We start from the raw sequence: 1,153,433 nt of genomic DNA, 5'->3' as shown, positions 1-1,153,433 counted from the left end.
ACTATCTTCCCAAATGAGTTAAGTCAAGGCTCAGTGATTGGGTATCTTTCCCAGGCCCCCATCACTAGCATAAGGCATGGCTGGAATTTGAAAGTAGTCCTGTATGATGAGTGCATCTGAGTTTCTACCACCACACCACACTGTCTCCAACTTAGCTGCAGGAGCTAAATAGAAGTAAGTACATTTGTGACACTTTATAGAATACATCTAATATACCTTATTTTAAAATCCAGGTACCTAAGACTACTTTTGGTTTTTGGCTGTGGTGTTGCCATTGTATAGTTACAGTGGACACATTTTCCAGACCAGAAATTGGGACCCAAGGTATGACAAGGAGAGTTGCAGGTTTGTACACATGTTTATATGAAAAATCTTATGAAGATATAAAATGTAAAGTACATTTAATTCTATGTTTAACAAGTCGCCTTAACTGAAAAGAAGAAGTCACATGAAATATGGTCCACTTGGAAAATACCAAACATATGGTTCTGTAAGACATGCTTCTCTCCTTTATAGCCAAATCTTTTTGATGCTCTCAGGACCAGCCTTTACCCTTACTAATTTAGTCACACTTCTTGTTTAGCTAAGGACTTTGAAGCCATTTCATGCTTCAGTGCAGAAAGGTATTTAATGTTAGGATTCTGACATTTAAAAACACACGTAGAGGTTTTAATAACGTTGATGTAATTACAATGCTTTAAGTGGTTCTTTCTTTCTTACCTCCACGACGCAATTGTAATGAGTCCAATGCTACTATTATCATTGCTTTTTAAATTATAAACAAGGGAATTGCCAATGTGGAAAATGAATCCTAATTCAAATTAGGCATAACGTGTAGAATATAAAATACATGAAAACTTGCTTCTTTGGCTTCCTTTCTTCCTGCTACAAGATAAAATGATTACTTTTAATTAGCCCCCAAACCACTCATATCAATACATATATCTGGTTAAATACTAGAAATTATTTACTTGGGCATCTTATACAGGACAACATTTAAACAGTGGATGAATGATAGATAAATCCTTCTAATCAATTGGATGACTGACTGAATCTGTGGTTCCATAATTAGAGAATGGTATTTCTCACTGTCCATACCAAAAATACCAAAATGAAACTAAATCCACTGGTTTGTAGACAGTTTCACTATTTAGTTTTATAATTATTAACACAGTATTATGGGGTCTGTATGCAGACTGCAGATATTTATACTTATATGAATTGGATCACTTTTAGGAGGTAAGGCATATTCTTTTTGCTTCACCACAATTCATACTACTACTTATTGTCTTATATATATATTCTATTTTACTCACGTGGGTTATCTTCTGGGCTTCTAGGATTTTAAGAATTATTACTCTTGAGTGAGAGGATGACAGAAAACATATACATGTTATATTAGCCATTATATTAAAAAAAACCCTTGGACACCTAAATTAGATTAATCATATATGTGAGTGTGCCAGTTAATCACTTTTTGACACTTAACCCCAAATTCTTTGCCTTGGTCTGTGATATCACAGGCACACCCTATAAACATTTCTCTTTTGCCAGTGGCACAATGTTGATTTCAACAACAGAAAAAACTCAAGGGATGCTGCCAGGCAATAGCAGCAGGAAGACACTTTCCTTCCAGATCTGGTCCTCCTTTCTTATTATTCAGCACGGGAGCCTAGTGACTCTCGTGGATCAGCTCCAGTCAGCTTCACTCTCCAGCCACACCCTCCCCACTCAGTGGCCCACCAGCTGTGATCTGTGCCCTCTGGTAAGTTTCTCTGACCATGGAGGATGCCTGCTTCTGCCCTCTTTGAAGAGGTCTGAACCTCAGTCTTGGGAGGACCCTCTGCTAAGTTACTGTTCCTACATTGTCAACTCTCCTCACCCTAGATATTGTAATTATTTGTTTTAAAACTTGCTATCCCTAGACCCCTTCAAGTCTTCTTTTACCCCATTTAGTGTTTAACTCTCTTTTATTCATTATTAATTCTTTATGTTAATCTTCCCTATTCAAATTACTGGTGCTATTTCTTTTCCTCCCTATATCTGGACATACATAATGAGCAACTAAAGTCTAGAAAATTTTGTTCTAGATAAGATGCACCAAAAATTGTTATAGGCAAGTTAACAGAGTGTTCTAGGAAATATAAATTGAAGCATGATCTATTGTATGCCAAGTTTAAATTCTGTGTGCATGAATGGAGGCCTACTTCTTTTTTTTTTTAACATTTTTATTGGAGTATAATTGCTTTACAATGGTGTGTTAGTTTCTGCTCTATAACAAAGTTAATCAGTTATACATATACATATGTCCCCATATCTCTTCCCTCTTGCATCTCCCTCCCTCCCACCCTCCCTATCCCACCCCTCTAGGTGGTCACAAAGCACCGAGCTGATCTCCCTGTGCTATGCGGCTGCTTCCCACTAGCTATCTATTTTACGTTTGGTAGTGTATATATGTCCATGGGAGGCCTACTTCTTTATGTTATTTTATATCAATAAACTTTAATGAATACTAAAAGGCTGACTTTCTCATAAGGAGAAAGCTGAAAACCAGGACCATGAATTTTCATCCTAAGATATCTGAAGTTATGCTGAATAACGATTTGAAGAAAAGTCAATCTCCAAGGATGCACACAAGGTACATAGAAAACCATGTAGGTGGGGCCTTTCCCTCAGTCATCATTTCATACACATGCCAACAAAATGCCAGGAAGTTATAACTGGGTGGACTGGGTGTCCTTTGTTCTCAAAACATTTTTTTCTCTTTGTATGTAGGTAAGGATTTGCAGATCAATAAGCATTTTGATTTCAGCATGCAATTACATTCTCTTTGCTTGAGTTCCTCTGAGTTATGCACAAGGCTTCCTCCTCTGATGCCACTGTGTATTTGTTTTTCTGCTCTGATTTCAATGTATGCTGATGGCAAGTTAAATTATGAAAAACCTTAGTCTTTATTACCATCAAGATGTGGATATCAAAGAAAGGTAAAGATACAAATTAGACGGTACTAGGAAACTTGAACGTAGTTCAAGAAATAAATCATTTTCCGTTACACTTTCCTTATTCTTCCCTGTGCCATGCACCTCCAATTTTTATCAATGATTTTACTCTAGCCAAGGGCAAAGTAGAGCAGAAAGTTGAATAATTCTGAAAAAATATATTAAAAAGTTTGACTATTTGTTTGAAAATATTTAATTTTCTCACACCCATTTTTGTTTCACCAGTAAATGCCCTTGGTTAACTGAACTGGCAAATCTGTGAAAGACACAAACCTTAGTGCTAGGCCATTTAGATTGAATAATTTTGACCAGGTTGTGTTGATGGCATTTTTACCATCATCAGTTCCTTCTTAATAGAGGACATGTATTTACTCAACAAACACTTACTTAGCATGTATATGCCAGACATCAGTATTCTCAAGGCTAGATTATTTGCCCAAATCTGAGGAGGCAAAATCCTATGAGAGGCCTTTCATTGGTTAATACCTCTTTCCTTCAAAATACAGATATGCAAAAGGTTAAGTGAAAGTTCTCTCTTTCCTGGAGGCACCCTGCACTGCTCCCCACATTATTCCAGAGGTATTCATTTCAGTTAACAAATTAAAATATAAATTAGAGGACTTTCAGTAGTTTTTAGACACTTTAGGAATGGCAAGGCTTTAAGGTCTCTTCTCTTACCCTGGAAATGTACAAGTCACCAATTCAGATCATCAGAAAAAACTTGGCCTCATCTTTGGGATACCTAAACCCACTTATAAAAAAACAAGTCAAGAGTCTCATGCTCTATCTACTGAGCTAGCCGGGCTACTGTCCATCGACAGATGAATGGAAAAAGAAATACATACAGTGGAATATTACTCAGCTTTAAAAAAGAAGGAAATCCTGCCATTTGTGACAATGTGGATAAACCTGGAGGACGTTATTATAAATGAAATAAGCCAGTCATGGAAGGGCAAATACTGCAGGATCCCACTTATATGAGGTATCTAATACAGTCAAATTCATAAGAGCAGAGTAGAACAGTGGTTACCAGGAGCTGTCAGGGAGGAGGAAATAGGGAGTTGTTATTTAATTGGTATAAAGTTTCAGTTACGCAAGGTGAATTAGTTCTAGAGGTCTACAGCATAGTGCCTATAGTCAGTAATACTATACTGTGCACTTAGACATGTGTTGAGGATAGATCTTATATTAAATGTTCTTACCACAAAAACAAACAAACCAAAAAACCCAAAGGGACACAAGGAACCTTTTGGAGGTGATGGATATGTCTACTATTACCTTGATTTTGGTGATGGTTTCACATGTATATGCATATGTCAAAACTCATCAAACTGTGTACGTTAAATACGTGCAGTTTTTTGGTATATAAAAAAAAAAACCCAAACAAGTCAAAACACAAATCAACAAACATTTCTGGCCACGTGCCATTTGTTGCAGTTGAGTTCATTTAAATATTTTAAAAGGTCTAACACTTTCCTAAAGAACTCTCCTACTTTCTGAGTCTTTTCTCACGTTGCGTCTGTCTTCTCAAAGTTCCATCTGATAGTTAAAATTCTGTCTACTTTTCAAGGCCATTTCAAATAATTCTTTCTCCAGGAAACTGTTTTATCTATCAAACCAAGATAATTTCTTCTCCTCCACAATACTTCCTAACTTGTTTCTTAAAGTTTTATAACATCAAAGGGTACCGTAAGAGTGAACGACCACCCTTCTCTGATGTTTTGTTCTGTTTAGTTTTCACTAATGTATTCGGAACACATCGTATGCTTTTTTTTTTTAATATTCATTCTTTCTCAGATTCTTTTCCCATCTAGGTTATCAGAGAATATTGAGTAGAGTTCCCTGTGCTATATAGTAGGTCCCTGTTGGTTATCTATTTTATATAGAGTAGTGAGTGTATGTTAATCCCAAGCTCCTAATTTACCCCCCCCCCCCATATTTTCCCTTTGGTAACCATAAGTTTGTTTTCGAAATCTGTGAGTCTGTTTCTGTTCTGTAAATAAGTTGATTGTGGAATCTAATTTTTAAAAGTGATATAAATGAACTTATTTACAAAACATCCTATGGTTTTAATTAATGAGCAGGGCCGAAAGATTACTCAGATTATACTTCCTAAAAGAAAAATATAATTTCTCTATTAAATTCCTCCAATAATGAGGCCAAAACGAACTTCATCATTGGAAAATCATAAAAGGAAAGTGAGAAACCTCAGAGATTTTCATGCAAAATTGCACCCTGCCTCCACGCTCTGTTTGGAGCACCCGTCTCAGGAATCCTTCCCTACTTAGAATGTGGAGAGGTTTGATGGGGTTGCAGAGCAAGGACTCCTTCCCCTTCTTCATGGTGGGCAATCTCCTCCCCTTCTGAACAGTGGCAGCTGCCAGGCACCCCAGTGGACATCTCTTCCCAAACCTTTTCAGAGCCCTGAGGGCAGGCAGCAGCTGAAGGCAGTCAGGGGTGGGGAATCTTTCCTCCCCTTGGACAGGGATTGCTAGCTGCAGTGCTGCAATTTCCCTGGTGTCTAAGTTTCCCCGGATGTCCCTCTCCAAGTCCCAGAAGACACCTTGGCAACATGGGGCGTTTCCCTCAGCTCCAGGTGACCCTGCGGTAACTGCCCCCCGCCCCAAATCCCCATGGAACCTCAGTGCCTGAGAGAGGCTCTCTACCTCCCAGGTCTACTTTCTTTCATTTTCTTTTCTCCAAGTGTGGGGATTTACATCAAGTAAGAGTTAAACTAACTAACAGAGAACAGAAGGAAACTTTTAGCCGGTTATGACGTTGACACAGGGGAGAGGAGGAGGAATTAAGTAAATTACGATTTAATAAGAGTTCTTCTGCCAAAAAAAATTACGGTTGGACCAGAAATGTGTTGGATTTGGTAGGCCAGCATCAATTTCCTCTCCCTAAAAGCACCCAACAGTTTTTTGAGGAATTACTTCTTTATTGAATGCAGTCTGGTGGGCTGTGAACAATGGCTCTGTTCTCCCCCAACTAAGGGGTGGGCACATGACCCAATCCAAACCAGTATAAATCTTGGGCAGAGAAATAAAGATCAACAGTGGTTGTAATTTCATTCCTCCCTGGTGTGGGAGATGTGGGCAAGGATGTTCTGACTGTCCCAACTACTGATTTCCATCTGGGGCCTTAAAGACAGCCTTGGTTCTGGCCCATTTGAAAACCTAGCCCCTGATAGTTTTCCACATAAACTCTGTTTAACATCAGCAAAATGGGATTATTTTTGTTGCTTAAAACCAAAGAAACTTCATTATATAATGGTATAACTCAGAAAAGTAAGCTATAGAATGAACACTGATGTCTCAAGTATATTAAGCCCTTATTACCTGGTCTGTGGCTTGCCTGACAATGTAACAAGATTAAGCACCAAATATGTCCACACTGAGTATATAAGGGACTCTGCTTGTTTTTGTACACTCCACAGAAAAAAACCTGCAGCATTTGAAAATATTTTGTTCACTTCAAAGAGATCTGACAAACAGTGCTTTGGAATGGTTCTAAACCTCAGGCGTAAACAAACTAAATGATGAAAACATGAATTCCTCCTCTTCCCTTTTAGATAAGATTGCTTGCAGTAATAAACACTAGTGTCGCCAGGGATATAGTCAACTGTACACTGTCTGAATGGAAGGCCAGAACAATTTGTTCCATATAAAATTTACACCATTAGTTGGAAAATTTATAGTACTGGGAAAAGATAATTTCCTTTAAAACATTTATAGGTGAGAAAAATATATAAGCTAGAAATTTTGGAACAGAGTCCCTTATTAATGTATTTTGTCATGTAGAAGTTTGAATGCCAGTGTGCTTTTCGATACATGGCCCAAGTGCTTTATGACTGAAGTTTCTTTGCTGTTTCAAGAAAGGTAAGGGCCTAAATGAGCAAAATAAATAAGTAAATAAACGAACCATGTTGAGAATATGGTAACATCGCAACATAAGCCCATACAATGAAAATCAACTATAGTAAATATTACTCTTAAAGATTCCTGAGGATTCTTAAAAATCTCCTCTTTGGAGATCATCATGGTATTGCCTGTCACTATAGTGAGTCCAAAACTACCAGCACTGGTTTGTCCTGCACTATCGGACTAGATTGCTCTTTCTTAGGTGAGCTCCAGCTTAAATCGTTTCCCCATGCTTCAGGTTCATGTTTCAAAGAAAAAAAAAAAAGCTTTTATAGAATACTAGAACCACACCCATTGAGGTAAGAAGCTCCAACTGTCACAGCTACTGGGAACAGAGACCAAGAAAGAAGATTCAACTCTCCCATCTCATGCTAACTCCCAGGCTTAAGATAGTTAGAATTTTCTATGCATTGAAATTTTGGCAAACTGACTTCTCAAGAGTCTCATATGTGGTTAATATGACTCCACTCTACACTAGTAAATTATCCTCATGGCAGATCTTAAGTCAACTGCAGCCTGCTTTAGTTGTACCTCACTTTTGTTTATAACTCCATCTTGTGGTTTACCCTATTAGCTGGTAATCAGCTGGTAATTTGCCATCCAAAGTTAGTTGATTAAACAATAATAGCTACCAGTGTAGATCATGTGCAAGGTTCTTAACAGACTTTGTCAAATTTAAACCTGAAAGGTGGGTATTATTATCTCCATTGTATAGACTTGAAAAAAAAAAAAGGAAGGTTCAAACAACAATAACAAAAATAAATGAAAAAAACCAAACCAAACAAAAACAAACACGTAGATACAGAGAACAGAGTAGTAGTTACCAGAGGGGAAGGGGTGGGAGGGGGAGGTGCAAAATGGGTAAAGGGGATCAACTGTATGGTGATGGATGAAAACTTAAATTTTTGGTGGTGAGCATGCTGTAGTGTATACAGAAGTAGAAATATAATGTTGTACACATGGAACTTATAAACCAATGTTACCTCAATTAAAACAACAAAAAAGAAAGGAAGGCTCAGAGGAACCTGTCTGAGGTCACACAGACAGTAAGAGAACAAGATCTTATGCACATGTAGACTCCAAAACTGTTCTTTATCCTTTACCATGTTACCCACGTACAAACAACCATCAGTAATTTCATTTTAGAGCTGGGAGTCTATTCAGATGCAGTAAAGTGTAATAGATAATAGAATAAACTTTAGAACCAACTTAGGTCTTATTCCTATGTTAGCCTCTTACTTGAGGGTGACCCTGGGAAAGTAAGGTAACCTCACTTCTCTGTGACTCAGTTTCCTCATCTGCAAAATGGGGATAATAACAGAAACTACCTTATAGAGGTGTTGTAAAGATCAAATGTGTAAACGCACAAAGTTTTTGGAGGTGTTTGGCACACACGTGCTCCATTGCTTCATAAATGTTAGGTATTAATACTCCATATGTGACTGCTGGGGACATGATTTCCCCTTGTCAGTTTTGATCAAGTCTAGGATTCTGGGGGCACTGCTTTCAAACTGTATGGTGTGGCTTCCTTGAGACCTCTTACTGATCAGGTAGTATTAATTATGTGGCCAACATCAAATTAGGCAGATGCAGGATAAAAAGCATCATAAGCTAGTTTCACTCTGCATAAAGAATTTCTAGCTGGAGTCAAGTTACAAAAGAAAAAGGCACAGCTAAATAGCTGAAGCTAAATGGGTGACTGGCTGCCCACAAGGAGGCCTAGCACAATGGAAGTAACTGCTTGGTTTCGTCTTGTCCAGCCCCTGGCCCTCTTCATTGTAGGCCTAGAAATCCAAGTTCCTTGGTGCCTCTTCTAGTTATCTATCCCCGCCTAAAAATATCACCCCAGAACTTCGTGGCTTCAACCAGCAGTAGTCATTTACTATCTCTCACAGTTTCTGGGCTCTGGGAATTGGGAGACAGTTCAGTTGGGTGGTTCTGTCTCAGTGTTTCTCACGTGTTTGCAGTCAGTTGGTGGCTGAAACAGGAACAAGAGGTTGGATCTGGAGTAACAGGAGGCATTTCACTCTCTTCATATAGTCTCAGGCTCTCTCCATGTGGTCTCTCCAACCTGGTAGCCTCAGGGTAGCCAAACTTCTAACTTTTTTTTTTTAGTTTCTCAGTGCTTATAAAAGTTTTATTTACACTACACTATAGCCAAATACATGTGCAATAGCATGATGTATAAAAAACACAATGTATATACCTTAATTAAAAAATGCTGTTGGAAAAATAGCATGAATAGACTTGCTTGATACAAGGTTGCCACAAACGTTCAATTTGTAAAAATCACAATATCTGTGAAGTACAGTAAAGTAAAGCACAATAAAATGAAGTATGCCTGTATCAAATTTTTTGATGCTCGATTAGTTCCAAACTCAAAATGTCTGTGTGTGTGTGTGTGTGTGTGTGTGTACATGTATGCATGCAGGCGTCCATGGTGACAGGGTAGAGATAGTGGGGTGGTTGATAAACTTAAATCCAAACTTTATAGTAGTCCAACTGCTAATCAATTAAAAAATTCAACCACAAGCAGACCTCTTACTTGATGTTCAGGGATCCGAAGGGTGACTGTCCCAGGCAAAATAGGCAGAAGCTTTCCCCAGACACCAAAGTCACTTCTACTGCATTCTCTTTGTCAAGGCAGTGACAAAAGTCTGCCCAGCTTCAACAGGAGAGTACACAGGCCCCACCTCTCAGTAAGAAGAAAGTCAAAGCATTTGCATTAATGTTTTAAATCACCACAGTGCCTCAGAACTGTTTGTATCCAGGATGTATCCAAATTCACAGGGCTATCACATCAAATTGGAAAGTTAATTTATAATTAGAATCACAAACTGAAGCCAGATTGACACGCCTTTTTTAACAGACAGGCTATGCTAGATACCAAAATATCAGAATGTCAAATGCTGCATATGGAATGAGACAAGAAGAAAAAAACTATTTGAAATGTTTAATATCACTAGGAGTTCACCTCCTCACTGTTAGGGAGATCAGGTTGGCATGACTGGGCTTTTGTTTTCCAAGACAGTATTGCATTGATGTGCCAACATTTGCTTCTCCCCCCTTACCTAAAATTTTTGTTGCCAAATATATTTCCTCCAAATTGAACATTTAAAAAAACGTTATTATGATACCCACTATGTTTTGCGGTCCTGGGATGAGTGTCTCTTTAACAAATCTTTGTGCTTAGAGGATAATCTTATTTATGTAACAGGAATCAAACTCAAACTAAAATTTAGTTGTTCAAGAAATATTCAGTCGTTTATTCTTGAAATCAAATTAAAACTGACCTCAAGTGCTAAACCCACAGGGCCAGTGAGATATTCAACCCTAATCATTCTTCAGACTTCCCCTCTCCCAGTTTTGGCCCCAAATCCTGGGTCTAATGGTGATCCCTATGCTGCTCCTGGTCCTAATGCCCCTCTCTGTTATTTCTTTGCTATGCTTGAAACATAGCAATCTTCAGCAAGGCTGGAAACCACATAGCTCAAGTCTAGCCTTACCTGCATTCTTGCCAAATTCCTAGAAAATTGCTACCAAATGGCGTGCTGATCCTAGATGTGAGCAAGACAACTGTGAAAGTTTGAAAAAAGGCATAAAAACATAGAGATTCTGTGTAAAAAAAAAATACCTTTTAAAATCTCACCCCCCAAAATAAAGTACTTAGGAATAAACCTGACCAAGGAGGTGAAAGACTTATATGCTGAGAATGACAAAACATTAATAAAGGAAACTGAAGATGATTCAAAGAAATGGAAAGGTATCCCATGCTCTTGGATTAGAATTAATATTGTTAAAATGGCCATACTACCCAAAGCAATCTACAGATTTAATGCGATCCCTATCAAATTACTCACGACATTTTTCACAGAACTAGAACATATAAATTTTATATATGGAACCATAAAAGACCCAGAATTACCAAAGCAATCCTGAAGAAAAAGAACAAAGCAGGAGGCATAACCCTCCCAGACTTCAGACAATACTACAAAGCTACAGTAATCAAAACAGCATGGTATTGGCACAAAAACAGACATATGGATCAATGGAACATAATAGAGAGTCCAGAAATAAACCCACACACCAATGGTCAATTAATCTTCAACAAAGGAGGCAAGAATACACAATGGAGAAAAGAGAGTCTCTTCAGCAAGTGGTGCTGGGAAAGTTGGACAGCTGCATGTAAATCGATAAGTTAGAACACATCCTCTCAGCATGCACAAAAATAAACTCAAAATGGCTTAAAGACTTAAACATAATACATGACACCATAAAACTCCTAGAAGAGATCATAGGCCAAACATTCTCTAACATAAATCATACCCATGTTTTCTTAGGTCAGTAACCCGAGGCAATAGAAATAAAAACAAAAATAAACAAATGGGACCAAATCAAACTTACAAGCTTTTGCACAACAAAGGAAACCATAAACAAAATGAAAAGACAGCCTACGGAATGGGAGAAAATATTTGCAATTGATACGACCAACAAGGGCTTCATCTCCAAAATATACAAACAGTTCATACAACTCAACAACCAAAAAACCAAACAACCCAATCGAAAAATGGGCAGAAGACCTAAATAGACATTTCTCCGAAGAAGACATACAGATAGCCAGTAGGCACATGAAAAGATGCTCAACATCACTAATTATTAGAGAAATGCAAATCAAAACTACAATGAGGTACCACCTCACACCGGTCAGAATGGCCATCATTAAAAAGTCTACAAATAACAAATGCTGGAGACAGGGTGGAGAAAAGGGAACCCTCCTACACTGTTGGTGGGAATGTAAGTTGGTACAGCTACTATGGAAAACAGTATGGAGGTTCCTCAGAAAACTAAAAATAGAATTACCATATGACCCAGCAATCCGACTCCTGGGCATAAATCCAGACAAAATTATAATTCAAAAAGATACATGCACCCCTATGTTCATAGCAGCACTATTCACAATAGCCAAGACATGGAAACAACCTAAATGTCCATCGGCAGATGAACGGATAAAGAAGGTGTGGCATGTATATACAATGTAATACTACTCAGCCATAAAAAAGAACAAAATATGCCATTTGCAGCAACAATGGATGCAACTAGAGATTATCAGACTAAATGAAGTAAGTCAGAAAGAGAAAGACAAATACCATACGATATCACTTATATGTGGAATCTAAAAAGAATGGTACAGGGACTTCCCTGGTGGCACAGTGGTTAAGAATCCGCCTGCCAATGCAGGGGACACGGGTTCGAGCCCTGGTCCGGGAAGATCCCACATGCCGCGGAGCAACTAAGCCCGTGTGCCACAACTACTGAGCCTGCACTCTAGAGCCCGTGAGCCACAACTACTGAAGCCCGCGCGTCTAGAGCCCTTGCTCCGCAACAAGAGAAGCCACTGCAATGAGAAGTCTGCGCACCGCAACGAAGAGCAGTCCCCACTTGCCACAACTAGAGAAAGCCTGCGTGCCGCAACGAAGACCCAACGCAGCCAAAAATAAATAAATAAAATAATTAATTAATTAAAAAATAGAAAGGATGGTACAAATGAACTTATTTACAAAACAGAAATAGATTCACAGATGTAGAAAACAAACTTATGGTTACCAGGGGGTAAGGGGGTGGGAGGGATAAATTGGGAGATTGAGATTGACATATACACACTACTATATATAAAATAGATAACTAATAAGGACCTACTGTATAGCATAGGGAACTCTACTCAGTACTCTGTAATGGCTTATATGGTAAAGAATCTAAAAAAGAGTGGATATATGTATATGTATAACTGATTCACTTTGCTGTATACCTGAAACTAATACAGCATTGTAAATAAACTATACTCCAATAAAAACTAAAAAACAAAAGAAAGTGACTGCAGAAAAATGAGATGAAGGAGATAATGGTCAATGTAACCTTAAAATTTGTTTAAATATGATACACACAAAATTTGTCTTCAAAATTCACTGCAAAATTCATTCTCCTTGCTGCTGAAAAATGTCAAAGATGCCATGAGACTAAAATGTTTAGTTAGTCTGGGAGGTTACACTATAGCTCCTAGTATTTAGAAAAACTGGTTGAAAAAAAAAAACCAACTCAGGCGATTAAGATCACACAAATAGTTCTTGACAAGCTCTTGCTAGTAAAATGTTTCTGTCTTTCTCAGTAGAATTACCCAGATATCAGTAAACATTGTTTAACTAATAACTAATTAACAATAAACAATTCCTGCATTTTAACTGAGAGGCAGTTTAGCAGAGTGAATAATAACCTGCCCTCTGAAGCCAGACTGCCTGGATTGAAATCTCAGCTCCACCACTTACTAGCTGTTAAGTTTCTGAACTTCTGTAGTTTGCACATTTATAAAATACTAAAGTAAAAAAAAAAAAGTAAAAAAAAATAGAGATTCTGCACTCCAATTACTCTCCAAATATCTGCAATTTCACATTCCTTTAAATTTTTTTTATTGAAGTACCATTGATTTATAACATTTTATAAGTTTCATGTGTACATTATATTTCTACTTCTGTATACACTCAAACATGGTCACCACCGATAGTTTCCATCTATTACCATACAGTTGATCCACTTTACCTATTTCACCCTCTCCCCCTCTGCCCCTTACCCTCTTGTAACCATTACTCTGTTCTCTGTACCTCTGTGTTTGTTTTTATTTGGTTTGGTTTGTTCATTTACATTGTTTTTTGTTTGTTTGTCACTCCTTTTCAGAGAGACAAGAAATGTCTTCTACCTAAGCAGGATTTCATAATTTCTATAGATCAGTGACTGCTGAGTATTTTCCATTCTTCTCTGTTCTGAATGAAAGCTTTTATGGCATTTATCCTGTCCCTGATTTATCACTGCATATTCAATGTGTATCTCAGATCACAAAAAGGAACATCTGGATCCTATGGAGAAGAGGACAGATCACCCAGAGATCCTGGATGCTCAGCTGGATGCAGTGCCTGGATTGCACTTTGGGTTATCTTGCTTGAGGAGGAGGGTTAATGTGTTCCATATGTGAGAAAAAGCACAAAATGGATATATGGTGACCAGAAGGATAAACACTGGAAGAGGCTGTCTATCTGTTCACAAATTGGGGTCTTCTTCTTCCTGGGTACACGGCTAGAATACACCATTGAGTATTACCCCTTACCTTTCAGTTAGGTGTGGACATAAGATGGAGTTCTAGCCAATGAGATGTGAACAGAAGTGATATGTGCCACTTCCAAACTGATGCATACAAACGGTATCCTTGATGTCCTCCACGCCTTTTCTCCTCTGCTAGCTTGATGCAGATGAGCACAGTTGTCTTGGGAGCCACGTGTGGAAGCGGGAGATTATAGTCAGTCCAGGATGAAGATATATGCAACATGAGGGTTCTTAGCAGTTTCAGATGAGCCTCCACGTGTAGTAGGTAGGAATTTATTCAACATGCTCAGATGTGTAAGAAATATTCATTTGCTATTTTATTTAAATAAAATTAAACCTGAATCCAAATCCAGGTGCCATCCCATCAGGCTGTTGGAAAATGCAATTTTAGCTTTTATTAAGGCTTCTACACAGTATCTTCAGGTCTGGCACTTCTGCTGCTTCCCAGTCCTGTTTGTGACTCACTTGGTGAGTCTGAGAGCCCCTGTGCATGAGACCCAGACTCCTTGAGCCCCTCAAAGGGCTGTCATGTCCCTGATCTCACCAGGACCCTCAACTTCTTGTTTTTGTCCAACGTCAGCCCCAATCTCAAACTTCCTCTTTCTCCTTCTCTCCTCTCTTCAAAAGCCATCTCTCTCTCTCTCCTTATGTGAGTTGTGGGACAGACAAAATTATCATTTAACAAAGGGAAGGTGGAGCCAATGACTTTAGCCATCCAATCTCTATGTGTTCTGTAAAAATCTATGAGGAAATTATAAAACCTAACAACTGTTTGAAATGAAGGAAGAGAAAAATACGCAGAAAACATTATTATTTCAAAAGAACCATCATGGTACCTTTATATCAAACACTGGAGTCTTCCCCCAGGTGTAGCTGGGGTGAGTTTTCATGGACATACTTCAGCTAATCACATAATGGTCACATAAAACAGTGACCTTTAATTTATAAATGATAGGTGGTGACTATTCATATGAATTGAGTACAATTCTGTATATTAATCAAACAATTTATATAGGTTCTTGGATGTTTATTTACTCAAAGGTTGACAAGTTTCAAGAAGTATGACAATGACTGAACTTTGTGTAGGAATTCTGTGAAGCCTAAAGAAAAAATTTTGAATGACATATGAAAAGAGAAATCCAATAAACTGTGAGCTCAGAATAAATGCTGTGAAAACAGAGATGGGCAAAGAGCACTAAGGGAAAAAAAGATCACTAAGAATTAGACAAAAATAAAAGAGTCCGACAAATACCAATAATTAATGGACCATAATCGATATAGATGCACATGTGGTGAGTATGTGACAACCGTGAGCACTGAGATGCAGAATCTCGAGGACAGGAGTTACACACGAAGGGTAAATACACAGAATGCTGTAATGAAGGAAAATGGTTCACTTCATTCACTCTCTGAGATACCTGCTCTGTAATGAGAGCTGCTGCCTAGGAGACACGAGAAGCAAAACTCTGCAAAGAAGATAAAAGATTGTATAATTCAGCACTGGCACTTGTCTCAATGGATTTCTAGATCAAAACTCTGCCTGGAAATGGTTCCTAGTTCTTTCAATGCTCAGTCAGAGAGAAAATGCGTTCCTGTTGTATTAATAATTCTTAAAACATGCTGAAATGATGTATGCTGAGGCAGAACATCTAGGTTTTCTTACATCTTAATTCTCAGGAGATACATGAATCTCACCTACCCCACCCCACCCTCATGCACTGATGAGATACATGAAGCAATGAGAGAATAACACAATACACTATATAGTTTAGCTAGAGTACAAGGTGTTATTTATTAATAATTTGTATTTGATTATGATTAAATAATTATTCAATAATTGCTAACTGTGCGAAAACTATCAGAACAGTAGATATTAGAGTAGGACCTTCATATACGAGATCTGGGCCCATCAGGGATGGCTTTATGGAAAAAGTAGACCTTGGTGAGAGTCTTGAAGATGCTGCAGAATGTGTGAATATAGGAAGGAAAGGAGTACGTACTAGAATCCCAGTAATCATTTTGAGTATGATTTGGATTTGGAATTCTACACACACCATTCATAAACTTGTAAATTTTGATTATGACTGAAAAGGGGGAGAGTTTTCTGGAGCGTGCTGAAGGCATCTTTTAATCCTCATGTAATTTAATAATAATAGCTTAGGCACTACAACTCATTATTACATTTCCCTGGAACTTGTTATTTGATGCATCTGCTTTTGGATAAAAACAAAGATTAGCTAAAGTTTGATATTAAGTGTATCTAAATTTTGACGCAATACTTGCTAAGCATAAATAATAAAACACACTTTACCTCCTGGTCTTTGAAGTAATGTATCAAGTATGTAAATCCTCAAAAGTGAAAGTGGTAGCAAAAAATAAATAAATAAAAGCAGTACAAGGGTAAATGAAACAGTTATACTAATTTGGCAGAAACTTATAAAATGCAATAGCCCATGGAGATCACATTTACCATTTTGATGCACTAGTAGAAACTGAGTATGAGGCAAATATTCACAAAGTCGACAATTCAAAGTACTTCAAGACACATGTACTGCCACTGTTTTGGAGACTTACTTCCCTAATAATTATGAGAAAATGAGGAAAATGAGTAGGTTTCTATGACTAAGTGCATATGATTTAAATTTTAGAAATTATACATGGAAAATTACAAATACAATTCTAGCTGTATATAACATACGTGACCTATAGTAATGACAACCAAACAATCCAACAAACTTATTGATTTTTAAAAATATAACTAGAGTACAAATAAAATAACTACAGCATCTTAGAACTAGCAGAGAGGAAACATTTACGGATTATTCCCTATTCCCATGCAGTGTAAGAATTGTTTTCATAGTATCGCTCACAGATGGCCAGATACCTTCTGCTTGAACAGGTGTGGTATCTCACTGTTTCTCTAAGAAGTCTATTTTGTACAGCTGTAATTCATGGGGAGCTTCTTCACCTTCTGCTTAACTAGAAGTTACCTCCCTGTGACTTTTATTTTTTGATCCGAGTTTTGCTCTCTGAAGCTTCAAATAAATAGTTTAATTCAAATCAGTTCAATTAATAAATATCATTGAATAGCTCTGCCAGGGACTGAGGTAGGTGCTGGCATACAACGATGAATAAGACACATTTCTTTCTCTCTCTCTTTTGACTTGACAGCTATTCACATTCCAGAAGATAAATTTTACATCCTCCTTGAATCTTCTCTATAAATCAAAGATCTCCAGGTCCCTGAACCATGCTAAGATTCTTTACAACCCCAATCACTTAATTTCTGAATTTGCACAATTAAAGTACTAGCCTAATTAAAAATTTAATATAAAACTATTAAATGGAGATTTTCCTGCTATAATACTTTGCATGTGAGAACAGACCATCTATATCAGACTTGCTGCAGAAGTGGGAGCAAAAAATGGTCCAATGGTCCTATAGCTGATCTCCCACCTCAAGGGTGTATAAGAAGTGGGAGTAGGAAGAGAGATAAATGGTCAGTGGTGATTTCTTTGGAGAGGGTTGATGGGGTACTGGGCATTTCTCTACTCCCACTGGCATTTCTCCTATTTTCATCTCCACAACTCAAGCCAAGGAAGAGGGAGGGTGGTTAGAGATGAGTCAGAGAATCTTGAAATGTTTTCCCTGAAGTTAGAACAAAAACTTTGATCTGAAAAAGTATAGAAATAAGAGACTGAAAGCATCTGTTTCTAGCTGGGGAAAGAGGGCTCCAGTGAGTAAAACTATATTTCCATTGATGGTGATACAAAAAAGCAAGTGTCCCATGGACCAGAAGAGACACACAAAATGGAGCTGGACTTGGATATTCTGAAAGGCCTGCACCTCAAAGGTCTGGTTGCCATGGCTAGGTGCAAGTGTGAGATACCACTAGAAGCAGGAGTTGAAGAGAGAGCGGTAAACTGCCAGCTGGAAGGGACATCTCCCATACTAAGAAACATTGCGGTGGATTTGGGGGAGTCATCTGCAAAGAAGCAGCAAAAGCAATTGTAGTAGAGTGATTGTAGTAATGTCCTCAATTCCTTATCCTCCAAGTATCCAAGCCATTTGCAATGCAATATTGCAGCAAGAGAGAAGCATTTACTTTCTCATCCCTTGAATACAGCCGCCCTTATGACTTGCTTTCGCCAATAGAATTCAGTATAAGTGACAGTGTGCCAGTTTCAAGCCTAGGCATCAAGACACCTTACATGCTGCTACTGGTGGTTCTGGTGCTGTTACTTGGCCTCCCTACCCCTCCCCTCTTCCTCCTCACCCTTCTCTTTTCAGCCCAACCTGGAGAACAAGGAGAACTCATAACTTGAGTGAGAGGCTCAGATTTTTATTTTAGATTGGAACGGACTTCTAATGCCTGAAATTGAGACTGTTCATAAATAAGAGTAACTGAAAAAACTTTTGAGATGTGCTCAAGTGGGAAAAACCCTGAAATTCAAGCAAGAATGATATAATACAGGATTTTTGAAAGACATACATGGGAAAAATAGTTATTTCATAATTTCACCCCATTAAATCCAACTCATTCAAGAAATTGCCTATATGTTTTTTTAGTTATAAACATCTGTCTTAATAAATAGAGTATTTTCTCAACATGTTCTAGTTAATCCATTTCTTATTGGAAATATATTATTTCAAAAACATATCAGTTTTCATAGGGCTAAAATTTGATTATATTTATTACATTATTTTTTATTAATAATTTTTTCATGATAACATATTCAACCACATCTCACATTAAATAACTAAATAGGTACCTTCAGTACAAAAAGCACAGTACCATACTTCACCGTCTTCTATTTTTTTTCCCTGAAGTCACACAAAACAGTAACAGAAACATTTGCAGTAAAACCAGGAAACAAATGTAATCCATAAATTCCAAAATTAAAGGCTCACAAAAGCAGCTGAGATCAGGCAGAAGCTACGGGGGAGGAGCCATGACGGGGGATGAGGGGCCACGTGGCAGGAGATCTAGGAATATTCTCAATGTGAGGGGCTCGTGCCAAAAGGCAAAAGCTAAATCCTCTGTGTATAGCAATCCAAGCAGAAACCAAGTTGAAACTGGCTAGAAGCCACGAGACGTGTTGAACAGAGAGGAATAGACAATGTCGGTGGGGCTTAGGGACCATAAATCGCAAAGAAATTCCAAAGAATATACACACTGAAGTTCAGGGATGAGACACCTGATTTTAGTAGTTTTTACCGAACCTATTTTGGTGATAGAAGCTAGCTTTTTAAAGCTAAAATTTCTAAGAGAAATCTAAACTTCTAAATAAGATAAAAAGCCAGAGCCTGACCTCAAAAATAAAGTATACTTTTAATTATAACCATCTTCAGCATAAATGGCTAAAATTAATTCCATCACTTCAATATTTCTATGTGAAGTGAATGTAACTGGTAGAAAGGAATTCAGTTACTGAAGCACATTATTTCATTTCCACAGTGGTTTCTATAATGCTGCTTATTATAAGGGCATAGTTTTTTTTTTTTTGGCAAATTGCTCCAGTGTATAGTTATTTTTTCCCTCTTTTAGTATCAGATATACTTAAATGTAGAAATAGAATGACTTCAAACCATCAATTACTTTACCTTATCATCTCTCCACAAGTGAGTGGTTAGTAGAGAGAAAAATAAAAAATACTATATATTAACTTTCCGAAAGGATTATGAAATATAAAGTATGGCCTACTTTTAAATATCTAACTTTCCTAAGCTAATGTCACCATAGGGAAAAAAATACCAGTTCATCCATTGTAAAAAATGATAACTTCTTAAGCCTCATTATGATTATCACATTTATTTGTAACTTCATATGTTATCCTACCATTGTGAAATTAAACATATTTTTAAAGGCATCTTTTTTTTTTTTTTACATTCTTTTTCCCTCTTTGAAATGGTATTGCAATAGAGGTATCTGCAATGGAATACATAGTCCCTTTCCCAGAAAGACAAATGTTTGAATTAATATTTGAATTAAGTGGGAAGCAGCCGCATAGCACAGGGAGATCAGCTCGGTGCTTTGTGACCACCTAGAGGGGTGGAATAGGGAGGATGGGAGGAAGACACAAAAGGGAGGAGATACGGGGATATATGTATATGTATAGCTGATTCACTTTGTTATAAAGCAGAAACTAACACACCATTGTAAAGCAATTATACTCCAATAAAGATGTAAAAATATATATATATATATTTGAATTAAATTACATTCATTTTGTCTCTATCGTGTTTTATAACTTTATCACATCTCCTAAATCTGGCCATCTTCCCGATTCTGTGGGTTATCATCAACAGCCAGAAGGAGACACATTGGGTCTCTTGATCCTTTATTTCTTGGACAAAGATGGAGAAACATAAAATTATATCCTCAATATTGAAACAATTTTCAAACCAGGAAAACCATCTCTTCTTTGGTTTTAGATAGAGGAGTTAGGAGAATTGGGGAGAGCATAACTGGGTGCTATCATTTGCAAATGGTACAGTGGCTGCTGGTGACCCTTCCAGAGGGCAACGTGGGGCACATCCACCTGCTAGAGATTGCCAATTCCCATTTTGACTCAAAACTCTTAATTCATGTTGCCATCAATTGCCATAGCACTGTGGTTGGCTCAAGGAATAGTGCAAGTTGCTAAAAATTACTATTTTAGAAATAAATATGTTGAGGAATGAGTGAGGCATTATTCAAGCAGGCATAACAAGAAAATGCAGATATTGAATGAGAGTGGAGAATAAATGTTAAGGGCTTTGCCTGAAATGAACAGAGTCCAAATCCTAGCCCTGCAACATACTATCTGTATAAGCTTTAGCAGTTCCCTTAAATTCTATAGTCCTTACCTTTTCATCATGAAAATGGAGTTAATAATTGTACTGCTGTGTAGGCTTATAAGGAGAATTAAAAGTGAGAATATATGTTAAGGGTTTAGCTTAGTACCTGGTATACAGTAAGCACTCAGCAAATATTTGCTATTATCATTACTGTTCTTACAAAGAATCCTTAGATCTATGCAAACTCTACATTGTGATCCACATGGAGTCAAAATTCTGATGTTTAACTCCCCATAAAATGGGCCTGTGCCGCCTATGTTTCCTATGTCATCTCTCACATCCTTTTGTCCATTGTGACTAATTGCTGCCTCTATACATTGCTGGTCTTACATCTATTTCGATGGGAATAATTCATTTTCTGCCTATTTAAATACTGCCCAACCTGCAGGGCTCAACTCATACTCCCTCTTCCACAAAGCTTTCCCTGAACATGGAATCACAGAATGTTAACAGAAAAATCTCAGTACTGAGGGATATCCAGAAATGTGGGAATTTCAGTGCTACAACTGAGGCAATCCAGGGAAACTGAGACAAGTCAGTCACTGAAGAGCTAGAAGAGATCCCAGAAATTATCTAGATCAACCTTCTCAATTTATTGACCTGAAAACAGAGCATCTAAATGACTAAACAAAGTAAGTTAACTGGTTAAGTGATTTTGTGACAGAGTTGGGGCTGGAATGTAGGCTTCCTGATTGCCTGTGACTTCTTCTAGTTTCCCCCAAACTACTATGATAATCACAATATGTTTTAAAGGGAAGCATAGGTACATGAGGAAACATAGAGAACTGCAAGTAAAAATGTCTTAGTTTGAATCCAGGCCCCGCAATTTACTAGTAAGTAAACAGGAGCCACTGATTAAACATCTTCAAACCTCAGTTTTCCCCATCTATAAAATGGGATAATACCTACTTCAAAAGTTCTTGTAGAGATTAACCAAAATCTTTTATATTTTTATAAATACATAAAAATTTCTCTTCATACTTCTTCATTCTTTCTTCCCTTTTAATGTCACAGATTTATGTAGAACCTTACTGTTTCTAAAGCCTATCCAGTATGTGCACAACCCCTTGAAGCAAGCTATTGCCTAGTTTTATGGATGAAAAAATAGGCATCGCAAGACATCAAGTAACTTCTCTCGGTTCACTCAGTGTAATCAGCAACATCAGGGTATAAACCAAAATCTTCTGATTCATAGTCCAATGCCTTTTAATTTTACTATCTCTCTGTAGTTTTTTTTTTTTCTTCTCATGTGTGTGACTTATGTCTCCACCCCTACTGGGGCCAGGGCTTTTGATGGCAGAACCATCCACTGAGCATCAGTGTGGTTAAATCGACCTTTGAGTTTGGCAGTGTGTTCAGGGGTCTCAACCATAAATTGCCAGAGTAATTTCTGCCCCACTTACTTTGCAGAGAAGTTATGAGGTTGCATAGAAAGTATAAACATGCATGTGATTTTATAACTTATTAAATGCTACACAAATATAGGGCATCTCCCCCATGACTGGCATTCAATCACTTCTCGCTGACTGAATTATGTGGTTTATGGTTAGAACTGGAGAGATGAGAGCAGAGTCAGATTATCTTTATATCTTTGTTTTGGTTTTAAGAAATAAATAACACCTTTCAACTTTTATCCATCCTCTTCTGAAACATTAAATTCTAACCCCAGAACAATGCCCGTGTGCTCCCAAATCACAAACTAAACATTAAGGAAAAAAAGGCAAAGAGCATTCTTTTGTATTACTGAGCTCAAGCACCCCTCTGCCCTGACATCAGACATTTCACAGCTGTAGTGTGTTGCCTTAAACAGTTAGGTGGGATTTTTTACATGCACATGTGTTATCTTTCAAGGTAAATTCTAAACTTCTTGAGGGCACAACAATGTTTTTATTTTTGTTTTTTTTTTTCATTTCTATTGCTCATGTCACCCAGTATAGTGCCTTGCAATTCCTAAGGAATAAACTTTATTATTATTGTTATTGTTGTTGATTTTTTTCTACTTGCTAATTCCTCACGGGGAAGTTGAACTAAACTCTGCTTATGTTTCAACTCTCAAAGCCTAGAAATTTGCTTTCTGTCTCTTTGTTTCTCCTTTTGCCAAATGTCCCAGCCATGCATTTCGTCTAGCATCCCCAAGCTGCCCTCTAAGGACCGTACCATCTACCTTTGGTCCTGTGGATGCGGTCCCACTTGGGAGAATGGCAATGGTAGGGACAGAGATCTATTTGTATCAGGGAAAGGCAAGAAGCCATTTGGCTGCTTCCTGAATCTTGCCACATAGGCAGACACCTATTTCCTTTATGCCTAAGGCCAACTCTTCTTGTTAGAGTTAATAAGCAGTGGATGCTGTTTGCACTTAACTTATCCCTGAGAACTTCACCTGGGCAAAAATGTGCTCATATCATCCATGAAGCTGATGATTTGCCCAATAATGTGTGCATGGAGTTTTCCACTCTGCCTGAGCAAAATTAAAGAGAGGATTTTTCAGCTGCAGCCTGGGTATGGATACCTGGCAACTCCCACAGCATCACTAACGAAAGAAAGCTTGTCTTTGCATGCTGTGAGTAACTACATTCCATTCTCACATTTCACATTTGGAGTTTCAAGTTCATCACCTATGAAAAAAGTGAGAGGGATAACTGTTCTTCCTACTTGAGACAGTGTTTATTTTTTATGAGGGTCAGATAAGATGTGTGACAAAGCCCTAGAGTAACACAGAACACATCCTCCACCTTTGATGACAGATATCAGATTGGACCTGGAAAGAGTTTCCTAAAATATTCCCCTCTCTAATGCTGCTTTTCAATCTTTAGTCCATGGGGGCATGAAGCAGAATCAGATAGGAAAGATACAATATTTCCAGTTTTAAAGATCTCTTGTCCACAAGATACAGCATCTGTCTAAATAATGTATTTCTGTACAATCCCAGGAGCAGTCTTGCACATTATCACCGGATCCACTTCATTACCCAGTTATTTTGTACCTTCCCAGGCTGTTAGTCAAATCACCCTGCTGCCTAGCAAGTTTCTGATTAATCTGGATTTCACTAATTACCCTGCAGTCACATGGAATGGACTAAACTGTTTAAAGTATTCTTGTGCTGCAGTTTTCATAGAATCTGTTGCAATGAAACTACAATTGCTTCCCTGATAATGAGTCTTTCCAAAGGAAGAACAGCCAGGAACTGTATTTTAATTCTTCCTCATACAATCTTTCTTTCAGGTAAATATTTTTCATCTAGGAAATCAGAGGTGTTTAAAAAAAAAATAAAGATACCTGAAAAAGTTAAGGAATCAGGCTCATGTTGCTGCTCCAGTGACATGACTGGGGAGAAATAAGGTGCCAGTAGATCGGATTCAAAAGAATAATAAAATAAATGCTAAGAGTCAAGCCCTAAACCCAGTTCCAAACCTACGAACCTCTGATGACTATCTTCCAAGAAGCAACACTGCCACCTGGCTGTGTAAGATCGAGAAACGATGCTGATGCTTTCCTTTTCTAACCAAATCCTCCAGACATTCAATCTACTTCAGGATTCTCTAAGTAGGACTCTGGAAGATTCCTATAGTAACCCTGAGAATACAACGTGCTAGGGCACAAATCAGAATGGGATAACTGGAAAATATCTCAAGGTCCATCTAAAGTACCATTTAAAATTCATGAAAACGAAGCTCAAAATTGAATCCAAAAGGTACTACAGGTCTTAAAACTTGAGGAAGAAAAGATTGGAAAGGGTGCATAAAAGCAAATGCAGGGAAATCAGTAGTTAGAAGGCAAAGGAAGCAATCAAAGAGAGATGATGGTGAGGACAGTTTAGTGAAAATTAAGACAACTAGGAAGATTTTTAAACTAATATTTAACAGTAGAATCAACAGATCTTGATTCTTGGTTATAGTTTGGGAGGGTAATGAAGAAGAGGAATGATGCTTAGGTTTCTGATATTAGCAACAGGGTAGATACTAGGGCCATTTACTGAAATGAGCCTTGAAAGAGACTCGGGTTTGGGGGAGAGCCCAGAAGTTGTTCTGACATATTGGGTTTCAAGTGCCTGTCGTGATTCGAGGAGACTGTCCTATGACAGTCTGTCTAGAAGGTCTTAAAAATGATCAGTTTAAAATTAGTTAAGGTCAGTTTTCAGCTATGGTAGAAGTGAATTATTTTCCCGTAGTCAGTGAAAGAACACGGCATTATCTTCTAATCCAAGGCTAAGGTGGCTGCTGGAAGAGACTAAGAAGGATGGACAGAAGTCTAGGACGCGTCTAGTGAATGGCAAAGAAATATTTTGGCAGAAACCAATTAGGAGACTATGAGAAAAAGAAACTAGTATTTATTAAGCTTTTGCTATAGGCCAATTGCTCAGCATAGTTAATATGTTAGATCATTTTAATCCTTAGCCCTAGAAGACAGGCACTATTTCTCCATTTAACATTCTCTACTTGGTTAACTATTATTTCATCTATCCCAGAGTCTAACATCATTTCTTCAGGAAAGTCATCTTTAACCACTAGACAATGATCATTCTTCTGTCATTAACTTCAATGGCACCCTGAGTCCCCCCTTTATTATATGCATCTACTTATTAATTGTTCTATATTTATTGTATCTGTCAGGTTAGTATAAGTTACAGTGTTGTAACAAACATTCCCCAAATATTAGAGGCTTTAAACAGAATTTTTTTCTCACACTGTGTATTCAAAGCAGAGCAGCAGGAAGGTCCTGCTCATGGGCGTTACTGATGGATTCATGCTGACAGTAGTTCCAATAACTTATGGTGTTGCTTTCTCAATATGTATTAATATTTCCATGATTGCTACACTGGGGGAAGTTATGGCTTGAGAGTTGAGTACTGACAACTAATTGCCTCTTCATGTAAGTGACATATATCCATATTTCATCTGAACAAAGCAAGTCACAGGGCAAAATCCAACTTTAAAGGGAGAAGGGAAGTGAAATTTTCCTATTTGCACAAAGTAGAGAAAACGAATATTGGCAAATAATAATTTCTAGCATACTCAACTTTCCCATTGGACTATAAGAGTATGTATGTTTGTTCACCTTGGTATCCACTAGTATATCGACTGGCATGTAGTAGGTACTCCAAACTATTTATTAAATGAATGAAAGTGTCAAAGCTGGTATGCAGATTCCAGACTGTCTCCAAAACTGATGTTCTTTCCACTCTACCACGCTAAACCACAGATATACATTGTACTGTTTTACTTCCATCTCCATAAATTTCCTAATGTATAGTTGGCTCCCAAAGTTGTTTTGGGGTTTTTAAACCTTTTTTCTTTCAAAAGGTATGTATATTCATTATTATGTGATGATAGAAACATCCATTTTCATTCCCTTTGAGTTTGTTCTAATTTAACAGGTCACCTGAGATGAAATTTTCAGGATAATAACCTGAGTATAAATGACACAAGATATTAGAAATAAGATAAAAACTACATGAGAAGAGTTATGACATACAGAGAGGAAAGGCCACATAAGAAAAAATGATATTTTGTCAGGGTTTCAGAAAGAGCTCAGCGGCAAAGCTGGTCAAAAAATTTGTTACTTAAATTAATTAATTAATTAGGTTAGCAAAGTCTAGTGAGTGAGAAAATGATGTTGCCAGGACTAAGGTCTTTTACAATTATTATTTTACCAAACATTTATTTTTAGCATCAACTGTATGTCAGACATTTTGAGGCACTGGCAGTATGATCTTCCAAGTGCAGAATTCTTTCTCGAATTTGTTTAGTGAATGGCAAGTATTTCATTACGACTAGATGGTGCTGGTGGGTTCATAGTTGTGGAAAGGAGGCTAGGGCCAGGACAAGAGTGGTCTTATATGACATGCAAAGGAACATATACATTGTCCTGATTCACAGTTAGTGATGTTAAGCATAAGAGTCACAATCTAACTTGTGTTGTATAAAGATGACTCTAATGTGTGTGTGAAAGATGCATTCAATGGGGGCAAGGACGGAATCACAGACAATAGTTGAGGTTATTCACTAACGTGGGGGAGAAATTAAGAGACACAAATTAAGGCAGTAGCAGTGGAATGTGCAGGATGGGTTAAATTTGAGTAATATTATCAGGCTGTGATAGGTTGAATAATTGGTCTCAGTTCTTTACTTCCCCGAAATAATTACATATATACACCTATCCTATGGCTTCATGTTGGGCAGCATGTACTTTAATGCCACTGACATTAAGCTTGACATGTGACTTGCTTTGGCCAATATAATGTTAGTGGATATTATGTGAGCAGAGCCTTGGCATGTACTTGCTGTATTTGGCTTGGTCCTCTTGGGCTCCAGTGATCTGCCATGAGAAAAACTACCCCCTGGGAAGTTGCTGTTCCTTCATCCTGGGCCTCAGAATGAACACATGTGGGGTAGACCTAAACCAAATCTACAGACCGCAGCCTGAAGCAGAGTTGTCCAAAAACCCCACAGACCTGTGATTTTGAGAATATGTTTATTGTTGGATGCCAATACATTTTGGGGTGGTTTATTACACAGCATTATTTTGGTGATAGATTACTAAGACATATATAGATATGCTAGATCTCAGTAAAAGACTAAAATGTCTGAGGGAGATGTAGGGGATTAATGGTGATTCCCAGCTTTCTGGAATGGGAACTGATAGTATCGTGGTGGGATTCTCCTAGGGGAAAGGAAAGAGGAGGAGCACGTTGGTGAAGATAAAATTATGAGTCTAGATTTGTGACAGATTTCATTTTAAATACCTGACAGACATCTAAGTCGATGTGTCTTATAGGATTCTGCCAGAACATCAGTCGAGGAGGTAATTATGCGAGGCATTTAAGCAACCAAGATCCCTGTATTACAGGACTTGTCTCATAGGACGTGAGGTCTAGAAAGTCTGGAAATTTTGAATTGAGAGATATCAGCATCCAGACAGTGGGTGAAGCCATGGGAAAGAATGAGGTCTTCCAGGAGTGTTTATACGATGAAAACAGAGGAGAGACAAAGACATTAATACTTAAGGATGAGACGCCAAAATGGAAGACCACAAGAAGAATAAGAAGAAAGATCAGAAAGATGAGAGTAAAACTGATGGTGACTAGAATTCCAAAAGCAACCTGGAAGAGTATTCAAGCACAGAAGGGTAGCCAACCACGTCAAATGCTCTAAAGTAGGATAAAGATCAAAATGTGCTTCGAGTTAAAAAGACTAAATAGCATAAAGAAGTCATTTTTAAAACATGTAGGATTAACGTAAACCTACTCTAAATCCAACTGAATTTTCACTTCGAATTTGGCAAAGAAATTTTAAAAGCCAACTGAAAGAATAAATATAGCAAATAGCTACTGCATTTTGAAATGTATTTTAAGTGTTTAATATTAAAACAGTATTATATTGGTGTCACAATAGACATATCAATAAAACAGACTCTAATTTGTATAAAAATTTTAAGTTAGAGAAATGGTTGCACTCATAAAGTTATATATAAAATGCACAAATCAGGGATTTCTCTGGTGGTCCCTTGGCTAAGATTCTGCACTCCCAACGCAGGGGGCCCGGGTTCGATCCCTGGTCAGGGAACTAGATCCCACATGCCGCAACTAAGAACCCATATGCTGCAACTAAAGATCCTGCATGCCGCAATGAAGATCCCGCATGCCACAACCAAGACCCGGCACAGCCAAATAAATAAATAAATTATTTTTTTAAACGCACAAATCAATGTACAGAGCAATCACTTATATTAGAAGAATAATACATGGTAATATATTTGCAAAGTATTATTTTAAAAACAAAGATACCTATCTGTTTTATGGCAGGCACTTTATTGCAATTCTATAATATATATTATTGTCACAAGTGTATGTATTTCTGAAAGAAAATGCATCAAATTATTAACAATGATTCAACTGAACTGTTAGTAGTTAATTGTTATCTTTAGGTGATGGAATTATAGGTGATAGTTCAATTTCTGTATTAAACTTTTTAAAAATTTCAAATGTACTATAGTGGACATATATCACTTTTATTAAAAATAGAAAATGGTAGCTATGTGAGGCGGTGAGTGTGTTAATTAGATTGATTGTAATGATTATTTCACAGTGTTTTGATGTTTTACATATAACAAAACATATATACCTTAAATATATACAATTTTTACGTGTCAATTATACCTTAATAAAACTGAAAAAATAAACATTATATTTTAAAGTACCCAATGAATTTATCACCCAGGAGATCCCTAGTGGTGGTAGTGAAAGGAGTTTCAGTGGAGAAGAAAGAAAGATGGACAGATGTGTTGAGAAGTAAAAGTGAAGGAATTGATAGATCAGTGTAGACCACTGATTTTAATGTAACTTGGCCACCTGGTTAAAAATAAACTTAAAAAATTTGGTGGCGTGGTCAAGAGTAAATATAATAGCATTCTATTTGTATCAAGGTTCTAGCTGGAATATTACACTAGAGCAGGTAATTAGGCAAGGTCTTTGAACAGCCAGTGTCCCTGTATAAAAACAAATGCACTCAACTCACAGGACAACCATTCAGGTCATTCACAAGTAAACTCTTGATTTTAATTTGATATACTTCTAAAAAAATCTGGATATCTAAAAAATCAGATTTGCTGATCACTTAGAAGTAGCACACAGGAAGGAATTGCTAGAATTGTGAGAAAAGAAGTTTAACAGTAAGTAAGGGGACAAAGAACTATGACTATCATGAAAAGAAATGAATAATTTCAAGATATTGATGCCAGTCAATATCAGAGTTGTAAGTTCAATTAACTAGGATGGAAACGGCAGAGCTGTGAATAAGAGCATTGGTAAATAGGGACAGAGAGGATGAAGACGTATTTAGGAAGTATATTTGGTGGGACTCTTCCATTTGTGTATAGTGGTATATTAGTTAGGGTTCTTCAAAGAAACAGACCAATAAGAGATCATATATACATATATATATGGCAAGTCTGAAATTCATAGCGCAAGCCAGTAGGTTAGAAACTCAGATGTTACAGTCTTGAATCCAAGGTCTGTATAGCAGAGCAGGCATACTGGAAACTCCAGCAGGGTTTCTGTGTTGCAGTCTTTTTTTTTTTTTTAATATTTATTTATTTATTTTGGCTGTGCCGGGTCTTCGTTGTGGCATGCGGGATCTTTAGTTGCGGCATGGGAACTCTTAGTTGCAGCATGCATGTGGGATCCAGTGCCCTGACCAGGGATCGAAGCGGGGCCCCCTGCATTGGGAGCACGGAGTCTTAGCCACTGGACCACCAGGGAAGTCCCTGTCTTGCAGTCTTGAGGCTGAATTCCTTCAGGAAACCTCAGTCCTTGTTCTTGGGCCCTCAACTGATTGCATGAGGCCCAGTTACACTATGGGTGGTAATCTGCTTTACTCAAAGTCTACAGATTTAACTATTAATCGCATCTAAAAAATACCTTCACAGTGGACATCTAGACTGATAACTGACTAAACAACTGTGCAGCACAGCCTAGCTAAGATGGCATACAAAATTAAGAGGTGGGAATGACAGGGAGGAATCTAGACTTGGAAATATGATGCTGCCACTAACTGGGACAAAGAATACAGGAAGAGGAGGAATGAGGTTTGGAAAAAAATCATGTGTTTCTATTTTTTCACATTGAGTTTGAGATATCCTTGAATCAGTCATAGTTGGATTTATGTTTAAAGCTTTGTGGGTAGGTCAGGGCTTGGGATAATAGATCTGGAAGTTAACAGCAGATAGTTTGCAGTTAGAACTGGAGGAGTGGATGAGGTTACCTGGGGATAGTTGTGGGGAGAAAAAAAAATAGTGGACCGGATATGGTAACTTGGGGAGCACCAGTTCCCCAAGGGGTGATGGAAAAGAAGTCCACTGAGGAGACAGAGAAAAAACAGATTGAGAGGTAGAAGAACCAGGACAGGGCAGTGTCTTAAAAACTGTAGCAGACAGTGCTATGCTCACCAAATCCAATTCTATATTCCTTCTTCTTAGGCACATGGAAAGCTCCATTTTTCAGACCGCTTGAGGCTAACCGAGGACTTATGACTGGTTTCAGCCAATGAAATGGGAGAAGAAGTGATGGGTTTGGCTGAATCAGAGAAGAGCCCTTTAGAGACTCTCTGTCCACTCTCCCCTGCCTTGATGAATAGGTAAGCCCCAGAGAAAACCCCCAAATGCCCCTCCCTCCCCCATACCCATTGAACATGTAGTGTTGTTGAGAAATAAACCTTTGCTGTGGTAAAACACTGAGATTTCAGGATTAATTTGTCACTCTAACATAACCTAGCTTATCTTGACTAATACAGAAGCCAAGGCAGTAGAATATTTTGCAAAGGAGAGAACAGTCACAACAGTTTCATATGCATCAGTGTTCCAGAAAAGAGGCCCTTCCATGGATTCCCAAATGTGGAATAATTAAGCCAATAAGTCCAAACAATTTAGGGGGTTTCTCAATCATAACAGTCTGACAGGGAACCTGCATCGTCTTTTGGCTTTAGCTAACAAATGTGCTCATCAGATCAATAAAATGGAGAGTCAACTTGAATTGGAAATTGACATCACAACACGTATACACATTACAGTGTACTAGTCTTGTAGTTTGGCTTGAAATCTTGAGGTGATGATACAAATTCTGATTGAATTATCTTTGCCTTAGTTCTCCATTTATGTTTTGCAAAAAGAGTGGTCTTAACATTTCCCCTTAGTACAAGAGACCCCAATTTTTAAGCAACTTTATCCTATATATTTAGTTATGAAGTTGATTGTTTAGCATTCTGGCTGCCCTTCCCCAAGTGGAAAGAAACGATAAAGGATGATTAGCTTCCCAGGCCACATCCCACCACCTACAGTGCAGCCAGACTAGAAATACATATTATTCCAGGACATAATTACGACTTATGTTATTGATTCTAATCAATGAGAAGCAAACTAAATGTCATTTTACATAAGGCACAACAATAGAGTCAAGCAGGAAGCTGTGCCAGATATATATGCATTATACTTGAAAAAGGAGAATGCCAAATTCCAAAAGTACATTGATGTAAAATAAAGGAGGTCCAACTGGCCTAAATGCACACATCTAATCATAGATTCCAAATATCTGTATAAATAAAAATGAAATTTCTTATGAGACTAGTAATTATGACATAAAATGTTCCAGCTAGAAAAAATTAAGCTAAAAAAATCACTTAAAAACTATAAAATATACATGAAAACAATGCTTTGATTCTGCAGCATTTCCAATGTATTCCAGTCCTTCTTCCACATATTACTCTCAAATGAGATCATCACAATCTCTTTTCTCCTCAGATCTATAGAAATTACATTAAGAGGTATCCTTGGATACCAAACAATCCTTAAATCTCACTTAGTCCGAGATGTGGTCAAAGCTGACCACATCCTCAGTTCTTCACTGCTTAGCTATATACTAATGATAAAAAATAAAATCTGGGGGCTTCCCTGGTGGCGCAGTGGTTGAGAATCTGCCTGCCAATGCAGGGGACACGGGTTAGAGCCCTGGTCTGGGAGGATCCCACATGCCACGGACCGGCTGGGCCCCTGAGCCACAATTGCTGAGCCTGCGCGTCTGGAGCCTGTGCTCCGCAACAGGAGAGGCCGCGATGATGAGAGGCCCGCGCACCACGATGAAGAGTGGCCCCCGCTTGCCGCAGCTGGAGAAAGCCCTCGCACAGAAACTAAGACCCAACACAGCCATAAATAAATAAATAAATAAATAAAAGCTCCATGTAACATATGTCAATTATTTTAAATAAATAAATAAAATAAAATAAAATAAAATCTCTCTCTTTTGAATTACCTCATTTATCCTATACAAATGGGGAATGAAGTATTAAGGCTAATACATTTTTCTGATAACCATGGCTTGTATTTAAACATTAATACTTTTTATTGACCTAATTAATATTAATGGAAATCGTCCTATAGTGCTTTAGGGACTACAGATGTGACAGATTCCCTCTCAGAAGGTTATTATTTCTACATTTTAGTTTTTAAGTGTTAAGGTTATCTATAGGGCCCATATTCTTCCTGTATTAAATGTCAAATAATTCTTCAATGAAAACTCAGCAAAATGCTCTGATAATAAAATAATAGTTAACACATATATAATGCTTCTGAATTCGTGGGCACTGTGCTGAATGCCCTACACTTAATTCTCAAAATAATCTTATAGTTAGGTATTATTATCATCACAATTTTACAGATAAGAAAAGAGGCAGAAAGAGGTTACGGAATTTACCCAAGATTACACAACTAGTAAATGGTAGCGCTGGGATTGGAAGACCAGGTGTCTGCTTCCAGAATCTCATGCTCTTACGTACTACATATTGCCTTTCTAGATGGTATGAGATAAACATGCTCCAGAACTATGTTGAAACTCAGGAACTATCAGGAATTTATCCTCTGATATAAAATTTCTCTTTATCAATCCACCATCTTGAGAGAGAATAGTCTATAGGTATCTTTTTGTTTTCATTTTGTAGGAGAAACAGTCATGCGTCATTTCACTCTTCTTTTGTAAATTATTTGCTTATTTTTCCCATTTTAAAGGCTTCCCTAACGTCTGTAATTAGAATTTCCCATGCCTTTTGAAGTTTATTTTTCTTAACCTTAAAAATATTTTTAGGAATAGTATGTGCTCCCTGTGGAAGACAAAGAACATAAAAAGTTAAAATATGAACTGCTAGCCCTTAATGTACTTACTAGTAAACTTCCACTGCCTAATGAAGAGCCACAAAACTCAGCATCCTAACACAACAACTGTTTGTTCTCACAGATCTACAGGTTGGCTGAGGGGGCTCTACTTCACGCTGTAGCTTAGGACCAGAGGGCTGGCTGGGGCTTTTTCTAATGGTGATGACAGTTTTAAAAACTGAGGTGGGTCTTATAAGTGCTGTCACTGAAACATCTTGCATTCACTTCCATTAAGTTACAAGAGCAAGTCACAGAACAATATGTACACTGTTGCCCCTGTGTGTTAAAAACTCAACGTATTTTTGTAGCGCATCTATGTACAAAGAAGCCTCAAATCAGCTTTCGAATGACACACACCAGACAGTTAATTGTGGTTACTTTTGAAAAGGGGGCTGAATTTTGGAGCAATGTTGTAAGGGGGGAGATTGTGATTTATGTGTGTAAGAAGTTTTTATAAGAAGAATATCTATGCTGTGATTAGCTCTGGCATTAAAATATTTAAATGAGCCTAATAGTAGAAATAGTAGTTGTGTATCACTCGGATGAAGTAACTGCTAACTGAGGCAACAGAGAAAACCTGGTATCTGAATGACTTAACACAACAAAAGTTTGTTTCTTGTGCACATAAAATCTGAGGAAGGTTGGCAGAGGCTCACTGCTAACAGATGACTCCGAGATCCAGGCTGTTTACATCACGTGGCTCAACACGGGCTCTCTATGTTTGCTGCTGAATGGAAGAGAAAGCACAGAGGTGCCATACTGACTCCCTCGTGCCTTGGTCTGGAGGTGACCCTTCCTAATTACAAGTGGACTGGGAATATCGTCTCCCCAGGAACCCAAGGAGAGCAAGACAGCATGTGGATGAGGTTTGCAGTCTCCCATAAAGTGGTATATAGTATGTGCTCAATAAAGAGCAACTATTGCAATTGGTTATGACAACAACCCTCTTAGTTTCTTGGAGGAGTTTCTGAGAAGGCCAAATTTACCTTGAAATTCACCAATTTTTTTCTTGTGCATACTATGTAAGAGATGTTTTCAAATATAGGATTACATCTAATCTCCAAAAGTACCCTGTAAATCTCAGCAGAGAGGGCTTTCAACAGTATCTTTCTGCATTGCCAATTGCAGTAACCTGTGTAATCTCAGTAGGCTGGGAATTTTCTCCTAACTTTTGGTTGCATGGTCAAAATCACAGCCACCCACCACCTGACTGAACATACCTGAACACACGAACAGGTGGCATTAAGCATATTGAAAAAACAGCATCTTCCCTGGGACAGATACAGACTAGAATTACTGGGAGGACGGCGAATTATTTTTCCTTTTTATTCAAAGCTAGCATGTCTGCCAAAGAACCATCTTCCACCTCCACGAAGGACTCCAAGATGGGTTTTTAGGAATTCAGCCTCAGTAGATGTTTGTTTACACAGTGATTTCCTTGGTCCCTCCTCCTTTACCACTTAGGAAGAAGGCTTTGGTTTCTGACCACTTAATTAAGTTCACTCATCAGTGTATGGATTCAATGGCCAGATTCAAAGAAGACATTGCATTAAAATCCTACTGCAAATATCACGTTGTTTCAAAAAAGGCCTCCCTAGACTTGGGGTTATAAGCCAAGGCCCTGCAGTGTCCATACGAAATCAGAGTCTAGTCACCAGCAGGTTTGAAAACACTGAGAATGTGGTGGAGGCACCCAGTGGGGATGAGGAGGTGTCTAAACGTCACTGTCTGAAGTGAACAGCTACATGGAAAGGGCAGCTGCTGTCACAGGGGTCCACGGTGAGGAACGGGATCTGCAGGGAGTCGGGATGCTCCGAGTCAGGGGAGGGCAGGGGATGTGGGCTGTCTGCTCCTCTGGGAGCTGAGTGCAGCCTCCAGAGGAAGACGCAGAGAAGAGCTGGCCAGCAGGTCAGCTTCCAGTCTGGACACGAGGGCACACTGACTGGGGAAGACCCAGGGGAAGGGCGCTGTAACGCGGGAAAGTGCTGGGACTGGACACACGTGCCGGGACCGGGGCAGTCAGCTCTCAGGGAACCCTGGGGCGAGGGGCAGGAGGATCCTAGGTAAACGAAGCCCACAGACAATCCCCAAATTGTGTCTGATTCTCATTTTCACCTTCCGTCTTTAGGCCTGCTCTTAATATTTTGGCTACAAGTTCCTCTTTCTTATTGCCTGAGAGACATCATGGAGCAGTGAGAAGAGAAATGAATTAAGAGACAGAAGGGCTGCCTCAGGCTGGGAGGAGTGGAACAGTATGGGCTCTGGAGGAATTCAGACCAGGCTGTACTCCCGGTTCTGTCACTTTACCAGTCTGGAGAATACTGCAAGTTCTTTGTCTGCCAAGTGGGTTTGATAAGCCTCATCTTATAGAACTGTCGGAACATGTGTGATATATGTAAAGCACCTGGCACAGTGGCTGGCAATGTTTGGGTCTTTCATGCATGGCACTTATTATGATGCTTATCTTCATACCAGAAGAAACTACCCTCATCTCTAGGAACTTTTCATTTTATCCAGGAGATGTCAGAGACTATGCGGTCCTCTAGGACAAAGAAAGCTGAATTAACCAAAGTGCTCCTTAACAAGTAACCCTGAGTAAATGTTCCCTATCAGAGAATATGTTTTCATTTTGGAGGCAGGGATTTCACCGGGATGCAAATCAAACCTTACAGAATTTGTGTCAAGGACCAATAATTCGCCTGCCGCCCAAAAACCCCCCGATTTTCACGTGTTTCATCACCACCAAAATCTGGCCCCATTTAGTTCTGCCAGATTACACTCAAGACAAACAAATATCGTATATTAACGCATATATGTGGAATCTAGATAAATGGTACAGTTGAACCTATTTGCAGGGCGGGAACAGAGACGCACACATAGAGAACGGACATATGGACACGGGGGAAGCGGGGTGGGATGAATTGGGAGATTAGGATTGACCTATATACACTACCATGTGTCAAATAGATAGCTAGTGGGAACCTGCTGTACAGCACGGGGAGCTCAGCTTGGTGCTCTGTGACCACCTAGATGGGTGGGGGGAAGTCCAGCAGGGAGGGGACATATGTATACGTATAGCTGATTCACTTCATTGCACAGCAGAAACTAACACAACATTGTAAAGCAATTATACTCCAATTAAAAAACCCCGATAACTAATTAATGGAGCGGGCTGGGGCTCCTCCAGCTCAGGGCACAGAGTGCCAGCACAGGGGCTTCTCAGCATCCCACCACAAAGGCGACAATATGCATAAAACACCTGGTTTGTTGGTGCACTGTGTTCACCTGCACCGGGGCAAAAGCACTGGACCCCTTCTATTCTTTCTCCAGGCGGAGATTCTCTCTGGTTTACTCACAATCCCAAAGTAACTGTTCAGGGCAGTTTCTCATTTCAGGCTTAGCCTCTCAACTCTGAGGCCCACCATCTGAGGGTCTGGCCCCTGCTCACCATTGTCACAGCCTCATCTAGCCCACCATGCAGCCAACTCAAAATTACCTCCCAAGGAGGGATTTGCAAAATACCAAGCCTCAAAGTGTTCTGGCTAAGACAATTTATACTTCACTGCTCTCATCTGGACTCTCTCCCCACCACCCTCACTGGGTGTTTTCATCACACCACCTTCCTTATATAATAGCTGCTCTTATACTCTAAACATCTACAGGCAGGTGCAGGGTCTTTTTTATCTTAGCATCATCACTACCAGCAGAGAACCTTCCAAAGAGCAGATGCTCAATTAAAGATGGGAATAAAGGAGGCACTGAGTGAGGAATGTAATTTATTACTATTTAATTTTGTCGGCATTCTTGAATAAGCTAAGGACATCTAGGTGTATATCTTTGAATTTTACAAAGAGAAAGACAAAGGTGAATAAGACAAACCAAAAGTTGACTAAACTTTACTTTGTTTTCATCCATTTTAAAACCACAGCATTCTTTCACATTTCCAACAAAATTCCTATTCCAAAGCCATATTATCTCATTCCAGAACCCCAAAAAGATGCAAGGATTTTTCAAATCGTACTACACAGTACCAAAACTCTTACTCTTAAACCCGATAAACAACAACAAATATGTGATCCATGTCATTTATAAACTTGGATTCTGAATCTAAATAAACATTCTAGTAAAAGAAACAACATTTGAAAGATACTAGTGTAAAACAGGAACACAAAGAAGAGATATATTATGATCTTTCCAGCCCCAGCTTAGCCTCTCACTACTTAAAGGGTTGGCAGCGTTGGTCAAACACAAAGTGAAGAAGCTGCCTCAGACCTCACTGAGGGTGGGAGGAACTGCTAGACATGACCTTGGAATGCGCACTGGCCTTGACACGAGTAGGAGCCCTGGCTGCAGCTCTGGCTCGGGCTCTCTCTTCCTCGTCTCTCAAAGCCTCTTCATAATGGAGTGGAAAGGCACTGGGGACGGTACCATTGACCTTGGCCACAAACTCCAGGACTTTCATCTTGCTGGTTTCAGCGCGGGCTCTCCGGCCCCACAGGAACTCATAGCGTGGGGGATCGCTGTTGCGCACCTGACGATACCCTAGGTACTTTTCCTGCACCAAACGTTCTGTGATAAACTTCCTGGGGTCCCCAAAGATTGAATGCTTCTTTCCATCAAAGATGCCTAAAATATTCAGGAATTTCCAGATCTCCTCCTCAGAGGCGCGGTTGCCATTAAAGAAGATCACACCCAGGAGAGGCATCAGGAGCCCATTCTTCGGAAACCGCCTGCCACTGCTCTGACTCCCTTGATCGGTGAGATCTAGCTTGCTGACAAGGGTATAGGAATCACCACTCGGCTTGACTTCCTTCAAGTCAAGACCAAAGGCCAGCTCCAGGCACTCAGCAGCTCTCCTGAGGATCTCAGGGAACGTCCCCTTATACCTTTTGTTCACAAGCTTCAGCATGTCTGCCTTTATAATGGGCTCTTTCATTTTATACTTCTCCAGCAGGAATTCTAACAACATTCCCACCTTCTTAGTTAGGGGATCTCTGCGAGAGCTCTCATCGGAGGTTGAGGCCTGGGAGGAATTTTTCCTTGCCTTAACCTGGCCCTTGGCACGTACATCAGATCCTGGGCATGAAACCCCTGCAGCACGAGAGCTAGTGGCTGGGGCTCCCTGAGGCTCCTGGCGAGTGCCAGCAGCAGGGGAGCTCGGGGGAGTACCCTGAGAAACAGAAGCGGGGGAGGGGGGCGACTCTTCTATCTCTGCTGCAGGGGCCTGAGCACCCCCGAGATTCTGGGTCTCCGTCCGGGCCTGGCGGCGCTTCTCACGGGCACGGAGCTTACTCTTCTGCCCCCGAGGCATGACTATGGGCAGGGACAGCAAGCGGGGGAGTGGGCAGGAGAGCAGGTGATGCTGGAACCTGGAGGAGGGAAGGTGACAGGGTGTGAGCACCTTCAGCAGGGAGGCACCACCCTGACCTGAAGAAGGCCGCTCTGCACGTTCCCTTGAGGGCACTGCTCTAGGAGCCACTAGGCTCTTGTTCTTGGTCAGCCTGTCCCCTGAGAACCCAGTGTAAGAAGTGAGAGTGAGTGAGCCTCAGGCTACAGCCTGCCAGCCCTGCCTGTGGCTGACGGCGGTGACCACAGATCCTGGGAGGGTAGGCCCTCTCTGGGTTCCAAGGGTCCCTTTCGTTCACAAACAGGATTGTCACATCGACTCTTGGTAGGGCCGGGACCTCTTTCCTGTGCTGCTCTAAAGGTGCCACCTCAAAGCTCCCTGGGACCCACGAGAAGGAACTGAGTCGTGGACACTGTCGGGGTGGACAGCGCTGACAGTTCTGTGGGGCCTGCTCTGTCCTGAACTCGTTGGTCCTCAACCGTTCAGCGTCCTCATCTTGTCGATACCGAGGGTCTGGGACCCCCCCCCCACTTCTGCCCGTGGTGTGGCACCTTCAGATGAAGGATCTCATCTCCCTGAGAAATGATACAGAGAAATGAGGAGCCTCCGCCTGACAACCATGCTCTGGGCCTTCAAGGGCTGAGCAGAGGACTGGGCAAGACTCTTTATTATTCCTTTGATTCGGTGGAAGGGGGGTGTGCTACCTTCAGTCGTCACTCACAGCCCCCACTGTGTCTCCTGGGAGGATCTGGGGGCTCCTTTCTCTCTTGACTTGACGACATTTCCTCACAGTAAGGCCCACAGCTCCCTGAGCCCGAACGGTGGAAGTGAGGATGGCCTTACCCGGCCACAGTGCCCCTAGTCTCCAGAGGCTGAAAGCTGCAGCAGGCAGGCTGAGGCCCTATAACGTGTGGTCCTCGCTCACGGTCCCCATTTTTCGCTCAGGGGAGGGTCTCAGGTTCCTCCCTCTGCTGACCCATCAGACCAAGATGCTTACTTCCCTGTGAGTTCTGAGTGGGGAACTGATGGGCACTTCTGCCTGACATGTGTGCCCGGGGCGCCTAGGAACGACAATGGAGAGGGACTCTGCGGGGCCCCCGCTGCCATGGGGTGCAGGTCCCCACGGTCCTCAGCATCTTCTCCGTGAGTCCTGGCAAATCCTGGAAATCCTCCCTCCGCTGACCTGAGTTCGCTTGCATTACATTAAGATTCTCACCTTCCTGAGATCCCCAAGATGAAAGAAAGGGTGAGCCACTTCCAGTCACCCCCGTCCATGACCTCCCTAGCTTGGTAGCAGGGGCTGGACTCCGCGGGACCCCACTGTTCCCACATCGTTGGCCTCTTTAGCCCTCACTCAGACGGGATCTAGGCTCCTCCCTCAGCCCACCTGAGTCTTCTGGCCTCAGATCAAGGCCCACGTCTGCCTGAGTCCCTGGGGCTGGAAGTGAGGGGTGACACATCAGGCTACCTCTACCTGGGGTTTCCCAGGGCTGAGGGGGGTGGGAGTATGTGGGCCCCCACTGTTTTGGGTGGGTGTTCATCTACGTCATCCCTCAGTGTCCTCACCCTGACTCATAGCAGGACTTGGACATCCTCTGTGTCTTGACTTGAAGTCTATGCCCTCATACTAAGGCCCCCAACTCCCCGAGACCCACTAGAAAGAAAATTTTCTTGTCTCTCTAGCTACAACTGTGTGTGGACTTCCAATGCTGACAGTCAGGAAGACATTCTGTTGCCCTCACTGCTGTGGTGTAGGTGGTCCCCTCAATTCTCAGGGTCCTCTCCTTGGTTCCTGGCATTACCTGGAAAGCCTCCGGCTGCTGACCTGAGCCCATACTCCCATCAACGAGGTTCCTCACCTCCCTGCCACGGTCCGGGGAAAAGTGAGTGATATTCATCAGCTCACCATGCCTCAGTCTCCCTCCCAGGTCTGAGAGTAGGGATGAGATTCTATGTGGTTCACTTCTTTCTGGGTGGGGTTCCCTCATCTTCACTCGGTGTTACCACGTTGACTCTTGTTAGGAACCAGGCTTCTTCCCTATGTTGAATGAGGCCTCTCTCATTAGACCCAAAGCCTGATGTCCCTGAGACCACCCTTGGAGGAACTGAGAGGGCAATTCAGCCTGAGAGCTCTAAACCTGGCTTCCCAGGGCGAAGGCAGAGGCGGCACTTTGTGTGGTCTCCTCTGTTCTGGGGGAGTTGGTTGTCTCATTCCTCACATAGAATTTGTGCCTTGACATCTATCATGGCCTGGGACTCCTCTTTTTCTGCTGAACCGGGCAGCCAGCCCTTAAACCAAGGCCCTCATCTCCCTCAGACCCCACCGGCAGAAGTTAGGGGGCACCTGAGCCTGCCAGCTCTGCCCGGGGCCTCCCGGGGCTAAGGGCAGGGGCGGCATTAGATGCAGCTCTCTCCACTGTGTATGGAGCAGTCTCCATTTCCTCACTCAGGATCTTCGCCTTGACCCTGCACCCTGCCTGAGACTTTGCCCTCTGCTGACGTGAGCCCATGACCGTCAGAAAAGGTCCTCATCTTCCTGGGACCTGAGCTTACAGTCAGAGTGAGCCTCGTTCTGCCAAAGCTGATCTGGGGCTCGGCTATGCCTGGTAACAGCAAGGGTGGGCCTCTCCGACCCCGCTCTTCTGGAGTTGGTGGCTCCCTCAGTCCTCATTCAGGACTTGGGCGTCCAGTCCGGGTAGGGTTTGGGATTCCTCCCTCCACTGACCCGAATCTGCATGCCTCAGACCGAAGCTCTCACCAGAGGAGTCGGGGCCTCCACATCCCGGCTACCTTATCTGGGGACTCCCAGATCTGAGAGCAGGGCTGCTGATTTGTGCAGTTCCCTGCTTTGAGGAGAGGTCTGCTTACTAGCACTGATGGTCCTACCTCTGCTTCTTTTAGGGCCAAGTCTCCTCCCTAAGCTTAACGGGCTTGCCTTATCTATCTATCCATCCATCCATCTACCTGTTTACATTTCACACCCATTACGCATTTATTTTGTAACTGGTAGTTTGTACCTCTTAGTTGCCCTCACCTAATTTCTCTCCTCCCCCCAACCACCTGTTTGTTCTCTCTATCTATAACTGTTTCTGTTCTGTTGTTCGTTCATTTGTTTTGTTTTTCAGCTTCCACATATAAGTGAAATCATACAGCATTTGTTTTTCTCTGTCTGACTTATTTCACTTGGCGTACATCACACCCTCTAGGTCCATGCCCCCGCCCTTCCTTTTTGGCCGCACCGTGCGGCATGTGGGATCTCAGTTCCCCCACCAGGGATCGAAGGTGCGCCCCCTGCAGTGGAAGCGAGGAGTCTTAACCACTGGACCGCCAGGGAAGTCCTGCCCCCTTTATATAAAGGCCTTTCTCTACCCGAACGTCCCCTAGCCCCCAACCCCACTTCCCACCCCAGGCAGAAATGAGGGGTCCTCTCAGCCTGAATTACTCTAGGGCATCGCACGAGTGAAGGCGGGCGGGGGTTCCGTGCAGTCACGTCTTTCGGAAGGAGGGACCCTCATTAGCTCTGAAGGTCCCACCTTTTCACCTGCTGGGGACAAGACTACACCCTTTGCCTAAGAAGCGGCCCCCTCTAGACAAAGGCCCTCCACTCCCTGAGGCCCTCCAGACGGCAACTCCAACAGGACTCCTCTGGCATATAGGTCAGATCAGGGTCCCACGCTGCTGATGGCAGGCAGGGGCGGGAGGCGGGTGGGTCCCCTTTGTTATGGGGGGAGGGGGTCGGGAAGGTCCCTTCAGGCTGCATTCAGGGCCTCACCTTGGCTCCGGACGAGTCCTGAAAACCCACTCTCGGACGAACAAACGCCGCGGCTACCGCTCGGGCTCCTCGCTTCCGAAGCGGAAGTTGGGGGGAGCCGCATCCGGCCCTGCGTGGGGTCTCCGAGGGCTGACGGCAGGGGCGGGACTCGGCGGGGCCGCCCACTGTTCAGGGCTCAGCGGTCCCTGCGTCCTGCCGGTGCCGTCTATGGGAGCCTGGGAGCCCTCCCTCTGTGGTCCCGAGTCCTCCAGCCTCCAAACAAAGCCCTCACCGCCCCGAGGCCCTAGTGGCGGGAAGTCAGGGCGCTGCTCCGACCATCTCTGCCTGACAAGACGGGCGCCACCCTGTGAGCCTCCCTCCTTGGGGGAGAGACCCCCTCATTAGCACTGAGGGTCCTCACCTTGACTCTGGTTATGGCCAAGACGTCCCCCTCTGCAGAACTGGAGTCCGATCCTGCTAGATGAGGCCCTTCCCTCCCTGAGATCACACGGGTGGAATGAGGGGATGACTCAGCGGTAGCTCTTCTGGGTCTCCCAGGGCTAAGAACTGTACAGAATTCTATTTGGCCCCCTCTGCTTTTGGGGGTCCCCTCATAACACTCAGCATCGTCACATGAATTCTTGTTAGGGCTCAGGTCTCTATCTCTCTCTCTCTGCAAAACTGAGGCCAACCCCATTAGACAGAGACCCTCACCTCACTGAGACTTTCCAGGCTGAAATCAACCTGACATGTATGGCCAGAGCTTCCTGGGGATGACAGCATCAGAGATTTTTCCGGGGCCTCCTTTTATGCTGTGCGTGCTACCCTTAGTCCACATTCAGATCCTCACCTTGACACATGATCAATCCTGTAACCCCACTCTCTGCTTTCCTGAAGCTGCTTGTCTTACATCAAGGTCCTCCTCTCCTAAGAATTCCAAGTTGAAAGTCAGGGTGATCCTCATATGATCATAGCCCATTGGGGCCTCCAAGAACAGGCAGCAGGAATGCAACTCTATAGGACCTCACTGTTCTGGCTGGGTCCTTCCATGATTCCTCACTCGACATGCTCACTACATCTAACAAAGCCTGGCACTCCTCCTTCTACAGAACTGAGGTCACTCTCCTTAGTCTTTGGATAACTCCTATACTCAGGGGTGATTGTCTCCTCGGTCCTCATTCTTGGGGGGTTCTTGTATCAGCTTCTGTCTCTTGATTAAAGGCTTCCTGGGAAACGCATATTCCTACAAACACTTGACCAGTTACCCTATTGCAAATCTTGGGAGAAAATGGGTCTCTGTCCCGAAAGTGATGTAAGATTAGGAAAATGCAGCACAAATTAAGGAACTGAGGGCAGATGTCATGCTGTCAGAGAAAAAAAGCTGATATATTCCTTCTCTTCACCAGCCAGACTTAGGGTAGTTCTAAAATATTTACTTTCTACATAGAAGGATAGAGCCAGATAATCTTGTAAGCCCCTGATCATTTGAGGGTATCTGATTTTGCACATGCAGATGATCATATTGTTACTGAGCATTATCTCTTTCTCTCCTTTATTCATATCTCTTATTTATTTCGGTATTCGTACTGCTGTGGGTATGTATTCCAATCCAGTGTTTTGGTCACAGAGTCCTTCTTTTTGTCACTCAAGATACATTTTGAAGTGGTAGAAGACAGTGAATTAACTGACTCATGATCAGCCTCAGGCTGGGAGGAGTGGAATGGCGCGAGCTCTGGACAAATTCAGACCAGAGGTCCAGTCCCAGCCATGTGACTTATTAGCTGTGTGAACTCAGGTCCATCACCAAGCTCTGTGAGCCTCAAGTGAAGTGGCTTTGTTAAGCCCTATTTTGCAGGGCTAGTGGCATGCAGGTAATGTATGGAAAGCACCTGGCACAGCGCCTGGACCACATTGAGACTTTACACAATGTCTGTTTTTATCATGATTATGATTATTTTGGCCGCAGACGATACCACCCACCCTGAAGGAATTTTTAAATCCAGGAGATATCACAGAATATGTGGCATTCTAGGACATGGAACACCAAATCAGTCCAAAATGCTGTTTACAGAGAATCTTTAATTTCCCCAATGAATCAAATATGAAAATTATATTTTCATTCCAACGGAATGAAATTCAAATATTCTAGAATTTGCTTCCAAGACTAACTCTTTCTTCCTTCCAAGCTGCCCTTTCATCTAAACTAAACAACCCCTATCGTCATTAATTTCACCATCACCGAAAATCTACACCTCTCGTAGACTTTGCGGAATTACAACCCAAAAAAAACTGCATGCGAATGCCCTTTTAATAGAATGGGCTCTGACTCCTTGTCCCCCAGCAAAGAGTATCAGCCCACTGGCTTCTGAGTTTCCAGTTTCAGACTACTGTCACCTTTATTTCAAAGACACTCCTTGGAGATGATGTGCATGAAACACCTAGGTTGTGCACTGTGTTCACCTGCACTGGGACAGGAGCACAGGGCACGTTCCATCCCTGCCCCGGGTGGAGATTTCTCTCTGCTTTACTCATGATTTCAAAGTAACTGTTAAGGGTAGTTTTCCATTCCAGGCTTAAGTCTCTCAACTCTGAGACCCACCATCTGAGGGTCTGGCCCCTGTTCAGTGTTTCCACAGCCTCACTGGCTGGCTCACCATACGGCCTAACTTAAAATTATCTCCCACTGCAGGACTTTTATTGTCCTAAAGTCTCAAAGTGCCTTGCATCAGGACATTTACACTAGACTCCTCATGAGGAAACCCTCAACCCCCACTTCTTACCCCTTATTTTTATTGGGCCTTTAGATCTTTGTTCACCAGCTGCTTTATATGAACGCTGCCCTTAGACTCTAGAATTCTACAGGCAGGGGTTGGGTCTATTTTTCTTAGCATCCCCAGTACCATCCAAAAGCCTTCTGAAGAGCAGACGCTAAATTGATATTTGAACAACTAAAGATCAGGGCTTCCCTGGTGGCACAGTGGTTAAGAATCCGCCTGCCAATGCAGGGGACACGGGTTCGAGCCCTGGTCCGGGAAGATCCCACATACCGCGGAGCAACTAAGCCCGTGCGCCACAGCTACTGAGCCTGCGCTCTAGAGCCCGCGAGCCACAACTACTGAAGCCCACGTGCCACAACTACTGAAGCCCGCGTGCCTAGAGCCCGTGCTCTGCAACAAGAGAAGCCACCGCAGTGAGAAGCCCGTGCACCGCAATGAAGAGTAGACCCACTCGCCGCAACTAAAGAAAGCCCTTGCAGCAACGAAGGCCCAACGCAGCCAAAAATTAATAAATAAATAAATTTAAGAAAAAAAAAAAAGAGCGAGTGTGCAAGAAGGCAAAATACTGGGATTTCACTTCTCCCACATTCTTAAATAAGCTAAGCGAATCCAGGTATATATACTTCAATTTTACAAAGAAAGACTAAAAGGAATAAAACAAACCAAGAAGTGAATACCTCTTAAGATTTTTTTTTCTGTATCTCATGATCACACGGACTTTACTGTGGAATAATTTCCTTTTTCACAAAAAATCCATATTCCAATGTTCCGAATGACAAGAAATGATTCAAGGATTTCCAGTTTGTGTTACATAATACCAAAATTCTTATTTTTCAATCTGATAATCTGCACTAAATGTGTGAGTCATGTCATTAATAAACTTAGACTCTGAAGCTGAACACATCTTTAATTGAAAGGAACAACACTTAAAAATAGAAAAAAGAAAAATCTCCGATTTGTGCATATTGTCCAGGAACACAAATATATTATATGTTGTGTTCCCATGAGCCACACCTTGGCCCTCCGCTAGTTGGAAGATTGACTGCTTTCTTTAAATACAATGTAAAGTATCTGCTCACACTTCACTAGGGACGGGAGGAGCTTTGGGACATGCCCTGGAACACCCACTGGCCAGCGTAGCAGTAGGAGCCCTGGCTACAGCTCTGGCTCAGGCTCTCTCTTCCTCATCTCGCAAAGCCTCTTCATACCAGGATGGGAAGGCACTGGGCTTGGTACCATTGACATTAGCCCAAAACTCACACATTCTTTTATATATCTATATCCATATCTATCCTGGAAGCACCCCATATTAGTTTACAAAGATCATGCTCATTCTTTTTTATGGCTACATAGTATAGTACTCCACTCTGTGAATATACCATGTTTTTTTCAATTAATATATTCATGGACATTGCAGTATTTTCATATTGTTGTGGATGTGTCTTCGGGGTTAATTTCTGAAAAATTGGAATTACTGGCTCAAATGTGAATGCATATTTACTTTTGTTGTATCGCCAAATTCTGTTTATGTTCTAATCTCATTCTTTGACGTGTAGCTGTCCAGCTACACGTCAAAGAATGAGATTAGAACATTCTCTAACACTACATACAAAAATATACTCAAAACCAATTAAAGACCTAAATATACGAGTGGAAACCATAATACTCCTAGAAGATAACATGGGTGGAACACTCTTTGACATAAATCATAGCAATATTTTTTTGGATCTGTCTCCTAAAGCAAAGGAAATAGCAGCAAAAATAAACAAATGGAATATAATTAAAGTTAAAAGCTTTTGCACAGCAAAGGAAACCATTGACAAAATGAAAAGACAGCCTGCTGAATGGGAGAAAATATTTGCAAATGATATGCTCAATAAGGGGTTAACATCCAAAATATATAAACAGCTCATATAACCCAACAGTTAAAAGAAAACCCAAATAACCCAATCAAAAAAATGGGCAGAAGACCTAAATAGACATTTTTCCAAAGAAGACATACAGATGGCCAACAGGCAAATGAAAAGATGGTCAACATCATTAATCATCAGATAAATGCAAATTAAAACTACAATGAGGTATTACCTCACACCTATCAGAACGGCCATCATCAAAAAGAACAGAAATAACAAATGCTGGCGAGCACGTGGAGATCTGTACACTGTTGGTGGGAATGTAAATAGGTGTAGCCACTGTGGAAAACAGTATGGAGGTTCCTCAAGAAACTAAAAATAGAGCTACCATATGACCCAGCAATTCCACTCCTGGGTATGTATCCAAAAGAAACAAACGAACAAACAAAAAACAACAACCCCACCCCCTCACTAAGTTGGATGGTCTCCTTCAGGTTCTCGATGGTTCTCTGAGTCTAAGGGTTTCCACCGCTCATCTACCCTTCCCCCCAGCTTCGTCTACATGCCTCTGACCCCACCCTCCCAGTCCAACCTCTCTGTTTAGTAAGAAGGTGCCTCGGTCTGGCAGAGCCAGGATAGGATGAAGAGACAGTCCTTCCCAGCCGCCCGGATAATCAAGAGTTTTGGCTGGATCTTTGAGCACACACCAAGACTGTGAGGAGCCAGAGGAAAAGCACAGACTATGGTGCTGAAAGGGATGAATAAGGAACTTAGTGATTTGGCCCGTGACCCTCCAGCACACTGTTCTGCAGGTCCAGCTGGGGATAATATGTTTCATTGGCAAGCCACAATTATGGAAGCTAATGAAAACCCGTATCAAGGTGGTGTATTCCTTTTGACGATTCATTTTCCGACAGACTACCCCTTCAAACTACCTAAGGTTGCATTTGCAACAAGAATTTATCATTCAAACATTAACACTAATGGCAGCATTTGTCTCAATATTCTAAGATCACAGTGGTCTCCTCCTTTAATTGTTTCTAAAGTTCTTTCATCCATTTGTTCACTGCTATATGATCCAAACCCAGATGACCCCCCCCCCAGTGCCATAGACTGCATGGATCTATAAAACAGAGAGAGATAAGTACAAAAGAATTTCTCAGGAACAGACTCAGAAGTATGCCATGTATGCTACCTTAAAGTCAGAATAACCTGCATGATAGCTAGAATAAACTTTAAATTACTGTTAAAAAAGGGAAAAAAACCACTAATTCGAAAAGATGCACGCACCCCAATGTGCATAGCAACGTTACTGACAATTGCCAAGATGTACATACCACATCTTCTTTAAACACACACACACACACACACACAATGGAATACTAGTCAGCCATAAAAAAAGAATGAACTTTTGCCATTTTGCCACAACATGGATGGAGTTGGAGGGTATTATGCTAACTGAAATAAGTGAGATAGAGGAAGAAAAACACTGTATGATACCACTTATATGGAGAATTTCAAAAATAAAGCAAACTAGGGAAATATGACAGACTCACAGATATAGAGAACCAACTAGTGGTTACCAGTGGGAAGAGGGAAGGGGGAGGGGCAGGGGAAGGATAGGGGATTAAGAGGTACAAAATACTATGTATAAAATAAATAAGCTACAAGGATATATTGCACAACAAAGGGTATATAGCCAATATTTTATAATAACTGTAAATGGAATATGACCTTTAAAAATTGTGAATCACTCTGTTGTGTACATGAAACTTATAAAATATTGTACATCAACTATACCTCAATTAAAAAAGATCTATTCTCTTAACAACTTTCAAATATACAATACAGTATTATTAACTATAGTCACCATGCTGTACATTACATTCCCAGGACTTCTTTATTTTGTAAATGGTTTGTACCATTTGGCCATTTACACCCATTTCATCCATCCTCCACCCCACACCTGTGGCAACCACCAATCTGTTCTCTGTATCTCTGGGTGTTTTTTTTTTTTAATTTCCACATATAAGTGAGATCATATAGTATTTGTCTTTGTCTGTCCCTCTGTGTTATTGCAAATGGCAGGATTTCCTTTTTTTTTTTTTTAATGGCTGAATAATATCCGAGTGAGGGTGAGAGTGTGACTGTGTGTGTGAGTGTGTGTGTATCACATTTTCTTTATCCATTCATCCATTAATGAACACTTACGTTGTTTTCATGTCTTGGTTATGGTAAATAAATGAATATGGGGGGGGGTGGTGGTGCAGATATCTTTTCAAAAAAGTTGTTTTTTCTTTTCCTTCGGATAAATTTCCAGGAGTGGAATTGCTGGATCACATGGTAGTTCTATTTTCAATTTTTTGATGAACCTCTATACTGTTTTCCATAGTGGCTGCATCAATTTACAGTCCCATAAACTCATATTTTCTTGAATAACTTAAGCACATCCTAAATGCAAAAGGTATATATTTTTTCCTAAATTTAAAAGGTGTATATCTTCTAAATTTTGGAAAAGAAAGACTGAATGGAGTACGCCAAACCCATAAGTGAACAACTTTAAATTTTTTCCTCTATCTTCTTATCCTATTTTACTGTGGAGTTCTTTCACATTACCAAGGATATCCCTATTCCAATTCCATGCAATCTTGTTCTGGATCGCATAGATGATTTAAAAATTTTCAATTTGTATTTCAAAAAACAAAATTCTTACTTCTAAATCTGATAAAGAGCAATAAGTGTGTGACCCATGTCATTCATAAGCTTATGTTCTGAATCTAAACAAACTTTCTTTTGAAAAGAAAATCACTTGAAAATTACCAAAAAAATAAGTCAACAGGAATTTATGCATATCAGGAACACTGGTTAACAGGCTTTTCCAACCACAAAGTGAAGAATCGGCCTCTACCTCACTAGGGGTGACGGGAGCGACTGGATGTGGCCCTAGAATGTGCACTGGCCGTGGCAGTAGTGCCAGCCCTGGTTGCAGCTCTGGCTCGGGCTCTCTCTCCCTCATCTCTCAAAGCCTCTTCATACCAGGATGGGAAGGCAGTGGGGACCCTATCATTGACCTTGGCCAAAAACTCCAGAACTTTCATCTTGCTGGTTTCAGCTTGGGCTCTTGATCACTGTCGCGCATCGGATGATACACCAGGTACTTTTCCTGCACCTGATCTTCTGTGATAAGCTTCCTGGGCTCCCCAAAGATTCAATGCCTCCGTCCACCATAGACGTCCCTAATATTCAGGAATTCCCAGATCTCCTCCTCAGAGGCGCGGTTGCCATTCAAGAAGATCACACCCAGGAGAGGCATCAGGAGCCCATTCTTCGGAAACCCCCAGCCACTGCTCAGACTCCCATCATTGGTGAGGTCTAGCTTGCTGACAAGGGCATAGGCGTGGCCACTCGGCTTGACTTCCTTCAAGTCGAGGCCACAGACCAGTTCCATGTGCTCAGTGGCTCTCCTGAGGATCTCAGGGAATTGTTCCCTGTACATTTTGTTGACAACCTTCAGCATGTCTACCTTCATAATGGGCTCTTTTATATTTCTGCAGTAGGAATTGCATCAACATCCCTGTCTTCCTGGTTAGAAGGTCTTTCCGTAAGCTCTCAGTGGAGGTTGAGGCTTCAGAGCGACGTGCACGTTCTCAGCTTGGCTCTTGACATTGTTTTCAGACATTGTGCATGAGATAGCTGAGAAGTAATGATGGTGGATGTGGATCTCTGAGGCTCCTAGGAATGCCAGCCACAGGGGAATCCAAGGAAACATCCCCAAAACAGGAGAGGAAGAGAAGGGGGACTCTTTCCTGCTGAGTGGTTTGAGCACCCTGGAGATGCTGGGTCTCACCCCGGGCATGCTGGCATTTCTCACGAGCACTGAGCTTACTCTTGTGACCCTAGGGAATGAAGAGTGTGATGAGGAACAGCAGGCAGGAGTGTGGGTGATGCCCGCACTTGGGAGGGAGGAGGAGGGAGGAGGAGGGAGGAGGAGGGAGCATGAGATGGTGTGAGGACCTTCAGCAGGGAGACTCCACATAAGCTTTAACCAGGTCCATCTCTGCAGGTTTCCTTGAGGGCACTGCCCTAGGAATCTGCAGGGCTCTTGTTCTCCTGGTCAACCTGTCCCTGAGAACCCAGTGGAGAAACGGTGAGCCTTAGGCTGCAGCCTGCCTGCCCTGTGTTTTACTGACTAGGGTGACAGCATGGTTGATAGTGGGGCCACTTGTGTTTTTCAGTGGAGGGAGTCCTCTATGTTTAGCTTCAGGATTATCATGACAGCTCCTGGCAAGGCCTGGAAACTCCCCTGTTACTCTAAAGTTGACACCCCAAAGCTCTCCGGGACCCACAAGAAGGAAGTGAGAGGGGCACCTCAGCCCACCACTCTTATCAGGGGAAACCCAGTAGTTAAAGCTCTGTGGGTACCTCTCTGTCCTGTCTAAGTCATCATTTGGAGTCCTCACTTGGATACCGCACAGGGTCATGGACTCTGCCTTTTGCTGACTGGGGGCTGGACCTTCAGACCAAGGATCTCACCTCCTTCCAGGACTCATATAAAATGTGATGGGGATCCATGAAAGAAATAATTGATAAGCTAGATTTCATTCCCTTAAAGCTTCTCATCTGCAAAAATACACCATCAAGAGAACAAGAAGATGAGCTACAGTCTCAGAGGAAATATTTGCAAAAGACATATCTGATGAAGGCTTTTATCCAAAATATACAAAGAACTCTTAAAATTCAGTAAGAAGGAAACTAACAACCCGATAAAAAATGGACAAAAGATATGAATAGATACCTCACTAAGGAAGATATGCAGATGGCAAACAAGCATATGAAAAGATGCTCACCATCATATACCATTAGGGAACTGCAAATTAAAATTACAACCAGATACCACTACATGCCAAAATCCAAAGGACTGACAGCACCAAATGCTGGCGAGGATGTGATTCAACAAGAACGCTTTCATTGTTGGTGGTGATGCAAAGGGTATAGCCACTTTGGAAGCCAGTTTGCAAGTTTCTTAGTAAACTAAACACATTCTATACTGTTGGTGGGAATGTAAATTGGTCCAGCCACTATGGGACACAGTATGGAGGCTCCTCAAAAAATCAAAAATAGGGCTTCCCTGGTGGCGCAGTGGTTGAGAATCTGCCTGCTAATGCAGGGGACACGGGTTCGAGCCCTGGTTTGGAAAGATCCCACATGCCGCGGAGCGACTGGGCCCGCGAGTTACAACTACTGAGCCTGCGCGTCTGGAGCCTGTGCTCCGCAACGAGAGGCCGCGATACTGAGAGGCCCGCGCACCGCGATGAAGAGTGGCCCCCGCTTGCCGCAACTAGAGAAAGCCCTAGCACAGAAACGAAGATCCAACATAGCAATCAATCAATCAATAAAATAAATAAATCTTTAAAAAAAAAAAAAAGCACAAAGGCAAAAACACACCGTAACTTAAAAAAAAAAACAAAAAAAAAAATCAAAAATAACATATGATATCGTCGGCAATCCCACTACCATCCAAAGGAATTGAAATCAGGACCTTGAAGAGATATCTGCATTCCCATGTTCACTGCAGCATTATTCGTAATAGCCAAGCTATGGAAGCAACCTAAATGTCCACCGATGGATGAATGGATAAAGAAAGTGTAAAATATACATACAATGGAATATCATTCAGCTTTAAAAAAAGAAGCTAACTTCTCCAGCTATGACAGCGTGAATAAATCTAGAGAACGTTATGTTCCAGTGAAATAAGCCAGACACAGAAGGACAAATACTACATGATGTCATTTATATGAGGAATCTAAAATAGTCAAAGTCAGAGAAGCAGAGAGTAGAGTGGTGGTTGCCAGGGGCTATGGAGATGGGGAAAATGAGAAGGTTTTAATCAAAAGTTACAAAGTTTCAGTCATGCAAGATAAGTCCTAGGGATCTACTATACAGCATAGAGTTGACAGTTAAGAATACTATACTGTACACTTTCTAACAGGTTAAATCTTATGGTAAGTGTTCTTGTCACACACACAAAATAAAAAGGGTGGGAGGAAACACTCGGAGGTCATAGATATGTTTATGGCATAAACTGTGCTGATTGATAGTTTCACAAGTGGATACTTATCTCCAAACTCATCAATGTGTATACATTAAATATGTACGGTTTTTCTATGCCCATCCTAGCTCAATAAATTGTTTTTTTTTTTAAAAACCGACTAAACATACTCTTACCATACAATCTAGTAATCATGCTCCTTGGTATTTACCAAAATGAGTTGGAAACTTACATCCACACAAAAACCTGCACACCGATGTTTATAGCAGCTTTACTCATAATTGCCAAAACTTAAAAGCAACAAAGGTGTCCTTCAGCAGGTAAATGGATAAATAATGGAATACTGTTCGGTGCTAGAAATAAATGAGTTGTCAAACCATGAAAAGACATGGAGGAACCTTAGATGTGTATTACTAAGTGAAAGAAACTAATCTTAAAAGGCTACATGCTGCATGATTCCAACTACATGACATCCTGGAAAAAGGCAAAACTAGAGAAAACGTAAAAAGACCAATGGTTGCCAGGGGTTGGGGGCAGGGAGGGATGAATAGAGCACAGAGAATTTTTAGGGTAGTGAAATTACTCTGTATGACACTATAACGGTAGATACAAGTCATCATACATTCGCCGGAACCCACAAAGTGTACAGCACCAAGAACGAAGCCTAACGTAACTCTGGACTTTGTGTGCTAATGATGTGTCAGTGGAGCTTCACAGATCGCAGCCACCGGCCCACTCTGATGGGGGATGTTGATAGTGGGGGAGGTGTGCGTTGTGTCAGGGAAGAGGGTACATGGGAACTCTCTGTACTTTCTGCTCCATTTTGCTGTGAACCTAAAACTGCTTTAAAAAAAAATAAAGTGAACTAAAAAAAACTGATGGGGGGTGGGGGTTGTTGCTCAGCCTCACACCCTTCCCTGGGGATTTAAGTCTTGAGTGCAGGCGCAGGGCCAGTTTTCCCCTCTATCCAAGAGTGGGTGGGCCTCTCAGTCCTCACTCAGTTTCCTTGATTTGACTCCTGGCAGGGCCTGAGGCTCCCCTCTTTCTCGACCTGAGGACATTTCTTCAGAGAAAGGCTCTTATTTCCCTGAGATCCAATAGGAGGAGGTGAGGGTGGCCTTACTTGGCCGCACCTGCCATGCCATGAGTGACGACTGTATCAGGCAGGTTGAGGCCATATGATGGTGATCCCACTCAGGGTTCTAACTCAGTACCCTAAATCTGACTCACGTGAAGGCCTAAGATTCCCCCCTCTGCTGCCCTGGGACCTCCCCCTCAAACCAAGTTCCTCACTTTCCTGTTATCCCTGAGAAGGATACGAGGCCGTCTCTTCCTGACATTTACACCAGGATCTGTCATGGCAACAGGGAGGATTCTGTGAGGTCTCCGCTGATATGGGTTTGGTGGGCCCTGAACTCTTCAGGGTGCTCACCTTCCTCCTGGCACACCTTGGAAAATCCTCTCTCTACTGACCTGAGTTGGCCAACCTCAGGCCAAAGTCTTCACTTTCTCAACCTCTTACGTGGAAATCAGCTTCAGCCACATCTTGCCAAGGCCGTCCGGGGACTCTGAGGGCTGACGGCAGGGTCAGGAGTCCATGGGACACACTGTCCGGGGGTGGCGGGTGTGCTTCCTTCACTCCTCATTCAGGGTCCTCACCATCACATGTGGCAGAGACTGGGACTCCTCCCTCTACTGACCTGAGCTCATCCTCCTAGGTAGGACTCACAAGTCCCTGAGAACCCTGAAGGGTAAGTGAGAGCATGCTCAGGCTGACAACTTTGCCTGGCATGTTGCTCTCCCCAGGCCACCTGTAAGGGGCCCTTCATCATGGCTCCTGTTTCTTGATTAAAGGCTTCCTGGGAAAGGGCACATCCCCGCAAACTCTTGACCAGTTTCCCTACTGCAAACCCTTCAGAGACTGGGTCTCCGTCCCAGGAGTGATGTGAAGTAGGGAAGTTGTAACGCAAGGCAGGATGGATGTGCTGTCAAAGAAAAAAAATACATGGGTTTTTCCCTTCTCTTTACCAGCAAGACTTAGCCTTTTATGTAACTTCCCTTTGAATAGATTTAACTTCCAAAGGCAAAGGGCTGTCCAGCATGATTTTCTGAGCCCCTGATCTTTTGAGGTTATCTGACTTTGGATATGTAGATGATCATGCTGTCAGCAAATATCTTCCTCTGCTTTCTTCACACTTTTCAACTATTTTGATACGCTTATTGCTGTGCTTATGTATTCCCATCCAGTGTTTTGGGCACAGAGTCCTCCTTTTTACCACCTGAGATATATTTTGTAGTGAGTGAGAAGTCAGGTGAATTAAGGAACACAAAGTTGGCCTCGGGCTGGCAGGAATGGAAAAGTGTGGGCGTCAGACTTAGTTAGGCCAGGAGTCTAGTTCCAACACTGTCACTTAACAGCCGTGTGAAACTGAACACATTACCAAACTCTGTGAGCCTCGGTCTTTTCATCTGTGAAATGGGTTTGAGAAGCTCTGTCTTGGGGACTGATAGAATTTATATAATGCCTGTGAAGTGCCGGGCCCATTGCCTGGCCGGTACTGAGACTTTCAAGGACGCCAGTTCTTACTATGATTAATTTGTCCCCTGGAGTTTCAACCCACTACACTGAGATTTAATTTTCAATCCAGGAGATGTCAGAGAATAAGCAGGGCTCTAGGCTAAAGAAACCCCTGGCAGGCAAAATCCTGCTTAGCAAGGAAAACTAGTATTTCCCTGTTAGAGTATGTCATTCAAGGTCAACATGAGGTAGACTTCCTCAGTAGACGCAACATGAAGCTCTAAAATGTTTCACGGACCAAAAACTTACCTCCCTCTCAGTTGCCCTTCTTTATAAACCACTCCCACTTTCATTCATTTAACCACCCACGAACATCTATTCCTTGCCTAGAGTTTGCCAAATTACAATCAAGATAACTTAATTTGAATGATTATTTTTTAGTGGAGTGGGCTCTGGCTCCCCCAACTAGGGCAAAGAGTGCCAGTCCAGTGGCTTCTGGGCATCCCACCTCAGGGGAGTACCACCCTTATTTCTCAGAAACTCCCTGGAGACCTGACAACGTGAATAAAACATCTAATTTGCATAGTGTTCACCTGCACTGGGACAAGAGCACAGGACACACATCCTATTCCTGCCTCAGGCGATTTCTCTCTGATTTACCCACAACCCCAAAGTACAGGGAGACCTCGAAGATATTGCAGGTTTGGTTCCAGACCCCCCAAATAAAGTGAATATCACAATAAAGTGAGTCACAAGAATTTTTTGGTTTCCCAGTGCTCTTATAAAATTTATGCTTACACTATACTGCAGTCCACTAAGCGTGCAATAGCATTATGTCTAAGAACGATGTACATACCTTAATTAAAAAATACCTTTCTGCTAAAAAATGCTAACCATCATCTGAGCCTTCAGCGAGCCCATCTTTTTGCTGGTGGAAGGTGTGAAATATTGTGAGAATTACCAAAATGTGACACAGAGACATGAAGTGAGAAAACGCTGTTGGAAAAATGGCGCTCAAAGACTTGCCGGAAGCAAGGTTGACACAAGCCTCCAATTTGTTAAAAAAAAAAAAGAAAAGAAAAGAAAAAGCAGTATCTGTGAAATACAATAAAGCAAAGCGCAACAAAATGAAGTGTGCCTGTAACTGCTAAGGGCAGTTTCCCATTCCAGGCTTTGTCTTTCAACTATACGGCCCACCATCTGAGGATCCGGCCCCTGCTCAAAATTATCAGTCTCTTCTAGCCCACCACGCACCTAACTTATAATTACCTCCCACTGAAGGACTTACATTTTCCCAAGGCCCACCACTGCCTTGCATCAGGGAATTTACATTTGACTGCTGTCATCTAAAACCACCTCTCTCCTTTCTTATCCTGTCTTTTCATTTGTCCTTTTGGTCTTAGAGTATATATCACCATTTTCTTTATATGATAGCTGCTTCTCGACTCTATAATTTTATGGTCAGTGGCTAGGTCTTCTTCTTCTCAGCTCTCACAGTACTAGCATGGAGCCTTCTAAGAGCAGATGATACTCAATTAATGTTTGGGGAATAAATGAGCCTGTGAGCATGAGGTCTAATTTATTATGATTTAATTCTACATTTTTGAACCAGCCAAGCACATACTGTTATTTATAATTTTATAAAATGGAGTAAAAGGAATTAGGAAACCAAATATTGACCATCTTACTTTTTCTATACTATACTATAGTATACTATACTATACTATACTATACTTAACTTTTTCACATCTTCAAGGAATTGCATATTGCAATGCCATGCTATCTTCCACCAAATTACTAAGTAAGATGGAAGTTTTCCCAGTCTGTCTTACAAAACAGCAAAACTCTTATTCTTAAACCTGAGAAACAACAATAAGTATGACTGATGTGATTCATAAACTTACATTATAACGCTAAATAAAATTTCACTTAGGAGTAACGTTTGAAAAACAGCAAAAAACAAAAACACAGACGTACTTCCCAATTCCCCATACAGAACAGGAACACAAAGGTATTATACACTGTTCCCTCCGTCACACCCAGCCCTACACTACTTGGAACACTGACTGCTCTCCTCAGCCACAAAGTGCAGAATCTGCCCCAGATTCTGTGTGGGAGGAGCCGGACAGAACACTGGAACATCCACTGGCTTGGGCTCTCTCTTCCTCATCTTTCAAAGCCTCTTCATACCAAGACTGGAAGGCACTGGGGACGGTGTGATTGATCTTGGCCAGGAACTCCAGGACTTTCATCTTGCTGGTTTCGGCGTGGGCTCTCGGGCCCCACAGGAACTCGTAGCGCGCTGGATCACTGTTGGCCACTTGCCGGTATTCCAAATACTTCAGCTTCACCAAATCTTGGGTGATGAGCTTCTTGGGCTCCCCAAATATGAAGTGCCTCTTCCCAGCATAGACTCTCATCTTATTCAGGAATTCCCAGACATTCTCCTCTGTGGCGCAGTTGCCCTTCATGAGGATCACACCCAGGAGATGCATCAGGAGACCGGTCTTGGGGAATCCCCTGCCACAGCTCATGGTCCCATTGCTGGGGAGAGCCATTTTGCTGACAAAGGTGTAAGAATGCTTGGTAGGGTCGACTTCCTTTAAGTCAACACCAAATACCACCTCCATGCTGAAGGAAGCTCTTCTGAGGATCTCAAGGTATCGATTTTGGTACTTCTTAGCGATAATCTTCAGCATATGTGCTTTCATAACAGGCTTTTTCTTTTTATACATGTGCATCAGGAACTGCACCAACACACTCGCTGTCTTCCTTAGAGGGCCTTTTCGAGACCACACAGCGGAGACGGGGGCCTGAGAGGAACTGTGCTTTTTCTCAATTTTGCCTTTGGCTCCTTTGTATGATCTTGTGGGAGAAACACCTGCAGGCTTAGTGGTGGTGCCTAGGGCCCTCTGACGACTCTTGAGAGTGCTACGTGACTTAGCACCCGGCTTTCTCTGAGTAGTAACTCCAAGAGGAGGAGGAGATGAAGACGAGGCGGCTTCCTCCTCGGCTGCAGCGGCCTGAGCACGCGTCAGACCCTGGGTCCCACTTCGGGCCTGGCGGCGTTTCTCACGGGCGCGGAGCTCACTCTTCTGACCCCGAGGCATGGTGACTGTGGTCAGGGACAACAGGCAGGAGTGCAGGTAGGACAGCGGGTGATCTGGCAGAGAGGGGAGAGAGGATGAGAGTGTGTGAGCGCCTACAGCAGGGAGGTACCACCCTGCCTTTAAGAGGGCCGCTCTGCAGGTTTCCATGTGGGCACTGCTCTACCAACACACAGGACTCCTGTTCTGATCACCTAAGGTCCTCTAAGAACCCTGTGGAAATAATTAAAGTGAGCCTCAGGCTGCAGCCTGCCAGCCCTGCCTGGTGCTTACTGGGGCTGAGAGCAGCAGTGGGCAAGTCTAGTCCTTGTGGAGCCCCCTCTACTCTGGAGCATTGGGGTCCCCTCAGTTCATATTCAGGACCATCATATCAACTTTGGGCAGGGCCTGGGCCCCCTCCTCTCTGCTGCTCTAAATTTATACCTCAGACCCAGGTCCTCATCTTCCTGGGATACCTTAAGAAGAAGTGAAGGGGCACCTCAGCCCAGCGCCCCTGCCAGGGGGCACCCACAGCTGACAGCTCTATGGGACTCTGTCCTGGGCTCACTGGGGTCCTCAGTCCTCATTCAGGGTCCTTGCCTTGGCTCTAGGTAGGGCCTGGGATACCTGTGTCTGATCTGATGTACCTCTTCTCAGACAAAGGCTCTCACCAATCTGATACCATCAGGAAAAAAGGAGGGTTCACGTACACCTGACTTCCATACCTGGGCTCCTCAGTGCTGCAGGCAAGGAGGGGGCACTCTCTGCTGTGTTCCCTGTTTGTGGGTGAGTGGTATCATCACTGTTCTTTCAGGGTCCTCACCCTGACTCCTATAAAGCCCTGGGTCTCTTCCCTCTGCAGAACTGAGGCTATTCAATTAGCCCAACATCCTCACATCTCTGAACTCTCCAGACAAATGAGAAGAGTGCTTCAGCTTGACAGATACTCTTGGTTTCTACTCAGAAAACGGGCAGAATTTATGAGACCCTACATTTTAGAGTCGGTGTTCACCTTAGTCCTCACTCAGGTCTCTGACCTCAACTCTGGGTAGGACTTAGGACTCCTCCCACCAATAACCTGGGTAGTCCAGCCTCAGAGCAAAGCCCTCAGTTCCCTGAGTCCCTAGAGGGGAAAAGTCAGGGTCCTACATATATGACTACCCCTGGCTGGAGCCTCCCACAAGTGTAGGGGCGCTGCTTTGTGATGCCACCCCTAAATGGGGAGAGGCCCCCTCATTAGTATTTAGGGCCCTCACCTTCACCTCAGTTAGGACCTAGGTATCCTCCATCTGCAAGACGGAGCTACTCCCTAGACCAAGGCCCTCCCATCCCCGAGACATTTCAGGCAGAACTCAGTTTGATGGCTCTGTTGGGGCTTCCCAGGGCCTACAGCAGCAGCCAGACTTAGTGCAGTTTGTTATGGGCCGAGTGGCACCCCTCACTCCCCACTCAAAGTCTTCACCTTGACTCCACACCAGTACTGGGGATTTTCTCTTGGCCGGCCGGAGGCATGGCCCTCAGATGAAAGTTCTCACTTCCTGGAACCTCTCAAGCCGAAGTCAGCATGACTCACAGCCGGCCACAACTACTCAGGGTCTCTGACAGCTGACAGCAGGGGTGGGGGTCTGTGCTACTCCAGTGTTCCGGAGTCGGTGGTCCCTAGGTCCTCATACAGGGTCCCCATCTTGGAATCCGTCAGAGCCTGGGACTCCTCCCTTTACTGAACTGTGCCCACAAGCTTCACCTCCTTGAGCTCCTGGGGGTGGAGGGGAAGTCCGGGCCTGCTATATATGACCACCCCGGCCTGGAGCCTCCGGGAACCGGGCGCATGGGGGCTGCTTTGTTGCCATCTCTACTCCCTCACTAGCACTCAGGCCCCGCCCCGCCCCCCGCCTTGACTTCAGTTAGGGCCTAGGTCTCCTTGATTTACAGAATCAGGAAATTCTCTCTTAGGTTAAGGCTTTCCCCCTTGAGAATTTCCAGGCAGAACTCAGCCTAACAGCTTTTCGGGAACCTTCCACTTTTGATCACAGAGGCGGGATTTGTGGGGGTCACCTTTGTTACGGGAGGGGGAAGGGTCCCTTGGGTCCGCATTCAGGTCCTCACCTTGACTGCAGATCAGTCCTGGGAATCCGCCCTTGGCCGAACAAACGCCGTGAGCAACCGTCCACCTCCTCGCGCCCGGAGCGGAAGTGTGGGAGCCACTTCCGGCTACGGCTGCCTTGTGTGGGGTTCCAAGGGCTGACGGGAGGGGCGGGGCTCTACGGGACCCCGGGGTTCAGAGGTCAGCCGTCCCTTGATCCTCCCTCGCGGTTCTCTCCGGTGCCGTCGATTAGAGCCCGTGACCCCTCCCTCTGTGGTCCCGAGTCCTCCAGCCTCCAAACAAAGCCCTCACCTCCCGGAGTCCCTAGTGGGGAAGTCAGGGCGTTGCTCTGACCATCTGTGCCTGACAAGAGGGGCGCCACCCTGTGAGCCTCCCTCCTTGGGAGAGAGACCCTCTCATAAGCACTGAGGTCCTCACCTTGACCCTGGTTTGTCTGGTTATGGCCAAGGCCCCTTCCCTGGCAGAACTGGGACCTGATCCTGATAGACAAAGCCCTTCCCTCGCTGAGACCAGACAGACAGAAATGAGGAGGCTTCTCACCCCTATAGCTCTGCCTGGGGCCTCTCGTGGTTAAGAATGGGGGCAGGGGTCTGTAAAGTCCCCTCATTTGTGGGTCTAGTGATACCTCTTTCCTCACTCAGGGACCCCACCATACTCCTGGCCAGTCCTGGGACCTGATCCTCCCTGACCCTCCAACCTGAGCTTCTCCCTCTACTGAACTGAGGCTGTTCTTCTTAGACCAAGACTTTGACCTCGCTGAGAACTATGAGACTTATAAGAGAGGATGCCCTGCCTGGGCATTCTAGGTCTGAGAGCACATTTGGGCAGGTCTCTGAATGACCTATATTTTGGCGTGGTCGTCTCTCCAGGCCTCACTCATGGGGGGGGGGGTTCATTTTCTCTATCTCTTGGATTAAAAGGTTCCTGGGGAATGCCACATCCCTGCAAACTCTTGAGCAGTGTACCTAATGCAAACCTTGTAGTTTCATGTCCCAGACTTGACGTGAGATGGGGAAAATGCAACATAAGGCAGGGGGCCCAGGACAGGGGCGGGCTCCCAGAGAAAAATAATGCTAATCTGGCCTTTTCAATAGCCAGAATTAGCCTCTTCTGTGACTTGTTTTAATCGATTTATAGGCAGGTCCTCTTTTTATCGTATTTCACTTAATCATGCTTCACAGATATTCTGTTTTATTACAGATTGTAAGTTTGTGGTTACCGTGCATTGAACATGCGAATGGGCGCCGTTTTCCCAACACCATGTGTTCACGTGGGGTCCCTGTGCCACATTTTGTTAATTCTTGAAATATTTTAAACTTTTTCATTATTTTCTTATGGTTCTCTGCTCAGTTATCTTTGTTATTATTGTAACTGTTTTGTATTTTTAAATTAAGATGTGTACATTTTTTTAGACACTGTCTAGTAAGTGTACAATAGGATTAACAACTTTTATAAGCACTGGGAAACCCAAAATTTCGTGTGATTTACTTTATTGCAATATTCGCATGATTGCAGTGACCTAGAACCCAACCCACAGTATCTGAGATAATGCACATACTTCTAAAGGAAAGGAGCTGTCCAGGATGGTTTTGTGATTCCCCTGATTGAGGTTATCTGACGCTGCATATAGAGATGATCTTATTGTCACTGATTATCATCTGTTTCTTCTCCTTATTCCTGTTCCTCCTCCTTATTCCTAACTGTCATTTACTGAGGTATTCTTCAATGCTTTGGATATATTCCAATCCCGTTCTTTAGCCACAGAGTCCTTATTTTTATCCCAAGATACATTTGAGTATCAAGGAATACAACCTCTGCTTTAGGCCAAGAGGAGTATAACAGTGTGAGATCTAGAGGAATTCAGACCAGGAGTCTAGTCCCAGGCCTGTCATTTACTAGTGTTACCCAGCAAGGGCTCACTGCCTGACATGCATAGAAGCCAATACCATGGCACTGGCTTTTGAGAGAAAAACTTTATTCCGGGACGTCCCTGGTGGTGCAGTGGTTAACAATCTGCCTGCCAATGCAGGGGACATGCAAGAGGGAAGAGATATGGGGATATATGTATGTGTAGAGCTGATTCACTTTGTTATAAAGCAGAAACTAACACACCATTGTAAAGCAATTATACTCCAATAAAGATGTTTAAAAAAATGTGTTGAAAAAGAAAATGACACAAATGAACTTATTTACAAAACAGAAAACAGACTTACAGATATCGAAAACAAACTTATGGTTATCAAAGGGGAAACGTGGGGCGGGGGGAGGGATAAATCAGGAGCTTGGGATTAACATACACACTACTATATATAAGACAGATAACCAACGAGGACCTACTGTATAGCACAGGGAAGTCTGCTCAATATTCTGTGATAACCTGTATGAGAAAAGAATCTGAAAATGAACGAATATATGTATATGTGTAACTGAATCACTTTGCTGTACACCTGAAACTAACACATCGTAAATCAACTATACTCCAATAAAATAAAAAAAAAAATACCATGTGATCCAGCAATCCCACTCCTGTGCACATATCCAAAGAAAACCATTACTTGAAAAGGTACATGCACCCCAACGTTCACTGCAGCACTATTTACAATAGCCAAGACATGGAAGCAACCTAAATGTCCATCGACAAAGGAATGGATAAAAACTACGTGGTAGGGCTTCCCTGGTGGCGCAGTGGTTAGGAATCCGCCTGCCAATGCAGGGGACACGGGTTCGAGCCCTGGTTCAGGAAGATCCCACACGGTGCAGAGCAGCTAGGCCCGTGCACCACAACCACTGAGCCTGCACTCTAGAGCCCGTGCACCTAGAGCCGGTGCTCCAAGACGAGAGAGGCCACCGCAATGAGAGGCCCGCGCACGGCAATGAAGAGTAGCCCCCGCTCACCACAACTAAAAAGAAAGCCCACGCACAGCAACGAAGACCCAACGCAGCCAAAAATAAATTAATTTAAAAAAAAAAAGAAAAAGAAATGTATTTCCAATAAAATTAAAAAAAAATTATTTAAAAAAACTATGTGGTACATATATACAATGGAATATTACTCAGTCATAAAAAAAGAAAGAAAGAATGCCATCTGCAGCAACATGGACGGACCTAGAGATTATCACACTAAGTGAAATAAGCCAGACTGAAAGACAAATATCATGTATCACTCATATGTGGAATCTAATTTTTAAAAATGACACAAATGAACTTATTTACAAAACAGAAACAGACTTAACAGATATCGAAAACAAACTTATGGTTACCAAAGGGGAAACGTGGTGGGGGGAATGGATAAATCAGGAGCTTGGGATTAACATACACACTACTATATATAAGACAGATAACCAACAAGGACCTACTGTACAGCACAAGGAACTCTAGTCAATATTCTGTGATAACCTATATGAGAAAAGAGTCTGAAAAAGAAAGAATATATGTATATGTATAACTGATTCACTTTGCTGTACACCTGAAACTAACACAACATTGTAAATCAACTATTCTCCAATAAAACAACAAAAAAATTAAAAAAGGAATATACACGTGTAACACCACCTCTGGGCAATCCTCTTAGCCATGGGTGAAAAACCCCATCACCCTGTAAAGCAAGGTTTCCAGTCCAGGAGCAAGGTCTTCTATCTCCTGAGTCAGAGGACCCTCATTAATATCAGGTTTAATAAAGTTTTGCCACAGTCATCCAACAGCCAATCCTAACAAATATAACAGTCAGACATAAACAAACATAGGCAAACAAATCCAAAGGCCTGGGACTTTTACCCAATCCTTTGAGTACCTCAGCAGCTGTAACCTTTTGTACTGTCTCTCTTAGGGTGGGACTCGAGCCCACGATCCTAGCCTTAGGACTCTAACCTGGACTCTATCCCGACCAAAAAAAAACTCCCCCAGGCAGGACTCTAGCCCACAATTCCGATGAGATTATCAGGCAATTTAGGTACAGGCACATTTTAACAAGGTTACTCACCCAAAAGACGTCTGATCCAGGAGCTGTTTCTTTTCTCAAAAGTGAAAGTAGCCCGAGGAGCCTGGAGTGCCATGGCGGGGAAGCAGGAACCCAAGAGCCGACCTTCTAGACAAATTCAGTCTAGGCGGCTACTCAAGGTTGGTGCGGAGGGCCCACACTCTGCCAGGGGCTACAGTGCCTCAGGCAGGCGGTCACAAGACCTAAATCTCATCTGGGTTGCCAAAACTTACTGAACAAGGGCTCACTGCCCTGTGTGCACGGAAGCCAACACTATGGCAACAGTTTTTGAGAAAAGAGCTTTACTGCAAGGCCGACTAACACAGGAGACAAGGCTCTCAAATCTCACCTCAATCCAGCGGTCTGGGTGAAATTTAAGGGGTTAGGGTAATTTCAAACTTGGAAGCTAATTGGCTAGTCTTGAATTAGTCCATATAAGCAACTCATGCTGCTGGAGGCCAGATTTTCCTTAATTGAAGGACTTTCACGGGCTCTCCAGGCAACATTTCTATTCTCTGAGTTCTGCAGACTGAAGATCTTGGTTCCAGGGTCATCCTGGGGTCATGGGTTCCTTCTTGGAGATGTGCAGTTCTGCCTCTGTAAAATAACTCGAGGTTTGATTAATCAACAACCTATTTAAGGAGGCAAAACCAGTTTAAGCTGATCAATTGTTTTACATGCTGTTTCACTAGCCCCATGAACTTGAGCACATTAACCAAACAGCAAGACAAAGAAATCGCAATTAACTAAAATGCTGCCTAGCAAGGACAATCATGTAATATCCACACCAGAGGATATAATATATAATGCGCTTGTGGGAGAATCTTTCCCAGTTGGAAACAACTCAAAGTCCTTAGAATTTTTTGTCATTGACCAATATCTTCCCTACCAGCTACCCTTTCTTCTAAATAACCATTATTTCCATTTATTTAACTACCAACAAAAATCTAGAACTTGCCTAGAATTTGCCAAATTACACACAAGGTAGAATAATTGAGTACCCTTTTAATGGAGAGGTCACTGGCTCCCCCCAACCCAGGGTGAAGATTGCCAGCCCAGTGGATTCTGGATTCTCTGAGGCCCTCCATCTGAGGGTCTGGCCGGGCTCACCACTCCCATAGTCTCATCTAGCCCACCAGGCAACCTCACTTAAAATCACTTCTCGCTGACGGCTTTGCATTTTCCTAAGGCGCCAAACTGCCTTGCCTCAGGCCATTTACACTTGATTGCTTTCAGCTCCAACTGCCTGCCCTCTTTACCCCTACTTTTTACTTGTTCTTTAGGTCATAGAGTGTATCTCACCATCTTTTTATATAATAGCAGCTCCTAGACTCTAAAATTCAATGGGCAGGGGCTAGATCTTGTTTTTGTGGTGGTTGTTGTTTGGGGGCTTTTTGGGGGGGGGCTGGGGGAAGCATCCACAGTACTAGTATGAAGCCTTCTGAAGAGCTCATTCTCAATTAGTGATTGGGAAATTTAAAAAGAGTAAGCATGTGGCCTAATCCATTAAAATTTATCTTACATTCCTGAATAATCTAAGCAAATCCAGGTGTATAACTTCTACTTTTACAAGAAGAAACATGAGAAGGATTTAGGCAAACCACAAATTGACGATCTTTTCCTTATTTATAGTCTTTCTTTCGGCCTTTATTGATTAAATACAAGGTACCTACTGTATACTATGCACTATGCTCAGACTACAACCCCAAATAAAACAAAATATCTGCCCTTTTTTTAAAACCACTTTATTGAGGTATGATTATCATACAAAAAGCAGTATGCATTTAATATATACAACTTGATGAGTTTGGAGATAAATATACACCTGTGAACCATCACCACAATCTATGCCATAAACATATCCATTACCTCCAAAAGCTTCCTCCCACCCTCTTTATTTATTTACTTATTTATTTTTTTGGGGGGGGGGAGCAAGAACAATTAACATAACATCTACCCTCTCAGCAAACTTTAAGTATCTGATATGGAATTGTTAACTATAGGCTCTATGCTATACAGTACATTTCTAGGAATTATTCACCTTATATAACTGAAAATTTGTGTCCTTTGACAAACACTTCCCCATTACCCCTCCTCCCAGCCCCTGGCAATCACCATCCTATTCTGCTTCTATCATGTATTTGTCCTTCTGTATCTGGCTTATTTCACTTAGCATAATGTCTTCTAGGTCATCTCGGTCATTGCAAATGACAAGGTTTCCTTCTTTTTAAGGCTGAATAATACTCCGTTATATGTATATACCACATTTTCTTTAACCATTCGTCCATCAATGGACAGTTAGGCTGCTTCATGTCTTGGCTATTGTGAATAACGCTGCAGTGAATATGGGGATGCAGATATCACTTGGAGATCCTAATTTTAACTCCTTTGGATAGATAGCCAGAAGTGGGTTCGCTGAATCATACGGTAGTTCAATTTTTAATTTTTTGAGGAACCTCAATACTGTTTTCCATAATGGTTGCACCAATTTACATTCCCACCAACAGTACAAAAGAGTTCTTTTTTCTAAATGCACTTAATCAGCTTACTCTCTACTTGGGGAGAGAACAAGACAATCAACTTTTAAAATTATTGTTGTGGTAAGAACACTAAACATCAGGTCTACTCGCTTAAATTTTAGGCACAAATACAGTATTGTTAAATATAGGCACAATGTTGCACAGCAGATCTCTAGAATTTATTCATCTTGCATAACTGAAACACTATACCAGTTGAAGAGCAACCACCCACTTCTCCCTCCCCCAGCCTCTCTGTGTTTCTATGTGTTTGATGACTTTAGATACCTCATATAAGTGGAATCACGCAGTATTTGTCTTTCTGTGACTGGCTTATTTCATGTAGAATAATGTCCCCGTGGTTCGTCCACGTTGTCCCATATAACAAGATTTCTTTAATTTTTAAGGTGAAATAATATCCCATTGTATGCATATACCACATTTTCTTTACCCATTTATCTGCTGATGGATATTTGGGTTGTTACCATATCTTGGCTATTGTAAATAATGGTGCAATGAACATAGGAGCGAAGATGCCTCTTCAAGATACTGATTTCACGTCCTTTGGATATACAGTTGACCCTTGAACAATGTGCAGGTTAGAGGCACCAACCCCCCATGCAGTCAAAAATCCCTGTATAATTTTTGACTCTCCCAAAACTTAACTACGAATAGCCTACTGTCGACCGGAAGCCTTACTGATAACATAAACAGTCAACGCATATTTTGTATGCTATAAGTACTATATACTGTATCCTTACGATAAAGTAAGCTACAGAAAAGAAAATGTTACTAAGAAAATCGTAAGGAAGGGAGAATACATTTACAGTACTGTATTTATCAATACTGTAAGTTTACAGCATCTGTTTACAAGAAGAACTGACTGTCAGTACCTACATCAATATTGTCTTATATGACACAAAAGACTATAGATACAAAACACTAAACATCAAAAATGAAAAAAATAATGTGAAAAGAAATTCATATTTATTTACAGGTATAAGGATTCATGCACTGATAATGAAGAAGCAGCAATATGATTGCTTTATAGTAGCCTAGGCTAATTGATAGGATTGCTTCGTGGTAGCCTAGCATATACAGTAATGAATGAACTGCTAAAATTTTTTATAACATACAATATTAGTCATATTTATAATACAGTATTAGAAACATTGTTAGTTTAAAAAACACCACTTACCTGTGATGACAGGCTGATATGCAGTTTAGCCAATTACGAGAGAGAGGGGGGCGTACCATACGGTAACGTAATTCTTTGAAAGCAAGGTTATAAAACAGTAAGAAGATGAATGCGTTATTAATTTATATTAAATGTCACTCACCTTCTGCCTAGGTAATGGTAGGCTATCCACATCAATACAAGTCTTGCATACAATGTTCTACATGATGAATACTTAGGTGATGACGATGACACAAAGACATCTCATACAGTTCTTGCCATACAGTTATTAAATTTTCACACGAAGACACTCATATACACATACTCAACAGATAAATTTATTAACTGTATGGCGTGATGATTATTTACTACTCATTGAGTGGAAGTGGATCATCATAAAGGTCTTCATCCTCGTCATCTTCATGTTGAGTAGGCTGAGGAGGAGGAAGAAGAAGGAGGGGTTGACCTTGCTGTCTCAGGGACGGCAGAGATGCAAGAGGTGGAGGAGGTGGAAGGGGAGGCAGGAGAAGCAGGCACACTTGGTGTAACTTCACGGAAATACATTGTAATTTCTGCCTGACATTTTTGTGTTTTCATTTCTCTAAAGAGGTTTCTATACAGTACCAATAGTTTTTCTACCATTTGCTTTAGTTTTAGTGCCTGTACCATAGAAAGGTCCACGTCATAAAAGACGTCAGAAGCAGTCTTGAATAATCAGAACCCTCCTGCCAGACTGTTTAATGTCAATTGTTTTCGGGCACTGCTTCTTCTAGTTCTCTTCCTCACTGTCTGGTACCGGATCAGAAGCACTCATCTCCATCAAGTCATCTTCTATGAATTCCTCCGCTCTAGTGTCTATTAGCTCTTGAATTCCTCCAAGATCCATATCTCAGAGCCCTTCACCTCCCCGCCGCCACCTTCCTGTGCTATATCCACGGTCTCTTTCATGATATCCTTGATTGGCTCTGTCACAAATCCTGTGAAGTCATGCACAACACCTGGACACAGTTTTCTTTAGCAGGAATTTAGTGTTTGGGGCTTGATGGCTTTCCTGGCTTTTTCTATAACAACAATAGCATCTTCAGTGGTGTAATCCTTCCAGACTTCACGATGTTCTCCCTATTGGGGTTTTCTTCCATAGCGTTGACAATTGTTTCCATAGAGTACCACGTGTAATGAGCCTTAAAGGTCCTTTTGACCCCCTGATCTAAAGGCTGAACTAGAGATGTTGTGTTTGGGGACAAGTAAGACCATTTGTGACACCTTCGGTATTGAACTCATGGGGTTCTGGGTGGCCAAGGGCATCGTCCAATATCAACAGAACTTCAAAAGGCAGTCCCTTACTGGCAAGGTACTTCCTGACTTCAGCAACAAAGTATTCATGGAACCAATCCAAAAAAGGGTTCTCATTGTCCAGGCCTTCTCGTTGTACAACAAAAAGGCTGGTAGCTGGTGTTTATTTTTTCCTTCAAGGCTCTGGGGTTAGTAGCTCTATACATAAGGGCAGTCCTGATCATGAACCCGAGTGCATTTGCACAAAACCATAGAATTAGCCTATCCCTTCCTGCCTTAAATCCTGGAGCTCACTTCTCTTCCTTACCAATAAATGTCCCTTGTGGCATTCCCACCCCCACCTCCAACCAGAATAGGGCACTTGCATCTTCGTTTAAAACCTGTTCAGGCAGATCTCCTTTCTAGTCAATGATTTTTTCAAAAAATTTTTTATATTTTACTTTTTAAAATTTTATTGGAGTATAGTTGCTTTACAGTGTTGTGTTAGTTTCAGGTGTACAGCAAAGTGATTCAGTTATACATATACATATGTTCATTCTTTCTTTTCTCATATAGGTTATCACAGAATATTGAGTAGAGTTCCCCATGCTATATAGTAGGTCCTTGTTGGTTATCTATCTTCTATACAGTAGTGTGTGTATGTTCATCCCAAGCTCCTGATTTATCTCCCCCCGCCCCAGCGTTTCCCCTTTGGTAACCATAAGTTCGTTTTCAATATCTGTAAGTCTGTTTATGTTTTGTACATAAGTTCATTTGTATCATTTTTTTAAAAACTGGATTCCACATATGAGTGATATATTTGTCTTTCTCCACCCTACTTCACTTAGTATGATAATCTCAAGGATGTCCATTGTTGCCACTTTTTAAAAATATATTTATTTATTTATTTTGGCTGCGCCCGGTCTTAGTTGCGGCACGAGGGATCTTTGTTGTGGCATGCGAGATCTTTTAGCTGCAGCATGTGGGCTCGGGCTTCTTAGTTGCGGCACGCAGACTTCCTGGTTGTGGCATGTGAACTCTTAGTTGAGGCATGCATGCGGGATCTAGTTCCCTGACCAGGGATAGAACCCAGGCCCCCTGCATTGGGAGCATGGAGTCTTACCCACTGGACCACGAGGGAAGTCTTGGTCAACAATTTTATTCAACATAGTTTTGGAAGTCCTAGCCACAGCAATCGGAGAAGAAAAAGAAATAAAAGGAATCCAAATTGGAAAAGAAGTAAAACTGTCACTGTTTGCAGATGACATGATACTATACATAGAAAATCCTAAAGATGCTACCAGCAAACTATTAGAGCTCATCAATGAATCTGGTAAAGTTGCAGGATACAAGATTAATACTCAGTGATTTTCTTAATGGCATCTGGGAACTCATCTGCTGCCTCTTGATTGGCAAAAGCTGCTTCTCCTGTTATTTTGACGTTTTTTTGGCCAAACCTCTTTCTAAAATTATCAAACCATCCTTTGCTGTCATTGAATTCTCCAGCTTTAGATCCTTCACCCACCTTTTGCTTTAGGTTGTCATAATGACTTCGCTTTTTCTTGAATCCTATTAGAGTCTATAGGTATGCCTTGCTTATAGCAATCCTGCACCACACACAAGCTACATTTTCAATATGAGATAAAAAGGTATTCTGCAAAAAGTACAAGGTTTTCACACCTGATGGCATCGCTGCAGCAACGGCTTCTTGAATTTCCTTTTCTTTTTTCACAGTGGTCCTTATGCTAGACTCATTCATCTTGAAATGGTGGCAATTGCAGCTGCAGACCTCAGTCTATGGTACCTATCAAGCAATTCAGCTTTTTCGTATAATGTCATGATTTTTGTCTGCTTCTTGAGAGCACTTCCAGCACCACCAGTGGCACTTTGTATGGGTCCTATGGTGTTATTCAGGGTTTACAGTATCATACTAGATATGACGAGAAATACCCGATTACCACGGGAGATCACTTTTTACTGAGACACACAATTTACTAGAGAAACAAGCTGCTCATTCGGAGATGAACGGTGCTATTCATGGTCTGTAAGTATGTGTGCGCATAACTTTTGATAAATTTTAACTTCTTATATTTGTGTATATTTTATGGTAGCAAATGATAAAATAGACTAGTACCTACATATATTTTTATGCATTCTTGACATACCTTTGTCTTAATTTTTTGATATTTCTAGGCTATGTGATTCATCTGTGAGTTTCTCCAAGTTGTCCCAAATCTCTAAAAAGTTTTCCAATATGTTTATTGAAAAAAATCCATCTATAAGTGGACCTGCACAGTTCAAACTTGTGTTGTTCAAGGGTCAACTGCATACTTAGAAGTGGGAATGCTGACTCATGTGATAGTTCTACTTTTAGTTTTCTGAGGAACCTCCACACTGTTCTCCATAGTGCCTGTGCCAATTTATATTCCCACCAACAGTGCACAAATGCTCCCTTTTCTCCACACCCTTGCCAACACTTGCTATCACTTGGCTTTTTGATAAAAGCTATCCCAACAGGTATGAGGTGCCATCTTCTTGTGGTTTGGATTTCCATCTCCCTGATGATTAGTGATGCTGCGCACCTTACCTTTTCACATACCTGTTGGCCATTTGTATGTATTCTTTGGAAAATACTTAGGTTCTTTGCTCATTTTTTTTAATTGAGCTAGTTTTTAATTAATCAGTCTCTTATTGAGCTGTATGAGTTCCTTTTATAATTTAGATATTAACTTATCAGATATACAGTTTGCAAATATTTTCTCCGATTCCACAGGTTGCCTTTTCATTTTGTGGATTGTTTCCATTGCTGTACAGAATCTTTTTAATTTGATGTAGTCCCTCTTATTCATTTTTGTTTTTCTTGCCAGTGTTTCTGTTGTCAAATTAAAAAGAGAAAGAAAAACACTGTCAAGACCAATGACAAGGAGCTTTCCCCCATGTTTTCTTCTAGGAGTTTTATGGTTTCTGGCCTCATTTTTAACTCTTTAATCCATTCTGCATTATTTTTTGAGTGTGATGTAAGATAAGAATCCAGTTTGACTCTTTGGCATGTAGATATTCAGTCTTCTCAACACCATTTATTGATTGAGGATACTATCCTTTCTCCACTGTGTATTCTTGGTGCCTTTGTCAAAGATTACTTGACCACATATGCATGGGTTTATTTCTAGGTTCTATTCTGTTCCATTGGTCTGTGTGTCTGTTTTTATGCTGGACCACACTGCTTTGTACTATAGTTCAAAGTCAAGAAGTGTGATGCTTCCACCTTTGCTACTCTTTCTGAAGATTACTTTGTCTATTCAAGGTCTTTTGTGGTTTCATATGAATTTTAGAATTTCTTTCTATTTATGTGGAAAATTCCATTGAATCTGTAGATCACTTTGGGTGGTATGGATGTTTTAACAATATTAATTCTTCCAACCCATATACTTGGGACATCTTTCCTTTAATTTGTGTCTTTTCCAATTACTTCCATCAATGTCTTATTGTTTACACCGTACAGATCTTTCACCTCCTTGGTTAAATTTATTCCTAAGTACGTTATTCCTTTTGACATATTTTAAATAGAACTGTTTTCTTAATTTCTTTTACAGATAGTTTGTTGTTAGTGTTTAGAAACACAACTATTTTTTTTTATGTTCATATATTCATTTAATGGAAGAATACAAAGCAAACTAGAGCCACATGCAACATGGACGAATCTCACAAACCTAAAACTAACGTCGTGCTGAGCCAGAGAAGCAAGGCACAAAACTGCAACACAATCGGATTCCATGTACATCAAGTTCAAAAATGGGCAAAACTTCAGTATCTACAGGTACATACACAGGTGGTGAAACTATAAAGAAAAGACTCAGAGTAGAGGTTCTGGCTGTGAGGAGGGAGTTATTGGTAAGTGGCACTGGGGAGGTCTCAGGGGTGCTGTCACTAAGTTCTATCTCTTGACATTGGTGATAGGCAGATGTGTGTTTGCTTTTCATTGAATTATACGTTTGCTTATGCACTGGAAACACAACTAATTTTTGTGTGTTGCTTTTGTGCCCTGCAGCTTTCCTGAATACATTTATTGGTTCTAACAGTTTCCCAGGGACTTGGAACATTCACCCCACCTTCTCTCTCCCCCCCCCCCCACCTAGAGAGGTCAAAATCTCTCTTGGTACTAAGCTGTGCCAGCTTGAAGCAGGGGTTGATGCCAATAAAGTCAAATTGCTGTTCTTACCCATTTCAAATGCAGCTAATCTAGGCTTTATGCTCGCCTGTGGTACTGCAACTTCTTAGTTGGTTTCTGAACCTTTTATAAAGGTATTTTGTTACTTATATCATTTTAAAATCTGGGTTGCTGTGGGGAAACAGGGGCTGGGAATTCCTATTCCAGCATATTGCTGATGCCACTCAGTCAAGACCCTTTTCTTTATTTCTTGATACCAACAATTTTACCTCAGTGTTCACTCACACCTGCAAGAAAATCCTGATTCACATAGCATGTTACCTTGCTCTGGATCACAAAAAGAGATTCAAGGTTTTTGATTCGTTGTGTAAAATCCCAAAACTTTTATACTTATACTGAAAAACAGCAATAAATGTGTGATATACATTGCTCATAAACACAGATACTGAAGTCAAATAAACCTTCAGTTACAAGGAATAGTATTTTAAGAGTACCAAAAAGAAACCCCCAAACAGAAAATATCTCCCAGTTACTCAAGCAAAGCAAGAACAAAAAGAAGACATACAATGTGTTCCCTTCAGCTTCACCTTGGCGCTCAGCTACCTAGAATATTTACTTCTCTTTTCAACCACAAGTTAAGGATCTGCCCCAGATTTCACTAGGTGTGGAAGGGACTGCTGGACTTAGCTCTGGAACGTGCCCTGGTGGTGGCAGCAGTGCCAGGCCTGGTTGCAACTCTGGCTCGGGCTCTCTCCTTCTCATCTCTCAAAGCCTCTTTCTACCTTACCCTGCGATGGAATGCAGGACCTACAAGGGCTGACAGCAGGAAGTGGACTCTACAGGACCCTGGTGTTCTGGGTGGGTATTTCCTTCTTATCTTTTTAAGGGGCTTCACATTTATATCTGACAACTCCTTCTACTGACCGGAGATCGCCCTCCTTAGACCAAAGGTCTCAAGTCCCTGACAACTGTGCCAAAAGAGCGAGGAGATAGATGTTCAGCTTGAGGGCTCTGCCTGGAGCCTTCTGAGTCCGAGAGCAGCCAGAGGCTGGTGTCTTACACCCAGTATTCTGGGATGCTGCTCTCTCCAGCCCTGATCCATGGGTGTCCTCCTATAGGCCCTTGCCCCCTTGATTAAAGGCTTCTTGGAAAATGCCACATCCCCGAAAACTCCTGAGCCGTTTCCCTACTCCAAACCTTGCAGAGAATGAGTCCCTGTCCTAGAAGTGATGAGAGATGGGAAATCCACTGCACAAGTAAGGGGGCCCAGGTAGTGGGCTATAAGAGAAATACAACACGTTAACCTATTCCTTCCCTTCCTCAGCCAGACTTAAGTTCTCATCTAACTTCTAATAGATTAAGTATTTTTTTTTTTTGGCCGCATTGCGCGGCATGTGGGATCTTAGTTCCCTGACCAGGGATCAAACCCGTACTCCCTGCAGTGGAAGCGCAGAGTCTTAACCACTGGACCGCCAGGGAAGTCCCTAGATTAACTTTTTATAAAGAAATGGCTGTGAGATGATTTTTTTGAGTCCCCAATTTTTTAAGCTTATCTGAAACCACATATGTAGATGATCCTATTGTCAGCAAATACTATCTTTTTTCCCCTTATTCATAACTCACATTTATTTTGGTATTATTGCTCTGGCTATGTATTACAATATAATAGTTTGATCACAGAGTCCTTCTTCTTATTGCCTGAGATACGTTTCGCAGTAATGAGGAAAAAAAGTGAATTAACGGACACAAAGTCAGCTCAGGCTTGGAGGAGTGAGAGTGTGGGCTTTAGACTAACTCAAGTCAAGGGCCTACTACCACCTCTGTCACTTACCAGCCATGTGAACTTTGTCACATTATTAAACTCTATGAGTGAGCCTCAGGCTCTTTATCTGTGAAGGACTGGTGGCATTTGGGTGGTATTTGCAAAGCAACTGCTGCAGTGCCCGGCATGCACCACATCCCTCCCTTCTCATGACTGGTGGCTGCGCTTTCAAACCAAAGATTTTACCTTAGACCTGATATAAAGAAGTGAGGGGGAGCCTCGCCTGACAGCCCTGCCCTGAGCTTTCTAGAGCTGACATCTAAGGATAGGGCATGCCTCTCTTTTGTCCCCTCTATTCAGGAATGGGTAGACCCCCTCAGCCCCCACTCAGGCTCCTCGCTTTGACTGCTGATGGGGCTTGGGGTTCCCCTCCTTCTTGACTTGAGGCCTATCTCCTCATAGTAAGACCCACACCTCCCTGTGGTCCAAGAGGAGGAAATAAGGGTGCCCTTGTCCGGCCACCCCTGCCCATGGTCTCACAAGAATGAAAGCTGTGGCAAGCTGGTTGAGGTCCTGTGGCAGACGGTTCCATCCAGGGTTCCAAGTCAGGGTCCTAAATTGGATTCGCAGCCAGGCCTAAGAGTCCTCCCTCTGTCGCCATGGGACCACCACCATCAGACCAAAACCCTAACTTCCCTGCTCCTCCTCGGTGGGAACTGATGGGCCCTCTGCTTGACATCTCTGCCTGGGGCCTTCTAGGCTGACAGTAGGGAAGACTGTGCGTGGCCACTGCTGGTATGTGTGTTCCCACATTCTTCACTGTCCTCACCCTGACTCCTGTCACAACCTGGAAATAGTCCCTGTCTTGCCTTGACGCTTCTCCCCTCATACTGAGGCCCCCAGTTCCCTGAGACCCCCTAGGAAGAAGTGTGGAGTCTGCCTCATCTGGCCACAACAGCCCACGGTTTCACAAGGCTAACAGCAGTGGTAGGAATATGTTCTGCCCCCACTGTTTTGAGGCGGATGGTCTTTTCGGCCTTCAGGGTCCTTACCTTGGCTTCTGGCACAACCTGGAAATCCTCCTTCTGTTGAGCTGTGGCTGCCCCCTTCGATCTTAATGAGGTTCCTTACCTCCACGAGAGCTCTGGGAGGAGGTGAGTATGACGCATCATGTCACCATGCCTCAGTGACATAGCCTCAGGTCTGACAACAGGGACAGTGCTCTATGGGGTCCCCTTCTTTCTGGGAGAGATCCTTTCATTGTCAGTCAGGGTCATCATGTTGACTCCTGTTAGGAACTGGGTACCCTTCCTCTGCTGAATGAGGCCTCCCCCATCAGTCCAAGGACTTTAAGTCCCTGAAACCATCCTCCTTCAGGCAATAAGGGATAAACTTAGTCTGAAAGCCCTGTCTATTGCCTCCCAAGGCCAATTACAGACGCGGGACTTTCTAAGGATATATCTGTAACGGGGTAGTTGGTTGCCGCACTCCTCGTACAGGACTTTTACTTTGACACTGTCACGCCTGGGATTCCACTCTCTGCTTGAACAGCCAGCCTATAAACCAAGGTCCTCACCTCCTTGACACCCTCCAGGCAGAAGTCAGGGGGCACCTGACCCTGCCAGCTCTTGCCTATGCCTCCCAGGGCTAACAGCAGAGGAGGGGCTAAGTGCAGCCCTGTCACTTGTGGCGTGAGTGGTCCCCATGTCCACAGGCAGGGTCTTCACTAGGACTCTGCACACTTCCTGGGACTCCATTCTCTGCTGATCGAAGGCTGGGGGCTCTGCTGATCGCCAAAGTCCCCACCTTCCTGCGACCGGAGTTGAAAGTGTTAGTCACAAGCAGCCAGGACTGTTCTGGACCTCAACGGGCTGCCAAAGGGGATGGGACTTTATGGGATCCTACTGTTCTGGCTGGGTCTTTCCGTCATCCTCATTCAGGTTTATCACTGTCATTTCTGTGAGAGACTCACACTCTCTCCTCTACCAACCTGAGAACTCTGCCCTTAGACAAATTTCTTATGGCCCCAAGAAGCCTGAAGAATAAGTGAGGGTACGGTTAGCCTAACAGTTCTGCCTGACACCCTCTGTGTCTGACAGCAGACAGGACTGGTGTCCCAGCGACCAGCCCCCAATATTCTGGGGTGTTGGTCTCCTCAGTCCTCCTACATGGGGCCCTCAGCTTGGTTTCTATCTCTTGGATTAAAGCCTTCTTAGGAAATTCCACATCTCTGCAAACTCTTGAGCAGTTTTGGCTCTGCAAACCTTACAGAGAATGGGTCCCTGGCCCAGGAGTAATGTGAGATGGGGAAGCTATAGCACAAGGCAGGAGTCCCAGAACAGGTGGTGGTAGCCTGTCAGGGAAAAAAAGTACACTGATCTAGTCTATCTCATCAGCCAGATGAAGATTCCCATGCCACTTCTCTTCTGATAGATTTACTTTCTACGGGGAAGAGACTGTAAGGATGATTTTGAGAGCCCCTAGTCCTTTGAGGTTATCTAACATCGCAAATGTAGATGCTTATACTGTCACCGAATATTGTCTCTTTCATTTATTTATTTATACCCCTCAAATATTTTGGTATTCTTACTGCTCTGGCTACGTATTCCAATCCAGTGGTTTGAGCACAAGGCCATTCTTTTTATCACCTAAGACAAAGTTTGAAGTACTGAGAAAACAGCTGAAATAAAAGACACAGGGTGTGTCTCAGGGCGGGAGGAGTAGAACAGTACGAGCTCTACAGTAATTTAGACCAGGAGTCTAGTCCCAGCCCTGTCATTTACTAGCCTTAGGAATTGTGGCACATTACCAAACTCTAACTCTATGAGCCTCAGGCTCTTCACTGTGAAGTGAGTTTGATAAGACCTGTCTTGTAGGACTGGTGGAATATATGTAATGTATGGAAAGCATCTGTCACTGTGCCTGTCTTGTATTGAGACATTAGGGGATGGCAGTTATTACTACGATTATCTTGACCTCAGATGTTACCATCAATCCAGCTGGGATTTTTTTTTTTTTTTTTTTTTTTTTTTACATCTAAGGGATGTCAGAGAATATGCAGCATTCTAGCCGGAAAAAATCCTCCCAATCAGCCAAAATTCTGCTTTTAACAATGAAAACTAAGTAATATGTTCTCTCCACCCCCTCTTTACCCTCCTTTTTTACTTGTTCTTCTTGAAGTAGAGAGTATCTCACCCTTTTCCATGTAATAATAGCTTCTCTGAGAAACTATAATTGCATGGGCAGAGGCTAGGACTTTTTTGACTAAACATCCCCAGTACAAGCACAGAGACTTCTTAAGAGCAGATGCTCAGTTAATGTTTGTGTAAAATCAGAGTCATGAACAAATCATTTGCTATAATTTATATTCTCAAACATTCTTGAAAACCATAAGCAAATCCAGTATATATCTTTTAAACTTACAAAAGAAAGACTAAATGGAGTAAGGCAAACCAAGAATTGATCAACTTTTACTTTAGCTCTCTATCTGTCTTATCTATCTTATCTCTCCAGCTAGCTACCTAGCTATCTTCTGATCCTATTTTAGCGTGGTGTTCTTTCACCTTTCCAAGGATATTCTTATCCTAAAGTGATGTTATTCTTGTTCTGGACCACAAAAGTGACTTAAGGATTTCCAATTTGTATTTCAAAAAACAAATTTCTTACTCCTAAATCTGACAAACAGCAATAAGTGTGTGATCCATGTCATTCACATAGTCTGAATCTAAATAAACTTTCTGCTGAAAGGAACGCCAATTAAAAATGCAGAAAAAAAGTCAACAAGTTATTTAAGCATATCAGGAACACTGGTTAACAGGCTTTGCCAACCACAAAGTGAAGAATGGGCTTCAGACCTCACTAGGGGTGTGAGGAGAGGCTGGTTGTGGCCCTGGAACGCGCACGGCAGTGGCAGTAGTGCCAGCCCTGGCTGCAGCCCTGGCTCGGGCTCTCTCTCCCTCATCTCTCAAAGCCTCTTCATTGTGGGGTGGGAAGGCAGTGGGGACCACCGTATCATGGATCTTGGCCAGAACATCCAGCACTTTCATCTTGCTGGTTTCGGCGCAGGCCCTCGGGCCCCACAGGAACTCATAGCGTGGCGGATCGCTGTTGGGCACCTGGCGGTACTCCAGGTACCTTTCCTGCACCAAATCTTCTGTGATAAGCTTCCTGGGCTCCCCAAAGATGAAGTGCCTCCTTCCATCATAAACACCCAAAATATTCAGGAATTCCCAGATCTCCTCCTCAGAGGCGCGGTTGCCATTCAAGAAGATCACACCCAGGGGAGGCATCAGAAGCCCATTCTTCGGAAACCGCCTGCCACTGCTCTGACTCCCGTCATCGGTGAGACCTAGCTTGCTGACGAGGGTATAGGAATGACTGTTGGGCTTGACTTCCTTCAATTCTAGGCCAAAGAGCAGCTCCATGCACTCGGAGGCTCTCCTGAGGATCTCAGGGAAGTGCTCCCTATACCTTTTGTTGACAATCTTCAGCTTTTCTCCCTTTGGAATGGGCTCCTTTATCTTATATTTATACAGCATGAACTGCACCAACATCCCTGCCTTCCTGGTTACAAGATCCTTTCCAGGATCACTGGAGGTTGAGGCCTGGGAGGAATTTTTCCTGGCCTTAACCTGGCCCTTGGCACGTACATCAGATCCTGGGCATGAAACCCCTGCAGCACGAGAGCTAGTGGCTGGGGCTCCCTGACGCTCCTGGCGAGTGCCAGCAGCAGCGGAGCTCGGGGGAGTACCCTGAGAAACAGAAGCGGGGGAGGAAGTGGTCTCTTCTACCCCTGCTGTGGTGGCCTGAGCATTAAGACCTTGGGTCTCACCTCTGTTATGGCGGCGTTTCTCACGAGCACGGAGCTTACTCTTCTGACCATGAGGCATGACGGCTGTGGTGAGGGACAGCAGACAGGAGTGTGGGCCAATGACAGGTGACTTGGACACCTGGAGGCTGGAGAATGAGATGACGTGAGCACCTTAAAGTAGGGAGATTCCACCTTGGCTTTATCAAAGGCTGCCTCTGCAAGTTTCCTTGAGGGCACTGCTCTAGGAACCCACAAGGTTCCTGTTTTCCTGGTCAGCCTGTCCTCCCAGAATCCCACAGAGGAACCACAGAGGCCTTAGAGTTTTACTCTGCATCCTATCAGCCCTGCCTTGGATTTACTCAGGTGACAACAGGTGCTGGCAGTGGGGTCCTCTCGGTTCATCTTCAGTATTATCATGTCAGGTCTTGGCAGAGCCTGGGCACCCTCCCCTCTGCTACTCTGAAGCTGACACCTCAAACCTCCCTGCGATCCAGGAGAAGGAAGTGAAGGGGTGCCTCAGTCCACCTCCCTGCCAGGGGACACCAGAGCTGCGAGCTCAGTAGGGTCCTTTCTATCCTGAGTTCGTTGGGATCATCATTCGAGGGCCTCATCTTGGCTCCTTAAAAGCCTTGGCACCACTCTCCATTTGCTGACTGGTGGATGCACCTTCAGACTAAGGACCTCACCTCTCTTAGACTTGATATAAACAAGTGAAGCAGACGCTCAACCTGACAGTCCTTCCCAGAGATTTCTTGGGCTGAAATCCAAGGGTTGGGCTGGACACTTTGAGTCCTCACTCAGGTTCCTCAATTGGGCTCCTGGTAGAGAAGCTCAACTTTTGCCTGAATGGATGCCTGTATGATAGTAAGAACCAACCACCCTGTGTCCCAATAGGAGGAAGTGAAGATGACCGTATCTAACGAAAACGTGGTCTCCCAAGAATGAAAGCTGTTGCAGGCAGGTTGAAGTCCTTGTGGTCCCACACAAGATCCCAATTCAAGGTCTAAATGTGCCTCCAGATAGGGTCTAAGATTTCTCCCTCTGCTGACATGGGACCACTCTCCTCAGAGCAAGACCCTTATTTCCCTGCTAGCCTGTAGTGGGAACTGATGGGCATTTCTGCCTGACATCTATCCTTGAGGTCTCCCAGGGATGATAATAGGGAGGATTCTTTGTGGTCCGAATGCTTTCATGTGGGACATCCCCACAGTCCTCAAGGTTCTCACCATGACACCTGGCATAACCTGAAATCCCCCCTTGCCAACCCGAGGCTGCCCCCTTTGACCTGGTCTCTCACCTCCCTGAGATGTCCTGGGAAGAAGTGAATGCAACTCATGTCAAAATACCCAATTCTCCCAAGCCTGAAAACAGGGCTGGGGCTTTATGCTGCCCCGTTTCTTGTGGGAGGGGCCCCCATCCTCACTCGGTGTCACAACCATGAATCCTGTTGAGGACTAGGTCCCTTTGCTGAATTCGGCTTATTCCATTAGACCAAGGCTCTCAGCTCCCTGAGACCACCTCCAGAGGAGATGAGGGGACACCACAGCCTGCCAGCTCCGCCCGGAGCCTCCTTTCCTGAGTTTGGGAGTCATCAGGTAGCCCTCATTTCCCTTCGTCCCTAGAGGGGTATTTAGGTCACTCAACATCTGTCCACCTTGCTGGGGCCTCCTAGAGCTGAGAGCAGGGGCGCTGCTCAGTGTGGCCCGCTTTGGGGGTCGAGGTCTGCTCACTAGCACTCAGGGCCCTCATCTAGGACTTAGATCTTCTCCATTTGTAGAATCAGCGCTACTCTCATAGACCAAGGCCTTCGGCCCGAGACATCCTAGGCCGAATTCAGCCCCATAGCTCTGCTGGGGCCTCCAACAACCAGATCGCAGGGGCGGGGCGGGAGGCGGGTGGGTCTCCTTTGTTATGGGGGGAGGGGGTCGGGAAGGTCCCTTCAGGCTACATTCAGGTCCTCACCTTAGCTCCGGACGAGTCCTGAAAACCCACTCTCGGACGAACAAACGCCGCGGCTACCGCTCGGGCTCCTCGCTTCCGAAGCGGAAGTTGGGGGGAGCCGCATCCGGCCCTGCGTGGGGTCTCCGAGGGCTGACGGCAGGGGCGGGACTCGGCGGGGCCGCCCACTGTTCAGGGCTCAGCGGTCCCTGCGTCCTGCCGGTGCCGTCTATCGGAGCCTGGGAGCCCTCCCTCTGTGGTCCCGAGTCCTCCAGCCTCCAAACAAAGCCCTCACCTCCCCGAGGCCCTAGTGGCGGGAAGTCAGGGCGCTGAAATTCACAGAGCAAGCCAGTAGGTTAGAAACTCAGATGTTACAGTCTTGAGTCCAAGGTCTGTATAGCAGGGCAGGCATACTGGAAACTCCGGCAGGGTTTCTGTGTTGCAGTCTTTTTTTTTTGGCTACACCGGGTCTTCGCTGTGGCATGCGGGATCTTTAGTTGCGGCATGGGAACTCTTAGTTGCAGCATGCATGTGGGATCTAGTGCCCTGACCAGGGATCGAAGCGGGGCCCCCTGCATTGGGAGCACGGAGTCTTAGCCACTGGACCACCAGGGAAGTCCCTGTCTTGCAGTCTTGAGGCTGAATTCCTTCAGGAAACCTCAGTCCTTGTTCTTGGGGCCCTCAACTGATTGCATGAGGCCCAGTCACACTATGGGTGGTAATCTGCTTTACTCAAAGCCTACAGAGTTAACTATTAATCGCATCTAAAAAATACCTTCACAGTGGACATCTAGACTGATAATTGACTAAACAACTGTGCAGCACAGCCTAGCTAAGATGGCATACAAAATTAAGAGGTGGGAATGATAGGGAGGAATCTAGACTTGGAAATATGATGCTGCCACTAACTGGGACAAAGAATACAGGAAGAGGAGGAATGAGGTTTGGAAAAAAATCATGTGTTTATATACATGAAAACAATGCTTTGATTCTGCAGCATTTCCAATGTATTCCAGTCCTTCTTCCACATATTACTCTCAAGTGAGATCATCACAATCTCTTTTCTCCTCAGATTTATAGAAATTACATTAAGAGGTATCCTTGGATACCAAACAATCCTTAAATCTCACTTAGTCCGAGATGTGGTCAAAGCTGACCACATCCCCAGTTCTTCACTGCTTAGCTATTTACTAATGATGATAAATAAAATCTCTCTCTTTTGAATTACCTCATTTATCCTATACAAATGGGGAATGAAGTATTAAGGCTAATACATTTTTCTGATAACCATGGCTTGTATTTAAACATTAATACTTTTTATTGACCTAATTAATATTAATGGAAATCGTCCTATAGTGCTTTAGGGACTACAGATGTGACAGATTCCCTCTCAGAAGGTTATTATTTCTACATTTTAGTTTTTAAGTGTTAAGGTTATCTATAGGGCCCATATTCTTCCTGTATTAAATGTCAAATAATTCTTCAATGAAAACTCAGCAAAATGCTCTGATAATAAAATAATAGTTAACACATATATAATGCTTCTGAATTCGTGGGCACTGTGCTGAATGCCCTACACTTAATTCTCAAAATAATCTTATAGTTAGGTATTATTATCATCACAATTTTACAGATAAGAAAAGAGGCAGAAAGAGGTTACGGAATTTACCCAAGATTACACAACTAGTAAATGGTAGCGCTGGGATTGGAAGACCAGGTGTCTGCTTCCAGAATCTCATGCTCTTACGTACTACATATTGCCTTTCTAGATGGTGTGAGATAAACATGCTCCAGAACTATGTTGAAACTCAGGAACTATCAGGAATTTATCCTCTGATATAAAATTTCTCTTTATCAATCCACCATCTTGAGAGAGAATAGTCTATAGGTAATCTTTTTGTTTTCATTTTGTAGGAGAAACAGTCATGCGTCATTTCACTCTTCTTTTGTAAATTATTTGCTTATTTTTCCCATTTTAAAGGCTTCCCTAACGTCTGTAATTAGAATTTCCCATGCCTTTTGAAGTTTATTTTTCTTAACCTTAAAAATATTTTTAGGAATAGTATGTGCTCCCTGTGGAAGACAAAGAACATAAAAAGTTAAAATATGAACTGCTAGCCCTTAATGTACTTACTAGTAAACTTCCACTGCCTAATGAAGAGCCACAAAACTCAGCATCCTAAAACAACAACTGTTTGTTCTCACAGATCTACAGGTTGGCTGAGGGGGCTCTACTTCACGCTGTAGCTTAGGACCAGAGGGCTGGCTGGGGCTTTTTCTAATGGTGATGACAGTTTTAAAAACTGAGGTGGGTCTTATAAGTGCTGTCACTGAAACATCTTGCATTCACTTCCATTAAGTTACAAGAGCAAGTCACAGAACAATATGTACACTGTTGCCCCTGTGTGTTAAAAACTCAACGTATTTTTGTAGCGCATCTATGTACAAAGAAGCCTCAAATCAGCTTTCGAATGACACACACCAGACAGTTAATTGTGGTTACTTTTGAAAAGGGGGCTGAATTTTGGAGCAATGTTGTAAGGGGGGAGATTGTGATTTATGTGTGTAAGAAGTTTTTATAAGAAGAATATCTATGCTGTGATTAGCTCTGGCATTAAAATATTTAAATGAGCCTAATAGTAGAAATAGTAGTTGTGTATCACTCGGATGAAGTAACTGCTAACTGAGGCAACAGAGAAAACCTGGTATCTGAATGACTTAACACAACAAAAGTTTGTTTCTTGTGCACATAAAATCTGAGGAAGGTTGGCAGAGGCTCACTGCTAACAGATGACTCCGAGATCCAGGCTGTTTACATCACGTGGCTCAACACGGGCTCTCTATGTTTGCTGCTGAATGGAAGAGAAAGCACAGAGGTGCCATACTGACTCCCTCGTGCCTTGGTCTGGAGGTGACCGTTCCTAATTACAAGTGGACTGGGAATATAGTCTCCCCAGGAACCCAAGGAGAGCAAGACAGCATGTGGATGAGGTTTGCAGTCTCCCATAAAGTGGTATATAGTATGTGCTCAATAAAGAGCAACTATTGCAATTGGTTATGACAACAACCCTCTTAGTTTCTTGGAGGAGTTTCTGAGAAGGCCAAATTTACCTTGAAATTCACCAATTTTTTTCTTGTGCATACTATGTAAGAGATGTTTTCAAATATAGGATTACATCTAATCTCCAAAAGTACCCTGTAAATCTCAGCAGAGAGGGCTTTCAACAGTATCTTTCTGCATTGCCAATTGCAGTAACCTGTGTAATCTCAGTAGGCTGGGAATTTTCTCCTAACTTTTGGTTGCATGGTCAAAATCACAGCCACCCACCACCTGACTGAACATACCTGAACACACGAACAGGTGGCATTAAGCATATTGAAAAAACAGCATCTTCCCTGGGACAGATACAGACTAGAATTACTGGGAGGACGGCGAATTATTTTTCCTTTTTATTCAAAGCTAGCATGTCTGTCAAAGAACCATCTTCCACCTCCACGAAGGACTCCAAGATGGGTTTTTAGGAATTCAGCCTCAGTAGATGTTTGTTTACACAGTGATTTCCTTGGTCCCTCCTCCTTTACCACTTAGGAAGAAGGCTTTGGTTTCTGACCACTTAATTAAGTTCACTCATCAGTGTATGGATTCAATGGCCAGATTCAAAGAAGACATTGCATTAAAATCCTACTGCAGGGGCTTCCCTGGTGGCGCAGTGGTTGAGAGTCTGCCTGCCAATGCAGGGGACACGGGTTCGAGCACTGGTCTGGGAAGATCCCACATGCTGCGGAGCAACTAGGCCCGTGAGCCACAACTACTGAGCCTGCGCGTCTGGAGCCTGTGCTCCGCAACAAGAGAGGCCGCGATGATGAGAGGCCCGCGCACCGCGATGAAGAGTGGCCCCCACTTGCCGCAACTAGAGAAAGCCCTCGCACAGAAACGAAGAGCCAACACAGCCATAAATAAATAGATAAATAAATAAACCCAAAAAAAAAAAAATCCTACTGCAAATATCACGTTGTTTCAAAAAAGGCCTCCCTAGACTTGGGGTTATAAGCCAAGGCCCTGTAGCGTTCATACGAAATCAGAGTCTAGTCACCAGCAGGTTTGAAAACACTGAGAATGTGGTGGAGGCACCCAGTGGGGATGAGGAGGTGTCTAAACGTCACTGTCTGAAGTGAACAGTTACATGGAAAGGGCAGCTGCTGTCACAGGGGTCCACGGTGAGGAACGGGATCTGCAGGGAGTCGGGATGCTCCGAGTCAGGGGAGGGCAGGGGATGTGGGCTGTCTGCTCCTCTGGGAGCTGAGTGCAGCCTCCAGAGGAAGACGCAGAGAAGAGCTGGCCAGCAGGTCAGCTTCCAGTCTGGACACGAGGGCACACTGACTGGGGAAGACCCAGGGGAAGGGCGCTGTAACGCGGGAAAGTGCTGGGACTGGACACACGTGCCGGGACCGGGGCAGTCAGCTCTCAGGGAACCCTGGGGCGAGGGGCAGGAGGATCCTAGGTAAACGAAGCCCACAGACAATCCCCAAATTGTGTCTGATTCTCATTTTCACCTTCCGTCTTTAGGCCTGCTTTTAATATTTTGGCTACAGGTTCCTCTTTCTTATTGCCTGAGAGACATCATGGAGCAGTGAGAAGAGAAATGAATTAAGAGACAGAAGGGCTGCCTCAGGCTGGGAGGAGTGGAACAGTATGGGCTCTGGAGGAATTCAGACCAGGCTGTACTCCCGGTTCTGTCACTTTACCAGTCTGGAGAATACTGCAAGTTCTTTGTCTGCCAAGTGGGTTTGATAAGCCTCATCTTATAGAACTGTCGGAACATGTGTGATATATGTAAAGCACCTGGCACAGTGGCTGGCAATGTTTGGGTCTTTCATGCATGGCACTTCTTATGATGCTTATTTTCATACCAGAAGAAACTACCCTCATCTCTAGGAACTTTTCATTTTATCCAGGAGATGTCAGAGACTATGCGGTCCTCTAGGACAAAGAAAGCTGAATTAACCAAAGTGCTCCTTAGCAAGTAACCCTGAGTAAATGTTCCCTATCAGAGAATATGTTGTTTCATTTGTGGAGGCAGGGATTTCACCGGGATGCAAATCAAACCTTACAGAATTTGTGTCAAGGACCAATAATTCGCCTGCCGCCCAAAAACCCCCCGATTTTCACGTGTTTCATCACCACCAAAATCTGGCCCCATTTAGGAGTACTGCCAGATGACACTCAAGACAAACAAATATCGTATATTAATGCATATATGTGGAATCTAGATAAATGGTACAGTTGAACCTATTTGCAGGGCGGGAACAGAGACGCACACATAGAGAACGGACATATGGACACGGGGGAAGCGGGGTGGGATGAATTGGGAGATTAGGATTGACCTATATACACTACCATGTGTCAAATAGATAGCTAGTGGGAACCTGCTGTACAGCACGGGGAGCTCAGCTTGGTGCTCTGTGACCACCTAGATGGGTGGGGGGAAGTCCAGCAGGGAGGGGACATATGTATACGTATAGCTGATTCACTTCATTGCACAGCAGAAACTAACACAACATTGTAAAGCAATTATACTCCAATTAAAAAACCCCGATAACTAATTAATGGAGCGGGCTGCGGCTCCTCCAGCTCAGGGCACAGAGTGCCAGCACAGGGGCTTCTCAGCATCCCACCACAAAGGCGACAATATGCATAAAACACCTGGTTTGTTGGTGCACTGTGTTCACCTGCACCGGGGCAAAAGCACTGGACCCCTTCTATTCTTTCTCCAGGCGGAGATTCTCTCTGGTTTACTCACAATCCCAAAGTAACTGTTCAGGGCAGTTTCTCATTTCAGGCTTAGCCTCTCAACTCTGAGGCCCACCATCTGAGGGTCTGGCCCCTGCTCACCATTATCACAGCCTCATCCAGCCCACCATGCAGCCAACTCAAAATTACCTCCCAAGGAGGGATTTGCAAAATACCAAGCCTCAAAGTGTTCTGGCTAAGACAATTTATACTTCACTGCTCTCATCTGGACTCTCTCCCCACCACCCTCACTGGGTGTTTTCATCACACCACCTTCCTTATATAATAGCTGCTCTTATACTCTAAACATCTACAGGCAGGTGCAGGGTCTTTTTTATCTTAGCATCATCACTACCAGCACAGAACCTTCCAAAGAGCAGATGCTCAATTAAAGATGGGAATAAAGGAGGCACTGAGTGAGGAATGTAATTTATTACTATTTAATTTTGTCGGCATTCTTGAATAAGCTAAGGACATCTAGGTGTATATCTTTGAATTTTACAAAGAGAAAGACAAAGGTGAATAAGACAAACCAAAAGTTGACTAAACTTTACTTTGTTTTCATCCATTTTAAAACCACAGCATTCTTTCACATTTCCAACAAAATTCCTATTCCAAAGCCATATTATCTCATTCCAGAACCCCAAAAAGATGCAAGGATTTTTCAAATCGTACTACACAGTACCAAAACTCTTACTCTTAAACCCGATAAACAACAACAAATATGTGATCCATGTCATTTATAAACTTGGATTCTGAATCTAAATAAACATTCTAGTAAAAGAAACATTTGAAAGATACTAGTGTAAAACAGGAACACAAAGAAGAGATATATTATGATCTTTCCAGCCCCAGCTTAGCCTCTCACTACTTAAAGGGTTGGCAGCGTTGGTCAAACACAAAGTGAAGAAGCTGCCTCAGACCTCACTGAGGGTGGGAGGAACTGCTAGACATGACCTTGGAATGCGCACTGGCCTTGACACGAGTAGGAGCCCTGGCTGCAGCTCTGGCTCGGGCTCTCTCTTCCTCGTCTCTCAAAGCCTCTTCATAATGGAGTGGAAAGGCACTGGGGACGGTACCATTGACCTTGGCCACAAACTCCAGGACTTTCATCTTGCTGGTTTCAGCGCGGGCTCTCCGGCCCCACAGGAACTCATAGCGTGGGGGATCGCTGTTGCGCACCTGACGATACACCAGGTACTTTTCCTGCACCAAATCTTCTGTGATAAGCTTCCTGGGGTCCCCAAAGATTAAGTGCCACCTTCCATCATAAACACCCAAAATATTCAGGAATTCCCAGATCTCCTCCTCAGAGGCGCAGTTGCCATTTAAGAAGATCACACCCAGGAGAGGCATCAGGAGCCCATTCTTCGGAAACAGCCTGCCACTGCTCCGACTCCCCTGATTGCTGACAAGGGTATAGGAATCACCACTCGGCTTGACTTCCTTCAAGTCAAGACCAAAGGCCAGCTCCAGGCACTCAGCAGCTCTCCTGAGGATCTTAGGGAACTTCCCCTTATACCTTTTGTTCACAAGCTTCAGCATGTCTGCCTTTATAATGGGCTCTTTCATTTTATACTTCTCCAGCAGGAATTCTACCAACATTCCCACCTTCTTGGTTAGAGGATCTCTGCGAGAGCTCTCTTCGGAGGTTGAGGCCTGGGAGGAATTTTTCCTTGCCTTAACCTGGCCCTTGGCACGTACATCAGATCCTGGGCATGAAACCCCTGCAGCACGAGAGCTAGTGGCTGGGGCTCCCTGAGGCTCCTGGCGAGTGCCAGCAGCAGGGGAGCTCGGGGGAGTACCCTGAGAAACAGAAGCGGGGGAGGGGGGCGACTCTTCTATCTCTGCTGCAGGGGCCTGAGCACCCCCGAGATTCTGGGTCTCCCTCCGGGCCTGGCGGCGCTTCTCACGGGCACGGAGCTTACTCTTCTGCCCCCGAGGCATGACTATGGGCAGGGACAGCAAGCGGGGGAGTGGGCAGGAGAGCAGGTGATGCTGGAACCTGGAGGAGGGAAGGTGACAGGGTGTGAGCACCTTCAGCAGGGAGGCACCACCCTGACCTGAAGAAGGCCGCTCTGCACGTTCCCTTGAGGGCACTGCTCTAGGAGCCACTAGGCTCTTGTTCTTGGTCAGCCTGTCCCCTGAGAACCCAGTGTAAGAAGTGAGAGTGAGTGAGCCTCAGGCTACAGCCTGCCAGCCCTGCCTGTGGCTGACGGCGGTGACCACAGATCCTGGGAGGGTAGGCCCTCTCTGGGTTCCAAGGGTCCCTTTCGTTCACAAACAGGATTGTCACATCGACTCTTGGTAGGGCCGGGACCTCTTTCCTGTGCTGCTCTAAAGGTGCCACCTCAAAGCTCCCTGGGACCCACGAGAAGGAACTGAGTCGTGGACACTGTCGGGGTGGACAGCGCTGACAGTTCTGTGGGGCCTGCTCTGTCCTGAACTCGTTGGTCCTCAACCGTTCAGCGTCCTCATCTTGTCAATACCGAGGGTCTGGGACCCCCCCCCCCTTCTGCCCCTGGTGTGGCACCTTCAGACGAAGGATCTCATCTCCCTGAGAAATGATACAGAGAAATGAGGAGCCTCCGCCTGACAACCATGCTCTGGGCCTTCAAGGGCTGAGCAGAGGACTGGGCAAGACTCTTTACTATTCCTTTGATTCGGTGGAAGGGGGGTGTGCTACCTTCAGTCGTCACTCACAGCCCCCACTGTGTCTCCTGGGAGGATCTGGGGGCTCCTTTCTCTCTTGACTTGACGACATTTCCTCACAGTAAGGCCCACAGCTCCCTGAGCCCGAACGGTGGAAGTGAGGATGGCCTTACCCGGCCACAGTGCCCCTAGTCTCCAGAGGCTGAAAGCTGCAGCAGGCAGGCTGAGGCCCTATAACGTGTGGTCCTCGCTCACGGTCCCCATTTTTCGCTCAGGGGAGGGTCTCAGGTTCCTCCCTCTGCTGACCCATCAGACCAAGATGCTTACTTCCCTGTGAGTTCTGAGTGGGGAACTGATGGGCACTTCTGCCTGACATGTGTGCCCGGGGCGCCTAGGAACGACAATGGAGAGGGACTCTGCGGGGCCCCCGCTGCCATGGGGTGCAGGTCCCCACGGTCCTCAGCATCTTCTCCGTGAGTCCTGGCAAATCCTGGAAATCCTCCCTCCGCTGACCTGAGTTCGCTTGCATTACATTAAGATTCTCACCTTCCTGAGATCCCCAAGATGAAAGAAAGGGTGAGCCACTTCCAGTCACCCCCGTCCATGACCTCCCTAGCTTGGTAGCAGGGGCTGGACTCCGCGGGACCCCACTGTTCCCACATCGTTGGCCTCTTTAGCCCTCACTCAGACGGGATCTAGGCTCCTCCCTCAGCCCACCTGAGTCTTCTGGCCTCAGATCAAGGCCCACGTCTGCCTGAGTCCCTGGGGCTGGAAGTGAGGGGTGACACATCAGGCTACCTCTACCTGGGGTTTCCCAGGGCTGAGGGGGGTGGGAGTATGTGGGCCCCCACTGTTTTGGGTGGGTGTTCATCTACGTCATCCCTCAGTGTCCTCACCCTGACTCATAGCAGGACTTGGACATCCTCTGTGTCTTGACTTGAAGTCTATGCCCTCATACTAAGGCCCCCAACTCCCCGAGACCCACTAGAAAGAAAATTTTCTTGTCTCTCTAGCTACAACTGTGTGTGGACTTCCAATGCTGACAGTCAGGAAGACATTCTGTTGCCCTCACTGCTGTGGTGTAGGTGGTCCCCTCAATTCTCAGGGTCCTCTCCTTGGTTCCTGGCATTACCTGGAAAGCCTCCGGCTGCTGACCTGAGCCCATACTCCCATCAACGAGGTTCCTCACCTCCCTGCCACGGTCCGGGGAAAAGTGAGTGATATTCATCAGCTCACCATGCCTCAGTCTCCCTCCCAGGTCTGAGAGTAGGGATGAGATTCTATGTGGTTCACTTCTTTCTGGGTGGGGTTCCCTCATCTTCACTCGGTGTTACCACGTTGACTCTTGTTAGGAACCAGGCTTCTTCCCTATGTTGAATGAGGCCTCTCTCATTAGACCCAAAGCCTGATGTCCCTGAGACCACCCTTGGAGGAACTGAGAGGGCAATTCAGCCTGAGAGCTCTAAACCTGGCTTCCCAGGGCGAAGGCAGAGGCGGCACTTTGTGTGGTCTCCTCTGTTCTGGGGGAGTTGGTTGTCTCATTCCTCACATAGAATTTGTGCCTTGACATCTATCATGGCCTGGGACTCCTCTTTTTCTGCTGAACCGGGCAGCCAGCCCTTAAACCAAGGCCCTCATCTCCCTCAGACCCCACCGGCAGAAGTTAGGGGGCACCTGAGCCTGCCAGCTCTGCCCGGGGCCTCCCGGGGCTAAGGGCAGGGGCGGCATTAGATGCAGCTCTCTCCACTGTGTATGGAGCAGTCTCCATTTCCTCACTCAGGATCTTCGCCTTGACCCTGCACCCTGCCTGAGACTTTGCCCTCTGCTGACGTGAGCCCATGACCGTCAGAAAAGGTCCTCATCTTCCTGGGACCTGAGCTTACAGTCAGAGTGAGCCTCGTTCTGCCAAAGCTGATCTGGGGCTCGGCTATGCCTGGTAACAGCAAGGGTGGGCCTCTCCGACCCCGCTCTTCTGGAGTTGGTGGCTCCCTCAGTCCTCATTCAGGACTTGGGCGTCCAGTCCGGGTAGGGTTTGGGATTCCTCCCTCCACTGACCCGAATCTGCATGCCTCAGACCGAAGCTCTCACCAGAGGAGTCGGGGCCTCCACATCCCGGCTACCTTATCTGGGGACTCCCAGATCTGAGAGCAGGGCTGCTGATTTGTGCAGTTCCCTGCTTTGAGGAGAGGTCTGCTTACTAGCACTGATGGTCCTACCTCTGCTTCTTTTAGGGCCAAGTCTCCTCCCTAAGCTTAACGGGCTTGCCTTATCTATCTATCCATCCATCCATCTACCTGTTTACATTTCACACCCATTACGCATTTATTTTGTAACTGGTAGTTTGTACCTCTTAGTTGCCCTCACCTAATTTCTCTCCTCCCCCCAACCACCTGTTTGTTCTCTCTATCTATAACTGTTTCTGTTCTGTTGTTTGTTCATTTGTTTTGTTTTTCAGCTTCCACATATAAGTGAAATCATACAGCATTTGTTTTTCTCTGTCTGACTTATTTCACTTGGCGTACATCACACCCTCTAGGTCCATGCCCCCGCCCTTCCTTTTTGGCCGCACCGTGCGGCATGTGGGATCTCAGTTCCCCCACCAGGGATCGAAGGTGCGCCCCCTGCAGTGGAAGCGAGGAGTCTTAACCACTGGACCGCCAGGGAAGTCCTGCCCCCTTTATATAAAGGCCTTTCTCTACCCGAACGTCCCCTAGCCCCCAACCCCACTTCCCACCCCAGGCAGAAATGAGGGGTCCTCTCAGCCTGAATTACTCTAGGGCATCGCACGAGTGAAGGCGGGCGGGGGTTCCGTGCAGTCACGTCTTTCGGAAGGAGGGACCCTCATTAGCTCTGAAGGTCCCACCTTTTCACCTGCTGGGGACAAGACTACACCCTTTGCCTAAGAAGCGGCCCCCTCTAGACAAAGGCCCTCCACTCCCTGAGGCCCTCCAGACGGCAACTCCAACAGGACTCCTCTGGCATATAGGTCAGATCAGGGTCCCACGCTGCTGATGGCAGGCAGGGGCGGGAGGCGGGTGGGTCCCCTTTGTTATGGGGGGAGGGGGTCGGGAAGGTCCCTTCAGGCTGCATTCAGGGCCTCACCTTGGCTCCGGACGAGTCCTGAAAACCCACTCTCGGACGAACAAACGCCGCGGCTACCGCTCGGGCTCCTCGCTTCCGAAGCGGAAGTTGGGGGGAGCCGCATCCGGCCCTGCGTGGGGTCTCCGAGGGCTGACGGCAGGGGCGGGACTCGGCGGGGCCGCCCACTGTTCAGGGCTCAGCGGTCCCTGCGTCCTGCCGGTGCCGTCTATGGGAGCCTGGGAGCCCTCCCTCTGTGGTCCCGAGTCCTCCAGCCTCCAAACAAAGCCCTCACCTCCCCGAGGCCCTAGTGGCGGGAAGTCAGGGCGCTGAAATTCACAGAGCAAGCCAGTAGGTTAGAAACTCAGATGTTACAGTCTTGAGTCCAAGGTCTGTATAGCAGGGCAGGCATACTGGAAACTCCGGCAGGGTTTCTGTGTTGCAGTCTTTTTTTTTTGGCTACACCGGGTCTTCGCTGTGGCATGCGGGATCTTTAGTTGCGGCATGGGAACTCTTAGTTGCAGCATGCATGTGGGATCTAGTGCCCTGACCAGGGATCGAAGCGGGGCCCCCTGCATTGGGAGCACGGAGTCTTAGCCACTGGACCACCAGGGAAGTCCCTGTCTTTGCAGTCTTGAGGCTGAATTCCTTCAGGAAACCTCAGTCCTTGTTCTTGGGGCCCTCAACTGATTGCATGAGGCCCAGTCACACTATGGGTGGTAATCTGCTTTACTCAAAGCCTACAGAGTTAACTATTAATCGCTTACTAAAAAATACCTTCACAGTGGACATCTAGACTGATAACTGACTAAACAACTGTGCAGCACAGCCTAGCTAAGATGGCATACAAAATTAAGAGGTGGGAATGACAGGGAGGAATCTAGACTTGGAAATATGATGCTGCCACTAACTGGGACAAAGAATACAGGAAGAGGAGGAATGAGGTTTGGAAAAAAATCATGTGTTTCTATTTTTTCACATTGAGTTTGAGATATCCTTGAATCAGTCATAGTTGGATTTATGTTTAAAGCTTTGTGGGTAGGTCAGGGCTTGGGATAATAGATCTGGAAGTTAACAGCAGATAGTTTGCAGTTAGAACTGGAGGAGTGGATGAGGTTACCTGGGGATAGTTGTGGGGAGAAAAAAAAATAGTGGACCGGATATGGTAACTTGGGGAGCACCAGTTCCCCAAGGGGTGATGGAAAAGAAGTCCACTGAGGAGACAGAGAAAAAACAGATTGAGAGGTAGAAGAACCAGGACAGGGCAGTGTCTTAAAAACTGTAGCAGACAGTGCTATGCTCACCAAATCCAATTCTATATTCCTTCTTCTTAGGCACATGGAAAGCTCCATTTTTCAGACCGCTTGAGGCTAACCGAGGACTTATGACTGGTTTCAGCCAATGAAATGGGAGAAGAAGTGATGGGTTTGGCTGAATCAGAGAAGAGCCCTTTAGAGACTCTCTGTCCACTCTCCCCTGCCTTGATGAATAGGTAAGCCCCAGAGAAAACCCCCAAATGCCCCTCCCTCCCCCATACCCATTGAACATGTAGTGTTGTTGAGAAATAAACCTTTGCTGTGGTAAAACACTGAGATTTCAGGATTAATTTGTCACTCTAACATAACCTAGCTTATCTTGACTAATACAGAAGCCAAGGCAGTAGAATATTTTGCAAAGGAGAGAACAGTCACAACAGTTTCATATGCATCAGTGTTCCAGAAAAGAGGCCCTTCCATGGATTCCCAAATGTGGAATAATTAAGCCAATAAGTCCAAACAATTTAGGGGGTTTCTCAATCATAACAGTCTGACAGGGAACCTGCATCGTCTTTTGGCTTTAGCTAACAAATGTGCTCATCAGATCAATAAAATGGAGAGTCAACTTGAATTGGAAATTGACATCACAACACGTATACACATTACAGTGTACTAGTCTTGTAGTTTGGCTTGAAATCTTGAGGTGATGATACAAATTCTGATTGAATTATCTTTGCCTTAGTTCTCCATTTATGTTTTGCAAAAAGAGTGGTCTTAACATTTCCCCTTAGTACAAGAGACCCCAATTTTTAAGCAACTTTATCCTATATATTTAGTTATGAAGTTGATTGTTTAGCATTCTGGCTGCCCTTCCCCAAGTGGAAAGAAACGATAAAGGATGATTAGCTTCCCAGGCCACATCCCACCACCTACAGTGCAGCCAGACTAGAAATACATATTATTCCAGGACATAATTACGACTTATGTTATTGATTCTAATCAATGAGAAGCAAACTAAATGTCATTTTACATAAGGCACAACAATAGAGTCAAGCAGGAAGCTGTGCCAGATATATATGCATTATACTTGAAAAAGGAGAATGCCAAATTCCAAAAGTACATTGATGTAAAATAAAGGAGGTCCAACTGGCCTAAATGCACACATCTAATCATAGATTCCAAATATCTGTATAAATAAAAATGAAATTTCTTATGAGACTAGTAATTATGACATAAAATGTTCCAGCTAGAAAAAATTAAGCTAAAAAATCACTTAAAAACTATAAAATATACATGAAAACAATGCTTTGATTCTGCAGCATTTCCAATGTATTCCAGTCCTTCTTCCACATATTACTCTCAAATGAGATCATCACAATCTCTTTTCTCCTCAGATCTATAGAAATTACATTAAGAGGTATCCTTGGATACCAAACAATCCTTAAATCTCACTTAGTCCGAGATGTGGTCAAAGCTGACCACATCCTCAGTTCTTCACTGCTTAGCTATATACTAATGATAAAAAATAAAATCTGGGGGCTTCCCTGGTGGCGCAGTGGTTGAGAATCTGCCTGCCAATGCAGGGGACACGGGTTAGAGCCCTGGTCTGGGAGGATCCCACATGCCACGGACCGGCTGGGCCCCTGAGCCACAATTGCTGAGCCTGCGCGTCTGGAGCCTGTGCTCCGCAACAGGAGAGGCCGCGATGATGAGAGGCCCGCGCACCACGATGAAGAGTGGCCCCCGCTTGCCGCAGCTGGAGAAAGCCCTCGCACAGAAACTAAGACCCAACACAGCCATAAATAAATAAATAAATAAATAAAAGCTCCATGTAACATATGTCAATTATTTTAAATAAATAAATAAAATAAAATAAAATAAAATCTCTCTCTTTTGAATTACCTCATTTATCCTATACAAATGGGGAATGAAGTATTAAGGCTAATACATTTTTCTGATAACCATGGCTTGTATTTAAACATTAATACTTTTTATTGACCTAATTAATATTAATGGAAATCGTCCTATAGTGCTTTAGGGACTACAGATGTGACAGATTCCCTCTCAGAAGGTTATTATTTCTACATTTTAGTTTTTAAGTGTTAAGGTTATCTATAGGGCCCATATTCTTCCTGTATTAAATGTCAAATAATTCTTCAATGAAAACTCAGCAAAATGCTCTGATAATAAAATAATAGTTAACACATATATAATGCTTCTGAATTCGTGGGCACTGTGCTGAATGCCCTACACTTAATTCTCAAAATAATCTTATAGTTAGGTATTATTATCATCACAATTTTACAGATAAGAAAAGAGGCAGAAAGAGGTTACGGAATTTACCCAAGATTACACAACTAGTAAATGGTAGCGCTGGGATTGGAAGACCAGGTGTCTGCTTCCAGAATCTCATGCTCTTACGTACTACATATTGCCTTTCTAGATGGTGTGAGATAAACATGCTCCAGAACTATGTTGAAACTCAGGAACTATCAGGAATTTATCCTCTGATATAAAATTTCTCTTTATCAATCCACCATCTTGAGAGAGAATAGTCTATAGGTAATCTTTTTGTTTTCATTTTGTAGGAGAAACAGTCATGCGTCATTTCACTCTTCTTTTGTAAATTATTTGCTTATTTTTCCCATTTTAAAGGCTTCCCTAACGTCTGTAATTAGAATTTCCCATGCCTTTTGAAGTTTATTTTTCTTAACCTTAAAAATATTTTTAGGAATAGTATGTGCTCCCTGTGGAAGACAAAGAACATAAAAAGTTAAAATATGAACTGCTAGCCCTTAATGTACTTACTAGTAAACTTCCACTGCCTAATGAAGAGCCACAAAACTCAGCATCCTAACACAACAACTGTTTGTTCTCACAGATCTACAGGTTGGCTGAGGGGGCTCTACTTCACGCTGTAGCTTAGGACCAGAGGGCTGGCTGGGGCTTTTTCTAATGGTGATGACAGTTTTAAAAACTGAGGTGGGTCTTATAAGTGCTGTCACTGAAACATCTTGCATTCACTTCCATTAAGTTACAAGAGCAAGTCACAGAACAATATGTACACTGTTGCCCCTGTGTGTTAAAAACTCAACGTATTTTTGTAGCGCATCTATGTACAAAGAAGCCTCAAATCAGCTTTCGAATGACACACACCAGACAGTTAATTGTGGTTACTTTTGAAAAGGGGGCTGAATTTTGGAGCAATGTTGTAAGGGGGGAGATTGTGATTTATGTGTGTAAGAAGTTTTTATAAGAAGAATATCTATGCTGTGATTAGCTCTGGCATTAAAATATTTAAATGAGCCTAATAGTAGAAATAGTAGTTGTGTATCACTCGGATGAAGTAACTGCTAACTGAGGCAACAGAGAAAACCTGGTATCTGAATGACTTAACACAACAAAAGTTTGTTTCTTGTGCACATAAAATCTGAGGAAGGTTGGCAGAGGCTCACTGCTAACAGATGACTCCGAGATCCAGGCTGTTTACATCACGTGGCTCAACACGGGCTCTCTATGTTTGCTGCTGAATGGAAGAGAAAGCACAGAGGTGCCATACTGACTCCCTCGTGCCTTGGTCTGGAGGTGACCCTTCCTAATTACAAGTGGACTGGGAATATCGTCTCCCCAGGAACCCAAGGAGAGCAAGACAGCATGTGGATGAGGTTTGCAGTCTCCCATAAAGTGGTATATAGTATGTGCTCAATAAAGAGCAACTATTGCAATTGGTTATGACAACAACCCTCTTAGTTTCTTGGAGGAGTTTCTGAGAAGGCCAAATTTACCTTGAAATTCACCAATTTTTTTCTTGTGCATACTATGTAAGAGATGTTTTCAAATATAGGATTACATCTAATCTCCAAAAGTACCCTGTAAATCTCAGCAGAGAGGGCTTTCAACAGTATCTTTCTGCATTGCCAATTGCAGTAACCTGTGTAATCTCAGTAGGCTGGGAATTTTCTCCTAACTTTTGGTTGCATGGTCAAAATCACAGCCACCCACCACCTGACTGAACATACCTGAACACACGAACAGGTGGCATTAAGCATATTGAAAAAACAGCATCTTCCCTGGGACAGATACAGACTAGAATTACTGGGAGGACGGCGAATTATTTTTCCTTTTTATTCAAAGCTAGCATGTCTGCCAAAGAACCATCTTCCACCTCCACGAAGGACTCCAAGATGGGTTTTTAGGAATTCAGCCTCAGTAGATGTTTGTTTACACAGTGATTTCCTTGGTCCCTCCTCCTTTACCACTTAGGAAGAAGGCTTTGGTTTCTGACCACTTAATTAAGTTCACTCATCAGTGTATGGATTCAATGGCCAGATTCAAAGAAGACATTGCATTAAAATCCTACTGCAAATATCACGTTGTTTCAAAAAAGGCCTCCCTAGACTTGGGGTTATAAGCCAAGGCCCTGCAGTGTCCATACGAAATCAGAGTCTAGTCACCAGCAGGTTTGAAAACACTGAGAATGTGGTGGAGGCACCCAGTGGGGATGAGGAGGTGTCTAAACGTCACTGTCTGAAGTGAACAGCTACATGGAAAGGGCAGCTGCTGTCACAGGGGTCCACGGTGAGGAACGGGATCTGCAGGGAGTCGGGATGCTCCGAGTCAGGGGAGGGCAGGGGATGTGGGCTGTCTGCTCCTCTGGGAGCTGAGTGCAGCCTCCAGAGGAAGACGCAGAGAAGAGCTGGCCAGCAGGTCAGCTTCCAGTCTGGACACGAGGGCACACTGACTGGGGAAGACCCAGGGGAAGGGCGCTGTAACGCGGGAAAGTGCTGGGACTGGACACACGTGCCGGGACCGGGGCAGTCAGCTCTCAGGGAACCCTGGGGCGAGGGGCAGGAGGATCCTAGGTAAACGAAGCCCACAGACAATCCCCAAATTGTGTCTGATTCTCATTTTCACCTTCCGTCTTTAGGCCTGCTCTTAATATTTTGGCTACAAGTTCCTCTTTCTTATTGCCTGAGAGACATCATGGAGCAGTGAGAAGAGAAATGAATTAAGAGACAGAAGGGCTGCCTCAGGCTGGGAGGAGTGGAACAGTATGGGCTCTGGAGGAATTCAGACCAGGCTGTACTCCCGGTTCTGTCACTTTACCAGTCTGGAGAATACTGCAAGTTCTTTGTCTGCCAAGTGGGTTTGATAAGCCTCATCTTATAGAACTGTCGGAACATGTGTGATATATGTAAAGCACCTGGCACAGTGGCTGGCAATGTTTGGGTCTTTCATGCATGGCACTTATTATGATGCTTATTTTCATACCAGAAGAAACTACCCTCATCTCTAGGAACTTTTCATTTTATCCAGGAGATGTCAGAGACTATGCGGTCCTCTAGGACAAAGAAAGCTGAATTAACCAAAGTGCTCCTTAACAAGTAACCCTGAGTAAATGTTCCCTATCAGAGAATATGTTTTCATTTTGGAGGCAGGGATTTCACCGGGATGCAAATCAAACCTTACAGAATTTGTGTCAAGGACCAATAATTCGCCTGCCGCCCAAAAACCCCCCGATTTTCACGTATTTCATCACCACCAAAATCTGGCCCCATTTAGTTCTGCCAGATTACACTCAAGACAAACAAATATCGTATATTAACGCATATATGTGGAATCTAGATAAATGGTACAGTTGAACCTATTTGCAGGGCGGGAACAGAGACGCACACATAGAGAACGGACATATGGACACGGGGGAAGCGGGGTGGGATGAATTGGGAGATTAGGATTGACCTATATACACTACCATGTGTCAAATAGATAGCTAGTGGGAACCTGCTGTACAGCACGGGGAGCTCAGCTTGGTGCTCTGTGACCACCTAGATGGGTGGGGGGAAGTCCAGCAGGGAGGGGACATATGTATACGTATAGCTGATTCACTTCATTGCACAGCAGAAACTAACACAACATTGTAAAGCAATTATACTCCAATTAAAAAACCCCGATAACTAATTAATGGAGCGGGCTGCGGCTCCTCCAGCTCAGGGCACAGAGTGCCAGCACAGGGGCTTCTCAGCATCCCACCACAAAGGCGACAATATGCATAAAACACCTGGTTTGTTGGTGCACTGTGTTCACCTGCACCGGGGCAAAAGCACTGGACCCCTTCTATTCTTTCTCCAGGCGGAGATTCTCTCTGGTTTACTCACAATCCCAAAGTAACTGTTCAGGGCAGTTTCTCATTTCAGGCTTAGCCTCTCAACTCTGAGGCCCACCATCTGAGGGTCTGGCCCCTGCTCACCATTATCACAGCCTCATCCAGCCCACCATGCAGCCAACTCAAAATTACCTCCCAAGGAGGGATTTGCAAAATACCAAGCCTCAAAGTGTTCTGGCTAAGACAATTTATACTTCACTGCTCTCATCTGGACTCTCTCCCCACCACCCTCACTGGGTGTTTTCATCACACCACCTTCCTTATATAATAGCTGCTCTTATACTCTAAACATCTACAGGCAGGTGCAGGGTCTTTTTTATCTTAGCATCATCACTACCAGCACAGAACCTTCCAAAGAGCAGATGCTCAATTAAAGATGGGAATAAAGGAGGCACTGAGTGAGGAATGTAATTTATTACTATTTAATTTTGTCGGCATTCTTGAATAAGCTAAGGACATCTAGGTGTATATCTTTGAATTTTACAAAGAGAAAGACAAAGGTGAATAAGACAAACCAAAAGTTGACTAAACTTTACTTTGTTTTCATCCATTTTAAAACCACAGCATTCTTTCACATTTCCAACAAAATTCCTATTCCAAAGCCATATTATCTCATTCCAGAACCCCAAAAAGATGCAAGGATTTTTCAAATCGTACTACACAGTACCAAAACTCTTACTCTTAAACCCGATAAACAACAACAAATATGTGATCCATGTCATTTATAAACTTGGATTCTGAATCTAAATAAACATTCTAGTAAAAGAAACATTTGAAAGATACTAGTGTAAAACAGGAACACAAAGAAGAGATATATTATGATCTTTCCGGCCCCAGCTTAGCCTCTCACTACTTAAAGGGTTGGCAGCGTTGGTCAAACACAAAGTGAAGAAGCTGCCTCAGACCTCACTGAGGGTGGGAGGAACTGCTAGACATGACCTTGGAACGCGCACTGGCCTTGACACGAGTAGGAGCCCTGGCTGCAGCTCTGGCTCGGGCTCTCTCTTCCTCATCTCTCAAAGCCTCTTCATAATGGAGTGGAAAGGCACTGGGGACGGTACCATTGACCTTGGCCACAAACTCCAGGACTTTCACCTTGCTGGTTTCAGCGCGGGCTCTCCGGCCCCACAGGAACTCATAGCGTGGGGGATCGCTGTTGCGCACCTGACGATACACCAGGTACTTTTCCTGCACCAAATCTTCTGTGATAAGCTTCCTGGGGTCCCCAAAGATTAAGTGCCACCTTCCATCATAAACACCCAAAATATTCAGGAATTCCCAGATCTCCTCCTCAGAGGCGCAGTTGCCATTTAAGAAGATCACACCCAGGAGAGGCATCAGGAGCCCATTCTTCGGAAACAGCCTGCCACTGCTCCGACTCCCCTGATTGCTGACAAGGGTATAGGAATCACCACTCGGCTTGACTTCCTTCAAGTCAAGACCAAAGGCCAGCTCCAGGCACTCAGCAGCTCTCCTGAGGATCTTAGGGAACTTCCCCTTATACCTTTTGTTCACAAGCTTCAGCATGTCTGCCTTTATAATGGGCGCTTTCATTTTATACTTCTCCAGCAGGAATTCTACCAACATTCCCACCTTCTTGGTTAGAGGATCTCTGCGAGAGCTCTCTTCGGAGGTTGAGGCCTGGGAGGAATTTTTCCTTGCCTTAACCTGGCCCTTGGCACGTACATCAGATCCTGGGCATGAAACCCCTGCAGCACGAGAGCTAGTGGCTGGGGCTCCCTGAGGCTCCTGGCGAGTGCCAGCAGCAGGGGAGCTCGGGGGAGTACCCTGAGAAACAGAAGCGGGGGAGGGGGGCGACTCTTCTATCTCTGCTGCAGGGGCCTGAGCACCCCCGAGATTCTGGGTCTCCCTCCGGGCCTGGCGGCGCTTCTCACGGGCACGGAGCTTACTCTTCTGCCCCCGAGGCATGACTATGGGCAGGGACAGCAAGCGGGGGAGTGGGCAGGAGAGCAGGTGATGCTGGAACCTGGAGGAGGGAAGGTGACAGGGTGTGAGCACCTTCAGCAGGGAGGCACCACCCTGACCTGAAGAAGGCCGCTCTGCACGTTCCCTTGAGGGCACTGCTCTAGGAGCCACTAGGCTCTTGTTCTTGGTCAGCCTGTCCCCTGAGAACCCAGTGTAAGAAGTGAGAGTGAGTGAGCCTCAGGCTACAGCCTGCCAGCCCTGCCTGTGGCTGACGGCGGTGACCACAGATCCTGGGAGGGTAGGCCCTCTCTGGGTTCCAAGGGTCCCTTTCGTTCACAAACAGGATTGTCACATCGACTCTTGGTAGGGCCGGGACCTCTTTCCTGTGCTGCTCTAAAGGTGCCACCTCAAAGCTCCCTGGGACCCACGAGAAGGAACTGAGTCGTGGGCACTGTCGGGGTGGACAGCGCTGACAGCTCTGTGGGGCCTGCTCTGTCCTGAACTCGTTGGTCCTCAACCATTCAGCGTCCTCATCTTGTCGATACTGAGGGTCTGGGACCCGCCCCCCCTCTGCCCCTGGTGTGGCACCTTCAGACGAAGGATCTCATCTCCCTGAGAAATGATACAGAGAAATGAGGAGCCTCCGCCTGACAACCATGCTCTGGGCCTTCAAGGGCTGAGCAGAGGACTGGGCAAGACTCTTTACTATTCCTTTGATTCGGTGGAAGGGGGGTGTGCTACCTTCAGTCGTCACTCACAGCCCCCACTGTGTCTCCTGGGAGGATCTGGGGGCTCCTTTCTCTCTTGACTTGACGACATTTCCTCACAGTAAGGCCCACAGCTCCCTGAGCCCGAACGGTGGAAGTGAGGATGGCCTTACCCGGCCACAGTGCCCCTAGTCTCCAGAGGCTGAAAGCTGCAGCAGGCAGGCTGAGGCCCTATAACGTGTGGTCCTCGCTCACGGTCCCCATTTTTCGCTCAGGGGAGGGTCTCAGGTTCCTCCCTCTGCTGACCCATCAGACCAAGATGCTTACTTCCCTGTGAGTTCTGAGTGGGGAACTGATGGGCACTTCTGCCTGACATGTGTGCCCGGGGCGCCTAGGAACGACAATGGAGAGGGACTCTGCGGGGCCCCCGCTGCCATGGGGTGCAGGTCCCCACGGTCCTCAGCATCTTCTCCGTGAGTCCTGGCAAATCCTGGAAATCCTCCCTCCGCTGACCTGAGTTCGCTTGCATTACATTAAGATTCTCACCTTCCTGAGATCCCCAAGATGAAAGAAAGGGTGAGCCACTTCCAGTCACCCCCGTCCATGACCTCCCTAGCTTGGTAGCAGGGGCTGGACTCCGCGGGACCCCACTGTTCCCACATCGTTGGCCTCTTTAGCCCTCACTCAGACGGGATCTAGGCTCCTCCCTCAGCCCACCTGAGTCTTCTGGCCTCAGATCAAGGCCCACGTCTGCCTGAGTCCCTGGGGCTGGAAGTGAGGGGTGACACATCAGGCTACCTCTACCTGGGGTTTCCCAGGGCTGAGGGGGGTGGGAGTATGTGGGCCCCCACTGTTTTGGGTGGGTGTTCATCTACGTCATCCCTCAGTGTCCTCACCCTGACTCATAGCAGGACTTGGACATCCTCTGTGTCTTGACTTGAAGTCTATGCCCTCATACTAAGGCCCCCAACTCCCCGAGACCCACTAGAAAGAAAATTTTCTTGTCTCTCTAGCTACAACTGTGTGTGGACTTCCAATGCTGACAGTCAGGAAGACATTCTGTTGCCCTCACTGCTGTGGTGTAGGTGGTCCCCTCAATTCTCAGGGTCCTCTCCTTGGTTCCTGGCATTACCTGGAAAGCCTCCGGCTGCTGACCTGAGCCCATACTCCCATCAACGAGGTTCCTCACCTCCCTGCCACGGTCCGGGGAAAAGTGAGTGATATTCATCAGCTCACCATGCCTCAGTCTCCCTCCCAGGTCTGAGAGTAGGGATGAGATTCTATGTGGTTCACTTCTTTCTGGGTGGGGTTCCCTCATCTTCACTCGGTGTTACCACGTTGACTCTTGTTAGGAACCAGGCTTCTTCCCTATGTTGAATGAGGCCTCTCTCATTAGACCCAAAGCCTGATGTCCCTGAGACCACCCTTGGAGGAACTGAGAGGGCAATTCAGCCTGAGAGCTCTAAACCTGGCTTCCCAGGGCGAAGGCAGAGGCGGCACTTTGTGTGGTCTCCTCTGTTCTGGGGGAGTTGGTTGTCTCATTCCTCACATAGAATTTGTGCCTTGACATCTATCATGGCCTGGGACTCCTCTTTTTCTGCTGAACCGGGCAGCCAGCCCTTAAACCAAGGCCCTCATCTCCCTCAGACCCCACCGGCAGAAGTTAGGGGGCACCTGAGCCTGCCAGCTCTGCCCGGGGCCTCCCGGGGCTAAGGGCAGGGGCGGCATTAGATGCAGCTCTCTCCACTGTGTATGGAGCAGTCTCCATTTCCTCACTCAGGATCTTCGCCTTGACCCTGCACCCTGCCTGAGACTTTGCCCTCTGCTGACGTGAGCCCATGACCGTCAGAAAAGGTCCTCATCTTCCTGGGACCTGAGCTTACAGTCAGAGTGAGCCTCGTTCTGCCAAAGCTGATCTGGGGCTCGGCTATGCCTGGTAACAGCAAGGGTGGGCCTCTCCGACCCCGCTCTTCTGGAGTTGGTGGCTCCCTCAGTCCTCATTCAGGACTTGGGCGTCCAGTCCGGGTAGGGTTTGGGATTCCTCCCTCCACTGACCCGAATCTGCATGCCTCAGACCGAAGCTCTCACCAGAGGAGTCGGGGCCTCCACATCCCGGCTACCTTATCTGGGGACTCCCAGATCTGAGAGCAGGGCTGCTGATTTGTGCAGTTCCCTGCTTTGAGGAGAGGTCTGCTTACTAGCACTGATGGTCCTACCTCTGCTTCTTTTAGGGCCAAGTCTCCTCCCTAAGCTTAACGGGCTTGCCTTATCTATCTATCCATCCATCCATCTACCTGTTTACATTTCACACCCATTACGCATTTATTTTGTAACTGGTAGTTTGTACCTCTTAGTTGCCCTCACCTAATTTCTCTCCTCCCCCCAACCACCTGTTTGTTCTCTCTATCTATAACTGTTTCTGTTCTGTTGTTCGTTCATTTGTTTTGTTTTTCAGCTTCCACATATAAGTGAAATCATACAGCATTTGTTTTTCTCTGTCTGACTTATTTCACTTGGCGTACATCACACCCTCTAGGTCCATGCCCCCGCCCTTCCTTTTTGGCCGCACCGTGCGGCATGTGGGATCTCAGTTCCCCCACCAGGGATCGAAGGTGCGCCCCCTGCAGTGGAAGCGAGGAGTCTTAACCACTGGACCGCCAGGGAAGTCCTGCCCCCTTTATATAAAGGCCTTTCTCTACCCGAACGTCCCCTAGCCCCCAACCCCACTTCCCACCCCAGGCAGAAATGAGGGGTCCTCTCAGCCTGAATTACTCTAGGGCATCGCACGAGTGAAGGCGGGCGGGGGTTCCGTGCAGTCACGTCTTTCGGAAGGAGGGACCCTCATTAGCTCTGAAGGTCCCACCTTTTCACCTGCTGGGGACAAGACTACACCCTTTGCCTAAGAAGCGGCCCCCTCTAGACAAAGGCCCTCCACTCCCTGAGGCCCTCCAGACGGCAACTCCAACAGGACTCCTCTGGCATATAGGTCAGATCAGGGTCCCACGCTGCTGATGGCAGGCAGGGGCGGGAGGCGGGTGGGTCCCCTTTGTTATGGGGGGAGGGGGTCGGGAAGGTCCCTTCAGGCTGCATTCAGGGCCTCACCTTGGCTCCGGACGAGTCCTGAAAACCCACTCTCGGACGAACAAACGCCGCGGCTACCGCTCGGGCTCCTCGCTTCCGAAGCGGAAGTTGGGGGGAGCCGCATCCGGCCCTGCGTGGGGTCTCCGAGGGCTGACGGCAGGGGCGGGACTCGGCGGGGCCGCCCACTGTTCAGGGCTCAGCGGTCCCTGCGTCCTGCCGGTGCCGTCTATGGGAGCCTGGGAGCCCTCCCTCTGTGGTCCCGAGTCCTCCAGCCTCCAAACAAAGCCCTCACCTCCCCGAGGCCCTAGTGGCGGGAAGTCAGGGCGCTGAAATTCACAGAGCAAGCCAGTAGGTTAGAAACTCAGATGTTACAGTCTTGAGTCCAAGGTCTGTATAGCCGGGCAGGCATACTGGAAACTCCGGCAGGGTTTCTGTGTTGCAGTCTTTTTTTTTTGGCTACACCGGGTCTTCGCTGTGGCATGCGGGATCTTTAGTTGCGGCATGGGAACTCTTAGTTGCAGCATGCATGTGGGATCTAGTGCCCTGACCAGGGATCGAAGCGGGGCCCCCTGCATTGGGAGCACGGAGTCTTAGCCACTGGACCACCAGGGAAGTCCCTGTCTTTGCAGTCTTGAGGCTGAATTCCTTCAGGAAACCTCAGTCCTTGTTCTTGGGGCCCTCAACTGATTGCATGAGGCCCAGTCACACTATGGGTGGTAATCTGCTTTACTCAAAGCCTACAGAGTTAACTATTAATCGCTTACTAAAAAATACCTTCACAGTGGACATCTAGACTGATAACTGACTAAACAACTGTGCAGCACAGCCTAGCTAAGATGGCATACAAAATTAAGAGGTGGGAATGACAGGGAGGAATCTAGACTTGGAAATATGATGCTGCCACTAACTGGGACAAAGAATACAGGAAGAGGAGGAATGAGGTTTGGAAAAAAATCATGTGTTTCTATTTTTTCACATTGAGTTTGAGATATCCTTGAATCAGTCATAGTTGGATTTATGTTTAAAGCTTTGTGGGTAGGTCAGGGCTTGGGATAATAGATCTGGAAGTTAACAGCAGATAGTTTGCAGTTAGAACTGGAGGAGTGGATGAGGTTACCTGGGGATAGTTGTGGGGAGAAAAAAAAATAGTGGACCGGATATGGTAACTTGGGGAGCACCAGTTCCCCAAGGGGTGATGGAAAAGAAGTCCACTGAGGAGACAGAGAAAAAACAGATTGAGAGGTAGAAGAACCAGGACAGGGCAGTGTCTTAAAAACTGTAGCAGACAGTGCTATGCTCACCAAATCCAATTCTATATTCCTTCTTCTTAGGCACATGGAAAGCTCCATTTTTCAGACCGCTTGAGGCTAACCGAGGACTTATGACTGGTTTCAGCCAATGAAATGGGAGAAGAAGTGATGGGTTTGGCTGAATCAGAGAAGAGCCCTTTAGAGACTCTCTGTCCACTCTCCCCTGCCTTGATGAATAGGTAAGCCCCAGAGAAAACCCCCAAATGCCCCTCCCTCCCCCATACCCATTGAACATGTAGTGTTGTTGAGAAATAAACCTTTGCTGTGGTAAAACACTGAGATTTCAGGATTAATTTGTCACTCTAACATAACCTAGCTTATCTTGACTAATACAGAAGCCAAGGCAGTAGAATATTTTGCAAAGGAGAGAACAGTCACAACAGTTTCATATGCATCAGTGTTCCAGAAAAGAGGCCCTTCCATGGATTCCCAAATGTGGAATAATTAAGCCAATAAGTCCAAACAATTTAGGGGGTTTCTCAATCATAACAGTCTGACAGGGAACCTGCATCGTCTTTTGGCTTTAGCTAACAAATGTGCTCATCAGATCAATAAAATGGAGAGTCAACTTGAATTGGAAATTGACATCACAACACGTATACACATTACAGTGTACTAGTCTTGTAGTTTGGCTTGAAATCTTGAGGTGATGATACAAATTCTGATTGAATTATCTTTGCCTTAGTTCTCCATTTATGTTTTGCAAAAAGAGTGGTCTTAACATTTCCCCTTAGTACAAGAGACCCCAATTTTTAAGCAACTTTATCCTATATATTTAGTTATGAAGTTGATTGTTTAGCATTCTGGCTGCCCTTCCCCAAGTGGAAAGAAATGATAAAGGATGATTAGCTTCCCAGGCCACATCCCACCACCTACAGTGCAGCCAGACTAGAAATACATATTATTCCAGGACATAATTACGACTTATGTTATTGATTCTAATCAATGAGAAGCAAACTAAATGTCATTTTACATAAGGCACAACAATAGAGTCAAGCAGGAAGCTGTGCCAGATATATATGCATTATACTTGAAAAAGGAGAATGCCAAATTCCAAAAGTACATTGATGTAAAATAAAGGAGGTCCAACTGGCCTAAATGCACACATCTAATCATAGATTCCAAATATCTGTATAAATAAAAATGAAATTTCTTATGAGACTAGTAATTATGACATAAAATGTTCCAGCTAGAAAAAATTAAGCTAAAAAATCACTTAAAAACTATAAAATATACATGAAAACAATGCTTTGATTCTGCAGCATTTCCAATGTATTCCAGTCCTTCTTCCACATATTACTCTCAAATGAGATCATCACAATCTCTTTTCTCCTCAGATCTATAGAAATTACATTAAGAGGTATCCTTGGATACCAAACAATCCTTAAATCTCACTTAGTCCGAGATGTGGTCAAAGCTGACCACATCCTCAGTTCTTCACTGCTTAGCTATATACTAATGATAAAAAATAAAATCTGGGGGCTTCCCTGGTGGCGCAGTGGTTGAGAATCTGCCTGCCAATGCAGGGGACACGGGTTAGAGCCCTGGTCTGGGAGGATCCCACATGCCACGGACCGGCTGGGCCCCTGAGCCACAATTGCTGAGCCTGCGCGTCTGGAGCCTGTGCTCCGCAACAGGAGAGGCCGCGATGATGAGAGGCCCGCGCACCACGATGAAGAGTGGCCCCCGCTTGCCGCAGCTGGAGAAAGCCCTCGCACAGAAACTAAGACCCAACACAGCCATAAATAAATAAATAAATAAATAAAAGCTCCATGTAACATATGTCAATTATTTTAAATAAATAAATAAAATAAAATAAAATAAAATCTCTCTCTTTTGAATTACCTCATTTATCCTATACAAATGGGGAATGAAGTATTAAGGCTAATACATTTTTCTGATAACCATGGCTTGTATTTAAACATTAATACTTTTTATTGACCTAATTAATATTAATGGAAATCGTCCTATAGTGCTTTAGGGACTACAGATGTGACAGATTCCCTCTCAGAAGGTTATTATTTCTACATTTTAGTTTTTAAGTGTTAAGGTTATCTATAGGGCCCATATTCTTCCTGTATTAAATGTCAAATAATTCTTCAATGAAAACTCAGCAAAATGCTCTGATAATAAAATAATAGTTAACACATATATAATGCTTCTGAATTCGTGGGCACTGTGCTGAATGCCCTACACTTAATTCTCAAAATAATCTTATAGTTAGGTATTATTATCATCACAATTTTACAGATAAGAAAAGAGGCAGAAAGAGGTTACGGAATTTACCCAAGATTACACAACTAGTAAATGGTAGCGCTGGGATTGGAAGACCAGGTGTCTGCTTCCAGAATCTCATGCTCTTACGTACTACATATTGCCTTTCTAGATGGTGTGAGATAAACATGCTCCAGAACTATGTTGAAACTCAGGAACTATCAGGAATTTATCCTCTGATATAAAATTTCTCTTTATCAATCCACCATCTTGAGAGAGAATAGTCTATAGGTAATCTTTTTGTTTTCATTTTGTAGGAGAAACAGTCATGCGTCATTTCACTCTTCTTTTGTAAATTATTTGCTTATTTTTCCCATTTTAAAGGCTTCCCTAACGTCTGTAATTAGAATTTCCCATGCCTTTTGAAGTTTATTTTTCTTAACCTTAAAAATATTTTTAGGAATAGTATGTGCTCCCTGTGGAAGACAAAGAACATAAAAAGTTAAAATATGAACTGCTAGCCCTTAATGTACTTACTAGTAAACTTCCACTGCCTAATGAAGAGCCACAAAACTCAGCATCCTAACACAACAACTGTTTGTTCTCACAGATCTACAGGTTGGCTGAGGGGGCTCTACTTCACGCTGTAGCTTAGGACCAGAGGGCTGGCTGGGGCTTTTTCTAATGGTGATGACAGTTTTAAAAACTGAGGTGGGTCTTATAAGTGCTGTCACTGAAACATCTTGCATTCACTTCCATTAAGTTACAAGAGCAAGTCACAGAACAATATGTACACTGTTGCCCCTGTGTGTTAAAAACTCAACGTATTTTTGTAGCGCATCTATGTACAAAGAAGCCTCAAATCAGCTTTCGAATGACACACACCAGACAGTTAATTGTGGTTACTTTTGAAAAGGGGGCTGAATTTTGGAGCAATGTTGTAAGGGGGGAGATTGTGATTTATGTGTGTAAGAAGTTTTTATAAGAAGAATATCTATGCTGTGATTAGCTCTGGCATTAAAATATTTAAATGAGCCTAATAGTAGAAATAGTAGTTGTGTATCACTCGGATGAAGTAACTGCTAACTGAGGCAACAGAGAAAACCTGGTATCTGAATGACTTAACACAACAAAAGTTTGTTTCTTGTGCACATAAAATCTGAGGAAGGTTGGCAGAGGCTCACTGCTAACAGATGACTCCGAGATCCAGGCTGTTTACATCACGTGGCTCAACACGGGCTCTCTATGTTTGCTGCTGAATGGAAGAGAAAGCACAGAGGTGCCATACTGACTCCCTCGTGCCTTGGTCTGGAGGTGACCCTTCCTAATTACAAGTGGACTGGGAATATCGTCTCCCCAGGAACCCAAGGAGAGCAAGACAGCATGTGGATGAGGTTTGCAGTCTCCCATAAAGTGGTATATAGTATGTGCTCAATAAAGAGCAACTATTGCAATTGGTTATGACAACAACCCTCTTAGTTTCTTGGAGGAGTTTCTGAGAAGGCCAAATTTACCTTGAAATTCACCAATTTTTTTCTTGTGCATACTATGTAAGAGATGTTTTCAAATATAGGATTACATCTAATCTCCAAAAGTACCCTGTAAATCTCAGCAGAGAGGGCTTTCAACAGTATCTTTCTGCATTGCCAATTGCAGTAACCTGTGTAATCTCAGTAGGCTGGGAGTTTTCTCCTAACTTTTGGTTGCATGGTCAAAATCACAGCCACCCACCACCTGACTGAACATACCTGAACACACGAACAGGTGGCATTAAGCATATTGAAAAAACAGCATCTTCCCTGGGACAGATACAGACTAGAATTACTGGGAGGACGGCGAATTATTTTTCCTTTTTATTCAAAGCTAGCATGTCTGCCAAAGAACCATCTTCCACCTCCACGAAGGACTCCAAGATGGGTTTTTAGGAATTCAGCCTCAGTAGATGTTTGTTTACACAGTGATTTCCTTGGTCCCTCCTCCTTTACCACTTAGGAAGAAGGCTTTGGTTTCTGACCACTTAATTAAGTTCACTCATCAGTGTATGGATTCAATGGCCAGATTCAAAGAAGACATTGCATTAAAATCCTACTGCAAATATCACGTTGTTTCAAAAAAGGCCTCCCTAGACTTGGGGTTATAAGCCAAGGCCCTGCAGCGTCCATACGAAATCAGAGTCTAGTCACCAGCAGGTTTGAAAACACTGAGAATGTGGTGGAGGCACCCAGTGGGGATGAGGAGGTGTCTAAACGTCACTGTCTGAAGTGAACAGCTACATGGAAAGGGCAGCTGCTGTCACAGGGGTCCACGGTGAGGAACGGGATCTGCAGGGAGTCGGGATGCTCCGAGTCAGGGGAGGGCAGGGGATGTGGGCTGTCTGCTCCTCTGGGAGCTGAGTGCAGCCTCCAGAGGAAGACGCAGAGAAGAGCTGGCCAGCAGGTCAGCTTCCAGTCTGGACACGAGGGCACACTGACTGGGGAAGACCCAGGGGAAGGGCGCTGTAACGCGGGAAAGTGCTGGGACTGGACACACGTGCCGGGACCGGGGCAGTCAGCTCTCAGGGAACCCTGGGGCGAGGGGCAGGAGGATCCTAGGTAAACGAAGCCCACAGACAATCCCCAAATTGTGTCTGATTCTCATTTTCACCTTCCGTCTTTAGGCCTGCTCTTAATATTTTGGCTACAAGTTCCTCTTTCTTATTGCCTGAGAGACATCATGGAGCAGTGAGAAGAGAAATGAATTAAGAGACAGAAGGGCTGCCTCAGGCTGGGAGGAGTGGAACAGTATGGGCTCTGGAGGAATTCAGACCAGGCTGTACTCCCGGTTCTGTCACTTTACCAGTCTGGAGAATACTGCAAGTTCTTTGTCTGCCAAGTGGGTTTGATAAGCCTCATCTTATAGAACTGTCGGAACATGTGTGATATATGTAAAGCACCTGGCACAGTGGCTGGCAATGTTTGGGTCTTTCATGCATGGCACTTATTATGATGCTTATTTTCATACCAGAAGAAACTACCCTCATCTCTAGGAACTTTTCATTTTATCCAGGAGATGTCAGAGACTATGCGGTCCTCTAGGACAAAGAAAGCTGAATTAACCAAAGTGCTCCTTAACAAGTAACCCTGAGTAAATGTTCCCTATCAGAGAATATGTTTTCATTTTGGAGGCAGGGATTTCACCGGGATGCAAATCAAACCTTACAGAATTTGTGTCAAGGACCAATAATTCGCCTGCCGCCCAAAAACCCCCCGATTTTCACGTATTTCATCACCACCAAAATCTGGCCCCATTTAGTTCTGCCAGATTACACTCAAGACAAACAAATATCGTATATTAACGCATATATGTGGAATCTAGATAAATGGTACAGTTGAACCTATTTGCAGGGCGGGAACAGAGACGCACACATAGAGAACGGACATATGGACACGGGGGAAGCGGGGTGGGATGAATTGGGAGATTAGGATTGACCTATATACACTACCATGTGTCAAATAGATAGCTAGTGGGAACCTGCTGTACAGCACGGGGAGCTCAGCTTGGTGCTCTGTGACCACCTAGATGGGTGGGGGGAAGTCCAGCAGGGAGGGGACATATGTATACGTATAGCTGATTCACTTCATTGCACAGCAGAAACTAACACAACATTGTAAAGCAATTATACTCCAATTAAAAAACCCCGATAACTAATTAATGGAGCGGGCTGCGGCTCCTCCAGCTCAGGGCACAGAGTGCCAGCACAGGGGCTTCTCAGCATCCCACCACAAAGGCGACAATATGCATAAAACACCTGGTTTGTTGGTGCACTGTGTTCACCTGCACCGGGGCAAAAGCACTGGACCCCTTCTATTCTTTCTCCAGGCGGAGATTCTCTCTGGTTTACTCACAATCCCAAAGTAACTGTTCAGGGCAGTTTCTCATTTCAGGCTTAGCCTCTCAACTCTGAGGCCCACCATCTGAGGGTCTGGCCCCTGCTCACCATTATCACAGCCTCATCCAGCCCACCATGCAGCCAACTCAAAATTACCTCCCAAGGAGGGATTTGCAAAATACCAAGCCTCAAAGTGTTCTGGCTAAGACAATTTATACTTCACTGCTCTCATCTGGACTCTCTCCCCACCACCCTCACTGGGTGTTTTCATCACACCACCTTCCTTATATAATAGCTGCTCTTATACTCTAAACATCTACAGGCAGGTGCAGGGTCTTTTTTATCTTAGCATCATCACTACCAGCACAGAACCTTCCAAAGAGCAGATGCTCAATTAAAGATGGGAATAAAGGAGGCACTGAGTGAGGAATGTAATTTATTACTATTTAATTTTGTCGGCATTCTTGAATAAGCTAAGGACATCTAGGTGTATATCTTTGAATTTTACAAAGAGAAAGACAAAGGTGAATAAGACAAACCAAAAGTTGACTAAACTTTACTTTGTTTTCATCCATTTTAAAACCACAGCATTCTTTCACATTTCCAACAAAATTCCTATTCCAAAGCCATATTATCTCATTCCAGAACCCCAAAAAGATGCAAGGATTTTTCAAATCGTACTACACAGTACCAAAACTCTTACTCTTAAACCCGATAAACAACAACAAATATGTGATCCATGTCATTTATAAACTTGGATTCTGAATCTAAATAAACATTCTAGTAAAAGAAACATTTGAAAGATACTAGTGTAAAACAGGAACACAAAGAAGAGATATATTATGATCTTTCCGGCCCCAGCTTAGCCTCTCACTACTTAAAGGGTTGGCAGCGTTGGTCAAACACAAAGTGAAGAAGCTGCCTCAGACCTCACTGAGGGTGGGAGGAACTGCTAGACATGACCTTGGAATGCGCACTGGCCTTGACACGAGTAGGAGCCCTGGCTGCAGCTCTGGCTCGGGCTCTCTCTTCCTCATCTCTCAAAGCCTCTTCATAATGGAGTGGAAAGGCACTGGGGACGGTACCATTGACCTTGGCCACAAACTCCAGGACTTTCACCTTGCTGGTTTCAGCGCGGGCTCTCCGGCCCCACAGGAACTCATAGCGTGGGGGATCGCTGTTGCGCACCTGACGATACACCAGGTACTTTTCCTGCACCAAATCTTCTGTGATAAGCTTCCTGGGGTCCCCAAAGATTAAGTGCCACCTTCCATCATAAACACCCAAAATATTCAGGAATTCCCAGATCTCCTCCTCAGAGGCGCAGTTGCCATTTAAGAAGATCACACCCAGGAGAGGCATCAGGAGCCCATTCTTCGGAAACAGCCTGCCACTGCTCCGACTCCCCTGATTGCTGACAAGGGTATAGGAATCACCACTCGGCTTGACTTCCTTCAAGTCAAGACCAAAGGCCAGCTCCAGGCACTCAGCAGCTCTCCTGAGGATCTTAGGGAACTTCCCCTTATACCTTTTGTTCACAAGCTTCAGCATGTCTGCCTTTATAATGGGCGCTTTCATTTTATACTTCTCCAGCAGGAATTCTACCAACATTCCCACCTTCTTGGTTAGAGGATCTCTGCGAGAGCTCTCTTCGGAGGTTGAGGCCTGGGAGGAATTTTTCCTTGCCTTAACCTGGCCCTTGGCACGTACATCAGATCCTGGGCATGAAACCCCTGCAGCACGAGAGCTAGTGGCTGGGGCTCCCTGAGGCTCCTGGCGAGTGCCAGCAGCAGGGGAGCTCGGGGGAGTACCCTGAGAAACAGAAGCGGGGGAGGGGGGCGACTCTTCTATCTCTGCTGCAGGGGCCTGAGCACCCCCGAGATTCTGGGTCTCCCTCCGGGCCTGGCGGCGCTTCTCACGGGCACGGAGCTTACTCTTCTGCCCCCGAGGCATGACTATGGGCAGGGACAGCAAGCGGGGGAGTGGGCAGGAGAGCAGGTGATGCTGGAACCTGGAGGAGGGAAGGTGACAGGGTGTGAGCACCTTCAGCAGGGAGGCACCACCCTGACCTGAAGAAGGCCGCTCTGCACGTTCCCTTGAGGGCACTGCTCTAGGAGCCACTAGGCTCTTGTTCTTGGTCAGCCTGTCCCCTGAGAACCCAGTGTAAGAAGTGAGAGTGAGTGAGCCTCAGGCTACAGCCTGCCAGCCCTGCCTGTGGCTGACGGCGGTGACCACAGATCCTGGGAGGGTAGGCCCTCTCTGGGTTCCAAGGGTCCCTTTCGTTCACAAACAGGATTGTCACATCGACTCTTGGTAGGGCCGGGACCTCTTTCCTGTGCTGCTCTAAAGGTGCCACCTCAAAGCTCCCTGGGACCCACGAGAAGGAACTGAGTCGTGGGCACTGTCGGGGTGGACAGCGCTGACAGCTCTGTGGGGCCTGCTCTGTCCTGAACTCGTTGGTCCTCAACCATTCAGCGTCCTCATCTTGTCGATACTGAGGGTCTGGGACCCGCCCCCCCTCTGCCCCTGGTGTGGCACCTTCAGACGAAGGATCTCATCTCCCTGAGAAATGATACAGAGAAATGAGGAGCCTCCGCCTGACAACCATGCTCTGGGCCTTCAAGGGCTGAGCAGAGGACTGGGCAAGACTCTTTACTATTCCTTTGATTCGGTGGAAGGGGGGTGTGCTACCTTCAGTCGTCACTCACAGCCCCCACTGTGTCTCCTGGGAGGATCTGGGGGCTCCTTTCTCTCTTGACTTGACGACATTTCCTCACAGTAAGGCCCACAGCTCCCTGAGCCCGAACAGTGGAAGTGAGGATGGCCTTACCCGGCCACAGTGCCCCTAGTCTCCAGAGGCTGAAAGCTGCAGCAGGCAGGCTGAGGCCCTATAACGTGTGGTCCTCGCTCACGGTCCCCATTTTTCGCTCAGGGGAGGGTCTCAGGTTCCTCCCTCTGCTGACCCATCAGACCAAGATGCTTACTTCCCTGTGAGTTCTGAGTGGGGAACTGATGGGCACTTCTGCCTGACATGTGTGCCCGGGGCGCCTAGGAACGACAATGGAGAGGGACTCTGCGGGGCCCCCGCTGCCATGGGGTGCAGGTCCCCACGGTCCTCAGCATCTTCTCCGTGAGTCCTGGCAAATCCTGGAAATCCTCCCTCCGCTGACCTGAGTTCGCTTGCATTACATTAAGATTCTCACCTTCCTGAGATCCCCAAGATGAAAGAAAGGGTGAGCCACTTCCAGTCACCCCCGTCCATGACCTCCCTAGCTTGGTAGCAGGGGCTGGACTCCGCGGGACCCCACTGTTCCCACATCGTTGGCCTCTTTAGCCCTCACTCAGACGGGATCTAGGCTCCTCCCTCAGCCCACCTGAGTCTTCTGGCCTCAGATCAAGGCCCACGTCTGCCTGAGTCCCTGGGGCTGGAAGTGAGGGGTGACACATCAGGCTACCTCTACCTGGGGTTTCCCAGGGCTGAGGGGGGTGGGAGTTTGTGGGCCCCCACTGTTTTGGGTGGGTGTTCATCTACGTCATCCCTCAGTGTCCTCACCCTGACTCATAGCAGGACTTGGACATCCTCTGTGTCTTGACTTGAAGTCTATGCCCTCATACTAAGGCCCCCAACTCCCCGAGACCCACTAGAAAGAAAATTTTCTTGTCTCTCTAGCTACAACTGTGTGTGGACTTCCAATGCTGACAGTCAGGAAGACATTCTGTTGCCCTCACTGCTGTGGTGTAGGTGGTCCCCTCAACTCTCAGGGTCCTCTCCTTGGTTCCTGGCATTACCTGGAAAGCCTCCGGCTGCTGACCTGAGCCCATACTCCCATCAACGAGGTTCCTCACCTCCCTGCCATGGTCCGGGGAAAAGTGAGTGATATTCATCAGCTCACCATGCCTCAGTCTCCCTCCCAGGTCTGAGAGTAGGGATGAGATTCTATGTGGTTCACTTCTTTCTGGGTGGGGTTCCCTCATCTTCACTCGGTGTTACCACATTGACTCTTGTTAGGAACCAGGCTTCTTCCCTATGTTGAATGAGGCCTCTCTCATTAGACCCAAAGCCTGATGTCCCTGAGACCACCCTTGGAGGAATTGAGAGGGCAATTCAGCCTGAGAGCTCTAAACCTGGCTTCCCAGGGCGAAGGCAGAGGCGGCACTTTGTGTGGTCTCCTCTGTTCTGGGGGAGTTGGTTGTCTCATTCCTCACATAGAATTTGTGCCTTGACATCTATCATGGCCTGGGACTCCTCTTTTTCTGCTGAACCGGGCAGCCAGCCCTTAAACCAAGGCCCTCATCTCCCTCAGACCCCACCGGCAGAAGTTAGGGGGCACCTGAGCCTGCCAGCTCTGCCCGGGGCCTCCCGGGGCTAAGGGCAGGGGCGGCATTAGATGCAGCTCTCTCCACTGTGTATGGAGCAGTCTCCATTTCCTCACTCAGGATCTTCGCCTTGACCCTGCACCCTGCCTGAGACTTTGCCCTCTGCTGACGTGAGCCCATGACCGTCAGAAAAGGTCCTCATCTTCCTGGGACCTGAGCTTACAGTCAGAGTGAGCCTCGTTCTGCCAAAGCTGATCTGGGGCTCGGCTATGCCTGGTAACAGCAAGGGTGGGCCTCTCCGACCCCGCTCTTCTGGAGTTGGTGGCTCCCTCAGTCCTCATTCAGGACTTGGGCGTCCAGTCCGGGTAGGGTTTGGGATTCCTCCCTCCACTGACCCGAATCTGCATGCCTCAGACCGAAGCTCTCACCAGAGGAGTCGGGGCCTCCACATCCCGGCTACCTTATCTGGGGACTCCCAGATCTGAGAGCAGGGCTGCTGATTTGTGCAGTTCCCTGCTTTGAGGAGAGGTCTGCTTACTAGCACTGATGGTCCTACCTCTGCTTCTTTTAGGGCCAAGTCTCCTCCCTAAGCTTAACGGGCTTGCCTTATCTATCTATCCATCCATCCATCTACCTGTTTACATTTCACACCCATTACGCATTTATTTTGTAACTGGTAGTTTGTACCTCTTAGTTGCCCTCACCTAATTTCTCTCCTCCCCCCAACCACCTGTTTGTTCTCTCTATCTATAACTGTTTCTGTTCTGTTGTTCGTTCATTTGTTTTGTTTTTCAGCTTCCACATATAAGTGAAATCATACAGCATTTGTTTTTCTCTGTCTGACTTATTTCACTTGGCGTACATCACACCCTCTAGGTCCATGCCCCCGCCCTTCCTTTTTGGCCGCACCGTGCGGCATGTGGGATCTCAGTTCCCCCACCAGGGATCGAAGGTGCGCCCCCTGCAGTGGAAGCGAGGAGTCTTAACCACTGGACCGCCAGGGAAGTCCTGCCCCCTTTATATAAAGGCCTTTCTCTACCCGAACGTCCCCTAGCCCCCAACCCCACTTCCCACCCCAGGCAGAAATGAGGGGTTCTCTCAGCCTGAATTACTCTAGGGCATCGCACGAGTGAAGGCGGGCGGGGGTTCCGTGCAGTCACGTCTTTTGGAAGGAGGGACCCTCATTAGCTCTGAAGGTCCCACCTTTTCACCTGCTGGGGACAAGACTACACCCTTTGCCTAAGAAGCGGCCCCCTCGAGACAAAGGCCCTCCACTCCCTGAGGCCCTCCAGACGGCAACTCCAACAGGACTCCTCTGGCATATAGGTCAGATCAGGGTCCCACGCTGCTGATGGCAGGCAGGGGCGGGAGGCGGGTGGGTCCCCTTTGTTATGGGGGGAGGGGGTCGGGAAGGTCCCTTCAGGCTACATTCAGGGCCTCACCTTGGCTCCGGACGAGTCCTGAAAACCAACGCTCGGCCGAACAAACGCCACGGCTACCGCTCGGGCTCCTCGCTTCCGAAGCGGAAGTTGGGGGGAGCCGCATCCGGCCCTGCGTGGGGTCTCCGAGGGCTGACGGCAGGGGCGGGACTCGGCGGGGCCGCCCACTGTTCAGGGCTCAGCGGTCCCTGCGTCCTGCCGGTGCCGTCTATGGGAGCCTGGGAGCCCTCCCTCTGTGGTCCCGAGTCCTCCAGCCTCCAAACAAAGCCCTCACCTCCCCGAGGCCCTAGTGGCGGGAAGTCAGGGCGCTGAAATTCACAGAGCAAGCCAGTAGGTTAGAAACTCAGATGTTACAGTCTTGAGTCCAAGGTCTGTATAGCCGGGCAGGCATACTGGAAACTCCGGCAGGGTTTCTGTGTTGCAGTCTTTTTTTTTGGCTACACCGGGTCTTCGCTGTGGCATGCGGGATCTTTAGTTGCGGCATGGGAACTCTTAGTTGCAGCATGCATGTGGGATCTAGTGCCCTGACCAGGGATCGAAGCGGGGCCCCCTGCATTGGGAGCACGGAGTCTTAGCCACTGGACCACCAGGGAAGTCCCTGTCTTTGCAGTCTTGAGGCTGAATTCCTTCAGGAAACCTCAGTCCTTGTTCTTGGGGCCCTCAACTGATTGCATGAGGCCCAGTCACACTATGGGTGGTAATCTGCTTTACTCAAAGCCTACAGAGTTAACTATTAATCGCTTACTAAAAAATACCTTCACAGTGGACATCTAGACTGATAACTGACTAAACAACTGTGCAGCACAGCCTAGCTAAGATGGCATACAAAATTAAGAGGTGGGAATGACAGGGAGGAATCTAGACTTGGAAATATGATGCTGCCACTAACTGGGACAAAGAATACAGGAAGAGGAGGAATGAGGTTTGGAAAAAAATCATGTGTTTCTATTTTTTCACATTGAGTTTGAGATATCCTTGAATCAGTCATAGTTGGATTTATGTTTAAAGCTTTGTGGGTAGGTCAGGGCTTGGGATAATAGATCTGGAAGTTAACAGCAGATAGTTTGCAGTTAGAACTGGAGGAGTGGATGAGGTTACCTGGGGATAGTTGTGGGGAGAAAAAAAAATAGTGGACCGGATATGGTAACTTGGGGAGCACCAGTTCCCCAAGGGGTGATGGAAAAGAAGTCCACTGAGGAGACAGAGAAAAAACAGATTGAGAGGTAGAAGAACCAGGACAGGGCAGTGTCTTAAAAACTGTAGCAGACAGTGCTATGCTCACCAAATCCAATTCTATATTCCTTCTTCTTAGGCACATGGAAAGCTCCATTTTTCAGACCGCTTGAGGCTAACCGAGGACTTATGACTGGTTTCAGCCAATGAAATGGGAGAAGAAGTGATGGGTTTGGCTGAATCAGAGAAGAGCCCTTTAGAGACTCTCTGTCCACTCTCCCCTGCCTTGATGAATAGGTAAGCCCCAGAGAAAACCCCCAAATGCCCCTCCCTCCCCCATACCCATTGAACATGTAGTGTTGTTGAGAAATAAACCTTTGCTGTGGTAAAACACTGAGATTTCAGGATTAATTTGTCACTCTAACATAACCTAGCTTATCTTGACTAATACAGAAGCCAAGGCAGTAGAATATTTTGCAAAGGAGAGAACAGTCACAACAGTTTCATATGCATCAGTGTTCCAGAAAAGAGGCCCTTCCATGGATTCCCAAATGTGGAATAATTAAGCCAATAAGTCCAAACAATTTAGGGGGTTTCTCAATCATAACAGTCTGACAGGGAACCTGCATCGTCTTTTGGCTTTAGCTAACAAATGTGCTCATCAGATCAATAAAATGGAGAGTCAACTTGAATTGGAAATTGACATCACAACACGTATACACATTACAGTGTACTAGTCTTGTAGTTTGGCTTGAAATCTTGAGGTGATGATACAAATTCTGATTGAATTATCTTTGCCTTAGTTCTCCATTTATGTTTTGCAAAAAGAGTGGTCTTAACATTTCCCCTTAGTACAAGAGACCCCAATTTTTAAGCAACTTTATCCTATATATTTAGTTATGAAGTTGATTGTTTAGCATTCTGGCTGCCCTTCCCCAAGTGGAAAGAAACGATAAAGGATGATTAGCTTCCCAGGCCACATCCCACCACCTACAGTGCAGCCAGACTAGAAATACATATTATTCCAGGACATAATTACGACTTATGTTATTGATTCTAATCAATGAGAAGCAAACTAAATGTCATTTTACATAAGGCACAACAATAGAGTCAAGCAGGAAGCTGTGCCAGATATATATGCATTATACTTGAAAAAGGAGAATGCCAAATTCCAAAAGTACATTGATGTAAAATAAAGGAGGTCCAACTGGCCTAAATGCACACATCTAATCATAGATTCCAAATATCTGTATAAATAAAAATGAAATTTCTTATGAGACTAGTAATTATGACATAAAATGTTCCAGCTAGAAAAAATTAAGCTAAAAAATCACTTAAAAACTATAAAATATACATGAAAACAATGCTTTGATTCTGCAGCATTTCCAATGTATTCCAGTCCTTCTTCCACATATTACTCTCAAATGAGATCATCACAATCTCTTTTCTCCTCAGATCTATAGAAATTACATTAAGAGGTATCCTTGGATACCAAACAATCCTTAAATCTCACTTAGTCCGAGATGTGGTCAAAGCTGACCACATCCTCAGTTCTTCACTGCTTAGCTATATACTAATGATAAAAAATAAAATCTGGGGGCTTCCCTGGTGGCGCAGTGGTTGAGAATCTGCCTGCCAATGCAGGGGACACGGGTTAGAGCCCTGGTCTGGGAGGATCCCACATGCCACGGACCGGCTGGGCCCCTGAGCCACAATTGCTGAGCCTGCGCGTCTGGAGCCTGTGCTCCGCAACAGGAGAGGCCGCGATGATGAGAGGCCCGCGCACCACGATGAAGAGTGGCCCCCGCTTGCCGCAGCTGGAGAAAGCCCTCGCACAGAAACTAAGACCCAACACAGCCATAAATAAATAAATAAATAAATAAAAGCTCCATGTAACATATGTCAATTATTTTAAATAAATAAATAAATAAAATAAAATAAAATCTCTCTTTTGAATTACCTCATTTATCCTATACAAATGGGGAATGAAGTATTAAGGCTAATACATTTTTCTGATAACCATGGCTTGTATTTAAACATTAATACTTTTTATTGACCTAATTAATATTAATGGAAATCGTCCTATAGTGCTTTAGGGACTACAGATGTGACAGATTCCCTCTCAGAAGGTTATTATTTCTACATTTTAGTTTTTAAGTGTTAAGGTTATCTATAGGGCCCATATTCTTCCTGTATTAAATGTCAAATAATTCTTCAATGAAAACTCAGCAAAATGCTCTGATAATAAAATAATAGTTAACACATATATAATGCTTCTGAATTCGTGGGCACTGTGCTGAATGCCCTACACTTAATTCTCAAAATAATCTTATAGTTAGGTATTATTATCATCACAATTTTACAGATAAGAAAAGAGGCAGAAAGAGGTTACGGAATTTACCCAAGATTACACAACTAGTAAATGGTAGCGCTGGGATTGGAAGACCAGGTGTCTGCTTCCAGAATCTCATGCTCTTACGTACTACATATTGCCTTTCTAGATGGTGTGAGATAAACATGCTCCAGAACTATGTTGAAACTCAGGAACTATCAGGAATTTATCCTCTGATATAAAATTTCTCTTTATCAATCCACCATCTTGAGAGAGAATAGTCTATAGGTAATCTTTTTGTTTTCATTTTGTAGGAGAAACAGTCATGCGTCATTTCACTCTTCTTTTGTAAATTATTTGCTTATTTTTCCCATTTTAAAGGCTTCCCTAACGTCTGTAATTAGAATTTCCCATGCCTTTTGAAGTTTATTTTTCTTAACCTTAAAAATATTTTTAGGAATAGTATGTGCTCCCTGTGGAAGACAAAGAACATAAAAAGTTAAAATATGAACTGCTAGCCCTTAATGTACTTACTAGTAAACTTCCACTGCCTAATGAAGAGCCACAAAACTCAGCATCCTAACACAACAACTGTTTGTTCTCACAGATCTACAGGTTGGCTGAGGGGGCTCTACTTCACGCTGTAGCTTAGGACCAGAGGGCTGGCTGGGGCTTTTTCTAATGGTGATGACAGTTTTAAAAACTGAGGTGGGTCTTATAAGTGCTGTCACTGAAACATCTTGCATTCACTTCCATTAAGTTACAAGAGCAAGTCACAGAACAATATGTACACTGTTGCCCCTGTGTGTTAAAAACTCAACGTATTTTTGTAGCGCATCTATGTACAAAGAAGCCTCAAATCAGCTTTCGAATGACACACACCAGACAGTTAATTGTGGTTACTTTTGAAAAGGGGGCTGAATTTTGGAGCAATGTTGTAAGGGGGGAGATTGTGATTTATGTGTGTAAGAAGTTTTTATAAGAAGAATATCTATGCTGTGATTAGCTCTGGCATTAAAATATTTAAATGAGCCTAATAGTAGAAATAGTAGTTGTGTATCACTCGGATGAAGTAACTGCTAACTGAGGCAACAGAGAAAACCTGGTATCTGAATGACTTAACACAACAAAAGTTTGTTTCTTGTGCACATAAAATCTGAGGAAGGTTGGCAGAGGCTCACTGCTAACAGATGACTCCGAGATCCAGGCTGTTTACATCACGTGGCTCAACACGGGCTCTCTATGTTTGCTGCTGAATGGAAGAGAAAGCACAGAGGTGCCATACTGACTCCCTCGTGCCTTGGTCTGGAGGTGACCCTTCCTAATTACAAGTGGACTGGGAATATCGTCTCCCCAGGAACCCAAGGAGAGCAAGACAGCATGTGGATGAGGTTTGCAGTCTCCCATAAAGTGGTATATAGTATGTGCTCAATAAAGAGCAACTATTGCAATTGGTTATGACAACAACCCTCTTAGTTTCTTGGAGGAGTTTCTGAGAAGGCCAAATTTACCTTGAAATTCACCAATTTTTTTCTTGTGCATACTATGTAAGAGATGTTTTCAAATATAGGATTACATCTAATCTCCAAAAGTACCCTGTAAATCTCAGCAGAGAGGGCTTTCAACAGTATCTTTCTGCATTGCCAATTGCAGTAACCTGTGTAATCTCAGTAGGCTGGGAGTTTTCTCCTAACTTTTGGTTGCATGGTCAAAATCACAGCCACCCACCACCTGACTGAACATACCTGAACACACGAACAGGTGGCATTAAGCATATTGAAAAAACAGCATCTTCCCTGGGACAGATACAGACTAGAATTACTGGGAGGACGGCGAATTATTTTTCCTTTTTATTCAAAGCTAGCATGTCTGCCAAAGAACCATCTTCCACCTCCACGAAGGACTCCAAGATGGGTTTTTAGGAATTCAGCCTCAGTAGATGTTTGTTTACACAGTGATTTCCTTGGTCCCTCCTCCTTTACCACTTAGGAAGAAGGCTTTGGTTTCTGACCACTTAATTAAGTTCACTCATCAGTGTATGGATTCAATGGCCAGATTCAAAGAAGACATTGCATTAAAATCCTACTGCAAATATCACGTTGTTTCAAAAAAGGCCTCCCTAGACTTGGGGTTATAAGCCAAGGCCCTGCAGCGTCCATACGAAATCAGAGTCTAGTCACCAGCAGGTTTGAAAACACTGAGAATGTGGTGGAGGCACCCAGTGGGGATGAGGAGGTGTCTAAACGTCACTGTCTGAAGTGAACAGCTACATGGAAAGGGCAGCTGCTGTCACAGGGGTCCACGGTGAGGAACGGGATCTGCAGGGAGTCGGGATGCTCCGAGTCAGGGGAGGGCAGGGGATGTGGGCTGTCTGCTCCTCTGGGAGCTGAGTGCAGCCTCCAGAGGAAGACGCAGAGAAGAGCTGGCCAGCAGGTCAGCTTCCAGTCTGGACACGAGGGCACACTGACTGGGGAAGACCCAGGGGAAGGGCGCTGTAACGCGGGAAAGTGCTGGGACTGGACACACGTGCCGGGACCGGGGCAGTCAGCTCTCAGGGAACCCTGGGGCGAGGGGCAGGAGGATCCTAGGTAAACGAAGCCCACAGACAATCCCCAAATTGTGTCTGATTCTCATTTTCACCTTCCGTCTTTAGGCCTGCTCTTAATATTTTGGCTACAAGTTCCTCTTTCTTATTGCCTGAGAGACATCATGGAGCAGTGAGAAGAGAAATGAATTAAGAGACAGAAGGGCTGCCTCAGGCTGGGAGGAGTGGAACAGTATGGGCTCTGGAGGAATTCAGACCAGGCTGTACTCCCGGTTCTGTCACTTTACCAGTCTGGAGAATACTGCAAGTTCTTTGTCTGCCAAGTGGGTTTGATAAGCCTCATCTTATAGAACTGTCGGAACATGTGTGATATATGTAAAGCACCTGGCACAGTGGCTGGCAATGTTTGGGTCTTTCATGCATGGCACTTATTATGATGCTTATTTTCATACCAGAAGAAACTACCCTCATCTCTAGGAACTTTTCATTTTATCCAGGAGATGTCAGAGACTATGCGGTCCTCTAGGACAAAGAAAGCTGAATTAACCAAAGTGCTCCTTAACAAGTAACCCTGAGTAAATGTTCCCTATCAGAGAATATGTTTTCATTTTGGAGGCAGGGATTTCACCGGGATGCAAATCAAACCTTACAGAATTTGTGTCAAGGACCAATAATTCGCCTGCCGCCCAAAAACCCCCCGATTTTCACGTATTTCATCACCACCAAAATCTGGCCCCATTTAGTTCTGCCAGATTACACTCAAGACAAACAAATATCGTATATTAACGCATATATGTGGAATCTAGATAAATGGTACAGTTGAACCTATTTGCAGGGCGGGAACAGAGACGCACACATAGAGAACGGACATATGGACACGGGGGAAGCGGGGTGGGATGAATTGGGAGATTAGGATTGACCTATATACACTACCATGTGTCAAATAGATAGCTAGTGGGAACCTGCTGTACAGCACGGGGAGCTCAGCTTGGTGCTCTGTGACCACCTAGATGGGTGGGGGGAAGTCCAGCAGGGAGGGGACATATGTATACGTATAGCTGATTCACTTCATTGCACAGCAGAAACTAACACAACATTGTAAAGCAATTATACTCCAATTAAAAAACCCCGATAACTAATTAATGGAGCGGGCTGCGGCTCCTCCAGCTCAGGGCACAGAGTGCCAGCACAGGGGCTTCTCAGCATCCCACCACAAAGGCGACAATATGCATAAAACACCTGGTTTGTTGGTGCACTGTGTTCACCTGCACCGGGGCAAAAGCACTGGACCCCTTCTATTCTTTCTCCAGGCGGAGATTCTCTCTGGTTTACTCACAATCCCAAAGTAACTGTTCAGGGCAGTTTCTCATTTCAGGCTTAGCCTCTCAACTCTGAGGCCCACCATCTGAGGGTCTGGCCCCTGCTCACCATTATCACAGCCTCATCCAGCCCACCATGCAGCCAACTCAAAATTACCTCCCAAGGAGGGATTTGCAAAATACCAAGCCTCAAAGTGTTCTGGCTAAGACAATTTATACTTCACTGCTCTCATCTGGACTCTCTCCCCACCACCCTCACTGGGTGTTTTCATCACACCACCTTCCTTATATAATAGCTGCTCTTATACTCTAAACATCTACAGGCAGGTGCAGGGTCTTTTTTATCTTAGCATCATCACTACCAGCACAGAACCTTCCAAAGAGCAGATGCTCAATTAAAGATGGGAATAAAGGAGGCACTGAGTGAGGAATGTAATTTATTACTATTTAATTTTGTCGGCATTCTTGAATAAGCTAAGGACATCTAGGTGTATATCTTTGAATTTTACAAAGAGAAAGACAAAGGTGAATAAGACAAACCAAAAGTTGACTAAACTTTACTTTGTTTTCATCCATTTTAAAACCACAGCATTCTTTCACATTTCCAACAAAATTCCTATTCCAAAGCCATATTATCTCATTCCAGAACCCCAAAAAGATGCAAGGATTTTTCAAATCGTACTACACAGTACCAAAACTCTTACTCTTAAACCCGATAAACAACAACAAATATGTGATCCATGTCATTTATAAACTTGGATTCTGAATCTAAATAAACATTCTAGTAAAAGAAACATTTGAAAGATACTAGTGTAAAACAGGAACACAAAGAAGAGATATATTATGATCTTTCCGGCCCCAGCTTAGCCTCTCACTACTTAAAGGGTTGGCAGCGTTGGTCAAACACAAAGTGAAGAAGCTGCCTCAGACCTCACTGAGGGTGGGAGGAACTGCTAGACATGACCTTGGAATGCGCACTGGCCTTGACACGAGTAGGAGCCCTGGCTGCAGCTCTGGCTCGGGCTCTCTCTTCCTCGTCTCTCAAAGCCTCTTCATAATGGAGTGGAAAGGCACTGGGGACGGTACCATTGACCTTGGCCACAAACTCCAGGACTTTCACCTTGCTGGTTTCAGCGCGGGCTCTCCGGCCCCACAGGAACTCATAGCGTGGGGGATCGCTGTTGCGCACCTGACGATACACCAGGTACTTTTCCTGCACCAAATCTTCTGTGATAAGCTTCCTGGGGTCCCCAAAGATTAAGTGCCACCTTCCATCATAAACACCCAAAATATTCAGGAATTCCCAGATCTCCTCCTCAGAGGCGCAGTTGCCATTTAAGAAGATCACACCCAGGAGAGGCATCAGGAGCCCATTCTTCGGAAACAGCCTGCCACTGCTCCGACTCCCCTGATTGCTGACAAGGGTATAGGAATCACCACTCGGCTTGACTTCCTTCAAGTCAAGACCAAAGGCCAGCTCCAGGCACTCAGCAGCTCTCCTGAGGATCTTAGGGAACTTCCCCTTATACCTTTTGTTCACAAGCTTCAGCATGTCTGCCTTTATAATGGGCTCTTTCATTTTATACTTCTCCAGCAGGAATTCTACCAACATTCCCACCTTCTTGGTTAGAGGATCTCTGCGAGAGCTCTCTTCGGAGGTTGAGGCCTGGGAGGAATTTTTCCTTGCCTTAACCTGGCCCTTGGCACGTACATCAGATCCTGGGCATGAAACCCCTGCAGCACGAGAGCTAGTGGCTGGGGCTCCCTGAGGCTCCTGGCGAGTGCCAGCAGCAGGGGAGCTCGGGGGAGTACCCTGAGAAACAGAAGCGGGGGAGGGGGGCGACTCTTCTATCTCTGCTGCAGGGGCCTGAGCACCCCCGAGATTCTGGGTCTCCCTCCGGGCCTGGCGGCGCTTCTCACGGGCACGGAGCTTACTCTTCTGCCCCCGAGGCATGACTATGGGCAGGGACAGCAAGCGGGGGAGTGGGCAGGAGAGCAGGTGATGCTGGAACCTGGAGGAGGGAAGGTGACAGGGTGTGAGCACCTTCAGCAGGGAGGCACCACCCTGACCTGAAGAAGGCCGCTCTGCACGTTCCCTTGAGGGCACTGCTCTAGGAGCCACTAGGCTCTTGTTCTTGGTCAGCCTGTCCCCTGAGAACCCAGTGTAAGAAGTGAGAGTGAGTGAGCCTCAGGCTACAGCCTGCCAGCCCTGCCTGTGGCTGACGGCGGTGACCACAGATCCTGGGAGGGTAGGCCCTCTCTGGGTTCCAAGGGTCCCTTTCGTTCACAAACAGGATTGTCACATCGACTCTTGGTAGGGCCGGGACCTCTTTCCTGTGCTGCTCTAAAGGTGCCACCTCAAAGCTCCCTGGGACCCACGAGAAGGAACTGAGTCGTGGGCACTGTCGGGGTGGACAGCGCTGACAGCTCTGTGGGGCCTGCTCTGTCCTGAACTCGTTGGTCCTCAACCATTCAGCGTCCTCATCTTGTCGATACTGAGGGTCTGGGACCCGCCCCCCCTCTGCCCCTGGTGTGGCACCTTCAGACGAAGGATCTCATCTCCCTGAGAAATGATACAGAGAAATGAGGAGCCTCCGCCTGACAACCATGCTCTGGGCCTTCAAGGGCTGAGCAGAGGACTGGGCAAGACTCTTTACTATTCCTTTGATTCGGTGGAAGGGGGGTGTGCTACCTTCAGTCGTCACTCACAGCCCCCACTGTGTCTCCTGGGAGGATCTGGGGGCTCCTTTCTCTCTTGACTTGACGACATTTCCTCACAGTAAGGCCCACAGCTCCCTGAGCCCGAACAGTGGAAGTGAGGATGGCCTTACCCGGCCACAGTGCCCCTAGTCTCCAGAGGCTGAAAGCTGCAGCAGGCAGGCTGAGGCCCTATAACGTGTGGTCCTCGCTCACGGTCCCCATTTTTCGCTCAGGGGAGGGTCTCAGGTTCCTCCCTCTGCTGACCCATCAGACCAAGATGCTTACTTCCCTGTGAGTTCTGAGTGGGGAACTGATGGGCACTTCTGCCTGACATGTGTGCCCGGGGGCGCCTAGGAACGACAATGGAGAGGGACTCTGCGGAGCCCCCGCTGCCATGCGGTGCAGGTCCCCACGGTCCTCAGCATCTTCTCCGTGAGTCCTGGCAAATCCTGGAAATCCTCCCTCCGCTGACCTGAGTTCGCTTGCATTACATTAAGATTCTCACCTTCCTGAGATCCCCAAGATGAAAGAAAGGGTGAGCCACTTCCAGTCACCCCCGTCCATGACCTCCCTAGCTTGGTAGCAGGGGCTGGACTCCGCGGGACCCCACTGTTCCCACATCGTTGGCCTCTTTAGCCCTCACTCAGACGGGATCTAGGCTCCTCCCTCAGCCCACCTGAGTCTTCTGGCCTCAGATCAAGGCCCACGTCTGCCTGAGTCCCTGGGGCTGGAAGTGAGGGGTGACACATCAGGCTACCTCTACCTGGGGTTTCCCAGGGCTGAGGGGGGTGGGAGTTTGTGGGCCCCCACTGTTTTGGGTGGGTGTTCATCTACGTCATCCCTCAGTGTCCTCACCCTGACTCATAGCAGGACTTGGACATCCTCTGTGTCTTGACTTGAAGTCTATGCCCTCATACTAAGGCCCCCAACTCCCCGAGACCCACTAGAAAGAAAATTTTCTTGTCTCTCTAGCTACAACTGTGTGTGGACTTCCAATGCTGACAGTCAGGAAGACATTCTGTTGCCCTCACTGCTGTGGTGTAGGTGGTCCCCTCAACTCTCAGGGTCCTCTCCTTGGTTCCTGGCATTACCTGGAAAGCCTCCGGCTGCTGACCTGAGCCCATACTCCCATCAACGAGTTTCCTCACCTCCCTGCCACGGTCCGGGGAAAAGTGAGTGATATTCATCAGCTCACCATGCCTCAGTCTCCCTCCCAGGTCTGAGAGTAGGGATGAGATTCTATGTGGTTCACTTCTTTCTGGGTGGGGTTCCCTCATCTTCACTCGGTGTTACCACATTGACTCTTGTTAGGAACCAGGCTTCTTCCCTATGTTGAATGAGGCCTCTCTCATTAGACCCAAAGCCTGATGTCCCTGAGACCACCCTTGGAGGAACTGAGAGGGCAATTCAGCCTGAGAGCTCTAAACCTGGCTTCCCAGGGCGAAGGCAGAGGCGGCACTTTGTGTGGTCTCCTCTGTTCTGGGGGAGTTGGTTGTCTCATTCCTCACATAGAATTTGTGCCTTGACATCTATCATGGCCTGGGACTCCTCTTTTTCTGCTGAACCGGGCAGCCAGCCCTTAAACCAAGGCCCTCATCTCCCTCAGACCCCACCGGCAGAAGTTAGGGGGCACCTGAGCCTGCCAGCTCTGCCCGGGGCCTCCCGGGGCTAAGGGCAGGGGCGGCATTAGATGCAGCTCTCTCCACTGTGTATGGAGCAGTCTCCATTTCCTCACTCAGGATCTTCGCCTTGACCCTGCACCCTGCCTGAGACTTTGCCCTCTGCTGACGTGAGCCCATGACCGTCAGAAAAGGTCCTCATCTTCCTGGGACCTGAGCTTACAGTCAGAGTGAGCCTCGTTCTGCCAAAGCTGATCTGGGGCTCGGCTATGCCTGGTAACAGCAAGGGTGGGCCTCTCCGACCCCGCTCTTCTGGAGTTGGTGGCTCCCTCAGTCCTCATTCAGGACTTGGGCGTCCAGTCCGGGTAGGGTTTGGGATTCCTCCCTCCACTGACCCGAATCTGCATGCCTCAGACCGAAGCTCTCACCAGAGGAGTCGGGGCCTCCACATCCCGGCTACCTTATCTGGGGACTCCCAGATCTGAGAGCAGGGCTGCTGATTTGTGCAGTTCCCTGCTTTGAGGAGAGGTCTGCTTACTAGCACTGATGGTCCTACCTCTGCTTCTTTTAGGGCCAAGTCTCCTCCCTAAGCTTAACGGGCTTGCCTTATCTATCTATCCATCCATCCATCTACCTGTTTACATTTCACACCCATTACGCATTTATTTTGTAACTGGTAGTTTGTACCTCTTAGTTGCCCTCACCTAATTTCTCTCCTCCCCCCAACCACCTGTTTGTTCTCTCTATCTATAACTGTTTCTGTTCTGTTGTTCGTTCATTTGTTTTGTTTTTCAGCTTCCACATATAAGTGAAATCATACAGCATTTGTTTTTCTCTGTCTGACTTATTTCACTTGGCGTACATCACACCCTCTAGGTCCATGCCCCCGCCCTTCCTTTTTGGCCGCACCGTGCGGCATGTGGGATCTCAGTTCCCCCACCAGGGATCGAAGGTGCGCCCCCTGCAGTGGAAGCGAGGAGTCTTAACCACTGGACCGCCAGGGAAGTCCTGCCCCCTTTATATAAAGGCCTTTCTCTACCCGAACGTCCCCTAGCCCCCAACCCCACTTCCCACCCCAGGCAGAAATGAGGGGTTCTCTCAGCCTGAATTACTCTAGGGCATCGCACGAGTGAAGGCGGGCGGGGGTTCCGTGCAGTCACGTCTTTTGGAAGGAGGGACCCTCATTAGCTCTGAAGGTCCCACCTTTTCACCTGCTGGGGACAAGACTACACCCTTTGCCTAAGAAGCGGCCCCCTCGAGACAAAGGCCCTCCACTCCCTGAGGCCCTCCAGACGGCAACTCCAACAGGACTCCTCTGGCATATAGGTCAGATCAGGGTCCCACGCTGCTGATGGCAGGCAGGGGCGGGAGGCGGGTGGGTCCCCTTTGTTATGGGGGGAGGGGGTCGGGAAGGTCCCTTCAGGCTACATTCAGGGCCTCACCTTGGCTCCGGACGAGTCCTGAAAACCAACGCTCGGCCGAACAAACGCCACGGCTACCGCTCGGGCTCCTCGCTTCCGAAGCGGAAGTTGGGGGGAGCCGCATCCGGCCCTGCGTGGGGTCTCCGAGGGCTGACGGCAGGGGCGGGACTCGGCGGGGCCGCCCACTGTTCAGGGCTCAGCGGTCCCTGCGTCCTGCCGGTGCCGTCTATGGGAGCCTGGGAGCCCTCCCTCTGTGGTCCCGAGTCCTCCAGCCTCCAAACAAAGCCCTCACCTCCCCGAGGCCCTAGTGGCGGGAAGTCAGGGCGCTGAAATTCACAGAGCAAGCCAGTAGGTTAGAAACTCAGATGTTACAGTCTTGAGTCCAAGGTCTGTATAGCCGGGCAGGCATACTGGAAACTCCGGCAGGGTTTCTGTGTTGCAGTCTTTTTTTTTGGCTACACCGGGTCTTCGCTGTGGCATGCGGGATCTTTAGTTGCGGCATGGGAACTCTTAGTTGCAGCATGCATGTGGGATCTAGTGCCCTGACCAGGGATCGAAGCGGGGCCCCCTGCATTGGGAGCACGGAGTCTTAGCCACTGGACCACCAGGGAAGTCCCTGTCTTTGCAGTCTTGAGGCTGAATTCCTTCAGGAAACCTCAGTCCTTGTTCTTGGGGCCCTCAACTGATTGCATGAGGCCCAGTCACACTATGGGTGGTAATCTGCTTTACTCAAAGCCTACAGAGTTAACTATTAATCGCTTACTAAAAAATACCTTCACAGTGGACATCTAGACTGATAACTGACTAAACAACTGTGCAGCACAGCCTAGCTAAGATGGCATACAAAATTAAGAGGTGGGAATGACAGGGAGGAATCTAGACTTGGAAATATGATGCTGCCACTAACTGGGACAAAGAATACAGGAAGAGGAGGAATGAGGTTTGGAAAAAAATCATGTGTTTCTATTTTTTCACATTGAGTTTGAGATATCCTTGAATCAGTCATAGTTGGATTTATGTTTAAAGCTTTGTGGGTAGGTCAGGGCTTGGGATAATAGATCTGGAAGTTAACAGCAGATAGTTTGCAGTTAGAACTGGAGGAGTGGATGAGGTTACCTGGGGATAGTTGTGGGGAGAAAAAAAAATAGTGGACCGGATATGGTAACTTGGGGAGCACCAGTTCCCCAAGGGGTGATGGAAAAGAAGTCCACTGAGGAGACAGAGAAAAAACAGATTGAGAGGTAGAAGAACCAGGACAGGGCAGTGTCTTAAAAACTGTAGCAGACAGTGCTATGCTCACCAAATCCAATTCTATATTCCTTCTTCTTAGGCACATGGAAAGCTCCATTTTTCAGACCGCTTGAGGCTAACCGAGGACTTATGACTGGTTTCAGCCAATGAAATGGGAGAAGAAGTGATGGGTTTGGCTGAATCAGAGAAGAGCCCTTTAGAGACTCTCTGTCCACTCTCCCCTGCCTTGATGAATAGGTAAGCCCCAGAGAAAACCCCCAAATGCCCCTCCCTCCCCCATACCCATTGAACATGTAGTGTTGTTGAGAAATAAACCTTTGCTGTGGTAAAACACTGAGATTTCAGGATTAATTTGTCACTCTAACATAACCTAGCTTATCTTGACTAATACAGAAGCCAAGGCAGTAGAATATTTTGCAAAGGAGAGAACAGTCACAACAGTTTCATATGCATCAGTGTTCCAGAAAAGAGGCCCTTCCATGGATTCCCAAATGTGGAATAATTAAGCCAATAAGTCCAAACAATTTAGGGGGTTTCTCAATCATAACAGTCTGACAGGGAACCTGCATCGTCTTTTGGCTTTAGCTAACAAATGTGCTCATCAGATCAATAAAATGGAGAGTCAACTTGAATTGGAAATTGACATCACAACACGTATACACATTACAGTGTACTAGTCTTGTAGTTTGGCTTGAAATCTTGAGGTGATGATACAAATTCTGATTGAATTATCTTTGCCTTAGTTCTCCATTTATGTTTTGCAAAAAGAGTGGTCTTAACATTTCCCCTTAGTACAAGAGACCCCAATTTTTAAGCAACTTTATCCTATATATTTAGTTATGAAGTTGATTGTTTAGCATTCTGGCTGCCCTTCCCCAAGTGGAAAGAAACGATAAAGGATGATTAGCTTCCCAGGCCACATCCCACCACCTACAGTGCAGCCAGACTAGAAATACATATTATTCCAGGACATAATTACGACTTATGTTATTGATTCTAATCAATGAGAAGCAAACTAAATGTCATTTTACATAAGGCACAACAATAGAGTCAAGCAGGAAGCTGTGCCAGATATATATGCATTATACTTGAAAAAGGAGAATGCCAAATTCCAAAAGTACATTGATGTAAAATAAAGGAGGTCCAACTGGCCTAAATGCACACATCTAATCATAGATTCCAAATATCTGTATAAATAAAAATGAAATTTCTTATGAGACTAGTAATTATGACATAAAATGTTCCAGCTAGAAAAAATTAAGCTAAAAAAATCACTTAAAAACTATAAAATATACATGAAAACAATGCTTTGATTCTGCAGCATTTCCAATGTATTCCAGTCCTTCTTCCACATATTACTCTCAAATGAGATCATCACAATCTCTTTTCTCCTCAGATCTATAGAAATTACATTAAGAGGTATCCTTGGATACCAAACAATCCTTAAATCTCACTTAGTCCGAGATGTGGTCAAAGCTGACCACATCCTCAGTTCTTCACTGCTTAGCTATATACTAATGATAAAAAATAAAATCTGGGGGCTTCCCTGGTGGCGCAGTGGTTGAGAATCTGCCTGCCAATGCAGGGGACACGGGTTAGAGCCCTGGTCTGGGAGGATCCCACATGCCACGGACCGGCTGGGCCCCTGAGCCACAATTGCTGAGCCTGCGCGTCTGGAGCCTGTGCTCCGCAACAGGAGAGGCCGCGATGATGAGAGGCCCGCGCACCACGATGAAGAGTGGCCCCCGCTTGTCGCAGCTGGAGAAAGCCCTCGCACAGAAACTAAGACCCAACACAGCCATAAATAAATAAATAAATAAATAAAAGCTCCATGTAACATATGTCAATTATTTTAAATAAATAAATAAAATAAAATAAAATAAAATCTCTCTCTTTTGAATTACCTCATTTATCCTATACAAATGGGGAATGAAGTATTAAGGCTAATACATTTTTCTGATAACCATGGCTTGTATTTAAACATTAATACTTTTTATTGACCTAATTAATATTAATGGAAATCGTCCTATAGTGCTTTAGGGACTACAGATGTGACAGATTCCCTCTCAGAAGGTTATTATTTCTACATTTTAGTTTTTAAGTGTTAAGGTTATCTATAGGGCCCATATTCTTCCTGTATTAAATGTCAAATAATTCTTCAATGAAAACTCAGCAAAATGCTCTGATAATAAAATAATAGTTAACACATATATAATGCTTCTGAATTCGTGGGCACTGTGCTGAATGCCCTACACTTAATTCTCAAAATAATCTTATAGTTAGGTATTATTATCATCACAATTTTACAGATAAGAAAAGAGGCAGAAAGAGGTTACGGAATTTACCCAAGATTACACAACTAGTAAATGGTAGCGCTGGGATTGGAAGACCAGGTGTCTGCTTCCAGAATCTCATGCTCTTACGTACTACATATTGCCTTTCTAGATGGTGTGAGATAAACATGCTCCAGAACTATGTTGAAACTCAGGAACTATCAGGAATTTATCCTCTGATATAAAATTTCTCTTTATCAATCCACCATCTTGAGAGAGAATAGTCTATAGGTAATCTTTTTGTTTTCATTTTGTAGGAGAAACAGTCATGCGTCATTTCACTCTTCTTTTGTAAATTATTTGCTTATTTTTCCCATTTTAAAGGCTTCCCTAACGTCTGTAATTAGAATTTCCCATGCCTTTTGAAGTTTATTTTTCTTAACCTTAAAAATATTTTTAGGAATAGTATGTGCTCCCTGTGGAAGACAAAGAACATAAAAAGTTAAAATATGAACTGCTAGCCCTTAATGTACTTACTAGTAAACTTCCACTGCCTAATGAAGAGCCACAAAACTCAGCATCCTAACACAACAACTGTTTGTTCTCACAGATCTACAGGTTGGCTGAGGGGGCTCTACTTCACGCTGTAGCTTAGGACCAGAGGGCTGGCTGGGGCTTTTTCTAATGGTGATGACAGTTTTAAAAACTGAGGTGGGTCTTATAAGTGCTGTCACTGAAACATCTTGCATTCACTTCCATTAAGTTACAAGAGCAAGTCACAGAACAATATGTACACTGTTGCCCCTGTGTGTTAAAAACTCAACGTATTTTTGTAGCGCATCTATGTACAAAGAAGCCTCAAATCAGCTTTCGAATGACACACACCAGACAGTTAATTGTGGTTACTTTTGAAAAGGGGGCTGAATTTTGGAGCAATGTTGTAAGGGGGGAGATTGTGATTTATGTGTGTAAGAAGTTTTTATAAGAAGAATATCTATGCTGTGATTAGCTCTGGCATTAAAATATTTAAATGAGCCTAATAGTAGAAATAGTAGTTGTGTATCACTCGGATGAAGTAACTGCTAACTGAGGCAACAGAGAAAACCTGGTATCTGAATGACTTAACACAACAAAAGTTTGTTTCTTGTGCACATAAAATCTGAGGAAGGTTGGCAGAGGCTCACTGCTAACAGATGACTCCGAGATCCAGGCTGTTTACATCACGTGGCTCAACACGGGCTCTCTATGTTTGCTGCTGAATGGAAGAGAAAGCACAGAGGTGCCATACTGACTCCCTCGTGCCTTGGTCTGGAGGTGACCCTTCCTAATTACAAGTGGACTGGGAATATCGTCTCCCCAGGAACCCAAGGAGAGCAAGACAGCATGTGGATGAGGTTTGCAGTCTCCCATAAAGTGGTATATAGTATGTGCTCAATAAAGAGCAACTATTGCAATTGGTTATGACAACAACCCTCTTAGTTTCTTGGAGGAGTTTCTGAGAAGGCCAAATTTACCTTGAAATTCACCAATTTTTTTCTTGTGCATACTATGTAAGAGATGTTTTCAAATATAGGATTACATCTAATTTCCAAAAGTACCCTGTAAATCTCAGCAGAGAGGGCTTTCAACAGTATCTTTCTGCATTGCCAATTGCAGTAACCTGTGTAATCTCAGTAGGCTGGGAATTTTCTCCTAACTTTTGGTTGCATGGTCAAAATCACAGCCACCCACCACCTGACTGAACATACCTGAACACACGAACAGGTGGCATTAAGCATATTGAAAAAACAGCATCTTCCCTGGGACAGATACAGACTAGAATTACTGGGAGGACGGCGAATTATTTTTCCTTTTTATTCAAAGCTAGCATGTCTGCCAAAGAACCATCTTCCACCTCCACGAAGGACTCCAAGATGGGTTTTTAGGAATTCAGCCTCAGTAGATGTTTGTTTACACAGTGATTTCCTTGGTCCCTCCTCCTTTACCACTTAGGAAGAAGGCTTTGGTTTCTGACCACTTAATTAAGTTCACTCATCAGTGTATGGATTCAATGGCCAGATTCAAAGAAGACATTGCATTAAAATCCTACTGCAAATATCACGTTGTTTCAAAAAAGGCCTCCCTAGACTTGGGGTTATAAGCCAAGGCCCTGTAGCGTTCATACGAAATCAGAGTCTAGTCACCAGCAGGTTTGAAAACACTGAGAATGTGGTGGAGGCACCCAGTGGGGATGAGGAGGTGTCTAAACGTCACTGTCTGAAGTGAACAGTTACATGGAAAGGGCAGCTGCTGTCACAGGGGTCCACGGTGAGGAACGGGATCTGCAGGGAGTCGGGATGCTCCGAGTCAGGGGAGGGCAGGGGATGTGGGCTGTCTGCTCCTCTGGGAGCTGAGTGCAGCCTCCAGAGGAAGACGCAGAGAAGAGCTGGCCAGCAGGTCAGCTTCCAGTCTGGACACGAGGGCACACTGACTGGGGAAGACCCAGGGGAAGGGCGCTGTAACGCGGGAAAGTGCTGGGACTGGACACACGTGCCAGGACCGGGGCAGTCAGCTCTCAGGGAACCCTGGGGCGAGGGGCAGGAGGATCCTAGGTAAACGAAGCCCACAGACAATCCCCAAATTGTGTCTGATTCTCATTTTCACCTTCCGTCTTTAGGCCTGCTTTTAATATTTTGGCTACAGGTTCCTCTTTCTTATTGCCTGAGAGACATCATGGAGCAGTGAGAAGAGAAATGAATTAAGAGACAGAAGGGCTGCCTCAGGCTGGGAGGAGTGGAACAGTATGGGCTCTGGAGGAATTCAGACCAGGCTGTACTCCCGGTTCTGTCACTTTACCAGTCTGGAGAATACTGCAAGTTCTTTGTCTGCCAAGTGGGTTTGATAAGCCTCATCTTATAGAACTGTCGGAACATGTGTGATATATGTAAAGCACCTGGCACAGTGGCTGGCAATGTTTGGGTCTTTCATGCATGGCACTTCTTATGATGCTTATTTTCATACCAGAAGAAACTACCCTCATCTCTAGGAATTTTTCATTTTATCCAGGAGATGTCAGAGACTATGCGGTCCTCTAGGACAAAGAAAGCTGAATTAACCAAAGTGCTCCTTAGCAAGTAACCCTGAGTAAATGTTCCCTATCAGAGAATATGTTGTTTCATTTGTGGAGGCAGGGATTTCACCGGGATGCAAATCAAACCTTACAGAATTTGTGTCAAGGACCAATAATTCGCCTGCCGCCCAAAAACCCCCCGATTTTCACGTGTTTCATCACCCCCAAAATCTGGCCCCATTTAGGAGTACTGCCAGATGACACTCAAGACAAACAAATATCGTATATTAATGCATATATGTGGAATCTAGATAAATGGTACAGTTGAACCTATTTGCAGGGCGGGAACAGAGACGCACACATAGAGAACGGACATATGGACACGGGGGAAGCGGGGTGGGATGAATTGGGAGATTAGGATTGACCTATATACACTACCATGTGTCAAATAGATAGCTAGTGGGAACCTGCTGTACAGCACGGGGAGCTCAGCCTGGTGCTCTGTGACCACCTAGATGGGTGGGGGGAAGTCCAGCAGGGAGGGGACATATGTATACGTATAGCTGATTCACTTCATTGCACAGCAGAAACTAACACAACATTGTAAAGCAATTATACTCCAATTAAAAAACCCCGATAACTAATTAATGGAGCGGGCTGGGGCTCCTCCAGCTCAGGGCACAGAGTGCCAGCACAGGGGCTTCTCAGCATCCCACCACAAAGGCGACAATATGCATAAAACACCTGGTTTGTTGGTGCACTGTGTTCACCTGCACCGGGGCAAAAGCACTGGACCCCTTCTATTCTTTCTCCAGGCGGAGATTCTCTCTGGTTTACTCACAATCCCAAAGTAACTGTTCAGGGCAGTTTCTCATTTCAGGCTTAGCCTCTCAACTCTGAGGCCCACCATCTGAGGGTCTGGCCCCTGCTCACCATTATCACAGCCTCATCCAGCCCACCATGCAGCCAACTCAAAATTACCTCCCAAGGAGGGATTTGCAAAATACCAAGCCTCAAAGTGTTCTGGCTAAGACAATTTATACTTCACTGCTCTCATCTGGACTCTCTCCCCACCACCCTCACTGGGTGTTTTCATCACACCACCTTCCTTATATAATAGCTGCTCTTATACTCTAAACATCTACAGGCAGGTGCAGGGTCTTTTTTATCTTAGCATCATCACTACCAGCACAGAACCTTCCAAAGAGCAGATGCTCAATTAAAGATGGGAATAAAGGAGGCACTGAGTGAGGAATGTAATTTATTACTATTTAATTTTGTCGGCATTCTTGAATAAGCTAAGGACATCTAGGTGTATATCTTTGAATTTTACAAAGAGAAAGACAAAGGTGAATAAGACAAACCAAAAGTTGACTAAACTTTACTTTGTTTTCATCCATTTTAAAACCACAGCATTCTTTCACATTTCCAACAAAATTCCTATTCCAAAGCCATATTATCTCATTCCAGAACCCCAAAAAGATGCAAGGATTTTTCAAATCGTACTACACAGTACCAAAACTCTTACTCTTAAACCCGATAAACAACAACAAATATGTGATCCATGTCATTTATAAACTTGGATTCTGAATCTAAATAAACATTCTAGTAAAAGAAACAACATTTGAAAGATACTAGTGTAAAACAGGAACACAAAGAAGAGATATATTATGATCTTTCCAGCCCCAGCTTAGCCTCTCACTACTTAAAGGGTTGGCAGCGTTGGTCAAACACAAAGTGAAGAAGCTGCCTCAGACCTCACTGAGGGTGGGAGGAACTGCTAGACATGACCTTGGAATGCGCACTGGCCTTGACACGAGTAGGAGCCCTGGCTGCAGCTCTGGCTCGGGCTCTCTCTTCCTCGTCTCTCAAAGCCTCTTCATAATGGAGTGGAAAGGCACTGGGGACGGTACCATTGACCTTGGCCACAAACTCCAGGACTTTCATCTTGCTGGTTTCAGCGCGGGCTCTCCGGCCCCACAGGAACTCATAGCGTGGGGGATCGCTGTTGCGCACCTGACGATACCCTAGGTACTTTTCCTGCACCAAACGTTCTGTGATAAACTTCCTGGGGTCCCCAAAGATTGAATGCTTCTTTCCATCAAAGATGCCTAAAATATTCAGGAATTTCCAGATCTCCTCCTCAGAGGCGCGGTTGCCATTAAAGAAGATCACACCCAGGAGAGGCATCAGGAGCCCATTCTTCGGAAACCGCCTGCCACTGCTCTGACTCCCTTGATCGGTGAGATCTAGCTTGCTGACAAGGGTATAGGAATCACCACTCGGCTTGACTTCCTTCAAGTCAAGACCAAAGGCCAGCTCCAGGCACTCAGCAGCTCTCCTGAGGATCTCAGGGAACGTCCCCTTATACCTTTTGTTCACAAGCTTCAGCATGTCTGCCTTTATAATGGGCTCTTTCATTTTATACTTCTCCAGCAGGAATTCTAACAACATTCCCACCTTCTTAGTTAGGGGATCTCTGCGAGAGCTCTCATCGGAGGTTGAGGCCTGGGAGGAATTTTTCCTTGCCTTAACCTGGCCCTTGGCACGTACATCAGATCCTGGGCATGAAACCCCTGCAGCACGAGAGCTAGTGGCTGGGGCTCCCTGAGGCTCCTGGCGAGTGCCAGCAGCAGGGGAGCTCGGGGGAGTACCCTGAGAAACAGAAGCGGGGGAGGGGGGCGACTCTTCTATCTCTGCTGCAGGGGCCTGAGCACCCCCGAGATTCTGGGTCTCCCTCCGGGCCTGGCGGCGCTTCTCACGGGCACGGAGCTTACTCTTCTGCCCCCGAGGCATGACTATGGGCAGGGACAGCAAGCGGGGGAGTGGGCAGGAGAGCAGGTGATGCTGGAACCTGGAGGAGGGAAGGTGACAGGGTGTGAGCACCTTCAGCAGGGAGGCACCACCCTGACCTGAAGAAGGCCGCTCTGCACGTTCCCTTGAGGGCACTGCTCTAGGAGCCACTAGGCTCTTGTTCTTGGTCAGCCTGTCCCCTGAGAACCCAGTGTAAGAAGTGAGAGTGAGTGAGCCTCAGGCTACAGCCTGCCAGCCCTGCCTGTGGCTGACGGCGGTGACCACAGATCCTGGGAGGGTAGGCCCTCTCTGGGTTCCAAGGGTCCCTTTCGTTCACAAACAGGATTGTCACATCGACTCTTGGTAGGGCCGGGACCTCTTTCCTGTGCTGCTCTAAAGGTGCCACCTCAAAGCTCCCTGGGACCCACGAGAAGGAACTGAGTCGTGGACACTGTCGGGGTGGACAGCGCTGACAGTTCTGTGGGGCCTGCTCTGTCCTGAACTCGTTGGTCCTCAACCGTTCAGCGTCCTCATCTTGTCGATACCGAGGGTCTGGGACCCCCCCCCCCACTTCTGCCCGTGGTGTGGCACCTTCAGATGAAGGATCTCATCTCCCTGAGAAATGATACAGAGAAATGAGGAGCCTCCGCCTGACAACCATGCTCTGGGCCTTCAAGGGCTGAGCAGAGGACTGGGCAAGACTCTTTACTATTCCTTTGATTCGGTGGAAGGGGGGTGTGCTACCTTCAGTCGTCACTCACAGCCCCCACTGTGTCTCCTGGGAGGATCTGGGGGCTCCTTTCTCTCTTGACTTGACGACATTTCCTCACAGTAAGGCCCACAGCTCCCTGAGCCCGAACGGTGGAAGTGAGGATGGCCTTACCCGGCCACAGTGCCCCTAGTCTCCAGAGGCTGAAAGCTGCAGCAGGCAGGCTGAGGCCCTATAACGTGTGGTCCTCGCTCACGGTCCCCATTTTTCGCTCAGGGGAGGGTCTCAGGTTCCTCCCTCTGCTGACCCATCAGACCAAGATGCTTACTTCCCTGTGAGTTCTGAGTGGGGAACTGATGGGCACTTCTGCCTGACATGTGTGCCCGGGGCGCCTAGGAACGACAATGGAGAGGGACTCTGCGGGGCCCCCGCTGCCATGGGGTGCAGGTCCCCACGGTCCTCAGCATCTTCTCCGTGAGTCCTGGCAAATCCTGGAAATCCTCCCTCCGCTGACCTGAGTTCGCTTGCATTACATTAAGATTCTCACCTTCCTGAGATCCCCAAGATGAAAGAAAGGGTGAGCCACTTCCAGTCACCCCCGTCCATGACCTCCCTAGCTTGGTAGCAGGGGCTGGACTCCGCGGGACCCCACTGTTCCCACATCGTTGGCCTCTTTAGCCCTCACTCAGACGGGATCTAGGCTCCTCCCTCAGCCCACCTGAGTCTTCTGGCCTCAGATCAAGGCCCACGTCTGCCTGAGTCCCTGGGGCTGGAAGTGAGGGGTGACACATCAGGCTACCTCTACCTGGGGTTTCCCAGGGCTGAGGGGGGTGGGAGTATGTGGGCCCCCACTGTTTTGGGTGGGTGTTCATCTACGTCATCCCTCAGTGTCCTCACCCTGACTCATAGCAGGACTTGGACATCCTCTGTGTCTTGACTTGAAGTCTATGCCCTCATACTAAGGCCCCCAACTCCCCGAGACCCACTAGAAAGAAAATTTTCTTGTCTCTCTAGCTACAACTGTGTGTGGACTTCCAATGCTGACAGTCAGGAAGACATTCTGTTGCCCTCACTGCTGTGGTGTAGGTGGTCCCCTCAATTCTCAGGGTCCTCTCCTTGGTTCCTGGCATTACCTGGAAAGCCTCCGGCTGCTGACCTGAGCCCATACTCCCATCAACGAGGTTCCTCACCTCCCTGCCACGGTCCGGGGAAAAGTGAGTGATATTCATCAGCTCACCATGCCTCAGTCTCCCTCCCAGGTCTGAGAGTAGGGATGAGATTCTATGTGGTTCACTTCTTTCTGGGTGGGGTTCCCTCATCTTCACTCGGTGTTACCACGTTGACTCTTGTTAGGAACCAGGCTTCTTCCCTATGTTGAATGAGGCCTCTCTCATTAGACCCAAAGCCTGATGTCCCTGAGACCACCCTTGGAGGAACTGAGAGGGCAATTCAGCCTGAGAGCTCTAAACCTGGCTTCCCAGGGCGAAGGCAGAGGCGGCACTTTGTGTGGTCTCCTCTGTTCTGGGGGAGTTGGTTGTCTCATTCCTCACATAGAATTTGTGCCTTGACATCTATCATGGCCTGGGACTCCTCTTTTTCTGCTGAACCGGGCAGCCAGCCCTTAAACCAAGGCCCTCATCTCCCTCAGACCCCACCGGCAGAAGTTAGGGGGCACCTGAGCCTGCCAGCTCTGCCCGGGGCCTCCCGGGGCTAAGGGCAGGGGCGGCATTAGATGCAGCTCTCTCCACTGTGTATGGAGCAGTCTCCATTTCCTCACTCAGGATCTTCGCCTTGACCCTGCACCCTGCCTGAGACTTTGCCCTCTGCTGACGTGAGCCCATGACCGTCAGAAAAGGTCCTCATCTTCCTGGGACCTGAGCTTACAGTCAGAGTGAGCCTCGTTCTGCCAAAGCTGATCTGGGGCTCGGCTATGCCTGGTAACAGCAAGGGTGGGCCTCTCCGACCCCGCTCTTCTGGAGTTGGTGGCTCCCTCAGTCCTCATTCAGGACTTGGGCGTCCAGTCCGGGTAGGGTTTGGGATTCCTCCCTCCACTGACCCGAATCTGCATGCCTCAGACCGAAGCTCTCACCAGAGGAGTCGGGGCCTCCACATCCCGGCTACCTTATCTGGGGACTCCCAGATCTGAGAGCAGGGCTGCTGATTTGTGCAGTTCCCTGCTTTGAGGAGAGGTCTGCTTACTAGCACTGATGGTCCTACCTCTGCTTCTTTTAGGGCCAAGTCTCCTCCCTAAGCTTAACGGGCTTGCCTTATCTATCTATCCATCCATCCATCTACCTGTTTACATTTCACACCCATTACGCATTTATTTTGTAACTGGTAGTTTGTACCTCTTAGTTGCCCTCACCTAATTTCTCTCCTCCCCCCAACCACCTGTTTGTTCTCTCTATCTATAACTGTTTCTGTTCTGTTGTTCGTTCATTTGTTTTGTTTTTCAGCTTCCACATATAAGTGAAATCATACAGCATTTGTTTTTCTCTGTCTGACTTATTTCACTTGGCGTACATCACACCCTCTAGGTCCATGCCCCCGCCCTTCCTTTTTGGCCGCACCGTGCGGCATGTGGGATCTCAGTTCCCCCACCAGGGATCGAAGGTGCGCCCCCTGCAGTGGAAGCGAGGAGTCTTAACCACTGGACCGCCAGGGAAGTCCTGCCCCCTTTATATAAAGGCCTTTCTCTACCCGAACGTCCCCTAGCCCCCAACCCCACTTCCCACCCCAGGCAGAAATGAGGGGTCCTCTCAGCCTGAATTACTCTAGGGCATCGCACGAGTGAAGGCGGGCGGGGGTTCCGTGCAGTCACGTCTTTCGGAAGGAGGGACCCTCATTAGCTCTGAAGGTCCCACCTTTTCACCTGCTGGGGACAAGACTACACCCTTTGCCTAAGAAGCGGCCCCCTCGAGACAAAGGCCCTCCACTCCCTGAGGCCCTCCAGACGGCAACTCCAACAGGACTCCTCTGGCATATAGGTCAGATCAGGGTCCCACGCTGCTGATGGCAGGCAGGGGCGGGAGGCGGGTGGGTCCCCTTTGTTATGGGGGGAGGGGGTCGGGAAGGTCCCTTCAGGCTGCATTCAGGGCCTCACCTTGGCTCCGGACGAGTCCTGAAAACCCACTCTCGGACGAACAAACGCCGCGGCTACCGCTCGGGCTCCTCGCTTCCGAAGCGGAAGTTGGGGGGAGCCGCATCCGGCCCTGCGTGGGGTCTCCGAGGGCTGACGGCAGGGGCGGGACTCGGCGGGGCCGCCCACTGTTCAGGGCTCAGCGGTCCCTGCGTCCTGCCGGTGCCGTCTATGGGAGCCTGGGAGCCCTCCCTCTGTGGTCCCGAGTCCTCCAGCCTCCAAACAAAGCCCTCACCGCCCCGAGGCCCTAGTGGCGGGAAGTCAGGGCGCTGCTCCGACCATCTCTGCCTGACAAGACGGGCGCCACCCTGTGAGCCTCCCTCCTTGGGGGAGAGACCCCCTCATTAGCACTGAGGGTCCTCACCTTGACTCTGGTTATGGCCAAGACGTCCCCCTCTGCAGAACTGGAGTCCGATCCTGCTAGATGAGGCCCTTCCCTCCCTGAGATCACACGGGTGGAATGAGGGGATGACTCAGCGGTAGCTCTTCTGGGTCTCCCAGGGCTAAGAACTGTACAGAATTCTATTTGGCCCCCTCTGCTTTTGGGGGTCCCCTCATAACACTCAGCATCGTCACATGAATTCTTGTTAGGGCTCAGGTCTCTATCTCTCTCTCTCTGCAAAACTGAGGCCAACCCCATTAGACAGAGACCCTCACCTCACTGAGACTTTCCAGGCTGAAATCAACCTGACATGTATGGCCAGAGCTTCCTGGGGATGACAGCATCAGAGATTTTTCCGGGGCCTCCTTTTATGCTGTGCGTGCTACCCTTAGTCCACATTCAGATCCTCACCTTGACACATGATCAATCCTGTAACCCCACTCTCTGCTTTCCTGAAGCTGCTTGTCTTACATCAAGGTCCTCCTCTCCTAAGAATTCCAAGTTGAAAGTCAGGGTGATCCTCATATGATCATAGCCCATTGGGGCCTCCAAGAACAGGCAGCAGGAATGCAACTCTATAGGACCTCACTGTTCTGGCTGGGTCCTTCCATGATTCCTCACTCGACATGCTCACTACATCTAACAAAGCCTGGCACTCCTCCTTCTACAGAACTGAGGTCACTCTCCTTAGTCTTTGGATAACTCCTATACTCAGGGGTGATTGTCTCCTCGGTCCTCATTCTTGGGGGGTTCTTGTATCAGCTTCTGTCTCTTGATTAAAGGCTTCCTGGGAAACGCATATTCCTACAAACACTTGACCAGTTACCCTATTGCAAATCTTGGGAGAAAATGGGTCTCTGTCCCGAAAGTGATGTAAGATTAGGAAAATGCAGCACAAATTAAGGAACTGAGGGCAGATGTCATGCTGTCAGAGAAAAAAAGCTGATATATTCCTTCTCTTCACCAGCCAGACTTAGGGTAGTTCTAAAATATTTACTTTCTACATAGAAGGATAGAGCCAGATAATCTTGTAAGCCCCTGATCATTTGAGGGTATCTGATTTTGCACATGCAGATGATCATATTGTTACTGAGCATTATCTCTTTCTCTCCTTTATTCATATCTCTTATTTATTTCGGTATTCGTACTGCTGTGGGTATGTATTCCAATCCAGTGTTTTGGTCACAGAGTCCTTCTTTTTGTCACTCAGGATACATTTTGAAGTGGTAGAAGACAGTGAATTAACTGACTCATGATCAGCCTCAGGCTGGGAGGAGTGGAATGGCGCGAGCTCTGGACAAATTCAGACCAGAGGTCCAGTCCCAGCCATGTGACTTATTAGCTGTGTGAACTCAGGTCCATCACCAAGCTCTGTGAGCCTCAAGTGAAGTGGCTTTGTTAAGCCCTATTTTGCAGGGCTAGTGGCATGCAGGTAATGTATGGAAAGCACCTGGCACAGCGCCTGGACCACATTGAGACTTTACACAATGTCTGTTTTTATCATGATTATGATTATTTTGGCCGCAGACGATACCACCCACCCTGAAGGAATTTTTAAATCCAGGAGATATCACAGAATATGTGGCATTCTAGGACATGGAACACCAAATCAGTCCAAAATGCTGTTTACAGAGAATCTTTAATTTCCCCAATGAATCAAATATGAAAATTATATTTTCATTCCAACGGAATGAAATTCAAATATTCTAGAATTTGCTTCCAAGACTAACTCTTTCTTCCTTCCAAGCTGCCCTTTCATCTAAACTAATCAACCCCTATCGTCATTAATTTCACCATCACCGAAAATCTACACCTCTCGTAGACTTTGCGGAATTACAACCCAAAAAAAACTGCATGCGAATGCCCTTTTAATAGAATGGGCTCTGACTCCTTGTCCCCCAGCAAAGAGTATCAGCCCACTGGCTTCTGAGTTTCCAGTTTCAGACTACTGTCACCTTTATTTCAAAGACACTCCTTGGAGATGATGTGCATGAAACACCTAGGTTGTGCACTGTGTTCACCTGCACTGGGACAGGAGCACAGGGCACGTTCCATCCCTGCCCCGGGTGGAGATTTCTCTCTGCTTTACTCATGATTTCAAAGTAACTGTTAAGGGTAGTTTTCCATTCCAGGCTTAAGTCTCTCAACTCTGAGACCCACCATCTGAGGGTCTGGCCCCTGTTCAGTGTTTCCACAGCCTCACTGGCTGGCTCACCATACGGCCTAACTTAAAATTATCTCCCACTGCAGGACTTTTATTGTCCTAAAGTCTCAAAGTGCCTTGCATCAGGACATTTACACTAGACTCCTCATGAGGAAACCCTCAACCCCCACTTCTTACCCCTTATTTTTATTGGGCCTTTAGATCTTTGTTCACCAGCTGCTTTATATGAACGCTGCCCTTAGACTCTAGAATTCTACAGGCAGGGGTTGGGTCTATTTTTCTTAGCATCCCCAGTACCATCCAAAAGCCTTCTGAAGAGCAGACGCTAAATTGATATTTGAACAACTAAAGATCAGGGCTTCCCTGGTGGCACAGTGGTTAAGAATCCGCCTGCCAATGCAGGGGACACGGGTTCGAGCCCTGGTCCGGGAAGATCCCACATACCGCGGAGCAACTAAGCCCGTGCGCCACAGCTACTGAGCCTGCGCTCTAGAGCCCGCGAGCCACAACTACTGAAGCCCACGTGCCACAACTACTGAAGCCCGCGTGCCTAGAGCCCGTGCTCTGCAACAAGAGAAGCCACCGCAGTGAGAAGCCCGTGCACCGCAATGAAGAGTAGACCCACTCGCCGCAACTAAAGAAAGCCCTTGCAGCAACGAAGGCCCAACGCAGCCAAAAATTAATAAATAAATAAATTTAAGAAAAAAAAAAAAGAGCGAGTGTGCAAGAAGGCAAAATACTGGGATTTCACTTCTCCCACATTCTTAAATAAGCTAAGCGAATCCAGGTATATATACTTCAATTTTACAAAGAAAGACTAAAAGGAATAAAACAAACCAAGAAGTGAATACCTCTTAAGATTTTTTTTTCTGTATCTCATGATCACACGGACTTTACTGTGGAATAATTTCCTTTTTCACAAAAAATCCATATTCCAATGTTCCGAATGACAAGAAATGATTCAAGGATTTCCAGTTTGTGTTACATAATACCAAAATTCTTATTTTTCAATCTGATAATCTGCACTAAATGTGTGAGTCATGTCATTAATAAACTTAGACTCTGAAGCTGAACACATCTTTAATTGAAAGGAACAACACTTAAAAATAGAAAAAAGAAAAATCTCCGATTTGTGCATATTGTCCAGGAACACAAATATATTATATGTTGTGTTCCCATGAGCCACACCTTGGCCCTCCGCTAGTTGGAAGATTGACTGCTTTCTTTAAATACAATGTAAAGTATCTGCTCACACTTCACTAGGGACGGGAGGAGCTTTGGGACATGCCCTGGAACACCCACTGGCCAGCGTAGCAGTAGGAGCCCTGGCTACAGCTCTGGCTCAGGCTCTCTCTTCCTCATCTCGCAAAGCCTCTTCATACCAGGATGGGAAGGCACTGGGCTTGGTACCATTGACATTAGCCCAAAACTCACACATTCTTTTATATATCTATATCCATATCTATCCTGGAAGCACCCCATATTAGTTTACAAAGATCATGCTCATTCTTTTTTATGGCTACATAGTATAGTACTCCACTCTGTGAATATACCATGTTTTTTTCAATTAATATATTCATGGACATTGCAGTATTTTCATATTGTTGTGGATGTGTCTTCGGGGTTAATTTCTGAAAAATTGGAATTACTGGCTCAAACGTGAATGCATATTTACTTTTGTTGTATCGCCAAATTCTGTTTATGTTCTAATCTCATTCTTTGACGTGTAGCTGTCCAGCTACACGTCAAAGAATGAGATTAGAACATTCTCTAACACTACATACAAAAATATACTCAAAACCAATTAAAGACCTAAATATACGAGTGGAAACCATAATACTCCTAGAAGATAACATGGGTGGAACACTCTTTGACATAAATCATAGCAATATTTTTTTGGATCTGTCTCCTAAAGCAAAGGAAATAGCAGCAAAAATAAACAAATGGAATATAATTAAAGTTAAAAGCTTTTGCACAGCAAAGGAAACCATTGACAAAATGAAAAGACAGCCTGCTGAATGGGAGAAAATATTTGCAAATGATATGCTCAATAAGGGGTTAACATCCAAAATATATAAACAGCTCATATAACCCAACAGTTAAAAGAAAACCCAAATAACCCAATCAAAAAAATGGGCAGAAGACCTAAATAGACATTTTTCCAAAGAAGACATACAGATGGCCAACAGGCAAATGAAAAGATGGTCAACATCATTAATCATCAGATAAATGCAAATTAAAACTACAATGAGGTATTACCTCACACCTATCAGAACGGCCATCATCAAAAAGAACAGAAATAACAAATGCTGGCGAGCACGTGGAGATCTGTACACTGTTGGTGGGAATGTAAATAGGTGTAGCCACTGTGGAAAACAGTATGGAGGTTCCTCAAGAAACTAAAAATAGAGCTACCATATGACCCAGCAATTCCACTCCTGGGTATGTATCCAAAAGAAACAAACGAACAAACAAAAAACAACAACCCCACCCCCTCACTAAGTTGGATGGTCTCCTTCAGGTTCTCGATGGTTCTCTGAGTCTAAGGGTTTCCACCGCTCATCTACCCTTCCCCCCAGCTTCGTCTACATGCCTCTGACCCCACCCTCCCAGTCCAACCTCTCTGTTTAGTAAGAAGGTGCCTCGGTCTGGCAGAGCCAGGATAGGATGAAGAGACAGTCCTTCCCAGCCGCCCGGATAATCAAGAGTTTTGGCTGGATCTTTGAGCACACACCAAGACTGTGAGGAGCCAGAGGAAAAGCACAGACTATGGTGCTGAAAGGGATGAATAAGGAACTTAGTGATTTGGCCCGTGACCCTCCAGCACACTGTTCTGCAGGTCCAGCTGGGGATAATATGTTTCATTGGCAAGCCACAATTATGGAAGCTAATGAAAACCCGTATCAAGGTGGTGTATTCCTTTTGACGATTCATTTTCCGACAGACTACCCCTTCAAACTACCTAAGGTTGCATTTGCAACAAGAATTTATCATTCAAACATTAACACTAATGGCAGCATTTGTCTCAATATTCTAAGATCACAGTGGTCTCCTCCTTTAATTGTTTCTAAAGTTCTTTCATCCATTTGTTCACTGCTATATGATCCAAACCCAGATGACCCCCCCCCCCAGTGCCATAGACTGCATGGATCTATAAAACAGAGAGAGATAAGTACAAAAGAATTTCTCAGGAACAGACTCAGAAGTATGCCATGTATGCTACCTTAAAGTCAGAATAACCTGCATGATAGCTAGAATAAACTTTAAATTACTGTTAAAAAAGGGAAAAAAACCACTAATTCGAAAAGATGCACGCACCCCAATGTGCATAGCAACGTTACTGACAATTGCCAAGATGTACATACCACATCTTCTTTAAACACACACACACACACACACACAATGGAATACTAGTCAGCCATAAAAAAAGAATGAACTTTTGCCATTTTGCCACAACATGGATGGAGTTGGAGGGTATTATGCTAACTGAAATAAGTGAGATAGAGGAAGAAAAACACTGTATGATACCACTTATATGGAGAATTTCAAAAATAAAGCAAACTAGGGAAATATGACAGACTCACAGATATAGAGAACCAACTAGTGGTTACCAGTGGGAAGAGGGAAGGGGGAGGGGCAGGGGAAGGATAGGGGATTAAGAGGTACAAAATACTATGTATAAAATAAATAAGCTACAAGGATATATTGCACAACAAAGGGTATATAGCCAATATTTTATAATAACTGTAAATGGAATATGACCTTTAAAAATTGTGAATCACTCTGTTGTGTACATGAAACTTATAAAATATTGTACATCAACTATACCTCAATTAAAAAAGATCTATTCTCTTAACAACTTTCAAATATACAATACAGTATTATTAACTATAGTCACCATGCTGTACATTACATTCCCAGGACTTCTTTATTTTGTAAATGGTTTGTACCATTTGGCCATTTACACCCATTTCATCCATCCTCCACCCCACACCTGTGGCAACCACCAATCTGTTCTCTGTATCTCTGGGTGTTTTTTTTTTTTAATTTCCACATATAAGTGAGATCATATAGTATTTGTCTTTGTCTGTCCCTCTGTGTTATTGCAAATGGCAGGATTTCCTTTTTTTTTTTTTTAATGGCTGAATAATATCCGAGTGAGGGTGAGAGTGTGACTGTGTGTGTGAGTGTGTGTGTATCACATTTTCTTTATCCATTCATCCATTAATGAACACTTACGTTGTTTTCATGTCTTGGTTATGGTAAATAAATGAATATGGGGGGGGGTGGTGGTGCAGATATCTTTTCAAAAAAGTTGTTTTTTCTTTTCCTTCGGATAAATTTCCAGGAGTGGAATTGCTGGATCACATGGTAGTTCTATTTTCAATTTTTTGATGAACCTCTATACTGTTTTCCATAGTGGCTGCATCAATTTACAGTCCCATAAACTCATATTTTCTTGAATAACTTAAGCACATCCTAAATGCAAAAGGTATATATTTTTTCCTAAATTTAAAAGGTGTATATCTTCTAAATTTTGGAAAAGAAAGACTGAATGGAGTACGCCAAACCCATAAGTGAACAACTTTAAATTTTTTCCTCTATCTTCTTATCCTATTTTACTGTGGAGTTCTTTCACATTACCAAGGATATCCCTATTCCAATTCCATGCAATCTTGTTCTGGATCGCATAGATGATTTAAAAATTTTCAATTTGTATTTCAAAAAACAAAATTCTTACTTCTAAATCTGATAAAGAGCAATAAGTGTGTGACCCATGTCATTCATAAGCTTATGTTCTGAATCTAAACAAACTTTCTTTTGAAAAGAAAATCACTTGAAAATTACCAAAAAAATAAGTCAACAGGAATTTATGCATATCAGGAACACTGGTTAACAGGCTTTTCCAACCACAAAGTGAAGAATCGGCCTCTACCTCACTAGGGGTGACGGGAGCGACTGGATGTGGCCCTAGAATGTGCACTGGCCGTGGCAGTAGTGCCAGCCCTGGTTGCAGCTCTGGCTCGGGCTCTCTCTCCCTCATCTCTCAAAGCCTCTTCATACCAGGATGGGAAGGCAGTGGGGACCCTATCATTGACCTTGGCCAAAAACTCCAGAACTTTCATCTTGCTGGTTTCAGCTTGGGCTCTTGATCACTGTCGCGCATCGGATGATACACCAGGTACTTTTCCTGCACCTGATCTTCTGTGATAAGCTTCCTGGGCTCCCCAAAGATTCAATGCCTCCGTCCACCATAGACGTCCCTAATATTCAGGAATTCCCAGATCTCCTCCTCAGAGGCGCGGTTGCCATTCAAGAAGATCACACCCAGGAGAGGCATCAGGAGCCCATTCTTCGGAAACCCCCAGCCACTGCTCAGACTCCCATCATTGGTGAGGTCTAGCTTGCTGACAAGGGCATAGGCGTGGCCACTCGGCTTGACTTCCTTCAAGTCGAGGCCACAGACCAGTTCCATGTGCTCAGTGGCTCTCCTGAGGATCTCAGGGAATTGTTCCCTGTACATTTTGTTGACAACCTTCAGCATGTCTACCTTCATAATGGGCTCTTTTATATTTCTGCAGTAGGAATTGCATCAACATCCCTGTCTTCCTGGTTAGAAGGTCTTTCCGTAAGCTCTCAGTGGAGGTTGAGGCTTCAGAGCGACGTGCACGTTCTCAGCTTGGCTCTTGACATTGTTTTCAGACATTGTGCATGAGATAGCTGAGAAGTAATGATGGTGGATGTGGATCTCTGAGGCTCCTAGGAATGCCAGCCACAGGGGAATCCAAGGAAACATCCCCAAAACAGGAGAGGAAGAGAAGGGGGACTCTTTCCTGCTGAGTGGTTTGAGCACCCTGGAGATGCTGGGTCTCACCCCGGGCATGCTGGCATTTCTCACGAGCACTGAGCTTACTCTTGTGACCCTAGGGAATGAAGAGTGTGATGAGGAACAGCAGGCAGGAGTGTGGGTGATGCCCGCACTTGGGAGGGAGGAGGAGGGAGGAGGAGGGAGGAGGAGGGAGCATGAGATGGTGTGAGGACCTTCAGCAGGGAGACTCCACATAAGCTTTAACCAGGTCCATCTCTGCAGGTTTCCTTGAGGGCACTGCCCTAGGAATCTGCAGGGCTCTTGTTCTCCTGGTCAACCTGTCCCTGAGAACCCAGTGGAGAAACGGTGAGCCTTAGGCTGCAGCCTGCCTGCCCTGTGTTTTACTGACTAGGGTGACAGCATGGTTGATAGTGGGGCCACTTGTGTTTTTCAGTGGAGGGAGTCCTCTATGTTTAGCTTCAGGATTATCATGACAGCTCCTGGCAAGGCCTGGAAACTCCCCTGTTACTCTAAAGTTGACACCCCAAAGCTCTCCGGGACCCACAAGAAGGAAGTGAGAGGGGCACCTCAGCCCACCACTCTTATCAGGGGAAACCCAGTAGTTAAAGCTCTGTGGGTACCTCTCTGTCCTGTCTAAGTCATCATTTGGAGTCCTCACTTGGATACCGCACAGGGTCATGGACTCTGCCTTTTGCTGACTGGGGGCTGGACCTTCAGACCAAGGATCTCACCTCCTTCCAGGACTCATATAAAATGTGATGGGGATCCATGAAAGAAATAATTGATAAGCTAGATTTCATTCCCTTAAAGCTTCTCATCTGCAAAAATACACCATCAAGAGAACAAGAAGATGAGCTACAGTCTCAGAGGAAATATTTGCAAAAGACATATCTGATGAAGGCTTTTATCCAAAATATACAAAGAACTCTTAAAATTCAGTAAGAAGGAAACTAACAACCCGATAAAAAATGGACAAAAGATATGAATAGATACCTCACTAAGGAAGATATGCAGATGGCAAACAAGCATATGAAAAGATGCTCACCATCATATACCATTAGGGAACTGCAAATTAAAATTACAACCAGATACCACTACATGCCAAAATCCAAAGGACTGACAGCACCAAATGCTGGCGAGGATGTGATTCAACAAGAACGCTTTCATTGTTGGTGGTGATGCAAAGGGTATAGCCACTTTGGAAGCCAGTTTGCAAGTTTCTTAGTAAACTAAACACATTCTATACTGTTGGTGGGAATGTAAATTGGTCCAGCCACTATGGGACACAGTATGGAGGCTCCTCAAAAAATCAAAAATAGGGCTTCCCTGGTGGCGCAGTGGTTGAGAATCTGCCTGCTAATGCAGGGGACACGGGTTCGAGCCCTGGTTTGGAAAGATCCCACATGCCGCGGAGCGACTGGGCCCGCGAGTTACAACTACTGAGCCTGCGCGTCTGGAGCCTGTGCTCCGCAACGAGAGGCCGCGATACTGAGAGGCCCGCGCACCGCGATGAAGAGTGGCCCCCGCTTGCCGCAACTAGAGAAAGCCCTAGCACAGAAACGAAGATCCAACATAGCAATCAATCAATCAATAAAATAAATAAATCTTTAAAAAAAAAAAAAAGCACAAAGGCAAAAACACACCGTAACTTAAAAAAAAAAACAAAAAAAAAAATCAAAAATAACATATGATATCGTCGGCAATCCCACTACCATCCAAAGGAATTGAAATCAGGACCTTGAAGAGATATCTGCATTCCCATGTTCATTGCAGCATTATTCGTAATAGCCAAGCTATGGAAGCAACCTAAATGTCCACCGATGGATGAATGGATAAAGAAAGTGTAAAATATACATACAATGGAATATCATTCAGCTTTAAAAAAAGAAGCTAACTTCTCCAGCTATGACAGCGTGAATAAATCTAGAGAACGTTATGTTCCAGTGAAATAAGCCAGACACAGAAGGACAAATACTACATGATGTCATTTATATGAGGAATCTAAAATAGTCAAAGTCAGAGAAGCAGAGAGTAGAGTGGTGGTTGCCAGGGGCTATGGAGATGGGGAAAATGAGAAGGTTTTAATCAAAAGTTACAAAGTTTCAGTCATGCAAGATAAGTCCTAGGGATCTACTATACAGCATAGAGTTGACAGTTAAGAATACTATACTGTACACTTTCTAACAGGTTAAATCTTATGGTAAGTGTTCTTGTCACACACACAAAATAAAAAGGGTGGGAGGAAACACTCGGAGGTCATAGATATGTTTATGGCATAAACTGTGCTGATTGATAGTTTCACAAGTGGATACTTATCTCCAAACTCATCAATGTGTATACATTAAATATGTACGGTTTTTCTATGCCCATCCTAGCTCAATAAATTGTTTTTTTTTTTAAAAACCGACTAAACATACTCTTACCATACAATCTAGTAATCATGCTCCTTGGTATTTACCAAAATGAGTTGGAAACTTACATCCACACAAAAACCTGCACACCGATGTTTATAGCAGCTTTACTCATAATTGCCAAAACTTAAAAGCAACAAAGGTGTCCTTCAGCAGGTAAATGGATAAATAATGGAATACTGTTCGGTGCTAGAAATAAATGAGTTGTCAAACCATGAAAAGACATGGAGGAACCTTAGATGTGTATTACTAAGTGAAAGAAACTAATCTTAAAAGGCTACATGCTGCATGATTCCAACTACATGACATCCTGGAAAAAGGCAAAACTAGAGAAAACGTAAAAAGACCAATGGTTGCCAGGGGTTGGGGGCAGGGAGGGATGAATAGAGCACAGAGAATTTTTAGGGTAGTGAAATTACTCTGTATGACACTATAACGGTAGATACAAGTCATCATACATTCGCCGGAACCCACAAAGTGTACAGCACCAAGAACGAAGCCTAACGTAACTCTGGACTTTGTGTGCTAATGATGTGTCAGTGGAGCTTCACAGATCGCAGCCACCGGCCCACTCTGATGGGGGATGTTGATAGTGGGGGAGGTGTGCGTTGTGTCAGGGAAGAGGGTACATGGGAACTCTCTGTACTTTCTGCTCCATTTTGCTGTGAACCTAAAACTGCTTTAAAAAAAAATAAAGTGAACTAAAAAAAACTGATGGGGGGTGGGGGTTGTTGCTCAGCCTCACACCCTTCCCTGGGGATTTAAGTCTTGAGTGCAGGCGCAGGGCCAGTTTTCCCCTCTATCCAAGAGTGGGTGGGCCTCTCAGTCCTCACTCAGTTTCCTTGATTTGACTCCTGGCAGGGCCTGAGGCTCCCCTCTTTCTCGACCTGAGGACATTTCTTCAGAGAAAGGCTCTTATTTCCCTGAGATCCAATAGGAGGAGGTGAGGGTGGCCTTACTTGGCCGCACCTGCCATGCCATGAGTGACGACTGTATCAGGCAGGTTGAGGCCATATGATGGTGATCCCACTCAGGGTTCTAACTCAGTACCCTAAATCTGACTCACGTGAAGGCCTAAGATTCCCCCCTCTGCTGCCCTGGGACCTCCCCCTCAAACCAAGTTCCTCACTTTCCTGTTATCCCTGAGAAGGATACGAGGCCGTCTCTTCCTGACATTTACACCAGGATCTGTCATGGCAACAGGGAGGATTCTGTGAGGTCTCCGCTGATATGGGTTTGGTGGGCCCTGAACTCTTCAGGGTGCTCACCTTCCTCCTGGCACACCTTGGAAAATCCTCTCTCTACTGACCTGAGTTGGCCAACCTCAGGCCAAAGTCTTCACTTTCTCAACCTCTTACGTGGAAATCAGCTTCAGCCACATCTTGCCAAGGCCGTCCGGGGACTCTGAGGGCTGACGGCAGGGTCAGGAGTCCATGGGACACACTGTCCGGGGGTGGCGGGTGTGCTTCCTTCACTCCTCATTCAGGGTCCTCACCATCACATGTGGCAGAGACTGGGACTCCTCCCTCTACTGACCTGAGCTCATCCTCCTAGGTAGGACTCACAAGTCCCTGAGAACCCTGAAGGGTAAGTGAGAGCATGCTCAGGCTGACAACTTTGCCTGGCATGTTGCTCTCCCCAGGCCACCTGTAAGGGGCCCTTCATCATGGCTCCTGTTTCTTGATTAAAGGCTTCCTGGGAAAGGGCACATCCCCGCAAACTCTTGACCAGTTTCCCTACTGCAAACCCTTCAGAGACTGGGTCTCCGTCCCAGGAGTGATGTGAAGTAGGGAAGTTGTAACGCAAGGCAGGATGGATGTGCTGTCAAAGAAAAAAAATACATGGGTTTTTCCCTTCTCTTTACCAGCAAGACTTAGCCTTTTATGTAACTTCCCTTTGAATAGATTTAACTTCCAAAGGCAAAGGGCTGTCCAGCATGATTTTCTGAGCCCCTGATCTTTTGAGGTTATCTGACTTTGGATATGTAGATGATCATGCTGTCAGCAAATATCTTCCTCTGCTTTCTTCACACTTTTCAACTATTTTGATACGCTTATTGCTGTGCTTATGTATTCCCATCCAGTGTTTTGGGCACAGAGTCCTCCTTTTTACCACCTGAGATATATTTTGTAGTGAGTGAGAAGTCAGGTGAATTAAGGAACACAAAGTTGGCCTCGGGCTGGCAGGAATGGAAAAGTGTGGGCGTCAGACTTAGTTAGGCCAGGAGTCTAGTTCCAACACTGTCACTTAACAGCCGTGTGAAACTGAACACATTACCAAACTCTGTGAGCCTCGGTCTTTTCATCTGTGAAATGGGTTTGAGAAGCTCTGTCTTGGGGACTGATAGAATTTATATAATGCCTGTGAAGTGCCGGGCCCATTGCCTGGCCGGTACTGAGACTTTCAAGGACGCCAGTTCTTACTATGATTAATTTGTCCCCTGGAGTTTCAACCCACTACACTGAGATTTAATTTTCAATCCAGGAGATGTCAGAGAATAAGCAGGGCTCTAGGCTAAAGAAACCCCTGGCAGGCAAAATCCTGCTTAGCAAGGAAAACTAGTATTTCCCTGTTAGAGTATGTCATTCAAGGTCAACATGAGGTAGACTTCCTCAGTAGACGCAACATGAAGCTCTAAAATGTTTCACGGACCAAAAACTTACCTCCCTCTCAGTTGCCCTTCTTTATAAACCACTCCCACTTTCATTCATTTAACCACCCACGAACATCTATTCCTTGCCTAGAGTTTGCCAAATTACAATCAAGATAACTTAATTTGAATGATTATTTTTTAGTGGAGTGGGCTCTGGCTCCCCCAACTAGGGCAAAGAGTGCCAGTCCAGTGGCTTCTGGGCATCCCACCTCAGGGGAGTACCACCCTTATTTCTCAGAAACTCCCTGGAGACCTGACAACGTGAATAAAACATCTAATTTGCATAGTGTTCACCTGCACTGGGACAAGAGCACAGGACACACATCCTATTCCTGCCTCAGGCGATTTCTCTCTGATTTACCCACAACCCCAAAGTACAGGGAGACCTCGAAGATATTGCAGGTTTGGTTCCAGACCCCCCAAATAAAGTGAATATCACAATAAAGTGAGTCACAAGAATTTTTTGGTTTCCCAGTGCTCTTATAAAATTTATGCTTACACTATACTGCAGTCCACTAAGCGTGCAATAGCATTATGTCTAAGAACGATGTACATACCTTAATTAAAAAATACCTTTCTGCTAAAAAATGCTAACCATCATCTGAGCCTTCAGCGAGCCCATCTTTTTGCTGGTGGAAGGTGTGAAATATTGTGAGAATTACCAAAATGTGACACAGAGACATGAAGTGAGAAAACGCTGTTGGAAAAATGGCGCTCAAAGACTTGCCGGAAGCAAGGTTGACACAAGCCTCCAATTTGTTAAAAAAAAAAAAGAAAAGAAAAGAAAAAGCAGTATCTGTGAAATACAATAAAGCAAAGCGCAACAAAATGAAGTGTGCCTGTAACTGCTAAGGGCAGTTTCCCATTCCAGGCTTTGTCTTTCAACTATACGGCCCACCATCTGAGGATCCGGCCCCTGCTCAAAATTATCAGTCTCTTCTAGCCCACCACGCACCTAACTTATAATTACCTCCCACTGAAGGACTTACATTTTCCCAAGGCCCACCACTGCCTTGCATCAGGGAATTTACATTTGACTGCTGTCATCTAAAACCACCTCTCTCCTTTCTTATCCTGTCTTTTCATTTGTCCTTTTGGTCTTAGAGTATATATCACCATTTTCTTTATATGATAGCTGCTTCTCGACTCTATAATTTTATGGTCAGTGGCTAGGTCTTCTTCTTCTCAGCTCTCACAGTACTAGCATGGAGCCTTCTAAGAGCAGATGATACTCAATTAATGTTTGGGGAATAAATGAGCCTGTGAGCATGAGGTCTAATTTATTATGATTTAATTCTACATTTTTGAACCAGCCAAGCACATACTGTTATTTATAATTTTATAAAATGGAGTAAAAGGAATTAGGAAACCAAATATTGACCATCTTACTTTTTCTATACTATACTATAGTATACTATACTATACTATACTATACTTAACTTTTTCACATCTTCAAGGAATTGCATATTGCAATGCCATGCTATCTTCCACCAAATTACTAAGTAAGATGGAAGTTTTCCCAGTCTGTCTTACAAAACAGCAAAACTCTTATTCTTAAACCTGAGAAACAACAATAAGTATGACTGATGTGATTCATAAACTTACATTATAACGCTAAATAAAATTTCACTTAGGAGTAACGTTTGAAAAACAGCAAAAAACAAAAACACAGACGTACTTCCCAATTCCCCATACAGAACAGGAACACAAAGGTATTATACACTGTTCCCTCCGTCACACCCAGCCCTACACTACTTGGAACACTGACTGCTCTCCTCAGCCACAAAGTGCAGAATCTGCCCCAGATTCTGTGTGGGAGGAGCCGGACAGAACACTGGAACATCCACTGGCTTGGGCTCTCTCTTCCTCATCTTTCAAAGCCTCTTCATACCAAGACTGGAAGGCACTGGGGACGGTGTGATTGATCTTGGCCAGGAACTCCAGGACTTTCATCTTGCTGGTTTCGGCGTGGGCTCTCGGGCCCCACAGGAACTCGTAGCGCGCTGGATCACTGTTGGCCACTTGCCGGTATTCCAAATACTTCAGCTTCACCAAATCTTGGGTGATGAGCTTCTTGGGCTCCCCAAATATGAAGTGCCTCTTCCCAGCATAGACTCTCATCTTATTCAGGAATTCCCAGACATTCTCCTCTGTGGCGCAGTTGCCCTTCATGAGGATCACACCCAGGAGATGCATCAGGAGACCGGTCTTGGGGAATCCCCTGCCACAGCTCATGGTCCCATTGCTGGGGAGAGCCATTTTGCTGACAAAGGTGTAAGAATGCTTGGTAGGGTCGACTTCCTTTAAGTCAACACCAAATACCACCTCCATGCTGAAGGAAGCTCTTCTGAGGATCTCAAGGTATCGATTTTGGTACTTCTTAGCGATAATCTTCAGCATATGTGCTTTCATAACAGGCTTTTTCTTTTTATACATGTGCATCAGGAACTGCACCAACACACTCGCTGTCTTCCTTAGAGGGCCTTTTCGAGACCGCACAGCGGAGACGGGGGCCTGAGAGGAACTGTGCTTTTTCTCAATTTTGCCTTTGGCTCCTTTGTATGATCTTGTGGGAGAAACACCTGCAGGCTTAGTGGTGGTGCCTAGGGCCCTCTGACGACTCTTGAGAGTGCTACGTGACTTAGCACCCGGCTTTCTCTGAGTAGTAACTCCAAGAGGAGGAGGAGATGAAGACGAGGCGGCTTCCTCCTCGGCTGCAGCGGCCTGAGCACGCGTCAGACCCTGGGTCCCACTTCGGGCCTGGCGGCGTTTCTCACGGGCGCGGAGCTCACTCTTCTGACCCCGAGGCATGGTGACTGTGGTCAGGGACAACAGGCAGGAGTGCAGGTAGGACAGCGGGTGATCTGGCAGAGAGGGGAGAGAGGATGAGAGTGTGTGAGCGCCTACAGCAGGGAGGTACCACCCTGCCTTTAAGAGGGCCGCTCTGCAGGTTTCCATGTGGGCACTGCTCTACCAACACACAGGACTCCTGTTCTGATCACCTAAGGTCCTCTAAGAACCCTGTGGAAATAATTAAAGTGAGCCTCAGGCTGCAGCCTGCCAGCCCTGCCTGGTGCTTACTGGGGCTGAGAGCAGCAGTGGGCAAGTCTAGTCCTTGTGGAGCCCCCTCTACTCTGGAGCATTGGGGTCCCCTCAGTTCATATTCAGGACCATCATATCAACTTTGGGCAGGGCCTGGGCCCCCTCCTCTCTGCTGCTCTAAATTTATACCTCAGACCCAGGTCCTCATCTTCCTGGGATACCTTAAGAAGAAGTGAAGGGGCACCTCAGCCCAGCGCCCCTGCCAGGGGGCACCCACAGCTGACAGCTCTATGGGACTCTGTCCTGGGCTCACTGGGGTCCTCAGTCCTCATTCAGGGTCCTTGCCTTGGCTCTAGGTAGGGCCTGGGATACCTGTGTCTGATCTGATGTACCTCTTCTCAGACAAAGGCTCTCACCAATCTGATACCATCAGGAAAAAAGGAGGGTTCACGTACACCTGACTTCCATACCTGGGCTCCTCAGTGCTGCAGGCAAGGAGGGGGCACTCTCTGCTGTGTTCCCTGTTTGTGGGTGAGTGGTATCATCACTGTTCTTTCAGGGTCCTCACCCTGACTCCTATAAAGCCCTGGGTCTCTTCCCTCTGCAGAACTGAGGCTATTCAATTAGCCCAACATCCTCACATCTCTGAACTCTCCAGACAAATGAGAAGAGTGCTTCAGCTTGACAGATACTCTTGGTTTCTACTCAGAAAACGGGCAGAATTTATGAGACCCTACATTTTAGAGTCGGTGTTCACCTTAGTCCTCACTCAGGTCTCTGACCTCAACTCTGGGTAGGACTTAGGACTCCTCCCACCAATAACCTGGGTAGTCCAGCCTCAGAGCAAAGCCCTCAGTTCCCTGAGTCCCTAGAGGGGAAAAGTCAGGGTCCTACATATATGACTACCCCTGGCTGGAGCCTCCCACAAGTGTAGGGGCGCTGCTTTGTGATGCCACCCCTAAATGGGGAGAGGCCCCCTCATTAGTATTTAGGGCCCTCACCTTCACCTCAGTTAGGACCTAGGTATCCTCCATCTGCAAGACGGAGCTACTCCCTAGACCAAGGCCCTCCCATCCCCGAGACATTTCAGGCAGAACTCAGTTTGATGGCTCTGTTGGGGCTTCCCAGGGCCTACAGCAGCAGCCAGACTTAGTGCAGTTTGTTATGGGCCGAGTGGCACCCCTCACTCCCCACTCAAAGTCTTCACCTTGACTCCACACCAGTACTGGGGATTTTCTCTTGGCCGGCCGGAGGCATGGCCCTCAGATGAAAGTTCTCACTTCCTGGAACCTCTCAAGCCGAAGTCAGCATGACTCACAGCCGGCCACAACTACTCAGGGTCTCTGACAGCTGACAGCAGGGGTGGGGGTCTGTGCTACTCCAGTGTTCCGGAGTCGGTGGTCCCTAGGTCCTCATACAGGGTCCCCATCTTGGAATCCGTCAGAGCCTGGGACTCCTCCCTTTACTGAACTGTGCCCACAAGCTTCACCTCCTTGAGCTCCTGGGGGTGGAGGGGAAGTCCGGGCCTGCTATATATGACCACCCCGGCCTGGAGCCTCCGGGAACCGGGCGCATGGGGGCTGCTTTGTTGCCATCTCTACTCCCTCACTAGCACTCAGGCCCCGCCCCGCCCCCCGCCTTGACTTCAGTTAGGGCCTAGGTCTCCTTGATTTACAGAATCAGGAAATTCTCTCTTAGGTTAAGGCTTTCCCCCTTGAGAATTTCCAGGCAGAACTCAGCCTAACAGCTTTTCGGGAACCTTCCACTTTTGATCACAGAGGCGGGATTTGTGGGGGTCACCTTTGTTACGGGAGGGGGAAGGGTCCCTTGGGTCCGCATTCAGGTCCTCACCTTGACTGCAGATCAGTCCTGGGAATCCGCCCTTGGCCGAACAAACGCCGTGAGCAACCGTCCACCTCCTCGCGCCCGGAGCGGAAGTGTGGGAGCCACTTCCGGCTACGGCTGCCTTGTGTGGGGTTCCAAGGGCTGACGGGAGGGGCGGGGCTCTACGGGACCCCGGGGTTCAGAGGTCAGCCGTCCCTTGATCCTCCCTCGCGGTTCTCTCCGGTGCCGTCGATTAGAGCCCGTGACCCCTCCCTCTGTGGTCCCGAGTCCTCCAGCCTCCAAACAAAGCCCTCACCTCCCGGAGTCCCTAGTGGGGAAGTCAGGGCGTTGCTCTGACCATCTGTGCCTGACAAGAGGGGCGCCACCCTGTGAGCCTCCCTCCTTGGGAGAGAGACCCTCTCATAAGCACTGAGGTCCTCACCTTGACCCTGGTTTGTCTGGTTATGGCCAAGGCCCCTTCCCTGGCAGAACTGGGACCTGATCCTGATAGACAAAGCCCTTCCCTCGCTGAGACCAGACAGACAGAAATGAGGAGGCTTCTCACCCCTATAGCTCTGCCTGGGGCCTCTCGTGGTTAAGAATGGGGGCAGGGGTCTGTAAAGTCCCCTCATTTGTGGGTCTAGTGATACCTCTTTCCTCACTCAGGGACCCCACCATACTCCTGGCCAGTCCTGGGACCTGATCCTCCCTGACCCTCCAACCTGAGCTTCTCCCTCTACTGAACTGAGGCTGTTCTTCTTAGACCAAGACTTTGACCTCGCTGAGAACTATGAGACTTATAAGAGAGGATGCCCTGCCTGGGCATTCTAGGTCTGAGAGCACATTTGGGCAGGTCTCTGAATGACCTATATTTTGGCGTGGTCGTCTCTCCAGGCCTCACTCATGGGGGGGGGGGTTCATTTTCTCTATCTCTTGGATTAAAAGGTTCCTGGGGAATGCCACATCCCTGCAAACTCTTGAGCAGTGTACCTAATGCAAACCTTGTAGTTTCATGTCCCAGACTTGACGTGAGATGGGGAAAATGCAACATAAGGCAGGGGGCCCAGGACAGGGGCGGGCTCCCAGAGAAAAATAATGCTAATCTGGCCTTTTCAATAGCCAGAATTAGCCTCTTCTGTGACTTGTTTTAATCGATTTATAGGCAGGTCCTCTTTTTATCGTATTTCACTTAATCATGCTTCACAGATATTCTGTTTTATTACAGATTGTAAGTTTGTGGTTACCGTGCATTGAACATGCGAATGGGCGCCGTTTTCCCAACACCATGTGTTCACGTGGGGTCCCTGTGCCACATTTTGTTAATTCTTGAAATATTTTAAACTTTTTCATTATTTTCTTATGGTTCTCTGCTCAGTTATCTTTGTTATTATTGTAACTGTTTTGTATTTTTAAATTAAGATGTGTACATTTTTTTAGACACTGTCTAGTAAGTGTACAATAGGATTAACAACTTTTATAAGCACTGGGAAACCCAAAATTTCGTGTGATTTACTTTATTGCAATATTCGCATGATTGCAGTGACCTAGAACCCAACCCACAGTATCTGAGATAATGCACATACTTCTAAAGGAAAGGAGCTGTCCAGGATGGTTTTGTGATTCCCCTGATTGAGGTTATCTGACGCTGCATATAGAGATGATCTTATTGTCACTGATTATCATCTGTTTCTTCTCCTTATTCCTGTTCCTCCTCCTTATTCCTAACTGTCATTTACTGAGGTATTCTTCAATGCTTTGGATATATTCCAATCCCGTTCTTTAGCCACAGAGTCCTTATTTTTATCCCAAGATACATTTGAGTATCAAGGAATACAACCTCTGCTTTAGGCCAAGAGGAGTATAACAGTGTGAGATCTAGAGGAATTCAGACCAGGAGTCTAGTCCCAGGCCTGTCATTTACTAGTGTTACCCAGCAAGGGCTCACTGCCTGACATGCATAGAAGCCAATACCATGGCACTGGCTTTTGAGAGAAAAACTTTATTCCGGGACGTCCCTGGTGGTGCAGTGGTTAACAATCTGCCTGCCAATGCAGGGGACATGCAAGAGGGAAGAGATATGGGGATATATGTATGTGTAGAGCTGATTCACTTTGTTATAAAGCAGAAACTAACACACCATTGTAAAGCAATTATACTCCAATAAAGATGTTTAAAAAAATGTGTTGAAAAAGAAAATGACACAAATGAACTTATTTACAAAACAGAAAACAGACTTACAGATATCGAAAACAAACTTATGGTTATCAAAGGGGAAACGTGGGGCGGGGGGAGGGATAAATCAGGAGCTTGGGATTAACATACACACTACTATATATAAGACAGATAACCAACGAGGACCTACTGTATAGCACAGGGAAGTCTGCTCAATATTCTGTGATAACCTGTATGAGAAAAGAATCTGAAAATGAACGAATATATGTATATGTGTAACTGAATCACTTTGCTGTACACCTGAAACTAACACATCGTAAATCAACTATACTCCAATAAAATAAAAAAAAAAATACCATGTGATCCAGCAATCCCACTCCTGTGCACATATCCAAAGAAAACCATTACTTGAAAAGGTACATGCACCCCAACGTTCACTGCAGCACTATTTACAATAGCCAAGACATGGAAGCAACCTAAATGTCCATCGACAAAGGAATGGATAAAAACTACGTGGTAGGGCTTCCCTGGTGGCGCAGTGGTTAGGAATCCGCCTGCCAATGCAGGGGACACGGGTTCGAGCCCTGGTTCAGGAAGATCCCACACGGTGCAGAGCAGCTAGGCCCGTGCACCACAACCACTGAGCCTGCACTCTAGAGCCCGTGCACCTAGAGCCGGTGCTCCAAGACGAGAGAGGCCACCGCAATGAGAGGCCCGCGCACGGCAATGAAGAGTAGCCCCCGCTCACCACAACTAAAAAGAAAGCCCACGCACAGCAACGAAGACCCAACGCAGCCAAAAATAAATTAATTTAAAAAAAAAAAGAAAAAGAAATGTATTTCCAATAAAATTAAAAAAAAATTATTTAAAAAAACTATGTGGTACATATATACAATGGAATATTACTCAGTCATAAAAAAAGAAAGAAAGAATGCCATCTGCAGCAACATGGACGGACCTAGAGATTATCACACTAAGTGAAATAAGCCAGACTGAAAGACAAATATCATGTATCACTCATATGTGGAATCTAATTTTTAAAAATGACACAAATGAACTTATTTACAAAACAGAAACAGACTTAACAGATATCGAAAACAAACTTATGGTTACCAAAGGGGAAACGTGGTGGGGGGAATGGATAAATCAGGAGCTTGGGATTAACATACACACTACTATATATAAGACAGATAACCAACAAGGACCTACTGTACAGCACAAGGAACTCTAGTCAATATTCTGTGATAACCTATATGAGAAAAGAGTCTGAAAAAGAAAGAATATATGTATATGTATAACTGATTCACTTTGCTGTACACCTGAAACTAACACAACATTGTAAATCAACTATTCTCCAATAAAACAACAAAAAAATTAAAAAAGGAATATACACGTGTAACACCACCTCTGGGCAATCCTCTTAGCCATGGGTGAAAAACCCCATCACCCTGTAAAGCAAGGTTTCCAGTCCAGGAGCAAGGTCTTCTATCTCCTGAGTCAGAGGACCCTCATTAATATCAGGTTTAATAAAGTTTTGCCACAGTCATCCAACAGCCAATCCTAACAAATATAACAGTCAGACATAAACAAACATAGGCAAACAAATCCAAAGGCCTGGGACTTTTACCCAATCCTTTGAGTACCTCAGCAGCTGTAACCTTTTGTACTGTCTCTCTTAGGGTGGGACTCGAGCCCACGATCCTAGCCTTAGGACTCTAACCTGGACTCTATCCCGACCAAAAAAAAACTCCCCCAGGCAGGACTCTAGCCCACAATTCCGATGAGATTATCAGGCAATTTAGGTACAGGCACATTTTAACAAGGTTACTCACCCAAAAGACGTCTGATCCAGGAGCTGTTTCTTTTCTCAAAAGTGAAAGTAGCCCGAGGAGCCTGGAGTGCCATGGCGGGGAAGCAGGAACCCAAGAGCCGACCTTCTAGACAAATTCAGTCTAGGCGGCTACTCAAGGTTGGTGCGGAGGGCCCACACTCTGCCAGGGGCTACAGTGCCTCAGGCAGGCGGTCACAAGACCTAAATCTCATCTGGGTTGCCAAAACTTACTGAACAAGGGCTCACTGCCCTGTGTGCACGGAAGCCAACACTATGGCAACAGTTTTTGAGAAAAGAGCTTTACTGCAAGGCCGACTAACACAGGAGACAAGGCTCTCAAATCTCACCTCAATCCAGCGGTCTGGGTGAAATTTAAGGGGTTAGGGTAATTTCAAACTTGGAAGCTAATTGGCTAGTCTTGAATTAGTCCATATAAGCAACTCATGCTGCTGGAGGCCAGATTTTCCTTAATTGAAGGACTTTCACGGGCTCTCCAGGCAACATTTCTATTCTCTGAGTTCTGCAGACTGAAGATCTTGGTTCCAGGGTCATCCTGGGGTCATGGGTTCCTTCTTGGAGATGTGCAGTTCTGCCTCTGTAAAATAACTCGAGGTTTGATTAATCAACAACCTATTTAAGGAGGCAAAACCAGTTTAAGCTGATCAATTGTTTTACATGCTGTTTCACTAGCCCCATGAACTTGAGCACATTAACCAAACAGCAAGACAAAGAAATCGCAATTAACTAAAATGCTGCCTAGCAAGGACAATCATGTAATATCCACACCAGAGGATATAATATATAATGCGCTTGTGGGAGAATCTTTCCCAGTTGGAAACAACTCAAAGTCCTTAGAATTTTTTGTCATTGACCAATATCTTCCCTACCAGCTACCCTTTCTTCTAAATAACCATTATTTCCATTTATTTAACTACCAACAAAAATCTAGAACTTGCCTAGAATTTGCCAAATTACACACAAGGTAGAATAATTGAGTACCCTTTTAATGGAGAGGTCACTGGCTCCCCCCAACCCAGGGTGAAGATTGCCAGCCCAGTGGATTCTGGATTCTCTGAGGCCCTCCATCTGAGGGTCTGGCCGGGCTCACCACTCCCATAGTCTCATCTAGCCCACCAGGCAACCTCACTTAAAATCACTTCTCGCTGACGGCTTTGCATTTTCCTAAGGCGCCAAACTGCCTTGCCTCAGGCCATTTACACTTGATTGCTTTCAGCTCCAACTGCCTGCCCTCTTTACCCCTACTTTTTACTTGTTCTTTAGGTCATAGAGTGTATCTCACCATCTTTTTATATAATAGCAGCTCCTAGACTCTAAAATTCAATGGGCAGGGGCTAGATCTTGTTTTTGTGGTGGTTGTTGTTTGGGGGCTTTTTGGGGGGGGGCTGGGGGAAGCATCCACAGTACTAGTATGAAGCCTTCTGAAGAGCTCATTCTCAATTAGTGATTGGGAAATTTAAAAAGAGTAAGCATGTGGCCTAATCCATTAAAATTTATCTTACATTCCTGAATAATCTAAGCAAATCCAGGTGTATAACTTCTACTTTTACAAGAAGAAACATGAGAAGGATTTAGGCAAACCACAAATTGACGATCTTTTCCTTATTTATAGTCTTTCTTTCGGCCTTTATTGATTAAATACAAGGTACCTACTGTATACTATGCACTATGCTCAGACTACAACCCCAAATAAAACAAAATATCTGCCCTTTTTTTAAAACCACTTTATTGAGGTATGATTATCATACAAAAAGCAGTATGCATTTAATATATACAACTTGATGAGTTTGGAGATAAATATACACCTGTGAACCATCACCACAATCTATGCCATAAACATATCCATTACCTCCAAAAGCTTCCTCCCACCCTCTTTATTTATTTACTTATTTATTTTTTTTTGGGGGGGGGGAGCAAGAACAATTAACATAACATCTACCCTCTCAGCAAACTTTAAGTATCTGATATGGAATTGTTAACTATAGGCTCTATGCTATACAGTACATTTCTAGGAATTATTCACCTTATATAACTGAAAATTTGTGTCCTTTGACAAACACTTCCCCATTACCCCTCCTCCCAGCCCCTGGCAATCACCATCCTATTCTGCTTCTATCATGTATTTGTCCTTCTGTATCTGGCTTATTTCACTTAGCATAATGTCTTCTAGGTCATCTCGGTCATTGCAAATGACAAGGTTTCCTTCTTTTTAAGGCTGAATAATACTCCGTTATATGTATATACCACATTTTCTTTAACCATTCGTCCATCAATGGACAGTTAGGCTGCTTCATGTCTTGGCTATTGTGAATAACGCTGCAGTGAATATGGGGATGCAGATATCACTTGGAGATCCTAATTTTAACTCCTTTGGATAGATAGCCAGAAGTGGGTTCGCTGAATCATACGGTAGTTCAATTTTTAATTTTTTGAGGAACCTCAATACTGTTTTCCATAATGGTTGCACCAATTTACATTCCCACCAACAGTACAAAAGAGTTCTTTTTTCTAAATGCACTTAATCAGCTTACTCTCTACTTGGGGAGAGAACAAGACAATCAACTTTTAAAATTATTGTTGTGGTAAGAACACTAAACATCAGGTCTACTCGCTTAAATTTTAGGCACAAATACAGTATTGTTAAATATAGGCACAATGTTGCACAGCAGATCTCTAGAATTTATTCATCTTGCATAACTGAAACACTATACCAGTTGAAGAGCAACCACCCACTTCTCCCTCCCCCAGCCTCTCTGTGTTTCTATGTGTTTGATGACTTTAGATACCTCATATAAGTGGAATCACGCAGTATTTGTCTTTCTGTGACTGGCTTATTTCATGTAGAATAATGTCCCCGTGGTTCGTCCACGTTGTCCCATATAACAAGATTTCTTTAATTTTTAAGGTGAAATAATATCCCATTGTATGCATATACCACATTTTCTTTACCCATTTATCTGCTGATGGATATTTGGGTTGTTACCATATCTTGGCTATTGTAAATAATGGTGCAATGAACATAGGAGCGAAGATGCCTCTTCAAGATACTGATTTCACGTCCTTTGGATATACAGTTGACCCTTGAACAATGTGCAGGTTAGAGGCACCAACCCCCCATGCAGTCAAAAATCCCTGTATAATTTTTGACTCTCCCAAAACTTAACTACGAATAGCCTACTGTCGACCGGAAGCCTTACTGATAACATAAACAGTCAACGCATATTTTGTATGCTATAAGTACTATATACTGTATCCTTACGATAAAGTAAGCTACAGAAAAGAAAATGTTACTAAGAAAATCGTAAGGAAGGGAGAATACATTTACAGTACTGTATTTATCAATACTGTAAGTTTACAGCATCTGTTTACAAGAAGAACTGACTGTCAGTACCTACATCAATATTGTCTTATATGACACAAAAGACTATAGATACAAAACACTAAACATCAAAAATGAAAAAAATAATGTGAAAAGAAATTCATATTTATTTACAGGTATAAGGATTCATGCACTGATAATGAAGAAGCAGCAATATGATTGCTTTATAGTAGCCTAGGCTAATTGATAGGATTGCTTCGTGGTAGCCTAGCATATACAGTAATGAATGAACTGCTAAAATTTTTTATAACATACAATATTAGTCATATTTATAATACAGTATTAGAAACATTGTTAGTTTAAAAAACACCACTTACCTGTGATGACAGGCTGATATGCAGTTTAGCCAATTACGAGAGAGAGGGGGGCGTACCATACGGTAACGTAATTCTTTGAAAGCAAGGTTATAAAACAGTAAGAAGATGAATGCGTTATTAATTTATATTAAATGTCACTCACCTTCTGCCTAGGTAATGGTAGGCTATCCACATCAATACAAGTCTTGCATACAATGTTCTACATGATGAATACTTAGGTGATGACGATGACACAAAGACATCTCATACAGTTCTTGCCATACAGTTATTAAATTTTCACACGAAGACACTCATATACACATACTCAACAGATAAATTTATTAACTGTATGGCGTGATGATTATTTACTACTCATTGAGTGGAAGTGGATCATCATAAAGGTCTTCATCCTCGTCATCTTCATGTTGAGTAGGCTGAGGAGGAGGAAGAAGAAGGAGGGGTTGACCTTGCTGTCTCAGGGACGGCAGAGATGCAAGAGGTGGAGGAGGTGGAAGGGGAGGCAGGAGAAGCAGGCACACTTGGTGTAACTTCACGGAAATACATTGTAATTTCTGCCTGACATTTTTGTGTTTTCATTTCTCTAAAGAGGTTTCTATACAGTACCAATAGTTTTTCTACCATTTGCTTTAGTTTTAGTGCCTGTACCATAGAAAGGTCCACGTCATAAAAGACGTCAGAAGCAGTCTTGAATAATCAGAACCCTCCTGCCAGACTGTTTAATGTCAATTGTTTTCGGGCACTGCTTCTTCTAGTTCTCTTCCTCACTGTCTGGTACCGGATCAGAAGCACTCATCTCCATCAAGTCATCTTCTATGAATTCCTCCGCTCTAGTGTCTATTAGCTCTTGAATTCCTCCAAGATCCATATCTCAGAGCCCTTCACCTCCCCGCCGCCACCTTCCTGTGCTATATCCACGGTCTCTTTCATGATATCCTTGATTGGCTCTGTCACAAATCCTGTGAAGTCATGCACAACACCTGGACACAGTTTTCTTTAGCAGGAATTTAGTGTTTGGGGCTTGATGGCTTTCCTGGCTTTTTCTATAACAACAATAGCATCTTCAGTGGTGTAATCCTTCCAGACTTCACGATGTTCTCCCTATTGGGGTTTTCTTCCATAGCGTTGACAATTGTTTCCATAGAGTACCACGTGTAATGAGCCTTAAAGGTCCTTTTGACCCCCTGATCTAAAGGCTGAACTAGAGATGTTGTGTTTGGGGACAAGTAAGACCATTTGTGACACCTTCGGTATTGAACTCATGGGGTTCTGGGTGGCCAAGGGCATCGTCCAATATCAACAGAACTTCAAAAGGCAGTCCCTTACTGGCAAGGTACTTCCTGACTTCAGCAACAAAGTATTCATGGAACCAATCCAAAAAAGGGTTCTCATTGTCCAGGCCTTCTCGTTGTACAACAAAAAGGCTGGTAGCTGGTGTTTATTTTTTCCTTCAAGGCTCTGGGGTTAGTAGCTCTATACATAAGGGCAGTCCTGATCATGAACCCGAGTGCATTTGCACAAAACCATAGAATTAGCCTATCCCTTCCTGCCTTAAATCCTGGAGCTCACTTCTCTTCCTTACCAATAAATGTCCCTTGTGGCATTCCCACCCCCACCTCCAACCAGAATAGGGCACTTGCATCTTCGTTTAAAACCTGTTCAGGCAGATCTCCTTTCTAGTCAATGATTTTTTCAAAAAATTTTTTATATTTTACTTTTTAAAATTTTATTGGAGTATAGTTGCTTTACAGTGTTGTGTTAGTTTCAGGTGTACAGCAAAGTGATTCAGTTATACATATACATATGTTCATTCTTTCTTTTCTCATATAGGTTATCACAGAATATTGAGTAGAGTTCCCCATGCTATATAGTAGGTCCTTGTTGGTTATCTATCTTCTATACAGTAGTGTGTGTATGTTCATCCCAAGCTCCTGATTTATCTCCCCCCGCCCCAGCGTTTCCCCTTTGGTAACCATAAGTTCGTTTTCAATATCTGTAAGTCTGTTTATGTTTTGTACATAAGTTCATTTGTATCATTTTTTTAAAAACTGGATTCCACATATGAGTGATATATTTGTCTTTCTCCACCCTACTTCACTTAGTATGATAATCTCAAGGATGTCCATTGTTGCCACTTTTTAAAAATATATTTATTTATTTATTTTGGCTGCGCCCGGTCTTAGTTGCGGCACGAGGGATCTTTGTTGTGGCATGCGGGATCTTTTAGCTGCAGCATGTGGGCTCGGGCTTCTTAGTTGCGGCACGCAGACTTCCTGGTTGTGGCATGTGAACTCTTAGTTGAGGCATGCATGCGGGATCTAGTTCCCTGACCAGGGATAGAACCCAGGCCCCCTGCATTGGGAGCATGGAGTCTTACCCACTGGACCACGAGGGAAGTCTTGGTCAACAATTTTATTCAACATAGTTTTGGAAGTCCTAGCCACAGCAATCGGAGAAGAAAAAGAAAAGGAATCCAAATTGGAAAAGAAGTAAAACTGTCACTGTTTGCAGATGACATGATACTATACATAGAAAATCCTAAAGATGCTACCAGCAAACTATTAGAGCTCATCAATGAATCTGGTAAAGTTGCAGGATACAAGATTAATACTCAGTGATTTTCTTAATGGCATCTGGGAACTCATCTGCTGCCTCTTGATTGGCAAAAGCTGCTTCTCCTGTTATTTTGACGTTTTTTTGGCCAAACCTCTTTCTAAAATTATCAAACCATCCTTTGCTGTCATTGAATTCTCCAGCTTTAGATCCTTCACCCACCTTTTGCTTTAGGTTGTCATAATGACTTCGCTTTTTCTTGAATCCTATTAGAGTCTATAGGTATGCCTTGCTTATAGCAATCCTGCACCACACACAAGCTACATTTTCAATATGAGATAAAAAGGTATTCTGCAAAAAGTACAAGGTTTTCACACCTGATGGCATCGCTGCAGCAACGGCTTCTTGAATTTCCTTTTCTTTTTTCACAGTGGTCCTTATGCTAGACTCATTCATCTTGAAATGGTGGCAATTGCAGCTGCAGACCTCAGTCTATGGTACCTATCAAGCAATTCAGCTTTTTCGTATAATGTCATGATTTTTGTCTGCTTCTTGAGAGCACTTCCAGCACCACCAGTGGCACTTTGTATGGGTCCTATGGTGTTATTCAGGGTTTACAGTATCATACTAGATATGACGAGAAATACCCGATTACCACGGGAGATCACTTTTTACTGAGACACACAATTTACTAGAGAAACAAGCTGCTCATTCGGAGATGAACGGTGCTATTCATGGTCTGTAAGTATGTGTGCGCATAACTTTTGATAAATTTTAACTTCTTATATTTGTGTATATTTTATGGTAGCAAATGATAAAATAGACTAGTACCTACATATATTTTTATGCATTCTTGACATACCTTTGTCTTAATTTTTTGATATTTCTAGGCTATGTGATTCATCTGTGAGTTTCTCCAAGTTGTCCCAAATCTCTAAAAAGTTTTCCAATATGTTTATTGAAAAAAATCCATCTATAAGTGGACCTGCACAGTTCAAACTTGTGTTGTTCAAGGGTCAACTGCATACTTAGAAGTGGGAATGCTGACTCATGTGATAGTTCTACTTTTAGTTTTCTGAGGAACCTCCACACTGTTCTCCATAGTGCCTGTGCCAATTTATATTCCCACCAACAGTGCACAAATGCTCCCTTTTCTCCACACCCTTGCCAACACTTGCTATCACTTGGCTTTTTGATAAAAGCTATCCCAACAGGTATGAGGTGCCATCTTCTTGTGGTTTGGATTTCCATCTCCCTGATGATTAGTGATGCTGCGCACCTTACCTTTTCACACACCTGTTGGCCATTTGTATGTATTCTTTGGAAAATACTTAGGTTCTTTGCTCATTTTTTTTAATTGAGCTAGTTTTTAATTAATCAGTCTCTTATTGAGCTGTATGAGTTCCTTTTATAATTTAGATATTAACTTATCAGATATACAGTTTGCAAATATTTTCTCCGATTCCACAGGTTGCCTTTTCATTTTGTGGATTGTTTCCATTGCTGTACAGAATCTTTTTAATTTGATGTAGTCCCTCTTATTCATTTTTGTTTTTCTTGCCAGTGTTTCTGTTGTCAAATTAAAAAGAGAAAGAAAAACACTGTCAAGACCAATGACAAGGAGCTTTCCCCCATGTTTTCTTCTAGGAGTTTTATGGTTTCTGGCCTCATTTTTAACTCTTTAATCCATTCTGCATTATTTTTTGAGTGTGATGTAAGATAAGAATCCAGTTTGACTCTTTGGCATGTAGATATTCAGTCTTCTCAACACCATTTATTGATTGAGGATACTATCCTTTCTCCACTGTGTATTCTTGGTGCCTTTGTCAAAGATTACTTGACCACATATGCATGGGTTTATTTCTAGGTTCTATTCTGTTCCATTGGTCTGTGTGTCTGTTTTTATGCTGGACCACACTGCTTTGTACTATAGTTCAAAGTCAAGAAGTGTGATGCTTCCACCTTTGCTACTCTTTCTGAAGATTACTTTGTCTATTCAAGGTCTTTTGTGGTTTCATATGAATTTTAGAATTTCTTTCTATTTATGTGGAAAATTCCATTGAATCTGTAGATCACTTTGGGTGGTATGGATGTTTTAACAATATTAATTCTTCCAACCCATATACTTGGGACATCTTTCCTTTAATTTGTGTCTTTTCCAATTGCTTCCATCAATGTCTTATTGTTTACACCGTACAGATCTTTCACCTCCTTGGTTAAATTTATTCCTAAGTACGTTATTCCTTTTGACATATTTTAAATAGAACTGTTTTCTTAATTTCTTTTACAGATAGTTTGTTGTTAGTGTTTAGAAACACAACTATTTTTTTTTATGTTCATATATTCATTTAATGGAAGAATACAAAGCAAACTAGAGCCACATGCAACATGGACGAATCTCACAAACCTAAAACTAACGTCGTGCTGAGCCAGAGAAGCAAGGCACAAAACTGCAACACAATCGGATTCCATGTACATCAAGTTCAAAAATGGGCAAAACTTCAGTATCTACAGGTACATACACAGGTGGTGAAACTATAAAGAAAAGACTCAGAGTAGAGGTTCTGGCTGTGAGGAGGGAGTTATTGGTAAGTGGCACTGGGGAGGTCTCAGGGGTGCTGTCACTAAGTTCTATCTCTTGACATTGGTGATAGGCAGATGTGTGTTTGCTTTTCATTGAATTATACGTTTGCTTATGCACTGGAAACACAACTAATTTTTGTGTGTTGCTTTTGTGCCCTGCAGCTTTCCTGAATACATTTATTGGTTCTAACAGTTTCCCAGGGACTTGGAACATTCACCCCACCTTCTCTCTCCCCCCCCCCCACCTAGAGAGGTCAAAATCTCTCTTGGTACTAAGCTGTGCCAGCTTGAAGCAGGGGTTGATGCCAATAAAGTCAAATTGCTGTTCTTACCCATTTCAAATGCAGCTAATCTAGGCTTTATGCTCGCCTGTGGTACTGCAACTTCTTAGTTGGTTTCTGAACCTTTTATAAAGGTATTTTGTTACTTATATCATTTTAAAATCTGGGTTGCTGTGGGGAAACAGGGGCTGGGAATTCCTATTCCAGCATATTGCTGATGCCACTCAGTCAAGACCCTTTTCTTTATTTCTTGATACCAACAATTTTACCTCAGTGTTCACTCACACCTGCAAGAAAATCCTGATTCACATAGCATGTTACCTTGCTCTGGATCACAAAAAGAGATTCAAGGTTTTTGATTCGTTGTGTAAAATCCCAAAACTTTTATACTTATACTGAAAAACAGCAATAAATGTGTGATATACATTGCTCATAAACACAGATACTGAAGTCAAATAAACCTTCAGTTACAAGGAATAGTATTTTAAGAGTACCAAAAAGAAACCCCCAAACAGAAAATATCTCCCAGTTACTCAAGCAAAGCAAGAACAAAAAGAAGACATACAATGTGTTCCCTTCAGCTTCACCTTGGCGCTCAGCTACCTAGAATATTTACTTCTCTTTTCAACCACAAGTTAAGGATCTGCCCCAGATTTCACTAGGTGTGGAAGGGACTGCTGGACTTAGCTCTGGAACGTGCCCTGGTGGTGGCAGCAGTGCCAGGCCTGGTTGCAACTCTGGCTCGGGCTCTCTCCTTCTCATCTCTCAAAGCCTCTTTCTACCTTACCCTGCGATGGAATGCAGGACCTACAAGGGCTGACAGCAGGAAGTGGACTCTACAGGACCCTGGTGTTCTGGGTGGGTATTTCCTTCTTATCTTTTTAAGGGGCTTCACATTTATATCTGACAACTCCTTCTACTGACCGGAGATCGCCCTCCTTAGACCAAAGGTCTCAAGTCCCTGACAACTGTGCCAAAAGAGCGAGGAGATAGATGTTCAGCTTGAGGGCTCTGCCTGGAGCCTTCTGAGTCCGAGAGCAGCCAGAGGCTGGTGTCTTACACCCAGTATTCTGGGATGCTGCTCTCTCCAGCCCTGATCCATGGGTGTCCTCCTATAGGCCCTTGCCCCCTTGATTAAAGGCTTCTTGGAAAATGCCACATCCCCGAAAACTCCTGAGCCGTTTCCCTACTCCAAACCTTGCAGAGAATGAGTCCCTGTCCTAGAAGTGATGAGAGATGGGAAATCCACTGCACAAGTAAGGGGGCCCAGGTAGTGGGCTATAAGAGAAATACAACACGTTAACCTATTCCTTCCCTTCCTCAGCCAGACTTAAGTTCTCATCTAACTTCTAATAGATTAAGTATTTTTTTTTTTTGGCCGCATTGCGCGGCATGTGGGATCTTAGTTCCCTGACCAGGGATCAAACCCGTACTCCCTGCAGTGGAAGCGCAGAGTCTTAACCACTGGACCGCCAGGGAAGTCCCTAGATTAACTTTTTATAAAGAAATGGCTGTGAGATGATTTTTTTGAGTCCCCAATTTTTTAAGCTTATCTGAAACCACATATGTAGATGATCCTATTGTCAGCAAATACTATCTTTTTTCCCCTTATTCATAACTCACATTTATTTTGGTATTATTGCTCTGGCTATGTATTACAATATAATAGTTTGATCACAGAGTCCTTCTTCTTATTGCCTGAGATACGTTTCGCAGTAATGAGGAAAAAAAGTGAATTAACGGACACAAAGTCAGCTCAGGCTTGGAGGAGTGAGAGTGTGGGCTTTAGACTAACTCAAGTCAAGGGCCTACTACCACCTCTGTCACTTACCAGCCATGTGAACTTTGTCACATTATTAAACTCTATGAGTGAGCCTCAGGCTCTTTATCTGTGAAGGACTGGTGGCATTTGGGTGGTATTTGCAAAGCAACTGCTGCAGTGCCCGGCATGCACCACATCCCTCCCTTCTCATGACTGGTGGCTGCGCTTTCAAACCAAAGATTTTACCTTAGACCTGATATAAAGAAGTGAGGGGGAGCCTCGCCTGACAGCCCTGCCCTGAGCTTTCTAGAGCTGACATCTAAGGATAGGGCATGCCTCTCTTTTGTCCCCTCTATTCAGGAATGGGTAGACCCCCTCAGCCCCCACTCAGGCTCCTCGCTTTGACTGCTGATGGGGCTTGGGGTTCCCCTCCTTCTTGACTTGAGGCCTATCTCCTCATAGTAAGACCCACACCTCCCTGTGGTCCAAGAGGAGGAAATAAGGGTGCCCTTGTCCGGCCACCCCTGCCCATGGTCTCACAAGAATGAAAGCTGTGGCAAGCTGGTTGAGGTCCTGTGGCAGACGGTTCCATCCAGGGTTCCAAGTCAGGGTCCTAAATTGGATTCGCAGCCAGGCCTAAGAGTCCTCCCTCTGTCGCCATGGGACCACCACCATCAGACCAAAACCCTAACTTCCCTGCTCCTCCTCGGTGGGAACTGATGGGCCCTCTGCTTGACATCTCTGCCTGGGGCCTTCTAGGCTGACAGTAGGGAAGACTGTGCGTGGCCACTGCTGGTATGTGTGTTCCCACATTCTTCACTGTCCTCACCCTGACTCCTGTCACAACCTGGAAATAGTCCCTGTCTTGCCTTGACGCTTCTCCCCTCATACTGAGGCCCCCAGTTCCCTGAGACCCCCTAGGAAGAAGTGTGGAGTCTGCCTCATCTGGCCACAACAGCCCACGGTTTCACAAGGCTAACAGCAGTGGTAGGAATATGTTCTGCCCCCACTGTTTTGAGGCGGATGGTCTTTTCGGCCTTCAGGGTCCTTACCTTGGCTTCTGGCACAACCTGGAAATCCTCCTTCTGTTGAGCTGTGGCTGCCCCCTTCGATCTTAATGAGGTTCCTTACCTCCACGAGAGCTCTGGGAGGAGGTGAGTATGACGCATCATGTCACCATGCCTCAGTGACATAGCCTCAGGTCTGACAACAGGGACAGTGCTCTATGGGGTCCCCTTCTTTCTGGGAGAGATCCTTTCATTGTCAGTCAGGGTCATCATGTTGACTCCTGTTAGGAACTGGGTACCCTTCCTCTGCTGAATGAGGCCTCCCCCATCAGTCCAAGGACTTTAAGTCCCTGAAACCATCCTCCTTCAGGCAATAAGGGATAAACTTAGTCTGAAAGCCCTGTCTATTGCCTCCCAAGGCCAATTACAGACGCGGGACTTTCTAAGGATATATCTGTAACGGGGTAGTTGGTTGCCGCACTCCTCGTACAGGACTTTTACTTTGACACTGTCACGCCTGGGATTCCACTCTCTGCTTGAACAGCCAGCCTATAAACCAAGGTCCTCACCTCCTTGACACCCTCCAGGCAGAAGTCAGGGGGCACCTGACCCTGCCAGCTCTTGCCTATGCCTCCCAGGGCTAACAGCAGAGGAGGGGCTAAGTGCAGCCCTGTCACTTGTGGCGTGAGTGGTCCCCATGTCCACAGGCAGGGTCTTCACTAGGACTCTGCACACTTCCTGGGACTCCATTCTCTGCTGATCGAAGGCTGGGGGCTCTGCTGATCGCCAAAGTCCCCACCTTCCTGCGACCGGAGTTGAAAGTGTTAGTCACAAGCAGCCAGGACTGTTCTGGACCTCAACGGGCTGCCAAAGGGGATGGGACTTTATGGGATCCTACTGTTCTGGCTGGGTCTTTCCGTCATCCTCATTCAGGTTTATCACTGTCATTTCTGTGAGAGACTCACACTCTCTCCTCTACCAACCTGAGAACTCTGCCCTTAGACAAATTTCTTATGGCCCCAAGAAGCCTGAAGAATAAGTGAGGGTACGGTTAGCCTAACAGTTCTGCCTGACACCCTCTGTGTCTGACAGCAGACAGGACTGGTGTCCCAGCGACCAGCCCCCAATATTCTGGGGTGTTGGTCTCCTCAGTCCTCCTACATGGGGCCCTCAGCTTGGTTTCTATCTCTTGGATTAAAGCCTTCTTAGGAAATTCCACATCTCTGCAAACTCTTGAGCAGTTTTGGCTCTGCAAACCTTACAGAGAATGGGTCCCTGGCCCAGGAGTAATGTGAGATGGGGAAGCTATAGCACAAGGCAGGAGTCCCAGAACAGGTGGTGGTAGCCTGTCAGGGAAAAAAAGTACACTGATCTAGTCTATCTCATCAGCCAGATGAAGATTCCCATGCCACTTCTCTTCTGATAGATTTACTTTCTACGGGGAAGAGACTGTAAGGATGATTTTGAGAGCCCCTAGTCCTTTGAGGTTATCTAACATCGCAAATGTAGATGCTTATACTGTCACCGAATATTGTCTCTTTCATTTATTTATTTATACCCCTCAAATATTTTGGTATTCTTACTGCTCTGGCTACGTATTCCAATCCAGTGGTTTGAGCACAAGGCCATTCTTTTTATCACCTAAGACAAAGTTTGAAGTACTGAGAAAACAGCTGAAATAAAAGACACAGGGTGTGTCTCAGGGCGGGAGGAGTAGAACAGTACGAGCTCTACAGTAATTTAGACCAGGAGTCTAGTCCCAGCCCTGTCATTTACTAGCCTTAGGAATTGTGGCACATTACCAAACTCTAACTCTATGAGCCTCAGGCTCTTCACTGTGAAGTGAGTTTGATAAGACCTGTCTTGTAGGACTGGTGGAATATATGTAATGTATGGAAAGCATCTGTCACTGTGCCTGTCTTGTATTGAGACATTAGGGGATGGCAGTTATTACTACGATTATCTTGACCTCAGATGTTACCATCAATCCAGCTGGGATTTTTTTTTTTTTTTTTTTTTTTTTTTTACATCTAAGGGATGTCAGAGAATATGCAGCATTCTAGCCGGAAAAAATCCTCCCAATCAGCCAAAATTCTGCTTTTAACAATGAAAACTAAGTAATATGTTCTCTCCACCCCCTCTTTACCCTCCTTTTTTACTTGTTCTTCTTGAAGTAGAGAGTATCTCACCCTTTTCCATGTAATAATAGCTTCTCTGAGAAACTATAATTGCATGGGCAGAGGCTAGGACTTTTTTGACTAAACATCCCCAGTACAAGCACAGAGACTTCTTAAGAGCAGATGCTCAGTTAATGTTTGTGTAAAATCAGAGTCATGAACAAATCATTTGCTATAATTTATATTCTCAAACATTCTTGAAAACCATAAGCAAATCCAGTATATATCTTTTAAACTTACAAAAGAAAGACTAAATGGAGTAAGGCAAACCAAGAATTGATCAACTTTTACTTTAGCTCTCTATCTGTCTTATCTATCTTATCTCTCCAGCTAGCTACCTAGCTATCTTCTGATCCTATTTTAGCGTGGTGTTCTTTCACCTTTCCAAGGATATTCTTATCCTAAAGTGATGTTATTCTTGTTCTGGACCACAAAAGTGACTTAAGGATTTCCAATTTGTATTTCAAAAAACAAATTTCTTACTCCTAAATCTGACAAACAGCAATAAGTGTGTGATCCATGTCATTCACATAGTCTGAATCTAAATAAACTTTCTGCTGAAAGGAACGCCAATTAAAAATGCAGAAAAAAAGTCAACAAGTTATTTAAGCATATCAGGAACACTGGTTAACAGGCTTTGCCAACCACAAAGTGAAGAATGGGCTTCAGACCTCACTAGGGGTGTGAGGAGAGGCTGGTTGTGGCCCTGGAACGCGCACGGCAGTGGCAGTAGTGCCAGCCCTGGCTGCAGCCCTGGCTCGGGCTCTCTCTCCCTCATCTCTCAAAGCCTCTTCATTGTGGGGTGGGAAGGCAGTGGGGACCACCGTATCATGGATCTTGGCCAGAACATCCAGCACTTTCATCTTGCTGGTTTCGGCGCAGGCCCTCGGGCCCCACAGGAACTCATAGCGTGGCGGATCGCTGTTGGGCACCTGGCGGTACTCCAGGTACCTTTCCTGCACCAAATCTTCTGTGATAAGCTTCCTGGGCTCCCCAAAGATGAAGTGCCTCCTTCCATCATAAACACCCAAAATATTCAGGAATTCCCAGATCTCCTCCTCAGAGGCGCGGTTGCCATTCAAGAAGATCACACCCAGGGGAGGCATCAGAAGCCCATTCTTCGGAAACCGCCTGCCACTGCTCTGACTCCCGTCATCGGTGAGACCTAGCTTGCTGACGAGGGTATAGGAATGACTGTTGGGCTTGACTTCCTTCAATTCTAGGCCAAAGAGCAGCTCCATGCACTCGGAGGCTCTCCTGAGGATCTCAGGGAAGTGCTCCCTATACCTTTTGTTGACAATCTTCAGCTTTTCTCCCTTTGGAATGGGCTCCTTTATCTTATATTTATACAGCATGAACTGCACCAACATCCCTGCCTTCCTGGTTACAAGATCCTTTCCAGGATCACTGGAGGTTGAGGCCTGGGAGGAATTTTTCCTGGCCTTAACCTGGCCCTTGGCACGTACATCAGATCCTGGGCATGAAACCCCTGCAGCACGAGAGCTAGTGGCTGGGGCTCCCTGACGCTCCTGGCGAGTGCCAGCAGCAGCGGAGCTCGGGGGAGTACCCTGAGAAACAGAAGCGGGGGAGGAAGTGGTCTCTTCTACCCCTGCTGTGGTGGCCTGAGCATTAAGACCTTGGGTCTCACCTCTGTTATGGCGGCGTTTCTCACGAGCACGGAGCTTACTCTTCTGACCATGAGGCATGACGGCTGTGGTGAGGGACAGCAGACAGGAGTGTGGGCCAATGACAGGTGACTTGGACACCTGGAGGCTGGAGAATGAGATGACGTGAGCACCTTAAAGTAGGGAGATTCCACCTTGGCTTTATCAAAGGCTGCCTCTGCAAGTTTCCTTGAGGGCACTGCTCTAGGAACCCACAAGGTTCCTGTTTTCCTGGTCAGCCTGTCCTCCCAGAATCCCACAGAGGAACCACAGAGGCCTTAGAGTTTTACTCTGCATCCTATCAGCCCTGCCTTGGATTTACTCAGGTGACAACAGGTGCTGGCAGTGGGGTCCTCTCGGTTCATCTTCAGTATTATCATGTCAGGTCTTGGCAGAGCCTGGGCACCCTCCCCTCTGCTACTCTGAAGCTGACACCTCAAACCTCCCTGCGATCCAGGAGAAGGAAGTGAAGGGGTGCCTCAGTCCACCTCCCTGCCAGGGGACACCAGAGCTGCGAGCTCAGTAGGGTCCTTTCTATCCTGAGTTCGTTGGGATCATCATTCGAGGGCCTCATCTTGGCTCCTTAAAAGCCTTGGCACCACTCTCCATTTGCTGACTGGTGGATGCACCTTCAGACTAAGGACCTCACCTCTCTTAGACTTGATATAAACAAGTGAAGCAGACGCTCAACCTGACAGTCCTTCCCAGAGATTTCTTGGGCTGAAATCCAAGGGTTGGGCTGGACACTTTGAGTCCTCACTCAGGTTCCTCAATTGGGCTCCTGGTAGAGAAGCTCAACTTTTGCCTGAATGGATGCCTGTATGATAGTAAGAACCAACCACCCTGTGTCCCAATAGGAGGAAGTGAAGATGACCGTATCTAACGAAAACGTGGTCTCCCAAGAATGAAAGCTGTTGCAGGCAGGTTGAAGTCCTTGTGGTCCCACACAAGATCCCAATTCAAGGTCTAAATGTGCCTCCAGATAGGGTCTAAGATTTCTCCCTCTGCTGACATGGGACCACTCTCCTCAGAGCAAGACCCTTATTTCCCTGCTAGCCTGTAGTGGGAACTGATGGGCATTTCTGCCTGACATCTATCCTTGAGGTCTCCCAGGGATGATAATAGGGAGGATTCTTTGTGGTCCGAATGCTTTCATGTGGGACATCCCCACAGTCCTCAAGGTTCTCACCATGACACCTGGCATAACCTGAAATCCCCCCTTGCCAACCCGAGGCTGCCCCCTTTGACCTGGTCTCTCACCTCCCTGAGATGTCCTGGGAAGAAGTGAATGCAACTCATGTCAAAATACCCAATTCTCCCAAGCCTGAAAACAGGGCTGGGGCTTTATGCTGCCCCGTTTCTTGTGGGAGGGGCCCCCATCCTCACTCGGTGTCACAACCATGAATCCTGTTGAGGACTAGGTCCCTTTGCTGAATTCGGCTTATTCCATTAGACCAAGGCTCTCAGCTCCCTGAGACCACCTCCAGAGGAGATGAGGGGACACCACAGCCTGCCAGCTCCGCCCGGAGCCTCCTTTCCTGAGTTTGGGAGTCATCAGGTAGCCCTCATTTCCCTTCGTCCCTAGAGGGGTATTTAGGTCACTCAACATCTGTCCACCTTGCTGGGGCCTCCTAGAGCTGAGAGCAGGGGCGCTGCTCAGTGTGGCCCGCTTTGGGGGTCGAGGTCTGCTCACTAGCACTCAGGGCCCTCATCTAGGACTTAGATCTTCTCCATTTGTAGAATCAGCGCTACTCTCATAGACCAAGGCCTTCGGCCCGAGACATCCTAGGCCGAATTCAGCCCCATAGCTCTGCTGGGGCCTCCAACAACCAGATCGCAGGGGCGGGGCGGGAGGCGGGTGGGTCTCCTTTGTTATGGGGGGAGGGGGTCGGGAAGGTCCCTTCAGGCTACATTCAGGTCCTCACCTTAGCTCCGGACGAGTCCTGAAAACCCACTCTCGGACGAACAAACGCCGCGGCTACCGCTCGGGCTCCTCGCTTCCGAAGCGGAAGTTGGGGGGAGCCGCATCCGGCCCTGCGTGGGGTCTCCGAGGGCTGACGGCAGGGGCGGGACTCGGCGGGGCCGCCCACTGTTCAGGGCTCAGCGGTCCCTGCGTCCTGCCGGTGCCGTCTATCGGAGCCTGGGAGCCCTCCCTCTGTGGTCCCGAGTCCTCCAGCCTCCAAACAAAGCCCTCACCTCCCCGAGGCCCTAGTGGCGGGAAGTCAGGGCGCTGAAATTCACAGAGCAAGCCAGTAGGTTAGAAACTCAGATGTTACAGTCTTGAGTCCAAGGTCTGTATAGCAGGGCAGGCATACTGGAAACTCCGGCAGGGTTTCTGTGTTGCAGTCTTTTTTTTTTGGCTACACCGGGTCTTCGCTGTGGCATGCGGGATCTTTAGTTGCGGCATGGGAACTCTTAGTTGCAGCATGCATGTGGGATCTAGTGCCCTGACCAGGGATCGAAGCGGGGCCCCCTGCATTGGGAGCACGGAGTCTTAGCCACTGGACCACCAGGGAAGTCCCTGTCTTGCAGTCTTGAGGCTGAATTCCTTCAGGAAACCTCAGTCCTTGTTCTTGGGGCCCTCAACTGATTGCATGAGGCCCAGTCACACTATGGGTGGTAATCTGCTTTACTCAAAGCCTACAGAGTTAACTATTAATCGCATCTAAAAAATACCTTCACAGTGGACATCTAGACTGATAATTGACTAAACAACTGTGCAGCACAGCCTAGCTAAGATGGCATACAAAATTAAGAGGTGGGAATGATAGGGAGGAATCTAGACTTGGAAATATGATGCTGCCACTAACTGGGACAAAGAATACAGGAAGAGGAGGAATGAGGTTTGGAAAAAAATCATGTGTTTATATACATGAAAACAATGCTTTGATTCTGCAGCATTTCCAATGTATTCCAGTCCTTCTTCCACATATTACTCTCAAGTGAGATCATCACAATCTCTTTTCTCCTCAGATTTATAGAAATTACATTAAGAGGTATCCTTGGATACCAAACAATCCTTAAATCTCACTTAGTCCGAGATGTGGTCAAAGCTGACCACATCCCCAGTTCTTCACTGCTTAGCTATTTACTAATGATGATAAATAAAATCTCTCTCTTTTGAATTACCTCATTTATCCTATACAAATGGGGAATGAAGTATTAAGGCTAATACATTTTTCTGATAACCATGGCTTGTATTTAAACATTAATACTTTTTATTGACCTAATTAATATTAATGGAAATCGTCCTATAGTGCTTTAGGGACTACAGATGTGACAGATTCCCTCTCAGAAGGTTATTATTTCTACATTTTAGTTTTTAAGTGTTAAGGTTATCTATAGGGCCCATATTCTTCCTGTATTAAATGTCAAATAATTCTTCAATGAAAACTCAGCAAAATGCTCTGATAATAAAATAATAGTTAACACATATATAATGCTTCTGAATTCGTGGGCACTGTGCTGAATGCCCTACACTTAATTCTCAAAATAATCTTATAGTTAGGTATTATTATCATCACAATTTTACAGATAAGAAAAGAGGCAGAAAGAGGTTACGGAATTTACCCAAGATTACACAACTAGTAAATGGTAGCGCTGGGATTGGAAGACCAGGTGTCTGCTTCCAGAATCTCATGCTCTTACGTACTACATATTGCCTTTCTAGATGGTGTGAGATAAACATGCTCCAGAACTATGTTGAAACTCAGGAACTATCAGGAATTTATCCTCTGATATAAAATTTCTCTTTATCAATCCACCATCTTGAGAGAGAATAGTCTATAGGTAATCTTTTTGTTTTCATTTTGTAGGAGAAACAGTCATGCGTCATTTCACTCTTCTTTTGTAAATTATTTGCTTATTTTTCCCATTTTAAAGGCTTCCCTAACGTCTGTAATTAGAATTTCCCATGCCTTTTGAAGTTTATTTTTCTTAACCTTAAAAATATTTTTAGGAATAGTATGTGCTCCCTGTGGAAGACAAAGAACATAAAAAGTTAAAATATGAACTGCTAGCCCTTAATGTACTTACTAGTAAACTTCCACTGCCTAATGAAGAGCCACAAAACTCAGCATCCTAAAACAACAACTGTTTGTTCTCACAGATCTACAGGTTGGCTGAGGGGGCTCTACTTCACGCTGTAGCTTAGGACCAGAGGGCTGGCTGGGGCTTTTTCTAATGGTGATGACAGTTTTAAAAACTGAGGTGGGTCTTATAAGTGCTGTCACTGAAACATCTTGCATTCACTTCCATTAAGTTACAAGAGCAAGTCACAGAACAATATGTACACTGTTGCCCCTGTGTGTTAAAAACTCAACGTATTTTTGTAGCGCATCTATGTACAAAGAAGCCTCAAATCAGCTTTCGAATGACACACACCAGACAGTTAATTGTGGTTACTTTTGAAAAGGGGGCTGAATTTTGGAGCAATGTTGTAAGGGGGGAGATTGTGATTTATGTGTGTAAGAAGTTTTTATAAGAAGAATATCTATGCTGTGATTAGCTCTGGCATTAAAATATTTAAATGAGCCTAATAGTAGAAATAGTAGTTGTGTATCACTCGGATGAAGTAACTGCTAACTGAGGCAACAGAGAAAACCTGGTATCTGAATGACTTAACACAACAAAAGTTTGTTTCTTGTGCACATAAAATCTGAGGAAGGTTGGCAGAGGCTCACTGCTAACAGATGACTCCGAGATCCAGGCTGTTTACATCACGTGGCTCAACACGGGCTCTCTATGTTTGCTGCTGAATGGAAGAGAAAGCACAGAGGTGCCATACTGACTCCCTCGTGCCTTGGTCTGGAGGTGACCGTTCCTAATTACAAGTGGACTGGGAATATAGTCTCCCCAGGAACCCAAGGAGAGCAAGACAGCATGTGGATGAGGTTTGCAGTCTCCCATAAAGTGGTATATAGTATGTGCTCAATAAAGAGCAACTATTGCAATTGGTTATGACAACAACCCTCTTAGTTTCTTGGAGGAGTTTCTGAGAAGGCCAAATTTACCTTGAAATTCACCAATTTTTTTCTTGTGCATACTATGTAAGAGATGTTTTCAAATATAGGATTACATCTAATCTCCAAAAGTACCCTGTAAATCTCAGCAGAGAGGGCTTTCAACAGTATCTTTCTGCATTGCCAATTGCAGTAACCTGTGTAATCTCAGTAGGCTGGGAATTTTCTCCTAACTTTTGGTTGCATGGTCAAAATCACAGCCACCCACCACCTGACTGAACATACCTGAACACACGAACAGGTGGCATTAAGCATATTGAAAAAACAGCATCTTCCCTGGGACAGATACAGACTAGAATTACTGGGAGGACGGCGAATTATTTTTCCTTTTTATTCAAAGCTAGCATGTCTGTCAAAGAACCATCTTCCACCTCCACGAAGGACTCCAAGATGGGTTTTTAGGAATTCAGCCTCAGTAGATGTTTGTTTACACAGTGATTTCCTTGGTCCCTCCTCCTTTACCACTTAGGAAGAAGGCTTTGGTTTCTGACCACTTAATTAAGTTCACTCATCAGTGTATGGATTCAATGGCCAGATTCAAAGAAGACATTGCATTAAAATCCTACTGCAAATATCACGTTGTTTCAAAAAAGGCCTCCCTAGACTTGGGGTTATAAGCCAAGGCCCTGCAGTGTCCATACGAAATCAGAGTCTAGTCACCAGCAGGTTTGAAAACACTGAGAATGTGGTGGAGGCACCCAGTGGGGATGAGGAGGTGTCTAAACGTCACTGTCTGAAGTGAACAGTTACATGGAAAGGGCAGCTGCTGTCACAGGGGTCCACGGTGAGGAACGGGATCTGCAGGGAGTCGGGATGCTCCGAGTCAGAGGAGGGCAGGGGATGTGGGCTGTCTGCTCCTCTGGGAGCTGAGTGCAGCCTCCAGAGGAAGACGCAGAGAAGAGCTGGCCAGCAGGTCAGCTTCCAGTCTGGACACGAGGGCACACTGACTGGGGAAGACCCAGGGGAAGGGCGCTGTAACGCGGGAAAGTGCTGGGACTGGACACACGTGCCGGGACCGGGGCAGTCAGCTCTCAGGGAACCCTGGGGCGAGGGGCAGGAGGATCCTAGGTAAACGAAGCCCACAGACAATCCCCAAATTGTGTCTGATTCTCATTTTCACCTTCCGTCTTTAGGCCTGCTTTTAATATTTTGGCTACAGGTTCCTCTTTCTTATTGCCTGAGAGACATCATGGAGCAGTGAGAAGAGAAATGAATTAAGAGACAGAAGGGCTGCCTCAGGCTGGGAGGAGTGGAACAGTATGGGCTCTGGAGGAATTCAGACCAGGCTGTACTCCCGGTTCTGTCACTTTACCAGTCTGGAGAATACTGCAAGTTCTTTGTCTGCCAAGTGGGTTTGATAAGCCTCATCTTATAGAACTGTCGGAACATGTGTGATATATGTAAAGCACCTGGCACAGTGGCTGGCAATGTTTGGGTCTTTCATGCATGGCACTTCTTATGATGCTTATTTTCATACCAGAAGAAACTACCCTCATCTCTAGGAATTTTTCATTTTATCCAGGAGATGTCAGAGACTATGCGGTCCTCTAGGACAAAGAAAGCTGAATTAACCAAAGTGCTCCTTAGCAAGTAACCCTGAGTAAATGTTCCCTATCAGAGAATATGTTGTTTCATTTGTGGAGGCAGGGATTTCACCGGGATGCAAATCAAACCTTACAGAATTTGTGTCAAGGACCAATAATTCCCCTGCCGCCCAAAAACCCCCCGATTTTCACGTGTTTCATCACCACCAAAATCTGGCCGCATTTAGGAGTTCTGCCAGATGACACTCAAGACAAACAAATATCGTATATTAATGCATATATGTGGAATCTAGATAAATGGTACAGTTGAACCTATTTGCAGGGCGGGAACAGAGACGCACACATAGAGAACGGACATATGGACACGGGGGAAGCGGGGTGGGATGAATTGGGAGATTAGGATTGACCTATATACACTACCATGTGTCAAATAGATAGCTAGTGGGAACCTGCTGTACAGCACGGGGAGCTCAGCCTGGTGCTCTGTGACCACCTAGATGGGTGGGGGGAAGTCCAGCAGGGAGGGGACATATGTATACGTATAGCTGATTCACTTCATTGCACAGCAGAAACTAACACAACATTGTAAAGCAATTATACTCCAATTTAAAAACCCCGATAACTAATTAATGGAGCGGGCTGGGGCTCCTCCAGCTCAGGGCACAGAGTGCCAGCACAGGGGCTTCTCAGCATCCCACCACAAAGGCGACAATATGCATAAAACACCTGGTTTGTTGGTGCACTGTGTTCACCTGCACCGGGGCAAAAGCACTGGACCCCTTCTATTCTTTCTCCAGGCGGAGATTCTCTCTGGTTTACTCACAATCCCAAAGTAACTGTTCAGGGCAGTTTCTCATTTCAGGCTTAGCCTCTCAACTCTGAGGCCCACCATCTGAGGGTCTGGCCCCTGCTCACCATTATCACAGCCTCATCCAGCCCACCATGCAGCCAACTCAAAATTACCTCCCAAGGAGGGATTTGCAAAATACCAAGCCTCAAAGTGTTCTGGCTAAGACAATTTATACTTCACTGCTCTCATCTGGACTCTCTCCCCACCACCCTCACTGGGTTTTTTCATCACACCACCTTCCTTATATAATAGCTGCTCTTATACTCTAAACATCTACAGGCAGGTGCAGGGTCTTTTTTATCTTAGCATCATCACTACCAGCACAGAACCTTCCAAAGAGCAGATGCTCAATTAAAGATGGGAATAAAGGAGGCACTGAGTGAGGAATGTAATTTATTACTATTTAATTTTGTCGGCATTCTTGAATAAGCTAAGGACATCTAGGTGTATATCTTTGAATTTTACAAAGAGAAAGACAAAGGTGAATAAGACAAACCAAAAGTTGACTAAACTTTACTTTGTTTTCATCCATTTTAAAACCACAGCATTCTTTCACATTTCCAAAGAATTCCTATTCCAAAGCCATATTATCTCATTCCAGAACCCCAAAAAGATGCAAGGATTTTTCAAATCGTACTACACAGTACCAAAACTCTTACTCTTAAACCCGATAAACAACAACAAATATGTGATCCATGTCATTTATAAACTTGGATTCTGAATCTAAATAAACATTCTAGTAAAAGAAACAACATTTGAAAGATACTAGTGTAAAACAGGAACACAAAGAAGAGATATATTATGATCTTTCCAGCCCCAGCTTAGCCTCTCACTACTTAAAGGGTTGGCAGCGTTGGTCAAACACAAAGTGAAGAAGCTGCCTCAGACCTCACTGAGGGTGGGAGGAACTGCTAGACATGACCTTGGAATGCGCACTGGCCTTGACACGAGTAGGAGCCCTGGCTGCAGCTCTGGCTCGGGCTCTCTCTTCCTCATCTCTCAAAGCCTCTTCATAATGGAGTGGAAAGGCACTGGGGACGGTACCATTGACCTTGGCCACAAACTCCAGGACTTTCACCTTGCTGGTTTCAGCGCGGGCTCTCCGGCCCCACAGGAACTCATAGCGTGGGGGATCGCTGTTGCGCACCTGACGATACACCAGGTACTTTTCCTGCACCAAATCTTCTGTGATAAGCTTCCTGGGGTCCCCAAAGATTAAGTGCCACCTTCCATCATAAACACCCAAAATATTCAGGAATTCCCAGATCTCCTCCTCAGAGGCGCAGTTGCCATTTAAGAAGATCACACCCAGGAGAGGCATCAGGAGCCCATTCTTCGGAAACAGCCTGCCACTGCTCCGACTCCCCTGATTGCTGACAAGGGTATAGGAATCACCACTCGGCTTGACTTCCTTCAAGTCAAGACCAAAGGCCAGCTCCAGGCACTCAGCAGCTCTCCTGAGGATCTTAGGGAACTTCCCCTTATACCTTTTGTTCACAAGCTTCAGCATGTCTGCCTTTATAATGGGCTCTTTCATTTTATACTTCTCCAGCAGGAATTCTACCAACATTCCCACCTTCTTGGTTAGAGGATCTCTGCGAGAGCTCTCATCGGAGGTTGAGGCCTGGGAGGAATTTTTCCTTGCCTTAACCTGGCCCTTGGCACGTACATCAGATCCTGGGCATGAAACCCCTGCAGCACGAGAGCTAGTGGCTGGGGCTCCCTGAGGCTCCTGGCGAGTGCCAGCAGCAGGGGAGCTCGGGGGAGTACCCTGAGAAACAGAAGCGGGGGAGGGGGGCGACTCTTCTATCTCTGCTGCAGGGGCCTGAGCACCCCCGAGATTCTGGGTCTCCCTCCGGGCCTGGCGGCGCTTCTCACGGGCACGGAGCTTACTCTTCTGCCCCCGAGGCATGACTATGGGCAGGGACAGCAAGCGGGGGAGTGGGCAGGAGAGCAGGTGATGCTGGAACCTGGAGGAGGGAAGGTGACAGGGTGTGAGCACCTTCAGCAGGGAGGCACCACCCTGACCTGAAGAAGGCCGCTCTGCACGTTCCCTTGAGGGCACTGCTCTAGGAGCCACTAGGCTCTTGTTCTTGGTCAGCCTGTCCCCTGAGAACCCAGTGTAAGAAGTGAGAGTGAGTGAGCCTCAGGCTACAGCCTGCCAGCCCTGCCTGTGGCTGACGGCGGTGACCACAGATCCTGGGAGGGTAGGCCCTCTCCGGGTTCCAAGGGTCCCTTTCGTTCACAAACAGGATTGTCACATCGACTCTTGGTAGGGCCGGGACCTCTTTCCTGTGCTGCTCTAAAGGTGCCACCTCAAAGCTCCCTGGGACCCACGAGAAGGAACTGAGTCGTGGACACTGTCGGGGTGGACAGCGCTGACAGTTCTGTGGGGCCTGCTCTGTCCTGAACTCGTTGGTCCTCAACCGTTCAGCGTCCTCATCTTGTCAATACCGAGGGTCTGGGACCCCCCCCCCCTTCTGCCCCTGGTGTGGCACCTTCAGACGAAGGATCTCATCTCCCTGAGAAATGATACAGAGAAATGAGGAGCCTCCGCCTGACAACCATGCTCTGGGCCTTCAAGGGCTGAGCAGAGGACTGGGCAAGACTCTTTACTATTCCTTTGATTCGGTGGAAGGGGGGTGTGCTACCTTCAGTCGTCACTCACAGCCCCCACTGTGTCTCCTGGGAGGATCTGGGGGCTCCTTTCTCTCTTGACTTGACGACATTTCCTCACAGTAAGGCCCACAGCTCCCTGAGCCCGAACGGTGGAAGTGAGGATGGCCTTACCCGGCCACAGTGCCCCTAGTCTCCAGAGGCTGAAAGCTGCAGCAGGCAGGCTGAGGCCCTATAACGTGTGGTCCTCGCTCACGGTCCCCATTTTTCGCTCAGGGGAGGGTCTCAGGTTCCTCCCTCTGCTGACCCATCAGACCAAGATGCTTACTTCCCTGTGAGTTCTGAGTGGGGAACTGATGGGCACTTCTGCCTGACATGTGTGCCCGGGGGCGCCTAGGAACGACAATGGAGAGGGACTCTGCGGGGCCCCCGCTGCCATGGGGTGCAGGTCCCCACGGTCCTCAGCATCTTCTCCGTGAGTCCTGGCAAATCCTGGAAATCCTCCCTCCGCTGACCTGAGTTCGCTTGCATTACATTAAGATTCTCACCTTCCTGAGATCCCCAAGATGAAAGAAAGGGTGAGCCACTTCCAGTCACCCCCGTCCATGACCTCCCTGGCTTGGAAGCAGGGGCTGGACTCCGCGGGACCCCACTGTTCCCGCATCGTTGGCCTCTTTAGCCCTCACTCAGACGGGATCTAGGCTCCTCCCTCAGCCCACCTGAGTCTTCTGGCCTCAGATCAAGGCCCACGTCTGCCTGAGTCCCTGGGGCTGGAAGTGAGGGGTGACACATCAGGCTACCTCTACCTGGGGTTTCCCAGGGCTGAGGGGGGTGGGAGTTTGTGGGCCCCCACTGTTTTGGGTGGGTGTTCATCTACGTCATCCCTCAGTGTCCTCACCCTGACTCATAGCAGGACTTGGACATCCTCTGTGTCTTGACTTGAAGTCTATGCCCTCATACTAAGGCCCCCAACTCCCCGAGACCCACTAGAAAGAAAATTTTCTTGTCTCTCTAGCTACAACTGTGTGTGGACTTCCAATGCTGACAGTCAGGAAGACATTCTGTTGCCCTCACTGCTGTGGTGTAGGTGGTCCCCTCAATTCTCAGGGTCCTCTCCTTGGTTCCTGGCATTACCTGGAAAGCCTCCGGCTGCTGACCTGAGCCCATACTCCCATCAACGAGGTTCCTCACCTCCCTGCCACGGTCCGGGGAAAAGTGAGTGATATTCATCAGCTCACCATGCCTCAGTCTCCCTCCCAGGTCTGAGAGTAGGGATGAGATTCTATGTGGTTCACTTCTTTCTGGGTGGGGTTCCCTCATCTTCACTCGGTGTTACCACGTTGACTCTTGTTAGGAACCAGGCTTCTTCCCTATGTTGAATGAGGCCTCTCTCATTAGACCCAAAGCCTGATGTCCCTGAGACCACCCTTGGAGGAACTGAGAGGGCAATTCAGCCTGAGAGCTCTAAACCTGGCTTCCCAGGGCGAAGGCAGAGGCGGCACTTTGTGTGGTCTCCTCTGTTCTGGGGGAGTTGGTTGTCTCATTCCTCACATAGAATTTGTGCCTTGACATCTATCATGGCCTGGGACTCCTCTTTTTCTGCTGAACCGGGCAGCCAGCCCTTAAACCAAGGCCCTCATCTCCCTCAGACCCCACCGGCAGAAGTTAGGGGGCACCTGAGCCTGCCAGCTCTGCCCGGGGCCTCCCGGGGCTAAGGGCAGGGGCGGCATTAGATGCAGCTCTCTCCACTGTGTATGGAGCAGTCTCCATTTCCTCACTCAGGATCTTCGCCTTGACCCTGCACCCTGCCTGAGACTTTGCCCTCTGCTGACGTGAGCCCATGACCGTCAGAAAAGGTCCTCATCTTCCTGGGACCTGAGCTTACAGTCAGAGTGAGCCTCGTTCTGCCAAAGCTGATCTGGGGCTCGGCTATGCCTGGTAACAGCAAGGGTGGGCCTCTCCGACCCCGCTCTTCTGGAGTTGGTGGCTCCCTCAGTCCTCATTCAGGACTTGGGCGTCCAGTCCGGGTAGGGTTTGGGATTCCTCCCTCCACTGACCCGAATCTGCATGCCTCAGACCGAAGCTCTCACCAGAGGAGTCGGGGCCTCCACATCCCGGCTACCTTATCTGGGGACTCCCAGATCTGAGAGCAGGGCTGCTGATTTGTGCAGTTCCCTGCTTTGAGGAGAGGTCTGCTTACTAGCACTGATGGTCCTACCTCTGCTTCTTTTAGGGCCAAGTCTCCTCCCTAAGCTTAACGGGCTTGCCTTATCTATCTATCCATCCATCCATCTACCTGTTTACATTTCACACCCATTACGCATTTATTTTGTAACTGGTAGTTTGTACCTCTTAGTTGCCCTCACCTAATTTCTCTCCTCCCCCCAACCACCTGTTTGTTCTCTCTATCTATAACTGTTTCTGTTCTGTTGTTCGTTCATTTGTTTTGTTTTTCAGCTTCCACATATAAGTGAAATCATACAGCATTTGTTTTTCTCTGTCTGACTTATTTCACTTGGCGTACATCACACCCTCTAGGTCCATGCCCCCGCCCTTCCTTTTTGGCCGCACCGTGCGGCATGTGGGATCTCAGTTCCCCCACCAGGGATCGAAGGTGCGCCCCCTGCAGTGGAAGCGAGGAGTCTTAACCACTGGACCGCCAGGGAAGTCCTGCCCCCTTTATATAAAGGCCTTTCTCTACCCGAACGTCCCCTAGCCCCCAACCCCACTTCCCACCCCAGGCAGAAATGAGGGGTCCTCTCAGCCTGAATTACTCTAGGGCATCGCACGAGTGAAGGCGGGCGGGGGTTCCGTGCAGTCACGTCTTTCGGAAGGAGGGACCCTCATTAGCTCTGAAGGTCCCACCTTTTCACCTGCTGGGGACAAGACTACACCCTTTGCCTAAGAAGCGGCCCCCTCTAGACAAAGGCCCTCCACTCCCTGAGGCCCTCCAGACGGCAACTCCAACAGGACTCCTCTGGCATATAGGTCAGATCAGGGTCCCACGCTGCTGATGGCAGGCAGGGGCGGGAGGCGGGTGGGTCCCCTTTGTTATGGGGGGAGGGGGTCGGGAAGGTCCCTTCAGGCTGCATTCAGGGCCTCACCTTGGCTCCGGACGAGTCCTGAAAACCCACTCTCGGACGAACAAACGCCGCGGCTACCGCTCGGGCTCCTCGCTTCCGAAGCGGAAGTTGGGGGGAGCCGCATCCGGCCCTGCGTGGGGTCTCCGAGGGCTGACGGCAGGGGCGGGACTCGGCGGGGCCGCCCACTGTTCAGGGCTCAGCGGTCCCTGCGTCCTGCCGGTGCCGTCTATGGGAGCCTGGGAGCCCTCCCTCTGTGGTCCCGAGTCCTCCAGCCTCCAAACAAAGCCCTCACCGCCCCGAGGCCCTAGTGGCGGGAAGTCAGGGCGCTGCTCCGACCATCTCTGCCTGACAAGACGGGCGCCACCCTGTGAGCCTCCCTCCTTGGGGGAGAGACCCCCTCATTAGCACTGCGGGTCCTCACCTTGACTCTGGTTATGGCCAAGACGTCCCCCTCTGCAGAACTGGAGTCCGATCCTGCTAGATGAGGCCCTTCCCTCCCTGAGATCACACGGGTGGAATGAGGGGATGACTCAGCGGTAGCTCTTCTGGGTCTCCCAGGGCTAAGAACTGTACAGAGTTCTATTTGGCCCCCTCTGCTTTTGGGGGTCCCCTCACAACAGCCAGGTCATTCCCTTGACTCTTGTTAAGGCCTGAGTTTTCTCTCTGCAGATCAGTGGCTGTCCCACTAGTCCAGGGTCCTCACCTCCATGAGACTCCTCAGGGAGACTGAGGGGGTTCTTCTACCTCAAACATCTGTCCTGGGCATCCCAGGGCTGACAGCATTCGGGGGATTTGTGGGACTTATCTTTTCTGGGGTGGGTGGTTCCCTCATTCTTATTCAGATTCTGGTCAGATACCTGACCAGCCTAGGGACTCCACTCTCTGCTAACTTGAGGCTGCTCCCATCAAATCAAGGTACTCCCGTTCTGGAGACCTCCAACTGGAAGCCAGGATGAGCCACATCCAGCCAGGACTGTTCTGGACTTCCAAGGGTTGATGGCTTGAGTCAGAATTTACAGAAAACCCACTGTTCTGGCTGGGTCCTTCCATCATTCCTCATTCAGGGTCCCCACCTTCATATCTATCAAAGACTGGGACTCTTTCTGCTTACCTCCTTCCATTGTTTTTAGGCCAAGGCTCTTAAGTCCCTGAGAAGCCTGAAGAATAAGTGAGGGCATGCTCAGCCTGACAGCTCTATCTGAGGCTCTCTAAGTCCGACAGCAGGTGGAAGCCTGTCTAGGTGTGACTCCCTATATTCTGGGGTGTTGGTCTTCTAAGCCCTCTAACACTGAGGCCATCCTCTTGGCTCCTGCCTCTTGAATTAAAGGTTTCCTGAGAAATACCTCATCCTTGCAAACACCTGAGCAGTTTCCCCTCTGCAAACCTTGGTCCCTGCCTTAGGAGCGATGTGAGATGGGGAAGCTAAAGCATAACGCAGGGGTTCCAGACAGGTGGTAACCTATCAGGGGAAAAATACACTGATATTTTCCTTCTCTTCACCAGCCAGACTTAGAGTCTCATGTAAATTCTGTTCTGACAGATTTATATTTTATGGGGAACGGGCTGTCCAGGATGATTTTGTGAGCCCCTGATCTTTTGAGGTTATCTGACAGTGCATATGAAGATGATCATATTGTCACTGAGTATTAGCTTTCTTTTCTTTATTCATGCCTGTCATTTATTTTGGTATTCATATTGCTCTGGGAATGTATTCCAACACAGTAGCATAAGCACAGATTTTCTTTTATTGCCTGAGATGCATTTTTAAGAAGAAAGAGGAAAACTGAATATAAGAAACACAAGGTGGGCCTCAGGCTTGGAGAATTGGAATAGTGTGGGCTCTTGATTAATCCAGACCTGGGATCTAGTTTCAAACCTGTCCCTTAACAGCCGTATGAATTTGGGTGCATTACTAAACTCTGTGAGCATCGGGCTCTGCATCTATGAAGTGGGTTTGGCAAGCTCTGTCTTGTAGAACTAGTGAGATGTGGTTAATATGTGTTAAGTGTCTGGCACAGTGACTGGCCTGTGTTGAGACTTCAACGTGGCATTTATTACTATGATTAATTTGGACCCCATGATACCACCCACTCTGCTGGGGTTGTTTTTTTTATTTTTTTTAACTCCAGCAGAAGCCAGAAAATATGTGGCAACCTAGAACAAAGAAAACCCAATCATCCAAAATGCCTATTAGCAAGAAAAACTAAGTAATATTTCCCTATTACATGATAAATTATTCAGCATGGGTATAAGATATACTTTCCCAGTTAGATACAACACAAACCCCCTAAGTCTGTGTCAAGGATCACCAACTTCCCTCCCTACGAGCAGCCCTTCCATCTAAACTACCCTTGTTTTCATTAATTTAACCATCACCAAAAACCCAGAACTCGTATAGAGTTTATCAGATTATACACATGATAACTTAATTTGAATGCCCTTTTGATGGAGAGGGCTCTGACCCTCCCAGCCCAGTGCAAAGGTGCCCAGTGGCTTCTTACCATCTTGCCTCAAAGGAGGATTACACTTATTTCTCAGAAACTCCCTGAAGACGATGTGAATGAAACATTTAATTTGCATACTGTGTTCTCCTGCTCTGGCATAAGAGCACAGGACACGTCCCATCCCTCGCACAGTGATATACTTTTGCCCTTCATGAATATTAGGCTCAGAACAGTCACAAGGGGGCTGATCTTCTGCATGCCCTTTACATAACTCAGCCTCTCATCTTAGGTGAGGTCCAGTTTTCTGAGATGGACATAGGAGTGGTGCACTTCTTTCACATCAACCTCAAAGACCAGCTTCATGTGCTCAGAGGCTCCCCTAAGGATCCCAGGAAGTGAAGTGCTCCTTATCATTTTTTATGACATTATTCACCATGTCTGACTTTGTGATGGGCTCTTTAACTTGATAACTGAGCACAAGGGAATTCACCAACAAAACCACTTTCTAGTCAAGAGTGTGTTTGGGCAACTTCTTAGTGTCTGGCAAAGCTGCATGGCTCTCTGACTTCGTTCCTCTATTGGACCACTGGAGTCCTGCTTGATGAGGTGCCTATGAACACTCCTGACTTTGAGTCTTTGGGTCTCCTTGAGGGCCTGAAAGCATTGCTCATGTGTGCAGCACCACTGCTTCTGATACTGAGGCATGATCGCTCTTGTTGGTACCAGTAGGCAGGAGTGTGGGTAGGAGGCATGGCAGTGGGCCACCACAGGCTAAGGAAGAGGAGGAAGATGTAAGTGGTGTCAGCTGGTAAACTCAATTTTGTTTGCTCTGACGAAGGCCAACTCCACCAGACTTTTCCTAAGGGCAGTGTTCTAGGGCCTCACAGGTCTCCTGTCCTGTTTGTTCCACAAGTACTTGAAGAAGGAACTGAGAAGGCATTTCACAGCTCAGCCGGCCAACCCAGTTGGAGACTTCCCAGGGCTCACAGTAGGGCAGGGAGAAATGGGCTCTATTAGGCGCACTGGGTCCCCACTCTGACTCCTAGCAGTTCCTGGGACACTCAGTCTACTGACCTGAGGCCATCTCCCTTCAGACCAAGGCCTTCCTCTCTCTGAGACTCCTACAAGGAAGTGATGGAGACATCTCCTACGGTCACCTCTGTCTGGACCCTCCCAAGGTTGACAGCAGGGCCTTGACTCTGGGGGACACCCTCTCTTCTGGGGTTAGAAGTCCCCTCACTGCTCATGCTGGTTCCTCACCTTGACTCCTGACACAGTATGGAATTCCTCCCTCTGCCTAACTGGGGTCATTCATCCCCTTCAGACCTCACTTCCTTGAGTGGTCTGAGGAGAAAATAACACTGGACAAAGAAATATAGGACCTGTTTTTTTATTAACAGGATGTCTGGCAAACCTACCTGAGGGCGAAGTGAGGGTCCTTAGCTTGAAACTCTGTCTGGGCCTCCCAGGTCTCACAGCAGGGGTGTAGCAGGCCTCTGAGGTTCCTCTCTTCTGGAGTTTTATTATTCTCAGTTCATATGGGAGGTATTTGGAGAAATCATGGTACTCAGTGAAAAGCAAGTTTGAGGGCGTGCCAGGGACCTATTGGGGAGAGAGTGACAAAAATGACGGGTGGAACGTCAGACTGTGCCTGCATGTCTTGCTGAGGCATTGTTACAGGGAATCAAATATACCCCCTAATCAGTGCTGGAGTGGTGTTTACATCAGTATTTTCAAAAACAGGACCTGTGAAGTAATAATAGGTGCTATTCAAAAAAAGGCAAATTATTTAAATAAAGTTGAGTAAGTTTTAGTTTCTGGTTTTGTTTTCACTGCAAGACTTCCCAAAGCCCTCAATATGCCAATATGCACTAAGAAACTCCAAGAGGGATGATATAGCATGATGAGTTTTCTTAACATATTTGGCCATGAAAAGCATGTCCTCCTGCCATTTTTTTTTTCACATCGAATCTCAGGACTTCAGCACAGAACATTTTGGAGATGTTGTCTATGATGTTCCTGGCAGATCCTCAACTTATGTTTTTCTGAATGTTTTCAGTGACAGTATAGTGGCCCTTGGACGGGGCAAGAATACCGGCCAGGCACATTTTCAAAACAAAATGGCTGCTTTAGTGCCAATAAAGATGATATCTAAAGCACAAAGACCTTAATAAGTGACATGAAATATCAACTCTTGATACGTTTCCAAAATTTTAATTTTGGAATAGGATGCAACCACATCCAAAACTTGCTTGAGATGCCTGATCATTGAGAGACATACTCTAAGGGTCATGTTAAATATAGGTCGTCCTAAATTTCCCAAAGAATACTACTATGTTACAGATACTTAAAGGAGAGTAGATGCATATTTTGTAAGTACCCAAACCTCCAGGGGGAAAATATGCTAGAGCTAGCCCAGCTGTAGGGGACCTAATCAAAAGAGGTGTGAATACAGGGTAGATATTCAGGCTCAGTGGAGAATGGGAATGTTTGGAAACCACAAGGGAGAAATTCTATCTTATAAACTGGCTTTACATAGTGGAAGTGGCAAGGGAACATGGTAATGAGGAAGCTACACAAGTGCCTGCAATTCATCCAAGTGGTACAGGGTACTGTGTCTTTCAAAAGACCTGATTCTGGACTTCTCCAGATGTTAGGATTGAGGTCACTGGTATTCTTTCTGCTATTCTTACAATGTTCAGTTCAGAAACTGGCGCAGGCCATGCTCCTGCAGAAGACACACATAGTTGATCTGGGAAAGACAAAGGCAGGGAATAGAGACAGGGGCTCAGAGCAATGACCCAGAGATGCCTGCAGAAGTCTAGAGGAGTACAGCTAAAAACACACATCCATTTTCCTCTTTACAGTTCAAATAAATCTAAAAACTAAAGCAATTTCCTAGGCAAAGCTATAATGCAAACCCAGCCTTTATCTTGTGATTTGGACTTAGGGTATACAGATAATTAGAAGTATGTTGATCTGATCAAGTTACTTTCTTAAATGCTGTATTTCAAAGGATTTCAAATAAAAGAGAAACAAGATGGTGGCTCAAGATAGCTGACATTTAAAAAAAAAACAGCATATAAGTAACATACTTAGAGCTATATTAGTGCATCTCCTGGGTAATTTTAGTATTCATTAGTGTCTTCATCTCTCAGTGGAACAAAACTCATGACTGTCGTTAAAATACTGCTTTAGTCATGTACTAGCTAATTAATAAAGATATTAAATATAACCATTTCTGAAACCTGTGCCTCCGGCATATATTTTAGCAATGCCTCTTCAATGGGATTTTAGTACTTAAATATTTCCCTCTATGATATTTGGATATGTATATGATTTTAAAATATTATAAAATTATTCATCAGGGAACTGTAATAGGGCTTTGTGACTTTACTAAAAATCTTTTCATTTGAAAACACACCTTTAGAGTATCCATTGATATTGGGAGACAACTTCAAGTTTTATAATTATGTGCTACCATATACCATTCTTTCATTATAAAGCAAGAAACCCAGGTCAAAATAAAAACATCTCAATCAATGTTTAAGAGGATTATCAGTTTTTCAAGATTCCAGTTTAGTTTTAGAAAATCATTCTTATGTTTCTTCTAACTGGTTTTTCCATTTCATTGTAAAAATCTATTCAAAAACACTAATGTTTAATGTTTAAAGTGATCGTTATAGAGAGGGAGGGAAGTAGGAACAGCACAAAGAAAAACAACAATAACAATATAATCTCCACTACTCAGAGACATCTGCTGTTATCAAACTATTCTTTCTATTTGTTATTAGGCAATTTTGGAAGACTCCGAAAAAATCTCAGCTTGGCATACACAAACCACCTAGTGAACAATGGCAGACTCCTACCACCTAGTTAGTTCTTTTCAGTTTGCAGATGGGTAAAGAAACTCAGCCCCAAGAAAACAATGCTGCTCTTTAAATTATTCCTCCCTACTTTTCTTCATCGAATGACTATATACTGCTTTGATTACTGCAGGGCTTTGCTTAAGCCACTGCCAATGATTTTTCTTTTAAAAGAAGAACCCTACAGATAAAATAGCTTAAAAATTGCATAGGATATTCAGAGAGCAAGAATAAAGGGAAACGAAAATCCACCGTCAGGATTTGAATTTCAGGCTTTGTCGGCGATTGACGTGTAGAATGTAGAATGTAATTTTTCTCCAGACTTTAATATCTACTAAACACTCAATGACCAAGTGGCCTACATTTGTTAGATATTTATTTAATGAGTTGGATTTAATGTGACATTTGTGACTGAAAGCTAGAAGTCTAGATCAAGTGTCTGTGATCTAAAGAGATGGGGCCTTAAGTTCTGGATTTTATCAAATGTGCATCCAAGTCCAAATTGATAGAACCAAGAATTCCCTGGCTTTCAGTACTCCACAGAAGGTGAAGACATAGGTAAGCTATTTAAAGAACAAAATGGACTCCACACTAAGAGTAATGACAAAAAAACACTAAGTATTCAAAATCCAGATCAATATCAAATGATAAATAAAAGGTACAAAGATATTACAAATGAATAGGTGCTGAAATTAAAGGAGCACTGTTTTAAATTAGAGATCTGTTTAAATTAAAGGAGATCTTTGTTAAATTCAGAGTCCATTCACATATCTAGAACGCACGATCATGCTGCTGAGAGTCACACAAGTGATGTAGGGGGAAAGTGGATTTGTGTGTGTTGCAGCGAGTGGGATGGGAAACGGGAACACTGGAAGTAAACAAAATGACAGGATACTGGGGAAGCGGTGGGTTCTTTCCAGTCTCTCAGCATTAGTTGAGGCAAAACAATGGGCAACAGAAATTGTGAGCTCTTAAAAAGAATGCGTACCATACCCCCCATAATTGAAATCACTTGGGGAGTTACTGAGAATACAGATTTCTAGGCCCACTGTAACACAAGAGCAGCCTTGGAATCGAGATTTTTTGTTTTTTTTCTTCACAGAGAATTAAAATTTTTATTTTTTATTCTTTTAACATCTTTATTGGGGTATAATTGCTTTACAATGGTGTGTTAGTTTCTGCTGTATAACAAAGTGAATCAGCTATACATATACATATATCCCCATATCTCCTCCCTCTTGCGTCTCCCTCCCACCCTCCCTATCCCACCCCTCTAGGTGGGCACAAAGCACCGAGCTGATCTCCCTGTGCTATGCAGCTGCTTCCCACTAGCTATCTATTTTATATTTGGTAGTGTATATATGTCCATGCCGCTCTCTCACTTTGTCTCAGCTTACCCTTCTCCCACCTCGTGTCCTCAAGTCCATTCTCTGTGTCTGCGTCTTTATTCCTGTCCTGCCCCTAGGTTCTTCAGAACCATTTTTTTTAGCCTCAAGTGATTCTGATGAGAAGCCGACTTTGGAGCCACACTGTTACCCACACTGATATCTTGTTAGCACTTCGTTAAGAAGTGTTAAACTTTTAGAAATTAAGGTTTTCCCAGAAGATAAGGTGTTTTTCATTTAAATTTAAACATATTGATGGGAAGTCTATAGATATTCTGGAACTTCTCTGAAAATTTTTGGTGATCGTATTCAACTGCTGAGTTTTCCTCCAGTAATGAACATTTTTAAGCTAGCTGTGGACATTTATTAAAATACAGGCCTCAAACTGTCCAAATTGTGACAGGATGAATAAAATAAGAATGTCTCAAAATGTTACTTGAAACCCTCCTAGGGCACTATTAATATTTAGAATTTTTTGGTAGGTGAGAATAAAAACAGGTTTTAGGTCACATATAATATTCTTTTTCCATTCCTTTTAAAGACTTCATTTATTTATTAACCTCTTTTCACTTCTATCCTTATAATTAAGTTTCCTTATATCCTCACACTTACAGTTGAAAGTAGTGTCTGTAGGTTATGTGTAGAGGTTACATTTCATAGGTCACATTTCAGTTGTTACTTAATTGTTCATGCATTTCCCCTCAAATAAATTTCCAGGAGGAGGAGCACAGATTTTACTTCTTTTAATATGCAGAATATTTAAAGTCAGTATTTTAAGTGTAGTAGACTCTCAAAAATGACCTACCCAACAGATGTTTTTCAACACTGAATTTTCTCAATTGAGAAAAGTATATATACTTGTGCTGTTCAATACAGTACCCATTAGCCACATGTGACTATTTAAATTTAAATGAATAAAAATTAAATAAAATTTAAAATTCAGTTCTTTAGCTGCACTATCCACATTTCGAGTGTTCAGTAGTCATATGTGGCTCTCATATTGGACAGCACAGATATAGAACATGTCCATTAATGTAGAAAATGCTATTAGAAAATGCTGATCTATATTGTTTCTCCTTCCTCCCTCCCTCCCTCCCTCCCTCCCACCCTTCCTCTCCTTCCTCTCTCTGTCTGATACAGAAGCGTTTCACTGCTCTAAAAAATTCCATATGCTCCAACGATTCCTCCTTCCCCCTTTCTTCAACACCTGGCAACCACTGATCTTTTTGTTTCCATAGTTCTGCCTTTTCCAAAATGTCATATACAGTAAGTCCCCTACATACGAACCTTCAAGTTGCGAACTTTCAAAGATGCAAACGTATTATAAACCTATTACAGTACAGTACTGTATAGCCGATTGTGTTAGTTGGGTACCTAGGCCAACTTTGTTGGACTTAGGAACAAACTGGACTTACAACGTGCTCTCGGAATGGAACTTGTTCGTATGTAGGGGACTTAACTGCAGGCGGAATTATACAGTATATAGCCTTTTCAGATTGGCTTCTTCTATTTTGTTTTGTTTTTTTCGGCTGCGCTGCATGGCTTGCGGGATTACTTCCCCGACCAGGGATTGAACCTGGACTCCCTGCAGTGGAAGCACGGAGTCTTAACCACTGGACCACCAGGAAATTCCCTCAGATTGGCTTCTTTCAGGTAACACTATGCTTGTTTCTGCCATCTTTTTTTCATGGCTTGATACCTCATTTCTTGTTATCACAGAATAATATTCTATTGCATGACTGCATCACAATTTGTTTATCCATTCACCTACTGAAAGACATCTTGGTTCCTTCCAATTTTGACACTTACGAATAAATCTTCTATAAACATTCCTGTGTAGGTTTTTATGTGGACATAATTTTCAATGCATTTGGATAAATCCCAAAGAGCACGAATGCTAAAATATGGCAAGACTATGTTTAGCTTTGTAAGAAATTTCCAAACTATCTTCCAAAGTGGCTGTACCATTTTATATCTCCACCAGCAATGAATGAGAACTGTTGCTCCATATCCTCACCAGCATTTGATGTTGTCAGAGTTTTGGATTTTGGCCATCCTAATATGTGTGTAGTAGTATCTTATTGATGTTTTAATTTACAATTCTCTAATGACGTATGATGTGCAGCATCTTTTCATATGTGCCATATTTGCCGTCTGTATGTCTGCTTTGGTAAGCTGATTAGATCTTTTGCCAGCTTTTAAATTGGGTTGTTCATTTTGTTGTTGTTGTTGTTGAGGTTTAAGGGTTCTTTATATGTTTTGGATACAAGTCCTCTATCAGATGTGCTTTTTGCAAATATTTTCTCCCTGGCTGTGCCTTGTCTTTGCATTCTCTTAACAGAGTGTCTTTTGCAGAGCAGAAGTTTTTCACTTCAATGACGTCCAACCTAGCTATTTTTTCTTTCATGGAGCATGCTTTTAGTATTGTATCTAAAAACTCATTGTCAAACACAAGGTCACCTAGATTTTCTCTTCTGTTATCTTTTTATATTTTTATAAGTTTTATATTTTTGCATTTTACATTTTGGTCTATGATTGATTTTGAGTCAATTTTCATAAAAGATATAAGGTCAGTGTCTAGATTCATTTTCTTGAATATGAATGGCAGTTGTTAAGCCCCATTTGTTGAAAAGACTATCCTTTTCCACTGGATTGCCTTTGCTCCTTTGTCAACAATTAGTTGCTCATATTTGTGTGGGTTTATTTCTGGGGTTTTTGGTCTGTTAAATTGATTTGTCTATTCTTTTAACAACACCACACTGTCATGATTACTGTGGCTTTAGAGTAAGTCTTGAACTAGAGTACTGCCAGTCCCCCAACTGTGTTCCTTTACAATGTTGAATTGGTTATTCTGGAACTTTTGCCTTTCCATATAAAGTTTAGAACCAGTTTGTTGGTATCCACAAAGTAAACTTCTGGGATTTTCATTGGGATTGTGTTGAATCTATAGATTATGTTAAGAATGACTAACATCTCAAAAATATCGAGTCTTCCTACCCAAGAACATGGAATATCTCTCCATTTATTTAGATCTTTGATTTCTTTCATCAGTTTTGTAGTTTTCCTCATATAGATCTTATAAAATTTTGTTAGATTCATACCTAAGTATTTTAATTGTTCTGCTTCTAATGTAAATGGTATTTTACTTTTTATACTCAAATTCCAAATGTTCACTGCCGATATATAGGAAACAATAGACTTTCATATATTAACCTTGAATCCTGCATCTGTGCAATAATTGCTTATTAGTTCCAGAAGGGGTTTTTTGGTCAATTTTTTGAGATTTTTCTATATAGACCATAACATCACCTGCAAACAAAGACAGTTCTACTCCCTCTTCTCAATCTGTACACATTTTCCTTCCTTTTCTTGTCTTTTTTTATTACATTACATAGGGCTTATGGTACAACTTATAATTGTACTGTATAATTATGATAAAGAGTAGTGAGAAGGGACGTCCTTGCCTTGTTCCCCATCTTAGGGGGGAAAGCATCTAGTTTTTCACCATTATGATATTAATTGTAGTCTTTTTGAAGATGTTCTTTATCAAGTTGAAAAAATTTCCCCTCTATTTCTAGTTTACTGAGAGTTTATCATGAAAGCGTGTTGTACCTTGTTGAATGTTCTTAATTGCATCTACTAATATGATCGTATGATTTTTCTGCTTCAGCCTGTTGATATAATGAATTACATTAATTGACTTTAAAATTTTGAACTACCCTTGGATACCTGGAATACACATTTGGTTGTGGTGTATAATCCTTTTTATACATCGTTGGATTTTATTTCCTAATATTTTGCCGAGGATTTTTGAATCTATGTTCATGAGAGATATTGATTGGTAGTTTTCCTTTCTTGTAATGTCTTTGCCTGGTTTTGGTATTAGATAATGCTGACCTCATAAAATGAGTTACGAGGTGTTCACTGTGCATCTATTTTTTGGAACAGATTGTAGAGAATTGGTATCATTTGTTTCTTAGATGTTTGGTGAAATTCAATAGTGAAACCATTTGGGCCTGGTCCTTGCTATTTTGGAAGGTTATTAATTACTGATTTCAATTTCTTTAATAGTTGTAAGTCTACTCAGATTGCCTATTTCCCCTTGTGTGAGTTTTGGTAGATTGTGTCTTTCAAAGAATTGGTCCATTTCACCTTTTATCAAATTTGTGGGTGTAGAGTTCAAAATACAGTTGACGCTTAAACAATGTGGTGGTTAAGGGCACAGACTCCTTGTGCAGTAAAAAATCCATGCATAACTTTATAGTAGGCCCTCCGTATCCATGGTTCTGCATCCAAGGACTCAACCAACTGTGGATCATGTAGTGTTGTAGTATTTATTGAAAAAAAACCTGTGTATAAATGGACTTCTGTAGTTCAAACCTGTGTTGTTCAAGGGTCTACTGTATTCTTTTATTATCATTTTACTGTCCATGGGATTAGTAGAGCTGGTTCCTCTTTCATTTCTGATACCAGTAATTTGTGTCTCCTCTCTTTTTCTTTTTCTTTTTCTTTTTGTTTTAACCCTAACCAGCCTTGATTTCAATGGCAGAGCTCCAGCAACCTGGAAGCACCTCACCGAGCCTCTCAGTGGAGTGGGAAGGGGCAGGGAATTGGAACTCAGAGGCTCAAATCTTAGAGAAGGGCTGATGGCAAGCCTGGGGAGAGGTTGCATGACTGTGGGGAGTCCCCTAGTGCAGGTCGTGGGCCATGAACATGCCCCTGGCCCTGCACAGGATGGGGTCCTTGGCAGCATCATTGGGGTGCTCCTTGGACGGGATCTCCAGTACCGCTGGAATGAAGCGCTGGTGGGCATCGAGCGCATAACGCACCTCTCTGCGATGTACTGGTTGATGAGGATGATGCCGATGTACTCCCGATTTAGAAACCACCGGAAAGTGTCTTCGGTCTCATTGATGGTAGTATCCTTCTCCACCACCAGGAAATCAGGGTGGCGGTTCTTGTTAAGCTCCCCTATGCCACCCAGCAGGAGGCCAGTCACCGTGTCCTCGTCTCCCATCACCACAATTAGCTTCCCCCTCTCTGCCATCCTCACAGTCAGCAATACTTTAAATATTTTACTTTATTCTCTTTTTGCTTGGATGGTTTCTGAAGATAAGTTCGATTTAATTGTTCTTATTCCTCTGTTGGTAAGACATTATTTTCTCTGGCTTCTTTCAAGATTTTCTGTTTGTCTTTGACTTTCTGCAGTTTGAATATGATATGCCTAGATATCAAATTTTTGGCATTTATCGTGTTTGTTGTGCTCTGAGCTTCCTGGATGTATGGTTTGGTGTCTGTCTTTCATTTTTGGAAAATTCTCAGCCTTTATTTATTTATTTATTTATTTATTTATTTATTTATTTTAACATCTTTATTGGAGTATAATTGCTTTACAATGGTGTGTTAGTTTCTGCTTTATATTCTTAGCCTTTAAAACTTCAAATATTTCTTCTGTTCCTTTCTTTCTTCTCCTTTTGGTATTGATATTACATGTATATACACTTTTTGTAATTGTCCCACAGTTCTTGAATATTCCGTTCAGTCTTTTTCATTCATTTTTTTTTTCCTTTTGTATTTCAGTTTTGGAAGTTTCTATTGATCTATCTTCAAGTTCACTGATTCTTTCCTTTATGAGTGAAACCATCAAATACATTCATCATTTCTGTTACAGTGTTTTTGATTTCTAGCATTTTCTTTTGATTCTTTCTTAAAGTTTTCATCTCTTACATTACCTACCTTTTCTTGCATTTATCTACTTTTTCCCTGAGAATGCTTAGCATATTAATCGTAGCTATTTTAAATTCTCAGTCTGATAATTCCATATTTGAGTCTGGTTCTGCCATATCTGAGTCTGCCATATCTGAGTCTGGTTCTGATTCTTCCTTTGTTCATTCAGAGTGGGCTTTTTGTCTTTTAGTATGACTTGTGATTTTTTTTATTGCCAAACATGATGTATTGGGTAAAAGGAACTGAGGTAGTGTGAGGTTTAAATTTATCTGACTAGGAGGTAGGCTGTGTATACTTTTTGTTGCAATTGTGGTGTCAGAGGCTAAAATTTCCTCTGGTGTCCTTGCTTTCTCTCTCTGTTTGTCTCTCTAGTTTGGAGGGCAGGAGTTTCCCTATGAGTTCCATTCTCTGATGAATACAAGAAATGTTGATTTTTACCTTGAGGAAAGCTCTCTCTTTTTTTTTTTTAAATAAATTTATTTACTTATTTATTTTTGGCTGTGTTGGGTCTTCATTGCTGTGCGTGGGCTTTCTCTAGTTGAGGCAAGCGGGGGCTACTCTTCCTTGCAGTGCGCGGGCTTCTCATTGTGGTGGCTTCTCTTGTTGCGAAGCACGGGCTCTAGGCGCACAGGCTTCAGTAGTTGTGGCATGTGGGCTCAGTAGTTGTGGCTCGCGGGCTCTAGAGCACAGGCTCAGTAGTTGTAGCGCACGGGCTTAGTTGTTCTGTGGCATGTGGGATCTTCTCGGACTAGGGATTGAACGTGTGTCTCCTGCATTGGCCGGCATATTCTTAACCGCTATGCTGCCAGGGAAGTCCAAAGCTCTCTTCTTGTGAGTACTTCGAAGCTCTTTACGTGTCAGACCTAAAACTGGAAGTCAGAACCATTTCTTTTTTAAGAGTAGACTTTCTATTCTGACTTAACAAGTAGTTTTCAGATGCAACCTTTTGGTTTTTTTTGTACTTGGCCTTAAATTTCCAATATAATTCCTACTATCTGTATTCTCCAATGTACTGTTGATTAAGTTTAGGCTTGCTACTGTTGAGTTCTAGACTGCCAATGGCGCATGTCAATTTTTGAAGAACATATTTGACTTTTATGCCATGCTGAATTATTGTGAAAATCCACCCACCCCAGAAGTCCCCCAGGATTTGGAAGCGTCAACTACCTCTGGCACTGGGGACAAAGAGTTGAGCCTCTGAGTTTCCAATCAGCTTTTTGGTTCCTTTGATCTTAATCATGACCGTATAACCAAGATTTATTTAATGAGGCCTGAAAGCTCTTGCTTCCATTTGTAATTGCAATATCCAGACATTGGAATGGAATGGAAGGAATGGAGAATCATTTTCTAGCCTGGTTTTCTCTATTTTATTCTGTCTCTAAACAGTCTGTGCCTCATGGCAAGCAGTCTTTGCTATGGAATGAACTGTGTCCCCCTAAAGTCATATGTTTAACCCTAGCCGCCCCCCCCAACCATGAGACTCTATTGGAGGTAAGGCCTTTAAGGAGGTGATAAAGGTCAAATGAGGTCATAAGGGTGGAGCTCTAATCTGATAGAACTGATGTCCTTATAAAAAATGAAGAAGCACCAGAGATCGATCTCATCTCTCTCCATCTCTCTCTCTCTCTGTGTGCCATGTGAGGACTCAGCAAGAAGGTGGCCATCTACAAGACAGAAAGAGGGCTCTCACCAGACACTGAACCCTGCCGGAAACTTGATCTTGAATTTTCCAGCCTCCAAAACTTTGAGAAAATAAATTTCTGTTGTTTAAGCCACCCAGTCTATGGTATTTTGTTATGGCAGCCGTAGAAGACCAAGACAGTCCTTTGTTGACTAATGTAACTGGGTTTACTGAGAAGTTTCAGCTTGGTGCAATCTCAAGATAAAGTGGCTGCAGTGTTTCCAATTACTGTCTTCTCTCGTGTACTGTTGGATCTCCCTTTCCAGTACAGCAATATGATCTTATGAAGATTCCCTAGCTTTGTGGCCACTTTTGGGTATTAAAATTTAGTTCAAATTAAAGCATTAATTTCAAAGTTCTTTCAAATCTCATCTCCTTTCCTTGTCCTCAGGTCAGGCTTGAGTGGCAGTCCTGACTATGGGATTTGAGATGGAAGGTGTTGGCAGGGTCTGGCTCTGAGATACCTCTTTCCTCTCTCTTTAATAACCCTCTCTGTGGCTATTCCTGCTTCTCTAATACTGACAGGCTGAAGATGCCCTCTGTGTGGCAATGCCGAAATATCGATCTAATCATTGGACATACATCTAGGTTCTTCGTGGGTCTCCAAGAAGCCTCTCTACTATGCTGTTCCCTGACAGATGAGGCCCCCATTTAGCAGAACATCCTATAGCCGCCTGTTGCTAAGGTGCCTCACCTGGTAGCCAGCCTCCTTGATTGGGCTATTAGCAAACTTGCTCTAGCCAGGTAATCTTGGTAGTGACCACTGGAAATTCATATATTTTCGCATGCCAAAAGGAGGGAATTCAGACTGCTATATCGCCCTCCCTCTCTCTCCAGTCACCCATATGTGTTTAAGCCTATTCTTCCTTCTCAGATAAGCACACAAATGAAATCCTAAATTATGTTTAAGATTTTGATTTATGTCAAAAGAGATCTTCAGGAATAAAGAAGACCCCTTAAAACAGGGACTAATTAACAGGCTTGTGAACTCATTTTTGTAAATATTACCTTATCCTCTAATTCTTAAATTGTTATTCAACTTCCACGGGATGAATCTTTTACTTTACTCAACAAATATTTATTGAGTACCCAAGGTATGCAAGGCACATAAATAAAAATGTTCAAGATTGTTCCTGCCCTCAATATATCTAAGGAGAGCTAAAATAGATAAACACTCATATGAGAGTGTTAAGAGAATTCAAAAAGGAATAAATAACTATTTTGATTTATCCAGGAAAGACTTAGAGAATGCGACATTTGAGCTGCATAGGAGTTGTATATTCAGAGAAAGAAAAGATATTCTAGATTATAAAACAAAAACATACAAACGAAAGCGCTGAAATGGAAAGAACACTTGAAATTGTTGGGGAAAAGATATATATTTTAGCGTATCCCTCTTTGATGTTAAAGTAAATATTGGAAGTGGAAAGATACAGGAATAAAAAGAAGGCATGAAGGAGTAATAAGAACTAATTAAGCAGTTGGATTTTCCCACCTTTAAGTAGGTTCGTGTAGCACTTTGCACAGAGTGAATACTGAAAAAGATGTTTTAGCAACTTGACTGCTAAATCCCAACTATGCTTAAACATCTCATTCTTTTCTACTAAATTAATAGACATTAGAATAAGGAGTTTTGAAAGCAGCTTTACATCTTTTTATTTTTTTCTCAATTGAGCAACTATTCACTATGTATGTCTAGCCACCATGAGAAATACAAAACCTGTAACATCATCTCACCCTACAAGGAGCTTAAATTTTATTTTTTCCTTTCCCTGATTTGTTTTGTTTTTGCAAAGATAGCAAAATAACTGACACTAATGAGCCTAATTCAATTATAATTTATTATTAACCACACCCCCTACTGTTACTGTTCTTCTCATTCCTTTCCTTAAGAAAATGTAGGAATAATTTCTGACATAATGTTAACCTGAGTTGTTACTACTGGTTATTTACTGGAACAGGATGGTTTTATTTCGGCTCTTTTGTCACTGAGAGCCAAAAATGACTTTTTGAATTTCTAATTGGCATATTCTTTCTCTGTGATTTCCATGAATTTTCAGTGACTACTTTTATCAACTATATATGTATGGCTTATATATATTTTCATTTCATTTTCATAATGAACTGCTAATCAGAATGCTTTTCCCATTTCAAAAATGAAGATAGATAGGTATAAGAAAGTAGGTAAAATAAAGCCCCTTTATTACAGAGATTTTAATTTTAGCGAGATCCCTTACGTCAGCTATTCCAGTTTAATTGTTCTAACCTTTCGTGTTCATTACCTTGGGCAAGGCATGTTTGAACAAACTTAAGGCAGAGAGAGGCTTGTTACAACAGTCCATTCCTCAGCAGATGGTAACCACATCCTATTTGACAATACACATGCTACCTGTAGATGTCACTATACCCTTATAATTCTCAGTGCAGTGACCTATTCATTCCCCTCCACACCCCCCCACTTCAGAGTTACAGGAATGAATATTTGAAGAGATCCTGAATTTCTGTTTTCTAAACAGAGAATTGAAAGGCGAGATTTCCCAGAATATAAAATACAAAATTGCAAAGCAGGCAATCTCAGAGACAGACAGGTGCGTGCACACGCGCACACCCGCCACCCCCAAAAGGAGTGCTTTCAAAGGTAGATAATTATATTTACCACCTATGTTTCATTAGTCAATTGGATAACCTTTCAGGTTAGAAACAAGATCAAGGCAAGAATGTGGCTATTACCTCTCTTTTCTTCTTTATTTACAAATAATCTGTAAAATCCTAGCCTAAAAATAAACAAAATCATGTTTCAACTACTGTTCTCTCATAAGATCTTAGAGGAGTTGAATAAAATGGATTTCCTGTTTTAAAAAAAGAATGTGAAAATGACGCTTTCATGGATTAATTAATGGTAGAAGAAATATAAACAAATATGCCTAGTTTTAAGAATAGGTTTTTGCTTTGGCAGCCTTTTGCCTGGGCAACCAAACACTGGGTCCAGTTTTTTGTTTATTGGGCAGTCAGGTCCCCTTTTGTCAATTTGGGCCTAGGGATCACTTTATCACCACTTGTAGCATACCAAAGTGTTCCAGGTGGGAAGAGAAGGATACTCAGAAATGACTTGGGCCTTGAAAGTCATCCTTAGCATAACTGCAAAAGGCAGATCTCCCCCAGTAAGAGAAACATAGCCCAAGCTGAAGCAGTAAATGATCTCAGCTTTTCAAAGCCAAAGAGAGTTGGAGAAAGGGAGCGTCAGTTAATTAAAATCAGCTTTTCAGGTAGGAATGTGAATGTCCAGGTTATCCTCTGGTTGATGCTGATTGCCAAAGGGCACGGCTCAAAAAAAAACCTCTACTGGATCAACAGGAGGATTACGGAGTCACATCCTTCTACACATAGGCCCAGAAGAGAGGAAAAATCAAAGAGAGAAAAAAATCAAAATCAAAATCACGTAGTTGGAATGACCATGAGTGAAAAAGTAAGAAAATAAAAATAAAGTAAGATGTGTAGAATGGAAGAGTCTGAAATAAACCCTATAGATGGGTATGGATTTGGACAGAAGTCAATAATAGCAAGGCATAATTGGAGTTGGGGTAGCCACTGCCAATGCTATGAAGGCCTTACATTGTAGCTATTTGTAAATATGCTTCATACTCGTCGTTAGTGACTCCTTAGAGGGCTAAAACAGCCTATTCATCTTGGTTCCCCCATAGCACCTAGCAAATCACCTGGCACCGACTGGATTCTCAAAAAACATTTATTTATTAAATAAACTGAAAGCAAAAGCTATCCAGTGGGGAAAACAAACAGGATGTTGATAGTTCTTGGATGCTGTTAAAAACTAGTTTGAACGTCTCAATTTGGAGATAGTGAAAAAGTCGGTATTGTTGTCAGACACTTGGAATGCAGAAGGGAGATTCAATTTGTATATGAGAGATTCATTTCCTTTGAGAATATATGGGGATGGTCCATATTTGATGGAGGAATATAAAATAGACTGGGCTTAAATCTAACTGGTTGGAAATATAAGATGTTAAGAAAGAAGCTGGAGAGGAAGATTTGGGATTCCTAGGTGGAGAGAACACATTTAAATCTTCAGAACGAATGAGACCCCTGAGGAAATGTGTATAACATATTATGCATATGAAGAAGGTCAAAAACTAAAGATTTTTGGATATCTGGAGTCAGCAGGTGGGAGAAGAAGGTGGAATCAGAGCCAGTTGAAGAGAAAATAGTGCTATACTAGCTGACAAAAGAAAATTGTCAAAAAGGAAACCATATTACTACAATAATGAACAATATATAATAAAGAATTTAGATGGATAATTTTAAAATAGCAAACAAACCCCTTTACTAATTTTTTCCAACAGGTCTTTAGTTGCCTAAGAGCGCTGCCTTACTATGATATATAAGTTAGATATTTTGACAGTTCCTCCAGGAAGGAGTTGGCGGGGTGTGGGGGGGGAGGTTAGTGGGCTAAGTGGTGAGGAAATGGAAACCACATATATAGGCAGAGTGTGTAAATGAAAGATCTCTTAACAGATTGATTATGTAAGGTCAAGGTATATGGATTCACTTTTTTTCACATGGTGGTCCTTTGCCTTCTCCATGGACAACTGAATTAGAACTGAAACTACACTAACTTCATATGTGGATAGCTGAGAGAAGGAAGATATAGCACTAAAATATTTATCCATGATTTTTACATTAAGAGAAAACAAATGTTTATTTAATTTAAAGGTTCTTATACCTCATTTTTCGGGGTGGGGGGGAGTATGGGATGGGCTATTCTGAGTCTTTTGAAAGCTATGCTCCCCCCAGAAGAAAGTGCACATTCACACTGAAAATTACCTGAAATTAGAGAAGATCTACAAATCCCTTCCAAAGATCCCAGTGTAAGAAGCCCTAACTTAGCAAACAGCCTGCAAATTCACTGAACCTGACGCTTAAAGCGAGAAGAGCATAGTAGGATGAGGAGTCCTGAGTCGTAGTTTCACTGTTCCCAGTTCAGCTGTGTTATCAGGAAGAAATACTACGATCTTCTTAGAGGTCATGAGTCTACATTATACCTTAGGTCCCTTTTAGTAAAACCTGTTACATGTTATGTTTCTACTTAAAAAGCCAATAAAGAATATCATCACTGAATTAATTCTTTTCTATTTGTATTTCTATTTTTATGCTTATATTTCTTCTCACAAAAAGCAACAGATCATTTTACAGATTATGAGATACACATTTCAATTTACACTTACCAGATATTTAGAAGACAGGTGCTAATTGCATTTTAAACCCCCATGTGAACACCAGCTGCTCCTAAATAACTTTTAGTCTGAGTACAACTTTTAGATCTTTCCTTATTTTTCTACTAATTTTGAGCCCTTTTTAAAAAATAAGAGATAGCCTAGCAGCTTGGAATACAATCACAGGCCACTTTCACAAGGGGAATGATCAAATTTAACTTCCTAGGAAAGTTAGACCATTGTTTCTTTTGAACATTTTGAAGTTCTTCTGCCAAACAAGAACTGAAGGACGTCAAACAGGCTTCTTCACAGAAAGCAAGAGCGTAGTAACAGGAGAGTGGCAGGGTCAAATGAAGGTGCTCCAGAGTGCAGAGAAAGAGAGAAGGAGACGAAGCACTCAGAACTGACAGGAGACTGAGGCGAGGACAAGCTAGCTGGATTTCTGCTCCATTTGATACTGCACATATGGGTATACCAGGAGCAGCTGCTTCAGAATGAACACAAGGCAGCTTTGTCTCCAGGTGAGAGTACTGAACCTCCAGATTTTGGAATCCACATCCTGATTATTTTGGAGGAAAAGGAAAGAAGTGTTATCTGGTTATTCTCAGCCTAAATTTCCCCTTTAGAGTCATTAATAAAAAATTTCAGGAAGGCATCTGTCTTCCAAACTAACACTTTTCTAGAACCTTCTAAAGAGGCATGTGGGGCAAATATAGTTTATGGAACTTAGCAGAACAGGATGATTATCTGTAGAGCTAACTTCTGTGATGCGAATACGTAAGTTATTAGAGTCAATTCTAACGAGCAGTCAGAATTTTTAGACTGTATTTCAAAAAATGGGAAAAATATTCCAATACCTGAAAGTCAACAGCACAACACTCTGATTCCTAAATAGTCTTTCAAAAGCCCATGAAGACACTGGTTCAAGATGGCGGAGTAGAAGGACGTGCTCTCACTCCGTCTTGCGAGAGCACCAGAATCACAACTAGCTGCTGGACAACAACCGACAGGAAGACACTGGAACTCACCAAAAAAGATACCCCACATCCAAAGACAAAGGAGAAGCCACAATGAGATGGTAAGAGGGGCGCAATCACAATAAAATCAAATCCCATAACTGCTGGGTGGGTGACACACAGACTGGAGAACACTTATACCACAGAAGTCCACCCACTGGAGTGAAGGTTCTGAGCCCCACGTCAGGCTTCCCAACCTGGGGGTCCGGCAATGGGAGGAGGAAGTCCTAGAGAATCAGACTTTGAAGGCTAGCGGGATTTGACTGCAGGACTTCGACAGGACTGGGGGAAACAGAGGCTCCACTCTTGGAGGGCACACACAAAGTAGTGTGCACATCGGGACCCAGGGGAAGGAGCAGTGACCCCATAGGAGACTAAACCAGACCTACCTGCTAGTGTTGGAGGGTCTCCTGCAGAGGCGGAGGGTGGCTGTGGCTCACCGAGAGGACAAGGACACTGGCAGCAGAAGTTCAGGGAAGTACTCCTTGATGTGAGCCTTCCTAGAGTCCGCCATTAGCCTCACCAAAGAGCTGGGTAGGCTCCAGTGTTGGGTGGCCTCAGGCCAAACAACCAAGAGGGAGGGAGCCCAGCTACACCCAGCAGCAGAGAAGCAGACTAAAGTTTTACTGACCTCTGCCCACCAGAGCAACAGCCAGCTCTACCCACCACCAGTCCCTCCCATCAGGAAACTTGCACAACGCTCTTAGATAGTCTCATCCACCAGAGGGCAGACAGCAGAAGCAAGAAGAACTACAATCTTGCAGCCTGCGGGACAAAAACCACACTCACAGAAAGATAGACAAGATGAAAAGGCAAAGGGCTATGTACCAGACGAAGGAACAAGATAAAACCCCAGACAAACAGCTAAATAAAGTAGAGACAGGCAACCTTTCAGAAAAAGAATTCAGAATAATGATAGTGAAGATGATCCAAGACTTCGGGAAAAGAACGGAGGCAAAGATCGAGACGATGCAAGATATGTCTAACAAAGACCTAGAAGAATTAAAGAACAAACAGAGATGAACAATACAATAATTGAAATGAAAAATACACTAGAAGGAATCAATAGCTGAATAACTGAGGCAGAAGAATGGATAAGTGACCTGGAGGACAGAATGGTGGAATTCACTGCTGCGGAATAGAATAAAGAAAAAAGAATGAAAAGAAATGAAGACAGCATAAGAGACCTCTGGGACAACATGAAACGCAACAACATTCGCATTATAGGGGTCCCAGAAGCAGAAGAGAGAGAGAGAAAGGACCAGAGAAAATATTTGAAGAGATTATAATTGAAAACTTCCCTAACATGGGAAAGGAAATAGCCACCCAAGTCCAGGAAGCACAGAGAGGCCCATACAGGATAAATCCAAGGAGAAACACGCCGAGACACATAGTAATCAAATTGGCAAAAATTAAAGACAAAGAAAAATTATTGAAAGCAGCAAGGGAAAAACGACAAATAACATACAAGGGAACTCCCATAAGGTTAACAGCTGATTTCTCAGCAGAAACTCTACAAGCCAGAAGGGAGTGGCATGACATATTTAAGTGATGAAAGGGAAGAACCTAAAACCAAGATTACTCTACCGGGCAAAAGTCTCATTCAGATTCGATGGAGAAATCAAAAGCTTTACAGACAAGCAAAACCTAAGAGAATTCAGCGCCACCAAACCAGCTATACAACAAAGGCTAAAGGAACTTCTCTAAGTGGGAAACACAAGAGAAGAAAAGGACCTACAAAAACAAACCCAAAACAATTAAGAAAATGGTCAGAGGAACATACATATCGATAATTACCTTAAACGTGAATGGATTAAATGCTCCAACCAAAAGACACAGGCTCGCTGAATGGATACAAAAACAAGACCCATATATATGCTGTCTACGAGAGACCCACTTCAGACCTAGGGACACATACAGACTGAGAGTGAGGGGATGGAAAAAGATATTCCATGCAAATGGAAATCAAAAGAAAGCTGGAGTAGCAATACTCATATCAGAAAAAATAGACTTTAAAATAAAGAATGTTACAAGAGACAAGGAAAGACATTACATAATGATCAAGGGATCAATCCAAGAAGAAGATATAACAATTATAAATATATATGCACCCAACATAGGAGCACCTCAATACATAAGGCAACTGCTAACAGCTATAAAAGAGGAAACTGACAGTAACACAATAATAGTGGGGGACTTTAACACCTCACTTACACCAATGGACAGATCATCCAAACAGAAAATTAATAAGGAAACACAAGCTTTAAATGACACAATAGACCAGATAGATTTAATTGATATTTATAGGACATTCCATCCAAAAACAGCAGATTACAATTTCTTCTCAAGTGCGCACGGAACATTCTCCAGGATAGATCACATCTTGGGTCACAAATCAAGCCTCAGTAAATTTAAGAAAATTGAAATCATATCAAGCATCTTTTCTGACCACAATGCTATGAGATTAGAAATCAATTACAGGGAATAAAATGTAAAAAACACAAACACATGGAGGCTAAACAATACGTGACTAAATAACCAAGAGATCACTGAAGAAATCAAAGAGGAAACGAAAAATACCTAGAGACAAATGACAACGAAAACGTGACGATCCAAAACCTATGGGATACAGCAAAAGCAGTTCTAAGAGGGACGTTTATAGCAGTACAAGCCTACCTCAAGAAACAAGCAAAATCTCAAAAATGAACAATCTAAACTTACACCTAAAGGAACTAGAGAAAGAAGGAAAAACAAAACCCAAAGTTAGCAGAAGGAAAGAAATCATAAAGATCAGAGCAGAAATAACTGAAATAGAAACAAAGAAAACAATAGCAAAGATCAATAAAACTAAAAGCTGGTTCTTTGAGAAGATAAACAAAATTGATAAACCATTAGCCAGACTCATCAAGAAAAAGACGGAGAGGACTCAAATCAATAAAATTAGAAATGAAAAAGGAGAAGTTACAACAGACACTGCAGAAATACAAAGCATCCTAAGAGACTACTACAAGCAACTCTATGCCAATAAAATGGACAACCCCGAAGAAATGGACAAGTTCTTAGAAAGGTATAACCTTCCAAGGCGGAACCAGGAAGAAATAGAAAATATGAACAGACCAATCACAAGTAATGAAATTGAAACTGTGATTAAAAATCTTCCAACAAACAAAAGTCCAGGACCAGATGGCTTCACAGGTGAATTCTATCAAACACTTAGAGAAAAGCTAATACCCATCCTTCTCAAACTCTTCCAAAAAATTGCAGAGGCAGGAACACTCCCAAACTCATTCTATGAGGCCACCATCACCCTGATACCAAAACCAGACAAAGATATTACAAAAAAAGAAAATTACAGACTAATATCACTGATGAATATAGATGCAAAAATCCTCAACAAAATACTAGCAAACAGGGGCTTCCCTGGTGGCGCAGTAGTTGAGAATTTGCCTGCCAATGCAGGGGACACGGGTTCGAGCCCTGGTCTGGGAAGATCCCACATACCACGGAGCAACTAAGCCCGTGCGCCACACCTACTGAGCCTGCGCGTCTGGAGCCCGTGCTCCGCAACAAAAGAGGCCGCAACAGTGAGAGGCCTGCACACCGTGATGAAGAGTGGCCCCCGCTCGTCGCAACTAGAGAAAGCCCTTGCACAGAAACGAAGACCCAACACAGCCAAAAAATAAATAAATAAATAAATTAAATAAATTTAAAAAAAATACTAGCAAACAGAATCCAACAAGACATTAAAAGGATCATACGCCATGATCAAGTGGGATTTATCCCAGGGATGCAAGGATTCTTCAATATATGCAAATCAATCAATGTGATACACCATATTAACAAATTGAAGAATAAAAACCATATGATCATCTCAATAGATGCAGAAAAAGCTTCTGACAAAATTCAACACCCATGTATGATAAAAGCTCTCCAGAAAGTGGGCATAGAGGGAACCTACCTCAACAAAATAAAGGCCATATATGACAAATCCACAGCAAACATCATTCTCAATGGTGAAAAACTGAAACCATTTCCTCTAAGATCAGGAACAAGACAAGGATGTCCACTCTCACCACTATTATTCAACATAGTTTTGGAAGTCCTAGCCATGGCAATCAGAGAAGAAAAAGAAATAAAAGGAATCCAAATCGGAAAAGAAGAAGTAAAACTGCCACTGTTTGCAGAGGACATGATACTATACATAGAGAATCCTAAAGATGCCACCAGAAAACTACTAGAGCTACTCAATGAATTTGGTAATGTTGCAGGATACAAAATTAATGCACGGAAATCTCTTGCATTCCTATACACTAATGATGAAAAATCTGAAAGAGAAATTAAGGAAATACTCCCATTTACCACTGCAACAAAATGAATAAAATACCTAGGAATAAACCTACCTAGGGAGACAAAAGACCTGTATGCAGAAAACTATAAGACACTGATGAAAGAAATTAAAGATGATACCAACAGATGGAGAGATATACCATGTTCTTGGATTGGAAGAATCAATATTGTGAAAATGACTATACTACCCAAAGCAATCTACAGATTCAATGCAATCCCTATCAAATTACCAATGGCATTATTTACAGAACTAGAACAAAAAAATCTCAAAATTTGTATGCAAACACAAAAAACCCTGAATAGCCAAAGCAGTCTTGAGGGAAAAAAATGGAGCCGGAGGAATCAGACTCCCTGACTTCAGACTATACTACAAAGCTACAGTAATCAAGACAATATGGGGGCTTCCCTGGTGGCGCAGTGGTTGAGAGTCTGCCTGCTAATGCAGGGGACACGGGTTCGAGCCCTGGTCTGGGAAGATTCCACATGCCGCGGAGCAACTGGGCCCGTGAGCCACAACTACTGAGCTTGCGCGTCTGGAGCCTGTGCTCCACAACAAGAGAGGCCGCGATAGAGGCCTGCACACCGCGATGAAGAGTGGCCCCCGCTTGCCACAACTAGAGAAAGCCCTCGCACAGAAACAAAGACCCAACACAGCCAAAAATAAATAAATAAATTAATTAATTAAAATGAATAATGCTTTAAAAAAAAAGACAATATGGTACTGGCACAAAAACAGAAATATAGATCAACGGAACAGGATGGAAAGCCCAAAGATAAACCCACGTACCTATGGTCAACTAATCTATGACAAAGGAGGCAAGGATATACAATGGAGAAAAGACAGTGTCTTCAATAAGTCGTGCTGGGAAAACTGGACAGCTACATGTGAAAGAATGAAATTAGAACACTCCTTAACACCATACACAAAAATAAACTCAAAATGGATTAGAGACCTAAATGTAAAACCGGACACTATAAAACTCTTACAGGAAAACATAGGAAGAACACTGTTTGACATAAATCACAGCAAGATCTTTTTTGATCCACCCCCTAGAGTAATGGAAATAAAAACAAAAATAAACAAATGGGACCTAATGAAACTTCAAAGCTTTTGCACAGCAAAGGAAACTACAAACAAGACGAAAAGACAACCCTCAGAATGGGAGAAAATATTTGCAAATGAATCAATGGACAAAGGATTAATTTCCAAAATATATAAACAGCTCATGCAGCTCAATGTTAAAAAAAGCAGACAACCCAATCCAAAAATGGGCAGAAGACCTAAAAAGACATTTCTCCAAAGACATACAGATGGCCAAGAAGCACATGAAAATCTGCTCAACATCACTAATTATTAGAGAAATGCAAATCAAAACTATAATGAGGTATCACCTCACACCAGTTAGAATGGGCATCATCAGAAAATCTACAAACAACAATTGCTGGAGAGGGTGTGGAGAAAAGGGAACCCTCTTGCACTGTTGGTGGGAATGTAAATTGATACAGCCACTATGGAGAACACTATGGAGGTTTCTTAAAAAACTCAAACTAGAATTACCATATGACCCAGCAATCCCACTACTGGGCATATACCCAGAGAAATCCATAATTCAAAAAGACACATGCACCCCAATGTTCACTGCAGCACTATTTACAATAGCAAGGTCATGGAGGCAACCTAAATGCCCATCGACAGACGAATGGATAAAGAAGATGTGGTACATATATACAATGGAATATTACTCAGCCATCAAAAGGAACAAAGTTGGGTCATTTGTAGAAACGTGGATGGATCTAGAGACTGTCATACAGAGTGAAGTAAGTCAGAAAGAGAAAAACAGATATCGTATATTAACGCATATATGTGGAACCTAGAAAAATGGTACAGATGAACCGGTTAGCAGGGCAGAAATTGAGACACAGATGTAGAGAACAAACGTATGGACACCAAGGGGGGAAAGCGGCGGGGGGTTGGGGGGGGATGAATTGGGAGACTGGGGTTGACATATATACACTAATATGTATAAAATAGATAACTGATAAGAACCTGCTGTATAAAAAAATAAATAAAATAAAATTCAAAAATTCAAAAAAAAAACAACAAAGCCCATCAAGAATCACATAATGATGGATTAAAAAATACTAAGGCATGAACTCGAGCTACATTAGAGAACCAGGAGAATTGCACCCCTTCACTGCTACTTGATTTTAAAGCTCACCATAATTGCTTGCAAAAGGCTGAGGCAGCAGTCATGTAATGGTACTGCAGAGACAGCAAAAAATAACCATGTAGATGAGTTTTTTTAAAACCAAACATTACCAGAATTAGATGCAACAAGTGTTTAAAAGCCTACTTTCTTGATATGGGAAATATTCAGTTCTTTTCTGTACATCTCACAAGCTGCTCTGGAAGGTGCAGCTGTTTTCTGTCCCTACGGAGCTTCAGCATGGTGAATGGAGACAACTCTCTCAAATTTGCGAAGTCTGGAGCTTTGGACAAGAAAACAAAATTGAGACCAGCCCATGACATTAGGTGATCCTCTCAACCTCACTTGCAGTTTCAGAATTTTAGCTGGACAATATGAGATGCTTAGTAGTTTAAATATAAATTTATATATAAAGACTTCAAAGAAATTCTTCCCTATCTTTTGTTTAGTTCATTCATTCGTTCATTCATTCAGTTTACAAACATTTATTGAGGAGCAACTACGTACCAAAAATTATGACTGATGCTTTGGATACAAAGATAATTAGACAAAATCCTGTGTTCAAGATGATCCGAGTCTAGTCAGGGAGGTGGACAAGCAGAGAAATATAGGATTATGTGATGAATTCTAAGGGAGTCACAAAGAGGGAGAATCTAACTCGGCCTGTGTGGCTTGAGCTGATTCAGGATCAATCATTAGTTCACTAATTGAACAGAGCATCGTGCAAATTCAAGACAAAGGTAGTTTGGAAAATGTTTGCCATTCCTACCTCTTGCCCTTGTTTTTTTTTTTTTTTTTTCCCCAATGGCACCGTTAGCACTGTATTGTAATTATTTCATGTCTGTTTTTCCCATCAGACTATGATGCCTTAAGGGCAGTTCTGGTTTCTTTATCATCTTTTATTCCCAGGGCCTACCGCTGTAGTAGCACATCAATAAATATTAAAGAATAAATGACCAACAAAGTAGAAGGAAATTACTATAATCTATGCTATAAATCATCTATCTATCATCCATCTATCTAATCTATCCATCTACCTATGGAAATCTATTTCTGACTAGGGAGTCTGAATTCAAGCAAAAGTATCACATAAGATCTCTCCTATATGGCAGTTTAAAATTATACAATAAATTTCAAACACTGAGCAGCTCTTTTCTTTCTTACATACTATTAGGGAGAGTCTCTAATTTTATAATAAAGAATGGTGATATAGTGGGAAAATGTCACTGAATCCTGCATAGTACTGACAAAAAATTTTAAAATATGGATATAATATATATGAAAATAATACTGTTGAATTCTGAACACAAATTTTCAATTCTAAAATGTTGTCTAACAATAAGAATACTCTATTTATAGGACAGATTCCAACTGTGAAACAGAAGACCGGGTGACAGATTTTGGTACTCTGAGAAATTGATAATGCAACCCCATGTGGAATGGCAAGAACATCAGAAAAGGAGACAGAACTTTTAAATTTTTAATTGGAAGGGATAAAGGCAATTTTTCTTTCCCCAGTGGAACTGCTAGAGTGGAATGGATAGAATGATTTAGGAAGAAGTACGGGGCAGCAAGTCTTCAAACAAAGATGAGGCAAGTGGCCATCTAGGTGTATGTGGTTAGTAGGGTTGGAAAGAAACCAGACTTACAACCTTGTGTAAGCTACTGTAGATTAGAAGAGGCAGCAGCTACCACCGAATCGGATACAGAGGTTGGAAAGGAGTCAGAGTAGGGCAGGAGGAGTGGCAAAGTGCCTGTCTAAGGATTGTGACACTTGGGCAATAATGCCAGGCGATAGCAGCTGCTCAGTAGCAACACAAACAGAAAAGTCAGCCACCAGAGGCTCCTGCATGGTGTGTCAACACTGTTCTAAGGCTAAGGCCAAAGGCACTCTCGTTACTGCCGTAAGGTAGAATGCTATTTACTATACAAAAGGGCTTCTAAGGCCAATCCCTCTTGGCACTGAGACAGGAACCAGAAGTAATACGGCAGTACAGGGGAGCTGGGAATAAAGACCTTTCTCAAAGCATTGCCTGCAGAGAGCTGGAAGTACCTTCGAGTTTATGCCCCATACCACCCCCTTAGCCAATGACTGACTGATAGGGTAGTATGAAAGCCCAGCTTTCTCACCTTACAGGATGACAAACTCTGAGTTCTAATGTAAGCTCCAGAGCTTGCTGTGGGATCAGACTGAGTGGGGCTTCACCTGAAGTCATACCTTTGTTTGGCTTTGTCTATTCTGGTCTCCCCTATTCCCTTTTCCAGTTTCTCTCAGGACCACTTCCTAAATAAATCAGTTGCACTTAAATCTTTATCTTAGGGTTTGCATTTAGGAAACTTCACTTCAGACAATTGATTTCATAGCCACTGAAGAGAGAGTTGCCTGTATCCTTTTACAATTCTAACATAGAATTAGGAATAAAGTACTATGGGAGCACAAGAAAATGACACCTAAGTCTTCCTCGGGAATCGCAGAAGGCTTGACAGGAAAGGGAATGTTAAATCATAGTTTTGAAATATACAAAGGAGTTTCCCAGATGAGATGGGAAAGATATCTTTTGTCCTTAAATCTATCTATTTATCAGTGGTGAAAATAATATTAACTAATATGTATCTGTAGTGTGTTATTAAGTGCCTGGTGCTGCATTAAGAATATACTTTTTAATCTTACTTACTAAAATGAACATATGGAGCATGTATAATCATGATGAGAATGTGGAATCCAAAAGATCTAGTAATTTGTTCAAATCATATAACAAGTCATCACCAGACCTTGGACTTGAACACAGGTAATTTGACTTTAGGACTCACTTGAGTTTTGATCACTTTGCTATATTGCCTTCTTGGTAAACAACATTAAAATAAGAATTCTCTTCAATCTCATTTCCTCTACAGTGTCAGGGTTACGTTTTTCTTTTTCTTGCCGATCCATTTTAAACCCAGTCATGATGAAAATAATGTTTAATTCATATGTGGTTCTCTGTGTTAATATTTAGAATGTTATGGAAAGAAAAAAGGAAAATAAAAAATGACTGACTTTTAGGAGTCTGTCATTTGTAACAGAAGTAGAAAGAAGGTGTCCTTAAAGCTTTTAAAGGGAATCATATTTCAGGACAGGATCAATGGGAAAGACAGTTGTAAAGTTGGAGAGGGAGGACCTCTAAACTTGGAAAGCCAGAGTTCCTACACTTCAATATGATCTAAGATGATACTAGAGGCAGAATACTGACAGGTCAATACAAGTCTTGAAAGATTTCTCGTTACTATTACTCTGAAATCTCACTCTTTTCTAGTCTTTCTCGATTATTTCATAGTAACAGTAATTAATCCCTATTTTTAAGCCAATTAAGCATAGATGAGAATATTATTTGGAATATCCTTTTCATCTTAGTTCTATATAGTTGCAGAAGCTTGATATTTATAGGCACCCCATTTCCCCTTCTTATTTATAAAGCCCAATTTGTCCCCTAACCTCTATCATCTTTCATCCCTTAACCCTGTGATGTTTTACTTTAGTTACCTGAAACTATATGTATTTTATTTTTTATTTCTGTGGTTATATCTGTCTTCCTCACTAGAATGGAAACTCAATAAGAATAGGGATTTTGTCTTGTTCATCACTATATCTCTATCATCTTGAGAAGTGACTGGTATATATAAGGTACTCAATAAATATTTGTTGAATCAAAGAATGAATGAATAATGACTGTGCCTAAGGATAATGCAAAACACCAGGAAAAGAACTGCTATGCTTTCTTTTTATTTATTTATTTATTTATTTATTTATTTTTGGCTGTGTTGGGTCTTCGTTTCTGTGCAAGGGCTTTCTCCAGTTGCGGCAAGCAGGGGCCACTCTTCATCGCGGTGCGCGGGCCTCTCACTATCGTGGCCTCTCTTGTTGCGGAGCACAGGCTCCAGACGTGCAGGCTCAGTAATTGTGGCTCACGGGCCTAGCTGCTCTGCGGCATGTGGGATCTTCCCAGACCAGGGCTCGAACCCGTGTCCCCCGCATCGGCAGGCAGACTCTCAACCACTGCGCCACCAGGGAAGCCCTGCTATGCTTTCTTAAAACTTATCCTAAATCTTGAAACCATCCCATAGTAATGGTGGGTAGGGAAGCATTATGACATCATGGAGGGAGTAAAAGCTTTGCCCTCTTTAACTGGTTAAAATCCTAAGTTAAAATCTTGGCATTCAAATTTCTTAGCTGTTTAGTTTTAAGGAGATTTTTAACATTTCTGATCCTAAATGTTCTCACTTGTAAATGAGAATAAGAGTGACTGCCTCATAACCTATGTATAGCACAGAATTGTCACTCATTAAATTTTAGTTCCCTCTTGTTATTTGAAGATGCACAGACAAACTTTTAGAAAAGAAGTTTACTTGCTAAGAATTTTGAAAAGTTGTCCAGGGGTTAGAATAACTGATTCATTAAATTAAAAATACAACAGGTTTTTAGAGAATTTAAAAAAATGATTCCATAGTTACCAAGGTTACAGTTAGTCTCTTCTTAGTAAAATAGAATTTTCTCATGTTTGTCATATCTGTAAAAGTTTTCACATACCTTAAGATATCAACGAAAGTCAAGGATCAAGTGTTTTATTATTGTTTTAATTTTTTTGTTTTGTAATGAGCCAATAGCAAACAGCAAAAGCTAAAGATTACTTATATTCTGGGGACTATCAGTGAGACATGATGTGCATCTTACCCATAATGACAGCAAGGCAAGGTACTAATTTTGCTTCTATAAGGATCAGAATAAGTTTAATTTGGCTGCTTATTCTTAAAGCCTCTCTATGAAGGATGCAGTTCTACATAGAGTTGGGGCTCTGTCCTGCTGTAGCCTATTAATCATGTGATTACAGATGGGTATAGGCTATAGATGATGATGCCTCTGAAGACTGAAAATTAAGGAATGATCATGGTAGTGATGCTTTGGAGCTTAAACCAGGCCAAAACACTCTGAAAAATAGGACTTGGGATTGAATTGATGCCAGGAGAAGCTGTGATAAATAGAAATGCAGACAGAGATAGGTTGGCAATATTTATCTTCAGTGACTTCTGTGCTAGTGGATTCTGAAATATGAGGTGTATAAATGAAAAGAAACTAAATTTAAATTGGTATTTAACTAGTAATCAACATTTACTCTTATTTTTATAATATAACTGAGGCTTATTTTAAAGAATATTTTTGTGCCATATATGTCCAGAAAAGTGGTGACTTAATTATATTTAACTAAATAATAAGTTATCAAATGAACCTCAATAAACACAATCTTTAAATTTGGAAGATCTATACACATGATAAAATTTTGATAGGCTTAAATATATTCACCTCATCCTAAAGGGATTAGGCGATATAAGGTATGTTAAGTATTTGCTTTTGGAAACAAGTGATTCTTCCTGCTTATTTATTCCCTTTTTATATGACCAAATATTTAATACTTACAGTATGATGTCTGAGGGTGTTCATCATCTTTTCCTATTCATTCATTTGTTCATTCATTCATTCATCATTCAACAAAAATATGTGAGCCCCTATTATGTGTCAGGTTTTGTATGAAGCACTAGAGAGAGATTATAAGTAAGATGTGGTCCCTGCCCTCCAGGAGCCCACATTCTAGGGGCAGAGACAGGCACCTAAGCAAGTGCACTTAAAGGCAGTGGTGTATTTGCACTGTGTCAACTTAGCCAAGTTAAAATTATATTTCTCAGGATTTCCTTCTCTGCCCAGGTCCACATTAGTGTGGACTACAATATACATATTGTAGGAAACCATAAACAAAATGAAAAGACAATCTACGGAATGGGAGAAAATATTTGCAAATGATGCAACTGACAAGGGATTAATTTCCACAATATACAAACAGCTCATACAACTCAATGTCAAAAAAAAAATAAACAACCCAATCAAAAAATGGGCAGAAGACCTAAATAGACATTTCTCCAAGGAAGACATACAGATGGCCAATAGGCACATGAAAAGATGCTCAACATGGCTAATTATTAGAGAAATGGAAATCAAAACTACAATGAGGTTTCACCTAACACTGGTCACAATGGCCATCATCAGAAACTCTACAAATAACAAATGCTGGAGAGGGTGTAGAGAAAAGGGAACCCTCCTACCATGTTGGTGGGTATATAAATTGGTGCAGCCACTTTGGAGAACAGTAAAAAGGGCCCTTAAAAAACTAAAAAGAGAGTTACCATATGATCCAGCAGTCCAACTCCTGGGCATATATACGGAAAAGACGAAAACTCTAATAGGAGAGATACATGCACCCTAATGTTCATAGCAGCACTATTTACAATAGCCAAGACATGGAAGCAACCTGTGTCCATCAACAGATTAAGGGATAAAGAAGATGTGGTGTGTATACAAACACACACACACACACACAGAGTGGAATATTACTCAGCCATAAAAAGAATGAAATATTGTCATTTGCATCAACACGGATGGACCTAGAGAGTATCACACTAAGTGAAGTAAGTCAGACAGAGAAAGACAAATATCATATGATATCACTTATATGTGGAATCTTAAAAAATGATACAAATGAACTTACAAAGCAGAAATAGACTCGCAGACACAGAAAACAAACTTATGGTTACCAAACGGGAAAGGGGGGGGGAGGGGGAGGGATAAATAGGAGTTTGGGATTAACAGATACACACTACTATATATAAAATAGATAACCAGCAAGGACCTACTGTATAGCACAGGCAACTATAGTCAATATCTTGTAATAGGCTCTGATGGAAAAGAATCTGAAAAAGAACTGAATCACTTTGCTGTATACCTGAAACACAACGTTGTAAAACGTTGTAAATCAACTATACTTCAGTTACAAAAAGTAGTACATGCCATCTACAATTGTTATGATGCTCAAATAAAATAACATGGGCAAAAGAAGATACATATTGTGTGAGATTCAGAAGACAGAATTAAAGCAGCTGCCATCTTCATTTTTTGCTTTAAAGGTCGGTGTAGGACAGGAGCTTGCAGCTCCATTAAGCTTCTCTGTTAGCTCCCAGGATGGGTGTGGAGCCAGAGTTCTTAGAGAGCTTCTTCAGCTTCTCTGACTCTTACGCCAGAGGAATGTTTAGCTGCTTGATGATGAGCACAAGCTTCTCCTGCAGGACACCCCCACTGTCAAAGTTGGACTCTTGAGGCAGTGAGAAATCAACCTAGGTTCTAGTAAGTTCTCATTAGTTCAAGCTCAGTTTCGCAGATTCTACTTTATCCTTGCTTCCCCAATATCTTCTTTTTTGACTGATTTCTCTGCAGACTTCAATCTCCAGACACAAAAATATACAGACTGTTTAATCTGCTCCCCCCAAAATCAGGGAAAGTAAAATCCCTTTATGAAATCCCTTGTCTGTCTATCTGTCATCTACCTCTGCCCCCACCCCTCTCTCTTTCTCTCCCCCCTCCCCCTCCCTGGGGGTTCTTATCTTATTGAACACTGATAGAAACACAGGCATATATACTGAGTACTATAAGAAGAAAGGCAAGTGAATGAGTAATTTTTCCTGAAAGGGGAAGAATAGTAAGGGTAAGGGTAGGGAAAGATTTCACTAAGAAAAATATTTGAGCTGGGCTAGAAGGATGAATGGGAGTTTGTTAAGTGAAAAATAGGGAGAAATTTATTTCACCAGACAGGAAATGCCATGGATAAAGACATGAAGTTGGGAATCATAGAGCTTATTAGGGTGATGATGAAATGATTATATTTGAGTATGGGGAGCTGGGAAGCAGGGGAAGAGATATAATATCAGAAAGAGACAGGGTATGAGCAGAAAAAAACAAAGGGAACCCAAACTGTGAAGGACTATATAGTAGAGATATAGGGGAGGTATTAACAAAGTTCACTGAGAAAATGAAATAATCAGATCTCATACATAGAAACTATTTAGTCAAATACACTAAACTTCTTAAGGAACATAAATTCTGTTTGCCTTCCTCACCACCCTTTAACGTTCAATAAAGTCTCAATAAATATTTTATGATGATGTAACTCCTTATATTTACTTATTCAAATACCACCATCCAGGCTCCTTCTCAATAAAAACGCTCTGAAAGGCAGAAAGTGATATTTAGATCCATACAGCAATCTGTCCATAATGGATACCTATTTGAAATAACTTCAAATATATAGGAAATGGCATAGAGCTGTGGTTTCCAAACTGTGTGCCAACGTGTCACAGGGCAACACAGTAAACTTACAGGAACACCTTAGGATAGTTTAAAATTTCAAGGTAAACTCAGCGACACATGTGGGCTACCAGGTGGATTACATTCATTTTGATGATGTCGTATCTTTGCAAAGCTGGCATTCTGGTAGTTGTGATAAAAAGCAAGTGCTGTGCAAAAATCAATGTGGAACAGGAAATGAGGGAGGCAGTGTCCAATTGGATTCCAAGGTTTGAGAAGTTGTACAGTGACCAACAGGCACATATATCCCATTAGTAAATAACTGTGATTATTTAAAATTAATTTTTTCAATTTTTAAGTATTATAAAGTACAAATATAAATATTATTCCAAACAGCTACTAAGTTGTTAGGATATGAATACTTGTTAAATTCTTTGGACCTAACTGCTTAGTAAACAGAACTATTAAGTTTTTTTTGCGGGGGGTGGGGGTTGGCTAGAGAGTCATGAAAAAATTACTGAGAAACTAAGGGCGCCATGAACCAAGAAAATTTAGGAACCTCTGTTAGAAAGACTACAAAACCACAAAACATGTGTGGTATACGACAAAGTTGGGGCAAACATTTCAAACTGATCCTTGTAGGATTCAACATTTGGCCTAAAGTTGCTATTGTATTCCATAATTGCAGCATCTTACAGGAGCATGAATATTTCTCTGCTTGCCTAGCTTTTGATAGTAACTCTAGCTGTGAGCCCCTTATGTCACATTTTCCTTGGAGCAGAAGCCATGTGGAGAAAGAATACAGAGGATTTCAACAATTCAATGCACCGAATTTCTACAATGGCAAAGTGAAGTGCATTACTGAAAAACTGCAAGTAACTAAAGCAGCTGCTTGATTTTCCATCTGATGCAAGTGGAAATGTTTAAGGTAGTTTCTACTCTTCTGCATGGCCATTTCCTACATCAACAAATAGTTATTACATTTACAGTCTTTTGCCTTCTTATAAGCATGAACCTTTTATCCATCATGATTGGAATTCCAGATATCTGTTACTTTCAACGATGTTACTGGTTTCTAGATGAGTAATGATTCTCATTTGCATTAGTTTTCTTCTGTCTGCATTTCTTGATTGTGTTCACTCGAAGGGGGTGAAGGGATGCTGTTCATTTTTAATGATATCCTGCTATAATAAAAAGTGAATACCTATTTGCTTACTATGTGCCAGGCACTTTTCTAAGTATTTTATAAACATAGGCGTTTAATCTTTATTGCAACACTGTGGTATGGGTATTATTTTTATCCCTGTTTTATGGATGAGGAAACTGAGGCACAGAAAATTTATGGAATTTTACCAAGGTGACTCATCTAGTAGATGATAGAATCAGTTTCATCTCACAGTTGACTGATGCCTGGACCACCATCTTAACCATTGTGCTAAACTGATTTCCTGCTGTGCCAGAATTTGGTAATCACTGTTTGGTAATCATTTTAGGAAAGGCATGCTGTTTAAATCTCACAATATTCCAGAGGTTCAGAGATGCAAAGTAATGTCTCAAAAGCTCCAGGGATAGCTAAATGGTGGAATCAAAGTTCTGTCTCTCAATTCTGTGCCCTTTTGGCTATATCAATGGTTTCTGAAATGGGGTGAATTAAGTCTAACCATAAGAAATTGCCAATATTTGTCCATTTTTACTTCAAAATCACAAACTCATATGGTTCAGCTTTCAACAGTATGATCCATGGAGATCAGCAGAAGATATTAGAAATCCTATTAATGTCTATTTTTAATTTAAAATGAAGAGTAAATTCAGTTTTATGAAGTTTTAATTTTTTTTATTGATAACGTGTCCTCCTCACATGTCAGAGTATCCTGCCCACAGACAGTCAGTGAGGTCCTTGAGGGATGAGTTGTAGTTCTACATTGCAGAAAAATGGAGAGAGGCAATGACATTACTTTGTTTTCTTTCTACATATTGTACGTTTTAATGATGTATGCAACTTTCCATGTTATTGTATATTACCAATATGATTAATTATCTAAACTATGACCTTTAAATAACAAAAATGTTTACAATACTTTGTAGTGAGGTAGAAAATGACCATGAAAATTACTAATTACTTTTTCAGAAATATGGAGAGGCTAGGTTATTCAGACCATCCTCTTAATGAAAACAAACTAAAGACATCAAAGTGCTGTTAAGAGAATACATTACGGGACAAAAATCTAAGGGGACATGGGAATCCAGAGAGACAAGCACAACACTGAATTTTCTTTTATTCTAGGCATTTATCAGTACCAGCTAACTTGAGCTTTTCTTTTAATGACTCAATAGGGAAAAGCAGGTAGAAACCACAAAATCTGGTGCCCATCTTAGTTGGGAATTATAACAGACATTCTTTCTATATTGAACTGGGACCATTTTACTCAGGGTAAGAGTAAGTCTGTTTCCCTCATACCGACACCACAACTCTTGACATTTTTTTCCCCCTTCAGTATTTTAAGGACATGCATCCACTATCTTCTGCCTTGTGCTTTTAAATGAGCAGTCAGCTGTCATTTATATCTTTATTCATCTGTACTTTTTCTCTGGCTGCTTTCAAGATCTTATCTTGATTTCTAATTTTGAACAATTTGACTATGAAGTGCATTGGTGTTTAATATTTCTCGTCCCTCAGAGGAATGGATAAAGAAGATGTGGTACATATATACAATGGAATATTACTCAGCCATAAAAAGAAACGAAATAGTGCCATTTGCAGAGACGTGGATGGACCTGGAGACTGTCATACAGAGTGAAGGAAGTCAGAGAAAAACAAATATTGTATAATATCACTTATATGTGGGATCTAGAAAAATGGTACAGATGAACTTATTTGCAAAGCTGAAATAGAGACAGATGTGGAAAACAAACTTACAGTTACCAAGGGGGGAAGGGTGAGTGGGATGAATTGGGAGATTGGGATTGACATATATACATTACTATGTATAAAACAGGTAACTAATGAAAACCTACTGTATAGCACAGGGAACTCTACTCAATGCTCTGTGGTGACCGAAATGGGAAGGAAATCTAAAAGAGTGGATATATGTATATGTATAACTGTTTCACTTTGTTGTACAGCAGAAACTAACACAACATTGTAAAGCAACTATACTCCAATAAAAATTAATTTAAAAAATATTTCTCATCCCTCGGGTTCATTGAGATTCTTGGGATCTGTGGTTTAGAGTTTTTCTTTTTAGCATTTTTAAAATTTTATTTTATTTATTTATTTTTGGCTGCTTTGGGTCTTTGTTGCTGCGTGCAGGCTTTCTCTAGTTGTGGCGAGTTGGGGCTAGCTACTCTTGGTTGCGGTGCACGGGCTTCTCACTGTGGTGGCTTCTCTTGTTGCGGAGCACGGGCTCTAGGCGCTCAGGCTTCAGTAGTTGCAGCAATGTGGGCCCACTGGTTGTGGCTCGCAGGCTCTAGAGCACAGGCTCAGTAGTTGTGGTGCACGGGCTTAGTTGCTCCATGGCATGTGGGATCTTCCCAGACCAGGGCTCGAACCCATGTCCCCTGCATTGGCAGGTGGATTCTTAACCACTGTACCACCAGGGATGCCCCTATAGTCTTTTTTTTAATCAAATTTGGAAGAATTTTGTCCATTACTTTTTTTTTTTAATTTATTTATTTTTGGCTGTGTTGGGTCTTCGTTTCTGTGCGAGGGCTTTCTCTAGTTGCGGCAAGTGGGGGCCACTCTTCATTGCGGTGCGCGGGCCTCTCACTATCGCGGCCTCTCTTGTTGCGGAGCACAGGTTCCAGACACGCAGGCTCAGTAGTTGTGGCTCACGGGCCTAGTTGCTCCGTGGCATGTGGGATCTTCCCAGACCAGGGCTCAAACCCGTGTCCCCTGCATTGGCAGGCAGATTCTCAACCATTGCACCACCAGGGAAGCCCGTCCATTACTTTTTAAAATGTTTCTTCCATCCACTTCCCTCTCCTTTGTGGACTCCAATTACACATATATTTGGCCTCTTGTAGTTGTCCACAGCTCACTGATGCTCTATTTATTTTTTTTCAGTCATTTTCCTGTGTTTAGTTTTGGAGTTTCTACTGCTTAGTCTTCAAGATCACTGATCTTTTCTCCTGCATCGAGTACCTAATCTGCTGTTAATTCCATCTAATGTATTTTTCATCTAAAAATCATTTTTTAAAATCTCTAGATGTTCAATTTTAGACTTTTAAAATATATTCCATTTCTCTCCTTAACATGCTAATGCTCTGCTCTACCTTCTTAAACATATGAAATATAGTTATCATAATCATTTTAAATGTCCTTGTCTACTAATTCTATCATCAGTGTCATTTCTGGTTCTGTTTCCATTGGTTGATTTTTCTCATTATGAGTCACATTTCTCTGATTCTTAGCATGCCTAATAATTTTTTATTGGATACACACATTGTGATTTTACCTTCTTGTGAGCTGGAAGAAGGTATATATTCTTGAGGTTTGTTTTGTCTGGAGCATAGTTAAATTATGTCAAAAGGGTTTGATTCTGTTAAGTTTTATTTTAAAGCTTTGTTAGGTAAAACCAGAAAAATGTTTATTCTGGGGCTAATATTTCTCTGCTAATAAGGTACTAAGTTATCTTGAATACTCTACCTGATGCCTTAGGAATAATAAGGTTTTTCCACTGTTCTGGTGGGCACATGAACTATTCCAGGCACTGATGGATCTTTCCCTGGCCTTGGCTATTTCCTCACACACATATGCTCACCAGTGTTCAGATAAAGACTGGAGGAGAACCCTCTGTAGGACTCTGGAGCTCTCTCTTTAGTAGTTATCTCCTCTCAGTTTCTCTACCCAGCAAACTCTAACCACCTTTTACCTTCCCGGATTTTAAACTCTGTCTCCTCAACTAAGAGAGGACAGAGGTTCTGTTTGGGTTCTCCCTCTCTGCACTGTGGCCTTGAAACTTTCTCTAGGCAGTGAGTTTGGACTATCTCATTTATTTCTCTTCCCTCAGAGATCACTTTGCTGTGCTGCCTGTCATACAATGTCTGAAAACTGTTGTTTGACATATTTTGTTCAGTAATTTAGTTGTTTAAGTTGGGAGGGTAAATTGGCCATAAACATAAGCTTGAATATGCTTATCATATTCTCTAAAAACTCATAATTGTGAAAATATCAACAAGGAACAGATATCTATATTAAAAAAACCTAGCAGGTTATAGATAATAATCAAGTATGATTCCTAGAAAAGAAAAATAATATAACCAAGTTTAAGATCTTCATGAACAAGTTTACCAGCAGACATGACTGAAGAGAAAATTAGTAAACTGTCAATAATTTAGAAGAAATTATAGATGCAGTATCCATTTGCAGGACAGATTTTCTATTTAGGTGTAAAATGTGAAAAAAGAAGGGCATGCAAGGTTGTGTGTGAAGGTTTAACATACATTTAATTACAACGTCAAGAAGAGAGAAGGAAAAGAATGTGGCATAGGCAATATATGAAGATTTAAATACTGAAAAAATTCCAGAACAGAATGAAGACATCATTCTACAGACTTAAGACTGATGAACTTCTCAAGGGATAAACACTGGAAGAATCCACAATTAGATGCATCAGAGTAGAAATGCATAACTATAAAGACAAAGGGGAAATATTAAGAGCAACATATTAAAAGGAACATCAAGTATATAACAGTTAGAATGACTTCTACAGCGAAAACACAGAAAACAGAGACAGTGAAATGATATTTTCAGTGTGTTAAGAGAAAATAACTGCTAACCTAGAATTGTATCCAGGCAAAATAACTTTTAAGACTGAGGTTAAAATAAAGGCATTTTCAAATTAAAGCAAACAAACAAATAAATAAATAAACATGGGAGAGTTTACCAACAGCAGATCCTGATTTCCTAGATAAATTCTAAGAAAATTACTTCAGAGCGAAGAAATATAACGTTGGACAGAAGTTCTAAGATACAAAAATAATGAAAACTGCAAAAAGTGGTAAATGTGTGGTTAAATAATGAATGGTGACTAAATAAAGTCATAATAATTATGTCCGTGTCTCATACGATTACAAATTAGAACTGAAATATAGGCAAATAACAACATGTTAGTAAGGGTGTTAGTGGAATTAAGTTGTTTTAGAGTACTCAAATTTTCTAGGAGGAAGGTAAAAGCAATGATATATTTTATAATTTGATGCATTTGGCATATTATTGTCATTTCTAGGGTAACAAATAACAGAACAGAAACACACTGTATAATTTTCAAGTGAGTTAATGAAAAGTAAGGAAAAATAAAGATATTAATGCACACACCCCCAAAAGATAAGAAAAGAGAGAAACATAAATGAAAAATAGGTGGGAAAGATATAAGGTACAAAAAATGTAGGTATATCCAATCCCATCTATCAAAAATTACATTGAATTAGATATACTAGCTGCACCACTTAAAAGGCAAAGGTTGTCAGACTGGAAAAATAACTAAACCCAACTATATGTTGTTTTTAATAAATTCATCTAAACATAAGTTTCCAAAAGGTTGAAAATAATAAAAAATAAATTAGCATGCAAATACCAAATTCAAGAAAGCCTAATACCTGTATTAACAGACTTATTTGATAGACTTCTTTTTATTATTATTATTTTTTATTTTTTATTTTTTTGGCCACACCACGCGGCATGTGGGATCTTAGTTCCCAGACCAGGGATTGAACCTGCGCCCCCTGCAGTGGAAGCACTGGAAGTGTGGTGTCTTAACCACTGGACCACCACAGAAGTCCCTGAAATAGACTTTTAAAGAAAAGTCATATTCCATTACGGGTCACATCATTATAATAAATGATGTATTTATGACAAAATTACAAAAATAATTTTGTATACACTTAATAATATAGGTTCAAAACATATAAAGCAAAAATCAACAGGAGAGAGAAAATAAGCAAAAATACAATCATAGTGAAAAATTTCAAAATGCATTGGTCAAAAACTGATAAAACAAACAGAGAAACACCAAGAATATAGACTTAATTATGATTAACAAATTTTAACTAATGGAAATATATAGCACTTGTACCCAATAGTTGAAGAGCATTCATTCTTTTCAAACACAAATAAAACATTTTTGAAAAACTGACCATTTTGTGCCATAATTTTTTCTATCAGTTTCAAAGGTTTGACAAACCACACAGAGCATGCAATTAAACAAGATCTTTAACAACAGTGATGACAACAAAACTAATATACTCCCATATGCTCTATTTATTTATTTATTTATTATGTAACATCTTTATTGGAGTATAATTGCTTTACAGTGGCGTGTTAGTTTCTGCTTTATAACAAAGTGAATCAGCTATACATATACATATATCCCCATATCCCCTCCCTCTTGCGTCTCCCTCCCTCCCACCCTCCCTATCCCACCCCTCTAGGTGGTCACAAAGCACTGAGCTGATCTCCCTGTGCTATGCGGCTGCTTCCCACTAGCTATCTATTTTACATTTGGTAGTCTCCCATATGTTCTAAATCCACTAATCCAAGAAGAAAATTGTAACAGAATTTAGAAAATATTTTGAGGTAATAATTAACAGTTTAAACCAAAACAGGTGAGATGAAGCTGAAGAATACTTAGATGGGAAGATACAGTTTTAAATGTGTATATTATAAAAGAAGGTAATTAATGAACTAGACATATATCCAAAGAAGTTAGAACAGCAAAATAAACTCAAAGAAAGCACGAAAAAAGGAGAAGAGAAGAAAATGACGGAACAGAAAATACACGTACAACATGGTATCAATGAAATCAAAGGTTGGTTCTTAAACTGACAAACCTCTGGAAAGCTTGACCAAGGAAACAAGAGATCAGGCAAAAATAAACAATATCTATCTAAATCACACATTACCTCTTCAAGATAAAGGCAACGTATTAACAATATGTGAGAAAATTATTTTTCCAGGAAAAAGGATGCTACGGAGAGCTCATTTTGATAATGAATATTTGGAAAATTTTCCTTTGATATGTGTGTGTGGGGGGGGGTTACTCACAATTATGTCACCTATAAAAAATCCTCATACCTTCATGCTTAAAAAATTTTCAGCAGAAACTATGACTAATCGGTAGACAGAATTAAAAACAGTATTATGGTCAATAAGTGGAAACTAATATCTTGCTTTCATAAGCACAACCAGTGATCTCATTTAGGTTTCAATAACTTTGTGAAATATATTTTTCTACTCACTAGATGGCAATGCCATCTCCCCCTTTCTCTCCATTATGACAACCAAAAATGTTCCCAGATATTGCTGGACGTCCCCTGGGGACAAAATCACCCCAGGCTGAGAACCACTGAGCTACAATAATGTTGATTTCAGCACTGTTTCTAAAAACTAAAAAATTAGAAATAATATAAACATTCCCAAGTAGGAGTGGATTAACAAATTATTACAAATTCACAAAGTGGCAGACTATTTGATCTTTAAAAAACTAAGTTATAGAAGAATATGCAGTGATGAGGAAGACCTTTCCCATATATTGTTAAGGGAAGTTGTTACATTACAAAACATTATTTTTTATAATGTGTGTGTGTGTAGTGACAAAAAAACACAACACTTAATGGGCAAATGTAAACAGTACTTTAGGTGTAACTAAACTCTGTAAACTCTCTGTAAACTCTTTAGGTGATGAAGTCAAAACTATTTTTTTTTGCTTTGTTTGTCTACATTTTAAAACATTCTGCAGTAACAGTGCATTACTTTTATAGTAAGAACACAAACAATATGTTTTGTTATTGCCTTTTAAAACTATAACTTGAAAAAGAATTTCCCAAAGATATGACAAAAGAAAGAGCTACTTTGAGGTAGGATATCAATTTGTAGTTCCAATCGAATCATATTAACAAGATGGCTGCTCACAACACCTAATCATAAACTGATCTTATTTGGAGATGATATTCTGGAAGGTATGGGCTGAATTTTTAGTGAAGCACATCAGGTTATGCAGGTTGCCTGCCTCCCTGCTTTCCTGACTTCCTGCCCGTGTTCCCTTCCTTCCTTCTTTCCTTCCTTTTTTAAAAGAAAAAACTGTCCAATACCTTGTTTCTTTTACATTTTCTTCTTATCGTTTCTGAATAATGTAAAGCACTAAAGAGTCTCATTCATTGGGGTTTTGTTCTCCCAACAGCCAGAAGTGAAAAGGTTAGCAAATTGAGAACTTAAAAAATTATCAATAGGTCTATTTTACCTTGAACCTGAACACCTGTGAAGAGTACATACGTATACCTAGAACAAGACCACACCTAACATGGGATGTGAGTCACATAATATCCAAGCTAATATCATTTAGAGCAACCTTGCTTCCTTGGTTGAAATTCTATTTTTTTTCCCGGCCTTTCAGACATTTTGCAAAAATTCATTCATACATTTCCTTTTCTAAATTTTACAGCCAGATCATAAGAGCAGAATCTACTATTCAACCTTGATTTTATTTAGCAATGACTGGATCCATGTTTCTTTCAAATGCTCACAATCACTGCTAACTGCATTCTGAGAGCCCTGGTGGGTCTGACTATTTAATCATCTTGATTTCTCAGGTGGTCATCTTCTTAGCCTTTATTTGCCATAACTTCCTCAAGGTCTGCTTGAATAGCAACAGTTCTAATAGCCCCTCAAGATGACTATGGGCTATTTAATTACGAATTGAAAAATTGAGCCTGTTAGCATGAAGTAAAAGAGCAACAATTCCCTCACCTGTATCTCCAAGGGACACACAAATCTTTAAATGTTATGTGGGAGGCCTCCACATAAATGCAATATATACTGCTTCTAAAATCATAGCTACCCCCAAAGACATTTAAATCAAACTGCACTAACATCTGGTCTTCTATAAATCAAAATCTTAGATGCTATGTTTAAAGGACCATTTGCCTTTTAAAAGGAGAACCTTAATGAAGGAAATAGAGTAATTTTAAAAATTGCAGGCTTCATCTGGAAACATTCCCCTGATAACCTCCCCATACATTTATTCTCATGACATATCTTTTCAGCCCAGGAGATGCTAACCTGTTTTGGATAACTTGTAAATCTCTTTCCTTTGGAGCACGGACAAGATGACTCTCTTGTATTTAGCAAAAGGATATAGATCTTGGATTGAACTGGGGTGGACTTACTTTACCTTCATCAGCAACGTGCAAGCTTACTTCATTGCTGAAATATCATCAGTGTCCACAGTAACAAGCTTCCCCAGTCTTCAAATTGATCATTTAACAAAGTCAAAAAATTTAAAAAGAAACAACAAAACTTTTGCCTATGATAGACTCAGACTATGTGGTGTGATTATTATTGAAACTTACTTCAACAGACTCAACTTTATTCTCTGCCTACTTTTTAAAAAAATGGCATACCTCTAAATGCTTATTAAAAAGTTATAAACTTATTGCTTAAATATTTTTCTACCTTTCACCTTCACCTCTAAGAAACTACCAGGAAAATGTGTAGAACAGTAGCTGCCTGGCTTGTTAATGAGCAGTAACTTGGACACTCTCCTTAGCACAGCACATTTGATAGTGCCTTTGATGGTGGCGGCAAGTTAAAGAACAGATGGGTAAGGGAGGATAAGGCACTCACTTTGACAGTGTTATTCCAGGCAGAGACATCTAATAAGTGACAATACAAATGCACACAGCAGCTCTGGAGCTAATTCTCGCCCTAGTATAAAACCACTTCACAAATACATTTGACGATTGTTTAACTTCTCGCTCCATTTTTCTCTTCTTTGGTTCATTTCATTTTTATAGTAAAACAGAATTGGGGGACTGAAGACAAAGGAAAATGAACAGGAGGAAACGGCGTCATAGGTTACAGTATGTACGTTACTCTCTTTGAACTCACTTCTCACAACTGGATGGCTTGCTAAACAGTGATTTCCAAAATTAATTGCGTACACATCATCTGGGGATCTTGGTAAAATACATATTCTGATTCTACAAGTCTGGAGGGGGCCTGAGATTCTGCATTCCTAGTAAGCTCCCAAGTGCTTCTGTATCTGCTGCTGGCCTGGGGACCAACCGCCCTTCAAATAGCAAAGCTGTAAAGGACTTTAACCCATTAGAATCTGAATCCTATCTAATGTCAAACCATTCAGTAAAGGCATCTCCCCGCTGTACTGAAAATAAAAGAACAAAATCATAGGCTGAATAAATTTCAAATCAAGGCACATTTAAGAAGTATGCTCTCTGCTTTCATTCACAACTCATTTAATCTTAATAAAAACTTTGAGGGCTAGGGAATATTACCCCCATTTCCTGGGTGAAGAGACTAAGGAACAGAAGTGTTAAGGAGTTTGCCCAAAGTCACGTGCCTGGAAAGTGATGGAACAACATTTTGCACTGAGCTTGTTTCGTGTCTTCTCATCCAGCTGCTTTGTACAGCATTTTATATGAGTAAAAAGGCTTTTATACGCATGAGCACGTTTGATCCTCACGATATATGCCCTGTGAGAAAAGTATGATAGACCTTATTATCCTTATTTTGTAGATGGGGAAAGTAAGGCAGGAAAGATTAAACAGCATGGCAAGGTCCCACGGCTAATTAGCAACAAAATTAGAGCTGTCACTGAGTCTTTCTGATCCCCAATCTTCTTTTCTCTTTTATCATTATCATGCTACTCAAGAGTAATGAATTTGTAAACTAGAATGAAACAACAACAACTAGGAATATGCTTCAGAAATTTCCAATAGGAAAAATTAGCATTATTTTAAAACTAAACCTATTAAAATAACTTTGAAATAGGGGATATGAGCATTCAGCTTTCATTTCACTTTTAAAGCTCTCAAAACATACATTTCCAATGTTTCCTAAATCTGTGGTGATATCCCAGGTAGGAGGGTAATGAGGGGTACAGATCATACCCCTTAGAGATTAAACCTTAATCACTTTTGTAATTACCTCATTTTCACTCTCATACTTTATACTAAAATATGAATTACTTTCCTTGATTTTAAAGGTCTATCCTGGGTTGCTGAAAGTAAAACCCATTTCAAGGGAATCTGCTTCATTTCTCTTAAACAAAAACAATATCCACTTTACTCCACAGATATTTTAATTCCTATATTTTCAATTTTTCTCTCAACTGGTTCTTTTCCAGCAGTATTTAAACATAAGCATCTTCTTCCCATAGTAAAATAAAAGACTCTCCTTTTAAACCAACATGTTGCTACATATACCACCTACTTCTCTCCTATTCTCCAGAGACAAACATGTTTAAAGACCTGTCTATCTACACTTATCTCCCCTTCTCTATTGTACTACTCAACCCACTATAGTTCAGAATCTGCCCTCATCACGCTATTGAAACCAGTATCCCTAAGGTGATCAATTACCTACATATTAGTTAACGCCATGGGCCCACTTGACTTTCCAGCAGCATTTGATTAGTTTACTGCTCCTTTTCTTTGTAAAATGCTATTTTCCCCTTGGCTTGTGAAGCTAAGGCTTGTAAAGCTGAGTTTCTTCTAACTTTCATGCTTATTTTTTCTCAGCTTCCACTGTAGATCCCTTTCTCTATGTCTGGTCCTCATTAATTTGACAGGTATTTATTGAGCCATACTCTGTTCTTTGTATTATGCTAGGTGCTGGGACTAAAATTGTAATTAAAATATATATTGTCTCTACTCTCCTGGAAGTTACATTCTAACAGGGAACAGGTCAAATGAGTCAAGAAGTCAGGAAAGGCTCCAAGAGAATGTTGGTTTAACTGAAATCTAAAGAGTCGAGTAGGCAGTTCTAGCTTTCCCTCATCATGCCAAACTTCCATTTTAATTTAATCAGGAAGCAGCTTTGCTTTACTAGGAAAAAACAGGTAATATGAAATCATGTAGATGTTACTTTTAATAGCACTTCTTTCTCATAAAAGTTTTGTGCACCTGAGAATGTTATTTATTCCAGGCTTGCGTTCCCTTACTATTTTTCTCGTACTCAACTCTTAGACTGCACAGTATAGTTACTAAGGGCACAGCCTCCAGGATCAGTCCGCCTCTAAAAGCTGTGTAAATTTAGAGTAAGTTAAAGTCTCTGAGCCTCAGGGCAATATTCTAGAAATGTAGGATAAGGATAGTCTTTATTTCATGTGATTTTCTGTGGCTTAAATGAAATTAATTCATTTAATGCTTTTAACTGAGCTCCTGGCAACCACTGAACAAGATATAAATATTAGTTAGTATTATTGAAAGGTTTTTATACTCAATACATGAAATTATATTAGTTTCATTCCCCACTTTTCTCTCATTTATCCCAGAATATGTAGAAGAGATATTCCCATTACAGTTTCTCATGTTACTTTCATTTCATTTCAATTCTTCCACTTATTCCAGAACTTGGAAATCTTGTGCTTTTCATTCACCTTTATATCCCCAACGCCTGGTACAAAACCTCATGCATAGTGGGCACCAAACACATATTAAATGTAATTGTTCCATTATCCTATTTGGTACTTTTTGAGTAGCTCTGCTTACGTACATCAGCTGTTATTATTCTAGTATTTCTATTTGTAACTTTCATGAGGGTTGGTATATATTCACAGTTTGTTAATTCTCCACCATCTCTAGAGAACTCTACCAAAATAATGGTAAATAAATATTGATGACTAAAAAAAAAAAACGAGTGAGTAGGAATTCATGAGGCAATGAGAAAAGGAAAGCACATTCTATGAGTCGGGAATGGATGCAGAAAGGCCTTGTGTCATGAGGAGCAAGGGTCATAGGTTTCGGATGGAAAGGTTGGTAGAGACATGTGAAGGATTTTGCTTTCTCCTATAGGAAGCACTGAAATGTTTTAAGCGGTAGAGGGATGTGATCAGATCTGTATTTCTGATAGACATGGAAGATCACTCTGGCTATAATATAGTGAAAAACTGGAGGATACAATAGTGGATCACGGCAGATCTCTCAGAGGCAATTGCAGTGGTCTAGTCTATAGATGATTATTGTTTCATGTAGGCCGATAGCAGCAGACTTAGAGAACAAAGTGTTGGATTAGGTAAGAGGAATGAGGAAGAGGAAGATTTCAAAAATGGCTCCTGGGATAAATTATCCTTGAATTATTTGTGTGGGAATAGGTTAGGGGGTTCTAGACGCTTTCGGAGACAAATGGTAGTGTAGGAAAACGGACACCATTTCCATTATAAGGGAAAAGGACAAAGAATAGTTGGGGATACTGGTAAATTTGTAAGTTTGGAGGCAGGAAGGTAAATGTGTTCCCATCTGTAATTTCTATATTTAACATGAAGAGAGAGGTAAATTTAACTCCTGGCATTGAAGAAGATCATGGTGAGGTGGTAAGTTTAGTAAAGTAGAAAAAGTTGGAAATTACATTTGAAAATAAGGATGCACAAACTTACAAAAATCCCTGGCCAATGGGTTTCTGATTCCAAAGATGAAAGTAAATTCTTCATCAATGAAAAGCCTTCTTGTATCATGCAGAAAACCATCACTCTCTCCATTCTTTTGAAAACTCTAACTGGATTTTAGGACAAACATTGGGGTAAAGGAAAATATGATAACATTTTTCTTTCTCTGCTATACTGAGGCTGGCATCTAGGGAAGAATGGCACACACATGCCAAACATTAAAATATTTATATTGATTCAGTGCTATGGTACCACATCAATGGAAGTTACAAAATGTTTGCTCAAAATGAATTTTCCTAGGAAGGCAGTTGAGCACTGACAGAAGTTAAGTAGATGAGATCTGGCAGAAATTCACAAACACCTCCTTAATAATGAAGGGTAAGGTTTGAAGGTGAGGGTGAGCTCTGGTAATGATTTTTGCTGCTGAGTTCGATAGTAGTCAAAATGTTCATAGTCAAATCCCGGAAGTCACCCAGTGAAAAAAGCATCAGGGACGGGGTTAGGTGTGACCACATTGGTTATTTAGCACAGGGGCACGGATATTTGCCGTAGAAAGCTGGGGGCTCTCATAAATCATCACACACAGAGAAGAATCTATACAGGGACAATATTCCTCACAACTCTTTTTCTTCTTACTTCTCTCTGGCTGACAAAGCATTGAAATGTCTATCATCTACCTTTCCTCTAATGTGCTACTTGGCTTCTAATTGCATCTAGGGCAATCTAATGGCCTTCGGGGGTCAAAGAGGTGATGCAGGAGAAATCCTCCCACCAGGCTAGGGAGAACCAGTTGGAATTGCATGGAGAGTGATCAATAAAAGTCCAACACTGAGTTAAGGGAAAGAGAGAACACATGAAAAGATGCAATGGGAGGAGCATAATTTTGAAAGCATTGGTTACAAAAAACAAAAGTAAATAGAAAGCATATGATATTTGTTCACAGTACTGTTTAAGAAAACATGACTACAAGAAATAAGAGCTAGGATACAAGATATGGTAAGAAAGAAAGGAAGTAAAGTAGAAATTAAAAGAATGTTAGGTATAAAGCTTAGTAAAGAAATGGAAATCATTTAGCATATTAAAAACCTGTACTGGAAACAGTAATGAGGAAATTTGACACTGCAAAATCATTAAGGTGGAGGAAAACTTGAGGAGTATTTTCCATTAGGTAGAGAGGAAATGTAAAGAGATAAAAATTATGAGAAATTATAAATGTAGAGGCCAGAGATTCAGCAATGAAGACAATCATATTTCTGAGGAGCATACCAAAAGAAATGAAACAGAAACAAAAGATGTAATAAGAGAAAACTTTTCTTATGAAAACAAAGACTTGGATTTCTAGATAAAAACGAGAACAAAATAAATGTTCGGAAAATTTCCTAAAATATATGATTTTTCACACCTTGGAAAAGAAATAAAAATAAATAAATATTGCATTTCATTTTAGGTATTATGTTTTGATCTAGAATGTACTGTTATGTATGAACTGGAGTCAAAGCAAACTTTAGTTGGTTGGTAACACCTGATGATAAAAATGTTTTAATTTTTAAGTATAAACTTTGATTCCCTGTGTAAACTAAAACAAAAGGGGCAATAACAATTGTGATCCTGCTTATTTCAGCATGATTTATGAATAAGTAAGTTAACAAGACAAAAAAAGTCCTTCTTTTGATTGTGAAAACCTTTGTACTACTGTAGTTCAGCTCATATATTTTTGGATGCTGCTTTAATCCAGAACTTGACTCCTAAGTCATTCTTGTTAATCTATCAACTGAGAAATTGGCAGCAGCAAACAAATCATGGTTTGAGATGCATAACTAACATAATATGCATCTCTTGTATACTATATGTATCTAAGGGAAGAACATCAAGACATTAAAAAGATTCTGCTCAGCAACAAGATTAGGGGAAATTAGCCATTTGGGTCACTTTCTTCCTCATCCTCTACTTCTAACAAAGAGGCCTTGGATCATTGTTGAAGTGCCTCTGCTCAATTAGCCTACTCTTTGAAGGGGTCAGAAAATAATATAAAAAATAATTACTCTGGTTAAATTAGGAGCCACCTGGAAAAACTGGCTAAATACACAGATTTTTTCAAAAGACAGGTTACTAATGTTTTCAGCTTTCATTTGGTTATGCTGTGATAAAAATCAACCCCTAATTCTCAGTGCCTTACAACAACTAATGTTTCCTTTTCACTCATGTTACGTTTTGGCTGTGGTGACTGAGGCTCTGCTCCATGTGTCTTCTTCATTCCAGGATCCCTTCTGAAGGATCAGCCCCTATACAGAACATGTATTTCTCATTTCAGAGAGAAAAAGAAAGGACTGAAACACACAAAGGTTTTCTTTCTCCTTCTCCTCAGTTGTAATGTATAACCAGTCCACTGGCATTATACTGGCCAAATCAAGTGCCCAAACCTTACATCAATGGGGAAAGCACATACACCCTTCTCATGGGACATTTCTGAAAACCTCATGGCAATGGGCAGGGATGCATATTCATCTAACAGAGGGGGAGAGATAATTGGTAAATCCACCACACTTGGCAAGAGTAAATGCAAGAATGATTGAAGGCCCTAATTATGAAACAAGAAGAAAAAGTAAGATCAAACTCTCCTCTATTGAAAAATAATACATTGGATAAAAAATGCAACTATTTATTTTCTATAGAATGACAAGGAAAACAAAGTCAGAAAGATTACAGGAATTGGTAAACCTCTGCCATGCCAATGTTAGCAAAAATAAACCATAGAGTCAGACAAAATAGAACACACTTTATCATACCAATTAGTCATTGGAGACAAAAGACAAATGATCAACTCATTAGATGTCCAAAAAACATGTACTAAATTCAACATTTGTTTTTAATAATAACTATTTGCAAATTAAGAATAGAAAGATACCACCACAGCATGATAAAGTATATATGTCTCAAACCAAGAGCTAACAACATATTAAATATTGAACACAGAGGCAATCCCATTAAAGTCAGAAACAAGATTAAGGATGCCTTCTATCCCTACTGCATTGCAATTTTCTTCCAGAATATCTATCCACTGCTGTACGTTAAGGGAAAGAAATGAGATATAAGTACTAGAAAGGTGGGGGAAAAAAATCACCATTTGAAGAAAATATCTATGTAGAAATTTAAGAGAAGAAACTTCCAAAGCTTCTTAGAATAACAATAAATTTCAACAAAGCACCTGATTACAAAATAATTATACAAAACTAATACAACCTCTATAAAACAATAATTAGTTAAAATATAATTAGATCCTTTATTAACAATATGCTCTGAGTACCCACTGTATCCACACCACATTCTTAAGCAAGATTCAAAACATAGTTTGCCATGCTTTATTTATACCACATGCCTTCGTTTCCCTATCCACAGAAAATCTGATCAAAGCAGTCATGCATAAAGGAGCCTCGGTCTGCCGAAATGAGGTGATCTTTACTTGTTATCTCTGAACCAACCAGATTCTCTCTATTAATGTGAACACACCTAGGGATACAGTCACTAGAACACCTCAGGAGCTGAGACTCACAACAGAGAGAAGGAAATTTGTATATGCCAAAAGGCAGAAAGGGAGAGGAGAAGCAGAGATGGGGAGGAAGATTCAGGCAGAGAAGCTGACCTGGAGGAGGTACTGCACTGGTAGAGCTGTTTTGCCATTCTATTTGGTCACTAGTCTATTTCTAGAAGGCCTGATTGGAAAAGCTGTGAAAATGTGGAAACAGAACTAAAAACAGAAGGCATTCTGAATGTAGAACCATGTCTTACAACCTAATATTGCCAAACACAGATGCCATTTGCAATAGCAACACAAAATATTAAAAACCAAGTAAAATGTCTATCAATAAAAGACCTATTTAAAGAAAAATGATATTTTAAATTCAAGAATAATTGAACAAATGGAGAATTATGTATCAAAGCAGAGAAAATTCAATATTCAAAAATGTCAACTGGACAAAAAATAATTTATGGCTTTAAAATGCAATTTTAATCAAAATATCAATGGGATATTTAGAAATGTGACAAAACTGTTTTAAATTTCCTCTGAAAAGTTTAAATAGATGAGCTACTTCCAGGAATATATATTAAAGAAATACTCAGATGCAAGACATATGTATGAGGATATTAATCATGGCATACTTTATAATAGTAAAATCTGAAAATATCTAATATGTGTAAATAGATTATGGTATATCCATACTAAGGGAAACAACTAAGTCATTATAATGTTGTCAAAAATATTTAGTTACAGTGGAAAATGTTCATGATATACTTAAAATTAAAGAGGTCTACATATTAAGTACACATTTAAAAAAACACTATCCATCTGTCGGGAATACTTATCACTCAAATTTATAGTCCAAAGTATTAACGCTGGTAATTAGATTGCAGGTATTTTTATTTTCTAATTTGTATATTTTTGAATTTTCTAAAATGTCCCTACTGAAAATATATTATTTTATGATGAAATAATACATGCTATTATAATGTTACAGAAAACCAACTCAGCAACAAGAGCTTGAAACAGAGCATAGCAAACAGTAGAGCCGAATAAGTGTTTTTGAATGAATGAATGAATGAATGGCCAAGATAATTTTGAAAAAAGACACTTGTGCTGATGGATGGTGAAGTTCACGCTACAAATGTAACATTTTAGTCACAATTTATCACAGAAATGAATGTAAAAGTAATCGGTTAATTGAAATAAAATAAAAAGATCAGCAACAAACCCAATATAAAATATTTCAGTACGTGATACATGTGAAATTTCCAGTGAAAATATTCATCGAGGAAATGGACAACTATTCCCTAAGCTGTTCTGAGACAACTGGTTAAAATTTGGGGGGAAAAGATAAAAAAGAACTCTATATCCTATGTCATGAAGCACCATAAACAAATTTAACAGGAAAAGACAGATAAAAAAAAATATTTGCGACAGTTTTAACTACCTTAATGTATACAGGTTTGAATTTTTTTTTTTTTTGGAAAACAAAAGAAAAACGCACTACTTATAAAAATTGGTTATTGGTTTTAGGACATCAATAAACAACTCACAACGGAAAAAATACAAGTAGATAATGATAATATATTATTAAATCAAAGGAACACAAATTGTAACAATGATACCTAATTTGTGCCTCTGAAAAGATTTTTTTTTTTAATTGGTAACTCTATTGCCTAGGGTGAATCATTTATGGGATTTAAATGGTTATACTTTTTTGGGAAGTAACTGGTCTGTGTGTATCAAAAGCTTAAAGTGGGACCTAGTGATTCAAGTTCTAGGAATATGAAAGGATCAAAGATTCAAACCAAGATTTATGTACAAGTGTGTTCATTATGCTGCTACTCATAATAGCAAAAAAACAGGAAACATTATTAACATAGGGAATTAACTTAAAACATTAATAAATTATTTCTATGATATACATTACTATAAAAATCACATTTTAGAAGAGGATTAACTAGAGTGAAACATGCCTACACTATATTATCAAATATAATCTTTGGATTATAAAATAATATCCACAAACCAAATTCCTTTAAGAAAAAATTTGTATTTCGTGTACCTAAGAAAAATCTGTGAAAACAACTGGATATCAAAATGTTAATACTTATCTCTGGATGGTAGGACTATAGGATTTTTAAATTTTTCTCTTTTAAATTTAAAAATTTTCTCTTTCATTCAATTATATCTATCCCAAATTTTCTTTAAATAATACATTTACATTCATAATATAAACTACTTGTTATATCTCTCGTTTCAGGGAATTTCTACTGTGTTCATTTTTTCATGAAACATTCTTATTTATAACACTTTTCTTAATTCCAACCCACCTTCTCTTCCCCTTTACACTCTACTTTATTTGGCTACGTTTGTTACAGACTGTGTTAAGCTTCATTAAAGTCTATCTTCTTTTTAGTTGTAAGCTGCTTAAGTGTAAAGGCTATGCAAAGTCTGTGGCTGATATTCCATCACTTTGTGTATAAACTGTACATACTCAGTAAATATAGGTTGAATGTATGAAGATTACAAAGTATGGGAACTGCATACTGATCGTTCAGGCACCAAGTAAACTAAAGAAGCTGATTCCTTATGGCTAAAATGAGTCACTTTGAGGAAATGTATCACCCATGAATCCAGGAAAAATGGGTTATCCCTTCATTTATGTTCCCACAACATCTAGTACATTATATTTTATAAAGATTATCATATTAGTTTTGTGACAATCTTTATTGAGAATGTGACTTCTCATCTATCTTATATGTCCTCGTATCTGTAGCATCTAGGGACATTTGCCCCATCATCGGTGTTCAATAAATGTTTTTGTTTTGAAACCACTTTATTGAGGTATGATTTACAGACAAAAAGCTGTACCTATTCAACATATATAACTTGATGAGTTTGGAGATAACTATACACACTTAAAACCATCACCATAATCTATGCCATAAATATATCTATCACCGGCCAAACCTTCCTCCCATCCTCTTAATTTATTATTATTATTATTATTAGTGATAAGAACACTTAACATCTACTCTCTCAGTAAATTTTTAACTAGATGATACAGTATTGTTAACTATAGGCTCTATGCTATACAGTAGATGTCTAGGACTTTTTCATCTTGCATAACTGAAACTTTGTACCCTTTGACTAATAAATCCTCGTTAACCCCTCCCCCCAGCCCCTGGCAACCACCATTCTACTCTCTGAGTCTATGAATTTGACTATTTTAGATTTCTTGTATCAGTGCAATTATGTAGTGTTTGTCCTGTGTCTGCCTTCTTTCATTTAGCATAATGTCCTCCACGATGATCCATGGTGTCACAAATGGCAGGATTTCCTTCTTTTTAAAGGCTGAACAATATTCCATTGCACGTATATACCACACTTTACCCATTTGTCCACTGACAGATACTTAGGTTGCTCCCATGTCTTGGCTATTATGAATAATGCTGCAATGAACATGGGAGTGCAGATACCTCGTCAAGATCCTAACTTCAATTTCTTTGGGTGTATACCTAGAAGTGGGATTGCTGGATCATATGGTAGACCTATTTTTCATGTTTCTTAGAACTTTATACTGTTTTTCATAGTGGCTGCACCAATTTACATTCCAATCAACAGTGTATAAGGTTCTCTTTTCTCCACACCCTCACCAACACTTATCTGTTTTTGTTTTTTTATAATAGTCATCCTAACATATGTGAGGTGACATCGCACCACAGTAAATGCTTTTTAAAGGAATGAATAGATTTAACTGTGGAAAGAAGACTATAGAAAATGGAAGCAGAGTTACAGCAAAGTAGAAAGGATCCTGGGGCGGTAAGATTTCTTTGTCTTCTTCTACAAATTAATCATAGGACCTTGTATAAGTCACCTCGCTTCTTCTCTGTTAAGAGAAGCATTTGGATTAGATGATTTTTAAAGCTTCTTTCAACTTTGACAATCTGGAATCCTAACAATGGGTTTAACATCACTGAATATTAAAATGGACCCTAAGCTTAGGGTTAGACTTTTCTATTTATTTTGTAAGTTATTCTTTCCTACAGTGGGATTTTCCCCTAAGTGTTAGGACCCAAACATTCCATCTATTCAACCTGTGGCAAATGAAATTGATATTTTGACACTGGGAATAGTGAAATGCTCTGATATGTAGTGCTTAAATATTGAAGGAGTGTGGCCAAGGGGAAGCAAGTATATAAACACTTAGTGGAGACAGTCTGAAAAATCCTACCAGTTCTTTAGGGAAGCAGTGTAAAAAGGCAGTACACTCTTTCCACAGTTACAGAAAAGTACTTTTTTCCAGTAATAGGCTAACTTAAAATATAACTCCTATTGTCAAATGTAACTTTCAGGACTATCCACATATCAGAAAGAATCAACACTCTCTCAAGGTAAAATGCAATGTGTAATATGCTCTCACATTAGCAAATATCATTTTTCCCCCACTGAAATGTCAAGGATAAATTTGCTGAAGTTTTCCACAATCCAGATGTCCTTGAACACCTCGTCTGTGGCTGATTGCAGAGAGCCAACCAATGCAAAGCAAACAATGGCTGAAGTTCATAACATTATTGAAAGCATATTAAACTTAAGTGATCCCAGTTTCAATAAGATTTTCCTCAATCAAAATATGTGTTTTGCCAGTAATTCTTTCCCTGAATCAAGAGAGGAAATATAATCGTCCTTGATCTTTAAGTCATTGGTGAGGATGTTATGTTCCTTAGGCTCAAACTGGCCTTCCATTAAATTAGACCATGTCCCTAAGATTATCTCTATTAGAACCACATTTTGAAGTTTAAAAAAGGCATTGCAAGTTTTTGATAACAAATATCTTACAGGTGATAAGAAATCGATGCTATTTGAAAATATAGCTGCTTTTCTATAACATAATATACAACATCCCTTTTTTTAGAATATGAAATTGGATTTTTAAAAATGTTAAAATGAGGCAGAGAGGATTTGAAAAGATTTAGTTAGCAAATGTTAGAAATTGGCCTAATATTTAAAATAACTTACTGCAATATTCTTCCATAGATTCATACATAAAAATATATAAATATAATTAAAGGATAGAATCAGCATGTTGACCTTTGCTCTTCTCTGTGTATGTCACGTGTGTGTGTGCACACACATGCCTGAAATCATTCCTTGAGTATATATATCATTCTATGACACTGTTTCTTCCCTGTCTTTTTAAAAATATATTTCTCTCTTTGAGTATGTGTATTTGTCTCTTTTTCCTAGGGTTTTTCTTATTTTGTTGTACCTCCCACTCCTATCTTTCTTCCTTATTTGGTCATAATATAAATCAGGCAAACTATGGCCTATGGGCCAAATCCAGCCCACTGCCTGCTTTTTTGAGTAAGGTGTTATTGGAACTTAGCCATTCCCAATTTGTTTATGCATTGTCTAGACGTGCTTTTGCACTACAAAGACAACAGACACAATAAGATATGGCCTGTAAAACCTGAAATATTTACTACGTGGTCCTTTACAGAAAAAAAATTAATAACTCCTGATGTAGATGATAAGAATACCTTTCAAGAGTTTTTGTTATTGGAGTTGTAATGAAGGGACGTGGGCCACAGGGAAGTTTCCAAAGAGAAGTTTCCTGCCACTATTTCCTAAAAGGAAGAACTTTTTTCAATGTTTCCATATATTGAACGAGGTTGCCTTAAGCAATTCCTTTTAAGTTCCTGGTAAGGTATGTCTGAGAGTTGTACTCATTCTTATAAGAAATTTATTCCATCAGTTAAATTGCAAGCTGTATGAAAGCTGAAATATTTGTTACTGTTGTTATTTTCCACTGTACCAAGCAACCTAACAGTAGTACCATTCTTAGAAAGGGATAAGAAGAGATCCTGCCTTGTTTCCTGTACCTTTGAGGGCCTGCTTTGGTCTTCTACCAACTATGCCCCTACCTAGGGTGAGAGGTCCACTTGGAACTCAGGTCTTTCTCAACTCATTCTAGACCACACTTCAGCTTCCAAGGTATATATGGACTCTTTTATTGGTTATATGCATTTTAGGGTAGACATACTGCTGGTGTGTGCACCCCTGGGTCTGAGAATTGGCTAAGGAGTGGTTGCTTGCAGAGGAGGTAGGTAGATGGAGGATGGAGGTTGGACATGTGGGTTGAGGGTCCACATGACTATGTATGTGACCCCTTTTGGAACAGAGCCAAGGTGAGGGGAAGGAAAGGGGGTCAGGCTGCAAACCAGCCCTTTCTTTACTGTTCCAAGGTAGGAGGACAGAACATATATTATTTCTCTGCTAGCCTGATTTACAGCTTTCTCTGGAACCCGCAAATTTTAGATATGGCTTGGCCTATCAGATTGCCTTATTTATTTCTTTTTCTTTTTTTTTTTCTTCAGATTGCCTTACTTAATAAAGGGAGTTAAAGTAAATTTGTGAATTGATTTATAATTTGAAACTATGGAATGTTCTAAAAATATTATACTTATATTTATTATATAATTTTATATATAACTTAGAAGTTTTTCTAGTTGCTGCAAAATATTTAATATATTTATTACATAAATGTGTCAATATATAATACATAATATATTATAAATCTAAATAACTGAATGTGATGATTATCAGACTTTAGTTTTCATTTAAATTAATGAGTGTTTATTTAAGATGCCATCAGAAATACTTCAAGAGTCTTGGCACCTAGCTCAGTTGCCCAAATAACTACCAAGAGAGAGATTTTTCTTCTGTTGTATGGCACGTGGCATTAGCTGAACTATTCTGTTTATGCATTATGTCTGTTGGCATTGGAACCACGTGATTACACCTATATTCAGTCGCTTCTCTGACTCAGCAGTTGCTGTGGTTGGATTGTTTTTCTCTTGGGGGGAGAGATAAAAGGTGCCAGGAGGCCCTTCCTGGGAAAATACGACCCTAACATACTCCAAGGTACAAGCTCAATTCCCAAAGGCCAACCAATATTCCCCACGCACATGCACATCTATACCTGGAGTTCTCCCAGATATAAGTCTAAGGAAAATCCGAGGGCTTTCCCACATGTCTACTATGGCTGAGGGACAATCAAGATCATTTTGTGCTATAAGGCTTTTTTTACTTGTCTAAAACATACACATGTGACCACTTGTGATCATTAAGTGCTTTATCTATATGTTACTTTTGACAACATTTCACCTTCGGTAAATCACTTGTAGAGTGCATGCGGCTTTTCTCCTAAAGTTTGACGTATGACCACTGTGGCACTGGGTCCACATAGAAATCCAAAGTTTCATGAATAGGTTGATTCTCCTTCAAAGTGCAACTTTAGCACTACAGCAAGCTTGCAAAAAGGAACATTTATAGAGAAAGCAATAATCTTCTTTACGCTAATTTTCTTTGTGGTAATGTTACCCAAGTGGCTCCAAAGAGTTAATGCACCTTCCTAAGTGTCCAACTTACTACTAGTGAGGCACTGAGGAACTGGGATGTAAAGAGCCCAGTATCAGCCAGCCCAGTTAAGTCAGCATATCTGCAGCAAATCATACACCCTTGCTTATGTAAGTCCTGCAATGCCTATGAATCTTTCTGTTCAGAGAATTTACAGCTTAGAGGATGAAGAGAGTTACTTACTTAGATATTTGGGTTTCAAGCTTTATATTTAAAATACCCACTTGTTTAGTCCTGACAAAATAGCTGCATTAGATAACATGCACAAACCTCACCTTTCAGATGTGGAATGATTTGCAAATTATGCTTCTGCTTCTTGCCCTATGACTGCACATAATGGCTATCATCTCAACTGCTGTTAATATAGCATTGACAATGCAAAATAATCTATCATAAATAAAAATTAATTAATTAATTAAAAACCCCACTTCCTGCATTGTTCAAAGCAAGGGCCACTGTCCTGATTTTCTGCTAATTTCCATGGAAAACTTGTTTCATATTTAATAGGAGCACACCCATAAAGAAGCCCTGAAAGCATAGGAAAATAATAAAATACAAAAATAATAAAAAGTAATAAAAAGGTTCCTTATGAGGAAGGTAAGAGTGGGAACCAGTTGAACCCAAGACAATGGTGGGAGGGATATATTTTGCTATATTTTTTTAAATGTTTTTTGTTTTTGAACTTGCAACTATTTTATGTATTCAAAAACTAAATTCAAAAATTAAATAAGAAAAAGCAGTTGATCCAGTAAAAAACTGGGGAAAAGTCTTGAACGGACATGTCACAAAAAAAGATATCCACATGATATCCATACATAAAAAAAAGATATCCACAAGATATCCATATATAAAAAGGTGTTCAACTTCATCATTAAGGAAATGCCAAATAAAACCACAATGAGGTGTCACGTCAAATAGAATAGTAAAAGTGAAAATAAACAGGTAACCACAAAACAAAAACATCAAGAGATGCACAAAAACCAAAAAGAAGAGAACACAAGCATAATACAAAAGAAAATCATCAAACCACATCTGTCCATTGACAGATGAATGGATAAAGAAGATGTGGTACATATATACAATGGAATACTACTCAGCCATAAAAAAAAATGAATGATGCCATTTGCAGCAACATGGATGGACCTAGAGATTATCATACTAAGTGAAGTAAGTAACAAAGAGAAAGACAAATGCCTTATGATATCACTTATATGTGGAGTTTAAAATATGACACAAATGAACTTCCATGAAACAGAAACAGACTCACAGACATAGAGAACAAACTTGTGGTTGCTAGGGGGTAGGGGGAATGGGAGAGGGATGGATTGGGAGTTTGGGATTAGGAGATGCAAACTATTATATATAGGATGGATAAACAACAAGGTCCTACTGTATAGCACATGGAACTGTATTCAAAATACTATATAATAAACCATAATGGAAAAGAATATGAAAAAGTGTGTGTGTATATATATATATATATATATGTGTGTGTGTGTGTATGTAAATGTATAACTGAATCACTTTGCTGTACGGCAGAAACTAACATAACATTGTAAATCAACTATATATCAGTAAAATAAATTTTAAAAAAATAAGAAAAATAACGTGTTGGTGAGCATTTAGAGTAAGTAGAATTCCTGTACATTGTAGATGGGAGTGTGAAATGGTTCAACCATTTTACAAAACTGTTTGGCAGGATCTCCTAAAGTGAGTATATGCATATCCAATGATCCAGAAATTCTGCATACATGCACCAAAGACGTACCAGTATGTTCATAGAAGCACTATTTATAATTGTTCCAAACTTTAGAAACCATATAAATATTTATCCAGAGTTGAATGGATAAATTGTGGAACATCCATACAATGGAATATCATAATACATGAAAATGAACAATCTATAACTATATGTAGCAAAATGGATTAGAGGAATCTCACAAAACCATAATTCAAGAAGAGTCATGTACCACAATGTTCATTGCAGCTCTATTTACAATAGCCAGGAGATGGAAGCAACCTAAGTGTCCATCGACAGATGAATGGATAAAGAAGATGTGGCACATATATACAATGGAATATTACTCAGCCATAAAAAGAAATGAAATTGAGTTATTTGTAGTGAGGTGGATGGACCTAGAGTCTGTCATACAGAGTGAAGTAAGTCAGAAAGAGAAAAACAAATACCATATGCTAACACATATATATGGAATCTAAAACAAAAAAATGGTTCTGAAGAACCTAGGGGCAGGACAGGAATAAAGACGCAGACGTAGAGAATGGACTTGAGGACACGGGGAGGGGGAAGGGTAAGCTGGGACAAAGTGAGAGAGTGGCATGGACATATATACACTACCAAACGTAAAAAAGATAGCTAGTGGGAAGCAGCCGCATAGCACAGGGAGATCAGCTCGGTGCTTTGTGACCACCTAGAGGGGTGGGATAGGGAATAGGGAGGGTGGGAGGGAGACGCAAGAGGGAGGAGATATGGGAACATATGTATATGTATAACTGATTCACTTTGTTATAAAGCAGAAACTAACACACCATTGTGAAGCAATTATACTCCAATAAAGATGTTAAAAAAAAAAGAATCCAGATACAGTGTATACATGATTGATTCAGTTTATATGAAGTAAAAAACAAAAACAAAAAATAAATAAATAAAAAACAGAAAAAAAACCACCTGATCCTTACAGTTAAAAGTAAGGATGGCGTTTCCTACCTACCTTGGTGGGAATGACCCATATGCTGGTTCCATGGCTGTGCTGAGCTTTTGAAAATGCATCAAGTTTTGGTATGTGTACTTTCTTACATACAAATTATTCATAAAACACAGTGGCACCTTAGAACTGTGTGGTCCAGGATATAAAGAGTTACTTCCGCTCAAGGAGAGTGTATTTGTCAAAGCAATCCACAGTTTTCCAAAGCCGTAGAACATACAGTTATAGAATGTGACAAATATTACTTTCTGTTTGGAGCATCAACTATAATTCAAGATCCAGTCAGAGGTCAATGAACTGTGAGCAAGATTTCACAGGATTGTGGCAAGTTGCTTCTGGAAACCCATAAGCATAAATCCACAGGTTTATTGTTCAGTAAGTGCCCACTTCATCATGCACTGAAATGATCCCTGTTAGGCTGGTTTTGAAAAGCAAACTTTAAAAAGGAGAGGAGGGTGGCATGGAAACTGAGCTTGCCAAAATTGAGTCATCAATGGCTAAAAGGTCAGAATTTTGGAGCTGACAGTGCTAACAAAGTGAAAAAGCCTATTGAGAAGGAAAACTTAAGCCCCAACCTTGATGAGACCTATACTAGTACCTAAGACCACCTGAAGATGTCTGAATTATTGGCAGAGACACTGCAGCTCATGAACTACATGCCTAAGAGCTTTACCCATGCCTTAGCTTGCTCAGGGAGAAATAATGGCTTGCCTCCTCCATATGTATGATGCTCAGCCAACCACACTGAAAGCAAAAGGGAGGCTGTCAGGTTCACTGGAAAGACAGAGCATATGTTGTTCTCACTTTCATTGTTTCCAACATTGTGTTTCCCAATGAATAAGCAGTTGGGGCAGAAAGTTTGACAGAAACATGATTAAGTGGTCAGGGGTTTGCCAAGATTGGCCAAACAACACCATGCAGTGTCCAGTATGGCAGTCACTAGCCACATGTGCCTATTTAAACGTAAGTAAAATAAAATTCATATTCTCAGTAGCACTAGCCACATATTAGTTACCATACTGGATATCTCAGATTATAGAATATTTTCATCCTGCAGGAAGCTCTGTTTGACAACACTGCCTCAGACCAAAGATCAGAAAACTAAGTCCCATGGGCTACATCCAGGCTGCCACCTGTTTTTGTAAACAGTTTTCTTGAAACATTCATTTATGCATTATCGCTGGCTGCTTTTGAGCTAGAATGGCAGAATTGGGTAGTTGTGATGGAGACCAGCCACAAAACCTAAAATGTTTAGTATATGGTCCCTCTCAGAAAATGTTTGTTGACCACTGCTTTAGACTGTTCTTAATCATGTCTGTTTAGACACTTTGCATAGAAATGCTCAAAGACTTCACGGAAATACCAGAGGCATTCAATTCTTTCACTCAAGAGACCACAAGGCCATTCCTTCAGACTCCAAATACTAAGTAGAAATGTGAATTAAGGGACCTACTTGACTCCTAAAACGTCTCTTTAGTTACAACTAGGGACCAATTCACTGGGGAAGAAAGTCAGTTCCATCGTGAGCACCTACTTGGTGCCCAACATCATGCTTAGTGCCGAGGGAAGCAGGAGTAACACAAACCTGCCCCCAGTGCACTTTCTGTTAATTAGGAAGACAGAAAATTATTTGCCTACTGTTTTCAACCTATGTCAATCGGAGTGCTTAGAGATCTGCTACTCCATAAGCACACATTATCAACAAGGACCCAGAGATGTAGCTTTCATGCATACATGGTGCTAGGGTAGAGATGGTAGTCGCCAAGTGTCCCTTGCCCTTAGATTGATGCATGCCTGAAGGTGGTGGAATCTTACTTTAGGTTCCCCAGGAAAGAGATGCCAAGATGAGGATTTAAGTGCTAGTAGTTTATTTGCTAGGTGATTCTGCAACAGGAGTGGGAAAATGAGACAGGGAAGGGAAGAAAGCCAAGACAGATTGTGTTAATGAGCATATTACTGCTGTGGGAAACTGTGGCTGAATCCCACTGGGGATCTCTGGGAGATGGTATAGAGCACAACTCAGGATTCTCCCACCCAAGGGGCAGGCAAGCAGGAGTGTTTATCCACCAAATCCCATCTGCAACGGTTGAGGGCTGCTCCCAAAGACATCAATTCCACACCCTCCTCTCCCCCTGCCCACATACCTCAGGCCTGTCCTGCACATGAGCTGAGTGTGTTCATGCAGTTAGACAAAGCGTTCGAGAGTCACAGGTGCTGGCAGCAAGAGAAGCAAGCCTCTGAGGTGCTCTATCTGCATTGAAGTGAATCAGGATCTCCCAGGAAGCGGCAGGAGGCTGCACTGAGCCCTTCAGGATTTGAAGGCCCTGCCAGCTTCCTGTGATTCCAGCTGCCTGGCCCTGATACACTGACCATCTACCTTGTTCATCACTGTGCACCCAGCAGAATGCCAGGGATATAGTAGGTGCTTAATATAGATTTATGAAGTCAATTAGTAATTGAACATTTGTTGTAGATTTTCTCAAAAATAATTGAACTTACTTGTTTAGAAAAGGTTTTTTAAAGGGATATAACTGCAGCAGACTGGATTTTATTCAATAACTAGGCAACGCAAGATGTATCACATTACTTTTCTTTGCAAAGTTTAAAATCAATTTGATTGGTTTCCGCAGAGCTGGAACTCCTGGCTCAGGGTCTCTTCCCTCCACCGTCACTGAACTGCCCAGGAGCCCGAAGGGAGGGCAGCCTCACTGAGGCTGCTGGCTCTGGAGGGGCCCCAGCAGCCGAAGCCATGACAGTCCTGGGGACCGGGGCCTGGATCACACATCCTGGGGTAAGCCATCTGCCATATCATGAGGACACTCAAGCAGCCCTAAGGAGAGATCCATGTGGCAAGGAACTGAGGCCTCCTACCTACAGCCACAAGACTGTGTGGATGACAGGCTCTTGGTGCTCCAGCCAGGCGTCAGGGCTGTGCCTCTGAGGTGGGAGAGCCAACTTCAGGACACTGGTCCACAAGAGACCTCCCAGCTCCACGTAATAGCAAACGGCAAAAATCTCCCAGAGATCTCCATCTCAACGCCAAGACCCGGCTCCACTCAACGACCACCAAGCTACAGTGCTGGACACCCCATGCCAAACAACTAGCAAGACAGGAACACAACCCCACCCATTAGCAGAGAGGCTGCCTAAAATCATAATAAGGCCACAGACACCCCAAAACACACCACCAGACGTGGACCTGCCCACCAGAAAGACAAGATCCAGCCTCATCGACCAGAACACAGGCACTAGTCCCCTCCACCAGGAAGCCTACACAAGCCACTGAACCAACCTTAGCCACTGGGGACAGACACCAAAAACAACGGGAACTACGAACCTGCAGCCTACGAAAAGGAGACCCCAAACACAGTAAGTTAAGCAAAATGAGAAGATAGACAAACACACAGCAGATGAAGGAGCAAGGTAAAAACACACCAGACCTAACAAATGAAGAGGAAATAGGCAGTCTACCTGAAAAAGAATTCAGAATAATGATAGTAAAGATGATCCAAAATCTTGGAAAGAGAATAGACAAAATGCAAGAAACATTTAACAAGGACCTAGAAGAACTAAAGAGGAACCAAGCAACGATGAAAAACACAATAAATGAAATTAAAAATACACTAGAAGGGATCAATAGCAGAATAACTGAGGCAGAAGAACAGATAAGTGACCTGGAAGATAAAATCGTGGAAATAACTACCGCAGAGCAGAATAAAGAAAAAAGAATGAAAAGAATTGAGAACAGTCTCAGAGACCTCTGGGACAACATTAAACGCACTAACATTCGAATTATAGGGGTCCCAGAAGAAGAAGAGAACAAGAAAGGGACTGAGAAAATATTTGAAGAGATTATAGTTGAAAACTTCCCTAGTATGGGAAAGGAAATAGTTAATCAAGTCCAGGAAGCGCAGAGAGTCCCATACAAGATAAATCTAAGGAGAAACATGCCAAGACACATATTAATCAAACTATCAAAAATTAAATACAAAGAAAAAATATTAAAAGCAGCAAGGGAAAAACAACAAATAACACACAAGGGAATCCCCATAAGGTTAACAGCTGATCTTTCAGCAGAAACTCTGCAAGCCAGAAGGGAGTGGCAGGACATATTTAAAGTGATGAAGGAGAAAAACCTACAACCAAGATTACTCTACCCAGCAAGGATCTCATTCAGATTTGATGGAGAAATTAAAACCTTTACAGACAAGCAAAAGCTAAGAGAATTCAGCACCACCAAACCAGCTTTACAACAAATGCTAAAGGAACTTCTCTAGGCAGGAAACACAAGAGAAGGAAAAGACCTACAATAACAAACCCAAAACAATGAAGAAAATGGTAATAGGAACATACATATCGATAACTACCTTAAATGTAAATGGATTAAATGCTCCAACCAAAAGACATAGACTGGCTGAATGGATACAAAAACGAGACCTGTATATATGCTGTCTACAAGAGACCCACTTCAGACCTAGGGACATATACAGACTGAAAGTGAGGGGATGGAAAAAGATATTCCATGCAAATGGAAATCAAAAGAAAGCTGGAGTAGCAATTCTCATATCAGACAAAATAGACTTTAAAACAAACACTACTACAAGACACAAAGAAGGACACTACATAATGATCAAGGGATCGATCCAAGAAGAAGATGTAACAACTGTAAATATTTAGGAACCCAACATAGGAGGACCTAAATACATAAGGGAAATACTAACAGCCATAAAATGGGAAATCGACAGTAACACAATCATAGTAGGGGACTTTAACACCCCGCTTTCACCCATGGACACATCATCCAAAATGAAAATAAATAAGGAAACACAAGCTTTAAATGATACATTAAACAAGATGGACTTAATTGATATTTACATGACATTCCACCCAAAACCAACAGTATACACATTCTTCTCAAGTGCTCATGGAATATCCTCCAGGATAGATCATTTCTTGGGTCACAAATCAAGCCTTGGTAAATTTAAGAAAATTGAAACTGTATCACGTATCTTTTCCGACCACAACGCTGTGAGACTAGATATCAATTACAGGAAAAAATCTGTAAGACATACAAACACATGGAGGCTAAACAATACACTACTGTATAACCAAGAGATCACTGAAGAAATCAAAGAGGAAATCAAAAAATACCTAGAAACAAATGACAATGAAAACACGACGTTCCAAAAACTATGGGATGCAGCAAAAGCAGTTCTAAGAGGGACGTTTATAGCAATACAATCCTACCTTAAGAAAAAAGAAACATCTCAAATAAACAACCTAACCTTACACCTAAAGAAATTAGAGAAAGAAGAACAAAAAACCCACAAAGTTAGCAGAAGGAAAGAAATAATAAAGATCAAAAATAAATGAAAAAGAAATGAAGGAAACGATAGCAAAGATCAATAAAACTAAAAGCTGGTTCTTTGAGAAGATAAACAAAATTGATAAACCATTAGCCAGACTCATCAAGAAAAAAAGGGAGAAGACTCAAATCAATAGAATTAGAAATGAAAAAGGAGAAGTAACAACTGACACTGCAGAAATACAAAGGATCATGAGACATTACTACAAGCAACGATATGCCAATAAAATGGACAACCTGGAAGAAATGGACAAATTCTTAGAAATGCACAACCTTCCGAGACTGAACCAGGAAGAAATAGAAAATATGAACAGACCAATCACAAGCACTGAAATTGAAACTGTGATTAAAAATCTTCCACAAACAAAAGTCCAGGACCAGATGGCTTCACAGGCGAATTCTATCAAACATTTAGAGAAGAGCTAACACCTATCCTTCTCAAACTCTTGCAAAATATAGCAGAGCGAGGAACACTACCAAACTCAATCTACGAGGCCACAATCACTCTGGTACCAAAAGCAGACAAAGATGTCACAAAGAAAACTACAAGCCAATATCACTGATGAACACAGATGCAAAAATCCTCAACAAAATACTAGCAAACAGAATCCAACAACACATTAAAAGGATCATACACCATGATCAAGTGGGGTTCATCCCAGGAATGCAAGGATTCTTCAATATATGCAAACCAATCAATGTGACAAATTGATTGGTTGTGACATATTAACAAATTGAAGGAGAAAAACCATGTGATCATCTCAAGAGATGCAGAGAAAGCTTTTGACAAAATTCAACACACATTTATGATAAAAACCCTGCAGAAAGTAGGCATAGAGGGAACTTTCCTCAACATAATAAAGGCCATATATGACAAACCCACAGCCAACATCGTCCTCAATGGTGAAAAACTGAAACCATTTCCACTAAGATCAGGAACAAGACAAGGTTGCCCACTCTCACCACTATTATTCAACACAGTTTTGGAAGTTTTAGCCAAAGCAATCAGAGAAGAAAAAGAAATAAAAGGAATCCAAATTGGAAAAGAAGAAGTAAAGCTGTCACTGTTTGCAGATGACATGATACTATACATAGAGAATCCTAAAGATGCTACCAGAAAACTAGTGGAGCTAATCAATGAATTTGGTAAAGTAGCAGGATACAAAGTTAATGCACAGAAATCTCTTGTATTCCTATACACTAATGATGAAAAAACTGAAAGGGAAATTAAGAAAACACTCCCATTTACCATTGCAACAAAAAGAATAAAATACCTAGGAATAAACCTACCTAAGGAGACAAAAGACCTGTATGCAGAAAATTATAAGACACTGATGAAAGAAATTAAAGATGATACAAATAGGTGGAGAGATATACCATGTGCTTGGATTGGAAGAATCAACATTGTGAAAATGACTCTACTACCCAAAGCAATCTACAGATTCAATGCAATCCCTATCAAACTACCAATGGCATTTTTCACAGAACTAGAACAAAAAATTTCACAATTTGTATGGAAACACAAAAGACCCCGAATAGCCAAAGCAATCTTGAGAAAGAAAAACGGAGCTGGAGGAATCAGGCTCCCAGACTTCAGACTATACTACAAAGCTACAGTAATTAAGACAATATGGTACTGGCACAAAAACAGAAATATAGATCAATGGAACAGGATGGAAAGCCCAGAGATAAACCCACACACCTATGGTCAACTAATCTATGACAAAGGAGGCAAGGATACACAATGGAGAAAAGACAGTCTCTTCAAGAAGTGGTGCTCGGAAAACTGGACAACTACATGTAAAAGAATGAAATTAGAACACTCCCTAACACCATATACAAAAATAAACTCAAAATGGATTAGAGACCTAAATGTAAGACCAGACACTATAAAACTCTTAGAGGAAAACATAGGAAGAACACTGTTTGACGTAAATCACAGCAAGATCTTTTTTGATCCATCCCCTAGAGTAATGGAAATAGAAACAAAAATAAACAAGTGGGACCTAATGAAACGTAAAAGCTTTTGCAAAGCAAAGGAAACTACAAACAAGATGAAAAGACAACCCTCAGAATGGGAGAAAATATTTGCAAATGAATCAATGGACAAAGGATTAATTTCCAAAATATATAAACAGCTCATGCAGCTCAATGTTAAAAAAAGCAGACAACCCAATCCAAAAATGGGCAGAAGACCTAAATAGACATTTCTCCAAAGAAGACATAGAGATGGCCAAGAGGCACATGAAAATCTGCTCAACATCACTAATTATTAGAGAAATGCAAATCAAAACTACAATGAGGTATCACCTCACACCAGTTAGAATGGGTATCATCAGAAAATCTACAAACAACAGTTGCTGGAGAGGGTGTGGAGAAAACGGAACCCTCTTGCACTGTTGGTGGGAATGTAAACTGATACAGCCACTATGGAGAACAGTATGGAGGTTCCTTAAAAAACTAAAAGTAGAACTACCATACGACCCAGCAATCCCAGTACTGGGCATATACCCTGAGAAAACCATAATTCAAAAAGAGTCATGTACCACAATGTTCATTGCAGCTCCATTTACAATAGCCAGGACATGGAAGCAACCTAAGTGTCCATCGACAGATGAATGGATAAAGAAGATGTGGCACATATATACAATGGAATATTACTCAGCCATAAAAAGAAACAAAATTGAGTTATTTGTAGTGAGGTGGATGGACCTAGAGTCTGTCATACAGAGTGAAGTAAGTCAGAAAGAGAAAAACAAATACAGTATGCTAACACATATATATGGAATCTAAGGGGAAAAAAAAAAAAAAAAAAAGAGGTCATGAAGAACCTAGTGGCAAGATGGGAATAAAGACACAGACCTACTAGAGAATGGACTTCAGGATACGGGGAGGGGGAAGGGTAAGCTGGGACGAAGTGAGAGAGTGGCATGGACATATATACACTACCAAATGTAAAATAGGTAGCTAGTGGGAAGCAGCCACATAGCACAGGGAGATCAGCTCGGTGCTTTGTGACCACCTAGAGGGGTGGGATAGGGAGGGTGGGAGGGAGGGAGACGCAACAGGGAAGAGATATGGGGACATATGTATATGTATAACTGATTCACTTTGTTATAAAGCAGGAACTAACACACCATTGTAAAGCAAGTATCCTCCAATAAAGATGTTAAAAATAAAAATAAAAAATAAATAAATAAAATCAATTTGATTGTCAGCTCCCATCTTGCTGCTGATCTATGGTCCAAGCCTTCACTGTTTCCTTGAAGGGCCCTCGGGACCCAGGAATTTTGCTGGCATCAGTACCCCAATTTCTCAGTTCCAGGCTCTGAGTTACATAATTCTGCCAGTCTCCTCCAAGGTCTTGCTGGGGTGTTTTAAATACATGGTGGGTAGGTCTTGATGCTCATTGAACACAGGCACCAAACCATGGATCCCTTCCTAGTCCAGAGTTATCCCATTCCCCCAGGGTTCACTACTTCCCTCTCAGCTCATCTCTCCATCTAGACCCTTAAAGCTGAAGCATATTTCCATCAGAGATTTTGGCCAAAAAGGGGGATTATCTTCAAAGAACGCAAAGGGTCCCAAGGCAAGGTCTGGGCATGTTCTTGGAATGAAGAAAGGAAACATCCAAAAAGAACAACACACGTAGTAGTATCTCAGTAAATTATCCTTGTCACAGGTTGTGCTTTCCAGAAGCATACTCCGAGATGGAGGTCAAGGTACAAGATATTTACTAGGGCTCAACTCGTGAAGGAAAGGGGGAGAAAGCATGATTGGGCAGAAGGAAAAGTTAGACTGACATGCAGATCCCACAAAGCCTTGGCCGATCTGGCGAGGAGCTGTGCAATGAGCATTGCCTATCAGAGCTGAGGCCAAAACGGCTGAGACTTTATACTCCCATCCTGCTCAGTCACAGTGATGTCTGCCTTGGGTGAGGCAGCTCTCGGCTGACCCTGACGGAGCTGCCAGCCGGAGGCTGCCTGCTGTGCACACTCCTCACAGCATCTCCTTGAAGGCACAATTTCCATGCCTATCACAATCTTGCTGCAGAAAGATGAACAGTTCTGTTCCCGAAATATACAATAAGCTAATATCTTTTAAGTATACCATGCCTCATATTTTTAAAAGATTTTTCACGTAACAATATCCCATTTGGATCCTCATATGTAAGGCAAGCAGTATTATCGCCATTTTACAGATGAGAATGCAAAACCCAGACATGGTCATTGGCTTGTGATCAAATGGCAGAAATGGGCCTCAAAGTTAGCACTAGTCCTGTGGGCTAAATCCTGTCTACCACTTGTTTTCGGAAATAGTTTCTTTGGGTCCATGTCATTTGTTTATGTTTTGTCTCCAGCTGCCTTCTTGCTACAATGCCAGAGTTGAGTAGCTGTGACAGAGACTGCCTGAGCCACAAAGCTTAAAATGTTTAGTATCTGGTCCTTTACAGGGCACTGTTCCATCCTTCCTACTGTTCTATACAGTCCCTTATTTAACTCTGAAACATGAATAAGATGAGACTGTAGTCTCAGACATCCCTAGGGACCAGCCAGTAAGGAATATGAGTCTAGTGTAATGGCTGGGACTGTGGTCGACTGGAGAGAACACGTCTGTCTAAAAGGGATAGTTGTGGGAATTCCCTGGCGGTCCAGTGGTTAGGACTCCACACTTTCACTGCTGAGGGCCTGGGTTCAATCCCTGGTCGGGGAACTAAGATCCCACAAGCTGTGTGGCGTGGCCAAAAAAATTAAATAGGTAAATAAATAAATAAGATAGTTGCTATTCAGCTTCTTCCATGCAGATCTACATACAATCTTTGAGTCTTGCCAAATTTTCCTCTTTCACAAAACACGCTACATTTTAAAAACAAGTTGTGTTTTCAATGTGAAATATAACAGATTTAAGTGTCGACTAGAAACAAAAGAAGAACGATCTATGAGGGCTCATGTTGATATATCTGTGGAACATTTCCCTCATCTCTGTACTATGGAGACCCTGAGAAGATGGGTCCAACCAGTTGCACAGTAAGACAGTGAAAAACTGTCCTGAGAGTTGAGATGTCCCCACTGAACATAACACACAGGGTGGTTTATAAAGAGAATATATACACACCGTGTACATAACGATCAGACCGAGCCACAGAGGCAAGGACACTCTGCAACAGTCAAGTCACTACATGGCCCCCTCTTCTGTCTAATATGTGCTTCTTCACCAACAACTCTAGAATTGCTTTAATTTTCCTGCCTCTTAGATAAAAGTTATCAAGATACCAAGTCACCAAGTATTCCCACTTTCTGACAGCATCCAGTCCAGAAATGGCCCCTGCCTCTTTCAACCCTCCTTAGAATCACCCAGCACAAGCCCGATTCCTCATGGTTCCTCTGATATGTGTTCTTCTGAGCTACAGCAAGTTAAGTATTCTACGTGGTCCATGGCTGGTGAGTTTCAACAAAAGATAAGGAAGGCTTCGTGAAGTTAGCATTTGAGGTTGGTCTTGAAAAATGTGTTATTTAGTCAATGAGGATATATGGAAGAGGTGGGAATGCAGTGGGGCATAGGCACAGACAATGAGGCAGCAGAGGACAGGATTGATTAGGGGATGTAAGCCTCATAATATGTCAAAAATTCCAGCTACAAGTATGTAGAGTAATAGAGAAAGCTAGAAAGGTACGGGGGCGCAGGGAGTCATATTGCAAAAAGCTTTGTCTTCCAGGTCAAGGATACTGACCAGCCATGGGGAGCCCCTGAAAGTTTTTGAAAAGAGAAGTGGGATGCTCAGAGCTATGCATTAGGCCATTAGGACATCTTTGACTATCCCTGTGGGCAAATCCACAGTGAAGTACTTTCTGGAGATTGAAAAATCACTTAGCCCTCTTGGATGCAGCAGCAAGAGGGGGAACTTGGCTTAACTAAAAAAACTTTCACAAAAATCCAGCTGCTAGTAATAACTGAATATTTCCTCTTTTGATTTGTGTTGTTTTGGTGAGCCCCAGAATAGCAGTTTAAAGTGTTTAATTGGTTTTTCTCTGTTCAATTTAATAAAGCTGTCCTGGGCTCTTGAGTCGGCAAACTTAGCATTTTTTTAAAGCTGAGCTTGCTTTCTCTAGAAGGTTTTCCTCCAGTATATTCAGCTTAACTTCTCATATCTGATGCTGAGCACTCACCAGCTGCTGGGCATGCAGGAAAAAAAGAAAAAAGGTCTCAGTAATGGTATGTGAAGTTTTCTGTTTTGCCTCAGAATATGTGCAGCTCAAAGAAAAACAGTGTGAACAAGTTTCCCTCTGCTGTTGGACAATATGCCCAATAATTAACTTACTGTGAATGCCTGAGGGTATCACCGTCTTCCACAGCATGCAATGATAGAAAAAACAGCAGGCAGGGACTCAGGAGAACCAGACAATATCACTGCACTGCTACTGACCAGCTGTGTGATCATGCGTATAATGATTTTGATGATTGACACCCCAATATCCATGTCTTCTCAGTGATTACTCCAAATCAAATGATTACTCCCAGATTACTCCAAATCAAATGATTACTCCCAACCTTGGTTGCATACCAGAATCACCTCTGCCACTTGCTAATACTTCACATCCAATTAATGAGACACAGGCAAGGAGGAGGGCCTCTGGTCTAAGCTAATCATTGTTATGATTATTTAGATAATCCTTCCATTGTTGGTGATTGATCAATGAGACTTATTAGCAAAGGATAGCCAACTCTTATTGAGTGCTTACTGTATCAGTTAGCCTTTGCGACATAACAAACCACCCTAAAACTTAGAGACTTTAATCTGCAACTTATCTCATGATTCTATGGGTTGGCTGCCAAGTTCCTCAGATCTGAGCTGACACGGCTGATTTGTGCTGGGCTTGCACAGCTGTCTGTGACCAGCTCGAAGGATGATTGGTGACTAGTTGATCCAAGGTGACCTCATTCACGTATCTACCTCTTGGCCAGGGCTACAGAAGCAATGTGTTTCTCCTCTCCAGCGGGCTACCCTAGGCTGCTTCACACAATAGCAGTGGTTCAAGAGCAACAAGTGTATTTCAAGTTTCTGCTCGTGTCATGCCCAGTATCATTTCAACAGTCAGGGTAAGTCACATGGCTGAACCCAGAGTCACTGCGGAAGGAGACTACCCAAAGGATGTGGATACAGGGAGGCGTGAACAAATTGGTAGCTGCTATATTCACTATGTGCCAGCTAATGTTCTAAGTCCTGTAACACAATAACTCATTCAATCCTCCCCAAACTCAGTGAGGCAGGCAAAATGTACTCAGTCCATTTTACAGTTGAGGAAAATGAGACACAAAGAGGTTAAATAATTTGCCCAAGGAAGGTTACACAACTACTAAGTGGCAGCATTGTTATTTGAACCCAGTCAGTGTGGATGTAGATTTCATGCTCAGAATCACAGCATATGTAACTGAGGGGTGTATGGGAAACTATTCCTCACTGTTAAGAAGGGGAGACAGGATGACACACTCCCATTCTTTTTCTGGACACTGTCATGTGCAGATGTGAGGCCTAGTGCTGCAGCAGTCATGTTGCTAATACCCAGAGCCAAGGGAAATTCCAACAGCCAGAGTTCTGATACGCTACGGTGAAGGCTGCCCTGTTTCTTCTTATGTGAGATGACGAAAACCCTTATTGTATAAATCGGAGTGAGTGAAACTTTTCTGATACTTCCCATTTAAACCATTATAATGTTTCAACAACTAAGTCACATACCTATCCAGGCCTTAATTTCTTCATGTATAAAATGTAAGTCTTAAATTAGATGATTGCTGAAGTTGTTTCCACTATTAACATCTATGATTTTAATGACACTGTTCGTAAGGGCAGCAATTTGGTTCCTGATTATGGTAGAGGGGCTACACACTAGCAAAAAGCTTAAACATTGGCAAATATTCAGCTTTGTTTTTGTATTAGTTTTATATTGCTGCTGTAACAAATTACTATAAACTTAGTGGTTGAAAACAGCACAATTGTATTATCTTCCAGTTCTGTAGTTTGGAAATGCAACACAGATTTCAATGGGCTAAGAGCGAGGCGTAGGCAGGGACTGTACTCTGGAGTCTCTAGGGGAGAATTTGTTTACTTGTCTTTCCCAGCTTTAGAAACTGTTGGCATTCGTTGTCTTGTGGCCTTCTTCCTCCATCTTCAAAGTCAGCAAAGGCAGATTGAGTTCTGCTCACATCACATCTCTTGGACCCTTCTGTCATTACATTTCTCTCTGACCACAGCCCACAGAAGTTCTCTGCTTTGAAGGACTCATTTGATTAGATTGGGTCCACTGGAGAATCCAGAAAAATCTTTCCATCTCAAGGTCTTAAGCAAACACTTAATCACATCTTCAAAGTCCCTTTCACCATGTAAGGTAACATATTTAGTTTTTGGGCATTAGAGCATGGGCATCTTTGGGGGGGCACATTATTTTGCCTACCACAGTTGTCCTGGCAAATGTGTTTACTAAGCACTGCAGTAAATATATATTGACTTTTTTAATCTTAAAAATGCCATATTTTAAAATTCCTAATCATGGAGCTAACAGAAAATCTTGAAAGCACCAGAAAGCACAAAGTAAACGGTAAAATTATCTATAACCTATTATCCAAGGTTAAGCACAGTACCATTTTACCATATGTCCTTTAGTTTCTATGAATATATTTCTGACAAAAAATGGATTCATATTGTATATATATATCTTCACTGTCTTTGCTTTTCACTTACCACTAAATTATGAAAATGTGTCTTAAATGTAATGGCTACATAGCATTCCATCATATAGATAGGACTGACATGGTTCACTTAATGAATCCCTTATTTTTGGACATTTACACTGCTGCTAAACTTCCAGCAAACATTCATTCACAAACATTTGCACATAAATAGTTGGGCACAGTCTTTAAGACAAAAATGAAATACTGATTAAAATCTTGGGTTTTAGAGTTACATTTTCTAGAAATGGAATTTTACCCTTTTTAAATGTTCTTACTCGTATGAATCTCAATGCGGGGTGTCAGAATCCCCTGGTGTGCTAGTGAAAATGCTAGTTCCTGGTCATGACCTAGATCTATTTAGTCAAACCCTCTCTCTTGAATATTGAAGTTCTATATTTTTAAAGAAGCTTCCATAGCTGATGCATACTTAGTGATCTCTGATACCACCTCCAACTTTTCCTTACCCTGAAATTTGTTGACACAAATGCAACGGCCCGTACTTAAATATCATATCCCCTATAATAAACTTCCGGTGAAATGAAAGGAAAATCAAGGTGGAAAAGACATGTATGAAAGATATGGGAGCCACTTTCTCTGTCGTGCTCCACAAATGTGTCCAGTTTCTTGCATAGAGGCTAATTTTTCATAGCCTGTCATCTAAATCAGAGTGGGTATTTCCTCAAAGATTTTCTAACAAATTTAAATGCATGTATTAAAACTGTTTTGTGGGGTAGCCTCAACCACAGGAGGGCAGACAGCAGAAGCAAAAAGAAACTACAATCCTGCAGCCTGTGGAACAAAACCGACATTCACAGAAAGGTAGACAAGACGAAAAGGCAGAGGGCTATGTACCAGATGAAGGAACAAGATAAAACCCCAGAAAAACAACTAAATGAAGTGGAGATAGGCAACCTTCCAGAGAAAGAATTCAGAATAATGATAGTGAAGATGATCCAGGACCTCGGAAAAAGAATGGAGGCAAAGATCGAGGAGGTGCAATAAATGTTTAACAAAGACCTAGAAGAATTAAAGAACAAACAGAGATGAACAATATAATAACTGAAATGAAAACTACACTAGAAGGAATCAATAGCAGAATAACTGAGGCAGAAGAACGGATAAGTGACCTGGAAGACAGAATGGTGGAATTCACTGCTGCAGAACAGACTAAAGAAAAAAGAATGAAAAGAAATGAAGACAGCCTAAGAGACCTCTGGGACAACATGAAACACAATAACATTCACATTATAGGGGTCCCAGAAGGAGAAGAGAGAAAGAAAGGACCAGAGAAAATATTTGAAGAGATTATAGTCGAAAATTTCCCTAACATGGGAAAGGAAATAGCCACCCAAGTCCAGGAAGCACAGAGAGTCCCATACAGGATAAACTCAAGGAGAAACACGCCGAGACACATAGTAATCAAACTGGCAAAAATTAAAGACAAAGAAAAATTATTGAAAGCAGCAAGGGAAAAACAACAAATAACATACAAGGGAACTCTCATAAGGTTAACAGCTGATTTCTCAGCAGAAACTCTACAAGCCAGAAGGGAGTGGCATGATATACTTAAAGTGATGAAAGGGAAGAACCTACAACCAAGATTACTCTACCCAGCAAGGATCTCATTCAGATTCGATGGAGAAATCAAAAGGTTTACAGACAAGCAAAAGCAAAGAGAATTCAGCACCACCAAACCAGCTCTACAACAAATGCTAAAGGCACTTCTCTAAGTGGGAAACACAAGAGAAAAAAAGGACCTACAAAAACAAACCCATTGTGACCACCTAGAGGGGTGGGATAGGGAGGGTGGGAGGGAGGGAGACGCAACAGGGAAGAGATATGGGAACATATGTATACGTATAACTGATTCACTTTGTTATAAAGCAGAAACTAACACACCATTGTAAAGCAATTATACTCCAATAAAGATGTTAAAAAAAAAACAAAACAAAAAAACCCCAAAACAAGTAAGAAAATGGTCATAGGTACATACATATCGATAATTACCTTAAACGTGAATGGATTAAATGCTCCAACCAAAAGACACAGGCTTGCTGAATGGATACAAAAACAAGACCCATATATATGTTGTCTACAAGAGACTCACTTCAGACCTAGGGACACATACAGACACAAAGTGAGGGGATGGAAAAAGATATTCCATGCAAATGGAAATCAAAAGAAAGCTGGAGTACTAATACTCATATCAGATAAAATACACTTTAAAATAAAGAATGTTACAAGAGACAAGGAAGGACACTACATAATGATCAACGGATCAATCCAAGAAGAAGATATAACAATTATAAATATATATGCACCCAACATAGGAGCACCTCAATATATAAGGCAAATGCTAACAGCTACAAAAGAGGAAATAGACAGTAACAATAATAGTGGGGGACTTTAACACCTCACTTACACCAATGGACAGATCATCCAAACAGAAAATTAATAAGGAAACACAAGCTTTAAATGACACAATAGACCAGATAGATTTAATTGATATTTATAGGACATTCCATGCAAAAACAGCAGACACTTTCTTCTCAAGTGCACACGGAACATTCTCCAGGATAGATCACATCTTGGGTCACAAATCAAGCCTCAGTAAATTTAAGAAAATTGAAATCATATCAAGCATCTTTTCTGACCATAATGCTATGAGATTAGAAATGAATTACAGGGAAAAAAACGTAAAAAAAAACAAACACATGGAGGCTAAACAATACGTTACTAAATAACCAAGAGATCACTGAAGAAATCAAAGAAGAAATCAAAAAATACCTACAGACAAATGTCAATGAAAACACGACGATCGAAAACCTATGGGATGCAGCAAAAGCAGTTCTAAGAGGGAAGTTTATAGCTATACAAGCCTACCTCAAGAAACAACAAAAATCTCAAATAAACAATCTAACCTTACACCTAAAGGAACTAGAGAAAGAAGAACACACAAAACCCAAAGTTAGCAGAAGGAAAGAAATCATAAAGATCAGAGCAGAAATAACTGAAATAGAAACAAAGAAAACAATAGCAAAGATCAATAAAAGTAAAAGCTGGTTCTTTGAGAAGATAAACAAAATTGATAAGATATTAGCCAGACTCATCAAGAAAAAGATGGAGAGGACTCAAATCAATAAAATTAGAAACGAAAAAGGAGAAGTTACAACAGACACTGCAGAAATACAAAGCATCCTAAGAGACTACTACAAGCAAGTCTATGCCAATAAAATGGACAACCTGGAAGAAATGGACAAATTCTTAGAAAGGTATAACCTTCCAAGGCGGAACGAGGAAGAAATAGAAAATATGAACACACCAATCACAAGCACTAAAATTGAAACTGTGATTAAAAATCTTCCAACAAACAAAAGCCCAGGACCAGATGGCTTCACAGGTGAAATCTATCAAACATTTAGAGAAGAACTAACACCTATCTTTCTCAAACTCTTCCAAAATATAGCAGAGGGAGGAACACTCCCACACTCATTCTACGAGGCCACCATCACCCTGATACCAAAACCAGACAAAGATGTCACAAAGAAAGAAAACTACAGGCCAATATCACTGATGAACATAGATGTAAAAATCCTCAACAAAATACTAGCAAACAGAATCCAACAGCACATTAAAAGGATCATACACCATGATCAAATGGGGTTTATTCCAGGAATGCAAGGATTCTTCAATATACGCAAATCAATCAACGTGATACACCATATTAACAAATTGAAGGAGAAAAACCATATGATCATCTCAAGAGATGCAGAGAAAGCTTTCGACAAAATTCAACACCCATTTATGATAAAAGCCCTGCAGAAAGTAGGCATAGAGGGAACTTTCCTCAACATAATAAAGGCCATATATGACAAACCCACAGCCAACATCGTCCTCAATGGTGAAAAACTGAAACCATTTCCTCTAAGATCAGGAACAAGACAAGGTTGCCCACTCTCACCACTATTATTCAACATAGTTTTGGAAGTTTTAGCCAGAGCAATCAGAGAAGAAAAAGAAATAAAAGGAATCCAAATCGGAAAAGAAGAAGTAAAGCTGTCACTGTTTGCAGATGACATGATACTATACATAGAGAATCCCAAAGATGCTACCAGAAAACTACCAGAGCTAATCAATGAATTTGGTAAAGTAGCAGGATACACAATTAATGCACAGAAGTCTCTGGCATTCCTATACACTAATGATGAAAAATCTGAAAGTGAAATTAAGAAAACACTCCCATTTACCATTGCAACAAAAAGAATAAAATACCTAGGAATAAACCTATCTAAGGAGACAAAAGACCTGTATGCAGAAAATTATAAGACACTGATGAAAGAAATTAAAGATGATACAAATAGATGGAGAGATATACCGTGTTCTTGGATTGGAAGAATCAACATTGTGAAAATGACTCTACTACCCAAAGCAATCTACAGATTCAATGCAATCCCTATCAAACTACCACTGGCATTTTTCACAGAACTAGAACAAAAAATTTCACAATTTGTATGGAAACACAAAAGACCCCGAATAGCCAAAGCAATCTTGAGAACGAAAAATGGAGCTGGAGGAATCAGGCTCCCTGACTTCAGACTATACTACAAAGCTACAGTCATCAAGACAGTATGGTACTGGCACAAAAACAGAAATATAGATCAATGGAACAGGATAGAAAGCCTAGAGATAAACCCACGCACATATGGTCACCTTATCTTTCACAAAGGAGGCAAGAATATACAGTGGAGAAAAGACAGCCTCTTCAATAAGTGGTGCTGGGAAAACTGGACAGCTACAGGTAAAAGAATGAAATTAGAACACTCCTTAACACCATACACAAAAATAAACTCAAAATGGATTAAAGACCTAAATGTAAGGCCAGACACTATCAAACTCTTAGAGGAAAACATAGGCAGAACACTCTATGACATAAATCACAGCAAGATCCTTTTTGACCCAGCTCCTAGAGAAATGAAAATAAAAACAAAAATAACGGCTTCCCTGGTGGTGCAGTGGTTGAGAATCTGCCTGCCAATGCAGGGGACATGGGTTTGAGCCCTGGTCTGGGAGGATCCCACATGCCGTGGAGCAACTGGGCCCGTGAGCCACAACTACTGAGCCTGCGTGTCTGGAGCCTGTGCTCCACAACAAGAGAGGCCGTGATAGTGAGAGGCCCGCACACCGCGATGAAGAGTGGCCCCCGCTCACCACAACGAGAAAGCCCTTGCACAGAAACGAAGACCCAACACAGCCAAAGATAAATAATTAATTTTAAAAAAAACAAAAAACAAAAAAACAAAAATAAACAAATGGGACCTAATGAAACTTAAAAGCTTTTGCACAGCAAAGGAAACCATAAACAAGACCAAAAGACAACCCTCAGAATGGGAGAAAATATTTGCAAATGAAGCAACTGACAAAGGATTAATCTCCAAAATTTACAAGCAGCTCATGCAGCTCAATAACAAAAAAACAAACAACCCAATCCAAAAATGGGCAGACGATCTAAATAGACATTTCTCCAAAGAAGATATACCGATTGCCAAGAAACACATGAAAGGATGCTCAACATCATTAATCATTAGAGAAATGCAAATCAAAACTACAATGAGTTATCACCTCACACCAGTTAGAATGGGCATCGTCAGAAAATCTACAAACAACAAATGCTGGAGAGGGTGTGGAGAAAAGGGAACCCTCTTGCACTGTTGGTGGGAATGTAAATTGATACAGCCACTATGGAGAACAGTATGGAGGTTCCTTAAAAAACTAAAAATAGAATTACCATAGGACCCAGCAATCCTACTACTGGGCATATACACAGAGAAAACCATAATTTAAAAAGACACATGCACCCCAATGTTCATTGCAGCTCTATTTACAATAGCCAGGTCATGGAAGCAACCTAAATGCCCAAAGACAGATGAATGGATAAAGAAGATGTGGTACGTATATACAATGGAATATTACTCAGCTATAAAAAAGAACAAAATGGGGTCATTTGTTGAGACGTGGATGGATCTAGAGACTGTCATACAGAGTGAAGTAAGTCAGAAAGAGAAAAACAAATATCGTATATTAACGCGTATTATGTGGAACCTAGAAAAATGGTACGGATGAACCGGTTTGCAGGGCAGAAATTGAGACACAGATGTAGAGAAGAAACGTATGGACACCAAGGGGGGAAAGTGGCAGGGTAGTGGGGGTGGTGGTGTGATGAATTGGGAGATTGGGATTGACATGTATACACTGATGTGTATAAAATTGATGACTAATAAGAACCTGCTGTATAAAAAAAAAAGTTAACATGACATGTTCCTCGTCAAAAAAAAAAAACAAAACTGTTGTGTGTGTGTGTCTGTGTTGCTCATTCTGAGTAGTGATTAGAAGGGAGCAAAACTTTATTGTGCCTTTATTACACACTAGGCCCTTCCTAAGTGATTACATATCTCCATCCCAACTTACAATGTTACAACTTACAATTTCACTTTGCAATGGTGCAAAAGCAATACACATTCAGTAGAAACTGTACTTAGAATTTTGAATTTCGACCTTTTCAAACAGGGCTAGCGATTAATGCAGTCTAATACTCTCTTGTGATGCTGGCAGCAGCAGCTCCCAGTCAGCCAAACAATCACAAGAGTAAACAACGGGTACACTTACAGCCATTCTGTACCCATAAATCCATTGTTTTTCACTTCAGTACGGTATTCAATAAATTACATGAGATATTCAACACTTCATTATAAAATAGGGTTTGTGTTAGATGATTTTGCCCAACTGTAGGCTAACGTAAGTGTTCTGAGCACGTTTAAGGTAGACTAGGCTCAGCTATGATGTCTGGTAGATTAGGTGTATTCAATGTATTTTCGACTAACAATGTTTTCAACTTACAATGGGTTTATCGGGATGTAACCCCATCATAAGTCAAGGAAGACTGATCTATCTATCTGTCTGTCTATCTAACTAACTATCTAATCCTCAATGGCCCTAAGAAGTAGCTATACTCCCCATTCTGCAGATGAGGAGACAAAGCCATAGGAGGTTAAGGATTAAACAATTTGTCCAAAGTCTCACAATTCATAAACGATGATGACTGGATAGAAACTCAAGATGTGAGTCCAGACTCCATGCTTTAAACCCCTTCCTATCAGGTGCCATTATAATTTCACTTCTGTATAAACAATATTAAAAATAGTAAGAGCTACCACTTATGACATGCTCTCTCAGTGCTAATCACTATATGCACTGACATTTCATTTCATCCTCACAGCAAGGCTCGGAGGTATTGTTTTTATTGTATTCTTTAGGAAACCAAGCTCAGAGACGTGAACTGATTTTCCCATGGCTGCTTAGCTAGTAAGTGGCAAAGCTAAACCTCTGCCTACATCTCTGACTCTAAATCCCAAGGTCTTAACCACTGCTTTATTCTAAGAGTAAAGAATATCTTATTAGATAGAAACATCTTTGGTGTATTGTTTGGGTTGGCCAAAGAGTTCATTCGCGATGTTACAGAAAAACCTGAACTAACTTTTTGGCCAACCCAATAAAATATTATCAGTAAATATCCTGGTTTCACTTATTAGCATAGAAAGAATTAACAAGAATGGCAGGCAGAATTGGTCCCAGAAGGGAAAAAAAATGGCTTCAGGGGAGGAGGTGAGCTGAGTTTTGCAGAGATGTTCCTGACACTGGCCTCCATGCAGAACGTCCTCTGAAGATACCGCTGAACACTGATTATCCAATTCAGAAAAGCCACTGCCCTAAAGCTGGACTCCGAAGTCAGCTCCCATTCTCACACTGTGGTGTCTGACATCTCAGTCCACCCTTGGAGACCCAGCTATCTCAAGAGGGCAAACATGCCCTGTGGTTCAACCCTGCCTGGGACATGGAGAGCCTGGATTGCATAAGCAAAAGCCCTTTAAGTGATGGTTCAGCCACAGAAAAGTAGGAGTCAGATTCTTGGAGTCTGCCATTTATCATGGGAAGGAAATGGTTTCCAGGCACACTTAAAGGGCTTTAAAGCAAATGACAATTTAAAAAAATTAGGATATTTTAAAGATGCCTTATGCAGTATATACAGTATAAGATACTATGAGACTCTACTGATTCATGTTTCTGAGCTAAATCATTGACAATAAAGGCAAAACAAGAGCTGTGGGAAGAACTGAAGAAATGTGTTTTCTAAACAGAGCACTTTAAAGAAGTTATGATTAAGGTAAGTGGAATTGAAAGAGGTAAGAGAATACAGACTGGCATAAAGTTAGTAACTATCACAAAGTGTGCTGTTAGTGGAGACTGTTTCGATAAGAACCCAAAGATGTCAGAGCAGAAACAGAGCTCTGGGGCCACCTAGAGGTCTTTCTTCAACAGTCTTATGGCTTTCACTAGAGTATTCTTTTCATTCTGTTTTTCACATAGCTTTTAAAGCAATATGTAATTAGTTGGATGAAGCTAATTAAACCAAAATTTCATAGATATTCGGGTTTTCCTATAGGTTAAATTTCCTTCGCTACTAGGTAGTAGAGGTTGGAGTGTTAGAAAGGTTTTCACAAAATAGCTGTTGGCTGCTTCTGGTTTTGTGGTCTTAGATTAGGCCATCTCTGGGAGACCAAAAGCCTCCATGGGTAAACAGGTTTGTGTGATTTTGACCAAAACTGAACAATTTGGAATTTCCTGACAAGGAACAGAACTCTGGAAACTACCTTCCCTATATTGTCAAGAAATGAAACATTGTGTGGATTGGTGTTAAGCCAAATGTTTCCACCATGGATGCCATATTGAACAAGAAGTTTGGGCCTAAATGATTTCACAGACCATTTGATATTACAAAAGCAAATTTTATGAGAATTACTGGAAAGACTGGCATTGCTTTAGATGAAAATCCAGTGATTTAATGTCTATTTTCAAAAATTTAATACTTAATCCTTCCAAAGTAAAATGTATGACCCAATCCAAAAATGGGCGGAAGACCTAAACAGACATTTCTCCAAAGAAGACATACAGATTGCCCACAAACACATGAAAGGATGCTGAACATCACTAATCATTAGAGAAATGCAAATCAAAACTACAATGAGGTATCACCTCACACTGGTCAGAATGGCCATCATCAAAAAATCTACAAACAATAAATGCTGAAAAGGGTGTGGAGAAAAGGGAACCCTCTTGCACTGTTGGTGGGAATGTAAATTGATACAGCCACTATGGAGAACAGCATGGAGGTTCCTTAAAAAACTAAAAATAGAGCTATCATATGACCCAGCAATCCCACTATTGGGCATATATCCTGAGAAAACCGTAATTCAAAAAGAGACATATACCACAATGTTCATTGTGGCACTATTTACAATAGCCAGGACATGGAAGCAACCTAAGTGTCCATCGACAGATGAATGGATAAAGAAGATGTGGCACATATATACAATGGAATACTACTCAGCCATAAAAAGAAACGAAATTGAGTTACTTGTAGTGAGGTGGATGGACCTAGAGTCTGTCATACAGAGTGAAGTAAGTCAGCAAGAGAAAAACAAATACTGTATGCTAACACATATATATGGAATCTAAAAAAAAAAAGGTTCTGAAGAACCTAGGGGTGGGACAGGAATAAAGACGCAGATGTAGAGAATGGACTTGAGGACATGGGGAGGGGGAAGGGTAAGCTGGGACCACGTGAGAGAGTAGCATGGACATATATACAGTACCAAATGTAAAATAGATAGCTAGTGGGAAGCAGCCGCATAGCACAGGGAGATCAGCTCGGTGCTTTGTGTCCACCTAGAGGGGTGGGATAGGGAGGAGATATGGGGATATATGTATATGTATAGCTGATTCAGTTTGTTATAAAGCAGAAACTAACACAACACTGTAAAGCAATTATACTCCAATAAAGATGTTAAAAAAATACAATAAAAAAATTTTAAAAAAAACAAAGTAAAATGTATGTTCTTAACTTTGTAACTGATACTATCTATTATAGATGGGAGAGCAATCTAATGAAAAGAGCATTGGGTTCTAGGGCCAGTACTACAATTGCATATTTCTGAAGTTGTTACTTGATGTGGTGGCTTTAAACTGTGCCAACTTATCTGAGCTGGAAATGCATTTCCAGCAATTTCTTTCTCCTGGTTACAGTTGGCCACAAGAGAAATTTGCATGAGATGTAGAAGGTGAAAATGAACAGCAGGCGCTATGCTCTGAAGGTGAGTGCAGGGCCCCAAGCGCTGCTGCAACTCACACACACTATTGCCTATCTGCCGGTTCACCTTGTTGACACCAGTAGCCACTAGCTCTCAACTCCTTCAGCTCCTGCCACATCTTGCCCTTCAGTTTTTCCACGTCTTAGGCCAAGCATGCGTGCAGCTCAATGATGAAGGGCACTGTCTCCTTTTTCAGGTCACCTGTATCATCAAGGTTGGAGGGAGAGAGACGAACACGGGTTCCAGTTTGTCCCAGTGGGTTCCAGTTTGTTTTTGAAGGTTCCAGTTTGTCCTCATGCTCCTTTACCTCAGGTCAAGCTTTGCTCCCTGACTGCTGGTTCTGCTGAGCTACTGTGACTTCGGACTCACCACGAGACATGAAAGCAACAGCTTTACGTAGACTCCTCTACCAGCTCTCACAATTGCCCATGATCTAATCCATATAATAAAGCCCTCATTCCATGTTATTCAAAAAGGTTCTGCTTCTCTGATCAAACCCTGATAAAGTTGACCTTACAGAGCCTCAATTACTTCATCTGTAAAATGTAACAGGGATACTAGAAGATATCTTAGTTTTTCTCTATTAGATACCAAAAATTTTAGCTTTTGTTAAGAGTCCCTTTGATAAGTGTGACAAAGGTGGAAGTCCTTCAAAATTCTATTAATAGGTTACTAAATTCATAATCATTATTATTATACATTGTGAATGATTATTCATTAAATAAGTGGTTGCTATTCTTCTCATCATAGTAATAGCTAACACTTACTGATTACTTAACATAGGCAGACACTGTAATTTATTGACATAAATTAATCTGACTTAATCCTAACAATAACCCTACAAGGTAGGTAATGTTCCATTTCATAGATGAGAAAAGTGAGGCTTAGAAGGGACAAGTCAGTCAGTAAGTGACAGAGCTTAGATTTTAATTCAATAGGCAAGATACAGAGCCCAGGTTCTCATGCTGTGTATAGAGAATAACATGCCTGAAACCATAGTCCCTGTCTTCAAGAAGCTTACCATGTAATGGGAAATGCAGTCAAGTAAATTATTGTAATTCAGTAATGTAATTCTATGGTATTTTAGTATATAATGGGACATACAAATCAGACACGGAGGTCTAAATGAGTTAAAATTGGAGCTGAACTATGAAAGACAAAGTTGGATTTACTTAGAAGAAAAGGGAAGAAAGGATATCCTAGGCAAATAAAATTGCATGAACAAAGGCTTGGAGATATGATGCAGCTTGTTACGTTGAGGGATATTCTGAAATATCCTGAATATTTCAGAATGGTCAGAAAAAAAAGATATGAGGGTGAAGAGAGAGAAGGGGAGAGGCAAGGTCAGAAAAGGAAGAAGGGGTCCAATTCCTCTGTGCTAATCTAAGAAGTTGTCATAATGCTATGGGAATTTAAGGATTTTTTCTGGAGGACAATAACATGGTCAGATTTGCATTTCATAAACCTCAAGATCTCTGGCAGCAGCTTAGAGGATGGTTTGGAGTTGGAGGAGAATGGATACAGGGAAAACAGCAAACTGGGTGCAAGGAATGAGGAAATGAGGATGTAGACTGTTCTAAATCGAGAGGTAGGGTAAGCCTGGAGACAGTGAATAGTAGCAGTCTTGTCCCCTCATGACCGTGGCCCAGTTGAGGCCTTTAGCTGCTGGCTGAGCATTCCTTATTGTCCTGGGACCCATTACTGGAAGGTGGTAGGCATCCCTTGAGATTCCTCAAAAAACATTGCCAATGTCAAAACTGTATGAGACACAATAATCTTGAACTTGGAGAACCTCTTGGTGCACTGGCAGGTAAACCATGAACATTTTCATTTTGAGCTCGTCCACAGGACATTAAGGATCTTAACTACTGAGAATCAGTTATTAAAATGAGAAGGCCAAGTACTGCAGTGGACAAGTGTTGTGGACAAGTAGGTGTGACTAGCTGAGCCTCAACTTTCTAATCTAATAAGTCATACCTGCAGCATTACTGAAAGGATGAAATCAGCTACCACATATAAAATATTGAGCTTATTGCCTTGCACATAAGAAGCCATCAATAAATATTAGTCAGGGCTTCCCTGGTGGCGCAGTGGTTGAGAATCTGCCTGCCAGTGCAGGGGACACGGGTTCAAGCCCTGGTCTGGGAAGATCCCACATGCCACGGAGCAGCTGGGCCCGTGAGCCACAACTACTGAGCCTGCGCGTCTGGAGCCTGTGCTCCGCAACAGGAGAGGCCGTGATAGTGAGAGGCCCGTGCACTGCGATGAAGAGTGGCCCCCGCTTGCCACAACTAGAGAAAGCCCTCGCACAGAAACGAAGACCCAACACAGCCATAAGTAAATAAATAAATAAATAAAAAGTCACCTATATTTAAAATAAATAAATAAATAAAACAAATAAGTAAATATTAGTCTCCTTTCACCTTTTCTTCTTTTTCTTCCTATTTCTATGGCCCCATTCATATGTGGTAAATGACAGTTATGTGCCAATATCATGCAAACATATGCTAGAAGGAATCTAACCTTATTGAGTGCCAAATGTGTAATGATGGTGTTAAGTATTGTGCACTTATTGTTTCAATTTTTAGAAGGATTTGTGGTTGTTCTGATTTTCATGGGAAATAAGAATATAAATTCTCTATCACCTGAATAAAATCCTCCATGCTTAGTCACATTAAGACTGAAATAAAAGCCAGAGAAGAATCAGGACTTTTGGTCTAAACCAGGAATGGGTTTGAAATCAAAGGTTAAAATCTTGGGATAATATACTGAAATACACAGTTTACATTTTAATTATAGGACTCATATTTAGTCTTCTTTTGCTTTAAATATCCCTGTAATGCTAAAAGTAGGAACTGGTTTTATAAAGTTATATTAAAAATATTCACCTCACTCTGCCCTTGATGTAACAAATCCAAAACCTTCTGGCCATGTTGGTGGTCTCTAAGCTCCTCGGGACTAAAATTGACAGCTGAACTCTGCTCAAGGGAGCAATGGGGAGATAAATGTTACTTTGCATTTTTCCCAATCACAGCATTTCTATTAGACTCATAATAATTGACCCTTGTGTATGGATGCTCCACTTGGGCATCATTGAAGAGTTAGTAGCTCATAAAATGGCACCTGCTCAATCGTCCCTTAACAAGTGCAATAAAAATTGCCCAAATTCATAAATGTGATAGAAAATGCTGCCATAATGATTACAGTGGATCTCCTTATGTCTGTGGTATTTTATCTGTTTCGCTACAAGGTTTTTTTCATTTTCCTTTCATTTCCTTAACTGAAAATATTTCAAAAGTTTGATGTAAAGCCATAAAATAAAGCCATCTGGTATTAAGTCAATCTTCCCTCTTAACCCACTCTACGGTGACTAGGCATTTTAATTAGTGCAAATCTCTTTTGTCCATGAGTAATTTTAATGAGTGTTTTGGCTGTGCTGTTCTATATGGCTTTAAGCTTGCATATTTTTATCCTAAACTTTGCTTTCATCCCTAACTGAAATCTGGTTGATTTTCGAGTGAGAACAGGAGTATCTTGGGGCCATTTTGCTAAGTTACTCCATGAGTTTGGGTTCCTGAGGGAAAGCACTGTGGCAGAGGGAGTTGTTTGTGTTCAAAATACAATGAGTCACATAGCAAGTCCCAAATAACAGGAGCATCATGGGCTTTTCTTTTTTAGGTGACTACTTCCACTTTACTTCATAATTTTTCTTCTACTTATAACAAGAAGGCGACAGGTCAAAAGACATGTGCACCAAAAGACATGGACATGAATGTACATAGCAGCACTATTTGTAATAGCCCTGGAACGGGAACTGCCCAATTGCCCATCAAGAGTAAAAGGATAAATATACCACTGCATATTCACACCGTGGAATACTCTAGAGCAGTGAGGATGAATAAATTATAACTACTTGCAAGTGCCAGGATGAATATCACTGACAAAATGCTGAGTAAATGAAGCCTGATATGGAAGAGGACACAGTGAATTTTTTTACTTTTACAAAGTTTAAATTCAGAGAAACTAATTTACGGTGTTGGAGAAGTCAGAATAGTGGTTATATCAGGAAGGGGAGTTGTGCCCATGTGGGTCAGTTGAGGCTTCTAGGTAATATTCTGTATCTTGATATGAGGGCTGGTTACATAGGTATGTTCACTTTATGGAAATTCACTGAGATATACACTTATGATTTGTGTACTTCTCTACATATAAATACATTTTTTCAATAATAATTAAAATTGACAGTGCAGGAGTTGCTTTTCCATTGGTTAAGTTGTTTCTTGTTCGTGTTGCATATGAGAAAGCTAAGAAACTTCCAGCTGATAATAACGACCAATAAATATGGAAGCAAATGGGCTTACATTTAGGCACCAGAAAACTCATCAGCAAGAATATAAAAGTGAGTTTAGTCATAAAAGTGAAAATACCCCTGGCTCAATAAGCCAACAATTATACATGAATTGCCAAATTTATACTGCCCAGATTAGGTACCTCCCATCGCTCTATGGCAGCAAATAAGCGTGTCAGGAAGGAATAAACTGTTGTCAGTTGGGCAGGGACCTTTGCAAATATTCCTTCAAAGAGGGGTCTGCCATCTGGATAGAAGGTTTATAGCCTTGTCTCCACATGAATGTCTATTAAAAGGACACATGAACATGAGACAATGAGGAAGAATAAATATGAGCATTCGCCAGTGTGAACCTCTCCACCAAGTCTGGATGCTGCAACCCTCCTCGGCCCACCAGGTAAAACTCCTAATAAAGATGAGTCCTGGGGGGAGACCTTTAAGACGGCGGAGGAGTGAGACGTGGAGATCGCCTTCCTCCCTACAAATACATCAGAAATACATCTACATGTGCAACAACGCCTACAGAACACCTACGGAACGCTGGCAGAAGACCTCAGACTTCCCAAAAGGCAATCAACTCTCCTACTCCCTATCTGGGTAGGGCAAAAGAAAAAAGAAAAAACAGAGACAAAAGAACAGGGACGGGACCTGCACCAGTGGGAGGGAGCCGTGAAGGAGGAAAGGTTTCCACACACTAGGAAGCCCCTTCGCGGGCGGAGACGGCGGGTGGCAGAGGGGGGAAGCTTTGGAGCCACGGAGGAGAGCGCAGCCACAGGGGTGCGGAGGGCAAAGCGGAGAGATTCCCGCACAGAGGATCGGTGCCGACCAGCACTCACCAGCCCGAGAGGCTTGTCTGCTCAGCCGCCGGGGTGGGCGGGGGCTGGGAGCTGAGGCTCGGGCTTCGGAGGTCAGATCCCAGGGAGAGGACTGGGGTTGGCTGCGTGAACACAGCCTGAAGGGGGCTAGTGCGCCACAGCTAGCCGGGAGGGAGTCCGGGAAAAGGTCTGAAACTAACACACCACTGTAAAGCAGAAACTAACACACCAGTAAAGCAATTATACTCCAATAAAGATGTTAAAAAAAAAAAGAAAAAAAAAAGATGAGTCCTGAGCATAAAGCACACAGCAAGGAGAGGAGCAATGTTTGCTGCTCAAAGGATGTTCAGTTTCATATAAACTAGGACAATAATCAGCCTGTTCTTAGATACTCTGTTAGAAGATTTTTCTCTATGTGGATTTAAAATAAAACACTTTAAAAAGTGCATTTCAATTTAAGAATTAAACTTGAATTGTGTGATTCCCATGAAAGGTAGAATTGTACCTGTAGCACTGAGGAGGAAAAAAACAACAAACCAATTCTAAGATCTTGATCTTACAAAAATAAAAGCACCCTCTAATTATTTACATGCATTTCCTCCCCACAGAATTCAGTGGTGAAGTGAGGCTCTGCATAAAATACAGTGCTCTGTAAGTAAGGCACTTAATCAGCATCCACACCTTTTACCTGCAGTGAGCTGGCTTTCCTATTACTCTTCCTGGTGCGGGAAGGATTTTTGTAATAAATGGTACTGCCCCAGCTTATCACAGCCCCTTGTTGATGCTGCTGCCACAGATTCCCAAGTGGTCATTCCCTGAGTGATATTTTTCAAAAAATTTCTTCTGTTGCTTCTAGAATTCTCAGAGCCTCAAGGAGAATGTGTATGCTCTCATCCCAGGTGTGCTATCATACTTTTTTCTTGTTTTGTTTTAATAGATCTTTATTGGAGTATAATCGCTTCACAATACTGTGTGAGTTTCTGTTGCACAACAAAGAGAATCAGCCATATGCATACACATGACCCCATATCCTCACTCTCTTGAGGCTCCCCCTCATCCTCCCTATCCCACCCCTCTAGGTGATTGCAAAGCACCTAGCCCATCACTCTGTGCTATGCTGCTGCTTCCCACCAGCCAACTATTTTACATTCGGTAGTGTATATATGTCGATGCTACTCTCACTTTGCCCCAGCTTCGCCCTCCCACCCCATGTCCTCAAGTCCATTTTCTATGTCTACCTCTTTATTCCTGCCCTGCAACTAGGTTCATCAGTACCATTTTTTCTTTTTTTTTTTTAGATTCCATATATATGTGTTAGCATATGGTACTTGTTTCTCTTTTTCTGACTTACTTCACTCTGTATGACAGACTCTCGGTCGATCCACCTCACTACAAATAACTCAATTTCGTTTCTTTTTATGGCTGAGTGATATTCCATTGTATATACGTGCCACATCTTCTTTATCCATTCATCTGTAGATGGACATTTAGGTTGCTTCCATGTCCTGACTATTGTAAATAGTGCTGCAACGAACATTGGGGGTACATGTGTCTTTTTGAATTATGGTTTTCTCAGGGTACATGCCCAGTAGTGGGATTGTTGCATCATATAGTAGTTCTATTTTTAGTTTTTCAAGTAACCTCCATACTGTTTTCCAGAGTGGTTGTATCACTATACATTCCCACCAACAGTGCAGGAGGGTTCCCTTTTCACCACACCCTTTTCAGCATTTATTGTTTCTAGATTTTTTGATAATGACCATTCTGACTGGCGTGAGGTGATACCTCATTGTAGTTTTGATTTGCATTTCTCTAATAATTAGTGATGTTGAGCAGCTTTTCATGTGCCTCTTTGCCATCTCTATGTCTTCCTTAGTGAAATGTCTATTTAGGTCTTCTGCCCATTTCTTAACTGGATTGTTTGTTGTTTTGATACTGAGCTCCATGAGCTGTTTGTATATTTTGGAGATTAATCCTTTGTCGTTTCATTTGCAAATATTTTCTCCCATTCTGAGGGTTGTCTTTTTGTCTTGTTTATGGTTTCTGTTGCTGTGCAAAAGCTTTTAAGTTTAAGTCCCATTTGTTTATTTTTGTTTTTATTTCCATTGCTCTAGGAGGTGGGTCAAAAAAGATCTTGCTGTGGTTTAGGTCAAAGAGTGTCTTTCCTATGTTTTCCTCTAAGAGTTTTATAGTATCCAGTCTTACATTTAGGTCTTTAATCCATTTTGAGTTTATTTTTGTGTATGGTGTTAGGGAGTGTTCTAATTTCATTCTTTTACATGTAGCTGTCCAGTTTTCCCAGCACCACTTATTGAAGAGGCTGTCTTTTCTCCATTGTACGTTCTTGCCTCATTTGTCGTAAATTAGGTGCTCATATGTACATGGGTTTATCTCTAGGCATTCTATCCTGTACTATTGATCTATATTTCTGTTTTTGTGCCAGTACCATACTGTCTCGATTACTGTAGCTTTGTGGTATAATTTGAATTCAGGGAGCCTGATTCCTCCAACTCTGTTTTTCTTTCTCAAGATTCCTTTGGCTATTCGGGGTCTTTTGTGTTTCCATACGAATTGTAAAACTTTTTGTTCTAATTCTGTTTAGAATGCCATTGGTAGTTTGATAGGGATTGCATTGAATCTGTAGACTGCTTTGGGTAGTATAGTCATTTTCACAATATTGATTCTTCCAATCCAAGAACATAGTATATATCTCCATCTGTTTATGCCATCTTTGATTTCTTTCATCAGTGTTTTATAGATTTCTGCATACAGGTCTTTTGCCTCCTTAGGTAGGTTTATTCCTAGATATTTTATTCTTTTTGTTGCAATGGTAAGTGGGAGTGTTTCCTTAATTTCTCTTTCTGATTTTTCGTTGTTGGTGTATAGTAATGCCAGAGATTTCTGTGCATTAATTTTGTATCCTGCACCTTACCAAATTCATTGATTAGTTCTAGTAGTTTTCTGGTGGTATCTTTAGGATTTTCTATGTATAGTATCCTGTCATCGGCAAACAGTGACAGTTTTCCTTCTTCTTTTCCAATTTGTATTCCATTTATTTCTTTCTCTTCTCTGATTGCTGTGGCTAGGACTTCCAAAACTATGTTGAATAAGAGTGGCGAGCGTGGACATTCCTTGCCTTGTTCCTGATCTTAGTGGAAATCCTTTCAGTTTTCCACCATTGAGTATGATGCTTGCTGTGGGTTTGTGTTGAGGTAGGTTCCCTCTATGCCCATTTTCTGGAGAGTTTTTTTAATCATAAATGGGTGTTGAATTTTGTCAAAAGCTTTTCCTGCATCTATTGAGATGATCATATGGTTTTTATTCCTTAATTTGTTAATGTGGTGTATCACATTGATTGACTTGCATATATTGAAGAATCCTTGCATCCCTGGGATACATCCCACTTGATCATGGTGTATGATCCTTTTAATGTGCTGCTGGATTCTGTTTGCTACTATTTTGTTCAGGATTTTAGCATCTATGTTCATCAGTGATACTGGTCTCTAATTTTCTTTTTTTCTGGTATCTTTTTCTGGTTTTGGTATCAGGGTGACAATAGCTTCGTAGAATGAATTTGGGAGTGTTTCTCCCTCTGCAATGTTTTGGAAGAGTTTGAGAAGGATGGGTGTTAACTCTTCTCTAAATGTTTGATAGAATTCACCTGTGAAGCCATCTGGTCCTGGACTTTTGTTTGTTGGAAGATTTTTAATTACAGTTTCAATTTCATTACTTGTGATAGGTCTGTGTATATTTTCTAATTCTTCCTGGTTCAGACTTGGAAAATTGTAGCTTTCCAAGAATTTGTCCATTTCTTTGTGGTTTTCCATTTTATTGGCATATAGTTGTTTGAAGTAGTCTCTTATAATCATTTGTATTTCTGCAGTGTCAGTTGTGATTTCTCCTTTTGCTTTTCTAATTGTATTGATTTGCATCCTCTCCCTTTTTATCTTGATGAGTCTGGCTAAGGGTTTATCAATTTTGTTTATCTTCTCAAAGAACCAGCTTTTAGTTTTATTGATCTTTGCTACTGTTTTTCTCGTTTCTGTTTCATTTATTTCTGCTCTGATCTTTATGATTTCTTTCCTTCTACTGATTTTCGGTTTTCTTTGTTCTTCTTTCTCTAGTTGTTTTAAGTGTAAGGTTAGATTGCTCATTTGAGATTTTTCTTGTTTCTTGAGGTGAGATTGTATCGCTATAAACTCCCCTCTTAGAACTGCTTTTGCTGCGTCCCATAGGTTTTGGGTCGTCGTGTTTTCGTTGTCATTTGTTTCTATGTATTTTTTTTATTTCTTCTTTGATTTCTTCAGTGATCTCTTGGTTATTTAGTAGCACACTGTTTAGCCTCCATGTACTTGTGCTTTTTACAGTTTTTTTTTCCTGTAATTGATTTCCAATCTCATAGTGTTGTGGTCAGAAAAGGTGCTTGATACGATTTCAATTTTCTTAAATTTTCCTAGGTTTGATTTGTGACCCAAGATGTGATCTATCCTGGAGAATGCTCCACGTGCACTTGAGAAGAAAGTGTATTCTGCCACTTTTGGGTAGAATGTTCTATAAATATCAATTAGATCTATCTGGTCTATTTTGTCATTTAAAGCTTCTGTTTCCTTATTTATCTTCTGTTTGGATGATCTGTCCATTGGTGAAAGTGGGGTGTTAAAGTCCCCTACTATTACTGTTTTACTGTCAATTTCTCCTTTCATGGTTGTTAGCTTTTGCCTTATTTATTGAGGTGCTCCTATGTTGGGTGCATAAACATTTATAATTGTTATATCTTCTTCTTGGACTGATCGTTTGATCATTATGTAGTGTCCCTCCTTATCTCTTGTAATAGTCTTTATTTTAAAGTCTATTTTGTCTGATATGAGAATTGCTACTCCAGCTTTCTTTTGACTTTCATTTGCATGGAATATCTTTTCCCATCCCCTCACTTTCAGTCTGTATGTGTCCCTAGGTCTGAAGTGGGTCTCCTGTAGACAGCATATATACGGTCTTGTTTTTGGATCCATTCAGCCAGTCTATGTCTTTTGGTTGGAGCATTTAATCCATTTACATTTAAGGTAGTTATCGATATGTATGTCCCTATTACCATTTTCTTAATTGTTTTGGGTTTGTTATTGTAGGTCTTTTCCTTCTCTTGTGTTTCCTACTTAGAGAAGTTCTTTTAGCATTTGTTGTAAAGCTGGTTTGGTGGTGCTGAATTCTCTTAGCTTTTGCTTGTCTGTAAAGGTTTTAACTTCTCTGTCGAATCTGAATGAGATCCTTGCTGGGTAGAGTAATCTTGGTTGTAGGTTTTCCCCTTTCATCACTTTAAATATGTCCTGCCACTCCCTTCTGGCCTGCAATTTCCTCTGAAAAATCAGCTGATAACCTTATGGGGATTCCCTTGTATGTTATTTTTTGTTTTTCCCTTGCCGCTTTTAATATTTTTTCTTTGAATTTAAGTTTTGTCACTTGTGTCTTAGTATGTTTTTCCTAGGGTTTATCCTGTATGGGACTCTCTGTGCTTCCTGGACTTGGGTGACTATTTTCTTTCCCATGTTAGGCAAGTTTTCAACTATAATCTCTTCAAATATTTTCTCAGACCCTTTCTTTTGCTCTTCTTCTTCTGGGACCCCTATAATTCGAATGTTGGTGCATTTACTGTTGTCCCAGAGTTCTCTGAGATTGTCTTCAATTCCTTTCATTATTTTTTCTTTATTCTGCTCCTCTTCAGTTATTTCCACCATTTTTTCTTCCAGCTCACTTATTTGTTCTTCTGCCTCAGTTATTCTGTTTTTGATTCCTTCTAGTTTATTTTTCATTTCAGTTATTGTGTTGTTCATCTCTGTTCGCTTGTTCTTTAGTTCTCCTAGATCTTTGTTAAACATTTCTTGTATTTTCTCAGTCTGTGCCTCCATTCTATTTCCAAGATTCTGGATCATGTTTACTATCATTACTCTGAATTCTTTTTCAGGTAGACTGACTATTTCCTCTTCATTTGTTTGGTCTTGTAGGTTTTTACCTTGCTCCTTCATCTATGACATTTTTTTTTAAATTAATTAATTAATTAATTTATTTTTGGCTGTGTTGGGTCTTCGTTTCTGTGCGAGAGCTTTCTCCAGCTGCGGCAAGTGGGGGCCACTCTTCATCGCGGTGCGCGGGCCTCTATCGCGGCCTCTCTTGTTGCGGAGCACAGGCTCCAGACGCGCAGGCTCAGTAGTTGTGGCTCACGGGCCTAGTTGCTCCGCGGCATGTGGGATCTTCCCAGACCAGGGCTCGAACCCATGTCCCCTGCATTGGCAGGCAGATTCTCAACCACTGCACCACCAGGGAAGCCCTGACATATTTTTTTGCTGTCTCTTTTTTTTTTTTTTATGAGTGGGATTGTGTTCCTGTCTTACTGGTTGTTTGGCCTGAGGCTTCCAACACTGGAGTTTGTAGACTACTGGGTAGAGCTGGGTCTTGGTGCTGAGATGAGGAACTCCATGAGGCCTTACTCCAATGAATATTCCCTGGGGTCTGAGGTTCTCTGTTAGTCCAGTGTTTTGGACTCAGAGCGCCCACTGCAGGAGCTTCGGTCTGACCCCGGGCTCGTGAACCAAGATCCCACAGGCTGCCTGAGGCGGCCAAAAAAAAAAAAAAAAAAAAAAAAAAGAACAATAACAAAGTAAAAAATAAAATTAGACTAGGAAACTAACAGATATATCAGGAAGAATATAAAAATATAGATGAATCAAGAACTGGACGGTACATCAGTACCACAACAGTAAAAAAGAGGAGGGAAAAGAAGAAAAAAGGGGGGGGGGGAAGGCCTTGGCTGTGGAGAGGGGAGCCTAAGCAAGGGCAAGGTTTGGGTGGTGGGCGGGGCCTATGCTTAGGGCCCACAGGGCTGGAAAAGGCCCTGGGGGCTGTGGGGGGTGGGGCTTAGGCTGAACTGAACAGAAGGGGCCCAGGTGTGCCCCCACACCTGGTCTCAGAGGGCAGGGGACCTCACCTGGGAGCCCAGCAGGCTTCCTGGGCTTGAGTGGGCGGGACAAACGCCCTCCTCTCCTCTCCTGCTCCTCTGGTCTGGGAGGGCCCCTCCCGCCTGCCTCTCCTGATCTCCCCAGCCTCAGGGGCACCGATCCTGTCTGGCCTCCACTCTTCCTCCCCCCTCAGTCCCCCTACATCCTACCGGTTCACTTTGGGGTTCCTCCCATCTCCTTGGGTGTCAGAGTCCCCCACCAGTGGCCGGCACGCGCCCTAGTTGTGGGGAGATGCTAACTCCGCGTCTTCCCACACCGCCATCTTGACTCTGCCCTATCATACTTTAAATTTCTCTTAATCATGTGGTCTACAGACAGTGAAGGATATTATGCAAAACATCATAGCAAGTTATACTTGTATCCTTTAAATATTTAACTTATGTGACTGTTTAAAGAGAAATGTAAAATGAAATATTCCACTGCCATCTCTTTAAATGAAACTATTAATACCACTGGTAATCACTCCCAAATAAGGTGCAAGCAATCTATAATGCACCTATCCAGCAAAGCATGTGGAAGGTAGTTGAAGCCACTTAGCTTGATTAAAAGTTCCAAGCTCTTTATTTCCTTATAGCTTTCAAATGTTTAGGGCTTCTCAATTGTTAGCACTTTTTTCTACCCCCAAAGACAACTTTTTTTAAAGCTACTTAAATGCACAGTGCTTGACATATGATGGAATCTCATTAAGTATTTGGCTGAATGAATGAACGGTTGAATGGATAAACAAAGGATACAAAGACGGATGGATGGATGGATGGATGGATGGATGGATGGAGGAACTACCTATGCATTAATAACTAAGTTCTTTCTGCATGATTAAATTCATTTTATACTATCTTCACCAGCATGCTTTTGCAATTTATAGTAGTAGAAAAGTTATCTGGAAGTTTATACACTTTGACCAACATCACCCCATTTCCCCCTCCCCCAAGTTCCTAGCAACTACCATTCTATTTTCGGCTTCTATGAATTTGACTATTTTAGATTCCACATGTAATTGAGATCATGCAGTATTTGTCTTTCTGCATCTGACATATTTCACTTAGCATAATGTCCTCCAGGTTCATACATGTGGTTGCAAATGACAGGCTCTCCTTTTTAAAGGCTGAATAATATTTCATTGTGTATGTACTTTTTCTTTATCCTTTCATCCATTGATGTACATTTAGATTGTTTCCCTATCTTGGCTATTGTGAATAGTGCTGCAATGAGCATGAGGGTGCAGGTATCTCTTTGAGATATTGATTTCAATTCCTTTGGATATATACCCAGAAGTGGGATTGCTGGATCATATGATAGTTCTATTTTTAATTTTTTTGAGGAACCTCCATATTGTTTTCCATAGCAGCTGCAACATTTTACATTCCCACCAACAATGTACAAGCGTTCTGATTTCTCCATATCTTTGCCAACACTTTTTGTCTCTTGGGTTTTTTGCTTGCTTGTTTGTTTTGTCTTTTTGATGACAGCCATCCTAACAGGTATGAGGAGCTCATTACAGTCTTGATTTGCATTTCCCTGGTGATGAGTGATGTCGAGCATATTTTCATATAACCTGTTGGCCATTTGTATGTCTTCGTGGAGGAATAATTATTTCTGAGGTTCAAAATTTCTTGAAGTTACATGACTTCAGTTATGTTATCTGTAGCCCTTCCCCTTTTAGGAAAAGGGGATCTTGCTGTATCTACCTGGTATCCATTAAAACAACCTTGAATAAGTAGACCAATTAACATCATCACTAATCTCAAAAACATTAGTTTTTAGAAATGGCACATGCCTGCTATTGTGTACTTTCTCTGACTGCTAACATTGTTTACTTAATAAAACCATCCATGGTTGATGGGTACATCACATAAGTATAGGTTAGCAAAGCTAGTGTGTGAGGATCATGAAAACCTCTACCAATACATTAGAGTCCCATTTACTCCATCAAAATCAGCATTTCTTTCTCATTTCTGGGTTTAACTCAGTAAGATTGTTTTTTATTTTTACAATCGTGGGGGTTATATCATTGGTTTGGGGGAAGTATTGTCATAAAGTTAGTTAAGAAGGATTTTGCAGTTGGTGTTTGTCTCCAGATAAACAAGTCCATCTTCTGAAACGTCATATCTAATTGGTTTAGATTTTTTCCCTTTGTTTCTCTTGCTGCTTCACAAACATTTTTGCAGTTCTAAGAAAAATCAATTACAATAGGACTCTTAGGTTTTCTGTTTTTGCTTCCACTAGGGAAAAGTTGATTATTTAAGATTTCAGAAAGCAGGTTCAACATTGATCTTCAAACCTTAATATAGTTATTTGTATCGATTAAAAAAAGTAAATGCAAAGCAATCTCAGCAACCATAAAATACTTTTGCCACAGGAACTTTTTTCATAAAGACATGGAAGCCCAAGTGTACAATACATATACATGATAATAATTACTAGGGATGCTTAGTTCCAGTGTATAATGCTTTCATTGTAAAACCTAATCCCTCAATGACCATCCTTTAACTTCAATGTGATAATTAGATTGGGTAATGGATGAGATGTAATAAGATAAGAAAGATGTTGGCTATCATTAGTGAGCAAACCAGACTAAACAACTAACTATAATTAGACAAAACCTGGCAAATAAAAGTAATCATGTTTGATTCTGTTCTTTAAAAATTATCCAGTCTTTAATTTAAGGCAATCTGCAGGAAATGCACAGAGAACCAAGGGATTATCAGTTCTCAACACACTGTTTTCGGTCCAAGAGTTAGAAAGAAGTCCTCAGCACAATGCTTATATCCATTGGGCCCTGATCAGTAAACTGATGATGTAGGAAGTCATTTCATATTACTTTCTTTGAGATGGACTGTCAAATCAAAATTTCAAGCAATATTTTTCCTGCCAGTTGAAAACATAGAAGGGTGTTTTACTCTGCTCGTAGTTTGTTTTTGTTCTATTATGAGCTCCATTCTGCTGCTGTTCACTCATTATTAGTTTATGATGGATACTATTATACAGTTGCTATATGTGCACATATTTTCAGCAAGGAGCGACTCACAGATAGCAACCTGACAAAGCAGATCTATTAGGGCAGCGGTCCCCGACCTTTTTGGCACCAGGGACTGGCTTCGTGGAAGACAATTTTTCCATGGAAGGGGGTTGGGGGGGGATGGTTCAGGCGGTAATGCGAGCGATGGGGAGCTGCAGATGAAGCATCGCTCGCTCACTTGCCCGCCACTCACCTCTTGCTGTGAGGCCCGGTTCCTAACAGGCTGCGGACCGGTACCAGTCCGTGGCCCAGGGGTTGGGGACCCCTGTATTAGGGCATCCTTTGTTGTTTGTGAACGTCTACAGGATAGGAGAAGAAGCTAGAGCAGGTATGTTCTAAAAGATACTAGTGCACTGCCTCATCATATCATGTATTAAAATACATATGACACAAATTATGTGAGGACCCTATTTGTAAGATATTTAGGGTATAGGTATTAACATATTAGGTAGTAATGTTTATTGATTGTTTATTGAATGCAGTGTCTGCTGAGCACTTTCATAAATGCCATTTGACTCAGGCCTCATGTTAACCCTAGGAGGTACATATTAAACTAATTTTAAAATGTTTTATAAACATAACAATACAGGTAAACAAATATATTTTAATTATACACCTCCATGATTTTCCACAAACTGAACACAACTGTGAAAGTAGCAGCCACATTAAGAGACAGAATATGATCAGCACTACAGAGGCTACCATCCTACTTCCTTTCCATCACAAATCCTTCCCCTTCAAGGAAACCAATACCCTTACTTCTAATAGTACATATTTGTTTTGCCAGTTTTAGTATTTTACAATAAAAGAATCATAGAGTACGTACTCTTCTGTCTTCTTTCACTCAACAACAGGTCTGTGAAATTCATTAATAAGACTGAAAGTAGCTGTAGATAGTTCATTTTCATTGCAATCCAGTTTTTCCACTGTATCAATATGGCATGATGTAGAGACAAGGTTTCAATATAAGTCTAATAACGAAATCCATTACTCTACATATTTTAGTTTCTAACAATAAAAGAAATGTTACAGTCATTAAGCATTTGCTGGTTGTTATAGGTTGCTCCCTACACGGCATTTTCCAAAGCCTGGTCCAGTTTTTTTCCTTTTGTTTTCAATGTAGCAAGCAATGAATCAATACGACAATTAATCAATAAAAGAGACACAGAAAAATGGTTGGGTAGTGTTTAATTTTTAGGACGAATACTTTCTATAACCATATTTACACTAAAAATGAGGAACTGCTATACAAAGATATAGCTCTTGTAATAGACTTCAAACTGTGGCTATGGCAATGTGTGTATGTGTATATATATACACATACATACACCCACGCATATTTTTGAGGTAATATATCCCAATTACCACAATCCACTCCCAAGTCATACCTACTTAGGGTAACTAAATTAACTGTTTCCTCATTACTTGCAAACGTAAAGCTCTCTATTAGCTAACTGATTAATTTGAAAATAAAGCGATGAATAGTGACCAATAAGACAATTCATTTAACAGTTAGATGGATTTTCATCAAACTATTTATTATTTACCTACTATATGCCAGGCACTTTACTAGATGCAAACATGCCATAGCCCAGTCATTTTATTCCATCAATCAAAAACTTCAGTTGAGTGGGTAATTTGTGGAGGACACTATACTAATGCAATAGAAGATATGATAGGAAAAAAAACTGTGTTCCTGCCCTAAACAAATCGGGAAAGAAAATGGAAATTAGTATTATATATGTATGTATGTAATAAATTAGTATTATATATGTATATAAATTATATATGTATGTATATATAACTTAAAGGACAATATAAGCTCAGTGTACTGAAAATTCAGTGTTGTGAAATAGGGAGCCAAAGAGACTCAAATGAGATTGGGCTAATCAAAAGGAGATCAAAAAGAAAGGAGTATTTTGTGATGAATTATAAGAGCAAGCATTCTGAGTAGTCTGGCATGTGCCCAATTTACAGCTGGAAAGAGGGTCACGAGCAGGGACTAGTGCCCTGGCAAAACCCTTCCCTTCTCTGATTTCCCTAGTCGGCAGCAATTTTCCGTGCTCTTATTTCCTGTAGCACTTGAATTCTGTACCACATAATTTAGTGCAGTTCTGCTTTGCTTGCTAATTGTGTTGAGAATCTTGATTCCTTAAATACATCATTATCTCCTTGAGGGAAGAAAATTTTCCACAGCATTCTTTGGTATTTGTGACTCATCTATTTGAGTAGCCAGAACTTGTGATTTGGTCGTTAAGATGCAACTTCTTTCCCTTAGAAATGGACCTGCTTGTGTTTCACTCTCCTGAGGCCACCACATTAGGGAAGCTGTGATATGAATGTGAGGATACATAAAAGATCTTAATCTCAACCATCATAAGACAATGTTAGTGACTGAAGTTACAGTGGCTTTGGGGGGCCATTTTACACATAAAAGTGAGTCTCAGACACAATATGTTATCCTGTGTGCTTGAAAAATAATAGACTGGTTTTCCCACTAATGAGAAGATGAGCTATAGTATGTAAGTAGAGGAAAGGTGTTCTGATAGGGTTACAAATTGAACGTGCAGCCCACCAAAAGGGGGATAATGAAGGATAAGGGGGGAAAAAAAGCCAGAAACTATTGATTGCTAAAAATCTGCAGCATGAGACTAAAGTGGAAGTTTGATTTACATATGTTGGGTGTATTGGGGTGTATAGGTACAACCAAGGGCCATGTGAATATTTATAATGGACTTTTCCCCAACTAATGCAAATTTAAGTTAGTATCATGATGGTTATACAATTTTCTAGGATATAAAACCAGCATTCTCTCTCCTTTTATAAAAAAGCCTGAGCACATCAATTTAGTTCATCTCACTCCAATTCAGTGAACATCACATGAATGCCTTCTGTGAGCTAAGAGGTGTGTTAAGCACTGGGGATCTACACAGGAGATCCCTGCTGGAAGAATATATCTGCTGCTTTTATTATGTAGGATAATTATGAAAAACCACATAAACTAATATTTTTGAAACATTTTTCTAAATCTTAAACTCATACAAAAATGTAAGTTTTTTTAGAGTTTATTTTTGTTCTTATTTCTGCCTTTAGACTTTTTCAGCTAGACATGCATCTGTTAAAACACTATTCTATTTTTGGAGAATACATTTTATTTATGGTTTATGGGGGAACAGCTTCTCATAGTGAGAAAGATGTATTAACACAAGTAAGTATAGAATTCATTCTGAATAGTCAAGCCTTTATCAGTAACTAGTCATTCTGTACCCATAATGTGGTTTTAAACTGTTATGCTGAGAAAAGTTGCCTCTTTCTTCATTGCTTTTATTTCAATTGTACACATCATTTCACACTTTTGAAGTGTTCACTAAGACAAAATCTGTCTTCACCATTTTACCGAAGTAGAAAAAGTTAAGTGACCTTGATTTTTTAGTTTATGCCAAATGTCTCTCAAGGGTGAACTCGCTAAACACCAGTACTTCTGACTCTATGTAATGTATTATCCTTAACTGACATTGATATTCTATAGAAGAGTTTTATGCTTTCATGATTTCCTGAAAATGAAAGTAGTTTTTCACCTTTCTGTAAGCAAAAAGTTCTTCTAATTCCTTGGATTTTTAAAAGCTACCACCTAAAGAAAGCATAAAAGTTATCTTTTTAACCTAATAATTTTTAAGTTTGTCATCTTCATATCTAAAATGAATTTAAAATATGGTCATTTCTCATATAAGTAGAAAAAGTTCAAGTATGAGGAACTTAAAATCACTGACTTGAAAAACACTGTTGGGGGAAAAAAAACATACCTTTTGAGAAAGCAATTTGTCATCATTTTCAGTACCTCTAATTGCCAAATTGGGGCCACTAGTGCATTACTGTATCGGTAATTTAATTTTTGCCTTTTTGCCTCTGAAAGATGTAGACAAATCTCTATCACCATAATTACTATTATTTCTTGACAAAGATTATATACAAAGCCCTCTGCTAGGTACAACTGCCTTTGACCAGCACTGGGAAAGTTATATAGTTATCATTCAGACACAGTCCATCCTTCAGACACAAAAAGAGAAAACACACAAATAAGCATCAATGAATTAGAAGCAGCAGCTTACTTTATTCGGGATAAGCAAAGGGTTCTGTCTACCAATGAAACTTTTTAAACAGAACAAAACTTCTTAAACAGAAAATATCAGTGCTTTCAGAATCTACTTTGACTTACATAAAACTACTCATCAGACAGCAGATCCAACCCATCCTGGCTTTGATATTCTCCTTGAATAATCCCTCACCCTTCCAAACATTTCAATGCTAGTTTGGTCTGTTTTTGTTAGTATCACTCAAGCTGAGAGAGGGTTTTGAATGCAGTCAATTTTTCTCAGTAATTAAGAACTACCTCCTGCTACAAAAGCAGAAAATCATCATGTAGGAGAGAAGACTGAGGTCAAAGTTATGCAAAACAAGTGAAAATATGTATTCCATTAATATTTGTGAAGGAAAGATTACTGACTTTTACTCCATGAACATATTTAGGTACATGTGAGTCATGATTTGGAGACAAACAGAAGGTCTTTGTCATCATTTCCCATTATTCAGGCACCATTGCCATCTAGCAAGATTTGCGCAGCTTCTGCCTCTCCACTGTTACCTCACCCAACAAAGATTTTTTTCCAAGTCTCTAATCTCTTCCCCAGCATCAAATGCACACACATACACCCCAACCAATCACAGGGTATGCTTCTCTCTTTCTCTGTCTCCCCACTCCCTTCCCACCTCTCTCTCTCTTCTAAAGTGTTTCCACAGAGGAAATCCAGTTAAAATGGCATCAAGAGAAGGTATGAAAGAGGCAAAAATGTTACTATAGGCAGAATTACAGCTGGGAAGAAGAGGAAAGTTCTGAAAATTTTCCCTTGGGTTGATGGACTAATTATGGGGAAATGAGATTTGAATTTTTAAAAGCATTCCTTGGGAATGCCATTTTTTCTTTGTCCATCATTGTCTGTTGATAGGTCTCATTCATTCTAGGCAATTAGTGGCTCTGACAAAACAGTGATCTTTATTTAAAATAATCATGTACTAAGAATTAATAGAAGTACTGCGATTTCAAGGGATTTCTTTTGGCGGGGCGGTGGCGGGGGCGGGTGGAGGGATTAGACTTCATTCTCCACAGGGGTATACTTGGAAATAAAATAGAGCACCAGTTTTTTTTCTTGCCTTCTACAATCGGGACTTATGTAGACCTTTTACTGGTGGGATGGTAGGGTGTTTAATTCACAAAAAGTTTCTTCACTCTGTAGCAGAAGACCACTATATACATCCATACATCATGGACCACTGTCACTGCATCAGGAGTACTTGTGGGAGGTGTGAGATTCTCTTTCTGGAAATGGAGAAGTAGCTCCTATTGGACCAACCTTTCCACAGAAAACAACTTGAAACTCTGGACATAATAGAAAAGTCGATCTAAAGTCAATGGAGAATAACTAAAATCAGATAAATATTAAAGGAGAGTAAACATTTGGAAGTAGAAAATGGAATGGGGTAAGTTTCCCCTTTTACAGCTTTTTGCTGAGGGCAGGCTATAGTCAGTCCCAAGTAAGGTGACTAAATCTTTTCTCTCTGAAAAGAGAGAAATATCAAAAAGGAGAGATTCAATAAAGGGAACTCCAAATTCTGCATATAAACTCTACCCTGAACTACAGTTCAGCTGACCCCTGAACTATGCATGTGTAAGGCAGAAGTCCAAGCAAGCCAGATGAGGCAAAAATAACCGAACAAAGATTTCAGCTCCTGCTCACTAAAGGGGAGACAGAGTTTGGATTTCAAGTCCAGCCAAGCCAACTGCCACTAAAATTTTTTTAAAATCAATATTCTTTGAAGTAACATAACAGAATCCGGAGTCTGAACACCCTATTTTTCATAATGTCCAGGATACTAGACATGAACAAACAGAAAATGTGACCCAAACTGAAGAGAAAAGGCAATCAACGCAGATGGACCATAAGACCAGATATTATTTAGCAGAGATTTTAACTGACTCTCTTTATTATTTAAAATCTGATTTATTCATATATTTGGGTTTTCCAGCATTTTTGTTATTCTCTCACTTCCCAGACTCTTTCAGTCCATTTTGCTGCTTCTTGGGAAAGCAGTTTTAGGTTTTCCTGAAGATGCATGATTTTGCCCAAACCATATAGTATTTCCCTCTGAACTTAGTTTACATTCTTCTGAGATGCTCTTAAGATGTTTTTCGTCTCAGCAACTTGGAATTGGAGGGATTTTGATGATTCTTTGAGTAACTGTGTCTGTACTTGAAGGTAAGCCATCATCACTCTATGAAATAAAAGTTTAGGGAGCTTACTGTTTCTTTTTTGAGAAAGTCCCCAGGTGAAGAGGTGAAGCTGTTCATATCTTTATGAAGTGCTACCAAACACAGGCTTTGTAACTTTAGGGGACTGGCTTCCTCTGCAGGTGACTTGAAGGCTTTATGGGCTTGTGTAAACAGTCTAATCTTCTGAGTGAATTCATGATATTCTTCAGCCTGGGCAGAAAATCTTTTGGCTGCCTCTTTTTTCTTCTCTAGAGTATGTCGTCTCTTTATCATAAAAAGAATCAAGGTGACATATACAAAATCTCCCAGGAAAACATAAAGATACTTGGAGCTTGAATCAAATATCTGGAAAACACCACCAAAGCACCATAGAGTTGCTCCAGGACCAGCTGGAAAGACATTTTTATGGTAACCAGCACACCATCCATGGCTCCAAAGGCCACGGCAGCTCTGCCTCTGATTTCCAGTATCCTGTGGGCCACAACTGACCAGAGAGAATCTTGTAGAATGTTCTGATTCTAACCCAAACAAGTGCCTGGCAACAAGGACAGAGGCAACTGGTGGGGCTGAGAGAAGGAGACAGCAGCAAGGTTCTGTAAAAGAGTACCCTAATTTTGCTCTGCTCCCCGCACAAATAGAGTCACATTACTTGTACAGTGCATTTAGCATTTGGAAATGTGGAAAGGACTGATTGCAGCCAGAGGAGGCCAATGAGTTCTGACCACACTACGCTCCACCTGGCCTTACAACAAACCTGAGTCAAACCAGTCCCATGCCAAAACTCCTTTGAGCGTGTCAGGGCATAATAGTGATGCATGCTGTAGGAGAGGACTCATGTGCCCACATCTTTGGGTGAGGCTCATTCTCCTGATTTAAAGTTTCCTTGTGCAACATGGAAGCCTGATCTTGCTTAGTCTCACCAAAGCTGATAACTAAGAGCCCTGTTTTTCAATTGTAAGGACTTGGGAAAAATCAATTGGAACTGGCAAGGTCTTGAAATTTCCAGGATTTTCTGTGGAGCCAGTTTTTTCCTGTTCAATCCAAGTGTCCTGGAAGAGGATGACTCCCCTCTGGTGCTGACTCAGTGATCCAGGCTCCTCCCCTCATGTGGCCCTGCTATCTGCAGCACGCACCTCCCAGGGTTGACCTGGGGACAGTCTCTGCTCCACTGAGTCATCTTCAGAAGTGTGGTCATTCTTCCAAAAAGGGAGCTGGTCCTACTTCCAGCTGAATTTGTCATCTTTTATTTTTTTTTAAACTACAATTCCCTCTCCTAGTATTTCTCTGGCAAACTCTGCTCCTTGTCCAACATTCGGGACTATCACACGTGACTTATCCCCAATACTTAGACCTGTATTATTATTTTTCATCCCCAATAGTTTTACCATGAGGAAACAGTACTTTTCAGCCAAATTCCACCTGGGGGGGTCTTAGAGGGTGCCTGGGTTTGGGCTGCAGGTCCCCCCATGGATGTGGAGAATAGATGCTCTGATCAAGGGAGGAGGTGGCCAAATGCCTAATGAAGTGATTTTTTAAAAACTGAGATAACATTGGTTTATAACATTATATTAGTTCCGTGTGTACACTATATTTTTACTTCTGTATACACTACAGTGTGCCCACCACCAAAAATTTAGTTTCCATCTATCACTATACAGTTGACCTTCTTTACCCATATCACCTGCCCCCCACTTCCCCTCTGGTAACCACTACTCTGTTCTCTGTATCCACGTGTTTGTTTTTGTTTGGTCTGTTCATTTTTTTTGTTTTTGTTTGTTTTTTATATTCAACATATGAGAGAGGTCATATGGCATTTGTCTCCGTCTGATTTATTTCACTTAGCATAATACCCTCAGGGTCCACCCATGTTGTCACAAATGGCAAGATTTCATCTTTTTTTATGGCTAAGATAGCTTTTCCTCTGAATATTTAATTTTAAAAGGCAACTGTCATTTTAGAGTTTATAACCTGTTTTGGAAAAGAACAAATTCAGTCATTGTTGGGATTTAAAAAGAGAGAGAGAGAGAGGATTTTAGACAGAACTCTTTCAGTTGCAAGTTACAGATATACAACTGGAAGTGGCTTAAGTCAAAATAGGGGTCTGGGATACAAATATTGGAGGCTCACAGAATGGGAGAACTGTAGGAATCAGGGAATCCCCTGGAGCCTCAAGTCAGAAGCCACTCCTAGGGGTCACTCTGTCTGTCTCTTATTCCTGATTCAGGGAAAAAAAAGCCTCTGAGTGTCTGTGGGTTGGCTCTATCTTCTCAGGTGTCTGTGTGTGGCAGGAACATGGCTGCCAGTAGACAAGGAATTTAAATCAGCTATTACAGCTATGATGAAGGTCACAGGAAGCAGTTGTGCAGATTTTCCTAACAAGGCCCTCATGTGATCATGGATAGACAATGGTACATATAGAGAGGCCGAAGTAGAACAAATGTGGTACACTGATAAGACAGTGGAATAAGCAGCCTGACTAGGCAGAGATGACTAATATGTCAATGTAAACAATTGTGGCCAGCCCATGGGTTTGCTCTTAGAGATAAGAACAACCACAAGGACTTAAATCAGCTCACTGACCTGGGCATATCCTCCAAACCACTGATTTAGGCATGTATCAGGCACCTGATCAGATCTGTGTTCAACAGAAATCTGTTATATTTTCAGTGAAGATTTAAAGAGTATCTTTGCTAATCCAGTATTTAAGACAGTGCCTAGCAAATGGTAGGCACCAAATATCGCTGAAATGACTAAACAAATACTCTAGGGAATAAAAAACTCTGTCAGAGAAAAAAGATAATAATGATGACAATAATGGTATTAGCATGTATCAAGTGCTTACTCTATGCCAAGCACTGAGCTAAACAACTACATAAATTATCTCATTTAATTTCCCTAACACACCTATGAGCTAGGTTCTATTACTGTCCCCATTTAACATATGAGAAAAGTGAGGCACAGGAAGTGTCAAGAGATGTATAATATGCATAATAGTTTATGCATACTTTTGGCTACTTGGTCAACCAAAGCTGAATGATAAAGAGCATAAATTCTAATCACTGCTCCAAGAGTCATGCAGGTGCACACACCCAAAAATGGGACTTCCCAGCAACCATTCCACTAGATAAGATTGGAATCCCCTAAAATTGTGCTCAGTAACTGAGAATGGAATATTCATGAAGAAACTGCATGAAAACACATACACACACACTCAAATGATAAACCAGAGGACAAGTTCTTATTAAATAGCAGAGCTGAGAGCTGCTGAGGGAGAGTGGGACGCTAGTGGGATGCAGGATATTTTTTTAAATGCCAGTAGAAACTCCCATAAAGAATGCTTTTGAAGTGGAAATGAAAGGACACTTCCCCTCAAAGGCACTGGAAAGAACATAAACCAAATGGCTGAGTCACGCACTGCAAATTCCAGCTCTGAATCAAAAGGCAGCTTTCTGGTACACAAAGCAAAGAAATGTTGGGAAAATATAGGTCTTTTCTGTCACATCCAATGGCAACTTCAATCAGCAGTAATGTCACAATTAGCCACAGAATCGAGTATAGAAGGCTGAGTTGTCACTGAGTGAGCACTCCAAGGTCCTTACTGGCACATTTTATAAACAGAATGCTAAAGCGTTGAAAAACTAGCTTGGTGGTAGGGAAGAGAGGATGGAGACCTAGATTTACTTGACTTGAATAGTCTCTACTTTCAGAGATGACAGAAATTTCTACACTTGCATTGGAATCGACACATGAAACTTCCTGCAGTAATAAGTATGACTTCAGTGTATATTTTTGCCTTTCATACAAGAAAGGCTTTGCAAGCCAATGCAGTACAAATGAGAAGTATTTTGACTCAAGCATCGTTCAGTGCGGTTATAGGATTATAGATCATTTGGCACTTGCTCTCACACTAAACTGACACAATTCTGGTCCCTCTAATTTAGCAAAACTTCATAGTTTCACACGACTCTAAATCAAGGACCAACAATTATTTTTTTTCTGTCAAGGGCCAGATAGTAAATAGCTAAGGCTTTTCGGGACATATACTGTCTGTATTGCATATTCTTCATTGTTTCTATTTTTTTAAACCCTTTAAAAATGTACAAAACATTCTTAGCTCAAGGGCCATACAAAAATAGGCCACTGGCTGGATTTGGTCCGCAGGACACAGTTTGCCATCCCTCTACTAAATCATTGAAAAAATGGATGTATGGGTGAGAAATGTACAATGAAGTATGTACATATTTGAATACACACATATGCTTTCACGTACATGTTAAGTACATTAACTTGTTTTCTTCACGTTCCCTTTAGAAAATAAATTCCTCCTGTGCAGAGACTTCATGACTACTTTTTACAGTTCTCCAAAACAGCAAGAAATGAATTCTACATGCAGTGGATCTCAATAAATACAGAATGACAGACTATTGTAAAGAAAATAGCCTATGTTAAAGACCATGGCCAGGGAAAATCTGTTTTCCTTTTTCAGTAGAAAAAAATGACAATTTTTCTTTCTAGGGATATGTGATGTTTAACGTTTCAGTCTATGTGTACCTGGGAACACTATTATCATCATCAACATCAATGTTACTATTTTAACGTCTTATATCGTATATTATGGTTTTCAAAACACTTTCTACACTTTGTTATAAAGCAGAAGCTAACACACCATTGTAAAGCAATTATACTTCAATAAAGATGTTTAAAAAAAAAAAACAAACACTTTCTATACAGTATCCCATATTAGTCTTGACATCAGCAATACCGTGCATTTTCACATAATATTTTCACATTAAGAGAAAATATTAAACAGATTTCAGAAGCTCCAAATTTCCCAATGCCAAAATTTAACTAGACTAACAGCTCAAGATCTACCATTTATACATGAAATCTAATATCTAGCACGATAAAGAATTAACAAAGAAATAGGAAAGATTTTTTTTATATAATTATCTAAGTGTCTAATTTGATTACGGAAAAGGACTGAAGAGCTCAGAAGAGGAAATATATATAGGAAATAGAGTCTCACTAACTTTTCATTTTATGAATCATTTTTTTGGTCATATCTTGACTGCAGAATCTGGTTGGGCTTTTCTGCCTCTAGGCTTTATTTATTTATTATCACTGCATTGAAAGGCCATGTATTCTCATCATGCATTTTTAAAAACTACTGCTTAGACATTTTCACATTCAGTACTATAATAAACATCTTATTATTGAACTCCAGTATGTTCTCCTTCCCTCTAAAGACACCTGAAGTTATATATCACTAAGAATAAAAATATAGTCTTCTTGTAAAGTTTTTACTTACTAGAGTTCAAAATGCCAGCATTATGAAATAAGCTATCATACAAGATGTTGACAAGAAAAGCCAATATGCACTATCCAGTTTGAACTCCACAATTTTTTGTGCTATTATTCACAGATGGCACATGCAGTTATCATAAACTTCCCTTCAAATCACCACCTCATTCCACTTATGGCTTCAAAGGCAATTTTCAACGTTGAGAAATGAAAGGGATGGGACACAGTGATACAGCAACTCTGTTCCACCATCATTGTCCCTTTGTGCTAGTTCTTGGTCTTGTTCTGGTGCCAACTTCACCACTGCATCTTTTTACCCAGTTCTACACTCCAGAAACTCATCTGTCTCTTTCCTTCCTTCTGTCCCCAAAGGTACATAAGAATTATGTTTGTAATATATACTTATGACTCCTTTAACAGACTAAAAGTTCTCAGTTGCTTCCAAAACTACATCTAAACACCTGTTCCTTGATTTCAAGATTTTTCATGATTTTTGTTTTAAAAATTGAGATATAATTGACATATAACATTATATTAGTTTCAGATATACAACATGATGATTAGATATTTGTACATGTTGAGAAATACTCACCACAATAAGTCTAGTTAACATCCATCACTACACTGTTACACAGTTTTTTCTTGTGGTAAGAAATTTTAAGATCTACTCTCTTAGCAACTTTCAAATATACAGTACAGTATTATTAACATGTCTGTATGCTACATCCACATGACTTATTTACTTTATATCTTTTAACTACCTTCACCCATTTCACCTAAGCCCCACCCCCTGCCTCTGGCAAGGTCTTTCATAATTTGATGCTTCTTACTAGCTAAGTTAATACATTTCTATAAATAAACTTGGTAAATCTTTTAGAGCTTGTAGGTAAAGTTCATTTCCAGAGAGGATTCTCACTATCATCTGCTGATAATGGACACACGCTGAGTTCAGAATCTATTAGGGGAATGAAAACAAATAAACCAACAACAGTCTTTTCCCACGGAGTCACCCATTTAGTACATACCAGGCATATCTAGGATAAACACCTATGAGATCATTCTCTCCTCTGTTTCTTCTTTTCCTTTCTAAAGGTGACCTCGATCAGAGCTCTGGGTCCATTCCAAGAGTTGTGACTTCAGATTCTTCTGAGTGAAACATCCACAAGTCATATCATATTTTTCTTGCCATGACGACAACTATATAGCTTCATTTCAATGTGCTACTATGCTAACAAAGTCTCTCTTTGTTCTAACCAGTAAAAGGTGAAGAACATCTTGTCACATTTATCCAAAAATAATTTTTCCACTTTGTTGGTATGATCACCTCACCGACACCTGAAGGCTTCAGGTTTATTCTTTATTTACCAACTTAGCTTATGTGTTCTACTTTCGCAGAACCCCTCTTCTCCTGCACTTATTGCAGTCTTTCGGAGCCTGGCTCCACATCGGCCCTCATTAAACCTTCTGTTACAATATGTATCATTGCATAATGATTCACCCCAAACTTAGTGGCATCAGACAACAACATTTATTATGCTTGAGATTTTATGGGTCAGGAATTTGGGCAGGGACTACCAGGGATAGATAGTTTTCATTCCACATCGACTAGGGTCTTAGTTGGGTGGTATGAATACCTAGAGATGCCTGCGATGGCGCAGTTCGGGTCCTATGTCTGAGGTCTTGGTTCTGGCTGCTGGCTGTCTTCCGTATTCTTCACATCACATTTGCTGCAGCGGGAATGTCTAAGATGGCTTCTTCATTTTCATGTCTGGTGTCTGCATGATTGGAATGCTGAGGCTAACCAAATATCTCTTCATGTAGCCTTTCCATGTGGTTAGTTTGGACTCCCTCACAACATGGAAGTCTCAGGCTACTCAGGCTTCTTTCCTGGTTCCCCCAGAGCATTAAGAGTGTAAAAAGGCAATCAAAATAACGGTAGAAAATATTTCCAATACATATAACTGACAAAAGCTCTTATCTTGAATATGTTTTAAAAACCACTATAAATCCTTAAGAAAAAGAGAGACAACCCAATAGAAAAATGAGTAAGATAATTGAATGGGTACTTCACAAAATAGGATTACATAATGGCTAATAAACAGATAAAAGAATTTAAGCCTCATTAATCATCAGGAGAATGCAATGTGAACACAATATGATATCATTAGTCACCCACCAGAATGGGTAAAATGAAGAAGACTGAAAACATCAAGAGAAGATGAGGATTTGCAGAAGCTGGAATTCTCGTATACTGTTGGGGATAAATTGACCACAAGCACTGAGGGAAACAGCCTGGCATTCCTTATGACCCAGCAATTCAACTCCTTGAAAATAAACCACAGCTATACACCCCAACATGGATGACTCTCACGGACATACTGCCGAGCATGAAACAATATATGCTGTATAATTCCATTTAAATATAATTGAAAAGTCTTCAAAACTATCTACAGTGTTTAAGAATTCATGAATCAGCTGAAAAACTATAATGAAATACAAAGAAGTAGTTACCATATGAGTCAGGATAATGGTTACTTTGGGGGGAAAGAAAGATAGTCATAGGGAAGAAAAATGAGGGTGACTTCTAGGGTCCAAGCAAGATTCCATTTCTTGGACTAGCTGGTGGTTACATGGATGTCTGTTTGATGAGGAACTATTTAGCAGTACATTCATGCTTTGTGCACTCTCTAGTAAGTATACTCTATTTTATAACTAAAAAGATTAAAAATAAAATTTTAAAAGCATTTTTGTTTTTCTTGTGTTCTCTTTGGATTTGTGCCACGTTTCATATTATTTTATTTTATTATTTTATTATCTTCTGAGTATGGTCTTCCTGGCCAGCTAATTGCAAGGGGTTCCTGCAGGCAGGGATGGAACAGAGAGCATCCTGGTGTAGCAGGTTTTCACTGTGCAGTCACCCTTATCACTTGCTGTAAAACCAGGCTGCAGCCTAAAAATACGTCTTGTTTCCATGATTCTCCACGTAGCCTCAACTGCCTGGTTTCTCTGAACTCGCTGAATCTGGCAAGCAGCAGGGCCTGGCAGGGGGCGTGGAGGAGAATCCTGCTAGCACCTGGATCTCCCTTATTCTGCATTCTGTCTTACAGAGAAAAGGAGTTTCTGCCCTTCAGCATGCGTTCCTCACTGTCGATAAGTGTATTTTCTGTAAGTGATCTCTGAGAACCGCAGTGTATGCAGCCACACTCGTATCAGAACATATATCTTATACACAGGAAGTAGACCTGGTAGTAGATTTTCTTCTTGGCTATTCCTAGCTGAAGCATGTGAAGTCCTTTTAACAAGACCTTTCCCAACTACTGCAAATGCATTTTTCTTTTTTATTTAGTTAATCCTTCTGTCACAGAGAGAAATTTTTAATTTACTTTGATAAATTTACATTTAAGAAACAATGCAATATATCTAACATCAACTAATTGTGAATATATAACCACCAACCAAGCACATATCTTTTCTCCCTCTTACTTTATATTTTCTTGCAGGTTTCTTGTTGAAAAAAAGCTAAACTGAGACATCGAAGAATTACATTTAGAACATTTTTTTTTCTTTTCAAAGAAAAACATGTTCTTTAAATCTTGGTGATAGTAAAATATCAGGTTCAAAATAGGAGGAAAGCTAAATGTTAAGACCTTGCTCTGCTTGGAGATTCTCTTGTTGCACATTATGACCTATTCAGTCTAATCTGTTCCTAGGTGTACCCTAAAACAGAAAAACTTTCAATGTAAATGTTGGACTGCTGGGCCATGCCATCCATCCCTTTGATTAAAAGACTCCGGGGTGTAATGAGAAGAAGCTAACAGAGATGGCTATTTCTACATCAGAATATTTGTCAGAACCAATGTTTATGGGAGGACAAACATCTACACGCTGCTATGAGTCATGGTTTCTTTAACAGTGAAGCTATGATGCTTCCACAAATGGCTTTAACAAATAGTTCCTTTTGAACTTGCCTGTTTGCAGTGATTTTAACTAATTCTATCCATACTACGTAATTAAGATGCGATTCTTGTCCCTATTGTTATATGAACTTGGCCCATATATGAGACTAAAGACTTAAGAGTATGGGCTCTGGGACTTCCCTGGTGGCGCAGTGGTTAAGAATCCGCCCGCCAATGCAGGGGACACGGGTTCGATCCCTGGTCTGGGAAGATCTCACATGCTGTGGAGCAATTAAGCCCGTGCGCCACAACTACTGAGCCTGTGCTCTAGAGCCCGTGAGCCACAACTACTGAGCCCACGTGCCACAACTACTGAAGCCCGTGCGCCTAGAGCCCATGCTCCACAACGAGAAGCCACCGCAATGAGAAGCCCGTGCACCGTAACGAAGAGCTTGCCACAACTAGAGAAAGCCCATGCGCAGTAATGAAGAGTATGGGCTCTGAAGTCAGACCAACTGGGTTTAAATCCCAAGTCAGTCAGTAGCTAGCTGTGCAACTGTGGTAACTATAACTATGTAACTATGGTAACTATAGATAGTAGCTATGGTAACTTTGTCTCTGAACCTCAGTTTCCTCATCTATGAACCGAAGAAAAAGACAACCTATTTTATGGATCGTTGAGAGTATTTAAAGTAACAATACATGTATGTATATCTTTTACCATGGTGTCTCACACATATTATGTGCTCAATAAATGTTAATTCTTATTATGTTTTTCTAATATGGTTATTACAATAAATAGATTTACTGTGATCAGCAAGCCCATATAACACAGTAAGACTAAAAAAATGACAGCACCTTAACCCAGCATGGCTTGCTGGACCAGAAAAGCATCAAGCACTATGAAGGATCTGAGATTTTACCCTACTCGCAAGCTAACTGGGTGGCTTTCTGCAGTTTTGTGGATGTTGGCAGAAGGCACGAGACTCCTGAATCAGACACGTTACTTTATTACTCACAGCACAGCGGGAAGCATGAGCATATTTGTGTCAGCTTCCTTTGCTTCCCCCCCACCCCCTGCCACCCCAGTCCCCAAAGGGCAATGTGGAGCATGTCAGGTGGATGCCTGTTTGCAGTGAGTTTGCAAAACGGGAGGAACCCTGCGCTTAGGTACTCCCAATCTTTTAGCAGGGGCTGATAGCAAACCTGCCCAAACTTTGCCCCAAAGGAGATGTTATTTTTATTATTCTTAACCGCTAACAAATCTTCCCTCTTCCCCAGAGGGAGATACCATCTCTATTTGTCCAAGACCGTTGGCTTACAAACATCCTTGAAAAGAGAGTCCAGAACAAAAGCCGCCAATGCCTCTACTCAGAAGATGTGCAGATACATGAGAGAAACATGAAAAACCGTCTCCCCGAAAGACAAACACAGAGTGGGTTTGACGAGGAAACAGGTGAAGAGGCGAGGATAAATAGAATAATGTATAATGAAGTTTTTTCTTCGATATTCTTTTTTACTTTTTATTGATATATAATATACACGCAGGAAAATGCATGTATCATAATTATACAATTCAACTTGCAAAACTGATCACAATCATGTAAACAGCACCCAGATTAACAAAGAGCTGATTTCCAGCTTCCAGAAGACTCCCTTGTGCTCTCTTCCAGTCACTAACCACTCCCCAAGGGTAAACACTATTGAAAGGTAACCACTAACCATAGATTAGTTTTGCCTGTTTTTGAACTTAATTTAAATGAAACCATAGAATATATACTTTTTTGTGACTGGTTCCCTTTGGGACTAGTTTTCTGGTTTTTTATTGTTGTTGTTGTTTTATTCAACATAATGGTGGTGAGATTTATCCATACTATTACATGTGTTTTCCATGATTTATTTTAATTACTGTATAATATTCTGTTATATGGCAATACTGCATTTATCCATTCTACTGTTGATGAACATTTGGATAAGTCCTGGCTTTGGATTATTACAAATATTGCTGCTATGAACATTGTAGTATGAGTCTTCTGGTGAATATATGTTTGCATTTCTGTTGGGTATATACCTACGAGGAAAAATTCTGGGCCTGAAAAACAGTTTTGAAAGGGTTAAAATATGCTAATGCCAAGCCCTGCTTTACAATAATAATTCCTCCTGGTTCTTTATTATTTGCCTCCAAAGAGTACATATGCAGCAGCTTGAATCAACATGCCACTCTATGTCCATGATTAAAATAAGAGTTTTTAGAAGCCAGTTTAAATTAGACATTTTCATCAGCCTACATGTGAAGTTTTAATTAAAATACATTCACATTAAGAGTCCATCACTTTAGCACTGCTATTCACTTTTGCTGCAAAACAAGCCAAGGAGGCAAAGATAGACTTGAGGTATTTGCAGCATGCACACCCAAAAGTAGAACAGACAAAACAGAAGTGGAAGCTAATATGGAAAGAAAATGTCTGTGACACAAAGTCCCAGTCATGCTAGAAGAGAAGCTTAAGAAGAAATTGGTATGAATATATTCCAAAAATTTGGAATACTCAATTGGCTATGTAAGCAAATAAAATAGTGTGAAAAGAGTGAGTCTACTGGTTAGATTCACTGAGCCAAGGGAAAAGAGCAGGTAAAAACATTAATCCACAGAAGCAATTCTGTAAACAGCAAGATTCTATCTGTCAGAATACAGAAAAATCAGGAAGTTTAAGAGTTGTAGCCAAATCCAGCACTGCACAGAGACATGAAAGGCAAATGAGAAAGCCATAAAGGGTAGAAATCAGGCCAGGTCTCTAAGGACATCTTTTCAAAAACTAAATAAATAAATAAACCCACAAACCACACATATTACTTTATAGGACAAATGCAGCAAACTAGAATCTGAGGCAGAAATGTAATACCACTTGCAAAAGATACTGAAAAGTATACTGATAAGAGTTCATTAAATATCCAGAGCAAACAGATCATACTGATGGAATTCACTGGTGAATCCAAGGAATCTATCTATTCAGCTATTTTTTTTTGAATTTCAATTATTTTTTTATACAGCAGCTTCTTATTAGTTATCTATTTTATACATATTAGTGTATATATGTCAATCCCAATCTCCCAATTCATCCCCCCCCCCGCAGCCCGCTTTCCCAGCTTGGTGTCCATATGTTTGTTCTCTACATCTGTGTCTCTATTTCTGCCTTGCAAACCAGTTCATCTGTACCATTTTTCTAGTTTCCACATATATGCATTAGTATACGATATTTGTTTTTCTCTCTCTGACTTACTTCACTCTGTAGGACAGTCTCTAGGTCCACCCACGTCTCTACAAATGAGCCAATTTCGTTCCTTTTTATGGCTGAGTAATATTCCATTGTATATACATACCACATCTTCTTTATCCATTCGTCTGTCGATGGGCATTTAGGTTGCTTCCATGACCTGGCTATTGTAAATAGTGCTGCAATGAACATTGCGGTGCATGTGTCTTTTTGAATTGTGGTTTTCTCTGGGTATATGCCCAGTAGTGGGATTGCTGGATCATATGGTAATTCTATTTCTAGTTTTCTAAGGAACCTGCATACTGTTCTCCATAGTGGCTGTATGAATTTACACTCCCAACAACAGTTCAAGTGGGTTCCCTTTTCCCCACATCCTCTCCAGCATTTGTTGTTTGTAGATTTTCTGATGATGCCCATTCTAACTGGTGTGAGGTGATACCTCATTGTAGTTTTGATTTGCATTTCTCTAATAATTAGTGATGTAGAGCAGGTTTTCATGTGCCTCTTGGCCATCTGTATGTCTTTTTTGGAGAAATGTCTACTTAGGTCTTCTGCCCATTTTTTGATTGGGTTGTTTGTTTTTTTAATATTGAGCTGCATGAGCTGTTTATGTATTTTGGAGATTAATCCTTTGTCCGTTGATTCGTTTGCAAATATTTTTTCCCGTTCTGAGGGTCGTCTTTTCGTCTTGTTCGTAGTTTCCTTTGCTTTGCAAAAGCTTTGAAGTTTCATTAGGTCCCATTTGTTTATTTTTGTTTTTATTTCCATTACTCTAGGAGGTGGATCAAAAAAGATCTTGCTGAACCAAGCAAGCCGGAAAGGCAAATCAGCGCTACAAAGAAGTCTCGCGATCACAAGGATTAACCAAGATGGCGCAGTAGAAGGACGTGCTCTCACTCCCTCTTGCGAGAACACCAGAATCACAACTGGCTGCTGGACAATCATCGACAGGAAGACACTGGACTTCACCAAGGAGGATACCCCACGTCCAAGGACAGAGGAGAAGCCACAGTGAGACGGTAGGAGGGGCGCAATCAGAGTAAAATCAAATCCCATAACTGCTGGGTGGGTGACTCACAGACTGGTGAGCACTTATACCACAGAAGTCCACCCACTGGAGTGAACATTCTGAGCCCCACGTCAGGCTTCCCAACCTGGGGGTCCGGCAACGGGAGGAGGAATTCATAGAGAATCAGACTTTGAAGCCTAGTGGGAATTGACTGCAGGACTTCGACAGGACTGGGGGAAACAGAGACCCCACTCTTGGAGGGCGTACACAAAATAGTGTGTGCATTGGGACCCAGGGGAAGGAGCAGTGACCCTGGGGGAGACTGAACCAGACATAACTGCTGGTGTTGGGGGGTCTCCTGCAGAGGCGGGGGCTGGCTCTGTTTCACCGTGGGGACAAGGACACTGGCAGCGGAGGTTCTGGGAAGTACTCCTTGGCGTGAGCCCTCCCAGAGTCTGCCATTAGCCCCACCAAAGAGCCCGGGTAGGCTCCAGTGTTGGGTTGCCTCAGGCAAAACAACCAACAGGGAGGGAACCCAGCCCCACCCAGCAACAGTCAAGTGGATTAAAGTTTTACAGAGCTCTGACCGCCACAGCAACAGTCAGCTATACCCACCTCCAGAGCCTCCCATCAAGCCTCTTAGATAGCCTCAACCACCAGAGGGCAGACAGCAGAAGCAAGAAAAACTACAGTCCTGCAGCTTGTGGAACAGAAACCAAATTTACAGAAAGATAGACAAGATGAAAAGGCAGAGGGCTATATACCAGATGAAGGAACAAGAAAAAACCCCAGAAAAACAACTAAATGAAGTGGAGATAGGCAACCTTCCAGAAAAAGAATTCAGAATAATGATAGTGAAGATGATCCAGGACCTTGGAATAAGAATGGAGGCAAAGATTGAGAAGATGCAAGAAATGATTAACAAAGACCTAGAAGAATTAAAGAACAAACAAACAGAGATGACCAATACAATAACTGAAATGAAAACTACACTAGAAGGAATCAATAGTAGAATAACTGAGGCAGAAGAACGGATAAGTGACCTGGAAGACAGAATGGTGGAATTCACTGCTGCGGAACAGACTAAAGAAAAAAGAATGAAAAGAAATGAAGACAGCCTAAGAGACCTCTGGGACAACATTAAACGCAACAACATTCGTATTATAGGGGTCCCAGAAGGAGAAGAGAGAGAGAAAGGACCAGAGAAAATATTTGAAGAGATTATAGTCGAAAACTTCCCTAACATGGGAAAGGAAATAGCCACCCAAGTCCAGGAAGCGCAGAGAGTCCCATACAGGATAAACCCAAGGAGAAGCACGCCGAGACACATAGTAATCAAAGTGGCAAAAATTAAAGACAAAGAAAAATTATTGAAAGCAGCAAGGGAAAAACGACAAATAACATACAAGGGAACTCCCATAAGGTTAACAGCTGATTTCTCAGCAGAAACTCTACAAGCCAGAAGGGAGTGGCAGGATATACTTAAAGTGATGAAAGGGAAAAACCTACAACCAAGATTACTCTACCCGGCAAGGATCTCATTTAGATTTGATGGAGAAATCAAAAGCTTTACAGACAAGCAAAAGCTAAGAGAATTCAGCACCACCAAACCAGCTCTACAACAAATGTTAAAGGAACTTCTCTAAGTGGGGAACACAAGAGAAGAAAAGGACCTACAAAAACAAACCGAAAACAATTAAGAAAATGGTCATAGGAACATACATATTGATAATTACCTTAAACGTGAATGGATTAAATGCTCCAGCCAAAAGACACAGGCTTGCTGAATGGATACAAAAACAAGACCCATATATATGCTGTCTACAAGAGACCCACTTTAGACCTAGGGACACATACAGACTGAAAGTGAGGGGATGGAAAAAGATATTCCATGCAAATGGAAATCAAAAGAAAGCTGGAGTAGCTATACTCATATCAGATAAAATAGACTTTAAAATAAAGAATGTTACAAGAGACAAGGAAGGACACTACATAATGATCAAGGGATCAATCCAAGAAGAAGATATAACAATTATAAATATATATGCACCCAACATAGGAGCACCTCATTACATAAGGCAATTGCTAACAGCTATAAAAGAGGAAATTGATAGTAACACAATAATAGTGGGGGACTTTAACACCTCACTTACACCAATGGACAGATCATCCAAAATGAAAATAAATAAGGAAACAGAAGCTTTAAATGACACAATAGACCAGATAGATTTAATTGATATTTATAGGACATTCCATCCAAAAACAGCAGATTACAATTTCTTCTCAAGTGCGCACGGAACATTCTCCAGGATAGATCACATCTTGGGTCACAAATCAAGCCTCAGTAAATTCAAGAAAATTGAAATCATATCAAGCATCTTTTCTGACCACAACGCTATGAGATTAGAAATGAATTAGAGGGGAAAAAGCGTAAAAAACACAAACACATGGAGGCTAAACAATACGTTACTAAATAACCAAGAGATTACTGAAGAAATCAAAGAGGAAATCAAAAAATACCTAGAGACAAATGACAATGAAAACACGACAACCCAAAACCTATGGGATGCTGCAAAAGCAGTTCTAAGAGGGAAGTTTATAGCTATACAAGCCTACCTAAAGAAACAAGAAAAATCTCAAGTAAACAATCTAACCTTACACCTAAAGAAACTAGAGAAAGAAGAACAAACAAAACCCAAAGTTAGCAGAAGGAAAGAAATCATAAAGATCAGATCAGAAATAAATGAAATAGAAACAAAGAAAACAATAGCAAAGATCAATAAAACTAAAAGCTGGTTCTTTGAGAAGATAAACAAAATTGATAAGCCATTAGCCAGACTCATCAAGAAAAAGAGGGAGAGGACTCAAATCAATAAAATCAGAAATGAAAAAGGAGAAGTTACAACAGACACCGCAGAAATACAAAGCATCCTAAGAGACTACTACAAGCAACTTTATGCCAATAAAATGGACAACCTGGAAGAAATGGACAAATTCTTAGAAAGGTATAACCTTCCAAGACTGAACCAGGAAGAAGCAGAAAATATGAACAGACCAATCACAAGTAATGAAATTGAAACTGTGATTAAAAATCTTCCAACAAACAAAAGTCCAGGACCAGATGGCTTCACAGGTGAATTCTATCAAACATTTAGAGAAGAGCTAACACCTATCCTTCTCAAACTCTTCCCAAAAATTGCAGAGGAAGGAACACTCCCAAACTCATTCTATGAGGCCACCATCACCCTGATACCAAAACCAGACAAAGACACTACAAAAAAAGAAAATTACAGACCAGTATCACTGATGAATATAGATGCAAAAATCCTCAACAAAATACTAGCAAACAGAATCCAACAACACATTAAAAGGATCATACACCACGATCAAGTGGGATTTATCCCAGGGATGCAAGGATTCTTCAATATACGCAAATCAATCAATGTGATACACCATATTAACAAACTGAAGAATAAAAACCATATGATCATCTCAATAGATGCAGAAAAAGCTTTTGACAAAATTCAACACCCATTTATGATAAAAACTCTCCAGAAAGTGGGCATAGAGGGAACCTACCTCAACATAATAAAGGCCATATATGACAAACCCACAGCAAACATCATTCTCAACGGTGAAAAACTGAAAGCATTTCCTCTAAGATCAGGAACGAGACAAGGATGTCCACTCTCACCACTATTATTCAACATAGTTCTGGAAGTCCTAGCCACGGCAATCAGAGAAGAAAAAGAAATAAAAGGAATACAAATTGGAAAAGAAGAAGTAAAACTGTCACTGTTTGCAGATGACATGATACTATACATAGAGAATCCTAAAACTGCCACCAGAAAACTGCTAGAGCTAATTAATGAATATGGTAAAGTTGCAGGATACAAAATTAATGCACAGAAATCTCTTGCATTCCTATACACTAATGATGAAAAATCTGAAAGAGAAATTATGGAAACACTCCCATTTACCATTGCAACAAAAAGAATAAAATACCTAGGAATAAACCTACCTAGGGAGACAAAAGACCTGTATGCAGAAAACTATAAGACACTGATGAAAGAAATTAAAGATGATACCAACAGATGGAGAGATATACCATGTTCTTGGATTGGAAGAATCAACATTGTGAAAATGACTATACTACCCAAAGCAATCTACAGATTCAATGCAATCCCTATCAAATTACCAATGGCATTTTTTACGGAGCTAGAAAAAATCATCTTAAAATTTGTATGGAGACACAAAAGACCCCGAATAGCCAAAGCAGTCTTGAGGGAAAAAAACGGAGCTGGAGGAATCAGACTCCCTGACTTCAGACTATACTACAAAGCTACAGTAATCAAGACAATATGGTACTGGCACAAAAACAGAAACATAGATCAATGGAACAAGATAGAAAGCCCAGAGATAAACCCACGCACCTATGGTCAACTAATCTATGACAAAGGAGGCAAAGATATACGATGGAGAAAAGACAGTCTCTTCAATAAGTGGTGCTGGGAAAACTGGACAGCTACATGTAAAAGAATGAAATTAGAATACTCCCTAACACCATACACAAAAATAAACTCAAAATGGATTACAGACCTAAATGTAAGACTGGACACTATAAAACTCTTAGAGGAAAACATAGGAAGAACACTCTTTGACATAAATCACAGCAAGATCTTTTTTGATCCACCTCCTAGAGTAATGGAAATAAAAACAAAAATAAACAAATGGGACCTAATGAAACTTCAAAGCTTTTGCACAGCAAAGGAAACCATAAACAAGACGAAAAGACAACCCTCAGAATGGGAGAAAATATTTGCAAACGAATCAACGGACAAAGGATTAATCTCCAAAATATATAAACAGCTCATTCAGCTCAATATTAAAGAAACAAACAACCCAATCCAAAAATGGGCAGAAGACCTAAATAGACATTTCTCCAAAGAAGACATACAGACGGCCACGAAGCACATGAAAAGATGCTCAACATCACTAATTATTAGAGAAATGCAAATCAAAACTATAATGAGGTATCACCTCACACCAGTTAGAATGGGCATCACCAGAAAATCTACAAACAACAAATGCTGGAGAGGGTGTGGAGAAAAGGGAACCCTCTTGCACTGTTGGTGGGAATGTAAATTGATACAGCCACTATGGAGAACAATATGGAGGTTCCTTAAAAAACTAAAAATAGAATTACCATATGACCCAGCAATCCCACTACTGGGCATATACCCAGAGAAAACCATAATTCAAAAAGACACATGCACCCGAATGTTCATTGCAGCACTATTTACAATAGCCAGGTCATGGAAGCAACCTAAATGCCCATCAACAGACGAATGGATAAAGAAGTTGTGGTACATATATACAATGGAATATTACTCAGCCATAAAAAGGAACGAAATTGAGTCATTTGTTGAGACGTGGATGGATCTAGAGACTGTCATACAGAGTGAAGTAAGTCAGAAAGAGAAAAACAAATATCGTATATTAACGCATGTATGTGGAACCTAGAAAAATGGTACAGATGAGCCGGTTTGCAGGGCAGAAGTTGAGACACAGATGTAGAGAACAGACATATGGACACCAAGGGGGGAAAACTGCGGTGGGGCGGGGATAGTGGTGTGCTGAATTGGGCGATTGGGTTTGACATGTATACACTGATGTGTATAAAATGGATGACTAATAAGAACCTGCATTATAAACAAACAAACAAAACAAAACAAAACAAAACAAAACAAAACAAAAAAATATCTTGCTGTGATTTATGTCAAAGAGTGTTCTTCCTATGTTTTCCTCTAAGAGTTTTATAGTGTCGGGTCTTACATTTAGGTCTCTATTCCATTTTGAGTTTATTTTTGTGTATGGTGTTAGGGAATGTTCTAATTTCATTCTTTTACATGTAGATGTCCAGTTTTCCCAGCACCACTTATTGAAGAGACTGTCTTTTCTCCATTGTATATCCTCGCCTCCTTTGTCATAGATTAGTTGACCATAGGTGCGTGGGTTTATCTCTGGGCTTTCTATCCTGTTCCATTGATCTATATTTCTGTTTTTGTGCCAGTAGCATATTGTCTTGATGACTGTAGTTTTGTAGTATAGTCTGAAGTCAGGGAGTTTGATTCCTCCAGGTCTGTTTTTTTCCCTCAAGATTACTTTGGCTATTCGGGGTCTTTTGTGTCTCCACACAAATTTTAAGATTTTTTGTTCTAGTTCTCTAAAGAATGCCATTGGTAATTTGATAGGGGTTGCATTCAATCTGTAGATTGCTTTGGGTAGTATAGTCATTTTCACAACATTGATTCTTCCAATCCAAGAACATGGTATGTCTCTCCATCTGTTTGTGTCATCTTTGATTTCTTTCATCAGTGTCTTATAGTTTTCTGAGTACAGGTCTTTTACCTCCTTAGGTAGATTTATTCCTAGGTATTTTATTTTGTTGCAATGGTAAATGCGATTGTTTCCTTAATTTCTCTTTCTGATCTTTCATTGTTAGTATATAGGAATACAAGAGATTTCTGTGCATTAATTTTGTATCCTGCAACTTTACCAAATTCATTGATTAGCTCTAGTAGTTTTCTGGTGGCATCTTTAGGATTCTCTATGTATAGTATCATGTCATCTGCAAACAGTGACAGTTTTACTTCTCTTCCAATTTGTATTCCTTTTATTTCTTTTTCTTCTCTGACAGCCGTGGTCAGCTATTTCTTTTTTAAGTTTTACTGTTTCCTCACTGCCTCACCGCATTTTGGTTTCTCTTTTGAGAAGATGTGGGGAGGAAATTTTCAAAGAAAAATGGAAAAGGAATAATTTAAGCGGAATGAATTTCAATCACCAAAGCCAGTGATGGGAAGGCCGTTCCCAGATGGAGGCAGCTCATTTCAGCTTACAAATGGGCTGGTGTGAAGGAGGACAGAGGCACCACACATGACTATTCTCTCTGCAGCATCTGAACACTTACTGCATTAGAAAATGGGTCATTCTTGTGTAGATTCAGTGGGAACTCTTAAAAAATCATTAACTTTAATTTTTTAATTTGTATATAATTTATATTTACTGAAAGTAATATGAACTTGCTGTAAAGCAGTGGTTTTCCAAGTGTGGTCCCTGGACCAGCAACGTGGGCATCACCTGGAAATTTGTTAGAAATGCAAACTACCAGTTGGGGCACAGCCATCAGTTTTACCAAGATCTCCAAGGGATTCTGATCCATGCTAAAATTTGAGAATTGCTGCTCTAAAGCATTCAAAGAATTCAGAAGAATGAGTAAAATTGAAAGTCTCCATTCACCAGTACCCACTTCTCTGGAGGTAACCTTGTTACCTGATTTGGAGTAAGACCTAATAAAGCTTTTTCTAGGCTTTACAAATATCCACATTCAAAACAGGTGGAAATATAAATATAATATAAACAGATATATTAGCAGCTCTTTTTTGTTATTGGTATCTCTGGTTGGTATTCTGCAAGATACATTGTCTCATAAAAGGTGAAACCCTTTAAGAAAAGGCTCAGTCTTGTTCACTGAATTTCAGAAGCCTAATTCTAGCATAACTTAAAGATGATGACTCAGAGCAAATTTTCTTTGATTCAAGTGTAGATGAGACTTTCTAGGCTGAGGGCAGAGAAGAGCCAAGAGGGGAAGTGATGAGAGCTTACAGACTGGTGAGTCCTGAGAAGGGGTCCTATGCCCTCAACTCCTACCCCAGCCTTCAACCAAGCTCCTGGCTCAGGGGGATTAGGGTGTAGAAGCCCCTGGGGTGTTTTTTTGTGTGGGGGTGGGGAGCGGGGGGAGCTGAGAGCAAGGCGGCTTTGAGATGCAAAAGAGCTATCTCTATTTTTTGTTCATTCATTGGGCTTGCTACAGTCTCCATGGATTCCCCATGCTGTTCTGTAGTGTAGATGTGACAGAAGGGCCCATGTTCTTGAGTGGGGTACAGAAGCTTATTACTCCAGACCCTAGAGTGGTATAGGATCTCAGAATATTCCCCATGTGTATGAGAGTGACACAGACATGGCACAGAGAGTAGGCAGATGCAAAGAGATATTACTGGCAGGAATGAGGCAGGATGCACAGACCTAAGTTGCCTGGACCATATAAATACGCCCAGGGAAAGTCTGTGGTGATTTATTGCAGTAAGAACACTTAACATGAGAGCTATCCTCTTTTTTTTTTAAATTAATTTATTTTATTTATTTATTTTTGGCTGCATTGGGTCTTCGTTGCTGTGCACAGGCTTTCTCTAGTTGTGGCGAGAGGAGGGCTACTCTTTGTTGCGGTGTGCAGGCTTCTTATTGCAGTGGCTTCTCTTGTTGCAGAGCACAGGTTCTAGGCGCGCGGGCTTCAGTAGTTGTGGCGCCCGGGCTTAGCTGCTCCGCAGCATGTGGGATCTTCCCTGATGGGCTTGAACCATGTCCCCTGCATTGGCAGGCAGATTCTTAACCACTGCGCCACCAGGGAAGCCTGAGATCTATCCTCTTAACAATATGGTCCAGTAATCCCACTTCTGGGTTTTTATCCAAAAGAAGTGAAATCAGGATCTCAAACAGATATTAGCACTCTCATGTTCACTGTAGCACTATTAACAATAGCCACGATGTAGAAACAACATAAATGCCCATCAACAGATGAATGGATAAAGAAACTGTAATAAGTATAATAAATATAGACAATAATATTGTACTGTATGTAACGTGATAAATATCACTACAACAGCAATCCTCTTACAATATATAAATGTATCAAACTAACACATTGTACACCTTAAATTTACACAATGTTATATGTCAAATTATATTCAATAAAAAAGAGAAGTCAATTCATTTAAAAATTAACAGAAATATTTTTGTGAGAAACCAAAATAACAAATCACTACATTATGATCATCATTGTGATTATTAATGAGTAGATAACTTTGGGACATTAAATTAAAGACCTGAGGGTGGGGGGGGATGTGAAATATACATGCAATAGAATATTACTCCACCTCAAAAAAAAATAAGGGAATTCTACAATGTTTGACAACATGGATGATCCTTGAGGACATTACGCTAAGTGAAATAAGCTAGTCACAAAAGGATAAATATGATAAATATGACTTGTATGAAGTATCTAAAAGAGTCAAATTCATAGACTCATAGAGCGGAATAGTGGTTGCCAGGGGTTGAGAGAGGGGGAAATTTGAAATAGAAGAACATTTTAAATCTGGTAAGATAAATTCTTCCCTCATTTCTTTCTTTTCCAAATATCTTTTGGCTATTATGTTCTTAACCATTCAAAAGAACATAAAATTCAGTTTGCCATACGTTATTAAATATCTTATTAAGAATTTTGTTTGCTATTGAATCCATGAATTAATTTGATATAATTTTGAGGTATGTTTGAAAATTCATTTTTTAAACTGAGGTATAATTTACATATAACATTATATTAGTTTCACATGTACAACATAATGATTTGATAAGTGTAACATCTATCTTCACACAGATAAATTTTCTTGTGATGAGAAATCTTAAGATCAACTCTCTTAGCAACTTTAAAATATATAATACAGTATTATTAACTATAGTCACCATGCTGTACATTACATCCTCAGAACCTTTTTAGTTTATAACTGGAAGTTTGCACCTTTTGACCACCTTCACCCATTTCTCCCACCCTTCACCCCCACCTCCGGCAACCACCAATCGATTCTCTGTACGATTGGATATATTTTTAATATTCACTCTTAGATCCACTGTCATAGTATGACTCTTATTTAGGTCTTCTTTTATGGCCTTCAGTATTTTTTCCTAAAATAGATCTTGCACACTTCTTTTTAGTCTTATTCACAGGAGATTTTTGAAAATAGTTTTTCTTGCTATTGTGAGTGGGGTATTTTTTCCATAGCAATTTTTTTGTTGTTCACTCAAGAAATATTTATTGATAGGTGGTATGAGTCCACTGCATTTGAAAGTGGTTATTTCTGATGCATAGCAAAGCTTTAAGGACTTTGGTATTCTTATTGTATACCTGGCCACTTCTACGGGTTTCCTAATTAGTTTTATAGTTCTGTGGTTGGTTCTCTTGGATTCATAGTGTCTGTAAATTATCATAATTTTTTCTTCTCCTTGTTAATATTTTTAGCTCTTCTTACATTTTAATGTCCTATTACATTGGCTAGACTTTCCAGAACAATGTTGTGGAGATAATGAGCATTCCTATCTTGTTCCTACTGATAATGAGAATGCTGTTCAAGTTTCCCTGTTAACTATGATGTTTACTATAAGTTTCTGGTAGGTACTTGTTCTCAAGTTAAGAAATTCATATTCTTAGAATTATTAAGAGTTTTTATTAGGAAAAGTTTTTGAGGTTTGTCAAAATAATTTAGCATCTAATAGAAGTAATATGACTTTCTCTCTATTCTGTTAATGTGATTAATTATATTTTTGGTTCTTAATACAAATTATCCTTGCATTCCTGGAATGAATCCTTGGATCTAATATTCTTTCACTCTAGTATTTTTTTTTTTTTTGCTGAAGTTTTATTTAAGACGTCTACATTTACTTTTGTAAGTGAAATTGGCTTATAAGGTCTTGTAAGATTTGAGTATCAGGGTTATGCTAGCCTAGAATGTATTGGCAAGCTTTTCATCATTTTCTATGCTCTAAAATTTTTAAGTAGAAAAAATATTTTCTGTTCTTGACAAGATTGGTAGACCTGACCCATGAAACTAATTGGGCCTGTTAACTTTAGAAGGGTGGGTATTTTTATTACTTTCTTAATATTTTATAGCTATTTACCCTTTCAGTCTATCTTTGTCTTCTTCAGTCAGGTTTGGTAATTTACATTTTTCTAGGGAATCATCCATTCTATCTGAAAGGAGCAGGAAGCTTGCTGAGGATCCTCATGATTTTCAGTGTAATAAAGAACTGTCTTGGGCCTGAAAAAGTTTAGTGTTACTCCTTTCATTTGTTTTTTCTTTCTCCCCCTCACACTGTTCCTTGGTTTGTTTTTGAAGTCCACAAGTTGCCAGGTTCTGCTCTGCTTCTTTTTCCAGCCACAACTCACTCTGCAGCAATCCTCTCTTCAACTCTTTGGGATTGCAATTTACTCTTCTTGTTCCTCTATCAGTCATCATCATCTGGTCTCCTTATTCCAGAAATTCCTTCACATTTTGCACTACTTTTGTCATTCCTTTATTTTTTCTTTTCCAGTACTTGATTGCAGTGCTTCTCGAACGTTAAGGTATATACAATCACCTGAGGATCTTGTTAAAATGCAGATTCTGGTTCAGAGGATCTGGGGTGGACCTGAGATTCTGCATTTCTATCAACTCCCAGGTGCTGCTGCTGGTCCTTGGACCACACTTTGAGTAGCTAGGCTGTGGACCATGCTGAGAGAATTGAAAGGAGCCTTGAAGATCAGTTGGTGCAACTTTCTCAAGAGTTAAACAAACAGATTCATAAGGGTTAAGAGCCACGTGTCTTTAGTAGTGGCTAATCCAGGTCCTACTTAGTATATCACATTGCTTTCTCCCAGGTTGCCTTTAGGTCTTTGCAGATAAAGTCAGTGAAATGAGAGTATACCGCATTCAGATGTAATGCCTTTTTAGTTCAACCATACACTATGTATCTCAACAAAAGGAGTTCTGTTACAGCCAAGATCTCCAAAGATCACAGTAGATTTGGTCTTTATGCTCCTACCCTGGCGAAGTCGAGAGGTCAGCCACTTGCAGAAGAAAGCAATGTAGCTGGTGCTAAAAAGACCAGACTATCATCACCATCACCCCATGTCCATTACCATTCTCATGCTAAATCATGCTCCCCCTACTCCTGACCAATCTCTCAATTTGTTTCTACACTACATTATAGTAACTTCACTGTCATATACCTATACATGCTGCAGTGCCTAGCAAATAGTAGGGAATAAGTAAATATTTGTTGAAAATATAAAGGTAAATTTAAAAATTGAATTTTCCCTATTGTCAAAGGGAAAGGGACCTCTTCTCCCTCCCCCTTAGAGCATTCCCCTGAGAAATCTAATGTTTGTGAATCCTTTCTCTAACTCTCTGATCTGTATGCAAACCTTTGCAAGGGCTAGGTAAACCTTATTGCAGCTTTACAACTAAGGAATGTTTTAGTTAAGGGTCTAAGAACCATCTCTTTGAAATGTAAACCTTAAGGAAGGTTTTTCTGTTATGCTATTTTTCTGTTACCTTGGGAATCTAGCTTAGGTGCCTCTCTCTGAGCTGTAAACAATTTGCTTCTCATAGAGATACGAGAAATTTTAATATTCCTTTGGATAAAAGAAATTAGCAAAAAAATGGCTGCCTCAATTACCAGGTGAACTCTGGATGAACTATGAAAGAATGCATAGCCAAGGGTGCTGTCAAGTCCTCTTATAATAAGACAAATTACCATTAGTGTAGTGAATATGTATCTAATGGATTTTAACTGCTCGGATATATAAAAAGAATGGGATTTCTTTCTTTCTATTCTTATCTGATTTCCTATGAAGAAGCACATTGTAATTTGACTTAATGCTTTTTCAAAAAATAAATCTGTTTTCTTCCTTTTCTACATATTGTGGAGAGGACTTTTGGGGTTGACAGGGTTTAAAATTTTCCCCAATAAGGGAGAAAAAGGGAGAAAAGCAAAAATAAACCAGAATAGGAAGTCAGCAAAGGAAAGGAGGAAAGAAGGAAGCGAGGGAGGAAGAAGGGGACATTCACATGCAAAAAAATAAATGTAGACACAGACCTTATACGTTTTACAAAAAATAACTCAAAATGGATCAAAGACCTAAACGTAAAATGCAAAACTATAAAACTCCTAGAAGATAACATAGGAGAAAATCTAGGTGACCTTGGGCATGGTGATGATTTTTTTTTAGATACAACACCAAAGGCATGATCCATGAAAGGAAGAATTGATGAGATGGACTTCATTAAAATTAAAAACCTCTGCTCTGTGAAAAACAATGTCAAGAGAATGAGAAGACACAGAATGTGAATACAAAATTTATAAAAGACACTTCTGAAAGAGGACAGTTATCCAAAATATACAAAGTAGTCTTAAAACTCAACAATAAAAAAAGTGAACAACCCAAATATAAAAATGGGCAAAAGACCTGAATAGGTACCTCACCAAAGATACACAGATGGCAAGTAAGTATACCAGAAGATGTTCAACATGATATGTCATTAGGGAATTGCAAATTAGAATGAGACATTATTGTACACCTATTACAATGGCTAAAGTCCGAAACAGTGAGAACACCAAATGCTGTTGAGGATGTGAACCAACAGGAACTCTCATACATTGACAGGGGGAATGCAGAATGGTAGAGCCACTCTGGAAGCAGTTTGGCAGATTCTTACAAACGTAAGAAAACTTTTACCATATGATCCAGCAATTCTGCTCCTTAGTATTTACCCAAATATATTGAAAACATGGCCACACAAAAACCTGCACCTGACTGTTTATGGCAGCCTTATTTGCAACTGCTAAAACTTGGAAGCAACCAATATGTCCTTCAGTACATGAATGAATAAATAAATTGTGGTACATCCAAACAATGGAATATTCAGTGCTAAATAGAAATGAGCTCTCAAGCCATGTAAAGACATGGAAGAACCTTAAATGTTCATTACCAAGTGAAAGAAGGCATTCTGACAAGGCTACATACTGTATGATTCCAACTATATGACATTCTAGAAAAAACTACAGAGATAACCAAAAGATTAGGGGTTATCAGGGATTAGCAGGGAAAGAGGGATGAATAAGCAGAACAAAGAGGATTTTTAGGACAGTGAAACCAGTCTGTACGATACTGTAATGGTGGATACATGTCATTATACATTTGTCAAAACCCACAGAATGTACAACACCAAGAGTGAACCCTAATGTAAACTATGGACTTCGGGAGATTACAATGTGTCCGTGCAGGTTCATACATTGTAACTACCTTAATGTACTGCAAAATAATAATAATAAAATTTTGTGCTTTTCCTTTTCTCTTTTCCTGATACCAAAGGGAAATATAATAGCCTGATGATCTATATATAATGTTTACCTTGATTTCTTTATTAAGGTATAGATAGACCATGCAGGCTTTGCCCAATTTTCAGTAAAATGCTTTAAAAAGAAATGAATTATGAGCTGAAACAACCCTTTATTTCAGGGAATATTTTGATGTTTGGAATACAAGTTTCCCAGAGAAGTCTGTGATTTGAGGAATTTGAGAGATAATTAGAAAGAATACCCATAATCTCGTATATTTTTTCTAGTAGTCAATTATCTAGTAGTAAGTAGAAATATTTTTATTTTTAAATAAAGTGTTAAATTCCTAATCCTGTCTTTAATGTTTTCTACGAATGTATCTTTTGAGGGTAGAAAGGAAACTCTTTTCTCTTGTCCACAGAAGACAAATGACCATTTATACTTATGCCTTCTTTAGGAAGTACTAGGAAGAAAACACCCACTGTTCTCTCTACCTCACACTTGGTCCTCTCCAGTGCGTCAGAAATCTGATTAGAGAGATTTGAGATAAAGACCACAGCTCATGCTTGGCCCTTCCTCTTCTTCTCCCTAGGACGAGCCTGCTCACAGCAAAACAGTTTTTCCTCAAAGCCAAGGCACATCCATTTCTGTCACTTTTTCTCCCATCCTTCAAGCCAAGTGAGGCTTCAGAATTTTAACTAAATAGATATTTATTTATTGTCTTTCTCTGCCCATCAGGAATGCAAACTCCCGGAAGGCAAAGACTATGTCATTTTATTGACTGTGTTTACCACAGACACTAGCAGAATTTTTTATTTATACTACATGTACACAGTACAAAATCTATTGGATGCTGAATATAATTCTCTTATCCTATGTTTAGTTAACTTAGACTTTTGGCTATCCCTTAAATATTCTCTAGGTTTTCCTACTGCCACGCCTTTTTTATTCTGTTTCTTCATGTAATGCTCTTGCCCTTTAATTCCCACCCTTGGTCTCATTTTTTCCATTCTGAAATCTGATTGATCCCTCAAGGTCTATCTTGTTCTCAGACATCCTCAGTGATTTCTCTCCTGATAAACTCAACCAAATATGACCTACTCCTATAAACACTCGTAATACTTTTATTTCTCTGAAAGAATTTATCATGTTTAAACTGACATTTTATCCAATCACATGCATGCTTTCTCCCTTCCTTTTGACTACAATTTTTCGAAGGATAAGAACTGAGTTTTAGTCATCTTTCTATCTCCAACAGCACCTGGAAGTTAGCGGATGATTTAAAAAAAATTTTTTTGTAGTGGTATTACCAGTATAACTCTATTATTTAAATTTTTAAATCCATGGATGCAACAGCAAATATATTAGCTGACTTCCTAAGTCACAGTTTGATTTACTTACATTACTAAACAATAGGTATTGATTTTTACAAACCAATAACATGACATATATTTAATAATTCATAAAATATGATTTCTAGTATGCTAATAAATGTAGGTTCAGTTTTCCAAGTGAGAAAGTTGTGTAACAATTTTGATATGACTGTAGAGTGGTTGCACCATTACCCTAATCATAAGAATCTTCAGATATGCAGATTTACTTTCCCAGATTACTGAGAGTTATAGTTAATATGCTCTCTCTCTATATATATATTTTTTAACATCTTTATTGGAGTATAATTGCTTTACAATGGTGTGTTAGTTTCTGCTGTATAACGAAGTGAATCAGCTATACATATACATATATCCCCATATCTCCTCCCTCTTGCGTCTCCCTCCCTCCCACCCTCCCTATCCCACCCCTCTAGGTGGTCACAAAGCACCGAGCTGATCTCCCTGTGCTATGCGGCTGCTTCCCACTAGCTATCTATTTTACATTTGGTAGTGTATATATGTCCATGCCACTCTCTCTTTGTCCCAGCTTTTTTAATTTTAAAAACTTAAAAAGATTAAAAAAATAAAAAAAAAACTTAAAAAGAGATGTATTATCTAAGATAAAAATGTGAGATAATTATGAAGGAAAAAAGTTTAATTTTCTCATTTATAAGAACTTGGACTCCTTAAGGCATCTGGTAAATATAAAAATGATACTTTCAAAAGCTGTAAGTAGGTGAAGACTCCTAACTGCTGAAAGTTTTATTTTATTAGAACATGTAGCATCAGATAATGTAAGGAGAATCTTTATTCTGCTTAAAGCTTGGGACATTTGATTTACTGCTCCCTGTCAGGGTAGAAGTTGGCATCCTCTGCTCACACAGGTATATTTCACCAACATTGTAAAACTGTACAGAGAATGGGCTGTGCTTGTTAAATCCTTCTTCAGTCTTATTATTTGGTGATTTTTGACAACTATACCCAATCTTTTAATGCTAAGTCAATTTAAAAATGCCAAAAATACAATGAATACTTGTACACATGCTTTTCTACTCAGATACAGGAGTACTTATTTCCACTAAGAACTATTCATCCAGAAAATGATGGAAATGATTTAATTTAAGTAGGTATATTGTAAAATTTCAATTGCACTTAGGATCTGTACAATGTTTGAGGCTGCTCTTTCTGAGAACTAATATCCTACAAACTAGTAAAGTAACACTGGTCTGAGCTGCCTGCATGTTCTTTTGCTCACTTTTTTAAACTTATAAATAGGGACCCATTTTCTCTTTTAAGGCTGGCAAACATTATATGCTTCATCTTTTGACCTTCATTAAAGGGAGTTTGTTTTCCATATCGCATGACATTTGTATACCCCAGCTTCTACTGTGCTGTTTGAGGATACTTTATTCAACAAAGCTTTGCTGCTGTCGGTTTTACCTTGTCTTGTCAGGAAACATGTGGCATACTAAAATTAAAATAATTCATAGAGGGTTGATAAAGTTACTAAGTACAAAGTATTAGTTTGGGTGTAGGCGGAACCACAGGATATAGGGCAAGAACCTGAGACTCGTAACAGTGGAGTTGCTACCACTTCTAGGTCCTAAGAAACAAGGGAGAAGTTACTGGAACCCAGAACATGAGAAAATTATGTAGAGTAGGCTACCTCAAGAAGATAACTTGAGCGACAGAGCCAGTCCAAGGCAACATTGCAGGAAAGGATCTTGGAGAATAAATACCCTGTTCTCTCTCTCCTTCTTCCCTTCAGTCTCCCAGAGCTCCCTATAGGTTAAACCCAACCAGAAGACAGAGGGTACAGGAGCCCTGATGATGTGGTCTATAGGGATACCAGGCAAGGAGCGGGGAGAGAAGGGATGAGAGCATACCTAGAGAGGAAGACGGCAGATATCCAATACAGCTCCTGTGCTATATGGTACACAGCGAACACCACAGCCCCCGACCTTTAACCTTCCTTACAGGCACAGCCTCAGTGGGATATACCAGTATAATAATGGGTGGGTGAATACCACCTTTTTCAACACCTGACAAACAACTTGTCTCAATGAATTGGCATAATTTTGTAGTGTTTAATAATTCTCACTTGTGCTCACTTGTTGCTGGGTGCTGCTTAATTACCGGAGAGCTTCTGTTGAGGATTTTTCGCCCTCTTTGAGTCCAGACCTGTTGGAGAATTTTGGTTTTCACATTAGTTTTGGATTATGATTTTTTTTTTAAGTGAGGCACAACTAAATCTTGAATTCCTAGTCAAAGTCTACAACAGAGCCTGGGAACTAAAATTTTTAGCACCCATCAGTTCAACTCTGTCACCTGTGATATTTCCTCTATGCAAATTAACGCCCACAAAACTGAATAGAAGATTAGCACTGAACTGTTGCAGATAGCTGGGGAAAAATTGTGACATCCAGCAATCTGTGAAATACTCTTGTATTTTTAACGCCACTTTTGGCTGTGCATGGAACCTTTCATGACTTGCTTTCCTTCACTCCCTGGCAGCAATCTCCTTATAACCTTTTCCCTTTGGTCAGAACAGGGAGGAAAGTGCCAACGCGATTAGTATGCCAGTGTCAGCCAATACTCTGCTGCCAAACAGCTTCTTCATTTGAACTGATGAAAACATGGTCAGCTGTGGCAACAGTGGGGACCTCAGCACTGAGAGGCCAAAGCCCATAGCAGGAAGAAAATTGCCCAGTTCCACTTTCAAGGATGTGTCACTGAAGAACAACCTTCCTTAAGATACGGACAGGGTTTGCTTTCTCACGCCCTTCATGTTCCTTGGGCGAATGAGGTGTGCAGTCTTTTCTGATCACTCTATTATAAAATTACCCTCTCCAGACAGGTAAGACGCCCTTGAGCTATTTCACCCAAGTCAACGCAGCTCACACTAACAGAACATCTACCATGTGCCAGGCTCTGCGCTAGGTGCTAGTGATAACAAGATGAACGTCACACTGCTGACAAGGAGGCCAATGCATAAATTCTGTTTGTTTGTTACAAACAAACACAAATAGCTGGTCCTTGTGGAGCTCAAAAGAGGGAAAACAGAGTCTTCACTGGAGAGATAAAAGCTGTTTGGGGCTGGATATTGAAGAATGAATGAATATGGCATTCACAGATGGAGAAGGAAGAAGAGGAACTTTTAAGCAGAAGTGATAATCAGTGCAAATATTGTGTGATTATTTACAGAGTGAAGACAGTACAAAAATCATAAAGCCAGTAACTTCAGTAGGTAATGAATTACCATAATTATGTGTTGGTATATTGGGAACAGAAACTATTTCCCATTTACTATAAATTCTCAGTGTGTAGCACAGGGCATGACACAGAGTAGGGATTTAATAAATGAAATGAATGAATGGTCATTAGGTGTCTTTAAAAAAATGTTTTTTAATTTTTTCTAAGATGTAAGCACACCACAGATTTTGAAGTGACCTGTAGAACTTACAATCTTTACCAAGATGAGTTGGACTACATAAGAAATGATAATTTAGTTGATAGTAAGGGAATATTGAGGAAACATAATAAGTTAGGATTTTTGATGTGGTAGGCTCACATCTTAAGTCTAAACATTTGGGATTAGGAGGCATCAAAAAATCTTCAGATTCCTACACATCTTATATTCAACCATCCCTTTCATATTAATCAATGAGTTCTCTATGGGGCCTGGTAGAGCTTACTCTGGGACTATACTGAGTTCTCCCCACTTTGCCTGAGGCCAGCAAAAGGAGAGATTATGAGAGTCCCTTAGGAACTGTGCCTGAGCTGCGCTGTCCTTATCAGAGTCTGCTGTATATTTGAAGAATATACCAGATATCCTTTGATATATGCAAGCTTCCACCACAGAAACACTCGTATGTTCACATACTGTGTTACGTTAGGTGACTTTGCTTCTTCTTTCTGAGAAAGACACCTTTTGGGACAATAGATGCTTCAGTTTAAGAGAAAGAGGCTAATGCTTCTCCACCTGACACAAACCTACCTGTCCTGATTGACAGTGGCAGCAGTAAAACTTAAGACTCTCCTACAAAGGGAAAGAGGAGTGGCATAAACAAAAAGAATAAGCTATCAACAATGCACTCGCTAAGAAAAGCAACAAGCTTGGTATGTTTTAGAGACTGGGTAATGAGAAGGCCGGAGGAGCAAAATGAAAAGAGAACTGTTGGAAGAATGTTCAATAATGCATTTGCTCAGATCCACAGATTGGAAGCTCTCAAACACTATGGTGCGAATTAAAGATATGCCAAGCAAAGGAAATTAATTATTAACAAAGTCAAGGCAGCACAGGAATCATAAGATTAGTGACTTCAATTTTAAAGTGAAAAAATTACAAATAAAGTGTATCCATAACGTAAAGAGAGGAAGCAGTTGTAATTTCATAGCTCCTACAATGCCACCCCACTGAGTGCCAAAATTCCTCCAAATTGTCCTCCCACTTTCCTCCAAAAATCATAAAGACTTTGTTGTTGTTGTTGTTAGATCATAAGTTTTTAATAGTTATTTTTATATTTGAAAGTTCAAGGAAAACTCTTTATTTGAACATGTAGTAAAGTTCCTTATAATTTGATGGCATATAAAAAGAAGACATAAGAACTCAGTTTATCACAGAAACAATTCAGCAACATGATGTGAATGGGACACGAAGAAATGGGGGAACTAGTGTACAGGTTCTTTAGGGACCAGGGCTTTTTTGTCCCACTTCCAATGGGAACTGGAACAAAAAAGGAGGTACATCAACTGCCAAAGACTTTGAAGCAGAAAGAGTAGAAGTAACTATCTGGGCTTCCTCCCTCATATTATCCTTCAATTTCTTCTCAGTGCCTTCCACTAGCTGCCCTGAACCTGAAGCCATAAAGCAAGAGGTTCTGGGGAATGTAGTGTGCAGAAATAAGTGCCCTGAAACATAGATAGGAAGAGGAAAACAGCAAGGATTGTATCTGAGCAAACAAGCAAACGACTAGAGAAGGGAAACTACAGTGGTTTTAAAACACGTTCATAAATTCTTTGACATTTCTGCTACCAAAAGTGGAGTCTAATTCCCCTCCACTTGAATATCACTGGCCTTAGCAACTTGCTTCTAAGGAACAGCACGTAGCAAAAAGTGAATGCGTGAATTCGTAAAAGATACAGCTTCCACCTTGTTGGAACCCAGGTTCTTTGAGGTGCAATCCAACAGAGGGAATTTAATATAGGGAAATCATTGCAAACAGTTTGTAAAAGACCTGAAAAATTAAACAGAGGGCAGAGAGGCAGTCTAGGGATTAGCAACAGCCAAGCAGAGATGAATAAAGGACCCAGGTAGGTGGTCTGGTCACAGCCCCAGCTGAAGTTCCAGCTGACAGATGGCACTGAGGGCCAGACAAGTGAGGGAGTGAATCTTCAGATGATTCTAACCCCAGTATTTAAGACACCCCTGCTGATGCCACATGGAACAGAGACAAGCTGTCCCCACTGAGTCCTGCCCAAATTGCAGATCCATGAGCAAAAAATAAATACTGCCGTTGTTAAAGCCGCTAAGTGGTGTGGTGGGCTGTTAAACACCAACGGTTAACCCCAACAGGATCTGAGAGCAAACAAACCAATGACTCACACAACATCATTCTCATTTTCTCATTTCTGCTTCAGCTAACATCTGAAGGTCTCAGTCAGACCCAACCATACTTCAATTTTATGGCCATTTTAGATATTTATTGGCCAGTGTTACTGGCAGTAAAGACAATTTTTCAACTCATTAATTCTGATTATACATCCAAGGGATGAACGATTGTTCATTGAAGCTATGGTTTATTCCTCCATTTAGATATATTTCCATATGAAGGTGCTAACAGAGCTTGGTCTCTTCATATGAAATATAAGACTTTGAAACTTTAGTTACCTATGTGAAATTCAATTTAATTTACTATAATTTACTATTAATTTGAAATAAAGGCCAACTCATTGACTAAAGAAATATTATCTATTTGAAGAATATTATTGCATAAGAGATTAATTTGATAATTGTTTGTGACATTTATTTTATATGTTACCCTTTTACAGCACGGGAAAAGGTACAGAAAAAGGAAACGGATGAGGGGAGCAAAGTGGAAGAATAAGGGGGGAAACAGTGGAATGTGAGTGCAAAGGAGAGAGAGGCACACTACTGAAGAAGAATGCTGATACTGATCTACTTTTACAAGCATGCTGATTCATTGGCCCTTTCACACAATGGAAATGTTTTCTCAGTGGAAGAGAAGAAAATAAACATAACTGGTACATTTCGCAATATGTTTTTGGAGACAACAGATTCAGGAGGGCTTGCTGGAAAACATACCAGATGGACGCAGGAGACCAGACTGTGCCACTAACAAGCCATATGACAGTCAGGTCACTTACTGTCTTTGTAGCTTAATTTCTTCATAAAAAAAAAAAACACATGGGTTATACCAGATGATTTCTAAGGTTTGTAAGTTCCAGCAATAAAATTCTAAAATTTTATTATTTACAGGGACTTTCCTCTTGCCTGAATGACTCTAGATTCGGATGCTGTGCTTAATCCTAGGGCAAAAGAAATGTTAGACTGATAAAACTGATACATAACGACTTGTCCCAGCCTGACAACCTCCTGCACCCCTCATTGTAAATTCTAGAGTAGCAACTCTGACACCAAATCACAGCTATTGCATTTGTTTTATTTATTTATTTATTTTTTAGCAAGCCAAAGTTGTATTTGTTTTTTTAAACAGGAAAATTATGCTAATATAAAACAGATAAAAACGGACAAAAATCAAAACACACAACACGCAAAAGCACAACACATAACACCGGACCAGTGCAAACCCTTCCCCCGCCACTCCCCCCAGGTTTCGAAACCTTTATTACAGATCCCCAAAGATTAGACTGTATCGGAGAGGTCACAGTATTGAACCAGAAAGAGAGACATTCACGCCAACATCAAATACACAATGCAGAAGGCTTTCAGTGATGAGCACAGATTTCTAGAACACTACCACGTATGCTATTCCCTGGCTCACTTTTTAAAGTTGCTTTTAAAAAGGATTAAAAGTGCACAGACACTTTCATAAGGCACAGATTGTTGTACAGGTCATCTCACTAGGGACTTGAGAAAGACGGTGAGAAAATTAAATACTGAGAGATGCCAGGAGGCCACGTGTTCCTGAGCCGGAGTCCCTCTGCCAGAACCGGGGCAGAGACAGGATTGAGCAGTGGAAGGTGACTGCCTCTCATTAGCCAAAACTTTGCACAACCCAATTCTGGAACTGACTGGGGGTTCTCTGTCGACTTGGGGATTGATTGCCAGCCACCAGTCCCAAGGCCTGAAAGTAGCAGGTAGCTATGTCCCCGTGTCTCCCTGGCAAGACCTGAAGGCGATTATCGGTTGGTGGGGCTCTTGAGGGTTCTGTCCTAGGCCATTTCGGCAGCAGCTCAGCGACTACAAGATGCCTGGCATTCCTAATGCAGAGAAGGCTTTCTGAAGAGTGCAGGGGGCTCTGGGTCTGGAAAGCAGCTGTGTACTCACTAAGATAGACCCCCGAGGCAACAGAATGGCCAGGAAAGCCCATGGCCTCTGCCCCAAATGTCTCATAATGTCACTCCCTCTGACATCAGAGCTGGGGCCCTGTCCTCTCAGCTCTGTCCTCCCGGCAGCCCACACCTAGTGGGCACTCAGCAAATGTTTGTTGAATGACTTTGTGTGCATGTATACATGGTGCTTTACCAAACCCTGAAGACTCACAACCTGATTTCTGATTTACTCAGTAAACCTTTAATGAGTACCTACTATGTGCTACCACAGGACCCAGCACTGGATGGGTCAAATACAAGTTTACAAATCTGCCCACCTCCTGCTCTGGACTGCGAGCTCCCTACAGGCTTTGTCTTTAGACCCGGTTCCCATCCCTGTGTCCAGAACACAGGCCACGCTGACCAGTGGTTGTCGGACGACTGAAAAAAGCGTTGCTATACTTAGGGGAGCAGCCGCCCTGGGTAGCTAAATCCCAGAAGACTCCCAGTTCTGAGAATGGGCTAGAAAAAGGAGTTTGTCTTGACTTGGAAACAGCTCAATTTCTCTGGTGGTTCACAATGAACAGGCACCAGACCACAACAAAGGGGGCATCCTCTGATCTTCCTGTCCTTGCCTGGGGGCCCTACTTAAGGGGGTGGTGGTCACGAGGCCCAGGAAGGTGGTGGGACAAGCCTCTCCCCGAAGTTGCCCCTGATGGGCGCCCCCATGTAACAGGAGGAGGCCCTTGGGTTGGACCCAAGTTCACACGTGGCTCAGCTCCGCCGGGAGAAGGTGGGCAGTAGGCAGATGAGCCTGAAAGGAAGGACACTTGTGCTCCCAGGGTCCGGGCGGCAGAGGGGCCACAGTCTGGGGCTGGAACCCTCACACAGGGGCGGGTGCCCAGCTCCCTCCAGGGGCTGCCCAGGTGAGCTTCAAGGAAGAAAACTCAGGCAGTCTCGAGCTTTCTGGGCTCGGGGCCAGGCAGCGGAGAGCGTGGGTTTTAGCATCAGGCACTCCTGGGTTTGAAGTCCAGTCCTGCCACCTCCTGCTTCACTTCCAGGACCTTAGTTCTCTTACCTGCCAACTGGGGATAATATCGTATTTCATTGATTCTAGGAGCACAGCTTTTCCACTTAACATATCGGAATAAAATGAATTGTATAGCCGTGGCATCTTTCAGTTGAAATTGGCAGTGTTTTTCACTTAGTGGTACATAGAATGGTGTGTTTTGTAATCAGTGGTGTCTTTGATACAACTCAATATGGTACTAAGACCTACCTCACAGGATTGACGTGGGGATGCACCTCTCCAGCCCAGTGCCGGGCACACAGTGATGCCAAATGAAGGAGAGTGGTTCCCTTCCCTCTTCCTCCTGCCCCCTCTCCAGACAGAACCTAGAGGGCGGTGCGGGCAGCTCCTTTGCAGCGCTGAATAAATCAGTTTAGAGCATCGGGAAATGTCTGGTTTTTAGAAGATAAACACCCCCTTAATTCCTCTTGGAAACAGGGAGGCTATTTATAGCAGCTGCAGAGCAAGTTAACCAGGCCACCAGCTCCTTCCTTCCCAGGTAGTAGGTCACCAGGCACAGGGCCTGGTCCACCCTGTGTCCAGGCCCTCGATCCCTGGATTCCTGGCGGTGGTTGCACTGACCCTGGCTGGAATCCGAGGGGACAAGAGAGAGAAGCTGGCTCCCCCAGGCCACCGAGACCACCGGGGCTTGTGACTGTGGCTCAATCCAGTCAGGGAGCTGCTGCCTGGAGAACCACGGGCCTGGAGGCGACTAGCCCTCTCACATGGGGCCTGTGCGTGGCCTTGCCCACACCCAGCACGTGGGGGACATGGAAGGCTCCAGCGGACCAAATTCAGCTGGGCGCCAAGCACTGCCTAGGTTTGCAAACTCTTATCTTGGCAAATGCTGGGGTGCCAGTCGCTCCCCTAAAGATTCTGCTGCAAAATTAAAACCTGGGAGTGTTTCCCAAGTTCACAAGGGAAAAAGAACCAATCAGGGATTCTTGCAGGGGCAAGAGTAAGGTTTCAGAAGTTGAGATCAGGTCGGAATACCAGGCAGAGAAGAAGCAGATGGTCCAAGACCTGGAGCATCATAAGGGCACGGACTGACTGGCCTTATGGGCCTTGATCTGACGAGGGGGACCCCAGACACGCAGCAAACATTTGTTACATGGAGGCAAAAACTCTGAATGTCCTCCCTTCCCTGCCTCCTTCAACAGAAGAACAGATTAGGAACTGGACTAAAAACGATACCTGCTCTTTGCAAGGTGTCTCAGGCCTTTTAGAACGTGCCAGTCCTGCCAGGAGCTCTGGAGTGAGCAGGTACCAGGCTTCCTCTTGGACAGATTGGGAACTGAGAAACAGAGAGGCCCAGGGACCTCTCTAAAGGTACAGCACAAGACAGGGCAGAGGTAGGGCCCAGAAGGGAATTGCAGGCCTGCCAGCCCATCAGCCCAGGTGTGGTCCGGCAGTCTGCAGAGGTGGGCCCAGGCAGGGGGGAGGGCGGAGGGGGGGAGGGACAGGACCAGGGTCGCAGGAAATGCCCAGCAAATAACCCTGGGGAGGGGGAGAGTCCCAGTGTCAGCATTTTCAGCAAGTGTCTCAGTTCCTAGTTAGCATTCTAATGATCAGTTAACATCTTAGTAATCAGCAGGGGGAGATAAGCTGAGAATCAGAACAAAGACCGGTTGCAAAGCCCTGCTTCCTTCCCCTACTTGGCCAGCAGGTCATCCTGGTGATGCCCACAGCCGCGGGCAAATGCCAGGCCCGGTATTTCACCAGGAAATGTGGAGAGTTGCGGAGTGGCCCTTTCCAACCCCAGGCGGCTCACCGGCATCTAGGATTCTTTCCCTCCCCCAGGAAAAGGGAACCTGTTGCTTGTCTTCTCTTTGGAGACAGTGAGGGTGGTAGACTAAAAGCATCTAGGGACGGAGTCAAGGGGTGGTGTGCTCATAATTAGGCTGTCTGGGGCTGAAGGGGTGACAAGGCTTCTGGAGAAGACACTGCCCAGAGCTCTGGCCCCAGCACCCAGTCAAAACTCCTCTCCAAGACTGAGTTAGAAACTGAAAAAGCAAATTGTTCTCTTATGTTCTCCGCCCAACTACTCCCCAAGGAGTTGCCGCTTTGGAGCTGTAAACAATGAGCTATTTTTTCCTCGCCTTAGAAAATCTGAGTGTCCCTTTTCTATAGCATCTGAGGGAGTTCTGTTTAGGTGCAGGCTTTGTCCATTCAAAACCAGCTGACGTCACAGACCCGGAAAGTGAACAACTTCTAGTCACGCTACCGTCTGGGCTCTGGATTGCACATTCCTTAGTGTTAAATAACCTCCTAGAGCCAGGATCCCTGGATAAATACCTACACGTTCTCTCTAGGTCATTCTCACACACTCCCCCTCTCTGGACTGTCTCCCTCCCTCCCCTCCCCCCCCCCCACACACTCAACCCAACCCCAGCAAAAGGCATTGCACAGAGGACACCATTTCTCAGCTGAGAGGTCACCGGGGGACAGGGCAGTCTGCCAGGCAGTTCCTGAGCTTGCTCTTGGGACGGCCTTTTGGGGGCAAAGCACTTTCGAGCCAGAAGCAACACTGGCTTGGACTGAGACCCCCGGGGGCCTCGTGTCCACGACTGTCACGCCTTGCCCACCACTGGAGAGTGGCGGGCAAGATGGCTGCTGCCCTTGGACTCCCCGGCGGCCATGGTGGTTGCCCGGCCCAGGGTGGGGGTGGGCTTCAGAAAGGTGACCTTGCTCTGGTCAAGGGCCGTCGGCGGGCCAGGCTACGGCCTGTAGATCTTAATGACGTCCTTGACGGGCCGCCGGCAGATGGGGCAGCAGGCCGGGCCTGCCTCTTGAGACGCAGCCGTGGCACAGGCACACGTGTCCACACGTGTAGATGACTGTGGCCACTTCGCCATCGAAGCACACCGCGCACTCGCTGTTCTTGCTGCCCGCCAGCTCCGGTGGGGAGAACAGGGGGGACACGGTGGGCTCACTGGGGCTCTGGGGGCCGTCACCAGGGACGACTCAGCTGCCGAGGAGGACTGGTTGACGCTGAAGGCCATAGCAGAATCGCTACCGTCCTGGGAGCCGCTGAGGGACCCTGATGGGGATGTGGTCGCAGGCCTGGACTGCAGGGTGCCTGGCAGGGTCCTGTGCACAGTGTTGCCCGTAGCTGCGTCGGGGCGCGGCGGTGGCGGTGGCGCGCTCGGGACGCACGGAAGCTAAATACGCGGTGGGCCGGGGAGCCGGGCCGGGGAGCCGGGCCGGGGTTGGGCTTGGGCTCCGGGACATCGCAGCTGCACTGGCGAGCCGGCGGGCTGCCTGTATTTGTTTTACTTTGATTTGTATTCACATAAGAAGTGAGGAAAAACTGCCTCCCATATTTTTGTCCTGAATATTTTAAAAATAAGAGAAACGGAGAACCTAATTAACCACACCCCACTTCCATTCTATAATATTCTCACATATTTACCTATGAATAAAAATTAGTGAAATTATCTCATACAATTTGGATTTCTCTGAATGAAATTCCTTCTCTTGACACAGAGCTGCTTCAAAGATGGAAGGAAACACCAAGGAGTCTTAACAATCCATGCTCATTCTTCTCCACGTTAAGAATCAAAGAAAGGAAACTGGAATCAAATTTCTTCGTGGTATGTTTTCATAGGATGAGTTGATTGTAAAATTTATATAGTATAATTATTTTTGCATTTGGCTTATTTCTTAAGGGCCAACATACTACAGACTTATGTAATACATATTGCCTAACAAAGAGATACAGAATTACCTACAATAACTTGTCAGTTTGCTCCAATACCCAGTATGTCCTAAGTTTTCAACATATATATAGATTTTCAGCTATCACAGAATCAAAAAATGAGAAGAGAGAATCCTTAGCTCATTAGGCTGTTTCTTTGCCACTTTTCTTGTGTTTATGTCATCTTCCCACTTAATTATAAGCTCCTTGAAGACAGGAATTGAATCATGCTTCCTGGTAACCTTCCACGTTCACAATGCAAAGCATCTAGTACATGTTAAATCCCTATATTTTGGCTGTCACAGATATTAGTTATTCCCCCACTTGGTTGAGGAAACTGACCTTGGTTACTTAGTTTGGGGAGGCCTAGTCAGGGCCCTTGCAGAGATACATGTACCTTCACTTGCACCAGGTATACAGGGGTGATTTCAACAATGCTGCTTTGGAGATGAATAGACCATAACTGTAATGGAATACTGTAGTCAAAATGGGCATCAGGAAAGTCTTGCCTTAAAGCATTCAGCTATTTCCACCGCACGATACTTACCATGGGTAAAAACGTAATACTACTATTAATAATGGGTGCTTTGGTATGGCGTTTGTGCTTCAAATGTCTTGTGATAGTTAAAAGAAAAGAGTAGCCCCTTTGAGAAAATACATCTTCAAAGACACACTGGAATTTAAAACCAAACTCCACTGGCACCAAAGTGTCTCAGAAACTTATTTGTCCTGACTCAAAGGTGAGAGAGAAGCAAGGATTTGAGACTAAAGGAAAACACTGTAGAAGATTTCAGCATTATCCTGCAGTGAAGCTGACGTACTATGAATAGTCAGATTGATGGGTAAGCTGGCACTTGGTGGGTAAGCATCCATATTCCTTTTTTTTTCAGTTTTTATTGAGACATAATTGATATATAGCCCTGTGTGAACTTTAAGGTGTACAGTGTAATTATTTGACTTACAAACATCATGAAATGATTACTACAATAAGTTTAGCAAGCACCCATCATCTCATGTAGATACAACATTGAGGAAATAGGAAAATAATTTTTTTCCCTGTGATGAGAACTCAGGATTTACTCTCAAGTTTCATATATAATATACAGCAATGTTAATTATATTAATCATGTTGTACATTACATCCCTAGTACTTATTTACCTTATAACTGCAAGTCTGCACCTTTTGACTACCTTCATCCAATATCTCCTCCCCCAACCCCTGCCTCTGGTAACTATAAATCTGATCTCTTTTTGTCTTTGAAGTATAATTGACCTATAACACTATGTTGGTTCCTAGTACACAACATTCTATATTTCCATACATTTCAAAATGATCACCATGATAAGTCTAGTTGTCATCTGTCACCATACAAAGATGTTACATAATTATTGACTATATTCCCACACTGTACATTTCATACCTGTGACTCATTTATTTTGTAACTTAAAGTTTGTACCTCAATCTCCCTCACCTATTTTTCCTCTCTCCCACCGTCATCCCCTCTGACAACCATCCCTTTGTTTTCTGAATCTATGATTGTTTCTGTTTAGTTGTGTTTGTTCATTTGGGTTTTTTTAGATTCTACATATAAGTTAAATCATACAGTATTTGTCTGGCTTACTTCACTTAGCATAATACCCTCTGGGTCTATCCATGTTGTCACAAATGGCAAGATTTCATTCTTTTTATGTCTAAGTAATATGAGTAATATATATGATATCTTCTTTATCCATTCATCTATTAAAGGGGCACTTTGGTTGCCTCCATGTTTGGGTATGCTAAATAATGCTGCAGTGAACATACGAGTGCCTGTATCTTTTCTAATTACTGTTTATGTTTTCTTTGGATAACTACCCAGGAATGGAATTGCTAGATTGTATGGTAGTTCTATTTTTAAGTTTTTGAGGAATCTCCGTACTGTTTTCCATACTGGCTGCACCATTTTATATTCCCACCAATAGTGCACAAGGGTTCCCTTTTCTCCACATCCTCACCAACACTTCTTATTTGTCGTCCTTTTGATAATAGCCATTGTGACAGGTGTGAAGTAATATCTCATGGAGGTTTTAACATGTATTTTGTTTCATTTAAACTCAGCATTTCTTTTTGGGGGGGATTCCCTGGTGGTCCAGTGGTTAGGACTCCGTGCTCTCACTGCCAAGGGCCTGGGTTCAATCCCTGGTCAGGAAACTAAGATCCCACATGCCGCGTGGTGTGGCCGAAAAATAAAATTAAAAAAAAAAAATAAACTCAGGGCTTCTTTTTTTGAAATTTAATTTATAAACATTAAAACACAGAGATCTTAAGTGTACATGATGTATTTTGACAAATGTATGCAACTATGAAACCAGCATTTAAATAATTATAAAGAACATTCTCATTATCCCACAATGTTCTCCCTTTATCTTTTGTCAATCTCCTTGTGGAGGAAACTACTCTTCCAATTTTTTTCACTGTATATTACTTTTGCTTGTTCTTGAAAGCACTTGTTAACTTATTTATAAATTAAATTTCTTTAAGAGATAGTCACATACTCAAATCTACTTCTTGAGACAGTAGAAATGGTGAGTTGTATTTTTCATGGCATTTGTCAATTTCATTTAGCTTATTGAATTTATTGGCATAAAGGGGTTCATAATGTTCTCTTATTACTCTTTTGATATGTGTAGGATCTGTAGTAATGTTCCCTCTTGAACTCTTATACTTTGTCATCTTTCCTCAACCTTGGTTTGAGAATTTTGCTGAACGTTTTAAGGAATCAAATTTGGCTTTGTTTCATCTTTGTTTGCTATTTTATTGACTTCCACCCTTATCTTCCTTATTGTCTACCTTCTACATACTTTGGGTTTGTCTTTTTCTGACTAATATAAAGTAGAAACTTCATTGATGCGAAAACATTCTTCTTTTTCCAACTTAGGCATTTAAAGCTATAAATTCTCAACTAAGCAACACTTTAGCAACAGTCTGTACATTTTTACATGTTTTGTCTTATCAGTACGTTTTAAATATTTTCTAAATTTCCTCATGGTTTCTCCTCTGACACAAGTGTAAATAGATTTTCTGGTTATCTTTTTGTTGATGATTCTTTATTTAACTCTATTGTGGTCAGATAATATAATGACTTCAATTTGGGGGGATTTATTGAGAGTTATTTCATGTGCACATATAGAAAATGTATATTCTGTGATTGCTGTGGGAGTAGTATTCAGTACATGTCAATTACATCAAGTTGGTTAAACGTGTTGTTGAAATCTTCTATATTATTAATAATTTGTCTCCTATCAACTCCTCTGAGAGAGAAGTGTTAAAATCTACAAATATTATTGTGATTTCCTTTTTTTTCTATCAACTTTGGATTAAGGTATTTTGGAGCTATGTTATTAGGCACATATACATTTAGGATTGTTATGTCTTCTTCATGAATCATTATGAAATGATCCTCTTTACCTCTGTTAATAGTTACTGCTGAGAATTTTATTTTCTGTTTTATTTATTTTGCCTTACCAGCCTTCTTATACTTCGCGTTTGCTGGTATACCATTTTCCCTCTTTTTAATTTCAACTAATATACACCTTTATATTAAATATACGCTTCTTAATAATTAAGATATAATTTAATGTTGTTTGTACTAACCATTCTGATAATCTCAACCTTTTAGAATGTTTAATGCATTTATATTTAAATTAATAATAGACATGGTTGAGTTTAAATCTACCATTTTATATTTGTCACATTTCTTTGTTCATTTTTTCTTCCCTTTGAAAAATTATTTTGGTTGAGAATTTTTTGTTTTCCATTTAATCTCCTCTATTGGCTCCTTAGTTATATCTTTGCATTATTTTAGTTATTTTTCTGAGTATTGCAATGTGCCTATATAACTTATAATCTAACCTTGAGTGAATATACCACGTCAAGAATAGCATAAGAACTTTCCAATAGTTTAATTCCATTTTACTTTTGCATTCATTTTGCTATTGTTGTCATATATCTTACTTCTATATCTGTGGAACTCCACAATAAATTGTTACTATTTTTTCTTTAAATAATAAGTTGTTATTTATAAAAATTGAGACAAAATATATTTTATATTTACCCATAGAATTACCCTTTAGAACTCTTTCTTTCTTCCTGTGGAGCTGAGTTTCCATATGGTACAATTTCCTGTTAGAATGATCTTCCTTTAACATTTCTTATAGTACAGAACTGATTATTAATCCTTTCAGTTTCAATTTATTTAAAATACCTTTATTTAACCTTTTAAAATATTTTCACTATAGAATTCTAAATTGACTCTTCTTTTCCTTTAGCACTTAAAAAAAATTCCATTGCCTTCTAGTTTCCACTGTTTCTGATAAGAAGTAATTTATCATAATAATTTCCCTATATGTAGTGTGTCTTTTTTCCTTTGGCTGATTTTAAGGTTTTTCTTTTTATCTTTTGTTTCTGGCAGTTTGACTATGATGTGTCTGTGGTTTTATTCTTATTCATCCTGCTTGGAATTTACTGAACTTCCTGAATTTGTGTATTGATGTTTATTCTTTAAATTTGGAGCCATTTTTTATTTTTCCTGAGCTGTTCTCTTTTCTTCTGAAAATCCAACTACATACATATTAGTACGTTTGATATTGTTCCTACTCATTGACGTTCTATTTTCTCTAGATGGTTCATTTTGGATAATTTCTATTAATGTCTTAAATTTACTGTTCCCTTCCTCTGTGTCCAATCATTTTTTCATTTCATATATTTTCATTCTAGTTCAAAATTTTTTCATTTTGTCACTAAAAGTTCAGATGTGTTTGATAAACACTGGCTATTCTACCCTAATATACCAAAGGAAAAATAGCAATGTCTTAGAAAGATATCAAGATAGAGAAGGACTAGACATCAGATATTTTACTCTGAAGGAAGGATATTGCATAGGCCTCTTGCAAGTTACATATATTTTAGATTCCACATATAAGTGATATCATATGATATTTGTCCTTCTCTTTCTGACTTACTACACTTAGTATGATAATCTGTAGATCCATCCATGTTGCTGCAAATGGCATTATTTCATTCGTTTTTTTATGGCTGAGAAATAGTCCACTGTGTATATATACCATATCTTCTTTATCCATTCCTCTGTCGATGGACATTTAAGTTGCTTCCATGTCTTGGCTATTGTAAATAGTGCTGCTATGAACGTTGGGGTGCATGTATCTTTTCAAATTATAGTTTTGTCCAGATATATGCCCTGGAGTGGGATTGCTGGATCATATGGTAACTCTATTTTTAGCTTTTTAAGGAACCACCGTAGTGACTTCCATAGTGGCTGTACCAATTTATATTCCCACCAACAGTGTAGAAGGGTTCCCTTTTCTCCACACCCTCTCCAGCAATTTGTAGACTTTTCAATGACTGCCATTCTGACCAGTGTGAGGTGACACCTCATTTTAGTTTTGATTTGTATTTCTCTAATAATTAGAAACATTGAGCATCTTTCCATGTGCCTATTAGCCATCTGCATGCCTTCCTGGGAGAAGTGTCTATTTAGGTCTTCTGCCCATTTTTTGATTGGGCTTTTTTTTTTTTTAAATTGAGCTGTATGAGCTGTTTGTATATTTTGGAAATTAAGCCTTTGTTGTTTGCATCATTTGCAAATATTTTCTCACATTCTGTAGGCGGTATTTCATTTTTTTATGGTTTCCTTTGCTGGGCAAAAGCTTGTTTGATTAGGTCCCATTTGTTTATTTTTGCTTTTATTTCTATTGCCTTGGGAGACTGACCTAAGAAAACATTGATATATGTCAGAGAATGTTTTGCCTATGTTCTCTTCTAGAATGTTTTGCCTATGTTCTCTTCTAGGACTCTTCTAGGTGTCATGCCTTCTACTTAAGTCTTTAAGCCATTGTGAGTTTATTTTTGTGTATGGTGTGAGGGAGTGTTCTAACTTTATTGATTTACATGTGGCCTGTCCAGCTTTCCCAACACTGCTTGCTAAAGAGACTGTCTTTTCTCCATTGTATATTCTTGCCTCCTTTGTCAAAGATTAATTGACCATAGGTGTATGGGTTTATTTCTGGGTTCTCTGTTCTGTTCCATTGATCCATATGTCTGTTTTTGTGCCAATACCATGCTGTTTTGATTACTGTAGCTTTGCAGTATTGTCTGAAGTCTCGGAGGGTTACGCCTCCAGCTTTGTTCTTTCTCCTCAGGATTATTTTGGCAATTCTGGGTCTTTTATGGTTCCATATAAATTTTAGGATTATTTGTTCTAGTTCTGTGAAAAATGTCATGGGTAATTTGATAGGGATCATATTAAATCTGTACATTGCTTTGGGTAGTAAGGCCATTTTAACAATATTAATTCTTCCAATCAAAGAGCATGGTATATCTTTCCATTTCTTTGAATCATCTTCAATTTCCTTTATCAATGTTTTAAAGTTGTCAGCATATAAGTCTTTCACCTCCTTGGTCAGGTTTATTCCCAAGTATTTTATTTTTTTGATGCAATTTTTAAAAGGATTTGTTTTTTTACTTTCCCTTTCTGATATTTCATTGTTAGTGTAAAGAAATGCAACCAATTTCTGTATGCTAATCTTGTATCCTGCTACCTTGCTGAATTTGTTTATCAGTTATAATAGGTTTTGTGTGGAGTCTTTAGGGTTTTCTATATAGAGCATCATGTCATCTACGGATAATGACAATTTTACCTCTTCCCTTCCAATTTGGATACCTTTTATTTCTTTTTCTTGTCTGATTTTTGTGGCTAGGACTTCCAATACTAGGTTGAACAGAAATCGTGAGAGTAGGCATCCTTGTCTTCTTCCAGAGTTTAGTGGGAAGGCTTTCAGCTTTTCGCCATTGAGTATTGTGTTGGCTGTGGGTTTGTTATAAATAGCTTTTAGTATGTTGAGGTATGTTCCCTCTATACCCACTCTGGCAAGAGTTTTTATCATGAATGGATGTTGAGTTTTATCAAATGCTTTTTCTGCATCTATTGAGATGATTGTGTGGCTTTTGTCTTTTGTTGATGTAGTGTATCACACTGATTTATTTGCATATGTTGAATCATCCTTGTGACCCTAGGATGAATTCAACTTGATCATGGTGTATGATCTTTTTTTAACTGTTGCTGGGTTCAGTTTGCTAATATTTTGTTGAGAATTTTTACATCTATAGTCATCAAAGATATTGGCCTGTAATTTTCTTTTTTGGTGGTGTCTTTGTTTGTTTGTTTTGTTTTGTTTTTAAACAAGCTCTGGACAGTTTTATTAAGGAAAAATTGTGCATGATTTACTATTCACCAGTCTGTTCTGGCATGCTTTTAATGATATCAGAATCACCTGGATCAATGATAGCCAGTGTGCATACTCTGTAGTATTTTCCACATTCTGTGCCCAATGTTATTGCCACTGTAGTGATGGATACCAGTTTTGGCCAACGTGGCATAATACTCTATTTCAGATTCCTCAAGGCTGGGAAGTTGTTGGCAAGGATGACCAGTTTTGTTTTGCCTTGTCTGATCATTTTCAGAGTCTGCTTCTACCCCAGCAGGTACTTTCCACTCTTCATAATGAGTTGGAGCCTAGAGTTGATTGACTCCAGTGACTTTTTCATCTTCTTTGTGGCCACCATCTTCCTGCCTTAGGTGCAGAACTCCCCCAACCACGTGGAGCCGCCAAGATGGCTGGGGAGCAAGAAAGGTGTCTGGTTTTGATATCAGGGTGATGGTGGCTTCATAGAATATTTTGGGAGTGTTCCTGCCTCTTCAATCTTTTGGGAGAGTTTGAGAAGAATTGGTATAAGTTCTTCTTTGTATGTTTGGTAGAACTGCCCATTGAAGCCTTATGGTCCTGGACTCTTGTTTGCAGGGAGGTGTTTTTGTTTTTTTTGTTTGTTTGTTTTTAATTATTACAGATTCTATTTCACTTCTAGTGATCAGTCTGTTTCAATTATCTATTTCTTCGTGGTTCAGTTTTGGTGGGCTGGATGTTTCTAGAAACTTGTCCATTTCTTCTAGGTTGTCCAATTTGTTGGCATATAATTGTTCATAGTATTAGCTTATGTTTTTCTGTATTTCTAGGGTGTCGGTAGTTATTTCTCACATTTCATTTCTTATTTTGTTTATTTGGGTCATCTCTTCTTGGTGAGCCTGGCCAGAGATTTGTTGATTTACCCTTTGGTTTACCCTTTCAAAGAACCAGCTCTTGATTTTATTGATTTTCTATTGTTTTTCAGTCTCTATTTCCTGATCTGTATTGTTTCCTTCCTTCTACTGATTTTAGGTTTTGTTTGTTCTTCTTTTACTAATTCTTTGAGGTGGTAGGTTAGGTTGTCTGAGATTTTTCTTGTTTTTTGAGGAAGTCATGCATTGCTATGAACTTCCCTCTAAGGACTGCTTTTGGTGCCTCCCATAGATTTTGTATGGTTGTGTTTTCATCGTCATTTGTCTCAAGGTATTTTTTAATTTCCTCTTTGATTTCATCATTGACCCATTTGTTTTTTAGTAGCATGTTGTTTAGTCTCCACGTAATCTTTTTTTTCTCATTTTCTGTGGTTGATTTCTAATTTCATGCCTTTGTGCTCAGAAAAGATGCTTGAAATAATTTCTATCCTCTTAAATTTGTTGAGGCTTGTTTTGTGCCCTAGAACATGGTCTACCCTAGAGAATGTTCCAATTGAACTTGAAAAGAATGTGTATTCTGGTTTTTGCTTTTTTTTTTTTTTCCTGGATGTAACATCTTGAAAATATCAATTAACTCTAACTGTTCTATTGTGTCATTTAGATTGTTGCCCTATTGACTTTCTGTCTATAAGATCTGTCCATTGATGTGAGTGGTGTGTTAAAGTCCCCTACTGTTATTGTATTCCTGTCAATTTCTCCTTTTATGTCTGTTAGTATTCGTTTTATGTATTCAGGTGCTCCTATATTGGGTGCATATATGTTAACAAGTATAATATCCTCCTCTTGTTTGACCCTTTTATCATTATATAGTGTCCTTCTTTATCTTTCTTCATGGCCTTTATTTTAATGTTGATGACTTTTTATGATCAGGCAATTATATCACTGTGAATTCTACAGAGGCTTTGGCTGCCCATCCTTTCTTGTCCTTATGAAAATGCAGTTATAACTCTGTGAAACCTTGAGAAACTTTAAGCTGCCCATTCTCATCTACCCTCAATGATGAGTGCGAGCAATCCATCAAGGAGGAAATTTTCATTGTGTTGAATTGGTGGTGGTCAACTTGGCCTCACTGCTTCCAGTCCCTCCTAAGTCTGGGAACTATGTTTCTCAGCATCACCTTCACGCTATAGACCCAGGCTATGGTTTACCAGTGAGAGGAACTCTTGTGAAAATTGGAAAGTAGAAACGATAAAGAAGCTATTATTGCTCAATACATCATGACAATCAGAGGGGCAGGCATCTAGTTCCAGACCACTCTGCAAACTCCAACTTTGTGGTATTTGAAGTTTCTTGGACTTTCCAGGATTGGCAGCTTCTTCACTCATTCCAAGCTTTCAGACTGATGTCACAGTGGCTGTTTCTCTGATCCTTCAGCTATATACTTCCAGGCCTTCACTCTCCTAATTCCCATTTTAACCCCTAATTGCTATATTAAACCTCTTATTTCCTTAATTCTTAGAGTTACTTTTAAAATTCCCAAACCAGACTGACAGATATTCTCAAAATTTCCAAGCAATAGCAATTGTGTTAGCTCAAAAATGTATGTCAACCAAAATTATGTTGGCAAAAGTTATTACAAAAATGCATTTTGAACAGTGTGTCATTAATTATTAAGATACCACAAATGGGGCTTCCCTGGTGGCGCAGGGGTTGAGAATCTGCCTGCCAATGCAGGGGACACGGGTTCGAGCCCTGGTCTGGGAGGATCCCATGTGCCGCGGAGCGACTGGGACCGTGGGCCACAACTCCTGAGCCTGCGCGTCTGGAGCCTGTGCTCCGCAACGGGAGGAGCTGCGATGGTGAGAGGCCCGTGCACCGCGATGAGGAGTGGCCCCCGCTCGCCACAACTGGAGAAAGCCCTCGCACAGAAACGAAGACCAAACACAGCCAAATAAATAAATAAAAATTAAAAAAAGATACCACAAATGTTACCAGATTCTAACCATAATTATTGCAATAGGCTGAAATACAAGCAAGGCACATTGAAGAGGCATCCTGACATCTCTCTCCCAAATGGGACTTTCTTTCAGATCATGATCATCTGACAACAGATGTCATAGTACAGAGTTGAACCCTATGATATTACTGATACTTGATAATTTTGACCTACAGAAACAGAAATATCTTATGATTTAACCTAAGGCTATGATAATCTCTTCATTCTAATGGATTTTTAGTGGAACCTATATCATTTTTTCCCATATAGGAATGGTGACTTCTCTTCACAGAATCTATATTGTGTAAGAAGAGAATATTTGCTGAGGGTATGCATGAAGTTATAACTCCCTGAATTCAGATGAGAAGTCTGTGTCTTTGAACTCAAAGCAGCAGTGCCCTCAACCATAGATGATTTCATTTTTTAAATGTTAGAAAAATTTCTTCCTCAAAAATCCTAATATCTCATCAGATGTCTGTCCTACGTCAGGACAGACATCTGGCACCATTGACATTTTGACCCAGATAATTCTTGTTGTGAATGAGGGGTGGGAGGAGGGAGGGGGTGGGAGGGATCCTATGCATTGTAGAATGTTTAGCAGTATCCAGGCATCTACCCACCAGATGCCAGTAGCACCTCCCAGTTGTGACAACTAAAAGAGTAACCAGACATTGCCAAATGTTCCCCTGGGAGGAGGGTGGTTAAATCATTCATGGTTGAGAAACACTCTCCTAGATAAAACAGAAATACGATGTTGGCAAGAGCTTAAGGTCTCTCTACCATCAGCTTGTATTTCAATATTCTATCTTACATTTGGTTTTTAATTCAAGATGGACTAAAATCCTTTCAACATTTCAGTAAGGATATTGAATGTTATCGAACTGTGGGATGTGCCAAAAAAATTTTTTTAAAGCGCATTGGCTATAAAGAATCGAAGGAGAGACCATGTTTAATTGTTTATGAGTAGCTGAGTAGCAATTTAGAGTGAGTTCACACTATATGCTGCTGCTGTTTATTTTTCTTTTACATTAGATATAATTTTCATCACTGGGAGATACTACATTGGGTATCAATAAAATATACTATACAATGGATGAGCATGTAATCAACAAAACATCCCTTTATTTTCAAATTCAGCTGTAAACTACTTCCACCTTGACTCACTGAAGCATAATACACAGGAATTCAAACAAAATGCCTAATACTGAATCACTGTGCTCCTAAAACAAGACAAGCTTCAACTTGTTTGTTCTCTCTCCCCTTCTCCTGAACTTTATCTTATTTTCTGATGAATTTCAGGCTCACCAAGCAAAACATGTAGCACAAACTAACAGGGAAAACAATCACTGACCTAGCAAGTGAATAGCAACACACTACTAAATGGAGCCCCTTACACAGGGTAGTCCCCTAGCCTGGAGAAAGCAGGCATGTGAAAGCCCAGCTGCTCCTCTCATTTCAGCTGTATCAACAACTAGTACTATTACTACAGCAGAACAGGCTGTTGATGATTCATCTGGAATGTACTTCAGTTTTTAAATTTCACAAGGACCATATATATTCTCCTCAAATAGATAAAATCTACATTCTAACATTTTATTTATTGGACACTTGTCTTTCTAAAATACTATGAACATAAACACACAAAAATCTAGCAAATCTAATAGTTCAGACTACTTTACCTAGAGGATATAATCCCTCTCATCATTTCATTGCTCCTATCACCCCAAGATCTCATCACCATCATGAAATGCCTTTATCACCATGAATTTGGCTCACCAAATTGGGCAATGAGGTTGAATGTCATTAGACTGATTAAGAAAAACAGTTTCCTTCACATTCAAGTAAATCTATGGAAGGAGACTTACATGGATTTGGCAATTTTTGTCTGCTCAGGAATTCAGCCACAGCCATTTTCCTTGACCTTCTTCCCAAACCTCAGTGCCATCACGCTGACTTCCCTCCACACTCACCAAAGAAAACCTTTACTATGGGAATGTCTAGGCTGACTGGAGCTTTATGAAGATTATACTGAACTTGAGACTCTTTTCCATACTATGTATTATCCTAGTCTAAGGAAAACTCAGAATCAACAATGAGAGAATATTTCTATCTTATAAATGGAAAGATTAAGAACTATTTAAGGCAAAATATTTAGCAATAACAACAAGTATGCAAAAGCCTTGTCAGATGGGGTGGAAAATATTACTTCCATTTTAAAAATGAGAAAAATGAGGCTGTGAATGTGGTAAATATGAACACAATCACACTGCTAATGGGTAGGCAGAACTGGGGATACACACTTAGAAATTCTGGAAATGAGTCTAGCGCTATTCCTCCATATCATGCTGTAATAAAAATAAACGGATAGGGGACTTCCCTGGTGGCACAGTGAATCCGCCTGCCAACGCAGGGGACACAGGTTCGAATCCTGGCCTGGGAAGATCCCACATGCCACGGAGCAACTAAGCCTGTGCACCACAACTACTGAGCCTGCGCTCTAGAACCCGCGAGCCACAACTACTGAGCCCACGTGCCACAACTACTGAAGCCCGCGCACCTAGAGCCTGTGCTCTGCAACGAGAAGCCACCGCAATGAGAAGCCTACGCACCGCAATGAAGAGTAGCCCCCCACTCGCCGCAACTAAAGAAAGCCCACACGCAGCAACAAAGACCCAACTAAGCCAAAAATAAACAAATAAATTTTTAAAAATAAATAAATAAATGGAGAGGTATGGTGCCATTGTAAATAAATATTGTATATATAGCCATAAGATTTCATACAACTCACTCACCACAAAAGAGAAAGAAACATATCTGTTTGGATTTCCAAGGGGCATTATCTGAAAGAAAACATCAATTTACGCCTCCTTTTGTAGAGAAGAAATAATTGCATTCATGTAAGCTTAATCCCTGAGATTCTGACAGGGTATGAAGCTCATGAACAGACCAAGAAGTCAAAAACCCTAGAGAAATGCAAATCAAAACTACAATGAGATATCATCTCACACCGGTCAGAATGGCCATCATCAAAAAATCTACAAACAATAAATGCTGGAGAGGGTGTGGAGAAAAGGGAACCCTCTTGCACTGTTGGTGGGAATGTAAATTGATACAGCCACTATGGAGAACACTATGGAGGTTCCTTAAAAAACTAAAAGTAGAACTACCATACGACCCAGCAATCCCACTCCTGGGCATATACCCTGAGAAAACCATGATTCAAAAAGAGTCATGTACCACAATGTTCATTGCAGCACTATTTACAATAGCCAGGACATGGAAGCAACCTAAGTGTCCATCGACAGATGGATAAAGAAGATGTGGCACATATATTCAATGGAATATTACTCAGCCATAAAAAGAAACAAAATTGAGTTATTTGTAGTGAGGTGGATGGACCTAGAGTCTGTCATACAGAGTGAAGTAAGTCAGCAAGAGAAAAACAAATACCGTATGCTAACACATATATATGGAATCTAAAAAAAAAAAAAAGGTCATGAAGAACCTAGAGGCAAGATGGGAATAAAGACACAGACCTACTAGAGAATGGACTTGAGGATATGGGGAGGGGGAAGGGTAAGCTGGGACAAAGTGAGAGAGTGGCATGGACATATATACACTACCAAACGTAAAATAGATAGCTAGTGGGAAGCAGCCGCATAGCACAGGGAGATCAGCTCGGTGCTTTGTGACCACCTAGAGGGGTGGGATAGGGAGGGTGGGAGGGAGGGAAACGCAAGAGGGAAGAGATATGGGAACATATGTATATGTATAACTGATTCACTTTGTTATAAAGCATAAACTAACACACCATTGTAAAGCAATTATACTCCAATAAAGATGTTAAAAAAAAAACACACTGGAGGGTGATAACTGAATCAGTGGTACACACACACACACACACACACACACACACACACACATATACTAGTATCATTTTTCTATTCTATCTGAGAAAGAAAAAAGTCAGAATATTTTACTTTGGAAAGAATATACTGAGAACAAAAACAAATTCTAAAAAACTTGTTTGTGGCTCACTGACTTCTGGAATATTCTAAAAATCTAAACGCAAATAAACCTTTTAATCCACAGTAATGCTCTCCTCCATCAAAAGAAGATGAAGCCTACAGGAAATATTGACATGGATAAGCATACAATTCTACAGCTCTCTGTGAAAATATGAAGTACCTGTTATCTGAGTGGGATCTCTCTTTCCAGAACACTAAGATTCTTTCAAGACCCAGACAAAGCTGTTGTTTGTTGCTTTGCTTGAGGTTTGAATCACTCACTAATCTTAAAAAAAAAAAAAAAAGCACCACAAATATATTAACACAAGGCTTTATGCTATTAATTCAGTGGCATATTCAGTGATCTGTGATCCTTGGCGATCCTTGCCCCATTCAGGAAACTAGAAAACAGAGCAACTATATCTCAAAAAATGGTTGTTGCAAAAGGAGCTGAGAAGAACTTTTAATAAGCGGATTCATGGCAGAAAGATTATATAATGTTTCAGAACAAAGCTATCCACCCCAAGACTAGAAAAGATACTCCAGATTAATGGGATTGCGGGAAACCTCTATGAAAAACATCGACTAAATATAGTCAGTGTTGCATCACTCAGAAAGGTTAGACTTGAGCCTTACATTTCTACCAAGTTCAGCCTCATCTTGAAGGTGGGGTGTGAAGGGAAATCCTGATAAATTTGAGATCCAAGAGCAGAGGGAAGCTGCACTCCCTTTTCCAGAACACTGTAGCGAGGCGGCAAGCGTAAAGAGATTTAGAAACATCTGCACCGGGTGTCTAGGCCAATGGGACTGAGAGCTCGCAGAGTAACTGTGCCCAAAGGTGGAAAAGAACAAGAAGATAATTTCCATGCATCCACAGTGGCGTAGAAAGAACCAAACTGAAGATGGCTTGTAGCTGGGAGTGGGACTTAGCTATGACTCATGGGGACCAATGAACAGATGGGAATAAAGACAACTTAGAAGATGCCAACTTGCATAGACAGTATATAATCTCCCTGTAATTAGACTGAACCCTGAAAGAAGAATAAGGATAGAGGGAAGAAAGTGAATGAATTAGGATAAATTTCCACTAGCCAGCAGAAATAAGTAAAATAAATAAAGTTCTTTCACCTTTCCAGGACACATGAACACATGGACTGTTTTTTACCTGCCACACCAGCTCCATCGCAAAACAGATTAGTTTTGCACAAACTGCAAAATTGCAAAATAATAATCAGCAGCTGCACAAACATCCATATCCTCATTTCTAGTCCAGAAAATAAGGTCTTTTAGACTGATATCAAATTAAGGAAACTTTCTTTCTTTTTTTTTTTATTTTTGAATTTTATTTTATTTATTTTTTTATACAGCAGGTTCTTATTAGTCATCCATTTTATACATATTAGTGTATATATGTCAATCCCAATCTCCGAATTCATCACACAACCACCATACCTGGGCCACTTTCCCCTCTTGGTGGCCATACGTTTGTTCTCTACATCTGTGTCTCAATTTCTGCCCTGCAAACCGGTTCATCTGTACCATTTTTCTAGGTTCCACATATATGCATTAATATACAATATTTGTTTTTCTTTCTGACTTACTTCACTCTGTATGACAGTCTGTAGATTCATCCACGTCTCTAAAAATGACCCAATTTCGTTACTTTTTATGGCTGAGTAATATAGTCCATTGTATATATGTACCACATCTTCTTTATCCATTCATCTGTCGATGGGCATTTAGGTTGCTTCCATGACTTGGCTATTGTAAATAGTGCTGCAATGAACACTGGGGTGCATGTGTCTTTTTGAATTATGGTTTTCTCTGGGTATGTGCCCAGTAGTGGGATTGCTGGGTCATTATGGTAATACTATTTTTAGTTTTTTAAGAAACCGCCATAGTGTTCTCCATAGTGGCTGTATCAATTTACATTCCCACCAACAGGGCAAGTGGGTTCCCTTTTCTCCACACCCTCTCCAGTATGTGTTGTTTGTAGATTTTCTGATGATGCCCATTCTAACTGGTGTGAGGTGATACCTCATTGTAGTTTTGACTTGCATTTCTCGAATAATTAGTGATGTTGAGCAGCTTTTCATGTGCTTTTGGCCATCTGTACGTCTTCTTTGGAGAAATGTCTATTTAGGTCTTCTGCCCATTTTTGGATTGGGTTGTTTGTTTCTTTAATATTGAGCTGCATGAGCTGTTTATATATTTTGGAGATTAATCCTTTGTCCGTTGATTCATTTCCAAGTATTTTCTCCCATTCTGAGGGTTGTCTTTTCGTCTTGTTTGTAGTTTCCTTTGCTGTGCAAAAGCTTTGAAGTTTCATTAGGTCCCATTTGTTTATTTTTGTTTTTATTTCCATTACTCTAGGAGGTGGATCAAAAAAGATCTTGCTGTGATTTACGTCAGAGTGTTCTTCCTAAGTTTTCCTCTAAGAGTTTTATAGCGTCCAGTCTTACATTTAGGTCTCTAATCCATTTTGAGTTTATTTTTGTGTATGGTGTTAGGGAGTGTTCTAATTTGATTCTTTTACATGTAGCTGTCCAGTTTTCCCAGCACCACTTATTGAAGAGACTGTCTTTTCTCCATTGTATATCCCTGCCTCCTCTGTCATAGATTCGTTGACCATAGGTGCACGGGTTTATCTCTGGGCTTTCTATCTTGTTCCATTGATCTATATTTCTGTTCCCGTGCCAGCACCATACTGTCCTGATCACTGCAGACCTGCAGTACAGTCTGAAGTCATGGAGTCCGATTCCCCCAGCTCCGCCCCCCTCCCTCAAGACTGCATTGGTCATTCGGGGTCCCCCATGTCTGCATACAAATTTTAAGATTTTTTTGTTCTAGTTCTGTAAAAAATGCCATTGGTATCAAATTAGGGAAACTTCATGGGAAAAAATCTTTAACAATAATTTTGAAAGTTAAAAATTTTATGGTTATTTGCATGAATAGTGCCAAAGTATGCATAATTAATTTACGAAGTATCCATCTCTAAAATTATGTTGTAGCATATCTTTAAGAGATGTACCATACTCGCTGGGTTTCCCATTCTAATCCAAATTGTCGCAAAGAATGAGAGTTTTGCTGTTAAGTGTAAAAAGAGCTTTGCAGATACAGTACTAGAGATGGGGTTATTACAAAAGTTTTGGCAGATATGATTATATAAAAGAATGATTTAGGTAGGCCATCATTCCAATTTAGAGGATTTAGCATAGCCATATTCCAAACACTGTATTATTTTGTTCACACCCATTCTTCATCTGCTTCCTTCCAAATGCATGTCCATAGACCTGTGCTTATCATCAGAGTAACTATTCAATGAAGGTCTGCACGCCACACGAGGCTGCAGTTCTATTGAAGCAGGGGCCTTCTCCGATTTAGCTCATCCTAGTAACTCCAAGCCTACAATAGTTAATATTGCTAAATTATTAATGAAAGAAAATATATTTGCTAAATGAACTGATGCGTTCATTAACTGTTCATCTTACCAGTCTGCTTTTCAAATACAGTACTTGGTAAGAAATTATTCTCCCTCTGCTTTCTTCCCCATTCTCTGCTCTTCTGTTCCCTTGGGGAATAGACAGAATGATACCAAACTAATTCCACAAACCTTTTGTTTTTCTGACTCGTTTTCTTTCCTCTGGGCTAAGAAGCCAGAATAATCACAATAAGATGAAGGTCTTGTGTCCCTGTCAGTGCTAGTTATAAGTCTCTGAAAGCATTCTCATCTCTGCTCTCTCAGGTGTCTTATTAATATGGCCATTTGGTGATGGTACCCATGATGGAGTTCTGAACTTTAATGGTCATCTCAAGGTTGTGCAGCAGGGTACACATTCTACAGCTTGTCTTAGAAAAGGACAAGAGTTCCCCCAGGGTCCAGATCTGATATTCAAAATTACTTCTGTCTGGCTGGCTAATGAGGTGAGAACAGATCCATCCATACTGATATACCGTAACCTCTTTATGGTAGTGTGTCTACAGAAATGACTCCTACCGTGAACTCCTTATAATAATGCAGTGGAAGAGGCTGTGACAGTACCTACACAATGCTAAAAACAGCTGTTTGAAAAGTGAGAAACACATAGAAATATCCCTAAGAATCAAAGACGCATTCATCTGATTTCCTAAATGTAGTAATAACATGGAACTACCAGAGGACCTGGATTGAGCTGGTTGGTCAGTTCAGGTATAAAACAAAACAAAAAAACTAATTTGGCCGTTTTGTTTTTCCTACTAAATTGCTGAAATGCACCAGATGTATAGGTGTCATATGATAATGTATATTCTGAAAGTTTTACAGTTGTATTTTTTTAATAAAGTTATTTATTTTTTGGCTGCATTGGGTCTTCCTTGCTACGTGCGGGCTTTCTCTAGTTGCGGCGAGCGGGGGCTACTCTTCTTTGCGGTGTGCAGGCTTCTCATTGCGGTGGCTTCTCTTTGTTTCAGAGTACGGGCTCTAGGCGCGCGGGCTTCAGTAGTTGTGGCGCGCGGGCTCAGTAATTGTGGTGCACGGGCTTAGTTGCTCTGCGGCATGTGGGATCTTCCCGGACCAGGGCTTGAACCCGTGTCCCCTGCACTGGCAGGCGGATTCTTAACCACTGCACCACCAGGGAAGCCCCGACAACTGTACTCTAAGCCCCGTACCTCCAATGTTTTTCTTTTTTCTGATGGAGTTGCTCAGCTGTTTGCCGAAATGACCAAAATGACTAACTAGGTATTGTGTAAGTGAATATATATGTACATACCTGTATATTTTAATGTTTAGCTCGTCTATTTATTTATATATGTCTCTCTATATGTGTATCTACATATAATCTCCCCAGAAAAGATTGGTGATTTAATTACTAGCCCCATGCCTTCCTTCCAATTACCTCCATGCTGCTAAAGATTCCATCAGGAATTTTTATGATCCCTGTGTGGACCACTTAGGGAACACAACTGTGGCCTTTTAAACAGCTCACTTCCCTGCTCCCTAGCAACTTTAGTCTGTGCAAGGCGAAGCTTTGAAAGGCAGCTGGGCAACACCATCCTCATTCCAAGTGTTAATTTGATATCTGCATAATTTAATCTCCTCATTCTAAATACCAAACCCTGTTTCCAGAAGTTAATTGGTTTTCTTTCCTTTTTGTTTTTTTTTTAATTTAGATATATTAACAGATTTTGTTTGCATTTTAATTTTCTCAGTTTTGGCAAGGTCCACATTTCAATTATAATTATTTGCGCTCACCATGGGATTTATATGTTTTAAAGATTACATTAATTAGCTCTCAAGCAAAAAATAAATTCTATTCCTCATCAAGAGTATTATCAGCAAGCATATCCAAATGACATTCAGGCAGTTTCAGGGCATTAGTAATTCAGAGAACAACCACGACCATTGTGTTTTTTATTAAAGACCCAATGCATTGGTGTTAATTTACTCAGTTTGTATGACCGAAGATGATTTAGACCTAAATATACAGATATACAGCCTATCTGCCTTCTCCCCCTCTCTCTCTCTCTCTCAGGTATATACACATACACATACACACACACTTACTCTTGAAGATAACATTGGCTTTACCTCTATAATAGTTGTAAGCCATTATTCTGAAGCTCCACAGTCATCAGGAGAAAAACGGGGTAACTCTAAGCTGCTACCATAAAAAGCACTTGACCTTTAGCTCTGTCCTTCTCCTAACCCAATCACTTGGGGCCTTCTGGAGTACATCTCTGGAGTATTCATACGCATCAATGTGGCCTTCTCCATCGCAACATAGAAATATGTTTTCCCTGCAGTAACGTCTGCTGCTGAGACCTCCCAGAATGCCCTTCCCACCCTCAGCTGCAGCTGCCCTGTGACTGTTGCCACCACCCTCCTGCTGCCGTGCCTTATTGCCTGTGCTGTGTTGCCTGGGTGCCACACATGATTATATGCCCCCAGCGCTGGAGAAATACTGGTGACTGTGGATACAAGGCAGTGCTGAGGTGTAACCCCACTGCTGGCGCAGTGGGGGTCCTTCCCAACCTCTACCTTCGTGTCGCGCCTTATTACCAAGCGGTGCTCCCTGTGCTCCTGATGCCTCTGAGATTTTTGCGAGAAAATTTCCCTTTGAGATTTTATCAACGGAAGCCTCTCTCTACTAGAGAGTTCAGGTATCCATTCACAGGAAGGGTTCAGATGTCCATTCACAGGAAGCAATACACGTTGTGCTCTGACCAATACCAATACCATCTTTCTCTCTAACAGTAGGAACACCTATAGTGGAACAAGCTTATCTTTCCAACTCTCTCTTTCCTTAGGATTTGCTGTTTCCCATGAGGCACCTCAATGCCTCACAGAGATAGACCTCTAAGGACCTGGGTCCTGAATATCACGAATGACAATAATGCAGAATGACAGAGCCAGCAGACCTAGGGTAAGGGTGTAACCTGCTTTACAATAGAGAAAGTGTGAAATATGCAAACTATGTATGTATATATGTGTACTTATGCAACATATCAGCAGGAGAGCATTAGCTATAGTGTAATAGTTCAAAGCGTGGATTCTGGTGTCAGACTACATGGACTCAAATCTTAGCCGTCACCTGCTAGCTCTGTGGGCCTAAACAAGTCACTTAGCCTGTCTATGCCTCATTATTCTCATCTCTTGAACTGTGAATAATAATAGTACCCTCTACCCAGGGTTGTAATGTGATTAGACTAGCTAGTCCATGTAAAGTCCTTAGAAGAGTAGCTGGCACATAATAAGTGCTCTGTGTTATCTATGATGATAGTAATGGTTCTCTATGAGCGGTGTAATTATCCATTCTGGTCCTCTAGGTGATGGGGATACAGCTGTGACTGAAATATACAATGACCATGACCTCACAGAGAGGGCATGACAATAAACAAATATATATAATCTCAGGAAGTGATTAATGCAGCAAAAAAACTGAAAAAAGAAGAAAAAAGAGTACTAAGTGTTAAAGGGATAATTTTTAAGCCACTGTCATTGAGAGTGTTATGTTTTGTTTGTTTTAAAAGAAATAATTATTTTTGTCTCATGTTACCATTTTTTTAATTTAAATGAGTTTCAAAATACAGATAAAACCCAGCTAAAAAGTAATTTTAGTTTCATTAGTTCATCCTGGAAAATTACTGGTTCAGCAAACAGATTGTTGTTTTGGTACAGTTCGTGTAGCACAGAAAATCAGCTCCATAGAAATGTTCACGGTGTTCTTTGGAAAGTCTAGGGTTTTCATGTGACATTCCATATTTATTTGCTATTTACCTATGTTTACTTGAAAATGTTTCTTCTTCTATTGAAGATTCAAAGCACACTGCTGAGACCAGAAACCATCTACTCATACACTTAGACACTGAAAACTGAAACCTCCTATCCCCATACAGCTTACTGGCTCCATTAGGGATCAGCAAACAACAGCCCACCGGGGCAAATCTTGCTCCTTGCTTGTTTTTGTAAATCAAGTTTGGAACACAGTCATGCCCATTTATTTCCGTATTATCTGTGACTCTTTTGCACAGTAACAGAGTTGAGTAGTTGCAACAGAGATCGTATGATCCAAAGCGTAAAATTTTTTACCATCTGGCCCTATATAGACCTCTTGTCCACACCTGGGATTTCTCAACCTGGCCATTATTAACATATTGGGCTGGATAATTCTTTGTCATGGAGGTTGTCCTCTGCATCGTAGGATGTTTAGCAGCATCCCTGGCTGACAGCTATTGACCAGATGCCAGTAGCACCAAGACCCCCAACTCCCCTTGTAACAACTGTAAAGTCTCCAGACTTTGCCAAAATTCCCCTGGGAGGCAAAACAGCCACAGTTGAGAACCACTCACATAGTTCACGGAGAATCACTGACATGGCATTCAGTTGTCTACATTAGTACAGTTTTATTATTCTAGAAGACTCTTGCCCAGGCAAATAATTATATTGCTCATTACATTACAGGACTTCCCAAAAGGTCCATCGACTCTTTAATGGAAATTAACAATTTGTGCCCTCACCTTGCTGTGCCCCCAATCCTAAACTAATATACCATGATCCTCACTTAATCCTAAGTAAGCCTCCACATTGAAAAACCATCTTAAACCAAACTTCAAATGCTTAACAAAAATCTAACCTAGTCCTTCTCTGAGACAAGATCAAATTCTGTCAAGGTGGTGATCTCCCTTACCATGGTAAGTGATACATTTAGATCTGTCTTATCAACAGGATGCATTGGTGATATTTGGTGTGCCAGCATTTGATAGTACATAACAAGCTTTAAAATTTCAATGTCATACATACATAAAGAGGAGTTTTCTTAAAATACATGATTTCTATCCGTGCAATTATACTTGAAGCACCCTTTTCACTTACTAAACACTGTGTTGAGTCTAAACTATTTCACATTTTAGATTTGTAATTACCTCTGTCCTCACTGCTTTTAGAAGATCTAGAATAAATCCAGAAAAAATAAAGATACCGTATTTCCAAATGGAACATTTTAATGTTATTGGTATTTCCCCACCTAAGTATAATTAAACATATTTCAGAGTTAAGTTATCTGAATATTGAATTGGCATCCACCCTAACAAAGAGGGAATTGATGAGTTCTACTTGGGAAAAGTGTCTTCCCCTTGAGTAAATAAAAAGGCAAGAAATCCTTTCATTGATTGGGAAAACTAACAATTTGCCTGAATAAACAAAATAATGACTCAAACTGGCCAAATTGGGTAAAATTAGCTGGGTTCTTCATCTACCTGAAGCCAAGTAATCAGCATGTTTGTGTTTATCAGTTTTCTACCAGTTGTTGTAGATGTAGCTTTTTGAAATTCATTCTGTGTTTTATTCACTGCTCAATCCTCAGAGTCAAGAAAGAGATGGTCTGCCACTGGGGGAGGGCTAAAACGCAGGTAGATCCACCTTTGAGGCAGAGTTACACAGTGCATGCTTAAGACTTAAGGCAGAGGCTATAGCAGGAGAAAGGAAAATTCCCCTTATATCCACAAGTCTCGCACTAAGTAATAGCCTACCACTGTGGAGAGGGGCAACAGTACACAGAAAAACATCCTTCTGTGTCATAAGCATGCGGAGCTAGCTGAAAGCTAAGGGTGGAGAAGAAACAATAAGAGAAACTCTACAGCACTCCAGGTAACACACTAAACACAAAACAGGAGCAGTGGCCCACTGAAGGAATTAGTGAGTTGCTTCCAAAGAACGTACAAAGGGGAGAAAGCTGGCAGACCCCACCTCAACCAAGTGATCAAGGTCAACATCACCAGGGGTAAGTCATGTGGATAGCATGTACCCCCTGATATGATGTGATGAGAAGAGCACTTCCTCTCTGTGGTATTCTTCCCCCAAACCCATAACCCACTCTAATCAGGAGAAAATTTCAGACAAACCCAAATTGAGGGATATTCTACAATATTCTCAACCAATATTCTTCAAAAATGTACAGATAATGAAAAACAAGGAAAGACCAAGAAACTATTACAGACTTGAGGAGACTAAAAAGACATGATGACTAATGTAATATGGTATCCTAGATTAGATCCTGGAACATGAAAAGGACATTAGTAGAAAAAATGGTGGTGTTTAGCTAATAGTCCCAATGTTAATATTTTAGTTTTGACAAATGTACCATTGGTTAACATTAGGGGAAGCTGGGTGAAGTATATATGGGAACTCTCTGCACTATATTTATAACTTTTCTATAAAGGTGTTCCCAAATAAAAAGTTTAATTTTAAAAATTGAAAGAAATAAAGTAACTAATTGAAGCAGAAGGAGAAAAAATGGAAGGAAACAAGTATAGTACATCCAAAAGCTGTGGGAAACCATCAGTCTAATATACATGTAATTGGAGTCCCCCACCAAAAAAGAGGGAGAAAAGAGCATTAGAAACATTTGAACATATAATGACTGATTATTTTCAAAAACTGAATAAAAGACAACAAACCACAAGGACTTCCTTGGAGGTCCAGTGGTTAGGACTCCACATTTCCACTTCAGAGGGCGCAGGTTCAATCCCTGGTTGGGGAACTAAGGTCCCACATGCCATGCGGCATGGCCAAAAAAAAAAAAAAAAAAAACAACAACAAACACAGATCCAAGAAGCTCAGAAAATCCCAAGCTTAATAAATGCAAAGAAAACAACCTAAGCATATCACAGTCAAACTAAAAAGAGAAAACAAAAAGTCTTGAAGTCATTCAGAGAAAAGAAAAGCAGTATGCTCAGCGGTCATAGGTAAGAATGTCAGCAGATTTCTCATCAGAAAATATGCAAATAAGACATAATGGTATCTTTAAAGTACTTAATGGAAAAATAAACAACAACCCCCCCCCACGGCAACCTAAAATTCTATGCACAGTTGAAGCATCTTTCAAAAATGAAAGTGAAATAAAGATTTTTTTTTTGAGACAAAAGAAAAAGCTAAGAGATCATATTGCCAGAAGACATATGCTTCAGACATTAAACAATAATGGGAATATTTGAACAACTCTATTTCAATAAATTTGACAACTTAGATGAACTGGACAAAATTCCTCCAACGGCACAAACTACCATCTCTCACTCAAGAAGAAATAGACAACCTGAATAACCCTATATGTATTAAAATTGACTTTTTAGTTAAAAACCTTTCTGCAAGAAAACTCTAGTTTCACATGGCTTCACTAATGAACTCTACAAAACAATGAAAGCGAAGCACGAGGAGGAGAGGCAGGGGGCATCTCACTACTTGACACTAGAATTGCCATGATATTAACACCTGACAAAGATGTTACAAGAAAAGGGAACTATAGGCCAATATTGTTCCTAAACATAAATGTAATATCCCTAATATAAATTGGCAAATCAATTTGTACAACATATAAAGTAGGTACTATATCATGACCAAGTAGGCTTTCTCCCAAGAATGCAGCTGTTTCAACATTCAAAAACCAATGTATTTTACCATAATAACAGACTAAAATGTATACCATATGAAAAATCGTTTCACAAAATTCAACACTTATTCATGACAAAGTTTTCATTAATTTAAAAATACAACGTAAATTCCTCAACCTAATGAAGGGGCTCTACAAACATAGCTAACATTACACTTAATAGTGAATACTGAATTCTTTCCCTCTACAATTAGAAACAAGTCAAGAGTATCTGTTCTCACCTTTTCAATTCAACATTAACTGGAAATTCTAGCTAGCACAATAAGGCAAAGGAAAAAAAAGAGATACAGATTGGAAAGGAAGAAGTATAACTGCTTTTATTGTTAGATTTCACAACTATCTACAAAGACTATCCCTAGGAATCTACCAAAAAATTGATTAGGTGAGTTTAGCAAAGCCACAAGGACAAAAGGTCAACATACAAAAATCAAATGTATATTTATGAATTATTAATGTACAGTCGAAAAGTAAAATTTTAAAGTACTATTTACAATAGCATCAAAAACATGAAACACTTAAGGATACATTTTATAAAATATGTGAAAGATACGTACATTGAAAATTGCTAAGTATTGCAGATAGAAATTAAAGTAGATCAAATTAGAGGTATATATTATGTTCGTGGATCAGAAAATTCAATATTGGTAAGGTGTCAATTCTCTCCATGTGATCTCTAAATTCAGTGCAATCCTATTAAAATCATGGCAAGATTTTTAGAGAAATTAACCAACAATTATAAAATTTATATTGAAATGCATAAGACCTAAAACAGCCAAAATGTTTTTGTAAAAGACGACAAAATTGGAGTACTCATGTACATGTATTTGATATAGCTATGTATCAAACAATGTGGTATTGACATAAGGGTAAACACATAGATCAATGCAGCAAAATAAATAGTACAGAAACAGACTCACTCATAAACGGTAAGTTAATTTTTGACAAAGGTGCAAAAGTAATGAATGCGGAAAGCAATTTTTAAAATTATGCTCACTAAACTTAAAATGCATCCTGAGTCCAAGAATAAGAGCTTAAACAATGAATCCTCTATAGGAAAACACAGGAGAGAATCTTTGTAACCTTGGGTTATCAAATATTTCTTGGACAAGACAAAGAAATATGTACTATAAAGAAAAAAGTAATAACAGGATTAATCAAAAAACAACAAAAACAAAAACTTCTGTACTTCAAAAGACAAGACACAGACTGGGAGAAAATATGTGCAAAACATGTATCTGATAAAGGTCTTGTATCCAGAATATATAAAGAACACTTGTAGCTCAACAATAAAAAGACAAACTACTCAATAAAGAAATAAGCAAAATATTTTAACAAACACTTCATTAAAGAAGATATGTGAATGGTCAATAAACAAATGCAAAGATACTCAACACATTTAGTCAACATGGAAATGCAAATTAAAAACACAGTGAGACACTACTACATATCCACTAGAATGGCTAAAATTCAAAAAGAAAAAAAGTAAAAAAAAACTAATGAGCACTGGTAAGAATGTGGGAAAATTTTAACATTGCTGGTTGGAATGCAAAATGATTCGGCCACTTTGATCACTTCCTATAAAATTAAAAATATATTGACACTATGACTCAGCAATTCCACTCCTATGTGGAATACAAGAAAAATGAAAGAAAAATACCTATATGCAAATGTTCATAGAAGCTTTATTCAGAATTTTTAAAAAAATGAAAACAACACAAATTTCCTTAACTGGTGAATGGATAAACACACAGTTTTAAATCCAAACAAGAGATCACTATTCAACAATGAAAAGGAACATGTAAAAACACAGGCAGATTTCACATCACTATGCTTGGTGGAAAAAGCCAGTCACACTAAGTGTTGCCTGATTCCATTTAAATGACCTTCTAATAAAGAAAAAAATAAAGGGACAGAAAACACATCAGTGGTTTCTAGAGAACCACTTAGGCAGAGGCATGAGGAAACTTTTGGGAATTATGAAAATGGTCTACTTTTGGGAATTATGAAAATGGTCTATATTTTGATTGTGGTCATGATTATACAAGTATATACTTTAAAAGGGTAAATTTTATCACATAAAATTATACTTCAATAAAAGTTAAAAAAACATGATAGTACCCACTATAGGGTAAACCAACCACTTTAGTCCTAGTACTTGATTTTGTGTGTGCAGACAGTGAAATTATGAATTCCAGGATAGAGAGTTACTTGAAGAAATTTTTTCCCTGCCAAGGTACAAAGAACTCTTAGATAATACCACAAAATTCTAACAGTTTTTACTGGAAATGAACTTAGAGATTATCCAGGATGAATACCTCATTTTACAAGTAAGGAAATGAAGACCTAAAGAAGCTGGATGACTCATCCAAGAAAGCCCAAATCTAAAAGCTCCGGTAGAATGGCCCTCAAAACAATCCTACTAGACTTACCCCAAACTGTAAACAAGTGGTCTAAATAAATCTAAGCAATCCTAGGAGCTGATGTTACAAGTTAAATCTCACCAAGAAACAAAAGCACCACACCAGGCCTTCAAAATAATGCACTAAAATGTAACTATGATCCTGCAGCTTGGGGAGAGGAACAGTTGTATTTCAACGATAAGTGCCCTTAAAAGGTCAGAGAAATAAAGAACTCCAACTTTCTCATTTCTCATTGATATGTGTTCAAATGGCTAACTCAATTTGTCAATGCATTTTGCCTAAGCAGTATTATTACAATATTCATTTTATAACAAAATCGGGAAGGCGGAGGGCAATGACTGTTGCACTGTCTCCCTTGATGGTCAGGAGATTCCAAACTTTTAGATTCAGGCACTTTGAAGTCTAAAAGGTGAACATCAGCAGATGTGAACAGAGGCTACGATCAAGCAGATACAAGATTATTAATTGATATCCTCCCCTTCCTCCATCCCTATTCCTCACTCCTACCACCTAGAACTGCTCATATTTACAGATACAATCTCTTTCCCTTGCCATTAATAATTAAGACATTCTGTACTTGTGTTTGCAATAGAAACCCAATCATCCAGTGGTTCAAACAATTTTAAAAGTGTGATAGTTAACTTTATACATTAACTGGGCTAGGCTATGGTATCCAGGTGTTTGGTCAAACAGCAGTCTAGATGTTGTTGTGAAGGTACTTTTATATGTGACTAGCGTTTACAATGGGCAGACTTTAAATAAAGTAGATTGCCCTCCATAATGTACGTGTGACCTCATCCAATCAGTTGAAGGCCTTAAAAGCAAAGACATGTTTTTTGAAGAAAGAATTCTGCCTGAAGACTGCAACACAGAAACCCTGCCTAAGTTTCCACCTGTTGGCCTGTCCCGCAAATTTCAAACTTCCAGCTCCCATGATCACATGAGAGCCAGTTCCTTCAATCTCACTTTCTGTTTTTGTCTCTTTCTCTTTCTATGCGTGTGTGTGTTTGTATATATATGTGTGTGTGTACATACATATACCTATGTGTATGTTGGGTGTGTTCTGTTTCTCTGAAGACCCCCAATCCAGAGAGTTCTTAATTTTCATTAAAAAAAAAATCAAGAGGTTATTAGCTCAGGACCAGTTCAATGGCTTCATGATGCCATCAGGCACTTGAGCTTCTTCTAGCCTTCTACTCCTCTATCCTTAGCTGACAACTTTTGTCCTTATGATCATGGTTGCAAGGTAGTTATTCCACCATCAACAGTCTGTGTTTCAGAAAAGAGAAAAAGTTAAAGACAGATGATGTAGGTGAGTTGAGTCTACCCTTTCAAAGAAATTTCCCAAAAGTCCCATCCAGCAACTTTCACTTATATCTTATTGGCCTTAACTATGTCCCATGGCCATCATTAGCTGCAAGAGAAGCTGGAAATTTTAGTTCTTTCGGCTGGGCACACTGCCCAAACAGAGTTGGGGTTCTATTCTAATAGAAAAGAAGAGATATTGGATAAGCTACAAGCAGTGTCTGCCATACCCCTTCAGATCTGTGGACTGGTCCTTAAACTTACTCTGGTTCTTAGGTCCACTGATTTCATTTTAATACTGGAATGCTACTTTGTCTTAGATATTGTTTTGGTCTTCCACTGTTCAAGGATTATTCATCTTTTCCAAAGATTATCATCATCTCATCTTCCTCCCCTTTCCCTATATCCCCTCTACTCCACACATACTCACACCATGGAATTGACACTTTATTCAAAGCAACTGGAAATATGGAAAGTAACTAGTATTTCATGGTTAATGGGTCTACTAGAAAACATATACTCTTAATATTGAAGATTCAGGGTTGCAGCTAATAATTAACTTGGTTGGAAAACCTTTCACAAAGAAGATGCCTAAGTTTAGAGGACATGTGAGTAGCTAGGAAATTCATTTCCCAAAAGATTATTATGTTGAGTTAGCTCAACTCTATTAACTGCTTGAGATCACAAGAAATTAATACATAAGGCACAGTTGCTTATCTCTAGGAGATGGTACCCCTGGGACGGATTTCTGTCTGTCAGAAATAATCAGTAATTATGAAGACAATACAAAATCAAACAAAGAAACTTTGAAAAATTGCCCTAAAGGGGCATATGTAAGAGAGGTAATTAACTTCTTTTAAAACTATAAATGAAAGCCCATGTGGCAGAAGACTGCTACTAAATCTATCACGTAAATTCTCTACCCTCAACATTTCAGGATTCATCTTCTTTTTCCTGCAATTTCACTGCCATTTCTTTAGATCAGACCTTTCACATAGAGCGTATCTATACTCCGTACTTTGATCTTATTCCATCCCCATACCACTACTATTTTGATCTTCTTAAGTATGAATCTGATCATGTCACTCTACTGCCTAAATTCTTCTTCTATAGGTCTCTGTAGCTTTCAAAATAAAGTCAAATGCTTCAGCTTAGTACACAATGATGCTCATGATGTGTCTCCTACCTGCTTTTCTAGGCTCATCTCCCACTGACGCTGCCTTTCTCACTCTCTAAACATATAAAGATAATCCATTCATTTATTCATTCACTGAATATATATATATATATTCATTGAATATATTGAACACATACCGTGTGCCAGGCGTTGTGCTAGGTACAGTAGTTTAAAAACAATAGCAATCATTTAAGACTACCGTCGCATGGTTTTGAGTTTGGAATGACTCAGCTCAGTAGCTTTTATTCAGAATTTCTCATGCAGTTTCAGTGATTTCAATGCCTAAGTTTTTGTGTCATCTCAAAGGCCTCCTAACTGATATGTTTGGACTGGGAAGTCTTGAGCAGCTGGGAACCAGAACAGCTGATGTTCCTCAGGTATCTCCCCCATCTCTGTGTGTTTGCTTCAGCATAGCAGCTTTGAGGAGGCTAGACTTCTTACATGGTGGCTCAGGACTTCCAAGGCACATTTTCAAGAAAGAAGTGGAGGAAGGTGCATCACCTTTTATGACACAGCCTTGGCAGTCACACGGTGTCACAGCTACTATACTTTATTAATGAGGCAGTCCCCAAGGCCTTCCCAGGTTCAAGGGGAAGGGATATAGACTCAACCTCTTGATGGAGGAGAGGTAAGGTTCTGGAAAGCATGTGGGTCTGGAAACATTGTTGCAGATATTTTGAAAAACACAATCTGCCACAGAAATCTTTCCAGAAGAAGTATCTTGTTTCTTCACACTCCTATGCTTTCATAAATGCTGTTCACACTTCCTCAAGTGTCTTTGCCTCTTCTTGATTTAACTTAGTAATACTCATGTGGTAAAACTTATCTCCAGTTTCTCTTCCTTTGAGAAGAAAACTTCTTTGACCACTACCCCTCACATCATATCCACTGTCACCCCCATGCTCCTCCCCATATCCTGCTTCCTTTACTTGCCGTGGATAATCCTAGCCCTCTTTTCACAATGTATTGCGGTAGATGGTTTCTTAACTCCATAACTGAACCCAAAATTCTTAAAGGCATAAATCTCTGTTCAATTTTCCATTCTCAGGAGATTATTTAGTACTTGTAATAAAGTACTTAAATGAATGAACGTGAAGGCAAATCAAATTGTCAAGAATAATCTATAGCTATGTATAGAAATGTTTGTTACAAACTTTTTGTTAGGATTTTAGGTATTCTAGATAGGAAGGGAGAATAACAAATACAAAGGAAAGAGGCAGGGAGGCAGCAATCTAGTTTCTGTATCATAATTACATGTACTAAGTTATGCTAAGTTATGAGAGGAGAGGGTCACTTTACATCAAATCTATGGCTAGGGCAAATGGGCATGTCAAGTATTACATACTTTCTAGCCAAAAGGAGAAGAAAACAAACTTTAGTGGATTTTTACCTCTCTCAGGCAGTTTATGTACATTCACATCAAAGGTATGAGTAAGTATTACCTCTATTTTGCAGATGAGGAAACTAAGACTCAGAGCATACAAGTAAGTATGTTCTAAGGCAAAGTATTGTTCTAAGGCAAAGCACTCAATTATTATTGCTATTCTATTTGTAAATGATGGAACCAGGATACAAACTCATATCTGTCTGACTGCAAAATTCATCCTTTCTCCCATATTATTCTCTGAGTAAGTTTCCATAGCCGTTAATTTCTAGTCTCACATGAAGCTAGATCTCCATGATGGCAAATTTCCACCTATTTGTGGATGTCCTTACGAAACTTTTAAATTTTTCAAGAAAGTAGGTGCCGTAGAGGTACGGACCATAAGGGTCTATCTCTTCTGTTTTTGTTCATTTGTCTATTACTTCTTCTCTTAGATTTTTAGGTGCCAGAGTAGAAGAAAAAATGCCTGGGTGGAGATACTGAGAAAGATTCTATGACCTTAATTATAGATGAAGGACTCTGACAGTATAAGTAGATATGCAATTCCACTATTCATCTGAAGTGTTACCAGAGGCATTCTGGTTTAGTCTCATTATCTTTCAACCATTTCTAATATCTCATACTTTTCAACTGGAATTGTAGTAATAACATATAGAGATCAGGCACTATCATCTTGGTTTTGACTGATTCCTTTAAGGTAACACTACTAGGATAATTAAAGAACATTTTTGCACAGAAAATGTTACAGAATTCATCTATAGGATGCAGCTACCTTCCTGTATGTGACACTCAGTCAGTTATCTTCTCCAGCTTTTACTCTTCCTAAATTCTGCAAGATTACACCACAAAACAATTTAAGAGTGGAATGATTCAAGATATTTTATAATGGTTATAATCAAAACACTACATAACCAATCCAAGCTGATGTCTTTAAAACATTAACATTGCTTATTAATAATTTCTTCATTTAGAAAAAATGTAGAAAAGGAAATATCCTTTAAGTTTTTTTCTCTTTATTGGCTAACACATAATTTTAAAAATGTTAAATATTTATGCAAGTCAAATCTAACTAGCCACATATAGTTGATGCAAAAGATCATATTATTCCTAAGTTGAAAAATATATTTTTATTATTAACGATTTAGGGTAATCCTTGTATCTTCTTCTATGCACTAACAAAGCTTTTTGAGATTGACTCATTAAACCTCTTTCATCTTGCTATACTGCCATCTTTTCTGGTGAAGAGATTATACTTGGCACATTCCCATAGGAATAAATTATTTCAAGACCAAGAGATCTCCTAACTCCTCAGCATACCCAGTGTACTAATTTGGGGAAGGACAGCAAATCTATTCCAAAATTGTTGAGAGAATATGAGATTTGACTTTTAGAAATTAGAATCATACTTAATAGTTAGAAGAATTTGGTTATTATCCCATTGATAACGAAGGATCTTTTAAAATATGAATAACCACTTCCTATTTTTTGTTTTTGAGTACAGATTGTGCTGTTCTGAATTTTCCTGAATCGGGAACTAGCCATTCTTTTTCAAAGAGCACCAGTGTCCTTTGTTTTTAAACAGTATGAAGAATTCAACTTGTCTCATGAATAAAACAATTGCCTAAATTTCTTTCCTATTGTGAGTTTCTATTTCTTTATTTTTTTCTTGAAGACAACCATGAAATCAATGCACTAATTACCTTGCCAATACCCTTGCCTCTGAATTTTGTTCCACAAATGTAGCTACGTGGAAGAACCAGTCAATGAACTGATTACTGTTGAATGCCACACTTCTTAGCTACTTAATCATAATTCAATGTCTATTAAAATAAAAAGAAATGCTTTTGTGGTTGAAAACATGATTCTTCACTCCATAATTTGAATTCTGTTGCCATATTTACATATTAAGCTCCCTTCAGGTGACTTTTCAATTATTTAAAAATACGTAAAATTGAGAAACACCAATTAAGCTGAGTATCTAGTAAAGACTTATTTGGATGTAGTCCCAGATAATGTCCTTGGCTAATGGGAAGAAGGAAAATGAAGCAACATGATTTCCAGTAAATATGATTTGGTCTTGTAATGTGCCCTCAGCCAAAAATACTCTGGAAATATGGCAACCCAAAGCTAATGCCAGTGTCCAAAATGCATATAGAAGTGTACATGTATGTGTGTGTCAGGAAATGCATAGAAAACTAAATTTCAGGTAAGATACAGAAACTTTTTTTGACCACAAATATTTATCTATAGAAAATAATGACTCAAAAAAAGAAAAATAGTACAGTTATCACACCTAAACAAAATTATCTACTTTGTTAATATCAACAATCCATTTGGTGTTCAAGTCAGAAACTCAATAGTAGTTGTGTTTGGGAAAGGGGATATTCTTTTCATTTAAATAATTTTTTTACTATTTGAATTTTTATATAATACTTATGTATTACTTTTTAACAAATTTTAAACCTAATTTGAATGTAATATCTGTTAAAACTCAAAAAAATTTTAAAACATAATTTTAAGATTAAATTTTTTGTTATAATAACTATTCTTTTAAAAATGAAGCATTGGAGGGTCCCGAGAAAAAGTGATTAGATCTAAGGCCATCTCTACAGAATGTCAAATTGAAATGGGTCTGCCAGGTTGCTTCAGCTCAAGGACCAGTGTATTCACTGAGAGGAAATTATGTACATACAAACTTCAGTTTTTTGGGTTTTCTGTAGCCCACAGAGTCAAACTGAGATGATCTGGAATCTGTGAACAATCAGCAAGAAAGCGTTCTCAAAATATCTCTTTGAATGCCTGTATAATTAATTTTAGAATGCTTTCCAGACTTTGGGTCTTCTAATACGGTGCAAACATGAAGGAGAAGTTTGCAGTTCAGATGGAATAGGGCCTAGGACAGATGCCTTAGGGAGCACCAATGAGAACAGAGAGTAGCTGAAAGGGAAAGAGCAAGATGACTGAGACGTCTGACCAAGACTGAATAAGAGAAGTCTGCTGTGAACTGCCTTATTCCTCTTTACAAAAACATCGTCTATTGTACCCATGATTTCATGCCTCCTTTTAGTTTCAGAGGAAGACTGACCCCCTTCCGGCTCTTAAGAATCCTTGGTCCTATGCATTCGTCTCGTGTTTTTCATCAACAACTTGCCTTCTGCATTGAATATGCTCCATTATAAGATCTACCCTATGCATGTTTTTAACCTGTCAGTAGCCACAATGATTACCCTTCTTGTTGTCTACGCCTTGCGTTCTGCCTACCCACAATGACTCTTGACCATTGCCCCACTGCTCTGTTCAGTGGAACAATAGCAATATTATGCAAACAGAAACTTGAAAAGGGCTTCAATATTAGAGTCTGCCCTCTACTGCTGCCCTTAGGAAGCTCTGCAACCATACTTTATTTCAAAGACAGCTATCAAGAAACCTGGGGATTGGAGTATGATTTTAACTAGAAATATCAATTAATGTAATTCACTGTATTGACATAATAAAAGAGAAAAAAAAATCTTCTCAAAAAAAAAAAAAGGGGCTTCCCTGGTGGCGCAGTGTCTGAGAATCTGCCTGCCAATGCAGGGGACACAGGTTTGAGCCCTGGTCTGGGAGGATCCCACATGACGCGGAGCAACTAGGCCCGTGAGCCACAACTACTGAGCCTGCGCGTCTGGAGCCTGCGCTCCGCAACGAGAGAGGCTGCGATAGTGAGAGGCCCGCGCACTGCGATGAAGAGTGGCCCCCGCTTGCCGCAACTAGAGAGAGCCCTCGCACGAAATGAAGACCCAACACAGCCAAAAATAAATAAATAAAAACAGGAGGAGTAAAAGGGTTTTAAAAAATATATATTAAAAAAAAAAAAAGAAACCTGGGGATTTAGCCTTAATCCTGCCAGTAACTCCTGCATCACTGAGAAGGCAAGTCACCTTTAAAAGCCTCAGTAGTTATCCTTTAGCATGATCCAAAATTGTCTTTAACCTGACGCCAGTCCCTTGTCAACTCCGTTTTTGTTTAATGCCTCGTCCATCAGTATCTGGCCTCTTCTATGTGGAAAGTGAACCCTTGAAGGTCAATGTCTTTGCCAAATCAAATAGTGTATCAAACTCATTCATTTTAAATTCTCTGGCTTATTTGACACAATTAACCATTCCTTTATTTTCAATTATCTCTCCCACTCCCCCCACCTTTTTAAAAAAAATTACTACCCTCACTCTTGTACTTCTCTAATTCTTCAGTTTTTAAATGGAGCTCTGTGGAAGTCGAATAGGTTATATATTATTGGTTATACCAGTGGGAAGCAAAGGTACAAATATGTGATTTAGGGGTGTAAGCTAAAACAGGTTCGCTCCTTCATTCATTTACATGAGAACATTCAATATGTCAGGCCCTGTTCTAGGCAATGGGGAGAGAACAATGATTAAAACAGATACAGTCTTTGACCTCATGGAGCTTAATTCTATCTGGAGAAGCAGAAAATAAAAACTAACAAATTATAGGCCATATTTTCTGATAAAGTGCTATGGAGAAAAAAGTAAAGCAAATTAAGGAGATACAGAATGGAAAAAATTAGTATTTTACATAGGGTGGTCAGGCAGTCTTCCACGGGGAACTGACATTTGAACAGAAGCCTGAATAAGGTGAGAAAGTAATCCACGTGTACATCGTGGGAATGAGAATTTCTGCGAGGGATGCTGAGGTTCATTACTTGAGGTAGAAATATGCTTTGTGCCTACAAGCAATACTCATGAGTCATTATGGCTGACCAGAGTGAATGAGAGGTGAGTATTGGGAAGTGAATTAGAGAGGTAACCAGAGAACAGGTTAGACCCTCAAGAGCACCAATTTCCCTTCCTTCTCTGAAATTCAGTACTGTACAGGGCTCCTGTCAGCCTGTCTTAGTTGAATGAGATTGGGCTTTGGATTATCACACATCTGGGTAACTATTTTAAGATCTTCAGTAAGTTATTCATTCCAGTTGTAGAACCTTGAGCAAATTGCTTTACCTTTCTGAGTTCCATTTTTCTGATCTTTACGAATGGCATTCAGTTACCCAGCTGACAGGATTGTTACAACGTTTTAAGTTCAGATACCTTACGATTGCACCCACCTTAGTGCTAGCATGAAGTAGATGCTCAATAATTGCTAATTTTCATACCTCTTTACATACCTTCTCTAAGAAAATGTATACATTTTCATGACTTCAACTCCTACCGCTACGAAATGAGTCTCAGATCTGTGTCTCAGGTTCTATCATTCAGTTTTCAAAAGTGTGTTTTCTTTCATCATTTTCATATGTCTAGCCTAGATGTTCCAATACTACACGTCAAACTAAAAATCACCTTTCCCCTAAAACTGCGATCAAAATCTCAAATTGCTCCAGAGTAACACAAATGCATAAAGAGACATGATCTGCTGGAAACTGCTCAGTGTCAGCTCCCTGATCATTCTGTGCCCAGCACGGTAGATCTTCACCCTACACACGTGCACAGTACACAGCCATGGGCTCAAGGGAGCCCCTAGGAAGTTTTGTAGAGCTCCTTCTCTGTGTAACTCCTTTCTGATACTCTGCTCTGAAATTCTAGCTACCTCAGCCTCCCTAAACCCCTCCTCAACTCAAAGAAACCACCGTGCTCTGCTCGGGTTTTCCTTCCCAGCATCATACCCCAGAAAGTGCCTCCTGGCAGAAAGGTGAGGCAATCCCAGGGCTCTCTTCATTTGTTTCCTTTCTCCTGGGGATCTCTGCAACCCACTGTCTGTTATCCAACGTCTGAAAGCTGCTGTTTCACGTATTTTGTGCCATATTCTAGTTGTTTACAGCAGGAGGACGAGTTTGCTCCCAGTAACTACACAAAGACAGAAGCCCCGTTGCTACTCATTAAGTAGAAACCCACTGCAGTATATAGAGCACTCAAACATTTTACACGTGGATTTCCTAAGGGTTCTTCAAAGAAAAATTTTGTGTTTGGAGATTGCTCCTCCTGAGGTCCTATTTGTTCCAGCCTGAGGCCACGCTTTCAGAGACTATACATTCTATTCTGACAGACCCGCTTGTCTTACCTTTCTGGCCATGTCTTATTCATCCAGCGCTGGGGCCTTCCTGAACCGGGTCAGTTTTGCACGACGGGCAGCAAGCCAAACACTGAGTTGCTGACGTTTGGCAAGGCAGCCAAGCGAGGAGACTGGTGAACTCCCCAAAGCAAGGGCTGGTGGATGGGGGATAAATGAAGAAGCAGGCTGGTCTGAGGCGTGGGGAGCACGGCGAGAGGCGATTGGAAAAAGGTGCGTAATTGTCGTTCTGCGCAGGTGTAACTAAACTGCAGGCCTCTGCACATTCCAAAAGGGAAGCGCGTAGCACATTGTGAGGGTGGAGTTTTCTGAAGGTCACCAAGGGGACACTTGCGCACGCCCAGTTGGAGGATCGGTGGTCCCCTCCAGTCTTAAGCAGCTCAGCTCAAACGAGACACAGCTGACTCCAAGTTCCTGGAAAACAACTCGGGCAAACATCTTCCTGTTTAGGCTACCTGCCACTTGGAGGATATGCAAGTCCTTCGTAGCAACAGTTAAAACGACCTTGATTAGTGAAGGCAGCTGAAATCAATTTGACTAATTACCACGGTCTTAGGGGTACTCAGAAGATGCACAGAAGGCATTCAAAAAAATAAGTCTCCACTTCTTTGTTCTGGCTTCTCTTTATTTTCTTCCTTTGGGCCTATGAATAAGCATCTGCCATTACATAATTTTTTTCCCGCTTTTGAAAGACCACATCATTTATGTTATTTCATTCATTTCATTGTATTTCTCATGGCATAACTTTTAAAAGATGGCTATTGTTTTCTATTAAGGTGGCTAAAGCTTATTCAAGCCTTACCTCTAATTTTGAAAGGTAAGTTTGGTTTTTAAAAATTCCTATAAAACTTTAGTTACCCAACTCTATTTACCTGTATGACCAAGAATGCAACTCCAGCAAAGGGACATTTTTCAGTCTTGGAAAAGAAAACATGAGTGTTAGAGCCATGTTTTGTATTCACAGTGTCAACTTGCCTGCATTTTTAGAATTGGTTTATTCCCTTCGCATTGTTGTATATAGTCTAGTGCTTGACAAACATGTTTCAAAAGCTTATTTCTCTTAGTATTTTTCAGGTCTTAAATCAGGGTCTTATGAAAAGGGGAAAACTGCGCCTGCAATAGACTTAGGTGGTGATTTCCACGTTGTTCACAGAATACTGATATTTAGAGTCCTTTAAATTCCAAATTGAGACACAGTCATCATGAACAATAGCTCAGAAGAAACCTCTTTACTGCTAATGCAATTGTTAAGTGTATTGTTTTGAAAATGAAAACTTATGATTTGCACGAAGTTCTCCAATCTGCACTCATGCCACTTTTGAATTGCATAAAATAACAGAAAAATGATAGCATGAATCTTTCGTATGTGAAGTCATTATTTTCCTTTCTAGAATGCAATATGTGTATCTTTTTATTCACACTGAAGTGCCTCATTCAAAACACAGAGGCAATTGTACAATAATTCTCACCCAGGATAAGGTTTCGTACAACTGAATAATATCTCTACTTCTCAGAGTGAAGTTAATTTATGTAATTTGTTACACTTTAAGATAAAATAATATATGCATATATCTTCCATATCCACACTCTTTTTAAACAACAAAATTTTAATCCTTCTTAAAACAATGTCCAATCACTTTAATTTCACAGGGATACATATGCTTTCACTGCAGTCCCATTAGCACAGACAGTGGCTTCCTGTACAGCAGTACAGAAAAGAGAGAGCAGTTGTGTCTTTCTATCCTCAAAAATTTCAGAGACTTTACAATTTTTTCAGACTCTTTTACACACATATAAGTGAGAGAAAAGAAATAAAGACAAACTCAAAGGCAAATAAGATACTTAATGCTTTCACTTTTTGATCTCTTTCTATAATTTGTAGATGCCTGGGATCAAGGGAAATGACTTCTTTTTGGTTTAGCTGGAATAATTCTACATTGTCTCAGAAACTGAGCTATCCCATATTGTGTTTTCTCTTGAAATGTGATATTTCACTAGATTAAATAATAGAACATACTTTGTTTTTAAAGTTAGTCATAAAATCCTAATAAACAACCACCAATGCATACCTCATCCAGACAAGCATGATTTTCCATTTCTTGCAAGACTTTGAAGATTATAGACCCATTTGAAAACTTCTTACATTTATACAACCAGTCTTTATTTTTTCATAAATTTATTTAGCATTTAAAATTTAACAATTTAATATTTTTAAAAAGGAAAAATCTCATCTATCAGTTCTCTCACATATATGCACATCTTTACTACTTTGCTTTCTGTTCTGTTTTCTGTAATCTTCTGGAAAGGTTAAAAACTAAGACATGAAACTAATCCAGCTTTAAAGACTCAAGAAAGTCAAAGAACATGAACTTAATATTAGTCATTCCAAAATGACTGCTTTTGAAAATAAACTATCTTTACTATAAGAGTGATTTTTTTGAAAACTGAATTTATCAGTGGAGTTTTGTCTCATGCCATTTATTCATATTTTTATTCAGACTGTAAAAACTGTTGAATGTGTTTTCCTCACAGATTTCTTACTATGTCCTCCAGATAACTCTATTATAATGCTTATCATATGTATTACAGGTAGCTGACTACTGCTTTTCTTCTAAATGACGAACTTCCTGAAGTTAGGGAAAATGTCTCACTAGTCATTTTAAACAGGTCCTGAAACAAAACCTTTTGCAACGTAAATCCCAAGTATTTGTTGAATAAATGAATATTGCCTAACAAAATCCATACACAATTATTGCTGCCTTTTTGATGCATTCCATCATCTGCCTTAACACTTGAAAGCAGCTCCATTCCTTCCTATTAGTCTTAGAAATTCTGTAAGTGCTTCTTTTGAAGTTTCCTTTGAAAAAAGTTCTTGCTAGTATTTTTCCTATAAAGAGAGAATTAGATGAGAAAAGATGTCACCTTTCTGGAGCACTGAAAATAGTGAAGGAAGGACTTAACGATAGTTTCCTACCTCTTTAGTCTCATATTGTAGCTTTCTATAAGCTGAGGAGATAAGAAGGTATACAAGGGAGAAACTATGCAACAGACCTGATTTTTTAAAATGCTCTTCTAAAAATAAAATAAAATAAAATAAAAATAAATGCTTTTCTGAGGAAGATGTATCATCATTAACCATACCACGAGAATATTAATCATATTACTTTGAGGAGTCATGAAGTCTATGTAATTATCTTGAAAGCCACTGCCTGCCATGGGAAAATATATTATCCAGGGAGTTATATTCAATTGGAAGCTAGGAGGCTAAGGAGGTAATAGTCACCCACCCACATCCTCCCACATACCTCCCATTCTCTTATTTTTCCACCTTTTGACTCCACAGTGGGAATCAGAAATAGTCCAGGTGGAAAGTAGGCTTTTAATAACAATTCGCAAGAATTCACATGCTCTCCATCCTGTCTACCAGAAATAAGACTCAGGGTTTCCCATGAATTTTTAGCCATGTGTATTAGTCAAGGCTCTCCAGAGAAACAGAACCAATAAAATGTAGATAGGTAGGTAGGTAGATAGATAGGTAGATAGACAGACAGACAGATAGATAGATACATAGACAGGGATTTTTTTTTTAAGGCATTGGCTCACTCGACTACGGAGGCTGGCAAGTACAAAATGTGCAGGGTGAGCCATCAGGCTGGAGACCCAGGGAAGAGCCCATGTTGCAGTTCAAGTCAGAAGGCCATCTGCTGGCAGAATTACTTCTTGCTCAGGCTAGATGAGCCTTTTGTTCTATTCAGGCCTTCAACTGATTGGATGAGACCCATCCATATTACGGAGAGCAATATGGACTTTTTCTCAAAGTGCACCAATTTAAATGTTAATCCCATCTAAAAAACACCTTCGTGGAAACATCCAGAATAATGTTTGGCCAAATATTTGGGCACCATGGCCCAACCACGTTGACACATAAAACTAACCATCACACCGTGTAATATTTAACTGGGCCTTTGCCCTCTAACTCTTCGCCATTGCAAGTATGCGTGAACCTGGGGATGCTGAAATCACAGGCCAACATGCAACTGGTCTAAACAGGCCCAGAAGATATTTGATTGACAGGACTACGCTAAGCTGGCCTGGTGTCTCCAGCTCTGTAGTTTATAATTCTGTTCGCTTTTTGTACTTACAAACTAAAATGCCATGTTGCTTCAGTCTCATACTTCCTCCCATCTCCAGTCAAAAAAAATAGAATAATAAACAGTACAAAACATAGTGAAGGACGAATACATTGGATTAAATAATCTCTAAGATTCCTCAAAGCTCTAAAATTCTATGAGAAAGGGGGAAACTATAGAGCCAGGCCTATCTTTCTTCAAAGCCTGTGTTTGGAGATATTAGTTCTTGTGATGGTGCCTGGAGAGTAAGTATGTTTGTAGAGTGGGGAAGGAGGCAGAGCTGGGGAGAAGGTAAAGAGGGAGTAAAAAGATCTGTGGTTGCCAAAAGGTTCAGGAAGAAGGAGGATGAACAGGTCAAACACGGGATTTACGGGCAGTGACACTGTTCTGTATGATACCGTCATGGTGGATACATGACATTATGCATTTGTCAAAATGCATAAGACTGTACAATGCAAACAGTGAACCCTAATGTAAACAATGGGCTTCAGTTAATAATAATGTATTAATATTGGTTCATTGATTGTAATAAGTATACCACACTAATATAAGATACTAATAATAGGGGAAATTGTGTGTATGGGGGGAGGAGGAGGGAGTATACGTGAACTTTTTTGCTCAATTTTTCTGTCAACCTAAAACTGCTCTAAAAAAGAAAGTCTATTAATTTTTGAACTATAAGGTTGAATGCTATACAATAAAAAGTTACGTTTATGGGAAAAAAATCATTCCCAGCCTAAACCTGAAGGAACACGTTCAGGAAGGAGAGGGGGACAACACCCAGAACTAACTTGTTTTGTAAGAGGGGTCACTCAGGAGAGAAGAAGAGTCTAAGCAAAGAGCTAATAAATTTCTTCTTACAATAGTCTAATGAGAGATTGCCTTGTGCTAGATTAGTGGCAATGGATTAGAAAGACGTGAACAGATTCCAAATACTGTAAAAGTAGAATGGACCAGACATGGTGATGGATTGCGTGTAGGTGTGCTGGGAGAGAAGCGTGTCAAGGGTAACTCTGAAGTTCTTCCTCATCTCATTTTCTAAAAGAGAGGTTGGAAATCAAGAGTTCTGTTTTTAACAGCTTAATTGTAAGCTGCTTAGGAGGCATTGATGTAGGGATTTCAAATATATTTACAAAATCCCAAAAAAGTAGCCTAGACTAAACATATAAATTCCACAGTCCTATGTATGTAGATGGCATTGGAAAAAAACGATAAGAATGGAGAGGGGGAAATGATGACAATAGATACAATAAAGCCATTGTTTTGTTAAGGGAGGAGGAGCTAGTAAAGGAAACTAGGAATGGGTGGCAGAAAAGTAAGGGGAAGGGCTTCCCTGGTGGTGCAGTGGTTGAGAATCTGCCTGCCAATGCAGGGGACACGGGTTCGAGCCCTGGTCTGGGAAGATCCCACATGCCGCGAAGCAACTGGGCCCGTGAGCCACAACTACTGAGCCTGCACGTCTGGAGCCTGTGCTCCGCAACAAGAGAGGCCGCGACAGTGAGAGGCCTGCTCACCGTGATGAAGAGTGGCCCCCACTCGCCGCAACTAGAGAAAGCCCTCACACAGCAACGAAGACCCAACACAGCCATAAATAAATAAATAAATAAATAAAATTAAAAAAAAAAAAGTATGTGACTTTCTTTAAAAAAAAAAAAAAAAGGAAGGGGAAGACCTTGAAATTGTGGTGTCATAGAAACTAAGAGTATTTCAAAGAGAGAGAGGTCAGCCGTGCCAAATGTTGCATGGAGGTCTGGTAAGAGAGATTGTATAGTGAACTATTTATGAGTCCTGGCTCTAGAATTTTTTTAAAAATTCTTTTAATTTTTATTTTACATTGGAGTATAGTTGATTCACAATGTGTCAGTTTCAGGTGTACAGCAAAGTAATTCAGTTATACATATACATGTATCTATTCCTTTTAAAATTCTTTTCCCATTTAGGTTATTACAGAATATTGAGCAGCGTTACCTGTCTATACAGTAGGTCCTTGTTGGTTATCTGTTTTATTTTTATTTTATTTATTTTAAATTTTATTTATTTATTTAGTTAGTTAGTTAGTTATTTGCTTGCTTGCTTGCTTGCTTGCTTGCTGCGTTGGGTCTTCGTTGCTGCGCCCAGGCTTTCTCTAGTTGTGGTGAGCGGGGTCTACTCTTTGTTGCAGTGCACAGGCTTCTCATTGCGGTGGCTTCTCTTGTTGCGGAGCACGGGCTCTAGGCACGCGGGCTTCAGTAGTTGTGGCACATGGGCTCAGTAGTTGTGGCTCGCGGGCTCTAGAGCGCAGGCTCAGCAGTGTGGCACACGGGCTTAGTTGTCCCGCGGCAGGTGGGATCTTCCCGGACCAGGGCTCAAACCCGTGTCCCCTGCACTGGCAGGTGGATTCTTAACCACTGCGCCACCAGGGAAGTCCACTGGCTCTAGAATTTGACTTCTCAGAATCACAGACCAGTTGCACACCTTGCTACTCAAGTGATCTTGAGAAAAATAATTTATCCTCACTGTGCCTCAGATTCTACATCTGTGAAATTAGATAAGAATATTACCTACCTCATAGGGTTTTTGCAAGAATTAAATGCAATACCTAAGTTACATGGAACAAGTACCTGGTAAACAGCAAGCATTCAATGAGCATTAGCTATTAACAGCACTAAAAAGTATTTTTTTGATTTGGCAACATGGAGGGTGTTAGTGACATAGTAAAGGCAGAGTTAGCAGAACAGTGGGTCAGAGTGGGTTAAAGTGGGTAAATGTTCTATTGATAAAATCGTTCTCATAGACAAGTGACAAAAGGATACTCATTACCACCAGAAGCTACTATTCCACTGGTTATGTCTATACATGTGACAGCAATCTAGTCCCCACATTTATCACCCCATTGATCATGGTTTTTGATCATGGTTTTTCATTAGTCTCCTCAACTCCAATTTTGAGAGGGTTCCTCTTTGTGTTGAACCAGAATCTGCCCTCTAAGACCTTCAATTCAGTGACCTTCTGTCATTTGGGGCCAAGGTGTTATGTAACCCTAAAATGTAAAAATCGTGTTTCTTAAACATCTTTCAATCCTTTATTTACATAAGCTGTAAACCTCCTTCATGTCATCTGTTTTCAAGGTTCTCAAAAATGCCCATCAGAATCACCCGGGATTTAAAAAAAAATAGATTCTGAATCTCGGGCCTATCAATCCATGGTCTCCAAGAGGTAGGGTCCAGGAATCTGTAAGTCAAATGTTCCTTTGGCAAATTTGACATACACATATTGTCTGTGTGACAAAAACACCTTCAATGATCCATTTTTTCTTCTTTTTCCAACTCAGAGATCCCAACATTGCCAAATGTCACTTTTACTGGCACCATTACTTTAAAATTTGGCATTTCCAAATTGCAAACACATTACATTTTGCAGAGATACCAATTACTCCCAATCTATGATCACTGAGCAGCTAATCGCAACGTACAAGGCTTTGGCACCCAGATGTCATGCGGCTGGGTGTGCCTACTTGGCTACAAATCCTTTTAGTTACTGCATTTCTCTGCCAGATAGATGCTGTGTCTGGTTGGCGTAGGGTAGCGCACAGGTAGTCCCCACTGTGCTTTGGCAACATATGCAGTGTTCATAGTGAAATTAATTTTACTTCCCTACCATCACCATCTCGTAATTCTTGCACTGTTCTTTGAATCAGATGTCCCCAGCTCTTCTCACCAGTGGCAAGGAGTGGTGGAAGCTAGGCACTTAGCCGAAAACAAAGTCCAATTTGGTTTCACCCTTTGAAATTGGAATCAAGCTTTTCTTTTGATAAGGAGGGAATTGCTACAGGCCACCCTGTCCCGTTGTTGCCGCTCTGGATATTTCCTCCATGGGTATTCTGGCATTTTGGGCATGACCCCCAGCATCAAAAAATAAGACTGGAAACATAAGGGAACCAACCCCATTTCTCCTCATATTGTGATCGGTTTTTGTTTATGATTTATCACTGAACTATACCATGACTGTCACTTGCATCCTCACTTCTCCTTGCCAAGACCAGCTTTAAAGGGCTAAATTTTTCTGTCTTTGCACACTCTTCCATTTCCCAGAAATGTTCTTCCTTTTAGCTACCGTTAGCTCCAAAATTTGCTTGTGAGTAATACCTTCATGTTCTTTTCAACAGGGCTCAGCACCTGGAAATCAGTCAGTGTCTCCTCACTGGAACAATATTCACACCTGCAATATCATACACGTCTCTAGAAAACATCTCAAGATGATCCAGGACCTGTCAAGTGCCATCTACAAGAAGCTACCTTATCCACTGGAACAATTAAAACTAGCGTACCACACCAGCCCTCAGGTAAAGCACTTCTTAATACTGCCAAAATTAGTGGTCCTCTTAATAAATCTCAGCCTCTGGGAAAAGTGAATCCTGAAACCACTGCTGTCGAAATGATTTGTTTTCCATCTCTGTTTTGAGACAGTTTTAATTTTCTGAGTGCCTATCTTCACTCAAACACTAATTCCAGCTGCCTCAGTTTTAATTTGTGCTTTCTCTGGGGTTTGTAGAAACTTCTGATGCCCCCTTTAAGTTGCTCCAGATTGGGTTTGATTTTAAAATGTCTTTTTGCTCGGAAATCTTCATTCCCAGGCTCAAGTTTTGGTACTCTCCTAGCAAACTCTTTCACAGCTGGAACTATTCAGGTCCCTAAAGCAATTAGCACCGTCTTTTACACAAGGTAGGTGCTCAGTAAATGGTCACTTGTGTATTCATTCATTCACTCATCCACTTAACAAATATTTATTGAGTTCCAACTACGGCTAGGCACTGTTTTAGGTTTTGGGGTTTCAGCAGTGAATAAAACTGTGGTGGGAGAGACAGCCAATGAACAAAGCTGTAAATATATGTATCAAATTCTTGTAAGAGTTACTGAGAAAAATAAAGCAGGATGAGAGGGACAGTGAATTCTAGGGCCCAAGATTAGCTGTTGTAAACAGGCTGGTCTAGGGAATCCCTCACTCATGAGATGGCAGTTGAGCAGAAACCTGAAGAAAGACAGAATGAGGTGTGTAAATTTCTGGGGAATTGTTCCAGGTAGAGGGAAAAGTAAATGCCAAAGTTCTAAGGGAGCATGTTTAGAGAATGAATGAATGGATGGATGGATGAGTAGATGACTGAATACTGAATATATTAAGAGAAACTGTTGGGGATAGATCCTCAAGTGATCCCAGTGTTGGTATCCTGAATAATCTCCTCCCCTTGCGAGTAGGCAGAGCCTTTAAGTTGCTTCTAACAAACAGAATATGGCAAAGGTGGGGACTTCCCTGGCGGTCCAGCGGTTAAGACTCCACACTTCCACTGCAGGGGGCACGGGTTCGACCCCTGGTCGGGGAAGTAAGATCCCGCAAGCCGCGTGGCTTGGCCAAAAGAAGAAAAAAAACTATGGCAAAGGTAAGGGGATGTCACTTCCATGGTTATGTTATTTTATATGTAAATATCTTCTATCTATCTATCTATCTATGTTGCTAGCATGCACTAGAGAGACTCTCCCACTGGCCTTGAAGAGCAAGTTCCTGGGATGTGAACTGCCTGTGGAGAGAGCCATGTGACAGGGAACTGCAGGTGGCCTCTAGGAGCTGAGAGTCACAGCCCTACAGTCACACAGAACTGAATTCTGCCAACAACCAGGTGAGCCAGGAAGACGACCCCAAGCCCCAGGGGAGAACACAGTCTGGCCAAGACCATGCCTGTAGCTTTTGCAAGACTTGAATAAAGAATCCAGCTAAGTTGTGTCCAGATCCCTGACCCATGGAAACTGTGAGATAATAAATATGTGTTTAAGTTACTAAGTTCGTAGTAATTTTTTATGTGCATAGAAAACTAACAGGACAACTAATACAGCTGAGCTAAGTAACAGGTATAAAATTTCACGTTAATCATCTTACTCATCCTCTACCCCAAACTTAAGAGTAACTAATGTGTTGTGTAGTTACTTTTCTGTTTCCCCTCTTTTCCACCCCCCAATACCTAGACTTACCCACCCCACATGTCCAGGCTCAGTCTCAGCTCAATAGCTAGGACCACATTTTACCTTGCGTTGTAGTCTCATCTTTTACTATGTAACAAATTATTCCAAACCTTAGTGGCTAGAAAGAAAAATACATCGTTAGTTCTCATGATTCTGGGCTCATCTGGGCAGTTCTCATGTGGTTCAGTCATACAGATGGTGGCTGAGGCTGGAGTCATCTAAAGGCTCAATTAGGCTGGATGCCCAAGACAGTCCACCCTAAATGCTGGCAGTTGATTCTGGATGTCAGCAAGGAACTAGCTGGAGCTGTCAGCTGGGCTACATGTGACTTTTCCCATGTGCCTTAGGCTTCCTGCAGCACGGTGGTTGTGTTCTGAGTTGGAGCATTCTTAGGAGTACACATTCCAAGAGCCTATAAATGTAAATTGCCAGGCCAGTTAAGAACTGAATCCTTAACTGGGACAGCATCACTTCTGCTATATTCTATGCCCATTTCAAGGGAGTGGAGAAATAGACTCCTTTTAATCAGGGAGGGGTAGGGAATTCCTGGTGATCCAGTGGTTAGGACACCGTGCGCTTCCACTGCAGGGGGCATGGGTTCAATCTCTGGTCGGGGAACTAAAATCCCGCAAGCAGTGGTGCGACAAAAAAAAAAAAAAAAAAAAAAAAAAAAAAGAGGGAGGGGTAAAGTGACATTGCAGAAAACCATGTGGAATAGAAGATAATGTTGCAGCCATCTTTGGAAAATATTCTTGGTCACCTCAATGACTGAGGGAAATCAAGCTCAATTCTATGCTTATCATTGAATCATAATAGAAATTTGAGAGCCTTGAGTTCAATTTATGGCTCTGTCCCTTACTAGCTGTATGATTTTGATAATTTAACTCCCTGGGACGCAATCTCTTCATCTGTTAAATCAGATAATAATACCTACGTCACTAGTAGTTGTAATGATTAAAGGAAAATAATATGAAAAAGACACAGCAGAGTTCTTGGAACCTGGTAATATATCTATAAATAATAGTTATATTATTAATGTTACTATTAATTTTGTTATTTCAATCCTGGCTTTATTCCTGATTCTCATAACTAGAACTTTTTTTTATTTTTAGGACATCTTGCATTCTTCTAGTAGTGAATAAATTATGTCTTGAGTCTTTGAACCAGTCATCTGCCCTATACCATAATCATCTAGGCATGGCTTTCTGACTTGGTTATGCCTGCCCTATCTTCCTGGAGATTATGATATCAGTCTGAATCCCAGCCAAGGGGTTGGAGTCCTATTTTCTACTAGTGGACTTTCTGGATGGGCATCACCTACCTACTTTTGTAGATTTCTGCATGTGGCCTGTTCTGTGATTTTCCACTAGGGTGTTTATCCAGCAGGATACCCCCACGGGTTTGCATTAGACCCTCTGAGTTCTACTTCGTAGCTTCGAGTCTGGGCTTGGTGTCAGAGTTTGTACCTGCCCCACTCCTACAAATCAATCTAGCTTTAGATCCTGAATTCTTCTCCTTTGTCTCACCCTGCTGGAGGTAGTATGATAGTTTTGGTCAGGTATGAACATGTACCTTTCAGGGTTCTAATTCTTCATACATGGACGCTCTTCAGCCTCTTAGTTCCCCTAAGTGTATTGTCTTTCATGTCCATCAACTCCCTCCTGCTTGGTCACTTGCTCCCTTGCTCTCTCCCTCCCTCCCTCTCTCCTTGGTTCCTACTGTATGACCCAATACCACACCTCTTCTGCAGGAGCTCTAAGATTTCCTCTGTTCTTTCCCATCCTTCAAACCTAGAGTGACCAGTCAGGACGGTGGCCCAGAATGTCTAACCACCCCCCATCACTGCATCTGAGAGCATCACTGTGTCTCCTCACAAAGTCATGTAATGGGGATCCCTGAGCTTTGATTTCTTCTTGAAGAGACGAGCATAGAGCAAGAATCCATCCTCATTTAACAGCAGTTAAGTTCTGAGGAGACAGACACAGCCCCAGATCCCCAATGACTTCCTGAGCGGAGTGCTTTTCACTTCAGCATCTACAGACAAAGACAATCCTCTAGCAAGTGTGGCAGGTTGATTTATTGCAAATTTGATGTGATGGGGTGACCTAAAGAGAAACAGCACCGTGTTCTCACTGCTGGAGATTCACTGGGAAAGAACGAAAAGGGATTTTTACCCCTCTAGGAAGCCACTCAGGTGTTTTATCTCCCTAAGGTTTGGGACAACAGTCATGGACTAAGAAACCACAGCCTATCACGATGAGATTAGAAATATGGGAGACTGTCTTCTTGGGGCTATTTGTGCCTTTCAGAGTGGCGATATTGTGCCAGCTGTTGTCCCTCCTGAATCTGTATCCTTTCTACCCTTCTATGTTGCCCCGGAAACAGAAATCCTAGAAATACATTTTCGGGATCCCCTTGAGAGCAGGTCTATAGCTTAGAAGATGCCATGGAAAGGGACTCGTGTGAAATTTGGAAAATGTAATCAAAGAAAAAGCCATTACTTCTCCTCTAGAAGTTGCAGGCAAGGTCCAGGCTGAGACAGGCAGGGCTTTGACAACAACTTCTCGGCCTCTTCCAGGAATCTCCAGGAGCCACATGGCTCCTATAGAGTCCTGAGGTGATGAGCGGCAGGCCTCTCTGATCCCTGCATTTTCTGCTTCCCTGATGTCAGCAGCACTGCAAAATCTGTGCAAGCCTCTGTTTCCCTGTATTAAAAATCCCTTCCGGCTAGAAATATCTATAATGATTTCCACTTTCCTGACTTTAACTATGACTTTATAAAGGAGGTGAAGGGATGTCCCCCAAAATGAGTGATACTGGACTTACAGGTGGGCTTTGGAGCTGATTTTAGTCAACTTGCGGAAAATAATTAACTGTAACATTATTCATACCTCATATGCTGTGGAGCAATTCATACTTTCTGCATAATCAAAGTGAGATTTGTAGGAAATTTAAGGCAACTGTTTGAAAGATATAAGTGATAATCTTCCATGGCACCTTCTAATATTAAAAATCTTTTAAAATGTCTTCCTTTACACAATAAACACCTCAGTTTTGTGCCCTAAGTGGAAATTCAGAACTGTCTGAGGCCAATGAACTGAGTATGCAACCATCTTAGTTGCAAACATTTCCTGATTTAAAGAGAGAATTTAAACGTAGGGAATAGAGATGTAAGTAGTCTCTGTAGTGACCAATCTTTAGGTTATTCATCTTTTGACATGTATCATGTTTTTCAACCCTTTCAACTGAAATAGAATCCAGCCTAGCTCTTAGAATGCAAAGTGGATACTGACCTCCGGAAACAATTGTTCCACTGTGTTCAAAATGAGTATCCCCTGAGAAGGGGATTAAGACTACAGACTTCCAGTTATAAAATAAATAAGTCACACATGCAAAATACAGCATAAGGAATGCAGTCAAGAATACAGTAATAACTTTGTATGGTGACAGATGGTTACTAGACTTATTGTTGTGATCATTTTGTAATTTATTTAAATGTCGAATCACTATGTTGTACACCTGAAACTAACATAATTTTGTACATCAACAATACTTCAATAAAAAAATGAGTGTACCCTGTGATAGCCCACTTTAACCCTGCTTATTAGATTTTGCCATGAGAAGGGCAAATGGGGATTTGTGGAGAAGTGGATACAAGGAGGCTTTTTCAACCATAAGAAACATGGAAAAATCCCAAGAGTGTCTTGACTTGTTAAAAGAAGCGAATATTCTAGTAAAGCTATTTAATGAATTTGCACTAAAATTATGAATAAAGCGAAGAATCTGTAATGCTTTAACACATAGCAGCCCATATCCTGGTAACCTTACTTCTGTAGTGCAGAAATGTAACGTTAAAACATGTATAAGTGAAAAAAAATGGCACAGCCAACTAAAATCCTTCCAATTTTCCTACTAAGAAAGACAAATGTTTTCTGGTACGCTTCAGGCACCTGTGAGCTTTCAATCTGTCGAATATAATCTAGCTGAAGTCAACAACCTGCGCTGTGGCTGCAGCTGCCCAGAGAAATTTTCCCAAGGGAAGCATGTCATCCTCACTGGAGGAAGGATCTGTCATGGTAGACTAGCCATTATGAATGCTCTTTGTGAACTAGAAAATCAAGGAAAAATTGATCTTTCAAATTAGTCTTTTAGCCAATAAAATACAACAACTTGACCTAAAATGTTACTCAAGTATTTACTGTCTTTTATCCAAGTCCTGAGTCTATAATACTGTACTGAATTAAACTCGATAAGTATTTCCAGAATTAAATGAATACATGAATGAATGGAACATCAGCACATTGATGGATATGTTGAGCTATTTTGGATATATATAGGAGCATTTTAAATCTCAGAAATTGAAGGAATTAAACATGTTATTCAGTATCACTAGGGAGACCACAATGCATGGTTTCCAAAACAATTTATATAGTAGCAAATGTTAGGTCAGAAGGGACATCTGGACAAAAGGTGTCAATTGGCACTGTTCCAGGAAAACCGAGATGTATGATCTCCTAAGCATCCCACTCACCCTTCCCAAGTCTGTTGCTAGAGTGCCAAACATAAAGGTAAGAGAAAACAGAATCATTTCTAACATGATCTTATTTATTAAAACATTAATAGACCTTATAGCATGTGTTGTTCGGGTCAATCAAGAAGCAGACTCTGAAACGGAGTTAATGCGTGCGAGGGGTTTCTTTGAGGAAGAAAGAGGATAATGCCAGTGAATGATGGAGGAAGAGAGAATGGGCAAGGAAAGCTTTCAAACTGCATTTTAGATCTGACACCTGTGAAAAGAAAAGAGGAACAGCATTGGTCAGGGAGTGACCACGATCCAGCTTCAAGTCTTAGCCAGTCCAGCTGGGAGCTCTGGAGCAAAGGTTGACCATTAAAGAAGAAATGTCAGGATCTAGTGGCCCTGCCATGCTCAGTCCCTGGCTTGGGCTGCTCAGGAATTGCTGGCCCACAGCACATCAAACCCTATCTTCTTTTTTTTTTTTTTTAACCCTATCTTCTTTGACAAAGGAAGACACTGAAATTCACAGGGATCTTTAAAGCACGTGACAGGTACTAGAACCTCAGTTTCTTGACTTTAGGGATACTGAAACACCACACTGATATGTCCTCTTTAAAGAAACTTTGGGATAATAGGACTTACTGAGGTTCCCCAAAATAATAAAACTATATTTGATCACATAGCAGCAAGAGGCAGAGCTGAGAGGTAGACCTCGGTCTAACTAACTCCAAAAACTAAGCAGGCAAGGTGGGGGGAAACCGATCTGTGAAAATAAAGGTCTCTGAAAGACAACATCCAGACCTTAAATCCACTACGATGCTGCTCACCTCTTCTTACTCTTTCAGTTCAGACTAGGTTAGCGAAGGAGGGGTATAAACACTTTTTGGGTTGGTGGAAAGTAGAATTGTAAACTGTTTAGATAAATAAATGTCATTTCTCATATTAAAAAAATAGTTTGTACCCTAAAAGAGGGATTAATGTCCCTTCAGTCAGCCTCTGAATATTGTAAACTAATGAAGGTCTCTTCAGGGTCTGGTTTTTGGGGACTCCTCAAACACCCACACAGCTACCAGTATTTGTTCAGAGTTGCTGGAGTGTGGGCAGGCTGTTTTCTCAAGACTAATTCTGCCCGGGTGAGGGAGGCTGTTGAGATTCTAAGAGCTGGCTGTAATTCCCTAGTTCAGCCTCTACAGAGCTCACAGCTTGTTCACCTGAATGGATAGCCAGGGAACATCAGTATTAAACATAGGACAAGTAATGTGTGTGTAAAGAAGATATACGTGCGTGTGTGTGTAAATAGAAAGTCTCTTAGGGATTGCAAATAGGTTTCATCTTCAGTGCAAACTCAAATTTATACTGATAAATAGTGAAATTCTGGAGTTCTCTACTGACAAGAATTCTGATGCCAATTTCAGGCTTAGTAGGAAAGAGTGCTACACTTGATTAGTCATGTCTGCACAGGGACAGGAAGCAGAGTGGCAACATACATGCCATGTATTAGCACCTGTTGGTGCTACAGAAGGAAAAAAGAACTCGATCTTCAAAACTGGAGCAGTGTATCTAAGGAAAATTTGCTTGCTTTCACAATGTTTCCATTAGTTTCAGCTTGGTCCAAGCTGAGTGGGTGGGGCTCTGCATACGCTACTCTGTATTTAACCAGAAAAATCTGCATCCATCTATTCTAAGTCACGGGCCTTACCAAAAATTTCATTGGGAAATTCGACACATTAATTTTTTAAATAAATTTTTAAATTTTATTTATTTATTTTTGGCTCTGTTGGGTCTTTGTTGCTGTGCGCAGGCTTTCTCTAGTTGCGGCGAGTGGGGGCCACTCTTTGTTGCGGTGCGCAGGCTTCTCATTGCGGTGGCTTCTCTTGTTGTGGAGCACGGGCTCTAGGCACGCAGGCTTCAGTACTTGTGGCACATGGGCTCAGTAGTTGTGGCTTGCTGGCTCTAGAGTGCAGGCTCAGTAGTTGTGGCGCACGGACTTAGTTGCTCCGCGGCATGTGGGATCTTCCCAGACCAGGGATCGAACCTGTGTCCCCTGCACTGGCAGGTGGACTCTTAACCATTGCGCTACCAGGGAAGTCCCTCATTGGGAAATTTCTAGAGGGAATTCCATTGCTTTCTAATTAAAATAAGGATTTTGAAGATGGCTGAACTAAAAGATCCTATGTCACTTCCAGCTCTAAAATGTCAATGCATATGGCATTCTATCTGTGAGCCTGGGGAGAAATGTCCCTGCTCTTTCCACCTGACCCATTCAATATGAGAAACTAATTTTGGAATATGAGGTAGTTGCAGGCGTATTACAGCAGGTAAAGAGCTGCTGACTCTCTTTGTGAGTAGGGTCAGGTCTGGGAGGAGACAGAAAAGAATCGAAGGTACATTTGGTGTATAAGGCCATGAAGAATGTGGCAGCTGCTGCAGGAGCTGTGTGAGGTAATTGAGCAAAACCGCTGAACTACACTGCAGCCTGCTTTTCCCTTTAGCTTTCACGTGCTGATATCTGAATATTGAATTTGAGGAGTTTAAATAGAAGAAATTTTATACTAATATGATGTAACACAAAGGTTTGATATATGATTATTTTAAAAGCTGAGGTGACTTTTCTATTCATTTGTAAACAACGAGCGTCTCAGCATCGTGACTAGCATACAATAGGCAATAAATATTTTTGAGTGAATGAGAGTATATCTGAGTAGAAATCACATTCATTCTTCAAGGCCCAGCTATTTACCTTGAAATTGTGCTTCAGTTTGGGAGTGATATACACATTAGAAAGGTGAAAAGAGACTAGATGATTAGAATGGAATAGAAGCAGAAAACATAGGTTGATGTTCCAAGTGGTAAACATTAGTGGGCCCACATCTTTACCCCTGCCTTCCTTTTGATTCTGATTTCTGAGTTTGAACATGTGGTATGCTTTGGACAGTGAGATGCTATCGGAGGCTTGGGAAAGCGCTTGTGTGTCTCTGCTCATGGTCTTGTTCTTCTGCCGTTGCCCAGAGAACATGCCCAGCGTATGAGCAGGCAGATAAAGGACACTGGTGTAGCCAAGGCCATCCTAGATCAGCTACCAATCAGCCAAACCCTAGACATGGCAGTGAGCCCAGCCAAGATCAACAGAGGTGCCTAACCGATCACCCCAGATGCATAAGCAATAGATGCTCTGTTTTGCACTGGTGTGGCAAAAGATTACTAATACATTCCAGCTTCGAGATTACCACTTGTGATAGCTTAGGCAAGCCCTTCACTTTTGTGAGCCTCAGTTTATCTAGCTAAAAAATAGAAACATCTTCCCTTTTTGCCTCATCGAGGTGTGGTTTAGATCAAATTAGAGAACATGATAACACATATGGAAGTTCTTTGCAAAAAGGCAAAATGTGCTCCAAACTAAGTTTATTATCACTTATTTTATTACATAGCAGCCACCTATATATGATAGGAGATGTAGTCCTATCTCCCTTCGTATCCAGTGATGATCAGAAGCTGCTCTTACCACCTTGTGCACAGCCAGGACATTTCCGTCTCTCTTATCTGACAGGTGGCAAATTGTGTGTATGAGTCTCAGCAGAAGCAAAACACAGCTGTGGAGCTTTCCCATCTTCTGAGACTCAGTGGTGTTCTACCTTAGGTTGGAGTTGTTGCCGATGTCAGGCTGTGAATAACGACCTGGTCGTCAGGCATCAGTATTGTTGCAGTTAATTCCATCTGGATCCGTTTTGAGCAGTAGTCTCCAAAATTTTCATAAAGGGCCTCTTTTATTATTTTTGGATGTCAAAGAGTCTAAAGACTCGCCAATGCCAGTCGGAGCTTCTCACCCACATGAGAATATTCCATCCCCGAATTAATAAGATTTCAGCAAACAAACGAAACATATTAGTGTTTCCATTAGTCCTTCATTAGTCCTTGTGGATACAGGTACTATTTTAATTAGATTTTAAAATAGTGAAATACATTAGACTATTTTTTAAAAACCTCAGGATCTCCATTACTATCGCCACATAACTCCTTGGGGATTCAGAGTTTGGGATCCAGAGCTGTACATGCAGTTTTTCACTGTCTCCTTTCAGGATTATACAGGACTATTTTTATATATGAGAGTAGTAAAAGAGAATCATTGAATTTTAGACCTACAAGGAATTTTAGAGATAGCTCATTACACACATAAAGAGAGTAAGGTCCTAAGTTGTCAAATGCTATTGGAAAGTTTACATAATTAGTGAGAGAACCAGTCAGAATTATAACTCAGGCCCTTGATTTCTTTCCACTCTTTAATGCCACTTTCAGAGGCACTACAGGTGGGTGTTGAGACTCCTTCTGAAGTCTCTATTAGCTTTTTTTTTGGTGTGTGTGTGTCATGCTTTTCTTTATTTACTCATTTATTTATTTTTATGGCTGGGCTGGGTCTTCGTTTCTGTGCGAGGGCTTTCTCTAGTTGCGGCGAGCGGGGCCCACTCTTCATCGTGGTGCGCGGGCCTCCCACCACCGCGGCCTCTCTTGTTGCGGAGCACAGGCTCCAGACGCGCAGGCTCAGCAATTGTGGCCCACGGGCCCAGCCGCTCCGCGGCATGTGGGATCCTCCCAGACCAGGGCTCGAACCCGTGTCCCCTGCATTGGCAGGCAGACCCTCAACCACCGTGCCACCAGGAAGCCCTCTATTAGCTTTTATTTGATATTCTGCCAATTTAGAAATTCATTTGCTAAATTTGAATCTCTAATTACTGAAAAATTAAAACAAACAAAAGCAAAATCAGCAAGTGTCCATGAATGATAGTCTGTGAACTTTAGACTCTTAGCTATCACTTCCCCTCAGAATGAATGAAAAATCTGACCTCTGAAATCCTAAAAAATCCTAATTTTCCCGATTTTATATTTCTTATCTTTGCATAGGCTTGTTTTTCTTCCTGAATTCCATTAAGCCACCTTCTACTCCCCTCCCCTCCCCCCCTCCTTCCCCTCACCACATACACCAGCTTCTGTCTTTAGTTGGATTTTCTGGCTAGGCATTTTATTGGACACTCCATCCATTCCCATGCCCCCTCACTCTCCCCTCCACGAGGAAAGTTCCTACAAATTTTCACCTGTGGGCAAGTACTATCTCCCAAAATCCGTTCAAGCCTTCCCAACACTCTGCTTGATTTCCTACAGCTGGAATTCCATGGCTACCTCCGGCTCCGCTGATTTATAACCAACATAGTCACTATGGTCCTTTTCTGACAAGGAAATCTTCACTCCCCAGTGCCTCTGGCTTGAATCCTCTGCGTAAGCTTTCAATAGTTGCTCTCTCCCGCCCCACACATCTCATCTGTTGGGACATTTTTCTCTAACCACACTCTGAACCACATGACTAGCTCCTCAAAATGAACTAGTGAAAAATTCTTACCTAGTTTTTCTAGCTCTGGTCTCTGCCTCTTGTACCTCATCTAAAACACTTCTTTCATATTAACCTTATGAAAACATTGCAGTGTCATTTAGCAAACCCACACCAAGGCTCAAATTGATTCCTTCCTTGTCTGTGTCTGAGTAGGGTTTTTAAGACCATGCATTTCCTAGCCCCAACCTCTTTTTGCTGTCTTATTTGCCACTGACGTAAAATAGCAAGTCATTGCCTCGCTTAGTCTATTAGGGTCGGCAAACGACACGCAGAGCAAATCCAACCCACCAGCTGTTTTTTTATGGTCTACAGAGTGACTTTTACATTACTAAATGATTGAAAAAAATATCCAAAAAGCAGAATATTTTGTGACATGTAAAAGTTATAGGAAATTCAGCGTTCATATAATAAGTTTTATGTAACAGTCATACTCATTTGTTTACTTATTATCTATGGCTGCTTTTAGGCTTCAATGGCAGACATGAGTAGCTACAGCAGAGATCATGTGGCCGTCCCAAAGCCCCAAATATTTATTATCTGCCCGTCTATAGAAAAAGTCTGCCAACCCCTCGTGTATGTGCCTTTCTCTAAAAATATACCTCTGTGGCCATGTACATGCTATTTACCCTTGTTAAGGAAAAGTATTCAACATTTAGAAATAAGACAAAAGAATGACTGCATGTCATTTTGGTGTCATACTGAAGCATTGCCTGACAGGCCTACCCAACAATTATTTAATTTCCTACAGGATTTACCTTTGTTTGATTTACTGTTTACTACTGATCAGGGCCCAGACTCTGAAGTTACATATTAACTTATAAATATCTATTTAGGAGGAAAGACTACTCCAAAAGATAGTTTTATTACTCTGTAGGATATTAATTTTTCATCTACCAGGAAATTCATTTCATTATGCCTTTGACTTACTGAGTGTCTATATAAATCTGTTTTTTAAACTCTCCTTTGAACCATTTTTACCATCCTGCTGGTTCTCTCATTAATGATTTAAATTTTTGATACATACTCATTCTGTATTTGTATGTGTCATGTTTTTGGCATTTTGAAAATTATACTTTGACCCACTGTTTGTGATTCCCTGTGCACATCTCAAATCTTGGCCTCCAAGTCCCATGTCAAATGGCACTTAATGTTGCTTTTTGTTGATAACACTAGTTTAAATTGATCACTTTCACAGTATTTGTCTTGTTAATGGATGTATAATTTCTCTCATAGATCCTAAGATTTTTAAAGTCAGTGAGTACATTTTTTTTTAAGACTGAATTCTCAAAATGCCTTGGTTATGTAAAAACTCATTAAATCTTTGTGGAATGAATGAGCTTAAAATGCATTTAAAAGAAAGATTGTTGTACAAAAAACAAAAACAAAAAACTAAAACAAACCCAAACTGTCATTCTTTGTATTAGAAGGGAAAGAATAGAGAAAATAGTGCAGGGCAACAATACAGAGCATTCTAAGTGTTTGGCATAAGTAGAAAATTTGATAAAGAAGAGTCCCTAGGTTGCTGTGAATCAAGACAATGATAAATTGCCTGCATTTAGAGTATTCCGATTTCTTCTCTTAAATGTGAGCAAGAATCTTGTACACGATAAGGCAGGTCTCATCCATGTAAATATAATTATCAGCTTCTTGTATACTGAACATTGATGCAACAGATTCCCAATATGCAATACAACAGTGAGATATGAATTTGCTCTGTGTCCTTATTTCTCCTTTGTTTAGAAGTTAATCACTGTATAATGATTATCTTGCAGTGATTAACTTCTAAATAAGGCAGAATTAAGGCCTCATCAAATCCATAGCTCAAAAATCCTTTCTACTTAGTAGTTCAGGTATAGATTTAAGATATCCTCATATTAACTCAAGCATCCAATATACCCTAAATGGTGTTTTCGCACGTTTAAAAACATTTAACTGTACACACGATCTTAGAAAAATATTAACACACTGGCAAACACGCAGAGAAGAAAAATTACGCATAATTCTACTTCTAAAACTATTCTCAGTTAATCTCCAGCGACAAGCCTTTGAAGTAGGCATTATCATCCTTATTTTGTTGATTATGAACCTAAGAATCCAAGAAGCTCTGGATTTCATTCAGCCTGTGTTCTAATGAATTCCACATTATGGTGTAGAATATTTGAAAAATCATTTGAGCTGAATCCCAGAAAAGACATGTGATTTTAGCAAAGTTTGCTATCAGAACCTCCATTCTCCTTATGCTACTGTCAACCATCTTGTGGTATGCATCTTTCCAAGATGACCCTCAATGATCCCCATTCCCTAATATTTACACCCTTGTGTAATCCCCTCCTCTTGGGTGTGGCCGGGACACAGTGACCTGTTTCTAATGATTAGAATACAGCAAAGGTAGTGGAATGTTCCATCCATGATTAGGTTATGGAGGATTGTGACTTTCTACTTTCTCTTTCTCTTGCCATGGCAGCTCCCTTGCTTTGATAAAGCCTGCTGCCATGTGGGAATGGCCCCTATGGCAAGGGACTGAGGTAAACCTCTGTTCAACAGCCAGTGAGGAAATGAGTCACTCAAAACAATCCAGCAAGAAACTGAATCCTGCCAGTAACCATGTAATTGAGCTTGGAAGCACACTCTTCCCCAATTGTGCCTTCAAATGAGACTGGAGAACCAGAAAACACCTGCACTGTAGGTCTGTGATGGACCCTGAAACATTAAACCCAGATAAGCTCTTCCCAAATTCTACAGAAAGTGGGAGATAATAAATGAATATTGTTTGAAGCCTCTGAGTCTCGGGGTAATTTCACTATAGCAACAGATAGCTAACACATCCTTCCCATGCACAAACTTGGTATTCCTATTTCTCTAATCAATATAGTTGGCATTAAGGTTCATCTTTCTTCTAGTAAGCTATTTTGTAAAACAATCTGAAAGATTTATTTAAATCAAGGTATTCACAAATGGTAAAAGCTACCCTTACTTCACACAAGGTGTTTGTATCTTAATTGAACATGGGCTTTTAGATTAAGCAATTGGACCTCCAGGGCTAGAATTTTAGGCATTACTAAGCCAAAGGGACAGTGGATTTTTATATTTTCCCAGCTGAGAGTCAGATTGTACTGGAGTGGTTAGAGCCTCAGGGTGGTTAATTTCTCCTAAGAGACAAAAGCTGGTTGCTCTAATGCCATAGGGAATATCATAGGATTCCCTCTCACTCTCTATGTTCAGGTTTACTTGGATTGGTTCCCCTCGAAACATGGATGACTACGACCCAAATTTAGGCTGAAGGTGGGATTTATGTATCAAAATTGGAAGAAACATTCATTCATTGGAAGTCCCTAGTGATGTCAAAACACAAAGCTCAATGAAAAATCATCTCTGTTTGGCCAACTCAATTTGGAGCTTTCTAGGCACCTTTGATTTCACGCTATACATGTAGCCATGGACTTGAATTCAAGAAATATATTTTTATCAGGAACTATTGCAATATTATATGATTGATTTCAAAGAACATTGCCACTTAAAGGAAGATTAAAAATTTCACACCCATCTCCAGAGGCAGCCTGTATCCAACGAGCTGTCTATACTGGAGTACAAACGACTGGCACCCTTGTCATAACATGGGACAACTCTAAAGAACCATCTCAACTTCACAGTTCCCCATGGGTGTCAGCTGAGGTCTTCTGTGGAACTGCACCAGAGCCCAATTTCTTCCCCTGATCTATGGATTAAAATATAAATTGTATACCCTGTCCTTATCTCCAGGATACAGTGGAGCAAGGATAGAAAACCACAATTTAAAAAAATACATTTGGAAAGAGAATAAGAAACAGAGATGTTACCGGTTTATGGAAATTCTGAAATCCTGGCAGGCAACACTATAAAGATTCCAGCACTCTAGCACCACAAATGGGGACTTCTGTAACTGAGCTATTGCTGAGGAGAGTCCGGCCACAGCCTATACTTTTCTGGCCCACTCACTTCAGGCATCAACAAATGCCCAGTTTTGACTTCACGGACTATGAGGGGAAGTGATATAACTTTTAGCAGTGAGGTGGGAACGGGCTCCTGCATACTCATAGCTTGTCTAAGACCTAGGGGATGGTAGAGCTACAAAATGGAAAAATTCCAACAGTTAGGATTAGGTCTTAGCTGACCAGGAACTCCTACAGCAATAAAATTTGAGTGAGTTAGGCCCTTGGATATTTTTAAATTGTCGTAGCACTTAGCATTACATAACCCACCTAGATACCTTTTATGTATCATATCAATACATATAATTTAATATTCACAAAACACTCTGTGGTATTATCTGTTTTACAGATGAGAAAAACGGAGGCTCAAATAGATTAAAACTAACTTGACAAAGGTCCATAAAAAAGTTGAGAAGCTAGGACTGAAAATTATGTTTCCCCGAATATAAAACTCATGCCATTTCCTTTATATTATGCTAGTTTTCATTAAAAATCTGGGAGGAAAAGGAGAAGAAAGAAGAGGGGGAGAAATATATTTAGGAGGAGCAGAGTGGAATTAGAAGAGGGTGGTTCTGTGCGTGAGGATGCCAACTTAAAATGTGTTCTTCCATTAATGTGGTGTCCTAGAAACCCTGGATAAGGCTCTCAGTGGAATGTCCAGTACGCTATAGATTATTAAACAGACTTTAAAATGAAGAGAAAGAAAGGTTCCAAGTAGACGAGAACTGATGCTATCTTTTTACTCTAAAGGAATCATTGTGCCAATTTACCCTTTAACCCATAGTAAATAAGCATACCCATTTCCTCATCTTCTGATGACCTCATCAACACTTGGTGCAGCACTTAATTAGTATCTGCAGATTTATTTGCATCTGTTCATATTTTTTTAAAAAAAATTTCAAACTTTTAGTAAATGTCGCTCTTTATTAATTGGGCAGTTTCCTCATAGCATGAGTGGATTACTCTGACAGGCCTCTGCCTTCATTCTTTTATATTCCTAATCCATATTTACTTTCAAAATCATCCACAGAGTGATATGACTGAGCCCAGTTTCAAGCAAAACTTTGATCTGTATGAACAAAGATTTGGGCCACTTTCCTTAACGGTGACTCAGTTTAACTGCAATTGTATTCCATTTGGAATCTCTCTGGGGCACACGTGGCATTTTGCTAAGACTTCTGGCAGCACAGCTGCATATAGTTCAGTTGATAATACACACTTCTTGATGGAGGAGTTCAGAGAGACTATTTAATTGTACTTTCCATTGCTTGCTGCTGTGTACAAAAGAACAAAGTAGGGAAGGTTCATCTTTTCCTCTCTAAGGTGCTGATTTGCATATTTAAATATTCTGTGGAGGCTCTCCCAGTTGCAGCTCAGTGGCTAATGTTTAAGCACATGTTTGCATTTGAAAAAAAAGTTGCGAAAAGGAGGAAAATATACATTTGATCAAAGAAATGCTAACGAGAATTTAACATAGCTTCGACTTTTCCATTCTTGTTCAAAGTGTTAGCATGACCTCTTGGGTAGAGAACTAGCTATGGTTTGTTCCCAGTTCTGGGGACTTCATGTAGGAAAAAAAGATTCTAAAACACATAGAGTTCAGTTATCTACGGAGTGATCCCTGGGGTCTTTGCTGATGGGGGTTTGGCATTAATTTATTAGTAGTAAAAGGAAACCTTAATATAAAGTCTCCCCTAGTGTTGGGCTGCATCCTACAGGCCTACAAGGCCTGTGCTTGCCCAACTTCAAGACCAAAGAGCGAGCCTGGAGTCAGCAACAGAGACATCAGTGGTTTAATGGATGGGGGAGCTGACCTGTCTGAATCAAGGTCCTGGAGCGACCCCCCCAGCGTGTGTGGCAGACGGCAGGCAGGACATGGCGGCAGTCTTCGCGGGGGTGGCGGGGCGGGGCGGCAGCGTAATTACTAGTTATCAGGGAACTAACAGCAGGTGGGCTCATTAGTTACCAGGGAAACCAGCAGGCACGCCCCTCACCACCCCTTTGATGAGAACAATCACCAGCTGGGGCCTGGGGCGAGGAGTAGGAAAGTCATGTGCATAGGGTAGAGGTGAAGCAGGCACTGGTCAGGCAGGGGAGGTACAGAGAACAAGAGAACAGCCATCTTGAGTGGCCTGGCCATACACTCCACCCCTACAGACCCTGCACGACCCTTACCATCTTGGTTCACCCCTCTTCCACGATATCCCTGGGGTCAGGTATGCAGAGGGGCACTGCAGCCAGATACCACGAATACAGTACAGACAGCAGCAGCCGAAGCGTATCAAGAGTAAGAGGCTTAGGGACTTCCCTGGTGGTCCAGGGGTTAAGACTATGCGCTCCCAAGGCAGGGGGCCCAGGTTCGATCCCTCGTCAGGGAACTAGATCCTGCCTGCCGCAACTAAAAGATCTCCCAACAAAGATTCCGCACAGGGCACCGAAGATCCCTCGTGCCGCAACTAAGACCCGAAGCAGCCAAGTAAATAAATAAAAAAAAGAGTAAGAGACCTAGTATGCTCAGAAGAGTCATTTGGCACGATGTGGACAAATTTTGGAGCCAAACGCTTACTGGGTCAATGGAGAGGGAGTCGATAGCAGCAGTGCCCTGTCCAGTTATAAGGAAGGTAAGGCCACCCCTGGTTTTCACAAACCCAGAGCCACCCCCATGGGGAGGGGTGGGCCCTGGCTGTAAAAGAAACATTCCGGTGGCCTAGCCAGGGGTCAGCGGTCACAGTACAGGTCTGCCACCCCACGCTATGTTGAGTGCCATTAGGGGTGGACCCATCAGGTTTTTCCAAACAGAACAGTTAATCCCACTAGTTGGACTTGGGTGTCCAAAAGCCTACCTATACCATTCCACATAGCATAGCCCAGGGGGGCTCATGGCAGTCAGTTGTAAAGTAACATTTACCAATGGGGGTCCTTCTGACATATTGGCATATGGGACCGGAAGATGGTGAGTCTTTCCCCCCCCATTGTCAGTAGCGCCAACGTAGTCACATTAGCCCGGTCGATTTTTCATGGAAGTCCAGAGGAGGACGACAACGGCATCTCACTGTACACCCGGCAGTTACACTCATTTCGCAGCGAGGCCCGTGTTGCTGCTCAGCCCTCAAATGGATTTCCTCCCTCAGGCTACTGACAAAATGCAAGACATCTAACAGGCGCAATACAGGGGAGATCGTGACAATTCAGCAAAATACAAGCAGTAACCACATTCAGAGATAATACCGCACCTGCCTGTGGTGTTTGTCCTAGTCTGCAATATAGTTCAGAAAACTCAACTTTTCAATAATATAAGAACGTGTCTAAAAATCAGGTATACGATGGCCACCTAGTTTTACCTTGGATGTCTGAACCACAGCTACTCCATTTTGACTTTCAAACATATTCCCTTCCTCAATCGCCAAAGCAGATATACAGTGCGTGTCTGAAAGGCCACAAATCAGGCTGCTCTGGTCAGTAAAATTTAAGTTAAACCATATATAAACCAGAATGACTTCCCCATACCTCAATACGCGCAGACTTTTCCATCATTTCGCCTTTCGATTGCAAATCTTCCAACAGAAAGCACTGTTGATAAAATATTTGTCCTGCAATGCGGGCGTGCTAGCTCCTACCCCAGGTTCAGATCATGTCCCTTGGTGCTAGGCCTCCCTTTTTTTTTTTTTTAACATCTTTATTGGAGTATAATTGCTTTACAATGGTGTGTTAGTTTCTGCTTATATTCGCCTAGTCATTCACGTTGGGGGAAAGCTAGTCAGATCTCATGAACAGGCTCTGAGGTATGTTAATGGGGAGACTTTATAGGCTATACCTTTTATCACCTATACCCACTGTCACACAAGCATTGTACATGGGCTCTTAGCAGCAGACTAAAGCAAGTAGTGTCACACTTCATGAGTAGTTATACTCTGTGACAATTTCACTAATTTTCTTTCCATCCAGAACATCAGGGCAAAAGTATGGTTAGCACAATAACTTTCATAAATACAGACCTCAATTAACAGAACTAGAATTTAACATCCACTGAAACATAATCTTGTTCTCTCTAAAATTACCCTCATCTCCAAACACAGCCAATCAAAACTAATTTGTTTGCAAAATAAGTCTGGTCAATAGATCACATAGGCTCCTCCAAACTGCCTGAGGGGGAAGTCCTCAGGAGCCTCAGACTGAATTCCAAAAAGGCCTCTCAAGGCCAGGAAAGCCATACCAAAGGCCTGCTATCAGGCTCTGCCTTGGTGGATTTTTCTCTTCTAGAAGTCCCCAAAATATCAAGATTCCTGCACATGCCAGGAGACAGTCTTTTCCATTCCCCTGATAAGGCTGCTCAGAACACAAGAGTCCCCAGTTTCTGGAGGGACCAGGCAGAGAGAAAACGGAAAATGCTTCAATTCTACCCACAGGTGTAGTTTACCAAATTGCTATAATTCATAACCAACTTGAGGGGAAGGGCTTCCCTATATCTGGAAAACACAGATCAAAACCAGTAACATTAGAGACAAAACCCATAAAAATTAAAACTATTTTCACCAGTTCACTCAGTAACCAATCCTTCTGTTAACTTTTATGAAGCCATCAGGTCTTCCATTAGGATTCTTTAAGTTCTTACCCAGTTCAGCATTATAATCTGAAACTTATCAGAGACCTGTTATTGTCAAAAGATCCTTCCTATGAATCTTCTTGAAGATGAAGCACTTTTGCAAAAGCATCAGGGTACAAAAATAACTATCTATAAATGACAAATGACTTAAAAAGGCACGGTTAAACACCTGATCGCAATGTAATTGATAAAGAAACTTGGTTACAAGAATTATGACTGATTATAACCTTAAGCCTTGAAAACCTTAATGTCTGGCAAAAACCAAGAAGCAAGTAATTGTGCATTTCCTGACTGGAAAACTTAACGCTCTCGTCTACCTCTCTTAAGCAGGCAAAGGCAGGTAAACTGAGACCCGCTCAGCAATTAATGTTCTAATATTTTATCTTATTTGAAATGACCCAGATAGTCAATGAATTCTCTTCATTTAACTTAGTGTAGTTTCAAGTTACCAAAATCTGGAGAGACTATTTTCGATAGACATTCCCAAAACATAATTATTTCTATAGAGTTTACCTAAAAGCTCTTTTTTTCTCCTTTACTCTTAGAGATCACAGAAGAGTAAAGTTCCTGAGAGCCCAGGTAGACCATTTACAACTCAAAGGCACAAGAGAAATACCAATTCCTTCTAGAAAGCTGGCTTAACCAATTACAGAAGGCTCACTTTGATACAATAGCAGAGCTATTGGAGGGCACTGCTCTCCAGATCTCTCGGCAGCCGCCACTCAGCAAGGACGGCCACCACAGGACGCCACATACTAGTGGACAGCCACCCTGGGATCTCCCCGTAACTTTCGGGGTCACCCTTGGAACTTTTGGGCCCCACATGTTAGTGGACGGCCACTCCAGGATTACCTGCAACTTTCCATTCGCCGTCCTGTATTTCCCGACATCTCGGCGCTCACGGGAGTTTCCTCGGTCTCTTGGCTGGTCTGCCCTGTTGCGCTGCACCCCGCAGGCCTACAAGGCCTGTCTTTGCCCAGCTTTGAGACCGAAGAAAGAGCCCGGAGTCAGCAACAGAGACGTCAGTGGTTTAACAGATGGGGGAGCTGACCTGTCTGAAGCACGGTCCTGGAGCGACACCCCAGCGTGTGTAGCGGACGGCGGGCAGGACAAGGCGGCAGTCTTCTGTCCGCGGCGGAAGGGGAGATTACCAGTTGTAGGAAAATAGACATCAGGTGGGCTCATTAGTTACCAGGGAAACCAGTAGAGGGGCACGCCCCTCACCGCCCCTTTGATGAAAACAATCACCAGCTGCGGCCCCGGGGCAAGTAGTAGGAAAGTCAGTCATGTGCATAGGGTAGAGGTGAAGCAGGTACTGGTCGGGCAGGGGAGGTACAGAGAGCAAGAGAACAGCCATCTTGAGTGGCCTGACCATAGTATCTATTTATCTACGGAGTGATCCCTGGGGACTTTGCTGATGGAGGTTTGGCATTAGTTCATTACTAGAAAAAGGAAACCTTAATATAAAGCCTTCCCTAGTTAGCTCCCTGTTCTCCTGTAAGCAGAGTGAGTTTTGACTAAGATAAGAAAGAACCCTTATAGGCTGGGGTCGGGGGAGAAGGAAGACAAGATTTTCTTCTTGTATGTTTTGTTACATTTAAACTTAATGGTATTAGTGACCATCTGAGCTTAGACAGTTTTGTTTAGATAGCGAAGGCAGTTGTGGACGTCATGTCTTTCAAAGGCCAACCATGTAGTACTTGCATGAGGTGGGACCATGTCCTGGACACCAAGGGTTCAGTCCCATGCATCCTGTCTTTCTCATTGATTCTGTGGTAGTCAGTCTGCAAAGATGGCTTCCAAGAGCCATGCCTTCTGAAATTCATGCCTTTGTGTGGTCCCCTCCCACAATCAATCACAATGAATCTGACTTGACTCAGTTTAACCAACAGAATGTGGTGAAAGTCATGCTGACCCTGAAGAAGGTCTGGTTGCCTTCACTTTTGCACTTTTGGGAAACTGGAGCTGCCATGTAAGAAGTCTAGTACCCAGCTGGAGAGACCACATGGAGAGACCTTGGGGGAGGGACCAAGTGGAGAGTAGAGGCGGAGAACTACATGAGGAAGGAAACAGAGCCATTGTAGCATTTCAGTTTACCCTCCATAGGTCTCCATTTCCATTGGTAATATGACACCACGGCATGAGAGTTCCTAAACGAGCCCAGCAGTAGAACTGCACAGCTGATCCTAGTCAATTCACATGAGAGATAATAAAAAGTTTATTGTTTCAAATCACTGGCTTTTGGGGTGGTTTGTTACAAAGCAATAGGGAACTAAATCAATGCACTTCTCTCAGGCCTCTTTCCCCATGTCTCTCCTTCCCACCTCTTTCCTTGCACATCATGGTGAGGTGAGAGGCGAGAGACTATTGCACTGGTTCTTGCCCCAGTATGTGGGCATTACACATTTGGCCTTCTGCTGCCCACACCCACACCCCCAAGAACCACATAGACTCTAATTAGCCAGTTAGATATAGCACATCAAGTCCATAAGCTGAGAGTATGTTTTTGGTTTGGTTTTTCTTATAGCTGATTTGGTGACATACTTAGAGATTTGAGAATAAATGCTCTTAAATACAACCTGTTGAAGTCCTTCAATCAGTGATAAACTACAACTCAAAGATGTTTTGGACAATAAAAAAGATGGAATGAAAAGTTACTACAATATATTTTCATTTTACATTAAGACAACCCAAATTTTAAAATGTAATCTCCAACCTGATTTCAGTAATACTAGCTACCCTTTATCTATCACCTACTAGGTACTATGCCTTCTGTATATTACTTGTAACCTGCATTCACAAGGACCCAGCCACATGGCCTTCCTTTTCTTCCTCAAACACACCAAGCTCATTCCTGCCTCAATGTCTTTGCATTAGTCTGCCCTTCGGATTAATGCCAAGTCTTTTCCTGGTTGTCCCCTTCTCCTGATTCTAGGTTCAGCCATAATTTTATCTCTTCCAAGTAGCCTTTCATAGCCACTCTGTAAATTAACCTCCTCAGGTAGTCACTTCCTGTCACATCCCCCTAGTTTATATTGTCATTGCGTGTATCACTGTCTGAAATTTTCTCATTGATTCGGGAACTTGCCTTGTGTGTCACCTTCAAACAGAGAGTAAGACCTGTGAGTCAACAATACTGTCTCTGATTCTTTATTATGTCCCCAGCAACCAGAACAATGCTTGACACTAATAAGTAAATGAAGCAAGGAAGGAAGGAACTTTTACAACTTACCTTCAGAGAAGGTATTATTGTCCACTTGCATTTCTCATGTGGAATTCAGGGGTTAAAGAGGTCACATACCATGCTCAAGGTCTCTCAACTTAAAGTAAATGACTTGTCTGCTCTTCAGCCTATCCTGCTGTCCCCTCCAGGGCTTCCATGCGGTTAGGTTAGCAGATAAACAACTCTGTCAAGCACGATCTTAAAGGGAGTCTAGAAAAGACCAAAACAGATGACCTGGGCAGAGCAAACAGCTGCTCTCCTCTGCCAGAATCTCAGAACAAGCCCTAGGAACACTCCTCTGGTGTTTTTTCCCATACAGTTTAAGAGGTAAATGAGGGCTTTAAGGTTTAATTAAATTATTAAACATCATCAGCTCAAATCAATAGGTCTTAATGGTGTAATGAGCTTACTTAACCAAAAATAACATGTGACCAAAAGTTGAAAAATAAGGTTGTCTTCTGAGACTGATTGTAGACAAAGTGCTTAAGGCGATCAGCTGCCCAAAGCAGATATTGACAAATGGATGGCTGAGGAGTTTTGTTAACACTCATATTCCAGGCAGCGAGAACAAGGCACGGCTATATCATCACACTTAAAGCCGTACGATTTAACAGGAGAATGAGAGGCATCTGGGAGTCCAGAAGAAGGAAACGTCAGTAGTCAGAATTTGTCTTTGTCTTTCTAGTTCTGTGTAAGGAAGAAAACGCCCAGAACAGAGACTTTGCATAACAGCTGTATCTCAGTGGTGGAGATAGATGTATCACGACAACTGACATTAAGTTCTTTCTGCTAAGTTTCCTCTTTATGATTCCACATATTGCAAACAAATTTTAGTTATGATTTGACTTTCCTACAAGATGGCAAGAACATTCTGTCCACTATTAGTAATTGTCATTTGCATTGAAGACAGTGTCTTAAAGGCCTGATTAGCATGAGTCTGAACAAGAGAGAATGATCATTCGTAGGTCTGTTAACAGATCTTGGCTTAGGCAACTCAAGATCATACTCTCAGACCCTTAACCACGAAGGCCTACTTAAGTGCTATCCCAGTGGTCCTACCCCGAGCTGACTCACTGAATATGTTGACACTATCACAGAAAAATTGAATTCTATAACCACAATACAGAACTGGGATTGTATCTACATGACAACCCACCAGCACAGGAGCAGAGATGCTTGGAACATTAGAGGAAGAAAAAAAAAAAAAAAAGACACTTATGCCCTCTCTGTGTGGGGGGGCCGGGCAGTTAAAGGAAATTTTTGTCTTCCTTTTTTTTTTTAAAGACAGAGATCATAGAGATGGAACAAAGAGGAGGACTCTATGTTGTTAATTTCGCCAAATTCTTAGATGAATCATAAGAAAAAAATTAGGATGTGTTAATACATTTCAGTCAGTAGGACAATTGTTGGGAGGGAAGAGTAAGACATTGAGTCAACTTCTATAGGTTAACGTTTCATCGTTAGTTTTATTAATTTAAAGACTCTTTCTTTTCCTAATAAATGCCTGTAATACTTTTTTGAGCAATTGCATCCACCCACTCTTGATTTTGGCATTTCCCCTGGGTGTGACCTAATACAGTAATAACTGCACAGTTTTACACAGATGCTCAAAATATAGAATAACTGTGCATCATTAAGAAGTAGCAATACTTGCCATGGGTATAGGAATGTCTGTGATACACCAGAAATTAGGTTTTCATTTTAATGCCCTTGGCCTCTTGGAAAAAAAAAATTTTACAAAATTAAAAAAAAAAATTCTGTATTAGTCCAGCACTTTTTCCACACCCCATAGTGCTGTAGGTATGATACCTCATGTCTAAAAAATGTGATTCTTTTTCTGGTTTTCTTGTCACAAGTCTTTTCCCCAGAAAAGAAGGCTTATTTTCAGTTTCCACATTTTTTTCTTAATTGAAAGTTTCTAGAACCTTCTAAAAACCACTTACTGGATAATACTTATAAAAGCATGTATGAAAATCCACACATCTTATCTGGGACTATTGTCTTCTTAAATGATCAAGCCTCTCATTTTAATCTTCAAGAGACAGTTTTAGCCTTGTAGATACTCCTTGGTCTCCAAACCAGCTCACAATCACATTTATAGATTTTGAAGCAGGGTATTTAACTAAATACAGGTACATTATAAGGATATATATTTTTTCTTTTCTGAGACTGAAAGTTTATATATATATACCAGCACACCAGTTTTGTAAATATGTTCTTTCTAACAAATCTTGTAACATTTTTAGCCCAGGACATACATTCCCTGATAGCCAGGTACACATAGAACCTTTTATTAATTCAAGAACTTTCTTTATATATTAGCTTTGATGTCATAAATATGTAATAAGAAGTATGAGGTGCTATTAAATTGTCTTATTGTTCTTAATTTTAGACAATAAATATAACTTTAAACTGAAGCATGAAGAATAAAAATTTTCCTAAAATCAAAACACTTTTTATATTTTTCTTATAATGGATATATGTTCATGAATCGAATGGCAAACCACATTTATATAATTATTTTTAGCATTATACTAACAAAAACGGACCTTGCTATTGTTTTCAAAATCTACTGGCATTGAGTAAAAAAAGTTTGCATACGCAACTTATTCACATTGCTTTATTTTTGTTGTTCTTGTTGTTCTTATTGTTCAGTTCACACAAAAAAAGGTACTTCAAGTCATCATATCCTCGCATTTAACCAGTGAAAGAGTAATCTTGAAAGAAAACATTTTACAAACTAGACACATACCCTGTTTATTTTCTCTGTAAAATGCACTCCATAAAGCAAGTCCATTTTTTAAACCTTTGCCGATATTATACAAAAATATTCTTACGCAAGTAATAAATTTATCTTTAAACATCCAACTTTTTTGAAATTTAAAGCACACACCAGAAGTTATTATTGTTAATTTTTAGTCTAAACATAGGACACCTTGTGCTTATACAAACTGCTGTTATCATGTGCTCATATACTCTTTACATGGATCTGGCAAATATACTCTGCCATTATGCATTAAATTATGTAAAAAAAGTATAATCAGTGCAGAACTTGCCTATTTTTAAACAATGTTCTTTAACCATCCTCATCTATATTTGTCATTTATATAATTTCTTTTTGGAAAAAATTTTAAGGCAAGTGCAATCAAAATTACAAAATCACTTATCTCTATTGCTAACATATGCAGCATTCATAGTTAGTGAGTGATCTCCTTCCCTCTTAAAAATGAAAGTACAAAATGCTAAGTATGTTATGCTTGCTACACTCGATTACGTAGTCTTACCTATTAAGCCGTAGTGAAAATCTTTAGAGATATCAACACAAAAGTATACTTCTTTAAAGATCTTTAAAGATATCAACACAAATGCTACACCAGCAGGAATCTGCTATCCCCTTCCTGTAATTTCTCGTCGCATGTCCAGTTTTCTCATGAAAATACACAGCAAGTTATTCAGATGCCCATTTTGAAGATGACTATGACTACAAGGTCACCTGGTGGCACAGAATACTTAAGGTGCAGTACTCATAAGATCGTCGGTTGTAAATTCACTTAATTCTATTGTGTTTCTATTTCACTTCAGTGATGGCATGGATTCTGTAAAGTAAGAGAATACTAAAAAAAAAAAAAAAATCTTATCAGTAACTGTATCTCTAAAGTTAGGCTTTGCTGAGGACATGTTATTTGCTATGGACATAATTTAAATGGAATCTGAAAAAATAAGATATTTCACAGCCCTGGAAAAATAAAATCAACTAAAATAGGAAACTCATGGTAATAACTTTGGTGCTGTCATCGGCTTTTCTTATGATAGTTGCTGAGTGCAATGCCTCCCCCCTTTTTTTATAAATAAATAACTCAGGGCTACCACGTAATGGAAAAAGTAGGAAACAGAAACAATCACAGAATTTTTATGGGGAAACAAGAATAAGCTGACTCTCTCCTTTAAGATAAAATGCATGTTCTTAAAGTGAGTTGAACAGAAACTTGGGTATTTATTTTTAGCCTGTGCCAAAATGATTCACTGGTAATTTCCTGATGGAGTGCGTTATCTTGGGAATTCATATAACTGTTTATTTAATGTGGTACATATATTGATTAAGGTTATTTAAATGTAATGCTAGTGTGTGTTTTCGATTAGAGTACACACGCCTTACACATGCACGCACACATGTAGACTAATTTAGCACACTAAATACTTCATGTTGTCAAAGTTGACTGTTTCGAACTGCTGTTGTCCAGAATGCGTTCTGAAAATAAATCCAGCTCAACTGGTATATTGTCTCTTTCAGTTTAGTATAGAAATAAAAAAGGCTTTATTGCACTCAATAAAATTCTACTGTTGAATATTATTTTTTGGATGTTCTAGTGTTATAAAACTCTAGATGGTAAGCGGGCCTACAGTGGCTGTGGAAGTCATTAGCATATGTGTGGGAAAACTTAAACCAATTCTCTAGAAGAAACTCTTTGATGTGGCTAATCCACAAAGCATATATAAGAATATTTTCTCTTAACTGACAGAAGCCTTGTCCTTGAAATTTGCACTTAGGATGAGTGACGTGATTAGTTTGTGAGAATCAGACATCAAATAGGACATTTCTTCTTAAGAAACAGAAACTAGCAACCTCATCACTGGTACTCATTCCTGGCATAACAAGGAACATAAAGATCAACATTAGCCTAGTAAGATAAATCTATGTGGCTGGAAATATACTGTCAGAATAAGTGATTGAGGTATGAAATAAAGAACCAACTGGTTTGTCACTGTTGTGTAGGTTGTCATTTTTCTGAAATAATGAGAGATGATGCATTTAATGTATCATCCCACATAGAATTAACTAAATTTTTTGGCGCTGGATGAATACAGTCTTGGACTTTACGTCATTCACTAGATACGGTTCCCCAAATTACATGATCATAAACATTTCCTGGAATTCCATTGCTTTGGAGTGTGAGCCAGTAATCTATGCTTTTAACAAATGCTACAAGCGATTCTTATGCTAAAGGACATTTGGAAAAGTCTTCATTAGAGTTCATCTTTGAATGAATTCATTGTTAATGTGAGAAAAAATAATTGTTAATTAAGTCCAAAAAATTTAGTACATTTTATATTGATGTATTTATTTTCACAACCAATATCTTTGGTATCCCTGTGTAATTTTGTCATTTTTCTTCCTTAACAGACATGGAAGTAACAATAGATCTGTAGTCTCTTAGAAGGAAGGTGTGTTTTTAATTAACACTTAACTATTAGCTTTATTTGTTTCTTCTACGATGGTACAATTACTTTTTTGAAGTCATATATTTCATGACAAAGTTGGTTTTCTTGACTAGTTCTTTTTTTGTCCTTTTCGAGAAATTCTCAAATAAAATGTTGTTGTCTATATAGTTCAGCTCTTTTCTGGACTTCTTCGAGTTCTGGTGGACAAACTGGGAGGAATTATTAAAAAAGGAAGACCCAGTTTATGGTGACATTCATCTGCTGCAAATTTTAATTTTGTATTCCAAAGAGTAACAGCAGTAGTAATGACAGAAACAGTAAATCCTACACGTGTGTTGCTCAAAGAGGCCGGGGACGGGGGGATGGGGTCCTTGGGCCACCACATTAGAGTCACCTGTGGAGCTTAGTAAGTACATAGATTCTGGACCCCACTCCAGTATTATTGGCGTTCAATCTGAATTTCCATTTTTAACAAACTTTCCAGGCAATTGTTCTGGAGTCTAAAATTTGAGACCCATCTGTCTCGCTCCTATAGTTTTCAACTCTGGTTGTCTTATAGAATAACCTGGAGGGTTTATTAAACAAACAAACCCACTGACTAACTAACAATAGGGACAAACTTCAGACTAGTATCATCTGAAATCTGTGGGACTTTAGGAGTTTCTAAACCTTTCCAGGTGATTCTAAGCGCACCTAGGTCTTAGAATTATTACTAGTAGGCCCATTAGAAGGATGCTATGAAAGAACTATCTCACTCCTCACCAAACCTTTATGGCACAGTATCAAGCATGCCAAAATCATAATTTCTATTCATACATTATAACATTTAGCAATAAATTTCCCATTTTATTGAGGAAAAGCATGCTGAGACCACGGAAAAAAAGGATTTTCATTCAGAGCCCAGTTTTCCTTTCAAGTTCATAGTTGTGTAAACAGTTTTTTATCGCCAAGGACAATAGAAGAACTGAGATATTTCATTGCCTAATTTAAACCAGCTATTCATTTTCATAATTTTATAGTTCTGTTTGTCATATACATAGGCTTTTGGCATGTTCTGCTCTGTGATTTTTGGGATATTCTCCTTTTATTGGTTTTGTTTCCCAGAAGGTAGAAATTGGACTGCCTTAGCAGTTTTTCCATAATCCAGTCATTTATGAACCATCTTGATGACTTTTGCCATATATCACCTTTCCTAGACTTATTTACCTATGTTTTTGTTTAAATCATTTAGTATATATTATTCTACCAGAAATAGTATCCACAAGGTCAAGTTTGATCTACTACTTGTTTTTTTTTTTAATTCTAACATATTTTAAATCAAATACATAAATATTCAAATAAAAACTTCCCTCTGTGTACCATCTCAAATCAACATAACACTGGAATAAAAATCCCTAATTTGGGCAAACAATTGGCTAAATTATTCATCAACTTCAGATATTCTCGATCCTTCAGAAATTCACCCACCCTCCCCCCCACACATCAGTATCACTGGGCATTAAACATTGATTGAAAATGTAAGCTTAATCAAGGAATTTGTTTGCATTACTCTTACAGGCCATACATACATGTTAAAAATCCCACAGCAGTGATTAGTTTACTACTATTTTAATTCTCTGAATATTCGCCTCCTTCTATGTTTCTATTTTTCCAGTAAATGTAGATCTGATATCAATTAGGAATCTTCTAGAAATAAGTAAGATGTTCCTTGACTATCAGTCTTTTAACCAGCTGTTAATGAGTTTAATTGAAAGTTCCTGAGAATTTGTGTGTGAGGCGCACACATAGTCCCCAATATTCTTCAACTATAGAGTTCTTTCTTGATATCTTTAATAATATGTCAGGTCCTATGAGTCACAGCTTAAAATACAATATAGAAATTATACACTGAGTCATAATCCATATAACATTTTACTTTTTCAGTAGAAGTTATTTTTTCACACTGAAAAATCCTACTGAGGTAGAAATGACTTTGTGAAATTTTAAATATATTAATTACTTTGAAATCCAACCTGAAATAACCTTACAGTTTTAAAAAAAATATTACTTTCCATTTTTCATAATGATTTATCTCTGCTTTATCTTTAATAAGTGTTTCTTAAAAGGCTGTCCTAAGACATGAATTTTGCCTAAACAGCCCATTTGTTCTAAAAGGTTTATGGTTGTTCACTTGTTACACTTGTGATGGAAAGATTTACCACTATTCCCCTCCCCACAAATAAATAAATAATATTAATAATTTTATTTATCTTTAACATGAAAATGAAAAGTAAGGCCAAAAACATTTCCCTTTAGGAATAACTGTGCACTACAACTAGGTGGAAACAGAGTTAAAAATCATAAAGTGATTAAAGATTTTGGTCACTTTAAAATATTACCTGAGGGGACTTTATTTTAAGGTCCTTATGTGAGTAGTACCTTAAAAAGAAAGGAATAAAATACCTGGGGAGCAAGAAGTAAGGAAAAGAAAGAGCAAAGAGGATTCACGGGTTATCATTCCTTTCATTTCTGTTCCTGAAAGAATTTTATGAAATAGATGAAGGGAAAATGCAGAATTTAACCTTGAAAAGATCATTAACGTGATAATAACTTTTAAGTGACTGAGTTTGTGATTCAAACTTCTCACAAATCCAGTAGTGAAGAAAAAAAGAGGGATTGTAAGCGGACTTGACTTTTTAACAAGGTTTTTCTTTTTGTTCAGCCAATTGGCCATTTTTTAAGTCCCCTTCTCCATAATCATAATAGAAATTAAGTCTAAGAATTATAAGCTTATACAGACATAAACAGAGAGGGAAAGAAAAGTATAACAAGAGTTGTCAAATTAACGAAGGTACTTACAGAGGTTCCAACAACACATTATTTAATTTATTTTCATCTATGATCAGGTAGAAACCAGAAGAAACATTTGTAGCTTAATAAATAATTTAATTTCTTGAATTTCTATGTAACATATAAATTTATTTTTACAGGATATATAGAGAGCATACTCATAGAGAGCAACAGACTTATGAAACGACTGTAAAACACAAATTATAATTCAAGTTTAAAATTTCTCATTTTTACACTTGTATTTGTCTATTTTCCTATTGCTAGTGAAAGCAAAACCAAATATATAATTGTAAGTGTTCTAAGAAAAAAAGGAGTGCCTCCATCACCTACACGAGTTACATACATTCTAGATTGTACAAAATCAAAGAGGGTAGGCAAAACTAAAGGGAAACACTAGGGAAAATGCACTTTTTACTGACTGTTGAACATATCTGAGAGTGTCTGAGTTTAAAATTTGACTTGAACACCAGCAGAGGAAAATGACTAAACTCATTTTCCTATTTGGGTTCTCTCAAACTCTGAAAATGTAAAAGTTTTTACAATTCAATAGCAGATTATATGAACATATCTCCACTACTTTGGTCGAAAGAACACACTAAGGATTCTAGCTACCAGGAGCATATGTTGCAAGGAATATGGACAACTGTCCACATAGCCTAACAGAAAGATGTCTTCATCCCAGTTGAGAATTAATCTAAAACGCTCACATCTGATCTCCCCAAATTTAGTCTCTCATTGACTAGTAAGGATAGATCCGAATTACTTTGCCACATGTTCATGCAGTATGTAATATGTAGTTTTACATTAATTTTTTTTTTTTAATGACCAGCATGCCCTTTGAAATTTAAGGTTATCTGGACTATGAAGACTGAAATTTACACAACATTAATATTACATGTAAGAGTCTCAAGTTCATGTGAAGTTCTTCGGTTTCTATTCATTTAGTAGTGGAGGGAATACAGTGTAATGACTTGCCTTTGTTAGAAAGAGAATTCCTTCCGGGCTGTAGACCCTGGGGGATGCATCAATGAAGGTAGTGAATGGTAGAAAAAACAATAGTGCCTTACTTAACTTTAATGAACGATTCAGAAACATGAGTTTGTCAGTGGACTCAGAGACTAATTAGAGGAACATTTACTAAAGGGAAAAAGGAAAGTTTTCTTCTTATGTATCTTATGTGTATATAACGGAGAGATGTTTTGTGTTCTGAGCCTGGAAGGAAGAAATGATACTTGATGGAAAATTAGAGCTGAGTTCCTTCTTTTTAGTCTGGGCATTTTCTATACATGTGACTGAAGTTTGACGATGACAAAACACATAAGATTAGGATTAGGATTAAGTCATCATCATCATCATCATCCTTCTCTTTACTCAAATTTACTCAGGTCTTACAGCTCCCTGTGACAGTATATTAATTAACATAGCACAAACTTTCATCTTGCTGCCCATAATAAGTAAAAAGTAAAACTTTAAATAACCACCACCTCACTTCAGTTCATTCTCAAAATTCTTCATATTACCCCAAAGTTATATCATAAATCCTGAAACTGGCGTAAGCACAGTTGCTGAAAACCAAGTACATAACCAATTCTAAATCTTGGCATGAGAAAACTGGGTCCCTTTGGAAAAACACGTCAAATGGCTGTTTCTTCTACTCCTGCACTAAATTGATTCTTCTTAGTTTTATTGTAGGAGAATGATTAAATCAACCCATAAAAAAGTTTAAAGAAATAAGGCGTCATGCCACATTGCATGATTTCACATCCCCCCACCCCCAAGTATCTTTTGAGTAAATTAAGAAATGAATAAACTATCAACTCTTACTTATTTGGGCATGAATTACTTGTCATCAATCAAAGTTTTTCCTCACTGTAAACCAATTCTCCCACAAAGTTGGGTCATGTTGGAAGAGGAATTGCCTCTGTTTGTTAAAAGAACAATAGTCATCCCCTGAATTTTCATGAATAAAGGTAAGGAATAGTAGCCCTAACAGTGTCTACAAGACATGTGGTTTATCTGAATGTCAGTTTCTGAGAATATGCTCTAAATTGAAACATCGATAGTTTTTTAGGTGATGGATGTCTTTGAGACTAACATCCCAGAAATCAGTTTTGTACACATTCACAATTCTGTCTGAAATTTCAAGTGCTTCGTTATTTCCTTTAATCCTTTTTACAGACTCAAGGTGTCCTTAAACCCAAGTTTAAGGTCTATTGTTAAGGATAATGCAAATTTAACTGTTGGTTACTTTCTTTGTTCAGAACAATAAAGTGGGAAGGCTTAGTGATAAGACAGGGAATAGCTCTGCTTCCATTGACAAGCTGCTCCTTTTAGGGAACTCAGTTGCATCATCATCTCTTTGTAATGACTGTATATGTTGTTAAAAAAATTCTTCAGCAATAGGGAATATGTAGGTAGGATTTCTAATCCATTTAATAATATTTCACCTCTTTTAATCAACTATAACAATAGTGGGAATAATGACCAAGCAAGTTCAGATCAGGAACAATAGGGATTTTCTGCTTCTGTGTCTATGTATTCTCTTAGTTCCATTCAGTCATTTTACTTGCACAGTATCAATGGTCTCCTCTGAATTTGAATAAGCTTTCTTCTGGGACTAATGACATAAACTTAAACTAAATTAAAATAAGAAAGAAATTAAGCACAAGATAACAAAATACTTCTTACAAAAAGAACTAGGGTATCATTCCAGAATCTGAAGATAATTCACAAATGTATGAATTAATGTTTTCCTAGAAATGGTGATCTAAATTTACATAAATGGTATCTGTCAAAAGTTAATGACTATTCTAGGATAAACAAAACTTACTTGGAGTTTAGGGTCGGCTCTCAGTTATTATTTGTTCTTGTCATAAAATGCTAAATAATAATGAAATAAGAAAAAAAGCAGTATTTAGGTATTTAAGTCAATAGGGTTCAAATACATATACTATGAAGAAAGTAATAAATGCAAAATGGTTGACTGAACAATCAGGGGTTTACCTATAGAAATATAGTAGGTTCAGGTGTCTGAACTCATTGGGTGTTAGATTTATTTCATAAAATTGATCTTAACTTAAATCAGCTGGCTGCATGAGATACAAATTTCTTCTCTGCCCATAGAAGACCTACGGGATGGATTACAAATTAAATAATCAAAGATTTGAGCACCAGTATAAAGGGTAGGACGCTCATAGGCAGCAAGTAGAGGTTACATTAAAGAACCAGGTGGACTTACGAATCCGTAACATGTCACTTGGAGTCTGAGCAGCGAATGATGAAAAACAGGCAATACCAAACAACACACATGTCCAAGTCCAGACGCTGATTATCTCCCTCTGCTTGGCTAACATATTCACACTTTCAACTGTGTTTTTACAGCTAGAATATTCTTATCCCCCATAGTCCCCATCGAAAAAAGAGAAGGATGAAACCTAAGCACTAGGGAAAATACATTTTTTTTCTCTCTTTATTGTGAATTCTAACATAACTTTTGTTAAACATAGAGCACGTGAACACATGACAGTTTCCTTCATTTGTTTTCACATGGAGCTGATAGAGGAATACTTGGGAGGAATGTTTCTAAAGCCATAGATAGCTTCTTCTTCCATTTATTTTCTAAAAATATGACAAAGCATTAGAGGAAAAAAAAACGTTTTTTAAGTTGTGAGAATATCAAATATTACCCATCAATCCCTGAATCATGCTATTCAAAGTTCTTAAATCTACACTAAAAATAGAACAAAAAATGTACTCCCAATGCAGCTAAATTAACACCTATGGATGCCTAAAATATGACTGTGGTCTGAATACTTCCTCTACATTTATTCCACACTTTCATCGTGCACTTAAAAAAAAATTAAAAAAACAAAGAAATAAACCAGGCCATTGCCATGTTTACAGTTTTCTGAGCACTGGGGGAATCTGGAATCCAGTCCAATGAGGTTCACTGCCACCAGTCCCTGACAGGTGTCCATAGTACAAAGTAAACAATGGCCTTCTTGGATTCTGAAAATAACCCAATGTGCAAAGCTGACCTTAAAGTTTATGTGTCCTTGCAGCTTCAGTTCTGGTTTGTGAAAATGTGACACAGGTCCAAGGGGAGCACGGGAATAAAGAACAGATTGTAGAGAAGGACCGAGGAGAGTTGCCAGGGAAATAAGCACTTTTTTAGCAAATAAAAATCAATGCACATCCTAAAGGTCCTTTACCTTGTCACACAAATATGAGACATTTGCATTGTTACAAAATTCTTATACTCATCTCTCATACATTTGCAATTCAGTTTTACCCTCCCCAGTGAACTTCTACTGAAGTTTACATTTTTGTGTGTGTGGCCAACTCATACCTTAGTATTGTGACCAAAAGTGTAGAATTGTTTTCTCATTATATGGTGGTAGGAATAAACCAAACATACAATACTCACTACACAAGCCCACAGACGATGGCTGGAATGGAAGTTCCTATAATGAATCACTAAAGTAATGCATGAGTTCTATTATCAGTGTTTTCATCACATTGATTTTTTTTAAAACTAAAAGTTACTTAGGTAATATCTCCCTTTAGCAATTCTGCCCTCTGCAAGTTCCTTTATGATTGATGTTTCATCATTTTCAACATGACTATGTATTAGCTGCTATGTCATTCAAACATAAAACTAAATGGTAAGAGATGAATTTCCTGGGAGCATCAGCTTTCTGTTTCTGACAGATAGAATTATACAGTTAAAGTAAAACTAATTCTTTATACAGTAAAATTAATTATTTTAAATACCTTCTCACCTAATTTAAAAACTATTTTGTGTAAATAATGTTTATTTTGAAAATACTGATTTCTGTTGGTATTCATATGTTTGACCTCCTGAGTGCTTATATAAACACTTTGATATTAATAAGTTGCTTATGTTCACAAATTGAAACCAAACACTTGATTCTGAATATAGCATTGAAAATTAAATACAGTGAATTAACATTTAAATACAAGGGGACCCCATAATAAGTTTCACAGATTTGCACTGACTCTTTAGAAAATAACATTTTCTATAATACAAGGTGACAAAACATATTTGATGACACATCCTGCCCTTCCCTTTGGTTTGGAAGCCTTCAATGTAAATTTCATTTTGACTTGTGTTGATTCACCCTTTTGAGTTAACTTGCCTGGCATTTGCACATAATCTCATTTGCAGAAAATTATAGAGGGAAAAGAGGAAGTAGAATAGTAAACAAAAACAGCCACAAACACATTCATGCCTTTCCAGGAAGTGATCAAATATAGGGCTTGATTTTTTTGTTTTTTTGTTTTTTTGCTTTTTTTTGTTTTTGTTTCTTTTGTTGTGTGTTTTTTTATATATATATATATATATATTTATATAAGGGTACATCAACTCATTTAAAAAACAGAAACAGCACACTCTCCCCCATTTTCCTGCCCTTGATCTTCTCTTCTTAGCACTCTGTAGTGGTCACTGTCAAGTGACTAGCACACTTTTGGGTCTGGAGTGCATTCTGACGAGCAGTGAATTAAGTGTTAAGACAGTTAGACCCCCCCAACCCCTTCTCAGAGTTTACAGATCATGCCGCCATTAGAAGGGTAGAGGTGGGGAATGAGGTGGGACAAGGAAGATATTCAGGGCTCTGATTGGCGCGGCCCTCCTATGAACAAGTGTTCTTCTCATCTTACTTTTTTTTTTTCCCAAATGGCAATGCTGGCATTCGTTGCACTGCTTTCTGAAGGCCCACATGGCCCTGCTGATCCTAGGCAGAACCCAAGAAAGGATCCGGTGCTCCTTGTCCCATCGGATAGATTTGTCCAAGCACCCCAAGGAAATGTTAAAAACAAAACAAAAATCAAGGAAAGGAAATAAAAACCCATTCTAAAACTAAACTAATGAAGCAAAAAAGGGTTTTCTATCTATACATAAGTCTCTTCTTTAAAAAAAGGTAAATTTACAAATTCCAATGACATATAAAACAAAGTCAAAAAATGTAATGGTAAGAGACATGGTAAAACAGGAAGACACTGATGCTACAAAGAAATTGCAAAAAACATATGTACAAGACCCTGTTTTTCCTCGTGTTCTAGAGATTGTAATGCATGTTTTTAACAGCATTAGCAGCAGTCGAGGATTTAGTTCCAGGCACTGGACTGCAGACTCCACTCAGACTCCCAGGGACGGGGTGTCCCTTGCTTTTCTGTCACCATATCACACTGGATATACTGGTCTCCCTTGGCAACAGCGGCAGGATGGCACTGTTTGTGTGGGCCTCGTCTGGATTCTGCTCCCTGCTCGATTTTGTCTGTGGCCGCTGACCGTTGATGAGTGTCATAGGGATGTTACAATAGGTATGCTGATTTCCTATGGAGGTAAGAGGCAGGGTGCCGGTAGGAGGTACGTCGTATTCATAGCTTCGGTAGTAGTGTTTCTGACGCATTTGTGAATGGTAAGTGTTGTGAAAGGTGGATCGGAGATCTGGATGGGCAGTGGCTAGAGCTGTGGAGGTGGCCGCAGCCATGGAAATGGCTGAGACAGTCTGCAGCTCCCCGAAAGGCCCCTGCTCACTAACATCTAAAGCCTGCTCGTGCGTAATGGGTTCTATCCTCTTAAAAGGCATTTCATATTGTAAACGTTTCCAGAACTTAGAGTTCAACTTGTTGCATTTTGGTCCATGCCATTTAATAACGGTCAGGAGCTTGATGGTGTGCTTGAGGGCCTCCACCTCCTGGTAGTTCATAATTCCTCGTAGCTCACTGCATTCAATTAGTATCACTTTAATTTCTCCAGTCACAAGCATGTTTCGAAGTCTGGTCTCCAGCTCAAAGATGCTCCAGCCCCTTCTGACTACGTAATTTGGGGTCATGACAATAATCAGCCGCTTGCTTTGATCTACACACCTTGCCACATCTTCAATATATGCTACAACAGAGAAAAGGGTTTATCAGAATAAGTAAATTGAACATTCAGTCCAGAAAGCCCCAGTAAATTCTCTTTCACACATTAAATGAGAATTGCTGGTTCTTTTTGTTAAGTAAACCCTTGAGAAGATGAAAATAGCCAATGATCACTTTGAACAGAGTATGGGACTTTGCTTCTCTCAAAGATAGAACTGTTTTCCCAGGTACAAATCTCTCATTTGGTTTCTTTAAATGTCAAGGTTTATAACATGAGACGCTTTACAGAATAATCGAAGTAGCTTCCTCAGGGGAATCAACACTTATTTTTCATTTGAACACATAATGCCATTTCTTTCTTGAGAAACTGAAAGATGTAGAAGGAAAGTACTAAAAGTTTAAATTCTGTCTAAAAATGATGACTACACAGACGGACACAAGAATATGCACACTCTTAAATGAAAACATTAACTTACTTCCAGTTGGGATTAAATCTCTATCTGGTATAAACAACTTATATCCATAATGCTTTTCAAGCATATCAGGTAGGATTTCAAGAGCAAAGCGTTCTTCTTCCCCAGTCTCTTGATTCCACTGGTCAGGATCCACTTTGGTGTATGATAAGTATGCATCATAATCTTTATTATCTGTCAAGAACATTACAGAGTAAAGCTGAAGTCACTACTCTATAAAGAAAACAGTAGGACATGAGAACATTCACCCCATTTCATAAATATCTCCAAATGTCCCACTTCTGGGATGCCAAAGAAAGAAGTCTTTATTAATTTTCATTAAGAATACAATAATGTCAAGTATCGCGGAATGAATTTGGGAGTATAAAGGAGTCACTATTTTTGTTGTTATTAAGACAGTAGGAGAAAAATTAATGAAAAGAGCAATGAAATGGTAACGTTCAACATTTTTGATGCACAGATCATAGAGAATTTTGACAGCTTATAAAAGCCACATATTTGGACAGTATGTTCTTATTCTACATAAATGTATATTCACCTAATCAAAGAAAGAACACTGAAACTGGCTTGACTGGCTTGAGGAATGGTTTTTAGGTTGTGTGTGTTGCGCTGATTTTCTTTGGGGGAAAAAATAAAATGAAATTTGGAATAATTAATTTTTATTTGGGAGCTGGTTCTTGGATTTCAGGACTGAGTTTAGTATGCTGAATTATTATAGAAAAACATATTGTTTTCCTGATCTTCATTTATCTTACATGTAAATTATTGCCAAATTATTTTTCATCATGTTAATCAGTTTGACTATAAGAATCAAAAATTATAATATAAATGAATGAAACTTAGTTCTAAAATTTGATTTTTTTCCTCATTCTTCCCCATATTTACATGAGGACTCTTTAAATATTTGATGACTACTACCGTGCATTATTTTTATCTTAATGTAAACATCCCCAAATTCTCATTTGTTGCTTCTTAGAATAAGAAGTCATTTATCTTTTGCATAGTCTCATTCTCCAATTTCCTTTTCAGAGTGTGATATCAGGATTCATAATTCACCTCAATTCTAAATACTATCAGTATGCTGAGCCTATCGATATCAATATGCTTAGGTCTCTTTTGTGCTTCTTTCCTAATGACTGTCATTGTATTATTTGATAATTAGATCAAGTTGAATTGAAACACTCTTAACTTTCAGAACAAAATGAACTGGGCACTTGGTAGAGAAAATTTAAAATCTTTGGGGTATAAAACATCAAAGATACAGGGGCATCCATGACTTGCTCTGGATGGCTTTGGGACACTCCTTTTGACTTCAAAGACACAAAAGCTCACTTCTATAACTTGTCATGGAAAACTCAGAAAACTGTTTACTTCACCTAAAGTTAACACAGGCATATAAGAAGCTAGCAATTCTACTATAGGATCCCTGGGGAAAAGAACCTTTAGCTATGGAAGATTTTTTTAAAGCACATTTCAGGTAAAAAATAAATAAATAAAAAATAATCATCCCTATCATGTCATATTTTGGTATTTGGTGCTTTCTTTATTCTTCAACCAGGATATAGTTGTACATAGTATAAATAAAATTCAATTTTCACAAAAAATAATAATTATGTTTGTTATACCATGTCTACGCACACATGCCAGCAGTCTATAGTGGTACCATTTTGTTGATGTAAATACTTTAGTTGAGTACGAAATCATAGAAAATAGCACATAATAAAGCTATAATATAATACCAGTTAGTATTTAATTAAAATGTCCATTTATTAGATAATCACATGCCATATCTATGAGATAAAATCTTCCCCTTTGCAATATGGGTCAGTAGCTTCCAGTCTAGTAGAAGATGTAGACAAGTCAACAATCTATTTCCAGAGGATAAATGTGTTGCAAAGAGTAGTACAGGGGTCATGGGCCAAAGGGAGGACTCTTTAAGCCAGACTGCAGATTGTAGAATGATTTCATGCATATACTACTTTCTTTCTGGAAGGTTTTCCTCTTCCAGATTTTTACAAAGTACTGTAAAGTGCTGAAGTTTGCTCAGACCTGAGATGTGTAATGACTAGATTCTCATTCTTTGCTTTTTGTCTTCTGTAGGCTTAAAAAAATATTTGATAACCAGATCAATATGAACAACAAAAAGAACAGAGCACTTATGACTCAGAAGAGATGTAAACAATGGTCCACCAATACGCGTAAGTTCCAGCTGGATATCACTTCTGCTTACATGACACTGTTTCTGGTTCCCCTGCCTCTTCAATGGACATCTCTCTTCCAATCCATAAATACTGTCATTTCTCAAGATGTTTTCTGTGGCCTGTTTCATTTGTCTTTCAGTCTATTTTCCCTTAAAAATCTCCTTTCCTCCTATGACATCAACAACCACTTCTGTGTAGATGTCTCTCTAATGTAGATGTCCAATCTCGTCTTCTTTCTCATGAACCTGTAACCTGGACTCCTTAATTTGGATGTTCAGCATGTACCTCACATTTGACATGTTCACAACAAAACAAACTTCCCATCTCAAGCTTTGTTTTCACATTTTATTTCACTTAAATTTTAGTACCATGACAATCTCACGTCTTTAGTCTCCAAACTTCAGAGGCATGTTCCACTTATCTCTTTTCATTACCAATAATCTCACAGCCATTCACTGGTAAAAATCCTTTGGATTCTGTTTCCATCCTAGGTGGGGCCCTACTCTCTTCTCAACTGTTATAATTATATTTTAGTGGGTCTTCCCTCTCCATTTCCTTATTCTTCTGGCCCATTCCACATAGAATCACAAAACTTATTTTTCCAAACCTCACCACTGATTATGTTTATGGTAGCTTGAAAAATACTTATGGCTATCCGTTGTCAAAAAACCAGCAGCTAACTCTGCAGTTGTTTCCTTTGAATCTGAGTCTGGTATCATTGAGTTGAAGGTGATCTCTTTTCCCATGTATTATATTATTGTGCTCACATCTTATCTTCTTTCTTTGACCACAAGATCCTTGACTCAGATATGTGACTAGGGCTTAGTAGATGCTCAAACATATCTGTTGATGAAATGAATGAATGGCCTCTCATTTGGGTATCACATGACATATCTTATGGCTAGTGTGGAGATTTTCTCAAGATTTGGGCCATTTCCTAGGAGAGATGGCTTTGGTGATACACACTCCAAGCTGCCTGGACTCCTCAAGTAATTACTAGGAGCTACAGGGTCAAAGTTTAGCAAAGTTCCTTTGGAATAATCTTGAACTGTATTTTCTCACTGTGACTCAGTTGAAGACCTCAGAGTCCTTGTAAACTTTTCTGAAAAAGTGGTTTTCATGCTGAAGCATGAACGGCAACAGTTGGGAGGACTTGATAAAATACAGACTGTTAGGCCCCACCTCCAGAGTTTTCAATTCAGAGCATCTGGAATAGGTCCTTAGAATCTGAATTTATAGCAAACTCTCAGGTGATACTGCTGCCGGTCCAGGGACAATACTTCGAGAAACTCTGCTCTAGGACAGGGTATAGGTACCCAAAGGTCTCAAAGGCATCAAAGAACTGCAGTCAGCTGCCAGGTAATTGATCAAAGTACCACAAAACCTACACACTGCAGCCTCAGCTCCATGATGAGTGGTCTTGATACTTACAGGGCATGTGCTCTAAATAAAATAGCTGAAAATCCACTTTCATCAAAAAGGGGATAAATTCTTACCTAGAGTAATATATTCAGTAACTGTATTAAGCTTAAATGAACCTCGGGAATAGGTGCTGTGGTCTCAGTCAGTTTTCTATCTCTTTATGTCATCTGGGTGAATTTATAACATTTAAGCTAATATCTCCCAGATAAAAAGGAGTTGCTCACATGTAGGTTATTCTGGTAATAAGGCCCCTTGCAAGCATCTGCAGCAGCTTCCTCCCTCAAATCAATGGGACACTTGATTGATATCTAATTCCTCTCTTTCCCCAGAGTCTATGTCAGTGCAGTACTGGGCTAGGCATTTATTTACCCACAGAAGCAAACTCCTGACTTGAAAATTATCAGACTGCAAACACCATGCCAGATATCATGCTAAATTCAGCAATGTTTTCTGATTCAAAATCATATGGATTCTAAGGTTTCATCTTTTTTCCCAGTTACCAGCTGAATCTGAATCTTGGGAAATATCTCTTAGATTTTTCTTTTTATATCTGTAAGAACATATATTGACTAATCTTAATGTGTATAAGAAACTGAAAAATTGAGTTTTTATAATCATAGAAAAAACAAAATTATGCTAAGATTTTTAAAGGTAGGACTGTGATCTTTTAAATTCAACTTAAGTTTATAAACAGCTGAAAACTAGTTAGTCATAACAAGATAGTACAACAATATATTTCTTATTCTGAACTTTATTCTCTAAATTTTATTTCTGTAACTTAAACCTTCAACTATAATTCTATTGACTACAGAGATGGAAAGCAGTTGATGTACACACCCTCTGTAATAATATTCATAAGCTCTAATATAGTCATTGGTTTACTCTTTCCATGATTTTCAAGAGATTATGACTGTAATTTCCCACAAAAAAAGAAAAATAGGAATGAAGTCAGCAAGATGGTCAAATAAGATATCCCTTGCATGTATCCTCTCAGCCGCAGTACAGAGCCAGTCCTGCCCACCCAAGGACCCATCCAGTGACCAGATAGAAGCCCTCCCAGAAACCTGGTGGGAGACATACCCATCCACACACCTGGCAATAGGTCCACCGAGTGAAGACCCGATTGTGGATCCTGAAGTGAACATTTGTCCAAGTGCTATACTACTGAACAAGATACTAGAGGCATTCCTCTCCACCCAGAGACCAGACAGGATCCATGTGAACCTGAGCTCCTGCTCACAAGCCTGCCAACCATGAACTCCACTGCAGACCCGGCAACAGACTCAAAACTGGTTCCAGCCCAGAATGATTATGATTCTGGAGGTAATCCCATTGGCCTGGGGAACAGACAGGAGAAGAACTTTACCTGCTAAAGTCAGTGTGTAAAGATTAGAAGAGATGTTTGCTCCTTCAAATGCACAGACACTAATGCAGGGATACATGGATCACAAAGAATCGGGCAAATATGACATCATCAAAGGAAACTAATAAAGCGCCAGTAACCAAGCCCTAAGAAATGGAGATCTACAACTTGTCCAACAAAGAATTAAAAATAATCATCTTAAAGGAAATCAGTGAAATGCAAAATAACACAGATAGACAATTTAACAAAATCAGAAAACAATGCATGAACAAAATGAGAATTTTATTAAAGAAACAGAAACCATAAAAAACAACCAGACAGAAATCCTCAAGTCAGCAACTACTTTGACTGGTGAATTCTACCAAATATTTAAAGAAGAATTAATGCAATCCTCAAACTTTTCCAAGGAAAAATTGAAGAGGAGGGAACACTCTCAAACTCATTTTATGAGGCCAGCATTATCCTGATACCAAAGCCAGAAAAGGATACTACAAGAAAACTATAAGCCAGTATCCCTAATGAATATAGATACAAAAAAATCTCAACAAAATACTAGCAAACCAAATTCAACTGTACCTTAAACAGATAATATAACATGATCAAGTGGGATTTATGGGACTTCCCTGGCAGTCCAGTGGTTAAGACTCCATGCTTACACTGCAGGGGGCATGGGTTCAATCCCTAGCCGGGGAACTATGATTCCACATGCTGTGTGGCATGGGCAAAAAAGAAAGCGGGATTTATTCCTGGGATGCAAGGATGGATCAACATGTGCAAATCAATTCCATTTAGAATATCATCAAAAATTATAAAATACTGAAGAATAAATTTAGCCAAGGAGGTGAAAGACCTGTACCTTGAAAACTATAAGACACTGATGAAGAAACTGAAGAAGAAACAAATGGAAAGCTATCCCACGTTCATTAATCAGAATAGTTAATACTGTTAAAATGTCCATACTACCCAAAGCTATGTATAGATTCAATATAATCCCTATCAAAATTCCAATGGCAATTTTAACAGAAATATAAAAAAATTCTAAAATTCATATGGAATCAAAAAAGACCCTGAATAGCCAAAGCAATATTGAGAGAGAAGAGCCCAGCTGGAGGCGTCACACTTCCTGATTGCAGACTATACTACAAAGCTATAGTAATCAAAACAGTATGGTGCAGGCATTAAAAAACAGACACATAGACCAATGGACCAAAATCAAGAGTCCAGAAATAGACCCACATATATGTGGTCAGTTGATATTTGACAAGGGGGCCAAGAATACTCAATGTGGAAAGGATAATCTTTTTAATAAATGGTGTTGGGAAAACTGTCTATCCACATGCAAAAGAATAAAGTTGGGCCCCTATTTTACACCACTCACAAATTTTAATCTGAAATGGATTAAAGACTTAAATGTAATACTTGAAACCATAAAACTCCTAGGAGAAAACATAAGGAAAAACTCCTTAACATTAGTTTTGGCAACAATTCTTTGGCTATGACACAAAAAGCACAAGCAACAAAAGCAAAACTAAACAAGTGTGACTATATCAAACTAAAAAGCTTCTGCACAGCAAAAGAAACAATCAATAAATAAAAAGGCAAGTTACAAAATGGGAGAAAATATTTGCACACCATATATTAGATAAGGGGAGGATTAATATCTAAAATATATAAGGAACTCATACAACTCAATAGCAAAAAGACATGTAGGACATACAATGGCCAAAAGGTGTATAAAAAGATGTTCAACATCACTAATCACCAAGAAATGCAAATCAAAACCACAATGAGACCTCACCTCATACTTCTTAGGATGGCTATTATCAAAAAGACAAGGTGGGCTTCCCTGGTGGCGCAGTGGTTGAGAGTCTGCCTGCCAATGCAGGGGACACGGGTTCGAGCCCTGGTCTGGGAAGATCCCACATGCCACGGAGCGGCTGGGCCCGTGAGCCACAACTACTGAGCCTGCGCGTCTGGAGCCTGTGCTCCGCAACAAGAGAGGCCGCGATAGTGAGAGGCCCGCGCACTGCGATGAAGAGTGGCCCCCGCTCGCCGCAACTTGAGAAGGCCCTCGCACAGAAACGAAGATCCAACACAGCCAAAAATAAATAAATAAATAAATAAAATATAAAAAATTAAACATACAAGTAAAATCCTAAGGCGACTTCATTAAAAAAAAAAAAAAAAAGACAAGGTAACAACTGTTGGCAAGGATGTAGAGAAAAGGGAACCCTTCTGCCCTGTTGGTGGGGATGTAAGTTGTAAAACAGCATGGAGATTCCTCATAAAATTAAAAATAGAAGTACCATATGATCCAGCAATCCCACTTCTGGGTATATATCCGAAGGAAACGAAACCACTCTCTCAAAGAGATATCTGTACCCCCGTGTCTCTCAAAGAGATACCTGTATCCCAGTGTTCACTGCAGAATTATTCACAATAGCCAAGACATGGAAACCACCTAAGTGTCCATCAACAGATGAACAGATAAAGAAAATGTGTATATATGTGTGTGTATATACATATATATATACATATATATAAAAATACATACACACATATATACACACACAGTAGAATATTATTTAGTAGAATATTATTCAGCCATAAAAATGAAGGAAACCTTTCATTTTATTTAGATGGACCTTGAGGTCATTATGCTTAAGTGAAACAAGTCAGACAGAGAAAGACAAATACTGCATGATCTCACTTACAATGTGGAATTGAAAAAGCTGAATTCATAGAAACAGAGAGTAGAATGGTGGTTGTCAAGGGCTGGGGGCAGGGGAAAGGGGGAGAGGTTGGTCAAAGTAAATAAACTTCCTGCTATAAGAAAAATAATTTCTAGAGATACATATACAGCTTGGTGAATATGGTTAACAATACTGTATTATATACTTGAGAGTTGCAGAGAATAGATCTTAAATGTTCTCACTACAAAAAGAAACAGTTATGTGAGGTGATGGATATGTTAAGTAACATTATTGTGGCAATCATTTCACAATATACATGTGTATCAAATCGTCACACTGTATACCTTAAACTTACACAGTGTTATATGTCAATTATATCTGAATAAAGCTGGGGGGAGAAAGAAAAACAAACAAACCAAAAACACCAAACCTAACCAATTAATTAGTTGCTTTGTTACTTTAAGTCAAACAATTAGTCCAGTAGAATTTTCTCCTTCAATTTACCGAATGAATTACTATGCTTTATAAAAAGATATATTTGAGGGGGAAAACGTTTGGACTCCAGAGAGTTAAGAAATAAAAATATGAATTAAAAATATTATTAAGAAACCTTGAAGAGAGAAGGAGAATATAGAACTGTGTATCAGGAATAAAAAAAAGTGGTTGGAAAAATGATAAATAAATATTTTCCTCTTTGACATATGAGAGGATATCAGTCAATTCTCTTTAAAAGGATTGAGAAGCCAAAGGATCCATGGATTTTTTTAGAACAATAGAGCTTTTAAGAAAATGTAGACTGAAGACTCCCTTATCAAGATGAAGGTGGTGGCTACGTTGGATGTGGGCTAGGAAAGAGATTTACTGACAATATAAATGGCTTGGGATTGACATTCACGTCTTTGGGAGTTTTTAACCTTTAAACACCTATTGAATAGTTGTCAGATGTTATTGGCAGGTGGCCACTTCTTTTTTTAAATTTACTTTCAAATATTTATAAGTCACATATGTGAAATTGACTAGTGACAGAGGCCATTATTCAGCAAATGGATTACCAAAAGGAGACACAGGTAGGGCCCAATGATGAACTGTGTATTTCATTTTAAAAGGCGATTTTCTATGTCTGCATGTAGTATATTAGCACAGAATTATGTGATCATTAAAAACTAGCATTGACATAATTTGAATAAATAAGAGTTTTAAAAAAATTAAGTCATTTCTTTCTTGTATTTCAGATTTGCCTTCATATGCTTTTTTATATTTCCAACTAATAATTTTTCAATTAAAAACTCTGCAGAAATAGATGATAGATCTTTGAATAAAAAACATTAAGCATATATTAATATTTTGATTTTGTGATTATTGAATGTCATTGTTTTAATAAATTCCACTTTTCATGTCAATTCAGCCATAGCGGCATCTGACAATTATACTCTAAAATAAAGCTGATTGAGTTTTACACTTTGAAAATTTAACGATACTGTTCTAGTTTACATGTTTTACTACTTGGTACTTTTCTGGACTATTTGAATCCATAGGACCTCAAATCCTGAAATGTGTCACTAATTAAAATATGTATGGTGTGATGTAGTGAAGAAAAAAAAAAGCCGCTGAGCTCAAATCCTGACTGCCATTAATTTTTATTTTGCTCATTTGAGACTTCGTTTCCTGATCTATAAGATAGCAGCTCCCTCAAGAATATGTCTAGGATTCAATGAGTCCCCACCATATAGTAAAATTCTTGGCCCAAAGGAGGCGTTCAATAGATATTAGTTTCCTTCCCTTGCATCCTTAAGAGGACAGTGGGCAGCATAGATGGTAGAAGTCTTAATTAAGAGGGTAAGACTTAGCAGAGTGCTATAGGGAGCACAAGATGTGGGGTAAGAAGGCTTGATTCCTACTACTTAACAGCTTACAATTTGGGGCAAGTTGTACACCAAAATCAACTATAGGTTTTTCCTTCTGGAACTCAAAAACACATTCTAGATAGTTCACGTGTAGGCAAATTATCTAATCACCACCACCAAAAAATACCCTAAAACAAACGAAAAACCAGATAGTGTTTCTAAATGATTTTACAGAAGCACTGTGTTTGACTGATAGACATGAGGACAATAATTCCTGACACTATTAACAGTAACCTTACAATTGAAAAAGAAAGGAAAATAAATCCTATGACCTAAGATTGCATAGATACCAATTTATTTCATATGCTTGAAATGGAATAGCTCTTCACATTTCCCAGGGTCAGCGGGTGGAGATTACAAAAGATCGCTCTAACTCATTTCGTCCAATACCTGTAATAGCTCCCAAAGTAGAACTTGGAGAGATCTCTTTCTTCACCTTTTGAATAAACTAGTGATTATAGTGTTCTTATAAGCTTGCCCTGCCATCATTATGAATAAGCACATCCCTCAAACCCCATACATGGGGGATAAAAACAAAACCAAAACAGTTTGCACTCTGAGACAAACAAGCATAAAGTAGATTCACCCTGTCTAGCACTAGATCTTCCCCACAAAATGGAGTCTTAAGCCTGTTCCCATAAGTTACTCCCTAATGAAAATTTATGCAGTACCTTACCGATATCTACCAATATAATCATCAATGTAAGAGAGCTACTGTTTGCTGTTTTCTTTTATTAATAGACTACCCATAACATTATAACCTTGTTTTTTCTTTAAATATTTGTTATATTTTTTATTTGTAGAGCCAATTCTAAAATCTAGACATCCTTGCAAAATTTTGGAATAATTCTTTTCTTCATGACTTTGTCTCTGAGCCTTCTACTCCCATAAATAAATAAGTGTGATAAGGAATCTTGAATTCATAATGCTCTACAAGTTGTAAGTATTCACTAGTAAGTGCTCATTACTCAAGGTGAAAAGGGCTGCAAAAATGATGTGCCTGAAGTACCATTTTAGTAAAGATGAAGGAGAAAATAACTAGACCTTGGGATTATGAGGGGAATCTTTGTAAGTTAGGGGGAAATATGAATTGTATATGAGAGAGAGAAAGAGAAGGGAGGGAGAAGAGACAGGAAAGAAGGAAGGAAGGAAGATATGAAGGAAGGAAGGAAGACAGGAAGAAAGGAAGGAAGAAAGGACTACCTTTATACAAGCATTTAAACAAAAGTGGAAGGGAAACCCCAGTCAGAGGCATGGAGGGGCAAAGGATTCTGGTTGTTGTGATAACTGTATTTTTTTTTTTGTAATTATTCCAGCAAAGACGGTGGGATATTATGTTAGTGTATGTTCAGCTCTAGAGACAGTAGGTTGCCTTTATGAGGATGGTCAGCTAGCATTTAATTAGAATAAGGCAACACTCTAGAGCCACTACAAACACTTCAACTATCTTTATTTCTGATCAAAAGTAAATGCTTCATTAATTAGCACAATGGATGTTAGAAATAAAGTTTCATTGCTAAAATTAGTGGCTTTTTACTAAGTATAGTGGATCTTGGAAATGGACCCTCCATGTTGAAATCAGTGCTACTCAAGACATATGCAAAGGAAATCATAAATAAAACGAAAAGACAACCTACAGAATGGGAGAAAATATTTGCAAATGATGTAGCCGACAAGGGATTAATTTCCAAAATATACAAACAGCTCATAGAGCTCATTATCAAAAAAACAACCCAATCCAAAAATGGGCAGAAGATGTAAATAGACATTTCTTCAAAGAAGACATGCAGATGGCCAAAAGGCACATGAAAAAGTGCTCAACATCACTAATTATTAGAGAAATGCAAACCAAAACTACGAGGTACCACCTCCCATCAGTCAGAATGGCCATCATTAAAAATTCTACAAATAATAAATGCTAGAGAGGGTGTGGAGAAAAAGGAACCCTCCTACACTGTTGGTGGGAATGTAGTACAGCTATATAGAGAACACTATGGAGGTTCTTTAAAAAACTAAAAATAGAGTTGCCATATAATCCAGCAATCCCACTCCTGGGCTTATATCCAGAGAAAACTCTAATTCAAAAAGATACATGCACCCCAATGTTCACTGCAGCACTATTTACAATAGCCAAGACATGGAAGCAACCTAAATGTCCATTCACAGATAAATGGATAAGGAAGATGTGGCATACACACACACACACACACACACACACACACACACACACACACACACACAGTGGAATATTACTCAGCCATAAAAAAGAATGAAATAATGTCATTTGCAGCAACATGGATGGACCTAGAGATTAGCATACTAAATGAAGTAAGACAGAAAAAGACAAATATCATATGATACTGCTTATATGTGGAATCTAAAAAAAATGATACAAATGAACTTAATTACAAAACAGAAATAGGGCCACAGACATAGAAAACAAACTTATGGTTACCAAAGAGTAAAGGGGGGGAGGAATAAATTAGGAGTTTGGGATTTACATATACACACTACTATGTATAAAATAAATAAACAACACGGATTTACTATATAGCACAGGGAACTATACTCAATATTTTGTAATAACCTATAAGGGAAAAGAATCTGAAAAAGAATTTTATTTATTTATTTATTTATTTATAACTGAATCACTTTGCTGTATACCTGAAACTAACACAACATTGTAAATCAACTATTCTTCAATTAAAAAAAGACATATGGATAACATAACATCATTTAGAGACACATCCCACCCCTCAAGTATCTAGTGGGGCCAGTGGCCTGCCTCCTTAGGGAAACTGTTCCAGGCTTGATTCCAAATGGTCCTGTGCCCTGATGAAGAATATTTTTTTCATAAATTCAAATTTATTTCAGAAAGAATGTAAAAAGTTACATGTAATAGAAAAGATGGTAAATATTAGAGAAATTTTTAAAAAAATATAAGTATAAATGTCTCGAATCATAACACCCTACAATGCTGTTTTCATGTTTAAATATTATCTTTCAGTTCTTATCTACATGGAGACATAGGTATGTGCAAAGCTGATGATCATAGTATACAAATCTTTTTGTTTTCTGCTTTTCATTTAATAGCATGACATTTTTCTGTATCACTACCCAGTTAATGAAGAATATTCTTAGGTGTCTTTAGATGGTTAGCCTAATCTTGCCACTGGCATTGTCACATTTGCCTCAGGGGCAAGGTTTTTTGGGAACTCACACACAGACACACACACACGCACACTCACATGACACAGAGTTGGGACTTCTTCAAGTTTATAGGATAGGTTAAATGATTGTTTATTAATAAATGTATATGCAGTAGAATTTGTCCAAATTTTCTTTCACTATTTTGTGGAATCAAGGTGGTAGAGGAGTAATTTACCTTCTCCTACCCCTAACCATTATGGTTACCTCATTTACTCAAAGGGACCTGAGAATTATGTGTAACTGCATTGTCTTGGTCCATCCTCAATAGCTGTGTTTGTCCAAAGACCAGCACCTCGTTTTAACTGGAACGATGCATGATCAGATTCCACGGGGGTGGCCAGGCTATAAATGTAAGTTGGGTCACCCTGTTACAGCAGTTGCTTTCTTAGCTAAGAAAACTTTCTGCTCTGGCAGGCAACATAGAGGCATGCTCTCTTTTTTTTTTTTTTTCAGAGAATCACAGTAAATTTGTACTTAGAAAGAGAAGTCTGGCCGAGTGTGGAGGATCAAATGGAGGGGAACAGAAAAAGGCTAAGAAGGTGGTGTAGGAGGTTTGCACAAGGCATTTGCAGTGAAGACTGAGGGAATAGTCTATTTTCAAGAGGTACAATTAACTGACCATGATAACTAATTGGAAATGGCAGATGAGGAAGTGAAGCAAATGAGGTAGAGGATGATACAAAGAACTGAGACGTAAAATGGAGGATGATAACAGATGAGTGTGGGGGGTGCGTGACTCAAAAGCTGGGGTTGGGACCTATCATAGTGGAGAAAACCAACAGGTTAGCAGAGAAAAAAATGATAATAAAACAAGAGAACTGGGAGAAGGACATTTAGATTTAGGAGTCATTTGTACACAAATGCAAGTGTAGACAGGGTTGTACATGTGATCCAAAAAGGTGGTGCTGCAGAATTAGAAGAGAAGTGCTAAGGCCTGAGTCTAGGGGAAACAATAAAATGTAAGGCTGTGTAGAGGGGAACAAGGAGTGATGTGAACAAACTAAGAGAGCAAAGCATCAATATGTTCCATCTTGGAAAAATAGAATCCTTTTGATATAGAACTGATACAGTCAGGTAATGCCTATTGCAATCACTTGAAAGGAACTGACTAAATGTGTCTAGATGCCAAATAGTCCATCTCCTAGTCTGATACAGTGATGGAAATTTGGGGGATTTGGAGTCATTTAGACCTGGGTTTGAACTCTGTCTTCCTGGTTGTATAACTCTCTATCAATAAAATAGCCAACACAGCCCTTGTCATTTAATACATATTCAATAAATAGTCAGTGAATCTGTTATTATCAATCACCATAGTTCTGACATTACTTCAAAATATGAGGTAAACTTTCTTTCCCTCTTTTTCTTCACACTCTTTGCCTCTCCTTCCAAGAGCACTTTATGTATTCCCTTTTCAGGGGAGATAACATGGTAGCCAAGAATAAAGAAGACCGATCAACTTTGACTTTCAAATTACAGTTTTTGAAGCCAAGTCAAGAATATGAAAAGTTTGGGGTCTCTTAACAATTATCTCTTCTTTGGAAAAAGAAAGGACTTGTGGGAGAGCTAGGAAGAGTGGGGATTTGATGATGTCAGAGAAACTTTTCAACAATGGAAGAGTAGATATTTATTCAACCATAATAGCATGTGTAGAAGGATCTAAGGGGATGAGACTAAGGTTTAGAGGCATCTAAACTCTTCAGAATCTTCTACCATTCAGAACACGACAAAAAATTATACTGGAAATAGATAGTTTCGGTGAAATCATTCATATCATTCAGAACACAAAATATGTTCAAAATAGATAAAGTGAGACTTGTTTAGGTAATCTGCTTTTTCAAATATCTTCTACTATGCTAACTGTGCAAGCAACAGCAGATCTTTAGGTTATATTGAACACACCAAAGTTTTAAAAAACTAAAAACAATAGGGGCTCAGTGTTCAATAAAGTAAAGGCTTTGTAAATAGACCTATATTCAAATCCCATCTTGGCCACTTACAATAATACTAGTGTTATCTTCTTTAGTAAGTTATTTAACCACTGGGAGCCTCAGTTGCTTTATCAGTAAAATGGAGATTATAACATTGACCTTAGATTTTTTTTTTTTGAGGCTTAGCAAAAATGATTTTAAGAATGCCTAGCACTTTGCTTGATTCTCATTCAACAATGACTCTGACATTGGCAATTTTCTCATATCTCTTTGAAGCAGTACTGAACAATTTAATAATTTGTATGAACAGGCAAGAAAGTTAGAAACAAAGCATAAATAGGCTAATCAGTACTTTAAAATGAAAAAAAAAACCCAACAAACAAACAGTTTTGCTGCAGCACAGACTTCACCCTGATGGGAAGGGGAGAAGGTTAAAAAGAGAGGAGTGTTAGGGATGCTGAATAAATTGCTCTTCTTCACAAGTCTGACAAACTACAGTTCTACCTGTGATTTATTCCAGAGGCCTCTGGAAATGTGGTAGCATGGGCAATTGCTTTATTTTCCTTTGTACCAATTAGTGAAAAATGGATAGTCAGTAAAAAGAGATTACAAAAATGATCAAGAAACCTTGACCATCTGTACAATTTATTGTCACTTCACATATGCTTCCTACGTTGCAAGTCTACCTTATATATGAATCACTTTCAAATGACCAAAAAAGGAAAAAAAAAACTTTAGTCCTCTCATGGGTGGTTTATGGAGCTCAATTTTAAGGACTCCAAATTCTTCTTAGATTGTACACATATTCATGACTGACCAGAGGCAAATAATAATTATGATTTCTACAAAAACAATATTTACTTATCCAATTTGAGTAAAAGTATTAGATTTATTATTATGAAAACAACTTGCTTGTACACTTTCCTATCTGTTGGTCCCCACTTGGAATAAAAATTAGCCTGTCTAAATATAGCTAAATAAACAGGATTGAAAAGACTGCTGGATGATTTCTAAAATATTTGGTACTGTTCATTATAACTGACCAGTCTAAACAAGGAACAAATTGAGATTCACTTCAAACTATTGGGCCAGGGAACACAATTAAAAGAGACACTCCTTACCTATATAGAAGTAAAGCTGGACTTTCAGTACTGATTACAAGGTGAGAGAAAATGAACACTCTGATAACACTCTAATCAGCGTTTGTAATTCTCAAGTGCTGTTTGGAATACCATTCTAAAAAGAGTAGGTGTTGCTTTACAATTTTCAGAGGAAAATACCTACTGGCTGCAAAGCATCACACATATAGTTCCATATAAAAGATGAATTTACAAACTGAACATTGAAAGACTGTAAGAGCTGCTGCAAATGGTTATTCAGGTAACTTTTCTTCCCCTCAAAAAAACAAAAGCAGGAAACAGAATATTCAGAAAGAACATTAAAAGAGGGAACTCATCTTACCTCCATCCAGCTCCTCAGCCCCAAAATGATTCCTATAGAAGAGCATGATTTCTATCTTGTAACACTTGTAGATGGTCACCAAACAAACAAGCAGCAGAAGGATAGCACCAAGCCCTCCAGCAAGTTCAACTGTATACATCAGCTCTAGAAAAAAAATTACAAGAGGGAATTATACCATATTCACATACAAAATCATAAATTCAACTTGATTTCACAGTTTTGTGGATGAGATCAGATGTAGGTAATGGATTAACACAACCCCTTCCCTTTCTGCCTGAGAATTTGATCTTTTGATAACTTTCTAGCTGTTTCCTTGGTAACCAGATAAGGTAGTGTGTGGTAACTGTGTTTCTAAGCAACATTGCTTATGGTAAAAATGAACCTATATTGGTAGATTGCATTTGGACTGAGAGAATTATAAATACCTGATTGGAAACTATAATTTTGGGCTTGCTGGAGTGCAAGTAACTCTTACATATAAACCCATCCCTTGTGGGAATCCTGTAAGCTATGCTCATGGAGTTGATAAAAGAAATATCGGTTCCTGTGGATATGAAGCTTTTAAGCCAGGACGGTTTCTGAACTCACCCAATATGAATCTTGATCCTTCCCACCTGAGCTGTCACCTGGGGGTTGGGGCTGAGAAGGGATGAGGGGTCAAACAGCACAGTTCCTGAAGGGCAGTGTGGACTGTCGCATAGAGTGTTGGGTGGACCATCTAATGAATACTGTCTGCTGGCTCCCGTCAGAAGCAATAACCACTTGTCCTGTAGCTTTCTGAACAGAGTGGTGCCAATGTGGCTGACCACGGTCTTGGAGGCTGAGTGCTAACTTGGGCTCAAGAAATAGGCTCTCTAGTGGATGTCACACCAGACTATGTTGGTAGTATTTTCCTTTCACTAAGCTACTCAAAATTTTTTTTCTTATCCTTTCTTTCCACTTTTACTTGGTATGTTACTACATTCTATCCAAAAGAGTAATTTTCCTGCCATTCACTGTATACAAGTTCTCTTATTCCTATTGAATGTCTATATTGCATAAAAAATGATCAAAAAATTTAAGGGATAAAATATTCACTTCTTTTTTTCTCCTTTAGAGCTCACGAACATTGTAACAAATTCAATGATACTGGTATTTAAACATTAAGCCAGAATGCACAGATTTTGAAACTCACTTTAACTGCCTATTTATGCATGTTGACCTTGATCATCATAGTCCAAATGTTATTGATGGGTATCCATTGTTCCCTGCAGTTGACAACTACCTTGAAAAATACTAGTTTCCTTAATTACCATTAAAGATAAATATTCCTGAAATTATGGCTCTAAAATAATGGTATTTTTGATCCTGTAATTTACAATCCACTAATGGGTTATCTAATTTTGTAACATAGTCAGTGTAGTTTTAGACTGGGAACTTTAAAATAATCTATGGTTTTGCAGTGACAACTGCTCTTGGGTTACAAGATCACTCCTGAGACCTTACAAATAGGGTGAAATCATCATGGGTGCAATGTAGTATCAGTGATAAATAATCTGAAAAATATGGCCATCATTTTCTCACAAGGACATGTTTGTGTGTATGTGTGTTTGCATGTGATGTCACTTTTCCTGTGATGATTACAGAAAAAAAAAACCTCAGCCATATTTCTCATTATCTAGTCCTTCATTTCTAATTCAACAGTTTAATAAAAAAAATACATATAAACTACTGTTTCATCAAGTGTATTTTTCTGCTCTTATTAAAATTAAATAGGACACAGAAGAAAAACTTATAAAAAGTGATTGGACTTTATGAATTTAAGAAAGAAAAAATAAAGTGAACTATTAAATCTTTTAGAGTCTAAGTGAATTAATACGAAGTGTGAAATACTAAAAAGCACCTCAAGGAAATTTATATATTTTTTATTTGTAAATATCAGACAGCTTTATCTGCTGAATCTTGTGAGGGACTACACAAGATAGTACTACAAAAGTACCAGGAATAAAATACAAAACCCAATTTAGTATAATGTTTTCCCACTACTATGTGAACAGAAAAGATTAGTGGGTAGATAAGTCTGTGGGGTACATTGAGTCTTGTTCTCGCAGGATATCAGTTAAACTCCACCACACATAGAAGCCTGTATAAAACTCTAACTTATGCCCATAGGCTAATTTATATACCAGAAAAAATCTGATTTAAATTACACTGGATATAATGGGAGAGAGAAGCATTTGGACTATGGCTACTTTTTTTTTAAACATCTTTATTGGAGTATAATTGCTTTACAATGGTATGTTAGTTTCTGCTTTATAACAAAGTGAATCAGCTATACACATACATATATCCCCATATCTCCTCCCTCTTGCGTCTCTCTCCCAGCCTCCCTATCCCACCCCTCTAGGTGGTCACAAAGCACCGAGCTGATCTCCCTGTGCTATGCGGCTGCTTCCCACTAGCTATCTATTTTACCTTTGGTAGTGTATATATTGGACTGTGGCTCCTTTTAATATTCATTCTCTTTTCTAATATAATGTATTACACACTCGGAATTCATCACTCTGAAATTTGTTGTGTGAGAAAAGAAATAAAAAAATAATGGAGAATGCTTAACTTCTCTCAAACACTGCTAGCGGAAGTGCCCAATGGTACTACTATATTAGAAAATTTTGAGTAGCTGCTAATAAAGTTAAATATGAATCTACCCTATGAACAGCAGTTACACTCCTAAGTATTTACCCAAAGGAAATATAAGCAGATATCTACAAGAAGACTTGTACAAGAATGTTCAGAGTAGTCTTATTCATAGTAACCACAACTGGAAACAACCCAAATGTTCATTAACAGGATATGATGAACAAACTGTTGTGTGTCCGTGTGATATAATATACTCAGCAGTAAAAAGAATGAACTACTGCAACATGCATTAATCTCACAAAATTATGTTAGGTGAAGAAGGCCAGACACAAAGTAATACCTTCCATATAATTCTATTTAAATGAAGTCCAAGAACAGGCCAAAATAAACCCCAGGGATAGAAATCACAAAAGGGATGCTTTGTGGATGGGTGATGGGAAATTTTATTGGGAAGGGGCAAGAGGGAACATAATGGGGTAAAAAAACCCCACAAAAAACAAAAAAAAAAACCTCTGTCTTTTTTCAGGTGTAGATACAAGTATTGATATGTACTTTTGTCAAAACTCATTGAGCTAAACACTTAGGATCTATGTGTTTTATCTTATGTTAATTGTACTTCAAGTCTTTAAAAATTTGATTTTTTTTTAAAAAAAAGAGTCATTATAAGTTCTAACCCAAGGGCTATGTGGGAAGAAGCTGTAAGGAAAGCTGGGAGTCAGGACAGCTGCTTTGCTCTAGATAAGTGCCCAGGCAGAGAATGGTTCTTTCATGGTGCCCCTAAGCACATCCTTTGATTCTGGAACCATGGCGCTGGGCCTGGGCACCTAGCATGCCTTACACACCCATATCTCGTTGAATAGCTTTTAGAACAATCAAAAACTATGCCTGAAATATAATTCTATTAATCCAGTAAGCAGAATTCTCATTTTCTTCAAATGGTATTTGTAACACTGGTCTCTACACACATTTTTTTTAACTTCTAAAAACTGAATATGTGTAAGAGAAAAATTTTATGACAGTAAGTCTTTTTTGTTTTCAGAGAAGTAGTTGCCCAAATGTGAATTATTCCCATTGCTAGATGTCATGAGCCACTCAAAAAACTGTATATACTACCTTGAATACACTATTTATTAGGCTAACCAATAATACTGTCTAAAATGTAATGAGAAAAAGAGAGCAGGGTTGATGAGGCTTAGGAATTACAGAAATGGTCTTGTGTCACATGAATACCTCCTTTAAGGTACAAACGTATGAAAACTTACATATACCTAGAGTGTGAGCAATAAAGCTAGAAAAATTCTTCTGAGCCATATGATAGTCATTTTCTTAATACTAGGGATACCCAAAACTAGACCAAGAAACAGCACTTACAAAGAGCTAACTTATCCTGAGATCTTGACAGTATCTCAGATTTCCCCCAGAAACCTCTATAGTATTACATGGAGAAGCACGGTGTGCTTATAACAAACTTGTAAGTCGGAAAAGAAATGTGTCTTTCCCCACAGTCCACACAATAGTGCTTGCTCCTCAGTTACTACGTTATTTTTATAGCGTAAAGACTAATACACCTGCCTTCATATTATAAATGTGTGGAGGTTAAAAATTTTTCCATTGAAGTTTTTTCCATTGGTTTATATAGCATGTGTAAATTCTCCCAAAGAAAATGGTGTATTAGATTCAGTTTCCACATTCTTTTGCTCCAAGCTGGACACATTCATTAATATGAGTGCCAGCCATTATTGCTTATACATTAGGTCAGGACAAAATTACTAGGGGTTAAATTCTGTTACTGTTAAAAGAAATGATTGGGGCTCACTGCTGTATTTTATCTTTACATTACAATGTGAATGGTGTTGCCCCAGCAAATGTCATTTCCTTTTGAAATGGGATCTGCTTTTCAGCTCAAGTTCAAGCTGCCTGGAGTGGCAGCATTTAAAAAATAAAAAGATTCCATTTCAGCACAATTCAACATCAGAGGATGGAAAGAGAAAGTGCAAACCTTTAAAAATCTGTTTAGCCTTTGTGTTATTTTGTTAAAATGATAGACTCTGCCCCCTTTAAGGGACTGAGACTGAATACTGAAAATTGTAAAGCAAAATCGCTAGGCAAAACCTAAGGGAAACCGGCATTTGGTTAAACACAACAAATGAACAAGTACCAAAGAGTTACATTTAAGGGCACAAGCAGTCATTTAGTTACAGGCAATTAACAATAGTCCGTGGAAAGCTCCAGTATGGGCTAAGGGAAAACACATTGATTATTGCTGCAGTAGTAGACTGCTTTCGGAATAAATTGCTTCAATTTAAAACTAGATTTGCTACAAGCATTTTGAGCAATGACGACAATTTTTTCTTATCAAGACAGTTGGACCAAGCAACCCTTTAAAAGAAACAGCTAATTAAAATAAAGCGCATGCCATCCCCTAGTATATTGGATTACACTGCAAATAATAAATGCATTTGGTTTACACTAATCTTGCTGCAATTACCTAGTATAGTTTGGAATCCTGTTTTTTTTAATTGGCTTGTACTTAGTGTTATTGTTTGCAAACTTTTTCTGCTAGGTATCTTTGAAGAGGTAAAGATGTTAACGGAGTTAAATCAAAGTTTATATGTAATTGTGTTTTTTTAAAAATTATTTATTTATTTATTAATTTGGCGGCACCAGGTCTTAGTTGCGGCAGGCGGAATCTTTTAGTTGTGGCACGTGGGATCTAGTTCCCTGACCAGGGATCAAACCTGGTCCCCCTGCATTGGGAGCGCAGAGACTTAACCGCCGGACCACCAGGGAAGTCCCTATATGTAATTTTGAACTCTTCACTTGGAGTATTCATTTTGTATCTCTGTCTATATTTATATATATAATCTTGTTTAAAGTATAACTGAAGACTTTAGGTGGCTTATTCTTATATAGTTCATCCTAAAATTGCCTCATTCATTATATAAAGTCCTTTGAAATGCTCTGCCCTGATTTATATGCAGTAAAATGCAAGTTTGTGGGGGAAATGCATGATAGATAATATAATGATCCCAGTTTATTCATTAGCATCACCAAGTACATTTCTTTTTCTCTCACTGTGTTACAAAGAGCTAAACTTTATAAGGATTTATCCATCCACATAAATTCATATGCATATTTATTTCTCTGGAGCATTATAACTTATTTGTTCCTGGCAGGAGGATAATTATGCTCAGCCTACAAAGATATTCAACTCAATTCTACAATACATCAATGCAATTTAGAAGCAGTTATAATGGTTTTTTTGGGTAACACATTAAGAAGCTGAATTGCTATTCACATAATAGCAAGAAAATGTTTTCAGAAGGTATAAACTGGTATGTAAAGATAGTAGTTTTGCTCTTGCAAAAGTGCTTTTTGGAACAAGGAAAGGTATACATAATAATAATAATATTAATAATAAATAATAATAATAATAAATGAAAGTGGTCTCTGAATTTAACAACGTGATCTGTGCAACCAAACATTTGGGCAAAAGGTTACCTTCCAAGTAGTATATTTTGCAGTTTTGGAAAGAGGTTTTCAGCCAAAGTATCAAATTAACTTTAACTTACTGTCAATTAAGAATGCAAATATGGTGGATGAATCTAGAGACTGTCATACAGAGTGAAGTAAGTCAGAAAGAGAAAAAGAAATACCGTATATTAACGCATATATGTGGAACCTAGAAAAATGGTACAGATGACCTGGTTTGCAGGGCAGAAATTGAGACACAGATGTAGAGAACAGACATATGGACACCAAGGGGCGAAAGCGGCAGAGGGGGGTGGTGGTGTTGTGATGAATTGGGAGATTGGGATTGACATATATACACTAATATGTATAAAACGGATAACTAATAAGAACCTGCTGTATAAAAAAATAAAATAAAATTCAAAAAAAAAATAAAAGAATGCAAATATGGTCTTGGCTGGGACCCATGATTAGGGTCTAGTTAGACTAAGCTCCCACAAGCCCTGGGATCTGAAATGTTACACATTAATAAACTATTAAAACAAAAAATTAAATGAAAGACTAGATGGAAAAAATGCATCATTCTTTATACAGTTAGCTAGAGCTTACCCTTGGAATGTCTTTTTTCTCTCCCCAACCAGATAGGAAGGGTGCTAAGTTTTGTTTTATATTTTTTTCTATGAAGTAGGGAATATGCATAAGTGGTATGTTATTTTTTTTTTTATTTGGCTGCACTGGGTCTTAGTTGGGGCAGGCGGGCTCCTTAGTTGTGGCTCGCTGGCTCCTTAGTTGTGGCACGGGGGCTCCCTAGTTGTGGCACGTGGGCTCCTAGTTGTGGCACATGGGATACTTAGTTGTGGCATGCGAACTCTTAGTTGTGGCATGCATGTGGGATCTAGTTCCCTGACCAGGGATCGAAACTGGGCCCCCTGTGCTGGGAGTGCGGAGTCTTAACCACTGCGCCACCAGGGAAGTCCCAAGTGGCGTGTATTAAAAGACAATTTAAAATAAGTAATGACAGTAATCAAATAAAACATGAATCCACGAGTTTATATTAATTATAAACAAATTAATAAAAAGGAAAGCTCTCCTTTAGGGCAGAATGCCAATTGGCAAATATAGAAGGAATAATAGAGTTAGAAATCACCATTTTTCCACCATCCTAATAATAATTGACTCAGGCAAGAATTATCAACAGAGGCTAAAGTTAATGGGTGAAAGATTGATGAGGTAGGATATTCCTACTGTCTTAAAGTACCTCCCTACTGATTATTTATTAATGATTAAGGGAGAAATGGACACCATCTTAAGGAAGTGACCAAAATTAGCATTACCAGTAATGGGACAAATTGACATCATGTACCTCCTGATGTAATGCATTAAGAAGGCATAATATCATTTATGCAGTATTCCAGCCACATATAAGTAAATATCCTAAAAAGGAGTAAAAAATAAAATCTGGTTTCTATTCTTCGAAAATGTCAATGCCATGAAAGACAAAGAAAGGTTGAGGAACAATCCCAGATTAAAAGAGATTAAAAAGACTTGACAACTAAATGGATTGCATAATTCTGGATGGAAAATGTGGTAGAAGGATATTATGGGAATACCCTTTGAAATGTGAATATAGACTATATATTAGTGAATAGCATTCTATCATTTTCGATTTTCCTAAATTTGATAAATATACTCTGGTCTTGTCAGAAAATATCCTTGTTTTTAGAAGATTCATGTTGAAGAATTTAGTCATGATGTCTGCAATTTACTCTCATGTGGTTCAGCAATAATATGTGTTTGTATACATAGTGTAGCTCTATCTTTTTATTTACCTAACTAGATGAAGAGAGATAAGGCAAATGTGGCAAAATGTTAATAACTGGTGAATCTAGTTGGAGAGGCTATATGGAAATTATGGTAAGATCACAATATTACAAGTGTTATTGTAATTAGAGAATATTTTGGGTTGATTATTTTGGATTAAAGTTATTCACAGCTATTCTATTATAATCTTTGCAAAGACTTCAGTTTAATCTTCCAAAAACATGTCCTCATCTTGGAATTTTCTTCAGTAATTGTTAGCTGATTTACATTGCTCATGGGAAAAAGTCCAAACCCCTTGTGTTGGCATTCAAGGTCCTTCACTCCTTTAATTGAAGCAGCTGATTAACCTCCAGCAGGAATTATCCCTCCAATGTGAACTGAATTTGACATACGTTTTCCCAATTCTGTACCAACCTAGAACTTCTTTCCATTTATCAAAACCCTACCAATCCTGCAAGGCAAGGCTAAGATCTGTACTTTCAGTGAAGCTTTTCCAACTAAAAGCAATTTGTCTCCTTAGAACCTGTATTTTCTGTAGCTTTTTTGATGACTTACCATACTGCATTATACCACTAAGTGTTGTTCATGGTTTTACATGATAAACAATTGCTTTACCTTAGGGCCTCCCACTTTGCTTCTTCAAGTCTTTGTTCATAGAACACTTTTGCAACTCGGTCCACTGACCACTCATTCCAAGTCACAAACCTGTGGCTGTATCCACTTTCCTTTCTCTATTTTTCACTATAGCATTTATCATTATAGAACATAGTATTTAATTTTCTTATTAATATATTTATTATCTATTGTCTATCTCCTCCCACTGGAATTTAAATTCCATCAGGGCAAGTTTTTTTTGTCTATTTTGTTCATATTTTTTAACTGATTCTATCTCAAGTGCCTTGAAAACTATCTGACACATAGTAGGAGCTCAATGAATATCTGAATAAATGGATGACTGGATGATTAAGAACAAATGCACTTTTCTAATGAAAAGTTAGATTTTTGTGCATTCCCACTCTAAAATGACGAGAATATCTCTGTGAGCCATTTTTCCATACAATGTGTCATGAGGTTCAAGCAACTGATGGGGTATAATTATTAATACACAGTCTATTAGTTTGATGATAAAACTTCATTCTATAGAAAAATGGTCAACTTCATAGTACAGATTTAAAAGGATTCTTTCATCCATAAATCCAATGACAACATACATAATCTTTATAGACTTAAAGAATGAGGAAAGTATTGTTTTACATCTTTGATATTATTATTCATTTTTGTCTTTTCACTCACTCATTCACTTTCTTTTTGTTTTATAAGTGCCTTAAATGTACCAGGTGCAGTGCTTTGAGTTCTAGTGATAAAATGATGGATGGAATATGCTCCTTGACTTAAAGGAGCTGATGTGTAGTTGTAGAGTCAGGCATGCAAGGAAATATTTAAAAACAAAATAATAAGAGTTAATATTTATCGTGCACCTAAGTGTCACTCTGCTAGGCCTTTTATATGGGTGTAAGAAATGCTCTACTATAAGAATAATACCCAAGGACCGGGTGAGCAACTCACTCAGGATGTCTGTGTGTGTGAGTATTTGTGTTTCTGTTGGGGGATCTTAGAGATAGGGATCAGACACTGTGTGGCACAGTACAGGACAGTGGCTGCAAAGGAGTTTGGCAAGTAGTTTCGTGTGGAGTACGGGGAAAGCAAGTGTACGGTGTAATGGGTGATGGTAGGCAAATTCATGCTCTGATTTCTCAGCTAGAATATATTTATCTTTTTTTTCCTTTTCCAAGCAGCTAGCATGCACCTTGAAAATAAATATTTGTTTGAAGGATTCATGGTATCAATTAAGTCAGGTTTCTTAAAATTAGGTCAGAAAAATAGGACAATGATTCTCCCTAGTGGAAAATTGACATATATTTTCAAAATGTACCATGTGGTATTACTAACACAGACAGAGCTTTATCTCTGAAAACATTTCCCCTTTGGATTCTGAAAGCAATGTTTGAAATAGGTCTATCCAAAGACCATAATGTGGGCTGTACAAAGACTATTATGTATTTGCACACACAGACACATACCAAGTATTCAGATGGGGTCTCCTTCATCTTAGATCTCATACAACTTAGCATGATGGGGAGAAGCCAGACAAAGGAAGATACTGCTATAATAAACAACTAAATGGGCCTCGGGTGACCAGCTTAGAAGACAGGGCCATTGTATATCAAGGTGTCAAACCTCACTGATGCCTAAAAGAAAACCTCTTAGAAGAAAAAGTATTTGTTTTACCTCTACTAGGAATTTCCTTTTCAACATGTCATACAAATAGACAGTCACAGATGGAATGTTACAAAACGTCTCTGGAGAGAAAATTGTCAGAGTGAAGGTGGCATTGCCATTTTACTCCTTTTTGTTAAGGGCTGCAGTGTTTATCCTAAAAGCAATCCTCCACCAGAGGATATATAGTCACAGTTAAAAGAATTTGGTCTTCCACTGGGAATGTTTTGGACTGGCCAAAGAACCCAGAACATCTGGACTGCTTAGATAACCAATAGAAGGAACCATGCTCTCGACAGAAACACTGAACACTTCTAAAAAAATCGTATGATGATTTGTAGTATAGTCAGTATATTCAGTTGTTAAAAATCGATTTATAAAATATTTTACACATGTAAAAACGGAGTTATTGCAAAATACAGAATGGGATGCTTTGATAAACTTTAGAATTTTATGTTATTATTATAATTTTCTTCCTTTAAGATTTTAACTTATTTCATAATTATTGAAAGCATTAGAATAAAACGTGTTCAGCAAAAGCTGTTTCTCTCATGAGACAAGTTTCATTCAAAATCTTGGTGATTTCACAGAGCTAGAGACTATTAAGGCAAAAACAATAATCAAACCGCATGCTGGATCATTTCCCTCAAAGGACGTAACAGAAAAATCCATTTCTTATCCCTGTTGAATCTTTTTTGATCACTCTTTGTTTTCCGAAAACATTAAAATGTTGAGGAAAATAGTGGTAAGTTTGCCTTCCTTTCTCATTTTGTAAAGAGATACTAGTCAAGAATTTATCAACATTTAAGTTTTTTCTTTTTCTCCCATCAACACTCTATGAAGGAATAGGCATGCTTTGGGAACTACCAATAGCAGAAACTACCATTCCTTGATTCCTCCTAAGGGAACAGTAAAAAGTTCCTTAAGCCACGACAAAGTTGAGAATAAAGTGGGTGGCTCATATGTTTTAGTGGCCTGTGTCGTCAGGATATATGAAAAGCCTGTCCTCAATAATGAATTCTCTTTTACCAAAACAGCGGTAACACTGCCCTGCTTCACAAAGAGTAAGGCATTATCTTATTGTCTCACTCTATGTATTGATTTTTGGTGTGTGAAAATTAGCAGTGGTTTGAGAAAATGCAAAAGTCAAGGTGTCCCCTAACATGCAATGTTTTCTAATACAGACAGATATAAAGTGGCAGCAAGAATACATTCAAGGAAACAGATTTTAACATACTTTTAAAATGTGGAAATAACTTGATTTTATAGCAAACAGATTAATGGTAGGTTTCCTCTAAGAATTTTAAAATTCTTCAGACACTGCATCAAAATATATTTATTTTTTCTCACCCTTTTTCCTGACTCTATAAAATATGTTTACTGTAAAAATTTTGAAAATCATGTAACAATAAGAAAAAGAAATTAAAGGTCACATGGAATCAGACCGCCCTGAGATAACCACTATTACTACTTCAGTTAAAAATTTTTTTAATGCATCTCTTTCTAGTGTATTAGGTTTCAAGTGAACTTAACAGGGGCAAGTGACCTATAGTTTTAAATGCTAGCACTTCAAAATAGCTTATATTTTGCCTTTTACTCTGGACAGTTTGGAATAGAGTTATCCAAGGTTTATAATCTGTGTTTTGCTAAGAGCCCTTATGGTAAACTCTTTAGCCTAATTAATTTTTCATTCACCTGTTTACCCAATCATCATTTATAGATGCCTAGTTCAGCCAGGCAAGTCTAGCAGGAATTATTTAACACCAATAGGGAGTTTTTCTCTATATAAATAATAACCATGTTTTTTTGCAACAGTTTACAAATATTCCCTGAAAAAGCAGGTTAAAACATAATCCCATTTTAGAGAAAATATGGATTTCAAATTTCAAATTTCATTTAGTCTAACTGCATTGTTTTACGGACAAGGAAGCTAAACTGGTCTGAGAATAGTTAAAAGTTGACAGACTTTCCTGGCCGACCAGTGGTTAAGACTCCGTGCTTTTACTGTAGGGGGCGCGGGTTTGATCCCTGGTCAGGGATCTAAGATCCCACATGCCACGTGGCAAGTTGAAAATATATTTTAATATTATCAACTTTTATGGGACTACTGAGTTGCCACTGACATTAATCTGCACAAGACGATGGCCAATACGGAATTTTGTTGTGATATCTTTAATGTATTCCTTTTAGCTACTTTCGATAGTGATATAGCTAAATAATATAGATGTATTTGTTCACTTGGGGAGAATCAGAAATGCACCCAAGCAGTTGTGAGTCATTACCTTGAAATGGTGAAGTAGTATAAATGAGTTTTCAAGTCATATTCACTTTATATTTCATACTAGAATTAGAATTCCAAACTGATTTAAGTCAGGCAATTTAAGTATCATTCTTTAGCTTTTGATAATGGCCTCTTCCATTTTAGTTTCCATGAATTTGGTAACCATTACCAGTCAGTACTTTGATCTGCCATAGCATATCTTAAGGAATTATAATTTCTATTCTGCAGTTATAGGAACTTATCTAAAGATCTGAGTCAACTTTACAAACACTTAAAACTATAAGAAAATTCCTGGGAAGAGCAACTGTTTCATTTCACTTTCAAGATTTGCAAAATGAGGTACAATGACTCAAAACTCTGAGAACCTATAAAATCTGATGAATGGGTTAATATATACTATTAGTCACCCGGAGTTTAATATGTTCTTACAAGACTACTGCACTGTGGCTTAAGGACAATTAGTTAACAAATGATAAAAATGAAGAACAATGACATAAAGAGACTTGCTTTAGGTCACACACAAGTGAAGAGTCAAAAACAAACACTCTCAAGTAACTGTCCATTTCTTCATCCCTGTTCACAATTTTTCAGTCAATCCTCATTCATATCAAATTCTAATTCATGGTAATGATTCTTGGGTGATCTTTAAAATGACCTTTTTGTGCTTTCTTAAATATACCACTGGATTTCTTTTTGTGAAGTACAAACAAAATCTATTTTAATAGCATTTAAATGTCCATCTTTAATTTAGAGAAATCAACCTCCAGATATATCATTCTTCATAGAACACATGCTAAAAATAGTATATGTGCCCTAAAAGTAGAGACTAATAGCTAACATATTTCTTACAGATGGCAAATGTAATTCTCAGCACTAAAATCTAATACAAGTTACCATGGAAATTTATTGGAAATCAACACGTTTTTTCCTACTATATGACCTGAGAGAGTAGTTAGCATTTTTTTATGTGTCACGTCTAACTTCTCACTTCACTGACGTGGTTGTCAAAGTTTGATATACAGGGAACTGCTTATTAAAAGTTATACCTTGCATTTTTGACCCAGTTGTGCCATTTCTCAACCGAGTGCAGGAATTCACAGCCATAAAAATGCACAGCCATCTTCCTCTCCCCAACAATGTTGCTTTCATGCCCCAGGATGGTGATAGACATCCCTCTGGCAGCAGTGACTCAACTACTGAGGACAACTAACCCAGTGCCTTGCCCAGAGCTGGGACTTAATTCATATTTAGTGAATGGGAATGATTTATTGCTTTCTCATACAACAGCATTATATGAATCATCTTTAACCAGCCGTGAAGTGAGACTTTGAGCCGGATGTGAAGAATTGTCAGTCAATAGGTTGTCCTGACCCAGAAATAATGAGAATATTAAGGTAGTTCTGAGAAGTAAAAGTGAATGGTGTGTTGGTGGGTAGTGGCCATGGATATGCTATTCTGTTTGTGATCTCTGATCACATATGTGGAATTGTGCTATATATATATATATATATATGTGCGTGCTCAATGATATCTGTGGGCTTCTTGCAAATATCTTAAACTGAATTATTATTTTTTAAAGTGCCTGTGTGTTACTTTCCAAGGCAAAGATCTGAGTTCCAGTGAATTCCCTCTGCTCTCACTGTAGGTTTACTTGTGTTTTTATAACCTCTTTAGATGCTAGAAAGACGCCTGTAAAAAATGATTTGAACTTTTGAACACATAGGAACTGTTTATCCAGGTTCTGTTACTGTGTTATTTTTTTCTTTGCCTGTTTTGTGATCACATCATTGACCAATAATACGTGGAGGTTCAATCTTCATACTGTCTGCCCTTCCTTACTACACATAATTGAGATTTAGCTGAATACAAGTGTTTAAAACAGGAAATTAGCAGTATTTACTGCCCATCATATATCTTGTTCCTCCTTGGGAACTGCTATTTGCGCAGGCTGAACACTGTATACAGCCTATTTGCATAGGCTGAAATATATGTATATATCCATGTATAGGTTGTTGAGACATCCCTAAGTGGATTTCCTTTTTAAAAAGGGATACGGAGGAACTGTGTCCAACAATGAAGGCCCTCTTCATTTAAGAGGTTAATTATTTAATACTTGAAGACAGTGCTCTTTCAGACATCTCTCTGAGTAGCAAATGTGTCCTATAAAGCACAATTTCATTGAACACATGAGGCAAGTAACCTCATTAAGACTAGATGTGAGGGCAACGTACAAACGTTCAAACAGATTCAAAGGTGTTGACCACGTAAAAAGAATGAGGCAATTAGTTAGAATTAGTCCCACTGACTGGCTATACCCCTCTTTAATTCCTCTGTGATGGCAACAGTGAACTCAAGAGAGCTAGTTGCTTTTCACCTGTTAGATTCTACCAAGTTTATTAGAGTACCTATTGTCTAGGCAAAGACCTTGGTATGCCAACTGTGGTCCACAGACCAGCAGCATCAAGAAACTTGTTTGAAACTCAAATCTTGAGTTCACCTCAGACTAATGATTTTTTTTTTTTTTGCTGCACCACGCGACATGTGGGATCTTAGTTCCCCAACCAGGGATCGAACCCGTGCCCCCTGCAGTGTAAGTGCAGAATCTTAACCGCTGGACCACCAGGGAAGTCCCAGACTAGTGATTTTGAATCACTTTTTAACAAACTTCCTAGGTGATTTCTGTGTACTGTAAAGATTGCGATAACAACCACAACAGAAGATGGTAAAGCACTGCTCTAGGGACTTCGGGTTGACTTTCCAAGAGTGGTGTAGGGGAGCAAATTTTGCCACCCCAAAATGTGTCTCTTTGGTATGAGGATCAACTTAGTCTGGTTATTTTTAAGAAGTAGAAACTCAGAAGTTTTTCTTTTTACGTCTGTCTTAGTTGCCTAAAATAATTTAAATAAAGGGCCTGTTCCCAGAATAGAGCTATCACCAAAGATACCTGCAAAGATCGTGGGCAAGGGTGTGGTGAGGTAGACCCAGCTTGCCTTTAGGACCAGTGGGAATATTCTCTCTGGTGTGTACATTACAGATAGGGTTATTTTTATATCTCTAGATGGTCATGCCATAATTAATTTGTAAAAGAGCTCTATTTACTCAGCTTAAAGTAAGTGCTTACATAAATTATTTCTAAATGTCATAGGAACTAACGCAAATGTTTTTTAAGTTCATGTGATCTATGATTAATCTTTAGTCAATAAAAGCAAATTTAAAGTTACTGGTTTAATTAAAACATGTGTATCTTTAAAGTTATCAGCATTCAGTATAATACTTTTATTCTACCTAGGTTTACTAAAAGTCAAGTAAGTTCATGTTATCTCTGTTACAAAATTTGTCCACAAGAAAAATAACTTAAGATTGCTAACTGCTTTAATGTCTCATAAAATCTTCAGGGGTAATCTAAGTGTGATTATTAAAAACAAATGTATTAAATAGATGTAAATGAGATAAGAGTTTTCAGGTGAACTTTTTAAAACGATGATTGTTTACTTAAATAGTTCCCCAAATCTTTTTGGTAACTTAACACCCTTAGGGTTTCGCTAGATCAAATTAAATGATGGAAATTCATTAAATATCTAGATCATTTCCAAATAAGATAAAATAATAAAACATTAATTATTGAACATAGTCTTATCTACTTTTGACTTCCTATTGCGGAGAAACTAAAGATGAATTTCAGTCTTTCAGTAACCATGTCTTGTGCCACACTGAAAGATTGCACTATTTAAAAGGGCACATATTTCTAGAAATTATAAAAGGTATTTATAGGCACAATATTGTAAATCAACTATACTTCAATAAAAAATAAAAAAATTAAAAGAGCTGAAATTTAAAAAAAAAGGTATTTATAAATTCTCCACACCACAAAATGCTAATGTAGTTCACAATTATTTATATCTTTGTTTTCACTAGAAATTAAGGTTTCTAATTATTACATGTGATTAAGGATACTAGAGATAATAAGGGAAACAATTCTGTATGCAAGGGAAGTAAAATGTATTTTTGGGTAAGAAGAGGCATGAGATAATGGAGATGCATTTTTGTTGAGAGACATAAAAGTGATTTTTGTCCTAGAGCTGATTATTTCAAACTGGGAAAGAGAAAAAGGGGCAAACTAAAGTGGACATAGAAAGTTGTAGAAGTTTTGTGAAAAAGGGATCTTGGGAAAGAAATTTTATGTGTGATCAAGCTGGCTAAGATTGGGATAAATTTAATTATGTGAATAAATTTCAGTATCAAAGGTACACTTGTACAAAATTAGAATTTGGTTTTGCTTTCTGTTAAAAGCACAAAGTTTTTTTTTAGATTATTGGTCTGCTCTTAATAAGCAATTGTAAACAAAGATCTTCTTTATCATTAACGCCATCTGTCCAGAAAAACAAAAATTCTACTATGTTTTATCTTTATCAGGTCTTTGACTATTTAGGAAAAAAACCCGAGTCTCTTCAAATATTATAAGAGCTAAGTTTTTTTACAACTATTTAACTTTCTGTATTTGCCTGTGAAGTCTTTGTCATTTTAAGTGGATAACTAAGTATTGTTTCATAGTGACCTATGATCCTATTTGACAAGTGTTTTAAAATTTTTTGATATTTTTGACAAACTTCCCCCAAGTCAAATTCTGATGAAGTCTTATTGACCTGGAAATAATTTGGGGGTTTTCCAAAAGGCCCCTGGAATACCTCAAAATATTTGCTTTCTCTCCTTATAAAAGAGAGATATTAAACTAATTAGGCTTATTGGGTATGCTAAATGATATGGGAAGCATTGTCAAATAAGTGATGATAAATGTTCTTAGGTTATATTATTTGGGTAAATGTTATTAATATAAATGTTCTAGAAATTATATAAAATTCCTAAAATTCAGATATTTCCTGGTACAATGTTATTAGCCATAATTCTAGTTATTATCTTAAAATTTTATGTGTCACAGAAATAATCAAATTTCCTTTTCAATTGCATTACAGTGAATCAGATCTTTAACCATGCCATTTTAAGACTTTGGTCATTTATAGACAATTATTGTTTTACTCTGATGCTTTTGCAAACAAAACAAAAACTTCACCTTCAAGAAGATCCATAGAAAGGACTTTCTGACAATGTATCTTTCTGATAACTTTCAGATGATACCACTGAATTGGGTAAGAAATTATAGAACTCTAATCGAAAAACTGATGGCTTCACAAAACTGCTAACAAAAGATAAGAGCAACAAGAATTAGTCACATGGGACTGAATAAATTGATGAATATGATTATAATTTTATGACTTTTTTGTCTGAACTATAACTACCTTTTTAATCTTTGTTTTTCAGATATAAGAAAACCTTTAATCTTACACTATGACTTAACAGCAATTCAGTAAATTATATCTTTATAAGCAGAATTGAAACATTTATATTTTTCTCCCTACCTGATCCCTCCAGAATTCAGAAACTCATGGTGAATACTCTTATTTTCAGGGCATTATAGTCATATTTACATAAGTTCAATAAGAATCTGTTCTCCTTGGAACAGGACACAATTGGAAACTTGTTATATTACCAAGGTTTTCACTGGAATGTCTTATTTGAGAGAGACATGTATAGACTCAGATATGACCAGACAGCTTTAAGGAACTAAGATTGACTTTATGGAGCCAATAAGGCCCTTTGGAAAAACAGCCTGGCACCTTGCTTACAGGGTTCCCGGCAGCCTTACCAGGGGAGTAAGGAAGGTCACTTCCTGGCAGGTGCAGGAACCTCAGGATATTTTGGGGACCTCAGAAAGAGAGGAACTCACCCAAAGCTATAGGTATTACAGGCATGCATGATGGCAAGTGTTTGGCTTGGCTTCCTCGCCTCGAGGGGCATTTAAAAGTTCAATCTGGAGATTCCTTATTGAACTTTAACCATCCCATACATCACATTTATGTGATGATGTACAAGTTAAAGATCTTTATTAAGAATTTAACATTTAGTTAGGAAAACAAACAAAATAAAGGACTTCCAATGACTACGCCCATATATAAATTAAATACTAAGAGCTCTGGCCCACATGATTAACAGGAATGATAAAAACTGAAGGGCTTATCATTCTTGGCTCTCAATATGGGTGTTGTCCCGGATCATTCCCTTGTTATTTATTAATTGAGAAATAAGCTAATCATCAGCTAAGAGTGGTCCTTTTCTTTCCTAACAAAGATGCTGCTTGGATAGTCCAATTCACACTTAGAAAAACAATAACCAAACGGACTGAAAGGCAAAACTATGCTACATAACAAATATCCATGCTGTAGTTGATCAAGAAAAACTGGGATCAACAGACCTTTGAAAAGATATTCCACTGTTGAGGCAAAAATAACTTGGAGTTAACCTCACTTAAATCATATATTCTGTATCTGAGGAAATAGCTCAAAAGTCTAGTTTTCATGCCTGTAATTTTGGTGGCAGTCAAATAATCTTGTTGCAATGTCCATATCAAGAAACTCAAAGGTACAGAATCACTAGTACCAGACAATTTGTGCTCTTGGCATTCATAATAGCCTCCAATGTGGTTTTTATTTGTTTATTTGTTTTGGTGTTAGTTGCCAAGAAAAAAAGAAGAATTGAGGTCAGATTAAATGTCTTGCATAATTGAGGAGCAGAGAAGCAAGAAAAATGTTACAGGATAGAATAAAACTTTGACTTCAAAATGTCAGATCTTATCCAAAGAGAGAATTTGTTAAACCTGATGGCTCTGATTTGAAGATGTTGCAGCAACATAACTAAAGTTCTTTAATATTTTGGCATTGCATAAGCAAAGAAGAGGGACAGAATATACCCTCCGAAAATATGCCTCTTTGATATAAAGATTATTTAAGGCTGATTATTTTTAAGAGACAGCAGACACAGGAGAAGCTCTAAAAACCGAGTAGAAGTTACTCTTTGTAAGAGATATTTACATTTATAAAAGAAATCCTCATTTGTAAGGGTGTTTCCCTTGCTGTACCAGGAAGAAGATGACTCTAAATCTCCAGAAACTCATCAATGGAGAAGGCAGAGAATTAAATCTGCAGAACAACCATGCCCATGTTTACCGCGCTTTTCCTGGTCACCTCCCATAATTGGCCTTCCCCTGCTCCCCAACACCTTCTTTTGTCTTTAGCTAGAGATGGTACTTAAGGTGCTGGCTTGGGCCACTTCAGGGAGTTACTCAGTTTTCCTGGGTATCTCCCATGTATACAGGAGGAATATATGTTATTAAATTTATGTCTGTTTTTCTCCTGTTAATCTATCTTTTATTACACGGTGTGTCTCAGCCAAGAACCTAGAAAGGTAGAGGGAAAATGATTTTTCCTCCCCCACAGTAACGACTCAGTAAAAGTGACTCTTCTGTGGATGCCTACTCAGTTTTTAATGGGTCATGGTCTTTTTACGGAGATGCAGCCATAAAGAGATGTAGGAGGTTTTGATGTCTGGGCAAAGTTTGGCTTTTCCATATTCTGAAATCAATGGTCGAAGATGTCAAAGGATGAGCCCCGAGAGAGCTTTAAACAGTTCTATAGTCTTACTGTATCTCTCAGCAAATAAATGCACTAGGTAAATACTAACAAGGATAGGGGCACATAGTACAAAAATGATTCATTATAAGAAGGGATAAGGAGTCCGCTGGGTCTAAATTCATCTGGCTTTAAAACAATGCGTCCTAAATGATGTGCATGTTAATTACATTACTAAAGATATTCCGAGGACTAGGGAGTTTATAGAGCAAGTCTAATTCCCATTGATTACACTCTTCGGAGGGAGAGAGGGAGGGAGGGAGAGAGAGAGACTGCACATGCAACAATTAAAATGGGTTTGAGGGGGAATAGAGAAAAACTAGATATTTATCATTATTAACTAGTGCTAGTCTCTGAGGTAGATACTTTGCCAGTCCCCAAACTACTTCATGATGAATGAAGTGCCATAATATTGTAATCGATATATCTAAACATAACCATTTACAACAGGACTGTTAATGAACATTCCCTTAATGTGACAGTTTCAAAGCCAAACATTCCCTAGAAGCACAATTCTATCAATACATTAGAAGTGCTTAATATCAATGTAATTTAAAAAGCAGATGATGGCATTTCAAATTATATTGGTTCTTATTTCCTGTTCATTTAATTTTATGAGTGCCAGACACATAGTAGGTTCTTAACAATTATCATTAAATGCATGAATAAATAAATGAAGATATCCTTTAGGACAGCATATTCAAACTAAAGTAAGTCTGTTATAAGGAAAAATATGGAATCAATGGAACAAAATTGCTGGAGCTACAGCTTACCATTTTAATGAAAGATAAATTAGATTTCAGGGAGTTTTTAATGGAACACGTTATTGCTGCATCCTAAATTACCCAGAACATCATGTAGTTGGAGTAGAAAAATCATGTAATAGCTGCTAACGTTTACTAGGTGATAAATATGTGTCAGACATTGTGATACATATTGATATATATTCATTTATTAAATCCTCATAGCTACTCTATATGGAAGGTACTATTATTATTCCCCTTTTATACAAGAGGAATTTGAGGCTCACAGAGAATAAGGGATTTGTCCAAGATAGCATAGCTAGTAAGCAGAGAGTAGGTTTTATACAGACAGCCTTGCTCCAGAGTCCAAACCCTTAAATATTAAACTACTTTGCTCCAGAGAGTAAACATGTCCACGCTGTGAGGTCATCCAGAATTAGAGTATGGACGAAAAACTCAGAGAATGAATAAGAAATTTAGGACTGCCTGATCGGTGCAAGAGGGGCTAGCCCAGAGGCCAGAGCACAATGCTGCTGCGTATCCATCTGGAGAATTGTTTGTGTTAGAGAAATGGAAAACATAAAAATGAAAGGAAAATAAAAGGTCGGGGTTTTGGAGGGAAACTGAAGGTCAGTGTTTGATGTGTGGTCGAATCGGGTAGCAGCAATTAGGAATCTAAGCAAAGACATCTGGGTAAAAGATTCAGAGACATATATGGAATTCAATTCAATAGGCAATGGTGGAGACAAGAAATAGCACAGTAGTGAATGTCGGTCTACTCTTTGCTTTGGTTCTTTTTGGAACAAGGATCTAACTCTCAAGCTTGTCAAGCCAGGGACTAGAGTGAGGAATAAGGGGCAGGGTAGTCATACACTAATATGGCCCCATGGCCCTTTGTCTCTGTTTCACTGTATAACCTAGTTCTCTGTATAGCATGTGACATGATCCTAACCGTCCAAGTACCTTCCTTGGCTGCAGGAATCAACAACTCTGAATATTCTCAAGCAAGGGTTTTCCTTTTCTTCTTTTTTTTTAAAATTTATTTATTTTATTTTGGGCTGCGTTGGGTCTTCGTTGCTGCGCGCGGGCTTTCTCTAGCTTCAGTGAGTGGGGGCTACTCTTCGTTGCGGTGCGCGGGCTTCTCATTGCGGTGGCTTCTCTTGTTGCGGAGCACAGGCTCTAGGCATGCGGGCTTCAGTAGTTGTGGCATGGGGGCTCAGTAGTTGTGGCTTGCGGGCTCCAGAGCACAGGCTCAGTAGCTCAGTAGTTGTGGCGCACGGGCTTAGCTGCTCTGTGGCATATGGGATCTTCCCGGACCAGGGCTCAAACCCATGTCCCCTGCATTGGCAGGTGGATTCTTAACCGCTGCGCCACCAGGGAAGCCCCTCAAGCAAGGGTTTTCTATGGTCAAATTTCCTAGTAAATTTTTAGGCGGTTTTTGTGGAATTAAGATTTTTTTTTAAGAGAAAAGGCTGGCCCAGAATCCACCCTAGCTCAATCCTAGCTGAACTATTTATTGTAGTATCCTCTTGGCATTAAGGAAGATTCATTTGATACATGTGAATGATATCTCAAAGAATCCATACCACCCATTGGAGGGCTCTGACATCATTTTTATTATGTCAACAATACTGAACTGAAGGTAACAGTGGAGGGAAAAATGCTTAAGTTACTTTGGCAAAGGTATGTCCTGGCAAGTGTACTTGTCAGAGGAATGGATAATTATTGACTTACAAGATCTGTATTCACCAAATGCTTTAACATATCTCTCTATGGAGATTTTATAAAGAAAGTCTTTGAAGGCCTGTAATATAGTTAAGGGATTTATGAGTCAATGGCAGAAAAATATGATTCATAGGGACAGCTTCCGGTTCTTCTCCGAGTTTTAGGCTTCTGAGCAATACAGTAACTCATCTGGTCATTATATAATTGCTAGCATGACAGCAATTTAACTCTTTCAGGGACCCTATGATCAAAGACCCAAACTATCAGCTCACATGTGCTGTGTCTTGACCTTCTGAACCTTTCAGGGCTGGGGAACTTGCAGTTATGCCATCTGTTAACTAGAGTCCTTTGTTTTTCCCCGTAGATGGTTGGGATAGATCATTCCACACTGCTGCCATTGTGAATTGAGGACTTATTTGCTGCAGGTCCCTTAAAAGGAAGGTGAACACTAACTTTAAGAGGGACTTCTGGAGAACATGACCTTGAAGAACCCTTTTTGGCTTCTTAAAGCTTTTACTTTATTAAGCATAAAATGCTGTTGGCATAAATACATATTTGAAAAACACTGTGGAAGATCTAAGTATTCAAGAGTGCTCTAACATTGTCCACTACTTTCTTCTTCATGTTTGGGGAATTAGACAGTATTGGAAAAGTGTTTTCAAACAATTTCCTTGATTCCTCAGTCATTTATTTTTGTAGTACTGGAAGCTTCTGTAGCTATGGGCAACTTAACCTTAGGCCACACATGCTAGAAATAGCGTGGGGCTGTGTGCCCCTTCCTGGCTGTGTGCCTGGCTGCTAGAAGAGAGCTTTAATAGTTGTATCCTCCTGGGAGACAACCCAGCTTCCGTACTTTAACTGTCACTCCTACTTTGTCCTAAAAAGAAATATATGTTGCTCAAGAGAGTAACCAGAATGGTGCAAGTATTTTATCCACAGAAAAGAATGAATAAAAGGAACTAACAAAGTTGAATCTAGGGAAATGAAGGCCCAGAAGGATTATGGTGACTGTCCTCAAACTTTTGAAGGGCTATTTTGGGGAAGAGAGATTAAAAGTGAGGTCAAGGGGTGGACAGACAGTGAAATAGGAATGCTTTCTAATAGTTAGGTTTTTCCAAAGATAGAATTGGCTTCCTTGAGGAGGAATGTGATCCAGTATAAGCTGACCGATCACTGAGGAAGATGTTATGGAGTAGTTCAATTACACATTTAAATTGCTTCCAACCGTGAGAAGCTATTTCTGTCCTTTTATATGTATAATATTTCTACTATAAATCCCTTCATTGACTGAATATATGTGTTAAGCTAGAGAAACAAACAATCATATTGCTTACTAACGGCTGCTTACCTTTTCCCTCAGTTAACATCCCCCCAAAAGTAAAGTATTTTAATATTATAGTCACCTTGACAACAGAGGTGTCTGTTTTAATAGCTTTCAGTAACATTATTCAAAGGGAATCTACTGTCCACTAAAGTGACGGGAACAGTCTTCGGCATTCTCTTTCTTTTCCAACCTCAAAGAGTTTAGGATTAAACATGTGCTTTGAAATTAAAATCACTGTGAATTTGCTGAGTAAGAGAACATCCAGAAAGTTTTCACTTAGCATAATGTAGAAAAAATATATTTTTCTCTGCGATGTACATGAAAAGTTTCACCAACTAAAAGGCATGGCTCAAATTTTACAATCGTCTATAATTTCAAACAATTCAGTATCTATTTATATATATTTTATCCCTGTGTGTAAGGTGTTGGGGTTGCCGTGGAATCAGATTTAGTGAATTGCTATTCATGAATAATAATTGACACATAATTCACTAGTGAATTATTATTAATCATGGGAGGATATTACACATGTGAAACTTACCCAAGGCAGAAAAAAACGTCAAAAAGAACTACAATGGGGAATCCATTGGACATAATTCTTATGCTCAAGGAACAACCTTCCAATAAGGAGCACAATCTTTGACTTAAAACTGTCCTGGTTATTTTTAATTGGTTTGCCTATTTCTAATAATAATAAGTAGCATCTAACTAAATACTTCCTGTGTACAGGCTCCATGCCAAGCTCTTCACATTTATTGTCTTCTTTCGTCCTTAAAACACACTGAGGAGTTGATATTATTATTTTCCCCATTCCATATTACCAGGAAACTGTAGCTTAAGGAAGTTGGATATCATTCCTAAGGTTATATAGTTGGTATTAAAACAGAGAAAGGGGGACTTCCCTGGTGATCCAGTGGTTAAGATTCCCCGCTTCCACCGCAGGGGGCATGGGTTCAATCCCTGGTGGGTTTGATCCCTGGTCCGAGAACTAAGATCCCGCATGCCATGAGGCACGGCCAAAACAAACAAACAAACAAACAAGCCAACAAAAAAACAGCAAGGAATCTAAGTTTGACTCTAGTTTCTGAGCTAGTCACCTATCTGCTGTGTTACATGTTTTGATGGCCCTAATGCTAATGTAATTATTTTATTTAGGATAAATTTACGTAAAAAAAAATTAAAAAACTTTTTGCTTCCAAATTATTTCCCTTCCATTAAAGGTTAAGTCAACCACTCAAGCTTAGAAGGTTACACTCACCCCGTTTGTGAAGGAGAACACTGGCATGCCGACGTCCATTTCCATTTTCAACATAACAGGAGTAATTTCCCAAGTCACCTTCTTCTACAGAGTCCACAATTAATGAGATGGAAACTTCCTGTTCCCCAAGATGCTCCTTGAGGATTCTAAAATATAAAGCAAAACGAAACAAAAAACCCCACACAAATATACACATACATGAAAAAGAAAAACATTTAGATGAATCTGAATCTGATGTGAAAAAACCTACAGCATCTGTGCTTCAAATTTGGTCATGGATTAATGCTATCTTAATTAAATTATATCATGCCCTTTTCTTCTTCACTTCTAATAAGGAAGCTTGTCTTTGTAGATGCTAATGAAGTTGCAGTTAATTATCTCTCTTAGCAGGACAATCACACTGTCATAATAAAGAGGTGAGAGAGACCTTGAAAAGTTTACAAATTGCTTTCCCTTTAAGAAGAAATATGATGTAAGGGTGAGATAAGAAATTCTAATGTCTTCGGCTGGAGGACTAATTATCTATCAGGTTAATTTAAAAAAATAAAAGGAAGAATAGAAAATTTCTGAGCTATTTTGACATTTCAGTTGAAATCTCTAGCCTGGCTTTTTTTTTTTAATGGTGCAAATCAATTCCTATTTTAAAAGAAACATGAAATTACAAAACTGTAGACTAAATGTTCTGATAAAGTGTTTAATTCTGACATTTAAAATTAATGGTAAACGCTCACTAATCTCACTGTCAAGGATTTTAGCAATCTTTTTAGAACAAAAGGAAAACTTCAAAGTAAGCCTCCCTTTCCTTGCTCACAAAGTTTCCACCTCTGCCCTCCCACCTGTTTGGTAACTCACCTCTGCACAATACTTCCTAATGCAGAATTAAAGAAAATTACCTTTCTAGAACATTCCCTGAGCACCCACAACAGGAGAGAGGGGAAAAGTTAGGAGGTTTATTATCCTTCTTTAACCTTAGCATTTCACAGTGTATGGGTATGAGATAATAGTGAAGTTTTGAACATGAGAAATGGCAGAGGAACATTTTAGTACATACTGGAGAATTGCTCATCTGGGCATTTCAGAACCCAACTGCAGTGCAATACTCTTGTGTATTTGTTGCCAGGAAGAAAATTCCAGTAGAAATAATCTTATACGACAGTTCTATAGGTTTTTATTTTCTATCGAAAACCTTTTTCTCTTATACCTTTGATCAAGTTTTAAAAGTTCTCACATTTAAGAAGAAGAATTTGGTTAAAATGCTCATATATACCCAGAAGAGGTGATCTTTAGATGGGAGAATGTTTACAAATGATCAGTATTTTGATTCACTTATAGCTTATTTATTAATATATTTGCGTATTTACATTATGATTAAAAATGAGTATCTGTGTATAAGCATACTTTGGGTCATAATTGAATACCTCAATATTTAAAAGTAAATGAACAAATACATTAATTATTTTTTTAAAAAAGAAGCAAGAGGCTTAAGCATGATGCCCTCAAAATCGATTGTATTTTAATGATTATTCACTATTATTCCCACTATATTAATGTTTAGACCTTAAAGTCAGACTAAAAAAGGTGATAAAAACATTTTTTGTATCCTTTATGATTCCTATCAAGTGCTTTATAGTCAACATGATGCCTAAAATATGTAAAAACATATAAAAGGAAGTTACAAAGATTGCGCTTGGTTGAATCCTAGAAACCTGTTAATATCTTCTCTCAACAATTAAGAAAAAGAGCTCTTATAAACCGAAGGCGTAATACCACATTTTCCATGTTTGTTTCTTTTTAACATCTTTACTGGAGTATAATTGCTTTACAATGGTGTGTTAGTTTCTGCTTTATAACAAAGTGAATCAGCTATACATATACATATATCCCCACATCCCCTCCCTCTTGCGTCTCCCTCCCACCCTCCCTATCCCACCCCTCTAGGTGGTCACAAAGCACAGAGCTGACCTCCCTGTGCTATGCGGCTGCTTCCCACTAGCTATTGGTTTTACATTTGGTAGTGTATATATGTCCATGCCACTCTCTCACTTCGTCCCAGCTTACCCTCCCCACTCCCCGTGTCCTCAAGTCCATTCTCTACATCTGCATCTTTATTCCTGTCCTGCCCCTAGGTTCTTCAGAACCCTTTCTTGTTTTTTTTTTTTTTGGATTCCACATATATGTGTTAGCATACAGTATTTGTTTTTCTCTTTCTGACTTACTTCACTCTGTAGGACAGACTCTAGGTCCATCCACCTCACTACAAATAACTCAATTTCATTTCTTTTTATGACTAATATTCCATTGTATATATGTGCCACATCTTCTTTATCCATTCCTCTGTCGATGGACACTTAGGTTGCTTCCATGTCCTGGCTATTGTAAATAGAGCTGCAATGAACATTGTGGTACATGACTCTTTTTGAATTATGGTTTTCTCAGGGTATATGCCCAGTAGTGGGATTGCTGGGTCATATGGTAGTTCTATTTTTAGTTTTTTAAGGAACGTCCATAACTGTTCTCCATAGTGGCTGTATCACCTGATCTCAGACATCTTCCATGTTTGATGTTATTTTGGTCTGTCTCATACTCAGTTTACTCCTTAGTGAAAAACTCCTTTTTAATTCTCTTAAATTCTTTGCAAATGGCACTCCTGTTTGACAATTTCATAGTCACTCTCTCAAGAGTATTTTGCCTCTTTGCCACTAAATGTTGCAATATTTTTATTATAATAGTAAAACACTCCCCCAAACCCCTTCTTTTCTTTTAGTTCACTTTCTATTCACTAAGAGAACAAATGTTAATCTTGATTGTACAAGTTAAAAGACAAAAATTACTTTACCTAATGTCACTTTCCCAAACTCGATTTTCATCCAGATCTTCAATAAACTTCTCTCCTTTCATCCAGTAAATTAAAGGACTGACATCTCCACTGTACCCAAAGAAAGCTCTGCAGGTTAGATTAGCTGAATCGCCTGTTGAGAGAAGTGATGAAAATGTGTTATAAAACTGTTTGTACACTCTTATTTTAGGCAAAGTGGCAGGTAACATTTTAATCACTTCATTGATTTAATGAAACATCTTTCTAAAATCACATTTTTCAGATGTTTTCTATCTTCGTCAAATTCATGTGGGCTTTTGACAGCTTATTTAGTGGAAAGTGAATTACTTATAAGATTTTGAAGAACACTGGTCAGTTATTTCATAGAAGGTTCTTCCACTTAAGTTTGCCTGATTTTTCCACATGATTAAATTGAGGTTATGAATGATTGGGAATGGTACCATGGAGGTGACGTGCCCTTCTCAAAGCATGATATCAGACAGTACATAATGTTGATAATATAAGATCTTATAAAGCAGGTAGAAGATGTTTCTCAGTCCTGAATGTGGGAAACAGAAAGAGAACAAAAATCTTTTCATGGGAAAGAAATGAAACTGTAAAATGCAGGATCCCCTAAAAATGTTATTAAAATATTTGTACTATATGAGGAATAGTATTTTAATTAAGGAAACCAACACACGCTCAGGTAAAAAAGTGCATTAAAATACAAATGAACAACTCCTGAGCATAAATATTTGGGATGTTTATAAGATGTAAAATCAATAATACGACTGTGGAGATGAGTTTCTTCCAATATGCTACTCAAGAGAGACCACTATAATGGTGAATACAGGTTGGTTGATTACTTAATAAGGTAAGTGGAGGTCCCTGACTGAAAAGTGGAAACGAATTTAATGCCTGCAGAAAATAAGGCGTATTTCTGGACAGGTAATGTGATTTTGCAAACACCTGGTTTCCCCAAGCCTCAGAAGGCATGAGAGAACTGAACTATACCAGTACCATTATAGTTTTAAGATCTTGTTGCCTCCAAGTAGAGCTAGAAAATGCGGGGTGGGATAGAGACCTGTAGGGACCTAGTCCAGCTTGGACTGGAGCAGGGGAACTCACAAGGATGAGGACTACATGAAGGGCTGGGAGCTAGGCTCCAGGGATACCTTTATAGGCATCTGAAGTAAGGAAACTTTCTTCATTTCATAAATTCCTGAGAATATTCTGGAGGACTCTGACAACTCTGACTTTAAGGTGAAGAGAAGGAGGTTCCTAAAGACTGGAAGCCTCACAGCTAAGCTATGAGTTAATAGTGCACACCTCGTGAAACTGGGCTTACAAGTGATTCTACAATATGAACCCAGAGCAAAGCACAATGCAGTTACAGATGCATTCTTTCTAAGTCCTGGTATGGGTCAACCTATATGCAAACTTTATTCTCCAAGTTCCACAACAAGAAAATGTTTACTGGATAAAATTCATATTATTATTTTAATTATGTCCACTGTGTAAGAATAGTTCATAACTAAGTTCTTGCTGTTCTAATATTTCTAAGATGCATGATATAGCCTTTCCTTTTATGTTATACTTGTTTATGTCTGAATGTTCTCCAAGTAAGTGATTCCTTATGGACTTTGATTCTATATACAATAACCGTTATTAGTGACCAGATAAGTCAAGTCCAGAAAATGTCTAGAAACTTTTAAGAGGCAAAATGCAGCTTTAAATAGGTTCCTTTACTATTAATTTTTGTTTTGAATTTATCCTTCTTTCATCTTTTATTTTAATACAGCAGGTTTTTATTAGTCATCAATTTTACACACATCAGTGTATACATGTCAATCCCAATCGTCCAATTCAGCACACCACCATCCCCACGCCCCCACAGCTTTCCCCCCTTAGTGTCCATACGTTTGTTCTCTACACCTGTGTCTCAACTTCTGCCCTGCAAACTGGTTCATCTGTACCATTTTTCTAGGTTCCACATACATGCGTTAATATACGATATTTGTTTTTCTCTTTCTGACTTACTTCACTCTGTATGACAGTCTCTAGATAAATCCACATCTCAACAAATGACTCAATTTCGTTCCTTTTGATGGCTGAGTAATATTCCATTGTATATATGTACCACATCTTCTTTATCCATTCGTCTGTGGATGGGCATTTAGGTTGCTTCCATGACCTGGCTATTGTAAATAGTGCTGCAATGAACATTGGGGTGCATATGTCTTTTTGAATTATGGTTTTCTCTGGGTATATGCCCAGTAGTGGGATTGCAGAATCATATGGTAATTCCATTTTTAGTTTTTTAAGGAACCTCCATAGTGTTCTCCATAGTGGCTGTATCAATTTACATTCCCACCAACAGTGCAAGAGGGTTCCCTTTTCTCCACACCCTCTCCAGCATTTGTTGTTTGTAGATTTTCTGATGATGCCCATTCTAACTGGTGTGAGGTGATACCTCATTGTAGTTTTGATTTGCATTTCTCTAATAATTAGTGATGCTGAGCAGCTTTTCATGTGCTTCCTGGCCATCTGTATGTCTTCTTTGGAGAAATGTCTATTTAGGTCTTCTGCCCATTTTTGGATTGGGTTCTTTGTTTCTTTAATACTGAGCTGCATGAGCTGTTTATATATTTTGGAGATTAATCCTTTGTCCATTGATTCGTTTGCAAATATTTTCTCCCATTCTGAGGGTTGTCTTTTCGTCTTGTTTATAGTTTCCTTTGCTGTGCAAAAGCTTTGAAGTTTCATTAGGTCACATTTGTTTATTTTTGTTTTAATTTCCATTACTCTAGGAGGTGGATCAAAAAAGATCTTGCTGTGATTTATGTCAAAGAGTGTTCTTCCTATGTTTTCCTCTAAGAGTTTTACAGTGTCCAGTCTTACATTTAGGTCTCTAATCCATTTTGAGTTTATTTTTCTGTATGGTGTTAGGGAGTGTTCTAATTTGATTCCTTTTTAAAAATAATTAATTAATTAATTAATTAATTAATTAATTAATTAATTAATTTATGGCTGTGTTGGGTCTTTGTTTCTGTGCGAGGGCTTTCTCCAGTTGCGGCAAGTGGGGGCCACTCTTCATCGTGGTGCGCGCGCCTCTCACTATCGTGGCCTCTCTTGTGGCGGAGCACAGGCTCCAGACGCGCAGGCTCAGCAATTGTGGCTCACGGGCCCAGTTGCTCCGCGGCATGTGGGATCTTCCCAGACCAGGGCTCGAATCCGTGTCCCCTGCATTGGCAGGCAGACTCTCAACCACTGCGCCACCAGGGAAGCCCTAATTTGATTCTTTTACATGTAGCTGTCCAGTTTTCCCAGCACCACTTATTGAAGAGACGGTGTTTTCTCCATTGTATATCCTTGCCTCCTTTGTCATAGATTAGTTGACCATAGGTGCGTGGGTTTATCTCTGGGCTTTCTATCTTGTTCCATTAATCTATGTTTCTGTTTTTGTGCCAGTACCATATTGTCTTGATTACTGTAGCTTTGTAATATAGTCTGAAGTCAGGGAGTCTGATTCCTCCAGCTCTGTTTTTTTCCCTCAAGACTGCTTTGGCTATTTGGGGTCTTTTGTGTTTCCATACAAATTTTAAGATTTTTTGTTCTAGTTCTGTAAAAAATGCCATTGGTAATTTGATAAGGATTGCATTGAATCTGTAGATTGCTTTGGGTAGTATAGTCATTTTCACAATATTGATTCTTCCAATCCAAGAACATGGTATATCTCTCCATCTGTTGGTATCATGTTTAATTTCTTTCATCAGTTTCTTATAGCTTTCTGCGTACAGGTCTTTTGTCTCCCTAGGTAGGTTTATTCCTAGGTATTTTATTCTTTTTGTTTCAATGGTAAATGGGAGTGTTTCCTTAATTTCTCTTTCAGATTTTTCATCATTAGTATACAGGAATGCAAGAGATTTCTGTGCATTAATTTTGTATCCTGCAACTTTACCAAATTCATTGATTAGCTCTAGTAGTATTCTGGTGGCATCTTTAGGATTCTCTATGTATAGTATCATGTCATCTGCAAACAGTGACAGTTTTACTTCTTCTTTTCCAATTTCTATTCCTTTTATTTCTTTTTCTTCTCTGATTGCTGTGGCTAAAACTTCCAAAACTATGTTGAATAATAGTGGTGAGAGTGGGCAACCTTGTCTTGTTCCTCATCTTAGTGGAAATGGTTTCAGTTTTTCACCATTGAGGATGATGTTGGCTGTGGGTTTGTCATATATGGCCTTTATTATGTTGAGGTAGGTTCCCTCTATGCCCACTTTCTGGAGAGTTTTTATCATACATGGGTGTTGAATTTTGTCAAAAGCTTTCTCTGCATCTATTGAGATGATCATATGGTTTTTCCTCTTCAATTTGTTAATATGGTGTATCACATTGATTGATTTGCGTATATTGAAGAATCCTTGCATCCCTGGGATAAATCCCACTTGATCGTGGTGTATGATCCTTTTAATGTGTTGTTGGATTCTGTTTGCTAGTATTTTGTTGAGGATTTTTGCATCTATATTCACCAGTGATATTGGTCTGTAATTTTCTTTTTTTGTAGTATCTTTGTCTGGTTTTGGTATCAGGGTGATGGTGGCCTTATAGAATGAGTTTGGGAGTGTTCCTTCCTCTGCAATTTTTTGGAAGAGTTTGAGAAGGATGGGTGTTAGGTCTTCTCTAAATGTTTGACAGAATTCACCTGTGAAGCCATCTGGTCCTGGACTTTTGTTTGTTGGAAGATTTTTAATCATAGTTTCAATTTCATTACTTGTGATTGGTCTGTTCATATTTTCTATTTCTTCCTGGTTCAGTATTGGAAGGTTATATCTTTCTAAGAATTTGTCCATTTCTTCCAGGTTGTCCATTTTATTGGCATAGAGTTGCTTGCAGTAGTCTCTTAGGATGCTTTGTATTTCTGCAGTGTCTGTTGTAACTTCTCCTTTTTCATTTCTAATTTTATTGATTTGAGTCCTCTCCCTCTTTTTCTTGATGAGTTGGGCTAATGGTTTATCAATTTTGTTTATCTTCTCAAAGAACCAGCTTTTAGTTTTATTGATCTTGCTATTGTTTTCTGTGTTTCTATTTCATTTATTTCTGCTCTGATCTTTATGATTTCTTTCCTTCTGCTAACTTTGGGTTTTGTGTGTTCTTCTTTCTCTAGTTCCTTTAAGTGTAATGTTAGATTGTTTATTTGAAATTTTTCTTGTTTCTTGAGGTAGGCTTGTATAGCTATAAACTTCCCTCTTAGAACTGCTTTTGCTGCATCCCATAGGTTTTGGATCATCGTTTTTTCATTGTCATTTGTCTCTAGGTATTTTTTGATTTCCTCTTTGATTTCTTCAGTGATCTCTTGGTTATTTAGTAATGTATTGTTTAGCCTCTATGTGTTTGTGTTTTTTACGTTTTTTTCCCCTGTAATTCATTTCTAATCTCATAGCGTTGTGGTCAGAAAAGATGCTTGATATGATTTCAATTTTCTTAAATTTACTGAGGCCTGATTTGTGACCCAAGATGTGACCTATCCTAGAGAATATTCTGTGCGCACTTGAGAAGAAAGTGTAATCTGCTATTTTTGGATGGAATGTCCTATAAATATCAATTAAATGTATCAGGTCTGTTGTGTCATTTAAGGCTGCTGTTTCCTTATTTATTTTCATTTTGGATGATCTGTCCATTGGTGTAAGTGAGGTGTTAAAGTCCCCCACTATTATTGTGTTACTGTCGATTTCCTCTTTTATACCTGCTAGCAGTTGCCTTATATATTCAGGTGCTCCTATGTTGGGTGCATATATATTTATAATTGTTATATCTTCTTCTTGGATTGATCCCTTGATCATTATGTAGTGTCCTTCCTTGTCTCTTGTAACAATCTTTATTTTAAAGTCTATTTTATCTGATATGAGTATTGCTACTCCAGCTTTCTTTTGACTTTCATTTGCATGGAATATCTTTTTTCATCCCCTCACTTTCAGTTTGTATGTGTCCCTAGGTCTGAAGTGGGTCTCTCGTAGACGGCATATAGTTCGGTCTTGTTTTTGTATCCATTCAGCAAGCCTGTGTCTTTTGGCTGGAGCATTTAATCCATTCACGTTTAAGGTAATTATCGATATGTATGTTCCTATGACCATTTTCTTAATTGTTTTGGGTTTGTTTTTGTAAGTCCTTTTCTTCTCTTGTGTTTCCCACTTAGAGAAGTTCCTTTAGCATTTGTTGTAGAGCTGGTTTGGTGGTGCTGAATTCTCTTAGCTTTTGCTTGTCTGTAAAGCTTTTGATTTCTCCATCGAATCTGAATGAGATCCTTGCCAGGTAGAGTAATCTTGGTTGTAGGTTCTTCCCTTTCATCACTTTAAGTATATCATGCCACTCCCTTCTGGCTTGTAGAGTTTCTGCTGGGAAATCAGCTGTTAACCTTATGGGGGTTCTCTTGTATGTTATTTGTCATTTTTCCCTTGCTGTTTTCAATAATTTTTCTTTGTCTTTAATTTTTGCCAATTTGATTGTTATGTGTCTCAGCATGTTTCTCCTTGGGTTTATCCTGTATGGGACTCGCTGCGCTTCCTGGACTTGAGTGGCTATTTCCTTTCCCATGTTAGGGAAGTTTTCGACTATAATCTCTTCAAATATTTTCTCTGGTCCTTTCTCTCTCTCTTCTCCTTCTGGGACCCCTATAATGTGAATGTTGTTGCATTTCATTTTGTCCCAGAGGTCTCTTAGGCTGTCTTCATTTCTTTTCATTCTTTTTTCTTTAGTCTGTTCCGCAGCAGTGAATGCCACCATTCTGTCTTCCAGGTCACTTATCCGTTCTTCTGCCTCAGTTATTCTGCTATTGATTCCTTCTAGTGTAGTTTTCATTTCAGTTATCGTATTGTTCATTTCTGTTTGTTCTTTAATTCTTCTAGGTCTTTGTTAAACATTTCTTGCATCTCCTCGGTCTTTGCCTCCATTCTTTTTCTGAGGTCCTGGATCATCTTCACTATCATTATTCTGAATTCTTTCTCTGGAAGGTTGCCTATCTCCACTTCGTTTAGATGTTTTTCTGGGGTTTTATCTTGTTCCTTCATCTGGTACAGAGCCCTCTGCCTTTTCATCTTGTCCATCTTTCTGTGAATGTGGTTTTCGTTCCACAAGCTGCAGGATTGTAATTCTTTTTGCTTCTGCTCTGTGCCTTCTGGTGGATGAGGCTATCTAAGAGGCTTGTGTAAGTTTCCTGATGGGAGGGACTGGTGGTGGGTAGAGCTGACTGTTGCTCTGGTGGGCAGAGCTCAGTAAAACTTTAATCAGCTTGGCTGTTGATGAGTGGGGCTGGGTTCCCTCCCTGTTGCTTGTTTGGCCTGAGGCAACCCAACACTGGAGCCTATCTGTGCTCTTTGGTGAGGCTAATGACAGACTCTGGGAGGGCCCATGCCAAGGAGTACTTCCCAGAACTTCTGCTGCCAGTGTCCTTGTCCCCATGGTGAGACACAGCCACCCCCCGCCTCTGCAGGAGACCCTCCAACACTAGCAGGTAGGACTGGCTCAGTCTCCCCTGGGGTCACTGCTCCTTCCCCTGGGTCCCGATGCACACACTACTTTGTGTATGCCCTCCAAGAGTGGAGTCTCTGTTTCCCCCAGTCCTGTCAAAGTCCTGCAATCAAATCCCACTAGGCTTCAAAGTCTGATTCTCCAGGAAGTCCTCCTCCCGTTGCCAGACCCCCAGGTTGGGAAGCCTGACGTGGGGCTCAGAACCTTTACTCCAGTGGGTGGACTTCTGTGGTATAAGTGTTCTCCAGTCTGTGAGTCACCCACCCAGCAGTTATGGGATTTGATTTTACTGTGATTGCGCCCCTCCTACCGTCTCATTGTGGCTTCTCCTTTGTCTTTGGATGTGGGGTATTTTTTTTGGTGAGTTCCAGTGTCTTCCTGTCAATGACTGTCCAGCAGCTAGTTGTGATTCTGGTGTTCTCGCAAGAGGGAGTGAGAGCACGTCCTTCTACTCCGCTATCTTGGTTCCTCTCCCACTATTAATTTTATACGTAAGTATTTTGTAAATATTTTAATATGGAATCCTCCTCCCTTGGAGAATATTTACCTTACACAATGGATAATTGAATGCCAATCTTACTGATTGGAAACCACAGATTTCTATGGGAAGTGTCAATCCAATGTTACAAAACAATTTTAAATCCAATATTCTTTGCTTTTACATTTTTATAAGAGCACTAGCTTTTATGTAACTCGACTACCTGTTATAGTGTCAAGGTAGTCCTAAATTCAACAGTAAATCTCAAAATACTACATAGTGTGATGATTAATATCACATGCCAACAGAATCAACATATATTACAGTTTAAAAATTTATGTATCAATAATTCACACAATCTGTGTTTTAAGGGATCACGGTTTAGCTTTTAGGTAGGAGTTAATGACTGGAACTCATAAGTAGAAATCTCCAGAAATTATCTAATTTTCTATTACAGTTTTACTAAATTTGGGAGATTATAAATAATGATCATGTCATTAGCAACTCAGCTTGATGTTCCTTAGCAGAGAAGTCAACTGAATCCCTCATTGGGACCTGAATTTTTCTCTCCTATCACCCTCTTACCTTCCCAGATCAAGTGATTTTCCATTACCTAATTCCTCATTTCTCTCACCTCCTAGCCTTGTGCTGCCACACCTGGCTTTTGACTACCTACCTTGCCTTGACCTCCAGTACTAGGGGTATCTGCAGTGCTATGGGGGCACCTAGGGGAACTCTGTGTAGACTTGGGTTGGGCTGGCTGTGGGTCAGAGAGTGGAATTCATGGAAGGAATAAAAGAAGGTGGAGGGAAACATAGAAAAGCACTCCAGGTAGAGAGGAAAGAGCATGAGTGAGAGAATGCCAGAGAACTTTGGAGGAAGTAAGTAACTTCACAGTGGCTGAAGCTAAACTGTATGTGGTAGGTAGAGGAGGGAGGAAGATTTGGGGGAGAATAGAGCACTGATGATGCCAGAGCAGTGGCAGCCTTAATCTTCCATGTAGGCCATGTTGAAGATTTGGAACTTCCGTTTAAGGGCAATGCTAAGGTGGGGAAAGGTTTCAAGTAGGAGACTGACATAAGCACACCTGCAGTCTAAAGAAATCACTCTTATTGTATTTGCAAAACTGGGACTGGATCAGAGAGAATCAAGAAGGATTGAGAATTCTACAATACTTTGGGACCATATAAAGAGCAGTCACTGCAAAAATAGGATTATTTCCACATAATTTCTTAAAAGGACAAAGCACAGCTGATAGCAGTGACTACAGATCACTGTGATAATAGGAAGCTTCTCAAAGCAGAGATTACAGGGAAGCCTGATAAGGTACAAATATACATTTTTTATTTTTATAATTTACCTGCATCACTGTATGTGTGTAGGGGAGAGAGACAGACAGATTGAGTTGCCAGCTGCTTCTCAAAACAATCAGGATAGAAAGTCAACTTGAGTAGAGATCTGTTCTGTGAAGAGATTTTTGAATTGTTTCTCTTGATGATACCTATTCGTGTGACTGAACAAAAGGTACCACTCCTGTTCTTATGCATAGCTCTGTTCCTAGGAGCCCAGCGGAATCATTCCTGAGAGAAGGCCAGGTGACGGATGTCAGGCTCACCTGAGACTCCCTGACTGCCTAAGTGTTGGGGAGGAAAGCTGAGTCCATCTAGTACTTTTCATTTGGGAAATGGTGGCTACTCACATGAGTATTCTGTTAGGAGCTGTGACCTTGGACCCCAAGTGTGTATTACCTGTGTTTGAAAGCAGAAATAAACAACTATCATCCCTTCCCCTCAGGCTGAATAAAAACCAGGAGTGGATAGAAAATCATGGGGCAGGGTGGGGTCTAGGGAGAGATGATGCACTTCCACTCAATAAGGATAGATAGAGATTCATAAGCACAACTAGGAAAATTAGGAAAATATAATTAGCAAATTTTGGTTAGAAAGTTAATTAGGCAATTAGGAAATAGGAATTAGGAAAATAAAAATAATATGACTGTGTTTGTACCTCGGGCTGATGAAGCAGGACATGCCAGTTACATAACAGGATTTTAGCATCTGAGTTTTATAAGTAGTCCATCCAAGATCTATTTCACATTCTCATGCTTTTTAATGTTACATTCTTCGCTTTAAATTCTCCTCATTTCCACCTAGTAAATTACTCCTCATCCGTTAAGTCCCAACTCAAATAGCACCTCTTCAAAAGACTGACTTGGCTTTTCTAGGAATAGTCAGTCACTCCGTCTTTTCTCCTCTCTAGCCCTTGGAACATATCTGTACTTTATCATAATATATTCCTCACAATAGTTGGTTTGTTTGCACGTCTAGTCCAGCAACTAGGATGTTCACTCCCCAAAGGCAGAAATTACATCTGTAACTACCTTTGTATATTACTAGGACCCATTACAGTGTGTTGAATATATTAGCAACTCAATAAATAATTTCAAATTAATTAATAACCTGCTTAATATCTCTTGTACTTGCATTTTTCCTTGATTCCTTTTTTCAAAGCTTCATTAATTAAAGGTTACATGTCTCCAGCCTATCTCAACAGGCCAAGTCTATCTTGTAAACTAGTCTTCAACATACAGAGCCTCCTCATTCAGGTGTTAATTCTCTTGTGGGTCGGAGCTGGTTCACACCAGCCTGTTAAGAATCAGCTATTACATTTTTCAGAAATTCTGTAAGCAGGTTGTTAAACATAGTCATTATTAAAAATTAAATTACAGAAACTTATAATTAAATATACTATATTAAAAACTAAGGTAAAAGATACCCAAAACTCTAACCCTCCTATTTATTTTTCCATATTCTTCTTCTATGGTATTGGTATGGCAGAAATACCATATAATAGTGTATTACTGCACATCTCTTCCCAAATGCACATTAAGTGAGATTATGTTGGTAGCCAGCAATCAGCCATGGCGAGAGTATTTACCCCACGAATTGCCAAATGCTACAAATCAGGCTATGATTTACTGTTTTGCTGATTGTTTGTACCTAAGACAATATGGAGAAAATGTTAATAATGCAGATTAAACTTCAAAGTGCCATGTCTATAGCTGTTACACTGGTAATACTGCAAACATAAAAAAATTCCTCTGGCATCCAAAAATTATCATCTAATTCAGCAAAGGATTTGCTTACATCACTGATGAACAAATGAAGTTCTGACATACATCTCCAATGTTTCACTCTTATTTGCCAATATAAATGAAAATATCAACCACCTATATGGTGGTGTAATTCTCAGAATGACACTGGGAGAGCCAATTGTTAAACATTTACCAGCACACCACTTTCTATAAAATTGTTTTTCAAAGATATTGCATGCATATTTTTAATACCTCTTTTGAGGTATATTTCACATATCCTCAATTCACCCACTTAAAATGTACAATTCAATGGTTTTCAATATATTCACAGAACTGTGCAACCAGCAGCACAATCATCTATACGAGACTTTCATCACCCCAGAAAGAAATCCTGAACCAATTAGCAGTCACTAGTCAGTTCCCCCCAAACCCCTGGGCCTTGGCAACCACTTACCTACTTCTACTTTCTGTCTCTATGGACTTGCCTATTCTGGATATCTCATATAAATGAAATCATACAGTATGTGGCTTTTTGTTTCTGCCTTCTTTTGATTAGCTTAATGTTTTCAAGGTTCATCCATGTCACAGTGTGTATCAATACTTCATTCCTCTTTATGGCTAAATAATATTTCATTGTATGGATATACCACATTTTGTGTATCCATTCATCAATTGATGGACATTTGGGTTGTTTCCACTCTTTGACTAACATGAATAAAGCTGCTTTGAACACTCTTGTACAAATTTTTGTGTGGACATACACTCTCATTTCTCTTGGTTATATATCTAGGAATGGAACTGCTGCATTATAATTCTATGTTTAAATCTTTGAGGAATTGCCAAACTGTGTTCCAAAGTGGCTGTACTGTTTTACATTCTCACCAGGAATGTATGAGAGTTTTAATTTCTCCACATGCTTGCCAACACTTGTTACCTGTCTTTTTGATTATAGCCATCCTAGTGAACATGAAGTAGTATTTTTGTGGTTCTTACTATTAATATTAAACCAAAAATTTATTATTACATATAATTATTTTATTAATAACCAGTGTTGTTCAAAATTATAAAAACACTATCAAGATAAAAGGGTTTTTATTAGACCATAGAATGCAATTATCAACATCATACCTAAAATGCTTATTTCCCCACTGTTGTGTTATAGGCCCTGTGATGTATTTATAATTTTAGTTGAGAATTTATAGGAAATGAATAAACTATTGAAGGCTTACGCTTTTAAAGAAAAACTGAGTTGTTTCCAAGTGTTTAAAAGTAAAAATATTTTAAACAAGAAGTTGATATAAATGCTCAGAAACTGTACCAGACTTAACTCCAGGCAATGTGTTATCAGAACTGAATTATGACCTGGAAACAAAAATTAATTTCACATAATACAACAAAAAAAATTGGGATTTATTAAAGAGTTAAATATTATTATAAAATGTATATACTATCTAGGAGAAAATATTTTATAAATCTGTAGAGGAAAAAATTCTTTTCTTATAATTAGAGCCTAGAAATAACAAGAAAGTTCACGACTGACAGATTTAAATATATAATTAGAAAAGCTTCAGTAGAACAGAAAATAGTACAAAGAAAATTAAGACAATAGTGAATGATCACGAATTTTTCTTTATTGTGTTTGTTATCTAATGTGTATCTGAGTATGCTTTCATTTAAAAAGGAAAAACAATAAAAGGACACTTAGCATAGTGCCTAGAAAAATCATTAATAGATTAATTATTCCAGATATTCAACTTTAAAATAATCATAGTCAGATTTTTTTTTTTTTGGCTGCACCATGCGGCATACAGGACCTTAGTTCCCCGACCAGGGATGGAACCCGTGTCCCCTGCAGTGGAAGCGTGGAGTCCTAACCACTGGACTGCCAGGGAAGTCCCCATAGCCAGATTTTGATAGCAACTAGAGGAAAGGTTATTAGTATTGCAACTCCTCATGCTACCATTAACCTTGTTTCTTCTAGCAAATTTCCACTAACTTTCAGGCCAGAGTTTATTTTATACACTCATATGTTCTACAATATCATTTAGTTTAGATGAATATGGCTTCAGATGTTATATCTTTTTCCTTACTGAAGCCAGTGAGTCTCGAACTTATTGTCAAAATAACTTACTCCCACTCTCCCAAAACCAGATGTTGACTCAGCAAGTGTATAGGGTTCCAGGGATTTTCATTTTTAACAAGCACTCCCAGGTGATTTTCATGCAAGTGGTTACAGTTAACTGTCTGGAACAATTTCTTTTTACATTGAACTCTGTTTAAATTGGAGTTGGGGCTGAGAAAAGCAACAAGATTGAAAAACATTCCATCAGGGCTTTTAAGCAGGAAGCAAGGACAGGGAGTCTAGGAAAGAGGGTTCCTAATAATGACAGTGGTGGTTAGAGAGGTAGCTGGCGTAGACAAGAAGTAGATGGTACAACTGGGTCACTGATGAGCCAATCCAAGCTATAGAAATATACTAGGTTTCCAAAGGAATGGAGGAAAAACATTTGTGTTTCTGTGGAAAACTACTCATTTTTCTATTGCACACCATTCTGAGTTATCAGATTTTAGCCCTTTCCCTGTCTTTGAGCTATTTTTCAACTCTTTGTAGGTAACTGATATGTAAATTCTCTCATGTCTGGTAGCCATTCGACTTAATTCCCTATCTGCTCCCCTAGCCATGCTCGCTCCCTACCCCAGGGAAAAAGCAATTTTGTCTCTACTTCGAATTTATCTCAGCATTCCTTTCTTCTGTTTAATATACTATTTTGACTTTACCTTTGAATTGGTCATAACATCTGCCTGTTCCCTTCATATCATATGAGCAAAAATTCTTTAACATGTGTTCATTTTAATATCTGTATGAAAGTCGTGATGGTACATTTTTCTGAACATTATCTGTTAACAGAAATACAATGCTAGCCTTACTGCTTATTATTACTATTCAAATAAGCCACACACATGATATTCATACGTACACATGCGTTCGACTACTGAAGGATTTAAGAACACTCTCCTTATTCCTCTTTCTTTTTATCAAATAGAAGAATCAGCAATATAATTTTATCTTTACTCTATTTAAGTCCAAACTATTTAACTTGTTATCAAGAGAAACTATCCATCTTTTCTATCTTTTGCTCTCTAATTTGCTGTAACATGCAATTTCTGATAAGGCAAGCCTAGCATGTGATTTAGAGAGTCAAGCACCAAAGCTCTCCCTTATCCTCTTCCATTTATGTATTGAAAAAAAACTCCTCTAGTCTGCCCTCTGATACCCAAGTGATAACCTTAATACTATTTACTATACATAACCAGAAATACAGGAAATTAGCATTAGAATTCCACAGGTTATAGAAAAGAGTCACATTAATTTCCCCCTCAATTTTGTTTCTTTGTTTTCCTTCAAATAATAACAGAAAAATTTAAGCTATGGCCTAGGGAGCCACACACATCAAATATATCAGTCAGCCAGGGCTGGAGTCCTGAAGATAATGGTACTCTTGCTGTCTCAAGTTGATATCTGTAAAAGCTTCAGTAAATTGCACTAAATGCTTCTGCTGCCTTTTTGGCCGCAAGGTGCACTGTCAGCTTAATCTTACCAAGTTCCGAAGGAAGCACCCTAAAATTGATCATAAAAAATCATTGGTTACCTAAAATGAGAACAATGCTTGTCATACGGCAGGCTTTCAAGTAGGCCACAATGTGAGGGGGACTTAGAGGAAAAATAATGCATTGTCTCTTCAACCAGTGGATTCCAATCAGCAGTAGGGACACTTGCTATTTAGTGTAACCTTCTAATTAGGTATCATTTGGCCATTTCTAAATCTGCTGAGAGCAGAGATTCTCTCTCCACTAGAGGACACTCTCTAACTTATTGGGAAAAAAAAAAAGTTTTTTTTCAATTAAAAGGAAATTTCTTCCCTAATTAAAAAGCATCAGCATCCAGAGATCTTACTAGTTGGAATTAGGAAATAGTGAGCATTTTGTTCTTAAACAAGATGTTGAATAGTAGGGGGTTTTAATTTCATTTGCACCATTAATCATGGGTATTAAAATTGCCCTACGGTCACGGTAAAGATAAATGTTTTGCCAAAGACTCTCCATTTAAGATAAAAGCAAAGTGGTTTACAAAACATATTTCTCTTTTGTCATTAGTTATACTGAATGGCTCCTCTTCCAGAAGACTTTATTCCGAAATGAAGAATCTCTCTCTGTGTCTCTCAGTCTCTCCCTGTGTGTCTCTCTGTGTCTCTGTCTCTCTGTCTCACACACACACACACACACACACACACACACAGAAAGTTCCCTTGGAACTTGCTTGAGACATTTTACCCAAATAAGTATTAGGACCTATGGCACGTAATAGTTGCCAGTAACTAACCACACAGAGTTCTTTGAAAATCAGAGATTTATCTAAGGATCCCAAAAGAAAGGAAAGAAATGGAAGGGATGGGTTCTATTAAGCCCATAGTTGAGGCTGTTATTCCTGCAGGATGTAACAACGTCTGCTCAAATTTCAAGGGAACAAAATCACAGAAAAACAAGACATGCACTTTAAAATTTGCTAACCATAATTCAGCTGTAGTGTCAGATTTCCTTATGAAAATGTATTTTGTACTATCTTACAGCATATTTCTGTAGATTTTAGGAACAAAACAACTTATTTGCCTGGCCAGCAGATTGCAAGGGGATTTAAGTAACCACAAATAACCTGGAGTTAAATGAGTTAATGTACATCCACAGTACCCATGGTGAGTGAGTGCTCACAAATTGTTACCAATTATTACTATTACTAGTGTTACTATTATGATGGGACTTAAACTTTTCTATAAGTGATGACTTGTAGTTCACGTATCAAGTTAGGCCAAATTATGCCCTTCAAGAACCTGAGGGCTGCATACTGGAATCTGAATGAATTATTGGGGATATTTCCTATACGTATTAGAGGAAGGAAGGCAGTGGCACAGCCCCTCCAGAATGGAGAGGAAATCTCATGCATTTGAAAGGAAAGGGTGTGCAAAATAGGAATATCATTACTGCATTGTTTTTAGATAGTTCAAAGGTTCTTGTAAGGACTCAAATGGTAGCTCTTGATGGCTGCCTTCTAGATGCATGATCCAAAAGTTTCTGGCATTATAGGGGAGCAAAACTTGCCATCCCAAAATGTCTTTTTGGCATGTGGATTATTCCGAGCTGAAAACAATCAAGGCCCAAAAGACTCAACAAGAAACTCTATCCCCCTAACTACGTGAAAGAATTTAGATAGAGGTCCTGTTCCTGGAATAGAGCTATCACCAGAGCTATCTGCCAAGAATATGGGCTACGTGTGGTGGGGGAGATTTTAGGCAGAACCTAGAGATGAGAGTCCACTCTGTGTCCCATTGTCTCTGCCTGGCCCAGCAAATACTTGTTTACCAAACATTTGCTTTTCCATCTCCATGTGAACTGCCTTCCTCCCCTTTTAAATCTCAAACCACTACCCACAACATCCTCTTCTGTCTTTAGCTGAAGACGGTATTTAAGGTGAGGGTTTTGTCCATTTTGGCGAGTTACTCAGTTTTCTTGGGTCTCTCCCGTGTATACATGTCATTATACTTTTGTTTGATTTTCTCCTGTTAATCCGTCTCATGTCAATTTAATTCTTAGACCAGCCAGAAGAACCTCGAAGGGTAGAAGGTAATTTCTTCCTCCCTGAAAGCATCGAGAACAATTAATGGACACCAAGCTGAAGAGGGGGACTCATCAGGAATCACTAAACATCGGGTGCCACTTGATGACCTCACCCCTGGGAGGTGTGATGTTACACCTGAGTGTTGAGAAAATGGGTATTAGCTAAAAGAAGTAGGAAACTGATAACTGCTCAGTGGAAAACGTTTAACTGCCAGGGAATGGATTTGCTTAGAAATGTTATTCAGAAACTTTTGGTGATGATGGAGAGGAAGTAGGACGATTTGGGGGGGATATTTTTTATTGAGTTAAAATACACATAAAATTCATCATCCTAGCCATTTTTAAATGTACAGGGAAGTAGGGCCATTTTTGCCCATCAGTTGAAAAAGAGGATGGAAAAAGAGACTTGTGGTTTGCTTTCTGCCAAAGACATCAGAACTGCTTATAATTTTATTCATTTCTAAAACTGTTTTCAGTCATCCACAAGTAGACTTTTTTTTGGTAATTTTTAGGTTTTTGTTGCAGAGGACTTACTAATCTCAAATTTCTGTGACTGCATCTTTTTTTTTTAAATAAATTTATTTATTTATTTTTGGCTGTGTTGGGTCTTCATTGCTACACTTGGGCTTTCTCTAGTTGCGGCGAGCGGGGGCTACTCTTCGTTGCGGTGCGCGGGCTTCTTATTGTGGTGGCTTCTTTTGTTGCAGAGCATGGGCTCTAGGTGCATGGGCTTCAGTAGGTGTGGCACGCGGGCTCAAAAGTTGTGGCTTGCAGGCTCTAGAACGCAAGCTCAGTAGTTGTGGCGCATGGGCTTAGTTGCTCCGCGGCATGTGGGATCTTCCCGGACCAGGGCTTGAACCCGTGTCCCCTGCATGGGCAGGCGGATTCTTAACCACTGCAGCACCAGGGAAGCCCTCTGTGATTGCATCTTGATAAGACATCTCCTTTATTTTTGCTCCATTAATTACATAGCCACTGTACTAAATCCCTCATTGATTCTTTTAACTCTCGTGGTGCTTTCTCATCCTTCTGGAGTCTCACATTTTTAAAGCAAATTATTCCATTTTCAGCCTCCAAGTATATTTAAATCAGCCATTAACATACATAGAGAAAGCATTTATCTGTGGCCAGTGATTAGCAAATTCTTTAGAACTCAGTATCAAAAGCAATTGAAGCAAGCAAGAAAGTAACAGAGGGAGATGAAAAATAGGAATATGAAAAGGAGGAATGAGAGGGAAAGAAAAATGAAAGGAGGAAAGGAAGGGATATTAGTGGAGGTGGTGAAGGGTATTGAAATGTTCACAACAGCTTATTCAAGTGTAAGTGTTACATTTAGGTTGCCATGCTCCTGAGTTGACTGTCCTGATAATGGCTTCAGCTTTTTTGTGCTTAATCTGTCATCTCCAAAACCTGGCTGATACCTATTGAGGTAAAGACCAGTAAATGCCTCCCAGTGTCTATTATCCTTTTTTTAGTTGGGCACATGGCTACCCAGCTACAGACTATATTTCCTAGCTTCCTTTGCAGGTAGATACGGCCAAATGACAGAGATCAGGCCAATGGGATGTGTGAAGAAGTGATGTCTACAATTTCCCATTCATCTCCTTTATGATGACGCCTCATCCCTGGACTTTCTTTTTCCCTTTCCTGTAGGCTGGAAAGCAGATGTGTCAGTGAACTGGTTTCTGTCATATATATGAAGACAAAATAGTAGAGCAATAAGATGTAAGGGACCTGGGTCCCTGAATGACATAATGAAACAGAATCATCCACCAGTCTGGACTTCTCTGTACTTGTCTATTTGATGAGAGAAATACACATCTAATTTACTGAAGACATTGTATTTTGGGGTACCTTTTTTATCCAACCAGTACCTCTAGAAAGTATTTTTTTCATCTTGTCTCCCAGGTTGCAGTGTGGCAGGATAAAATTCATGACACTATACCAACTAATTTGATCTACTTAGTGATGTAGACAAGAACCACATTTATCTCTTGCTAATCCTCTAATAATTTCCCACAATACCTATATACGAAATGCAGAAACAGAAAACTACAAATGCTCTCTTTGAGAAGGAAAATATGACATTAAGAATGAGTCTCCTTTTAAGAAAGGATTTAGCTTTAACTGGAGGAAAACTATAAGGAATTTACTTAGGGATAATACAGTCAATAGCATCTGTTCTATTTTTGCTTGTTTGTTTGTTCTGGGTGCGCTGCATGGCAGTGGAAGCGTGGAGTCTTAACCACCAGACCACCAGGGAAGTCCCAATAGCACCTGTTCTAAAACACATATAGTACCTTGTGACTTAAAAAGCATGTTTTGTTTTGTTGCTTTTTAAATGAACTGGCTGCACTAAAATAAAAGGTCCAATTCCAGTTACATTTTTCTATATCTGCATTTTAATGAAACACCCTCCCCCTAAGTTTCCTAACACTCAGGGTCTTAAGAGATAATCTGGATATTCATAAAGCTTGCTTTTCTTATCTTTTCAAACAAGAAACTGAAATCTTAAAAGTCAAGATGATTTAAGGCAATGATGCATGGTGACTCCAGTTAATAGTTCATCCCCTATAAAAAGGCACATACAGATTCTCTGAAAATACACCATGTAGGCTGAACAAAGCAGGTCCCCAGGCTGATTCTGGTGCTCTGGTCACCAATTTACAATCCCTGTTCTATAGCATAAATGTAGTAGTTGGAAGCCAGGTCCCTGAGTCAGCTAAATCTATATCCAAATAGGACTCTACCATTTATTATCTCCTCGACCTTAAGCATGTTATGTCATTTAACCTCTCAAATATTTTAACTTTCTCTTTTGCAAGACTGAGTATAAAAATATTTAACTCCTGGGTTCATGATGAGGATTAAACATATGAACAAGTTATGTAAAGCACTTAGCACACTGTAAATTAGCACAGAGAATGGTGGGTGTTAGTACTAGTAAAAATAATGGTACACAGTCCTAACAAATATGGTGCCTACTAGGTACCAGGCTGAAAAGTATCTCTTGATAAATCCTCTTGGGGATTGCACAGTGGTTAAGAATCCACCTGCCAGGGCAGGGGACATGGGTTCGAGCCCTGGTCCAGGAAGATCCCACATGCCGCGGAGCAACTAAGCCCGTGTGCCACAACTACTGAGCCTGCGTTCTAGAGCCCGTGAGCCACGACTACTGAGTCCGTGTGCCACAACTACTGAAGCCCACATACCAAGAGCCTGTGCTCCGCAACAAGAGAAGCCACTGCAATAAGAAGCCCGGACACCGCAACGAAGAGTAGCTCCCGCTCACCACAACTAGAGAAAGCCCGTGCGCAGCAACGGAGACCCAATGCAGCCAAGAATAAAAATAAATAATAAATACATAAATTTATAAAAAAAAAATAAAGGCTTTCTATGTCTAGCAAACTCTGAAATGGTATTAATAGTCACCCATAATTAATGAAAAACTTTCCAAATCTTCACTGGCTACAGGGTAAAATCTCTTAAGATACATTATACTGGTATTGGACTCACCAGATTTTTCTCTACTTAAAAAAAATTAAATTCTCCTATGTAAACTGTAAGATAACTGAGGAAGATTTTCATAGGTGTTGCAACTCACGTTATAAATTAAACCATCAAACTCAAAGCTCTTAAGTGAATATTTTTATTTTAACCTGGGCCTCCTATTCATTCCTAACAGTGTGTATAATAATATTTTGGGTAGGTCTTAGGGAACAGAAGCCCCCTTCTTCAAATCTACATGAATATAACAATGTCCATCAATGACATCACCAACACATCCAGCTAAATGAGACTTCTTAGAGGAGATTCATAGAATCCTGAACCTCAGAGCTTGTGAGGACTAAAGTTGAGTTTGGAGTAAAAAGCCTTTCAGTGGATACTAATGGTGACAACCCCTCAGTCCCTGCTCATGGCTATTTGGGAAAGTAGGACTCTTATCCTGAATCAAGAAAGAGTCTGGAAACTTAGACCTTCCTCAGTGAGCAGAGGAACAGAGGGAAATCTGGCCTAAAGCAAAGGCTTGACTCTTATTCTACTGGTGTTGGCATCTTTTATAATATTTTTAATGAGTTGATTTGAATAGTTCATAAAAAAGAAACTGGGAGTTAAAGAAACAGAAGGCAGCTTATGCATAAAAAGGGTGGTTACACACGATGGAATGTAGGAATCCCTTTGTCAAGAGGAGGAGGCTAGCACTAAGGCAGCCCTGGTGGTGCTCCAGTACACAGGACTCAGGAACAATGAACCGAGAAAAGGGATTTCAAACCTGGCTGTGTATCACTGTAGCCCAGAAATCAATGAACTATTTATTTAATAAGCTTTCCTGATGACTCAGGTGCATAGCAGGTTTTGGAACCTCTGGGTTTTATCTGCTGTGACAGAAATAAACAAATCTGGGATACTAGAGGCAGTGGATGGAGCCTTCAGAGTGAGTGCAATGCCGAGCCCCAGCTGGAACCTGAGCTATCTCGAGTGGATCAGAGTAATCATGAAGGATTGAACACCCATATGCCTAGAAATTGTGTCCCAGGAGATCCTCCAAGACTAGCAGGTAGGTCTGGCTCTAAAGGGTGGGCAGAATTTATGAGAAAAATATGGACTGGAGTCCTGGGATGGCTGAAACCAGGTGAAGTTGGGATAAGTAAATAAGCCTTGATTTCTCAGTGATAGGAGTTGCTAAATAGTACAATATAATTTAATGATCTGTATTTTGGAAAACAGGCATTTTCTCTGGAGGCTATTGAAATGTTGTTAGCATAATTAGGATCAAATCATCATCTTTTTCCTGGGGCAGAGTGAATTTGATGGAAGTAGTAGGAACCCTTACCTCATTTTAGTTACAATCAGGTTTTTGGTTAGCATTGTCTTATTCCAGAGTAAGCATTGCCTTATTCAAAAAGTTCTTCACTCTTTTTTTAAAAAATTTATTTATTTTTTAAAATTTTAATTTATTTTTGGCTGTGTTGGGTCTTCGTTGCTGTGCGTGGGCTTTCTCTAGTTGCAGCGAGCGGGGGCTACTCTTCATTGCGGTGTGTGGGCTTCTTATTGCGGTGGCTTCTCTTGTTGCAGAGCACAGGCTCTAGGCACGCGGGCTTCAGTAGTTGTGTCACGCAGGCTCAGTAGTTCGTGGCGCACGGGCTTAGTTGCTCCACAGCATGTGGGATCTTCCCGGCCCAGGGCTCGAACCCGTGTCCCCTGCACTGGCAGGCAGATTCTTAACCACTGTGCCAGCAGGGAAGTCCCAAAAAGTTCTTCACTCTTTGTACCCCAATCACTGCAGCCCGGCTGCATGAGGGGGAGTGGGCTGGGGCTCTTTTGCAACCATTGCTATTTCTGGTATTTAGTTTCAATGGATGCCAGCTGATTTAAAGTTATGGCATTGCTCCCCAGTTACAAGTTTCCCATTGATTAGAGAAGCTGCTTCCCTTAATTCTCAGATGGGAATGAATTTAGCTGATAAATGGAAGAGACAGTGGTAGAATAGGAAAAAAAAGGAGAATTTAAACACTACAACGTAATTTGGACTTTGAAGTTTTCCTCCATCTTTAATATTCTTATTCCTTAGTTATATTAAAACTTCTTTAGTGATAGGTGCTACAAGGTTGTGTGTATATATATATATATATATATATATGTATATGCATGTATTCCATATGTATGTATATATGTATATACACACATATATGGAATAAATGACATGCCAAAGCAGATGGCCATGGTAAAAAATTCAAACAGTTAAGAAAGGTATAAGATTACCATCTAATTTCCAGAGGGATGTACCATTTTACACCATTAGTGCACGAGAGATCCAGTTTCTCTCCATTCTCACCAGCATTTTGCATTGCCAGTATTTTACATTTTAGCTTTTTACATAGGTATTAAATTTAATAGGTAGTGATACATCATCATGTTCTTAATTTGCATTTCCTTAATGACTAGTGTTGTTGAACATTATTCATTGTGCTTATTTTTCTAGTGTGGAGTTTTGAGAGTCCTTTATATGTTGTAGATACATGTTCTTTGTGATATTTGGGGTGTCCAATATTTTCTCTGTCAGTAGCTTGTCTTTTCAATTCTCTTAACAGTATTATTGCAGAACAAAACTTCTAAAATTTGATAAATCCCAATTTGCTGATGTTTTTCTTTTATGGATCATGCATTTGATGTCATGCCCAAGAACCTGTCACAGGGCAATAATTTCCAAAAATTTCCTTCTGTTTTTTTCTCTAAAATGTTTATATTTTACATTTGGACTTATGATGTATTTTGAGTGAATTTTTGTATAAAATGTGAAAATTTGTGTAGTTTACTTTCTCTTGTTTGAAAAGACTATTCATCTTTAAATATATTATTTTGCACCTTTGTAAAAAAAACAAAAGAAAGGCATAAGATAATAAAGAGTAAAGAGCTCCTACCCACATTTCATCCTTTGGCTTCACTCTTCCAGAGGTCACCACTAAAACAGTTTCTTCTGTATGTTTCTCAACTAATATTATGCATATACAAACATATGCATATGTACATGTAAATTTATATAAATATGAACATGCATGTGTAGTATACATACATGTATGTATATGAACACATACACATATATCCTTTACAAAGTACAAGTTACATTATACCAGTACAAGTAGCCCTATTTTGTCATTCCAACAGCTACAAGGTATTCTAATATGTGGATCATAGCTTATTTCACCAATCCATATTCATGAACATTTTTATGTTAGTTTTGGTACTTATTATTATAAAAAGGGCTGCACTCAACCTCTTTGAATAGATATCTTTACAGTAAAGTGTAACATATATTGTGAAATGGGTCATGGATAAAAATACGAAGTTTGAAGTGTAAATTTGAAACTGGTGAACATACACAAGATAAATGAGAAAGAACAATCTGAAATGATGAAAGGCTGTGACAGACATGAAATTTCATACCAAAACTATTCCAATCAGTAATAAACAGCACTGAATCTAAACTGTATATGCTGTACTTAGTTTCTTATTTCAAATATGATTTTTAATTTGGTGATGTAAATGAGCCTCCATTTTAGCATCTGGCACATAAAAAAAACATGAAGCTATGTTCCATGAAACCATCACTCTTCATTGGCATTTTAAAATTAATCATGCACATTTAAAAAAACCAATGAGCTATTTTTTTTTTTTTTTTACAATTTAAAAAGAGAATTTTGGCTATTTAAAAAAAAGCAAATAAAAATTCATCTTGGGAATTCCCTGGTGGTCCAGTGGTTAGTACTCCGTGCTCTCACTGCCGAGGGCCCAGGTTCAATCTCTGGTCAGGGAACTGAGATTCCACAAGCTGCACGGTGTGGCCAAAAAAAAAAAAAAAAAAAAAAATTCATCTTGGAAGTATCATTTTGGAAGGTGAATTTCTTATAAGAGAAAATTTAGTTGAAAACTTGTATCGTAAAGATGCTAGAGTCTGTTTTGAGCCAAAAGGAGGTAGCCAAGCTGAAAAAAATATGTGCATTTATTTACCAATACTAACAAGGGACATCTTTTAAAGTACTCAAAAACATTGTAGAACAATTGGTTACTAGATTCAGACTGCTTGCATTATTTATCTTATAGATTTATTACAGCCTACAAAAAGGGCTGTACTAAATCTCTAGATGATTTAGTGTTTAATAAAGTCTTTGATTTTCAATATTTAGAATGATGATTCCTATGAAGACCTGTGAAGAATTTTTTGATGGAAAATAGTTGCTGAGAAATTTTTCAACAAGGTACACATTTTTTAGCGAGCATGAAATCGACTGGAAAAGTAACCAGAAGGATATGTACACTGAAAGGGTCACATCATAAAAGATAGAGGTGAAGTATGGTACCCTTCATTGGAGCTATTTTTTACCCCAAATTCCTCAGCTGCTGTGTCTTTCACAACAGAAACCATCTCAAATAATTCACCCTTCGATTTTTTCAAGGAGCTCAACACAGTGGTAAAAATCATAAATTTCGTAAACTGTGGCTGAAGTTTCCATCCTTTAGACATATTTCTATCAAAATGAGAAGTGACCTTAAAAGCCCATTTATTGCACATATGTATGATATATGGTGCAGGGAGGAATTTTCAAACTTTATGCAGAATTGTTAATTATCTTTATGGAGACAAACAAACAACAAACAAATAAAACATGACTGTGGCAGAGACTGGTTAGCCATTCACCAACTTTGTATACCTTTCCTTCTAGGCAGACAGCCAAATAACATTACCAGCCTCCCTTGCAGTTAAGTGTAGCCATATGACTGAGTTCTGGCCAATGGAAAATGGGCAGAAGTGCTCAATGAAACGTTCAGGCCTGACCTATTCATTCTATTCCTCCTCCCTAAAAAACTCACTTGTTTCTCTAATATCCATCCAGGATTTCAACACCCAAGGTGAATTTGGAAGCCATGTGTTGAATGTGACAGAGTCTCTACGTTCCTGGGTCCCTAAATGACTGCCTGGAACAGAGCACTCTACCAACAATCCCTGCCCCTAACGGGCTTCGTTTCATGTGATCCAAAAATAAACTTCTATTATATTAAGCTCCAGGTAATTGTTTCTTTCCTCTGCATTAGAACAGTTATCATTATCTTAAGTAATACAGTAAGAAAGAGTAGAAACCCAGATAAGATTTTCCCTCCAAGCTGAGCCCCCTTATCAACAACTGTAAAGCAAAGCTTTGAATACTTTTATTACTCACGATAAGTTCACTACAGTGAAAATGAATATTGAGTGTTGGGTGAAGAGTTCATGAGGATTATGAGTTGTTTGGGATTCTTAGTTGATTGACAAATTCAAAATTATACCATAAGTTCTAAATATAGAACTCCATCAGTCATTTTTTTCTTAATGATAAAGACTTTTTATTTTTCCCTGAGGCAATAAGGAAGACTAACCAGTGTATCATAGACCCTTTACATCCATCACTGGATCCTGGGTGACCTGACCTATTAAAAGAAGATAAACTTATTAAAATATCCACCAATAGCCTAAAAAAGTTGCTCTTTTCCACCTCTTGGCATCATTTTGGGTATCTATGTTTAGAAATCTTTCTGACCAAGATCAAAAGAATTGAAAAACAAAAACAATCTCTTGCTATTTGTATCCTCATAATTTTATATGTCTGTTGAATCAAAATATTTTGACACCTCATCAGAGAAGCCCTGAAATGTGTGTCAGCCCATTTTTTTTTTTAATCGAGAGAGTTAGTGTAATTGGATTTCACTCATTATCCAGTGCAACAATAAGCTTCCAATGGTAGATTATCTTTAAAAGTTTTAATGTTGAAATAAGCATAAAAAGCTCAAATTGGCTCCACTGTCAGGTCTACTGGTGTGGAAAGTTCAAGAAACACCACTATAGCGTATCCTCAACATGGTAAGTTGTTATGCAAATTGTTCAGATTACAATTTTTTTCATAATGTTAAGTGCTTTATGCAAAACAGTTGAATGATACTAAAAACATATTTGGCTGAAAATTTACAATTTTCGTGTTCTTATAATTTGAGGACGTAATCTGTTGTGATTTTACTCTGATAATTTTTCTGTTTTTACGAGTGGGAGTTGTGAGACTTGATTAGGCTATTTTAATAACTAAAGAATTAATAATTCCTTCCCTATTTGTGCTGAAGCATTTTTAATATACAAGTACAATATAGATTATGGGATAGCAGCAATACTCAATGCAGAAAGGAAATTCCTATTCATTGGTTAGGGTAAGTTATATGCAGGGGATTCCAAATACTCTAATGAGAAACATGTTTTCATAATTTTGCTTAGTGCACACTCAACTAAAGATGTAAAATTAGATGTGTAAATCATCAAAGTAGTGAGTGTATAAAAATGAGGTTTCAATAAGGACTCCATACAAATTTTATTTCATGGTTTATCTTTTTCATGAAAGGCTTCTGCAAAACAATTACACTAGGAACTATAATTTTCAACTTAACTCCAGTTTCCAGGTCCTATTAGTTCTACTCCATATTGCATCTAACTCTTGCTTTTATTTCTACCTAGGTTGTATTCTGAGAATGGTGATTATCAAAAAACTATTATAGTTATTTGAGTCAGGAGTTGCAATCTTGGTCTATCTCATTATTTTTTAGCACTTAACATATTCTATTGTCATTATGTTATTAGCAGTGACTCCACAATCATCATTCTTAAAGATTTTCAATGCTTTAATATGGAATTCTGAATAAGTATCAATAATAGCTTTAACTAACTTGGTTAGAATTTAATGCCTCAGGGAACCTCGTACTATCCCCCCAAAGTTATTACTGGTTTTCACCCTCTAATCTTCTTCATTAAGAGAAGTTTGATAAGATCAAAACCTCTGGAGTGGAGAAAACAGAACATGGGGCAGAACATATCCATAGAGCAGGAAGTAAACTATAAACTAAAGATGATTGCTTGCTTCCAGTAAGCATATATATCTAAATAAATTATGGTACTTCAGGAAGAGATAACAACATCCAAAAATTTGGAGAAAAATCTTCTAAAGTTCTTACTTTTGCTGCCAATGTAAAATATGGCTTTTGTTGTGAGGCACTTAGTTAGATCTACAACTAAGCTTATCTCTTTTGGACATTTTATTAACTAAATCGTGAAGATGCAATTGTTTTTCGTGTTTAATTTTCCATGTGAAAATTTTCTTTAGAACTCTATGACAATTAACTATTATTTCTTTGAAAATTGCTTAATATAGAATGTCATCATCCATCTTTTTTTTTTTTTTTTTGGCTGCGCTGCGTGGCATGTGGGATCTTAGTTCCCATGTGGGATCTTAATTCCCTGATCAGGGATCAAACCCGTGCCCTCTACAGTGGAAGCGTGGAGTCTTAACCACTGGACCACCAGGGGAGTCATCCATCTTTAATTATATAAAAATCAATCTTTTAAAATGTTAATAAGAATAATTTAAAACAAATATTATTTGTAAAAAAATCACTCCCCTAAATTAAAAATGTTTAACAAATCATTTGGCATTGTTACTATCTGTTGTGAATGCTTGAATTTTTATTGTTAAATATTATGATTTTTTTCAATGATTATGTATGCATTTAGCAGTTTAGATATTTATTGAGTTGTTTCTATGTGCTAGGCACTACTCTTAGTGCTTGGGATATGTAAAAGAACAAAGAAACACTTTTAGCTCCCGTGGGACTTGTGTCCTAGTGCAGGATGACAGGGAATGGACAAAAATTATACAGTATGTTCAAAGGTGATTAGATATATGGGAAAGGAGAAGAAGTAGAACCCAGGAATGCTGGCAGTAGGGTGAGTCTACAATTTTAAATAAGTGATCAAAATAGGACGTACTGAAACGTTGACATTTGAGAAAAGACTTGAAGGAGGTGAAGGAGTTAGCCAGCTGGATATGTTACGGAGGGGCACTGAAGGCAGAGGAGCAGTGATTACAAAGCCCTAAGAAGGACGAGTGCCTAGGTTGTTAGAGAAACAGGAAGGAGGCCAAGGGGCTGGTGTGGAGTAAGGAAGACAGAGACAGGTAGAGATGTGGTCATACAGGTGGTGGAGAGTTCACCTGGGTAGGGCCTTGTAAGCCATTGTAAGGGCTGTGGCTCACAATGTGAAATGGGGAGCTTTTGAGTCGATGAGTAACGAGAAGTGCCTCAGACCAGGATAGTAACAGCTGAGGAAGTGAGAAGTCATCAGATTATGGATAATTTTAAAGTTAGAGTCATCAGAATTCCCTGACAGGTTGGATGTGAAGAGTGAGAGAAAGAAAGGTCAAGGATGATTCCAAAGATTTTTGGCCTGAGCGATTGAGGACTGGGGTTTCCGTCCTTGAGACAGAGGAGGCTATGTGTGATGCAGGTCTGTAGGGAAAGACCAGGAACTCATTTTTGTAGATGTGGTGTTTGGGGTATCTATTCCAGTGGAGAAGGGTAGATGGTTAGACATGCAACTTTAAAGAAATGTCAGGGCTGAGTATATACACTTAGGAGTCACTGGCATACAGATGGAATGACATCATGCATAGAATGAGAGTGGAGGAGAAGACCTGGGCTTTGCAATATTAGGAAGCCAGGGGAACAGGAGTAACCATCAAAGGAAAGTAAGAGAGAGAGTGACCAGAAAGGCAGGAGAGAAATCCAGAGGTTGTGGTGTCCTGGAAGCCAGAGGAAAAGGTGTTTCATGGAGGAGGGGGATGAGTGCTATTCTCAGACCACGTGACATGAGGATGGTACATTGGCCATTAAACTGAACAACATGGGGGTCACTGGAAATCACATATTATGTATTACATGATACATATTATATATCACATATTCCATATAGAAAATAAGTTAAAAGGGAAGAAAAAATAGGCTTTATCGCCAATGAATAACTTTGAATTAGGTATTAAATGGGTAGAATACTACTACTCTCAATCACGAGATCAGGTATCCTTAAGCATTTCTGAGAAATATCCTTAAGCATTTTTAATATCCTTAAGCATTTCTGAGAAATGCATTTCTACCAAATTCCTGCAATTAGATGAGTGGCTAAAAATGTTTCTGAAAAACGGGTGACAGCTGAGGAAGGGAAGGAATGGTTATCGTCCAAGCTCTCAATCCTATATCCCATCTTGTTTATTTAAATAAGGAGAGCGTAATCTCATCAAAGTTGCAGAATACAATGTGATTGAGTTCACCATGCAGTATTTAATTAGAAAATGTTAATTAAGCTTCCTTAATTCAATCTTGCATCAAAGAAATGTCTTTGCACACACAAGCCAGTTCTAAAGCTCAAGCATAAAACATGAAGTTTGATGCAGGTCATACTCTGTGTTGTTATATTATGGCAGAAGAATGATTCAAATTTTGAATTCACAGAAGGCTATAGTAAGAGGCTGAAATTTCCTTTTCCCATTGACAAATGGTACTCAAAAAGCTGCTTTGGTTCAATCTTAAATAGGACAATAGCCTTAAGGGCACTTCTTGTAAAGTTGTGTAACACTGGAAGTCCATAGGGTTCCTCCATGGATATATGGAAAACAGAGGAAGCAGTAAAAATGCAATCTTAAATTACGCCAGGACAGCAAAGGATCCAGAGCAAGTCCCCTACAATGAATTTTATGCTTCTTATAACGGCCAAATGTACTTCCCTCTTCCTGTTAAAAATGTAATAACATTTTTCTCTTGGGTCTGGACTTTATATGTCAAGTTTCTGCCTGCAGCTAATTTTTATGACTGAATTGCAAAGCCCTGAAAGCAGCATTTAGGCTGAAAATGCTGATAGGTCCATAGCTGGAGCAGGGCTAATGATAAGAACATGAACGTAAGGCTGTGCTTGGTAGCCAATGAATTTCTCTATCCTAATAGGACGAACATTATAAAACAAGGAATATAATCAGCTTCATTATATTAGAAAGACAAGGAACAGGACTGTAATGGTACAAGTTCAGCACATTAGGCTTCCACTAGGTGCATATGTTTAGCAACATTTAGGAAGGAAATGACAGTCAAAGGACTGAAGAATGAATAAATATGTGCTCCTATCTTACTGAAAATTTCATCTAACGGACTTTTGTTTCAATATTCTAGCATCCCCTGCCTATTTAGTTGATTTGAAAGCACTGAAAAATGTTCAATGATTATTATTTCCCTTTCATCAGATCAGAAGATTCTACTGCAGAATCCTCCACAAATGTAAATCTTCAAACCACGGTATTTTCCTTCAGGATCTAGTGATTTTATTTCTGATGTAAAATAGTCTGTGATTAATATAGTATTCATAGCCCCATATAATTGTGACATATTCTTGAATAATGGTAAAAGTTTACATTTATGTCACAGAATTAATATAATCTAATTTACATTAATTAAAATTAATGTTTAGAACTGTGCCAAGCATTAATGCAGGTCAGTGGTTAGCAATCTAGGGTCAGTGGGCTAAATCCGGCTTGCTGCCTGTTTTTTGTAAATAGAGTTTTATTGGAGCCATGCCCACTCATTTACATACTGTCTAGGTCTACTTTTGCACCACAGAGTTGAGTAGTTGTGAAAGACACTATATATGATATGGTCTGTAAAGCCTAAAATATTTACTATTCGGTCTGTTAAAGAAAACATTTGTTGACCCTCGATGTAAGTACTAGTATTACCCGAGTTTATGGAAGAAGAGTAATTGAACCTCAGCGGAGTTAAATAAATTGCCCAATATTACAAGCTAGAAAGTAGTAGATCCCAAATTTGAATCTAGGACTAGCTCCCAAACTTATGATCTTAATTACCACATGCAATACCTCCCCAAAATGTCTGAAGGTCACCATGTATGCAGAAGTAATATGTGTCACAGTGCAGAGAAAACTTGTGTTGAGAACAACAGGATGACCCTAGATATACTTAGCAACATTTTATTATTCAGCTTCAAAGAAATGTAGTGAATACAGACAAATTGTTTGGTAAGCAACTTCAACTGCTTAGAGAAAAAATTAAGTCCAACTGTAATCAATGCTATATAAATGAAACAATCTATCACCAGTTCTACTACCTATAGATATTATATATTAGTAGAGCACATATAACTTTTGCAAGGGTTCCCCTCTATGGAATCACTTATCTCTCACAGTATAGTATGTAGATATTTCAGGGCTGGGATATCTGAGATTTGGATTACTTGACCGAGTCACCGAGGAGCTGGTGCCAGGGTAGATATTTGAACCTAGACCTCTTCCTAGCCAATCACTGCTTTGCATATATAAAAAAGAATAAATTATTCAAATGTTATATTCTGACCAATAAATATTACTAAGTCTCTAATAATACGGACCAGAGATTTCTGAAGGTCAAGAATGAGAATGGGGGGCTTCCCTGGTGGTGCAGTGGTTGAGAATCTGCCTGCCAATGCAGGGGACACGGGTTCGAGCCCTGGTCTGGGAAGATACCACATGCCGCGGAGCAACTAGGCCCATGAGCCACAACTACTGAGCCTGCGCGTCTGGAGCCTGTGCTCCGCAACAAGAGAGGCCGCGATAGTGAGAGGCCCGCGCACCACGATGAAGAGTGGCCCCCGGTTGCTGCAACTAGAGAAAGCCCTCACACAGAAACGAAGACCCAACACAGCCAAAAATAAAAATAAATAAATAAATTTTTTAAAAAAAGAATGAGAATGGAACAGAATCAAAGAAAAGGAATAGCAAGAATTTTAGCAAAAAGCAAAAGCAACTGCTGAAAGTCTTGTTACGGTAAATTCAGTGTTCTTATTTTCTTCTAAAAGCCCAACCTGTGTCTTGACAGAGTAGAATTCCCAGAATATTCTTTCCTTAGCCCTCAGCTGATGACTCCAAAATAAGGCAGCCTCCTCCCTCTGGCTACACACATCCTCTACGACTTTGGAAATTCAATCAACTCAGTCGCCTGGCCCTTGACAGCTTCTCTGGGTGGTCTCAGCCCTGTTTATGATCAATTAACCCTCACTTTTGTTTTGCCTTAGGCTGTGAGCTGTCATAAAAACTCAACGAAGGAATTGAATTTTGGAAGTGCCTCAAGAAACCCTCCAGATTCACAGGCCACTGACTGTGGAGGGTATCACAGTCTGTGAGAAGAGGCGAGCTCAGATGTATGGAGGACCAAGGGTAGGTGCAAGGGAATGCCTTGAGAAGAAAGAAATGAAGGCGATCTTGCATGTGAAAATAGGGGAAATTAACCCAAAACTCATGCAAATATCTTTTTTTTTTGGCTGCACAGCATGTGGGATCTTAGTTCCTCCACCAGGGATTGAACCCATGCCCCCTGCATTGGGAGCGTGGAGTCTTAACCACTGGACCACCAGGGGAGTCCCACAAATATCTATTTTTGAATGATTGTTGACAAGCATCCCTCAGCTCTGCCATATACAATGACCCTGTTTGTTACCTTGATTCATAGTGAGACATTAGTCACACAATTTTAATAGTAGATTACAGTATAAAATTACCCTTTTTATAAAGGTAACTTCCAAACAAGAACGTAAAGTGTTATTGTGGTGTCTCCTTAAAAACTCTTTCAACCAAAAGAGACATTTGGTGCTCTTTTATTATTCTTTTCAATGATGTTTAAAGAAAAAAGAATCAGGCACAGAATCTCCCATAAAAAGGGAAATTTGACAGAAAAACATGTTGATTGAAAGCTTCAGTTCATGCATAAAACTGCTAAATCAACTGAGTTTACCAAGAAAGGAAATTTTTTATTCCAGTTAAAGCTCAACTTTTGACATATAATGGAAACATGAAAAATTTAGATGTTGTCATAAAATGAACATAACAATTCATTCACCTCTCAGTATCCACTTGAATACCTCATTTAATTATTCTTCTTTAGTATGAGTTGCATATTGCACATAGTTTTTCTAGAGACCATGCTTCATGATCATTTTAAAGATTTCTTTTTTTTTTTTTTCTTTTGGCTGTGTTAGGTCTTCGTTTCTGTGCGAGGGCTTTCTCTAGTTGCGGCAAGCGGGGGCCACTCTTCATCGCGGTGCGTGGGCCTCTCACTGTCGCGGCCTCTCTTGTTGCGGAGCACAGGCTCCAGACGCGCAGGCTCAGTAGCTGTGGCTCACGGGCCTAGTTGCTCCGCGGCATGTGGGATCTTCCCAGACCAGGGCTCGAACCCGTGTCCCCTGCATTGGCAGGCAGATTCTCAACCACTGCGCCACCAGGGAAGCCTTAAAGATTTCTTTTAATTTATCTCAATGAAAAAAAACCCAGCAACCTTGTATCACATTATATGCAAAACACAAGAAGAAACCTAATCTGGGATAAAGGGAAGTATTAATTATATAGGATATTTAATTTTATTTTGCTGAGATTCTAACATAAGAAAAGGTAACTATATTTTGAAATTAAAGTATAGAGAAAAAAGATATGGCTACAAAGGTATGTAATTGTTCATCTTTCTTTTATATGTGCACACATGTGTTCATATGTGGTATCATCTCATGCTCTCATTTTTAAGGCCTTAGAGGATGAATTCAGGGAAGAAAGAGAAATATTAATAGTACCTGTCTTTCTATTCACTCTGTTATGAAAAGTATGGCTAAAATACTTTTGAGTGGATGGTGTTTTGAAAATTTCACTGTAGTAATAACTTAATTTTCTAAATTTATTACAGGCATAGCAATCATTCCAGCTTTACAACTGAATGGAATAAAGTGAGCTCTTTGAAGAGGCAAATTACACTACAAAATGAAACTAAGAATGGTGTACTAATCTCATATGCAAAGAGAGGCTCTTAGGCATGAAACTATTAATTTTATATATTTCTAACACTTATGGCACTCGTCATCTTTGTTTCCAAGCTTGGCAGGAAGTAATATAACACTCACCATATACAAATAGTATTAATGTTACCAGAAAAATACTGTATAAAAATAATTATTAGTGATTTGGGTCTTTGTATTAACCAGAAGCTATAAGAGAATGACTTAAACAAAAAAGCACCTTGACAATTTCTAAATAGAAATAAACCTACTTTACAATATTTTAGAAAGAGAAATAGCTATTTTCAAACAACAAACAAAATATATTCTTATTCTGAAGTCCCTTCATACAGATGATATCATTTTGGTGAATACCCTTCTAGGCATCTCTCTGTGGGTATAGATTCATAAGTAACATCATGATGTTTTTAATTTTTAAACTTTTACTTTTAAAATTCTCATATAGTGAAATTGACTTGTTTTCTTTTGGTGTACAGTTCTATATGTGTTAGCATAGATGCAGATACATGTAACCACCACCACAATTAGGTTACAGAACAGCTCCATCACCCCCAAAATCTCCCTTGTACTATCCTTTCAGAATGCCACTCTTCCTCTACTCCTAATGCCAGGCAACCACTCTGTTCTATTCTGTTCTAGAATGTCATATAAATGGAAGCATACAGTATGTGATCCTTTGATTTTTTTTTTTTTTTTTTGGCTGCACCTCGCAGCATGAGGAACTTCCCCAACCAGGGATTGAACCTGTGCCCCCTGCAGTGGAAGTGCAGAGCCTTAACCACTGGACCACCAGGGAAGTCCCCAGTATGTGATCTTTTGAGACTGGATTCTTTCACTCAGTATGTCTTTGATATCCATCCAAGTTATTTTTCATATCAATAGTTTTTTTTTAATTTATTTTTTTATTTTTGGCTGCATTGGGTCTTCATTGCTGCACGTGGGCTTTCTCTAGTTGTGGCAAGCGGGGGCTACTCTTCGTTGCGGTGCACGGGCTTCTCATTGCAGTGGCTTCTCTTGTTGCGGAGCACGGGCTCTAGGCGTGTGGGCTTCAGGAGTTGTGGCTCATGGGCTCTAGAGCGCAGGCTCAGTAGTTGTGGCGCACGGGCTTAGCTGTTCCGTGGCACATGGGATCTTCCCAGACCAGGGATAGAACCTGTGTCCCCTGCATTGGCAAGCAGATTCTTAACCACTGTGCCACCAGGGAAGTCCCAGTTTGTTCTTTTTTTACAGCTGTATAGTATTCTATTATATGGATATACCACTGTTATTTATCCAATCACCCAAAGCAGGCAATTTAGGCTCTTTCCAGTTTAGGGTTATTATGAGTAACACTTCTATAAATGTTTGTGCACAGCTTTTTGTGTAAATGTAAGTTTTCATTTTTCTATGATAAGTATTCTGGAGTGAGAATGCTGGGTCAAATGGTAAGCGTATGTTTAACTGTATATGAGATACAATATGATACTTTAAACATTAAATCAAAGCACTGATATAATACCAAAAAGACAAACAAAAGTCCTCCTCTGTAATGGATACATTTTAATGCCATTTCTGAGATGTGAAATCCTAGAAAGTTTCAGAAAAACAACACAGTTGCCTTTCATTCTGAAAGAAAAGAAAAATATTTTCCCTCATTATTTAGCTAATAAAAAGGATTATGATTGGAGATAACACAAAACCATGGATGGTTATTTCAGAGTTCTTTTCATGGTCACAAAGTCATCTGAAATTTCCTACATCCTCATTAAGAACCTGAAAAGCTTAAGAATGGACTGGGAAAGAAAGGGTGGATTCAGACAATTTGCCCCATTTTTGTTCATCTCAATGCTTCCAATTCTGTTCTTGTATCAGTTGCAAAAATGAAGTTACAAGAACAACAAACATAATCCTCTTAAATGCAAATAAACATAGTAGAGGGAACAAAACATAGTAGAGGAGAATTGAAGGGTAAATAGTTCCTAATAAAGAAAGCAAAGGGCAGGAAAAATGGGAAGAAGAGCTCCCTGAGTTGTGTCTAGAAGGCAACAGAGTGTGAAAGCTGCTAGAAAGAGCAGCAAATGACAGAGAAATGGCTGTCCTAATTTTCTAGTTAGTTTGAGCTTAGGGTTGTATAGAGCCCATTATGAGATAGGGCAGCCATGAGACACCTTGATCCATGCCTTCCTTGAGCTAGCTTTCAGTACCATATCTTCCTATGGTTATTACTTCCCCAGAAAAATTTCCATGCCTATTACCTGGTTTTGACTGATGATAGTGATTCTGACAGAGAAAGTGTAATGAAACATCTAAGTTTTGTCCATTTGTTTATTTCATGAAAATTCACTAATAGCTCACAATGTGCCAGGTACTCTTCTAGGCACTGTGGATACACTGGTGGTCAAAAATAGATAAAAATGCCTGTCTTCTTGGATCTGACATTCCAATATAAGTCAAAATGATTTAGCACTAGACATTTGTGCTTTTCCATGATGGTTCTGGTCTAAGCCTTAAACCAAACTCTAAGGTGTAGAAATTTATTTATAAATTGTTAGAACAGTTTTGACTTCTGTTTAAAAAATTTTGAAAATCAGAGCTAACTTGGACTCACATTAGACATTTATCACTGCAAGAACTTGCCAATTAGCTTATATATTACTCATTTTATGGGTTAATGAATCTGATTTCTGAGATAAGAATATGAGAATATTTGTGTGTGAATATGTAAACACCTGTTTATCAGTATCTAATGTCTTAGTGATTACATAGTGATTATGTCCTGTTTCTAGGTTACCATAATAATTTGTTAATTACTCTTTTCAGTAGAATGTTATTGAAACTGCAGTGATTAAAATGATTCACTTCTGTGGTTTTTGTATTTGTATTTGTATTTTGACCCTTCTACAGAATAGTTCATATTGATGTTAATTTGTCCATAATTTGTCATCCTTCCTAGGGATAAACAAGATGGGATGCTGATCCTTCAGCAATCCTGCTCACCAAGTGGTTGCATGATGTTAGCGGTATAGCCAGGGCTAATTGCAGATCCTCAGTTTAAAAAAAGCACGTATAAGAATCAATCTCCACTCATTTTGCCCAAATTAAGGATGAAAGGCAGATGCAGACAACACCTCCAGCCACTGCGTAGTCCCAATCAAGCAAATAGAAATTCGAAGAGGAGAATATATGCATAGTTGTGCCTGTCGCATTGATTTGCAGGCCTCTTTCATTTGTGGACTCTGATAACACCAACCAAACAACAAACAAACAAAACGAAACCCTGACTATGTAAAGCCAAAAAAGTATAGCACTATAGATAGCACAGATGTTAGAAACCTTCCAGCATTATTTGAGAACAAAGCTGGTGCTCTGGTTGTTGAAATGATTAAAAGTCTCCCTCTGTGATGACTTGGAAAGGCATCTGAGGTGCAGGGAGCAGGTTGCTCTGTGATTTGCAGAAGAGATGGGTGTGCATTTATTTACTGTGATAATCTGTGCACTGGGATCTCTTTGAGCAATTAAACTACATTTATTTTTAATAAGAAGTATGGGGCTTTTCTTCTTAGCTTAAGTACATTGATACAAGCTTAATTTTTTCTGATTAGCTACCTATTTCCTGTGCCAAATTTGTTGAGGTTTCCTGCTATTTGGCAAAATACTAGAAGGCAAAGATGGGCCTTGTTTATTTCTGGGTCACTCTGTCTAGTACATTGTACTGTGCAGAGGGTGCTAAGGCATATTTGGGCTGATCTATTTAGTAGTTTGTTAGTGGAGGATTCTGATTTAGGAATCAGGAATCAAAATATGAAGACCATTCATCATGAGTTGTCAGCCTATTTAGGTTCTCTGCACTCTATTCATTTCATTAGTCTGTTGTATCCTATTTACTCTCCTTTGCTGCCATTTTCCAGGGCTGTTCACTCGTCTCTCCTACTATTTTCTCTTCCCTGAAAGTAAAAGTAAGGACTATAGGATCCTACAACCCTATTTCTCCTCCTCAGAGACTCTCCTCTGTGCAGCTTACTCTGTAGGTATAGTCCTTTTCATTTATGAGACTGGATCCTTGCGAAGGTTTAAGAGGAGCCCCACCAGAGGTCACCAAATACTAGAGTATTCTTGCTGCTACTGGATAAAGCATAGTGGTGTTCATTTCCTGAATTGTACAGAAGACTACGTTTTTTGGCAAACAAACTATATCTCTATGTGGCTTAAAGACACGGCCTAAAGGAACTTTAGATTCTGCCATCAGATCTCCCTCAAAGCTTTAAAGTCTCCCTTTTGAGTAGAAGCGATGGCAAAAAAGAAGAAAGGTAACTAATATGTGGGGACCTACTACATGTCTACTATTCTCATTTAATGTTCACAGCAATACGATGATATATATTATCATTCACATTTTGACCATCCAAGTCATTTAACTTGTCTAAGTCACACAGTCACACAGCCAAAGAGGGCAGAACCAGCTCTAAACTGGAGTTGTGCAGGATCTGCTTTCTCTACCATTCCCCTCTCCCTTGAGCTAATGTCAGATCATACTCATGCTATCTGGTCGCCACACATTTGCTTCAATGCTTTTCCCACTATCCCTTCTGGCCCCTTTTCTAGGGATAAGAGATTTAGGGGGAACTAAACAACTGAAATTTACAGATTTTGGTTCAGGATTGTAAATATGGGGTTATTTTAGACAGCATGTTGTGTATGTCTCTTATAGAATTCTAGGCTGTCCCAAATTGAATTTCTAACGTCTCTGAGGGACAGTGGTTCTCCAACTTCAGTGTGCATGAAAATCATCAGAGCAGATTCCCTTTCCTGGCCTCCTTCTCAAAGATGTTTTTTTGGTACGTCTGTAGCAGGCTTGGAAGTGAACTTTGATAACAAGAACCTCAGGGGAAGCTGATGAAGGAGGTTCCTCAGATCATTTGTTGACTAAGGTTGTAGTGCCTTAAAATCTGTACAGTTCCCTTCAACGTATGCTTTTCCAAGGCAATTTGCCTACAATTCTGAAATCACCGGTTTTCTGAATATTTAACCATTATGAAATAATGATTCTATCATAGATGGATTTCTAAAATTCACTTTGAGGGGACAATAAAAGAAGTGATTCACGCCACTGGGAGGCAGTATATACAAAGCAGTAATACCACATAAACAAGCATTTGACCAGGGAATATTTTTAAGAACTGGGAATTTAAAATCTGTGTGTGTATGTGTATGTTAGGGAAATAGGTAAGTGTTGTAGCCATTACACCAATTTTACAAAAACAAACAAACAAACAAAAAGTCCTTAAAATGGTATTCTCTTTAAGAGAAAGAAAAAACTGAAAGGAATCTATTTTGTCAAAAGAGCCAGTTATATTTAAAATTGACCACCCGAAGTCAAAGATAAATGTTAAAGTGAGATTTTCGGAGGGTAGATATTTGTATCCATAAGATACTCCTAGCAGCTATTTCAGGATCTCTTTCACTGTTCATGTTGCTGGAAGAGTCTTTGCAAAATGGTTTTCCCAAAGTGTACCAATAGCCTATTGTGAATGAAACAATGGAACCCACTGTTTAGTGAAAGTGAGAGGTAAAATTTTCGATCTGAATCCATAAATGCTTGGCAAGTGATCATTCCTCTTATGTAAGTACCTTTATTTTATAATTTCTGTTGGCGCTGTAATTTCTCAAAGACATCACTTCAAGGATCCCAGGAATGGTAATATAATTTGATATCATCCTGATAATGGAATAATAAAGCATGAACTTGTGGAAGAAAATTTAGAAGTTCCATATTATCATGTCGGGTAGCTGAAGAGAAGAGGGTGGGAAGGTCAATGTCTTGGAAATGAAATGACACACTTCTCATTTTGAAGAAGAGATTTAAACCATCTTAGAACATATCTTTTTCCACAAAACAATAAACATTAATGAAACACCTAATTGTCTTATTGAAAATGGCAGGGAGAGGGTGGGTATATGGGTGGCCTGGGTAGGAGTGGAATTCCACTTGGGTAGGGGTTTAGAATAGGAAATTGTCACCTAGGTAATAAGACACTCAGAGATAACCAAGGGTTTACCAGCCAAAGGGTAATTCCAAAGAATCTATTCAACTGAGGAAATCCAAAGGGGAATATGAGTGCCAGGAACGTGGGATATGGAGACGATTCAAAACACATTCAACTCGGGCTTCCCTGGTGGCGCAGTGGTTGAGAATCTGCCTGCCAATGCAGGGGACACGGGTTCGAGCCCTGGTCTGGGAAGATCCCACATGCTGCGGAGCCACAACTAGGCCCGTGAGCCACAACTACTGAGCCTGCGCGTCTGGAGCCTGTGCTCCACAACAAGAGAGGCCACGACAGTGAGAGGCCCGCGCACCGCGATGAAGAGTGGCCCCCACTCGCCGCAACTAGAGAAAGCCCTCGTACAGAAACGAAGACCCAACACAGCCATAAATAAATAAATAAATAAATAAATTTTTAAAAAACAAAACAAAAAAAAAACCACATTCAACTGGAAGCAAATTAATGGGTGGAGGAAAACTGGGGTTCAGAGCAATAACCTTTTAGGGCTGGAATTTGTACATTGCTTTTATGAGATGTTTGGTTCACAGTATATAGGAAGATGACCCTAACATAAAAGACTACCATAACATAAAGGGCAGACTAGAAAGGCACTGATTAGTACCTCTCAACATCTACCTCTACCTTGATCCACACTGATTTGTGAAAAAGAGACATTGTATCATAGGAGAGACAGGGAATGGATCCATTTTTGGCACTGCTATCCTGATTAATACTAAACTGACAGGAAAACAACCCAGGCTCTAGAAACATCATCACTGGAGCCCACCAATGGCAGACATTCAGGCACACCACCTGAGGACCAAGTTGAACCACACCAATGAAAATGCAGTACATACTTGCTGGTGACCACAGATGCTGAAGCAGAATCAGCTGGTATTTATTTACATACTGTATAAATAGAGACAGCCTATCTAAAGGGTACTCTTTGGTATATGATGTCAGTTACTGGGTTGCTACTAAGGTTCATTCACATGGTTTGAGATCCTTTTGCCTTCCTAAGTCCTGCAGCTCATCACTGCTCACATCCCCACCAGTGACACTGCATCATCAAAGACAACTTCTGCAAAGATGGGTGTTATGACCAAAGGGCTCTGTTATCTGTCTTAATTAGTGAGAAAAGAGAAAGGAAGCAGAAATAAGTACACATGCTGCTTATGTTCCATACTGTTACTCTTCCATCCTTTCTTCCACCTTTTATTTTAAATTAGAAACTGTTATCTTGGCCAATATGGGGTAGAGCTAGAAGTGTGCTTTTGATAGTGATATCCAGCTGAGATGAGTGTTTTGTGATGAAGGCCCTGAATCCATTCTGACCTAGTCTGAATGTCTGAAATAATGCTGGGCTCTTCTCTGTGTAGGCACATGGGGGTTGATCTTGGAAAAGCAGTTCACTGAGGCAAAAGGGAGAGCTTGTTAGCTGAATGACAATTAGTTAGAAAAAGAAATGGTGAAGGATAATTTGCAGACAAGACATGCTAGGTGCTTGCTGATGATGGATAACCCAGCACTTGGTACAAATTTCCTTCTTGTATAAGGCAGGGTATTTATAGGCTTTATATTTATGGGTAGCTGAAAAGCTACCTGACATAACATTCCTTATGTTCTGCTCTGATGATATTTAGGATATGCTAAATTAATATCATGAATGACCAGGTCAAACAGATAACCCGTGAATCTGAGAACGTGTTAGAAGACACTACCAACACTCATTCTCTTACAGATCCAACTAGTAGAAGATTCAACGCATGGCATGCGTTCTTCTTCTAGCCTATGGTTGCCCAAATGGGGAAAAATTGGCAAGGAAGAAAAAATGTCAACTTTAGTAACTTAGAAAAAGGTCTAGATTTCAAATTATCACAAAATCAGATGTCTATGGAAAGAACAACAGAAAATGACAGAAATCCCTTTGATTCATTTAATTAAACAAGTTCTGCTTCTAATGGCTAGATGAGCTGAACTGGAGTGTGTAGCATTATCTAGCAAGGTGTGCGAGTCACTGTCACTTTGAGGGAAGACACCATTGCCCCCATAGGGGTAAAATCTATAGTTCTGTAGAATTTAAGATAGAGTATCACTGTCTACACTGCCTCAGAGGACTTCTTTGTCATTTGGGTGGCTGTGTTGTGTATCAAAATGGCTCTTGTGGATACTGCATATGAGACTCTCATATGCTCTCACTGGTTCAGAAAACATCTTTGTGGAAAGCAGGTGATGGCCTCCCAAATATGCACACATCTTAACCCATAGAACCTATGACTATGTTACCTCACATGGGAAAAGGGTCTTTGCAGATGTGATGAAGGTTATGGACTTAGTCAGGAGATTATCCTGGTGGGCTCATTCTAATCACATCAGTCCTTAAAAGCAAAGACTCATTCTCGCTGTGGTCAGCAATAGATACCATGAAGGGAGAAGGGAGATGAGATGTTGCTGGCTTTGAAGACAGAGAAGGGGGGCCATAAGCCAAGGAATGTGGGCAGCCTCTAAAGCTGGAAACGGCAAGGGAACTGAGTTTCCCCTAGAGTTTCCAGAAAGGAATTCAGCCCTGTGGACACTGTGATTTTATCCCAATGAGACCCATGTCACATTTCTGACATTCTGAACTGTAAGATGACAAATTTGTGTTGCTTTAAGCCACTAAGCTTGTGGTCATTTGTTACAGCAGCAATAGGAATCTAACACAATCTGCATACAGACAAATCTCCAATCCATGTTTCTAGTATTCTAGTTGTACCTACTCTTTTCTCACTTTCTTCTTAAAGAATATCAAGCTTTAGATATCTCTTAGTAACTTTTAAGTTAAGCTGGATGATATAACCATATTGAGCCTGAGATATGAGGTCTCATGGTTCAGCCTGGTAAACAGGACAGGTAGCAACAGGCAGGAAGCGATCTCCTAACACCTCTCCCCATCCATATTTTGCTGTAGCACACTGGAAAAAGGCAAATCTCAAATTCAAACAGACCCCACTCTAAGTCCTGGCTCTGTTATTTATTTCCTGCCTTATATGAGTTATTTTATTTAATATTTGGGAGACTCAGTTTTGTCATCTACAAAAGTAAGTAATAATATCTACTTTTCAGGATACCCAGGAAGATTAATTGAGATAACATAGGCAGAGTACATATCAGGGAGTCCTATACATATTGTTATACATAGTAGGTTGTTAACTGTTACAAACAACACAAGCTCTCTAGGATGAGGCAGAAGCTGGAGAAAATGACCTGGTGATGGAGTAGAGAATCAGAGACATATAGCCAGAAGGCAAGACGCAGTTTCTAAAAAGAACACTCTTTTCAAGTCACAATTGTCCCTATGCTTGGCATTGATCAATGGGCAGAATCGAAAGTGAGGGTCGTCATTAGGCAAGCAATCCATAAAGTAGCACTAACACCAGAACACAAGGAGAAGGAGGGGTGCTTTCTCTAGGTTATTATGATGAAAGCAAGCCAGGAAAACTAGAAAGGAGGTGGAAGAGGTTTCCTGTGATGTGGAAAGCACAGAATCTATTAGAGCTGTGATTTGGGAGGCCTGGGGAGGGAGAGTAGATTTAGCAGTTCAGCATCTGCATCTCATATCCCATACCCATAACTAATGTTAAGCCGTCCGTTGAATGGGGGGGGGGGCAGAGCAGCCTCAATACCCTCTGCCTCAGTCAGGATCCTCTACGTGGGACCACCTCTTCCCCAAGACTCCAAAGCAGAAGAAATAACAAAGAAACTGAAAATAATCATTTAAAATGTCTTCTTCTTTTCCTCCTTTTCATACTTTCCCTCGTATTTGTCTCTCTCTCTCCGTAACTGACAAGAGTCAGATTCCTTGACTTTGAATGATGTTTTACACCATTCTATCTTTTGCTCTCATTATCCAATCTACCACCAAGCCATGTCCATTCAGCATGCTGAATAACTTCTATCAGTCCTTTTCCAGAATTGGTCCTGACTGGCCACCTTCTAAGGCAGCTTCCCTGAGCAGCTGTCATCTTGTCAGTAACTCCTTTAGGTCACTACTGTCTTTCATTCCCACAGGAGTTTTCTATCACACTTCCATAATGAAGCCAAAGAAGGCACACTAATCTACTGTGCCCATATTTATAAAAATGCTCCAGTTCTTTTGTGAGCGCTCTATTGTACTTAGGGAAGCCCTCACTCCATCCCAATTTTCCATTTCTGCTCTATGCAGCGTCCTCCAGATTATCCCAAGGAAGGCCTTTTGTTCTAATTTTTTTCAAGTTCAAGTAACTCAACAATTCTCAAATAGTTCATAGTAATTGACAGATAATGTACAGTGCTCACCCTGGTTACCCATAGAACAGCAGTAGCTGTTGTATCCCTCCTTGAAATCAAACAAATTTTACAACAGGGAGGGGACTAAAGCAAAAAGCTCATGTTACTACCCTAATTCTTGCTCAAAACAGTCTGATTCTATGTGAGAGTTCTACAATGAGACTCTTAGCTTCTGCTGAAGCCCATGGCTCACAAGCCTGGGCCCAGCACTCCGTGTTCCACCACAGCTTATGGAGTTGCCTCTGGTGACCTCCATTTTGCTGCCCATCGAAAGCACTAACCATCACCAGTCCTTCTACTGAGAAGCTTAGGGACGGTGGCTCCCCTTCTTGAAGTCTCCCACGGGGATGTGGGCCTTCTGATGTCTTAACCTGAAAAAAGTATTTGACACTCCACAACACTCAAATGCCAAGGATGTTTTTGGCTGCACATTAATCTCACAGTGACCAAATAATGGGCATGGATGTATTCTAAGTGTGCTTTAAAACTTTGAAATGCATATGAATATTGTTTTGTCCCACTATAATTACTACTTTGAAATTCTAGGACAGATAAACTCCTGGGTACTGGTGCATAGACTAAGGAATCATTACATCAAAAGAAGGCTCTCGGGCTTCCCTGGTGGCGCAGTGGTTGAGAATCTGCCTGCCAATGCAGGGGACACGGATTCGAGCCCTGGTCTGGGAAGATCCCACATGCCGCGGAGCAACTAGGCCCGTGAGCCACAACTACTGAGGCCTGCGCGTCTGGAGCCTGTGCTCCGCAACAAGAGAGGCCACGATAGTGAGAGGCCCGCGCACCGCGATGAAGAGCGGCCCCCGCTTGCCACAACTAGAGAAAGCCCTCGCACAGAAACAAAAACCCAACACAGTAAAAATAAATAAATTAATTAAAAAAAAAAAATGAAGGCTCTCAGTAGCTTCCCTTGTCCTGTCCATTCTCTACCTAAGGTGGTGCTCATTTTATGCTCTCCAATGAACTCTGTATCTGCAGATGAAAGTATAAAGAGGAAATAGAGAGGGTATAGTTTGAGAAATCTGAAATTCCCATTGGTTGAGTGGAAATCTAACCCATATTTTACAGTCTAGGATGTTGAAAAGGAGGTAAAAAAACGTATGCAGTCACCTCTCCACACTGCGTCCCTCTTGATTTTGCCAATGAGAACCTGAACTTTCTAGTTAAGCATTCTTTTAATTTGATGTTTACAGAAAGTTAGAGTAAGATATGTTTCCAGAAAATGTAAATCACTAATCATTTGCTACTATATCTCTATACAATACTTTTTCCAACTGGTCCTCTGGTCCTGAATTGAACTCCAAACAAATGAAAGTCAAAGGCGAACTCTGTTGTCTATGTATTGGATGGTTGTTCGCTTCATTAATTCATTGAGTTAGTAGTTCAAACAACTAACACCACATGACTGCCAACTATGTGCCAGGCATTGTGTTAGCATTAGAGCAGGGGATCCAGCCAACGAGGATGATGTTTGGGATTTATTATTGCAAGTTTCTCCCCCATGCATAGGGTTGTCCATTGGGTGCACGCAAGTGTGAGAGACACTGACTGATAGGAAGAAAGAGAGTCCAAAATATCTGGGGGAATAAAGTTAGAGGTGGAAAATTTGACCAATTTCTTTTTTTTTTAATTTTGCGAGGTCTCTTGAGAATCATTCTGGGTGGAGTAGTTACAAGATGTGTAAAGTTTAGAACTGGATATCATACTGCCTTTTTATGATACAGATTGCTCGAGGTCAAATTAAACAAAAAGAAAATTTAACTTTTATGTGATGTCATAGCTTGGCTCGGGAGACAGTGAGTAGTTCATTCGAGTCAAAAGTGATAGGATTATGCTTTGAAGGACTTCACTAGAAAAGAAAAACAGTAGGTCATGAGGGATTTACTTTGTAATAAATTCGCCACCTGTCTGTCTATTCAAGCTACCCTGAATAATAATTCAAAACCAATTTATATTATTAATGCCACCAGAGGTCACTCTACTAAATAAAGTTCAAAAATCTAATAAGCTGTCTTAGTTAGGTATTCGGTTTCTTAAGTAACACGTAAATTATAAAATCTCCGCATCTTAAATAGGTCTTAGTGATGATTGAGAATTGTATGAATGATTCTATTCAAGAGTTTGTGACCTACAACACTGGACAGAGATAATGGATAAATATGGATTTGAGGGGAGGCTGCACTATTTAAAAAATCCAAAGTACACTGTTTATTCTCTCAGTGCTTAGAATTCCAAGAATTGTCATCTCTAGGAAGTTCTGGGTGAACAAGTATGTTCTCCAAAAGTTAATTTTTATTTTTGTTATATAGTATCAAAAATATGTTTTTCATTTAACAACAAGCAAAAAACATGCAGAAGTCTGGGTTCCAAAGTCAGGAGCAAAAGCTTACTTATTCCATAACATTAACTGGAATATATACAATTTTATAATTTTCTTTTTTTTTTTTTGCCAATATATTCTACATTGTGAATGTGGTGAATAAGGGCATGGACATTGTTTTCACACCACTCCAGGCTCCAATCCCACGTCTGATCCTAAGTGTCAGAGCGATCCAGGGCAAGTTGCATCCCAACAATATCTAGCTGACAGGATTGCTGGGAGAATTCAAAGCAATAGTGAACATAAAGCATTTAGCACATTGCGTGATGCATAAAAAGTAATCCATAATTGATGGTGGTAGCTGATATTATTTTAATATCTACTATCACACACATTTTCCCTAGCAATAATCCAGGGAGCGCAAACTATTTTGATGATCATAAGAAGGCTCTCACCTCAAGCAGTGGTCAGAGCTCAGACTCCTGTTGCAGTGATGTCAAGAAGTCTGGTGCCTTCCTTAAGTGACAGTTCATTCATGAGGGCCTTTTGTTAGTTAGGGATTCTTCCCTCAGGTTTTTCTACTGAACAGTGGCATGACTTTATGAAAATATATCAACATCAGTGATAATGTTAGTAATGAAAATCATAATAAAAATAAAATATACCATTTCCTGCATACCTATCCTGTGGCAGATATTTTACAGTGTACTTTACACACACTCTACCTCATTTTATCCATGCAGCACAGAAGACTTCACTTCCTTCAAGTCTGTTCAAATGTCCATTTATCATAAAGGCTGTGTTTGATCCCTAATAAAATAGCAGCCTTATAATTCTCTCTCGCCCCCTTATCCTGACTTATTTTTTTCATGGTGCTCATCATCTCCAGACATTATACAACATATTTGCTGGTGGTCTTTAGGGTCTTTTTCAACTAGATGGGGGCTCCATGACAGTAGTTAATGTGCTTGTTCAGTGCTGTACTCCCAGTCCTGGAACAGTGCCCGTCACATGTAGACAGTCAATAAATGTTGAATGAATGAATGAGTCATCCTACGAGGTAAGGTTTTATTAGTCATATTTGGGGAGTGTCAAACTGAAACGCAAATAAATCAGGACAATTCTAGGGTATCCCTCCACCCGACTGAGCTGGTCAGTGATATGGCCAACAATTAAACTCAAGTCTAACTCCAAAGCAGAGTGCGCTCCATTAATTCTGCGCTCCATTAATTCAAAGTCCTACTGTAGATCAGGATCACTGTACTATCAAAATACCTGTCTTTTAAAATATATTCTAAGCTCACATCATAAGTTGAAATTGAAATGACAACAGTGCATGAACAGAAATGACTCCCAAAGCAAATACAGATATTTCCTGAGCTTCTATTATGTAACATCATATTAGAAATGAGACTTCTTAATCTCACTCAATACTGAGATTATGTACATGTGAGCGTCTTGCTTTCAACGAAGTAAAATAAGAACAGACCAAAAGGGTACCTTTGAATTTCCCAGTATCATTTATGTGCACGATTTTTTTTAACCAAAACACTCCTGCTCTAGAGCACCTTTTTTCTAGACAAAATGCAATTTATACCACCAAGTAAGGCAAACTGATTTTTCTCCCAAGTAATTATCACCCTAGGAAACTGCTACCAAGAAGGTAAACATGAAATCATTGCCTCTTCTCCACTTGTTTGCTTCTATGTGATTCTTGTGCTTCTATTTGGCTCTGCATGGAATTTTCACGTAGAACACAACAGAGATGCTACAGAACAGTTTCCTAATGCTGTTTTGTTTCCTGTGGCATAGGCCTCCTTTGTTAAGAGGCTGAAAATAATAACACAGCATTTCCCCAAGTATTTTTGAAGGGCACTGGTTGTATGAAATGCTTCACAAAGACTCAAACAAGAATAGGAGTGGGGAGCAGGGGCAGTGCTTTGATCTGACCTAAGGCAATCTCATCTTGCGCAACTAATATGTTTTTTTCTTGTAGATATCCATAACTGCTATTGGCTGGAGGTGGAGAGGGGTTAGCCTCCTCCTCTAGTTTTACTCCTAAACTGTAATGTGAGCAAATCTCAAAGCAAATTCTCCTTTAGACATTTATTAACAAGCAATCACAAAACATCCAGTCAACTCTATGAAGTCAAAAATCTCTTTTAAAGTGATCCAACATCATTTTGCATAAAAATTCCACCCAAGGCAAATATCATAATATTAGAGAAAGAATTCAGCTAATTAGGCTAGTAGGAGCCAGGCAATCAAGAAGCTTCCAGAATTAGGAATCGAATTTAGAACACTATTTCTCACATTAAAGGACAAAGATTTACTAGATTTGTATACCCTGTTCATGCAAGGGTAGGGAGTTTCTCTACAATATTTTAACCAGTACACACATGGGAAAATCACTAATTACACCAATGAAAACTCTAACATTCTGCTGTTAATGCTAATTAACAAATCCTTCTAACAGCCCATTCTAACAACAGTATGTGAAATAGCAAATCCTCCAGTATAGCTCTGAGGAAAGAGAGCCAAAGTGCTTGTAGGGACCTCCTTTGGAAATTATTACCATAAGGGCAACTCACCACCTCTAGTGTTTAGCATGAACTAGGTAATACTGAAGGCCTGTCATGTTGTCAAAGCTGACGGATTATATTTTAAAGTAAGTTATAGACATTCTAACAGGTGGGGAGGTCAAATACATTTGAGGAGCAATGCATACTTTACCCTTCTTCTTGAAGATTCCTAAAGCATAGTAATCTATAAAAGACTCTGCGATATCACACGGTAAAGAGACTTGCTTAACTTTGTTCAACTCTAAGAACTCTCAAACTTATGTGATAAGAAAACAATAGTTCAGCTTAACACTCTTAATATTTTAAGGCAACAGCTCCTGCAGTATGGTCCTTAGACCAGCAGCATCAGCACTGCCTGAAAACTTGTTAGTAATGTAAACTCTTCAGTCCCACCCCAGAGTCACTGAATTAGAAGCTCTATGTGTGGAGCCCAGAAATCCGTGTTTTAACAAGTCCTTCAGGTGATTCTCATGCATGCATACTGAAGTATGAGAACCAGCATCCCCAAGAACACAATTTAGGTATCTTACTATATAGGCTTGACCTAGAAGAGTATCTTCTTCATTTATCCCGATCAATTTTTCTCTAATGGGAGATCTATTCCATAGCCTATCTGACTTGTAACTCCTAATTTATTCCTTGTAATCATATTTATGTTTAACAGTCTTATTTTTTTCGGGGTGGGTATAGACATGTCGGTAGTGGAATTTGTAATTTACTTCTGGCCTGCAGTCCAAGACAATAAGACAGGAAAAGAGGTCACAATCTAATTAACTTTCTAATTAAGGGAACATGGCCGCTTTCTAATCACAGTTACAAAGAATAAAATGTAGCCCATAATTAGAAAGTTACTCTGCTCTATTTAAAATTTGCATTGTGTCAGCTATTCCATCATCAGATTGTTGTTTAACATTTATTCTGAAATGCAGAATCTATTTTCAAAGTGCCTTGGAAGAGGTTTTATTTATCTCTCACATTGAAATTGCAAAATAGATCAGCATTTCACAGGCTGATATGATGAGATGCAGAAAGTTTATGGCATTCACACTATATATCTTTAACAGAGTTGGGATTTGAGTTCATGGTCCTTGGTGACTACATTTTTTTTTTACCCTCAGTTCAGTGGGCAACATTACTTCTCTTACTATTTTTTTTCCCTCTGGCTTTTTCCTTCTTGTTTTGGAGAATGCCAAAACTGTTTTCAGTATCCATATGTAACCATGGCAATCACCTGGATACACATCTGCCTTAAAGAGCACCAAGCTATTAGAATCAGTTCTCCGGAGAGTCTAGCAGAATACAATGGATCCGTCACAGCACTCTGAGTTTCTCCTTTTGATCTCACCAACCATGTGCAAACATGCAGTCAATAATAAATGTCTACCAGTAGATAGTGTTTCTAACATGCTCTACTGTTTCTGCGTTTTAAGAAACCATTTGTGCTTCCAATAAGATGCAATGATGCTTTATGAAAGAAAAAAATAATAAAATGAAAATTAGACTGCCTTTTTGTTTTACAACACAAAGTTGAAATTAAATGTGTCATTTTTCACCAAAATATTGTTTCCCATTACTGAAGAGAAGCGATGGGCCTGAGGGTCTCATGCATTACAAATCTCATGTGCTTTAGATAGCTAGTAAATCACTTGCGTTTTGCCTATAGTACTTTCTGCCAAGCTCAGCATTTATTGCTTACAGCTGAATACAGCCACCTAAATCATCCATCACATTTTTATAACCAACTGTAGCTTTCCTTCTTATACACCAAGGAGCTGGCACATTTTAAGAATGAGAATGAGTGAGAGGTGTCTTTACATGCTCAAAAGGACTATGGAAGCAATAAACAGTACATGAATTTTATAAGGGAGGAAAAATATAATACATTTACTGATATCAGGAGCTAAGAGCTTTTGAAATCATCCATCCGAATACCAGCCTCACAGCTGACTTTTCATATTACCATCTTCCCAAATGCTTAGATCATTTAATGTGTGTTACAGTGAGTGTAGGTTTATTAGTGAACCAAGACTGACCATTTTAGATGCAGGCTAGAAGAAGAAATATCAGTATCAGGGATTTAACAGCTAGGAAAACTTTTTCCTCCTCACTATAATTCTTCAGTTTTAGTTCAAAATGCTATTGCAAATGGTAATTTTTGAGATCATTGAATCCAAACCTCTCATTTTTACTGGTAAATATATGAGGGCCTCTTTGCTTATTCTGGCTGCTATATTCCTACCAATCTTAGCAGCATTGCCTGGTTAGGTAACACTAGCTGAAGGTGATTATATCTACTTCCTCTCAACTTCTTTGTTAAAGTCTTCCCTGCCATCTCTCTTCCAGATCTCTTGGGGCATGGGTATCCACTGTGACTTTATGTTAGAATTGCCTTGGGAGTTAATTAAAATACAGATGCCTGGGTTCTAACCCTAGAGATTTGGATCTAATTTCTCCAAATTCGGGGTCGAGTTCAAGAACAGGGATTTTTTAAAAGCTCTCATGGATGATTCAAATACTGAGAACCTCTTGCTAAAATGAAGAAAAAGCAGAGGAACAAAGGGAACAAAATCCCTTCATTCTACAGTATTTCTTGTCCTTGTTTGCTCCTCAAATCCTCAATATTTGGGCATAACATTCCTTTTTATTCACTTGGAGGAATATTTTTTTTCCACTCTTAAAGAAAAAAGTACTTTCCAGAGGTCATTTCCATCCATTGCCACCTAAGAAGTGTGCATTAGATCCACATTAACCCTTAAGCTCTCTAGGAACTTTTAATCAAGTGCTCCTCTGGAAAAGCTTTAATCTTTTCTTCTTAAAGACTTTATTTTTTTAGAGAAGTTTTAGAGTCAAAGCAAAATTGAGAGGAAGGTACAGAGTTTTCCCATATACCCCTTACCCCCATACAAAAGCTTTCATCTTCAACCACAGTTCATTACTTTCTCCTCTTCCCACTCTTCTTCTTTATTATCTTTTCTTCTACAATATTTTTTTTTTGTACAGGAATTTAGAAAAGGTTTTCAAAAGATATTTCCAAAGGCAAGTTAAAGAAAGAGGGGCTAAAATGAGACTTGGTGATTTTGTGCATGCCATGTCACTTAACCCTCTGTGACCAATTTGTACAACCTACATCATATGCAGCTAGAGTATTATAGTTAGTTATATGTTTTATTTACACTGTTAAATTATAAACTCTTTCGGAGTAAGAACAATGCATTGTGACTTGTGTTGCTTTACACATCACTCTTCTGAGTAGGTTCTTAAGTGATACCTACTGTACAGTTGATTTGATATAGAATGATATGTTTACTAGCTTTTGTGAGGTATCTTCAGTCATAATTGATAAATAGTTCTCAACATATTATAATAATTATATATTTCATACAATCAAAGTTTTCCGGTTTTCTTTGTTAGAACTCTAGTTCAGAAAATAGCATCAGTATTGAGATTTCCACCTCTCATGCCATTTTTCAGTCTTCCCCCCTCACATACTGATACTCTCATTTATGCTCATTTTTAGAAAAGGTATTTTATTAAACTACCAAAGCTATTTAAAAAGTAAATCAAATGATAAAAAGAATTATACAACATGACGAAGTGGGATTTATAAAAGGTATGCAAAGCTGGTTCAACATTCAAGAATCAATTAATGTAATCCATCACATCAACAGGCTAAAAAAGAAAAATCACGTGATCATGTAATAGATGCAGAAAAAGCATTTGACAAAATTCAATAACCGTTTAGGTTAAAAACACCCAGTAAACTAGGAATTAAGGGGAACTTCCTCAATTTGATAGAGAATATCCACAAAAACCTACAGATATCATCATACTTGATGGTGTGAAACTCAAAGCTTTCCCACTAAGATCAGAAACAAGACAAGGATATCTCCTCTCGCCACTGTTTTTCAACATGGTAGTGGAAGTCTTAGCTATTGCAATAGCTAGGAAAGAAATCAAAGGTATACATATTTGGAAGAAAGAAACAAAACAGTCTTTGTTCACAGATGACATGATTGTCTATGTAGAAAATCTGAAAGAACTGACAAAAAACTCCTGGAACTAATAAGAGATTATAGCAAGGCTACAAGATACAAGGCTAATGCAAAAAAGCCCATTGATTTTGTATATGCTAGTAGTGAACAAGTGGAATCTGAAATAAAAAACACATTACCATTTACATCAGCACCCCCCAAAATCAAATACTTAGATATAAATGTAACCAAAATAGGTACGAGACCCACATGAGGAAAACTACAAAACTCTAATGAAAGAAATCAAATAATTAAATAAATGGAGAGATATTCCATGCTTATGGATACGAAGACTCAATACTGTCAAGATGTCAGTTCTTCACAACTTCATCTATAGATTCAGTGCAATCCCCATCAGAATTTAAGCAAGTTATTTTGTGGATATCAACAAAGTGATTCTAACGTTTGTATATGTAGAGGCAAAAGACACAGATTAGCCAACACAATATTGAAGGAGAAGAACAAAGTTGGAGGACTGATATTACCCAAGATCAAGATGTACTATAAAGCTAGAGTAATCAAGACAGTGTGATACTGGGGAAAGCACAGGCAAATAGATCAATGGAACATAATAGAGAGCCTGGAAATAGAGCCACATAAATATAGTCAACTGATCTTCGACAAAGAAGCAAAGGCAATATAATGGAGCAAAGATAGTCTTTTCAACAAATGGTGCTGTAACAATTGGACATCTACCTGCAAAAAAATGAGTCTAGACACAGACTTTACACCCTTCACAAAAATTAACTCAAAGTGGATCGTAGATCTAAATATAGGACACAAAACTATGAAACTCCTAGAAGATAACATATGTAAAAATGTAGATGATTTGGGTTTGGCAATTGACCTTTTAGATATAACATCAGAGGTACAATCCATGAAAGAAGAAATGAATGAGCTGGACTTCATTAAAATTAATAATTTCTGTTCTGACACTGTCAATATAATGAAAAGACAAGCCACAGACTGGGAGAAAATATACATTTTATAAAGGGCTGTTTTCCAAAATATTCAAAGAACTCTTAAACCTCAATGATAAGAAAACAAACAATACTGTTAAAAAAATAGGTCAAAGACCTTAACAGACACCTCACCAAAGAAAATATCAATATATAGATGGCATATAAGCATATGAAAAGATGTTCCACAACATATGTCATAAGGGAAATGCAAATTAAACAACACTTTGATGCTACCACACACCTATGAAATGGCCAAATTCCAGAACACTGACAACATCAAGTGCTGGTGAGGATGTAGAGGTAACAAGAACACTCACTCATTGCTGGTGGGAATGCAAAATGGTAACAACTTTGAAAGACACTTTGGAAGTTTCCTACAAAACGAAATATACTCTTACATGTGATTCAGCAGTCACTCTCTTTAGTATTTATCCAAAGGAGTTATAAATTTATGCCCAAACAAAATCCTATACATGAATGTTTATAGCAGCCTTATTCATAATTCCCCTAACTTGGAAGCAACCAAGATACTCTTCAGTAGGTAAATAGATAAATGGTGGTACACCCAGACAATGGAATATTATTCAGCACTAAAAAGAAAAGAGCTATCAAAACATGAAAAAATTTGGAGGGAACTTAAATGCATATTACTAAGTGAAAGAAGCTAATCTGAAAAGGCTATATGCTGTATGATTCCAACTATATGACATTCTGGAGAAGAAAGAACTGTGGAGATAATAAAAAGATCAGTGGTTGCCAGGGGTTAGGTGGAAGGAGGGATGAACTGGCGGAGCACAGAGGACTTTTAGCACAGTGAAATTACTCTGTATGATACTATTATGGTGATACATGTCATTATACTTTTGTCCAAACCCACTGAATGTACAACACCAAGAGTGAAACTAACGTAACCTATGTACTTTGGGTTATTATTATGTGTTAGTATAGGTTCATTGATTGTAACAAGTATATCACTTTGTTAGGGGATGTTGATAATGGGGGAGGCTACGTAGGCATGTGAGGGGGCAGGGGCTATATGGGAACTCTGTACTTTCTGTCCACTTTTGCTGTGAACCTAAAACTTCTCTAAAAAATTAAAGTATTTTTTAAAGTGCATCAAATGTATTTTATTTTTAAATATAAATTTTAGAAGATATTAAATGGCACTTTGATTTCTTTTTGAAGATCTTTCCTATGTAAACATTTATTTAATCCAGCAATTAGCATTTTACCAATAGAGTTTTATAGTAAAAACCAACGGCAATTGGACTCACTGTGTATGGTGTATCTTTACCTCTTTTAGAAAAACTGTTCAAAATTGTTTTAAAAGGACAAGTGTTTTATCTCAATTTTTAACATGTGTAATAAAAATCAATATAGGAAATCATTTCTTATGTGGAAATTATTTTTATACAAGCCTGTATGAAAATCATTCATGTTATCACGGCATCAGTGTCTAGATGTTTCTCATGCTGTTCTCAGGTGAAAGGGGAAAGATCACATTCAGAGGTCTTATAGGAGAAGGACTTTGGGTAAACTATGGTGAACTCCATTGCAAGTGCAGAAAAGATGGGTAGGAAGAAACAGTTTTAAGAAATCCTTAGCTAAAAGAGAAAGAAAAGACTTGGTGGTGAACTGGCCATGGGGAAGCGAGAGAAAGGGAGGGATCAGAGATGAATTCCAAAGTTCTAACTTAGGTGACTGTATGGTGTCACCAACTGAGAAAGAAAGCACTGGAAGAGGAGGGACAGTTGAGTCTGTGACCCTTGTGGCACCTTCAGGTTGAGATGGCAGTGGAGAGTAGACGTGTGGGCTAGAGGTGGAGTTTAGAGAGCCATTGGTATATAATTGATAGTCAAAACCATCCTGGGATGACATTGTCCAGAGAGAATTTAAAAAGGGGAGAGGACAGGAGACCAAGCCTTGGGTAGCTCCAAGAGGTGAGTGGCGATTGTTTGGTTAGAGTAACACAGATGTACAAAGACCAAAGGCACCTACTTCATGATAACTTATAAAACAAAAGAACTTTGGGAAGGATAGAGTGACTCATAGTGTCAAATGCAGCAGAGGAGGTAATGTGATTAGGGTGAAAAATATCTCCCTAGGAGTGAGACCTTTTCAATTGAATTTTGATGGTTGAATTCAGACAGCTCTGGATTGATGATCAAGTGTGATGTCATGCAGGTCTGGGACTAGGATGAGTCAAACAAGGCGCCTAGGGAACAAGATTTAAGAAAGCACTCACTCTCAGGGTCCTGCAAGTCTGGAGAGAAGAGTAGGCAGATAAAAGCCCATTGGCCAGATGCCCAGGCAATGGTCAAACTCCAGGTTAAGTAGTTAGCATTGGGGAGATCTGGAGGCACATAGATTTTAGGGACTAATTCATGGTGGGGAGTGGCTGTTGCTCCAGGACAAAATGTCCAAGATCAAGGTTACAAGAGGAACAAAAGACTAACTGTCCTAGGGCAATAGATTCCAGATCGCCATCTTACATTACAGTGAACCATATGAAATTGCCAGCATTTCAGACCTACAGAGTGGCAATTTCATATGTTTCAGTGTAATAACTTTTTTCTCAGCCAAGGTACATATGGTCCCTGGATCTGAATAGAGTCCAAATTGAAAAATAAGGGTTCTGAGGTACTAGCTGTGAATGTGAATGCTTGATAATCAAGCAACTCTTATCATGTGGAAAACACTTCGTGGCATATTGTGTGCCCTTTTCATCCACATGACCCTAGCAGCATCTTTTCTAACTAGATTGAAGTTCTTCTAGTAGAAGGGTGTTTCTGGTACTCCTCCTAGATTCAAAGCTTTACAAAGCCACATTTGGAGCACCAGTAGGTATACAATCAATTCTTGAGAGATGGAAGATGAAGGAGGCATAAGAAGGTATTCTCCATACCTAAAAGTTAGATATTCCTTGAAAGGGAGCAACCGTCTTTAGTTTTACATTGATGACACTTTATTTTAGCAGTGGGTTGAATATAATATGATAGCTAGCTAGCTAGCTAAAGATAGGTGGATGGATAAATATAAATAAGGATACAGACATAAAGATTTGGCTCACTTTGTTACTTTTCCTCATTTCTTTTCGTGTTTTCAGTAGGTTTTAAACCTTTGAGGAAGTTTTTCCCTTGCACCATTTGAAATCTGAAAGGTAGTTTAAATTTAGACATACTTATTTTATTAAAACTCATTGCTTTTCTTATCAGTGAACACGTTATGCAATTTTTCAGGCAAAACTATTTCAAGTGAAGCTGAGAGGGGCTCCAGATTTAAGTACTCAATTCATTTCCTCTTTGCATAAAAATATCTTATTGCAGAGATAGGTTTCTAATTTCCAGCTGTGGTTTTCAAGTTTTTTTTTCAATGATTTATATGTTTGCATTGGGCCAGGCAAGCAATTGATATTAGTTCAAGTGGGGCTACTGGGATGCACTGGTAAATGCTGTTAAAAGAAGAATTATATAGAATAATAAATATAATGCAACATATATGAATCTTTAGGTGCTTATGTCTGTGATTACATAATTCACACATTCACAAATTATGCATCTTGATAAACTACAAGACACCTAGGGCTGTTCTAGTAGCAATTTACAATCTTTTAGGTACAGTGTAGAAATAGAGAGGAATGTGAGTCTTCTACTGATTCCCTGGATACCAGACTTCAGCTACAGGTCTGCAATTCCTTACTTGTAATTCAGAATTCCTAGAAGCTCTAAAAACTGAAAGCTGCTTTTTAGTAATATAACTCATTTGGTGGCAGAAATTTCCTTGAAACTGCTTAAGGCTATTTATGATCTTTATTTATCACACTTAGTGTGAATATTCATATGTTTTGCTTCAGAAATAGTACTGGTTATGGGGTACTGCCCGTGAACTCTCTTGGGATGGAATGTCATACCTGATCCAGATACACCACATTATCTTACTACATTCTAAATAATTTTGACTTCTGAACCACATTTTGTCCCAGACCCTCCCGAGAAGCTGATGGTCTTCAACACTGCCCCCCTCCCTCAGTGAAGTACTTTCAGGATGTCTGAAGAGTTACCAGAACATCAGGGACTCTGGGCTCTATCTCAAGACTCAAGAGAAAGGATTCAAGGGAGTACTTGAGTGTGTTGACTAGGATTTTCTAAAATCAAATCTAGGGCACTTGAATATATATATTTCTGTTGTTTCTGTTTTTCCAGCTTTATTGATATATTACTGACATATAACGTCGTGTAAGTTTTTTTTGTTTATAAATTTATTTGTTTATTTATTTGGCTGTGTTGGGTCTTCGTTGCTGCGCGTGGGCTTTCTCTAGTTGCGGCGCGCAGGCTTTCTCTAGTTGCAGCGAGCAGGCTTTCTCTAGTTGCGGCGAGCGGGCTTCTCACTGTGGTGGCTTCTCTTGTTGCAGAGCACAGGCTCTAGGCGCGTGGGCATCATCAGTTGTGACTCGCGGGCTCTGGAGCGGAGGCTCAGTAGTTGTGGCGCACGGGCTTAGTTGCTCTGCAGCATGTGGGATCTTCCCGGAAGAGGGCTTGAACCCGTGCCTCCTGCTTTGGCAAGCGGATTCTTAACCACTGCGCCACCAGGGAAGTTCCAACATTGTGCAAGTTTAAGTGTACAACATGATGATCTGACATATGAATATACTGTAAAATGATCACCAATATAATGTTAGTTAACACATCTACCCCATCACATAATTACCATTTTTTGTGGTGATAACTTTTAAGATAACTAAATAAAAGATAACTCTCTCAAGAACTTTCAAGTGTATTTAAAGACATATTTAAAGATATAAGAATTAATCAACCAATCCCTCTCCCATCCCATGTATATATGAGCATACATGTTAGGTGCTGTAGTTGTGTGTGTACACATACACGAACATACTATCTATACTTGAGTAGGTGAATTCCAGTAGATGCTTACTGTTTGTGTCATTAAAAAATTAATGGGTAATGAATCTCCTCCTATACTGACATGAAAGGACACCTTTCTCACAGAGAGAAATTTGCTAGGTGGCAATCCCTGTACTAATACTGTCTTCCTGATTCAATGGTTTGAATACCAGTCCCCAATTTCCTCTTTCTATTTCTCCACTGTGTGTGGTGAAGACTCTACTTAAATTGCGTTTCAGAAATAGCCAATGGGTGTCCTATAGTCTACGAAGACATATTTTTTAAAAAAGAGGTATACAACCACCCACACAAAATAAATAGGTGCTATAAAGAAATAATACCTCTTATTTTTAATAAAAGTTACCACCATTTATTGCTTGATTACTCTGTGCCAGGTGTTGTGCTAATGTTTTATACATACCATTACTTTAATCATTACTATAATACCAAGAAAGTATATTTCCATCAGATAAGTCAGAAAATTAATCTAATGGTAGAGAAGTAAGTCACTGGCTCAAAGTCACAGTGAGTAAGAATGGAAAGTTGGGATTCAAGTGAGCCACCTTATTTCAGAACCTGATCAGCCCACAGTCCTGCCCTTGGGTGGCTTGCCAATTCTAATGACCAGGTGGAATAATATTCTTCCAATATTTCTGCACTTTGAGCTGAACCAAGAATGAAATAAAATAAACATATATATCATATGAAACATTTCTTTTTTTATGCTTTAAATATATACTATTTTATTTGTCAATTATACCTCAATAAAAAAAGTTAACATGAAAAGAAAATAACACCATATACCAATAAAATAAGAAGTCATTAAAGTGAAACACTGGGCTTCCCTGATGGCGCAGCGGTTAAGAATCCGCCTGCCAATGCGGGAGACACGGGTTCGGGCCCTGGTCCGGGGGGATCCCACATGCCGCGGAGCAACTACTGAGCCTGCGCTCTGGAGCCCGCGAGCCACAACTGCTGAGGCCTGTGCGCCTGGAGCACGTGCTCCGCGGCGGGGGAGGCCACCGCAATGGGAAGCCTGCGCACGGCAACGAAGAGTGGCCCCCGCTCGCCACAACTGGAGAAAGCCCGCGCACAGCGAGGAAGACCCAATGCAGCCAATACATACATACATACATACATACATATATACATAAATAAATAAAATTTATTAAAAAAAAACAATCTTGTCATTTAATAGTTCAAACTATCTTCTGATTAACTATTGATTTCTCAGCAATTAAAATACCATAAAAAGATAGCACTTCTGAGTGAAATTACATAATAGAAAATTGCATATAACCAGGCACTCCAGAGCTGAACAGAGTTCAGCTGCCAAAAGTTCAGAAATTAAAGGCTTTATATTAATTTTGCATGTTTCCTTTTACTAAGAATAGACTTTGAGGAACGAATGGTTAAATATGGATCAGCAGTTGATGACTGGTTATAATCAAGTCACTCCTAACATGATTAATCATTAAATGTTATGCTATTGCCTTAATCATTATCTTTTCATTGTCCTGGCTTTTCAAATTCAGGTGTTACCCAGAAAAGTAAAGAAAAATACACCAGCTAACTTAATCACTTGTGGTTACAATTAGGACTAGTGTTTCTGTTCGTTTGTTTAGATTTTTAAAAGCCATAAGAGAATTGGCAGGTCAGGTCTTTCACATGTACTCCTTGCAGTCTTTAAATAGGGTCCATGCCGTCATTTTTCTCTGAATGTGCCTGGGGCTGCTCTCACTCTAGAATGTGGCTTACCAACTGGCTCTTCAACTGTGCACAGCAGCCTCTTCCCCATTCCTCTTGGCAAAACCCCATGTGCCCTAGAAGGTCCAGCTCAAAAGCCACCCCACTCTCACATTCAGATGTATGATGGCTTCATTTTCTGGAAAGGTCTGTCTTATATGATTTCTTAATTCTGTACCATAATTATTTCTGCCTTTTGTTGTTGTTGTTGTTATTGCTTGAACCTTTCTCTAAGCTTCTGTAGAGGACTGTCCTGCTCATTTCTGTTTCCTCCTGAGAGTTTTCCTGCTCTTGAGGAGCTTAGTAAGTCGTTGCTAAATTGAATGGGAAAAACTGTCACCGTTTGAAAATTAAAGCTAATAAGCATTAAGCTGAAACAGATATGGTTATTCACTATAAAAATGGTTTATGTAAAAGGTGGCTGATGAATAGGCACTTGAAAAGATGCTCAACATCGCTAATTATTAGAGAAATGCAAATTAAAACTACAATGAGGTATCAGTTCACACCAGTCAGAATGGCCATCATCAAAAAGTCTACAAAAAATAAATGCTGGAGAGGGTGTGGAGAAAAGGGAGCCCTCTTGCACTGTTGGTGGGAATGTAAACTGGTGCAGCCACTATGGAGAACAGTATGGAGGTTTCTTAAAAAACTAAAAATAGAGCTACCATATGATCCAGCAATCCCACTCCTGGGCATATATCCAGAGAAAACCATAATTTGAAAACATACATGTACCCCAATGTTCATTGCAGCACTATTTACAATAGCCAAGACATGGAAGCAACCTAAAAATCCATTGACAGATGAATGAATAAAGAAGATGTGGTACACACACACACACACACACAATGGAATACTACTCAGCCATAAAAAACAGTGAAATAAAGCCATTTGCTGCAACATGGATGGACCTAGAGATTATCATACTAAGTGAAGTCAGACAGAGAAAGACAAATACCATATAATATCACTTTTATGTGGAATCTAAAATATGACACAGATGAACCTATCTATGAAGCATAAACAGAATCACAGACCTAGAGAACAGACTTGTGGTTGCCAAAGGTGGGGGGCATGGGGGAAGGATGGAGTGGGAGTTTGGGATTAGTAGATGCAAACTATTATATATATGTATAACTGAATCACTTTGCTGTATACCAGAAACTGACACATTGTAAATCAACTTTACTTCAATAAAATAAATAAAAGGTGGCTGATGAGTTTAAGGTGTTCCCCAAATATCTTTACTGAATTCTCTAGTTTATCTCCTAAAAGCAGAGGAGACTAACTATCATGAATGCAAAGTAAGCTCTGACCTAAATCTTTCTAACAGTGTTGGGACTTTGTTGTCCCAAGACAAGGGTGGTGGTCTGAATGGAGAAGGGACAAAAGCCAGCTGAAGGTAAGAACCGGCAGTGTCAGCTGCCAGACTCGCAGACTATAAGCCCCTCAGAGTGGGGAGGAACAAAGTGTCTGAGCGACCTGAGTTCAAAGGAAGGCCCCTTATCATTCCTTTCTCTTCTCTCTAATTCCCTATCTCAAGAAGCCTCCTGATCTGCAATTTAGTCTCTTCAGTGGACTTACTCATTAAGAGGGAGTGTGTCTTGTTCAGATGATTGATGCCAGTTATCTTACCAGATTCATCTCCCATTTCATTTGATGAATCAGCATTCTGGTTTATAAATCAGTTTCTGGCAGCTTGGTTTGGCATTCATCACTTCTCCACAGCTTGGTCACCCCTAAGTGAGCAGCTTCATTTATGTTTTCATTGCTGTAAATCTGAGGAGTGGCCCCTGGGCCTGTGGGAAATTTTTCAAGAGAAGCCTCTGTGTGAGTTGGAACTGGAGCAGATAGCTCATGCTAAAATATTTTAAGAGCTTAACCATGTTTTAAGAATAACTTGTAATTCTGATTATTGCAGTCCACAATATTCAATAGGCGGTCTATACATATTTGCTGAATTAAATGGAATCTTTTGCTAGCAATAAGCAAAAGCCAAGAAAGGCTTCTTATTTTTATTATTATTTTAAGTTTTTCTTTACCAGAATTGTGGAGGTGAGGGTGGGAAGAGGGAAAAGGAAACAGCTCACAAGAAAAGCAATCAGAACAGAAAAGGGGGACTTCCCTGGTGGCTCAGTGGTTAAGAATCCGCCTGCCAATGCAGGGGACACGGGTTCAAGCCCTGTGCAAGATCCCACATGCCACGGAGCAACTAAGCCCGTGCACCACAACTACTGAGCCTGCACTCTAGAGCCCCCGTGCCACAACTACTGAGCCCGTGAGCCACAACTACTGAGCCTGAGCTCTAGAGCCTGTGCTCTGCAACAAGAGAAGCCACCTCAATGAGAAGCCTGCGCACCGCAACGAAGAGTAGCCCCCGCTCGCCACAACGAGAGAAAGCCCACACGCAGCAAGGAAGACCCAATGCAGCCAAAAATAAACAAATAAAATAAAATAAATTTATATATATAAAAAAAAGAACAGAAAAGGACCCACAGCTCCCATGGGTAGATGCACGTCAGAGGTTGACCTGTGTGTGGATCGAGGCTTGACTGAGCAGAACTGTGCAGAGACAATGGAGGTAAGCTTGGAGGGGTACAGATGACAGAGAAGGTGAGAAATTTGAGGGACTGCTCTGAATAAGGAACTTCGGGGGGAGTCACAAATATCTTAAGAAAGATTCTTAGGATAATTTCAGTATGATGCATTGATTAAAACCCTCCTTAGTTGTGTGTTCATGAAATTTAATACATAGCAGAATACTACAGAAGTAAAAAAACAAAACCCTCCACAGAATCTCTTTTTAGGAATCTACATGATTTCCGTGGTTTTCTGGAATTGAAATTATGGCTTCCTGTTTTTGTGGGTGCTTCCATAGGACTTTTAGGGGCAGTACTATATAATCAGGTGATATTTAGGGCTACTTGTTCAGGATTGGCCAAAGGTACCCAGCCACAACTTAGATAAAAAGCTAAGCTAATTGTGCATTTTCATGATGACTGACTTATGTCATAGACTTAGGATCTAAAGGGGCACGATATATCAGGCAGGAGCCCTGATGGTTTTGAAAACATGACCAGAGATATATAGAAATATGGGTCAAGAGGATTTTGAAGTTAGAATTACTGAGAAATGCCTATGTGAGAGATGATTGAGAATTTTTCTTTAGGCAACCTCCCCAGTTCCCCACAAGAAACTAATAAAAATACAACTTTGGTGGCACATTTTCTTACTAACTTAAAGCAGAGTAGCACAGTGATGTGGACAGACATTGGGACTCAGATGTCAAATTCCTAACCTCATCTCAGAGAGAAGAAAAAGAAGGGGAAAGTTCTGTTCTACATGTAAAGAATTGGAAGAATGCTCAAGAAGGGCTATCCAGGATGGCACAGGACACCAAGTTTGGAAGGCCAGATTAAGTTATTACGGGAACAACAAATAGTCAAGTATTATTGAATAATCTTAGACTTCATTGAATGGAAGAACATGGGCTGTATTCTCACTGTCTGCAAAGCTGTTTAAGTCTGAAAAAGAGAAAGTGCTGCAGAGCCAACTGAGAACTCTGTAGGGATGCAGCTGGGCCCCAACTGCTTGAAGCCAGAGGACCCCAGATCAGCATGGCCCCCGTAAGCAGTGATAATGTGAATTCCCTCTGGAAGGTAACTGTATTATTACCCTGCCCTCCACAGTTGCCACCTACCCCAGACCGCCTTGTGAACTCCAGCAAGGGAGAGGATGATGCTTGCCAGCTCACTTGTGGCGGTCTTGTACCTTGAGTCCTTTCATCCAGTAATCACATCTTCTTGTTTCTCGGAGAGGCCTTGGAGGAGTCCTGATTAAACCCGAAGGAGATTTGGTACAAACAGTTCTTTATGTGCTAAGTTCCTAGAACTGATGGACCACATTTTGAAATACATGGCCATGCCGAACCTGGAAGCATCTCCAAAGGCCCCTGAGAAAAATACAAAGGAGGAGGGCCACGAGGCTAGGAATAGGAAGTACTCCTGGATGTACAAATACTGTGCCCTTTGGCAGATGACCACAAAGGCTTAAGTAGGTAGACGGCATGCGGAATGGAAGAATTTTACTCAGCAGAAATTTTCTTATTTTGAAGAGTGTGAGGATTCTCAATGGAAGAAGATGAATAGAGAAGAGAAACTATATTCCCAAGGGACTATACTCAGCCAGGGAGGCTGAGAGCAGGTGCGCCAATGCCAAAGAAGAAGGTGTTTAAGGGGAAGGCAATGGAACGGTTTCACTCTTGTTGGGAGAGAGAGAAATCTGTAGAGGAATTGGGGTGAAGTTTTCTGGGTAATATGCTGAGTAAACACTCGCCACCCCAATTCTGTCATGTTGAGGAAATTTGTTTTAACAATATGCAGATTTTCCCAATAGCTTCCCTTTGTACTAAGAATAAAATGCAAACTCCTTGTCCTGGCTTGCAAGGCTTTGTCTGATCTAGCCCCTGGCTGCCTCTTCAAGCTGATCTGAGGCTCTCTCCCCGCTTCACTTCTGTCCAGTCCAGTAAGCCTCAAGTTCCTCCATCTTGCCAAGCTCCTTGAGGTCTCAGGAATCTTAGATCCTTTTGTTCCTCTGCCTGGAATGTTTGTCTCTAAGACCTTTGGATGGCTCGGTTGTTCTCAACCTTCAGGTCTCAACCCATATGTCACCATCTCAGAAAGGTCTTCTCTTACCACTCTATACAAAAGTATCCCCTTCCCCTGACACTTCCTATTCAATATTCAGTATTCTTCTCTTCAGAGTACTTATCAACAACCGAGAAAACGTTTGTTTAGTTGTATAGAGTCTGTCTACTCCACGGAATACATAGTTCTAGGGGGACTGATTTGTCTTGGTCATCAGACATTCCAGCACCTAGAAGACTTCCTGTCTCATACTACATCTCAGAAAATACAGATTGTATAATTGGGACTATCCTTCAAGTTCCTGGTATCAGAGACAGGCCTCAAGGCAGACTAGCAATTTTCATTTAGTTTTAAAAGTTAAATATAAATTGAAACATGAGTAAGAATTTCATAATACAGCAAAAAAGATCAAATTGTACTTCTTAAAAATAAAAGATTTGCTAGCAGCTTACTTTAGTTTTTTCTTGCAGTTATCCTCAGGAGGATGATAAAAGCAAGTTTTGCTGTTCTTATCTCAGACAGGTAAACTAGAGGTATGTGATAAGTTAACGGTGTAGTCCAGACCAGAGCACAGCTCTCTTGATATTGGTCCAGTCTACATTCCGTCCAAAATTCTATCAAACTTTATTGCTTCCTTTTGAAAAAAATATGGCTAAAGTACCAAAACCAAAATAATATTAAGTACAACCAAAAACATAACAATCTAGTTGCTTTGGCCTTTTATATAAAGTCTGTATCACCTACATGCTATGTGCCATGACTTGAAATCCCTGAGATGAGCAAGTCTACACATATATCAAAAGGGCTATTCTTCTTGGAATGAAATAATAAAATACATTCTTGCTCTATGAGAGAAAGGAAAAAAAAAGCTTGAACGCATATATGTGGTGACTTCTGATTTTAGTTTTCCACATAGCATACGGCAAGCTTTAGCCACAGAAGATTAGGAAGTAATCAGTAGTATATACTAGTTCCAATGAAAAGTTATGACCAAAAAATAATTAAACTGGAGATAACCCAAAGTGGAGAAAAATAGTTTACACATATCTTATAAATTATGAGGCTGAGTCAACAATTTTCATTTACATGTGTGATAATAGGTGTTCCTTCTCCTACAACCTACCTGGTACATTCCTGCAAGAATCTCGGTTGCTGTCAGTTGTCATCATCTGAAAATCTGTGACTTTTTAAGTTTCACATTTTTTCAATGAAACATACTTCTGATCATTCATGAAGGGCTGAATTCTTCTATTGAAGAATTGTGTCTATTGAGCAGGAACATGCGCCTGCTTTTCTTTTCATTATATCAGATTATTTTTAGTAAAAATATCTAGTGTTTGAAAAGAAATGAGCAGAATGGATCGTATTTACAGAATAAAACTTCAAAATATAAAAATTTGGCAATAACTTTTCTAAAACATTTTATCTGTATATTAAACTATAAACAGAATGAAAAAGCATGGGAGAAGTAACTAAAAAATGTCTTTAGGTCATAAGGTTTTTACTTCTGTGCATAGGATAGAAATCTTAACTATGTCAAACCAAAGATAAAGCAGATTTAGATATAAAATTATAATTGGAGAGACTGATTTATATTTTCCTTCAAGGTATTTAACTTCCCTCAGTGACAGAATTTACAGCTCTGGCTAACCCTTTCACACTCAAAATGGCACATAAGTAGTATATGTAGTCTAGATATGCTATCTATATGAATAAGTTGTACTTAGATTACTTGTTGGTATCTAGATATATGGTTTTGATAACATCGGTGATGTTTTAAAATGAAACATTTTCCATATTTTATACAGCCTAAAATGACAATGTGGATTTTTCTTATTTTCACACAGCTCAGTTTAAATTTAAGGAACCTGAATTACAGTGAGGTTGAATAACCTGCATGAGGTCAGTCATCCCACTAATAATAAAGGCAGAACTAGAATCCTGGCTTTGTAATGCTAACCGTGGCACTCTGTACCACTGCATCACTCTATGGTGATCATCTTTCTGAGGATAATTTAGTGGGCTATATGGACAGATTCCTTCTGGATTGCAATAGCCCTTTTTAAAGCAATGTTTACTGTAAGCATATTTCAAACTTGTTGATTCCATGGAACTTTTATCATTCTTCTGCTCAAGTTCACATTTCTTGATTATTCTTATCTACCCAAAGTATTATAGAGATTTCCACATTGGAATCAAATGAACTTAGCAGGTGCTCCCTTAAAAAGGGTGTGAAAAGTTCTAAGTAACAGTTAAGATTCTAAAATCAAGATTCAGTTCCTTTTTGATCTGTATTTTCCCACAACTGAAATTTTCTTTTGTCATAAAAAACATTTTAATATGAGATAAAAAAATAAAATGAAGGAGCATGGGAAAGTGAGCAGAGATACAATCTTATATGCATCTTTTGTTCTTTTTCCTGCCCACAGGATTCGCTGTATATATGTATACAAAGTATATACACACATATAGGAACAGAAGTTGGAGGATGGTTAATTTTACTTTCTTTGATGGACATACAATGCAAATATCTAAACTGTACATAGTAGAGTGAGGGACAAATGTTAAAGAAGTAAAGCATCTCCTACTAAGCTCGCATTGATTATGTTTCTGTGCACTACTCATTTCCTTGAGATGATCCTACCAATTACACAGTTTTAAAGCCATTAGAACATTATCTTTCATTTTCTAAGACTTGACCTTTATTTCTTAACACAGAGACATCTGGTTAGAAATACAACTCCCTACTCCATTATAGTTTTCTTATTTCTACCACAGTTCTAGCAACTATTATAACACATGTTGCAATTTTTAATAAGCCATTCATTATTTTTTGAGTCTATTTCTTCTGCCACCTCTTGATAATGTTTTATGGCTTTCTAGAGTCAGAGTTAGCAGGGGCCAGCAGGGGAGGTGAAACAGATTCATTCATTTTACTCGTAGTTTCCAGCTTTGATGAGCAAGTAAAGCTTTAAATTTTGTGCGGGATTCTCATTCTACAATGTGTCCTCCATTCTCACTGATGGGCAGGATTATCTTGTGTGAGTATCAGAGTGTATCAGTGGTACTACTAATATACAGAACAGTGCTGCTTAAGGAGCCGAACACAACAGATTTTTCTATAAGCAGACACAAAAGGAAATAAATTCTTGGGTGGTGGAGGTGGAGGGCCCGATAAATCTTAGTTCAGGCCAAAGCCAATATTACTTAGAAATTTGATAGTTAAGTTACTGGAATATGCTGGAGCCTACCAGAATACAATCTGGTTTTGTGATTATCGTGAATTGTGTCACAATTACTTCCTCTGGCAGTTAATAACTGTCATGCACAAGAAAAAAGATAAAGTATTTAATATAGAATACTACCTATTACTAGGTCACAATTATACTAAGGTATAGACAGAGTAAAATCCAAAATCCTTACTATAGCTCTCAAGGTACTGCCTGTGAGATCTGGTCTGTAGAACAGTTCTGAAATCATCTTCAAACACTCTTTCCCCCCTTGCTTTCTGGGTTCTAGTCACACTGTCCCCCCTTGTTGTTACTTGGATGACACAAAGTATCTCCCACTTCTGTGTACTCTGTCTATATTGCTTTTTCTTCAAACATCTATATGACTTGTTTTCTCATTCCAAACAGGTCTCTGCTCAAACACTGCCAGTATTAGTTTCCTAAGGCTACTGTAAGAAATTATCACAAACTGGGTGGCTTAAAACAACAGAAATGTATTCTCTCACAGATCTGGAGGGCAGAAGTCCAGAATCAAGGTGTCAGCAGGGTAAGTTTCTTCTAGAGGCTGAGTGGAAGAATCCCTTCCATGCCTCTCTCTTAGCTTCTGGTGGGTGCCAGTAATCCTTGGTGATGCTTGGCTTGCAGACAGGTCACTCCAGTCTCTGCCTTTGTCTTCACATGGCCCTCCTCATTGTGTCTTCTCCTGTTCTGTCTCTTGTAAGGACACTCATCACTGGACTTCAAGCCCACTCTAAAACCAGGATGACCTCAAGATCCTTAGTTATATCTGCTGAGATGTTATTTCCATATAAGGTCACATTCACAGATACCAGGGGTTTGGACTTGGACATATCTTTTGGGGGCCACTATTCAACCTGTTATATTGCATCTTGAGAGAGTTCATCACTGACCACATTTGGTGATAAAATAGCAGTACTTATAATACGTATAGTATCACACTCTCCCATCTAACTCTGAATTACTTTTCTTCGTAGTACCAAATATTCAGAATATTTCAAATATTAATTTATCCATCTCTCCTTCTAGAATGTAATCTCCATGAGAATATATTTTGTTTGGTTAACTGCTGTTCCTCAGCATCTAGAACATTACAAGGCATATAGTAGGTGATCAATAAATACTTACCGAAGGGCCCAAATTTGGTTGACTACCATTAATTGGCTTTGAATAATTTATAATATTTACAATTACACAAAATAAAGATATGGGGGTTGTTATGGACAGAATAATGGCCTCCCAAAGATGTCCACATCTTAATCTCCAGAACCTGTGATTACGACACCATACATGGCAAAATGGAATTTGCAGATGTGATTAAGTTAGGGATCTTGAGACGGGGAGATAATCCTGGTTTATCTAGGTGGGCCCAAAGTTGATCATAAGGATCTTTCTTAGAGGGTTAGAGTCAGAAAAGAAGATGTGACAATGGAAACAGAGGTGTGAGAGAGAGAGAGAGAGAGAGAGAGAGAGAGACATGTGAAGGTGCAATGCTGCTGCCATTGAAGATGGAGAAAGGGGTCACGAGCCAAGGAATGCAGGCAGCCTCTAGAAGCTGAAAAAGGCAGAGAAACAGATTTTCCCCTAGAGCCTCCAGAAAGGAACACAGCCATGCCCACACCTTGGTTTTAATCATGTAAAGCCCATTTTGGACTTCTGACCTCCACATCTGTAAGATAATATATTTGTGTTGCTTTAAGCTACTAAGTTTTTGGTAATTTGTTACACCAGCAATAGGACACAAATACATTTCTTTCAGAGTCCTAATTTACCTTCAATAAAGAAGAAATATAAGATAAGAATCCTTTGTTTTTAAGCTTTTTTTTTAGTTTTGGAATTCGTTCATAATTTCCTAAGAGTTTAACAAAATAAAATATAAGCAATATATATATTTTCTAATATATTTCCAAACTATACAGAGATATCATTTGTGCAATGTTTTATAAGATATATATTTCTACACCACCAAGGCCCATGCATGTTATAGTGGTAGCATACCCAAGCAGCTAAATTTCTAAAATTGAGACTTAGTTCTTTGAGTACATTACACCAATTGCATTAATAAGGCTAACATATTCCATCTTGTCTGTCAGGGAATGCATGGAACTCATAAATCAGTACAAGCCATAATATTTATTGAAATAGAGGTTGTCCTCAAGCCCTCAGTACAGAATTATCAGCATTTCACAGCAGCTGAATTCAACAGTGAGCAGCTAATACATAGCGATCCGTGGTGAAATATTCATGAGCTTAACAGTTTTCATTTCTCTCTTAGTGAAATAGAGGGATGGTTCTGCTTTAGATTGTACAAGTATAGGATCTGATAGACACTGAAGCATGTCTTAATCTGGCTGGGGAAAAGAAAGAGCACAATTCCACAGTTTATAGTTAATGCAGTAAGTACTAGTGATAAAAATGACATTTTGCGTCTATCACTTTTATAAATGTACTCTATTCTGAAATGTCATCTCTGATGGTATATACTCCACACCCAGGACAACATTACACTCTCCATTGTACTGTGACAGAGATCTTGAACTATACACTTCAAACGTGTGATAGTCAGAAACTGTACACACTGCGGAAAAAAAAAAAACACTGAACCAAGACAAATATTCAGATATTCCAAACTAGAAATACATCATTATACGAATGAAGTAGACAATGGAGGCAAAATGTTTTGAATTAACACAATCACTGCTTTAATCTCCTTTACAAGATGATGCCTGTTTAGGGATGCTGGAATCCACTCAGGGCCTGAGGAATGTGGATTTTACATTCTGAGTCATTCCAGTAGCATTTAGGCTTTAATATCTCACTGAATGAAATGCTTTGAATCATTTTTCATACCTCTGAGCCCTTTCTTGATGTTTTCTCAGCCTGAATTCATTTCTCCACCAACTCTATCTGGAGAGATCCTGTTTACCCGTGCGGAAGAGAGTTAACCTACCAGGACTGAGACTGCTATCCCTAGAAAGGCCGGATTACAAGGTTAACTCTCGACTGGCCTCTGGAACTTGGATTTTGGGAGAGCTCCCATCATTCCCTTATAAGTATGGCTCACTGTGCCTAAATGGTTTCTGCAAACAATATGCTTTATGCTGAACATCTGCTTTCCTTCTGGGAGTCTGGCATTTTGATGTGCTAGGCAGAGGGTGCTTATGTGACCAGCCCCCAGTAAAATCCCTGGGTGCTGAATCTAATGAACTTCCCTGACAGACAACATTTCACATGTGTTGTCACAATTCCTTGCTGGAAGAATTAAGTGCAACCTGTGTGACTCGCCTGGGAGAAGAGTCTTGGAACCTTGTGCCTGGTTTCCTCTGGGATTCATCCCATGCCCCTTTTTTCTTTGCTGTTTTTGTTTGTATCCTCTTGCTGTAATAAATCACAGCCATGAAAACAACTATATGCTGAGTCCTGTGAGTTTGCCTAGTGAATCACCGAAACTGGGGGTAGCCTTGGGGACCCCTGATACATCTCCCTGTATTCTCAGCTCCAATGTCACCTTCTCCCATTCCTCCCACCCCAGAAGAATCACTCCCTTGACTGTTTTGAGTAACCCAATTCATACCACTTGTATAGCTCTTACTTGATATATTACAGTTGCTGTGTATACGTCTATCTCCTCTGAGGACAGGAATCATGCTTTATTCATCTCTGTATCACTGTGTTCTAGCACAGTGACTATAAACTAAATAATTGCTCAATAAATACTAGTTCAGTTGAACTGTCATCAGAGGCGCAACTTGTAAAAAGTGAATCAAATACAATTACTGGCATACAATCAAAAGCATGAATTTTGGCATCCTTACGTTCTTAGCTTTTTTAATAACTAAAGATATTTTTGCTTAAGCAAACTATTTAGCACATAAACAGACTTTAGATTATAAAGCAAAACAAGACAATATAATAAAGATCATATTCTGTCCACACAGATTTAAATTTTGAATTTTACTTTCAGAATGGCCTTTGTAATGATCTGTAATTAGCAAATAAAAGTAATTGCCATTTTATTTCCTATATGCTTGATCTTCTATGATTAGATGTGAACACTTCTTAAAGCATTGTCTTTCTACATTTTCCCTTAAATTGATTGCTTTTAAATAACTGTATATCTGGAGAAAGACTGTTCTGCCATAGAGACGGTGACTGAAGTAATCAATAATAAAATTAATATAGAACACACCCCAGAAAATCTTGTGCTGTTCATGTAGTATTTTAAGATATGATCTCAGCAAATTCATGAATAGTCTTATGTTGTAAAACTCCACTTCTTAATAAATGCTCACAAATCAGTAATTACCCTGCTAATGTTTCTGTTAGGCCCCTTGAAAAGATTTTACAACTGGCGTTCATTTTTCACAGTAGATTTTTCATCCATTTGAGTTAATTGGGTTATAATAAGAAGTATAAGTAGTTACTGCCTGGAATCCTGTATCTGGTTCAAAGTGATTACTTCAACTACAAAAATGAAATTATAATCTTTCCATCTCAGAAAGCCTATCACTTTGGTTTCCAGCAGCCTGACTCACTGAAACAGATTAATCAAAAATTTAAAACTGTATGTTAAATTATTATTGGACTAATAGAAAATGGTATTTTGACACATGCAATATTACATTTTAAAAAGTAGTTTTTGCCTTGTCCCCTATAAACATATGATCCCAATGAAGTCTTCAAATTCTTTCACTCTCCTACCCTCAAAACAGTCAATATCAAAGGACTGCCAAGTATAAACATAGCTCTTTGCCTCAGCCCATGCTGACCAAATGCTCTTTTCCTTTTTGTTTAAGTCAGCAAAGATCAGAGAGGTTCCATCAGTCCTGAAAGGCCCAAGAGATACATACAAGATGTCTTTGCACACTGAAATAAACCTGATATGCTCTGCACTATTTTAATGACCTATAAAATAATAGATGTACGAGAAATATATTTTGGTGAAATAAATTGTGTATTTCACAGAGTAAATATGACAACTACAGTGATCTATTTTGATTTTTTTAATGGCTTTTCATTTATATGATCTTCAGGTCAAGGTACTTCAGTGATACATTTACTGACCAGTTTTGAATTATGCAGACTGTATTTGAATGCTGCAGAGATGCCAATAGAATGATCTATTACCCACAGATAAATGGGAAAAAGCATGGATGCACTTGAAAATCACAGAAGTTCATCTACTCTGTTGTGCTGGTGGCCTAGTTCCAAATTAAAGATGTGAACATCCATGCATTAATATCGGAGCCAGATTTTAAAGACAATCAGGCCAAGGTTGAGTTCACTTTAAGGGCTCTTTTGATTATTTGCTTACATTGTCAAGCTAACTTTAAAACACCTTAGCTGCTTCAATGGCCATGGTCAATAGTTGGAAAACTTTGAACCTTTATGGCCTCTTCTAGCCTATGATCCCCAATGCAATGCATGGACCGTGTTGGCCTAGTTTTGCCTCTGATTGGTAGGTTGCAAAGAAATAAAAGAGAAGCTTAAATAAATGGCTCAATAAACGTTTAGTTTTTATGGGAAATACATTTTACATACATGCATGCATTCACATACTATTTTAGGAATATACTTTTTTGCAGAAGTTTATCCTCCAAGTTAATGCATAGCTTCAGTAAAGACTGACATGAAATTGTTAAGGAAGAAGGAGATAAATACTAGCCTCTCCAGCTAAATACTAAACAATTCTAGAGGTCAGTGGTATGACATGTCACTAACAGTTTGCTCTCATATTTAAAATACCTGCTTTGTGTAACTAATAAATGGGACTACATAGATATCTTAAAGAGAAAAGCATCCTTCCTTTATTAAGTATGCCAGGCAGTCTACCCATTAAATTTACTTATATTAGTTAATTTTAATCCCCCAAACAACCCTATGAGATGATGCTGAAACTGGGAATGAAGGACTAAGAAACTAGCTCATAGTTTCTTCTATGTGTATGTAGTCAATTCTTGTAGTAATAGCCCCCAATTTGTTCATGCCTCTCAGTATACTTAGTTTTTGGTAGTAACCTTCACCCTGTCTCTGGGCTTGGCCATTAGGCCAATGGGACAATAGGAGGCTTGAAAAGTGCATGTGTTTTTGGACTCGCCCTCCTTTACTGATCTAGAGATCCCTGCCACACCACCATTTGAGAAAGCTCAGGTTAGCCTGCTAGAAAGTGGAAGACCACATGGAGCAGAGATAAGCTATGTCAGCTGAAGCCTCCCTAGACCACCCTACCCCACCCAACCTGGCACTTCCTTGCAAACGCGTATGTTAGCCCCAGCTCAGATCAGGTGAGCCTGGCCTAGAACAGAGGAACCACCTAGTAGAACCCAGCCCAAACTGCCTTCCTGAATAATCATAAGCTAAATAAATAGTTATTGTTTTAAGCGACTAAGTTTTAGGGTTCTTTGTTACATGGTAAAAGCTTACTGATTTAGTGAGCTGGGCTCTGTATCCATGCCTCTCTGTGTCCAAAGGCCATGTTCACATCAGAAGTAAAAGAAAAGAAGAGAAGAGAAATGAGTACTAGAGTTCTTGATTAAATTATGTGAAATTATATAGAAGAAAGCCTACTTCAGGTCAGGTCTCAGAGCAAGCAGCACAAATCAGAAAAGTCACAGCAATTTGTTCCATGTGATCTGAATAGCCAAAAAGATGTGCACAAATCCCAAATGCCACTTCCTGTGTGAATGAATAGCGGCAAACCAGACTGCCTGAATTTTATGATTCTAATCCCATAGTGTTATGAGATATGGACCCACATTTATATGCATAAATATTTTCGTTTCAGCTCCCAAGCATTTCTAAGAAAATACTCTTGATACTTGAGGAGATTCCAAGTTGGAAGAAATGAATAGCAGCCCCACTTTATGTGTTTCCACCATGGTAAAGTCTTTCTATGCTGATCATCTCATTGTGCAATGTGAATTATTCAGAATATAAATCTGCTTTCTTTTTTCACCTAGGGGACAATAAATTTGAGAATGGAGATGGATTTGAAGTATAAATCATGCTGGAGACTTCATGAATATTCAAATTAAATCAGGTCTGGTTCTGAACCCTACCCTCCTGCTCACAGCGTAAATCACTGTGTATGTTACTCAAGAGGTCACCCCAAACAGGCTTTAGGAATGCTTTCTCCTTTGGAAAACGCAATTAATTACAATTGTTTGCCCCTAAGGATTTCACTTTCAAATTATTTATTTTCTGGTGTCACTGATGAGCTGACTGGGAAAATGAAACACTTCAGTTTAATTACCAGCTGCAATTACAGCTCATGTAAAGGTACTTCATCTTATACTCTTTTTATAATTGTCTATTCTTATGATATACTATGCAGTTATATTTGCTGCCTTTCAAAACACTAACAATGCCACTCCATTTCCAAGAAAAATTTAACACAAGATGACTCTAAAATGACTTCAATGTGGCTTGGAGATGTTTAAACACAGTGGTATGTTCTGTTTCATCCAAAGCCCTTCAGTTTCTTGGACTTTCAAGATAGAAGGATCATGGAGATGAGAAAAGAGGTAAGAAAATTTAGTCAACCACTTTATTAAGGTTAGATTTTCTTTTAGAATATGAAAGCTGAAAGAACTGCCTGGTTCAGATGCAAGCAGATGGGAGCCTACATCCAGCTTTTCTCCCTTACCAGCTGTGTAACTAAGGTCGTCTTCACTCTTCTCATTTTATTGCCTATTTGGTTTATCTTTCAAGTTGTACTTAACAAAAGGGAGGAATGCTGGTTCCTAACAAATAGGGCTGTTGTGAGGATTAAGGAAGATTGTTGATGTTGATTGTCTGTCATAATTCCTGATATAAAATAGAGACTCAACAAACTTTAGTACCTTACTCAACCCTTCCAGTTCATTATAATTTACATACCAGACAGCACGATATGTTGATAACTCTGTGGGCTCTGGAGCCATACTTTCCGGGTTCAAATCCTGACCACACTATTACTATTTTGGGATCTTGAGTGTGTCACTTAACCCCTCTGAGTCTCTTTTTTTTCATCTGTGACATGGAGTAATAGTATAATCTACCTAATAGGGTCATTTTTAAGACTGAAACAACCTAATTCTTGTAACAATGCGGGAAAAGGTGCTTGGCATAGTAAGCTGAAAAGAAATCAAGATGATTGATGGCAAAACAATGATATGTTTGTTTTAAATGTAAGAGAAACCTCTAAGGAAACCTCTTATTTCACCTTTAGTCACATTCTGAATTTGGGGAGTGAAGTACTTTAATCCTAAAAACACAGGATACAGAATAAAATGCAAAATGTAGAAAAGGAGTGTGCATTCTTGTATCTCATAATTTTGATCTGAAATAATAGATACAGTCTCTGGATTTTGCTTCTGGACTGTTATTTACTGGGTACTACAATGTTTTTGAATGTTTGGGGCAAGGGGCTGTGAAACAAGCATGAAATCCATATTAGTGTCAAAACAAATCTGTGTTTTGTTATTGTTTGCCACTTTGATATACAGCTCTGAGACATGGACTTTGTACAGCTGTCATAACAGGAAACATGAACGGTTTTATATACATTGTTGATGCAAGATAACCCAGCATATAAAATGGAAAGATAAAATCCTAAATATACCAGTATATCAAAAATAAAATATGTATGGAAGCCCATCATAACGTCAACATGGTTGTGTTTAACCAGTAATGCAGCATGAATGGAGGATATTCACAACTGAATCATTTTGCATTGATACATTTGTAATTCAAAGTATATTATTTGATGTTCTATTGATTGATGTAGGGCTATTCTGGAAGTCCATTATATGAGGGCACGTGGAATCTGGACTTGAGTAGAACTAAAAGTGACAACATTCCACCTTGTCTTACTAGCTCTTAAAAGAATATCATCCCAATAGAAATACAAACAAAAAATTCATGCTTGTTTCACAGCCTCTTGGCAGGGAGTAGGGGTAAGGGGCTGTGCTGTGATGTTTCCGGAACTGGATTTCCATTTAACATATGTAAGCAGTTTTTGTGTCAATTGTGCTTTTACACTCAATACTAGAATCATCAATATACCCTTAGCTATGTCCATACAGACATATAAGGATACAAAATCTTCAAGGTAGAAACAGAATATGTAGCTGATCAGCAATACCCTTTAAAAGCAGAGTAGGAAATAAAAATGCAATTTTAAGCAAATTTTTGATCGTTATGGCAAGCTATCTCAGTAGTCAAATGACAAGATGATGGTTTGCTTTTGGCACACTGAATTGCATATAGATATGAACTCAGAGGAACTTTTAAGAGGTGTTCAAGCTTCACTTGTGACCCTGAAAGGAAGGTTTTCCTAGGGAAGTTCTGCAAGCACAGAAGAGCTCTGTGCTTTATGAGTGAGGGGATGGCTAGAAGGACAGTCGTAGAAAAAGCTACACCATGCTGGGAGGCTAGAGAGGATGCTGTACCATGTGTTGTGAGGCAGCTAGATTTCAGATGTAGGTAAAAGATATTCCTTAAAAAGAACATGACTGCTATATCCACATATTTGAGGGAATTTCATAGGGAAGAAGAATTAGACTCAATCTAAACCTGGCCAGCCCTAGACCCTGCCCATGGCAGGCATCACTAATAGATCACTACAGTCCTTCCTGATGAGATTGAAAACACCTTAGAATTGTTCCTAACACTCCAGCCAGCCACTACTAATTGGAATTTTCTCAAGAGATGAAACCTATTTGTCATCTCAGAAATATGTATTATTTCTGAGGTGAGCTCCAAGTAGAATAAACCCAACTGCCCTAGAGGCAGATTTTAAACCCATATAAATAAATAAGTTTCTAAGTTTTAAATGTGTTGAGAGTAGAATGCTGTTCCTAAAAGTCTCTGGGAACTGTTCGGAGACACCCTGGGAAAGTGCTCTATCGGGGATTCATGTAAGAAGGTGTGATACTGTAAGGCCACTTAGACAACCTTCAGCTCCACGGCTGAGAACATAAGTGTGGGTCACAGTAACCAGGACCTAAAAATAAAAATAGACCAAACTCATACTAAATATGATGAAAATCTGACAACCACTTAAATACAATTAGTTTTTCATTTTCTGCCTCTTTAATGCAGCAAGTAAGAAAGAAGACTATTTACCTACTTATCTCTCATCCATTTATATCTATCTATTACATATATGTGCATGTGTGTGTATATATATGCATCTATATAATCTGAATATTATATTTCTATCTTATTATATAAGATAATTCTGGAAGAATTCGTGGGGTTGAAATTTTTTACTATATATCAATATAATGGTTACTTTATATCTGAAGACAATTTTAATAGACCAAATACCTTAAATATACATATTATTTTTTTCTTGATATTTGTACTTTAAACTCGCAAGAGGGCAATAGTGGGTATTTTTCTTCTTGTATCCTATTCCATCAGCAACCATGACAACATTTATTAATCTTTGAGCTTCTCCCCCACCTTTTATTAATGAGTAACATCTTGTTCAATGTCACAGGTTTGAGCAGCATGCACCAAACATTTGTAAAATTTCTTTATCCCTGACGGTGAACATCAAAGCCAACAGACACGCATTACAGGAGAAGCCAGGGAGGACTTTAAACAATGAACAACAGATCTAGAAGGAAATTCGCTGTATAACAATGTGCTTGTGTAAGTATGCATGTGCGTGTGTGCGCACTTGCATGCCAAAAAAATGACAGTGGGTATTTACTGAAGAAATAAGGGTGGGGCGGGGGAGCTTGTGAGGCATTGAGAAGTGAATCTTGACCTACTTGAGCACATTTTCTTTTTACCAGTCAGTCAGTGGCGGGTGCTATTTGCTACTCCTTTGATATGATCATATGCTGCCTAACAAGAGATACTTAGTTTTATGCATGAAATGTTCAATTTCCTTTGTAGTAGAAAGACAGGGATGTTCATAAAGCTTTCTCTTTCCATCTCTTCTTTTTTTGCCCCTAATTCCCTACTCACGCCCTCAAATTTAGCTGGTGACTATTCCTTCTTTCTTCAAACTGAAAACAGAGCTTGTATTTGATGGTTTGGATATGGTGGGTAGGAAAGAAATAATTATTTGGTAACTGTTTTTCTTTACATAAGGATGCTAGATATTTTGGAGTGGGCATTTTATCTGTAAGGCAGATAGAGTATGGCTTTAATTTCATCCTCTATAATCCTATCCTTCTCAACAGCACACATTAAATCATTCCCACCAAGTATACCTAGAATATGATGTTTTCTCAGTCCTTGAAAAGAATCTACGAGAAACAAAATGGCATTTCTTTTTGTCTCATGACCATGTCTCATATCTCCTGCTACTTCAAGTTCACATACCCTCTTAGTTGTGATGTTGGTTCCTGATAGAGAATGTCATCAGTGGTCCAACAGGTTGACAACATGATGAAAAACTATATGAACAATAACTAAAACTGTGAACTACCATAAATTTAATCCACTTTGTACGTTAATCATAACCAGAAATACACATGAGGTTATTAATACTCGTATAAAATAAAACTAGAGGGTACTCATATTGGAACCTAATATCCCTTCAGGCTGATATAAAAGATTTTTAAGTAGATAATGTTAGAAAGGGAGGGGAGAGGTGACTGTTTTATCACTGCTTCTGATAATATATATATTTTCTCTCCTCCTTAAAACTAAAGGCTCTCCACTTTCATGACTTAAGTATGTTCTTTTAGGTCAGTTTAATACTTTTACTAACAAGCTAAATTTTCCTATAAAAAGATTACAATATTTGGGTCATACCTTTATGTCAACATGCTGGAACTAAGTATTTGAGGCTTAGTCTTAACAAACTTCAAATTCCTTAGCACGACGTTGAAGGTGACTCATAATCTGACTCATGCCTATTTTCCCAGTATCATTTGTCATCACATTCATATTAAACTGTAAGACATCTTCCAAACAACCTGTCCTTTTGTACAGCCCAAAGACTTTGAACATATTTTTGCTTCTTCTTGGGATTCCATTCCTTTTTGTCTGCTGGTCGGTTTCTATTCATCCTTTGAGACCCTTCTCTCCCAGGAAATGTACTGCTTCCTCTAAGCTGACTTCCAGGGGAGACTTAATCGCCTAGTGTTGGAGGGCAAGAACCCCACCTTGTTCACCTTTTTGTTTTCAGCACATTGTTCTTTCTTTCTTTAGTCCAGTCATTGTGTCTGGTTTGCTCACATGGCACCTTAGCAGGAGCACGTACAAACACAATTGAACAATAGCATTTTGCTAGCTAATAAATATTTATGTTCCACGTACTATGCATGGAGAACACAGCAGTGAAAAAGACAAATGGGGTCCTCGGTCTCCAGGGACATTGTCTCTAATTTTCCTTGTGAATTCTAATTTAGAACATTATATCTCATTCCATTCTTCCTTGGCTCTCAGGCCCATTACCAAAGCCCATCTCCTAAATCCTGCTTCATATTGTCCTTGCTTTGAGAATCCGATTGGATTAAGGCAGTTTTTCTAACCTTGTGGCCTGAAATTCTTTTGAACATGATTTTGTCTCTCTGCCACTTTAGAACTAGAGATATGGACATAAGGAGCTCCCAACTTCTGCCCTTTGGAACCTGTATTGATTGGGTCAACTCCATTCAGCCATCTCTTCAAAGAGTCTGAGAGTTGGTTAATGGTGAATCAATACGAGTTGAATGATGGGAAAATAAGGAAATATATTCAAAGAATAAATATTGTTTGAAATGTTAGTATAATTAGGATAAAGTGTTGAATTATATGGAAATTTGCATATGATCACCTAATGGAGCTATGATGGGCTTCATAATGACTCAGTGAAACTTTTATCAGTGTCATTTATTTTCATCATTTATTGTTTAAATGTGCCAACTATTCTATTTTAGTTTAAGGCAGGGAAGATGATCATTTCTTTTTCTAATTCTGGCTAATGTGTAAGAGGTTATGAAAGATATGCAAAGGTACAGGGATATTTTATCCTCCAAATTTATTCATTGATTTAACAAACCTTAAGTTCAGAATAATTGAATTGAAATGTCAAATTCAAAATCAAATGTCACAGGACTTTTTCAGTAAGATTTCAGTAAGATTACTTTCCACATGTGAATCTCAAAAGAGAGCTAATTTAGCCTAAAAAGATTCTCACATGGTAATGGGAGTTGAAGTTAAATGGCTGAACCTTTGTAAATTATATTAAGGGAAATGAAGTTTTTGAAAGTCCGTTTCACTACCTCTATGCAAAGTGTTTGGAAACTATAACGAAGTACATTATTCTCAGAATAAGGATTAGACACTGTCAATAAAAACTCTTCCAGATTAGGTAGAACCAAATACAATTTTTGGTACTTTCTAGATCATGTTTTTCTATATATTATTTTACTCAGTTCTGACTACAACTCTATAAAATAGGACAAATACTACTAATTCCATTTTACAAATCATGCTCAGATAAATTAGTGACTTGCCAAATTAATAAAGCCAAAAATGGATAGACTGGGAATTTTAAGTCACGTGCCTTTAACACACCATCCATTCTTAAGTTGTTATTGATAGTCACTGCCTTACGGATATAAGGTCTCTTTTAGAAAAAATTAAAATGCCCCAAAGAGCTCATCCTCAATATACATTATTTTAACTTTCATTCATGTAACATCTTTAGCACCTACTGTGGTCAAGCACAGAGGCAGGCAGTAGATTATGAAGATGAGTAATATGGCGCTTCTCCTCAGGGCCTTAGGGTCTAACAGAATAAAATATTTTTAATAATATGGATAGTATTATCTAGTTAGATAAGATATTTTATTTTATTTTATTTTTAAAATAAATTTATTTATCTATTTTTTTTTCTTTGGCTCTGTTGGGTCTTCGTTGCTGCGTGAGGGCTTTCTTTAGTTGCAGCGAGCGGGGGCTACTCTTCGTTGAGGTGTGCGAGCTTCTCATTGCGGTGGCTTCTCTTGTTGCAGAGCATGGGCTCTAGGCGCGTGGGCTTCAGTAGTTGTGGTGCGCGGGCTTCCGTACTTGTGGCACGCGGGCTCAGTAGTTGTGGCTCACGGGCTCTAGAGCGCACGCTCAGTAGTTGTGGCGCATGGGCTTAGTTGCTCCGCGGCATGTGGGATCTTCCCTGACCAGGGCTTGAACCCGTGTCCTCTGCATTGGCAGGCGGATTCTTAACCACTGCGCCACCAGGGAAGTCCCAGATAGTATATTTTAAATAGAAACCTTCCATATCATGTGACATAAAAGGGAAAGACTCATGATAGTTCCATGGAGGATAAATTGGTAAAGGCCAAGAGATATGAGAAAATATAGGCATATTCTCTAAATCATTCTTTTTACCTTTTACAAGTTTGACATATTTAGTATTTTTAATTAAAGAAAAAAGAAAAGAAACTCAATGGACACTTCTCTGAGTAGAGAACAGCTAATGCTTGGAACTCTGGGATCAATGATGATATCATTTCATAAATATTTTCTTAAATAAAAATAAACTTAGCGGCTTCCTTGGTGGCGCAGTGGTTGAGAATCTGTGTGCTAATGCAGGGGACACAGGTTCGAGCCCTGGTCTGGGAAGATCCCACATGCCGTGGAGCAACTAGGCCCGTGAGCCACAACTACTGAGCCTGCGTCTGGAGCCTGTGCTCTGCAACGGGAGAGGCGATAGTGAGAGGCCCGCGCACCGCGATGAAGAGTGGCCCCCGCTTGCCACAACTAGAGAAAGCCCTCGCACAGAAACGAAGACCCAACACAGCCAAAAAAATAAATAAATAAACAAATGTGGGGTTAAATAAATAAATAAACAAACAAACAAACTTAGCTCTTTCAGACGTAGTAAATCCTCAAGTATTGCAGCATTCTTAAAAATCCCATACCCTGGGCTTCCCTGGTGGCGCAGTGGTTAAGTATCTGCCTGCCAATGCAGGGCACACGGGTTCGAGCCCTGGTCTGGGAGGATCCCACATGCCGCGGAGCAACTAAGCCCGTGTGCCACAGCTACTGAGCCTGCGCGTCTGGAGCCTGTGCTCCGCAACGGGAGAGGCTGCGACAGTGAGAGGCCCGCGCACCGCGATGAAGAGTGGCCCCCACTTGCCACAACTGGAGAAAGCCCTCGCACAGAAACGAAGACCCAACACAGCCAAAAATAAATAAATAAATAAATAAATAAATTAAAAAAAATAATAAATCCCATACCCATGGCAAACCTTAAAGCCCGTGTAAGGTAGAAGAACTAAATTCAAATGAAACAGAATATCTTGAAGCTCCTAAGATAGTGGACTTAAGATGCTGTGTTAGATGGAAAAGTAATAAAGAATGTTTTAGATGCTCCTAAAAAGTCAAGGGTTAACGATAAATGTTGTAAAGGCTTTATTAGGAGAAAGCTACTTCCATCCTATTTCGAAAATTAATTTGCCATAAAAGTCATCTGTGTTATAACTCCAAAGAGCCTATATGGTACATTCTGTACAGAATTTTATAATAGGCATGTGACTATAAAATAATTTAATTGTAGCAATTCAGAAAAATGTCCATCGAGGCTATATATCCTGGAATAATCCAGAATCTTACATATAAAATGGCCATCTCAAAACTAATATGTCCAAAACCAAACTCCTGATTTCCACTTCACACGTGTGTCCAATCCTGATCCTCATTAGTCAGTTACTCAGACCCAAACTTTCCAATCATCTATAACAGCTCTCTCACTCACACACACAATCTGTCAGCAAATCCTGTTTGTTCCATCAACAAAATATATTCAGAAACTATCAACAGCTACTACTTTCACCTTAGTCTTGGGCACCATTATCTCCTCCCTAGCTTGCTGCCTCTTCATGGCACTTCCAGCTTCTAATCCTAAACTACACCCCCCCACCACCCAATTGTCTATTCTCTAAACATTAGTCAGAGTAGCCCATTAAAATGAGAATCAGTTCATGTCTCTCCTGGAGTGTTTCCCCATATCACTCAGAATAACAAAATACTTTGCCAAGGCCTGCTCCAAGCCTATGATCTCCTCCCCTGGTCACCTCTGACTCACCTCTGCCACTCACTCTTCTTGTCTCTCACTGACTTTCCTCTGGTCACAATGTTTTCTCCCAGCCTCTGGGCCTTTACGCATCTTGTTGCCTTTGTCTGGAATCATTTATCCCAGAGATAAAGAAATGGTAGCTAAGATCAGGGGCAGGTCCAGGTTACGTAAGGCCTGGGGCTCATACAATTTGGGGGATCTTTTTAAGAGAAAGAATATGACATTTTGTACACAAAATTCAATAGAGGGTCTCAGAAGAGGTACATATGAGGACTGGACTTTTAGCTTCATTATTCTCACAGTAAATCTACCTCTCCTATAATACTATACACTAGGCACTACTCTAAATGCTTTAATATACTACCTAATTTAATTTTCATAATGATACTATGGGGAGAGATATTATTCCCATTTTACAGATGGGGATGTGAAGCACAGAGTGGTTAAGTAATTTGTCCCAGGTCAAATTGCTAGAAGAGGGCCAGTGGTAAGTTTTGAACTCTGCCTGGCTTGAGTCCATGCTGTTTACCACAATGTGCATTGAATTTGCATTTCCTGCTCTCTCACTGCTTCCAAATCCTTGATCAAACATCACCTCTTCAGAGAGACCTTCTCTGGCCAGTTTACTCTTCCCTACTGTCCCCTCACTAGCTTCACACCCTCTCTCATTTTTGTTAACAGCATATATCACCACCTGATATGTTACATGCTTACTTATTATTGTCTATCTTCTCTCACTTGAACATAAGCTCCACTTTTGTCTCTGTTATTAAGAGATGTATTTTGTCTAGAACAGCACCTGGCATGTAGCAGGTTCTCAGTAAAATCTTGTGGAATAAATTCTTTCTCCATATTCAATATCTGAAGTGCAGCTCAATGACTATGCATATAAAGGAAAATTAATTACGCACAGCATACTATATTTACTAGGAGTAAGCAGTACATGTTAGATCTGTGGTTCGCAAAGTGTGACCCACGGACAGGCAGCATCAGCATCTCCTGGGAGCGTGTTAGAAGGACAAAGGTGGCCACGGTCTCCACACTGAAGGGAAAAGGGTCTCAAGTTATCTGTCTTACTAATGTTAATATTCCTCAGAGATACTGCTTTATCAGATTGAGTAACTTGGATATATTTTCTGACAACAAAATGACAGCTGAAATTTCAGCTGTGAAAGTTCATTCCAAAGCGAACTGTGTAAAGGGAGACCTAAAGGTGGAATGTGATTATCTTTAGTGGATGGGAAAGCACTCCATTATTTTTTCCATAATGTGTTTTTATTTATCCCTTTATTGTGTAGATCTTTAAATGCTTCCTGCTAGCTTTAAAAAAACTTAATTTGTGATTGTGTTTGGCTAATTTTTTGTACCCTTTTATTCTCCCTCCAGTACCCAACTTCCTCCTATTAAGAGGAACATAGCTGGTAATGTGGTCCCACCTCAAAGGAAAGATGAATTCTAAAACAGAATGGAAAATCACAGGTGACTCAAATATCCTTTCCAGGTCATGCACTTAACCCTCTCATTTAATTTCCCTTCACTGAGACACTTCCTTTTTCAAGACTGTAAACATAACCTGCACCTGCAATTACTTGCACAGAAATTAGTCTTGTGCTTTCCTCCTTAGGAACAAAGCAGCATTCAAATCTTTAGCTGACTAAATGCCAACCTTTGTAGACATGGTTTTGAACTGGATTGGAACCCAAATGTAATTAAATGCATAAAAGGTACTACCCTTGGAAGTGATTTGTCTTTGGAAATATCTCAGCACCTAGTATAAATTAGATCATTTAACTTACTATAAAACATCTCAGGACCGACAGTGTAAAACTGCAGTTCTCAATGTGGGGTGACGCTACTAATGACCAGACTCTATATGGGCACACCATTTTTCTGACTCAGTAGAGAAGATTTCCTGGCTATCTACACTGCTTGACTTTACTCATTAATTGAATTAAATAATTGATAGCACCTATTTAAAGTCAGGACCATGTCACCCCACAAAAGTAAAGAGAGGGCTAAAGTTATAGCCACTTACAGTAAGCTTAAGTTACCCCTGCCTCAGAATCACCTAGTGGGGCTTATCAAAATGTAGAATCCCAGGCTTCCCACACTTTGGAATCTGAATCTCCAGGAAGTGTAGGACCAGGAATACATATTTTAAAGAATTGTTTCAGGTGATACTTAAGTACTTTAAAGTTTGAGAACCGATGGAAGGCATAAGGACGCTGCTTATCTGAGAAAGTGAGAAAAAGAAGGAAGGCTGAGTACACACACACACACACACACACACACACACACACACACACACACACACACCCTTCCACAATAAATTTTGCCAATATCAAAATTTTGAGTAGAACTAGCTATCACAATGGGAGAAATATTGACTGTACTTTAGAGCAGCTGTTCTTCAGAGAAAAATTCAAACAAATATAGGGAGCTTAAATGATAGTGAATGAAATCAAGTTCCTTAATTTTTAAATTTCTAATTATATGTTAAGGCATTTGCATGGAGAGACAATGCTTCCATAAATATGGAGTCACAGCACCTCAACATTCATCATTATTTGATATTAAGTTCTACATTGGAAATATGTTTTCCAGGAGGCTGGAATGTACTTTGAAGACTTGAACCTTTAAAACAGTGATGATTTTATAGAAAGTCTTATTTGCCTCTCCAACTTCAATTTTCACTCTTCAAGGCATTGGTGCTGGTTATGAAGCAAAAACAAGATACATGGTCTCAGTTTCCTCAAAGTGAATATTCTATCCTTCTCAAAAAGAACTTGGGAAAAACAGTTTAAGCGGGCTTCCCTGGTGGCGCAGCGGTTAAGAACCCGCCTGCCAATGCAGGGGACACAGGTTCGAGCCCTGGTCCGGGAAGATCCCACATGCCGCGGAGCAGCTAAGCCTGTGCGCCACAACTACTGAGCCTGCGCTCTAGAGCCCGCGAGCCACAACTACTGAGCCCTCATGCCACAACTACTGAAGCCTGCACGCCTAGAGCCCGTGCTCCACAACGAGAAGCCCTCACACCGCAATGAAGAGTAGCCCCCGCTCGCTGCAACTAGAGAAAGCCCGTGCGCAGCAACGAAGACCCAACGCAGCCAAAATAAATAAATAAATTTATATAAGAAAAAAAACAGTTTAAGCTTTTTGTGATAACTACTATCATTTTGAATATTATTTACACTAAGTACACTAATAGCATCAGAATTTATTCAGGTGTTACTCTGCCTACACAGAATGGTCTATGCTTTTTGATAGCTTACTGTCACCTTCTGATTAGGTTTTTCTAATCTCATATATTATAGAAATCAATGTAGTATGGATCTTCAAATTGTATTTAAAAGTTTAAATAGACCCTCAGTGAAGGTCTAAGATGGTCTCTAACGGAGACTAGCAAAAAGTTCAGATTTACAACTATGTTCCAGTGTTTTGCACATTTTAGGATGCCTGATATCCTAAAGAAGTGAGTAAATGAGGTAGCTTCACACAATGTTTCTATTTTAGAGTAACAGTGACTGCTTCAAACTTGAGACTCCTTGAAATCTCTTCTAAACAGTTTGAAGCATTTTGGAGAAACAAAGTCAGTCTCAAATATAGGAACACTATTTGGTCACTCAGGCTATTTTTACCTTCCACGTGAACAATTACATTAGTCTCACAGTGGATTTCCCCATTTTCATCTCCCATTGCGACAACCCATCCTGTACAATGCAGCTAGATTAACCTTCATGAAGGACGCTTCAATCTTACCATGCTTATGCTTAAAGCCTCCAGTGACTCCCAAATAAAGCTCAACCTTCTCAGCCTGCATTTGAGAACAATCAACAACCTTTCCAAGTTTGTTTCCCTTTACATGGGAGTATGTCCAGCCAAATTGGTCTGGACCTCTTTCTTCAGAAATGCATACTTAATTCTTTTCTGAAGCTGTGCCTTTGGCCACACTATCTCCTATTACCATATCCACATATCAAATTCCTCCCCATCTTTTAAATGTCATTCATAATATCTCCCCTCCGTGGAAACTTCCCGTTCCTTCCACCAGAAGTTCTGAGCTCTATAAATATCAGAACTATCCTTGTACTGTAGTACAACATTGTCATTATCTGCATGTGTATTTTCCCCAAAGTCGAGGACCTTGTCTTCATTCTTTCAACAAATATTTACAGAACACCAATAGCTTTTAAAGCAATGTTTTAGACATTACGGAGGCTGCCAAGTTGAATAAAATCTAATCCTTGCCTTCCCACTGTCTGGTACAATGTCAGGCACGTTGTTGGTGCTGAAAAAATATATGTGGAATAAATAAATGAGTAGTCCATCTCACTTTCAACAGCATAAGTTCTGGTTTATAACACAATAAATTAAATTAATAGGAAATTCTATTGCGGAAGAAGACTTTACCAGATTAACTTTTAGAATATCTAAATGTTACATATGCAGACATACAAAGAAAAAATATATACATTTTAAAACACAAAGACAAAAGAAGTTTGAAAAATGTTAAGTCTGTTTTATATAAATTATAGATATATACATTGTTCTACTGTTAATTTCTTGATCTCCTATGATTCACAGATGATAAACCTCCCCTGTTAATTAGTTCTATTAGTTCTTTAACATTACAATATATTACATGCTTGCTACATGCAATACTTTTCTGCAAATACTGACCACGTGTTTTAATCTGAATTTCTTTAGAAATTCTTTAGAGGCAATAATAATTAAATATATTTTCTTGACAATCATGTTCACATGATTTCAAATAAATTAAGAAGTAAAACACTACATTAAGTATCCAGATTGTTATTCTAAATGATGCTAAATATAAGAAAATTGAAATCTTAGACTTTATTTTCTGGCTTCTATATGAATGGTTATAAGCCAGGAGTTAGAAGATAACTAAGGTAACTTTGCCTCACTCTGATACTTATATGTTGCACACACACATTGCTGGAAGATTGGATGGCATATTCAACAAGCATACAAAATAATTCAGATCAATGTCAACTTGCTCTCACCAGAAAATGAAGTCTTGTCGAGAGCCATCCTACCTTTCATTATAATTCAATAGAAATCTAGAGCACTAAGAATAAAATGTTTAAGGTATAGGATTATGTCTGTTCTAGTTTGAAAAAATGAGTCTTTAGATAAAACTTTCTCTTTTGAAATGGAAAGTCATTATTGCTGCAGAATATGGTTTCACATATTAAAAAGTTAAATTAATTTTCTATATAGCTCTAGCCCTGGCCATCTGAATAGAAATAGCTTGAATCTAGACTCTTGAATGCCACGCTAATGACATGGGTCATGTCATGATAGGAATTTGTCATAAACAAATGGTGTCTTGTAAATGACCTGGGGAAAATAAACTAATGTTCTAAGTAAGGATGTACCTTCAAAATTCATTCTGTATGGCACCCAAGTCAGAGAGAAATAATTGATTACTAATGGGGCAATATCAGGTTGGTCACGTTATTGTTTGCCTGCATGAATAAGAGGTAAGGATTTTTTCAATTTCTGGAAGGTCACCCATTCATCATTTTAACTGCTAAATGCTTAGATCTGCAGGTATTACTAGATTTCTTTAGTCCTCTCCCCAAACTTCTATATGTTATATCATCCTCCCACAAAAGACAAAAGCTTTGTGGTTTTCTCATCAATGTTGTCACAATTAAGTGACAATATGGAGCGGCATAGTTTCAACCTTATATGTTAAAGGAAGGGATTGTCCATCAACTATACTTCAATAAAAAAATAAAATTAAAAAAATAAAGGAAGGGATTCTCCAATGCAGTCTAAGAATTCAAGAATTTCAGCAGAGAAAACCAAATGAGCTGGCTGAGGAGGCTACTGGGGTAACAATGGGAGACTACATAAAAATTGATGAAAAGCATGAGTTTTAGAGTCACACTTAGGTTCAAGACCTGATTCTCATATTTACTTGCATTTAAGTCCTTGGAAAATAACTCAAACTCTCTAATTCCCACTCTCTTCGTAGGTAAAATGGGAAGAAAAATTGTACTTAGATTTTAAATAATGTCTATAGAATGCTTACTACAGAAACTAGAATATGGCAAATTTTAGATAAATAATAGCTTTTGTTACTGATATTAGGCATTTCCAGATAAAAAGGTTTAGATAGGAAAGGCATTTCCAAGAATGCTAGTTTGGTTTTTTTTTTTCCTGTTTACTACTCTACTTTCCAATCTTTCTTTACCTGCCCCAGAAGAAGACTTTGGCTTTAGTTTGGGTATGGCCAATGGGAAGTACTAGCAGAAGAGTGGGAAAGAATGGGGTCAAGACATTTATTCTCTCAGCTCTCTGCTGAGCACCCTCTGTTTGGCTGTGTCCCTTTAGCAAAGGTCACAGGTCAAGTTGGGCAGACCCCCCTTGCAGCTACATCATGTTCTCTCTCCCCACGACCCCACTGAGTCTACCACCTAATTCCAGCTGAATACACCCCAATACATGAGAATCTAAGTGTATACTGTTGGTACAAAAAGCCTAGTGTATCCTAGAGAAGCCCAGGTGTTAACCAGGAAAAATGAAGATGTGTATACAATCTGAAGTAAAGGCATAAAAGGGGACTCCTGGCGGCTTGAAATGTACGAAATGGGTTTCAGGCAGTTTGTAGCAAAACAGCAATTTGTGGCTGTGTCACATCTTGGGTGGTTCCTTATGGATGCCATAGAGGCTAGTTTCTCTGCTTAAAGGAACTTAGCACAATAGAACAAAATAGCACAGTCACTCCATTTCTGAAGTCCACTCTGTTTTTATAGGTGTCAACAGCAATGTGTTAGAGCAGTATTAATATAAGCTCTGTGGACTTCTCAGGATTGGCCCAAAGCTAACTGGAGGGTTTTAAACTTCAGATCAGGAAATACACATGCATGTGCACATGCACACACTGACTACGAGAATATCCAATGCTATATGACACACAAGAAAAAGGAAACCGAAGGAAAAAAAGAAGGGAAAAGACCTCTATTGTCTAGTAATCTGATAGCAGTATCAACTTTATACAGCTATGAAAGCAGTAAAGCGTGAGTTGGAAGTTCCAATTAGGAAATTCCAAGGACCCCTAAGACATCCCCTTTGTACAACTAATCAGATGTCCTAAGAGGACTAGAGAGACAATACAAAGTGTAGTTTGGAACTCAGGACTCTTCCCATGTCTCAGGAGAGGGGTCCTTCTCAGTTCTTGACCACCTAAATCATCCCCACGGGTAAGCTAAAATAGCTACAATTATTACGATAGAGGAGAAAACATTAGTGCCTCAAGTTTCTTTGGGTCCTTATGATGGCTTCTAATACTTCTGCAGAGGTGCCTCAGGAGCCTCTCAGGGGGGTGGGAGAGCTAAGAAGACCAAATTTTAAATGCCAGCTCTGCTTCACCATGAGATCTGTTTTTATCTGTATTCTGCATTGGCTTCTTTGTAAGCTCTGGTTTAAAGAAACGGTTACACTGCTAAAAATAGTAATATAAAAAATTTCAAAGTCACTGTCTTTGAATTTTACATACATCTATTAGTGACAAATGTCCCAGTATATTATTGAATCCTAAGCATTTCGTCTCTGTCTTATGATATATGACGTTAATGGTTGGTGTTACCGAGGAGAATAAACTATCCTATAACATGCAGCAGCTTAGATTAACAATTTTAACTGTATGAACGGGCACGAATAAAAGCCCTTTCATATTTATCTAGATTAGTCCTTCTATTCCTGCTTTACCGAAATTAGGTAATTATGAGGTATTTTGATGGAAACCAGATCCCAAATACAGTAGAACCTTATCTTTAACATAAATATTTTGGTAAAATATCTCACAGGGACCTGTTTGTCCCACCTTTACTTAAGATCACATTTATACTGGAGAACTTTTCTTAAGTCTTACTTTTAATAGTTTTTAGTTTTTTTTTTTTTCCATTGTGGGAATGCAAGTTTATCCCAATGAGGAGGTAGTTTGTGTGTGCATTGCATTCAGTAACATAATGAATGCTTAATATCAGCAATAATTACATACTGACAACATCAACGTCTTTTGAAAAATGATTGCTGGTTTTGTTTGTCAAAGGTAATGGAAACCCTTATACATGTCAATAGACTGCAGCAGAAGCCCCAGCAGGAAGAGTTGAGAGGCAAATGGAATGAAACTGTGGTATTAAAGCAGTTGAGGAGTTTGTAATTCTAAACTAAAAATAGTTTTTCCACACCATAATGGTGTATTTTAAAGGTACTTTTTACTTATTGGTAGAGAACAAATGTCCCTCCAGCTAACATCTTTTGTCATCTGGTTGCATGTAGTCAAAAGTTCTATTTTCTAGAAAACCTGTTTTTTAATCAAGTAAAAGAAGAAAGGACTGTCTGCTTACTATTTGACTATTATGGAGTTCAAATATTGTTAAACAAAGTACCATTAATATAAATTTTCACTTCCTTGCTGTTATACAACCCCATTCATTCATGTTAATGTTTTCAGACATATTTCAGGATCAGTTTACATGATAAAATATAATTCACTGTTCTTTGTTCACTTAAGTTGCATTCAATGCTTTAATAAGACTGACATGTGGGCTCAAACTGGACTGCTGATTTGTGAAACTTGTGGTGGTTCAGGTGGCAGTGGCACATGCAAAGTTTTATTCATATAAATGGCCACCATCTCTGCTTAGGCACCAAGAGCACGATTAGTTGGTTTCCTGGGTTCATACTAGTTAAGATATTTGTGATACATGCTATTTAAGGAGTTTCTCTAATTTGGCCTTAGGGAAACAATGAAAGGCTAAGGTAAGTGAGATAAAATATGAATAAATTTATAGAATTGATTTGGATACTCTATGTTTTCTACTATCACTTTCAATTACTACTGTGACTGATATCTCCTCACATAACCAAGAGTTTGGGGGTGCATAGTTCAGGGCTCGAATAGCAGCTCAATGATGCCATTGAGACCCTAGCCTCCTTCTTATTCCACCCTCTTTAATAGGTGACTTCTATTTTCCTGGTTTCAAGGCAGACACTGCACTTCTGAATGTCATACCCAAATTTGACATTTATTTCCTGGAAGGTAGCCTGCTCCAGTGACTTCTTCCTAAATCTCATTAGCCACAACTCTGCTCATGGCCAACCCAAGCTGTTAGAGAGGCTGTGAAATCAAGGACATTACTTTCCAATCTCTATAGAACAAGAAAAGGGGGATGGAAAGGATGTTGAGTGAGCCAAACTATAGTATCTGCTCACTAAAGAATTATATTAATTATTTTAGCCTCAGGCCAAAAGATGGGCAATCTCATTGTCCTCTTTTGTCTTCAACCTATGCTTTAGAAACACATGCTGGTCATAGCAAGTTGGCCACAGGGGCTCTCACTTCCCTCTGTATTTTTTTCAGGGTCCAATTATGATGATACAACCAGGGAGTAGATACTATTTGTTGCTTACTTAATATTCATTTCTCCACTTTTTTGTAAATTAGAACCCCAATTACAATCAGATATCTCCTTAATTCCATGTAGCCGTATGTCTCAAGAGAAACTGAACTCACCCCGATTTTAGGAAGGGAGTCTTTCAAGAGTAATCTTGCCTATGATTGGTTCTGGAACCACCATGTGACCCCATTTTGACCTGAAGTGTAATGGGAATTCTTCCAGGGAGTAAGGGAGAATTCCTTGCTACTGTGAGATAGCCATAGGAATGTCCCCTGGATATTAATGGAGGTAGATATGATGCCTAGGACTGCTGCAGTCATCTTGCTACTACACTGAGGATAAAGCCACACTTAGAATTACAGAAATAGAAAGCACCTGGGTCCTTGATGACATTGCCGAATCACCCGGCCCTGAAGCCCACTGCACCGTTGAACTTCCAGTCAAGTGAGATCTTTTGTTCTTTATTGTTTTAGTCAGTTGGAGTCTGGATTTCTGTTACTTGTAGCCAAAAGCATCTTAATTCTTATGAATTGTCTGAGATCTTTGTCCTTAAAAGTTCTGAGAAGTTTGTGTTTACGCTATTACTGTTACCTTTGCTGCTTGTAACTCAAATTAAATGGGATTTCCCAGAGAGACATATCATTGTAGAGATACACTATACGCATCGGCACATTTAGAGCTAACTTGCTACCAAGAATGTGCTAAGAAAATGCATTATACCTCACACCCCTTCCAGTTCTGGGTTTTGGCAATATAGGGAAATGAGCCACAGGTACAATGCAGATCAACTGGAAAACATTTCTACAAAATTGGTAAACAAGTGGAATTTCACCAGCCACATTATACTGGGACAACCAAGATATAAGTAATGCGAAATGCATTAGAATCTACAAGGCCAAAAGGCTGTCAAACATACCACCAAAGCAGCCAAAGGGACCCCTGAAACTAAACTGAATGTTAGGCTAATTGTGCAGCAAATAGAAGAAGACTCCATTCAAGTCAAAAGGTACTGTGCAAAAAGCAAAGAGGAAGAAATAGACAATCCGTTGAATGCTCCCACAGTTCCCAAACTATACTTCAGGTGGCATGTAGGAATTGAAATGCCTGATTAGGGCTTTAATGTTCTCAAATGTGCCACAGAGAGAGAGAGAGAGAGAGAGAGAGAGAGAGAATTAATATAATAAAATGCCTCACGTTATCTTGGTAACAAGACAGAAGGATAAATGATACTAACATACAGGCTACTGTAGAACTTCTTTTACAAGACACTGGACTATTTCCTAAGACACCTGCTTAGTGTTAGATACAACAGAAATCATGGGGTAGTAGCAAATGTCAGAAAAAAGAGGAAAAAGGAGACACATTAAAAGCCCTTTTTAGGGGCTTCCCTGGTGGCGCAGTGGTTGAGAATCTGCCTGCCAATGCAGGGGACACGGGTTCGAGCCCTGGTCTGGGAAGATCCCACATGCCGCGGAGCAACTAAGCCCGTGTGCCACAACTACTGAGCCTGCGCGTCTGGAGCCTGTGCTCCGCAACAAGAGAGGCCGCGATAGTGAGAGGCCCGCGCACCGCAATGAAGAGTGGCCCCCGCTTGCCACAACTAGAGAAAGCCCTCACACAGAAACGAAGACCCAACACAGCCAAAAATAAAACAAAATAAATAAATAAATTAATTAATTAATTTTTAAAAAAAGCCCTTTTTAAAAAGTAGTCAGATAAAATACAGTGTGTGTGTGTGTGTGAAAAAAAAAAAAGTAGTCAGTGTAAGAGAATGCACCACTGATAATTTGAATATAAATGAACTGGTAAAATGCTAGAAAATAATGGCTCACATAAATAAAGCCCCAAACAAATGAATTTTTAAAAGATTCTCTTCTTCTGATTTTATAAGTTATTTACTGTTTTATGTCAGAATCATGGATTTGATTAGTAGATGGCATGGTATAATTAAAAAGGTGTTAGAAGGTATTCATTTAAAATATAAGATATGGTGCTCACTGTGATTAATTTTAGGGACCTTTCCTAAGAGATTTAGAGTAAGAGACACTGTCGTTCTAAGCCTCAGTCTGAATGTTCACACTATTTTGATTACCTACAAAGAGAAAGGAGTGAAACATATATACAAATAAATAACCAGGAAATGCTAATGTGAATTTTCTTTATTATTGAAACTTTCTCAGATTATGCAATTCTTTAGTAAAACAGTATTGAGTCACTAACAATAGGAAACATATGTTCTTCACACATTTAGTAGAAAACAAATGTTAAGAAGGACTAATCCTAACACTGACATGCAGAGTGAGGAGTCTGGACAAATTTAAACACATGAAAAGGCTCATCTCTTTCTTATCCAAACGCCTGTCAGGTTTCAAGGTTAAAGCCATATTTATGTTTCCATTTTTTCTCCACATAATTGGTAAGGTTATATCTACGAATATTATACCACCTAATTTCAAAAATTTCAAATAGGTTAAAAGGCAATTTATCATCAGCTTTAAAATGGGATGTTAACAGCTTTATAGTTAAATTAGGCTATGAAAAATGGGTAAAGGTTGTCTATGGAAAAAAAAACTTTTTATGACAAAGATAATTGAACTCACAGAGAGGAAGGTATAACCTGAAATGATTTAGCAAATTCATCATGGAAGTGTGTCATTATATTAATTTAGAGAGAAAATCACTTTTTTATTTACCCATCTCTAATGAATTCATCTCTTCATTCAGACAGGCCAGGGACCAGCGAAACGTTAATGATGAACATGTCAAAAGTTGGAATATAACCTTGTCACATTCACCATAAGACTCTCAGCAGTTTGGAACAATTTTCTTGACGTGCTTGAAATCCTCTATGAGAGGATTCTTTAAAATGCCATCTTATTGAAAGATAAAAGAGAAATTCTTTGGGAAAGTTCCTTTTAGTCATTTTCTAAAATATTTTTTATGAGAGGAGTGATGCATATTCATGGTAGAGAATCTGGAATATGAAGAAAAGCATAAAACAGAAAATAAAAATTACCCGCAGTTCCACTTTTCCAAGGTAACTAACAATTGTGAATATTTTGGTCTACCTTCTCTCACTGTCTTTGAATCTTTATAAAATCGTTACCATAGTGTAAACGATTTGGTTGTGTGTTATTTTGCTTACTCAACATTACATCATGAAGCCCTCCCCAGGCACCATGTTGAGAACCAGCAGAAAATACAGATGGCAGCTTCTAACAAATTGCTGGGATATTTGAATCATTAAAGGTTGAATATAAAGTATGTTTAATATATTATGAAGAAAAAAGGGGGTGAACATATGAATAAGAAGCAAGAGACTATGGAAAATGACAAAGCAGATTTAGAAATGAAAATACTATAACTTTTAGAAATAAAAAATATAATAATAGAATGTGGAGATGGTTAAAATGATTGAATAATTGAATGTTTAGGTTAATGGCGGATTACAAACACCTAAAGAAATAATCAGTGATTTGAAAGTTAGATCTGAAGATACAATCTACAATGCAGAAGGAAACCAAAGAGATGGAACCTATAAAATAGGGTTTGAGATATGGAGAATAGAGTAAGGAGGTATATCTTATTCTAATTGGAGTTCCATAAGAAGAGGAGAAAAAGAATTAAAGAATGGGACTGACACATATTTGTACAAAGAGAAAACTTTTAAAATAGAGAACAGACTGTGCTGAAAAGAATACACTGATATGTATAAAATAGATAAATAAGAATCTGCTGTATAGCACAGGGAAGTCTACTCCACTTTGCTGTACAGTAGAACTAACACAACACTGTAAAACAACTATACCCCAATAAAAAAAAAAGAATTTAGAACTAAACGTACCATTCATGAATGAAAAATACAAACATTTCAGACAGCAAACAGACTGTATTTGGTAGCAGCCTGCCCTCACTGAACGAAACTATACAGAATTACTCTTCAGGCATTAAGAAAATGATCACAGAGGGATGCAGGAAGGTATGATGTGAAAACAAGTGTTAAATACCTGGGTATATTCAATCAACTGATTCAATAATTATTTATTTATGAGCAATGACTATGTGGTAGGCCCTCTTTTAAGTGCTGCTTGAGGTATAGCAAGGAATAACCACCACAACAAAAATTTCTGCCTTCATGGAGCTTGCAGTCTATTGACTATCTAAACAAATATTGACTGTATAAAGCAATAACAGTGCACCATTTGTGAATTCAAAAAAAGAAGTCTAAGATACTGAGCAGCAATAAGAAAAGTTGAGAGAAGCAGCAGAAATAAAGGTTTTTACTTTGCCTGAAAAAGAATAAAAATATAGCTAAAAGTAAACTTTGATAAGTTAAGTATATATATGAATTTTCTAGGATATAATGAAAAGAACAGAGATAAAGTATAAAACTTGCAAACTCAATCAATGTGAAAGAAGGAAAAAAAAATCAGTGAAAATGACACATAAAAATGTCAGGTAAATAGAAAGCAGAGAGGGGGAGCTTCAAGATGGCGGAAGAGTAAGACGCAGAGATCACCTTCCTCCCCACAAATACATCAGAAATACATCTACATGTGGAACAACTCCTACAGAACACCTACTGAAAGCTGGCAGAAGACCTCAGACCTCCCACAAGGCAAGAAACTCCCCACGTACCTGGGTAGGGCAAAAGAAAGAAGAAAAAACAGAGACAAAAAGCATAGGGACGGGACCTGCACCAGGGGGAGGGAGCCGTGAAGGAGGAAAGGTTTCCACACGCTAGGAAGCCCCTTCGCGGTCGGAGACAGCGGGTGGCAGAGGGGGGAAGTTTCGGAGCCACGGAGGAGAGTGCAGCCACAGGGGTGCGGAGGGCAAAGCGGAGAGATTCCCGCACAGAGGACCGGTGCCGACCAGCGCTCACCAGCCTGAGAGGCTTGTCTGCTCAGCCGCCGGGGCGGGCGGGGCTGGGAGCTGAGGCTAGGGCTTCGGTCGGATCGCAGGGAGAGGACTGGGGTTGGCTGCGTGAACAGAGCCTGAAGGGGCTAGTGCGCCACGGCTAACCGGGAGGGAGTCCGCGAAAAGGTCTGGAGCTGCCAAACAGGCAAGAGACTATTTCTTGCCCCTTTGTTTCCTGGTGCGCGAGGAGAGGGGATTCAGAGCGCCGCCTAAACGAGCTCCAGAGACGGGCGCGAGCCGCGGCTATCAGCGCGGACCCCAGAGACGGGCATGAGACGCTAAGGCCGCTGCTGCAGCCACCAAGAAGCCTGTGTGCAAGCACAGCTCACTCTCCACACCTCCCCTCCTGGGAGCCTGTGCAGCCCGCCGCTGCCAGGGTCCCGTGATCCAGGGACAACTTACCTGGGAAAACACACGGCGCGCCTCAGGCTGGTGCAACGTCACGCCGGCTTCTGCCGCCGCAGGCTCGCCCCGCATTCCGTAGCCCTCCCACCCCCTGGCCTGAGTGAGCCAGAGCCCCCGAATCAGCTGCTCCTTTAACCCCGTCCTGTCTGAGCGAAGAACAGACGCCCTCAGGCGACCTACACGCAGAGGCGGGGCCAAATCCAAAGCTGAACCCCAGCAGCTGTGCGAACAAAGAAGCGAAAGGGAAATCTCTCCCAGCAGCTTCAGGAGCAGCTGATTAAATCTCCACAATCAACTTGATATACGCTGCATCTGTGGAATACCTGAATAGACAACCGAATCATCCCAAATTGAGGAGGTGGACTTTGGGACCAACGATGTATATATATATTTTCCCCTTTTTCTCTTTTTGTGAGTGTGTATGTGTATGCTTCTGTGTGTGTATTTGTCTGTATAGCTTTGCTTTTACCATTTGTCCTAGGGTTCTGTCTGTCCGTTTTTTTTTTTTTTTTTTAATATAGTTTTCAGCGCTTGTTATCATTGGTGAATTTGTTTTTTGGTTTGGTTGTTCTTTCTTTTCTTTTTAATTACTTAAAAACATTTTTATTATAATTATTTTTTGTTTTTTATTTTAATAACTTTTTTGTAAATTTAATTTAATTTAATTTTATATTTTTCTTTCTTTCTTTTTTTTTCTCCCTTTTATTCTGAGTCGTGTGGATGACAGGCTCTTGGTGCTCCAGCCAGGCGTCAGGGCTGTGCCTCTGGGGTGGGAGAGCTGAGTTCAGCACATTGGTCCACCAGAGACCTCCCAGCTCCATGTAATATCAAACGGCAAAAATCTCCCAGAGATCTCCATCTCAACACCAAGACCCAGCTCCACTCAACAACCAGCAAGCTACAGTGCTGGACACCCTATGCCAAACAACTAGCAAGACAGGAACACAACCCCACCCATTAGCAGAGAGGCTGCCTAAAATCATAATAAGCTCACAGACACCCCAAAACACACCACCAGACGTGGACCTGCCCACCAGAAAGACAAGATTCAGCCTCATCCACCAGAACACAGGCACTAGTCCCCTCCACCAGGAAGCCTACACAACCCACTGAACCAACCTCAGCCACTGGGGACAGACACCAAAAACAATGGGAACTGCGAACCTGCAGCCTATGAAAAGGAGACCCCAAACACAGTAAGTTAAGCAAAATGAGAAGACAGACAAACACACAGCAGATGAAGGAGCAAGGTAAAAACCCACCAGACCTAACAAATGAAGAGGAAATAGGCAGTCTACCTGAAAAAGAATTCAGAATAATGATAATAAAGATGATCTAAAATCTTGGAAAAAGAATGGAGAAAATACAAGAAACGTTTAACAAGGACCGAGAAGAACTAAAAAGCAAACAAACAGTGATGAACAACACAATAAATGAAATTGAAAATTCTCTAGAAGGGATCAATAGGAGAATAACTGAGGCAGAAGAACGGATAAGTGACCTGGAAGATAAAATAGTGGAAATAACTACTGCAGAGCAAAATAAAGAAAAAAGAATGAAAAGAATTGAGGACAGTCTCAGAGACCTCTGGGACAACATTAAACACACCAACATTCGAATTATAGGGGTCCCAGAAGAAGAAGAGAAAAAGAGAGGGACTGAGAAAATATTTGAAGAGATTATAGTTGAAAACTTCCCTAATATGGGAAAGGAAATAGTTAATCAAGTCCAGGAAGCACAGAGAGTCCCATACAGGATAAATCCAAGGAGAAACAAGCCAAGACACATATTAATCCAACTATCAAAAATTAAATGCAAAGAAAAAATATTAAAAGCAGCAAGGGAAAAACAACAAATAACATACAAGGGAATCCCCATAAGGTTAACAGCTGATCTTTCAGCAGAAACTCTGCAAGCCAGAAGGGAGTGGCAGGACATATTTAAAGTGATGAAAGGGAAAAACCTACAACCAAGATTACTCTTTCCAGCAAGGATCTCATTCAGATTTGACGGAGAAATTAAAACCTTTACAGACAAGCAAAAGCTCAGAGAATTCAGCACAACCAAACCAGCTTTACAAGTGCTAAAGGAACTTCTCTAGGCAGGAAACACAAGAGAAGGAAAAGACCTACAGTAACAAACCCAAAACAATTAAGAAAATGGTAATAGGAACATACATATCGATAATTACCTTAAATGTAAATGGATTAAATGCTCCAACCAAAAGACGTAGACTGGCTGAATGGATACAAAAACAAGACACGTACATATGCTGTCTACAAGAGACCGACTTCAGACCTAGGGACACATACAGACAGAAAGTGAGGGGATGGAAAAAGATATTCCATGCAAATGGAAATCAAAAGAAAGCTGGAGTAGCAATTCTCATATCAGACAAAATAGACTTTAAAACAAATACTATTACAAGAGACAAAGAAGGACACTACATAATGATCAAGGGATCAATCCAAGCAAAAGATATAACAATTGTAAATATTTATGCACCCAACATAGGAGCACCTCAATACATAAGGCAAATGCTAACAGCCATAAAAGGGGAAATCGACAGTTACACAATCATAGTAGGGGACTTTAACACCCTACTTTCACCAATGGACAGATCATCCAAAATGAAGATAAATAAGGAAACACAAGCCTTAAATGATACATTAAACAAGATGGACTTGTTTGATATTTATAGGACATTCCATCCAAAAACAACAGAATACACTTTCTTCTCAAGTGCTCATGGAACATTCTCCAGGATAGATCATATCTTGGGTCACAAATCAAGCCTTGGTAAATTTTAAAAAATTGAAATCTTATGAAGTATCTTTTCCGACCACAATGCTATGAGATTAGATATCAATTACAGAAAAAATCTGTAATGTATACAAACACATGGAGGCTAAACAATACACTATTTAATAACCAAGCGATCACTGAAGAAATCAAAGCGGAAATCAAAAAATACTAGAAACAAATGATAATGAAAACACGACGAAGGTGGGGGAGGGATAAATTGGGAATTTAGGAATGACACATACACACTACTATGTATAAAATAGGTATCTAATAAGAACACACTGTATAGCACAGGGAGCTCTACTCAGTACTCTGTAATGACCTATATAGGGAAAGAATCTAAAAAAAGAGTTGATATATGTAAATGTATAACTGACTCATTTTGCCTTACACCTCAGTAGAAGACAACATTGTAAATCAACTATACTCCAGTAAAAATTTTTTTAAAACTTACCTAAAAATATACATAATTGAAATCTATGTTGGCATAAAATATATTTTAGTTTTATATATTTTGACTTCGAAGTGATTTTTAAAATTTTCTTGAGTAAGCATATGTGTATCAAAAGAATAAAGATGATCTTTTTCTTATTTGTCACACTTCAGTTCTCCAAAAAAAAAAAAAAGAAAAAAAAAAAATGGAAAGCACAAAATATGGTAGCCATGATTCCAAACACCACTTATTACAATTAAAAATGAGCTAAAAGTCCTAGTTAACAAAGATTTTCAGACTGGAACAAAAAAACCAAATCCAACTAAATGTGTTCATAAGTGGCACATCTAAATTAAAAGTACACAAAATGGTATATAAAATATTCATATACAGCAAATACAAACAAAATAAAGCTGGCTTGCCAATATCAATAATACTTGAAATAGACTTTAAAGAAAAGGTATTATTAGATATAGAGAGGGCCACTGTATAAGAGTAAGAATTTCACCTTATCAGAAAGACATATCTAGAATACATACTGAGACTATATAATTATGTATCTAAAAATGCAGTGTCAAAATATATAAAGTAAAATTTGTCAGATTGTGAAGAGAAATACACAAATAGACCACCCGAGTAAAATGTTTTCAAAATTCCTCCTACCAACTGATAGGTTGGTAGAAAAAAAAAAAAATCAGCACAATATATAAAATTTTAAAATTTGAGATATACAACCAACTCACTCGAACTAATGCAACCAACAATTTCAGAACACAAAAGCTTTTCAAACACACAGGGAGCATTAATGACAATGATACACTAAGCTTTATTGCAACTCTATAAATTTAAAAGGATTAGTATCATTAAATAAATTTATCCTAATACAATGTTGCTTTTATCTGTTATATTAAGATTATACGTGAGATCTTATTTTTAAAAAATTCTAATCCAGAAAAAAGGGATAGTTAAAGTAAATTACCATGCTGCATACTATTAAGGCATCTTAATTTTTCATTGAATAATCATGGCATAATTACTCTATTGTTTCTGATTTGGGTAATTTAAATTTTTTGCTACTATACATACCACTGTGACAAAGCTCCTATTATGTAAAAGTCTTTGTAAGAGTCTAATTACTTTCTTAAGGGTATATTCCCAGTATTTGAATTGTTAGATCAAGTCTATGAATTATTAGACCTAAAATTCCCTGTAGGTGTTGCACAGAAGTTTTACTAATGTTATTCTGAACAGCAGGATATGAGGGTGTCTATTTTACAATACTTTTGACAAAACTGTCAGGAAAAATTGTAATCTTATCATTTTGATTAGCGTATCTTTGATTACCAAGTTATTCATGATGTTGAATACGGTCCGTAAATTTCTTGGCCATTTTATTTATTCTTATTATTTGTTTAATCATTCAATTATGTGCTTTGCTGCTTTTAAAAAATAGATTTAAAGAACAATTCAATCCCTTCATGCCTGTTGAATATATTTAACCTAGTTAGTCATTAACTTTTTTATCTTTTGATATTTGTTGTTAAAAATGTTCTTTTTAATGTAGTCAAAATCTTTTCTCTTGTGAGGACCATCTCTTTTTTAATAAAAAAATTCTTGGAAAACTGTTCTCTATCTAGAGATTATCCAGGAACTTCTCCACGTGTCTTATGGTTTCATTTTTAATATAAACTCCCTAAATCATTATATAAAAATACACATATATGTGTATGTCTATATATATATGTGTGTGTCTGTGTATATACATATATTTTTAATTTATTTAATTCAGGGCCATTTGTCCCATCCATTGACTTGTCTGCTCATCTTAAGTTAGACCCATATTGTTTTTTATCCCCAGCTTCATTGTGATATAATTGACAAACAAAACTTGTATATATTTCATGTGTAAAACATGATGTTTTGATATACATATACACTGTGAAATGGTTATCACAATCCAGCTAATTAACATATACATCGCCTTGCATAGTTACCTTTTATTTTTTGTGCTAACACTTAAGATACACTATCTTAGCAAATTTCAAGTATACAGTAGAGTATTATTAACTACAGTCACCATGATGTATACTACTTCTCCAGAATTTATTCATCCCGCATAACTGAAACTTTGTAGTGTTTGACCAATACCTCCTCATTTCCCCCACCCCCCAGCCCTGGCAACCACCGTTCTACAATTTGCTTCTATGAATTAGACTTTTTTAGATTCCATACAGATCATGCAGTAAGATCATGCAGTGTTTGTCTTTCTTTGGATTATTTCACTTAGCATAATGTCCTCCAGGTTCATCCATTTGTTGCAAATAGCAGGATTTCCTTCTTTATTACACCTGAATAATAATCCACTGTGTGTGTGTGTGTGTGTGTGTCTGTGTGTGTGTGTGTGTGTGTAATTTTCTTTATCCATTCATCCCATTGATGGACACTTAAGTTGTTGCCATATCTTGGTTATTATGAATAATGCTGCAATGAACATCAGAGTACAGATATCTCTTCAGGCTATGATTGATTATCTCAAGATATTTTCTAATTTCATTTTTCTTTTTTGACCCATCGGTTGTTCAGGAGTGTGTTGTTTAATTTCCACATAATTGTGAATTTTCCATTTTTTCTCCTGTTATTGATTTCTAGTTTTATACCATTGTGGTCAAAAAAGATACTTTTTTGTTAGTTATAGTTCAAGTTTTCCTACCCAGCACTGGTTTCCGCAGTAGTTACTCTTCATGAGTCTCTGCTCTGGTGAGCCATGACTCCTTTGTATTTGACTGTCTGTGTTTTCACTCTTTCTTCATCTCTCTTATGGATCCTTGAAGAGTTGTTGGTTTTTCAGTCTGTTCAGCTTTTTAGTTGTTGTTAGGATGGAGTGGCAGCCTCCAAGCTCCTTACATGTGGAACTGGAAACTGGAAGTCTGTCTTTGATTTTTGACAATATAATGTGTCTCAGTGTCTCACTGAAGTTTAGCCTACTAGAGGTTCTTTGGGCATCATGGATATGAATGTTCATTTCCTTCTCCAGATTTGGGAAGCTTTTCCTCAGTATTTCTTTAAATAAGGTTTCTGACCCTTTCTCATTCTCTATTCCTTCTGGTACTCCCTTAATGCATCTATTGGTTCTCCTGATGGTGCGTCATACGTCACCCAGGCTCTTTTTCATTCCTTTTCACTCTTTTTTTTCCCTCTAACTGGATAATTTCAAATGACTTGTCTTCAAGGTCACTGATTTTTCTTCTGCATGTTCAAGTCTGCTTCAGGGACCACAGTCGTGTCCAATGTCTTAGGGCCTATTACCAGGGGTGACCATAGGCCTAGCTTCTGCCTAGTCCCTTGGATGGGTCTCTGGATGGGCAAGAATGCCTCAGATTACAGTAGAGCAGCACTGAAGTTAGGTTATAAGACTGCTTCAAGGACTGCAGTCAGATCCCAGGACTGCATTACTCCCATTATCTCATCTTTGTAATTGTTTATTGCAAATATATTGACTACTTTTCCATTTTATGGTTTCTTCATCTAAATTAGCTGTACTTATGAGGTTAGATATCTATTTTCTGCCCCCTATAACTCACTCATTCTTCTATATATATTTTTTTATTTTACTTTGCCTTCTGGAGACATTTCTTCATTTACTCATACAATTTTTGTTCAGCTTTCTCTGTCATTTTATATTACAATACCTTTAAATGCAGCTTTTAGAGTCCTAGTTGCATTTGCTTTTCTTTTCATTCCTTTTTCATTTTAACAAGTTCTTTTGCATCTCTGCCCTTCATCATTAAATTTTCTCCCTAGGGCTCCCAGCTTTTTAATTAATAGTGATCATGTATTCTTACTTCTTTTTGAGGACACCAAGATATCCTCTAAACTTTTCACTTCTTTTAGTGGAAACGTACTGTCAGAAATATGTTGCTACTTTGAACCTTCAGGAAAATCTTTCCTTTCTCTTATAATGCAGAATAATTTTAATAGATACCATTTAGAAAAGTTAGGTATGCACCCTTTTTCCAATGAGAAACAACTTATTCAGGCCTGGCATATGCCCAAAGTCAGTGGAGTGTTTTAGCACTCATGCTGGACAGTTCCCCAAATGGAAACATACTCACACAAGCACATCACACTGCATACCAGGGCATGTTTGTGTATAACTATTTTAATGGGAAGTTTGGGGAAGTTATATCAGTCCCAACCCATCTGCTACAATGTGACCCTGGGAATTCTCTATTGATAAAACGTTTACTCTTGTTCCCTTTGTGCTGTTCCCTTTGTCAAGGTGGAATGGTGATTGACATACTGCACGAATGCAAGTGCATGTTTCACCATGTACTATTGCAATGAACGCTAAGTAACTTTAAAATGTTCCCAAATCCTTCACTAATATTTTGTCATTGCGAGAATGACATTTTACTACAATCATTAAGAAAAATAATTAATTGCCAGGGTCTCTCTTACTAAGTTAGTGGGGCCTACGAAAGTTTTTATTTTATTTCTTGCATCACAATTAATGCTTAGATGTTCAGCATTAGAAAATCATTCAAACAACAATAATCCATGAACAAGGAGGGGGTTAGGGGCATTGACCCTTCACAGAGTCAATAATTTGCATATAACTTTACAGTGGATTCTGCGTATCCATGGTTCTGCATCCACGGATTCAACCAACCACAGATTGTGTAGTACTGTCATACATATTTATTGAAAAAAATCTGTGTATAAGTGGATCTACGTAGTTTAAACCTGTGTCGTTCAAGGCTCAACTGTACATTTTTTTTTTAAGAAAGGAGGGAAACACAATTCATACTGAAGTTTGGTCAGGCTCCTTGGTGAGGCTACCACTGATGAAGCTAGTTCATGTTGAGCTTGAGCTTCCTCTTCTCTGAATTCCTCGTATATTTAATTATGGAATACACAAGTTGGCCTATTGATGCATAAGGTCTTATTCTGCATTTTACATGTTTGCAACTCTTCTTTCCCTACACACCCCCTAAAAAAGAATGAACATTTAAAACCTTGAGAATATGGATCATGCCTCTAATACATTTAATGTGCTTCCTTTGACCTCTCCCTGCAGGGTCCTAGAAAACAGTGAGTCCAAGGTGGATTTCACAAATATTCTATTCTTGGTTTCTAATTCTGCAGTAAAATTTGCAATTATACAAATAAAAGTAGTATAGGGGAAAATGTTATATAAGTTGTGATTGAAAAACAGTGGCAATAAAGGGTCTGGTTTTATTACTTTCTCATATGGTGTGAAGTGATAAAATCTGCTTCAAAATGAAAGATTCACATAAATCAGTTCATCTATAGTATGCATTTGTCTTAAAACTAAAGTGAAGCACATTAAAGTAGGAATTAAAAGCCTTGGATTCAAGGCTCAGCTTTCCCATTTAAGAGAGGTGACTCTTCAAAATATCAGATTCTTTAGCTTCCTCTTGTCTTCATTCATCAGACCTTGACATTTAGAATAATATTACTTGTTGCTGACTTGATTGAAAACACAAACACAGATGTGGACACTTATATCATGCATCAGTACTTTCTGGTCAGCCAGATACTACAGAACACGTTTATACTATTTTTAAAATTATCATCAAAATAAAATATGTTATACCTAATATACATATAATATTTTTCTGTAGGTATCTCATAACTCCCTGAGAAAACACCCATGTACCCAGTTTAATACATAGTGATGTAAAGCAATTCTATTTAAAACCTGGCCCACAGACCATAGCCAGTCTACAAATTGTTTTTATTGTTCTTTCATAAAAGAAGTATATAAAGTGAGGGTAAGCATTTAGTAACTTTTATAGCAACTGGATAATGTCATCTGAATGAAACAATAAAAAATACTTGGCTACTTTTGTATGTCTGTTTTTTTTTTAAATTACTCTTTCTAGTTATTGATTTTTATGATATTTTACTGAAGTATTGGTCCTTAAGGAACTGAAAATCAAAGCAAAACAAAACAAAAAACCTGGTACTTAACCTCAGGTAGTTTCAGAATCATTGGTGTGTTTTATTGCTGCTAAAGTTATTATAATTTTAAAAGCTAAATTAATTTTTTTCTTTCTCATCTAAGAACCAAGCTTAGACATCACCAGGCTTGCTTTCTTAAGTCTCAGTTTCTCTATCACAATTTTTCTCTGATGAGTCTATTAGAAGCGAGTTACTAGACATTTCCATGCCTATTTTCTTTCAATGATGCTTATACTGAGCAAGCTGTTCAAATGAATGGGACAGTAATCTGTTCATGGCCTCCATTAAATCAAACACAGACAAACATATCTGTACACACAAGAACATGCGCATTTTTGGGATTTTCATTCATAAAATTCCAATTACTATTCATGATCACATAACTGTTTACCATTAAGATGTATTGGAAATCATTAAATTCCTTTTTTGATAGCAGAATTATATTCCCTTAACTATGAATACTTTTTAAAGACACTTCCTTGATTCACTGTAATTCCAAACAACAATTTTAAAATGTTATGACATAAAAACTTTTAAAAGACATAAAATTGAGCATATATATTAAAACCACAACAGGGAATCCTTCTATCTCTCTCCAAAACCATCGAACACCACCACCGCCATTCCCCTTATAAAACAGTTACTCACCGAACTATCTTTGATCAATCTTAGCTAAAGACTCTACCCTTTCTGGTCAACATCACACTCTCAACAGTTAAAACATTTCATAAACTGAATACTGGCACTTAGTAACATTTTGCAAAGCTGATAAAATTTAGAAGTATTGTTCGAAAGAACCTCACACTGACACACTGTCATTTCTAAATGTCAGGGACTTCGAGCTCAGCTCATAAAAATGAAGCTCATGCTCAGAGACAACACTTCCTTTTGAGATAAATCTCTTTTTAAGTCTTACAGTTGTTGGAGGTGTAATCTCAACCCTAGTAAATGGCCTCCAAAAGCAGCAACCATTTTAAGGTCGTGTGTACATTCCTGTAAGCAGACGGCACAGAAGGGCTTAACAGGTGTCCAGACATAGCTTTACACTTGTGCTGGTTCTGCCCTAAAAAACATGTCCTCCAAACATCTGTCTCAAAAACACATGTGATGTATTAAGGAAAGATTTTCAGACCAAAGTCGTGTCAATATTTCCTATTCTACCTTCTTTTTCAATAATCTCTGTACCTTTGAGATACATACAGTCTAGTTGGAAAAGAGATACACTATTCTGGGTTAACTAATCATGAAAAGATTAGAAAATACTTAGAAATATTTGCCTTTCTTGAATCTAGGAATGAAGCTGTTTGTGTGTGCTTCTCGAAGTTTTAAACTAATATTCCAAAATACTTTTTTCTGAATAAAGTAATCTTTTTTAAACTCAATTTTAAACTACCTTGTGAAATTTATGCATTGCAAATATTTTGAAACAAAACTATATTGCTGATTTAGAGAGGGATTTCAACTGCTTTTATGTATAAGTGTGAGTGTGTGTGTGTGTGTGTGTGTGTGTGTATTTGGAGTATCAATCTCCCATAATGGGGAAAGAAATAGAGAGAATTAAAGATGGGTAAACTTTGTTGGAGGAAGTCATATGGTAATTCAAGGTGAATAATTAAATCATGAGAAACCAGGAGAGCCAGTGTCTGTTCACGTTGGCTGGTCTTAGACCAGGTATAAGGAGGGTATGACAGGGAATAGGAGCTCTGCGTTAGTTTAGGTAACTTCTAGTTCAGGGACTGGTTGAGAGAATACTTGCTTTTGTGACTCTACCGTGAAGCATCTGATCCAGAGGGAGGTCATGGCTTAGTAATGTTCAGAATGACTGTACAGTGGAGTGCTAGATTGGGTCAGGGGTCACAAACTACTGTTCAAGTTCAAAGTCAATATTTATGGAGTCTCTCCTTGCTTCAAGTTGCTTTGGTGCTTTTAGTAAAAATTCATTGAGTGCCCTCTACGCACAACACTCTTTCTTGGTGCTGTGAGGACACTGGCTAGAAGAGAAGATATGGCCTTCAAAACCCTTATGACTTAGTTATAGAGCTGAGATGTACCACAGCTCTAGGCAACCACCTCTGATAGGAAATGGTGTGTGTAGTGCACTCAGGGCTCTTCTTCTAGAGGGTTGTTTTAAGAAATATTCCATGTGTCATAATATTTCCTTATTTAATATTTCATTTGATTCTATTTAAGAATTCTTAAAATTATCCTATAATATTCCATAAAGCAATGCTTTTTAAAAAATATTTTAAAAAATATTCCTCAAAAACAAGCCTATACAACACTTTTGAGTAGAACTTTCTGATGGACGTGTTCCATATTTTCTCCAATATACTAGTAGCCACTAGCCACACATGGCTATTGAGCATTGGAAATGTGACTGAGGAACTAAATTTGTAATACTATTTCATTTAAATTATTTTAAATTTAAATTTAACTACTCTCACTTTGTAAATGTATTATGCTCCAAAACTAACTTTGAAATTAGAAAAGTGAACCACTTGCAACACAATGCTTTTTGCATGCAGCATGTTTCTAATATTCTGTTTACTAAACGGTCTAATTGGTTTTACAAACCATAATATGGCATTCTAATGAATTAAGGAGACCTAACAAAAGTTCTTAACCCACAACAGTAGTAGCCAATTTTTATACGTAAGGAAAATACTACTAAGAAGTAAATTTTATAGGGGAAGTTTTAAAAGAGCTATTGATCAAATATAATTTCAGCAAAGCCCTTAAGGAGATTCAGTTCAGGAAAATTATAATGAAACAGCTGGTTTTATATTTCATAAAATATCCATAAAATGAGAGAAACAAGCAGCTCTGCTTCAATAGTATTGACTTTTAATTTTTCAACTAAATAATTCAATTTGAAATTAAGCAGCTAAAATATAGTTATCTACATCAAAAGGGACAGTTTCAATATTACACAAAGTAAGGGTTTTTTTATTATGACAATAAACACCCTTTCTCCCATCATTCAAACTTTATCTTACTTCTAACAACTAAAAAAGCAAATATATAAACAGAACTTGAAGAATCTCTTTTAAAATATTTCTGAAACAAATATAAGGAATAGTAAAATGAAAATGAGAGTCTAGAGGCTTATAACAATTTTATCAAACAAGCAGTTCTGTGGCCTTCTAAAGTGAAATCTCTTTTTAATCATTCTGTGTTTAATTAAGAAGTAAATAACCATATTCTAAAGAAGCCTGGCTCTCCCAGCCAACTTAGCTTCTTCAAAAGAAATGCCACAAAGCATCCTAGGAATTCTCCATTTGATCAGTCAGGTTGTGAGACTTCCTTTGTGTGGAGCATTGTCATTCTTAGTGCAGTTAAATTAGGTTTTATGGTCTAAAATTGCCTTATTAACTTGGTGCTTCCTGTGTTTTCATTAACTCAAGACATATCTGATATCATGATAAGCTCCCTGAAATGAAACTTCCCTTCTGGAATAAGTCATTCTATTATAGCGGATGCTTACCACACAACTTGGTTTTGAACATTCCATTGCTTTAATGTGCTTCCCTATGAATTGATGCTTTGGATGAGGCTATACAACACTAGCAATTATAACCATATGCTGTGTTTTAGGCCAAGTCATTTCCCCTCTCCCCTACTGTAAAATTGTGCAGCAAACAATTTTTGAATTCCAAATTACATTCTTTTCCAGGAGGAACTTCTGCCAAGTACCTAGATGCACCTGAAATTACCCTGCTCCCATACTAGAGCAGTGGTTCTGAACTTGGGAGATCTATCATCATCACCTAGAAGAACTTAAATAAAAGTGAGCCCTCGCCCATGACAGACCAACTAAATCAGAATTTCTGGCAAAGAGGCTCAGGCATGAGAAATTTTAAAAGCTTGGTAGGTGATTAGAAAGTGCAACCGAGGTTGGGCAGTACAATAGATCTAGCACAATAGATCTCATAGTTTAGCAGAGGGTTTGCTCAAACAGATTTAAAGTTTCAGATTCTGCAAGTCCTGAGAATATGCATCTTTAACAAGTTCCCAGGTGGTGCTGATGTACTGGTCCAGGGACCATACTTTGAGAACCACTGCCCTAGGGCTCTGAGATTGAGTCACTCGCTTTGAATTCTCTTTGGAAATGATGCAAATTATCACAGGTCATCCTTGTCATTGCATTTGATACCACTCCTCTTCCTCTTGTAGTGATTTATCAAACAGAAGGACGAGGGAGCCTGAGGGTATAAGAAACACTCAGATTGATCCTATTGGCCCCCTGGTGGCTCCTTGAGCAGTTAATATATTCAGAGTTGGATTTCACTGGGCTGGACCATTTTCTGGGTCTCTTAGACAGAACAGCTCTCCCAAGTCAGCATATTACCAAGGACCTCAACCACATTAGAAAAGGTCACTTTGATCCTCCCTTTTTTAAAAGAAGAACTTTGACAGGTGGGAGTCCTCAATCCTTTATTCAACAAATTGGACTCCTACTATGTGCCAAGGCAAATAAAGTAGAGCAGAAGAGAGGCAAGATCCTTGATTTTACAGAATTTATATTATAGTCACAGTAGAAGGACAAAAACCAACCAATAAAATAAATAAGAAACTTCTAGTTGGTGAAAAACACTCTGGAGAATAGAAGGCAGGTATGGATGTAGAGAGTGCCTGACATGAGGTTTGGATATCAAAGAACCATATGTGAATATCAGGGGCTAGAGCTTTCCAGGCAGAGGAAGGGTGAGTGCAAAGGTCCTGAAGATGGGTTATGTTGGTTTTCTGTTTGGAACAGGAGAAAACCCTATTTGGCCAGAATCAGCAGGAAACTGGTGAAGATTTGAGAGGCCAGTGATTTCCTAGGAGATTTGGAGGCCACTGTTAGGGGTTTCGATTCATTCCATAAGTAAAAAGACAAGGCATAAGAGGGTTTTAACCAAAGGAGTGATATGATCTTTTTTTTTTTTTCCTTTTCATTGTCATTCAGTTACTGTGTTGACCAGAGAAGCAGAGCTAGAGTAGAAGAAAGGAGAGGTAGTAGGTAGAAAATGCAGCATTCTGGGTGAGAGTGGATGGAGGCTTGGACTGGAAGAATAGCAGCAGAGATGGTGAGTTAGAGCTCGTAGGAAGTGTTGATAGATTGGCTGTGGGGTATAAAGGATAAAGAGAATGGATAATGACTCTTAGGTATCTGGCTTGAATAATGGTGGCTGTGTTGCAAACATTAATTGTAATGGGGGAAAATGGTTGGGAAGCCATTTGGGGGACTGAGAAACTGGTATTTTTGCTGTGAATGTTATGGTTGAGTTGCCCACCAGAGTTTCAAAAGGAGTTTTCTAGTAGACATTTGGATATATGAGTCTTTGTTCAGCAGAATATGTAGATAGCATGAGAAGACTCAGTGATTCCACATGGGAGCGCTCAATCTCAGGTGGATTTATTCTCAACATTCTACCTGTAAAGAGATATAATGGAAAGTTCTATTGATTTCTAAAGCCTGCATATATAACTGATCCTAGGGAAACAACAGATCCAAGTATGTGAGTAGAGATGATCTTCCCAAGGGTAAAGGAATCAACATACTGACTAAAAGCAAACCACTTGATTCATTCACAGAGGGTTAACTGAAAGGTGGAAAGCAGACTAATATCATAAGGTATCCCTCCAATTGTATAGAGAAGGTTCCCTGAAATTTTACTTCCTAGTCTACTTCTTGACCTAGCTTTCAGGCAAGCACCAGAGCTTTTTCCCTAGGGCCCTGTTTTATGTTTTTAAACTTTTCTTTGGGAAAGAAATTTTAGAGCTCTCCTTCATCCAGGGAGTTCCTCTCTGGGCAGAGGCAGACATTTAACTTGTCCCTGTTTTCCTTCCAAACCTTTTTAAGAACTCGGTTGAGTTCCAGACTTGGTCTCCTTCACTAGCCAATCCTTTTCTTAAATATGAGAAACTTATGTGTAGCCAAAAAGAGTTAAAATTTGGAAGCGATTCCTCAGACACCTGTAGAATTTGCATTATTTGAGTATTTAATAATTTATATGGTTAAAATTTAAGACCACTTAAGTGACACAAACAAGGGACATTAGCTCAAATGACCTTGTTTTCTGTGATTCCTACTTCTACGATAATCAATCGATCACAGATATATCATCCACGATGATAGATACATCTGATCATCACCCTATCATCATAGGAGTAGAAATATATATTAAAACACATGTGTAGAATATCTATGAAATGTTACATATTTCAATCAATATCTTCTTGGTGGAGATGTAACATTATAAGCACAAATCTAATGAAAAAGTTATTATGTTATAATACTTAATAAATTGATATATAAAGCTATTATGTTATAGGAATGGTGGTAGACTTTAAAATTCACTTCCCTGTGAATTATGTATCTGTAAATTAACTTTGATTCATACCTAAGGTGGAGAGCATTTTTAGTTCCCTAATCAAAAATCACACTTAAAAAAGGGTTATGTAAGAATTTCAAGTATCGTTATGAAAATCTACACTAGAGGTTTCATTAATTCAAAAAAGGGATGCTCAGAATAATTATTCATTGATGAAATAAGTGGTGTTCAAGATGTTCAGATGGCTAGATAGATTTTATGGACCTTAACATGAATAAGGCACAAGCCCTCAGCAAGGCCAGGAGCCTAATACCTTCAGATAAGTGCATTCAGTCTAGGTCTAAACTCCTTGCGGTCTGCCCTCTACTCTATTTCATGGAAGATTCTGTCCTCTGACCTGAACAGAAGGTTGGCTGATCTTCCTCCTAATGAACCTTTCTTGCAAGGTGACTAGTAGAAGTTCCTACAGCTTGAGAGTGAGAACTTAAAGGCCTAAGCTCAATAACAGTTTTTGTGCCTATTTGCTACAAATGTTGGTACATTTGACAGAATTTGGTCAATTTGGTATAAGGCTTGTGTTAATTTTAGCATACCACCTGGTAGGTTGCCATGGATTTCCCACCTGTCTCTGAATGAAGGATTCTAACAAAGTTTACTCGAAGAGCCTGAAAACTGCTGAGTGGACAAATTGGTCTAGGTTAGTTTTTCTAACTGAAGTTTAAGACATTTAAAGCATCTACTTGGAGAAATAACAGATTGAGGTAAGTATGTTTTTAAACTATTTTTTGAACAGTATTAAAGTTTTGATAATTTATTTATACTTACTCTTTCAAAAATAATGCCTTCTTCTTTCATTTTCAAGTACAGTTTTGAATTTCATTGATAAATTGGATGAGTTTGCTCCAATTCCACAAAAATAGAAAATGAATGCAAAAGAAGCATGACCTGAACATACCATTCATAATGCACAGATGAAGTACACTAAAAATAAAGTTGTCTCTTTGTCAAATGTATATTTATACTTGTAAAAGCAGAACGTTAATCACTATTACTTCTGTTCTCCAGTCATTTAAATACACAGGCACAGAGAAGCATCAGCCCTATCCTCCCCTACTGCTAGTTGATCCATGGACTGGCAAGGGTAATTTCAACAGGACACAGCAGGTCCTCTAGGAGCAATAGCTCCATATTATATGTATTTTAATGAGGACAGGATCTCATGCTATGGAAAAAGATATAACTGTTCCAGTGCACAGCCTCCAATGCCGTATTTCCCCCCCGCATGCTTTTTAATGAAGTGTTTTGTTGAAATGTTTAGAGAGTGTATTAATTCCAACATTGCATTTATTCATTCACTCACCAACTCTGTATTGAGTGCCTCCTGAGAGAATCAGTGGATCACTTTTGATCATGACGACTATTGTAAATATAATAATAAGTGTATTAAGTGTAATAATGTAATAAGTATAATTGTGACCCTGATTGAGAATGAAAATATTCACAAAATATTAAGTCTTTTGTTACTGCCACAGTAATTGCTCATTGTTCTCACATTGCCAGGATCCCTACAATTGACCCTATACTAATAGATTAATCAGGGGAGTAGGTGAAAGGAAGGAAAGTAATTTAAAAAGAAAATCACCAAGAATGAGTTGTCTGAAAGGAAGTTGAGTTGAAGGAAGAAACAGATGATCTCTTGCTAACCTTCTCAACCTGTTATGGTTTTGTGCATTCTGGCTCAAAGTAATACTGATAAACAAAACGCAATATAATGAGGAATATCAGAAAATGAAGCAGCTTATTGGACATTGCATAAGAGAGAAGTATCTTCTGTTTCACTTCTCAGAGTCAGCGTCTCTGGATGGATAATGGTGTTGTAATTTCTCAGTGAAGGAGGCAATGTGCATTGCGAACGTGCACATGCACACACATTCATGTCTGAATACATGCATAATGAAACACAATGAATATGTGTGGAATGAAATACATATGCTAAAAATTGAATTCAAGGTCTGTTGCTGTTTGTTCCTGTGTTATTGCATTTATAGAAACCATATTGGCTTTTAATTACATCGACTCTCTTATGTTTTCCATTATCCACGAGAAGTGGAGAGTGTTCAACACGGGTAAAATGAATGAGTATAGAATCACCAACCTGTAATTATTTAGAGAACACCCAGCTGAATCTCTTAATTTTTCCCATAAATATGGAATAACATGTCCAAATTTACACAGTTAGCGGCAGAGCCAGGAAAAGGACCAGAATGCCATGGATATCCCCCCACCTGCCCTACAAGCAGATAATTTCTGAGCGGCTCCCAAATGGAAGCACTCCCTCTGGGCGCTTCCTTCCACCTATATCTCAGCTTCCTGGTGTTCTAATGTTTGCCCTTTTCCCTTCTCAAAACATCCTTTTAGATCCTCAGACCTTATACTCAAGTGGCTGGACGAGTTTAAAGTGTTAATCCTTCTAGAAGTATTTTTATCTTAACGTGGATCAAAACGTAAACTAAAAAACTAAAACTCTAAACATGGACTTTCAGGTATAAGTGAGGATGGGCAGGTGGAGGTAGAAGGAAGTGATCAGATGTTTTCCAAAACCCTAGAAATCACAGCACGTGGTCAGTCATTTCCCTGGTCTCCTTATTTGAAAGACAATTCAAGCATGATTTATATAACTCAAGACCTGTGAAACACTTCACCAAAATTAAATTCCACTGGTAGGAAATGTGTTTCTAATGAACAGAAAAGCCTGATAACACTGAGTCAGTTTTATGGGAGGGAGTTCCTGTAGAGTGAGACAACTTGACAGTTTCATGAGATAAAAATGTTTGAGAATCAATGCTTCAAAAATATTGTTCAATACATGCCCTGAATTTTGACACATTAATATACGATCCATTCAGCAAATCTATATAGAGCATAAACTATGTTCCAGATTCTGACCTAGGATCTCAAGTATTGCACTAAGATAAGGACGCTACTCTCCTGGAAATTATAAGGGGGTTCGGAGTAGGGGAAGGAATAATAACAAGGAAACAAACAAATAAGTAAACAAGTAATTTCAGATGGAGCTAACTGAAATGAAATAAATAGCATTGGGAGATATGATAGGGCTTGACTTGGGGCTACTTTGGGCTGGGTGGTCAGAGCCTTCTTCGGAGAGATGATATCTGAGCTGATACCTGAGGGATGAGAAGGCAGAAATCATGAAGCAGAGAAAGAGGTTTGCGGCAACTGAAGGAACAACAAGAGCCAAGGCTCTGATGTGGGAACGAGCTTGGTATGTGACCAGAAAGGGACAGTGACAGGAGATGAGATCAGAGAAGGAAGGCGGAGCCAGTTGATATAGGGACTAGCTAATTTGGACTTGATTCCAGGAAGTAATTGAGCAGTTTTAAGTAAGAAAGTGGTTCAGTCCAATTTACCTTTAAGAAGTGACTTTCACTGCTGTGTGGAGAATGGATTGTAGGGAACAGTGAGGAAGCTTGGAATAAGATGGTGACAGAAGACTTATGAACAGGTACAGGGCCAAATTTGAGACATAACCAATAGGACTCGACGGATTAGATGTCAGAGGTAAGAAAAAAGGAAAAACCGAGGATGGCACCAAGGTTCTTGGCTTTAAAAATATTCAGCATCTAAGTTCTGTTTTGATTTTACTAGATACAGATAATGGGCAAATATCACTTTAAAAGCTAAATAAAATAATTTTATAAAGCAAGTGATGTAGCCGCTGCTAAAAACCCACAGCACTATATAATGTTTTTAGTCATTTTGTTTTACCAGAGGTCTGACAATTTACATATATTGTTAAATTTAGTTACAAGCAAGATGTGTGATTAAACTGTAAGGATTCAAGACAATTTTTAGAAAGGATAATGGCATTAAGCACATATTTTATAGGTTGTAATAAGAGCCATGAATGTTTGAGACTTAGGCTTTAAATAAGAGGAATTAGAGAGACATTAAAAGGAAATAAACCTTCACAAAAACAGGGAAAGGGATGAAATGTTCTCTGAATAGCACCAAGTATATTGTTGTGATTCATGGTGAATCCTAGTGGTAACTTTTCCAAAGAAATCATATAAATTCACCAAATCATTAAAGAGCAACTTTATTTCCCTTAAAGAAACAAAAAGTCACCAAATATATGGCAGTGATAAAATGTTTATGCTGATTGGATACTGCTTTACCCTCATGAGCTATATACCTAAGAAAAATATGAGACAGGAGGAAATTCATCAGGAGTATTAGACTTATAAATGTTAATTCAATGGCTAACAGATACAATCATTCTGCCCAAAGTCACTATCTATCTGTCTTTTTATGATCAGAAAACCTTGCATAATATTATTTTGCTGTTAAATACTGAGTTTGATTTGAGAAGCTCAAATACTTAATGGTATGTTTTTTGTTAAGATTCTTATTATGAGCTGATAGCCAACCCCCAATCTCCAAGAACACCTTGAGAGAGAGATATATATATGTATATATAAAACTCAAGAAGAAAGATGGAAAATAAATGAAAGGATTTTTTTCAATAGTTTGCTGAAAGCCTAGACAAATTAGAAGAATCACTTATCTGATGTCAAATGCAAACTATTACTCTGGAGGAAATAAGTTGTTTCAATCTGTTGAAAAAAAAAGTTGTTTCATTTCAAACTATTGCCAGAAAGATACCAAAGAAATTTAATTTTTCCAAAGTAACCAATCACCCAGAACAAGATTATCCTTCTCTTCTATTTCCCAGTGTACCTTAGAATAAAAAGTGGGAATCTAAACCTAGACTAAAGCTGGTTAAAAGGAAGCCAAGTTTAATAGATACCAGTATCATATATAGATTTCTTAGTTGAATGAGTTCAGGGTTCATAACTGGGCAGTTTGCCCACTGCCTACGATTGCCCTCAGTTCGCTCTTCTAACAGTTGTTATTTTGGGGAATGTTGCTTAGTGACTTGGCATCATGAAATTTTACTTCAGCAATTTTGCATAAGCTTTAATAAAAAGAAAACTTTAAGGTGGATTAAACCTCATGTGAATATAATTTCTTCAAAAGCAACACCCAGACATACACAAAAGATAATTGCTCCTTTGTATTCAACACTAGAAAGCAACATCAATGTGGATTAAAATTCATGTGAATAGAATTCTTCAAAAAACAAACAAAGCATAACATTTGATGTTCCAGATTCACTGCTTTAAGCATATGCATAAATAACGAGACAAATGATGCACCAATAAAAAGCTACAATAAATACATCCTGAATTGATTGATTATAAACTGAAGTTACCTAAATTATTTTTGTTTTTCTTCCTTCATCATAAACGTAGTTAATTATGGCAAGTTTATTAATGAAAATTGAAAGACTGGTCTTTTGTTTTAAATTTATTTAGTGATTCAAAGCGTCAACATACCAAGCATGAATGTATCACAGATTTCTGATAAAGATTTTGGGTTGATCATTTAAGAACTGATGTCTAAAAAAACTGCAAAAGACTCAATTTCAAATTCAAGGAGATGAAGCAAAGGCAGTCTGACTAGCACAACCTAGCAATACCCTCATATTGAACTATTTTCATTCTTTTAATTTAAAATTATAATCAAGATTAGAACATCTTATTCTCCCTAAGATACGTGTAATCTGAAATTGGCACAGCAAGAGTTTGCCACAAATGCGAGAGGAGATAGAGACGGCTCATTTGCTTTTAAAATGGATACGATGAATATAGCACATGTAGGGAAAAATTAACTAACTGGAACAAAATGGTTTTTGCAACCATTCCTCTCAGCTGGAAACCCTACTATCACTTTTTTTTTTTTTTAAAGATAATAAGTCCATAAACTGAAAATGCCTCTATTTTTAATCACTTAAATCCTATTTTAATTCTGAATTTGACAAAGCAGAACAGCTACTCATGATCCTTCATATTCACATATATTCTTCAAAAGTACAATCTTATTTTTTGCTAATCCTACAATGGAAAGACCTCTGATTCAATATGTTTTTAACAACAAAAAAAAAACCACTATTGCATTTTGAGTACAAGATATATGTCTGTGTGTGACTACCCAGTGCAAGTGGGAATGTATCATACTTCACTCAATATGCTGCATTAGAGAGTTACACAATGGAAGTGTAGTGGGGGATAGTTCCCTTCCTAGATACGATGATTTTGGTTTTGGTATGATTTCTTCACTCTTTCTCAGGCTACACACCTCAAACTCATCTCATCCTCTCAGCACCCACATCCAATCAGGAAAATTTCTTCAAGGATAGCTTTCAGTTATTTCTCTTCTGCTTCCTCCTTCTTGCCAATTACTTCCTTTCTTATTCACAGCTTCTCTCCCTAATGAACCTCTTGACTTGACTTGTTCCCAGTGCTCATCAGAACTCTGCATTGCCGCTAGAGGTGCCTTTCCAATCACTCATATCCGTCCCTAAAGCATTTACTACTCCTTACTGCCTATCATAAAAAGCTCCAGCTCTTTGAGAAGGAATAAAAAGCCTTTTCAAATCTCACTATCCACCTATTCTATCTTCCACATCTTCCTTGACTATCCCTCATTTCCAACATATGCTTCAGTCAGAAATTTTAATAGATATAAAATCAACTTTCACATGTCTAGGTCTTTGCTTAGTCCATTGCCTCATCTTAGAATGTCTTTCCCTATTTCCTTTGTCAGATAAAACTCTACTTATTTTCCAAGAATAAGCTCAATGAACATTTCTGTGGGACCTTCACAGACTATCTCAGGCAGAATTAGTTCTGCCCAGTTTTTCCATATAGCGTGTACCTGCCTGTACTACAGCCCTAATCACATCGTATTTTAATTATTGCTATATTTTTATTTTGTATCCACCAGACTCTGCAGTTGGTACAGGACTAGGGAGCATGTCCTATTCATATCTCTAGCGTGAATTAGAGGAGAAGTATGTATTTCTGGCACAGAGTAGAATCTTGGTGAATGACTCCTCACTTAAACACGTGATATTTACACATGTAGGACCAGTAGGATATACAAAAGCTGTGTCTATTTCTTCTTTCCTTTCTATTTTCACACCTATATGACATGTATCTTTAAATGGAAAAACGTTCAAAATTATCTTTTGTTTCAATGTAGCCTTTAAAATTGTACAGTGGTAAACTGGCCCATTTAAAAGTGTAACTTCCACCATAGTTTACATATTCAATGTACATAATAGAGCAATAATAAAACTGAAAATGGTTCACTCAACTCTTTATAAAATAATCAATCAATCAATCAATCAATCACCACATTGGTCAAATTTTAGGAATGCCATTTCTACATTGAAAGCCAAGAGGTGCCAAAACAATTGTGTCTACAGAGAGAAGCAGGTTTGCCAGGACCTGGAAAACTGGACAGGGAAGGTCCCTTCCAAAGGAGACAAGGATACGCAGCTTCAGCAGAACATGAGTCCAATATTGCTAGATCTTCAGTTGTTCAAGAGCAAAAAATGGATGTGTACAGGAGACCTCTCAGTTTTAAATGTGGGCAGCCACTTGACACAGAATAAGAAACAGTGTATGGCCTAAACAAAATAATCTTCAAGTCACATAGGCCAGCAGCAGTCAGTTTTCAACTTCTTTTAAGGATGCTGAAGAAGTTTAAAATTAGTGACCTTTCAAGAGTTATGGGTCACTCTGCAAGACAGACTCGGATTCACTGGCACATTATATTACAACAACTATTTTGTTTTAAAGTACACTTAACAAGGGGTATAAGAATAATTTTAGAAGTTCAGAATTCCACACACACGCAAGTTTCTACCATTCAACTGTAATAATATACTTTATCTAGGTTTTATGGGTTTTATTCAGGCATGAGGAAAGGAGAGGCCCCACACAAATCTGGTTTGGGGGCTGCCCTTCTATTTCTTGGCGGATCCTGATACTCTCCTTGTAGCATCCGAGGACTCACCACTTTTTGCAGCTCCATCCTCTTTCCCTACGAGCAAGATGCCTGTTCTCTGTGGACTAACTTTGGCTTATACTTTGGACCAAAGCAAACAAATTAAACCAACTCACAACAAAATGAGAACTGTAGATAAAATGGCCTTAATGTATTATCATTTTCATGCTTGTTGGAATGTTTAAAAGAGGGCTATTAGCTGACAGACATAAATATATGATAGTCAGAAGTTATTGGTGTGATTGCCAGATAAAGGACTAGAAATGAGGCCTGCGTAGCCCTCTTAAAAACTTATGCACAGCAGAAAATTCTAGGCATCACCCAAGCATCACTATGTTTTTTAAAAATTCCTAGTAACCATTACAATTCTCTGAGCATGCCATGGATTATTTAATTTACTCTTTGTAAAAATGCCAGCATTTGTTATCAACTCTCAAAACGAAACACTGATTGAGAATCTATAGCAGTTAGTTACTCATAGTCACTATGGAAACAGGATGGCTTGGCTGAAAAATCAAGGATTCATGCACTATTAAAATAATATTCTTTAATATTATTATGATTTATTGTGCTAGCATTTCATAATCTATCACATGAAAATAACATATGAGGAAGTGGTTTGTAATCTGTGAGACAATATTCAGGTGATATTAACAACAACAACAATACAAATGTTATAAGATCTTTAATGGTCTGAGCCTAATTAGCACAGCAATTATGTTGCCTGATTTTCCCTTTATGCTCTCCACACCATAGCAATGTGCTCTTACAACCTGTGTCAGGAGAAGCTTCCATTTGTTGCTTTCATAATGTTAACATGGATCAAGGAAGTAGAAGGTTGAGGGTAGAATAGAGGAGAAGGGTTGGTGATGGATTCTTTACACGAAAATATCTTCTTTGTCCCATAAAAACCCAAGAAGCTCCATTAAGTCCCCATGGATATATGTAACCTCTGATTAAATCTTGAGCCCAACTAATTGTTTCAAGTTTGACAAGACTGCAAATGAAATGTTAAGTGTCTAATTTATGCACACTAGATCACTTCACTTTTCACGCTATTTTGTACCATACTGGGGTAAAAATAATTCTTTTTTACCTACTTTTAAGAAATTGTAACACTTGCACTTATACACACATACACATATACAGTAAAAGGAAGATGGTTTTGATTAGATGTGTAAGACTATAGGATAAAATAGAAACCTTTTTGACATTGGAGTTGAGGGGAATCTGCGCACATTTTCAAAAATTAAAATTAAAAACCATACAATTTAGTTAAACACATATCTTTTATTAGTAAAAGCAGTAAAATTATTTTTTTGGTATTTTGTTGCTTTTTCTAAATTTTTATATTTTTTAGTCATAAAATTAAGCTTTTTCTTAGGGCAAAAACAAACTAGTCCACTGAAGTCATTCATCATCTTATATTCAGTAATACTTGATAAAAGGCATCCTAAATTTTTCAGTATTATTTTCAATATTTGATGGAGATAAATAATTGTAGGGCTTCCCTGGTGGCGCAGTGGTTCAGAATCTGCCAGCCAATGCAGGGGACACGGGTTTGAGCCCTAGTCCGGGAAGACCCCAAATGCCGCGGAGCAACTAAGCCCGTGCACCACAACTACTGAGCCGGTGTGCCACAACTACTGAAGCCCGTGTGCCTAGAGCCCGTGCTCCACAACAAGAGAAGCCACCGCAATGAGAAGCCTGCGCACTGCAACGAAGAGTAGCCCCCGGTTGCTGCAACTAGAGAAAGCCCGCATGCAGCAATGAAGACCCAATGCAGCCAAAAATAAATAACTAAATTTATTTTAAAAAATTGTAAATTTAACAAATGTTACACACAAGAAATGAAAATCGCTATGAAACAAATGCACTATTTCCTTTCATTTTGACTGACTTTAGTGAAGCACTCAATAGTAAGCGAAATTAAGTATATTTTAAAGTTCAATAACCTTTTAGTGCTTTATTTAAGGAATGCTACTATAATTCCAATAGCTAACAGGGAGCATGATCTAAAAAAGAGGGTGGACCTGGGATAGGAAAACCTGGGTTCTAATTGGGTGCAGCATCAAAGTGGTTGTGTGCTCTATGTAAGTCACTAAATACCTTTGAGCTTCAGAGTCCTATTGTGTAAAATGAGGCAACAGATGATAACTCAGGTGCTTTCCAGTCTACTCCTATATAATTCTTACTCCAAGTATGTGTCCCATTTGGATATTTTCAGCAATCTAAGTTTTTTCAGCAGTTTGATAAATGCCCATCAATTTTATCACATACAGCTTCAAACCATGACTGTTCTCAAATGAATAATTTAAGCAGTTGCTTACTATCTTCTTACTCAATGTGTGGCCCATAGACCAGCAGCATCAGCATCACCTGAGAGCTTATTAGAAAGGCAGATTCTCAGGATCCACTCCAGATCTACCCAATAAGAATCTGTATTTTAACAAGATCTCCATGTGATTCACAGGAACAATCAAGTTTGGGAAGCAAGGCTTAGTACTAGACTCCTTCCCCCAAATTATTTCTCATTTACTATTTGAAATTTTTAATATCATCCTATAGTCTACATTTTATTATAAGATATAGATTTGGCTTAATACACTCACTTTTAAATTTTAAATATTTCTGGTTGAACCACATCTCAGTGTGTGGATTTTTGGCTCCTTTGTTGTTAGTATTACAGGTATAAAAGTGAAGAGGCTAAAAAAGGTGTTAAAGACAAGCACATAGAGTACTCCCATTGGAGGATTTTCTGGCATCAAATAATAGAATAGTAACCCTGGGTGACAGAGGATTATTGTAGGAGACACAAGTATTGGATGAAGGTGAAAGAAAGAAAGTGTGTTCATTAATTTGTTCATTCAACAAAATGTTTTTTGAGCACTGTGGTAGATTAGAGAATACAGCAGTACTTAATCTCTGCCCTCATGGAGTCTGTATTCTAGTGAAGGAGACTCCAAATTTGAAATGTTACCTCATAAGTCATCTCATCCAGGTAGAAATGCTTTACATTTTCAATCATGGCCTCAGAGAGCACAGTCATCTTAAAAGGACAATACAATTTTTTCCTCCTGGCATTTCCTATTTTAGGTATTTTGAGATTGTTCCCTACATCCTGGTTTGGATGTGCAATGTTTGCTTCTCATACTTTATAAAGGAAGACAAAAATCTGGATTTTAATGTTGGCAAAATATTGGCAACAATGCACATGCTTTCAAATTACAATGCAGATTAAACAAAAAACATATGTGAGCAGCATGTGCTTGCTAGACATAGCTTATTAGTCTCTGTAAAAAAAAATCTGCTGTAGGGACTTCCCCAGTGGCACAGTGGTTAAGAATCGCCTGCCAATGCAGGGGACATGGGTTCTTCAAGCCCTGGTCCGGGAATATCCCACAGGCTGTGGAGCAACTAAGCCCATGCACCACAACTACTGAGCCTGCGTGCCACAACTACTGAAGCCCGTGCGCCCTAGGGCCTGTGCACCGCAACTACTGAGCCCGCACACCACAACTACTGAGCCCATGCGCTGCAACTACTGAAGCCTGTGCACCTATAGCCCATGCTCCGCAACAAGAGAAGCCACCGCAATGAGAAGCCCACACACTGCAACGAAGAGTAGCCCCCGCTTGCTGCAACTAGAGAAAGCCCACATGCAGCAACAAAGACCCAATGCAGCCAAAAATACATAAATAAAATAAAAAATTTTTTAAAAATCTGCTGTATTCGTGATATTAACATCTTTTTCAAAGAATGTATATCTCACATATATTTCATTTATATAAAGCATAATGGTACAAATGAAAACCTTTTACAAGATTAACTTATGCAATTCCTCTAATAAACATTGAAAATATACCAAGAATTAGAATAATGTAGAAGATTTTCATAGAAGTCATTTTTAATAAGTAAAAAAAATCAACAATATAATTTAACAGTATCAATTTTATTGAATATCTGGAAAAATATTTTTTAGTAAGGCCCTAACTCCCATTAGTATGTACTTCACTGAAAACTTTTTACAATTATTCTAATTGTTATTTCTATCATGATTTATATGTTTCAAATTTTCAGGGGAAGAAAATGAGAAAAAGTTCAGGCTCTGTTAGTGATTTCCATTGTCAGATTTCTTACAGATTTGCTAAGCCAATACATCTGGATTTCAAGCCATTCAAAATAAAGAGGAAAAAAATCAGAACCATCCAGTTCGACATGTCCATGTGATTCATGAATAATAAAATAAAAGGGCAATTTTTTCAACTGTTCTTGCCTATAATTAAATACGAGTAACCATATTCAGTCAGTAATAGTTACCCAATCTGATACCAGCATAGATGAACAAAGTAGAACACAAAAGCTTCTCCTGTTTAGAAGAATGTAAACAATTTTGCCCTTGCTTTCAAGGTGCATACCTTACACAGTAATTAGGTTTAAATATAGTTCTGTTTCTAAACAACAGATGGCTGCTATCTTGTACACTTCCATTTTTATAGAAATATTTTATTGTTGGCTGAAAAGGATTTTCATTTGTTATTCTGTCTGCATGTCTTTTGGTTTGTACAAGAGACTAGTTAAGGAAAAAATAAGATCTCAAACATGAAGGGTGAAAATTTGGTAGCTCTCCATTTCAGGATTTTCGTGTGATTAGTGTCAGGGTTAGGGAAGGAGCCAACAGTAGAGGTCAGGTAATTTTTAGACCAGGTGTGAGTCTTAAGACTCAATTAGCAAAAAAGTAAAGCAAGCATGACCAAAGCGAAGAAAGAGTTTGGGGTTTTATTGTACCTCATCCCCAGTGAGTAATCAATCAGTATTTGTTGAATGAATAAATTATAATCAATAACATCTTGTCTAAGATCATAAATCTTCAGTTTTCCTAATGTAAGTCTTTGAAAGCAAGCATTTAAAGCTGTCTGCTCTAGCACCAGACATCCAGCTATTAAGGAGCTTAAATGTGGTTGCTAAAAATGTTCATTTTTAAAAATCTGAGTGTCTGGCCTCATAGAGACAAAGCCTGAATCTCTTTTATTTGATGACTTGGGTCATTATCAACAACCAATATTCTGAGGGTACCCCCAGCTGATCAAGCCTGGAATATAAACTTTTATTTCTAACTGTGGAAAATTATAAAAACAAGGCATAAAGGGAATGCAAAGGTGAATAAGACAAATTACTTGATTCATGGAATTTAAAATCCAGTTTGGAGAGATGAAAAATGACACACTACAATGTAAGGCAGAGTGAAGTAAATGCTGAAGAGTGGGAGAGGCAGGTAAAAGTGATTTCCAGGAAATCAACAGGCTGGATAGAAGAACAACTGTGACTGGTAATTAAGGGAGGAAGGGCATGCTGGCAGCTTTAAAGGCCCTGACTGCCTGCTATTGTCAGGAAAGAGCAAGGAGGTGCATGTGGCCAGAATGTGAAGAAAGGGGCAGGAGATGAGGAGAGATCTAGATCATATCAAGAGACCATACAGAGAGATTGGTTCAAGATGGCGGAGAAGGATGTGCGCTCACTCGCTCTTGCGAGAGCACCAGAATCACAACTAATTGCTGAACAATCATCGACAGGAAGACACTGGAACTCACCAAAAAGGATACCCCACATTCAAAGACAAAGGAGAAGCCGCAATGAGATAGTAGGAGGGGTGCAATCACAATAAAATCAAATCCCATAACTGCTGTGCGGGTGACTCACAAACTGGAGAACAATTATACCACAGAAGTCCACCCACTGGAGTGAAGGTTCTGAGCCCCACGTCAGGCTTCCCAACCTGGGGGTCTGGCAACAGGAGGAGGAATTCCCAGAGAATCAGACTTTGAAGGCTAGCAGGATTTGACTGCAGAACTTCAACAGGACTGGGGGAAACAAGGACTCCACTCTTTGAGAGCACACACAAAGTAGTGTGTGCATCAGGACCCAGGGAGAAGGACCCCATAGGAGACTGAACCAGACCTACCTGCTAGTGTTGGAGGGTCTCCTGCAGAGGTGGGGGGTGGCTGTGGCTCACTGCAGGGACACGGACACTGGCAGCAGAAGTTCTGGGAAGTACTCCTTGGCGTAGCCCTCCTGGAGTCCACCATTAGTCCCATCAAAGAGCCTGCAGTCTCCAGTGATGGGTCGTCTCAGGCCAAACAACCGACAGGGAGGGAGCTCAGCCCCACCCATCAGCAGACAAGCTGATTAAAGTTTTACTGAGCTCTGCCCACCAGAGCAACAGTCAGCTCTACCCACCACCAGTCCCTCCCATCAGGAAACTTACACAAGCCTCTTAGATAGCCTCATCCACCAGAAGGCACAGAGCAGAAGCAAGAAGAACTAGAATCCTGCAGCCTGTGGAACGAAAACCACCTTCACAGAAAGATGGACAAGATGAAAAGGCAGAGGGCTCTGTACCAGATGAAGGAACAAGATAAAACCCCAGAAAAACATCTAAACGAAGTGGAGATAGGCAACCTTCCAAAAAAGAATTCAGAATAATGACAGTGAAGATGATTCAGGAGCTCGTAAAAAGAATGGAGGCAACTACGGAGAAGATGCAAGAAATGTTTAACAAAGACGTAGAAGAATTAAAGAACAAACACCTAGAAGAATTAAAGAACAAACAAACAGAGATGAACAATACAATAACTGAAATGAAAAATACACTAGAAGGAATCAGTAGCAGAATAACTGAAGCAGAAGAACGCATAAGTGACCTGGAAGAAAGAATGGTGAAATTCATTGCCGCAGAACAGAATAAAGAAAAAAGAAGGAAAAGAAATGAAGACAGCCTAAGAGACATCTGGGACAAGGTTAAACGCACCAACATTCGCATTACAGGGGTCCCAGAAGGAGAAGAGAAAAAGAAAGGACCCGAGAAAATATTTGAAGAGATTATAGTGGAAAAATTAGCTAACATGGGAAAGGAAATAGCCACCCAATTCCAGGAAGCACAGAGAGTCCCAGGTAGGATGAACCCAAGGAGAAACATGCCTAGACAAACAGTAATCAAATTGAAAAAATTAAAGACAAAGAAAAATTATTAAAAGCAACACGAGAAAAAAGACAAATAATATACAAGGGAACTCCCATAAGGTTAACAGCTGATATCTCAGCAGAAACTCTACAAGCCAGAAGTGAGCAGCACGATATATTTAAAGTGATGAAAGGGAAGAACCTACAACCAAGATTACTCTACCCAGCAAGGATCTCAATCAGATTTGACAGAGAAATCAAAAGCTTTATGGACAAGCAAAAGCTAAGAGAATTCAGCACCACCAAACCAGCTCTACAGCAAATGCTAAAGGAACTTCTCTAAGTGGGAAACAAAAGAGAAGAAAAGGACCTACAAAAACAAATGGTAATAGGAACATAAATATCGATAATTACCTTAAATGTGAATGGGTTAAATGCTCCAACAAAAGACACAGGCTCGCTGAATGGATACAAAAACAAGACCCATATATACGCTGTCTACAAGAGACCCACTTCAGACCTAGGGACACATACAGACTGAAAGTGAGGGGATGGAAAAAGATATTCCATGCAAATGAAAGTCAAAAGAAAGCTGGAGTAGCAATACTCATATCAGATAAAATAGACTTTAAAATAAAGAATGTTACAAGAGACAAAGAAGGACACTACATAATGATCAATGGATCAATCCAAGAAGAAGATATAACAATTATAAATATACATGCACCCAACATAGGAGCACCCCAATACATAAGGCAAATGCTAACAGCTACAAAAGAGGAAATAGACAGTAACAATAATAGTGGGGGACTTTAACACCTCACTTACACCAATGGACAGATCATCCAGACTGAAAATTAATAAGGAAACACAAGCTTTAAATGACACAATAGACCAGATAGATTTAATTGATATTTATAGGACATTCCATCCAAAAACAGCATATTACACTTTCTTCTCAAGTGCACATTGAACATTCTCCAGGACAGATGACATCCTGGGTCACATATCAAGCCTCGGTAAATTTAAGAAAATTGAAATCATATCAAGCATCTTTTCTGACCACAACGCTATGAGATTAGAAATCAATTACAGGGGAAAAAAACATAAGAAACACAAACACATGGAGGCTAAACAATACGTTACTAACTAACCAAGAGATCACTGAAGAAGTCAAAGAGGAAATAAAAAAATACCTAGAGACAAATGACAACAAAAACACGATGATCCAAAACCTATGGGATGCAGCAAAACCAGTTCTAAGAGGGAGTTTATAGCAATACAATCCTACCTCAAGAAACATGAAAAATCTCAAATAAACAATCTAACCTTACAACTAAAGGAACTAGAGAAAGAAGAACAAACAAAACCCAAAGTTAGTAGAAGGAAAGAAATCATAAAGATCAGAGCAGAAATAAATGAAATAGAAACAAAGAAAACAATAGCAAAGATCAATAAAACTAAAAGCTGATTCTTTGAGAAGATAAACAAAATTGATAAACCTTTAGCCAGACTCATCAAGAAAAAGAGGGAGAGGACTCAGACCAATAAAATTAGAGATGAAAAAGGAGAAGTGACAATGGACATCACAGAAATACAAAGCATCCTAAGAGACTACTACAAGCAACTCTATGCCAATAAAATGGACAACCTGGAAGAAATGGACAAATTCTTAGAAAGGTATAACCTTCCAAGACTGAACCAGGAAGAAATAGAAAATATGAACAGACCAGTCACAAGCACTGAAGTTGAAACTGTGATGAAAAATATTCCAACAAACAAAATCCAGGACCAGACGGCTTCACAGGTGAATTCTATCAAACATTTAGAGAAGAGCTAACACCCATCCTTCTCAAACTCTTCCAAAAAATTACAGAGGAAGGAACACTCCCAAACTCATTCTATGAGGCCACCATCACCCTGATACCAAAACCAAAGATACTACAAAAAAAAGAAAATTACAGACCAATATCACTAATGAATACAGATGCAAAAATCCTGAACAAAATAGTAGCAAACAGAATCCAACAGCACATTAAAAGGATCATACACCATGATCAAGTGGGATGTATCCCAGGGATGCAAGGATTCTTCAATATACGCAAATCAATCAATGTGATACACCACATTAACAAATTAAGGAAAAAAAACCATATGATCATCTCAATAGATGCAGAAAAAGCTTCTGACAAAATTCAACACCCATTTATGATAAAAACTCTCCAGAAAATGGGCATAGAGGGAACCTACCTCAACATAATAAAGGCCATATATGACAAATCCACAGCAAGCATCATACTCAATGGTGAAAAACTGAAAGCATTTCCACTAAGATCAGGAACAAGAAAAGGATGTCTACTCTTGCCACTCTTATTCAACATAGTTTTGGAAGTCCTAGCCACAGCAGTCAGAGAAGAAAAATAAATAAAAGGAATACAAATTGGAAAAGAAGAAAAAACTGTCACTGTTTGCCAATGACATGATACTATACATAGAAAATCCTAAAGATACCACCAGAAAACTACTAGAGCTAATCAATGAACCTGGTAGGTGTGGGATACAAAATTAATGCACAGAAATCTCTTGCATTCCTATACACTAACAACGAAAGAACAGAAAGAGAAATTAAGGAAACACTCCCATTCACCATTGCAACAAAAAGAATAAAATACCTAGGAGTAAAGCTGCCTAAGGAGGTAAAACACCTATAGTCAGAAAACTATAAGACACTGATGAAAGAAATCAAAGATGACACAAACAGATGGAGAGATATACCATGTTCTTGGAGTGGAAGAATCAACATTGTGAAAATGACTATACTACCCAAAGCAATCTACAGATGCAATGCAATCCTTATCAAACTACCAATGGCATTTTTCACAGAACTAGAACAAAAAATTTCACAATTTGTATGGAAACACAAAAGACCCCAAAGAGCCAAAGCAATCTTGAGAAAGAAAAACGGAGCTGGAGGAATCAGACTCCCTGACTTCAGACTATACTACAAAGATACAGTAATCAAGACAATATGGTACTGGCACAAAAACAGAAACATAGATCAATGGAACAAGATAGAAAGCCCAGAGATAAACCCACGCACCTATGGTCTACTAATCTATGACAAAGGAGGCAAGGATATACAATGGAGAAAAGACAGTCTCTTCAATAAGTGGTGCTGGGAAAACTGGACAGCTACATGTAAAAGAATGAAATTAGAACACTCCCTAACACCATACACAAAAATAAACTCCAAATGGATTAAAGACCTAAATGTAAGACCAGACACTATAAACCTCTTCGAGGAAAACATAGGAAGAACACTCGTTGACATAAATCACAGCAAGACCCTTTTTGACCCACCTCCTAGAGTAATGGAAATAAAAACAAAAATAAACAAATGGGACCTAATGAAACTTGAAAGCTTTTGCACAGCAAAGGAAACTATAAAGAAGACGAAAAGACAACCCTCAGAATGGGAAAAAATATTTGCAAAAGAATCAGCAGACAAAGGATTAATCTCCAAAATATATAAATAGCTCATGCAGCTCAATATTAAAAAAAACAAACTACCCAGTCAAAAATTGGGCAGAAGACCTAAACAGACATTTCTCCAAAGAAGATATACACATGCCAAGAGGCACATGTAAAGCTGCTCAACATCACTAATTATTAGAGAAATGCAAAACTAGAATGAGGTATCACCTCACACCAGTTAGAATGGGGATCATCAGAAAATCTACAAACAATAAATGCTGGAGAGCGTGTGGAGAAAAGGGAACCCTCCTGCACTGTTGGTGGGAATGTAAATTGATACAGCCACTATGGAGAACAGTATGTAGGTTCCTTAAAAAACTAAAAATAGAATTACCATATGACCCAGCAATCCCACTACTGGGCATATACCCTGAGAAAACCATAATTCAAAAAGACACATGCGCCCCAATGTTTATTGCAGCACTATTTACAATAGCCAGGTCATGGAAGCAACCTAAATGCCCATTGACAGACAAATGGATAAAGAAGATGTCATACATATATACAATGGAATATTACTCAGCCATAAAAAGGAATGAAATTGGGTCATTTGTAGAGATGTGGATGGACCTAGAGACTGTCATACAGAGTGAAGTAAGTCAGGAAGAGGAAAACAAATAACGTATATTAACGCATATATGTGGAATCTAGAAAAATGGTACAGATGAACTGGTTTGCAAGGCAGAAACAGAGACACAGACGTAGAGAACAAATGTATGGACACCAAGGGGGGAAAGTGGCGGGGGTGCTGGTGGTGTTGGTGGGATGAATTGGGAGATTGGGATTGACATGTATACACTAATATGTATAAAATGGATAACTGGGCTTCCCTGGTGGTGCAGTGGTTGACAATCTGCCTGCTAATGCAGGGGACACGGGTTCGAGCCCTGGTCTGGGAAGATCCCACATGCTGCGGAGCAACTAGGCCCGTGAGCCACAACTACTGAGCCTGCGCGTCTGGAGCTTGTGCTCCGCAACAAGAGAGGCCACGATAGTGAGAGGCCTGGGCACTGCGATGAAGAGTGGCCCCCGCTTGCCGCAACTAGAGAAAGTCCTCGCACAGAAACGAAGACCCCACATGGCCAAAAATAAATAAATAAATAAATAAAATGGATAACTAATAAGAACCTGCTGTATAAAACAATAAATAAAAGTAAAAAAAAAAAGTTTGTGGTGAGGATTTCGTGATCAAATATTTATGACAGTCAATTCTGGGGGAAGTGAGAAAGCAACAAGTTCATTAATAAGTGATTGAGACCTGAACTAATTTGAGCATGAAGTGCAGGAGAAGGGATTGAGGGGGATTTGGAGATAGGAAAGGAAAGAATTGTTGATCAAATGGATATGGTGAGTAGTAAGAGTAAAGAAGATGCAGGGGTGGCAAAGAAGGTAGGCTCCAAAATCACTCTTAGTCTTTGGCTTTGTAACTGGAAGGATGCTGATTTCATCACATTATTCAGGGAAGACCAAAGAAAGAGTATGTCTTAGTTTATACACATAAAATACCACATCCACTCCTCAGCTTAATACTTGCTATTCCCTTGATCAGGAACACTGTTCCCATCCCTCAACACACAAGTTAACTCCCACTCATCATTCAGTTCTCAGCTAAAACATTATTTCCTCAGAGAAGTCTTCCCTCAGCACTGAGATCGTAATAGGTGCCCTTATCAAAGGTTCTCATTTTACACTCTACTTCTTTTTAGCGCTTAAGATGTTTGCTTCTTTATTCTATGCCTGTTATCCCAGTAGACTGAAAGCTCCAGGCAGGTCTTGTTCATCAGTGAATGCCCTTTACCTAGGACACTGTATTCATACAATCTTGTTCAGGAAATATTCAGTAAGTGAATGAATACCTGGTGAGTTTCTTTGTGAGCAGTGGCATATGACCTGTCTGTGTTTCCCTTTTGCTTCTCACAGGTAAGTATTTCCACCCCAAGCACATCACACAAAAGTACACCATTTCTCCCAACTTCTTCTTTTCCCTCTTTGCTTGTCTAATCATCACAGGAGATTTCTCTCTCTCAGCTCTTTAACTCACTTGTAACCTCCCAAACAACCCCAGTGATGAATAAGTGTAGGAGTAATGAAAGTAACAACACGGAAATGAAAAGTGAATTAGGATATAATGACCCTCAAGCTCAAGGCCTTTGAAAATGCCCTAATTGTCTGTGTATAATTCCCACCAAAATCTTCACTGGCCTCCTGTCTTTCTCTAATTAGATGTGCTCTCCTTAAGCATCATGCTCAAGGCATAAAATAAAAATCCTACTCAGTGATGTTGTTTAGGTTTCAATTACCCTTATTTTATCGCACTGTTTTTATTTTCTTTTTTTCTAGTTCATTCATTTCATTTTTAAAATTTTTATTTTATAGTGGTAAGAACATTTAATATGAGACTTACTCTGTTAAATTTTTAAGTGTACAATATTGTTGACTGTAGGTACAATGTTGTACAGCAAATGTAGAGAACTCATTCACCTTAATTAACTGAAACTTTATGTCCTTTGATTAGTGACTCCTCATTTTCTCCTTCCTCCAGTCCCTGGCAACTAGCATTCCACTTTTATTTTTTCAAACAAAAGGAATTTATCTTCTCACAGTTCTAGAGGCTGGAAGCCTGACATCAAGGTGCCTTCAGGGTTAGTTTCTGGTGAGATGTCAGAAGATACAATTTAAAACCACACCAAAGTGGAGCTACTTGGTGTGAAGTCAAGCTGTTGAAAGACCCCCACCATAGCCTCCATGGCTTCCCAACACAAGCACCTCACTAGTACTTGGTGGAGAAGTTTGAACTACATTATTTCTATAGGAACACATATCTAGTTCAAAACTTCTGACACGAAAATTTATAACAAGCAATTCTTTGTTTAGTGGGGGATTTATATGTATAAAGAATTATATCCACTAAAACCTTATAAATTAGGATTTTAACTAGATGGAGAGAAAAATAAACAGTTGCTACCTTAGCATGATACTCATGTATATTTTTAAATTCCTATTATTGTTGCTTTAATGTTGTTTATGAAAGGGACTTATTCAAGTCTTTCACTATTATTCACTTTTTCCCCCAGCTTTATGAGAAATAATTGACATATTATTGTGTGAGTTTAAGGTGTATAATCTGCTGATTTGACACATATATTGCAATATGTATTAATCACTTCTTTGCCTAATTATATACGAAGATCACAAAGCTGCCTAGACTTTTCTTTGAGATGCTGTATATGTTCCTGCTTCTGATGTTGTTGTGAACATAATGACAAATGGAAGATTTCCATTGATAATAAAATGCCTTATATGCACAGATCAGTCCCCCATAGCCCTGCAAGTACAGTTATTACTTAGAACAAAATACCTTTACAAAGTCCATTTTTCTTCTAAAAAGGAACAGTTTAGAAGTTATTTATCTGGCTAAGCCATTATTTTTTTGTAACAAAGATAGAAACGGAGGGTGGGAAGTAGCAAGCAAGACAGGAAGGAAGGAGAGAAGGAAGAGAAGGTGGGGAGAGATAGGGAAGGAGATACTACCAAAGGGTATCTATAAATTGTGGGTTCTCATATTTGAAAACCTATAATTACTACAATGTTACAAGTACCGTATACATATATGTGTGTGTGTTGTGTGTATAATGTTCCACATATATGCATATGTTGTGTGTTCATGAGGCACAAAATTAGGAGACCACAAATGTACCGTCTTATTTTTTTTAACATCTTTATTGGAGTATAATTGCTTTACAATGGTGTGTTAGTTTCTGCTTTATAACGAAGTGAATCAGCTATACATATACATATATCCCCCTATCGCCTCCCTCTTGCGTCTCCCTCCCACCCTCCCTATCCCACCCCTCTAGGTGGTCACAAAGCACCGAGCTGATCTCCCTGTGCTATGTGGCTGCTTCCCACTAGCTATCTATTTTACATTTGGTAGTGTATATATCTCCATGCCACTGTCTCACTTCGTCCCAGCTTCCCCTTCCCCTTCCCCATGTCTTCAAGTCCATTATCTACATCTGCGTCTTCATTCCTGTCCTGCCCCTAGGTTCTTCAGAACATTTTTTTCTTTTTTAGATTCCATATATATGTATTAGCATGCAGTATTTCTCTATTTCTGACTTACTTCACTCTATATGACAGTCTCTAGGTCCCTCCACCTCACTACAAATAACTCAATTTTGTTTCTTTTTATGGCTGAGTAATATTCCATTGTATATATGTGCCACATCTTCTTTATCCATTCATTTGTCGATGGACACCTAGGTTGCTTCCATGTCCTGGCTATTGTAAATAGAGCTGCAATGAACACTGTGGTACATGACTCTGTTTGAATTATGGTTTTCTCAGGGAACATGCCCAGTGCTGGGATTGCTGGGTCGTACGGCAGCTCTATTTTTAGTTTTTTAAGGAACCTCCATACTGTTCTCCATAGTGGCTGTATCAATTTACATTCCCACCAACAGTGCAAGAGGGTTCCCTTTTCTCCACACCCTCTCCAGCATTTATTGTTTCTAGATTTTTTTGATGATGGCCATTCTGACTGGTGTGAGGTGATACCTCATTGTAGTTTTGATTTGCATTTCTCTAATGATTAGTAATGTTGAGCATCCTTTCATGTGTTTGTTGGCAATCTGTATATCTTCTTTGGAGAAATGTCTATTTAGGTCTTCTGCCCATTTTTGGATTGGGTTGTTTGTTTTTTTGATATTGAGCTGCATGAGCTCCCTGTATATTTTGGAGATAAATCCTTTGTCAGTTGCTTTGTTTGCAAATATTTTCTCCCATTCTGAGGGTTGTCTTTTCGTCTTCTTTATAGTTTCCTTTGCTGTGCAAAAGCTTTGAAGTTTCATTAGGTCCCATGTGTTTATTTTTGTTTTTATTTCCATTTCTCTAGGAGGTGGGTCAAAAAGGATCTTGCTGTGATGTATGTCATAGAGTGTTCTGCCTATGTTTTCCTCTAAGAGTTTTATAGTGTCTGGCCTTGCATTTAGGTCTTTAGTCCAATTTGAGTTCATTTTTGTGTATGGTGTTAGGGAGTGTTCTAATTTCATTCTTTTACATGTAGCTGTCCAGTTTTCCCAGCACCACTTATTGAAGAGGCTGTCTTTTCTCCATTGTATATTCTTGCCTCCTTTATCAAAAATAAGGTGAGCTTATGTGTGTGGGTTTATCTCTGGGCTTTCTATCCTGTTCCATTGATCTATATTTCTGTTTTTGTACCAGTACCATACTGTCTTGATTACTGTAGCTATGTAGTATAGTCTGAAGTCAGGGAGCCTGATTCCTCCAGCTCCGTTTTTCTTTCTCAACATTGCTTTGGCTATTCGGGATCTTTTGTGTTTTCATACAAATTGTGAAATTTTTTGTTCTAGTTCTGTGAAAAATGCCATTGTTTGTTTGATAGGGATTGCATTGAATCTGTAGATTGCTTTGAGTAGTACAGTCATTTTCACAATGTCAACTCTTCCAGTCTAAGAAAATGGTATATCTCTCCCTCCGTTTGTATCATCTTAAATTTCTTTCATCAGTGTCTTATAGTTTTCTGCATACAGGTCTTTCGTCTCCTTAGGTAGGTTTATTCCTAGGTGTTTTATTCTTTTTGTTGCAATGGTAAATGGGGGTGTTTCCTTAATTTCTCTTTCAGATTGTTCATCATCAGTGTATAGGATTGCAAGAGATTTCTGTGCATTAATTCTGTATCCTACTACTTTACTAAATTCATTGATTAGCTCTAGTACTTTTCCAGTAGCATCTTTAGGATTCTCTGTGTATAGCATCATGTCATCTGCAAACAGTGACAGCTTTACTTCTTTTCCGATTTGGATTCCTTTTATTTCTTTTTCTTCTCTGATTGCTGTGGCTAACACTTCCAAAACTATGTTGAATAATAGTGGTGAGAGTGGGCAATCTTGTCTTGTTCCTGATCTTAGTGGAAATGGTTTCAGTTTTTCACCATTGAAAATGATGTTGGCTGTGGGTTTGTCATATATGGCCTTTATTATGTTGAGGTAAGTTCTCTCTATGCTTACTTTCTGGAGGGTTTTTTATCATAAATAGGTGTTGAATTTTTTCGAAAGCTTTTTTTGCATCTATTGAGATGATCATATCGTTTTTCTCCTTCCATTTATTAATATGGTTTATCACTTTGATTGATTTGCATATACTGAAGAATCCTTGCTTTCCTGGGATAACCCCACTTGATCATGGTGTATGATCCTTTTAATGTGCTGTTGGATTCTGTTTGCTAGTATTTTGTTGAAGATTTTTGCATCTATGTTCATTAGTGATACTGGTCTGTAGTTTTCTTTTTGTGACATCTTTGTCTGGTTTTGGTATCAGGGTGGTCATGGCCTTGTAGAATGACTTTGGGAGTGTTCCTCCCTCTGCTATATTTTGGAAAAGTTTGAGAAGGATGGGTGTTAGCACTTCTCTAAATGTTTGAATGAATTCGCCTGTGAAGACATCTGGTCCTGGGCTTTTGTTTGTTGGAAGAGTTTTAATCACAGTCTCAATTTCAGTGCTTGTGATTGGTCTGTTCATATTTTCTATTTCTTCCTGGTTCAGTCTCGGAAGGTTGTGCTCTTCTAAGAATTTGTCCATTTCTTCCAGGTTGTCCATTTTATTGGCATATAGCTGCTTGTAGTAATCACTCATGATCCTTTGTATTTCTGTAGTGTCAGTTGTTACTTCTTTTTCATTTCTAATTCTATTGATTTGAGTCTTCTCCCTCTTTTTCTTCATGAGTCTGGCTAGTGGTTTATCAATTTTGTTTATCTTCTCAAAGAACCAGCTTTTAGTTTTATTGATCTTTGCTATTGTTTCCTTCATTTCTTTTCATTTATTTCTGACCTGATCTTTATGATTTCTTTCCTTCTGCTACCTTTGGGGTTTTTTTGTTCTTCTTTCTCTAATTGCTTTAGGTATAAGGTTAGGTTGTTTGAGATTTTTCATGTTTCTTGAGGTAGGATTGTATTGCTATAAACTTCCCTCTTAGAACTGCTTTTGCTACATCCCATAGGTTTTGGGTCGTCATGTTTTCATTGTCATTTGTTTCTAAGTATTTTTTGATTTCCTCTTTGATATCTTCAGTGATCCCTTGGTTACATAGTAGAGTATTGTTTAGCTTCGATTTGTTTGTATTTTTTTACAGATTTTTTCCTGTAATTGATATCTAGTCTCGTAGCACTGTGGTCGGAAAAGATACTTCACACGATTTCAATTTTCTTAAATTTACCAAGGCTTGATTTGTGACCCAAGATATGATCTATCCTGGAGAATGTTCCATGAGCACTTGAGAGGAAAGTGTATTCTGTTGTTTTTGGATGGAATGTCCTGTAAAAATCAATTAAGTCCATCCTGTTTAATGTATCATTTAAGGCTTGTGTTTCCTTATTTATTTTCATTTTGGATGATCTGTCCATTGGTGAGAGTCGGGTGTTAAAGTCCCCTATTATGATCATGTTACTTTCGCTTTCCCCTTTTATGGCTGTTAGCATTTGCCTTATGTATTGAGGTGCTCCTATGTTGGGTGCATAAATATTTACAATTCTTCTTCTTGGATTGATCCCTTGATCATTATGTAGTGTCCTTCTTTGTCTCTTGTAATAATCTTTATCTTAATGCCTATTTTGTCTGATATGAGAATTGCTACTCCAGCTTTCTTTGGATTTCCATTTGCATGGAATATCTTTTTCCATCCCCACACTTTCAGTCTGTATGTGTCCCTAGGTCTGAAGTGGGTCTCTTGTTGACAGCATATATACGTGTCTTTTTTTGGTATCCATTCAGCCATTCTATGTCCTTTGGTTGGAGCATTTAATCCATTTACATTTAAGGTCGTTGGCGATATGTGTCTTCCTATTACCATTTTCTTAATTGTTTTGGGTTTGTAATTGTAATTATTTTCCTTCTCTTTGTGTTCTTTGCCTAGAGAAGTTCCTTTAGAATTTGTTGTAAAGCTTGTTCGGTTGTGCTGAATTCTCTTAGCTTTTGCTTGTCTGTAAAGGTGTTAATTTTTCCGTCTAATCTGAATAAGATCCTTGCTGGGTAGAGTAATCTTGGTTGTAGGTTTTTTTCTTTCATCACTTTAAATATGTCCTGCCACTCCCTTCTGGCTTGCAGAGTTTCTGCTGAAAGATCAGCTGTTAACCTTATGGGGATTCCCTTGTGTGTTATTTGTTGTTTTTCGCTTGCTGCTTTTAATATTTTTTCTTTTTATTTAATTTTTGATAGTTTGATTAATACGTGTCTTGGCGTGTTTCTCTTTGGATTTATCCTGTATGGGTCCCTCTGTGCTTCTTGGACTTGATTATTTCCTTTCCCATATTAGGGAAGTTTTCAACTATAAACTCCTCAAATATTTTCTCAGTCCCTTTCTTTTTCTCTTCTTCCTCTGGGACCCATATAATTCAAATGTTGGTACGCTTAATATTGTCCCAGTGGTCTCTGAGAGCGTCCTCAATTCTTTTCATTATGTTTTCTTTCTGCTCTGCAGTAGTTATTCCCACTATTTTATATTCCAGGCCACTTATCCATTCTTCTGCCTCAGTTATTCTGCTATTGATCCCTTCTAGAGAATTTTTAATTTCATTTAATGTGTTGTTCATCATTGTTTGTTTGCTCTTTAGTTCTTGTAGGTCCTTGTTAAATGTCTCTTGTACTTTCTCCAGTCTATTTCCAAGATTTTGGATCATCTTTACTATCATCACTCTGAATTCTTTCTCAGGTAGACTGCCTATTTCCTCTGCATTGGTTTGGTCTGGTGGGTTTTTACCTTGCTCCTTCATCTGCTGTGTATTTCTCTGTCTTCTCATTTTGCTTAACTTACTGTGTTTGGGGTCTCCTTTTCACAGGTTGCAGGTTCGTAGTTCCTGTTGTTTTTGGTGTGTGCCCCCAGTGGGTAAGGTTGGTTCAGTGGATTGTGTCGGCTTCCTGGTGGAGGGGTCTGGTGCCTGTGTTCTGGTGGATGAGGCTGGATCTTGTCTTTCTGGTGGGCAGGACCACGTCTGGTGTTGTGTTTTGGGGTGTCTGTGAGCTTATTATGATTTTAGGCAGCCTCTCTCCTAATGGGTGGGGTTGTGTTTCTGTCTTGCTAGTTGTTTGGCACAGGGTGTCCAGCACTGTAGCTTGCTGGTCGTTGAGTGGAGCTGGGTCTTAGCGTTGAGATGGAGATCTCTGGGAGATCTTTCGTCGTTTGATATTACATGGACCCAGGAGGTCTCTGGTGAACCACTGTCCTGAACGCAGCTCTTCCACCTCAGAGGCTCAGGCTTGACACCTGTCCAGAGCACCAAGACCCTGTCAGCCACACGGCCATTTAAAATATAAATTAGTCCACCTGCCCCAAGTCTTGGATGTGGGTAAAATAACGAGTGATACACCTGTAGTAGCGATCTACATGCTTCATCCAGAATAAATATCACAAGAGAGGAATATCCAGAGGTTATTTTTATCTCCTTTCTCTAATTTAGATGATTGCTGCATTCAAGTCTTGCTGCGGTAGCCAGGCGAGGAGTCTGAGCAGGGAGCGTTGCTGGAGTTGGCCGGGCGAGAGTCCAGCCCTGGCTGCCGGTTCCCTTTGGTGTGAGCTGAGCCACCGCCGCCGCCACCACCCCCACCCCCAAGCGCAGGGCCAAGGGGCCACCGCTGCGCCAAGGGCGCTGAGTACCAGGGCACTTGGCCCAGAGAAGCTGGGCAGCCTCCGCCTCGGTCTCAGTGAGCGGCGCGAGCAACACATTTAGTTTGAACTTTCCAGCTCCAGTCCCAGCAAATACACACTCACGCCCACAAACGCGCGTGCTGGTACAACCTCTCAGAGGCACGTGAACAGGCACCGGGGGCTCTCTGGCCAGGTCTTTCTCTCTCCCTCGCTCTTATTCCAAATGTACCCTCTAACATCATCTACTTTATCATTTTAGGTCAGGCCTTGTAGGTACATTTTTAATTAGGTTATTTGTCCAGGCCCTAACATAGCAAGATATACATGTGAGCACATGTGCATGTGTGCATGCAAACACACACACACACACACACACACACACACACACCCCAAGGCATTTACTAACCCAGATGAACTATAAAGATGTTTATGTCATCATTAGCGTATACCCTTTCTGAAGATTAGCTCAGACAAAAGTCAGGTCTGCATTGTTATTTTGCTACAGCCTGCAACTCTGAAAAAGCACTGATGTCCAAGGTAATGACAAAGATGAATTCAATGAGAGACAATTTAATAAGAACACATATGAGTTGAGCTGTGCTGTATCAAAATATTAAATTTAAATTAAACTCTTTCTTAAGTAGTTGGATTCATAATTAAGTTATAAGCTTTAATCTCTAAATCTAAATGCAATTATGCTAAAGGTAGTACACAGTGACAGATAAAAGATCCTCACTACATAAACTCAAAGGCAAATTTCTGAGCTACAGAAACACGTGGGTGCAGACAGAGAAGCAATGGTAGTTCAGCACACCCAGTTCTTGAATAAGTAATGAAAACTCATGCCACTGCTGGAAACTAGCAGAAAAAAGTAGTGGGAGCACGGTTAAAGAGTCTTTATCCTCAGTGCCATCTCTAGCTGCATGTAGACAACCAACTCAGAAAGGAAACAATTACTTAGGGACAAACATTAGGAATGAAACTCTTTGCCTTACTAGCCTTGGAATATTTCCTCACAATTTCAGTGAAGTTGTATGGTAAGAGTTAATTGTGTATTTACTTGTATTTGCCTCCACTAGCATTACTTCAAATTCTCACATTTTGAGCAGAAAAAGAAAGTTTTCCCCTTGTAATATTATCAACTCTCTCTTCCATGTGATTTAAAAAAAAAAAAACACCAAAAAAACAACTAGAAACAGTACTGGATAGGTAGCAAGGGGTAAAGCTACTCTAAGACTATAGCATCACTGCAGGATCCTTTAAAGGAGTTCATGAGGAAATGATAATAACAGTGACCCACAGGGATTTCCCACAAATGGAGAAGAGTACTGCTTTCTCTCTATAACAGTGTTGGGAATAAAAGTGGAAGGTGCCTAGTTATCAAGGGCTAAAGCAAGAGGAGGAGAAACTAATCAGCATTTGGTTTCACTGTTAACCCCCTTTTTCCCTCCTCTCCTCCAATGGACAATAGTAATTAACTTCTACCTATTATACTGAACAAAAAACATAAAAAATCTAAACTTGAAATGAAATAAACAAACCAGTACTGTTTGAATTTAGTATAAAGCACAGTAATGAAGTTAAGGGCTTTCCTTGACATTGACTCTGATCACAGACCTCAGAACTTCAAATAAAAGATCAGAAGAAGGACACTTAGAGAACTTCAGCATCCTTCACAAAGCTTGGCACATACACAAACACATACACATATGTACAGATGTACACACAAAGAACACTCATAAATGGTTCGTAAGGGTGATGCAATCATTAATATATGATATTAATATGTATCTCCTTTATGGATGAACAGATACTGTCTGAGAAGATTCTGTCACATCATAGTTATCTCATCATAATAATTATATAATAAAATTGACAAAGAATTAACTTTACATTTTAAAAGGCAAGGGTGAAATTACTTTTCAAGGATGGAAAAAAACAGTACTTCAATGTGGTCTAAGTCAGAAATACTGTGTTGCATTTTTCTCTTAAAAATGGAGCTGGAATTGATGGTAGAAGCAAATAGATAAATAGCACAGGTTAAAGTGGTTTGCTCTGTACTATTTATTCAAGCCATTATGGTTTCTTATGATTTTCCAAGCAGTGACCCCAAACAAAGAGCAGGTGAGAAAAGAGATGCTTGTTTTATTTTTTCTTACATTTTCCTTCCTGTAATGGGAATTCAAACAACAGAGAAGCCCTACCAAATATCTTATCTACTACAAAGCCTTGACTGATTTCATGTGAAGATATACTGTCAATGACAGGGTTTAAACCTACAAAACATGGAAGAATTACCTTTTCCTCCCTTTGATTTAGAGAAAACTCATTCAGTACAACCTTCTTTATTTGAAATGATATAGCTACATTTTCTTTTGAAAAACATGGGACATTGTTGGAAGGAAATGTAGTGAACCAAAAACTATGACCTATGATTCACAGTCATGCTCACCCATGTCCATCAAAGGTGGACATATATTTTTTGGACACAATTTTATCTGTGAAAACTCACATACTCTCCTGCTTCAAATATTTTAAACTTGGAGGTGATACTCATGGTAGCATAAAACCTTAGAACCCGTAAGGTCAGCATTCTTTTTCAGGGAAAAGATATGGCAGGCACATACAGTAACAGTCTGAAGAACATTCTCAGGAAACAATAATTTGCTTGAGCTATGAATGTTTAAGTGGAATTACCACTCCATAGAGCCCTCCATCCTGATTCCATTCTGTGGAAATCCTCACTGAATTCTACTCTCCCACAAAACAAGATATAAGTCAATACTTTGCTAGTGGATGGAAATGCCCTTCAGATATCAATAGTATAGATCTGCAAATTTGAATCAGAAAGTTAGATATTAGAGACATGTACTTAATTTTGCATACAAAATGCTACAGTGTGTGAAGTTGCCAAGTATTACACAAACATATTTAAAGTTCCTAATAAGATAATGGTGGTAAAAGAAACCATTTAGCAGGATAGAGTAGTTAAAAAGTACACACTCTCGAGCCAGCCTGCCTAGATCTGAATTCTAGCTCTGTCACTTATTAGCTCTGACACTTACTCTTTGTGAGCCTTCATTTCCTCATCTGCACGATATGGAGAACAATAGCACCTACCTCATAGGCTTATATTAATCATGTAAAGAACTTAAAATAGTGTCTGGCATATAGTGAGCATTAAATAAACGTAATGTCCTATACAGTTTTATACTTGACAAAATGTGTCTCATATCAGGTTTCCTAACTGGTATGCACTTTAGCTTTCTCATTATACCATTTGTTCCTTACACTGAAAAATAAGTTGGAAGGAAGAATTTTGTTTATTTTCTTTTATTTTGATATGGGAATGGAGGAAGTCAGGAAGAAAGAGAGATGCACCAAATTTCAGTTTCAACCTTGGTTTGGTTTCACATTGGGCTTTGGAAGGCTAAATGGCCACATGCCTCCAATTTTATTTCTGGAATCCCTCAGACTGTGCCTCACCAATGATTGTGTAGTTGCTATCCAGCATAATAGTGTCAGTCACATAAAGAGGCATGTTTTAAGGTTTTATTGTTAAATACTGAATATCTACTTTCAAATATGGCCAAATATTTCAGATGTAACTTGAAGTGAAAATCTCTTTATATGCTTTGTGTGTTTCAATTTTATCAGTCAGTTGAAATATAAAGGTATACTTACTGGGAAGGTAAAATGTGTAACCACTTTGAAAAAGTTTTGCAGTTCCTCAAAAATACGACCCAGCAATCCCACCCATAGTATATAACCAAGAAAATGGAAAACATGTGTCCACACAAAAATGTGTGCATGAATGTTCATGGCAGCATTATTCATAATAGCCAAAAAGAAGAGAAAACCTAAATATCTATCAGTTAGGTAAGGAAAATGTGGAATAGCCATACAATGGAATATCACTCAGCAATAAAAAGAAGTAAATTACTGACACATGCTACCACATGGATGACAGAACCCTGAAAACATTATCTTAAATGAAAGAGGCAAAACACAAAAGGTCACACACTGTAGGATTCTATTTCTATGAAATGTCCAGAGTGGCAAAGTCACAGAGACAGAAAGCAGATTAGTGGTTGCAAGGGGCAGGGGGATGAGGGGATGGGGAGTGACTGGTAAGGTACACGCATTCTTTCCAGTGTATTGGACACCATACTAAACAGATGAAGGGGGCCTGAGCAGCAGTGGTTCTGTGACCTGTCTATAAACAGAAACATCCGCCACTAAAATTCAGACTAGCTACTGAATTCACAAGAGACGGGTATGAGAGCTTGTTCGTGTTGTCTTTCAGATTAACTAATATTTATAAAGCCCTTAAAGCAGTGCCTCGAGCATGCCGGGTGCTCTGTATGAGTGCCTGTTAAATAACAAAAATAAAAAAGAACAGACTCTTTAAAGATAAAGTTTAGAAAAAAGAGAGAGAATGAAATACAATAAAACTTTTCTGTCTAATATAAAATTAACATTTGTTACTCGGAAAATACAATCACTAAGCAAAAGTAAGCATACATAGGAAGACACAGACCACATTCTGTACTCTATATACAGTTGATTGAAATCGATCTCCAGTTTTGTTATTGAACTCCAGTAAAACACTAGGCACACACAATGGCCTGGCAGGCTTTGCACACAGGTTTATGCATCTTAGTGATCATCGATGTCAAGTGTGCAATCTATTAGTCAATCGATAGTAACTGGTAGCAAGAAAGCGGAGGGCACTGGCCTAACACTATAGCCCTGAGCTGTGCACTGAGCGGTGAAAAGAGAACCGAGCTCATTGTACATTCATTTTTTTGTTTGAAAAGGCAAAATGAAAAGCCTTTCTCTGAGCAGTTTTAGTTTATATTCAGCAATTTTCTTTCAGCTTAAAATGCAAGTGAGAAAGCTTATTAATCAGAAGATTCATGAAGTTAGAATCACTGAATCTAAAATAGTTTTTCATTCCTAGGTTACTGAATTCTAAAAGAAGATCCATCATAACACTTGTCATACTAATAGAAAAAATAAGTATAATTTTTAAAGAGTTATAGTTAAACCTTGTATACTATTTGCCTGAGGTCATGAAGTAGAAAGATCAAATTTTTTAAAATGGTGAATAAAGGCTTGGAAGTCTTGATAAATATAATGGAGGTTTTCTTTTTTTAATTTAGAACTATTAAACAATAAACTTAGCAGAGAGATTTGTCACATTTGTAATGATCTAATTCAAGATGAAGAACCATGCAAAGATGTGTTTTAAAAGCAGTCTTATTTGCCTCAGTTCTCTTCTTAATTACTTTAATGTTGTACAAGATCAGACACCAGAAGTTTATGGGCACAGTTTTGATCAATGAAAAATTTTCCTATTTATGAGCCACCATTACCTTATTGTCCTTGAAATCACACGTACACTTATGTAAATGATTATTACTAGAGTCAACATTAACTCTTGCCCATTTTGGACAACTGGTACTGCATTAGCCTTAAAAAATCAATCATTATAGAAATCTCAGACAATACAGACTTATTTCCTATACCATTTAGTTAGCAAGTAATGCTAAACTGCCTTGTAACATATGTTGCATCTTTATTTTAAACTTTATTCAATTGTTATATTGATTTCCCCCATGTTTCCTTTTCCTTTCAGCATTTATAATTTCCTTTGCAATAGTAACACTTCATACTTTTCTTCATATTAGGATATTTTAATCAATAGCACTATTAAGAGCTAAGAGAATACCTTGCCACACGTAAATTGAAACACCCTCCAAATGAGTGAGGGGGAAACATCTTGTGGTGTTACAGCTAAAAGAACAAAGGACTTGACAATGGAGGAAACAAGGTTGTGGAGGAACCAAAGTTGACGAGGGCCAACTATAAGTTATAGGCAGATTTTAGACTTCACAGAGGGTCAGCGCCCCTAAGTCCCCTGTTGTTCAAGGGTCAACAGTATTTACAAGTGAAGTATCATGACATCTGCAAGTAACTCTAAAATGGTTCAGGGAAAATTATATATGTATAAAGAATGAAAGAAAAAAAAAGAGAAAAGAAAGAAAGAAAGAAAGAAAGAAAGAAAGAAAGGGAGTGAGAAATAAAGAAAGAAAGGGAGAGAGACAGAGTACAAATGTTAGCAATTGATTCTGGGTGAAGGGTATATGGTTGTTCATTGTACTAGTCTTGCAATTTTTGCAGGCTTGAAATTTTTCCAAAAAATCTGTGGAAAAATGGGAATCTTTCAATATGCCTGCAATAAGCAAAATAAACTCGTATTGATCATAGCTGCTCTTATGCAAAGTATCACAGAAAGACAATGTGTGTCCTCGTTTTAAACAGCTATATCCCAATGACAGTGCATTTGCTAAGCCCATTCACAAGGGTGCCTTTGAATACTACTAAGTGCAAAAACATCATGCTGAGCCTAAGCAATTTTCAGAATACCTTCTATATTAGCCAAATGGGTATTAAATATGTAATTAAAAATGTATGATTATTATTACTTTGCATTCAAGTTTACTGTTGCCGTACTGAATATTTTAGTAACTTCTTTCCCACAAGTAGCACACGGAATGTTACTGCAAGCAAATTCATTTTAATTAGTAATGTTATAAATTATACCAATGGCAATGCCCTGGCAGTCTGAGCTGGGAGAATACAGCCTCTACATTCACACGTAAATAACCAGGCACGACAACTGCAGAGCCGTTGATTTAAAAAAAAAAAAAAAAAAAGCAGAGAACCACTGCTGTTAACTTCACACCTAAAAGTAATTGAGTGCTGAGTTGTACCTGTTAAAAAAAGGAAAACCGCTTTGAAGCCAACGAAGAAAACTCTTCCATTACTTGCCTGTTTTATTCCTCTTGAGAACAAAGGCTATAATGAATGTATCATATAACCCACTGCATGAAACAAAGGAAACACAAAGGATGATTTTCTTTCACTTTGCTGTCACTTGAGTGAGTGGAGGGCTCATTTATAGTAATAGAAATTTTAATTAGTTTCCAGTTGATACTCTTGTTCTCCTTGAGTATCTCATTCTCCAGCAGGCTGGTGAGCTCTGTTCAGAGGTATGAGCTGACTTGGCCAGGGAGAGCAAATCCACTTCTTGATGGCAGAAAGACCATAAAATGTACTCTCTCACTGTGACAGGCCTCTGAGTGATAAAAAAAAAAAGTGTGCTCCTACCATTGGCTGCAGCCCAGAACAGGGGCCTACCTGCCAACACACGTTTGTTTGTTTTTTTTTCTATTTTAATACTACAGCTAAATGTGGAATACACCATGTGAGTCGGACAGAGAAAATGTATTTTTTAAACCAGGCAAATATATTAAAGAAAAAAGGTACCAATATGTGTCCGGTGCTTCCAACTTCCCTTTTTTGTGTCCTCCAGCTCTAACTCATGCTGAAGACTGGGAAACCCTCTGCCTTATTGCTCTGCGTATAGACTGATCCTTAAAAATGACTCGATATCAACAATTCAAATTAAGAAAGGTGGCAATCTCATCAGAGTCATGTGAATTTTACTACTTGCACCTTTTTGCAAGCTGGTAAGTCTTTCTCCTAGGAAAAGCCAGTAAGGGTGCTTCTTCCTTAAAACCACTTGGGTGCTCATTACTCAGAGGCAAAGAGAAAGCAGTCCTCTGCATATACAATTCTTTCTCACGGCTACACCCGTATCTTATTTTCTCCGCATATAAAAATGCAAACAACACTTGAGGACATTAAGCCCTTTTAAAAGTAGCCGTGGTGTTTTATATGTGTGTTGCATTACACACTGGAACAGGTTTTTCTCCAAAGTTTGTGTCAGTGAAAAATCCCTACACCTTCAACAGGGAAAAGAATCATGCAAAGAATTTTTTAATACTAGCAAAGTTTAAATTTGATTTTGTTTTCTACCTCATTTATAACATGCTTTGAGGGCCTTTATATATTAAAACTATCATTTACATAATTCGATCATGTTAATTGTAGAGATATTTACAGTTTTGTATTTCCTTTTTTCATGTATTCACTAAAGACACATGTTAAATGTGTGTATTTCCTTTGAGAATTAATGCTGTTATGTATATATAGTGGTAAACTTATCATTTGTAATATTCCTCCTTTTTCATTCCAATATTTGTGTAAAGTTTATAGTGTATAATACTATGTACAATTATTCTGAAGAAATAAACTTGGTGGCTTCTTTGTCACTACTTTCATTTTACAAAATTAGAAATTATCTTGACACCATGTCCTGAGACAGATAGAAATGTAGCACAAATTACTTTTTTGTTTGGTTCATTGTCTAGGTTGAACGGACTAGAAATCTTATACTGATTACTGTCTTTTTAGTCCTCACATCAATAGATAGAAGTCAGAAGTGAATTAAAATTTAAGAATGTCAATTCAAACAACATTTAATGTTATAGTTATTAAAAATCACAATAATTTCTTTTATATATATTATGTTATGTTATACTCTTATTATGAGTGTTTTTATTTTGATGATATTAGACACTTCCTGAGCTCATAGTCATCTTTTATAATAAAAAGCATATATACTGCCACAATGAATTTCTGTTTCTGCTCTGTTTCAAGAATCAGAAAAGATAGATTATTTGCAATAAAAATAAAATCCACAATACTAGTCCTTAAAACAATATTTACATATTTTATTTGTATAATTCATAATATTGTACAAAAGATATTCAAGACTGATATAATATTCTTCAAAGCCAAGAGAGGGTAAGAGGGACATTTGAAACCATCACACTAAAGCTAGAAGAACAAAGATCACTGACCTCCCCTAAATAATGTATATTATTAAAATGCTCTCTCATATTACCAGGATGGGTTGATTTAATCAGTTTAGAGAAAAGGGAGTTTTGCTTTAAAAAAATCTTTTTCTCATCACTTTAGGGTTTGGTCTTGAAGCTCTGAGCAATGACATATGGGTTATTTTTCTCAGTGAGACACACTCCCTTGTGACAGTTTTTGACAAACAACGTCAGGATAACTAGGTGTGCAGGAGTGACACTGAGGGATGATAATGCGTTCAGTGTAGCCTTCTGAGCAATTACCTGATCCCAATTAAATTGTGCTGGTACTGAATATCCAAAAAGGCAGGTCAGAAATTGACCTTCATTGTCCATCTTTATCTGGAAGTGAAACCCCTGCTAAATAACTCTGTTTCATAATTACCATCAAAGCAAAATTCATATCAGTTGCTAAGCTTCATACATGCTTCAATTTCCTGGAGAGTAGAGTAACCAAAACTCTTACTTTGTTTTGTTTACCACTATATTGCAACATAATAAAGTAACAAATGGACACTAATTACCAAACTTAAATCACCAATAACATTAAACGTAGATTTCTCTCCCTTTTTTTTTTTCCCATTTGAGGCTCATTTTTAAAATCATCTTTGGGGACTTCCCTGGTGACGCAGTGGTAAAGAATCCGCCTGCCAATTCAGGGGACACGGGTTCGAGCCCTGGTCTGGGAAGATCCCACATGCCGCAGAGCAACTAAGCCCGTGTGTCACAACTACTGAGCCTGTGCTCTAGAGCCCGCGAGCCACAACTACTGAGCGCACGTGCCACAACTACTGAAGCCCACGCACCTAGAGCCCGTGCTCCGCAACAAGAGAAGCCACCACAATGAGAAGCCCGCGCACCGCAACGAAGAGTAGCCCCCGCTCGCCGCAACTAGAGAAAGCCCGCGTGCAGCAACAAAGACCCAACGCAGCCAAAAAAAAAAAAAAAAAACATAAAAATCATCTTTGATTTTCAATGACATGTCTTCAAATATGCTTCTTAATTAGCATTTTTCTTTTGTGCAGATGAATCATCTCAATAGTTTATCTTCTAAAGAATTCTTTTACTCAAATTCAAGGAGTAATTTTTCAAGAGATACATTTCATAGAAATGTTTTTGATAAGTTTTTTTTCCTTTATAAAATACCAAACTATTTGTCCTAGAAGACAGCTACTGACAATAGAAAGAGAATTTAGTTTGCTTTAAGAAGCAGGGTTAGCACTTATAATATCATGGGGAGCCTGGTTTTTCTCTTGTATCTCCACTGCACACTGACTTGCATTTGAATGCATGCCTAAATTCTAAGTAATTGTTTTGACCATTTGAAAAGTCGTTTTTTTCAAAGCTCTGAGAAATTTGAGCAGATGTGGTCAATTTCAATTTGTTCCTATAATTAATTACATATTTAGATTGCTCATGGATTGGCCATCAACAGCATATTTTCTAATCAAGTGGAAGAAAAACAGAAACAAGTGTTCATGAAAGCAATTTCTCTTGCACTCAAATATAGACAGGGGGGTGTTACTGTTTTCTCAAGACTGGGTTCAGTGCCTGAAAAACTTTCCAAGTCAAACTGCTTGAAACCTACATTTGAGGATGTATTACTGTAACTTTTTAAAAAATAATTGTAATAAAAATAAATTTAGGCTGTTAGATGTGTTTACTACTAAACTATAAGATTAACGAACAGTGAAACAGATGTGAGAAAATTATGTACATGAAATTAAATACATAAAATTGACAACTAGGGAAATAGTAATAACTAACTTTTGGCAGGGGGACTTAGGTGGTGCCAGGCAAGGTTCTAAGGGTTTCTCATGCATTAATCATTTAATCCTCACAGTAAAACTTTGCTTTGGCACCATTCATATGTCTGTTTCACAAATGAGAAGTGGAGCACAAATAGGTTAAATTATTTACCCAGAGTTACTCAGCTAACAAGTGGCCACTTTGGCTTTCAAACTGCGCAGCCTGGGTCTACAGCTGGGTTTTTGATCAATATACAATAGTGCTGATAATTACTTCTTTTAGAGTCAATAAAAATGCAGCCAAATCAAGGCTGGCCTTACACACAGATGTGTGTCTACGTGGTGTGATTTGGGGAACGCTGGCAAGGGGCTCCTCTCCCAAATTGTTTTCTTTTACCTTTTGCCTGAAATTCTACCTTTAGAGATTTTTTTTAGGGAGGAAGGACTGGGATTAGGGAATACTGCCTAATAAAAAGATCTTCTGATATTGTTTAATGGGCACAGAGTTTCAGTTGGGATGTTGAAAAGTTCTGAAGATGGATGGTGGTGATGGTTGCACAACAATGTAAATGTATTTAATGCTAATGAACTGTACACTTTAAAATGGTTAAAATGGTAAACATTTATGTTACATATATTTTACAACAAAAAACAGCCTCTGATTTCAGAGTCTGAATTCTAACTCTAGATCCAAAACTCATTAGAAATGTATATATAAGCAACATAGTTTCTCTAAGTTTCAGTGTTTTCTTCTACAAAGTGGGAAGAATAAAGGAACTTATATCCCAGGGTGGTTTTGAGTATTAAATGAGAAATCTGTGTATAGTTTATCACAATGCCTGAGATGATTGGTTTACAAAGGTTATTTTTACTGCTTCTGTGGGATGAATGACTGATGATCATAACACCTTGGTGTACAACTCCCACCCCTTTTTTTTGGACAAGTAAAGTGGGAATAGCAGAATACTGAATGGGGGAGCGATGTTAGAATGCCATTTGTCTAACTCTCCCTTACCTAGGACGGGCCAGGTGCCCAGTATTCCTCAAAATCTAAACATGTAAGGACCTAAATCAATGTCTGCAATTTCAGTGAAATCACCTGGAGAGTTTGTTAAAAATGTAGATTCCAGGACCCACCCACAAATACTCTGATCAGCTGGGGCCCCGTTTCTGCATTAAGAGTCACAGGTGAGTTTAATGGAATTCGGGGTAGACAATTTAAAAAATTAAGTTAAACTTTTTACTTTGAAATAACTAGATTCATGCAGTTGTAAGAGATAGTACAGAGAAATTCCATTCCATGCACCTAGTTTTCCTCAGTAGCAACCTCTTACAAAACCACAGTGCAATAACATAACCAGGAATATTAACACTACACAATTCACCAATGTTAAGCAAACTGTATTTTGACAACTGATCTAATAATCACTAATGCCCTGGCTGCACATTAGAGAGCTTTATAAAAAATATCCAGGACCCAGATCCAGAGCATTTAATTCAGAATCACTGAGAGTGACTGGACACCCCCCGCCCCAGTGATTCTAATATGCAGCCTAGGTAAGAGCCGCTGCTGTACCGTGACACTCAGTGTCTTCCTGGCTAGTTTCAGAGCAGAAGCCAGGCTTGCAAGCTGAAAGTCACCCCAAGTACTAAGGGTGAAGACAGCCCTTTAAGTCTGTCTTAGAAATGCGTGCTTTGCCCATTTTCAAGATTTAGCAAGTGCAGCTAACTGAAAATCTAGAAACAGATGCATTTAAGCTGTTACAGTGGTAAAAGAACTGGCCATTACCCCAGTGGAAATGACAGATTTCCCAATAAACACTATATACAGACCATTGTGCTCAATATAAAGGGTTTAGCAATAATTTTGGCATAGCCTCTTTATAATTATATATCAATTATTCTACCACTGGGTGGAAAATAACCCTTTTTGAAAATATTTAAATGTGATCATTGAAAACCTATTCTTCATTCCTTTTATATTTTAGGGAAGTAAGCTTTTCTATTCATTGTGCTACATATATTTCAAGTTGTGTGCCTAATATGGTACCTAGCATTTGCAATCAAGAAAATCAGGAACTATGGTTAATAAAAGATTATTCCTGCCATCATTTGTAGCAACTATAATGTTTTTCCAGTACAAACTACTGCAAGTGTTTTTTTCCTTCGTTTTAGTATTTTGCAATATATCTACATACAGTACATACTGGGTAAATATGGTGGCAGTGTTGGTCTAATTAGATAATCCTAGTGACCTCCAAGGAAAAGAAATGTGGTGCAGTGCAAGGCAGCCATGTAAGCCATTTAAGCATGTGTTCTATCAATAATAACCATTTCAAAAAGGCAATATTATCATCAACTGCAAAGGGCAATATTAAATCTATGAAATGTCATAATTATTTTTTCAGGTTATATGTCAAATATTGAAATCCCCAATACCTTAAAAGACACTACAACAATCACATATATAGCCATTAAATTGCAGCACTGATTAAAACAATAATGACAACAAGTATACTTTTAGTGTCTGAAGGTAAGATGAAGAGAGCTAGGTGGTTTTCTGAAATGCCACATCCTCAAAATAAGTTACGACCCACTGAAGCCTAATTAACTCTTCATGACATTCGTGTCCAATGTAATTATATTTCTTTACTGTCCTTTAGTTTATCTTTGGTCTCTAGGGTAGTTGTTACAGTAGCTCAAAGATGGACACTTTGTGCCTATTAACCCCAGAGTACATTTCCATGGCGCAGGTAATTTTCAGGCCGTTTAACCTTTGCATTAGTACCAGAGGAAAACATTGTTGGTTTGCTCTCTTAATAAGTAACAGTAATTACTTTCAGGACAACGTGACATAGTTTTCTTGTTCTGTTTCGTTTTCTGTACTGATAATGGCAAATATTTCACACTTGTGTAAATGGATGATAGAAGATTTGTATTTCCATTTTCAGTTTCCTCCCTCCCTCCCTCCCTCCCTCCCTTCCTTCCTTCCACCCCTCCCTCTCTCTCCTTCCCGTCCCCTTTTCTATTTTTCTTGCCATATTCTGTAATGTAATTTTCATGTATTCCTTACAATCTCTTAAATTGGAGGACAGGAAAGTCTTTGGACAGTATCAACCTTAAACAATTTTCATTAATTTGGAAGAGTCTTAAGAACAACAAGTAATCCCATCACATAAAAAAATGAAACTTATAGATTAAGTAAAATTTAAATCTTCAGCAATTCCTTGATCCTTGGAGGGAAAGCCTACCTGATGAATAGCTAGATATTTGAGAAAGAGATAGGCAAAGAAAATAAATAATAATATATGTCCCACTATTTGGGGTTATCACTTCCTCTGCTTCCTCCATTCATTTTATTAATCAAAATGATTGCATTTTTTCTCACTCCCTTCTGCTATCTTCCATGGTTACACACGTTGAGAAAAGAAAAAGCTCTTTATTTCTGACCCTATTCTGCTTCCTAATATTGAAACCAAGCAGGACCTCGTGGGGCTCCTGGGCACAAAATTCTTTCTGTGTCCCTCCTTTCTTGTTTGCAGGAAATAGGCTTCATTCAGCCTTCCTGACCTTCCCTCAGTTTCAAAGGGCAGGTTCAAACAGTTGCTACTCAGGGAAGGGAGGGGATGCGGAGACAAGGGAGGAGGAGTCAAGAAACAATAGTGTAGCCTTGGGGCAGGGGGGCAGGGTCCTGGTTCCTTCTCAAGGGATACACATAACAATACCTTTGAGCTGTTTTGCAGATACTGAAACCTCCACCAAATAGGAGATGTAAACTACTTAATGAAGCATTCTTCCCAGAGAGAAGGTCACAGTTTGACAACCTTGAGAACAACAGAAGCCTGTCACTGCTATTAATTGGAGGAATGCAGGCCCTGCAGGCACCCTGATCCTTATCAACAACCCTGACTATAAAACTCCTCACTGTCCCTCCACATCCGGGCTGGGACACACAGTTTTGAGGGCACGAGCCTGCTGTGGCCCCCTTTGCCTGGCAAAGCAATAAAGCCGTTCTTTTCTACTTCATCCAAAACTCTGTCCCCGAGATTCAATTCGGTGCTAGGGTACAGAGGCTGAATTTCAGCTACAATATAAGAAAACAAAATTAAAATTGGAAAGCTTCACCATTAAATAAACATTTAACAGCTCTAACTATACCTACAAATATTTGTATTGAACAATTTGCCCATTTGATATGTGTTATAGTATTTTAAAACTGTGTATGTATATTTTCGTATATATTTTTCTAATTGACTCTCCATTTTAATAACTTTGATGTAGTTAGGAAAACAAACCTCTGTTCATTAGTTTTACCACTGTAATATTTTAAACAGTTGAAAGACCAGCTGGAAACTAATTGAATTTTTGTTTAAAATTATTTTTCTAAAACATGTATCACTTGAATCACATAATACAGGAAAAATACTTGATATTTCTCTGTAGTATTTGGTATATACTTTCCCAGCAGCCAAGCAAATGTTACTTAGCCCTTGGACCATCTGCCCTCTTGATACGACTTGCATAATTGGAAATCGAATAGAAGAAATTTCATGAAGGAACAGAATGGAAAGAAATAGCCCTCAGATCTCTTAGTACTTCCCATCAGTCTATGAACCACTCAACAAAGATTTGGTTGAGATTTCTAAGAAGAACAATTCTATTGCCAAGGCTGGAGAGGGTTAGAGGCAAATTGATCCTGTAGCTTAAACTTCACCAAAAGATTATAATCTTACCAGCTGTGCAACTGTCTGTCTTTTAGCATTTTATTTATACTTTTAAAAATATTAATTACTTTATTTTAGTTATATAGTACTTTCCTAGGGCTTCTGTAACAAAGTACCCAAAATTGAGTGGTTTGGGGACTTCCCCAGTGGAGCAGTTGTTAAGAATCCACCTGCCAATGCAGGGGACATGGGTTCGAGCCCTGGTCTGGGAAGATCTCACATGCCACGGAGAAACTAACCCCGTGTGCCACAACTACTCAGCCTGTGCTCTAGAGTCCGTGAGCCACAACTACTGAGCCCGCATGCCACAACTACTGAAGCCCACGTGCCTAGAGCCTGTGCTCTGCAACAAGAGAAGCCACCACAATGAGAAGCCCGCGCACCACAACGAAGAGTAGCCCCCGCTTGCCACAACTAGAGATAGCCCACGCGCAGCAACGAAGACCCAACGCAGCCAAAAATAAATAAATAAATAAATAAATTTATTGAAAAAAATTGAGTGGTTTATAACCACAGAAGTGTATTATCTCAGAGTTCTGGAGGCTATAAGTCCAAAATGAAAGCACTGTCAGGGCCATGCTTCCTCTGAAACCCGTAGGGGAATCCTTCCTTGCCTCTTCTTAGCTTCTGGTGTTTTGCCAGCAATCCTTGGCATTCCTTGGCTTGCACCTGTGTAAATCCAATCTGCCTCCATCATCACATGGCTTTCTCTCTGTGTGTCTGTGTGTCTTTTCTCTTCTTATAAGGACAGTAGTCTTAGTGGATTAAGGGCCCATCGTACTCCATTGTAACCTCATGTTAACTGATTACATCTGCAATGACCCTATTTCCAAATAAGGTCACATTCTGAGGTACTGAGGGTTAGGATTTCAACATATTATTTCAGATGAAATAATTCAGCCCTTGACAAGTTATAAAAGTAATATGTGCTTATTTAACATACCTCAAGCAATGCAAAAGTCTGCAAAGTAACAAATGAAGGTAAGACTCTCACCCTTCCCCCAATCTCTGGAAATAATCATTGTTAAAAGTCTAATGTGTATACTTCCAAATTTTCCCTATATATAGACATAGAGATAAACTAAGTATATGTATTTTTTTTTTTTCGCAAAAGGTAATTGAGGTTCTACGTACTGTTCTCCAAGTTGCTTTTTTCACTTAATTACATGCCACGGACATCTTTCCATGTTAGTACAGTAGGAAATAATAATGACTGATATTCACTGAGGGTCCGATATACAACAGGTTTCTTTTAACTGCTTTCCATGAATGATTTTATTTAATATTTGCAGCAGCCCTATGATGTAGGTCTGATTACTATTCCCATTTTATAGACCAGTAAGCCAAAGCACAGAGAGGTTAAATAATTTGTCCGAGGCTACACAGAGAGTAAGTGGAAGACTTGGGTTTTCACCCTGTAGTCTGATGCTAAAGCCTATGATCTTAACCCCTTCCCCATATTAGCCACATGGCATTTCATTTTATAGTTGTCTTTCATTTGAAGGAACTAAAAAATAACAGAGACAAATTTGTCACTTTGCAATGTCACTCAAAGAAGATTGCCTTTTGTACCCTAACTAAAGTAAATGCAATGCTCAGATGTTAGATTATTTGATGTTAATATCCCCAGGGGATACTATGTTTCCAGATTAATTTCATGTACTTAATATTTGTCGTTTCATTTATTTTTAAACATTTGTTATTTTACATTTAATGAGCACTTTCTTTGGAATGACAACCTACCAGACAGTGAAAATATAAATTGCAATTCTGCTTTCAATGTCCTGGTGGAGGAGAAAGCTAGATGAACAAATAATTTAAAAATAATGTTAGAGGTACAGTGTGAGTAATAAAAAGACAGAGTAATCAACTTTGGGGTGGCTTGGTCAGGGAAATCTTCTCTGAGGAACTGAAGTCTTTTTTAAACATCTTTATTGGAGTATAATTGTTTTACAATGGAACTGAAGTCTTGATAATTGAGATGAGTCTTCAAAAATTTGCACAAGTGTTGTGAGGTGGATGCAGGTGGAGGAAGTTAGGGTTGGAGGACATGGTAGGCAGCTTCTGAAATGGCTCCCAACAATCCCACTTCCTGGCATTCATATCTTTGTGTAATCTCCTCACCTCCAGTGTGGGCTGAACCTACTGACTTGCTTCTACCCAATATAATAAGGTGATGGATGTCACTTATATGATAAGGTTGCATAAGATTGTGACTCTTTTCCTGTTGGCTTTGATGAAGCAGCTGCCATATTTGTAAAGGAGTGGCCTATGAGCAAGCCTATGAGGCAAGGAACCGAGGGAGGCCTTCAGGCAACAGCCAGTTAGAATTTGAGCCTCAATGAATTAAACTGTCAGAACTACTGAATGAGCTTGGAAGTAGATCCTTCCCCAGCTGAGCCTTCAGCTGAGACCCTAGTCCTGACTGACACCTTAATTACAGCTTTCAAGACACACTGAAGCAGAGGACCCAGCAGGGCCTCACCTGGATTCCTAATCTACAGAAATTGTGAGATAATAAATGTGTGTTGTTTTAAGTCTAAGTTTGTGGTAATTTTTGGTATAGCAATGGATAACTAATACAGTAGACTTTATAAGCAGAGAGAACTGTGTAAAACACACAACACAGAGAGAGAGACACAAGTGTGATACATCTTGCTATGCCTTAGTACTCTGTTATACTTGTTGAAACTTAGAGCATAAAGGTGTGAGGATTGAGTCTGGAAAGGCATTGAGGATTGAGTCTGGAAAGGCAGACCAAGATGTAACCACAAAGGCTACTCATGCCATGCTAATGAGCTTGGAGCTCAGGCAGTGTGGTATTATTGAAGGCTGGAAACCACATAATCAGTTCAGTTTTGCAGCAGGGGGACACACTCTCTGGAAGCCAGGATTAGAGATGTGCAAGCATGCAGGCAGGGAGCCTTTTGGGATAGTGATGGTGCATAGTTGAGGTGAACACAGACCTGAGCAGTGGGTAGAGAAGACCCAGAATAGAGTTGAGCAGTGTTTAAGAGCTTGACTTAACAGGTTTCAATGAATGGGAATGTGAGTGAAGACAAGATACTCTAGGATGATTCCTGGGAATTTTGCCACATGACTGCATGAATTTTGGAGCCACAGATTAGGAGAAGCCAGTTTGGGGTGTAAGAGAGTGAGATTACACAGGCTGAATTTCAGTTATCAGTGGGAGATGTCTCATGGTCTGTTGACGTATGGGCCTGGAGGTCAAGAAAGAGATCATGCCTGGAGACTATCTGGGGAGCAGTGAACACACACGAAGACATACAATTTTCAAGGGATGCAATTAAAATGAAAAAAAGAAGAGAACACAAGAGAAATCATGGAATCAACAACATTTAATGGAGGAATAGAATACAAAGGACCAGCCAAGGAGACTGAGAAATAATAGAGAAAAAGTTGGAGAACCAAGAGAGTGTGGGAGAACATGTCAAAAGGACAGTGGCGAACAGTGTTAAGTGCTTTCATGAAGCCATCGTGTCTGCTGACTTCAGTGAGTTCAGTGACAGTCTACCTACCTTCTTATACATTTCCTTAAAGTTGCACAATTATTTCAGCATTGTCAGAATTTCAAATGACTTAGGATTGTGATAAGAGTGATCATTTTTAAATGATTCTCTCCCCTCGGTCACAGATATTATTATTAGGCATTGGTCCTGGTACCAATCATTGGGCCTAGAATAAATAACATCATTCCATGCTGGGAAATGGCCTTATTCTTCTGATAGCTTGACAAGTTTTTAATCAGTATTGCACCATGCAGAGCCGGAAATAATAATTTGATTTACATGCAGCCTATAAGTGACATTAGATAACAAATAGTTCTCAGTGGGAGAGAAATATGGTAGGCCTTTCAGTAGCTAAATATTATAGCCTGTCACACAAAAGGCTGTCCTTTGTTGAAATAATACTACAAAAGTTGATTTTAGTAAATTACATCCCAAACTAGTTATTTGAATAGAAAGGCAAGTCATTGAGATAGATTAAGGTCATTAAATGTTGGGCGGGCATATGCCTACATCAGTTTTCCATGTCTCTGTAGGGCATGCCAATTATTTTCAGATGACATAAACTCAAGTACATGTTTATTAGGAGCGATGACAAATAAACAGTGAAGTGCATGCCTCTGAGAAACACCTGCTTGAATGAGGTATTAATGGTATCAAATTATTCTACGTGTTCTTGACTGATAAATAAAATAACTTTTGTGATTTCCATGTTTTTACTTACCACTAATTTTTAAATGACTAGAATGTTTTAGGCAGACTAAGTCATTTTACCCAGAATTACCTGATTTTCAGTTAACTGTCCATCTATTCAACTATGACACAAAGCACACATTTTAATTTACCTTCTCTTTGTAGGGTATCCCTCTCTTTACAGGGTCTCATTTTATGAAGCCCCAACCTTACAGGCACTAGATCAATGATGCTAATGGAAAATATATATTAGACTATTATAGATTTCATTGTATACCTTAACTGATCTGTTTGAGGTCACTCCGTAAAGCTAACTGTTTGATTTTCAGTTCTTTTTCTCTTAGAAACACATAAAAGATGCTATCAATGACATATTTAGACTGGTTAATTTTATTATCTGTCCTCTGTATTATTTCTAAACCAATTGGCGGAGAGATTACAACTACTGTAAAATACCTGAGGACGTAAAACAAACTCTAAAGTGTGAAAGGACCGTGGAAGCAAAATTACTCAGGGAAGGGTTGATTCAACATTCAAAGAAAACATGAACATCCGCTCCCTTGCCTTCAAGTATTCCCAAAGGAATGAGCCCCAGTGAATGAGAATCTTACCTAATTAGAGGAGCGGATTTGATGATTTCCCTCAGTAAACCTTCTAACAATTAGCAAGTCTTAATATCACAGTATTTTTGATATCCGATTCCAGTAATGCTTATTTACAATAAAAGCATACAAAAATATTTTTGATCTATGGAACAAGTTTACATACACACATTCAGATTCATATTTTTTCCATACTTTTGAAATTGCATGATCAAAAATAAAATCACTTGTTAGAAAGTTTAATCTTTACTTCAAAGCATGTATTATTTTATGTTATTTTAAAATATATTTTCAACCATAAGTTATTACGGTAGATTTCATTTTAGAGGGTGAATACCCTATCATATTCTGAAGCGTATTTATCCTTAGAGTTTTTTTCCAAATTGTTTTTGCAAGAACATCAGAGATTCAGTAATGATAATCATCTATTTATTTTGGCAAGTGCATGATGATTTATTTAAAGCCAATCTCCATTGTACACTGAATACTTTAGGAGGGATCATGTCTAATTTGATTATATCTCTATCAACAGTTTGTGATCACATAGTAGGTTTTTAGTTAATATTTCCCGAAATTTTAACTAGACTCTAGTTTTAAATTCTCACTTGCTCTGATAGAATCCACATACTCATGTTATATTTCTTAAAAAATATATACACACATATATATAAAACTATGATTTTTAGAATGAAGTAAGGGCTTGACTTTATATATAGCAATAAGCAGAGACTAGAGTTGAGGAGTTTGATTACTTTACCTCTCCATGTATAGCTTTCAATGAACAGTGGACTTCTAATGATCTAAAGTCATAGTTTGGGAACTGAATCTAAGCATACCTATGATGCTCAGTGACCTATTCTGGACAGCCTTTGCCACCCTTTTTTCCACTGAGTCACATGAGATGAATGGCATGCACATATGCTTCAATTTCATGGCCTACTAGATAAGCTAGCTTGTGGCTCTAATTCCATCTCTCAACCTCATGAAAAATGACACATATCAGACTGAAAATGTGTTAGGGCAATGTAATTATAGGAATAATTTTTAAAAGATTCTATTTGGTTAAAAAATAAATGGTTTACAAAAACAAACTTCAATTATTTGTGGCAAATTCTAAGTGTCACATTTCATTACAGATACAGATATATTAATATCTAATGAGAGAAAGATGGGTGACCTAGTAAAATATGGTACCATCCTTCAATAGTTCAAAACAGTGGATCCTTTATGAGGCTCATAATCTTTTATCTCTTAGTGTGACCATTGATAATTGTTTGTAATGACTAAAAGATGATTTTCCTCAAAACTGCACTATAGCCATCTGTATTTTAACACATAAAATTGAAATATCTTTTGAAGTGCAACCTATTATTATTACTAATTATTCTCAATAATTTGTTTCCTAAACATCTGAGTTCAAAGCCATGGACTTGCTTTCTGAAAAATAAAGTGGGGAACAGGACAGAGGATGCAAATACAAAACACCTTGTCTCTAACAGATTGCCCATCTGCTTCTTGATGTGTCATGTTAAGTTACCCAGCTTTTCTTAAAATAGAAACATGGATAAGAGGTTTTTCACCTTGGATGGAAAGTAGCTACAAGTTTTCTGAGAATCAAAAGATAATTTTGAAAGGAAAATGACACATAAAGGAGGCTTTTTGTTGCTTCTTACACTTCCCTAGAGAAAGGATGCTTCAGTTAGAATGAGGGGATGGAAAACTGAGGTGCCACGAGGAAAGAATGCACCAGTTGCTTCTCTGAGAAGACTCTGGATGTGCTCAAGAAAAGATGCAGTTAACCCAAAAACTAAACAAAACCAAACAAAGTGAAGGACAGAAGCTAGAAAGCCCAAGACTCCAAAGTCAGGAAAAGGGGCCCTACTACAGGATATCTGGGGATAAGAATGAGGACAGAAGTCCAGTGGCTTTGGAGACAGGAAGATTCCACGTATTACCATATGGATTATAAGGGAGTTAGATGGAGCACTATTCATGATAAATAAGCTTCCAAGAGACTGGAACATTACAGCGTCTCGGTCACCACATGCAACTTTCAAACTTAATATTAGCTGATGGTGTTTTCTGTTCACCACAATGATTTCTAAACATTGTACTGAATGCTTTTAATGAAGATCTGGCTATTTGAAAGCTACATAAAGTCTTAGGCGAAGTGAGATTTTATTGTTGGTGGGGGTGGTAGTTGTGGTTGTGGTGTCTTGTTTGGTTTGTTTTCCTTTATCATGGGCATTTCTGACACAAAAGATTACATATGGTGCATATGACTTGGGGGCTTCAGTAAGAACATTTTAATTTTTAAAAGTATTGAAACTTTTAACATAAAATTACTTAATACCTTATTTCAAAGAGAGTTTATATAAATTATGTGAAAGGAATACACTTAGACCATTCAGTATTCAAACAGCTTATTTAGAGTAAAATGTTTTCCTTGGTCTATAGCATGCGGCTGATTGATTCAACACTGTACTGCACTGCACTTTAAAAATGGTGACAAAAGTTAAAGCCTATAATTTTCATTGACAGCTTAAATTGTACTTTGACCTGGCTCGGGAGTCAGTATAATCTTCAGAGTGACTATAACAATACTCCTAAGGGATCCCATGGAATAAGGCCCAAATCCTATTTCACGGCCTACCAGGACACTCTGAATCAGGGCTCCTACCTATAACCTCATTCCCTCACTGCCTCTGCCATGCCCCCCAATCTAGCAACTCAGACTTTGGGTAATTTCCCACCTGTGTCTCATCGCTTTCATTTCTTCCTGATTTTGCTCATCATATTTCCTTTGCTAAAAATTCTCTATCTTCTCTCTATAATTGATAAAGTCATCATTCTATTTTGGCTTTTAACTCAGATATGAACTTGTCTCTGACCCTTTCCCTTATGACGCCAAAAGAAAACAGACAGGCAGTGTGGTCTGGGGATCAAGAGTATTGGCTTTGGACCCATGCTTCCTGAGTTCAAATCCTAGCCACGCTGTCTATTAGCTTTATGGCCTTGGGCAAGATGCATCATTATTTAGGGTCTAAAAATATGGAGATGACATCCACTCACTCTTACTTCTGGTAGTATATGTAAAGCACTTAAAAGAGAATGTGACCCATGGTAATTACTCAGTTAATATTAGCTGTTATATTTATTACTTCCCAAAGAAAAATTAATGGCATTGTCAACTGTTCCAATGCACTAATTGCATAGTTCTATTATTGTACATTTTATTGGAACATAGTTGGATATGTTCATGTCTAGTCCTCTTGGGACTTTTAAACTCTGCTGTGTGTGCCCAGAAAGTTTTTGGAGCCTGGAATGTATTTGGTGATCAAATGTGTTTACTGAGTGATCTGTTCATTATGCTAGCTGCCACGGACGATATCTTTTTAAGAAAAATAAAGGAAAAAGGATACCTTCATGAAGGTTGGAGGCATGCTGCTATTCAACAAATACTCTGGAACATGATTGATATTGTGAGCAGTGAAACTAAAGGCATCTAGTGCTCCACACTGTATTACAGTTGTTGATTCTGGCTTTAGAAGTGTCCCAAGAGTGCATGACAGTAATGAATTGGGGAGGTAGCAGAGACAAGGATTAGCAGTCATTAGTAATCAAGTCTTGATATGTTAAATTATAAAATCTGACATTAAAATATTCATGAAGTCTCTTCAGGTTGGGGGAAAAAAACAAGCTCTGTAGCACTAAATTCTGAAATGGCCTAATTTCTTTTGTAAGGTGTCACATTTGCCAGTGAAGTCAAATACGGAGATAAATGCTCGCAATAAGACACACCTAGACACATTTATTCTTTAAATGTCTTCTATATCATACAAAATGGCTTGAGAATTAATTTATTATTTTCTTTCTTAAAGCCATTATTTCCCCTTTTTAAAATTAGAAGTGATTGAGAAATTATTTGGAAAACCAACGTGTTCCTATATTTTTTATCCATTAGTTTCTGATTCCTAAAAGGTAACTGAAACCCCACGAAGAAAGACTGTTTACCAAAAATCTTTTTACACAGAATTTGTGTTGAAATGAAGTCATTTCAGAGTGACTCCATTGTTACTTCATGGAATCTTCCTAATGAGTTGGTACACTGCACATGGCACAGACACAGTGTGTTCAATAAGAACCCTCTAGGTAAAGAAATAAATATGCATTATTGCCTTCATGGACAAGCCAATGGAATAATGGTACTTTAAATTTCATTGGCATAGTATTTGGAATTTACTGTTAATTGGTATGAAACATTATCACTATATGAAACATTGGCATTCACTACATATTTATAATACCTGCTTCATGTCTAATTAGACTGTCTCTGCTCCAAAAATCCACAGTGGAGTAACAGCAAAAAGCCCATGGCCATCCAAGTAGCCCAGTGGCCAAAGCATCAGGATGTCTGAGTCCCTTCACACCCTTTCAACTCTGGAATAGCCACATAATTAAGGCCAGCATTATGTGCTTGATTATCCAGTAGCTTCCATCCAACAATTCACTTCAGCCTTTGTGTATGGAGACTAATCAGATGGCTATTTCAACAATTATTTATTGAGGTCCTACTATGTTCCACGCCCTGTTATGGTGCTTTGGCTATATCAGTGAACAAAACCAACCTAATGACTTACTGTTGTTTACTTTAAAAAGTAATGTCATGATTAATAAATAATAGCCTTTCTCCTGCACTCTCTCTTATTAAATGTTTCACAAAGAGGCATTCAATGTATTATCAAATATCATATAAAACTTCAAAGATTCTAAGAATATTTTTTGGTAATCCCTTAGCTTCTTTTCCTCCCAAGTTTTGGATTCTTTTAGCAGAAACTTGCTCCACGCGTACACAGAGAGAAAAATTTTTTTTATTACAAAGAAATGATGACTCACCACAGAAAATTATTCATTAAATTATGCTTATTATCAACTTTTTAACTTTTCTTATAATAAAATTATTTCTCTAAATGATACATTTTTCTGAAGTATTAATATTTCAAAGTTCTCTGTGCACTGAGCAAAAATTCCTTAAAGATGTAGTACTATAATTTCTTAGAAAATTATTAGGATTTGAAGAATAGAAGCATTTTAACAATATGCTATTTGGAAATTTACATACTGCTAGTTGGTTCCACAAGTGCCAAAACATGCTACCATTATTTTTTATGTAGGGAATTCACATTATAAAAAGAAAAGTAGATCAAGAAACATACATTTGTCCTTTGTGCTAATTTGACATAAAATAATAGACTAGGAATTTTGGTGCCCCCAAATAATGTGTTTCTTAATAATGATAGGGTGTCAATAGGAAGAAATCATGACGAATACGGTAGTTTTACTCCCTGAGAACTAAAGTAACCCGATGGTGACCAAAACCCACATTGGCATGACAAAGAGCAGAGACCTTCGCTTTGTGCATACATTTAAAATAGGATTTATACTCCTCATCGGCAGTCAACTTAAGTATGTCCCTGTAGTAACACTAGTGAAGACCAAAGCTATCAGAAACTCAGAGAAGACAGAGAAGGGTCATTTTCCCCCTGCTACTCATTCTCACAGAGCCACTGGTTGTCCAACTAATAACATGCTTGCTTTCAGATGTCACACATGGAATCCCCTTTATGAGAATGATCTTCAGAGAATGAGGGAATGGAACTTGGAGGCATTAATTTATTCTTAGCATTCAGCATTTTTGTTGTTTAATGATAATGCCCTGTTGATCATGAGGAGTTTTGTTCAGGCAAGAATGCATCACCAAATACCCACCTTATGCAGTTAAGGTTTTCAAAAGGTGATGGGCTCAAGACCATTACCTGTTTAGTCTCCATATAAATGGAGGGATTATGATGCTCTTATCTTTACATTAAAGAAATAGAATGACATCTCATGGTAATGCAAATGTGATAATCTGTGGCTTCCTTTTCGTACTAGAGATTTCCCTAACAACTTCTAATTCATATTTGTATAGGCACCTTGATTTCTGGTCAATAATTCCAAGTTGCATTTTACCTTTAGTCTATTGCATCTGATTGTACCTCAGTGACCCTTGTCCTCATTTTCAATTTATTTCTACCATAAATTATTTCATTCAAGTAATACTGTCAGATTTCAAAGTTTAAGAAAAATGAGTCATTTTTAATCACTGTGCAGCAAAAATAGATCACTGTGAATATGCTGAGGTAAAGTGGCTTTTATTTATTATATAATTAAATTACTTACATAATTAAGCTTTGCTGAGTTGAAGAAATCTGCATTGGCTAATTCAATCAGCCTGACCAGAAACGGTGAAAAACTAAACAGCAAATCACATATAAACCTAGCTTCTTAGTCCAACTTGATTTCATAGTGATAATTACCAAGGGAATATAAATACGAATCAAGGAATACTTTCGAAATTCTGTAGTTAAAACAAAGAAGACAATTAAGATGTTTGCTTTCAACGTAGACTAGAGTGCAAAAACAATTGTAAGTGATGCAAAAGGCTTAGAAGTATAGACAGGGTAATGGCACAGATTTGTATTCTAAGATGCTAGTTTCACATCCATTCAGAGCTGAACTTGGTAGGTCTTTTTCTCTCTGGAATGAGCACAAACTATTTAAAAGTTTTCAGACTTTTTTGCATCAGACTTAACAACACTGTCACAAGGGGAAAAAGAAATAATAGCAATCAAACAAAATATCACTGTGAGTTTGCACTAGAAAACACACAAGGACTGCTACTGCTTCCTCAAGCTAATACCCATACATTTTTTTCTGATTAATGGAAGGTTACGCTCCGATTCAGCTTATTGCAAACAAGCTCAATTGCTGGAAAAATCAGTTAACGCTGAAGAGAAAAAACAGTACTGAGGAAGTGATGGGGTTGTTTGATGAGAGGATGTATGGAGCGTCTGTGCTTGTAATGTTGTTCATTCATTCATGCACTTGCAGTAATAAGAAAAGCTGTACTATTACCTTCCAGAAAAAGAACTTCACCACTGGCTCCATCCTCCTCACTGCACTACGTCTCTGTGTGTGCTTGGTGGCAATCTGTTCCAGGGGAAAATTAATGCTTACCTAATATAATAGCATAAAAGTCAAGCCAGGTATTGAAAACAAAGTTGAAAACAGAGAGATCATCTCATCAATGGCTTCTTCTAAAGTAAATTATTTTAGAAGCCAGCTGCATTAAATTTGCCTATAGTCTAATAACATTGATTAAGAAGCTTTTGATTGTAATGTTCTCAGTGAACATAAGAATTAATACAGTACTCTTCTATGACCCCACACACATTACATAGGTATGTATAGACACATATTATTTACATACATGCTTTGTCATGTGTATTTGGTCACAGAAGAATACTGCAATTGTATTATATATATAAAATATTATATAACTATATATTTAAACTAACATACATGTATTTGTGTTAATATACATTGTATTATATTAATATAGAATATATAAGGAGTTTATCTTAAGTGTTGTTATATTACATATGTATTATTTATATATGTCATATATATGTCCTATATATATAAAATGATCATTTATAAATTGTTACTTTTCCACTTTCAGGTAAACGGATAGGAGTCAGAGAAGTTAGTTGATGTGATCAAGGTCACACAGCTAGGAAAGGGCAGAACTGGAACTGGAACCTAAATCTGAGATTCTTTAAGACCTCTGGTCTTCCTCCATGCCACACCTCTTTTCTTGTCAAATCCAGAAAAAAAATGGGAAAGACACAGAGTGGTTTTATATATTAGTAACCCAGACTGAATATTCATATTTTAAGTGTGATGACAATGTTTATGATTACTGATCATCAAAAGTTGGGTATTTTGTTGGTTACAATACTGACCCAATCTGTATGTTTCATTGGTTCAATGCATGACTTTGATGTTTTTTCCATTCTGCTCTGTTTTATAGAAAGCCGTTGCAACAAACCTAACCACTCTAAGACATGTGTTTTGCTATTTAAGGTTTTTTTTTTAAAATAATCAGTCTTTTTTTTTTTCTTTAATCATACACCTTGTAACACAAAAGAGTTGGTGAATTAGTTTAGGAGTACCAACTATGGCCATAGCCAGGTTTTTCTTCTGGTCCAAATAGAATTTAACTCTGATCATAGCTCCATTTACACCATAGTTTGGCCACCAATTCCAGTAGCTAATATGTTCTTTAAGGGTCTAAAGGTAAATGACCTGAATAGAAATTCAACACTTATTCACCTGTAGTCCTCTTTCTTTTTCTCTAGTCATTACAAATTCATTTACCTGAGTTTTCATTATAATTTAGGTTTAAGAAACATCAGACAGAAGCGTCAAAGGCACCATTTCATTTTAGCACACACATGATTTTCCTCTTTCCCAAATAATGTTTATAGCTCTTGCATGAGGATATTTTTCCTACTAGCTTCCTAATAATATGCAAGCACCCGGGTATGAACTCAGGAATCTGTCTGGTCCATCAATCTCTCTGGGAAAAGCAAAATGATTTCAGAATAGAAATGCAGTTTTGTGAGATGGCTGAAATGCAACAACATTGTGCTAATTAAAAGCTTGTAGGTGGCCAGAAAAGAGACATGGAGTTTTTCTCCTTGGACCTGTGACTGCAGAAAAGTCCCAAAGAGGTGAGAAGCTTCCAGAGTCACTCTCAGTTAAGAATCCCTCACTTGCAAGATTACTATGCCAGACCCTAGGGCTCTGCTTCATTTTTATAATAGCTGGAGGAAAAAAATATTGAAATCAACCTACCTATCATTGCTTAAAATGATGGGCATAAGGCCAGTTGTGTGCTCAAGGGAATGTTGGCTGGATTGACAATATTGGATCTCTCTTTAATTCCCAAATTAAAACTTTTCTAATGATTGTTGACCTGAACATAACTAAAAAGTTTCCTTTATGGCAAAACATGGAATGTTAATTTTACTTTTGGAAAACTACCCAGGTTCCAGAAGAATAATCAAAGTGATATAAATGAATTGTTTGAAATTATCAAATTTTATAAATTAAACTAATATATAAACCTATACCTTCTATTTCAAACAAAAGCTGATTTAGTAGCGACATAACACAGATATAAGAAGACTAATGTTTAGAATATGTCTCTTTTTCTTTCTTTAGACTATCTTTGTATAGTATCTCTTTACCCCCAAAGATCCATGGAACTACCAACAACAGAAAATTTAGTGCTGTCAACGCACAAGTCGTAAGTAAAGAACCAGAAGGGAAATGAGGATAGAGTGTGAGCAAGGAGCTTGGTTCAGCTCTTGTCATGTTGGGGAGCAATGTAGATGTTGGAGTGGTGGTTTTGGGGAGATTAGGGGTATAGGCAAAATGTTGATTTAGAGATAACCATGGAGTAGTTTGGAAGGCAGATAGAAGGAGGAGAGCAAGGGAAAGGGAGGCTGGTAAAGTCACTATAATGTAGGCCCAGCAAGGTAATGAGGGTGGCAATGGAAACGGAAAGGCTGTTAGAAGCTCAGAATAATTTATAGGACATAGGACATGAGAGAAAATGAGAAAAAAAAAACTATAGCCTGACAAAAGTTCAAGCCTGAGTAACTAAGAGAACGATCAGATTGGATACTGAAATAACGAAGTTCTGAAAGAGCTTTAATTCTGGGGGAAAGATAATGAGTTTGATTTTAGACAAGTTGAATGGGAGGGGATGGTGGGACATCCAGTTTGTTATTTCTCCGAGGAAACTAGAGATGAGGAACTAAAGCTCTGGATACTTGTCTAGGCCATAGAATCTGATTTAAGAGTAAATTTATACAGGTGAAAGATTAAATGCTGAGATTATATCAGATCTCCAAAGGAGAAAGCACTTACTATATCACATTGGACTTTTAATGCGTTATGTGAACTGGGGCAAGAGGCATAATTTGATGCACAGTGCGTGCAAGTTGGCTGAAGATATTTTGCTATGGAATTAATATTTACAGCTGGCTCAGAGCAAGGTGCTCTACATTTGTAACATGTCACTTCCTAATACCAGGATACAAGAAAGGTTGGCACTTTATGTAGCTATGACCACAGAGGTGTGAGAAGATGGCTTAAAAGCAAACACAGCTGTGTGACTTTAACAAGTAAATATTCAAATAAATACACTTCATATATTTATTGCATCTTGTGAGTAATCGTATTTAAGGAAGTGTGACATGTAGCACAAGCGTTTCCATGGCGACTGCTGGTTAAAATAAAGAGAGTTACGACTTCAGCAGAGAGAATCAATCTTAAGGATTGTCATAGCCAAAGGGGGAAAATATTTAATGGAAAAACTAATGAAGAAACAATATCTAAGGAAAAGTTATGTTTTTCCAAAAATTATTAGTATCAAAAATTTTTGAATATTTTTAGTCATAGATGGCAATAAAATTGAGATAAATGCCAACATCTTAAATGTATGATCTGTCTGTTATCCACCATTTGAGCAGAATTAATAACAGTAGCATTATCAACCTAATAATCCAGTTAGAATGGGCAGCATAATGTAGAAGAACTAAAAAGGAATTTGGAGTATGGGACTGAGCCTGGCATTTTACTGTGTGCCCTTTAGCACATCAATTAACCTCTCAGAAATTTCCTTCCTGGTCTATGAAGTGGGGAAATACTACCTAATTGGGTTTCTCTGATCTGTGAGGATGAAATGTGATAACATGGAAGAACCGCATCAATGTTCAGGTTGGCTGTTATTCTTGTTAGATTATCTGACCAAATACTTTGTTCTTTGGTGCAATCCAAAACATTATCTCTAAAGCAAGTACTGATGTGATACCGCCTGGAGGAAACACCTGCAGGAACTTCTGCCGGGGCATTTTACCAGGGAAGAAGAGTTTATCTTTCTGTCCCAGAACACAGAATGTGCTACTCTTCATGTGAACCCTGTTCAAATTCCCATGATTCTCCGCATTAGGACCGAGAGCTGGAGGAAAGTATTAATGGTAATAAAATGACACGGACTTACAAGAATGGCTTGTAGGGCCATTCTGCCCCAGAATCCTTTAAAATGATCTCAGGCTTCACTGATGGCTTTAATCAGGCATTACGAGCCTTTCCCATGCTCCACTGAGCACCACAGAACCTGCTGCTATGGGTAGGTTGCTAGTCCCGGGTCAGTGAATCTATTTAATGCAGACAAAAATCTTGTCTGGGAAGGTGAGCTTGGGGCAGAAGGAAGGAAAAAGGTTTTTTCTCCTTTGTGATCTGGAATTGATTCCCAAAGCAGCTGGAAGAATGAAAAACATTAAACAAACGACGAGGGCATCAGAGAGCTTGCCTGGGAGTGCTAAAAGGGAACAGAAAATGGATAATATTCACTTTGAAATTTAAATCTCTTAGCTTCTGTGATCTTAAAGACAGCATTCTGAAGGATGCTTCTGTGTTATGTTGGAACAGAAGTTATGAAAATCTCGTAACCCATAAAATAATCAACCTTCACAGGATGGAGCACTTTGTAGCTGAAATTCTCTAGTTGTTTGCTGCAAAATGCATACTGTTACATACTTTGTAAAGTTAATAAAAAATAGCTGAATGCAAGATCACTGTGTCCAGAAGGGAGAACTACTGATTATTAGAAGGACTCACTGTATGCTAGCTGCAGCTAAGTTGCCAATTAAATCCACTTCACAGAAAATTTGATTGATGTTTTAACGTTGGAATGAATATATTTCTGAGATGCTTCATGGCTCAGAGTAATAGGAAAAGACTTATTTTGCTATAACCTTTGCAGCAGTTCATTTTCTAAGCAATGAAAACAAAGAGGATATTTAAAATTTAAAGGATCTCATTGAGACCTTTATGACTTATTTTCTTTATCAAATAAGTCAGGGACCCTATTAAAGGATAGAAGTACCACCCAAAGGTCAGTATAAGACTTAAGTTCCTGGCAGTGCCAGATCTGGACAAACTCACGCCTTAGTGTAAGCACGTCCTGTGACCTATACTGGAGCTCCCTCATACACCCTCTTTTGATGACCTTTTAAACTTTCTTCCATGTCGAACCTTTTCTTTGCTATTCACTGCCTCCCTCCGAAAGCTCTGTCCTGTAGAGCAGCAGTCTACAAACAATTTGATAATGCAGCCTTATCCATAAAACAAATGTTAACACATATACTCAGAATATGTGTACATATTTATTTATAAAGTACAAACATGGCCGACGTAAGATATGCACTAAATAGAAATTTAAACAGAGCTGAAGATGAAATAAGTATTAATGCAAAATGATTTAATTTCTGTAATTTTATTTATTGCATTCATTTTTATTTACTGTATTCATTCAAAATGCAAAAAAAATTTTCTGCTCAAAATTGAATGTGTCAGATCTGACCAGATGGGAATTTTTTGTGACTGATGAACAGAGTACTAGAGGTTAGAGAAACATCATTTTTTCTATTTGCTTGGTATTCACCCATGTTCATCTTATTAGTATTATCTTCATACATAGTTTCTTATAGGAATCTTTAAACACTTACCTATTTTTAAGCTACTTGTCCAGTTTGTGAGGGTTAACTTACTTAAAACAAGACAGTATAACCATCAATCCACTTAGTGGTTTCATGAGTATTGCAATTAGTCACACTAAGGTAACAGCATATGAGTGACCATACCTTGGTCAACCTCTCTGCAGGGTGGGACTCTCACTCTTTCTCAAACAAATGTTTTAATTTATGTGATATGTAAGTGGCTAAAGTGTAAACCAAATGATCATGAGAGTGTCAATTTGTATTTTAAGTATTAGTAAAGCTTAAGTTCTTTTTTTAAAGTAGAGATATGGGTATAGAAATGCTTACATTGTCTTCCCATTCTCCAATGGGTTAGATTGAGTAATTTTGAGGATGCATACCCTCCACTTTAGAATCAACTCTTCGTGGACACAGAGTCAACTGTCAATGTTCTTATAGGCTTCCTTTCTCCTTATGATCTAGCTGACCACAATAGTTTCACTGGTTTTGCAGCACAGTTGCCAAATACCTACCAATTTAGCCCTATGTCCAGAACCAGCCGTACACTGTCTGCTATACCTTTGTACTTTTACATTGCTTTTTTCCCCCCTTTATTTTAAAGCAACATATTCTGCCTGATGGCTATCTGTTTGCAGTCTCTGTTTCTAGAACTAATTTTCTAGTGGGCGCAAATATGTAACTGACAATGACTCCAACAGTTATCAAAAAATTCTAAGAAAATGAAGACATCCTGGTGGAACTTTTATAAATGAGATCCCTGATTAAATTCTTAGGCTTGAAGAGACAAAGATTACAAGCCTAGAGCGCCTTGCAAACTCTACCTCTGTAGAGCTTGGAATGGCAGCAAACTTTAGCCTCCTGAAATGCCACTGCCTACTCCCACTCCATACTGAATGAGTGAAGGACTCCAGTTGAAAAAATTCACAAATGGGGAGAAGTGGCCCCTAGATTGAAGTCTGTCCATTTGAGTAGAAGGTAAGTCTTCCAGAAGATGCTGCTTTAGGTAGAATAATGCCCCCCCCCCACCAAAGACGTCCATGTCCTAATCTGTTGAACCTGTGAATATATTATGTTACACGGCAAGGATGGATTAAGGTAGCAGATGGATTTGAGGGTGCAAATCAGCTGACCTTAAAAGAGAGAAATTATCCTAGATTATCTGAGTGAGCTCAATGTAATTATAAGGATCCTTATAAGAGGAAGGAGGAAGGAGGAAGCAGGAGAGTCAGTGTGAGGGGGATGCAGCATGAGACAGACTAACCTGGCGATTGCTGGCTTTAAACACAGGAGTCATGAGCCAAGGAATGTGGGCTGCCTCTAGAAGCTGAAAAAGGCAAGTAAACCAATCCCCGCTAGACCCCATAGAAAGGAATGCAGCCATGTCAATACTTTGATTTGAGCCTAGAGAGATCTATTCCAGACTTGATCTTCAGAACTGTAAAATAATAAGTTGGTATTGTTTTAAATCACTGAGTTTGGGGTAATTGTTAAAGCAGCAATAGAAAACTAATATTCACTTTAGAAGAATGATTTAATTGTAAGGAATGTGAAACAAGAGGAGAAAATAAGGATGCAATCTAAAGGAGGCCCCTTGAGAAAGGTGTAAGATAGGTGCTTTCCCCAAGGAATCTGGGGGCCAAAATGGTCATATTTATCACACAACCTTGGGTTTTACCTCCTTCAGTTATAATCTCTACCCTGCCCTCCAGTTTTTGATGGTGCTGAGACCAAGGAAGAAGAAAAACACAAAGGAGTTGTGACTTGCCCTTATCTGGCTGAAACAGCTGATATTTTGAGAACACTGGACACTAAACTGAAAGGAGATGTTTCCGAATTGTTAAGTCACTGATGAGATACCTTGTCGAGGAAATTATGCATCTTTGAAAGAACTACAATTATTGACTACATTAGGAAGTAAATTTCCAGATACCATCAGCTGCAGATATTGATTACTTTTCCTGTTCTTTGAGTGAATCTTGCCAAGGCAGCATGTCAGCAAGGTGGGGAGCTGGAACTAGCTGAGGAGGTCGTACTGTCTAACACTCTGTTCTGGTGTCTGGTCACTTTTGGTGACTAGTGTGAGATCATTATAATTTACTTGGATGCAGCTCTGACCCACAAGTGCATGTGCTTATGCGTGTGAATGTATGGGTATGTAACGCACATCTGTGTGAATGGTTAATTCACTTTCTTTCACTTGTCTCTTTATTTAAATGACAATGTGTCCGTGACTGTTTGAAGAAACTGTCAAATCCTTCTATTCTCCCAACTTGATAAACAATGTGTAAGGTTCTCCATTCTCCAGCTAAAAACACTCTCTTCTTTCTTCCTGTGCCTATGACTTCTCCAAATAACAGAGAGAAAATCAGAATCAATAATAATTTCTTCAGACTATTTTGTTTCTATTTTAACATTTCAAAGGACATTTCAGGCAATTGCCCTAGCAATGACCTGGGAGATTTAAATGAATAAATGTTCTCGTGGTCAAACTTGTTTCAACTTGCAAATAAAGGAAGTTTGTACCAGCCCTGTGCTCACTGGGATATACATATTGTAGAATTTCATCATCTATTAAAGAGAATGAATATAATTAGCTGTTATACCGATGTAACTGATTTACCATTAAATTCAAATAAAGCCCTGGTATGTATCAATGTTGATGATTCTGCTTAGAGAAATAATCCAGGATAGAGATAATACAATGGCTTCCGAATTCTCCTTTGATGTATGGTGTTATTTATAGGATGATACAAACTTTGAGAAAAGATTTTCAGACTTTAATATTCACGAATAGATTTACTTAAAAAGAGCATATGCTATGAAGGTATAATTGTGTTTTGCGGTGCCCCAATGGGATCTTATCCTATTTCATGGAGAGATTTTTAATTATATTTAATATGATCTTATTTGTATTAAACCTGCTGGTTATTTGCTAAAAGTCAGTTGGAGACAAGTACAATGAAAAATATGACTGTGACCAGTCACATATAAAGTTCTGAAGGTCAGAAGTCTGATTCAGAGAATGAATCTCAATCTTGAACAGAACTCCAATTAGTTAAATCAATTTATGTGATTGGATTAAATCTCTGGAGCTACTTTTCAGCTACTGTTCACTCAATAAACATATATCGAGCAGTTACTTGAGCCAGGAGCGGAGCCAGAAGCTGGGAATACCAAGAAAAGTAAGAAGTAATCATTGTTTTTAACAAATTTGCAGTCAGGTAGGAGGAAAAAAATCCAAGAAAATGAACAATTGACACATCGTGATATAAATGCTACAATATAGGCTTCTTTAAAGTGCTAGGAGAATTCAGAGGGAAAATTATTAACTTTTCCAGGTGAAAGAATCATAAGTAAACTAGCTTCTGAGTTTGGATTCTTTCCCCTATCCCCTTCCTTCCCTTCCTAGCCACCTCGTTCCAGAAAGTAGTTCCATAAAATGATACATTAAAGGCAAAATACCAAATTTAAAAGTAAAAGAAAAGCAAAGTTCAGCTCATAAAATGTAGTAAGGAATGTAGTTGGAAAAATTCATACTGTTGAATGTAGATGGGCTACAATTTTGGCTTGGAAAGTTCTGGTGACCATTGTTAAAAGGGAAAACGGGTGGGTGTCACTATTGAGTATTGAGCCCACAAATACAAACCAATTGTTTGGGTGAGGTAAAACTGCTCTGAGCCTGAGATCAGCTGAGGAGACATTTTCCAAGGTAGATTCATAAAGATGTGGCAGAAAGATATGATACGGTCCATAACAAGAGTCCGGCAGAGGAAGTAAGTCAGATGGAACTTCCAGGACAAGTAATGGTTTATTGGTAAAAGCAAAGGAAATGTACATTCCCCTAAAGGAAGGAGCACGTGCCATTTGTTGAAAGTCCACAGCATTTTTCAGTTAGTTTGGGAGAGTTAGGGCAGAGAAGGGGTAGATCAAAGGGAAGTACCCATGAGTTTATGCTTGAGAGGAAGACTAAGGTGATATTGTGATATTTGTACATTTGTCTGAATGTACAAATGGAACTTGACCTTATACCTGTAGCAAATTTTGAGATAAGGACAGAAAACCAGTAAAGTTATGATCAGAAAAATTATTTTATCCCATATTGCCTGGTTCTAGCTACCATAACAGTTACAATTGTTTAGGGGGAGGGCGAGTGGAGGAAAAACTATGACAACTAACAAAATCCTCCTCGTCTGTCTTTCCATCACACAGTAGCACTCCATTAGTGGAATATGTTATTTTAAGCCTTTTCGGGCCATTTCTTGCTCCTTGTCCTTCTAAGTTTGCCAGTCATTTTGAGGATAGTATATATCCTTTTTTAAAAAAGAATATGCCACTCAAATTTAATAGAGTAAGGAAAATAAAATCCCCTGACCTCTGGAGGTCATTAGCTGGCTGAAGGAAGTAAAGGACCCTCTACTGACTAAAAGCATGAGCTTTCTTTGCTGAGAAAAAAAGAATTCATGTCTGCAGTTCTAGTGTTTCCAGGTTCTGCTTTGAGGTTCTGCTTGAGACCTTTGGAGGAAATTCCTTTCTAGACAATGTTCCTTCTTCAGCCCTTGCTCTCTACATGAGTTGCAGGAAAGTCAAGCTCCAGTGTTCAGCTTAATGTTTCTCAAGCATGCTAAGAATTTGTGGAAGACGGGCATCCCCTTCAGCTCCCAGGTGGGGGATGAAACCCTAGTTTTGCTGTCAGAGCACATACTAGCTGACCCCAGTTGCCAAAAACAAAAGGTCAGTTCCAACCTCTTTTCCTGAGAAAGGTAAGTTTATTAGATTTACCTGAAAGGTCAAAGGCAGGAGCATCCCACTTTCCCCCTGCACTGTGTTTGCTTCCTGGGAGCTCCCTCACTGAGGCTGCCATGGAGACGCCTGGACCAGAGTCACTGTCTTTCCGATCCCGAGTGAGGAGTAGATCTCCACATCAGATGTCTTTGATACGTGCCCTAATCTGTGGGATTCTGTCACAGATTCTGAAGATGGCTACACTGTACTTAGGGACTTTTCCACATTGGGTGGGTCTCCTCATGAGCTACTGTAGAATCGGGAACATAATCCATTATTTGCTGGAGTTATAATCTTTGCTGAGGGGGCAAATCTCCTCCATCACCCAGGCATGGTGAGACTAAAAGGAAGGTTATATGATGACCAGCAGACCTGACCTCATTCTCTTCCCTTTTGTCTTTTGGCCAAAAGACATACCAGTTTCCCTGTCAACATAGGCTCACCTGCTCAATAAGTACAGAGGGCAGGAAAGTACGTGTTGGTAGCAAATGAATGAGAACACGGAAAGCTCTCTTGACCAATGCACCCGCCCATTAAAGGAGATCTAGAAATTTAAAAATAGCTTTGAGGTGACAGGAGTATAAATCACAGGGGTGTGGAAGTGTAGGACAGAATAAAACACTCAGGATATGGTGATGGGCAAAGGCAGAAATTCTGATATGAACGCAGCATTGTGGAATGGTCACTGAACTAGGAGGAGCCAGGAGGGTTGGGTTATAGCCTCACTGTGTCATTGCAGATCTTTGGGAATATGGCTTTGCCTACCTGGGTCCCAATTTCCTAACAGGAAAAATGAGGCAACTGGATGAGGAGATCCTAAAGGCCCTCCCATGTGGAGGTGGCAGCAAGTTCTCTCCTGGTATTTGTAGCATAGCAACCATGACCATTGGGCTTAAACACTTGGCCCTGAGGACCATTATTCTCTCTTAGAAAATTTGGCCACTGTACCATCTTCACTCAAACAAGAGGGGTAAGCCCTATAAAACTATACTTGATATATGCCCCTGTGCTAATGACCTGGAATTCAGGAATGTTCCAGGCAGTTACATTTGTATTTGTAGGAAGGAGCCGTCAATAGTTTTCATTTCACAAGAAAACCTGGGAGGAATCAGAAAACCATGGATTTTGTTTAAGAAACAGGAAGTAAGTCGTGTACTTATTGGGAGAGTAGGGGAAGACGGCAAAGAAGGCTGCTTGTATGTTTAGCATTAAGGAGGCAAGGCTGGGGAGGGAAAGGAGATGGAAAGCAAATGCCAGATGTCTCTAAGGAAGGCTGACTAATGTAGTGCTTCTGTTCAGCTGTACTGTTCAGCACAGCTGCGTGCTGTGGGTCTCACTCCCAAAAGCCCCCTGAAAGAACCGTGTCATTTTGACGCATGTGATAAGTTTGGCCAAATGGGGATAGAGTTCAAAATCATGACTGCCAGTTAGCTAAATCCCAGTGAAGCTTTGATTTTCCCTGAAGAGACCTCAAGTGTATCAACTCTCCTTCTAAACAACACTGTGATTATTCCTCCATAAATCAGTATGGAACCTCAATTCTCAAGGCCCCCTTTATTTGTCTCCAAGTTGGTTGGACTCCAAAGCTTAACTCACAAAGGCAAAAACAGCTCAAGGTCTCATTATAGTGCAAACTAAAACCTTGTCAGCTAACAAGCACACCTCGGCTATTTTTTTCCCCTACTTTCCAGTTGGATAGAGGGCAGACCTAGAGACAGGTCATAAGTGAAATGTCTGGGAAGCATATCCACAGGTCTACAGAGCTTTATGCATGCATTTCTGCCACAGAAATGAGAACTAATATACGCCAGTCACTGTGCTAGAGCTGGAGCAAATATTGACAAGAATCCACATGAAATGTGTTATATTTTAGTAGGAGGAATACATTAGAGTTTGGGGGTAGAGGGGCAGTAGAGGGAGGAGTAAAGGTGCTCACTGTAGTTGGAATGTTCCAGAATGTATGCCTTTCCCCTTTCCTCCTGTCCCTTCCTCACATTAATTCTTCTTTGTTATTTCCAAATTCTCTCCTATTGAGGTGGGGATTTTAAAAATGGGATGAAGTCAGGATCAATGAGGTAAGAGCAGTATGAGGAGAAAAGAGGATTCTCCTTACCCACCCCCTTAAATATGCCACAGTTCTCTACATTGACATCCTCAGGATATCCTTCTTACAGGATAGTCTGGCAGAAGTAGGAGAACATAGGAAAATGACGGGGGAAAATGGAGTATTAAGCAGCAAAAGACCTCAAGGTGGGGATGGCATTCAGAAGGAAGAATGGGTGAGAGGCGGACTTTACTCCTTTGTGAATGGACTTTGGTACTAGGTAGACCTACATTCAAGCCCCGTATGTTCACTTACGAGCTAAACAGCCTCCATCCCTACTTAGAGAGTTGGAGTCTATTTCCCCTCTGGGTGATATTTGACTGTTTCCACCCATAGAAAAAAAAGTAGAAATGACACTGTGCCAGATTCTGAGCTCAGCATTTAATAGACTTGCAAGTTCCACTTCTTGTCTTTGGGAACACTTGCTCTAGTCTAGGGAATGCCAGTCACCATGTACTAAGCCTGATTATGCTGAGGCCACCATGCTGGTGGGAGTAACTCAGGTGCATGGGCTTCTCATTGTGGTGACTTCTCTTGTTGCGGAGCATGGGCTCTAGGCGCGTGGGCTTCAGTAGTTGTGGCACGCAGGCTCAGTAGTTGTGGCTCATGGGCTTAGTTGCTCCGCAGCATGTGGGATCTTCCCAGACCAGGGCTCAAACCCGTGTCCCCTGCATTGGCAGGCGGATTCTCAATCACTGCGCCACCAGGGAAGTCAAACAGAGAGGCCACATGGAGAGTGAGGTGCCTGATCAGCCCTGAGGTGTTTCAGCTGAGGGACAGATAATGTGAGCAAAGATGCCTCCAGATGATTCCATTCCCAGCTTCTGACAGCAGCCACATGTCGAGAACCATTCTGCTGAGCCCGGACAAACCACAGAAATGTGCGTGATAACAACAAAATGTTGTTTTCAGCTGCCAAATTTCAGGGATGTTGGTTATGTAACAGTAGATAACTGGAAGAGTGAGCTTGAGCAACTTGTTTCACCTCTCTAATCCTTAGTTTCCTCATCTAAAAACTGCAAGGTCTATCTCCGATAGAGGTTGTGAGGCTTCATTGAGATAAAGTTTGTAAAGCAGTTAGCACAATGCCTCACACAGTAGTAAGAAAAGCATATAGGATAGATATTGTCTGTTCCAATATTCAAAATTTTCTGTTCCAAAATTCAGAATTTTTCATATCTATGGAAAGTTACATTATACATATTCTGTAGGACCCTGCTGAGGGGTCCCTCCGCAGGGTCCTCAACAGTCCTGTGGATCAAATATGCTAAAATTTCTGCAGTGAAGCATGTGAATAGTTACATCAAGAGAAGTAAAGAGAAGTAAAGATAAATAATTCACAGTAGATCAGGTAAGGCTTAGCCACCAAATCCATCCAAGTCAGGTTGAATGAGTTACCACAAAGACACTAAATCTTCCATAGCTATTTTTGATCACATATAAGGAATTGTGTGTAAGGGATAGTAGACTCATATTCATATATGTTTCTATCACATGCTTCTGCCTTCATTTCTCTTTTCCCTATTCTTATGACATAATAGAGGCTAGCTTTTCATACCAATTTACAAATAAAAAACACCTATATATTGATTTTTTGATTGCACACTTGCTAATTGCTTGTAAAAAGTCTTCCCAACAGTCTTTTGGTTTTGGCAGCTGAAATTCACAATCAGCTGTTTGTTTTTTCAGATGAGCGTATGAAAGAGAAATTCAGCACCAAGGGAAAGGTAGGGCTGGTCAAAGGAAATGCTATTTAGCAAGACGTACTGTCTGCAAGTCAAGATTCATCTGGTTTTTCTCTTCCAGAGACTCTGTCTCACATTTTAATGACCCCATGGCATCCCAAAGCATGGTAGTATCCCAGGTAACTGGGAATAAGACTCGCAAAATCATCAAATAGATGTGTTAGAGGACTCTGTCATAGTTAATTCACTTTTGCTAAATCCTCCAAGTGCTAATTTACCCAAAGGGCTTTTCCCCTCCACACTGAAATGAAACACAGTAGGAAGATGCCTCCTTTTCCATATCCTTCACAATTATGACCATTTGAAGCATCTGGCACTGTCTATATCATACGCAGAATATGCTGAAGGTAACACTTCTCCCTGATGGAAAGCCAGACGAGAACTGCTACAGGGAGGGAGGAGTAAAACTTTTTAAAGCTTCTTCCTCAATGTGAACAGAGATAAATCCTCAAATACACTTTTTTTTTCCTGAAAGAAAGAGCAGACTCATACAAAACCCCATTATTATGAGACATTTTCTTTTGTCTGAAAGTAACCAGATAGCTCATGGCCAAATTATAGAGCAGTGACAATAGTTATTTAGTTCTGAATAACATAGCACTGCAAAGCACTGTGAACCCAAAGCCAGAGAGAATGTAGTCATCATCAATGACTGTGTACCACCTTCGACATGTCAAAGGTGCTCACTGCAATGAACGCATCATTTCAGTTTAACCTCAAAACGTCAACCCGCCTCTGAATTCCTTCTCGTTGTTTTCTTTTTTTCCTCACACACTCCTTTTCAGTGGAGGTCTTCCTTCCTTCCTTTCTTTCTTTCTCTCTTTCCTTCCTCCCTCCCTTCCTTCCTTCCTCCCTCCCTTCCCTCCTCCCTCCCTCTCTCCCTCCCTTCCTTTCTTTCTCTCTTTCCTTCCTCCCTCCCTTCTTTCCTCCCTCCCTCCCTCCCTTCCTTCCTCCCTCTCTCCCTCCCTTCCTTTCTTTCTTTCTCTCTTTCCTTCCTCCTTCCCTCCCTTCCTTCCTCCCTCCCTCCCTTCTTTCCTCCCTCCCTCCCTCCCTTCCTTCCTCCCTCTCTCCCTCCCTTCCTTTCTTTCTTTCTCTCTTTCCTTCCTCCTTCCCTCCCTTCCTTCCTCCCTCCCTCCCTCCCTCCCTCCCTTCTTTCCTCCCTCCCTCCCTTCCTTCCTTCCTTCCTTTTTAGGAAATGCAAAACAAAAATCTTTAAAGCCTCTCTATGTAAGTATTTGAGATCAAGTTCTTGACCCCTTTCTGTACTTTGTAAAGCACCATTTATATGTTCAACGCTGCATAAAAATCACTAGAGCAAAAAGAGGAGACTGTGCCGGTGTCACCATGTTCTTTGAGTTTGGGTCCAGAATCACCCCAATAATTCTTCAGACTAGAGCAGCTGATTGAGCACAAATGCCAGTTTTACATTATAAATTCAGAAGTTGGATCAAACGGTATCTAGAGAACCCTTCCAAAATCTATTATTATCCCAACATGTCCCTCAATGTTTTTTATTTTCCATTTGTGCTACTGTTTCAATATTTTGTGCATTCACACCAATACTAGTGGTCACAAACCCACCATCAGTAAGTATGGAGAAATTTTGCCAGTCATGAAGAGAATACACACTGATTATTTATATTTGTTCCAAGTATCAGGTGAGGTGCTGGTGAGCCACAAATGAATGAGAAATAATCTCTACTTTGGAACATTTCACAATCTACCCTAGCTGGGGTGGAACAAAAGTTGCCATATAAATTTTGTGAGACAGTCTAGTGTATAGATACATACATGGGTAAAAATGGAAATATACACTCATGCATACATATGCACACACATACATACACGCATATCTACAGGCACAGTGAATTCTATCTAGCTGGATGCTGCCAAGGGGCTTGTTGCGGGCTTACAGTGGCAGAACAAGTTGGCCCAGTGGAGGACGCTGGGGCTGGATCACTGGCCAGAAGGCTGCACAGAAAACACAGCAGAGACTTGGGGGTCTGGAGTCACTCCAATATAAAGGGAATCCAGGTAAAACAGAGAATGATGTTGGACACTAATTAATCCAGTTAGGAGACTGATTATGCATTCAACCAGCTGACAAGTTCATCAATGGCTAGAGAATAAGGGATATTATCTCAGAAATCAAGGAACATTATGCCCACGGGCACTGATTCTTCCTCGTAAACATGAGGGCCTAGGAAGCCTCCCCTTTACCCCATATATCTGAGCAACATCTTATTTGCAATAAGCAGAGGTAGAGAAAAGTTGAAAGAGAGACTGGGCCTTCCTACCTCTGAGAGACTGTACCCTAAATAAAAAGCTTAAATAAGAGTGAGAACTTATTTATCTTCTATTACATAATGGATGAGGACTCATGAAGGAGACCAAATCAGTTTAAGATAAAATAAAGGAGCAACATTTTTCTCAACACTTCTTTTTTTTTATTAGTTATCTATTTTATACATATTAGTGTATATATGTCAATCCCAGTCTCCCAATTTAACACTTCTTATATCATAGGATTGAATTGTGTCTCTAGTACATACTATAGATAGAGAGAGAGAGAGAGAGATAAATAGGTAGATATAGATACCTTCACATATGTAAAGGTATATAAATATATAGATATCTTTACAATTGACTGTTTTCCTCACTCTAAATATAAGATTTTCATAAAAATTCTTTTCAAAATTAATTTCCAGGAAAACAGTTCTTTAGAATTTCACTCCTATCTGAATAATCATCTATATTCTTTAAAAATATTCTTTAAAATATTCTTTTATACTTTAAAACAACCTGGAAATTAGCAAAGGTAAACATAACAATATATAATATTATGGAATGCTTTCTATGTATCAGGTGTTAGGCTAAAATTTGTATATAGAAATAATCTCATTTATCATCAAAACAACCATGTTCAGTAGGTTCTATAATTATCCTTGTTTTTCTGACAAGAAGTGGAGGCTTAAGGAGTTAGAGACATTTGTTCCTTGGTGAGCTGTTTAGAAGTGGTAGAGTCAGGATTTGAATCAAGGTCAAACTCTAGAGTCAAAATAATTAAATATTACATGGACGGCCTTGCAGCATGTTTATTTGCATTTTCTTTTCAAAGACAGGTGGACAAGCATGTGAATCAGGTAGACAAGCTATTCTTATCCCCAGCTGATACTCTGATGAGGCAGAGCAAGGTTCAGTTTTATTCCCAGGAGCATGCTGGCTTTGTACTTGTCAATGTATTTCTTTGTAACAATTCTAAAGTCTGTCATCTAGGTAAATTTGATCTCCCTGGATTTCATTTCCTGCAATTAGACTGGAAAGTCTAATTAGAGAGCTGGAAGTATAGCTTACAATTTATTTCTATTGACCTCTGGTGCCTGTGTAGCTCCAGAGATTTCCTGAGGGAGTGGTCAATGGCCTTCAGATATCTGTCAGGGGGAAAATTTGAGCAAGGGTACAGTGAAGAGAATAGGGGAATAAACGGGGCCATGTTTGATTTGTAACTTTTATGTCAACCCCAGGGAGCATGTCATTCACGCATATCAATATCTTCATATTAATTAATACTAAATACATATTACACTGCTTGCTTGACTCAGAAAACTTGAAATACCAACATAATGAAAATGAAGTTTATTTACTTCATTATTTCCTACTTGCTGGTTGCTAAATTATCTAGAACACATGAATTATCTCATTTGGAAGGTATAGCTTTCTAAAAACTGATGGTCAATTCTAGCATTAATCATATTGCTTTTCATTTTTCCTTTGTTCTATCAGCCACAGATGGGAGGTAAAATATTCACAAAAAGGAATGCAGAGTTATATGGAAAGCTCTCAGGAATAACTCATTATCAAAGGAAATACTGTTTTAAAATCCTTGGGAATGTACAAGAACATGCAAGCGAGCTAATGTTCTATTTATAGTCACATTGAAATCAGCAGGATCCTCATTCCTTCCAATCTGATGAAATATTTTAAAATGAATAAAGATATATAAAGCTATAGTTTCCTTGTATACCCAGCAATAAAAGTTAGAAATATGGTTCCAAAAATTCCATTTATGATAGTAACAAAGTTATAAAATAAATAAGAATAAATTTAATAAGAAATGTGCAAGATCTACATTAAGAAAACTATAACAATTCACAGTGAGAAATTTTTTAGGGACTTGGAGAAACAGAGAAAGCATATGCTCTGTATGGAAAGTTAATATGGTAAAACTGCCAATTATTCCTAAGTTAATAAAAATATTTGAATGCATTCTCAACAAAAATCCCCACGGCATTTTGAAATTCTTGCCAAAAGTATGGACGAATTAAATGCAAGAATAACCAAGAAAGTTTTGTTAGGCTTGAAGTGGCAAACTTCAAAATGTAAATCAGAGGTATAATAATTAAAAGAACATTCCTGATGTGCTACTGGTGCAAGAATAGAGATGTCAAGCATAAGAGAAAGTATAGAAACAGGCCAAACATATGTAAGAACTCATTAAACACTATAGATAGCACCTCACATCGATGGGGATTTATCACTCAAATAATGTGAAACTCATTTGGGAAAAAAATAAAGAAAAAAAACAGTCCAGACACAAAAAAATTCAGATATATGACAAGTAATTTTAAAAGCACTGGAAGAAAACATAGGTGTTTATTTGTCTCATCTTGAGGTAAAAACAAGCTTTCTAAACAGATATTCAAAGGCCAAATTTATCTAAAAAATATAGATTTAATTTTTAAAGTAAACTTTAAAGGCAAAAGACAAATAAAAAATGTTTGTAATGGATTGCTGATACCATTGAAATATAAAATATTTATATAAATCAATAAGAAAAGAATGAGCATGCCAACAGAAAAGTGGGCAAAAAGATAGTAACAGGCAATTTACAAATTAAATACAAATAAACATTCATATTAATTAATCAATATAACCTATGAAAAACTAAAATTTTTATCCAAAGGAAACAAAATCACTATCTCAAATGGATATCTGCACTGCCATATTCACAGCAGCATAATTCACAACAGTCAGGACATGGAAACAACCCAAATGTCCAATGACAGATGAATGGATATAGACAGATGAATGGACACAGGGGAATATTATTCAGCCATAAAAAAGAACGAAATTCTGCCATTTGCGACAAGGTAGATGGACCTTGAAGGCATTAAGCTAAGTAAACTAAGTCAGACAGAGAAAGACAAATACAGTATGATCTCACTTACATGTAGAATCTGAAAAACAGCAACAACCAGAACAACAAAAATGAGCTCATAAATACTAAGAACAGATTTGTGGTTTCTAGAGATGGTGGGTTGGGGGGGTGGGCAAAATGGGTGAAAGTGATTAAAGTAAAAGATACATACAAAATGGGAAATAACACAGACTTTAAAAATGACAAATAACATAAAAGGGAACTCCCATAAGGTTAACAGCTGATTTCTCAGCAGAAACTCTACAAGCCAGAAGGGAGTGGCAGGATATACTTAAAGTGATGAAAGGGAAGAACCTACAACCAAGATTACTCTACCCGGCAAGGATCTCATTCAGATTCAATGGAGAAATCAAAAGCTTTACAGACAAGCAAAAGCTAAGAGAATTCAGCACCACCAAACCCACTCTACAACAAATGCTAAAGGAACTTCTCTAAGTGGGAAACACAGAGAAGAAAAGGACCTACAAAAACAAACCCAAAACAATTAAGAAAATGGTAATAGGAATATACATATCGATAATTACCTTAAACGTGAATGGATTAAATGCTCCAACCAAAAGACACAGGCTTGCTGAATGGATACAAAAACAAGACCCATATATATGCTGTCTACAAGAGACCCACTTCAGACCTAGGGACACATACAAACTGAAAGTGAGGGGATGGAAAAAGATATTCCATGCAAATGGAAATCAAAAGAAAGCTGGAGTAGCAATACTCATATCAGATAAAATAGACTTTAAAATATGACCCAGCAATCCCACTACTGGGCATATACCCAGAGAAAACCGTAATTCAAAAAGACACATGCACCCCAATGTTCATTGCAGCACTATTTACAATAGCCTGGTCATGGAAGCAACCTAAATGCCCATCGACAGACGAATGGATAAAGAAGATGTGGTACACATATACAATGGAATATTACTCAGCCATAAAAAGGAACGAAATTGGGTCATTTGTAGAGACGTGGATGGATCTAGAGACTGTCATTATGAGTGAAGTAAGTCAGAAAGAGAAAAACAAATATTGCATATTAACGCATATATGTGGAACCTAGAAAATGGTACAGATGAACTGGTTTGCAGGGCAGAAATTGAGACACAGATGTAGAGAAGAAACGTATGGACACCAAGGGGGGAAAGCAGCGGCAGGTGGGGGTGGTGGTGGTGTGATGAACTGGGAGATTGGGATTGATATATATAGACTGATGTGTATAAAATGGATGACTAATAAGAACCTGCTGTATAAAATAATAAATAAAATAAGATTAAAAAAAAAATGAAAACAAAAACAAAAACCTAAGATGCTCAGTCTAAGAAATGGAAAGTTGTGTTTAAAACAGAGACTGATTTTTAAAAATCTTGGATAAACATTCCAAGAATTCCAATTACGGAATTTAAGTTTTACTATTACAAAGGTTTTTTTAATTCCATACTTGACCTTTTTTAAAGTAAAACTTTGTCTTGATATTCTTCAAACCTCGTATGTTCTCAAAGTAAACGTGTTCCTGATTATCTTTAATCATACTGTAAATGTATACATATAAGACACTGTAGTTTCTGTTTTAATCAATATTTTCTATGAAAGATATTAGCCTTGTGACTTAAGAGTGAAATCAGACATAAAGTAGGGGTCATAACTGGCTTCATCTTCTAATTCACTGAGACTCCTTTAACTTGATCATCTCCCGTGGTGGTGGTGCTGGGAGTTTGTGTCCATTGTTGCCATTCAGTTTCTTTTCATCCTTTAATTCTTTCTGACCTGTGAACATTTCTGGGAGCTTACAATGTTTTTTGAGTGTGTACTAAAGGGTTTTATACTGTGAGCTGGCCAGGTTACTATTCAACAATGATTTAAAGAAAAGAGGACTCAGCATATCATTAAGTATGTTTACCCAAATGGTATAGAGCTCTCTATATATGCCAGGATATAGGGGCCAGTCTTGGGTACTGAGAGGTAGGTGGGATGTATCTTCTTATCACAACTTTCCTCACCTAGCTTATTGCTATGTAGGAATTGCTCACACTCCCTAACGTAAGTTAACGTTGCCCCAAGAAAATTATTCCATATGTTGATAGAAGTAGGAGTTATGCAAGACTTTCAGGGCAAATGGGTCTTATCTCATGTTCACTGTTTGTGGCTGCCTTCTCCTTGTCTACTTGATGAGATTCATGGCTCCATCTTGAACCCTCAGCTTCTAGGAATGTGTGTGCACTTAGGCTTGATCTGATCCACTGTGCCAATTCAACCCAATCTCTAGCGTTTCTGTGCACTTCTCAAATACATGTTAATTAGGTAATTCATTAATTATTTTATTTCAACATTAGTGAGATCCTGTTAAAACTGAAAGTTCAGATAGCTCTCCTTCAATGGCTTCTAATACCATTCAAAGCAAAAGCCAAAGTTATCATTGTACCTTCCAAGGTCATATGTGATCTCTGCTCCCACCTTCTTCTTTCTGATCTCATCTCTTATCACTTTTCCCCTTTGTGGCTACTACTCCAGACTTAAAAAGCCTCCTTGCTTTTCCCTGAACACACTGGGCATGCTCCTAACTCCAGGTCTTTACCTTTATCCTCCTTGGACTTCTCTTCCTCCAGATATCTGTAGACTACTTCCCTCATTTCCTTAAGTGTTTAATCAAATGTCACCTTCTCTGTGAGGTTTCCCCTTATCCTGTCTAAAATGTCAACCCTCCCCCAAACACTCAAGTCTCCATTTAGCCTACATTTTAGACCTCAGCACTCAGCTATATAGAATATACAATATATTATCTCCATCACTAAATTGAAAGTTCCTTAAAGGCAAGAATTTTGGTCTGTTTTTTTCACTATTGTATCTTCAGCACTTAAAACAATACCTGTAGGCACTCAATAAATGGGTTTAGAATGAATGACTGAATTCATGGAGCACAGCATACAAAATTGAACAGAACATAAAACCTGCTTTTGGTGGGCTCTTAATCTAGCACATTTGAAAAAGAGGTTAAAAAAAGGTATAACCATGTGCCAAGTTCTAAAATAGAGGAATGCAGTACAAGTACTACAGATATACAGAAAGAAAAGATCCACCAAAATCTACCTGAAGAGAGAAGGAAAGGCTTCATGAGTGAGATGACCCTGATCCTTGTGTTCTGGTTTCGTTCCCTGAGGTGGTTCACTGGTTCCCATATTCAGCCCTCCCTTCATGAGGGTCAATTTCAGGGATGCCACTCTTTGGCCCTAGTCTAAGGAGAGTTGTAAGAGATTGGCATGGCAAATTGGAAAGAAAACTGGCTTTGAAATGAGCTGGATTTCGTTTGGAATCCCAAGTTCACAGCAGAATCATGGGAAAATCCTGGACCCTGCCAATTCTCTCTTTCTTTTTTTTCACTCACCATTACATTCTGCCTTTTGCTCTTTCCCCAAAATACATGAGATAAAATCAAAGTTCTATTTTTGTCACCAACTTACAAAAACGCAGCTACTCTGAGTAACCATATCTTGTTAGCTGTTTTTCTGTTTAAAAGTTGTTGAAAATGTCCTTAAGTTGTTTGGGGGAAAAATTCTTATTTCACACAGTGTTTATTTCAAGAAAAAGTTAAGCCAACTCTGACTCAAGGATACGGAAAGCAGAATACAGTGAGATGAGATTCTAGGTGCTTTTTGAAACTTGATTCTGCCAAGTTTATAAAACAGTATAATACTCTCCACCTTCTTTGCCTGAGCTGCCCCCGCTGCATTCACAGAGGGAGGGCTGTAGAGAGGACCCTGGGAGGTGCTCAGGTCATACAACCTCTCATGGGGTCACAGGTCTCTTCTCTGCTCATCTTTCAGAACGAGCAGTATGAAAGTGAGAACTGGTCAGAGAATAGTAAGAGCATAACTCTCATCATATTACATTTTCCTTTCCTCCCCTGACCAACTTCTCCTGAGAGCTTTAAGGGTACTTATTGCAAAATCCAAGAATTAATAATTTGGAAATGTCTGAAAGAGTCTTTGTCCTAGGCTTGTGAGTTCTAATTTTATTCAAACAACTTGGGAGAAATAAGCAAGATAACTTTTTAATAGGGTCTGTGTCAGCCTTTCTTCAGAACATTCAACTCTACCATCGACTAGCTATGTGATTTCAGATGAGGATGGGGAAAATAATGCCTACCTTGCTAGTTAGGAGGATTTGCTAATAGTTACTAATAGTTAATTTGCTACTTGCTAGTAGTGGTAGCTATTACCATTCTTTGGAAAGTAAATCATAATTATGGAGAGATGAACTTCATTTTACATTCCCATAATGTACCTTTCATTGATAGATTCTTCTAGGATGCTAGTGGATCTACTATGAGATGTTGGGGACTAGGAAAAATATGTTCTAGGACAGGAGTACTATTCCAAGAGGCCTCTGCAATGTTTGCATGCATTCAAATTCATAAGAACCCCATGTCATCCTAACAGAGATGATCATAACCAAAAGATCTTACCAAGTATCCGGTCAAAGACATTGGTCAACAAAACAATGATTATTTATTGGAAAAGTCACTTCTCTCTGACACATAATTTCCTCTTACTTTTCAGAGATGGTAGAAGGCTGAAGATCTCAACTCTAGCAAATACATTTATTACTTCCAAAGATTTACTAATTTAAAAACATATTTCAAATTACCTTTTAAAGACTATCATAGATATGACTTTCTGGAGGGCACATTCCAAGCCAATGTAAATTTCGTTCATTTGGGGGTTTACCTTTGCACTGGATACTGTACATCACCCCCCATCCTCCTTTACTGAAGGTGCATGTGTGCCTCAGTTATTGCTGTTAATGGCTCTCAGCTATCCCCTGTTCAAGAGCACCCTACATCCAAATGTTGGCATGAGGGTGAGTGTACAAAAGGCCAAACCTCTTGCCTCAAGGTGGGAACAAGCCTGTAGTGCAATTCATGCTGCAGAAGTCCTCATGGGATCAGGCTGAAGTACATCTCCAGTTGAGACCACAACCTTGCTTAGCTTGTTTCTCCTATCATATCTTGCTTCCATAACTTCCTCGCTCCTAAGCATGATCTGTCCATAAACAATACACACCCAAATCCTTGTCATAAGCTCTGCTTTTAGCAAACTCCACCCACGACAATGTCACACAGCACATTGGTCTGTGCGAGCACTTATGTGGGGAGAGGAAGAAGAATTTGAAGAAAAGAATGTGGACTTGATGAGCATAAAAAGGTATGCAGAAGAACTGGGGAGTAAAAGAACTAGACCGATGTTTCTTAAAAATTCTAGTACTTGTTAAAAATATACATTTCTGTGTCTCACGAAGACTCACTGAATCAGGATCTCCAAAGGAGGGGCTTGAGAGGCTGTAGGTTTAACAAGTACTCCAGGCGATTCTTATCATCAGTAAATCTGGGATACACTGAACTAGAAGAGACTAAAGCAGGGGTCAGCAAACATTTTCTGTAAAGGGCTAGATAGTAAATATTTTAAGCTTTGTGGGCCATATGGTCTATTTCACACTACTCAACTCTGCCACTGTGGCGCAAAAACAGCCACAGACAGTACATAAACAAATGAGCATAGCTGTGTTCCAACAACGCTGTATTTACAAAAATGAGTGGCAGGTTGGATGTGGCCCAAGGGCCAGTTTGCCAACCCTTGGACTAGAGCATAGGGGGCATAAAAGCGGTTTGCTGTTCTATAATAATTTGGCTGCAAAACTTTGGTACTACTCTTTCTTTGGCAAAATGTTTACATAATGTTGATCAGGCAAAAGACCTTCCCTGAAGTGGAGAAACATTTCCATTTTTCTAACCTCATTCTCAATCCTTGAATGTCACTGGCCTTGTCATGAGGTAATTTAAATGCGCATTTCAGCGAGGGGATAGTTTCTAGAGACCAGGTCTGCTATTCTTTCATGCTGATTCATAATACTGCCAGAGGCCATTCCATCAGGACAGATTTCAGCTACTGCAGGGAGAGATGCAGACCTATTTCATTCTTCTGTGTGCGTCTGCATGGGCTGGATTTCTGGCACTAAATACAGAAAATAAAATTTGTGAATTTTTACGACATTTACTCTGGATAGGTAGGGGGTTACTCAAGTCTTCCTTCTGTTGTCTTAACATTGTGTAATTAACTTTATGAAGACATTAATAGCCCACCCTTTATTCACTAAGACTTTATATTCCACTTTACAAATTATGTGCTGTTATTATCTCAATGGAAAATTTTCAATGTTTGGCATAGATGAATTGCAAAATAAACAATTTTACATTCAAATCAGTTCTCTTTAATTAGGTTCTCGAATTTTATCACCACACATTTACAACACACTGGATAGAATTCTGTTCAATCCAGGTAACTCACATTCATCTTTAGGTGACCCTGAGAACAGCATAAAACAAATGCTCAGTTCTGCAGCCAGACTATTACCGTTAGGCTGTGACTTTGGCTACTTGGAATACATTTAATTCACATAAAAAAGAATAGCAACAGCTTTCTCATTAAATTGACTTTAGCCTCTGAACTCTGGGCCCACATATGTTTATTCTCAAGATTGCTGCTTGTCGGCAGATTTGTTACCTGCTGCATTGTTCCTCAGAGTCATTTAAACAAGGTTTAGAACTCTTTCAGGTCTGTCTACAGGATACATTTTCAGGAAATCTCAGGTTTATCTTGCATTTAGCATCTGTGATATTTGAGAAATTTAGTGCTTAAGAATAGACTCAATTAAAATTCACACTGGGTGGACCAGGATTGCTGGTTGTTTGGCTTGAAGCCAGTATATATTAACTGAGATGATCACAAGGACAGTTCTCCAGGAACCAACGTGTGTGTGTGTGTGTGCGTGTGTCTGTGTGTGTGTCTGTGTGTGTAATACTCTTCATGCTGGATCCCCAAACTTTTTCTCATGAGGTCCAACCTACTTTCTATGGTCCTGGGATAAAGTGGCTGAGGACTGATCTTTCCTTGCATCCATCTGCCCTCTATACTGGAGGCTGTGGTTCTCCACCCAGATGCCTACTACAGGACTGACATGTCTATTCCAGCAGCTGGGAGAACTGGTTAATGGTACCTTACAGTTGAGTCCCCCTTTGAGCATCCTTTAGCCAAAAAATTGCTTCTTCCAGTGTTATGCCCCTCTCAGTAGGCAGCCTGCATCTAGTGATTGATTCCTTTCCTCCTTAACTCTGGACATCTCCAGAGTTCCCCATGGGTTTGCCTAAGGCCTCATCCAACCTCTCCATCTGTACAATTATGCTTCCCTTACTTCCTCACTGGTGTTGCCCAAAATATGCCCCAATAAACCTCCTACTCACAAATCTCCATCTCAGAGTCTCTTTCCCCAAAGAACCCAGCTTATGATACCCTCCAAGGCTCAGATAAAAGTTTTAATAGCTTCAAATTCTCAGCACTAGTGTAGCATAGCATCAGCCATACTGTGTTTCAATTGTACATTTATTTATCCAGTCTTCGACTTAATAGTGGGCTGTTTGAGACAGAGACTGGGAGAGAGAGACTGGGTCTTAATTACTTCCCAAATACCATATACTGCCTGGGGCATTCAAAGGCATTCAATACAAATTTCTTGAATAAATTGAACTAAAGAGACTAGAAACCAGAAATCCACAGATACAAGTCTCTGGTTGTGCTCCCTAGAAGCATGGTCTGAGATGGAGATTTTGTTCAGGTAATTTACTGACAGAGTGCCTTCAAGAGGAGAGTAAAAGAAGTAGGGTACGGTAGGGGTAAAAAGCTAAGCCGAAATGTGGTTTCTGATGGTGACTATTTAATTCTGATCCCACCAGGCAGCAATGGAGCATGAATGAAACACAGAAAGAGTCCCATCTTGAGGCAGGAGAATCTGCCCTTTAAAAACTGATGGCAATCTGTCACTGATCATCGTCTGCCCTGAGGAGAGGAGATGGAACACATAGCCTCCAGGGACAAAGAAATTCCTATTTAAACTAGACCAGTTACCCTCAAAGTTTGTTATTCAGACCAACAGCATCAGCATCATTGGGAAATTGTTAGAAATACAAATTCTCAGGCTCCGCCCTAGACATACTGAATCAGAAACTGGGAGCTGAGCCCATCTATCTGTTTTAACAAGCCTTCTATGTGATTCAGAAGCAAGCTAAAGCTTGAGAACCACTGGTCTAAGGCAATTCTCCACAGAAGGATGGTGGTGGGTTTTTCTTGTTTGTTTTGTTTTTTAAAAATTTTTATTGAAATATAGCTGAATTACAATGTTGTGTTCGTTTCAGGTATACAGCAAAGTGATTCAGTTATATATATATATATATTTTCTTTTTTTACATTCTCTTCCATTATAGGTTATTATAATATATTGAGTATAGTTCCCTGTGCTATACAGTAGGTCCTTGTTACACACTATTATATATAAAATAGGATAGTGATGCTTTTGCTAGCTGTGAGTTATAACTCAATACTGTCAGTAGATGGAGAATGGGTGTACTTGCAGGTTAAGAGCATCTAGGTAGGGTACCAACAGCATCCACTATAGGTGACGATCAAGGAATTTTCTAAGAGCCAACAAAAGATCATACTCACATAAGTCCTTAAGACCACAAAGCAGGATGGCTCAATGTGCATGCAAATCAAATTGGGGTACTCAGAATGCTCTAATACCTGTTTGGGTGGGCAGGTACTCAGCGACTGGGAGGAAGTGAGACTGGGGATTATGGCCAGAATTCCCGAACACTTTTTAAATAAACAGAGGAAAAGCCTGAGAATCAAGGTAGAGCTCTAGAGCAATTATCGAGTACGAGAAAAAGGTCTGATCACAAGTAATATGGCAAGAATCTAATTATCAGACAGGGGTACAACATAAGAGGAGGACGAGGAGCAAGGCTGACTCAATGGCCACTTTCATTTCCAGACATAGCACTTCTTGTATTTCCTTTGACCTAAAACAGGAATAATCCTAGAAGATGAAGCAGCAGAACCTAAAACGGGTCTCTAACTAGCTTCAGCAATTAATGTTAGAGAGAAGCAAAATCAGAAAGCCCCGCAGATCATAACTATATCTTTCCAACCAATATATTAAAATGTTATATAAAATGAGCTAAAGCTGAAAGTTATAGCAAACTGTACGAAACATGCCTACATCAATGGACTATTCTATCTCTGTTATGGGATTTGCAAACTACTTTGCTGTAATTTAGGTCCAAAGTGATAAGCTGTTACAATATAATAACTTACTGTTCAGTTTATATGAAAATGAGATTGAACTGGCTGTGATTTCTAACTCCCCAAACTTTCATAATCCCCTACAGCTTGACAAGCTGATTGAATAAAAGAGGAAGACAGGAGGGGAAGGAACAATTTGTAAAAAGTGTGCAGCCCTGATTGTCATTCTACTAGACAACAAAAGAAAAGAAAATATACACCTTTGAAGATGAAAACAGTGGGGGAATATGTTTAGTAACTGAGATGCAGATTCTGTCCTTAATGGAGTCTCTATTCCGTATTAAGTCAAAAAATAGGTCTGTTCTCTAGCTGATTAATCAGCAGTGGCACACATAGCTGTTGCTATCAGGCACTCTACTGTCTCAGCATATATTTACTAACTGGCCTGTAATTACTTTTTTGGAACATTACCCAACACTGTTTTAGAGGAAGAAAGAATTCATTACCTGTGAAACAAAATATATAGGCCTTGTTTCTGGCAGACAATGATACCCAGCTCTATCGTTTAAAATGGTAGATGTAAAATTTAAAAAAAAAGAAAAACCTCCATGAATTTTTTTTTTTCAAAGCAAGAGTTTCAACACTGGCTTTTTTAAGTGCTCTCCGGGTTATGCCTACATAAGTTAGCCAATCAATCACACGGCTACTATAATCTATGGGATCTCTGCATCCTTTATTTCCACTGATATGCAGTGATGATGAATTGGCTTCCAAATCGTATCTAAACTCGACTTCACACCAGCAGTCTACACCAGTGGTTCGCAAACTGAGCATGAATTACAATCACCTGGAAGGCTTGTTCAATTGCAGCCTGCTGGGCCCCACCCCCAGAGTTTCTGATTTAGTAGGTCTAGAGGGGGATGCAGGAATCTACATTTTTAACAAGTTCCCAGGTAATGCTTATGCTGCCAGGCCAGAGGCTACACTTCGGGACCCTTGTTCTATCCCATTCTTTGCTTCTCTTCAACTGCCACTTCATCAGGTCACTTTTCTTATTTCTTCTAAGAAAATCCTCTGCTCTAGACAAATTAATACAACTGCTGAATCCATTCCTAAAATTTAATCCAGTACTGTCTTCTCATGTCAGTATTTTCAGATTACTCACTCTACTTGGTGCAGAACTGTAGCCTTAGTATACACTCAACACTATGTAATATATGTAATATTCTAATAAGTATCACAAGTTCTTTATCAAATTTATATGTGTTAACTGTCTACCAGAAACATAGATTAAAATCTAAAATCACATATTATGAATGATCAGTGATTTCCTAAAAAAAATTTCAACACCTAGCACATTGTAGGTACTTAATACATATTTTTATTTTATTTTTTATTTTTTAAAATATTTATTTATTTTGGTTGCGCTGGGTCTTAGTTGTGGCATGCAGACTTCTTAGTTGCGGCATGCGGACTCTCACTTGTGGCATGTGGACTCCAAGTCACGGCATGCATGCAGGATCCAGTTCCCTGACCAGGGATCGAACCTAGGCCCCCTGCATTGGGAGCGCAGAGTCTTACTCACTGGACCACCAGGGAAGTCCCAATACATATTTTAAAATGAATGGCTGATGGAGTGATGTAGTTCAGTCTTGCACTCAAATCAGGAAGTTCCTCCCCTAATTAAAATCGAGGCTTTATCATGTTTAGATAATTTAATTGGCTAAAAATAACTTTTGGTTGAGCTGAAACTGACCTTTAAATAAAAGTTTGATGGTTCTGACTTATAGAATAAATTAAACTTAATCTAGTTCCATGAAACAGCTATTAAAATATTTGATCTCCTGTATCCACGCACGAGTCTTCCCTTCTCAGCATAAAACCCTCTAGACCTCCAACCCATTCCTAAGGAAGAGTTTTCAGATATTTTTCATCATCTTAGCTACTTACATCAGAATAAAGTTTAATTTTTCAATACCCCTCTTAAAAAATGTTCTTATATTTTAACACAGCATGCCAATGCACGATCCACAGGGAATACCTTCACCTTTGTTTTTTTGTTGTTATTGTTGTTTGTTTACTTTTATTGAAGTATAATCAACATACAATGTTATATTAGTTTCAGGTGTACAACATAGTGATTTGACACTTAAATACATTACGAGATGATCACCACAATAAGTCTAGTTACCATCTGTCACCATTTAAAGTTATTACAATATTATTGACTATATTCCCTATTCTGTATATTACATCTCCATGCCTTATCTATAACTATACACTTCTCCCTCTTAATTCATTCATCTATTTCACCACTATTTTACATCATATACAAAAATAAGCTGAAAATGGATTAAAGACTGAATGTAAGGCCTGAAACCATAAAACTCCTCGAAGAAAGCAGAGGCAGTATGCTCTTTGATTTTGGTCTTAGCAATATTTTTTTGGATATGTCTCTTCAGGCAAGGGAAACAAAAGCAAAAATAAACGGGATTATATCAAACTAAAATCCTTTTGCACACTGAAGGAAAACATCAACAAGATGATGATATTTTCTCCCATTTCTCTGAATGGGAGAAAATATCTGCAAATCATATATCTATAAGGGGTTAATATGCAGAATATATAAAGAACACATTCAACTTAATATTAAAAAATCCATTTTAAAGATGTTAAAAAAAAATGGGCAGAACACCTGAACAGACATTTTTCCTAAGAAGACACACAAATGGCCAACAAGCACATAAAAAATGCTCAACATCACTAATCATCAAGAAAATGCAAATCAAAACCACAATGAGGTATCACTTCACCCCCGCCAGAATGGCTAATATCAAAAAACCCTCTCCTTTGATTGAAAACGTCTTCTATTCATATGAGCTAAGTATCCATGAAATGTTTAAGTCCACACAGCACATGTACATATGGTCATCATCAACTAACTCCTAACAATATTAATACACTTAAGTGTGCATTTATATAACAGAGCTGTTGAACCTGAGTGCAGAACTTCATAATTAGACTTGACCACTCCTTTACTAGATGTAACTCCTTATTTTAATCTATTAAAATATTTTTGTATCTTGATACCATGTTCCAATGTATGAGGTATCTTGTCCTATTTTAAAAGTATTTATCGGGGCTTCCCTGGTGGCGCAGTAGTTGAGAATCTGCCTGCTAATGCAGGGGACACGGGTTCGAGCCCGTGGTCTGGGAGGATCCCACATGCCGCGGAGCGACTGGGCCCGTGAGCCACAACTACTGAGCCTGCGCGTCTGGAGCCTGTGCTCCGCAACAAGAGAGGCCGCGATAGTGAGAGGCCCGCGCACCGCGATGAAGAGTGGCCCCCGCTTGCCGCAACTAGAGAAAGCCCTACCACAGAAACGAAGACCCAACATAGCAATCAATCAATAAAATAAATAAATCTTTAAAAAAAAAAAAAAAGTATTTATTATTTAGTATTTTATCTGTGTATGGCTTCATTCCTTGGAATCTTGTATTTTCTCTATGAATTCTCTTGATTTGAATATATATATTCATTTTCACTCATTCAACAAGTGGATATTTTCTGATATTACCTTATTTTCAGATAATACACTGATAAAATTAGAAGGAAGAAGTGATTATATAGTTGATTTGGCAAGTTTAGATAGTGCATGTTATTGAAATGATTAATTAAAAGAAGACAATAGAAAAATAAGCTTTATATTTCACTTCACTTATTACAAAAGAAAAACTTAAAATTTGGGATCAATTTCTCCTAAAAATAACAATAATAAAAATAATACTTAAAACTTCCACGTTTACTAGAGACTCTAGGCTGATAACCGTAAAAAATATTGATGGGTAACAGGTCACCAAAACTCCTTATTGCATTTTATTTTGTCCCCTAAAATGAAAAGAATTATCTCAAAACTGATTCTAGCAACACAGTATGTGATACAATAAATACTTGATGAAATGAACTTTTATATTCCTCATTAATCAAAGACTTCATAGAATGAATAAAAAGTCATGGTTCACAGAGCATTGCAGAAATCATTAAACAGAACAATGATTTTATTTAAATAATTATAAGATCCAAACTTTTACACTAGGAGGAAAAGAGATTAATTAAACAGAGTCTCAGAAAATCATGGAGTATCATTAAGCATATAATATACCAACACTTCTGGCTAAAAATAATAAAAAACAAAATCTTATCATTTATGTATTTATTTCATAAGCATAATTTCATTTTTGCTTCAAAGTAGCCCTGAAATGTAGGCAGGAAAAAAAAATTATCTTCAATTTACAAATGAGAAACCTTTGACCTGATGAAGTGAACAAAGGACATCTAAATTTTTTCCAAACAATTTTACCAAAGATATACCAAAGGTTTAAATTACTGAATCCATCTATATCTATCTACATACACGTAACATGGGAAGGGTATGGTAAGACCCCAAATTGTAAAGATGGAGATTCTCCAAATCAATATATAAATTGGATTCAATAATAATTTCAATAGGAATTTTCACGGAATTTGATAAACTGGTCTTAAATTCATATTTCATTGATAGCTAATTGATAGCATGTAAAATAATGAAATTAGAACATTTTCTCATACCACATACAAAAATAAACTCAAAATGGATTAAAGACCTAAATGTTAGACTGGAAACCATAAACTCCTAGAAGAAAACATAGGTAGAACACTCTTTGATATAAATTGTAGCAATATTTTTTTTGGATCTGTCTCCTAAGGCAAAGGAAACAAAGACAAAAATAAACAAATGGAACCTAATTATACTTAAAAGCTTTCTCACAGCAATGGAAACCATCAACAAAATGAAAAGACAACCTACTAAACGGGAAAAAATATTTGTAAATGATATGACCAATAAGGGGTTAATATCCAAAATATATAAAGAGCTCATACAACTCAATATCAAAAAAACCAAACAACTTTATTAAAAAAATGGGCAGAAGACCCGAACAAACATTTTTCCACAGAAGACACATAGATGGCCAACAGGCATGGGAAAAGATGCTCAACATCATTAATCATCAGAGAAATGCAAATCAAAACCATTATGAGATGCCACCTCACACCTGTTAGAATGGCTAGCACCAAAAAGACCACAAATAACAAGTGATGGTCAAGGATGTAGAGAAAAGGAAACCCTTGTGCACTGTTGGTGTAAATGTAAATTGGTGCAGCCACTATGGAAAGCAGTATGGACAGTCCACAGAAAACTAAAAATAGAGCTACCATATGATCCAGTAATTCCACTCCTGGGTACATATCTGAAAAAAACAAAAACACTAACTTGAAAAGATACATGCACCCCAATGTTCATAGCAGCATTATCTGCAATTGCCAAGATATGGAAGCAACCTTATATATATCACATATATACATACATACAATGGAATACAACTTAGCCATAAAAAAGAATGAAATTTTGCCATTTGCAACAACATGGATGGACCTGAAAGGTATTATGCCTAGTGAAATAAGTCAGACAGAGAAAGATAAATACTGTATGCTATTACTTGTATGTGGAATCTAAAAAATAAATCAAGTAAATGAATATAACAAAACAGAAATAGACTCACAGATATAGAGAACAAACTAGTGGTTACCAATGGGGAGAGGGGGGCAAGATAGGGGTAGGGGATTAAGAGGTATACACTACCAGGTATAAAATTTAAAAACTACAAGGATATACTGTACAGCACAGGAAATATAGCCAATATTTTTAAATGGAATATAATCTATAAATATTTTGAATTTCTAAGTTGTATACCTGAAACTAATATAATATTGGAAATCAACTATACTTCAGTAAAATGAATGGACAAATAAATCATATTTGATAGTAAAGTTAAAGAAATTAAGAAGACTAGCAAAGAGTAACTCTTTCAATATCTATCAGATATCAAGATTTACTTAAACTTTTTACATGAAACTGTGTGAATTAAGGTAGTGAGGTATGCACACAGAAACGGACAAATAGACAAAAAAATAGATAACTCAAGATCAGATCCACACTTATATGGAAACCTATTAAGCAATAAAGGTGTTGCAAAAAAATAAGAAAAGAAAAACTATTCAGTAAAAGATTCTGAGACATTTAACTATCTACATGAAAAATGCAAAAGTGTATTCCTAAGTTCACACTAGATACTAAAATAAATCTCACATTAAAAAGGCTCAGAGTGAAAGAAAAAATATTATGTTTTAAAATGAATATATGTGAGTATATTTTTAATCCTGAGGAATGAAAGCATTTCTTAAAGAAAAAAAAAAAAACAGCATAAACTAAAAAGATAGATGAATTTGATTACATTAATATTAATGATAGAAAAAGCAACCAGAATGCAACTAAGAAAAAAGCAAAGAGTGGAATATGACATTAGCAACTCATATAACCCACAAAGGATAGTCCAGGATATTAAAGCACAGGTGCTTATTTTTATTACTCTACTATTTTATCATTCCTTACTATTGGATCTTCTAAGATTGATGCTTCTAATATTGATTTACAGACTCATAGTAAATTTATTGAAATTGAACTATTACTTTAATACTTGAAGGGTAGAATATTTTGCTCACTGAGTTGCAATAAGGTTAAATTGAAATTATAGTTATAAGAGTTGGATCAAATCAGATATTATTTTTAGACAATACAACATATAATAAAACAGATTTTAATATTTTTGAAGAAAATTTCTGATGTCCAATCTCTCTTATAGTACACAGAGGAAAAGTAAACCTAATTTAGTTCAATCTGGTTGAAATTTCTATAGTTCTAAGGCAGGTTTTTTGTTTGGATCTTTTAACATGTTAGTAGATTTTCCAATAAACAATATCAATATCATATGCTTCAAGCACTAATAAATAATACATTTTATTAAAATGGAAGAGGAAACTTTTAAGATATCAACAAGTAAAATTAAAAAGATAAAACTCAATATCGTAAAAACTAGTATAGTGAGTTTTAAAAAAAATCCGATATTTAGAATTATTCCTGCAGATAATATTTTATGACAAAAATATTTATGACTTTCAAGATTTAGGCTTCTAGGTTCAACACTTGTAATATTCCAAAGGAAACTACAGTACACATTGTTTCATGTTTTTGGAGTGAAAAATCCTTTTTACACAAGCAAGTATATGAATTCTGTATTTCTGCTAACTTAAAATCAAGCTAAAATAAATAAAAACTTAGTGTTAAAAAGCATCTTCCATGTGCAAGACCCTGTGCTAAACACCATCAATCAATACATATTTTTCACTAGGTCTTGTTTAAATCAATACCCCATTTTAGGATCTAGCTTTCAAAAAGTGGAGGGAAAATACTAATTAAAACGTTTAATGCAGAGCATGTATATAAAATCCAGTAGAAAGTTTGCAAATTATGACCACTTATAATTGATACACTATATTTTCAACACATTCTAATCATCTGGAAACAATGTCATATCTTACTGACCTCTTCTGTATTCATACAAGGTAAAAAGATGTTAAGGTTTATTTTCTCTCTTCGTTCTATTTATATTGGAAATTAATTCATTACACAGGGCCATTTTTAATTCATGTGGTAGCCTAGGTACTGAATCATATAAGTATTTAGTTTATCAATGCTGTATTAAGCCATGACCCTTCCTATTTATTCATGTCCTCTGTATGTATAGTTTAGGGTTCCTTTCTCTTTTGTTGTAACAAACCAGGAGAACAGCATAAGCATTTCAAAATTTGGGGAACTTTTGACTTCTTTCCTTTTAAGGACTATTTTTTACTAGGATAATTTCTCCTACTACTGAATGAAAACTCAGAAATTCCCATGAGTCCATGCTCTTAGGAAAAGTTTGGTCATACAGTCACTTTAAGTTATAAGTACTACCTTAGTACGGTCTAAGATCATAGTAATCAACCTTTCAATCTTCAATCAAAGCTAGAGCTCTCCTCCCATCCTCCTGGACACGTCTTATATAAGGTGACTTACGTGACCAGCTTACCTGTCTTTCTAATAATTATCATATCCACACCCAGGTACAAAGGGGCAGGGAGGAGTAAAGAGACATAAGGACAGAACTGTTCTTATTTGGTTGGTGACTGGCAAATGTGTAAAGCTGAATCTTTCACTTAAGGTTACTGATGTGGATTTGGCATTGGTCCCTAGCTTGAACTAAGCTCAGATGGTGAGAGCCTCCCCTTTGGTTGGTCACTGTCTCCTCAGATCAAGCATCTCTGAGGACTCATCTCTTTCTGGGCAGGGCTTAAAACTTCTCCAGGTAGGCTTTCTCTTCCTTGTGGACCAAATCTGCTCCATGGGAAACATTCATGCCTGTTACCCCTTCTCCTCTCTCCAACTCCCTGCAGGAGTATCACTTTCTGGTCCTTTATTCTCTCTCCTTCCTTCTCTCTTCCCCTCGCTCTCCCTCTCCTCTTCTCTCTCCCTCTCAGCACCCCCTCCCAACCCCCCCATACATGCTTCACCTTTCACAGGTGTGAATGAGGCATAAATATACTGCATCTCCCTACTCCAGGAAACACCCATTAACTTCTCTTAGCAGTCCCCCTAAAACTTCCACCCTTTAGAATTTCAGGGAAGAAGGTAGACTGCTCACCCCATCAGAGGGAGAGGAGACACCTTAGCAGCTCTCTAAAGAAATCCTTCCAGTTCCTCTCTGCCTCTCCAATCTAGATTCTTTTATATTCTCAAAGTGGGTGAAAGGTTAAAGAGTCATGGAATCTCTTCTGATTTAACCACTTTGAAGATTCCTCCAGGATATTCTGTCTCACACTCAGCTGGGTATCAGATAATTATCATATATTGACACTTCAGGCAAAACTTCAATTTTCACATCCTATTAAATAATACTAGTAAGAACGACAAAGAGCAACAACAACAACTTAAATTTCTTGATATGTTTGCTTTGCTCTCATCATGGTTCTTCTGTCCTTATTCATATTAGCCTATTTAATCCTCTCAACAATCCTATGAACTAAACATGAATGTTACCAGCATTTTCAAGACGGATGAATTGAATCCCAGCAAGGTGTTAAGTAATTACTTAACATGATGAAATTTGAAACCAGGTGGTCTGGCTCCAGATCCCATCTTTTTAACCACTTTGATAATCTGCCTCTACATGCATCAATAAATGGTTATTTTCTTTTAAATATAAGATATAAAAATGACCCTATGTTTGCTTAACTCTAACAATGGATTAAATATGTTGGTAGAACAATTTTATAACATGAAATTTCACTTCTTTCTTGGATGTTCTTTATAATCAATATTCCTGAAAGTTTTTTTTTTTAACATCTTTATTGGACTAAAATTGCTTTACAATGTTGTGTTAGTTGCTGCTGTATAACAAAGTGAATCAGCACATATATACAATGGAATATTGCTCAGCCATAAAAAGAAATGAAATTGAGTTATTTGTAATGAGGTAGATGGACCTAGAGTCTGTCATACAGAGTGAAGTAAGTCAGAAGGAGAAATACAATTTATCCTTAATTTTTGTTTTTTATTTATTTTTAACTAATTTAAGCTCTTAACTATATTTTATCTATATTAATTTCCTTTTTCTAGTTCCTTGTGTTTCCTTTCTGTTTTTTTTTTAATTTAACATTTTTATTGGAGCATAATTGCTTTACATTGTTGTGTTAGTTTCTGCTGTATAACAAACTGAATAAGCTATACGTATACATATATCCCCATATCCCCTCCCTCTTGAGCCTCCCTCCCACCCTCCCTATCCCACCCCTCTAGGTGGTCACAAAGCACCAAGCTGATCTCCCTGTGCTATGCAGCTGCTTCCCACTAGCTATCTATTTTATATTTGGTAGTGTATATATGTGCAGGCCACTCTCTCACTTCATCCCAGCTTACCATTCCCCCTCCCCGTGTCCTCAAGTCCATTCTCTACGTCTGCATCTTTATTCCTGTCCTGCCAATAGGTTCTTCATAACCATTTCTTTTTTTTTTTTAGATTCCATATATATGGGTTAGCATATGGTATTTGTTTTTCTCTTTCTGACTTACTTCACTCTGTATGACATACTCTAGGTCCATCCACCTCACTACAAATAACTCAATTTCGTTTCTTTTTATGGCTGAGTCATATCTTCTTTATCCATTCATCTGTTGATGGACACTTAGGTTGCTTCCATGTCCTGGCTATTGTAAACAGAGCTGCAATGAACATTGTGGTACATGACTCTTTTTGAATTATGGTTTTCTCAGGGTACATGCCCAGTAGTGGGATTGCTGGGTCACATGGTAGTTCTATTTTTAGTTTTTTAAGGAACCTGCTTACTGTTCTCCATAGTGGCTGTATCAATTTACATTCCCACCAACAGTGCAGGAGGGTTCCCTTTTCTCCACACCCTCTCCAGCATTTATTGCTTGTAGATTTTTTGATGATGGCCTTTCTGACTGGTGTGAGGTGATACCGCATTGTAGTTTTGATTTGCATTTCTCTAATGATTAGTGATGTTGAGCATCTTTTCACATGTTTGTTGGCAATCTGTATATCTTCTTTGGAGAAATGTCTATTTAGGTCTTCTGCCCATTTTTGGATTGGGTTGTTTGTTTTTTTGATATTGAGCTGCATGAGCTGCTTGTATATTTTGGAGATTAATCCTTTGTCAGTTGCTTTGTTTGCAAATATTTTCTCCCATTATGAGGGTTGTCTTTCCATCCTGTTTATGGTTTCCTTTGCTGTGCAAAAGCTTTTAAGTTTCATTAGGTCCCATTTGTTTATTTTTGTTTTTATTTCCATTTCTCTAGGAGGTGGGTCAAAAAGGATCTTGCTGTGATTTATGTCATAGAGTGTTCTGCCTACGTTTTCCTCTAAGAGTTTCATAGTGTCTGGCCTTACATTGAGGTCTTTAATCCATTTTGAGTTTATTTTTGTGTATGGTCTTAGGGAGTGTTCTAATTTCATTCTTTTACATGTAGATGTCCAGTTTTCCCAGCACCACTTACTGAAGAGGCTGTCTTTTCTCCATTGTATATTCTTGCCTCCTTTATCAAAGATAAGGCGACCATAGGTGCAGGGGTTTACCTCTGGCCTTTCTATCCTGTTCCATTGATCTATATTTCTGTTTTTGTGCCAGTACCATACTGTCTTGATTGCTGTAGCTTTGTAGTATAGTCTGAAGTCAGGGAGCCTGATTCCTCCAGCTCCGTTTTTCTTTCTCAAGATTGCTTTGGCTATTCGGGGTCTTTTGTGTTTCCATACAAATTGTGAAATTTTTTGTTCTAGTTCTGTGAAAAATGCCATTGGTAGTTTGCTAGGGATTGCATTGAATCTGTAGATTGCTTTGGGCAGTAGAGTCATTTTCACAATGTTGATTCTTCCAATCCAAGAACATGGTATATCTTTCCATCAGTTTGTATCATCTCTAATTACTTTCATCAGTGTCTTCTAGTTTTCTGCATACAGGTCTTTCATGCCCTTAGGTAGGTTTATTCCTAGGTATTTTATTCTTTTTGTTGCAATGGTAAATGGGAGTGTTTTCTTAAATTCACTTTCATATTTTTCATCATTAGTGTAGAGGAATGCAAGAGATTTCTGTGCATTAATTGTGTATCCTGCTACTTTACCAAATTCATTGATTAGCTCTAGTAGTTTTCTGGTAGCATCTTTGGGATTCTCTATGTATAGTATCATATCATCTGCAAACAATGACAGTGTTATTTCTTCTTTTCCTATTTTGATTCCTTTTATCTCTTTTTCTTCTCTGATTGCTGTGGCTAAAACTTCCAAAACTATGTTGAATAATAGTGGTGAGAGTGGACAACCTTGTCTTGTTCCTGATCTTAGAGGAAATGGTTTCAGTTTTTCACCATTGAGAACGATGTTGGCTGTGGGTTTGTCATATATGGCCTTTATTATGTTGAGGAAAGTTCCCTCTATGCCTACTTTCTGGAGGGTTTTTATCTTAACTGGGTGTTGAATTTTGTCGAAAGCTTTTTCTGCATCTATTGAGATGATCATATGGTTTTTCTCCAATTTGTTAATATGGTGTATCACACTGATTGATTTGCGTACACTGAGGATTCCTTGCATTCCTGGGATAAACCCCACTTGATCATGATGTATGATCCTTTTAATGTGCTGTTGGATTCTGTTTGCTAGTATTTTGTTGAGGATTTTTGCATCTATGTTCATCAGTGATATTGGCCTGTAGTTTTCTTTTTTGTGACATCTTTGTCTGGTTTTGGTATCAGGGTGATGGTGGCCTCGTAGAATGAGTTTGGGAGTTTTCCTCCCTCTGCTATATTTTGGAAGAGTTTGAGAAGGATAGGTGTTAGGTTTCTCTAAATGTCTGATAGAATTCGCCTGTGAAGCCATCTGGTCCTGGGCTTTTTTTTGTTGGAAGATTTTTAATCACATTTTCAATTTCAGCGCTTGTGATTGGTCTGTTTCTATTTTCTATTTCTTCCTGGTTCAGTTCCGGAAGGTTGTCCTTTTCTAAGAATTTGTCCATTTCTTCCAGGTTGTCTATTTTATTGGCATAGAGTTGCTTGTAGTAATCTCTCATGATCCTTTGTATTTCTGCAGTGTCAGTTGTTACTTCTCCTTTTTCATTTCTAATTCTGTTGATTTGAGTCTTCTCCCTTTTTTTCTTGATGAGTCTGGCTAATGGTTTATCGATTGTGTTTATCTTCTCAAAGAACCAGCTTTTAGTTTTATTGATCTTTGCTATCATTTCCTTCATTTCTTTTTCATTTATTTCTGATCTGATCTTTATGATTTCTTTCCTTCTGCTAACTTTGGGCTTTTTTGTTCTTCTTTCTCTAATTGCTTTAGGTGTAAGGTTAGCTTGTTTATTTGAGATTTTTCTTGTTTCTTGAGGTAGGATTGTATTGCTATCAACTTCCCTCTTAGAACTGCTTTTGCTACATCCCATAGGTTTTGGGTCGTCGTGTTCTCAGTGTCATTTGTTTCTAGGTATTTTTTGATTTCCTCTTTGATATCTTCAGTGGTCTCTTGATTATTCAGTAGTGTATTCTTTAGCCTCCATGTGTTTGTACTTTTTACAGTTTTTTTCCTGTAATTGATATCTAGTCTCATAGCGTTGTGGTTGGAAAAGATACTTGCTACGATTTCAATTTTCTTAAATTTACCAAGGCTTGATTTGTGACCCAAGATATGATATATCCTGGAGAATGTTCCGTGAGCACTTGAGAAGAAAGTGTATTCTGTTGTTTTTGGATGGAATGTCCTATAAATATCAATTAAATACATCTTCTTTAATGTCATTTAAAGCTTGTCTTTCCTTATTTATTTTCATTTTGCATGATCTGTCCATTGGTGAAAGTGGGGTGTTAAAGTCCCCTACTATGATTGTGTTATTGTCAATTTCCCCTTTTATGGCTGTTAGCATTTGCCTTAGGTATTGAGGTGCTCCTATGTTGGGTGCATAAATATTTACAATTGTTATATCTTCTTCTTGGATTGATCCCTTGATCATTATGTAGTATCCTTCTTTGTCTCTTGTAATAGTCTTTATTTTAAAGTCTATTTTGCCTGATATGAGAATTGCTACTCCAGCTTTCTTTTGATTTCCAATTGCATGGAATATCTTTTTCCATCCCCTCACTTTCAGTCTGTATGTGTCCCTAGGTCTGAAGTGAGTCTCTTGTAGACAGCATATATACGGGTCTTGTTTTGTATCCATTCAGCCAGTCTATGTCTTTTGGTTGGAGCATTTAATCCATTTACATTTAAGGTAATTATCGATATGTATGTTCCTACTACCATTTTCTTAATTGTTTTGGGTTTGTTATTGTAGGTCTTTTCTTTCTCTTGTTTCTTGCCTAGAGAAGGTCCTTTAGCATTTGTTGTAAAGCTGGTTTGGTGGTGCTGAATTCTCTTAGCTTTTGCTTGTCTGTAAAGGTATTAATTTTTCCATCGAATCTGAATGAGATCCTTGCTGGGTAGAGTAATATTGGTTGTAGGTGTTTCCCTTTCACTACTTTAAATATGTCCTTTCACATCCTTCTGGCTTGCAGAGTTTCTGCTGAGAAATCAGCTCTTAACCTTATGGGGATTCCCTTGTGTTATTTGTTACTTTTCCCTTGCTGCTTTTAATATTTTTTCTTCATATCTCATTTTTGATAGTTTGATTAATATGTGTCTTGTTGTGTTTCTCCTTGGATTTATCCTGTATAGGACTCTCTGTGCTTCCTGGACTTCACTGACTATTTCCTCTCCCATATTTGGGAAGTTTTCAACTATAATCTCTTCAAATATTTTCTCAGTCCCTTTCTTTTTCTCTTCTTCTTCTGGGACCCCTATAATTCGAATGTTGGTGTGTTTAATGTTGTCCCAGAGGTCTCTGAGACTGTCCTCAGTTCTTTTCATTTTTTTTTCTTTATTTTGCTCTGCAGGAGTTATTTCCACTATTTTATCTTCTAGGTCACTTATCCGTTCCTCTGCCTCAGTTATTCTGCTATTGACTCCTTCTAGAGAATTTTTAATTTCATCTATTGTGTTGTTCATCATTGTTTGTTTGCTCTTTAGTTCTTCTAGGTCCTTGTTAAACGTTTCTTGTGTTTTCTCCATTCTATTTCCAAGATTTTAGATCATCTTTACTACCATTACTCTGAATTCTTTTGCAGGTAGACTGCCTGTTTCCTCTTCATTTGTTTGGTCTGGTGGGTTTTTACCTTGCTCCTTCATCTGCTGTGTATTTCTATGTCTTCTCATTTTGCTTAACTTACTGCATTTGGGGTCTCTTTTTCACAGGCTCCAGGTTTGTAGTTCCCATTGTTTTTGGTGTCTGCCCCCATTGGGTAAGTTTGGTTCAGTGGGTTGTGTAGGCTTCCTGGTGGAGGGGCCTGGTGCCTGTGTTCTGGTGGATGAGGCTGGATCTTGTCTTTCTGGTGGGCAGGACCGCGTCCAGTGGTGTGTTTTGGGGTGTCTGTGAACTTATTTTGATTTTAGGCAGCCTCTCTGCTAATGGGTGGGGTTGTGTTCCTGTCTTGCTAGTTGTTTGGTATGGGGTGTCCAGCAATGTAGCTTGCTGGTCGTTGAGTGGAGCTGGGTCTTAGTGTTGAGATGGAGATTTCTGGGAGAGTTCTCACCGTTTGCTATTACATAGGGCTGGGAGGTCTCTGGTGGTCCAATGTCCTGAACTCGGTTCTTCCACCTAAGATGCTCTGGCCTGACACCAGGCCGGAGCACCAAGACCCTGTCAGCCACATAGCTCAGAATAAAAGGGAGAAAAAAAAGAAATAAAATAAAATAAAATAAAGTTATTAAAATAAAAAAATTAAAAATATATTATTAAAAGTAAAAAAAAAGTAATAGAAAAAATAGAAAGAAGAGAGCAGCCAAATCAATAAAAAAATCCACCAATGATAACAAGAAGTAAAAACTATACAAAAAACAAACAAAAAGACAAAAACAAAAAACAAAAACAAAACAAAAAAAACAAAACAAAACCAAAATGGACAGACAGAACCCTAGGACAAATGTTAAAAGCAAAGCTTTTGGGAAGTCTGAGGTCTTCTGCCAGCATTCAGTTGGTGTTCTGTAGGAGTTGTTCCACATGTAGATGTATTTTTGATGTATTCGTGGGGAGGTAGTTGATCTCCAAGTATTATTCCTCCGCCATCTTGAAGGTCCTCTCCCTGAAGGTTTTTTGTTTTTGTTTTTTTTTAACATCTTTATTGGAGTATAATTGCTTTACAATGGTGTGTTAGTTTCTGCTTTATAACAAAGTGAATCAGTTGATTCAGCACTTTCCACTGAGTTTTTTCCTGTATCATAATGTCATTACTCTTCATAGATAAATTTACATTTATGGCAAATCATGGAACTTTCTGTTTTGCTAAAAGTTCAGCTATTTTTTAGACTAAAGTACAATGTCTTCTAATACAAGTCTACAAACCGACTTTCTTTGATTTTTTGAAAAGTGAACACTTTTCAAATGGTAATTTTATGTAGTCAAACAGTAATTGCATATGGCTCAATCCCTCACAACTCATGATCTGTCACAAAAAGGAAAACTGTCAACATATTCTTCCTTTACAAATATGCTATGTGAGAATTTATGTCATTTCTCTTTCAACTTAAACTTCTTGCAAAGCTGTAATACTATTACTCTGATGAGACAGAAAATATAAATACAATTTTAGTAAAATATCTGTGAAAAACTTCTTCAATGAAATAACAGTTAATACTTTTAAAGATCATTCAAAGATTGTGACACTCCATGACACTTTCATTTTTCACATCAGGTGATCATATAATAAGACTGAGGAAAAAAACCAAGAGATTAATGACGTCAAGAAAATAACATTTAGTATCTACAAAAAGAAGTGATGCAAGGAGGTTTTAATGTAAGAAACTTTAGTATTGAAAATTAAATCTATAATTCGAACTCCATCTGTGTAAATAAGTGACTGCTGATGTAAAATACATATTCAGTATGCCATGCACGTGCACAAATATCCAAAATGTTCTATAATTTCTGAATTAATGTAGAACCAAGATTTTATGTTTTACATGATGTGATACTGTGATTTCTAATAGACCCTAGTGAGATCAAAGTACACATTGTGTGATGTGAATTTTATATCAAATAACAAAAAAGCAAACCAGTCTTTGGCCTCAAATTTATTCAGTTTAGGGGGGCTTTATTTCATTTATTTCCTTTTTCATTCAACAGAGAATTTAAACCTGGGAGTTTCTTAGAGATAATCTAGGCCATGCCTCTCCTTTTAAAGAAGAGAAAACAGAGGTACTAGGTGGTCAACCAGATAACACAAGATCACAGAGAGAGATGCCAAGTAGGGACAAGAAGCTTGTTTCTTGATTCCTCTACCTTGAACTTTCTTCGCCATGCCCACAGCCCCCAGTAGACAGAAACAACACAAGTTGTACCACTGTATTTCTATTCTAAAAATTCAACTTATGAAGAAAAAGGCTGACTGCCAGTATTGCCACAATATTTCTATTCTAAAAATTCAACTTACGAAGAAAAAGGCTGACTGTCTGTATTCTCCTTTCATAAATGTTTGGGTGAAGTCATATTTTCCTACTGGGCCAGTCTAGATGTGTGCAATCAAGGAATCTGTTGAAAGCTATTTCAAAAACCAGTCATTTAGTCAACTTGAAAATGACAGACCAATCAAAACATGAGAAAAAAAGTCCTGATTAGAGAGTTAGTCACTTTTTACAGAGAACAGAAAGTTAAGATCTAATCTGTTGTGACTTATGCACCAGGATTTCTGGCTGGGGTTTCTAAACAGAATAGAGTCTTTGGAATAAAACCTTGAAAATTTTTCTACAAAGAATTTGGGCAATCACTGTAATAATGTTTTTGAAGTTCAATAACTGTAAAAGCAAGGTTATTTGATAAATGACTATTTTACAAGAAAGAAATATTTGAAAATGAAATAACTGTATTTAGAATTGAGCATGCTGGAAGATATTTATAATTCATACATGTTACATGTACATGAGTTATATAATAGTAATTATCATTAAGGCAACTATTTCAATGCTGACAGAATTCAAGACTGAGAATAACAAAGGAAACCAAACTGTAAACCAATTCAGAAATCATTAAATCAAAATCAAATTTTGGCATGCAATTGGAAACCCTGGCTGCCTTTAGGGAGAAGAACTGTGTAGCTGGAGTTGGGACATAAATTTTCACTGGATATCTTTCCAGAACTTTTGAATTATGTTCTAGCAAAAGAATTATGTATTTAAAAATATGAATTAAATTCTAAAAAATAAAGTAAAATCAGAAATTCTATACTTAATAATAAATATGACTATTTTTATAGGTTCTATATGTACAGATAGTATTTGTTTTAACTTTATATTCAAAACTTTAAACTGTTGGCCTATTTCGGAAAGTTATTTCAGTTATCAAGTTAGGGATGTTCATTGTACTATATAGGATTGCTGTCTGCATGGAGAAAGTAATAAAAATTGAAGAAAGAAGTTTACAGTTAGACTACTAAAGGTAGGACCTTCCCACTCCTAACTTCCTCCCTCCCACCCTCCCTCCCTCCCTTCCTCCTGATCCATCCAACATTCGTTTATGGCATGCCTACTATATGCTAGGCACTGTGCTAGCCACTAGTGATGCACTATGAGCAAAACAGATGTATAACTCTGCCATCCTGGAGCTTAGGGTCTACTACAGACATTTAACAAACAATTCCAGAGTTCCATGAGATTACTGTTACAATGAAAGGGAACAAGGTGCTAAGAGTGAATATCCGGTATACTCTGGGAAAATCATAGAGATTCCTAGATGATATGATATTTAAGCTTGGAAATGAATAATGAGTAAAAATTGGCCAAATGAAAGCATGGTGAAATAACGTTCCAAAAAGAAGGACCATGTGTAAAGGCTCTAATTGGGAAGAGCCTGAGGCATGGTGGGGTGTGCTTGGAGCTACTGAGGAAGGGGTAAAATGGCCAAAGAAGAGATTGGGGAGAGCTAGGTTATACCAGCTCTTATGTTCTGTGTGAAGAATTTGGAATTTTATTCCAAGTGCAATGGAAAGCCATGGAAGGGATTTAAGAAAGATGATGCGATGGTCCATATTACACTTTATAAAGGTTACTCTGGTTGCTTTGGGACAAATTAATTAGAAGTGGGCAAGAGTTGATGTGGAAGAACAATTAAAAAGCAACTGCAGTACTCCTAATGAGATGCTGACACTGGCTAATGTGCTCATGTCGGCTGTGAAGGAGAGGAGTGAGGAGGTTTGTGATATATTTAGGAAATGTTGTCAACAGAACTTGGTGATTCATTACATGTAAGGGGTCAGATGTGCATCCTGTTCCACTAGCTCCACAACTGATAACTGCAGAGAGGATTTTTTAAATCCCTTTATTTTGAAATTTCTGAAGTATATACAGAATATTTCTGAATTTATTCCAGATATTTGCAGATGCTAATTTCATTTTATTAGACCAATTTTAGTTTTAGGTGGTACACCCAATATTCACAGACAACACACACACAGACACACACACACACATTTTGCCCACAGATGGCAATAATAAGTTAAAAACATAAGGGACAGGTCTTGTGTTAGCTTAGGGCCATTTTAACAATTAAAACATTATTATGCAGATATGCAAACATTGCTCTTAATTCTTTCTTTTAATCATGTTCATAGTTTCATGTAAGCCACTACACAAACTAAACAGAATTTAAACTTTCAGACTAAGTTTATTTTTCATAGAGAAACAATCACACATGCAGAGTGATAGCAGAGAGGCCTATTCAGAACTGCTTACTCTTCACTTCTCAAAGAGGGCTGAGACTTTACCATGGTGACCTGCTAGGTTTTTGACCAAGGAGAAATCATTTATCTCCATAAAGGCCTCTCTTCTGGCAGTGCAGTGATGAATGGAAAGAGGCAGGTAGTTAAATATTTAGATTTCATATCACTACATGATAGAGACCTATAACAAAATCCAACACAGGAGAAGTTTTGAAATATGACTTCATCCATATCTCTTTATAAGTCTTTGGAAATCATCAGTAGTTAGGTTTCTATAGTTGAGGCATCCATAATATAAAATAACTTAATTTTATTTTTTATGTTTTTGAGGTCATTTGTTCTCTAATCATTGATATATAAGAAAAAGTATAGCTAGATACAAGCTAGTAAATAGTAAACATCTTTGAAGGTATTGTGACTCTCTTCTCCCTACCCATATAGAAAAGACTATTTGCTATTTTTCTGCCTGCAAAAGATACAGGATCAGAGTGCTGCAAACGAAAACATGATGTAGAAATGTTTCCCAACGGTTTTTCTGTTGCTCCTTTCTCAAATCAAGCCCATGCCCACCCACTGGGGCAAGTATCGATTTTGGAAAGAGCAACAAGGTTGACATCTGAAATCTTGTGTCCAGGCTCTTTTCCCTACTAAATGTGTGATCTTGGAAAATCATAACCTGTTTTGTTATGCACTTTCACTGATAAAATTGGGTTTATACCACCTGTCTGACCTATTTACTGAGCTGTTACGGACGATGTGTGGGCACTTTTAAAACCATATATTCTGGTGGTACCGCTTTAAATGGCAGATATTGCCTTAGGCAGTTTGTTGTATGTGAACTATGGATTTGGGATTAGGAGACCTGAGATCTATCAAAATTCTGCCACTATTTAGCTGTGTGACATTTGTTACAGCACTTCAATTCCCTTCTTGGGTAAAGTTGAGGAATTGCACTAGATTTTTGTAAGGCAGTGGTTTCTCAACCTGAGTGGTGGGAGCTTTTTTACCCTACAGGGGATATTTGGCAATGCCTGGAGGCAACTGGGTGAATGCTACTGGGATCTAGTGGGTAGGGGCCAAGAATGCTGTTAAATATCCTACAGTTCACACCCTTCCTCCCGCAACAAAGAATTATTTATCCCAAAACAACAAGAGTGCCAAGGTTGAGAAACCTATTCTAAGGCCTGAACTTGCTTGAAATTTTTATCCATAGGGCATTCCATAAATTACCCACTTGACTAATAGGTATTTAAATTTACCAAATGAGATTTTAAAAATTTATTTCTATTATGAAAATAAACATTGCCATCTATAGTGAGGTATGCCACTAAAATGTAAAGAGTGGTTTTTTTTTTAGCACTAAGAGGATCAAGAGTTTAAGCATCTTTACCACCATAGTCAACCACAATCCCAAATGCGATGTTTCTCTGGGTACCGCATATCCCCAAGTTATATAATTGGAGGCCAAAGAACAACTATACTTCACAGAAGGAAGTGTCTCTGTCAGTTGTTAGCACAGCGATGAATACCATGAGTCTCAGCATCAGACTGCTTGGGTTCAAGTCTGATTTTCATCAGTAACTATGTGAAATTGGGAAGCCTCTCTGTGCCTCAAGCTCCTCATCTTCAAAATGTGATTGATAAAATAGTTTGTGTTTTAAATGAGATCATTCAGGAGAAGCTCTTAGCACGGTATCTGACACAGAAGAAATATTCAGTCAATGCTAGCTATTTTACAGTTAGATCTGAAGGTGAATTTTCATTATGTTCCAGGGCATTTCTTTATTGTAGTCACTCAGATTTATTGCTACTCATAAGTTTTTTTTTTTTTTTTACCTTCTTTAAGTATAATTTATACCTTCTTGGAGTATAATTGCTTTACAATGGTGTGTTAGTTTCTGCTATATAACAAAGTGAATCAGTTATTCATATACATATGTTGCCATATCTCTTCCCTCTTGCATCTCCCTCCCTCCCACCCTCCCTGTCCCACCCCTCTAGGTGGTCACAAAGCACAGAGCTGATCTCCCTGTGCTATGCGGCTGCTTCCCACTAGCTATCGATTTTACGTTTGGTAGTGTATATATGCCCATGCCACTCTCTCACTTCGTCCCAGCTTACCCTTCCCCCTCCCCGTATCCTCAAGTCCATTCTCTAGTAGGTCTGTGTCTTTATTCCCGTCTTGCCGCTAGGTTCTTCATGACGATTTTTTTGTTTTTTTTAGATTCCATATATATGTGTTAGCATACGGTATTTGTTTTTCTCTTTCTGACATACTTCACTCTGTATGACATACTCTAGGTCCATCCACCTCACTACAAATAACTCAATTTTGTTTCTTTTTATGGCTGAGTAATATTCCATTGTGTATATGGGCCACATCTTTATCCATTCATCTGCTGATGGACACTTAGGTTGCTTCCATGTCCTGGCTATTGTAAATAGAGCTGCAATGAACATTGTGGTACATGACTCTTTTTGAATTATGGTTTTCTCAGGGTATATGCCCAGCAGTGGGATTGCTAGGTCATATGGTAGTTCTATTCTTAGTTTTTTAAGGAACCTACATACTGTTCTCCATAGTGGCTGTATCAATTTACATTCCCACCAACAGTGTATGAGGGTTCCCTTTTCTCCACACCCTCTCCAGCATTTATTGTTTGTAGATTTTTTTGATGATGGCCATTCTGACCGGAGTGAGATGATATCTCATTGTAGTTTTGATTTGCATTACTCTAATGATTAATGATGTTGAGCATTCTTTCATGTGTTTGTTGGCAATCTGTATATCTTCTTTGGAGAAATGTCTCTTTAGGTCTTCTGCCCATTTTTGGATTGGGTTGTTTGTTTTTTTGATATTGAGCTGCATGAGCTGCTTGTAAATTTTGGAGATTAATCCTTTGTCAGTTGCTTCATTTGCAAACATTTTCTCCCATTCTGAGGGTTGTCTTTTCGTCTTCTTTATGGTTTCCTTTGCTGTGCAAAAGCTTTTAAGTTTCAATAGGTCCCATTTGTTTATTTTTGTTTTTATTTCCATTTCTCTAGGAGGTGGGTCAAAAAGGATCTTGCTGTGATTTATGTCATAGAGTGTTCTGCCTATGTTTTCCTCTAAGAGTTTTATAGTGTCTGGCCTTACATTGAGGTCTTTAATCCATTTTGAGTTTATTTTTGTGTATGATGTTACGGAGTGTTCTAATTTCAATCTTTTACATGTAGCTGTCCAGTTTTCCCAGCACCACTTACTGAAGAGGCTGTCTTTTCTCCACTGTATATGCTTGCCTCCTTTATCAAAGATAAGGCGACCATAGGTGCGGGGGTTTACCTCTGGCCTTTCTATCCTGTTCCATTGATCTATATTTCTGTTTTTCTGCCCGTACCATACTGTCTTGATTACTGTAGCTTTCCAGTATAGTCTGAAGTCAGGGAGCCTGATTCCTCCAGCTCCGTTTTTCTTTCTCAAGATTGCTTTGGCTATTCGGGGTCTTTTGTGTTTCCATACAAATTGTGAAATTTTTTGTTCTAGTTCTGTGAAAAATGCCAGTGGTAGTTTCATAGGGATTGCATTGAATCTGTCGATGCTGTGGGTAGTAGAGTCATTTTCACAATGTTGATTCTTCCAATCCAAGAACATGGTATATCTCTCCATCTATTTGTATCATCTTTAATTTGTTTCATCAGTGTCTTACAGTTTTCTGCATACAGGTCTTTTGTCCCCTCAGGTAGGCTTATCCCTAGGTATTTTATTCTTTATGTTGCAATGGTAAAAGGGAGTGTTTCCTTAATTTCTCTTTCAGATTGTTCATCATTAGTGTATAGAAATGCAAGAGATTTCTGTGCATTAATTTTGTATCCTGCTACTTTACCAAATTCATTGATTAGCTCTAGTAGTTTTCTGGTAGCATCTTTAGGATCCTCTATGTATAGTATCATGTCATCTGCAAACAGCGACAGCTTTACTTCTTCTTTTCCGATTTGGATTCTTTTATTTCTTTTTCTTCTCTGATTGCTGTGGCTAAAACTTCCAAAACTATGTTGAATAATAGTGGTGAGAGTGGGCAACCTTGTCTTGTTCCTGATCTTAGTGGAAATGGTTTCAGTTTTTCACCATTGAGGATGATGTTGGCTGTGGGTTTGTCATATATGGCCTTTATTATGTTGAGGAAAGTTCCCTCTATGCCTATGTTCTGGAGGGTTTTTATCGTAAATGGGTGTTGAATTTTGTTGAAAGTTTTCTCTGCATCTATTGAGATGATCATACGGTTTTTCTCCTTCAATTTGTTAAGATGGTGTATCACATTGATTGATTTGTGGATATTGAAGAATCCTTGCATTCCTGGAATAAACCCCACTTGATCATGCTGTATGATCCTTTTAATGTGTTGCTGGATTCTGTTTGCTAGTATTTTGTTGAGGATTTTTGCATCTATGTTCATCAGTCATATTGGCTTGTAGTTTTCTTTCTTTGTGACATCTTTGTCTGGTTTTGGTACTAGGGTGATGGTGTCCTTGTAGAATGAGTTTGGGAGTGTTCCTCCCTCTGCTATATTTTGGAAGAGTTTGAGAAGGATAGGTGTTAGCTTTTCTCTAAATGTTTGATAGAATTCGCCTGTGAAGCCATCTGGTCCTGGGCTTTTGTTTGTTGGAAGACATTTAATTACAGTTTCAATTTCAGTGCTTGTGATTGGGCTGTTCATATTTTCTATTTCTTCCTGGTTCAGTCTCGGATGGCTGTGCATTTCTAAGAATTTGTCCATTTCTTCCAGGTTGTCCATTTTATTGGCATAGAGTTGCTTGTAGTAATCTCTCATGATCCTTTGTATTTCTGCAGTGTCAGTTGTTACTTCTCCTTTTTCATTTCTAATTCTATTGATTTGAGTCTTCTCCCTTTTTTTCTTGATGAGTCTGGCTAATGGTTTATCAGTTTTGTTTATCTTCTCAAAGAACCAGCTTTTAGTTTTACTGAACGTTGCTATCGTTTCCTTCATTTGTTTTTCATTTTCTATGATCTGATCTTTATGATTTCTTTCCTTCTGCTAACTTTGGGGTTTTTTTGTTCTTCTTTCTCTAATTGCTTTAGGTGTAAGGTTAGGTTGTTTATTTGAGATGTTTCTTGTTTCTTAAGGTAGGATTGTATTGCTATTCCCTCTTAGAACTTCTTTTGCTGCATCCCATAGGTTTTGGGTCGTCGTGTTTTCATTGTCATTTGTTTCTAGGTAGTTTTTGATTTCCTTTTTGATTTCTTCAGTGATCTCTTGGTGATTATGTAGTGTATTGTTTAGCCTCCATGTGTTTGTATTTTTTACAGATTTTTTTCCTGTAATTGATATCTAGTCTCATAGCGTTGTGGTTGGAAAAGATACTTGATACGATTTCAATATTCTTAAATTTACCAAGGCTTGATTTGTAACCCAAGATATGATCTATCCTGGAGAATGTTCCATGAGCACTTGAGAAGAATGTGTATTCTGTTGTTTTTGGATGGAATGTCCTATAAATACCAATTAAGTCCATCTTGTTTAATGTATCATTTAAAGCTTGTGTTTCCTTATTTATTTTCATTTTATATGACCTGTCCATTAGTGAAAGTGGGGTGTTAAAGTCCCCTACTATGATTGTGTTACTGTTGATTTCCCCTTTTATGGCTGTTAGTAATTGCCTTATATATTGAGGTGCTCCTATGTTGGGTGCATAAATATTTACAATTGTTATATATTCTTTTTGGATTGATCCCTTGATCATTATGCAGTGTCCTTCTTTGTCTCTTGTAATAGTCTTTGTTTTAAAGTCTATTTTGTCTGATATGAGACTTGTTACTCCAGCTTTGTTTTGATTTCCAATTGCTTGGAATATCTTTTCCCATCCCCTCACTTTCAGTCTGTATGTGTCCCTAGGTCTGAAGTGGGTCTCTTGTAGACAGCATATATACGGGTCTTGTTTTTGGATCCATTCAGCCAGTCTATGTCTTTTGGTTGGAGCATTTAATCCATTTACAGTTAAGGTAGTTATCGATATGTATGTTCCTATTACCATTTTCTTAATTGTTTTGGGTTTGTTATTGTAGGTCTTTTCCTTCTCTTGTGTTTCCTGCCTAGAGAAGTTCCTTTAGCACTTGTTGTAAAGCTGGTTTGGTTGTACTGAATTCTCTGAGCTTTTGCTTGTCTGTAAAGCTTTTAATTTCTCTGTCAAATCTGAATGAGATCCTTGCTGGGTAGAGTAATCTTGGTTGTAGGTTTTTCTCCTTCATCACTTAAAATATGTTCTGCCATTCCCTTCTGTCCTGCAGAATTTCTGCTGAAAGTTCAGCTGTTAACCTTATGGGGATTCCCTTGTATGTTAGTTGTTGTTTTTCCCTTGCTGCTTTTAATATTTTTTCTTCATATCTAATTTTTGATAGTTTGATGAATACGTGTCTTGGCGTGTTTCTCCTTGGATTTATCCTGTATGGGATTCTCTGTGCTTCCTGCACTTGACTGACTATTTCCTTTACCATATTAGGGAAGTTTTCAACTATAATCTCTTCAAGTATTTTCTCAGTCCCTTTCTTTTTCTCTTCTTCTTCTGGGACCCCTATAATTCGAATGTTGGTGCGTTTAATGTTGTCCCAGAGGTCTCTGAGACTGTCCTCAATTCTTTTCATTCTTTTTTCTTTATTCTGCTCTGCAGTAGTTATTTCCACTGTTTTATCTTCCAGGTCACTTATCCGTTCTTCTGCCTCAGTTATTCTGCTATTGATCCCTTTGAGAGAATTTTTAATTTCATTTATTGTGTTGTTTGTTTGCTCTTTAGTTCTTCTAAGTCCTTGTTAAAAGTTTCTTGTATTTTCTCCATTTTATTTCCAAGATTTTGGATCATCTTTACTCTCATTATTCTGAATTCCTTTTCAGGTAGACTGACTATTTCCTCTTCATTTGTTAGATCTGGTGGGTTTTTGCCTTGCTCCTTCATCTGCTGTGTGTATCTCTGTCTTCTCATTTTGCTTAACTTACTATGTTTGTGGTCTCCTTTTCGCAGGCTGCAGGTTCGTAGTTCCCGTTGTTTTTGGTGTCTTTCCGCAGTGGCTAAAGTTGGTTCAGTGGGTTGTGAAGGCTACCTGGTGGAGGGGACTAGTGCGTGTGTTCTGGTGGATGAGGCTGGATCTTGTCTTTCTGGTGGGCAGATCGACGTCTGGTGGTGTGTTTTGGGGTGTCTGTGGCCTTATTATGATTTTAGGCAGCCTCTCTGCTAATGGATGGGGCTGTGTTCCTGTCTTGTTAGTTGTTTGGCATAGGGTGTCCAGCACTGTAGCTTGCTGGTTGTTGAGTGCAGCTGGGCCTTGGAGTTGAGATGGAGATCTCTGGGAGATTTTTGTCGTTTGATATTACGTGGAGCTGGGAGGTCTCTTGTGGACCAGTGTCCTGAAGTTGGCTCTCCCACCTCAGAGGCACAGTCCTGATGCCTGGCTGGAGCACCAAGAGCCTGTCATCCACATGGCTCAGAATAAAAGGGAGAAAAAAGAAAGAAAGAAAGAAGAAGATAAAATAAAATAAAGTAAAATAAAATAAAGTTATTAAAATAAAAAATAAAAGTTATTTTAAAAAAAAAAAGAAATAAAGAAGAGAGGAACCACACCAAAAGAACAAATCCACCAATGATAACAAGTGCTAAAAAGTATACTATAAAAAACCCAAAAAGCAAAAAAACGGACAGATAGAACCCTAGGACAAATGGTAAAAGCAAAGCTATACAGACAAAATCACACATGGAGGCATACACATAGACACTCACAAAAAGAGAAAAAGGGAAAAAAATATATATATATATATATCTTTGCTCCCAAAGTCCACCTCCTCAATTTGTGATGACTTGTTGTTTATTTAGGCATTCCACAGATGCAGGGTACATCAAGTTGATTGTGGAGATTTAATCTGCTGTTCCTGAGGCTGCTGGGAGAGATTTCCCTTTCTCTTCTTTGTTTGCACAGCTCCTGGGGTTCAGCTGTGGATTTGGACCCGCCTGTGCCTGTAGATCACCTGAGGGCGTCTGTTCTTCGCTCAGACAGGACGGGGTTAAAGGAGCATCTGATTAGGGGTCTCTGGCTCACTCAGGCCAGGGGGAGGGAGGGGTACAGAGTGCGGGGCGAGCCTGCGGCGGCAGAGGCCGGCGTGACATTGCACCAGCCTGAGGCGCGCCGTGCGTTCTCCAGGGGAAGTTGTCCCTGGATCACGGGACCCTGGCAGTGGCGGGCTGCACAGGCTCCCGGGAGGGGAGGTGTGGAGAGTGACCTGTGCTTGCACACAGGGTTCTTGGTGGCGGCGGCAGCAGCCTTTGCATCTCATGCCCGTCTCTGGGGTCCGCGCTGATAGCCGCGGCTCACGCCAGTCTCTGGAGCTCCTTTAAGCAGCGCTCTTAATCCCCTCTTCTTGCGCACCAGGAAACAAAGAGGCATGAAAAAGTCTCTTTCCTCTTCGGCAGCTGCAGACTTTTTCCCGGACTCCGTCCTGGCTAGCTGTGGCACACTTGCCCCCTTCAGGCTGTGTTCATGCCGCCAACCCCAGTCCTCTCCCTGGGATCCGACCTCCGAAGCCCGAGCCTCAGCTCCCAGCCCCCGCCCGCCCCGGCGGCTGAGCAGACAAGCCTCTTGGGCTGGTGAGTGCTGGTCGGCACTGCTCCTCTGTGCGGGAATCTCTCCGCTTTGCCCTCTGCACCCATGTGGCTGCGCTCTCCTCCGTGGCTCTGCAGCTCCCCCCCTCCGCCACCCGCAGTCTCCGCCTGCGAAGGGGCTTCCTAGTGTGTGGAAACCTTTCCTCCTTCACGGCTCCCTCCCACTGGTGCAGGTGCCGTCCCTGTTCTTTTGTCTCTGTTTTTTCTTTTTTCTTTTGCCCTACCCAGGTACGTGGGGAGTTTCTTGCCTTTTGGGAGGTCTGAGGTCTTCTGCCAGCGTTCAGTAGGTGTTCTGTAGAAGTTGTTCCACATGTAGATGTATTTCTGATGTATCTGTGGGGAGGAAGGTGATCTCCGCGTCTTACTCTTCCACCATCCTGAAGCTCCTCCTACTCGTAAGTATTTGCTGATACTATTTTTTTTTTGGGGTCTAGTGTGCATTTCTCCACTTAGAGAAATTAAACTCATCCTTTGAGTCTCAAAGTCAACAATGCCTCCCTGAGAGGGGCTTGTCTAGCCCCTGTGAGCAGACACAGCCTTCCCATCTACGGTGTCCTTAAAGATCTCTACCCATAACATACCCTAAAGAGCTCAATCCATATCCTTCACACTATATTATCATTCATATATACATACGTATACAAGCATCAGTGTCCCTGCCTGGAATGACGTGCTCCCTGATTGATACCTGTATGTATATGGCAGGCACACAGGGCCCTACATAAATGTGAAAACAGGATCAGTACTAGGAAATATCTTGCTCTAGTTATAAAGGATAAAACTGAATTTACAAGCTGAAATTAAACCTTTATCATTGAGAAACTGAAGAGGAGAAAAGTCCCGTGTTTGACAGGATGAGATGATCGAGAAAAAGCAGAACTCAGCAGGATCCATTTATAGGTGATTCCAGGGTACACTTTCTCCAAGTGTATAGAAGTGCCTGCGTTCTAAAGAGATGACACAGATTCTGTTTTGATTCCACTATCTATAATATGTATCAAAAGGTTAAAAAGAAGAATAGTTCCCTATTATATCTGGTATATGGGTTTTCTGAAATGAGGATAAATCACTCCACTTGGTGGATTTTAGATATGACTAGTGTTGCTTAACAAATCTTACATGACAGTAATAAGCTTAGTCTCACAGTGGACAGTTAAGCTAAAAAGATATGAAAATGCTAAGCCAAATGAAAGTATCCTATCAATAATTCCAACCCATAAACATGGTTGACCTTCTCCACCACATTAAAAAAAAGAAGAAGAAAAGAAAAGAGGGGTTTCAGTACTTCCATTTTACGAATGTTAAAAAGTGACCACTAATGGGACTTAGGTACATGACTACAATTATCCATGGACTAATTAAAAATGACTGTCACTCACATTGTTCACAGCATATCAACAATAGCAAACATGTCTGGGTTCACTTTAATTCAGAGTTGTGTCAGATTAGCTAATAGAGAGTATTACAATTATTGCTCAAGCTCATAAATCCTCTATGAAGACTTGTTGACAGTTTATTTTTATTCCATCATCTTACAAAATGTCAAGAAGCAATTTCCTAAAGTTACATGCAGACTATCAGGTAATGATGGTAGAATGAACACAGAAATACAGGGGTTTTTTTCCTCCGGAGTACACATGAAAATATAAATGAAGGGCGTTTTAATTAGCCACAAACCCACAAAGGAGACAGGGGAGGGAACCACAGCAACAGAATTTTAGAAGCTTGACAGTTAGTGAACAAGTAGTAACTCACTTAGAAGACCTGCAAAAGCTGAACCCTAATCTAACAGATGTTGATGCCAAGGAACAACATGATTACCAATGCAGAACCCCCCGAAGGCTAGGGAATTGATGATACTAGATATTTATGGAAGGGAGGATGAGAATGGGGCAAAAACAAGAGGATTGTTCAAAAATATTTTAAAGAAAATTAGATACCAATTCTTCTCTCCACCATGGCAGAGACTAGAAGTTTATTCTGTGGAGAGGGTCAAAGACAGTCTCTGCACAGCTGAAGGTGTGCTTTTATGCTGAATGTAAAATCTTTTCCCACTCATCTATCAGATGCAGACAGATAGGCGGAATATTGGAGGATTCTTCTCTATGAATCTGACCAGTGCAAAACAAAAGACCCAAAGATACTGACAGCAGGGGTTTCCCAATGAGCCAGACAAACCAACCATGAAGCCCCAAGTCAACTAGCTGTGAAGAGTTCCCAAGCATCTCTTTACTGCCTTACACTTAATGATAAGCAGACAACCAAGGACCACCAAAAAACTGAGGGAAGCCTTTAACATGAGGGAGACTTAAACATGCAAACAAACAGACAATAGGAACTTGGGGAGAATAAAGATAATATATAGAGAGAAAAGCAAAGCCCCTAAAACAAAACAAAACAAAAACCCCAAAAGATCTAACTTAAATACTCTCAGAGAGAGAAGAGATGCCATTGCCTCCACACAACAAGAACAGGCTGCTATAGAAAAAGATATATGTAGAAAACAAAGAAAAAACACTTAATAATTAAAAGTATGTATCAGAGAAGAAAAAAAAAATAGTAAGAGGGTGGGAAGATAAAGTTTAGGAAATCTTCCAGAAAGTAAGGCAAAAAGAGAAAAAGATGGAAAGTACTATGCTGAGTGGCTCAACTTTCACTAGTGTTTCCATAGTCACAAGCGACCAGTAGATGGTGATGAAGCCAAAATTACCATCTAGGAGGATGGGCAAGCAGATGATGCACAGCTGTGTAGTAGGAGTGCTTATATTTTACATAAGATGGCTTTCATAACATGACTCCAAAGTGTAAGTACATGTAACTGAGATGAAAATAGCTTCACTTGCATTGTAAATAAAATATGTAAACACACATATCAATGAAGATATTCCACTTCCAAATATACAGAAGAAATGCAATTGTGCATTTTAATTAGTTTTCACTGTCAAATGTTTTATGTTAATGTGGAAAAATTAAGAGGTATTATGATTATAGTCATTCCTGGAGGCACGACATGATCAGTAACAGTCTTGAGATACTCTTAGATGCAAAATTTGGGGGGAGAGAGAAGATAATACAGTAAGTTTTAAAAATAAATATAAATTTTAATTCAAATGACCAGTTCAATTCAAATGACTGGTGTTTTCTCTGAAGAACTTCCACAGTTTTGGATTTTAAATTGCCCTTTTAAGAAATTACAAATTACACTAATAGCAGATGTTAGCTTCTTTATTTTCTTAGTAATATAATTTGGCAAACTAAATACATTGACAACTTGGTGATGGTCCCCTCCCTCCCTCTCCTCCCTCCCTCCTCCTCCCCTCCCCTCCCTTCCCCTCCCCTTCCCGCCCTTCCTTCCTTCTTCCCTTCCTTCCTTCCTTCTTCCCTTCCTTCCTTCCTTCCTTCCTTCCTTCCTTCCTTCCTTCCTTCCTTCCTGTAGTTCGCCTGGTTCCTGAAATCTATATGTTTTGGAACCACTGCTCTAAATGGCATTCAAACTTCTCATTCTTTTTATGAAGACAAAAAAACCCAGTAACTCTTTACTTTCTAACTACATTGAACAACCCAGGATAAAAATCCCATGCCCATGGACAAGTGCAATTGCCCTTTGTTTCAAATCACATTGCATTATATGGCCATTTGTGTACCATTTTTGTGACTTGCTGGTGACCAACACAGTAGGATGAAATGCACTTAAATGAGGTGGAAGTTCCTTGAACACTCAGAAATCAATATAGCATGGAAAGATAGACTAAGGAAGAATAAAACAATATGAAACGTAAAAGTGGTAAGCAGGTCACAGGAATTCAAATGTAAATAGACACAGTTCCAAATCAATAACATTCAAATATGTGTCTGTATATTTTAAAGAAATCGTTGAAAAAAATTGAGTCAATTATCTTTTAAAAACCTCCTACCATATCCCCAGTTATTTAAAATGTTGTCTAAATTATTCAGTTACTAAATATTTTAATAATATGTATATATAGTACCTTTCTTTCCTGGACAGAAGAAGAAAATTAAGCAGTAGCAAAAAGAAAAGGCATTATTTATGGTATCTCTACTGGGATAATAATCTGATAATATGTATTCGTGGATGAGTGATTTTGAATGGATACAACTCAATTGTGAAAATAATCAGCAGTTTTCTTAGTTATATCTTATAATTAGGCTGTGAAATAATTAAAATAAGTTAAAATACTTGGAAACATGAAAGATTAGACAATGATATGATAATACGATTGTAGCAAAACTCCTAAAAATGCTTTTTAAAGGACACAATAGTAAATATGAAACAATTTCCATTATACTTGGAAAAACAAAGATACTCTCAAAAACATTGCAACTAACCTTCAGTCATTCAACAAGAACTTATTGAACAAAATCCCCCCATTGGTTACTCAGAGATAAATAAAACACATATCCCATCCTCAAGAGGAAAGTAAGACATTCAGAAATTAGTATACTTACATATTACGATAATAATTTGAGACAGGGTGAGAAAAATAAGTAATCTCTCAGGCCAATAATTGTCTGACTTCCTCTCTAGGAGGATTTCCCAAATGCTTGTCCAGCTCAGACACCTTACTCAAGCTATGTCCACATTTCCAGTTTTGGGAGAGCCTTGCCAAAAACGTACCACTCCTATAACCACAGTTTGAGTCAACATATTCCCCTCAAATACTCCTTCTATTTTTGACATTCTTGTTGTTATTGGCATTACCTTCCTCCCAGCCAGCCATAATTAATACCTTTTCAGTCAGCCATAATTAATACCTTTTTTTTTTTAATTCCTCAGTCTGTCAACTTTACTTCCTATTAGTTGATACATTAACAAGATTTATACCTCCGATTCTCTCTGATCCCCCTGAAATCTGACCTTTTTCAGAGGCTAATATTACTTTTCACCTAGGTAATCAGTTTCCCAATTGGTTCTCTGGCTACTGGCTTCTTTTTTCTCTTACTCATTCTATAGTCTGAGACTAACTTACCAACTGGGCTCTCCTCCTTCCCTCTTTTTAAAAAATTTTAAGGCTTCAGTGGCGTGAAGGTTTCACTTTAGTGAAAATGTATCTAAATGCATAATTTTTCTGGCACTGCTCTTTTTCATCAGGTCAGCTGGCTCAACTGCTTCATTTGGCTGTAATATTGCCCAGCTTGTAAAGTCAACATATGTTTCCTCATTTCTCTGCCTCTCCTAACACTGGTCGTTCAGCAATGCCTTTCTACTTCATATCTGTCTGCTGAAATCTTACTTCTAAACTAAGGTATCGCTCACCTAATGTTTTCACAATGAGGCCTTGCTTGATCCTGCTTTTGCAAACAGCTCTTCTTTAAGTTCACACAGTACGTTCTTCTTAGTTTTACTTACCGCATTGCCTAATACTATGCTGGTCATATGACAAGTATTCAACAAGTGCTTGATTAAACGAATGATTTCTTATTAGTACCTTGAAAACTTTTAATATTACAACTCTGCTCATGAATCATAAGTCTTAGAACACTGTACGATGTAAGTGACTATCTCCGTAGTTTTAAGAAGTTATGCCTATAATTGTTATGGCTAGATACCAGGATGTCTACTAATGGAGAGGGACATATTACTCCTAACATTTTATTTGTGAACACTTCGGAAACAATATCCGACTCTTCATTAGTAGACATAATCACCAATCCACTTATCGGCAGTCATCCATTTCTAATTAATACAGGTGAATCAACTCTTGCCAAATGTAAAGGGACAACTGAATATTGCCCAATTCACAGTCAAACCTTCTTTGCTCTCTCAGAACTACGGGACGATCATGATTTTTCTTCTTGGGAAAGCATTCCCTTTGCTTTGTGTATTGGGCACTTTAAAACTCTTGTGCTATGGACAACTCATAATGGTGTCTTTCCCAATTTAACCTCAAGGGCTACCTGTAAAAAGAACTCTTCAGGTGAAAAAGAAAGACCACAAGACATAACACACATGCATGTGCACTCACACACACGCACCCTGTGGGCACACACACAGGAGCAGGCCCTGATAATTACTGAATGAGGGCTCTTGTCGACACTTCACTGTTAATTCATCTTGTGAACTTTTACTCAATATCACACTTTCTGTGAATGTAGTAGAACATGTGATATATACCATAGTGGTGTGAATGCTGGCCCCCAAAAGATATGTCCATGTCCTAATCTCTGGTAGCTGTGAATATCACCTTACCGGTATATCTTATTTTATTGTACTTCACTTTATTGTGCTTCGCAGTTATGGTGGGTTTTTTTTGTTTGTTTTACAAATTGAAGATTTGTGGCAACCCTGCATCGGTACTCTATTTGCGTCATTTTTTGCCACAGCATTCGCTCACTTCGTGTCTCTGTGTCACATGGTAATTCTCACAATATTTCAAACTTTTTTATTACATTTCTTATGGCTATCTTTGATGCTACTACTACCACTTCCTGAAGGTTAGCATTTTTTAGCAATAAAGTATTTTTAATTAAGGTATGTACATTTTTTTTTATTGCACACTTACAGTATAGTGTAAATATAACTTTTATATGCACTGGGAAACCAAAAAATTCATGTGACTCACTTAATGACAGTATTTACTTTATTGCAATGGTCTGGAACTGAACCTGCAATATTTCCAAGGTGTGCCTGTATTTGGAAAAAGAGATTTTTCAGATGTAATTAAAGTAAGGCTCTTGAGATGAGATCACTCTTGATTTTCCATGTGTGCCCTAAATCTTATGCCAAGCGTCTAATAAAAGAAAGGCAGAGTGAGATTTGAGACAGTCAGAAGACAAAACACACATACACACAAACACACAGAGAAGAGGAAGAGGGCAATGGTGACCACAAAGGCAGAGATTGGAGTGATGCGACCACAAGTCAAGGAGGCTGACAGCCTCCTGACATTCATTAAGTGAGGCAAAGATTCTCCCCTAGAGCCTCCAGAGGCAGTGCAGTCCTTGGTTTCAAGCTCCTGGCCTCCACAACTGTTGACAGAAGAAATTTCTCTTGTTTTAAGCCACCAAGTTTGCGGTACTTGGTTACAGCAGCCACAGAAAACTAATAAAGATACTAAGATAAGTTTTCAGAAAGGTAAGTGACTCAAATTGTTGCTGAATTTCTACTAGGCTTTGAGAAGTTCCCTCTTTCTCTACTTCATCCCCACCTTCAGTCCCCAGTATCGTACATAGCTTCCACTTGGAAGGACATCCAGATCTCATTTGTACCTTCTGTGCCTGAGTTAGAGAGTCTCTCTTTCTTGACAATAACAACCTGACTGATGAGATAACCCAGATGTGTTTGTGTCTGTTAGCTTCCTCATACGCATAGCAAAGAGCTCCAGAAAGTATAGAAATCCTGATTATGACTACGAAAACATCAGATCCACCAGGTCAGAAGAGATATAGATATAGATAGGTATAGACATAGACATATATAGATTTAGAGACATAACTATAAGAATTTTCTGTTTGCAGAACTTAAAAGTCCCAACAGGACAAAGAACAGTGATTCTCAGCCTCCATTTCAGATCTAATAAATTAAATTTTCAAGTACAGGGCAGGCAGGAGAGCTAGAAAACTGGGTGCATGTGTTTTATAAAAGCTCTACAGGTATTTATGTCATTCATTCCGCATTAAAAATCATTGCTATAGACAGTTCATCTGGCGATGAAGATCTTCAGGTCACTGAGATTCTCACTTAATTAGTCAGGGGCAAGACAGGCCCATTGGTTTGTGTCAGTGTACCATGATGCCAAGGACCTCTTTATTTAGAGGAAAAAATGTAAATTAAAAGTGAAAATGTTAACCTATAACATTAAAATAATTAAAATACGTGTGTTCCAAATTACTAAACTGAACATAAGATGCTCATCTGCATTTAAGAGAATTGATCATTATTTCAACAACTTTTGAGAATCTTAGTCTTATTTCCCCATTGAGAAACTGTTCTCATACGCTAGAATAAAGTCAACTTCCATCTTGTTTTCAATATGCTGCTACTGTGAAAATAAAATAAATTAAAGCTTAGGTCCTTTTAGTCACTGAAGTTTAAAACAGAGTGTTAACTTAGTTACTATGCTACTTTCATTCGTATAAGCATTTTTACAATTGGTGGAGGTTTTTTGATACCACTGTTTGTGGGGCCTTGACCTAGTACATGTCAGCCCATAGGAAAAATTGCAAATTACTTTGTTATGTTAATGCAGCATGCATTTACATTATAAAAGAATTTCCATTTCTATAAAAACCTTACCAAGTTCTTTAAAGTTAACATATATTTACAAGCCATGTGCAAGATGCACTGTAAATGTCATAAAAATATCATAAGTCCAACTTAACTTCTGGGTTAACGTTAATTTTAATCCAATTGTTACAGGTTTTCTAAACGGATAATTTACCAATGTCTACATAGTTTTTAACTTTAAATGCTCAAACAATCAGTACTCTTTAAATTACTTATCTATGTAGAGTCAGATAATTATAGTCAGAAAGAAAATGTGAATCCTAAATTTACAAAAACCAACTCTGTGCACAGGGAATTAATAGTCACAGTAAACTGACAAGTCAATTATTAGTTTTACTTTGTCTATTTTAAGAAGTGAAATGAGACCACTTGCTTTTTGCTTGCTGTTTAAGAAAGGACTATAACTTGCTGTTTTTAAAGAGTAAAAACTCTGATGAACTAACTGGCTCTTCTATCTGCTTTTTTCACATTAACTTTTGCAGCTCACGGGACATTCTGTTCATGAATGTTCTAAGTGCTTCCATCTTCTTAAGTGCCTTGAAAAGAAATTTCATGCTTGAAGATCAGTAGAGGAAGAAAAGTGTCTGGTAAAATGTACTTGAGAGAGCAGAAGTACAAAAAAATGGGAATGAGAAAATAGGAGGCAAAGATGAACAGAAGCAGATCGAGGAGACATGCAAATGAACAGGGAAAAAAGAAACCTGAGAAACATTTCAAGGACAAGTTCATACACAATGGCATTATTACTAGATGTTCTATTTGATGAGACACAGAATCTGTTAACAGTGGGATAAAATAAAATGAAGCAGTCTATAGGATGAGACCATTCTAAATATTGTAGTCCATAAGGATAAGATGAGATCATTCTAAATATTGCAGAAGGGTCATAGATTTAAGAGAGAATTTATTTACAGTTAGAATTTAACAAAGGAGTGAAGAAAGAAACAATAATCAATACGCTATTGTACAGAAATGTTCCAAGAAGTATAGCACATAAGCTTTGGTCACAATCTGTAAAATGGAAGCACAATACAAACATCACAGACTGTTAAAAAGATGAAATGAGACAACATATGAAAATGCCTTGCAAATGTTTCCTAGAACAAGTCATGTTGTACGTATCCTATCTCTAGGGATAGCTTGATGTGACAGGATGAATTTAATTTAATTTTTCCAGAAAAGCAATGCACTTTCCTTTGCTCTCTTCCTACTCAAAGAGGTGCCAAGTTTCTATAAACACAATTCTTTGTCAGGCAAGTCTGAGGTGAGTACCCTGCTTTTATTAAACTGGAAACAAAAATTCTCGCTTTCCGGCGGCGGGTGGGGAGGGAGGGTGGGCGGTCTGCTGGGTTCGCGCGGCCTCGGGGCCGGAGCCCGGATCCCCGCCCGCCCCAGCGCCCGCCGCCGGCCGAGCCCCGCCCCCCGCGTCTCCATCGTGGGTCGCGGTGGTCGGATGTGCGTCCGGGTCCGCGGGACAGGCGGGCGCAGAGGTCCCTTGTATTGGCGCGGGTGGGTGCGGCGAGGTTCCGGCGCCTCCGCGGAGCACCGTGGGTCTGGGGCTGTGGGCGCCGCGGATTGCTATCCTCTCCGCACTTTCCCGGCTCTGAAGCCTCGAGAACGCGGCTAGGCAGCGGTAGTTTAATGGGGAGTTTGACTGCTGGGAACTAGGGGCCTGCTGGGGTCTCAGTTCTTGGCTGGCCCCGGAACACGAGGTTGCCAGGTGTGTGACGGCAGCAGGTAGGAGTGACCCGCTGGTGCAGTGATGAGCGAGAAAGTACAGGAAGGACAGCGGCTGTTGGCCTGTGAACCTAGGCAAGAATGACCAGCCAACACAGTCCAGACCAAGGTCCGTGGGCCCAGCTCGGTCCTGTGCGTCTGGTCAGTGGAATAGACCTGCAGGTGTGGCTCTTGTCACTCTAGGACTGGCTTCAGGACAGATCCTGCTGATGCGTCCAGGGCACCGCCCTCAGTTCTCCAGGAGAGCGCGCCGGAGGGGAGCCAGGGGGTGTGCCCGACTCAGCACGGTGGCCACGCACATCCAGTCTGCTGGCAAGGGCAGTGGGCAGCCGGAGGAAGTCATGGCCTTGGGAGTGTCCTGTGATGAAAAAGAACCTGCAGGCTTATCAAATAACTTTGGTGTGGAATGTTGGTGTGCTGAAACGCAGTTCTGTGTGCTTTTCCCCCCTGGTGTGAATTAGCAGTGCTGAGGCAGCAAGCGGGATACAGAAGTGTGAGCAGAGACCGTCTGGAAGCCCCAGACTCCAGGGAAACTAAAGGTGACAGCCAGCCTAGTGAAGAGGACGGGAGTTAGGGGCGGGGGCGGCAGCCCAGCAGGGGCCCCTCGTCTCAGGGCTCTAATCCTGGCTCCAGCCGGCTGGTCAGGGAGCTGCAAGGTCTAATGGGCGAGCAGAGTCCACAGTCCTGAGCTGTTCTTCTCTGTTTGGGTCATCTCCCGCCATCCAAGGGGAGAAATCTAGATGAGGTTTAAGCATCAGTGCTTTAAGACTGTGGATCTCGGAGTTGAAACCTCGGAAGACATGTTTTCAGCACAGGGTGTTAAAGTGAACGGAAGGATTCAACCCCTTTTCAAGGAGGGTGTCTCCATGTGGGCAGAACTAGAGAATAAATGGGTCTTGAATAAAAAAAAAAAAAAAAAAAAAAAAAAAAAATTCTCGAAGAGTGAGAAAGCCTGTAGCCTGCCTGCAAGTTTGTGGGGTAGTGGGAGGGGAGAGGGAAGTATTGACTTTCTGGACTCCTCAGGAACTTGAAATCTTTCTCTCATGCTCACTGTGGACCAGAAGTGGAAGTGGGAGATATCTTCAGACCACTGGAAAATTAAAGACTCTTTATCAAGCTTTTTTCTTTTATTTTTCTTAATTATTCAATTGGATAATATATGCTATAATTAAAATTTACATATCTTAACTACAAAATTTTAAAAAATCCTTAGTGTCTCTGAGAAAGTAACACTGGGCTTGTGTGTGGTGAATTGCAAAAGAGGCCTCTTCTTGAGAGTTTGCTGTGAGGCACAGGTTTTAAAACCTTCTGGATACTCTATGCATTGGGCTTATCTGGCATGTTTTTAAAAAAAAATAATGAATGAATTAATTAATTTTTGGCTGCTTTGGGTCTTCGTTGCCGTACGCGGGCTTTCTCTAGTTGCAGCGAGTGGGGGCTACTCTTCGTTGTGGTGCACGGGCTTCTCATTGCGGTGGCTTCTCTTGTTGCAGAGCACAGGCTCTAGGCACCGTGGGCTTCAGGAGTTGCTGCACGTGGGCTCAGTAGTTGCGGCACGCAGGCTCAGTAGTTATGGCACACGGGCTTAGTTGCTCCGAGGCATGTGGGATCTTCCCGGACCAGGGCTCGAACCCGTGTCTCCTGCATTGGCAGGCTGATTCTTAACCACTGCACCAGCAGAGAAGTCCCTTATCTGGCATGTTTTGGAGCATACATTTAGGCATATCTTAAAACATGAATGTTTAGGCCTTCATGAAGTAACAGATCAAATTTCATTGCATATGCTTTCATATTAAAAAGTTAAACATTATTAAATGCATAGGAATACATTAAGAAAAAAAGAAGTAATCAACAAAATGATGTAGTGAAAAGGTCCATATAAATTCCAGAAGAATCAAAATACAAAATGCTCTCTTTAAAATTGGAAATAACAGTTATAGTTATGGAAAAACAAATGACACCATGGACAGTCATTCTATTGGATACATTTCAATAAAATCAAGGCAGATAAGATTGTACGATGGCCTTCAAAATGTACCTCTTATGAAAATAAACTTTTAGTCATAAATGAACATGAGATAGTCTGGTTACTCAAAGAATCTACCCTACCACATCAATTTTTGAGAATTAAATTAAAATGAATTACTGTTTGATCTGAGGCTGGTGAATTAAATTTAGTATTTCCTCAGAGGAGGCAAAAAGTCACAATGGGGACATCAGTTTCCACTGATAAAGAGGAAGCCATATTGAAGTGATAGGTGGATGATCCTTTATCTGGGTTAGTTAGAAATACCACTTGCCAGTTTTATATCAATGAACCACATCTTATGAAAATGTAAAAATCTTCACTAACACAGAGAAAAGTTATAGGGGTGATTGTTCAATTACAAAAAAGATTCTTATATAAAATTATTCACCAGAGAGTTTCTTTAAATAGAGTACTTCCCTTGTGCATATAAATCTTTCATTGATCATTAGCTGCTTAAAAGAACTGGGGGTCAGAGCCTCTTAAAACTGACATGTTAAGCCACTACCAATTAAAGATCAATCAAAAATGAAGGGAACACTTCTCTGAAATTATGATGATTCAATTTACCCACAAATCTGTAGGAACATACTAAGTTGGTAAAGTATGACTGGAATGATAAGTGTGTTAACGTTAGACCATAAAATACTGGTATCCTATTTTTATAATCATATTCAAGCATGAGTTATTTTTCATGAAGAGTCTGCATATAATTTAGGAATGCTCAGTTATTTAGCCAAAATTCAAGAGGAAATTTATGGATGAACATCTCTCTTTATATTCAAATTTTAAATGATGTGGGTCTTTTTATAGTTTCTATTTTAATGAACATTAGTCATGTGGTACATATTCTTATTCTGAAACCTCTTTTAATATTCTACACCATTATGTCCTTTGATAGGTTTATTTCTGATAAATTGGCATTTACTTTGCAAATTCAGAAGTTCTTGTTAACATAGGATACTCACTGCATTTTTCTATGCAGTAAACTTCAATCTTTAAGAACAACTCAGAAAGCTTTGTATTTTCAAGCTTTGTACTTTCAAGATAATAGTACTTGTCAGAGGAAAAACAGTATTTTTCTATAAAATGAATAAGACTATTGCCAAAACCTTCTGGAGGAGCTGGACAGGCATAATGGTTTGATGCTTTGCTTTGTAAAATTATTCTCATGTCCCTTGTCTTAAGAAATACTATATCTAAATTTCTTTAGTTGAAAAAGTAATTTTTTCACTCTACTTTCTTCTTGATGGTCATTTTTTAAAGGATGGGTATCATTTTCTTCTGCTATGACTAAGTACTTACCGTATGCATTTGAATAGATTTGTTGAAGAATTAAGTAATCTAAAATCAATAATTTCTTTAAGGTAAAGTCTCATTTAAGTAGAAAAATTTAGTATTCATATTTTGTTCTTAGATGGAAGATGGAAATTGTCTAAAATATTATCCATCCTGTACAATAGCAGACTTACATTCTAATAAGAACATAAGCATGATCAAACAATCATTGACATTCAAAATGTAGTTCAGAAATCTTGTATATACATCATTATCTCTCTCCTCTTTCTCTCTCTCTCTCTCTATCTATATATATTTATATCTACACCATATATACATATACGTGTAGCATTAAAATATCTCAACTAACAGCAGCAAGCATATATTGACTACTTAATATATACCAGGCAATGTACTAATCTTTACATGCATTATCTCATTAAATACCCATACTAACTCTACAGAGCTACGTATTATCATGGTGTCTTTTTTATTGATTAGGAAAATGAGGGCTGTTTGTTTAAGGTTACAGCAGAGCTAAGTGGTAGAGCTGGATTGTCACCTACGTCTGTCTGACAGAATGACCTGAATTTGGAACCTCTGCTATATGCTGCCTCTTTATTGTAAGTAACCAAAATAATAAAATAATAATAATCATAATAATAATGAAGAAGAAAAATGATGATGGTGATGATGATGTTTGTTTTTGAAAATTTTGTGATATAAAAACATGTAGCCATTTTTGATCTCTGTTTTTTCCATCAGTTTAAAGAGAAGAATTTGACTTGATAACTATCAAAGTCCCTCCACTTCGTAAGGTTTCTAAATCTAGAATTGTGAAGAGTTACACATATCTAGTTTCTTAGTTGGCCACAAACAAACAAACAAAACTGTACTCTCAGTGCTGTAGCAAAAGAGCAATCTGCATGATTCATGTTAGTGTCCAACAAACTAGACCAGAACTACACCAGGAGTTGGGAATTTCAAAAGACTCTGGTTTTGTGACAACACTCTTCCTTGCACTTCTTCTTTCTTCCTTTCTTTTCTCTCTTTTGGCCCTTTTCCAAAGTAAGAACCAGCAGACTCACATTTTCTCTATTCCAGTTTTTAAAGCATTTTAACAAGTGCTTCAGCTGGCTTCCAAATGTTCAGAAATCAGTGGCCCATAGGAGCTGCTCTAACCTTCATCTCCATCTTTCTTTGGGTTTCAAGCCTGTCCTAGCACTAGGCCTCAAGCATGTAACACTTAAAAAGGAAGCCTGACTTCTGCTTAGCTAGCAATTTTTTAAATATTTGTTTTGATTTTTTTCTGGATTGAGGGGTAATTGCAATAAGCTACTTAACATTAAAAATAGTAAAAGTTATTCAAAAATATAGTGTATGTTTGTTCTCATCGTTGCTACTTAGCCATTCTTTACCTTTTTTAAGAAAATTTTTATACAATTTTTAAAGGGTACTTTCCATTTACAGTTATTCCAAAACGTTGGCTATATTCCCCATGTTGTACAATACACCCTTGAGCCTGTCTTACACCCAATAGTTTGCACCTCCCACTCTCCCTTCCCTATATTGCCCCTCCCCCACCCCCACACTGGTAACCACTAGTTTGTTCTCTATATCTGTGAGTTTTTAGCTAGCAATTTTTAAAGCAAACATGCAAAGCTGCATTTTCTCCCAACCTATTCTTCCTCTCTAGCACTAAGGAAAGACTGATTTTGAGAATCTGTGAGATTCATATCATATAAGTTAGGCCATATAATGATCTAAGAATATGAATACTAGCTTTCATTAATTGATGCATCTTTTGTTTAAGGATATGAAATGTTAAATAAATACTAATATCAAAACATTCCTCTTCAGGTTAGAATCACAATTCTTAAGGTGTTTTTGCTTTCAAAAGTAAAATATGAGACCACAACAGCTGTCAAGAGTTATTACTTTCATTCATCCTGGCACAATAAATTTGGACTGAGTAGACCTGAATGCCATCAGTTTAAATAATTATAACACCAGTCTGTATTTGCCTTTACACGCTTTAATTATGATGTCTATTTGCCCAGAAGCTCTAATTTATGTCTAGCAAGCTTTATTTCAGGCAGTAGAACTATGCTGATCTGCATGTCTTTCTTAAGTGGGCAACAAGTACATCATTTGTCATCTAAAATCAAGACTTGGATACAAATGTTTTTATCCAGAGTGAAAGGGAAGTTTTATGGTTTTTCATATGAGTTTGTCAGTGAAAATATGTTTTGTATCTTCCACATGGAGTAGTAAAACCAAAGTCAACAGCATTACATTCGCCGATGACAACCAGAAGAGCAATTGTGGATGGAAAAACCCAAACAGTCAATCCTGACTTCCTTACCTCTGGGAAGGAAGGTCATATTTGCATCACTTGCATAACTCAGCAACTAAGTATTCTTTAGCATCATCAATATTGTATGTCATTTTTAGAATTAGGTATCAAATTCAACACCTGAATTGTTTTGTTTCTAGAATACTGACATAAAGTACTTCCCTACTCCAGAAAGGAAACAAACAGGCCTCCTAATTAAGTAACTATTCAGAAAGGATGTGTTCTGTTTCAAGAAAATAACAGCTATGAAAATATAGAACTAGATAGTAAATGTTAGAGGGCTCTTTTTCACTCCATAAAATAATTCCCTATATACTTTCCTTGGATTAAAAACTCAACTAGTATATTTGTAATACAACACACTCCATGCACTATATGTATATATGTATGTATATATACAGTTCCAGAACATATAAAGGATTGAAGTAGAATATATTTCCATAGCTAATTACTTTAGCAACACAGTAAATTAAACATAAAATTTTCATGGCAAAAAGTTTTCCTATTAAATTATCAATCAGGATCTATTATATAGACATTTTCCCCTCAGTCTGCTTGAAACTTAAAATTCTGCAAACTATAATATGGTGTAACAGGGCAAGATGTGTTAGTTAAGTTCTAGTGTGACATTTTATTTTAATTAGCCTGTAGTTAAGTTGGATAAAGTTACATGTGTAGTGTGTCCTTTACGAGGACAGATGTTTAAAAATTTGAGGTTTCAATGTTGTCATCAACCACTTTCCCTGAGATGTTAACATCTGGTGAATCCTTGTAACTCAGTCAGATACATGTGTTTTCTTTTTAACAAATTTAACAAAAGAAAGTGGATATTAAAGAAAAACAAAAGCACTGTTGAGCAGCTTATTCAGTTCAGTCTCATTACTTTCTTCTTACAGAAAATTTGGAGATGTGTGTCCTTTGTGGCATGTATACCTTATTGTCAATTAGTATTTATTGACATTCCCTATGCCCAGAGCACATCACAAAATTACTGTGTACTTATATTAAGAAACGCAGGCTCTAGAGGAAGTTTTCAGTTGAGCATTAGGATAAGCAAGAGAAAAAAATGGATAGAGACTGTAGACATTTGATTAGGTTTCTATATTTCTTCAACAATATGGACTAGATTTATTTGAAACCCTCCAAATGTGGATAATCCTGAAAAAGAGAGGCCACACTCATATTCATGAATGAAGAGAAGGAGCTAAGAGGGGGAAGGAAGAAGTGATTCTGATACCCAAGGAAAGTGAGTTTTCCTTCAAGAGCTCTATGTTACAAAGATGTATCATTTTATGCATTGTATCAAAAAAATTAAAAGTTATTAAACTCACTACATACTTCTAGTGAGAGTCTGTATTTCTCTGATAAGAATTCTGAAACTATGTAGCAAGAAACTTTGATGAAATTATTTCCTTTTACCCAGTAATTTTCCTTTTAGCAATCTGTCCTGTTGAAATAAGTCAAGGGAAAGTGTGTGATTAAAGACAACTGCATCATTATTTATGATAATGAAATTTGGAAAAATCCAAATTTCCAGCAATATACGTGAAATTATAGGACATTCACATGGATGTCATGCAGCCATTAAAGGGGTATTTTCTCAGAATATTTAATAGGAGCAGAATGTTTCTACAACATTAAGTATAAGAAACAAGATTCTTTTCTGTATTTCCCCCAAAGGTCTACCTGTAATTAACCTGTAAAACTAACCTATAAAATTATTTTTAAAGCAAAAAGCAAAATTTAAATAAATAAAGAAATACCCATATCTAAATGAGTAATTAATGATAATTTTCAGTAAATTCTATGTTGTAAAGTATAATGTGTCTTACTAGGACAAGGGTGGAATGAATTTCTACTCTTTGAAAGTCTGGTAATGATGAATATAACATCCTCTGTACTAGAAGTTTCTGAAAACGGACGCCTGGCCATAAGAAGGCCATATGTCTGATTGACATCCTCAGGGCTCAAGTTCAGCAAGACATTGGTGTCTGTCTTTTGATTCCCTTGACTACAACCGCCTGAAAAGACTAAGTCAGGCTCACCCCCTGTATTGACCTTCAGAATTGCACAGTGTGATTTCTGGGCCTTTTGCCCAAGAAAGTTCTGTCCACATATTTGCTGATGCCTGAAAGTTATTTAAAAGGGACAGAGTTGTTGTTGTTTTTTTTTTCACATTTAGAAATAACATATAGATGCCACTTAAAATGGAAATACTAGGCTATAACCCCATATTGACTGAAATTCAAAACCACCAATTTACATGGTTTATATGAATTTAGTTACTATATTATTTTTTTCCTAAGTACTTTGATTTTTGGTGCCTTTTGCTTTCTATACTGAAACAGTTTAAATTATCACTATCAGAATCTTTCCAGTTTTGAGAAGATGAAAGAATTGGAAGAAAAGGAAGACACAAAGGGATGTGGAAAGGGAAAGGTAGGCATGGCTAGCAAATGGCAGAGAAAGGAGAATTTGGAGATGAAGACAAATCTATGCATTTCATGATTTTATCTAAGTCATTATTAATGTGTTTTATATATTCATACGCAAACTGGAGATTTGATGGATTTAGTTACCAAGGACAGGTGAATGGATATGTGTTTAACTTAGCCAAGATATTCATGTTAGGTCACCAGCCATGTATTAACTCAGCTTTGTGTAATTTCTAATGATTGTTCTTATAATTAACTCACATAGTAGTTTTATTAACCTCTGAGGTTAACCCTCAATTTAGGACAAGGTTGAGTCAGACCCCCAAGCTCTTGATCAATGAAACTCTGTTGGAGATTTTCACCATCTCATGAGAGTAGGCACCACTTACAGGTTCCCTACGACTGGTCCTGGCCACCCTCCTTACTCCCCCGCCCATGACTCTTCACTCAGTTCCCTTCCTTAGGATTTGACAACACATTTTGAGCCTGTTGAAATTAATAGCTTTTTCGAATCTGGAAAGGGCAAAAATTAAATCCCAAAGGAGGTGAAAAATCAAAGTACATATTGTAGAAAACAAACATATTTTAGGCATCTCGAGTCTTTCCTTTTTTTTGGTCCTTAACATTATTTCCTATTTTCACTTATCCTTTGCGATCAGCTGTTCACCTACCCCAATACTATTAAAGTAACAACACTAAAAGGTAGTTATTTCAAATCAACTGTTGCTCAAAAATTCATGGATTAAGGTTAAATTTCTCCAACTAGTAAATGATGTATCACACTGAGAACTGGAGTTAGAAAATAAAACAAAAGTTGTTTAAAACAATACAAGTCCCAGGTTGATGTCTATGGTTTACTTGGTGTTTAAACTGAAAGGTGTTCCTTTCGGCAGTGACAATAAAGGAGTTAATTAGAGTATTTTCTGGAGCATTTTGATTGTTATCAAGACATGCCCATCTTTCTTCAAACAAATATACAGCCAAACCTTCCAATTTGCATAAGAAATTTTCATATTTTCAGTTTGATTTTTTAAAAAATTTTTGTTCAAGAAAAAGTAATTTTTGAAAAAAAGGAAAGCTTTACAAATTATTTATTCCATTTTGTAAAACATTTTAGAAGACAGAGAACAATTTGATTTATTCCAAATTCAGGGACAATATAAGGAAACCCAATGGGCAACCATCTATCGTAAAATTCTTTGAATCATTTTTTCAAGTAAAGAGATACAATTAATATCATTTTGGCTATGCTCATTACAGATAACTGGTACAATAAACCACTCCTTCTTGGTCCAAGGTATTTATAGTTTTGCATAACTTCTTAGAAAAATATCTTCCTAGGGGCTTCCCTGGTGGTGCAGTGGTTGAGAATCTGCCTGCTAATGCAGGGGACACAGGTTCGAGCCCTCGTCTGGGAAGATCCCACATGCCGCGGAGCAACTAGGCCCGTGAGCCACAACTACTGAGCCTGCGCGTCTGGAGCCTGTGCTCCGCAACGAGAGAGGCCACGATAGTGAGAGGCCTGCGCACCGCGATGAAGAGTGGCCCCCGCTTGCCGCAACTAGAGAAAGCCCTCGCACAGAAACGAAGACTCAACACAGCCAAAAAATAAAATAAATAAATAAAGCTTGTGTTTCCTTATTTAAAAAAAAAAAATATATATATATATATCTTCCTAGGAGTTATTGAAAGGTTTGTATGAGAATGGCCGCTTATGAAAATTTATATTTCAAAATTTCTTTTCAAAGTAGCAATAACATCTAATATACCTCAATATACCATAGCATGAATAAAGAGCGTGATACAATTTTAATACATTTGTTTCATATACAGCATGGCTTTAATGCTGCTTGTAGTCTCCCATCTCAAAATAATGACAATTACAAAACTACTTGCATGTATATGGAATTAATCCAAAGCCTTAGGTTTATCATCAAAGAAACATTAATACCCTGACTTGTATAAAAATTACATATGTTCATGCCTCAAAGTGAGTGAATATTTCCAATGTTGGAAATCTGTTGACTATAATAACTTTATAGTCTCTAAAACCGTCATCTTATCTTTTTGCACTATAACTTTGGATGTGCTATTAGTAAAGATTATCAGATCTGTAATCTTCATTTTGAAGACAGATTTACAATTTTGATTTAAACTCTCTCCCCAGTAACAATAATAACATTGATAACATAAGGGATGGACTATGAATTTTTTGTTGTTGTATTCATTAAATGCATTTCTACTTTCAAATGGTTAATGTAAGAAAAAATTCCTTAACAAACATGAATATATGGTTTAAATTATACTTTTGATAACCTTTTATATCAAACCACTAAAAACAACTAATTTTCTGCTAAAGTTTATGATATATACATATATGCATACCATATTTCAAATAAAAAATATAATTGAATGTGCTGTATATATTTATAAACAAGAGGGGAAATTTCCCATAATTTGGTATAACTGAATATAGATAGATAAATCAGACTAAGAAATTCTAGACTTAACTCTAAGATAAATATGTTAAAATTCTTATTTGTGGACTAGATACTTTTACCAAAGCATATTCTGTACATATTCTTATGTTTCAGTCCTTTAACCAAAAGCCACTCGCTCACATTTTATGAATATATTACCCATAACTTAACTATCACAATGTCCATTATATCTGTCTGGATAAAAATGATTTTTAACTGTAACAGTGTCATTTACTTTAATGAATCTCTACCCTTTCCCCCAATTTTCAAAAATTGTATTTTAACATATTAGTGGGTATTATAAGTCAAACAGTTCCACACTGCCTGCTTTAAAACCAATTCAAGGGCTTCCCTGGTGGCGCAGTGGTTAAGAATCCACCTGCCAATGCAGGGGACATGGGTTCGAGCCCCCGGTTGGGGAAGATCCCACATGCTACGGAACAACTAAGCCCGTGCGCCACAACTACTGAGTCTCCGCTCTAGAGCCCACGAGCCACAACTACTGAGCCCACGTGCCACAACTACTGAAGCCCGCACACCTAGAGCCCGTGCTCTGCAACAACAGAAGCCACCGCAATGAGAGGCCCGCACACTGCAATGAAGAGTAGCCCCTGCTAGCCGCAACTAGAGAAAGCCCGCGCGCAGCAACAAAGATCCAACGCAGCCAAAAATAAATAAATAAGTAAAATAAATTTAAAAAACCCAACAATTCAAGCCTTATAAAATGACAAAATAATACCATCAGCAAACCCTTCAGTCCATCTAATTTTTCAACAACCATCCAAATAACACATGAGTTTTTACATCCATATGTCCAGCTTGGTCCTAATGCACGCACCAGGGGGATGGAATACGCCATATTTGCTGGTATTTTCTAATTTTGCTCCCTTTAAATAAACATGGGCTTAGCTCAGAGTATTACACCAGGTTACAATCTAGGCTTATTAACAGTCAGAATGTAATGAGAAAAGTGTATTAACTAGAATTAAGGAATTACTCACCCAGCTGGGTCTCCTGAATTGTCAGTTTACTTTCCATAGGATACAAAAGCTTGGGTGGTTTATCAGTCAGAGGGGCTGAAAAACAATAATAATACAGACTTATAGTTATGCTGCATAAACTGAAGGATAGAACACAGTTTATTTTCCCAAGTACTTTTCATTCTCTGAGTAGTGTGTCAAAGCATTCTACCAAGTAATGACTTACATATTGCAGGTAGTACCTTCAGGCGAGCTGAAAACCTATTAGATTATACATGAGTCAAATATAACACTACCAAATTGGCGGTCACATGAGACTGTTGAAGTACAGAATCAGGATTGGTCAGTCCTTAAGAACATATATTTTCAATTTTCACCTTGCCTTCCTTTTTAAAGGGTACCCTACATTTTCTGTGTGTTAATTAAAGATACACATGATATCCGTATCGTGCATTTCAATGATTTTTTTGGGGGCATAATATTGTCGCTTTCTTCTTAATCCCATTCCTAGTTTCCCTACCCTGGATCACATTGCCTCAAAACCCATAATTTAGTAATTAGATTAAGTATTTCTCACATACATCTCCTATAAATGAGGCAGCAATGTGGCATTACATTACTACAAATACAAGCTGCATATTCAAACATGCATAAAAGTATATATTTTTCACCAAGTTATATTTTAAGTAATACTTTTCATTTAGTCAGAACCCCTTATTACTATTATCCATGACATTTTATAGTACTTATTGCTAATTTGCATGATATACTGCCTTTGATTTTTAGCTTCTACACATTACTGCTCTGTGCACTTATCAATTTATCAATGATCAGTGTACAGATCTAAGAGTTGGCTATTAAGCATCTTGAAGATAGGTTTCCCATTGCATACTTCATTCCTAGCTAACTAGACTATCTGGACTTCAGACAAATAGTCAGTGATCCTTCATTAAAGACTCCCTCCTCACCCTCTCTGACTGAAATGCCCAGGTCCCTGTGAAATCTGTCACTGCAACTTCCACTCTGTAAGAAGTGCAGAAATGATTAAGGGTTGCTGAAATTGATTGAAAAATTAAATGATTTTGCTTTGAGGGCTTCCTTCCTTGCCAGGAGGACATGCCAGTTTGGTTGATAACCAGAAGGCTGATCTAGACAGCAGTGCCCGGAGTTGGCCACAAATCCTCATCACCAGAGGATTCAAGAATTCAATCTGCTTCGGCAGCTCACCTCTATCTCTCCTTAACAGAAAACACAGTCAGTGCAAACGGATGATGCATCCCAGCTCCGAAAAACAGGAATGAGTTTTAAGAGTCCTGGTTTGGAAGACCAACCTCACACAGGATCAGTAGCTTTTGTTCATAACTAATTGAATGCATTATTCATTCATCTTCATTAATATTTAACACAGGGATGGGAAGGAAGGGGAAACGAAAGTTGGGGTAATAAGATGAGATAAATCACTTTGAAATTCTTCTCAAAGATTTGACATCACTCTGATTAACCTCGAATACTTGTATGTCTTGCCTAAAGTGATCTTAACAGATTTTTATTCTCCTAATAGCTAAATAAGTAGGTTAGTCACTAAATGTTGGCAAAGCAGTTCACCATTAATAGGTCAAAGAGCCACATTTCCTAGGCTCTGGTTATCAAATGATTTCAGGTAACTTCAAAAGCAATATGGCATCAAAATAACCTATTTCTTCAGTAAATTAACTCCATTTATAAAAGCTTGTGATTGTAGAGTCACAAGCAGACAATTCAACAGTTATAGAAAGCAGCTGAGAAAAATGTTCCCTGTTCAAACACATCCCACACTAATTTATAATAAAAGAAAATATCTGTAGAGAAAGATAATAAAATCCATAGGTAGGACATTTGTTCAGAAATATAAAACGGTTGTGTGCTTCTCCACCCCAACACACCACCCACCCCATGGCATAATGTTACATCCTTAAGATCCTTCCATATTATCCTCATGGGACAACTCCAAGTTAACAGAGGAATCAGAGTGTTCAAGCCAGAAAAAATTATAAGCTTATTAAGTTCTTTGATTTTTAAATTGTGTTCCCTAAAGCCCTATGGTTTCCACAGTGCCCCTCTGGGCAGGTGAAATGCAGATACAGACAAGGGGTGGACTGAGGGCCTTGACTCCATACCTTGTTGTACTGCCTACCCCTCTCTTGATATAAGTAGCTCTGCTTTTACTTATACATCAGTATTTCGTCCAAGATTTTAACCCCCCAAATCCAATTCAACTCAACTGATGTATATTGGACACTATAATGTGCTAGGCATTGTGATAGTGGCTTTGGAATATCTTTGGTTTCTGCCTTTACATCTTACAGTAATCAGAGGTTAAAAAATAATGGCAATAGTGAAAAATTCTAGGCTGATTCAACTCCCTTGTTTTATTTATTTTTTTTACTTTTTTTAACATTTTTTTCTTTTTTTTATTGAAGTATAGTTGATTTACAATGTTGTGCCAGTCTCTGATGTACAAAGTGACTCAGTTATACACATATATACACCCATTTTTTAATATTCTATTCCATTATGGTTTATCACAGGATATTGAGCATAGTTCCCGTGCTTTACAGTAGGACCTTGTTGCTTATCCATTCTAAATGTAACAGTTTGCATCTACCAGCCCCAAACTCCCAGTCCATCCCTCTCCCTCCCCACTCCCCCTTGGCAACCACAGGTCTGTTCTCTGTCTGTGAGTCTGTTTCTGTTTTGTACATAGGTTCATTTATGTCATATTTTAGATTCCACATACAAGTGATATCATATGGTGTTCATCTTTCTCTTTCCGACTTACTTCACTTAGTATGATAATCTCTAGGTTCATCCATGTTGCTGCAAATGGCATTATTTCATTCTTTTTTATGGCTGAGTAGTATTCAATTGTATATATGTACCACATCTTCTTTATCCATTCATCTGTCAATGGGCATATAGGTTGTTTCCATGTTTTGGCTACTGTGAACAGTGCTGCTATGAACATAGGGGTGCATGTATCTTTTTAATAATTAGAGAAATGCAAATGAAAACTACAATGAGGCACCACCTCACACCGGTCAGAATGGCCATCATTAAAAAGTCTACAAATAACAAATGCTGGAGAGGGTGTGGAGAAAAGGGAACCCTCCTACACTGTTGGTGGGAATGTAAGTTGGTATACCCACTGTGGAACACAGTATGGAGGTTCCTAAGAAAACTAAAAATAGAGTTACCCTATGACCCAGCAACCCCGCTCCTGGGAATATACCCAGACAAATCTATAATTCAACTCCCTTGTGTTAGAGGTCAAAGATCCGAGGTGTAAAAAGCACAACTGGTTTGCCAAAGGTAACAGAGCAAATTCAAGCGAAAGTCCTTGCTAGATCTTTGCCTCCCAGTTCTGTCAAGCAACTACTAGCCCTGTGCAATGTTTCCCCTCAAGGTGTGAGCAATCTGTTAGGAGAGCAAAAACATGCAGATAAGTGACTATAACCTACAGCAGAGCACTCGTACTGTGCAATCTGTCATCTCTAAGTTCTCATATTGTGCTCTAGAGGGATATTGTTGAGGCATGTTTCTTGTATGATTCACTTGTCTTTGATAAAAGTGAACTGAAACTATCAGAGAACACAACAGCTGACTACAGATTTGACACATGACTGTGAAATGGGGTGACCATTAAAGCTAAGATATAGCTCCACAGTCATTTGAGGGTGACCATTTGTGCTGCCACAAAGAAAAGACATGTGCTGAATTATCCATTATTTGAATGTTTCTGACACTTTATGGTGTTTAACAAATATTAGTTGAATCGAATTGACAGAAGACAGAACTGGCAAACAAATGCAGGAATGGTAATGACCAAACAAAATGAACACACAAACACAAAGCCCTCTTCATTTTCTGCATGGGCAAAAGTACGACTGGAAGGAACTCAAACAAATTAGTTACAATAAAAAGCAAAGTAATAAGCATTAGACCATGACTAGACCAACTAACATTTTATTGTCAAGAAAACATCTTGCCTTTTGGGACCCTTTCTTTCCTTCTCTCTCTCTCTCTCTCTCTCTCTCATTCACACACACACACACACACACACACACTCACTAAGCTGAAATCATTGAAAAAATAAAGCAAGTCTGACAGTAGTGACATGAAGCACAGGCTGATTTTAAATCCTAATCACATTTTGTCTACAAAAAAAATACACAACAATTATAGTAGAGATGTTTCTCTGGCTACCTATGCATTGAAATATTTCTATGAATCCACCAACAAAAATATTTTCAAGCTCTCATTTTGTTCTTCAGAATATCCCACTGACAACATTAAAGATAACATAGTTATTTTAAAAGTGTTTTTACTTTGAAATTAAACATCTTTATTTTTATTTTAAAATAAAAATCTTTTACAGAGTTATTAATATGTCCCAATCGACAAAACCGTTCTTCAGAGTAGAAGGAACAATTTAAAGGGCGTTTGTTTTGCTTACCAGCTGCTAGTTAGAGAAACATCTGGAAGGCGGTATACACAGAGTTGTGTATAGGAATAATTCCTATGTTAACGTTCCCTAAATAATTATGAAGAGATGAAGTCTCTCTCTTTTTTCCCCATGCCATGTACACTTGGGTTATGGAATAGTGAAAAAGAGGATCCAACTTTCCAAAGCAAAAGTGACAAGAGACCAGGGCAATGAGGCCAGTATTCTCGAATTTTTCTAATGTTCTTAAAGAGAAGAGAAATATGAGATATTTAGGATGAGTGTACCTTTGTTCTGACATTCCTCTAAAATTTAATTTTAGTCCCTCAAATACTCTTTAGAATAATTAATATTTCTTGGATACTTACAATTGTCCTACCACAAAATCTGTTCTTTCAAAATCATAGATACTTTTCAAAATGTATTTTAAGTAGTGCCTTCTCTGCTTTGTTTCTTAGAAGCATTATGGTAAGGTAAGAAAGATAATACATGTAGTTTTCAGGGAGACATGGGTTTAATAAATTCTGACTGTTAGAAGTTAGACCTGGTTGGTTTGGCAAGTTGGAGAAGTTATTTAAACTCTATGAGTCTCAGTCTCCTTATATAAAAAATGTGACATTTTCCCCTTATGGCTTGGTGTGAGGATTAAATAGGATAACAGATTAAATGCCTGGATATATTAGATGGAAAATACATCTGTTCTAATGATATCCATCGAAGTTTGGGACAATAGCATTTAGCATTCTTTGTAGCCTGAGAAGAAAAAAAAATATTGTTTGTAAAATAATGAACTGGATATTTAGATAAGGGTTCAAAAAGCATTTAAATCCTGAATTTAAGAATCATTAATATTTCCTACATTAGTTTCCATAGCAGGAGAACTGGTCCATCCTTCAAAAACACAATTCAACAAAAGCATTTTGAAGACTTTTAGATATGCAAGCAAGGTAATGGGATTGTAAAGGACTCAAACAAAGGTAAACAAAACACAGCTTTTAACCCTCACAGAGCTTACAACCTAGATACATAATTAAAATATAACTCCACGAGTCAATTTCAATAGCCTTTATTAAGTACCTGCAAATAATAAGTACTATATTAGAAATAAAATGACCAATAAGGCATGGAGTTATACATAAGAATGAGATGAGAACGCATATATGATGCATTGTGATGAGTGCTATACTCAGAGGTAATTTCTTTATGACCCTATTTAAATCTACCAGCTAAATCTGGTCACAAAACAATACTCAGATTTATTCAGCTGACAATGAAACACGCTCTGTGGCAATCCCACCAACACACGCCACTTTACAATGGAGATTTTTGGTTTGTTTTGTTGTCTGCATGTACTTTTTTTTAACTTATAAGACTTGACAACCAACTGCCTATTGTCCTAGCAAGTCAACGGAATGTGAATTACTCATAGAGCTTCAATGACTCAAAATGGGATTTCAGTTCTGCTTTCTTTGGTCTGGAATGTTTTAACATTAGTTCTTAATAGTGGAGCATAGCACTCATGAGATATATAGCAAGTAGACAAAACCTCATGTTCCTTGGGAGAAAAAAAATGAATGGATGGGAGAAAATATCAGTGTATACTAGGTGAAGCCATTTGGGGGAAGAGAGGTGCTTAACTTTTCACTTATCTCTAATGCATTGGGATTGGCAAAATTTCTCCTTTCTGTTGCAAACAATTATGGTAACTCCCAATGGAGCCATGGAGCCTCAGAAGCCTCAAAGAGGAAGCAGTGGCAAACCAACTGAGCAGAGAGTGCAGGGAAAGCGGTTTATGAACAAACTAACACCATATACATGATAACCTTGATCTAGGAGTCATGTCAAAGTGATAAAGCAAATACTCCCAAGGATGTTACTCTTAATATAATCTATCAAAATGCATGTATTCAGGAAAATCAAAAATTAATTTGACTAGCTTTGATACTTAATATTTTATTCATATAGTTTGATAAGTGTAGCTTATAATGCAAATTAAAAAATATGTTCATTCATTCATTTCAACAAATATTTTTAAAACATCTTCTCTTTGCCAGGAATGTTTCTAGCTACTAGAGGGTATAACAGTGAACCAGACAGACACAACTCCTGCTCTCATGGAGCTTGCATTCCAGAGAGGGAGATGGAAACTATACATGTAAATGAATATATGCATAACATAATATCAGGTAGTTCTAAGTACTGTAGAACATATAGGAGCTGTGACTTCCCTGGTGGCGCAGTGGTTAAGAATCCACCTGCCAATGCAGGGGACATGGGTTCGAGCCCTGGTCCGGAAAGATCCCACATGCCGCGGAGCAACTAAGCCCGTGCGCCACAACTACTGAGCCTGCGCTCTAGAGCCCGCGAGCCACAACTACTGAGCCCATGTGCCACAACTACTGAAGCCCGCGCCCCTACAGCCCGTGCTCTGCAACAAGAGAAGCCACTGCAGTGAGAAGCCCGCACACCGCAACGAAGAGTAGCCCCTGCTCACAGCAACTAGAGAAAGCCTGCGTGCAGCAACAAAGACCCAACACAGCCAAAAGTAAATAAATAAAATAAATAAATTTATAAAAAAAGAAAAAGAAAACAAAGCAGCTAGCGCAGGTGCTATTTTAGAGGAATGTCAGGAAAGTTTGCTTTGAAGATCTTTGAAACAGATCTCTGTGAAAGGAGGGAACCAGCCATGGAAATACCTGGAGGAAGATTATGGCAGGCAGAGAAAGGTGCAAAGGCCATGAAATGGGAGTGCACTTGGCACGTTTGAGGGAAGGCACAGATCATTATAGCTATCTTGACAAAAGGAAAGAGCGGCAATGAGTTCAGAGATAGTCATTGGCCAATTCAGGCACAGCCTTGTAGAACATGGAAAAGACTTGGGTTTTATTCTAAACCTAATGAGAATGCACTGGAGGCTTGTGGAGAGAGCTTCTGGTAACATTTATATGCCAAAAGTATCACTCTGGCACCTTGGTGTTCACGTCTAGGAGGACGGAGTAGTGTGGAGGCAGAAGGCCAGTAAGGAGGGTATTGAAGCAGTACACCAAATGGTGATGATACATTAGTGCTGCTGCTGGAAATGGTAGGATTTTTTCCTTTAAATACCTATTTGGTAGGTAGAACTAACAAAATTTACTGATGGATTTGATATGGAATGTAAATGAAAATCTAGGAGTTAAGGGGGATCCCCAGTTATGTACTTGAGCAAACACATGAAGGGCAGTGCTACTTAATGATATGGAGGCAGTACAAGAGGGGCAGTTTTATAAGATAGTAGGAATCAAGAGACACATTTTTATAAATCAATTCAGTCACCTCCAATTATCCATAGAGGCTAGAGAATTTTACTACTGATCAATGATTTATATTTTGAAAAACCAAGCCATTGGCTGACGACTCATCTTCTCCTCTGGTCTCCCAGAGGACTGAGAAAATGGTCTAAAAAAAAAGTTTCATGTTTCAGGCTAATGCCATATTCATTTATCATGAGATAAACTTTAGCTAACCTCTACTATCCTTTGCTTTAACACCATTCATAAAAAAATATGTATACCACCAAACTTATTTTTGACTAATAGAATCAGGAGCATGCTTAGTCAAGATACTAAGAACAACTCTCTAGTATTCCCTTGGTTCAATGATATGTGGCACATATTCAATCAGCAAATTTAATATCATCATATATAATTTAGTTTTTTCTTATTTAAAAATATTAATTGTGAAGTACTAACAAAGACATTATGGAATTTATATGTCATCACTTCCCATTATCTTGATAAACCTCCCAGGTAACATAAACAATGAAAAGATTATATTCATTCAATACTTGTTTTTAAAATAGAATCACTTAAGAATATCATAGGAAAAGTTAACTAACATGGAGCTAATGTTAGGGCTCAGGTTTTCTATTCACTTGCCACCTTCTACGGTTGTCTCTTAAGACCCGCTTCCCAGCTTCCACTGTCTGCAGCCCTGCTTGCTGCACCCAGACTCATGGTCGATTCTAGAACTCATTCAGTCACCCACTACACCCTGATTCTGACCTAATGAGCTGAGAAGAATATGAAGGGCAAACAAAAGAGAGCATAGGTAGACAGAATAAATAAAGGTGGTTTAATATTGTTAATTCTTATTTTTAAAACAACTGCTGCAGTGAATTTTGCACAACTGCTGCGGGGATAAATTCTGATTGCATGACTGATTTCAACCATCTTAAATAAATCTGTGTGTAGTCAAAGCTAAAGCAAAAAAGTGGTGAGAAAAAGGAAACAACACATAATTATCTGCAGAAATTATGATGAACCCTAGGAAAAGAATGCTGATTGATTTAATACCTATAATCAAGTAGGTGAGCATGCCCACTACTGTTTTCACTTCTGTTGACAGGCAAAGAAGGAATTAACGGTCACCAATTAGCTTCTAGGGACAATAGTCAATTCCAAAAAATTATATGTCCTATGAGGGAAAGTATCTCTTCCCTAGTAATGAGAAAGTAAGCGAAATTATCATATCATTTTTTTCTTTTTATATTAGTAGATAAAAGGCCCTCAAGAAATGAAAATAATAAATCCCAGGCTGTCTGGAAATGCTTATTAAGGGAAATTGTGGAATACACAAAAGGCACCATGTTACTACTGAAAGTCAGAAAATATTTTATTCTCTGCTTGGCTTGGAATATCACAGTAAGACATCACATTTCCATAGTATAGTGTAATGTACTTAATGTCCTTCCAAATTATATTGGGTTGGTTTATTTATATCATACTTCAATGTAGAAGATATTCTCACCTCTTGGCTTTTTCTTCATGTTATAGTATCTTGCACGATTACTCACTGGTATGGCTCTCTGACAGTGGGATAGTGGTTTTCAACTGGGGTTGTCACAACATTATGTAAGTGGCAGTAAGTATTCAAGGGATCTAGCCAGGGATTAAAAACAAAGTAGCCCATGTAATATCTCAATTTATCATTAAAAGCTAACATAGCATACTTTGCTTAATTTCATTCACAAACTATTAAATTGACAGGTAAGCTGGAACTCTCAGCATAAATTTAAGGCTTTTAAGACACAAGAACATAAATGTAAGATTGCAAATAAGCATATGTGTAGGAAAAATTAACACACTATTTTGGGGTGTGCAGTTACATTATTTCATTTGATCGTCCATTTGCTACAATGAAAAAATCCAGAAGCTTCTCCCCAAACCAACAGCCAGTGAGGATAGATGCCAAGATCTGAACCTATGTCATTTGATTTTAATGGTCACATGCTTTCCATTTCTGTAGTCTACTTCCCAACATTTGTGATTTCTAATGTAGTTTCTATTAGACACCTTATTTTTTTCCTGGGGTTTCTGATGATATGGGGAAGACTTGGGGAAAAACATTTTGATGGATTTTGGAAACAGAGAGACGGAAAGGTCTGTGTTAGGACTCAACTGTATTTCACAATCATGAAGCTTTTACTGTAGAATTTGAATAAGCCTAACACTGATTTCTGAAGATTAGAAGAGAGGATTACGTCTGTCATCGGCTCTCATAAGCAGAACCCTTTAATGAATACAGAACTTGATGATGACATACAATTTGAGGCTCTCATTATGACGGTGGACCAAAATAAGGGGAAGCATTCTAGAAATCCCATTAAAATTGTTACCAAAGAGAAAATGAACCTTCAAAAGCATATTCTCCATTGAAATCCAAGGTTTATATATATGAACTAAAATTTTTAAATTTTTGTAGTAATTATATAAAATATTAGAGACTTCCTTTAGAGTGACTTTATAACCACCCATATCCTGTAAAAAATAACGTCACTTTTGCATAAAATGTGGAAACATAAATTAAACAAACAATTCTACTATTACTGAATTGCATTCTTCTCGATGAATTAAATTTCACTGGTGGTCAGCTTCTTATGGGACAGTAACAGTAGATTTGTCAAATATTGATATATTCAACTTCTGCACTTGCTTTAACTTTCTTGACCTCTGTCAATGATAAGGTTGCACTGGGAGATAGCACAGTTTCCTCTGATAGTCTTTGAATCCAATCTAATTTCTGTACAGTTGGAACCCCAAAATTCCAATACAATAGTAATATAAATACTGTATACTAAGTTACAGGCTGCTTGTGATATTTAATGACATGACTGCTTAAAGAAATATGCCTACAGATAATTAGCCTCTCTCCTTCCACCCCTTTCTTCCTTTTTCTTCCCTTCTCTCTTCCCTTCTTTCTTCCCTTCTTTCTGTTTACCCTCCCTCCCATCTTCCTTTCCTTCTTTTCTTCCTTCTCTTCTCCCTCCCTCCCTCCTTTCATATCATACTTCCTTCCCAAGAAATCCATCTGGAAGGCAGACTGAAGGAAAAGCATTTTGTTTTCTCTATTCTGGTTACAGTGAAAAAACAGAAACCTAAATTTCCATTCATTCATTTATTCAGCTATAACTTACTCGGCTGTATAATCATCACTTTTTCCTGTTTAGATTGGTATCATTCATTCAAATAACACTGTTGGGAATTAATCTTTTTTGCAGAAATCATTTTATAAAAACAGTTATTTATCAAATAATAACCTCCTATCTAAAAGGATTTTAAGCAGCTTCAACAACGTCTAAACGCTTACTAAAGAGCTCCTATGGCAGTTTTCTGTTGTTTCATAAAAGGAAAGTCTATCACAAGTCATTAAAAACGTGATTACCACCAAAAAAAAAAGAAATCCAAGAAAGAAAAGCATGCCTATGAGCAATAAGATCAGGCACTCTTTAAATAAAACTTGCTATTAAAATCTAATTATGCTGCTAATGCTGTTATATTACTTTTGCTATCAGTGCATAGCTAAGGGTTACTTGGCAACAAACTGGGGTTAGTCATTTTAAGAATTTTCTTTTCAGCAGTGCAGGAACAAACTGCAAATTTGTTCTTAGTTGCATTGAACACGACTCATATCCTCGAAAAGAAAACGAGTACCAAAACAAAAGCCTGTTACAAACAACAACATCCACAGGATGTTGATAATTACTGTAACTGAGTGACGGGTACATGGAATTTCATTATGCTACTCTATTTTTGTGTCCATTATGCTTGAAATTATCCAAAATAAAAACAGTTTTTCAAAAATATCACGGATATGAAAACTTTAGGGTTTGGTTTGGTAAATTTTTTGAATGTTATATATAGCATGAATATGTGCATGTATCTACATATGTCCATATAGTGAAGTATAAATGAGCAATTTTGAGCCAAGTTTATAACAAGAAATGAAATGAAATTGAACTGTATCTATGCCAGCTCAAAGCAATACCACAGTGCTATTTGCTCAGCAAAATTTGTTTCTATACGTCTTCCCATTTCTTTGTTTATAATAAATAGAGCAAAGGCATTTTACTTTAGGAAAAAAGCACTAATACAATTTATCAGCTAAATATTACTGAGTTACAAATTACCCTAAATCTTAGTAGCTTAAAATAGTGGCCATTTATTATTTTTCGTGAGTCCATGAGACACCTGGGGGGTTCAGTGGATCTCGCCCAAGCTGGAATGATCTTTGCTCAGCTCACTCATGCATCTGTGGTCAATTCCCGGTCAAACATGTGGCTTTGCTCATCTGGGCTGGGCTTGCTTACATTTCTTAGATACTTTAGCAAGTTAAGACTTTTATTCAGTAATTGATATGGGATCAATGGAGGTTTGTAAGGAGGCAAGTAACATGATCCCATGTGAATTTTTTATGCTCCTTTAGTCTAGAACTAGCCTCAGGCTGCTCTGCATCAAGCACACTGAACAGTCTACCATTTTTCCAGTTCACCATTCTCTTAGATTCTTTTGGAACGTGCCTCCTATGCTCATTCTGGAACGTCATATTGCTCCTTCTTAAATCCTAACTCACCTTCCATAACTACCACAGGTATCAATTCTCAGGCTAAAGTTTCCTCACGTCTATCCAACCTTTAAGAGGCTGGGTTGTAACTTTTCCTCTACACATCTGACTTCCTCTTGAAAGTGTAAACTCCCTGAGAACAGGGATTATGGTGGTTAAAAAACAATTTTTTTTAACCTTCATGTCCCTAATGTTTTTAGTGTCTTCTATAACAGGTAGAATATAGTGGATGCTCAAAAAACTTATGTAGAATGACTTAAGGAAAAACTTAACTGTATTTCATGCATTCTATTTTAAAGGGCAGTAATTGTATGCTCCTTTTTTCTGAAGATTTACATTAAAAACTGTTCATTAAAAATACATTTTCGATGGCTGAGACAAGCTTCAGTTAGTTTAGAAAACTTACTCATCTCGAAAATACACTACATGAATCCAGAAAATAACTATTAGTACCCTTTAAAAAATAATAAGTACCAACTATTTGTATAGTTATATGAGAAATATGTCATCCTTGTTTGAGTGATTTATGACCAGGAGTTAGTATATCCAGCTATGTTTCTCATCTCTGAGGAATGAATTTTAATTTTATGATGTCTCTTTTTGTCCACTTATAATGTAAAGATGAATATAATCACTCAGTCAACAGTGTGTAATCACTGTATGCCAGTGATTAGCCTAGCATTTGGGTTGGTGCCATAGGGCAAGGCCAAGTAAGTACAGAACAAGATACACGCAAGTAATTTACACTCTGGTTGAAGATACATGACCAGTAACACAACAACAAATGAAAGACCCTATTTAATAAAAAGATGAACTCTGTATTCCTGGCTATGGGTGATATCACAGTCCTAAGTTAAGGGATGGAAGAAATAGGATATTAATCAGAGAGAGATTCACAGATGAGGAACATGTAATAGGTAGAGTAGATAATTGTACCTGAACTAGACTACCCAGAAAGACCAAGACTTTCCCTGTCCACCATGCTCTCTCTCACACACTTGGCAAATAATTGGTTTTCTGTTGGTATGAGAAGGCACCATGACATAGGAAGTAAGATGACAGCACAATGCAAACAAGGAATGGAAATCAAGAAGTCAAACAAGGAAGCCATAAAGTGTGTTCCAAGGAGTACAAGGTTAATAGTTAATAGACTCCTTTAATAGACCTCTTTGTCTTCTGTATCTGCAATGGAAAAGTCAAAGGCTTTATTTAGAGTCAGAAAGTCCTAGGTTCCAACCTTGGCTTTGCTCCATTATAAAATTTTTATGAAAATTGCTTCACATGTTTGAAACTCAGTTTCCTCATCTATAAGGTAGATATAAAATATATTTCTTGAAGAAATTGATCTTTTAAAGGTTTGTCGTGAAGTTTAAATGAGCTACCTCATAAGGGTAGCTGATATTAGGCCTAACACAGAAAATGTGCTTCATAACTGCTAGTGTGCATTAACACTAATATTAGGGATTTGAAGACCTCCAGAAGTAAGGATAAAATGTACCTGAGAAGAGAGGAGGAACAGGTCATTCCAAAAAGAGGGAGCAGCATGAATAAAGAAACAGAGCTGGACTTGATATATCATGTAAGCAGAGAGGTTAATGAGGCAGTGGGACACACTGGATCAGAGTCATTTTGAGAAATATGGGCAAATAGGCACCTCCAAAAACATTTTATTGAAAGAATTAACAAATATAGGAATCATGAGGTGAAGGCCAGTTATTAATCATCTCTTAGGATTAATTTATAAATAAACAATAGATTATCTAATCTGTTTTTCCTCACTGTAAATTGGAATTAGGTTGTGAATTTTGATTCATACATCTACATACTCCAGAATGCTCTTGCTTGGATTAAACAATGCTTCAAAGGCAATGGCTGCAAGCAATAGTTAATTCCATACTGATTAACCTAGCATAAAAGCATTGCTAAACACAGCACTGGCCTCATCAATGACTGTCAGCTCATTTAAGATGGAGAGGTGGATGGTAAACACCACATGGTCTGTAGGACCTAAAGGCAAATTATTAGATTGCTCCAGGCCCCATTAGAAGAACAATGTAAATGCCACAATTGACCTGAACTCAATAAGGTAAGGCCTGCAGGTATGACTTTGAAGCCACTTTCAGGCAACGACACTGTCATTTGCCACATCACCACATTATCAAACAAAAAGAAGACAACAAGAGAACACAGCTAGAGTCAGCCAGCAAATATCCAACTATGTTAGCCACATTAAAAGATTAGGTCTGCTTTCATGCCTGTATTCTCAAGCTAGTACTCTATTAATTTAATTTGTGCCTGCTGGTCCCACAATGGGTTGTTAACACTTCAAATTAATATTTGTTGAGCCTGATAAATTGCTAAATTGTGCTTATTTTTCATCTTTGGTTCCTAATAGATTATATAGTTTAGAGTTCATATTCGAGCTGCACTATCCAATATAGTAACCACTAGCTTGAGTCACACTAGTCACATTTCAAGAGCTCAATAACCACATGTGTCTTGTGGTTACCTTATTGGACAGGCAGATCTGGAACATTTCTGTTACTGCAGAAAGTTCTTTTATGCAGTGATGGACTAGAATTACTCTCAAGCTTTCTCATGCCATGACACATTTGGAAATTATTTTTGTAGGGCACCCTGGGGTAAAAAATCTTGTGGTCAGAAGTGATTGGTCGAGGGGCTCCAGCTACCCTGAAGAGCTTATAAGAGTTGGTATCTTAGCACACCTGAAATGCATTTGGGGCACAGCCATGTGTCACTGCACATCAGTTGGAAAGCTGTGCCTTAGTTGATATCCAGTCCCACACGATCAGAGAAGTACAGTGTCTGGTCCTCTTAAAAAAAAATTACTAATCAGGTTTGTATTTCTAATTAAAAAGACAGGTATTCATAATGTCAAAGATATTTGAAAAAGGCTAAAACCCAAGCTGACAGATATCACTGACTATGAAGGCTTTTGCGAAGTGTTATGACAAACACTGATGTTGAATTTCATGGTTCCTGCACCCCCAAAGAACTAGGAAACTTGCTGGCGATATAAATCATAAAATGGAATGTTGAAATCTTAGGACGAGTTTTTAAGACAAAAGAAGAGCAGGAAGTCTTCTTTCTCGTTAAAGCAAAAAGACAAGGAGGAAGAGGAAAGGCGAGTTGCTTGTTGTGGACACAGAAGATGAATTGCAGACACCATGGTTATTTGAGAAGTGGATGGAAGCAAATGGCAAGTCTAGGAAATTGGTAGCACTGAAGTGTTTGTGAACTTTCAAGTTGTTCCCCAAGATACAGAAAGCGTCTTTTCTTTATAATGATTTTAAGTCATTGGAAAAACCTTTGTTATGCAGGCTTTATCACTCTGGTACTAAGTGCTAGGCAATCCAAGGAATGCAAGACGCAGCAGTACCTGCTTTTCACAGCCCAGTTTCCAGAGCGCAGACTAGTCAAGTCAGAGATGGAGAGATGAGCTCCGTGAGGGCTTGGATTTGAATGGGCTTTTCTACTGAAGAGCTAAGATATCGCAGAGCTATGCTCATGAAGATAAAAAAAGAACCAGGTACTCTAAGTACTATTTTACAGCTGGTGGAGATTGAGGTAGAATGAATAGTCCGATGGGTGTGCTTTGTGCACATACTCACTGAAGACCTCTGTGCACCAGGCACTGTTCTTAGTGCTGGAGAACTGGCAGTGAACGAAACAAAGCCTGCATGCAGAGGGGAAAGACACAGGGAGATTATAGAGGCAAATAAGAAAATATAGCAAGGTAAGAGAATTGAGAGCAGTGCTGTCTTTTATAAAGGCTGGTGAGGGAAGATCTTACTGATAAAGAGACATTTGAGTGGAAACCTAAAGGAAGTGATGATAGAGGCCATGTAAATATCCAGGAGAAGAGCATTCCAGGCGACGAGAAGAGCAATTTCAAAAACACTTAGGCGGGACCATGCCTGGAATATGTGAGGAGTAGTGAAGAGGCCATTGTATGCACAGGCGAACGAGTTGAGGAAATGAGCTAAGGAAAGAGCAGAAGGGCGTGAAGTTAGAGAAATACCAGAGAGCCAGATCACTTACGGCTTTGCACGTTTCGTTTGGACCTAGGGATTGAAAGTCATTGGTGATTTCTGAGAAGAGAGTAACATGATCGAACTCGTGTTTTAGGGTTCACTTTTGCGGCTGTGGGAAAATCCACTGTTGGGATGGGGGAGCAGGTTGACATGTTAGGAGGCAATCACAATAGTCCAGATGAGATTTGTTGGTTTGGATTAAGGCAGCAGTGGCAGAGGCAGAGAAGTGTTCATGTACTGACTCTACTTCCAAGGTAGATCCTTGGAATGCGGGACACGAGGTAAAGGGTTAGGGAGATTCAAGGCTGATGGCAAGGTGTTGGCTGGAGTTACTCCAAGAAAGGAGTTTCCATTTACTGCTGTGGGAAGATGGTGGGAGGAGCAACTGGGGCTGCATATGGACGGACAGATCAGGAGCTTGGTTTTGTTCATTTTAACTTTGAGATACCTCTTAAACATCAAATCTGAGCTATTTAGCAGGCAGCTGGATGTATGAGTCTGAGATTCACGGATGACATCAGGGCCAAAGAAATGAATTTGGGAGTCATTAGCAAGTCAGAGAATATTTAAAGCCATGGCCTGGATGAGATCACTGGGGGAGGAGGGCCCCACTCTGGGTTTGAACCTCCTTCCTCTCAGATGCTGACAAAGACAAACAAATCAGAGAAATAGCACCGATTACTGCTCAGCTGCCATGCAGCAATGTCAGGCAGCTGCAATGCCCCTGGGTAAATACCCAAAGTAGCTAGTACTTAGCATTTTTTCAAAATATTTCAAGAATCAATCTTTCTGACAGCCTGAGAAATACACAGCAAGGCAGCCTTCCACATGAGTAAAAAGAATGCGTGCATTATCTGGTAGCATAACGCCAACCTCCATAGCACCAGCTGGAGCTACACTGATGCCTCTTCAACTTCATTTCTTTTAATTGAACGGCTGGACTAGAGATCGAGAGAGGGTTGAAAAGATGCCAGGGGCTGAGCAGGATTTCCAAAACCCTTCTAATACCTGAATGCCTAACAGTGTGCTCATAAGAGCCTGCAAAATGCCAGGCACCTATAATATAGCTCCTGCCTTAAAACCCTAGCCACCTCAGAAGCATACCTCATACTATGGGTATAAAGCACTTGAATTTTAGCCGGATTAATTGTCTTTAAGGGTCAGTTTTGACAACATAAGTAAATGACCAGCCAGTCCATGTAATATAGGGGGGTAAAATGAATGAAATCAGCTTGTTTTTCTGCTCATCTGGAGGTACATGTGACTTGCTTTATGCTGCCAATTCAGCAAGTGTTCCCCAAGGCTGTTCCTGCCCTTCTTAACTACAGAAGCGTCAAAGCCACGCGGGATTGTATATTTCAACTCAGGGAATTTTTTTAATGTTAATTATGATGGAAAGATCACTCTGAAAAGTCAGTGCTATCATCAGCACATCTTTTGTGTGTACGGGTGAAAAGGTACCTGAAAAGAACACTTTCAAAGTGCCAGGATCACTAGTCAGATCCAATTGTGAGACACATCACACAGCACATATAGTCCAGCAATCGCAGGAGTCAACCAGCTAAGAAAACACGCTCTGTGCAAAGTACTGTCTCAAAGGAAAGCCAGATAATGGTTGAAGGGGCCATTGCAGTCAGGCATATCCGGTCCTAAGTCTGAAACAGCAGAGAAAGCTGAAAACAACAACAAAAGGAATCTAAAAAAATTAAGAAAAGTATTCTTTAAAAACACATTTCACTTTCAAGAATAAAGGCATCCTTTTAGTATAAGTAGCAGGCAAAAAAGTCACTTTAAAAGCCAGCATTAAAACCTAAATTTAGCATTTTATGTATGTATGAGGAAGCGCACTTGATATCTTCACTTACTAACAGTTCTTTTGATAAAAGATAACTCGGCATAGCACATTTAATAAATTCACATTGGAGCCAAATGAATTCACATATGTACTTATATATCCACCATATGTATTTTCAAAAGTATTCATTTGCAAGTTGGGCATTGTTCAACTGCACAAACTCTGATAACTTTGAAAAAAATAAAAGCGTTATGTTTTATTTATGAGAGTGGAAAAACTGAAGCCTTGAAACTTGAAATTATAAAAAAAAAAACTGCAAAGCAAATGCCATATTGTATTCAAGCTTTGCTTAACAAGTAGGCTCTAAATGAACAGCAGGAAACAAATTCTGTTGTGGACCCAGTATATGTTAAAAAAAATTGTTAATTGGTGTTGACAGGCAGAAGTTAACATTACTAAAGTGGTCAACAGAGCCAAAGTGACACAAAGAAGTAACCGAGAAAAATGCCACATCCCATTCAACAGTCTAGAACTCAGCATTAGGAAAAAGAATACGTATTTCTGAGAAAGGAAAAACTGAAGCAGATGCTTTTAATCACCATGCTAGCCTAGGTTTGTTTTGGTAATTACTGTCTGGAGAATCTTCAACATGCTAAGGAACATATGAACATAAAACACTGTAATTTCACTTTTATTAAAAGATCTATTCTGAAAGAATGTCAATTGAAGTTGGCAGAAAACATAGGTCCATTATGCAAAGAGAAATACAGAAAAGTTGAAAATTTAAAAATTTTCTAGCGTCACCTAAAGCGAGGCAAGTATTTCTATGTAAACCAACCTATTTTTTCTCTGTTCTGTTTAATAAAGTCTTATTGGGTGTTAACTATGTATCAGCTAACTGTCCAGGTGTTGTGGACGGATTCAAAAAGGAACAAGACACCATTTTTTCAATAAGGAATTTTTCAATTTAATGTAAGAGACAAACCCAATAAGCAGAATAGCATAACTCATAAGAGAGCTATAGAGACAGGAGTGACAGAGATGATGTTTGGCTTAGAGATCAAGGAAGGCTTCATGGAAAAGGCATCATTCTGTCTTTATTCTGAGAAAAAATCTCATTAAAATACAAAGAATAATATTTCTTAAAATATACATACACCTCACCCCAATCCAGATCTATCAACTTTAACATCTGTCATACTTGCTTCAAATTATTTTTAAAGAAATAAGACATTATTAAAACAGCTTAATTCCCCTCAAACCATGACCAGGACTCCCTTTCCCAATTACCAGAAGCAACCACTATTATAATTTTGGGCTGTATTTAATTGAACTTATCAATTACTATTATATAAATATCAATCAGTCACTCTATCCATCTATCTTTGTGTATAACATTCTGGAATCTTCTATTCACTTCTGAAGTTTATGTTCTGGGTATCTACTGATGTTGATATATAGAGAAATCTAGTTTATCTCTTTCCCTTGCTGTTTAGTATTCTGTATTATATATTTTAGTTATGGTGTTCCCTTTTGACATATTGTTCCTAATTTTTTGCTGTTATATGCTATGCAAAAAATATATATATTAATCCTAGCATACAGTTTTACAATTTTATGGGCTACTGCCAAATAGTTCCCCAAAATGGTTGCACCAATTTATACTTCCACTAGCAGCATCTGAGGGTATAATTTTTTTCCCACATTTTTCCCAACAATTTTCCCCACATTTTCCCCAACAACTGATAACCAGATTTTCTAATTACATTTTAAAATTAATCTGATGGGTTAAAAGGATAACTCATTGTTTTAATTTGTTTTGCACTAATAAAAGTGAAGTTGCCCATCCTCTCACATTTGGATTTTTTCATCTGTGAATTATATGCTATAACTTTGACCATTTTTGCATGAATTTATTTTATTGTGTACCTTTCTTTTTGACTTGGAATTCTTGATATATTTTATGTACCAAGTTTTTATCATGATAACCAATGGAAATGCAATTTTCCATTTTGTCACCTTCTTCTTAAACTTGTTTATGAACTTTTTTTGCTTCACAAGAGTTTAAAATTATAATGTGGTCAGATTTTACCTTCTATTTTTATGGCTGTATTTTGTATCTATGTTAAGAAAGCTTTCCTTAACCAAGGACATAGAGATACTCCCCTACATTTTGGCAAAGATTACATCTTGAGTTGGGTCTTTTAAGGACTAGTGTAGCAACAATGAAGATGGAGAAAGGGCATGTCAAGAAGAAATAGAAAAGGCAGAAACATACAGCAAGTGTTCAGAGATCTTGAGTGGTTTGCTTTTCTGGGAGCGTTCCACTTATATGTACATCACCTAAATTCCTATTGGCTTCTTTAACTGAAAATCATTTTCTTTCATGTTTTCATTTTTCTGTTTTCTCTATTACTTGTCAGCAATATATTTCTCTCCAGAGGTTTCCTCTCCTCTCCTCTCCTGTCCTCCCCTCTCCTCTCCATGTGTACCCTGTTCTCTGATTCTTAACCGTTCTTTGTTGGTTTATTCACTCATTTTGGCAAAATATGTCCTCTAGGACCTTCTTGTGAAAGGGTATATTAAAGATATATTTTTAAGATCTCGTACTTCTGAAAACCTCTATACATCTGTTCTTGTAGGTTAACTGATTAATTGGCTATATAAAGAATTGTAGGTAGAAAGTAATTAGTAATTTTTCCTCAAAATTTGGAAGACATTACTTAGTTGACTTTTGGCTTCAAATATTGCTCTTGAGAAGTCCAATGTATTCTGATTCCCATGACATTGTATATGACCTTTCTCCACTCCCTTCTGGAAAGTTTTTAGAATCTTTACCCTTGGTGTTCTAAAACTTTTGGCAGACATGCCTTGATATGAATAATCTTGAATGCCTTTTGCTGATCACCCATTGAACCCTTTAAATATGGAAAATTAAGTTTATCAATTAAGAAAAACTTTCTTACATTACTTATTTTATAAGTTCCTCTTCTCTATTTTTTCTCCATTTTCCCCAGGTCTTTAAAATTCCAATTAGACCTCCTGCACTGATCTCCTTTTGAAAAAAAATCTTCTCCTCTCTTTGATAATTTGTTCTACACTCTGGAAGATTTGTGCTATAATATTTTAATCTTTCAAAAGTTCTTATGAGTTCCCTGAATGTCCATTTTTATAGTATCCTGGATGTTATAAATTGCTTCTTTAATGTAGTGGGGAATATTCATTATAATTTTTTTAAGCTTTCATCTTCCTGAACAGTCTTTGTTTCCTCACAGTTCTTTTTATCTGTATGTTTAAAAAAAAAATCTCTGTCTTTTACATTGTGAGCTTTCCTCAAATACACTGTAACTCTTGGCTGACAGAAATGAAAGCTCTGTGTGTATGGTGGTATGATTGAAAAGTGGACTTTAGTCCTTTCGTTTGCAGGTCTTTTCTCTTTGGCTGCAGTTTTCCCCAGATAAGAAACCTCTAAGCTCCTGACTAGTGTCCTCCTAGAAGAACATAGAAGGGTGGGGGGAGGGTGTCAGCACCATTCAAAATATGGACTGTTTCTTAATCCCTTTGTTTCAGTACAGTGCCTCCCTCCCTACCTCGGCAATTCCTCAGTTCCACAAGCCTAGGGCCACTTTGATTCTTCTCTTTCATATGGATAGTTCATTTTCTGTCTGCCTAGGTATGGGATAATTACTCACTTGGATGCCTAGGCCAGGGGAGGATATCTTTAACTTCCTTATATAGACTTTCAACCAAACTTACTATTTTCTGCCCCACTTGTTACCCCTGCATCCAGAAGTACTTGGTATCTCCAAACCCTGCATCTGCTTGTAATTGCTTTCTACTGACACCCAATTTTAACTTCTTGCATTCTGCTAAATCATCCAATACTCACTTTCCATCTTCCAAAATCTTGAAACTATCTCTTGTGTTTTCCTCTCCTCTCATATTTTTTGTCTGTGTAATATTTTTATATTTCTATTTCTATGATTTGCATGGAGTTTGAGGAAGGAATATGGCAGTAGATTGAATGGTGGCCCCCCTAAAAGATTATTAGAACCTGTGAATGCCACCTTATTTGGAAAAAGGTAGACATAATTAAGATAAATCCAAGGGCCTGTGTTCATATCAGAGAAGAAATACGGGGCGGGGTGGGGGGGGGAATTCATGTGAAGAAGGAAGTAGAGATTGGAGTGATGTGTCTATAAGGTGAGGAATGGCAAGGATTGCCAGCAGCCACCAGAAGGCAGGAGAGCCACATGGAACATGGAACAGATTCTCCCGCAGAGCCTCCAAAAAAACCCCAACTCTACCAATACCTTGATTTGGGACTTCTGGCTTTCTGCACTGTGAGAGGCTAAATTTCTGTTGTTTCAAGCCACCCAGTTTGTGGTAATTTGTTATAGTAGCCCTAGGAAACTAATACAAGCACAGATGAACACTTGGGCTCAATTTAACATATTTAACCTCAGAACGTTTCAATAATTTAATTTTCTTATTGAAGTATTTTATATATCTATGTATGAGTGTGTGTGTGTGTGTGTGTGTGTGTGTGTATGCACAAATCATAAGTATATATCTTGATGAATCATTACAAACTGAACATACCTATATAACCAGCAACCAGATCAAGAAACAGAACAGTATAACAACATCAAAGAGGTTTTCTTCATGGTCCCTTGCCATCACTTCTCCCCTAAGCAAAGGTAATCACTATCCTGATGCCCAACAATATTTGCTTGTGTTATTTTAAAAATTTAGATAGGGCTTCCCTGGTGGCGCAGTGGTTGAGAATCTGCCTGCCAATGCAGGGGACACGGGTTCGAGCCCTGGTCTGGGAAGATCCCACATGCCGCGGAGCAACTGGGCCCGTGAGCCACAACTACTGAGCCTGCGCGTCTGGAGCCTGTGCTCCGCAACAAGAGAGGCCGCGACAGTGAGAGGCCCGCGCACCGCGATGAAGAGTGGCCCCCACTTGCCACAACTGGAGAAAGCCCACGCACAGAAACGAAGACCCAGCACAGCCAAAAATAAATAAATAAATAAATAAATAAAATAAAAATTAAAAAAAAAAACAACAAAAAAACAGAGTAACTAAAAATGCAAACATTCTAGGGGGAGACGTCAAAAAAAAAATTTAGATAAATGAAATCATACATTATATACACTTTCAGCCTGGTGTCTTTCATATAATATTATGTTTATGAGATTCATTCACATTATTGTGTATAATAGAGTTCACTCATTTTTATCAATGTAAATTATTCCATTAGGTGACCACACCACAATTTATTTATTCCTTCTACTGGTGATGGACCTTTAGGTAGTTCTCAATTTGAGGCCACTACAAATAGTGCTGCTATGAACGTTCATGTACTTGTTTTGTATGTATGTTGGATATAGACCTAGGAGGGGATGGATAGGTTGTAGATGTTCAGCTTTTGTAGACACTAATAAACAGTTTTACAAAATGATTGTATTAATATACATTCCATTATCAGTATTTGGGGTTATTCAGGAATGTTTAGGTATCTTGCTGGTGCCGTCATTATGAATGGGTATCATGTGCAGCCAAATATATGTGGCATGGTGTTGACTAACATGAAATCATTAGTGTCTTGTACATCCATTCAATATTGCATCACTATAAAGGTTTGGAAAAGGCTGAAAAATGACATGATTCCTGTCTACTCCTGAAACTCTTATTCAGGTAAAGCTCACATGTGTTGAAGTGACCATGGGGCACCTCCTTGTCTACACAGATGACAATGCTAACACACAAGACATCATCAGCATAACATGAAGGATGCTATTTCAATCCATTCGACCTCATTATCACCAGTATTAGCAGTCTTATGATCCTATGAAAATGAACAACTTTAATTTTAAGATACATGTTTTTTCTCAAGTACCCACAAAACCAAGAATACTTACTTTTAGCAGCACTGAATTCAATGAAATAACTTAAATAGTTTATTTAAAATTACAACCAAAACTACATCTGCCTTATCCTTAAGCTTCTGAGGGGCTTTATAAGCTTAAGCCACCATTTTGAAATCGAATGGAAGGAACTTAAAACTCAAATAAATGTATAATTAGTCAAAGTAAGGGGAGACAGGGCTTGATTTTTGTGTCACATTAATTAACATCTAGAAGTTCAGTTGACAATGATTAGAATCTCTTGGGAAGATCAAGGGCAGTGCTATCTGACCCTTCACACTAAATTTTACTCCTTTTAGTATGCTTTAGATTTGTACCAAATATTTCTTGAATGGAGTTTTGTGATTGTGTGTATGATTTAATTAGCTATAATTACACTGAAATATTTTAACTGAATACCTGTGACATATGGCATGTCTTTTCAAATAGGTATAAAATCATGGTGGAAACAAATGTCATAGTCACATACATTAGCCCCAAGACAATCACAATTACAAGAAGAGCTTGTTTAGTTAAAGGTCGTAATCTAATTCGGCCATTCACTGATATTCCTGTCACTATACAAGTTCTCATAATAGGGCATATTTTTAATAGCTGGCCACTTATGATTCAGCTATTTAAACCTAAAATGTACAATTTCAATGCACCCTTAACATTTTAAAAAGTCAAAGTGTAAACTGAATAATTAGACAAAAGACATATAAGAGTTAAATATTTAAACCTGGTATCCATTTAAATAATATCTGGAGAAACTACTTTCTATGGACGGTTAAATGGTTCATTTCAAATGAGACACCAGCAGTTAGACAGGTGTATTGGTGATTCTTAAGATTTCTGGGTAAAATAGCATAAGTTTACGTAAGTTTCCCACATAATATTATTCTGTTTGAACTTTTTTTTCTTACAAGATCAAGTTAGAAAATTAATGCATTGTTTGAGTCATAAAAATAGGAACGTTATTTATGGTATGCCTTTTCCTATTAATAAATTTAATATGCTGTTAGAGAATGTAAACAAGATTTCAGAGATCACTCAGCTTACTAAGGGCAACAAACTTTTTCAACGTATGAGAGGTCCCTCTTTACATTCAAATACCATGTTACCTAGTAAACAGGAAGGCTCTCTAATAGAAAGCCACTCCACAGCTCTTCACTTCAGATATCACTCCAAGTAAAAACACTAAAGTTAAATTATACAACAGCAAGAAAACTACAACAACAAACTCTTTCCCTATAAATTCAAGTCACCCTCTCCCCAATTAGCTTGAATTAATGGAGTCTTACTATACCATAATTTAGGTATATTAAGATATTTTTTTAAAAAGATGGAAAATTTCTGCAATATACTGAGTATTGTTAAATGCAAACAGGGTTGAATGGATTCCAGATGAATATTGCAGGCCATTTGGGAATGGAAGATACAGAAATGACTTTGGGATGGCCACCAAGCTAGGAAGAAGTCCATAGTCTATCACAGGGAGGGATCTGATTTTTTAATTAAATCAAAATTAGATGTGGTTAGAGAAACTAAAACAGAGAACAAAGATCACAAAGAATTATACAAGATAACATAGAGGTTAATGGCCAACCATTAAACTATGCAAAATACTACTACTTACTTTTCTAAGTAGTAAATTGAGTCAAGTTTTCTAAATATAATACATTATTGTATTTACAGTATTACTATGTGGAATAACTTTGAGATTTCAATACTTGTTTCTATATCATGGAAGAAAAATAAATTGTAAAATCTCACAGAATATAAAATTTTAATCCCTTTTACATTATCACATTCATATTTCTCAAAACCTTTGTATAACCTACAATAACTTTAGTACAGTTTGGGTGGTGAGTTTTTAATATAAAAATTACTACGAAAGATAAAAGATGCATACTTCTCAATTTTACTACCTTCAGTACCATTTGTATCTGCAGTGTTGATGCTGCAGAATTTTTTGTTTCACCATTGCCAAATTAACTCCTTTCTTAGGAATTTCATTGCAAAGGCAAAATTAGTGATGAAAAATTTGCCTCATTTCTGTCAGGGAGTTATCTGATTCAAGACAATTTGTTAGGGTACCTTTTAAAATTGCACCCCCCAAAATAAAATACTTAGGAATAAACCTGACTAAAGAGGTGAAAGACTTATATGCTGAGAACTATAAAATGTTAATAAAGAAAACTGAAGATGATTCAAAGAAAAGGAAATATATCCCATGCTCTTGGATTGGAAGAATTAATATTGTTAAAATGGCCATATTACCTAAAGCATTCTACAGATTTAATGTGACCCCTATCAAATTACCCATGACATTTTTCACAGAACCAGAACAAAGAATCCTAAAATTTATATGGAACCATAAAAGACCCAGAATTGCCAGAGCAATCCTGAAGAAAAAGAACGAAGCACGAGGCATAACTCTCCCAGACTTCAGACAATACTACAAAGCTATAGTAATCAAAACGGTGTGGTATTCGCAAAAAAACAGACATATGGATCAATGGAACAGAAAAGAGAGCCCAGAAATAAACCCACATATCTATGGTCAATTAATCTTCAACAAAGGAGGCAAGGATATAAAATGGGAAAAAGATAGTCTCTTCAGCAAGTGGTGTTGGGAAAGTTGGACAGCTGCATGTAAATCAATGAAGTTAGAATACACCCTCACACCATACACAAAAATAAACTCAAAATGCCTTGAAGACTTAAACATAAGACATGACACCATAAAACTCCTAGAAGAGATCATAGGCAAAACATTCTCTGACATAAATCGAATCAGTGTTTTCTTAGGTCAGTCTCCCAAGGCAAAAGAAATAAAGACAAAAATAAACAAATGCGACCTAACCAAACTTACAAGCTTTTGCACAGCAAAGGAAACCATAAACAAAATGAAAAGACAACCTACAGAATGGGAGAAGATATTTGCAAATGATGTGACCAACAAGGACTTAATTTCCAAAGTATATAAACAGCTCATACAACTCAAGAACCAAAAACAAACAACCCAATTGAAAAATAGGCAGGAGGGGGCTTCCTCGGTGGCTCAGTGGTTAGGAATCTGTCTGCCAATGCAGGGGACACGGGTTTCAGCCCTGGTCCGGGAAGATCGCACGTGCTGTGGAGCAACTAAGCCTGCGAGCCACAACTACTGAGCCTGCAAGCCATAACTACTGAAGCCCACGCACCTAGAGCCCATGCTCTGCAACAAGAGAGGCCACCACAGTGAGAAGCCTGCGCACCGCAACAAAGAGTGGTCCCCACTCACTGCAACTAGAGAGGGCCCGCACACAGCAACGAAGACCCAACACAGCCAAAAATAAATAAATGAAATAAATAAATTTTAAAAAAATAAAAAAAAAAGAAAAATAGGCAGAAGACCTAAATAGACATTTTTCCACAGAAGAAATACAAACAGCCAATAGGCACATGAAAAGATGCTCAACGTCGCTAATTATTAGAGAAATGCAAATCAAAACTACAATGAGGTTCCACTTCACACTGGTCAGAATGGCCTTCATTAAATACTCAACAAATAACAAATGCTGGAGAGGATGTAGGAGTCCCTCCTACACTGTTGGTGGGAATGTAAGTTGGTATAGCCACTATGAAAAACAGTATGGAGGTTCCTCAGAAAACTAAACATAGAACTACCATATGACCCAGCCATCCCACTCCTGGGCCTATATCCAGACAAAACTATAATTCAAAAAGATACATGCACCCCTATGTTCATAGCAGCACTATTCACAATAGCCAAGACATGGAAACAACCTAAATGTCCACTGACAGATGAATGGATAAAGAAGATGTGGTACATATATACAATGGAATACTACTCAGCCATACAAAGGACTGAAATAATACCATTTGTAGCAACATGGATGCAACTAGAGATTACCATCCTAAGTGAAGTAAGTCAGAAAGAGAAAGACAAACACCACATTATATCACTTATAGGTGGAATCTAAAATATGACACAAATGAATCTATCTACGAAACAGAAACAGACTCATAGACAACAGACTTGTGGTTGCCAAGGGGGAGGGGGTTGGGGGAGGGATGGAGTGGGAGGATGGGGTGAGCAGATGTAAGTTATTATATGTAGAATGGATAAACAACAAGGTCCTACTATAAAGCTCAGGGAGCTATATTCAGTATCCTTTAAAAAACCATAATAGAAAAGAATACAAAAAAGTATATATATGTATAACTGAATCACTTTGCTGTAAAGCAGAAATTAATACAATATTGTAAATCAACTATACTTCAATTAAAAAAAAAGGAAAAAAAAGACAATTTGTTAGGATGTTTCATTTGTTTCATTCTGAAATATATGCCAGGTCCAGGAAATAACTTGTCTTTGCTCCTAAGGACTTCCAAAAGTGTAGCTTCTAGAGTCTTCTCAAAGGTATCAATAATTTAATAAAAAATTAAAAAGAGCATTCTAAATCCTGGGGTGTTTTCTCCTAAGCTTCTCTGGATAAGGTGAAATCAGAGTTATTATTACTAGGCCAACCTCAACCCAGGGCACTTCCCTAGAAGAGAGTTGATCTTGGACATCCAGTAATCCATGGTTCTCAGACTTAATTCCTTCATCTCTTTGTATCTCTTGCAGAATGTTAAGACATAATGAACACAGCTTTCTCAAAGTAGATTCTTTGAGAATAATACAGCGAGCATGTATTGAGCCCTTCCTTCTTAGGCACTTGGTAATCAAGAATAATAATAACAACAGCAATAATAATAATGGCCTATTCTACTTGTAAAAGCTGGTAACTCAATGGTGTAGAAAGAAAATTATGAAGCAAAGTGAAAAGTGTCATGATGGAAGCATGGGCACAGTATTATGAGAGCACAGAGGAGAGTCTTAATAATTATGCGAGGGTGTCACACCTATAAGTATACACATGGATTCTCACATTTGTCCTAGAATCACTCATACTTTCCATCACTAAGGTGCATAGTGAGGAATTTTTAAATTCACATACCTAATACTCACCGGACTCTCCCCTGACCATATGCTAAGGAACACTAAGTATTTCTTATCAAGGGCAGGTTATGTAACAGATCTTTGATTAGAGCCTCATTATTAATGCCAGGGGTCATTAGTAGCAAGCATTCGTCAGTGCTTAGACATAGTAACTCAAGAGGACACATGTTGGGAAAATGCTATTTCCCTGACAGCCATTTGATTTGTTGTCCATCTATTACATGTGAATTATTACAGTTAGATTCAGTAAATTGTGATCTTTGCTTAAAGCTATCAATTGTCGAGAATGGGGTTAAGCCTAGGTTTGTGAACAAGTATCTTTTCTTTAACAACAACAAAAGCAACAAAAAGTCTTTGCCCGCTGAAGGATTCTGGCTCAAAGTTAGGAAAGGTAGCTTTATCAATTATACCTACGGGGATGAGTCACAGTAGTTAAAGTACCATTTTATTCCTCCTAAAGACAACAGATAAGCAGTGCCATGGCAACTAAATGTACAGTTCTTTGTGTACACAGTTAGAGTTCATGCATTGCTCAGAAACCTAGAGAAATCACAAAGTATAATTTTTCTCTCTTATATCCTTGACACCATTTGTTAGATTACTACCGAAATGTTACAGTAGCATTGGTTGCGGTTTAAGAACAGAGGGATGCTAGCCCAAGAAAACACTGCATGCTGCTTTCCTAAGTAAATCCTGCTAAAGAGAGTGTCTTTTCCTATTAATTCTTGATGGAGATGAACATTCCCATGGCTCTGGGCTCACATACTTTTGTTGGACCCTATCTGAGTGAGATGGAGCTGGTGGCCTGGAATAATGTGCTGGAACACTACCACAATCGCAGCTCTCTAAGGAGGATTTCATTAATCCACTCACGGATCCGTGGTAAAACCATGAATATACCTGAGATGATTTTTTTAATTTTTGATCTGACTACAAAGAAAGTTTGCTGAACAAATTGATGGTGCAAATAACATTGTATACTACATGTCTTTCTTGAATAATGTTAAGGAAATAGGGGTCTTAAACTATTTGAGAAATAAATTTGGAACACAAACAAAAAATGCCCTTCCTACATGAGAGCTAAATATGGTAATCAGAAAACAGAAGTGATGCTTTCAGGACCTAATTAATAAATGGCTTTGTGAAAAAAATCCTTTGGATTAGCAACACTGGAGTTCTTTGCTTGAATTAGCTACAGGGCCTTCACATATGTTGCTTCCTCTACCTGGCTCCCTGTCCCTTATCTCTCCGCCACAGAATTTTCCATAGTCTTTAATCATTTACTAATTTTTGTGAGTATTTTGTTAATATATCTCTCCCCCAATAGACTAGACACTTTTGTATTTGTTCATTGTTGCCTACCTACCACTGTGGCCTGGTTCACAGAAGGCACTCAAAACTTATTTTTTGAAAAAAAAATATTATACACACACACATTTTGTGATCTCTTTCTCTGGGGAGTATCTTGTGGGTAATTAATTCTGTTCAGTAATTTGGCACCATAAAAGAACATTTTTGCAAGCATTATATTTATAGTCTATATTTCATAGAATGTTTACAGTAAAAAATAAACTTCACAATTAGTTCTTTTGGTTTTAAGTTATGGAAACCTGTTTGAACTAGTTTTAGCAAAAGGTAGTTTCTTAAACGCATATATGGCTATCTCACACAACCCAAGGGCAGGGTGATGGTGTGAAATGGAGCCTTATCCAAAAACTGTGGAGAAACCAGAATTTGCTCTTCATATCTCAACTCTGCCTCTCATTATATATTTGTTTCATTCCTTTTCTCCCTCTCTCTCTCCACACCCCCACCCCCGCCGGTAGAATCACTTTTTGGTTCTATTTCTAAAGCACATGTCAGAAAACATCTACTGCCAACAGCCTGTGAGTTTGCAACATTTCCATTTAAGAGCTCAAAGTTTCACTGGATGATCATTTCCCAGTTCTAACTCTAAAATCCTGAGAATGGACTCAGATTAGCTCAGCCGGGGTCAGGAGCCAACCTCTGGCTATATCTCTACAGATGAGGTGGGGTCACTTTGTAAAAATGTGTTTGCTTCCACTGTAACCATTCAAAAGGAGGAGGGAGGAGGAAAAGCCAGTTCCCACAGACATGGGATTGCTGGGAAGGCAAAACCCTGCAGAGGGTTGTATGAAGAAGAAACCTGGTGATCTTTGCCCGCCACTTGCATCGACATCCTTACGGTTAACTTTTATTATGCGTTAATAAAGAAGCAGGCATTGAAGACTTGGTTTGAGGGGGGGGAACTGTTGTATCTCAATATGAATAATTTCTGCATTTCAGGGAGAAAAATAATAGAGGCAATGGAGACGGAAATTGAACATTTGGGAAGCAGCTGCATGACCCGATTCATTCTTCTCTATACTTTAAAACTATTTTTTCCTTATGCACAATAGTATAATGAGATGAGATGTGAGAAGATTTTCTGATTATTCCCTTTATGACTATGTTGAATCTGTGATAAATTTAAGATGGAAGTAGGGCTGGGGATATCCTGGGCACTTGGTCATAATATTGGTTAATCTCTTTAGAATATGGTAATAAAGGCAGGCAGCCATCTTACAAAGGGATTATAGTGGGGACATTTCACAAAGTAAGAGTGGGATGGCCAGAAAAGCTGCCCCTCTGTCCTTTCAAATCAGATGTGAGGATAATCACAGAGATAACTATCTTGGCTTTCCAATGATAAGCAAGGCATCCTGTAATCATTCTATACCTGATTAACTTTCACTGGTATTGATTTTAAAAGACATTTTTTTCATACAGAAACTAGAAGTGACTTTCAAAGAGAATAAGATCTCTTGGAGAAATGACATTCTCAATAAAAGAATTTTAAAAGAAGTCTCTAAACAAGGACATTGTTCCTACTGGCAAATGATATGACACCCATAGAAACATGGAACTGTATAGTTTGAAGATTCCTTCGAGAAATCATGATTAACCCTTTATTTTACAGACATGAAACCTAAAGTTCAATGATAAGGAGACATTTGTCCAAGATTCGAGTATATTCTAGGGAAAATAATCTAAAAAATTACTATCTAAGTATATTTAATGACAGCTAGTCTAGTGGTAAGAGCAAGTAAGTTTAGCTCAATACATGTATAATCAAATATAAGAAAAAAATCATGTTTCCATTCAAATAATGAAAATGAAACTTAGGTTCCTTTTTTGAGATTCATTCATTTATTTAAAAAAAAATTACTGTTCTTACAAGTTACATGAAGAACTGTAACATTTTTGCTAAAAGTTTCAAATTCTTAAAATTGAATGAGGTCAATGGCTATTTAGGACAGCGGTCAGCAATCTATGGCCCATGCCTGTGCTTGTAAAAAAAAAAAAAAAAAAAAGAGTTTTATTGAAACACAGCCATGCCTATTCTTTTCTGCATTGTCTGTGGCTGCTTTTGGGATGCAAAAGCAGAGCTGAGTAGTTGGGACTAAAACTATATATCTCACAAGACTAAAATATGTACTATCTGGTCCCTTTAGAAAAAGTCTGCAGATCCCTGTCTTAGGGCACGTTTCCAAATGGCCATCTTGTAGCAGTCATGGTTATTTCATGAATATCAATTAATTCACCTTAATTATTCTAAAATTGTTTCATAATCAAATGTTATATTGCATGTGACATGCATGTAAGTATCTAGTAATAAAAATAGTCAAGCTTTTCTAGTCATAAACAATATTCCAATCTCCTATACACTTTTTTTTTGGTATTTGCATAGGTATATGTTTTCTTTTTAGCCTCATGTGGCTTTTATTTTACTTTATTTTTTTTAATTGAAGTATACTTGATGTACAATATTATATAAGTTACAGGTGTATAATATAGTGAGTCACAATTTTAAAGGTTATGCTCCATTTATAGTTATTATAAAATATTGGCTACATTCCCTGTGCTGTACAATATATCCTTGTAGCTTATTTTATACCTAATAGTTTGTATCTCTCAATCCCATACCCCTATATTGTCCCTGCCTCCTTCCCTCTCCCCACTGGTAACCACTAGTTTGTTCTCTATATTTGTGAGTCTGCTTCTTTTTTATTACATTCACTAGTTTGTTGTATTTTTTAGATCCTATAGACTTCATAATGTTGATTAACTTATATTTCTCATATAAGAAAAAATTCTGCAGGCAGCACTTGAAACACATAAACAATGGTTGCCACTATAAAAAATGGATGCCACAGGCACTTATCTATGCCCTGATGATCTTCAGACTATAATTGTACATTTGAGACATTAACAAAAATATTTTAGAAGTCACTTTTCCTAAAAAATGCTTTAGTTTATCATAGCTCTAAAGGAATGTAAAGCAAAGGTAAGAAACCTATGGGCCACATACCCACCTTTTTGAGAAATAATAGAAGACAATCCTTTGTTATTTAAAGGATACAGGTTTGAAAATTAATGACTTAACACTACAATCCATGAATGTTCTTATCGGTCTCCTACTATGTGGCAAGTTCTAGTTAATAACTGAGGTTATAAAAAGGATAAGATATTATCTCTGCTTTTGAAGCACTGACAGTTTCTTGTACTTTATATTTACTAAGAACTTCTGGGACATTAACTAGCATAGTTATTTTAGTTTATGAAAGCTGCAGCTCAGAATTCCTCTCTAATGAATTCATGTTTGTAGGATGCCAGTATTTTCTAGTAAACCAAGTGTTTGTTTTATCACAAAATTATTTCTTGGCACCACATCACAAAAAACCTTAACTTCATGAAGAATTAAACATACTGATAGCCTTATACTGAAGAGTTTGGGATAATATGGGAATTTGTTTTCTCTGAAACAACATAGCCGAAGAGTTGCTCTATTTTCAAAAATGCCAAGTGGTACATCAAGGTCAAATAAGACTGTTTTCACCAAAGAAATTTATCCTATGTTTGTAACATCACAAATAACTACGAAGAGAATGTCTTTAAAACCATGAGATGTTAGATATGGATGGGATCTTACAAATCATTTTACAGCTTAAGAGTAATAAGTCAACTGAGGTGAAGTCAGAGGCAATTCCATGGTATTTGGAGAAGGATGAGAGGCAAGATACCCCTTGGCCCATGGCTTAGATTCAAGAATTCAAATTTAGATTTGGTATGATTTACAAATGAATTTATATACTCACTCAAAGAGCTATTGATAGAATTGAAAAAAAGATATTCATATTTATATTTGTGTTAAATTACAAGTACCTACCAACCACTTGGTACAATGAATTGATATTTTAAAAAATTAATCTCACCATTATTCTTTTGAATAGCACAACAGATGTCATTTTTATGGTACGGAGTTAGTAAGTTACATAGGTACATTATGAATATCAATTTGTGGTGGCGGGTCCTGCTGGCCGGCGCCTCCCTCCCGCCTCCTCCTAGCTCGGCTGGCTCCGGACGCCGCCGCCAACGCCGCCTCGCCGCTTCTCGGAGCTGCAGCCGCCCTCGGCCTAAGAGGTTTAAAAATGGAACACTCTGATGCAGCACTTAGTACCTATTACCAGGCATTGCTCAGCCCCCGAGATCCCAGACTAAAAGGATGGTTTCTTCTGGACAATTAAATCCTTACTTTGCTCTGCTCCATCCTATAGTTGCTAACTGTATGGCTGGGACCAAAATATATGAAGAACAGGCAGCCGTTCTCTTGCCGGGGGAGTTTAGCGGTGTATAACCTTGGACGCACACTGCTCTCTCTCTCTATGTTCTGTGAGTTAGTGACGGGAGTATGGGAGGGCCAGTACAACTTCTTCTGCCAGGGCACACGCAGTGGAGGAGAAGCAGACATGAAGATCGTCCGCGTGCTCCGGTGGTACTACTTCTCCAAGCTCATCGAGTTCATGGCCACCTTCTTCTTCATCCTGCACAAGAACCGCCACCAGGTCACAGTCCTGCACGTGTACCACCGCGCCTCCATGCTCAACATCTGGTGGTTCGTGATGAACTGGGTCCCCTGTGGCCACTCTTATTCTGGTGCCACGCTTAACAGCTTCATCCACATCCACATGTACTCGTACTACGGTCTGTCGTCCGTCCCTTCCATGAGGCCGTACCTCTGGGGCAAGAAGTACATCACGCAGGGGCAGCTGCTTCAGTTTGTGCTGACCATCATCCAGACCAGCTGCGGGGTCATCTAGCCGTGCGCCTTCCCTCTTGGTTGGTTGTATTTACAGATTGGATACATGATTTCTCTGATTGCCCTCTTCACAAACTTCTATATTCAGACCTACAACAAGAAGGGGGCCTCCCGGAGGAGAGAACACCAGAAGGACCACCAGAACGGCTACGTGACGGCCGTAAACGGCCACACCAGCAGCTTTTCTTCCCTGGAAAACAGTGTGAACCCGAGGAAGCAGCTTAAGGACTGAGGCCCAAGGGTTGACAGCTTCTGAGCCACGTCGTCTGATTGTAAGCACATATGAATTGTGCCCAATGCTCGTTAACAGCTGCTGTAACTAGTCGGCCTACCATAGTGTGACTCACGTAGGACCTCTTCCATCAGTTCCAAACCCCTAGAAAATGTAGACAGATTATCCAAGTAGGCATAAGATTTTTAACATTTCTGGGCTCTCACCGACCCCTGCGCTAGACTGTGGAGGGCGTGTTGTTGTAGTACACGACACTGCTGTTGCCTTATTAGTTATAACATGATAGGTGCTGAATTGTGATTCACAATTTGATAACACTGTAATCCACACTTTTTTTTTGTTTTTACTGTAGATCATGCATGTGATTGTAAATTTGTATAATGTTGTTACAGTAGAGAAACACACATGCCTTAAAATTTAAAAAGCTTATTAGTTTAAATTAGGGTATGTTTCAAGTTTTTATTCATTTCTAATAGCTCCGTTCAGAAAAATCAAAGACCGTGATTTATGAAACTATCGTGTGACACATAATTTCAAGTGACTTGTACATGTGAAATCGGCACCTTCAGTTTTGTAATATTGGTTTTAAATCAGGCAGGTTCAAATCTAGTGGAACAGTCAGTTTAACTTTTTAATAGATTTTTTTTTTTTGAGTGCCACTATTAATAATGTAAAACGGGAGGGGGGTTCTAAAGCAGTCTTGATGAAACTTCAAATATATATTCTTTGTCTTCAAGATTTTAGGAAGTGTGTAGGATGAGTAGGCCGTTTTAAATTTCAGAAGTGCTAAGTGTTTTTATACAGGAGACAAAGCCCATTTTGCTTTCCACTTGTGAGAGAAGATATATATTTTCCAAGAGAGATGATTAAATGTTTACCATTTGACAGAGTCCCATAGATGAGCAGTGGGGAACTGGTTGCCAGGGTCCAAATTTGGATTGATTTCTGTACTGCTATCTGTTTTGACACAAACTTCTTTTGAAAATGTGCCTAGCTTACCAAAATGAATAAAGGTGGGGAAAGGACCTTAAATTTAAGGTAAAATTAAACAGATAGCTGCAGCATGAGAGAACTGGGAAACTGGATAGAGATGGTTTGTTTAATGTAAACCTAATAGCACCTGTAATTTTTTTTTCCTGCTTCGAATCTAAAGATTTGTTTAGAAATACTTGTTTAAAAATAAGACCGCTTATCATAAAATCATGTCTCACACCCTAGAGGCAGTGATCAAACAGATAAGGACTGTTGCGTGTGTCATTTTAAAGTGTTGGAATTTAGCCTCTGAATACCTCCTCCATTGGAGGAAAAAACATTCATTGAACCACTCATGACACATCTGAGAAGGTCGTTGACAATGTATAAATGAATTGGTGGTTTGATATTTATGTAAATATCAGTTTATCATGCTTTAATTTTGCACATTCATATTATAGGGAGCCAGTTGGTTCTCTTAATTAGTCTTGTGGGTTTTCTGTTTGGAAGGAGTCACAGCATCTGTTTACATTTACCTTATCAAATCTAGAATGTATATATTTGTAAATGTATGTCTTCCTAGGTACTAGCTTGCGAATGTCTTTACATATTTCATTACAGAAACTGTAACATTCAATAGTGTGCTGTCAGAGTGTGCTTTAGCTCATCTGCATATACCCACAATGTTAAATAATGTCTATACATTAATCATTAAAATGTTTTTGATTAAAAAAAAATTTGTAACCTTGACTTGGCATGTCATTTTTTTACATTCTAAGAAAAAAAATAGACATGGTCTTAATTTACCTAAGTGTTTAGAAGCCACAGAGGAAGTGGCATGCTAAGGTGGCATGGCCATGAAGGAATGAGACTGGAACTAAAGCCTGAGATCCAGATCCAATCTAGCATACAGTCCCTGCGTTTATGTGTATTGGTATTAGGACCCCAATGAAGCCATATTCTTGTTGAAGTAAGATATTATATCATAATATCCATACCTACCCATCCCTCAACTACAATATACTGCACATAGTAAGTATATATTAAATGTATGCTTTCTTCATTCACATTGTAACTGACTTCCCCAATAATTTGGAATGAGAGAATATTAAGAATAAATCACTAAGGAAACAATGGATTGTCTGAGGTAAATTATCTAAACCAGATATTTGATCCACTGTTGCAGTTTTGAAAAATGAGAAATACAAGAACACATTTAGGTCTGTGCTATACATTACCCCAAGTGGAGAGCTATTATTATGAGCTTAACTCAGGTCAACTTAAGCCTCAAACCCTACTTTAAATGCCTTTCTTGCAGAGGAACCAAGTATCAAAACTAAAACAAACCAGAAAAACTACTACACTTTGATTGTAAGCATGAACAGCAAGTCTGAGACCTTTCTTTTGTTGATTTGAATAATTACTTTAATTTTTACTATAATATTGATAGTGTAGACCTGGCCTCACTGTAAAAGATAGAAAAAGGAGGAAAAATACTCATAGCATACATACGTAAAAAATATATCCCATTAGGAAAATGGGGAAAATGTATAGAAGAGGGAACTCGACGAAAAATCATGAAAATTTTCAACGTCACTACTGATCAATAAAATATAAATTAAGATTAGACAAGATTTCAATCACATTTTTTTATCATACTTATAAATGGCAAGGATATGGAGAAATAGAAACTCTTAGACAGTGCTACTGCATATACAAATCAGAACAACTATTTTGAAGAACAATTTGGAAATATATGTCAAACACGTGCAAGTCTTATTGCTTCATGCCTCCACTTCCAGTTATAGACCCTAGGGAAACACTTATTCCTGAGCATAAAGATGCAGGTACGTGAATGTTCATTACAGTATTGTTCATTATTGCCACAATAACAAGAAAATCTAAATTACCAATCACAATAGATTGATTAATAAAAAATGAGTAATATTTATTCAATGCGCTATTATAGAGCAGTTAAAATGGATAAACTTGAGCTACAGGTATCAAACTTGATAAGTATCTAGACATAATGATAAACAAGGGAATGGAATTACTCAGAACAGAATTACAATGGAATACTACACAGCCATAAAAAGAATGAAATTCTGCCATTTGCAGCAATGTGGTTGGACCTAGAGAATATTATGCTTAGTGAAATAAGTCAGAGACAGAAAGGCAAGTACTGTATGATATCACTTATATGTGGAACCTAAAAAATAATACAAATGAAGGTATATGCAAAATAGAAACAGACTCAGATATAGAAAACAAACATGTGGTTACCAAAAGGGAGAGGGAAGGGAGGAGGGACAAAGTAGGGATATGGCGTTAATAGATGCAAACTACTATGTATAAAATAGATACGAAATAGGGATATTATTTATAGCACAGGGAATTATAGCCATTATCTTATAATAAACTATAATGCAGTATAATCTTCAAAAACAATCACTATGCTGTTCACATGAAACTAATAAAATATTGTAAATCAACTATACTTCAGTTTAAAAAAAGACATAATGATAAACTAAAAAAAGACAAATTTCGGAAGAATAGGTGAGCATAATAGCTTTATATAAACTTTAAAATATGCAAAATTATGCTCTATATTCTCCACATCTGTAGGAAGTGAAAACTGTTAAACATGCATGAAAACAAACATCAAATTTAAAATAACAGTTACTTCTGTGGTGAAAGTAGGAAAAGGGAAAAGAAAGAGTACATGGAGAACTTGGAATTTATCTAATGTTTTATTTTCTTTTTATTTAAAGTAAATATGGCAAAATGTTAAGATCTTATAAAGCTGAATGAATGGTGGATACATAAATGTAAATAGTATATCAGTGTTTTCAAACTGTGGGATGATACCCGTATTGTGGGTCTGAAATCACTTTGAAAGATTGAGGCTTATATTCTTAAAAAGAATGAAGTAAAAAAAAATAGGAAATATCAGCGTAAACTGCAGTACATCTAAGCAGTGTTTTGTGGATAGTTTGCTTCAGTTATTTGTATATTTATGTATGTATGTAAATGTGATATAAAATAGGTTTTCTTACTCTGAACTTTGGGTAAAAATGTTTTAAAGGTACTGCATTATATTATTCTGTACCATTTCTATCTTTTCAAAATATTTCATATTTAAATTTAAAAAAATATATTATTAATCGAAAATATTGGGAATCAGTAGATTTTTAAAAGACAGCTATAACTTTTAAATCACAGAAAGAATTAGGTCTGTTTAACCACTTATAATGTTACATATATTTTTTAAAATATTGATATCTCAAAAGGATAGATGAGTCAGTGAACATGAAATTTGAACTCAGAGTCTCTGAGTTACAATTTAATGCTTAGTTCTCTGAGTTAAATTGCTTTTTATAAATCAAAGTTTTTCTAAATCTTAAATCCCATTCAGACATGTTTATTTTGCTGTATTTCAATTAAAGCTTAATATATTGGCATTTTTAAGTTAGTTATCATTTAAGTTTCTTGGAGATGTAACTCTGGAAATGTAATGAGAAATCCTTACATGATGAGTAACCATCAGAAACTAGATTAAGAGAATAAATGAGAAAGCAGGCCAATGACTTTTGATCCTTATATTTATATATTTTTTTCTTATTTTTCTCTACTAGGACAGGGTTTCAAAGCTTCCACAATAGCCAATATGCTTGGCCTCTGATACACACAAATTATTTACTCCATTTATGTATCACTTATGTCAGATAGTACGTTAAGTTCTAATAAACTGAGTGGGAGGTGGCAGGGGGAGGAACCTGTATAAAATAGTTCCAAAATGAAGCCCTTATCCTGTGGAAACCTTTCAGAAAATATACCTATGATTTCAAAACTGTGTTTATGTGTCTTCATTGCAGAAGGTATTAACAAAAGCCAGCTCATATGCATTTCCATTTCAAGTTTTCTTAGTGTCATTGATACTAGTTGTAAATTATTAAAATTGGAAGATATTGAATGAAATCAAGACAACTACAGACTATATTGGCATTAATTAGCATATCCTTGACATCTAAATTTATCTATTCTAATAAGCTATATAATGCACAGAAACACAATTTTAAAATGCTTTTGTAGTAACAAAATGTATTTATCGCTGAATTTATACCTTTGGCACTCAAAAAAGATGCAGATGGGCCATAATTCATAGGGTCTATATATCTTCCAAATTTGTTTGTTTGCTTTATTCATGTCTGCTGTTTTCAAAAAGGATTTTGAGATAGATTGTAATAAAAGGCCCATGCAATAGGCTTGTTGACCAGAAGATAAATTATCTAAAGCATTACAGTAAGGAAGAGAAGAAACGGTTATTGAGGGGGTGGGTGAAGAACATATAATTACACAATAGTATTAGCTAAGAATAGTTACTTTAATCATCTACCAAATTTAGCCTGTACTTCCCTGGAAGTCAAGACAAATTTTTAAAAATCAGTATGAATCGTATATGTCTAGTTGTAGTTAATCAGCAGAGATAAATTCGAGTTTTAAATCTAAGGGACACAACTTTTTAAAAAAAATCATGAATTTTTCCATAAGGAACACTCAACAACATAATGGATGACATTTTGAGTATTCAATGGGGTTTTAGAGAAGTCATTGAAACAGTCTTCCCTTGACCATGTTGTATGTCAAACCGTGATAAAAAGCTAAAGGGGATCTTGTTTGTGTAGCTCAGCAGGCTGTATATTACAGATCTACAATGATTCTATCTGTAATAATTTATAAGTTTGGCAGCTAACAAACTTGAGGAAAAAATATTGTTTGAAACAACCTTGGTAGACCAAAGGGGGTGGATTATTTGAGAAAATGGATACTTCAGATGAGAAGAATGTTTTTGTTACCTAGTATGGTAAACTGAATATTGGCCCCCAAAGAGAGCCAGGTCCTAATCCCTGGAATTTGTGAATGTCACTTTATATGGCAAAAGGAACTTTGCCGATACAATGAAGTTAAGGATTGTGAGATGGGGAGATTATCCTGGATTATCCAGGTGGTCCCTAAATTTAATCACAAATCTCCTTTTGAGAAGGAGGCAGAGAGATTTGACTACAGAGATAGAAATCAATGGGTTACTGATGCAAGATGCTATGCTGCTGGTTTTGAAGATGGAAGAAGGGACAAAGGAATGTAAGAAATGTAGCTCTAGAAGCTCGAAAAGGCAAGGAAATTGATTCTCTCCTAGAGCTTCCAGAGGAAGGATAGCCCTACTGACACCTTGATTTTGGTCCAGTAAAACTGATTTTGGATTTCTGACTTCCAGAACTTAAAGAGAATAAATGTATATTGTTTTATGCCACCAGGTTTGTGGTAAGTTGTCACAGCAGCCACAAGAAACTAGTCTACCTAGGATAACATGAAAAATATCTTTACCAAAAGTAAAATATTTTAAAGTATCATATGCCATAGGATACTTGCCCAGTGTTACAGTCTGAATGTTTGTGTCCCCCCCCCCGCCTCAAATTCATATGTTGAAATCCTAGCGCCCAATGTGATGGTATTAGGAGATAGGACATTTGGGACGTAATTAGGTCATGAGGGTGGAACCCTGATGAATGAGATTAATGCCCTTAAAAAGAAGCCCTAGGGCTTCCCTGGTGGCGCAGTGGTTGAGAGTCTGCCTGCCGATGCAGGGGACACGGGTTCGAGCCCTGGTCTGGGAAGATCCCACATGCCGCGGAGCAGCTGGGCCCGTGAGCCACAACTACTGAGCCTGCGCATCTGGAGCCTGTGCTCCGCAACGAGAGGCCGCGATGATGAGAGGCCCGCGCACCGCGATGAAGAGTGGCCCCCGCTCGCCGCAACTGGAGAAGGCCCTCGCACAGAAACGAAGACCCAACACAGCCATAAATAAATAGATAAATAAATAAATTAAAAAAAAAAAAAAAGAAGCCCTAGAGAACTCCCATGTCCCCGCCACCATGTGAGGACACAGGAAGAGGTCTGCAGCGTGGAAGAGGGCCCTCACACAACAATGCTGGCACCCCGAACTAGGACTTCTAGCCTCTAAAACTGTGAGAAATAAACTTCTGTTATTTATAATTACCCAGTCTATCGTATTTTTACACACAGAATGCAAGGAAATCAATTGCTGATTGCTTGGGGGTGGGGTTGAAAACTTACAGGCTAATCAGCATTTTAAAATCTAATATTAAAATCCTAAGAGGATAATTTCAGGGCTAGTTATGAATTTTCTGGTTTTTCTTATTGTATTTTAGATAATATTAGTAGTATTCTCTTATTGCATTTTTGGTAACATTTTCAGTATTCTCTGGGAAATTAAGTAAAAGGCTGACTCTAGAATATAAGGCCCAGTGGGAAAATAGGGCCTCTTCCTCCTCTCTGGGTTGAAAGATTGGATCTTATTTGTAATTTACAAAATCTGTGGTTTGCAGAGCAGCTGAACCAACAGGAGGCAACACCATTCTTATTTGAAAGCTGATTTCCTTTAGTAAAGCGTCAATACTGGCTGTGACAAAATAGACAAGAAACAACAGTTCTTCAACTGACAATAATATATTAGTGGGGATCCAGGTTGTGAAGCAGACTACCTGGAGTATTCTTCCTTAAATTACTGATACAAACCACTTTAGGAGCTCTAAAGAAACAAATCGACCAGGGCATAAGCCTAGCGCGTCCTGCCCTGTTTCTCAAGAGGCTGAAGCAGGGTTGCCCAGTGCAGACATGAGAGCTTTAGAGTTTAAAAAAAATGATGGAGCCAGCAGGATGAACCCAGAAAGTCTGATGTATCAAGCCTCTAGTGAAAGTTTCTCTGGTGGCTGGCTTTGAAATGCAGAAATTCAAGCTGTATAGTTGAGTTTCCCCTGGATGTTGGCTGTTTGCTAATGCACGATAACCAGCAGCTCCTGACCTAGATGAACTGCCCCACTGACTGCTAGAGATTGCCATCATTAGGGACCTTGCTTCCTCTGTGTTCCCAGAGGACTCTGCATCTACTCCTGCACATTTTCATATTTCACTGAAGTTATTCATTTACCTGTCTCTTCCACATGCATCTTGGCTTATTTCTTTTTGTGTCTCTAGCACCGGCATAGTGCCTAGTATTTAGAAAAAGGTGAATAAATGTTTGCTCTATAAATGAATGGAAGGAAACTCCGGATAAGTCTTCTGACAAAATCATTAGCCAGGATCTTTAAATTCTAGGAATCTTGAGGCTGATGGGGAATTTGACAACGCAGGGATCAGGTTGTTACCACTTGAACCCACTTATCAAACTTGGCATCACTAAAAGTGATAATCAGACACTAGGGAGTCACTGCTACATGCTCCTGTAAACACTACTGAAGTTCTCCCACTTCACTGGGATTGCTTGGACTGGAAGCTCTATGCGGACAGGCACTTATTTTTACTCATTTTGATATTAGAAGAATATAGAATAGTGCCTAACATATAGGTGATCCATAAATTGTTATCCAATGAGTGAGTAAGCTTAGAGGACAGAGTTGAGAAGGTAGAGATGGAGGATAGGGAAATCAGAAAATAAGTGCTTATAACAGTCCAAGTATAAGGGACAACACCTGGTTTGGACTTTGCCACCCTCAACAGAGTTCCCCAGTACTGCTTCCAGTGGCAAACACGCCTTTCAGGGGCTCTGGAGTGGATCTTCCTGCTGTATATCCACTCCCTTGGCCTGGCTTCCCTCAAGAATCCCTCCTGGATCTTCCAGTTGTGCCCATTCATTTTGTTCCCTCCAAATCAGGGCTCTGATGGGCCTCTAGTGGCCCCGAATTAGCATAACATAACATGATGCATTGTACCACTAACATTGATAGCTATAAGAGTATAAAAATAAACCAGAAATTCTGAAGACTCCCCTTCTTGCCCATCTCCTGGACTCCCAAAAGAACTATCTCAGAAAATTTACTTCCAACCTGTCTCCATCTCAGAGCAATGATGACATTCTGATCACTGTGGCCTCACCCACAAAGATGAGTTCTCTCACCTGCTCCAGCATCCACAGTGATACTTTTGTAGGGACCCTGTCTCCTGTTCCTACTGAAACTATTTGAATGTGTGGTCTCCAGCATTTAATGATCTCTGCAAACTCCAATGAGCCTCACTCATTGGAGGGACCCCTTAATACCCATCTATTCAAAGCACATCACTCATTGCCCACAATCTAGCAGTAAGACCAAGCGCAGAGATAGGATGCTGGAAGAATACATTTTCCACAGATACAATTCCTAGGTTCCCTCCCCACACCTCTACTTCAAGAACTCTCCCAGAACCTCCCTCTCCACACTTCCATCCTTGAGTAGTGTTTTGACTATGAGAGAAAAACAAAAGTATTAAGATTCATGTTATTTTTATATGATTAAAATGCTATGGTACACAACATTTTGTGTATATACTATTTATGCTTACTCATTTGTTTTTCTTCAAGTTGGATTGAAAGACTTTCCAATTCCTAAGATTTGTAAGTAGCACGTATTTTTGGTAGAAGTGGTGTTCTGTTAAACCATACAGAGTAACTCTTTGGAAAAGTCATAATATCAAGCAAGGCCACACTACACTTTTTCTTCTCTGGCAGGAGAATTAGATTTACAACCACACTGCTTTTCTTATTTTTGCCCTTGTGCAGATACATTTAGAAGAGCTGTATAATATGTGCTTTTTTTAAACACACTTAAATTTTTACCATTCACTAAAAAAATGAACCATACCATAAAATCTTAGTCTTTAGATGTTTGGAGGTAGGGATTAACTCCGTAGAGCACTCTTCTGTCCATCTGTGTGTGCATACTCCAACAAGTATTTTGGAATTCTGAGAACTTTGCAAATGATGTTATCATGCAGAATATTCTTGAGAAAAGATTTTCTTTGTTTCCTAAAAAAAAACTTCTATCGACTTAAATAACATAGTCTATTCTGATCTATTCTTTTTTTTTTTTTTTTTCTTACAGTAACCATTTTTTGCTGTGCAGACATTACTGTTTGCTCAGGGGAATACCAGGTATTTGTTCAGGCAGCTTTCAAAGGAAAGAACGTACTTTTTTTTGCTCCTTTCCTAGTTGTCTGGACTAATATTAACTTCATGTGTAAATAAAAGGAGAAGGTGAGTCTATTTTGTGTTTTACTTTTTTTACTAATGAAAGAAAATGTGATGCAACGTCCCTATCTCAGCCGATTAATAAGTATTTCTATACAGAATCTGCAGAAGAATTTTAAGGGAGTCAAATAGTTTCCAGAGTTTTATTCAGTTCTTTAAGCTCTAAATACTATAAAATAGAAATTATTTTAGAATAGCCACTTTTTAAATAGTCAAAACTACTTTTCAAAATCTTGAAATCTTTCATCATTATTTCCACTTCATTGGGCCACAGAAGCACCGAAGGGAGCTGTCGCAATAGAGGTTTGTGCACACCAGAGTCTCAACTGGGACACAGATATTACCTTGAGAATCTGGCAGTTTGCCTAAAAATTGGAAGTTTGAGCAAATAAGGCAAGTAGACCATGGGCAGTGTGTGTGCGTTTGTTAGCTGCTGTAACTATTCCAGGTGAGTTCAGTCTCTCAGAAGATCCTTGACCCTAATTTTGAGCCTAAAAGATGACAAATAAGTGCTTGATAACATAGTAACATAGTATTTTAAAAATCGATCTCTCCTGTCATGTCCTACCATGTCCAAAGTTTCCCTGATCAAATAAGCCCATTGCCCCTTTTAGCTCTATCATTTATAGCAAACTTTGTTGTTGTTGTTAAATTTATGATTTTTCACTGCCCTCCTAGGCAGATAGTTGCTGGTAAGAGTCTTTTTTTCTTTTTCTTTTGTTTTCTGCTGCAAATAAGAACACTATTAAGCAGTTTGGGGAGGGAGCAAATAGGTACTGAATCATTAAGACAGAGCGTGAGAAGGAGCCAAAGAGCCTTGCATAAGAAATGCTGAGGGAAGAGGGGACAGACAAACTAGCGGTATGGGATTAACAGTCACAGACTACTGTGTATAAAATAGATAAGCGACAAGGATATATTGTATATAGCACAGGGAATTATAGCCATTATCTTGTAATAACTTATAATGGAGTGTAATCTGCAAAAATACTGAATCACTATGCTGTACACCTGAAACTAATATAATATTGTAAATCAACTATACTTCAATAAAATAGATAGGTAGGCAGACAAAAATGTTGAGAGACTGAAGTCCTCAGAGGAAGAGAAAGTACGTGGATTCGAATATTTTGGCCTGTTCTATCCAAAAGGGTAGTCGCCAGCTACTTGTAGCTATTGAGGACTTGAAATGTGGCTGGATTTCGAAGACAGTAACAAAAAAAGACTGTAAAATAGCTCATCAATAAATTTTTATGATGATTACATGTTGCAATGGCAATATTTTGGAAATACTTGGTTAGAAAAATATATTATTAAAATTAATTTCACCTGTTTTTTACTTTTAATATAACTAATTATATTTAAAATCACATATTGTGATTGGCATTACAATTCTATTCGATCGTGCTAATTTAAAAAATTCACTTCAGAAGGAATGAGTAAAAGAAATTTTAAGCCAGTTAACTAGAGGTTTAAAATAGTCAAATTAACAGAGGTATATGTTGAATTTAAAAGCCTATAAATAATGAATACGCATTCCCTGAGGGCAGGAACCTAGTGTGTCATATTCATCTTCACATTCTTAGCACATAGCACAGTTTCTGTCATGTACTAAGTACTCAGCAAATAAATGCATGAATAATGAATCACTCAAATTAGAATTATGAAATAAGTAGAGAGAAAGTGTTAGTTTGAGTGTCACCAAATATTTTTTAAAGAACTGTATTAAGGTCCTTACATACTTCCTAACCAAAAAGAAATTCTTCAGTAATAATTAAGGATCTCTATTGGTAAAGTGCACAATCAACTTAGGAACAAGTTTCAGAAAGTTACTAGAGACTTTCCTTTTTAACACATACTACAGAAGGGAGGTGAATGGAGGAGTGTCAGTCTGGGATCTGCTGGTTCCTTTTTAGTGAAATTTGCTACCACACAACATAGGAATGGAACTAAATAGCGTGCCCTTTCATTACAGGTTTAACACACTTCTTTTCCCCCAAAAGCTTCTAAATCTAGCATTGATAGATGGGCTTCAGGGACACATGAATCCTCCAAAAATGTGTGCAAAATTGTATTTGTGCAAATGTATGTTTTGGGGAGAGAATACTATGGCTGTCATCAAAGGGGTCCAATGACTTAATAAACGTATTACCCAGCCACTGCTCTACTGAAACATTAAATAGGATCAGGGTGAAAGTAAGATAATGACATCTTGTTTTGGTTTCAACATCAGGGAAAGTTATCCTTTGGCTGGAAAGCACTGGATCCTTTTCTGTTTTTCACACATTACTCAAGAGGTTTGACTTTCTAGAACTTTTCTTAGAGATTTCAGGTAGCCCGACCAACATTTTAAAACATTGTAAAATATTCTAAAAAGACAAAAATAATTTAACAGCTATAAAAATGTTTGAAAATGCAAATCAATGTATTGTTTACTGGAAATATAGTATTTTTGGAATCAATTCTGGCCATGATGAAAAATTTTAAAGTAGGTCCCAAACATCTTTAAAATTGTTCCTCTGCCCATACCACCAATCATCCTAATGAAATCAGTATCTGTTTTCTTACTGGCATTTAGCTTCCTTACTTTCTAAGTTAGGCTCTATCAGGGTCGGCTCTGAATATATTAAACACAGATAAATCATATGATTTGATACAAAGGAGGAATGAGATGCCTGCCCAGCCTTTGCTCCCCTCTTTTCTGATAATAGCTCGCCAAGTCTGTTTTGGAGAATTACCTCTTACTCACTGGAGAGAGTCTTAATGCGAAGCCAAAAAGTTCACTTTAGACCCACCCTCGACACATACTTCAAGGAGAATGTGCGGCTCAAGCTCTGGCAATCAGACTTTTTCTTCAAACTGAACTCTTACAAACAGAATGCAACAGAAAAATGAAAAATGGTGGGATTTCATTCATCCTGGTGGTCAGACCCTGAGGACCCTAGGAGGTTCTTGGTACTTAGATTCCCCAGAGCTGCTCTGTCTCTGAATCCTTCTTAAATCAGATTCTTATGCTTTTCCTTTAATTTTCAGTAAATTCAGTGGTAGACAGTGGCTCTTTATAAAGTGGATACATAATCTGAGACTAGTAATTTACTTATTCCTCAAAAGTAAAAAAGAAGTTGAACATCTCTTCTCCATGAACTACTGAGGGCTCAAAATATTGATCTATCCAGGGAGAATTTATTATGTCATTTGAGACATGTGAAACATTAAAAAATAGTAAGTTGATTTACACTGAAGGCCAACTGGCTCTGAGTTCAAGAGGTACACTGATGAGAGGATCATGAGGTCTCGGGTAGCCCAGAGAGATATAAGATGGGACGTGACCCAAAACTCACAAAAAGGGATAGATTTTGAGAAAACTGATATGAGAGAAGAACAATTTAGGTGGGGAACAGCTTGACCAATTACACAGAGGAAACCTATCCAATTGGCCACTAGGGAGAGTTTGTATATGAGAGAGCTAGGAATAAAGTTGGAACAGTTTGAAGACACTCAAAAGCCATGCTAAAATGTTTGGGCTGTATTGTGCAGGCAATAGAGAATCTGTGTAATTACTTTAATGTGTAAAATAGCTTGACCCAGGGCAAGATTGGATGCAGGGTGGGCATGTATGGGATTTCCATAATACCTCACATTCCAGGTGGAAAGGAAATGGAGCAGGATGGTGGTGATGAAAATGAAAATGGATTACTTGATGGGTAGAAATCACACAAAGGGAGAGTCCATAAGATTTGATAAATGGCTGAACTGATATGGAAGGGAGAGGGTTCGACCAATCAAACCATGATTCCAAGGTTATCAGCATAAATTATGGAAAAGCAATAATACTTTGAACTTGGTAGTCCAAGGAAAAAACTATTTTGATAATTATAATGTATATGTAATTTCCTTTTTCTATATGCCCTTTTTGATAGGTATAAGGGGAATTGCTGAAAGGCAGCTCACACTTCAAATACCAAGAAATCTAATACACCATAGCGTAACAATGACTCCACTCCTACTGCTGAATATTTGTCCCTTTTATTTTGAGAAGTTGATTGATGATAATTTCCCATCCTTCCTACCTTTCTTCCTTCTTCCTCCTTCCTTCCTTCCTTTCTGTTTTTAGAAACTTCCTTTGATGGTGTCAATAGCTACTCTATCCCTAAAACTTAATAAGAATATATTTACAGGTACCTACTTTTGGCTAAAGCAATAGGCTTCCCTGATCTGGGCTACTTCTGGGACTAACCTTTAGGTGGCCTGGCAGCTCCTACCTTTGCTTTCTTGGAACCCAGCTGCCATGCTATTAGGAAGTTTAGGCTATCCTGTTGAAGAGAGAGGCCACATGGAGGGGCCTTAGAGGGAAAGACACCATGTGGCAAGTGGGGCCATCTTAGACCTTTCAGCCCAGTCTAGCCTCCAGCTGAAAGCAGCTGCACGACTCTAGAGCCCACACCAAGTGGAGCAGAAAAACTACCCAGTCTATGCACAGAATTCTCAAATATTATAGACATTCATTGTTTTAGCTATTATATTTGTGAAGTAATAGAAAACTGAAACAGAAAGGTTGAGTTTGAGGTGTCTCTGAGATAGTTAGGCAGCGATCTCCAGCTGTAAGGAGCTACAGAAGCTCATAGAGAAACTGGAAATACAGATTTTGAAGCTATTCACTTAAAGATGATGAATAAAGTCAAGAACATGCAAGAGATTATCTATGACAAGAGTATAAAATGAGATGAGGAAGGAGTCTAGACCAAACTCTCATAAGGAAAGAATATGGCTCATATGGAATGAGACAACAAATGAGAAAGAGAAGAAAAGCCAGAAAAACGGAAAAAATGTGCAATCACTAACGCCCAGAGAAGGGTCCCATGACGGAGAAACACGAACTCCTGTGATGAATGTTGCCAAGAAGTATGATGACAGGATACAGTTTATATACAGAATGAAAAGTGCCTCCAAGAGGTTTAATATCATTAACATCATCTGGAGAATTAATTTCCTCAAGGAAGACATATTTGATGCCATGTCATTAACCTATCCATGATATACCCATTTCACCTTTCACCAAGTAAATGCTTACTCATATTTCATTTTAAACACAATCATTTCAAGATAGAAAATGAACAAACAGAGAGACTTACAGTTTTAAATTAATTGCAAGGGCATGAATAATTGGAAGGTTGTCTATATATTGTAAGGCTCATTGTGATCCCTTTGTTGGCTCCCAAACTGATCCATAGAGACTGGAAAATTGTAGCACTGGCTTATTGGGTATTTAATTATCATTACTTCCATGATAATTATGTATAATTCATGCCATAACACTGTGCACGTTACATGGAAGGTATGATCCAGGGGAGTAACAAGGGTATTGGACTGCTGAAGTGGATCATATTTTACAATCTCCTTCTTCTATCTGATAAAGTTAGTCTCAGTAAAATCCATGTAATGATCAGTAGTAGTCATTTTCTCAATTTGTTCTTTAGTTTCAAAACAATAAAAAGGAAAAAAATTTCAATTATAAAGTATTTTTCAAATTCAGTAACATATTTCATGTATCAAAGATGTACCCTTTCCAAACAAAAATATTACTCCGTGTAGTTCACACTCTGCTTCAATGTTTTAAATTTTAAACACAAACAAAAACTCTAAGGGGTCATATATAATGTCAAAATTGAAGGAATTCAAGTTCTATTTGTTCATCTTTACAATCACTGTCCCATCACTGTTTAAATCAAATCTCCTATTTAAATAAACAAATATCCAGTACCACTGGACTGGACATAGCAACTTTTTCCAAAGTCAGCTCAGACGGTTCTAAACCATTACAAATTTACTCTAGAAATAAATGCATTGTAGCTGAGACTGTATGTTGGGGATCTAATATGTAACTGGGAGGTCTCTGAGTTAACTGCTAAGTAGAATTAAACATTTATTGAAGGATAAGTAATAAAAATGTGTTAATCTGAAGCGTACATAAATATTAAACTCAGCAGTAGCCACATCAATTGTTTAGAAATTAGACCAACAAAATATTTTGGGGGGAAGAAATATTTTATCACAGACATTGTTTAGAATTGTTGGTACATGATGATAATAAAAAAGCAGAACAAATTCTAGTCAATGTTTGTTTCTAAATTATTCTATAGACACTTTACTTCCTCATTGCCAACCCATTAGGAGGACTGCTGTCCATCACGTCCCACCCCATGATTCACAGATATGAATTGATTTAACATTTGGATTTCATTGTTAGCCTTTCATTTTGTCCCTGAAATCCCATTGTGCTACATGAATGAAATTTGACAAGAAATTCAAAATTTTGTTGATGCATTTCTGGGCATAACTTATAGTGGAAAACCATAAAAACTCTTTTGCAATGTTTTTTCTTAAATACTCAGGAAAAGACAAATTGGGGGAATAGACTTCATGGAAAATTAAGAGGAGAAAGATATTTAGAGGTGATCATTTCGATGTCAGATGAGTTATGAAACTGTGCAAAATAGAATTAGATTTTAATTTTATATCATCCGTCCTTCAAATCCATCTATTCATTCATTTAACAAACTTTTAACTGTCTCTTCCATGCCTTTCTCCATGCTAGGTGTGGGAAATAAAAAATATCTTGTCAATGAACATTCTACATAACTTTTCCCTTCAAACAACATTACACATTTAATACATTTTAAGATTTTTTTGATGGAAGTCTTTGCAAAATATATACTTCTCAGTCTTTAATAAAAGGATAATTTAACTTTTCTCTTTATGTGTCAAAGTCATCATTATGAGCATCTATTTTGTGTATTTTGGTACAATTCTATGTATCCCAGCTCTTTGCCTTTTTAGCCTCTCCTTCCTTCAAAGATAGCCTGTCAGCTTTCACATCTCCGCTGTCATCTGCTTGCCTTTAACAGCCTGATGTTAATCTTAAGGTTTCCTGGTTTGAAAGTCCTATGTGTAGGGAAGCTAGGCAAGCAAACTTCTTAAAAAATTTACTGGTGAATAATAGTCAATAACAATGAGTGAAGCTGTAACATATAAAAGTCTATGATCCAAGTATAGGTAGATATCTGTCAGAAGGTTATAAATTACAAGAAAAAGAAAACTCCAATTCAACTACTTTTAAAAAATAAGAGGAAGTTATTAACACACAGAAATATAAGTCCAGTCTGCTATCTTCAGCCTTATTCACTTGTTGCTTGCCTCCCAGATGCAGGATGGCTATGCAGGGTATTCATTTGGGATTCCTGACTCCCAAAGTTCTGGGCAAAATAAAATCTCTATAAATACCAATTTCTTAAAAATCATACTAATTATATAGAGTAGATTTCATAAACATTCTTAAATAACTAATTAACTATCATATCTGAATTTGATTATAACCATTGTACTAAATTACCAAAAACCATAATAATCTTTGGCATTCATTCACAAATGATGATTATATGACGTGAATTCAGAGTAGCCTTTAAAAGTACTAAGTAGCAACTCTTTTGATGTGACAATTCTGAAGCTCATCAACAGTAACATAACAAATAAACATAGTTATTTCCATAACATCTTTTTCCATAAGGCAAAAGAACAAATCTCTGTGATTTCTCCAGGGGCCCTGTGGGAAATCTTAAAGAAAGATTTAGATGCGAAACTTTCTGTGAAAGTTTCATACTTTTTATTCCATTTTTCAGCAAGGATTTGATTTGGGGAAGGCAAAAATCAAAATTTGCCAGATCTGAGCACTTCAGATGGGATCATGTATGCTTGAGAACATGAATGGTTGTGACTTGGCTATCTATTAATCAAAGTGACAGTGCAATATTTAAAAAAAGAAATCCTCAACACTTTCAGAAATGAAGAACATTTGTTGTTTCTTTTATGTTGAGAAGAATACTCAAGGACATAACAAAGTCAGAAACACAGTGTAGAATGTCATTCTGGTGAGATACGGAATCTTTGCTATTTGGGAAAATTAGCCTCTGAGGTAAAGAGCAAACTTTTACAACCTCTTATTAAGAGCGGACAAAGACAGGAGGAGCTTCAAGATGGCAGACGAGTAAGAAGTACAGATCACCTTCCTCCCCACAAATACATCAGAAATACGTCTACATGTGGAACAACTCCTACAGAACACCTACTGAACGCTGGCAGAAGACCTCAGACCTCCCAAAAGGCAAGAAACTCCCCACGTACCTGGGTAGGGCAAAAGAAAAAAGAAAAAACAGAGACAAAAGAATAGGGACGGGACCTGCGCCAGTGGGAGGGAGCCGTGAAGGAGGAAAGGTTTCCACACACTAGGAAGCCCCTTCGCGGACGGAGACTGCGAAGGGCGGAGCAGGGAAGCTTCGGAGCCACGAAGGAGAGCGCAGCAACAGGGGTGCGGAGGGCAAAGCGGAGAGATTCCCGCACAGAGGACCGGTGCCGGCCAGTGCTCACCAGCCCGAGAGGCTTGTCTGCTCACCCGCCGGGGCGGGCGGGGCTGGGAGCTGAGGCTCGGGCTTCGGTCGGATCCCAGGGAGAGGACTGGGGTTGGCTGCGTGAACACAGCCTGAAGGGGGCTAGTGCGCCACAGCTAGCCGGGAGGGAGTCCGGGAAAATGTCTGGAGCTGCCAAAGAGGCAAGAGACTTTTTCTTGCCTCTTTCTTTCCTGGTGCGCGAGGAGAGGGGATTCAGAGCGCCGCCTAAACGAGCTCCAGAGACGGGCGCGAGCCGTGGCTATCAGCGCGGACCCCAGAGACGGGCATGAGACGCTAAGGCTGCTGCTGCCGCCACCAAGAAGCCTGTGTGCGAGCACAGGTCACTCTCCACACCTCCCCTCTCGGGAGCCTGTGCAGCCCGCCACTGCCAGGGTCCCATGATCCAGGGACAACTTACCCGGGAGAACACATGGCGCGCCTCAGGCTGGTGCAACGTCACGCCGGCCTCTGCCGCCGCAGGCTCGCTCCGCACTCTGTACCCCTCCCTCCCCCTGGCCTGAGTGAGCCAGAGCCACCGAAGCAGCTGCTCCTTTAACCCCGTCCTGTCTGAGCGAAGTACAGACGCCCTCAGGCGACCTACACGCAGGGGCGGGGCCAAATCCAAAGCTGAACCCCGGGAGCTGTGCGAACAGAGAAAGGGAAATTTCTCCCAGCAGCCTCAGGAGCAGCTGATTAAATCTCCACAATCAACTTGATATACGCTGCATCTGTGGAATACCTGAATAGACAACCGAATCATCCATCCCATATTGAGGAGGTGGACTTTGGGAGCAATGATATATATACATTTTTTCCTCTTTCTCTTTTCGTGAGTGTGTATGTATATACTTCTCTGTGTGAATTTGTCTGTACAGCTTTGCTTTTACCATTTGTCCTAGGGTTCTGTCTGTCCGTTTTTTGTATTTTTGTTTTTCTTTAAGTATAGATTTTAGCACTTGTTATCATTGGTGGATTTGTTGTTGTTTTGGTTGCTCTCTTCTTTCTTGCTTTCTTTCCTTTTTTTAATTATTCAAAAATTTTTAAATTTATTATTATTATCTTTTTAATAACTTAATTCTATTTTATTTTTTTTCTTTCATTCTTTCTTTTTTTCTCCCTTGTATTCTGAGCCGTGTGGATGACAGGGTCTTGGTGCTCCAGCTGGGCATCAGGCCTGTGCCTCTGAGGTGAGGGAGCTGAGTTCAGGACACTGGTCCACAAGAGACCTCCCAGCTCCACATAATATCAAACAGCGAAAGCTTTCCCAGAGATCTCCATCTCAATGCCAAGACCCAGCTCCACTCAACGACCAGCAAGCTACAGTGCTGGACATCCTATGCCAGACAACTAGCAAGACAGGAACACAACCCCACCCATTAGCAAAGAGGCTGCCTAAAATCATAATAAGGTCACAGACACCCCAAAAAACACACCACCAGACGTGGACCAGCCCACCAGAAAGACAAGATCCAGCCTCATCGACCAGAACACAGGCACTAGTCCCCTCCACCAGGAAGCCTACACAACCCACTGTCTGCCACTGGGGGCAGACACCAAAAACAATGGGAATTAGGAACCTGCAGCCTGTGAAAAGGAGACCCCAAACACAGTAAGTTAAGCAAAATGAGAAGACAGAGAAACACACAGCAGATGAAGGAGCAAGGTAAAAACCCACCAGACGTAACAAATGAAGAGGAAATAGGCAGTCTACCTGAAAAAGAATTCAGAATAATGATAGTAAAGATGATCCAAAATCTTGGAAAAAGAACGGAGAAAATACAAGAAACGTTTAACAAGGACCTAGAAGAACAAAAGAGCAAACAAACAATGATGAACAACACAATAAATGAAAGTAAAAATTCTCTAGAAGGAATCAATAGCAGAATAACTGAGGCAGAAGAATGGATAAGTGACCTGGAAGATAAAATAATGGAAATAACTACTGCAGAGCAGAATAAAGAAAAAAGAATGAAAAGAATTGAGGACGGTCTCAGAGACTTCTGGGACAACATTAAATGCACCAATATTCGAATTATAGGGGTCCCAGAAGAAGAAGAGAAAAAGAAAGGGTCTGAGAAAATATTTGAAGAGATTATAGTTGAAAACTTCCCTAATATGGGAAAGGAAATAGTTAATCAAGTCAAGGAAGTGCAGAGAGTCCCGTACAGGATAAATCCAAAGAGAAACACGCCAAGACGCATATTAATCAAACTATCAAAAATTAAATACAAAGAAAAAATATTAAAAGCAGCAAGCGAAAAACAACAAATAACATACAAGGGAATCTCCATAAGGTTAACAGCTGATCTTTCAGCAGAAACTCTGCAAGCCAGAAGGGAGTGGCAGGACGTATTTAAAGGGATGAAAGGGAAAAACCTACAACCAAGATTACTCTACCCAGCAAGGGTCTCATTCAGATTCGATGGAGAAATTAAAACCTTTACAGACAAGCAAAGCTAAGAGAATTCAGCACCACAAACCCAGCTTTACAACAAATGCTAAAGGAACTTCTCTATGCAGGAAACACAAGAGAAGGAAAAGACCTACAATAACAAACCCAAAACAATGAAGAAAATGGTAATAGGAACATACATATCGATAACTACCTTAAATGTAAATGGATTAAATGATCCAACCAAAGACACAGACTGGCTGAATGGATACAAAAAGAAGACCCATATATATGCTGTCCACAAGACACCCACTTCAGACCTAGGGACACATACAGACTGAAAGTGAGGGGATGGAAAAAGATATTCCATGCAAATGGAAATTAAAAGAAAGCTGGAGTAGCAATTCTCATATCAGACAAAATAGACTTTAAAACAAAGACTATTACAACAGACAAAGAAGGACACTACATAATGATCAAGGGATCAATCCAAGAAGAAGATATAACAATTGTAAATATTTATGCACCCAACATAGGAGCACCTCAATACATAAGGCAAGTACTAATAGCCATAAAAGGGGAAATCGACAGTAACACAATCATAGTAGGGGACTTTCACACCCCACTTTCACCCATGGACAGATCATCCAAAATGAAAATAAATAAGGAAACACAAGCTTTAAATGATACATTAAACAAGATGGACTTAATTGATATTTATAGGACATTCCATCCAAAAACAACAGAATACACTTTCTTCTCAAGTGCTCATGGAACATTCTCCAGGATAGATCATATCTTGGGTCACAAATCAAGCCTTGGTAAATTTAAGAAAACTGAAATCGTATCAAGTGTCTTTTCCGACAACAATGCTATGAGACTAGATATCAATTACAGGAAAAAAAGTGTAAAAAATACAAACACATGGAGGCTAAACAATACACTACTTAATAACCAAGAGATCACTGAAGAAATCAAAGAGGAAATCAAAACATACCTAGAAACAAATGACAGTGAAAACACGACAACCCAAAACCTATGGGATGTAGCAAAAGCAGTTCTAAGAGGGAAGTTTATAGCAATACAATTCTACCTTAAGAAATGAGAAACATCTCAAATAAACAACCTAACCTTACACCTAAAGCAATTAGAGAAAGAAGAACAAAAAACCCCCCAAAGTTAGCAGAAGGAAAGAAATCATAAAGATCAGATCAGAAATAAATGAAAAAGAAATGAAGGAAACAATAGCAAAGATCATAAAACTAAAACCTGGTTCTTTGAGAAGATAAACAAAATTGATAAACAATTAGCCAGACTAATCAAGAAAAAAAGGGAGAAGACTCAAATCAATAGAATTAGAAATGAAAAAGGAGAAGTAACAACTGATACTGCAGAAATACAAAGGATCATGAGAAATTACTACAAGCAACTGTATGCCAATAAATGGACAACCTGGAAGAAATGGACACATTCTTAGAAAAGCACAACCTCCCGAGACTGAACCAGGAAGAAATAGAAAATATGAACAGACCAATCACAAGCACTGAAATTGAAACTGTGATTAAAAATCTTCCAACAAACAAAAGCCCAGGACCAGATGGCTTCACAGGCGAATTCTATCAAACATTTAGAGAAGAGCTAACACCTATCCTTCTCAAACTCCTCCAAAGTATAGCAGAGGAAGGAACACTCCCCAACTCATTCTACGAGGCCACCATCACCCTGATACCAAAACCAGACAAAGATGTCACAAAGAAAGAAAACTACAGGCCAATATCACTGATGAACATAGATGCAAAAATCCTCAACAAAATACTAGGAAACAGAATCCAACAGCACATTAAAAGGATCATATACCATGATCAAGTGGGGTTTATCCCAGGAATGCAAGGATTCTTCAATATACGCAAATCAATGTGATACACCATATTAACAAATTGAAGAATAAACACCATATGATCATCTCAATAGATGCAGAAAAAGCTTTCGACAAAATTCAACAACACCCAGTTATGATAAAAACCCTCCAGAAAGTGGGCATAGAGGGAACTTACCTCAACATAATAAAGGCCATATATGACAAACCCACAGCCAACATCGTCCTCAATGGTGAAAAACTGAAACCATTTCCACTAAGATCAGGAACAAGACAAGGTTGCCCGCTCTCACCACTATTATTCAACATAGTTTTGGAAGTGTTAGCCACAGCAATCAGAGAAGAAAAAGAAATGAAAGGGATACAAATTGGAAAAGAAGAAGTAAAGCTGTCACTGTTTGCAGATGACATGATACTATACATAGAGAATCCCAAAGATGCTACCAGAAAACTACTAGAGCTAATCAAAGAATTTGGTAAAGTAGCAGGATACAAGATTAATGCACAGAAATCTCTTGCATTCCTATACACTAATGATGAACAATCTGAAAGAGAAATTAAGGAAACACTCCCATTTACCATTGCAACATAAAGAATAAAATACCTAGGGATAAGCCTACCTGAGGAGACAAAAGACCTGTATGCAGAAAACTATAAGACACCGATGAAAGAAATTTAAGATGATACAAACAGAGGGAGAGATATACCATTTTCTTGGACTGCAAGAATTAACATTGTGAAAATGACTATACTACCCAAAGCAATCTACAGATTCAATGCAATCCCTAGCAAACAACCAATGGCATTTTTCACAGAACTAGAACAAAAAATTTCACCATTTGTATGGAAACACAAAAGACCCCGAATAGCCAAAGCCATCTTGAGAAAGAAAAACGGAGCTGGAGGAATCAGGCTCCCTGACTTCAGAGTATACTACAAAGCTACAGTAATCAAGACAGTATGGTACTGGCACAAAAACAGAAATACAGATCAGTGGAAGAGTATAGAAAGCCCAGACATAAACCCACACACATATGGTCACCTTACTTTTGATAAAGGAGGCAAGAATATACAATGGAGAAAAGACAGCCTCTTCAATAAGTGGTGCTGGGAAAACTGGACAGCTACATGTAAAAGGATGAAATTAGAACACTCCCGTACACCGTACACAAAAATAAACTCAAAATCGATTATAGACCTAAATGTAAGGCCAGACACCATCAAACTCTTAGAGGAAAACATAGGCAGAACACTCTATGACATACATCACAGCAAGATCCTTTTTGACCCACCTCCTAGAGAAATGGAAATAAAAACAAAAATAAACAAATGGGACCTAATGAAACTTAAAAGCTTTTGCAAAGCAAAGGAAACCATAAACAAGATGAAAAGACAACCCTCAGAATGGGAGAAAATATTTGCAAATGAAGCAACTGACAAAGGATTAATCTCCAAAATTTACAAGCAGCTCATGCAGCTCAATATCAAAAAAACAAACAACCCAATCCAAAAATGGGCAGAAGACCTAAATAGACATTTCTCCAAAGAAGATACACAGATTGCCAGCAAACACATGAAAGAATGCTCAACATCATTAATCATTAGAGAAATGCAAATCAAAACTACAATGAGGTATCATCTCACACCAGTCAGAATGGCCATCATCAAAAAATCTACAAACAATAAATGCTAGAGAGGGTGTGGAGAAAAGGGAACCCTCTTGCACTGTTGGTTGAATGTAAACTGATACAGCCACTATGGAGAACAGTATGGAGGTTCCTTAACAAACTAAACATAGAACTACCATACGACCCAGCAATCCCACTCCTGGGCATACACCCTGAGAAAACCATAATTCAAAAAGAATCATGTACCACAATGTTCATTGCAGCTCTATTTACAATAGCCAGGACATGGAAGCAACCTAAGTGTCCATCGACAGATGAATGGATAAAGAAGATGTGGCACATATATACAATGGAATATTACTCAGCCATAAAAAGAAACAAAATTGAATTATTTGTTGTGAGGTGGATGGACCTAGAGTCTGTCATACAGAGTGAAGTAAGTCAGAAAGAGAAAAACAAATACCGTATGCTAACACATATATATGGAATCTAAAAAAAAAAACAACAAATGGTCATGAAGAACCTAGGGGCAGGACAGGAATAAAGACGCACACCTACTAGAGCATGGACTTGAGGACACAGGGAGGGGGAAGGGTAAGCTGGGACAAAGTGAGACAGTGGCATGGACATGTATACACTACCAAATGTAAAACCGATGGCTAGTAGGAAGCAGCCGCATAGCACAGGGAAGTCAGCTCGGTGCTGTGACCACCTAGAGGGGTGAGACAGGGAGGGTGGGAGGGAGGGAGACGCAAGAGGGAAGAGATATGGGGATATATGTATATGTATAACTGATTCACTTTGTTATAAAGCAGAAAGTAACACACCATTGTAAAGCAATTATACTCCAATAAAGATGTTAAAAAAAAATAAAAACAGTAAAAAAATAAAATAAAATGGGTAGGCAAATGTAAAATAGATATCTGGTGGGAAGCAGCTGCATTGCCTAGGGAGATCAGCTCGGTGCTTTGTGACCACCTAGAGGGGTGGGATAGGGAGGGTGGGCGGGAGACGCAAGAGGGAGGGGATACGGGGATATATGTATACATATAGCTGATTCACTTTGTTATACAGCAGAAACTAATACAACATTTTAAAGCAATTATACTCCAATATAGATGTTAAGAAAAAAAAAGGGCAGATGAAGACAAAATACTGTCAGGTTATCACTTATATGTGGAATCTAAAAATTACAAGAAACTGTGATTATAATAAGAAAGAAACAGACTCACAGATATAGAGAACAAACTAGTGGTCACTAGTGGGGAGAGGGAAAGGGGGAGGGGAAGTATAGGGGTAGGGGAGTAAGAGGTACAAACTGTTATGTATAAAATAAGCTATAAGGATATACTGTACAACACAGGGAATATAGCCAATAGTTTATAATAACTATAAATTGAGTTTAACCTGTAAAAATTGTGAATCACTATATTATACACCTATAATATATAATATTGTACAGCTACTATAACTCAATAAAATTATAATTATAATAAAGAGTATGTGAATACTCCAAGGAAACTTTGTCATTTTCACAGAGAGGAAATCAAATTCTAGGTTTGCCTTACTAAAATATTTGATTCTAAAGGAGCCACAGCTCTTTTTGAAAATCTCATGAATAAACCTATCAAAACTGAGTCCTATTTGGCAAAATACTAATAATAATTTGTTCTCCTTTTCAGGTTATCTTTCTGTGAATCTTCTTCATATCTATCTGTATGCTAAGTGTTGCCCTTCACCATGTTGTTTCTTATTCTGGAACAAAAGTCATTTCACTTCAAGACAGAAGCATTCTCTTTTTTCCCCTTAATCAACTAAAACATGCCTTATTATCTTGAAACTCCTAATAGAGTCTCATTCATATATATTAATTATAGCTTTTATGCAATGTTACTTCTATTTCACAGAGAAAACTAAAGGGTGGATAATTGTGAACAGTCTGTCATATTGTTGGACTGGCAGAGCTCAGAATATATACAGTTCAGTTTCTTACAGCAGCACAGTTCCCTTATTTCTCAACATGGCAGAAAAGAACATGTTCAGTGACAAAGCCAAAGATATACCTTCTCTGTAGCACATACAAGTAAGGAGCAAAAGTATATACACTTAAAGTTATGCTTAACAATCAATACTTCAGTATTCTATCTTACATAGAAATGATCTAGGCATTCAATGGATGTCCATCAATTAACTCAATACAATATCTGTCCAAGGGTTAGCTGAACATCTTGGAAATTCTGTTCAAGCTGACATATTCCTAAACTTAATTATTGTGGAAATTTAAAAAAAAGCCTGTCAGAATAATGGTTTACTTTGGTTAAATATAAGTGCATGTTTTTCATAATGTTAAATGATATCTAGAAGTAAGCTGGTTTATATGATCAGTTGACCTGTATACATTAGGAAAAACATACTCATATAGAAAAAAAAAGTATGCTTGTATGATCCTTGATACTTAACAATGACAAATCAGAGAAGATATAGCTGCTTTTATTAAACACTAAAGATTAAACTTTTTTCTTGTCAACTATTTACCTAAATTATATAAATTTGAATTCTTATAATGCTTCTGTGTTGGTTTTTTGGAGAATACATATTTTTTAATCCAATACATTTAAAGGATCAGTAGTTCCATTTCCTTATTTTCAGGAAATTTTAGGAAAATTCAGTTTATATACGTAGGTATTTTGATATGCTCATAAGAATTGAGCTCCTCTAATTTAAGAGACTTTATAAGGTAATATATTAATACCACCTGGAGGTAGGAAATTATTATATACTGACTCAATCAGCAGTGAAGGTATTTCTGAATTATAGATATATAGACATACAGGCACAGAAAAATAGACCTTACAGCTTCAATTCTATAATTTCAGCCATAGGGCACGAGTCAACAAAGAAACAGAAATACTGCCCAGTCCAGATGAAAGAGCTGTTCTCTTCCTAGACAGCAAGACACTCTTCATTGATTTGAGCTGAAAAATAGACAAACAAAAAGACTAACAAACCAGATTCTGTTGTCTCTCACTCAATGGGGATTAGATTTCTATAAACCATTAATCCATTTAGAGGGATCTCCAAATTGTCAGACCTTAAAATCAAGTTCCCAACCATTGCTGCCAACAATAGGTAATAACTTATTGGCTGTAAATGAACCAAGATGGAACAGAAACACAAAATTAGTAGAGAGGAAAATTAAAACCAGAAAAACAGAGAGTCAACAATGTTCTCTTGGTGCTTTGGATTCACCGAAGGAGAGCTAAGAAAAGCACATCTGAGCTTCAACTGCTATGACATACACATATCTGTCATGGAAGTTTGCCTGGCTCTGTCATGTGAATCTACTGGACATCTTGTTGCAATTTCCAAAACAGTTAAAAGATATTTTTCAAATGGGATAAAGTCATGGTGCTCATACAGATGTAAAATGAGCACATGTTAAAAGATTCTAATTTAACTCATGAGTGAATGGGCAGGTGCCATAACTGGTTCAAAAAAGGATCCAAAGAATAGACACTGGAATATTGATTAGGAATATTGAAATGATTATGTAAATAGAGGTAAAACTGGTTTTATTACAATGTAAGAGGGAAGACACTTGTTGTTAATTATTAACGAATAGGCTTATTTATAAATGTACATCATTGCGAACAATTATCAACCTCATTCCCAGATGAAACACCTAATCTATCCAAAAATCACATATTTGAGAGAGCACCATAGAATTATCAATGGCTGAATATTTATTTTGAGAGGTATAGTACATTCTACATAAATTCTGTCCCAAGTGATGGACTCAAAAGAACATGCAATTCTTATGAACACTCTCATGTGCTGTGTTAGAACAAAAGAAAACAAATGTGTCACCTGAAGCACTGCAGAAGACTGACTCCTCCCCTGTGAGTGTCAACATTTGAGGTTTTCACCAATGTTTATCAGATGCTTCAGGGTTACTCTGTGTTGCCTCCTGGCCCGTCATAGAGGACTGATCAGAGGCTGCCCAGTCAGCTTCAACAATGGGATCAGAGGCCCTGGGTTTTCCATCTCTGTTCACCACTTTCTGGCCAAGGGATCTTAGAGATTCACCTATTCCCTCTGGTCAGCAGTTTCTTTATGTGTAAAATGGGGATAATAAGAGTTCCTCCATCTTCCAGTTTTCCCCAAAATTAATTCCTCTTGTAACTATAAACTGCTGCATAACACAGTGCCTGCTACAGTGCCCTTACTAAATAGCTGTATATCTCTCATTCCCTATAGACCGGATGTTTACACATGTTTCCTTGAGGTATCGATGGGCCTGGTTCTCATGTGATCGCTGGGTCCTTGGGCCACTGGCTGAGAAAACCATGGCCTGCTGAACCTAGAGGAGAGATGGAAAGTGCCACACAGAAGAAGAAGCCAGGTCTACATCCGTGAACCAGACAGTTCTCACCCTAGTTTCCTCTCTGCTCCCCTCTGCCTGGTGACTCCCCCTCTCTCTGCCTCTTTCCACCATCTTTCTAAAGCAGAAGGACCCAGCTTGGCCTTTGGCTAATTCACAGGAGTGTCCCAAGAATAAAGCAAATAGTGCTGGAGATGTATTTAGAGCTCTTTGGAATATGTGCTTGTATAAATCCAAGAAACCTTTCTTGCCATGCAACGCCTATTAAACTTCATATACACAGAAACCTCATTGTCAAGACGCTCACCCCACAAATATGTGATTTGCTGCAGAGAGCCATGAAGCCCTCCTAACTTTTGCCAAGCTCTACTCTTCTTTTTCTGTTATTTGAGTAGCAAGTAGACTTCTCCCCAGCAACTGTGGGTAGAGAATCACCTTTAGCTAATCAGAGAACACCAACAACATTACCACCTCTGCTCCTCTCTACTGCCCCAAAGTAAAAGTAACTGTCTGTCCAGGCCATTGGTTTCTCATAGTTCAATGTCCTTCAGCCTACAGGAAAGCGTCTAGGGTTTGTAATGCCAGAGAACTAATCATATTCCAAGATCTCGACATGTTAAAGAGCTGTCTGGTTTTTAAAAACTATTGTTGGATTGTTGTAGCACAAAACATAGTCTCCTGGATATTTCACAGGAAAGCACATCAGAGGAATACATTAAAGGCAGGAGAAGCCATAGTAGGTGGGTAAACCATGTTGGGTTAGTGATTTTGTGTGGTCAGGTCATCAGACCCTACAGTCCATACAGGAGCCAATGGGCAATAGTCACTGTGACACCTGTAGGGAGCCAAGATTCCTGGGCTCTTTCAGACTCTCTGATGTCCAAGGTAGAGTTTGGAGGTTGAGCTTTAATGAACCTTGTTGACAAGCCCTCTACGGAGTCAATGGACATGGGAAAATCAGGTAGAGCAATACTGCCATCCCTTTAAGAATAGCACTTCAGCTGTGCTTGTGGATTCCACAGGAAACATGGGAGCCATGGCCAGCATAGCAATAGTCTAAATGTAGCATCCTGCTAAATCCCCCTCCAACACATGCACAGGAATCCTCCACCTAGGAGAGGAAGGCAGACAGAGGGTGAGAATCACTGCCCTTGGGAAAGTATCAGCCCAGTCAAGTTTAGACCTCTTTGTGCATTTCTAAAAGGTGTGTAATTTCATCATATGTAATAGAGGCTTCAACAGATTTAACGACTAGTCTCAAAGAACTTCATGCTGTTTCTCATATAAGCTTTAAGAGTAACAGCCAGAGTTACTCTTCCTCCAATTTACTGAGAGACACTTAAACCAGGTACTCTACTACCCATTCAATAAATATAATTTTCTTTCATCCTATGAACTAACCCATAATACTACAGTTCAGGAAACTGAATCAAAGAGATTAAGTAGCTTTCCCAAGACCACGTAGCTAGTAAGCCATAGTACACCCAGGACTGTAACAGAGGCCTCTCTGACTCAAGACATTCTGCTTTTTCAACCTCATTATAACAAACTTTGTATTGTCATGCTGCTTAACTTGTTACACCAAAAATCAGGACCAATGGTCTGAAAGCAAAGAGAGTATCTGAAAATAGGACCGCCACGGAAAACACACTCAACTAAAGGCTTCAGGAAATCAGGGACGTGGCTTGTTGGGGTCCTCTATCCCCAGCACCTACAGCAGTGACTAACACAGAAGCTAAGTCAGTTTATTAGACCAGTACTTCTCAAACTTGAATGTTCTTCCAAATCACCTGCAGATCTTGTTATTATGCAGATTCTGATTCAGTATGGGTGGGGCCTAAGATTCTGCATTCTTACCGTGCCTGCAGATGTCCATGCTGCTGATTCAAGGACCATACTTTGGGTTCTCCTGGGTGGTATAAATGATTCTGAGGGGCTCTCTCCCTTAGGATCTGGAGCACAGGCACCATGGCTTGCTCTGAACAATGTTGAATGCAAGTAGCATAAATGATCAGACCTGATGTCATTGATTAACATATATAAGCATTCTACTGAATTATTTATTCTTTAACTCAGCTGGTGCCTGGTTTTACTTTAACATAACTCACCAGAAATCAGCAACATCTGACCATCTGCCAGAGCTTCATCTAGATGATCGCCAGGCACTTACCACTGGGAAAAAAATGACAGAGGCCAAGCCTATCTTTATTGCCTTCCCAATTCTCTCCTTATTCTTTCCCACTCTTTGATTCTCTCTCTTCCATCACAGTGTGACCACCCTTCAAAACATGTTCTCCAAATGTATGGATACCAAAGGGGAAAGGGGGGGTGGGGTGGGATGAACTGGGAGACTGGGATTGACATATACACACTACTATATATAAAATAGATAACTAATGAGAACCTACTGTATAGCACAGGGAACTCTACTCAGTGCTCTGTGGTGACCTAAATGGGAAGGAAATCCAAAAAAGAGGGGATATGTGTATACATATAGCTGATTCATTTTGTTGTACAGGAGAAACTAACACAACAATGTAAAGCAACTATACTCCAATAAAAATTAATTTTAAAAAGTGTTCTCTACCAAGGAATCACATGTTACTAAATAATATTCCCTCTTTTAACCACACCCTCCACGTACACAGTGGATGATGACGAGGTGATGATGCTGTTAAACTAGCTCTCATGTGCGGATTTCCTACTGTTTCAGTAGTTAGAAATACTTCACTCTAAGTTGCATATGACTCATAGCTTCCATTCATTCTCAGTACTACAGCTCTCCATACTACACACAAATAAGACCATGTTCCTCCCTACTTTGTTCACTGTCATTTTGGTTCATTCAAAGAAAGCCTTATCTATTATACAGTAAATTCATAGGGGCAAAGGTCTTACCTATTGTTGCTTACCACTGAATTTCTAATGCCAAGAACAGTAGCTGACATAAAATAGGTGCTCAGTAAATATTTACTGAGTGAATGAATGTGCGCATATTAAAACAAAGCATGCTGATGCTAGTAGACCTCTAGGGCAGCATTTCTTAAACTGAGTTTTAAGAGTTCATGAGAGAAAATTTAAAATATTGTATTTCTATTTTGGAGATAATCCAAAAATATTAACTACTATGTAATTAAGCATTGCCACAAGATTTCAGTGCTGGAGATGTATCCGTGCTTATGACTGAATCAGAGCCAACTAGTTCCATTGGGTGGATAAAACAAAACAAAAGGTGCAAATGAAGTGTCTGCAGTAGTTTGAATAGACAAAAGCAGAGGGAAAATGGAGCTATAATTTGGCATTCAACGGTGTACACGTGCAGGACTCAAGAGCGCTGTTGCAATTGGCAGAATGGGGACAGTAGATATTCTTAAGCAGAGGTCCATTGGTATCATTTACCCATTTGGAACATTGGGTATCTTATCTTGCCTCTGACATCAGTTTCCCCAGGGAAGAGCAATGTGTGTGTGGGGGAGTAGCCCAGTGGCTTCTTTCTTTTGAACCATGTTTATAAAAATCAAAGTTTTGCCAAATACCGTTTTTCAGGAAGGAGGGAAAGGTGGGACTGGGTCTAGAAAGAATTCTCTCACATTCCTTTTGCTCCATTAGTTTTGACACTGGGACTCAAGATATGAATTTCAATAACACATGAAAGAATAACTGAGTAAATGCCTCTTTTGCCCCTTAAAACTCGAATGGCACCTCTCGCTAGTGCCAGCTTCACATAAGACCTTGTGAAGTCCATGGCTAATTATATCTGCAGTCTAAATTACATGGTTTCAAATTTCAGGGTGTTATTGAGAAATGCCCCTTGCATGTAACTTCGGATTGGCCCAGTTTCATTTTTAGGATGATGTAATGATGACTAGTTAACAAGTAGATATTGAAAACTGATACCAACATATTTTCCTGTGCTAAGCAATTACAGGAGGATGTATACTTTCCTGGTTTTGTTCTAAAAATGCTGGAATCAGACAAATATAATTTAACTGTGTGTTCCAAGAAATACCTGCTCTTGAACAAACAGAGTGTGAACCAACCAAATGCTTTATTGAAAAAGACTAACGCTCATTAATAATCATATAAAGATCCACACACTGTGTGTCTACTCATCCAAAACCATTATGACATAAACTCAGTCCAATCGCAACCATATCCCCACTTTGCAAAACCCACCATGAAATTATCCAGCCTGGGTTAGAAACCCCCCAAACATCCCTTTCTGACACGCTACCGAGATTCCATCTAGTTGGTGTTCTCCCTTTACTGCAGTAGGACTAATTAACTTAGCTTTGCTCAATCAACAGGTTATTCTGTTGTCGTTTGGGGGAGTTTACAGTCAACAGCATTAAATAGCCAGAACTGCTCTTATCTTTGTGAGAGGGTACAAAGGAGTAAGAGAGATATTTTCTATCCTTAAGAACTTTATCCTCATGACAAAATGTGTATGTGCCACAAGAATTCAAAGATGAGAAACAGTGGTGTCAACGTTTCCAACGGGATTCCAGGGGAGGTTTCAGAAGGACCTGCTCTTAGCTTTGAGGTGCCTGCCAGACTAGTTTAGGAACTAAAACACATTTTTACAAGTTTCCACAATAATAGAGATCAGGACACAACTGTGTCTAATTTTTCCCTCTGCAAACTCTGTTGGCATTTTGTTCCAGCAGGGGCCTGGGAGGTATGGCAGTAAGATGGAAAAAGCCTACTGGTTATTCAGCAGAGCTGGATTTCATTTCCAGCTCTCCCACTAACTTACAATCCAATCTCTGAGAAGCCACTTGATGTATCTGAGTTGTACTCCTTAATCTGACAAATGTGGGTGCTGTATATAATGCATGATCTCTAAAATCACTTTCAGTGTTAATAGTTTAGAATTCTAGCTCATATCCATTACTTAAATGAAAAATATTTGTAGATTTCCTTTTAAATCAGCACAAGCAAAATCTAAGAACAATAAAGCAGTTTTAAAGTGTGTACTGTGCCAGCATCTTTGTTTGCATTTACATATGCTTATCTGTGTGATGTACGCAACTCACATAAATGCTAAAAGAATACGTGACATAATATGTGTGAGAAAGCTCCACTTGCTCAGGGGAATCCATCTCATTTAACCTATTTTGGACTGTACTGAGATGGAAGATGTTTTATTTCCATAATATAAAGTTATTTTAGACTTAGATTAAGACAGAATGAGTCATATGTGAATCCCATAAATTGACGAAGGCTCACATTCACAAATAGAACAGAGAATTCAATAGTAAAGGAAAATGGAATTGCTTGTTGTCTTGTGTAAGTTAATAAGGCATCCTTGCATGTTGTTTCCTGTCTTCACATCTTATATACTGAGACATCTAGTTGTGTGCACTCAAATTGCCAAATAGAAAAATTGCTGTCAGAGTCATCTACCTAAAACACACCATGCTCTAAAACCTATAATGGGTCCAAGGAGGATAAGAGACACATGACAATGACCTAGATCCAGCTTACATCTTGGAGTCTAATGCAGCTGAGCCCAGTCTAGATGAGCCACCCCACCTCACCCCGCTCCCGCCCAGCAGATCCACAGATGCATGAGTGAGAATTAGGGATTGCTGTCTGAAGCCACCAAGTTTTCGGATAGTTTATTATGCAGCAGTAATGGGGAAGTAGCTAAGCAATAGATCAAGGAAAGACTATAGGGGAATAAAAATAAATAGTTCTTCTGCCTGAGCCAGTAACACAGGCTCTCCCATCCTGTAGAGAGAGCTCTCCATGTGGAGACACGCATACATACAATCAGGGCTGGTAACACGTGCCCAAGTTTGAGGGAGGAGAAAATAAGAGGAAAAAGTAATTTACCTAATTACTTAAAAACACATTTTAAGCAATGATGATAAATAGTAATAATAATAAAAAATCAATAAAAAGCACTAGTATAAGTGGTATTGGATATTTCTAAACTAATGTTAAAGAATTTTAATTCAGGAAAATATGCTACTTTAAAAGTACTTGAAATAATGTACATCAAAGGGAAAAGAAAGATTTTCTGGGGCAAAATACCACAAAAGGAAAAAGGAGAGACCATCTTGCTATAGGAAAATCATGGAGAATACTAAATCAAGAAAGGAAAAAGAAAACAATGTCTACCTTTGCCTGATTTTATTTCACAGTCTAGTGGCCTATATAAAATGGTTATATAAGAGCAAAGCAATTTAAAATTATATTCATGAGAGCAAATCTATAACAAAAAAAGTCTATAAACTTCAGAGAAGAATTCTATATAGATTTCAATAAACAAATGCAGAAAATGGCTAAGTGCCACTGTATCTTGTTTATTCCCATAAATTTCTCTCACATTCTCTTAAGATGTTACATAGACTTTGGTCTTGGCTCAGAGTCTGAAACCGAATAACTTGCTTTGGAGTTGAGATTAGAGGAACATCCTTTTGAACTAGAAACTACATATATTATTTATACATTTTATTAGCATTCTAAAAGTTCATGAAGGAGTCAAGTAAGAAATAGAATATCTAATTGGTCATTTGAGACCTTAATTAATGAGTTTTAAAATATGCCCTGCCGCGGGGGAAAAAATGGTTATAGAAAAAAGCAATTTCACAAAGGAAATACAGTCCAGGGTCTGTTGTAAGAGAATACATAGATAAGACCCTGTGCTCATTTGTTGCCTTTGCTTTCCTATTTCAGTTAATAAAAGTTCAGTTCTCACAATAACTGAGGCCTCAGCTTCCACTTAAACACGTCTGTCCCTCACCATCCACACTGGATCATCTGCCAAATCCTGTCTCTAATATGCCTTTTTTTTTTTAGCATCTTTATTGGAGTATAATTGCTTTACAATGGTGTGTTAGTTTCTGCTTTATAACAAAGTGAATCAGTTATACATATACATATGTTCCCATATCTCTTCCCTCTTGCATCTCCCTCCCTCCCCCCCTCCCTATCCCACCCCTCTAGGTGGTCACAAAGCACCGAGCTGATCTCCCTGTGCTATGCGGTTGCTTCCCACTAGCTATCTATTTTACGTTTGGTAGTGTATATATGTCCATGCCACTGTCTCACTTTGTCCCAGGTTACCCTTCCCCCTCCCCGTATCCTCAAGTCCATTCTCTAGTAGGTCTGTGTCTTTATTCCTGTCTTGCCACTAGGTTCTTCATGACCTTTTTTTTTTTCCTTAGATTCCATATATATGTGTTAGCATACTGTATTTGTTTTTCTCTTTCTGACTTACTTCACTCTGTATGACAGACTCTAACTCCATCCACCTCACTACAAATAACTCAATTTTGTTTCTTTTTATGGCTGAGTAATATTCCATTGTATATATGTGCCACATCTTCTTTATCCATTCATCCAATGATGGACACTTAGGTTGCTTCCATGTCCTGGCTATTGTAAATAGAGCTGCAATGAACATTTTGGTACATGACTCTTTTTGAATTATGGTATGCCTTTTATACGTCCCATGCCATCACCCTCACTCTGACCTCAATTCCTCCCATCAGCCCTGTTTCAACAGGCTACTGTGAAAGGTGACAAAAAATGGCCACAATACTTCGCAGCAACTTCCATCAAAGGTGGAGACCATTTCCTTATCCCTTGGATATGGGCCGGCCATGTGATCTCCTTTGACCAAAAGAATGTGGCAGAAATGATGTAGTGTCATTCTGACCCTTGACCACAAGAGCTTCCACTTCTTCACTCCTGGAAACTGTTACCATCACGTAAAAACACCCAGGCTAACTGGCTGGATAATGAGAGACACACAAGTCAGTCATGTCTATCAGGCCAGCGGAAGTCAGCCAACCCCAAAATAAAGAGCCAGCTTGATGACCAACAGCTGACACAGATGCATGTGTGAGCCCAGAAAAACAACCACTCAGGAGACCACAGGCCAAATTGTCAACTCAAAGTATAGTGAGGCAAAACCAAAAATAGTTCTTGTTTTAAGCCCCAAAATAGTCTTTGTTCTGACGTAGTCTGCTACACAGTAAACTCTAAACTGATAACCTACTAATTCATCCACTCATGTAGAAATGTCACTTCCAACCTGGTAGGAGTATCATGTAACTGGAGGTTTAAGAACCTAAAAGAGCAAGAAATTCTTGGAGGCTGAGAGTGGGGACAAGGTGATAAAAAAATAAGAAAAATAATTGAAAAATAGTAAGATCTTCTTCAGAAACTTTTGATGTCTGTCTCCCTAGCTCTTGTGTACTCTTCCTTTCCTCTCCCTAGATTGGAAACCAACTGCCTATTGAAAAGAAGACAAGTGAACTCTGGTATTTCTGGGCTCATTATCATAATAATTAGCACAAATGTGGGGTATCTGTAATGTGTCCAACATAAGGCTAAGTGCTTTATGCTTATGACTTCATTTAATCCTCACAACAGCCTTAAGAGATAGGTATAATTATCATCTTCATTTTACTAATAAGAAAACTGAAGTATAAAGAAATCTCTTGCTCAAGCTTACACAGTAAAGGGCAGAGAAGTGCTTTAACCCCAGGGGATTTGCTTGGTCCTCTTAACCTGTTCCCCTCCCTTCAACACTGGGTTGGAGCTTAGTAGCCACAATCATCACTCTCCAGTCGCCACACACACCAATTCTTCTCACATGGCTTCTTAATGTGTAACTATTTGTCCTCTGTAGGCATCTGACATCTACTGCATTCCTCATCCTTGTTTAGAGCAGTGGTTCTGAGAGCTTTAAATATACTGATGACTGTATTCCACTGCCAGAGAATCAGTTTAATTGATTTGGAGTATGGCCTGAACATCAGGATTTTTAAAAGCTCCCCCAGGTGATTCTAATGTACAGCCAAGGTTGAGAATAACTGGTACAAAGTGAAGAGAGAGTATTCGTTTCCCTACTCCCCTCTTCTGAAGAAAGGTACTTATAAAAAGTACCTTATAAATCAAAAATCAAGTCAGGTTATAGCAGAACCAGCAATAATTGGAGGTAGAAAAGTAGATTACCTTCCTGACATCATTTTAGGATCCTGTCCCCCAAAATGCCTTTCTCATATGCCACACTGCCTGAAATTCTACCATCAGGAAATGTTAAAGCTTATATCACTGTGTTTTTTCCACCATCATCGTTTAAAATACAAATACACTGCCCCCCTTTACCCCCAGAGAGGATAAACTTGCTCATGGAATTCTTACAGCTATGTTTCTTCATTTCCCAGATCACTCTCCTCAGGACAGTCACAAGTTCAGAATGGGGTACCAAGGGAGCAGTGAGTCTAATTGTTAGAGAAAGGGAAACATGCTTTTGGATCATGGGTCACTACTCTTGGGAGTTATGACTCTGCTAAGGAACAGAGGAATGGAGTCTGAGGACTTCTGACAATGTGCAGGAGGATGGAGGTGAGGAGCAGACCTAGCATGCTGGGGTGAGGTGTAGTAGTGTATGGAGGACTCTGCTAAGTATTGCTTTTTACTTCTGCCTAGAGTCTGATAACAGTACTTTTCCTTTTTTTTAAAAAACGTGTTTGTGCACTCATTTATGAAATGTGCATAAAGTATCTGCAGTATTAAAAAAAACACTATTGAAAATACAAAAATGTCAAAGACATATGCCCTCAAGGAGTATAAAATCTTAAACAACTTTTAATAACGTTGTAATAAAACAGGGAAAACAAGATTGAATCTCATTTAGTTTTGTTAAATTCAAGAGCCTAAATCAAATGTCTAAATTTGGTTGGCCTGAATTACTGTCTAATAACCTTCTGTAATTCATTGACAATTTTAAGTCCTAAAATGGAAACTGAATCACTGACAAACACTTCCCATTTTGAACTAAAGCAGTGCCCTAGAAGTGGAAGAATTTACTGAAGGTTTTTTTTTTTTGTAACCAACAAAGTCTTTATGAAATATAAATCAATATTGGAAACCAAAACTAAATTCAAAACCCCGAAAACTTAACCTAGACTAATGGAAGGCTTGACAACTTCAGCAGAACAACAAAGGGAATTTTTCTTTCATCTCAGCTATATATGAAACTAATTCTGCTAAATAGAGGGAAAGTATTGGTTTTCACTTGTTTGGTAAGACCTAATATAATCTCTGACCTTCTAGAAAGAGTCACTACCTTACAGTCAAGGCAACAGTGACAAGAATGATAACATGTTGGGAAAAAATCAACAGTTGAAAATGAATTATCATATGGTACTAAGAAGCTATATGTCGTAATAATCATAAGGATCATAGAGGACCAAGAGGACTTTGAAAAAGGTGGATGAAGATAACAAACTGTCCCAGGGATTCCTCAAAATCTGAATTAACTAAACAGATCTCCCCTCCTAGTCTATTTGCCATCTCTGAAACTCCTAGTTACTTACTCCTTGATGGTCTTCTGAAGAAATGAACACTTTAATTGCATTAAGACATGATGTAGAATGAGAGGAATAAATCATTAGAATTATACAGTCATAGAGAGCTGGAATTAGAAAATAATCTAAAGAGTGTCTTGTCCAGCTGTGTACCCATGTATCATGGGTAGGAGGGGTTACACATGCAGATTGCAGGGCCCCATCCCCAAAGATTCTGATTTAATTGTTCTAGGGTGGGACCTGAGAATCTGTAGTCCAGGTGATTCTGCTGAGGGTTACCTGAAGTCCACACTTGCAGAAACCCTACTCTAGTCTTTCCATTTTATAAATGATGACATAGAGGGTAAGAATGAAGCTGCATATTTGGAGAGAAATATCACTGTAATGCCTTTCAGGGGTTCTTCTTAGATTCAACTAAACATTCAGACTCTTAAGACTATCTCAGCCACACTTGCCATGAATCTACTCAGAAGATACAGGTCAGATGATAGAGGTCCTCTCCATCAGAGTCCTTGCAGCAGTTCATGTAGATGAGAGTTCACACAGCCCTCTGGGAGCAATCCTGTCCCAGATGACATAGGTTAGGTTCAAGGAAACAGTTCTACATCAGGTAGCTGGGTAACTGCCCTAGATTAGAAGAAGTCTCACTCCTCACAGATACAAATGTTGCTTGGAACAACCCACTGGCATAGCTTCCAAAGTCCTCCAAGGGGCATGCCCCATATCAAGAGTCCCTACACCCAGGGAAGCCCAAAACTATGAATTTTGAAAAAATATTTATGGTTTTTCCAGTCCAGGTGCATTTTACCCATCAGAAGGCATTTTAACCTATGAAAACAGTTGACACATACCATCTTACCTAGGTTCCTAAGATAGTAAAGCTAGGTGGTTAGCCATAAGTTTCTAGGATAGTAAAGCTAGGTGGTTAGCCATAAGTCAGTTTCTCTTGCAACATGGTTTTGTTAACATTTAATACCACAATCATAAACACAATTCCCCAAATGATATTTTTACATGGATCTACCTAAATGGCTATTGCTGATATTATCTCACTTTTACAGAGAAACGCCAGGGATGGGAGGATGATTAAGTACAATACTTTTTTTTTTTTAGCCGCATTGAGGGGCATGTGGGATCCTAGTTCCCCGACCAGGGAGCAAACCTGCGCCCCCCGCATTGGAAGCATGGAGTCTTAACCACTGGACCGCCAGGGAAGTCCCACCACATTTTTTTTTTTTAACCAGGTAACTCTTTCATACAACTCAATGCAAGTCCCTATGTGGTCAAGAAAGTGCCTCAGGATATTCGTCTTACCTTTCCCTCATCTTACCAAATAAAAGTCTCATTTCATAAGGAAAAACAAATTTTCAAGAAACAGACCAGTGTAACAGACCTAGGAAAAAACAATTCTTTATCTATAAATTTATTGGAGTTGGGGAAAAATAGGAACAAAGGCAGCTTCTTCATTGTTCATTCTTTGTCACTAACTGTGAACTTGAGCAAGACAATTGTATTTCCCAGTTTCCTTTTCAAATTCTCCCCAAATTCAGGTTTCCACTACCTTTCTGTTTTGTTTTGTTTTAGTTTGGTCTTTTGATATGTGAAATTCAAGCAACTAAAGATAATGCATGTATATATGCATGTAACTTGACTGTATCATCATTTGGTAAAAATTTAAAGACCAATAAAAAATACTTTAATAGCAGTAGTATTCTCTAAATACTCATGAAAGATGTTTCAAATAGTTTTCATTTTCTAAAAGGAGTCAAATAAAGATAAGCAAGATCTTTTATGATTCTTCTGATGTAGAAATGTGCATTATACATTTCTAAGGGGGGCTTAAGCATCCAGCATTCCCTAAACTTCTTTGACCATGGAACACTTTTTTGAACACAACATTTACTTGGCATACAATGTGGAAAAATACTAGAAGAGGTATTTTCATGCAGTGCCTCTAAACATTGAGTACTTTTGGAAAAAGGTTTGTTTCAATTTTATTGTGTAACTGTGTCAAGAATTTCTGCATTAAAAAAAAATGTGAGCATTTCTTGTACAACACCATCCTCCTACTGTGAACTTCAAGATAAAGAAATTGTAATGACCAGGGTATTCATTCTACATCAGTTTTATATATATATATATATATATATATATATATATATATATATATATATATATATATATATATATATATATATATATATATATATATATATAAAATAAAGACAATGACTTTGGAGAGTATCTAATACAAATGACTTGAAACACTGCTGACTTCAACTTTCTATAAACAATGCTTTACTTCCTAGAATAGGTTTTAAGGTGACACATTAGAGTTGAATGATTATATACTTTAATTGTCATTCATGAGTATAGGGACTGTAAGAAATTACAATTGTCTTAAAGTGAAAACTACATATTGGACAAAAAATAAAATCCTTTTGTCTCATATCAGTTTAAGAATAAAAATAAAACAAAATCAGAGACAACAAAAACAAAACCAGAAAACTTTGTCATGATAAAATCCTTAATCCTGTAATATCCTGATGTGAACTGAAAATATTTAAGATCGAAGGAAATAATTATCGTCAAGAATTTTTTGACTACTTATAAGATAAAAGACACTGTGAGGGACTTTAAGGGTCTTGCCAGATTTTATAGTCAAGAACAGTACTTGGCATATAGTTGCTCAATAATTATTCATTGAATAAACTGATGAACAAAAAGCAGCATCATGAAACTCTAAGACCTCCAGGGGCTCTTAATTCTGAGACAAACATTACAGAGTATAGTGGCATCATAGGAAGAAGGGACATAAATGCTATGATAATTTGGCACTGAAAAACCCATTCTTTCATCCCTTGTTTCTGTCACCCTCTCCCAGAAACTCAGCATGCCACAAAACAGCTACTGAAATGCAACTGGGAGAGTTCTACATTGCAGTTATATCCATGTCTCTCTGTACATTATATACTTTACATATGGGAGGGGAAATATACAAGAGAATAAAATAGAGGAGACAACTACAGATTACAGAAACAAGATTAGAAAGGCATCTATTAGAAGAACAAGGAAAACTTCAATCTAACTGGAAATAAACAGCTATATTTTCCTTGACATCAAATGTTCTCAGGTCTCTTGATGGACCTAATGGATAAATAGTAACTACTAGGAACTAACCTTATTTTGATGCATTCTAGGCTTTGTAAAAGGGCATTAGGGCTAAGCTTCAGTATAGTTTGAGGATACCTGTGTCTTAAGGAACAGTCTTTAAATTCTAATTTTGGAATAGTTAGGGACTTCGAATCAGCATTACAATATGAAAAGTACACTCAACAGTAACTGCTTAGACAAATGATTTTACATGTATCTTTTGGATGAAAGACAAATAACATACACAATCTTTTTCATATGTTTTCTCCTGCTTTCATTTATACAAGGACAATAAAGAAATTCAAGTATAAGATTAGAAGCTCTTATCACAATCGTTCGTGGGCAGGTGATTCAGTGAAACGTAGTACTCAATATCATTTGTCAGGGGAGGCTTAAGTGGCTCAAGAATGGAATCCCGTCCTGGTATTCTGTGATACTTGTCTATCTCTTTTGTTCAAGGCTGTGATCTTAGGCAGACTTAGTATTAAATCAGCCTAATATTTAGTAAATAAAGCAGAAATTGTAGATGTTTTCATACTTATTAATATCCTCTTTATAACTGAGAGCTATATAACTGAGAGTAAGGAAACCACCTAAAGCTACAATAAAAGTCTTCACAATCTTAACCACTGTGTCCAAATTCTCAACACCCCCTTACTTTTAGTAGTAATTGTGGGCAGAATAAATATCACGGTAAACTCACCAGTGGAATATAATAGCAGAGCAAAGGTGATACTGTTGGGCTTTTTCACCTTCCGATCTTTTTCTAAGAAAGCATCTATTGTCCACTGTATTAAAAAATTATTTTCATATGCATTGGGAAAATTTTTTTTCATTTAATTTGTCATTTAGATTAGTTACTGCTGTTTCAGAAGTAAACTTGGAATTAAGGAGCATGAACATAAATTTATAGATGCACACAAAATACTTAGCTACTTTTTGATTAAAAAAATACATTTGATAATGAATTTTACAATTAGGTGTCTATGGAATCTTTCTAAAACATAAATCTCACAGTTCTGGATATCAGCTATAATTTTTAGGGTCCAATCTATTTTATCTTTTATTAGTAATATATCTGTCTGATGGAGCAAAAAATATTCATTACATTGTTCTATATGACAGTGACATTGCTGTGTCCTTACTAAAGACTGGAACTGCCGTCACACATTTTCATATGATGGATCATATTGAAACATTAGTTAAATCCCCTCCTATATCCATGGTAACATACATGGGTTTATCAGACTAATAGATTCTAAATTATAAACCTGTGTTTGGTAATGTTATTTCTAGCCCAAATCAATAGTTTGATACTTTCCTGGGAATATGTGAATTAGGCAAATGTTAATATTCAAATCATAATATATTTTCATTTATCTTACATTGATAGGCATTTTAACATGACTATAAGTTGTTGAAAAGTAATCGTGAAGTTTTTCTTTAGACAATCTGCTTTCTAATTATTAAATATAAAATGGAAAAAGATGGCATCTGTCATTATTTTTGCATTGTATTTATGGTCATGACAAAATAACAAGAAAATTAATCATCATATATCCTTCACACTGAACTAAGAGTATAGTGTTGGGGCAATATGATAAAATGAGGAGTGTTAGGCTTTGAAGTTATATGGTATTTTTTCCATTTGAACTTTATATGAACATGCTCAAAATGCAAAGCATTTCCTGTTTTCAGCCTGAAAATGAGCCTTGATGTTAACATACCCCAGGTGAGTCATGTTCTAGCCATGTGGCCTTGGACAAGTTCCTCAGACTCTCTGAGACTGGAGTCATGATCATATTAAGAGATGCATGAAGAGAGTAGGCTACAGAGAAGAAAATACCATCTCAGTTATATTCTTTTCACTCAAACTCTAGTCAGAACCTTTATATTGTTATAAGATATCATATATCATATTCATGGCTCCATCCCCAAGTCTGTAATGATAAAGCTTCAATGGTTGGGATCACCTAACTAGAAAATATAAGGCATTTAACTGCTAGAATGTGGAGGAATAAGGCATATTTCTATATTATCTAGTAAACAATTCTTTTCAGTTTTGATGAAGAAGATAGAACAGAAATTGCATCAGAAGAGATTTAAAGTGGGTGTCAAAGCTCAGTGACAACAAAATCTATGGTGGATAGTTTCTCAAAGTCATCTGCAGTTGTCTCCATGGACATTCTCAAGGACTACCACAACTCTTTTTTAACCAAGTGATATAGGGTTGAATAAATATTCTGTTTAAGACCTTCCCGACTCTCTTTTATTTTTCTATAAAATTGAAATCTTCTTGTTTCTGAAGGGCCAGAAAACTGTTGGTCACTATTATACTGTATTTAGTTACGGCAAATCCTATTCTTCTCCTTACAAACCTATGAAATCATCCCAGTTGAAAATATGAACGAGGCCTAGTCCTAAATACTATTTGACTTAATAACCCCTTCTGTATTATATATGATCCATGGTTCAAAATAAATATGCACAATTGAGAGTTCACTTGATAACTGTAAATAATTTAGTTTGAAACAATATGGAAGATTTACCCAGAAATCACCATTTTAATGCTGGTGAAATAACAATAAATTATCTTATATTTATATAGAACTCTAAAGTTTTCAAAAGAACATAAAGTTCATTATTTGTTCCTGAAAAAGCTCCTGTGTACACAATTGGTATACTCTTAATCCTGGGTTTATGACGTTTTAACATCACTGATAAATGCATGGCTCTTTTTTATTCGATTTAATTATACTTATAATCATACGAATTCATTGTATATCAGATGAATAATCTAATAACTAATTGATTACTTTTGATCTTAAAAATAAGTTTAATAGGTCAGAAGGGAAAGATAATTATTATTGGTTCAACATATAATCGAGTGCTTATTATGTACCATGCATTATAATACATTTCCTTTAGTAATCTGAAACATTACGCTGGAATTTGGGGTGATTCCATTCCCCTTCCATATGCATTTGTATGAAAGTAATGACAACTCTCATGTAGCCAGTTGCTGGTTCTGTGCACTACTTCTTCCTTGCAAGTCCCTTTGAAACCGCCACAACTTCTTATCTTCCAAACAGGGAACATGCTTGCCAAAAAGAACTTCAAATGAAAGAAAATCTTGTTACCCTGTACACAGAGTATCTGTATACTTACCTAAATGTCTAGCTCTTCTTTTTTGTTAATGGAAGTAATGTTACATGTCATTTTTACATTGTTTTCTATGTCAGCCTGCATTAGGATCAGACTGCCAAGTACTGTATACTGTCATGAACTGCATCAATTTCATCAGTCAAATACTTGACTTTTCTGAACTTTTCATAAACTTTTATCAGGAATAAACTTCTAGGAGCAGAATATGAAGTTTATCTTACTTCACTTATTTTCTAAAGGAAGAATACTGGAAATCTGATTGACCCATAAGCAGAAGCTTTATCTTTTTTGAGAGAAGAGGAAAGAATAAATGCATTGTTACTTAAATCCATTCAGGCCCTTTGGCTTCACTTCTTGCTTTCGAAGCCTCCCACCCTTCGGTGAATTTATGGGCAAAATATTGTCTCAGTCCTTCAATGTCAGAAAATATCTTTATTTTATCTTCCTAGTAATAGTTCAGTTAGGCATAGAATTCGAGGTTGACAGATCTTAACCGTGGTGCTTTCATGAAATCTCTCTATTGTTTTCTGGCATCAATCCTTGCTGGTGACAAGTTTGCTGTTGTTCTAATTGTCTTTCCTTTAGTTTCTGGTAGGTAGTCTGCCTTTGGTTTCTGGTAGCTAATAAGATGCTCTTATTAACCTTGATGTGTCTAGATGTGGATTTATTTGTATTGGTCCTACTGGACATTCAGTGTGCACATTTAATCAATGGAAAACGATTAAAATTTTCAGTCCTAGAAAATTCTCTGACATTACCACTTCAAATATTGCTTCCTTGCCATTTTTAAAATCATTTCCTATAAAACAAATAATGTTGGAACTTCACAAGCTATGTTGTCTCCTAATTACTCCTTTATGTGTCTATTTTGAATCTCTTTGTCTCCTTATTCTGTTTTTTTTTTTTTTTTATGGCTATATTGGGTCTTCGTTTCTGTGCGAGGGCTTTCTCTAGTTGTGGCAAGTGGGGGCCACTCTTCATCGCGGTGCGCGGGCCTCTCACTATCACGGCCTCTCTTGTTGCGGAGCACAGGCTCCAGACGCGCAGGCTCAGTAGTTGTGGCTCACGGGCCCAGCTGCTCCGCGGCATGTGGGATCTTCCCAGACCAGGGCACGAACCCGTGTCCCCTACATTGGCAGGCAGATTCTCAACCACTGCGCCACAAGGGAAGCCCCCTTATTCTGCTTTTGATATAAATTTCTCTGCTCACTAATTTTCATATTGGCTCTGTGCTTTCTAAAGTTAATCAGCTGAGCTCTTTTTTTTAAAAAAGTGATTTACTTCTGGTAAAATTATCCTGAAAAAATGTTTATAAATTTGAAAAGTACATAAAAAGAAATAAAAATAACAGACACCTATATTACCAGCTGCCAGATTTAACCACTTTTGTGATTTAATTTACTAATGAACACCTTTTACCCCCGTGTGTGCTTTACAAACTACTGAAAATATGAATCTAGGTATATTTTTAACAAAAATAGAGAGATCACTCATAAAGCTCAAGTTATCTTCAATCACCACTTCCATTGCTGATCCGCTCCTCCACTATACTGAGGTAAATACTATTAAAAATTTGGTTTTTATCTTTGAAGTAATTTTTAAAAGCTTTTGTATATATGAATATGTACCAATGTAAATTCTCTAGTGTGATTTTATGTTTTAATATAAACATTTCATGCTATTACAATCATATAATTTACTAAGTAATATTTTTGACATTCTACCATATGATGAAACACATAAATTTAGTGCATTTAATTTAATGTCATTATGTTTTATATTTCATTATATGTTTTGCCACATTTTACTTATTTACTCCTCTTTTGTTAGCTTTTGTCTGTTTGTTTTTGGCATCAATTTTTCTCTATTATAAACAGCAATGAAAATAAACAATACCTTGTGCATGTCTTTTTATACATGTATATGAGTATTTCTCTCGGGGAAATACGAAAAGGTCAAATTTGGGGGTAAGGTTTTAGATTTAATCAATATGTAAGTGTAGCTATGTCATCAGCCTTACAAATGTCTACTTAAAATTTTACCAATCTGATCAGTAGAACATAGTACAGTACATGTGTGTTATTTAATTGGCATTTTCCTGATTACTAATGAAGCTGAGAAAATCTCCATGTTTACTGGCTTCTTTGATTATCTGTTTAAATATTTTTACTATTTTGAATTAGGTTATTTCTTGTTAAGTGGGAAATATTTGCATATTCAGAATAGTGATCCTTTTCTATATATTGCACAAAATTTCTCCAATAATGAAATTTATTTTATATATCCACTAACTTCATTCTTTTAGGTATTTTTAGGGCCTCTCATTGTTTCCCTAAAAATTGCTCTCTTTGCATAACTGCTATCTCTTTATCTCTTGAACAATCATGAATATAATTATTTTAGTATTTTCCCATTATTTTCACTTCATCTGAAGTAATTTTATAACTTGAGTGTTGATTCATTGTCTGTTTTCTTTTAAATTTTTAAATTTGTTGTCATTTTTGATAAAGTTATTATTTTATGAAATATGATCAAGTACCTTTATTCAGTCATATTATAGCATTGCTCTTTTAATAAATAAAAAGAGGAATGCAGGAAGGTGAGAGATAGGGGAGAGAAAGCGGTGTGACAAAGGTAGCAGAGTCAGTGAAGGACATATGATGATGCTATGCTGCTACTTTAAAGATGGAAGCAGGGGCCATGAGCCAAGAAATGCAGGTGGTTTCTAGAAGCTGGAAAAGGCAAGGAAACAGATTGTCCCTTGAAGCCTCCAGAAGGGATGCAGCCTTCCTTACACCTTGATCTAGCCCAGTGAGACCCATGTTAGATTTCTGACCTATTAAACTATGAGATATATATCAGTGTTGTTTTAAGCCACTGAGTTTCTAATAATTTATTACAGCAACAATAGGAAACCAACATACTAGCTTACTCCACTATAGCCTCCTAAGAGTTAGAGTCTGCCAATAGAAGATCTCTTCAATCAGTTTCCATCCTACTTACCAGTTTGCACACTGAGCGTAGTTCCAGTTACATCCTTCATAAAGGGCAGTGTTAGTTCTATAGACCCAGAGGATATAAATACCAGGATACCTCTTCCTACTTCCAGACTTTGATCCCAGCACACTTATGCCCTTAGATCTGCCTGTCATACTGTGCACATTTTGTTTCTGTTTTTTTTTTTTTTTCTTGATTTGGTCTGGAGATGTTTACTTTGTTGGGATATGTCTTTTATCTGTTTTTATATTTCATCCATCATTACTATTAGAACAATAGTGATGGCATTTTATTGACTTGGTGAATACGGTTTTGTAAAGTAATGCTTGAGGCTGCCCTACTATTCTAATAGCAATCAATGCATACATTTATGATATTAAGTCCTTTCCTCTCTTGCTTTTTTCGCTCCCTCCCATTCCTGTTTCTTCCCTTCATACACTTCAAAAGGGAAGACTTTGATTTTTCCCTTCACTTAGACTTTGGGATAAGAAAAACACTGAGAACATGCAGAAGTGGCAACATCTTGAACCAAGTGCTCTCCAGAGTCTGCTCCCAATTCTGAGTCTGTTTACTGTGGTCATTATTCCAGAGGGTGTCAAGATGCAGGAGTGACCATAAAAGACAAAATTTGAAGGGAGGAATTTAACCTGAAAGGCTCCCATCTCAAAACTTTGTATAATGTAATACATCTTTAAAACTACATCCAAGTGGAAAAATTTGTTTAGCAGAAAATATGTTCTCATTTTTTTTCGGGCCAAGTATTATAGAGAAATAGAACATGTAGAACAGAATTATAAATCAGGTAGTTGGAATATTAAAATATCAGTAATCTGGTACACTGCAAATCTGGGTTAGTATAAGAATCCATGGGTACAATTTTTCAATGTGTATTAAATCTGGGAGCAGGGCTGATAGGCCCTCATGTACCCCTCAAATCCAGTATCATCTCTTGATGTCTTTGAGGAAATAAATGATAATCATCAGCAATAAAATAAACCAGTCAAAAGTACCTGAAATGAGCTATCTGCATTCTCAAACATGTATTACAGTTATATATTTTCTTCAACTTGGTAAAAAAATAAAGCACTGAAAAAATTTAAAAACAAAAGAGATTAGGAGCAAGAAAAAAGTTAAAAACAAAAGACATTAGGAGCATCATCTTGTTGAAACACTTTCCAATATGATGGCCAAGATATGCTTCTCAAGGTCCTATCCAAACTATGTAATCAACTACAAAGCAACATGTCATCTAAAGCTACCTCTGTGGTATATCTGATTCTTTTTTTTTTTTTTTAAACTTTTTTGTGTTTATTTGTTTATTTATTTATTTATGGCTGTTTTGGGTCTTCGTTTCTGTGCGAGGGCTTTCTCTAGTTGCGGCAAGTGGGGGCCACTCTTCATCACGGTGCGCGGGCCTCTCACTGTCGCGGCCTCTCTTGTAGCGGAGCACAGGCTCCAGACGCACAGACTCAGTAAATTGTGGCTCACGGGCCTAGTTGCTCCGCGGCATGTGGGATCTTCCCAGACCAGGGCTCGAACCTGTGTCCCCTGCATTGGCAGGCAGATTCTCAACCACTGCACCACCAGGGAAGCCCAGTATATCTGATTCTTAAAGGCATTTAACTACTACTTATTTGATTGAAGCTATCAACAGGAAAATATATGGACTACACATGTTTTTCACTTTCTGCTTTTAATTCTTCTTTCTCATATAATCCTTTGTATTTCTGCAGTGTCAGTTGTGATTTCTCCTTTAGCATTTCTAATTTTATTGATTTGCATCCTCTCCCTTTTTTTCTTGATGAGTCTGGCTAAGGGTTTATCAATTTTCTTTATCTTCTCAAAGAACCAGCTTTTAGTTTTATTGATCTTTGCTATTGTTTTCTTGGTTTCTATTTCATTTATTTATGCCTTGATCTTTATGATTTCTTTCCTTCTACTGACTTTGGGTTTTCTTTGTTCTTCTTTCTCTAGTTGTTTTACGTGTAGGGTTAGATTGTTTATATCATTTACTCTTAAAATCACAAAGTGGAAATCAACACTTTCTGGTCAGCTGAGTCACCTTTGAAGGTGCCATCAGTAAGTTCTAGGACACTGATTTGCCCGCTGTGCCCAAAAGATATAACATCTCTTCCTCACAGTTTAAATAAATTAGCTCACATCAGTTTAAAATAGACTTCTAATAAGATTAATTTTTTTTAACATCTTTATTGGAGTATAATTGCTTTACAATGGTGTGTTAGTTTCTGCTTTATAACAAAGTGAATCAGTTATACATATACATATGTCCCCATATCTCTTCCCTCTTGCGTCTCCCTCCCTCCCACCCTCCCTATCCCACCCCTCTAGGTGGTCACAAAGCACCGAGCTGATCTCCCTGTGCTATGCAGCTGCTTCCCACTAGCTATCTATTTTACGTTTGGTAGTGTATATATGTCCATGCCACTCTCTCACTTTGTCACAGCTTACCCTTCCCCCTCACCATATCCTCAAGTCCATTCTCTAGTAGGTCTGTGTCTTTATTCCCGTCTTGCCTCTAGGTTCTTCATGACCTTTTTTTTTTTTCTTAGATTCCATATATATGTGTTAGCATACGGTATTTGTTTTTCTCTTTCTGACTTACTTCACTCTGTATGACAGACTCTAACTCCATCCACCTCACTACAAATCAATAAAACTAAAAGTTGGTTCTTTGAGAAGATAAACAAAATTGATAAACCATTAGCCAGACTAATCAAGAAAAAAAGGGAGAAGACTCAAATCAATAGAATTAGAAATGAAAAAGGAGAAGTAACAACTGACACTGCAGAAATACAAAGGATCATGAGAGATTACTACAAGCAACTCTATGCCAATAAAATGGACAACCTGGAAGAAATGGACAAATTCTTAGAAATGCACAACCTTCTGAGACTAAACCAGGAAGAAATAGAAAATATGAACAGACCAATCACAAGCACTGAAATTGAAACTGTGATTAAAAATCTTCCAACAAACAAAAGCCCAGGACCAGATGGCTTCACAGGCGAATTCTATCAAACATTTAGAGAAGAGCTAACACCTATCCTTCTCAAACTCTTCCAAAATATAGCAGAGGGAGGAACACTCCCCAACTCATTCTACGAGGCCACCATCACCCTGATACCAAAACCAGACAAAGATGTCACAAAGAAAGAAAACTACAGGCCAATATCACTGATGAACATAGATGCAAAAATCCGCAACAAAATACTAGCCAACAGAATCCAACAGCACATTGAAAGGATCATACACCATGATCAAGTGGGGTTTATTCCAGGAATGCAAGGATTCTTCAATATACGCAAATCAATCAACGTGATAAACCATATTAACAAATTGAAGGAGAAAAACCATATGATCATCTCAATAGATGCAGAGAAAGCTTTCGACAAAATTCAACACCCATTTATGATAAAAACCCTGCAGAAAGTAGGCATAGAGGGAACTTTCCTCAATATAATAAAGATTAATTTTTAAAGGAAAGCCAAATATTTAAGGGAAATATGACCTTTCTACATATTGAATAAGTATAATTGCCCATGGCAGTAAAGAAACTCTTCTCCAAGGTAAAAGACAAGACAAAACAAAAAAATATATAATGATTTCCAACAATTGAGGTATATGAGTGTTCAATTTCAGCCTCCCTTTGAAACTCCCTTTATTGCTCCTAAGACTTTAGCATTAGATACAGAATTGCCAGTTTCACTGCTTTGAATCCATCAACAATGTCAGCACTATAGGCAAGTAAGTTGATAATGACTGTAACTATGGTAGCCAGTTCGGATCTGAGACTTTTGTGCAAAGTGATGAAAGTAAACAAATAGCCGAGAGCTTGGAGCTGAAGTTCTACCTCTTCCTGCTCAGAGATCTCAAAAAAAAAAAAAAAGTTTCATTTAAGAGGAACTCTCAGAAGTCAGCATTTAATGATAATCTCTATTTAAGTTATATTAGAAAAAATAATGTTGTGTGATGAATATGCTAATTGCATTGACCAGCACTAGAACTTTACAATCTGAAAAAATGGAAATGAGTGCCCTAAACTTCTTAACAGCTGCTGCCTAAAATCTGACTTGTAGATTACTAAGAAGTTAGGTATTATTTTTGGAAAACTAGGTATAACATCTCTGAGGAACGCTTTATTAACATAGAATTTAAAAAAAATCTCTGAATAACAGCTTTAATTTAGCTCTGTTATTGAAATTCCAGTGGGACCAAAATTAACTTATTTAGAAGTGAAAGAACTAGAATGACCCAAATATAAAGGTCTATGTAGGTTCTTATTTAGAAAGCACATTTGTAAAATATAAAACTATACATGAGAATATCAAATAATCACATAATAATTTATTATCTATCTGTATCTGTTGTACTTCATCTTTATATCTCTTTTATGGATTTATATAAATAGTTCTACATTTCAAAAAATGTTTATCATGAGGTCATGTTTCTCAAGTTTTATAAAAACTCAAATAACAGTAATTCTTAAAAAAATAAGGTTACTTACTTCTGCATGATAATCTAGCACATCCTGACTGGTACACCATTTCACCCACCATATGGTGCACTGTAATTGATGGGATGGTCATGTTCTGTCTGTCATGTTCTATCTTTCCAACAGTATCAATTACTTTGTCTATGCCACGCCCAATAAGGAATGCCTTTCCATATGCTTTTCTGATTGCCATAACTACAAAAGTGAGATTCATAGAGCATAACAAACTTTGGGAGGTTTGGTGATAGAATCTTGGGAGGGAAATAATATCCATAAGGAGTAAGCACTTTAACCCTCTAATACTCAAATTAGCAATATGAACAAGTATGAACAGTCTCTGACAACATGTAAACATAAATATTCGTGTATGAGTAATAACTCTACTTTCTTGAAACTTATCTTTTGGTCTTTTATGATCCAAATTTGCATCCTATTAATGTTTATGTATTAATAATGACCTAATTCTTGGCAATATGTCATCAATTCACCGAGATCATGGTTTTATTTTGCCCTTCTTTCCAAGTTTAACACGTTCTGCTTCAAATGAGAGACTCTCTAATCATCCCCAAATGCCCATCCTTTTTGCATCTCTCTTCCCTGCCAGAATGGCCTCCATTATTTTCTCAGGAGCCTGGCATCCACGAATAATCTATGACTTTCTTTAATCAAACCCTTCTTTCAGAAAAAAGAACTCACAGCAACCTTTCACCTTGGGATTTAAGGAAATGTAACTCTCTTTCCCAGAAGCAGCTGCATTGTAAACCATGCTATTAAAGGTGAAAGCTCCCTTGCTTTCTTCACACCACTCATTGGTTGTCATTTGGTTAGTTTTCTTACAAAGGAAACATCTTTCCAAATATCTAAAAAATCAAAGAGCCAGCAACCTATTTGCCACCAACTTAGTTTGTATCCCAAAGTTCCCCCGAATACAAAACACATCTCCTTTGGATTTTTCATTGAGTATTTGCCACCTGGGGGAAAGTTACTGTCTATGTATTTAAAATAAAGGGCTGAAAAGATTACAAATTGTTTCCCTTAGAATAATTATGAATTTCTTGGTAACCTTGGGTCAGTGGTATTCAACCCTATATCAAGAACACCATTAAAAAAAAAGCCTAAGCTTTCTTCAGACCAAATGAATTCGAATCAGGGGCTGGGCTTAAGTATCTATCTACATTAATTAAAAGCTCCTCAAGCAATGCTGATGCACAAACTGAATTGAAAACCACTAATCTAAGGGACACTGAGTTGTAAAAATACATATTTTTAAAATTAAGCCACTTTTCAAATTAAGCCAGCCCTTTTTTTAAACCTAGTATACCTTTCATCAAGTAGTTCCCACACCATAGACTCAAAAGCACAACATACATTCAGCTTTGATATTAAAATATGATTCTTAAGAGTTCACTAGATGCAATTAACATACTTAAATGTGTAACTTGTTTTTTTGTGTTGTTGTTGTTTTTGTTTTTGTTTGCCAACAGTCACCGCTAGAGATAAAAGAGGAAATCAGCTATGCCTTTCAGTCTGTCCCATATTACTGCTCATAATGAAAATGGAAGATAATGTCCTAGGAAGTGCCAGGGGAGGAGAGGCCATGACTAAGACAGAAGGTGAACAAATCATGGAAATCAATACAGAGAGTGGGCTCTGCTACTCCTTTCTAGAAAAGCAAGGTTCTTGATGGAAGGGAGGCAGACATTGGACTTATCTACCTTGTTTATATAGAATATACTCCTACAGATGTCAGCATCGCCAAGTTACTCCCTCCCCGCCCCCCCCCCACACATACACTCTTCGCCCTTCTTAAATAGCTTTCTTAAGGAAAGCTGAAATGTGACACACATATGGGTCATTCAATTGTTCAATTACTTATTGAATGACCCCATCAAATACCAATTATGTGCCAGGCTTGGCACTAGGGCTCTGAGGAATGCAGAAACAACTCATTATAAAGTAGATCTCAATATCTTCTCATGCCACTAAAGGCACTGAAAAAGACAGACATGCACCCAGGTAAGTTACAGGGTTATAAGGACTGTATGGAAGTTTGGAAACATTTGAGCTATCACAGAAGAGATGGCTAGCCATCTTTTCAAGACTTCAGGAGAGTGTGACAAGATTGTCACTGGGCATGTGCAAGGATGGAGGCAAAACCTGAAAAACTGTCCTGCTCATTTTTTCAAAATTTGGGCTGAAGGAAGGCAATTCTGTGCCTTGAAATGGTGTACCAGTGGAACGTCAGAAGCCTTAAGTTCAGGGTGCTTCAAACTTATACAGAGTATGTAACTACTTAGAAAATGATTCCCTCACAGCCTTTCCCCTCATTTAGAGCTGTTCATAAAGCACCACAGGTCAAATATATACTGTGGTGAAAATTGTGGAATGATGCTACAACGTAGTCTGAAAGTACATTTTAAAACGCAGGCATATGGTTATAATGGCATTATTTCTAATCCAAATGTTTTATAACATGCCTCATTTAGGATTAGGTTCATGCCTGGCATGAATTAATGGGAAAAGCTGTTTCTGAATTATCCAAGTGTAACAGGTGGTCTGGCAGGCTCAGTTAAGGGGGTTTCTCAGTCTCACTGCCAGAGGGGGGACCTCTGGGTAGACTTTCAAGGCCACCTGGATTTCCCAATATCTGTAGCAAAGGGTTATTTCAACTGGTGTTTTAGAAAGCATTAAAAACAATCGTTTGAGAGGAGAGAAAAAAACACTGTGGAAAACAATGGACAGAGTTAGTGACCAGTTAAACAAGGAATTTGCATGAGTGTTTGTGTACATGAGAATACAAATGGTCTGCTCTCAGTGACCACAATTTTATAGTAAATGCAGAATTATAATTTACATAATTGATTTTTGAGGTAGCCTTTGAAGAAAGCCCAAGGTGCACACACCATTATGCATCACGTGTGTATTAGAGAGACAAAGCTAATCTAAGGCTAAAAACTGTGGCCTTCAGGAGACTTATACAAATCTTAGGGTAGAAGTTAAAATTGTAAAAGGAGTGGGTGAATAAACATATAACCTGAGAGGATATATTGAATATACTGCGGTATATATTACAGTATATTCTCTCCAATGGGTTGTTGAAGCACTGGCTAGCAGTAAGTCTGAGGTAATCTTTCTAATGAAGGGCTACAAGGCTAAGTTTCCCTTGACTGAGACCAAATTCAGCCACTGTAGAAATTAGCTAAACAGGTGGCAGAATTGACATCATATGAAGAATGTTGAGGGATCAGACCACTGATCTCACTCAAATTGAAGACCCTTCATTTGTATGTATATCGTGTATTATAATTTTGAACTCTTTCACCCCAAAATTTACAAGTGTAAGTGATGTATTTGTTTTGGTAACAGAGGGTGTCACTTGGATAAATTGACATTTTCTTCTCTACTCTGAATTGGATGGCCAGATTTATGGTCCAGGTTCCGTTGTTTGATGATTTTTTTTTAGTTTTACTACATCCCACTCGACTAGTTAGTAACTTAAAAGGTCACCCAAGGGCTCCAACATGTAAAGGGCTTAGAAGTTATCACTCCCATCTTTACAAGAAAAAAGCTGAACAAACTGAAAGCCAATGATTTTTCTTAGACCTGTCAAGAATTGAGGTCATAAAGCAAACTTCCACCATGAAATCTGGAGAGATAGGCAAACCCAGAGAGTCACAGCTGAGAACTGTTCACCTGAAAAAGCTGCTGGAGCAGTAACACTTAAATGGTCGTATTAAATGGTAATTTTGATGAACTGCTGGAGGGTGAATACGGACTAGCAGGAGAGACACACATTCTTGGGGGCCTCCACAAGTTTACTGGGTTTTACCTCTAAGAACCCCAGGCCACCTGGTCTCACAGTGAAGAGCCCAGATAGATCCCCTTGTGGTTATGGCAGGGGGAATGGAAGAGTAAAGACTGTGAAATCAGCCCAGAGTGTTCTCCATGACAAAGGCTTACTCTCCAGGAAGTACACTTCATCGGGGCCTTATCTCACCGGAAGAAGGGCATTTTCTCACCTCCAGCCCCTCTCCTTCCTCCTTCCTCCTCCCTCCTCCAGCCTTCCTGTCTCACCTAAGAAGGGAGATAAAATAAGCTAAGAAACACTTGTAAATGTCACAGTCCAGGGACACAGGCCCACTAAAGACAGCTTAAATCTAAGATTATAGAATGCTTTCCCTCCTCCACACTTTACCACCAAATCAACAGGGCTCCAGTATATTAACAGTGGATTAGAGCTGAAAGAACTGATACAAGCAGACTCTATCTGAGGAGTTCTTAGGGAAGACAGAAGGAAACTGCCTAGACTGAAGCCTTTCGCACCTACAGCTATAGCAAACATTAGACGCAGTCCAACTCCTAGCCATATTAACATAAATCCTCACACTGAAGGACTATTTACCTCAATTCTTATGACCCAATACCAAGCGTATGGCTTTCAATAAAAACTGTAAGGCATGCCAAAAGACAAGATAAAACAGTCTGAAGAAACAAAACAAACATCAGAACCAAACTCAGATATGACACAGATGTTGAAAGTACTAGATAGGGGATACAAAATAACTATGATTAATATGTTAAGGGCTCTAATGGAAAAAGTAGACAACATTCAATAATAGATGAGTAATATAAGCAGAGGGATGGAAACTCCAAAAAAGAATTAAAAGGAAATGGTAGAAATCAAAACCACTGTAACAGAAATGACGAATGCCTTTGAGACGCATCGGTAGACTTGACACAACCAAAGAAGTCAATTGACTCTTTGTCAAGAGAAACTTCCCAAACTGAAATGCAAAGAGAAAAAAGAATTTTAAAAAATCGAAAGAACTTAGTACACCAGAATTTTAACTTTAAAATAGTTTGCTAAAGGATTTAATTATACAATAAGTACAGATTAAGAGCATTTTCTAAAAGGACTATTCAATGTGAGTGAAAAGAGAGTCATAACAACAAATCAATAAATACTGGTCAGGAAAGCAAACATTATTCTACTTAATAAAATGAGTGAAACTGTTGCACAACCATGTGAATGTACTTAACGCCAAAAAACTGTACACTTAAAAATGGTTAAAATAGTAAATTTTATATTATTTGTATTTACCATGGTAAAAAGTTAATTTAATTTTAAAAAATGAGTGAAACCATGTAAACCACAGGTATTCATAGATGTCCCATTTAGTGTAATCATCACCAGAACATACACACCCAGATACAAATAAACAAATGTGTGTCTCTGGAAAAATAAATTAAAGCAAATGTGAAATGGCAGAAACAAAGTGAGACCAGTGAAATCAATATGTCCAGGGATTAACAGACATTTACAGCACTTCTTAAAGATCCCTTTCATGGATTAATTTATAAAATTATATTTATTGAGATTCTATTATACAATAATCACTTTCTCAAGAGATCATTTGACATTCAGGAAAAAAACACTTTTTAATTGCATTCTATATTTTTGGAGAGGTGTTTTTTACAACAATTTCTTATTCACCTTTCATATCCAATCCATCAGCATTTGACAAATGTATCTCAAATCTGCCCACTTCTGTTTGTCTCCTTTTCTAACATCCAAATCTAAATGATCATCATCTTTTGTCTGGATTGTTGAGACGGCTTTCACTCATTATAGACCCACTTCCACCAATTCTATACCGCCATGACAGAGAACTTTTAATGGTATTATTTAGTTAAGAGAAAAGAAAGTCTAGAGAAGTAGAAAGTTATGAATTTTTAAAATAAAGCTTTGTGCTTATAAGTAAAAATATTGAGAATATGCTTTTCATTTTTAATAGGGCAGAGATCTGGAATACATATACCATACTTGGATTGAGGAAATTTTTAAACATTAAATTAGAGATCTTTTTTATGCACTAAAATGTATTACATTAAAAGAAGTGGTAAAATAATAACTTCGTATGTTAAGAAGAATTTTATACATCAAATTAGTTGTTAATAGTGAGAATTTTTAGACACTGAAATATATTACCTAAAAAAGCTTGTGTGAAATGTCTTTAAAGTAGGAGAAATATCTAGAGGCTTGGTGTTTCCCAGAAGGCATGACCATATAACATATGGTTCTGGATATAATGATTCAAAATCAGTAGGCCTGAATGTTTTAAAGACTTTTCCTTAGCTGAACAACAGAGTTGTAATGTTGTTTACCTTACACAATCATCATGGCAAAAGTTAAAAGCTAAAAACAATTTAAAAAATTTAAAGCATCTTTATCCAAATATGTCTTAAATTCCCTAAAAAGCATTATTTCTACCTAGGACACATGCATAACAAAAACGAGTTTTCCACTGTTACAGGAAAACTGCTTTCCCATCGTTAAAACTTTTCTAATCAAAAAGGATATTCCCAAATGGAGGTGTTTGTAATGAGGTGGATGGAGTTAGAGTCTGTCATACAGAGTGAAGTAAGTCAGAAAGAGAAAAAGAAATACAGTATGCTAACACATATATATGGAATCTAAGGAAAAAAAAAAAAAAAAAAAAAGGTCATGAAGAACCTAGTGGCAAGATGGGAATAAAGACACAGACCTACTAGAGAATGGACTTGAGGATATGGGGAGGGGGAGGGGTGAGATGTGACAGGGTGAGAGAGTGTCATGGACATATATACACTACCAAATGTAAAATAGATAGCTAGTGGGAAGCAGCCGCATAGCACAGGGAGATCAGTTCGGTGCTTTGTGACCACCTAGAGGGGTGGGATAGGGAGGGTGGGAGGGAGGGAGATGCAAGAGGGAAGAGATATGGGAACATATGTATATGTATAACTGATTCACTTTGTTATAAAGCAGAAGCTAACACACCATTGTAAAGCAATTATACTTCAATAAAGATGTTTAAAAAAAAAAAAGGATATTCCCATTTTTCTATACAATATATGCATAGAAAAACCTACAAATAAATAACTTACTGGTTTCACTTTGTTGCCAAGAATTCCAATAGATGATTTCCACGGCTATAATAGTCTATTCATTTTAAAGAAGTTTTCCCTATGATGTGATTTATTGAAAATAAGAACTTTGTAATAACATTTTGGAAACCCCTTGAAGAATGAGGGCAACCAGTTTACTGCAATCAATGTCCACAGGCTTTATTTCTCATTGGACTTCCATTGCCACCATATCTGCATAGTAATAATCTTTTCTATCCCTATTGAAATAAATTATCACAAAAGTTCAGTTACACAATTTATCCCAAGGAATTTTCTTTTCTTTTCTTTAAAATAACATGAGTAGATTTATTTTATATCCAGGAGATTATTATTGAGAACTTTAATGGAGAAAATGCAATCATTAAAATTAATACATTTACAATAGCCAGGTGCTAAATGAGTAAACACTTCATGCTGATAACTATATTTCATATAAGAGCATTTGTTTTGCATTTTCTATTTTTAAATAATTTATATTAGTTATGAAAATATTCACATTGGCATAGCATATTGGGACAGTCATAATGCATAAACCAAATGTTAAGATATGTGTAAATTTAATAGATGTATTTCTAATCTATTTCTTTAAGTCATCCAGACATCTAAACTTAAATCTAACCTGTTTTTTTTTTTTTTAACATCTTTATTGGAGTATAATTGCTTTACAGTGTTGTGCTAGTTTCTGCTGTAAAACAAAGTGAATCAGCTATATGCATACGTGTATCCCCATTTCCCCTCCCTCTTGCGTCTCACTCCCACCCTCCTTATCCCACCCCTCTAAGTGATTGCAAAGCACCAAGCTGATCTCCCTGTGCTATGCGGCTGCTTCCCACCAGCTAACTATTTCACATTTGGTAGTGTATATATGTTGATGCTACTCTCCCTTCGCCCCAGCTTACCCTTCCCCCTCCCCGTGTCCTCAAGTCCATTCTGTACGTCTGCTTCTTTACGCCTGTCCTGCCCCTAGGTTCATCAGAACCATTTTTTTTTTAGATTCCATATATATATGTTAGCATACAGTATTCGTTTCTCTCTTTGACTTACTTCACTCTGTATGACAGACTCTAGGTCCATCCATCTCACAACAAACAACTCACTTTTGTTTCTTTTTATGGCTGAGTAATATTCCATTGTATATATGTGTCACATCTTCTTTATCCATTCATCTGTCGGTGGACACTTAGGTTGCTTCCATGTCCTGGCTATTGTAAATAGAGCTGCAGTGAACATTGTGGTACATGACTCTTTTTGAATTATGGTTTTCTCAGGGTATATGCCCAGGAGTGGGATTGCTGGGTCGTATGGTAGTTCTATGTTTAGTTTTTTAAGAAACCTCCATACTGTTCTCCATAGTGGCTGTATCAATTTACATTCCCACCAGCAGTGCAAGAGGGTTCCCTTTTCTCCACACCCTCTCCAGCATTTATTGTCTGTAGATTTTTTGATGATGGCCATTCTGACTCGTGTGAGGTGATACCTCATTGTAGTTTTGATTTGCATTTCTCTAATGATTAGTGATGTTGAGCATCCTTTCATGTGTTTGCTGGCAATCTGTGTATCTTCTTTGGAGAAATGTCTATTTAGGTCTTCTGCCCAGTTTTGGATTGGGTTGTTTGCTTTTTTGATATTGAGCTGCATGAGCTGCTTGTATATTTTGGAGATTAATCCTTTGTCAGTTGCTTCGTTTGCAAATATTTTCTCCCATTCTGAGGGTTGTCTTTTCATCTTGTTTATGGTTTCCTTTGCTGTGCAAAAGCTTTTAAGTTTCATTAGGTCCCATTTGTTTACTTTTGTTTTTATTTCCATTTCTCTAGGAGGTGGGTCAAAAAGGATCTTGCTGTGATGTATGTCATAGAGTGTTCTGCCTATGTTTTCCTCTAAGAGTTTTATAGTGTCTGGCCTTACATTTAGGTCTTTAATCCATTTGGAGTTTATTTTTGTGTATGGGGCCTAACCTGGTTTTTATGTGCAAGTTTAAACCTGGGTAACCTCCATCTGCTCTCCAGATAAAAAGACAGCAGTGACAACCTGTCCAATAGGAAAAAAGCTAAAACCAAACCGGATTATGAAAACTAGTTTCACACACGTTAAAATGTCCCTTGTCAGCATAAAACCCATAGCATCATATGAGCAGTAAAACATGTAAAATGCTTACCTGCTCTCTTCATTTGCATAAGCCAAGAACAAGTTAGGGTTGAAGGACAGGTGTTTCGTTTCAGATCTCATTTGCCAGAGCTGCAACAGTAATGAACTAACCCTGTCACTTGACTTGAAATGGACAAGTGTATCACTTGTATAGCCAACGATTGTAAAAGGTGAAAGTGGAAAAAAAATCTTTGTTGGAAAATAGACAAGGAAATGAGCATGAATATGATTAATGATAATTTTCTATTTTTTAGAACATTTTGCAGCATTTATTTTGAAATCTTATTCAGAAGAATGTCACACGTGACTGTGACTATGGAATTGATCTTGATTCTCCTGTGTTTAAGGATAACTTTTCTGTCACACCTTCTTTCTAGAGTTGAAAAAAAATGTTCTCTACCCAAATTACTGACCACAGTTCAAAACAATGATTATTATGGTTTCACATTATGCTTGTTTTGTCTTATATTCAGACTCTTATTTAAGGAACTGATTCATTTTTATATTCATTATTGAAATGCAAATTGTCTTTAAGGTAGCAACATAAGGGGTGGTCTTATCACAGAGAAGATAATGTTGGAGAATCTGTTTGGATTCATCAGTTAGATAATTAAAAACCATAGATTCAAAAGGAAGGTTTACTAGGGGATCTTTTCTGGTACTATGAAACTCTAAAGTCTTTTACTCTATGCAATAAAAGGACTGGCTTTTGAATATTACTTTTAGATTTAGACTAGAATGAGAAATATTACTGGATACTCTGACTTCACATAGTCATTTTTCAAAGTGTTTTCCATAGAACATTTAGTTCATAAGATATTACTAGATGTTAGATGAAAAAAGTATCCTATAGTCCTATACATTTAAGAAATAATGCATATTTAATTTTTTTAAGGGCCCTCCATACTATTTTCCATAGTGGCTGCACCATTTTACCTGCCAACAGTGTACATATGTTCCAATTTCTCCACATCCTCACCAAAACTTATCTTTTGTTTTTCTAATAATAGCCATCCTAAAAGGTGTGAAGTGAGATCTCATTGTGGTTTTGATTTGCATTTCCCTAATGATTAGTGATATTTTCAGATACCTGTTGGCCATTTGTATGTCTTCTTTGGAGAAATGTGTATTCAGGTCCTTTGCTTATTTTTAATCAGGTTATTATTATTATTATTATTGCTATTGAGCTGTATGAGTTCCTAATATATTGGATATTAAACCCTTGTCAGATATATGTTTTGCAAATATTTATTGCTTTTTCATTCTGTTGATTGCTTCCTTTGCCATGCAGAAGCTTTTTAGTTTGATGTAGTCCCACTTGTCTATTTTTGCTTTTGTTGCTTGTCCTTTTGGTGTCATATCCAAGAAAACACTGCCAAGACCAATGTCATGAAGGTTTTTCCTTATGTTTTTTTCTAGGAGTTTTACAGTTTCAGGTCTTACATTAAGTCTTTAATCTTTTTTGAGTTGTTTTTTGTGTATAGTAAAAGGGTCTGATTTCATTCTTTGCATGTGGATATCCAAGTTTCCCAGCACTTTTGTTGTAAAAACTATCCTGTTCCCATTTGTGTATTCTTGGAACTCCTGTCAAAGATCAGGTGACCAAATGTGCATGGGTTTATCTCTGGACCCTCTATTCTGTTCCTTGGGTTTATACATCTGTGTGACAAATGGATGAACCTGGAGGACATAATGTAAGTAAACTAAGCCAGTCACAGGACAAATACTGCATGATTCCACTTATATGAGGTACCTAAAATAGTCGAACTCATAGAAACAGATAGTAAAATGGTGGTTGCCAGGAACTGGGGGGAGGGGGAAATGAGGAGTTGCTGTTCAATGGTAATAAAGTTTCAGTTATACAAGATGAATAAGTTCTAGAGATCTGTTATACAACAGTGCTTTTATAGTTAACAATACTATATTGTGCACTTAAAATTTTGTTAGGAGGGTAAATCTTATGTTAAATGTTCTTATCATGATAAGAAGGAAGGAAGGAAGGAAGGAAGGAAGGAAGGGGAAAGAAAAACAGATTAAAATGACTCTTAAAGCTTTTAATATTCAAATCCACATGGTTAAACTAAGGCATAGTCGGGGTGGAGGAAAATGGTATGCAGTATTTAATTAATTTGTTGCAACACTGTAGTAGTCAGGGATCTCCAGGGACAGAATCGAAAGGATATATACAGATACATAAAAGAGAAGAGTTTTGGAGGCCTAGAAGTCCTAAAATCTGTTGTCCACAAGCAGGACAACCAGGAAATCTGGTGGTGGTAATTCAGTATAAGTCCAAAGGCCTGAAAACTGGGAAGCCAAAGGTGAAGATCTGAATCTGAAGAGCTGAGACTCAGGGTTTGATGGTGTAAGTCCTGGTCTGAGTCTAAAAGCCTGAGAACCAGAAGCACTGATGTTCAAGGGCAAGAGAAGATGATGGTCTCAGCTCAAGCACTGCCTTTGTTCTATTCAGAGCCTCAGGAGATTGGATGATGCTCAGCTACAACAGTGAGGGCAGATCTTCTTTCCTCAGTCCACAGACTCAAATGCTAATCTGTTCCAGAAATACCCTCACAGACACACTCTGAATTAATGTTTTACCAGCTATCTGTGCATCCCTTAGCCCAGTCAAGATGACACATGAAATTTACCATCACAACCACAGAACCCTTTTCTTTTCTTTCCAAGGACATATCATAGTTAATACTTAGTTAATTTTGCTGAAGATGAAAGGAAAAAACAAATATTTTAAAAATAAGCCAAAGTAGTAATTTCTCTACGATAATGGTTAATAGCTTAAAGAAAATATTTCCCAAGAGTTCAAGTGCAGATATAATTTTCCCCTATAGTTTTTCCATGATTCTAGAATCATGAAGAGCACTCCTTTCATTGAGGATCATTTGAAAAATTAATTATTCTCTTCTTTTATGTCACTGATTGCCAATGAGGTCATTAGTACATCTTAAAAATAGATGGTCTTTCTTTTTATGAGACACTTTGAAACATAGTATGACTGTGGGCATCACAGAGCCAAGGCACCAAATATCAATAACTATGAGTTTTAAAATTAAGGAACCATAGAGCTAAAGTTTAAGTTACAAAAGCCCTCACCCACAAAAATTTCTTGACGTGTTAGAGTTGCACAGACAGAATTATTTGTAATAATTTTTTAATTTAAGAGGCAGCTATGTATTATTAAAATGGGTTATATTCACATTTAATACTCTTAGGTATCAGTGGTTTTTCAGTTTTTGAAAGTGAAGAGGGAAACTGATGACTTTTCAGTTTTTTAGTGTCAGGCACTACTGAGATGTCAGCCAAAAATATTGCATATCGTGTGTTTAAAGCCGAAAGCCAACAAACACCATTCCTCCATTTCAATGTCACTGAAATAAATGAAGGCAATCATATGAGGTGGAAACTCCATGCCTGTTTGGGGAGGCAAGTAATCACCTCTGTTGGCCCTGTATGATATAAAATCATACAGCAAAAATATAAAATCAGCAAAAAGTGTAAGTTAAGGTATTGCCCTTAAGCTCAGTTTCCAGAAGCAAGGACTGACAGGAATATGGGAGAAGAGAAAGCTCAGATACATGGAAATGGAAATAACATGTTCATTTTCTTCTTTTAAGTATTTGTGATAACTAAAGTGAATATAATATACCTTCAGTTACTTTGAAGGTTAGAAGAGGTTGCCTGAGAAAACAATGAGTGACATGCGGTTGTCGGAATGGACTGATCACAGTTTCAGAGATTGGGAAAAATGACAGGAGGGATTTTGAGAATATTCTGTACAAATTTTGAAACAGAATAAGCATCAATGACATGGATGTCTTAGTTGGTCCTAAATAGAGGCAATGGGTGGCATTTGCATAGATAGACATATGATATTTTTTTCTTGCACAGAATGCAGTACTATAAGCTTAAAGGGGACCTGCTATTTCCCTTTTCTAGAAATGTTTATTGACAAAGTCAAGCTCATTTGATGCCTGAGCTCATTTGAGTCAGGTCATATAGGTGTTGAGAGTTAACACACCAAATATAACGGGGAAGAAGATACTCTTGCCAGTTACAACTTCCCTTTAGGAGTCCTAACAAAACACAGTGGAAAGAATACGCTGGTTGGTCAAGCAATAAAAGCTGGTGTTGATACCTACCAGGTAAAAATAAAAATGAAATCCTATTGATCTAGATACAGGGTTTCTCAACAGCAGCACTACTGACATTTGGGGCAGGATAATTCGTTGTCAGGGCTTATATTGTGTGTTACAGGCTGTTACAGCAATCCTGGCCCTTACCCACTAGATGCCAGGAGCATCCCCTCAGTTGTGATAACCAAAAATATCTCCAGACATCGCCAAATATTCCCTAGGGGGCAAAGTCATCCCTGGTTCAGAAAACATTAGAAATTTCTAGAGGGGAGAATAAAGGCAATACTCAAAAGGTAGAAAAATACTGACTTTATAGTGTGACTAACATTAAAATGGAGACATTTTATAGAATTGTTATGTACTTCTTATCCAAGAGAAATGAGTGCTTATGTCCACCGAAAACAGCTACAAGAATGTTCATAGCAAATTTATTTATAATTATGAAAAACTAGAAACTACCCAAATGCTCAACACTAAAATAGATAAGCTGGAGTATATTCATACAATGGAATAGTACTAAGAAACAGAAAAAAATGAACTATTTAACATATAGAAACATGGATGGATTTCACACATATGATGTTATGTGAAAGAAACCAGACTCAAAAAAGTAACGTGTGATTCCATTTATATGAAGTTCAAAATACATGCAACATTAGAAGTCACATGTGGTTACTTTGACAGGGAGGAGTGGTTGGGGATTTGGAGGAACATGACTGAGATCTCTAGGGAACTGGAAATGTTCTAAGTCTTGACCTAGGTGATAAATATATGGATGTGTACATGCGTACAAATTCATCAGTATATGCATTTAAGATTTGTGCTCTTTATTCCAGATAAGTTATTAGTCAATAAAAAGTAAATAATAACTAAAAATCTATATACTTTAGGCAGTGAATGAAGAGAAAAAGACTCAGGAAAACCCAGCATGTTACTATCATTTTTATATTATTATGACCATTTGTGTACCTGTTTTAGATAGACAGATAGATAGTATTAATTTGCTAGGGCTGCCAAATAAAGTACAGGTTTTCCTCTGACTTACGATGGGCTTAGGTCCTGAAAAACCCTTCATAAACCGAAAATACGATAAGTCACAAATGCATCTAATACACCAAGTCTACTGAACTTATAGCTGAGCCTAGCCTGCCTTCAAGGTGCTCAGAACACTTACATTAGCCTACACTTGGGCAAAATCATCTAACACAAAGCCTATTTTATAACAAAGTGTTGAATATCTCATGGAATTTATTGTGTACCATACTAAAAGTGAAAACCAGAATGGTTATCGGTAGAGAATGTTTGTAAGTTTATCAGGTTGTTTACCCTGGTGATTGCATAGCTGACTGAGAGCCGTGCTCGCTGCTGCTGCCCAACTTCACAAGAGGGGATCATACTGCATATCGTTAGCCCGGGAAAAGATCACAATTCCAAATTCAAAGTACAGTTTCTACTGAATGTGTATCGCTTTTGCACCATCCTGAAGTTGAAAAATTCCAAGTCAAACCATTGTAAGTCAGGGACCATCTGTACCACAGACAGTTCTGGAGCAAGAAGCATTAGATCAAGGTGTCAGCAGGTTTGGTTTCTTCTGAGGCCTCTCTCCTTGGCCTGCAGTTGGTTGCCTTCTCCTTGTGTTTTTGCATGGACTTCCCTCTATATGAGAGCCCCTGATATCTCTTTACGTGTTTTAATCTCCTCTTCTTGTAAGGATAGCAGTCAGATTGGCTTAGAGCCCACACTAATGGTCTCATTTTAACTTAATTACCTCTTTAAAGGCCCTATCTCCAAATACAGTCACATTCTGAGGTACTGGTGTTTAGGGCTTCAACATGTAGTTTTAGAAGAGAGGGAAAACAATTTAGTCCAATATATATAACAGACTAAATATATATATGTTACCTCCACATTTGAAAAAACTAGTAGGCCTATGCAAACCTGCTCAGTGCCAGTCACTGTTTTACACAATTAAAGCACTGTTTTAATTTTATTAAAATTAAAAATTAAAAATAAGTAATATTATTATTAATACCCACTTGAGATGGGAAAACAGATCCAGAGCAATAAGTAACTTATTCAAGGTTAACTTGCTCTTAGCTGGCTAAACTGGGATTCAATCTCAGGTTTCTTTACCTCCAAACGCTATTATATCATGCCGCCTCTTCTACTATACACACACACACATATTTGAAAGATATAAGTACTAGTATGTATTATTATGTGAATTCTAAATAGGTTAAGAACTTTTTTTTTTTTACTGTACTGGGCAACTTCTGACCATTTGCATATTCAATCGATGTGAGTAAACCAATATTCAACTGGGTATATATATATATATATATATATATATATATATATATATATATATATATATATATACACACACACACACACACACACTACAAATCCAGTATTATTTCTATTCTGTATTTTTCCGTTAACTGAAACCTAGGTACCATAGCAACAGAGCTGGTTTAAACCAAATTCCCATGAAAGAGAAATGTTTGGCATAAATATATTTTAGAATCCTTCTGCATGTCTGGAGAGAGGAAACAAAGGGCTGGGTGACAAGTTAAAAAATATAAAATTAGCCAAGTCCCTGAACACTTACTATAGGAGACATTTAGGTAAAAATGTGACCTATCTATGTGACCATAAGACTCAAAATTCTTTCAAATGTTACTACTGTATAACCATATATGTGACATGTAAGCAAAGAATCAATTTTTAAAATCCGTTTTTAGTGTGAATTTTGAATCCTAATATTAATCATTTTGACACTTTCCTCCCCTTTGAGATTTGCTCTAAGTTTTATAGAATCTTGCCCCTATTCCCTGGCATGAATTTTTCACATAATCTTCCCCTTATTGTCCCATTGCTGTCACTCCACTATGTCAGTATAAATTTCCTTTCCCTGACCTCTCTACCTTATGTCAGTATCCACAGAAAGGTGTGCAAGGGCTGTGGTCTAAATGGTCATATGGCAAGGTATAAATTTTAATTCCAACTATGAAATAGGTAAAAAAAAAACAATTACTATGTCCATTTTAGAGATGAGAACATTGAGAAACAGAAGGCTAAATGACTATTGAATCTTATTCACAAAGACACCTTTTGCTTAAAGGAGATATTAAATGCCACCCTGAAATGATTAAGGCAGCTACTCACATTCCATGTTATAAGGTCATGTGTTCTAATTTGTGTGTTTGTATGGGGAGAGAGCCTTGATTAGGTTTAGTCTCTAATATGTCCTTTTTGCTTTCTTAACATCTTAGAGCATCAAACAATGCAACAAAAAAAGGCCACTTATTTTCATAAGAAGGGATATCTTCTTTTATGACCCAGTAAATAATTTCATCTCTCATCTATCCATCCATCCATACATTCATTCTTCCAACACATATTTTAAACACCTACTAAGTGTTAGGCCTTTTGTTCAGCCTTGATAATACTATGGTGAAGAGAAGACAGTTGCTGGGCTACATAATGGGCCCACAGGCCCAGGAAAGAGGAATATATGCAAAGGTACTCACAGTAATGGGAGTAGTGTTAAAAAACAGAAATGCACGTTACTATAGGCAAACAAATAGGATCCACTGACCAACTGGCTGACTTATCTGGATCAAAGGAGATACACTGACCTATATTTGGAAACATGAACTCTGAATCTTGGCTTCCAGTCTTTCCTCTGAGTTATTATTTCTTTATTTATTTACCCTGAGTCATTCTAATAGATATTCACAACAACTGGGTTTCCTTCTAAGTATGTTCTAGTTTGATTCATTGAAATCAAAAGTGTTAAAGTAATTCAGAGGAGCCAGGAGAGGAGACTAGAAATGTTGCATAACAGATGTGAAGTTTTGTTTTATTTGTCTTTGTGTTTATTTTTACCTGAAAGCAGGTCCGTATCACCAGCCTAAATCTTAATATCAAATAATCATAAACAACTATTTGTTAAACAGGTAACAAATATGCTGAGCACTGCTTACGGTAGTGCTAGATAAAGAAGATTTGGGGATGTTACTGCACTCAGGGAATTTACAATTCAGTTGTGGAGATAAAACTAGCTTGTAGGAAACAATTAGAGGCTGATTAAGTACTGAGCTGCATGTTACTCTCCATAGGGATTTCGAGAACAAGAAAGTTCTTCATGTACTATATACATTCTGAAGTATGGCTGGATAGAAAAGGGTGAGAAGAAATGGCATTCCTGGGACAGGAACCAATGGAGAAATAATATGAACTTATCTGAATGTAAATGAGTGCACAAGAGTGATTACAATCTAACTGGAGTGGAGGTGTCCCTGTGATGCTAGTAGGAAACAGTGGGTGTTATGGGACATCTAATATTATAGGAAATATGGAAATCTGGCTAAAGGATATCAAGTCTCTAACTCAGATAACTAATATGAATCAGAGAAGAAGCTGGATTAACAAAAAATAATTTTATAAACATTTCAAGAGCACATTAGTTTTATCTGAATACAATTTATTCCACAAACCCATTGGTCCAAGTATAAGGATTTTTTATTATATATTTTTGGATAATAAACTCAGAAGTGCTTGCTGCAAAGTGGATGCTTATTGAAAATGAAAAACTCATATTCAGCACCCCAGGTCATAATTATGGGCTGCATGGTCTGCTAACCAGTGACCTGGAGGGAAAACAGTAAGTGGAAGGAAATGAAGCAGAGCAAGCTTGGCCCAGATGATGAAAGCTGATACCCCTGGTTTCAGTCTCACACCATTTGGATGAGTTTCACTGGTAAATGAAAAGCACATAAAATACTTGACTTAGGTTAGGCTTTCTCTCTATAATAAATTCAGATTATGAAAGCATCTAGACGGTTGTAAATTTAGTGTTTTGGACCTGGCTATCTTAGATACTAGTGTTTTCTAATGCATGCTCTTATCCAAACAAGTAAGTATACTGTGCCTCTAAACTTTACCAGGTATTATTGTTTACTTTTGTCCATATGTAAGTAAAAGCAAATATATTCCATTTCCAGACATTCTTTGAAGGGCAAAAGGAGTTCACAAAATCTGAAGCACATTGCAAGAGAAAGGCAGTAATTTGGGTTGAACTTCACCCCACTGTAACATATACCTTGTCAATAATGTATTTTGTGGTTTTAATCTAAACTATCTTATGTTACAGTTCTATGGGCTTACTAAGATTCTGGTCAGCAATTACACCCTTAATGTAAAATTATTTTCCAGTTGAAAACAGAGGTGAAGACTACATGTTTTTATAATAAGAATAGTGATAATTTGGAAGGTTACTAAATTATTTTGAAAAAAAAAACTTTTAGGGTTATACTCTGGATATTTTGCTATATTATAAATCAAATTTACTTCAGTCATGAACTTAATTAGACTTGTTTTGTGTCCCAACATATGATCTATCCTTTAGAATGTTCCATATGCACTTCAGAAGAATGAGTATTCTGCTGCTTTTGGATGGAATGTTCATATATCTATCAGGTAAATCTGATCTAATGTTTAATTTAGGGCCACTGTTTCCTTGTTGACTTTCTATCTGCATGATCTATCCATTGATGTAAATGGGGTGTTGCTGTCATTTTTCACTTTAGGTCTGTTAATAACAGCTTTATATATTTTGGTTCTCCTGTTATAGGTGCCTATATATTAATAAATGTTATGACTTCCTGATGGATTGTCCCCTTTACCATTATATAATGTCCTTCCTCGTCTCTTGTTACTTTTTTTTGGCTTGAAGTCTATTTTATCTGACATGGGTACGGCTACACTCTCTTTCTTTTGGCTGCCATTTGCTGTATCATCTTCCCTTCACTTTGAGCAGATGTTGGTCTTTAGAACTGAAATCAGTCTACTGGAGGCAGCATATAGTTGGGTCTAGGTTTTTAATTCATCTGGCCACATGTGTCTTTTGATTGGTGAATTCAGTCTATTTACATTTAGGGTAATTATTGATATACGAGGATGTAGTACTGCCATTTTATCTTTCGTATTCTGGTTGTTCTACATCTCCCTTGTTTCTTTTTACTTGTGTTTCTGTCTGCCATTTTAGTTTGCTAGTTTTCTATGATGTTTTTCTCAGTTTCCTCTTTTTAACCTTTCACATTTCTTCTCTAGTTTTTTTTTTTCTTTTGTGGTTACCATGAGGTTTGTACAAAACATCTCACCGATAAAATGGTCCTTTTTTCTGCTGATAGTATTTCATCTTCATTTGCCTATACATGTTCCATCCTTTTCCATTTCCCCTTTTGTGTTTTTGTTTTCACAAATTATCCCTTTTTATGTTTTGAGTTCATTACCAAAGTGAAGTAGCTATAGTTATTCTAATGCCGTTTTTTCCTTTGACCTTTATGCTATAATTAAGTGTCTAACAACCTATTCTGATATACAGTTGCAATTTTCTGATTCTCTCTGGCTATTTATCACCTTATTGAAAATTTTGCATACGTTTGCCTTTTTGTTTCAGGTAGAAGAGCTCCTTTCAACATTTCTTCTAAGGCAGGTGCAGTGGTTACGAATTCCCCCACCTTTTGTTTGTCTGAGAAAACCTTTATTTCTCCTTCATATATGAAGGGATAACTTTATTGGATAGAGTATCATTGGGTGACAGTTTTTATATTTCAAAATTTTTACTATGTTATTCCACTCTCGACCGGTCTGTAGAGTTTCTTTTTTTTTTAATTAGCTAATTACTTTATTTTTTTAACATCTTTATCGGAGTATAATTGCTTTACAATGGTGTGTTAGTTTCTGCTTTATAACAAAGTGAATCAGCTATACATATACATATATCCCCATATCTCTTCCCTCTTGCGTCTCCCTCCCTCCCACCCTCCCTATCCCACCCCTCTAGGTGGTCACAAAACACGGAGCTGATCTCCCTGGGTTATGCAGCTTCTTCCCACTAGCTATCGGTTTTACATTTGGTAGTGTATATATGTCCATGCCACTCTCTCATTTTGTCCAAGCTTACCCTTCCCCCTCCCCGTATCCTCAAGTCCATTCTCTAGGAGGTCTGTGTCTTTATTCCTGTCTTGCCACTAGGTTCTTCATGACCTTTTTTTTTTTTTTTTTTTTTTACATTCCATGTATATGTGTTAGCATACGGTATTTGTTTTTCTCTTTCTGACATACTTCACTCTGTATGACACACTCTAGGTCCATCCACCTCACTACAAATAACTCAATTTTGTTTCTTTTTATGGCTGAGTAATATTCCATTGTATGTATGTGCCACATCTTCTTTATCCATTCATCTGTTGATGGACACTTAGGATGCTTCCATGTCCTGGCTATTGTAAATAGAGCTGCAATGAACATTTTGGTACATGACTCTATTTGAATTATGGTTTTCTCAGGGTATATGCCCAGTAGTGGGATTGCTGGGTCGTATGGTAGTTCTATTTTTAGTTTTTTAAGGAACCTCCAAACTGTTCTCCAGAGTGGCTGTATCAATTTACATTCCCACCAACGGTGCAAGAGGGTTCCATTTTCTCCACACCCTCTCCAGCATTTATTGTTTGTAGATTTTTTGATGAAGGCCATTCTGACCAGTGTGAGAGGATATCTCATTGTAGTTTTGATTTGCACTTCTCTAATGATTAATGATGTTGAGCATTCTTTCATGTGTCTGTTGGCAATCTGTATATCTTCTTTGGAGAAATGTCTATTTAGGTCTTCTGCCCAGTTTTGGATTGGGTTGTTTGTTTTTTTGATATTGAGCTGCATGCAAATTTTGGAGATTAATCCTTTGTCAGTTGCTTCATTTGCAAATACATTCTCCCATTCTGAGGGTTGTCTTTTCATCTTCTTTATGTTTCCTTTGCTGTGCAAAAGCTTTTAAGTTTCAATAGGTCCCATTTATTTATTTTTTTAATTTCCATTTCTCTAGGAGGTGGGTCAAAAAGGATCTTGCTGTGATCTATGTCATAGAGTGTTCTGCCTATGTTTTTCCTCTAAGAGTTTTATAGTGTCTGGGCTCACATTGAGGTCTTTAATCCATTTTGAGTTTATTTTTGTGTATGGTGTTACGAGTGTTCTAATTTCATTCTTTTACATGTAGCTGTCCAGTTTTCCCAGCACCACTTATTGAAGAGGCTGTCTTTTCTCCACTGTATATTCTTGCCTCCTTTATCAAAGATGAGGTGACCATACGTGTGTGGGTTTATCTCTGGGCTTTCTATCCTGTTCCATTGATCTATATTTCTGTTTTTGTGCCAGTACCATACTGTCTTGATTACTGTAGCTTTGTAGTATAGTCTGAAGTCAGGGAGCCTGATTCCTCCAGCTCCGTTTTTCTTTCTCAAGATTACTTTGGCTATTCGGAGTCTTTTGTGTTTCCATACAAATCGTGAAATTATTTGTTCTTCTTCAGTAAAAAAATGCCACTGGTAGTTTGATAGGGATTGCACTGAATCTGTAGATTGCTTTGGGTAGTATAGTCATTTTCACAATGTGGATTCTTCCAGGCCAAGAACATGGTATATCTCTCCATCTGTTTGTATCATCTTTAATTCTTTTCATCAATGTCTTATAATTTTCTGCATACAGGTTTTTTGTCTCCTCAGGTAGATTTATTCCTAAGTATTTTATTCTTTTTGTTGCAATGGTAAATGGGAGTGTTTCCTTAATTTCACTTTCAGATTTTTCATCATTAGTGTATAGAAATGCAAGAGATTTCTGTGCATTAATTTTGTATCCTGCTACTTTACCTAATTCATTGATTAGCTCTAGTAGTTTTCTGGTAGCATCTTTAGGATTCTCTATGTATAGTATCATGTCATCTGCAAACAGTGACAGCTTTACTTCTTCTTTTCCGATTTGGATTCCTTTTATTTCTTTTTCTTCTCTGATTGCTGTGGCTAACACTTCCAAAACTATGTTGAATAATAGTGGTGAGAGTGGGCAACCTTGTCTTGTTCCTGATCTTAGTGGAAATGGTTTCAGTTTTTCACCATTGAGGATGATGTTGGCTGTGGGTTTGTCATATATGGCCTTTATTATGTTGAGGAAAGTTCCCTCTATGCCTACTTTCTGGAGGGTTTTTATCATAAATGGGTGTTGAATTTTGTTGAAAGCTTTTTCTGCATCTATTGAGATGATCACATGGTTTTTATTCTTCAATTTGTTAAGATGGTGTATCACATTGATTGATTTGCGTATATTGAAGAATCCTTGCATTCCTGGGATAAACCCCACTTGATCATGCTGTATGATCCTTTTAATGTGCTGTTGGATTCTGTTGGCTAGTATTTTGTTGAGGATTTTTGCATCTATGTTCATCAGTGATATTGGCCTGTAGCTTTCTTTCTTTGTGACATCTTTGTCTGGTTTTGGTATCAGGGTGATGGTGGCCTCGTAGAATGAGTGTGGGAGTGTTCCTCCCTCTGCTATATTTTGGAAGAGTTTGAGAAGGATAGGTGTTAGCTCTTCTCTAAATGTTTGATAGAATTTGCCTGTGAAGCCATCTGGTCCTGGGCTTTTGTTTGTTGGAAGATTTTTAATCACAGTTTCAATTTCAGTGCTTGTGATTGGTCTGTTTATATTTTCTATTTCTTCCTGGTTCAGTCTTGGAAGGTTGTGCTTTTCTAAGAATTTGTCCATTTCTTCCAGGTTGTCCATTTTATTGGCATATATTGCTTGGAGTAATCTCTCATGATCCTTTGTACTTCTGCAGTGTCAGTTGTTACTTCTCCTTTTTCATTTCTAATTCTATTGATTTGAGTCTTCTCCCTTTTTTTCTTGATGAGTCTGGCTTATTGTTTATCAATTTTGTTTATCTTCTCAAAGAACCAGCTTTTAGTTTTATTGATCTTTGCTATTGTTTCCTTCATTTCTTTTTCATTTCTTTCTGATCTGATCTTTATGATTTCTTTCCTTGTGCTAACTTTGGGGCTTTTTTGTTCTTCTTTCTCTAATTGCTTTAGGTGTAAGGTTAGGTTGTTTATTTGAGATGTTTCTTGTTTCTTAAGTAGGATTGTATTGCTATAAACTTCCCTCTTAGAACTGCTTTTGCTGCATCCCATAGGTTTTGGGTCGTCATGTTTTCATTGTCATTTGTTTCTAGGTATTTTTTGATTTCCCCTTTGATTTCTTCAGTGATCTCTTGGTTATTAAGTAGTGTATTGTTTAGGCTCCATGTGTTTGTATTTTTTACAATCTTTTCCTGTAATTGATATCTAGTCTCATAGTGTTGTGGTCGGAAAAGATACTTTATATGATTTCAGTTTTCTTAAATTTACCAAGGCTTGGTTTGTGACCCAAGATATGATCTATCCTGGAGAATGTTCCATGAGCAGTTGAGAAGTGTATTCTGTTGTTTTTGTATGGAATGTCTTATAAATATCAATTAAGTCTATCTTGTTTAATGTATCATTTAAAGCTTGTGTTTCCTTATTTATTTTCATTTTGGATGATCTGTCCACTGGTGAAAGTGGGGTGTTAAAGTCCCCTACTATGATTGTGTCACTGTCGATTTCCCCTTTTATGGCTGTTAGCATTTGTCTTATGTATTGAGGTGGTCCTATGTTGGGTGCATAAATATTTACCATTGTTATATCTTCTTCTTGGATTGATCCCTTGATCATTATGTAGTGTCCTTCTTTGTCTGTTGTAATAGTCTTTGTTTTAAAGTCTATTTTGTCTGATATGAGAATTGCTACTCCAGCTTTCTTTGGATTTCCATTTGCATGGAATATTGTTTTCCATTCCTTCACTTTCTGGTCTGTAGAGTTTCTGCTGGGAAATATGCTGATAGCCTAATGAGGTACTTTTGTAAGATAGTGTCTTTTTTCCCCTGGCTCTCTTTACCATTGATGTTTGACAATTTTAATATAATGTGTCTTGGAGAAAGTCTTTTTGCATTGAGATAATTAGGCGTTCTATTAGCTTTATGGACTTGTAGTATATCCAGTTCCTTTCCCAGGTTTGGGAAGTTCTCAGCTATTATTTCTTTAAATTAATATTTCTTTCTGTTCCCTTCTCCCTCTCTTCTCCTCCTAGGATACCCATTATCCTTATGTTCCCTTTTGTAATGGAGTTTAATAGTTCTTGTGACGTTTATTCATTTTTTAAAAAAATCTTAGTTCGCTCTCCTCTTCAACCTGAAAATTTCTAGATTTCTAACTTTATGCTCTCTAATTCTCTTTTCCATATGGTCTGCTCTATTTCCAATGCTTTCTAATGCATTCTTCATCTCATTTATTGAATTCTTCTGCTCCAGAATTTCTGTTTGGTTATTTTTGAGAGTTTCAATCTCTTTGGTAAAGTATTCCATCTGTTCATTAATTTTGTCACTGAGCTCATTGAACTGCCTTTCTGAGTTTTCTTGTAGTTTGCTGAGTTTCCTCGTGACAGCTATCTTGAATTCTCGATCAGTTAGGTCACAGTCTTCCATGATTTTAAGACATTTGTAAGTTTGGTTTCTGGAGAACTGTCATTTTATTTTTGTGATACTGCATTAACATAGTTTTTCATGGTGCTTGATGAGTTGTTCCCCTGCTGGCACATTTGAAGCAGCAAACACGTTTCTTATATAGGTAAAGCTCTGTTTACTTTGATTCTAACTGTTCAAGAGATTGGTAACTAGAGGCCTTTATTTTGTTTTTCAGTTGGCACTATAGCACACGATTTTGGTTTCTTTTACTTGATGCCTTGGACTGTATTTGAGAACAGGCCATTTCTACCCTCTACCACCTCTGCCAGAGGTGTTGATGTTCCCTCATCATTGATGCTTGTGCCTCCTGGGTATCCAGTGCCTTGCTGCTGCTGGTATTGCTCCTGTTGCTGGTGTCACCATCAGGGGCACTGGGATGGCAGGTGCCTCTGTCATGTCTGAGTTCATCTGAGTTGTGGGCACTGCTGCTGCAACAGGAAGAAGCAGGAGGAGCTGGGGTAGCAGGTGTCTTCACTACATTTGGGGTCATCGGGTTCATGGGTGCTCTGCCACTGCAGGTTGGGGGACCAGAGTTGCAGATGCTACTGAAGCTGGAGGGACGGGGGTTGTGGGGCCCTCACTGTCACTGCTGCCCAGTTCCCTGTGGCCGTGGGTGCCACTCCAACCAAGAAGTCAGAGTTGTGTGTGCTGCCTCCACTTCTGCTGAGTTCTCTGGGCCTGCAGTCTCAGCTGCTGCAGCTGGGGAGCCAGGATTGCAGGCATCACTGCCACTGTTCCCCAGTTCTGCTTCCTCTATGTGTTCCAATCCACCCATCTTCAGGTGCACAAATGTGTGGATCTCTCTGCATCCTGGTGTGCTGGGCAAAGGAATCTCTGTTCAGTTATGGATGTCTTAGTAGTTGTAGATTGAAGGGGAGAGACAAAGCGAGTTCTCACACCACCAGGGTGCTGATGTCACTCCTACAGCTGTACTGATTTTTACATTATTTTACTAATTGACTTTTTCTTGGAATGACTTGTTAATTTACAAAATAATATACTTTCAATATTAAAAAAATCAAACAGTATTAAAAACTATAGATAAGAAATAGTAATAATAAACATCAGGTAATGATTATCCCAGCTATCTCTCTAATACATGTATAGAGATAAATATAGATAGATATCATTTTATTAAATGGGATTATGTTAAACACGGTCATGTTTTGAATGACATATAATTAATGCAATTGTATTTGCACATAAATGAAGAAATAATCAGAAGTAAAATAATTATTAGTTTGTTAATGATCCCTCTAGGTGCTTTAGAATTTTTTTAAAAAGTGAACATGAATCTACATTAAGAGGTCAGCTTCAGTACAATTATAATATTTTAAAATAAGTATTTCAATTTTAAGCCAGACTGACTTCTTTCCTGTAGGAAAAACAAGAAAATAAGCTTCTTGTCCCTCTTCTTGTTTCAATTTTATATTAATTCACTTTTCCAAGTTTATAATATTTACATTCTATTCTACAAATGATTCTATTTTTATTTCCAATTCTACATTTATTTGTATTGAAAGCTCTTCAGTTCTTTTACCACATATTTAATATTCCTGAGTTTTTTGTTTTGGTTTGATCTTGATTGCTTGGACTTTATCATCTAATAGTCCTCCTATTCCCATAAAAGGGGCTGCTAAGATCTTTTATGATTGATTACCTTTCTATTATCCTTTTATCTTTGGCATCTATTGCTTCCTTACATTGTTCCAAATATAAAGTATAAAATAAAATCACTCCCCAGAAACTTCTCTTCTGAAGTCCTCCCTCTTTTTTAACTTGGGACAGATAGCTCCTTGGTAGAGACTTCCAAATAGCTATAATCAAGGAACTTCTCTTCACTGCTTTCCTCTTTTTTGGTTTATTGTCTAGTTCTGATAGACAATATCCTTGAATAATATTTTAAGAAGGGTGAAACATATTCTCTGTTTTCGCACATCTGAAAATGTGTCTTTATTCAATATTCACACAGGTGAAGTTTGAAGACAATATATTTGGATTTGTTTTTTCATCTCTGCCCACATTTCTAGTCTATTTACGAGAACTAAAAACAACTTCATTATCTATCTGATTGAGGGAAAGTAGTAACAGTTTTAGGAAATATATATATGTACTACAAATGCCGATTTTACAATGTGCATGAAATTACTTATATAATAAAATTATGTAAAGGGTTGGTATTATTTATCTCCTCTGCTTTCCCCTAACTACTACTTATCCACTCAAATCTTTTCCCAACCTCTTAAATCAAATATATATACACAAATATTTAAAGTTCAGTCATTTTCATACATGAGAACTATTTTCTTTATCATTCTAAGAAACTCAGAAGAAAATTTGTTTCAAAATTGCTCAGGTCCAAATATGTTTTGAGATCCGAGAAGAAAAAGTATTCATTTCTTTAATAAATAATTTTTGATATTAGATCCTGACTTGCCGCCCTCTACAAGGAAGTATTATTTGCTTCCCCAATGATACAATGGGAATTTATCCTGCAAAGTTTTTTTTAAATATCCTATCCTGACCACTAAAATTTTTCTTTCTCCATCAGTTTATTAAAAATTTCTTCACATATATCCATCATATCTTCACATTTTTCTGACGTACTTGTTTCTTTCTTTTCCCTTAATATTACATAATGATAAACTTTTTTTCCCATTATGTTCTTTAGTTTTCTACTTTCTCTGAAAAATGGATCAATTTGGAGTACACATGCCATAAATATATATTTTTTGTCTATATCTCATTTGTAAAATCAATGTGGTTATCACTCCTAAATATTCCTTTTCTGAAATACTGATGTTTGTAATCCATTAATGTTTCCTTGAAGTGACCTTCATTCTCATTTATTTTAATGCTTCTTTGTAGTATACTATAAATAGTAGATTTCTTTTATTTCTTTTTCAAAGTTTGCTCTCTTAAGTTCCTAAAAGGTGGGGACTGGATCTATTTAACCATCATTGTAAAGCCCTTAGCACAATGCATAATCAAAAAGGCTTTACTGCTTAGGTTAATGATAATGTTGTGTTCTTATACAATTTTCAGAGCGAAAGAGGCTCTGGGAAGACACTGAGTTAGTCATTTTGTTCCAGAAGAACTGCAGTATATCTAAACCAACCCAGAAAAAATTGGTTATATACATTTAAAGTCTTCACAGAAAGCAAGTACACAGATTTTTCTGGGTAAATAGCCCATTTTAACATTTTCAAATCATGACAATCCATTTATTTCTAATATAAATTCCTGCTGGCTTAAGAGAATTTTCTTTTGTTCTCGTTTTTTTTAGCTTGAGATGATAACTTTAACTTTTCTTCCTCACATAACAAGTTCTATTTAAATGTCATCAAAATTCTCCTTCCCCAGCATGTCTCCATGAAAAGAAGCCAACCCTGAGATGAGGATTTGTGTATAAGTGATTTGTTAAAAAAAATAAACACTTTCAGGGAAAACCAGTGAGGGAGTGGGGAAAGCAAACGGGAAAGGGATTTTATCAGTAGGGAAACTTCTAAAACTTCATGGGAAATTTCCAGGCTTTAAGCTCTTCCACCTGGGAGTGGGGAGGGAGATGGGCTCCAGCAGCCTGAGGACAATCCTCCAAAAAGAACTCGTTGATGAGCATGAAAGCACAGAAACTGGGGAAAGGGTAGACAACAAAAATATCCAAAAGGGACCTGAGAAGATCTGGACAGAGCTAAGCAAAATTATTGCCCTTCACCTTTGCAGATTTTTATGCATTAGTTATTTTTAATATATTCTCAATCTTCTCTTCCCCCTACTTGTGAAAAGTTAGAGATTAACCTTGTCATCTAAGGATGTTTGCTCATCTGAGAACTAAGATTAATAATAGTATCTATCTAGTGGGGTTTTCACAGGAACCAAGGAAGTTAATGTATGTAAAATATATGTAGAACAATGCCTGGTACAAACATAGGAAGAGCTCAGTACAGGTTATCTATTATTATCATTATTATTATTACTGTTGTGATTATTGTTATAAAGCAAGTAACCGGTCTGAAGGCCTTCATAAGTGTTTAGCACTCAGAATGTAGTAAGATTATTTCACAGGTACTCTACTCTCTATCTCATGACATATGCATGATTTTTTTGCATATATGATATTATGCTAACTCTAGAGTAGAGCTGTACCAACGCCTTGTGTTGAAATTTTTGTCTTTTTTTAATTGAAGTATAGTTGATTTGGAATACTATATTAGTTTCAGGTGTACTGCACAGTAATTCAGTATTTTTGCAGATTATAATCCATTAGAAGTTACTATAAAATAATGGCTATAATTCCCTGTGCTATACAATATATCTATTTTGCTTACCTATTTTATGTATAGTAGTCTGTAATCTGTTAATCCCATACCCCTAATTTGCCCCCCTCTTCCCTCTCCCCTTTGGAAACCGCAAGTTTGTTTTCTGTATCTGTGAGTCTGTTTCTGTTTTGTATATACATTCATCGGTATTATTTTTTAGATTGCACAAATAAGTGATATCATACAGTATTTGTCTTTCTCTGTCTGATGTATTTCACTTAGCATAATATTCTCTAGGCCCATCCACGTTGCTGCAAATGGCAGTATTTCATTATTTTTTATTCCACTGTATAAATATACCACATCTTCTTAATCCAGTCATCAGTTGAAGGGCATTTGGATTGCGTCCATGTCTCGGCTATTGTAAATAATACTGCTGTGAATTTTGGGGAGCATGTACCTTTTCGAATTTGTGTTTTTTGTTGTTTCAGGGTATATATAGAACCAAGCAGTGGAATTGCTGGATCATATGGTGGTTCTATTTTTAGTTTTTTGAGGAACCTCCATACTGTTTTCCACAGTGGCTGCACCAACTTACATTCCCACCAACACTGTAAGAGTGTTCCCTTTTCTCCACATCCTCACCAATATTTGTTACTTGTGGTCTTTTTCATGATAGCCATTATGACAGGTATGAGGTGATATCTCATTGCTGTTTTAATTTGTATTTCTCTGATGATTAGTGATGTTGAACATCTTTTCATGTGCCTGTTAGCCATCTGTCTGTTTTTTCGGAGAAATGTCTATTCAGGTCTTTTGTCCATTTTTCGATTGGATTGGCTTTTTTTTTTGACATTGAGTTGTATGAGCTGTTTATACATTTTGGCTATTAATCCCTTGTTGGTCACATCATTTGCAAATATTTTCTCCCTTTCTGTAGGCTTTCTTTTCATTTTGCCAATGGTTTTCTTTGCTGTGCAAAAGCTTTTAAGTTTAACTAAGTCCCATTTATTTATTTTTGCTTTTGTTTCCTTTTCCTTAGGAGTCAAATCCAAAGAAATATTGCTACGATTTATGTCAATGACTGTTCTGCCTACGTTTTCTTCTAGGAATTTTATGGTTTCCAGTCTTACATTTAAGTCATTAACCCATTTTGAGTCTATCTTTGCATATGGTGTGAGAAAACGTTCTAATTTCATTCTTTTACATGGAGCTGTCCAGTTTTCCCAGCATCACTTATCGAAGACACTGTTTTTTTCTTCATTGTATATTCTTGTCTCTTTGTCTTAGATTAATTGACTATAAGTGAGTGGGTTTATTTCTGGGCTCTCTATTTTGTTGCATTGATCTATGTGTCTGTTTTCATGCTAGTATCATGCTGTTTTGATGACTGTAGCTTTGTAGCATAATATGAAATCTGGGAGGGTTATACCTCCAGCTTTTTTTTTTTTTTTCCTGAAGATTGCTTTGGTAATTTGGGGTCTTTTGTGGTTCCACACGAATTTTAGGATTATTTGTTCTAGTTTTGTGAAAAAATGTCATGGGTATTTTGATAGGGATTGCATTAAATCTGTAGACTGCCTTGGGTAGTATGGTCATTTTAACAATATTATTTCTTCCAATCCAAGAACACAGGATAGCTTTCCATTTCTCTGTATCACCTTCAATTTCTTTCATCAATGTTTCACAGTTTTCAGAGTATAGGCCATTTACCTGTTTGGTTAAATTTATTACTAGGTATTTTATTCTTTTTGGTGTGATTTTATACAAGATAGGTCTTTTACTTTCTCTTTCTGATATTTGATTATTAGTGTATAGTAACAACAAATTTCTGTATATTAATCTTATATCCTGCAACCTTGCTGAATTCATTTAAGTTCTAATAGTTTTTTGGGGGAGACTTTAGGGTTTTCTATGTAAAGTATCATGTCATCTGCAAATAGTGACAGTTACCTCTTCCCTTCTAATTTGGATGCGTTTTATTTCTTTTTCTTATCTGACTGCTGTGGAAGTTGCTGTCATTTATCACTGTTCTTGTCATTTTAGAGATTTAGCTTAGAACTAATAAGTCTGAGAAAAAATACAGTAAGTATAAACTCTTCAGACATCGTAAAGAAAAAGCAACAGAACATCTACAAAAATATAGTGAAATAATATGAAACAATTACTTCTCACCCACTAGAATGGCTATAATAAAAAAGACAGACAAAAACTAGTGCTGGTGGGAATATGGAGAAGCAGTGGAAATGTAAAGTGATGCAGTCACATTGAAAAACAGTCTGGCAGTTCCTCAAAAGTTAAAACATAAAGTTATCATATGACCCAGCAATTCCACTGCTAGGTATATACCAAAGATGAAATGATAATACATGTCCACAAAAGAACAGCACACAAAACTTCACAGCAACATTATTTATAATAGTAATAAAGTAGAAACAACTCAAATGCCTATCAACTGATAAACAGATAAATGCAATATGATATATGCATGCAATGGCATAGTATTTGGAGAAAAAAAAATGAAATCCTCATACATGCTACAAGTCAATGTATGACCATTGAAAACATTGCGCTAAGAAGCCAGTCAGAAAAGACCACATATTGTATGATTCTATTTATGTGAAATGTCCAAAATAGGCAAATCTACAGAGACAGAAAGTAGATTAGTGTTTGCCTTTGGCTGGAAGGAGGGAAAAAATGGGTAATGACAGCTAATGGGTATGGGGTTTTTATTCTAAAATTAGGTTGTGTGATGCTTGTGAAACCCTGTGAGTATACTGAAAAACATTGAATTGTGTACTTTAAGTAGGTAAAAGGTGTGCTGTGTGAATTATATTTCAGTAAACCACTTTACAAAAATACATATTAGAAAATATTAAAAGATAGGTTCTGACAAGTTCTACCAGGTTTTGATTAGGCTGCTATTTACCTCTAGGCTGTTTATATAAGGTTAAGAAATCTTTGGCCAAATCAGGGTGTCCAGTAGTGTGGTTTTCTTTGGAGAGAATTGTTAGTATGTTGTGTTTCTGCAAGACTGACAATCCCCTCCCTTTCTCTGCCCACCCCTTCTTGGGAGTCAAAGGGGTAGGGAAGAGGAGCGCTTTACTTCACCACAAGCTTAGTGAGAGAGCCCCCCATAAGAGAAAACCTCGATTTGGAGAGCTTAAAATGTATCCAATGGAGATTGATGACTGTAGGGACTGGTATCTAACTCTTAAAAATTCAAAGCAAGTGTCTGAGGCTGGAGTTTTACTAATCAATGCCTGAGGAAATAGTTCCAGCTTCATGGGACAAGGATTTACATTTATTGTGGGGCCTCCGTCAACCTTGGGGAAGGATACTGAATCCGTTTCAAGAGAGGTTCCACCCAAGATGACTGCCTGGAGGGTACAGAGATCCCAACTGAGAAACAGAATGAGACATCAAGGGTCTGAAGATTTGATTGATAGTGATGGAGACACTGTCCACATAAATTTGGTTTTAAGTGAAAGAGACCTAGAATTCAGGGTAAGTGAGTTTCTGAAGAAGCATAAAAACCACCTAATAGTCAGAATAAGAATAAGAATTTGGAATCTGCTGCCTCAGGGGACACAAAAGCCAAAATAATTCTATCAGTCAAAAGAAGTTTCTTCATCCTTTCCTTTCTCCTCTTTTCCTTCCAGTGTCAGTACCTTTACCCTCTCCACCTGCTCAAGCCTTGAAAGAGTCAGCCCCACCCTTGTCAGCGGGAGAGGAGGAGGAGCAGAACAAGGTGAGGAGGCAGGGAAGATGGCATTCACGTCACTCTCACCCCAATGTAGGCTTTCAGGCATACAGCAGTCCTGAACTGAGGAAGGGAAGTTGTTTACAGTGGAGGAGATTTGGGGATTTGATTATTGATGGGCCTAGATTATAATTATCTACGTGTTATGGGTTGAATTATGTCCCCTCAAAAAAGATATGTGGAAGTCCTCCACAACCTCAGAATGTGATCTTATTTAGAAATAGGTTTTTTAGAGATGATATTAAGATGAGGTCATACTGGAGTGGGTGGGCCCCTAACCCAATATGACTGGTATCCTTATAAAACAATGGCCTTATGAAGCTACAGAGGTACAGGGAGAACACCATATGAAGATGGAAGTAGACATCATAGTGATGTAGGTACAAGAAGTTAGGAAGAGGCAAGGAAGGATCATCTTCTAGAGCCTTCAGAGAAAGCATAGCCTTGCCAACACCTTGATCTTGAACTTCTAGCTTCCAGAACTGTGAGAGAATAAAATTCTATTCTTTCAAGTAAACTATCTTGTGGTATTTCATCATGGCAGCCTTAGGAAACTAATACACTATGAGACTGGTAAACTATGGGACTGGTCTGAGGTTTCATTCATGGGTTGGGAAAGGACTAGCCAGGACAACACGTTTGAAGGGGCAGTGTAAGAAAGAATAGGTGATTTTCTACACCCAACCAAATCTACCTCATGCAATTAACCAGTTAACCTGTGACTATTCCATAAATATATCCAAAGCATAGTGCACATGGCTTAGTCCAGTCCTCATAATGTTTATTTTTCTTCCCTTTATGTGCCACTCACAACTTATGCTTTTGATGGTGTTTGAGCTTCATGATTTGGTTCCAATCTCTCTGACTTTCCTTTGTAGTTTTCAGTGTCACTTTCCTAAGTAACTGATTGTCATTTTCAAGAAAAGATGGCAAATAGGAGTCCCTATAGTCCTGAGTCTTCAATGGCTATAAAAATTTCACATTTGTTGGAGCCAAGGTACACATTAATCTAGCAGATTGGGGTGCATCTTATAGTTCAAGATAAGAACAATTATCTCTAACAGACTGACTAAAAATGAAAAGTAATAACAACTATAAGGGATACAAATATAATAATTAAAACTAACACTTAGTAATCATTTTCTAGTGCCAAGCTTTCAAAAGCAAGATCTCTTTACATCTAAAAAATTTGATGAGGATTCACTATTATTGTCCCTATTTTACAGATGAAGAAACCAAAGTTTTGAACAAATAACTCATCCAAGGTTGTTGAGCTAGTAAATGGAAGAAATGATAATTTATTTCCAATCTGTTGGACCCTAGAAACAGAGTTAAGGTAAAGACCTCATCATGATTATGGCTGCAATCCCTCTGAGTGCTGGCTGAAATGCCAGGGGGACTGATTCAGCAGCTTTCCACCTCAGCAAGGCAGCAGATGCTGTGAGGCACTCACCAGTAACCCCTTAGCATTCATCATTTTTCACATGTGAGGTCCTGTCTCCCAAATATCAGCTCTTGCAACTGGTTGCTTAGGGGAATCTGGTGGAGAACTGGGGCAGTCTGGAAGTGCTGAGAATTAATTCACATGCCCCAAAAGCCCTCAATCTATGTCTGAGAGTCAGTGTACAAATACCTCATCCCCCTCCCTCCTTGGGCAGGATAACTCTCAGGCGTGTATTACATTGTCACCCAGTTCCCCACAGGGATTAAGCTCGTCCTCCTAGTGGTAACTGGGTCAATAATGCACCCTCTGTTAGAGACCCTCCCCTCCCTTTCTCATTTGCCCATACCTATTATTTCCTGGTATCCCCTCCCAAAAGAACTATTTGTTCTTGAATCCCTGTCCCAGGATCTAGGGTCTGCTTGTGAGGGAACCAAAATCAAAATAATCAATTAATGCAGTGACACTACGTTAGTGGAAATTCTTGTCACCTCTTAGTCTACACAATCTACAGATTCAATGCAATCCCTATCAAAATATCAATGGCATTTTTCACAGAACAAGAACAAATAATTTTAAAATTTACATGGAAACACAAAAGACCCTCGACAGCCAAAACAATCTTGAAAACAAAGAATAGAGCTGGAGTTATCACACTCCCTGACTTCAGACAACACTACAAAGCTATAGTCAACAAAACAGCAAGATACTGGGACAAAAATAGACACATAGAACAATGGAACAGGATAGAAGGTCCAGAAATAAAACCATACACTCTGGTCAGTTCATCTACGACAAAGGAGGCAAGAGTGTGTAATGGAGAAAAGATAGTCTTTTCAGTAAGTGGTGCTGGGGAAACTGGACAGCTACATGTAAAAGAATGGAATTAGAACATTTTCTCATACCACATGCAAAAATAAACTCAAAATGGATTAAAGACCTAAATGTAAGACCGGAAACCACAAAACTCCTAGAAGAGAACATAGGCAGAATACTCTTTGACATAAATCGTAGCAATATTTTTTTGGATCTGCCTCCTAAGGCAAAGGAAACAAAAGCAAAAATAAACAAATGGGACCCAATTAAACTTAAAAGCTTTCACACAGCTAAGGAAACCATCGACAAAATGAAAGGACAATCCAATGAAATGGAGAAAATATTTGCAAATGATATGAGTGATAAGGGATTAATATCCGAAGTATAAAAATAGCTCATACAACTCAATATCCAAAAACAACCGACCCAATCAAAAAATGGGCAGAAGACCATGTTGTGAATAGACATTTTCCCGAAGAAGACATACAGATGCGCAACAGGCACATGAAAAGATGCTTGACATCACTAATCATCAGAGAAATGCAAATCAAAACCACAATGAGGGGGCTTCCCTGGTGGCGCAGTGGTTGAGAATCTGCCTGCCAATGCAGGGGACACGGGTTCGAGCCCTGGTCTGGGAAGATCCCACATGCCGCGGAGCAACTAGGCCCGTGAGCCACAACTACTGAGCCTGAGCGTCTGGAGCCTGTGCTCCGCAACAGGAGAGGCCGCGACAGTGAGAGGCCCATGCACCGCGATGAAGAGTGGCCCCCGCTCGCTGCAACTAGAGAAAGCCCTCGCACAGAAACGAAGACCCAACACAGCCAAAAATAAATAAATAAATAAATAAATAAAATTAAAAAAAAAACCCACAATGAGATACCACCTCACACCTGTCAGAAAGACCATGATCAAAAAGGCCACAGATAACAAATGCTGGCAAGGATGTGGAGAAAAGGGAACCCTCGTACACTGTTGATGGGAATGTAGAATGTAGCAGCCAGTGTAGAAAACAGTATGCAGGCCCCTCAAAAAAACTACAAATAGAACCACCATATGATCAGCAATTTCAATCCTAGGTATATATTCAGAAAAATTTAAAATAGTAATTTGAAAAGATACATGCACCCCAATGTTCATAGCAGTATTATTTACAATAGTTAAGATATGATAATAATCCAAGTGTCTATCAACAGATGAATGGATAAAGACATATATATATATATATAGTAGTTTTATATATATATATATAAAACTACTAAGCCATAAAAAAGAATGAAATGTTGCCATTTGCAACAACATGGATGGACCTGGAAGTTATTCAGCTTAGTGAAATAAGTCAGAGAAAGACAAATACTGTATGTTATCACTTATATGTGGAGTCTCAAAAATAAAACAAACAAATGAATATAACAAAACCAACAGACTCACAGATATAGAAAACAAACTAGTGGTTAGTAATGGGTAGAGGGAAGGGAGAGGGGCAAAATAGGAGTAGGGAATTAAGAGGTACAAACTACTACATATAAAATAAATAAGCTACAAGGATATATTGTACTGCACAGGGAATACTTGCATAAGGTGATGTCCAGTTTCTTCTTATCTCTTTTACTTTTTTTACACAAAGGTAGCATACAAGAGAAACTTTCTTTCCCTTAGAAACTACTCACATATCAGTCAATCGATATATCCTAATTATTTTATTTACATGTGCCTACTACTTTATTGTGTGCATACACTATAGTTTATTGAACTAATATCCTATGTTTGGCTATTTAGGTAGATTCCAATATTTTGCAGTTTAAAGTAATGCTGCAATGAAGAACTTTGTGCGTATGTGTATTCGCATTATCGAAGGTATATCTTCAGGTTAATTCCTAGAAATGAGATTGCTAGGTCAAAGTTTAACTGCACATGTTCTTTTATGAGATACTGCCAACTTCCCTTCCATTTGTTGTGGACCATTTTGCAAGTCTAACAACAATGTAGGAAAGTGCTTCCTTAACAGAGTATATTGTGAAACTTTCAAATTTTCGCTGATCTGATGGTTGAGAAGAGTATCTCATTACAATTTTTATTTGCATTTCTCTTACTGTTACTGAAAGCAGTCATCTTCATATGATTAAGGATCATTTTTATACTTTTGGTAAATTGTTTATGTTTTAAGCATTTTTAATAGGACTTTTGTTGCCCACTTAAGACTTAAAAGTTCTTTACATATTAGGAATATTAAACCTATGTGATATATGTTACATAATTTTCCCCCAATTTTCATTTGTCTTTTGATTTTTCCTTGTGAAAATTTTCTTTTGTGTGTAGTCAAATTTATTAATTTTTAAATTTGTGGTATCTGAATTTTGAGTCATAATTAGAATGTCTTTCCCTACCTTAAGGAATTCACCAATATTTTCTTTCAGTACTTGTATAGATTTATTTTATACATTTAGCCTTCTGATTTATTTAAGGTTTATTCTTATGCATGGATTGAGAAAGAAATCTAATTACTTCTTTTTATGAATACTATTTACTATTAAATTCACCTCTGTCTCAGCAATTTGAGATGCTACCTTTATTATATATTACAATTCCATATGTACTTGGGTCTATTTCTGGACTTTCGAATTTGTTCCATTGGTCTGTCTATTCATATGCCATTAAAATTAATTACTGGGGCATTGTAGCATGTTCTAATATCTTGTAGGGCTAGCCAGTCTCATAGCTTTTCCTTTTCAGTGTTTTCCCAGATATTTCTTGCACTTATTTTTCCATATAAACCATAATTTCAATTTGTCTAGCTCCATATAACAAAGAGTATTGTTAGTTTTATTGAGAACACATTAAATTTATAAATTAATTTAGGGAGAACAGATGTTAATGATGTTGAGATGTTTTATCAAAGAACAAGGGATTTTTTTTTTAAGTCTACTTTTCAGTCTTTCAGAAGAGCTTTATAGTTTCTTACAGGTTTCACACATTTCTGTTAAGTTTATTCGTATTTTATCTTTTTTGTTGCTTTTGTAATACGATTTTATAACTCATTCTAAAAAATTTCCAACTCTTCTTTTTGGCTATTATTTCTTGCATATGATGGGTATCAATTTTTACTTCTCAGTTTTACATATTGCCAACTTGTCGAATTATTTTATTGATTGAGTTAGGAATACCATTTATTCTCTAGGGTTTTCCAGGTATACTATTACTCCACCTGTAAAGAAAGGGAATTTTACTTCTTTTCTAAATCTTATGCCTCTAACTGATTTATCTCTTTGGCATCTATGGAGTAACTGTAAATTTTTCTCTTAGACCTATTATTATGGTGAATTACATTAATAGGTTTTCCAGTTAAACCATTCTTGTAATTCTATTTGGTCATATTGGATTATTTTCATAATGTGATATTGGAGTCTATTCAATTATATTTTATTTTGGATTATTTCTAGATATATTTTAAATCTTCAATGATATGAAGAAGACATGCTGATGGACAGTTCACTGAACTCTTAATTTTAAACAATGAGACATATATATATATATGTGTATGTATTTATGTGTGTGTGTGTGTGTGTATACACACACACTAATTCAATTTTACTAATCTCTTGTCACCGGTCACACTTTTATCATTTTTCTTTCACCTCACTCTGTGAAGATTCATTTAGTATTTCTCTTATTCATTAGATTCCTGTATATCCAGTACTTCCACTCATTATACAGTGACACTCTAAACTCCCTTCCCTGCTCAGATTGCAGACTTCCACACGTCTGGTAAAGATGTTAAGCTACCACATCTGGCACATGAAAGTGTGGTTCCTTCATCCCCGCTGATCCCTGCCAGTGAAAAATGGCCAGCCTCGGCTGAGGTGTCAGCACTTTCTGTCTGGACTAAGTAAAACAAGCCACGTGCCAACTGTCTAAACAGACCCTTGTTTCAACCATTGCACTCCATCTCCTTTACCTACATCTTTCCTCTAGCCCCAAGCCTCCCTATGGAGTTTCCTGTTTTACCTTAATGCCCCAAGTCACTCATAAATTCATAGCAGCAGGTGATTTCTAAAGCACCAATGTTTAGTTGAGAAGCCTCCTGGGGCTTGGAGCTTGGGATTGCAGTGCTTCCTCGGTCCTGAAAGGCAAAAAGCTTATCAATCTGCTCAAATGAGCTACCATGTCCTTGCAATAAGTTTTAAAGTTTAGGGACTTGACTGCCTATGACATGGCAATCTGCCTCTAGTTCCCAGGACTTTCTGAACAGGATCTGCCTTCCCTAGAACCTCTGAGGATGTCTGATGAAAGCCCCCTACCTATCACCTTCTTTGGAAATAAAAAGTAGTTATGCCATTTGTAATTACTGAATTATTAAATCTTATAGCTCAGCCTTCTCAATAGTCTCAATGGTTGAAAAGTCTTCAGTCTTCTAAGAACTGCTATGAACTTCAGAAACAAAATTCATTGAGAATCAGATTCAATAAGAGATTAAGTGGTATATTGGGCAATATAACTTTTGGCCAAAAATGAGGTTTTTAACTATAAAGAAATGAGTCTTTATTTTCTGGTTCATAAACTGGCCTGTGAAAGCAATTCTAAAAGGGGAAATTATAGTGTACTTGGGCTAATGAATCACTTAAATAAAGAAGTGTGGCTCCTTTGAGATGACCCTAATGATTTAGATGCATATGTTCTACTTGTTTTGTTTATTTAAAAAAAATCTAAAGGCACTTATGCCATTTGTCAATTTACAACAGTGGCCAAAAGTGAAACACTGCTGATATAATTTCTCTCAGAGCTTTATGTTTCTAGGTTTAAAACGGAAGCTTTATAAATGCACACAAAGCTAGCTACAATGGCAATGACAGTCATCACAGAAAATGCACAAATTGAGAAGCAGAAATCTGCTTTTAATGGCCACTTTAAAGTCTATATTAATATATTCTCAGTCAATATTAAACTGTATCTATACAGTGCTCTAGTGTAATGAATCAGAGGTTAAAGCCATGCTTCTGATGAAATTAAATACGATAAGAATTTCAATACATATTTTTGAAATTTGAAGACACTGTAACAGTCAATAGTGTGTGAAATTCCATTTGCTTATGTACTCCTCTTTTCATTTTTCTTCTACACCCTGTACAAAAATGACAGTTAATTAACAACCTAGTTCAAGAAAAGTGTTTCTAGTGATAATAAACAAAAGCTATTGTCAAAGAATAGAGAATTTACCATGGCCAGAAAAAAGTGAACTTTAGAGACAAATTACATAGAAATCTTGTGATTAAAATACTTAAGCTGACATGTAGATGTATGTGTAATTGCAAATTATATATAATTTAAATCAAAGATTAAAATCCATAGTACGTCTCTAGAAATTCAATAAATATGTGTCTAATAAATATACAGATACATATATACATATACTTACACATATATACACACACACAAATATATCTCTTGTTATGTAATAAAGAGTTATTATAAAATAATGAATTTTAATCTATTGCGTGGTTTGCTTAGCTTACATAAATGTGACTTGGGGAATATTTTAAGAATATTCCTAAGAGTAAATACTTCAAGTATGCAAAACTGAAGCTTAACTAAATGAGAAAAAAATATTTACAGCATTGTCCTGCAATGCACATTTGGAAACAGTCAGAAAACTACACATTTTAATGGCAACTTCATCATCATAATAAATTGTAAGGTATTGTTAAGGTGTCTATGTTGTTTTGGATTTGTAGACTCATCTTTATTTTCAACTAGGTAAGAGGCAGAAATGAAAGATAATATTCCTGGATGAAATGGCATATGAACAAATACTGAAAGAAACGGAGAAGTGTTAGGGAGTATCTTCCTCCCATGGTTGAATTTGAAGTAAATTTACCAAAGAAATAAAGAATAACTATTCTTTATAACATGCACAGTTGGAAGAACCAGAGAAGCTAGTAAATTAAACTGTCATAAGAAACCAAGTAGAATGTTGGTTCTTCTAATGGCTAATGGCTGAGAAAAATATATTGGCTGAGAAAAATATATTCAGGGCCAATCTAAAGATAAAAGTATTGGTCACATAATTTAAAACTTAGATTCAAACATGGTGTACTCTGTTGCACTTTAATCTTTCTCAAGATTATCTTTCATTTTCTATCTAGCACATAGAAGATAGTGTCACCTTAAAAGTGGTATAATCTGTGAAAGCTACATTTAATGTTTTTTAAAAGACATAATTACAGATGATCTAATATTCTCAGTGATAATAAATTTAGTTTTATTTCTCCTTTTACTATTTAGAAATTAATTTTATTTTCAAATTTAGTCTGAAATTACTTGTCAAATTTTGAAAATAATCAAATTCAAATGCTTTTGCCTCAAGGTTGTTTACATCTTCTCATATTTTTTCAGATAAAATGCAGTACTTGGGAAAGTGGATGGTGTTCCTGGAACCAGAAGAAATATGGGAAGATACTTTCGCCATCAGATTTAACATTGACAATGCAAATTCAATAGTAAAACATAGGTTGAAAAAATTCAAAAAACATATGTTGAATTACTGGAAACCTGTCTCATGAAAAAAAAAGAAAAACTAAGTGAACTTGTGTTTTCAGAAGACTATACTGTATTATCTCTTTACTGTTATTCAAAATGCACTTTTTAGTGGACTTAAAGTTTAAACTACGATGCCAGAACAAAATATTATGAAGTCATAAATTCCCTTAAGATAAAAGTAGAATAAGAATATAACATAAGAAATAGTAATTAGAATGTGTACTATAGAAAAGGCTTAGAAACCCCAATGTTATAATAGTATAAACATGAGAAGGGGCTGTTTTTAACAAGCTTTAGTATGAATTAAGTATTTTAATGACTAGCTAAAGATAACTTCCAATATTAAAAAATACATCTTTTTCTGAACTAAAATTGCCAGATCCTAAAACTTTGTCAATACAGGGACCTGCAGCATAAATTTAAATTTTGACAACAACCACTAAATATGTGTGCATGAAAAGTTAACACTTCACTGTTCATTTCGGTGATGGGAGTCTTTAGGGCACTTAAAATGGAATTTATATTTCTAGAACACTAAATGCCAGAAATCCAATACAATAAGTACATGCTCTCATGAAATGGACACTAAGAAATACTACTGGCTCTGATTCCTTTTTGGTGTGATTGGTTCCTTTGAGGGAATTATAAATAGTGAACAGAGGACTTTAATTTAAAATTGACTCTTCATGGATATGTGTGATTAACCCCACTGGGCAATAAAAATTAACGTTTAACACTGCCATGTTTTAACAATGCTCTGAGGGTCTCAGGATATAGAGAGACAACTGCTATGTCTGTGACAGAGCATTAATTTGTCATGGTGGTGGTTTTGGATTGCCCACGGCATGGAATGCAAGTCTAAATGAATGGTCAAATTAGTCTAAAATCCACAAAGGCTGATAAATGCTGTAGTGGCCTCTTAAAGGATATGCAGTTCTGCTGCACATGCGTAACAGAGCTGTAATCAGACAGTGGTGATATTAGCAAACTGTCAGCCTAGTCAGTGCCTTCTTCCAAGAGGGAATAACACACAGACAACCCAGGAAACCACAGAAAAAAGTAAACTTGCAGGTAATTGGAAAGACAGACATCGAGAGAAACCAGAAAGGATTAAAGAAGATGTCGTGAGAAGAGAAAAAAAAGTCCATTTTCCCCTCTTTCCCATTATTAGGCTTTGAGGAGTATATAGGAGAATTTAAAGTGTCATCATGGCCTATGATTTGATTAACTGGGTCAAACTCTTGGGGTCCTGGAAGTTCTAGAGGTGACATCTACCATACAAATCTCAAAAAGCTAAGAGCCAGGACCACCACATCATGCCCAACAGCAAGATCAGAGCTGAGGGCAAAGGCGATCTGAAAGGTGTGAGAGTGGGATTCTAACAGTGGGAGGAATTCCAGCTTTAACTACCTTTCACAGGCTTCGTATTTTATATGTGTTTGTAGTCACTTAAATTTTCTGATAACCCTTTGGTAAGAATGCTAACAGTAGGACTGAGGATTAATAAAAAAAAAGTACTGGTGATGGTGAGATTGCATAAAATTAATAACTAGAGAACTAATTTAGGTATATAATAGCATGAGTGTCAAAGAGAGGGGAAAAGATGGTTTGTCCTAGCACTTAAAAATGACTCTATGAGTAAGAAGGAAGATCTACAGTCTATAAATATTGGAAATTATAGTCATAATGCCTACTCAGTGAGGCTAAACACACTGCAGAAATTCTGTTTTAAAATTTAATTAATTTCATTGATTTCACTATATTTGATTATGCTGGCATTGGATGAGGCTCTAAGAAATATGGGAAATAGTTCCAAACAAATCTTTGTGTATTTTTAACATACCAAATATACTGTCTTAGATAATACTTTCTTTTGGGTCACCTCTTAATGTGTGGTTTGTTCATTTTCTCATCAGTTTATTTTTAACATACATATATACTATACCATGGATTGTATTGCAAACATTACAGCAACATAAAGCCACTTTCAGAGGGTAATGCATAGACCTTCCAGCATATGCAAAGGAAATCCAGACACTATCACCTTGCATAGATTCTCCTTTTTTCCCTCTTCATGGCAAAACCCTAGTGTCAAGACCTAGATTAATTACCACAGTCAGTGACTAAAGCAGACACTTCACCAACAAGAAAAAATTCATTTGAAGAAAGAAATATGTTCAAGAAGCAAATGAAGGAAAGAAAGAAAAATTCATTAATCTAAATAAGAACCAATGAAGATAATAATAATAAAGCCTTTTGTTGCTTAAGAACAATCTCAAACAAAAAATTATAGGAAACATGAATATGGAAGTAGACAGGAGTAGCAAGGAGGAAAAGTAAGCTACAGCTTATGTTTTTGGGAGAGAATAGAGAAGCTCATTAATTTTAACAACATTAAAATATTAGCTTATTACTCGTAGTCACACTTAAAAATATAAATTCATATGTTCCTTAAAGATTTACAGAAAATCACTAAAAAAAGAAATAGAATTTAATAGTTTTAAATCCTGTAGAGGGGGAAAATAGGAAAAATTTAATCAACTAGAAAGCAGGAAATATATAGTATGCACAGAGCTCAAAATAATAAATTTGATAAAAAGCAAATTACATAATCATATGTATAAAATGATGTGATTTAAGTAAATGTCAAAAACCCACCCCACACACACCCCCACTGACTGGAACCACACACACCAAATTCTTAAGAATTCTTGCTTCTGGGAAGGTATGAAAAGGAATGAGATTGGTAGCAGGAATGACAAAGGGGAATTTATCTTTATCCTATTAAAAATAGATTTGCCTAAAATAATAGTAACACCAACTACCATTATTACTTAATGATCATTAAAGAAAGTTGTAGCCATTCGGTGGTCTGGCAAATATTTATTGAGACTATTCGCCAGGTGCTGTGGTAGAAATTAGAAATAACTATTCTGGATAGACCAATTAAGCGCATTTTACATTGTCACCTGCCTTAGATTAGCCAGAGATATGCACTTGGGTGCAGACAGTCTATTTGGGAGGTCATCCCAAGAAGAAGTGAAGAATGGGAACGGTGAGAATGGGAACGGTGAGGATGGGATACAAGGAAAGCCAATAAATGGTTATTAATCAGTGGGTTATTGCTGTGGGCAACTGGGGCTCAATCCTGCTGGGAACCTCTGAGAAACCATGCAGAACATTCTTCATAATCATCTACATGGAGGATAGGGAGGCTACAATGTTATCGACCCACTTCTCTACCCTTCTAACACGGAGAAAGCACAGACTTCTTCACTATGAACCCCAGATCACTGACCACACATTATTCTCTCCCCTAGTAAACTGTAAAAAAAAGAGAGTGATTCAGGAAAACCTTAGTCACACTCAGATGAGCATGGCACTCTAGAACATGTGGGAACCTGCCAAGTATCGACTTAAAGAAATCTGTCTATAGTAGGCAAACAAGTCAGCTAAAAAGATGAACAGCCAACTCCATTTTCCTGCCTAAAAATACTTGTGATTTGCTCTGAATAAAGGCATAACCAGTTACAATGACCAGTGTTGATTCCTTTACTACTGGAGCAGGAGAGCAGTGTGACATTTGGAGCCAGACAGATACTGTCTTGAGTTTCTGCTTCACCATTTGCCAGCCGAGTCAGTTAGTTAAATTCTCTGATCATATTTCCCCAACTACAAAACAAGGATAAAAGATGAACAGCAGAGGATTATGAGAATGCTATGAGAGAACAAATTTCGACTTCCAGGCTCTCCTATGCAATTGTCTACTCCACCTCTCCACTTGGAGGACTAACTGACACAACGAGACACAGATTGAAATTCTAATGTGCTTTCAGTAAGCTTCTTTCTAATCATCATATTTAAAATTGTAGCCAGTCTCTCTCTCATTCTCTACTCTTGATCCCCACTCCTCACCATTTACTGTACAATCTCTGCTACTCAAAGTGTGCTCCTACAGTAGCAGCACTGATATCACTCAGGAACTTGCTAGAAATGCCATATCTCGGGCTCCCACCCAAGAACTACTGTAATAATCTGCATTGTAACAAAATCCCCAGGTGATTCACAGGCATATTACAATATGAGAAGCAGGGCCATATGCTATTTTCTATAGTACTTGTCAAGTTTTACATACCTTTAAGGCAATAAGCTATTATATTTTTTGCCTAAGTTCCATGAGGATGAGAATTTTTTTTTCTTTTTAATTCACTGCTTTATTCCAATTCCTACAACAGAACTTGACACATGGAAAAGTACTCAAAAATACTTGTTGAATGAATGAATGCATGCATGAATAAAGAATATCTGTGATAATATGGCCAGAACACTGCCTAACCTATATTGAGTGTTTAACCAATAACAGTTCCTTTTCCTTTTCTCCCTGGACAAATTACACTCAGTGCTTCAGCATTTTAACAACTAAAAATACACTATGCCAGAAACCAAGCAGCAAAAGTTCATAAAAGACAGAATTTCTATTTCATCACTTTGAAAATATAGATAAACAATCTTCTAATCTGTTTCTCCTCACCAACTGCCCAATGATTACTGGATTTATTAAAAAAGAGTCAAACACATTAGCACTAATGGAAAGAGCTTTTAGAAAGTAAAACTTGATTGGCACAGTCAAATGATTGCTACACATAATAATTACTAAAACAAATTGCACTGAATGTGTTATTTTATTTCATGGGACATTTGAGCTGGAATCAATTGTCCAAAGAACAATAAATCATGAGCATGATGATGCCTCATAAAGTTAAAAATCCCATAGTTTCTCTCATGTTGCTGAACAAAATCACAGTATCTATCAAAGAGAAAACTCAAAGACAAACAACTGAAAATTCACAACTACCACCCCTTCTGCAAAGTAGAAGTGTTTTCAGGAGCTGCCTAAAGTAATAAAGTAAGCAAAAGGTAGTTCATGTGTGATAAGGCAGATAAATGAAATTTAAAATTAAGTTGAAAACCTGAAAAGACACTTTGTTATGTGTGAGTGTGTATGTACAGTTGACCCTTGAACAACACAGGTTTGAACTATGTGGGTCCACTTATATGCAAATTTTTTCGAAAGTAAATAACATAGTACTATAATACATGATCCACAGCTGGATGAATCTGCTGACGTAGAACCACGGTAGGGAGGAATCATGTACATGAAGGGTCGACTATAAGTTATACTCGAATTTTAAACTTTGGGGATGGTCAGTGCCTCTAACTACACCCCACCCCCACGTTGTTCAAGGTCAACTGTGTGTTTGTGTATATATATATATATATATGCACATATATATATACACACACATATACATGTATATATATAGAGAGATTGTGCATATATATATATACAGTTTATATACATATCACATTTTATAATAATTATATTTTATAATAATTTTTAGATAAGTGCATATTACCATTCTAGACAAATAGCCTTATTCTGGTAAATGTTTTACTGATATGAAACTTTATTTTCAAAGTTCAAACCAGAAAGAAAAAGGATAATAAATTTTAGTAGATTAAAATTAAGAACTGATTTTGATTATAGGTACCACAAAGGGAGTAAAAAGATAAGCCACAAAGAGATGATATTTGCAGTATGTATTACTAGAAAAGGCATCATATGCAGGATATGTAATATACTCCTTTGAATCAAGAGACTTAAGACAAATAACATAAAAGTAAAATGGTCAAACAAAGGCAATGGGCTTGATTACAGATGTGGCTGAACATGCTTGTTGGTATGTAAAGTATTATAACACATATGGAGAAGAATTTAGTGTTACCTAATATAACTCAAAATATGCATACAAACCCAGCAGTTCATATCCTGGGGACATTTTTCCACATGTACACCAAGAGACAAATATAGGCATAGTCCTAGCAGCATTGTTAATAACAGCAAAAAACTTGAAACAGCCCAAATGTCCTTCAACAGTAAAATGGTAAATTAAATTGTGGTATATTGATGCAATTAAATATTATACAGCAATAGAAACAAATAAATACTGATATTGCCACCATTACAATATTATCCAAAAAAACAATAAGTAAAAAATAAGTCACAGAAGAATGAATATATTCAAATGAATACATTTATATAACAAAATTAGCAAAACTAAACTATGTATTTTTTTAGTTAATGTATAATATATTTTAAAACTACAGAGGAAAGGAAGGAAATGAGTAACACAAGATTTAGGACAGTAGTTACACATCAAGTTAGCTGTGTATGAAGGGAAAATGGGAGTTGAGATCCAGGCAGCCATGCCCCAAGGGGTTTATAAAGTGTGGTATTATACTGCTTTATTCTCAAAACTGGTGGCTGATACAAAGGAGTTCATTTTTGTTATTTTTAAAACTTTCTGTATGTGGTACATACATTATTTTGTATCTATAACATATTTCACATTTCTTTAAAAGTATAAATAGGTATACTGAAAGGCATTACAGTAAATCAACATAAAAATTTTCCATAATTCATTAAATAATATCCCTATATTTCCTAGTAACCATTCTTTTACACAAAGTAAATAGCTATGTAGGTATTTCCTACAGCCCAATTTAGATATGGCCATGTTGGAGATCTGTACTACAGTTTCTGCTGTACAACTAAGTGACAGAAGCTACTAGAATCATTAATAAATCACTGGAATCAGAAGGGCAGCAAAGGAATCACATCACCCCTGAATTTAAAATTAATTTATTTAATCATTCCTAAAACTCATCTTTGAGATAGATATCTAGTAGAGACTTTAAAATTTCTTGAGTTGGCAATTAGATGACTTCCCTTGAACTGAGAAATTTTTCTCAGTTCTTAACATGAAATACCCTTGACATCACTTAAGATATCTCTCTCTGTAGGCCATCACTGTGTTTAAGCATATGATCATTTTGCTATTCTTTTTTTTCATATCTTTATAGTAGAGCTTCATTCCCTCCACTTCTTCAAAACTTTTACTTAAATTCTATTCAGTAAACACCTGTACAGTTTGTTGTAGAAGTTGAAGCTCAGTAAGAGATCACTGAGTGAGACACTTCAAATAGGTTCATTCAGATTTGCCCTCTTGATTTTTACAAGGCCAGGGAAAGAGATTGCAACTCATTTAACTAACTTTGTCAAAGATCTTGTTTCAAATAACCAAAGCAGATCCACTCAAAGTGTACTTCAGTACCACAAGACAGAGAGATTCCTACAGGTAGACAGTAAGGCTATTTGACTTGTGTTCATGTATGTATTTATTTTTTATAGTAACAAATGCCAAACCTATGTTTTTCACCAGAACAACAACAAAAATTCTCCAGCTTTCCTGGGAATTCTATAATTCATTAAAAAGATTTACATAGAAATTCTGACTACATTTAAGTTCTCAATGTTTTGATATTTTTTTCATGAATCCAAAGAAAATACATGTGCACGTTCTTTGCCCAATATATTTTGCAGAAAGGTTTTTGAGAATGTTAAAAAATAACTGCAAGAGTTTTAATCCCCCATTCCTCTATGTAGCGATCAGTTTGGAAACCCATAAAACACATACACACTTAGTTTGCATCAAAAATCTTAATAAAAATAAGTGGGGAAGAGAATTTTTAAAGTGATTTAAGTTAAAGAAGGACACAGACTTCTGAGCAAAGGGAACTGCATATCTTTTGTCATAATGAGTGCCCTAATTCTTTTCATCAAAAACAATCATTATGATATCCAAAGTCATTGAACATTCTGCTTTTATCTGTGAGTGGCACAATGTAAAACGTTTAAGAAAAAGCTTTTAGAATATTGATTATTCAACCTGCAAATATCTATCATGATCAGAATACACATTTAGCACAAAATGTTATCCAAATTAATTAAATTCTATATTAAACATTCCTTTAGTAAAATTAGTATTATTTTTACAACAGTATTATTAAACTTGCAATGGAAAGGTCTGCAAGTATAGGAAAATTTTCTGAAAAATAATGGACATTCAAAAACTGAAAGCATTTCCTCTAAGATCAGGAACTAGACAAGGATGTCCACTCTTGCCACTTTTATTCCACATAGTTTTGGAAGTCCTAGCCACGGCAGTCAGAGAAGAAACAGAAATAAAAGGAATACAAATTGGAAAAGAAGAAGTAAAACTATCACTGTTTGGAGATGACATGACACTATACATAGAACATCCTAAAGACGCTACCAGAAAACTACTAGAGCTCATCAATGAATTTGGTAAAGCTGCAGGATACAAAATTAATACACAGAAATCTCTTGCATTCCTATACCCTAACAATGAAAGATCAGAAAGAGAAATTAAGGAAACAATCCCATTTACCATCACATCAAAAAGAATAAAATACCTAGGAATAAACCTACCTAAGGAGACAAAAAACCTGTACTCTGAAATCTATAAGATGCTAATGAAAGAAATTAAAGATGATACAAACAGATGGAGAGATATACCATGTTCTTGGATTGGAAGAATCAATATTGTGAAAATGACTATACCACCCAAAGCAATCTACAGATTCAATGCGATCCCTATCAAATTACCAATGGCATTTTTCACAGAATTAGAACAAAAAATTTTACAATTTGTATGGAAACACAAAAGATGCCAAATATCCAAAGCAATGTTGAGAGAGAAAAACGGAGCTGGAGGAATCCCTGACTTCAGACTATACTACAAAGCTACAGTACTCAAAACAGTTTGGTACTGGCACAAAAACAGAAAGATAGATCAATGGAACAGGACAGAAAGTCCAGAGATAAACCCACATACCTACAGTCAACTAATCTAAGACAAAGGAGGCAAGGATATACAATGGAGAAAAGACAGCCTCTTCAATAAGTGGTGCTGGGAAAACTGGACAGCTACATGTTAAAGAATGAAATGAGAACACTCCCTAACACCATTAAAAAAGAAAAAAAAACCTCAAAATGGATTAAAGATCTAAATGTAAAGCAGGGTACTATAAAAGTCTTAGAGGAAAACATATGCAGAACACTCTCTGACACAAATTGCAGAAATATCTTTTTTGAGCCATTCCCTAGAGTAATGAAAATAAAAACAAAAATAAACAAATGGGACCTAATTAAACTTCAAAGCTTTCACACAGCAAAGGAAACCATAAACAAAATGAAAAGACAGCCCACAGTATGGGAGAAAATATTTGCAAACAAAGTGACTGACAAGGGATTAATCTCCAAAATATACTAAGAGCTCATGCAGCTCAATATCAAAAAAACAAACAACCTGATCAAAAAATGGGAAGAAGATCTAAATAGACATTTCTCCAAAGAAGACATACAGATGGCCAAAAAGCACATGAAAAGATGCTCACCATCACTAATATCAGAGAAATGAAAATCAAAACTACAACGAGGTATTATTACCTCATACTGGTCAGAATGGCCATCATCAAAAAATCTGCAAACAATAAATGCTGGAGAGGGTGTGGAAAAAAGGGAACCCTCCTACCCTGCTGGTGGGAATGTGAATTGGTACAACCATTATGGAGTACAGTATGGAGGTTCCTTAAAAAATTAAATATAGAGCTACCATAAGATCCAACAATCCCACTCCTGGGCACATATCAGGAGAAAACCATAATCCGAAAAGATACATAAACCCCAATGTTCATTGCAGCACTATTTACAATAGCCAAGGCATGGAAGCAACCTAAATGTCCATCAAGAGAGGAGTGGATAAAGAAGCTGTGGTACATATATACAATGGAATATTACTCAACCATAAAAAAGAACAAAATAATGACATTTGTAGCAACATGGATGGACGTAGAGACTGTCATACTGAGTGAAGTAAGTCAGACAGAGAAAGACAAATATCATATGATATCACTTATATGTGGAATCTAAAAAATGGTACAAATGAATTTATTTACAAAACAGAAATAGAGTCACAGATGTAGAAAACAAACTTATGGTTACCAGGGGGAAAAAGAAGGAGGAGGGATAAATTGGGAGATTGGGATTGATATATATACACTACTATACATAAAATAGATAATTAATAAGGGCCTACTGTATAGCACAGAGAACTCTACTGAATACTGTGTAATGATCTGTATGGGAAAAGAATCTAAAAAAGAGTGGATATATGTATATGTATAACTGATTCACTTTTCTGTCCACCTGAAACTAACACAACACTATAAATCAACTATACTCCAGTAAAAATTATAAAAAAATAGACATTCACAAAAAAGTAGTGAGCATATCCAAACAACAATTTCACTGCTACTGTTTCATTGGATACATGTCTTCACCCAGGAAAAATTGACTGAGAGTTACTGTGGATCAATATGTGTCAATAAAAAATTTAATCATTAGAAAAGTAACTGACACTGCCTATAGCTGCACTGAGGTGACAGCTTCTGCTACAATGGCATGGCGTTTGCATAAAGAAAGCAAAAGAGAGCATTATGTTTCAAGAGAAATAGTGAACAACAAGGTCATGGCACTAAGGAAGTCCAGTTAAGTACAACCAACTTGACTGATTTCACTACAATTCTTTAGGTTTTACAAATCAATTTTGATTTTTAAAAAATCAGTTATGGTGTACTTTTATTAAATCTGTGCATTTGCATAAATATAGCTGCATTTAACAGTGCAACTTGAGCATCTTTATATTTATTTTTTAAGTAAAAACATTTAAAAAATGAAAACTCAGCACATAATTGTGTTGTCAGTTAAACATGTGTTATACGAAGGTGTCTCATTTAAAACAAAATCCGAAAAACGTGTGAAAAAAATTCAAAGTTATTTACTTTAGTATACTTAACTTCCGGCACTTAGGAAAATCTAGTACAGATATTGTACATTCCAGCAGACAGTTTATATCTACATTTTATAATTTTCTGACAAAATTCAATCTATCAAATATTGTATAGACATATAGTTCTTACTACATAATGAAAACATGATCGATCATTAACATTTTCTCACTTATAATTGTTTGCTTAAAATTCTGCTAGTATTATGGACCAATACAACCTTGAAAATCACCTATGCCCATAGAAATAGACAAATAAATACAGATATATTAAATGTTAGGTCAGGGACTTCCCTGGCAGCGCAGTGGTTAAGAATCCGCCTGCCAGTGCAGGGGACACGGGTTCGAGCCCTGGTCCGGGATGATCCCACATGCCGTACAGCAACTAAGCCCACGTGCCACAACTACTGAGCCTGCACTCTAGAGCCCATGAGCCACAACTATTGAGCCCGCGTGCCACAACTACTGAAGCCCACACGCCTAGAGCCACAAGAGAAGCCACTGCAATGAGAAGCCCACGCACTTCAACGAAGAGTAGCCCCCGTTCACCACAACTAGAGAAAGCCCGTGCGCAGCAACGAAGACCCAACACAGCCCAAAATAAATAAATAAATAAATTTATATTAAAAAAAATGTTAGTCAAACCAGGTAAGATAAGTTGCATTTTAAAGAAGTTTCCAGAAATTATGGAAGATTATATTCAACCCAAAGAAGCATGGTCAACTTTAGCCACTGTTTTTATAAATACTGCTGACTATTGCTGAATAAAATTCAGTAAAAAATATATTCTTACATTAGCTGAGGATATGAATAAATATTTGATTCTTTTGGTAAGGTACCCTGTGCTTTTACAAACGAATCAATGAATTAGATCCAGCTATTTTTAAAAAGTTACTTGAGTGTTAAGTAATATTAGACATATTCAATACTACTGCAGTAATTTCAAAGTCCAAATCTAGGTTTTAATAGAGGCATCTCCAAGTTTCCATCAGAATGCATTAAAATTATTCTGGGTAACCATTTGTTTCATTACAACACTGACATAATTCTACAATTTTAAGTAGAGAATAAATGATGGGCTCTTTCAAATGCATATAAGACAAATACATTTTTCTTGTACAGAATCAGGCTCAGAGTTTTATGCATTCATTTTAAAAAGCATTTTTAGAAACATCAAGCTTTTTGCTTTCATCAATAGATTAAAATCTACTTAAACACCCATCAATAGGAGATTGGTAAGTAAATTCTGCTGTAGCCAAAGAAATGTTAGAATAATATTTAATGACATGGAAAATGTTTAGAATTCATTGTTAAGAGAAAGAAAAGAATGTTACCCAGAAGGATGAAGATTATAATCTATATTTTATAAAAAGAAACTACAAATATACTGATATAGAGCAATTTTTAAATTATAGGTGGTGGTCCTAGGTGATGGAATGGCAACAGATTTTCCCTCTTACTTTTTATGCTTCTCTATGTTTTCCAAATTTACCTCAGCGAAAACAATTACTTTGTGATAAGTAAGAAAACATATACTTTTAAGCTGACATTTTCTGCTAAAATTAGATAGTGAGATTTGTAACTGAAACAGAATTACAAGAGGGCACAATTACTTGTCTAGAAATACAGACCATTAACACAAATGGACCATATCACTAGTGATTTAATGCCATTATTTATTTTATTATGTTAATGTTTTCACTTTTAGGTTACATTTTCATGAGTCGTTAAGTCAGACAAACAATATGGAATTTCTAATACACGAAAATCATTTGAAGAGTAAAGGACTGTTTTTAAAAGATATCATAAATGTTTGGTTTTACTACAGTTTATAAGACAGTGCTTATCTATATCCTGACAATTAAAGTGTGGTTATTTTCCTGATCCATGAAGTGTGGAATCATTTATTCTTTCTAATATACAAACTAAACACCTGATCACAGGGAGAGGATCAGTAACAAATGGCAAGCTCTAAGCATTATGTGATTATTTAACAACATGAATAGCACAAGCTTCTATAACTGTCTGTAAATTTACTGGTTTAACCATCTAAAGTCTTTAAGCTTTTCCAAAACAAATAATAAAACAACTTCAGCAATAGCATACATCACCTAAGGAGTTTTAGGGAATTTTAGCATACAAACTTTAGAGAGTATTGATCATTTTATTTCTTCAGAGTATTGTTCATCACTAAATTAATTGTTTTACTTTACTCCTATAATATGTTTCAGAATATGCTATCCTAGGATGAAGTTATAATATTTTTGCAAATTTTCCTTGAAATCTTTTGCTTGGTTTCAGGAAGTATAGTCAAATAATTAACAAGTTAATTAGAGAGAGAGAATATACATAATAAAGACAACTAATAACTTCAATATGCATGTACTGTGTACCCCCTAAAGTCTTATATGATTACATTAAGCATGCTACATTTCTATTATCAATCCATTTCTTTTGAATAAGGCCTGTCATTTCATTATATTCCTATCACGAATCTCCCCCACCAAAGTTTATTTACATGAAAGGAACCAGTTAAGTATATATTCCTATATACAACAGTATATAGTAATAGAGAATATATGTATGCAATATATAGAAATACAGCATAAGTATATAATATTATAGTAAAATAGCATAAGTTAATGGATCTATTTGAGAGAGAGAGAAAGTTCTAATGGCAGGGCTCAAGCCTTTCTCATATTCTCTTCAATATCTTAAGTCAATGACAGGGATAAAGTCATATAAGGAATAATTATGCAATTTACCAGTAATGTGAATCTGGATGGGCTACGGAATAGAGGATAACAGAATAAAAATCCAAAATGATCTTGATGAGGGGAATTGAGGCCTAATATAAGAGCATAAATCTAACAGGAATAAAACATATTGTACATTTGGATGCTAAAACACAAAAGGTACAAAAACAAGGTAAAGAAGATATGATTCAGGGTAAAAATAAAAATAAGTAGCAGCAGCAGCAGCAGTACTAGCAGTAGAGTTTGGTTTTAATTGAGTACAAGCACAATTATTGTCAATAGGACGATGAAGCTATGAAAGAGTGGTAAATGTGAACACAGGCTGCCTTTCTAGAAAATACAGGAACTCTGTTGTAGTGAGTGTAGTCCACTGTGGATTGTAAAGTTAAGTCTATACCTGTGTATTCCCTCTGAGGCACATAAACAAACCATGGTTCACACGGGGAAGAATAGGGAGGAGAGTGAAAGAACTCAAACACAGGTTGCATTTAAAATATATTTTTGGAGAGCTTCAAAAGCTGGAGGAGGAGCTTCAAGATGGCGGAAGAGTAAGACGCAGAGATCACCTTCCTCCCCACAAATACATCAGAAACACATCTACATGTGGAACAACTCCTACAGAACACCTACTGAATGCTGGCAGAAGACCTCAGACCTCCCAAAAGGCAAGAAACTCCCCACATACCTGGGTAGGGCAAAAGAGAAAAGAAAAAATAGAGACAAAAGAACAGGGATGGGACCTGCACTTCTGGGAGGGAGCTGTGAAGGAGGAAAGGTTTCCACACACTAAGAAGCCCCTTCACTGGTGGAAAATGGGGGTGGGTGGGTGGGGGGAAGTTTCGGAGCCACAGAGGAGAGCGCAGCAACAGGGGTGCGGAGGACAAAGCAGAGATATTCCCGCACGGAGGATCGGTGCCGACCAGCACTCACCAGCCCGAGAGGTGGTATGGTACTGGCACAAAAACAGAAATATAGATCAATGGAACAGGTTAGAAAGCCCAGAGATAAACCTACGCACATATGGTCACCTTATCTTTGATAAAGGAGGCAAGAATATACAATGGAGAAAAGACAGCCTCTTCAATAACTGGTGATGGGAAAACTGGACAGCTACATGTAAAAGAATGAAATTAGAACACTCCCTAACACCATACACAAAAATAAACTCAAAATGGATTAAAGACCTCAATGTAAGGCCAGACACCATCAAACTCTTAGAGGAAAACATAGGCAGAACACTCTATGACATAAATCACAGCAAGATCCTTTTTGACCCACCTCCTAGAGAAATGGAAATAAAAACAAAAATAAACATATGGGACCTAATGAAACTTAAAAGCTTTTGCACAGCAAAGGAAACCATAAACAAGACGAAAAGACAACCCTCAGAATGGGAGAAAATATTTGCAAATGAAGCAACTGACAAAGGATTAATCTCCAAAATTTACAAGCAGCTCATGCAGCTCAATATCAAAAAAACAAACAACCCAATCCAAAAATGGGCAGAAGACCTAAATAGACATTTCTCCTAAGAAGATATACAGATTGCCAACAAACACATGAAAGAATGCTCAACATCATTAATCATTAGAGAAATGCAAATCAAAACTACAATGAGCTATCTCACACTGGTCAGAATGGCCTTCATCAAAAAATCTACAAACAATAAATGCTGGAGAGGGTGTGGAGGAAAGGGAACCCTCTTGCACTGTTGGTGGGAATGTAAATTGATACAGCCACTATGGAGAACAGTATGGAGGTCCCTTAAAAAACTAAAAATAGAACTACCATATGACCCAGCAATCCTACTCCTGGGCATATACCCTGAGAAAACCATAATTCAAATAGAGTCATGTACCAAAATGTTCATTGCAGCTCTATTTACAATAGCCAGGACATGGAAGCAACCAAAGTGTCCATCAACAGATGCATGGATAAAGAAGATGTGGCACATATATACAATGGAATATTACTCAGCCATAAAAAGGAACGAAACTGAGTTATTTGTAGTGAGGTGGATGGACCTAGAGACTGTCATACAGAGTGAAGTAAGCCAGAAAGAGAAATACAAATACCGTATGCTAACACATATATATGGAATCTAAAAAAAAAAAAAAAAAAGGTCATGAAGAACCTAGGGGCAAGATGGGAATAAAGATGCAGACCTACTAGAGAATGGACTTGAGGATATGGGGAGGGGGAAGGGTAAGCTGGGACAAAGTGAGAGAGTGGCATGGACATATATACACTACCAATCGTAAAATAGATAGCTAGTGGGAAGCAGCCGCATAGCACAGGGAGATCAGCTCGGTGCTTTGTGACCACCTAGAGGGGTGGGATAGGGAGGGTGGGAGGGAGGGAGATGCAAAAGGGAAGAGATATGGGGACATATGTATATGTATAACTGATTCACTTTGTTATAAAGCAGAAACTAACACACCATTGTAAAGCAATTATACTCCAATAAAGATGTTTACAAATATATTTTTAACATCTATAACATGCCCAGTATTGTGCTAGGTATTGGAGAATAAAAACCTATTCTTGCTATGAAGAAGTTTAGAGTCTAGTATCAAGGAACAGGAGAGTAAGGAAAAAATGATAATGGTTACATCGAGGCAAGTCTTAATATAAGAACTTTCTACCTTTCAAAACTGTCCAAAGGCTGTACCTCCTTGGAAAGTAATGAGTTCCCCTTTGCCAGAAGTTTTCAAGCATAATCTCCATGGACATAGATCATTTGACTTGACTATGAGAGAAGGGATTTAAGAATCAGTACCTGTTATCTTCAAGCTCCTTTCAGATTTTTTTTTGATCCATGGAATCCTTTATTCAAATAATATATTACATAGTGTCTCAACGGATAAATCAAGTAAACAAATTGCAATACTGGAAATCCTCTTCTATCACTGGATCCAAAGAGTTCCCAGGAGTTAGGAAGAAGAAATTACAGATAACTACCAAGACTTCTAACTGAGTGGATGTTGGTGCCATTCACAGAGTCAAGGAATACAAAAAATATTGGCCTTATAGTCTTCTCTTTTCTAGCTCTAGAGTTATTGTTAAGCCCCTTTCAGATTTAATCTCCTATCTGAATATAGTGAAAGGAGAGATCAGACTAGAAGAAGTTTCATAAGGTTTGGAATTGGAGGTGGACAGGATTCAGATATTTGATGAAGAAAAGGGAGACTATTAAGCCAACAGTGTAAACAGAGGTATGGCTCTAGGAATGTGTAGGACAATTATGATGAGAATGAATAGCCCAGTATGACTAGAAGATGTCTGTGTTGGAAAGTAATAGGATATAAGCATTGTGTGGTAATTTGGGATCTAGAAAGAATAGAAGTTTCTTGCAGTCTATGGGCAATATCTCATGCTGAGCAAATAGTATAAAGAAAGTGAACGTTTGTAGGGAAGGACGTTGTCTTGCTTTTTATATAAGGTTGACTTTTCAAAGAAGGTAACCAAAGCAGGGATGCTATTCGAAGACATGTTTGGTCTAATTGGGAATTTTTCTGATATTTGAGTAAAAGTAAAATGGTAAAATTATGAAACAAAGCATGCACAAATGATTTAAACTTTAGAGCAACTTAAAATAATGTGTCATTGGAAAACGTGAAACTTTAGAACAAAAGCCACATTTCACAGGGTTTTTTGTTGATTGTACCTCTGATTTTGTTCTCTTTTTCTCTGTCCTTATCCCAGCACTCTGTGGGGAGCCAGTGTCCTCCATTTAGCCTCTCCTATTTTTCAAAGTAGGTACATATTTCAGAGTTAGAGTAAATTAGAGTACTATCTCTGAATATACACAGAAGAATAAAATGTATCACAAATTCAATCAGTAATAATAAAATAATAAACACTTCCTTACCTGCTATTGCCTAATCTATGTGCTAAAGGTGTTAGAATGACTGTTTTACAAATTTCTGCCACTCATCTATTAATCCAACATGCAGAAATCCAATAAATTAAATGGAATACTTTACAGACTCACATTTGTAGTTCACTTACTACCTAATTCTAATAATGACAGAAATCATATTCTGTTTTCTTCAGTTTAAACTGACAGTAATTACTATGAATGATCCCATTGTCTTTTATAGTTTACTCTTGACATTTTATTTCAGTTTTATGAAATGATGATTGACTGTCAAATCATTTCCAAGATTACTTTAATTCATAATGAACAGATCATTTTCCCCTGACTTCCAAAAAGAAAATTAGCCTGATTTAATGAAAATGCTGGCCGATCTCCACGATATTAAAAAATTCATTCGAATGTCCTAAATATTCTTTTTATCATTTTTACATTAATAGCTATATAGTGGTGGTGGTAGTGGGCGTGGGTGGGTGTGGGCGTGTGTGCCCACGTACGTGTGCGGTAATCATTTCTTTACCAGGTAAATGGTCAATTGCCAATTTTCCTGTTTGGCATCTGGATTTTACAATATGGGCTCTGGGGTTAGACAGGCTTGGGTTCAAATCATGTTCCATCACTTACTACTTGTAGCAATTTAACTTTCTCAAAGTCAGTTTTCTGAATCTGGGACATTACAACAATAAAAGTACTCGCCTGTGAAGGTTAGTTTTATGTGACAGTGTATTGATAGCTACACTATAGACCTCAGTTAGTCAACCAAGCACTAACTGAGGTGTTCCTGGGAAGGAATTTTGTAGATGTGATTAAAGTCTATATTTAACTTTAAATAAGGGAGATTATTCTGGACAATCTGAGTGGGCATGATTCAATCAGGTACAAGGCCTGAAAGAGCAGAGCTAAGGCTCCTCTGAAGAAGAAAGTGCCTCTGTGCACTACAGCTTCAGCTCATGTCCAAGAGTTCCAGCCCGCCCTTCTTGACTGCCTGCCCGCCCTACAGCTTTTAGACTTGTCGAGCCAGGCCCCAAAATTGCACACGCCAATTCCTTGTAATAAATCTCTTAATATATATTTCCTACTGGTTCTGTTTCACTGGTTGAGCTCTTACCATAGCATTTTTATGAGGATGATAAACCTAGTGACTGGCATAAAGTAGTACAGCAAGTACTTAATGTTAACAAAAATGTTATAGAATTTAAAGAATTGCAGGTTACTCTCTCAATTCATAGATACCAATTGTTAGCTTTCCTATATTAAAAAAGAGAATGGGATTAATGTAACAAATATAATTTACCAAAAGATATGAGTGTACCTAGAAACACTAACATAAAAATCTCCAGTCCTCCACCAATTCTACTCCTGTTTTTTTTTTCCTTTTGGAAAGACTTATTCCATGCCATATTGGTTGATTTTAAGGGATTTATGAGAGTGGACTCACTTCTGATGTCTTGACCCTTCAAGTTTATGAGGTGTCAGTATTCTTGGAGGACTTTTAAATCATACTGGAATTTGAAAAAATTCAACATAGATGATACGATGCATTTAGAATTAATTTTGTTTCCTTTTTTCCTTTGACTATCAGGAGGCTCAGAGCCAAATATGGAAATCAATTTAGCTTTAGCAAGCTCACTATATATAGCTGATAGATATAAAGCAATCACCTTTTAGAAACTATCTTACAAAAATATTTTCATTTCATAACCATTGAAATTAAGCTAGCCTTTTCGATAGACACCCTTATTTTGAGAGACAGCAAGCCCATACCATGGCGTAGGTTACAATGCTTCTAACCTTATAGTCCACATAAGATTCAAATCCCCAAATCGTAAAAAGCATTCACAATCCTGGGGCCTAGTGTTGGATACTTGGATTCCGTGCATTTGAGTTGGGATCAGGAATCCACTTATTTACATGTGTCTTGTGTGCATTCTTAGTTAACAACTAAAAGTACTTAATTTCTGCAGGACAGAGCAATAAACCCAGATAACTAATTTTTAAAAGCTAAAAAAATAGTTAAAAAATAAACAGTGGAGGAAGGGGATTGATTGCAGAATAAAGATTTATGTCATCAAATTGTTATCTGTGGGAAAACGATACTTATACAGTTCCTGAATCTTATAGCATTTCTAAGGAAGCAAGTTGGAGACTCTCCAGGTATAATTTGTAGGGTTTACACTGATCTTGTACAGATTAATCTCCAAATGGCTCCTGGCCAGAGAAGCTAAGCCTTAAAACAAATCAATGAAATTCCCAAATAATATAATTCTCAACAAACTTTTCTATAAAAATTTAAAGAGTGTAAGTGTTATCAGTATTGGAACAGCCATGGCTAAAGCCTACTTTTATGTCAAATATCATATCTAAAAAATCAGGTTCCATATGTGAGTGATATAATACTATAAATGAACTTATTTACAAAATAGAAACAGACTCACAGATTTCAAAAACAAACTTATAGTTACCAAAGGGGAAACGTGGGAGGGAGGGATAAATGAGGAGGTTGAGACTAACATAAACACACGACTATATATAAAATAGATAACCAACAAGGATTGTATAGCACAGGGAACTCTGCTCAATATTCTGTAATAACCTAAATGGGAAAAGATTTTGAAAAAGAATAGATATGTGTATATGTAAAACTGAATCACTTTGTTGTGCATCTGAAATTAACACAACATTGTAAATTAACTATATGCCAATAAAATTTAAAAAATTAAAGGTAGAATTATTTTTTAAAACAAAAAAGTTTAGAAATTACATTAGCAATTCATTGGAACCTGTGTCTTGATAAAGACCAGGTCTCAAAGGGAAGACAGATGAAGACTAAATAGAAAAGTAAAAGATTCTCTATTTGAGGAAGGATATTATTCAACATACGGAAAACTCTCAAAAATGGGGCACAGAGAATCATGTTAATGTGGCAGGTAAGGTAGAGGCATTAGGGACTCCAAGAGTGAGAATCACATAATTATGAAAGAGTATGACAAAATATCTATTGTTAATAAGAGTGAGAATCACGTAACTATGAAAGAATATGACAAAATACCTATTGTTAATAAGAAATGTTAAGGAAACATCCAGTTTAAATGGTCTTTTAATGCATACATAAGATCCTACATTAAACAGTGATCAAAGTACAGGAAATTCTACATTTAACTGACAAATCAATTTTAAACACTCAGAAGCCTGCAAGGTTTTTCCAAAACATATGAAGAAACTTGATAATGAAATTATGGAATTTACTATCAAGGTACAGAGTTTAGCTTTAAATATGGGGAGCTCATCAAAATGACTCACATTATCAGAATTATGTTGTCTCTCATGCCCTATGAGTCTAGCACTGCATACCTAGAATACTGAAGGGTCTGCTCTTTAGAAGTATAAATATTTCTCAAACCTTATTACAACCAAATTTCATTTTTAAATGGAGTATTATTTGTATTTCCAATCACCAGGGATTTACGAGCGTTTTTTATGGCCAGTCTGTTTCACCCATCAAATTGTAAGCTTTTGGAGGACGAGGAATTTGTACTAGTGCTTCCTCCTTTCAATGGTCAATGGAGAAAATTTCATTTGGCATTTTTCTCAAAATTCTCATGAATGAATGAGTAAAAGTGGAGCTATTTCTACTAAAATGAATGGGAGTTAAGTCTTACATTAAACTATGTGATTTAATTTTATCAAATTATGGAGATTTTAATGAGAAAAATATACTTTTTAGTTCAGCAAATTTTAATATTCTACATGTAGGAAGCTACCTTATATACAGGTAAAAGGTAAATTTAGAAACTTTGAGTTGACTTTTATTTACATTAACAATAAATATATCAAACTTGTCATCCATGATGTATACAGTATATTAAAAAAGTTTCTATAAAAGTTAAGTATAATAAAATTTAGGCATGGTCATGGCTAGAGTAGGGTCAACTGCAAAGCTTGCTAGATGTTCAACAACTGGAGATCTTCAGATCTGCCTAGTTAGGGACTGCAGGAAAAAATCTGAACTTACCATGTAGAAGAGACCTGGAATCTAGGGCTCTAAACCAGAACTAAGAACTCAAGCCTGTAAACAAGGCAAAAGTAGGAGAAATAGGGAATAGTGACCACTGGGCTATTGGCTTGCCATACCTCATCTCTAAGGCACTACAATCCCTATTCGGAGGTTAAGTAAAAGAGATCTGGGCATGAATGGTGGAGAAAGCAACTTTGGCTGGGATTGGAGCCCTGGTCTGGAAAGGTGATTCAATGTAAAGTCCCATTCGCCTAGATATGGGATTAGGAGATAGAGGCACAAGACTGACAAATCCTACTGTCTTCTGTGTCCTTATTTCTACTGTCTTTGCCCCAAACTATTCCATGACCTGAACCTATACCTTCTGAAATAACAACAACAACAGCAATAAATGTTTTAAGTATACCTGAGCATTCTCCTCTTATTTTACCTAAATATATATGTAACACCACTTAATATTCATTTTCTATAAATGATGGTACACCTTACTTATATTTTCAAATTGAATTCAGAGATGTCAAGATCAAGTCACAAAGAATAATTACTGAAACAGAACAGAAAGAGAAATAACAAGGCACTTCCAATTGATGTCATTATCAGATAGGTAGATTTAACATATGGGAACTGGAAATTGAAAGACTTAAATGACTATAGTTTGCAGTAAGAATAGTGCTTATATGTGGCAGTGTACCATAGCCCCAGAAGACATGAATTTTTCTTTTAGAAACCTGAAATGTACTTTTATATTGGTCTTTGAGCTCTTTTGAATTTTCACAGGTTAGAAAACATTTCATTAGTGAACTGAGACACAGGAACTCGAGCAATAAGACACAAGCAAAATTATGTGGAAATTGAGGCTTAATGAAGCATAGTCCAAATACAGTATAAAATAAGCATTTAAACGAAAGTTAATCAACAAAATGAAGATTGTTTTCCTAAGAATGAAAGAAGTAAAGCTAAGTTAAAATTTCTGCATTTAGTAGCTTTAGAGTCATATGTCTATCTTAAGCCCATCTAAAGGGATTTCAGTAAAAAGACACAGTACAAGCAGTTACTCTCCTTAAGGCACTAGTTAGACTATATATTGAGAGGAACAAATTTAGGAACCTCATTAAGTCTACCTTATACAGAAATAGTCACACATAACAGCGTTAGAAAAAACAGGTAAATATACATGCTTAATTTTAACAGTACATCAACCAACCTGGCACTGTCTTTTTTCACAAAAGGCAACTATATGAGAAGGAATGATTAAACCTAATAACACACATTTCAAAATGGATTGTCTAAAATACAAGGGAATGTCCAGCATTTCACTGTATTTTTGGAAATTGATTTTTTAACCTATAAGTTCACATACATACTCTAAGTTTATTTACCAAGCACTGACCGATATTTTTCCTCTGGGTGAATTATCAAAATATTTAAAAAATAAGCCACGTACTTTGCATCCTGATTTATTTAACCAAATGCACAAAGCAATTAAGGGGGGGGTAATAAAATATTGCAAAATAAGGTAGAGATATTCCTTAAAGGTATAGCTATAAGTGTGTTATTTATTAAAGAATGCCAGAATAAATCAATCATACTTACATTTAAATCATCTATCCAAGCAACATATGAATATTAAACATGAATTAATTAATATTCATAATCACTGACTATTAAATAAATCAAATGATATAAATTTGTAAAGGCTCCCTTATTCATACCAGTGGTATCTACAACATTAGTTAACAAGAGTTGCCTAGAGATTTGGGCTCCTTTCTCACCAGATAAAACCAATCCTCCCATAAGTCTTGGGCTGAAAACGGAGAATTCCCCAGTGAGAAAAAAGCTGAGCTCTTGCCCCTGAACTGATACAAATTTAACTGGACTCTCAGTCTTTCTCTACTAATCAACAAAATTAGCAGTTTCCTCAATGTTGCATTGCAATACTGCAAAAAGAAAAAAAAAAAAACCATCATCCATTCTTATTTTAAAACAATGAGAAAAGAACAAGAGGAAGCTGGGGCTGAAAATGAAGTCTGACTGTGTTCAAACTTTTTCCAGCATTAATAAGTAATGATCGTGTATGGTGACAGAATATCAATAAAGAGACACCAATTTTAAAAAAAGAAAAAAATAAGGAGAAAAAATAAGTAATGATCGCAATGCTTGATTTCATTAAGCCTAATGTCATATTTTATGAAGTACAGCATGTCATCCATAGGAAGCACGCAGCTGCATTAGATACAATGAATAGTAAAAGACTGTGTATAGTGGGCAGAACAATGACTTCTCCAAAGATATCCAAAGACATCCATGCACTCATCCCAGGAAGCTGTGAATGTTACCTTACATGGCAAAAGGGACTTTGTAGATGTGATTAAGGTTTATTGACTTTAAGAAGGGGAGGTTAGCCTGGGTAATCCAGGTGGGCCCAATCTAATCACATGAGCCCCTAAATGTGGAGAATCTTTTCTGGCAGGAGTCAGAGAGACATGTGATGATAGAAGGGTGAAGTGATGTGATGTGAGAAGAATGCGGTTGACCGTTGCTGGCTTTGAAGACGGAGGAAAAAGCCACAAGCCAAGGAATCTGGGCAGCCTCTTGAAGTTGGAAAAGGTAAGGAAACATTCTCCCCTAGAGTGACCAGAAAGAAATGAAACCCTACCCACGTCTTGATCTTAGCACATTGAGACCTATGTCAGAATTCTGATCCACAGAACTGTAAGATAATAAATTTGTCGTCTTTAAGCCACTAAGTTTGTGGTAATTTGTTATGGCAGTAATAAAGATAATTACACCTCACAAAAGACTAGGAGAAGGTGAATCATTTAGAACATAAATTGGAAAAGACACATGTAAATATTGATTGTGAATAAGACTTCATCTACTGTTAAACGATAACCAAGAAGCTATGTGATCATCTTATCTAACATTCTTGTCTCCTGGTAGAATTTATATTAAGGTCAGAATGAGAACTAGGATAAGAAACTATGAACCAGACTCAGTGTAACTGCACATTTGTCACTCCTAACATTTGCCAAAGCAGACATGTCAGGTTGGATTAAAAAAACAAACCAGAAAGACTATTATAGGGGTTTGGGATGTGACATTAAATACTATAAGGTTTTAGAGTGACACTTTTAGAAAATAGTAAAGTTATTAGCCAACTAAACTTATTAAGATAATGGTTATGACTACAACTGAAAGAGATATGAGACAGGATACAGACTTTTCTAGAGTGCTCCCATTGGGCCATCGTTAGTAGGAAATAAGATTTTTTCATTGCAACTGAAACTCTTGAGTGGTTTTGCTTAGAGAAGGAATAATAAGTGATTGCAATCTAAATTTATTTGTCATTCAACATCTTAAAAAAGGGAATGTGCTATTATTCTAGGAATAGAAACAATGCAATTAAATACTGCTAGATGACATGCAATTGTCTTATAATGAGAAATTAAGAAACTAAATACAGACATTACCTGTGTAATTGTAGGCAAATGAGCACTGTATGTATAATATTTACTTGTTCTACACAATTAGCCTCTTTTGTTGAATTATTTGCATTCATCAATGAAGCATCATTTGAAGCTAATCAAATGCAAGGGCTTTCCTATTTTTCTAAAAAAATTATGGTGACATATACTGAAGTAGAAGTTTGTTATTGAATAGTGAGCTTTTAACATAGCTGCTGTAGAAATAAATCAGCTACTCCATGTTTCACTTAAGTGAGGAATAACTTTTATCAAAATAGCTTTATCACAATTAATTCACCTTTGGCAGCGAGCAGTGTTCTATTTATAGCTTCTGATAGCACATTTGAATAGCAGACTATTTTGATATGCTTCCATTCAGTATGGGATGAGTTAGAATACTCGGTCATTTCAAATCGCTAAGGGCATCCAGATGAGCAGATATGGATACCGAAATTAGAATCTAATTAGAACACTGAGGTGAACATTCAAAAGTGTATTTGAAAGCATCATGTTTTTAATGTAATGGTTCTGAGTTCTTTAATTTCTTCATTAGAAGATGCTTGCTGCCCAAAAGGAATTTACAACCTAATGATGGAGACATAATTACCACATATGTATTTATAAACAATGACAATAATGATAAGGACATAAAAATGACTGTAAGTGGTGAGAAACACATTTATAAACAACTATAGCTGTAAAATATACATAAATACACATAAACATGTGTAGATATGTGTTACACATACCTCTGCGTGTGTGTATGTAAATATTTATTATTTTTAGGAAGGATGCAAGGTTAAAAAAAATTCCCTTAACTAAGGAAATTTTGGTATGCTGTAGAGTAATAAAAGAAAAATGGTCGAAAAGAAAAGGTAAAGGACAAATGTAAAACCGATAGCTAGTGGGAAGCAGCCGCATAGCACAGGGAGATCAGCTCGGTGCTTTGTGACCACCTAGAGGGGTGGGATAGGGAGGGTGGGAGGGAGGGAGACGCAAGAGGGAAGAGATATGGGGACATATGTATATGTATAACTGATTCACTTTGTTATAAAGCAGAAATTAACACACCATTGTAACGCAATTATACTCCAATAAAGATGTTAAAAAAAAAAAAAAGGTAAAGGAGAACAATGTCTTACCTATATTGGATTTTGAAATACAAAATCAAACTAGGTACATTATTCAAAGTATATGTTGAGCTACTTCCATTTTCTTCAAAGTATTCTTTTTCAGACTTGTTTTTAAAATATTTAACTTTTATTATAATATATCCACCATGTACTCATTCACTTTTTCAACAATTTTAAATTGAGCTTTAATTAACATAAAATATATTAGTTTCAAGTATATGAGAAAGTGCTTCAATATTTTCATACAATATGAAATGATCACCACAATAAGAACAGTTACCATTCATCACCATACAAAGTTGTTACAATATTATGGACTATATTCCATAAGTGTACATCATATCCCCAGGACTTATTTATCTGATAGCTGGAAGTCTGTACCTCTTAATCCCCTTTACTTACTTCATCTGTCTCCCCACCCCCTTCACCCTATGGCAACCACCAGTTTGTTTTCTGTATCTATGGGTCTGTTCCTATTTTGTTTGGTTTGTTCATTTCTTTTACTTTCTAGATTCCAAATATAAGTGAAATCATATAGTATTTGTTTTTCTCTGTCTGGCTAACTTCACTTAGCATAGTACCCTCCAGGTCCATGTTGCTGCAAATGGAAAGATTTTATTCTTTTTATGGCCACGTAACATTCCACTGTATATGTATGTATGTGTATGTGTGTATATGTAAGTACGTATGTATATATGTGTGTGTGTATATATATATCACATCGTCTTTATCTATCTATATATGGGTAGACACTTAGGTTGCTTCCATATCTTGGCTATTGTAAATAATGCTGCAATGGACATAGTGCTACGTATATCTTTTCCAATTAGTGTTTTTGTTTTCTTTGGATAAATACCCACTAATGGAATTGCTGGATCGCATGGTAATTCTATTTTAATTTTTTTGAGGAGCCTCCACACTGTTCTCCATAGCGGCTGCACCAATTTGCATTCCAACCAACAGTGCACGAGGGTTCCCTTGCCTCCACATCCTTGCCAACACTTGTTTCTTGTCCATAATTTTTACTGAGGCCCTACACAACATGCCTGGAACTTTTTTTTTAACCATTCGGAATATGTCAATTAACAAATAATAGAAGTCTCCTACCCTCTTTAAGTTGGGATAGCCAAAGAAAGAGTTAAGAGTGAATCCACCACACAATATCAGAGATTAATAAGTGCTATGCTGAGAATTCAATGAGGTGATCTTTGAACTTCTTTAACTTTAGGGGTCACGGAAGGTCTTGAATGACAGTGACATTGAAGAGGATAGCATTATCTAGCCAAATGCTGTACTCTTTTCTGTATAGATCTTTAAAGAAGTAACTTTCATATGAGAAAACCAAAGGCTTAGTGAAATAATCTCTTCTGTTGCATACTCTTAAGCCTATTCTAATAAGTATCTGTATAACCACTATCTCATGTGCTATTTTAACTATGAAATTATAGTAGCAGACATCAGAACCACAAATTTATCAGAGTATTTTTAAATAATAGATGATAAAGCCCCTTATAAATACAACTATAATGACATGATTAGGTGAATTATAAATTAAAATAAAACTGTACATTTTTGTAAATTACTCTTTAAAGAAAATAAAATGAATGTAGTACTTGTACACTGGGTTAATATAAAATAACCACCAAATTTGTAATTTTGTAAAATCACTAAAAGATGGGTTAATGGAAAAATAATAAATTTTTAAAATTTTTATTAAGTTTAGACCTATCAGAATCCTTTTTACATTGGTTAACATGTTAGAGTTATCCAAGCAAACACTACAGGTAGTCAGAACTTCATTTCTCCTTGGATTCCATTGTTTCTATGTGTACCTATATCAATAAGGCCTATGCTCTGATGTATGGAGTTGGGCTGTGTGACTCAGTAATGTCTTTCTCTGTTGAATTGTGCAGTACAGATGCAGGCCTAGGTAAGGACTTGGATTCGATCTATACGTCCTTGTGAATAAACCAGGAAGCTCTTGGGAATACTACAGGTGAAAGAAAAACTATATAGTTTCAAAAAGAGAAGCTAGAGAACAATGGTAATGTGGTATGAGAAAGAAGATACTAATAGATGAAAGGGCTTAGACAACATTCAGTATCAAGTGTGTAAGCCATGCTCTGCACAAGGTGTCTAGCCAAAGGGTTATGGGGGTGGAAATCCAGCTATATCCCACACAGTGAAATTCATCTACCCAGAAGGAGTTCTTTTCTCTAATTTGTACAAGGACATCCTTTGCTCTTTTTTTCCCCAGTTTTACTGAGATATAATTGACATATAACATTGTGTAAGCTTAAGGCGTACAACGTGTTGATTTTATGCACTTATATATTGCAAAATGATGACCACAATAAGGTTAGTTAACACCTCCATCACCTCACATAATTGATATTGTATGTGTGGTGAGAACATTTAAGACCTACTCTCTTAGCAACTTTCAAGTATAGAATACAGTATTGTTAACTACAATCACCATACTGTACATAAGATTCCCAGAATATATTCATTTTATAACTAGACGTTTGTACCCCTTGACCAACATCTCCCAATTTCCTCCACTCTCCAACCCCTGGAAACCACCATTCTACTCTCTGTTTCTACAAATTATGCTTTTTTAGATTCTACATAAAAGTGATATCAGATAGTATTTGTCTTTCTCTGTCTGACCTATTTTACTTTGCATAATGCCCTCGAGATCCATCCATGTTGTTGCAAATGGCAGAATTTCCTTCTTTCTCATGGGTGAATAATAATTCTACACACACACACACACACACACACATCTTATTTATCCATGAATCCGTAGATGAAATTTTAGGTTGTTTCCATATCTTGGCTACTATGAATAATGCTGCAGTGAACATGGGAGTGCAGTTATCTCTTTGATTTATGACTAATTGTTTCAAGATATTTTCAAATGTCACTTTTGATTTCTTCTTTGACCCAATGGTTGTTCAGGAGTGTGCTGTTTAATATCTGCATATCTGTGCATTTTCCAGCTTCCCTCCTCTTAATTATTTCCAGTTTCACACCAACGTGGTTGGAAAAGATACCTGGTATGATTTTAGTCTTCTTAAATTTGCTAAGACTTGTCTTATGACCTATGATGTGATCTATCCTGGAGAATGTTCCCTGTGTACTTGAGAAAAAAGTGTATTCTGCTGCTGTTTGATGGATGTTCTATATTTGTCGGTTAGGTCCATTTCATCTAAAGTATAGTTCTAAGCCCAATATTTCCTATTGATTTTCTGTCTGGATGATCTATCCATTGTTGAAAGTGGGGTACTGAGGGCTTCCCTGGTGTGCAGTGGTTGAGAGTCTGCCTGCCAATGCAGGGGACACGGGTTCGAGCCCTGGTCTGGGAAGATCCCACAAGCCGCGGAGCAACTGGGCCCATGAGCCACAACTACTGAGCCTGCGCGTCTGGAGCCTGTGCTCCACAACAAGAGAGGCCGTGATAGTGAGAGGCCCGCACACCGCGATGAAGAGTGGCCCCCGCTCGCCGCAACTAGAGAAAGCCCTCGCACAGAAACGAAGACCCAACACAGCCAAAAATAAAAATAAATAAATTTATTAAAAAAAAAAAAGAAAGTGGGGTACTGAAGTTCCCCCAATGTTATTGCATGGTAGTCTATTTCTCCCTTCAGATTTGTACATATTTGCTTGATATATTTAGGTACTCTAATTTTGGGTGCATATATATTTCTGATAGCTGTATTTTCTGGGTGAATTGACCCCTTTATCATTATTATCTTTTTCCATCCTTTCACCTTGAGCCTATGTATGTCCTTAAAGCAGAAGTTAATCTCTTGCAGGCAGCATATATTTGGGCTTTGTTTTGTTATCCATCTAGCCACTCTATGCCTTTTTATTAGAGAATTTAATTCAATTACATTTAGAGTAATTATTGATAGGCAAGGACTTACTAATACCATCCTTTTAGATGTTTTCTGTCTGTTTTGTAGTTCCTTTGTTCCTTTCTTGCTCCCTTAGTGCATTCCTTTGTGAATTGGTGATTTTCTGTAGAAGTATGCTTTGATTCCCTTCTCTTAATCTTTTGTGACTCTATGGCAGTTTTGTGGTTACAATGAGGCTTACATAAAATACCTTATGGATATAGCAGTATATTTTATGTTGCTAAGAACTTACCTTCAATTGCATATAAAAATGACCTTTTTACTCTCCTCCCCCTTTCATGATTTTGATGTCTCAATTTACCTCTTTTTATATTGTGTATTCATTTACATACTATTGTAGCTATAGTTATTTTTAATACTGTTGTCCTTCAAACTTTCTACTAGAGTTAAGTGGTTAATACACAACCATATCACAGTGTTAGAGTATTCTAAATTTCATTATATCCTTATGTTTATCAGTGTTACATATTTTCACATTTTCATTTTACTAATTAGCATCATTTCATTTCAGCATTTCTTGTAAGGCAAGCGTGGTGGAGATGAACCCTCTTAGCTTTCTTCTTGTCTGGGAAAGTCTTTATCTCTCCTTAATTTCTGAAGGATAACTTTGCTGGTTAGAGTATTCTTGGTTGGCAGTTTTCTTTTTTTCTTCGGCACTTTGAATGGCCTGGCCTGTAATGTTTCTAATAAGAAATCCACTGATTGCCTCATGGAGGTTCCCATGTAAGTTACAAGCTCTTTTCTCTTGCTACTTTTAAGGTTCTCTCTTTGTCGTTGATTTTTGACATTTTTATTATAGTGTGTGTTGGAGAGGACATCTTTAACTTGAAACTGTTTGGTGACCTATGAGCTTCATGAACTTAGATATACAAATCTCTCCAGATTTGGGAAGTTCTCAGCCATTACTCCTTTACATAAGCTTTGTGCCCCCCTTCTCCCTCTCTTCTCCTCCTGGAACTCCAATAATTTATAAATTGTTGCTTTTGATCATATTCTATAGATAGCGTAGGCTTCTGTCATTCATTTTCATTCTTTTTCTTAGTTCTCCTCTGACTGGATAATTTCAAAGTTCCTGTCTTTAACTCATAGATTCTTTCTTCTGCTTGATCCATTCTGCTGTTGATGCTCATTATTGCATTTTAAATTTCATTCACTGTATACATCAGCATTTCTGTTTGGTTCTTTTAAAATTATTTTTATGTCTTTGTTAAACTTCTCATTTTGTTCATGTATTGTTTTCCTAATTTTGTTAAATTTTCTTTCTGTGTTTTATTGTAGCTCACTGAATTTCCTTAAAATCCTACTTTGAATTCTTTATCAGGTAAATCCCAGATCTCCAAATCTTTGGGATCAGGTACTAGAAGATCATTGTGATCCTTTGGTAGTGTCATGTTTCCTTGATTTTTCATGTTTTTTGAAGTTTTGCATTGCTATCTTCCCATCATCCCTGCTAGTGATTCTGAGGCTTTCTCAGACCTTCTATGGATACATATGCTCCATGCTTCTTGCTCCCTCTTGTGACAGAATTCTTCATCTTATATGCCTTCTCTTGATCCTGTAACACACCAGGCCAAGTCTTCTTTTTGTTTTCCCAAAGATGGTGCTAAAGCTCAAATCTGTGGTCTCTCGCTGGCTCACAGGTTTGGGCCAGCTTTCTACTCATGTTCATTAACTGTCTGTTACAGCTTGTTCTTGCTGCTTTTCATCTTGCTGCACACACAGAACTGACCACAGGGTGGGGTGTGTGTGTGGGTGAGGCATGCAGACTTACCGGGGTGCCCATGGTCCAGTTGGGGGATTTGTGGGCAAGGTGTCTCTGGTGGTTCATAAGCAATCTTCCTGATGTAGTCTGCAACACAGTTAGTAGGATCCTCATCCCTTTAACACCCTCCAAGAATCTTATCTGTTGCTTTCCCAGCCTCTTCCTGCCCCCTCCCCCTAGTCAAGCAGCTCTTGATTCAGTACTCTGGATGGCACAGGAGAGAAATGGGCCTCTTTGACAGAGAGGTTATTGTTTTCCCTTTTTGTATTTTTAGATGAAGAAACAGAATCAGAGAGACACTGTATCATGCTGGAAGGTTACAGTGGCAGTTGGCAAGAGCATTCACTGACCCAAGAACCATAGGGAATAAATTGCAAGGGCTAATTTTAAAACGGTTTTAGGGTAAGAAAGCAGATTTACTGATATGGTTATTTGTTCACCTTTTTGTTGTGTATCTGTCTTTCTTTATAGAAAGCAAGATCCAGGGGGAAAGAGATGTGTCTTTTTATCCTCAGTTAGAACAGTGTCTATTACAATATAAGTGCTCAATAAATATTTTTAATAAATGTTTCATGTAATACTCACTGTTAAAACCCACAACAATGTTAAATGCTTATATTATGTGTCATAAGAACAAATACCAGTTATTTCTATTTTAATATCCATTTGTTATAGCTTCACAGTAGTAGTATGACTAGGGGAGCTTATTTCCCTCCCATAATTTTAACTTCTTTCTGTGTGCTACTGAACATACCACTATAACTCCAAAGAAACAAATTTGCCTGGAAAATAGCATCTCAGAATTTATGGCTTCAACCATAATGTGGTAGCACATGGAAGTCAATGACATGATATTTTTCACACCGGCTACCTACACACCATTCTGTCTAGGATAGACTGTGAAATTAATCCATGTGGAAGAGCATACATACTTCCCTAAGCTCACTGAAGCCTTTGCCCATCATAATTCAGCTCAGTAACTCTCCACTGAATTCAAGAGGCTTTCTATCATTTTTGGAATGAAATTTCAGACTCTAAACATATGAGCTTCTAAAATATGTCAGTGGAGAACAAGAGGATTTCAATTACACTGGTTAAAATAGCTCTGAAAATGTCACTATATTTAGGAATATAGTGTTTTATCCCACTGGCATCTTTTAAATTATTCCATTTTCTTCTCCGATATATCAAAGGAAACAAGATATAATGAAGGATGTTCACTGAAGATGAATAAGGGGAACTGACAATTTTAAGTTTGGCATCAGATAAAAGCTAGTATCCTGAGGATACTAAGCATGTCTTTCTAATGTAAACACAAATACCTAATAGTATTTGCTTAAGACATGGAGGCTCCTACACTTTAAGACACAGCCATCATTTTAGTTTTATAAGAATTGATGATTTTAAATGAGTATTTAAAGTGGATTACAAGAATGGCCATGTGTCAGTAATTATTGTACATGGGTGACGGGTACATGAGGGCTCATTATACAAGTTGACCTACCTTTGTTTAAAGACTCGCATAATGAGTTAAAATGTATTATAAGCAAAAGTGGAATGATATAAATGTCTGAAAATAGGGAACTAAATTATACCCATATGATAAAATTCTATGCAGCTTTTAAAAACTGATGCCACAAATATGTATTTATTAATGAGTAATGCTTATTCTATATTCTTGAGTAAAGGAAGCATGTTTCAAAATGCTATATACTCTATGATTTGGTTTTTCTTTTCAAATATAATTATTGTACTTTCAAACACTAATTTTGTACATACTACATACCAGGCACATTCTAAGTTCTTTAGAAAGTTTAAGTCTAAGTGATGAAGTATCCTCATAACAACCTTGTGACTGGTAGATACCAGTATCATACCTATATGTATAATAGGGCACAGAAAGGTTAAGAAATTCGGCCAAGGTCACAAAGCCAGTAAGGGGTGGTAGAGGAGAGGATGCTGGGGCTTGAACGGTTTGGTTCCAGAGCCTTGGTCTTCAATTATTATGTGATATTGCCTCTGCTAATCACATAAGTATAATCAGACATAGTTACCTATATTGAAAAAAATGCCTTAAAGGTTATAATCTGCATTAACAGTGGTAAGTAATGAGTGCAAGGAACATGGGTGGTAATTTAAAACTAATTTTTGTTTTAATTTTTGTTTATGTTTATTTCTAGTTTTTCCATATTGATCACATATTATTTTCATAATAGGGAAAAACTGTTTTTTAAAGTTTTAAAAATATAAATGTTAGACAAGTTCCTGTTTAAATTTTTCAAAAGAAGAAGTCTATACATGTAAACATATCTACCCCTTCCTCCTCCTTCTCTTAGTAATCCCTGTGTCCCAGAAGCTCAAGGCTTTCTTGAGTCAATCTGCCTGACAATATTAGAGGACATGATACAATAATTCACAAGTATGTTTTGATTCAATTATCTATTCTCATGTGAAAACTCAATCCAAGATTTACTGACTTAAAACATCTCATTTTATTTTGCCCACCATTTTGTGGGTTTGGAATTCAGGAAGCGCTCAGTTGGGTGGTTCATCTCTGATATGCGGTATCAGCTGGAGCAGCTGGCGGGAAGGATTCCCTCTAAGGCGGCCTCTTCACATACATGTCTGTTGCCTAGGTGCTCCTTGGTCCCTCTCTCTCCCCCCACGGTGTCTCATCTTCCAGGAACTCACCATGTAGGTGGGGTTTCTCACATTAGGGCAGTTGCCCTTCTTAAATGATGGCTGACCTTCAGGAAGCAGGAAGCAGGACCTAGCCGGTCAATTAACTGCTTTGACCAGAAAGCACTGCTTACTTTCCCACATGAATAGTGGGATGGGGATGGAATGGCCCCTCTGTATAACCATCACATCTCCCCAAAGGCCCCCAAATCTCTCCCAATCTTCCTCCTGGAAGCTGGCTGTGCAGTTTATAGGGCCTAGGGCAGATTCTCCAGAATGACACCTCTATTTCAGCTAAGGAGGCAACTGCTATTGGCTCTCTGAGCTTAGAATGTCTTTAGTGCTTTGGTTTTCAAATGTGTGTCTCTGCCAAAATCCTTGGAACACCCTCTCAGTTACAAGGGATGCATGGCTTGTTAGTGCCTTGGACTATTACAGTAAATCCTCTACATACAAATGAGTTCCGTTCCATGAGCACATTCGTAAGTCCAATTTGTTCGTAAGTCCACCAAAGTTAGCCTAGGTACCCAACTAACACAATCGGCTATATAGTACTGTACTGTAATAGGTTTATAATACTTTTCACACAAATTATACATAAAAAACAAACAAACACAAAAAATAAAGAAAACCTTTTAAATCTTACAGCACAGTACCTTGAAAAGTACAGTAGTACAGTACAACAGCTGGCATACAGGGGCTGGCATCAAGTGAACAGGCAAGAAGAGTTACTGACTGGAGGAGGGAGAGGAGGTGGGAGACGGTAGAGCTGAAGGATCGTTAGCAATAGGAGACGGAGGGCAAGCTGCAATTTCACTCACCCCTGACATGATGGAATGCATGTTCGCATCTTTGAAAGTTCGCAACTTGAAGGTTCGTATGTAGGGGACTTAGTGTATTATGTTACTGCTTTTTTTTTTTAAATGGCTGAAGGTTTTTTGGCCTACATGAATGATTTTTGAAAGAAGTGTAGTGACTAAATTTATCATGCTGATGCAATTAATGCAAAAGCTTTGGCGTATGCATCCCATTTGTCAAAAGATCTTATATACTAAACTTCAAAGGTTATCATTAATTAACAAATGACTATCATTTTAACTAGTTGCTAAAGATGTATTTACTTTAGCCAAATGAAGCAGAGAATGTAAAAAAAAAAGTTACATTATTGGCTGATTCCTGAATATTTTATGTTCACCAAATATCTAAAAATTCAACATCAGCAAAATTTGAAAGTGGATCATGTATAAAATAGAGTCACTAAGTATAATTTGTTTTGAGGACAGATGCTATTAACATTTGCTTTTACAAAAAAGAAAATATAACTAAGAAAGCTACTGGAACAAGTAAAAAGATTTAAGATAAAAAATGGTATTTTCGTTCAGTCATAAAATGATAGTATGGAAGTATATTTAATAGCAAACTCTTATGTTAATAACATTAGCTATTATGTACTGTTAAAAAAATCAAGTAGTAAAATACTAAAATTCCATTAGAGGAAAGAAGGAAAGACGAAAGATATACATCAAACTGTTAACCGGTATGGCAGCAAAATGATGAGACTGCAACTTATTTTTTAAAATTTACTTCTTTGTGTTTACTATTATACACATAAAATATGGGTTACCTTTATTAAAACATTCCACCTTCCTCCCCCCAAATAAGTAGTTCTTCAAAGGCTGAAATTTTAATTATGCATATTATTATGGTAGAAATTATGTCCATCAAAGGCAAAAGTGCCAACACAAATATTAAGTTCAGTGATATAATAAGCTGAATTTTATCTTTCTTTTCAAACAATTTTATTCCTTTTAATGAGAACAGGCATAGAAGAATATTAAAAGAAGAGGAATAGACCAGGCTAGATTGACACATTCTTTTGGTCATAAATGATATTACAGATCTACATATTTTATTTGTAATAAACATATTGTATATTGTAATATACAATATTTATGTATATATATATGTATCCATACATAGGCATGCATGTATACATATAATCAGTAAACTGTCAGTTCAGCAAACTAATTTATTACTCCCCAAAAAGTAAAGATTGGGACCCACAGTACTAAACGGAGTTTCAAGGTCAGAAAGAAATGGGACAGAATGAAGCAACTGAATTTGGACAAGGAGAGGTCACTGAACATTTGTTAGTGATCAAGGAAGAGTGGGAGGGCAGAGAAAGATTGATTTCTGTAAAGTGGTTGGCTTGAAGCTAAACTAAATGGAGGTAAGAGGTGAGTCAGATAGAACCTATAGAACAGATAATAAAACTAGTTTAAGAACTGAAAGAGAAATGGGGCTGTCATTAGTGTAGAGAGTTGGGATGAACGGACAATGGTGGGCACCTACGAGTGCCTGAAACTAGATGTGAGGAAAATAACATGGCAAAAGTGAAAATAGGGGAAGAGGGTAAAATATGAGCCTATGGGGGGAAATTATTCTATACACATTATTTTTTCAGCTTACTTTTTTAACCAAAAAAAAAAAAAAAACATAGGAATCTTTTTGCTAACAGTACACAGAGACCTGCCCCATTCTTTTAAATACTGATGTATAATATTCTGTAGAATAAATGACCATTTTTTTTTAACATTTTATCAGAGTATAATTGCTTTACAATGGTGTGTTAGTTTCTGCTTTATAACAAAGTGAATCAACTATACGTATACATATACCCCATATCTCCTCTCTCTTGCGTCTCCCTCCCTCCCACCCTCCCTATCCCACCCCTCTAGGTGGTCACAAGGCACCGAGCTGATCTCCCTGTGCTATGTGGCTGCTTCCCACTAGCTATCTATTTTACATTTGGTAGTGTATATATGTCCATGCCACTCTCTCACTTCGTCCCAGCTTACCCTTCCCCCTCCCCACGTCCTCAAGTCCATTCTCTACGTCTGTGTCTTTATTCCTGTCCTGCCCCTAGGTTCTTCAGAACCATTTTTTTTTTTTAGATTCCATACATATGTGTTAGCATACGGTATTTGTTTTTCTCTTTCTGACTTACTTCACTCTGTAGGACAGTCTCTAGGTCCATCCACCTCACTACAAATAACTCAGTTTCGTTTCTTCTTATGGCTGAGTAATATTCCATTGTATATATGTGCCACATCTTCTTTATCCATTCAATTGTGTTTATTCTTTAAATGTAATCTAGATTGTTGACAATTTTACCCACTGAATACAACGCTGGAATGGCTAACATTGTGCATTCATCTTCCGCCCTCCGTGTATTTTCTTTTCTTTGGAATTTAGAAGTGGAAAAATTGCATCAAAGGTTATATGCATTTTAAATTGTCATAGGCCATATAATCCTTTGAGAAGGTTGTGAAATTTTACTCTCTTAAACATTTTTCAACATGTGTGATGAATGAAGGAATTCATCGTTTGTGATAAATATGAAGAATACTCATATCCTTTTGTTCATTTAAAAGATACTCTACATTAAGGGCTGATGCTGAGAATACATTAAGTGAGGGAAAAAATTATCTCCTGTCCTTAGATCTTATAGTCCTTGAGGGGTGGGGAGGAAGCAGAGAATAAGCAAATTCACAATTTAAATATATAAAATGACTGGTAGAATGAAGCAAATAATGCAGGGAAGGGCAGATAGAGAGTGAAGGGTACAGGCAGAAGATACTGTCTTAGGCCTAGAGAATCACTAAAGAAGTGTTAGCTATTACCATTTTTGCTGTTTTCAGTCTAGTCAGATCTGCAGTGTCTACATATACGAAGGGCTAGTTAAGTGCCATCTGACATAGGAAATCTTGGAAGATGGTGTTTGTTTATGAGGGTGTAGAAATGAGGGGCAGAAATGTACACATAGCATGCAGCTGATTACACAGACTGCATTAGCTTTCTATATTCTGGCCCTCTGAATTATACAACCTGATTTATGCCCACTGTTGGAAGAGATGATAATCGTAGCAATAATACTTATAATAGCAAAAATATCTTAAGCACTTCTCTGCCAGACACTAGGCCAAGTATGCTTCAAGCATTGCTTCACCTAATCTTCACAAAACGTCTTAGGAGATCAGTCCTTTTTTCTCCATTTTATAAATGAATCATATATTCAGTGAAAGTACAGCAGATCTATATCATGTAGAGTCCATACTGTGTATTAGTTAAAAGCATAGGTAAAAAATTAAATGAGTCAGTATATTTAAAGTGCCTAGAACATTGTGTGGCACATAGGTGCTATATAAATGAAAGCTATTACTGTAATAATTAGTTTGTTTTTGCAACAAGTGTTTCTGAGTGCCTGCTACATTCAGGTACAGTGTTAATTTCAGAGATGTGGTTTAATACAGCCCTTGACCTCTCGGAACTTACAATGGACTGTAAAAATCAGTTAATATTAAGACATCAAATGCTTTGAATAAAATGATCGTACTGGGCTTGTTGTTTGTTACTGATGTGGTAAGACACTTTTAATTTATCAGTTCATTAATCTAATGAGTATTGATACGTATGGTACCAGATACTCTGCTAGGTCCTGCAGAGAACAGATGAACAAGACTTACCTACAATAAACTCGTGTAAACACATGACAATAATGTAACATGGTAAGTGTGTTAATAGCAGCACTCATTTATGATAGAAATACAGAGAGAAAAATGCATAGGATTACCTTAGCAAAGATGGGGTGATGCTATTCACAAGATATCCTTAGCTATTACCACTAACTATTGAAACTTCGGATCCATATGTTGCTTTTGCCTTTGGTGTGAGCTAACTTTTCCTTCTATGTGATTTCCCACAACGTGGTCCTCTTGTATGCTGTTATGCTCAACAGCCAAAAAATCATAGAATCACAGAACTTGTGGGTGCCTTGAGAAATCTTGTTTAGTCTCTGACCTTCAGTCAGATAGACAGCTAATCTATCCAGATCAGGTGATGACCTTAGTGTCTGGTTTTATGTTCTACTCTATCTTGGCTGCTACTTTATGTAAGACAAAGATGCCCTTATGAGCCCTAAAGGGCTTCAATTTTTGAGTAGAGAAACTCTAAAAAAATCATTCTTTAAATCCATCTTTTAATGCTCTTTCATTCTAATGAAACTAAAATATAGTCATGCTAAGTTTCCAAAAGAAAAATCTATGATCTATAGGTGTCCATCATCAGATGTATACTGAAGGAAAAACTTAAAAGAAACTATTTATGTAAAACAAAACTTCAGAATGTATGATAAATTATTACAGGCCACATGCAACTAGTGGCAGGAAAATGACACATCCGTAGCAGAAATAAACATTTTGTCTTTATCATCATGTTAATTGAAAGACCAAATGAAGAATATACCCATATGTTGTAAGAACTTGTATAAAACTTGCTCTAAAACACACATTTTGAAATAATGTCAACATTTTAATAAAAAATATATTAGGTGATATTTTATGATTTAAAGAGTTCCAGTTCAGAGAGAACATTAATGATATTAAATTCATTGGTGCTTTCCTATCATATTTCAGCAGGAGGATTATAGTAAAAGAAAGAATTTTTTTCCATGCCTTATCTACAGGCTCACAGGGAGAAGGCTACGGCAAACCTGATTGCATTCACACTGAAGTGCAGAGGTGAAATTTTCATTAAAACAATTACTCATATCTCTATATGTTAATTTACACATAGATGCTAAAAAGTAGGAGTACCTCAAGTTATAAAATACATATCAACTGTATTGGAGTACTAATTAACATCCTGCATACTTACCTCAGGTAGGCATATATTCAAAAGATTTGTCTTGATGACAAATCAACACCCAAATTAAATTTAAAGTGTAATGTTTTTTCCAGACCTGCAGTACAGTATAGACAGCCACTGGTACAATAAACATAAACTGCTAAATATTTAGCTGAGCACCTACCCTGTGCCAAGTCCTGAGGATGCAAAGGTGACCAAAAGAGACCTCTTTCTCGTGAGGCATAGAGAAGGGTAAAACATGTCATTCTAGCTGGAGAGACACTTCTTAACAAATATCACTACTCCTACGCCTACTAATCCTCTCCTCTTTCTACTACTAGGTAACACTTATCTGGTGCTTACCACATGATAGTTACAAGTATTAACTCGTTTAATCCTCACAATAACGCTACAAGGTAAATACTATTAGTTCATCCACAGCTGGAGTAGTATAGGAGATGGAATTCCAACTTTGGTATTCTGGCTTCAGTTACAAATTTCACATTCAATTGCATTTTGGGAGGCTGAATTGTATACATCTCTGAGAAAGTCAAAATGTATACACAAATATACACATATTAGCAATTAACCATGTGTTTAAGACTCTGGGGGATAGAAACAATGGGCTTGATTCTGTTATCACCTTTAACATAATAATCAGATATTATGAATATTTAACAAAGAAGAACCTTTCAATCAACTTCTCTGTGTTGGGAATAGATCATTTGATGAAAAATGTGTCCTTTCTCAAATCTTCCCTCAAGCAAAAGATGTAGTCAAGTGAAAGGATTTCAAGGTGTATGCAATGTTATTAGAGGGAATGAGCTGTTAAAGAAGCAGGAAAAAAGTAACTGTGTGTAATAAATAGTAAGGACCTTGATTTGTCAAAGTAACAATACTTTAGTAATATTTGGATTTAAGAAATACTGATTCAGTTCCCACTGTATGCTTAAAAGGACATACAGTACAAAGGGTAAGACAAACTATTCAGGGTGAAATAGGCATTACTGGAAAAAAAAGACACGAAACTAATGTACAATTAAAAATCAACATAGATGCTTTAGGGATTGCATTCTTTGATAGATTCATAATCCAAGTAACCCAGCCTAGGCGATGAGAGAATTCTTCATTGAGTAAGTGATCCTGACTTGAAATCTGAATGATGAACAGGAATAAGCCAGGCAAAATGGCTTGGGGATGGGGAAGATGGAATGAGGAATGTTTCAGATCAAGGAAACATCTTCCAGAAAGTGTTCTAGAAAGGTGGGAATATTGTGGCCCATTTAAATGAGGCTACTGTATGGGTGACAAGGAGAGAGGCTGAGAAAGCATGAAGTATTCTTGTGGCTAGTGAGGTAGATGGGGGACTGCCCAGATGTTATGGGTTGATTTGCGCCCCTCCAGTCTCAAATCCATACACTGAAGTCCTAACCTCCAGTACCTCTGAATGTGTCCTTATTTGTAAATAATATCATTGCAGATGTGATTAGTTAAGATGAGATTATACTGGAGTAGGGTGAGCCTCTAATCCAATGTGACTAGTGTCCTTATCCAAACGGAAAATTTTAACACAGAGATATGCATAGAAGGAAGATGATGTGAAGAAATATAGCAAGAAATTAGCCCTCTGTGAGCTAAGGAGAGAGGCCTGTAACAGATCCTTCCCTTGCAGCCCTCAGAAGGAACCAATCTACTAACACCTTGATCTCAGACCTGTGGCTTCCAGAACTGTGAGCAAATAAGTTTCTGTTGCTTAAGCCACCTAGTTTGTGGTATTTTGCATCCCTAGGAAATTAATACACCAGGCCGGGCTGTAGATGGCCTTTATATTTAAACAGTGGGAAGTCGTGTGTGTGTGTGTGTGTGTGTGTGTGTGTGTGTGTGTGTGTGTGTTCATGCACATGCGTTTGTGTATGTCTCCTCATCTCTTAGAGAGTTTTTAATATGGTCATATCTGTATTTTATTTTATTGTTTTTAGGTCTTTACTGAATTTGCTACAATACTTCCTCTGTTTTAAGTTTTGTTTTTTTGGCCGAGAGGCATGTGGGATCTTAGCTCCCCGACCAGAGATCAAACCCGCATCCCCTGCGCTGGAAGGCAAAGTCTTAACTACTGGACTGCCAAGGAAGTCCCTGGTCATATCTGTATTTTAAAAAGATGATTTTAGCCAAAGTGTGGTAAGCTGTTTGGAGGACACCAATGAATCTAAGTGAGTCATGACAGGAGTTTGTTTCAAGGTGGTAGGATTGGAGGCAAGTTGAGGAATTTGAGAACAACTTAGGAAAGAAAGTATTAGAAATGCGAGATGAGGCAGAGGGAAAACAGTGAACATCTAAAGTTCTTGTTTTGTGTCAGGCATGATTCTAAAATCTTTACTGTATTTAAACTCATAATCATCTCGACAACTCTGAGGATTACTCATCTTATTAATGAGACAATAGGCACAGGAAGGTTGCGACTTCTCCAAGTTCACACAGGGAGTATGTGTAGACCTTGAATCTAAGCCCAGACAGCCAGTCTCCAGAGCTGTTAACTACTTCACCATGATTCTTCAGGAAGATTCTTTATTTTATGCCTTGCTAAGCTGGGTGAGTAATGAAAGTCATTCTATTAAGAAAATTAAAACAAAAAAAACAAACAAAAAAGATGATTCTTACGCAGGGAAGATAACGAGTCTAGCCTTGACTAGATAAAGGTACCTTTAAAATAGTCAAGTACACCAGTGAACATATAGATATGTAACCCAGAAATCTAACTTATAAGCATAAATTTGTACTCAAAAGTTCATAGATGATTGTTGAAGGCATAGGTGGGGATCACATTGCCTAGGAAGAGACTTTTGAATGAGAAGAGAAGGTGGCCATGGACTGAGTCTTGAGCAAATCCTGCTTTAATGGCCAAGGAGAGAAGGTGAGTTCTCAAAGAAGACAGAGAAGAAACAACCATGCTGATAGTAGGAAAACCGTAAGAGTGTGATGTCACACATCTCAAAGGAAGAAGGGACATGGGCTACAGTGTCGACTGCAGCTGTAAGACGGGACAAGCTATACTAAAAAATGGTTTAGATTAGCTGGCATAGCCATCACTAGTGACACCAGAGAAAGCGTTTTCAGGTGAGGGCTTGGAGCAAAAATCAAATGAAGCATGGTGAGGAATGAACATGAAATTAAGAGATGAAGGCAGTGCATATAGACAACTCTATCAAGATGGTTGGTTATGCAGCATTATTCATAATAGCCCCCAAATGGAAACAATGTAAATTTCCATCAATTGATAAATGTATAAATGAAATGATATCTATCTATGCAATGGAATAGTATTCAGCCATAAAAAGGAGTGAAGTACTGATATGTGCTACAACAGGGATGAACCATGAAAGCTTTATGCTAAGTGAAAGAAGTCAGACATTAAGAGCCACATATTATATAATCCCACTTTTATGAAATGTTCAGAATAGGCAAATCCACAGAAACAGAAAGATTAGTGGTTGCCAGGGGCTGGGTGGGAATGACTGCTATTGGGTACAAGATTTCTTTTGGGGGTGACAAAATATTCTGGAATTAGGGGTGATATTTGCACAACTTTGTAAATATACTAAAAATCACTGAATTGTATACTTTAAAATGATAGCTCTAATGGTATGTGAATTATATCTCAATCTTTAAATTTTTATAAGAAGAATGATGTTTGGCCATAAAGGAGAGGAGGGACATTAGGTGGTGGTTGGACAGGTATATGGTATTGAGGTATCACCTGTCAGTTAAATAATTGTTGGAAAAATAGGTTATATGAATCAGAACTATTTTTTCCATTTTTCTTTTTTTATTACATCACTATATGATTTACCACCAAGAAGGGCTCTGGTAAGGCAGGAATAAATAGCCTTTACTGGGTCACTGATGTAGAACTCAAAGCAGCATATGGACTCTGACTAAGACCTTGGAGACTTGTGAGGGTGAGACCCTTCTTGAGCAAGATGCTGACGAGATAACGTGCAACAACAAGAGGTGTTCTGTTTCAGATGACTAAACTATCAATGGGAAAGAGTCCTATATGGGCATGTCTTCCCAAATAGAGGGACCACAGGACAAACGTGTAATTGGGAAGATTGCACCTCATCAAACTAGTATGTTCTTAGACGCTTCAGTGAAACTCGGATGGTACCACAGACTGAGAGGTAAATTAATTCCAATCCAGCAACAAGGGCAACAAATTTCCCCCAAAGAGCTCAAGAGGCAACCATTTTCTTGCAGTGAAAATTAACTTTATATTCTTCATTCTGTGGTCTCCATATCATTAACTATATTAACAGTATAGAATAAATTTACCCACATGTTTTCACTAGATTTTTAAAAATCACATCATTGAGAGAGCTGTGAGATGGCATACACCTTCCTATTAATATCAAATAAACTAGCCCTCTTCAATAAGGCAAGGATACCAGGATGGGGTTCTCGTAAGGTCTCAAGAGAGTAGAGAGCAGAAGATATTTGGGCCCGTAACGACTCCTTGTACTTCAGTTATATTACGTCAGGATTAGCACTGTGTTTTCCAAGTGGGATTTGGAAATTGTCATTCACTCAGACATATATCGGTACTTCAGAGGCAGTTCTGTTTAGGGTGGAGATGCTAGGAAAGGGTCCACCTGGGGAATAGAAAGGGAGCAATAAAATTTAAAAACATTTCTATGGGAGCTGTATGAGGCTTCATATTTTTTCCTTATAACAGCAAATGAAATGTTGTACAAAATGTATTCAGCCCCTAGCTACAATATACATGTACAGAGGGTGTCCTGGATTTCCTTAATGTGGATGGTGCATTGACCTGTAAAATTCAACTTCATCAGTGCTGACTGGTTCTCTTAGTTTACCCAGCAAAATCAAATCGATGATGCAGCACATTATATGGCTTATTAAAAAATCAGATTTGCCATTTTGCTAAACTGCTAAGGTGTAGCATCACATTGTTAAGCAGAATATGAATATGAAATGCTTTAGATCTACTAATAAACCAAGATCCTCCCACCAAGGACATTACTGGATTCAGGCAGAGAGGGAGAGAAAATTTGGCACAAAACAACAGAGAAAAAGAGAAGCCCTTTTCTCCCACCACAAGGGCATGGCTGAGATGTGCACAATGCTGATGACAGAGGCTGCTATCTTTTCAGCCAGACTTTCTCTTATTTTTTCACTTCCTCTGCCCACGTTTCTTGGGGAGATGCCAGTACTGGATGGCTTATAAAGACGCTGCTATCTAGAGGTACCCAGTAGCCAAGAGAAGTGATTTTGTAAAACATGTTTGGGAACCCCTGATGAGAGCTTAGGAAAGTCCATTTAAGCTGAGCAGTTCATGTTAGGAAAAAAAATTTTTTAACATCTTTATTGGAGTATAATTGCTTTACAATGTTGTGTTAGTCTCTGCTGTATAACAAAGTGAATCAGCTATACATATAGATATATCCCCACATCCCCTCCCTCTTCCATCTCCCTCCCACCCTCCCAATACCACCCCTCTAGGTGGTCGCAAAGCACCGAGCTGATCTCCCTGTGCTAAGCAGCTGCTTCCCACTAGCTATCTATTTTACATTTGGTAGTGTATATATGTCCATGCCACTCTCTCACTTTGTCCCAGCTTACCCTTCTCCCTCCCCGTGTCCTCAAGTCCATTCTCTACATCTGCGTCTTTATTCCTGTCCTGCCCCTAGGTTCTTCAGAAACATTTTTTTTTTTTAGATTCCATATATATGTGTAAGCATACAGTATTTGTTTTTCTCTTTCTGATTTACTTCACTCTGTAGGACAGACTCTAGGTCCATCCACCTCACTAGAAATAACTCAATTTCGTTTCCTTTTATGACCAAGTAATATTCCATTGTATATATGTGTCACATCTTCTTTATCCATTCATCTGTTGATGGACACTTAGGATGCTTCCATGTCCTGGCTATTGTAAATAGAGCTGCAATGAACATTTTGGTACATGACTCTATTTGAATTATGGTTTTCTCAGGGTATACGCCCAGGAGTGGGATTGCTGGGTCGTATGGTAGTTCTATTTTTAGTTTTTTAACGAACCTCCATACTGTTCTCCATAGTGGCTGTATCAATTTACATTCCCACCAACAGTGCAAGAGGGTTCCCTTTTCTCCACACCCTCTCCAGCATTTATTGTTTCTAGATTTCTTGATGATGTACATTCTCACCGGTGTGAGATGATATCTCATTGTAGTTTTGATTTGCATTTCTCTAATGATTAATGATGTTGAGCATTCTTTCATGTGTCTGTTGGCCATCTGTATGTCTTCTTTGGAGAAATGTCTATTTAGGTCTTCTCCATTTTTGGATTGGGTTGTTTGTTTTTTTGATGTTGAGCTGCATGAGCTGCTTGTATATTTTGGAGATTAATCCTTTGTCAGTTGCTTCGTTTGCAAATATTTTCTCGCATTCTGAGGGTTGTCTTTTCGTCTTGTTGATGGTTTCCTTTGCTGTGCAAAAGCTTTCAAGTTTCATTAGGTCCCACTTGTTTATTTTTGTTTTTATTTCCATTTCTCTAGGAGGTGGCTCAAAAAGGATCTTGCTGTGATTTATGTCATAGAGTGTTCTGCCTATGTTTTCTTCTAAGAGTTTTATAGTGTCTGGCCTTACATTTAGGTCTATAATCCATTTTGAGTTTATTTTTGTGTATGGTGTTACAGAGTGTTCTAATTTCATTCTTTTACATGTAGCTGTCCAGTTTTCCCAGCACCACTTATTGAAGAGGCTGTCTTTTCTCCACTGTATATTCTTGCCTCCTTTATCAAAGATAAGGTGACCATAGGTGCGTGGGTTTATCTCTGGGCTTTCTATCCTGTTCCATTGATCTATGTTTCTGTTTTTGTGCCAGTACCATACTGTCTTGATTACTGTAGCTTTGTAGTATAGTCTGAAGTCAGGGAGCCTGACTCCTCCAGCTCTGTTTTTCTTTCTCAAGATTGCTTTGGCTATTCGGGGTCTTTTGTGTTTCCATACAAATTGTGAAATTTTTTGTTCTAGTTCTGTGAAAAATGCCATTGGTAGTTTGCTAGGGATTGCATTGAATCTGTAGATTGCTTTGAGTAGTATAGTCATTTTCACAATGTTGATTCTTCCAATCCAAGAACATGGTATATCTCTCCATGTGTTTGTATCATCTTTAATTTCTTTCATCAGTGTCTTATAGTTTTCTGCATACAGGTCTTTGGTCTCCTTAAGTAGGTTTATTCCTAGGTATTTTATTCATTTTGTGGCAATGGTAAATGGGAGTGTTTCCTTAATTTCTCTTTCAGATTTTTCATCATTAGTGTATAGGAATGCAAGAGATTTCTGTGCATTAATTTTGTATCCTGCTACTTTACCAAATTCATTGATTAGCTCTAGTAGTTTTCTGGTAGCATCTTTAGTATCCTCTATGTATAGTATCATGTCATCTGCAAACAGTGCATGTTAGGAAAATTATATAAGAGAAAAAGTTATCTGAGATATTGGAACTTGACTAAATTATTTCTGAACTTGAGGGGAGCCACAAATGTGCCCGTCTTAATCAGGTATTCTGGCTATGAAATAGCCTATTATTAATCTTGATTTTAAAAGTCACCCTGTGATTAATTGACTTTAGCTCAATAGACACCATATAGTGGTTTCATAATGTCTGCAAAGCAGACAAGAGAAAATGAATGAAAGGTCACTGTGATGAGCCAAGACAGCAGAGTAAAGAGATGGCCCTCGTGCTTACGAGAAATGTTTTCCCTAAAACATACTGTAATCAGTGTTATACCTTTGTTGGTGGAATAAAGAATGAATTAATATTTGAGAATTACAGAAGTATCTCATCCACCCAAAAACATTAATGTAGATACTCAGCTAAGAGATCACCTTGCATTTTTCCTTAAACTTTTGCATATTCCTTTTTCCTGCTTTGAAGGAAAAGTAATAAACGTTTTCCCTTAGTTGCAAAACAGCTTCCTGAAAAGTTACTTCTCTCATAAACACAAAATTCCATCTTTACAATAGTTATTCAGTATAAGAATTTGAAAATTTAGTAGAAAAATAATAACATTAAAATTAATGGATAAGTCAAACTAGAGACTGCAGGATGGACAGTCTCATTGATGAAATTTCAAACATTCTTCATAAAGCATTGTGCTCAAAATTATTCTTTGCATATGAAAAGCTAAGGAGTTAAGACATTAGAGTGCCAGTCCAAGCACTTCAAGTATTTTATTGCACAGACAGATTTCACCTCTTGCAAATTTAGCATTTAGCTGCTTCATGTGAACAATGAGAGGAATGAACTAGCTAAACTCTAAGGTACCTTCCAGGTAATATATAGCTGCTTGGGACATTTTCTTCCTAGAGCATCCTTATGAAAACAAAAATCCTTGAGAGAGCTGATAACTAACTTCACCCTCAGGAAAGGATTTAGTAAGAACTAGTTCACAGCCAGCTGAGTAGGCACATCGGGAATGAGGTAAACAAGGGCAACCCTGGGAATTTTGAAAAGTGAGGAAGTAGAAGACAAGTCAAAATGGGCTACTTAAAAATTTTCCTAGGGTTAGGCCTTTCTTTGAATCAAGTAGTTTTCCTTTTTAAAATATCTGTATCTGACAACAAACTCAACTCATATTTTTGGTTAAAGTGCCATAATTTAGGAAAAAACCAGTCAGTCAAAGAAGACTGCCTGTAATTTCTCCATCCAAATACGACAATGATGTTAATAACAACATTAATAATCATAAGTATTTCTGACTGTGCCACGGGTTAGGCTTTTAAAAAGAAAGCTCACTTAATTGTCATGACAACCCTATGAGATATGTTGACTTATTATTGCTCCCATTTTATAAGTGAGGAGACTACTTTTTAAACACCTTTATGCAGAATGTATTTTCACTTAATATATCATAAAAATTTATCATGTTACAAAAGTGTTCAACGCTTATTTCCAGTTTCTCCCTCTTATAAACAGTGTAAGAACTCCCTCTTAGATACTTGCAGAGAAATAATGCACTAACGTATATCCCTTTGGGTAAATTCATGCAGTCAACCATTTTTCTTCCCATTGGCTGAGATCCTGCCAAACAGAGAATGAGCATTTGCATGGGGGCAAAGCAATGGACTTTTCTAGGCATAGGTCACTTCCAGTAAGGCAAGTCTTGCTAATGAAAGACCCCCACATGTGGGATTCATTCTTTCATTCTAGTGTTTATTAATTCATTTGAAATATTTCCTGCACACTTTGATGTGCCCAGGTAGTGTGAAACCACAGCTGACCTCACAGAGTTTAAAAACCAGTGGGGAAAGAGAAACTAGAAATTCAACAAGTAAATATTTTAACAGCAATATTTAAGTTAGGATCTTGGCCAATGCAGGAAGGGCAGGCAGATATCAAATCTTGAAGGATATTTTATTCAGGTGAAATTTGAACTTTACCCTGAAGTAAATGAATCTTCCTATAAATTAATTAATGAATTTGGACATAACTAAATAAATGTGCTTTTAAATGTTTAGGTTTAGATCCAGCCCTCCTTAAATTCAAGTATTTCTTTTTCTTTTTCATTTTTAATTTAGTTTTGTATTTGGAGACCATGTAAAGTCATGCAAATCCCACTACCAATGTCCTCAAAAGATCTGGATTGAAATTCTTCTGTTTCTTACTAGCTCACTTATTAACCATATCCTCAAGGGCAGAGGTTCTCAAGCTGGAATGTGCAACAGAATCACCTGGAGGGCTTGTTAAACACAAATTGCTGGGTGTACCCCAGAGCTTCTGAGTCAGTAAGTCTGGAGTGAGACCTGAGAATCTGCATCTCTAACAAGTTCTCAGGTGATGCTGAGGCTGCTAGTCTGGGGACCACACTTTGAGTAATACTGCTCTAGGACAAGGAAATCTGAGTTTATTCTCCTTATTTATAGAGTGGATGTCATAATAACTTCCCTGCCTACTTTGCAGCCTTGTTGAGAAGAACAAATGATAAAGTGAGCATGGGAAATGCAAGCCCTTGCCAAATGTGAGATGATATTGGCCAGCAACTGCTGTGTAACTCTGAGGGAAATGGTGTCATTATAAATGGGACAGAGAATCTCTGAGTTTCACAATGGCTTCTAAGGCTATGAAGTTCTGCCAGGTACCTTAACTTCAGCACTAGTCCTTTTCTCTCTTCTATAATTAAATAAAAATATTTGAGGAGTTGTCTAAGTACTAGCAATTGAAACTCACAAGGTTTTTTTGTTCATTTGTCTGTTTTTAGGTTCAGTCATAAGGTTCATTCTCACCATTTCACCTGATCCATTTTCTGCTGCCAATAGACTTAACACTTATGGCAGAGGAGGTTTTAGTTATTTCCTCTTTTTCTCCTACATCTGTCCATTGCTTTTGTTCAATAAATAATAGGCTACAGATGAAGACAATTAGAAATAGTATTAGGGGAGAGAATGGTTACTCAGTGGCAGTTAGGGGACAATGACAGTATTTTAACTCTGTCCTTGAGAATGAATTGAACTCCAATGGGGTCAGACTTCACCTAATGAATTGTTTGGGTCTGGTTCTGTTTCTTGCCTAAAATCTGTGTCTAGGATTGTCAGATAAAATACAGGTGCCCAGCTAAATTTGGATTCTAGATTTTCAAAAAAGGATATTATTTTGTTATAAGTATGTCCCAAATATTGCATTAGATATACTTATACTAAAAAAGGTATTCATCGTTTATCTTTAAATCTAAATTTATCCAGGCATAATATCTAGGTATTTTTCTTTGTAAAATCTGGCAATCTTAGCTGTGCTCTATTACTAATGATATGGTAACTGTGGCTGAGAAACATGTGTATAGAAACGTGTACAGATGAAAAACATTCATCTACAAGCCCAGGATGAGCATATTGGTAGAAGTTAAATCATAATCACATAGGGAGCATTTTTTTAAAAACATCTTTATTGGAGTATAATTGCTTTACAATGGTGTGTTAGTTTCTGCTGTATAACAAACTGAATCAGCTATACATATACAGATATCCCCATATCCCCTCCCTCTTGCAAAATACTAGCAAAGAGAATCTAACAGCACATTAAAAGGATCATACACCATGATCAAGTGGGGTTTATCCCAGGAATGCAAGGATTCTTCGATATATGCAAATCAATCAATGTGTTACACCATATTAACAAATTGGAGAAAAACCATATGATCATCTCAATAGATGCAGAAAAAGCTTTCGACAAAATTCAACACCCAGTTATGATAAAAACCCTCCAGAAAGTAGGCATAGAGGGAACATACCTCAACATAATAAAGGCCATATATGACAAACCCACAGCCAACATCGTTCTCAATGGTGAAAAACTGAAACCATTTCCTCTAAGATCAGGAACAAGACAAGGTTGTCCACTCTCACCACTATTATTCAACATAGTTTTGGAAGTTTTAGCCACAGCAATCAGAGAAGAAAAAGAAATAAAAGGAATCCAAATTGGAAAAGAAGTAAAGCTGTCACTGTTTGCAGATGACATGATACTATACATAGAGGATCCTAAAGATGCTACCAGAAAACTACTAGAGCTAATCAATGAATTTGGTAAAGTAGCAGGATACAAAATTAATGCACAGAAATCTCTTGCATTCCTATACACTAATGATGAAAAATCTGAAAGAGAAATTAAGGAAACACTCCCATTTACCATTGCCACAAAATGAATAAAATACCTAGGAATAAACCTACCTAGGGAGACAGAAGACCTGTATACAGAAAACTATAAGACACTGATGAAAGAAATTAAAGAGGATACCAACAGATGGAGAGATATACCATGTTCTTGGATCGGAAGAATCAACATTGTGAAAATGACTATACTACCTAAAGCAATCTACAGATTCAGTGCAATTCCTAGCAAACTACCAATGGCATTTTTCACAGAACTAGAACAAAAAATTTCACAATTTGTATGGAAACACAAAAGACCCCGAATAGCCAAAGCAATCTTGAGAAAGAAAAACGGAGCTGGAGGAATCAGGCTCCCGGACTTTAGACTATACTACAAAGGAAGCATTTTTAAAAGTACCAAAAAGCAGGCCCAACCCCAGAACAATTAAACCAGAATATTTGGAAATGCAACCAAATCACTGATAGTTTTAGAAGCTCCACAGATGATTCTAATAAGCAGTCAAGAATGAGAGCTATTAAATTAAAAGAAGAAACTTATATCAGTGGTTCTTAGTTGTGGCTGCCCACAATAGGCTGGCAACTATTAAAAATCCCAAAGTCCAGGCTGTACCCAGGCCCATTAAATCAGATTCCCTGGAGACAGAACCAAGACATCAACTGGTTGTTAAAAGTCCCCAGGTGATTCCAATGTACAGTCAAGGATGGAACCTTTATATTTAGTCAGTCAACCTGGCATATTCTCATGAGACACAGTGAAGTGTCTAAAAGTGTTAGAAGACCATAATAAGCATTTGCAAATTATTGCATACAGTGCAACATAAACTTCTGATTTCCTAAATTTCAAAAATATATTTAAAAATATATTCCTGGTTACTTTTACATTCTAACTAGATTTTTCTTCCCTTTTCTCAGCAACAGAGTAGTGTAAAGAAAGTTGAAAATATATAAAATTTAGTAGTATTCCTTGCCACTCTTATGCAGCAATCCCTGAGCCATTACCAGTAAAATAATGCTTAGTGCTAAAACATTTCTTTGTCTTATCTTCTCAGTAACACCCCAGTGCACAACTCAAGGGGGCACCATTTACATAGAATATCATGTGAATGGTATATGCCAGAATTTTGATACTTGGTGACCCTGTATCTACTCCACTAACAATTTAGTTTCTCTAAGGCAAAGTCTGTGATTTTGGCATTTTAAGTGTCATGGTAGATGGCTGAACATGTGTCTGTAATAGAAATTCAATCATTATTTGAATATGAGGCACGAAGAATTGAATATCCAAAACAAGTATATAAAACATATCAGGGACTTCCCTGGTGGTGCAGTGGTTAAGTCTCTGCGCTCCCAATGCAGGGGGCCTGGGTTCGATCCCTGGTCAGGGAATTAGATCCCACCTGCATGCTGCGACTAGGAGTTCGCATGCCACAACTAAGAAGCCTGCATGCCGCAACTAAGGAGCCCACCTGCCGCAACTAAGACCCGGTGCAACCAAATACATAAATAAATAAACATTTTAAAAAATATATCAAAATTAGAGAGTAAAAGCAGTTTACCATTACATATATATTAAATTATCAAAATTTTGTGGCACAAGGATTTGGGAAGAAATTGGCTGGGCAGTTCTCACTCAGCACCTCTCATGGGACTGTAGTCGAATACCAGATGGGGCTACAGTTATTCGAAGGCTAGACTGGGCTGGGTATCCAAGATGACTCACTCACAGGACTGGCAGTTGATGCTGGCTGTTGGCGGCTGGGGCTGTCAAATAGAACGCCTACCTGTGGCCTCCCCGGCATGGTGGGCTCAGCGTAGTTTTATACATGGTAGCTGGTTTCCCCCAGAGTACACATCCCAAGAGAACCAATGGCTTTTTCTAAACTAGCCTTAGAAGTTATATAGCACTGTGGCCTTATTATATTGATTAGAGCAACCACAAGCCTGCTCAGACTCCACATGAGTCAAACACTTTTGGAGCCATGACTATAACTATATTAATATTTAATTTAAGCCTCTCATTAAATTCAGTTAAAATTTCATCCAGAATGGGTAGTTAAGTTATTCTCAAGTAAATTCATTTTTAAAGCTCCAAGTAAGCCGAGAAACAGAGGACAAAAAGGAAAAAAGAAAATAAACCAAAATTCCTGACCTATTTGAAACCTAAAGATACTGAAGGATCTCTAGGCATCTAGGTAGCCATAGGCTGTCCCTAATTGGGTTTGCTTCTGCAAGCACTTTCATGTGTACTCAAATGAGTAAAGCACAAAGTGAGAAGTTAGAAAGTTAAAATATATCACTTTTAAAGGCATTTCTTTTTTTTTAATTTATTTTTTATACAGCAGGTTCTTATTAGTTATCTATTTTATACATATTAGTGTATATATGTCAATCCCAATCTCCCAATTCATCACACCACTACCACCAGCCCCCCTCCCCGCCACTTTTCTTTTTTGGAATTCACCAATATTTCACAAGAAAGTTCACTTCTTTTTCCTAAATCTACATCAACCAATGTTGTATGCATTATGAAGGCTAGTTGCTTATCACTCTTTGTACTGATAATGTGTTTCTTTTCATAAAGCCTGTGGCATTCCTTTAGTATTTCTTGTGTCAATCTCTCTATGCATTTGTTAAAAATAAAGTAGAAAATAAATTTAAATTATTTGAATTGCCTCTAAAACATCTATTTTTCTAATCACAGGCCAATGTGGTAGTTAAAATTTTTAACATTACCAAAATGAAGCATATCTATTTCCAAAACACCATCTTAATCCACATGGCTGAATATTTTATCTTATGCAGGTCGTCTACAGCAAAGTGAAATGCCAAACATAATATTAAATGTCAAGCTCCAACACAACCTTCTCTTTATACTCAGGGGGAAGACCTTTGATTTACCCCAGGACTGTTAGATCAATTGTGTCCCAAATACCAACAGACACATATACACATGGCTGTAGAGAAACTATTCATTTTCTCTGTTCTGGGGAATCTCCTGTGAGATGATTCAAGCCCATCTATCACATCGCTAAGGAAGAGTTTTGAGGCTGAACTAACTAGGAGGATAGAAACTGAAGGGAAGGCAGTCAATACCCATTGTGGCTGGTCTTCACCACCTGGGTGTGCTTCAGCTGGCCTGGAACTGTCAACCCAAACTGCAATTACTGACCTTGCTAGAGGCTGTGGCTCCCTGGAGGCAGCGGGGAGAGAAGGAATGATGGATGCTCATGGTGTTTTCTACAAACAGGAGGAATAATTATGAAGTATTCATGCTGTCACAGACTACAGTGCTGGGTCTCAGGAGGATCATAAGATTAAAATCGTTAGATTTTGGAATGAAAATAGGTTCAGTGAGAGTTCACTTCAAGTTCTCATTAAAATTTTTATAAGAGAGAAGGAAAAGCACATGCCTTTATCACAGAGCAATTATAACTTATAAGCTAGTGAGAATGCTTGGTGACAAGCAGTATGAAAGAACTCCCCAAGCAATATTTTATTTCACGGAGCTGTTTTTCCCTTCAAAACTATGAATATAGTTTCACTATAAAAAGTTCCATTTTGTTGGTTGTAAACAGTATCATACAATTTTGCAATATACATGCCTACAAAAAAGATGCTTTACTTATATGCACTAATTCTCTTATGATGCACTTATGTGCACTATTTTATATCTGAGACATTCTAAAAATCTTTGTGATGAAATTTTATCAATGATTTTATTTTTATACAAAAATTATCTTTTTAAACTAAAATATATCCTCCTATAACAATATTCTATAGTTTTTGGACAGCATTTCTGAGGTGTGATTTACATACAATAAAATTCACCATTTTAAGTGTTCAGTTCAATGAGTTTTAGTAAATTTACACATTTGCACAGCTATCACCACAACCCAATTTTAGAACCCTTCTGTCACTCCAGAAAGTTTCCTCATACCCATTTGTAGCCAATCTTTGCACCTACCCCTGGGCCCAAGGCACCCATTGATCTGGTCTCTGTCATTCTAGTTTTGTCTTTTCTGAAAATTTCATATAAACAGAATTATACAACATATAGTCTTTTGTGATTGGATTCTTTCACTCAGCATAATCTCCTTGGAGATTCATTTATGTTATGACATGTATCAGCAGTTTATTCATTTTTATGGAGCATCATTCTATTGTATACCTATACTATATTTTATCTACTCACTAGTTAATGAAAGTACAAAGAGTCTCCAGTTTGTGGCTGCTCTGAATAATTTTAGTCTGAACAATTAAGTGCAAGTGTTTGTATGGACATGTTTCCATTTATCTTGAGTGGATATCTAGGTGTGGAGCTGCTGGGTTTTATAATAAATGTGCATTTCAAAGTGGCTATACTGATTTACATTTGCACCAGCAACGTGTGAGGGCATTAGCTCCTCTACTTATATGCTAATATTTAGTACTGTCATTCTTTTGGACTTTAGCCATTCTAGTGGGTGTGATGTGATATTTCAATATGATTTTAATTTGCATTTCCCTAATGACTAATGATGTTGAATATCTTTTCATGTGCTTATTGGCCATTTGTAAATCTTCACTGGCAAAGTATCTATTTGAATATTTTACCTGTTTTCATATTGGGTTTTCTTATTATTGAGCTGCATACATTTTCTAGGTTCTAGATAAAAGTCTTTTATCTGATATATAATTTGCACATACTTTTTCCAAGTCTGTGGCTTAGTTTTTCATTGCCTTAATGATATCTTCTGAAGAACAAAAGAGCTTATGTGGATGAAATTTAATTTATTAATATTTTATTATACTGTTCATCCTTTTGGTATCAAAAGAAGTCTTGGCCTGCCCCAAGGTCACAGAGATTATCTCCTATGTTTTCTTCTAGACATTTCATAGTTTGATCTCTTATCTCTAGTATTTTTTATAAAGATTTATTTATTTGTCACAGACAAGGCTTATATTTCTAGCTGGTAGGCAAGCAGTTATTTATGTCTGGCAACTGGTTTGATGGGTCAGTGACTAGGCAGTATCACCTGTAAACTACTTTAAATATAATTTCTAATTGTATGTAATAGTCTTTAACAGACAAGTCACACACTTGATTTCGTATACATATATGCAGGAATACATCAAATATCTGTAATTCTTACTCCACAATTTTATAAAAAGAGCTAAAGGATGGCATATCTCAGGATTCAGGTCTGTGGTATGGGTGGTTGTTTAGAGGAGAAAAGAGTAAGCAGAAATGGGACATGGCATTTATTTGACACAGTGGGACACAATAGCTGCAGGGAGAATTTGCCCAACCACAGGCTTGATGGTTATGAATCAATATGATGGGTCATTACAATGCTGCCCCCAAAATATGAATTTCTCTAGTGAGAGTTGAGGCAAAAAGCTACAAGGTCTGAGATGCAGTAGGATCCAGGTAGGGAGTTACAAACTAATGTCAGGGGAGCTGACTCTACTACTTGAGTTCACAGAGGCAACTATTACAAGACAGCAAGGCCTGGAAGCACTGGGCCTCAGGAATCTAGGCAAGGTTTTTGTCTCCAGGAAACGACTTAGCCAGAAGACAGGGTTCAAGGAAGACAGATGTTTTATTGAACAATTTTCTAGAAACAGGAACTAAGCAGACAGTTAAAGGGGCTGCTGCATATGGTGGGACTAAAGCTTGGGAATAATTTAAGTTCCTGGTTGTTAATCATTAAAATGTTACAATTCACTTTAACAGCCCTTATTTCCAAATCGTCTTGCCCCAATAAGCAGGGCCCTCATTATCTCCCTTCTAAACTATCATGATAGTCTTCTAATCTGTCCCATTGTTCACAGTCCTTCACTTCTCTAAGGTATTCCGCACACCATTCCTAGATTGACTATCTTCAGGTGTGGTTTCTATAAAATCTCTCTGCAATATAAAATATTTAACAGTTTGCCATTGCTTATCAAATTAGGTTCAAATTCCTCATCCTAGCACTGAACACTGTCAAAAATGAGCAAATCTATATTTGTACATCTAGAGTTACCATGATAGAATGCTTGGTGTTCATAACAATTCTACTTCTTAAACTCTGCATATTCCTTCCAGCAGAAATCACAATCTCAGCTCACCAAAATCCTCCCAGCCTTCAAGCTTGTCCCAAATGCTACCTCTTCAATGAAACACCTCCCCATCTCCTAAAGTTGAAACTGTATTTTTCCTCCTTTCAACTTTTATGTTGTCTAGATCAGTGGTGGACAAACTATGGCCCACAGGCCAAATCAGTCTCATTGTGTCTTATTGGAACATGGCCATGCTCGTTCATTTACCTGTTATCTGCAGCTACTTTCATGCTGCAATGGCTTGAAGTTGAGCAGTTGTGACAGAGACCGCAAGGCTCAGAAAGCCAAAAACATTTACTATCTGGCCTTTTACATTAAAAGTTTTCTGACCCCAGATCTAGATGATGCTGATTAGGGAAATACAAATTTTTATAACTAATTGTCCTAGTTAAAGAAAATATTTAAAATACAGATTTTTGTAATATAATATCACCATGATGTAATCACCAACTATTGTTCACTTCAATATTATTTGAGGTGGTCCAAGGATCCATTTGAACACTGTGTGTGTGTGTGTGTGTGTGATTTGACTACCCAAGTAGTACAATCCCTCTCGCACACATTCTTGTATCAATCTGGCAGTGATCCATACTTCAGGATGTTGAATTAATTATTCAAATGTGTTACCTAACTTACTGCCATAAAATATTTATGGTGTATGACTGAACTTTTCAGAACAGAGGCAGATAAAAGCTGGTATAAATTGCATAATAAAATTTTATTTTAATGGAATGGTTTGGGCTCAAGATTCTTCTGTAAAATAGTTTTTTTAATGTAATTTCAAGTGTTATTAGAAAATATTTTACTTTATATAAATAATGATCAAAATATACATGTATGTAAAAGTTCTTCCATTCCCCTTAGTTAATCAAAACGAGTCAACAAAAGGTCAATAAAAAAAAGTGGGTGGTATTAAAGCTTTGGAAAGCTTGGAGACTTCTGTAGGAGATAGGCCCCTTTCTCATCTCTGCTGGCCATGACTTCGGTTGTTGTTGCTATTGTATCCTCCACATCTAGTATAGTTCACAGCATTTAGCTGTGGTTCAATACATATTTTTTTAAATAAATGAATGATTCATTTCTCCATTTTTCTATTCTATGACTTGGGAAAATCCTGGTGTAACACTTCCAAGTAAACAACTTTCCTTTAACCAAAGTCTTAGCCCATATTCAATCGCATGCTACCCAACTGAGTGGCACCAATACAAGTTTTCTAGCAGTTAGCCATGACTACTAGCACATCCATCTCCCTGCACCCCTGCCCCAGCAAACTTGCCCTGACTTCGGCAATGATTATCAACCAATACCATTTACTTCTTTCATTTCTTAAGCTGAGATCTCTGAAAAGCAAGATGTTATGCCACTTCCAAAAAGTGCAACAAAATATTTGAACGAAATTCAACTTAGAGTGGATGTTGTAAGGTGTTTTAACTCCAGGGATATAAGAAAACATTTTCTTTTTTCCTTTGGGGGGTAAATGTGGGATTTTATACATAGGAAATTTTGTTTCCACAATTTTTAAAAACTGGTCAGACAGGAAAGAAATACTTTGGTTGTTTGTTTTCTATTAATTTCGTCAAATCAGGGAAATTTTCAGCGATCCACTGCCTTTAAAGGGATAAATACATTTCATTGCATGTCTGATCTAAAATTTTGCAAAGGCTCATTATCACCCAGTGAGTGGTATCAGTGTTTTGTTCTAGACACACATTCATCAGTGATGTGAATAATTAGAGAAGGAAAGAGTGATGACTCAGGATTTTCTTTAACATTTTTTTTCTCTCATAATTTTCACTTTTTTAATTAAATTAAAAGGAGAAATGAAGTTACTTTTAAATAGGAAATTAAATGAAGAACCCCATGGCAATGCAATAGAAATGTGTTTTTTTCTTAATTAAAAAGACAAAGGCCATGCAATATGAAAATGTAAGGGCCTCAATTGTGAACTCACATTATATATTTGTGATAAAACTTTGGATAACTACTTAATTACATTTATATTTTGTTATAATTTATATTAACCCTTATCCAGATTTCTGGGGTAGTGGCAATTTTAAATATGCTCCCCTAAATACCACAGGACTTTTACATTTATTTTGATGCTCAAGAGTTAAAGCCTTTCAAGGTAAAAGTTCCTCTGCCTCAACACTTTCATATAATTACAAATTAACACTGCTTCTTTTCCTTTTGAAAAAGTCATTGAAGTGTATATTATAATCTGAGTTTAAAAAAATGTTCTCTTTCAATACTTCAGGTAGCACTCAAAGCTTAAGAAACACTTTTAGTCATTCTAGAGATAACTGTTGGGATTCTGTTTGGGTTAAAACAAGAACCAAGAAAATTTATCGAAAAGGAAAAGTCTACAAAAGATTTTATTAAAAAATATGTCACAGAAAAGAGATATGTAAAAAATGTCATTAGTTGTGGTCATATATCTCTGGCCAATGTCATCTATAGTTGGATTCTATGGCTTTTCATTGAACAGAAGTAAATTTTCTGAGCCTTCACCGTACTTCAGATGTCAGGATCTCCCTCTCTCCTGCTTTCCACCTCCACACCAAAAAGATGGAACTACCAATTTGCTGCTTTTGCCTGCAGGTATTCATCTACTATGCATGACAAGTTATTCTTGCTTTAAAGTGGAAACATGAAAGATTTTTGAGTGGGAGAGAAGGGAGCCTTATATATACTCACTTACTTGGTGATGGCATCTTTCAATGATTTTCTAGCCATGTTTATCATAATCTTTCATTCCTGATGGTTTTGTTGATTACTGAACAATTTTACTACTTGATTTTTCTATTTTCTCCTACACTTCAGAATTTTTTTCTGTTGATTCCTAGTTACTTTCCTGGTTTCTGGCCAATTTTTGCCCTTCTGCTGGTATGAATGTATACTTAGATTGATGCTTGTCTGTTTAGTTTAAACTTCTCCTATCTTGCTCTGACATGTGGTACACACATTGCCCTAATTCAAAAATGCTCCCCCATCCCCAACTACTAATCCACTTGTTGGCCAATTTTGAGATTCAGTGAGGGACAGGCTAAGTCTCATGCCTGTCCAATAGTCTGTTCATCATACTACCAGATCCAACTCTAATCCTGCTACTTTCCAACTTGGGTAGACATACTACAACATGAAGGCTTTTCAGGGAGTATACAAACATAGATATATTTAAGGGAATCCATTTCCAGATCTTCAGCTTTTGGATATATCTAAAATTGATCTGATAATATGCCTGTGATCAGCCTTTCCTCTTTCCTAATCATTTTTCTCTGAATTTAAAAAAGAAAGTTTCCAGAAATAAACCCATGTATATATATATGGTCAATTAATATTTGACAAGGGAGCCAAGAACACTCAGTAGAGAAAAGATAATCTTTTCAATAAATTGTGTTGGGAAAACTGGATATTCTCAGCCAAAGAATGAAACTGGACCCCTATCTTACACACCATTTACAAAAATTAACTCAAAACAGGTATTGCTCCAAGGAGTAAAACCCTCCAGGACATCAAACAAAGGAATTATTAGAGAATGCATTGGTCCTTTGAAAGAGTCCACTGAGAGCATTTCTTAAAGAAATATTAAAAGGGATAGACCCGTATTTTATCTGAGAAACAAACTATGGGAAAATCTCTGTCTCTGTCTCAGATTATCTTACTTTAGGACATTTTCCATAAATCAAATGAGTAAAATATCCAGCTTCAAAGTTTCAACAAGAATGTATTTATAGCACATATATCATACAAAGGAGCTTATGTTCTTTGGAACTCTTTAAATATACGATGAAATGTTTTATATTTAAAATGTGAGAGAGATTACATAGTTTTTCCAAATTCCTTTAGAGTTCTTTGAGGAAAACAACTTGAAGGCCACTAGAACTTCTCAACCATAACTGCACAAAAGAATAACTTGAAGTTGCTTTAAAAAAAAAATACAGATATTCAGGTACCACTGGGGAATCTCTGAAGCTAGGATCTGGGCCTGATGATAAAATTTTCTAAAAGCTGCCCCGGGTGATTATCCCTTGCAGTCAAGGTTGAGAACCACTGCATTGTGATCTGCTACTAAGGATGATCTTATAATCATTTTTTAAAAAATTTTATTTTATTTATTTTTTTACACAGCAGGTCCTTATTAGTCATCAATTTTATACACATCAATGTATACATGTCAATCCCAATCGCCCAATTCATCACACCACCACCACGCCCCCCCCCCCCCCCCGCGGCTTTCTGCCCTTGGTGTCCATACATTTGTTCTCTACATCTGTGTCTCAATTTCTGCCCTGCAAACCGGTTCACCTGTACCATTTTTCTAGGTTCCACATATATGCGTTAATATACGATATTTGTTTTTCTCTTTCTGACTTACTTCATACTGTAGGACAGTCTCTAGATGCATCCATGTCTCTACAAATGACCCAATTTCGTTCTTTTTTATGGCTGAGCAATATTCCATTGTATATATGTACCACATCTTCTTTATCCATTCGTCTGTTGATTGGCATTTAGGTTGCTTCCATGACCTGGCTATTATAAATAGTGCTGCAATGAACATTGGGGTGCATGGGTCTTTTTGAATTATGGTTTTCTCTGGGTATATGCCCAGTAGTGGGATTGCTGGGTCATATGGTAATTCTATTTTTAGTTTTTAAGGAACCTCCATACTGTTCTCCATAGTGGCTGTATCAACTTACATTCCCACCAACAGTGTAAGAGGGTTCCCTTTTCTCCACACCCTCTCCAGCATTTGTTGTTTGTACATTTTCTGATGATTCCCATTCTAACTGGTATGAGGTGATACCTCATTGTAGTTTTGATGTGCATTTCTCTAATAATTAGTGATGTTGAGCAGCTTTTCATGTGCTTCTTGGCCATCTGTATGTCTTTTTTGGAGAAATGTCTATTTAGGTCTTCTGCCCATTTTTGGATTGGGTTGTTTGTTTTTTTCATATTGAGCTGTTTATATATTTTGGAGATTAATCCTTTGTCTGTTGATTTGTTTGCAAATATTTTCTCCCATTCTGACGGTTGTCTTTTCGTCTTGTTTATGGTTTCCTTTGCTGTGCAAAAGCTTTGAAGTTTCATTAGGTCACATTTGTTTATTTATGTTTTTATTTCCATTACTCTAGGAGGTGGATCAAAAAAGTTCTTGCTGTGATTTATGTCAGAGTGTTCTTCCTATGTTTTCCTCTAAGAGTTTTACAGTGTCCAGTCTTACATTTAGGTCTCTAATGCATTCTGAGTTTATTTTTGTGTATGGTGTTAGGGAGTGTTCTAATTTGATTCTTTTACATGTAGCTGTCCAGTTTTCCCAGCACCACTTATTGAAGAGTCTGTCTTTCCTCCATTGTATATCCTTGCCTCCTTTGTCATAGATTAGTTGACCATAGGTGCGTGGGTTTATGTCTGGGCTTTCTATCTTGTTCGATTGATCTATGTTTCTGTTTTTGTGCCAGTGCCATATTGTCTTGATTACTGTAGCTTTGTAGTACAGTCTGAAGTCAGGGAGTCTGATTCCTCCAGCTCTGTTTTTTTCCCTCAAGACTGCTTTGGCTATTCGGGGTCTTTTGTGTCTCCATACAAATTTTAAGATTTTCTTGTTCTAGTTCTGTAAAAAATGCCATTGGTAATTTGATAGGGATTGCATTGAATCTGTAGATTGCTTTGGGTAGTATAGTCATTTTCACAATGTTGATTCTTCCAATCCAAGAACATGGTATATCTCTCCATCTGTTGGTATCCTCTTTAATTTCTTTCATCAGTGTCTTATAGTTTTCTGCATACAGGTCTTTTGTCTCCCTAGGTAGGTTTATTCCTAGGTATTTTATTCTTTTTGTTGCAATGGTAAATGGGAGTGTTTCCTTAATTTCTCTTTCAGATTTTTCATCATTACTGTAGAGGAATGCAAGAGATTTCTGTGCATTAATTTTGTATCCTGAAACTTCACCAAATTCATTGATTAGCTCTAGTAGTTTTCTGGTGGCATTTTTAGGATTCTCTATGTATAGTATCATGTCATCTGCAAACAGTGACAGTTTTAATTCTTCTTTTCCAATTTGTATTCCTTTTATTTCTTTTTCTTCTCTGATTGCTGTGGCTAGGACTTCCAAACCTATGTTGAATAATAGTGGTGAGAGTGGGCAACCTTGTCTTGTTCCTGATCTTAGTGGAAATGCTTACAGTTTTTCACCACTGAGAATGATGTTTGCTGTGGGTTTGTCGTATATGGCCTTTATCATGTTGAGATAGGTTTCCTCTATGCCCACTTTCTGGAGAGTTTTTATCATAAATAGGTGTTGAATTTTGTCAAAAGCTTTTTCCACACCTATTGAGATGATCATATGGTATTATTCTTCAATTTGTTAATATAGTTTATCACATTGATTGATTTATGTATAATGAAGAATCCTTGCATCCCTGGGATAAATCCCACTTGATCATGGTGTATGATCCTTTTAATGTGTTGTTGGATTCTGTTTGCTAGTATTTTGTTGAGGATTTTTGCATCTATATTCATCAGTGATATTGGTCTGTAATTTTCTTTTTTTGTGGTATCTTTGTCTGGATTTGGTATCAGGGTGATGCTGGCCTCACAGAATGAGTTTGGGAGTGTTCCTTCCTCTGCAATTTATTGGAAGAGTTTGAGAAGGATGGGTGTTAGCTCTTCTCTAAATGTTTGATAGAATTCACCTGTGAAGCCATCTGGTCCTGGACTTTGTTGGAAGATTTTTAATCACAGTTTCAATTTCATTACTTGTGGATGGTCTATTAATATTTTCTATTTCTTCCTGGTTCAGTCTTGAAAGGTTATACCTTTTTAAGAATTTGTCCATTTCTTCCTGGTTGTCCATTTTATTGGCATAGAGTTGCTTGTAGTAGTCTCTTAGGATGCTTTGTATTTCTGCGGTGTCTGTTGTAACTTCTCCTTTTTCATTTCTAATTTTATTGATTTGAGTCCTCTCCCTCTTTTTCTTGATGAGTCTGGCTAATGGTTTATCAATTTTGTTTATCTCCTCAATGAACCAGCTTTTAGTTTTATTGAACTTTGCTACTGTTTCCTTTGTTTCTATTTCATTTACTTCTGCTCTGATCTTTATGATTTCTTTCCTTCTGCTAACTTTGGGTTTTGTTTGTTCTTCTTACTCTAGTTCCTTTAGGTGTAAGGTTAGATTGTTTATTTGAGATTTTTCTTGTTTCTTGAGGTAGGCTTCTATAGCTATAAACTTCCCTCTTAGAACTGCCTTTGCTGCATCCCATAGGTTTTGAATCATCGTGTTTTCATTGTCATTTGGATCTAGGTATTTTTTGATTTCCTCTTTGATTTCTTCAGTGATCTCTTGGTTGTTCAGTAATGTGTTGTTTAGCCTCCATGTGTTGGTGTTTTTTACGTTTTTGTCCCTGTAAATCATTTCTAATCTCAAAGCGTTGTGGTCAGAAAAGATGCTTGATATGATTTCAATTTTCTTAAATTTACTGTGGCTTGATTTGTGACCCAAGATGTGATCTATCCTGGAGAGTGTTCCATGCGCACTTGAGAAGAAAGTGTAATCTGCTGTTTTTGAATAGAATGTCCTATAAATATCAATTAAATCTCTCTGGTCTATTGTGTCATTTAAAGCTTCTGTTTCCTTATTTATTTTCATTTTGGATGATCTGTCCATTGGTGTAAGTGAGGTGTTAAAGTCCCCCACTATTATTGTGTTACTGTCGATTTCCTCTTTTATACCTGCTAGCAGTTGCCTTATGTATTGAGGTGCTCCTATGTTGGGTGCATATATATTTATAATTGTTATATCTTCTTCTTGGATTGATCCCTTGATCATTATGTAGTGTCCTTCCGTGTCTCTTGTAACATTCTTTATTTTAAAGTCTATTTTATCTGATATGAGTATTGCTACTCCAGCTTTCTTTTGACTTTCATTTGCATGGAATATCTTTTTTCATCCCCTCACTTTCAGTTTGTATGTGTCCCTAGGTCTGAAGTGGGTCTCTCGTAGACGGCATATAGTTGGGTCTTGTTTTTGTATCCATTCAGCAAGCCTGCGTCTTTTGGTTGGAGCATTTAATCCATTCACGTTTAAGGTAATTATCGGTATGTATGTTCCTATGACCATTTTCTTAATTCTTTTGGGTTTGTTTTTGTAGGTCCTTTTCTTCTCTTGTGTTTCCCACTTAGAGAAGTTCCTTTAGCATTTGTTGTAGAGCTGGTTTGGTGGTGCTGAATTCTCTTAGCTTTTGCTTGTCTGTAAAGCTTTTGATTTCTCCATCGAATCTGAATGAGATCCTTGCCGGGTAGAGTAATCTTGGTTGTAGGTTCTTCCCTTTCTTCACTTTAAGTATATCAGGCCACTCCCTTCTGGCTTGTAGAGTTTCTGCTGAGAAATCAGCTGTTAATCTTATGGGAGTTCCCTTGTATGTTATTTGTCGTTTTTCCCTTGCTGCTTTCAATAATTTTTCTTTGTCTTTAATTTTTGCCAATTTGATTACTATGTGTCTCGGCGTGTTTCTCCTTGGGTTTATCCTGTATGGGACTCGCTGCGCTTCCTGGACTTGGGTGGCTATTTCCTTTCCCATGTTAGGGAAGTTTTCGACTATAGTCTCTTCAAATATTTTCTTGGGTCCTTTCTCTCTCTCTTCTCCTTCTGGGACCCCTATAATGCGAATGTTGTTGCATTTAATGTTGTCCCAGAGGTCTCTTAGGCTGTCTTCATTTCTTTTCATTCTTTTTTCTTTATTCTGTTCCGCAGCAGTGAATTCCACCATTCTGTCTTCCAGGTCACTTATCCGTTCTTCTGCCTCAGTTATTCTGCTACTGATTCCTTCTAGTGTAGTTTTCATTTCAGTTATTGTATTGTTCATCTCTGTTTGTTTGTTCTTTAATTCTTCTAGGTCTTTGTTAAACATTTCTTGCATCTTCTCGACCTTTGCCTCCATTCTTTTTCCGAGGTCCTGGATCATCTTCACTATCATTATTCTGAATTCTTTTTCTGGAAGGTTGCCTATCTCCACTTCATTTAGTTGTTTTTCTGGGGTTTTATCTTGTTCCTTCATCTGGTACATAGCCCTCTGCCTTTTCATCTTGTCTATCTTTCTGTGAATGTGGTTTTTTTTCCACAGGCTGCAGGATTGTAGTTCTTCTTGCTTCAGCTGTCTGCCCTCTGGTGGATGAGGCTATCTAAGAGGCTTGTGCAAGTTCCCTGATGGGAGGGACTGGTGGTGGGTAGAGCTCGATTTTATAAACATTTTGAATTCAACAATACTAATATTTCTCCCTATGTAATTCTGTGGCTGTAGAAATTGATAAGGATTGTTCTCTTGGTAACTACTAACGTTGAAACTAGACTATAAAACATGATAACCTAAAAATCCAATTATTTATGTGTCTTGGATTTTTTTTCCTAGTTAATAACTGCTTGGCGTATAATCATAAGGTCATATATACCTGCAAACCAAAAGTACATTTTACTTGACATATAGGCATTGTGAACTAAAAGTATCTTTTATTTCCTGCCTTTAAAGTAATAGTCATAAAGACAATATTAAGCCAGGGTAAATCATTCTTACAGCATTTATATTGCGTCCAGCTTCTCATTATGTGGGAAAAATAATCTGTATAAACTCTCAAAGGGACACACTCCACAGCTTGACAAGGGTTAAGTCGCAGACCCATTGTGGAAAGTGGCACAGTAGTTCTTTATTCGTAATTGCTCCTTCCACTTAATTTAATAGGCACTCGTTCGAGTACCTACAATGGGTTTGACCTAAGTTTCTGCTGGCAATGTAAAGCTTAATTGTTACTTCCAAAAATATTTATGGAGCATCCACCCTGGGCCTGACATTGCTGTAGGTGTTTAAGATACAGTTGAGAATGAAACAGACAAAAATCCCTTAGTGAGCTTTGAGAATGTGGTCCCTACCCTAAAGCATCTTAAAACCAAATGTTAAGAAAGCTAGACTATCCATGAGGGAAGAGTATGTCATGTTTTTTATTGCTAACTAAAATTTGTGGAATTGATTGATAAGTCACAAAAATCTTCCCCAGGCCCACCTAATTGTCTTCTAAATAATTCAGTAAAAGATAGGTACACTCCTTGGCATTAGCTTCAAGGGGACTGCCATCCCAGAGAGAAATTTTCTCACTGTCCTGTTGCAATATATTTCCCACACATGTAATGAGTGACTTCACTGGAGTGGGCACATTTTCTATCCCAACATTTTACTGCCTAAACCTGAGTAAGAATCAGCTCTGGAAAATTCATCTAAAACCCAAAGAGAAATAATTGGAGAAGAGAGACAACTTCTTAAGTGAAGCAAATTACACACATATCCTACAGTTTAATATTAAAAATAGTAAATTTAATGCTGCTTTATTTATAATGATAGCTTTACTCTTTTAGAGATGGAGATTTTTGACACTTGATGAGATCAATTTGTTATCTTGGTTTCAAAACTCCCAGGTTATTTTTAATTACTTGATATTTCTTACTTTGTCATCTTGACTTTGATTAACTGCATAACTTTTTCCATGACAAGTGTTTCTCTTCTTCTTTTACGAAACATTAATCCATATCCTGGTATGCATAATAAGCCTTAGAACAATTCTGCATTGAAACTTGTATTCCTTCCTTATTAATATAAATTACAGAACTAATGGAAAATATCATATTTATTAAGTTTATTTTCTGCTCTGATTTTAAATTAATTTTCTTTTCTGTTTAATCACCAAATACCCTTTTGTTCTGAGTAATGACAAGCAAAATGAGTACTGATATTAATGTGGGACCACTGTTTTCACAAATACATTTTTAACAGCAATGTTACTGCCTCGGTCTGTCTGTCTCTCTCTCTAGACAGAGAGAGAGACAGACAGACAGAGGAAGGCAGAGATAGAGAGAGAACCAGTTCAAATTCCTAAATAAGAACAAATGACTCTTAGAGATTAATTCATAAAAGAATTCAATTCTACATCCCAGATCACAATAAAATTATGATTAAAATATTTTTTAAAAATCTACTTTAGTTCTTTTTTCCTATCAGGCATAAGGTAAACATAAACATTTTCCATCTTATATATAAACAAATTTTCCCTATCTTTTTGCACTTGCCTCCTTTGAACTTTATTGTTTCTCACCAATTATTAATGTCATTGTGATTCCTTAAGATAAATACCAACCCACCACCATGTAATTTGCTATCATACACAAATATTGGCACCCTAATCATATATGGAAAATGGTAAATAAATATTTTGGAATTATTTTCCAAGTTGATTTGACATAGTTCAGGAGCTATTTTATGAGAATTGCTCACAGATTTCTATTTAAGGCACTGACAAGCATGAATATATTTAAGGTGGTTTTGAATAAGTTCATAAGTTCACATAAGTTAGTCTTGTTTAAAACAAGCTTTGTTTATTGGTCAACATTGCAAAATGTTTCTTCACTATTAAGGGGAGATTCCCGGAAAAAAAGGGATACATTACTACTAGCACTTCACCCACAGAGCCCAATTTAGATTTAGCAAGATGTTTTTCACTGTCCAGATATACTGTTAGAAAAGCTGGGGGAGTTTACAAAATGACCACCTGGTGGGCATGTTTAAAAGAATCTGATTAAAATTACTATTTTAGCTACACCTTTAGAACAACACATCCATATCTCATAGTGAAAATGGTAAATCACTGCAGTATCTCTTATACTTTATGTTCTCTCCCTCTCTCTTACTCATTCTCTCACACATACAGACAACACTCAAACACTCATACTTGCACATTACTGCTACCCCAATCATTAAACTGCCAATACTCTACTTTGACCCAGAGGATGGGTTAAGAGCATCATTCTTAGGAATACATCTGGGTTCAAATCCTGGCTATTTCACAACCCCACCCCACCCCCAACCACATAGCCATTGATCTTGGGCAAGTTATTTACCAATCTCTGTCTTAGTTTCCTCATCTACAAAATGGGAGGAAGAGTACTTCTCGTTGGATTGTTGTAACTGTTAAATAAGATAATACCAGTTGTTATGGACTGAACGTTTGTGTCCTCCCTCCCAAAATTCATATGATGAAGTCTTAACCCCTAATGTGATGGTATTTGGAGGTGGGGCCTTTGGGAGATCATTAGGTTTAGATGAAGTTATGAGGACAGGGCCTTCATGATGAGATTAGGGCCCTTATTAAAAGAGGAAGAGACACCAGAGCTCTCCCTCTCTGACACGTGAGGACACACTGAGAAGGTGGCTACCTGTAAGCCAGGAAGCGCCCTCACCAGGAACCAAATCTGCCAGCACCTTGATCTTAGACTTCCCACCCTCTAGAATGATGATAAATAAATGTCCGTTGTTTAAGGTACCTATCCTATGGACCTAAAGACAGTCATACAGAGTGAAGTAAGTCAGAAAGAGAAAAACAAATATTGTATAATATCGCTTATATGTGGAATCTAGAAAAATGATACAGATGAACTTATTTGCAAAGCAGAAATAGAAACACAGATGTAGAGAACAAACATATAGATACCAAGTGGGGAAGGGGGTTGGGATGAATTGGGAGATTGGAATTGACAAATATACACTATGATGTATAAAATAGATAACTAATGAGAACCTACTGTATAGCACAGGGAACTCTACTCAATGCTCTGTGGTGACCTAGATGGGAAGGAAATCCAAAAAAGAGAGGATATATGTATACGTATAGCTGATTCACTTTGTTGTACAGCAGAAACTAACAAAACATTGTAAAGCAACTAAAGTCCAATAAAAATTAATTTTTAAAAAGGCACCCATCCTATGGAATTTTTTATTTGTAGTTTTTCTTAGATAAAATTTACATATCACATTGTGTGAGTTTGAAGTGTACAATATGTTGATATGATATGTTTATATATCGCAATATGATTACTACCGTAGCTTTAGCTAACACCTCTAACACTCACTTAATTATCATTTCTTTTTTGTAGTTAGAACATTTAAGATCTAGTCTCTTAGCAACTGTGAAGTATATAACACAGTATTGTTGACTATAATCACTAGGCTCTACGTGAGATCCCCAGAAATTATTCATCTTGTAGTTGCAAAGTTGTATCTTTTAATATCTCCCCAATTCCCCCAGCCCCCAGCCCCTGGTGACCACCATTCTACTCTTCGTTTCCATAAATTTGGTTTGTTTAATTTCCACATATAAGTGATATTATGCAATATTTGTCCTTCTTTGGCTTACCTCACTAAGCATAATGCCCTCATGGTCTATCCATGTTGTCACAAATAGCAGGATTTCCTTCTATCTCGTGGCTGAATAATAGTCCATTATGTATGTGTGTGTGAGATATATCTCTCCTGTTAGAATGGCTATCATCAAGAAGACAAGAGATAGCAAGTGTTGGCGAGAATGTGGAGGCATCGAGTAATCGAAAATATATCTGCATTCTCATATTTATTGCAGCATTGTTCACAAGAGCCAAGATATGGAAACACCCTGGGTCCATCAACGGATAAATGGATAAAGAAGATGTGATATATACATACTATAGTATTTAGTTAAAGCAGCCTGAGCTGAGACAACTGCAAATGACAAGTTCTATACCTTGCATATAGTAATGCTTGGCAAATATTAGCTATTACTAATTCCCTCTGAGAAGTAAAATACCTAAAAACAATTTTAAATCGCTTTTTATTTCTCAACTATCCACTGCATATTTTTCTTCCTTTTTTTGTGTTCAGTTTCATGACTGCTTCTGTATTTTGTTTGTCAATGAGTCTTAGTAAATATTAGTATATGTTTAAAATTATTGTTACTCTAATTCTTCACATTTTGGACTAGGCCAGTCAATAGATTTGTATTGGCTGGTGATAAAACTTTCTACACTCAATCTCCATAATATGGACATAGAATTTAGAAGTATTATTTTTCTTAGAAAAGGGCCTAAAACAACTCAATATTTGAGAATAATTTTGCCTTAAGATTATTTATAGATTTTAGCAGGGAGAATGAGACACATTTAAATAACATTGAATTTCATGGCGTTAACAGTTTAATAGTCCAGACTTTCTCACTTTTCTCCAACTCTAATTTCACCCCTCTCACAATCTATTTCAGAGGAATCCTTCTAAATTAAGTGTTCAGGCAAAATCTCAGTGGTTTCCCATAACCAACAGGATAAACTTGCAACCTTCCCCGTGACCTGGTTTTACTCCAACTCTCTCCACTCAACCTCCAGAATTAACTTCTACGAACCTTGGCTTCAACCAAGCTGGCCCACTACTGAACTTCAAAGGCATTACTTATACCTCAGCAACCTTGCTCATGAAGTTTTCTCTGTCCAGACCACTTTGATGTCCTTTCCATATATAAACTCAATGTTCATGGAAGTCCTGCCAATGCAATGAAGTCTTCCATGACTATTCAAATATGTGCTAGGTATTCCCTTTCATTAATGAATGGATTTCTTATTTATACCACAAACCTTTGCTCTTAGTCATCATTCATTTATTCTGCAGTGGGTATTGAGTGACTCCTGTATGCCAGAATCCCAACTTCTTTCAATGATATATAATATATACTACGTTTTCTATCATTGAGGAGTTTAGATATGAGAAAGTTAACAATTGTACTGCAGGGTAATACCTCCTAAAACAGAATGTCGTTGTGTTGTTGGAGCTCAAAGGAAGAGCTTTGTTGAATGAAACTATTCTAAGTATGAACATTTTAAGTGACACGATGTTATAAGAGCTCTTGCTCATAATTGCTATAATAAAGTCCATGAGATGAGATACCTGCCTTTCATTGAATTCTGTAGTAAAACAAGTAATGCTAAAGCAAAGCTCTGGGACCCACAGCTACTGTCCAGTCTTTAATATCAATGCTTCAAGTACCAAATTATTCTAGATGGATACTTACAAAAATATCTTATTGTGAAAAGTACTAGGACAATTATAATAAATATAAAAATGTAAAATTCATGGATAAACAGTAAAAGTCATGTACTTCTTTTGAAGAAATAAATTATTTTGATTACTTTTGGAAGGCAAAATATGAGTTTCACGTAATTGTCTCAGTATGAAACTGTGAAAGGCAGCTTCACAATGAAAACTAATCAAGTGGAAATTCTGTTTTTATAGGCAAGAAGAAGCATCTCTTTGGGGGAGTGGGAGGGTTTCCACATGCACTACATAATCAAACCATGTGAACACAAATGAGGACTAGGCCATGCAGTTTGATGTAATAGCAAATATGGACAAGTACAGATGGATCATGGTTTTCAAGATTAAAGACTTTTTAAATGCTTAGTTGATTTTGCTAACTTAAATTGAGAGTCCACAATAAGAACAATAAAAGATGAATATTCATTCCAAATCATATCATGTAGAATCTAGTTGTTTTAAAACTATATCTAGGACTATAGCTAACACCACTGCACGATATATAGAAAAGTTAAGAGTAAATTCTGAGTTCTCATCACCAGGAGAATTTTTTTGTCCTTTTTTGTTTCTTCTTTTTTTTTCTTTTTATTGTATCTATATGAGAAGATAGATGTTAGCTGAACCTATTGTGTCAATCATTTCACAATATATGTGATTCAAATAATCATGCTATATGCCTTAAGCTTATACGCTGATGTATACATATTATTTTTCAATAAAACGGAAAAACCCTCAAAAATTTTGTCACGTGCTGGTGCATGTTTAGCAACAGTTTCACATTGTGTGGGGGTGACTTGTACCATCTTTCAGGTCCTGTGAGTTGGTACAAGTTGGCTCCAGCCTAACACTGGTTTTAATGTTCTGAGACCATTCCAAATGAAACTTAGTATTCTGTCTTGTGAAAATGGCTATACTCTGAAAATATAACTGGTTTCTCCTAGGGTGTACTACGTGTATGACTACTTGTATGTTGCTAAATGATGATTAATATGTTTACTGCTATGAATTGTCAGGTATATTAACCCTAAAGAAGCATTCCTTCCAAGTATCATCTTACAGAAAGAAAACAGCTACCTGAAATTAAGGTATGTGTTGTCCCTTAGTCATCAGACTATACTGGCTATATATGGATTAATCAAGACTTAGGAAATATAAGAAATAAAACTGGCTCTTATTTTTAGATGATTAATTAATATAGCATATATTAGTCCTTTTTTCCCCTAAAAATGGTTTCATTAGCTTTTAAGCAGAATAATGTAAGCACTGGCTCATACACCTCAATTTAGGAGTCAGAATACATAACATGACTTACTAAAAACAGATTACTAAAAATGCCCATCAAAGTTTTGTGTTTGTTTGCTTATTTTTTTAAATCACAGGTGTAATAAAATGAAGTTCACACTCATCAGGGAGGATTTTAACATTTCTCAATTCTTCAATGTTTAGCCACATTGCTTTTTTGTTTTTCAAGATATGCCATTGTTTTGAGGGGTCATAAATTTCAAAGAGAGTTTTATAATTAAAAAGATATACAAGGCAAAAGATCTTGAGAATCATTTGGTACTGTATAATAAATTTTAGATAACTGTACTGCTTTCAACTATTGTTTCAAAGTAAAAGCAGTATTCACTCAAGTGATAGTTATTAGTTATTTCTAGTTCAATTTTCTCTCAGTCGAAACAATTTTCTATTAGTGTATTGAAATTATTAAAAAGATATTTAAGTGGTTTTTCAATTGATTTTGGAATTAATGATTCTTGAAAAACAGCAACTTCATTACAAGAATTATATCTTGGTAAAGGATCATTTTCCCTTTTTAAATCAAAGGCTCATTGTTTTTAACTTTTAAACAAGTTAAAACTTGTTTTTAAACTCAGAAATCTAAACTTTCAGGCCACGTGTTTTCAGGACCCATATGTATGAACTAGGACAGAGAATAACTAAATAACTAAAATATCTGACTCACATGAACTTAAATAGCTATTTTTAACACTTGACACTTGACACTACTGCAATAATTTTATACAGACCAGAATCTAAATATAGCCAGATAATGGGTCAGGTAGAGGTCAATAATAATCTACTTAATTGGAGATTTTCTTGGATAACAGCTACCTCTAAGGAATACCAACACATTTCTCGATGCAATTCCATTTTTAAAAACAAAGGCATTTCTGTATAATGTATAAAACTTCTAACTCAGAAGAAGCAAAGGTCTGACTCTTTTGGTGAAAAGGGAGCTAATGGCTAGGCCAGCGGGGTTCCAAAAGAGATAATGGTGTCCTACTGGTAAGTAAAACTTAATGCTGTTCCAGAAAGTCAGCAATTGATTTTCTGCTCTGTAGTGGGATTCCCTTCTCTTCCCAAGAGTGAATCTAAGCAGAGTGGAGAATGGAGTGTTCACTTTTTTAAAGTCTATTAAATCTTTCAGAACCAATGTGCATCTTTCAGTGCACAGAAAGAAGTATGGCATTCTGTTGACCTCATAGTAAACTCTGTTTCATGAATATGTCCAATTCTAATACTGGGTTGGCCAAAAAGTTTGTTCAGGATTTTCCATAAGATGTTACAGAAAAACCCAAATGAGTTTTTGGCCAACCCAATATTTATATCTGAGGAATATTCCAGAAAAGAGAGGTTCACATGACTAGGTACAAATGAATTGTCTATTTTTACACAGCATAACTTTATTGGGAATTTACTGGTTCTATTTACCCACAAAGAAGCACAATATGGGCAGTACCAGTGCAATCTTCTAGCAAAACCAATAAATGTACTTCATCTTCAACCCTTGAGGGCCACTATGAAGAAAGGAAAGCTGGAATACATTCCCTTTTTTCCAGTACTGATCCCAATTAGTCTTCATTGTGATAGTGTTTTCATCTTTTTTTTTTTTTTTCCTCCCAGTGTGGGTTCTTTCACATCAGGAAGTGCATCACATCTTTAATTTACCTATGCTACAGAACAGCCATCAGGGAAAATGATTTTTAGTCATTGCTATCTGGTCTTAACTAGATTACAATCAAAGGACTGACTGTACATACATTATGTACTTTTCATTTATTTATATATTTTCTTCAAACTATTTCATGACCCTCTTTTTGAGATCATCATAATTATTAATAAAATGAACTACATCAATATAAATGAAGTGCAGCACCCTGCTGACCTCATTGTATGAACCTGGAACTGCTCATTCACAAACCTGACTGGGGAAACATTTGTTCACATCCCCTTTTGTCCTTAATAGTTATGTTCTATAGCAAAACACCTCAATTTCCTACATTAGTGTGATAGATAAAAAGGTCATAAATTCTTCTATTTCTGCATGATATCCTTTTTCAGTGTGATGTTGCAACTTCCAAAATGAGGTAAAACCTACTTCTCCATCCCTTGAATCTGGGTTTGGCAATGTAACTTGCTTTGGTCAATGAGATATCAGCAAAAGTGACACAAGGATAGACATGAAAAGTACTTTTGTATTAGGGCTTTCACTCTCTTGCTGCTTCTGGGACAAGTTGGATTCAACAAATTCCTCTTTTGGATTTGAACAAAGAGTCACAAAGGGGAGTTTCCGGTCTATGGTGAATAATAGGGCTGAAAAATGATCCACTTTGACTAGAGTGGCCATTATGGGGCCTTTTGTAAGAAGAGAAAAAGGTCTGAACGAGAGAGAAGAACACAACAGATATATTAAAACATGGAAAAATCCTACTGAGTACTGAATAAGACAACTTGTGACCACTGAGTGAGAGAGAGAGCGCTTCAGTTCCTAATAAATTTCTAGGCCCCAGTTCCACTTTGAATGAGACACATTACACTCTGGTTCCTGCGCAGAGACTTCTAAAAGATTCTTAGTCTTTAGGTTGCAAAGAACAAAAACCCATGAACGTTTGACCATGTAAGGGTAAAGGTTGCTCTTTGCAATCCAAATAGTTAACTAAGGTGAATATTAATTATATAAGTAAAAGATAACATGCAAAAAATTTTTGAAAATGGGTATTAAATGAAAATATTATTTTAGATCTTTTATTATTTTACTTATCAATATTAAGATCAATCACTAGTGCAATATTTCTTTGTTTTAAATTAAGTAGAAACAAAACTTTGGATAAACATAGCCAATATACTAATATTTGAACATTACACTTTACAAAGCAAGACTAATCTGTAGATTGGTTAATAGTATTGAATCAATGTCAATTTCATGATTTCAATAATTGTGCTATGATTACGTAAGTTGTTAAAATTTGAGGAAGGTGGGCAAAGGATACATAGGAACTCTAAGTGCTGTTTTGAGAAAATTTTTCTAAGTTAAAATTATTTCAAAATAAGGATGTTGAAAATATATAAAATACTGGACTAAGGACATTTATTTATCTTACTTTTTTTTCCCAATGAAATCCCACTGACATGACAAAAACTGGATGAAGGAAAGCTCACACTAAAATGATGGGTGCCATCAGCTAACCAGAAGATGTGAGAATTTTGTGGATAAAATTTAGCAGTGGAAAACAAGACGAAAAGACAACCCTCAGAATGGGAGAAAATATTTGCAAACCAATCAACGGACAAAGGATTAATCTCCAAAATATATAAACAGCTCATGCAGCTCAATATGAAAAAAACAAACAACCCAATCCAAAAATGGGCAGAAGACCTAAATAGACATTTCTCCAAAGAAGACATACAGATGGCCAAGAAGCACATGAAAAGCTGCTCAACATCACTAATTATTCGAGAAATGCAAATCAAAACTACAATGAAGTATCACCTCACACCAGTTAGAATGGGCATCATCAGAAAATCTACAAACAACAAATGCTGGAGAGGGTGTGGAGAAAAGGGGACCCTCTTGCACTGTTGGTGAGAATGTAAATTGATACAGCCACTATGGAGAACAGTATGGAGGTTCCTTAAAAACTAAAAATAGAATTACCATATGACCCAGCAATCCCACTACTGGGCATATACCCAGAGAAAACCATAATTCAAAAAGACGCATGCACCCCAATGTTCATTGCAGCACTATTTACAATAGTCAGGTCATGGAAGCAACCTAAATGTCCATCGACAGACGAATGGATAAAGAAGATGTGGTTAAAAAAAAAAAAAAGAAGATGTGGTACATATATACAATGGAATATTACTCAGCCATAAAAAGGAATGAAATTGGGTCATTTGTAGAGATGTGGATGGATCTAGAGACTGTCATACAGGGTGAAGTAAGTCATAAAGAGAAAAACAAATATCGTATATTAATGCATATATGTGGAACCTAGAAAAATGGTACAGATGAATCAGTTTGCAGGGCAGAAATAGAGACACAGATGTGTAGCACAAATGTATGGACACCATGGGGGGAAACTGGCAGTGGGGGGTGGTGGTGGTGGGATGAATTGGGAGATTGGGATTGATATATATACACTAATACGTATAAAATGGATAACTAATAAGAACCTGCTGTATAAAAAAATAAATAAAATTAAATTTAAAAAAAATTTAGCAGGTGGGATCATTTGTCTAAGGAACCAGAGTTGAGAAAATTTCTACCCCAAATAGGAGAAGGTGGATTCTGCTATACAGGGAAGAGCTATTCCTCCCAACACATCTCTGGAGACCCTCCAAAACTAGCACCAATGAGTTCAGACACAAGTCATGAAGCAGTAATCATGTCAATTTATTAATCAGGATTTCCCAAACATTTCCACATACCAGCATACATAGACAACGATTACATTCATGTGGAATGGTAAAATGACACAATGAGAAGTGTGCTTTAGGCAGATTTATCTGAAGGAAGTTTCTACAACATATTTAGAGTAGAAATATCTGCAGACAAGAAGAGTGTTTTACACAGTAATACAATAATTTAGGCCAAGATTGCAGGCAGATTTCATACTGTACCAATGATACTGTCCTGATTTTGACTTTCTGATACATGAATTTTGAAGCCATGTCTGGGAACATCAGGAGAGAATGTCAGGGTCAAATGAAATGTCTGCCAAGGAGCATGTGTCATGTGCTTACCATTTTTGACCTAGCCATTGGGCAGTAAAAATTTGAAGCAGGTGAGATCAGTGAAACTATGAAGCAGATATGAATTAAGACTACTCACATAATTAACAATAGAAACTTAACACTGAAAACCAGAGTCAAATCTGGAAAAACATGTCAATTTGTCTTTCCCATTAACAAAGGAGATTTGGAGTTAAAGGATAGGCAAGAATCTAAGATACTGGAGATTTTGATATAGGTGGCAGAATTAACTAACTGGTAAATCAAGAGATAGTGAGTTGATTTTTGTTGTTTAATTTGAAGGAAGGGGAGAGCAGAAAAAGGATGGGAAATAAGGGAGAGGATATGCTGAGGCAACATGGAGATATGTCCCAGTGAACACTTCCAGTAGGTAGCTGGAGGTATGGAATGGGTTCTTTGGAAGAGAGGCTAGTGAAGTATATTCAGCGTCATTGTTAAAGTTGTAAAAGTAGATAATGAAAGAAAAAAGGAAAGAAGAGACAAATCAACAATGAAGGAAGATGAGAAAAGAGAAGCCATGACAGAGACATCACTAGAGAAGAATATATCAACCATAGCAACTGTAGACACTCACATCCAGTGCTGACCTATTTTTTATTGCTATATTACAAGAACTAGAAAGTCATTATGGAGAGGAAAATTAGAAGAAAAATAATAACTTTAAAGTTTATTTACTGCCAATATTTCAACTATGTCCCTTTCCCTCCAACTGACACAATTCAAATAAAAATAAACATGTTCTAAATTGTTTCCTTCATTCTTTTTAGCGAAATTTGCTACTTTCTATTTGACAAATATTAGAAAGGTTCTAATTGAATTCTAATTCAGCTGCTTTTATTTTGTTCTAGTGATTGTGTTTCAAATGTCATTCACATGAATACCAATGAACACAAATACTTTTTTAATATGGCTCTTTATTTTGTTTGATATTGTTCTAAGAAAGCTGATAATGAGGTGGCAGCTGTCTTCTGGGTTATTGGTTTTAATTCAAATCAATCTGATAAGAAGAGACTGAAAGTCACCCCTGGTTCCTTCTGTGCTCAGTAGTCTGTGTTAATGTGTTGGTGGTCCCAGATCAATTCTTGGGGAACAAGTGTCCATATTGTTAAAACCACTACCTCAACTGTAACCAATTACTATCCTGAATAGACTCTGAGGAACCGTTTCCTTTATTCTCTGCAGGTAAGGAAAGTTCTCTGTCACCCGGTGAGTATATGAAATACCAGGTGCTATATGCTTGTTCCGGATTTAAATTAAGAATTCTCTCTCCAGGGTTTTCTTTGTTGTATTTTTAATGACTACTGTGTCTCTTCAAATAAAATTCAAATAGTGGCCTGAAAAATCCTGGGCAATCATCATCCTATAGGATTCGGTGACGACTATCTGAGAGGTACCAAACAGTCTATAAATTTCAGATTCATAGAAAAATTTTGAAGATTTGCAAAAATAAATGGTAAGTGCAAATGTTTACACACACACACACTCACAGACATGTCAACTGAACTCTATTTTAAGTCTTTGTATTTAGCTTAGCTGTGCAAGCTTACAATGGATTCCCCCCAAATTCTCCCAACCAAATGCTTACCTATAGTTTAAGACCAAAAGAATCAGAGAAAATAGGCTGGATTGGGAGGGGATATGGGGATATATGTATACATAGAGCTGATTCACTTTGTTATACAGCAGAAACTAACACAACATTGTAAAGCAATTATACTCCAATAAAGACGTTAAAAAAATACATTGTCATTGATGTATTATGAAGTATATTCTAAGGCACTTTCTCATTAGCTTACTAAAGCTATTTCTTCATATTCTCCAAAACATAATATATAGAATTTAATTGTATGTTAAAAGAAATATCCTTTACGGTTTTTAGGTCAAATAAAGATTCCCCACTTTTTCATGTGGAGGGTTAATTTTCATTTTCCTGATCCCTGTAGAAAGTAGAACAGATTCAGAAAGCAAGTCAGAGGTGAACTAGATCACTTCTTCCAATTCTTCACATCCTCACTGTAACAGAATTACATCCATGCCTCAAAATCCATGTGATTTTGAGGTGCCTCCTACTGAAAGAGGAAGAATATATATTTTCAACACACTAGCTTTTGACATTGCTATGACTTCCTTTGGACAATGGAACGATGGACAGTGGAACTGACACTATGAATATTACAAGCTGAGCATTAAAGAGGTATTCCATGTTTCTGCCAGCTCTCCTGGAGCTTCCACCCTTTGCCATGAGAAGAACATGTTCCAGATAACTACTGCTCCTTCAGCATGGATCCAAAAATTAACATGTATGGAAGAGACTTGAATCTAACCCAAAACCTGGATTTCAGCATAGCTCAGTGGAGCTCTGGCATGAACAGACAAGATCAGTTAAAATACAGCCAAACTGTACACCCTTGACAAGGAAATAAATAATTAGTATTCCAAACTCTGAGCTTTTGGGTTGTTTGTTATGCAGCATTATCATTGTAGCCTGCCTATTAAAATCCTGTGGCAGAGTAACATTGTTAGCTGCTTGCCTTTCCCCTAGAAATTTTAGCAGATGACAGGAAAGGTTGATGAGGTAACAGAAATGAGGATAATGATACAGAAGGTTTATGCAATTCAACAAACCCTTACTGAGCAACAATTATATACAGGGTTAGATTCTTCAGGAACTAGAGATCCAAATCTTCTGACTGGATAGAACACAATCAATCAACAGTATCTAATAATAATTTATAAGATAATCTACCCAAAGGGATCACAAAAGCCATTTTTTAAGTTCCCATGGAACACATAACAAGACTGACCATATCTTAGACCATAAAAACTAATTTGAACAAATTTTATATAATGGAAATCATACAAAGTGTGTTCTCTGACCACAGTGGAATTAAAGTAGAAATTAATAACAGAAATATAGGAGGAAAATACCTAAACATGTGTAAACTATACAACACACTACTAAACAATCCATGGTTCTAAGAAGTCTTGATAAATATAAAAATTGCATGGACCTAAAAAAAAAAAAAAAAAGAAAACACAACACGCCAAAATTCATGGAATTTGGCCCAACTAGTGCTAAGATGAAATTTGATAGCACTAAATGCACGTGTTAGAAAAGAGGATAAATCGCAAACCAATAATCAAAGCTTCCACCTCAAGAATATAGAAAAGAGGATCAAAGTGAACCCAAAGCAAGCTGAATGAAGGAAAAAATAAAAGACAAGGGCAGAAATCAATAAAAATGAAACAATGAGCTTGTTCTGTGAAAAGCTCCTGAAAATTGTCAAACCGCTAGCAAAACTGACAATGAAAAAAAGAGAAGACACAAATTATTAATATCAAAAATGAAATAATCACTATCACTACAGACCTTGTGAACATCAAAAGAATAAGGGAATACTATGCAGAATTCTATTCATATTAATTTGGCAACTTAGATGAAACGGACCAAATTCTCAAAAAACACAAACTTATACAATAACTCAAATTGAAATTGATAATTTGAATAGCCCTATAACTATTAAGGAAACGAAATTTATAATTAAAACACTCTCAAAAAAGAAGTCTCCATGTCTGGATGATTTCACTGGAGAATTCTACCAAATATTTAAAGAACCATTAGCACCAATTCAACACAACCTCTTCCAAAAAACAGAAGAAGACAGAATGCTTTCCATTCCTTTTATGAAGCTAGTATTAACATGATACCAACTATTCCTTATGAATACACAAAAATCTTTAACGAATTATCAGTTAATATATTCAGCAATATATAAAAATAATTATTCACTATAACAAAATGGAGTTCATTCTCATGACTGGTTCAATAGTACAAATAACTATAATGCAAGATATCAAGAACTGATAGCAAGAATCTCCAACAAATTATAAAACATACACATTTCATTAAAATAGTCAAACATAAAGACAATTTTAAATACATTATGATAAAATATTATAATATCGAGGGTCTCATTTGGGACCTGTACAGAGTAATCCATAGATTTCCCTTTGTTAACACTCTTTAATTCTTGATTTTGCCCTCAGTCACTCCAGGAAATTTTAATTTCACTTTCAAGCAGCATGTCTTCATCTATCAGAACTCATATAATGCAGCCATCCTTAGAAGATGGCTTCCTGCTCAACTAACCAAGGAGAAGGGGAGCTTCCTGCTCCCTCCATCACCTCTTGGGTCTTGTCTCACACACAAGTGAAGAAAAGGGAGGAATGGGAATTATTGTAAGATACCTGTATTCATTTACATTTTTTTCCTTCAGAATCCTCAAAACTTTGTCAATTATTAGTTTAGCCATAATGGCTTCCTAGGTACTTGAAAATGCATGCAAAAATCATTGTACCTAGTAAAATAAAAGATTTTGCAAATGTCCCAGTAGAATTCCTAAGAAGATGGTAGGAAGAGGCTCATTTTGCCATTAAAAGTAAACATTTTTGAATAAGATTTTTTGAAAAGAGATTAAAATCATTAAAATAAAATCCAAATCAAGGAGATGGCTTTTGTTTATCAATAAGGAAACTCTAAAACCTACAAACTGTTAGTGTGATTTTTCCTCTCCCTCCCCACCTATATTGGTTTTTTTAAACGTCTTTATTGGAGTATAATTGCTTTACATTGTTGTGTTAGTTTCTGCTGTATAACAAAGTGAATCACTATAGGTATACATATATCCCCATATCCCCTCCCTCTTGCGTCTCCCTCTCACCCTCCCGATCCCACCCCTCTAGGTGGTCACAAAGCACGGAGCTGATCTCCCTGTGCTATGCGGCTGCTTCCCACTAGTTATCTATTTTACATTTGGTAGTGTATATATGTCAATGCTACTCTCTCACTTCGTCGCAGCTTACCCTTCCCCCTCCCCGTGTCCTCAAGTCCATTCTGTACATCTGCTTCTTTACGCCTGTCCTGCCCCTAGGTTCATCAGAAACATTTTTTTTTTTTTTTTTAGATTCCATATATATGTGTTAGCATACGGTATTTGTTTTTCTCTTTCTGACTTACGTCACTCTGTAGGACACACTCTAGGTCCATCCACCTCAATACAAATAACTCAATTTCATTCCTTTTTATGGCTGAGTAATATTCCATTGTGTATATGTGCCACATCTTCTTTATCCATTCATCTGTCAATGGACACTTAGGTTGCTTCCATGTCCTGGCTATTGTAAACAGAGCTGCAATGAACATTGTGGTACATGACTCTTTTTGAATTATGGTTTTCTCAGGGTATATGTCCAGTAGTGGGATTGCTGGGTCGTATGGTAGTTCTGTTTACTTTTTTAAGAAACCTCCATACTGTTCTCCATAGTGGCTGTATCAATTTACATTCCCACCAACAGTGCAAGAGGGTTCCCTTTTCTCCACACCCTCTCCAGCATTTATTGTTTGTAGATTTTTTGATGATGGCCACTCTCACCGGTGTGAGGTGATACCTCACTGAAGTTTTGATTTGCATTTCTCTAATGATTAATGATGTTGAGCATTCTTTCATGTGTCTGTTGGCCATTTGTATGTCTTCTTTGGAGAAATGTCCATTTAGATCTGCCCATTTTTGGATGGGGTTGTTTATTTTTCTGATATTGAGCTGGATGAGCTGCTTGTATATTTTAGAGATTAATCCATTGTCAGTTGCTTCGTTTGCAAATATTTTCTCCCATTCTAAGGGTTGTCTTTTTGTCTGGTTTATTGTTTCCTTTGCTGTGCAAAAGCTTTGACGTTTCATTAGGTCCCATTTGTTTATTTTTGTTTTTATTTCCCTTTCTCTATGAGGTGGGTCAAAAAGGATATTGCTGTGATTTATGTCATAGAGTGTTCTGCCTATATTTTCCTCTAAGAGTTTTATAGTGTCTGGCCTTACATTTAGGTCTTTAATCCATTTTGAGTTTATTTTTGTTTATGGTGTTATGGAGTGTTCTAATTTCATTCTTTTACATGTAACTGTCCAGTTTTCCCAGCACCACTTATTGAAGAGGCTGTCTTTTCTCCATTGTATATTCTTGCCCCCTTTATCAAAGATAAGGTGACCATATGTGCCTGGGTTAATCTCTGGGCTTTCTATCCTGTTCCACTGATCTATATTTCTGTTTTCGTGCCAGTACCATATTGTCTTGCTTACTGAAGCTTTGTAGTATAGTCTGAAGTCCGGGAGCCTGATTCCTCCAGCTCCGTTTTTCTTTCTCAAGATTGCTTTGGCTATTCGGTCTTTTGTGTTTCCATACAAATTGTGAAATTTTTTGTTCTAGTTCTGTGAAAAATGCCAGTGGTAGTTTGCTAGGAATTGCACTGAACCTGTAGATTGCTTTGGGTAGTAGAGTCATTTTCACAATGTTGATTCTTGCAGTCCAAAAACGTGGTATATCTCCCCATGTGTTTGTATCATCTTTAATTTCTTTCATCAGTGTCTTATAGTTTTCTGCTACAGGTCTTTTGTCTCCTTAGGTAGGTTTATTCCTAGGTATTTTTTTCTTTTTGTTGCAATGATAAATGGGAGTGTTTCCTTAATTTCTCTTTCAGATTGTTCATCATTGGTGTATAGGAATGCAAGAGATTTCTGTGCATTAATTTTGTATCCTGCTACTTTACCAAATTCATTGATTAGCTCTAGTAGTTTTCTGGTAGCATCTTTAGGATCCTCTATGTATAGTATCATGTCATCTGCAAACAGTGACAGCTTTACTTCTTTTCCGATTTGGATTCCTTTTATTTCTTTTTCTTCTCTGATTGCTGTGGCTAAAACTTCCAAAACTATGTTGAATAATAGTGGTGAGAGTGGACAACCTTGTCTTGTTCCTGATCTTAGAGGAAATGGTTTCAGTTTTTCACCATTGAGAACAATGTTGGCTGTGGGTTTGTCATATATGGCCTTTATTATGTTGAGGTAAGTTCCCTCTATGCCTACTTTCTAGAGGGTTTTTTTTATCATAAATGGGTGTTGAATTTTGTCAAAAGCTTTTTCTGCATCTATTGAGATGATCATATGGTTTTTCTCCTTCAATTTGTTAATATAGTTTATCACATTGATTGATTTGCGTATATTGAAGAATGCTTGCATTCCTGGGATAAACCCCACTGATCATGGCGTATGATCCTTTTAATGCGCTGTTGGATTCTGTTTGCTAGTATTTTGTTGAGAATTTTTGCATCTATATTCATCAGTGTTATTGGCCTGTAGTTTTCTGTCTTTGTGACATTTTTGTCTGGTTTTGATATCAGGGTGATGGTGGCCTTAGAGAATGAGTTTGGGAGTGTTCCTCCCTCTGCCATATTTTGGAAGAGTTTAAGAAGGATAGGTGTTAGCTCTTCTGTAAATGTTTGATAGAATTCACCTGTGAAGCCATCTGGTCCTGTGCATTTGTTTGTTGGAAGATTTTTAATCACAGTTTCAATTTCAGCGCTTGTGGTTGGTCTGTTTATATTTTCTATTTCTTCCTGGTTCAGTCTCAGAAGGTTGTGCTTTTCTAAGAATTTGTCCATTTCTTCCAGGTTGTCCCTTTTATTAGCATATATAATATAGTTAGCATATAATATAATTAGCATGCTAATATAATTAGCATATAGTTGCTTGTAGTAATCTGTCATGATCCCTTTTATTTCTGCAGTGTCAGTTGTTACTTCTCCTTTTTCATTTCTAATTCTGTTGATTTGAGTCTTCTCACTTTTTTTCTTGATGAGTCTGGCTAATGGTTTATCAATTTTGCTTATTTTCTCAAAGAACCAGCTTTTAGTTTTATTAATCTTTGCTAATGTTTCCTTCATTTCTTTGTCATTTATTTCTGATCTGATCTTTATGATTTCTTTCCTCCTGCTAACTTTGGGGTTTTTTGTTCTTCTTTCTCTAATTGCTTTAGATGTAAGGTTAGGTTGTTTATTTGAGATGTTTCTTGTTTCTTGAGGTAGGATTGTATTGCTATAAACTTCCCTCTTAGAACTGCTTTTGCTGCATCCCACAGGTTTTGGGTCTTCGTGTTTTCATTGTCATTTGTTTCTAGGTATTTTTGATTTCCTCTTTGATTTCTTCAGTGATCTCTTGGTTATTTAGTAGTGCGTTGTGTAGTCTCCAAGTGTTTGTATTTTTTCGTTGTTTTCCGTAATTGATATCTAGCCTCAAACCGTTGTGGTTGGAAAAGATACTTGATACGATTTCAATATTCTTAAATTTACCAAGGCTTGATTTGTGACCCACGATATGATTTATCCTGGAGAATGTTCCATGGGCACTTGAGAAGAAAGTGTATTCTGTTGTTCTTGGATGCAATATCCTATAAATATCAATTAAGTCCATCTTGTTTAATGTGTCATTTAAAGCTTGTGTTTCCTTATTTATTTTCATTTTGGATGATCTGTCCATTGGCGAAAGTGGGGTGTTAAAGTCCCCTACTATGATTGTGTTACTGTCGATTTCCCCTTTTATGGCTGTTAGCATTTGCCTTATGTATTGAGGTGCTCCTATGCTGGGTGCATAAATATTTACAATTCTTATACCTTCCTCTTGGATCGATCCCTTGATCATTATATAGTGTCCTTCTTTGTCTCTTGTAATAGTCTTTATTTTAAAGTCTATTTTGTCTGATATGAGAATTGCTACTCCAGCTTTCTTTTGATTTCCATTTGCATGGAATATCTTTTTCCATCCCCTCACTTTCAGTCTGTATGTGTCCCTCGGTCTGAAGTGGGTCTCTTGTAGACAGCATATATACGGGTTTTGCTTATGTATTCATTCAGCCAGTCTATTTCTTTTGGTTGGAGCATTTAATCCATTTACATTTAAGGTAGTTATCGATATGTATGTTCCTATTACCATTTTCTTAATTGTTTTGGGTTTGTTATTGTAGGTCTTTTCCTTCTCTTGTGTTTCCTGCCTAGAGAAGTTCCTTTAGCATTTGTTGTAAAGCTGGTTTGGTGTGCTGAATTCTCTTAGCTTTTGCTTGTCTGTAAATGTTTTACTTTTTCTGTCAAATCTGAATGAGATCCTTGCTGGGTAGAATAATCTTGTTTGTAGGTTTTTCCGTTTCATCACTTTAAATATGTCGACACTCTTTTCTGGCTTGCAGAGTTTCTGCTGAAAGATCAGCTGTTAACCTTATGGGGATTCCCTTGTATGTTATTTGTTGCTTTTCCCTTGCTGCTTTTAATATTTTTTCTTTGCATTTAATTTTTGATAGTTTGATTAATATGTGTTTTGGCATGTTTCTCCTTGGATTTATCCTGTATGGGACTCTCTGCGCTTTCTGGACTTGGTTGACTATTTCCTTTCCCATATTAGGGAAGTTTTCAACTATAATCTCTTGAAATATTTTCTCAGTCCCTTTTTCTCTTCTTCTTCTGGGTCCCCTATAATTCAAATGTTGATTTGGTTAATGTTGTCCCAGGGGTCTCTGAGACTGTCCTCAATTCTTTTCATTCTTTTATTTTGCTCTGTGGTAGTTATTTCCAGTATTTTATCTTCCAGGTCAGTTATCCGTCCTTCTGCCTCAGTTATTCTGCTATTGATTCCTTCTAGAGAATTTTAAATTTCATTTATTGTGTTGTTCATCATTGTTTGTTTGCTCTTCTAGGTCATTGTTAAACGTTTCTTGTATTTTCCCCATTCTATTTCTAAGATTTTGGATCATCTTTACTATCATTACTCTGAGTTGTTTTTCAGGTAGACTGCCTATTTCCTCTTCATTTGTTTGGTCTGGTGGGTTTTTACTTTGCTCCTTCATCTGTTGTGTATTTCTCCATCTTCTCATTTTGCTTAACTTACTGTGTTTGGGGTCTCCTTTTTGCAGGCTTAGGTTCGTAGTTCCCTTTGTTTTTGGTGTCTACCCCCAGTGGGTAAGGTTGGTTCAGTGGGTTGTGTAGGCTTCCTGGTGGAGGGGATTGGTGCCTGTGTTCTGGTGGATGAGGCTGGATCTTGTCTTTCTGGAGGGCAGGACCATGTCCGGTGGTGTGTTTTGGGGTGTCTGTGAACTTATTATGATTTTAGGCAGCCTCTCTGTTAATGGGTGGTGTTGTGTTCCTGTCTTGCTAGTTGTTTGGCATAGGGCGTCTCGCACTGGAGTTTGCTGACCATTGGGTGTGCCGGGTCTTAGTGTTGAGACAGAGGTCTCTGGGAGAGCTCTCGCTGATTGATATTATGTGGGGCCAGGAGGTCTCTGGTGGTCCAATGTCCTGAACTTGGCTCTCCTACCTCAGAGGCTCAGGCCTGACACCTGGCTGGAGCACCAAGACCCTGGCAGCCACATGGCTTTTGGGAAGTCTGAGGTCTTCTGCCAGCATTCAGTAGGGGTTCTTTAGGAGTTTTTCCACATGTAGATGTATTTTTGATGTATTTGTGGGGAGGAAGGTGATCTCCACGTCTTAGTCCTCCACCATCTTGAAGGTCCTCCCTCCCCACTCATATTGTTTTAATTATTTTTAACTATTTTTGTTCTCTTGCCTCCAGGGAAGCAAAACATTTCATGAAGATATATTTATATTAATGACTATCAGTCTAATAGAGTTAATGAAATTTCTAGAGGTGTTTAACTTACCCTGAAAGGATGGTTTATATACTGGTATTCTGTAAATATATTTTTCAATGAGAAGCCACTTTTTCACCCCAATGGAATTTCAGGTCAAAGAAGGTTATAAATAAGTATGATTTTTTCCCCATTTTCTGAGCGCTACAAACATTGGTCTTGGAAAGCCACAGCGACCATTCCATTAACATAGAAATCATTTGTAGAATTCTTTAAAGCCACTTTTGCAAATTCAGTAAAGACAGAGCTTCAGGAGTTGAAAAACTTAATTGTAAAAAGTGACCTAGCTTAAAGTTTAGTACATACTATCAGATCCTCTCCTTTCTTAGAGTTCTTTTTTTTTTTTTAATAAATTTATTTATTTTATTTATTTATTTTTGGCTGCGTTGGGTCTTCATTGCTGCGCGTGGGCTTTTCTCTAGTTGTGGTGAGCGGGGGCTACTCTTCCTTGCGGTGCGCAGGCTTCTCATTGCAGTGGCTTCTCTTGTTGCGGAGCACGGGCTCTAGGTATGCGGACTTCAGTAGTTGTGGCTCGCGGGCCTTAGAGCACAGGCTCACTAGTTGTGGCGCACGGGCCTAGCTGCTCCGCGGCATGTGGGATCCTCCTGGACCAGGGCTTGAACCCGTGTCCCCTGTGCCTGCAGGCGGACTCCCAACCACCGCGCCACCAGGGAAGCCCTCTTAGAGTTCTTTTTATTTCATAAATGTAACACAGAACCATCAACAACTCCTTGCAGTACGCCACAATATATATAGCATGCTTCAAGATGGTTTAAATAATTTGATATTAGCAATTCCATTTACAAAACCACAGATGCATTTATAACTTTAGCAATTTTAAAACAAATGCACAAAATCATAATATGATCCTACTTTACACTCACTAGGATGGTTATAATTTATAAAATAGAAAACAACAAGTGTTGGCGAGGATAGATAGTGGAATCCTCACATACTGTAAACCTGGCTTGTAGTGTTTGAATGTAAAATGGTACAGCTGTTGAAGAAATCAGTTTGGTAATTGCTCAAAAAGTTACACTGAGTTATGACTCATCAATTTCACTCCTAAGCATATACCCAAGTTAATTCAAAACATGTTCACACAAAAACTTGTACACAAATGTTCACAGAAGAATTATCCACAACAGCCAAAAAGCAGAAACAACCCAAATGTATATCAATTGGTGAATGGATAAACAGTATATATTAGGCCCTTGCAATGGAATATTATTTAGCCATAAACAGTATATATTATGCCCTTGCAATGGAATATTATTTAGCCATAAAAATGGAGTACTGTTACTTGCTACAACATGGATGAAAACATTATGCTAAATGAAAGAAGACAGTCACAAAAGACCACCTATTTTATGATTGTATTTATATGAAATGTCCAGAACACTCAAATCCATAGAGACAGAAAGGAGATTACTAGTTGCCAGGAAATGGAGGGAGGAAAGAATTAGGAAGTATGGGCTTAACGGAAGTGTTCTGAAATTAGGCGGTGGTGATGATTGTACAACATTGTGAAGATACTAAAATGCGCTAAATCATACACTTTAAAATGGTTAAAATGTTGAATTTTATGTTATGTGACTCTATCTGAGTGAAAAAAACAAATGCATTTATGGACCTAACATATATATTAAAACAATAATTAATGAATACCTCCCAATCCCCCCCCCCATTTCCTGGAAACTAATCTACTTTCTGTCTCTGTGAATTTGCCTCTTCTGGACATTTCATACAAATAGTATAATATAATAGGTGTTTTTTTGTGACTTGCTTATTTTACTTAGTATAATGTTTTTAAGGTTTACCCATGTTGTAGCATGTAACAGTACTCCATTTCTTTAAGGGTTAATGAAATACTCCAAAATTATGTAGATGATTATTTTAAAAAGTCATCAAAACCAAAGCATAATTATTAGCCATCATTTTTATTTTGAGATATGAATTATTATAAACAAAATACTGGGGAAACATGGGAATTTACATGAGCAAAGTATTAAACAGTATCAATAACAACTCTCATGAATATATATGGAGAAATGAGCAATAGACAACATAAAACAACGTGCCAACTATGAAAACAGGTATTGCTTCACATGACCAGCACCTAAGAATAATTGGAACAAGCCTAACTGGAACTAGAGCAATGTACACATTAATCTGATATGTTCAGATTCTCCTTATCTTCTTGATATTTATGTCTCCATAAAATCTCTTTTTAAAGTGGTACCTCTTCATAGAAAAAATTCTATAGTTTTCTTAGTCTAATGATACTTTTTCAAAAGAGATATAAATGAAAAGAGATTAAATATATCAGTTCAAAGTGTACAGAAAAGAAGTGATTAAGGAGTGAAGGGAATTGAGAAGTTTAAAAATTTCAGTTTGAAAAATTATATTAGAATGTTAGAGTTCTTAAATATAAAAGAGAATTGTCTTCCTGTGATAATGAAGGATCTGCAATTATCTTAAATGTTATTTTTTCTAAATATCTCTGCATAAAATTATAATGAATTATATTTGAAGAATCATGACACATGAATAATAAGTTCATACACATCAGTGTATCTATAGTTATCAGAAACTTCATTTATACATAGAGTAAATTTAGAAGGAAGCAAAATAATTTGTGAAATGAAAGGGCACAGAGCCATATATAGTTCCCACAAGGACCACTGTACTATACAGTAAATTATTGTACATGATGATTATACTTTGGAGAATGTGTTTAAGAAGGAACAAAAAAGGGGAAAAGGAGGAAAATGGCTGAAAGTTCAAGATTAGGGAAACCTTTTTAGAAAATACAAATAGTTGAATTCTTTTAAAAAACCCAACCCAATTACTTATTACATAATAAAAAATTAAAACAATATTGAAGGTTCACTTGTGTCTATAAGTTGAGAAAAGATTTAAAAAATGGGTAATACCCAGTGTTGTAAATAGGCCTCCTCATGCAGAATACGAAGAAATTTAAATTGCTAAAGCTTTTTAAAAATAATTTGAAGATTTTATAAAACTAAATTAAATTGACATGCCTTTTCATCCAGAAATTGTACTTTGAGAAATTATTTCTAAAAATATCACATCAAATGCACAAATATGATATGGCATGATATTCATCATTGCATTATATGAAATACAAAACAGAAGAAGAATGTATGTCACAGGAAATTGATTAAATTATGGTATATGCTTGAAAAGGATGATGTCTATTTATATTAATATGGAATATTTCTACATTTTTATTAAAGCATAAGAACACATGAAAGAAAAATATAAAATACTGTTAGCAAGATATCTGAAAGGATAAATGTCTAAATACAAGTAGTAGTCACCTCTGTGATGTGGAATTTTAGGTGATTTTTACTCCATGCTTTAATCCATGCATTTTCAATGTGTAATATCATCTCATGGGTGCAAAAGTTGGTTCTCAAGAGGCAAACGAGTCTTAGGTATTACAAAGGTTTATGGCACTCCAAAGGGCAACAGTACATAAACAGATATACTGTATATTCATGGTATTGAAATCTCATGGCGGGGTGTGGGGTGAGTAAGAAAAAAATATGTCAAAACGCTCCTTAGAGGGACACTTATGATTTTTAAAACATTAAGACAACACTTTTAATCTACGGTTTTCAGTGTTTAAATTTTCTACATGTGCGCTTTTGTTTTATCACTACCCCACCCCCCACACAGATACACACAAACACACAACTATTTCACTTTGAGAAGCAAACCTTTCTTCATTTGAGAAAAACAGAAGGCTTATTACTACATTTTAGGACAATTACCATCATGAATTATAAAAGTAGACGAAAAAATGTGGTATGGCTTAAAAGGGTAAGTAAGACATAGTGATTGCAGGTAGATAAGGAATTGCTATGCCTTAGAATATTCATTAAGACCCTTTAAAAATCTATTTACATTGATTCCTTTACAGTAAACTTAAGGTCTAAATAGTGTCATAGAAAAATTGTACCAGACAGAATTATACAGGCAAGGAAGATTTTATGAAAGACTACTGCAAAAGGGGAGAGACAGAACGCAATTCCATGGAAACAAAAGCAAGAGAGGTCTTAAGCATTGACATGAGCTGGTGAAAAAGTACTGGGGGACATTAGGGGAAGGGTGGGTCAATGTGATTAGGCCACCTGTGTTTGCTAATCATCACTTCTCTCTCGAAGTTAGTCTCCTACTCTCCCATAGAGACTGGGAGATAGGGGCCCTATCTCCCATGATTACATTTAAAAATGATGGTTCTCAGGTCTTTGAGAAAGATATCCCTGAGATGTTAAACTGACAAGAGTCTGGGAAATGATTTACATCTCAAAGGGGTACAAAAGAATTTGCAAATTCAGGTTTTCTAAAGTGAATGCTCTAAGAACATGGAGGTCAGGGGCCTATAGTCATGAAGAAATCTGTCTAAAGTTAGTCAAGCTGAGGGAACATGAAGGCTGTCTTAGTCAATAAGCACTCTGTAAACTGCTTTCATTTATGAGGCCCCTAAGTTATTTTGTGGTTTACTAAAATTATTTTTCATTATTATCCTAGGGCTAACAATTAAGGCACCACCTCAGAGTTGACTCCAAAAAACAGCAGTTAAGCTCTCCTTTGAAATAAAAAAAATTAAAAAAAATAAAAAATTGAGTTGTAAAAAATTGCTATAATTTATCAAGAGTAACACAGTATACTGGTGAATTACAAATTGGAGTAAAATACTTAAAGCTTTAAAAAATAGCACTGTATGCACATTTAAGAGGGCTCCTTCTAATTCCCACTAATGATGATTTACTGTGGTAGTATTAAGCATAATATGCCTTACTAGGAAGACTTAGCTTTTTCTTTTCTTTTTTCTTTATCTACCAAACCCTTTGCTACTCTTCTGAATTAAGATAAAAGGAGTAGAAAATAGGAATAATATTGGTAAAGGGAAGAAAATCACAGAGAATTTGAGAGTATTTAAGAGATTTTCCCCTATTTAATCATCAAATGGGTGAAGTATAATTTTATTAATGCTCCAGACATATACTTAAATGATGTGAATCAAAATATCAAGAGAAAAGGAGTGATATATTTTCTTGATTGCAAGTGGGTAATTGAATAACTGTGTGCTGATAATTATGGGCTAGTGTGTTCATCACTGAAAACTACAGGGGAGGGTGAAGTACTTTTAACGTGTGTCTCAGCAAAAAGAAATCTATTGGACAAAATCATCATTAGCATATCTTGAAGAATCTTGAGGTTCTTCCTAGTTGTTAGCTCACTATAGCTATTTATTTTCAATATTCTATGGTCTTTCATTGAAAAAAGGAAAATGTTAATATTCTGAAGTAAGAATTACTGTGGTGGAGCACATTCAAGTCAGACTTCACACACTGTACAATGTGAATACTCAAATGCAAAACTGCTGAAAACAGCATTATGAGGCTTTAGGACAGTTCATTATGGTAGGCTTTGCTGCCAATGTGATCTTGAAGGCAGTAGGAAAACTGTGAGTGTGTATTATAATTAAGTGCTGTAAGAGTATATTATAATTATACCGTAAGGGTGTATTATACTGTAAGAGTGTATTATAATTAAGTGCTACTGCTGTGTTTGTGGCTTCCAGAAAATTATTAACAGCACTCAGTCAGATAATTAGAAATGTGGACCACGCAGATATTTCTTTTAATTTGCTAGAATTCACACCCTAGTATAATTGCTCCATTCTCTTTGTATTTGGGGGGATGGTGCTTTTAGTATGAAATTTATAGTATATCTAACATCTTGTTAATAGACAGATCTACACATTACCAAGACTTTGTCTTCTGATTTCCTTAACACCTTAGCCATCAAGTAATGAAAATACAGATTATACACACACATACACATACATATATACGTGAAAGGCATACATATGGATGAAAAATATACATTAGATATATATACACACATTTTACATATCATGTAGATATAGACCACATCACATCTATCACTCTCTATCCCTCCCTCCCTCTCCTCTCTCTCTGTATCTATCTCTATCTATTTTTATATATATATATATATATATATATATATATACACACACACACACACACACATTTAGATAGACAGATATACATACACACAACTATACACATGATAAATCAACTATATCTATCTATACATACATACATACATACATACATACAGAGAGCAAGCTCTCCAAGTCATACCACATATCTTACACAGAAATCCACAGTAATTAACCCTCTTCCTTATATCCTTATATTGTGCCTTTGGACAATAAAGAAACTTGAACCCTAATAAAGACTTGTTAGAAAAGTCACCCTGTGGTTTCTTAAAACCACAGGTTTCTGAGGACACATTTTCTCCCAGAAACAAAGTTTTACTTGATGGTTTTGTCTGCTCAGAAACACATTTAAGCCTAATGGAGGAAAAGAGCAATGCCTATACCACTAAAAGCCTTGTTGACCTAGTAAGAAAATTATTCTTTGATGAAATGTTTCTACCAATCTCCCCCTTGGATGCAGTGACTGTTCTATGGTATGTGTTCTCTAAGATTCTCTTTACTTGTAACATTTTCGACGGGGCTGTGAGTACGGGTGGTAAGGGGACCACAGGGAGTTTGTGTTATTTTCATTTCTCCATTTTCACAATCCATGCAACTATAAACATTTGGAACAAAATGGCTACATGTCTCCTTTAGCCCAAGCCCTACGCATGTATGCACATAAACATACATATTCATAGGCTCGAGACAAGATCAAGTCTCTACTTAGACATTAAAAGACAAGTATTTGTGTAAACGAACGACTGATAAATTGTTCGTTTCCATTTCTGAGGAGAATCCAGATAATAGCTTTCGGAGCATTACAACACTAAAGTGGAGTCTAGGGATGTGATGGGAATTCTTTGATAAATAGAACGATGGGGTCCAAGGAGGTGAGATTTGCAGAAAGAAGAAATTAACTCAATTGATGTCTGAAAAGACAAGAGACGTTCATTTTTCTTCATCCCTCCACCCTGGCTTCCTTTGTTTTTCATTTTCAGAGGTGCTATCATTGAAAATGCCTCCCAGGTTGACTCCAGGGTGTGAAAATAATGGAGAAGATTGTGGGAGAAATTCCAGATACCAGTGAACTTTGAAGCAGAGAGACAGAAAGAAAGATGGAAATACCAGCCACAGAAGGAGGGACGTTAATATCCTTCTTAAATAGTTATTTGTAAACACTGCTTGTATTTTAAAATGAAATTGTTGTATTATAAAGATTCTATTTTTTTTTTATTGGAGTATAATTGCTTTACAATGTTGTGTTAGTTTCTGCTGTACAATGAAGTGAATCAGCTATATGTATACCTATATCCCCTCCCTCTTGGACCTCTCTCCCACCCACCCCCATTCCACCCATCTAGGTCATCACAGAGCACTGAGCTGAGCTCCCTGTGCTATACAGCATGTTCCCACTAGCTATCTATTTTACACATAGTAGTATATTTATGTCAAACCTAATCTCCCAATTCGCCCCACCCTCTCCTTCCCCTCCTGTGTTCACTTGTCCATTCTCTACATCTACATCTCTATTCCTGCCCTGCAAATAGGGTCATCTGTACCATTTTTCTAGATTCCACATATATGCGTTAATATACGAGATTTGTTTTTCTCTTTCTGGCTTACTTCACTCTGTATGACAACTCTAGGTCCATCCACATCTCTACAAATGACCCAATTTTGTTCCTTTTTATGGCTGAGTAATATTCCATTGTATATATGTACCACATCTTCTTTATCCATTCATCTGTCGTTGGACATTTAGGTTGTTTCCATGTCCTGGCTATTGTCAATAGCGCTGCAATGAACATTGGAGTACATGTGTCCTTTTGAATTACGGTTTTCTCAGGGTATATGTCCAGTAGTGGGACTGCTGGGTTTTTTAAGGAACCTCCATACTGTTCTCCATAGTGGCTGTATCAATTTACATTCCTACCAACAGTGCAAAAGGGTCCTCTTTTCTCTACACCCTTTCCGGCATTTATTGTTTGTAGATTTTCTAATGATGGGCATTCTGACCGGTGTGAGGTGATACCTCATTGTAGTTTTGATTTGCATTTCTATAATAATTAGTGATGTTGAGCATCTTTTCATGTGCCTCTTGGCCATCTGTATGTCTTCTTTGATGAAATGTCTATTTAGGTCTTCCGCCCATTTTTTAATTGGGTTGTTTGTTTTCTTGATATTGAGCTCCATGAGCTGTTTGTATATTTTGGATATTAATCCTTTTAAATTCATTCAATAGCTGTTAACTCAGTGCCTATTGTGTGTCAGGCTCTGAGAATTCTGTCCTCAGGTCAAGGGAAACAGACAGACTCTAAATACTTGTTACTCCGTGTGTGCTCTGAGGACTACAGTACTGGCATCACCTGGACTCAGAATCTGCATTTTTCACAAGATCTCCATGTAATTCCTATGCACACTGAAGTTTGAGAAAGACTGCTTTAAATATATGACTATAAAAGTGTGTAAAACAGATGTACCTTGACACTAGGAAAGCACAAAAGGAGGAGCCACTAAATTTGAGGGCTAAGCAGACAGACATTACTTTGTAGCAATAAGTTAGATCTGAAGAATGCATTGGAGTTAATCAAGCAAATGTATATGATGAAGTTGGATAGTGATCTGGGCAGATGGGATATGCCTGTGAAAGTTCAGTTTGGCTGGAAGTTAAAATGTAATAAGGCACACAGAGATGGATGACGGTAGGGGGTGTGCATGTGGATTAATGACTGATGGTTTGATAAACCAACTAAGGATTTGAGACTTTATCCTTTGAGTAATGTGGAGTGAGTCACTGATGGTTTTTAAGCATCTGGTTTTTAGGACATGGAGAATGGTTGTTTTTTTTAAATTTTTATTTATTTATTTATTTATTTATTTTTGGCTGTGTTGGGTCTTCGTTTCTGTGCGAGGGCTTTCCCTAGTTGTGGCGAGCGGGGGCCACTCTTCATCGCGGTGCGTGGGCCTCTCACTGTTGCGGCCTCTCCCGTTGCGGAGCACAGGCTCCAGAGGCGCAGGCTCAGTAGTTGTGGCCCACGGGCCCAGTTGCTCCGCGGCATGTGGGATCCTCCCAGACCAGGGCTCGAACCCGTGTCCCCTGCATTGGCAGGCAGATTTTGAACCACTGCGCCACCAGGGAAGCCCTGGAGAATGGTTTTGAGGCATGCAAGATGGCAGCAGAAAGATGCCCTAATCTCAGCACACAGGACCCAATTTCTTCAGGCCTGGGGTTGTGTAAATTGTATCTTAGTTCTTTTTTTATTTCAAACACACAGAGGAAATCAGTAGAGTCCTTAAACAGTCTTAAATTGTTTTCACTCATCTTGTGTTCTAGAATGGAAAGACATTTTTTTTTCCAACAAAACAAATATCAGTAGTCATTTGTGTGATCATTTAGTATGGACTGGAGAAAAAGGCCACTGTTTCATCTTCTCTCCTCAACTTCAAGGCAGCAACAGACAAAAGTCACAGTTATACAGAGGACACAGTGGAACTTCTAGATGAAGTTAGTTTAGTCTTTTATATTTAAAGTATTTAAGACCAGTTTCAATATAATTTTCACAATATCCTATGCAATCCCTGTTGCAAGCCTTTAAACTATACCTGATTTATCTACAAACCATATACTTACCAGAGTATAAAGTTGTCACAAACTCCAAGGCCTGTTTAGAGCCTTTGCTGAAGCAACTGAGCATTTCCACCAACAACCAGACTCGCCCCAACCTTGCAAGCTTTAAAGTAACTTTTACTTCAATCTAGATATGAATTCCTGGCTGGTTGCCCCTGCCCTCAGTCATTGCCTCTGGGCTCCCTACACTTAACGGTGACAGATAGAACCTTGGTTTTGTACCTTAGTCCTTCCTCTGTTACTTCTTTTTTGACCTGTTTGATCTCTGATCACAGTTCACACCTATCAACACATATATTTCAGACAGGAAAACTCAGGCTCAGCTCAGACACCATGAATCCCAACCACCATAAGAAGCAAGTAAGTCAAGGCAATGTTGATATCTCCATGTTCCTTACAAATGGGAAATATGAGTAAATATTAACATTTTAGTGACCCTGATTCTTCATACCACAATAATGATAGCAAATTCTTTGTTACTTTTTTTAGTAAAGACTTTTATTTTTTTAAGAGCAGTTTTAGGTTCAGAGCAACATTGAAGGGAAGGTGCAGAGACTTCACATACACCCCCTGCTTCCACACATGCACAGCCTCCCCCATAATCAACATCTCCCACCAGAGTGGGACATCTGTCTCAACTGATGAACCTACATCCACACATCATAATCACCCACAGTCCACAGTTTACATTAGGGTAAACTCTTGGTGTTGTACATTCTATGGGTTTGGATAAATGTATAATATACAGAGTATATTCACTTCCCTAAAAATCCTGTGCTCTGCCTATTCATCTCACCCTCCCCCACCCCACTCCTGATATTTTTACTGTCTCCATAGTTTTGCCTTTTCCAGAGGTAACAGAGTTGGAATCATACAGTATGTAGTCTTTTCAGACTGGCTTCATTCATTTAGTAATATGCATTTAAGTTTCCTCCATGTCTTTTCATGGCTTGACAGCTCCTTTCCTTTATGGACTAAATAATATTCCACTGTCTGGATGTACCACACTTTATTTATCCATTCACCTACTGAAAGATATCGTGGTTACTTCCAAGTTTTGGTAATTATGATCCGTATGCAGGGTTTTATGTGGACAAAAGTTTTAAATTCCTTTGGGTAAATATTAAGGAACACGATTGCTACATCGTATGGTAAGAGTGTATTTAGTTTTGTAAGAACCATCAGATTGTCTTCCAAAGTGGCTGTACCATTTTGCATTCCCACTAGCAATGAATGAGAGTTCCTATTGTTCTACATTCTCAACACCATTTGGTGTTCTTGTTCTGGATTTTGGTCATTCTGGTAAGTGTGTACTGGTATCTCACTGTTTGCATATCCCTGATGTCGTATAATGTGGAGCATCTTTTCATATCTTACTTGCCATCTGTATATTCCTCTGGTGAGGTGTCTGTTAAACTCTTTGGCCAATTTTTAAATCAGGTTGCTTGTTCTCTTATTGTTGACTTTTAAGAGTTCTTTACACATTTTAGATTACATTCCTTTATCAGATATGTCTTTAGCAAAATTTTCTCCCATTCTATAACTTGTTTTCCTATTCTCTTGGTGTTGTCTTTCTCAGAGGAGAAATTTTTAATTTTAATGAAGTCCAGCTTATCAATTCTTACCTTCATGGATTGTGCCTTTGCTATTGTATCTAAAAGTCATCACTAAATCCAAGGTATTTAGACTTTCTCTTATGTTTTAGGAGTTTTATAGTTTTGCATTTTACATTTATGTTTGTGATACTTTTTGAGTTAATTTTTGTGAATGGTATAAGGTCGGTGTCTAGATTCATTTTTTTGCACGTGGATGTCCAGTTTCTCCAAAACTATTTGTTGAAAAGACTATCTTTACTCCATTGTATAGTCTTTGCTCCTTTGTCAAAGACCAATTGATTATATTTATCTGGATCTATTTCTGGGATCTCTATCCTGTTCCACTGATCTCTTTGTTCTTTCACCAATATCACACTGTCATGATTACTGTACTTTTATACTAAGTATTAATGTCCCGTAGTGTCAGTTCTCCAGTTTTGTTCTTCTCCTTCAATATAATGTTGGATATTCAAACCCTCCTTTGTTTTATTTTTTAAGGTTTCCAAAACCCAGTTGTCAGAGCTGCCATCCTGTCCTCTTAGATGAAATACAAATTTTATTTTAGGAACTTAGAGAAGTTTAAAGATAGGCACAAAGAGATTTCACAATGCATGTTTTTTAAAAAAAATTACATGTGAATTCAATTAAGAGTAAACTAATGCTCCTAATTCTCTGTAATCTTATTTTAATTAAACTGCTAGAAGAGTATGGGGGGAGCAAAGTATATATATACATATATAATCAATCTTGTTCTTGGAGCATATAAAGTCACATTGAGATATTGAGTTTGGCTATTGACTTTGAGTTTTTAAGAAAGGAGAAGCATGGTTTCATTGTCATCTCAATCATTGTCTTCAACCATCATAGCTAACATATAAAAATGGTAGCTATGCATGCCTTTTAAATACCTTACACATATTAACTAATTTAATCCTCACAGTTATCTTATCATGAAGATATGATTGTCCTTACTTTTCAGATGAAGAAACTAAGTCAAAGAGTAGTTAAATAATTTCTCCAATGTTACACAGCTACTAGGAAGCAGAGCTGTTATTGATTAGCCTTGAAAATGGAAGTAATTGATCCAGAATAGAATGGTTTAGAAGATTTTTTAAAGTCAGGGAGCTCTGGCTTCAAAACTTGCCTCTAAGGATTTAAGTACACACTCTTGGGCAAAGTGATTAAATTGTGTTACCTTTAATTTGTTTGTCCACAAAGTAGAAACCATATCCCCTACAAACAGGTTCCTGGGAAGATGTAAAGAGGTAAGGATGTGAAACTGCCTACCATTGGTCCAGAGGCATAGAATGGGTTCAATAAAGGTTAATTGTTTTTATTATTATATTTCCAATAAAATCTCTGTTGGTTGGAGCAAATAGCATTTCTATATAAACTACTTTTTCTAGATGAACTTAGTTCAATTCTTTACATGTCAAATAGTTAACAATAATTTCAATAAAATTTTCAACCATGTGCCATGAACTCATGGCTCATTAGACCGAATGTATTGAATCACAAGGTAATCATTAGGAAAAGCAATGGTAGTTGTGAACGGCAGAAGCAAATGTAGCTGGTAAAGGGAAGGAGAGATGAATGCCTGTTGGATTCAGCAATTGTCCTTAACTCTGGAAGGCTAAACTGTACCTGGGGGATGCCTTTAAGTGTAGCTTAGAGATACTCTTAAGGACTAAAACAGCAGGCATTTTCCACCTACCTCCCATAACTCAAGACCTGCCATTATCTCATTCATAGCCAAAGCCTGGAAACCTGGGCCTACAAAGATGACAGTGTTAAGGCTGACCCTGGACTCCCTCTTGCGAGAACACCAGAATCACAACTAGCTGCTGGACAGTCATTGACAGGAAGACACTGGAACTCACCAAAAAAGATACCCCACATCCAAAGACAAAGGAGAAGCCACAGTGAGACGGTAGGAGGGGCGCAATCACAGTAAAATCAAATCCCATAACTGCTGGGTGGGTGACCCACAGACTGGAGAACACTTATACCACAGAAGACCACCCACTGGAATGAAGGTTCTGAGCCCCACGTCACGCTTCCCAACCTGGGGGTCCGGCAACGGGAGGAGGAATTCCTAGAGAATCAGGAAGCCTAGGGGTAATTGATAGCAGGACTTTGACAGGACTGGAGGAAACAGAGACTCCACTCTTGGAGGGCACACACAAAGTAGTGTGCACATCAGGACCCAGGGGAAGGAGCAGTGACCCCGGGGGAGACTGAAGCAGACCTACTTGCTAGTGTTGGAGGGTCTCCTGCAGAGGCGGGCGGTGGCTGTGGCTCACAGTGGGGACAAGGACACTGGCAGCAGAAGTTCCCGGAAGTACTCCTTGGCGTGAGCCCTCCCAGAGGCTCTCATTAGCCCCACTAAAGAGCCCAGGTAGGCTCCAGTGTTGGGTTGCCTCAGGCAAAACAACCAACAGGGAGGGAACCCAGCCCCACCCATCAACAGTCAAGCAGATTAAAGTTTTACTGAGCTCTGCCCACCAGAGCAACAGTCAGCTCTACCCACCACCAGTCCCTCCCATCAGGAAACTTACACAAGCCTCATAGATAGCCTCATCCACCAGAGGGCAGACAGCAGAAGCAAGAAGAACTACAATCCTGCAGCCTGTGGAAAAAAAACCACATTCACAGAAAGATAGACAAGATGAAAAGGCAGAGGGCTATGTACCAGATGAAGGAACAAGATAAAACCCCAGAAAAACAACTAAATGAAGTGGAGATAGGCAACCTTCCAGAAAAAGAATTCAGAATAATGATAGTGAAGATGATCCAGGACCTCGGAAAAAGAATGGAGGCAAAGATCGAGAAGATGCGAGAAATGTTTAACAAAGACCTAGAAGAATTAAAGAACAAACAAACAGAGATGAACAATACAATAACTGAAATGAAAACTACACTAGAAGGAATCAATAGCAGAATAACTGAGGCAGAAGAACGGATAAGTGACCTGGAAGACAGAATGGTGGAATTCACTGCTGCAGAACAGAATAAAGAAAAAAGAATGAAAAGAAATGAAGACAGCCTAAGAGACCTCTGGGACAACATTAAATGCAACAACATTCGCATTATAAGGGTCCCAGAAGGAGAAGAGAGAGAGAAAGGACCCAAGAAAATATTTGAAGAGACTATAGTCGAAAACTTCCCTAACATGGGAAAGGAAACAGCCACCCAAGTCCAGGAAGCACAGCGAGTCTCATACAGGATAAACCCAAGGAGAAACACGCCGAGACACATAGTAATCAAATTGGCAAAAATTAAAGACAAAGAAAAATTATTGAAAGCAGCAAGGGAAAAATGACAAAAAACATACAAGGGAACTCCCATAAGATTAACAGCTGATTTCTCAGCAGAAACTCTACAAGCCAGAAGGGAGTGGCATGATATACTTAAAGTGATGAAAAGGAAGAACCTACAACCAAGATTACTCTACCCGGCAAGGATCTCATTCAGATTCAATGGAGAAATCAAAAGCTTTACAGACAAGCAAAAGCTAAGAGAATTCAGCACCACCAAACCAGCTCTACAACAAATGCTAAAGGAACTTCTCTAAGTGGGAAACAAAGAGAAGAAAAGGACCTACAAAAACAAACCCAAAAGAATTAAGAAAATGGTCATAGGAACATACATATCGATAATTACCTTAAACGTGAATGGATTAAATGCTCCAACCAAAAGACACAGGCTTGCTGAATGGATACAAAAACAAGACCCAACTATATGCCGTCTACGAGAGACCCACTTCAGACCTAGGGACACATACAAACTGAAAGTGAGGGGATGAAAAAAGATATTCCATGCAAATGAAAGTCAAAAGAAAGCTGGAGTAGCAATACTCATATCAGATAAAATAGACTTTAAAATAAAGAATGTTACAAGAGACACGGAAGGACACTACATAATGATCAAGGGATCAATCCAAGAAGAAGATATAACAATTATAAATATATATGCACCCAATATAGGAGCACCTCAATACATAAGGCAACTGCTAGCAGGTATAAAAGAGGAAATCGACAGTAACACAATCATAGTGGGGGACTTTAACACCTCACTTACACCAATGGACAGATCATCCAAAATGAAAATAAATAAGGAAACAGAAGCTTTAAATGACACAATAGACCAGAGAGATTTAATTGATATTTATAGGACATTCCATCCAAAAACAGCAGATTACACTTTCTTCTCAAGTGCGCATGGAACACTCTCCAGGATAGATCACATCTTGGGTCACAAATCAAGCCTCAGTAAATTTAAGAAAATTGAAATCATATCAAGCATCTTTTCTGACCACAACGCTTTGAGATTAGAAATGATTTACAGGGACAAAAACGTAAAAAACACCAACACATGGAGGCTAAACAATACATTACTAAACAACCAAGAGATCACTGAAGAAATCAAAGAGGAAATCAAAAAATACCTAGAGACAAATGACAATGAAAACACGATGATCCAAAACCTATGGGATGCAGCAAAAGCAGTTCGAAGAGGGAAGTTTATAGCTATACAAGCCTACCTCAAGAAACAAGAAAAATCTCAAATAAACAATCTAACCTTACACCTAAAGGAACTAGAGAAAGAAGAACACACAAAACCCAAAGTTAGCAGCAGGAAAGAAATCATAAAGATCAGAGCAGAAATAAATGAAATAGAAACAAAGAAAACAATAGCAAAGTTCAATAAAACTAAAAGCTGGTTCTTTGAGAAGATAAACAAAATTGATAAACCATTAGCCAGACTCATCAAGAAAAAGACGGAGAGGACTCAAATCAATAAAATTAGAAATGAAAAAGAAGTTACAACAGACACTGCAGAAATAAAAAGCATCCTAAGAGACTACTACAAGCAACTCTATGCCAATAAAATGGACAACTGGGAAGAAATGGACAAATTCTTATAAAGATATAACCTTCCAAGACTGAACCAGGAAGAAATAGAAAATATTAACAAACCAATCACAAGTAATGAAATTGAAACTGGGATTAAAAATCTTCCAACAAACAGAAGTCCAGGACCAGATGGCTTCACAGGTGAATTCTATCAAACATTTAGAGAAGAGCTAACACCCATCCTTCTCAAACTCTTCCAAAAAATTGCAGAGGAAGGAACACTCCCAAACTCATTCTATGAGGCCACCATCACCCTGATACCAAAACCAGACAAAGACACTTCAAAAAAAGAAAATTACAGACCAATATCACTGATGAATATAGATGCAAAAATCCTCAACAAAATACTAGCAAACAGAATCCAACAACACATTAAAAGGATCATACACCATGATCAAGTGGGATTTATCCCAGGGATGCAAGGATTCTTCAATATACGCAAATCAATCAATGTGATACACCATATTAACAAACTGAAGAATAAAAACCATACGATCATCTCAGTAGATGCAGAAAAAGCTTTTGACAAAATTCAACACCCATTTATGATAAAAACTGTCCAGAAAGTGGGCATAGAAGGAACCTACCTCAACATAATAAAGGCCATATACGACAAACCCACAGCAAACATCATTCTCAATGGTGAAAAACTGAAAGCATTTCCTCTAAGATCAGGAACAAGACAAGGATGTCCACTCTCACCACTATTATTCAACATAGTTTTGGAATTCCTAGCCACGGCAATCAGAGAAGAAAAAGAAATAAAAGGAATACAAATTGGAAAATAAATAAAACTGTCACTGTTTGCAGATGACATGATACTATACATAGAGAATCCTAAAGATGCCACCAGAAAACTACTAGAGCTAATCAATGAATTTGGTAAAGTAGCAGGATACAAAATTAATGCACAGAAATCTCTGGCATTCCTATACACTAATGATGAACAATCTGAAAGAGAAATTAAGGAAACACTCCCATTTACCATTGCAACAAAAAGAATAAAATACCTAGGAAAAAACCTACCTAGGGAGACAAAAGACCTGTATGCAGAAAACTATAAGACACTGATGAAAGAAATTAAAGAGGATACCAACAGATGGCAAGATATGGCGAGATATACCATGTTCTTGGATTGGAAGAATCAATATTGTGAAAATGACTACACTACCCAAAGCAATCTACAGATTCAATGCAATCCCTATCAAATTACCAATGGCATTTTTTTCAGAACTAGAACAAATCATCTTAAAATTTGTATGGAGACACAAAAGACCCCGAATAGCCAAAGCAGTCTTGAGGGAAAAAAACGGAGCTGGAGGAATCAGACTCCCTGACTTCAGACTATACTACAAAGCTACAGTAATCAAGACAATATGGCACTGGCACAAAAACAGAAACATAGATCAATGGAACAGGATAGAAAGCCCAGAGATAAACCCACGCACCTATGGTCAACTAATCTATGACAAAGGAGGCAAGGATATACAATGGAGAAAAGACAGTCTCTTCAATAAGTGGTGCTGGGAAAACTGGACAGCTACATGTAAAAGAATCAAATTAGAACACTCCCTAACACCATACACAAAAATAAACTCAAAATGGATTACAGACCTAAATGTAAGACTGGACACTATAAAACTCTTAGAGGAAAACATAGGGAGAACACTCTTTGACATAAATCACAGCAAGGTCTTTTTTGATCCACCTCCTTGAGTAATGGAAATAAAAACAAAAATAAACAAATGGGACCTAATGAAACTTCAAAGCTTTTGCACAGCAACGGAAACCATAAACAAGACGAAAAGACAACCCTCAGAATGGGAGAAAATATTTGCAAACAAATCAACGGACAAAGGATTAATTTCCAAAATATATAAACAGCTCATGCAGCTCAATATTAAAGAAAGAAACAACCCAATCCAAAAATGGGCAGAAGACCTAAACAGACATTTCTCCAAAGAAGACATACAGATGGCCAAGAAGCACATGAAAAGCTGCTGAACATCACTAATTATTAGAGAAATGCAAATCAAAACTACAATGAGGTATCACCTCACACTAGTTAGAATGGGCATCATCAGAAAATCTACAAACAACAAATGCTGGAGAGGGTGTGGAGGAAAGGGAACCCTCTTGCACTGTTGGTGGGAATGTAAATTGATACAGCCACTATGGAGAACAGTATGGAGGTTCCTTAAAAAACTAAAAATAGAATTACCATATGATCCAGCAATCCCACTCCTGGGCATATACCCAGAGAAAACCATAATTCAAAAAGACACATGCACCCCAATGTTCATTGCAGCACTATTTACAATAGCCAGGTCATGGAAGCAACCTAAATGCCCATCGACAGACGAATGGATAAAGAAGATGTGGTACATATATACAATGGAATATTACTCAGCCATAAAAAGGAACGAAATTGGGTCATTTGTTGAGACGTGGATGGATCTAGAGACTGTCATACAGAGTGAAGTAAGTCAGAAAGAGAAAAACAAATATCGTATATTAACGCATATATGTGGAACCTAGAAAAATGGTAAGATGAACCGGTTTGCAGGGCAGAAGTTGAGACACAGATGTAGAGAACGTATGGACACCAAGGGGGGAAAACCGCGGTGGGGTGGGAATGGTGGTGTGCTGAATTGGGCGATTGGGATTGACATGTATACACTGATGGGTATAAAACTGATGACTAATAAGAACGTGCAGTATAAAAAAACAAACAAAAAAAACAACTAATACTAAACTTTGGGTGATTTGTATGGAAATATGTTAATATAAATGTTTCAGACATTACATGAAATTTCTAAAAATCTTATATGTTCTGGTATAATGTTATAAGTCATAATTCTAGTTATTACTTTAAAATGTATATCTCTAAAATAACTAAATTTCCTTGTCAATTGCATTATTATGAACTTTCATCAAATCTTGAACTGTGGTCATTTTTACGTCTTTTGTCGTTTATAGACAGTTCTGGGTGTACTCTGATGCTTTTGCAAAAATGTTCCTATAAAAGGGTTTCGTCTTCAAGGAATTCATGGAAAAGACTCTGACAAGTGCAGGTTTCTGGTAACTGACTATACTGCTGAACTGAATGAATAAGCATTTTCAGAACTCTAATGGAAAACTGATGAATTCTTTAAAGTGCTAACAAAAGATCAAGATGAAAAAAAATTAATTACATGGGACTGAGTGAACTGATGAGGATGACTATAATTTTTGTGAATTTCTGTTTGAATAAAAAAAAAATCCCACAAAAACTCAGAGGCAAAAAATATACAAATCAATTTTCACTGCAAAGTGAAAGAGCTGTTACAGTGGAGGATTACTGGACTGAACGTCAATATTATGACATAGTAATGAGTGTGTCTCGTGTTTGGTAATTGCAATCATTGTTGCTTTTGTTGTGGTCATCCATTTACAATGCTTGGTGTCAGTTTATTTATCTCTTGTAAAAATAAAATACAGTGTGTGTGTGTGAGAAAAAAAAAAAAAAAAGGCTGACCCTGATCTCCACCCCTACCTCTATTCCCACACAAACAAACACCAGACAAACCAGTGGGTCTGACCTGACCGGTCAGTTTTTTTTTTTCCATTCCCTGCATCCAGAAACTTTCCTGTTAACTATTATTCTCTTTTGTCAAGCTCCACTGGCTGCTGCTATTACCCGTGCACCATATCCAAAGTTGGACTTTCTGGTTTTCTATGTTCTTTCTCCTGTGTCCCACAACTTCTCCCATAAGTGTTCATTGGAGTCCATTTTTTGGAAGATGGAAAATCAGTGCATGTCCCCTCTCTGTTGCTCAAGCAGTTTCATCTCATCTCTCTCTGGGTTAAAGGAATAGTCTGATGTAATAAAGAGAGGTTGGACTAGCTGTTGGGAGACATGCGCTTTATGAGTTACAGTCCCAGTTGTATTTCTTACTAGCAGTGTGACCAAGTTACTCATCCTCTAGGGGCTTCAAATTCCTTGTCTATAAAATGGGAGAATAATTGTACCTGTATCATCAGATGGTTGTGAGAATTAAATGAGTTGACAGATGTAAGGTACTAGGAACAGTGCCTGGCACTCAGAAAGCTACTACTATTATTTATTAGTGCACTCCTTCATAATATCTACATCCCAGCTAAATGAAACACTTCCTATACACATCTCTTTCCTAAGGAAGTCCTCACTGATTTTTTTCTTCCCACACTCCTGACAACGTTGAACTTTACCCAAATCCGATGATCCTGGAAAATAGCAAAGGTTAAGAAATTCCCCCCTCCTTTAGCATTCCAGGAAACAGCTTACTACAAGAAACCACCCTTTCCCATATGACTTAGATATGACTCGTGGATGCACCTTTGTTCACCTATAACAAGGCCAGTCACAGACCCTCAAAATTCCCACTCTTTGCCTCATAAATTATCAGCTGTACTGTTGTCCCCACCGATTAACCAGAACAAAGTGCTTGTTAACATATTTTGGTTAAGATTCTCTCCTTCTCCCAGGCCCCCAAGCTCTGACCTACCCTCAGCCTGAGCGAGCATGCAGCCCTTCCTTAATAGCCCTCCCACAGACTAGGCTGGCCTCAGGGTAAAACATTCTCTGATCTTCTGTCCCATCATGCCTCTCCTGTTCATCCCACTTCCTCATGCCCTGTTATTTCTAGCCTTGTTTTCTCCTCCCTATAAAAGAAAAACTCTTTTTGCCTAACCCTTGAGAGGCTGGCAGATCTTATATTCAGAATGAACTCCCTATAGCAGCAGTCCCCCTCCTCCTATGGGAATAGTCCCCCTCTTTGCAATAATCCATCCAAATAAAGTCCTTATCAAGTCAGATTTTTTTAAGTTTGACACCCCCATGTCCAAATTCTTGCTCTCCTTGAAGAAGGACTTCAAATTCCACTTGTGCAGGAAATTTTCCATGACCATTCCAGATTCCCACCACCCTTTATGACCACCTCTCTTATACTGCACTTCCCATTTTGCATCCGATTGTTGCATAATTTATCTCTTCTGCTCAATGATAACTACCCCAGGAGATCTTTGACTAAATAATTCTTCGATTTATCACAGTGCCTAGCACAGTACACAGTACTTAGTTTTTGTAAAGTGAATGAAGAATAGACTCAGTACATCTACAGAGTCGATCAAATGGAAGTAGACAGTAAAATGCATTCAACAAACAGGACACTTTAAGCTATTAAGTCATCTATGGTACAATTTAAATTAGATAATATATGCAAAGTGCTTAGAATGCTTCATATAGTAGGCATTCAATAAAAGCTAGTTATCATCATCATCAACATCCTCTTTTCTTCTCATCTGCATTAAAGAGATACTCATTTAATGGAGAACACCCAACTTATATAATCATTACGGCTGAAATTAACCAGGGAGTATTAATTAATTTTTTCTCTCATATCATTTTTTAAAAACATAATTTTACCATGGTTTGTATCACAGTAGTGAAAATTGACTCTGACAAATTCTGGTGTCAAACAACCCCTTGAGACCAGAATAGACATATAGCTAACCTACTGTTGCTTTTAGTTTGTATTTCTTTGTTGTTTTATACACCAGAGGATGGAAACAAGCTTTTATTGAAAGTCTATTGCATGCGATGTACTGTACTGGGTGTCTAAATATAATTTAACTCTCATCACAATTTTATGTAGACCAAAAAAATTAACTCCGAAAGTTAACTTGCCCATGGAATTATTTTGGGAAAAAAAAAATCCTGATTTAGATTGGAACCCAGGCATTTAATTAAACATTTCTTGAAGGAATGAATGTTGGTTTATTGGCTTTTGGAGATTTTGCTCTTTCAAGAATAGCTTTCTGCCCTCCCCGATACTATGAAGAGATACACCATTCAGGAAACTTGCTAAAATCAGAATAGTGTAAACTTTTAAACATTTTATTGCACTAGAAAGTTTTAGCTCTGGAAGGAACCACAGAGTTCCCTAGTGTTGGAAACAGGATCATAACTGACGTCACCTCACTCTGACCCAGACTCTTTCCACTATACGGTACTACCTCACATAATTTATAAAATCCTCTCCTTATCATTTTTTGGACATGTGAGTTGTTTCTAGCATTGTGCTGTTATAGATAATACTGCAAAGGGACAGCGTAATGACAACTGCCTCCCTGCCAGCCACCTCCTCTCTCAGATTAATACTTAGGACACACACCCTCCTCAAGAAGACCAGGGAGTTTTTCCCTTTCACTTTGTCTCCTTCCCTTCTGCCCCCCTTCTCTTATTTATTTATTTATTCATTCATTCTATAGTTCTCTTCATTTTTCTGTGTGTGTCTTCTGTTAGCATTAGTCTTCTAAGCTGCCTTGGTATTCTTACTTATTTTTCACATTATAGTACTTTTTTGTAGATTCTAACTTTAAAATATTTTGCTATGTGTTTTATGAATGAATTGCCAGACTATGCAAGCTTTTTAAAAACACTTCGGTTGACCCTATATGAAGAAAATATTTTGTGCTGAATTTAAAAGAAAATCATATCATTAGAATTATTGTGAAAAAATAACAGCTGTTATAGCTCATTAGGATTATTACATATTAATTGGAGAATAATGAATGTACAATGATTTTCTAACAAAAGAGTTACATTTTAAATTATTTTGTGAATAAGCTGAAAGCCCTGAAATCATTACTTATATAAGCGGTTTACAATTAAGACTAAAAGCACATTTAGCTGAGTTATTTACAATGGAATATACTCCTTAAACACAAACCTAATTCAGCTTTTGTTTATTCAATAATTCGAAAAGTCCTTATTAATCATCTTCTACTCTGTGTTAAATAATGCAGAATTACTGATAAAACCAAAATAAACGAGTCAAAGTCTTACTTCAAGTAACTCAGAGGCCATTGTGAAAGAGTGTCAATATATTCAAACAACCAAACCAACACATAGGAAACAAAGTGTCAGGAAGCAATCTGACCTCTAGGGAAGAAGGGACCATCCTGATCTAGGAGGCAAGCATTGGCTGACTGGAGGTATGCATTTGTGAGCTGGCCTTTGAAAGACAGGTAGACTTTGAACAGGCAGAGATCTGGTGGGGTGCATAGCAGATGGAGGAACAGTGTAGACAGAGGCAGTCAGACAGGAAAGTGGGAGGTGTGTAGTTTAGAAGTTTCCCTTTGAGTCCTTTTGTGACTTGACAATAAATATCTCTTTACTCAGATGACTCTGTATTAGCAAAATCTGCTTAACTGTGCTACTTGCAGTAAGGCTAGGTAAGCCTAGCTGCCGTAAGAGTAAACTTCATAATTGCACTGATTTAACTTAATTGATGCTCATTTCTCACTCACAAAAGCATGCAATGACAGTCTTTCTGGTCAGGGATCGGCTTTCCCCCATGATGTGATTTAGAGACCTGGCTCCTTCCGTCCCATGGGGCCTTGGGATTCTCTACATCCAGCAATTGATAAGGGAGGAAAGGCAGGAAGAAAGGATACTCATTGCCTCACTATTCTGGCTCAGAAGTGACCCCTCCTCCTTTCCTTTGCATTCACTGGTGAGAACTAGTCAACTACGTAGAAGCAATAGGGGCTAGGAGATATAATTCCTGGATGAGAAGCTGCTTCCCAGCAACAAACAGCTCTATACTTATGGAAGTCTGCTCTGCCATACCGACCCACTTAGGAACTTATTTGGCAAAGTGCAGAAACACAAATGAAAACATATCTTAGACTCCTATGGAGGGTACACTTGGTATGCTTACATTGTGGAGCTTCACCTGTATTGACAACTATGACTCCAACAGCTGCAGTCACATGGAAGACTTACCTACTATTCGTGGGGCATTGTTAAAACACTCTGTCATTATGCTCTAGGATTCTAGATGTCATAACCAGAAAAAAGTAGCACAAATCAAAAACGCATTCTGAGTAAATTTAACTGGAATCAGTAACTAGAGATTATTTGAATGATAAGAAAAATATGTCATTACATATGTTTCTAAACTAAAGGAAAAAACAAACAAACAAACAACTTGTAAGTGTTAAGAGGATTCTTACTGATCAGAAATGTAGGGGCTAACTTGAAGTTCTCTGAGGTAGGAAAATTCTGCCAATAACAAATTTGTATTTTAGAATTTAATTGTATTTCTCTCTCTCTCACACACACACAGACACAGACACACACACACACATAGTATCTCTGGTTCTTATTCTATCTCTCTGGAAAATCACCTTCTCTTAACATCTCTGTTAGCCTTACAGTATTTTGCCCTTTGTACACTTCACATTTTACTCTATATATTGTCCCTGGATAATCCCGTTCAAGTACCATATGTGTGCAGATCCTAAATATTTAACATCTTCCAGGCCCATATTTCCAACGGTCTCCTAGACCCTCCTACAGATATCCTGTAGACATTACCAAACCTTAACTGCCACTTCCTGGGTACACAATCTAGTTGCCTATCCCAAACCCATTCCCCATTCCCGCTTCCTTACTATCCTTGATACACTGATATTGTTCACCCTACTCCAGGTTCTCAGGTGCTTCATGGGGAAGCTGAGACCCTTCTAAGTCCCAGGGTTGAATCCTGAATGGCCTAAGCCAGTCCTACATACAGTGGTCTTGGCCCCCTTTCTAGCGATCAGTTTATTCATGGGCAATTTTGGACAATGGGATGTGGGCAAAAATTTGCTTTTGGAGCTTCTGGGAAAGTTGTCCTTGCTCTTATTCAGAGAACACAACACGGGACAATCTTTTTTTTCTGTAGACACTAGTGCTTTCACATGATGCCATTTTGGGAAGCTAGCCTAAGAGGTCAAGTCACTTGCTGACCATGTCAGAGAGGAAAGACAAAAGAAAAAGTGTCCTTCGTAGTGTCATTTCAGGTGCTGAATAACCAACCCTGGGCCTGTCTACTTCTAAATTCTTGTCAGAAAATGTAACATATGTCTTTGTTATTTAAGTCATTAGTTACCTGCAGTCAAAGAAAACAAAAACAAAAACAGAAACAAAAAGCATTTTAACGAATACACTTTTCTTCAAACAGGCTCATCTTGAAATCTCTCAAAATTCAAATCTTCCAAACAAGAGTTCAGCCCCCACTCCATCAACGTTCACATGTAATTAATCATCTAATTCTTTTGTCCTACCTCCTACATATATCTCAAATCCATTACCTCTTCTTCAAACGCATTCTCTTACCTGTGTTTCAGTCCTTTGTTGTCTGCCACCAAGAACAGTGAGGATCTATCATCAAAGTAAAGAACCACTTTGCTATGTTATTTCCAATCTACACTTTGCATAGCACCAGTCCTGAAAGTACATATAACTTAACTTCACCTAAAACAATAAAGGCAGATCCTATAACTATAGAGCACATTCATTTATACAACTATATAAGTAGCTTGCGCAAGTATACAATTGTTTAGTGTAATTCTATTTCTTACAAAATGTTTATCAAATGATTTTGTTGAATGAAAAAAAAACACATGAAAAGGCAGGTCAACACTATTGAGTTTATTTACCTCAAAGAGAAATTAGATCAACATAAAATGATCTGATTATATACCCCAAATGGAAAACATCAACAAAACTATTTCATTATATTGGTACTCAGCTTTTTTGCTTTAATCTAATTTTAGCAATGTCATAACCAATCAGTGAATAGTAAATAGCTTAGGACCTTTTTGCTGCCCCCATAACATATTGTTTTAATATTATGTGATATTTTTCACATCTCTGCTACTTCACTCCCTTCCTTCCTGTTTGGTGTTGATAACTTTAACAACTTCATTATTTCGAAAGGGTTGTATCATTAACTAGCTCAATAATACCATAGCAACAATATCTAATTAGATACATTCTGCCTTCCAGTTTTATTTTTAATCAGGTATTCATAAAAGTTGATGCATAGAAGAAACATGACATGTTCATGACATCTAGAAGCCATAATTTCCCTTAAAAGTTTAAAATGTATTTTTACTTTTAAAAAAGACGACATATGTTTCAGTGTCTTTCTTTCATCCTTTGACAGAGCAAACCTCAATTTTAAAAAAAGCTCAGCATGTGCTTTGTGATCATAACTGAAGTACTGAAAACCAAAAATTCTAAACAAAGATTAGAAATTACAAGACTTAAAGAAAAGACTTAGAGAATTAGGCATGGGAGAGAAATAGCATTTATATTTGTGTTTAGAGTATGTTTCAAGGTTTAGTGAATAAAGCAAATGTGCTCTTCAAAAGACAGTAGCATGTAAACAGAGGATAGTTATCTAATGGAACATTAGCAATAAGTGCTCATTAAAAGTTCCAAAGTTTCTTTTGTTGACACCAGAACAAAGCAGTGACTACAGACAATACTTTTATATTTAAAATACCTCTTAAATGTTAATTTGCACTTGTAAAAATTTCCCTGGTAAACACACTGCACTGCATCATTTGAAACAAAGTCTATAATATTCATAATAAATCTTGGATGCTGTTTATATTCCAGGAGGTCCTGGTTGATATATTGGAGTGAAACTCAATGCTAAACCCAGCAGATGATTAAGAAATATATTGGAAGATCTTCTAGTTAAGGCATAGAGTAAGCTACTACTCTACATCTTACGTAGAATTCATAACATGGCTTTAATTTGCATATTCATGTTGAACTGTCCATTTACAATTCACTGGATTTTTTAAATCCTCCAGATGGAACAACAGATGCTAACATAATGACTAAAAGCTTTGGTCAAGCATTTTAAGAAGTGAAAACATTAAATCCTCTTATGATGTAAAAGTCATATGTTTTGACATGACTTAAACCAACTCCATTTCCATGCAGTTTTCTCAAAGATAGTTTTAAAAATTCTTCTAAATATGTATTACACAATATCCACATCGATTGCAAATTAAGAGTTACCTTTTGATCTCATCATCAAGAAAGAGCCTTCAACACTACAGGAAAGACCAGTGAAAACCCTAGAACATACTTAGTGGACCTTTTCACGGTACAAAAATAAGAAAAGCGCTTTCAAAGAGTCAAAACCTTTTGAAAATAACATCCGGCATTTAAAAATCTTATTATGTAATTATTAAACTGTCATATCAAAACCTAATGTTTTGATTTTCTTAATTGCTTCCTAATTTTTAAACTATAAAATATCTTTGAAAAATATGAGTAATAAAAATGAACATAATGCAAAATCACTAGACTCTCAGTGACCTTCTGCCAGCTTGTCTATGCCTAAACCTATCTGAGGTGGGGATCTATCGTATTTTAGAAACCTGCAAAGAGGACAGCACCAGCAATCTCTCCCAGTATTGAGCAATGAGTTTTTCAGGAACCAACGTCAAATGTTAACCTCACAGAGCTATAAATTTAATCTCCTTACTTGAGATGAAGATGAAGATGAAATCTAGAGAAAGTAAACATACTGCCATGTACACAGTAGACAATTGTTTAAAAAATTTCTAAATCATGATGAAACCTATTACTTATATTTTTAATGCTGTAAATGCAAGTTGCTCTATTATTCTGAATTCTCCCAATTCTTAACATCTTATTATATCACATCATAGGTTTCTAAAAATCCAAATAATAGTAATAAGTAATAGTCTCAGTCTATTTAACCTTTTCTTTTTTCTCCATCTGTAATCATTAGCGTGCTTTTTTCCCACAGTTCTTCACAAGTTCTTACTGTCCTTCTTAATTTAATATCTAGGAAAGAAGAAATATAAACCTGGGACTCCATTAAAGATAATACACAAAGTTAGGGGCTTCTCTGGTGGCACAGTGGTTAAGAATCGGCCTGCCAATGCAGGGGACACGGGTTCGAGCCCTGGTCTGGGAGGATCCCACGTGCCGAAGAGCAACTAAGCCCATGCGCCACAACTACTGAGCCTGTGCTCTAGAGCCCACGAGCCACAACTACTGAAGCCCAAGCGCCTAGAGCCCGTGCTCCACAACAAGAGAAGCCACCGCAATGAGAAGCCTGCGCACCACAACGAAGAGTAGCCCCCGCTCACCGCAACTAGAGAAAGCCCACGTGCAGCAACGAAGACCCAGTGCAGCCAAAAATAAAATAAATTTATTTTAAAAAAAAAAAGAATACACAAAGTGAGTATGATAGGAAATTGGCTTGTGGTTTTCATTTTTTCCTTAGTCCTGAATACATTAAGCTGACAGAGTTCAGTTTGTTAACAAAAAATCCCGAGGTGAAGTAGCAGCATGATCATACTGCTTTTGCAATGATTCAACTGCAGACTCTATGTGTTATTGTTCATTTTGAAAAATAAGATAATAGGAATTTATTCAAACTAATAGTGGAATGATGTAATATCATTAAGTCCAGTAGTAACCTACTGCTTAAACAAATCAACTTGGCTTTATTTATACCAAGTAATAAATTTCTTGCCACTAAGTAGCAACAATAAAATTAAGAATATAGGAGCCATGTACAAAATAGGTTTGAAAATTCTCTAAGAGAAAAAAACCATATATATACACATATGTGTGTATGAAGATATAGGTATCATCACACTAAAATATCTAATTAATTTACTGAACCATTTATCTTGCCCAATATCACATAAGTTTTAAACAAGTTTTAGTGTTGACATTATATACCAAGTTTAGTCTTCATATTTTAAAGAGTTTGCATGAAGTGAGATACTACATGCAATATAGCATTGAGGTTATAGTCATCTTTACTCATGGTGCTCAAAGATTTAATTACCATAAAATATGTTGGAATATTTCACCAAGATTCTAGATGCTATTATGTTACATTTTACGCCTAACAGTTTTACTTTTAGGTATGCAGTCATCTATCCTCACCAGGGATGCATGATCCTAGAGTTCATTTTCAGTCTCAGATTTAATGAGATGGAGATGATGGAGAATGTTGGGAAACAGAGGTTTCCTTAAGCTTGTCCTACTAACGTTTCCATACCAGCGCTTCCATATTGAAATAGGTCCAATGTTGAGTTCTCAGTTAATTTTGCTGACGTCAAAACTAAAAGCAGTTAATATTAAGTGCCAACATAATGACTAGAGTTTCATAAGTTTTATGGAAAAATCAATGCCTGTCAAACAGGAGAGCCAACATGAAGTAGGGAAAGGATGCTCTTTTTACAAAAATCTTTGATTTGCTAAGTTTAAAATATACTCCAAAGCAGCCAAGATGTCCTTCAGTAGGTGAATGGATAAATAAACTGTGTTACATCCAGACAATGGAATATTATTCAGCACTAAAAAGAAATGAGCTTATCAACCATGAAAAGACATGGAGGAAACTTAAATGCATTTTACTAAGTGAAAGAAGCCAGTCTGAAAAGGCTACATACTGTACGGTTCCAACTATATGACATTCCAGAACAGGCAAAACTATAAAGACAATAAAAAGACCAGTGGTTGCCAAGGGTTGGGTGGAGGGAGGAACAGATGAAGCACAGAGTATTTTTAGGGCAGTGAAAATACTCTCTATGATATAATGATAGATATCTGTCATTATACCTTTGTCCAAACCCACAGAATGTGCAACACCAAGAGTGAACCCTAAAGTCAACTATTAAAAAAAAATAATAAAATAAAATATAATATACTCCAAACTGTTAAGGATAGTCATTTATGTTAAAATGGACTTCTTTTGCGGTAAACTATACATGACATAAAATTTATTATTTTAATCATTTTAAGTAAACAATTTAGTGACATTTAGTACATTCATAATGTTGTGCAACCACCACTGCTATCCATTTCCATAACTTTTTCATCATCCCAAGCTGAACCTCCATGCCCTTAAACAATAACTCCCCGTTCCTCCCTCTCCCAGACATTGTAACCACTATTCTACTTTCTGTCTCTGTGAATTTACTTATTTTAGGTACTTCATATAAGTGGAATCATACTCAAACGGGTTTTTGAAAGATGACCCACGAAGGAACCAGTTTTGTAAAAAAGAAGTGATGCTAAAAAGTTATATATATATATACACACACACATATAATATTTGCATATAAATATATATACATGTATATATAATCAGATCAAATGCAGAAATGCAAGAAATGCATACATTCATTATTTATACCACTTCTAGACATTGGACTTCACTTGTTAATAGACTGCATAGAAATAAGATATTTTGAGATGTCTTCACACATATAAAAAATTACTTAGTGAACAATCAATATTAATCAATGATTTGTATTGATGATAATCAGTGTCCTTTGAAAGACCTGGTTAAGATTATAAATATTAACACTCCATTAATTAATAACAAACCAAGGTAAAGATTCACATATCAGACCAAGCCATGACAGAGGACACTTCCATTTGTACATTTCTCTATAGCATGCTTTCACATGCACAAGCTAATTTACTCCTCACCATAGTACTGCGAGTGGGTATTTACAGTCTCAACATTAAGACAACACCTAATGAAGTCAGGGGATGTGGACAAGGTCTTCTAGCCCAGGCATGACAGAACCACCAATCGAACTACACCCAAGGTTCTGGGTCCTGTGTCTTTCCCTTACACTCTTCAAGACCGAGATCATAGTCACTTTCTAGAGCAGCACTGTCTGAATAGAAATATAATGCAAGTCACATATAAAATTTAAAAATTTTCTAGTAGCTACATTTTAAAAATTGAAAAGAAACAGGTAAAATTAATTTAGCAATATATTTTATTTTACCAAATATCACTTCAATATAAAATATTACAAATGAGATATTTTGCATTATTTTGCTATATAAAGTCTTTGAAATCTGGTCTATATTTTACACTTGAAGCACATTTCAATCCAGTCTAGTCACATTTCAAGTGCTCACTAGGCACACGTTGCTAATGTCTCCTGTATTGGACAGCACAGTTCCAGACGTTTGCCCGTTTCTCTAATTAGCTTAACTAATCATTCTATCAAAGAGTATTTATTGGACAGCTCTTCCATTCTCACAATTGAGTTTGTTGGAATGAGTGTAAGAGAATCGGAAGCAGTAGAGTGCAAATAAAAGAATGGAACTTCATTAGAAATGATGATGATGATTTATATTGAAAATTATAAATTCATGCCCACAATGTACTTTGAGTTTCCTCCTTTGTAAAATGTAGATAATAATGCCCATAAGTCATTTTGCACAGTGCCTCCATATAGCTAGCAGTCAAAGGAAAAGTAACTGTTCTCTAACAAGGAGGGAGGTATGAGTTCAGTTAGTGGTCTGCAAGCCTAGAAGCAATACAGCTCTAACACCTGGGTCAGGCAAGGAGGTTGACCGGAGACAGGAATACTGAACCATTCTAAGAGGCAAGCAGTCCATGGGATCGCACCGGTAGGACTATCATAATGAACACATTCGAAGCACTGAGAAATCCAAAGCTATCAAAAGCAACAAGAAATTCAAGGCTAGGTCTTGCTGATGAACTATATCAGGCAACACAGTAACACCAAAATCAAGGCCAGAAAATTCAATCGAATCAAAAGGCACATAGGTCTGGGGTAAGGAGTACTGCTGACCAAGCACTCTTCTTAAGATGTACGCTCTCACACAGCACCAAAAATGGCAGCATTCGTTTAGGTTTTTAAAATATCACTCATCATCTTAAGCAGAGCTAATTTATAGCCTGTATCTATGGACTCTAGTACCTGACATTCTTAGGGGTGTAATATAGGGTTTTTTTTTTAATGCTGTCTTGTCCCAGGCCCACTTGAGGTCCTGGATGGAGGTCAGTCAGTTCCCCTTCTCAAGCAGTCGATTAATGTACCTCAACCACTTCCCTTATTTGGCTCTCACCCTGGAAGGCAGGCACCAAGCACTAGGGACAGCTCCTATGTCCCTGAGTCCGTGAAATTATGCAAATTAGCCAATCGGCAGGGATCCCTCAAAATCCAGCTAACCCCACTCCACTTGTCATACATCAGCTACTCCCTACAGCTGGAGCTTGCTGTTACCCCATCCCTGGGTACAATCCCCTGTGTGCCCCTGCCTGGCAGCCTTCTCTCAGTTGGATCTGTAAGTAAGAGTTCTGCCTTTCCTTTTATCTCAACTCAGTGTGTTGTGTCTCGCCACCAAAAGAATGTTTAAATCTTATAAAACAAGGGTCCTAGTCTACTTTGTATTTTGTCCTCAGACACTTTTTTGTGGCCAATCATGTTCTTTTTCTTCCTGCAACCCTCAGTGGGGTTTCATCCATGGGAATATTATGCAGTATGTGTTGAGGTTCTATTCCTCTAGACGTTTTGCTTTACACTGCTCTTGGATAGTACCAGCCTGGTACCATTTTTATGTAAATTTTTTGACTTAAGGGCTTTCAGGCCAGACAAGTGGTGTAAATTCAAATGCCCAAACACACAAGGCTATGGATTAATAGCCTTGTTTTAAATAAATGAAGAGCTAATGCCAGGACAGGCAAACTGCCTTGTCTTCTTGTGTCAGCGGTTATATTTGTTTTCCTTTTCCTTTTCATGGCAGCCCATTTAGAATCCTTGGTTTATATGGGAACTTCAGTTCCAACTGCCTACCCTTTGAGGGTCCAAGTCCTAGTCTCAGCTCGCCATGTAACTAATAAAACCAAAGCACTTGGTTGCTGATAATTACAATCCCGACACTCATCTGCTCCCGACCCCATGGTGGCCTCGGAGTCAGGTTCTTTTAACTGCTCTAGTTAAAAGTTCCTTCCTTCCTTTTGACCCCTGAGATTGTGTGTGTATGTGTGTGTGTGTGTGATATTTTTAAAAAAATTTTTATTGGGGTATAGTTGATTTAAAATGTTGTGTTAGTTTCAGGTGTACAGCAAAATGAATCTGTTATACATATACACATATCCACTCTTTTTAAGATTCTTTTCCCATATAGGCCCCTGAGATTTTTTAAAAACTCTCTTGCAAGCTCATCTAATCATTTAAAAGGCCTATCTATTCTATTTTATCCAGCATTTCTAGGTGTTTCAAAGCAGGGAAGGGGGGTACCTATTCAACCACATTTTCAGAAATGGATATCTGTTATTTTTTAAGTTCAAAGCACCATATGAAGTGCATAATGAAAAAATGAATATTTTTAAGTTCAATTTACAAAATCTAGAAGGAAATCAGGTACTTTTTAGCAAGTACTTGAAAAGTTTTTTAAAGGGTGAGTAAATTGAGGTTACGTGGATTGGATGAGTCATTATAAATAAGAACTTAGAACAGATCCTGGCACAGAACAAATAGTATTAACTACTTTCATTACTAATACTTATTATTATTGCTTATATTGATGGAAATCATCTAAATGAATAATGCCTTGTTGCCACTATGGCTAGAAATGGCACATCCCAACCTTGCTATTGATATAGTCTAAAATGTATACATTTTTGCTTAAGATAAAAACATCATGCTTTTAATTCAAAGTTATCACATCTTGACATTAAATGACATTAATCAAACACTGCTTGATTAATACATTTTGGATAACTCACTCAATATATTGAAAGATTAAACAATAACTTAAGGTAATTTGTGCCAGGAGAGTTATCATTAGAAATTACTCATAAGAGAGATCTTTTGCTCTAGGTACCGAACTCCAAATAAAGATTAGACAGCCAAAATGATTAAACTCAGTTTCACTACATTGATCAGCTTTAATCTCTTTGATTTCAAAAGTTTCAATTAATATAAATGATCTTTCAGTTGCAAAATATGATAGACCTTTATTTATAAAATAGCTAAGACTGTAATATGCTCCATTTTATCAAAAATAATATACGTGATGGTTGTTCTTGGCATTAATTCTAGCACACTACTAAACACACAAGGTAAAGTCTAGAAAGATATGCGCCTATTATCAATCTCATCAATTCTTTTTAAGTTACAGTCAGCAAAGCACACTAGAGTCTATGAAATATTTTAACAAAAACAGTTTTTTAAAGGGGGAGATAAAAGATACCGGTTTTTAAAGAAATGGAAAAAACAATAAAAGTAATCACGTCACCCCCAGGCTAGACCACAGATACACCATCTAATTATATCAGTGGCAGAAGAATTAAAGGTCTCACAGTAAAATGTGTTTCAGTTGAACTTAAAAGATAAATCTTTCATAGTGATCAGAAGAGCTAATATGAAAAGTACGATGCCCTGCTATTAATTATCTAGTGTAGTAAATCATAAACTGAAGTTCAGGAAATTAAGTTTTATTCCTAAATTTGTCACAATGATGTTTTGTAACCTTGATAAAGCCACTTAACCTTTCTTTGCCTCAGCTTCCTCATCCATAAAAACAGGAGGACGATGTACCTTTTGAGAACATAAATTCAGCCTATTGCTGACTGGAAAGTAGTTTAAGTATATTGCTACATTAACTCTGTTAAAAATGTTATACCAAGTATAAAAAATGCTACATTCTTGTAGCAATAACCTCACTCTTTTTGTTTTTTTCAAGTCAGTTTTCCTTTCCTCACTTCATCCCTATTCTTGCTGACTCTTACATTGTGTTGGAAAAATTTTTTCCTGATATAACATTTTCACAATCCATTTTCTTACCATTACTTGACTCTATGATCTAGCCCTAGAAATTAAATGGCTTTCAACTTGTCTGACTCATTCAAAATTTTATGATGGAAATATGGTTGTTATTTTGTTTTGAATCTTCCTTTTTAAAATTAAAGAAAAATGTTTTCATCAGAAGGAAAAATAAGTATTAACAGATAAAAGTGAATAATATGTAATTTAATCAATACTTCTGGAAAAATTTATATAGTGTGCATTTTTTTCTTAGACCTAAACAAATCCAAAAGCATGTACCATAAACTAATGATGTCTGTACTTTTTGTCTAAATAGGTCACATTGTATGAAGAGCCAAGGTCATCTAATTCATTTTGGAATTACTTGGTCTCTTATGGACCACTTCTTGACATGTTTTCCCTATAGCTGCACTCCCACAAATAATCTGGCAGAGGGTTAGGGTTAAAGATACAGCTTGGGTGTGAGTTAGAGTTTAGTATAAGGAACCCTAGGATATGGCAATGTATGGCAATACAAACTTGAATATTTTCATCTTTTTATTTATCAATAGATAAAGTACAGAAAACTGTCATATGACCCACAACATAATTTTATGAATATCAAACCACATTTTATAATCTCCAAGAAATCATAATGTTTAGAAGTAGTGAACATCTGTTGTTTATATTCCCTAGAATATTCTTCACTTTCTCTTGGCACCTCAAACTTCCTTTGGATTACTACTCCCCTCCTTCTCTCAGTCCATTTGGTTCGGGTAGGCCCATGGCCCAAAGCAGCCTAAACAATATCTACTAAATTTGAAAATACACATACTGTGAATAAACAAATCCACTCCTAGGTAAAATCCTCCATAAATTCCTACTTATATGTACAATGAAAAACGTGTGTTTGTGTGTGTGTGCTTGCAAGATGGTTAATGGCAATATTATGTACATTAGCAAAAAAATCAAAACAATCCCAATTGTCTGTAAACAAACTGTGAGATATTCACAGAATAGAATACTATAGTATAAAAGTAATAAATAAACTGCAGCTAAATGGAATAACATAAATGAATTTTTAAGACAGAAATTGGAGTTGAAAGAAAAAACCAGACACAATAGAATACACAGTGTGTGGGTCCAAATTTATAGGTTTCAAAAACAGGCAAAATGTTAGCTATATTGCTTAGGTATGCACTATCCACTAGCGTAACTTTTTAAAAAAGACAAGAAAACAACATAAAAGTCATGAGGGCATTAACATAATCACTAGCAGGGAAGAAGGAGTTTATATTCAGAAGGGTATGTGGAGAACTTCTGTGATACCTGTAATGTTCTTATTTATTTATTTACTTACTTGCTTCTCATTGCGGTGGCTTCTCTTGTTGCAGAGCATGGGCTCTAGGCATGCAAGCTTCAGTAGTTGTGGTGCGTGGGCTCAGTAGTTGTGGCTCGCGGGCTCTAGAGCGCAGGCTCAGTAGTTGTGGCGCACGGGCTTAGTTGCTCTGCGGCATGTGGGATCTTCCTGGACCAGGGATTGAACCCGTATCCCCTGCATTGGCAGGCGGATTCTTAACCACTGTGCCACGAGGGAAGTCCTGCCTGTAATGTTCTATTTCTTCACCTAGGTGGGTTCATTTGATAATACACTAAGTAGCTGCATATTTATATTTTATGTACTTTGTTATATTTGACTATTAAATGAAAAGAAACAAGTGAAGAAATATGGGCTGGGTTATGGATTTCTTAGTAGCATAAAAAAACTGTACCTAAAGAGAGGTACATTAATGGAAAAAAAAAAAAGAAAAGAGGAGTATAACAGAATGCTACACAGCTTTATTTAGGACTTTTTTGCATAGAACACTTTAAACAATGATTTCAATCAAAACAGCAATATCTTCTGGGTCAAAATTTATTGACACTTGTCCAGAAAGAGAAGCTAATATAGTAGAATACACAATCAAGAATTGAAAAGAATTTGATAAACTGGAAGACATGTTAAAAATGAGCATGAAGCAATCTTAATAGGAAAATTCAGTCCTATGTTTATACCTAAAAGTTCAACCGTAGGTAGGCACCTGAGTTAACAATTGATATATGGGAGATGAAGTTATTTGACTTAAGGTTCACTACAAAGCAACAATACAATGTAGGAAATAAAAGGGTTGATGTAATACTCAGTAGTGTTAGCAAAAGTGGAGTATGGGATCTGGTTCGAGGGAGTTATTCCTCCACTATTTTTTATACTTTTGGGGTGACAAGGTATCATTCTGCTCAATTGTAAACACAATTTAAGAGCAATTGATTTAAAGAGGAATATGTCCATGATACCGAATTAATTCATTCAAAAATATACATCTGTTTAGTGACTACTATGGGTCAGACATGCTAGATTCTCACTGGGTTTGAGAACCCCAAGACAGAAATGACATTGCTGCTTTTGGTTTCAGCTTCCCCAAGTAAATAGCTTAGAAGTCATCACTCCCATTGCTACAACAAGAAGAAGCTGAAAAAACTGAAAACCAAAAGCTTTTCTTAGACCTCTAAGAGACCTGATGTTTCAAGGCAAACCACCACTCCAAAATTTGGAAACACAGGTGAATCCAGAGAGTACAGCTGAGATTTGCTTATTTGGAGAAGACATTGGAGCCAGAAACTGTGTCAGCAACCATCAAAACCAAACCCAGATATGACACAGATATTGACATTATCGGACAGGGAATTTAAAATAATTATGTTTAATATCTTAAGTGGTCTAATGGAAAAAAGATAACATGCAAAAACAGATGGATAATTTAAGCACAGAAATGGAAATTCTTAGCAGGAATCAAAAGGAAAAGCTAGGAATTAAAACACTGTAACAGAAATGAAGGCTGTCTATGATGGGCCCATCAGTGTACTGGACACAGCCAAGGAAAGACTTAGTTAAAATAGGTCAATAGAAAATAGGTCAATAGGTCAATAGAAATTTCATAAACCAAAATGTGAAAAGAAAAAAAGAATGAAAAATAAAAATGGAACAGAACATCCAAGCACTATGGGATAACTTCCACAGGCAGGAGAAGGAAGAAAAGGAATAAGAAAGAAAAACTGGACCAAAAAAGAAATATTTGAAATAATAATGGCCATGGAATTTCCAAAATTAATGACAGACACCAAATAAGAAACCCATGAAGCCCAGAAAACACCAAGCAGGATAAATAACAAAAATCACTACATCTAGATATATTCAAATTTCAGGAAAGAAAGCACAGACAAATAGAAAATCTTGAAAAATCATAGGAAAAATGCCATATCTATAAAGGAACAAGGGTAAGAATCAGAGTGAACCTCTTTTCAAAAAACATTCAAGAAAGAAGAGAGGGGAGTGGAACATTTAAAGTGGTGGAAAATAAAGGCATTCTAGAACAAACAAAAACAGGGAACTTATCACCACCAGACCTTTTCTGCAAGAAATGTTAACATAAGTGATTCAGGCAGAAGGAAAATATATATGTCAGAAATGTGAATCAACATAAAGAAGATAAGTGTCAGAGAAGGAGTAAATGAGGGTAAAATAAAATATTTTATTTACTTTATTAAAAATTGATCTAAATGATAACTATTTGTCTAAAGTAATAATAAGAATTTATTGGATGACTCTGTGCTTCCACTGCAGGGGGCACAGGTTCGATCCCTGGCCAGGGAACTAAGATCCCGCAAACCACTGCGGCACGGCCAAAAATAAATAAATAAATAAAATTTTAAAAGTAAAAAAATAAATAAAAAGAATGTATTGGACGTTATAACATACAGATAAGTGAAATGAATGACAGCAATGTTATAAGGGATGAGAGGGAAGAACTGAGAATACTTTGTAATAAGGTACCTGCACTACACACAAAGTAGCATAGTGTTTTACAAAGGTGGGCTGAGATTGGTTTTTAAAAAAAGTATTGAAATATCCACGGCAACCACTAAAATTTTTTTTAAAAGAAGTAAAATTGATAATAAGAAAGCAGAGACAAAGTAGAACCATATAAATTGTTCAATTAAAACCAGAGAAAGCAGAAGAGAGAGGGAAAACAAAGAATAAATTCAATGAACTGAAAACACTGACAAACTTATTAATCCAACAATTTCAATGATCATTTTATTTTTTTTTAACTTTTTGTTTTTGGCCACTGACAAATACATTAGTCCAACAATTTCAAAAATCACTTTTTTTTTTAACTTTTTTTTTTTTGGCCACGTCATGTGGCTTGTGGTATTCCCTGACCAGGGATTGAACCCGGGCCCCCAGCAGTGGAAGCGTGGAGTCCTAACCACTGGACCACCAAGGAATCCCCTCAATAATCACTTTAAATGTAAGTGGTCTAACTACATCAGTTAAAACATAGAGAAAGTCAAAGTGGATAAAAAAAATTAAGATCGAACCATGTTGTCTGCAAGAAACCCACTTTAAAAACAAAGAACCAGATAGGTTAACAGTGAAGGGATGAAGAAAGCTATACCACGCTAACACTAATCAAAAGAAAGCTAGGTATATTAATTTCAGACAACGCTGACTTCAGAACAAGGAAAATATGAATAAAGAGGGATATTACATAATGATAAAGAGATCAATTCTGCAAGAAGACATAATAACCCTAAACCCTAAACAACAGAGCATCAAAATTGTGAGGCAAAAACTTAGAGAATTGAAAGGATAAACAGAAACATCCACTACTATTTTTGGAAATTTTAACACTCTACTTTCAGTAATTGAAATATCAAGCAAGCAGAAAATCAGTAAGGATACAGTTGATTTGAAAAACACTGTAAGTAAACTTGACTTAATTGACATTTATAGAATTCACCATCTGACAACAGCAAAATATACATTCCTCTCAAGCTCTCATGGGACATTCACCATGAAAGATCACATTCTGGATCATAAAATACACTTTAACAATATTTAAAAAATAGAAATCACACAAAGTGTGTACTCAGATCACTGAAAATAAACTAGAAGTCAATAGGAGAAAAATAGCTGGGAAAATCACCACATGTCTAGAAATTAACACATTTCTAAATAACACATGGGTCAAAGAATACTTCACAAGAGAAATTTAAAAATATTTTGAACTATATGAAAACGTAACTTATAAAATTTGTGGGATGCAGCAAAAGTAGTGTTTAGAAGAAATTTATAGAATTAAGTCTATGTTTTAGGGAAAAAGAAAACTCTAAAATAAAACCCTAAACCTCTGCTCTGTGAAAATCATTGTTAAGGAAAATCAAAAGAAAAGTTACAGGATGGGAGAAAATATTCGCAAAACATACATCTGATGAGAGAGTTGTATCAAAAGTATACAAAGAATTCTTAAAACTGAGCAATGGAAAAACAAGCATCCCATTTAAAAAGGGGGCTATATATCTGAACAGACACAGATCAAAGAAGATATACAAAATGCAAATAGCATATAAAAAGATGGTCAAAATAATTTATAATTAGGGAATTGGCAATTGAAAAACAGTGAGATACCACTACAGAACTATTGGAATGTTAAAATTCAAACAACAGAATTGGTGGAAGGATACAGATCACTAGAATTCTTCATTCATTGTTGATGGAAATGCAAAATGGTACAGCTACTTTAGAAGACAGTTTGGCAGCTTTTCACAAAGCTAAATATAATCTTACCATATACTCTAAAAATTATATTCCTAGGTATTTATTCAACTAATTTGAAAACTTATATCAACAGAAAGACCTGCACAATAATGTATATAATAGCTTTATTCATAATCTCCAAAAAAGGGAAGCACCCAAGATGCACCATTCAAAAGATGAATGGACAAACTATGGTACAGCCACAGAGCGGAATGTCATTCAGTAACAGAAGGAAATGAGGAGCTATCATGAATGAACCTTAAAGACACTATGCTAAATGAAATAAACCATACACAAAAAGACAAATATTGTATAATTCCACTTATTTGAGGTACCTAGAATGGTCTAATTTATAGATACAGAAAATAGAGGGGTGGTTGCCAGGGATTGGTGGGAGAAGGGAATGGGGAGTTACGGTTTAATGGGTACAGAGTTTCGGTTTGGAAAGATGAAAAAGTTCTAGAGGTAGATGGTGGTTATCATTGCACACAATGTGAATGCAGTTAATGCCAGTGAAATGTATACCTAAAAATGGCTAAAACGGTAAATTTTGTTATATTTTACAACAAAAACACAAAAGATTCTTTAAGCCCAACATCTAGAAATCTTCTTAACCAGCTGCCTTCAGGACTCAGAAACTGGGCTTATATTCTGCTCCAATCATTAACCTTTGTTTTTCTTGTGTTTCTATAGAAATGTCTCTTAATAAATCCCTGATGGCTTGCACCATATAGGCTTAACTTTGGGAGCTCACCTGAAAAACTGCCTCCCAAAATAAGACAACTCCTTAACTGAACTAACCTATTCTCAGGACTAAGAATGGTTCATTGTGATATGAAGCCATCTACCAACTCAGATTCTAGACTAAAACTTATTGGGGAAGTTTCAAAGGTGGGAATAAAGGGTAGCAGAATGTGCCACACCAAAATATGCCTCTTTGATATAAAGATTATTTTGAGCTGGTTATTTTGAGAAACTGCAGACACAGGAGAAGCTCTGAAAATAAACTAAGAGTTACCCTTTTGTAAGGGGAATTTACACTTATAAAAAAATCTTCATTTATGTAAGGGTGTCTCCCTCTCTGTACCAGGAAGAGAAAAATGACTAAATCTCCAGAAACTCTTACCAATGTAGAAGGCATTTAGATTTAGATTTAGACTTACCCTTGTTTACTGTGCTTTTCCTGGTAACCCCCCATAACTGGCCTTTCTCCCCCTCCCCCAACCAAAAAAACCTTTCTTTTGTCTTTAGCTGAAGATGATATTTAAGGGAGTGGCTTTGGCCATCTTGGCGAGGTACTAAGTTTCCCTGGGTATCTTCCAGGTACACGTGACATATACATCTTAATAAACTTCTGTTTGTTTTTCTCTTGTTAATCTGTCTTTTATTACAGGGGGTCTTAGCCAAGAACTCTGAAGGGTAGACAGAAAATTATTTTTCCTCCCCTACAAACCTTAATATACGCAAAATTTTAAAGACATTATTTAGGAGGATGGAAGATCTCCAGAGGGAATGCAGAATGTGATAAAACAACCTAACTATCAATATATTACAACCTCACTGAAGGAGATGGGAGGAAAAGGTGCTGACCTAAGTAACTTTGGAAATGGGTGGAGTCTGTAAGACTAAAGTCAAAAGAAACTGTATATAAGCAATGTACTCTAGTCTATAAAGTTGTTTCTCATAGGAGTACAGGTCAACAACTTTGATCCCATTGCACACCTATTTGGAAATAAACAATTAAGGAAATAGATGGCAGATGGTGGTAACCAGGTTTCTCACTATTGGACAGGAGGTTACACATAAGCCAAAGGAAGAGGCCAGAATGATCCCTATGGTAATGGATTAGAGTTAGAGACATAAGTATGAACTCATGTTTAGTTCAATATAGATACGAATGGTTACATACAGAAATATTTCTAGATATGTGTATATACCTGGGTTAGTATACTCATATTTCCTTGCTCTGTCAACTGACAGGTCTTAGAAGCAACTATACTTGATTAGCAATGAGTACTCCCAATGCCCAGATCTTAGTTTCTAGCACCATTCTCCAACAAAAGGAAAAAGGACTCTTTGGAAGAAATAGCTGACTGCAGGACTAGGGCAGGAAATACGTAAGATGATCCTGGAGCACCTGGTAGGGTCTGAAAATAAAGAAATACTCAAACACATACACACACACACACAACTAAAAGCGCTCCAAAGGGCCAAAGTTGGAACAATTTGAACAACAAAATAAATAAGGTGATGGTGGATACAAACCAAAGTATAAAAGAAATATTCATGAGTCCATACTGATATAGACAATGATTGAATAAGTAGATAAATGTAGGAAAATAGATATATGTCCCATGCAGAAGAATTCCAAATAATTTAAGCATATACTCTGACTTCAAAGAGGTAGGGGCATAACTCCTCACTCCTTAAGTGTGGACTACAGATAGTGACTTCCTTCCAAAGAGTAGAGTAGGGAAAGCTGTAAAAAAGAGTAAGTTTACAGTGGCAAAATCTGACCAAGAAGTGACTAATACTACCAAGTGATGAATGTCAACACCAACAGTGACGCCATGTTGATAGTACGATATGTTGTGATTTTTACCTCTATGGTCTTCCAGGAATATATAACTCAAGTCTAATCCTAAGAAAAACACCAAACAAATCACAGTTGAAGGACATTCTACAAAATAAGTACTTGTTAAAATTGTCAAGATTATCAAAAACAAGGGAAGTCAGTAACAGTAACAGCTAAAAGGAGCCTAAGGAAACAAAACAACTCAGTGTTATGTGCTATCCTAAATGGGATCCTGGAACAGAAAAAGGACATTAGGTAAAAATTAAGGAAATCTGAATAAAATATGGACTTTAGTTAATAATAATATAGCAACATTAGTTCCTTAATTGTAACAAGTGTACCATACTAATGTTAGATGTTAATAATAGGGGAAACTGGGTGTGGGGAATATGGGATCTCTCCCTATTATCCTTTTTATTTTTTCTGTAAGTGTAAAACTATTCTAAAGTAAAATATTTATAAAAAAAGAGACATTGCCCTTGACTCTGAAAAATTCATGTTCTTGTGAAAAACCAGGAGTGGCAACAAATAGTTATAATGAAATGTGGTAGAGGTAACATTTTAGCTGTGCCTCGAAGAAAGAGTAAGTCAGCTCTTTGACAACGTGGAAGAAAAAACATTCCAGAGAGAGCACACCAGGAGTAAGGGTCCAGAGGGAGGATATTTGGAGAAGATCAGTAAAACAGTGTGGCTGAGGCGTAAAGAAGAGCGTAGAGGCTACAAACGATGCTGAAACATCTTATGTTTAATTTTTTAAAAATGTTTAAAGTATACCAAAAGTGTCAAGCAGATTTATTGTTTCTTTCACTGTCGCTTCCCTGGTGGCACCGTTTTTAAGAATCTGCCTGCCAATGCAGGGGACATGGGTTCGAGCCTTGGTCCAGGAAGATCCCACATGCTGCAGAGCAACTAAGCCCGTGTGCCACAACTACTGAGCCTGCACTCTAGAGCCTGCGAGCCACAACTACTGAACATGCGTGCCACAACTACTGAAGCCCACACGCCTAGAGCCCGTGCTCCGCAATAAGAGAAGCCACCGCAATGAGAAGCCCACGCACGGCAAGGAAGAGTAGCCCCCGCTTGCCACAACTAGAGAAAGCCCGTGCACAGCAATGAAGACCCAATGCAGACAAAGAGGTATCACCTCACACCGGTCAGAATGGCCATTATCAAAAAATCTAGAAACAGTAAATACTGGAAAGGGTGTGGTGAAAAGGGAACCCTCCTGCACTGTTGGTGGGAATGTAAATTGATACAACCACTATGGAAAACAGTATGGGGGTTCCTTAAAAAACTAAAAATAGAACTACCATACGACCCAGCAATCCCACTACTGGGCATATACCCTGAGAATACCATAATTCAGAAAGAGACATGTACCCCAATGTTCATTGCAGCACTATTTACAATAGCCAGGACATGGAAGCAACCTAAGTGTCCATCGACAGATGAATGGATAAAGAAGATGTGGCATGTATATACAATGGAATATTACTCAGCCATATAAAGAAATGAAATTGAGTTATTCATAGTGAGGTGGATGGACATAGAGTCTGACATACAGAGTGAAGTAAGTCAGAAAGAGAAAAACAAATACTGTAATGCTAACACATACATATGGAATCTAAAAAAAAAAATGGTAGTGATGAACCTAGTTGCAGGGCAGGAATAAAGATGTAGACATAGAGAATGGACTTGAGGACACGGGGTGGGAAGGGGAAGCTGGGGCAAAGTGAGAGTAGCATCGACATATATACACTACCGAATATAAAATAGTTGGCTGGTGGGAAGCAGCAGCATAGCACAGGAAGATCAGCTCAGTGCTTTGAGATGACCTAGAGAGGTAGGATAGGGAGAATGGGAGGGAGGGGATATGGGGACATATGTATGCATATGGTTGATTCACTTTGTTGTACAACAGAAACTAACACAGTATTGTGAAGCAATTATACTCAAAAAAGATATATTAAAAAAAAATGTTTAAAGTATACCAAAAGTGTCAAGCAGGTTTATTGTTTCTTTCATTGTGATCTGTTTTCCTGAACCACTACTTCAGTTAGTAGACACATATACTTTTAATAAACCAAAGATCTCCCATAAAAGCTTACAATATGGCCTGTACGATGCCACTTTATTTATCCAGAAATTTTCTTTTCTCTTCACGTATTGGACTCTTTTTTGTTTTATTTTAAAGAAACATTCTAACACACTTCAAAATATATATTATCAGCTAAGGCAGATCCACTAAAACTAAATGATATCATGCTTTGCATAAGATTTACGTTAAGTATAATATGATCATGATATGCAGAAGACCAAGATACAAAGCAGGGATTAATTACTGCTCAGAGAAAATGCCCACCTTCGTTGCTTTACTGAGAGTTTAACTTGGGTTCTAAGAATTGCTCTTTAATTTGGCCACAGCCAAAGGAAATGAGCTATAGTGTAACACTATTTAAAGCAATGTTATGCATAAATATATCTTGTCAACAGACTTCTTGTTAAAGCCTAAAATGCATTTTAATACATATTATTTTTAACTATAGGATATGCAGCTCTATGATTCAACCAAAATTTCATATATAATCAAATTTTGCTTTATACTTTATTTCCCCAAATCAATGTCACAGGTAGAGCTACTTAAGTTAGAGGTATTCATAATATTCAGTTGAATGTAAACTTTCATTAAAACTTTCACTAACTTCCTTTTGGATATCAAGAAATAATTATTCCTCCTTTTTGCATAAAGAAAAGGAGGTATTTTTTGGAGAAAATGAATGTACAAAAATATAATAGCCCTGGGTAGCATTTACGAGAAAACAATTCTATTACTGATTGTACAAAACAGCCTCGCTTACATGATTTTACCATTTGGGACCCAGTTTCCAGTCTCTAGGAGACTGTTTTCCAATCACCTCTTACTAGACAGTGTTTTAGTAACCTAGCGTTTCTAGAAAGGGGAAAGATGTGCTTATCAAGAATTAGCTCTACACTCCAAAGAATAAAGACTAGAAGTTCATTCTATTTTCTTTACAGAATAGATATTTTTTCATTATTTTCATTATTTTTTAATTCCTTTGTCTCAGTACCTACTCCTTGAAAAGCTACTTCAGTATAGATTAAGAGCAAAAAAGAAATAATAAAATATTCAATATTTATTGTAAAGAAAACCCAAGTACAGATAGTTATGTTTTTCACTGTTCCATTAAACAGGGAGGTAAAGTGATAAAAGTGTTAATTTTAATTTTCTACACGAAGACCTATTATACACAACAAAGCTGAAAACAAAACTAGTGCAAATCATACATGTGTACATCATAGGTACGTAATACATGATTAAATGTGTGTTTACTATTCAAGTGTACCATGTATTGCTATTGTCAGTTATTTACTGGGTCTAATATCTATCAAAGGCATTACCAAAGAGTATCTCACTTATTTAACTAAATTTCCTTTCAATCTGAATAATTACTATCCATCAAATGAATTTCATGAAATCAGATTTTGTTTTTAAGTCAAACTATATCATATCATAATTTCAAGATTTAAAGATGATTATTATAAGATGAAGGTGACTACCACAAAACAATTTTCATATACGGGAAAACTATTTTAAGTGAATCAATGAACAAATGGAAATCTCTCTAAAGTATCTGATATCCTTTTCTTACTTTTATATATATGTTTCATAAAAATGATTGTACAGGGACTTCCCTGGTGGTCCAGAGGTTAAGACTCCATGCTTCCACTGCAGGGGATGCGGGCTCGACCCCTGGTCAGGGAATTAAGATCCCGCTTGCCATGCAGTGGGACAAAAATTAAAAAAAAAAAAAAAAGATTGTACAAAGAATGTCACCAAGAAGAATCTCTCTTAATAAGATGAGAATAATGTCTTTAACTGCCTAAAGCATTGATCTTGATTCCCCCCCTTTTTTGTGTTGGAACCACTTTGAGAGAAGTATTCAATAACATAAAACAGGGAATGAATACAATATTTAACATGACATCATTTAACATGACAAAAACGATGCATATTTGGATATAATTCTATGTTTTGCAAGTTGATTTCATACGTATTAGCTTGCCTCATTCAATTCTTGCAAAAATGCTATGAAATAAACAAGGCAAACTTTACCATCACAATTTTATACACGAGGAAAGTGATATTTTGAAGGTTGTGGTGATTAAAATAAAGTCATGTGACTAGTGAGCTGTAGATTCGTGATTACAGACAGTGTTCTGAACCTTGTTCTCATGCCCTTCTACCTTAGCAACCAGGTATGGGAATGAGTCCATGCAATGCATCTCACATAATTATTCAATTATTGTATCTGAAATTTTGTTATATTCAAGTTCATGAGAACACGTATATCAGGTTCATAGAGTGATAAATGAATAAAAAAGTAACTTTTCTAATTTGGAGCAAGACAGGAAGACAGAGGTAGATTTCATATATTCCATTTCAACATTCTAGGAAGTGTTTCCAAAAATTATACCGCTACAAAATATAAGCATAATTTTCCGAAACTGTAAACTCATTATTTCAAGTACTTTCAAAAGCTAACATTTCTATAATCCCCTAAGCCTATTTTCTTTAACCTTTCAAATGCATTTCAGGGCAACATGATTTGAAAGCAAGGAGGAATAAATTTCACCTATAGGAATCCACTTAGCATTTGGTTAAGCACTTCCTTCATTGCAAAGATTTGAAAAAAAATCAATACGCAGCACAAAAAATGAAACTTCAAATGTTAGTTTCATTACTTGCAAATGAAATATTGAAGACTGTGCTTACCTGTAACAGTTAGTTCAGTAGTTCTTCTCACAACAAAGCCTCCATATTTTAATTCACACGTATAATTTCCAATGTCGTCTTCTCTGACTTCTCTTATAAGCAGGGTATCTCTTTTGAATACAATACTTGGCCTCCATGTTTTTGTCCTACATTCCTACGTGAAGAACACAAAATTTGTATAGTACATATAGTAACTTAAAAATAAAGTATTTAAAATAACTAAACTAAAAGCTTCTAAAGTTAGATTTTAAAAGAGCTAGAGTTTTGAATTAATGCTAAAGATTTTCAAAACTTCTCTACATCTCTGGGAAATCAGGTACCTCAATTTGAAAAAAGCACTTTTAGCAAGAGTCACTTTATTAACGTCTAACTTTAGTGTCTCTAAATCAGGTATGTATTGATTTATTAGATATAAGAAAAGGGACATTTATTAAGATTACTCCTGACATCATTTTTAGAAGCAAATAGCCTGCATTTGATGATTATGAAATTAACTACTTTGATACTGATAACCTAAAATATAAAATGAATTTTTTAGTGGAAAGCAGAAAAACTAATTCTATAGAGAAAAATGCTTTAGTTCAATATTTTAAATCTTTTAATGCTGCATTTAGAAATAATTCAATCTTTTCATAGTATATATATTCTACAGTCCATGGAAGAAATGGCCATTATTTATATGCAAGGTCTTTATAGTCTCACAGTCTACCAAATTATGGTCTCTGCTTTAAGCTTTGGATTATAATGATGTTGACTCTGGAGATTTCTGTTTTTGCCAAACAGAAGTCCATTTTTTCTAGCCAGATTAGAAATTAATGGAATGAGGATAAAATAGCTTTAAACCTTTTAACACTATTCAGAGGCAGTATTATTTTGTTAAAAATTTATTGCCAAATCAAATTTATGCAGACCATTATTTTGATTATGTGTCTCAATGCCTGTGTATAATTGGGGGACAATTATCTGGTTATTTCAGTCCAAAATATACACTTAATATCCTCATATTAGTTGTATAAACTGTCATAGTTGCATAAATTATACACTAAATGTATGCAATACACATTCCCTTGACTATGGAAACATAATCTGAATTGTTACAAGACTTTTAAATTCCACATATACTGCATCTCCACCCATCACTTCACTAATTATGGTCTTTATAGCATAAGGTCACAATGACTGGGGAGATGGTGGAAGCATGACTAAAGGACCAATATGAGGCCAGCCATTTAAAAAACTGAGTGTGTGACTCTGTGTGTGTGTGTGTGTGTGTGTGTGTGTGTGTGGTCTCTACTGTTTCAGCAAATTTTGAGATACTATTTGCAAAAAGTGAGAAAAAGTGCATGACTCTTAAGATCAACTTATTGGCAAACAACAAAGAAATTGCATATTTAGAAGTTGAATGTACACATATGAGTACTAGAAAAATATTTCTACTTGATGACCTTGGGTCAAACTCCCCTAATACCTCTCCCCTTTGAGGAAATCATCAGGGCTTGCTTAGAATCCTCCTGTGGAAAGCAGGTAAACCACAGAAAATCAGGGTGAGAAATATATAATTAAAAAACTTAAAAAGTAAATAAAGCTCACATGCACAGGAACAGAAATAGTGGGGCTAATATTTAAGGGCTATTTAATACTGTCTAATACAGAAATTCAAGGGAAAAGTAGAAAAATATTTCAACAGTTCCCTTGATGTTCTGAATACTCCATTGTTTATTGTCAAGAATCAAAAGCAAGTCATTCAAAGAAGGGCATTACTAATTTTGGAAAAATCCTTTAAAAATTGTTAAAGATGTATTTCCTGTTTCATTTCTAACAAGTTTTGAATTCGTTATCAGTCCTGAGGGCTCATATTCTGTATACTGACATTTGTGAATCTAGTTACTAAAAGATCCGGCTTCCTAAATTCCTATTTCCAGTTAGTTGGACAAAGCAAAAGTTTACACCAGGTATCTTTAAATCATGGAAAACATATTCCAGACAAATGTTCATAGCATCTATATTGTATTTTCTTGGGTATGTTCAATAACAAAAGTATCTTTTATGATATAAATAAGTTGAAGAACATGTTCAAATCTTGAAATTCAGTCAAAGTCAATGATGTGACAGGAAGAACAGTGTCTGATTATTCTGCTTAAGCCTAAAGTTGCTTCTGGTTTTTGAAAAGAAGTTAATCTAACACTATTTTTATAATCGTATACATTTTCATCAGATTTTTAAAAACATGTATGCTTTTATACAAAAGGGATTAGGATATGCACAAAGATACTTCCATTAAACAGAATATTTCAATAAAACTAGTGTACCATTTTATCACAGAAGCAACTCAATCCTTTTTCTCCTTGTTTGGGGACATTTTGGACTGCTTATATGAAGAGTTTGAAACGAATGCTTAAGGCATTTTAGTTCCTGAAATTATCAACACAGATTATAATACACTTGATAGGATTATCAGCATAAACTAGATATAAACATTAACACAGTAGCTTATTACAATGGACTAACAATACAAATGTTGACTAGGATTATCAAAGCCCCTGGTTTAAAAACTTATAATGACCAGCACAACTTGCTGTAGTGTCTTAGGAAGGCAGAACTGAACTATATCACACCTATTTAAATGTTTTTATCCAACTTGCCCTAGAATAAGGTACACATTAATCTATTTATAAGCGATAAAATCATTCATAGTCCATACCTTATACCATAGGATTTCAGGTTCTCTGGATGGTAGTAAAAAATCTTCTATGTCACGGCACGAAATTTCCTTGCTTTTGCTAAGTTCAGCCTTATCAAAGTACTTCATCTTGGAATTGTAGCACAGTCCAGTGTCATTTTCACCCACTGTCAGTGAGATGGATACTTTCATGCAGTAAGTGGAGTTTCTGTAATGAAGCAGAATAAATATGGTGGCCTGGTGTGAACAAAAAGCAACTGCTGTCAATGCAGTGTATTTACTTCACTCAAAAAGGGAGAGAGGGAGAGAGGGATAAAAACTCTACTGATAATTAATGTATGGTATCATGGCTTATTCCACAGGGCTCTATCTCGTCAGCCAGCTAAACAATGCTTGGTTCTGTTAAACCATTTGTATATTTTTCATATGCTAGAAAAAAAATTTTATATTATATAAAAGTTTGGTTTGAAAAACTGTTCAATAGACATTTTTATCTAGAGTTTATCTAGGAAAATAAAATAAAGGAAGATTTAGGTCAAGAAAGAAGTCAAGCCTGGTCATAATTATGCTAAAATTGGTAAATTCATACTCAGCCATAAAAAAGAATGAAATAATGCCATTTGCAGCGACACGGATGGACCTAGAGACTGTCATACTGAGTGAAGTAAGTCAGACAGAGAAAGACAAATATCATATGATATCACATATGCAGAATCTAAAAAAAAATGGCACAAATGAATTTATTTACAAAACAGAAATAGAGAAAGTCTGGTCGCAGTCAGCTGCGTCTGCGCTGGACCTGAGGTGGGTTCTAATTCAAAAGAAGCCATCTATGGACTATTGGAGAGGACTGCGCCTCACCAAAAGATAAAGAAACAGAAGCCTGGAGAGTCTCTATTGCTAGTTTAAGGACCCAAGAAAGCTGAATTTTGAGCTGGAAGTTTTCCTAATAGGAACCATCCTTGGGGAGACATTCAAGATGGCGAAGGAGTAAGACGCGGAGATCACCTTCCTCCCCACAAATACATCAGAAATACATCTACATGTGGAACAACTCCTACAGAACACCTACTGAACGCTGGCAGAAGACCTCAGACCTCCCAAAAGGCAAGAAACTCCCCACGTACCTGGGTAGGGCAAAAGAAAAAAGAAAACATAGAGACAAAAGAATAGGGACGGGACGTGCACCACTGGGAGGGAGCTGTGAAGGAGGAAAGGTTTCCACACACTAGGAAGCCCCTTCGCGGGTGGAGACTGCGGGTGGCAGAGGGGGGAAGCTTCGGAGCCACGGAGGAGAGCGCAGCCACAGGGGTGCGGAGGGCAAAGCGGAGAGATTCCCGCACAGAGGCTCGGCGCCGAGCAGCACTCACCAGCCCGAGAGGCTTGTCTGCTCACCCGCCGGGGCAGGTGGGGGCTGGGAGCTGAGGCTCGGGCTTCGGTCGGATCCCAGGGAGAGGACTGGGGTTGGCTGCCTGAACACAGCCTGAAGGGGGCTAGTGCACCACAGCTAGCCGGGAAGGAAGTCCGGGAAAAAGTCTGGAGCTGCCGAACAGGCAAGAGATCACTGTTTCTGAGTGCGCGAGGAGAGGGGATTAAGAGCGCCGCTTAAAGGAGCTCCAGAGACGGGGCGCGAGCTGCGGCTGTCAGCGCGGACCCCAGAGACGGGCACGAGACGCTAAGGCTGCTGCTGCCGCCACCAAGAAGCCTGTGTGCGAGCACAGGTCACTCTCCACACCTCCCCTCTCGGGAGCCTGTGCAGCCCGCCACTGCCAGGGTCTCGTGACCCAGGGACAACTTCCCCGGGAGAATACACAGCACGCCTCAGGCTGTTGCAACGTCACTCATGCTGGCCTCTGCCGCAGCAGGCTCGCCCTGCATTCCGTACCCGCACCCCGTATCCCCCCCCCGCCCGCCTGAGTGAGCCAGAGCCCCCTAATCAGCTGCTCCCTTAACCCCGTCCTGTCCGAATGGGAACACATGCCCTCAGGCGACCTACACGCAGAGGTGGGGCTAAATCCAAAACTGAACCACAGGAGCTGTGCGAGCAAAGAAGAGAAAGGGAAATCTCTCCCAGAAGCCTCAGGAGCAGCGGATTAAATCTCCACAATCAACTTGATGTACCCTGCACTTGTGGAATACCTGAATAGACAACGAATCATCCCAAATTGAGGCAGTGGACTTTGGGAGCAACTGTAGACTTGGCGTTTGCTTTCTGCATCTAATTTGTTTCTGGGTTTATGTTTATCTTAGTTTAGTATTTAGAGTTTATTATCATTGGTAGATTTGTTTATTGATTTGGTTGCTCTCTTCCTTTATTTTTATATATAGATATATATACTTATTTCCTTTTTCTCTTTTTGTGAGTGTGTATGCTTCTTTGTGTGATTTTGTCTGTAAAGCTTTGCTTTTACCATTTGTCCTAGGGTTCTGTCTGTCCATATTTTTTTTTATTACTTTTTAATTTTTTTATTTTAAATAATTTTTTTTATTTTTTATTTTAATAACTTTAATTTATTTTACTTTTTTCTTTCGTTCTTTTTTTTCTCCCTTTTCTTCTGAGCCATGTGCCTGACAGGGTCTTGGTGCTCCAGCCGGGTGTCAGGCCTGTGCCTCTGAGGTGGGAGAGCCGAGTTCAGGACACTGGTCCACCAGAGACGTCCTGGCTCCACGTAATATCAAACAGCAAAAGCTCTCCCAGAGATCTCCATCTCAACACTAAGAACCAGCTCCACTCAACGACCAGCAAGCTACAGCGCTGGACACCCTATGCCAAACAACTAGCAAGACAGGAACACAAACCCACCCATTAGCAGAGAGGCTGCCTAAAATCATAATAATGTCACAGACACCCCAAAACACACCACCAGACGCAATCCTGCCCACCAGAAGGACAAGATCCAGCCTCAACCTCCAGAACACAGGCACTAGTCCTCTCCACCAAGAAGCCTACACAACCCACTGAACCAACCTTAGGCACTGGGGGCAGACATCAAAAAAAAAAAAACGGGAACTACGAACCTGCAGCCTGTGAAAAGGAGACCCCAAACACAGTAAGTTAAGCAAAATGAGAAGACAGAGAAACACACAGCAGATGAAGGAACAAGGTAAAAACCCACCAGACTAAACAAATGAAGAGGAAATAGGCAGTCTACCTGAAAAAGAATTCAGAGTAATGACAGTAAAGATGACCAAAATCTCAGAAATAGAATGGAGAAAATACAAGAAACGTTTAAAAAGGACCTAGAAGAACAAAAGAGCAAACAAACAATGATGAACGACACAATAAATGAAAGTAAAAATTCTCTAGAAGGAATCAATAGCAGAATAACTGAGGCAGAAAAATGGATAAGTGACCTGGAAGATAAAATAATGGAAATAACTACTGCAGAGCAGAATAAAGAAAAAAGAATGAAAAGAATTGAGGACGGTCTCAGAGACCTCTGGGACAACATTAAATGCACCAACATTCAAATTATAGGGGTCCCAGAAGAAGAAGAGAAAAAGAAAGGGTCTGAGAAAATATTTGAAGAGATTATAGTTGAAAACTTCCCTAATATGGGAAAGGAAATAGTTAATCAAGTCCTGGAAGCACAGAGAGTCCCATACAGGATAAATCCAAGGAGAAACACACCAAGACACATATTAATCAAGCTATCAAAAACTAAATATAAAGAAAACATATTAAAAGCAGCAAGGGAAAAACAACAACTAATATACAAGAGAATCCCCATAAGGTTAACAGCTGATCTTTCAGCAGAAACTCTGCAAGCCAGAAGGGAGTGGCAGGACATATTTAAAGTGATAAAAGGGAAAAACCTGCAACCAAGATTACTCTACCCAGCAAGGATCTCATTCGGATTTGATGGAGAAATTAAAACCTTTACAGGCAAGCAAAGCTAAGAGAATTCAGCACCACCAAACCAGCTTTACAACAAATGCTAAAGGAACTTCTCTAGGCAGGAAACACAAGAGAAGGAAAAGACCTACAATAACAAACCCAAAACAATGAAGAAAATGGTAATAGGAACATACGTATCGATAACTACCTTAAATGTAAATGGATTAAATGATCCAACCAAAGACATAGACTGGCTGAATGGATACAAAAACAAGACCCATATATATGCTGTCCACAAGAGACCCACTTCAGACCTAGGGACACATACAGACTGAAAGTGAGGGGATGGAAAAAGATATTCCATGCAAATGGAAATCAAAAGAAAGCTGGAGTAGCAATTCTCATATCAGACAAAATAGACTTTAAAACAAAGATTATTACAAGAGACAAAGAAGGACACTACATAATGATCAAGGGATCAATCCAAGAAGAAGATATAACAATTGTAAATATTTATGCATCCAACATAGGAGCACCTCAATACATAAGGCAAATGCTAACACCCATAAAAGGGGAAATCGACACTAACACAATCACAGTAGGGGACTTTAACAGCCCACTTTCACCAATGGACTGATCATCCAAAATGAAAATAAATAAGGAAACACAAGATTTAAATGATACATTAAACAAGATGGACTTAATTGATATTTATAGGATATTCCATCCAAAAACAACAGAATACACTTTCTTCTCAAATGCTCATGGAAAATTCCCCAGGATAGATCATATCTTGGGTCACAAATCAAGCCTTGGTAAATTTAAGAAAACTGAAATCGTATCAAGTGTCTTTTCCGACCACAACGCTATGAGACTAGATATCAATTACAGGAAAAAACCTGTAAGAAATACAAACACATGGAGGCTAAACAACACACTACTAAATAACCAAGAGATCACTGAAGAAATCAAAGAGGAAATCAAAAATACCTAGAAACAAATGACAATGAAAACATGATGACCCAAAACCTGTGGGATGCAGCAAAAGCAGTTCTAAGAGGGAAGTTTATAGCAATACAATCCTACCTCAAGAAACAAGAAACATCTCAAATAAACAACCTAACCTTACATCTAAAGCAATTAGAGAAAGAAGAACAAAAAACCCCAAAGTTAGCAGAAGGAAAGAAATCATAAAGATCAGATCAGAAATAAATGAAAAAGAAATGAAGGAAACAGTAGCAAAGATCAATAAAACTAAAAGCTGGTTCTTTGAGAAGATAAACAAAATTGATAAACCATTAGCCAGGCTCACCAACAAAAAAAAGGAGAAGACTCAAATCAGTAGAAGTAGAAATGAAAAAGGAGAAAAAACAACTGACACTGCAGAAATACAAAGGATCATGAGAGATTACTACAAGCAACTAAATGCCAGTAAAATGGACAACCTGGAAGAAATGGACAAATTCTTAGAAAAGCACAACCTTCCGAGACTGAACCAGGAAGAAATAGAAAATATAAACAGACCAATCACAAGCACTGAAATTGAGACTGTGATTTAAAATCTTCCAACAAACAAAAGCCCAGGACCAGATGGCTTCACAGGCGAATTCTATCAAACATTTAGAGAAGAGCTAACACCTATCCTTCTCAAACTCTTCCAAAATATGGCAGAGGGAGGATCACTCCCAAACTCATTCTACGAGGCCACCATCACCCTGATACCAAAACCAGACAAAGATGTCACAAAGAAGAAAAACTACAGGCCAATATCACTGGCGAACATAGATTCAAAAATCCTCAACAAAATACTAGCAGACAGAATCCAACAGCACATTAAAAGGATGATCACACTCTATTTCTTCACAGAAGCTGTGTGTTTTCCAGAGTTCCACAACCTGATTTCCACTAAGGCTTTGAGACAAATGTGGAAGAGGACAGTTTTATTGTTTACTAGGCAGGTGTGTGCTGGTTTTTATAAATGGAATGATTTTTACTATATAATACATCACTGAGAATTGTTCAATTTACCCTGACTGTCAAAAGCCTTGAAAGGCATTTATGGTTTTGGGGGTTTCCTGAGAACCTGCATCATCAACACAGGCATCTGAAATAAAATAAAAAGCTATACGTTAAAAAAAAAAAAAAGGATCATACACCATGATCAAGAGAGGTTTATCCCAGGAATGCAAGGATTCTTCAATATATGCAAATCAATCAATGTGATATACCATATTAACAAATTGAAGGATAAAAACCATATGATCTCAATAGATGCAGAAAAAGCTTCTGACAAAATTCAACACCCATTTATGATAAAAACCCTTCAGAAAGTAGGCACAGAGCGAACTTTCGTCAACATAATAAAGGCCATATATGATAAACCCACAGCCAACATCGTTCTCAATGGTAAAAAACTGAAACCATTTCCTCTAAGATCAGGGACAAGACAAGGTTGTCCACTCTCACCACTATTATTCAACATAGTTTTGGAAGTTTTAGCCACAGCAATCAGAGAAGAAAAAGAAATAAAAGGAATCCAAATCGGAAAAGAAGAAGTAAAGCTGTCACTGTTTGCAGATGACATGACACTATACATAGAGGATCCTAAAGATGCTACCAGAAAACTACTAGAGCTAATCAATGAATTTGGTAAAGTAGCAGGATACAAAATTAATGCACAGAAATCTCTTGCATTCCTATACACCAATGATGAACAATCTGAAAGAGAAATTAAGGAAACACTCCCATTTATCATTGCAACAAAAAGAAAAAAATACCTAGGAATAAACCTACCTAAGGAGACAAAAGACCTGTAGCAGAAAACTATAAGACACCGATGAAAGAAATTAAAGATGATACAAACACATGGAGAGATATACCACGTTCTTGGACTGCAAGAATCGACATTGTGAAAATGACTCTGCTACCCAAAGCAATCTACAGGTTCAGTGCAATTCCTAGCAAACTACCACTGGCATTTTTCACAGAACTAGAACAAAAAATTTCACAATTTGTATGGAAACACAAAAGACCCCGAATAGCCAAAGCAATCTTGAGAAAGAGAAACGGAGCTGGAGGAATCAGGCTCCCAGACTTCAGACTATACTACAAAGCTAAAGTAATCAAGATAGTATGGTACTGGCACAAAAACAGAAATATAGATCAATGGAACAGGATAGAAAGCCCAGAGATACACCCACGCACATATGGTCACCTTATCTTTGATAAAGGAGGCAAGACTATACAATGGAGAAAAGACAGCCTCTTCAATAAGTGGTGCTGGGAAAACTGGACAGCTACATGTAAAAGAATAAAATTAGAACACTCCCTAACACCATACACAAAAATAAACTCAAAATGGATTAAAGACCTAAATGTAAGGCCAGACACTATGAAACCCTTACAGGAAAACACAGGCAGAACACTCTATAACATACATCACAGCAAGATCCTTTTTGACCCACCTCCTAGAGAAATGGAAATAAAAACAAAATAAGCAAGTGGGACCTAATGAAACTTAAAAGCTTTTGCACAGCAAAGGAAACCATGCAACAGACGAAAAGACAACTCTCAGAATGGGAGAATATTTTTGCAAATGAAGCAACTGACAAAGGATTAATCTCCAAAATATACAAGCAGCTCATGCAGCTCAATATGAAAAAAACAAACAACCCAATCCAAAAATGGGCAGAAGACCTAAATAGACATTTCTCCAAAGAGGACATATAGATGGCCAAGAAGCACAAGAAAAGCTGCTCAACATCACTAATTAATAGAGGAATGCAAATCAAAACTACTATGAGGTATCCCCTCACACCAGTCAGAATGGCCATCATCAGAAAATCTACAAACAACAAATGCTGGAGAGGGTGTAGAGAAAAGGGAACCCTCTTGCACTATTGGTGGGAATGTAAATTGATACAGCCACTATGGAGGACAGTATGGAGGTTCCTTAAAAAACTAAGAATAGAACTACCGTACGACCCAGCAATCCCACTACTGGGCATATACCCTGAGAAAACCATAATTGAAAAAGAGTCACGTACCAAAATGTTCACTGCAGTTCTATTTACAATAGCCAGGACATGGAAGCAACCTAAGTGTCCAGCAACAGATGAATGGGTAAAGGAGATGTGGCACATATATACAATGGAATATTTCTCAGCCATAAAAAAAAACAAAATTATTTGTAGTGAGGTGGATGGACCTAGAGTCTGACACAGAGAGTGAAGTCAGAAACAGAAAAACAAATACCGTATGCTAACACATATATATGGAATCTAGAATAAAAAAAAAAAGGTTCTGAAGAACCTCGGGGCAGGACAGGAATAAAGATGCAGATGTAGAGAATGGACTTGATGACACGGGGAGGGGGAAGGGTAAGCTGGGACGAAGTGAGAGAGTGGCATGGACATATATTGACTACCAAATGTAAAATAGATGGCTAGTGGGAAGCAGCCGCATAGCACAGGTAGATCAGCTCCGTGTCTAGTGAACCCCTAGAGGGGTGGGATAGGTAGGGTGGGAGGGAGACGCAAGAGGGAGGGGTTATGGGGATATATGTATACGTATAGCTGATTCACTTTGTTATAAAGCAGAAACTAACACACCATTGTAAAGCAATTATACTCCAATAAAGATGTTATGAAAAAGTGAAAAACCAAAAAACAGAAATAGAGTCGTAGGTGTAGAAAACAAACTTATGGTTACCAAGGGGGAAACGGGGGGACGGATAAATTTGGAGATTGGGATTGGCATATACACACTACTATATATAAAATAGATAACTAATAAGAACCTACTGTATAGTACAGGGAACTCTACTCAATACTCTGTAATGACATATATGGGAAAAGAATCTAAAAAACAGTGGATAGGGACTTCCCTGGCGGTCCAGTGGTTATGACTCTGTGCTTCCAATGCAGGGTGCATGGGTTCGATTCCTGGTCAGGGAAGTAAGATCCTGTGTGCCACGCGGTGCGGCCAAAAATTAAAATTAAAAAAACAAAAATAAAAAGAGTGGATATACGTATAACTGATTCACTTTGCTGTACAGCAGGAACTACCACAACATTGTAAATCAACTATACTCCAATACAAATTAGTTAAAAATAAAATTGGTAAACTGAACAAAGAAGGAGAAAAATGTAACTGACCTATTAAGCATAATGGAAGAATCTGAGAAGGGCATTCTGCGGACCTCTGATTTACAGCCAGTCAGTCAGAAGTGGAGGTAATATTGTGGACTAGCAATTGGCATCTGAATTGTGTATGTCGCAGGTGGGGGCAGTCACGCGGAACTGAGCCCTTAACCTGTAGGATCTGATGCTAAGTCCAGGTAAACAGTGTCCGAAATGAACTGAATTGTAGGACATCCAGCAGGTTGAAGAATTGCTTGGTGTGGGAAAAACCCCACATAACTGGTATGAGAAGTGTTGAGAGTAGAGGAGAAAAACAGAGTTTTCCACTACTGTTAGTTATTCAGCTTTATATTGGGTAACAAAGAAAATTTCCACAAAATTAGAATTTAGGGCTACTGATTGTAGATTTCTCTAGCTTCATATAACATGTACTCTACAAGTATATCTAAAATATTTAATAGGTGAAACCATCAACCATTAAACAGTCAATTAGTAGCCTGAAAAATGTCCTGAGAGAATGTGCTTAGGGATTTTGCTAGAATGATGAGACATATTCCCTGCCCCCAGTCCCTCACACTCCAGAAGTGATACACAAATAGTTTAAATTCAAGGTGGTAAGTACTACAAAGGGGTATGTACCACACAGTAGTGTCAAAGAAAGAAACAAGAAGACCTCATAAATTGTGATATCTGGGTATCTTAAAGTGTGAGTAAGAATTTGACAATTTTAAGAAAGGTTATTTCAGAGAATAGTATGCACAAAGGCTTGAAGGCATGACACAACTTGGCATATTTGAGTAATTGAAAATAATTTGGTGTGGCTGGGTTATAAAATAGTGATAAAGGAACAGCAGGAACTGAGACTGGAGATGCGGGCAGGAGCCAGACTGAAAGTCCTGTAAAGCCACCGTAAGGACTTTGGACTTTATGCTGGGAAATGATGACATTTGGATTTTGGAAAGATTTTTCTGACTGCAGTGAGAAAAATGGATTGGATTGGATTGCAAGGAGGACTAAGTACAGTGAGACAAATTAGAAAGCAACTGCATTCATTCAGGAAAAAAAAAAAAGGCAACTCCAACAAAGGCAATGCCCAGTGAGATAGGAAGGAGGGATCATGTTCAAAATATATTAAAGATATAGAATAATGTGACAGTGAAGGAGTGAAGGAAAGAGAGAGGCATACAAGATGATAAAGAATTTTTTCAGATGAGTATACGAAAGGTAGAGTCAATCTTTTAGCATGCAAGATACTGAAAAAGAAACAGCTTTGAGAGAAAGGAAAGTGTGTTAAATTTTAGCTTGAGCTTCACACTCAAGAGGGAAAAAAAAATCCTCTTTGGGGCTGCCAGCAATATTGCTCATGCATTATTTATTAATTTAACTCCAGTACAGACTGGAGCATGCTCTTCTCAGGCTCATTTTAAGATAATTTTTTCAGAAAAAAATAACTAAGTTATTAACTATCTTAGGATGCATTCAAATGTGTCTTAAGAAAATATTCAAGGTTTTGGAAAAATACTGATATTTGTAGAACACGTTAGAATTCTTAAAGAACAGACTTTTCTAGGAAGTAAATCAGTGAATTCTAATCTTGAACCTTCCACATTAATCTTCTAAATTCAAGAATCTTAGGTTTTCTTTCTATTCAAACTTATACTGTTGTCGATTTCCCCACACCTCCTTGTATCAAATACCAGGCCTTTTTTTTTCTACAGGCAGTTGGGTTAAGAGTAAGATCTCTAAAGCCCAACTGCAGGGTTTCAGATTCCAGCCCAATCACTCATTTCTTTTGAAATTAGGGAAAGTTACTTGACTCCTTAGGCTTCCATTTCCTCATTTGTACAAGGAGAAAATAATACTAAAGACCTCATAGGTTGCTGTGGGAATCAAGCATGTTAAAACAGTGTCAGTCTTTTAGTGAGTGCTTTTAGTCAGTGCTTTTAGTGAGCACTCAGTAAGTATTAGAGCTTATCATCAGTACTGCGTCCCTTTTTCCTACTTCCTTTATATTTCTATTTTGCAGTAGGGCTAAACAGTGTTTGTTTACAAGGCGGGTTAGATAGGCAATATCACCATGACGATGCCTTCAGTTCTGTGGTGTTTAATGACTGTGAAGCGTAAGACTCCAGATAAGTCCTGGGATACCTGATTGCGTTGGACAAGAATGAGAAAAGTTTATGAAAAACACGACTCTTTACCTCAGCCACCCCCTCTTGCTCTACTATAAATGCAACTGACCCCTAATTTTCAGAAAGTGGCTCCAGATGAGCACCCTTAGATGTTCTTATTTCCCTGTCTTTTATTCCCTAGCTTTGTGAGGTGACTGCTGATTTACTACTGTCTGATAATGTCTGGAATTCCAGACTCCCCAGGATAGCACTATTTTCAAATTATTTTGCATGTTTTAATACTTGTTTACTGTTTCTGTTCATCAGGAGGTGATTTAAAAAGCTAAAAATAAAGCAGCATCCAATGAATGCTACAGTCCTATTTACTGAGAAGAGCTAACAGGAAGCAAGCAACTTGTGACACATTAATAAACATATGATCCCCCTGAGGGGAATCAGACACTCTCAAAGTAAAGAGTCCCATCCGCCATCATTAAATTTGCAGCATGACTGCTATGGCACTGTGGCTCTCTGCAGTCGGGGAAATACAGCAGAATGGGGTAAATGGGGAAAGAATGCTCCTCCAGGATTTACGGTAAAAATCATCAGCACATATCTACTCAGCTTCTATTGTTTTAACAGATGAGCTGCAACCCAGGCAAAAGTTAAATCATGACTGCTGGTTCCAATGTTTATAAAATGGGTAGAGAGAGACAGGATATTACAGGTATGTGGACAGAACAGTTGTTCATAATTGAGAGTCAATACTCATCTTTTCCAGTGAAGAAATGATATTAATGTGAAATTTTTTCAAAACCTAGTTTTCTCTGGCAAGGGTAACCCTGCAGGACACACCAAGTACACAAAATGTATTGTACAAACAGTTTAGAGAGAGTTACTTCTTTCAGCCTCCTGAGGTTACACCAAAGGGACCCAAAGCCTAAAGAAGTCAATGATTTGTCTAAGGTCTACTAATTGGTGGCAGAAATGGGATTAGAACGTATATCTCCTAACTTCTAATTCATTGGTCTCTTCTGTATACTACTGAAGATAAGTAGTGCTGGGTTAGCACACATAAACTATATATACATTGTTTAAAACAAAAGAAAGTTACCTACTCTTAGCCCTGATTTTATATTATTTTATATTCTAGAATAGATGCCTACTGGAGAAAGGCAGAACACGCTCTAACTTAGATTTCTTTGAAAAGTAAGGTCCTTAAGCTCCCAAACATCTAATAAAGAATAAGATGGAGCAAGCAGCAGGTATTAAACAGCTGTTTCTACTACACACTTTCTACATATATATATACATACTTGTGAAAGAAATGGCTTCTGAAAGGACTGGCTTAGGGCCCTGTCTTATAAGGAAGAAGGAAATCTAGCCTTAAATCCAGTGCAAATACTGGGGATTAACAAATATTTTTGGACATAATCAAGAAGTAAATCTATGACACAAAAAATAAAGTTAGAATACTTTCTGTAAGTAGTCTCTGGAAATCAGTACAGTGTATCAAAGTTCTCCATAGGTTCCTTAGTGGGGTGTTACTTTGAAAAAGTGAAAGATTCTGAATTGGCATGCATGGGAGCTACCAGAGATTTTATAATTTATCTTTTGAAGGATGACAACATCACGCAGCTACAGATCGAGGTGTGGAAATTTGGGTAGTGCAGGCAGGGGGTAAGAAAGAAAAATATGTGTGGGAAGAGAAATTTTGTATATTGCCTGATTAGCTATAGAGTAAAATAAAAGCCATGTTATGCCATACCTAAGGGTAGCACAGTTTCAATCATTCTGTAATCACACCCCCTATGCATGATAATCCATAGTACTCAGGGTTTCTCTCCACTCTAACAGAATTACCAGTAACATGATTGTTAAATATGTCCTCTAACGGCGGCACCACTAAACACTTGACCTGTATATTATGTTAATTTCCTGGTCCCTAGGGGAAATAATAACATTTCCATAATGTTTGGAAATCTCTTCCCACTTATGAAGTGCTGAGAAAGACAGGGATTTGATCAATGTTTTTTAAGGATTAAGTTGTTTTAGGCTTCTATGTTTTATATGGTTTACTCTAACATTCACTGGTCTTTTTTCAAGTCATAATCTTTTTTGTACATAATTTTTGTGTGTGAAAACAAAAGCATAGAGTATTCTCGAAGTGTTACAAGCGTCTGGGCACTGAAAAGCAGCACAGAGGGATGGAAGATCTGAAAGTTCAGTTACTACAGAATGGAGCAGAACTCCATTGTTTGGAAGGTGACTCCTTAACCATAAATTTGACTGTACTGTTTAATCATTCGTTGTGAAAATAAAATGTTGGGAATCAAAAATGTCAGGGTTAGATTGTGGAGGGAACCTCTTACAGTTTGTTAAGCCTTAAATATACTTTGACAGTTTATTTCTAATCTTAAAGTCTTCCAATTTTTCTATCTGTAATTTTTTTTCTATCAGTCCTTATGGTGATGCCTGAAGCTATGTGTGTGGCCCCTCTATCTTATCTTTCTTACACACACTATGCTTACAGCTACTGACACTAAATGTGAAATTTGTTTGGATTAGGTTTTCTTTTCAGAAGACCTCTGGAGGACCTATTGATTTAACTGTGGTTGAAATCAGAGCTTCTGAAAAGATTAGTGTAAGAACACTGAGCAATTGATAAGACCTAAAAATGCCAATTTATTGCCTTCTTGTTTGAAATTCTTTCTTAATAATTTAATCTGTAAGTTGAACTTCATCCTCAACCTTCTGCTAACTATAAATTCAAAATAATTATCTCCCACTTTTTGACAGAAAGTGAATAATATAATTTTATCATTTTAATTTTTCTAGCCTAGTATTCCTGGAATATTAGGCTTGAGGAGGCCTTAGTGTGTGAAATTCTAGTCTAGTATTTCTCCACCTGAGTTATTCTTGGGCACAAGAACTTTCAAACTTCACCACTATAGACCCCAAGGTCTCCTTCTAGACCTCTTCTGGAAGGAAAGAAAAAGAGAGAGAGATTAAACAAACAAACAAACAAACAAACATGTCACTGAAGGAAACTGAGGCTCAGGAAGTGGTCTCAAGGTCATATAAATGACAAATTTCTTCAGAGAAGCTATGGCTGACCTCCTCTATCACTATCCATCTTATCTCTGTTTATTTTCTTCATAACAATCACAAGTTGTAATTACCTGTTTTCCCTTATTTTGCTGCCTCCGCTGTTAATATGTATTCTTCTCATAATAGGTAAAATGAGAGAGTTAGCTGTATGCTGTTTGAATTCTTAAAGGCATATATTTTTAACATGGTAAAATTCACACAACATAAAATTAACTGTTTGAAAGTGCACAGTGAAGTGTCATTTAGTACATCCATAATGTTGCGCAGCCATCACCTCTATCTTATTCTAAGACATTTTCATCATTCCAAAAGGAAATCCATACCCATTTGCAATCACTCCCCATTTCTCCATCCCCGTAGCCCCTGACAACCACCAATCTGCTTTCTGTCTTTATGGATTTGCTTACTTGGAATATTTCATGTAAAAGAAATCATACAATATGTGGACTTTTGTGTCTGGTTTCTTTCACTTAGCATAATATGTTCAAGGTTCATTCCTGCTACAGTATGTATCTGTACTTCATTCCTTTGTTTGGCTTAATAATAGCCTATTGTATGGATATATCATATTTAGTTTCTTGGTATATAAGCTGATGAACATTTGGGTTTGTTTCCACATTTTGGCTGTTAAGAATAATGCTGCTATGAACATTCACCTACAAGTATTTGTTTGAGTGTCTTCTTTCAGTACTTTTGGGTGCATACTTAGGAGTGGAAATGTTGAGTCATATGGTTATTCTATGCTTAACTTTTAAATGATTCAGGCACTTTTCAAAAAAAATCTCTATGCTCTTTCTCCCTTTCTAAACACTCCAGTTTCTTCTGACACATGGAGAATAACCCATTATAAGAATTTGTTCAGTAATGGCCAATGGAGCATAAGGACTTAAGAAGCCTAATGATTTCCCTAAGTGTCTTGTACAGTGCCAGGCACATGACAGGCACTCTCAATAAACATTTGTTAAATGAATGAATGAATGAACTATTAGTTAATGGCTACGAAGTTCTGATTTACATTTATTTTTTGCTTAATCCCTCTAAACAACCCTCACCTACATCCTACTGCACTACTTTTCCCTCCTCTCCCTGTATGCTTCTTTGACATAGCACACACTTCTTGACAGTGGATGTGGTAAGCAAATGTCTCTTCCAGGCCAGGCAAAAACTATAACACAGCTATAAAGACTTCCTGGCAATGAATAGCTACTTGCAACCACCTGATTATCTCTTCCCACCCTGCATACAACAGACCTTCTTTTCAGCGTAGTTGACCTTCTTGATTTGAAAGATATCCCACTACTGGGCATATACCCTGAGAAAACCATAATTCTAAAAGAGTCATGTACCACAATGTTCACTGAAGCCCTATTTACAATAGCCAGGACATGGAAGCAACCTAAGTGTCCATCGACAGAGGAATGGATAAAGAAGATGTGGTACATATATACAATGGACTACTACTCAGCCATAAAAAGGAATGAAATTGGGTCATTTTTAGAGACGTGGATGGACCTAGAGACTGTCATACGGAGTGAAGTAAGTCAGAAAGAGAAAAATAGATATCGTATATTAACACATATATGTGGAATCTGAAAAAATTGGTATAGACGATCTTATTTACAAAGCAGAAATAGAGACACAGACGTAGAGAACAAACGTATGGATACCAAGGGGGAAAGAGGGGGTGGGATGAATTGGGAGATTGGGATTGACATATACACACTATTGATACTACGTATAAAATAGATGACTAATGAGAACCTACTTTATAGCACAGGGAGCTGTACTCAATGCTCTGTGGTGACCTAACTAGGAAGGAAATCCAAAAAAGATTTACGTATACATATATCTCCTCTTTGCTGTACAGTAGAAACTAACACAACATTGTAAAGCAACTATACTCCAATAAAAATTAAAAACAAAAACCAAAAAACCCAATACTGTATTGTATACTTGAAAGTTGCTAAGAGAATAGATCCTAGATGTTCTCACAACAGAAAAAAAGGAAAAGAAGTTAAATATGTGAAGTGATGGATGTGTTAACTAATCATATTGTGGTAATTATTTCACAGTCTGTCTGTATATCAAACTGTCATGTCGTACACCTTAAACTAACACAATGCTATGTGTCAACTGTATCTCAATAAACCTGGAAGAAAATAAAAAAGATAAATAAATTTTAAAAAAAAAGATAAGGGAAAGATAAGGGAACAGAAGAATAAATGTGTGAGCCACATTTGCATCAGTTGCAAATCACTTTTTTCTCTCCAAGCGTCACACAAGCAGTTTTTTCTAACGTGATTATAATAGTTCTTGTACTATTAAATCTTGCTCCTAGAATGTTGTGGAGAAGAGGTGAACCAGGATCCAGACACATGGCTAATCCTGCACCCCACCTCTCATTTTACAATGAAAATTCCAGGGAAACTTCCAACAGAGTAAAAGAAAGTCTACACTGATCTTTAAAGAAGACAGAGAACTACCAGAGTTTGCTGAAATTTACCCATGTACAAATAGATTTTTCAGTTATATTAATTTTCTGAAATTTAAAAACATATCAATACTTTTTCCGCTACTGTGTGTAAACCAAATCTGGACAATGTCAGCAAATAGCTGCTATAAATCAGTGATTTTTTTTCTATTAATACTTCTCTAAATATTTTTGGAATATAATAATGGCATACGTTTTATTCACTTTTACTTTGCGGGTCAGTATTTCCTGATAATAGCTTTGCTTTCCTTGACTTCAAAATAAAAATATAAGTGATAAGTAAAATTAACTGTGAAGATGGTAAATAAACTTAGTGATAATGGGCATTTATATTGTATACTTAACTACATATAGGAGACAAAAACTGAATCTATTCCATAAAATCGACCAAGGTGCATATTTCCAGACTCTGGAGACTGGTGTAATTTTGAAGACACAGTGTTTACTGAAATTTGCAGTCCGAGTTCTCATGTGGAGTGACTTCTTTGAACTTAGCATATTTAGAAAGTGGCCCAACTTCTACAGACACAAAGAAGATAGAACAGTGTATCTGTATCTGGGAAAACTATTCCTCACTCAAGAAAGGTTTGGGGGAAATGGAAATGGAAGCTAGATATTCTCCTTGAAGAAGAGACTGCAGCCACCTTCCTGAATTTACATGTTCATAGCACCGAGTGCTCCAATTTGAAGATAACATGTGAGATCTTGCTTGCTTTTCCATCGCTTTCTAATGTCATATTTTTCAAGTCTTTCCCCTCCTTTTCTGTTGTTATGGTTTGAGGCAGTTTCATTCTATGTAAATTCAGCATATTGCCTCTTAAACTTCTCATAGCAAAGGCAAGCCATTTCACAGAAACTAAACAAAACCATTAAGCCCAGCAGGGGACACTCAACATAATACAGGAATGAATATATTAACTATCATTTATTAGAAGAGTGAATTAAATATCATTTATTGAGCATTTAAAATGCATTCATTCAGTCAATACATATTTATTGAGCAAAGACTATGTGCTTGGCCCAGCTGGGGATAAAGCAGTGAATATACACAGTATTTGGTTTTATGACACTTATATTCTACTGAGAGGAAATGGTGGGGGAAAGAACATTGCGCAAAAAGCTTTATACAATACTACTTCACACCCATTATGATAACTACTAAAAAAAAAAAAAAGGAAAACAAGTTTTGGCGAAGGTATGGAGAAGTTGGAACCCTTGTGCATTACTGGTGGGAATGTAAAATAGTGTAGCTGCTATGGAAAACCAGTTTGGAGGTTCTTCAAAAAGTTAAACAAAGAATTACCATATGATCCAGCAATGCCACTCCTAGTTATATACCTAAAAGAATTGAAAGCAGAGATGTATACAGATACTTGTACAACAATGTTCATAACAGCATTACTCACAATAGCCAAAAGGTGCAAACAACTCAAATGTCCACCAAAAGATGAAGGAATAAACAAAACATGGTATATACATACAATATTATTTGGACTTTAAAAGAATGAAATTCTGATACTTGTTACAACATGGATGAAGCCTGAAAACATTATGCTAAGTGAAATAAGTCAAGACACAAAAGGACAAATATTGTATGACTCCATTTATATAATATACCTAGAATAGGAAAATTCCTAGAGATAAAATTAGAATAGCAGTTACCCTGTGCTGTGGGGGGGAGGAAGGAATGGGCAATTACTGTTTAATGGGTACAGAGTTTCTGTTTGGGATGATGAAAAATATCTAGAAATGGATAGTGGTGATGATTGAGCAACACTGTGAATGTAATTAATGCCGCTAAATTGTACAATTAAAAATGGTTAAAATGGTAAATTTTATGTTATGTATATTTTACCACAATAAAAAATTAAATTTTACATTTTATATGGGAGAATCTTATGATATGTGAATTATATCTCAATAAAGCTATCGTTTTAAAAAATCTTTATATGCATTACCTCATTTAATCTCCCTCTATATAATCTCATTTAACCCTCACTTTAAATACCAACTCTCCGTTGTGTCCTGTATTTGTATCTCCATCTCACCTCTATCTGAACTCTAGATTTATATATCCAGTTGCCTATTTATCATACTCAATTGAAATCTAAAAAATTTCTTTAGATCTAACATGACCCACAAATAAATCTTTACTTCTACCCTCAAATCTACTCTTACCCTAGTCTCCCCTATCTCACTGATAAACACACCATTCACCTAGTTGCTCAAGCAAAATAGCTAGAAGCCCTTTGAAACATTAGTCTTACCCCAATGGAACTAGTGTGACGCCAGTGAGGGGGTGCTCAAAAATTAAGCTAAATATTATCTAAATGCAATTTTGAATAAAATCAAATTAATACAAAAAATCCATGAAAACAATAAAGGCTTATAATTCTTTAGTATACCACTCTATTTTATATCTATCCTATCAATTATCACTAATTGATATTTTCCTGATTTTATTTCTTTATATAGGTATATATTTTCCCTTCCATACAGTGTAAGTACCATGGGAAAGCGAGTCTTATCTGCTTGTTTACCACTTTATCCCATAAATATGTCCTCCATTTCCCAGGCTCTCCTGCCAACTGACTTCCAGGTTGGATTTTTCCAAGAGAGGATCTGTTGTTTCAGCTTCTGGGTTTGGTAACACCACTTCCTTCCTTTCTTCTTCCCTTCAGACATAGGGGTGGTTGCTAACCCCTGGACTGCCTATGTCCTGCCATTTCAGTTCTTCTAACATATTTATAGCCCATTTACCACATTAAATTCTCCCTACTGAACTGCTTATAAATAATTTGCTTTAGCCGAGTAGATCCTGGCCTATACAGTGGTTTAGGAAACAAATATCCAAGTGCTTAATCTACATTATACATAAATTCCTACAAGTCTCCCAGGAGGTTAAAAAAAAAAAGAGGTAAACAAATTATATTTCTACATTTGCAAATATTACATATAACACTCTTTAAACATGGTGCATTTAATAAATTAAGCTGCTTTTGCATTTTCCTATCTATGATGAAAGCCTTTTATTTCTATATCGAAAACAAAAACGGGGGGGAGAACAGAATTAAACTGTGAGTTAATTTAATTTAAAGGCAGAATTAGATGTTTTTGGGAAGAGACGTCTTTATTCTATATAATTTATGCACATTTCACAGTTGGTTTCTTTTCAATACTTTTTAGGCAACTTTAGTATCAATTCCAGTCAACTGCAATTTTTAGATTTTTCTCACTAGAAAGAAGAGCCATTAATCTGAATCACCTACAATTCACTAAAAGAACAAATGGCTTAAATAGGCCATTTTCAGAGAAAAGGAAATGGGCTAATGATTTGTATATCTTTATAAATATAAACATGGTAGAATGTGACAATTATACTACAGATTCTTGTCAACAAAGAATACAGGAATAAAATACTTTACACTCGGGTGGGCAGAATGTAATGCCATGGAGTGATATTAGAGATATGATTAAAAGTTAAAAGCAAAATATGAATGGGTCGCATCTTTATCAAAATGTGATAAAGAATACAAAAAGAAGAGGACATTTGCAAGGGCAGAAGAATCCACTAACAAGCTGTGTGATCATGGACAAATAACTTATCTTCCCTGAACTTCAGTTACCTGATCATAAAATTATAAGGATACTTAACCTCATAGGGTTGTTGTGAGAAGTAAATAACATCCTGATATAAAAACACTTCCTAATGGACAAACTGTTACATAGTATGTTTTACTGATGTTACCATTTTCTGCTCTGAGGGTTTAATGGCTCAGATTGTCAATCTCACTGCATCTCTTGAATCTTCACACTTACGCCTGATGTTCTTCCACATCCTCTTCATTCTTCATAATATTTTCACCACTGGTTAAATATGGAATTTATATCAAGGTCACCACTTTTTAAAAGCTTAAGCTCCTTTCCAGCCGCAACTCATAAAAGAGATAAATCCTATAGCTCTTTATATTTAATCTCCTTATCCTACTGCAAATATAGCCCCCCTCCAATTCTGTTCTCCAGATCTAACTTTTCATTTTTATAGAAAGGCTCAATATGAATAGAACACTCTTTCTGGGAGTGAAGTCTCATACATTTTGATATTCAGTTACACTTGTCTCATATTATCACCAGAAAGAGCTGCCATTGATGTGAAGGCCTCCCTAGATGCAGCAGTAGGGAGATAGATAAATGAATGAATGAATGAATGAATGAATAAATAAATAAATCACCACATCACCACGAATGAGGGCTTGTTATTAGCTCTGCTCTCTTAGTTTTAGAGGAATGAATCACCAAGGGGATTCTAGAACTGGATAGTTAAATATTTGCGGATGTCAACATAGAACAGACATTTTGAAATTCAGTATTTTCAGAAGTACGGGTCATATGTAAAACACTTATCCCTAGTCAGAGGGGAGGTGGAATAATTACACAGGAGACTTTGTAACAGTCAGCTGTCAAAATACTTTTCTGCCAATACTATAAGATTATCTCTCATGTTCTTCTCACATGAAACAACTGTTACAAAGTACTGAAAATGGCTCTACTGTATACATGATTTCCAGCCACAAAATCTGCTTTTTCCTTAAAAGTCCGTTATGATAATAGCAAGCAAGAAAACAAAAGGGAGAGAGAACTCTTATGGAATGGAGGAATTCAACCATGTTATATTCAGTCTTATCAGGATGCAGGGTTTTCCCAAATTATTCTTCATACATACATGAAGAATATCATAATGATTAACTAGACATCTTTTCCTTGAGTGCTTTCTCAAAGCTACAATTTATGTAACAGCACTGTAATCATTCCCACTCTCAAAACCCTTCTGTTCACTAGCCTATTAAATACAACAGTAATTGACCACCTTGGTGACTAATTTGCAAAAGCTATTACATTGCTTCTGGCTTCTAGTTTTCTTTATTAATATGGATTTATTTGGTATCCAAATTGTACAAAGCATCGCTGCATAATTTGACTTTGCAGTTACCGATGTCTTTATTTACCATTTATTAAGTCTATAATGTATAAAGCACATAACATGAATAAGTTATTAATCTGAATTGTGGCTTTGGGTATGTTAGTTTCTCATGTGTCAAATAAAAGTCTACATGAGGGCTTACATCCTTTCCCAAAATTCCAAAATAATATTATTGATAATATCATTATGCACGTTACATTTTCCTGATCTATGGGTGCATTATTGACAGATTTTACACAGAGATAGTCTATGTTCATGTGCATGTGTGTGTCCTCTACATCTACCTGTGATTTACCTCTTTCCCTTCACTAATAAAAATGTTTCAGTGGTAGTGTGAACTATTCTCCTCACTTTCTCAACACAGGCCCATCCCTTTCTCTACTATGGTCTGAGTTTCTTCACTAGTATTTCTCAGAAAATGTTGTTACTAGAGTTATCAATAACCTGGCTTTCCTCCGTTATCTGGGTTGAGCACAATATGAAAATTTAATTTTATTTATGTCCATTCATCTTGAGTTTTTATCAGAGGGTATTTTCCTTTTGTGCCTCGATTCATTTTCTCATTTCCCCTTAAACACCAGAATTTCCTTAGGTTTTTGTCCATTTTATTTGCTTCCTCTTGAGCACTTTTACGTTACCTATTCAGAATGAAAAATTGCTGCACCCCACTGATGGATCCAGTTGTGTGCTAGTGGTGTACAAAGTAAGAGGGTAAATGTTGCACTTTCTAAAAATAAATTGAAATGTATGTAAATTGTTAATGAATACACGCCAATGGTGAAAAATCCCCACCTATGAGCCCCAGCCACCCTGAAGCCAATCCTGGGGGGGCAAATCCTATCACTAGGTTCTTTGTTATCCACAGGAATTGGACCAATTAACACCCTCAACAACAATGTTTGAGAGGGCCTGTTTCCTCATACCATTAGCTAACATGGTAAGCTATGAAGTGTTTTCATCTCTGGCAATCTAATAGGTAAAGATATGGTCTTTTATTTTTGTCTTAACTTGCAATTCTATTAATTGTGAGGTTGAAGATTTTTTCATATACTTAAACAGCGTTTGTATTCCTTATTTTGTGACCTGTCATCTTGACTTTTTACTTCTCCTGGGTTAATGATCTTATTTTTATTAATCTGTAAGAGACTTCTGAGGTCAAACTCTGAGATGGGAAATACTGAGAAATGATTTGAGACCAGGTATATTAGAGCACTGGTTACTGGGAAATCAAAAGAAAGGGGTATAGAAAAAGCACAGGACCAGAGGTGTTCATCCCTTCTTAGGAAGAGTGAGGTACCTTCGAGAGGAAACATGTGCTTCTAAGACTTAGTGGTGAAGGGAAAAAAGCAACTGACTGAAGATAAAGGGCTCTAATGAACGAAGACTGTGACAAAGAATCAGAAGAAATCAGACTTGTGAAAAATGTACAATTTGTTAAAAATACCACCACAACCACCAACATTAACAATAATAAAATCTATGTATCGTAATGGCAGCAAAAGAAGGTGACCTTAAAATATGAAATCAAGTAAGCCATGCAATCTCCCTACCCTACCCACTTCAAAGTGTCTTCTATTGCTGGTTCAGGGGGAAAAAAAGCCAAAAAATGAGAATCGATTCAGCAGATGAAACCATTGCAGAACACATCTGCACACGTCCAAATCCACACTTGCACAAAGCAGAGGAAAAATTTAACTTGACACTCCAACAGGAATTTTATACTTAAATAAGCATTGCAGAATTGGAATCATAAACTTTTTTTTTAAACTTCAAAGACAAAAGAACAAACAACATGAAGTATGAAACAGGAGCTAGTCAAACTCAGGAGAAACAGGGAATAAATGAGGATTAAATTACAAAGTACCTATGATAGGCAGACTTGCTAAAATGGCCAGTGAAATATGGTCCACTCTAATTCTCAGAACATGTGAAAATAATGAGTTACCACTCCTGTCATTATAGTACATTATGTGGCACCATAACTTAAAATAGGGACTATTATCCTGGATTATCCACATGGGCCCTTAGAAGCATAGAATCTTCTCCAGCTGGTGACAGAAGAGGAAGTCAGAGGTGCGAGAAGCATAAACAGGATTCAATATGCCATCACTGGCTTGAGTATGGAGGAAGACACTTGCCAAAGAATGGGAGCAACTTTTAACAGCTGAGAGTGGCCCCTGACAGGCAACTGGCAAAAAAAAAAAAAAAAAAAAAAGAAAAGGAAATTTAATCCTATAACCACATCTGACTTTGGCCAACTACTTGAATGAGCTTACAAGTGGATTGTTCTCCAGATCCTCCAGTTAAGAAGCCTAGCCCAGGCAAATTTGATTTTGGACTTCTGAGACCCTAAACTGACACTGCTCTGTGTTCTGACTTGCAGAACTACGAGGGGGAAAACAAACAAACAAAAAAAACAGGTGTTGTTTTAAGCCACCAAGTTCGTGGTAATTTGTTATGGCAGCAATACAAAACTAATACAGTTCCAGAGGGAGAAGAGGTATACCCACAATTAACATAGGATCATAAAGGATAGAATAGAAAAGAGACAGGAAAATAAAGTAATACAAAAAGCTTTAGAAAGAATATGATAGAAAAGGCAGGAAGAGATTATCCGACATACTTATAAGTGAAATCCTTGAAGGGAAAAAAGCAAATCAAAGAAACAGAAGAAAGATTTTCAGACAATGATTCAAGAAAACTCTGCTGAAATAAAAGTTCTGAATTTACATATTAAAAAAGTAATAACACTGCCTCGATTCCTAAAAAACATTTTTTGCGTTTACCTTGCGCAACTGCACAGACTGGATACGGATGCCTGGCCTGACTCTCCAGTAGGAAGTACAGGTAGGAGAACAGGAACTGCAGGCCAAAGGACAGCCCACTGCTCAGGCGCACACAGCACGCAGACGCGTGCACAGCACGCAGACGCGCGCAGGCGCACGCAGGCGCACGGAAACCCGTCTAGCCCCATGTCGATTTCTGGCTTAGCCAAGATCAACGACGCAAGGCGAGGCCAGACCTATCTCAGAGGCTGCCGCCCCTACAGATATAGGTATTTTCAGAAACTCACAAGAATTTTGTGTAGCACTTCCTTGGAGGCGGGTTTCTTGGTGTCCGTACTGGAATTAGGCTGGTGGTTCCACTGTGGAGTTGGGGCAGCTTGCAGAACTACACATCCATATGAAAGACGCGATTTTCACCTGCTTCATCAATAACGCTTAACATTTTCTCTTCTTTTAGGGCCCCTATTTTGTACCAAAATGCAACAATCTCTAGAAGGCGCTTTGGATCGTGCGGAGTATGTCATTGCAAGTGCCCAACAGAGACCTCCAAAAAGGCAATACTCATCTAATGGGGAAAAGTCTCTATATGAAAAACTTTATGACATTTACGTTGAAGAATGTGAAAAGGAGCCTGGGGTTACGGAGGAATTAAGAAGCAATGTGAACCTGTTAGAGAAGCTTCTTAGGAGAGAGTCGTTGCCGTGTTTGGTGGTCAACCTGTACCCAAGAAAAGAGGGCTATTCGCTGATGCTCAAGGGGGAAAATGGATCATCTGCAGAGACCATTCGACTGCCCTATGAAGAAGGGGAATTGCTCAAATACTTGGATGCAGAAGAATTACCTCCTGTTTTGGTGGGTTTCCTGGAAAAGTCTCAGGTTAACATTTTTCATCGTGGGTGTGTCATAGCAGAAATACGGGACTACAGGCAGTCCAGCGACAGGGAACCTCCCCATTACCAAAGCAGGCATATTCTCTTACGTCCCACGATGCAGACTTTAGCCTGCGATGTAGAGGCCATAGCCAGTGATAACCAGAAATGGACCCAGGAGGACAAACTTTTGCTTGAGAGCCAACTGATCTTAGCTACAGCTGAACCACTGTGTCTAGACCCTTCTATATCAGTGGTCTGCACTGAAAACAGACTGCTCTATAACAAACAAAAGCTGAACACTCTTCCCATGAAAAGGAGCTTCAAGAGGTATTCTATGGCCTCTCTGAATCGGCAGCAGGAGCTGTCTCGTCCACCTCCTCCTGAGCTAAGAGCCCTGACTTCCTGCAAAAAAATAAGAGAAAGTAAAACAGGTGGGAATTCCGGCCTCAAAACTTTTAAAGCAGGAAATGGTGTAGATATGTGGCAACAGAGACCCTGTGACTTGGCCGTACCTTCTCAAGTGGACGTGGAGAAATATGCTAAACGGAATAAGTCTGTCGAATATGATGACTCACAATCAACAGTCTGGCCAACCCACGAGGTACAAGATGGTTCTGTATTTGGGTGTGAAGAGGGCAGTCAGTCCCAGACAACAAAGCTGACCTTGCAGTCACTTAGTGATCCATTTATCTCTGGAAAAAGAAGCTCCCATAAAAAAGTCAGATGTGAGAGACAGCTGTCTCCCCCGCAATCCTCCACAGATGACCATTCCTATAGTTTCGTGCCAGGGCCAAAGACTGATGTGGGGAGGGTGGTCAGTCAGTCCAAGGAATTGGTCCAAAAGAGCACCCAATGTCCAGTGCAGGTATCACACAGCTCCGGTGACTCAGCTGGTCTCAGGCAACCTTCTCCAGGGAAAGAACCAGAACAGACTAAGACTGGGTCGGTTCAGTCTTCAGTGCCAGACAAGGGAGCCAAACATCCACCTCCACCCATCACACTTCCCTTGAACTCAGGAAGGAGCTCCAGTGGTGACAGTTTCACTTCACAGCAGGCAAGCAGCTCTCATAAATCTCCATCTCCTGCCCCTGCTCCTAAGCCACCAAGTCCTTCCCAGAAATTCTCTGCGGAGGTAAATCGAGTTAGCTTGCTTCCTGCCACGGCCCTGTCCACTGCGGGCTCATCACAAAGGATCCAAGTTTTGGCCAGATCATCTGGCCTGAAGATCATCAGAATGGTGTACTCTGGTGAAGGACGCCAGGCCTCGGGGAGAGGCTCCAAGCCCATGCAGGACTCTACCACCGGGGCCACAGCTCCTGCAGTAATCATGCTCCGTCAACTGCCCACAGGGATCAAGCCTGGCCCCCTGCCCACAGGGATCAGACCTGGCCACCTGTCTACAGGGATCAAGCCTAGCCCCCTGCCTGGAGGAATCACTCTTGGCCACCAACCAACAGGGATCAAGCCTGACCCCCTGCCCACAGGGAGCAGACTGGGCCACCTGTCTACAGAGATCAAGCCTAGCCCCCTGCCTGGAGGAATCACTCTTGGCCACCAACCAACAGGGATCAAGCCTGGCCCCCTGCCCACAGGGATCAGACCTGGCCATCTGTCTACACGGCGCAAGCTCAGCCCCTTGCCCAGAGGAATCAGGCTTGACCACCAACCAACAGGGATCAAGCCTGGCCCCCTGCCCACAGATATCAGACCTGGCCATCTGTCTACAGGGAGCAAGCCCAGCCCCTTGCCCAGAGGAATCAGGCTTGACCACCAACCAACAGGGATCAAGCCTGGCCCCCTGCCCACAGGGATCAGACCTGGCCATCTGTCTACACGGCACAAGCTCAGCCCCTTGCCCAGAGGAATCAGGCTTGACCACCAACCAACAGGAATCAAGCCTGGCCCCCTGCCCACAGGGATCAGACCGGGCCATCTGTCTACAGGGAGCAAGCCCAGCCCCTTGCCCAGAGGAATCAGGCTTGACCACCAACCAACAGGGATCAAGCCTGGCCCCCTGCCCACAGGGATCAGACCTGGCCATCTGTCTACATGGCGCAAGCCCAGCCCCTTCCCCAGAGGAATCAGGCTTGACCACCAACCAACAGGGATCAAGCCCAGCCTCCAGCCCACAGGGATCAAGCCCGGCCCCCTGTCTACAGGGATCAAACCTAGCCCCCTGCCTGGAGAAATCACTCTTGGCCACCAACCAACAAGGATCAAGACTGGCCAGCAGCCTGCAGGCGCTCAGCCACCAAATGTGCTGCCTGCTGCACCACCGGCTCCTTCTCAAGGAGGTGTTCAATTTATTGTTAAAAAAGCTTCCACTCTCAGGCCCTTAGCTCTACTCCAGCTTCCACCAGACTCACTCCTTTTGAACACCCAGCAGCAGGCCAAGGAGCAGCCACAGCAGCAGTGCTTCTACCACCTGATTCCACAGCAACAACTTCAACAACCCACAACTTCGCATCCTCAGCAGCCAGTGCCACAGGCTCCTGTACGAGGTTCGGTCAGTCAGAGAACCGACTTACCTGCTCAGCAAGCAACGGCCATTAACCTCAATGAAGTGGAGGATTTTCTGCAGCCCCAGGTAGCTGTGTTGTCTCGGCTGGCCTCTGCCCAGAGCCACCCCGGGCCAAACCTCCCTCAGCAGGGATCTCAGCTCTCCTCTGCCTTGCAGCTGCAGCTGCAGCCACAGCCTCAGCCAATACGGTTCAAAATCTTGCATCGCTCAGTGGCTGTGACAACAGTAGCAGCCCAGACAGCTCAGTCCCCTCCACCTAGTGAGCATACAGCAAGCCAGTCAGAAGGTAAAATGAAGAGCACACCAATCCCTCCAAAGCCCTGAGTCTTGCATTACTTTTTAATCTTTTTTAAAACAACACAAGAGCATTGGGTAAAAGGGTTTCTAAGTTTTCACTCCATTTTGGTGTTTAATGTCTCAGTATTTTACATTGGTAGGTGTACAAATTATACAAAAGCACAACTCTATGCGTTTTTTTTTTAAAAAACAGGGAAATGATTTACTGAAAAACAAAAAATGGGCTATGGCGCTAACCACCATGTCAGAATCCCATCTCTGCAATTTACTGACCTCAAGCCTATTGCCTGACTTCTCTGAATCTCCATTTCCTTGTCTATAAACATGTAAATCGTTATATCTACTTCTTAAGTTTATTGTCAGGGTTAATGTAAGATATATTAAATATTGAAATTCAAGTTAACTTTAAACTAAATTAATAAAATATTAAATATTTGAAAGAAATAAGCATAAGTACTTAAGCTGAAAATAAACTATAGTAATAATATTAGTGCAAATGATAGTTTTGTTACATTATATAAAAGTCAACTTTATGATCAATGGCAAATATGCCATGGAAGTTTAATTCCTCAAGAAAAACGCCACACACCAGACTTAAAAATAAGCAAAAATATATATATTTATATATGTATTTCTTAGGTTTTCAAATTAAATATATGTAATTAAATATTTATTATTATTATACATTCCTTAGGTTTTCAAATTATATCTTTATATATTATATATTATTATTATCATATGTTTATTCTTTAGGTTCCTTATATTTATATATTCCTTATTTCATTTTTTTTAAAATTTATTTGTTTAGTTATTTATCTATTTATTTATTTATTTTTGGCTGCTTTGGGTCTTCGTTGCTGCTGAGTGTGGGCTCTCTCTAGTTGCAGTGAGCGGGGGCCACTCCTCGCTGTGGTGCACAGGCTTCTCATTGTGGTGGCTTCTCTTGCTGCGGAGCATGGGCTCTAGGCACACGGGCTTCAGTAGTTGTGGCACGAGGGCTTCAGTAGTTGTGGCTCACGGGCTCTAGAACGCAGGCTCAGTAGTTGTGGCACACGGGGCCAGTTGCTCCGCGGCATGTGGGATCCTCCCGGACCAGGGCTCGAACCCGTGTCCCCTGCATTGGCAGGCAGATTCTTAACTGCTGCGCCACCAGGGAAGCCCTCCTTATTTCTTATAGTTGTATATTTCTTAGGTTTTCAAATTACGTACAAATAATTAAATATATTATTATATATTCCTTAGGTTTTCAAATTATACATATAGGTAAAGATTTTAATCCTTTCTTAATAAACAGTAGCTTTTTACTCTAACTAGATGTACTACATGGTGAGTTCTCTCTCTGTCTGATAAAACTAAATGCATTAGGCATTTGTAATTCGTTCTTCAGTAATTGAGGGACGATTTGGATATATAACTCAATATCATTTGCCAGACAATATTCTTCAAATGTATTATTCATGTGGTGCTTATTATTTTGCAAACACTTCATAGTATACAAATGCACCTGCTGTGTGCCATTCATCTTGCTCCTCTATTCTGTCTCAATTATTTTGTCTCCATCAGACAGGATAATAATCACAAGAGAGGGTAAAAGTTTCTTGACTTGTAACAGATGAGTGAATAAAAAATAAGTTTAGATAAACTGAAAAAAATGACGACAGGGAATTATAGGGGAAAGAATGAATAATTGTGATATGAGATATCTTTAAATATATATGCTAATTGAAAAAAATTATTTCTGTAGCTCCTAAACAATATATTTTAGGATAACAATGTAAGGTAAGAAACTAAATGACTGGGGCCTTCCCTGGTGGCGCAGTGGTTGAGAATCTGCCTGCCAATGCAGGGGACACGGGTTTGAGCCCTGGTCTGGGAAGATCCCACATGCCACGGAGCAACTAGGTCCGTGAGCCACAGCTACTGAGCCTGCGTGTCTGGAGCCTGTGCTCCGCAACAAGAGAGGCCGCGACAGTGAGAGGCCCGCGCACCGTGATGAAGAGTGGCCCCCGCTCGCCACAACTAGAGAAAGCCCTCGCACAGAAACGAAGACCCAACATAGCCAAAAATTAATTAATTAATTAATTTAAAAAAAAATTCCTTCCTCTTTAAAAAAAAAAAAAAGAAACTAAATGACTAGTTCAAACGCCCTCCCCCCAAAAAACCTGAGTAAATTCATACATGTGGAAAATACTTTTAAAATATTTTATATGTAAGTGTAAAGATTTATATCACTCAAAAATGTCATCTTCCTGATTTTCTGGAATTGAAGGTTGCTTGAAAAGAATGGGATATTTGAAAATATCAGAAAAATATATTCGTTAATAGTTATTTTTGTTGAAAGACTTAATTTTATTGTAATGATATTTGCTATTTGAGACAGCCCCTTGGATGACCGGTAAACATCTTTCATTTAACATGTCCAAATATGATGACATTCATCTTTTTCCTGATCCTATTAGAACCTTTACTGTTTGGTGTTAGAATAATTCACAAAGTAACTGAATTAATTACCAAGTAATTTTAAATAACTTAAAAAATAGAAAATCTATCTGCATACCCTTCTTATCCCTAACTGTTTCTACTCTAACTTTGAGGGATGCCTAGAGAAATTCTCAGGCTTCCTTCTTAATAGCTGAACAATCACCCACCTTGAATGAGTCCTGACACTAGCAAATGGATTAATGATAAAATATTTTCATCTGTGACATTTCTGACCAAGTCACACTCCTTTGCTTAATATCCTTCCCTGAATCTGCATACTCTGTGGAATCAAATTCAAACTATTTTGTTTAGCTATACAAGGTCTTTTTAGACCAGGATTTGTCTTGTATCTCTTTCCCATCTCCTACTACTTCCCCATTCACATCTGTGGCTTTGGCAGTACTTAATTCTTGGTGCTCCCAATGTGCCACGTTCATCCTCACATCCATGTGTTGGTGGAGACCCTCAAGCAGGAACTCCTTCCCATTCTCTGCTCATAGCTTAGTACTCAGCCTAAGTACCACCCATCTGGATCTGGGTCTACTTCCATATCATCCTTTATTACAGCACAGTTCAAACTATTTCACAGGATTATTTGTGAATCAAATATGGTAGTAAATATTAAAAAAGAATTGAAAAGGTAAATTAATATAAACATCCTTTTCAAATTTTTGTTTATTTTTTCAAACATAGATTGTATGACTTTGCATTTACTTATATAGCATTAGTACTTTTACTTGAACGGTTAAAATTTTACTATATATAATTATAATCATATGTAATGTACATTTATATTCTCTAACTGTGTTGAATGTCACAATTGTCTTTTTAAAACATCAGAAGAATACTAAATGAGAATTATTACTTATTTAAATATAATTTAACTTTAAGCAGAGGTTATGATGATGATAAGAAATAAGAAAATTAAATAAAGCTTTTTTTGTTTTCTTGGATTTGAACCAAGAAAATATTCCTGAATTCACAATTCAGTCATAGGTCATTCTGATGAACTATAACATATAAGTTTCCTTCTACAAAATTCCAAGGCTAAGAAACATTTATGTTTCTTAGAAGTTTTGAATTCTGGGCATATACCAATGTATGCAAATAAGACAGTGTTCTCCTGTCTTTGCTTCCCTGTTATTGTCACGTGATAACAGCCTGATGGAGTCTTATTAGATGTTTGGGATGACAGGACTTAAAAACGATGTGGTGGGAAAATGGGGAGTTGTTCAGTGAGCAGAGTTTCAGTTTTGCAAGATGAAAAAGTTATAGAAATTTGTCGTACAGCAATGTGAATATACCTAACACTACTGAACTGTATACTTAAAAATGGTTAAGGTGATAAATTTTATGTTTCATGTTTTTTACCGCAATTAAAAATTTAAAACAACAACAATAAAACTGTGGCATACAAAATACTTCATTTTCAGGGTCCTTAGGGGAACCTCGGTCACCTATGGGTTCATAGCCCTGTTGTCAAAAGCACAACCCTCTGGAGCCAGCCAGTTTTTCATTTCAAAACATGGCTTTGCCACTTACTAGTTGTGGGGCCATAGGTAAGTCACCTAACTTCTCTGTGCTTCAGTTTTTCCATCTGCAAAATGGAGATATTTCATAGGACCCTTTTCACACAGTTGTTATAAGTATTAAAGAAGATAATATTTGTAAGCTGCTGAGACATTCCATAAAGTAAATTATCCAGAATGACTGAAATGGAGGAGTTATTCTCACCAAATTTAGAAGATACGTTTCAGATGATCTAACTATATAAGCTATCTGGCAAATGTGAAATCCCTCTGATGAGCAACGGGGGCCACCTGGAAGTGGTGCTAATTCTCCAATGCAAATGAGTGAGATGGGCATTATCGTTGATTTATCAAACGATGTGGTTATCAGTTTTCTGACGCTGTGGACACAGCCAACAAATGGTAGTTGCTAATGCAAGCCCCAAATCAAACATCCCAACAGGAGACCTTCTGAATTGCAAATTAAGTTGCCTCACACATGCCCCACTCCACATAGCCTGCTTCAGTGTAGGTGGCTGAGGACTTTATGTATTTAATGACTGATGATTCACCTATACAAAGAGGGAGGAGGCCAGTGAGCACCCAGTGTTTCAGAGTAGAAAGGAGCCTGTGGGTACAATTGTAGGCACCAATCAAAACCAGCAGTGCCCAACTCCTCACCTAAAATGCTTAACAGTAACTACGATGGGGTTGCCATACTTCGCATTCATTCATTCACAAATATTTATTGAGCACCTATAACAGGACAGATGATGTCAAAGCCCTAAAGACACAGCAATAAATGAGACAATGCCTTTCAAAAGCTTACAGCCTAGTACATTAAGAACAAATAAATATTAATAAAGTAGAGAAAACTCTAGCTTGGCTTTCAAATCGAATTGATCAAGCACAATTCCTGCATTAACCTTCTAATTTTTAAAATTATATTTCAAGACTCTATGGCATTCAATGGTAATTTTAAGAAACATTGCCAATTAGGATTTAAAATGGAAATAGCAAAAGACTTCCAGATGTAGTGTTGACATAATATCACTTTTTTATCACTTGCCCTCATTTCAGCTTAATAAGCTCTCTTGGCTCTCATCTTTCAGTGTTTAATCCAAAGCAATTAAACTGATATGCAAATGCCATCTCCATTGCTTTAAGAGTGACACTTAACACAATTTCATTATAATAGGCAACTGGAATGTTTGTAGAATGATCAGCTCATTTTTATTTTTAAAAATGTGCTTTTCTTGCAAGGTATGCTTGTAAATAAAATGTCCACACACACAAATTTTACTTGATAAATAACATGTAGATAATATCTGTCTTGTATACTGAACACAAAGTCCATACCATGTGGTATTTCTATTTAAAAGCCTGCTATTCTTTTGCTTAGTCTCTACAGAAATGAATATTTTAGCTAATGAATTATATTAGCAAAAAGTACAGGATAAGCAGAAAATGAACAAAGTGTGTGTGTGTGTATTGTTTAAGGTAGTCTGTCTTTTAGGATTCAGTTCTAATTAGGGAATGAGAAGGTTATAGTGGAAATTCCAAATACACTTTATTAGATTCAATTAGTTAAGTATGCGTGGTATTAATAGTCCCAGTTCTTCACTCCTGCCTGTACCCATACCCTTGGACATGTAACCTCCACTCTGAGTCTGAGTCCACCATGCGACTTGCTTGGGCCAATGGGATCTTAGAAGTCATGAAGCAGGGGCTTAAATCAGTACTTACACATCTCTTCTCCCTTTGTTGCACTTCTCCTGTCGACATGAGAACATACCTGAGCTAGCCTCTGGAGGATGAAAGTCTCACAGAGTTAGATTCTAGCCACCCCAGTTATTCCATCTGAGGCCAGGCCATCCTAAATCAGTCAACAAGTAGCTGACTTCTAGAGAGGAAGTCAGCTGTAGTTGGCTAGGTTTAGGACATAGTATACTTTCTCATCTCTGAGAGTCATATTTTTATCATCATCAGTTGGAACAAATGCATTATGCTGGATGGTACATATCACTGTCTTAAGAAGGAATAGATTTTCCATTAAGCATTATTGACATATATTCAATAACACCCTTAAACACTCAAAAGGCTTTAGAAACATACTCTATTAAGAAGAAAGATGTATCAGAATTTGAGCATTTCTTAAAAGGAAACATTTTTCAACTAAAGGCCTTAGTCTAGTAGCTGAAAAAATATTTGGTAGACAAATTAATATTCATAATTCAATAAATATTTATTGAGAAACTATGGGCTACTCATTGTCCAAAGTTCTGGGATACAAAATAGGATTAGCCTTTGGACTTTAAGTGTTATGCTTGGTAAAATCAAATTTAAAAAATCCTAATTCAACCAAATACTATAAACAACAACAACACAAAAATGAGCATTACAAAATTTGTTTTGACAGAAATAATTTAAAAATATTCAATTTGTATTTATGCCCAAAAAGGAAACAAAAATATAAAAGAGTGAAATATGTGAGCTATAATTAATCTGAACTTTATTTTATTTTAATTTTGACTCCTATAATTATTTTGTGACTAATCTACTCCATGGGTAACCCAAGACTTACATGGCTAAGAAACATTTAAGTGACTCTAAAAACCTGCAGTTTTAGCATGATCCCAAGACACACAGTTGTCCAATTTACCAAACCTTAAATCATGGAAACGCTTATCTCCCATTGGGAGTGTTTAGGGTTTAGAGTATGGGGCTAAGGTGAGGTTGATAGGGTTTAAGTCCAATCTCCAACATTTATTAGCTGCCTGACCTCAGGTCAGTTATTTAAACTCTTTAACGTATTACTATAAACATTTTTGAAATTCCAGAGTTGAACTACACTGAATATGACCTTTTAATGTTGGAATTATTACTAGCTAACAGATATGGTTTTGTTCCCACTGATTCTATAGCTCCATGACATACTTTCTTACCTAAGAATCTAAAATGAAAAAAACAATTTTAGCCCATTAGCTTAACAGTTTACCTCACACACTCCTTTTGACTTTGATCATCACACCTAAATTTACAAACAAAAATTTTTCTGACACCCAAAAAGAAATAAATAATTATCTTGGGGTGATAGCTTTACGCTACAAATGTTTCCTGGTTGTAATCATTGGAGTACATGAAAAAGAAAAGTATCTTTAAAAAATGTATCTGACAAAGCTAAATAAATTGTTGGAATACAGATTGCTATTTATGATTATATTGTCTACTTCCTACATTCTTCCTAGAATTCTTCACACATTGTATGCATCCCTTGGGTTCTTCTCATAGCATTAGATATAAGATATACAAATTATTAAATACAGTTACTGGGTTAATAATGATTTTCTAAATCCCAAACTCTGCACAATCATTAAAGTTATAATCATCATCATCACTTATCTTTTAAAGAAGTGTGGCACTGTGGAAAAATTAATACATTGTTTATTAGAAGCACTGAGATTGAGCACCATCTATATCAGTGTGCTGATTGATTTGGCAAGTCTCACTCCTCTGAGCCTCTTTGCCCTCATGTATAAAAAGTGAATAACAATATCTGACCTAACTCATAGGCTTGACATGAGGATCACAGTTAAAATGCACATGAAAGTAAAAGTGGAAGACATTCATAAACAATAAAGTTACGCATTACTAATTTTCTATGAGTCTCAGTTTCACTTATAAAATAGCAATAATAATTTCTAGCTCACAGGATTTTCTGAGGATTCAATAGAAAAATACTTAACATATGCAAAACACCATAATGCCAGAGACAGAGGAGTAGCTCAATAAATACTGGTGGTTGTACAACTTTAAACATTTAAAACAACTTAGAAATTTAGAGATAAAGTATTATTTACATATATTTTTTCATATATTATGCTCCATAATATAACCACATATTATACCCTTTTTCATTTGTAGCACAATAAACTGTTCCGAATGAGAAAGAATAGCTGGAGAAAAAAAAAAATCTGACATGAGAATAATACGGTGAGACTTTCTCAGATTCTTAGACGTTCTCTGATTCTTTCTATTATCTCCAGATGAAAAAAAATTATAAAGTATCAGATGTCATATTATTAACTTTCCATTTCTCTGTTGTTTCTAGGTATTGGTTTGATGAGTAAATGTACCAAAAAAATTCTTTTGAGGTCAAAAGATCCTTTGTTATAGATAATATCTGATAAGTAGTTCTAAGAAAAGAGAAGACTACACAACAGCCCTGATTTATGTGGTCAATAGTGAAATATTCATTAATTGATTTCTTCAAAATCTGAATACACGTTAGAATTCTCCAAGATTAACATGGGCTCCTTTGCGTCTAATTCCTCCATCATTCCTTCCTGTCTTACCTCTTTTAATCAGCTTATATCCCATAACTCCTTCCTGGCTTCATTTAATTCCCTGACAATCTAAATCTAAATCTAAATCTAAATCTAAATCAATCATCTCAATACCCATGAGTTTCTCACTACATCTTTTTATTTCACCCAATCTTCCAAGTCCTGACTCCTTCTTCAAAGTCATGAATTCATTCTTTTTTTTTTTTTTTTAATTTATTTATTTATTATTTTTGGCTGTGTTGGGTCTTCGTTTCTGTGTGAGGGCTTTCTCTAGTTGTGGCAAGCGGGGGCCACTCCTCATCGCTGTGCGCGGGCCTCTCACTATCGCGGCCTCTCTTGTCGCGGAGCACAGGCTCCAGACGCGCAGGCTCAGCAGTTGTGGCTCACGGGCCCAGTTGCTCCGCGGCATGTGGGATCCTCCCAGACCAGGGCTCGAACACGTGCCCCCTGCATTAGCAGGCAGATTCTCAACCACTGCGCCACCAGGAAAGCCCCATGAATTCATTCTTAAATCACACAACCAAACCATCCAGAGGTTTTATTTAAAGATTATTTTTTTGTAAAATCCCTATCATATTAATGAGAGTAACTATTTCAAGGTGCTTAAGATTGATAGAAATTGTCCAAAGGAGAAAATTAAGTTAAAATGTAGATTAGAAATAAAGCTGACAGTAGCAAGAAAGCAAGGTCAGAGAATGAGAATTATGTCCTAGAAATCTGAAATGTTAAATAGAAAATCTGGTTGAGAAAACTCCTATATAAGAAAGAGTGGGGAAGTTCTATTTCTAGTAATATGGCAAACTAGGTTATTTGGACCAAGAAATGAAAATAAGTAAAAATACTAGATTCTTTCCCTCAAAATGAAATAGTTCATAAGAATCCTAGGCCAAAATCTAAGTAAAACCAGAGCTCAAAGAATTAAGTGGCCCACTGAAGACATTTTCCTGAGGGCATTACTAACACAGTAATCTCAGTCACCACAATCTTGGTTTAATGGTGGCACAGGTCTGATAGCCTAGGGATTGGGGGTTTAGTCAAATCTCAAATTGGAGAGACCCTCATCCAGTAAAGCTAAGGCCTACAATCATTAAGAAAATGGTGAAACATAACTAAACTTGACCCTCTCCAACGTCTTATACATCCTTAAGGTAGATCTATAGCACAAATTCATATTACTTATATAGTTCCCAAAAAAACCTCAAAGCTATGAATTTCATTTAATTTATAGTGATCCCAGAGTGATCACACCTTAGGCACTTGCCAAGGCAAATGGAAATCTTTTCCAGAAGAGTTCCCCTTCATCCTAGGCCTCAGAGAATCCCCCAAAATAATATTCTAAGGAAAATGATCAGCTCGTTGAAAAAACAGACAAACAAAAACCAACTAAGCACAAAGGGGAAATAAAGTGCCTTGAGCAAGAATCATGAGAAAGAATAAAGAGAAGCTATCTCTCCACTCTCTGTAGTGAAACTACAGACTTAAAGTTACCAACCAGCAATTTTAAAACAAAGAAATAAAAGACAAGCATAAGCATATATAGATATTTCTATATCTGTCTATAAAAATTACCTAACCAATTTAAAATAAGGCAACTCTTAGAACTTCTAGAAAAGAAAATATAATAAATAAAATTAAAATCTCAAGGGATAGGTTTAATACCACATTAATTACAGCTGATGAGAAAATAGAAATGAAACATACATGCAGTGATGGAGAGGGGGCCAGTCACTGCAACAGGGGAGTACCCACCATCTCCCAAATATCCTTCTTTACTCAGGGTTAGCCATGACAAATTGGTACTGGAAAACTCTTTATAAATGGGAAGGTTCTTGAGGGTCACAGATGATGCTAGGTCAGCTTTGGTAGTAGTACAGATGTAAGGACACCAAGGCCACATATTTCTAGATTGCATCCTTGGCCTTGATCATCCTTACAATGAATGTTTTGCTGCTTATATAAAGGATAGGAAGAAGGTAGAGCAAATCAAAATCTACTTTTAGGAAAAATCAATAACAAAACAGATGCTCGCCATATATATGTTAGAAGTTTCTTCCCAAGTATTTAATTATACAGTTTTTTTTCAATATGAAAATGAATGTAAATAGCATAAAAAGTGATTTTTTTAAACTGTAATCAGACTTTCAGAGAAAAATAACAGCCAAGCACTTATTGTGTACCAAACAAGGTACCAAGTGTTTTATGCATATCATCTCCTCAACCTTCACAATATCCTAGAAAGAATAAATTCATATCCTCCTTTGACACTTAAGGAAATAGATTCAGAGGAGAAATAAATTGAAAATGACGGAACAGGATTTGAACTCAGGTCTGCTGATTTAACAGCTCAGGCTCTTAACTAAAAATAGTGTTATTTTATATAAAAATAAATTCAGGTTAAAAGAGCAGGGTCATCTTATTTTAAAAAGCACTTTTTACATCTATACCACTTCAATGACATTGCCCCCAAATTCCTTCCCTAACTCTGACAACTTACTATCAAACTAGAAGAACCCTGCTAGGTAAAAGGATTCTATCCTGAATATAAGTTGTTAACCATTCCACAGTGCGAACAATGTCATAAATGGAGATCTAGAAGGCAACTTGATAAATATGATCGATTTGGGATCTAAAGAATCACGTGGGTTAGAGTAACATCAGCTACAACAAGGCAAAATGTAACATCACTTAAGGGAAGAGCCACCACTTGGTTTCACAGCCAGCTGCAGAGGATTAACAGACACCAGTGGCAGCATGCTGACTATGAGCCAGCTGGGGGATGTAGCCAAAGTGATTTCAGCTAAAATTTTTTTTTAAATCACAATATTTAGACCAAGGGAGGGGCTAGTCTTGCTCTTCTCCGTGGTAGTTAGATCAAAGAAGAGTGATGTGATTGGAAACTATGTCGTATGAATCATTGTGAGAACTAGAGATGTTTAGCTTATAAAAGAATATAGATGTTTAGCTTATAAAGCAATATATATTGTTCAGCTTATGTTTAGCTTATAAAACAATATATATTGTTCAAAGCAGGAGATGTGACAGAGGCACACATGTGTCCCCAGGCATCTGTCCATAGGGAGATCCTAATGATTCCCATCAGGGATTTTAAAAATTCAGTTTTGCACATTAGATTTATTGAGCTTAGAAGCCACTCAAATTTTGTTTTGTGTTTTCTATAAGTTTATTTATATCTGGGAAAACTCTAGCAAGGATCACAGCCAAAGAAGGCATTAAGATATTACATTGCCTCTGAGCACCATTTACACTCCCTGCTTTACTGGAAGAGTAGCCTAAACAGGGATGTTACAGCTTTCTTAATATATCAGAAGAGCTTATGTAAGACTGAAGAACTGCAATTGCTCTAGGGTAGGGTCCAAAGACAGAGAACTTGGCTCAAAAGGAAAGAACTTTGATGAGCTCAAAATAAAGAAGGAATTTCAAACTGAATGGTGCAAACAGAAATGCCTGTCTCAGGATGTCATGGACCCAAAGTTCAAATATAGGATAGACGCCCATTTGGCAGATATGGGGAAAAGGCACGTAAGAAGAGTTCTTAGGATTAAATGAGCTACGAAGTCCCCCCTCCCCCATCCTGAGATTATTTTAGACTAAAACTCCCAAATCTCTTCCCTTTCTTTAACTCTCTCCTGAACGTCTAACCTCATTTTCAAATACTTGTTTGAAACAGTCATTCTCAAAATTCTTCTAGTATCTTACATCCATTCAGTTAAAGACCAGAATATATCATCTGCCCAATTTCCTGTTTTTATTCTGCTACCACATTATCCTAGTCATCCAAGCAGGCAACCAGTCATTATGGGCCCCTCCCTTTTCCTCCTCAATCAGTTGCTAAATCATGTGGATTCTGCTTTACACAGTCTCTCACATCCACCCCCTCCTTTCCAGTTCTTTCCCACTATCCTAGTCAAAGCCTTCACTATTTCTCACTTAGGCCGTTTGGTAATGAGCTGTTAACTATTATCCCTCCCTCTGACCTCACCTCCATTCTATTTATCTAATATATGACAGCCAAATCAATTTTTCTTAAAAGTAGGCTGGATGACACATCTCCCTCTTCAAAATTCATCACCTCCTACGGAATTAATACAACGCCCTCACAATGGGATATGATCTAAACGCTACATGGAACCTTTCCGTTCTTGTTCTCACTGTGATCACAGGTGCAACACGCTCCATTTCTGCCAAAGCTTTTGATTTTACATCCTTGGATGTTCTATCTAACTTAGGTAACACTAATTCCTTGCCTGGAGTGTGCCTGTCTAATTTTCACCTTTGTAGTCAAAACTCATTTCAAACACTACTTACTCAAAGACATCTTTACATGTGTGATTACTCTCATTTATAATCTTTTATAGCCCTTTGTTTACATGTTCTTTAGGCTACAACGTAATCCGCTTTGTATTATAAGTATCTGCACACCCAGAAGAATTCACCCCGTTATACTTCAAAAGCCTCAAGCAAAAGGACTGTTACTTGTCATTGATGCTCTGTAGCATCTGGCACAGTGTAAGTGTTCAATAAATAAATATGAGATAGACCAATTAATACTGCCATTTTCCAGTATATGCATTTCACTTTTGATTTTAACTTGGTATTCTCATAAAAATTTGACAATAAGTGTATAATGCATACACAATCATCACCGCCAGTGGACAAACCTGGCAAGGTGTATTTCCTCCTGACAGTCAACAGTGGAGGTTTAATATGCCCTAAGGAAAGTAATTCACTAAATCCATCAGCTCTTTTGGTCAAAAGGATATATCACATTTGCAAATCAATTGTCTGCTTAAAACTCCTTCCCTTGTGAACATTTTTGGGGGGGGTTTACTTTATATATATATATAGATAGATATAGATATATACTATATCTATATATAATATGTTTCTATATCTATTTATAATGCTTACTCTGCTCAGACATTGTTCTAAGTGCTTTACAAAATATAACTCATTTAATTTTAACATGCAGTTTCCTATGTTAACTCCTTCAATCCTTCAATTCAGGGATGATGCTAAAGGTATCTTTGATTATACATCAAAATGCTTTTTTAAAAAAGCTATAAATGTACCAGAGTTTAGATTCTGATACTTGGGATAGGGAAGGCTGGAAGGCTTTCTTAAATAACACACAACAAGGCAGGGGGGTGGGGGACCCATGAAAGATAAGATTGATATATTTAATTTATAAAATTTAAAAATTGTTAACTTAAGCAAAGTAAAAAAGATAAACAACACACTCTAAGAAAATATCTGCAATGTATAAAATCTACAAAGGATTTAAAAGAACAGGCTATGAAGAGGCATTTCAAAAAGGAGAAAGACAAAAGAGCCAGTAAATATATGAAAACCTGAACTCACTAGGAATCAGAGAAACACATATTAAAATAACATGGCAGTAGCATTTTCTCTTTTCAGTGCTTCTAAAAGATAGGGGGCCTATGGACTCTTACAACCTGCTGGTGGGAAAGTCAATTGGTACCGACATTTGGAGGGCAATTTCGCAGTATCTATTAAAATCATCAATGCTTGTACCCTATGACTATCAGTTCCACTTCCTAGTATCTACCCAGAGAAATACTTGCTTATCTGTACACAATGAAGCATAATCATGGATTATAACTGAAATATTGTTTGTAATGGTAGAACATTTGGACAATCCTAAATATCTACCAGTAGGGAAATGATTTAATACAATTTTTGTGTGCTCTGTGAAATATTCTTCATGAGTTAATAAGCCTATATATACTGACATGGAGAAACCTTGCAGATGTATAAAAATGATCTGCAAAATGATTCACACAATTTCAGTAGAAAAACAAACAAACAAAATCTGATTGCTTGTGCTCTGGAGAAGTTAGAGAATAGAGATGAGTATTGGCCAAGGCAGACTAATACATTCTGTGTGTGTTTTATTTTTTAATTTTCTTTTTTACAGTAGGAATGGATTCATGCTTTACTTGTCTACGTAAAATACATGGAAATTATAAATACTTTCTAAAAAGGAAAGCGAATCAAGGCAAATGTCTATGTAAAATGAATACCTAGATGAGTGAATAGATGAATGGGGCTTTTAAATTTTTCCTTTCCTGTGCACATAAAATATATTTCATGTTTATGGTGATAGAATTTAATTCCAGAGATGAAAATATGGACTTAAGTGTGGCCAAAAATAAGCCACTAAGAATGAACAATTAATTTTATTATTTTTTAATTTCAAAGATATATGGCCTTCTATTTCTATTTATTCTTACTCATTTCCATTGAATTACTTTTCTGGTCGTAATGAAATGATCAGGTCAACTGCAAAAGACTAAGTGAAATCCCAGATCAGTGAAACTTTTTGAGCAGATTTACAACTTGCATTTGGGAACAACAGAAAGTAATACGTTACTGAATAATGAAAACATGGGCATAAAAATGGAACAGTTTCATATGCACGGCAAAGCTTTGAAAATTTTGCACTTCATGCAAAGTGCGCTAATAAATGTCAATTTTCGTACTGTACTTGGCATCCTGTTCATTTGCATTAACCTACTTTTGAAGTGTCCCTAATGCAGAATTTCCTCCCTTGTTCTCCTACCTACACTTGTGTGTGTGTGTGTGTGTGTGTGTGAGAGAGAGAGTGAGAGTGAGAGAGAGAGAGAGAGAGAGAGAGAGGGAGAGGGAGAGAGAGAGAGAGAGAGAGAGAGAGAGTCACTAATGTAGGGCAAGAATGGAAGCCCAATTAAAAAGCGTTTCTCACTGATGTTTGTTGGGAAAATTTAGCCCTTAACTAAATGAATATTATACACACACAGACGCACATACATATATGGATATTCTGATGTAAAACCATACAAATCAATCTTTTCTCATAGAATATCATGAGGTTGGTTAATACTTTATGTAGTGTTTCCTTCTCCTGGAATTCGTCACAGAATGCTTTTTCACTGTATCTCCATCAGATAATGCTATTTCATACTTTCAGACAATTAGGCATTTAATAAAATTAATGAGGTATTTGATTCTTGAGTTTCTACCATGTGCTTGGTTCTATGGAACTTGTACCACTTCTCTGTCCCTGCCCTATTTACTCATGAGCCATTTGGTCTCCACTCATGACATCTCAGCTTCTCCCTGTTAGGCTCATGGGTACAAAACATGGAAAATAAATAGACAAAACCAAAAATTACCTGAAATCCCACCATAGGAGAAAACCATTATTAATAATTTGGCTATTTATTTTCTGTATTTTCGCAATGAGCTTGTATTTTAACAGCCAGCAAAAGTTAAAGCTATTTTCATTTTAAATGATGAATACAGAGGGGAAATCAACAGGTATATAGTTTTGATTACCCAAGTAATTAACACTTGTTGGCAGACAGTTTAGGAACTGTCATCTTCATCAGGCACTTAAGAGAGAGACCTCCAGAAGTAATGACACTGAGCTGTCTAAGGGAGCTTTTTCAATATTAATTTTTGAAATTTGATTCCAGGAAAAAAAAAAAGGCTTCATTCTGTTAACATTGGGACCTGTGACCCAGCTACGGTGCCCTGTTAGCCTGCTTCTTTCACACTTTCTAGTCCCCTTGCTTTGTGCTTCTTTTAATGATATTTACTTGAATTTAAAGAGAAATGTATTGTTACCATCATTATTTTAAGCTGCATGTTAGCGTAATTAGACAATTCAGGTGATACTAGCCTACATCCTAAGTCATGTTTACAATTTAAACACTGACATTTAATTAGAAAAATAGACTAAATTAGTCTTCATATTTTGATGTGTTTCTGCCTTTCTCTACGCCTTCCTCTACTGAGGTCCATGCTTTGTTGTGACTGAGGAAGGTGAAGGCAAAGCTGCCCAAATGCATCACCAATGGGCAGATGCAAATGTACTTGTTGAATGATTTGTCCTCGAGAAATGTTACATTCTTGACCTCTTTCTTCTAATCACACCTATCTTCATTTTATTCTGTGTTCTTACTGCTACATGGAATTAAAATTGGGGAAAATGTGACACTATTACTTTCTGTTCAAATATGCACTTGTTTATCTGTTTACTGCGTTTCCCCACTATAACCTAAGATTAATGGGGGCAAAAGCCATAGTTTTTAAATTCACAATTTAATCTCTGATAACTAGCAGAGTCCAGAAACATAGTAGGTTCTCAATAAATGCATTTGAATGAAGGACTTATTCTGGTCCTGAGGTTTAAGCCCATACCACTTACTTGTATCAGAAAGTTTTTCCTGAAGCCACCATTAAAAAAAAAAAAAAAAAAAAAAAGAACCTATAATGGAAAAAAATCTGAAAAAGAATATATATATATTCAATATATATATGTATGTATAAATGAATCACTTTGCTGTACACGAGAAACTAACACATCGTAAAGCAACTATACTTCAATAAAAATTTTTTAAAAAAATCGCAGCAATCATAGTGCATCTGCACAAATTTTTCCATTTCCTTTAAAGTTTTTGAGCTTATTTTCACTCCTAAAACTGCTCTCAATGCATTCGCTATTTTCACTGGAATACTAGCATACTCCATGTTCCAGTCCCCTCATTAGTTTATCTTACTCATGTCATTGAAAATTTTCCTCCTACCAAAATAACGTTATTCCCCTAAAATTGTTCCAACTAAACATTTCTTCTCAAAACCACTAACTGGCTTTTCATTGTCCTTCAACTTCCATTTTTTTCATCTTCAACTTTAGTCATCATTATTCCAATCTCTCTTTGCAGCTCCAACATTCAACCCTTACCTCTATTTTACTCAAGCACTTATCCTATCTTGCCTCCTATGCAGTCTATCTTTTTTATACACTAAGGAAGTATGCTAGGCCTCTATCTCTGTACTCATTTACCATATATTTTAATAAAAGAATCAAAATATTATATACTCCAAAATTATCACACTTCATTCTCTCCTAAGTGGATGTCAGCAGGCAATACAAAGAGTCTCACCTTTTAGTCAGGGCTGCAGAGGTGCCCTTGACATTTTGGGTTTATTCCCTGGAAGTGGAATATATATATGTTTAGAAGGAGTCTACGTCAGTGCATTGTTATCTTACTCTATAAAGCAGCAACCTCCGTTTTCAGACATAACTTGCTCACCTTTTTCTCTCTGCCATATTAGGTGCACAGGAATAGTCCTAAGCTAAGGATGACAATGGTGAAATGATTAAAACATTTATGTAAGTGGACATTTGAATATTCTCTTACTTAGGTCTAATGTAGAATTACGATAAACTCATTGACTGAGAAATGTCTCTAACTTTAACTGGATCTCTAATGCACAGTAAAATAGGTTTTGTCATATCAATATTTTAAAATACATAAGATGCTCATTTCTTTTTCACATGAAAGGAGTCCAGAGTCCAGATTACAGATTGGATATAGCAGCTGCAAGGTTTCTTCAGAGATGTCAGTTCCTTCCGGTTTTCTATTCTATTATCCTTGTGTTCTGTTCCTTAGATCTAGAGTGCTCGCCATAATGGTTATGTTTCATGATGGAAGAAGGGAAAGGGCAAAGGGCCAAAAGGGGGATTGCTGACTGAATCAGCTTCCTGTAAGAAAAGTGCCTGGAAGCCCCATCCAGGAATTCCTACACCTCACTGGCTAGACCAGTGCCACATAACCGCACCTAGGAGCAAGAAAGGGAGGGGAATACAGTTTTCTTTTAAGCTGGGAACACTGCTATCCCAAATAAAAGTAGGCCTATGCCATAAAAAGGAATGAAGTATTTATAAATGCTAAAATGTGGATAAACCTCAAAAACAGTATGGCAAGTGAAAGAAGACAGACACAAGAAGTCACATATTGTACGAATCTGTTTATATTAAATATCGTGAATTGACAAATCTATAGAGACAGAATGCAGATTGGTAGTTGTCAGGAGCTATGGAGTAGGGGGAAATGGGGAGCAACTGCTTAATGGGTACAGGGTTTCCTTCTGGAAATGTCTGAAAATGTTGTGGAACTAGATATAGTTGGTGATTGCACAACATTGTGAATGTACTAAATGCCACTGAATTGTTCACTTTAAAGTAGTTAATTTTATATTATATGAATTTTACCTCAATCAAATAGATAGATATCTAAATAAATAAGCAATTTTTAAATTAAATTTTTGTTGGTAAGGAAGAAGGAAAAGTAGAATATTGCTTAGGCAACCAGTAGTCTCTGCCATTGGTTCCATTTTTTTTTCAATTGGCAGACAATTATTTATTTACCTACTATGTGACAGATAATGGTCAAAGCTACAGTGTTGAAAGTGGTGGACAAGTTCCTGATCGTCTAATGGGCCCAGAAACATATGATGAGAACAACATCAACAAACCCCAGTTGAGGGACATCCTTTAAAACACCTGACTGGTACTCCTCAAAACTGTCAAGGTCATCAAAAACAAGGAATAACTGAGAAACAGGCTCAACCAAGAAGAGCCTGGGACACGATGATTAAATGTAATGTTGTATCCTGGATGGGATCTAGGAATAGAAGAAGGACATTAGGGAGAAGATGAGAAAATCTGAATACAGTACTGACTTTAGTTAATAATAATATGTACATATTGGCCTATTCATTGTGCAAATGTACCATATCAATATAAGTAGTTAATAACAGGGGAAACTGGACATAAGGTATATAGGAACTCTCTGAACTAACTTTGTAATAATTCTGCATATCTAAAACAGCTATACAATTAAAAGTTTATTTTTATGAAAAGGGTATAGATGGTAGTTCTCCAGATTTTATACCCCTTCCCCACTCCTGAATTCCCTTTTCTGAATCAAAGTGGTTTTGTCAAAGGGCAAGTAACAAGATATATCTAATATATACTAAATGTTTCCTATGTGCTAAGTACTAGATTAGGTTCATCTTGATGTAATATATCATTTAGTCTTCATCACAATCTTGTATATTATCTTTAGTTGACAGCGAGGGAATGGATGCTCAGAACGTTTTCTAAGTTGGCTAAGAGTACACAGCCAAAATGGAAAGGGGTCAAACTGCTCTGCTTCCTATATCCTTCCAGTATGACAAGCTGACTAGGAGACTGGTCCAATGTTTCTCACAGGATCATTACCATGGTGAGGTACAATATTTGAGAGAGAGAGAAAGAGAGAATATGAATGTATGTGTCTATGTTTGCATTTGACCAGTATATGCTTGGGAAAAAGGATCACATTTCTCAGTCCATGTGGCTCAGGTGGATTGATCCTATCCCTGGCCTTGGGGGTGAGCAAGAGTGGCCAGTCAGAGTACTACATCTCCTTGGCCCCTTGGGTAGGTTCAGGCATGGGCCTATGATCAAAGCACACAATCAAAACCAGACCAAACAAAAATCTAGAGCTTTCTCAAATGGGGGGCACAAGAGATTATATAAGCCTGAGGCTATCAGGGGCCATTTTAGTCATCAGAAGGATAGAGACTGACTTAGAACGAACCCAACATAGGGATACAGAAGAAACAATATTTAAGAGATGGAGAAACAGAGACAGGCACAGGGAGAGGAGGAGGAGGAGAAGGAGGAGTAGGAGGAGGGGGAAGAGTAGGTGGAGGAGGAAGAGGAGGAAGAAGAGAGGCCAGGTACCGATAGTATCAATTGAGTTTCGGGATTCAGCTATACCTGCAGTCGTAACAGTGACAGTCCTACCACTGGAGTATTCAGTCACTGAGTCAAGATATTTCTTTTGAACTCTTCTGAGTTATATTTCTGTCACTAGTCCCTCAGAGAATTATAATACAGAAAATGTATATGAAAAAGCAGTACTTCTAATACACAAGCTTCTCTTTTAAGCCAATTGTTGTCTAAAATTAAAAGCAAATATCTAACAACCTAGCAAAGCAAATTTTTAATAATATCTACAGAGCCTTCCTGAAAATGTAAAGAATCAAAACCCATAATTTAACACTTTTAAACCCATTATAAATATAGCATTCTATGTTCAAATGCATTTGGCTCAGATATATATATATACACACACACACATACACACACAGATATATATATATATGCTATTTATCATATAATACTAAAAGTAAACATCTCCTGAAGAAATTAAATTCATATGCCACTCATGCACTTTACAGTTAACTCAGCCAACTTATTCATTCACTCAATGAGTCATTTATTCAAGCCTTTAAGGATAAAAATCGTGCTAATTGTTGAAGCCAAAAAAAAAAAAAACCAAAAATAAGATTTGGTCTCTCTGTTCTCAAGAAGCTCAATCCAGAGGAAGAGGTATCTCAAGAAGAAATTTTAAAAACTAATTTTAATGTACTGTATAATAATCGTAATAATTAATATCTGTTAATTATTTTCTATTTTAAGTCCTTTGGTGTAGTATTTTATTTAATACAGAAAACAATCCTATGATACATATTGCATGTATCATTATTATAACTCCCATTTTTCAGATTAGGAAATGACAGTTAATTGAGGTCAAGTTACTTTTCCAAGGTCACACACATCATGAGCATGAACTCAAGGATCATGAACTGCAAGGCATCTCTTTTAGCCAGTACGGTACAATATTCCCTTACTGCTATTGCTTTCCATTTAAAGTTGAGAATACTAATCTTTTTTCCTCTATAAATAAGAAAGTCATTTTATACAGATATGCCCTTTTATCTCTTTGACAATGCTTTAAGATAAAATAATCCATAGTCAGCTTAAAATTTAAGACTGACAAGGTTCAATTGAATTTTAAACTTCAAAAATTATGCTAGTCAGTATTCTGATAAGCATTAAAAATGTATATAAGAAAAAAATGTATATAGTATTTAGACATATATCTTTTAAACCTAGGCAAATCTTCTGTTCTCTTTTAAGGTAATGCAGTAAAATTTCCAAAGCCATTTTATAATATAAGTGTACGTTTGAGATTAGCATTTTACATTTTAGACTATTTATATTCGTGTGTATATCTTTAAAAACAAAAGAAAACAAAGGTATTTACAGATAAAGCTAGAAATCAGAATCATATAGGTATACATATGTTTAATACAGGTAATTGAATATGAAGGTCAGGTTTATAAAAAAAGAATAACCAATATAATTCAGATATCTTTTCATAAACAGGCAAAAAGTCTGTAGCTATCATATACTTTTGGAAGTATTTACATACACATGTGTGTCGTTCAAAACAACAGAATCAAGGATACTTTAAAAATTAAATATCCTTTTTATTAACTGGTATTTTTTTTTCAAAAGTTAAATCACCACTGATACTTTTCTAACGAATGCAACATCTATAATTTAAACACATTTTCAAATACAGGGAAAAAATAAAAGACAAAAGTACCCGTCACAAAGTCTTTGCCCTTTGTTCTCTAAAAGGTGCAAGGAACCAACTAGACCTCAAGCCAAGTCTATCACTTTAGAATAATACATAAAATCAAGCATTCTCATTGGCTGACTTCCTCTGATAAGCTGTGGTTCTGCCAGATTTCACACTTGGAATGTCCAGATCTGTGATAGATTAAATTTTCATGTTTTAAGCCACCAAGTTTGTAGTAACCTGTTACAGTAGCCTCGGGAAACTAATGGAGTAACATTATGGTCCCATGTACTTTTTAAAGTTACTTAGTAGCTAAAGTATAGAAGTGTAGAGTGTCATTCATTCAGTATTAATTGAGCACCTCTGTAAGACAAGTTTATGCATCAAACCTATGTAGATATTTTTGTGATTCTGTGCTCTGAGGAATTCTCAACTGCATCGCCTGCTTCTAAAGACATTAGAATGGTATCCTGAAAAATAGCTTGTGACCTTTCACACCGTTTTTTTTTCATTTTTTGTTCTACTAATGGTTTAATATAGATCTTAATAACAATCATAGTAATAATTTCTTTACATATGTGATGATCATGATAATAGCCCTAGAGGTAGGTACTATTATTACCCTCATTTGACTGGGGATTAAGTTATGACTTCAGGAAGCCAAGTCACTTTCCTAAAGTCATAAATCTAATAACCTAAGTTTTCTGTTTTCAAAGCCTGTGCCACACTTAACCAGTAAAGCAAAGAACTCCTTTTAACATTCTACTCAAAAATAACTCTCACATTTGTGATGACAAAAAATATATATATATGAAACAAGATGTTGACACTGAAGTTGGAACTAGGCACCAACTTGCAACAGATGTGAAATAGTAATGTGAGTTACAAATCACTAAATAGAGATTTTTAAAGGAAATGGGTAAGCATCTGTTCCTCACTCTTGAACACTTTGATGACTTTCAGATTATAAATGGTTTACGAAGATGCAGAGGTAGGATTTGGTGCAGATACTTTTGGGAAAGAGCTGTCATCTATCTCCTTGGGGAAGAATTGGGGATTATGACCCATCATCTCCAGCCAACTAAAGGGTTCTTTAAGGGGACCCCTTTAAAATCTATGGAATATATTCTTTGCAGTTGAGAGACATGGAGGAATGAACTTTACCTCATACCTGAGTGAGGCAAACCAGCTGCTACAGCAGGAAAGATGAGACTGTGTTCAAAACTTTGGAGGCCAAGATGTGTGAGTGTTTTTCTATACTTTGGGTGTCTATAAGACTCATCTGCACAGAACAGCCCCATTCTATGTCTGTTATTCCATTGTAATTATTAGTAGTGTCCCCTTTCATTCAGAAAACTATCTCAGTTTGTATGATGGATTATATAATCATCCTAATGCTGGAACACACAGAAAATAGAGTCAACATGGAAATGACTGGGGTTCTGTCCAGTGGACATCTACAAGAGTAGAGGAACCTCAGTAGCAACAACCTGGAGGTGAAGCCTAGATTTTTAGGAAAGAAGGATATAATCACCTTTCTTGTTCACACAGAATAAAGATGGCTCTATCTGGGTCAAAGAACCTGCAGGGCATGAGGGTTGGGGGAGGGATAGAGAGGGGAGAGAGGGCAGGAGAGAGAAGTAGAAGTTTGCACCTGCTGAGTCTCTTCACCAATATGTACCAAAATATACATTTTTAAAGCAGCAGCATTGAGATATAATTCATATAACATATCATTCATCCATTTCAAATGCACAAGTCAATGGTTTTTAGTATGTATTCATAGGGTTGTGCAACCATCACCACAAAATAATTTTAAAACATTATATCCCTCTAAAAGAAACCCCAACCCATTAGCAGTTATTCTCCTACCCACCTTTCCACATTTCCGTAAAGAGTCATTTTATACAAAACAGTAACTAATAAATAGTATTACCTGGTTAAAAGTTTAATTTAAGAATTAGAAAGAATAGAAAATAGCCTCTAAGAGAAAACTGCCCAAGGTCAGAGAGTTAAATTAAACGAACTGAAAAGAATCAGGAGAAAAACCATTGTAATCATGATACTAAGAACTGAGAAATGATTTGATCTCTGTCATTGATAGTAAACAATATAAGTCAACTTTAATTTTTTTGATATGCCTTTTTCACTTCATATAATACAATAGAAGAGAAACCTTGAGAAGATGGCATATATAGCATTCATTCTCAACCCCAGCTATACATTAAAATCACCAAGGAAACTTGTAAAAATACCAACATCCTAGTACCCAGGAAAATTAAACCCGAGCATTAGAGATTCATATTTGGAGCCAGCATTCAACCACTACTATATATTGTCATAATTCTCATGAGGATCATGGGTATTTAAACAGCTAAAGTTTGGGAGGGAAATGTAAAAGACAACAGGTTTAGACTATACATATTACCTTACTTTTTTCTGCAGAAATTTTGTGTAAAATAATGGGAGTGTGTTGCCATGCAGAAAAATATTGAAAACTATTGCTACAAAAGAAAGAGCATAAATTCTCAAGTTCTACAAAGTTGGTACAGATTCCAGTCCCAGTATGACTGGAAGTCACATAAATTCTGTGAGCCTTGAATTTTCAGCTGGGTATTGGAAATAATCATAGTCTATTTATTTGCAGGGTCATTGTGAGAATAAGGAAAAGTGTAATATCACTATCATTAAAGTATAACAAATGGTGGCTATGTCATTATTCAAATAAGTCAGTATTATAGTTGAAACATAAATTAAATAATTATCTTTTTAGGCTGTTCACTTAATGAGATAGTGAAGTCTATGACCCTTTAGAACAATGCATTCTCAATAGTACTAATCTTTTCAAGTATTATTAAAAATACATTTACAAAAAAATACATTTAAAAGTAGATGTAGATGCAAGTAGAAAAATGCATCAATGTACAAAACACCTTATACAATTTTCTACAGTGAAAGTACAGTGGCTGCTAATAATTTGCCTCTATTTGGTAGGAGTTAAAACTCAACAAGAAACTTTCTCTTTGGATAAACATTGAGAGTCCTTGGAAAGGCATACAACTGAACTAGAGAGATATTATACTTGACTAGACCTAAGGTCATAAATATGTCTTTATATATATATACAAACCAATTCATCATAAATAAGACAATGAGATACAGGATCCTTTTTTCAAAGGCAAGTGTCAATGAATTAACAAAATACCTTGAATGAAACCAGGTGTCACTTTCTCTTATCTTAACCTTCACAACATAAAAGAGAAAAAACAGCTTTGGTGTTTCTACATAGCTACAGATGTAAGGTTTTCAAAGAGATACCAATATTCTTACATGAAAATAAGTAGACAAATGGGTATTTAAATGACTAAGAAGATAATGATTGGAATGGTCCCTTGTGAAATGTATCAACCAACTGAAACGGTGTCTGATTTTATATGGTGCCTGATTTTTCAAGGAAGTGTAAAGAATACAGATGGCAAAATAAAATACAATCTAGAATTCAAAACAAGTACGAAAAAAGGACAGTGGCAATTCTTGCCAATTAATTTTGAATAACTGCATAAGGAAGAATGTGGAGTATGAACGTGAAGATGTGAAAAACTTCATCTGTCCTCTGGAATTACATTCCTGGGTGACCTCTGACAGCTTCATTAATTTAAAAAATGTTTATCTAGTGCTCACTCTGTGACAGATCCCACGCTAAGTACTGTGAGTAGAAACACGATTAATAAATGCACATTCTACTCCTGGAAAGGATCATCTGTGTGACTGAGACATATACTCGTACTTTATTCTTTCTAATTGTCTATATCAAAATACTTGACGAATATGAATAGTGACCATAATATCAAGAAATTAACCTAAATATCTGTCAAAATGGAGGAATTTCTGATGCTATGTGAAAAAGAGAGAGGAGAACTGAGAAATATTCATGAGCTATTCCACACAAAGCTAAATATAAAAATGTTAAAACCAATAGCAGCCATTTTTTAAAATAACAAGTAGTTTAATCTTTCTGTGGGTTAAAAAAATGTAGAATAGCTTGGTCTTTACTAGCACATTTCACAAATTTAAAATACCACTGAATAATAACAACACTATAAAACTAATTGCATATTATATAAGCCACATGTGTATGAAGCAGTGATGTTGAATTGTTCATATGATTGTATAAGAATTTATGAGGAAATAAACTAATCTTATAGACACTTTAAAATGTATGACATTATTCCAAATCCAAAAATGATATCCTTTTGTAAATGAGAGTATGTACGTCATGTTCAGTTATGTGAAACTCTGTGTACTGTTGTAGGAGACCAAAAAAGAAATAAAGAAAAAATATTTGAACCAGGGCTTGGTGCTAGGGATAAAAGAGAAGATATGGAAAGAAAGAAAATACTTAGTTGACAAAATGTGCAAATCTTGGTGACTGACTGAATGGGAAAGTGAGGATGTTGGTGAACAAGAATGACTCCATTGTTCCTCACCTAGGTTACCCTAAAGATGTTGTGCTAAGAGAAGAGGGGGAGAGACTTACTCAGCATGAGTTCAGACATGGTGAGTTTCGTATACCTGTGGAACCACTACATGAAAGTGTCAGATGGTGAAGCAAAGGGTGGGAGAAGGCATGGGGGCACCAAGACGGTGTGCAGAGTGAGGAGAGAAAAGGAACTGGGATGGAAGCATGGCAGCACCTATAACTAAATGGTAACTTGGAGGAAGAGGAGCTCATGGACAATACCGACAAAGTGTCCACAGAAGAATGAGAACAGAGGATGGTGTCATAGGAGTCAAGTGTGTTGAGAATTTCTAAGACAGAGTAATCAACAGTGTCAAGTGCAGAAGAGAGACCTGGTAAAGAATAACTAGTACATACTCACTAAATTTACCAATACAAACGTCATCACTCATAAAAACAACACTTTTTGCCCAGTGATGAGTAGAGACTGAACTGCAGTGGCTTAGGAGGAAATGGGAGATTAGGTCACGGAGATAAAGAACTGAGATTACTCCCTTGAGAAGTTTGGCTCAGAAAAGGAGAAGAGAGTGAAATGGCAGTTCCATGAGAAAGGAGAAGATGAAGCTAACCATAGAGTTGAAAGAGAAAAGGAATCAAAAGAATCAAGGACACAGGTGAAATAATTATCTCTTTAGTGGAAGATGAGACCCTCATCCCTGGAGACAGGAAAAAGGCATGAGGTTGGTTGTGGTCATGAATACATTAATAATTAGGATAAAGGGAAGGCAAGAGCATTCATAGCTGATGGTCTCAAATGTTTAAAAACTTACCAGATGGAAGAATATAGGCTAAAGGGAGAGGAGGGAAAAGAAGGGTCGAATAGGGCACTTGAGAAGAATAGGTTAGTTTTGGAATTGTCCTTCAGGGGAGTTTTAAACAGAGCTGAGCTCAGACAAGTAAAATACTGATGAAGAGCTCTTACTGCTGTGTAAGACTACAATTAATAAACACACCGAGAGAAAGCAACTCCATGAACTTGGCTTCTGTTATTTTTTGTTTCTATCACGAAGACTCATTATTTAATTTATTTTATTTCATAATGTAATTGGAAAATTAAAGGGTTTTTCCCAAGTATGGATTTCATTATAAGATTTAAGCTTCATAACAGGGAATATCATTCCGAAAACAACATTGAAAGGTTAGACCATTAATAAGAAAGCCTTATTTAACAATAAATTATTAACATTGATTTGTATTGTTTATATTTTGATTTACGTCTCTGCTTACATTTCTTCCTTCTATTTGTAGGCAAAGATCTGTCCTATAATTCACATAAATACCTTTTCCATGACCCTCCACGAAATGTACACATAGAGTAGTTGCCTAATAAAATGTACAGTGACGTCCTATAGGATTCTGGGTTATTAAGACCAAATTTAGAGAATTATTATCTGAATTTATTACTCCTTCCGAAAGTAGAAAAGTGATATAACCTGACCTCCCTTTAAGAAACAAATATCTTTTTGATAATTCTAAATACGTGTGCTAAAAGAAAATATCGCAGCACGACTCAACACACACAGACACACACACAAACACACACAGAGATACACACATTCTATATACTCATACACATGCTGGTATTTTTCAAAATATAAAAACCAGTAATTACAATGAATTACAGCTTAAGATCACCATAATGGAAAATAATATTTTTAAAAAGAATGTGTGTGTGTGCATATATATATATCTGAATCGCTTTGCTCTACGGCAGAAATGAACACATCATTGTAAATCAACTATACTTTAACAATAAAAGAGATCACCTGTTTTGTAAATAAGTTCATTTGTATCATTTTTTTTGACTCCACATATAAATGATATCATATGATACTCATTTACAAAACAGAAACAGACTCACAGACTTCGAAAACAAACTTATGGTTACCAAAGGGGAAACTTGGGCGGGGAGGGATAAATTAGGAGCTTGGGATTAACATATACACACTACTATATATAACATAGATAATCAGCAAGGACCTCCTGTATAGCACAGGGAACTCTACTCAATATTCTGTAATAACCTATATGGGAAAAAAATCTGAAAAACAATGGTTATACGTATATGTATAACTGAATCACTTTGCTGTACACCTGAAACTAACACAACATTGTTAACCAACTATACTCCAATATAAAATAAAAAATTAAAAATATTAAAAAATAAAAATGTAAACCAAAAAAAAAAGATCACCTGATTTAAGGCATTTAAAATAAATGCATTTATTTGTGAGACCCATTAAAATCAGTAATGAAATTAATAATGTTTCCATTAACGTGTTTGTTCATCGGGAGCCAGAAAATGAGAGAGCATCAAAATGGCATTCATACCAACTTCATAATGCAACCAATAGGAATACCCATTGAGCTTCATGCTGAGGTGCTTAGTTTGTTGTTTTTATGTACTTCACTCATTATCAATAAGAAGCATACTTGCTAAAAAAATGAAATAGGCAACACTTTCAAACTAATATTTAAATTTATGTGTACTAAAAAAATACAGCAACTTAAAAGCTGATACTTGTTCTTTTTAATTAGCCTTAAAAGATGACAAAAATTCTAAGACGAGATTAGTCTAAGAACAATTCAGTTATCAAAATAATTGTTGCTCTATAATGATGAATACTTCCCTGAAAATATTTTTAAAAGTGGGAAAAATCTTGAACATGTTTTACAGGCTCTTTGAAAATTTTCCTTTGCATATTTTGCCACCAAAATTAGAAAAAGTGAGCAGCATAACATTATCACTTATGGTTATCACAGTTATTCCTGACATATTATGATTAGCCCTGATTGAAACGACATTTCCAACATATACCAAATTTGTGAAAATGGTAATTGCATTCTGCATTTACATGAGGTTATTCTTTTAGCCTGCCGATTGGTTATACAAGTTTTATAGGCATCTTTCTGTGAAATAAACTCTATGCATACTTAGATCTTTGGTGTTATTTCTCAATAATTCTCTTTTACTTTATGCTCACCAATAATTATTAAAGATAGGCAGATTTATACTAATAAAAACAAAGGGAAAATACCCCATCAAATTCATGTGAAGTAGTTTTGTATTAAAATGTTTTGCTTCTTTCCAAATAATACACAACATGCAGGTCTCTTGGCTCCTTAAGTCTATATTATGGTGTGCTTTCCCACATTAGTGAAATGTCTATATGGTTCAAATTAGTTAAGTAAACTCTTCCTGATGATACTTGGCTACAGAGAAAACCTCTCCCTGGGATATAATAATCCACGTTTTCAAAAGAAAGCCAAAATTCGTTGTGGTAGTGATATGCTATTTCTATACAAATTATGAATTAAACTTCAGGTATTTACTGAATCTTTCTATGAATCAAGCACGGTGCTAGGTTAACAAGCCTTAGGTTTGAGTATCAGTTCGTTCTCAAATAGCTTGTTGCTGGTTGCTAAGTGTCTTATCCTGTTTGAGCCTCACTGTCTCATTATTTAAATTGAGATAATATTACTTACTTCTCGAGCTTGTTGTCTCAAATAAGATACTGCATGTCAAAGGGTTTTGTTAAGAGTATTGCATATATTATTGTTACCTTACAGGATTACTGAGGGACTAAAAAGAGGGAATATATCAGAAATACACTGAAAAAAATCTTTAAAATATCATGCAAATGGAAGGTGGTATTTTTATTATTGAATAAATTCTCACACACACACACATACACAGGCACACAAACATGAATGCTGCTAAAACTGAAAGATTTCTCTATCTTCCCAGAAGACACATTGTATTTAATGTGCAATCATGTCCTCTTTTACTTAAATATTCACTACTGATCCCTCAGGGAATGAAACAAATCAACAAATATATAGCATGGACTCAGAAGCATAAATTTTGGTAAATTTTATGAAGCTCCTTAAGGTTTTTCTTTCTGATTGAAATTGCTCTCACAGCTACAACAATTTTTATCTATGGTGCATCAGTAGATGCTATCCTAAACACGCCATTATGTATAAAAATATTTTCCAACAAATAATTACCTATGAACCATATTCTTCAAAATAAAAGAAAATGACAGTATTTATGAACTACGTACCTCTGATTTTAAAAGCCAGAGGTGGTTAATTTCCTAGATGAATTACTAGAAGATATCAGTCCCTTGACCTTTGAGGGATTAAAAAAAAAATACAAATTTGCTTTTGTTGTCATGTTAACACCACTGTTTTTGACAGTCATTTTGCAAATTTTCTAGTGTTTTTCTTGACACCAGTAAAAAGCTGGCAGCCATGTTATCCTTCTCCTAAGCTTGGAGTTAGGGTTTCAGCAATTGTGACACAAGATCCTAAAATATTTGGGGAAGATTAGAGAATTTTTCCTAGAATCCCATAGACAACACCATCATCGATCCTACGTAGTTATTATTCTCACTTTATAATTCAATCACAAATCAAAATACACATGCTTAGGCTTTCTGTTTGCCTTTAATTTTCATTTTTCATAATGTGCCCTAGGACCTTTGGCAATAGGGCAGGTGGACTGTTTTGCTTGACCTTGAGGTTACCTAGGAAATTGACCACATTTGACTTTTTTCATGTTCATCAGAAATAGTTCATGAATACTGTCATTTTCTGTGGCTCTGGGATGTTAACTATAGCTCATTTCTCGATTCAAAAATAATATAAGATCTACTGTAGCAAAAAACCAACACTTAGAAGAGTAGAGGAAATATTTTGGAACTGAGAAAGCAGTCAGAGAATGGCCTAAGGGCATTGGGGTTTTCGACAAAGGAGAGACAGCTGGCTGTTAAAGATTTTCTGAAAGAGGAGGGACTACCCAGTTGCACCTGGGTCTGGAGTAAAGTAATGCTTGGGGAAGTAGTCATGATTTATTTGGAAGCCCCTTACACTCAACCTTTTTGAATGTGCTATCTTCATCTCCATGCCCATACCTGCTACTCCTGCCCCTATAACTACAACCCTTGGATTTTTCCTTGACTGGGCTCCCTCTCTCTTCTTTATCCCAACATCTTAGTTTAATCCATCATTTACTTCTTTCTTTTGAGTGCATCTCATCTCATGTATACTATCTCAGCTTTAGCCTATGACTCCGATATCACTGGGAAGATCTGAAGAACCTCTTTCCACTTCTTCTTTGAAACCAAGTTCCAGGTAAGCAGGAATGACTGAAAACTTACTCTGCTCGAATTCAGTCTCTCTCTACTGCTAGGATCACCTCCTAAAATGGGTTATCATGGGATGGCTCCACTAGCAAACCTCTCTCTCGACTCCTTGTTTACAGAATTATGCATGTGGACCTTAAGGCTACTGCTTCAATGACTCATACTGGGCTTCTGACTATTGGTCTTGGCCTGTGACTCTTTACTGCAGGCAGTTTTTCTGTCTTGCCTATACATTAGAATCACTAGGGGAGCATTAAACAAACAAGCAAAACACAGAAACATTTAAAAATACAGATTCCCAGGCTTCATCCCAGATCAATGAAATCAGAATCTCTAGGAGGTTTCAGGCATAACCTGGACAATTATAAAAGTCTTTCCATTTGACTCTAGTGTACAAACAAAACATATTTGCTAACCACTAGAGCATATAGGACAGAAGCCCAATTCCTTACCCTGATTAAAACAAACAAACAAACAAACAAAAAACCTTGACCCTTTGGTTGGAATCAACTTATGTTTATTGAAAACACAGATTACTATAATTATATATTGAACTTATCATTATTTATCACACTGTTCTTATCCAGACTCATCTTCTGCTGCTCTATCTGGACCTTTATCTGGAATCTCACCTTCTCCTCATATCTGGAACCCAGCATGGAAATTAATAGCTCCTACTCTTTGTATGTACTTTTCCCTTAGCCTGGAATGATCTTTTGACCCTGGGCTGTCTCACAGATTACTCTTCATCCTTCAAGGCCCAGGTCAAAGATCAACTTCACTAGGACAGTTTTTCTGACTTTCCTAAATGTCCTGGGCTGCCTCGGCATGTCAATTCATATTTTTCCCAGAGCGCACTCCATGTCACAGGGTAACATGTCTATTAGTGCAAAGGTTATTTGAGCGCATGGTCCTTTCATCTCTGTGCCTCTACACATAGCAAAGGACATATATGGATTATGGTGGATGCTCTAGAATGAGTGAATAAAAGAATGAGTTGCTACATTAAGAATACTTCATTTAAAAAAGAAGATATTTTACAGTCTTTGTACATCTGCTAAGTGACAGGTATCCTACTAAGGACTTTATTCACAGTATTTCACTGAGTTCTCAAAATAACCACAAAAAAAAGTTCCCACTGATGTCCCCTTTTTACAACTCAGGACACTCAAAAAGGTTGTTACCCAGATAGTTTAATCTTCGAGGTCCCTATATCAGTATGACTTTACTCTTTGTTCCAAGAAGTCTTTTCCCAGGAAATAATGCTGTAAACTAATATATAGCTTCATTGGTGGCTTCAGGACATTCCTGAAAATACATTTATCTGAACTATAGAGTGATCAACCAGCTCTGCCTCAAGACACTAAGTTATCTTGAGGGAAAAAACCCTTTATTGGACAATGGATTGTTCAGCTGGATGAACCCTCTCACTTATCAACAGCTCTTTACTCATTAGGACTTACTCCAAAACCCTTGATTCACTGCATCCACCAATCCTTGTCTATATCTTGGATTTTGCCCAATTTCATTCTGATCTTTGCATTCAAAGACCTGCTTTAATCTACTTGAATCCAACTCCCCCCGAAACCTATACATATCTACCCTCAACCTCCATCTTCTGAGAATCTACTAAGAACCTCCTCTCAAGATGTTGGTCTCTTTTATTGCACCAAGTAATCAGTTCAGCTTTGCTTAATCTATGTGTTATACTGGTGGATATTTTGGGAATCTGACACTAATTAACGGCACTCACTTCCAGAGTCAGGAACAAATCCTTAACTAAATCTGTGTTTGAGATAACTACCCTACATTGTCTCTGTTAATAAAATAAAAGTAGTTTTTAAAATTCCAATCAATCTGACAGGACCTGTTTTTTAAGTATCTATAAAAAATGCTTCCTAACACTTATACTTTTTAGGATAAGAGAGGGTCTATGATATTGTTTTAAGCATACATTGTTATGTGAAAAAGGTAAGGTTTTGATGTGAATGGAGACACTTCATCCTTTGAAACTATAAAGCATGTAGGCTGAGAGCAGGGTTAGAGGAGTAGATTAGTGTTGTTGGGAACAGTGAGTTCTTAGTAACATTTCTAGGATTTGCTTTTTTTTGTACATTTGCTGCACTTTGAGTTGCTTCCCTAATCTTACAGTGTGCCACCTATTTAGGCTTCCTGGACAGAGAACAATTTCCTAAAATAATTGCTAACACTGATTGAGTGTTTACTATGTGCTAGACACCTTTCTATGACGTTTAGTTCTTAGAGTCCAGGAATAAACTTGGACTACATCTTACAGGAATTTTAAACTACTCTAAGGCTACGGAATTTATCTTGAAAGAAACTGAGATAACTCTTGAAGAGTATAATCTGGGGAGAGGCTTAATGAGATTTACATTTTAGAATGTTTCTTACTTTGCTGAGAATAGATTAGGAAAGAAAGGAGGATACAGAGAAATCAGTTGGAAGGTTGCTGGAAGTGGGAAAAGACAGAGGACGTGAGCATGCGAGTGTATGAGTGTGTGTGTGTATGTGGAGCTATGTGTGTGTGCCTGCATGTGTGTCTGTTCTATTGGAGACTAAAAGATGGGAGACCTGTCCCTGCACTCAGGTTAAAATTTTGAGAGTTATTTTGAGAACATTGAAGATTATACACAAAAATTTAAACCTCTCTGTGGCTATTATTTGCATTATAGCTTTTAATTTTTGTGATTAGCAGTAAAACTTTTAAAGTTAGAACGATCTCTGTTTCTTTGGTGTGTGTTGGAATGTGTAGGGGTTGGACAGGGAGAGTGGATGGAGTGGCAGAAAGGAAGCAGAAAATGTTTAGTGCATGTTATTCTCAAACCAACCTGCAAAAACTGGTTTAATCCGTCCGACTTAAGGGTATAAGGAAGCAAGCTTGAATAAAACAGGTTAAGTGGCAAACTGTGGGGAGGGGAGTCAGAGAAATAAGAAATGAAAAAAGGCCTCTTTTTTATCAATGCCTTACTTGTCCTCCAGTCTCCCTCTGGAAAGTTCCCCATGACAAATCTCGATGATGTGTCCACCTCCGTATTCCCATAGCCCTCTGTGCTTTTGGAACTTACCAGACTGCATGTACTGTAGTTATTTCTTTACTAATCAGTCTCTTCCATTAGAAAGAGCTTAATAAACGAACAAGACTGTATCACAACCGTGCCCATTACATAGCTCAAGAGATGTTAGTTGAGTGAATACACAAAAGAACAAGCAAATAAAACAAGGAACAATGTGTAAATGGCCCTAAACACCTTATCACTTTTTATTGTTGCTTTAAAAAGAAGTGTACCCCAATGTTCTACTCAGACGTAAACGAGGGATTCCTTGCTCAAGTGAATTTGGGAACTACTAGGTTAAGCAGGGTTTTGTTTACTAAAGAAAAAAATTTAAACATTTTTCTTTATTCTTGAAGAACACATCAAAGAAGATTGTGTTCTTCAGTATGGTAGCCATCAGCAAAATATGACTACTTAATTTATATGATATAAAATAAATTCAGTTATTCAGTTTTAATAACCATACCTCAAGTGCTTAACAGTCACATGTGGTTATTGGCTAATGTACTGGACAGCAAAGATAATAGAATGTTTTCCTCTTTACACAAAGTTATATTGGATAATGCTAATTGCACTGACCCAGAGATAATATTACTCCTGTAAACGATCTTTGGGAAGCCCTGTTCCTGAGATGTCACTATTATAGGAATCTTTAGACTATAAAATGTAATGCAACTCTGCCATATTCTTTACTGCTTATGCACATTGATTACATGTAGAATGAAAAGAAAGCAGGTAGTTGTTTTTAAAATTTAATCTTCATTTATTGAGTACATTTTATGTACAAAATGTCTTTTATACTTGGGACTTGGTAAAAATAATTATGAAATATAAGTAGTCAAAGCAAAAATACGTATATATCATCATCCATGAGCTAGTTTTAAAGCCATTATACACTGCTTTGATCTCTACTTTTGGCAACTTCTAATTGTGAAGAGTCCCTCTAGAAGGCAATTTGCCACACTCCATTTTACTCCAATCATTTGGATAGTCCTAGAAATTTCATGGGGAAAAATAGTAATTTAGGAAACGGAAATTAGGTTTTTCAGTTCATTTTCTCAGACAATGAAAAAATAAACTTAGAATAACATCAAAGAAGAGGACTTTTATAAATTTAAATAAATAGGAATGCCTGGAAGGATTTAAATAGATCAAGATAAATCTTTCTCCTGGCAATAAAGAAATAAATGCTGCAAACTTCATTTATGTCTGAGTCAGAATTCAAGTTAACTTTTGAATTTACAAAGAAAATTTAGGAAGACGATTCGAAGCTACTTAAGAGGTGGTAATAAATTGTTTATTCTCTGATTCTTCTGAGCTCTCTCATTACTTTTGTTATCACATACATTTCTTATGATTTCAAATGGTGTGTTTTCTTTGTTTTTTTGTTTGTTTTTGTGGTGTGATCTCTCAACTGAGCGTCTCTTGGGACAATGACACAATATACTTAACACTCTCATGCTTCTTATTCATTGCTCTCCATTATGTTAATGTTCACATTCCAAAGACAATTATTTCCATTTATTCTTCTCCTTACTCCATTAGCCTCCCCACGCTGTCTCATTAGTCAGATTCCAGAAATGATTTTTTTGCCCTTTCTAAATCTGTGTTTTAATGTGTCTTTTTGTTGTTATTTTGTTTTGTTTTCTGGTTTCACTGTCTGATTTCTGCTAGTTCTATCAACAATTATAGGAGAAAAAGAAGTCACAATATAATTTTCAAAGATGTAAAAAACCTTAACCTCATACAAATATACCGTGAATATATGTGAAAGGTTTAGAGAGAACCAGAGGATGACAAAGTTCGTTCTAAAGGAATACCATAGACTGGTATATACAATCAGTGAAAATGATCAGAACTGCCTTCACATCTCCCTCAGCTTGACTAAACTTCAGACAGGTTTCTTCCTGATGACAGCCTCCCACCCGCCACCTTCCTTTTTTTAGAGCACTTACTTTGAGGAGCCCTGTAATTGTAGAGTCTTGCTCTGTCTCTTTGAGATGTAAATCTTCTACAACCCAGGAATGTCTTTCTCACGCACCTGGGAGTCATCCTTTTGAAATGTAATCATCAAGAAGGAGGGCATCCCTGTCTCTCAGTCTCTGTGGGAGGGTAGGAGTCCAACTTTGATAAGTACCAATTAGCATAAGTGGTCTAACACACTGCCCAACCTTCCCTTAATGCCTTCCAGTACTTTTCCACTAGCTCACACACTGCTTAAAAACTCCCTATGGGACTTCCCTGGTGGTCCAGTGGTTAAGAATCCGCACTTCCACCGCAGGGGGCACGGGTTCGATCCCTGATTGGGGAACTAAGATCCCGCATGCCTCGAGGCCGAAACAAACAAACAAACAAAACAGAAAAAAAAAAAAAGCACACACACACACACACACACACACAGAACGCCCTATGTTCAATCTCTAGTCCCTACTGCATTAGTCTTGAATGAAGTCTTCTTGCCATTTGTAACAAGGGGCTGGTGCAATATCTCTTTGACAAAGGAAAAAGTGCTGGAATAAGATTGTAAAGTTAGATACAAAACTGGCTAATGTCCTACAGGGCAATAAACTGTGACCTTTGGGGTTTGGTTTTCTTCTGAAGAGAGTTAATTTGCATCCCTCTCAGACGCAAATAATTTACAACTTATCAGTTTGCTACAAGTTAACATCTCACTTCACAGAGTCCGGGATAATAACCCTCATCATGTGTTTGGAAATAATTAACACGCTTAAGGTTTCAGAAACACCTTGTCAAATACTGGTCAAGCGGTTTTAGTGAATTTTTTAAATTATTTTTTTCTAAAGATTGTAAGGCCATGGCTTGATTTCCTCTGGACGTTTTCTAATGCCACATATTTAATCGTTTAGTTACTTGCCTGTTTTCATCAATTTCTAGATTTCATCAACTCTAAGATGCACATTTTGCTCACATTTTATCATCTCTGAAACCGGAATGTCTTTTACAATTGCTGTGATAAGAAAGCATTGTGTCATAGTTTATTGGCACAGATATTGATTGTGTCTCTTACAATATTTGGCGTCTTACATTCACTGAAAAAAGATAAGTGTCTGCAGAGAATTTATGAAGGTTGCTATCAAGGAAAAAAAATGTACAAATGATGACAAAGCTTTCCACTTATCAAAATAAACGCCTGCGATTGTGTGTCCAGTTACTTCAAGCCCACATAATGACTCAACTTTTACTCTCTTACATTTCCCTTTTAGACTATGTATAGCTTAGTTCCAAATCACACTCCCTGTAGTTTTCTATATATTTTTCTCTGCTGCAATAGCTTTTCATATCTCCTATTTTGTTTCCTTCATCTCCTTATTTCATCAAAATGTATTTAAATTCATCGAGCTGTTTGTATGTACCATTGTTATTTTAGTGGTGATCATAAATGAAATATTGAAAACTTCCAAAAGACAAAATCATGCCTTCCCAAATTTCAGAAAAACAATTAAAGAAAAAAATACTGAAATAAGTTGATTGATCAGTATTTGACAAGGTGTTTCTGAAACTTTCAGAGAGTTAATTGAGTAACTTCAAAAGAGCATTAGAAAACACATGCAACGGGTCATTATGTCAGACTATAGTCAGGAGACGTGTTAACTAAACGAAAAGGGCAGGATAGAGACTGCAGATACTTTAAACAGCAATAGATACCAGCACAACAACATGAAACAAGGAAGCTCTAAGAAACTTAAAGTAGTTCTGAGTGGCTGATGTAGGGGAAAGTGGCTTGAGGGTACACTAGGGTAGTAGCTAAAGGAGAGATGGTAAAGAACCTTTGTGCTTTAACAGAGTTTAAATTTTATCCTGAAAAGTTGAGGCATCACTGAAGGAATTTTAAACAGGGAGTAACAAGTTCAGGTTAATATTTTATAAATATCACTTTATAAACAGTGAGGAATAAAAATTTCTAATAGCTGGATTGTAAGTAATTAAACATGTGAGAGTTAACGAGAGATGAGATTAAGGAGTAGTAATGGACCCTGGGGACCTGAAATTCTGGTTCACCATCAACCTGGCATTTAAAGCAAACGGATTCAATGGCCTCCAGGTCTGCCCTCACCTCAACCAAGTGAATCATCCTCCTCAAAGAGACAGTAAGATTGAGGTCACCATGTCTGTCATCTCCAGTTTCATAAATTGATGTTAAAACTGTAAGCATCCCCCCACCAAGACACACATACCTTTACTGCACACGCATCTCCATAATGGTCTGTATTTCATTCATTCATTCATTCATTCATTCATTCATTCATATCCAGTGCCCACACATATCCCATGTCTCAAACTCTTTCTCTATACACTCTGGTATAATATTTCCGTAATCACATAACTGCCTTAAATCCACAGCATGCCCTTCTCTTTCAGGCATGAACCCAATAAAATGCAGCTCTCCTCTGTGATTATCACTTCCCCTGCAGCCATCTCAAGTGGTGCCTATTTATTTCCTCACAGTCTGCACTTCAGAGACAGGAGCTGGGGTTGATGTTCTTGCTTCTTGCTATGGCTCCTAAGTAAAACTTATCCACTCTCTTCTCTAAAATCCTGCCTCCTTTGAAATGTATACCAGTTGGCTCTATAATCTTTTGCCCTCTCTACTCTCATTTTCCAGCCTCACTCAAGGAAGGCTTAGGTACCTGGTTTTAAGATTTCCTGCTTACATCAAGTTCTGCCGCCAGTCAACCTTGGTGTCTTCAAGACATTGGAGGATGACCCATCATAACACCATGTATGTTCATCAAGATAGGCTAGACTATCAATGAGCCCCAAATCTTACAGTGACATAATAATAAAGGTTTATTACTCACTCAAGCTACATGTCTGCCATGGGTTGGTTGAGGGTTATGCTACATCATCTCACTCTGCAGGTCTGCTCAGTTAAATCTTTACAAACTCAGACCTGATTATAATCTCCCATAACACCATCTTTCCTCTTTAACAGCTGTTATAATTGTAATTTTCCATGTATTTTGTGATTTCTGATTGTATTTCTTGGCCTGTGCTCTGTAAGGCCTATAAGGACAAAGGCTGTGTCTGTTTTTGCTGGTCTTACTTAGATTCTTCAATAATTAGCCCAGTGCTAGCCACATAATAGGCATTCAATAAATGTTTATTGAATTCAATAATGGATAGAGGGATGAATAGATGAATGAGTGGATGGTAATGACATTGACTGGAGGGAGGGAGGAAGGGGTCAGGGAGTAGAAGAAAGTTTTAGGGAAGAAGTAAAAAACCCTCTAGTCATTGAATGGGAAGTGTTTATGGGCGATCAAAGAGTAGGTGACCAGTAGTCAGGTTAAAGCTGGAGGAAGAGTTGGGGGTAGACATACAAATTTGTAAATTATCAGAATATAAGTAGTGGTTGATTTAAAAGCAAGAAATGCTTACATGTTAGATTGATTGCATTGATGGCTACAATTTACCTGTATCCATGCCTCCAATGCAATGTCACTTTGTAGCTCCTTCCAACAAGAACTAATTTTCTTTTCTACTCCATGAATCTGGGCTGTCTTTGTCACTTGCTTTGGCCAACAGAATGCAGCAAATTTTATGACAGTGTGCCAATTCTGAGCCTAGGCATCAAGAAGCCTCAATGCCTTCATTCTCCTTCTTGGAACCCAGCCCCTTCTGGATGGAAAAACATGAGTTAGTCTGTGGAGGATTAGAGACCATGTGGAGAGGCCAATTTTACCAACTGAGGCCATATTAGACTGGCCTATACGTAAATAATCCCAAAACATGTAGGCCAGGCAAAATGAGTAGAACTTCCTATTGACCTGCAGTTGACAGCAGATACATGAGAGAGCCCAGCTGGTCTGTAGAGTCATGCTCAATATCAAATGATTATTGTTTTAACTCACTGGCTTTTGAGGTGATATGTTACATAACCATAGCTTACTGATACACAAAAGAGATAAATGCTACAAAAATAAGATTCTGAAAGCCATTTAAATTTTTTGTGTTGTTGATTTTTTAATTATGGAAAATTTTAAATATATGCAAAAATAAAAAAACACTGAATAACTCCCATATACCATCACCCAGTTTCAACAATTATCAACATGTTCCTGATTTAATTTCATCTATATCCTTACCCATTGCCCCAAATTCCTGACACCAATTATCTCCTTTTTCAAAGTAATTTTAAGTATACATTTTGGAAAAGACAACTTGAACTCTTTGAAAAAGAAAGTAACCCAATGCTCTGGTAGAAGCTTGCTAAAGTGATTAAAAGATATTTTCAAACAAATTCATTTAAATTAATTCTTATATAAGCTTGAACTTCAAAAGTTAGAAAGGAAAGAGAAAGCTGGAAAAGAAATCTCTTCTCGACTGATAACGGGGCAGTGCTGGCCCTGTGTCGATTCCTATAGGGATTGCAACTTTTTTCTTTAGAACCAGAAAAATGAGTCCCCTCTCAAGCAGAGAGAAGGAAGAAGAGATCTAATGCTAACCTGACTCCCAGAAGAGATTCAAGGATTTCCTGGAAAAAGTAAAGAATAAAGGTTATTCCCTCTAAGATAATTAATACACATACTGGAGGGGGTGGGGATGTAACTCAACACTGAGTTCCAATGACCTGAGGATTTTGTTACAATCAAGTGTCCTATAAGTACGTCCTGTGGGAATTTCTCTTTAGCACAGATAAAGAGGAGGTTTACTAAGGCAGAAATGAAAATACACTTTTAACTCTTCTAAGTATATTTTTCTCAACATATGCATGTAGAGTTATTAAATGATTTAGTTGATTGAAATGTTATAACAAAGACACTTTTTTTGGCAGAGAAAGAAATAGTATATGAAGTATGTACTAAGTAAAGATATTTTAACAAAGCACTATCACTTAATGGCAGTTGCAGTCGTCCAAATACAGGTATGGGAGAAATAAAAGTTCTTTAACTAGATCCACTCATTCATTAAAAATAAACAACTTGATTTGCAGCAACATAGATGGACCTAGAGGTTATCATACTAAGTGAAGTAAGTCAGAGAAAGATAAATATCATATGATATCACTTATTTGTGGAATCTAAAAAAAATGATACAAATGAACTTATTTACAAAACAGAAACAGACTCACAGATTTTGAAAACAAACTTATGGTTACCAAAGGGGAAAGGGAAAAATTAGGAGGTTGAGACTAACATATACACACTACTATATATAAAATAGATAAACAACAAGGACCTACTGTATAGCACAGGGAACTATATTCAATATCTTGTAATAACCTGTAATGGAAAAGAATCTGAAAAAGAATACATACACACACACACACACACACACACACACAACTGAATCACTTTGCTGTACACCTGAAACTAACACAGCACTGTATCAATAAATCAACTACACTTCAATAAAAAAGTTTTTTAAAAATAAACAACTTGCTAGGTCCGAGGGCTAAAATACTTGAAGTGAATTCTATTTTAAAGTGAAAATTTTGTACAAGGCTTCCTTACACTTTGGTTCATGTAACCTATAAAAAGATGCTTTGATGTTTACCTCCATTTATTTTTTCATGAGAGGCTCTGAGAGATTAAGAGTATCATTCAAGTTCCACATTTAGAAATTTGAAGATCCAAGAACTACTCCATGTCTTCTGGTTCCTAGCCAGTGTTTATAGTGCTATAACATAATACTTCTTTAAAATAGATACAATTATAAAGAGGCTTCAATATTGGTTTCACACATACACTAAAACCTTTTGGTTGTTAAAAAGAAACACATTTTACAACATCTTCAATATCTATCTACTTTCTGGGAAGTCATCGTTGATGATTCATCCCTAACATTAAATCCATAGTCAAATGCTATGAAAGTGATGGCCAAGTAGCTCTCCTGGTCTTCTCTGGATTCCCACTATCATGGCCTAAGTCCAGACTCTCAACACTTCCCATCTGGTTAGCCCGTGTAGCCCATGGTGCCAGATCCCCAAATAAATGGCTACCATATAAAGGCTGCTTCCTACAAACACCTGAAACCCTCAGTCTGAGGGCTTTTGTCCGGCCTTGTGACCAAGCTAAGTTTCCATGACTGGCAAGCCAGCAATGCTGGAGAGCTAAAGCTTCTAGAAGAAGCCCTCAATAAGGAATAGATGGAGAGGTGGTGGAAAAATAACCTGTCTTCCTCTTCCCTTGGGTGTGATAACTCTGAGGGCATATCTACATTTTCTCTGAGTCTTCCAGTGGACCTAATTTCCAGTTGCTCACAGAGTAACTCGCTTTATAATACACATTTTATTGGCTTCCTTCTCTTCCCCATATTACTTCCCCATTACTCTAGTGATGCTTCCTTGGGGTCCACTTCTTGGGGTGCCCAATCTAAGACATCCCTGTAGTTAGGTGTTACTCTAAACCCTCCATTCAACTTTCTCACACACTGCTGCCAAATGAACTCCCTAAAACTCAAATCTGATTTTGTCATCCATCTGCTTAAAATCCTTCAGCAGCTCCCTGCATCTTTTAGTGAAAAGTTTTCACCTCTTTACTTTTGCACCCAAGTCCATGAACTGATACCTTCCTACTTCCATAGCTACATCTCAGAACAACCCAAATCACAGGCACTTTGCTACAGTCATAGACAATCAGAAGGCATGTATAATGATTCTATCCTTGTACTATTTTCCCACCTCCTCCAAACCTCCTTTTCATCTAAGTTTTATGCCTGCATCAGAACTCAACACATATCTTCATGAAGGCTTTTCTGATTTTTATTCAAAATCACACACCTCATCTATATACCCATTACACTCTGTTCTTTCCACTCTCATAACTTTTGTCATATTAGACATTAATTGTTGACTAAATTAATTTTATTCTTCAGAAGACTGTAAGATTCTTGAGGACAAAGACTTGGCTTTGATTCTTAGCCATCACCTGGCCAAGAGGAGCTCTCAAAGAATGGTTAAATAATTATCTAGATGACACAATAACCAGAATAATTTTCTCTATGGCATATAGGCCATCCTGGATCACTGTCTCCATCTCTTAAGAAAAAAGTGAAACTCCTGAGCCTGGTATTCTATCCACAGACACGTCTCATATCTGCCCACAGCTTCCTTTCTAGCTTCTTCTGTAGGCACTATTGTGCACTCTTCACTCTAGGCACATACATCTGTTGGTCTTCCCTTCTCAGAGCACCTCTTCCCAAATCACCATGGCTGGCATTGTGCTACTTCCACTGTGTGATATAAAATGTCCTTTCCATTTCTCTATCAGTAAAAATCCATCTCATGTAGCTTCAATGCGCCGTTTTGTGTATCCATCCCTGAATCTTCCTGATTGCAGTAACACCCTGTCACCAGATCTCTAACAGCATTTGCCATTCAGTGATACAGATAATTCTTTTTAAGTCCATCTACCCTGGTTGACTGTGGTATCTTCAGACAATGTGTGTCTTGTCTATTTTTCTTTCTATCCTCAGAGGACTGCAGGTCTGATGCTTAGTAGGTGTTCAATAAATCTTGTTGAAGGTACAAATAAACAAAAGAGAACAATATTCCAGTTGAGGTGCATTTATTAAAAAAAAGTATATGCATGTTTATGTATACATGTATGTCTGTGTGTATACTGTCTAAAGAATTTAAAAGTTAAATAGTGATAAACAATCTGAACATATAGCCTGATATTTGGAGATCCGATACTAGCAATGAATCGATTTTAAAGAAAAGGATAGCTATCCTGTGGAAAACAATATTTTTATGTGAGCAACAGAGAAAGGGTCTGGAGCAGTGGACACAAATCTCACCTAATAAGAAAGTAATTCCAAAGGTAATGATTAAATCCTGTAATGACAAAAATAACTTAAGTCCTTCATCATGTAAGGACACCAATAAAAACTGTAATTCTTTTAAGATCAGAGGTCTAGTTACTGCTCAGAGCAAACAAGTCTATAGGCCTCACACTGAAACAAAAGAAGGAATTCAGAGCTGCCAATTTTATAGCCTCATTAAACCAGGGAAGCCACAAACAACTCTTGCTGATGAGGAAATTATGGCAATTACCAAAATTGTCAAGGGAAAGGTATGACAATATGTAAAAATTTCATGGCTTGACTTTAAGATCAGAAATTAATATTCATGATAAACATCAGAGTCAAGGACATAGAGCTTTGCACTCCAGAATTAAAGGTCTTAAACTCTAATTTTAGAGTAGTCTTTAAGTACTGTTTAGACAAACAAAAATGTTATTTCCTCCAGGGGGGCTATTAGGGTAAAGAGAGAGCTGTCATATTCACCTAATTAATGAAAACAACATTCAGAGATCAAGAAAGTTTGATATTTTCAAATCTTTACTTTGTAAACCAAAGCCTTTGAACAGACATTCATAGTGGCAATTTTCATTAGAAGTACAATTACTTGGAAATTACGATTTAGGAACTAAAATATTTTCATTCTTTTGTACAAGATATCTACATGGGATTTCCACACCATGTCAACAAAGTTAACACACAGGCTGTTACTCTGCACACTACTGGCTTCCCTAATTAAGAACTTTTCAGAAGGTTGAATAATCTGCAGTGCTCTTTCATTTGAAGATCACAGCAGTGGAATCTGGAAGGCACCCTGCTATGTCTTTACTACCTATGATTCCATTTGTAAATTAAATTTAGATGGAGAAGTAAATAGTCTTTGTAAGAAATTAACTATGCAGTACATCGTTAACATTTTAGAAGGAAGATGTATAATTTATATTTAATTAGCTAATATTTTAGAAGGAGGTATATACCTTGTATTCACTCACTTTCAATCTACTACATGCTGGGTGCCATGTCAAGCACTGGGTCTCCTCCATCGAGAGACTCTTCACATTCCTACGATTTTATAAAGCACCCTGCTGTCCCTGAATCTGTATGGGATATGATTCCCTTAAAAGGATCACTATTACCTGAATATCAATTCTCAAACTTACTGTGGATAAGAAAAACCTGGATGCACATTGAACCGTCAGGTTCCCAGTCCTTGTTTCCCTAGAAATTCTGATTCAATAGGTATGTGTTAGGATCCAGGAATTTTTTTTAAACTAGTGATTTTTTTAAACTGGTGATTATTAAAATCTAATTATACATCAGATCATAATTTGAGAAACAGTGGGTAGTAGTTTTCAACTTTTTTTTGTTACAATTCCCTTGAAAGATCTTAGAAAAATCCTGGGTGTTTTAAGTTGACATCTATTTTTTGTAAGTTTAAAGAAGTTTATTTATTTGCTTAGTAGGAGGGAAGAATATTAAATATTATAAATATCAAAAAGGATAACTGGAAAAAATACATCATGGCATGATTTGATGAAACAGAATTTTCTTTTTTTAAGAAAACTGTTTGGGGGGGGCGATTATGTATATCAAATATATGAAAAACAACAAATAAAATTTACCCCTGGGTTTCATCAAATGTATCTTGAAAATATGATAGTTCTATAAAACATTCCAATTACATTTAATTTAGTATCACTACTATATGTTGTTTTGGCTGTTCTGAATTGAGAGTATACCAACTTGGATTAAGCTTCAAACTTATCAGAAATACTGTAAGACAGAGAAGATCTCTGAGTTTAAGTGGCCTTGATTTTTCAAACTAATATTTCAGACTATCCTTTTGTTTGACACCTAAGTCCGTTTTGCATACAATACATCATAATGCAATTTCACTTCTGTAAAGTAAAAGAAGTGCTACTGTGAGTTATCAGGCAATTTTACACAAGAGTACATATGGAAGTTGAGGTTCTGGAGATGAATTTCCTTCAAACTACCTTTGTGGCACACCCCTTGGGAATTCTTTGTGCAACCCCAGAAATATTTGGATTTCAGTTAGAAGAGTGCAGACTTTGAGAGTGAGCCTCTACACCAAGTAGGCTAGGTTGGCCTGTTAGCTGATCTTAAGGCACCCTAATCTTTTCCTTCTTAAAAGCCAGGCCACAAGTAATTACTCTGTGAAAGACTCTTCCAAAACAGACTGCCAGCCAAGTCTAGGAAGAATCTCATCTGGTTTAATTCACTGCTGTGCTCCCAATGGCTAGTCCAGTAGCTGGTGTAGAGTAGATACTTAATAATCTACTAGAAAATTCGTTCAATTCAGAATGAATACAGTATCAAAAATTCCTAGATATTTCAATCATATCAACTACGTGCAACCAATTCCAAAGCTTCTTCAGTAACAGAAATAATATTCCTGTTTTAATGTAAAATAATGGTTGGTTTGCCATTTAGTGGATTGGTTTACAGTGTCAAGACCAGAAAGACAGCCTAACCCTCAATATTAGGATAGATCAAGTGAAAATTTGTTGCCAGATTATTGTAATCATTCTTCAAACACAACGCCATCAAAGTTAATTGAAATGATAACTGTGTATAAACTTACTTACTTGAAGCAAATAAAGGAAAGTCTCCCTGGAATATCAGGAAAATAAGTAACTTATAAAATCTTTAAAAAAAAACTCTATTGAGGAGTAATTGACAAATAAAATTGTACACATTTAAAGTGTACAATGTGGTGATTTGATATACATATGTACTGTGGAATGATTACCAACATCAAGATAATTAATACATCCATCACCTAATTATAAATTTTTTTAAAAAATGAATTTTTATAATCATCAGTGATTATGGAGTCGGAGGATCCAGCTTGATTTTCAATATTTCTAAATATTAGCTTTGTGTTCTAATATCCTTTCCACATCTACATTACAGGACTCTAGGCAAAATGTAAATGTATAATATAAACATATTATAGGAAAGAGCCAATAATCGTTTGATGTTACCATTTCAAAACAAAGGCTAAGAGCCACACGTGGCTATTTCAAATTAAATAACATTTAAAATTCAGTTCTGCTGCTGCACTAGGACCATGGGATAACCTTGTGAATGGAAGTCACATGCTAAGCACTGCAGTCTGGGTCTTGACAAACCCTGAAACTATCATACAAGTTCAGGAATGCCTATCTTTTACTTTACATGGGAGAATAAACTATCTTACTTAAGCTACTTTTCTATAATATGAAGTATAACTAATGATGTGATATTGCTTTAAAGTAGTGTTTTCATTTCTTTTTCTTTTTCTCTTTTTTGCTTTTCGTGCAATGTAAGACATTTTCCTGAAACCACTGGACCATACTTCAGATGTTACTCATTCACTCCATAACCCTGACTCTTTTATAGGACTATCTTTTATGACATTCATGGGAGAAAATGGGGATCTGTAACTGAGAGAGATAATGAAATCAGTTAAGCGCTTGTTCAATTACCTCTTCTAAGTTTTTGTTTTATAATCTCAGATTCTATATCATGAAGCTGTTACTAAATGGAAACCCTCCTGAAAGCCAGAAATGCCACTGTAAAACCTGCATAAATCTAGGCCACAGAGACTGATGAGAAAAGTCTTACTGATTCTTCACCTAAGCTTTAGAGAAGATGAATATATGGAGTTTGTATGTAGCCTAATCAGAGTAAGCTGGTTGTCTATTTATTTCCTGGACAATGAGAAATTTTCTGGGAACCAGAACTAGAAATACTTGAAAGAGCAGGGATTTGTCCAGCCAATTCTTCTTCAGGAATGTTGATGAGGTAATTCTATAATTGGTTGTGAGTGAATCTGGGCAGAGGGAGAGGCTACTGAGGGCAGGATGCATATGCATATGTATACGTTGGGGACAGGTATGGTAGTATTGAGAATATTAATATTTCTTAATCCTTTCGGGAATTTTAAAGAAGGAAGGCTGTGGAAATAAAAAAATAGAAGTTTGTTCAAGAATATGCATTATTGGGGCTTCCCTGGTGGCGCAGTGGTTAAGAATCTGCCTGCCAATGCAGGGGACACGGGTTCGAGCCCTGGTCTGGGAAGATCCCACATGCCGCGGAGCAGCTGGGCCCGTGAGCCACAGTTACTGAGCCTGCGCGTCTAGAGCCTGTGCTCCGCAACAAGAGAGGCCGCGATAGTGAGAGGCCCGCGCACCGCGATGAAGAGTGGCCCCCACTTGCCGCAACTAGAGAAAGCCCTCCCACAGAAACGAAGACCCAACACAGCCATAAATAAATAAATAAATAAAATTAAAAAAAAAAAGGCTTCAAAAGGAGCCAGAGTTTAGTTAAAAAAAAAAAGAATATGCATTATTCATTCAACAGGTACTGACAGAGTGTTTACCGCATGCATAGCAAAAATGATCTATTGAGTCATTTCAGTATATGTGGAGGGATGCTTCTTGGCTGTGCCAAAATTGGCTACTAATTTCCCCTCAATATCTGCTTCCTCTTCTTCCTCAGTGTAGCAGATACTTTTGGTATCCCACTCAGAATTTCTTCACCAGCTGTTGTACCCATACCTCAGCTGCTGTGGGTGTTGACTGGACAAAGCTCACACCTGTACCCTTTTCCAGAGACTCATCTTAGCATGACAAGAGCCACCTGGATAGAGATGACTGTGAAGTCCAGGCCCTGCCTCCTTGCTTCAAGGGAGGATAAATTCTGTGGTGCAATTTATGTTCCACAGCTCCCTGCGGGATCAGGATGAGTCTAGACTTTTGAAAACTCACCATTTCCTGGCTTTTTCTCTTGAGTGCACTCCTCAGTAGATCACTTGCACAAGAATCCCTGTCTTGGGCTTTTCTTCTAGAGAAACGAATTTAAGATCCTCAGGAATAGACCTCTATGTTGTTATCAGGCACATGGGTACTAATAATAAAAACCACATATCCCAGTCACCACTACAGTTTCATGTAATTATGTGAACAAGTTCTAGCCAATGAGATGTAAGGAGAAGTGACATAAATAACCTCTGGGTCTTGTCCTTAAAAGTGGAAAGGACCATGTTCTTTGTTCCTTTCATTACATATTGCTGCTTATACTAACATGGATATGGTGGACAGAACTTCATCTTGGAAAATAAGGATGAGGACCATACCCCAGGGAGAACGGAGTGGAGACAGAAAAGAAACCTGAGGCCTAGACAATTCACAATTAGGCAGACATCATATAAGCTCTGAACTACCTACATCTGGAATTTTCTTTGAGCAGAAAGCTTCTCTTGTTTAAGCTACTGTTACTTCTAAGATTTTTGTTATATACAAATAACCTGTCCCCAAACCTGACAACTGATCAAAACATTTTTCTTTGCTTTTCAGATCTCAGTGGTCATATATGCATAATCGGAGATGCAAAGATAAACAAGATGTTAAATCTCTGCCATTAAGGAGCATTAGCTCCTTAAAGGAAAAGAAATTTGAGCAAAGTATGGACTTTAGTTAATTTAAAAAAAAGAAAAAAGACTAACAAGTAGACTAACATAGAACCTAGAAAGGACCCCAGACCTCTTCCTTTATTTATTCAAGTGCTGTGTCAGGGAGCTATGGTGGGAACTCTATTTAAGGCTTTCCTAGAGTGACGGCTTAAAGTCAAGGCAACTTTATTTCTCAAGACCCTCAGATTTTGTGGTGAAAAAGTTTAGGTTTGTACTAGAAAAGTATAAGATGTGCCTCTTGCTATTTTTTCCTTTTATTTGTTTCCCATAGCAACATCCAATCAGGCTCTCAACATCCAATCAAGCACCATCTCTGATGTATTTTTAACTTCCCAAAGTGATCTTGAATCTTTTTTCCTTGCTATACCTACCATTAGTACTCTAACCGTAGCCCCCATCACTTCACACCCTAATTATTGTAAAAACCCCTTGTCTGTTTTCCACGTTCCAATTTCTGTAAACATTCATATACTTGCTGGAAGATAATTCCAGAAAAACTGCTTTCAGCTTTCCATTCCTTGCTTTATACTTAGCTGCCATTTAAGTCTTAGCATCTGTTTTACCCTTCTTTACAGCCATCCCTCTCACCATCACCTACAAAACCCCATTTTCCATCAAAACTGATCTAGTCACTCTATTATGAATAGACTGTGGTTTTTTTCTTTGTTAATAACAATAGCAGTTTCTACTTTTGGCTTACCTATTTGCAGTTTGCAAGGCATTTTCTAGATCAGAGGTCAGCAAACTTTAGCCTGCAGGCCAAATCCATCTACCACCTATTTTTGCAAATAAAGTTTTATTGGAGAACAGCCGCACTCATTCCTTTATGTATCGTCTGTGCCTCTGTCCTGCTACAACAGCAGAGTTGAGTATTTGCAATAGAGACTATATTGTCTGCAAATTCTAAAACTTTTACCATCTGGCCCTTTACAGAAAAAGTTTGCCAACCCTTGTTCTAGATCATTTTAAAATTTTTCTTATACTAGTCTTCATGAAACCCTTCTGACAGGGAAAATTTTCTCCATCACACTTTCCCTAGCCATGTGTTTATTTTTCAAAGTCCTGCTCAAATCACAGGCTCTTCGTGAGCCCTTCTAAGAACAGTCTCTTTATTGTCTTCCCTACAGTCATTAGGTTATTCTTATTTTTTTCTTGGGAACCACATACAATATTAGACTTAGAAAGAACCTTGAATAACCGGAGCTTCATATTCAACTTTTTCACTTATCCTAAACTTTGTTGATCAGCTGCTATTACTTTATTAGGCCTATTCACTTTATCTTTGGTTACTGCACCAACATTAGCAGTTAGGGGAAGGGGAAGCTGGGACAAAGTGAGAGAGTAGCATGGACATATATACACTACCAAATGTAACATGGATGGCTAGTGGGAAGCAGCTGCAGAGCACAGGGAGATCAGCTCGATGCTTTGTGACCACCTAGAGGGGTGGGATAGGGAGGATGGGAGGGAGGGAGACGCAAGAGGGAAGAGATATGGGGACATATGTATATGTATAACTGATTCACTGTTATAAAGCAGAAACTGACACACCCTTGTAAAGCAATTATACTCCAATAAAGATATTAAAAAAAATAAAAAAATAATAGAGCACAAAAGTATGACCACCAATAGTCTTGCTGGATTGTCAATGGCCTCTCTGCCTGGCACATATATTGTTTGCAATTTTAAAATTTCCTCGAGGTAATTACCATTTATATCATATAGACATTCAGTAATGTTTGTGAAATATGATAAATGTACATGTTATAGCCATGACTGAAAAGGGCTCACAGTAATTCATTTTACCTAAAATAGAAAAAAAAAAAAAAGGATACGTAAGAACTCAACATTTACCTTTATGTGCCTAATTATTTTACAAATGTATATTTCAGCAGCCAACCTATTCCATATTAGTTTGATACTTTTTGGAGAAAATTTATTAGTCTCTGTCTTCCCTGAACCTGCCACCATTGATTTCAAAGAATTTTCAAAGCTTTCTTTCTTATAAGACTTAGAAAGATAAGACAAAGCTTTTCTCAGTCCAGTGATCTAAGAAACTATCCCATCATCACTTGAGCAGAATTTATTTCATCTTCTTAGTATTTAGGAAAAAAATGGCTGTTATGTTGCAGACATGTATTTTCAGGATGATTAAAAAATCAGTAAATTGAATAGCCAATTCACACAGCTCTAGGCTTTTACTTCCAACAATTGGGTTTGTTGTTTCTGAAAAGAAAGCACTCAGAAAGACAACAATCTGGCTAATTATTGCCCTGTTCAAAAATAGTTCAGTCCTTTAGAAAACACCTTCAAGTCTCAGACACGGAAAGAAGGGTAAACTTTAGTATCTGTCCTAGGTTGATTTACCACCTCAGCATGATCTCCAAGAATTATCAGAATTATGAAACTGGAAATTCTCTTTGAGGCCTATTATGGCAAGAGACACATGTTCCCACCAAAAGATTATAGAAAGAGTAACTGATATGCAGTTCTATAATTTCAATTTATCATCCGTATAAGACACTGCATCCAGACTTGAAACCTTAAAGACTTTCAATTGTATTTCAATGGATTTTTTAAAGGACTACCTTATGTAGGCTTAATTGCATTTTTTATAGCCTATAAATTACAGCTGATATTCTCAAGGGTATACTGTGGTTTCAATTAAGAGAGGTAGTTTAACAATTAGGAGACCAAGACCGTGAAACTACATTAGGTCCTTGAAACACATATGCATATGATCATTAAGATTTCTGGGTAAGATATAAAACATTTATATGGGCTTTGATTGTCCTGAACAAATGGAGACTCCTTGGGGCATAAATGTTTAAGACTTTCTAAAATGATGCTGACATTATTTATCCTTTGATCTAAGAATGACTTGATTTTTAAGCAATAATCACATAAAACAATAATAAATATTAAAATTATCATCTATCATACAGATTAAAATGAATGAAAACTTATTTCTACTACACCTATAGCTGTTACTTGTTGGTCTTTTAGGCCTAACATATTATTACTGTTTACTTCCACCTGGTGACAGTGAGGGTATATTACAGGGAGAGAATAAAACAGTGTTTTGGAATACCAAAGGTCATGATGGAGGATAAGCAGTCCATAACTGGTGTTAATTTCAGATAAGAGCTGTCATAAGAAATGGAATTATTATTTTTTTCATGGAAAATGATAGGAATCAGAAAATGGTATAATTTTGGCTATGCCAACGTTTTCCACAAGGCATTCTAAGAACATTAACCCCAATCACTATTTTATTCAGTAACTATTTTGTGGGTGCATTCTCACTAACAACACTATCTCACACTGACTCTGAGGGGAATCACATCAGTGATAATCAGTTTGGGATGCAATGCATACTGTATCATCCAGAGAAGGTTGCTTAAAAGGTCTTGGAGGAAAACCCTGAGATACTTAGCTATGAAGCTATATGAGGCATACACTAAGACTAGCTAAGCAAAGGGGTGTCTAAGAATCTGGTGCACTGTCTTCCAGCACCCTGACTCGAAAGTAGAGAGACAGCAGTCTTAAATATACTTGTGGGTGTGGCCTCTGCTTAATGGAATAGATTACAATTTAATACATAAAAGGCTCACAAGCATTTTAAGAAATCGTCCTAGTTTGTTGATAAAGTTCCAATTAAAAAGAGGCCTCTGGGCCCTTAGCTTTCCACGGAAGAGAAGAGGATGGACCCAAAAGCCACAGAGAACCACTCCCAGTAAGCAGAACTGGGCCCTAATCAAAAAACTGCTGACGTGTGCCCAGCTGGGTTTTAGAATTGCTATGGGTCAGTGACTGCTCTGTATCTCTCACACATTTTGGATAGGATTATTTAGCTTAGTTATTTTATTCCTGTCTGACCATAGAATGTTGGGTGTGTAAGGGTTAGATAACAAGTCTTTCTAGCTCACAGACCTTTGGATCAAGAGGAACCACTCCTGAGCAGTTGTACTCAAGGAACTAAGCATGAAGAACCTCATTCACACATAGGTAATGAGATCCTGGACTTGTAGCCTTATCTTGATGTCACAATAAGACTTTGGGGGTCTTAGGAATGGGGTGAGTGTACTTTGCATGTGTAAGGGCAGGGATTACTAGGGGCCAAAGGGCAGACTCTGTTGTACTGTTATTTTGGTGATCCCACCAAAAAAACACATCTTGTGGAATTCAGGCTCTTGTAAAGTCTCCTCCCATATTAGCTCTAGACTCGGCTAATGGGCTATTAGTAAGCATGAGGCAAATAGATGCTTGATAAGTCTTCATACATTCTGAGTTGCCATATAAAATGTCTGGCCATCCTGCTGGAGAGACAGTTGGAAAGACCACGTGGAGAAAAGGAGACCCTGAGAATTCATGGAGAGAAAGAGGCTCAGCCAATCCTGTATCCTAGTTGATTCCAGCCTCAAGTGACTATGGGCAAAATCAGCAGAAGAACAACCAAGCTGAGTCCAGCCCACATTGCAGGATCACGTGTAAATAAAATGGCTGTTGTTTTAAGCCACTTAGTTCGGAGGTGTTCCCCCCCATAATAGATAACTGAAACAACTGTCTTTGGAGCAGTTTGATAAAAGTAGAAAGATGATAAACATATACTGGATCTTCTTCAAGAAATAGCTCTATATTCTTCAGAGAGGCAGTGAAAAATGGAATTTCAGATGAAGGAACAAAGAGTAAAAGAGTAAGGAAAATTCATACTGTAATCTGCAAACAGCAGACAGGATGGTGAGAACACAGCACAAAGTGCCTATGGAGACAAACACCCAAGATGAGTCTAGAATGAAAGGTTGAAGCTGGGTTGTAAAGGGACGTGTACACCAAGCAAAGTCTTCAGACTTCATACTGGGTGATAGGGCCCATTAAAGACTTTTAGGTAGAGAAATGAAATAATATCTCTGTTGTGGACATATAATTCCACAACAGTGTGGAACAGTAACTAAAATAGGAAAAATGTGGAGGCAGAGAAACCACTTGAGAGGACATTGCAGTCACTTGGAGAGTAGAAATTAGTATGAACAACAAAGAATGAATTCAAAAGACATTTCTAAGGGTACACTGGACAGGTCTGAGTAGCAATTAAGGCAAGGTAAAGAACGTTAAGGAAACAATGATAAGTGATAACTTTCTAGCTAGTGTTACTGGAATGATAGTGATTCTATTTATCAGAAAAAGAAAGGAAACATCTGAGGAGGAGATAGCTTTGTTGAAGTAAGTATCAAAATAGATTTTGGTACATGTTGAAGTCAATGTGTCTTTTAGACAAATAGGAAGAGGGGACTATTAGGAAAGTGAAAATATATTTCCGGTGCTTGTGAAAATGTTTGGATTTAGTTTCTGAGTTATTAATAAGTATTTATTAAGTGAAGCTACTGGAATAAATAAGAAGGATCAGGGAGCAGTGGTTCACAAGCTGACTGCACAACAGAATCATCTGATATCTGGATTTAACAGATCTGAGGTGGTACACGGGCATCAGTAGTTTTTACAAGCTCCCCAGTTAATTCAAATATGCAGCCAAAGTTGAGAGCAACCGATGTAGAAGAATAAAGGGAGAGAGTTGAAAACAAAATTCTGGTAAACACTAGCATTTAAGGAAAATTCAAAGAAAAGGTGTTCCAAGGAAATTTACTAAGTTATATATCAGAGAGCTAATAGTAGACATGGTAAAGGTCAGTGTTAAAACCAAGAGAGACCCAAAGGATCTGGCAATTCGAATTTCTTTGGCCCTTCCACGTAAAATTTTAATAGAGTAGCAATGAAGTCAAACAGTCTTTCATCATCTCCACTCTACTCTTAAACCCTTCCAATCAGTTTTTATTTTGGTTATTCTATTTTTCAGTTGCTTAATTTCCATCTGTTTCTTTTTATAACCTATTTTTCTTTGCTGAGATTTTCCATTATTTTCATCGGTTTTCAGAGATTTTGTAGTTACTTGCTGAAGTATTTTTATGATCATTGTTTTAAAATCCTTGTCAGATTCATCTCATTGTTGGTATCTTTTCTCATTAATGTTGTAATTTTCCTGACTCACGGTCAGGTCAATGAGTATTTTTTTTTTTTAACTCTATCCTGAACATTTTAGTTATTATAGGGATGTGGATCCTATTTCATCTTTTTTTTCTTTTTTTAATAAAGGCAATCCTCCTGTTGAAATGTAACATGTGGGCCAAGTGGATATGTATGTTCAGCTTCCTCCTCAGCCATGCTGACATCTTCCTGCCTTGTTGCCTCCAGCTCACTTCCTACTGGGCTCCACTGACACCAGAGGAGGGAAGGTCGAAAATTGGATGCCAACTAGCCCTACCTCGCACCACCTCGTCCTGCCTTTTTGATGGTAGAAGCTTTGCTCTCCACTGATACCAGAGAAGTGGGGTGAAGACTAGCAGTGACTAGCCCTGCCTCACAGTGCCTCGTAGATTCTCATTGCTGCCAGCTGGGGGTGGAGACTCAGGTCATCACTAGATTCCACTGACACTTCTCTTGCAGAAGAATATAATTCCTGCCTAGTTCCTCTGGGTGAAAGATGGAAGATCAGGACCCCACTCATGTGTGCTGACTCTACCATAGCATGGGGATCATATTATTGCTGCCTGCTTCGCCAGGCAAGGGATGGAAGATTAGCTCCCTGCTAGGCCCTGCCAACATCATCTGGTGGGACAAGTGGAGCAGTGTGGTCATGTCATTCCTCAAGTCCTGAGGTTCCTAGACAATCCTTCTTTCCACCTTTCACAACACTTGCTTTGCTTGTTGGCTGTGTTCTATCCAGCCTTTTCAGTTGTAAGGGGAGGACTGGGAGGAAGGCAGCTACTCCATCTTGGCAGAACCCCATTCTGTTTTAAACTGTGGCCACAGTATCTATAACAATTTATTGCACACTTATTTTCTCTGATGCAAATGATTTGAAGGTAAAAAAAAATGTTTTTTAAAAGTCTTTGTAATTCTAGCATTAGCATATTACCTAGCGATCAGTAGTTATTTCTGAAATGGATGACTGAGTAAATGGATTTAACTGAGTACCTTTTGATAGATGCTTAATATGTACTTTCAATGAGAAAGAAGAACTTTTTAGTCTCTAAAGAGAAAATCAAGACTTGAACAAAGGAAATAGATACTAGATAAAATACATTCTATATATGTAATTTGAAAAAGTATGCTTTTAGAAAGAACTTAACACAAAAATCAAGCATACTTCTAACAATGTTAACAATGTACATGTTGAAAATGAAATTCAAAAGGCACTATGATTTATAAACACACCAAAGAAAATGAAATAATTCTGTATAAATTCCACAAAATGTGTACAGGATTGTATGCTGAAAAATACAAAATGCTGATGAAGAAATCAAAAAAAGAAATCCTAAATAAATGGAGAGGCCTACTGCATTCATAGATTAGAAGTTTCAACATAGTAAAGACAATAATTTTCCTCAAATTGAGCTATATAGGTTTAATGCAATGCTTACCAATATTCCAGTATAGGTTTTTGTAGACATAGATAAGCTTATGCTAAAATTTATATGGAGAGGAACAGGCCCTACAACAGCTAAAAGAATCTTGAAAAAGAAGGATAAAGTGGGAGGACTCACTCTACTTGATATTTAGTCCTACTATACAGCTATAGCTACACTAACCATGACAGAGTGGTACTGGCCAAGGGACAGACACATAGATCAAAGGTATAGAATACTGAATCCAGAAATAAACCCAAGCAAACATGCCCAACAGATTTTGAATAAACATGCAAAAGCAATTCCATGGAGGAAGCTAAACTTTTTCAACAAGTGGTGCTGGAGCAACTGAACATCTATCGAAAAAGCTAAACCTTGACCAAAATAAACCTTATACCTTATATAAATATTAATTCAAAGTGGATCAGAGACAAATATAAAATGTAAAGCAATAAAACTTTTGGCAAAAAAACAATAATTTTAAAAACAAGAGAAAATTTTCAGGATCTAGGACTAGGCAAAGAGTTCTTATATTTTTGTACCAAAAACACAATCCGTAAATTGAAAAAAAATAATGAATTGAACCTCATCAAAATTAAAAACTTTTGCTCTTCAAAAAAGCCTGTTAAGAGGATGAAAAGACAAACTACAGACTGGCAGAAAATATTTCCAAACCACATATCCAAGAAAGGATTAGTGCCTAGAATATACAAAGAATCCTCAAAACTCAACAGTAAGAACACAAATAATCCAGTTACAAAATGGGCAAAAGACATAAACAGACATTTCACTGACGAGTATAAAGATGGCCAATCAGCACACGAAAATCCATCATTAGCCATTAGGGAAATGCAAATTAAAACCATGAGATATCATGATACACTGATGGGTACAATGGAAAATGGTGACAATACTAAATGCTGCAAGCATGTGGAGAAACTGGGTCACTCACATATTGCTGGTGGGAATGTAAAATGGTACAGATACTTTGGAAAATAGGTGGGCAGTTTCTTATATGATTAAACATGCAACTGTCATACAAGTCAAATTCACTCTAGGGCATTTATCCCAGAGAAATGAAAACTTATGTTCACTAAAAATGTACATGAATGTTCATAGAATATTTATTTTCAATAGCACAAAATGGAAACAATCCAGATGTCCTTCAATGAGTGAATGAACACTGTGGCAATGTCCATACCATGTAACACTGCTTAACAATAAACAAGAATGAAAAACCCAATTCCAACATTTTTTTTTTTTTTTTTTTTTTGGCCGCACCGCACAGCATGTGAAACTTCCCTAACCAGGGATCAAACCCATACCCCCTGCAGTGGAAGCGCAGAGTCTTAACTGCTGAACCACCAGGGAAGTCCCTCCAACATTCTTGAATTGCAAAAAATAGATATGGAGAACAGATTAGTGGTTGCTGGGGGTTTGGGATTGGGGTGGGGAGGTGGATATGGACAACAGAAGGGATCCTCGAGGTGATGGCATTGTTCTGTACCTTGAATGTATCATTGTCAATATGCTGATTATGATTTTGTACTATAGTTTTGCAAAATGTTACCAGTGAGAGAAACTGTCTAAAGGATTCATGGGATCTCTCTATATTATTTCTTGCACATGAATATGAATCTACAAAATAAACTTTTAGTCAAAAAATAGTGTGCCAAACAAACATTAATTTACATTAAATTACTTACACAAGCACCAGCTAGCTATGCATATGAAACTGCTAATAGGGCATAACTCGGAAGAGGAGGATTAAAAAATCGGGAGTCAAGAGGAAAGGAAAATTTCATTTTTTTAAAAGTAAACTTATTCTTTTAACTGGCAGTAAAGGAAAAGAAAATAGTTACAAAGCTCTCCTTCATTCACTTTTTCATGTAAAAATAAAATAAACATTCAAGAAGGAGAAAATTGAGTAAAAAGCCAGGTACCATGGAACAAAGAATTATGTGGTATTATTCTATCCAAAATAGCTACTTGTAGATGGGAGTAGGAAAGCTCTTGTTCATTATACTGAGAGTAATCTTAGGTGTTTCCGTTATTTACACCATTGACTTGTACATATTTAGGTGTAAACACTGTACATGAAAACGCTTGTTAAAACTTTTCATTGATAAGTTAGTAACCCAGAACACTTATCAGAAAGACTAGAACCTTTGAGTAGCAGCTAACATTTTCAAAGTTCTAAAACTCTTCGTAAGTGGATTATTTAAAAACGAATGGTGACAATTTTGTGTTCTGATAGCTAACAACATGCCAAAATGTCAGTGACTCAACTAACAGCCCTGGGCTCCCTTCACGTCATCAGCACCAAGGCATCCTATTTAAACTGCTGTTTATAATGATTTTGAGTCCCGCTTTCCAAATTGGAACAGGAAGCCAGATCAACACTAGCTTCAAATCAATTGGAACACTCGAATTCCAGTGACAAAAGCATCTTTCCCTGCAGTTTATCGTTTTCTCTAGAATACCACTTGACACATATAAAACTTTAAGGTGTTTGTCTTTTAGTTTCACCTTCCATTAAAATATAGACACACGAACATATGGCAAATGTCACTGTTTTTGAAATTTTGTGACCTTCATTCATTATTGCAACTATAAATTCAGAGACATTTTAACGCAATTTCTCAGAGCATTGGATCACTGTGTATATTTAAACACATCAAAGAATTGCAACTTCAGTGCTTCAGAAATTCAGATTACTAACATAAACACATCCTTATTTTCCCATCAACAATAAATAACGAAATTAAGTGTTAGACTATGGACATTCAGCTCAATTCTAATCTCAGATAAATGAGGACATACATTTGCCTATCTTGAAGAATCACCTCCTACACATGCATCAACAATCAGAAATAATGTTTTTTAAAGAAATGCAGCAGATATGAAATTAAATCTAATAACTATTTGTCAAGTAAGAATAGCCAGTCCAAACAGTACTCTCTAACTATATTAGTATGGCAATTATTTATCAATGCACCTACAAATACTTTACTTCTATTAAGAGTTATGTTTAAACATAAAAGGGTTGGATTCCCTTTTTTAAGGGAAAGAACAAGAGTTGGCAAAGGAATAGTGCATTTGTTCTTTTATAATTCATTCCACATTTTCCCCAAGCAGAACTTTATTTGCATTCATTTATATTTTCCAAAATGAACTCTAATTTATATGATGTTGTCAGTGTTCAAAAGATGAAGTTATGTTTAACTTTCATCCGGCTTTGACCTATTTTAACATCCTAACACACTTGTAGCCATAACCCTCCATAAAGGTTATTCTTATAGGTTGATGACGAGCGGGAGACACAAACCTTATGATAGAGGAGTAATAGCTGCTAATGAGAATTTCAGAAGTGGAAGTCGAATTTTGATTTGAAAAAGACACTAGGTGATTCTGAGACTTTCTCCAAATTGAGAATCAACTGCTTTAGATTTGGCTTTATATATAAGTCGAAATAGGGACACAAAGAAATAGATTTAAACACACCCTCTATATGCCTATACCCTGCTTTGCCAATGTTCTTATAGTCTAATGACATCCACAGTCATTCACAGTCCATGAAGGGCTAAATGCTTAAACTGAGCCTTTTAACTGCTAATGTGATACATGGATATTGTCTCAACGCATTATCATTAAGCAAAGTACATATATCTCTTCCAAAAGCAGACAAAGATATGTAGATGTGTGATGGGTTTCTTTGTGGATTAAGGGCACAGGCTTTGTTATTAACTTTTGCATTGGCCCTGAGGGACCCAAAATACTTTTGTATTGACTCAGCATTTTTAGTCAATAAAATGATCTGGAACATAGCCTTTGCATTCCCTAACATGGCAAGGCTGCTTTCCTCTTCCTGTGCACATACACGTTACCTAAATCATCTTTGCAGATGTGTTTGAACCAGAGGTATCTGTGCTCTATCTGTCTGTGAAGGGCAATAACAAAATGTTACAACCCATTTAGCAATAAACTATGCATCCTTTCTGCAAGTCTTTGCTTACATTTTATTTGCGACATTTCACCTCCTCTATAAATTTTATTTCATAGTCTTTAGTAATTTCTGGCAACATAGGTAGATACCCAGATGGTATCTCTTTTCTCCATAGGCCAGAGATAATGTCTCAATATAAATTCCAATGCCAACTTTTTATGATTTAGATTCTAAATTTTAGAAAGCAGCAACACACACAAATATTGAGACCATACCTTGAGGTGAAAGGGATAGCAGCAAAATTTAGGTATAAGAAAGCAACATGTGATATAATTGATTCAACAGTAACAAAATTAAGAGGATACCTGATGACACAGGCGTAAAGACCACTGTCCTGCAGTAATGTTGGCCGGAACCAAATGGAGTCCTCTTCCTTGCTCATTCTACTTCCATCAAAGGCTATTGGCTCTTCAAAGTCTCCGGGGCCAGAGCTTTTGTACCACATCAAACTGAGTCCAGCACTTTGGGCTAGGGAGTAATTGGCTCTGATATAACCATAAAAGAGTGCACATTTGATTCGAACAGGCTCTCCCACCAAAACTTGGTATTTCTTGATATCGACAGACCAATCTGTGCATCCATCAGCTGTAGTTTAAAAAGACAGAAAGAGAGAAAGAAAAAACATTAGAGAAAAATGGAAGCAATTAGTTCATTCAACAATATTTATTGAGCATCTACATTGGACAAGATTCTTCTCTAGGCACAGACTATGCAGCAATGGATAAAACTCAGAAGGGCACTGAAAAGTAATTTATCCTACTAACAAACAATATATTCATCACTTAGTTTGCTTCTGCTGATATTTATTCTTAGTTTAAATCAGTGTCATGGTTATTGGCTTATGGCCTTCTCATTCTAAATCCACATGTTTGCCTGTTCTTTGAAAATGGATCTGGACCTGTGAAATAGTTTTCCTTTGCTAGCTGGCACTGACGCTTTGTTAGTAAAGTGTTCTGGAGAGAGATAAAGGAAAGGGTTTGCTCCCTGGTTCCAGCATGCTTGCTTGGAAGGCTCTTGCAGTGTGCAAGGCTTTTCCAGAACGTGGCTCCTGCAGTGGGTGCTTCTCCAGGACCCAGGTCCTGCAGTACACGGTAGCAGCTTGGTAATTTTTTAGCAGATCCTCAGGTGAGACACCTTCTCATGAACAGCTTTCCCAGATACCTTAGAAGGCAAGTCCCTGTCCAGTTGCAGAGGGCAGACTTCCAACCAGTTCTACCAGTGTGCCACCTCAGTGACTTCTGCCATTCAGTAAGCCATGAATTTTCCCAGTAAGGTTTGGCTCTCACTCTGGGAATGGGAGGATGGGAGCTTCTCTTTGGGTGCTCTCAGTTAGGGGTAATGGCAGCCATTCCTCTATTCTTTACAGTTATCTTTTGTTACAGACTGAATGTTTGTGTCCTCCTAAAATTCATATGCTGAAGGCTTAATCCTGAATGTAATGGTATTTGGAGGAGGGGCCTTTGGGAGATAATTAGGTTTATACGAGGCCATGAGGGCAGAACCCTTAGGAAGAGAGTAGTGCTCTTATAAGAGACACCAGAGCTTGCAACCTTTCTCTTTCTCCTTCTGAGTACTTATAAAGAGGATGCCACGTGAGCACACAGCTAGAAGGTGGGCGTCTATAAGCAGGAAGGAGGGCCCTCACCAGAAACCAAATCAGCCAGCACCTTGATCTTGAATTTCTCAGCCTCCAGAACTGTAAATTTCTGTTGTATAAGCCACCCAGTCTCTGGTATTTTGTTATGGCAGCCATAGCAGACTAATACATCATTCCTTCTTACTAGCCAATCCTTCATTACTCCAATAACCTATTACATTGAAAAAATCTTTATATAAGCTTTCCTTGTTCAAATTAGTGTATTTTTTTCTCTCTGATTGGATCCACACTGATAAAATGAGGAATAAGTGCTGTACAGCCAAACAAGACAGAAAGAAATACAACAAAAGCGGGTCATGCTCTAGTAGTGATTCACAGCCAGAGACGCAGGTAGATGGTTACTTTGCTCTGATTTCTGGGAGCATCAGGGGAAGTGTAAAGTAGAAACCTTGGTGGGAAATGGAGCTGATGGGATGGGAACTAATTGTATTTTCTGAGTTTCCTGGAAGTACCATCTTCCAAATGGCATCTTGGCACCATTTTTATCACCTCTCCCCCCTACATACACACACACACACAGACACACACACACACACAGAACAACAGGTCACCACAGGGCAGGTACATCACCATTATTATTATCATGGAGAAGTTGTGGATTTCCTGCCTAGAGAGGGCAGTTGCTCAACCCCTAGCAACATAATCAATCTGACATAGCTCACAGTATACAAATGCTGAGCAAAAGGGCAAAAACCAAGAAAAGAGGACCTCTAACAGCAGGAGCATCTGAGTACTGCAAGCAGGGTTTAACTCACTAGAGATTAAAAAGAGGGCAACCTGAAGGATCTGAGAACAGGAAAATTCATGTAGAATTCAAAAGAAGGAAAATGATCTAAATGAAAAGGAAGATGTATATTAGAGCAAAGAACACAAATAATTATGGAATTATCCAAATTTCTTATCTTAAAATATTATCTAACATCTGATGAGCACTTAATTATGTGCTGAGTTTACAAATTTTCATTCCCCTTTCACAAAAACATCCATTCAGGCTTTGGACTCATTGTTCCCTCTACATGGAACTTTTGTCACCAATCAACTGCATGGCTTCCTCCCTCCCTTCCTCCATATGTCACCTCCTCCAAGAGTCCTTTTCTAACTGCCCTGCCTGCAATACCACCTCCCTATCCTAGTCACTTGACCCAGATTGTTCTTTAATATTTTTTCACAGGACTCATTGCTATCTGACGTTACATCATGTACCCAATTTTTGCTTGCTTTCTGTCTCCCCAACAGAATGTAAGCCCCTTGAGGTCAGGAACTTGGTCCTTCTAATTCACTTCTTTAACCTCAGTGCCTAGAACTGTGCCCGCTAACCAGCTCAACACACATTGACTGACTGACTGACTGAATGAATGAATTCTTGAGTAAATAAACAAAATAATGCCAAGATTCACAATTGAAGAAACTCAATACCAGCTCATATGTGGAAGTTCTGGTAGTCTCATCCAGCTACATATGACCCTAGAATTCATTCTCTCTACCACCATAGTATTCTGTTTCTTAATAAAGGTAATTTAAATTTCACACCATTCTTTAATTTAGTTTACTTTTTCTACCAAATTTTGGTCTAAGATTCCTAATGAAGAGCCGTATTGAGGTACTGTCTAGAGTAACTGTGCTGGAAGCTTGGTGGACATCAACAACATCCAAGTCATTACCATCACTCCTGCCAATGACTGCCACAGAGCTGGCTCACCACACTCAATAGGATGACAGAACTGTACACAAACAGAGATGTCAAGGTTACATAATTACATGCAGTATTTATCAACACAATTTTGTACATTTGTCCCATTGTATGAAATGAATCCTAGGTGGGATTTTATTTTAAACAGTTATAGTTCTGGCAATAAGCATGAAATTACCTTGTTTTACCACGATATGAATTATAATACAATTCTAGAATTACGTTATTGTAACTGAGGCCATCTGTCACAGAGGATATCACTGCCAGTGCAAAGGGCTGGTACACCTTCAAGGTAGCAGTATAAACAGTAAGATGAAATTATTCAAACTCTCAAAAGATTTGTAAGGTAAAGCAAAATGCTTGAAGCTAAAAGCAAAAATACTTAGCCTAGAGATTTCTAAAAAGTTAGTAACAAATTAGATCAAGAGAACAGAAGGAGAGTTGTGTTTTGGGGGATAGATAGAGATATTACTACATACTTTCAAAATATGCTTACTGATAATAGTGTTGAAAGAAAACCATAAATATTACTGAAAATTAGAGTTATTTAGTATCTATTGGGAAAAAAGTTTCAAACAGCTCTGATTCACATGCCAACGAAAAGGCAGAGGTGAAATTAAGAAATACCAACACCTTGGATATCAGAGACACTTTATGTTAATTTTAATATGGAAATAAAATGTAGGATCTATGGCTTAGGAAGTTTTACTACCATTAGACTAAATGTATGATGTTCAAAAGTAAACTATAAATTTATTAACATGTTAATACTTTTTTGGGGAAAGATGGCAAATAATATACAGAACAATTCAAGATATCTTCAAATTATTTTGATAAACACATTTAAATAAATGAACACATATTTTTTTCAATAATTAAAGCATTTTATTAAATAAGTGAGGAGTGCTATTTTTTTCCTTTGTTAACATTTCACCACATTTGCACACATTCTCACTCTGCATGTATCACAATTTTTTCCTAAATGATCTGAAAATAAATTAAAATAGAGACATAATGACATTTCACTCCTAAAATACTTCAGTGTGCATCTCCTTTGAATAAAGACATTTTTCTTATATAGCTGCAAAGCATGTTTTTCTTAATCTTGTCCAGCGGGACATCTCAAATCTTAAAAGAAAATGTGATAACTTAAAACCTAACTCTTGATGACAAGAATTGCCAATGATATGTTCAGTTTTTCCTTACTTCAGTATACAAGCTCTGTTGGCTTGGAAACAGTCATTCCAAGCCAACATATTTCCATATTTCTAGACACTGTTAATTCCATTATGTAAGTTACCAGGTAACCTTTATTATTTTTAAATTATCATTGGGTAATTCTGCAGGACAATAGTATTTAATCGGTTTTTCTGTCTTTCAGAATAAAATACCCTTCTGTAAGCCTCTCTCAGAAAGTTAGCTATTGGTATTCTCTTTCCCTGATGAGAAGATTCCATGGAAATACTCTAGTTCGATGTCTCCTATACAGCACATACTCCTTCAGAGTCAATGGGACTTTATAAAGCCATGAAGTTGCATTGGGGGGTGGGAGTAGGAAGCACCATATTCATTTATTTTTGTTACCACCCATAATATTGTAGGAGATTATATGAAGACGGTGATGGAATTAAGATTCAGAACTAATTCCTTTACAAGTAGTTCATATTGATGTACTATTTCATGGACAAAGGCTACATAGATTGGATAACGTAAATATATTCAAATGAGGGACTTCCCTGGCGGTCCAGTGGTTAAGACTCTCACTTCCAATGCAGGGGCCTCGGGTTCAATTCCTGGTCGGGGAACTAAGATCTCACATGCAGCGCGGTGTGGCCAAATTAAAATAAATAAATTAATTAATTAATTAAAATGAGATTAGGGAAAGCACTGTTGATTAGGTCACTATTACTACATATATAAGAGTGCAAAATATGTCGTGGTAACAAGCTTGAAAGTTTCATTCTTTACAAAAAAAGTCTAATCATAGAGCTCATATATAATGCACCCTAATATGAAAATGTAAGACTTTACCTATAAAAAGGCAAATTATACTACTCTTGAAGTATCTACTTGAGTAGGTACATTGGAATAATGATAAAATAATTAAGGCATCTGTGATAGTGTAATAGAGGTCCCCCCATCCTCTTTACTAAACAGACCTATCCATTCTTCAGCAACTTTGAGTATTGCCTGCTAACAGTTCACAATTGTCTCCTTCTCTTGAAAATAACCCTTGATTGACAAGAACCATCTTGGTGGGAAGTTTACATCCCCTTGGGTCTGCCTACTGCCAATAACTGACTGATGTGAGTGTAAAAAAAAAAAAAAAAAAAAAGGCTGTTCCTTTGCCTGAAGTAGAGACAATTGTACAGTGCAGTTCGTGTTCCACAACTCCTCTGTGTGTGGACCAGGCCGAGCTTAGAGGTTAACTGTGACCTCCTCACTCAGCTCTCTCCCCTTTCCTGCCCTGCCTTCCTCCCTCCCTTCCTCCCTCCCTTTTAAGTTTTCCCTGAAGAGCACTCCCTCTATCAATGGTGTGCATCAAAAATCCTGTCTTAGGCTCTGTTGTAGGAAACCTGATCTAACACAGATTTATATATTCATGTAGCAAGAACTACCTTCATTCCAGTTTCTGTCCTAGGGGCTGGAGACATGAAAACATACAAGACATAGCCCTTGTTTTCAAGGAGCTCACAGTGTAACCCAAGAGACAGACAGAAACTGAAAGCACAATGGAAATGCAATGATAAAGAAATGCATAGGGCTAGTCAAGAATATGTTCCATGAAGAGAAAACATTTGAGATGTCTGTCAGAAGTTAGCCATTCAAAGAATTGTCAGACAGATATTTAATTTGGAGGTGAACACAAAAGCAAAGGCACAGAAATAAGAGATGGCAGAGTTTTGCAGGAACTACAAATGGCTTTGTGGTGTAGAAACAACAAGTTTAGAGCAGGAAATAGCGAGAGATGGACGGAAAAAAAGTGGGCAAAGACAGACTGTGGAGGTATTTTTATAAGATGTAAAAAATGTTTGGCTTCATTGTGAAAGCGATGGGGAAATATCACAGACTTTCAGTCAGGGAGATGATGGAGACAGTCTAATATTTTCAGATATGCTAATGCTGACTGAAATTTTAGGTAGACATATAAGGTAGAAGGCTTTAGCCAGGAAAGTGATGTTACTGAAGGTCTGAAGTTGGGCAGTGGTAGTAGAGAAGGAGAAACGGGGAAGATTTAGGAGGTAAAATTGGCAGAAGTAGGTGAACGACTGAATACAAGCATCAAGGAAGAGGAATGATGCTAGTTTACTCTGCAAGTCATATCTTTTGTCACAGACTGAAATATCTTTCGCATTCAACAAGAAAATCAACCATTCATGTCAAGGGGTGGGCTCTGTGAAAAGTTTTTCTAATTTCTTCATTTAAAATCTTTAGGCAATGAAAATGTAATGAATTTTTTTAACTTTTTATTTTATATTGGAGTACAGTTGATTAACAATGTTGTGATAGTTTCATGTGCAAAGCAAAGGGACTCAGCCATACATATACATGTATCCGTTCTCCCCCAAACTCCCCTCACATCCAGGCTGCCACATAACATTGAGCAGAGTTCCCTGTGCTATACAGTAGGTCCTTGTTGGTTATCCATTTTAAATACAGCAGTGTGTACATGTAATGAATTTTTAAAATGACTCACAGATAGACCTGAATATGTGCATATATATATATATATATATATATATATATATATTCATATTCATTTTTTTTTAAACTTACAATGATCAAAAATAAATATCTGGCATATTGGTATCATTTGTCTCTACCCTTAGTGTGCTTGGAAAAGCCAAACTTGAGACATGACCGTGGCTAGGGAGTGTAAGCCATGCAGATCAGCTATCGTAGACATGGAACAAAAAGACTGAGGCTAGATTTCAATGAGGTGAATTTTGCTCTTTGTCTGCACTAGCTGCTACTCTTTCCACATATGAACTTCATAAATGAAAATTGGCGATGCTGGAATCCTTCCAAGGAGGAAGCAGAGGTGCCCCCAAATTATCAGCAGCAATGATTACAGCAAAATATGACATAAGTTAACATTTATAGTATATGTTGGTTCACACAACACTTTGTCTTCATCCCTACTTTCTGGATTATGTTTATCTGATGTGGAATACTGCCAGATTCTTGCCTTTAAAGATATATACAATGTGACAATTTTGGAAGAGCTCTTTCAAATATTTTGGAGAGATCTGTGTGGGTGGTAAGAACTGAGGTTAACTCAAGAGACTCTGCCAATTATCAGGAATCCAGTTTCTAGAATACCCTTTATCTGACAAAGCCTGGAAGTTATCATCTGCCATGTACTCAATGTAGGTCATCTCCAGGTGGGTGCAGGCCTTGCTCAGGTGTTATCAAATTTCTTCTAAGATACGGTTCCCTCTGTATCAGGAGACAGGTGATGCCAAGGCAAATAGGATCCTGGTAGTATAGTTACCCCTCCATCATACCTTAGACTCCACATTCTAGCAGGTATCCTAGATACTAATACACAAAACCCTATGCATTACATAACACACACTTGGTAAGGATTTATTCTTAAAAATGTTTGTATTCTTATGATAAAAAAAAGGAGGGACTTTCCTGGTGGCGCAGTGATTAAGAATCCGCCCACCAATGCAGGGGACACGGGTTCGATCCCTGGTCTGGGAAGATCCCACATGCTGTGGAGGAACTAAGCCTGTGCACCACAACTACTGAGCCTGCACTCTAGGGCCCAAGAGCCACAACTACTGAGCCTGCGTGCGGCAACTACTGAAGCCCGTGCACCTAGAGCCCGTGCTCCGTGACAAGAGAAGCCACCGCAATGAGACGCCCACGCACCTCAACGAAGAGTAGCCCCTGCTCGCCGCAACTAGAGAAAGCCCACGTGCAGAAACAAAGACCCAATGCAGCCAAAAATAAAAAAATAAAATGAAAAAAAGGAAACAACAGAAGTAGTAGTTTCATAGTTTCATAACCTATCCTTTAGTTTCTTTTCTCAGTTGAGATCATAATTCTATAAAAAGTTACATCATGACGTTTTACTGAACATTTTATAATAACTACATAACAGTCCATAATAGTATTACATATAATTTACTTAGCCCTTCTGCTGTTAGCCTACCTTAAGTTTTTCCCCTAGATTTGACTGTTTTAAATAATTCTGTGATAAAATAACTTTATAAACAATGTTCCACAACCATCCCCTCAAAAAAAAGTGTAATTTCCTCAGGAAATAATTCCAGAAGTAAAATTCCTGGATCAAATAATACATTTTTAAAGGCTTTATACAAAATTTTAAAGAGATTTTCAAAAACTGTCTCATAACCTCCTTTCACAATAGCCACCTAAATAAGTGCACTTTTTACTTCATGTGCTAAGATTGTATTAACTCTTATGCACTATTTCTTAAACTGAGCACCAAGTATAGTTTGCAAACTTTGGTGTCTTAAATTACAGAAATATAGCGTCATCAGAAACATCACTCATGGAAGTCCTAACCACGGCAATCAGAGAAGACAAATAAATAAAAGGAATACAAATCGGAAAAGAAGAAGTAAAACTGTCACTGTTTGCAGATGACATGATACTATACATGGAGAATCCTAAAGATGCTACCAGAAAACTACTAGAGCTAATCAATGAATTCGGTAACGTTGCAGGATACAAAATTAATGCACAGAGATTGCTTGCATTCCTATACACTAACAACAAAAGATCAGAAAGAGAAATTAAGGAAACAATCCCATTCACCATTACAACAAAAAGAATAAAATACCTAGGAATAAACCTACCTAAGGAGGTGAAAGACCTGTACTCAGAAAACTATAAGACACTGATGAAAGATGGAGAGATATACCATGTTCTTGGATTGGAAGAATCAATATTGTGAAAATGTCTATACTACCCAAAGCAATCTACAGATTCAATGCAATCCCTATCAAATTACCAATGGCATTTTTTTTTACAGAACTAGAACAAAAAAATCTTAAAATTTTTATGGAGACACAAAAGACCCTGAATAGCCAAAGCAATCTTGAGGGAAAAAAACAGAGCTGGAGGAATCAGGCTCCCTGACTTCAGACTATACTACAAAGCTACAGTAATCAAGACAATATGGTACTGGCACAAAAACAGAAACATAGATCAATGGAACAGGATAGAAAGCCCAGAGATAAACCCACGCACCTATGGTCAACTAATGTACGACAAAGGAGGCAAGGATATACAATGGAGAAAAGACAGTCTCTTCAATAAGTGGTGCTGGGAAAACTGGACAGCTACATGTAAAAGAATGAAATTAGAACACTCCTTAACACCATACACAAAAATAAACTCAAAATGGATTAGAGACCTAAATGTAAGACCGGACACTATAAAACTCTTAGAGGAAAACATAAGAAGAACACTCTTTGACATAAATCACAGCAAGATCTTTTTTGACCCAACTCCTAGAATAATGGAACTAAAAACAAAAACAAACAAATGGAACCTAATGAAACTTAAAAGCTTCTGCACAGCAAAGGAAACCATAAACAAGACGAAAAGACAACCCACAGAATGGGAGAAAATATGTGCAAACAAAGAAATGGGCAAAGGATTAATCTCCAAAATATATAAACAGCTCATGCAGCTCAATATCAAAAAAACAAACAGCCCAATCAAAAAATGGGCAGAAGACTTAAATAGACATTTCTCCAAAGAAGACATACAGATGGCCAAGAGGCACATGAAAAGCTGCTCAACATCACTAATTATCAGAGAAATGCAAATCGAAACTACAATGAGGTATCACCTCACACCGGTTAGAATGGGCATCATCAGAAAATCTACAATCAACAAATGCTGGAGACGGTGTGGAGAAAAGGGAACCCTCTTGCCCTACTGGTGGGAATGTAAATTGATACAGCCACTATGGAAAACAGTATGGAGGTCCCTTAAAAAACTAAAAACAGAACTTCCATATGATCCAGCAATCCCACTACTGGGCATATGCCCTGAGAAAACCATAATTCAAAAAGACACATGCACCCCAATGTTCATTGCAGCACTATTTACAATAGCCAGGTCATGGAAGCAACCTAAGTGTCCACCGACAGACGAATGGATAAAGAAGATGTGGTACATATATATACAATGGACTATTACTCAGCCATAAAAAGGAACGAAATTGGGTCATTTGTAGAGACATGGATGGACCTAGAGACTGTCATACAGAGTGGAGTAAGTCAGAAAGAGAAAAACAAATATCGTATATTAACGCATATATGTGGAATCTAGAAAAATGGTACAGATGAACCGGTTTGCAGGGCAGAAATAGAGACACAGATGTAGAGAACAAACATATGGACACCAAGGGGGGAAAGCGGGGGGCCAGTGGTGGTGGTGGGATGAATTGGGAGATTGGAATTGACATATATACACTAATATGTATAATATAGATAACTAATAAGAACCTGCTGTATAAAAAAATAAAGTTTAAAAAGTACAATCTACAATAGTATCCAAATACCATATTTATTTTAATAAAAAAAAAGAAACATCACTTATCTGATAACTGAATGGCAATGGTGTCACAGCCATTATGTATCAACTCTGAACCTCTGACTGAATTCATCACACACAGTTTGCTCTATTTCAAGCTATTTTATTCACTATTATAATTGGATCCATTCACTTCTGTATACATTTTCAATGAAAGATTTCGTTAATTTCACTTTTGTATCTCTACAAAACCCTCTAGTTGGGCCATGAAACGGATAAGGGTATGTGCATACAGATAGGTCAAAAAGTGTTGCCAGCTTCAGGCATTTTATACCTTTGGGACACTTGTTGGACACTGGATTAAATATCAACATGATGAGCAACAAACCAAACAGAGATCAAATTTAATCTGTTTCCCGTTTTAGAGGCACCTCACAGGAAAGACCTGTTGGATGGCAGGACACCCACCCTGCAAACTGATCCTTAAGAGAGTAACAAGGTTTAAAGTGCATATTTACTTTCATTTTGTTTTAGAGCATATAGCAGAATAAAATTCTATTTTTTAAGCTTACAAGTAAAAAAAGTCTTTAAATTTTAGAGCAATTCCACGTGGGCTATTGTTTGTAGCAATGAAGACACAAAACTACATATAACACAAGGCAGAATGGAGAGATTCCATGAGTAAAGACAGCATTGCTGAGGAAACACAGAGCAAGAAGTTTTGTTCTATCTCAACCCAGAACTATTTTCTACTTTTCAAGTAAACTAATGGAGGAGAAATATATAACTGGGAAGAGCAAAAACAATATAAGAAAGAGATGGAATTTTAACCGTATCTCAATTCAAAACTTGATAATTGTGAAGAGAAAATTCCAAGTCCACGGGATATCCCAGTTAGATAGTACAGTAAAGGGTAATGTTCTAAAACACTGGGATGGGGTGAGGAGAAAAGCATAACCAGGTAAAAATGAGATCAGAAAAGTGGGATGGACAAGACACCAGGCCAAGAAAATTGAACTTAGCCCAGTAGTTTACCAATTTTAGTGTGCATCAGCATCATCTGGAGGAGCTGTCAAAAGACAGATTATTTGGCTTCACCATCAGAGCATCCGATTCAGAAGGTGTTGGTTGGCACCTAAGAATTTGCATTTCTAAAAAGCCCCGGGATAACACTTTTGCGAACCACTGCTCTAGTCAATGGAGCAAGTGGAAAAAGTTCGTCAAAGAAGTGGTATTTGATCTACATTTTAGGAAGATCACTCTAGTGGCAATACCAAGGCTGGATTGGAAGGAGACAGGCAGGAACAGGGAGATCACTTAGAAAGCTCTTAAAATAGTAGAGATGAAGTAAGAAGTGGGGGAGATTGTAGAGGTAGAATCTACAGGATGGGGAGACTGATCAGACAGGACAGATGGAGGAAAGGAGTAGTCAAGGATGACGCTGAGGTTTCAACCCAGGATTCCTGAGAGGATTGTGACATCATTAAAGGAAATAAGGAGCAGAAGCAGGTCGAGGTGGCAGATGACAAGTGTGGCTGGGGTACAAGACCCATTTGTTATCTTATAGCACGTTTTCTGCATTTATCACAGGTGTTTATACAGCAGAACATATTGCTTGCATTGTCTAGTCTGTGCAACGAAAGCACTGTTGTGTATCTTCTTCATATTGTGAGTTCTGCTGGGCATTAGAGTCCCCTAGAGTTAGAGAAAGATTCAAGGGAAATGGGAATGAAGTCTGCTGTGTATTTTAATATGCATTTGTTTTCATATGAATAATATCACAGAGATTAATTGTCTATTTGATTAACTTCTTGCAGAGATTGTGGGTGAAAATTAAACACACACAGTTTGTGTATTGCTCCTTCAAGTGAATTTCTAAGTGAGAATTTTAAAAAAGGTTAGAGCCATTTTTTTTTTACTGATGCTGAGTCTATTTTTATCACTGTAGAAGTCTCATGAAAATACATAATATGCTATATACATATTAGCTTTACACACAACTATTTGGGTATTCATCTGCATTTACACGTGCAATCATATATCTATTATGATGGGAATCTATTGACATACTGTATTTTGTTCAGGGTATTATAAGCAAGTATCTATGTACCTCCTGCGTGATCTTTGTTTCTCATTTTTGTCATGTGTGTAAAAACACCAGTTCCATTTTATTTGGGTAGAACTCCTTCATTTACATAGTATTTTCATAAACACTATCAGACTGCAGCAAGAAAAAAAGTGGTAATAAATTCAGAAAAAAATCATGGGGAATTTTTTGTATTTTTTCATGTGTACTTAAAGAGCCAGGAACAGAAAAAAAATCAAGTATAGAAGGTTTCCTTGAACCTTAAACTCTGCTTTCCAGAGGTTTTGTTGACATGCTCTCAGGTATTCTTTAAATAATCAAAGCAAGTAGAAATCCACGTTTAGACAGTAGACAATTACATTGATTCAGATTTTGTCATTTTTGGCTTTGTTTTCCCCTGTCTTTGAGAGTGCAGCCTCTGGGTATGGGCTGATAAATTTGAGATGATGCACTTATGGGAAAAACTGTACTGGACAGTTGTTAATATGGACATCCACTAAATTCAAAGCAAATTTAAACAGTTTCAGTGTTACTCAGCAACTAAAAGATCCAAGTGCTGGCTTAAGTGAGATTATCTTCATAGTCTCTTTATTAATACTGATTAAACTCAAAACTAGAGGAATCTTCTGGCCTAGCAGATACTACTTCGTGATAATGTTTATCACAGTTAGTTATTATTATTTACATAAAAGTTTAAATTCTCAAGGAATGGAAGTTTGCTTTTTATTTGGTTAACTAGTAAATACTTTTAAAGAGGAACATGTAGCATATAACTTTTCATGGTTCATCCAGCTCAACATCCCTTCTTCGGCTGCGGTACCAAAAAGCCGTAGCTAGGTTCCTTCATGTACCTCTCAAAGGTTAAAAACCTAGACCCTTAGCAGTCACACCATTGAGCCTTTCCTTTAATATGTTTCAAAGAGAAAATATCTGAATTTTGGGGGGAAGGAACGGTTCAACCGTATTTAGTGTGAGCCACCTGTGGAGGGAGGCGTTCATTGATTCATTCTTTATTGCAACAAGTATTTATGTAGAAACTGTAATCTTAGGCACTGCTGGGGCTGGAATAAAGCATTTGGTAATCTTACTGCATATCACATTAAGCAGGGTTCCCTTCCTTTGTTCTAAACTTGTAGCTTATATTGTTCCCACTGTATTGTCATAGGCAAGATGGGACATTTGTCTCAAACCTTACTTTATTTTTTCAATCTAGTATTCATGGATATTTTCAAAGCTAAACAAGGCACTGTTGTGGGTCCCTTGTAGTGATCATTAATTAACGTGTTTTTAAAAATATTTTTTATTTTATTGTTCCCTAGTTTTCAAAGGCAAGTTCTTGTCTTTGTATCTGACAGCAAGGGTCACACTGGCCTATACAAAGACCCACTTGGGTACCATGCAATTATGAGAAATAAATATGTACTGTGAAATGTATCAAGCCTGTGCATTCTCTTTCTTTATTTCCATTACTGTACCATGAAAGTGTCAATCACATTATTCTTTTATTCTATAAATTGGAAAATACTGAATAATTCAACAGCTCTGAAATTTCAGAACTTCATTCAGTGGAGGAGCCATAGTCCCTGATCTCTATTTTAATATGCTGCCAGTTATTGCAAGTCATAATAGTACAATACAGGGCCCGGGATGAATATCACTCACTCAGTTGTTTCCTTGAATGGCTTCGGGGTATGAAGTAAACTATATTACATCACTGTCCTCATAATGAGATCGTTCTGCTGGATAAACAAGCTCCCTGCAGGCCCTACCTGCTGATAGGACCCAGTGAACCAAATATTTAACACTTCACAGAGGCTCCTCCCTGCCATTCTTCAATATTGCATGCATCATTTTCAAGAGTAAATTTGATGCAAAGAAGTAGAAAATTGAGCTACTGACTCCTGGGTCCATTGTTACAACCTGGCTTAGTAACAAAGCTTCAATTCAATTTCTGGGTCCTGTGAGATAATAAAAGTTTCAAAGTTCCCAATAAGATTGTTGAAATCTAAATTCTTGTTCTATCTGACCAATTTACACATGGCATTCAGTGAAACCAGTCCACCCAAGGAAACCACTGAAACAAAGCATGGAGTTAATGCAGTGTTAGTTCATTTGCTTGAAACAGTCACTGAAAAAACTGACTCATGCAGAAAATGGAAACTTTTTATTCCAGTGTTTAAAAGATGACACCGTTGCCTCAAAAACACATCTTCTACCATTAGAACGATGGCTCATGCATGAGAAAAACAACACAGCTTAGAAATAATACTTTGAGAGTTTTCACATGCGAGGATGTTAGAACACCAATTTTGGCTGAGTTGTGTGTGTGTGCAGTGTGTGTGTGTTGCTTTCCCCCCTAAGTTCAGTGTTACAATTTTAATAAACTTACTGTCTCATAGTTTCCTTTCATAAACTGCACAACAGAATGATGCAAAGGCATGTCCTTTTAGTCAGTAAGTCATGTACATCACTCTCATAATGGAAGTACAATGCTGTAAGTTCTTTAACACAATCATGAAAAGAGCACTATGAGAGTGTTAGCTTTTTCTAGAGGAGTCAGAAAAGGACTTCATGGGGGCATGTAATAGACAGGGCTTTGAGATTCATCATAAATTCAATGATGGCAACTCTGAGAAGTGAAAAAAGGCAGGCTAACAATGTGAGTAGTGAAATAGTGGGGTTATTTGAAAAGAAGTTTGGTTTGCCTACACTACAGAGTTTGTAGTCCCAGGACAGGCGGTGATGGAGGAAGTGGTTGAAGAGGAAGGGCAATTTCTTTATTTATCTATCCTCATGCCCAGACCAGCCATGACCAATTAGTGCAAAGATGACCTTTTAATCAAGGGCTGTCAATTCCTAGGCAGGCAAATAACCCGTGTCTTGGTTTCTTCAGAAAAAAATGAACTGGTCCAATCAAATTCCTCCTCTCTGAATAGAAACAAAGGGCTTAAGACAGATTTAGGCCAGAGAAGCTGTGATGATCACATGTAATTCAAAGTTAAAACAGAAAAGCAACTATGAATAAATAGAGAAAGCTAGTCCTAGAAGGTAAGAGTGGTGACAATGCACAAAAAGAAGCTTAGAAAAAGCAGAGAGACAAAGGGGCCCATTAAGGAAAGGACCAGAGACCAAACAAAGTCCCTAGAACTTAATTCTTGACTTCTTTTTAGTTCTGAACCTAAATCCCACACACCTTTATAATAAAACGCTTTTTGAAATAATTTGAAAGGGTTTTGAACTTTGCACCTAAAGAGTCTCATTAAAATATTTTCATAATTGGAACAGTACTACAAGAAGCAGGATTTCATTTTCTGCCTTATCCATTAATATAATATAATATGAATTGTTCTTTAAATATTATTTGTAAAGGTTATTGCTAGTGGCTGCATATATATTCATTCCATAAATGTATATTATTAGATATTTAATTTGTTTTAATTTTCATTTTAATATACAGCACTGTGATCAATATCATTTTATATACATTTTGTTTGAATTTCTGATTTTGCCTTCAGATTGAATATCTAAATCAAGATTACTGGGTCAAAAAATATCATGTTTTGCCAAATTGCTTCTGTAGAGTTTGTGTCAATTTATATTCCTGTATGCACTGCATGAGAGTATCCATTTCACACCTTCCTAGCTATATGTACTTATTTCTGTATCACTGCATTCTCCCACATTCAGTGCCCATTCTATTCTTTCCATACCTGCTTATAAATCCACAATCAGTGGTGGTCCTGAGGAAGTTTTCTCCACTGTATGTATCTTTGTACATTTTTCCTTCAACTTCCAGGTATACAGTGATGACTCTGAATTTACATATCTATCTGTGCTCCTCTTTGGTGACCTTCAAAACTGTCATCCATTTATTAAATTTGGTAAGCCCTAAATGCAATGAGTTTTTATTACGGCAGTTGCTGATGGGAGGAGCGCTTGATTATTTGTGTATTATCTTACCTTATGTGTGCCACCTCAACCTGACAGGTCATTAGTGGCGAACTCTTCTAATACAATTAACCTTTATTGCTAATGAAAACATTTTGATATCTACCACGTTTCATTAGTACACACTGATAAACAATTTTAAATCTTTAAAGTTACCCATTGACACAAGAATAAAAATTTTTAAAAGGATCCCACATTTCCCTTTTCCTGAGAATTTTCATATAATGGATAAAACTAAAATCTAACAAAAAGTCTAATGTTAAAAAAGAAATCAATTCTAGGACTTCCCTGGTGGCGCAGTGGTTAAGAATCCACCTGCCAATGCAGGGGACACGGGTTCAATCCCTGGTTTGGAAAGATGCTGCGGAGCCACTAAGCCCGTGCACCACAACTACTGAGACTGAGCTCTAGAGCCCGCGAGCCAAAACTACTGAGCCCTCACACCATAACTACTGAAGCCCGTGCACCTAGAGCCCGTGCTCCGCAACAAGAGAAGCCACCACAATGAGAAGCCCGCGCACCGCAACAAAGAGTAGCCCCTGCTCGCCGCAACTAGAGAGAGCCCGCATGCAGCAACGAAGACCCAATGCAGCCAAAAATAAATAAATAAATAAACATTTAAAAAACTCCATTCTATTTCAAGAAAGGTAAATTAAAATCGCTATCAAAAAAACTTTTTAGACATTCATTCACAGAGAGACAAGATGAAAAGGCAGAGGGCTACGTACCAGATGAAGGAACAAGATAAAACCCCAGAAAAACAACTAAATGAAGTGGAGATAGGCAACCTTCCAGAAAAAGAATTCAGAATAATGATCGTGAAGATGATCCAGGACCTCAGAAAAAGAATGGAGGCAAAGATCGAGAAGATGCAAGAAAGTTTAAAAAAGACCTAGAAGAATTAAAGAACAAACAACCAGAGATGAACAATACAATAACTGAAATGAAAACTACACTAGAAGGAATCAATAGCAGAATAACTGAGGCAGAACAGATAAGCGACCTGGAAGACAGAATGGTGGAATTCACTGCTGCGGAACAGAATAAAGAAAAAAGAATGAAAAGAAATGAAGACAGCCTAAGAGACCTCTGGGACAACATTAAACACAACAACATTCGCATTATAGGGGTCCCAGAAGGAGAAGAGAGAGAGAAAGGACCCAAGAAAATATTTGAAGAGATTATAGTTGAAACTTCCCTAACATGGGAAAGGAAACAAACACCCAAGTCCACGAAGCACAGAGAGTCCCATACAGGATAAACCCAAGGAGAAACACGCCGAGACACATAGTAATCAAATTGGCAAAAATTAAAGACAAAGAAAAATTATTAAAAACACCAAGGGAAAAACGACAAATAACATACAAGGGAACTCCCATAAGGTTAACAGCTGATTTCTCAGCACAAACTCTACAAGCCAGAAGGGAGTGGCATGATATACTTAAAGTGATGAAAGGGAAGAACCTACAACCAAGATTACTCTACCTGGCAAGGATCTCATTCAGATTCGATGGAGAAATCAAAAGCTTTACAGACAAGCAAAAGCTAAGAGAATTCAGCACCACCAAACCAGCTCTACAACAAACGCTAAAGGAACTTCTCTAAGTGGGAAACACAAGAGAAGAAAAGGACCTACAAAAACAAACCCAAAACAATTCAGAAAATGGTCATAGGAACATACATATCGATAATTACCTTAAACGTGAATGGATTAAATGCTCCAACCAAAAGACACAGGCTTGCTGAATGGATACAAAAACAAGACTCATCTATATGCTGTCTACAAGAGACCCACTTCAGATCTAGGGACACATACAGACTGTAAGTGAGGGGATGGAAAAAGATATTCCATGCGAATGGAAATCAAAAGAAAGCTGGAGTAGCAATACTCATATCAGATAAAATAGACTTTAAAATAAAGACTGTTACAAGAGACAAGGAAGGACACTACATAATGATCAAGGGATCAATCCAAGAAGAAGATATAACAATTATAAATATATATGCACCCAACATAGGAGCCCCTGAATACATAAGGCAACTGCTAACAGCTATAAAACAGGAAATCGACAATAACACAATAATAGTGGGGGACTTTAACACCTCACTCACACCAATGGACAGATCATCCAAAATGAAAATAAATAAGGAAACACAAGCTTTAAATGACACAATAGACCAGAGAGATTTAATTGATATTTATAGGACATTCCATCCAAAAACAGCAGATTACACTTTCTTCTCAAGTAAGCATGGAACATTCTCCAGGATACATCACATCTTGGGTCACAAATCAAGCCTCAGTAAATTTAAGAAAATTGAAATCATATCAAGCATCTTTTCTGACCACAACACTATGAGATTAGAAATGAATTACAGGGAAAAAAACGTAAAAAACACAAACACATGGAGGCTAAACAATACGTTACCAAATAACCAGGAGATCACTGAAGAAATCCAAGAGGAAATCAAAAAATACCTACAAACAAATGTCAATGAAAACACGATGATCCAAAACCTATGAGACACAGCAAAAGCAGTTCTAAGAGGGAAGTTTATAGCTATACCAGCCTACCTCAAGAAACAAGAAAAATCTCAAATAAACAATCTAACCTTACACCTAAAGGAACTAGGGAAAGAAGAACACACAAAACCCAAAGTTAGCAGAAGGAAAGAAATCATAAAGATCAGAGCAGAAATAAATGAAATAGAAACAAAGAAAACAATAGCAAAGTTCAATAAAACTAAAAGCTGGTTCTTTGAGGAGATAAACAAAATTGATAAACCATTAGCCAGACTCATCAAGAAAAAGAGGGAGAGGACTCAAATCAATAAAATTAGAGATGAAAAAGGAGAAGTTACAACAGACACCGCAGAAATACAAAGCATCCTAAGAGACTACTACAAGCAACTCTATGCCAATAAAATGGACAACCTGGAAGAAATGGACAAATTCTTAGAAAGGTATAACCTTCCAAGACTGAACCAGGAAGAAATAGAAAATATGAACAGACCAATCACAAGTAATGAAATTGAAACTGTGATTGAAAATCTTCCAACAAACAAAAGTCCAGGACCAGATGGCTTCACAGGTGAATTCTATCAGACATTTAGAGAAGAGCTAACACCCATCCTTCTCAAACTCTTCCAAAAAACTGCAGAGGAAGGAACACTCCCAAACTCATTCTATGAGGCCACCATCACCCTGATACCAAAACCAGACAAAGATACTACAAAAAAAGAAAATTACAGACCAATATCACTGATGAATATAGATGCAAAAATCCTCAACAAAATACTAGCAAACAGAATTCAACAACACATTAAAAGGATCATACACCATGATCAAGTGGGATTTATCCCAGGGATGCAAGGATTCTTCAATGTACTCAAATCAATCAATGTGATACACCATAATAACAAATTGAAGAATAAAAACCATATGATCATCTCAATAGATGCAGAAAAAGCTTTTGACAAAATTCAACACCCATTTATGATAAAAACTCTCCAGAAAGTGGGCATAGAGGGAACGTACCTCAACATAATAAAGGCCATATACGACAAACCCCCAGCAAACATCATACTCAATGGTGAAAAACTGAAAGCATTTCCTCTAAGATCAGGAACAAGACAAGGATGTCCACTCTCGCCACTATTATTCAACATAGTTTTGGAAATCCTAGCCACGGCAATCAGAGAAGAAAAAGAAATAAAAGGAATACAAATTGGAAAAGAAGAAGTAAAACTGTCACTGTTTGCAGATGACATGATACTATACATAGAGAATCCTAAAGATGCCATCAGAAAACTACTAGAGCTAATCAATGAATTTGGTAAAGTTGCAGGATACAAAATTAATGCACAGAAATCTCTTGCATTCCTATACACTAATGATGAAAAATCTGAAAGAGAAATTAAGGAAACACTCTCATTTACCATTGCAAGAAAAAGAATAAAATACCTAGGAATAAACCTACCTAGGGAGACAAAAGACCTGTATGCAGAAAACTATAAGACACTGATGAAAGAAATTAAAGATGATACCAACAGATGGAGGGATATACCATGTTCTTGGATTGGAAGAATCAACACTGTGAAGATGACTATACGACCCAAAGCAATCTACAGATTCAATGCAATCCCTATCAAATTACCAATGGCATTTTTTACAGAACTGGAACAAAAAATCTTAAAATTTGTATGGAGACACAAAAGACCCCGAATAGCCAAAGCAGTCTTGAGGGAAAAAAACGGAGCTGGAGGAATCAGACTCCCTAACTTCAGACTATACTATAAAGCTACAGTAATCAAGATAATATGGTACTGGCACAAAAACAGAAACATAGATCAATGGAACAAGATAGAAAGCCCAGAGATAAATCCACGCACCTATGGTCAACTAATCTATGACAAAGGAGGCAAGGATATACAATGGAGAGAAGACAGTCTTTTCAATAAGTGGTGCTGGGAAAACTGGACAGCTACATGTAAAAGAATGAAATTAGAACACTCCCTAACACCATACACAAAAATAAACTCAAAATGGATTGGAGACCTAAATGTAAGACCGGACACTATAAAACTCTTAGAGGAAAACATAAGAAGAACACTCTTTGACATAAATCATAGCAAGATCTTTTTTGACCCAACTCCTAGAATAATGGACATAAAAACAAAAATAAACAAATGGGACCTAATGAAACTTAAAAGCTTCTGCACAGCAAAGGAAACCATAAACAAGACGAAAAGACAACCCTCAGAATGGGAGAAAATATTTGCAAATGAAGCAATGGACAAGGGATTAATCTCCAAAATATTGAAACAGCTCATGCCGCTCAATATTCAAAAAACAAACAACTCAATCCAAAAATGGGCAGAAGACCTAAATAGACATTTCTCCAAAGAAGACATACAGATGGCCAAGAAGCACATGAAATGTTGATCAACATCACTAATTATTAGAGAAATGCAAATCAAAACTACAATGAGGTATCACCTCACACCAGTTAGAATGGGCTTCATGAGAAAATCTACAAACAACAAATGCTGGAGAGGGTGTGGAGAAAAGGGAACCCTTTTGCACTGTTGGTGGGAATGTAAACTGATACAGCCACTATGGAGGTTCCTCAAAAAACTAAAAATAGAATTACCATATGATCCAGCAATCCCACTACTGGGCATATACCCTGAGAAAACCACAATTCAAAAAGACACATGCACCCCAATGTTCAATGCAGCACTATTTACAATAGCCAGGTCATGGAAGCAACCTAAATGCCCATTGAGAGACAAATGGATAAAGAAGATGTGGTACATATATACAATGGAATATTACTCAGCCATAAAAAGGAACGAAATTGGGTCATTTGTTGAGACGTGGATGGATCTAGAGACTGTCATACAGAGTGAAGTAAGTCAGAAAGAGAAAAACAAATATTGTACATTAACGCATATATGTGGAACCTAGAAAAATGGTACAGATGAACCAGTTTGCAGGGCAGAAATTGAAACACAGATGTAGAGAACAAACCTATGGACACCAAGGGGGGAGAGCTGCGGGAGGGGAGGGGATGGTGGTGTGCTGAATTGGGCGATTGGGATTGACATGTATACACTGATGTGTATAAAATTGATGACTAATAAGAACCTGCTGTATAAAAATATAAAATAAAATTCAAAAATTAAAAAAAATTTTAAAAATCAAGTTATCACTGTACAATAATGGCAAGGTGTTCATGAATTAATATAAGTTAAAGATAGGTTTGTATCTTAAACTGTGAAATCCACACACACAAATGCAGCAATTCATCACTTATTGTTTTGAATTTCACCACAGGAAAAATCATATATACATACACACATACATGTATATATATATATATGTGTATATATATATATATATATATATATAGAGAGAGAGAGAGAGAGAGAGAGAGAGAGAGAGAGAGAGAGAGGGAGAGAATATGTAATATTCCATATCAAATTCTACGGCTTTGCTTAAACAATTCACAATGAGAAGAGAATTATGGCAAAACCATGATGAATATATTTGCTATTTGATTTCCTCCTCATGGCTTCTAGCCTCAGACCAGTCAAACATGTGCAACAAAAAAAGACAAATGAGTAAGTTCATGCATTACCTTTCTCTTTCAACTTCAAGTCCCTACGGTTGAAATCTGCTTTGTGTCAAGTTCAGCAGTGCCTTCATTCCTATTTTTTTCCCCTTAGAATTAACCTGAAAACTTTTGTATCCATCCACTTCTGTTCCTTTCTTGTTGAGGGCAACTCAGAAAGACAGAAGAACAGGGGCTTGTTTTGTGTGCCAGGGATTTGGATTCATGGTCTATTCAAACAGGCTCTGATTTGTTCTGACGGGAAGGGAGCAGTAATTCCCCAGAGCTATCTGAGGGTTCCACTCCCAGCTCCCTTGTATCCCTGCACACTCTGATTACTTGCATGCAGTGTAAGGGTATCAGCATTAACAAGTTCACTGAGTTTGGGATCAGTGGGTAAAAATGGGGCCAGTCTGAGAGTGTATTATAAACAAGGTCCGCAAATCCTTGGCTGCATCATGAGAAGCTCACGACTATGGAACTTTAAACAGTTTTGGTAATTCATGTCCACTAATGGCCTCTAATTAAGGCACAACCTTTTAAATAAACTGACAATTAGTTTTGTGAAGCGTAAACAAGAAGATAGTTCTGTAATGGGCTGTTTAGTCCTAAAGACCTTAGACATTCGGTTCAGTCCAAACAGTCACATATATTAATTGTTTGTTTATTTCACATTCACTTAAACACATACATACCTTCTACTGCAATTTTGAATTGACCCTCTTATTAAACTGTACTTTAAAAAAGCAAAAGAAATGGGAATAAATCGCATTTTTAAAAGATAACTATTAGTAACAATATCAATTTTATCTCTATGAAAACTTGCTTGTACATTCTCCTGAAAGAGACAAACTATACAACTATAAGAGACAAACTATACTTTCAAAACCTGGTTCCGTGATACAGATTCTCTAAGCATATAATGAATGCAGTAAAATTCCCATTTTAGCGTGCCTGCCTAGATATTCGATAAGATTATGATGTATATCCAAATTATTTTCTCTGATACATAAGCATGATTGTATGCTCTATTCTCCTTCTATATTGTGGAAAGTCCTTAATACACTTGTATTCTACCTCCACGGTTCTAATTTGCTCATTGACTATTATAAAACGTAAATGAACAAGTGCCAAATTATGTAACAGAAAATAAAAATATCAACAACCCCAAATAAATGCAACACTTTGGGATCAAGCCAACTAAGACTGCCTGATTTTAAGGGAAGATATTCTTTGCGTATTAGCATTAACGATATGTCACATTTCCGAAAAACTGCATGATATTTCACTTCTAATTAAAGAGCTTTGACTTACAGACACATATTAATTCATGGTTATTTAAATGTCTCTGAATAAGTGAAAACTATGCAGCTTAGACTCCATTAAATACACTTTAAACAATCGGTAGGAACAGAGTTCTACAATAGAGAAAATGAAGCCAAAATCCGGTTCTTTGAAAAAAATCCAAAAAATTGGTAACACTCTAGCAAGACTAACCAAGAAACAGAGTTTAATAAAATTTGCAGTGTAATAATTATCAGGACTGGTGTGTATTTTATAAATAGGTACATGTACCTGTAGAGTAACTGAGACTCTAGTCCCTGAGAACAAAGTATACTTTTTCAGTGCTTAAGTCAATGTTACATAATACATTTATAATTAAAAATTATAAATGTATATATTCATATAAAATAAATATTATATTCACACTCATTTTACGGTTCTGTTACAAAGGATCTATGGGAGGCGGAACAAAACAAGGCGCTGTAATTCTTTCCTTGTCTCCTACCCCCTTCTGCTTCTGAGAATGCTCACTTAAAGATGGAAGTGTAACCAATTCAGTCTTCAGTCTGCAACCACAGATGGCTTCACAACTCTTATAAAAGAATAGCTTCACAACTCTTATAAAAGAATAGTAAAAGGTGTATTACTTACAAAAAATTCAAGTACACAAAAATGCTAACATATATATTCCAGAGACTATGGGGAGAATATGCCCCCACCCCAGAAGGTCTTAAAAGAAGATAATTCTGATTCTTGTCTCTATTAAAATCGTAGTAAGCTTAGGAAAATTAGGCACGCTTTGATACAGTATATTTTGGGGCCAATTTGTCTTGAGAGCGTCAACACAAAGTAATATAACATACTATAAGCACTACAATAGCATGAGCAAAGGATAAAAAGGAAACTTTATCACTTTCATTATAGAATGTGTATATGTGCATCTAAAGTACACTTAACCCATGCGTTATTAATTACTTTAAAAGATATTAGAAAATCTCAACAGCATATTTTCTGACTCTTCCATAATTGGGAGGCTAGAATATGTGAGAACATGTTTAATTTGGAAATCTATAACTTTTAAAAAGAAGAGCACACTGTTTTAACTTTGCTTTATTGGGAGGGTGGGGGGAGCGAGAGCGAGGGAGAGGGAGAGGGAGAGGGAGAGGGAGAGGGAGAGGAAGAGGGAGAGGGAGAGGGAGAGGGAGAATGGACTTTGCTTTATTGGGAGGGTGGGGGGAGACAGAGCGAGGGAGAGGGAGAGGGAGAGAGAGAATGGGCTTTGCTTTATTGGGAGGGTGGGGGGAGAGAGAGCCAGAGAGAGGGAGAGGGAGAGGGAGAGAGAGAATGGATAATGAATAAGATTATAAATAAAAAGGAATTAACTGGTGAGCCAATTCCAGGGTAGTTTTAACAAAGGCCAAGTACTTACAGCCTGGACTACCTCTTATTCCCTCCTCCTCTAGTGTCTTTTCTATCCCTTGCCTAATAGTGATGGGAGGATGTGATAAGGAGACTTAATGCCTTCTTACTTCAGGTGAAGCCACAAACATGACTTATCCCTGTAAAATAAGCCTATGATTTGACTAGGGATTATTTTATTTCAATTCTGTACTTTGCACAGCATGTCTGAATATATTGAAGGACAGTCAGAGTCAAAGCAGCAAAATATTTTAGGAATAATCAAGCTTTGTGATCTGGATTCTTCCCTCCTGAGAGAATATTTTCGCCATCCTTACTGAGAATTATGTTAAAGACAACTGAGACACATACACTTCTGCTTCATCCTCTTCATGGTAACTGAGTATTGACTGGTTTGCTACGGATGCTTTCCCAGTCTATGTTTACTAAAATTACTTTATTTGGGGGAAAATAAGACAGCTAATAACATTCATAACAACTGTATGATATTCAATGCCTCCTTCCAGATGCATAAAGAATAAAATATAATTTCTGTCCTCAATGAGCTGCTCATTCTTTAATGGGAGGGACCAACACAGAAATGAATAACCGTAATATAATATGAATAATTACTAATGGTGATATGATATGAACAGAATATTTTGGGACCACTGATAACAGAGGAAAGGTCACTGACCTCTAATCTTACCTAAGCACCTGGTAGAGATATTAAAATTTCCAAATTGATAATAAATTATTCATCAGCAAAAGATTCTCTTAATAGCCATTCAATCTTTTGGTAACTGATATTTGATTTACATTAACATAAGACTTGGACTCTATGTAATGTAGTTATTTTTGGAAAAAAAGTGAATCTGGGTTATATTTCTGACTGCTCTAACTATTGAACCTGTTGGGCACTGCATCGAACAGATCTGGAAACAGATAACTCCACAATTTAAATGTTAATGAAGGGAAACGGAACATGGATTGTTTTCTAGAAACTCATGCAGATGGGAAAAGGTTCTACCTCTAATAATCAATAATAATGAAGTTAAAACCATGATGATGATGATAATAATGATGATGGTGGTGGTGATGTTTCTGCCTATTAGTAACTTAAAAAAGGACACTCAGTGAAACAGAGATACAAAATGGCACATTCATATACTGAGGAGATGATTACCTACTTATTTATATCATAAAACAAATTCATTCTTTCACTCACTCAACAAATATTTAATGAATGCCCATTAGAACAACAACAATAGTAACTAATATGTACTGAAAACCTATACTGTGACAAACAGTAGGCTAATAACTATATATGAATAATTTAATTTAATCCTTAGAAAATCCTGTATGTTAGGTGTTATTATTGTTATGCCCATTTTACACTTGTATCCAAGGACAGCAGTTAATACATGTCAAAGCCAGGACACAAACCCAGACAGTCTGAATTCCTATAATTCAAAGTGCCGGGCAGTATGTTTAGAAGGGCATATATACAGTGATAAGCAAAACAGACACAATAGCGACCTTCCTGGGGTTATATTTAGTTGTGAGGAGAGAGATTTATCACGTTAACCAACAAACTCATATTTAGTCATATTATACACTGCAAAAAGGGCACCAAAGAAAGGAACAGTACTATGTGGGGGAAGAATAGCTACTTTAGACTGGGGAGCTGGGGAAGACCTCTCTCAAACTGGAACGTTAAAATTTACCCCAAAGGATAAGAAGAAACCAGACATGGAAAGTGCAGGGAGAAGAGCCTTCCAAACAGATGAAACAGCATATATTAGAGAGTTTGCTTGCTCGGCAGGGCTGAGAGTTAGAGAGTTACAGAGAAGTGGGCAGTATTTAGATATTAAAAAATGTGGATTTTATTCTAAGTGCAGTGGAAGTCACTGCAATGAAGCAGAAGAGACAAAACTTAATTATGCTAAAAGGGAAGAAAATGGGGGTGTGGAAGAGGGAGAAAGTCGTAAACCAGGTTTTTAATTTGAACAACAGGGTGGGTAATGGTACCACTGACTGAGTTGAGGAGGTCTAAAGGAAGGACATGTCTCCAAGGAAGATCAAGAATTTAGCCTAGGACATGCAATTGGTTGCACCTCTTCTGGAAAGTTAGAAAAAAGTATTTGTAAAGAGGTTGAAAGGTTATCTTTTGGCCTACAATTTGTCCCCAATAAATAATTCAAACACTGAAAATGCTATCTGCACACAGATGGTTGTAGTTAAAATGTCAAAGCAATCTGAAAGGCAATCGTGGGGAATCATGGAGTGACGTGCATTTACAGCCATTAAAACCATACTCAGGAAGGCCCATTTCGAGTTGGAAAAAAATTGAGGGTACTTTAATGAAATAAAGATTCATTTACATATTATATTTTATATTTATTAAGTATATATTTTACCTATTTATACTGCTTTATTCCAACTACAAAAATTAGCTGTGTACATGGAGTAAGAATGGTAGTTGTAGTACCATACACCCACAGATAGGCAGACATACATACATAAACTAGGATGATGGGACATTAAGGGTGATGTTTTTCATCTTTGCTAAAATCTTTTAATTCTGTGATTGTGCTTATATGTGGGTGTGTGTACACATGCACACACACACACATACATATCCTCTTGCAGGGCATTCTCTTTGGAGTGAGCTATCATCTTCTAGTGGCAATCCTGTTAAGTCAAAGGGTAATTGTACTTTCAACGGACAGGCAGTTTGAAAAATCAAGAAGTCTTAATTCTTAATTTAATGTCTATATCTTGGCATGTAGCAAAAGGATGAAGGACTAAACATTGCACAACTGGATTGGAAACCTCGTCATCCTCCCACTCGGTTTTCTTACCTACGCTCTAGTAAATTAGGTTAGGATGTTGTTCACTCACTCTTATACTATGCCACTGAAGTCTGCCAAATTTGAGTTTTATCCTCAGTTAACTCTTGAAACCTTATGCCAGTTTTGACCATGTGTTCTTCATTTCTGTTTCCTCTAACATATGGTAAAATAGACTACCCCAGAATTTAAATCCCAAGTAGAATGAATTGGGACAAAGAGTAAAAAATAAGGAAAGTTGTTGTAATAATTACAACTCTCCCCCAAAGCAATAAAGTCTAGGTCTCAAGAATTATGTCTTAAGAATTTCAAACTCTCTGTTAAAATCTGTCCCAATAAGAATATATACTAAATATCTAAGAGAAGAATTAAACCTAACTTATAAATAACTGTGGCTTAAAGAAACATTTATTTTATAGTGTATCAAATGTTTTATACTGTTTCTGCCCAAAATTTGACGATAAAGTCAGGGTATGAAAAATCTTAATGAACACTTTTCATTCAAACCAATTCATTTTCACTCAAAATTTACTGATTATTCAGTACAGAAACAGTAGAAATCATTTTTTAAATGAGCTCAGAAAGTATGGTATCATTTGGGAAAACGAAACTTCAAATAGAATTCACTACTAGAAGGCGGATATGAGCTCTGCTTTTTGTTAGAAATAGAAAAGGCTTACACCATAAGCCCTTTGAAGAGCTGCCAAATTAGGGTCATAGAAGTCTGAGCCTAGAGCTGACAGCAAAGGAAATCCAATTTGAGTCTGACAAAGAGAAGCTGAGGTCTGATATGTGTAAACTTATGGGATGGAGGATGGAGAAGGGGAGAAGCAAATTATTTTATATTTACCATCAGTATATTGCAAATGGTGTTATGACATCAAGTAACTCCTGTGTTTGCATTCCTGCATTTATTAAGTCTCATGGAAGAACTTTAAGATGGCATCGGTACCATGACCAGCATAGTTTAATAAAAATAGACCATTTGCAAACCTGACATCTACTTATGCTATATCTTATAATAGGAAGGAAACCCAAAGAGTACCTCTGGAATTATGCCCACATGTGTTTATTATCTCTTCTTAAAATAGCCCATAAATGCTAATAGCTTCTCTGTGGGGGAATGTTATTACAATTAGAGTACTTGATTGGAAACAGGGTACACAGATGTAGGAACAACTTAATTTTTAAAAAGAAATAACTTTGGCTTTGTTTTATTTGATTACTTAAGTCAAGTAAAGCTTATAGTGATGCCTAATTAGTAAAAAGTCAAATATCAGGGGGTCAGAGTGGACCCCAGCCTATGTGAGTTTACTGAACAATGTTCTGTAAAATGAATTAAAACTTCAAGGGCATTATTGGGATTTAAAACTAAAGCACCACACAGGGGAACATGAAGGTAATGCGATCTTAATTCTTGGGGTAAAGTTTTAACCTTCTTTTCTTTTAGACTTCAAAATTAGTTCAAGCTGTCTTTCTTTATCTAACAGCATTCATTTTTGAATAAAAATGTTTTTTTTTAAATAAAAATGTCACGCAAGAAAAATTCTTAGGGCAGTTACATGCAGTTTTTCTGTCACTTGCCGTAAGTCACGTGTACTTAATATTACTAAAAGATAATTTTTCCCCTAAATTTGCTCTTCTGCATAAAGTGCTCTCATTGACAAGTGACATAGGACACAAGAACTATACCAAAATTGACCCTCAAATGATCTGGGAAAACCCCAGTTCAAGGACTGAATTTAAATGCTGAGTATAATAAAGGCTTTCACAAGTGCTGTCAAAGGAATTTCTGTTCTATTAAAACAACTGAAGGATACATTGCTTTCTGGAAATATTTCTACCCTTTTCCGTCACCATTAAGCATACTGCTCTCAAAATAAATTCCCCCAGGACTAATCTTCCTTATAAAAATTACAGCTGGAGAAGTTAAAACAACATGTTATAAAATAAACCATAAAGCTCTCTGCAAAGGAATAGTAAGTCAGTTTTCTAGCAGTGAAAACTTGGCAGCAAAAAACGCATCCCCTGAGGAATTGTGTGAGAAATTTTGATGGGATTAAAACATGCTGCATGACATATGGTATGTATTTTTAACACATATAATAGGAGAAATAAATTGGAAGAAGCATCTAAGCATTAATCCCCTAACTCCCATATCTCGTCCCATCCATTAGGGATTTATCTCTTTCAGTTTGTCATGGTGATGTAAGCATGAAAGGATCTTTCCTACCTTCTGGAATTCAACTTTAGAAAGGGAGATAAAATGTCACTATTATTTATCTGCATCATTTAAGATGCTGTTTTTGTACAGAACAGAGAGATGTAAACAGATGCAGCAACCTCAATGTACAGGCTATTGAACTCAGTTTTACTAATATTTCTTATCGGTGCTAATATCTTTCCATGCACTCAATTGATGTAGTGCATTGGGGCAGACTTTGCTAAAAAAAAGTTACTTCTGAATACACTGATACTAACAATATAACTAGATAAATGGCCAAAACTTTCAGAAACATACTATGCTTGCTCTCCTAAAAGGAGGGAAATTTTTTAAAAAGGTGTTTTGCTCTCTATTTTGTTCAAAGTATTTCTGTAAGCAGTTCAGATTTTATTTTATATGTTGCAAACATGTAACTTTGTATCTTCTAAATTTACTATTCTCACATTTCATTCAATTAATAACTTATACTAGTGGGAGGAGGTAAGGAAACAGGGCAATTCCCCCATACCTATCATTATGAGGACAACATACCCCGTATATAAACATAGAGCAGATTCATTTTACATGTGTGGACATGAAGTCATTCAACCTCTCTAAGGTCTCAAAAAGGGAATTGAAAAAGTACCCATCTCACAGGGTCGTTTTCAGGATTAAAGGCGTTAAACTAGGCGAATACTTAGCATAATATCTAGCATATTATAAAAGTTGCCAATAAACGTTAACTATTACCACCATTAACACATCACCACCACCACCACCACCACCATCATCATCTATACAAACAAGGCCTTATGGAACTGAGCTCCATCGAAGAGAGGTTACCGCTGGATAAATGGCTGAGTGTTCAGCATGCAGAAGTGTTGGAGACCAAACTATCAGATTACTTATCATAGTGCTACAATGTCAGCATTATCTCCATTGTACAGATGGAAAAACTGAGGCTTTAGAATGAAAGGGTTGGGTGGAATTGAGTGAAATCAGCAACTGACATACCTTCCTCTCTGATGCTGAGTCTTACATAGGAGGCTGTGCATGGCCCTTTATATTCACTACTAGAAACCTTAAAATAATATTTAGAAAAGCACTCACAACAAAATGGTTGTCCCTTTTAGTTGATTTATTTGCATCATTTTGCCCTTGATATTATTGCTGTTTACTATTTAATCACATGCAGTTTTAATTTAAGCAGCCAGAAATCATTTGTGAAAAGGGGGAAAGAATAAATTAATTCATTAGCTAATCAAATAATATATATATGTATTTTATTAAATTTATTTATTTTTGGCTGCACTGGGTCTTCATTGCTGCACACGGGCTTTCTCTGGGTGCGGTGAGCGGAGGCTACTCTTCATTGCAGTGCGCGGGCTTCTCATTGCGGTGGCTTCTCTTGTTGCGGAGCTCAGGCTCTAGGCGCCCGGGCTCAGTAGTTGTGGCTCTCGGGCTCTAGAGCGCAGGCTCAGTAGTTGTGGCGCATGGGCTTAGTTGTTCTGTGGCATGTGGGATCTTCCCGGACCAGGGATCGAACCTGTGTCCCCTGCATTGGCAGGCGGATTCTTAACCACTGCGCCACCAGGGAAGCCCCAATCAAATAATACATTTTTAAAGGAAGATTATGCTGGCCTATAAAGTAAAATGTAGGAAGCATTTAAAGGAGAAGAGACCATGAAAATAATTAAAAGATTATTTGAGAAATTTTAGCAGGTTGATATGAAAGTAGGTAGGCTGGGAGTCATGTGAGACCCTTCAAAGGTGATGAATTAGTTTTTGGAACATTGTGGGAGCTTAATAAAAGTTTGGTGAAGAAAGGAGGGGAAGGAGGGATGATTCAGTTAGGTGATCAAATGGGTCAGGAAGAAGGAGAAAAAATATTCAAAATAATTGTATTTCTCCTCCTAAACAAGGGAAATATAGAATTCTGCTCCCAACTAAGAAAATTGGAACTGAAGAAAATAGCCTTAGAAGAGCAAACATTATGAGTGTTCCTTAATACACAAACACACACACAAATATCTTAGTTATTGAAAACTCAAAAGGTTAACTTCACTTCTTAAGAAAAGCAGTGTTCTAACAATAAAAGCATCTCCGATAAGTTTTTATCTAATGACATAATCTCAGAGGGCATTAGGGTCTTGCTTTTAAAAAGCTGACATCCACTTTAAGAAATAAAATTAAAGATAGATTCAACTAGGAAATTATAATACTTTTATTATTATTCTCAGTATGAGGGTAAAAACTGAAAAGCAGCCAAGTCGGACATATATCAACAGATACACTTTTATTTTTAAGAACAATTCCTAGTTTCAGGCTTTTCCCTCAGACATGATATTTTCAATAAAATATCAGTTGCATCTTTTGTTGTTTCACAGCAGCATAAGCTCTTGACTCCTGTCACTGTCGAACTACCAACATCAATCTTATATTTATTTCAAGGTGACTTTGGAATATTTCATCTGTCTTATTTATGATTTTCTGTCTTCCATTCAAGTGTTTTGACTTGTCCCCAGCCTCATCATACTAATCCGTATAAATGCATACACCTAGAACTGAAACATTTCCTTTTTCCATTAATATCTCACAACTCTCTTATAGTTCTAAAACACTTAAAACGTGTGCTCTCGCTCTTTCTTTCTCTCTCCCTCTCTCTCTCTCTCTCTCTTACACACACACACGTATACACAGGCACCAAAACACCTGTACATGTATATTCCATTTTGCAATGTACGTGATAATTGTTTCATATAAGATGTCTCTTAGTAGAATATCATATCCACAAATATAAATCGTAAACTTGAAATTGTTGCTTGAAAAGATTAAATTTTGAAAGATGGTGGCATTTGTTCTATTTACTGGTTCAAGAGAGGCTTAAGAGAGGACTCCTGTATCTTTTCCCGGGAAATATATCCAATGTAAGCAGCTATTCTTTGTTCAGATTCATTTAAGTTTTTGGTTCTTTAGTTATTGAATTTCCTTTCCTACAGTGTCTCTGGGTTCATGGTAAACTCTAGAGAAATACTCATGGGTCTATCTCCCTGTTTCTACCCTTTTATATCCAGCCTAAGTGCAATGATACAGTTGACCCTTGAATAACATAGGTCTGAACTGTGCAGGTACATTTACATGCAGATTTTTTTAAATAGTAAATACTACAGTACTATGCAGTCCATGTTGGTTGAATCCCGGGATGTGGAACCTTGGATATGGAAGGCCAACTATAACTTATATGCAATTTTTGACTGTGCTCTGAGGGCTGGTGCCCCTAACCCCCTACCTCCCACTGTTCAAGGGTCAACTGCATTTTCCCATTAGGTGAGATTTTTATCATCCTACCTTTTAAATTGCTCACTAAATACAAGCCCAACTGCCTTATATCAAAACATTACTGTGATTTTCACTGATATCATAGAATCAATAGGTTCTTTTCACCCATTTACTTTCCATTTTTCAGGTTTCCTAAATAATTTACCTCCCACCCCAAATCCATAGTTTCACTTTTAATCCCTGATAAAGGTCCTAGTTGTGCTCATCTGGATTTTTTAATCATCCCTTTCCCGATCTCCTGACTGAACCCAACTACTGTAAGTGATATGAAATGATGTGCCCAAATGATGTGTGATGATCTCCAATTTTACCAAACACTTTAATTACTTAACACCATAGATTCTATTGTCTTTGAGTATTAGGATCCAGTCAATCCTCTTGTTGCTCTCAGTTTCCTCATGTGTAAAATGAAAATAATAATACCAATCTCATGGGGTTGTGGTCCTGATTGAATGAGGAGTTTGCATAAAATGCTTGTACTGGTTCCTGCCACACAGTAAACACCGTATGTATTAGCTGCTATTATTATTATCTTCTTACCATTAGTTATTCTGGGCTTCCTTAACAAGTTTCCATAGACAACTAGCTTTCATTGTCATGCCTGTACCTTCTTTTGCTTTAATCTGTCTCCTGTCTTTTGTCACCCATATCTTAACTCTTTCCACGCAGTATGTTTGTTACTATTGCATTACTTTAGACTACTTACAATCTGCTTGCTTAGATCACTATCCATTTTAGAATATAATACCCAGAAAATTTTTGAAATCTCACTACCTCATTAGCTAACATGACTGGTTTTAATCATAAGGGCAATATTTTCCTCTTATCTATCTCTTCATATAATTCACACTTTTCTATATTTCTATAATTGCGTTTATCCACTTTTATAAACATTAGATAATTCATAACCGTCTTAGACATGTTAGTTCACTTTCTTGTTGCTTTTCAGAGAAGTAAGCTCTCTTGGATGATGGATAATGATGGTCATTGTTTTTTAATTACTTAAATTATGATTTTGGACTATAAAATATAGTACATTTCTGTTGATTGCAGGGCATTTTAACCTGAAATGTTACAGGACATAAGAAAGTATTTACTAGATCCGTAAAAAACTGCATTCATCCCAAAGTAAGGGTCTGTAAAATGACTTACAAAAGAGGTAGTGAATATAAAGAGATAATCAATATACACAATGAAATAAGTTTCTTCTTGGCACATGAATAATTTAATATTATTTCTATTTAAAAAACTCACTGGTTTATAACAAAGTGAATCAGCTATACATATACATATATCCCCCAAATTCACTTTGTTATAAAGCAGAAACTAGCACACCATTGTAAAGCGATTATACTCCAATAAAGATGTCTGATGAATTGGGAGATTGGGATTGACATGTATACACTGATGTGTATAAAATGGATGACTAACAAGAACCTGCTGTATAAAAAAATAAATTAAATTAAATTAAAAAAAATGACCCAACACAGCCATAAATAAATAAATAAATAAAAATTAAAAGAAAAAAAAAACTCACTGGATTTTCCAACTTGAATATTGGGATTGAAATAAAAACATATCAAAATCATGAAAGCTTCAGTATGGCACTGGATAATTTTTAAATGACGTAAGATTTTATAATCTAAAACCTTGTTTAATATTGGATAGAAATACACATCAAGCGCATCAAGTATGGAAATTCGTTTAATAAAAAGTAAAGAACCAAAATGATAATAAAAATAAAGAAAAAAAGCATGTTTGGCTGACAAAGAAGACAAGCAAGAGCAACGTTTTTTGAGTAATTTTGTTTGGATTTCCCTAAATAATTGGTATGCTTGATCGCTTATTTACTTATTTAACCAGAGCTATGAATTTTTTATTTCCCTTTATGACCTGGCTACTAAGAAACTCAAAGAGAAATCTGGTGCTCAACTACAGAAAACACATTAACATTCTTGTACACTATTTATGCTTCTTTATGTATACGTGTTTAAAAGAATCCATTCTCAACTCATTCCAGAGTCACCAAAGACCTACTTGACCTGTTCCACCCCCACCCCATCTCTTTCATCTTCCAGCATTTCCGCTCAACCCATATCACTCTCTGCTGTTCCTTAGACACAAAACATGCTTTCACCACAGGACTTTGCATTTGCTGTGTCCTGCCTATAATTCTCTTCTCTCCATAAGGCTACATGACTCGCCCCCTCACTTTTTAAAATTTTCTTAAAAGTCATCCTATCTCATACAGATGGCTAACAGGCACGTGAAAATATGCTTAAAATCCCTAATTATTAGAGAAATGAAAATCAAAACTACAATGAGGTACCACCTCACACAAGTCAGAATGGCCATCATTAAAAAGTCTACAAAATAACAAAAAATAAATGCTGGAGAGGGTGTGGGAATGTAAGTTGGTACAGCCACTATGGAAAATAGTATGGAGGTTCCTCAAAAAAACTAAAAACAGAGCTACCATATGATCCAGCAATCCCACCCCTGGGCATATATCCAGATAAAAACTATAATTGAAAAAGATACATGCACCCCTATGTTCATAGCAGCACTATTCACAATAGCCAAGACATGGAAACAACCTAAATGTCCACCAACAGATGAATCGGTAAAGGAGATGTGGTACATATACACAATGGAATACTACTCAGCCATAAAAATGAATGAAATAATGCCATTTGCAGCAACATGGATGGAACTAGAGATTATGATACTAAGTGAAGTAAGTCAGACAGAGAAAGACAAATACCATATGAAACCACTTATATGTGGAATCTAAAATATGACACAAATGAACCTATCTACAAAACAGAAACAGACTCACAGACATAGAGAATAGACTTGTGGTTGCCAAGGGGGAGGGTAGGTGGGGGAGGGATGGATTGGGAGTTTGGGATTAGCAGATGCAAACTATTATACATAGAATGGATAAATAACAAGTTCCTACAGGAAACTATGTTCAATATCCTGTGATGGACCATGGTGGAGAGGAATATGAAAAAGAATGTATGTATACGTATAGGTGGGTCACTTTGCTGTGCAGCAGAAATTAACACAACACTGTAAATTAACTATACTTCAATAAAAAAAAAGTGGGCATGTTAAAAAAAAAAAAGTCATCCTATCACAGGTGTCATCTTTGACTTCCTCTAATACAACATACAATCTATATCCATGTAGATATATACGGATATGGATATAGGTACATTATATGGAATATAAATTTATCTGCCCCATCTCCATATGTACACTGTACTGTTATCTTCTATACATTATTTTTCTTCATAGAATTATCACTACCTAAACTATAAGCTCCATTAGAGTTAGGATTTTCTTTTGTATTTGTTGGTTTCTTTGCTCTACTCTATTAGCAGTGCCTTAAACTTAGAAGACACTCACTAAATATTTGTGGAATGTAAGAATAACTAAATGGATGAATAAAAGATACAGAATCTAGACACATGAATTATATACACTGATTTATTAGTGTAGAAGAAAACACAGTAAATTAAAAAATAGCAAATGTTCAAGCGCTTTGTCTTTCAAGATACAAATTAACATCAACCTAGTTGCAAAACAGAGGTTATAAAATCCAATTTAATTTTGTCTCCTTGCTATTGCAGCCTAATTTAACTTCCTTTCCAATTTTACTTTCCTGAACTTTGAATCATTCCAGAAAAGAAATGATCCAAAATAAATGTCTCCTGGTTTAGAATTAGCATGGTTGTTAGGAAAAGTAATGCATTTCTCACAAGTGAGAAGGGATTTAGGTGGCACAAACCAAGCCAAAAGCTAGGTAAAATGAGGGATTTTCATTAAAAGGCTTGTTCTGTTTGATGGGGGATTTTGGAGTCCTGAGATTCCGTAATAAGTTTATCTGGTATAGGAGATTAGGCAAACGAGGGCCAATTAAACTCCTGGACAACAGCCAAGGTACCACTGCCGACACAAACAGGAGTTTACTTAAAAGAATCAAAGGAAGCCCCTGGTCTCAGCTGAACACCTTTCTTTTTCCTTGTGGAAAGATTCTTATTTTTAATGATACAATGCAGAGAAATAAATCTTAATATTTTAGATATCATGCAGCAGAAGAAATGAGAGAACAATACTTCAGAAGAGACTGAAATGATGATGAAATGGCCTCTGGTGTTGAGGAGAAACCATTCTCTACTTTGGATTCCAAATGTTAAAAGGTAATGAGAGGCCTCAAAAGAATAGCATTCTCAGCACTCAGTAAACTAGCTCTCTGAAATCTTATCCACAAGCCACAGCCTAATAGTTTAATGGCTTAATGCTTTCTTCGCATTTCCAAAAGGTGAGAAGCACTGAATGATGCCCATCCTACTCTTAAACAAGTTTATTAACTTGGACATCACCAGGATGCTTGCCAAATAGCTTTCATTATTTAGCTAAATTTTTGTTGTTGTTTCGATTTCTCAATTGTGGTTTTCTTTTTTCCTCCCTTTAGGACATCTGTCCCTTAAGCAGCATGGTGAATGCAAGTGGCAAGTGTGGTAACGAAACGAAGTCCAATGGAAGAGGAAAATGTCATATTCTCATTAATAAGTTATAGGTTGAGGTACATTGAGGAGAAAATTGAATCAGCAATTCTTATGGACAACTTGAGTCTACATATCTAAGTTATGTCACTTGTGCAAGATTTTCTAAATTATTACATGAAAATAATCACTTCAACACCTTAAGGAAAGAGATGTCATATAAAACAATGTGTAAAATTTCCGATACAGCATTTAACACTACCAATTAAAGTAACATTTTCATGTAAATTGGGTAATAAATGGGGATTCCTTTATTTCTTATGTCTTTTCCTTATTTCACTGTTTTGCATTTGGTACCTTAAGTTATACATACTTTTCAAAAATATCATTCAGCAGTAACGAGGAAAATTAGGCCATCAGGGCATTCTAATTATAACAAAAACGTTCTCTCCCATTCATATTACATTTTGACTTGTTCTCCACCCTTCATACTCTGAAATCCATTTTTCACTGTTGTAATCTATAACTGCTATAAGAAATACATATTTTGATCCTTGTTCTGAATACAGAATGTGAGTCTGATTCATATATTGCTTAATAAATGGAAAACAGTTAAATAACTGAGACTCTGATGCAAAAAAAAAATTTAAAGGTAACAGAGTGCTGTCAGTGGTAATGGGATGTAAGCGAGATACTGTAATGAATGATTGCATTTCTGGGTCACAGCATCCTCTCCATAATCATTTAAGATATATTAACCAGGCAGAAACTATCAAATGATCTCAGTATGATGTCAAAATATCTGTGAAAATTTTTCTCCTGATTTGTGTTCACTATTACCAGATTCCTAATATAGCAAAAGTAGTTCAAGCTAAATGCCCACTTTTTTTCTCAGATAGACTGTGTCTTAGAACCCATACTTTCCTCTAATCCCTTTAGTTTTTAATTATTTTTAGTACAAAGCCAAACAATAAGATATAAAATGTGAAAGGTATGAAAGTGTCTACATTGAAAAGTTAGTCTTCTTCCCACTCCAATCTCCCCAACCAACCAGTCTTGTTCTCCGGAGGCAACTTCCTTAACCAATTTCAAGTACAAACAGGCCAGAGATATCCTATGGTCATTATAGTGTGTGTGTGTGTGTGTGTGTGTGTGTGTGTGTGTGTGTGTGTGTGTGTGTGTTGTGTGTGTGTGTTGTGTGCCTGAGCATATTCTTTCCCCCAACTGGTAGCATATTATATCCATTTTTTTTGCACCCTCTATTTTTTCATTTAACAATACATTTTCGAGATCTTTCCATACGAGCACATATAAAATTGTCCCTTTCTTCTTCATACCTGAATGGTGTCCACTGTGTGGATGAACTACAATTTTCTTGACCAGTCCTCTGTTGATGCACATTTAAGTAATTTCAAATCTTACGCAATGCAAAAGATAATGAATGTACACACACACACACACACACACACACACACACACACGTATGGCATGGATGAGTGTAACTGCAAGATAAATTTGAGAACTGCTGAGTCAAAGAGTATGTGCCATTTTCGTCTTGATAGGTATTGCTAAATTGCTGTGCATATAGGCTGCATCGATTAAACTCCTATCAGCAATGTATGAGCATCTGATTCTCTACACTCTTGCCATTTTTTAACTCTGTTAACCTGATGGGTAAAATTGTTGTTTCTTTAGATTTCTTTTATTATGAAGGAGGTCGAATATTTTCACGTATTTCAAAATCAGTTGACTTCCTTTCCTATGAGCTGCTTATTCATATAATATGTCTATTTTTGTGTTGAGTTGTTGGTCTTATTGATTTGTAAGAGCCTTTTATATGCCTTTTATATCGTGAGATATGAGTTGCATGCAACTTTGTGTTTGCTTTTTGCTTTTGTTAATTTACAGCAAATTTGAAGCATCCAGAACTATGTCACCTCTTCATACCTCACCCTTATTCCTCTACCTCTCCACAAAATTACCTACATGAAAGTACCTTCCCCAACTAGAGATAGTGTCACGAATCCTAGCGGTTCCACTAACTGCTCAAAAGGCCACACCAAAACACACATGGCCTTACATGTCCTGTTCTTAATCTCTTCATATCATTACTGTCACCAAATAACCCCTTCTTACCATGATGTATAAATTAGACTCCAAAGAGGACATTCTAAATTGTACATCTTTACTATACAAAGGACATTCACTTTATGTTTTCCCAAAGCTTCTGATTTTTTTTAATGTGTTTACGTTTCACCACTGTTGGCCCAGTTCTTTATTTCTCTCTGTGTATTATTAGAGTATGGTACTGTAGTGTCTTTAATACCTGTGTGACGTGTCCCTGGGGCCAGGTGAGTGCAGTTTCATCTGTGTAATAGTCCTTGAAATTCATGGGATCCTACTGATTTTTTTTTTTCAGCATCTAATCAGACTAAAATAAGTAAATTAATGAATATGTGTGTTTTGTTTTATAAGCCCCTTTCCCCAATATCTAATACATTTTGTGGTATAGAGTTCTGATGACTTTAAAAGTCATATATGATTTTAGAAAATTATAGGTTATAGTAAATATCTAGGCATAGCTGACAAACTTACAAAGCTAATTTGTGTGCTCCAGGTAAAACGAAATATATGAACCTAATTTAGGTATGATTACATCATTGGTTGTTGATTTGCTCTTCCACGTTTGATCTAAACATTTTTTTTAACATCTTTGAGGCAGTGGTTCCTTTCTGTGCTTCACCTTATGTTAAAAATAAACAGCATGTCAAATTAATTTAAGCATATGCCTACTACTAGCCAAGACTGTAAGTGCATATGTACACACATATGCATACGCATTACTCTCTTCCCTGCCTAAGGCTAAACTTTCAGAACTCTCAGACTTGGAGAACAGCTCTAGACTTCAGAACAATTGTGGTTAGAGAAGGAGGAGGTGCAGACCTTTCCACCTTGGGAAGAATGAAGCATTCTCTGTGGATCCAAGCAATAGACCAATAACATAGAAAACTATAAAAATAGCGCCCACCATGCTGTGATTATTTGATTTTCCACTTGAAAGGATATACATTCTGAGGGCTTGGTAATCTATACATAAGTTAGTTTTTGACAGAAAATTTGGAGTAGCAACAGAAGGCACAAGAAAGAAAAAGGGGATGGTGGGAACTTAGGGAAAAGGAAAGAGTTCCATGGCAATCATTCAGAGCAGCCCCACTGGCTGTTATGGGAATCCTCTCATCAGAGGCTAGGCAGCATGGTGGTGATGAGAGGTAGGTCAGCTATCAGGAGTAGGGTGGGGAAAGAGTTACCTGTACCTCATCAATGTGGCACCTGGAGGCATAAGACATTTCTACTGTATATGGGAATAGAGTTTTGGTGTTGCTAAGTGCGGGGTCTAAGGTGGCGCTTAATTAACCACTTGCATTTGGCTCAGTTGTCCTTCAGGCATTGATTGCTAAAGGCATCTTGTGGAGTCACATTCGTAAAAAAGGGAAGAGGTTTTAACAATTCTTATTCTGTACTTGTACCTACACTAAAGCACCAGCAGATCACAATAACTAAGACACACAGATATCATAAAGAATCACCAAGAGAGAAAAGGAAATTTATATTTGAGATATTTTGTATATTAAGACAGGAAGTACATCTTTGAAGAATTCTATGGGGGCTAAAATATATGTGAAGGTGTTCTTTTATAGTATCTGAAGAATGCCAAGTTTGGCTCATGTATTAAAGACAGAAGTTAGAATGGTTAGAGGAACCTCAGTAATCAGAATATGCAGGTAACTCACTCACCACTTTTATTGCTTGCATACATGTAGTGAATGAAAGAACATATTCCTTGATACAGAAAATGTGAATGCAATTGCATATTAAATGCAAAAAAATCATCATTTAACAGTTTTGCAAATGTTTATTTGCTGACTGTTAAACCTTGACTTCTGAAATTTTATGCCACTTTTGATTTAGGGATGAAGATGAGAAGCTTAATTTTTAAAAGGTACAAAATGAAATCTTTAAATCACTTCTCAGGTGAGCTGCATGCTCTGGATAGAGTAATTCTCCCATCAAATGCTATTAACATCTAAAGAAAGTCTTTTCAATGAATTTAAGAATGCCAATGACCAATGTCTTTTCTTTTTCTAAATAGTTACTTTGTTCAAGTGCTTTGAGACTCAGGTTTTGAGGATCTAAAAGGGTCTATATAAAATGGCTTTCTAATTTATTTCACTTTGTGCGTCAAAGATTCACCAGACATATCCCTGAGATGTCATATTTCAGTACAAAGTCACTCTTGCATTGGTTTCTATGGCAGCCAATTGCAAAAATTTTAATGCAGCTCTGAACTTCCTATTCCAGTGTTGACTACAAGCATCAGTGTCAGGGAGACCGTATTTGTCTTGACAAGTCTCCATCTGAATATAACATATATACAGTTACACCCCTAAGCTGTGAGTCACCATAATACCGAAAAACAAATAAATAACAGGGATACACACGGAATTACACAGTGCTGACGTGCATGTGTGAAGAAGAAAGAGGAGAGAGGGAAGAGAGAGAAAAACTATTTCATAATTCAAGACTCTCTAAATGGTAGAGATGCAATCCTCTTTTCAAGAGTGTCACTCAATAGGCATAAAAAGCTGAAACCACATCATTATTTGGAGAAAGGAGAGAGACTCACTGCATTTCCTATATGAGTGCCTGAATCAGAGGAGGCTCCAGATCTTAGGAAGAGTAGATCTTTAGAGGTAGACAAGACAAACAACACGGAAGTAATGGGAAAAAAGTAAAAGAGCAGCAGGAAAGGGGCAAAAGTCATCATTATTTTTTAAGTTAAGATCACACATTTAGAAAGTTAGTTGCATATCTCTGTTTCTATTCATTCCATCACTCAGACTCCTAAATACTTTGCAACACTCTGATCTTAAATTTAATTGGTGAGCAGAGCCTAAATAGAAAGCCTGGAGATGAACGCTATGATTTCTCCTCACTACCATGTGTGAGGAGATGTTGAAAACCCCCAGGAGCCTCTAATATCTGGGCAAAAATAACCCGAAAGATTCCAGCCAAGCATTCAGAAGTAACATCTTCCCAGATGGGCCTGGACAGCAGTACTGCACGCTCCTTCCTTAGATTCGGAGCAGAGTAGTAGAAATAAAATGGGATCATCGCTCACACAGATCTAGATTTGGATGCTAATTCTGCTGCTTTGTGATCATGGCTAAGTTGCTTACCTATTCAGGTCTCAGTTTCGTCATTGATAAAAACTGAGAAAATGACTTGTTTTAAGGGGCTGATGGGAAAATTACACTAGAAAATATATGCAAGGCACTTGGGACAAAGCGTGGCCTATATTTAATATGTAATATATGAGAACTGTTGTAATGCTATTTATTAGACTTTGAATGATACTATTTTACCATGCATGCTATCATTTTGAACTACATTATCCTTGTAGCCCCTAGAACACTTGGTAAGGTCCTGTACATACGGTAGATGCTTAATCATTACATGTGAATGAATGACAGCCTCGATTAGACAGAAAAATCATATACATAAAGATCCAAGTAATAAATTGTTTTGCCTTATTTGATTGCAGTCATAAAAGAATCCATGTCCAACCAAGCAGTTTAATTTTTCTTAAAGCATTTATTTTTTAAAATTAATTAATTTATTCATTTTTGGCTGTGTTGGGTCTTCATTGCTGCATGCAGGCTTTCTCTAGTCGCTGTGAGCGGGGGTTACTCTTCCTTGCCGTGCGCGGGCTTCTCATTGCGGTGGCTTCTCTTGTTGTGGAGCACGGGCTCTAGGCACGCGGGCTTCAGTAGTTGTGGCTCGTGGGCTCTAGAGCGCAGGCTCAGTAGTTGTGGCGCACGGGCTTAGCTGCTCTGAGGCATGTGGGATCTTCCCGGACCAGGGCTCGAACCCGTGTCCCCTGCATTGGCAGGTGGATTCTTAACCAGTGTGCCACCAGGGAAGCCCTTAAAGCATTTAAGTTCTGAGGTATTAAAGCATAATTGAGAACACAGCGTTTTGAGCCAAACTGACTGGGTTCAAATCACATCTTTACCATGTATTCAAAGTGTGAACTGGGGCACAGCTCCCCCTCCTGTAAAACAGGAGTAGAACGAGAACTGTCTCATAGAGTTGTTGGGATGATTAAATGAGTTAATAAAACCAAATGAGTCAAGCATCTAGAACAGTGCCTGGCAGTTACAAAGCACCACTGAAGTATTAACTCATTCAAATTAGTGACTGATGTTGAGTATTATCAATATTTAACCCCCCAAACCCCATTTAATAGTATATATTATCATATGCAATTTAAGTATGAAAGGTTGAACATAGCTAATGTGGGAAAGAGTAGATCCAGTCTCAATCCTGACTCTGTAAGTAACTGGCTTCATGACCTTGAGTGAATCATGGAGCCTCTCTGCATGTCTGATCAGTTAAATGTGGGCATCGAATAGATTGTGTTTGTGGCCCATTCCTATCTCTACTACGATAACATTCTCTATTTTCACTGCATCTTGTAGGGTCATTTGTCTTCCCCTAGGAGTGCAACTTCAATTCTTTAAAAGAAGTCAGTTGGGAAAAAAATCTTCTACAGAGAATTTCACTTTGCTATCAACCTTCTAGCATCAAGTCTATTCCATACACAATAAGGCAAAGCTATAGTAAAACATCCTTATGCTATTTCTTTTTAAGACCCCTTCACATTTACCAATGCCATTGGAACTGAACTCAGGAAACAGTAAAGTATCAAGGAGACGTGCGAAAGAGCCCTTTTTAGCTCTCTCTCAGCATTTCAGTGAGCTCTTTGTTTCCAATACTCGTAGTTGCAATATCTTTGTGATATCACATCTAAGTGCTGTATTACTTTTTTTGAGCCCAACCCCCTTTCTTCCATGAGCCACCACAGATGATATGAAGCATATGGTGGCCATGTAAAACCGGGATTATAACACAACATCACAGAAGCTTTGAATGATAAGAGGACTTCAGCGATAATTCCACCTCAACTCATTTTTAAAATGAGAGAAATGACGCCAAAAGATATCTTTTAACTTGTTCAAAAGGATATGGATAATTAGAGATACAGCCAGGACCAGAAACTAAGTCTCCTGTATCCTAATCCACCATTTTTACCACGGTGTCATGGTGCCTTTGTGTTAAGAACTACTTAGCTGAGCCCAAAAGGGAGTTCCCTAAATCAATTTCTTACCTCAATTGATGTCACCAGACAGTATGCTTACCTTAAGAATATGGCCATGTACCTTATGACTCTACTAGTTCCTATTTCCATAGGAATCATCCAAGTTATCACAACTCCCAAATCCCAAACACAAAACATTGCTGCACTGCACACAAAGTTTCATGGGTACTCACTCTAAGCAGCAATGCCAAATGAATTCTGGATGAGAGTGACTGAGAGCTTGCTCTTAATCCCTCAATTCAGGAATTTAGAATTGGGTCTGAAAATGGTTCCACTTGACAGAATAACAAAAAAAATGTTTTCTTCATTTGTTGAATACAGTATCACAGAGACATCAGCAATGGTTAATGGCTTATAGGGAAAAGTCTGGAAATGTTAGCAATTTTCTGACTTCAGTCTCTTGAGTCAAAGCACACACTGTATCATTGGGTTTATTTTGTTTCATCCTATAGGTACAAATCTAGTGCCAAAATAACAAACTAAAAAATATTTAATCTATTCTACTGATGTTTGTTTTAATAGGCAGACTTTGGAAAAAAATATATTTACATAACATACATATATGTTTACATAACATACGCAGGTATATTTACATATGTACCACTATGTGGTAGGCAGAATAAAGCCCCTCCCTCGCCCCCCAAGCGGTCCAACATCCTAATCCCAGGAACCTGTGAATTGGTAGGATAACATGGCAAAGGGGCATTAAGGTATCAGGTGGAATTAATATTGCTAATCAGCTGACCTTAAAATAGGAAGAGTACCCTGTATTACCCAGGTAGTCCAATGTAATCATAAGGGCCCTTAAAGTGGAGGAGGGAGGAAGAAGAATAGAATCAGAGAGGGAGATACACCACTGAGGAATGGTCAGAAAAATGAGACATTGCTGGCCTTGAAGATGGTGAAAGAGAAGCATGGGCCATGGAATGTGTACCACCTCTAGAAGTTGGAAAAGGCAAGCAAATGGATTCTTTCCTATAGCTCTGCTGACAACTTGATCAGTAAGACCTGTGTCAAATTTCTAACTCCAAAAGTGGAAGGCAATACAATTGTGTTGTTTTAAGCCATTAAGCTTTTGAAAATTTGTTTCAGCTGCAAAGGAGATCTAATGCACACTACTCATTTTTTAAAAAATTACCATTGAAAACTGGAAATTGAATGTGGTGTGATATTCAAGGTCTTTATGTAAAAAAAACCCTGATTTTTAAAAAGTAATGTAATTTAGTTATAATGATTCTCTATCACATAAGAAAGCAGGACTAATGAGAAGGAAAATAACTATCCCACCTTCTGCAACAGAGATTAGACTATAAAAGATAAATTCTAAGTAGATTACTATAAATGAGTAAGACTATACAATTTTAACACAGACCACGAAAAAATGTTTTCCTATCAATACTTCCATTTTCCTAGATTACTAGGCATATATGGTATATACATTTTAATTTTAAAGGCTGTTATCTTTTTGAATGATAAAATTCAAAATTTTATCTCTTTGTAAAATATAGAGAAATACGAAAAAGAGTGTTTAAATTCAGATTTTTTAAAATCCTCTTTAAATCATAACTTGCAGTACTAATTCAGTAGATATTAAGAGGTCATTGATAAGGAAAAAGGGGATTACACACATTTTTGTTTCGAAAATGAAGTTCTAGGCCATGTTCTAATAAAACTCTACTACTGAAGACAGCCACATCTGCCTCTGACCTCAGTGGCATTCTGGTCTTCAAATTCCACATACCCACATCTATCCTCTACAGTTGATGACTGTACGTGACTGTAGGTTTATGGTGAACAAATGTGAGTCACTGAAGATATCGATAAAATGATGTTTCTACCCTCCCAAACCCAATGGATGACCAAACTGAGTCTTGGTGATCTCTAATGGCTAGAAAGAAATGGAGACAATTAGGAGATAAGGAACCATGTGAGAGGCTGTTGTCATGTAGGACAAGAAGGTAGCTCCCAAATTCACAAGTGATTGAGTAAACAGTAAAGCAAAGATGGCCTTAAGAAATGGTATACGAACAGAAATTACACAAATTGTGTAGTTTGTGAAATTGTAAGGAGGACGGCAAACAATGGCAAGCAATGACAACAATGTGTCACAATGACTCCAGGTAACAGGCCTCTAAGGCCATAGTGATAGCTTTTAATAGATGGTGAGGGAAGAACAGATAGAAACTGTGAAGAATATGATTAAAGATGTTGAAAATATCGTATTATCTAAAACTTTCAACCAAAATCATCTGCTCCAGTTTCTTTTTGTTTTTTTAAGTATTTTAAAAGTTATTTATTTATTTATTTATTTATTTATGGCTGCATTGGGTCTTTGTTCCTGCGCGCGGGCTTTCTCTAGTTGCGGTGAGCGGGGGCTACTCTTCATTGCGGTGCGCGGGCTTCTCATTGCGATGGCTTCTCCTGTTGCGGAGCAGGGGCTCTAGGCACACAGGCTTCAGTAGTTGTGGCATGTGGGCTCAGTAGTTGTGGCTCGTGGGCTCTAGAGTGCAGCCTCAGTAGTTGTGGTGCACAGGCTTAGCTGCTCCGCAGTATGTGGGATCTTCCCAGACCAGGGACTGAACCCGTGTCCCCTGCATTGGCAGGTGGATTCTTAACCACTGCACCACCAGGATAGTCCTGCTCCAGTTTCTTGAACACATGCTGCATGGTATAACAATTCCAGGTGATATTTAGATAGCCAGATAATCTGCCTTCTTCGACATATAAGGAAACATTAGCAGAGAGGAAGGAAAGGCTATTTATAAACTCTGTAATCATCATTCAGCTTGAGAATAACAGAAGCAGGTGTGTAGGTCTTTCTCTAATACTCATGAGCAATAGGGATCTACTGTACTGAGAAAACACAGCTTGCTGCCAAATCTGTTGCACTGTGCTTCTGCATTCTTTTCCATTCTCAACAATAAGGAAGGCTCCACATCATAGCTATTGAGTTCATTCAGCTGTTCTCCTATCGTTTCCTCCAGTCTCACCATAAATTTCTATTGTGCCAACATGCAGAGAATTGATTACATTCTTTTTCAGTCTGTCTTTGAAACTTGTAATCAAATTATTTTATGCAATCACAAAGTGCATGAATATTTTCTTCTTTACCAATACCTCACCACACACCCCTCCTACCTCCGCACTCTTGTCATCTCCTGCTCCACCCTCTTCAGAGTTTCTCTACTACTGGTTTAGAATCCACTGAATGTGTATACGCTACTGCAGCAGTGTTACCCACTGCCAGTCTAACATTTGTTTCACGATAACTAACAGCCACAAATCATGAAGTCAGAGATGATGTTGGTAAAGGCATGGTGATTATGCAAAGTAGTAGTATTCAAGTCCCTTAGATGCAAACATGAAGAGATCCAAATAATTACCTGCCAGTGCTTCTACAAGTTACATACTGAAAATGTTTGCAACTCAAACTCACACAATAAACATTACATTAACAAAATTACTTATCAATTTGTAGTTTTTTCAGGATGTGCCATATGCAAAACATGGAGCAAGGCACACTTTTATAACTGCATACAAATTTGGCTCCCACTTTGACATACCAAAGTATACCCAGATCAAGGATTCTGGCATTTCATAGCTAAGAACACTATAACTATGCTTGCTGCCGTTTAATGATTGGGTGCCGTATCTAATTAGTTCATGCTCTTTTCCCATTAGCAGAGCCTAGGGTGTCTATAAACCTAACTTAAGTGCAAGAGAAATGAGTACTTTTTCTGCAAGACTGACAGGACTCTATCTGGTAGGGCTACTGGTAGTTTATTAGATAAGCAGCAATTCTAAATTAGGTTATGCTGGTTTTGACAGTTTCTGCAAACTGACATTTTCATTTGCTCAGTTTCTTGGAACAACCCATCATGCAGATATATTACTTGTTCAAATCTCATAAAAACTCTGTTTTTCTCTGGGCTGTGAGCATGAATTTCTAATGAACTTGGCTCTGAGTGAAAGGCAAGTTCTCACCCATTACTGCAAGGGATGGTTTTATTTTACTGAATACCAATTTAACAATATCAATGCAATACAGATGTCCTTATTTCTAATGTTGGATATATGAGGTGTTACCGTTGTGACCTCAAAATGGGAAAAAAAAATCAAGAAATAGAAGGATAAGGATCATAAGAGGCCTTGAGATTTGCTGCTTGTACCTATAGTTTATCTTTCTGGTGCAAGTCAGTGATGGCTGGCACAAATTACAGCCATTCTAAGCTAACCAGAATAGAGCTCAATCATCTTGTAAATGATCTCAGAGCATGGTCAATCTCCCCAATCCAACGTACAGCGTGACTACCGCATCTCTGCTCAATAAAGTCACAGGAAAGTTATTTCCTTTTAAGCCTGCAAACTGAAGTAGTGTTTAAATATCTTGAAAGAGAGACTGCATCCACAAATGTAGTTTTATTTCAGTCAAACCTTCCAATTATTTTTCCATGATGAAGCGTTAGCCTATCTCCATAGAGAAGCATGTTTATTAGAATATAGTGACGCAAACAACTGAAAAACCAGGAAGTTCTCAGTCAACTGTTTTTGCTGGAGAACGATAGAGAGGTGATCTGACCAGTATTTCCATTGATGTGTCTGGTTGTTTAGTGCTGCTTAAACACATCAATAGAGCACAGAAATCTTGCTGCTCAACATTATGTTCAACCAGGCAACCGGGATGATTCACAAACTGACTTTCAAACAGAATCTGGTGGAAAAGTGGCTGGCTAACCCATGGATTCAGCCATACCTCTGTGAGGGGAGAGAGTACCAGTTTCAATATCAACATCAGTTCATTAAATCATAGGCTGCCTAGCACATGTACTTACTTATGCTACAGCTCAAGATCTTTTAACCAAAGGAGTGATGTAAGAATTACTGTATTTGCATTTTTATGAATTGCATCCATGATCTATTCAATGGCAAGAAATGGGACTCATTTGACAGGATTTCTGAAGTTGCTTTCTTATCTGTTTCCCTATATCAGGTTTTCTGATAATATCTATTAATTCTCACCAGTAAAACACTTACGCCTACACTTCTAAAAATGGCACTTGAATAGTGCTTGTTACATATATAACAACCCTGGAAGATACTTATATATTTATTTTTACTTTTTCAAGAATGAATTTAAGGTACATTACCTAAATATAGCAAGAAAACATAAATTAGAAATTGGTAAGGGGAAAAAAAAGGGAAATAGAAGGATACAGAGCAAGGTTTCCGCTAAAGCGAGGACAGATTTTTTCAGTTAGCAGCCAACTGAAAGATGAAAGCCTGGTCAGATGAAAACAACAACAACACGTGGACTCAGAGAGACACAACTACTTCCAATAAAATGAGAAAATGTTTTCTGTGGTTCTTCAACATGTTGAGAAAAAACATCCATCGTATCATCCTTATAGCAGACGGTCTCACTGGCCAGTTTTAGCTGTTGTTCGATGTGACTGCTTTGTGTAGAGACAGAGTTAAGACAATTTCTTGAGCTATATGTTGCAATTAGCTCCACTCCACAGAGAGACAAACTAAGGGCTGTGAAGAATCTTGTTCAAGGTCATACAGCCAGTTCAGAGCCTGAAACTGAACCAGTATTGATGCATTTTACTCTCCATCATGCTGCAAATGCAGGAGACACAGGGGTGCCTGCTCCATATGGCTGGACGACAGGAGAAATATAGATAGTAGAGGGACTTAGCTGTTATAACCATAACCAACATTTATTGATCTATTGCATAGGCCAGGCACTGTGAAAATATGTTAAATGCACTGTCTTAGTTAGTCTTCAAAACCATCATGAGTGGTAATAATTATTATTTATCATGTTTTACAAATGAGATAACTGAGGTTTAGTGTGGTCATGCAATTTCCAAGAAGTCACAAAGCTAGGAAGTATTAGAGCTGGAGAGTATTAGAGTATTAGAGTTTGAATCTGAATGCAAGGTCTTTAACTCTGGAATCCATATACTTAAGCACTTTATTATGCAGCCTTCTTATATCAGAAGGATGTCTCTCTGTACATAATGGGGGACCAGCAATGGTTTCGGTGCGTGTAAAGGTGGATAGATGATATTTATTCATTCACTCCATCACTCAATATTTGTAACCTGCATACAATGTCTTAGCATTCTTCTAAGATAAAGTATTCTTCTAAGATACATACAACATTCTAGTCTTCTTCTAGAGATACAGCTTTGAACAATACAAACCCCCTACCTCATTGAGCTTACATTTTTAAGGAAGATGACTCTGGCTGTAGTCTGTAGGATTTCATGGAGATAGATAAGAGAGATTAGTTTGAAGGTTACTGCAACGATCCAAAGCACAAGATAATATATTAGTTACCTATTGCTGCAGAGTGAAGAACCAAACATTTCCTGGCTTAAAACAACATACAATTTATTATCTCACAGTTTCTGTGGTTCAGAAGTCCAGGCATGGTTTAACTGGGCCCCTTGCTCTGGGTCTAACAAGGCCACGTCAAGGTCTTGGCTGGACTGCATTCTTTTATGGAGCTTGGGTCCTCACCCAAACTTATGTGGTGATGGGCAACAATAAAGCTATAGTAATGTTTAGAAGGTTTTAATGACATAGGAGTAGACAAATGGGTTAAAGGAACACATTTGGTTCCCTGTGGTTGTAGGTCTCTTCTCTTCTTGGGAGCACTCGCAGCTCCTAGAGGCCACTTGAAGTTCCTTGCCACCGGCCTGGCTGCTTAGTTCATCAAGGAGTACTTCGTTTCCAGCAGAGAATCTTTCTCTTGGGGAAGGGCTCAGTACCCATTTTAAGGCTATTCTACTGATTAAGTCAGGCCCACTCAGCATAATCTCCATTTTGATTAACTCAAAATTAACTGACTCGCCACCTTAACTACATATGCAAAATCCCCTTCACTTTTGCCTGTAGAATGTAACTGAGTCAGGGGAGTGGCATCCATCATATTCACAGTCTCTCTGATGCTACAGAGGAGGGGATTATACAGGGCAGGTACACCAGGGGGGAGTGGGAATCTTGGGGGGTCCTCTCAGAGGCTACATGCCTTCCACAGGATCTGACTCCATAATCCCCATTTTGCAGTGTATCCCAAATGAATGATGCCAGATATATTTTCGAATATAACAGGAGAAAAGTGGGAAGAGGATGAGAAAGAAAGAAAGACTAAAGAGGACTGGAATCTTTTCTTCTTGTGGACTTTAGAAACTTTTAATTGAAATGCACAATTAAAGAGCTGTAGTCCCAGGTTTACTAATTTGATGTGGGGATGTTGAGGTGCTGGAAGAATATCAGGAAGTGATGTCCAGGAGGCATTTGGAAGCCTGCATCCTGAAGAGGGGAGGGGAAAAAAGCAGCACAGGGGGAGGAAACCTGGACATTACCTGAAGAGCAGAGTCAGCTATAAATGCATGAGCTCCCAGGAGTTTGACTACCGGAGAGGGAGATATGACCCAGCATAAGAACTTGATACAATGTAAGCTGTGATAGAATATTTTCAATTTAATTTAAAATGGTAAACTTTTTAAAATGCTTCCTGTGAAAATACCCTGAAATTAAAATGTGGGCTTAGAAAAATGAATGCCTTGGGCATCTTGTTCTTCTATAAACTTGTTTTTCTCTTTATGTGTAAAAGACAAACACTGTCACTCAAATGTCGAACTCATCATGACTGCATTATAAAAGTAACATGCACAAAACCAGGAGGATATTTGTTTGATGAATGAATACCTGGTGGCTGTAAATGATTTGGTAAGTGGCATGATGTCTATTTTTTTGGCAAGGCCCTAATCAGCCCAATGCATGTGTTATGGACTGTTAAAAACTTCAGAGTATAAAAAAATGGTAATGTATCTTAGACTGTGAATCCTTCACACTATGTCTGCATTCTCTAATTGCATAAACTATTTTTAAGTCCTAAAATCCCTCTTACATTCAAATCCAAGGAACATTTAGTGGGAATTATAAAAATACGCTTTAGTTACTTGCATATTTTTATGTCCTTACAAATAGAATGTGTTTTATTTCATGAAAAAATCATTTCTTATTCATCTCTATATCCATGTTTCATAAAAGGAGTAGAACTACATAAAATATAGAATGTTATTTATAAAATGATGAGAAATTATTTTTTGAAACAAAAAAGTAAAAATCCATTACAATTTATACTTAATTGCATACATATTTAAATCTATATTCTGATAAAACCCATAAGGCAAAGAGCTTAGGACAAGATGCCACAGGTCTGTACACTTAACCACTAGATGGCTCCCTTACAATTCTAACTTTTAATCTTGTTCAAAGGAAAACTCAAAATTCACTCAAAATATACTATGCCCAATCTTAACAACTGCTTCCAGCGCCATCCATACCAGCACTATTGCACCAAATAGAAACTTGAACCAGCTGACGGTAAACCAGAGGGGGCATGTCTTGTACACCTTCATTATTTAGCAGAGTTCGAAAATGACTATAGTGTATAAGACAGTATTTCTAAACATGAGATCAATAGATTCACGTGGGGGAGACACTTGGGGTGCTTACTGACAATGTGAAGTTTGCTTATCTGTATCATATCTACTGGATCAGAATCACCTGGGGTGAGGAAGAACCAGTATTCTGTACTGTTAGCAAATTTATGTACAAAGTTCCAGAATGACAGTGTAAAAAATATACTTTTTAAGACACGTTTGGTTTTGCTTATTCCTGTGTGGACTATATGTACTGATTTAATATGCTTGTCTAATTCAATTAATACTTTTATTTTTAACTCCCAAGATAGAAAAAACAATAACCAAGAGATCTGTGAAGAGATTAGAATCATACAATCTTACAACTGTAAAGGACTTTAGAAATCACATAATCCATTGGTTCTTAACCCTGGCTGCACATTATAATAACTTGGGGAGCTTTTAAAATCTGCCAGTGCCCAAGTCTCACCTCCAGAGTTTCCTTTTTTAATTGATCTATGATGGGGGCTGGTTATTGGTATATTTCAAAAAGCTCCCCCAGAGATTTTAATGTGCAACCAGGGTTGAGAACCACTGAGCCAGGAAAAGCTCCTCATTTTATATATAAAGAACTGTGGTCACAAATAAGTTAAGCATATTGCTGTAAAATATACAAGTTATTGGCAAAGTTGGGACTAGACTCCAGATTCTCTGACATGCAGGCCATTCCTCTTCCCACAATTCCTGTTTATTCGGAAGTGAGGGTACTCTTCTGTGTCCCTAAAAGGTGCTCCAAGTATGATAATAGTACTTTCAGAAAGAAAATGTATTCAAATATTTTTAAAGGTATCACATATATTGGCTATCACACTATAAAAACCGTGTTGCTATATCATCCTTTCTTTGCAATGTTAGAGGATGAAATTTAAACAGAAGACTTAACAGTTCAGAGCAGATAACAGACATGTAATCTGTTCATCACAAAGCAGTTGTCAGTGGCTCTTGATATTGAATGAGAGAGATGGAAGAAAGGCATCCACTGGGCCTACATGAAACAAAGACTAGAAAGGAGGCAGACCATGCCCAATATCAATTAAAAGGACACCCAGGGGAAATATTATCCTTTAACTGAAACAGATGAAAATTCATTATAAAGTTAGATAAACCACCTACAGAAACCACCTCAAAGACTGAAGGAAAGAGATACGAGAGCAACTGACAGACACCACAAGGCTTTGTTGTAAATAAAATCAATTTTATGGTTTCACTCAGTCCTTAATTTGCCAAAATGTTCAAACTAAAACCAATATACAAGCTTCAGCAAACTCAGCGGGGTGGGTACTTTTTGTCGGAACTGGTTGCAAACTGCCGAGCAACAGGGGATAAAAGCATTTGCACGGCTATACTCTCACCCACAGGGATCTTGTTCCTCATTTTGAAGGTCAGGCCATACATCACTGGCCCAATGTCAGGAAACATGCATCGCCTCCGCCTACACTGTGCCAGGTCAGTTAGAAAATAAACAAGAGCAATTGCACAGAGCAGCTACCCCCTCAACTGCTCCATCCTCCTTCTCAACCATTCCATCTGCAAAGTAGAAGCCAAAGGGAAGAAGCCAGGCAGCAAAATTCAAGTCTTTTGCTTAAGATGCCAGTATTTCTAATACCTTGCAGCAGCAGATTCTATTTTTTGCTGATAAACACAGGACAGACTGAACTGGTAATACTAGATTGTTTACAGCAGATCTCTTAAAAATGTCATTGGGACTTTACAAGGCTTTGCCTATGTCTATTTCAGACTGCCATGAGACAGAGGCTTTCAAATTCCTTCTGCTACCAAAGGTCTCATGTATCAGTCATCAGCCACCTCGGGGCCCATCAGCCATCAGGCTGTCATCCCAGAAAATTCTAAACTTTAAATTCCAGTCACCAGCATTGCCTATGGAGGATGACTGCTAAATCACAATTAGAGCCTGAGTGGTTGAAGAATGGCCTTGCCTACTGGTCAGTCACTTCTCATTAACAGTTTAATAAGAATCTGTTCATCAGATTAGCTCGTGGTCGTTTGACAGACTAGGAAAGAAATTTTGGCAGGCCTGGAGATCCAGAAGAGAATGGGATGTAGTTTTTCAAGTTTCCAGTGGTGGAAAGGATTGTAGGAAGGTGCAGAGGTGAAGTAGGCTGACAAAAATCCCTGGTTGTCTAAAAGATAACTAGACATAGATATACATATACATATACATATATTTTAAAAGGAACATAATGATAGAGTACCTAAAGGGACCACAGTAAAGGGAGTGGGCTTGAAAGAAGGTTTGATATTATGGGGAGCAGACGGCCTGGGAATGCTGAAGTCACATTATCTAATTAAGAGTGCTAATTTTTCCATAGGATTCAAAGTAAGCTTTCAAATAATATTAACCTTCCATATGCTCTGAAGCTCCTAATTTAGTACCTCTATAGAACACAGTTCTAAGCCCTTTCACACATATTTTCTCATTTTTCCCAGTTGGCTTCATCCCATTTCCTTAAAACAGACTTACTGTATACAGGCATGCTTTGAAATCCCTGGGTGAGGCTGTCTTGCTTTGAAATGAAGGCCTACCCTCTCAAAGACATTACAGCAAGTAACTTCATAACAAATCAATCTCATGAGGACTAAATAGGTGAGCTGTACGGCCATTATAAATTTCTTCTGATGGGTTGAGTCATTTAGCACGAGGGCAAAAAGACCTGGAGCAACAATGCCACGTTATATTCAGTGCCATGTCAGCCAGTGTACAGTTTGCAAGTACTGAAGATGTAATAAGCTAAGTCAGGAAAGAAAGGGAGTTTGGATTGCCTTTCTTCCACAAATATAAAATATCCCAGATCACTCTAATATGTTTGCTGAGAGCATAGGCAGAAGTGGCTAATTTTTAAAATAATTTCTGTAATTCAGAACATCTTCCTCAACAAGCAAAGCTATTTCTGTGCTAAGAATTGATACTGGCATTGCAGGCAAGGCACGGACTTTCAAGACAGCAGGCAGTGTGAATGGAAGCAATCTGACTGAGGAACAGATCCAGAAATGTCCATAGGAGAACTACCTAGCCACCTTTCCCTCCATGAGATAAACTTTTAAGTTTCCTGTACAAAAAAAGGAATGGTGCTTTTTTCTTTTCCATAAAGGGTACAGCAGTTTAAGTGGTGAACTACATTTGAGATAGAATTTGAGTTTTATTCAAAAGCTTAGACAAATCACAGGTACCTTTCTTCAAGACTGACTTTAGAGAGAATTTTTTTCAAATTTTTATCAAACAGCATTGGTTCAGAGCAATAATTTCTTTTATGAAAATTAAAACCGTAATTTTCGGCAGGACAGTTAGGCTAAAGTAGTGTTTCCAAAATTTTCGAATTTTGTCAACAGCATAATAAAAAAGAATGAAGACTGACACTGTGTTTTTATTTCATCAAAATAAAAATATAAAGAAACAACAACAAGGGAAAAGGGAAAAGGATAACAATAAAACAGGACAATTGAAATTTCACAATAAAGGATACTTTTTTTTTTAAAAGAATAAATTTAACTTGAAGAAAAAAGTGTTTCTTATTTTTCTCATTCTACCCTGAACTCATATATCTGTCATCCCTGGAACTTGACCTTGGATGGGCATTTAGGAATCAATGCCCAGAGCCAAATACATGTGGGCTCATAGCTCCTACTGGAGAAGCGAGTGATTGCAGCTGAACCCTGTTAGCTGTCACCAACCTCTAGAGTGAACCAGAGTGCCACGGGAGCCGGGCAGGCAAGAACAGCTTGAAATTGAGCGTAGACAGGAAATACAGAGGACAGTGGAACAAATTAAACTATATCACAAAAGCACAGGCAGCAAAAGCCAGACCATGGAAAACTTTATAGAACAATACAGCATCTTCAACAAATAAACCCCTTAAAAATGATAGAGAGGTATGATGATTAATTTTGTGTGTCAACTTGACTACACTAAGGGATGCCCAGATAGCTAGTAAAACATTATTTCTGGGTACGTTTGGGAGGGTGTTTCTGGAAGAGATTAACATTTCAATCAGCAGACTGAGTAAAGAATATCTACCTTCACTAATGGGGGTGAGAAGGGCATCATCCAATCCATTGAGGACCCAAATTTCACAAAAAGGCAGAAGAAGGGCCAATTCCCAGTCTCTTCTTGAACTGGGTGATCCATCTTTTCCTGCCCTTGGACACTGGAGCTCCTGGCTCTCAGGCCTTCAGACTCCAAGTGAATATACCACCGGCTTTCCTGGTTCTCCAGCTTGAGGACAGCAGATTGTCAGACTTCTTGGCCTCCATTACCTCGTGAGCCTATTGCTATAGTAAATCTCCTATTAAATATCTATATCTATATCTGTCTCTCTCTATATACAGCCTATTGGTTCTCTTTCTCTGGAGAACTCTAATACAAGGGGGAAACCTATAGATTGAAAGAGACTTAAAAGATTTTAAAAATTAGACAAGACTTAACTACAGTGTTCAGGGATGTATATTCGGGTGATAAAACTAAGAAGAAAAGCAAGGATGCAATTCTAGAAAAGTCATTATTGTGTTTACACTTGTACATTTGTGTGTTGGGGGCACTGGTTAGGAGGAGGCACGTGGAAGGCTTCAAGAGTGGTTGGCAAGAGTCTACCTCCTGACCTTGAGGATAGTAATAAGGGTGTTTGCTTTAATTAGTAACTAATTAGACATTCATTAACTATAAATTTATTTTACAAATATTTTCAGTATTTGTGTTACCTATAAAAACACAAGACATATACATTTTTTAAAATGAAGGTTCTGGAGTCAGACTACCTGGTTTAAGCCCAAATTCTGATACTACTTATGTGTCCTTGGCCATAGTTTGGCCTCAGTTTTCTAATGTGGATGTTGATGATCCCAATGGTACCCATTTAACAGGGTAATTCTGAAGATGAATAGATGTAAAGGTTCTAGAACACTATGTGGCAGATAGAAAACACTTTGTGGGTGTTAGCTATTATTATAGGAAATGGTTCTGTCCAGGAAGCAAGCAGAGGTAGAAAACTAAGAGATTAGGGGGCAGTGATGCAAAGTGCTGCAAATGTATGACAGTCTTAGAGATGTTCTGCATCATAATTCTCTCTTTTTCAATTTTCCACTTAGTTTATTCCAGAGAGTGATGTTTGCTGTATGGAAAAGAAAATCTACAATTTTACAATGAAAATCAATGGAAAATAGAATTCACTTGATCGATTATTACCTTGCATCCAAAATCATTGGAATTCATCCATTTCATTAACCGAGGCAAACTAAAGAGGTAGCTCTTTCTGTTAAAAAGGAGGCTGCCAAAATAAATGTCTTAGTCTGATTGAACCTCTCATGAGTGCAAATTAAAATGTTAGAGACTTTTTGTTTGAATCCTAAAACTTGGATTAGGCTTTCAATGGCTTAAAAACTCCATTCATGTAAAGCTAGTCTTTTAAAAATCACATTTTTGGCTTTTTAGCTTTTTATGAAAAGATGGCAAAGCGTTCTTAATCCTATTAATTCATTGATTTATTTTCTTCAATTTTAATTAATTGTTTTTTTTTTCTGACCTTTGGATTGGGTTATCACTATACACTTTTAGTATTAGCAATTTAAATCTTGTTTTTTGAGTGCATTTCGGACTTCACTATTTTCTATATAAAATATGTTAATGAATTGCATTTTAGAATGTTGATAATTCTAATAAGAACACTTTAAATTACCACATCAAATTTAGTAGAGTTAAAGCCAGTGTCCACACAGGTTACTCAAATGTCTTAAAAGTCTTTTGACTCACATTTTTCAAAAAATCCTCCATTCTTATGCAATTAGGAAAATTAGTTTATAATAATGTCCTTGGGAGAATTCAATGTTTAAAAAGTCCCCACGGTATTTTATTATTCTGTCTTTAATGATTTTCTACAGTTTTGGCATATCTACTCTAGTTTAGCTGATTACTTAAGAGGTTGACTTTATCAGATAATAACTATTTGCAGAATTGAATTGTACTTTTTGCACTTTCACTGACCAAAACTGACTACATTTTTTTTTTCATCTGTTAAAAATGGATGATGTGACCTATTTGCTAGGGGCTTAGAGAAAGTAATTAAAATATACCACTGGAACTTCACTGTAACACTCTTTTACTCTTACTGAAATGAGGTCAATGTCAAATGTGTTCTGGACCCTGGAACCTGCCTTATTCCAACTTTCATCTTGTGAGGAGAGACTCTCAGGCATTTTTAATAGGCCATCTAGAAGGACAATGGTATTGACCATTTCAAATTCATACATCTATACATACTCTTGGAGCTAAAAAAAAAATATGTCAACACGGTTCATCAGAATTGAATATCTCCTACGTATCAATGCAAGAGTGCACTCATGTGCTACTCAGTGCGGTTTGCAGACCAGCAGCATTAACACGACCTGGGAGCTTATTAGAAAGGCAGACTGATCAAGATCGCCTTAGTGGTCCCCTCAACTTGACTAAACTTGACACAGGTTTCTTCCTGACTGTAGGATACTAACCTCTCTTTTCTTAGGGTATTTACTTTAGAAAACTTGCAACTGTAAATCGTTTCTCTGTCTCTTTGAGATGTAAATCTTCTACAACCCAGAAATGACTTTCTCAAGGACCTGGGAGCCATCCCTTGGAAATGTAATTATCAAACAGATAGGGCTCCTGTCTCCAGCTTCCCTCCCTCAGTGTCCTCCAGTAGGTTTCCATTAGTCTACCCCAGCTGATAAGAATTCTCTCACCTTTTGTTTCAGTGGAGTTGAGTTCAACTTCTCTCCGCTATTGGAATAGTCTTGAATAAAGTCTTCCTTGACTATTAAACTGGTCAGGTGCATTTTAAAAATAAGACTCTTGGCCTTGTCCCCTAACCAGACAACCCATTTTAACAAGATCCCCAAGTATTCCCAGTGTCCAATAATGGCTGAGAAGTGCCGCTCTAGACTGTAACACTGATCACTCCTTGCTGGCACTTACTGGGGCACAGGTACAAATAAAAAACAACATGCAAATGTTAGATAAGCACCACCCAGTTCAACAACATTATAGTAAAAACCATTTCTATTTCAATTACCTGATCATCTTGTTCTGTCTTTACCTGAGTGTTCTTTTTGAGTATATTCTGAAATAGTCTGGGTTTTATTTACGTTGCTTGTTGTTTTCAGTTAAAAAAAAAAAGTGAATGTTTTCAAGAAGACACGTGTGAACCAATCCTTCACACCATTATGGAAGACCACAACACTAAGGGTGCACAACCCTGTATCTGCTAGATGCCAGGCAGTCAACTGTGTGTACTAATATTTCCTTCATTCATTGAACAAATACTAAGTGCCTGTTAGGTACCAAGCATTGTTCTAGAGGCTTGGGATCAGGGAAGAAAACAGTCATAACTCCTGCCTTCATTGTTCTTACCATCTTGAATCCTCACAAGAATTCATTGAGGCATTTAACAGTATCACAATTTTATCAATGAAATTGTTAAGGCTTACAAAATTTAGGCAGACATACGATTTGAACTAAGTCTTGTGACCTCAAAATGAGTACTATTTTTGTGGGTGTGTGTTTGGGTGACACATTCTTTCATGCATCCTTAATAGTGGCAAAAACGAACCCTTGCAGGTGAATTCTCTATTGGAAATAGGTCTAGTTTTCTTGTACCAAGTGAAAATGGCAAGTAACAGAGCTATATGAAAATGGTAGGAGACTATTTAAGACAACAGTGTTGCTTTGCTTATACATATATGTGGTGAATATATATACATGTGCAGCTTTTGTTAATATTTTATAGTTCAGATAGCTGAAGAAGCATGGCATATGTATATGTGTGTATGTGTATATATTACTCTTTTGGCATAATGGCTATAATATACGTAATCTATAATCCCTTGCTTTAGGGATTTTAGGGTTTTCAAGATAAATGTTCCTCTGATATAATTTCAGCCATGTCTTATTTATGAAACCTTCGCAAGGTGTATAAAAATGCACTGCCAGGATGATTCGTTCTACTGAGCATTAGTAGTCCTAGTCAAGCAAATGTGAAATCACAAAAGACAGAGTGATATACACTTCTGTCTGTTTTGGGCTTCATTTCATTTATCTTTGGAAGATTTGTTTGGCCAGTTTAATCATGAAACTGCAGGTAGCCAACTTAATTTTTGTTAACGATTAACACATCACTGCATGATGGTTGTAGAAAAAAAATTCTGATAAGATAGGATAAATTTGCTACCTTAATTTTTATTACTGAAATATATGAAACTTTATGTTCATCTATGTCAACCAGTGATTCTCAATCCGAGTAGAATTAGATGCAGCAGAATTAGATGCAGACCTTATTCTAAAAACAGTACTAATGCCGAAGCATCATCCCAGACCAACTGATGCAGAATACCTGCCAGTGGGGCCCAATGTGTGTTGATTATAAAAGCTCCCTATGTGATTCTAATGTGCAGCAGGGTTGAGAAACCCTGATTTATACACTGCATTTTAACCTTTATTTTTCCTACAGAGGATTTTAATTCATGCTTTTTTTAAAAGACAAGAATCTCAGAACATCTAAGTATTACTTCTATTATGTTAGATTTTCTGCTCTGCCAATATTTGCATAGCTGTTTAATACTCAGAATGAGCTACCACATATTTCCACCACAATTAAACTGAGATCTGACATTTACAATTTCCACGTAGCCACAGTCAGTTCCCAGATTCCCTGGTGCAACCAAGAGTAGCACACTCATTACCGTAATGAAGTCATGTTTGAAAAGTTCTGTATCAGAAATGATTCAGCATTATTCAAAATTATAATCTGATTATTCAATTTCTATCCTGTACTCAATTTGAACTGCACCTGTCACCTTTTAGAAGATAAGGTAAAGAGTCTCCAAAAATTTACTAACATTTTACGCAATTTTTAAGCTATTTGGATATGTCGGACATGTAAATATCTTTTACTTCATGCAGATTTTTAATTGTAGAGAATTATTGTATCAAATTCCAGTGGAATAACGTGAATAGTAAGCTACATCAAATGACAAAAATAACTGTCTTTAAGATCTAATAGTGCTTACTTTTCAACCATGTGAGCAGTTTGTAAGGTGAGCTTCAAACATACTTTTCAATTAACTTAGTTGTCAACTTATAAAAGATTAAAGCCATCATCAAATAAACTATAGTCTCTTTTAAAAGTATGTTGTTTCAAACTCCCTTCACACATAACTAAAGGAGAAAAAGAAACTACCAGGAATCAAAATAGTCCTTTCTTTTTAATTTTCCATTGAACTACCTCAGTTTTCTTTTTATGCTGTTAATACTGAACTGCTCAAAATGAGTTTTTAATAATATGAAGACCCTTTTTTTTACACCCAATTTAATAATTTAATCTCTAGAAACCTAGTAGCAGATAGCAGTAAGCAATTTATTATATTAAAAAACCTTCAAGTTTTCAAGCAAAAACAGATTTGCCCCTAAAGGATAAGAGAAATGAAAGAACCCTTAACCCTAACTATATCTTATTCCTGATTGACCAGCGGTCCAGAAGGTCCCATCTCCCTATCATCTCAGTCACTGTTGTCAACTTTCACTTTTCCCATAGGCCTCCTACACTGCCACATTCCCTCTTATTTTCTAAAGATTACTTTGCCTCAACTATCAAAGGTTCTTATGTAGGCAAGTGTTCTGATCAGATTTCAGAAATTCCACCCAGGCAGCAATGTGGAGGACAGATCTGGAGGAAGGTCAAACTGAAAGTGTAAAGATCATTTAAGAGACAACAGTCAAGAAAGGTTGCAATTCAAGTGAGACCTGCACCCTGTCCACCAGTCAAAGGTACTAGGCAAAATCCCAGTACCCTTTGATGACTTGTAGCACAACCATTATTACCACATTCTACCATAATAATGCTGTCTTCTTCTTTCTCCTATTATTAGCTCTCTCCCTTGCGAAACCACAATCTCTCTAAGAGGCAGACCACTGTCTTTTCTATTTTTATCCTAGCACAGGGCATGGCACAATGTAGGTACTTGAAAATATTTGTAGAATATTCATATGAATGAATAAACATAACAATGATTTAAAGGATGTTTCTTTGTATAGTGGAATACATGCTTTATCTACATTTAAGTCTTTGCTTTCTCAACAGCTAGTTGGAAGACTTCAGCCATTTCATTTATTTCCCACTTTTTAAAAAAAAAAATTTAATTTTGGCTGCACTGTACGGCAGGCGGGATCTTAGCATGCGGGATTTATTAATAGTTCCCCGACCAGGGATTGAACCCATGCCCCCCGCATTGGGAGCACAGAGTCTTAATCACTGGACTACCAGGGAAGTCCCTATTTCCCAGTTTTTTAAATCTGTTAATCAAGGGGTATGGATTAAATTATTTCTAATATAGGTTTTGACCCTAATATGCTATAGGACTTAGTTTCTATTAAAAATGTGTCACACACAGGCAATTATAAATTGTCACAGGTTGACTCAAAGACTGCATTTCATATAATCAACTGTTTGTCACCCGTGTCCATTTTAATAGGTTCAAAATGATTTCATGTCTACTCAGAAATATTACAAGTATGTGAGGCGACATACAGATGGAGTGGCAAATCAATATTTCTTCCATATGAAATCCCAGATTGCTAAAATATGTACTTTTGTCATTAAATGATTTTATTTTTAAGTGACTAAAGTGCAGTAATATTAAAATTTTATAGTTTGATGCCATTAACATGACTACTAATGCTGAATCATATTTTTCCTTAATATTCTTCAATATTCTTTGCCTTGTTTGACATCAGCACTGCTTCCTGAATAAAGATGAATAACCCAAGTGAATATACAGTTGTACAGTATTTTTTACTTATTTATTTATTTTTTGGCTGCATTGGGTCTTCGTTGCTGCGCACAGGCTTTCTCTAGTTGCGGCGAGTGGGGGCTACTCTTTGTTGTGGTGCACGGGCTTCTCGTGGTGGTGGTTCCTCGTTGCGGAGCATGGGCTCTAGGCACGCAGGCTTCAGTGGTTGTGGCACGTGGGCTCAGTAGTTGTGGCTCGTGGGCTCTAGAGTGCAGGCTCAGTAGTTGTGGCGCACGGGCTTAGTTGCTCTGCGGCATGTGGGATCTTCCCGGACCAGGGCTCGAACCCGTGTCCCCTGCATTGGCAGGCGGATTCTTAACCACTGCACCACCAGTGCAGTGGTTAAGTGGTTATTGCTTTCTTTTAATAATGAAAACTTTTTGCCTCCACTATTTTCATAATGATCTTCATTTTATCTTTAGGAAGGAGTCAATATGTTAGGTTTATGTTTCTGGGTTTTTAAAAGTTAAGACCACAGACATATTGAATAGAGCAACAGGACTTAATTGCTCATCTCCAGTTGCACAGTAACCCCAAAATAGTGTAAACACAGGATGCTTTAAGTATTTCTCAACAAGATTTAATATAAAGAAGGGTTTTATTGTATAATGCTTTGGATATGCCTTACCTAGGAGATATGAGAAAATAGCTATTTTTTATATTTTAGGCTTCCATATTTTTCCAAAGGCTACAGAAACAAGCTAGCATAAACATTTAAAAGTGATAACAAGGACAGTGTACTAGTTAAGCCAAACATTACAAAATAAAAATTATAGCCAGATGTGTTATAGCCAGATTGATATTCACATGAAAATGTGCCACACCAAAGAACTTTTACTGGACAGTAGTTTCATGTACCATCCAGCATGACCCTACACTATAAAATAAACTATATTTATTTCACATTGTCATGGTGCTCAAATGGTAGAGGAGACAAATGAGATTCATTTCTGTACGAAGAAAAGCAAATATGCTATTTGATTGTCTTTAAAGATTTTAAGTGGAAAATTAGTGAAAAGTAAGTACTATGAATAACACAAATTCATTTATTTTTAAATCTCTGAGTTGTTTTGTTTGTTTGGTTCCCTTTGGTTTTTTGCTTCACTGGGCTTCAAGTCTATTTTACATTCCATTAACTGGTTAGTGCATAGTACAAGTGTGCGTGTGTGTGTGTGTGAAAAAATAAGTGAATTCTGGGTATACATGATTTGTGTTTTCCAAGTTCAAGAGTTCAGTCAATAATTTCAATTTTCATGCAATTTCTTAGAGTAGCTTTTCAATATTTCCTTCTTTAACTCATGTATAATTTTTCACTGCAAACAAATCCACGGAAGTCAGATCATTTAAGACTAATGCCTGGTACCTACCAGGCATTTTACAAGGCGCTTTACCTAGAATATCATGTTTTAGCTTCACAAAAATAAAATAAGGCAATAAAAAAAAATGAAGTACTAAACAATGGCTAAATATGTAGCAAAATGGGAACTTAAACTACTATTAAACTACTATTGATAGAAAGCCTATGATCCCTCTGCTATAACACATCGTATACTGAGCATGGAACACACCATCCAGCAAATATTTGGCATTTAATAATGGTTTGTTTAATCAGAATTGCAAGGCATTTACTAGGTACACAAGGCAGTGATTTTCAAACTGTGAGTAGGTCATGAAATCAGTTTATTTGGCCTTAACCAGAACTTTATCAAAATGGGATGAATTAATCGATACCATTCCACATTTCAAGTTTTCTGGGAAGAGCAGTCTGTCATGGGCAACACCTATGCACGCACATCCTTTTTTTTGAGTGTGCCAAAATGCAAGCCATAACATCCCCTGTGTGGCGATTAATTAGGTGAAAGTTACCAAAGCATGACTACCATGAGACTGCTTGATCCTCAGGGTTTGGGGCGGGATGAAGCCTGGGGGGACTATCTTGTTAGTTGTTTGCAACAAAGGTGCTGAGCCCTTGGCCCTGGTTTCTTCAGTGATGGTGCAATCCACTGTGTGCGTAGTCGCCGTCTCAGCATACTGTGTCACTTCATGGTACTTGGGGTAGAGAAACTCGTGCTACCATGCAGATGCTCCTGCTGTTTGCTATACTGTGAATATGAAACAGTCATGCTCTAACACATGGAATCTTACTGTCTACTTTCAGCACCTATGGGATTGTGACAAGGCAGCCTCGTACTTGCTTAGTCATCTCCTATGGAGCCTTGTTACTCCTTGCCATCCCCTAGGAAGTTAGGGTTCTTCCCTGAGAAGGGAGTAAAAGTAAGTGCAGGCTCCAGGAACCTGTGTTTGAGTTGTGTAAGGATGTGCAGGTTAAGCACTGCACAAGTCCAGGGGGCAGCACGTACATAGGCAGCAGGCCAGTTAAGGTGTCAAGGTATCAAAACAAAGTTTGAAAACCACGGATTTAGAAAATGCAAAGAAACAAGCAGAAAGTATTGGTTGAGAGAATTTGTATTTAAGGGAGAAGTGATCATTTCTAGCTGAGCTCAGGTGAGAATGTGGGATTTAATCCATCTTTGAGATGAAAGGAGGGACCAGAAGATTGCATTTAGTGTGGTCCAGGGGGTGGGGGTGGGGGTGATGAACAAGACCAAGCTTCAGAAACCTTCAGGAGATTATTTAGAAAAATAAAAGTTTATAAAATATAAGTAAAAACATAGCAACAACAAAAAAACTTGAGACCATGAAACAAAAGTGACAACATAAAACTCAAGAAGGTGTTCACCATCTCTGATTTTTTTTGAACTAATTTTGCTGCTCCATATCAGGATATTTTCGCATATCAAAAGGAAGCAGCTTCATGGAATCATGGTTAAATTAGTCAATTAACTGTGTCTTTTCCTTATCATTTTCCCTAGATTTTCAAAGATTAAAAAATCCAAATATTTGTGCCAAATCCCAAATATATTTTCTTCTGCCAAATCCCAAATATTTTTTCTTCACCTGGCTTATTTATAATGTTCTGCTTCTCTATGTTGTATGGGATGAGACCATTGTCAAAAAAGTTATATCCATGATCTCATCTCTTTCTCCTCTATGTTTTATCAACACAATGACTCATGATTCAGAACTTATTCATCTAATGGTGTTTCACTGCTTGAATACACAATTATGTATCTATACATTATTTATTACAGTTTATATCTAGACCTATCATGCATACAGAAGATAAATAATAATCCTCCTTTTAAAAAATCTTGAGTCTTCAGTATTTATATTTGCAATGATACACGTAATACACAGTTTAAAAGTTAGTTTATTGCTCAAATTGTATAATTATTGTTATAAATAGATTTAGTAAGGATTTATTTAGAAAAAAAATGTATGCTCCATTCTGCTAATGGAATTGCAGGATACTCATTTGTACAATTACTAAATGTGCAGACATAATTTACTCATTTACTTGCATTAATTATTCACAATGAATGGAAATTGGGTTAAAATTCTTTAGATAGAATCACATTTTGAACTAATATTTTTTATAGTTGAAAGTTAAGTTTGGTTTATAAATGAGGTTATATTGTATTTTCTGTCTTTATGTCTTCATGTGTTTTTTTAAAAATAAATTTATTTATTTATTTATTTACTTATTTATTTTTTGGCTGCGTTGGGTCTTTGTTGCTGCGCGCGGGCTTTCTCTAGT

At 38.5% G+C, this 1,153,433-nt stretch overlaps 11 protein-coding genes and 9 pseudogenes across 13 annotated transcripts; 4 read left to right on the top strand and 16 right to left on the bottom strand.

Moving 5' to 3' along the window:
• Positions 1–37,877: 37,877 nt before the first annotated feature.
• Positions 37,878–38,930, bottom strand: LOC133082126 (melanoma-associated antigen B1-like). Its single transcript, XM_061178577.1, has one exon. It carries the CDS (start codon positions 38,913–38,915, stop codon positions 37,878–37,880), a length of 1,038 nt encoding a protein of 345 aa, XP_061034560.1. The 5' UTR covers positions 38,916–38,930.
• A 9,144-nt stretch (positions 38,931–48,074) lies between these two features.
• On the top strand, positions 48,075–48,543 carry LOC133081746 (ubiquitin-conjugating enzyme E2 D3-like; annotated as a pseudogene).
• Positions 48,544–50,275: 1,732 nt separating this feature from the next.
• Positions 50,276–50,904, bottom strand: LOC133081745 (melanoma-associated antigen B1-like; annotated as a pseudogene).
• Positions 50,905–57,947: 7,043 nt separating this feature from the next.
• Positions 57,948–77,039, bottom strand: LOC133082666 (melanoma-associated antigen B3-like). Of its 2 annotated transcripts, none has more exons than XM_061179350.1 (2): positions 77,013–77,039; positions 57,948–59,062 (listed from the first exon to the last, which is right to left on the bottom strand). In XM_061179350.1, the coding sequence occupies exon 2, from the start codon at positions 59,007–59,009 to the stop codon at positions 57,975–57,977; it is 1,035 nt and encodes a 344-aa protein (XP_061035333.1). In that variant the 5' UTR covers positions 59,010–59,062; positions 77,013–77,039; the 3' UTR covers positions 57,948–57,974. The 2 variants fall into 2 exon arrangements, with proteins under 2 accessions (XP_061035333.1, XP_061035332.1); XM_061179349.1 differs by lacking the exon at positions 77,013–77,039 and adding an exon at positions 61,092–61,155.
• Positions 77,040–79,818: 2,779 nt separating this feature from the next.
• Positions 79,819–80,849, bottom strand: LOC133082667 (melanoma-associated antigen B4-like; annotated as a pseudogene).
• Positions 80,850–89,423: 8,574 nt separating this feature from the next.
• On the bottom strand, positions 89,424–90,626 carry LOC133082668 (melanoma-associated antigen B4-like). Its single transcript, XM_061179352.1, has one exon. It carries the CDS (start codon positions 90,444–90,446, stop codon positions 89,424–89,426), a length of 1,023 nt encoding a protein of 340 aa, XP_061035335.1. The 5' UTR covers positions 90,447–90,626.
• Positions 90,627–102,554: 11,928 nt separating this feature from the next.
• On the bottom strand, positions 102,555–103,757 carry LOC133082120 (melanoma-associated antigen B4-like). The gene has a single exon (XM_061178571.1). It carries the CDS (start codon positions 103,575–103,577, stop codon positions 102,555–102,557), a length of 1,023 nt encoding a protein of 340 aa, XP_061034554.1. The 5' UTR covers positions 103,578–103,757.
• An 11,927-nt stretch (positions 103,758–115,684) lies between these two features.
• Positions 115,685–116,887, bottom strand: LOC133082122 (melanoma-associated antigen B4-like). Its single transcript, XM_061178574.1, has one exon. It carries the CDS (start codon positions 116,705–116,707, stop codon positions 115,685–115,687), a length of 1,023 nt encoding a protein of 340 aa, XP_061034557.1. The 5' UTR covers positions 116,708–116,887.
• Positions 116,888–128,810: 11,923 nt separating this feature from the next.
• Positions 128,811–130,013, bottom strand: LOC133082112 (melanoma-associated antigen B4-like). The gene has a single exon (XM_061178565.1). It carries the CDS (start codon positions 129,831–129,833, stop codon positions 128,811–128,813), a length of 1,023 nt encoding a protein of 340 aa, XP_061034548.1. The 5' UTR covers positions 129,834–130,013.
• Positions 130,014–141,950: 11,937 nt separating this feature from the next.
• Positions 141,951–143,168, bottom strand: LOC133082121 (melanoma-associated antigen B1-like). Its single transcript, XM_061178573.1, has one exon. It carries the CDS (start codon positions 142,986–142,988, stop codon positions 141,951–141,953), a length of 1,038 nt encoding a protein of 345 aa, XP_061034556.1. The 5' UTR covers positions 142,989–143,168.
• Positions 143,169–152,148: 8,980 nt separating this feature from the next.
• Positions 152,149–152,618, top strand: LOC133081744 (ubiquitin-conjugating enzyme E2 D3-like; annotated as a pseudogene).
• Positions 152,619–154,319: 1,701 nt separating this feature from the next.
• On the bottom strand, positions 154,320–155,888 carry LOC133081743 (melanoma-associated antigen B4-like; annotated as a pseudogene).
• A 6,134-nt stretch (positions 155,889–162,022) lies between these two features.
• On the bottom strand, positions 162,023–181,111 carry LOC133081549 (melanoma-associated antigen B3-like). Of its 2 annotated transcripts, none has more exons than XM_061177699.1 (2): positions 181,085–181,111; positions 162,023–163,137 (listed from the first exon to the last, which is right to left on the bottom strand). In XM_061177699.1, the coding sequence occupies exon 2, from the start codon at positions 163,082–163,084 to the stop codon at positions 162,050–162,052; it is 1,035 nt and encodes a 344-aa protein (XP_061033682.1). In that variant the 5' UTR covers positions 163,085–163,137; positions 181,085–181,111; the 3' UTR covers positions 162,023–162,049. The 2 variants fall into 2 exon arrangements, with proteins under 2 accessions (XP_061033682.1, XP_061033681.1); XM_061177698.1 differs by lacking the exon at positions 181,085–181,111 and adding an exon at positions 165,167–165,230.
• A 2,780-nt stretch (positions 181,112–183,891) lies between these two features.
• LOC133081550 (melanoma-associated antigen B4-like) lies at positions 183,892–201,991 on the bottom strand (annotated as a pseudogene).
• On the bottom strand, positions 193,151–194,387 carry LOC133082107 (melanoma-associated antigen B4-like). The gene has a single exon (XM_061178558.1). It carries the CDS (start codon positions 194,205–194,207, stop codon positions 193,185–193,187), a length of 1,023 nt encoding a protein of 340 aa, XP_061034541.1. The 5' UTR covers positions 194,208–194,387; the 3' UTR covers positions 193,151–193,184.
• An 8,386-nt stretch (positions 201,992–210,377) lies between the features above and the next one.
• On the bottom strand, positions 210,378–210,736 carry LOC133081742 (V-type proton ATPase subunit F-like; annotated as a pseudogene).
• A 145,565-nt stretch (positions 210,737–356,301) lies between these two features.
• LOC133082466 (large ribosomal subunit protein eL30-like) lies at positions 356,302–356,667 on the bottom strand (annotated as a pseudogene).
• Positions 356,668–432,484: 75,817 nt separating this feature from the next.
• On the bottom strand, positions 432,485–1,145,206 carry IL1RAPL1 (interleukin 1 receptor accessory protein like 1). Its single transcript, XM_061178117.1, has 13 exons — positions 1,145,066–1,145,206; positions 1,142,982–1,143,179; positions 1,087,936–1,087,995; positions 1,085,982–1,086,018; positions 1,084,923–1,085,202; positions 995,410–995,596; positions 992,709–992,862; positions 725,842–725,916; positions 477,709–477,841; positions 474,873–475,018; positions 449,834–449,977; positions 433,655–433,825; positions 432,485–433,203 (listed from the first exon to the last, which is right to left on the bottom strand). Exons 1-13 carry the CDS (start codon positions 1,145,204–1,145,206, stop codon positions 432,485–432,487), a joined length of 2,445 nt encoding a protein of 814 aa, XP_061034100.1.
• Positions 760,451–761,350, top strand: LOC133082283 (elongation of very long chain fatty acids protein 5-like; annotated as a pseudogene).
• On the top strand, positions 1,020,325–1,023,564 carry LOC133082619 (transcription factor SPT20 homolog). Its single transcript, XM_061179299.1, has 3 exons — positions 1,020,325–1,022,040; positions 1,022,879–1,022,890; positions 1,022,941–1,023,564. The coding sequence occupies exons 1-3, from the start codon at positions 1,020,325–1,020,327 to the stop codon at positions 1,023,562–1,023,564; spliced, it is 2,352 nt and encodes a 783-aa protein (XP_061035282.1).
• Positions 1,145,207–1,153,433: the final 8,227 nt, after the last annotated feature.

This window comes from Eubalaena glacialis, chromosome X, assembly GCF_028564815.1.
Source record: "Eubalaena glacialis isolate mEubGla1 chromosome X, mEubGla1.1.hap2.+ XY, whole genome shotgun sequence".
NCBI classification, from domain to species: domain Eukaryota; kingdom Metazoa; phylum Chordata; class Mammalia; order Artiodactyla; family Balaenidae; genus Eubalaena; species Eubalaena glacialis.
Note: the sequence above shows the minus strand (reverse complement) of the source record. Positions and strands in the feature narration are given on the sequence as shown.

Bases quoted from the DNA above. Each gene is read 5' to 3' on its own strand.
- LOC133082619 (XM_061179299.1), top strand. From the start codon at position 1,020,325: ATGCAACAATCTCTAGAAGGCGCTTTGGATCGTGCGGAGTATGTCATT.
- LOC133082112 (XM_061178565.1), bottom strand. From the start codon at position 129,833: ATGCCTCGGGGGCAGAAGAGTAAGCTCCGTGCCCGTGAGAAGCGCCGC.
- IL1RAPL1 (XM_061178117.1), bottom strand. From the start codon at position 1,145,206: ATGTATGAATTTGAAATGGTCAATACCATTGTCCTTCTAGATGGCCTA. The intron at 995,597-1,084,922 runs GTATCCTCTTAA...GCTTCATTACAG, and splicing joins CTTTACGCCTGTGTCATCAG to AAACTCCACTTACTGCATGA. The intron at 992,863-995,409 runs GTATGGACTATG...TTCTTCACGTAG, and splicing joins CTGAAATCCTATGGTATAAG to GAATGTAGGACAAAAACATG.
- LOC133082126 (XM_061178577.1), bottom strand. From the start codon at position 38,915: ATGCCTCGGGGGCAGAAGAGTAAGCTCCGTGCCCGTGAGAAGCGCCGC.
- LOC133082122 (XM_061178574.1), bottom strand. From the start codon at position 116,707: ATGCCTCGGGGGCAGAAGAGTAAGCTCCGTGCCCGTGAGAAGCGCCGC.
- LOC133082107 (XM_061178558.1), bottom strand. From the start codon at position 194,207: ATGCCTCGGGGGCAGAAGAGTAAGCTCCGTGCCCGTGAGAAGCGCCGC.
- LOC133082666 (XM_061179350.1), bottom strand. From the start codon at position 59,009: ATGCCTCGGGGTCAGAAGAGTGAGCTCCGCGCCCGTGAGAAACGCCGC.
- LOC133082668 (XM_061179352.1), bottom strand. From the start codon at position 90,446: ATGCCTCGGGGGCAGAAGAGTAAGCTCCGTGCCCGTGAGAAGCGCCGC.
- LOC133082120 (XM_061178571.1), bottom strand. From the start codon at position 103,577: ATGCCTCGGGGGCAGAAGAGTAAGCTCCGTGCCCGTGAGAAGCGCCGC.
- LOC133081549 (XM_061177699.1), bottom strand. From the start codon at position 163,084: ATGCCTCGGGGTCAGAAGAGTGAGCTCCGCGCCCGTGAGAAACGCCGC.
- LOC133082121 (XM_061178573.1), bottom strand. From the start codon at position 142,988: ATGCCTCGGGGGCAGAAGAGTAAGCTCCGTGCCCGTGAGAAGCGCCGC.